At 35.9% G+C, this 1153433-nt stretch overlaps 1 protein-coding gene across 2 annotated transcripts; it reads left to right on the forward strand.

Moving 5' to 3' along the window:
• Positions 1–287523: 287523 nt before the first annotated feature.
• On the forward strand, positions 287524–954186 carry PCDH9 (protocadherin 9; the record flags this gene model as incomplete). 2 transcript variants are annotated; one of them, XM_084201081.1, is made up of 3 exons in its annotated part: positions 287524–290559; positions 721448–721649; positions 953813–954186. In XM_084201081.1, 3 exons carry the CDS (start codon positions 287524–287526, stop codon positions 954184–954186), a joined length of 3612 nt encoding a protein of 1203 aa, XP_084057207.1. The 2 variants fall into 2 exon arrangements, with proteins under 2 accessions (XP_084057207.1, XP_084057208.1); XM_084201082.1 differs by having other exon boundaries at positions 721574–721649.
• Between the last annotated feature and the right edge of the window lie 199247 nt (positions 954187–1153433).

Genomic DNA, 1153433 nt, shown 5'->3' on the forward strand with positions numbered 1-1153433 from the left:
AGCAGCAAGAGCATTTCTACAATAATTTTGCTTTTGTTTTCCATTCATTATTAATATTTCAGTTTTAATCCATATCTATAATTTTAATTTAAACTAGAAGTAAGCTACATAATCAGCAGAACTGGGAACATGTTCAAGGCCAGACTGAATGTACCCATATCTGTACTGCTAAATAAGGAGAGAGCCAGGGAGCAATATCAAAGATTGTACCTCTATATTACTTAATTTGCATAATTTTTAGATCTCTCATCTGTGCACACTCCACCTGGATGTCTCAAGAGGTATCCTTGGGCAGAACTCAAGGTAGTCATTGCTCAGGAACTGCTGTTAAATGGGCCTATGAATATGACTGGATAGGGGTGACTTCCTCTCCAAAACAGCATTCCAGCAACATCCTAAGGGTTTTGCACTCTTTTTCTCTCTCCTGCAACATTCTTGTACAGGCAACAGCTATCCTAAAAGCCACTGAAGAACACCATCCATCATTATTTAAGAAGTTATGACCTATGATTTAAAAAAAAATGATAAAGTCACAGTTACAACTCTTGACCACAGGCTCAGCCTCTAGGTCCAGCAGAGGTCCAGGAATACATGATCAATAGCAAGTGTGTGCAAATTTTGTGAAAACAGATGGGTGTCAATAGTGTAACAGTAAGACAGCTTGCACCCCTAGGCTTTGGGGACAAGGAGGAGTCCCTGAATCACTATTGTTTGGCTTCACAGCACTGTGAAACACTTACATCTGGATTGTGCTTGTAAGCTACCCAGCTGTGGCAGTTAGGTTATTTCTATGGTGTTATTTCTCCGAAGGGTTTGACATACTGTCCCAGTTTTCCTTTGTATCTTCCTTCCACATTGCAACACTGGAGACTCACATTAGTACCTCATATGCAACAGAAGGCAGCAGTAATATAGGATCCAAAACAAAAGACATGTTGAATCTACTTTAAAATAAGGATATATTTCATAATATAAACCTGTACTAACTTTATTGATATGTCTGTCCATACAGTTTGGTTCATACTTTATTGGGGTTACTGTCCATATTTCTCACACAAGGCCATTTACACTGCAAGCCACTTATAGCAGGATAGGCTTTGGATAAGGTATTTGGAGCAAAATCCAACAAACTAAAAAATAAAGCAGACTGAGTTTTCTTCTTCCAGAAACCATCTAGCAGACCCAGTTGCTAGAGCAAGGGCTCACAAACCTCCCTTATGGTAAAAACTAGCCAGTGCATCACCTGGAACTAAGAGAGAATTACTGCACTTGAGAGCAGAGATGCAGTACTCAGCAAAGCACTGTGTAAGTGGGAGTTGCATATACACTGAAATTTTCAAAATTGAATGAACAAAACAGCCATGAATTACTCAAATTTACAACTTTGCATCACTAAGAAAAATATGACAATGAATCCAGCCACAGTTAGTCCTCTTTATTTGTACAGTCTTCTTATAAATCATGACAAGCCCCCTGATGCCTTGGCCATTGAATTTATCATTTAATCTGACCACATTTTATTCTGAGGTACTTATTATTGTGGGTCATATACATGATCATATTTTCCTGGGAAGGGAAAGTATAATTTAGCATATTGGAATACTCAGATTATCATATTAATTAAAACTGGAAGTGCAGAACTGCATCCAGAAGATATTGTTACTTGCAAACTTTTTCTTAGACACGATGATAAACCTGATTGATTACAGTTTATGATAGCAATAATCTCTGCAATACCATTAATTGTCACAGTTAATAAATAATTTGCTGGAGCTTTAACTGCCCTTGGCTTTTCCTCAAGCTGTTCCAAACTGGCCATTAACTGCTGGTAACAATTGATTTCTCAGGGCTCTATTTAAAAGAAATTTTATTTCAATTCAGCACCCACAGAGTCTAATCTTGATCTGTAAACAAAAAACATTCTCTACCTTAGCAACAGACCTCTTGCGTCTCATTCTCTTTGTATATAATTTCAGGGATGTATAGGGTTGTAAGCTTTATGGTTCAGGGATAAAGAAAAAATGAAAGCTCTGCTATTCTTTAATCCAAATTTTCAAGTGGTAGGGAAGCCCAAAAAGGAAGAGAACTCTATTGACATCTGGTGGAAAAAAAAAAAAGACAAATTAAATGCTCCAGCAAGCCAACTTTCAGTTTATTTGTTTGCATATACTGTTTCTTTGTGTTTGGAAACTGTTCCTTCTAATACCCTAATGTAAAGAATGATTTCTGATGGTAACACTGTACAGGAATAATTGCCATTTAAATGTGTGCAAACAGAGTGGACGCTTTCCCTAAGAAAATAGGTTTCTGTAACAGAGTCCAAAACCTACCTCCTTTATGAGAAAAAAAAATAATTCTACAATATGGTGAGTTTAAGAGATATTTCTAACTTGAGAAAAAATAGCGTACTGAAGAATAACTTGCATTTTACAAGACCATTGTTTTGTAGTGCTTTTTGATTTCTTGGTAAGAATTTGCAAACAATAGCTTGTAATAGCTTGTAAAGCTGCTAGCAGAGCAAGGTGGGGAGAAAAATGATGAGCAGGTTAACATTACAAGGAGCAGTGAGGTATTGTCACAATGAACAATGCAGGTCACATCACCATAAGGTCACCAGTAGGGCTTTACTACCCAGCAAGACTGAGCAATCCCAGCTGTGAGGCATATGTTGCTGTGAAAGCAGAGAAGGAAATAGTTGACTTAGAAATTACCTTATTATAAGAGAGGTCCAGGATAAATATAGCAGTTAGGAGCTGTATGATATCCTGCTTATGCTCTTTCTTACATTTTCCTTTTATTCCTCAAATAACCTATTCTTTGTTAAGTCAAACACTTAACATATGTGAATGAGGAAAAAATAAGAGCTGACTATTCACCAGAAAGTATGTTTTCCAGGGTTTATGTATAAGACTTTAGTGTGTAAAAGAAAAATTGAGATTAGCTGGCCCATTTGATTCCAAAAACGGTCTGATTGAAGGGTTATAGGGAATTCCAATCTCTAATGGCCATTCTACTCGAAAGAAGTTACCCTATGTCATTTTTTACTTTGCAGCTTTCTATTAGACCATCTTTCTCTCCAGCATCTTTGTATAAATTTTTACTTCTAATTTTTTGGCTCCCTTAAAGTAGTAAAATGTTGCTTTCCTCCTCCACTGAAACTAAAATGACTACCTTTCCACCCATGCCTTAATTTTTCAAACAAGTACTTAGATGACTGATTCCACAGACCTCTGGCTGTACATGGGCTTCCCTGTGAACAGTAACAAAGCCACCTCACTCATTCTTTACACCTTTCATTGAACCTTAATCTGTGGCCTAAATGAAATGGGACAAAAATTGTGTAGTGAGAGACTCTGACTAAATCTTTAAGCTTTAACCAGATTTATCTCATGATTTGTTGGTCCCTTTCCTCCCAGTGATCTCTTTGTTTGGACCTTCATGCATCAGTCACACATTTTTAAAGTGAGAACTGACTGTTCCATATTTGTTTAGCTGGTGACAGAATGGCCTCCTGAGTCAGGAATGGAGTTTCTTGGTGAACCTGCAGAACAAAATTAAAGGAATAATGAAAAAAATTTTCACTTGTAAGAAGGGGTTCAGACAAGAGAAGCATGGAAAGGAAAACCACCATTCTAAAGTGAAACATATGTAAATGGAACCATGTAATGGAACCATGCAAACATTCTACTGCTAACAAAAAAACAACAAAAACCCAAACAAACAAATGAAAAAAAAGGAAGGCAAATCAGGAAACATTAGGATTCAAGTTTTTCAAGTTCTTCAATAAGCATGATATTATGAAAATAAAATTGACATTAAGTACCTTAGTAACATAGTAACAGAGTAATTTTTTGCTTTGATAGAGTGGATTGCCAAAATTTCATTTAGATTTCTAATTTTCTTATATTGAAAAGAAATCTAATCAAAGAAAAATTTCTACTGTGATATAAGTACTCTGTGGGATGTCTATATTTACAAGTCTTTATGTACATGGACAAAAGATTTAAAATCCAATACTTTCAGAATTAGAATCTGCATTTGTAGATGATTGATATAGACACAGAGGGACTGACTGAACTGACTGACACTACCACCATGAATGGAAGACTTGTCTCAAGGAAAGCACACTGATATTAGCTCTTGTTTATTTGAGCGCCAATTCAAGACTTACACTATTCAGCTAGCTCTGTCAAAGTCTTGTCACTCACTCTTCAGTGCAAAGTACCTCTCCTGTTCTTGTTCTCCCAGCCAATAATCTGGTCTATTTATTTGTTATCTATTGCCTTGACAGCTCCAGCCTCCTCCCTTACAGCTTCTTCACCATCCTTTGTCCATATTTCCCAAAGTACCAAAGTGAAATACATCACTCTTTTCTGGAAAATTAACATTAACTTGGTGTTCTCTAAACTTTTCATCACCATCTTAAACACATTTATGTATAGTTAGATAGATTCTCCTTAATATTACTTCACGTCTGATTTCTAATTATTTTCTTAAATATGCTCTGAATGGTCATCTGTTCTTCACCTTCTGAATGTTTCTGAATCCTTTATTCCTTTCAGACAATTTTATGCTGTTGACTTTTTACTTTAGCATGAAATAATTTTCCACTTCCCATCCACTAAGCAAAGCCTTTCTTCTCTTGCACATCTTTTGCTAAAAATACAGAAAGACAGATCACATCTTCATTTGAAAGATAACAGTCTTCCTTGTCTTCTTTTATCCACAAATGGACATCTTGGGTCAATTTTGGCAAGTGTCTTAGGATCACTTCCAAAGAACATGACAAGCAAATATTCACTTAGGACTTGACAGGTGGAAACAAAAGTACAGTGGAAACAAAAACCTGAGTGCCCTAAAGAGTGCATCAGTAGCTTTAAGCTATAAGCTACAACTATACTGCCATATTGAATTTTTCCAGAACCAATAGCTGACATTAAGTCTGTCAGGCCTGAAATGTCTTTGTATGTTTCTGCTCTTACCACTGAATTCTTTCATCTTCCAAAACAACAAAACAGACCCAAAATAATAAGTAAGGATAATTAAGAATGTCTGTTAAGCATGCCATAACTCCTGGACCATATTCAGAAATTATCTGGGAGAGTGCTAATTGACTCAAGATAAATTATCAAGGCTCACTATAAAATTATAAAATTAAATTAAATAGATACTGAAGTTCCAGAGCATATATACATTGCCTAGAACGGTTTAATTCATTAGTACAAACATAGAAAAAAACATCTCAGCATATGATGTATCCAACACATTCTCTACAGTGGCCAATTTGAAATGTTAAACATGGGGTGAATCTTGAAAATGTTGAAACCTGTTTAATGGTAATGGTTTTATCTTCAAATATGCCTTGGTATCATTTCTACTCTTTTTTTTTTTTTTTTTTTTTAATTTATGCCTGCAATGATCTTTTGCTGGGAGGACACAAATCTCTATTTTAAACTGCACCACGTTATCCAGCTACCTGAGGAAGATGTCTTCTTTTTTGAAAACAAACGATTTAAGCAGAAGGGAAGAGCGGTATTATGAATAAAGCATATGAAGGTGATCTGAACTCTAGCACCCACTTTAAATACTATTATCTTAAATACTATTATATTACACAAAAGACACATTTCTAGTAATACTCAGAGGCTGATAATCTACCAGATTAATGAAGTACACTGTTTTGCTCACATTTTCTCATCAAAAGAATCCTCTGAATTGAAATATGATTTCAGTAACAGAGCTAGTCAGTGATCTTTTGCAGCAGAAATGTATATCCTCAAGGTTAATGCTTTTTGAATGGAAGTGGGAAATTAAGATTTTAACTTCCTACTTTCAGAAAAGATCACACAACTAAACCTTCATAATCCATGTCTCAATCAGCACTCTAGCATCTGGACATCTGCATAAATTTGGAGATTGCTATACATTTTCAGAGTGTGTCTGTCAGGCATGTTTGAGAGTGCCAACTCTAACATCTGCCTCAGGGAACAGAGCCAAACAAGGAATAATTTCTCAGTCTCAACTGGATTTAGGTTTATGTATCACAACACTCCATAAGGCAGAAGGATGCCTTGGCAAGGTTAGGAGCATAATTCTGTGTTTATGTAATTTTACAGTTAAAAAAATAAGTTTCACCAGGGAAAATCAGCAGTAAATGAGGTCTTTCTTTCTTCTAGGTACTATTTGTCATTCTGAATTGGTTTTTATTATGTCAAATCACTGCAAAAATAGCTAGAATCTATCTACCTCATATGATTAGGATTTTTTTTCCCTATTGCATCATTTTTATCACTGATGTGTTGATTATGAGAATAAAGCCTTAAGGTCTGCTTTTCAGTTCAAGTCCTCCCCTATTTTAATTTTTATATTATTTGTGTTTTTCTTCTGTTAGAGACATAGTGTGATTGCCTTGGACTTTTAGTCTGTGATGTGGAAATAGCAGATAAGTAATACTTCAGAACCTATTTTTCAAATCACCAGGAGAAATTTTAATTCATTTGCTGGGGAAGCTATTAACTTTTCATTTCCTGGTGTTATTTCTAGTCAAAAGAATTCCAAGCCTGTTCACTTTCACTCTTTTCTACTTCTAAAAATAATGTTCTTTATCAACATTCTAGGACTCAAGGTTTTCAGGTGCCAGGAGATCAAGCTTCAACTCAAGTGAAAGGCAGCAAGAGCTAGAAGTTAAGCGTCAGGCTTCAAGAAAGCAATCACCAGGTGTCAGACAGAATCAGTCAGCATTCAGTTTGATATAAAGATCTAAAAAGATGGAGTTACTCCTTAAGAAAGGCATCTCCATTTTGGTATATTTTCAAATTTAATTTTCATGGTCAAACTAGGATTGCATTAAGTTTCTGTGTGAGTGTGTTACGTCAGATTGTTTGTTATCCTTAAATGTTTCTGAAGAAAATTAATTTCAAGTGTATTTGACAAAAGGTCAGTAATCTCAGATACACAGAGTTCCTCAAGCTTCATGGTAAAGGGTAACCAAGTAGAAGAGAAAAGCCTGTAAGTGTTCCTATTCTTAAAGAGATGAAATGTGAGTTCAACAGGGCTTTAAGAAAATCACAGAAAATGCTGTATAGAGAGATATCACAAAAGATAAAACAACTAGAAGACTTTTAAAATTACTCTCACATTTAACTAGTTGCCAGAACCGCACTAGTAAATTTATCAGGATCACAACATGAGCTCTAACACTTGTGCCTTGGTGTCTATGATATTTAATTGTTAACATGTTTTATTGCATAGTTTTGACTTCAGACAGTTTGTTAGACTTTTCTTCAGGTATAGTTTCTTGGGTGGTGCAGTCTAGCAACCATTCCAAATGTGTACTGTGGCATCCGAGGGTGGAAGAATTTTGCAAGTGAGTGAAGCTCTGCCAAATAAACCACCCAGGCAGAACTTGAGAAAAATTGCTAGTACTGCTTAACTTTCTTATATATATATATATATATACACAGCCCCATAACTGCAGACTTTCATTTTTTCATTTCTTGACAGACTTTAAGAAGTCAGTATTCAGCTGCTAAGCACTTTGAGAACTTCCAAAACACTTCTTGAGGGCCGAGAGCTTCTTAATTTGTTGCTTTACACTTGTGCTTTCTTTGAAATCCTGTCTGAATTTGAGGGGGTTGACCTTCTTTTGACACTGTTGCCAACCTATTCAAATAGTGGCATATATGGAGAGAATTAGATTAGATTGTTTTCCCCCAGAAGAGCTTCCTCACCAGCAGATTACAGTTCTTCACTATGTGTTCAGTGTCTTCTTAGTCTGCTGCTGAAGTTGTACATAAAAAAAATGCAAGATCCACTGAAGTAGAGAAAAAACATAATTTTGCTTGCAAGGGACTAGGATGTCACCTGAAGACGGGAAGTAAAAAAATTAAATAGCTGTTTCAGAAATTGTCAAACTTTCTGTTAGTGTCTATATATAAAGTAAATATAAGAATAACTATTTAGAACATGCATAACAGTTCAAGACTTTTCTTTTCCCAGCAAGATTTTCTAACCACTCCCTAGTCAGATAAAACAGATATAGCCAGATGGTTAACCTATTCCCATATGGAATGTGATTTTAAATAATTTTATATGAGGAAAAGAAATTAATTTGCCCCTTCTACCAGCTGGGCAGCTCTTTTAACTGTCTCATTCTTACAGAAATGAGAACACTTTCTTCCAGCTTATTTTAATGAAAATAACACTAGAAAAATGTTTGTTTGCAGTCCACTTCTGTCACTATGCTAAGCTAACGGTGAAAAATATTTTTATATCTAACATAGCAATATTTTGGAAGAGAAATGTATTGCTTTGTGTTTTGACGGAACTGAGTTACGAAGTAATCTCTGAACTGCTGAGCTGTAATAAAACTGACACAGTTCTAGGCATGCACAAAAGAATAAGAGTTGAACAATTTCAAAGTAAAGGAACCCTGAGTGTCTATAATATAGGCAGGCAAAGAGTTAGAGGAAAGTTAAATAGTAATCTTTAGAATCACAGTTTTGATACTGAGTTTGTAATTTTCACTCTGTTCTTATTGTAAGTTACAGAATTTGAGAAGTGGGGTTTTGGGGTTTTTTGAAATTAATCTGAAAAATGAGGTTGTATTTCTGGCTGATGCAGCCGAGTGTTGCCATTATGATTGATGAATTTCAAGTCAAAGTCTGTTACATTTTTCCCCCACCCCATTTCAAACAGATATTTAAAGCCACCTGTAGATTTTAAGATTTTGTTGAAAGAGTTGTTAGAGACACCTGTGCCTAATTAATGCTGAATATAGGTCTGAAATAGTGTTCCATTTATTGCATTTGAAATTTACAGAAAATGAACCATTGCATTGCAACCTACTTGGGTGTCAGCTTCAGAAACTCCACCACATAAATCTTTGTGGTGGCAAGATCTACAGTTCCTAACAAGACAGAATTAAAACACTCTGCTGAAGATAATTCTGTTTCTCTGGTGTGAGATATATACAAATATCCTAAAGATATGAGCTTTTTTTCTCATATTACTGGCTTTTCACAGTTTCATACAAGATGTACCAGTGAATCCAGGAATAATGCCTTTGCTAGCATTTTGAGTCTGTATAAAAATAGTCAGGGTACATTAAGAAAATAAGATGTAATTGCATCCTGAATTGAGAAGCAATGGAAAGAATGACAGCATAACTACAGGGTTGAGAGAGAAGGTCTGGAAGATTGGAATGCCATCTGAAAGACACCAAGAAGAGACTTGATGAAAGTCCTATCTTTTGTGTAGTCCTAGCAATTACCACAAAATGCTGAGGTGAGCTGAATGAGAAGGTGCTACGTCATTCAAGGAGAATATAGCATGATTGCTCAGCTATCCCTTACAAGAGGTAGAGGTGAAATGGTGTGTATCAGAAAGTCATAAAGATTGATGGCATCTGCTGCTTCCAAATGTATCTATCTGCATGCAAACCACTTGCAGTGTGAACGGATGGAAAACAAAGTCTGTTTGCCCAGGGAAGGTGCTTTAATAGGCTTTATTTCCATAGCCCATTTACCCAGGTGAGGCAAGAATGTCCCAGAGAAAATCAGCTGGGTTGTGATAAGAATTCAAAGCCACAAAACTAAATAAAAAGAGATTATTAGCTACATTGCAGTAAGCCAACAGTAAAGTCTTAAATGATCAATACTTGACAAAAGGCACGTCAGAAACCTCATGTATAGGTCAGGCACACACAAAGTTTTTCAAGTAAATCGACTGACTTCTGGACAAGGCACAAAAAATGTCACTTTTTATCTCTCAGCTGATATTTTTCTCACAGAATAAAAAAATAAAAAAAAATCACCACCCTCAGAGATTTGATCGAAAAGATAGTCACTCCTGACACAAGTTTAAGGGGAAAAACTGCAATCAAGTGGAAATTTTTGTCACTACCTTAATCTCTGATTTGTAGAAGGTTGTGCTTTGGGATATTTGGTATGTCTGAGAATTGCCACCAAAGAGCCCTTCTGTTCTTTAATCGCTGCACTAAATCTTAACAAACGTGAGCATGAAAACTATTGTGCTGTACTTGTGAGGCATATATCAAAGTTATATTTTTAAAGCTTGGAAAGGCAGTTGAATCATGCATGCTCTTTATGGAGCTCTGATCAGGCTGATAAAGGCAGTTCAGCTTCAATAAATGCTTTTTAAGTGAATGTTTTGGAAAGCGAATAGGAAATTCAAAGCTCAAACTGTTGCCTAACTGCTCCCATAGCACTTTGATCACTTCGCTGCTGACATTTTGTTAAAAATGTCTTGTTTTTATTAAAATGTTGGGATCTGGGGATTTAGAAATTTAAGTGTAGTCAATGAAAAAATAATATACAGTAAAACTGAGTGACATAACTTATTAAGTACTTTGTACACATTTCTTAAAAAAGAAAACTTTTTCCCTGTAGGGTCAAACACAGCTTTGCACTTCTCTGAAAAAAAGTTCATATTGTTAAAGCAAGACGAGTGCAGAAGATAAATCAAACAGCAGTGCTTTGCCTGAGGCAACACCTCCCTCAAGTTATAAGACTTTGCTATGAAAAAATGTAGACATCCAATAATTTAAAAATTAATAACGTATAAAAAACATCATAAAGGGAGAGTGTGAATTCTCTGTGTCATGCTTCTATTAAATATTTATGTCAGATTATTTTCTGTTGAAGGACATCAAGGACAAGCTGTCATAATTACCTTACTTTTCTCATTACAGAGAATACATCTATCTATCTATCTATCTATCTATCTATCTATCTATCTATCTATCATCTATCTACTGCAGTATAAAGTTCCTTCTTTCTCAGGTTTTATAACAATAGGTGATTTTTACAAGATAAATGTCAATGTATGACCATGGATGCAAAGTAGGAATTAAATCTTTATTCCATACCAGATATGTTGAAACTTCAATGTGATCTGAAGTCAAAGGCAGCCAAATGGTATGCCACGATTGATATCACTAAAGCATTTTTCTCAATCTCTTTGGAAGCAAAGCGCAGGACACAGTTTGCTTTCACGTGGAAGGGGTTTCCCATATACCTGGAATCAGCTGCCCCATGAGTGAAAACCTGCCAGGGATGAGCTCCACTATCTGCCACAGACTGATCCAGACTGCATGGAGTGAAGTTCCAAAACACCTTCAATATACTGATGATATAATTGCCTAGGGAAATACAACAGAAGTTTTTGAGAAAGGGAAGAAAATAGCCCAAATTCTTCTGGAAGCTGGTTTCGCAATAAAACAAAGTAAGGTAAAGGAACCTGCATGGGAGATCCAGTTTCGGGGAATAAAATGGCAGGATGGACCATCACGTGCCTATTGAGGTGGTTAACATCCCATTTGGACAGGATCAGCCACACAAAATATGTTCTACTCCGAAGCTGGGGAGCATGTTCTCACATGGAAAATCTGGCAATGAACATCAGAAGAAAACCAGGGTCAACCTTTAGGGTTTTGGAGTCAGGGCAGTCAAAGATCAGAAGCCTGCTATGCTCCAACTAAAAAAAGAGATTTTAGCAGACTATGAGGGGGTTTGATCTGCCTCAGAAGTTGTTGGGAGAGAAACATGTCTCCTCTTGGCACTGTGACTGCCCATATCACACTGAGTGTTCAGAGGAAACATCCCCTCGACATATTACGTGACCAGTGCCACACGGAGTCAGGGGGTAGCACTGATTATACAATGAGTCCAAATGGGAAAATCCAATTTACCAAGAATTCTGGAAGAGATTATGGACCGGCCAAAAGGCTGAGATTTTGGAGCATTGCCAGAGAAAGTGACTCAGATGAGATAAGGATACCAAGATTGGAATACCTCAGCTAGACCTAGACTGGGAGTGAAAGGTTGAGCTATTTATAGCCCAATGGGCCCATGGAAGATCAGGACATCTAGGAAGGGATGCAACATACATGTGGGCTTGTGATTGAGGGACAGAGTCTATCACACAGGTTATCCATCAATGTGGAACTTGTGCTGCCATCAAGCTAGCCACATGAGTGAAATCTCCTTGAAATGGAAAGTGGCTGGGTTTCCTGTGTGGTGATGCTGGGCAAATTGACTACCTTGGACCATGCCATGAATATACCAAGGTGAGAGAGCTGCATACCCACCATGGTAGTGGCAACAACTGGCTGGCTGGAAATTTACCCTGTAAGCTATGCCACTGCTCAAAGCACCATCTTAGGCCTTAAGAGACACATTTTGAGGCAACAGGGTACCCTAAGGAGAATTGAATCTGACAATGGGAGTCATTTTTGAAATTAACTTCTAAACTCTTGGGCAAAGAAATACAACATTGAGTAGATATATTACATTCCTCATCACCCACAAGCCCCTGAAAAGACTGAGAGTAATAGATTGCTGAAGACTATGTAAAGAATGTTAGATAATGGGACATGGAAGCCTTGGGGAGTAAATTTAGCAGAAGCCACTTGGCTGGTGAACCCTAGAGGATCTGCTAACCACCCTCTTCCTGCCCAGACTAAACCCTATACACTGTGAGAGGAGATAAGGTACTACACATGGGGAAGTAGCAGGGGAAGTCTGTGTGGATTTCTTCTCCAACACGAAAAGGAAAACTCATTTGTGGGATTGTCTTCGCCCAAGGACCAGGGTGCACCTTGTGGGTAATGTAGAAGGACAGGGAGACCTGGTGTGTGACTCTAGGTTTAACCTTGGTGGGGGGAAAAATAATCTGCAATGTACATGGCAAGAAGCAAAGTAGCAGAAATTATGTGAACTGAAGAAAAATTAAATTTAGGCCCAAGTCAAGGATCTGGAGGGGTGAAGGAAGCCCATAAAATGAGAAAATAATAACTATTTGTGAAAGGACAGGGGATAGTAGTTAAGGAAAATGTACAAAATCCGTACAAATCTGTATGTTGGATATAGAGATGGTTTAAGGATGTAGTTTCAGTTGTATGTCTTAGTAAGAAGAGATTTCACAAATGGTAAATGAATACAATGGAACAGTTAAAAGATATATAAATTATGTGGCGTTTGAGTATGATGCCAATAACATGGAATAAGGCTTGGAGATTGTACTCTGGAGACAGAGTTTGTTTTCCCACAGCAGACTTCACAGTGCTGTGCTTTGCATTGGTAGCAGGAAAGGTGTTGATAACACACCAGTTTTGGCTCTGGCTGAGCAGCACTGGCACAGCATCAGTGCTGTCTCTCAACATTCACCCCGCATCAGGAGATGGGTGTGGGTGAAATCCTGGGAGGGGACCCACAAGGCTGTCTGACCCAAATTCAGCAAAGGGGTATTGCATACCACATGATGTCAGCTCAGATATAAAGCCAAGGGAAGGAGGAGGAATGGGGTACACTCATTTTTTACAGTGTTTGCCTTCCAAATCAACCACTGTGAGTGATGAAGCCTTGCTTCTTGGGAATGCCTTGCCGAGGGCAAGAAGAGAACAAACTTTTTTTTTCTCTTTGTTTATGAACATACAAATTTTCTCTTTTGTTTTAGTAAACCACCTTACCTCAATCTATGAATTGTTTTCCATCTTACTTTGTCTTCTCAGTCCAGCTGGAAAGGGAAATGGTAGAGTAGCTCAGTGGTTACCTGACATCCAGCCAAGGTCAACCCACCACACCTCTACATTAAAGTTACTCAGAATCTAATATATTTACACGGCATGAAACTTAAATCATAGCAATGGGTTATGGAATCAAAGTGTTTTAGTGCTTAGTGCTTAGGAAGTGTGACTTATTAAAAATATTACTATCCATCAGGCAGTGAAAATTGCTATTTTTTTCTCTTTCAGTGCTATTTGTTAGGATGCTGAAGCACAAGAGAAATCCTACTATAGGAAAGGAGAGCAGATTTTATGATAAGAAAGACCAAAAAAACACAAAAGAATTGACAATTCATAGTGGATTGACATGCAAGATTTTCTTTCCTGGAATGAAATGAAATAGAGGGGAAGATACTGAGACTCTATATATCTCTGCTCATGTAGCTTCATTATCATGCATTCATGAATCTTATTAGAGATGGGAAAGATGTAAGGAGGAGATGTTTATCTTCAAAATTTATCACATTTCCAAGAAGTTTAATGGGAGTAAAATGGATTTTCATTTTGAGACTGTGTGTCTAGAAAGAGATCAGTACTCGCTTAAATAAATAAATAAATAAATACATTAAATATTTGTGACTAAATATATCCTGCCATGTATGTCAGCCTTCTAACACATCTCTGTTTTGCTTTGTGAAATAATTTGTTGTGACTTTTACTTTTAATTGTATATACTTTTAATTGTATTAATCTAATTAAGTTGATTTTTTTTCTTTTCAGTATTAGTGATTATCTTGATTGATGCAATGTTATGAGCTAGCAATTTATTTCTTACATATACCTCATGATTCACTGAAGTACACAAAAAAAATTTAAAAACCCAATGAAATGAAAATGTCCTATTAAGAATAGAAAATTTTGTACCACCAGTGCTTTGAGTTTTCTGCTTTGTTTTCTATATTTCCATGCAAACTTTAGGTTTCTAAGTACAACCCCTACATCCTTTTCACATTGATGAACAACTCTTAATCCTTGTTTTACAGCAACACCCTAGAGAAGCAGAGAAAATTAATGTTTTGTTCATTATGATAAATAGATAATTTTGTTCCTTTGGTTTAGACAATATATTAAGTTTAAATGTCCTATGCAGATGCATACTATTTATTTTCATAGACAAATTTTGAAAAAGATTCTTAGAGGGTAAATTCAGCACTTAAACATTACTTTGCTTCAGCATATCTTCAGTATTCTTCTTCCAGCATAATACCAAGTTTAGCCTAGTAGCCTCCTTCCACAAAAATACTCCCCACACCATTTTGCATACTCTGCCGTGGGTTGCACATCTGCAAACATAACAGCTAATGTTACCAGATAGGTGGTGCTATGATTCTGTGTATCAAAGGGCAGACTTCAGCCGTAAAAACTGACAGTAAGCACCTCTTCACATTTTATTCTGAAAAGCAACTGGCATTTTTTCCCCTCTATGCTCTGAGGGAGCTCACAGAATAATAGGTGAAACGTCAAGAATAATTAAGAAAAATGATGGTGTTATATAGCAGCACAAGAAATTCATCTTTTCTGCTGTGATCTTCCTGCCCACCTTCCCTTCTGCTTTTAAATGTCATCTCTGTTCTCAAATTATTTAGGATAGGCCTTGAGAGAGGATAGAATATTTTTTAGGTAATTTAACATACTCTTTGGGTTGAATTCCTGATGTCTATTTTTCTTCATACCCCTCCAGATAAAAAGGTTTCTTTTCATTCCTTTTCTGTGTTCAAGTGTGATAAAATTAACTGGAGTCATTTATTTATTATTAATAATTAAGTAGGAGTAAGAGCAAGACCCTTTTCTTCCTCATCTCCTGAAAATGGTTTAATATATTTTATTTTACCAACACTCCACTGTCTCTTTGTTCCCAAGTATATACCCTGAAAAAACTCTTTCCTGCACTTTGGAAACAAGGTATCCAGAACACAATCAAGCAATATTATTTTGAAAGACTTCAGAACTCAGACTTGCTTCAGTTTTACACCAGAAATTTGTTGTAATGTATTTGACAATAACTACCACACATATCCTCTTTTCTACTGATATGGAGCAGGATTTCAGTCTTTATTTTGCAGAATTATAAAACAGATTAGATGGTCTTTGTGCATTTTTTAAAAACTATTTTATTCAGTGTAAAACCTTGATCAAAAAAATATTGCCCTTTCACTGTGAAACTTAAGTATTTGGAGAAGAAAATTAAGAGAAAAGATAGCAGGAGAAACTGAACGTGAATATCAAATAATCATAGATATTCTATACATTGGTGGAGATCACAAACACAAGTTATGTAAAACTGAAAATGTAAAATATTTCTTGCTTAATATTATGCAATTGATTACTGGGACTAAAAGCTTTTCTTTTTTTTTACTTTCCCCTAAAGATTTTTTCTCACCTGTTATTCCTGCAGAATCTTTGAACAACTTACTCTTTTTCTGCAGTCTCACCTTTGCTACCTTTCATGGTGCTATCCTATACAGTTTTGTCAGTGCTCTCTCCCAGAGTTTTGGCAATTTTCCTGGATACATGAGCCAAGATTATGCCATTGTGTTGCATTAAAATTAGGCTTTGGATCACAGAAACTTGATGCTCTAGTTTAAAAGGTTCAAAAGCACTTCAGACTATTTTGACAAGAGACTCAATTCTGTTGCCTGCTCATCACTGCTGAACATCACTTGAGATGTCCTGAGGTATCAAATAAGACTTCATGGGACAGGTGTGATGAGAGGCTACAGACACAAACCATCAGTGTGCCCAGGTAGCCAAGAAGGCCAATGGCATTGTCACCTGTATGATAAAGCTAGTGTGGCCAGCAGGAGCAGGGCAGTGATTGTTCCTCTGTTCTGGCACTGTTGAGACCACACCTCGAGTGCTGTTTCCAGCTTTGGGACCCTCACTGCAAGGAAGGCATTGGGGCGCTGGAGTGAGTCCAGAGAAGGGCAACAGGGCTGGTGAAAGTCTGGAGAGTCAGTCCTGTGGTGAGTGGCTGTGGGAGCTGGGGCTCTTTAGCCTGGAGAAAAGGAGTCTGGGAGGAGATCTTATCACTCTCTACATCTGCCAGAAAGGAGGCTGTAGACAGGTTGTGGTTAGACTCTTCTCCTAGGGAACTAGCGACAGGACAAGCAGACATAGCCTAAAGCTGCATCACAGGAAGTTCAGTTTGGACATCAGGAAGAATATTTTTCACAGAAAGGGTTGTCAGATACTGGAATGGACTACACAGGGAGGTGGGGGATACGCCACCCATGGAAGTGGATTAGGACTATGGTTTAGCAGACAAGGTCAGTCAAATGTTGGACTCGATGATCTTGGAGGTATTTTCCAACCTAAATGATTCTATGGTTGTATGAAAATCAGTCAGATAATTTGATATGTGTGTTTTTCTCTACTGAGGCACAACATGGAATCAGTAAAACAGCTTAAGTTTGTGATAAATTTGAATTCACAATTAGATTTTTGCCCATTCCAATGATTAAAAAGATGAGATACTGCATTTTTTAATCTTCAAACCTTGTGAAATTCTGAATTCAACAAATAAAGAAAATATAAATGCAGAAAACCAGATAATTATCCTTCAATTACTGGAAGATTTTATTTTTAGGCAATAAACATGGGTCTTATTTGGATAAGAAAATATGAGAGAAGTTGGAGGTTTACTTCTGTCTTCTGCTTCATTTTGTAGCTGCTGAAACCAGATAGGAGAACAAATTTCCTCTACCAAAAGCTTTGAAGAATCTTCTTATTTATAACATAAACTGAGCAGAAATGTTACATACAGTTTAGTTGGACTAGAGGAAGTAGAATTGCATCTTTTGGATTTATTTCTATTTATACAAAGAAGTAATCATTTTCACAACAGCTGTGTCAGGAAGATCAATCAATGTAATAATATTTTCTGACTATCAACCATAAAATTGTAACAGGACATTGTGTAAATGACCTCTAGTCACATACAGTTCAGCCTTTTTTACTGACTCAGACAACCAAGCTGAGATTTGTCTCACCTAAATTGACTTATCTGAAGTTGGACATTCAGTCTAACACTGATGTGTAAAATGTCTCAGTAGAAAATAGGAAAAAAAAATCCAAAGAATGGAAAGACACTTGCAGTCAGAAAGTAATATCAACATGAAAAGGCAATTCTTTATTTCAGTGAGAGGGAATCTGAATTAGTTATTTAGACTAGCCTCTTGCTTATTTTGATTGACTTAGGTTTTATGAACTTTTTCCCACTTGACTTTCTCTAACACTCGATTCTGAACAGCAGGTTTAACTACTCTATGATCTTAGTATCTCTATTTTATCCATCTCCTTGATTCAAATTTCCCAAATTACATTAACAGCTGGAGAGAGAAACAGAAGCAGAAACAGATCTCATACATTTGATCATGAGTAAAATTGTCCTCAAACATCTGCTTGAGTTATGTTCACACTTTTATGGTCTATAGCCATACTATCAGCCATTTTGTTTTCATTTTTTGATAAATCAGAATAGTGGCAAGTTAGGCTTAAATAATAAGCCAAGCCATCTCTAGTAAAATTACCTAATCTTTCTATTTACCAAGATAATGTACCAAGAGGTAATGTACTCATGATAACACTTGCCCAGATATTAATGTCTTCAGTAAAAATTCAGCCTATGGAGTTTGAAAAGATTGAGTCAAAGACTGCTACATTAATTATATCAAATTTATACCTACAGCTATTCAGAAAAAGGGATAAAAGTGATATCAGAAGTAAAGGGAAAAGCAGCATATATTTCCAATATATAAAAAACAAATTAAATATTTTGGAAAAAAATTATAAACAATGGCAGACAATAGAAGTAATTCCAGGACTATAGCTAGGATAAAGCACATATGTTTAAAAGAATACAAACACCTTTAAAAAATTTAGATCAAGTCTGCACATCTCACAGATTAATTGCCATTGAAAATACTAATGCTGAGTAAACCGATAAATTTTCTAGCCTGTGTTTGATCTATAATTTTCCTAATTGCCTGAAATTCCATTTTTGCTTATGCTTAGAATTGTTCTTGTCTCCTCTTGATGATGCACAGCCCTCAACTATCTCTGGATGGAATTCATAAATTTCCTAAGATCAATGTGGTAGGACTGAAGTTCTGAAATTTATAATGTGACAGTGCCTGACAGTTATCGAGCCACCTATAAAATTCTGTTTCAATTGCTTTGCCTTAAAAACAGAGCAGTGAGAGAAAGGGGATGAGGGGAGGAATTGCTCATATTTTGTATGACAGACTCTTGGTTAAAGAAATCACTTGGGGAATTAGAGTTCAGTATCCTTAGTCTAAAGAATTTCAAACATTTTTTTTCTTTTTTCCTCTTGAGGAGTATGCCCTGATCACCACACAAGTGTAAGGGAAATGAGAGGGAAAAAAGAAAATGGGAATAGCCTTTTCACCTCATGTTGAAGCTTTGTCACTGATTAGTCAAGAAAGCAAGATTCATGAGCCCTGCAAGAGAAAAACCACAACTCTTCACCTTTAGAGCTAAGAATTTCATAGCTAAGGAGAGGCACCAGCAGTGGTTCAGAATTGTTAGTTATTTTTTAGGTGTTCACATCCTTGTCCCTAAGCCCATGGTAGAGAGAACTGTCCTGTTGTACTTGTGCCTATCCATGAAGCCTCTGTCCCTCATTATTACTGGCTCAATGCAGTAGAGTTTCCTGGAAACAGAGAGTGTTGCTGCAAGTTATCCCATGATTGTGCTGGTAACAGATTTACTACTGGTAGTGCAGAGATAACTGAAATTCACTACTCTTCAGACAAAACCAGGATCCCTCATTCAGGAGCCAGAGAGTAACTTGGTGAATCATAAGAGAATTTGTTACCTTTTCACAGATATCATCAATATTTTCCTTTTTTTTTTTAAGAGAAGTAAGCTGAAACAATGGGAATGTAATATTGGCTCCAGCAATGTACATTTAACATCTTACCACCTTTCCACTGCTGTTGTGAACAGATATAGATATTCCACCAAATTATCTAAAAGATTCCAGGTTTACCTCACAAGAAAATTTCTCTCACTCTTATTTATTTACTTATATTTTAATTTATTTATTATAGGGCCTGTATCCTTACCCCACTGATTTGTCATGTTTTTCTTTAGTGTAAAAATTAACATATGATACAGTTAATTACAAAAGTATCATGGGCAGAGTATGTAGCATATAGCAAGTGCAAGGTAGTAAATGCACACTCTCAGACAATTAAAAGTTTAGGGTATGTCTTTGTAAGTGCCAAACAAGACAGAGCCTTTCATCAGATAATGACCCAAAACACATTAACAATACTGCCAGAAGGAAGCAACAGATACTTAAGATGGCAGTCATATTCTTGGACAAATCAGGATTTGGATATTCAATGGGCAAATGTTGAAATACTGACTGGATAGGGTTCTCAGGTTAACACTGAATCAGATTTTCTCTTACCAGTCATCTTGCTCAATGCAAATGAATTTAAAGTGATAGAAAAAATAAAATCTTCTTTGATAACTTCTTTTGCCCACTTTTTTTTAGTGTAAACAATTCTGGAAGAAGAAATTCAGAGGAGAATTCATTAAGTTAAGTGAATAATTCCAAGTACTGCAGGTGTGGGAATTCCCTGATGCTGCAAACCATCATTCAAATTGAGTTTGTTTAACACAGCACATAAAGAATTAGTAATAACAGTGGTTGCATTTATAAAAATAATGTTGATCTTTAAAAGATTTTCTAAAAAACACCAAAAAACCACCCAGATACCCATTTCCTACAATTCATAGTGTATTATATACCTTAGATTTTAAAATATGTGTCTATTTATCTTTTCAGAAGCAGACACTGGTACAATATTTCTTTTCAACCATTGATTTGTGTTAGTCTTGCAGATATACACAATATCATAATGGTAATGTGTCAGTCTAAATCAAAAGAGGGTGTTTTGTGAGATCCTGGGGATCATCCAAACTTCCACAGTTTTTATAAGGAGCAATAGGGAAGAAACACAAATCTTAGAAAAGAAAGAGCAACTGACCAGCACTTATCGGAATCTCCTGGTCTGCAATTATATGAAACTTGTTTATAGGGATATCAAGTGAAAGTCAGAATAATAACATTTGGATTTGGATTTTGAACAAACAAAAATATAGGGATTTAGTTCATCTTATTATAGAGAATGTGGTCAGCTGTTGAGTTTGGATACAGTTTTGAATATCATCTGAAACTCATTTGTGGTGATCTCATGGGGTTCAGCAATGGCTTTGTCCTGATGACAAATGAATGACATCCTGATGTCCTCATGGATGACCACATCTTTGCAGCATGTGGTTCACCACTTTCCCTATAAAAGGATTTTTGCAGGGACTAATTTTGAGAGAATTGAATAATATCCAATTTCTTCAACTCAAGAGTTACTCCTGCCTGCAGTGAATCTCAACAATCCAGTATACAAGTTCCTTGAAGTTAAAATTAAGCATCATCCTTCCTTCCTCTCTGTTTACCTCTCTGCCTTGGGCACAGTCCTGTACCCAAACACAATCCTGCATACTGTCCTGAACAGTTAAATACAAATGCAATGTCTGGAGCTCATCAACGACTTAGGGACTGAACTTCATCTTTGCATTTGTGAAGATGTCTTTGCCTTCGAGAGTGGAATTGTGGAGGATGAAATATTTAGGAAGTCAGAATTTGTGAAATCAGTTAATGCTTAAGAAAAGCCAAAGATACATAATTTATCAAGCAATTCTCAATGTTTACATTTCTAGTTATAAATCAAACTATGCCAGAGAACATAAATTTTGATAAATATAGAAACATGGTTATCTGTACTACTTCCCTGTCACAGTTTTAAACAGGCCAAGAAACAACTGAGGACAATTCAGATGTTAGCACAAGCCATGGACTATTCCCAAAAGTCCATATCTGCTCCCAGATGTGAGGCAGGGTAGGTAAGTAACAGACTTTAGTTGAACAGATAGGAGGAACATAGTGTGCTGGTTTGTCTCAAGTTCAGGTAACAGACTTTATTCTGTTTATTATTTTAATCACAGATAAATACACTAGATCATCATCTAAAAAATTTTTTTCTCCACATATTGCTCTGCTACCAGAATTCTTTGCCACTTTTATAGAAAAAGGATACTTTTATTTTAATCTAATCTACTGAAAAGTTGTTCATAAAGGATGCCTGCTCTTTTCCTAACCTTGTATTTATACTCTCAATTTATTGTTGAATAGATGATCAAAACACAAGAATGTCAATTTGAAGGTAAGCTCAAAATCCTATTTGATTTAATTCTTATTTGAATCTGAAATAAATAGTCTCATTACAGAACAGACATAGTTTGATCTAGAAAATAAGACACCATGTTTCAATATGATCTGACTGGAAGCTGCCTTTGATCACTTAAACACAAAATTACATATGTATAGACAATTTCATTTCCCATGACCCACCAAAACGTAAAGTTACTGCACTAAAATCACTACAAGTTATAACTAACTATTAAAGAAATAATTTCAAAATTTAATTATAATCAAATTTTAAGTTCTATTTCAAAATATTCTGGAGCAATAAATTTTTATTTCCATTGCTAAAAATGGAAATGAAGTGAAAAAAATGGAGTGAAAAAATGGTATCACTGCAAGTAATAAAACATTTCTCTAACAGAAAAATCTGGCAAGATTTCCAATTAGAACTTCTTTATAGTTGTATTAAAAGACAGCTCTAGGGTGCTGATGTTTATTCAATGAGCGTATGTACCACTGTCATGGTTTGACCCGGAAGAGAGTTTTTTTTTTGGAAAGTTATGGTCAAACCAATCAGTGGCCAGATGTGAAATTGGCATTTGGTGTGGCCACTGAGGATTTGGGTACGCCTCCGAGAACACACTCAGTGGGTTAAAAAGCAGAGGATTTAGAGAAGACCTTCCTCTTTGGAGTCCGGCCGGTGAGTTGCTCTGACCTCTCCCCTGCCCAGCGGCGTCTGGGCGGGGGAGGGGAGGCCATGCGGCCTGGGAAGGAAGGCCGGAGCCCCGGCAAGGTGCAGGGGTGGAGGAGTCCTGGGATGGTTTGGGCAGCCCCCCCCGGGAGAGAGAATGACAGAGACTGTGCAGGCTGAATTTGTTATCTTGTGCTGGGAGCACAGCCAGGAGGAGAAAGTGGGGGGGGCGGCAGGTGCCCAGCTGCCAGCAGACCGGGCCGAGCTTTTAACCTTTTTGTGAATTTTTGGAAGCTGTAAAAACACTGATCCTCCCCAGCTGAGGAGTGAGAGGGGAAAGAGGATGGGAAAGAAGAAGAAGTTTGACTAGGTGAAGGAATGCTTGCAGATGAGAGTGCCCTAGGTGGAGGAGATGATTGGAGTGGCTTTGGGCTGGACTTTTCTCTTACACAGCCACCGGCGAAACCAAGTTCTTCTGATAATACAGAGACTGCTCCTTGGGGGAGGCGGTTGGCTAGAAGCCAGGAGTGACAAGGCCGCGAGGAGAAGCGGAGAGAACAGAGACTGAGGGGGAGGGTGTGGTGGAGCCCTCTGCCTCCAGGGAAGGATCTCTGTTCCTGAGAACCCCAGGCCCCAGGGGAAATAATATGGGGGGGACCGGTGTCCCAAATGGTGAGAGGCGGCCACTTCTTGGAACTGGGCAAAGCATTCTTAAAAGGACCTAAGGAGCAATTTGGATCCATGGACAGTGGTGAGAGCGCTGGACATGGAAGGAAGATGGTCACCGCTACAGATTTTCTTCGGGCGGCTGCAGCGTGTGCATTGGAAGCACTGGGGACTTTGCAGTGTTTCCCTGGGGAGGCCCATGGTGTGAGAGGAAGACTCCTCTCTCCTGATGAACTGGGGAGAGTGTGTGTGAAGGAGGGTATTGGATTGAGAATTGATGTGTTAGAGGGGATTTGTTTGTTTGGAGAGGTGGGGGGAGGAGAAGTGTTTTTGAAGATGTTTCCATTGTGGATTGTTGTGTGTAGTTTTTCCCTTTTCCCCTTTTGTGTCTATGTAGATTAATAAAATGTTGTCTTTTTTTCCCTCCATTCCCAAGTTGGAGCCTGTTTTGTTCTGTTCCTGGGTCACATCTCACAGTAACCACTTTGGAAAATCCACCTTTCATGGGGGCGCTGGCACTGTGCCAGGGTCAACCCATGACAACCACAAAAAGTAACTGTGCATGTAACTTCTTGATGAAGATCTTAAGCTGTCCTAAGTGTTTTGTCTCACTTGTTAAAAGGTTAGTTTTAGCCCAACCATTCTATTTGTTTTCACAATTTTGGCTTTATATACATAAATTAGAAGGTGGCCTAAGTACTTCAAGGTCATTTCATATCTGGTAGTACAGTGCTAATAATAATAATTTTCACTTGTAACATCAGAGCTGTAAGTTTATATAAAAGTTTTGATCTGTTGGCAACAAACCATACAAATACTATTGAAGCCCTTTAAGATTTGCTAAATTGTGGTGGGGTTTGTGGTGGTTTTTGGTTTGAGTTGGTTTGGGTTTTTTTTCTGTCCAAGCTTTGAAGAGATCAGATTCAAAAATTTATGTTCTTCATTTGTGTTTGAGTAAACCACTTCTCTTTCTCCCACGCTTAACCCAAAAACTGACTTTATGCTTATTAACAAGCATGCAAATGCTTTTGATTCAAAGTCTTTAAAAGATTTAGTTAAATAGTTGACTTTTGGTCCTGGAAGTCCTTCCAGGAATATTTTCCAGTCGGCCAATACCCTGCTATTCTAAGGATCATCTACTATTTACCCAAAATTAAAATATCTACATGCTCTTTTTTTCAGATAGAAGTCCTTCTTACTGTCAACCACTGAGATGAAAAGTGACCAAAATCTGAAAGTCACATGAATAGTTGAATTTGCATTCAATAAATGAATATTGAGTACATCGTGAGGCACAGCATAAGTTAGTGTAGGAAATTTTAAGTGTAAAAGTTAACATTTTAGGAGTTACAAAAGCCAGTGCATGCGGAACATTAAGAATGGAATAAGTCTAAGAATGTAAGGAGAGCCGTATGTGCAGTGCTTTGAACACATACTAATTAAATTGTATAAAATTTGATAATGAAATACCAATCTTCATAACAATGAAATAAATTATAAGAAAATAAAATATGTCTTCAGGTTAATTTTTTTTCCAGTTAATGACTTAGTATACAGAAATAAGAATAGGTACTCCTTCAATGCTTGCAATAAATCTTCTGTCTAAATATTGACATTTTCATGTGAACTAAGGGTTTGATTCAGTGAGTCCATTACCATGTCAAGACACATCCCATGTGTCTTGGGTTTTCACCTTCCTATGCAGTGTTATACAAATCTCCCACAAGTCCTTTGCGGGTTCTATCAATCAAAAATAAAGACACAGATACACTAGGCTATCCTAAATGGCATTGAATACCTTTTATTAGGATGAATCAAATTAAATATTCAAGGAGTGTAACAGTAACCTTATAAGCCTTGATCACTGCCACATGGAAGCTGTAGTGAAATTGTGTTGCTTGCGATACAGAAATTAGCCCACACCACAGAAATTAATCTCACTGTTAGACATTGACTAGAATTAAATTAAATTCAAAAGGTTTACACTGTATGTACAGAGAAAGGTTATTCCTTCTAGGCATTCTTATTTTCACAGTTAAAGATTTAATGAACTTAAAGATGTTTTCTGCTATGTTGAACAGAAAATAAAGTACTAAGAAATAACAGAAATGTATGGAAGAAATTTTTACAAAGTCACAATCTAAAGAAGTTCAATGATATATTGTGAAAAGCGACACATAAAAATAGAATCTGGAAGACTGGCTATTTCTTTTCAGTGACAACAGAACATGGACATAAAATCCGAATAATTAAAACTGTGAAAATGGACCTTTTTTGATGTGGCTATAAAAAAATATAGGATTTAGTAGCCCTCATAACCCTCATGAAATTTCAGATATTTTCTAGCTCTGGATCTGTAAAAAGTCCAGTACCATATTGAGAATCAAGGGAAAGACCTCAGGGGAGAAAACAGACTCTGGAGAGGCATGAAAAGGTAAATCCAAGGTCAAGAGTCAGTATCAGGAACAGAGAATTTAAATTTGATCAGGAATTAAAAGGAAGAGGTGAAAAAGAACTAGGACCTAGAGTCATTCAAGTGTCTCAAGTGACATTGGGAATGAAGCAGAGGAACAGACACAAATAGCTGTTCTAGCCAACAGCTAGCTAGATCTTAAACACTCTAATGGCTCTTAAATATTCAGTCCAACAGGTATAAACAGTTTAAAACAAATGCAGTTTGTCTAATTAGAGGAAATTGATATGAAAGTTTTGAGAACCAGAATCAGAATCAATTAGGCTGTAAAAGACCTCTGAGATCATTGAATCCAGCCCAGGCCCAACATCACCACATCAACTAGACCATGGCACTGAGTGCCTCACACAGTCTTTCCTTAGACAGTTCCAGGGAAGGTGACTTCACTCCCCTCCCGGGGCACTTCATTTCCATGTCTAATCACCCTTTCTGTGAAAAATTTCTTCCTAATGTCCAACCTAAACCTCCCCTGATGCAGTCTAAGACTATGTCCACTTGTCCTATCATTAGTTGCATGTGAGAAGAGACCAACACCCACCTGGCCACCTCCTTTCAGGCAGTTGTAGAGAGTGATAAGGTCTCCCCTGCACCTCCTTTTCTCCAAAGCTAAATAACCTCAGCTCCCTCAGCCGCTCCTCATAGGAATTGTGCTCCATACCCTTCACCAGCTCTGTTGGCCTTCTCTGGACTCACTGCCAGTGTCCTTCTTGTACTGGGAGGTCCAAAACTGGACACAACACAAGAGGTGTGCCCCCACCACTGACAGGGGCACAGTGATTTCTCTGGTCTTGCTGGCTACGCTATTCCTGATACAGACCAGGATGCCACTGGCCTTCCTGATTACCTGGGCACAGGCTGGTTCATGTTCAACCATTAACCAGCACCCCCAGGTGCTTTTCTGCTGGGCAGCTTTCCAGCAACTCTGCCCCCAGCCTGTAGCACTACATGGGGTTATCCTGGCCAAAGCGCAGAACCTGGCAGATGATCTTGTTGAACCTCATACCATCAGCCCACTGATTGAGCCCACTGATCCCTCTGCAGAGCCTCCCTATCCTCCAGTAGATTGACAGTCCCATGCAACTTGGTGTTTTCTGCGAATTTACTGAGGGTAGTAAATTGATGATCCAGATCATCAATAAAGATAATAAACAGGATTAAATTGGATTGGGTCCAATAATGATCCCCTGACCTCCAAAAAGTATTAATATTTTCTCAGCCACAGATTAGGGCCTTTCTCCACAGCTGGCACATACACTGTATAAAGTAAAATAATTAAAAAAATATTTATTACTGTGGATGTTACTATGTTATCATATGTATTTTATGCAATAGCTGAATCCTAAAGTCGGATAATTTCAAACTGGAAATTCAAGCATGTGCAGGAGGGCAGTAAATAAAGTAGAAGTTAATTTCTCATAATTATAAGTCCTTCACCAACCTGATCTGAAAGACGTATACCAAAAATGGCAACTACGTCAGATGGCAGAGGACAAATTAAGAACAGTAGGACAAAAGGCGCATTGAAATTAAAAGCCATGTAAGAATATACAATCAGGAGCACTGTTGCTAAGAAAACCTAATTTGATGATATAAGAAGAAAGATGAAAATAATTGCTGCAACATTCTGAAGAGGAGTTCCTTACGAAAAAAATATCAAGACTGAACTTTTTCATTAAAATTGTCAAATAACCAACAAGAAAATAACTGAGAAGTGAAATGAAGAAAAAAACCCAGGAGGACAGTATCCCTTCCCAGAAATTTTCCAGACATGTTTAGACTGTGCTTATTCTGGTTTTTGAAGCTATTAGTAGATTTTTTGTTTAACGATTTAGGAATTACCTCATTTGCTTGGGAAAGAAAAGAGGCTTTATTCTTATTATTCATGTTTATACCTTTAGAGAGTACTTCAGCTCTTGAATCCAGATTCAGCTGGTTCCTAAATAATGAGTTTGGGAATCTTGAAGTTGCAAAGGTCAGCTCATTTCCTTGTATGGTATGTATATGCACACACTGAGAGCATTAACTGCTGTGCATTCCATTTCTTCCTCTCTACAAATACCACCCTTTAGATGGTTACCTTATTACTCTGAATTTCATTCTTGGAAGAAGGTTTCTAAGTCTTAGGCAATGCAACCCAATGAATCATAACACTTAAAGGCTTTTACTGAATATGTGCTTTGGAGATAAACTGTTAGCATTTGTGTTTGAGACCTCACGAAAAAATGGATGAAGTCCCCAAAACTAAGAACACAAAACAAAACAAGAAGACAACGTGGCTGTCTTAAAATGGCAAAGAATAAGGAAATTAGTGAGAACAGAAAAGATGTTGACCAGCTGGGTAACAAACAAGAAGAGCTGGAAGCCATGGTATGGCAGCAAAGCTATGATGTAGTTGCCATCACGGAACCTGGCGGGACGACTCACATGGCTGGAGCACTGCACTGGATGGCTACAGGCTCTTCAGGAGAGACAGAAAAAGGAGAAAAGGTGGAGAGGTGGCCCTTTATATTAGGGAGGCTTTTGATGCTGTGGGTATTGAAACTAATGATGAAGTCAAATGCCTATGGGTAAGAATTAGGGGGAAGGCTGCCAAGGGTGACATCCTACTGGGAGTCTGTTATCGTCCACCCAGCCAGGAAGAAGAGGTGGACAACTCATTCTGTAAGCAGCTGGAGAATGTTTCAGGTTCATCAGCCCTTGTTCTTGTAGGTGACTTTAACCTACCAGACATCTGCTTGGAACTTAATACAGCAGAAAAGAGGCAGTCCAGGAAGTTTTTAGAGTGTGTGGAGGACAGCTTTTTGTCACAGCTGGTGAGTGAGCCCACCAGGGGAGGGACTATGTTAGATCTTTTGTTTGCAAATAGAGATGGACTGGTGGGAGATGTGGTACTTGGAGGCTACTTGGGGCAAAATGATCATGGAATTATGGAGTTCTCAATATCTGGTGAAACGAGGAGGAACATCAATAAGACTTTTACATTGGTCTTCCAGAGGGAAGACTGTGGCCTGTTTAGGAGACTTATTGAGAAAATTCCTTGGGAAGCAGCCCTTAAAAACAAAGGAGTCCACGAAAGATGGGCTTGCTTCAAAACAAAGATATTGAGGGCACAGGAACAGACTGTCCCTGTGTGCCAAAAGATGAGTCAATGTCACAAACACCCACCCTGGAGGGGCAATGAGATTTTGAAGTAACTTAGGAATAAAAAGAGGATGTATCATTTTTGGAAGGAGGGTCAGATGTCTCAGGAAGTATTTAAGGAGGTTGCTAGGGCATGTAGGAAAAAATCAGAGAGGCCAAAGCTCGGTTTAAACTTAATTTGGAAGCTTTTGTAAAGGTCATCCTGAAACCACAGTACTGGTTCAGAGAGAGTGTCTCAGAGCATTCCAAATGAATGAACACCTGTGTAATTCTTTAGCTTAAACTTTTATTCCATTGTAATGCTTTAGAGTAGACTAAATCACTGCTGTTGGCTGTTTTAGTCATATAGTCTGTTACTTTACAGGAAGTTAAGATCTGTGTGAGGTGTGTAGATGTAGAAAATAATTTAGGTGTCTATAGCATGAATATCTCATCCTGGGCCATGAGGGCACTAAGAGGCCTGACCAGCTCCCCTGGGCTCTGCCCACCTTGCCAATGGCCTTCTCAATTCCCTGGCATCTGTCAGCCCCTGCCCCAGTAACACCACAGTAGGGGCCAGTCTCAACTCCCCACAACCCTTCCCTGCCCAGCTATGCGTCCCACCAAGTTGATACCACCTCTGGATTTGCTTGTTGACCTTTTCTCAGCCCCTGCCCCAGCCTGATGTCTGGGGCTTGCCAGTGCACCCCAGCTGTCCTGCTCCTGGCTGTTGGGTAGGACTGACCCTGGCAACCAGACCCTGAGGAGTCCCCCAGCTCCCAGGCTCTAGCCCATGCAGCACCCTTTAGTCGGTCCTACAAAAGTGCTGTTATCCTGCTGTGATGTTCTTACTGAGCACAAACTATGGCAAAATAAAGGTTATTGCCTTCCCTGTAAGAATAACCAGAAAAATTAACTTATAGTATTTAATATGATATAATGGCCTCCTCTTCCTTAAATTTAGCGTATATATTTCAGATACTTCTGTTTTTCACTAGTTATTCCATATTTCCTGATGACAATTAGTGTCAAAAAATTTAAAATAGGATAATGAGATACAGTGTATAAAACTGCAAGCAAATAAATAGAAAAAAAAGTACCAGAAAATGTCCTGGAGCTGGCAAAGCAGTCCTTAATGTAATAGTGTCCAGTAAGCTTACACAGAATTTGTTCTTCATCAATGGGATTTCAGAAGAAAGAAAGATCACCCTAAATAATTTGTTTTGGGTTAAATACATAACATACAGAAGATGCTGAAAATTGTTTCAGTTCTCACAATTCCCAGTACTAACTTTGCCCATTGAGATTTAACTATACTTTGGTTCTGATGGAATTGCTCCAACACTGAAACCTAGCAAACCAGTGATTCTGAACTGACTCCTACTCCAATATAGCTATGAAAGAGAGGGAGGTGCCATGAATATTTTCTGCTGGCAGCTTCACTACAGCTAAATTAAGAAGAAGCTTTACCAGCTAGTGAGTTGTTGAGGGGAAGTATGAAAGTATTAGCATCTGCCCATTTTTAAACTTTTCGTTGGAGTTGTCCTTAAAGTGCCTATCTCCTTCTATCAATTGTCTGAGGTGCTTAGTTTAGACTCTAATGCTAATTTCAGATTTGCTGCAACATTAATTAAGACTGATTCACTCAGGCTTTCTAAGCTAATTAGATAAATTATAATTACTCCAAAATATAAAACAGTCTTCTATTTGTGGTACAACTTTTGTTCAAAACCTTTACATTTCCCAACAAATCATTTTAGACTGCTAACTCGAGAATGAAAGGCCAGGCAAACTCCAGCGTAAACGTTATTCTTTTATCTTGCCTGATACATCTTCTTCCTCTCCACATATGCACAGATGCATTTATGAAAAATACATTGCAAACATGAATTATAAACTCCCAGAACATATGGCAGCCCATAAAGAAGAACACCTCCATAAAGGTTTTGCTGAAAATGAAAAGCTTTTATTTTCCACAACAAAACCATGATAGCCAGCAAGCCTACAACTGATACTAGTGGTCCACATCCTCTGCTAAAGGGGTGAGAGCAGTCCTTGTTTGATACAATGCCACATGGGCTACTGTGATGGTTATGAAAGCAAAACAATGTGCACCACATTCCAAAACTTGTCCTGATACAAACTCTCTTAAGGCAGACACCGATCCTTTGGCGTGGAATGGAAACTAAAGCACCACATGGGTTTTTGCTTATTGAGCACCTTTCAGACCTCAACTACTTGGGAAAAGCAGGTACTACCTGAAGTCAATTTAAATTTACAGGGGAGGAAAGTACAAGGAGCTGCCATGAAAGAAATTAATCATGCAGCGCCTGGAAGAATACTAGACACAGTCAAGGCCGTGAATTTTGCCTGTATGTGAGATGGATATATGAAACAACAAGAAGGATGACTATGCATCTAGATATGCATAATTAGCATACACAGGAATTGAGTCTGGAAAAAGGCCTGAGATTTTACCAGCTGAAGTCTTCTTTTAGTGTCTTAATGATATAAATCCATTGATAGACAAAAAACTTCAGGTGCAAGTTAAATATCATGGAGAGGTGAAATGACTCCTATTTTGAACAATTGTCGCATTACTCAAAAAGTAATGACAATCTGTAAAGGTTTTGAGAAATATGGGAAAAAATACTGAAAATGCAAACAATTTAGTAATTTTTTTTTAATATCTACAGTCAAATTCTCTGTAGTTGGGCCTCCAATATTACGTTGTCTCTGTCAAATTGTACACACTGAACTGGGAATCATTCAGAAAATCTGTTGTAGTCTCAAACATTCTTGCACTTGGTAGACGTTTCATGTTGATCTTCTCACTAATTTTTAAAGCTTAAATTATTCCTTAACTCATTCATAGACATCTCTTGTATCTCAGTTGATAAACAATAAACTTTCATTTTGTCCCCATTTTTTAAGTAGATATTCAAGAGTATTAATGTATCTGAGATAATAAGTTTTAGGGAGGTATTTTTTCTTACTCAGTCTTAATAGAATTACAAAATTTACTTCAGGGTTAAATGTTACTAAGACTGTATTTCTTTTTCTGTTGCATGAGCCACCTATTTATGCAAAGAAAAAATTTTGTGCGATATCATGCAGCTCTGAGATCTGCTGTACTATCAATTTCCTAGTCCGATTTTACTAGTTTTGTACATCCTAGTGATATGACATTTTCCTAAGTGTGTTACTACCTTGTATTTATCTAAATTAATTCCTTTACTCTGAGGGAACCTCTTATGACAGGGTATAATCAATCAATCATGCTCTGTTTGTAGTAATTCAGCATGACAAGTCATACTTCCATATTTAAGTGACCAGATTAATTCTGAATGTTTACACATGTGGTATTGCTGCATCTTTGCAGCTCCTTAGTGCCAAGTTTGTCACTGTTATTTTTAGCTCACAGTGACAGTAAAAATCACATTTAGCTTTCTCTATCCAAAGAAGGTGATGGACTCAAGGAATAAAAAAAAAATAATATGTCTGGTACTAAACACAACTTGTCTCTAAATACAGCATTGATGGGAGAAGTATTACCCAGCAAACTGTGAGAAATATCCATCTTGCTTTAGTAATAAGGGGTGTGCCTGCCTTGAAGAGGACAGGGCATTTTCTCTGACTGTGTGTTTCAAGTGAAGAGTGAATCTAAGCTTAGACTCACTAGGATATGTTCTGAGGTAAATCCCATCCTTGAGAAAAAAGCTTTTAAGTGTTGAAAATCATTTGACAACCAAAAACTCAGTGCTTCAAGTGATGAATTAAAACATGAGGAACCAACTTCCAGACACTGATGGAGACAATTAGGTGACAGATAAGTTTTGATGATTGTTTCTTCTGTATTTTTTATATTTTGAAAGCTCATGGCTGTATATTTGGACTAATTATAGGGTCCCTGACAGATATTGTTCCCTAATGTAGCTTAGAAATAATCCTTCCAATTATAATAGGTTATAAGATATTTATACAGCAATCTATTTAGGAGATTGGTACAACAGAACATTTTTACATGCAGGAAAATCCTTTCAAAATCTTTTCTAAGTTCTTGTATCACTAGATATCTTAAACATTAAACATTAAATTTCCTACAATAAAGATTTATCTCTTCAAGGAATTTCTAAATTGCATAATTTTCCTAGTTTTATTGTTGGACTAATACACAGGTGCAACTATTCCATGATCACACTATAAACTATTATCACCATCATACCTCAAAAGAGAATATGTGTTAATGTCATGCTGATAATTATAGACTGAAAATGTAATTTAAAAAGAGGGATTTTCTGACCTTATGAGATTTTATTGTAGAAACTTTACCTAATGCTAGAAAATAGATGACTGAAATCTGGCATACACAATTTTATTCAGAATAAATGGTATCTAACCAAATTATTTGATTACCTGAATGGTAAAAATGTAAATGCACGGATATATGAAACACAGGTCTAAACAGATTTCCCAGGGGCTAAAAAATAGGCTCCTTTAGATGTACAAATTAATAATTTGGAGTCTCTTAAAGAAGTTTTTAGATTTACACAGATAGCTATTCCATCTATATCTTGTGATAAGTGGGTGTGAAATTTCTAATGGAACTAAAGCTTATTACTGATTAACAAAAAGCATCTGTGCTCCTGACATAAATACAGCAATCAAGCACTAAAACAATAACCATGGAGAAATGATTCTGATCTTTCTTAAACCTCTTTAGTGGAGAATAGCAATTTAATAGGATTTGAGAATTACTGCTTGGGAAAATGACAGAGATAAACCAATGATTATTTTTTTCAACATAATTAACTTTGAAGCGAGCTTCTTGGAATTTCTGGGACTCTGCAGGTAACTTTAGCTGGCATCATACCTTCCATCTATAAAACTGAATATAGGGCCTCTACTTTTCTCTTCTACATGCATATGACATTAATTTAAGAATTAGCCAATAAGATTGTTTAAGGCATGCACCCAATAGCTTAGCTTAAATTCAGTAATACTACTATGTATTGGTGAATGTTTGCAAGTTTCACTGAGGCAAATAAAATAAAAGGCGTTATTTTATCTTTAAAAAAGTTGAAGAGCTCTCAATCAACTTTTTTTTTTTCCCCCATCAGATAGTCTTCAGGAACGCTTATAATAAAAACTGTTATAATATGCAGTGGTCACAGTCATCCAGTTATGTTCCTTTGACTATATATCAAGCTTAAACAATATTAATTCAAACTATAAAATAGATGGTTTTTAAGTGCTAGCTTAATTAGCTATTTAAATAAATAAATAAATAAATAACCAAGAGATATCTTGAAGGCTTTACATTAGAATTAATTCCATTTTGAAAGCATTTTTTTTCTTTAAGAGGTCAAGGCTCAAATTATCAAGAGTAAAATATACAAAAAATAAAGATTAGAACTTGTTTATGGTCAAACACTCAATGACATTTTAATCTAATATTTCCTGACTTTATTTTTTTGTTGTTGTTGTTAACATAAGTTATGTATTGTTTTTCTTTTTTTTCAATTTCTTGTTCAAGTGCTTCAGCTCAATAGTATAGTGCTCTGACCTGAAAAGAAACTACCAAGCTGGAAATTTTGAAGTAGTATTTGATCAACCAACTAATCATGAAAAACTTTTAAAAATAATCAGAACTTGTTTTACTGTACTATCACTCTTAAGCTTTACTGGAATATGAGCTCCTTCATGTGCTCTCCTATGTTTTTCTTGCTGGCTTTGATATTTATTGCAGTCTATTCTTAGCATGAATCTTCACTTGGAAGACATTGTTTCAAGTTTTAGGGAGAATACATCATTTTCACTTTCTGGCATTAGGGAACAAAATATTTCATTCTTCCTTCCAGCTGATAGAGACTATTCATTGCCTCTTCTGTACAAGATAAAGCAGTGAGTAAGCAAGTATGGAGGGGAAAGATTGACTGAAATACAGACTGAGGATATATAATCAAAACCAAAGAATGAAATTCCAGTTATCTTTTTTTTATTATTCATATTAAAATATATATATATATATAGCCTCATAGCTCCTTTTCTTAATGTTTTCTCCATGGATTGAAAGAAGTAAATTTTCTTTTTAGTCAAAGCAATTAGAGGCATAACAGAATGCAAAAATGGTATTGGGAAACAGGTGTCTGAACTGAGAATATCTTGGATGTAAAATGGATAATTATAGAGAGCTTTGTATTAAGTTTGAATATAAGTACACAGATTAAAGTGTGTGACGTGTCAGATGCCATGAATTCCCAAGTCCATGGAACTCATCTTGGGTTTCAGTGTTCCTTCTACAACTGACCAAGACTGGTATTAAGGTGTTCCAATAAGGATGTTTTCTTTGCTGAATAACTAAAGAAGGATGAAAGTTTTTTTTTGGATAAACTGTTAGTCTTCTGTGAAGGGATAGTCAATCTTGAGAATGAAATTAACAGTTTACCTTATGTTCTTAAGGTGTTAATTTTACACCACCTACTTTATTTCTCACAGACACATTTCATGCACAAAATTCATCTGCTTTAGTATTCTCAGCCCAAACACAAAAAATTTACTTATCTCAACAAATGTGATTGATGAATGAAAACAAGCTAGAAAGCACATATTTTACTTGCTTGCAAGAACTCTCCCTAAAATGAAGTGCATCATTGAACTAGAAAGAATATAGTTTTTTCTGTGGCCAAAGAGAGAGCCTGTTGTTTGTTCAGACAAAGGACTTCATAAAATTAGGTGTTACAGCACCATCTGGTGACTCCTATTTAATATCTTATGAGTAACTGCAATATCCACTTAGTGGTAGTAATTTTCTTTAATTGGAATAAATAGAATATTTTCTTGGTGGTTTGAAGTAGTAAGTAATAATATTATTATAAACTCAAAATTCTATTCTGATATGGAAACATGCCTATTATTACAAGACCCTATTACTCTTGCACCTACCTTTATACTATGTATTGGCTCTTTGGAGCTCTTTGGAGCAGACACTAACCATTAGTCTATAAAATGGACAGTAAGACCTAAAAAGGAGTTCTAAGGAAAAATAATGTAAAAGGGAGCAGAATTTCTTTTTTAGTGCTACAGATTTTTCAGATTAGTGATACAAATTTTTAAAGACAAATTCAATATGTATCCTTTTAGTAGCTAGAATAAAATGCATCTAAATTAGGATATAAAATCCTTTCTTAAATGTATTTTCAATCTATTTTTAGCAGATAGGTCACTAGTTTTATTAATGAGTAATGAAGACAATGTGAACTAAGTTCAATTGTTCAGCTAGCAACTGTATTTTACCAGATCTAAGGAAAAAATAATTTGGAAGAAACATTTTGGTCAGGCCACATTTTCCCTTTTAAGGAATGCTCCTAGTTTGTCTCCATTTAGAAAAAAATTGAGTCATTATCCAAAAGCAGACATACAAATAAGCAATCACATCTGAAAACATAGTATCTTCAACAAGCAACATTACAGTGAAAGACCTGGTGGTTCTATAAGTTTGCTTTCTTGTAGTTCAATATAGACCAAAAGTTCATGGAATTATCAGTACTTCCTAATTACATTTCTAATGGTAAATTACTCTATGAAAGCTAATATATGTAAGAAGATAACATATTTAAACCTTTTATGTTTTTATCAATCAGAAGTCTGCAATACTTAGGTATTAGTCTCAGCAGTAGAAGAAATCATTTTGGGCAAGTTACTGTAGATTTTGCAGGTGCAGAACAATATTTTCAGGGTGGGAGAAATTGAAGGAGGGCTCCAGGAACATAGACAATGTCTGTCCAATTTAAGTAACTGTGACATTTTGGACCTGAATAGAACTTATTTTAGGGGAATGTCAATTTGTTAAGCCTGATACATTTTGTTGCTGTTAGCAAGGCAGAGAAATTTAGTTTTTCAGGAAATTTATGTACTGCAAGGACTTAAGGACAGTAAAAGGGAGAGGCATAGGCAGTTGGGACTTTGCAGCTTTGAGAAAAGAGAGCTCAAGGGAATTTTATCCATGTGCATAAATTTATGATAAGCAAAAGTAAAGAGGATAGGGACAGAGTCTTCTCAGTGGTACCCAGAGACAGAACAAGAGTCAAGAGACACAAATTGAAATACAAGAAAATTTATTTCATCATAAGAGAAATATTTTTTTTTCTGTGATATGGTCTAACTCTGGAATAAGTCTCCCAGGAAGACTGTGGAGGATATATCCCTGGAGATATTCAATATTCAACCAGGAAAGGCCCTTGCACTGAGAAAAACAGTTTGATTAGGCACTTTCCAGAAGTCCCTGCTAGCTTCATCCAGACTATGATTCTGTCACAATTCATACCATGTGTACAAAAAGAAAGGTTGCAAAGACCCTTGAATTTCATATTACTTTCTGAAACCCCCCAAAAAATCAACATTCCTTAGGATAACTCCAAGTATGTGCTAATGTTTTTCAATGGCTAGCACTTATTTTAACCTTTCTATGTTGTCTCAAATGCCAGGTTTCCCCAAAACAGATTATCTCTTTGATGTTTTAGTCAGTAAGTATTGTTAGGAGACACCTGCTCCAAGAGAGTTTTTCACCCACTTGGGTTCAAAGATGCTTACTTTTTAGTTTTCTTGTTTCTTCTACTTTGAAAAAACTGCAGTTACCTTTTGCATGTTCAATAAAAATAAATTCCTACGCCATCTTTATTTCCAAATTCATACACTCTTCCATACTGCCAATTTCAAATCTTCAGCTGAATACATATCTGGGAGAGACTTTTAAGGCAAATATGCCAGGATAGAAAAATTTCATCCATATGGGATGTTATCAGTTTATGACAACATTTCAAGGTAACCTGTTAGAAAAGGACTAGACAGCAAATAAAGACATCTCCTGTAGTATTATTTTAGTGCTTCTTTATTATGGAAGAGATGTTATTTTGGTAGTGTCAAAAATCTTTTAAACAGGATATTAATATTTCAGTATTTGGTTTGGGGGGGGGATGGGGTGTTTGGGGGGGGGTGTACATATTGTTTGCTTTGGATTTTTTTACTTTTTTTTTTTTTGTTTCTTTTGGTTTGATTTTATCCATATAAGTCATCAAGAGCTCACTAAGTCTGAAAGGAATCTCAGCTGATCAGTCAGTTTTACCTCCTGCTCAGAAAAAGGTCAATGCTGAATTCAGACCAGGTTTTGCAGGGGTCTTCTGCCATCAAGTCTTAAAGACTTCGAAGAACAAAGACTTCACAGCCTCTCTGGGCAACCTGTTTGTATTCCTAATTTTTTATCCTCATAGGATTTTATTTTCTTTATCTCTATTCAGAAGCATGTTTGTCTGAATTTACATATATTTTTCTCTCTTTGGGCTGTTGTGCACCTCAGTAAAGACTCTGGCTTCATCTTCCCAACAACTTTCTTCCAAGTATTGTAGGGCTACTACTAGGTTCCCTCAACTTTCTTGTTTAGGCAGAACAAGTGCGATTCTTTCTGTTGGTCCTCACAGAATATGCATTTTTGGAAATCTGGATATGCTTTAAATCTGTGATTTAAATGCTTTATGCTTTAAATTTCAGTGATCTTCACAGGAAGAAAAAGGAATTGTAATACTAGTATTTGATACTAGTTTTTCTCAGTGTTCCAGTGTAGTGCTAAAGTTTTGAGGGGGAAAGAAACTGTGAGATTTTAATTTTTTTGTAGTAGTAACATCTATTTCATTTTTGTTTATCATCTACTATACCCACTAGTACTTTTTGTTTTCTTCTGAACTTTTTTCAATCTGTCTTGACAGGAGAGGTGTTCCAGCCTTCTGGTCATCTTTATGGCCCTCCTCTGAACACTCCCCCAAAAGTTTATTTCCTTCTGATGGTATTGAATGCAAGAGCAAGGCCTTGTTTGTTGGTCCTTGAAGTGATGCGACACAGCCTGTGTTCACATGACTAAAACTTTGTATTCTCTTCAGAACGAGTGTCTTATCCCTAAAGCCCCCTTAAATATTCCCTCAGCTGTGCTATCTCTCAGATCATGAATAGAAATAGACAGGGGAAATCTGTTTTGCACTAACTGAAGCCGATCTAGGGAGCACACTGAAGGTAGGGGGGAAAAAAAAAGCTATAATTGCAAGTTGCATACTATGGGCTGTGCCTATCCCCTGCTGCATTTTGTCTGTTACTAGAGATATTGCCCTTAGGTTCAATTATGACTTTGGTTTTCACTTTGAGAGTATATAGCAATTTCTCTAGAGTCATATGAAGAAACATTTTCTATTCATGTGTTACAATTCCAACTATCTGAAGTTTACTCCAGTTCCAATTTGTTTTTTTTCCAGCTCACAGTTTACTGACAGAGGGAGGGGGCTACACTGAGATAATAAATTAAAATAATCAATTAAAGGCACACTTTGGTCATAAGTAGATTGAATTAATCTTGAATATCCTTCTTCAGATTTTGAAGTGCCATTTTGTTTTTTTCATTGTATGCTTATCATAAACAGCAATGTGGATTTCAAATAAACTAATTTATATGTCCCTATTTATATACATGAACATTATTGCTTGAAAATTATCACAAGGATATACAACTATTATTTATGTGTGTGTGTTTAATGACCTTTGCAATATGAGTACCAGATAATCAGAAAAATATACCTGATATTCATACATAAGATGTAATTAAGATACAAGTAAGACGCTTAAGCCCAGCTTTTGAGAGGACTATCCACTTCAAAAATAAAATATTAATCACCAGAATGAAATGCCTTGAAGATTAAGAAACAGAAAGGAAGATTAAGAAACAGAAAATATTGATATTGCATGTTACCTCCATTCACATACTTTAAGTGGTGAAATTATTTCCATTTCTAGTGACCATTATTGCCAATGGTCACTAGACTAAGGCTTATACTGATTTAGTTACATTATTTTAATATGAGTAGAATGGGTGTTTTGGGATTCTTCCCCCAGTGTGGGTACTCTTACCTACTTCAGTAGACCACCTGTTCAGAAACCTAGGGTGTTTGCCTTACTAATAGGCCCCAGGCAATAAAAAGCTTTACTATGAAATATAAGCACATTGGGTGGAATCAGTGACAGATTGTTAGTACAGAAATATTTTTGAAATAAAGTAGACTGTCTAAGCATATGTCATATTCAAAATTAGTTCAGATCCAAAAATTATGCCCTTACCTACTTATATGCCTCTTGTTTTGGTTGGTTTTTTTTTTTTTTTTCATTTTTATTGTTAGATTTAATTTCCAGAGTCAGTTTCTGAATTTTCCAAAATATTCAGTCTTTAAAATGAAAGATAAATCATACCTTTCTCAAGCAACCTCAAGATTTAATTCAAGTCCCCTTCAAAACCCATGCATCTCTTTTAAAATTATGAATTACAGATTAAAAGTATTGGTTTATCAACATTGGTACAACACTAACTGCAATATAACCTGCAACATTAGCAAAAATGAGAATGCTCATTCAGGTAGCAGTTTGTGGCAGATTTCAATAGATATGCTTTTGCTCTGAAAAGGTACCTTTTTTTTTTGTTTTACATGTCTTTAAATGTATGTATCTTAAAAACAGAAGTTAATTACATTGATGTCTTACAGTTTAAGGATTTATGTGCTCTATAGCTAAAAGATTTATAAAGTCAATGTGCCTTTCAAAACAGTCCAATCTCTCTCTCTTTTTTTTTCTAGGATACTTAATGAGCCTGGAAAGTCTTACAGTTGATTGAAGTTTGTTTACTCAATAAGTAACAGCTACTACAGTTTAGCTACTGAAAGTGATATAATTAACAGCTTCTGTTAGCTCTGAGGGATTCTAGACATGTGAACATCACAACTGATACTAAATGTGTTGCTGAACCTCTTTTAGAACTGCACCTCAGGTATTGGCTACTGGAAATAACTGTTTCAAATATAAGAGGGGAAAAACAATTTGTTACCTTATTTAGAAAAGACAGAAATGTTAAATACTTCACACATTCTTTCTGCAGAATCTTGGTCAGAGAGAACACAGTTTGTGTAGTATATAAAGGCCTTATATGGAGTTTAAGTTCCCTGAAGCCACCAGTGAAACTCAAAACACCTGATGCCATGAGAGCCCGGAGTTCATACCCAGGTTTAAAAAGTTAAGACAGATTAGTATGAACTGAAATACTTGATTTCTAATAACAATATTATATTCCTTTTTTTAACTGCAATAGATAGGTATCTACACTAAACTAAATGTTATAAATGAAGCTTGTGTCTCAGGCTAGAGGAGAAAAGGCATAAGGTAAATTGCCACCTTGTTACTAGTAATTTACAAGGTTAGAAAGTAGGTGTGGTCATTTGTATAGGTAATATGATTGTCTCAGCTCTTTCCAGTGGAGAAATCTCATTTCCACTATAAATTGTATCCCAGAGATGAATTTTCATGCCAATTATACCAGTAGAGAGAGACATAATTCTCTCCTAAGGTAGGAGAGAGTTGACATCTGACATAGTTGAAATGAAAATTTTTCTGGAGGGAAATATTTTTCCTCCTCAGCAACAAAGTTATTACCATATACATTAGACACCTGGCTAAACTGGCCCCTAACATTTAGGTGGCTAAAATGAAGTGAGATGATGCTCATAACTATTATTATCATGCTGTGTATGTTGCCTACAGGGAAAAAAATCTGATTATTGAATTCTTAATATGGGTTTCTCTATAAGAAATAGATCAAACAGATGCAACAATGAGGAAAAAATAAATGAATGAAGACACACTGTCTGTGTATCTATTTCCTCGGAGTTCCTTCAAGCTGATGTTAAGCATATCAACTAATTTTTATAATAAAATATATTCAGGGCAAGCTGTGGGATAGAAAAAAGAATCTGTAGGACAAAGCCTAATAATACTCTTTTTCCTTTTCTCTCAACATTGCACATAGTACAATTTTTGGTTGCCCATTTCATAATGCAGTAATTGTGATAGTGTGGTTGTTCATACTGAGTAAAATAATACAAAGTAGTGCAGGTGGGTCCCTCTCTTGACCAATTACGTTTTGCCTTTTGCATGAATCTAATATATATCCCCTGTGTCATCAGAGAATCACTCTGAAACCTTATTTCCAGGTGGGTTTTGATATGTGCATTTTTTTTTTGTGATCATTGAGATAGCCTTAGTTCCTTATTAATTAAAACATGGGTTAAAACTACTAGAGAAGTTTCAAGCTTTTCTTGGGGCTTATACTTTTATTCCAAAATCTGCATTACAACTAATAAAAAGTGAAATTAATAGCATTTCCATCCTTTCATTAATTGCTTCAAAAGCTGTACCCTTCATAAATTAGGAACAAAGCTATCTGTGTATTCTTGGAAATGAGCATAAGTACTTGAACTCTGTCATTCCTGTGTCACCCAGGCCAGCATCTTCTCTTGGGGAAAGACCCAATCAGCACAGAAAAGGAAGCTTTCTGTCTGATTCAGGGGCAGATCATTAGAATAACAGATGCAGGCCTCGAGACAAAGGTAGGAACAACATTGTCTGAAGCAGGGAGAGAAAGAGAGACCAGTTCCTTGGTAAGAAAGGTGAAGTAACTGAAAAGAAAGGATTAAAAACAGTGTGACAAATAAATGCAAAGAAAAAGAGAAAAGGGGTAGCAGAAAAAGGTAAGTGGAAAAGGAAGGGACCACACAACAATTCTTAGTAGGGGTTGTTATTAAAAGGCTTAAACAAGAACCTGCGGAAGGAAGGAAGGAAGGAAGGAAGGAAGGAAGGAAGGAAGGAAGGAAGGAAGGAAGGAAGGAAGGAAGGAAGGAAGGAAGGAAGGAAGGAAGGAAGGAAGGAAGGAAGGAAGGAAGGAAGGAAGGAAGGAAGGAAGGAAGGAAGGAAGGAAGGAAGGAAGGAAGGAAGGAAGGAAGGAAGGAAGGAAGGAAGGAAGGAAGGAAGGAAGGAAGGAAGGAAGGAAGGAAAATACATAATTAAGAAGTCATGTTGATGACTGGATGGAAACCTGAGGAATAAGGATAGCAGTGGAAGTCACTAAAAAAAGTAAATTAAGGAAGGTAGGAGAGACAGATGGTTTGAAGAACAAAGCAATAAGTGTTCGAATAAAGAAAACGAAAAAGGAACTTCTAGGGCAGTATTAGAATAAATGGAAACTACTAAAAAATGGTAGTAGTAGTTAAGGCAAGAAACATCAAAGCAAATGTATATAGGGATGGGATGGTAGAGCTCTCCATATTAGAAGGATGCAGATGGAATGAAAATTTAGGTGATAAAACTAGAGTTTTGAGAAACAGGCATATTAGGCATAAGAGTTTAGATAGGTATATCTGAAGAAAATAGGAAAACAGGACCTGTCTTGCTAAAATATGATTCCCTCCAATGTTTGAATAGAATGCAAATTACAGCAAATACCTGTGAAATCTGCAGCTGGTGGCATCCATTGTGAATGTTGGTTTAGAGAGCACATTCTTGGTATTCAATCAGCTCAAGTGGCAGAGTGTGAGACATTTCTGGTTGTGGTACCAAAGTACACAATTTATAGTAATGATTTTAATTAGCCTCTTAATAAAAAGGGTGTTACACATCAAAAATTCATGTTCAGAGATCATGATGGTCAAAAATCGAGTAGATAAATAGCAAATACAAATTAAGAAAATATTAGAAGGTTGTTCATATAAAGCATGATTTTAGGTCCACATCCCAATGTGGAGTTTAATCATACTTCTGGCAGGAATTTTATTCCATTTGCTGTGGAGAGAGAATATGCTTGCATTACTGACAGTGTAATGAAGCGATGAAAGAATCCCTAAACCTTCTACCAAATTATCTGAAGGTATGTTAAGCTCTATAAGCAAAAATTTTTCAAGAGGAGAAAAAAAGTTTCTGAGGTTAAGGTATTTGAATTGTGTGGCAAAGCCTATATAGTTTATATTTTGTTTCAGCTTGCTCTGACTTTAAAGCAAAAGTTATTTTGGAGCTGGATTTTAGTTTTGGGTTTTCTTTTTTTTTTTTTTAATCAGTGTACACTTTGATACCCTAGAGTCTCATTTGCACCAATAGTAAATATTCCCAGTTGCAATTAAAGTCATTGGATCTGTGCTATGAACACAAAATCCTTTAGGAAGCTGATTTCCTTTAAAATCAAGACTTAGATGAATCGAGTTTGACATCAAATATCAGTGCATCTTTTCAGTCTCCATCTAAGTTCCTCAATTAAGACAATCTCTCCCTCACTATGGAGTGTAGGGAGACATATTAATTCTTGAATCATTCGAATTCCAGAGGCATAAGCATTATAGGAAAGCCCATGACAATGATACCTAGATATAAAAAATCTATCTTTGAAAGAAAGTTTAAATATTTTGCTGTAAATACATACTACAACATTTAATACTGAAGAGAAAAAAAATATTGGATTTCTGTCCATTTGAAAACTACAATCCATTCCCTGTATGAAGCGTCTAAGACAAAAATAATTCAACAGAATGACTATAAAGGCTGTATGAGCTTGCTCAAAAAGGATGAAATTATGATTTAGAATGTAGGTTTTCCTTCTGAGGGTTCGGGTTTTCCATCTCAATATTGCTCTTTCATTATGAATTGTTTAGTTAAATTCTTCTAATTCTGCTTTCCCTTTGGAAAGATTTCCAGCAGATGCAGATGAAAAGCACCTTTTTCCCCTATTACTTTTTAACTACAAGAGTTGCTGTCTTGTAATATTCCATATTACAAGAGTTGTACATATTTCTTCCTTACTGCCTAAAATGCCTGTACTCAAGTTGTCCCAACTTCCTCATTTTCTGATTGAAAAAGACTTGAAGTTAATATTGTTATTACCATAAATTTTACAAGTTTTAAGCTTGAGATATTGGCAAAATCTAATCAAACATTGTTAATTTTTTTAAGTCATAGAGATAATCCAGAAAGTGATTACCCTTGCCTTGTCTCTTTTTTTTTTTGTGTATTTCTAGATGGTTTTCCCTTAAAGAGGTAAATTTTGATTTTTTATTTTTTAAGGAAGAAAACTTCAAGTAAATACAGGAAATGTGTAGAAGACTTTTCTGTAAAAAGGGTATCTTCCAAACAACTAGTAGGCATTTTGTTGCTTGAAGAAAGTTGCATTTTTCCTAGGTGTAACCTGCAAGCCGTATTTTAAATAATGACAGCAACAATATCTCTTCATGGGTGTTCAGTAAGGAAAAATATTGCATCAATTATTTTCTCTATTTGGCAAAAGCTTCTCTCTAACACAGATGATAGCACGGTTATATCAACAATAATACAATTAAAGAAAAAAAAATCTGTTGTTTAACTTCATTTTACATTTGATTGTTTTTATGTAAGTTGCATTCCCCTAAGAAAGCAATAAATTTTTTGTGGTAATGTAACAGCTTATGCAAACACAGCACATTACATTCAGATCTATCATACAAACAGCTGTGAATATTTATATTGGTGTTAATTAAGTCTGTGATGGTATTAATTTAGATAAGGAAAGCTGACCAAATCCCAAAGTGCTACAGGATTTTTAACATATGTCTGAAAAAAATAATCAGAGACTTGCAAATGAAAATGTGGTGTAAGATGTCACTCTAAAGATAGCACCTTCATGACATCCAACCACTGAACCTCATTACCAATCACCTGCAATATCATCATGGCTATCAGCTAATACAATATGAAACAAAACCCTCTTGTTCAGAGAGATGAAGATTAACTACTAAGTCAAACTGACACTACAAACAAGGAGATAGCTGGCACAGCCTCACCACCAAGTGCATTAGAGAGGTAAATAACCTCATTATTCAACAGATTAAATCTGATGGAGAGGGCTGTTCAGAGTATAAGTTTCCTCAATTAGAAATTTACAGCTCAAACTTCCAACAGAAAATTGCAATACCAAAAATTTCAGTGGAATTCCCAATAATGAAATTAGACCTATTGTATTATATATCAGATCCAGAAAACTGGGAATGTTTTGGAGATAATCAGTGCAGGTACTTATTCACGCATTTTAAAAAGCCAATACTAGGTCTTCAGAAATATTTAGCTTTTCTATTGCAACTGTGATGTCCAGCTTCCATTCCTGTAAATTTCCCTCATCCTTTCTAAGTGTAGGAATCTTCGAGTGTAAATGAGTTTCTGTGGATTTTACATATATTTTCCCATATTTTGATGCCTGAATGTATGGCATCCTACTGAGCAAGGAAGATCCTATATTCCAGTCAGTGAGTTGTACTGTAGCAAGATTTATGCACTGATTACCTTCATAAAGACCAACGCAGATAAAATGTATTCCTTTCTGGAGAGCGTATAATTCCTGAGTGGTCTGGATGGCATCTTGTTTCAATTAGTTCCGGGGGATTTTTTTTCAAATCCTTGGCACAGATATCCAGCCAGGATACGGAACTTTGGTCTCTCCTTGCAGTTTTGGCTCTGGCTTCAGACGCACTATCTACTCTGCAGTGGCAGAAAGGCAGGAGGTGAGCTCAGACGCTGGACGCTTTCCCACTTTGAGCTCTCTGCTCAATTATTAATCTGCTCTCATGAGAGGCAGGGGGTAGCCCTTTGGCACTGTAAATATGAGCCAGTTCATGCCACTTGGCTTTGAGGTGCTGTTGGTTTTAAGACCCCTTTATTTTTCAGGAGCATTGTAGCTGTCAGCATAGCAACTGGCTTTTCAGGTTATCAGGTTCTGTTTGCATTGACTTTAACATTACCTATTCCACTTTTTCTGTTCATACCAATCTCTGGCAGGGGGCATGGCCTCCTCCTCTCTGAGATTTTTTGGAAATGATGCACTGCGGAAGGAGTAGCGACAGCTGAGTCATGGTGTTTCAACTCTGAAAGGATTTCTGGCTATCTTTTTGCTTTTATTGTAAAAGGAAAAGTTAGACAAAAAACAACTCAGAGAGACTACCCAGATTCCTGTGATTCACAGAATTCGCAGAATCACAGAATGACTAGGTTGGAAGAGACCTTAAAGATCATCATGTCCAACCCATGCCCTAACACCTCAACTAAACCATGGCACTGAGTGACACATCCAGCCTTTTTTTTAAACACATCCAGGGATGGTGACTCCACCACCTCCCCAGGCAGGCCATTCCGCAGCTTTATCACTCTTTCCATGAAAAACTTTTTCCTAATACCCAATATTTATAATATCTTATAATATTTAATATCCTCATATTAATTTAAGTAATTGTAACAGAATACACCAGTTTTCATAATGTATATCTAGAACTAGAGTGTGGGGATAAAAATGACTAAAAAAAAAAGACTAGGGAAAAGATATTAGATCAACTCACTTTTTTATTATGATCAGGCATAAAGTAATAATTTTAAATCAGTAGAGTACAATCAATTTTAGCCTTATAGTATCATAAATATAAGCCTGGAAATTGCTTCTAAATACTAGAAGCGAGTAAACTCTCTTTCAGCCTTTAAGAATCTAAACTCATTGTCCGTGCTTTAATGTATGGGTCCCAATAATAGAGGTGGTACTCCAGAGAAAGAAATTAATTTTTGCAAAGTTTAATAACATATTTTCTTGTGTTCTATATGGTTTTAGGGTTTGAGTTTTTGTTTTTTGTTTTTGTTGTGTGTTGGTGGGGTTTTAGGACCTGAAGGAATGGCATGAAGCTATTTAGGGTAGGTTAAGGAGGTTTAGATTTGATATTAGTGGCTGGGCACTGGAACAGGCTCCCCAGGAAAGAGGTCATGGCACCAAGTCTGGCAGAGTTCAAGAAGGGTTTGGATAATGCTCTCAGGCACAAGGTGGGATTCTTGGGACAGTTCCTTGCAGGGTCAGGAGTTTGACTTTGATAATCCTTGTGGGTTCCTTTTAACTCACAGTGTTCTAGGGTTCTAGGATATGATGATCCTGAACCGGGGTCAGTGCAATCCCAAGCACAAGTACAGGCTGGGAGGAAAATGCACTGAGGGAAACTCTACAGGGCTTGGGGGTGTTGGTTGATGAGAAGCTCAGCATGAGCTGGCAATGTGTACTTACAGACAGAAAGAAAAATGTGTCTTGGGCTGCACCAAGAGCAGTGTGGCCAGGAGGGTGAGGGAGGGCATTCCATTAATCTATTCTTCTCTTGTGAAACTCCATCTGGAATACTGCATCCAGCTCTAGGGCCCCCAATATAAGAAGAACATGGACTTGTTAGAGTGAACCCAGAGGAGGTGATGAAGATGATCAGAGGGCTAGAGCACCTCTCCCATGAAGACAGGCTGAGAGAATTGAAGTTATTCACTCTGCAGAAGACTCCAGTGAGACCGTGCACTGATAGTGCAAGTGAGAATGGCTGCAAGTTGAAGGAGGGTAGGTTTAGATTAGAAATGAGGAAGAAATTCTTTACTTAGAGGGTGGTGAAGCACCGGAACAGGATTCTCAGAGAAACATTGGATGCCCTGTCCCTGGAGGTGTTTAAGTCCAGTTTGGATGGAGCTTAGAGAAACCTGGTCTAGAGGAAGATGTCCCTGCCCGAGGCAGGGGGATTGGAACTAACTTTAAAGTCTCTTCCAATGAAAATCATTCTGTGATTTCATGAATAAGGTTATCTGGTAAATTTTAGCCTTTTCTCTTTTAGCCCGGCATTCTTAACTGATATTCAAAGAAAGTATTTTCAAAATAATTCAATATATATTCAGCTGACTGCAGGTGTTATTTATGTTTGATTAAATGGGAAAAAATCCACTTTTTTTCTCAATCTTTTTATGGTTAAAATTGATGATGAATGTGTGGAGTTGAAAGAGAAACAGATTTAAAAATATATATAAATGTTACCTAAAAGCTTTATTCTCCACAGAATATATGTATGGACCATTATAGTACATAAAATCTAAACCAAAAGGAAAACCCAAATAATTGGACAAATATTAGAATTTTGTATTTAGCAAAGAGCAAGGAAAAGATCCTTGTGTTACTTGCATGACGATGAATTAGGAGTGATTACATGAAAAGTGTGATTTCAGACCAGCATACAAACCCTGCATAGGTAGTTCATACTTTATCACTGACTACATACAGAAAAATTATATTTAAATAAAATTTTCATCCTCCTAGGATAGCAGTTTCCCGGTCAATCTCTGGTTGCCACAGTCCTTTTTTTTCAGAGGAACGAGATTCTGGATTCTAACTTCACTAGAGAAAAGAGGTCAAGAGCCAAGTGGAAGAATAAGCCATACAACCACAATGCTCATCATGTGGAAACCAGGCTTCAGGTAGGAGCTCAGGGAATTGCAAGACACCATTATTTTCTTTTTCTCTTTAGCACAGAAGAAGCCAAACCCTTTGGTGTACCCAGCTATGCCTCATCTTTGGGCAATCTGGGGAAAGAAAGGTCTCACTGTTAGCTGTGTCAGTGAGGCTTTTAGCTTAAATAAAAGCACATTACTTTTAATCATCCCTTTCCATCAGCCTTCTAAGTATTCTGGATGAATCCAGGACTTTTGCAGATAGGATAGGATGGTGAATGTCTGAGACTCCATTGCTAATAGCTCTGACATTATAATTTATCCACTTGGAATAAACTAAATTTGTTTTATAATTAAAATAATTTGTACTATGTCTTTATTGTTCCCCAATATTTTCATCAGCCCTTTACTGTGTATCCATTCAAGATTCAAATAATTACATAGGAAACTAAAGGGGCTATTAAATATTTATAGCACACCTAGACAAATTATTCTGGAGGTCAAAAGAACGCAGCATTTGGCATAATTCTGCAATTGAGATGTGCTACTGAGCACCTAGGAGTGCTTGACTGCTATAACAAATTATACAGCCACTCGTTCTACACACTTTTGGTTGCTATTATCAGTTAAATTCTCAAAGCAATAATGCTAAAACACACACCTGGAAACAGTTAATCGAAAAGTTTTCCTCCACAAAGGAATAGGAAAATACTGTAACTAATTTGTTCAATTAGTGTTTGTTTGTTTCTTGTCAGTAATATTTTTTTTAAATTGAAAATGGACAATGAAAATAGAGATTGCACTCTTTAAAGAGGATTACAAACCCTGGTAGTACATAGAGGCAACACACACTCAATCTTTAAGGTCTCTTACACAAATTTCTGATCTTACTAGATTTTTTCTCTGTGTTCTTTAAGTCAGTAGTACCTACATAAGATCTTTCTCAAGACCACATTTTTTTGTCATTTTGTATTACACAATTACAGTTTTCCTTATTATGATGCATTGATTACTTACAAACATTAACAAAAAATCTTTCAATAATGGCATACATATATATATGTATATGTGTAGTATATTAAGATTTACATAAAGCTGAGATACTCCCATTTTGCACTTAGTTCCTCTCACAGCGATTTCCAGTTAATGGATCATTCCTATCTAGTGTCTGGCTTAAGTGGTCAGGGGTAAGCTTAAGAAACCTGAACTCTCCGGATGAGATTGTTTTCTAATTTAGGCATGCAAATGAGGTACTTGAAGTTAGATAGTGTGAAAAACTACACTATGTATTAAAAAGCCAAACTTTCTGACAGACAGACTTTATACCATAAGGCACAGTTCCTTTTGAGAAAGAATTTTTGTAATGGTTAAAAGCCACAGAAAACTCTCAGTATTACTTTACATATAGAACAGCTGGTACACCCACACACCAAAAAAAAAAAGTATTAAAGGGCTTTGTCAGTTAGAAAATGTAAATACTTCAGTTAAAAAAAGCTCAGCACACTTACTTTTCTTTCTTTTATAAACATTTCAGCTAATTACTTACAGCTTTAAAAGCCTCATTTTATCCCCAAAGCATCCTAGAGTTAGAAGCCTTTATCTAGGTTTAGTAGTTGTGGCAGAATGCCATTTGCATTAAGTGATCAGTAAAAAGATGTCAGCTGCATCTGATGTCATAAAACAAGAAATGTCTAGAAACTGCCGACCTATTTGGGCTTAGTGCAGAATCTCCCATTGAATGAGCAAATAGTTCTATTTGTTTCAAGTAAAAGCATATACTTAATTTGTGTCAAAATGTTCTCCTCAAAAGGTTGCTAACTAATCCACAAAGGAATGACCTGTCAGGACACAGAACTGAGTATATGGGAAAACATAGCAGATTGTGCATGCTGAAACTACTGGCCTGTACTTTGATATGGTTTAGCAGTTATCTAAAATCCCTTTGGATTAGACTCTCAGTGACAAATTTCCAGATAATGGGGTGTCATAACATTCACAAAATTCATAAAGACACACAATTTCTATTAATAAACATAGTTAGGACTGTGCCTTCAAAAATCTCTGTAGTAGGATTCATTTAAAGTTTTTGGAAACAGTGAAGAGATTTCCTCAGTCCATAATGATCTATGCATATAACTAACTAACAAATTAAGAACTTTCTTCACTTTCCAAGTAAAAAGCTTAATTCTGGGCAAAAGAGATCAGATAGGGAAAGGAAGCCTCTGAATAAGCTTCACACTAAGATCTGGACTGGTACGTAAGGCCAAACACCTGAAACTGTAAAAGACTGCTTTTAAACTAATGGAAACACCCAGTTCCTGAATTTCATATTTATTAAATCAGTAAAGGTACCATAGGCATATCAAGTTTGATAATTTGAAGATCCAAACCCCCTATTTTATCATGTTAAAATGGCAGATTCATGATTCCATTCATATGTATTTACATAGCATATATCATTGGCAGATCACATAAAGCAAAACCAATATATTTCCTGAACACTGTACCTAAAAAACTCTCCCTACTCAAAATGCTTCACTATCAATTATTTTCTAGGTGTGACAAAGTCCAGATTTGCTGTTTACTAGCCATGAGTTTTTGAAGAAGTATGGGGATTATTTTCAATAAAAATAGTCAGAACAACATGGACATTCATATTGCAAGGATTCTGTAAAATGAATGAAGTTGACATCAAGCAGGCCTTGGTTAAACAATTTCTGACCATATTAGGAATAGGAGGGATTTAAAGCAAATAAGTGGAATGAAAAGGAAATACGGAATCCAACTGAAATGCTTGTTTTTCAGAACTTTATCAGTTAAAAAATTTATATTTTTAATAAAGCTGCAGCAAATTTAAAATTGAAAAATTTATTATTGGGTTTTTCTAGGGTTCATTATTTATTTTAACTTATAAGATTATCCCCAGTCTTAATGATATAAAATCAGAAGTATATACATTTATTTTCCTCAATCCAGTGAAATAGGAAATATTCCAAGATATAATCAGGAAGAAAACTGTTTATTGATATATTTAAAATATTTAGAAGGTGGAGTCCGGTAGACACTAATGACTTTATAAAGTTTCTATCATTGTTCAAGCATATATACATGAAGTCTGGATTTTGACTGCTCATTTTTTATTTTTTTAGCAGAAAGATAGGGAAGTTATCTAGTATCAGCAAATCTTGCACAACATGATGACCTGTAAATGAACATCAAAATTAATTGCAGATGTTGCTCACAATTTATAAGAATGCTCTCCACACTCTAAAGTTTATGTAAGGTATAGTGGCAATTAAGTCAACTTGCAAGACACAATATCTGAGTCTGATTTCTAGTGAGAGAAGACAATATTGTGGGTAATGCATTGATCTTGGACCCAAGAGATTCCTAGCTTTTTGCAAGCTTTACCACAAATGTCCTGTCTGACCTTGGAAAAGTTTGTCAGGTTCAAATCCAAAAAGAAATATAGTCATTCTGTTGTGGAAATAAAAAAAAAAAAAAAAAAAAAAAAAAAAAAAAAAATTCAAAATATAAATCCTTAGAAACTCTAGTAAGTTAACCATGAAGATTTCCTAAATATCTTAGTTCTGCTTCTGAACACATTCAGAATTTTTTTCCCTATTGCAGGTCTCAGCAGCTTCATTTTATCTTATCTACCTGATCAAGATTCATGAAGTGGATATGGGTTAAGCAGACTGTTCTAAAAATCAGTAGACAGTACAGCATCTAAAATCTTTGGTGGATTCAGCCTTTAATATCTCATTGTTACCCTAGCTCAGCTGCAAAGTAGAATAATGTGTTATATATTTCTGTGTTTGAATATAGATCACATTGTAAGTTTTTCGAGATTGCTCATTATACACATTCAGGTAGGGTTCTACTTCTAACTCAGTTATGCCTCACTTTCTCTTATTGGATTTTTTCTTCTGTATAAACATTTAAATATCAGTTTGGGACAGAAGGCAGATTCAAAGTCTCATTTCTCTAGATTTACACATGGTAAATGTGGATATGCTAACTTATGTGATCTTTCTGGACAAGGTATTGGAGGCAATCTATATTTTAAAAATACTACTAAAGCTTCCATGAGAAAAATAACTCTAAATTTGTATGGCAGTACGGCATAGGCAGTTGAGAATCTGACCATAAATTGAAACAAAACCTTGTTTGCTTTGGTATTTTTGGTCTGGTTTTGCTCTTTTTTGTTTTTATCTATAGAAAAAAAAAGGTACTGATTTTAAAGGCTTAATTAATATCTGTATAGATTGCTAAATGTTTGACTTATGTTGCATCTAACATAATCCAGGGCATTTTTAGAATTTACCTCATAAAATATCCTGTGCACAGAATTTTTTGTCTAATTGATCAAAATTATTTATAAGATTCTCAGAATTCTCAGTAACTCTTTCAAAGGATCAAAATCTGGGCCTAATATCAGCAAATCAAGTATCTACCACATCTGATCAAAAAGGTATGAAAACTGTTGAATTTCCTGAGACATGACTCTCCTCTGAGAAAATTGTTTTAAACAAACAAACAACTAAAATTTTGCAGGCAGAAAGTTGGTGGAGTTTTTCTTTCCATTTGCTGTGTGCATTCCCATTAATGATTAGAATATTAGCTAGCATGAACTAGCTAAATATTCAAATGTGGTGAACATGTTTGGATTATAACATGGACTTTTTAATAAACTTGATATAGTGAAGTTTCCTGTAGTTGCAGTTAATAGGACTTTAAAACAGGTTTCAAGCAAAAGCAGCCATGCTGCAGATCTGTATCATCCTGATCATTGCTTTTGCATTTACATACACAGATTACATTTGCATATCTTGATGACTTATACATTTTAACTAAATTTGATTCCACAGGAGTGTTTATATCAAGGGAACATGAACATTTTAAATTCCAACTTAGCTCTAAATTATTGATTTTAGGAGTACTGTGAAGGTTTTGTGCATTACTCAACTTTATGTAAAACGGCCAACTAATGACAATGTTTAATTCCGAACTCTGTGTTCCATTAGATTTATAGAGCTCTCTCAGTTCTGAGCTAGAAGCACAGATATGGCTTTGTAAAAAATTTATACAACATAACATTTTATCATTTTGTTAATTTCTTCAGGATAATATAGACATGTCTACATGGGCTGCAGTACTTCAAAATCTGAGACTATTTTTGGTTTAGTAATTTTAGACGGCATTATGCTTTCATGAAATATATTTGTAACCTGAAATCCAAAAATGACAGACATGGCCTCATCAGTCAATTTAAACTTAATATCAAAATGGTGTTTCTGAAATTACTTTTCTGAAATATTAAATCACTAAAACGTTAACAGTAACATTCATTCTTCCCTTTGTGATTCCTTTGGACTGCCTAATTTGCAAAGAATCACACAATCTGGACTTGCCTTTGAAAAAGAATGCAAGACCCAGATTGCTGCTTTTTCTAGCAAGGAAGCAGCTACATATTATCCTTCATATGGAAGAATAAATGGTACCATCGAGTTCTCACTGATGTGAACTGAGACTGATTATGCATAGGATATAAAAAGAAGGCTTGATGGGAAATGGAATTTCAGGAAATTACACTATTTCTTCAAGAAAGGGGGGAAACACAGTAAAATCTGTGAGGACTGACATGTACCACAGGGACTGGTACTAACAGGAACATTTCAGGGATCCTAATACTCAGGTATGGAGAGGTTACTGTTCTCAAATAATAGATTTTGCTTACATAGCCTAGCAATATTTTAGGATTCATGCTAACTTAAACAAACATGGAATTTTAACCTAGGAAGTAGTCAGTGAAATCCTACAAATTCTGATATACATGGAACCACGACAAAGAGGTATATATGAATGGAGGACAATAAAAAACATAAGGATTTTAAAAACAAAAAAACACTAGGTGGATTGCAGTTTGGATTGAGGACTATGCTAAAACCAAACCCAAACAACTAAAATGCCTAACTAATAATTAAAGCAGGTTGGACAATGTATTGAAATAACAAAGATTTCAATTTCAAGACAGAAAGAAAGTGAGAAAAATGTTAGAAAACAGCAAAAAAAACCAACCTAACATAGTTTTTGACTAATTTTTTTTTCCTCCACAGTTATGAAATAGAATTCCTCAATGCAGAAGTCACTCTGGAGAGGTATGTTTAGGAATCATACTAATGGGACCTTCCTCCAGTCCCCAACATCCAGGACTGGATTGTAGTATTGATCTCTGTAAGAATGAAAAAAGAAGGAAAGAGAGAGAGAAAGAAAGAGAGAAAGAGAGAAGGAAAGGAGGAAAAGGAAAAGGAAAAGGAAAAGGAAAAGGAAAAGGAAAAGGAAAAGGAAAAGGAAAAGGAAAAGGAAAAGGAAAAGGAAAAGGAAAAGGAAAAGAAGCACACAGATGGGGAAGACTTCAATTTTCTGAAATCCATATGAAAAAAATGCCCCCCTTGGTATCAGGAGGTCTTACACATTTTTGAATACATAGGTTGACAAATTTATGTAAAACATCATTTATGAAGTAACAAAGGTGCTGGTGCTACTTTAGAGTTACTTTAAGTAAGTAGAAGGGAGAAGTACAGGGGCTGGTTGTAAAAAATTAGCTTATACTGAGTAATTATGAGCTGATTCAGTTCACTTTAAATTGCAACACAAACAACAATGAATATATGGCTAAATTCTGGGGTTTTAGAAGAGCAAACTTCAGGAAACTAAGAAATTAGTTATTAGGGTTTACTGAACCGAATAATTCAAGGATTTGAACCTAGTGGCAGCATGGAATTAAGTCAAAGGTGCAAACACTATCTGAAGTTTGTATTGCAAACAAGAGCAAAGAAAAATATCTTAGCAGGAAAGAGGTACAGACTTCTCTGGAGGAAGAAACACCTCACATAGGATATGAAGAGTGAATAAAGAACTTAAAAGGAATAAAAAGAGGTATTGATCAGCAAGGAGAGCTCTGTCTCAGGGGTCAAAAAGGGCAAAAATAAAACAAGAATGGACAAAAGCCTAGTTGAGTTGAAACTTGGAAAGAAAATTAAAACAAGGAGCGAAAGTTCTTCAATCATACAAATAAAAAGGGACAGGAAAAGAGAAAACTAAGCTATACATAATAACATTGATAAAGGAGCTAATATAAATAAGGCGGCAGAATCAAATATTCTAAAACACTGGTAAGACATATGACATAAAACTCTGATCAGTCAGTAAGAATGAAAAAAATATAAATTAGCATATTTAAGTCCAAATCAAAACTTGAAATGCTTATACAAACTTGATGAGGTATTCCATAAGCTTTGAACCAAAAATATGAAACAAATATGTTAATATAACTGAAAAATGAGAGGTGATTTCAGCTTGCAAAAATCTTTTTACTCGTAAAAAGACTTTTAATACCTATAGAGCAGAAAATTAGCAAGTAATTAATGGTAAGAAACAATGAAACTGGTGAAATAATAACGCGTGAATCATAAGAAGTGCGCAGGAAATTACTGGAAAAACACAGTATGATATTAAAATGGAATCTTTCCAGAGTTCAAGATTCTCGTATTCTGGAAAAATTACTGCTTTTAGTCCACAGTTTCCCAATTGGAATATTTTTTTTTAGGTTTATCTTAAGACCTATTGATCTACACTATTTGGTTGTTTTGAAAAAATGTTTACTGTGACAACTATGTTTACAACATTTTATTATTAGTGATTTCATTATAAAGCAACAAAGCCAGTTTTTTCAGCCATGTATTTCCTTTCTATGAAGGAATATTGTACAGAATAAGAAGTACCTCACATAAACCAGGCAGTATGTTTGGTCTTGGATTGTGAGAACTGACCTTACTCTTAGTGGCATTTAAGACAAGTCATAATGCCCTCTGGGATGGGTCATTGGTGTACAGGATGACTCTTCCTGGGATCGAGTTTTGGGTTTCTAGTTAGATGTTGGGAAATATATCTACCTGAGAGAAAGATGTATTTTTATAAATCCTGAAGGGTTAGAAGGGTTAGAATATCATGACTATTTGTAACAACTCCTGCTGAGTTGCTTCTTTCGTCCTTTAGTGGCTCATGGGAGGCATTTGAAAAGTACTTGTGATTTTTTACAGAAGTTTTCAGAGAAGGATTTTTACTTTAAATTGGAGTTCCAGGATGAAAAACTTTAGGAGTTCCACAAGTTCCCTCTGATGAATCATGTTCGAGAACTCCCTGTTAGACGCTTTTATGTAGTCTCTGCTGACTCAGGCTTACTGCAGTAGTTTTTTTTTTCTTTTTGGTTTAATTAGTATTTGGTTGCACTCACCTAACATTGTATAGATTTTCTCTCCAAGGAGCAGAAAGGTGGACTTCTCTTTCTGACTGCAGTATTATTTGCTTGGTTTTTCAAAATATTGTTAAGCAGTCACTGTTAATGTTTGGAGCATTGTCAATGCTCACAGTTTATTCAGTAGGGAATATCCAACCTAATTTTCACTGCTGTTATTTCTTTTTAGTTTCATGGAAAGCTGCTGTAAATATTTTGGATGGATTATGAAGGATATGGAAGGATATGGAAGAAAACACCCATTTAGGACAAATCAACAGGAAGAAAAGATAAAATGACGGAAAAACAGAGCCTGAACTATCACAGGTCAACTTGGAGAGGACTACCAGTTCACAGAGGCCTAAATTCAGCATTTTTTGTCAGTATCTTGCACTGATTGCTAAGGCCATTCTGCTGCAGCTCTCAGCTAGAAGGCTGTGCATCCTACAGAGCTATAAGGAAATAAGCTGGAGTTTATCAACCCAGAAGTATGTACCTACCAAGCAGGACCACCAACCCGAATTAGGTACTACCTCTGCATAGTGCCTTATTTCTTATATGCTATCTACAGCAGCTCATTTCCCTCACCATTCCTCTTCTCCCACAAGTGATAAAGAAATAAATCCTCTCAGAAGATTTTCCTCATTAGAGCAAGAATATAATTTTTCCCAGAAGTGTCTGTATCTGGTAAATCCTAATTGATTGGACAGGCTGTACAGATAATAAGCAGATGAAAAAAATTTACAGAAGCCCTGAATATGTTTTTTATTTTCGTTTCAGAGACTGATTGCCTGAAAATGGAATATCAAAGTGCCAGATGAAAAACCTTTATTTACATAAAAATTCCTTGCAAGGGGATTTTACCATGCCCCACACACAGCTGGGACTGTGCTGTTATCTTGAGCAGCAAATTTAAGAATGATGTCCAGACTCAGCGTATTAGCTGGACAACTGGAAAGATGAGAGCCCATTTTGAGGCTGGGTATCCTTGAATAGATCTTGTTTGAATTTATACTGTGTGCTGGACTGGAAAGAAAGAAGATTGGGTTGGGGGGCTGACATTTTTTAGTGACATTTAAAATACAAAGCTTTGATTCATTTCACAAGAGGCTTGAGCCACACATCAAAGCTATTTATGGAAGTTGAAATGACACTCAGCTCATCTAGTAGTAGAACTAGTGGATGACTGCTTTGACCTATTCTCCAGGTGTGTCCACAGAATAAACAATGATCTAAGATGATTCTTCCATCTGAACAGAAACATAGAATACACTGTTCATTCATCACTGTCTCTAAATGCACACAGAGAAGGCAGACACCTCCTTGCCATACACCTTCTCCTCCTCAGTATTAGCAACTTTGGATAACACAGATAACATTCTCCTCTAACTCACTTTGCAGGCAGCAATCAATTTTAATTTCTTTCTCTTTCTAGACCGATGTGAACCTTCCTAATGTTTTCAGTACATATAAACTAAACCATAAATAAACATGGGTTTTGAAGTTTTAGATGGTCTCATGTATGTCTGTCTACAATATTCTGTCAATGTTGCCCTATACTTTAATCCATGCATCTGTCCATTTCTTTTTTGTCAGAAGTTAATCTCAGTTCTCTAGGAAAATGTCAGACCTGAACACCAGCTCCCTTTGAGAGTAATTCTATTCATTAAGTCTTATAATTTCCTCAGAAGACCATATTTCCAAACTATTTTGAATATATTAAAATAACATTTGAAGCAAACAGCTGTAAATTAATTAATTACAATTTATGTATAATTAATTCTTTATTCATCTACTTATAACAGCATTTTCCTTATGATTTTTTGTATATTTCTTTCTATCTTTAAAATTTTGGGTAAATTATCTATAGTAGGGTTTGTTATACAGAACAAACTACTGCATCTGGACAGTGTGTAGGTTTTCATTTAATTGTATAAATTTCTGTTTATGAAAAATGTAGAGAGAACCATAGACCTAAAACAATTAACCCAGCATCTTTTTCATTGTCCTTAGGAAGGGACAGGGATGCCTGTATTTGGACTGGGGAGAGGGGAAAGTGATGTAAAAATGAAAGATTAATCAATGTCCTAAAATGGCCATTAATACCATCACCATATCAGTTTAAACTGATGGAGTCTTGACATTTCTTCATGAAAACACTCAGTATATTTTAATGAGATGCAGACAGGTAGGTTCCCAGAGAATAAATGCAGCTCAGTGCACTTTAGATTACTTCTTAAACTTGGAAACACAATGGATGGGGAAAATCTTTGTCATCCAGTATGCACCCAGCCTGATCCCAAAAAAGAAAAAAGTTGAAGTCTACTCAGCCTTCTATAAAAGTTAAAATATTGTCTAAGATAATTTAAATAGTCACATAAAAAAAATAATTTTCCATATTCCTTTTTAATCTCTTACATTTGTAAACACTTCCAGAAAAGAGGGACTTAGTTGTAAACTGTTTATAAAACATCCTACATATATCTTCCTCAAACACTAATAAATTACCAGAGAGTTAACCAATGCCATTTTAGCTAACTGTAATTCTTTACTAACTTAATAATAAAATGTTTTAAAGACTTGTTATAATTTTTCAATGAACTCTATTAATAAAGTACTAATAACTTAGCACAGTCAGTAGAAAATAGAAGGCATTATTAACAGAGAAAAAAAGAAATAAGCATCAATTAAATTTCCTCATTATGCTTCAGGCTTTAATTTTCTGATTACAGTATTGATGTAATTTTTTATTTCTAAAGTCAATGTCTAAGGAACAGTTTTCTCTAGAAAAGACTAAGTTTTATGAATCTTGGAGAGCTACTGTGTATTTGGTTTTATTCTCCTAAGGATATATCAATTACTTGAAGAGGTAATTTCTTGCTCTTTCATGTAATTGTTGATAACTCTCATGCTTATACATACACATTTGTATATATATCATAAAAAGCAGGCATGATGTCTACAGAATGTTCACATCACATAACCACATTGATTATGAAATTTTTTACAGTGAGTGACCTTCAATCATTGCTCTAAAAGATCCTAGGCTCAATGTAAAACTCTTGACTTAATTGCATGTTTATGAAGCTAGTTAAATACTTATTAGCAGAACCCGTAATGAGCTACTTTTTTTTTTTTGTTAAAAAACCCTGCCCATTAAGAGGTCTATGGCATTCTAAAGCAGCCCCTGATGGTCAGACACAACTCTAGAATACCTCAGGCAACTATGTCAAGCCTTCAGCAACTGCTCATTGCAAAAGGAATTCAGGTACCTGTGGCTGTAGCTCATTCACCCACACATCAGTGTCTAATACCTTCTGAGGTGTTTGTCCTCATAAATTACATGTGCTTTCCAGTTATGTATCACACTTCTTTTTCCACTGGGATATCTCAGCTACTCTCAAGCATCTGAAATGCTGACAAGCACCTAAATGTATGTGTAACTTGGTTTTATCTTTGTCCTGAATCTCACCCATACTGACTCATTGAGCCATCTACACTACAAAAATTAATATAATGTACTCCTTTAAATTGCAGAGGAAGCCATTTATTTCTGAAGGAAAGAGTTGTGGGCTTCACAGAAGAGAGGAGACTTCTTGGGTATAACAGTTTAAATGAAATATTTTTTCCTCTCTTATATTGACTTCCCTATTGCAGAGGGGACATGTACTTTGTTCTGTTCTTGGACAATTTCATTAGGTAAGAAGTAACCACTGTTTCTACTGTAATTGTGCCAAGAAAAATGTACACACTTTTAATATAAAAAATCTCTTCATTTTCCCATTTAAGACATCAACAGTGTAACAGTGGAAAAAAATTTGTCTTTTGTCTTTCCTTAAATAAATAATAAAAGTAAAACAAGACAGAAAGCATATACTTTGTACTTATTTAGTGTTTGCACTTTTTTAGTGTTTTATGAAAACCAGCCAACAGAGCTGAGCAGAAACATTCAAACACCTCATCTAAATTTTAAAAGTCTTAGGCATAATGAATATAAATTACATTCCTGATATTTTTCAGGTTTCTTCCTTTTTCATCTTAACTTTTCATCAACCAGAAGAGTAAGTGTTTTCCTGATAATTAATCCACGTAACTCCTTGAAATTTCTCTTACTCCTAAGAGGCCAGATCGAGTCTTTTTCTCAGCAGACAGACAACTTTCTGAGCTGTTTACTAAGGGAATGAGAATTTCACTTCCTGCTACACAGAAAGTACAGTTCTGTTAACCTTTCACTCAAATAGCCTGCTATTATCTAAAGTCATCTATCTACAAATGTATCAGGATAGAGCATTTCCTCAGTAATATAGCTCATTGCCACAATCAAGAATAAAACAGGCTTCCTGACAGAGGATATTGAGCATCTTGCCTTCATCAAAATAAAACATTACCAGTGCTTGCCTGTTCCTGACAAAAAAAAAAAAAAAAAAAAAAAAAAAACCAAGAAAAACCCAAAAAAACCCCCAAAACCCACCAAAAACACCAAGAAACTTTCACTTAAAGTATTGCAGGAAAAGTGGTAGCTAATTAGTAAGCTTTCCCCTGAGGCCTTTCTATCATATAATAGTCTCTACACAATTGATGACTTACTAAACAATCCCTGATTTCCTTCACAACAGCAAATTGAATGTCTTTTTTTCTATTTTGTTTTTGGAGTGCTATTCCAGTGTTAGTGATCTACCTCACCTCTAGTCAATGTGATAGAAGTGAATAACCTTTTTTGTCATATAGGTTCTGCTTCTGCTAATCTTACTGTATTTTGGGGGTTTTTATACATTTAGAGATTGAAAGATTGAAAAGTCCTCATCCTTTCCAAAGGAGATGATTACTTATGTTCACCTTCTTGCTAAAGTCGATCTCCAAATTTCATTTTTTTAAATTAACTTTTATATGTTTATAAATACACAATTTTACAAGTATTATTCTCCCACAAAGACAATATATAAGTTCATTTGAGAGTTTTCCTTGTACAGATTTATTTTGGGCTTTCTTCATTGGTTTGAACCAATTAGTTTCAATTTTATGAGACCTTCTTTCTTCACACAACAGAAACACTACCTGCTAATAAGACAATTTAAATGGTCTGACAGAATTTCTTTGTGTAATGTATCTCTGTATTTGGTCATCTTCTGCATAAAGTGGAGTTATGAAGTTATGATAGTCCAATTCTTTTTTTTCAATTGAGGTCTTTAAGCACATATCAGCCAACACCTTCCAACCTGCTGCTTGAGACAGCATCAAAGTGATTTTGTTATCTAAAACCCTGCCATGCACCCTGATAATTGTAGATAAAGTTACAGGCATATATCTCTCAGTGCAAATTACTGCAAACAGGAGGTTGATTGTTCTTTCCATATTGCTGAAACATATAATAAATCCAATTAGTACCTATGATTTTGAAGATTTTGAATGGATGACCAAAAACTCCCAAAATGGAAATTTAGCTACGTGATGTTTAAGTGATAGCAAATAAACAAATGTCATAGGACAGCCACGATAAACTGTATTTTCACTTATATATTCCTATATTCTTAGAAGAAGACACTAAATTATATTTGAGCAGTGCAATGACCAATATGTTGGAAAAAAAGGGATTACATGCTTCACTTGTTTCCAATTATTCTAGTTATCTGGCTATGATGGGGGAAAAAGCAAAACCACAAGATTAATTTTATAGAATAAGTTGTTCCATAGACTACTACTAGTAACTTCCAAAGGCTGCTAGTATCTTTTCCACTGATTCTATGACGAGCTTTTATGAGATAAAGAAAGGCGTAAGAACTGGTTTTGTTCTGCCACTGTAGTTTTTGCATATGTACATAGACCAAATAAACACAGAGAGAAAAAATTCTCTATTGAGCCACCAAGCAACATTTTATTAGCTGCATCTTCAACACAGGAATTCAATTAATCCATGCAAAGATTATTTGCCAGTAACAATCAGAAGATTTCCCTCTCTTCATCATTTTTTTTCCTTTCTCCATTCCTTGATTTTGAATAAAGGAACTGAAGCGTTACGGAATTATTTCTTTCCAATTATTACTTCATTTCTCTGCTGGACTCATCATTCAAGAATCATTCCTAAAAATTAGTTTGTGAACTCAAGTTTTGTTTTATCTGCCAACTGTGTGGAACAACTACTGCTCATAGGTAGGAGAGAGGCCTCAAGCAAACCTGCCATTACTGTCTTGTAGGGTTTTCATATCATACCTACTGGCTTACAGCTGGATTCGCTTGGGTTTGTTACCCTGTTCCTTCTTTTACCGCTTTGCATGTTTTTCAATATACGAATGCCTTTTTAGAGAACATGGAAAAATCCAATGACTGCATCTAATTCAGAATAATACTCACTGTTTTTTTATTTCTTAATTGTAATGCATTTTGCTTGCTTTTCTCTTAGTTTTGTGCTTAAAATTTTATAATCACATTATGCTAGATATCTAGTTTTTAAATCACAACAGCTGGAAGATGGTTCCACCTTTGTGTGTGCTTGAATGGACTGTTAGTCTTCAAAACAAAGAATAATGCAGATGGGTTTGGTGTTTTTTGTTTTCATGATTTTTTTATATCCTGCAAAAAAAATTAATCTAAACATCTGGCTTTTTATTTTTGCATGCTCTGTCTGTCAGGACCAGTTGTGATTCATCATGGAAGAAAGAACAGGACTAAGCAGAACCATGATGTGACTCTGACTAACTTAGCAGTTAAGAAAATATATCAAAATTTAAATATTCAAAATATTGGTAGCTAATTCAATATATTTCCATTCATTCTATTTCCTTAATAAATATAATATGAAAGGGCTTTATTTTTTTCTGACATAGAATATTGCAAAAATTCAGAGATTTGTGATACTTCAGAAACCAAGAGGAAAAACATATTAATCCAATGTGTACTGAACCCTGTTAATCATTACACTTGAAAACAATAAATATTATTGGTTTAAAACTTGGTCAAATCTAGTACTTACTGTATGCTGTCCAGGCAAAACTGTAGAAATTCCTGAATATGAAGCAAGTTTTTATGTCAGGTTTCCTCATTTGGTCCCATAGTAACAGAGGTGAGAAACAATGGACCAAGAACTCCTCTACAAGTAGGTGTGGAAGGTTCCTTCTCTTGATTTAGTCCAAAGGGAGTATATGCCAGTCAATGGTTTCTCCAGATGAAAGCTCTTATGTTTTCACATATTGTAAATAGTTTAATCTACCTGCCACTGCTGATCCAAAGAGAAGAAATACTAATAAATAATATTTGTCATCACTTCTCCTGACTTGAATATATAAATAAAAATTGCATTTTTTTTGTCTTTGTGAGCTTTCTGCTCATCCTGAAGCTTAATTGCCACTAATAATTTCTTTAGCATTTCCAAGTTACTGTTCTCTGCTTACTCAATTTTCACTGTGAGGTCACTGGTATACATTAAACTGTAATTTTCATATGCTCTGTAAAAATTAAGGCTAGAGTAATTTTCATAAGACTCTACAATTAGGAAATTGTAAAGCATTATTAGAAAATGAAAAAAGAAGAAAATCTGTGTGGATTTTTTTACTACCTGAGCTAGTTTTTCTACAAATGTTTCAGTTTTCCTCCATGAAATGACCTCTGCGGATCACAAAAATATAAGGTTTCATATTTCTCTGTTATTTGGCCAAGTATTTTAAAGCAAGCATTCATTGTCAGGATCTTGATTGCATTTGTATTTGCATACATTAGATAAGATCATAGGAGTTTAAAGAGGGTTTTTTTGCTGTTTTTTATTTTAAAACTATATTTTCACAAGTGTTTGGGGTTATATGTTATGTTAAAACTGACTTTAGCTTATCAAGTGTTAAACAATTGGTAATTTTACATTTATTTATAAATAATATACATATATAATATAGGTAGATCACACTTAAAAAGATGGTTTTTTCAGAGTATCAGTTCAAAATACTGTGCATTGTAATGCATACTACACACCTGGAAATCATTAAGGTTTGTATCAAGAACAGAAAACTACTTTTTCTCTGTACAATGTACCCTAACTCATATCAATAAACTTGTGCCCCAAATGCCTTCCCAAAAATGGCAAGGAAATATCCTCTGTAGGGAAAATAACATATAATCATATTTAAACAGTAAGTATACTAAATTAATTTAAAATAGGAATTTTGAAAATGTGCTTAAAATTAGTCTGAAAACTTGGAGTGTTTGGAATATTTAGGAATCTGCAAATATTTTTCTGAGCTCTTATATATGAAAAATATATCGCAACTTCACTGTTTTGTGGTTTTTCCTCTCATCTTTCAGATATTAGACACAAAAGAAATAAGAGAGAGCAGAAAAATATCCAGAACAGCACTGCTAACTAAAACCTGAAACAATTGAAGCTATTTCAACCAAACAATTTTCAATTTTTTTTCATTCAGAAGGATAGATAAATGACCAGGCTGCCACATACAACCTCTTTTGGCTCTAAGTCTTCTGTAACATGTGTTACAGAAATCAAATAAAAGATTCAGTCTCTTCCTTCATGTTTAGTATTCCCATTAAATAAGCAGTTACTGCAATACATACATTTCCTATGGCAAGAAAGCCGATGTAAAGCATTTATATCTTACTTAAGATGCAAATACTTTTGTACCTGTTCCAACACAAGCCAAATGCAAGCAATAAAAATACTTTATTAAATAGGTGAATGGGCAGCAAAGCCACATGAAGATGACAGCTTCTAATTGTCTGCAGAGCATCTGCTAACAAACTGCCAAGGCTCACAAAAAAAAAGCACTTCTAGGATAAAAGCCAGGACAATTGTAAAGGCTAAATTATTAATTAATATCAGGCAGCTATCATAACTTGCTGGTTTCTTGCCAAGATACAGCATGTTGTTGGAGGACTTAACAGAAAGGTTTTTCTGAATGCTGAAAACTATAATAAATCTCAGAAAGTTCTAATTTTATAGAAACCTGATGCAGCCTTTGTTTGTGGCCAGCAGTCAGATTGAAAAAGCCGAGATGCAATTAATTTTCTTACATATTAAGATATTAGATTTAAATTCAGCACAATGAATAATTTCCCAGAAACTGCAAGCAAAAGCTAATGCTTTGGTTGATGAGTTCTACATGCTTTCTTAACATATTTCTCTGAAACCAAAATGTCCTCAAATCATGACTCGGAATTTAAATTTTTGAATTGTACACTGAATTTATCTCTGCATTTATTAACCTACATTCTGGTTAATGGACATCTGGTAAGAAGCCTTTTTTACCTAAAACAGTAGTATGATGTTTAATGCTACATACACTCTGGTTTCAGAGCAATAACTTAATAAGGCATCTCATGATACTTGTGCTTTTTAATGAACTAGACTCCTGGGATGATCACTGATAGTTAATTCCCTACACAATGGAAAAAAGGTCATCTAGGTTCAGGTAAAAAGGATATTTATTAAATCTGCCAGAGGCTAAGAAAAAGAGGGGATATTTCTTGATGATGTCTTCAGATGCACCATGAGTCAAAAATACAGGAGAGTTCATGCACGTGACGAGTTTCATACACCTATCTCAATTATGCCCACATATAAAATTAATAATTATAGGACAAGGATATTTTATTATAAAAGGAAGCAAGGAAAGGAGATAGATAGTGCAAGTCAGACCTGCTTAAGTCATTATTTAAAAATGGGACATTCCAGCCTAATTTCCTCAACTTCCTGAGAGAAGCAATGAATGAAACAGGAGTAGATATAGAATTTAAATTATTTTAGAGAAAATTATATGTTCTACTAATTGTTCTTTAGAACTGATGAAAGAAAACTCTTAGTGTCATATTTTAGACATTCTAAGATAGCACTCAGAATGATTAGCAAGAGAAATAGGTAATATGTTGTTCATTGTCTATATTAGGAGTTGTTTTACTTGGCAATGGGCAATGTTTCTGAGACAACAGAAAAAGTTGTCTCACACAGATATATCACTAGATATTCTTTCCATGTTATATTCCATAGGTTTATTTATTTTCATCTGTTTGGACAAAATAAATGAAAGTCTGAAAAAATTTTTTAGTGTTTAACATGATAAAAGCTAAGATTATATTTTGTGTTTAAACCTTATTAGAACATTGAATACACTCTAGTTAAGTTCCAACTGTTTTAAGTTCATATGAATTCAGTTCATATAAGAAAAAGACTTAAAGGGACCCAGGATTTATAATCTTATTTTCTATTTCTATTTCCCAAAGCACATAAGATCTTAAAATGGAAATCTCTGCTATTATGCACACTTAATTAACTGAAGTTCACAGACAATAACAAAAGTTTGATTGCTGAAAATGTGCAGCTGTATTCTTTTCAAGAGATTACAAGTTTCATTATGAATCAATTAAAATTGGATGAACCTGTGTCAAATCCAATGTGACACTCAGAAATATTTCATATAAAGTTTTCTCTAAACATCTGTAATAGCAGTTTCACCAGAAAATGTAAGTCCAACACCAGTTCTTCAGCAAAATGTTATGGTTTTACTCAGTCTTCCCAATCCAATTTATATGTATTTTGGTGTGTATACATGTCTGTGTTTTCTCTAACTATATATGTGACTGGACTGTGGTTCATATTGTGCTAGTAAGACAACAGATGGATCTTTCACAAAGACAGCAAAGACTTTTTCTTTTCTAATGATTTCAGTTCAGAAGAAAAAAACAAGCCAAACCAAAACAAAAAAAATTGCAACACAAACCACAACACCTAACAGTGATTTTTTTTTCCTACTTATTTCCTGAGGTATTTCAAAGCACTTCAGGAACAGAAGTCTAATGCTGCTGAACCACACTGACCTCTGAAAGGCAGGGAATTGCCTTGAAATACACACTTGTTCAGTGGTTGATTTGGGAAGATAAAATGCTGTCCAGGGCTGTAGGAAATGACCTCTTATATATTTTATAATGTCAAAAGGTCTGAAGTAGATATGTTGGGCCAATGGTGCATCTATTAAAAACAACAGGTAAAAATAACAGGCCAAAGTATTTACCTGTTTCGACTTTTCACATGTGTCTTATAAGAATGTGTTTTAAAAGTTTGCTTGATTAGAGCTTCATAAAAAAAGCAAAGCCTTAGATTATGAGCTAATCTAGTTCCTAGGTCTGTTTGATAAAATGTCTTCCTTGGCTTGACTGAACTTGGCTGTTCAGATGAATTTCCCCTTTTCTAATATTTACTGGTTTTCATTGATTCAAAATAACTTTTCTAAAAATAACTTTCCAATGAGAACTGAAATCTGTTCCAGTAAGAAAAAAATCCTTCTTGAACAGAAACTCTTTGAGACCAAGTGTGAAAACAGAATAAAACTGAGTTTAAGTATAATTGCAGCAAGATGTCCTGCATTTTCACTGAAACAAACTGTTTCACTTTTTTTTAGACATAGTTTGAAAGAGAAGTTTCCTGAACAATAAAGCAAAGAACTTAAGCAAGGATAATAGAATAACATGAAATTTCAGTGCTGAACACTCTTTTTGTTCAAAAATCCCCCTAGAATGTAAGGATTTAATAATTAATTATTTAATGGATTTTTTAAGGGTTAAATAATTAATTTAATAATCCCTTTTTCTTATCTCCTTTCTTAACAGCTGTTCTGTTAGGAGCCTGAATTGCCAACATGATGATTTCTGTCTTTAGCTAGAAGTAAAATTCTGAGGGAGAAAACCAGTTGGCAAAAAGCCTCACTGACTCCAATTGCTATATTTGATTTCAAATTGTAAATCTCACAAATATAAGAAAATATATACTCTCCTTTCACAAAATAAAGGTGATAAAGACTTAGATACTGATGAGGAAAAAATCAAAATTATTAACTTTGGAGTTTAGAAGGCAGAGTTATTCAGGAAAACCTGCCCATGAGAGGAAAAACAGACCAATTGTTACTTTCAAGGTTCACAAGAATTGCACTTGATTTCTAATTGAGCAGTGGGATACTGTTAGTCAGAGAGATGGACTCAGTCTAGCATATCCCTTAACAGATAAAGCAGCAAACAGGCAGTGTTGTGCCATGGCTACTCTCATACATCCGCACCAAAACACGAGGGGTCTAAACACATGGCAAAATATTTTGAGCTGGAAAATGTTATCGAGTATTTACGCTTGACAAGTACTCCTAGATAAGCAGTTTTGTAGTAGGTACTCTCTTCTCATTGCTGGAAATTCAGTTAGCCCTACAACTTATTAAAAAACACTCAAGTTTACATTATGGTAATGCGGAAAGCATTGGACAAAACTGTTTCAAGTAAACTCTTTTCTAGTGAACTTCAGCAGTAACTGAAATACAGCTCTATTAGCAGATGCATCCTGCACACTCAGAAACCATTAAAAAATTAATTTCCTCCATTTCTTTACCCATCCCCAGCTATCCACCACATATACATACCTTGCCTTGCACATCTTTACTGGAAATGAATGTGGTTTGCAATACACTAATAAATTTCAGGATGAAGAGTAAATTCAATTCCAGAGTAAAACCAAAATCAGAAATACAACTCAGCATCGTTCAGTTTCCTTAGAGCCAGCAGACACAGAGTAGACAAATTCTGAAATCAGGGATTATACCAACACTCTAAGCCTCACACAACCAATGAGATATTATAGCACAGCACCCATGTCATTATAGTTATGAGCAAGGAGGGCTTGAAGTTTAAAAAAATAACTTAAATACTCTAAAAATCTGCATCCTTAGAGTATCTTGAAATTCGCTATGCCTCACATGCATGTCAAGTCCTATTTGCTTTCTGTATCTGGGGCAGACACAAGCAAGAGGCAGTAAAGTTATACCAAGAGGTATGTACCTATACATATGGAACTACAGGGGATATATATAAATGTAAAGCTACATATAAAGATTTGTTATGCAAAAAAAATATTATATATAAAGTTATATATGCATATATATAAACTTTGTAAGATTTCATGTGCTCCTTATAAATCTCCCAAGCAAATCATAGTTTGTCAATGTTTAACCTCACTAATACAAAGCACCTAATCTCCATTTCAGCCTCAGTACTAAAAAAGTCAGGAAGGCATTCCTGACTCCTTTGCAGGGAATTGAAGTAGATGCATTTGGTAAACCCAGGTAAGTTTGTCCTGGTTGTCACTGCTGACAACCAAAAAGATGTTTCTGCATCATCGCTGACAAACACGAAGAATGCTAAAAGATAACTATAATTCTGATCCTTGCTGAGGCCTTGGTGGGATGGCTCTGTGAAAATCAGGAGTCATTTGTAGGTGAACTAGATTCTGACTTGTCCAAGGTATCAGTCAGTATGTACTACAGAATATTAATTCTTCATATTAGTTCATATTTTGGAAAGACATTAAGTATTATATCCAGTTCACATACAAAGAGATGAGCTTACCAAGCTTATGTGCCTTTTGGAAACAATGGAAATCCTGTTACAAAGAAAATCTGATTTTAGATTGGAAAAAAACCAAAAACCAATAAATTAATTTCAGAAGCTCTCAAATGGCTTAGATTTCCACTGTGCTAAAACAATACTATGCCATAGTTACACCTTACACTCAATCAAGTGGCATGCCTAAAAATTTATATGTGCAAATACTGCATCCAGTCCACAAGACTGGATTAGTAAACAGCCCACTATAAATAAAAATAAAAAAATTAAGGATTTCTGAAATAATGTTTCAGAGATAATGTTTCAGATATTTAGCACCTGAGACATAGCTAATAAATAACACTGTTAATGTTTGTGTGGAGTAACTATCGACAAACAAACAAGCAAAGACACAGGAGACAAACAGAGAAGGACAGTGTGAGGCATGAAATTAGGAAGAGAAGGAAGAAGAATGTGGGTAGGGAAGGTAAAATAAAAAATCAAAGTGTAAATTACAATTAAAATGGAAAATTAATAAGGGGAAGGAGAAGGAAAAGAGGAAAAGCAAAAAGAACACATAAAAAGACAGGAGTACTGCCAAACAGCAGTATTTCTAAAAACCAATAGGGAAATGAGACATAAGTGTCTAATAAAGATATATTAATAATTTAGCTTGAACTAATTGGAATTTATATTTTTGAAATTCTTTTTATACAAAAGTTATCTAATTATTTTAAGACACTATTCTATGGTCTACAGAGTCATCTAATTGTCAATACAAATACCATAAACTAAAAATTAATAAAGCTGATGGCACCAGAATTTGACTCAAACAAAGATTTTTATGTGAAGAAAACTCTCTCTTCAGCAGTTCCCCAAGACTGAGTATTCATTATTGCCTCTGTTGTGTTTAAACATATTTTTATGCAATATGCAATTCCTAATGTTTTACTTGTGATAAGCAAAGCAAACAAGTGAAACATGATACAGTTCAGAAAGAAAAATGCTTCTTAACAACAAACACTAAACTACAGTTGCAGATAATGAACTTTCCAGTTTGGAGTTTAGTTTTGGTTGGTTGGTTAAGGTTCTTTGTGATTTTTTTTAATTAAAGATTGTTTCTCTAGCATTTTGCTAAAATCACAATAAAAATAAATAGAATTTAAAAGAAAAAAATATGAGTCATTTACAATTTTTTCATTCAGAGTTATTTTTCAATTAGGTTTTATCCCAATTTTATTTGCGTGCATTTACAGGGGCAATGGAATTTTTAGAGGTATCCAAGCAGCTGTCATGGAAGGTTTTAGCATGTAAATACATTGAAAATCAAAGAGATAGATTTCAACTGTAGATTGTATATACTTAACACTACAAAGCTACACTCATATTTTCATAGGAAATACTAGCTCAGAATGTGGGATTCTTACACAACAAATTCTAGTCAATGGAGCCTGTAAAGCTATCACCACCTAAAATTATCACAGTGCAGTTGGCCAAAAACCAGCATTGCTGCCCTTTTGGACATCCTATGTTATAAGAGGCTTCTGCTCAGGGCTGTGGGATGTGGTGCAGTGCCTTTGGGCTACCTGTCTGGTATGGTGGCAGGCCTTCAGGCAGCACAGCAGTACAGCACATCTCCCACAGCATTAGACACCTATGGATTAAGGAGTAGTTACACCATGATGTTTGTTCAGCACCCAACTATATTTAGGTTGCTGCAAGAGGAAATGGCACACCTTCATGTGAATGGAGGCTCACTTCAAATGCTTATTCATAAACATCTCATCCTTAATAAGAGGATCCAAGTCATCTGTGATGTTCTCAGAGAAATGACAGCTTTAGGACACCAGGTCATGGTGGAGTGGCAGCTGGCAGCTCTGAGTAATGCTCAAGGTCATGCAAGGTAGGTACTCTAATGGGTCTAGATATTCAGGAGTGAGGAGCTAAAAGAAGTCTGGTTACCTGCCTTCATCTTCAGATAAACATTGTCTTTGGAGATAGCCATCTGAAAATTTGGACTGAATACAGGTAGTAGCAGATTCAAAAAACAATCAAGCCTGGTACTGCAGTACCTACAGTTTAGAAGTTTAGCCACACAAGTTGAATTTTCATTTAAGTTTCAGGTTCCTTTAAGAAACAGAAGTCAAGAGAGCTTCTGTACCATGCAACCTTAGCCAGTCCTAAAAGTAACTCCAGGTTCCCAAGACATCAGTAATGACCAGTGGCAGAGGCAGAGCCTTGAACATGCCTCCAGCTTATGAAGGCTCAGGAACATTAATATCCAGTCTCTAATGTCTCCCATCTCCTCCTCTTCTTCTTTCTCTCTTTGTGTCTCTGTTTTCTGTCTCCAACCCCAGTATTCTCAAAGTGTTTATCCAGGCTAGCTCTTATGATATCCACAAAATTTACATCTGCGGCTTAAAGGAGTGTGTCAATATATTTATCACTTAACTGTTTTTTTTTTTAACATTGTTAATCTAACACCACTTATAACATGAAGGCTAATATTACTGAAATTTTCTCAAGAAATACAGTCTAACCTAACAAATATGACTCAATAAAAACAACTTTAAAGAAGAAGACAGAGAGCTACATCCCTACATGAAAAAAAAATTCTGATCATTTTCTTGTTAAAAGTACTGAATATCATAGTATAACAAAGGTTTACAGCCAGATTGCCACAGGTATATTTCTGTCAGCTCTTTTATAAATGAAATGTCTCATCAGTCTGCAATTCCATTTCTAATATACAATCCATATTTAGATTTTGAACTTGAAAGAAGGTGCCACATACCTTTAATAATCATGGCATGGTTCTATTAAAAATCCAAACCAGCAATTAAATTACAAATTATACAAAAATATAACTTCAAAGCTGATCTTTTATCATCCCTGTATTTATATGTGTGTCTATAACAGATTTACTAAATCCACAAAACTCACAAGGTAGGGGTAGAGAAAGAAGTTAAAACTGAAATCCTGGACTCTGATCTCAGTAACATATATTTTAGTAATTTTCATATAAATCACTTCTAGTGTCAGTAGCATTGACTGAGATAAATATTTTTTTCAAATATTTATTATGAGTGGTTTTAGAGAGTATTTACTAATAGCTGCCAGACCAATTAAATCAGTCAGTTATCTGTAATATAACTGCTAATAATATGATCTGTATTATTCAAGATTTTTTCTTTTTTTGAACAAGCTTATTTTTATGCATAAATTGACTAGTAACAGAGTTCAGTCTGGAAAAGGATAAAACAAAAATTACAGAAAGCTCTGAACAAATCAATACAATTCCTTAATGTCATGGGCATTTGTTGTAAAAACAGAGACAATATCTTTTTTGTTGCAAGGTATGAAATGCTTATTCCTATAGATCTAGAAGCAAAAGAGATGTATTTAATAGGAAGTAAAAACTGTCAAAATTAAAATAATGTTCATCAAAACAGAAAAGAAACCAACAAATCAATAGATTTACAATTTATATCCATGTGTAATGCTGTTGCTTTGGAAAAAATAAAGCAAATATTGCATTTACACATTCCCCACAGACTCCTTATTAAAGTACAGCAGTACTAAATAAAGTGATGAACAGGTATCCTGAATAAAAAAGTTTTAGGTAACAAACAGACAAGAATTAAGTACTGTCTGAGCTCAAAAGGGTACCCGAGACTTGAGGCCCGCCATCAAATTCCATCGCTTTCTTGGCATTTGTATGAGAGGGTATTCCTTCTGCACATGCCAATCTGTACAAAATGATATCTAGACCAGCTGCCTTCCTCTCCCATTTGCACTTAGACCACTGAGAGCACACCTTGGTTCGCAGAGTTGTAACCCCTCTATTTGAAGCCCGCAAAGTGTGGCATGCCAGAAGATGTGTCTCTGGCCAATTTTGAAAAGCAGGACCAAATGGCAACCCTTTGTCACTGCATTTGACCTTTTTGGTTTTGTGCAGGCATTCATATTTCTGCCCACAGCTTCCATGACTTTGCTTGGAAAACCTGATTTTAGAATCATAGTTGAACTGGAAATGCAGAATTTTGCCCAAGGACCTCAGTAAAAGATTTCTAAAAGTGGCAAAATACATTAAGACTGTGAGTACCTTAAAATCAGGGGAAAAAAAAAAAAAAAAAAAAAAAAGAGGAGTTTGTTAAAACTGTTATATGGTGGGTGGAATTTGGCTGAAGATGAATAGATGGGATTTTCAACACGAGAGGGAACAATGCAATTATATCAGTTCCATTTTGCATGTGGTGGAGCAGGAGTTTCCTACTGAGTGTCACATACCCAATAAACTGCAATATGGTCAGCAATTTGTCATTCTTAATAGCTCAGCAATTTACCAGACCTTGACAGTTTTATTGACCTTATTCTGTGTTTTCCAGCATGAGATCTGAAAACGCATATTCATATTTTCTTATTTTCATTTCTCTCTCATTTTTTCTATATTAATTTAATTTTGAAGAAGATACTAGTACACATTTCTAGAAAGACTGTAAGATATAACAGTACATGGTTAAAAATGTGAGAGGAGAGGAGAGGAGAGGAGAGGAGAGGAGAGGAGAGGAGAGGAGAGGAGAGGAGAGGAGAGGAGAGGAGAGGAGAGGAGAGGAGAGGAGAGGAGAGGAGAGGAGAGGAGAGGAGAGGAGAGGAGAGGAGAGGAGAGGAGAGGAGAGAGGAGAGGAGAGGAGAGGAGAGGAGAGGAGAGGAGAGGAGAGGAGAGGAGAGGAGAGGAGAGGAGAGGAGAGGGAGAGGAGAGGAGAGGAGAGGAGAGGAGAGGAGAGGAGAGGAGAGGAGAGGAGAGGAGAGGAGAGGAGAGGAGAGGAGAGGAGAGGAGAGGAGAGGAGAGGAGAGGAGAGGAGAGGAGAGGAGAGGAGAGGAGAGGAGAGGAGAGGAGAGGAGAGGAGAGGAGAGGAGAGGAGAGGAGAGGAGAGGAGAGGAGAGGAGAGGAGAGGAGAGGAGAGGAGAGGAGAGGAGAGGAGAGGAGAGGAGAGGAGAGGAGAGGAGAGGAGAGGAGAGAAAGCTTAGTATTTGTTCATCCATTCAGACATCCTGTGTCTTTTTCTGAGCTGCTTCTCATCAGGACAGATTATTCTTGATCATGAAAAGCAACCAGTTGTTCTCTAACTCCCGTTTTTTCAGTACTATATTCCTTGGGATTCTTCCAAATACATACATGAAAAGTCTGGTCTTATGACATTCAAGACTGAGATCCTGCTCCCTCGTCTTAGGATTATCAACACAAGCTCATGGTAGCTTCATGCAAGGCTGCTTCCACCCTTCTCATCTCTTGTTAGCAAATATGATGTCCAAAATTACTCCCCCCCCATTAGCTCCTTGACCACCTGTGTCAAGCAATTGTCATAAGTATCCTGTTGGTTTTCCCTCCAGCAGATATCCCTCTCATCTGAAGAAGGTCTCATCTACCTGCTCTTCATTCATTTTTGCTCTTCATTGTCAGATCCTCTGCAGCACGCACCCTCAGTGATGTGTTAGAGTACCCTCTAATCCTCACCAGCTCTCAGCTGGCTCAGCTCTTGTCCCTGGGCAGAGTTCCATGCAGTCCAGGCACTCCCTCACAAACAGCACAATTCCCTACCCTTTGCCTTTAACAATGGGAAGAGGAATTCGGTCTTGTGGTTTAAAATATCACTGAACAACTTGTTCTGCTCATCTATACACAGTTATTGAAGTTCTTATAAGTTCCTACAAAAACATTAAATGTAAATTAAAATCTTCATCCAAATGAGTAGGATATTGCTAGGATATTGCTAGGATATTGCTAGAATTTCATCACTGATTCCATAAAACTGAGTTTTAACATATGTACTTCAAGATACAAACACCCACACAAATTAAAACCTATCTGAGACAATCTGAGAGGCATTGCTTTCTGAAATGTTTAAGATAGAAGATGTTTAGAAAATAGAATTTCAGAATCATAGAATGGTTTTTGTTAGAACAGACCTTTAAAGATCATCTAGTTCCAACCCTCCTGATATGGGCAGGGACATCCTTCAGTAGACCAGGATGCCCAAAGCTCCATCCAACCTGGCCTTGAACACTTCCAAGGATGGGGAATCCAAAACTTCTCTGGGCAACCTGTTCCAATGTTTCACTGACCTCCTCACAAAGATTTTCTTCCTTATACCTAGTTTAAATCTTTCTGTGTAAAACCATCACCTTCATCTGATTACTACAAGTTCTTGCAAAAAGTTTCTCTCTCTCTTTCAAAAAAAGCCAAAAGATTTAATCAATAAAAGGAAGCCAGAGCTACATTAGTTTATCTAGCAGAATCTTAATGAAACCAAAGCTTATCTCAAGAAAGTAAAAGTGGTTGTAATATTGCATGATCTTGAATCCAGACGTGCCACTGCTGCCAGAAAAGCTAAAATCAGTTACACAAATGGGGTGTAGGCTGGCCATGGTCATAAATGACTGCAAGAAGCAGAAGATATGTAAAGGTTGAGACACATTTTCTGAAGTAGACATTCATAGCTTTCATACTAGAAAAAAAATTAGGAAAATAAAAAAGCTAAACATTTAAGGGGATCTTTTGGTGTCAATAACACAGTACTGCAATTGTGTCCACAAGAAAGCTCCATATACCTGAATTCCAACTTTTCTGTTATCTGACTAAGCCAAATATAAAAATAATCTTACTTCCATCCACCTTTCTCTCTCTCTCTCTCCTTCCATAGTATGACACAGTGAAGCTTAAAGATTTGTCTTCTGCATGATGAAGAGAATGATATTATAGAGCCTCCCTATAGACACGTGATCCCATCATCCAGATAATTTACAAAGATACTAAAAAGCAGAGTCAAATATTGACCCTTGGGGACCCCACCTGTGACAGGCTGACAGTTTGGAAAGGAACAATTTACCACCACCCCCTGGGTACAGCCTGTCAGACAATTCCCCACCCACCACACAGACACTCATCTAGACCACAGCACATCCATTCCTCCAGGAAAAGGTGGTGGGAAAACCTATTAAAAGCCTTGAAGAAATCCATGGAGATTTTGTCCACTGCTCACATAACATCAACCAATCAGATTACTTTGTCATAGAAGACAATCTGGTTTGTAAAGCACAATTTTCCCTTGGTGATTCCATGCAGGTTCTAACCAATCCTGTGCTTCATATGCCTTGTGATAGCTCCTAGGAAGTTTTCTACCATAGCCTTCCCAGGGAATGAAGTAAGAGTGATGGGCCTTATAATTTCCTGGATCCATCTTAAAGCCCTTCTTGTAGATGGGGATAACATTAGTCTTCTATTAATTTTCTGAGATTTCTCCATGATTTCTCAAAGATTATGGAGATTAGCATCACAATGATATCCGCCAGCTCTCTTAACACCCTTGGGTGGATACCCTTGGTCAGATATTCTCTGTTTCATCAGAGAAGTTCTGCTTTTGCACTAACACTCCTGTGGAGGTAGCAGAACTAGCTTCAAGAACTTGATTGCTTTGTGTCACAGATCTCAACATAACTTCTACCCAAAAGGTGCTACATGATACCACCATAAATAACTTATATGTTAACTCAACAAAGAAGAGTCTGTGAAGGGTTATAAAGATCTTGTGATTATTATTCCATAGCAGACCATAATTCCCTAGAGCCTTTAGTTTTTCATTTTCTTTTTCTTGTTAGTTTTGGTTTGGGTTTTTTTTGTTTGTTTGTTGTTTTTGTGATGGTTTTTTTTTTTTATAGTGGTTTGGGGGTTTTTTCTCTGCAGGTTTTCGTCACAATATTGAAGAACACAAAAGCTAACAAATTAAAGCCTTATAAACAATGTGAGCAGTGTGACAAATTGGGGTTAATAACTATGTCACCTTGAGAATAGTATTTTGCCTTTCCTAGTATATTTCAATGCCTGTTTTGAATACTATTTCAAAGTAGCTAAATTAGTTCAGCATTCATTTTGAAAGTGGAAATAGAATTCATACACAAAATCTTAAGCACCTGAAGTTAGAGGTCTAAATCTCAGGTAGTCCCCCAAATCCCACATTGCAGTCAATAATCAGAAATGGGCATATGTAGTTTCTGAGCTAACATAAACATAAATGAGCATATATGTTTCCTGTGTCATTCTAAAATTTCTGCCTAAATTGCTGAGATAATCTGATTTTCCAGGGAATATATTTGGCTGTTCAAATATGTTCATCTATTGCCATGCAAAATTTTTTGAGCTTCCAAGGCACTAATGACATTTGGTAAATCAGATGCGCAGGCTATAGGAGAGCTTCACCTTCTTGACCAGCAGCTAGAAGTCAGATATAATAATCAATGGCAGCGAAATAATGCAGAAAATTAAGAAAAGTTTAAGCACTCAGTACAGGGGCAAAATGGCCAGAATGGAAAATCTTCTTACACAAAATCTTATACAAATCACACCTAGGATGCAGAGTAAAGAAAGGTTGGGAGATTTAGTATCGCGGGGATTTTGATAGACAAATAACTATTGAGAAAACACAATTGAATCAGGTGGCAGAAACTGGAAATCTACAAAAATTATCTGCCCAGACAGTCAGAGACCCCATACCAGAACCATCTTAAATTCCTTTACCCATTTTTAGAACAGTATCCTGTCTAGGCAACATTTGTAAATAATAATCAATTTCAGTAACATACATGAATGAAAAACATGCAGACATCACTGGCTAATGGGATTTACTAAAGTAACTGGGAAAACCTAGATTTTTTTCTTGATAAAGAAGCATTTTTATGTGGTTCTTCTTTTTAATTTTTGATGAAGTTGTAGCAGGATTTAGTAATATGCAAAACTTGAAATTTTCACATTACCTTTGCTAGGGCTAAATGTACCAGATCTGTAGAAATGTTGAGTATCATCTTAAGGAAGTGAATTTAATTTTTTTTTGACTATTGCACTTCATATATGAAGCAAATTTACAATATATAATACTTTTCTTGTGTAAAATATTAATTAAACTGAATTTAATATTAATTTTTAAATTTACATCATTGTATTATCTCTTAAATTTCTCAGTAAATTGTTCTATTAAACCAAAATTGCAATGCACTATACAGTTAGACCAATTTTATTCATATTTTGAAAGAGAAAATACAGCTGAGCACTTCCTATGTTCCTTGGATTAAAACCAGCACGGTAATCCCAATCCATATGCAATGGGTTCCTCAATTTACTCTAGATATGCTTTCAGATGTGTCTACATGGAGACATGGGAAAAAATATTCAAACTAGAACTGTGAATTTAAATTGGATTAAACAAGATTAATATCATACAGAAGTAAATGTAATTTATCTAACTTTATGAAGTGGTCTCAGTAATCCACTACAAAGAATATTAAGGAAATTATTTAGGGTAGTTTAACTTATTTATTCTGAAAGTTAATTAGAGCTATTTTTTTCCTGAAAGACCCCAGGTGTGCAAACATTAGAAGTTTAAGAAAACCAATATTTGATACCAAATAGTCTCAGATATCTATGTGGGTGTCTGTAAATTTACAGATCTACATAACTATGTATAGATGGGAAAGATAAATATGAGCATTTGTTTACCCTTATAATTAAATATTAAATACAAGGTGGCAAAATACTTAACTGAATAAATTTTATTTGATTGTATTAAATGCAAATAGTTCTAAGGAACAGGTACACAGTTCAAACAATGACTATTTAGCAATTTCCTCACATGAACATTTATTTGCACTCTTTTTAAAACACTGCAAGAGAATTACAGGACATCCTGCTGAACTGTGTAACATTTCATTTTATTTTGTGTCACTCTCTAGATGTAAAGACACTGCTTCAGGGTGCACTATAACACTGACAACTTCTTGCATAGCAAGTAAGGTTGAATAGTTCAGTAGACAGGAATAGCATTGACTGTTTATATTAGTAAATCAAGAGGAAAGTCTTAAAATTTTATTAAAACAAAATCTCTACATTTCCAGGATATTTTGATTTTTATATTCTTTCCTTCCACTCTAAATATATCAGATGTGGCCAGTTCTGGCCCCAAAATTCAAAAAGGGACAGAAACACTGGAGAGACTTCAGAGAAAGGCCACACAAGAATCATATGACTGTGAAACCTGCCTTATGATGAAAGATGGAGGGAGTTAAGTCTCTACTCCCTGGAAAAGTCTCAAGAGGGCATCTTCACCATATTCCAGTGCTTAGATGGCAGCTACAAAGACAAGGGGCAATGAGTAAAAGTTGCTCCTGATGACTTTTTTTGTTTTGTTTTGTTTTTAGTAGTAAGAAGAATTAATCAGAGGAAGAACCTTCTTGGACACATGGGAGACTGCCTTTCACTGGAGTTTTTCAAGGTGCAAGTGAGTGATGTTTTAGATAATCTCATCAAGGATCTCTTTCACGCTGAAGGTTGAACAAGATGATTTTTTGAGATCCCTTCAAACCTAGGCTGTTCTATGATCCTATAATTCATTGTGATTTCAAAATTATTCTTGTGTTCTACACAGGAGACAAATTTTTCATGACTGACAATATGTGTCTTAAAATGGATGCTACTAGGGCCAGGATTATTCTGAATCTGTTTCTATCCATTTTACGTATTGTTCATCTTTGTTTCCTGTTCCTTAATGAATTTCCAACAAATAGAATAGGAACAATTAGCTTACTTTGACTAGCTAACACTAAATATGTTGAGGGGTTTTGAAACTATATAAGTGAAACTGATGCTATTGCTATCACATATATTTATACTTTTCCTACAGACATGCTAAAAAGAAAATTGCCTTACACCAGTGATGCATGACTTCTGAAAGAAGGACTCAAATCAAAATGAGCATTTTCCTATTTAATTATATTTATATTCCATGTCAAATTTAATAAATTCACTGCATTGTTTTTAAATGATACCACTGGAGTATTTAGAAGCCATTACCATTTTTTATTTCTCTGTAAGCAGAGTTTTAAAGCAAATGTTCCTTGAGGGTTGAAATCTATTTTAATTGCATATAATTAAATATATTGGAATTTTATTTATACTTTAAAGTCTTTACAATGTGTTTGAGATTCAGCTTTTCTCATTTTAAATGGCTTTATCATTCTAGGCCTGCTTTTTTCACTCCAGGATTTATTTTACTACAGATTTTCTAGTTAAGTCTGTTAGATGGAAATTCTAAGCCTCATCTGTTTCACTTAAGAGAAACATTGACCCTGCACTGTTAGCTTAAATTTCTTATGCTGGCTTTAGCAATTAGTCATTAGTAGTACAGAAGGTTTAACACAATTTTAACACAAGACTCATAGCCCAGGTGGGATTTTTCAAATAGTTTTCATAACTCCTAAAAAAGACCCAACAAAACAAACTAAAACCAAACAGCACAAAATCACCAACAACAAAAAAAAAAAGAAAACAAAACCCCTCAATATTGTTGATATTTGTCGGAAAATTACAGATTTTGTCCAGCTTCAGTACATGCATATGTACATTTTTAAATATATATATGGATATATACCACACCGTACATACAGACATGGCAAAAGCACAGTCTGACTCCTATTTCAAGGATGGCCATCAGGAAAGTTGTACTGCTACATTTATATGGAGCAGAAGACATGTAGGAAGATTACAAAGATGCAATAACTCCCAGAATACTGGAGCCAGCTCTGTGGAGATTCAGCCCATGAACAAATCTGATATTATACAGAGTCAAGCAATGGCAGATAAAGAAAATAAACTGAAAATAAAAAAACTAAAAATAAAATAATTTAAAAAGACAAAAAAACATATCATCACAAGCTACAGGATGGCTAAAGATTTTAAAATAAATAGCCCTTCATTCAATTATACAGGCAGATGATTCTAATAGTAATTGTGATGTCTTGACATGTCTTTCCTGACTTCTGAGTGCTCCCTTAGGGAGATGTGACTCTTCCATATTTCCCAGACTTTTATGAATGACTAGGATATTCCAGTGGTTATGTAGAGGACATTGTGAAACTCATTGTTTAATATTGAAAAGTAACTCAAGTAAGTATATATATTGACTGCATTTGACTGAAATCCACAACCTAGACACCTCATTAAAGCACAGACATCAAAGCATTTTGCCTTAGTGCAATGATTGAAGTCTCCTAATGCCAGATCTTGGAAAATCAATGACAATTTTTTATCAGCTGGAGCTACTATCTTGGATGACTATCAAACCAGGACACATCTTCACTGGCTAAGCATAGAAATGGTGGAAGTTAGGCACCTGTGACTACTTGGGAGACAGTCTGTCTAGCCTTTCTCTGAAGACAAGTACCTGATGAAGTACAGCTGGCTTCTTTTCTTTAAAATGCATTGTTGATCATGATAACAAACAGACTTTTGTTATTATAGTGGTTGGAGCACTTTCACAAACTACTCTGGCACTGAACTATATGAGGTGGGGCTGTCAGCCTTTCAGCACTAATCTCACCTCCATGACCCGTAAAATGATGGAGCTGATCCCTCTGGAATACATGTCACAACATACGGAAGGCACAAAAGAGTTTAGAGACAGCTAACATGGTTTCACCAAGCACAAATTGTGCCTGGCTAATCTAATGTCCTTCTGATGTATCAGTGGACAAGGGAAGAGCTATGGATGTCACCTACCCAGACTTCTGCAAAACCTTTGATACAGTCCCCCCACAATATTCTTCCTGCTGCATCAGAGAGACATGGGTTTGACAAATGGACTTTTAAATGGTAATGAACCAGCTGGGTGGCTGACACCAGTGAGTTCTGGACAAGTGTTCAGCATCCAAGTGGAACCCACTAATGAGTGGTGTCCTTCGAGGTCCACACTAGGATAAACATTAGGTTGTATCTTCATCAATGACATGGGCAGTGGCACTGAGAGCACCCACAAGTTTGCAGATAACGCCAAGTTTAGTGATGTAGTTGTTCCACTGGAGGGATGGAATGCCATCCAGAGGATTCTGTGACAGGCTTGAGGAGTGAAACCATATGAACACCATTAAGTCCAAGAAAGGTAAGTGCAAGGCCCAGCATCTGGTTTGGGGAAATCCACAGTATCAATGCTGGCTGGGGGGTGAATTTATTGAAAGCTAAAAAGAATTCTGGAATACTGGGAATACTGGTGAATGAAAAATTACATATAAGCTCGACTTGAAACCCAGAAAGACAATTATATTCTGAGTTGCAAAGATAGAAGCATGGCCAGCAGGTTGAGGGAGGTGATCCTGTCCCTCTACTCCACTCTCTTAAGACCCCATCTGGAGTACTGCATTCAGCTTTGGGGTTCCTGACAAAGGAAAGAGATGGACTTGTTAGAGAAGGTCCAGAAGAGGACCAAAAAAAAAAAAAAAAAGAGGGCTGAATTACCTCTTGTGAAGAAAGGCTGAGACAATTGTGTTTGTTCAGCCTGAAAATGAGAAGGTGCTGGGGACCTTTATATATATACATACCTATATATATATATATCAAGGGGCCCTTTAAACAAGATGGATTCTCATAACCCAATGAAGCAAAATATTCAGCAAAATTTTTACATTCTGTTGAATTTATGCATAGGGCCAAGTTTCTTCCGAGAAACAGTATTTTGTTATACCTTTAGGTAAAATTGGGGGTTTTTTGTAAGTTTTCTAGTTATATTTTTCCTATTAAACTGTCCCTAAGCAAAATTAAAGAAAATCATGAAAGCAAGGTGCTATTTACATATTACTGCTGAATTTAAGAAGGTAACAAGAAAGACACTTAGTACAATAGGAGGAAAAGTTTTCTGTAGTGTGCTCATCAGAGGGGACAATGAAAATACTTTTCACTTCACTTCCCACATCTTCAATTGCAAATCATTGCATCCCCTTTTCTCTTTTTTTTTCTTTTTTCATTTTGAATTAGAGCACATTAAGTTTTGGTTTATCTTTGCTACTTCCTAATTTCTCAGGATTCTAGACTTCTTTTTTAGCTTTCAGTACATAGTGACTTCTTTTTTAGCTTTCAGTGCATAGTGAGAGCCTCCAAGCTGCTAGAACACAGAAGTTGCTTTTCATTATCCTTTTCTTCACTGCACAAGAAAACAACCGTCATGGTAGGGTTTTTTATTTATTCATAATGTTATTTATCTCTGAAACACTCAAACCAGGGCTCAGAAGAGTTAGTTTGAAAATTATATCAAGTTATACCATGCAACAGCATAATGAGTGTGAATGAGAGTCAATGGTAAAGGATAAAAACAGATTGTTGGTTTTCTTGAGGTTCTTTTATGGTTTTTTTGAATTTCAACTCATTCTTTTGAAACAGTGAACAAAAAGGAAACAGTAGACAGCCTTGCTTTTACAGAACTTACAACACAACTAGTTAGAATTTTATACTGACTATAAAAAAGACAATGCAATGTATTGTGTAACTTAGGAACATCCTACATTCAGTTTGAACACAAAATATTCGTACAACATTTATGTTTTGATTACACTCTAAGTGCTGACAAGGTACTGCATTTATGAATAATGCAAAGAAGTGGAAAGAATGGGCTTTTTATATTCCATTCTGAGCCTCTGTTTTTCAGGCAAAATGATTTAACAATGTAAAACACATGTCATTGATGGAATATGATTAGAAATACATTGTATTTTTGACAGCTAACAATTATTCCTGTGTGCAATACTGATGCAGTCATTGCAGCTATAAAAGTTAAGTGTCAGGAATCTGAAAAAAAAAATAAACCATAGTAATTTCAGTAACACCTTGTGCTTCTGGCTCTATCTGAATAATGTTTTGCCATTGAAACAAATAATCAGGGAAATTAACATATAAATATTTGGTATTTCCATTGATCAATTTAGTAAGTATTTAGGAAAAAATGCAATCACACTAGAAATACATTCAGAAGCATGGTGTCCCATACTCAATCAAATCAAATAGAATAAAACAAAGAAACAAACAAAAATTCCCTTAAGACTCCATGAACCCTCATCCTGCCTAGTGAAGCTTTAAGTTTGGAAAATTTGTTGTATTTTTAATTGAAATGCATTGCATGATTAGTTTTGATTTATGAAAAATGTAATGTCTAGGCTCTTTTAATTTCCCTTTGCTGAAAATATCTTTAATCATCTTTTTAATCAATATTGGGAAAAAAGTCAACATTGTCACAGCTACAGGAGGTTTCCACAGAGCCTAGCTCCAGCATGAGAAAAATTCTCCAGATGACAAATATTTAGTGTTGGGCTACACTAAACAATTAGCCCCCTTCAGAGAAAAAATATCTAATATATTAAAGGGTTATTTGTTTCAAGTGACTTAAAGAGTTACTCGAAGTTTTACATCCAAAAATGGCACAATCCTTCTCATTAGGATTTCATTAAAATGTTGATTAATTTATTCTCTTTAACTCTGTGGCATCTTCTGTTGTTGGATGGTCCTCAAGGACTTCTCTTCCTATAATATAATTAGGACAGAAGTCTAATCAGAGCTATATTCCATAATCAGAACACCAAGATGTGAATACTGTCTTCAGAATTGGTTATAGCTTGAAGAACTTCCATCAAAAAAAAACCAAAGAAACAAAACAAACAAAAAAACCCCAACCCCCCAAAACAAAGAAAAACAAACAAAAAAAACCCTATGAAACCATGTGCCTTCCATGGGATGGGAAAATATTGTGCACAAGCTATACTAGCACACAAAGACTTAGACATGTTAGTAAGCAGCTACACACTCACCTGAGCAAAGGAGAAATTTTTTTTAAAATTTAATCAGTCATTAAGAGAATGTTGGGATGAAATTTAATCTGCAATGCAAACGTTTTTGTCTTTAAAGGGACTCTAGACCTCCTTGTTCAGAAATAGGTTTCTTCACTGTAGAAGTCTAAAATTTGTCAGGATTCTGCTGATAACCTCCTAGCATAAAAGATATCCCTTCAAGGATTCTAAAACACAAAAGTCTGTTCATTGCTAGGTTATGAGGAGGCACACTACAGTGAAGTGGTAACATGCTCAAATCAAGCTGCTTCCTATTAGATTTGGACTTGGCACTGCTAGGTTAAGGGTTGGACTGAATGGTCTTAGAGGTCTTATCCCCCAACTCAAATGATTCTATGATTTGTTTCCAGATACTTCCAAAGAGGTGCCTCCTTTGAAACACCCAGCATGAGAAGTTTAACTTCCCTTTCCTACATATTGTTTAAAATAGTTGTTTGGGGAGGCAGACCAAGACATAGAAAAGCAGAGGAGTATATTTTATACCTTTACTACTTTTGCAAAAGCATCCACTTTCATTCTGACTGCCAGTGATACAGAAACCCTTCTTAAAAGAAACCCCAAAACTGAATAGGTTGGAACCAGAAGGGAGGATGGGATTGTCTGAGGTCACTCTGAAGAAAAATGCATTCTCTAAGGATTACATGGAGGATATGTTATTTATCAGTGGTGAATTATAGACAGATCTCTTCTTCATCAATTCATTGAGAGTCACAGACTTTTTTCTTCTCTGTACCCTCTTAAGTCTTTCTTCAAGGGGAACCATCTACCTTAGAAAGAGTTTTAAATAGATTTTGATCTTCCTGATAAAGCGAGCACTTAGATGACTAACCCTATTTTGTACCTTTTATTGACTTTTAGATACATTGTAGTAGTAAAGGATTTAAAAATAAATTTTCAATTATTGTTTGTTTCCTATGTCAAACAGGATATTAGACTTCTTCAGAAAATCTTTGACATTATGCTTCAGGATGGCAAGTAGACACCTAAAAACTGTCTGCTGAGTTTCAATAAAATTTGCTTTCAAGCAAGAAGGCTTCTTCTAATCTTTTTATCTTTATGAGATAAAACCATAAAATCTTCTGCAAGATGAAGGGAAGAAAGGGACAAAGAACCTAATTTTCTTTTACTCAAAAAAGTCAGCTCCCTGACAAAAGAGGAACTTCGATAAATGTTTAGTAAAAGGTAAGGGTTTTTAAAACATGTGGGTTTATCTCATGGGTAATACTCCTTGAGATTATTCAAAATTACTCTGCAACATCCGTTCTTATTTTATTTAGTTTAGTTGAAGTCATATACTAGAGCTGGTTACGGATCTCCAGTCAGGAAGACTTTCTCTGACCTATAATCCTACCAAGCATTCCAGTTTAAAACGTTTGGAAAGCTGTTCTCAAGACTCAGCAAGGCTTAATTTAATATCAGAATTTTCCACTTTTTTTGTTTATCAAATATCCAGCAAGAATTTAATTTCATTTTCATGCAGTTCGTTTTGTATTTATATATTTCACTTAGAATGCACAGTCAGGAGAAAAGAGAGATGTAGTTGAAAAAGTGGGAGGTAAATACATGATTAAAATTTTTTGGTTTTAGAAAAGATGTCAGTCTGCAGTTTGCTTTACAGTCAATGTTAGCATGTACTAGTTAGAGCTCATGAAAACAGGACCTGTATCTCTCACATATATCACACACCAAAAAGTTAAAAACAGGTCATAGTAGAGTGATCCTTCTGGTGTGGAGGACACCTTGTGATGTCTCCAATGGCAGTAGGTGTCTGTACTTCAGCAGCTGAATTGGCCCTATGTATAAGAGTTAATTCTGATTGCAGACAGCTAAAAGTAGAGATGTCTATGCACAGGTGTTTGCATGCAACGTAGAGCTCTAAGTTCCCATTTTGGGGCTTGAAAAGCAACCTCTGATCAATGAACCTTCTGTAATCCTGAAGAGCTATCAAGTTCACTCTAAAAAAACACATTTATATTTAGCAAGATATCTTATTCAGTTATAATTCCTACATTGACAGGATTTCCTGGGTTTTGGCATTTAGCTCCTATGCAGACATCTGTCTTTTAGGCCCCTTCGGTAAGTTATCAAGAATGTGCAACAGCTTACCAGCCAAACAGCGTGATCTACTTTACCTAATTTTAGCCATGAAAAAAACACTTTGCTTGTCTAGGCTGGTAGCCTAGTTCTTTCTGTATTAACAGATATTCCAGTTTTCAAATAATCAATTATACCACTTGTCTTCAAGCAGGAATAATGGCTTCCTGGAATGAATACCTGTTGTTCAGTGCAAAAGAAACACACATAATTAGGTTGAACTAATTAAGCCTAATTAAGTTACACTTCAGGAGATACAGGTGAGATAAGGCCAGTGATGTGTGTTTCTTTCTTTGCTGCTACAGCTTCTTTATCAGTGTACTTTTATGCAACAGATGTGGATTCTATTTATTTTCCTTTAATTATGTGTCGGCTGAAGCTAAAAAAAGTCAGATTCCTTTAATCTTTATTATCAGTGATCAGTTTTTTCTTGTTAGATATTACTATAATCAGCTTTAATTACCATATATTCAGACTTTTAAATGACTAATGGATTACATATGAGCTGTTTCAAACTCTTACTCTACCAAAGAACGGAAACTTTACAGTAAGACTAATTTGGATATGATTTATTAAAATTATGGATATTGATCTAGTACTGATATCCAACTGTGAGGGACAAAGACTCTCTAACAGTTTAAAGTTAGAAAGTGCATGTTTATTGCGATGCTGGGCAGCGTGCAGGATAGGTCCCAAATACACGCCGTGATTTACAGGTGATTACAGAGTCCTTTCATCTCTACAAGTATTGAATACCCAAAATAAAAATGCATATTCATAACTTTGGTACATCCCATTCCCTGCTTCGTATGGTAATTGGCTCAAAAGCTATTAAGCATGTGTAGTTTGTTCCCCGGAATGGGTTGGTGGTCCCTTTATGGGGAGAGGGCCCAAAATGAGGAAGTGAATGAAGTCTTCCTCATTCTGACCTTTCTACCTTTTCAATGCAAATATGACAAATGAACCCTAGGTAGAACTCCCATTCCCTGGCTTCAATTGGTTTCAGAACAGAGGAGGCCTACAATTGTCTTATGTTCCTAAGAGCTATTTATCACTTTCTATATTCTTCATTAGAAAGCCAGCTAACCAAACATTATGTTGACAAGGAATCAATTATTAGTTAACTACCAACTCTTAACTTCATCAAGGCCTACCCATTTATTTTGATTAACTCTAATAAAGCTTATCTCAAACTAAAACTTCAGCTCCTCTAAAATCTCTGAATTCCTTAAAGTTTATGTCTCAGATGGTTAGACAGCATATGTATTTTGGCAACCAGTCCATTCTCTCAAAAATACTACATTTGGAAATAAATGCCTTTGAGGTAGAGACATGATTCTCTTCTTTATATTTGAATTAGTGGATCTAAAGCAGTATTGGAATAACACTATTGCAGAGAATGATGACACATCCCATTCCTGAAAGGTAGTATGACTTCTACAAATAAAATTTAATCCAATAATATATACTTTTATATAGCATTATAAGAAAGCAGGATAAGTACATTAAATTGCTGGGGAAAGAGACAAACAAGAACAAAACCAACACCATTAAATTTTAGCCCCCCCAACTATGCAGCTCCTTCTGCAGTATTTCTTTCTTAGGTTTGATTCTTCCTGAAAGAGTGAATGTAAATTACACCATGTATTCATTTGTATACTCATATAAACTCATGCAGTTCAGCCTAGATTCTCAGCTTAGTAAGGAAGAAGGCAGAGTGGAGGGAAGCTATGGAGGGATTGACAGCTGGCCTGCAAGGAAAGCTGAGTTAATAGAAGAAATAACAACTGATGATTTTCAAGTGTATACATAGCAAGGAAGAGGACAAGGCCGTCAGCTTGGAAACAGATTAGAAAAGATACATGAGAATTTTTGTAAGCTAGACTACATGCCTAAGTAGATGTGCATACATGCCCTTCTGAAACTTCTGTAAAACTTTTGCCAATTATATTGACTGTAATTGCTTTGCACCAATGAATATAATAAGTTATTGTCATGTAGGTAATGACTTAAGAGCACGCTTTGTTAAGAGTATATAAGCTGGAGAACATGCAGAATAAAAACCTTTTTTCTTCTTGGACCCTGATCATGTGCGTATGTCATGTCTGGCGTTAAATTTTTTTTAGTAGAAAACAGGCACTCCAGGAAAGACTCTAGACCAGTGAAAACAGCTGAATTTGTGTCACTCAGGTCATAATCTGCACATGGAATTGTAATAGTGACTTTCTGACCTTCTCTGTAGGAAGTCCATTCTGTGTCAGATCATGAGAGCTGGTAGTAGCTGAGAGTTTCTTGTCTGAGTAGTGATTAAGCTGAATCTTTATCTGCTAAAAGATGAAAAAGGAATTCCATTATGCCACTTGTTTTGAGCTTTTCTGTTATAATGGTAGAACTCTTTCTTCCACATGAAGCTTATATTGAAAATAAAATTTTATAGATAATCTATGATATCTGTTGAATCTACACATGAATTTTTTAAAATTGATGAATTTTCTAAAAACCAAACCAATAGTTACTTTCCAACAAGAAAAAGTCCTTACAAGGGATCATTTATTGTAGAGTAATTACTAGTCCACTTATGATATTCTTGCTTTCACTGTCTAAAGTAAATTAGTCAATTTTTCAATAGCTCACATGACACTAAATTCAGTTCTTGGATGTTTATGAAAGAAATGTAAATAGTAACTACAGCAGGCATACAATAATGAGACTGAAATCATGCCAATTAAATAATATAGAATTAATGACAAAGCAGAGACAAAAGCCGAGCTCAACTTCTGACAGTTTGTGTGCTGGTATTTATGAATGGAGCTAGGCAAAAAAGAATTGTTGTCAGACTTGATCTCAGGTTCTTGCTGCTTGATTTGAGAAGTGCCTATATAATGCAAAGGCTGCATAGTTAAAAATCTTCTGTCATTTGAGAAAGTTGCTACTAGGCCTGATTAAAAGCCCAGTAGTCTCATTCAAGTAACCTTAAGGCAGCAGATACTTAAAGAAAGAAAATACATATGGGTAGAATAAATTCTTCTTGTTGTCCAAAACCTAGTAGACTAGAGAATTCTGAGCCAAAACCTGAATTCAGTTCCAGTTTAAGTCCTTTGTGAACTCCTCCATGGTTTGGAGTTTTGGGTCTCCACAGCATTCTCTGGTGTTCAGTTCCAGTTCTCGGTGGGTGACCTTATCATAGAAGGATATGACAGAACTGTGTTGTAAGGAAAATTATAATTTTTTATCTTTGTCTTAAATATTGTACTTGAGAATTTCATTCCATCTCTTCTTCTTTGGGGAGAAGTAATACATAATTTTATTATCAGCTTCTCAAACATTCCTTCCATTCTAGATGTCCTTTTAAGTGCAGTTAAGCTTCTTAAGACTCTCCCTATACAGAAGTGATCATAGACCTGACCTTCTTCTCACATCCTTTTTCTGGTTTTCTCTTTGAAGTGGGGATGACCAGAACTACACACAACACTTAAGATGTGGAGGTATCATGGATGCTTTGTACCATGATAATGAAGTTCAGAAAAACCAACACCTGTCTGGAAAAGATGTATTTTTACTGGTGAGATGAAAGTTAATGAGTCCCTCATGATGAGGATCAAAGAATAGGTGCATGGAAAAGCAGGCTAATAGAAAATGATCCTATTAACTAAGTAACCTTTCTCCAAACTTTAAAATTTTTTCTTCCATAAGATATATAGGAAGCATGGAGAAAAAAATTTAAGGAAATAAGTAGTTTTCTTTGCTTTTCCGAAATTTCCCCAAGCAATCACAGTTTAAAAATGTAAAGGAAATTGTAGGGGTGTTTTATTTAACTTCAAAATTTTTGTATTTGTATTACAGAGTTTTACCTTCTTTTGTGATTTTAACACTATCAGTCAGGATGGTTCTAACACTTTTTTTTTTAAGTGGCACAATACTTTTAAGAAACTTTGCATTTCATGGCTTTCACAGTTATAGCTTGTGTAGTTTTTTATCTTAACTACATAGGGTAATCCTGGTTCATTACATTTGTCCACATTTTCCAGGAGAACACTTTCTTTGGTCAGTCAGTTATATTATTTGAAGGTATACCAATTAAGCTTTAGGCAAATGAAATAACATTTGAATTAAAAATTATATAAGACCCATTATTACCAAAATTTTCTTTTGAGTAATAAATCAGCAGCACAGGTCACCTCTCTGATGAAATTAATCTGCAAAGCCACCTGTGTCACAGAGCTAATGGTATATTAGTGTGATTCATCATTAGTGATCATCAACAGCTGATGATGTATTACTACGTTGCTCCAAGGATGGCGCTATCCAGAAAGAATGAACTTCTATAATTAAATTATGTCCCCAAAGTCAATTACAAGACCATAGTCTAACCCAGTCAACAGCAGGTAGGAATACAGACATGAAATAAATTTTTCTAAAGCTTTCTGGTGGCAGCTTTGCAACCTTGTTAATCACATCTCATTACCCTTGTGGAAAATTATATTTGCTCAACTTCCTTCTCCAGTAGCATTTGACAACACACTATTAAGACCTCCAACACTTAGAAAGGGGAATATTTTTCATATAATGTAAAAAAAATAAATTAAAATCCTCTTGTCAATAACACTCCTACATATTTCTATGCAGGTGGCAAACTAGGCTTCCATAAGAAATCTTCACAGTATTACGGAAATAAATAGACACCTTTCTGCTTTGCCAATTTTTATTTTTGTCATGGCAATGGACAGCAAAAATTGGAGAGGAGAAAGCTAAGACAGAAAAAGAATATTGGATGAGTAGACCACTTAGACCCACATAATCATTTTACCTTTAAGATTAGCTCACAAACTTCAGTTTCGAATGACAGACCTATGACAACATAAAATTTCATTGTATTCCACTGATGTAGCTTTCAGCCTTTCCACATGTCCAGTCTCTGGATACTTGAGAGAAGAGATCAGCACCTTCCTCTTCATCTCACTTTCTCAGGGAGCTGTAGAGAGTGATGTGGTTGCCCCTCAGCCTCCTTTTCTCCAAACCTGAAAACCCCAGTCTTTAGCCACTCCTCATAGGACATTCCTGCCAGCCCTTTGACCAGGTTTGGTGCCTTCTCACGGACACACTCTTCTTTCACATTCTTCTTAAATTGGGGGGCCCAGAAATGCACACAGCACTCCAAGTGAGGCCACACCATGCTGAATACAGTGGCATAAGCCTGTCTCCTCATTGCCTAGTGATGCTGAGTTTGATATGCCCCAGGATGTGATTTGCTCTCTTAACTGCCAGAGCACATTGCTGGCTCATATTTAACCTGATGTCAACCAGCAACCTCATATCCCTTTCTTGGGATGCTTCCCATCTGCACTTCTCCCTATTCATATTTGTGCCTAGCATTATTCCATCCTAGGTGCAAAATCTAGCATTTTGTCTTCTTAGATTTCATCCTACTAATGACTGCACAGTGTTCCAGTCTATCTCTACCCTTCTACAAGGCCTCCTGTCCATCACAAGCTTCAACAGCACCTCCCAGTTTGGTATCAGCAGCAAATTTGCTAACAGTGCATTCTACCTGCATGCAGATAGTTGATAAATGTATTGAACAGGACTGGCACTAGAACTGAGCCCTGGGAAACAGTGCTGGTCTCCAACTAGATGCAGCCCTATTTGCTATGACTCTGAGCCCTGTCATTCACACAGTTCTTCACCCAACAGACCATGTACGTCTCCATCTCAGAGTAGGACAACTCGTTCAGAAGGTTTCTGTGAGAAACAGTATCAAAAGTTTTATTAGAATCCAGAAACATCACATCCACTACTTTTCTTTCATCCACTAGACTGGTGACCTTTCATACAAGGATATGAAATTAGTTAAATAGGGCATCAGGAGCTGGACTTTGATGGTTCTGGTGGGTTCTTTTCCACAGAGGATGTTCAGGGTATTCTATGACTTTACCTTTGTGAACATGTGTTGAGTGTGCAGGTGGGTTCTTTTTCACAGAAGATGTTTAGGGTATTCCATGACTTTACCTTTGTGAACGTGTGTTGAGTGTGCATGTTGATTGCATTTTTCTTTAAATGCTGTTCAATAGCACTGGAACTATGAGAGTGCTTTGCACCTAATCCCTGATGATTTTTGTAACTTCTGTCCTCCCCTTGATCCCTTTTTTTTTTCTTTCCATTTATTTCACCTGAATTCCCATGGTTCTAATGTCCATGTCACCCTCATTTGCAGAACTCTGAGTCTGACAATATTCTCAAATGAAACATTCTCCCTATAAATTGAGTAGAACAATGACCAGACCATTTTTTTTTTAAAAAAGCAAGTATAATTGACAGTTCCCCCAACTTTTAACAAACTACAACTCAAGGATTTCAGAGCTTCAATTGCCCACATCATTCGCACAATATCTACCTCACTATGTCTAATAGCCTTTAATGAACTCTAGATTTGTGAACATCTAAGCTTTGCTTGAATTCCTTTATTTATTTTTTTTTAATTTTAAGTATTTGAGTCCATTTATAATTTTGTCCTTCACAGCATTTTGTGGTAATAAATCTGACAGTTTAAATACATGTTAGATGAAGAACTATTTATTTTTCTTCATTTTCAGCTTGATGCTGTTTTAACATTCTCTTACCATCACATTGAAACTGGACAATATTGTAATCAGGAAGGGATGAGTCAGAGCAGAAAGGTGACTTGTTCCTTTCCTCTTGATTAACAATTGATTTTGACAAAATAAGACATGGGTTTCCACCTTTACTTCTGGAATTTCTGATATATATATATATATATATATATATATATATACACACACATATATATATATATATATATATATATGTATGTGTATATATATATATATATTCTAATTTATTTGGTTTTTACTAAAGAAATAACTAATAATGCTGTAGCATTACAAAGGGGAAGTGCCTACAAATTTCCAAATTTCACATACCTGTGGGAGTTGATATTTGACAGTACAGAATCTAAATCACTTTCTCAAATGTAGACAGTCTCCACAACTGTGAATTCATTTGACTGAATGTGAATGCTTATATGATAAGTATGTACATTTGAACTTGACATCTTCAGTTCTTTTTATGTTCAATTTAAAGAGAAGGATTTACTTTTAGAGAACAGTTGGTTACACCCTAGATTAGACATCCATATTTCATCAGATGACTCAGATTCTTAAAATGTTAGTTTTCCAAAATTTTAGGGTTGCAGAGAAAGAGCACAAACAAAAGTACTAAACTTTCTTAAAACCAGCCATACTGTACCTGGCAATGAAAGGTATCAGGTAGAAAATCTACACTGATAACACCAATAAATTTTGTGATGGAAAGAGAAAAGCACAGTCAGGATCATATGGACTGACAGTATTTTTCCAAATGCATACACAAAGAATCAAAAAGGTGAGACTGGAGTAAAACACTCCTCAGATTCATGATCTGGTGAGTACCTACCCTATGAAACACCTAATAAACAGGAAGAAGAATGAATGATTAAATAATCCTGTCTTTCAGATGGAAAACCCAACTACCAAAGATATTTTAATTCTTAATGAAGTTGGTTTGACCTAGATGGATCACAGCTGCCGGTACAGACTCAAGTCATAGTGAAATGACATTTTATACAATCTGATAACTCTGAACAAGATATATTCCACTTCCTGGTGATGGAGATCCCTGCCTTTTGCTTTTCTGGTAAAATGAACATGATAATAAGAAGAAAATAAGTGGGAAGCCCATTGGAGACAAAGGAGAGTACAAGTGATTATGGGAAAATAGAAATGAGGGAAAAATTGTGTGAGCACATATACATGATGTACCTGAATGTACTACTAAATTTTTTTACAGGGAAATAGGTAAGTGTGCTCTGATACTTTCAGTGGAAATGTGGAGGAAAAAAGGGTGGACATGCTAGCAAAAGATACATAGGGAATACACATCCTTTGGTCTTCCCAGAGAGTCCTCTCCTAAGATGATTCTGTACCTCTTTTTTTGTGACAAGTGGCCTCCAGATGTCAGAAATTCATTCATTTCCTTCTTCCACAAGAGATCCAATATTTCCAGATTACATCAGACACATAGGAAGACATACAGCCTATTATGGCCCCTGTGGTTAAAAGAGACGCAAGAACCCCTTCCATCCCTCCATCCATCCTGAGCTGTCAGGTGTAAAGCCTTAAATTCTGGCATGGTCTTCAGCTTCCTGCTCAGTATTAATCTTTTCTAAAAATTCTCACAGAAGCATCTATTTTCTCTGTTAAGATAGGAAGAGGTTGCTTCTTCATTGGTCTTTCCAGACTCCTTATGAGGTGTTTGTTCTGCTTTGATCACGAAAACACTTCTGGTGCATTACCTTGGCAGCATAAATCACAGTTTCAATTCAAGGTAAAAGCACCTAATTTTTGCATAGTCTTATTAAAAAAAAGGTCAGGACATGTAATTTATAATGTATGTTTGAATCCAAGTGCTCTTACAATTCTCTGAAACAAAAGTACAGCCTCTACAGTCTTATCCTGTAAGAGACAAAACAAACAAAGTGAAAAGAAGCCTGAAACCTCATTGAGCTGGCCTTCTTTCCTCCAGGCTTTGTAACTCAGTCTTCATAGGAATTTAGAAGGAACAAACCCCCAAAGGAACATAGAAGGCACAAATTCTATGCACTCAGATTTATGTAGCAAGTAATGATTGTTCATCCTTAGAGAGAATAACCCAAGTGATCCATAATTTGAAGTACAGATAAAATTATCAAATGAAATTAGAAAATAAAATTCTTTAAAATATAGCTAGAATAAGTAAACTTAACTGAGCAATATAAACCAAATGATGATTTAAATTTTAACAAAATACATATAAATTAACAGGTTTCAGGAAACTGAAATTGCAGTATCTCATCAACAAAGAGAAGGTATTATGAACCTAATAATTTATCTTTTTATTTTAAGGGCTGACTGTGAGGGTCCAAACAAAAAAAATCGACATTGATATAAATGCTGGGACATTGAAGAAAATTGCATATTTTCTCATTTCTTTGAAATTATCTTCAGTTCTGGAGTGATATTCAGAGGGAAAATTTATTCTGCTGAGTCTTTTCCAATATAAACTCTAGTATCAATGCATAAGAAATATGAAACAGCATTCATTAGCTTTAAAACTGACAAAACTATATTCATTGTCATGTGAGATGAAAAGTGGAAATGTCATGCATCAAAAGATTGATCTTGTGAAAACTTTTTTCATATACAATTTCCATATGTGAAAAAGTGAAGGAACTTCATATACATATTGTCATCCTTTGTTAAGTACAGTTCATTCCTAAAGTGCTCTATATCAGTAAACAAAACAATTGCATCAGTAAGAGAAAAATGTAAATCTGAGCAAAAAATACATGTCCATACTGTAAACTTTGCTTTGATGTTATGAACACTATATGTTGTTCTAGAAAATCAGTTTCATCTTTCTAGCATAGAAAATAACAAAAAATAAAATAACACGTGCCAGGATTCCTAAGAGGACAATACCGACATTAGAAAATCTATGGCAGACAGAGCAACCTAAGGGAACAGAGGACTCTTTCATAACTCTAGATTATTTTATTCCTCTTAAATTAAGAGTATCCAGGTCAACAGACCTAGAAGAGCTGTCTTATTCCATGAGGTCCTGAATAGGCACATTCTAAAACAGAGCACTCAAAATTGGAAATAAAATTCTTTCCAAAACTGGAGAGAACACATGTGGTTAAATCATTGTAGTATCTGTGGCAACTGAGGTTTGGCATCTAAAACACTTCAACCAGCTGACTTTCAGAAATGAAGAGATAACAGTGGAAGAATTGAAAGGAAAGGCTTGCTCTGCTGTTTGAGATTTAAAACAAACAACTTTGTGGGTGTCCAGCAATCCTGCTAGTGCTGTACTGAAAAGCTTCATTGTGGGCACTAATCTTTAGGTTAGAAAGTCTGACTCAGTATTTCTTTTATATGTTTCAGCCTCTGTTGCCTCTGCAACTTCTCCAATGCATAACAGTACTCAAAGAGATATTGGTATTCTTGTCTAAATATTGTGAAACTGAAAACTGTCTTTCTATTGATCCAAAAGGGAAGTTTAATCTCCTTAACTCCCTACCATAAATTTTGCCCATACTTTATTATTACATCAGTAGATCAGTTTCATACTGACAGGGGATGTCTAATATGTAAACTGAAGACATGATACATCAGAAATCTGTGTTTAAATATCACAACATTTCAAGTTAAAGTGCATTCAAATTTATGATATGTTCATTTATACTCTCTGTTGAAAAGACATATGAACTGTGCAATGTCAAGGAAAATGAAGAGTGCCCTATATATTTATGTTCTTTCAGAGCACACAATGAAACACATTTTTTTAGAGAAAAAAATAAAGTCTTCCTCCGTATCAGCACTTACTTTCAATATCCCAAAGTTTAGAAAAGGTTTAACATATTAATATAGAAAATTCTTCTATAAAATACTTTAAAAGCTCAAATCAATATTTTAAATGTTAAACTATCATTAATTACTCAACAAAATGAGTAGAACTGCAAGTTCCATAACAACTTTAACTGTTGTTTAATAGGTGATTTTTGTATTTAAGTAACTGTATGAATATTATAAAAAGTAGAAAAAGAATTGCTAAGAGTGGTTATTCTTATATGAATCACGCAATAGTAAAGATCCGTAAAAAAAGACTGTCCATCAGTATGAAATTATAGACAGGGATTCTAGGTCATCCAGTTTAAATTGTAGAGTAACTACAGAACATTATCATTCATTTTAATCCAACTAGAGTGACATTTGAAGGTAGTTTCAACTTTTGGCTTCGTCTCTCCAAAAAATTATGTGCCTGAACATCATTCAAAAGGTTGCAAATGCGCTTTTAAAATTTGTCTCTAATGCATGTCAAAGTTGCATAGGTCAGACATCCACTAAGTTAAATCTGCCGAGTACATTTGATTGCTAGAGAGCTCTACTAGTCAAGAAATTACACTAGAGTTAAAATCACAGAGTTCTTTAAATGTTAGGCAGTTAACGTTGACATCAACCAGCAAAGCTTTTTCCAGAAAACTGGAAGCCTAAGTAGAACTTCACTGGCAAGAAAACATCAAGACAATGAAAAAAATGAGAAGAGTTGACCTCTTCCTGTTTCTTTTATGAGGAAATAGCTGGCCTAAATTCTTGTTCAGATACAACTCTTGAACTTGATAGGATTTGGTCCCAACACCAAACTTCCACTTTTAAGTAGTTAATATATTGAATTCACAGCATTTTTCCAAACCTTTTGAGAAGACGCTATAATTTAGGTAGTTTGCATGACCTCCTAAATTTAAGCAACAAAATTTCAACCCTTCTTATTTTAGAAACCACCATAGCGTTTCTGGATCTCTTCCAAATCTCCAGGCCAACTAGTCAGTCATCAGTCATCTTCAATACTGTGTCTCATACCTGTCAAAAAGAGATGTACAAAGAAATAAGTAATTAACACAATTATTTCCAAACATTTCTGTGGATAATGAATTACAATATTGATAATCATTAACAAATAATTAATTGCAGCTAATTATCAGAATTTATGTGAATTTATGTTCACTAGGCCTCTGCTTACACTGGCTTTACTGCTGCCTTGACTGGTGTTTGTCAGCTCAAGTGGAAAGCTTCCAAGAAAAAGCTAGATGGTACAAGAAATAGTAGTACCGATTTAGTAGATAATATTTTCTTCTCTGATTCAACACTGAATGAGTGGCTCTGCTTTTAAGGGGCACTCTGCAGTCATAAGGATGATATTTCAGATGAAAAATTAGTTTTAAGAATTTTACTTAACTATTTCTGGCCAAACAAAGTAAAATTGCATATATTTGTCTTTTCCTTCTTGCAAAGTCATCTCTTGCAGAGTTACATTTTATTGTATATTTCCTTATATATCTCATTTCAATAAAGGTGGTGAGGAGGGGGTTTGGAGATTGTTTTTGCTTTTCACTTTATGGCTGAAACTATAGAGAGTACCCACTGGGCAAAGTTTCTTTGTCCCTTGAAAGGGGTTTCATATTCTATATCCTTTTCATTGATTACATTTTTCTAATATAATTTTTACTGCCATATGAGTATTGTAAAACACTGGGAAAATGTTCTTAGGGACACTGCAGTATCCTTTTCATTGCAGGCTTTACAGAACAACCTAGAAGGCCTCATGTCAGAGACAACAGCAGTGCATCTGATCCTATTTCGAAACAGAGCTGGATTGAATAGTAAATGGTTTCTGATGTCCCTTCAAGCCCTACCTTTGTCTTCATCAGAGTTGATTGGAACTCATTAAGTACCTTAGTTAAAGTTGCCTTCATCCATGAAAAGTGTCAATAAAAGTACAAATAAAATAAAATAAAATATCAAAGTGACTGGCCATCAAAGGTTTCAAAGGGTAAAAGCCGCAAATGAAACAAAGTGGAATCGGAGAGGCTTTCAAACAATTCCATACAGGCATGACACTGAGTTGATCTTTGACACAGGAACACTGCTGACTTACAGTACGATATAAACACATTGACCATCTACATAGTCACATTTTCTTTTCTTCCTGAGCAATAATTGCACTTTCTTTCTGCAGTACTCCCTTAACATTTATCAAAACACTAGAGGAAATATGGAACACAATATAAAAGCATCAGTCCTCAGGAATAAGGCTGATGCTGACAACAATACCCACATAAGCTACTTAAAATACAATAGAGTTCGATACTAATATTTCATTTGCAAATAAACAGTCAAATAGGCCTTCAAAATGCGAGCACCCCTCTAAAAATGAATGAAAACATTGTAATATAACATGAATGGTTACATGTGCAAAAAATATTCCCTCTTTCTAATTTAATTTTAAGGTTGATAAATATTTTGCCAAACTAAACAGTACCACTGACTTGATGTCTTATTTTCAATTGGGAAGGTTCATTAATTTGATAGTTTTCCTAAATATATTTTATTACTCTGGTGAAAATGATTTGTCTATTTAAAAAAAAATCTGAACAAGAAAATATCTGGGGCAACATCAAAACTAGACATCAATCAAAATTGTCCTAATAAGTAACATGGCGAGTGGCCAAATTCCCAACCAGTGTGGAAGAGTTAATTTTCATGGAAATGAGCTCAACCAACCTGTGGAGTTATTTGGTGGAGTTTCCCTAATATTTCAACTGGCAGCACAAGGGATTAAAAAAGAACCATGGAGGGGAGAAAAACAGATATGAATGTATGTATCATGTAATATATTGTGTTGAGTTGACCCTGTCTAGATAACAGGTTCCCACCAAAGCTACTCTCCTCAACTGAACAGGAGAGAAAATTATGAATGAAAGCTCGTGGGTTAAGATAAGAGCAGGGAGAATTACTGATAACCATTGCAGGCAAAACAGTCTCGACCTGGGAAAAGTAAGTGAATATATGACCAATCAAATCAGAGTAGAACTGTTGGAAATAAAATATCTTAAAATACCTTTTATACGTAACATAAACAAAAGACTCTATGTTTCAGCTGAACTTGCCTTTACTTTTTTTTGTCTTCAAAGGGATAGTCTTCAGAAATACTTTACATTCAGAATATGAATAGGGAAAATAAACACCTGAATTTTTGAAGAAATTAGTAAGGTAGTGTCACAAACTGACTTTAATAACCCAGAAAAATTAATTGATACAGTTTTATACACCAGAAAGTAATATTGCATATATAGACTAAGTGATACTTTCTAAATTATCCTTTTTTTTTTTTTAAGAGTAGAATATAAAAGACTGCTTATGATTAGAAATGAGAGACAGATGGAGTTAACTGAATGCATTTCCTATCTTAAATTATTCACTGAGATATAGGGATGTCAAGACTTCTAGGGACTGCCAACAAATATGGGTAGGATTAATCTGCCTCGGTTTCTAGTCACCCACTAGGCATGCATGCTTGAACTAATCACTCCAGGCTTTTTCACTGTCTGTGGTATCTACAGAGACCTGTCATCTCCCCTTAGGCATTTAAAAGAGGACAATGAGTCATCCTTAACTTGTTTCAATCTATTGTCTCAAAATCGAGAGGTAGAGACATGTAAGATTTATATACCTCAACCTAGGGCAGAAAAATGATAGAACAAGTTAAGGGGTAAGAAAAAAAATCCTATCTTAATAATAAAGATGGTTGAGATTTGGTGTTTTCTAAAACAGCATACATGGCCCCTGTCAGAGGAAAAAGGCTGGTTCATCATTTCATACCTGGTTACAGTTCTCCTCGAGCTATAATCTGTCAAATGGATTTGCAGACACTGTGACCCAAATAAAATATATCTGAAAATGTCACAATTTTATTTTTTAGGCAGAAATTCAAGTAAAATTGTACTCAATATATTCTTCCCTTTAATTGCTTTAAGCTTTCATTATATGCCAATCCTTCAGGTCTTATTTTGTCCATATCCAGATATTTTCTTTTGAAGTCAAAAATTTGGCAAAGTATGGAGAGCCTGAAGAGATGGAATAAATACTCCCTGATATTTTTAAAAATGAAGATGCCAATGGGATTTGTACTCTCTCACCATTTCAAAGGGACCATCAGTAGGAGATGTAAAAGGCTTGGTTCTCCTAAAACATGAGGCTTTCTCCTGGAAACCAAATGTCCTCTTAGTGAAAAACCCAGGAATGCAATCCTATTCCTATTTTCATGTCACAGTGGCCTTCTCAGAAGTTATATTTGAATAGTTATGTTTCTGATTCAGGCTATTGCAGAGTGAGTTCTAGAATTCCTCTGAATATCTTTACTACTAATGTGACCTTGAAAGAACTGTCATATATATCACTGAATTTTACTTTCCATTTTATCCAAGTTACAATTTTTAATATTCTAGAAACAATAGATGTTTATATTCCAGATAATTGTCTCTTACAACAGTAAGAGATTTACAAGTTTTAATTTTGTACATTTTAAGGAAAAATGGGACCAAAAAAAAAAAAGCTATTCTTTAATTCACTATAGGATTTTCTCCAGAACCTCTGAGTCAAAAGAAAGATATTGAGTCACTTCAGTATCTGCCTCTGGAAAAGAGAAGTTTGTCTTGATAGTTTACATGTACCTGGAATACTGCCTATTTGTCCTTGAGAAATGTTTGACTTCTTTTATTGAGCTTTCAGAAACATTAAATCTTATGGTGCTATAAGCTTTCTATCATTACTTTGACTGTGTAATTTATTCCATCTAATCAGTAAACCACAAATGTTCTTCACTTTTACATCCTTTTTTTGATCAAGCTACAACACCTCAGCATTACTTTAAAAATAAAATAAAAAAAATTCATCTTCATCTCAGCCCTTGTTTCTAAACCCTCCCTCTCAAATGTTCTGCACACTGCTTTCTTTGCCATCTGCTTTGCTTCTTCCCAGTCTGAAAAAAGTTCATCCATATTTTAGCCACTTCTGATGGCTAAAGCTTAATTGTTGACTGCTCTCCAGGTTGCTCACAAACCTTTCTCCTCTATTGTATATTTTTCTGATTATGACAAAATAAATTTCTCTGATCTAGCAGTGGCAATACAAAGGCAGAGATCCCGTAACATTCACAAGAATAGTTGCACAGTGTTTGTTAACTTATGAATAAGTAATATAGCAGAGCTAGCTTAACTTTCACATTAAAAAAAGTGTTGGTTTTTTGATGTTTGGTTTTTTTTTCTACATGGACTACATTGGATTGGCTGATGAAGCAATTTATAACCCAAATCTTATCTGCTTTTTCAGTTAACAAAATTCTAATGGAAGATACTATTTTTTCTGGCTCACTCTGCCTTTGAAATTCATTAACGTCTTTGAAAAGTGAGTTTTCCTGTTTTTCACACAACTATTTTGATCTTGTTCTAGAAAGTAAAGTAAGCAAAGAAAGTACCAAGTCCTTTAAATATGTCCACATATCTCAGATCATTTATTCAATTTACTTGTATCCTATCTCTTTACCAGTCTGGATTCTTGGGCAGCAGGAGGAAAAAAAACTGTTACATTAAAATAATTTAGCTTATTTAAATAACAATATTTATTTAAATAACAATATTTAAATAATGAAATTGAAATCCAGATTTTAAAAGCTCTAAAACATGAAATATAATGCAGCAGGCTGTTGTCATTGGCCAACAAAAATTTGAGGGGTTTCCCCCTAGCCAAAAACTAAGTGGTTACAGGCGATGTTTATTATTTCAGTAATATCCCACTAAATTACTCAGAAAATTGTTGGGTAGTAAATGTATGGCCAGTATGCAAGGCACTGTAATTGCAATCTTAAGCTATTTTGTGAAAAGTAGGTTGGAGATTTACGGAATTCTGTTAGCCATTTCTAATTGTCTTCAAGGTTGTTTTAAAATGTGGAAAATAATTGAAAGAAAGCTATCTAATCAGGTCATCATCCCATTTTTAGTGATGCAATGCAAAAGACACAGTTCAGTAGTTGAGGTCTTAACCCTTTAGAGAAGAATTTTAGAAAATAGTATCAGACATTGTAATTTCATTTAGTTAAGCTCAATTTATTGTTTTCATTTAGACCACTACAAGTAGTATAAGGAAATTCTCTTTTTAAATTATAATGGCACTTATAATTTTCTTTGTGAAAACTGCACCTTGTTGACATGGTATTTAAAAGCCACAAATATTTTTAATACTGCTAATTAAATTATCTGACAATTTGGATTAATGATTATTTATTTGTCATGCATGCTTTGTAGAATGAATTAAATATAATAGCCAGTAACACATCTCCTACTGCTTTATCTACACCGTGGTAATATGCACAGTGGCTCATCTACCTGTATGTCTTCTGCATTATGACATAACAACATGTGGTTAGAACTAATTGAATGTTTAAAACATTTAATTTATACATAGAATAAAATGAGGTATAAGTGCTTTGTCTGCTATTGCCATTCACCTGAAACAACTTTTTTTCTTTGTCATTATTTGTTAGCCTACAATTGTCACAATAGTTCCATTTTTTTGGCATGTTTTCCTTTCCAAAACTGTGTTTGAGTTATGTATAGGCATATTTTCAATAAAATGAAAGGCAGCTCATGAACAATAGCATTGCATAGCAAAACTACATGTTCTGTTGAGTTCACAAGTAATCTCAATTCTGAGCATCTGCCAGGATTAGTCCTCCAAATCACATCATGTTGTCTCTTGTGCACTTACAGTATAATAACTTACCATAAAGTAAAACCTGCAACTCAGAAGCGTAAAAGCCCTTACAGTTTAAACTGGTCCTTGGATAACTCACTTAGATTGTACTGATGTCATTTTCAAGAGTGCCTGATTCGATCCAAAGCTAAAGTTATTTCTCAGACTCTGATTTTCCTGAAACACATAGACAGTAATAGGTAATTATTTTGGGGAAATAAAATTGTTTCCTTAGTGTAAATACATGTACTTCCAGTAAATTATATTCAAGTTTAAATAATATTACTTCACTCTTGAAGGAAGCTGTTCAAGCATTACTTACTCATCTCAAGACAATCACTGGTATTTTAATGTAGGTACTTTTTAAAAGAGTAGAGTAAGACACAGAAAGTAAAGTCACCTCCAGAAAAACCACAAGGCCCTTTCAGCTGGGCAAACACATGGGAGAGGTAAATCTGTGAAAACCTGACTGAAATGAATAGAAAAGACTGAGAATCAAAACATTAGTGAGACTGAGGGCTCGCAGTTCACCAATCACCGTCATTTAAATGTATGCAAGATACAGGTAAAGCACTTGCTGGAGAGTCCATTTGAATAAAGAATTATGCACAAGTCTCATTGAGTCAGAACTAGTGCTTAGTAGATTAAATATGTGTTGGCATAACAAGGCAATTAGAAAGAGAAAAATTGCTACCTGGACTTTAACAAATATAAGAAATTCTACTATAAAGGTATGTAAGTATTAGATGACTGAAGAAAACTGCAAGGTGGTTGAATGGTCCATGGTTGAAGGCTATGGCAAGACAGAAGACTTGGGAGAGAATAACAGAATTGTTTGGATTAGAAGAAGTCTATGAAGATCATCTAGTGCAATCCTCCTGACATGGGCAGGGACATCTTTTACTAGACCAGGTTATTCAAAGCCTCATCCAGCCTGACTTTGAATACTTTCAGAGGTGGAGCACCCACAGCTTCTTAATCTCTCCAACAAAGACTGGCCATTGCTCATCAAGATGATCGCATACATCAAAGTTTAAGAAAGATGGACACAATTCCTTACCTGAGAGCTGATACAGTTTCTTAAGCCCGTGTAAGGAAGGTAACCATTTTTAAATAGGAACCTGCGTGAGGGAAACCAGTCCCTGCAGTCACTAGTGCCAGCTTGTGGCAGACGACACTCTCTTTGTCTGGTGTATCAGGGAAAGAACATTGTTCTCACACCAGGGAATCTGGCAACCTAGCGGTGAAGTCTAGAGCAAAGTGACTGCCTTCTTCACTGAACTTTTAACTCTGAGAGTGAATAAGGGGATGAGGTCCAAGCAAAGCCAGGCACCTGCTGTGGTGGGTCACAATGTCAAAACCAGCCATTCACTAGGTAGAAAGAAGGAAAAAAGAAATTATGACCTGGAAAATACTTTTTGCCTACTGTGTGCCAGATAAATAAATAGTGTCCCAATTTAAGTGCATGATTGGCAGAACAGTGAACCAGTAGAAACTACAGTCATCTCACTTCACAATCTTTCACTCAGACTCATTTCAAAAGGATATTTTCTCCAAATATGAATGGAGTACATTTTCACACTAATTTTCTTTCATCTTCTGTAGCATTTAACACCTGTCCAGGATTTTAAAGCTCACATTATTTATAATTTATTCTGCTAGCAAACAACAGTCAATAAAAGAGATACTTGGATTTTTTGGTAGCTGACTGGCCATTTGAACATTTTTTACAATCAATAAAAGAGGAAATAGAGCTCAGATTCACCAGCAATAACTGTGTTCAACAAATGCCAAAGAAGGAATGAGTTTGCAGAACAAATGAGGAAGGGAAGGAGAAGGGAAAGAGGAAGGGAAAGGGGAAGGGGAACTGCAGTAATTCATATAAACTTTCCTTCCTGTGCATCAAATTCAAACAAAATCAGTGTGTAACTGGTATTACAGAATACTATTTTTTTTCTTTCTGTATTTACTTTCTCCTTATCCAAAGTCAAATAAAACTTTTCAAAATAATAAATAAATTTCAGTTATATTTGCAATAGTGTGCTGACTAGATACTCAACCCAGGGTGGACAGTTTTATTAATCTCAGTAGCAAGGAACAATATCACTGAGCTATTTAAAATTTTAATAAATTTTGCTTAAATTTATATACATTTGATTGATAGAAACTCAAAAAATCATGGCAGGAGTTACTGGTGAAATCTCAAATAGGTTCGATTATCAGAGGTGCTTTTAGCTGCTGTTCTTGCATGCAAGGTAGGAAGATTAATGCAGTGAATATGGGAAATGTTGAAAGCTGTTGATCACAAATTCTGCCCTAAAGTATATATTAGAGGGGTTGACAGAAACCATGTATTTTGCCGAGATTCTGGTAGAATTGTTGCTGTAACTCTCTTGTTCTGATCACAGCTCCTCCCAAAACTTTTTGCACTGATCCATGACGTAATTATAATTAAGAAAGACCTTGGGTCTCAAGATCCAGTGCGTATTTTCCTTCAATTCCAATGGGTCAGTTTGATTATAGAGTTTGGAAACCAAGCTTCAGGTGCAAAAATTTCAACTTGAACTACTTGTGAGCTTTGGAAAGTGAAGCACAAAGACAGCATCACCCTGAACTGTGATCACTCAGAAAATGGGCAGAAAGGGTTAAACCCCTTCATCACTTGCTTACTTAGACTCCCCTTCAGTACCTTCCAAATAATAAAATCAAGGCAGCTTCTCTTCCTTCTCAAGGCAGGAAACTTCTCTTTCCTATTTTTACACAACATATGGAAGGGCACCTATGCCTCAGAGATGCTATCTCAATATGAGTAATGAATGATAAGACAGGCAATGAAACTGGGGCAGCATACTCAAGCATGAAGAAAACTAAACATTATGTGTTATACCTAACATCATGTCCTTCCTCTAACTAAATTACCAGAAAAGATGTTTCAGCATATGTCTCACAGAATAGACACAGAATGACCTAAAAGCCACTGAAATACTGGGGCAAATAACAGTGTATAGAATATTTCCTCCATTAGGATCAGTATTGAAGACTTTTAAGCAACCTCTTTTCAGAAGGCATTACCCTTGTTTTGAATAGATCCAATTGTGTAATAGTTTTTCCCTCTACAGGTGAAATACAGATGCACCAAAAGACTTCAACATAAAAGATCTTTGACATACTAACTTACCTGAAGTGAGGTTTCATTAATATGTGGAAAAAAAAAAAACCAAACTAAAATATATTAAGCTGACTAAAACACACACAAAAGAAACTTAGCTTTTCTATTCAGACTCTATAAAGACAGTTTTTTCTCTACTAAATCTTTTCTCTACTAAATCTCTACTAAATCTACTAGAGAAAGAAAGAGAATTTACAAGAATTCAAATCATACCTTCATATTGATCCTCTGAAGTCAATTCATATGGTTAATTACCCTCTTCTAGTTTTCATTTCTACTAGAAAGGTTACTTCAAATAGGGTTTGGAGTGGTTTTTGACTGAGGCAAGACTTCTGAATTTTGTCCATGGAGTTAAAATTTTATAGAGGATTTAGTTATGTCAAAGGATTTAAGTATTTGCACAGTGCAGAAGGAATACATGCTATTTATCTTTAGTGTCTTTTTATTTGATAATATGTAGAAGAATGTAACTCAATTCATATCCAAACATTGAAAAAATGAGAAAGACAGCAAGATGTGGAAGATATGTGGAAAACAAGTAATTATAATACCAAGGTAAACAGCTAACTCATAATGAGTGAGCTGTGAAAATTAAAATCTTTGAGAAAGACTATTCCAAGGAACCAATCCATGATCCAATTATGATTTTACAATTCCATTTTGGCCCCTTTTAACAGTTTTTTTCTATTGGATATAATGAACTCACAGCTTCACTCCCTCACACACATTTAAAAAAAAAACAAAAACTTGGAATAATTCCCCCACAAAGTCATAAGAACAACATCCTTCCTGTTTCAATGTGAAAACAGTTAATTATGTATTCAGTATTTAAAAACTCTTTTACATTATTTGAATTCCTACAACCATGTAACTTTCAGTTCAAGTAGCTAAAAGACTTATGTAATATTGCATATAGAAGCTTTCTTCAGCTAATTACATTCCTAATATCACTTGGGTAAGGAGCAGAGGAAAGAAAAGAAGGTGAGGAAAAGGAAAGTTTTCCCCACAGTAGACCTGACTTTACTGGGAAAAAGTTTCAAAGCTGTTTTAAAATCTGTATTTACAGAAGTAGGTTTCTCTAGAGTTTCCAAATCTTTATGTTGAAATGGGTTGTTAGGTCGTGCCTGAATATCATTATTCTAGAATAGCATTAGCAAATTCTTTTCCCTGCTATCCCAGACTAAACAACTTTCTTATATCAAAATGATCCTTTTCAATGGAAACTGTGGATAATTTACATACTTTTTTTAGCTGTTAGATCGTATCTTGGTGTAATCAGCCTTGATGTAAATCTAGCCTACCTCTCAAAGGACAGTGTTATACTGAATAAAAAATTGCATAGACTCTGTTTTCCTATACACAGTTTTAAAAATAATAGTAAAGAAAATTATACAGAACTGTGCTGTTCAGGCAGACTTCTAATGAATCCAGGTGATGGATAGGATTTTTTATAAACAAACAGCCACACAGAAGCCGTAAAATGGAAAGGAGGATTCATAGAATAGCATTATGCTAATCCCAAGAAACTAATTCTAGTGATGTACTACAACAGCCGCTGTGTACGTTCCATTCACCCAAAACAAGAAAATATACTGCAGAGACCACTCAAAAGTTTAGTGCTACCTTGCTGTGCTTTACTGCAAATCAATGTAATATGAGTTTCTAGTGCCAATATTAGGATTTTGTGGGTAGTTGTGAAGGTTTGCCAGGGTTGTGGTTTAACCCCAACCAGAAACTCAGGTCCATGCAGCTGCTCACTCATTTCTCTATGGTAGGATGGGGGAGAGAACCAGAAGGATGAAAGTTAGAAAACCTTTGGGTTGAGATAAAGACAGTTTAATTGGGAAAACAAAAGAAGCACATGCAAGCAAAGTAAAACATGGAATTTATTCACCACTTCCCATGGGCAGACAGGTGTTCAGTCATCTCTGGGAAAACAGGGTTCCATCATGTGTAGTAATGATTTCGGAATAAAAAGTGCCATCACTCCCCCTCCTACCTTCCTCTTCCTCCCCCAGCTTTTTATGCTTAACATGACACCATGAATATCCCTTTGGTCAGTTGGGGTCTGTCTGTCTGCGTCTCCTGGCTGTGTCCCCTGTTAGCTTCTTGTGCCCCCCAGTTTACTTTTTGGTTGCATGGAATAAGGAGATGAAAAGGTATTGGCTCTGTGTAAGTACTGCTCAGCAAACCTAAAACATCCCTCTGTTTTCAGCACAAATCCAAAACAGAGCCCCATACCAGGTACTCTGAAGAAAAATAACTCTATCCCAGCCAAAACCAGTTCACCCAGTTTGCAAAAGAGCTGGAAACCAGTTTTTCTTAATTCATAGGGGGTAATATGGCACATTTCTTTCTTCATCTAAAATTTCTAATCCTAGTGGATTTTTTACAGCAGCATAATACAAACCAATCCATGATTGCATTTTCTTTGTGAGCACAATGTCCTTCACTCACCTTTATTTGTTATTCTCAGAATATTACTTTTCTTCTCACTTCCTTTCCATCCACCAGACATTACTGAAAACTTTTGAGCTTTAGGAAATGGCCACATTCTAATTTCAAAACTTATCAAGAAAGGAATAGACACAGCCTTTGTAAAAAGCTTCAGAATACATGTAATTTTTGTAAATCCCATTCTGTATGCAATTTGATTAGAATGCACACACTGGTCGTAAACACATCTATAGTGCTGCAACAGTTATGTGGGTTTTAGTGTTATAGTGTAATAACATATGTTTTTAAATTGGTTAGACATTTTAACTGTCACTCTCTGCTCTTCTCTAACCACACTTGTTGTGGAGATGTGTGATTGACACAACCAGTAGTGACACCTGACAGCAGAGAATGTGGGCCTGGAGGAGTGGGGGAACAAACAACAGCTACTTGTCAAAATTACTTGATCAAAGTAGCCAGAGATTTCAGCGACTTCTGTTAAAAGAAAATAAACAGAAAAGAAAAATATGCACAGACACACAGAGGTCTGCAGTTAGAATTTGCATATGCAAAATGTAACAGAGGAAAAAAATTGTTTTTAATGTCTTGTTTCTCTACAGTCCTATGTGGTAGAAAAAAATCCTTATGAGGTACATATCTATGTAATTTATGCAATTATGAAACTGAACATCTTAATTATTAAGGAGCTCTTGTTCCCCCACATCTGTGAAACATCTGTCTTCTTTTATGTTATCAGTGACTAAGACAAAGAAACCAAGCAAATTCTTCAGATAAAATTATTTGGTCAATATCCTATAAAGCACCATTAAGGTGTTTTGGGTTTTATTAATAGTAATAAAACACTATGTTTGTAAAATGGATTAAAAAAAAAACAAACCATGACATAATTTTTAAGTTTCGTCAACCTGTCAGATTAGAAAGTACAGAAACTATGAGGACTGCTAAATGGATATAATTACAGAAACAAGTAATAAGTATAGTCCAAGGGATTACTCCCCAGCAATGGCCATGAAACAAATAATGCTAATTACATATTCATGGTTTTTAATAATTAAAATGGACTTCTAGCATCAGCTGACCTTGCATGCAATACAGTTCACAGAGATTCTTATTCTCTGTGTTACACTGGTTTTTCTTACATTCAACTGAAAGTCTTCAAGGATGAAGAAAATGCACCCAAAGGTACTACTAGAATTAATTGCAGTATGAATTCAGCTTACAAGTAGTGGCCCTTGATCTGCTTTCATTTTCTATGGAAATGTTTAATAAATTAAATCCTTTATTTAGGTTACTTCAAAAGGTGCATTAGATTGGTTTCTGACCTCTCTTTAATAAGATGAATAAGATTCAGAATCTATAACAAAGATGCTATTTATAGAGGTTATTTGTAAGAGCATGTAGGGACAGGGGAAAATGGGAAACTGAAAGAGGGCAGGTTTAGATTAGAGATTAGGAAGACATTCTTTACTGTGAAGGTGGTGAGACACTGGAGGAGGCTGACCAGAGAAGCTGTGGATGGGCCCCCATCCCTGGAAGTGTTCAAGGCCATGCTGGATGGAGCTTTGAATAACTCTGGTCTAGTGAAAGGTGTGTCTGCCCGTGGCTGAGAAATTGGAACTATATAATCTTTAAGGTCCCTTCAATCCCAAAACTTCTATGATTCAGTGATTCTCAAATCTCTCAGTAAGACACATTTTTCAGTTTCTGAAATACCCTGAAACCTCCCCTATAGAGTGGGAGGGCTTAACTTATGTCTACTATTTTCAGTGCTTGTACATGAAGTGGCAGTCTGCATACTTTTATCTCTCAGATAAACAGGCTCTCTAAAGATCCAGTTCACCTAATCATTTTAAGATTAATGTTTTGCTATAAATGTTTCTAATAGAAATCTGCTTAGATTTATTTGAAGTTAGTAAAATCAGTCTTGAAATGCATATATATTGGTTCAAACAGCATGGATGACCCACAACTTGTTAAAAATTCTGTAGTGGGTTTTCATCCATATAAACAGCAAAACTGTTACTGCTATGACTCTGCAGTCTTAGCAAATTGTAAGTACTTAAAGAGCACAGTTGCCTGTCTCAAACATTTTCAAGGACACAGAATAAACTTCCCTTGCTAGTTCCAGGCCTGGTGGAAGTGAGGATGAAAACCCTACTCCAAAAGTCTCTTTGCATTTAAGTACCTCAACAACACTGAGCTACTCACCGTTATCAAGGTTATTCAGAAACACATAACTTGGGACAAATGTGTTTTTCAGCATGCTTTTGGGTTAGTTTGTGTCTAGATTTCACTTATTTTCCTTTTGGTTTTGTGTTTGGGGGTTTTTTTGTTTGTTTGGGGTTTCTTGTTTGGTTTTGGTTTGGTTTTGATTTTTTACTTTGTTTTTGTTTGTTTCTTTGTTTTCTTCTTTTTTTTTTTTTTTGCACCTTAAAGGATACATCCATCCACTTCCCAAAAGATTTTGAACAGTAACATTTTTTAGAACAGTAATAGCCCAAAACTATTTATGACCTTCCTTTAAACTCATATAGCGCTTACAAGAAAGCAATTACATGTCAAGCAAACTCTATTTCAAATTATACAAAGTATGGATAGTCAAAATGGCTTAATAATTCTAGTTTCTAATTTCTTGTATTAAGCTTAACTGTATTGGCAAAATATTCATATGAAAACACTTATGCTAATGAAAAAATTAGTTCCAAGCCTTTAATTTTTATAGCATAATTGCTAAATGACAAAAAAATGTGGAATTCACATATAAGTCAGTTAAAGCATGAAGGACTCAATGTTCTTAAATTAGAAGATGATAGCAATAATACCTTTCATTTTTATAGCATCTTTCATCTTGGAATATCAAGAGGTGTAATAAATAATACTGATGCCTTCAGAATATTACTGATTTTTTCATGCAGTAAACTTGCAGACAAGAAGCCACTATATTGACAGTAATGGTATCAAAAATCTTGACATGAAGGGAAATCCAATAAATAAATGAGGTTACCCCACTTTTGACAGAGTAGTTCTTACATCATAAGCCCACAGGGATTCTCTAAAGTGTTATTGACGTGACTAGGACCATAGCCACATGTAACACTGAGAACAGACTTTAATTGCAGGTTAAATTCTCAAAACTCATATGCAGAATGATTGTTTTATACACAGGAAAGAAATAAACTACAAATATAAGGCCAGTTAAACATTTGGTCCCAAGAAATTGTTAAATTTAGTTGACTACAAAATACATTTATCATCTATTGCAGATATTTAAATCTGAATAAATTCCATTTAAAAGATGCCATAACTCTACATTTGCATTGGGCTTGCCATGCATTATTCATATTTTTCATCCTTTTCCATTTGCAGTACACTGTTAGCAACTTTCACATATTTACATGCAGCAGAACAATATCAAATTCACTTGCAACTCTTAAATGTCACCAATGATCCCTTTGGAAGGAACAAAAGGGTAATTTGTATAAAGGGTAATATCTCCCTTGATGCTGTTTTATGACATGTCATGACCTAATTGAAAATCATAATTATCTTTATGGAATAATTGTAATCTTTTGATTAATAGGCTTTCATGAGTTGAAACTGGCTGAAGTGTGGACTCACATTTAGATCTCTTTTTCAGAAAAATAAATCACTGATAATGCTACTGAGTCCAAGGGATCAAAATTAGTTTAAATTCAGTATACTAGATATCAGAATAGAAATAATCTTTCTTGAAATTTCTAAACAGTCTTCTTCCACTGTTTTTGAAAAGGGAGAAAAATCTTGCAAGAAAAAAAGCCATCTACTGTCACCTGACTACAGAAACATCTTGAACTTGCAAATTGGAGTACGAATCTTTATCAACAGATGTAAAGAATGGGTTGCATACTGTTTCTTTGATTAGTGAAGCTATACACCAACAGGGCTTCTGGTTTTGTTTTGGCTTGCTTTGTTAATGACCTGTAAAAGGTCATTAATAAAAGCAGTCAGTGTATTCTGTACTTCATCTCTAGGCATGCAACCTCACTAGCTGAAGTGAAGAAAAGGCTAATGATTCTAGAAATCTTGAATTACTGTAATTCCACACTCTTCTCATTCTCCTAGAAATGGGAACCTAATGTAAGCTCTAATGACAAATTCCAGACATAGTAATAAAGGCAGTTTGAGTCCTAGTGGAGATGTTTTGCCTTCAAACAAAAAATTTTAAATCCATTCTGCACAGCTTACCTCCTGGAAATCCCCTTCTGTAATCAGGGAAATATGCAGAGACAGCTGTTAAGGAATGGGGTAGGCATCTATTAATTATAATTTTTTTTGTGGCTGCACTTGGAATTCTTCATGTAAGCTGTGAAATTCCTATATGCACACACCTGTGTTCATAAAATATAAACAGCACACATGAACAGCAATGAACACAGTTTCTTATACTAAGAATAAAGCAATACTTTAAATAAAATACAAATAGTAACATATTGCATCACTTTTTGCCAATTTGTCATTTCAGATTGAAGAAACTGTGTGTAGAATCAAGTCTTTAATATTTTAAAGAATTGTCTTCTTGCAAAAGACACCCTTTTTTGTACTTCTTCTCAACTAGGTGTTAATCTTTTTTCAGCCTTTTTTGGAGTTAATGTCTAAAAGTTCAATGGCACATAAACCTCCTTCCTAACTTGCTACAATTGTGTCTTCTGATCTTAAAAGTAGTGGTTCTTTATCTAGTTAAAACATATGCCAAGGCATTAGTAATATGCAGCTACAACTGACCCAGGCAACTACACAGATGCATACCCACACAAATTTCTCCTCAGAAAAAAAAATCCAAAGTCTCTAGTGGTTTTATTTTAGCATGTGATGCAAGCAAGGGTGACCTCAAATTACTCTTTTGCTTCAGTAGGCTCTATCTTGTTTTCAAGGAAATATCATGCTTTCTTTTCTGCTTCATAGTAAAGTCTAGATATTTTAGGTGATTCAGTTTCCTAACATGCAGGAGTTAGAAGAAAATTTGCATGTTTTGACTTTTGGTATTTAAAATTACGGGATAAATTTTACCAGACTCAAATTAAAGTGAAAAGTCTTTAACATGTTCATTAATATTGCTTTCATTCTGCTTTTATTGGTATCGCCTTTTCTTACTTTTTCTGACTTGAATGAGAGCGCTGAAAAATTGCAAAACACAGAGAAAGAGTGAAAATAGTAAAATATAGACAATTTTCATAAAGTATCTTCCTCATTTTTATGTCTACTTTAGTCTGTTGACATCTATTTCCTAATTAGATGTATAATTCTGAGCACTGAATGCAAGGGACAAATACTCATATTTTAAGGTCCAAATTTCATATTCCTTAATGCAGGCTTAAAACTTGCTTTCATTAACATCCTGCCAATAAGCTTATTCAATGAAATATTTACAGACATCTAGTACAAAGGGGATGCAAGCTCAGCTTAAGCATACTTCCATCTCATATTTAAGCAAGTACATAAAGACAGTTTTCAAGGTATTAAGAAAGCTGTACAAGTCATTGACCTATATAATTCACAGAATGGTACCAGAGCAGACTTCTGTTAGTAGTAGATAGACTTGTTAAACAGTCCATCACATCCTCAGCGAGTGTATCAGTCTCAGTGTACAGTAGGAGTATCTAACAACAACAACCCTGTCATGCTAATTGCTAGACCAAATTTTATGTTAGCTTTATGTGGAGATAAATTATTCAGAGCAAAAAACTTGGATCACCATGAGCTGGCAGTTTAGAGCGCTTTAGGGAACATATTTACTGAAATTAATTTATGCTTTTAGAATATGAATGGTCAATCAGAAAAAATGTGCACAATATAAGCTGTCTTAAAATATTCATTTTTATTTTTGGATAAAGCTTATGCATCAATTTTCATTTTATATTTGTGTGTAAGGAAAGAGTCATGCAGAATCTGCTTGTAATAAAGTCCCTCAAGGAATATAATTTTAAAAGACAATGTTATATTTCATTTAGGCAATTTTCTCCTTATCTTTTTACGCCATGTAGGTAGCTTAACAGTTAGATTGCCATAGGATATTTTTGATATTACTGGGACTCTGATATGTCAATATATAAAATCTAAATAATTAATTGATTCTAGAAAGCAGACACTACTTTCTTCTAGACAAGTTTAAGTACTTGAATGAGAGAATGTAATTATAGATAATACAGACCAAGCAGGCCAACTGCAATAAATTGCAACCCAAACAGTCTCATTTATAGAAAATACTTTCTATTATTTATCTTTTCATTGATAAACTAAGGAAGTTTTTAACCAAAATATTAAAACAGAACTTCATACAGTATGATTTTTATACAAAACTCAGATTTTCTGTAGTTCACTGCATCACTTGGAACAGTTAGCTTTCACATTCTAAGCAAGGTTTAACCACATTGTATACTGCCTCGGAAGGCAGCTCCCACAGTTCACCTCAACCATCAAAATTCAAGCACTCAGTCTGACTTGTAACATCCCCTCCTCAGGACAGCTGATATTTGGAACAAAGAGATAAAGACTTCTGGGAAGTAAGCACAGTGTGATCACTCTGCCATTAAGAACAAAAGATGGACATTGTTAATCTGGATATCATATCTGAGGGCTTCCTGTTGGAAACACTGTAAAAATCTTGCTTATGTTCTCCTTTAGAACATTATCTTCCCATAAATGGATTCTTGATACTGAAGGACATTGCTTTACCTTATATTTCCCTCGCCATAAAGATTTAATTCATCTTTCTGTTGCACATTTTTTGGCTCCAACTTTTGTCTCTGAGAGAGCCTTAGTAAGTGAACTAGTAGAATTTTATATAATTTTACTGTAAGAAATAAATATAACACAGCTTCCTTACAGGACCTAAGGAATGCTCTTTTTCTTTTCCCATCCACTTCTCTCTGATGTATCTGACTAATATTTCAATTGTATACCTTAATTAGCATACCCTTGGTTTCAGCCTGCTTGCCTCTGAAACAACTTTCTAAATGTATATTGTTAGAAACATGAATATAATTTTGAAGAAACAGTTAATGCACAGACATTACCTGCATTAATTATTTTTTTTTAAATTTATAGTTGACATTATTCTGCAACTGCCATCTGATGGCCACAAATGTTGTAAGCAGAATGGGATCCAGAAACACCTTTCCTAATTCTTGGAAATTAAGTACTCAGCAAACAGATAGAGACATAAAACGTGCTACATGCCCAGAGTTGTGCACCTGGTTATGACTAGAATTTCCAAGGATCTCTTCTGCTTATGACTACTTCACACAAAGTAGTTTGCAGTCTATGTCACAACAAGTGCTTGAACCAGTTTTTTGACCAGAACTAACTCATGCTATAAGAGCTAATTATGCTCAGAGAACCAGTCACATAAATTTTTCTTTAAAGTCTCTGGTGGGATAACACCTGGTAATATATAGAGGCAGTAACAGGTATGTAGTTAATTTTTGTGCTCAATTTTGCATAACAGATTAGTGATTAGAGTTTATGCTCAAGGTGGAAAAACCCCTAGGTTTTGTGCCTTCCTAATTCTCTAAATACTTCTCCTGGATTCAAGTCTGTTTTTTTCCTTTCCCAAGAGAAGAATTTAATCACCTGTCTGGGAAAGAAGGAATGTATGTTCTCCACATTTGCTAAATCTGTAGAATCCCACAAATAGATATGAAATCTTTCAGAATCATATGGAAGGCAGAAGAGGGATCAAGACGTAGTCACCATATAACCAAACTTCTAATTTGGGAACAAGAAGGTCATTAAATCTGGCTTTTACTTGTGTCTTTCCCATTTCTTAATACACAAATAAAGTACAAATAGAAAGTCATTCTCTTTGAAGAATGGTCCCATCACCATTTTAAGAGTCTAGAAACTTCTTATCTCTCTTGTCCCATAAATCTTCAATTCTTAGCTGTAGTGTCAAAGCTCTGTCAGGAGAGCTGAGGAGAAATCTCCCTCCATTTCCACTGGTTAAGTCACTCTCCAGGGAAATACAGGTTTGAACTGCCTCAGGCTGAGGAAGCCACAGAAATGAGATCTGTTACATCTTGAATGTGTGCTCTAGGCTATCATATGAAAGGTGGACAAGTTTAACACTTCCAGACATACTTCAAAGGAGACAGAGGAGGAAGAAAACCTAGTTTTCCAAAGAAACACTGTCAGCCTAAAAGGAGAAAATTTCACCCTCTTAATTGCCTCTTAAATAATAAGTGAATTTTGGGCAGTGAAGCAAATGCCTGAGTTCCTTCTGCTGTTTTCTATCAGGTAATTTATGCATTTCCCTGCTTACTGTGTTGGATAATAGAAATAATGTTTCCTAGTGTTGAATTTTTTCCCTAAAATGTACATGGAAGTTTAACAGTTGATGAAAAATTATAAATTTTATTTTGGGAGATATATGGTTGCATACCGATATGGCCTGCTGTCATTTCCCTAGCCTGGTTCTGAGACTAGTTCTAACTTTCATGTAAATTTTTTCATGAGGCTGAAGAATTCATAATGCAGCTCTAGGTCCACACTCAGTAGCCATCCACAGGAACAGCTAACTAGTGCCTCTGTATAGAAATAGTTAATTGGTTGCTATACAAACAGAAATTATATTTAATACAGTATTTACAAAAAATATACAATATGTAGTAGTTAATGGCACTCTCATTGTTTTAAATCAGGTTTCTAGTATTCTATGAAGAACCCTGGGTTGGTGGCAAAATGCTGAATAATGGCTCAGTAGGCTTCAACAAGATTTGGAAACAGAGTAGCAATCTAATTATTTGCTCTGGTGTTTTCATAGAATCATAGAATTAGAGAATGTTAAGGCTTGGAAGGGACTTTAAGGTCTAATCTCAACCCCCCACCGCCATGGGCAGGAGCATCTCCCACTACAGTAGGGTGCTCAATACCCCATCCAACCTGTCCCTGAACACTGGCAGAGTGGGGACATCCACAGCTTCCCCGGGCAGTGTGTTCCAGTGACGCACTACTTTCACATGAAAGAATTCCTTCCTAATATCTAACCTAAATTTACCTCTTTTAGTTTGCATCTATTCCTCCTTTTCCTATCACCACAGTTCCTGTTACAGAATCCCCCTTTGTTGTCTTCCTTTTAGGTCCCCTTCAGATACTGAGGTGCTGATATGAGGTCTGCATGCAACCTTCTCAAGGCTGAATACTCCAGCTTCCTCAGCCTGTCTTCACAGAGGAAGTGATCCGACCCTTTAATGAACTGGTGGCTATCCTCGGAACTTGCTCCAACAGTTACATGTCCTTCTCATGTTGGGAGCACCACAACTGTGTGCAGTATTCCAGGTAGTGTCTCACAAGAGCACAGTAAAGAGGAAGAATCACCTCCTTTCACCTGCTGGCTACTCTCCTTATGATGCAGCCCAGCGTTCAGTTGACTCTGTTCGCTGGGAGCATCCACAGCTGGCTCCTCTTCATGTTTTCAACCATTACCCCAAGGCCTTTTCCACAGGGCTGCTCTCAACCAATTCTCCTCCCAGACTGTAGGGGTGCCTTGGATTGCTGTGATCCAGGTGTAGAACTTTGCACTTAGCTTTGCTGTACTTCAGGATGTTCACATGGGCCCACCTCTCAAGAGTGTCATGGCATCCCTTCCCTCCAGCACGTCTACTGCACACACAGGCTGTTGTCAACAAAATTGCTGAGGGGGCACTCAAACCCACTGTCCATGCCACCAGCAAAGATGTTGAACAGTATCAGCCCGAGTACCAAATTGTTATTTTGAATACCTTGAATTTTTATTTTGACAGAGATATCTCAAGTTTCAATGAAGAAATGCATCGGGTGATTTGTAACATAAAGACAAACTGTTAATCTGTGTAATTTCCATGAATTGCATATTTTTATATTCTATTATAAACACAAATATATTATATATAATTATATAAATAACATCATATATATTATATATATACATTGCAAATATATATTGCATTGTATTATTATATATAAGCATGAGAGTGGGTCTGGGGAAGAAAGAAACACCTCAGTCTAGAGGGTGTGAAATGCCAAAAGATAGGTGTTCTCTTTGTTAGATGCAAATTTCAGAAGAAAAATTAGAACTGCATGATACTAAATATTGTAACACTGCAAACAGTGAAACTCTGATGGTCTCTGGGACATACAGAGGCAATTTGGTATGAGTACTATATTTATTAAAGCACTAAAGTAGTGATGACAATTTGATGCACAAAAATTGTAGTAAACATTTCTGAAAGTCAATATTTGCTCTGAACAGTTTATTGTTGAATTATTAATTATAAAAACCCCAACCAAACAAAAAAAATAAACAAAACAAATAACAACATAAAAAGTTATGTTATGATACCTATTTCACTAAGAAAGTTTCAAATAAACTAAATAAACATTCTTTCTTATAGCAAAACCATGTTTGTTTCACAACCACCAATGCAAACAATTTTTTCTAAGTTTTAAGAAGAAATACATGCATAGCTGAATCTTATGAGTCATGGACTTGAAGCAATAAGGACCTCTTTAAAGCTCTTAAAAAAAAAGTTGAGCTTTTCTAAGTTGTTTAGTGTTGAGAAATTAAGCTTTTTCAGAATTCCATTAAATAGTTCAAGTATCAGCAAATGTGTGAACATGAGCACAATAAGATCAGTCTTCATGAACAGGACAGCAGTGACAGCTGTACTAAAAATATGTATGTCAAATACTCATTTTGCCCTTGAACCTGAACACTTCCTTTATGCAAGAAAAACTTACCTCAAAAAAAACCCAACAACATAGCTAATGGAAAAAAGAAAGGAAACATATATAGCAAAGGAAATATGTACACTGAAATCATGACCTGATTATGAAATTGCCTAGCTCTTGCCAAGCAAGCCAACAATTCCTTTTAAATTTTACACATCCATTTACAATGGCCACAGTTGATTAGAATGTACTAATCACATATATGGACTATGATTATTTCCTTTACATAGGAAATAACCATAATCCATATATGTGATTAGTGTATTTATATTCTAGACAGTAACAGTTTTCACTTAAAGCAAATGTAAAGGTACAAGTGTGATGTCATTAAAGGCAGCCTGGCCAAAATGTAAATGGTACAGCTTTAGTTTGTGTACACCTCCACTCCAGCATGAAATCTTAGAGCGTCATGTGAGACAGCAAACCTTATTTCATTTTGAAATGCTAAGTAAAAAAAATTGTCTCAAGATGATTTTTCAAAATTAAATATAAAACTTTGATAAAAACAATTTCAGAACAACAAGGGTTGGTAATATAACTCTGTCTTAGGTGTTAGAAAAACTATTCTGTAGGTATTATTCTCAGATAATTTCTTTTCACACACCTTTGTTCAAGCTCAGTACTCACCAAATGCTGGCATTAACTGCTTAGGAAACTGAGCACTGGGTAAAGACATTACTCTATTATGAAAATTTAAAAAAATTAAAAAAGAAAACAGAGTACAGAATTCTCCCTCACTTAACATTACTGTTATTACAAGTATGAAGATACAACAGTAAAATAATGAAAAGGCCATGTTTTTTTCAAGTTAGTTGTTTAACATCAAGAAGTGATAGCAGGGGATTGAGTCTTTGTAGACGTGGTCAACCAATAAGGCAGAGGGAACACAAAACTACATGTCTGGCACGGTGATATCCCCTGGTCAGAAACCATCAAACAGTAATAATGGCAATCATGAGAGCAGCAGGAGCCTAAATCACACCCTACCAGAAACATGTAGATAGTGATAACCCCTATGGATTCTTGCACAGATGTTTTTTGGCAAGTCATGAGAGGCGCCTTTCTACAGAGGCCACTAATATCTCCTAATCTTTCACTCAGCTTGAAACACCCAACTGAACAACAAAAATTTGGTAGAGTTACAAGCTCTACCAAAAGTAAGAGTAGACACCCTAAAAAACTGGCAGTACTGTCATCCTCACATATGACCCAAATGTTCACAGGCATTTTTACGCCATGTTTTCCTAACAAAGTAAATATATAGAGATATATATATCCACACTGAAAACCAGAAATTTAACTTCATTTCTTTTGATTCTGCCATTTTTGCTCTATTCTGAACATGCACATGTGGAACAAGTGAAGTAAATTATCCAAAGCAAATAGGGGCTTGCAATTAGAATCAGTTTCTCTTTTTCAATAAGTCTGTTGATTCCAGAAGTATATATTATCTAATACTCCAAATGAGTAATATGAACCAGGCAGGGGTACATCCTGTCTTCAGACAGCTAGACTTTACATGATATCTGTATTTGATGTCTACATCTGAGCTTATTGCCTAGATTTCAATTATTGACAATAATGAGAAAGGTGCAGTTAGAGGCAGTAACACAATTAATTTTAAAATAGGCATATACAATTACTCCTTTGAGCTGACCACTGGAGAATTTTGGTTTTTTTCCCAAATGAAAAACAGACCTTGGTTCATCTGCACTAATGACATGACCTGTATAAAAGGTTTATAAAATAATTTGTGGTAAATCATGCTCTAAATTGGGATTGTTTTATTTTCTCCCATTAGTAAAATAACAAATTGTGCTTCGATTTACAAAGAGACTCTTCTCTTTCTCTTAGCTAGAAGTCTCTCCAAACATACTTTCCACTGCTTCTATTTTTAGTAAAATACTGGTCATTCAAAAGGCAACATGTAATTTTAGACATTAACCCATTGGAGTGAGTCCAAAGGAGGGCCACAAAGACAAACACAGGGATGGAACAGCTCTCCTGTATGGAAAGGCTGAGGTAATTTGGATTGTTCAGCCTGAACAAGAGAAGGCTTCAGGCTGACCTAATTGCAGCCTTCCAGTACTTTAGGGAGCCTACAAGAAAGATGGAGAAGGACCTTTTTATGTGGTCAGGTAGTGACAGGACAAGGGGGCATGGCTCTAGAGTGGACAGGAATAGATTTACATCAGCTATTAGGAAAAAAATATTTTCTGTGAGGGTGGTAAGGCACTGGGACAGATTACCTAGAAAATTGAACGCCCCATCCCTGGAACTGTTCAGGTTTAATGGGGCTCTGAGCAACCTGTTCTAGTGGAAAGCATCCCTACCCCCAGCAAAAGAATTAGAATGATCTGTAAGGCCCCTTCTTACCCATGCCGTTCTATCATTTTATCAATTTTCCCACCTTAATTTGTAAGTGGATATATTACTAGCTTGCGCTTTTCTTTCTTTAGGGAGTTGTTCTGCTCCATTTTTTCATCACTTCCAAACAATCTTTATTTTGTTTCTTCAAGTTAATTCAGAATGAAAGACGAATTTACAGTTCAGTGTTTGTTCATCCAAATGCAGAAATTTAACATAGCCTGCAGTTTGTTAGCTAATCACCTAGATCAGCTGATATTAATTTAGTAAGATTTTCTGAACTTTCATACTACTTTCTAGTTTCTAAACTATCTACTAGTCTTTGCCACAAAAAGCAGCCAATATACAAATTAGTCTGAACCGTATGCTAATCTCTGCTTTAATGGAGACAGAAATACCTTAGGATTTCATTACTATTATCTCTTCAGTTCCCTCCCTGTACAAAATAGCACTGCTACAGGGAAGGTAAAAGATGCTTTCTATCTTCTCTCTACTGTATTTCTTTCAAGAAAAGAGAAAAGACAGATATCTGTCACTAGGCATTATTTGGCTGTTTGAAAATATCAGAGGCTCTTTTCAGCTTGCATTTAGAGGAATCCAAAGTTTTTGGCACTTTAAAAAGTAGAAGTTAGGAATGTGTCAGCATTTCAAGAGTTTTTATTGCAATTTTGTTTCCTGGAAGAAACAAAAAGATTTTAAATACTGCATTGTCCATTGGTAGTCAACACCGTACTAAAAAAAAAAAAAAAATCAAATGTGAGATATGTCTCATCTCTTTTCATACCATTAAGTGTAAATTGTTATCCAAAACACTAATATAATTTATTTGAACTATGATAGCACCCAACATAAGTGATCATGCTATTACAATTAAAACTATACACACAATTAATGTAGTATATTTTAAATGCATCAAAATTTCCCAACTGTTCGAACTTTAACCACAACTAAATAGAAAATTATCAACTAATCAACTGTTTTCCCTGGAATGATGTAGTAATCTGTGCTTTTCCCAGTGGTAGTCTACTCTTTTTGAATTGCATTGAGAAAAGAAATGACCGAAAGTATTGCAAGAGATATGTAAAATTGGCAAAAATATCCATAGAATTTAAAGAACAGGAAATATAAACTGCAAAGTGACACTGATAGAATCCCACCGACCTTTTCAAAGTTGTAGGATACCATCTTCCAAATAGTCATGCTGAATTACAAATTAAACTGCCTATATCATTGTACTATGCTGTGAAGTCACTCTTGAATAATCTGCTATTCTTTACCATGCCAAACACAACATGACATCAATGGCCATCTCTTTCAAAGCAGTTGAAATATTTGCTTGTGATGTGCTCATTTCTGATCACTACAAGAATCATTGTACCATTTCATTTCAAAACTTGTAAGTATTTGAATGATTGTTTTCTTTGAAGTTATTCTTATTTGATACATAAAGACACAAATATATACACCTTGAGTAGTGTGACTTCTGGGGTTAGCAAATTTTTATAAACATAAATGAAACTTCTTCTCAAGTTACTAGGCAACAGCAATACCACATTAATCCTGTTTGTGTGAAATCAGTGCACAACATGAAATGCTTGTTGATAAGTATTTTCCATTCAGTCCTTCCCATTGTAATGAGAGGCTTCCTTGTCCTTAGAAGATAGTTGAAGTTCCTCTGATTGAACTTTGCTTGTTTCAGTATTCAATAACCAGTATTTTACAGCAATGTTTCTGATATGGGCTATAGTCATGGTAACAGCATGCATGCAATTATCACAAGCTATTAATGCAATTGTTTAAAACTGCAAAGGTTTAGTGACTTCCACAACAAGTGTGACTGTTGTGTCAGCGTTACGACCTCACAACCAGACCAGCTGGGAGTTGTGTGGCAAAATGAAATAGAGACAGGAATAACTGAGATAGCAAAAAAGAACTTTAACAAACAGAGCCAAAATAACAGAGGAGAAAAGCCTCATGTGGTGTGGGGTGATGTCAAAAGATGTCGAGGTGAGGCAAATACAATGGTATATAGGGAACAATCTGAGGGCAGGGGACCAATGAACAGGGAGAACCACAAACACAACCATATATATAAAACACTACCAACCAATCATCAATGAGAGCTCAAAGCACAACCTTATTTGTAACAACCTTATCTACATAGCAACTCCCATGGTCCCACTCTTCTTATCCTAATTTATCCCGGTGTTCTCCCTTCTAACATCTGGCTTCCCATGGCCTTAAATTGATGCTGTCTGCATAGGCAGTTGAGGCCAGTCCATTATCCATTCCAACCAGCTCCACTCCCACAAGCAACAACAACAACAACATAAAAATGTCAGTAGAGTTCACAATTATTCTCTCAATGGCTAGCATTGGAATCAAACTTTCATATAAATTGTGGACACCTAGGACACCTGTTCTTCGACAGCAAGGGACTGAATTTTCCATGTTTGTCAAGCAAGAGGGCAAGGTACTGAAAGGTTTGTAGATGAATATTGCATTCATCTAATTTAGAAATCTGAATAAGGGATACTGATTTTCATTCTATAACATTAAATAATCATTTTAACTTCTCAGAAGAGAGGATGTTGCAGGAAATACTTCAGAAACCACATTGCATTAGTGAACTTGATTATTTAAAATTTAGAATGTGTTCTTTTTGTTGCACAATGGGATGAGCATCAATACTTTCATTATTGAGTTTACATCACTTTAAAAATACAGTGGATTAGAGCAAACTTATAGAAAATTAATCAAAACTGCTAAATTCTAAAATATAAAGAAATTCTCTTTAAATAGCAGGACTGATATATAATTACCTGATATAGTATTTGGGGTTTTTTTTCATTAAAGAAAACCATATTTTTTTGTGGCTCATTTAGCAAAACAGCATAAACCCACATATATGTTTCAAGTGCATTAGTTACAGATAATGATTAATTCTATTGGTCTACATTATAAGAGTTTCATAATGGCAACATTAAAAGTAGAAGCTAAATGACACTACATTTCTAGATATTTCAATTATCTGTGTGGCTCATTCTTTGAAAAAAATCTGAACAATGATAGAAGTAATACTTTATGAGGCCCCCTAGATTAAGGCCTTATAATGCATTTTATTATTCCACACAACTGCTCACTAGCAGCTCCACTGTGACTAGGAGCAATAGATAGTTTTGTCTGTAACATTACAAGTAATGCTGCACGTCAGCTATGTTGTAATTCACAGGGGATGAAAAATGTTGACAATATGCCTCTTAAATCACACTTCTTCTGATAGCCTGGGAAAGTAAAATTCTAACTTTTGGAAAAGATCTTTAGGATCATCAAGTCCAACCATCAACCTAGCACTACCACTATGTTTCACCATGAAACCATGTCCTGAAGTGCTATGTCCCCATATTTTTAAACAATTCCAGGGATATTTTTAAACAATTCCACCACTCCCCTGAGCAGTCTGGCCCAATGGTTTTACAATGCTTTCTGCAAAATTCTCCTCATACCTAATCTAAACCTCCCCTGACACAGTTGGGGGCCATTTCCTCTTATCTTGTCACTTGTTACCTGGGAGAAGTGACTGACATCCACCTCACTACAGTCTCCTCCCAGGTAGTTTTGGAAGGTAATGTTTCCCTGAGCCTCCTTTTCTCCAGGCTGAACAACCCCAGCTCCCTCACCTGACTTGTGCTCCAGACCCTTAAGCAGCTATGTTGTCCTTCTCTGGACTCGCTCCAGCCCCTCAATGTCTTTCTTGTAGTCCTGAACACAGGACTTGAGGTGTGGCCTCATCAGTGTCAAGTACAGAGGGAAGATCCCTTCCCTGGTCCTGCTGGTCACATTATTGCTGATCCAGGTCAAGATGCCATTGGCCTTCTTGGCCACCTGGGCACTGCTGGCTTGTGTTCAGTCAGCTATCAATCAACACCTCCAAAACAAAGAAATTCATGAGGAGGTTGGTGTTATTCCTTGTACTGTGATGTACATGATGCTTACAAAATGCATTTCTCATCAATTGTTCTCATCCTTGTATCTGGAATGAACTTATAAATGCAGTTTCTGACATTAAAACATTTATTAAGAAAAACTTTAAAAACAGTATAAATATTTTTAGAAACCCCAAACATTATTCCTAACTGGTGTCCCCAACAATATTCCTGTCACTTATTTTTTTGTGAAATTTGAAAAAGGGATAAGAAAAAAAAAATTTCTTTAGGAAAAGCTCCATTGGAAAAAATAGCGACAGAAATTGATTAGAAAAGGTGTTTTAAAAAAATCTGAAGTTTGGTCTTTGCTCGGTCCTTTAAATGAGTATCAGGTCAAACTGATCTTCTGTGTTGGGTCTGAAATGTGGGCAAGTCCTTTCTTTCTTCTTCTAACACTAAGGTAAGAACATCCAACCAAAGGGGTTTAAGAAGATGCAGAAGTACCTTTACTTCTTTCATTATTTTCTGTAGGCTTTGTCATTCAGTCATTATCACTTACATTTAAATAATCTGCCCTTCACGCTTAAATATTTTTTGTATTTATGTATACTAGGCACGGGTTTAAATTTTTGGTGGCTGCTTCCTCAGATAGAAGATTGCATAGATTATCTGTTCCAGCTTTAGTTTACATCCAAATTAATGTCACATCTGTAACAAAATGGTTTGCTCCCCTGTTGTCAAACACTGTAGGGCCAAGGTTAGCAAATTAGTTAGAATTAGCATATAGACCTTCTGGCAGGAAAAGAAAGCTTTCTACTTGGAGCTGGGCGCTCAGCTGGATCTGTCAACTCTAAGCTGCCACTGGCCTCATTATCTCATTTGTCTTAGTTAGTCTAAATTGGCAGTTATGTCTTCATGGCAAATGTTTGTTTTTACAAATGAGCAATGAAGCAGTAAGTAGAAGACATAAAATGAAGATGAAGAATGAGTCAAAAGCTTATAGATAAGAATTAAGGTCCAGCCTAAGATGGGGACACTGTTGTGGATGTTCAGTACAGACCACCTGATCAGGACGAGGAAGTTGATGAGGCTGCCTAAAGATCTCTGGAAGCAGCCTCATGCTCCCAGGCACTGGCTCTCATGGGGAACTTTACCTTGGTAAATGCTGTAAAGACAAACACAGCCAAGCACACACAGCCCAGGAGGTTTGTCCAGAGCACTGGCCATAACTTTTAACACAGCTGGTGGAGAAGCCAATGAGGAAAGCCATGTGGTGCTAACAAACAAAGACTGACTTGGTCTGGGATATGAAGGCTGGGAGCAGCCTTGTCTGCCAGGACCATGAGATGGTGGAGTTCAGGATCATGGATGGACAAAGTAGGGGAATACATAGCACCACTTCAGGAGAGAAAATTTTGACTTCGTCAAGGACCTATGTGGTGGTATCCCATGAATTAGGGCTCTAGAAGGTAAGCAAGTCCAAGATAGTTGGTTAATATTCAAATATCACTTCCTCCAAGCTCAGTATTAGCGCATTCCCATGAGTAAGAAATAAAAAAAAAAAGGGACAGGAGTCCTGAATGGATGAGCAGGGAAATACTGGCAAAAACATAACAGAAAGAGAAGGTTTATAGAATGTGGAAAAAGGTAATAGACACTTAGGAGAAATACAGGAATGTTAGCAGAGTGTGCAGGGGTGCAACAAGGAAGGCTAAGGTCCACCTGAAATTAACTACAGAAAAGGATGGCAAGGACAACAAGAAGAGTGTCTTCAAGCATGTCAGTAGCAAAAGGAAGACTAGGGAAAATGTGGGCCTGCTACTAAATAAGGTAATGGAGGATACAGAGAAAGAAGAGTTACTGAATGCCTTCCTTGCTTTGGTCTTAACTGCTAAGGCCAGCCCTCAGGAATCTGAAATCCTGGAGTCAAGAGAGAAAGACAGGAGAAAGGAAGCCTTTCCCTTTGTTGAGGAAGATCAGGTTAGAGAATGAATAGGAAAATCTGACACCCACAAATCCAAAGGCCCTGGTGGGATGCACCTACCAGTGCTGAGGGAGCTGGCAGATGTTATTGCTAAGCCAGTCTCCATCATATTTTTGAAAGGTAACAGAGAACAAGTAAAGTGCCACAGGATTGGAGGAAAGCCAATTTCATTCCAGCCATCAAAAAGGGCAAGAAGAAGGATTCAGGAATCTACAGGCCTGTCAGCCTCACCTCCATCCCTGGAAAGGTGATGAAACAGCTCAACCTGCATGTCATCATGCAGGTATGTGCAGTAAAAAAGTGTTATTAGGAGTAGTCAACATGGATTCAATAAAGAAAAGTCATGCATGACCAATCTGATATTCTTCTATGACTGGCTGGGAAGGTGAGAGATGGATATTGTCTACCTGTACTTCAGCAAGGCTTTAGACACTGTCACCCATAATATCCTGATAGCCAAACTCAGGAAGCATGGGTTAGATGAACAGTGAGGTGGATTGAGAACTGGTTGAATGGAAGCATTCAGAGTGGCATGATCAGTGAGAGAGTCTAGTTGGAGACATGTAGAAACAGTAATGCCCAGGGATCAATCTTCTTCAACTTACCAATAACCTGGATCAAGGGACAGGGTATATCCTCAGCATGTTTAGACACGTAGGAGAGTTAGGCAGAGAGAAACTTAATGAAGTACAACAACAGCAAGTGCAAGATCCTCCATCTGAGAAAGAATAACCCTCTGGACCAGTGTAAACTGGGACTACCTTCTGTAAAGCAGTTCTGTGAAGGAAGACCTAGAGATCCTAGCGAACAACAAGCAGTTTGTAAGCCAGCAGTGTTCACTTGTGGCCAAGGAGGCCAACAGAATCCTGGCATGCGTTAGGAAGAGCATTGCCAGCAGGTTGAGGATGTCCTCTACTCATCCCTGGTGACACTGCATCTTTAGTACTGTGTTCAGTTCCATCCCTGGCTGAGGAAAGACAAGAAAATACTGAGGAATGTCCAAGAGAGGACTACAAAGATGACTGGGGGACTGGAACACCTGTCTTGTAAGGAAATGCTGAAACAGCTTGGCATGTTTAGCCTAGAGAAGATATGGTTGAGAGGGGACCTTATCAATGCATACAAATGCCCTAAGGGTGGGTGTGTTAAGAGGATGGGGCCAGACTCTTCTCAATGGTTCTTCCCAGTGCCAAGACAAAAGTCAATGGGTGCAAACTCAGTCACAGAAAATTACCTCTGAATAGGAAGGAAAACACATTCACTGTGAGAGCAACTGGAACAGGCTGCCCAGATGTGTTGGGGAGTTTCCTTCTCTAAAGATATTTCAAAACAACCTGCAGTAGCTATGTTCTCCAAACATCCCTTTCAATCCCAGCCATTCTGGGATTGCAAGGACCCCCAGACAACTCACTGAAAGGAGCTTACAGAGATTCCTGTACTCTGGGAAAGGCACACAAGAGAAATACCAACTACTTACTCTCAAGAGGTCAAAATTACTTTACTGGCAAACTACAGAAAATCAAGGTACTTCAGCAAAAAGTTTAGTACATCATCCAATCAGCATAAAACACTCCTCAAAGCAATAACTTGGCCCTTTTAACTTAGCAAAGATTTAAGCCTGTTTGATGCTGTTACTTTAAACATGTCAGATATTAAGTTACTCAAAATCCAAAAAGAGGGAATTGGAAGAAAGATAGGAAAGATACAGAAAAGCACACATACACCTACCAACTTCTGGGTTCCAGCAGCATTCAGACAGAAATTCCAAGAAGAGGTAGACTCAAGACATATTCTTACCTCATGCTCAGCCTTAAATACCTCTGGGCTTTCCTGGGCCCTCCCCCCAGGAGGGATTTCCAGTCATTCAGCCTCTCCGGAGCAGGGTTAGGCCAAACTGGAGCTCTGCCTCAGGTGCGCCAAGGATTCAGCGACCGGCAGCTCTGCAGGACTGGGAGACAGGGGATGTGGGGTCACTGAACAAGTCCTGACCTGCCCCCTCCTACACACAGAGGCATCCCAGAATGTCTTGAGACATCAATCCTTCCAGACTCTGACAGTGATTATGATTCTGTTACAATTCCCTAAAATTTAATTGAAGAATGCTATAGCTTGTGACTGGCTTTCCTGATTTTCATTCCCAGGCAGTTTTAAAAGCTATCCTTCTATTTTCTGACTCAGTAGATATACTATAAAGTTATGGAAAGAGAGGTTATGAAATTAATGTTAAACAAATTTCTCTTTTCTCTCTTTCAATTTTTTTCCGTTTTTTTTAATAACATCAACATGTCTTGCATTGAAATGTTTTAGAACGCATAACTAGATCATCAAAAAAACATTGCCACAGTCATGATGATGTATGTACACCCCATTTAACAGTGCTGACCAGATTAGGCAGTCAGGAAGGTTATACATCTTATTAAATAACATCACATTGCACTCTGGGCCACAAAATGACAATGACAGAATTTTCCAGTTAATCAGCATAGAAAGGCATTGCACAAAAGAGAGCTATAAAAGTTATATAATATGCTTTTATGCTTAGTGATATCTGGCACTGCAATCTAACTTCCAGTCATGTTCTGAAAATGACATTTCTAAAGCGCATTTTAAGTCCTAAAAAAAAATTTCCTGGCATAAGAACTGTCCTTCCTTCCAAACCCCCACACCCCTTTCCAAATTTTTGCACTCCTCTATTCAGAATAAATGGGTAGTTATATACTTTGAAGGGTTTGGCCCCATAGTTTCTAGAAAACTATGCAAGAACAAGGGAAAATTATTATGCAAAATAGAAGTTATTAACCACATTTTTCTGAAATATATATTTATAATATATAAATATATAATGTTAGGGTATTTTTCCAATGGCACAAAGTTAAGTGTAAAGGAAATAAGTTACTTACCTTTTATAAAATACTTCTATGATTTTATTGTCTTTCACTTAAGAAATGCTCTACTGCCTAGGATCTGAATTGCAGACCTGTGAATCAGGTTTAAGTCTGGTTTTCATCCAGTGACTGTATAATATAAAACAAGAACTGTGCCTGCAGTGCATAGTTACCCTTTTCCAAGCAGACTAGCCTAAGTATGCTGATGAATGAGACCATGGCTTTCATTCCCATCACAGAGCTATGAAATTCATCACTGCATAACTGGGATATCTGTAGGCAGGGAGAATCTTATTCTAGTTAAGCCTTCAGGCCCATTGATAGTATAATTCTTTTGAAACTGAAAAGATGTTTCTGTGAGTGTTTATTACACATTTCTTGCATATTGCATCTACAACTCCCTTTCATGGAAGGCTCAACCCCATTAAGATTTAGTAGGCATGATGTCGGGTCATCTATCCATTTATGTCTTTGTGCTCCTATAATAGTTTGTCTAGTTTATAAATAAAACTGAGGTTTGGGCTAACAGATAGATCCATGACTGTTTGCACAGACATTTTGGACACATGTAGAGGGAGAACAATGAGTGTCCCATCGATTAATTAGTTTGAAGGGAGTAAATATGATCATCTAGAATCCAGAGGAGAGGAAGGAAAAAATTATGGTTTACCTTGTCTAGTTGACCTCTAAAATGTTTTTGAATTCTCTGAAAGCTACTTACAAATGAAATGTCCTAAATAATTTCCTTTATATTTCTTTAATGGAAATAATTCCTTCATGTTATTGAGATGTAATTTATTTCATGGATTCACTCTATTATTTAGAAACTGTAGTTTACTGTATTGCATAGGGCAACTTCCTATAATAGTATGCATACTGTATTACCAGATTATGTAATCCTATATTATGTTTCTTCTAAAATAAAGGAATCATTATTAAGAATTATATGAAATTTAAGACACTTGAACATTTTTGCTGCAGAGAAAAGTTAAACTTGTAAACTTGAACTGGCATTAAGACAGACAATGAATTTTTTATCATTTTTTAAAAGACTATTAGTACATAATAAAAGCTTTTTGAATTTAATTTCTCTAATTTGATATGTGTTTATTTAAAATATATCTGAATAAGTATGGCATTTGAAGAAAAAAGTTTAATTAAAATAAATAGTCTTGACTATGCTATTTTCAAACCCAACAATTTTCAGCAAAACAAACCTTGAGTTGTTTCACAGGGAAAGATATAATCTGATGATTTGTTACAGGAAAAACTGTTAAAAATGAGGCCAAAATAAGTGTTTAACATTAATTAACCTGTTTTATGAACTTATTATTTAATAACATGTTCATTATGATTTGTACTGCCTGACTTCTGATCTCTGACCTAATTTTTTAGAAGCAGCACAGTTCTTTCAGGGTACAGTTTTGTACACATTGTATTACTTATTCAACACACTATGCAGAAATATAGAAGAATGCACCAGGTTAAGGGCCTTTGTAATTAATATTCCCAGTAGAAAACCTGTATTTTTCCAACTCCATCTTCATCGACCTAGAACCTTCTCAACTAGAATCTATTGTTAATTCCAACTTTACAACTTCAGGACATTTGAAAAAAAAAAAAGAAAAAAAAGACTGAAACCATTAGAAAGACAGGAATAGGACACAACATTCAGAGCTACAGTTATGTAAAACAAGCAACTCTATGATCAAGGAGCATCAGTCAAAAAAGAAGGCAACAGTCTCATAAGAGGGGAAAGCTCAAGGAGAAATCAGAATTTGATGAAGTATTTATGGTGCACTGATTTTTTTCAGCAGTATACAAGCCTTACAAATATAAGGAATCACAAAAACATGGAACAAAGTCAGAGGGCTCCTGAAATACAACCAAGTAAGCAGAGAATTAAAGAACTACCAGGAAGATAGATCAATAGTTCAGCAGTGTGTGCTCACAGCCTTGAAGGCCAACTGCACCCTGGGCTGCATCAAAAGAAGCGTGTCTGTCAGGTCAAGGGAGGTGATTCTCATGAGGACAGAGTAGAGGTGATGGTATCAACACAAGAATGATGTGGATCTGTGACAGGGAGTTAAGAGAAGGGCTACAGAGGTGATCAGAGGAATGGAGCAGCTCTCCTACAAAAGGAGGTAGACAGACATGGGGTTGTTCAGCATGGGGAAGAGGTGGTTTATGGTGACATAATTGAAACCTTCCAGAACTTGAAGGGACATACATGAAAGATGGAGAGACATCATTTAAAACCCCATGTAGTGACAGGACAAGAAGAGAAAGCTTTAAACTGAGACTCGGTTTGGACTAGGTATCAGGATAAAGATGGCAAAGCAGTGTAACTTGTGGCCCAAAAAAGTTGTAGTTGCCCCATCCCTGGAAGTGTTCAAGGCCAGGTTAGGGGGGCTCTGAGCTACATCACGTAGTAAATGTCATTCCTGTCAGTGGCAGAGGGTTCACATCTGGGTCAAACAGGGATGAAGCTGGGAAAGGCCTCACCTGCTTGAAGTTGAATCTGGTAAAAGACAAGAGGAGGGCTTTCTAAATGTCTGTTACTAGCAAAAGGAAGACTAGGAAAAATGTGATACCACGATTTTGTGAAGAACCTAGTGATAAAGCATAAAGAAAAACCTGATGTATTTATTATCACTGTACCTCAGTTTTTTCTGGTAATATAAGGGTTCAGGATTGTCAGGTCCATGAGTCCTGTGGGAAAGTCTAAAGGTAAAAAGACCCTCAGGGGAAGAGGTTAGGGAACATTTTAAAACAAAATTAACATGCACAAGTCAATAGGATCTGATGGGTTGCACTCATGAGTGCCGAGGGAGCTGTTTTATGCCATTGCAAGGTCAGCCTTGATTATCTTTAAAAGGGTATGGCAAATGAAAGAGGATCCTAAGGATGGGAGAAACGCAAATGCCACATCTATCTTCAAGAAAGGCAAGAGAGAAGTCTTGCCTAGAGTCTAGAGCACAACAGGCCAGTCAGCCTCACACTGTTCCCTAAGAAGGAGATCGAGAAAACAATCCCAGAAACAGTTTTTAGGCACATGAAAGTTAAGATGATTGGGAGGAGTCAGCATGGATTCACAAAGTCAAAATAAAGGAACCAATCTAATAGATTTCTTGTGATCAGATGAATGGTTTGATCGATATGAAGAAGCACTGGGGCTTATCTCTATTTTATTTGAGCTCTTGACCCTTACTCATAATAACCTAGCAAACAAGCTGGCAAAGGATGGGCTGGATACACAAGGAGTGAGTTGGATTGAAAACTGTCAGAGGTGTTGGGCCCAAAGGGTTGTGAATAAAGGTGTGAAGTCCAGCCTGAACGGACTCACTAGTGGTCTACCCAGGGGTCAATGCTGATATTGATTAAGAACTTCATTAATAATGGGGAAGATGAGACAGAGTTCATCCATGGCAATTTTATAGACAATACAAAACCGGGAGGATTAGCTAGTACACCAGATGGTTTTGCTGTCATTCAGAGGGGCCTGGACAAGGTGGTTGAAAAGAATTTGATGAAGTTCAACAAAGGCAAAAATTCTTTCTCCTCAGGAGGAATAGCTCCATGCACCAGTACATGCTGGGGGGAAAAAAATATTAAAACCTCCTTCTCAGGAAAGGATCTGGATGTCCTGGAGGACGCCAAACTGACCATGAGTGAATAATGTGTCCTTGTAGGAAAGAAAGCTCCCTCTGAGAGCACTGCCAAAAAGAAGTTCTTTGTGATGTGAACATCTATAAAGAAAAATCTGACATTGAAACAGTGTCAGCACTTTATTTCACATAAAGGAAGGAAATAACCATCCAATGACAAATACTTGCAGTCAGTAGCAAATGCCTTAAACTGATATCAGAAAGTTGGAATGACCTATATCCTACTTTCCAATATCTTAAGTTATTATGTCTCCAGGTCTCTTCCCACTCTCAGCTCAGAACCTTATATTCTTGATAGCAATAAAACTTGGAATTTGTACCCCTGGAAAATGTAGGTCTGAATCTTAAAGAAATTTTGTTAATCAGAGCAGAAAACTAGCTGAAACAAAGGGTTTTTTTACAAATTTCAAACCCAGGTTCTGCTAGTTTTATTGTCCTTCCACTATAATTTAGACAATGCCTACAATTTTTAATGCTTTCATGTTTCAGTCTTTTCAGAAAATCTCAGAATTTTGAGAGGTTTTGCTTCTTTAGCAAGCTTTGAAGTATTTATATTCCTATTTTCAATTTTTTTCTCCATTTATGCATTAAGAATGATGTCACTGATCACAGTGATTGAAAACGTAGTTCAAGGACTAATACTATGTTAGGCTTTGCCAATGGTCACTGGTATGTGAGCAGTTAGTGCCTAAAGGCCCCCTAGAGCTGCATAATTATTAAAGTAGTGTGGAAAAGCTGAGTTTGCTGTGGTCACTGTATTCACATCCTCTCTGGTTTTTTTAGTAAAGTTTTGCATTTCCACATGAAAAGATTGTTAAAAATAAAGCAGCATTGTGTGTGACTCATGCTTGAGGACAATAACGTGTTAGATTCAAACTCTAGAAGTCACCTTCTTGTTTTTGATATTTGATATTCCTGTTCTCATTCCAGTTTGTGACAGAGTCTAGAAAGACAGGCTTTAGGTATTAGATCAGCTGGGGTGGGGGAGGGGGTTGGGTTTGGGTTGTTGGGTTTTTTTCTTCATAGTGCTGTGCAGCTCTATTTGTGCTTGAAAGACCCAAAGTCACTCACGTGATTCTATCCCTTTTATTATTCATGTTGTAACCTTACAATGATGCAGGGATTGACTGAACTTCTCTTAGAGAGGACGCATTTGTGCTCCAGTATCAAGCAAATGTAAGTGCTCGTATAGAAGGTGTTATTTATGTTGTCTTCATCTTCTGATGTATTTAATGTCAAGAGGGTACAACACTTCTAGATTATTAAGAGATCTGCAAGTCTTATACAGTGATTTACTTATCATTGCTGCGATGGGACATGAGTCTGAAACTAAAACCACGAGCATGAGAACAAAAGAGCAGAAGATTTAAATTTCCACTTTTTTAGCACCCCTTCTAGTGGGAGCTTCTCCAGTGCCCATTACTTCTTTATGCAAATTCTTAAGCATTGAATTGGGAAATTCTTCAATTCTTTGCTCTTAGCAATGTCTCTTCTTAACTCTCTTACAAGAGACCTAAGGAATACAAGTTTGAATTCTGTCTAAATTACTAGATTTTATTTTTAATCCTATAGATGTTCTCATCGGTGAAAAATTACTTTCCAAATCCTGTCAAGCTCCTGGCCTTGGTGATATAATAATCCTCATTACATAAAGTTCCTTTTTCTATGTAGTCAGATACAGTTCAATTTAAGGAGATGTCACACGATGTACGTGTGCATATATGTATTTGCATATATTATTATTGCTACTATAATTTGGCATTAAGGTTGCAAACAGAATGGAACCTTTGCTTTTACCTTTCTACAAGAGTGAATTTTTGAAGTGCCTTGACAATGGTGTACAAGAAAGATGTAGAGGGACTTTTTATAGGAACTTGTAGTGACAGGACCAAGGGGGATGGCTTTAAACTGAATGTAAGTAGGTTTAGTTTATGTATTTAGGAAGACATTCTTTACTGTGAAGGTGAGATGCTGGAATAGGTGGTCCAGAGAAACTGTGGATGCCCCACCCCTGGAAGGGCTCAAGGCAGGCTGGATGGAGCTCTGGTCTAGTGAAAGTTGTCCCTGTACATAGCAGAGGGAATGGAAACTAGACAACCTTAAAGGTCCCTTCCAACCCAAACCCTTCCATGAGTCTATTTCAAAGAAAAACAACCCTTCCACATTCTTGAAAGAAAGGTTTGCTTTTACACTCTCTGGACATATCTGTACAAAGATCAGCATAATTAAAATGAACTACTCATACAGATTCTGCTCAAGTTGCCCCTGAAAAAAAAAAACCCACATAATCTAGAAGGCTGAAACCTGTTATTCTTGCATCTTTGTAACAAGTTCTTCAGGAAAAATGTTCATTTTGCAATGGTATTTTTTTTCATTTCAACTGTTAATTTTCTACTAGATGGAACTCAATGATCTTTGAGTTCCCTTCCAATCAAACCAATATATGACTACTTTTCTGTTAATTAAAAATAGTGAAAGCCCAAGACTTTTTGTAGTCATACAAACCTTTCTATACTATTCAGTCATTAACATCTCCTAATTTGTCTATACTTAAATAAACAATGGATTAGAGGCTCCTCAATCTTTAAAATGGAGCTAGATTATAAAAAGAAGTTTTATCTCTTCATGAGTTAAATATCTCATAGTGATGTCATGACAAGAAGTACCTCACTTCTCCTCTGAGTCTAGAGAAATTGATGGAAATTAAAACAGAATTAATTACTAATTTTGGTAAGCCATGGAGGAATCATGTATGGAAAAAAAAATTACCTGACTGACCTTCAGTATTGTAAGTTTTTGTATGACAGATAATTTTGTTGATCAGTTATAAAATGTTTTACAAAGCAACTGTCTGTGAAATAGCTTGTCATGACCTACAACTTAAGGTAGCAGTAAGCATTCTTCAGCCTTATATTTATGATTGTACAAGTTTCAAATTGAGTGTTTCCTATGGTTTAAATTAGTTTTGAAACAAAACATAAGAAACAAGAAGTTGTAATATGTGTTAGAGCTTCACTAAAAATGTTTAAAAGTATGCTTTGTAAGAACAAAATTCCTTCAAAAAAGCAATTGAGAAGATATTTCTGATTTCATACTAAATGAACTTTGATGACCACTCTATTCAATATCATCACTGTGAATTTTTACATTAGTAAACTCAAACTTCTGCCACTTTGAAATTTTCCTAGTAGGAAAGGTCAGGTAATCAGAGATGTCTACATGCATCTATCCTTGAATTCCTGAACCACTTCTTATATGAAAAGCCAGGCCTCAATATCTGGTTCGGTGGTGTTGAAGAAGCTTGCATTATCCTTTCTAGTGCTAGGCAACAATTGTCTTCTGTCTACTGACCTCTTTACTGTCACTAAATTGTTTCTGTACTAGTTCTCCCTAAATTGCCTCTTTTTGCTCATAAACCTTCATGACTGCTGAGATCTCTGAATATGTTCTCAGAATACACCATCAAGATGGGGTCAGCCTGCTTCTGCATTGCTAAAAAATAAAATCAATACAGAAGCTTAATCTAACCACAAATTATACTGGTACTCTTTCCCTTTTGAGCTTTGTGTCGGTAGAGAGTTACTTAAGTTCTCCTTTTCCCAATGGATTGGTTGCATAAAGTCTTATAGGTATATAACCTCTCAAAAGCAAATAATCAGCAGTTTTAGGCCAGAATAACCTTCCACAGTCTTCTCTGATGTTGGAAAATAACATCATCTTCTACCAGATTTTAGCTACATAATTGTCATTTTAGATCTATTAAATGTAATAACCTGTAATATGTGCAAAGGGCTTTTTGTCATGACAATAGAATTTTTCATCCATCTGTATTATCCCCACTATATGTCTTTAAGTAAGTGCATTGTGGACAGTTACCCCACAGTCCTGCAGTATCAAGTCTCTAGGTGGGGTGAAATCTGTCTCATTTAGTCCCCCACATTCTGCATACATCTTTTCCTATAGAAAATACTGTATTTCCCATAGAAAGATACTTTTCCAAATCGAGAGATGAAATAAGCAGCTACATCTGAGTACCACAGAGGAAGATACTGTATAATTATATTTAGACATCAAAATTTATACCTCTGGGTGAGTTTTAGTTAATGGATACTAGAAAACTACAGATAAACAAAAATAACTGTCTATTTTCTGGTGAAATGAATTGCTTTCTAAACTGCTTTCACTAGTTATTGCTAGATCATCACTGACTTTAATGATGAGATAATCACATAAATGGATGTAAAATTGTGCGCTGAGACAACTAAATTTAATTAACTGCAATCAACATCTACAATCTACAATTTGGAATCTGAACTAAATAAATATCCAAGTGGAAGGAAACGTTCCTTAAGAATGCAATTCAACCCTTTCAATGTTTAGATGTATGCAGTAAGCTAGCAGCTCAAAAACTTGTCAATAACCCACAGCAAAGTTCAGATTCTACATGGGTATGAAAAGCAAACCAAAGTTTGCTCTTCAGAGCAAAGATTCAAAATTGCCTCCACAGTCACTGCTGAGGATTTTTGTAGATAGTGTTTATAGTGACAAGGAATCAGAAAAAGTGAAAACTGAAGGCTGAAAGTGTTGCTGTATTAGTGCTAAAGAAAAGTAATATAAATCATACTGCAAAACTACCCAAAACTAATGTAATTCACTTAAAATCATCTTTTACTCTGCAAAGTTTGTAACATCCTATTTTGATCACAGTTCTTTACCCTGAATGTTTTATATTTGGAACATCTTACACAGGCCTTGCCCTAATTACCTAAAATAGTTCTCCCATAGTAATATGAGGATTTCAATTTTACACCTACCGGATTAAAAAGCCACAACTGCAGGCTGTCTATGTGTGATTAGTTCCTCCAACTGAATTTTAAATCAGTTTAAAACAGGCTTAGTCAGTTATTTTAACGGGTTGTTTGATTGTTTGTTTAGGATTTTTTTTTTGATTATTGTTTGTTATTCCTCTTAGTATTTCAAATTGAAATTTTTAGTAATTTTATATGTACTGTTCATTTTGGCCTCTTCCAGGATGTAACTGGCATATATATACCAAAATTCAGTCTGGAATTAGAAACTTTTCTTTATTATTTTACATGAGTGTGTTGTAAAATTATTTAAAGCATTATAATTTCCTGTTCTGATCAGAGGAAACTAAGGTACCACTACCTAAAACAGGCATTGCCAATCACTAAACTAATGGCAGATATAGCATGACAACTCTTGTTTTCAGTCCAAAAATAAAACTTTTTAATAAAATGTTATGGGATTGAAATATCTGACCCATCTTTTCTTATAAACACTTTCTTCTTCATTGCCTTCTCTAAATCTCTTCTTTCCAGTTCTGCTATTAAAATTAATTCATCTTGTCAATTCTCTCTCTCTAGACACTCAAAGTGATGTGTCAATTTCCTGCTCACAGCCCTAGCAATGCCTGACACTCCGTCCTGAACCTGATGTTTCAAAAGAAACCTGACTTTGTAAGTGCTGATCTCTACCTCTCAGCCTGGGCTTGTTTTTCTGAAAATGAAAAGAAATAATCACATTTAAGACCTATTCACCCGTCGTCTTTCAACACTCCATTACTACAAGAGGTCCTTCACATCTACAGATGCCTTCCATCTCCACCTATTTAAAACTTCATCTCACACAGATGTAGATGCCTACAGTGTAGCTACTTTCATGCATATACAAACATTGCCTTGTATTTTTCCTCTGTCCAAGATGATCTGGTACCATAACCAACACACAGAGACATGAAAATCAACACAGACACAGGCCCTCTGTGTCACAGAACCTGGCACAATTTGCCCTGAGAACTTGCAGATGACTTATCAGTGGAAATAAATGTTGAGGGCCATTTGGATGAGGCTTTGAACAATCTGGTCTAGTGGGTGGCATCCCCACCCATGACAGAGGGGTTGGAACTAGGTGATCTTTAAGATCTCTTCCAACAAAAACCATTTTAAAATTCTTTGATTATGTGAGCTACAGGGAACCCACGGCCTTCTGCAGCACTTGCTGACAGCCAGGCTTCTGGCCTCCACAGACTCTCCAGAAGCAGTGGCTTCTGTAACTGAAGTGAACTGAACCCAGTTAATCTCCTCTTCCTCACTTCCACTTCTGTAATTGTCTCACAAACCATTTTCAGTGAATATGCAAACTGCTGTGCATACCTTTTCTCTTTTTCCAAGTAGCCCAGCTCCAGATTTTTATGCTCAGCCTCCAAATTAAAATTTCTCTTTTTCTTACAATCTTCACTGAGAATGACTTCTTTTTGTCATTCTTTTAGATGTCATTCAACTTTGCCATTCAATTTAGATGTCATCAATACGTCCACTAAAGAAATATAAAGGTAGGAGTAAAGAAAGATATAGAAACTATGTACATATCCATAGCATACATCATATTTAAGACACATTTACTTTAGAAAAATTCCATGATCCCATACTCTCAATTTTGTCTCTTTTGTCATTACCCTTCAACTTGCATCTGATTATACCAAATCAAGAACATAAAATCATTGAGGATTTTGGAAGTTAAAGTCTTTACCCTTGAAACTGATCAACTATATATGGCACCAAAGTAAGAACAAAACCATGCCCAATTTTAATGGTTCTTTGCATTGTAAAAACTGTGCAAACTCTTGAACCACCAGAACAAGGGTCATGCACCACCTTAAGGATAGACACTCCAGTCATGGTACTAAGAACATCCTCTTTCTACTTGTTCTATTACATGTGCCCATTCATTGCAAGGAATACTCATATTCATGCACAATCCCTTCAGCAGCAGCAACAGCAGCAGTGCAGATGATCACAACAGTGACGCTTTTAATACTAGCTCCTTCTTTGGTATTCAGAATTTTTTGTCTCTTAAGGGTTCTCTTGACAGACACTAAGGAGAGACACTACAGAAACCCTTTTTTTTTTTAAGTTGCTTTTTGAGGCATTTTATTTCGATGTTAATTCATTTAATTTCAACTAAAAATCTTAAAAGCATTGCTTTGTAGAAACCACAATTTTGACCTCCTAAATACTGAAGTACTGCTGTTAGTTTGTTTTGTTGGGATTTTTTTTTTCCATTTAGAATTTCTGTACAGCAGAGACTTATTAATAAGAGGAAAGGGAAATGTACATAAATGTTTCCTTGCTGATTTCTGGACCTGCTGAAGTCAATGGCAAAATCCTAAATGTTACTCATTAAAGTAAGATGAAACCGATAAAATTAAGGTATTACTATATTTTTCTCTGTTTTAAGGAAATGTGTTGTTGTTAGTCATATGGTTTTTTCATGAGAGCCATTTGTAGAAATTTTCTAAAGGGAGCTGCCACAATCTTTCTACCACTCCTGATGCAACAGAGATTTTAATTATTGTCTGTACTCAGCAGTATTTAATTTCACAATTATTTTTAGCTTCACAATTATATTAGCTTTTAATGTGATATTATTTTAAAATGGGTGCTAAGAATATGAAAAATTAGATACATAGTAGAGCTCTTAGCATTAATGTGGTTGCTTACATATAGAAGTTTTTCAGTGTGAGATTTGCTCAAAAAACCTGTCTAGCCTCCATCTGCCACTTCAATGGATTATGAATCTCTCATAGGTGCTCTGCTGTATCTGTCAGCCCCATGGAGTTATCTCATGTGTTTGGCATTCTCTCAGGTGGAACCAAAATGCCTGTGTCTGGACAAGTGAGTCACAAACAGGATTCTGTGCCAGGTAAACTACACTTTTAACTGGAGATCCAAGCTTTCATACAAGAATAGAAACCCCCCAAAAAAACCCAATACCATCTTTGTAGCCCTACTTTGGACACTCTGATTGATTCCTACATTTGCAATCCCGTCAATGGGAGCCTAAACATCCATAGTGGGATTCAGTTGACAAATATGGGTATTGGATGTCGTGCAACACACGCATCTGGTTCAGGTAGAGATCAGAGAGAACATAGAGAAAACCTAGAAAACCTTCAATGATTTGTATCATCATCTGTAATCTAACCAGGATGGTCAGCAGTGCTAAAATGACACTAAATGCCTATAGTAGTCAACCAAAACTTTCAGCTTTCTACCCGTGGGGAGTCACTCAAACAGAGAGTAGAACTGTGTAATAAAGATATCTGACACTGCTTTAGATTAACTGGGCTGTAGCTCCTAGCAACCGACACAGCTAGAGCAGGGCATCTCCTTTCACTTCTTTGCAGATTTGGATCCTCTTAGCTATGAGTCATTTTTTGTGGAACAGAATCCTGCCCCTATACATAAAAACCTCTTTCTAACTGCAAAGAAATCACATAATCCCACCATCACCTTTTTGAAAATCAGCTTGTTCTCTTGAGTACCGGACTTCAAAATAAGTTTACTCTAAGCTGACCTTAGGCTACGTAGGCATCCATCACTTTATTTTTGCTCCCTACTCCATGAGTCAGTATAGATGGATGCCTGATTTAAGAAGACTAAGTCTACACTCATGTAGATATAGTTTTTAAGCATTTGCAATTGATTTTCTACACGCTGAATACAAGACCTTTGCCTTACTCAAGAAAATTATATCATATGTTCCTGGAGATATCTCACCAACTCTGATGAATCACTAAACAGATATGTTGAGTTGAGTTTAACAGCAGGTCTAGAACACCTATTTTTCAGTAATGACTACTAAAACAGGTAAGATGAGTAATGCAAATGTAGATGCTGCAACACAAATATCTTAAGTTATCTTATATGCATTCCACTTTGGATTCCTATTTTTTCCCTTTTGCTCTCCACAGTGAATTATATCACATATTCACTAGCTTCTGACATTGTTCCTGCTAATTTTCTCTCATAAAACCCAAAATTTATTGCTTTTCTTTCAAGTTACTTTTATTAAATTTTTATACTACTTTGCTTCCTAATCACACTCCTAATTTATTTTGTAAATTTTCAAGTTATGCAGTGATATTTTAAAAAGCAATCCCAGAAACTTTCTAATTAAAATATCTTTGCATGGAAGAGTTTAATCTTTTAAAGAGCGGATATTATACTTGCTGCTGTCTCTTTGATCAGTCTTAAAATATGTGATGCTCATTCTGAGTTGATCAGTAATTTTTGTGTCTTGCAAAGAATTCTTTTATTAATTTTAAAAGTTTTGGGATTTGTATTACACCAAACTATTTGTGAGAGGTCTGTAAGCTTGATGGAAATTATTTAACTCATAGAACTTGTATAGACTCGATTGCCTTATCTAACACAGTTTTGAATTTTGGGAAAGAGAAAAGACTATTTTAAACAACTCAGTTCCATGAGGGAACAATTTTTCAGTAGTTAGAGGACAGAAAAGAAGGTAAATGTTGGCTTTGTGGAAAGACTGACTGGCTTCTGTCCCTAAAGACTACATACCTCCTTTATTATGTGGTGACCCTGGTTCTATTGTTCCATCTCCTCAATCTGACAGGGGAGAAAAATATGAAAAAATGCTCCATGGGCTGAGATGAGGACAGGGAGATCATTCAGCATTTATGACCACAAGCAAAAACAGACTCTGCTTGGGGAAATTAATTTGATTAATTACCAATTAAACTAGAGGAGTGTAATGAGAAATAAAAACACATTTTAAAACACTCTAACCCACCCCTTCCTTCTTTGTAATTATCTCTCTACCTTCCCCAGCTACTCTGAGGGACAGGAAACAGGTTTCAGACAGTTCATCACATGTTGTCTCTGCTGCTACCTCCTTTTCAGGGAGGGGACTCCTTATGGTCTCCCCCACCATGGGGTCCTGTTTCCCTTGGGGTACACAGGTCTCTCTAAGATCCTGCTCCAGAGCCGCTGTATGGAGTCACAGCTTTCTTCAGACATCCAGTGGCTCCAGTATGGGGTCTTTAACAAAGGCTGTGGGTGGATCTCTGCTGCCCTGTGGACCTCCGTGGGCTGCGAGGCACAGCTGACTCACCATGCTCTGCACTGCAGGCTGCAGGGGAATCTCTGCCAGGCGCTGGAACACCTCCCACTCCTTCCCTGACCTTGGTGTCTGCAGAGTTGTTCCTCTCACATGTTCTCACTCCCCTCTTGTAGTTGCTGTTTAGTAACACAGTTCGTTTTTCCTCCTGCTCAGCTCTGTTTTCCCAGAGGCACTATCGCAGCCACTGATGGGCTTGGCCTTGGACAGCAGGTCTGTCTTCGAGTCATCTGGCAGGGACTCTATCAGACACAGGGAAAGGCTCTGGCATCACCTCACAGGAGCTACCCCTGCAGCCTGCTACCAAAACCTTGCCACATAAACCCAATATGACTTCATATGCTAGTGACACGCACAGCTGCTCATGTAACCCCTCTGTATGAGCCCCTGTGTAATCTGCTCTCCTCTGAGAGGATGTCAGCCTGTAATCAGTGCCTCTCAAAGCGCTTGCGTTCAGGAAGGTCTGGGGCCAAAGCTACCCCAGAAGAGCACAGTTTGCAAAATCTATAGCTGAAGGCTCTGAAGCTGTTATCACACAACCCTATTTGCCTGCAATTTTGACAAAAGCACTGTTGTTAGGTCTGCCTTGGATCTACATGAATTTACTCAACTTAATAGAGTTCTCATCTAAATTAACAGACATATGTTGGCCTTAGAAGGGATTAAAAATAGCAAGTTTCTGATCCTTTCATACTAGTTATATACTGTGGTCAGTCTCTAGCAGCACTCTGTAACAGAAGCTGTTAAGTTTTTTCCTGGTGCAAAGTTACACATAAGAAATTTTCATTTTTATAAGCAAATTTGTTTTCTTTTTCTTTTCATCCCATGCTTGTTAATGGAAAAGGATAAAAATGGGTCTACTTTTCTTTACAAAATTTTAATGGAATCATAATTGTATTTCCTTTTGTAAGAAAGTGGTAACCAGACAATATGATTTGTACTTCTCCATGCAATTTTCTACTGTTTGGTTTAGATAAATATTAAAATTAGGTTATTTGAAAAGCCTTCACTTACTGATGATATTAGCTACTGCCACTATTACTGCACTTATACTCCATTGACCTTTTAGAATCTCAGCCCTAAAACTCCATTGCTGTGCTCTGATCATATTGCATGTCTGGAGCTCTGGGATGATTTATCAGTTAGAAATTACTTGAAGGGGAAGCCTGATTGTAATATATTTCCCTGATGGATCTTCCATAAAACTTACAACAGGGATCGAACGAGGTCCCAGGAATGTTATTCAACTTAAAGTTTCCATTCTAAGTTTCAAAATCTCTGCAATCTGGCTTCATTTACATCATACAGAAAAAGCAAAGCAATGACCCTAACAAGAATGCAAATTTAATACTTGCCCCTTATACATGTAGCCTTTTCAAAATAATAAAGGAAAACTGCCTCAAACTACAAAAGAACCAAACATAGTATATATGCATTTTGAATGCTCGTGAAAAGAGAAAATAGGAAGGATGCTTCTGTGTGAGTTGTTCTACAGAACTCAGTTACAAGAAACCTGAAAGAATCCTTTATAATCTTAAAAAAAAACTTTAAAAATATTTTAAAAATCTTTAAAAGTTATAACTTTTTGCTATATTCTTCTACTCTTCTGAGATGGTGGTAGAGAAGCAGAATTATCAACAGCACAGTAAAACAGTGTCTGTCTAAAGTTAGTAGAAGGAAGCTGTAGCTCAGAGAAGATTCAACCTGTATCAGCATAGCTAAGTGCAAATTCCATAGAATCATAGACTCTCCTGTTTTGGAAGGGCTCCACGAGGATTATCAAGTCAACTCCTGAACCTCCACAGAACAACTGCAGGAATCACACCATGTGCCTGAGAGAACGTACTTCTTTTTTATCACTTTTAATTTTCTGCAGTAACTGAACATATGCTACTATTTCTGAACAATATATGTGTAACCTCTTTCATGTCTGTATGTATGGCAGGACCTGTGAAACAAATATCCTGTTTCCTTGTAAATTGTTCCACTGTATCCAAAGGGATATATTGGGCCTACACAGAACCTACAGCAACTGATAACAAAATTAGAGTTCAGGAAAATGTGAATTCCCTCAGTGTTCACTAACAGTCAGTCAGGACTCCTAACATGTAGAAGAGTTGTAAGGATCACACTGGAACACAGAAATTATGGCATATTCACCTCACCAGCTTTAGAAGGGAGTTTCTCCTTATGACAATATATCAAAGATATTTGTGATCTGTTTAGAAGGTTCTCCAAACTGGTGAAATTGATGCATGACAGATCTATTAATTAAAATCAAGAAATCAAATACATTTGATTAATTTAAGAAAAGTGTTTGTGCCATGTTCCAAATCTGAGATCTGTCATTGAAATCATTCAACTGCACCAAGGAGATGTTGTCACAAGAGCATGAAGCTGGCCACATACATTCAATAAACAGAAGTATTACTATGTTAATTTTAAACTTCAGCATGTGCAGTTATCAAGCTGTATGTTGCTGTGCATACCTTCAGCTTAGAACAAAAATACAATTTAAATCTCTGACTGCCTTTTATAAAATTTACAATACCCTAGCGACCTTTTTATCCATAGATGGAAAAATAACATACAGCACATTTGTAGTTATCAATAATCCCCCAAAAATGCCACTTTATCAAAAAGAAATTATTTTCTCTTTCTATACATGAAGATGGCAAACACTCTTCAAAAATAATCAAAAGTAGAAGTGTATGAAGTAGGTATACTGTGCATACTCTGTATATTTACTGAAATATGGCATTACTTCATATCAAATTTCACTGAATTGCACCCTACCTGAGGTAGTGTGAAGGGACTTTCCCAGTATAGAGCGTCACTATGAGTAAGGAAAGAGTGGTGAGATTTATTTCAGAGAACAATAAGCAGCTTACTTTGGGTCATAAGTAAGTTGGTGTCCTACTTCCTTTAGAGCAAAACTGGCTCTGTGGTAAAACCAAGGGCCATCTTCTACACTTGGAGCACAACTGGTCAAGTGGAATCACTGTAGAAGTTAGAGTGAAGCCATACTGTTCGCAATTTACTCTCACTTATTCAGTATTTAAAGGGTTGCTCTCTGAAGCACCTGATATATAACTAGAATCAAGCCCTTAATTAACCCTTCTTTATGCATTTAAGATAATAACAATGATTATAGTCTTGTTTCATTGCAATAATTGACAAACATCCCCAAAGAAATGTCATATAATGTATGTTCTCTGAATTAGTGCTCACCTGGTGATTTGAGTACCACTTGCCGTGTCAACAGCACCATTTGTTGCCAACGTGTTGGCTTTTTGTCCTCTCTGAGTTTTGCAAGAACATTCTAATAGTGAGCAATTTTGATGTTGGTAATCTACATAACTGACTGGAATGAAACAAGACAGGAGAAGTGTTAAAGCTGTGAACTTTGAGAGCTCAACATTGATTCTTTAAAACCCAAAAACCAAGTCTGAATTCCCATTTAGATGCTTCGTTGAACACAGAGTTAAACAGGACTCTGAATTAAAATCTACACTGCTTAAGAATCTAATGTTAATTCACCAAAATAAATGGAAAAATTACTATTCCTTTCAAGACTGTTTTTGGACCACATCCAAGAAGCATAATTTTCCCTCTTACAGAGAAGCAGCTCTTCCTGCAGCAGCCAGTTCCTGAGCTCCAGTGAAAGCTCTGAATGAGTAAAATGTTGCCCTGTATATATATATTACTGAGTCATGGTCAATTTGTTGTCTACCAGTATAGCCATGTTCAGATTTTGTATATTTGACCATATTTCAAATTACAATAATATTGTTTGAGGTTTTGGGCAGGCACAGATTTTTCAGAAAATTCTTATCTGAATTAAATATCTGAAAAGTTCTTAATTTTAGGTGGAAATTAATAAATTACAGCAAGAGGCAGATGCCTCCTCTTTCAGGCTGTGAGCAGTTTTAGTGCTACAAAGTTCACGAATTTCATCTATTTGAATGAGCAATGATATCACCAAGGGTGTAACCAGTCTGTCTTGCATCACACATATCTGAGTAGTCAAAACAGGGACATTTGGGCACAGCAGTCTGACCTACTGAAAGTAACGAGGAGGTAGGTGTCTTGCAAGCTAAGGTGAATTCAGAATCTGTCGTGGACAAGGACAGTAAAAGGCAAACCCCAGTGGTTAAAGATCCTGGGGTTTATTTAAGAAGCAAGAAGATAAGAGTTTTACTCCACCCTTGCTGCTTCAGTCCCTCACTTAGTCACTACCCTCCAGCCAGATGTTCAATAGGTCTTTACATGCTTTACCTGCAGGGGCATCCCTACTGGCCCAGGAATGCTGGGGAGAAATTCATGTTGGTCCTTGCCATGCTGCTGCTCTTAGATTTCCATGATCTTCACCCACGTCCAAGATTTTTCCTTCTATCAAGATATTTACCCATTTTGAGGAAATACTTCTTCCTAAATCTCAGTAGTCAGTGTGCAGAGGCACAATACATGACCATCTTCCTGACTTGCAGTTCTGTCTTATGCCACTTGTCAACTGGAGGATTCAGGGCATGCTGCTTTTGCTCACTTCAAGTTTCATCAGTATTTACAGACATATATGCACCCAGCTATCTGCCATGTTAGCATTCACATTTTAAGCTGGTTTTTCACAAGGAATATGACTTTGTAAAAATTACCATGGTTATCACCATTTCAGATCATAATATATTTTAAACAAATGTCAAAGAAATGCCAATATTCACAGATGATTTCTCTAATTCCAGAATTTTTCTTTTTATGAATCTTTTCTCTGTCTTTGCAGTGCTGCCTCTGGCAAAATAGATATGATTTTCTAAAAACTGGATTTCAATATGCAAGTACTTTTTGAGTATTGATATTGTTTGCAATCACTTTTTTGCCTATGCCAGATGAAGTAGCTATATACTTGTAACAAGATAATTTGTCAAAGTGAAAGCCATTAACTGATTTCAGTATTTAATCACCAAATAAAAATGTAGTAAGCAAAGCACAATTATAATTTAAAATGCATAGAAATTAAAAACAAAAATTAAACATAGGTAAGTTACTTAATTTCAAAGAAATGGTTATATCTGGGTCAAGACTGAGGTTATAACTTAGTCTGAAATTCTTAACCTTTTCATAAGAGCCCTTCAGGGTACTATTCTAACAATAATCACGAAGAATTTCCTACACTAAAAGGTATAACCAAGATCATGTGTTCAGATTCAACAGTTATAAAGAAATGATTTGTGATAAAACGAATGTCATCTTAATACCTATATATAAATTTAAGTGCCATCATGACATATTTACTATACAAAATATTGCATAAAAATTGAATTTTACGAGATTCTATGTTACTAGAAATTGTTCCATGGAGCTGTTCCATGTTCTGGACAGAAAGCAATAACACTTTGTCTTTTAAGATGTTTCTAAGTCTTTTATTTCGGCATATTTTAGCACCCCAAATACCGTGGAAGCCAAGACCTCTGAAAGCACAAGGCATGATAGGGCTTATTGGTCTGAGGGTAAAAAAATCCTGCCTGCAGAAAACACTGGTACTCCATGAAAGCAATGCTGAAAACAAGGGCTGGAGAAGGCTGACAGACGGATGGTTAATTTGTCGGATGAGGCTCAGTGCAGGTCAAATAGACTTTTGTGTATTGAGTCATCATAATGGCTCTGAGACAGACAGTCATCTCTCTGGCTGGCTTTTGATGTTTTGGGGACAGCTAATGGAGAATTTGTATTGTTCAGCATAGAACTGGATGTGATTTCTCCATCTCGTGATCGTGTACTGGAAATGACGAGGACAATTTTAGTTGCAAGGTCACTTAAAACATCCAGCCAAACACCAGGAAAGTTCAGGGAAATCACCTTTTTTCTACATTCTATACCTTGAATAACCTGAGAATTCAGTATGCTTGTTTCATTAGTCACAAATATATAGTCAGGTTCATAATTTTATGATCTAAATATTTAGCATTGCCAATGCAGAGCTCTGGTAATTTTCAGATTACCAGATGAAAGCACCTGCTCGATACTAGCAACACCTCTTTACAGAAAACAATGCAAGTTGTGCTGTTGCAGCATTTTTTTGCAACTCAAATTCCACTTTTCAACAGGTAGTTCACCAGACGTAGATTTAAATCGAAATTAATTACCACTGTAAACCAAATTGATTTTGCGCTTTTAAACATGTGGCACAAATATTTCACACTTTCAAATGATGGGCATTTTTTAGTGAACTATTATAATGAATTGTTGATTATTACTACCATAAGACAGATAAAATCAGTTTAGAACTGTTGTTTATCAGTCAGAATTGCTAGTTCTTGTAGCAGTACATTCCTATCATTCTATGACTTATATTAGCTCTTGGATATATATGCTGGTGGCATGAATGTATACAACCCCTCTGGAAACTTTTTTTTTCTTCTCAGAACACTTTATTAACCTACTGAGAAAGCAAATTCTACAGTGAGAGTTGATAATGAGAGAGAAATATTTCAAGACAGATCTTTATGTTGGAGTCTTCATTTACTCAATTACATAAATGCATCATTTATGACTCATTCTTGCTATCAAGAGATACATTTTACATTGCAATTTTCAAGATCTAATTGTTGACAAAATATTTTAAAATCACTTTTATTCTTGTTCCTCCCTCTCTTCAAATTTGGTGGCTTTGGGTTTAAGAATTAGGAGGTGAAAAACACTGGATGACAGAGTCAGCTCTGCCAAATACTTTCAGCTTTCGAGGGCATCTTCACCATTGCAGATTGGAATAGAACTCAGCTCATAAGTACATAAATGAATGCATCAGATCAAAGAAAATAAGACACTTACATCTGAGACAAACCAAATCAATAAAGAGATTTGACCGTGTCACATTTTCATACTAATTTTTCACTGCTTCCTTGTTTCAATATATGTTTGCTGGGGCCCCGTGGGAGGACATTTGTTTTTATGCTTTCTTCCACTTTCATATCAATGGATATTGCATGGAGAACCAAAACACCAGGATAAAAAGCAAAACAACCCATAAAGAAAGGCTTTCTTAGCTTTATTTCAGTGCAATAACATACAGATTATAAAGAACAGTAGCAGCATAAACCATTAAGAGGGCTATCTTGAAAGCAGTGGTCAAAAAGCAGAATCACAAATTAATATTACATAAAAAACTATGGCAAATTTAGAATTGTATTTTGGTGGAAGAAAAATTTAAAATTGAGAGAAAGAAAGAAAGAAAAATATTTCAAAGCTGCATGCAGCAAAGTGATAATCAGTGATTATTCATGTTTAAATTAAGGACATAATTTAAATGCTCAGTTAGATCTGATCTTAAAAGCCTAGATTCTTCTAAGTTTGAGTTTTTAAATGACACAAATTGTTTTACATGGGAATTCTAAGAAAGGAACTGTATCTAAAGAATGGATCAGTTCATGATTAAATAAGTTTTAACCTCTAAAAGTGAACTAAAATAGTAAATCACAGATTATTCACTTTCCACATAAAATTATTTCCACATTAGACCTTCATACAATACATGACGTGAACTCACAATACCACAGTTTTTATGGTGGTTGCCAAACCCAGAGTTCTAAAAGGACCAAATCAGAAAAAAATCTGTATGAAAGAAACAAATTGGTTGGCAAAAAGCTCTTTAAAATCAATAAATCATCAGGCTAGACAATAATCCATTTTGCCTTTGACTACTAATATTTTTTCATTATTTTTCTCTAAATTTCTTTTTAATTGTTCAGTGGACAATAAATATGAACAATTGCAACCTGCAGATTGCTTCCCATAGCTACTTAAAATTTTCTGTATATGTCTAGTCATCACCATCACATGCTATTTTTTCTACTTTTGCTATATCTGACTACAAAAAGAGCAGTAGAGAATAGCAAACAGCAAATAACAAATACATATGTCCATGTGTGAATGTCTTTCTTCTCATATGAGCAGGTATCTACAGAAAAAAATTGTATTCCCCAAGCATCCCTACAAGAAAAATTTGTTTCCATAAATATTTCATGTGTGCAAAAAAAAAAAAAAAAGGCAGGTTAGCAGGTTGGAAACCGTTAAGTCAGTTAAGTAAACACCCATCTGGATTTAGACATATATTTGTAAACATTATATTAATGCATTTCTCCATATTTCTTTACATACAGAGCTTTCCCTTTATGCATTCTAAAATGCACACAAAAGAAAAATGTAGGAACCAGGGAGATTTTAAGCCAATTTTATATTTTTTATTTGCCTTATTCTATATATGGAATAGAGTTAATAAGGGAGTCTCAATTGTTTTTGTTTTCATTCATTAACATTGTTTTTAAAACCTGTAGCAAGTACATCATATCTCTCTGTGAATATTATTATTACATTCTCTGATTGTTATCTTATGCGATATGGAAAGTAATCAACTATCCAATTTTTGTTGAAAATTGTAAAAAGACTGTCATATAAGATATAAGAAAGCAATTTCCTGAATTCATTGACCTTTCCATTGATATCATAACACAGCATAATCACTAGGCATTTAAATTAGCAATGTAACTCAGCGTAGACGGATAACTGTGAAATCTCAAGGGCTTGTTGCCTGAACAAGACCACAGCACTGTAGCTAAAAGGGTAAATGTGCTTCGTGTTTAGGGATGACCTTTAAGTCCCACAGCTGCCTATCATACGTCTTGTTAATCTGCCCTGTTGTTGGGTTCATCTGCTTATTTTATCCTTCTCTTTTTGTAGAAGTTTAGTTTTCAGTCAGGTCTGACACTTCTGCCACAGGTGCAGCACAGGTCTCTATGCTTTATTTTGCCTTAATCTAGTCTCACAGACATCTGCCTGAGGAAAATATTTGAACACTAAAAAACAGATTTACTCTTAAAATATTTATCTTTTAAATGAAAAAATAAATAAACAAGGGGAGTTTCGTATTGCTTTTCCTCTGACACATATATTTGGTTATAGTTTCATTAAAATAATCTGGCTAAAATCAATCATGATTTTAGCTTCCTTAAGATTAAGTGTCCAGCCTAACTTTTTATACTCTGTATAGTCATCAGAGAGGAACTGGGTCTCATAACTTTTTTTGGATATTCTAGTACTTAATCAAAGATGAGGCAAAAGAATTTCTGCATAAAGATCTGTCTCCATTTCTGTACTGAGGATAAAAAGCAGCAGCCTCTCTCACTCTGACAGCAGGAAGAAGAACTCAAAGACAAGCAGGGAGAAGAATTCCAGGACAAACTTTTAGAAGAAGTCACTGTTGAGATAAGAATTCAAGGTCTATGAAATTTTGTTTATTCACAATGCCTCCTCTGTGTGCAATTATAGCCTTTCTGGGACATGAAAGTGTAGATGCAAGATTTCCTTTGTTGGAACTCACAAAATTAGAAGTTTTCAGTTTGTGAGCCTTTGAAATTATATATACATGTGTACAGAGACTGGACCCACCTAAGTAGGATCACAGTTCAGCATAAGTTGTGTGCCATTAACACAGGGTAGATTATTTAATGAAAAACAAAATAAAAACAAAACAAAACAGCTGACTTCCTTAACCAGTACTTTAGTCTATGAAGTCAAATCCCATAACCATTGGCTGGAAAAACTCTGGAAGAAATCTAAGTAGTGTTGCTGGATGAAGGCCTGGAAAATTTGATTCAGTGTCTGACAGTGGTGTTTGAAATGGGTTTGGAATTACTTGCCTTAGAGGCCAAGTGCCATACCACTGGAAACCCTTGACACTGACAAGAAAGATGTTAAGGACTGATTTCAAAAAGCAGTTGAACACACGTTCTTATCCTGTAAGTCATCTCTTCTGGACATTCACAGCTATATTTTTTCTCCAGTTGAATTTGTACCACTATTCCATTATACCACAGAGTGAATTCTGGTAATCTAATTCAAACCTATTCACTCAGTATTACCTACTGGTTAGCTGAAGAGCCCAACAAATTTGTGCTGTAATTAAGTAACATCCCTAATGAGCTGACGATACGTGATACTTGGTAGCCTGAACAGCAGTACCAGAATATTCCTCTTTGTAGAGAAACACAAGTTAATTGATAAAATTCAAGTTAGTTTTTTCTTTTAACTGGGGAAAGGACTACAGTTTACTGTACACAAATCACTCTGTTCTTTTAATCTACTTTTTTTTTCCTCTCTGACATATAAACTTTTCTAAAATAAGCAGTAATTTTCAGGGTTTATAACATTCATTATCCCCACTGCTTATCTTGTGTAGCAGGCTTGTGCTTTTTAAAAGGACATTTTTCTTCTTGTATTGCTGTTTACTTCTTACACAGTACTTTTACAGAGAAAATGTCACATTGTAAAGTGTCCAGGTAACCTCCATGCCATGTTTTTTTTAACCATAACTTTATTTTACAAAAAGGCTTTTTAACAGCAAACCCAGATCAAAGCACTGCAGAGTTTGGAGACAAAACAAAAGTTTCATTTTTGTGGAAAGTAAAGAAAAATCAATGATCTTTCAAATAAATCAAGATTAAATCAAATCAAGCCAGTTTAACAGAGGATTTTAAAGCCAAACAGTAACTTGGCTTACCTGATACCCAGCCAAAGGTACGACAGATCACATGAATATAAAGCCAGTAGTAAATGCTTGTATCCTCTCCAATCTCATGTTATAAACAAATAAAAAGATGTTGAGCTAGCTCCTGACACTGTTATTGGTAAGTATTTGTTCCACAGGAAGTCTTTCAGTAGGGCAGAACTAAAATTACATGGTATTTTATATAAGATGGTGGAAATTGACTTTTATCATCAATCAGCTATATCATTTCAAGTAACTGTGAAGTACTGAAAGTCAATAAACATATTGGAGATATCAATTAATTATTAGAATGTCTAAATTGAAATTCAGTAAGCTGTTTCAAAATATGCAGCCCTTAATTACTTCCTTTTGCACAGAACACATGCTAGATAGATTTTTAGAATAGTATGTCTCATTAAGTACTCTATTTATTTATCAGTCCTAGTGGGGTGAAAGGTTTATAGCACATAGTCAGCAGTAGAAGGAAAAATATTTGACTTGAACTTATACATTTGTTCTTATACTGTAAGTGATTTTGGCATTTATAAACTGGTTTTTGCTCTGGGCTCTCTAAATCTCAGCTAAAATGCCAAGCTAGTCATCAGCCATCCATTTCCCTTTCACCCAAGTGCTCTGCACAGTGTAGAACCTGACACGTTAGAAATTGTGCTGATATTCTGCATACATGCACAGTCTCAGTTTATTGTTTCAGTTGCCAGTAAAGCCTGGCTAGTTTTGCATAAAATAGCACATCTGACTTATCAGTTCAGTCATAAAATATAAAGTGATAATCATAGATGAAAAATGAAGTTTCTTTCTAAGCAACCTCCAACATTATTAGCAGGTAGCTAGCTCATAGCAACAAAATATAAAGATCCAACTTTTTGATAGAAGTTCATAGTTTATGATCCATCTTGTAGTAGTCTAATATTTTAAATAATTATGTTCAGGGTTTACCTCAGAAGAGGGAAGAGATAAGGCCAGATTTCACTACTAAATATTAGTCGAATGTACCCAGTGAATTCACCAGACTTCCTAAAAACTGTCAAACAGTGAAAAATATCTGAATGTCTTTAGTTACACAAAAATGTAGCACCCAATGTGGGATACATCTCATTTAGCTTTATTAACATTAAACTGAGGCATCGAACTTTGAGCTAGATAGACATCTGCTGTATGCTCGGTATCTTCCTGTAGCAAGGAAGAAAGAGCTATTAGATACCTGACTTTAGCATATCAGACTGTGGTAAGAAGAGTCCCACCCCTCAATGTGCAATGTTAAAAGGATAAATATTTTTATCTGCTACTGATATTAATATATTTTGGAAGCATTTACATCTATCTCACTGAAAGGTAACACCTCCAGTCACATCTCAAAGTTTTGCTTTAGAGTCTTCTCTGTGTTTTATGGGTCTAGAAAACATGCAAGTTTTGTGACATGGGACCTTTTCATATTTCCCAGCTGGATGCTGATTTCTATAAACAAATTCTAAAGAACATTTTCAATGAATTTATTTTCATTCATCTGTATGGTTGCTCCTTTTCAGTAATTTCATATTGCTAGTGTCTTAACAAAATGAGAACAGAGACATTTTGATTGAGTGTCAGGCAGGATGGGTCTTTCATATTTTTGCAGTTTAATATTTTGAATTCTCCCAAATCCCTGTATGTTCTTATTGACTCTTTCACTGCCTTTACGATTATTTACTATGTGAGTAGTGGTAACTTCAGGAGGACAAAAATCCTAAACTTCTTGCAGAAAATACAGAGTATTTGTCCCAAAACTTTTACTCTCTGGTGTTTTTTTCAGTTCAATTTTCCAGTGCAGATCATCTTCACAACAGCTGCACTAATAGTCAATACTCCGTGCCAGGCCCTATTTTCTGATCCATAGAACACATTAAATCACTTTTACTTGCTACTTTGCCAATTAGCTTTTTCCACTGGATGAGTTTTCTTCATCAATTAAAATTATTGGTGATCATCTAAAGTAATTTCCCTAGTTCATTGCCACTATTTCTGTGCCACTATTAAAGTTAGTACATTATGCCTTTACCAGCTGCCTTTTACCTGTCTACTGATCTAAACAGACTGATGCTGATATTTAAATTACAGTGATGGATCTCAGATGTGCTCAGTAAGAAATTGGGATCCACTCAGAATTTACCTTTTTTGTTTCCTTTATTTAGATACACAGAATCATAGAATGGGCTGGGTTGGGACCTCAAAGATCATCTACTTCCAAACCTCCTGCCAGGGATAGGGACACCTTTCACTAAATCAGGTTTCTCAGAGCCCCAGCCAACCTGCTTTTGAACTCTTACAGGAATGTAAATGGAGTTTCACCCACAACTTCTCCAGGCAACCTGTTCCTTTATCTCACCAGCCCCACAGCACAGACTTTCTTCCTATCTAATCTAAAGTTACTCTCTTCCAGTTTGAAGCCATTCCCCCTCTGTGTCCTATGACTACATACGCATGTATAAAGTCCTTCTTGAGCTCTTTTGTAGGTCCCTTTTATGTACTGAAAGGCCACAATAAGGTTTCCCTGGAGTCTACTTGTCTCCAGGCTAAACAACCCCAACTCTCTCAATACATCTCCATAGGAAAGCTGGTCCAGCCCTCTGATCATCTTCATGGCCTTCCTCTGGATTCCTTTTATCAAGTCCAAAATAGTCCCTACTATTTTGGGGGTCCCAGAGCTGTATACCTGAGCTGAGACTCAAGTGGGGTCTCATGAGAGCAGAGGGGCAGTATCATCTATCTCAATGTGCTGATCATACTGCTTTTCATGCTGCACAGGGTATGGGGGGCTTTCTGGGCTGCAAGAACACATTTCTGGGTCATGTCAAGTTTTTCATCTTAAGTAACTAAAAAACATAAGGCATAAAAAGCTGTGTGTCTAATGAGTAGCGAAATACATTCAAACATTGAATTATGTCTTTCCTTTCTATTTATATTGAATGAGATCTGAAATTCAGAGCAGTCAACCTGGTAATAAAATGGTAATAAAACATAAAAATGGATTTGTCAGACCCCTCTCACATCAACTTCCACAGCTCCGCAAAGGATACATTTTTATTAATCTCAGACAGGGATCTAAAATTTAAAATTCCTTCAGGAGCTTAGGGACTTAAGTGATGATTTTAGACATGAGCAAATGATCATTGTTCCTCTTATGGTTCAGGATATACTCTTATACCATATTTTTATGCCATAGTTTTTGACATATCCACATGCCATATTCTTAGTGTTAATTTAGTAAAGTGGTTTGTGACTTCATATTCATTTTATGCTCAATTATTAGCTTATAGAATCATAGAATGCTTTTGGTTGGAAGTAAACATTAAATGTCATCTAGTCCAACCTCCCCTGCAATACTCAGGGACAGCTTCAACTAGATCAAGTTTTTCAAAACTCTGCCCAACCTGACCTTGTGTGTTTCCAATGTTTAGTCTTTAATATCTTACATCCTATTTCTCCCTGCAATTCCCCCATCCTGAGGTTGAGTGCTATGTAAACAATGTGAAGGAAAGGAATAAGTTGTCTGTTATTGGTCAGCTCAATTTTTCAGCACATAAATAGGATTCATCTTCTCCAGGATGACAAAAATTAGCTCAAGATTTTCAATAATTGCAAAGAGGAAATTAAAATAAGAGCTGAAACATTTTCACACCATGACAAACTTTATTGCATATATTTGAGATAGTCTAAGAATACTTAGGTTTATTAGGTTGTCATATCATGTTACACATTCCCAAAATGTAAGCATCAGCAGCTGCCTGTTTCATTTCCCTGTAAAAATTCTGTATTTGACTAGTTCATGATGTAGACCATTCAGTCTTCATATATTTTTAAAATGGAAGCTGGTTTAGAGATCACATATTAGAATAAAAGTGAAGCTATTCTGGGAATGGAGAGTCTGGTCCGAATCACAGATCAATTTAAAAACTACATATACTTTGATGACTCCCAATCTAAGGCAAATTTTGACTATTCTTAGCACTTTGCATCCATCTGTCCTAGAGAGTTTAAAAAGCATAAATATGAGAAACACTTTTGACAAGAAAGAAATCAAGGCACCAAAAAAAGGAAACAAGCAATACTAATTAATGGGATAAATCCAGATGTTCAAGTTCCATCCTAGAAAAGAAACCTTATATGTGTTAAAAAAAAATAAAATTATTCATGCAATGACTCTTAGCAGTGAATAAAAATAAGCAGATATGCTGAACAATTTTAATGCCTGTTTTACAATGAAATTAATCATGTCCTAATCTCCATTGACTGTATCAACCAGATTTTATTGACTATGAAGAAAGACCTGCATAAAAAGCTCGGATAGACACATCTAAACTCTATACTTAGTGACACTAATCCCACCTAAACACTTTGAAATTGTTGTGCAAGACATTAAGCAATTTTGATTTTCATTCCTTTTTTCTAAAAAAAAAAAAAAATAATTAAAGTAATTGTAAAACTTCTCTTGTTTTCTTGAAAACTTTATATCTTTGTATCTTCTAGGGTTTTTTTGCTGTATTTCTGTTTGAAGGTGATGGGTGGGGGAGGTTTGGGTTTTTTTCATTTTTACCAGGAAATTAATAACCTAAGAAAACCTAGACAGAGAAAAAAAGGATAGCATAGCAAGGCAATTTTTGATCTTTCAGTAGTGAGTTGACATATTTTTCACTTAAACCACTTATAAAATTATCTTCCCAGATAGCTATAACAAAATAATTTTACAATTACTGCTGCTTGCTCCTCTTTCTATGTGCTTCATTCCTTTTATATATTTCCATATATGCAAATATCAGCCTATAATTTCTCTCTGCACCATGAAACTAATATCCTGTGATGGAATGCTAATTTGATTGAACTCACTTTGAAGCGGATGTTGAGCTGTCATTTCAACCAAAGTTTCAATAAATCTTGTCTAAATACTGTGTAGTTTCTTAAAGAATAGTCTTTGCAAGATCAGAAACCTCTTCTTTAATACATTTTGATAGGTTTAGACATCATGAGAGAACTCTTTGTTGCAAACTCTTATTCAAATGTAAGTTGTCGTGCTTTAGTTCAGTGTTTCCAAGGTTATGAGAGTTATAAAGAGTCAATATCCATCTGGTACTGAGGTTGATGACTAAATAAAAAGCTTATATTTCAGAATTCATTATTGTACAAATTATTTGCAACTAGGCCTCTACAAAACACTAATTAACAAAACACAACAAGCAAACAAATTCCTACAAATTGGACTCCCATTATATGTGCTGACAGATGCATTACTTCTATACTGAAATTCCCATCTCTAACAGTTAGACCCAAAAACTCCCTAGGAAGATTTTGCATCATGCTGCTCCATAATGGTCAAGATCCCCTGTCCTGGTAGAGTTTTCTAGGACCAGTTGTCTGGCTTTATCATTAAAGTATATCTGACTGACAGCACCATCTATTCATGAGTCTTGGAAAGGTCAACAAGATGCATTTTGAACACATATTTGCAACTGAACTTCTGCTTGAAAGGTGAATTAAAATAATGGAACTGTAAATAAGGGGATGCAACAGAATAGAAATGAGAAAAAAACTCTGAAAGACTATTGACAAGGTTCTTTAGTAGGACAGGAAAATTACTTGTATATAAGGCAATTATTAAAAAAATTAATTTCTAATTTTTTCTGACTAAATCAAGCCTCTGAAACATGATGTTTATCTTTCCAACTTTTCTGGCATAGCAACCATGAAATGTGTCTCCTGTATGACTCCTATCATTAGAAAATTTTTGATGCTCAGTGTTTTTGCCTAAAATAGAAAAAATTGTAAGTATAAGAGACTGTTTCTTTCCTAAACAATAAGAAAAACATTTTCAAAATACACAGACTTCATAACTGAAAGACTGCCATGCTGAAGTGGAAAGTTTCCACACTAAAGAACAATAATTTGCACAGCAATCAAAGAAGAGGATGATCTGAAATACTGGTAGATTGCAGATATATCCAGGATAAAGAGCAATTTTTGATTCTCTAGCAACCGGATGAGCAGAAAATAAAATTAATAAATTTGTGGGGTTGTTTGTGCCTGTGACCAAAGAAACACTGTAGTGAGGAGTTAGAAGTAGACTCCCAAGAAAGATGGAGTAAATAGGAGAAAATGAGCATTAGAAATGTGCATTAGCATCACTATCCCATATAAGCTACTGTTTTCTAGGCTCCAAAATGCAGTAATGCAAAAAGGCAACTTTTAGACTCACTGGCACAGAATCCTGAGTGTCAAGGCAAGGTGAAGAGGACTTCTGATACCTCCTATGAAAACAGAATAGCAAGCTGTTCATCCTCAGGTCATCTGCTATATGAATCAGCCCTGACAGGACTTAAATCTGTGATCAAAGGGGGTGTGTGAACCAAAGTTATTAGCTGAACCAAGTACAAGCAAATCTAAATATATCCCCCAGGAGTTTACTGAAAAAAAAAATACAGAATATAAACTAATAGTTTCTAGCTCTAAACATTCCAAAACCCCATGAATTCTTTTTTACATGTCTAAAAGATTTATCATGTGAACGTTAGAATGTTGATACCTTGACTGGTCGTTTTCATTGATTATTATTTGATTTTCACTGATTATTATTGGTTGAAAAACAAATGAATACTTGAGTTCTAGAAATAATACGTTATGCTATGCTGTGTTACATTTACTATATTTGTTTTATTGTATTATTTGACACAATTATGTCTTTGGATGTGAGGATCTTTTATATTATCTGCACTAACATATACAAAAGATTTTGCTTGCCTGTGGCAAACTAGTCTTGAAATACCAAATATTTCTATTATTTCAATGCTTCAACCACCAAAGCCTAACAAAGCTACATTTAATTTTTTTTCTATATTCTTCTTAAATGTCTGCAATTAAATTCAAGTCTACTCAAGTTAAACATGATTCAGGGGAGCACAGATTTAGATGACTTTAATGGAAACTGGATTTCATATACTGATATACTTCTCATTAGCACACTAAATATTGACACTACCACTGACATAAAGAGCTAAACTTTTCTAGAATACAGCTGACTGCAGATCAGAAGTTTTCAGCTGTTTCTAAACTGCAGTTAATATACGCGCTGCATCCTATGGACCCAGTGCCTTCACTTTTCATATAATTACTCTTTTGTCAGCTCTGTCCTTCTTTCCAATAATTCCAGCTCATTCTAATTGGAGCTTCCACGAAAATGAAAACCACAAGCTGCTCCCTTCCGCCCGCTCCCTCTGGTGTGACGCACAAAAGGCAGAGATAAGAACAATATAGGGCAAACAGCTGCGAGATAAGAAAATAAAATAGCAACAGCATCAGTATTAATAATAAAAATCTACAACACTAGGGTGATTTCCATGCAAAGATGCTCACTGACCAACCTGGTACCATGCTGCACTCAAGATAATGACAAAATGGAAGCAGGCCCTTTTTTGGGCCACCTTTCTCTTCCTGACCATAATCCACGCCCCCTCCTCCTCAGAAGTGAGAATCCCTTATTCCACCCCATGGCAGTTAAGAATAGCAATCTTTAAATGGCCACAGCAGGCTCTGCCCCCTCATTGCTGCTGTGAAAAAATGAACTCTGTCCTGCTGAGAACCAGGACACACCCTCACAGTTAAAAACTGCTTGTTGATGTTCAGAGGAAGCCACCTGTGCTTCATTTTGTGGTACAATATAAAAATGGTAGATCAGCTAGGAAGTAGAATTTGGAAAATGTGTGCTTTTGTAGGGAAACAAAGTTGCAGCACATACACGTGTGGTTCATTTACCAAAGGGTTTCTGAGTAACCTTGCGAATGACAATGCAGTCCACTGAAAAATTATAGCAGCTCTCCATCTGTTTAATTTAGGATATGATAAATTGCTTGCTGTTTGGATTTCTCTGCAACTAGAAGAGATGAGGTTCAAAATCAAGCTGGATATCTGTCTGCTCTTTCAGTAATTTCACAGTAGGGTTATCAGAGACTATTCTGTCTAGACTAATTGAAGGAAAGTTCATTGCTGTTGGAAATAGGTATCTGTGAAGTAATGTTTCATTTCAACCAGGAAGACAAATTGCTGTGTGTCTTACACTGGAAATAGTTACAGTAACCCCTCTAGAGAAAGGAGGTAATATATGGGAATAATCAGTTAATTGTGATATGTGATATGTTATCCCTGTGAAGCTTTATCTAACAGGAACTACATGAAGGGTATTTGAGAACTGTGATGTCATTCCTCACCAGCTGCAGGAGTACGTAGCAAAATAAAGTCATAGCTCACTGAAAACAAACATTTTTAGTCTTGGGAATGGCAAAGAGTTCTACAGATTATTGCTTTTTCATAACATTATATCAATATGGAAAAATCATTCTTATATTTTTTGAAAGCCTAGAACATACAGTCTACTCATATCTTTAATCAGTTAGCATCAATTAGGGTACCAACAATCTGAAAGCATGATACCTTTGAAGAAAGTATATGGAAGAGAAGTATCGATTCACCGCCTACTGCAATAAGGGTAGATTGAATATCCTAGGCTATTTCTAAACCAGAATTATATGAGGCTTTTTACACTTAGAAGTAAAACAATTTTGAAGGATTTGAAGAAATCTCTTTCCACCTTTATTAAAACCTTTGCTAGGAAGTGTCAATGCCAATTTTCATACAATGATTGGACTTTAACACATCAACAACCAGCAGATTGAATAACCTTTATAATCGCCATCTAAAATGGATTTTATGTTAGGTATCTCTTAATTGCAAGCAGATAGCTTCCAATGCTTTCACTCTCCATAGTTAGATGAGAGTTTATGGGCATCAAGCTGGAAGAATGGGTGATTTTTTTTACATTATTTTCAGATTTATCTCAACATGTCTGAAATGTTAGCCAAACTAATAGGAAGGCATTTTCACAGGAATGTATCTTGCCTTGAAATGACTGGTTCCAAGCCCTAAACAAATATACAAAGTACAAAGTAATACTGTTCTATTATTTGTCTCTATTCTTCATATTTCTGTGATCTTTGTATAAAGGAGAACAAGATAGCTTAACTCTAGCTGTCTGATCCTTGATCCTGATTGCAACAGAGTCCAAGACCTGAAGAAAGATTTTTCTACCAGAGCTAACAATTATGACATACAGAAAGTGCAATATTTCAGGAAAATTCTAATCTGCTCAATTAGGGCAGGTCATAAGCTATTGCTACAGCTGCTGGAAGGACCAGTAACACAAAAGATGTTTCACAGTCTCAAAATCAGACGGCTTCATTGCTTAAACTTGGCCAAGAAATAACAAAAGCTTACTGCCAAATACAGCAGCAATCATAGGTGCACATCTGGGTCGTACAAATCTCAATTAGACTTGTGTAAATTAAAAATAACTTGATCAAGATCATTATATTTAGAGCAATTTTAAAAAAATGTAAAGTTAGAATTAGGCCAATCACCTAAAACATATTAATATATATTTAGAAGGAGTGTATCTTGCATAGTTTTTTTTTCTACTCCTCTTGACTACTTTCCTAAATCCCAAATATATTTTTGTGTAATTTTTTATTAAATTCTAAGTCATGTTATAGTATAGATTAATTTTTTTTTTTTCAAGCTCTGCAATTCTAAACCAGCTGGGAGACAACATATGCTTGCTTGCTCCTTTGAAACAGATTTTAGTATTTCATGGCTCAGAATTATATAAATATTAATTTCAACCTATATGAGACATGCTAGATGTCAGATCTTTACCTTTACAAATGCACAAGCTAACAATAAACAAATTACTTCATTTCACCTGAAAATGTGTTTATATTGCACTTATCCTTTAACCCCCCACTTGAATAATACTCTTTCAGTTCAAAAAACTGCTCTAAATGAGTAACAAGTGCTGGCAAGTTTGCACCACTCCCCAGCTCGATATAGTCAATATAGTCATAGCAGCTTCTAAAACCTGGGAGAAATGATGCAGTGGCCCATATTTCAAATTATCTTTGCTCTTTGGTAAAGAGTTATTTTTTATAATTGCAGCAAGATTGACTAGGCTCTCTGGTAACTGAAGATCCCTACTAAAAACTCTGCGTATCTTCAGAGAATGCATCAACCATCCTTGTTATCCACAAATATTTTTGTGTCCTTTGAAGTGATTAGTCTTTCAACATGTGCACACAGACCATATTCCAATGCAAAAACTTTTATTTCTTATCTTTCACTTCTTAACCTTAACTTAACTTTCTAAATCAGTTAAACAATCAATTAGTTTATTATTGAAGTGGAACTACAGTTACAGTTGCAGTACAGTTAACTCTGAATTGTAGTAAGATACCTTACAAAGTCTGTGTCTCATCCCTCAGGATGGGGATTAAAAAGGCAGGGATTCTTTTTGTGCCTAACACTTCATAAATGATTCTGGCCATTGTTTAGTATTTCAGATATAGAGAAAGAGTTTTTAAAGCATACTGTTTTCTTTTAAAAGCATACAGTTAGTACCCAGTTCTAGGAAGACAAATTCTGTTTTTCTAATATGAATTAAAGAGCAGCCATGTGGCTTCCATTCAGGCTTCACCAATTGATTTTTATCTTTTCTGAGGTTAAATTGCTTGCTATAATTAATGCTGCCCCCAGGTAGTTGTAACTTTTACAAATAATATTCAGCATGTGATAATAGGTCTCACTGGCCATGACAGCAGCATGGGATCACATTAATATAGAATAAACGGTCTTGAAAAAAATTCAGTATTAAATTTATCTTTTCAGCTCTTTTCTCTTACAAATAACCCTGCAGTAGAAATAGGAGAAAAGAAAAACCCTATCAAATCCAGACAAAGTTTGTCATCTCCTAAATGTCTTGATGTGCCAAAGTGCTATTCATGCATATTCTTATCTTTATTTGAATGGATCAGGTTTCATCTTTCAAATGCTGCAAATCCATAATAAGGTTTTTGAATGCAGTATTCAAAGTGCTTCCTGGAGTACACCATATTAAAATGTCTACCCATACAACCAAAACACTTCTTCCACTCTCTTCTTGGTTTCAATGGTATGCATTTCACTACTCTTTACAATCCATCTCATCTCATCTCATCTCATCTCATCTCATCTCATCTCATCTCATCTCATCATCTCCTCTTATCTCAGGGACAACAATATAAGATTAATAATATTAACTTTTAATTTGCTTTTTTTACTTTATCTGAAAACACAAAGCTGGGGTAAAGAATCTTGTTGTAATCCCAGTTACGATGTAAATTGAAGACCTAGTGGATGTATAGACAGAGTTCTTGAGTAGCTGTAGAGGTTTTCCCAGGCCAAAAAAAAGTACATACCAGAATTTCTAACATCTGTCAAGTACACAGATGATGTCTATGATTCACTATTACAAACTGTCATTCAAAGCATACTCAAATTTTACTCCAGAGACAGCTAGCTCTCTCAGAACACAGAAAGCCCAGGAGTAAGAGTGCATTAGTGTGATTTGTACAGTCAATGGACCAATGCCCTGCAGAAAAACTAGGGAAGAAATTGACCATATGAGCAGGCAAATTTTTTAATACTTTGTCATCGTGCCATATCCGCTAACTGGAATTTAGGACAATGTTTGCGATACCAATATATGCAAAGTCAGTTACCAAATTACAATGAGAAACCTGATGGGTCTCAAGAAGTTTCAGGTACTTTGGCTAATTGATGAGAAAATTTGTAACTCTTCTGAAGGCTGAATGGCTGCACAATCATCTCTCCCAGGAACGGAAAAATTCCCATGTCTCCTCAAAGTGCAAGATGCAGGTAGCATCTTTGTTTTCTCTCACAGAAATATAGAGAACTCTGAATATTTTTCTAGATATAAGTGTGAATATACCATAGAATCCATAAATATTTCTACTGCAGGAGCGTGAAAGAGAAAATCCATAATACTTGAAAAATTCAGATACAAGTCTATGACAAAACCACCTACACAGCATAAACTACAGACCAAGTTAAGATCTCATATCTCATTTCCAGCCCTCAACACATCTACATAACCTCATTTCCCACATTATAGTTTTATCTCCATTACGTTCTCAAGGGTGTTGAAAGAACAACATCTTAATCTAACCTAGTACTCCTAAATCACTTATTTAAAAATTAACAGCAGCCCTGCTTATTAAATAGTTATGTTCTACTGCGTAAATAGGATTTTGCAGTGTTGATAGTCATTGTACACCCACAAAAAGTAAGCTATTTAACCATAGCAGCCATGTAGGCATCATTTCAGTAATGACTCATACTACTGCTCTGGTGTTCTGACCTCACTGTGCCTCCCTAGATCAAGTTTGGCATTATGACGCTGATATCTTAAGCACTAACAGCCCTCTTGAGACCAATTGAGGTAGCTTGAGATGATCTCAGAATATTAAACATCCACGTTTTGAATAGCTTCTGATTCATGAGGAGGATACTTCCAACAGTCAAGCACTCTTCTCCAAAGGGAGCTCTGAGTCTCAGAGGTGGTTAACAAGTGAAAAAGGAGCATAGAATCCGGAAAGCTTGAGACTGCTTTGTATGACACTTGGCCCAGTTAATGCTAGTGAATATGTTATGGGTCAATAGAGCAATCACTCACAAATTCACAATGATCTGATTTTGTATTCTTCCCATTAGGATAGGATTGCTTTCTTAGCTTATTCTTACAAAAGAAAAAGGGAAAAAAAAGAAAAAGAAAAAGAAAAGGTGCCATTCAGGGGACACTTAGTAGTTTATTCATTGTATTGGTAGAGACAGAAAATATCAGTTTTTCAACCTTTCTTTTACACAGTGTGAATCCTTAACCAAAATGAAAGCTGAAGTATACTTGCCCATGTGCTAATAATGAAGACATTACAATTAAAATACAGAAGTAAAAGCTGGATAAAACCAAGAAATCTGGCTGTGGTTTAGACCAATAAAAAGCTACAAAGTAAAGAGGAGAAGATTGAAAATATTTTCCATCAGAACCAGATATTCAATGTTATGCTAAATCATAGAAAAATTCTTCAGTACTCTGCTGTAGAATATTCTTAGCTCATGGTCTTTAAACACGTCAGAAGGTTATTACAACCCCTTTCCCATGTTAGTTCTCTAAAACTTAAAATTATCTTATCAGAGTAATAAACTAAAGCTCAGTTTTAGTGCTCCTATGGGAATGAATGCCTGAAAGGATTATTATGGGTTTTGAAGGCAATGACCTCTTGGCCATCCATTTGAATCTAATTTGGCTAAGTAATAGCAATAAACTGTTACAATCCAATGACTATTTAATGGAATAAATAAAATTACATGTGTATTATTATTTTTGATTAATAGTTTGAATCTGATTCTCCTTAATTCTTGAAGAAATTTATATTTCCATATTGCCATTTATATGCAAATACAGTTTAAAGATAGGTCTATTACTTTCTAGATCAGGCTGTTTTAGAAGAAATTAAGGCAAAGAGAGTGTGATACACCAAAGGGAGATATGTATCTTATTTTCTTTATACACCTGTGTTTTATGAACAAGTTCTGAGTGCTCTACAACTGAGTAGTAAAGGTGTAATAATGGCCTCTTGCTTCTCCTCAAATTCTATGAGATAGCTAATAGATGTGTTATAGGAAAAAGCCTTGTGACAGACCAAGAGCAAAAAAGAAAAAGACAACTCCTTATTCTCTTTTCACACCTCTTCATCCAGCTGCAAATAACCTTCTATTAAACCATTGGATATGCTTAGTATACATAAGCCATAAATAATTGAGGGGCCAGTCTTGAAGAGGCTGTCTTTTGAGGATCAAATATTCCAGGTATTGTAGAACTGTCCTTTCTAAACTGTATGGTTGCAGAGATGAGAGTAACTAGACAAGCAGTTAATAAGTTAATTTATGGCTTTGATTGGGATGGTTAACAGGCATCCTCAAAGCATCACAGTAGTTATTGACCTGACTCTTCTCAGTATGAAATTTCAATACCACTGATTGAGGCAATGAATAAAATCACCCGTCTATAAGGTTTAAAACTGTACTTCTGGAACCTGGCTGGTGCTCAAAAAATGTCTGTGCAACAAAACAAAGCCAGTAAATGTGGTTCTCAGAAATCTGAGTAGATCAATGATTTTGAGATGCTTCAAATTAGCTGAATCCCAATATCACTACCTTGCCCCTTTTAGTAGTTTTTTCAAATAAACAAGAGTTTATTTAAAATAAACAAGGATTTTCTCATACTGGTCACAGTGCTGCTGTACTCAGCTTTATTAATTCCCATGTTTCAATTATAACACACAAAGCATGTTCATAATCAAGCAGCAATTTCATCTCAGCTACTGTTATTGTGTTCAGTTTGATCCTGCGCAGAAATATATGTTAGACTAAGACGCTTTTCACTCGGAATCGTTATGTTTATGTAGAGACGCTATTTTCCATACAATAACAGTTGCTCGTTTTGGAGATCAGAAATTAAATATAAGTGTGTTTTACTACCTGGGAAATAATCTACTACAGAAAAAGTTCTTGTAAAATGAAAATGCTTATCTTGAGAAAAAAAAGGTAACTATAGGAGAACAACTAAAAAAAAGTATTTTTAATTTAATACTGATATTGTCTGGTATGATATAATATTTCCATATACTAATATATTCTATTTTCTTCAAATGAGAGAAATATTAGCTATGCATTTGATACGACAAACTGGGAATTCAGTCTGGCTATTTCCTTTGAGGTAATACCATTAAATACTTCCACTGAAGATCTTTTCTGGAAAGAATTTCCAGCTGAGAGGTTTTGGAAGAGATTTTTTTATTTTTCTTAATCAAATATAAAATCCGTCTATATTGAAAGCAAATTGAAAGTTTTGAAATTTTATGTATAAAGCAGAAGGTTATTTTCTGTCATTTGACATTTATAGATAGTTCCTGCAACTAGACTAATCATGCCATGGCATTTAAAAATTACACAACCTGAATTCTTCCCTTTCACTTTCCAGTGATTTTTCTCTTTCTTATACAACCAAGGAAAAAAGAAAAAGAAATTTCAAAAAACCCTTGAAGCCCAGCAGAGCTTTAGTATCTTTCCCTTAAAAATGTCAAAGAATTATTTCTCTTTTTTTTTTATTTTACAGACAGGAATGAAAACCAAGTTGACAGATATTGCCACTATAACATGTCTTCTACAGTCATCTCAAGTGAATGCTTGATCATTCACACTCTTATAGTTCCAACATAGCTCAGCATATGGTAGGATATTGTGACAAACTTGCATGACTCATAAATCAGGGATCTGATATGTAAAATAGGAATCAAAGATCACAATTGCTCTTCAAGAAGCACAGGGGATATGGTAAGGGTTTTTTTCGTTTCATTTTCCTAGACAATTTGTTTCCAACAAAGTTATTCACAAACTGCCATTTAGTTTATCGTTGCACCCTGTGTTATAACAAAAACTCTGACAAGTCGCAGTGTTCTTTTTGCTCAGGCAGAAGAAGACACTTTATCACTCATAGCCTGCATGCAGCTATCTTCTTACTTCAATACAGCTGTTTAAACACTGACATAAAATGATTTTGCTAAGCTTTCTTAAATGTCCTGGGTCTCCTGGTTTCATAGGGAGAAATTATTTAGAGTAATGAGCTTTGTAACTCAAGACTGAATCCTAAATATCTATAAAGATAAACTCTTTAAACTTCATAGTTACATTTATTTAGCCTTGAAAATGCTGAATTTTTGTTTACAAAGCACTAGAAGCTAAGTTTCTCAGCAGACTGCTTCACTTAGTATATGAGCTTTGGCTGTTGGTACCCAATATGTGTCTCAGCAGAAAGAAAAATATGGTCCATCTATGCTGGACCAGTTATGATATCTCACAACAAGCTTTTAAGGTATAAAATGTTAACTAGTAACTAACAACATTATAATTTTAAAAGTATTTTCTTTTACAAAACTCGTATTTCAAAAATACTGAATGCTGTACCACCATTATTAAGGATCTGACTGATATTTTGTCGTCAGAAAGGACAATAAAAGTGTTCCACTTCCAGGTGGGCAGGTTTTGGACTGCTTAGGAGACTGGTTGAGAGAGTCGTTTGGGAGGCAATGCTGAAGAGCCAAGTAGCCCAGGAAGGTTGGACATTCCTCAAGAAGGAAATATTAAAGGGGCAGGAGTAGGCCATCACCTTGTGCCAAAAGATGAGCCAGTGGAGAAGACCAACCTGGCTGGAACTCAGGGGAAAAAAGGAACATTTATAACCTTTGGAAGAAGAGTCAGGCAGCTCAGGGTGATTACAAGCATATTATGAGGTTATGCAGGGAGAAAATTGAAAGGGCCAAAGCTCAAATAAGAATTAATCTGGCAACTTCTATAAAAGACTATAAAAAATTTCTACAAATAGATTAGTAGCAAAAGGAGGGCAAAGCAGAACCTTCATCCTTTATTGGGAGTGTGGGATAAGACAGTGATAAGGGATGAGGAAACTGCTTTCTTTGACTCAGTCTTTAATAGTACCACCAGCTGTTCTCCAGCTACCCCAGTTCCTGAGTAGGAAAACAGGAACACGAGGACAATGAAGCTCCCATAATCAAAGGGGAAATGATCAACGACCTGATGATGATTTTGTATAATATCTTGACTTTCTCCTAATAAATGAATTCTACCTTTTCAGGCAATAAGATATATAAAGGTGATCTGAAAAACACCCTGAAAAATACGCAACAATTTACCTGAAAGTTAAAACAAAGACTACAAATGAGTATTTTAAATGGAACCTGACTGTATTTTGGTCTGCCTGTGACCAAAAATTTCTGAAAGAAAAACAAGCGCTGTATAAAGAGTTGTCTAGGTGTTTCAGAAAGGTTAGGTTGTCATGCTTTTTAAAAATAGTTAAATATTGTTCCAGAAATTGGATCTAGAAGTACAGAATCTGTCTGATCTGTACATTTAGGGTAGAAATCTGTACATCTGTAGGGGAAGATATTTGCCAACACAATTAGAAATTCAGGAATGAATCACAGAAAGGGTCAGTAAGTAGCTCAGTCAATTTGAGCTACCAATTTCCCCCTAGAATTAAAGATTTTCATACCTAACACTAAGAATAGATTTATCTTCTTTATATGAACCCAATAGAATGTAGTTGTTTAAATAATCCATGGCATTTGGACAGCCATCATGAAACATAAGCTTTTTACCATGCATGTATGAATAAGGCAGTACAGTCAAAGCAGAAATTCAGGTGAATTTTAAAAAATTCCCAGGCAACTAACCTGCCAGCAGAAAAGTTGCAAAGATATACATTTACTAGAATACAACAAACACATATCAGTTTTTTGTTGATCAGAACAGTTCTAAATGGCTAAAGTTCATTTTTGAACAATTGTGTAATGCTATAAAATAGTATAAACAAATATAACTTGAATTTTTTTTTTAATTCCTGTACATTTTTAGTTAGAATTTGTATATCATCTTTATTGGGCAAATTTGCATTGTAGCACTCTGGGATTATCCTTTCTTCCCTGTTAAGGCAGGCATGCTGACAATATTTTCTTACATCTTAATTTCTTCCCAGGTATATATAATAAATAAAAAAAGCCTAATTTTTTTCCTTTTTTTTTTTTAGATTAAGTCCAGAAGCTATGGTTCTCTCCAAGACTGGCTGGAGTCCCTGGCCACATTCCTTTACTGACACTTTTCAGAACAAAATATCATCTGGGCAAAAATTATCTGAATCTATGCAATAAGATAAATCTGCTGCATTTCACAGTAATATACAACAAGAGCTGTACATCAGACAGCAGCCAGAGGAAACGGCACTTTCCAAGAAGCCATACAGTGTGCACAAACATGAGCTCTAATTTTATATGGTCATATGACAGAATTGGGATAGTAAATTAAATTACCTGGCATCAGCCAACTCTCAAACACTGTTTCCTACTGCAGTTAAATGAAAAAGTAAATTTCTAGGTATTTTCTCTCTTTCTTTATTTCTATCTATAAGCATAAGTCCTTAGCTTTCTTTGTCATTTCTCCATGATTTTGCACTTTTCTTATAGTTCAACATTAATAAACTACACCAAGCTATTATACATTTCCTCTTCAATCTCTAATATCAAGATTAAAACAAAATGTCCTCTTTAAACTCTCTTTTAGAGTATGGAGAGCTTTTCCAGGATTTTCCTCTGTACTATCTGCATATTCAGTAGTATTTTTTTTCGTTTTTGTTGAAGCCAAATGAGTGACCAGGTAAAACCTAATCATTAGTGGTACAGTCCTTGTAGAAATGAAAAAAAGAGACAATTTTCCCATATACTGGCACAAATATTTATGCAAACATATAATTAGGTTTGTGGACAAAATAATCTGGTTAAGACCCAAATAATTATCCTGTCTTATTTTTGTTACTTATGGATCTCTTTAACAGTACTAATTTCATTATTTCATGTACCACAGTGCCTTTTGTATCACTCAAATTAGTACAGTTCCTGTACAGCTTTTATCCACTGTCTCATTGCTATAATAATTTAGGAATAGGTCTTCTAAAAAATTATAGTTTATTCTCTTTGTAAATAAGGCACATTCTGTTTTGATACTTGCAATCTCTCATGGTCATAATAATTTCTTGGGGGTTTTTTCCAAAATGTGATGAGTTGGCTTTGTCCTCTGCTGTGCATAGTTCTGAATGGACTCCAGTTTTTAATTTCCCATATCTTTCTATTTTAATATCATTCTTCATAGTACATTCTCCAGCTGTTTGAAAATCCTATCCATTTTCCATCATATTCAGTTTTTTTCAGGTCATTTCCTTTGCTTAGCAAATTCTGCTTATTTTGTTATCTCAAATTTGTTTTCAGTTAGGTTCTTTTAATGTTTGTTTGTCCTATTTTTAAATTTTCCTTCTATTTCTATTTTATAATAGGGGATTCCAATTACTCCCCCAAATTGCAAGAAGAGATCTCATTCATAGATGCATTACAAATTTCTCTCTGCTTTTCTTTTAATAAACTCTATTAAAAGCACCTTTCCATCTATTTTACATGAAGCTAAGTACCTCTTATATCTTTAATAGTTATAGAGCTAGCCTCCTCTGCTTGAATTAACTGAGCAGTATTAAAATCAGGTAATGCTTCAGAAATAGCTGCTTTAGAAATATGACTACTTCTAAATGTCTTCTTTTCTGCAGCCACCCATTTATTACACATTTCAAGTGAACTTTAAATCTTCCACATTTCCGAATACTTTTGAGTCTAGTGAAATTTTTCAAGACTCCAGTCTTCTTTTCCAGTTCTCATTTCATCTTTTGATGCTGTGAATTGCTCTATAATCAATGAAGAAAAAGTGTCTAAGAATAGTAGGGTACTTTGAGACTCACCAGATTTCAAACTGATCAGCATTGTGAAGGATGGGCCATTGCATTTTATAGCGTTCATTTGACAATTAATTCAAGATTAGATGCATTTTTAATAAGAGTGGAAAGGAGGAGCTTGGGAAATAGCATCCTGACAGCCCCACCTCTGAGGCTGGGAACAGAACCTCCTGGAGTCTCTGCTAGGGCACAAGGTTGTGATTCGAGACAATCAGCATGCCTCTACCAAGGACAAGCCCTGCCTGACCAACCCAGTGGCCTTTAATGATGGAGTGCCCACATGACTGAACAAGGCTTTGGAGAGACCTATGCAGGCTTTCAGTGATTAAAGGGGGCTTATAAGGAAGATGGGGACAAACTTTTTTGCGTGTCCTGTTACACTAGAATAAGGGGTAATGGTTTTAAACTAAAAGAGGGCAGTTTTAGACTAGATGTAAGGAAGACATTTTTTTTACAATGACAGTTGTAAACACCAGAAGAGATTATCCATAGACCTTAGAGTTGTCCCATTCCTGGAAACATTTAAAGTCAGTTTGGACAGGGTTTTTAAAAAAATAGTCTAGTTGACTATGTCCATGTTTATTGCAGGAACCTTGTAAAGGCTCCTTCCAGCCCAGCTAGTATAAGACTAAATATTCTTCCATGGCATCCTAGTTTAGGCATGTGGTTAAACAACTACCTCACCAAGATTTTAGGTAATTGGCCCCATGGAGGTAATCCAGCTTATGTAACATAAAGTTCTTTGTTGAGTCAAAGAAGGAACTCCTTTGAAGATAAGCAGACAGCCATACAGTCCATCCAGATAAGGTGGCTGCCTTTTTTATTTAATATATGTGCTGATTTTGGCTGGGGAAGAGTAGTTAATTTTCTTCAGAGTATTTGTTATAGGGTTGTGTTTTGGATTTGTGCTGAAAACTGCTGATAGTGGACATTTTTGTTATTGCTGAGCAAGGTTTACACAGAGCCAAGGCCTTTTCTTCTCCTTGTACCACCCCACCAGGAAAGAGGCTGGAGGTACACATGAAGTGTGGAGAAGACATAAACCTCAACTGGCCAAAGGGTTATTCCAGACAGATATTCCAGATATGGCATCATACTCAGCAGATAAAATGGGGAAAGAAGAAGAAAGAGAAGAATGCTCAGAGCCCTGCTTTCCTGGAGATGGCTGAACTCCTGCCTGGCCGTGGGGAAGAGTGAATTAATTTCTTGCTTTGCTTTGCTTGAGCACACGGCTTGTATTTTATCTATTAAGCTGTCTTTAGCTGAACCCAAAATTTTTTTCACTTTCAGTCTTCTGATCCTTTCCCCAGTCCTGCTAGTAAGTGAGTGTGTGGGGTTGAGATGCCAACTGAGGTTAAACCATTACAATGTATAAGAAATCTTCAAATGATATTTTTTCAAAAAGAAACTCAGTTAATTAAATCAACTATCTAGCTATTTTTACTACAGGAAAATTACCAGAAAATTCCACCACAAGCTTCTTAGAACTCAGTCCGTAGAATCCTCTTCAATACAAGAGTGGAGAAAAGCACATTTTGCCTAATATTCTACTACATTATGCATTCACTCATAGAGGTTCTTGTGAGAAGACTTAGAAATTTCCATAAAGCCAAAACTGTGCAACCACAATTGCAGTTTTGTTCTACCTTCTAGTTAACATCAGGCCACAGTTAATTCCAGTGTGTATACACCACAGGACCAACCAGAGGAGAGAGCCTGATTAACAGTACATATGGCAGAGTCCTGATTATTCAGAACTCATAGTTCCAAATTTTCCTCCAGAACACCCTTTTCTTTTTAAAGAGCCTTCTAACTGTAGTTTGATATTAAATTGAACAATTAGAGAAAAATTGCCCATCTCAGAAAAAAACCCCACATCTCAAACGTGTTGGCAAACAAAATTTAAGTAGATAAGACATTTTTAGAATAATGAAAACTAGGTACTTGAGTAGATGTCCAATGAATGAAAGAACTCATTGTTTTAAGAAGTTCCCCAAGGCAGCTGAACTATGCTTCTCCCCATATTTTAAGTGGCATGTAGGGACACCAGATTCTATGTCTACCACCATTTGTAGGTAAACAGTCAATTTAAATTTCTTTTCTTGATTTCACAAATTTCCTACAACAATCTGTTCAATGCAGTTTAGGATAAAGTATTTTTAAAATATTTTTTGCATAAGATCCCTTTTTTATCATAAATTAGCTTTAGTGTTCTTGTGTTCTGAGATAGCAACCTTTTTTTTTTTTTAATCTTACTTTAAATTATGATTTTTCCATGATTCTCATCATGCTTATCATGCTTCAGCACATGGAATGCACATTGTACTCTCCAGTCTTCACTAATATGACATATTTTACAAGTCACAGCATGGCTTTGCTGAAGACTTATTTGCTGCTACTCGTCTGCACACTGTATACAGGTCTATAGCACTAAAATTAACATATGTAATATGAAAACCTCTGAAGGTTTTCATGACATGATCATACAGTCTGTCACTCAAGTATTGATATGAGTGAAATCAATAAAAAAGTTAATAAAAGGTAAAAGGCAATAAAAATCCCCATTTTCTGCCAAGAAACCAATCAAACAGCCAACCAACTTAAACATTCTCTTAACTTTGGAAGACTTGTAAGGAAGCATCAAATGATTCAGGAGCTAACATTACTGTCTTTCTCACTTTTATTCAGTAGTGTGACATCTGCTGAATTTGACTATCTGCAAGTCATAATAATTTTTACCACTTTTGCATAATGTTTTTGGAACAATATGAAGCATCATTAGTGTATTTCTGTTCCAAATGTTATTGTCTCATGTTGCTTTATTACCATAATAAACTTGTGAATCATAGTAACTAACACAGTAGGTTTCCCGTAGTGAATTCATTTTCATATCCTCTTTTGTTATCATAAATGTGATCCAGAAAATTGTAAAGTCAGCAGTTCTATGCAGCTTATTAATAAAGCGCATTACAGGGATGCATTAAAGCCTCAACAGCTGTATTATAATGAAACACTCAACTTATAATTACAATTATGCTAACACTTAATAATAATTGGGCCTCTGCGTCTGTAGCCCATTTGCTCAATAGGAGATTGGGTCTTGTCAGAAGTAGCCATTCCCTCAGCAGGTGACCTGGTTGCAAATATAACAGAGTTTAAACAGAGCATGAAGTTAGTAATGGCATAAAAAGGGCAGATCTGCAGGTGGGGTTACCATCTGTGAGGAGGAAAACGTGAAATAATGAGATATATGGGCTTCTCTCTTTGTGGAGATCAGCTATCCAAGGGTGAAAAGAGGAGAAACAAAGATAATGGATGAGAAAGAAAACGAAGTAGACAGGTAAAGAAATTATCTGACCTACCATACACAGCTTTTTACCATTAAAAATACATAGGATTACAATGTCAAAACAACTAGTTACATGTGTCCCAGTAACACTACTATATATCTTCCAAAACAGAAAATTATTTTGAGAGTACTAGGAATTTATTTTTGAAGCCAAACTTTCTCTTCAAGGACAACAGCAGGGATCTTGGAGATAGGCAGACAATTGCCCATTATAGCTTCTTGGTCTCCAACAAAAGAAAAGTATTGATACAACCCGCAAAGCTATCCTTACAGTCTAGAGATGGAGCTGAGCAGTCTGGAAACTCTTCCAGTTGGTAGCAGATTCTTTACAAGAAAACAGCACTTCTCCATGAAAAGGAGTACTTTGCATCCAGGAATTTAAAGGAGCAGACACAACCCAAGTTTATACATATTGTCTTTACCATCCCTACCAAATTACAGACACAGAGGTGATGCATCATGAGATGAAATTGCCCTTCCTATTGCTGCACAAACCCTTATCTAGATCAAGGCTGCATCTGCTTTTGGGTTCAGGATGGGAAGATAAAGAAGATTCCTCCTTCTAGGAGGACTGCCTTTACATGGAATTATCCTTGCCCAGCACTGCAGATAGGCTTACTGCATTCATATTGTGTAGAAATACCTACATTGTGAACTCTTTCAGACAAAGTGTAGAAACAGTGACTACACATGGCTTCCTGTACTTTATTCTAAAATGACTCTGACCTGTTCAAGGAAGGTCTTTCATATCTTGTGGAAGAGCAACTAGTTACTGGAGCCTTATCAACTCCTGGTCTATTATTAGTTGGACAAAAATGTCCCCTCCATAGTCTCCCTCCAAGATATAATGTAGTCAGCTGGATTTATCCCTTCTCAGCATGGGTACATGGCATAGGAAGAGGAGCCTACCTCAAGAAGAATGTATCCTTTGCAGAATCTTCTATTGCAGTTATTGGCAGGAGGGAGAGGGAAAAATTCAACTCAGCCTGAAATACTGGTGAATCTCTGATTAGCAAAAGGAGAAGCTGACATCTTGCTTTAACAACAACAACAAAAAAAACCCAAAAAAAAACCAAACAAACAAACAAAAAACAACCAACCAAACAAAACCACAAAAAAAACCCCACCAAAAAACCAGTAACAATTAAAAAGGTGTTTTCTGCTCCTTCCTTCCAATTTTTCTTGGGAAATCTAGGAGGATAAAACTGTGGCTTAGAAAAGATCTAAAAGATCATGAGAAACTAATGTGGGAGGTCAGGAGATTTGAAGTATTTAATCTGAAATATATAGAAGCTGCTCACTGAAACAGCATTAATTGTATAACTAGAGGTCAGGGTTGTGTTCTGGAGATGCAGAAATAAAGCTAGTCATCTGCTTATATATCTGCCTTCAGTTAGAATGAATGGTTTTTTTATCCCTCTTCTTGGGAATGTTTATACAACTTGCTCAAACCAATGCTCACCTGCCTAGGAGTAGATGAACTTAATCTCCCTCCATGCAAATTGTTGAAAGATCATATAAGGGTTAAACTCTAGTGTTGAGCTTGCATTCCAACACTCTAGGAGAGGAAAAATGCATTAAAAAGTGACCCTTGGATACTGAAAGGACAGAAATGGGACCAAACAAATCCAGCACTGATTATATCAATATTTCAAAGAGTTTCTGAATTAAATAATCTGAATATTCTATTGCAAGTCTATGTTGGCATAAAAGGAGTGATGTAAAACTGCAAGAATATCAGTTTCTAATGAATATTCAGAGCTGGAGGGATCTGGGCTCTTTATTTAGTGAAGCAACTTAGGCACCTTTAAAAGATAAATCTATACTCCTACAAGATGTTCCCACCTAGAACTAGAGTTGTGAAGACACAGTTGGTGATCCTTTAGAATTACTCTTAAATGCTGTTCAATTAAACCCACAGTATGCCTTTCTTAGGATATATGAATATCATGATCCAAAAAAGAATGCTGGTGAAATGTTTCTTTGATGGAAATTTTGAATCCATCAAAAATCGCTGTCAAGTATTTTAATTTTTGTAAGGGGTGGATGTAGCATAAGTGTCACACGCCCATGTTTCTTTTAATAGAAAATATTTTTATGTGACAATCAGTGTAATGTTAAAGAGTAAAGTAAATCAGCATACTTTAGACAGAATGAGTGTTCATTGTGCTTTAGTTTGCTCATAGGAAAATAACCTACCTTGGGAAAAAACCTTTCTTAACAGTTCTTTGGAAAGAGGTGCCAGGACTCACTTAACAAAAGGAAACAAAAGAGTAAATTATCAACCATGGAAAGTGAATGCGGTTTGTTCATAAAGGAAAGTTCTCAAAGTAAAGTCCCTTTATGAAGATTAATATAGTTGTATTTTTTATTTCTTATTTTATTTCTTCATTTTATTACCCTAAATTTCTTCATTTTATTACCTCTGATTCTTATACCATCAGAGACATTTGTATTAAAAATTCAATAGTAGTCTAATTTTAGGTATTCTTTTGCCCTAAAAAAACCTTGTGTTTGCAAAGACAGGTTTGTCTTTGTCCTGTGTGAAGCTTGTCATATATTAATCAATCTTTTGGGTTGGAAAAGACCTCTAAGATCATCCAGTCCAATTGTAAACCTAACTATGTGAAGTCCACAACTAAACCATGTTCCTAAGTGCCATATCTAAATATCTTTTAAATCACTTCTCTGGGGAGTCTCTTCCAGTGTTTGGAAACCCTCTTACTGAAAAATGTTTCATAGTATTTTATTTCAAACCTTCCCTGCTTACAGGCATTTCCTCTCATCCTGCCACTTACTACCTGGCAGAAGAGGCCAATTCCCCCCTGGCTGCAACCTCCTTTCAGGTAGTCATGGAGAGTGATGAAGTCATTCCTGAGCCTCCTTTTCTCCAGGCTAAACAACCCCAGATCCGTCACAGCTTCTCAGAGGGCTTGAGGTGGTCAAAACCACACAAAGTACTGGAGGTGGCAATGCAAGAATGCACAGTAGGGAAGAACAATTGCCTTCTTTGACCAGCCAACTATACTGTCCTTAAGGTCCCCCAGGGACACAGCTGGGCTCTTTTTCCTGCTCAGACAGGTGCTGACACATATTCAACTTCCCAACAACCCAATCTGCCCAGGTGTCTTTCTGAAAGGCTGTTCTCCAGCCTCTTGTCTCCCAATTTGTACACAGAACCAGAATTACCCCACCCCAGGCAGTGAACATGGCACTCGCTTATGTTGAATTTCATGCATTTGTTGATTGCCCAGATCTCTTGTCTGTCCAGGCCTCCCTGTAAGACTTCTCCACCCTCAAACTCCTCCTAGTTTGCTATCACCAGCAAACTTACTCAATATACATATGATTCTTTCACCAGGTCATTTATGAAAAAATTGAAGAGCACTGGCCCTAAAATTGGGTCCTGGGGGACCCCACTGGTGATGGGTTGCCAGCCCCACATAGCCCCATTTACCAGAAGGCTTTGAGCCAAACACATCAGTCAAATGTCTGCCCAATATGTGATGGACTTGCCTCACTGGATGCTGGGCATTTTCTCCAGAAGGGCACTGTGAGAGACAATATATGTGAAAGATTGATGCACATAACATTGAAACATATTATTGGCATGTATGCTCTAAATTTTCTTCAGCTTGAGTATTTTCAATAATGAATTCGTGAATTATGGGAATAGATTTAGGTAAGATTACATTAAATGGTACTTGCCTGTCATACAAATGTCTTCCATTGAACATAATAACTTATCTTCAGGTTTGAATCATTAGGCCTGGGCCTGATTTACCAAAGCTGGAAGTGAATTGTGTGCTTCTGATATTCATGTATTGGGGAAACCTACTTACAGATTTGTACAACGCTATATGAATTGATTTATGGATTTATTAATATTATAATATTAGAATACTTCATTGAGTTGTTAGATTAAGATTGGTTTGCTTTATATAAAACATTTCATTGAAATATGCCAGTGTTTGGTTTTGATTGTTCACTCAGTAGATTTAGCATTCAAGAAAACATTTTCTTATTAGCTAGACTGCTTCACTTAGGGTGTTGTAATTCCTTAGCAGAACTCTCAGCATTACTACCTCATTGTTCGTACATTATTATTGATTATACAATTTAGGGTCAGTATAAGGCCCTTATGTTTTAAATCTTAAACATTCATTGCCAAGCATATCACTGTTATGATTCACATTTCTGTAATATGGTCAACTGTTCCCTATTACCTGAGTCCATCAAAACTCAATATCTTTTATCCAGAATTAGTAATGGGGTCTTCTGCCATTGCTTGAGGAAATGAAAAAAATTTAGACCCAGAGAGAGATTGTAGAATATCTGTAATGATATTCTTAAAAGCTTCCTTTGATCATCACTTCATGGTAGTTAAATAATATTGCAAAAAATTAACTAATACAAGTAAAAGAGTTCATGTGTTCCACCATGCAGCTTTAGTAAGGACAATTAAAATAGGTTCTAGGGAAAGTATATGAAAAATTCTACTGAATTTCAGGTTAAACCAACTTGTTACTCTAATTTTTTAAAATTATATGTCATCAGTATTCTTGTATTGTGTAGAAATTTGTCCCAGAGTCATCCAAGCATTGTCTGCTTAACTTTTGGAATAATATATTACTCAGTACTCAAAACCACATGAATATGTAAGCATTTAAAAAATAGTATTTTAGATCTATGTCACAAAGTCATTTATAAAAATGTGTCCTTGTCCTGAATTTTTCCCCTTTTTTTAGTAATACATTCTTGAAAAATATCACTGTTCTTCTGATGTGAGTAGAGACACCACACTATTTTCCTCCTAGCAACTGTTGAAGGGATAGATCTCATTTGTTTCTTCTTTTCACAGCTTGGAATTAAAGTTGACTAATCAATAAAAGCTAAGTTAGAAATTAATGTATATATTTAAAATAAAATAGCATATTACAGCTACATTGCTTCAATATGTACTACACTAGCAGATAGTTTAGTTTCTTGAATTATACAGAAAGTGCCACCATATAAAAGAAAGGAATTGGAAAAAACTGTGAAGCAGAATGTAAAGAAATATAATTTCCTTCCATACATCTTATAAATGCAAAGATGTGACTTGGAAATAAATTCTGGTCACAAGGAGACAGCTAATGATCTCAGATGAAAGATGGACTATAAGTAATCAACTTTCTTTATAAAATAGATTCTAGTCAGCAATATTTGATTACAGTTTGGAGGAATTACAGGGTTTATGAATTACCTTTAATTCATATAACATTTCAGTAATAAAATCTTTCCAACAGGAATTTCTATTGTAAGTTTAGTGAATTTAAATTGAAGCTTCTTTTACAATATGAAAATCACATTTTTACACTATATTTTATCACTGTAATGATTCCTAGCTTTCTCATAATTTTTGAATAGTAAAATACATTATTTTAAGATTATTAGTAGCAATAATATATCAGTATATCAGAATTGTTAATGAAAGCATATATATTATATAAGCTTCACTTTCATGAATTCTTGATTAAAATACTGTCTTACACAGAGAAGATGGCTCCTTAAAAGAACTATGCTTTGATTGGTTAAGAGCTTTTGAAAACATATTTTTAACCTTATATAAATTGTACCATATTCAAAAGACTTCAACTAAATACATCTAACCATGCCACATTCCAATGACATCACATACACATTTTGCAAAATATTCTCTACATTATAAGTTAAAGTACAATAAACATATTAACAATATCCCAGAACCTATATAAAAAAAGTTGTGATTTTATAATTATAGGGGTGATCTCTATTCAAGATTTTCTGCACAGTGGGTAAAAATAGAAACACCAAAATTTGATAGTTCTTTTGATCACTTAACAAAAAATATGCTGATTTTTCAAGCATCACAGGTTTCGCTTAAAATTCAGTGGAAGCATAGGTAAACTTCTAATAGCATTACATGATATGAATATATTACAATTATTATATTAACAGCCTCTCAAGGTTCAACGTTGAGGTTTTCCACTTCAGTGAGTGTATGAAACCTAATAAAATATGCACACCTAACTATGTAAGTCCTAAAGGGTAATTTCACGCTACTACAATACAGTTACTTAATCTCTTACCTTTTTTTGTGTTTTGCAAATTTTTGGGAAAGAACTTCAGAAATCTGTCTTTTAGGTAGATTTAGTGTTGTAAAAAATGAACAGGTTAATAGCAATTCTGTCTGTGATATGCTTTTTAAAGTTGCTTGTTTGGCTCCCAGTAAGCTGTTCTCACAACCTCTAAATTTTAGTATTTATATTAAAATTGAAACCAGCAGAAACTAAATGCGCATAAATTGTTATTTATCGCAGTTTCATATTCATTCTTCAATCTAATCAATGAGTACTAAAACTGGAAGTGGCAAAGCAAGTTTGCACTTCTTTCTCCTTCAAAAACACAAACAGTAAATCATAACCACACATAATTTCTGCAGTTATATATTGTAAAGGTTATGTTTATACTATGAGCTGTGAATTAGATTAATGAGTTTTCTCAGCACCATAAACCTCCTCCACCAAAACAGGAACTAAATTGCAATAAATCACTGTTTATGCTCACATATTTATGGGACAGCAAAGATTTAAAGCTCTTCTACTTGGAAAACTGCCCCCAACATGAGAAGAAAAAAATTACAGCTTCTGTATTGTAATGTGGATGAACAGGGGCAAAAGCATGAACATTGTTTTCACTTCACTATAATAATGTCAGTAATTTATTAAAAGCAAGTGCTAGAGCAAAGCTTTTTTTCCAATGCTTCAGCCAAAGTGGCACCACACCATGCATATACATTTTTAAATAACAACATATGTTTTCTCCTTTTGTGGCACTGAATATCACAACTATTAAATTACACATATTTTGCATTATTCTTGAAATGAATATTTTTTTGTAAAAAACAATATTAGAGATGGAATGATACAAGAAAACTCTATTCTTTATATACTGCATGGATTAAAAATTCCTTCCATGAACTTGAACAGCATTATTTACTGTACACTTATACATTGTTGGTTTCAGATTACTGTGGTTGTGATTTCTAAATGTATTCCTCATAGGAAAGTACTGTATTTTCTGCATTTTTTTCATCAGTCTTTCATTCTACATTTTATCCCATCAACAACCCATTACATTTTCTATTATCCACACAAGAGAACAAACTTATTAAAACCTCTTTAATTTTTAAGAAGGTTTTCTTCTTCTTGATTTCTTTTAAACTACCTGGTCTTAAAAAAAAAAAGAAAAAAAGAAAAGTCATTTGTTTTCAAGGAAATATTATGCAAGTATACCTACTTTCCAATGTCTAGTGCAATATTTTCTGTTTATGGACAAACCCTAAAATTATAACAGGAATGTTTTGTAGAGCTACTACTTTGTTTTCTTCCAATACCTTCAAAAAGGGGATCAGTGTTCTCTCCCCTTCCCAGGCATAAATGTCTTTGTAAGCAACTTAAGTCATCCCTTCAACATATTGCAGACAATTCGTCAAAACAACAAAGAAGAGGGACATTCTTATCACTCCATCACTCCATGCATTGTTAAACTGTGGAACTGATTTTTATAGAATGTAGCAGATGGCAAAATCTTATATGAACTACAAAAGTCATAAGATAAGTTCAAAAAAGAAAAACAGGCATGAATTGCAAGATTTGTTAAAGGAAGTGATATTTTTCGCTTCCTACACCACAGCTTTGTGTTCCAACACTCTTTCTTAGAGCATCTATTATATGCTATCAAGAAAGTATTAAGTTGCATGGTGCTTAACTTACTTCTTATGGCTCTTAATCACTGAATGAGTCTTATTTTACGTTCTTATGCAATGCAGTGTCTTCTTCACTCATCTTCAGGAACCTATCTGCTGTCATCTCATCTGAGAAATGGTAAAATGGTGGCAGTTACTGAGTCTTTTATATAAGTGGAAAAGTGAATGCAAGATCTTTCCCAGAAATAAAATTACTAATTTTAAATTTAAGTGATTTGTTAATAAAAAAGTAATGTCTTGAAGGAAAGAGTGATTAGTTTTGAATTTATATGCAGAGGGGTAGCACACAAAGGCAGGTGACACTGTAAAGGTGGATTTCATTTTCAAAACTTTGGGCACCACTGTCTGCATAAAAACATATTATTTCAGGTTTATAGTTTCTTAGAAACCAGATATGACTTTTAACTAAAAATCTCCCAAACCATTAGAATATACATTTTGTAAGAGAAAAGTAAATCTATTGCCTAATGCAGTACACTTGTATTGCTCTTCTTTCTCCTTTGAACCTCCTCAGCAATTTTATGCATCATACTTTAGTTATTTCAGAATATTGAAAAATGATACTTATGGCCAATGAAGAAAAACCTTCTAATAAAGAGTCAATCTGATTTCTGCTGATTGTATATGTCAGGATGCTATGTTCTTCAATTGCTCATTCCTTTTCACTGATTGTAAAAGGAATAAAGCACACTCACTTTGTCAGATATAGTTCTCCTCACTGTGGCAGTCTGCATGTAGCCCCCCTGAGGAACAGTAAGTCTTTAATACAGAATGAATTTTTTTTGTTGGTTTTTTTTTTTTTTTTTTAACATGGGGAGAGTTGGAATTAATGGCATCTACTCTAGAAACAGAATACTATGCTATGTAGTCTCAGTCAGTGTGAAATTAGGAAAAAAAAAATTAAGCAAAAAAGAAAAATCTCCAGTTAAATCATCAATCCCAAATGTTCTTCCTCAGATTACTACCTCAGAGTAGTGTCTAGTAAAGATAAGTTCATGGATTCAGAAATGTCAGATATAAGATTCCAAAGAATTTTATTCCTCAGCTATACTAGAGTAAGTCACTTAATTGCAATATTCAGCTACTGCATTCATTGCCCTTATTTGAGGAAAAAAAGGTTAATGTTTGAACTCTGTACATCTGAAGAAGCAGCAGGAACAGCAGAATGCCAGAATTTTCTGTTCAATAATTAATGGATCTGTTGATCTGATACAACAGGATCATTCTAAAGGATTGACACTTTTTATCAGTTTTTAAATCAATATTTTCCTTGGAGGCCATACAACAATAGAATAAACTGAGTTAGAAGGGATCCACAGGGATCTTCGAGTCCAGCTCCTGGCCCTGCACTGAACAACCCTAAAAATCACACCATGTTCCTGAAACCATTGTCCAAACACTTCTTGAACTTGGTTTGGTCGGGCTGCCCCAGCTCAGAGCAGAGCAGGACAATGCCCTCCCTTGCCTGGCTGGTGATGCTGTGCCTGACACACCCCAGGACAGGGCTGGCCCTCCTGGCTGCCAGGGCACTGCTGGCTCCTGTTCAGCTTGTCATGAACTGTCATGTTAAGAAGCCATATACACATCTTGCAGTGAGGGACAAGTTCATGGATCCTTGTTTGTAATGGGTAGACAGCCCTTCCCTTCTTCAGCAGAGACAGTCCTTACATGTTAAATCTGCATGACACCGACAACATGCTGCCACAGTTGTCATGATTTCTACGCTACAGTTAGCGTTCCCATGCAGTGAAAAATGAACATGCTTCAAAGTCACTTTTTATCAACATAAATGACAAATTCTGGAAACATCTAGCTCCTTATGCCTTAATTAAGGTACTTAGTCATCTGGGTAAGCAATTACTAATCTCTGCAGTTTTTCTCTAAAAGAGTTAACTGCCCAGAATCTCTGAGGTTTTTAGCATATAAAGGCTTGCAAGTGTAGCCATCATATTAGAAGAAAAATTTTGGGAATATTTATAGACTGATCAAATTGCCAAGACGTGCTGTGTTTGCCCTTGAAGTGAGCAATTGGGTATTGTATTTTTTGTCCACAGAAGAAGCTTTGAGTAGCCTAGGTTTTCCAATTTTTTTTAAGTTCTTAAGTAGATTGCAGAGAACTGCTGACCTGATTCCCAATAGTTTGTTTAAATAAAAATCTTAAATCCAGTGTCACTCTATACTGGCTGGTTTTGTGGAAGAGTTTTGCTCTTTCTCCGAGTAAAATACTGATATCATTTTTATTATAAAGCATAAGAAAAAAACCAGTTTCTTCTGTGATACAGAAAACCAATAAAAATGTACTAAAGATAGTAAAGAAAAAATACAAAAGTTCAGATTATTGTCTAAAATTCCACTAAGTTTTAGAACATCTCTTGATGCATTGCTTTACTTTGTTTGCTGTTAGGTATGTTTAGCAAATTTATGTTAGACTTGCTCCACCATAAGAAATCCTCATTTCACACAGTGAAAATCACATACAGAAGCATTAAAATAAGAGTCATTTAAGTTCCATACTAACAGTAGTAATATTTTTAGAGACAGACATATAGATTTGTGTAGCTGATAAAACTTGTGTTGTTACATCATGAGATGATTACACTATTTTTCCTTATTTTTCTACCCTTTAAAAAGCATTATGCTCAGAAAATATTCTTCATCCATTTCTCATGAAGAAATAAGGAATTTTACAGTTTTACAAAGAGAAAACTTTCTTCTATAATGATTTTTTTATTTTGTAAATATATCCCAATAGCTTTCTGGAGAATGTGGTTGTTTCTTAGATAATGGAAAAAACCCATACAATTCAAATTGTATGTCAGGTGGTCTCACCAGACAACTCAGGTATTACACTATAACCTAGATGTTAAGTGACATATTTTATTATGATTTATGGGCAATCACTTGTGACTTGCTGTATCTGAATTGTAATGTGGTAAGGTACTCATGGGCAAATAGGAGTCAGAGGATATGCACATATATTAAACAGAAATTTCCATCTAAGTAGTAGTGATCATTCTCCAGCTATCCTTTATTAGGCAGAAAAAGATAAGAAAACCATGTACTCTTCAGAGAAGTGACATTCATTATGAAATTATTGATTTGTGATATTTTACTAGATGTATACAAAGAAAGGTTCCTTTTCAATCTATTTTTTCCCAATTGTGCTCATAATTATTTACTATGTGGTTAATTAGTACTGTTAAGTCATGCATTATCTTGAACTTAATTATAATACATGTTTCTGAAATAAGTAAAAAAGTAAATAAACAGATAAGAATGTGGAACAATTAGAAAAAGAGTCTGCCAAAACCAGGTTCAATTCATACGTTGGTGGTTTTAATTATATGAAGTGTCCTTAGAAGAATGTTGCATTTATACCACAACCCTCTTTGTGAATGCTAGAAGAGGAAAATAGTTTACAAAGTACATTACATAAAAAGGTGATCATGACTGTCACAGTGTTGCAGTCATATTTGGCCAAGTGAGGAATTTTGTGACATTGTTACTAACAGTGGCTTTACAGTGCAATCTACTCCTTTACTTTTTCATTTTATTCTAGTAAAACTTTTGGAAACAGCAACATTTAGGGCCTATGTAAAATGTCCTATGAGATGTTATTTCAGCTGGTAATTTTGCTGTCATACCAGATATAATCAACAGATGATCACTATTTAGCAATTTGGAATTACCTGAGTCATCTAACTACTTGACAGAAAGATTTTTGACATGACTTCTGGAAGCTAAAGGATTCTTTCTCTCTCTCAAAATTTCTTTCCACAACTAAGGCTTTCTACCTAAGTCTTTCTGAATTGCCTGTTTTCCCTTAGGTCACTCTTTCCAGGAGTTATTTCAAGGTTATTGTGTTATTTTATTTATCTTACATTTTTTTCTGAACAAGGAATGGTCAGACTGTAACAAGCATGATTAATTTACTGCAATGATTAACTTCCTATAGCCTTCTTAACTTATAATAACTATCTGGAAGATTAGACTTCTCATCTAGGCTACTTTAGGTCTCTCAGAAAGCAAAGGTAAATAAATATATAAAGAGACTTATCTCCTCTTAAAGTGGGTGACTAAGCTGGATAAAAGATCACCTACATGGGCTATCTTCCCCCCATTAACAAGCTGCAGCGGGTCTTGCTCTGGATCTCTTCATGCTTGGATAGAGATACCGCTTTAATTTCCTTCAGGAAGTAACACGCTACTTGTTTTCTGTCGTGCAGACAGGATTGGATTTTTTTAAATGTGACTCTGTTCAGTGCAGCAAACCCACTCAGTAACACAGGTATAATCCACACTTCCCAACCTGACAGCTGACAAATTCTGGAAGCTCAATTCTTGTTAACCAGTAACCTTTCTGTTTCCCTGGAAGATGCAGTGACAGCAAAATGAGGATTATAAGATTCTTCACATTATTTAGCACAGATTTTGTTCTCCCACAGAGACCACAAATGCCATGAATAATACAGATGCTAGATTTGGCATTTCAAGTATTTTGCCCCTGGTTTTTGTTAGCTGTGGGACTCACGTTATTTTACATAAGTAGCTGAGATGACACAGTAATAGACAAAGAGTATGAAAGAATTAATCATACTACCCCTCCAGACTTAAATTACAAATGGCACTAAAGAGACAGAAAATACCTATGTGAAAGGAGAATCTTAATTGTGACCTAGTTGGTTTTATTAGAGTTAATTAGGTCAGTGGCGCTGGCCTAATTTTTTAATTAATAAATTGGTTCCAAAGGAATAAGTGAAAATATTGCCAGACTTTAATAATCCAGGGAGGGTAATTACATTGCAGAGATTACAAAAACAGTTTCTAACAACTCATTTTTCATTTGAATAACTTGACTCTTACATAACAGTTTTAAACTGTGCTGTACTGTAGCTACAGTGTAGGTGGTACTTCTTAAAAGGTTTAGATAAATATAAACTAGAAAGTATGCAATTTTTTTCTCTCCCAGATTCTCTAGTTGCATTATTTGTGAAAAATTCATAACCATTTTTTCCCCTTTACCTCCAAATAGATACATGGGAAAAAATGTATCTCCATATAGAAATACAGGTATTTCCTATGTATCTCCAAATAGAAATACAGGTAATTTTAGCAACGTGAAGACATTAAAATTGTGGGTAGATTTCCCAGAAGTTTTTTCTAATAATGTCTTACATTTAGTACAGTTATTCTTTATACTCAAATTCTGTGCTATAATTTAATTATATATTTTTTTTCCTTTTTTATTCCCTTAGAGAAGATAAAGAATTCCTAATCATTAGAGGAAACTTTAATTGGTTTTTGAATATTATAAATAAATCAAGTTTCTTCCCTGACAAAAACCCTGAAAAAAAAATAAACCTGATGAACTGTTTTATATTCCCAAAGGAATTCTAAACTCATTTAGGTTAAGCTACCACTAAGGTCAAACACTTTTTTTTTTTAATACGCCACACTGTTTGAAAATTAGATGTAAAGAAACTTAAGGAAAGAGCATTTAATAACATGGATGAGACGGGTCATATTATACCATATTATCAGATTAAATTATTTTGAGGAAATTTTGAAAAATGAGAGTAGTTGAATAATAAGACATCACCTTTTATTAGCAACAGATCTGAAACCAATTTGTACCTGGCTTCACCTGAGTCATCACTGTTCAGTGTTGTAAGCTCCATTGCAAGGTCTACCACAGCATGGAAAAGATGACAGTTTATTATGTGGTCTTCCTTCACAGAAGAAACTATATAACTATGATTCTACATTGCCTTATACAGGCTCATAATCTGGGAACACCAAATCCATAGGCTTTTGAGCTGGATCTCTCAAATCCCACCACACAGAACTTCAAATTCAAGAATTTTATAAAGTACAAAATCTACTACTTAGAGGTATGAACTTAATGTTTTCTGGTTTTGAATGTAAATATAGATTACATTGAATTCAACGCTACTTAGAAATATATAATTTCTGTATCTCCTAGATTTGCCTTGAACCCTACTTCTGGAGAGATATCTTCAGAAAACTACAAGACATTTTGTCTGTGGTATTTTTTCAAGACACAGTCTGGAAACCAGGAGTTCTAAACCTACAGATAAATTAACTTATAATCTTTTTTGGTACACTCAGTCTGCTAACAACTGACATATGTAGTAAGTTAGGTATTTGTTTAAATAATTCTTGTTAACAGTAATGAACCAAGAATTCTAAGTATATCATGGAGTATGATACACTGCACAAAGCACTGGGTTTTGAGTCAGGAAAGAAAAGCTATATCACAGGCTGGCTGCTATCACACAGAATTTTAAGGTCACTTCATTAGTCTGTTTCTTTGTCTTCTTGTTTATAAACTGGAACTTGCCTATATAAAGGAGACTCATATTAACATATGAATTTACTACATTATTTCTAAACTGACCATGATTATAATTTTCAGCCACTTGCATTATTGCAAGTATAAGTTCCTGCACATAGGTTCTCCAAGTATAAAAATTTAGCTATGAATATATGATTAGAAAAAGACAATAAAAACAGGTGAACCAAATTAGGTTTAATTTTTTTTTTTACTTTATATAAACATGAGCTGATAATATAGGTTTAACAATATTGATGCTGATCTAAGATTTTTTGGTATATTAATAATTTTAATTCTTCACCAATATTTCCTGAATTAGGGAAATATTTGTATATTAATTTGGGACCCTGGTGAAGAACCAACAATAATTTCCAGCATCAGGGCATGCTCTAGTCTGTGCCCATAAATGCGTTTTCAGTTCTTCAGATTATCCCCCTTACAATCAAAAATGTCATGATATATGCTCTTTTATTTGTAGACAACAAAGTTCCTAGTTTCTTCCCACAAGGCGTATCAGCTCACACTACATGAAAACTCAGGAACTGTTTTTGCAATAATCTCGATAAACAATAACTTCTGCATATCTGCCTGCATATACTGAACTAATCTGACTACAAATTTGACTATTAGAAAAACAACTGAATATAATTATGATATGCTAAAGTGCTGTCATAGAGAGTGCTAACAAGAGAAGAAAGACAGAGTTATTATGAGGCTATAAAGTGCAATTTTGATAGGGAAAAGTATCACAAATTAGCCATTCTTCCCAATCACAAATCAAACCTCCAGACACCTGCAGCAGATGATCCAATAAGAAGGCCAGTAAATTGCAGTACATGTTGAGAAAGGGACATACAGAGCAAAAAATCAGTAATCCTGTTTCTAGATAATTATGGGGTTAATTGGTATGGGAAAAGTTTAGACATTATGAGTAAAATATAAACAGCATTCATAGATGTTAAATGTTGGGGTTTTTTTCTTCTTCCTTTCTTTTATATTCCTTGAAACTTTGGTGAACCAGTAGCTATTATTTTTCTTTTGCAGGGTGGACTTTTTGCCAGTCACAATCAACCACTAACATCAATGTGAAGGAGTTCACAGATGTCAAAATCTGTTATGCCAGTAGTTTTAGTGTGATTAGGAAATATCACCTCAGTACAGAGATCCAGCCTGCCACTTCTGGAATGGTATAGTGCTATCTTGACAGGAATTAAGTGGAAAAAACCCCTTCTTAAAGGAGAAGGCACTTTAAAGGAGCTCTACAGTTGTACCTGTAGGAGAACTGAAATGTGCTAATGGTAATTTCCTTTCTAGCACCACCTCAAATAGTACACTTGTCCCCGCCGTGCTGAACGGCAAATGCCAAAATGCCGCTTTTCAGTCCCTGACAAAAAGCTCTGCCTTGAGCCAGTTTGCTGAACAATGGACCTAGGAGATCAGCAGCAATAAGAAGCTTAAAAACAACAGTGAGGAACTGAGTTTCTTATTGTGCTGTTCTTTGACTCTTTTCATGTCTCTTTGACAGGATGCACGTATTTTAAAAATACACAGATAATTTCAAAGTCATGCAAAAACTCTAACTGACTTCAGTACCAAAGAAGTCCCTTTCACCAGTAAGAACATGAGCTTCCTGATACACAGAACAATGGTATTGTCCTCTAACAAAAAATTTTATTGTCATCATCGAGAAGACAATTTAAAACACACACAAGCACACACAAGAGTTCTAATTGCCATATTTGTTAACAAATAATGAAAAAGAAATCTTAAATACACAGAATCAATCAAATAAATAAAACTCCATAAACAATAACAATAAAACCCAAACCAAAAAACACTACTGTTTTTTAAAGTGAAACTCCCTGTCTTTATGTTACACTTTACTTTACTTTACTCTGGCATTCTTTTTGTACTTTGTAGAGTAAAAATTATGAAGGATTACCTTATTCGTGGAACAATGCATACCACAAATGAAACATCAAAAGAATAGCCCTCTGTAGCAGATCACATTGTAATGCTTGCAAATACATTGCTACAGTCTAGGATTTTTGTACCTATATCTTCATTTTACAGCCAAGGTTGATAATGACTGTGCATATAATATATTTTATTTGGATTTGTAGCAAGCCTTTGATCAAGTTTTACATGACAGGCCTCAGCTTAAAACTTACAAGCTTCAGAGATCCAGATTAAGACACAGAAAAATAAAAAAAGCTAGCTATAAAATAGACTAGTGAGTGTGTGGTGGGTAAAAAAAGAAAACAAAATTTACAGTGGTTTAATGTAGGTCAGTGTTCACTTCTTAAAGTGTTAACCTTTGCAGAATGTGTGAGGTAAGCAGCAACACCTAACTAGCTGCGTGTAAATGTAAGGGTGGCACAGAATGAACAGAGAGGTGGATGGCAGCACCTCCCCTGGGGTGGAGGGTGTGAGGGGCACTGGGGCACATCCTCTGCAGGAAGCACGGACACCTGTTCTCAGGGATGATGTGAGTGGCACAGGCCCACTGCCACACACAGAGGTGACAGTAAATACATTGGCAGCCCCAGTTTCTGACTGAACACCATGCTACCTCTATGAAAAGCTATTATCCCTGTATGTGTTTAAAATACTTGCTTTCCTGCTCACGTTCTCATGAGCTGCATTACTCACAAGGCTGCTAGCCGTGTCCCGTATGCTCTGCTGTGGGGTAAGGAGGCAGAGAAGTATACATTACATCACTGAATTCTCACTGCAAGAATATCCTTCAGTGAGCTGGATAAAATATTTTTTTTATGGCACAGGAAAAAAATTATGTCAAAGTCTACAACCCTTTAATGGTGTTTATAATTGTTCCATAGAAATAAAAAGGTTCTGAGTTTCTCACTTTTGTGCAGTTTCAATGTAATTATTAACTTGATAAATCCAAATGTAGAAATGTAAATAAAAGCAGACTGATTTTAAAGAGGTTTCAAATTCATTGATTTCTTTTGTGGGTACCCCATTCTTAGGAAAAAAAATAAAATTCTAGTCTAATATTTATGTGCTTAAGTGCTAATCAAAGAGCAGCTTTAGATTAAAATTTTTTTTTGCATCTCATATGTGCACTGTATACTGAATGTTCATAATTTTCTTTTGTCCTACAACACTCCTGAAAACTTTCTTTCCAATAGCAGGACTTGCCTCTATTACTTCCCTGAAATTAACTGTTACAAATAGAACAGAGCAGAATATAACAGAATCGGCTGGAAAAGACTTTTAAGATCATTGAGTTTAACCATAAACCAAACACTGTGAAGTCCACCACTAAACTATGTCCTCAAACACCACATCTGCACATGTTTTAAATACCTTCAGGGATGATGATTCAACCATTTACCCAGGCAGCCCATTCCACCGCTTGACAACCCTTTCAGTGAAGCATTTTTTTCTAATACCCAATCTAAACCTTTCATGGTGCAAGTGAAGACCATTACCTCTTCTGTTGCTCGCTACATGTGAGAACAAACCAGCCCCCACCTCTTTACAACCTCCTTTCACATAGTGTTAGGGACCATCAAGGTCTCCCCTGAGCTTCTTCCATGCTAAACAACCCCAGCTTCCTCAGCTGCTCTTCATAAACTCCAATGTCCTTCCCCAGGCATGATCCAGGACCTCAATGACTTTCTGTAGTGAGGGGCTCAGAACAGAAGACAGGATTCAAAGTGCAACCTCACCAGTGCCAAATACAGCGGGACAATCCCTGCCCTGCTCCTGCTGGCCACACCATTGCTGAGGCAGGCCAGGATGTCACTGGCCTTCTTGGCCACCTGTGCACAGAATGGATCATGTTCAGCCAGCTGCTAACCAGGAGCCCCGTGTCTTTTTGCACTAGGCAGATTTCCAGCCACTGTGCCCCAAGCCTGTAGTGCTGCACGGTGTTGTCATGACCAAGGACCTCATACCCCTGGGATGGGTGCATCAGTCCATCCTGTCCACATCCCTCTACAGAGCTTTTGCACCCATCCAGTCCCACAGACTTGTGCATGCACCAGGTCTCTGAACATTCTTTCCTGGATTATGGGACTTCATTCTGCTCCCCATCTCTACTTTCTAGCTCAGGGGGCTATCCAGAGAAAATCTGATTTTACTAGTGAAGACTGAAGCAAAGTAGTCATTAAGTACTTCAGCCTTTTCCTTATCCTTTGACACAATGTTTCACCATGAACCCAACAAAATATGGAGATTTCCCTTAGCTCTCCTTTTGCTACTAATATACATATACATATATATAAGATATCTTACAGCAGTAGCAAGGTTAGGTTCTATAGAATATTCCTTCTACCTCTATTACCTGGTTGTGTGGTCTATAACAGAATTCCACCATGATATTTTTTCTTGTTGGCCTTTTCCCTGATTCTCACCCATACACATTTAATGCTATTGTCCCCCTTCGAGACAGGTTTACCCTATCTGTTACCAGCAGGCCAAGTTTCCTCTAAACTGTCTCATAATCAGAGAAACAGGGGCTGCAGAAAGTGGACCCTGGCTCACCATGGTCTTCCCCAGAGGCTGTAGGGGGATCTCTTCTCCAACACCTGGAGCACCTCCCTCACCTTCTCTCATGCCTGTAGATTACTCATCTCAGTTTTCTCCTCGTTCCCCTTTATGCTCTGCCCTTTCTAAAACATGTTTTTCCTAGGGTACCACCACCACCTTGGCTGTGGGGCTCAGCTGTGCCTTGCAGTGGGTCATTTTGGGAGCTAGCTGGAACCACCTGTGCTCCTCACAGGGCCCTCCCAGCAGCCCCTGAAAACCAGCACCTGGAGACCTTCACCTGATGCTCATTTATTACTAGTGCAGAATACATAGCTATATTGGTGATGATGAGAGGGACAGGGAGACTGAGTGGTGGTCAGAACCTGAATTTATTGTGGACTTATATGCCATTCTAGGAAGGCTAGTAGTAAAAAATTACTACAATGATTGGTTTAATCATCACATACATAAACTTACACATTTTGCAGCATCTCTTGCTTGCAGAAGTTGATTCAATCTTCCTGCCAGTCAGTCTTCATTCAATCTTCAGCCAGACTTGATTCAATCCTCAAAACTCTATTTGTTCTTGCCAAGGCATTCTAATTATCAGATTTCTTATTCTAATCAGGTTCCAAGTACATCATAAGCATTGTAATCCAACATAATTGTGAAGCTTAATGTTGATTGCATGCACGTACTCTTTGTACAATACATGTATGTAAAGCAAATATGAACTTCGTCCATGAGATATGTTGAAGGGCTTTGAATGTGTAAAATTCTCAGATACTTCATGGACCAGAAAAAGAGGTAGAAAAAAGAGTAAATGCTACCCTTCTCTCCTGAATTTTTCTTGTCAAAATGCATTCAGCTCCTCATCCTGAACACCATAAATAGTTCTCCTTATCAACAGATGCTTATGATTTTGATTATTCATTAAAATAGGAATATTTAAACATTTTAATTTTTAATCCTACCTATTCTGCATGTTTATTCAAATTGTGATTGTTTCCATCCAAATAGCATCATGTCATAGTGACGTTCATTCACCAACTAAAATTTCCTCTGTATACAATGAAAAATTCTATATTCATTGCTTTTCATTCTATCAGTTTCAATACTGCTAGTTTTAAGTCCTTGCCTGTGAAAACTGATCATACTTGACAATTTAGTGTACTTTTTCTTTTTTTTTTTTCTTGTATATGTTCTTTTCAATTCATTAGCAGCCAAAACTGCACTGTTCCCCTACATTTCTCAAATGCCTCTGGGTAAATCCCTCTCTGCCTTACAATACTAGCTCTTTAGGCAAGGGATATATTACATTTCTCAGACAGAATATCTGCAATTCTACTGAGGTTAATTACTTTATATATGTTTTCTTAGATATTACTTTATAGTATATTCATTTGGATTTCTTTTAATCATGGAGCAGATGTTTTCACCTAGAATTTCCACATGATCAATGTCCTCAATGCTCTTAAAACTAAAGGAACAGAAATAGACAGAATATGAAAATTAGCTCACTTAGACCCAGAGCCTGTGCTTATGATATTGCACACGAACCTGAGGCATTTTTATCATTCATTACATGGCTGATGTTGCCCAGTCTGCTTTAAAAAAAAAAAAAAAAAAAAACTAACCAAAAAAACTCTGCAGAATGCTTAATAGCACAGGCCACAGGATACTGTTCTATTTGTACACATACGATAATTGTGTTCTATTTGTACACATACAATAATTGGAGATAGAAATCTTTCAAAAGAAAAACTCTGTGAGAACATTGTAGAGATATTTGATTAAACCTCTCCTACTCAGTAGGATAAACTGTAATTTTTTTATCAAACCCAGCAGAAATTATTAAACTTGTTAGGGAAGAAAAATAATTGCAGTCACTGGCCACCTGAGCTTTTTGGACAGAAGATCCCCCTGTTAAAATTGCAGGAGTCAGAAAGAACTGAGAAGGATTAAAAACCAAAAAAAGAGACGAAAATGGAGGTAGGAGAAGGAAATAAGCAATTTGACCATCAGACTAAATGTAATTCTGAGGAAGGACTGCAAAGATTTTGGGACATAATGAGTGAAGAAAGCAGGTTTCAGTAAGATAGGAAATTTTCTCTTGTAATTTCATTCATATGCTATTCATCAAGTCCATATTTTGCATGTGTTTTTGAAAATGTAGACATCATCTAAAGAAAACATTGCATCCTCTCAACATGTTCTCCTTCTAACTATACTAGCCTACAACATCTCAAAGCTTTCAATGTCTCATGCAAAAAGGGATAATATTAGAATTAAAAAAATCAAAGTTCTTGGTGATACATTTTGGTTACTTTTAATCCTGCAAAACAATCACATGACAAAACTGTCTTGCAGACTTCATTTGGATTTTCATTGGATCCCTTCCACATATTTACAAATATTAATTCAAAGAGACTAGCAAGTTAAGTTTAACATTTATTCAGGGACAGCAAAAAAAGAGGGCTCAAATATAGACACATATGAACAGCAAAATGCTTTTAAATCCCAATCTGTAGAAAGTGAGGGACAACGAAATCTTCAAATCAGACCACAAGAAATTTTCATAAATTTGTCCATGAATCTAAGCCTCTGAACAATGTTGCTCCATCTTGCTGTCAATCTTGAAACCAATCAGGGACTTCCTGAGTGATGGAAAGCTCTGCATCATCTCCTCTGAATCAGTAGGAAAAATATTTCTTTCCCTAACCTTAAGGAGCAGTAATACATCTGTTTCCTGCCTTTCTGAGATATCTACTGTTTAGAAGAACTGCATTCTTACCTCAGGAGCTGCCACTTGGTCTCTTTTTCTGGCCTCTCTCACCCTGTCCCTAGCTGCAGGTGCCTCACGCTGGTGGGCAGCTGCCTAAGCAGGCAGAAAACACCAGATTCTCCAAACATTTCCATGTGATCCAGAGTGCAGGAATGTTACTTTCTGTGAGCTTACCTCATGCTTTTGGAAGAAACAGTACATGAACAAATCAGATATGCCCAGTTACAACCACATAATTACATATTTTAATGGATACATTTCTAGAAATAATGCATGAAATTGAAGATTTGTGAAAAGCATCAAAGAAACAGTTCTGTCCATTTACTTCAGGAGACGTGGTTAGGCCACTGTGATCAAAGTATTTTGTGCTGACAAACCAGAGTTCATTAGCAGTACATTACACTGAGTCTTCCTTTTTTTATACTTTCCCAATTTCCCTTTACAGAAATTATAGAATTCTGAGGGTAATGATGGATATAGCACAGCACAATCGTTATTCACTGAAGTCTGTTTCAGCAAAGAGGCTCCTACATGCAAACCCACAGAGTCATGGATGATGGGAAAAAATATAGAGGAAAAGCTATTTTGTTTTTCATATTCAGCCTAATTACTGGTATATAATGAGGTGGCAGACTCACTGAGTACTAAGTGTACCTGCAGAGAACAGAGTTCATTTTCAAAATTTGTCTCAGTTTAGTGAAATTTATGAAGCTGAGAACAAGATAACAGAAGTAATAGCTTTGAGAAGAGAAGCACAAGTTGGAATTCTTTTCCTTTAAAAGATAATTACGGTAACAAATATTTGAAAAATAAAATATCCCAGACTTAATATTTTTTAAGTACATATTTGATAAGTATTAAAAACTCCCAAACAAACAAACAATCAAACAAACCAAAATAAAACAACAAAAGACTTAATTCTGGTTACATGCTTCCCTTATGAATTTGTTACTTGCAGGTTACAGAATACTTGAATTCCCACCAATCATAGAAAAAGCCTTGCTATGGGCAAAAAGAATGCACTGTATATGCAAAGCTGAGAATAGATTCTCAGTCTCTTCAAACGAACAGTGTAATCAAATAACTGTTAATCCAGTTGCATTGATTCTCACATCTGATTCTAGGTCACATCAGATGCAGGTAGAATGATGTCTACACCAGCTCTGCAGAATCTACCCCTCCTTTGCTATGCTCAGCCTTCTACTGCTCCTCTGCGTCCTGCTGTCAATGCCTTCAGTTCTTGGGGGTTTTAGGTATTAAATCATCAGTATGCCCGTGATGAAGGATGTATGGTGCTAGGTATTAGTGGTTTCTTCCTCCTCACTCTAGGATTCACCCAGGTTCATTTTTTATACATGTATTGTCACATTCCACATCTTCCTTCTACCTGCAAGTGTACCATGCATCTGAATTTGCTGTATATGCTGTGATTTATATGTAATGGATACTTACTCTTTTTTGTCACCCCTATAACTGTTTCTTTTTTCCCTCCCACCTCCCAAGGCTGTGTTCCATTGAGGACCAGTAGCTGAATGCTGGTGAGTGGCTTAAGGATGCTGGGGTCTGCTGTCTCTTGGTGCCTGCATTTTCCAGACCCCTGTTATCACCTTGTGTCTCCATTTGCACTCCTCTTCTAGGTCTGCACCCTCTCACAGGCAATAGCAATAATGCTCTGACTAGGTTACAATGCTACACATTTCTGATATAGGAATTTCTGATCCAATTTCACATTGAGCAAAAATGTACTTTCTCACAGAAATAGTACAGTACTTTGTCTGGAAGAGAAATATGGAACTGTTTGGACAATGATTAAATGATATATTGACACTTCCAATTTCAACATTTTCTTTCCTCTAGTTGACTCTGCTAGCCCAATATTTTTAAACAGGAATTTTTTACCTGTTAATAGAGAACTAAAAGAACTTTTGCCAATAATATCCCATAGATTTTCAAATAAATCTTCCAAAACTGACTGCTAGATTCTATTTCCTGATATTAATATTTTTGTTATTTGATTTAGTTCCTCAAAAGTGTAAATATCCTATGATAAATGGATTTACTGAAAGTTTCTAAGATCTATTGCCATTGTTATGAGTCCTTTTGCTTAGTTACATTTTGTGCAACATTTATTGTCCATGTTTAAATAGGTGTGAATTTTAAAATGCAAATTTTATTTATAAAACCTCAAAATCAACAGTTGAACAGCAAATATTACACGTTTTATTCAATAATTTTGTTTTTATGATCTTTATGCTAATGTCCTTCTATTGAACATGAATACTCCTCAAGACACAAAAGTAATTTAGTCTAACTATGATGATGCCAACTGAATTAATTAAAGTGGTCACACTCCCTACTGTGGCTAGACAATGATTTTGAGCACCAGAGTGGTACTGTAGATTGATACTTGTTGTGTAAACTGAAGTTAATTTTAAAAGTTTCAAGATAAAATAATCCTTCATATATTCTATATCACCTATAATATTATTTCAACAGCTCTACACTATGCTTTAAAAAATGGATGCACTTTCAGTGATTTTTTTTTTATCACTTTGCCATGGTGATAAAGAAAATCTTCAAGATTACAATCCTTGGTTCAGAATATTAGAGAGACACTGAAATAAGAAAGTCAATGCTTATTAGGCAAAGAACTGACAGAAAAGAGAGGAAAATCAAGAAAATAAAGATAAGGGAAACAACAGGAGGTTGCTTGTTGAGCCTAGTGACCTTATTTGCTGCTCTTATTATGCTAAAATTGTGCCAATCACAGAAAAACAGAGGAAAAGAAAGTCCTTTAAAATTCAATTTTTCAGCACAGTGGTTGGATATTATTTGATTTTGTTTCCTGCATCTATTCTCAACATTTTACTTTTTTCCCTCAGGGTAATACTTTAAAATGCAACTTGTTGTAAACTAAAATGGAAAAACCTCACCTGATTATACATGGGTAAGTTATTGTTGCTGACATGTATGCAAGCTGCTAACTAGTGCTGTGTGCCCTTCATTCAGCTTGCATTATTTCCTTGACAAGCAGCACCAAAATTACTGGGCAAGAGTGAAATACAGCCTTGAACTTGTCTCAGAGCTTATTAAATATTTAATAAGTAATAAGAATCCATCAAAGGATGGACTTTCCCTTACCTGTGACAGCTGGAGGCAAGAATTGTTTTACAGCTTGGCCTGAAAAGTGATTCTCTATGAAAATGACATGAGCATAAGAGGCAGGAAAGAGGAAAAAACACTGTTGTTAGCATTTAAACACAGAGTAGTCTGTGAATAGCTGACTTATTTGCTTTTATTATTATGGGGCCTCAGGAACTAGGAACTGTGACTGCAGACACAGTTTTGTGTATTTATCTATGTGTATGAGTTGTACAGTATGAGTTGAGTAACATGGAAGGCATTAATCCAGTTTCAGCTGAAATTTCACCTTTTCTGCTCCTGCTATCAACTACTTAGCTACCATAATAGCTGAAGTGTTTTAGTGCTGTTACTTTGAATGCAATTAAGAAGCAAAATGTAGTTCATTGCTACATTTGATGAAACACGCACACCTACATTCAGCAGTGCATGTAACAATCCTTTTCCTGAATAAGAAATGTCTTCCTTATATCTCTTTTGAATCTGCCTTCTATTAGTTTAAAAATGCTATCCCATGTGCTATTGCAGCAGGCCTCATTAAGAAGTCCATTCCCAAAGAAGCCTGTATTTTAAATACGCTGAACTTGCTGCATTGGTGAATATGCTGAACTTGATTTCTTTCCCATGATTTTCTCTATTGTATAAATCTAGATTATCAATTCTGAGAGCTACTTATCACTTTCATAGCATTGAAAATTGTTCCTTTAAATATTTTTGGTTGGATGGGGTAAAAATTAGAAGAAATGAGAGTTCCTAATAAATGACCAACTTCAAAGTGGCCTGAAGTAGAGAAATAAGAGGCTGAAAACTCTCTGTGCTGAAAAATCCATGAAAATGAAGATACCCAGGTGAATTAGTGCTTCAGCCCAGTGCAGGACAAAAGGAAGAAATCTTATCATCACCGTCCCCATTGCATTTGTTGCCTTTTTTTCCTTTTTCTCGTTAAATTAGATAAGGGCTTCTTTCATAAGCAAGAAATTTTAGAACTCTGGCATTCTCCATACCATTAAGCACATGGGAGACAGGGTTTCAAACTGTGAAATAAAAACAGTGTAACAAAATTTTTGATGAAAGAAAACATTTATCTGTGAAAAGTTCTAAGAATTGATCAAGTACTAGAAAAGGGTCTAAGAGATTCTTGAATTAAAATTAGCCCTTATAAAACACTTAGAAATTATTCAAGTGGAATTATATTATAATCAACAATTCAATGTATAGAAAGTATAGAAATACTTTGACTGAAAATACAAGACAAAGCACTCAGTATCAACTGAATGCAGAGTTCAGAGCTCAGGAATATCAATACCAGGTATATCAATTTTATCCAAATGCATACAGGCTAAGAAAATTTGCATTAAAAAAAAAGTTAAAAAATTGAAACAGTCAATTGGATCTGTTTGCAGGCAGCTACAGTGAGCCCTAGGAAGATAAAAGAATAATTGCAGCACCCCTAGTACAGATGAATGTTTTGTCAAAGCAGTGGAAAATTGAATAAAAGTGAACTATCACACTAAAGCAACTGTAACATTTCCTTATTTAAAATGAAACAAAGGTGCACGACTATTTTTATAGCTGAAGTAAAATTAGCAATAAAATACAAATAATGAAAAGTAAAATGTAAAAATTCCAAACTTCCAATGGTGTGCTTATTAACACTAAATTTATATATGAAGAAGATAAAAAATAGGAAAGCTTTTATAAGCTCAGGAAAAAAAAAAGGATGTTGTTGGGCTAAAAATGCATCTAGCCAGATAAAAATAATTACTGATTTTCATATCTGGGACTGTAAATCTTGTGTTTTAAATACATATATTCCAGAATCATACTCCTTGCTAAAGGGACATTGGGTCCAAAGAAGTATTTGAGTTATAAAGGCAATCCTAATGATCTGTTTCATGAGGCTGGTGGAGACAGAGACTGAGAAAACATAAATATCAGAGTACACATTTGATCACCTAAATCTCTCCAGCTGCTAGGCACCCCACCTCAGGATTAAAATAGGAATTCCATACTGCTTCTCAAATCCAGAACTGAGGATAGACCTCTGTCCAGAACTAATCAGAATCAAGAAGACAAAAATGCAGAAACAAATAATTTCCACTGATATGAGTAATCAGCTAAGAAGTTTACTCTTTCTGCCTGCTAACTTTTGTTAACTTTCTTAATTAGCAGATAAAAGAGGTTCTGGTATTTTAAGCTAACTAGAGGAATTTTTATTTTTCTAAAATGTATTAGAGAGAGACCAAAAAATCATTAACTGGAAGAAATGGGGAGGTATCAGTAACATCCAACAAGGGATAGATAGAGTGGCCCTTTTTTGCCATCACAGAAAAAAAAAGCTCAGTCTTCCCCTTTGCCTTGGGGAAGGACTGAGAACAGACTGCCAGTTATGCATGCCTGCAAATCTTGATTAAGAGCCCCCAGAGTTCAGAAAATATCAATCATTTACCTATGGCTCCCACTGGACTGCAATGCACCCCAAGTATTTCACAACATGTGATATTCACTGGGATAGCTACACACACAACAATGTACATGAGCACTACATTGTAGTTTGAGTGTCTAGTATGTGTATAACGTTTAGTTACTTTACAGATAACTTTCCAGTGAAATAAGGAATGCTTCCTGTCTTTGGCAGAGGTTTCAAGAAGTCTCTGTGGTATTTATAATGAAGGCAGAGAGATCCAATGATCTGATGAACTTTTGCACCTTTCAAGTTGAAAAAGTGAATTTAGATGTCTCCAAGGGTAAAAAGGCTTGAACAGCTCCAAGTATTGATGATTAGAGTGCATACCCGGAATAAGCTCATCTTGTCTTACATGACCTAGATTGTTCTCAGACAGACATTGCCCATAATTGATATCTGTGTGATTGATAACTAGCTTAGCAAGGTCCTAAGAGACACAAGGAAATAAGGAATTCCTCAACAATATTTAGACTTTTATCTTAACAAGTTTAGCTGTCAATCTTAATTATGAAAAAAAATTATTGTGCTCCGTCATGGATTGTGCCTCATACTGGTTTTCCTTCTGCTTAAAGAAAATATTCTGTACAACTGTTAGTGCTGTGTAAAAAAGTATTGAACATTTTCTGCGAAGGGTCTTAATTATTTATTTCTTAGCAAAGCAGTGAATTTAGTTTGGTGTCTGTTGTTTACCTACCCAGCAGTGAAGAGTAAGAAAAACAAGAACTAGTAATGAGTGCAAGATATTTAAGAATGTCTCAGTGGGGTAAAAAAATGTTCTCTCAGCCATTCTATCTCAAAGCCAAAACTCACTCATCAAGCATGAATTATATCTAAGCCAGGGACACTGAGACCCAGATCATTGCTAAAATCCAGACACAAGGCATCTACTGATTTTAATAAGAGTTACATACTTGAGTGTTTCTTGGGATTTGGGTTGTTGAATGTACCCATAATTACATAAAAAATCATGCTGACACATAGATATTTCACATACAAAGCTTGTATCCTATACATTGATTCTAGCCTCAAAATTAATTTTATGCCCTTGAAATTGAAATTTATCATTTATCTTTACACCAGTTTCTACTGGAGAAACCAAGATGTGAGACAGATTGCAACAGAACTATCCATTGCAGTCTTCATTCCATCATGGGACAATTACAAAGAGGTAGTCATCTGCAAAAAAAGAAGAGAATCTCACTGCAAAAAAGAGGAGACCATGATAAAGTTGAATAGGCATTTTTTTAATTGGTTGCATCTTCGTGGTTCTCCCCTCATGAAAGTGTCAGGCAACTGACAACATAAAGCTATATCAACACATTTTCATCAGTATGATTTAAGGGGAGAAAAAAATTGATTTTAAGCTCCTATTCCCTACACCAAATGTAGTAAAAATGTGTTTGAATAGATATTACATTTCAAACAAAACATGAATTTGATTGCATAAAAAAATATTCCAGTAAACTGAACATTTTACTTATGTATTTCTGCGAATATAAATGTAAGCAGTAAGAAAGGCAGCACTATCCTCTTTGGTGCTATTTTTACCTCCCAAAACAGCATCTTTCTATGCCAAGAATGAAGATGTTGCTTGTTTGTTGTTCTCTCCTTGTTTTAACTATGTACCAAGGACAATCTTTGTTAGAGAAGCAGGTGTGGTGTAAAGCATAACTGGTGAATTCAGGAGGAAGGATTCATTGTGTACTTTCAATAAAAGGAACTTTCTTATTCAGTCTTTCAGGACCCGATCCAAGTCTCATTGAAGTCAGCTTGATTCTCTGCTCTGATTATTCAATACAGAATCATCAGAGACAAAGTAAACAAGACTTGTCCTAATAAGTTCCATAGGAGCTACAATCCTGACTGAGGAAATCAATATGACTTCCGTATCTGGTTGTGCATCACAGTACCCATTGTGCAATGAGTACTTTTACCCTCTGGATTTAGACATTGAGAGCACTTACTTCATCTAGTCATCAGTGCACCAGTTCTCAAACTCCCTGTGTTCTGAGAAATCCCAAATACAGCTGAACTCCACAGCCTGCAGTCTTCTAGAATCTTCTGTATCCACTAGAATCTTTGAGTTTCTATCAGAGTTTCGTGTCTCACAGAAAATGCAGAACTTCAGCTGAGTCAGAAACGTAAGCTGCAGGTAGGGACCAGTATTTAATTCCATGTGTCCCACTGTGCCATTTATGCTGTGCTTGGCAACATAGCATAAACCAGTAAGTAAATGTGGTGAGCTGACCCTGTCCAGCAACCAAGCCCCCACTCTGTCATTCATTCAACTTCCCCGGCTGTGATGGGGAGACAGTCAGTAAGCCATAAATGAGAAAAACTCATGGGTGCAGAAAAATGGCCATTTCATAAGGAAAAGGGGAGAAGAGGAAAAGGGAAGGGAAGGGAAGGGAAGGGAAGGGAAGGGAAGGGAAGGGAAGGGAAGGGAAGGGAAGGGAAGGGAAGGGAAGGGAAGGGAAGGGAAGGGAAGGGAAGGGAAGGGAAGGGAAGGGAAGGGAAGGGAAGGGAAGGGAAGGGAAGGGAAGGGAAGGGAAGGGAAGGGAAGGGAAGGGAAGGGAAGGGAAGGGAAGGGAAGGGAAGGGAAGGGAAGGGAAGGGAAGGGAAGGGAAGGGAAGGGAAGGGAAGGGAAGGGAAGGGAAGGGAAGGGAAGGGAAGGGAAGGGAAGGGAAGGGAAGGGAAGGGAAGGGAAGGGAAGGGAAGGGAAATTTTAGGCACTACTGCTACCTGCAAAAGTTTTATATCTGTTTGTCTAAGAATATCATCATGGATGATGTGTGTTGATATTCAGATTGCACATCTTCTTTTGTGGAACGAAATTTTGGTTTTAATAGAAGAAATAAGGATATGTGCCTATAAACTAAAAATATGTGCCAACTGAATGAGAATGGCTGTTCATATTTTTTTCTCTCCCTTTGAGCATATGTGAATGATCCAGCGGCAGTCTAACTCTTAATTCTTGTATAGGTAATTACCTCCTAAATAAGTTAATCAGCTTTCTTACCTTCTAAAAGCATGCATGAGTAAAAGGCAATTTTTGACACTAACACCTTGACATGAGGAATAATGTAAAGTGACTGATGGAACAACATAAATAGCAATAAGCCACTAAGAAGATTCCCTCTCGAGTTCTTGCAAATGTGATTTTAGATCAACTGCAATTTCATTTCTTCAGCTACACTTTTTTTTGGCAGTACAAAAACTTCTGAAGTACAATTTCTACATCTTTGACAGCTAGTGATGCTATATGCTGTCTTTTGCTGCTAATTATCCAGCATAATTTTCCTGGAATTTTTGTTACTACTTAAAACTTCTTATCGAATTAGCATTTCCAGCTACATTTCTGTTATTCTTGGGTGTTGCACAGCAGTAAAATAAAAACATTCACAACATTTACCTACAGTAAACTTTACAGGTGATTATCTGAATGTCCATGGTTTTATCACAAAAGAGCTGATTGCTGCTGTGCTTTACCTTGACTGTGTGTGCACTTGACTCTGAGGGCCACCACCAAGTTGCAGCTGGCACAGCTGGCAGCAGCACACCTGCTAAGCAGAGCAAGCTAATGAGGATATTTCACACCAGCACACTTTTCTTTATGGTGGAAAATATAGTTCTTCCACAGAGGAAAAGTCCTTGTCCCTGTCTGCAAAGTCCAAACTCTGCATGGGCCTGCCACAAGCCAGCTCACTGCTTGCCCTGAAATGACAGCTGCAGTTAGCAAACAGCATTACATATTGGAACTCTGAATTAGTTAATTAATTAATTTATATTTTCCTTCCAAATACTCTTTTTCAAACTCTTAGATGTTTTTAATAGAATTCTAAAATACAGGCAAAGAAACCAAAGCTAAAACTGTCTCTCTTGCTATTGTGCCTTCATATGTACAAAATATTATGAATATTCTCCTTAGGTAGCAAGTATACATCTGGTTACCATAAATTATGAACACAGTTAGTCAATATTTGCTCACCTGCAAGCAATGAAAGGTAGAATGGTTAAAAATTAGATGTCTCCAGCAGCCTTTCCATGTCAGTTGTTGATCAGCTCTCAAGAGCCACACACTGGCAAAGTCATACCATATAAAGTGTAATATTGGAGAAAGTGTGTTCTTTTAAAGACTCTGTATATTGTGTATAGATATATTTTACAAGCAAACACTTTATTAAATATGTATTGAATAAAATGTGTACAGATTTTTCATTTTCTACCAAACAACTACTTGTTAATATTTTAGTCTCTTAAGAAAATTTACTATGGATCTCTAAGAATTTGGTTAACAAGTGCTTGGAGTGTGACTGTATGATAAAAAAAAAAAGAAAACTTTTCCAATTTTTTTTTCACATTAGGACACCTAGGTATTAGCTGTTTGCATAGGTGTTGTGTATGTACCTTATTGTATATAATGATTTTTTAGCATTAGTCCTGCATTTAGACTCTTATTAACTAACAAACACTGTGCATATTAAACAGAGAATTAACTAGCAGAACAACTCATAATGTTTATAGAAAATAAGACAACTTTACTACTTATGTATTATGAATTGTTACTCTAGTAAATGAGGAAATATAATGATTGCATAAATAAGACTACCCAACATTTCCTTTTACATGATTCACCCTAATTAAATAGGCTTTCAGTGTTAATTGCCTAATATTTCACTTTCAGATTGATTAGGACACTGTTTTCTTGAATTTTCTGGAATTTTGCCCATGTCAGCTTCAGTTCTTTGTCTTTCTTTAATACTTTTTCAGCATAAGAAAGCTCTGAAGCCATCTTACTGACAGAAGTCAAAGGTTCATAACATTTGGACTGCTTTTTTCCCCCCCAGACACTCTGTAAAGAGCAGGGGAAAAGTTACAGATTTTGAAGATTCTTATTAACATAAACCAGCTGGCCATTATTGGGTTTAGAATGTCAGTCTCTAAGGTGATATTCTGAAATAACTTTGATACCATTCAACTTCTTAAATTGTTTAAAATGTGTGTAAGTGCTATAAAGTTGGTGATTAGCTATTCAATTAGTTAGATATTTATTTGAAAGTAATACTTTTCATATTTCTTTGAAGTCTAACTGAACTTATTTGGAATTTATATTTTATATATATATATATATATATATATATATACACACACACACATATATATATATATTTTAATTTTTTTTAAGGCTTTTACCCCACAAAATAGTTTTAGTTTTGGCATTAAAGATGATGCTTGAAATTGGATAGTTTGTAAATAACTACTCCAACCTTCTTTAGAAAAAAAGAAAAAAAATATCTCATGTATCTTGGAGTTTGTGGAGCTCTATGTTGCCTCAGACATTCTCCCTAACATTTAAAAATAACTAATAGCTTGGTATAACATTTCAAGATATTTGTAGTGTCTTTTGTACTTGTTGGAGAAAATATTGTTCTTGTATCTTTAGTGTTCATAAAGGTGTTTTCAGTCACTGTGAAAATATCATTGTGGTTGGAATGTAGTTGTTACTACACTTGTACTTAATAAATTTTAAGACCTTGGATGCAGATTTCTGAAGCTACTATGTTGATCAGTTATTTTAATTACTTCATCATTTCAGTTGAACTACCTGAGTAGCCAGTCAGAAAAATAAAATTTAAGTTATGTTTCAAAGTTTTTACACATTTTTAATATATAGCACAGATCTGTCATTTTCTGCCAAAGCTCTGTGCCAGCAGATCAAGCTTATTCATTTATTGAAACAGCATCAATAGGCTGCCTTAAGTGAGGGCTTGGGAGAAGCCCTCTGAACCAATGCCTCCTTGCACAAACACAGAGGAAGTCAATAATTTTTTAATTCCTCAGTTCTTCATTCTCCTCTTTCTCATTTTCTTGATTACATCTGAGACTCAGGTGCATAGAGGGCACAAAGTAGCTTTGATCAGGCCCAGCCTGAAAGTTTGGGAATAAAACTGTAGGGCTTCCGCTGTATGAGAATTCCATCAGCATAATATAGTGAAAAACAAAGCAGAGAAAAATTCTCATAAAACAGTGATTCCTATATCAACAGAAAAATTAAATTACAAATGGAAACCTGCCAGTATTTTGAGAAAACCCAAAGACTTCCACTAAAGTTAAGCATTTGCAGAAATGTGTTCCAAACTAGTAATGAGCTGCGATTCTGAAATCTTTAGTAACATTAAGTTTTATTTGTAATTCAAGTTTTCTCACCTCCCCGTAAGACAGTCTAAAAGGTTTGTTCGTACCTGAAAAGAGAACTTTTAAAAGGTGTCCATGCTACAGTTAATTGAAGCTAAAAATAAATATCTTTTGTTTCTTTTGTAAACATGGGTTGTTCTTGCTCTGCTCTTTTGAAAAAAAATAATATTGAAAATTAAAATAAGTAATTAACTGTGTCTTCTCCCTTATCCCATTATAGAAAAGCGCTTTTTTTTCCCAAAAAAAACCCAGAACATAAGCTGCTTAAACAAAACAGAGCATAACTAGACAATTTGGGGTTGTAGGGTGCACACAATCGCAGCTGGAGCTAGTCCTGCTTATATTCATTCTATAAATGCAAGCTAAGAAAACAAAAGATTTTCAAGTCCTCCACCAAGGGCTGCAAGGTAATAATAATAAAGCCACAGGTCAGGTGCTCCAAGATACTGCTTTATAGTACCTGATACAAAAATGTACATGAACACAGAAGCTCGGTGCTTTGAAAACCAAGGTCAGCACAAGGTATGCAGCTTTCAACAGCAGATTCAGAGAGGCTGAGTTGCAAAATAGTGATTGTCAGAGGGAGAAAATGAAAATCCAAACCTCATTTTGCTTCATCTTACTGCATTCAGAAGGTGCACATGAAGTGTCTGGGCCCTTTCAGCTTTAACCATCCCTCAGGCTCCTTCCACCCACCCGTGGCCTCTGCAGTGACAAGACTGCTGCTCTGCTTACTCTGCTGATAGCAGCAAACATTCCCCTGGCTATGGAAGTGCCTGTTAGCAAATGGCGTTAAGGAAAAATCTGGGAGGTACAGAAATCAATAGCAGAGCTTTCCATCGACTATAATGAAGCTGAATTTCATGTTTCAAACCAGAGTTCTTACACTTCAGCTTGCTGCAGTTCTTTTCATCAGCATTCAGGAGCTGAAAAGATTTATCCAATGACACATTTAATTTTTAACTTACTTATGATGGAAAATGCTTTAATAACAAGCCCATGTTAAAAATTTTTGCCCATGGCAAAAATTAAAAAAAAATTGGGAAACTTATTTATGAAATTAAATCTCTGTGCCTACTATTTGTAGACTATAATACTGGAAAAACAGCTAGAACTTTTCTAAATGTTTTAATACATGTTTAATAAATTTCAAATCAGAATGAGGACATGAAGCTACAAATATTCTCTTGTTCTTTCATGCTGTGAGCATCTGGAAGGGACATAAAAGAAACGGATGAAATTGCAACCACCACTGAAATAGATCTCTTCCCTTTATTTGGTGCCCTGAAGTGATTAATGCTCAGCATCCCACACTACTCCATTCTTTAGAATAAAAGTCACAAATTCTCACATTTATTGTTTAATTGATGGTGGAGTAAATAAAAAAGTATTCTGTTTATTTAAATGCATTTTAACTAATTAAACTAATCTCTTTCAAGAAGAAACAGTAGACTAGTACTGGAAAACTAATATTTAGGACTGTTTAGAAACTGATTTCCTTCCTTCCTTCCTTCCTTCCTTCCTTCCTTCCTTCCTTCCTTCCTTCCTTCCTTCCTTCCTTCCTTCCTTCCTTCCTTCCTTCCTTCCTTCCTTCCTTCCTTCCTTCCTTCCTTCCTTCCTTCCTTCCTTCCTTCCTTCCTTCCTTCCTTCCTTCCTTCCTTCCTTCCTTCCTTCCTTCCTTCCTTCCTTCCTTCCTTCCTTCCTTCCTTCCTTCCTTCCTTCCTTCCTTCCTTCCTTCCTTCCTTCCTTCCTTCCTTCCTTCCTTCCTTCCTTCCTTCCTTCCTTCCTTCCTTCCTTCCTTCCTTCCTTCCTTCCTTCCTTCCTTCCTTCCTCCCTTCCTCCCTTCCTCCCTTCCTCCCTTCCTCCCTTCCTCCCTTCCTCCCTTCCTCCCTTCCTCCCTTCCTCCCTTCCTCCCTTCCTCCCTTCCTCCCTTCCTCCCTTCCTCCCTTCCTCCCTTCCTCCCTTCCTCCCTTCCTCCCTTCCTCCCTTCCTCCCTTCCTCCCTTCCTCCCTTCCTCCCTTCCTCCCTTCCTCCCTTCCTCCCGTATTCTAATATTTCACTGGAGATAAAGGAAGTAAATCTGAACTGAAATACAAATGTTTGAAATGAACAGTCAAAACACTCCAGACCATAAAAAATAGTCTTTCAAGTACTTTGATTTTTTTAAATGTTGTTTTTTCTTGCATTTATCAATGCACATACCAGCACATTTACTTTTAAGTAAATTTATAATAACATACTATCTACTCTTAAGTCACTGCTTTTACTGTTTTATCATCAGTGGTTAGGCACTATGAAATATTTTTTATTCATAATGCATTTAAACTTAAGTCCCTTCAGTTGTGAAATATTTAGGCCAGATTTATTTGAAAAAAATTTAAACAGGATATTGCAAGAAGCTAGTCTTCATTCTGGGCCTGACCCAAGACTAGGATATTTCCAGCAACTCAGTGGAGGGTGCCATCACACAATGGGATATCTTCTCAACTGGTTCTGTTAGATCAAACTCAAATACTTGGTTTGACTTGGCTACTCCAGACTCTCTCTGTAGCCAACAGAAAAAAATCCCCCAAAAACCTTTAACTGTGATTCATGAGAGCCCACATGATGTGATTTGAAAGGTGATGTGATTTCTGCCTAAGGACTCAAACTCTCAGTTTCTTTGCTTATAGTCCACTGATATTTTAGACGCAGATGTGCCGACATTAAAGATGAACTCTCCTGGCTCAGAGGAATCATAGCTTCAATACACCTTCCTCTATTCCAGATATCAAAACGATCAATGTTGTACCAAAGCCATAGGCCTTCATTACCTCATTAGAAAGGGCAATGACCTTCACACTCATGACCCCTGTGTGAAGTGGTGAAGCAGTGGAGCATAGCAGGAAATACCTTGCCTTGAATATCGTGAAGCTCTGAAAACAGACAGATTTCAATTTTCTAAAGTTTCAAGGTGAAGATAAACTCCCAGATTTTTAGAGCACTGGCTGCAGACGCATCATGCACTAAAGTACACAGCTGTACAAATGCTGCATAAAGTATGTCTTTTCTACACTGCTCCCCTCTACTTCAAGGTAGACCAGGTTAGAAAAGCCTGGCTCTTATTTCTCCATGGAATGAATACAAATCCTCAAAAAAGGACATCCTCATTTGTGAACAGCTTGCCTCATGTTTGAGGTAATTTCTAGCTCAGTACTAGGAAGTCAGTGAAGGGTAGATAAGAATTATTTCTTCTTTTTTTTTTTTTTTTTTGTGGGGGGGGATATCACCCATAATACTTAGACCTGATTGAAAATAAAACTAACTTCAATGTTCAAATAACAAACTAGAAAATTTAGGGTGATAGTAAAGCGTCAAATAGTTACACACATTACCAGTCCAAAGCTGCAAAGATCTTAAGCACATCTTCTAATCTAGCCAAGTATTTTATTTTAGCTTTCCACATTTATAGTAACAGGCACCTTTCACTCAAAGCCTAAGTAATCTTAGACCTTAATAGCTTTTCACTGGAACATGAATCATACTTTCCTTTACTCATCCCCAGTAATGGAAATGCGAATTTGAATTATTGGAATAAGAAAATTATAGGTAATTTATGTTTGTTGTAGTCTTGTTTCGATGATTTTGAAAGAAGATGGCCATAATTTGTAACCCTGGTAACAGGGACTGCACAGCCATTTGTTAAATCTGACCCAACAAACGGCTTGTTCCTCTGGATTTTAGTTGGAGGGAAGGAAAAAAAAAGAAAAAAGAAAAATAAGAAAATGAGATTAACGCATCATTTGGGAATCTCCTTCTTGTTGTTATTGTTAATTATTCAAGTAGCATTAGAAAATTAAATAGTACAAAAGGATTTCAATAATAACCCCTTCTACTGGAGCTATATTTAATTATCTCAAAGGAAAAAAATTCCTTTAAATAATGTTACTGGATAATAACACCAAAAATTACCATCCATTGAAGAACACACTTGATTTCATCACATGCCTAATCAACGCCTATTCAGATTGTTACCTAACAGTTGGTTAAACATTTACTTACAATTGCAGCAAACACAGACCTTACAGTGAGAGTAACTGCATAAGACCTGAAAAAATCCTACAAATTCCCAATTCTTTGTGAAAGATGTGGATCATGACTCTCCTCCCTCTGTAGTAAACAGAAATCGAAGTTCTTTAAAGCTTGCAAGAGGTGCCTTGTAGCTTTCTAGCATCTTGTCCTCAATTAGCATCAGTTTACAGCTGAAACATTGGTCTGTTAATTTAAATTGATTTGATGTGATGGAGCAGACTGTGTTCTAAATGCTTTTTCCTAAATCACACTCAATTAAATAAAAAGCTTGTGATGTGTTGATGGGATATCAGTGCCCACAAGCTGTAGGGTTTGGCTGTATTATATAAATGTTTCTTTTTTAAAACAGTCAATCTCTGTACTTCTCTGTGATATATCATTTGAAATCCACTGTTGAAAACATACTTATCGCCCTGAAACAGTCCCACTCTAATGACCACATTCCATTAACAACCTTTTTTCCCAAGCATGTTCTCTCCGTGAATCTAGCGTACCTTTTACCCATTACATGCCTTCAGACATCCAATTCCACAGCCATTTTGCACTAAGTAGTGAATTTCACCCTCTTACTCCATTTACCAGGTGTTTCTTCAGCTCCTAAATAAAATATTCAATTAGCTAAGCAACCGTCACACCACTGAATTTTGCTAGTCAGAAGAAAATTAATGCACCTGTGCACAACTTTTTTGGTTGGTTTGTTTGTTTGTTTTGTCATGCAAATATAAAACCCAAAAGCCCTCTTCTGATACACAGACATGTTGAGATTTCACTTGACCTCTGACAGGTCTGGACTGAATCTGGATCCCATACATTTCTACATCTAACACTAGCTAATGGCTGATCATAAATTCCAGGCAACTTTCTTGGATAAACTTTTTTAGTGCACAATCAAGACAGATCCTATTTATGTAATGGAAGACCATATGGTGCTTCTGATAACACTGTAAAACCTGTGCATGAACCTCCTTGAGACACAGCTGGCAAGAAAAATTTGACTTGGAAATATTTGAAAAAATTTTCTGCACTGCAGTCGGATTCCTCATGGCAACATTCAGGCACGATGCACAGGGAAAGGAAGAACCACTGACTCAGCTGTGCAATTCCTCAAATATGCATATACACTTTCGTATTTCAGTATTAAAGCACAAATGTACCTAAAATTCAATGTCCCAGAGAGCATATACCATTACTGTTCCTTTCACAAGAGAGTGAACTCAGGATTTAGGCTGTGTCTTTGAGACCCACGACCCTCTGGCCTGGCTGAGCTGCGCATCCGGCTACTGAAGGAGAAACTTCCCAGTTTGCGCCAAAAGCTTTCCCCTTTTAAAACAGTCTGTGACTCTTTCAACCTCCTGCACTTATGCTGCAAATTTCCAAGCTCTGACATGAACATGGACCCTTTCTGCTTCTGGGCAGAGTTGTTCAAAGTCAATGGCCCTGCTGCTAGCAAGCACATTGATCCACTGGTGTAGAGCCATTAAGTGTTGATGGCCCTTGATTGCTCTGTCAAAGCTTCCCAGCTACAGTCTTTCCTCTACGTGCCAACTTCCTGCTTTAAAATGAATGCTTTAAGCTGCACTTAATAGCTGCACTGAATGCTTTAAGCTGCACTTACCTTCAAAATGAAGTGTAAAACACAACAGCCTATTCACAAAACAGAAATGGGAATTATACATTGACAACGATATAACCCCAAAACATCACTACTTTTGTTATGAGTTAAAAGAAGGGCAATTACTCTTTTCCAGCAATTAAGACTCAAAAATCTAATGAAGGAAATGAAAAAAGCAGAATTTGAAAGAATACCACAAGTGTAAGTATGGAACAGAGAAGTCATCTCTGGGAAAATGCATGGGTAATAATTCTCTGACTTCATAGAAAAAAGGCCAAACTCTTACTAGGGCAGACCAAAATGATGAGCTATATGAATCTCAAGTGTTGTCAATCATGTGTCTGAACTATCCTAAAGAGTCGAGTTTTATATGAGACTTTTCAATGAGCTCAGTTTGACTCACTCTTTGGCACAGTGCGTGCTATTACTGATGATTTGCACACTAAATCGATGAAAATTCCCATAATAAATTATTGACTTATTTAATCCCATTTCACCCAGCCAGGCATATAATTAATCACAGTTTTGCAAAACCATGAACCTGTTAAAATCCAAATATGTATGTAATCAACAGTGCTTCTCAGATTAGCTTTAATCTGTTGACTAATAACATGAAGATTGATATTCACACTCAAACAGCCCCTCTATCCATTGAAAGCATAGATGTATATTGAAACAGCAAATGGATTTCATATTTTATCCACTAAATAGATGCCAGATGCTCAGCTGTTGTCACCTGGTAGAGGTCTATTGAAGGAAATGTCAATTTATAGCAGCTGGTCTATGTGACTACATGTCTAGGTGAAAGTGAATGTCTATGATTTGTATACAGAGTTCTTTGTTCCACTTACTTGATTCTTCTTTAATGATAGCAAAACAGAGTTAACTGCATATGTTGTTTTAGTTTAGAAGCAAAATGTACAGCCTAATGTTGCCTTTATATTTGTTAAAAGAGTTGCATTTCCAAACAATACCCAGAAACGGCAGTTACATCCCCAGGAGAAGGAAGAGCAGTTTTCAAGTGAGTTAAAAAGGCAAGTGAAAAGAAGTTAAAAAAAAAGAAAGAAAAAAAAAAGGTTCCAGAGAACAGAGAAGAGCCCAGGAAACTCTAGAGGAAAGAAAACTTGAGAGCAGAAAATTCGATGCAAAAAGAATTTCAGTAATGAGCAAATGCAGTTACAACGAGCTGCAATCTCAGGTGTTTCCATGTAAGGGTTTTTTTTTCTGTGTTTCCAAAAATAACATAAATATATACAATAGATCAGTCTAACCCAGTCTGAGTTACATATGAGTTTTGGTAGACAGCTATGCAGTTGTTTTCAAGCTGCTTTTATGTCTTATTTTGATATGCAAATAATGGAGGCTCAAATGTTAAATCACCTAACAAACAACAAGACAATCTTATTTTATTCTATTTTCTAAATATTTTTATATTCTGGTTTTGCTTTTCTAAAGGCAAAAAAAATCTCTTCCATTCAGATTGGAAACAGGACTCCAAACTAGGCTATATAATCTAATGGGTGAGTTCTGAGATGAAACCAAGTATTGAAACACTTAAAAAAATTATACAGTGTTTTTAAAAACAGCAAGTTTTTCACAAAGGTATAATTATAAATAGGAAATTATTGTACAGCCTAGTGACCTAAACGTTGTTGATTTCACTGAGACCCATCCTTGCTCAGATTCTGTGCTGGGTCCCCAGAAGAATTTTTCTTCTCCTTGTTTTTAAGATAGTATTTACATATACATACAGAGATTTATGATAATGCATTTGCAAGTGCTGCAGCCAGCCAGAAAAAGTGAAGAAAATATAACTACTACTTACTTATATAAAGAAATGCTTATAGGCAGAGAATGCCTGTGCCAGAGTGTGAGAAACTATCCCTGAAATAGGAATTGAGTGCACAGTGAGAAAGCTTTCACAGCGTAGTATCAGCTGAAGTTGGGCTGCTGGGACAAACTCATCTAAAATATTCTCAATATCACCCTCAATGAATGGTTCTACCAAGAGAAGTTTCCAAGAACCAGTGGCACAGTCACAGGCCAACATGCTTGTTGCTTGTGATTACATACACATTTCTCATGTATGTGTATATGTGTGCATATATACATATATATATGTGTGTGTGTGTGTGTATTTGTAGGTATGAAAAATATGTATGTGTGTGTATATATATGTGTGTGTGTATACATATTCATATTCAGACACATATTCTCCTGTGACTCTATATACTTAACAAAGGATATTCCACAACTGTGTATGCCAACAAATCATGTTCACACATCTGTTTTATTTTGTTCTTTCTTTTTTAAATGGGCACTGGACAACACATTCTGCCCAAAAGCATTTCTATTTTAGTAACTAGGCAACAGAGGTAGACCAGTGATCAATTATGTCACATTTTGCTGGTAATCACTGCCTATGACATCAAGGTTTCCTTCTTATCTCTCAGTAGTGCACATACCACAGCTTGCTAATAACTGGCAAATAGTAAGGGCTTTGCTTTATAAATAAGTGCATAACAGCAGAGTCTCAAATAAAGTCAGAGGCAGCATTACATTGGAAATAATTAGCCATGGCACAACAATACTTGCATAAACAAATCAAAACAAGCAAGGTCCAGCCACCTCTGACAAGGATCCTAGGACATAATTGAAAGCACTTAGCAAAGCAGCTGTTTGGAGAGAAAAGGAAGACTAATATTTTATTCAGTTAAAATTAGTAGATGCACTTCAGGGGGCAGAAAGCAGTTACTTGGCCTGGAATTTGTCTCAGCCACACCCTGGTTACGTGACTGTCATGGTATAGATCTCTGTGGCAGAGATCTATACCATGAACAGAAAACTTACAATTCACAGAGCTGCACTGGGATTATGGTATCTGCTTGCAATTTTTGTGGGTACTTTATAGACTATTCCAATACTGAAACTGCAAAGCAACTTGAAGGTCTGTGCATTAAAATTTCATGAAAGTGGATCAAAAAGATTATTTTAAAAGTTCTTCTGGGAAATGTTTATTTGTACGTTCAACACTGCAATATAAATTACTGTAAGTGAGTTAAAGATTCTAAACAAAGAGAATACCAAATACCCCAAAATAATTCATTTTCCTATGTCATCCTGTTCAAGAGGCCCAACTCCCTTTATTTTTTTAAGTGCTTTGGACAACTAGTGAACTATTGTATAACACAGGCCCACTTTTCTGTTGAAAATAATCACTGACTTCAATGGAGCTTGCCAAATTTATATCAGCAGTGTCCAGAGTAGAAACTGGACCTCAGATATTATAAGTTTGTTGGAATTTTTTGTAAAACCAGTATTTTTCTGCAATTGTAATTCTGAAGAACTGTAGACTTCCCCACGAAGGAACTAAAAAGGTAAAATCTGCTGCTGGAGCACAACTCTGACAAGTACATACAGGGTTTTTTTTTCTGTTACTGAGATATTGTGTCTACCATACTTTGGACAACATAATGTAGTCCATTGTGCCTGTAGCTTTGCTCAGCTTGTGGTTTATAATGTTCTCTGTGGTAGTCATTACACAGCCTGCAGCCACTAACAGTTGCTGAACATGCTTTTGAAGCTCAGTATAGAAGCCTGGCTTGCTCTCTGACAGACATTGAAAATGTTGTCTGTGGAGTCAGCTCATTTATTTAGAAGACGTAGATGTACCTAGAGTGCTACATACGTAGGTTTTCTTGAGTTTTTCTTAGAAACAGCCTATCTATTTCAGACTAAACTATAAGCACTTAGCTGGAGGGACAGTGTGGATCAAGCTTAGGGAATGAGATGTTGGCAGAAGAGAGGCAGAGAAACTTTTTTTACAGGGAGTTTTATAAAGTTTAACTGGGGGAAAGTATCTAACCCAACATCATAAAATATTGAAATGAGAGCATGCAATTAGGAAAATAATTCTATGAGATGTAATTAGATCTGTTTGATGTGAAAACTGGATGAGTAATCATTTCCTGTATGCAAATACTTAGTGCACATGTGTTTCAAATATAAGGTCTAAGGAGCGCATACATTGTGTGCAATATATATTAATGACACAAATCGTCTAAATGCATGTCCAGATATTACTGGGGGAGTAAACAATTCTATGAAAGGGAGATGTCATTTTTTACAGCATTTTAGTTAGGGAGTGCAAATGTGGTATAATGACTGAGGAGCTGCTATTCACGAGAGTGTTTTTTAAATGTACTGCGCTAGAATGCTTTTACTTTTTACTGCTTCATTGGACCGAGGTAAAAAATTATATGCACCTTTAAGGGATAGTATGATTTGTAACTGAGTGTATAAACTTTAGGAAATCAGAAACAAAATAAAACAATTATCTATTTCATAGAATCATAGAATAATGGAGTGGTTTGGGTTGGAAGGGACCTTAGATAATCTAGGTCTGACTCCCTGCCATGGGTAGTAACACTTTTTACTAGACTGGATTACCCAGAGCCCCATCCAACCTGGCTCTGAATACTTCCAGTGGTGGGGCATCCACAGCTTCTCTGGGCAACCTGTTCCAGTGCTTTGCAACTCCTGAGTAAAGAATTTCTTCCTAGTATCTAATCTAAGCCTATTCTCTTTCAGTCTGAAGCCAATGACCCTTGTCTTGTCACTACACACCCCTGTAAAAACTCTCTTCATCTTTCCCATGGGCTCCTTTCAGGAATGCCACATTTCAGTCACCCTGAAGCCTTCTCTTCTCCCGTCTGAAAAATCCCAATTCTCTTATATTAGGGGTACTCCGTCCCAGCAAATAATTTTATCCCTCTTAATCATCACCTCTAAACAACTAATTTTTGTAAGAGCAGTTAGGTCTGCACAGCAATATTTTTTGGTCATTAGATCAACATCAATGATGTGTGCTTTGTTCCAAAATTAAACTCTTTGCTGTGGGAATACCTGCTAATCCCTGACAAAGTTTCTTTTTCCTGGAGTATAGTTTATGTTTTTATTCAAGGCATAGTGGCTTTTGCCACTATTAATGCTTACTTCAAGACATGTATGATAATATGTGTTTCATAAATGTATATATATTTGAAGAGGTATATCATTAAAAAAGGATCACCAATCGCTTCTCCAGACGCAGAAAACAAGACAATGGTATTTAATTTTTCAATTTGTTATTGTGTCTCTTTCTTAAACTTTTCAGAAAACTTAACATATATTTATTGATAGAATCCAGGCTTTTAAGTTAGAAACAGCAACATATATTCTGAAGAATCCACATTTTTATGGACTACTCTATATGCATCCTCTTGATTCAACCGCATGGGATTAAGTTCTCAGACATACATTCTATTTGTACAGAAACATTTGTAAGTATATTGAAAAGGAGTTTCTGTATCTCTAAAAGCAAATAAATGAGAAAATAAATGACCTACAAGCGCCAGCCACTGAGTTGGTAATCAAATCTTGAAAGTCTTGAAAGAGAATTATGGGACTGCATATTAAATACTTGACATTATTTTCTTTTCTCCCAGAGAGAATATGACTTTCCTGTGCAAAACATTCAGATTGTAGTTTGTGTCCTGTGCTCTCAGCCCTTTAAATTGTTTAAGACTTTAAAATTTAATCAAGGGATTTCTTAATGGAGGCGAATGAAGAGTAACATCACAAATACATTTGACAAAAGGGTAACAAATTTCTACTTAATTATTTACAATGGCCTTATACTGCTACTTAGAGACACAAAGTAGTCAGGCTCCTGAGCAGTCTGGAAGGACAAGGGCATCAATTCGTCCTCACATCATGCAAACAGTTTTCAAGATTTCATCTTGTTGATCTTGATGAAATTACAAGTCTAGGATCTGATGCAGCATGCCAGTAATTTATGATCACAGGTCACTCCAAGCTGAATGCTTTCAGGGCACATCAAGACTACTTGTCATTTGCATGCAACTCATTTTGTCACCTAAGAGATTTTTTTACATCAGGCCACTGGGCAGGCATTTGCAGTTCTGGAAGGCCTGAATTTAAAAAAAATGACCTCTTTTCATCCATCACAACATTAAAACAAACATCAATGCAAAATGTAATATTAAAGCAATTAACCTATTATCTTCAGGTCAGGTATTTGTTATTTTGCCATTTACAAAATGACAAACTCTCCCACTTGGCTGCTGATGTTTGGACTGGGCCAGCTGTCTGTTCTTTCTAAATGCTCTTTCAGCTGATTACATGACTATGAAGTACCCTTCTTCCCACCACTTGGGATTACTCCTATTTAACTCTATAACTGAGCAATTTTCCCTATATTGCCTATTCAAGGAAAAGCAAAAGGCAGATTCTGTAGCTGTTATGTAATATTTTTCTCACCTTTCAACATTTTGGACAGGTTTCTTTATTTTTTTATTTTTTTCCAGAGAAATCTTTCTCACTTCTAATGTAATAGGTGGGAAAAAAAAGTAAGTAAGTTATTTGATGTTATTTCTAATGCTATGCCACTCACAGGAACCACAGGGCTCCTATAAGAATAGTAATGATTTAGAAAAGCAAGGTAGCATTTCTCAAGGCATTTCAAAATTAAGGTCTACATGGTAGAAGTATACCAAGCTTCATATAGACTCACTGGAGGAACTTTAAATATTTGAATCATTCTGACTATGGGGGATGGGAGCTGGGTAGTGAGGGGCTGCAACAGGACTATAATTTATTAGCACTAACTTAAGCGTCTTCACTCTATGTCTGTCCTAGTCATCCAAGATTTCTTTGCAAACAGCTCTAAGAGGAAACTAATCTCACCCAATGACACCTAAGATTAATCAGAAAAATAAAAGCTTCCTTAGGGTTCTGATTTCTGTCTAATAACAATGGGGAGAGCTGATAATTCATTCAGCTTTAGACACACAACCGATGGTTCTCTGAAATTCCACAGAATGAATCCTGCATCGGGCATATTTTTACTCTAGGTGCAGACTGCCAACTGGGTTAGGCCTGCACTGGGGCATAGCTAGTGCCCAGCTTCCGTGAATCACAAGGCACTCCAGCTGATTACCATGCTGCACAAGTCTTGCTTCAAATCTAGAGCAATGGGAATGTTTACTTGATCACATAAAAGCCTTCTAACACAATTTTAAAAAGTATTATGCCTGTACTGCCTTTAAAGTAGGCAAAGCAGTTTAAGCCAGACCCAGTCCAAAGGAGTTAACTTGGAACTGTCCCTATTGATGATACCCACAACAGGGTAACTATACATGAGACTAGCCCAGTAAGATTTCCATCTTAGCAGTAAATCTAAAAATCAAACCTGTGGCTGCTTGGGCCAGCATGGACAGACTCCTAGACTGCCTGGGAGATCGGTGAGAGGTCTTCAAACCTGGTGATTAAAAATGAGGGACGGGCACGGATTGGTGACTGAAAAATGAAGAAGATATATTAATATGAAAATAACAAACTGGACGAAGGCGAACACAGCACAAAGAGGTGCACCAAAAGGGCCAAGGGCCAGGGTGAACACAGCTTATGTAAGACAGGATAGAGGGGGAGTTCAAGGGTGAGGGTCCAACAGGAAAGAAGGATTAGGAATACGTAGAATTTTGCAGCACTTTCAAACCAATAATCTTACAGAGAACAGAGCACTTTCTGGAGGTGATGAATATACAAGCACAGGGGATGCTGGGAGTGAACCAGTTCTCTTCACCACAACTGAAGTGGGTTTTCCCATACCCTTATGTTTCAGTTTTGACAACTTTATTTCACCCCAACACAAACCTCAGTGCTTAAAAAGAAAATTGACTTCGATCTTTGTTGTGATTTCATTAGGCATATTTAAGTCTGATCTCATGGTGACAGACTTTGAAACAGAATAGACCAACCAATCCCACACATGAATACATGCTTAGGAACAAACTAAGTACAGTTTATACATATATATATATATGGTCATGTTTGCTTGGAGTTTTTTTTGCATTTGGATCTAAGGCATAGCTTGGACTTTAAAAGAAGTGACATGGATGTATCATTTCCTTCTTTGCTGGCATACCATGTTGTACTTCGGACAGCCTTATCCTGTGGCCTCATGCTTTGCCTGTTTTACCTCATCAGCTTTCATGTTTCAGATGCTATAATTGGACAAATATCTCTCCACCTTTGTTATTCCACGTATTAAGACAAACAGCTCAACCAAACTCCCTGTCATGTCATCCTGTCATCAATTCACACACAACAGAGGGGAAAAAGACACCTCTTCTTCTCTACTGCTACCAAAACTGTCATTCAGAATTATAAACCAGGTCATATAATTTCCTCTAAAACATTTTCCACAACATTAATGGGAGATGAAGGTGCAAAAAGCATCCAAGCGTATATTGTCACCTATAGGAGAAATCTGAATTAGTCTTTCAAAAGTGTAAGGTTTTTTCCTTGTTCATATCTTTACTGAAAGACCAAGGAATCTTGGATAAAGAAGTCAGTTCTAACCTCCAGCAAATGCAAATAGATATTGCAAGAAAAATAAAACATTTTCTCTGTGTTCTGTTTTTCTATAATATATGCCTATCAAGGTTTGAGCAACAGTACCAATTAAACAAAACATAAAATCTTGACATTTAGTGTTGAAACAGATAATAAGGGAACACAAGTGAAACCTTTCAGGGGAATAAGGAAACCGAAGGTGAGTCATAGCACCTGGAAAGATCCGTTGATTCTGTATGAGACGTAAAGGACAAATGGCATGCAGACTGTGAAAACATAAATTTATAACAGATACAGATACTTGGGTGCTGCAGGGCCACACATCTGTTTTATATACTGCTGAATAATTTAGTAATGAATTTTAAAATTAGAATAAGTTGCAAAGGACCATTAATATTGCATGGAGCATTGTTGAATTACATGGTATCAAAATTACATCTATTGTAGAGTGTTTCTTCCAGTAATATATATAAACATATATATATGTTTATATATAGTTAATGCTTTTCTTAATTGTATGTTAGTGATATTTTGGAGACTGAAATCAACAGATGTTATATGGTATATAGCTCTTCCAGATGGCAAACACTCCTGCTTTAATAGCCTAAATCAGCCCTTTTTTATCATCAATACCTAAACCATCACTACAAAACAGTTTGGTTTTTTTTTCTTGCAACTATTACATTGCAAAGAAACGTAGTAAATTTTTCAGTGGGCCTTCAGAAGCATGATGAACACTGAAGATTAAATTGTTTAAATTTCTACTTGATTATGGTACACATTGGATTTTCTCTGAAGTTCTCCAGGAAAAGCTTTGAAAAGTGTGAAAACTATTGCTGTTGAAGAGAAATGTTTCTGTACCTGACCAAGTGTCAACATCTTTACCTTTTAAAATGCCATGCTTCTATGTTCTCATGAGACAAAACCACAAGGTTTTCTGAAACAGTGAGTGGAAAATAAAACTTCCTCTTTATTGTTAAAATGTAGAAGAATGTTTTACACAGTAAATTTTTTTCTAATAATGCAATATACAGTATTACTCTATAAGGATGACATTGGTCAGTCATTCTTGCTACGACTTCTATTGAATAAAAAATATTTTCTCACATTCTTTCAGTGAATGCTGTATTCATAATAGAACATACGTACTGAAAAGTGTTTCAAGATGCTGACAGACTCTTAAATCAGCATTTTAAAAGTAATAAAAGTTTTTTTTTATCTGACCCCTTTGATTCAGAAAGGCACAACAGCACTGTTGCAAACAGCTACCACTGTTTCCTTTCTGAAGCCTAATTACAGAGGTTTAAGTATCTGCATTCCCAAATCAAACCTATATTCATTTTTCCTGCAATATTACTGTTAGTCTCAGCACAGCTGTGAAATATAACAACTCAGCCTGTTGCAAAAATGAAGCAAAGGGCTTTATTTATTTACTTTAGAGTTTAAAACAAGGGCAAAAATTATATTCAAGAAAAGAGTTTCTTGGTTGGTGTTAAGTTACCTTCTATATTTAGTCACCTGGTGACTCCTTTAACCACTTCTTGCTTCCCTAAGGATCACTGAATCAAGTTGACTTTGCAGGCTTCCAGATAGGTACTTAGAATGGATACACACTGTTTTTTTCCTCTCACTCCTGCCTCGAAACACAAGGTCACATCTCCACTCTCTGTCCCTTGATGGGCACTCTCCAGCTGAAATCTGTTATGTAGCCATCTGTTTATTAAGTATCAACATTCTGCAAAATGCATCTGTAAAAGAATCTAATTTTTTTAGAAATAACAACTGGCACTTTAGAAAAACAATTTCCATTTTCTGCACACCAGACTCGACAGTGAATTCCCTTCACCTTCTGCCTATTTTGACCTTACTTACTGCGCAAGCATAGATATTTTCCTTTGCACCTTCTCCAGTGAATAGTGAATGTTCTTCTGTTTCACGTATTTTGTCTGTGCTTCAAAGTCCTTGATGATACAATTATTGCGGTAATGTGCCCAAGACTTTCTAAGATGTTTTCTTTCTCATGTCTGTGACTGAATGCATACTGAGTATAAATCATTAAATAATCACAATGCGTTAGGTCCAAATTTTGAAAACTGAAATGTCATCTTTAACATATTGAAAAGGTTTTTCACTGATGTAAGAGGGACAAAAGGAAAAAGTTAAACAACTTTTATTTCTTTGTGATACTAAATTTTCTGAGATTTAATTATTAAAATTATAGAAGCTCTCTAGTCCATTTGTTACTACTCTGATATTTATATGTGTGTGCATAAATTCATTCATGCAGAGAGAACTGGTGATTACAGGCGACAAACACGAGACTATGAGTTCAGTGTTCAAATTCCTGGGCAAGTTCCTTCAGGAGTTACTACCTGGCATTCTGGAGGTCTGAGTATGTTGGTTCACTGGTGCTTCTCCACGGACATCATTGTATGCAAGGAGATGGGCACTGTGCATTTGGCTTTGGCAAAAGTTGGAAGAAAGAAGATCATCTTTTAGAAGGAGGGACAGGGGGAATATAAGCCTCAGGCATGATTCTGACACAGACAAAGAGTTTTAGCAGTAACTTACTGTAGCAGGACAGGTGTTATCAAGGTTCCTGGAGTGTCCTGCTCCTCCAAGCCTGGAGCCTGCTAATAATAACAATGCTGACAGAAAAAGGCAAGGATGGGTCTTTGTGTGATCCCCAGCAACCAAGTTTATAGAGAGACAGGAACTGTAAATGAAGCCAAAATGGGTTCAGGGGTGAAGACAAGAGTGATCTGAGAGCACAGGGATTTTGTATGGGGTAACAGGGGAGGAGCCCAAGGGCAGGGTACAATGGATACAGGAGAAAATGGTGCAGAAGTGGGACTAGTGGTAGGGCTAGCCAACAGAGCAACAGAGGTGGAGGAAAGCACCAAAATGGGCCCAGTGGAAGCATGGGGACAAGAGAACATTCCAGGGGCTAACCACATATGGGAGATAGGGGCTGAACTAGGGTAATGAAACCAACGGGCCAATAGAATATCATTACCTTACATTAATCTATGTGTGTTTGCAATGACCTGTGGGGGAGGTATCTTTCTCACCCTAATTGTGGGGTTGTTATTACACTTAAAGCCAGCCCGCCATGGCTGGGGGATTGAAACACTAATTGTGGGCTACCGAAGCTCCATAGTTTACAAGGCTAGTTATAAAAAACAGGTGAAGAAGAGTAAAGTATTATCAGATACCCTTTGCTATCTATTATATATTGCGTATTTTTATTTTTTAACTCATCATTAAGAATCACTGCAGCCTATTCCAACCTGAAAATCTCAAATCTTAAGCCAGTGGGAGAGGAAGTAACTTGAAAATGTACTATTAACATTATAACTAGGCATCTGGTTGATAGAGAGAAAAGGCATCTATTGTAACACTGGTGTTTAAGATCAGCAATATTGTTAATTCCAGGTCAGGACCAAAAGAATAGCTGACCATGGAAGAGTTAAATGCACAATGTGCTACAGTGAATACACTGTGAGCCATATTTATAGCGAATACAGCAAACTAATTACCATGGCATGTAAATTACTGACAATCGTGTGTTTTTCTTAAGTGTGTCAGAGTGCAGGTAAATTATCTGAATAGGCTGTTGAGCTATTCTGAGTCATTCTAGTTAAGCCTAGCTGGTGGAGAGAAAAGGTGGATGCTGCAGTTATTAACAAAATCCAATCTTAAGTCCCTTCTTATTCAGGATGATTGTAGCTAATCCACAATTCAGTGTCATAATGCCTTTGAATACTTTCTACAGTGCAACATGATGTATTCATATAAACATATAAAAGTATGTATCATATAGATTATACAATAATTATTATTTTGCATTAAAACACCACAATCTTGAGACAAAGGATTAAAAAGCCAACATTTTGGCAACCTATACCACTTTTCATTGATTCTAAATTGCAAGTATTAGAAACAAAATATGATTTCCACTTAGATTATTCACATAGTCAAGATGGTGGTGGTCTCTGTAGTATAGAAAAAAACTGAAATAACATATATGAAAGAAACAGGGGGAAGTAAAAAAAAATTAAAAATCAGCTTGCACAGATAGTTTTTATATGCAAGAAATACAGTAAAGCTTTATTGAATACTACATAGATTGGCCTTTTTTGACTCTTTAATATTAAGTTCTATATGGAAAAAGCATCAGTAATGTGTGTAGTGTCATTTATTTAGGTCAGTTCCATAGCCTTCAATACATTTCAAAGCTGTATTTGCTGCTTCTAGATTTGAATTAGTCTCTCAATCTTCCTGCAACAGAAAACTACCAGCTGTGACCATCAGTAATTCCTCTTTTTTTTTTTGTCATAACAAAACATGTAGTGCCATATCCAGAGATAAATTAGTCTGGTGGGTTCAGAAAGGGGAGTCAGCAAAATTAAAGAAAGAATGAATTACTTAAGAGCAGAACAACAAGGCTGAGAAAAGACTCATGCTGAGAGTGCTGTGGCATGCATAGATGTACAATATAATGAGAATAACAAAAATAATTGCTGTATTTCCAGCCAAAGAGATTCCAAAATGTATGTTCTCAAAATATAAATGAAAATGGGACCCTAAAATTTCCAATCTTTTTTTTTTTATTTTCTGGTAAGTTTAAGTATCTGTTATTATTAAAATTATCTCATATTCTAACATTCTTTTTGTTCCATTAAGTGCAATAGATATGTGTTTCAAATCCTTACAAGAAGGAAAACCCACTTATAAAAAATAAATGTACTATATTTAAGAAAAACCATTTTTATGCGTCTCTCTTTGTCATCACCTCAAATTCGATGCAACTTGAGAGATGATGTCTGTATAGACAGAAATTACAAAAAATTATTTCCATGATATAAAGATTTATAATGTCTTATAGTAACTGGGAATCTACTGTATTTTTGAACAGAAGGATCCCTGTTGACATTGAAGAAAACATAAATATCTACAATTTTATAGACTGAAAGGTGATCTATCAATGCCATTTGGAGTGTGAAAAAAAGAAGAAAACCTCATGAGTACTTAAGAAAATGAAAAAGTATTAAAACATAAACTAGAAAATTAATGAAAGGACTACTAAATCTGTATTACTCTGGGACGAGTATGGTGCCTCAATAAAAAAAAAAATCTAATTTTGTTCAGTTGTTGGCAAGCAGTACCTGTACCGACTAGCAATGCTCAGCTACAACAGAGACACCATCACATGTGCCACTGTGTCGATATTTAAGGAGCAAAATGCATAGCCTCCAACATATCTTAGAAAAATTGGATGGTTTGTGTTGGAAGGGACCCTAAGGATCAGCTCCCTGCCATGGAAGGAGACTAACCTTCCTCTAGACCCAGGTTTCCCAGAGCCCCATTCAACCTAGATTTGAACACCTCCAAGGATAGGACATCCACAACTTCTCTGGGCAACCTGTTCCAATGTCTCACTACCCTCACAGTAAAGAATTTCTTCCTTATGACTAAACTAGGTCTACTCTTTTTCAGTTTAAAGCCATTTGTCCAGTGAGGAGACATGTCCCTCTAACAAGAGTGGAGCAGAGGACAAGAATCACGTCCCTTGACCTGCTAGTCATGCTGCTTTGATGCATTTTCTACTCAACTTTGTGCTTGGGATTGCCTCTACTCAGGTTAGTGACTTTATACTTGGTCTTGTTTAACTTCATGAAGTTTGCATAGTCCAAGGTTGTCCAGGTCCCTGTGGACGTGATCCCTTCCTTCCAGGTAAATGCTCTGCACCGTTCAGTGTTATCATCAAACTTGCTGAGGATGCACTCAGTCCCACTGTCCCTGCCACTGACCCCTGAGGAACCCATTTGTCCCTGGACTCCACTTGGATTCATATCTGCTGATTGCTACTCCACAATTTCCTAAAATTCCACAGACTGCCTCGGTCCTCAGTTCTACCCATCTTAAAAATGAGGAAGAGAAAACAAACCCAAAATTACACATGACTAAAGATTTAGTTTAAAACTGAGAGAGAAGCACAGTGTTCATTGGTCAGTAACTGAGAGATGCTAAGAGAAAGACATGCTTTCAGAAACACACCTGTGCAACTCAGCTCATCAGTGGGATAAATCTAGTAAATCTAGGCTGGTTTAATCCAGCAGCAAAAGGTAATTTTATTTATAAGACATATCTGTCTTGGATACCACACTGGAAACTGAAGTCAACATCACTTTCTTTCTATTCATGTGTCACCTGACTTGGGAGGACTGGGCACACTGAATAATATTTATCCCAGATGGTTTTAGGTACACTGAACCAAGTACTGTTCCTGTCAGCTCTTCACACAGTCAGTGGAGACCTGAATGACCTATAGCAGTGCCAATCACAATTTAGCCACTTAAGGTAAATATCCAAATTTAAGTGAAATTAATGCAGGCCTGATTAACTGCATAAAAATGGTCTCTTAAGGCCAAACTTGAGGCATAAAAGTGTAGGAGGAAAGCTATTTACTCCCACAGGTAAATTTTTGTCCAAGACATTCAGATGTGTTACAAACCATAAGTGTGATTAATTTGGAGCTGACCCAGGTGAGAAAAGTTGTGGCACCTAAGCCAAAAGCTGAAAAATTACTGTGTTAATATGTGAGTTAAGGCTAGATTCTCATAGCACTTTGTCATATGTTATGTAATTGAAACCCCAGAATTGCTCATCTGACTTCAGTAAACACAGTCCCCAAAGTACTTGGCTTTCTAGATTTTCAGCTCAAATGTTGGCAATGTTTAGTTAGTCACAAGAGGTTTTTTCCCCTAATATACAATATATGGCAATACCAAAATGGCGATAAACACAGACCTTGCTTGGCTAGTACTTTTGCCCTCCATTCCCAAATAATCTGTCCAGCAGTCTGTCTCTAAAGCTTTATGATTTTTCTGAAATAGATGGTATTATGGAGCTGTGGTAGTCATTCCATGGCTAAGGTTGTAATACCTTCCATTATAAACTCAATTAGGCCCTTACATCTAATTTTAACTTCAGACTGTTCTAGTAGAAATTTCTCTTGTGTGGTATGCTAAAAGAAGATGACTTCTTTTTTTTTCCCCTGAAAGTTTGAGGGTAATTGGACAAGTCATTTGTGAAAATGCTGGAAAATCAGCAGTAATTTGCATTTTACATTATCCTAATGTATTTCAGAACAGCATATCCCCAAAACAGCATGTTGTAGAAAAAGCAAATGTGGTTTATTCTTCTGTCTTCACTGAGGACTGAGGAGTTTATGATTTTTACAGGACTAGACAGATTTACCAATGCTAGAGAGGAATCAAAGCCTAAAAGGTTCTCAGAAGTTGGGCTGCTGTGAGAGCTTTTTGTTTACCAGGTACTCAGCAAAAGCAGGCTGTCTCTGCATCTACCTGCTGGTAGATGAGTTTGAGATGGAATGGGGAATAAACAGAGATATAAGATTAAGTTTTCCCTTACTAAAAAAAAAAAAAAATAAAAGAAGCTAAATCCCTTAAAATTCATTGACACAAATTTTCGGATATGTCTCTCTATTACTTTAGAAAAAAGATTTCATTGGAACATTCTGCAAGAAATAAGAAAATTGAAAGTCAGGAAAGTGTAGCATTGTAAAATAAAATTAATAAAATATAAAAATCGGAAAATCTAGCATTCCTATGCAATGTATCAACACCTCCATTATCCCTTTTTTTTTTATTCTTGGTTAGGAAGCTTTCAGGTGTAGCTGAAATGCCATGTATTGACCTTGAATTTTAGGTCATGATCATCTAGTAAGAGATAAACCACCATACTGTATTACTACAAAAAGATAATATTAAAATATAGGTACCATAAAGTACTGGAAAAAATACAACAAGTTTAAGCAAAAAGAAATTAAAACTTTATACTATTCTATTCTTCTTTCCCTAGTTTATGAAATATTCTCTCTAAAGTTCTTAGAACTTACATATATATACATACTTATATAAAAATTACATTATTATCACAGGTAATTGATATAATTTCTGATACAAATCTTGCCCTTTAATTTTTCACATTTTACTTAAAGGAGGCTGAGAAACAGAGCAAGTGCCATATTTATGAGCCTGTAAACTGGGAAACAAAATATAGCCATTAGAAGTTGAAGACTAAAATTTACCTCCAGCTTGCCTTCAAATAAAAGATTATAGTATTATACACACAATTCTTCACATTAATATTTTATATACCTTACTGAAGGTTTTAGTGTATTGTATTTCATACAATTTTCAGTTATATTAGAATATATAGTTATATAGAACATATAATTATGTCTCAGAGTAGAGGTTGACTATTAAGCCAGGTATGGAAGGAAAATTATTTCCCCTAATTTTAGCCACCTAAAATTTAGTCACCATTTCCAAAGTAGTAGTCCCACACTCTAATTATCCCATGAAAACAGAGAACACCTCCAGAAAGTGGTTTATCCCCTTTGAAGATGCCAAAACAAACTTCAGTTTCCTCAAAATAGGGATTCTCTGTTTCAGGTGTTGTAGGACATGAGACATGAAAATTGGGCTGGCAAGCACAACTAAGGAGACCCCTTTGGAGCTGTTGCTGAAAGCATACCACAGGGCATACCAAAATACTTAAAATGTCACTAGACTTAATGCTTTGGGAATTGAATTCCACACAGCTGTCATGTTTAAACCAAATGCATAATTTCTTAGAGATTTAAATTAGGTAAGAGTATTGCCCCCCACACTCAGAGGCAGACACTAAAACACACACAGTCTAACGGGTGGGTTTGTTATTTGTGTGACTTTTTTTTTAAATTCTGCTACCTGGAAAACAGTGGTATAGGTCTGACCATCTATGTTGCAGAAGACTTATACTCTCACAGACATTAAAAAAAGCTATAATGAGTGACTTTTTTTGCCAAGGACAGCAAGCATAGAGAATTCTGTATGTCTTTAACTTGAAAAATAATTGCTGTTTACTAAAATATTTAACCATGTTCAAAAACCACAACTTTAAGTCTCACAATATTTAAAAGTATGCTTAAACTTGGCAATTTAGAGGCTTTTTTCTGAATGAGAGCTTAAAAGTTGAAGGTTTGACATAAGAGGGAGAAAACAAGATAGCTCAAATAAATTGAAGATAAGAAAGCTAAAAATATTTCCTTCTTTATAGAGTATTACATTTTCTTGGAAATACATAATGATCTAACTGCAGTGATGCTTCTCTTACAATGAAAATTTATTCTCAAATGATTTAGCAATTTCAGTGCATGATGAATAAATTATATATGAGGATTAAGTAAGAAAGCATTAGAGTGTCAATTGCTTTCTTTTAGAAGAATTTATCCCAAAGTTGTATTCTAACCCAAACTGGTATATTTTATGTATCATAGAGAAGGAGCTCTTAAATGAATTTAGGTTACTATTTTTCTTGTTAGGATACAAATCTTGAGGTCTAGAGATGCTCCTAGATTGCAGATTTTTGTTAAGTTAGAAGTGCTTTGGGTAAATTTTGCCAACCTACTCTTCCTCTTCATGTGAAAATGATGTCATAACAACATTTGAACACAGTTATAGCTGTCTACACTTACTAGACTACTGGAGGAATCAATATTAACCAGCTGATTTAGTCTACAAGTTTATGGTAGCATAAAAGAACTTTGTGCAGAGATTTGAAGTCCTATTTAAAATTATTTTTCTAATTCAATAAATTCTCTGACTCTTGTAGCTTAGCCATTTTAACACTAAGGTAGTGATATTCCTTGTTAAACAGCTGTCAATCATACTTTCAGTTAAGGGCTTGCCCTACATACAAGTGTGAAAAACACTTTTAAAAAAGTTTCTATGTTCTTTAACAGTTACCTAAATCAATATGACATACATTACTCATATTTCTTCAAACAATTACTGCATTATTACTGTCTCCTATCAAAGGACTAGCAAAAAGAATCCTTCTCAAATCAATTTAGAATGACAGATTCACTTAATAACTGAGATGTGTAGTACACAGATTTTACTTTTTAAGCTTACAGAGAAAAATAGCCCTACTGTTCTTTTAAAATCCCCCTCCACAAAAACATTCAAATAGCACTGAATGTTAAAAATAGGAGCTGTGATTCTTTAAAACAGTGTATATTTGATAGACATTAAAAACATTATTAAATCCTTCACTTTATGCTGTTTGGCATGAGAAGTTTAATAAGTTCCATTTCAGTTTAATGGGGTATTTGTGTCTGTACATTATTTGAAACTGAAGAAATCCAGAGTGAGCAACTCTTCATTCAGAGAGCTAATAAGCCACTAAGACATAAGCTCTGCCTCAAATGAGCTACTGCTTTTCACTTTTCTTACACATTTGGGAGGCATTAAGTAATTTTTCCTGTGAAGGAAACTTCTTTCCCTATCCAAAGGTAGTACATTCCTCGTACACTGTCTAAATAACAAGACAAAGACAAATATTAACTGAGGAACTTGTGTATTAGAAATGCTAGCTGTAGGTTATATAAGAGTAAAAGGCCATGGTGAAGATTTTGTCTCAGATATCCTATGACTGCAGGAATCTTGGACAAAGATAGAGATTCTGCTTTCTTTCTGAAGTATGGTTGAGAGTTTTGAGTTTTGATCTTTTACCATAAATCCTCAGTTTGCCGCAGTATGGTAGAAAGTGTTATGTGGTCTGTGACATACAAGGTCGTATAAAATAGATGTTCTGTAGACCCTGTACAGGACACTTACTTACAGTTCATAGGATTTGAACTAGATTATTTCCAGGCCTTTACCATCCTATGACCCTACTCTTTGACCTCCAGAGGACAGCAGGTTAGACAGGTTACACATTTCATCTCTAACACCCAGAAAATACCTTTGTCCAAGTTTTCAGTCCTATCACTGCAACTGCACCATGCTTCTGAAGAAAACTCTAAATTCAAAGGTTTAAAGCTTTGATGAAATGCTTGATCTAGAGCTGAATCTGAGGAAAGAATCTGACAGTGATACTGAGCAATGTGAAATTCTGCGTCTGAAGAAGGATGAGAAGGTAGCTGGAGATCAGTGCTGATTAAAAAACATTTCTACGATTAGACAAAGAACAGCGGTGCTCTACATTTCATTGCTGAAGTCTGAACATGCTCTTGGTTAAATAAAAAATAACATTCTCATTTATTTCACTGATTGTCGGACTAAGCTTCTGACAGGAAGCTTGTCATACTCTTTAAATAGAGGGCAAACCTTCACAGCAGCACACACTTCCACTTACAGTTTTCAGAATACATAATATCTTACAGAAATTACAAATGAAAGTTGCTTCTAGTTTGCCTTCTCTGGATACAGCTGAGTCTCATAAATTTTAATTGAGCCATATAGAGCAGAGTGGGTGAAAAGGAAGTGCAATGGGAAGAAAACAAAGGTGACCTGATACATGATACCTTTCTGTCAAAGCACTTCTCATAAAATACTGACTGGTACCTTAAGGAAATGAGTATGAATTATAGTCATGGGGAGCAGAGGGAAAGAAAGAAGTTCAACTTGCCTTTCTTTCTCTAAAGGTTATTTCTAATTCTTCATTTAATCTCCTTAATGAGATGCCTGTTGTTGCCCCAGACATACTTACCTATTTCAACAGGTGACAGATTGAACTGCAAACTTCAACTATTAGAAGGGAATAGCTAGTTAAAGGCTTTTTATAAGAATCATAAAGAAAAATATTATACAAGTGTTCGGAAATTTTAAAATGGTCACAAGTGAATGACCCACTCCTGAATTTTAAATGTTAATTTAATACAGCTGATCTTCAAAATAAAATAGCATATGCTCCAGCATAAAGCACTACATGGATATTAAATATATGAGGATGTTAAGAAATCAGCTTATTTACAGTTTATGGGCCGTGTTTCATATTCAGTGTCAGGTTACAAGCATCACTTTGAACCTGGGCCTTACATGTCTTCTTCTGACTTTCAGCTCAGCGCTGAGCTAAATCCCACAGATGGTGTTATGAGAAATTCTTGCTTTTATCACAGAGCAGACAACAAGAGTCATTAAAATTTGATGACTTTAATGGGATAATGTTCAACAAAGAGATACATGAAATCCAGAATAATTTTCTTTCAAGTTTCTGTGTGAAAAATAGCATTAGTTGGTAACTGATTACCTTGAAAAGGCTTCAGTTACAGAAAAAGCTGGCTGACAATTATAACAGAAAGGTTTGCACAAACTCTCCAGAATAGGTGCATCTGTAAAAAACTTCATAGTTATGAGAGAGGACCTAATGAAGAGCACAGAAGAGCACATCTACTTACCTTCATCCACAGTAGTATGAAAAATCCAGTGATACAAGGGCATGCACCCATCCTGAATGTGAGAATCTCTCCTGGATGATTCAATTCACATATAGCAGAATGGCTACATCCAAAATACATAGAAATTGGTGATGGATGACTCACTACTGAGACGCATACAGGCAAGGTGTAAAGACAGCTGTTGGTTTGGTTCCTTTTTATATTTCTTTCCCCAAAGTCAGTAACGTGAGGGCTCTTCTGCAGCTCATGAAAGTGATCTTCTGGCAGCATGAAAGCGAGGCCATGTATTGCATGCCCGGAGGTGTAGAGTTGAGGCATGTATGGGTTGGGATAATATTGAAGGGAGGAAACAAACCTGCTTCGCTCTTGTCTACCACAGCATTAAAAAAAAGAAAAGTTCTGTATATCTTTGCAGGTTAACGTCTTGAAACATTGGGAGCTTTAGCATGAATTACCATTCATGAAATCTGCAGTGGCAGAGAACCTCAGGGTTCCAACCTCACCAGGAGAGCTTGGAATTGAAACTGATTAACAGCAGAGATGCACTCACAGTGGGCAGAGAGGAAACATTCAAGCTAAGAGAAATTTAGGAGCATGTATTCCCATGTGTATCTGGGGAAAATGTACTTGGAATAGGTAATAGCTTATTATCCTTTCAATGTGCATCCATTTCATCTTGGTTCAGTTTTACTTAAATACTAAGTGATTTCTTCTCCATGATAACATGAGGCAAAGTTTAATCCTTTCAGAGAAGGTATCAAAGTTTAGAAGGGAATAGGAATGCAAGAAAATAGTGATTATTATCACTTACGATGTTTTATACCAATGTAAGAGAGCTTTCTGGATTTGTTTATTAACCTTCTAATGTTTCATGATGTTGTAATTATATTTTTTCTCCTTGCCTTGCCAATGTATATTCAAACTTTCTTTTCATCCATTCTTTAAGAATTTACATAGAAAATTAAAAAAAAAAAAAAGCTGACATCACTGTTCTTTCAATGCTTATCGCTAAAATTAAATAATTGTAGTTGGCACTACATGATCAGATCAAAACAGGAGTGATTTGGGGACTGTAGAAGAACAAATGATTAACAGTGAACAATTTAATAACAATTAGCCTCTTTACCATGTATCAAATGCTCGCGAGTAGCTTAATACTTTCTCAGCTATTTTCATTCCCTGTGACTATTCACCACATATTTCCTCTCAATTACATGGATTTTAAGTGCTTCTTTTGAACTGTTTATTCAAAAGCAGTAATATTCTTTTTATAAAATTTTAATTCAATGAATTGATAAATGTAAATGAAGTCATGTATCTGGTTCAAATACCTTAGATTAAAAATTCATAATTTACTCTCTCATATATTTGCTGTCTGAGCAGTAAACAGACTTTTAGTAGAAAGTTTTCACTAGAAGGTCTGCAAGTATTGTAAGTACAACTAGAAGATATTTAATAGCTATATTCTGTTTGGTAGGGTAGTCATCTAGAATCAACAAAAACTTTTAACCTAATTCTGCCCATACATCAAAAAAAACCCTCCTTCATAACAATATTAAAAGAAACAGGTCTGATAATAATTTCTTGAGCCAGTTTCCTCTGGAAAGTTTTTAATGTGTTTTCTCTAATGCACTCAGATACATGCTGAGCAACCTTACTTGTAAAAAGCTATCTCTAGCAGCATAGAGGTCAGCCTCACCCCTTGGCCAGGAGTCCATACAACAGTAGTTTAAGAGGTGTAATGTGGCCTGTATTTTTACTAACAAATATGACAGGCCTTTGGCAGAGCTCTCCTAAGCTCTTCCTCCTCTCATTTCAAAGTGCTTTACTGCATTTTTGCATCTTCTTTCTCCAAAAGCTAGTTTCAGCAGGAATGATCAAAACAGCCATTAAAGCCCTTCCTTACAATATTTTATGATCCTGATGAGGATCTCCATAGAAGACTATTGAGATGTTACAGTATTTACCAGAATCTACCACTTTTCAATCCTATGATTGCATCATGCTGAACCCATTGATCACTCATTTGTCTTGCACATGGATTCATTCAAGCATAAACAAGGTTGAATTTATCCAGCTGCTACAACTGTGCTTGGCCATAAAGGCAAAACGGCTCATGCGTAGCCCTCCTTTTTTGTTAACACTGATGCCTTAGGCATAATTTTTCTTTAACAGCACCTGTAAAGAGGACTCAAAATTTATTTTCCTCAAATTCCAAATTCAGTGACAGATTCACTGTAAATCTAAGTATGAATATGTGTAACTGATGGACACAAGGTTAGTAAAGGCTGAGGCTTTCATTGGAAGCCATTGTATGGACAGAAGGCAGCTGCTGCTGCCATGTGATGGGCTGACAAGGGCTCTAACTGTTGCTCAGTTTCCTTTTTGTAGCTCTACTCACAACTTTGAAGTGCTGAGAGTTGGTTCTCCTTTCCTTTCATGCCTTTTATTTTATCCTTATCACTTCAATATCTTCTCTTGAGAGACTTGCAGGCAGGTTATCACTGCAATCACTGGAATAGAATTCTTCACATCTTTTCCTTTTCCTTTTTTTTAATCATACCTGTACTCTCCAAATTTAGAAATGCCTGGTTTTAGACTAGCAGAAATGGTGGTGATAATTATGGTTAGCCCAGAGTCCAGATCCCCAGACAAGTTTATAGGGATGGGAAATATCCAAGGTCAAATCCAAGGGAAATTATCAGCAAGCCCAGGGGAGGATCAGGTCCACATACAACAAGAAGTGTCAGACAAAGCCCAGGAATTTCTGTGCAGGTCTACAGTGATGAGGCAGGTCTGAGGTCAAGCCAGAAAGTCAAGCCTGCAAAACCCTGTATTTATCCTAGTTTCACTAAAGCTTTTGCTTAATGAGCTTTACTCAAATTGTAATCACCAGCATCTATAATAATCAAGTGGGCAATCCAAACATTTTGACCTGGTAGAAAACATCTTTTCTTTCTTATCATAAATCTAGACATACCCTGTGATGGCTACAATGAGAAAGAAAAGCATGAACTTTCTCAAAACCACTGATTTTTTTCATAACATATTCTTATTCACAAGGCAAACACTGCATGTCTGTTTCCCTGCTAGCAGCATGGTATTGCATTTGTTTTGGATTTGTGTTTTGTTTGATTCAAAGCCATATTCTGCAGCCTTTTCCCTTAGTATCTTCAGTATTATCCTGCTGAATACCTATTCTAAAGCAAGGTCTCCCCTTCTGCTGTCTCTGTAGCGATATTTGCTTTTCATGCTGTCCCTGAAGTCATTCCCTTCTGCAGTTACTGTATTTTATAAACAACAGATGCTCCTTGCCCCTTGTCCATCTTAAATGATAGCTGTCAAGACGTGACATCAGAATAGGCCACCTTGGCAGCAAACAAACATAAAATACCCCATTCCAAAGTCTGGGCTGTAGGTGCTTTTCAGTGCTAACTGCTCTGCCTGGAGATGTGAACATAATTCCAATTCTTCTGCCTTTTCTCTGGGTTCAGAAAAACAACCTTCCCAGAACATTTAAAATTCTGGCAAAGGAATCCATTTAATAAATTATGCTCCAATTAAATGCAATCATTCGTGTTGCCAGTGGGTAAGATTCATACCCATACCAATGCAAAAGAACAGTAGAAGGCAAAATCTACCCTTTTAGTTTTGAGCTAATTTTCCTTCTTTCATTCATCCTAGAATTGTTTTGACTGTGAATTGAAAAAAAGAAAAAAAATCCTCCAGCATGATAATAGCTATTTTTCATCCTTTACCAGAGAAATTCAAGAGAATTTACATGGTAATTACAGGTCAAGCTTTAAAAAGGCGTGTGAAGATAAATCAAATTCTCTTACACCTACTCTCACTGACTTGTCCTTAAGTTCTGTTGGATAGAAACCAGTTCTGTTTTAATTATTAATTTTTCCAAGCTTTTTTTTTATGCTTCCTTTTCTCAGTGGAAATTTTAAAATGTAACTGTATTTTTTTTTCTTTTAGAACCTATGTTCCAGTACATAGTTTACAGACACTTGCAAATTCATGAGAGCTAGCTAAGGGAAGAAAGCTGGGTTGTCAGAGTTTAATTCTGGACATTGCATTTTTATTTTGAAAGGGTTCTAGGGGCTGAAAATCATCAAAAATTACTGTCACTTAAATCCTTCACTTGAATCTATTGCATCTGAATCACAAATTAGTTCAGAGTCCTATGGCCTGTGTTAAGTTTGTTAAGATGACTAAGAGGTATGAACCTCTGAAATTTCTTATATGTGATATGTTAGAAAGTTATGCCAGTTTAAGCCTTGTACCAAAAAAAAAAAAAAAAAAAAAGAGCATAATTTGTAAAGATACATAATTGTGAATTTCCTTTAAAGCAGGCAGGAGAAAGCTGATTTGCATGAGTTTGCACACCAGGGACCCTGAGGACAATACATTCAGGATCCAAACTTACTACAATTTAGATGTTCTTGCCTCCTGACATAATAAGTGCACCAATTTACAGTTTCTTTGGACATTAGCAGAATGAAAGCAAGTAAAAAGTATTCCAAGTGAGTTTAATGGAAAGGGCTCTAATTTACAGGACATTATGAATAATTTTTGTACTTCCCCCATACAAATTAATAATATGAAATGTCTATTAATTCACCTATTTCATCCCCTACAGTACAATAAATCTACTCTTCCCTTATGTGAGCCTACCTTAAATGAGAAACTAATGAGAAACTGTCCTAGAGAGCACCTGATTGGCCAATGATTTGAGAAAAATTTCTGACCACACACATAGGAGGGGAAATCTATAACAGATAAATTAGACATACAAGGCAAAAGAAATTCGACTTCCTCTTTAAGAACTAAAATATACATGGCTATAAACTCCTTCTAATACATCTATTTTTGCTATACCATTCATAATGAAGATTGCACAAAAAATTCAACCATTTCCATCCATTTCTAACTTTCTTTCTTACCTGGAGTCAACAGTGATTTCATTTACAGAATATTACAAAGATCTTTCTGCTTTTACAATATTTTAGAACATGCTATCATATAAAGTAAGAAATATTCACTATGATCAACTCTCCTCTGAAATGTGAATGCCTGGAAGAGACAGAACTTTACTAGCTACTCCAGCATTGCTGAATGAGGTTCTAACACCAACTCAGTGTTTTTCTGCTTGTATATCCAATATTCATACCAGTACTTTCAGTTCACATGTTTTAATGGGCATTTACTTATAGCTGATGAATACTCTGGTCATTGAATTTAAATTTCCCCAGTCACATATTCCTGGAATATTATTTCTTACATTCCAGTTTATTCAGTCTGTGACCACACATTTGGGCATACTAAAACACAAGTTTCTTTGCTTGTTTCAAGTTTAGATGCATGCGTATAACTTCCTAGCAACATATTATTCTTTGCATTATTTAATGTTTTCCAGTCTTCATCAGTCATGTTTTAATCCATATTGCAATAGTAATGTGAAATAGATGGGTACAAAAATCTAAGCCCAGGGAGGCCAGTTTTTTACATGTGTAGATAGAGACAGAAGAAGAGAATGGTTTTAAACTAAGAGAGGAGAGATTTAGATTAGATGTTAGGAAGAAATTCTGTACTCAAGAAGGAATGTGGTATTGGAGCACGTTGCCCAGAGAAGTTGTAGATACATCATCCCTGGAAGTGTTCAAGGTGAGGTTGGATGCGCTCAGAGCGACCTGGTCTGGTGGAAGGAGTTCCAGCCATGTCAGAGGGATTAGAAATAAATTATCTTTAAGATCTTTTGCAACCCAAACCATTCTTTGATTCTATGACTCATGTCTACACATTAGGTGGCCGGGGGTAGATCTCCATTCTCTGAGGCAAGTTTAATGCCAAGACTGCTTAAATCTAGCCCCCTGTACAGCACATTGACTATATTCACCGTCTGTCATGCTCCTCTGACCCCAAGGCATCAGCATCTTTACTATTTGGAGAAAAAACTCAGGTCATGTACCTGAAGAAATATGAGAACAGTTTTGAACACTTGTTTGAGAAGGGCAATGGCTTAGCAAATAGCCATAGCCAATTTGATAGTCTCCTCTGTCTTTCCAAACATACTACTAATTATTGAGCATTGAACTACTAATTATTGAGCATTGAACATTGAGCACTGTAAAAATAAGAAAGCAAAATCTACGTTAGTTATGGCACATCACCTATGAAAAATGCTTCTATTTGCTGTGTAAGTAGTCTCACATCTTCTTTGCAAAGAACATCTATGAAAATTATCATTATTTTAATTTTTAATTGCAGCACACAGCAGCTGTATCACAGAATGCTTCAGATTGGAAGGCACCACAATGGATCATCTGGTCCAACCTCCCTGCTCAAGCAGGCTCATCCTAGAGCACATTGCACAGAACTGTGCCCACATGGTTCTTGAACATCTCCAGTGAGGGAGACTCCATCGCTTCTCTGAACAACCTGTTCCAGTGCATGGTCACCCACACAGTGAAATAAATTCTTCTTTGCATTCATATGCAACTTCCTGTGCAGCAGTTTCTGCCCATTTCCTCTTGTCCTATTGCTTGGCAACACTGGGCAGAGCCAGACTCCATCCTCTGGACACCCTCCCTTCAGATACTGATAGACATTGATGAGGTCCTCTCTCAGTCATCTCTTCTTGAGGCTGAACAGGCCCAGCTCCCTCATCCTTTCTTCATAAGAGGCATGCTCCTAATCTCCAATCCTCTTTGTTACCTTAAATTAATATGTTATTTCTAATTCCAGTCTACAGCTCCTGCTGATTAGCAAGAAGATTTAAAAAACAGTGACAATGTCTTTCAATGCTAAAAATTTACTGGAAGCTTTTCAAACTGTCAGGTTTTTTGCAGCAAATGAAGTGTACTGCTTAGAGAAAAGTAAATGAAGCTGAACATATACTTGATATTGATTCAGTCTACACAACAGATGGCAACATGGATGCAAATAAAGTGCTTGTCCTTTTATTACTATTAGTTAATATTTACATCACTGGAATGCCCAGAGGCCTCAGTCAGGAGCAGAGATCCATTATGCTAGACACTACACAAATACACACCGGAACATTTTGTTCCAGTATCATCTTTCTCCTGCTGCACACTAAACTCATTGATGACTCATTTGTATTGCCCAGAGAGCAATTCAAGCATACAGTGGGTTGATTTCCTCCAGCTGCTCAGGAAGGAAGGAAGGAAGGAAGGAAGGAAGGAAGGAAGGAAGGAAGGAAGGAAGGAAGGAAGGAAGGAAGGAAGGAAGGAAATCTTCATAAATGCAGAATTTAATTTTGAAGGTTTTGTTTTTTGTTCCTTATAATAGGGATGTTTGGGAATGCCCCTTCTTGTTCTGTTTCTCATGGAAACTTCTTAGTTTCCATGTTTCCTTAGTTTCTATACCATCCAGAAGCTGTTTTTGTAATCCTGTCTCCTCCCCTTTGATGCATTCTCCTTCCTTATTCTCCACTGCTTCTATTGCATAGGCTTCTACCAGCACATCACCCTGGTCCTCCAATCCTGGAAAAACACTAGAAGCAATATATGAGTTAAAAGTTTATGATATTCACTGGCCAACACATACATCTCTAAGTATTAACTAAACTAATTCATGCAATTTTCAAATTCAAAATGTTCCACTGTTTTCATTGTGTGAAATGTTCACTGTTTCAGAGTGTGATGTACTTCCGTGATGATAGTTCATATGTTGCAGCATTGTATATGATCAGTTCTACAACACAGGTGATTATTATATTTAGTCAGTTCTCTACAGAAAAGCCCCATTGGCAACAGTTTTTTGTCTGAGGACAGTTTCTACCAGGTAACAGGTGTGAGGCCTCCCCCTACCCCATCAATCCTTGCTCACAGCAGGTGCATAGCTCTGTCTCTCACAATTAAGTCCTAGTGGAGTTTGAAACTAGAATTCAATCAACTGCTTTCTGATCCTGTGGATGGGTCTCAGCTACATTGGCATACAAGTTTTCTCTCTCCTCTTTTCCTGCTTTCTCACCTTTTAGAAATAAAAATTGAAAGACTTTTTTTAGAAGTCTACTAAGAGCTTTGATGTTTAGAATTGACACAAATGCCCACTACTTATCTCCCTTCAGATACAGTAGAAATTCAACTATCTAAAAAGAAGAATACTTTGTCGGATTCTAAAATTAAAGAACTAGAAAAATCAGGCTTTTGCATGGAAATTTTGTTGCAGAATAAACTACAAATCGTTATAGTAGTATTAGCTGCACAAAAAAACCTTAAATGTGAAAGAAATTATTAGATTGCAAAATAAAAGCATTCTAAAAATTCAATTAGTATTAAAGAAATAATATCAATATTATAATTTCTTATAAGAAAATTATGCAAATACAAATGCAGAAATAAAAGAAGCCTTAAGAGAAGTATTGCTTAGATTTATATTAAGGATGTCTACTTCTCAAAGAAATCAACTGTTCCTGATGACATTTAAAGGAAGAAAATCCATTATATTTGCAGTCAATCATCACTAGGGTTCGGAGTTAATATCATATGTTACCTTTTATACCTCTTCAGAAAAGTCACAGACGATGATTTGGGCATACAGTTTCCCATAGCATTCATCTGATGAAATGTTAATTAGTTTTATTGTTGGTAGTATTTTTCTTTAGTAACTCTTGGGGTTAAAAGAAATATATCTGTACAGATTGCTGACTGGTACAGCTTAGTCTAAACTTACATTCACTAAAACCATTGAATAAGTATATTCACACTCAGATATTTGGAAGCTGTCTGGTAACAGTCATTATTGATTACTGAGGTAATCCTTTGACTCATATTTTTGTAGAGAAGAAAAAACCCCTCCATATTAGTAATACCAAAACCAAGGGTAATTGATAATGTACAATCTTCATGCAGGTGCTCCTATAAAAGACTGGTAATACTGTCCTAAATATTACTGTGGTGCACTATTACAGGAAACAAGAAGCACTGGAACATTCCCACAGAGAAAAAAAGGATATGCTGCTCCACACAAATTCTTCCCTTCTACTAATGTTACCTTTTGTCAGGGGTTGTTGCTTCTAAAATACTTCTTGTAGGGTTATTTAGCAAGGTGTATTTCCTGTAAATCAAATAGAAATGTTAGGTCAAGCTCTATCTGGAAAACTAGGGGAAATTATCTTTACTGACTAGGTCTGATAAGCAATAAACATTGGTTTTTTGGTAGTAATTCCCACTCTAGAAAGAACAGGAAATACTGAACATAAAAACTGACCTGGAAGTTAAAATAATGAGAGGGAAAGATTGATCCATAATAGCAAATAATAGACCAATGTTTTTTGTTAGCATTTCCACCTCAGGATGTTTTGACAACAGATATTCTCTCATTATCATGAAAAGCTTTTCCTATTCAGCCATTATTCATCACCCATCCTTCCTTGTGTCTCCTGTAGCTTATTGGACAGTATTGATAGCCTGCATTTTTCACAAGATGACCTCTTGTTCTTCCAGAGGATGAAGCAAAATTATGCTTCTTATTTGCCAAGGTTCCCTATATAGAGTTTTCTGTCTTCAAATGAAGCATTCCCAACTTTTCTGAACATGTCTTATAGTACTGTCATCTCATTCAGTCTAAAGACATTATTATAACATCAAGTGGGAGACCATAAACAGATGCACATGAGCCATACATGCTCCTAAGGAATGAGATTAAAATGTGATATTCCTTCTGGAATAAAATCTTGGATCAAATCCCATCAAGTAGCTCTAGTGGTATTTAGTTACATGACCAGATTTTACTGTCCAGCTCTTTAGTTTATCTTCAAATCTGATGCAAACAAATCTGGAATTTATCTCCAAGCCTGGACTTTTGTAATACAATGGGGATGTGGTGGCCAAAAGGCCTCAGAACATGTGCTGTGAACTGCACATATTCTCTAAAAGTCCCTAAAGCATTGGTAGCATTGGTAGCACAATGAGTATCAGAGTGATTGCAACTCTCCAGCCAGGAGCCTATTGTCTATTTCAGAGCAGGCAGCTGAACCCAGTTCAGCTGGCTTTTTTGGCAGTGGCACATGTCACAAGTTTTTGCTTCCTGCCTCATGCCAACTATGGTAATGCCATAACCCCTCCCTGACAGCCGTGGTGACCTTGCTTTACAAGCAATCCAATTTCACAAGGTAAAACCCAGGAATGGCAGGACCATTGTGTAAGGTCACACATTCACGTTCTAGCAGTAAATTATAGGCTTCATATGCCAGTAAAGCTGGAAATAATGAATGCCTCTGACAGAAGCTCTCAATATTAAAGAAGTAATTTTTAATGTTTCTTAAAAGCAAGGTAAGTATGGATTGAGAAAGTTACATGAGCTTATTCTTGTGATGCAGGTAGTAGCAGCCTCTGCAGAAAGGAGGTCAGACTCTGTTCTTGTTTATGTCAAGGACTCAAAGCAGTATTCCTGGTTCACACTGGGGACAAGGAAGGAAGAATTTCACCTTTAAAAACTCATATTAAAGACAGGACAAAGAGCTTCTTTTCAAAGATGCTTGGTTTCAATTTGTGTGTAGTGGTCTTGATCGTTATCACTGTTCTGTTTTTATATTGACACAATTCATCTGGGTACTGATGAGTCACTTCTAATTTAGTCTAATATGTTTGAAAAGAAAAGGGTTCAAACTGTACAAAAAATCAAACATAAGGCAGACTTTTGTTGCTAATGTGGGTTAGAGGAATTTTCTTAGCTATTTTGGCATTCATTTTGCAAAAAAAAACCCCAAAGTTTTAATGTCTTGCTTCTGACAGGCTAGGGATTGTTTTCTGTTATATTACTTTATGAGCCACATCATTGATATGTGTCAAATTTATCAAATAATGCTTATTAATAAAGTTTAAATTGAGTTTTTGACTAATTCATCTGAAAAATCCTTAGCACCCACGCATGATATAACCTTTTTGTAAATGTGAGTCATTTACTTAAACTAAGGAAATGTTTATGGCAGTGTAAAACATTAATTAGTTATCAATCTAAGAAAGTACCAGGAACTAATGTTCAAATTCCTTGTATTTTAAAAGATGTCAAAGAGATTAAGTCAAACAATTAACCTTCATATGACAAAAAATGTCATTGAGGAGAACACATCCTTAGTGTATCTTTTAAAAACAAAGAACATGCAAAAGCAAGCAAAACTCTAGTCAGCAAAAAGAGACAGTTATTTCTGTACAGAGATATATTTTACATTGGTTGTTATTTGGGGTGCTTCTACCCTTCAGACTGTGCTTCTAGCCTTGATTCTATGCTTCTCATTGCTTGGGCAGCATGTGCTAGTGCCACAGCAAATCCATTCCTTAGAATAGAGTCTGAAATACAAGTTTTAAATCATGGTCAGAGTGGTCATGGTAATAGTTTACTAACCCATATTAAAATCTAAAATGCAGTGACTCTGTAGTACCTTCCTTTTAGGGACTGGCTTGTCCTTGGTTAAATAATGCCCTTGTAAAATTGCAAGGCAAAAATAAACTGTTTTCCTCTTAACTAAACACAGATAACCCTGTGATGTGAAATTACTGAAAAGATGTGATTTGGGGAAATTATAGTTCCTTGCTTACTATGTACTGTGCATGCCCTACAGCCATCCCTAACCAGTAGCTCCCAATTTCATTTAAATTGTAATGATTTCCTTTAAGGACAATTACGTTGCCTAAGAGCAATGCATACATAATAATGCTGCTTTGGCATGGTTCAGTATAGAACGGGAGTAATAACTGTTTATTAATATGATAATTAACTGTTAATGCTTAGCAACATAATTATATCTGTTAAATAACTTACATTTTTAAGCCAAATTCTAACAGAAGGAATTCTATTAAAAATAATAAAAGCTATGAATATTATAGTAAAGGGCACAGTTCCAGTTAAAATGCTGGATTTCCACTTCACTTGCATGAAACAGATTTTGGATTTCTGCATATTGTGAACAAAAGAAGTTGTAAGGGTTTCATTGTTCTAATAGAAGATGACTTAATGTCAGAATTTTGGCCTTATTTCAGACAATGCATAAATGAACAACGATCATAAAATTTAAAGAACTAAATAATGCTATGTGTGCTCTTTAGGGCTATTAGAAAGAGTTGAGAAAGGGAACGACTTTTAGCAAGAGTTACAGAAGCTTCACTAACAGTGACCTTAGAAAATTGTCATATTATTTGTCCTTTGTTTGGTATAGTAACAGGAACTACATTGATATTGAACAAACACATTGACAAATACAGCCCTGGTTTGGAGCAATAAGATTTCTGTGCCAGACCTCAAAAAGGTGGACTAACTGGTGGTAGTCTGAAAGAGAAAAATCAAGGATGATCCAATACCTAAATAGTGTATCCTATATCAAAAAATGGTTTTTTTTCTCTTTTTTAGCCTAAAGAAGAGAAAGTTGAGAAGGAACAAGACAGTCTCCAAATCAGAAGTTAAGTAAAATTGAAGAAGAACTGAATTGAGTAAAGTCAGTGAACTGAAAACAGAGAATAGTCTTTAACTGAAGAAAGAAATGTTGAAGTGAAGCTTTAGAATGTATTTCTAATGATATACATAGCAAACCCATCAACAGGCAATTTCAACTATTCAAAATTAATTTTGGACTATCTTAAGTACTATCACTGTACTTAAGATATCTGTGGCATTTAATTATTTTTTCCCTTGTTCACTGGATCTGCAGCCTGTGCAAAAAGGTCACAGTTTCACAGTTTAAGCTCTGGGGCTGCTAACTTTTATTGCGTTCTTTTCATATCTTGACCAAAAAACGACTAAAAACATTGTAATTGCAATTTCCATTATTGCTCTTTTATAGACTTAAAAAAAAAAATCTAAAGAAAAAACTCATCTCAGGATATCTAGAATCACAGATAAGAATTAATCTAAGTATCCTGAAGACAATGCCCTATTAGAGGATTCTGTGCTTTAGGCAAACCTTATATTTGTTTAAGATGCAAGTGGAAATTTTACACCTTATATATTTCATACAGCATCTTCTTTTGTCCCATAGTTCTGAAGACTGTTATATCTTACATGTTTTATCTAACACTAACCCTTAGTCCAGATTTTTTAAAATTATAATAAACAGTTCTTTGAAATTCTATCAGTTCTTCACTTCTGGTATTTCCTACCCCTAACCCTTTCTTCTGCTTGTCACTATTAAGTCAAATAAGATCATAATGTAGAATAATTTTACATGATCCTTCTGATCTCCTTTCTTTCATAGCTCTGAAACTGGTTTTATAACCTATTTCCTATCACATTCATTATCACAATCTATAATTCCATTCTTCAGGATAAAGAATACAACTTGATTATGTATTCCTAATAAGTTCTTCCTTATGTGGCATTCCAACATTGAAAGTTTTAATTATCAACTAGCATTTGAATTTGATTTTGTTCCAAAGTTAAGACCAAGTGGCATTTGCAGAATACAATGTCATACCAGCCAATGTCACCTGGCTGGCAGATAGACACTTATTGACTCTTTTTCCTTAGGAATTCATTGACATGATAAGGTCAACATACAAGGGGCATGTTGAAGAACATTAGGGGTGATAGGTAACACCCCTATTTGATTCAAAAGACCCTGAAGTGATCCAGAAGTTTTGTATTAATTCACTGGACATTAGATGGGATTTTAGAATATAGATATTATTAATGACAAAAATTAAAATATATCTTAATAATGGTCATTTGAATGGCAAAGATAATGGTAGGACAACTGACTGACACAAAGTGTACTCTCAGATGTCGTACTACCCTTATTCAAGAAAATTTCATTTGTAAGAATTGAAGGAAGCAAAAAAGGAACACTGAAATTTGTGACCTTTCATTACAACTAGAATAAATCAACTCTAAAATAAAAGGGCATAACACTAGCACTCTGCATTCTCCACACTGAGGAACCTCATTTATCTCTTAGAAGAGAAATGGATTCTTGGCAAACTGAGCTGGCTGACAGTGTTCTGACTTGTTTGAGGCAGCTATTTTAGGATGATTCATTAAGATCTATTAACACAAAATTTAAGATCCCTGACTTTTCACTTTTTATTCCAGAATTGGAAATTCTGCTGCAGTGATGTCAATTAAACCCTGTATTATTATCAAGCTGATAAAGTAAAAAAATACTTTTATTTTCCTTTAACTCAATTATGGATGGTGCAGCAGACTATACTGAGTCCTAGAACTGTTCTGTAATCAGAATTAGTAGATTGAAGAGTTACTAGACACACACACACACACATACACACACACACACATATATATATATATATACAGATACATGGAGTAATTCTGGTTGACATGAATCCCAGTATAATTTGAGTGTTTTTCCCCTTCAGGAAATTTGTGCTTGTACCTCTTGAGGTGTCAGTGCTGCAAAGATGGAAAGAAGGTGACACAGTTGTTTAGAGGAATGTAAAGGTCCTGTGCAATGCTGGTTAGTATCTTATACAACATCTATGACCAGCAAGGTCCTGGTCAATGGCAAGTTGAACATGAGTCAGCAGTGCCCTGGATCCAGGAGGGCCAGCCCTGTCCTGGGGGGCATTGGGCACAGCATCACCAGTGGGCAAGGGAGGGGATTGTCCTGCTCTGCTCTGCATTGGGGCAGCCTCACCTCCAGTGCTGGGGGCAGTTTTGGGTGCAGGTGTAGGAGGAGCAGCTGAGGTCACTTGGTCTGTTCAGCCTGGAGGAGAGGAGACTGAGGGGAGACCCCATTGCAGTTACAACTTTGTCATGAGAGGAAGAGGAGAGGCAGATGCTGATTTCTTTATGGTGATCAGAGACAGGACCATATTGAATGGCCTGAAGCTCTGTCAGAGGAGTTTTAGGTTGGATATCAGGAAGGATCCTTTACCCAGAGGGTGGTTGGGCATTGGAAGAGGTTTCCCAGGAAAGCGATCACAGCACCAAGCCTGACAGATTTCAAGATGTTTGGACAGTGCTCTCAGGCACATGATGTCATTCTTTGGTTGTCTTGTGCAGGGCTAAAAGGTGGACCCAATGACACCTGAAGATCACTGAGGAATGGATCCCTTCCAATTCAGAATATTCTGTGATTCTGTGAACATGATGACCTGACCCTACTGACCTCACTTCATGCCAGATGCAGACAGCTTTAACTGAGTGGCTCACAGATCCCGACTCAAGCACCTTTTCAGACTCTTTTGAAATGACTAAATACAGCCTGAGAAAGATGACCTACAAAACTATTTTGCAATCATAAAGGAGCTGCATAAAGTTAGTCAATAAGTAACACTCCACTCATCTTCTATATGCAGAAGTCACTTCTCAGAGAGAAGAAGCCTATTTCAATCTAGAATCACAGTTTAGGTCCATTCCTGACAGTTTGGAGGCTTAGCTGAGCAGGCTTGTATTTGTTAAAGAGTAGATGTCAGTAATGGTCTCTGACTAGATACCCTACCTTAGTAGCTACGGGCACTTGCCCAATAAGGGATCTGTGCTGGGTTTGAAAATCACCTGGAAGAAATTCATAGACATTTTAGTCTGTTTGAGTGCAGTTTTGCTTTCATGTGTAGCTGTTTGAGTATATGAAAAGGAATGCAAGACTTGTGGCAAGTGAGAACAGGAGAGAAAGATCACTTGACATTCAGGTTCTGAGTGTCCTCTGCTTGTGTGTGGAGGAAATCAGGTTCTGGTCCTCACCAGCTTGCTTCTGATTTTCTAATCACCACGCAGTGTGAAATGCATAAACAACCAAGGCATAAGGATTTGAAAGCTGATCTATTTTTATCAGAGACCATTCACCCATCTCATAGTCCAGCTTTCTAAATTGCCTCCATTTGGTTCCAGGAATCCCACATCTTTTTGTTCTTTGGTTAGGGTGAAATGGAAGGAAACATCCACAAAAAGGCAAACTGCTGGGGCTCTTCCCTCACCAGAAAACTGGAGCAGGAGAAAGACACAGGTATAAATACTTAGCAGGGAAAAAGACTGACAATAAGTTTCCCATTTCCTACCTAAACTGCAGACTGTCTGAGCTGGAAGCTGCTTGGCTGAGTGGAGAGGAAAGGGACACCTTCCCGCTGGCCCTGCATTCCAGGGGAAGTGCCCACAGCTGCTGCTCTCCAGAGAAGGTCCAAGCTCTGTGTGCACTTCAGGAATGCTGTGAGCCTGGCTTTGAGGCCAGGCTTGTATGAGGTGCCTGTGTCACCAGCCCAAGTCACGGTGTAGCAGCGGTGAGTGCTGCTCACCTCACTCCCTAGGGCCACTTCTCCTGTGCATGTGTGCCCACCTATGAAATTCTTCAACTCAAATTTAAGGCAAATTTAAACTACAGTAAACAAGTGATGAACCATGTGCTATAAAAATTACTCTCCTATCCTTCAGTTTCATTCTTCCTGGTGGCCTAATGTTCTTTCAAAGACAAGAAAATATTTGATTGCATTTTCCACTGGTTGCTGGTCATATAATTTTTTGTAACTTATCTGTAAGGCTCCAGTGGAGTGACATAAATAACAGAGAGGGATTAAAATAAAACTCACTCAGTGGTTTTTATAATCCTCTCCACATTGTTCCGTATTGTGGAAAATCTTTTCTTGTCTCTTGGCATCTTTTTTTCCTAAAAATTAGTAAAGTGGAGAAACGTTGGGCTCTCATATGTCACCCTGTTTTACAGACTCTCAATCACTTTCATTTAGTGAGTGACACTGGACCTCACAAGTGACCCTAGACCACATTCTCTCTTAATGTCACATTATTGTTATTTACTGTATCACTAGAGCCTAGATGCAGCAATTTGTAGACTATGAAAAGAAACATTGCTTTGCACTCCTCAAAACAAAATAATATCCTCTTCATAAATTAATACTCAAGCACAAAAAAATATATACAAGTCCCACTGTAAAAAGAATAAAGTCACTACTTTATTATTTATTTTTCTCATAATGCTCTTCTGTCTTGACAGAGTTTTCTTAGCACATATATAAATACAGGCATGATTAAAATTGTTGATGACTTAGAAATAGAAATAAAGACATTGTGAGGGAGAAGCCTATAAGCTGACTTGAAGAGGCTGAGCAATTGGTTGTGGGAACAGTATATAAAAGTAAAAGGAAAGATATCTGGAAATAGAAGGTAAAATTACTTAAAGGATCACATAGCAATATTCTTGCAAGAGATAAAAAAGGAAAATATTTTATTCCTAAGTATATTTATATATGAACTTCAAATAAAAAACAAAAAACAATACCATGCCAATGTTCTCATTCATTTCAAGCTGATGAAGGATTTTAGAACAATAAAAGCAACACATTCCTCAAATTTAAGAAGAAGAAATAGAACAACTCGTACAGAATAAGAAGATGCCTATAGCACTGAAAAAGGAAAAAGCTTTCATAGAGAAAACATTTCCAGTCTCCAAGATGTAAAAAATGCAAAAATTATTTTATAATAGAAGTATTTATGATTATGTGTGTCTATATTCAAAATCCTGAGATATTAACAAAATAATCTCAGCATCTTATTATTAATTTTCTACCATTACTGTAAAATAGTTTTCGAGCTCTTTTCTAAAAAAAATAAATAATAGCTGGTGGTGTGTGCAATAATTGTCGTTACATGGCTGAAGTTGACTTTATTATCAATCAGTGTCACATTTGAGCCATAAATATTTGTCCAATGTCACAACAACAATTAGCATTATGTAACACTAAAAAGTTGAGGGCCACTGAACAGTTTTGAGATTTCATAGCACAGCTTTTTGTCCCCTTAGAGCTGTTTGAATCTATTTTCTCTTTGTGAGCCATTCATGAATAACAGAGGAATAAGTTTGATATCTGCACTTGAATTCATCCCACTCACCAGTTTTGCTTTAAAATCAGTGGAGAAAACCAGAAACTCTTGAACCATTGTTCAACTCATTTTAAAGTGAGTATCTAAAATAGGTCAGAAGTATTGTACCTTGAAAGGTCTTATTTCTCTCTTGATTAGAAAAGGAGCCTAAAAAGGATAAAACACATATAGAGGTCTCCATGGTAGATTTCTAACATTAAATGAGGTTAATTCTATTAATATAATTGAAATCTTTACTTTTCTGTATAAAATCCTGGTTACATGTGTCCAGAAGTACAGGTAATGCATCAGTGCTCACTCTGCTTGTTTCATCAAATCTCCCAACATTCTGCCAGAGCAGCACAAAACTTTCAAATATATGAATTATCTTCAACATTTTGTATCTCAGTCAAAACACTATTGTCTTCAAAGTAATATTTCCTGAAGATAATTAATTATTCACATCCTCAGACAATGTTATGATAAGAAAGAACAATTTATGTCACATAACTTCAGACATCTAAAAGTTACAGACATAAGACTGAGCCAGTCACTCTAAGTTCCCTTGATAGTAACTAGAAAGAAATTGGCACCTCCAAAGAGCGATCCATCTGACCTATCCTAGATACCAATCTCAGGATGAGAAGAATCATTCCCTTGAGGTATCCATTTCTCTTCATTGATTGTAAAGAAAGACTAGGGAAGGTTAGAGAAATTTATTTTTTTCTTTTAAAAATGCCCAAACTAGGGCAGATAAATCTTACACTAGGAAGAAAAGAGTAAGGCTACGTCATACAGAAGGCCTCTAAGAATACATGAGCCAAGGGGCCAAATTAAGCTGTGTTGAAAATAGAGCAACAGCACAGAATTTGGTGGATTTTTTAACATGTACTAGGCTCACTATATATTCAGTATAATTGGCCACTCAAGAAAACTCAGGAAAACTGTAAACAAAAAGGACTTTCTGATCGAATACAGAAATTAAGTATCAGTTCCAAGGCAGCCACATATTTCATACTTAATGTTAAGAATATTTATAGGAGTTCAGACTTGGAAAAAACTTGACAGGGTAAGTTCACGCACACTTTTAGAGCAACAAATTAACCCTCTTGATATTGGTGTCATACCTACAGAAAAGATTAAGGTCAACACTCTCCTTCTATGAAGGAGGCTGTCAAGAGAGTCCCAGGCTTAAAGCCAAATGCAGAACTTGACCTACAGTGAGTGTATGCTTGAAAGCTTGTCAAGGCTGGGTGGACAGAAATGGTAGGTTTGGAAGAAACTGACTGGAATATAAGGGGAATAACACTTTCTTGCCTGATTAATTTACAAGAACCATCCTGTATCATTGAAATAAATACTTAAAACATGTAATTCAAAAATTGTTCTAAAACAAGGAAATTTCTTGTAATGTAGGGAAATTTATTTTGTTCCATCCAGAATTTCCATAGTTCTAACTTACTAAATTTGGCATGAAGTGGTTGGGTTATTTTGGCAATACTAGCTTAAAGTATAAATATCACACCTTCATAAAAAGTGCAATGAAATAAAAGCATTCTTAAACTTTTTTTTTTTACCATAATAGCAAAAATAAACTTTTCATATAGTGATATTTAAATCTATTATAAAGAATAATGTACAGAGGGGAAAAGAAAGAAGATTCTTCACATTCTTCAGATGAAAATGGCATAAGGTCAGGTTGGACAGGGCTCTGATTAACCTGATCTATTTGAAGATGTCCAGGCTCATTGCAGGGGGGCTGGACTAAATGGCCTTTAAAGGATCCTTCCAGCCCAAGCTGTTCTGTGATTCTATGAAAGTTAATATTTTCATGTGCATGATTTCCTGTAGAGCAAACATATCAAATAGCTGTACTGAAGTCAGTAGCAGCATTGCAAAAATTGTTTAATGTCAGTCTTTCAAATGGTCGTGGGTGTACTGAGATTCTGTTTTTTACACCGGTTATTGCACTACGGGTATTCTCATCCCTCACTCATTCTGGTCAAGACACCAACTTATTTGTACAATACAAATAACGTATCCAGTGTTTTACTGAAAAGAGACAGGATTTGCTGCAGTCAGGTGTGGGGCACAGGCAGGAAAGAAGGGACACGGGCATTAGTGAGCACTAGGGAGAGCGTTAGGGTATAGCCAAAGACAGATGTTTGATGTGCAAGTCATATCAGTCAAAGTACAAGAGTAGTATCATGAATACTTTGACATGTCTAAAACTTCAATGTAATTTCATTTTAAAATGACATTTGATTAAATTTAGAACAATTATATAAATGCAGTATCAACAACCTACAATGTAAAAAAAAAAGTTTTTTTTGATTTTACAAACATGTTTCTCTGAAGGAAATGTAATACTCTTAAGAATTTATCAGAAGCATCATAGAATCATCTTTTTAAAAACTGTTTTAGAGATAAAAAACATCTACAAAATTCCCCCTCCCAGAAAAGAAATCTAGGCATTTTTTTCAGCTCTGGTGAGCCCAGATATGCCCACAAAAGGTTACCCATAATATATGGTCTGCTGCACTGACAAAGGATAGAAGGAAAAGATGTATCAAGACCTTGAACACAAAGACTAAAGGAAATACAACTTTATACCATGCTTCTGTGTTTGGGAGCACCCCAGAGACACAGGAACTACATACAATATGAAAAAGATGATGCAAGACTCTATTTTGTTCCTCTTGAGTTTATCAAAAGTTATATCAATGTTAACTAAATGAGACGAGGAGCAAAATTTTCCATAGTGATAATCTTATTTCATAATGGTTCTTTTTTAAGTGTCCACAGGGGACACAAGGAGGAGAACACAAGGTCAGATAAGCCACCATGCAAATACATTACAGTCATTTTAATGGTGCAGTAAAGAAGACAGTTATGATCCAAAAGGTAAGAACTGAGAACAGAATTCCCCCAGTCCAGACTGGCTCAGGAGGTGATCAGGGCAAGATGGGGAAGCATAAAGGGAAAGAAGGTTAAAGGGCATGTTTGGAAAACATATCAACAGTAGATAACTTAGAATTTGACTTTCATCATAGAGCAGATAGAGGCAAGTCCCATCAGGGATATTTACCTAAAACCTGCATGTGCATAAAAAACATGCTTTTTTTTCTAATACGAGACTTAATAAAATATTTCAGCAACCACACAGTTCCATTTCACAGATAATCGTGGGTTTTGTAGGCATTTATTTTACTTTTTACCTATATATTGTATTCAACAGAATGGTCCATGGTCTTTCATAGTGGATAAGCACACAAAGGTCACAGATTATGGCTCCACACCTGGTTGAACTGTTCAGCAGAAATGCAGTTGGACTATGGGAACCAATTCTGTTAAGTGCAGCAGGTGCTTTCCAAAGCTGGGAACTAACTACTTATTTCTAACTGAAACTAACTACTTACAGTTTCTTTAATTACATCCTTCCTGTACACCACTGTATCCAATAGGCCTCACAAACAACTTCCTATAATGTAGAAGACTTAATGATAAAATGAAGTCAATGTTCTGGATTAATGCCTTCCAAAGCCACAGGCTGTTAAGTAGGTGACCAGAACAATTTTCAGACATGTTTGCTAATCATCAAAAGGTCCTTAGTACCTAAGAAATGACCTTGAGCATGGTTTATTAATGCTTATCATTAACTTCGTGCTACTGCATTCAGTTTTTGGACAGAAAGTTGCTGCCAATCAGCCTTAAAATAAGCTCAAAAATCTTCCTAGTTGAATTAATATCAGTTAAACGGCTTATGATATTTGATGGTAGGTTTTGACTGTGAAATTAGAAAAACATTGGATGATGATATACTAGTGAGCATAAGACACAATTATAATGACAGCATTTGTTACCATAAATGTTAGGGTATGCTATCAAACACGAAAATTCAGGGCAAGAGCTTAAGAAGGAAAGATTTAAAACATATCCTTTTCTTAAGTAATGCACTTTCATAAATGTAACACATGTTTCTTATGATCACTGAGGATCACATAGAGGAAGCTATACACTAAAGGAATTTGAATACGTAAGGGCTCATGGCTAAAGTCTTGCTGACACTGGACAAAATCTGAACATGAGGACCGGGTGGAAAAAGAATGAGGAGAATAGTATTGCATATGAAGGTTAGAGCAGAAAATTGGGGGCAATTAGTCTGGAACACTGCAGAGAGGCCATTGTTCCTGGCTAGGACATTTGCTGAGACTGCAAATCACATATTTATTTATTTCTGCTGAACTAGCCTTCTATGTAATAAAGTGCTGCAAGGGCACAGACCAAGAACAGTAACATAATTCATTTGAAATTAAGTCACAGCAACCAGCTTATAGATAAATGGATAGAGAGCTACATATTTTTCTGACATAAATTGGGTGTAACGTCATTGCAGTCAATGAAATTGTATCATTTTACATCAGGAGAGAATTTGTTCTACAACATAAGCAATAGCTTTGGCAGTTATATCCCATTTTCAGTAACACCAAAGCTACAGAAAAATCCCATTTGCAGCTTCTTGTTGATCCATTTAGTTGTTCTGTCTAATGGCTAGACAGGTCCTCCAAGAATTAAAAAATAAATCCATTTCCCTGTTGGTGATATCTGAAGATAAAGGTATGGAATTAAATTCTGACACTTTTTACACCTAAAAGTTTCACTGAGCTCAACACCCCCATTTTATGATGTACAAATTTGGTACATTGTTCCCTATAGTTCTTTGTCATTTAAATTTCTGAATATTTGAGTAGCAGTAAGTAGAGTATCAGCATAAATGTAGATTCCATAACACCTTCAGTTTTGATGTTTCCTTTAAATATATCTCAATAACTAAAGGAATCAGCTGGGACAATTTGTCCAGATTGAACATTTAAACATTTTTTTTCTTTAATGAAATTCCCATTTTTAATTTTTTTTAAGGCATTCAGAAATTCTTTTAAAACTTACAGCAGTAATAATTCTTTATTTCAAAAATTCCAGAATTTCAAAAATTAGTCTAAATACTTGGCTCTGCAGAGGCATTGCAATCCTTTCTTGCTCATATTTTGCTAGATATTTGTTTCATTCTTGTTATCATTTGTTGTTGTTGCTCGTCCTGGTATTTCTCAAGTGAAGAAAGAAACTAAACTTCTTTGAGAAGACAGATGAATCTAAGAAGCCTTAGATAAGCCTTACTTTTATTCTGGAATATTTCCATATTTTTAATTTATGTTTCTGGCATCTCATGGAATTCAATAGGAAAACAGAAATGCCTTTTAGTGAAAGCGAAAGCTCTGTTCCAGAAGGTATTATTCATTTCCTAAATATTGCTGCATATTTTTTCATGATCTTTGAACGAGCTACCTGGACTTCTAAGAGCCTCTTCTTTATATTTCTTCTTTAGTCTGCTTAAATACAGACAAAGCAGAGAAAAAAATAAAATGTTCTTTTTAGTGCTACTTGGATCGCAAAGAGCTATTTACAGTTGTGACAAGCACCTTTTCATCTTTTTAGAAAAAAAGGTTTGTCCATACCCTGATAGGTAACATTAACAGGACAACAGCTTACACTGGAGGTTTGTGGAATCTGGAAACTTTAAGAAAAAATGCAGCCTGCAGTGCTGAGGATTCACAACAAATTTAGACTCTATGCTAGAGATCTGCTCTAAACATATTTTGGAGTGAGAAGTGCTGTAACTGTGTGTTATTGTCATATTGGGATACATCTGCAAAAGGGCTTGCAAACCAAGCACCGACACTGTGGCTTTACTGTGTTACTCAGAAACCTTTTGCTGGACTGCCACCTACATCTGTCTATAGGCCACCTTTATTCCCTGTCCAGCAATCTCCATAATAGAAGTTCCCATCCTACTGTACTGCTTTGTGCTGATGCCCTGGTAAGGCTGTTAAATGTCTGGTCTCATCGGGGACTTCCAGTGTGGCCAACTCTCCTGTGTGTTTGAACAGTATCACACAAAACACTTTTATCCAGTATCTTAGTAGTCTCCTAGGACAGAGACTCTGAGAACTGAATCCTCACCTCTAACCTTGGCATCCTTTGAGATGAATACTCTATTACTGTATTAAGAGTGGCTGGGACTTTTCTGTAGACTTTCTTATTGTTCAGTTTTTATTTGTCAGGTTTTGCGTAGCAGTGTGTAAAAGTGGTGTCTCAGGCTCTCACATAAAAGAATTCTTGTGTCAGAGAAATAAGTATGTCTTATTGAGTAAGGGTTTAATACCTTTCTCTACCTTCAGTATTTTCAAAGAACTTTACTACTTCAAGTGACTCTCTGACTGGCTTGCAAGTTTCTGGGACACCTCCCTTTACCAATGCATTGAAAAAAGGAGAAAATACAGTTTTTCTGCAGAACTCTCAGAAATTAGGTATTGCAGTACATCAGTTCTTCTCTGGATCCTTACCAATCTCCCCAATGACCTGAAAAAGAACAAAATTGTGCTGCATTTATATCCAGCACAGCATCTGAATTTTAACAAATTAATTATGTAATCATAGTTAGGCACATAGAGATGCAGATTCAAGGTATCCATTTCTGATGGCCTCACATCCACATGGAGAGGCAGGTGAAATGTCATAGCTCTGCAGAATATGCTTCCTCTTTATCAGTGACCAATGCACAGTATTGCATTATTGTAGTATTAGAATAAATTCACCCTCTTGGAATGTGACAAAACCAGTGGAGTTTCACCAGATATGTACAGGATTTGGTAGCAACAACTTTTATCTGCATTTCATTCATATCAAAGGATTCAATCTCCTTTATAAGCAGAGGGATTAGTTCAGATACCAATGAAATGCAATCACCACAGGTGACATGCAGCAAATTTTCTCTTCTGTTTTTTTCTTTGAATTTTAAATTTACATAACTGTTCGGCGCTGGCAGTGGAAAAGAATCTCAGAGATGAGATAAATTGTCTGCACTGATTTTTTTTTAATTTCCTGAACACAGCAGAACGTGTTGTGAAGTTTCAGGGTCAACTACAGTCACAGTTGTAGAAAAGAGGAAGGCTAAATTAGGCCCCTAACACATAAACAAAGGTTTGAGAAAAGTTACTTACTAACCCACTGATCACTAGCCATCTCAGCTAGGTTGAGAGCTGCTTGATGAGCCACTTACTGGGGTAGGGATGGGTGACTGCTACAAGCAGAGGAATCTTTGAGAGAAGAAAAGTTGTTCACACAATGAAAGGGCTTAAGATGTCAATAAAGCTCGTGTTTATGGCAGTGGCATTAAGCAGTTAGCAGTGATTCGCAGGTTTATAAGCAAAAGCCATTTAGTTTGCTAATTACAATAACAGCTGCAAAACTGAAGAATTCCACTACAGTTTGTGAGGCACAAAGTGTGAAGAAAAAACAATAGAACATTTAAAATCTGACCATTAAGGGTTTTCTACTAAAATAGCACCTGAGTCCATCAGAGTAGGAAGAACTTTATAAGTGTTCTCAGAACTTTAAAAGTGTTTTCAGTCTTTCCTGCTCAGTCTCTGTCTTGCATTATAGTTTCCCATGCTGCTAGTCCTTCAGTTGATTGCTTTAGCACAGTGGATGGGTGTTTGGTGTGTGAGAGGCCTTGACTGGATATTGTCCAGGGAAAGTTTGATTCCATGAAATAGCAAGTCCTTTCACAGGAAGACCAGTGCACAATCCACAGATGTCTCAAATAATTCACCTGAGCTGTGGGTTCCAAACCCCTCTTTTCTGCACGTGACACAACTATGAGAAAGTGGGCTGTGACCTGTGTGACATTTCCAGGTGGTCCATATCCAGACCTGTTTTGTTCTACACTTCTAAATTTTCATTCTGTTTTCTGAAATTCACTGTTACTCTTCCATTTCCTCTACAGATGTGAAACTGCTTTCAATCTGAACTTATTATACATAGTACAGACAAGATAGACAGATGACTCAGTGGAAAATATACATCTGGTCACACCCCTGCAAATACACCAGGGATGATCTGCACACAATTTATGATTAACAGGATTTTGAAAAATTACCCATATCTTATGACAGCAAGAGGGTAAGATTCCTTTCTGAATTAAATATAACAGGGTCATTACTCTGGTTTTTGAGGCACATCCAGATAGAAATATCTACAAAAGTTACCCTCTGTGTAAGGAAGCAACAGCAAAATACACAGTGAAGGAACTTGAAGACACTTTGACATAAAGCTGATCTGAGCTGATATCATGGGATTAAAAGTTGTATTAAAAAGAAGGGAAATGAAAGCCATGGGATGGTATCCATCAAGTAGTGTAGCAAAGTATATAAACCACCCTTTGATAGCTATCAAGCATTGGATGTTACTGAACAGCACTGGCAGTAAATGCAGTAAAATCCTGTAGTGGTCATCTACCATCGTGTGTTGGGCAGCCTCATGCTAAGTGGTACTGTGCATGCTGGGCTGTGCTTAGGAGAATGCAGTCACCCCTCTGGAGCCACCTAATTTCCTTTATGAAAAAGATTTCCACATCAGTCAAAGTGGGTAGGAAATGCCACTCTATTCAGTGTCCTTTTCTGTCCTCTGTCCATCTCATTTTTGCCCATTTGCCAGCATATTTACATGAATAAAATCTACTTTAAATATGCAATGGTTAGAGGAGATGTACTGGAGAACTTGCCACTAAATAATTCCATTTAGCTAATTAAGTTAGACTGGTAATAAAGCTAATGATAGAAAGAACAGTTTTGGCAACAAGAATCAAGTTCTGTGAAGAAGAATGTGACTGCTGCTTGGATTCTGTTCACCTTTAAAACTGCCATTTTGATGTTCATAAAGTAAGCATGGCTTTGTGGAAAAAGAGTGCTTTCAGAGATGCATGGTCAGTAATGACTACAGAATCGGCATAAAACAGGCTGTTTAAGATTCTGTGTGTGTGTCATGAGAAACTTCATTCTCCAGAGAGCTCAGAAGCTCACAGCCAGCATCCTCTGGAAATGTGTCACCTTCGGTCGCTATTGATCAGTAGCTACCTACTGTTGTGCTGGAGATTCAGCTTACCAGCAACAAAGTGCTGCAAGCACCAAGGGTGCTGCACAACAGTGCACAGAGCTTTTTGATGAACAAAGTAAAGAAAGAGATATCTTTGAATAAGGTCAGAAATTACTCAGTGATAACATGTTTTCATGTTATCTGTGAAAGCATCACCACAGCTCAGTTGACAGAGGTGAGAGACTACTCCAAAACACTGAGAAACAATCACACAGGCTATCTTGTTTTTTAGTGCTGAAAAACTCTCTTGGCTTTTTGTCTTCATTTTTATCCAACTGAATTTGCACTGCTTCACTTCAGTTTTACGTAACAACACCATGTGAAACGTGATTTATTTTTAATGTATCACAAAAATAGTTCCTAAAGATGGTTCTTCTAAACTACAAAAGCCCTAAAAGTTTATAATAATTTCAATTAAAAAATAAAAAATTGCCTGAGATAAATACACATGCAAAAAAGAAGTAAAGTTATGATGAATGGGATGCACACAAATTACCAAAGTGACACAGGCACAGAAGTTCACTTTACAGTCCAGTCAACCTGTGGACTTTCTGCCTAACTTCCTTCCTGGAAACCCATGGGCCACTGGGATTTTGCATTATGTTCCCCCTTGAAATCAAGGTCCAAAACTTTGGTACAATAAACTTTTATTTTTTGTCACACTCATTGGAGGGAAAAACCTGTGCTGATTGCACCTACCTATTCTCTGCAGCCCCTGAAATCATGGCACAGGTCTGTTCAGTCCCCCGGCAGGCAGTACAAAAGTCCTTCTGGGCTTATTGTGCTCAAGTGGAAGAAATGCTTCATGCTTTGTGTAATCATCTGACTTGTTTCCTTAAAAAAATCCTTTACAACTACACATCTCCACCCAAACAGTGGCAAAGAGGGAGACGTGGAAGAGAAGAAAAAATGAAGTCAAGAGAGAAGACAGCTTGACTAGACAAACATAATAAGAAGACGCATAGATATTTTGTCTCAAGCCATTTGTGGACATTTCAGAAGGATGCATCACCAGGGAACTGGGTCTTTTTGGTCTCTCTTTCTGCAGTTATTTCCCATGTGGTTTCCTCCAACATTTACAAAAAAAAATCCACATTCAATTTAGAATAATGGCACAGTCATTATCTAACTGGTTATACTTAACTTTGGCAGGGGCAAAGTTACTGAAAGGCAGAAACTTTTTCCCATATCAGCCTCATTTTTGTGATTGACAACTGACTGACTGACTCCCTTTTGGTTTTATGAGAGTATTTGCCCTTTTATTCACATTTCCAACTTTCCAAAGGCAGTTAGGAATGGTGGGATAAAATTTACATCAATATCAGGCTATTAGTATGCAATTAGTTATGTTGTTTGTGCCAGAGAACAGGCAACTATGGGAAAACAGGGGATGGGGGCTAAAGAAAGTCTAAGGACCAGCCTTAAACATATGATGCATATTTACTATAATGGAGGAAAGAAACAACAAGTTATTTACAAAACCTGGAGAGATCTCCAGCCTGTTATTTATTACAGGAGGCAATGTTCAGCAGGCTTAATAAATAGATGTGCCCTTCAGACTGCTCTCAGTTTGTCCTATCATGTCTTTTTCCATCTTCTGCCTTATAACATTTTCTATGCCTTGTAAACTGATAGGAATTCATTCCTCAATGGCCATACACAGAGGTTAATAAGCTCCCAGCAGCAGCTGACTTGGCACTAGAGGAGAAATACTCTACACTACATCCAGTTCAGAAATGTTACCTTCATATCTCCTTTCCTGTTTTGGGAAACTGTAAGTCTTCTTCCACTTCAGTTCTTCTGGATATAGACTGTCAGTGTGCTAAGTCTTTCCTCTTGTCCTGTGTCTGAGAGGTTCATTGTGAAAATTGCAAATTGGTGCGACGCTGAGTCAGCCAGAGACGCGAGGTAGGTGTGCCAACATTGTTCCCTGAGTCAAACCACAAAACAGGGCTTTTAGTGTTAAAAATGTAATTCATCAGGTCACAGGGCAGGACTAGGTAAGCATTACAATAGAGAAAAGGAAAATTTCGGGGGAACACAGCACTTGAGAACAAGTCTCTCCCCTATCCACTATACCTGTCCTTCCTTCTGACCTTGTTCTCCATCCTGCAGTTTTCACAGTGGATTGCAGCAGACTGCCTCTGACTGTCTCTGAAAGTTTCCTTTCTGTCACCTCTGCGTCTCTGCTCTCTGCTTTCTCGCCGATTTGCACGCCAGCTGCAGGCTCCCTGCCTGCTCCACCCTGCACTTGCCAAAGGTTGTCCAGCAAAGCCTCTAGACTCACTCTGAGATAGCACCATCTCTGTCTCCCTTCAGAGGGTGCAAAATCCAGGACAAAACAAAGCAGCAGCTTTTGACCTTGCTGTCCAGCACAGCCTTTTAGAAAAACACACTGCTCATGGAAACTGTGAACAAACAAGTAACTCAGGCTGTTTAACATGTCACTGTGACACGGTGGTGAGCAGCAGGAAAGGCTAAAAGAATTTAAGGGATTATTGGGGGACAAGAAACTAATCCTGTGTGTATTTCTCTCACATTTCTTACATTGTAAAATGTCATTCACTTGTGCAGCCATGAAGCAGAGGACTTGCTTGTTTAAGAAGAACAGATCAGTAAGGTACTGAGGATTTCTATTCCTCAGAAGGATTCCTTCTAAGGTGATAAAAGATCATAGTTATCTATACTGGCACAAACAGCAAGGTGTCTCTGCCTTGTAATATTAGAGCCGAAATATGACACTTTCTGTGCTTTAAATTCAATTTTTTTTTTATCCTTGGAAGACATGTACAAATTCCACTATAAAATAAATGGAGTTTTGCACCAAATGTTGAGAATGTTAGAGGTTAAAAATATTCTTTACCTCCTGCCTCATCTATGCCCTGCCATCTCTATATATTTTCATACATATGCAAGTTTATGCTATAAAATGTTCATAGCAAGAGTTTGCTATAAAAAATGCTATGCATTATACCTGATAAAATGCTAAAATAAAATGGAATTTAAAAAAGTTGTGAAATATACCTTGGATGCCGTGTGATGCTGAACTAGGAAATGTACCTCACAGGAAACTACGAAACCTGTAACCTAAAGCATGGCACCAATCAATCCATAAGAAAAACTAATATGCATGATGCCGGGGTTTTGTGTACTCAGTGAGCACATTGACATAATAAGGCTTTTTATTATTTGAATGTGCTGTACCAGAAGGGAAAGTATAAAAAGTACACTGTCACCAATTTGGAATGAGGTCTGTAGCAGTCTGCTGCAAAGGAACCAACCATATATGGGGGAAAAGGAGATGTCTAAATAGGCAAACCTTTCTAGAAAAAAAGAAATGAAAACAAAACACCTGGAAGAATGCAGACAATTGATAGAGATTTTTTTTCCTACAGTTTTTTTCAACTATAATCCTTAAAAGATTTTGAGAGAGTAATTAATGTAAAAGTTGAAAAGTCCGTAGTTTACATATTTGTATTTTCCTGTTCCTTGCAATTAAATTCAATAATATGAGCAATGTTGATGGATTTTTTCCCCTTTTCCATTCTTCCAGTTCTTCAGTTTCTTAAAATTCTGAAGTCATGAAAGCACTAAAAGAAATATTAAACCCTGAAATTTTTCTAGTCAGCCCTCTTCCAACACTCATTTTTTAAAGTTAAATATTTCTTCTTTCACCATTCTGAAGCTTTCATAGGCTGAAGTCACAAATATAAAAATAAACCCTAACAGAACTATCACTCCGTGCACTGAACCAAATGGCACAAATAAGGCAGGAGTAGAAAGGACAAGTAAGAAAAATCCAAAAAAGAAACCTAAACAAAACCCATCTATTTCCAAATTATTAACTTTTAAAAACACATGTATACATGCATTTTTTGCTTGTGTCTTTTCTTCTAGTTTGATTTTTTTCAGTGCTAAAAAAAATGCATTCACCATTTATTTATGTTTTTGGCTTTGCGCAAATGTTTCTCTACTTTTCAATAAATTCTACTCACAACACGTAAATATCTGTGACAAAGACCATCCCCCTGGAGTGTTACAGGATGCATTGCTAAGCAACATTTTTTTTAGTTTGCTTTGGTTTTGTCCTTTTGTTCTCTCTTGGAGTTCTTTTAGTCACTTGCTGTCTTACTGTGCGAATGCAGAGGGAAGTTCAACAAGGGCCCCTCTCTGCAAATAATATGCTATGTAAAGAATTCAGATTTCAGAGAGCCTATACAGAAGATCAGGACATTTCTTAACTGACTTTGAATCTGATGTTCAGAAATGGAGTCCCACTGGTATATGGGAATATAAACCTGGGGTATTTCCACTTTAGATATCCATTATTACCTGACTGGATGGGTCTGCTGAAGCTTCAACTTCAGAGCAGAAAATTAACTTTTCCACTTTTTTCCCCTTCTTCTTCACTTTGTGTTTTAATTTGTAAAAAAAATCTGAATAGATATACTAGATGGGAATCACAGAGCACCCCAGCAAGGTTCTTAACTAGGAGATAACAGTGAGGGCTTGAAGACATGCTAGAGTCTGCAGCTGTCTTTGACCTACTGTTGAGACAGGCTCAGCTTGTCTGAGCCTCACATAACTAAAAATATGCAGAAAAAATCAAAAAAGATAGCTCCTTGTATTGATGGAAATCAAACATAAGCCTGAAAGTCTAAACATGAATCTCCACACTTAAAATGTTTTTTTAATTATTAATGGACATATATGGTATAAAATTGGCAATATGAAGAGCAGGAATGCAACCACTCTCACGTTTATAGATAGATCTGTTGTTGTGCAAAGTCCTCCCAACAGAGCAAACTTTGCCAAAAGCTAAAAACACAATATCAAACTTGGGCCTTTTCCTTAGAGAAAAAAAAAAAATAAAGCTTGGATTGTTTTGTTTTTTTTTAACAGGTAAAAAAGCTGTTCTAAAGTTGTCAGTTGAGAATACGAAGCTTTTCATGCCCTCAAACCATAAGGTGTCTTCCCGCCTCCCTCTTATTGAGGCCTGCATTTCTGTAAATGCTGGTGTTAGGGGTGCATGGCAGTGGTTTCAAATGGGTTTGCAGCTGACCAGCTGCAGTCAGAAATGGTAAGTTTCCAGACGTTTATGACAAAATTAATCTCTACAGACAAGGAAATCTTATATTGGTATGAGGCTGGCAGCTCCAAGGCAGCCTTGACATAAATTTTCAGCAAACATATTCCTGCCACTGCAAGCTGTGCTATCCTATCAATTCAGTGTGATTATCTAGTCCAATACTGGGAATCCACATTTAATAGATGGTTCCAGCAGCAATCCTCTGACACCTTCAGCTAAAGCTTGTTCTCACTATCTTCTTTACCCTCATCTATATTGCTGTCTATAAGAGAGCTTCCCAGTTCCATGAATTGGTGTGTAAGGGCAGGTATTTGCTTCATAAACTCCTGCTATTTCCCAGCTGCTTGCCAGTGCAGTGGAGGATTTTCAATACAGCATGTAATTAACTATTACTGAAAAGGTAAAAACTAAGTGTAGCAGGTAAAAATGTGATTTGTCAGGGCTGTTCCTTCCTACAGATTTTTAAATAGCACCATGTCTCTCCCAAAAATGAACTCATGAATGACTATAGTATTTTTACCAGTGAACTGTACTTGTGGAAGTGGAAATTCCTGTCTTCCCTCCATAAAAATAAACACTCTGTGAACAGGAACAACACCTCAACGCTTCATATAATAGGGCAGTAGTGCAGATCATTACAGGACACTTAGCTTGCTGATAGTTCATGGACATCCCTACCCACTTTATCAAAAATATTCATTTGTAATGAGCTAACAAAACTAATTTTGTGCAAAAGTTGCATTTTGGAAAGTAGCAACAGCAAGAAGTTTCACACTTGGAGCAATTCTATTTGTGTGATCTATTCCACTGAGCACAGAATCCATTTTTTCAAGCACTGAAGCTATTTGGTGGGGACAACTTGAGACAATCTGGCAGTGCCTTTAACACTGAGCTGTATCATCCCCCCAGGGCAGTAGAGGTCAAGGCATTAGGCCACTGACAACTTGACAACTATGCAACTTCACTGTGATACTATCAAATAACAGCATGTATAAAATGTAAATATTCCCATCAACCCAGCAATTAAAAGTATTGTTGTATTCCCACTAATCAAAAGACCTAGTAAAATTTTAACAAACTTACACAGATGCTGCTTTCTTTCTCCTTTGGTTTCCTAACTTATCACCTTTACCTTGGTATTACCTTTGTTTCTTGCTTCAATTTTGGCCTTTGTGACTATACCTCTTTCTTGTCAGAACACCCCCATCTTTTGATACCTGGTACTTCTAAAATGTGTATCATTTCTACAGCTAAATTGCATAAAAATTCCTTTGATACCAAAAAAAAAAAGAAAAAAAGTAGTTTCTACTGCAAGAGATCACATTTTCCCATTTGGAGCTCCTATGGACTGCTTCCATTTCCCCAGCTATCTCCAGATAGGAAGCCCAGCTGTTTGCTTTTTTCACTTCTTTCATTAGAGTTCACACTTTACCTCCAGATACCCTGCTAGAGCAACTGTCTTCCTACACCAAAGCCCTCTGGAGATGTATAAACATTAGTGAGCATGTTAGAAGCACTAATGTGCAGAAACTTACCCTCTGCTGCATATGTGGCCTCTCGAGCTCTGTGCAGGAGTGTTCTGCTGTCTGAAAATTTTTAAAAAGAGTGGATGAAATAAGAGTTCTGTGCAACTGCAGCAGCACATTTTTTTCCTCCTTCTAAATGCATTTGCCAAGCAAACACCCAATCCACTGGAGTTGTGGCTGATGAGGCGTCTATCCTGCAAGGCTGTGGTCTCTATCTCCTCAAGAAGAATATGGTGTGCACTTCCTCCATCCCCTCTACCTTCATCTGCCATCAGCTCTGTGGTCTCTTTCTTACCTGAGAAAGCAAGGTCTTTTTATTATATGAATAGGTTGAAACAGTATTTTTAATTATTTTACCAGTACTACTGTTACTTGATCACAATGAAATTATGGTCCTATTTTCCTTTTCAGAAAACTTTATGAGAGAGTCACTAGAATAGGAAAAGCATCATCTGACAGGCATCTTCTTTCCTTTAGATTTATTCCTGCAAATGTTTGGGACTTTTCATATTCAGAGAATAATGCACTGGGTGCAGTAGCATTTTTCATTAACTTGTTCACCATTCTAATCCTAACAGGACTCCCATAATATGCACCCAAATGAATATAAGCTTATTGTTGGATGTAAGTGATGTCAACCTTCAAAATGGAATGGTTACTCCAAAAAAAACCATTATAAGAGGAAAAGTGCTTTTTTTGCCAGTATTGTCCTATCAAGGATTTTATCGAAGTGATTAACTTGACAACTTTAAGAAAACTGTGTTGTGATTAATTAATGTATTGTGTTTTGCTTGATTTTATTTCATACCACAATTTTTAATTAACAGTATAGCTTCATTAAGCAATTATATGATTTTAAATGCATCTCATTTGTAAAACAGATTTTGTGTTACATCTTAATGCACCTCTTGCATTCAAATTCTATACAAATTGCACTCTTGCCTGACCCATGGCTGAAATTAGACGCACTCTTAGATATTTAAATTCTTGCAATATAATAAGAAACTCTGACAAACAGAAGTGGGATAGATCCTTCTTTGGAGAAGCAGGGATAGCAGAGAGCTGAAGAATGTGAAAATGTTTAGGGTCTAGACAGAAAAACCCCGACAAGTTCAGTTAAGACAAACAATAACAATTTTCCAAGGACTTTCTTATTTATATAGAGGTATTTTATCTGGTTGGTTAATCTTGGTTTGTGGCTTGCTTGCTTTTAATTAAAAAGGTATGATAAATATTTTAACCTATAAAATGGCAGAACTGAATTATTAAAAAAAGTGAGAGAGACCTGTATAACTCATCACCTTTCAGTGAAATGTATTTTTGTTAATTGTTGCCTCTCACTGCATCTAAGGTGTGAGATGGAAATCTAGTAATGTCAAGTTGTGAATATAAGATGACATTTACAATGTTCCTCTCTTTTACATCCTCTCACAGATATTGTTTCCTACCATAGGGTCCAAACAATTATTTGAAGAATTAAGAATTATTATTTTCTGGGTCTAGGTAGGTCTTAGAAATACTTTCTATAAATTTCTTAGTGCAATTTGAATTACTTTATAAGAAGCACAAATAACTAAAGGTGACTGGTAAAAACTACATAATATATGGTTTATTTCCTTTTTTTCTGTTATGGTAACTTGACATAATATTTTGTCACCCTAACAGAACCAAAAACCAGGTTTCACACTAAGAACGGATGCTAGCCCAATTTCTTTAAACGCCTGTGATTAAACGAACGACCTTAACGCACCAAGTATTCTGTTGCGGCAGTTTTCTAGGATGCCTGGAGTCCCAAAAGCAGGACGCGTTCAGCAACACTTTAAAAAGTAAATAAAACAGAAGATCACCATGGCAACTGTCCGGCCGCGCTCTGCCTCTCTCGGCCGCTCCGAGCCCCGCCGGGGGGAGGCCGGGCTGCGGCGGCCCTGCAGTACCCGCCGGCGGCCTCTAGATGCCGCTGTTTACTGCGGTTCGGCGCCGCGGTCCCCGGCGCGGGGCAGGCGCGGCCGGAGCCCAGAGCCGCGCTCCACCTCGGCACCGCGGGGTCCGCAGCTGCAGGGAAAACAAACACAGCTTCTGTATTTATCTGTAAAAATAACGACCCCCCCACCGCCCCGAAAAAAATAAAAAAACAACCTTGTACTTTCTTTTTCCAATAGGATTGCTCTCTGAAATACAATCAAAATAGTTTTCATTGCATCCTAAGTCATAAAATGTTCCACGGGAACGCCTTGCTAATTACAGAAACTCCTTCTTACATACAACATACTTAATTATTCTGGATGTCTTTGTTTAAAAATGACACTGTATAAATATTAATCCTTTTTTCCTCAACTATTCTTTGTTCCTTGATCAACATTCATTGTAGCGCAGTAAATTTGAGATCATTAGATCAGTTACTGCTATTTAGATGTAAATGTCTTCAAGGAAGATTAATTACTCTCTAACTTGGATTTTTAATTTTTTTTTAAAACAGGATAATGAAGACATTCTCTGACACTTTTATGATAATTAAAAAAAAAAAAAAAATTCATAAATCAACATAACCCCACAAACAACAACAAAAAAAAAAAAAAAAAAAAAAAACCAAAAAAAACCCAAACAGAAACTCCCCTTGAGCCTCCATATAACATAGTTCACAGCAGATAAAATTTTGGAAAGTGTATGGGCAATTTTTATGGCATTTAAACTAGTAAATGAGGTTAGGTGAAGCTCCAGGAAGCCATTTAGTAGTTGAAATGTTCATGTTCAAGTTGCATATCCCTCATAGGAGCACCTTGGTTCCCTCTAGAACACGGGAAGAGTGTAAAATTACAGAGTGCTATCTTTCAGAAGTGAAAGAGAGATCGATCACTCTTTCCTTTATACCAGTCAGAGAAGTAGAAACTCTGACTAGCAAGGTGATCTATCCACAAGCACATAGAGAGCATGTACTCACACATGTAACTTCTCAGTTTGGACCTCCTGGCAGATTCTCTCAAAGAACAAGAGAGCGCTGTTTAGGCAACTGAAAGCAACTGTTATCAACTGCTATTAGGAATGCTTTTGAATTACCTGCTATAGGACCTCTTGGAAGTGGAAAACGAGCCACCAAGAGCACTTGTGTCACAGGGTAGAAATTCACTATAGTTCTCTGAGGAAGCAGGAGAGCTGGGAAGCTTTTTTATCCTTTATCCTGCGTGACTCAAGCATGCACCACCCTTTTGTGCACCCCCTGAAACTCATTGACTGCTTGGGGAGGGTCAGGCTTACTGACACTATGAAGGATTTTCTTGGATGACAGTTGCATGCAAGGGATGTACACAGCTCATGGAATAAAGAGTGCAAGGCAGGACTCACACTTCTAATCTTGTCCACTATGCCTGGGAATCAGCACACACACACACACACACACAGACATATACAACCTGCCAAGACACAGCTAAGAAGTTCTTCCAGAAGTTAGGAGTTGTGATTTTGAATCTATAAAGGCAAAAACCAAGTAAGTGCGTTCTAGGCTAGAGGAATACTAAAACCATTTAAACATAAATTACATGGTTGTGCTTAAAAATAGAGCAAAACAAAATGTGCTATGCTTTACACAAAGCTTGATTCTGTAACCATGCACTGTTTTATCCACTGAGAAAAGGAACAGGATCATATTTGTAGATCCTTAAATGACTTGAGATATGCATTGCTTAGATAGGGCAAGAATAAGAGATTTTTGAACAGCCACAAAATCACAAATGTAGCTTCTCAGAGCTGTTTAAATTGAAGCAAACTGTGGACAAACTTCCTTCAGTTAGAGCATTCAAGGTAAGACTTTTAGGATTGCATTGTGAGGTAGGTACTGTCCATAACTTACTTGAGGCAACTAAGATATTTTTAGACCTGTTTTTGTGACTTTGGCATTTTTTAACCTTATAGCTTCTTAGCTGTTCTCCAATATTATGCACAATCTACTACACATCAGAACAAGTAGTATCAGTGTTAATAAGAACAGAATTTGTGACTGCACACTTTAAATTGGAGCTCCCTTAGGGTAAGTGGGAGCACTGATATAATAATTTATAATGCTAACTGAAAGAATGCAATTAAAGAAAGATTTATAAAAATGAGCCTCCTGTCTGTATTTAGTGGGGACGAGCTGTATTTTTGATATTACCTCCTCTTAATACTATTAAAACATGCAGGTCCTAATCCGAAACTAAATTAGTTTCTTATGCATTAGAGGCCATGTTCAGGCACAGCATGATTCTGCTTCATGACCAATTTTTTCGTTTCCACTTTTGGGAAAACTGAAACATACAAACTTCTGCAAGAGAACCAGTTATGTTCAGTGTTTAAAGGCTGATTCAAAGCTTATATTAACTAAAAAATAAAAAAAAAATGAGACAGAAAGATTACCTGTTAGCCATAGATGTGTCACTGCCAAAGAATCCAAGCTTTGGCAAAAGCCTTTACCTTACAGAATTTTACATTAAAAGTTTCAAAGCAACAGATGGGTCTGGCTGAGGAATGCCTGCATTGTTGCTCCATTGAGAAAGTGTAGGGCACTGAGTTACCACAGACCAAAAGAATACTTTTGTCAATGGAATGGAGATTTTCACTCACGTTCACAGACTTACATCCAAGATCAAATACTTAATGAGGATAAAACCTGAAAGCTCACAATTCTGCTGGTTGTCTTGTAGTAGGGTATGTGTCTGTACAGAGAAAGATTCTTGCTATACCATCCTTACAATGTGTGCATCTTTTGGGCTAGCAGACAATCTCTTTGTTCACTTAAATTTAATCATGTTAATAAGAATCTCATAGTTTTTCTATTTGCATTTTTTTTATTATTTCTGTCAGTAATGAAAAGCATATTATTGTGCTGAATACAGATGGCTGTCTCACTGTGTATCCTGAAGTGCTCTGGCACTCATGTTGTTAGAACAAGTACTAAAATTTCAGTAAGACTCCCTACATTTCTCAGTCAAGATTCAGCTGAACGGGAATGCAAACCAAGCAGCAGCTGAAGCACATCTTGAAATGACTAGTGCTCAGTGTATCAAGTTTACTGAATTGCACAGGGGTTTTGTGGAATTGACAGCACTGAAGTAGTGGGGGAGAAAAAGGCTTTATAGTTATTACTCCTCACTGGTATGGTAATAGCATATGGGAGGTGGATCTGGTTTTACAATGACTAACATAATTAGTTATGCCTTAAAGTAAAAGACCTCACAATTACAGCAATGAGATAAATGTATCATTTTTGTATTACACCTTCATATGTTTTTCTTCTGGCATCAGGTGCATTTTACTTGAGTTTCCAGTCCAAGAAAATCTCTAGGTTTCTTTTTCTATTGCCCAGATTTACTGTCTTCAGTGACAAATAGTTATATAGATATATTCTATAGAGAAGAAGAATGTCTAAAGAGGGCTGTGAATAAACTCGACTCACTGTTTTTCAAAATATTCTATCTTGGAAACAAGTATCCTCTCCTCATAACAGACCTGATGTTTGCAAGCACAGATATACATGAATCAGACAGAAGGCCTTCAGTCTATCTAAGCTTTAAAAAGATAAAGGGGAAAGACGGAGATATGAAAGGGAATCTAAGAACTGATCCCTGTAAATCCATCTGAAAATAACAACTTTCTGGCCTATGTCAAAACAAACTTTGTCAGGGAAAAAACTGTGGCACTTCCAAGCTATTCCTAATATTGCATTTTTCAGATTATAAAGTATCTTCCCTTGGAGGGGGCATTTTCCTTGCTCACACAACCTGAGTCTGCCCAAGTCCATTGCAGGAAAAAGGGTGATGGGTGCTTTGTTAGGCTTTGCTGTAGATCACTGAGGCATCCTCCTGCCTCTGCTAGGACTAAAAGCAATCTAATCTACCTGTCTAGACAAGGCTTTGCACTGGTCTGATCCCTTCCTTTGGTGCTGCTTGTGACATCCAGAAATTTGACAAGGAAAGCAATTATTGATCAGTCTGAAGTGTGTTTTGCAGTGATAATTGTCTAAGCATGACTGAGTGATGCCCCTGTAGATAGGTGCTTACTTATTTCCTGATGCATGTCGTCCTCAGAGCGACAGAAACACTGATAAGAGAGAGGACAAAATGACTAACTTTGATGGAGTTTGTGTTGAAACATCTGCTGCTTGTCAACATGGGAGGCAGAAGCAGTGATTTATTAGTAATAAAGAAGAAAAACCCATGAAACTCCAATTTATTCTTCCTCTAAACTATTTTCTAAGAATGCCCAGTTAGTTTCCATAAAGGGAAAATACTGCCCCATTACCTGTATATTTTTACTTTGCTTACATTATTGCATGATAACACGTTCTTTACTTTAAGACTTTGAGTGACTTCTGCCCATTAAGAAACCTGGACAATAAAGTCGCTAAATGGAACAGTGAAAATCTATGGAGAAGTCATATTGTGGTCATTTAGATTTTTTTCTCTTGCCTAGAACCTAATATTTTTTAGGATTTTGAACAGAATGCAAATGACAGCAAAGATATTTGGTGACATTTCCTATTCTGTGAATACATACCAAACACAGACCTGTAATTTTCCCCCATTGTTTTTGTGAGAGTAATTTTGTTTGGATTAATCTTTTCTTTCAGGCTCAGCTCTGCATGAGCACTGTGCAGAATTCTGGCTTCCATATAAAGAGGAGCTCAGAGAGGAACTGGCCTCCAGAAAGCCAGAATTACATCAAAGTACTTCCCCAGAACACAGTGGCATGTACAGACTTGGGGTATACTGCTGCCCATAGGAGGAGGGCACACACCTTGTCTTTTATAGATTTTTAGTCCAGAATAACAAAAGGTCTTTGAAAATTACAGCCATGCCAGTGGGGCACAGAAGAGGGATGCAGTCCAGGAATCTGTGCTCTTCCCTTCAGTGCATATAGATGGGTATCATCTACTCAATGAAAGGTTGTGGCTCTTGCAATATTGCTACCACCAGGACACTAAACATACAATTCCCAAAAGATAAAACCTCAAAAACCATAAATGCATTGGTTAACAAGGATGTTAAGAAAAGCAAAAGTGTTAGAAATAAGAAGAAGCGATCATGACAGCATGATGGTTTTAAACAGAAATTAGTAATCTGTCTGCCTACCTTCATATTTTAAAGAATAAAGCTATGTCTACGTCAAAAAGTATATTTCTTTCCCCAGAGGACACAGAGTTTAATCAAGCTTGACTACTTTAGTAACCTTTTGTAAATGGTGAGGCATGACTGACAGAAGAGTAGGACTCAAAAAAGAAGATATTTAGGTTGAAATCCAGGTGTAAAGATGTCAATCTTGCTAATGCAAGTTAGTGTGAGTATATATTGATTTAAACTGAGCATTTTCTATATTCTGTGCAAGCAAGGAGCAGGTCATAAGTTGAAAGCAGAAAAATAAAGTAAATGCCTGTTTTGGTAAACCATGACAATGTCTGAAGGAGGTCTCTGTCCATGGTTTGGGTCTCATTCTGATCCTGCCAACATTGTATCTGCACAACTCCGTCTATTAAAGCTACATTAGTGTTCTGATGGAAATGAAAATGCTTCAGTAAAACCTTCTTCAGACATTTTTTTGTCTAAAAGCCTTTAGATTTCATTTCTTTTCCCTTCTACTCTTTTTAAACAATAAAGCCTCAATAAGACATCAGGTTCTTTGCAGGTTCTGGAATATTTTTTGCCTTACACAAAAGCACATTGGTTGGAATCTGCTTCTGCATTCTGATTCATCAGGCACTTCTGTCATAAAAAATGACATGAGTGTAGCACAGATTTAAGCTTTTTTTTTTCTTTTTGTGCCATATGAAATTACATCTAAGTGGTCCAGTTATTGCATTTTAAACAGCATTTATTACTCTCCTTTAGTAATATCCAAATGGATTCTTAGTATTATAGTAAATAAACACTAAGCCTTGTGAGGGAGGAAAAAGCCCCACATACTTTCAAGCAAACAATTCAAGCCTGCATATTAATCTGTACCTTTAAATAAACAGCAATAATTAAGGGGAGTTGGGCACCTTGTTGTATTGCACAGTGACAGGGATTAAACACTGGCACTGCAAAATGCCAGCTTTCAGCTTGTGCACTTCTGGACCCTTCAGAGCCATGAACTGACATTTGCAATCTTTGTCAGTCAAAAAAAAAAATGGCAAATTCACTTAAATTTAGTTCTGCCATTCAAATGGAATGAAGGTCATCACCTGCCCCTTTTGTGATTTGATTATCCAGGGACTGAGTTTATTTTCCTGAAGAAAGACACATTAAAAGGTCCCAATTCTGCAACTCTTGCCCCATCTCAGCAGCTCAATTGGCTTAAATTATTAATCATTAACTGACTTAGCTACTCCTGTTTATTTAAGAGCACTATATTGTCCTGAGCTGCTCACTTAAGTGTTTTTCTTTTCCTAGAGCTCTCACAACCATTCTGAAAAACAATTAAATACACTTTGAAATTGCAAAATATAGTATATTAAATAAATAGAATTTATAATTCAATTACCTGGCTTATTGAAATGCTGTAGTTACATATGGTTTACATTACCCAAAACACTTTTATTGACTTCATTCATGTAAATAAAGGCTTCAGGTCCAATCCTTCTACCCAAGAAGACTAGGTCACTCTGAAGCAAGCTCCTGAATTACAAAGCAATAGGTGTACAAAGCCTGGACCAAAGCATCGTGCTTGCAAGGAGAGACATGCTTGTAAGGATATGAAGAAAACATGGGCTCCACAATCCTCTCCATATGCTGCTTCTGACTCTGTGGTACTCCTCTCTCATCTTTACAGAAGTCCTGAACTTTTGGGGATTAGGAGTGCAGCAGATTATAGGCATCACTTTTTGGCCCAGTGCTTCTTGTAAGAAGTTACTATGGGACTGAACTCGGCAGAAGCTGAAATCAAGGATACAGCAATGCCAGTGCAGTTAGAGCAGAGGAATGTCTGCCCAGTGGAGGTGGACTCCTTCATGGATTAAAAACTATCTGTAACAGGGAGAGTCTTCACTTCTTTACCTGCCACACTGAACTCCGAATCTCTTCTCCTTCCAGGGACAGCCACATCAGAAACACCCTGAGAGCCCTCAGCAGAACTGGCAATACAGCCCTGAATACTTCCGATTGCAGATGGGACCAAGGTGGCTTTCATGAAGACTTCAGGACAACATACAGAAACAAGACCTCTGGGGATAATATTAAGGACTGCTCAATAGTTAGCAGATAACCTGCTATCTGAACACACAAGCAGATTTTTATAATACATTTTTTCCCTACGCTGCACTGAGGGGGACATCCTAAAGATGCACCATAGGTCAGGTTCCAGTGCTGCAGTGCTCTGCCATGAAATAAGGAAGCTCATTCATTAGCATATGAATCAGCTCTCCACAGAAAGTGGTAGAACTGCAGGAGAGGAAAAGCCATTTTGCTTTAATAATAACAGCCTGTAAGAGGCAATCCCAGGTACAAAATGATCAAGTGACCAGAGCCAGTTCAGTGAAGAATGATAACATTTTATGCTCAACACTTCAAGATTAAAGTCTTTAGTTAGCTAAGCATAATGTGAATCAGTTTCATGTATAATGCATTGTGTGAGCCTGTAGCCACTGTGATACAATGTAAGCAATTCCATTTAGTGCAATTTGACTATAGCTAGTACAGAATAATTGGAGTCAGTTTCTAGCATGCTTGAATTTGAGTCAAATATGATATGGAAAAGAATTTGATACATAATAATATGGAGGCGAAGATAACAAGCAATGATGTGGATGAATAGTTAGTAAGTTATAATACAGAAGTCATTTTAATAAGGTGTGATGTGATTACGAATCCAGTGTTCTTATACATAGACAAAAGGCTAATCCATAATGGCAAAGAAAGGCAACTATTAAGAAACAGTACAAATAATGGCACCACAGCTGCATTTGAGGGGAATGTGACATCGAATACTGCAGTTTTCTCAAATATAAGAGCTAAGGAATAAACATCTACCAGAGGGTAAACAAGAGGCTACTCAAGTGAACACAGGACACTGCTCAGAGCAGTTCCTCACATTGCAGGGGTGGCATTAATGCTGCACTGGGTGATTCCAACTCCTGCTCAGGAATTCAGCCCCTTCCGTTCTTTTTCTACCATTATTAGATGCAGTTGTGACAGTTCTAACCCCTTGGGTAGTCTGGGCCTCAATTTTACAATCTGGTGTGCAAATACAACAGTTTAAAGATGTGCCTTTTCCATGAGGTTAATAATGTATGATTAGTTAAAGTACTACAGCATTTTAAACCCAGCACATAAACATTAACATGACAGATCTACACGTAAACATTGTTGGCTTTCTAAAATTACTTCTGAAAACAGAAAAAATGTGTTATTATTGTGACTTGTGATTGCATTGGGTTTAAGTCCAACAGACACTAGTTCACTAAAATTTTTTTTCCTCTTCCTAACTTTTCACAAGTCTAACCCTGTGTACATGAGAAGAGCTCATTTATGAGCATGTGCTAATTGGTTCTGACTACAAGTTTAAGTCATCCCTGAGCAAACAGAAAACTATTCAGCTTAGCAATAAAGTTAAATAATTATTACCAGGCTATGTGATGTGACTACAATGTGACATTGAAATGACTATGGTGTGATTAGAATAAGAATGTTATATGCCTGTGATGTTACTAGAATGAGGCTATAAAACGTCTGTGATGCCATACTGCTGTGATATGACTAGTGTCAGGAAAAATGTGTGTATTATTAATGCATACATAAACATGCCGTATTTCAGAAGCAGACTGCATTACACAGAGTGCTAGCAGTTCTAATTATCTCCTTTATTAATGGCTGTTCTGCTTTGTATTTTAAAAGACAAAAGAACTGCATACTTAATTCATTCACAGAATTCTTTTTCTAAGTGGTTTGGCAGTAAGGTTGCTCCTTCATGTCACTTGCTTGACTTTCAATGCTGGGGCTCCAGCCATCCTTCTTGTATTACATAATGAACATTTTTCTTAAACTATTATTAGATCCAGTTCCGTTTTCTAACGTTACTTGATGTCATCAAAACCGGGATCAATTTTTTTTCTGTGTGTAACTGCAACAAGAGTATTTTGGACACAACTACAAAGCACAGCAAAACTGAGAGTGTTTAATCTTTACGCATCATGGGATTACAGGATGTGCAATGCTCACATACAGGGTCTGCATCCATATGACTTGCAAGGATATGTACATTTATCAGTATGTAGCACACAATTCCAAACCATGCAAATTACTGACCTCTGAGTGGTACAAGCAGCTCCCACCATTTGTTAATAGTGCATCCTATGTGCAGACTCATATGGGAGCCTAAGAGCCTGCATCTGAAAATGTAAAATCTTCAAGGTAAAACTCCGATCTTTAGCTAACCAATGCTATCCACCGAAAATGTGCAAATGAGATAGTACCACATACAGAAAAAGTCAAATGCTGATGTTATCTTTGTTTTTTTCCTATGCATATATATTTGGAAGGCTTAACCAGAAGCAGCAGCCTGTGCGGCCACGTACCTGGGCATACTAAATTGGATAGGTTCTAGCATACAGCTTGTAAGTTCAAGCTGAGAAAAGCTAGCAATAAAAGCACAGTCAAATAAAGGTTCATTCATGCTTCAGAAAACGTTGGAAAAGGCACTACATATAATGCACTATAGATAATGCACTATAATCATCTTCTTGTCACACTTTTGAGGTCACTCATATCATAATACATTGGCATTTTATTACAGTGTCTTCCAGGCATGTGATGCTTCTTTGTGGCTAGCTGGATAATTTACCTGTGTCATTTATGGGGAAGGCGAAACGATCACTTTTATTATTTATCAAACCACAGAGAGGAGGAATCTTTTCCAGTTCAATGTTTAAGCAGACAAAACCCAAACCAGCAGAGTAGCTCTCTCCTTCCCTTGGCGAGTGTCTCGGCTGACCCTTCGGGAAAGGGAAGGAGAAAGGTGTGCAGGCGTAAATGGGAGCCGAGACAGGGCTGGAGTCAGAGCAGCCTGAATTATAGATGAAAGGGCATGTATTAAATATAAGGCCGAACCGGGCGAAGGCGGGCCGGGGCAGGCGATTGCCTCCGAACCTGCGCGGCGCCGGGCTGCGGCCCCGCGGCCACCGCTGCGCTCCGCGCCGGGCCCGGGCTCGCACCGCGGGCGGTCGCGCTGCCCCGCGCAAGCGACACCGAGCACGCACTGAGGCATCCCCCGCCCCCCCAAAACCTCAAAGCGCACCACCAACCCAGACGCACACCGAGCCCTTATCCCAAATCGCCCCTCAGCCGCGCGCAAACCCGACGCTGCTTTCCGCCCCCTCCGCGCCCCGCGGGGCGCTGCGCCCCCGACCGCGGAGCGCTCGCCCGCCCTCCGCCCGCGTGTGTCCGCCGCACTCCCGCCGCGGAACGCCCCGCTCCCGCCGCGTCCCCGCGTCCCCTCGGCCCCGCCGGTCCCCTCCGCGCGGCGCGCAGCCCCCTCCCGCCCGGCCGGGCCGGGGAGCGACGTGCCCGGCGGCCAATGCCGCGGCCGCGCTCCGCCATCCGCCGCCCCCGCCGGCGCGGACCAATGCGGTGCGGCGGGAGGGGCGGCCTCACGCCGCTCCCACCCTCCCTCTGGGCTTATTGAGAGTTATATCAAGAATTTCAGTTCAGAGAGAGAGAGGGAGAAGGAGAGAGCGTATGTGAGGGAGAGAGGCTGGGAGGGAGGGAGGGAGGGAAGGAAGGAGAGAGGGAGGGAGGAGGGAAAGCGCCGCCGCTTCCTCCCGTCACTAAAGCAATAACCTATTAGGATTTCTTTTTTTGATTTTTTTTTAATTTTTTTTTTTTTTTTTGGGCAACTGTCACCCCAGAGCTAAAGAGGGAGAAGCACCGCCAGACCAACTCTTACCATTTCCAGTCAGAAGTTGCAGACTTCATGTAGCTGCCTCTGCTCTGCCGAGAGAGGGACGGGAATGGTGTGCAGTGCAGAGTGGAAAATACCCCCGCTCTAAGAAGTGCACCGGATTTTTCTCTTGCTGTTTGTTTGGGTTGTTGCGTGCACGTTAGGCACCCAAAGGATCGCCGCTTCACAGGAATGAAACGTGGAGAGGATGACTAACGACGGAACTGTAAATTTGTTCCCTGGAGTTGCTAATTTGCCACCCCGAAGCAACACATATCTCGAGGAGGAAGCGTTTGGCTGCTGCTGATTTCTCCAAAACTGGTGGTTTACCAGATGCATTGTGCTGTATCTGCTGGAACAGATCATTGCTTAGCTGCAGCAGATCGTCAAAGGTAGACAACTAACGTAAGTGCAAAGTTACCCTTAAGCTGGGATGCATTTCCTTTAAAGAAAAAAAAAAAAAAAAAGCCAACACACAGTATATTTATCTAGGGAAAGAATCAGTGTTCGGGATTCTGTTGGTGTTGGTGGGAAAGGCTCACCTACTCGCTGTCTCTGCATCCCTACCTGCATTACTCTGCTGGAAGTAATCACAGGCATCAGTTACCGTGCAGCTTAATGCAGATAAGATTAGTGCTCAGGGCTGCCTAGTTCCGTCAAACTGTAGGTGCTGGCAGCCTTGCACCCCGATAATGCGCGGTTAGCAGTGCATGCAAACAGAAGTCTGTCAGTCGCTTTTCTTTTTTTTTTTTTTTTCCTTCTACCTGCATTATTAGTCTGCAGTATTTATATGTGGCAGCTGCTAATATCATCCTGAAGGGAGACCAGTGTCAATGGGGAAAGGCTGCACCTTTTTTCCTCTTCATGTCATCATAAAATGTATATTCCCCCCATCTGTAAACATGCTTCCTGCTTCTAAGTTACATTTGGAATTTCCAGCCTCCTGATTTAGACTGTGTTTAAAAAAAAAATAAAGTTTTAGTTTATTAAACAGAAGGAGAAGTGTCCAACATCTGGAGAAGAAACATTGAGCTGAGAGTGTAAGAAACTGTAAGTCCTGTTATTGTCTCATCAGTTAACAGGGATGTGAAGTAGCCAGTGACGACTGCTGCAGCAGCAGCATGTCCGGGTGGTTATTTCCCAGTACGATAGCTATAGAGGGGCATGCAAGGCACAGTGAGCAGAGAAAAACCTGGTTAGCAAGAGCTAAAAAATACATATGGAAGCAAACAGCAAATTACGTTTGGCAGCTGGCATAGCAGTTAGAATCTAGAAGTAGTCCGGGAAGGTTTTTTACTTGTACCAAATGACTGGGTGGAGGAGGGTAGAGGGGGAATGCACTTTAGGGATTACACGGTGTACCAAGAAATTATCCAGAAAGTACGTAGTCAAAACAGTACCCTTAATCCTGCAAGTAGTTATTTTCATTCGTGCTCTGAGCAAATGCAGCCGATGGGATATTGGTGCATTTGTCCGGAGGGCTTGCTTGTAAAAGGGAGCAGTAGGAAAATGTACTGCTGGAAGCATGCATTGCAAAAACAAGTAGTAGTTGGAGATTGTGGATTTTTCATGCCTAAAAAAACAATAATGCTGTTCTGTGTGGTTGTGTTGACAGTGATGTCTCCAAATAAGAAATGAGATGTAATGCATCCTGCAGTCCATGCATGCCTCCTCTTGCAAATCGCGCATCATTCCTCTCTGGAAACCTTTAAGTCCTAAAATCCGTGGAAAGAGAATAAAAACATTATCATGGACCTGAGGGATTTTTACCTGTTGGCCGCTTTGATTGCCTGTTTAAGGCTGGATTCTGCTATAGCTCAAGAACTTATTTACACTATTAGAGAGGAGCTGCCTGAAAACGTGCCCATAGGGAACATACCAAAGGACCTGAACATTTCTCATATCAATGCTGCCACAGGGACCAGTGCCAGCCTTGTCTACAGACTGGTGTCTAAAGCAGGGGATGCACCTCTGGTCAAAGTGTCCAGTAACACGGGGGAAATCTTCACAACATCTAACAGAATAGACAGAGAAAAACTATGTGCTGGAGCTTCCTATGCAGAAGAAAACGAGTGTTTCTTTGAACTAGAAGTGGTGATTCTCCCCAATGACTTTTTTAGGCTAATCAAAATAAAAATCATTGTAAAGGATACTAATGACAATGCGCCTATGTTTCCATCCCCTGTCATCAATATCTCCATCCCAGAAAACACTCTGATCAACAGTCGCTTTCCAATCCCATCAGCAACAGATCCTGACACAGGTTTCAATGGTGTGCAGCACTATGAGTTGTTAAATGGGCAGAGTGTCTTTGGACTGGATATTGTAGAAACTCCAGAAGGGGAGAAATGGCCTCAGCTGATTGTGCAGCAGAACTTGGACAGAGAGCAAAAGGACACCTACGTGATGAAAATCAAAGTGGAGGATGGAGGTACCCCCCAGAAATCCAGCACAGCTATCCTGCAAGTCACAGTAAGTGATGTCAATGATAACAGGCCAGTCTTTAAAGAGAGTCAAGTAGAGGTCCATATACCAGAGAATGCCCCTGTGGGCACCTCTGTAATTCAGCTTCATGCTACAGATGCTGATATAGGAAGCAATGCAGAGATCAGATATATTTTTGGTGCCCAAGTCGCCCCTGCAACCAAAAGATTTTTTGCTTTAAACAACACCACAGGGCTGATTACAGTTCAGAGGTCCTTAGATCGAGAAGAGACTGCTATTCACAAAGTGACAGTGCTGGCTAGTGATGGTAGCTCTACACCAGCCCGGGCAACTGTCACCATCAATGTCACTGATGTAAATGATAACCCTCCTAACATAGACCTCAGGTACATAATAAGTCCCATCAATGGCACAGTGTACTTATCTGAGAAAGATCCCATCAATACAAAGATTGCCCTAATTACGGTTTCAGATAAGGACACTGATGTGAATGGCAAAGTGATCTGTTTCATTGAGAGAGAGGTCCCCTTCCACTTGAAAGCAGTTTACGACAACCAGTATTTGTTAGAGACCTCTTCCTTGTTGGACTATGAGGGCACCAAAGAATTCAGCTTTAAAATTGTGGCTTCCGATTCTGGCAAGCCCAGTTTGAACCAGACTGCCCTGGTAAGAGTTAAGCTGGAGGATGAAAATGACAACCCTCCGATTTTCAGCCAGCCTGTAATTGAGCTGTCAGTTTCTGAAAACAACCGGCGTGGTCTATACTTAACAACTATTAGTGCCACAGATGAAGACAGTGGGAAAAATGCAGACATTGTTTATCAGCTTGGTCCTAATGCCTCCTTTTTCGATCTGGATCGAAAGACAGGAGTTTTGACAGCCTCCAGAGTTTTTGACAGAGAAGAGCAGGAACGTTTCATTTTCACTGTTACAGCCCGAGATAACGGCACCCCTCCTTTGCAGAGTCAAGCAGCTGTAATTGTTACTGTGTTGGACGAAAATGATAACAGTCCCAAATTTACTCATAATCACTTCCAGTTTTTCGTATCAGAGAACTTACCAAAGTATAGCACGGTGGGGGTGATCACAGTGACTGATGCAGATGCTGGGGAAAATAAAGCAGTGACCCTTTCCATCCTGAATGACAATGAAAACTTTGTGCTGGATCCGTACTCTGGAGTTATAAAGTCCAACGTTTCTTTTGATCGAGAACAGCAGAGCTCTTACACCTTTGATGTTAAGGCAGTGGATGGTGGGCAACCTCCTCGCTCTTCTACAGCAAAAGTGACAATAAACGTGATGGATGTTAACGATAACAGTCCTGTTGTCATCTACCCACCTTCTAATACTTCTTTTAAGCTAGTGCCACTCTCAGCAATTCCAGGATCGGTGGTAGCCGAAGTCTTTGCTGTGGATATAGACACTGGCATGAACGCTGAGCTGAAGTACACGATTGTAAGCGGCAATAACAAGGGTTTGTTTCGGATTGATCCAGTGACAGGTAATATCACTCTGGAAGAAAAACCAACTCCTAATGATGTGGGCCTGCATCGCTTAGTTGTCAACATAAGTGATTTGGGTTATCCCAAATCCCTGCACACTCTTGTGCTTGTATTTTTATATGTAAATGATACTGCTGGAAATGCCTCTTATATTTATGACTTGATACGCAGGACTATGGAAACACCTTTGGATCGGAACATAGGGGACAGTAGCCAGCCCTACCAAAATGAGGACTATCTCACAATCATGATCGCTATTGTGGCGGGTGCCATGGTTGTCATAGTGGTGATATTTGTCACGGTTCTTGTTCGCTGTCGACATGCATCCAGATTCAAAGCTGCCCAGAGGAGCAAACAAGGTGCTGAGTGGATGTCTCCCAATCAGGAAAACAAGCAAAACAAGAAAAAGAAAAGGAAGAAAAGGAAATCTCCAAAGAGCTCTCTTTTGAACTTTGTGACCATTGAGGAGTCCAAACCTGATGATGCAGTTCATGAACCTATCAACGGGACAATAAGCCTTCCAGCAGAGCTGGAGGAGCAAAGTATAGGAAGATTTGATTGGGGCACAGCACCACCATCAACCTTTAAGCCTAACAGTCCTGATCTTGCCAAGCATTACAAATCTGCCTCTCCACAGTCTGCTTTTCATCTCAAACCTGACACTCCAGTTTCAGTGAAAAAGCACCATGTGATTCAGGAACTCCCGTTGGACAACACCTTTGTTGGTGGTTGTGACACCCTTTCCAAACGCTCTTCCACTAGTTCAGATCACTTCAGTGCCTCAGAGTGCAGTTCCCAAGGAGGCTTCAAGACAAAGGGCCCCTTACACACCAGACAGGTAAACGAGCACTTTTACTGGTCTATAAGTACTGCATACAAGTGCCCGATCAACCAGTATTAAAAGTGCCACTGTGTTGTGGGTTTTTTATTTTTAATTTGTTTCATGCTAATTTAGTTTAGTTAACATTATGGGGGGAACAAAAAAAACCTAAACCAAACACCAAAAACAAGAACAAACAAACAAAAACCTTGACCTCTTTATCATTTACCTGGGGCTTCATCATGTGTTTGCAATATGCCTCTGATACTTTGGGTTTTGAAGAATTTTGATGAGAATTTTGATTGTTAGAGGCCTATGCATGTGCACATGCATGTGCATAAGCAAAAGTGAAAAAAAAGACTTTTTTTTTTCTCCCCAGTATTTAACTGTCCAATTGTAAAACTTATTGAAGAACTGTTTCCGTATGTGCTAAATTTCAGTCAGAAATTTGACTGTTTCAAGGTTGAAGGGATATGTACATTGTTTCAAATTTCAAAGTGAGTTGGCTTGAATTTCTCTTGCTGTCGGAGCTTATTTGGAACCTTGCTAAGTTACTGCTACTAAAAGGGTTAATTTTTTTTCCCTAACAAAGACAGCCAAATTTCCAAGCTACTTCCTCAGTGAAGCACGTGGTTTATTGGTAGGATATAACTAAGCCATACGTAAGTCTTCCTCTTGTTTGAGTTCAACATGATTTTGCTGTAATAGATGAAAGTTGGTATCGCATAGACAGTTTGCTGCATATTTAAAAAAAAATTGCCAAAGCATATTTTTGAAAGGAATGCGTTCTCTAAATACATCTGAATTATGCAGGAAAAAGAAAAAAAGTCAGCGCATTGTAAATATTTTCTCATCTTAGTAATGCATAAGTGATCTGACATATCTCATTTTAAACTGCGGAGCACGCCATATGAAGAGGGATTAGGAAGCTGAGAGACTCATATTTCAACCAAATCCAGCATTAGGTTTTTTGGGTTTTTTTTGTTTTTTTTTTTTATTCTTAGGTCTAATAACTCCTCGCTAATAAAGATTTAAACGCGGTGCTGTCTTTATTTATTTTACGGCCGCTCGTCTTGCGGGCGCCGCGGGAGCGCGCGCGCGCGCGGCCCGTAGGTGGCGCCAAGGCACCGCGCGGCGCGCGCTGGCCCCGCGCCAGCCCTGCGGAGGCTGCGGGGGCCGGGCGCGCGGGCAGGGCGCGCGGGGGGCGGGCGCGCGTTCCCGCGGCCCGGACGGGGGCGCGCCCGGGCCCGCCGGCCCCTCCGTGCTCCGCCGGCGCGGGGGCTCGGTCGGTGATGGGGTCCGTGCGCCTCGCAGGGCCCCCCGGTGATGGCGGTTTGTCTGGATTTGTCAGGGATGCGGGTCCCAGGGAGCCGGGCGCGGCGCACATGTAGGCTCGTCCTTGCGAAACGATTTTGACGGTGGCCGAGTTTAGGGCAAAGTCGTCCTGTTGTTGTTGCGTTAGCCTCAGCTGAGATGAGTGTGCCCTTCCCAGGAGTGTGTCTTGACTTTGCGTGTCTGTGAGGTGTCACGCTGACAAGGTGCTAAGAATAAAACGAGCACTTCGGAGGCAGTTCTGCTAAAGTAACTGCTCTGAAACAACTCCTTTATGAGACACCAAAACCACCACAGAAGAATCTCACAAACCCCTAATCTCTCTAAGGGACTTTAAAGAAGGGTCTACTCCCTAAGCCATCTCACGGCACTGTACACACATTGTCAGCATAAGATAAAAAAAACTATTAAAAACCCCCCAAAAATTATAGAAGAGCTCTGCAAAGTCCGTGCTTGTCTGAAGTTTTCTCCTCGGTTTTAGTTGCAAAATGTTATCCCTCCCAACCACACATTCCTTTTCTGTTCTGAGATTATTTTAATTTAGGTATAAATTAGTTTTCCAAACTCTGTGAGAAAACTCAGACTTTACTCCCCACAGTATCTAGAGGCAGTTGGGACACCGAGAATTTTTTACCTGACAGAATGTGTAAGCTCTGCATGGAGAAATTGAACATGAGGGGAATAAAACTCCCACACCCATACAAAAGCAACTGGCAGTATTTCCAGAGTTACCTGTGTTCATTACATTAAATACTCTGGTCTCCATTTAATAATATCTGTAATTATAACTATATATGGACCTGATTCAAATTTCACTGAGGTCTTAGTGTGTCCTTTTTGAAGTCAGTAGATACTCATGATTGGGATTGCTTCCTGAAAAATCTGTATTATTATACTTAAATGAAAATACAACTCTTTCTTAGGTAGACAGTTACTGAATCTGAGTTTGTATATTTTTATTCTGTGGGGAATGATATAGTGTCTTTTTGGATTTTTTTTCTCCCAGTGAAGAGTGTTTCAAGATGTCATCTTTTTTGGCTTCCTTGTCAATTTTGGCTGGAGTAGTGTAACCATCAATGGTAGTAATCATCAACCATCTTCCTATTCTTTGGTCTGTAATTCCTATAAGTACAATGCATCTTAGCTAATATTCATTTGCACAGGAGTGAAATACACCATCATAGGTCTTTTTAAAACATTTGTGATAGAGTATGGCCTTTGAGTAAAGTATTCAGATTTAAAGATCTTACTGAACAGTAGTGTGTGCTAATGCCACAGCATCTGAAAACATTTTTTACAAATTCCTTTAGGAAGAGATACTTATGTATGTCTGTGCCATTATACTCTTTTCTGCAGGTTTAACAAAACTAGTTTCTCTGCATCTAATTTTGAGTTAGATTACTTATGTATATTCAGTAACTTTGTGGGTTTTGTAAAAAACATGGGAATTGTTGTGGATGATGTTAAGGTAGAGAAAGATGAAATACAGGATAAATATATGTCTAAGAAATACTAGCATCCTCCACCTTTACTTACAATTTCTTTTAGTACAAGGTAAACACACACACAGTGTGTCTTGCAGATACATTAATAATTAGCAAAGAGCTGAGACCTAAGTCAGCACTTGGACTTCATTCAAGCAAAATCCTGATGCTTTTGATGGGCATGTGGCCCTAGAAATCTGTTAGAACTGGGTCTTAAATCAAAAAGCATTTAGAATTTAAAATATATCATTCAATAAAAAAATTCTTAAGTTTTTGCGGGGTTTTGTGGGGTTTTGGGGTTCTTTTTTTTTGGTGGGCAATTTCTGTGCAATTATCAATAAATTTGGTGGAAATTCTGTGGTTAAGTTTTCACATGTGACTTTGAATTGTACAGACTGATGTTTCATAAATACCCAGTATGAAAACCAAAGCCTTCTTCAAGTGCCTATCTTGCAGTAAACCTGGTGGATGCTCTGAAAAGAGCATTTTTGAATACTTGAACTTGGGATTGTTCTAAATGCTAATTCACATAATTAGGAGTATGGAAAGGATGTTGCACACCACCAGCTTATATAGCTAAGCTTCCAAAATCAGTGTTATGACTCATAAAGAATACTGAAATCTATGCAGGCTTCTCAATCAGTGTTCTTTTCAGTATTTGATTGAACTTTAAAATGCGCTTCAAATTAGTAAGTCATTACACCAAACAGCTACATAGAAATACAGCAGAAGACGACATGTTGTATTCTTCTATGTGAAAGACCTCTTTTGAAAAGCAAATAAACAGACAAAAACTCATACTCAATGTCATTAGATTAACAATAGATTAAATAATAAAAGAAATTAAGGCAAATTTTCTGTGGTTATCTCAATTTTAAATTATAACAACTTCATTTAATCAGATTTAAAGCACAGCAGTGACAAATAACGCAGGTTTGAAAATATGTATCAGTATAGGTTATGGGCAAAGCCTTCAGTCTTCATTCCTAATCAAAATGCATTTAGGCGTGTGCTTAATTTTCATTTAACATGGTAAAACTGAAGCAGACCCTTAAGTCCAAGTGACTTGAGATGTTGTCTTCAAGAAAAAGTCATAAGCACACTATAAGCACTTTTCTGAATCAAAGTGATAGTTTAGAAATTTTGGAAATGTGCACAATTCCAGAAGATTCAGGAAAGTTGGATGTATGTTAACACTGTCCTTGTATTTCTGTGCTCTAGTGGCAGAAATTAAGGATTTGGGGCTCGAATGACACATTAGCTACATTCCATACTAAAGTATATTTTTAATCTTATACTCAATAACATAAGCTCTGTAGAGATTGCTTTATTCCTTTTTTAGCCATTGGACTTCTTGCCTGATCAAGGAACAAGTAGCCAGGCTCCTGCTGATCAATGCACATCGCTTAAGCTTTATGTGGCAAATCTAATTGATGTTATCTTACTCTGGAGTGTTTAAATTTGTAAGTTTGGAGTTTATGTAAGAGAAAAGAAAAGCTGAGAACATTAATGACTCTTAATTTGATATGCTGAGAGTGGCAATTTCAAGGTGCATAAGTTGATGGAAATCTGCATTGGAACAGCAGTGCAGAGCTTACGTCACCTGCAAATATTAAAATTCTGTAACCATAGCATTCCACAATTCTGCGTGCAGTATTATTTTTAGTGGCCCTGTTTCATCACTTAGTATAAATAAAAACCACATACATTCTTTTGTATGCTTAGTTTGGTTTATGTGTTAGTATGGATATTAGTCTTGGGTGAGGACTAGTCATCTGGAAAAGTGTCTGCATGTAAAATTCAATTGTTTTCTAGTTCTGTATATTTGTATATCTATACTAAAATATTAGAAATGGTGATAATGTACAGTGTATTTTTTCTATTGTTGTATAACTGAAAAATAGGTTAACAGATTTCACTGAACTGTCTAAAGAAATTCATCTTTGAGCTGAGACCAAGCATAGAAAATTTCAGCTGAAAAGAAGAATTTTTCAGAAAGTTATGAGCATGTAAAAAGTGGGAGCTATAATGGATATCTGAACGTAACCCTAAGCTATAATACCATTTTCAATAGTGATGGTAGACGTGCTCAACTAGAGTAGGGAACATTTTGTGTATACAGATCAGACAGTAAAAGCTTAGTAATCTTCATTTCTCTTTAAATGTTTCCTGTGCATGAGATTTTTATCAGAATCACTGGAGTCTCATCTGTCCCGAATATCCAAAGCCAAAGTTTCACATATGCTAAGAAATTTGTGCCACACACGTGAGTGAGAACCGGATCTTGAGAGTTTTATGCAATTGCAAATTTGTGATAATGTTCTTTTGTATATAGGAGCAAGGGAGTATCTTTTTAGTTTCCATTTCAGATTTTCAGTTCCAAAGAATCTTTTCTTCTAGCACAGCAAAACCATATCAGCCACACTTTATTGACAGCAATTTTATTGTAGCTAGAGGCTTACAGTAAGCTGTTTATTGCTGTTCCCTAACGCAGTTGACAGCAATTGGGGAATTAATTTTCTTGCCCCTGATGTGCTTTCTTGGGTATAAACAACAGATGTTAAAGATATGAAAACTGTGACCCATTTACATTCAGCAACTCTTTACGGGAACAGTCTACCTGTCTGAAGTGCAGGTTTCAAGTCCTGAGTAATTTTGCTCCATCAATTCTAGGATTCTTACTTTATATAAATACTGTCCAAGGGCCAGATACATAATGCCTATGGATAGTTCCTCATCTAGGCAATTTCTGTTCAAGAATAGCTGGATTCAGGTTTCATTTAGTTCAGGAGATGCTGTATCTTCTTACTCTACCATTTAATTGCCTTGAACATATAGGATTTAACTGACAAAATGGATATAAAGTGTTCTGAAAGACCTAACAGGAATTAAAGGTGCTACCTGATATTCTGGTGTCACTTCTTTCACAGAACATCATGGTGGTCTGTAAAGTCTATACTCAGAAGTTTCCTCAGTTGCTATCCAAGTATGGACGTATTGCATACATTCTGTAATGTCCATGTCTTTGCTGAAGAAAAAGAGCGTACATAGAATCATGTATTATTTTTTCCTTCTTTTATTTCTTTGGCTTTCCAGCCCTTGGCACAATGTATGTAAAAATTATTTATCCCTGTACACTGATGTGGGCACTTAATCAGTTCATTTCTGGTTTACATGAGATAAAATTCCTTTGAGGGGAAAGCTTTACCAGACTGTACATAAGAGATGAATGGATGCTATCATATTTTACTGAAGTGTGGGGAGAAAAGAACATCTTTTGTTCATTTCTATCTTTTAGAAAGACATTTGCTACATAAGGGGCTTTAGCATCTTACCTAACTGAGATTTTAAGTGCTAGTCTAGACACAAAATGCTTGTTAACTGTTCCCTTACAATTAAAACACCATACAAAAAAACCTCCTCCTTAAGGAATTGCAATGGAATTATTTTGCAAAATTTTTTGCAAGATTATTTGCAATAATTGAAATAATTTGAAAATTATTTGCAATCATTTTCTTGCGATGAAATATTTTCTAGTGAGCTATAAACTCTCTCTCGAAGCAGAAATAGCTATTTCTGGCAGAAGACACCTTAAACTGATATTGCTACTTTCTCACTGGTTGTGAAATTATGAAAATTTGAAAAAAAAAAGTAAATTGATTTGAACAGCAATATTGTTGTAGCCATACAAACCCATGTATATATTATTCGTAGGACCACTGGGTATCAGGAAAACATAAAGGCCACTACAATTTTGGTACAAAATTCTTGTTATTCTTTCTAAAAGTATCTGCACATTGAAATCTTGAAATGATTTGGCCTTCATTCCAAATTTAATTTTTGGGTTTTGCATATGCTATGAATTATATGTGATAATACAGAGAAAGGTTGTTAAAAATTAGATTTGTGATCATAGTGAGGTGTTTAAATTGTACCAGTTGTACCAATCTCAAATTTACCCATTTTTTGCTTCTTTTTTCGGTTGCAACAAGTGAAGTGGAGGGTGGCAAGGGGGGAAATTTGTTTTAAAGTCTTGACATTGGTTGTCCTGCATCTTCTGTTGCACAGAGAGAAAATCTTGTAATTCTTCTTTTGTCAGGAGTTTTTAGTGTGTAGAATGTGTAGTTTCCTATGAGCTGATGTTGTAGTTTTGCCATTTCTTTTGTAAAATATCACTCTGAACTTTTTGCGCACAAATATTATTACTTGAAAGTTGGTTCAAAAAATGCATGCTTCCTGTTACAAGAGGACTATAAAGAGCCTTTTTCTAGAGTAACAGTTCATCATTTGAAGCTGAATCCAAGCTGGGATAAATCTGCTGGTTTATTCCATCTGGAGCTCTTTCTAATGTTAACTTCTTTAAAAAAACCAATAGGATGATATTGAGATAATATTTCCAAAATCTAAAAATTATGTAATATTAATCAGAAGTGAAGTGAAGTAAAAAGCATTTTATTTTGAGCTGAATCTGATAAAATGGGAAAGATCAGCAGGATTTTTCTTTTTTCCTTTGCTTCCCGCCCCAGGTTTGCAGAAAGGCGGTTTTAAAATAAGCACCTCTTCCCAGTCCAGAAAATGGAATCGGATATTCTCACTGGCTGATAGCTGAAAGAGAATCACTACTGATATTGATTTATAAAATACTTTGTAGCCTGAAACTGATATTAGTTCATTTGCCCTCATTCCTTCCACTGAAATTGCCAGATGCTTCATTTGTAGTTCTGAAGGATGTTCTTATCACGTCCTAGGCTTTCATGTGTTACTAGTAAGAAAAATCTCCTGTTGGTTTTCTTTATCATTAAAAAGTGTTAAATATCTGCCTGTACAATATTTTTCATCAAATGAAATAATTTACCCTATGCCTTGTAAGGTCATAGAGCCTTTAAAGCACTGAAAAAGTGAAGAGGAAGACCATGCTTCAATTATGAATGGTATTTTGCTATTCTTCCTGCCCCTTGCTGATTGGTGGCCAGAAGTAGTATCTCTTAAATGGCTAAGCCTGCTAGATAAAAATATCTGTCTCCTTCATAACACATAAAGTTATGGAAACAGTTGTCTTTCTGATGTAAAGGTTCTGTAGGATGCAAATGTTTCTACGTATGACCTGTGTAGCTGCTCTGCTGAACTTCATGGTGAAATGCTTTGACCGCTGAGGTCTATCTTGTCTTACAAAAAATTTTTTGGAAGAAAGTTTTCACAAAAGCTTGATTCTACAGGAAAGGATGCAGGAGCTTCAGAGAAAGGTGAAGACTAATGAATTTTAAGATTGCCCCTCCTTCCTGTGTTGACAGGCTGCACAGCCTGAAAGGGAATTATATTTAACTCCTGTTTTTAGTGGCTTTCCATTCAGTGATCTAGGTTTTAAGAATATTGTTGTTATTCCAGTCCCTCTTCTTAGAGCATGTGATGAATATATCACAATTGCTTCAGGTGCCCAGCTTCTGATGGTGGATCTAACCTTATTTCTGGAAGTGATGTTCACAGAAAGTACAATTGGTACAGTTTTCACCAGTACATGTAGCTGGTAGTGACTCAGCACACAGTGCATTTTGCTTCTGTTGAGACTATGGTGGGATTCATCTTGTTTGACTTCTAATTCTGTAACAAATCTAGTCTGCTTCAGTGGGTTTTTACCCCACCCTGAAGAAAATATGATGCTTTAGGCTGAGTGACAAAGCTGAGCAACACAGCTTGGTGAGTTGCATCCCAAGTCCAGTGAAGAGTATAATTTGGTGTGACCCATATTTTTCACTTTCCTTTTCTCACCAAGGTCAAGAGAAGGGTTTTAAGGTTATGTATTTCTTTAAGTAAAGGTATTATTTGAATAGTGCATGTGGGCACAAAAATGTATGTGCACAGTTGCCCTTGACAAGTCATTTTTAGATTACAACTCAAATTCAAAGGTTTCCAAATTAGCAGAAAGAGTTTTACTGACTTTTGATTAAATCCTTATCTGGCCATCATCTATCTATTTTAGTAAGACAGTGCAATGAAACATCAGTTATTTTGTTTTGGTGCTGATCTGAGTATTTCTGGCTTTCCTCGGCACTGCACATTCCTTGGTACCTTATTCTGTGAACTTTAGTACAGGCTATTCACATTACAGTGTAAAAATGTTTCTTTTACCTCTCTGGTAAAAGGTATGTGTCTATAGCAGTAGGAATTTTCAGTCAGTTGTCAGATTGTCTCACTTTCACCATTGCAAAAATGCAGGCCAAAATGTCAGTGACATGCTAGGTTACCACTAAGAGAATTTGAAATTGCCTTCAGTTTGTGACAACAGTACTCTGAAACATGGATGTTGTTGAAGTCTGCGGCATCCAGAGCAGCAGGAGGTAGGCTGTGTACCACTTGCAAAGCCTGTATTTTTAACCACTGCCTGATAAATAAGAGACAAACAAAACCAGCAAAACCCCCATCCAAACAAAACCAAGCAACCAACCAAACAATATCCCTCCCCCCCAAATTAAATCTGCATTTGCTGAGGACGGTAAACGTTTCCTGTTGAAATTTAATCTCTCTACTGTACAGGAGATGGACTTGGCTATTTGAGATTTCATCAGTTTCATTGCAGAAAGCTGTTACATCTGTCAAACATTTCAGTTTGAATTGAACGCCTGATTTTTTGCCTTTGTATGCTACAAGAGCACCAGCTTGTCAATCAACAGAAGTACAAAATTAGACAAGATAGGTGATCTGCTGCTGTGACTGGCATTTTATTTTTATCTTACAACATCTTTTTTTCTTTCCTAAACTTAAAAATGGCAGTATTTTTCTATAGTGGGGTAAGAGATGAGAAAGATGGATATAATGAAGGGAGGTCACTCCAATCCTGTTAGTCTTGGCTTCTAATGCCCATTCTATTGAGAGCACTGGTACAGTCTAGGTGGACAATGGAGCTGTAGGTGACTATCTGTATGAGTTTTATGAATGTCCATCCTGTCTGAATGAGATGAAAATATGAATAAGACTTAAATACATTTGGTTTTGTTATTCTTCGTTCTTGCTGTGGTTTTAATGCGTTGCAACAAACCTCATGCAGCCCAAAGTGTTTAACCAGTAGGGCAGGACCACTTCTGGGTGAGCTGTGTAGGCTTTCAAGCTGCCTCTGGGCAAAGCAGGCTTCAGAACCTTCAGCAAATAATTTGAATCTTGTAAAATTCTTGGGGTTTTGATCTGCTTCCCTGAGTACAAATAAGAACTTTTGTTTCTTAATGTGATTTTCCAAATTCTGGACTAAGAAATGGACAAAAGCATAGGTGCCTTTTGAGAGGTCTGAGAAACTGATGCACTTCTGTGGTTTTGTGATGTGTCTATTGATAGCATCCCCACTGAACATCCCTGGATTTCAGTATCACTCAGTTTTGCTGAATCTAGGCTTTGGCCCTCTTCTGTGCTTTAGCAGCTGATTAAGAAATATTCTAATCCGTCACAGAGTACCAAGAAACTAATGGCTTGTAAAGTATTTTAGTCTTCAAGCTTCCACTATAAATGATATGAAAAATTGTATCATTTGGCGAGGCTTAAATACATCTCTTTCTTTTATGAGATACTGTCTCTGTCCTTTCATGTTTCTCTTTTTATTCTCTTCTTTTATTCTCTGAGAATGCTTTTTTTTGTAAAACATATTTATGCACATATTAGAAATCTGAGTTTCCCCCTCAAATACATAGTATCACAGTGCAGAAGTGGCACATTTTATGCACAATCTGTTCTAGTACACCCAACTCATGACCACACATTGCTTGTGTCCACACAAAGACTTTTAATGAACCATGGTATTTAAGATTGAAGGTTTAGAAACATTTAGAAGCATATCTGGATAGCACCATAATATGGCAAGCCATTCTATATGTGTTGTAGTTAAAAAAAGAAGAAATAATTATTTCATATGTGTTTTCATTTGCTCATTTTTTTTCTTTTCTTTTTATAAGACCATTCATACTTTTATATATGGCATAATGCATTCACAATTTGTAATAGGCGTGCTGTCTCACAGACTTATGATAGAAAATTGATTCTGAAAGAAAACAAGAACAAAAAAATGTTAATCATAAAGCAGAAGATCCGAGATTGCAACTCAGTAACTGGATAGTACTTCTTGAGTTCAGCAGTTTGAAAGGGAAATTGGGAGGAGAGATGAAAACATTCATATATCTTTACATTTCAAAATGGTTTAAAGATGACTGAACTTGTAGGAAAACTTATTCTTTAGTAAGAAAGCTGGCAGTGCTGCTGTGATATACAGATTGTCAGTGATTCTTGAGTCTACTTCTTCAAAGCAGTGTGCTGAACACTTTTCTGCAGAGCAGTTCCATTCAGTGTCTGATAAGCTTTATAGATGGTGCAGATCACCTCCAGACAAAGTACTTCTCGTTGTCTGCTATGATATTTATGTGTCAAAAGTATGTCAAAGAAGTAATTCCCAATTTTAGAACTTTCATTCTTTGGATCAGTGGTGACCACATTAAAAAACGCTCTGCATTCACTATCTCACACTTTGTATTATTTAACATTTTCATGTCCTAGTGCTAAATAGCAGCCTTAGTTTTATTCAGTATTGTGGAAATTCATTTCAGTAAGCCTCTAGCTACTGAAAAGTGTTATATCTTACATCCTGCTGTCCTCAGTAAAGATAGTTGGGGGTCAGGATAGCCTTCTGCACTGTGTGCTCCTGCTTGCTACTGTTCATGACATTTGGCATCTGATAGGAATGCTGTGATAGCACCTTCAATTAAAAGCCATAGGCAACAAACATAACAAAGAGAATCCTTAAGACTGCTTAACATTATGCCATTGCTTTGACTTGAATAAAGCCAGCATGAGAATAAATTGCCTGTGTTAGCTTAATTGTGATCTTCACCTAAGCACTACCCATGAGACCTTAGACCCAGCAGAAAACGCTTGTGGGAGTATCAGGGGCTTTTTCTGAGATTGCTTAAATTTATCATATTTCTTTTAGAAAGCACTGACACAATTTTATTCCAGCTTTAAAGCCTTAAGCTTTTGCTGCCTGTTTTGGGTTTTCATTACTTTTGCGTCTATACAGTTAAACAGATAATGAAAAACAAGAAAAGCCTGCATATCTCTGCATGTAACACTGCTCTGCAACTATATAGCACCTCGTTAGTTTTTTCAGTATCAGAGATAAGTTAGCATTCTGTCATGAAATCTGAACTGCCACCACATCTCACTGAAGCTTATAAGCCATGCCGTAGTAACTTTCAAAAAGTGCATTAACTCTTGCAACAGAAGACTCAGTCTTGTAAACACAAAGAAATCATATGGCTCTATCTATCTTTGAAGCCAATTTGTTTGACATTTTCTTCTGTAAATTTTGCTGCTTCAAGAAATCTTTTGAAATAGAAAGGGAGAAATTTCAGTTTTGTCTCTTTTCGCACAATGCAATTGACTGAGGTAGACCTAACCTAATTTACATTTGGACTGTGCTGTACACTCATTACTTTTTTGAACGTGATGTGCCTTTTCTCATTTTTTTTGAGATTCTATCTTCACTGAGGAAAAAATGTTTTATATCAAGATTGCTGTTGTGAGGTATCTGCCTAAATGTAAAATCCTTGTTGAGACAAGAAGGAGGTATTTTGTACCTTACTGTAGCTGGTCAAGGTCAGCCTGGTACAATTCACTCGGGGTTGATCTCTACTGGCCGTGTACAAATGAATCTACAATACCTTATCATTAGCAGGATTTTCTACTGCCTTACCTACTTCAGTGTGAAATCATGCTCCACTGTCTTGCAGTGAGGTGCCTTCAAGGATATGATTTACATCTGTACTTACTCTAGGTCCTTTAACACTTCTCAGCTGATGCCAAGTGAGTCTGTCCTACTGTCTGGAAAAACCATACAATTTGGTCCTGTGGTTGAATTAAAGTCCTTGGGCTTTTACATATAATACTGATGATATTAGCAGAGGTAGCCCTAAGTGTTCCTGCCAGGTTTGCATCACCATCTGGTGTAATTCCAATGCATTTTCATACATCTTCAATGTCAGTGCTACTGTTCTGCAAACTGTGCTGGATTGCCAATGATTGCAGCTGCATACAATGGCTATAACTCAGTCACCCCCTAAGGCGGAGTAATATGAATCACCAAAATCAAACATTAATTCAGCACAGACCATTACTTTGTGATGGTAATGGTACAGATGTGCCTGTATTCTATTTTTACTAAAGTAAAACACAGTATTTTATAGGAAGTGTGAGCAGAATAAAGCATGCCATCCATGGTCTACTCCATGTTGGCAATAAATGTTCCTAGTAGACTAGGAACAAATATCACTTCCTTTGCAAGTGAGGTAAGCAGTCCTGGTCATAAGTTGCCTTCTTTGAGTTTTTTTTGTTCTGTAGCTTGAGCCTGACTGCTCCTAAGAATGCTCTTCTCAGTGTATGTCTTCCACCTTTTGAAAGTTTCTCCTGAAACTGTCCATAGGTTTGGGGTTTATATTTCTTAAACTGTTCCTTTGTGTTGTCTCATCTCTTTTCTTTTTTTTTTTTTTTTGAGCTGATCTCAATGACTTTTTTTGATATTTTCTACTTCTGAACTTTCTCTGTAATTTCCTTGCCTCATATGCAGGTGTTCCTGTACAGGTGTTCCACCTATCCTCTCACTTTCAATATACTTTTATTAGCAGTATTTTCCCCCACCAACCTACCTACAAGACCACATATTTGATACAGTCAGTAGTTACTCAGTGTGAGACATTTTCCATTCACATATGATACCTGCTGGCTGCTGCTTCCAATTATGCCTTATGCTGGAAAACTGAGCTGTTGAAGTATTGGAGTGAATGTTATAATCAAACTAGTTAAGAAGTAGCAGTGTGTCTCATAAAGGGTTCTGGACAATGTCTGATTTCTGCCATAAGCAAAATACTGACAAGTCCTGCTTTGTTTTGCTACTTTTTCAGGTGGCAGAGAGCTAGACATACATTCATTATATTGTAAAATCATAACCTTCGAGATCTTGCTGAATCTGCCCTACAGCTATTTATCACATGATTGCAGGGAATGAAAATAACATTCTTCCTTCTACTAGGAATATGTTGCTAACCTTGGGGCAAGATAGTGCATAATTTTATGTGTGCCTAGTCTTGCTGTTATATATAGACTGTTTTGAGATGAATCAGTGTTATCATTTCCCAGAATTTAGCACTAGTGCTTTAGCAGAGCCAAGGAGATTTCATATACTTAGGCTCTTGGCTACAATAGTGACCAGGGATCTCAAGTCTGAGTCACATTTATATTTATGCCATTTTATAGTCATGGACAAAGGCCAAAAAAATGCTAATATCATTTGCTCCCAAGTTTTTTTTTTGGTTTTTTTTGGGGGGTTAGGGCTGCATGTAACTCTACTAACTCTAAGTAAAAGCTGTCTGAACCCAATTCTTATTTCATATTCATTAATTTTGTACTTGTGAAATCACAACTGTTTCCCTGATGGTTTTGCTTGTAATCAAGAGTTGAATCTGTCTCCTCATGTTTGTGTGATAATCCCTTTCTTCCTCCCACAAACAGGCTGAGGGAGATGCAAAGATCTCTAACACTTTTTTCTGTCCTGTGGCACCCATCCTTCTCTTGCAGCTTCTTAAATAATAGCTGGGTTCAAACAAGAAGCAGTAATTCACTTTAAATAGTAAGAATTATGGAAGTTGAAGCTCAATTCCTTCTCACAACTACCAGTTTAACCTCTGAGCTGCCAAGCTGCTGCTTTTATAAGCATAGCTGTACTATAGCTGTGTAACAAATACTCAGTTGGACTTCTTGAGTTACTCTGTTTGCAGGGTGATATGCCAGGAGCAGTTTTAAGCACATTGGAATAATCTTTGATACTACATAGACACTCTCTGTCATGGCCCACTTTTGAGCTCCTTATGCATATAGACACCATTTTTTAGTTTTGTCTAAAGATAAACATTTCTGGAAAAAAATTTCCAAGCTATGTAAACTGAGTTTCAGGTTTTAGTGTCTGTGATACTTTAACATCTTTAGAATAGCAGGACAGCATGAAATTAGCAGAAAAAGGCTGAGGCATATTCAGCTGAAAACAGTTGAATATGCAAATCAGACTACATCCACTGTTTTAAGAAAATAAATAGGTCTGAGTGTTGTTTTGATAGTCTGTGCCCTTAACAGGAACTTGTACAGTTATAAAATGTATTTTCTATTTTCTAATCATGGGGGACAAAATAATCACATTTCTAGTCCATGGGTCTGTGATAATTTTAAGTAGTTTAACACAATGGTAAAATGCCTTGTGCTTAATCCAAACCCACTGGAGCTTCAGATTATGCTGTTCCAACTTGCTGTGTGATTTTTCTTCAGGGGATTCCTAATTGATTAAAGCATGATAAAAATTGACATCAGGAAGGGTGAAGTTTGTTTTTATTCTCTTCTGTATTGAGTTAGCTGTCCTAAAATTCAGGTATAAAAGCAGCAGTCCACTTTTTCAGACTCAGCCAAGGCAAACATAATGATTTTAAATTCTGCAGAACATACTTGGGCAAAGTGCCCATTTATTTTATTGAGAATTTTGCCTGATTAAGAACTGTTTCCCCCTTATCTCTGAGTTTCTTGGACAAACTGTGTTGACTCTGATCCAGTAATGTAGAGCAAGCTTCTTAATCTGGCACGTTAAATAAAAGCTCAGCTGGGAGAGGAATGCAGTATTTTGTCTTTGCATTTCAATTGACTTGAAACTTCTTTTAAGCTCAGGCTGTGAGAATCATCTTCAAGCAATATAACATCATACACAAACTCAGGTGATAGATGCTTGGAATCAATACAAGTGTATGATGGGGCACATCTTTCCTGTTTAGAAAAACAAAAAAAAATAAGTGCAGCATTCAGACTTCCTTATTCAGTTCTGTCAAGAAATACTGTTTTGACTTCAGCACTCCTGCTGTTTGGAGTTGTGGACCTTTCTTTTTACACAGACAGGGTATTATCCTAATCTGCATGCTGGGAAAAAGTCCAGTTGAGAGTAGCTGAAATTCTAAAAGAAGTTTCACTTTTGACCACATCCCAGTTTTGATTTAAGCTTGCTAATGTAGGAAGGCTTGCTACTTCTAGAGTCGTGGAGAGGGTCTTGAACCTTTTTCTCAAAACTTTTTTCCTCCTATTTTGATTTCTTTTCTCTGAGAAAACTGCTCATATTTCTGCCAGTGTAATATTGAAGAGAGTTGCACTTTTTATTTCTCAAACAAATTATTATTTTTTTCCACTTGTACTGCGACTTCAAGCTCTGCCAAAATTCTGAATAAAAATCCCCAATTGTTCTGTAATTTTTTAAGCAATTGCCATTGAATACACACACTGTGGTTTAAAATGCTGTAAAAACATCAAACTTCAGCAAGAAAAATCTAGCACAAATCATCAATAAGTAACTGATGCAAGTACTAACAAACAAATTTTTCATTTTAAAACATATGAATTATGAAACATAAATATATTGTCAGTAAACCCATGAGTGATCTTTTTATCACATGTTGAATGAGGGGAAGCTCCCTGTTCACTGAATGCTTGTAAGCTAATTTATCTCACAGGAGTACCAATAATACTCAGTTTAATATACAGAAGTACTTGCTAAGAAGCTTACCAAAACAATATGGTGGGTTTAGACTAAAATCATACCAGAAGGTCCATCCTTCAGTTCTCTGAATCATAAGAAGAAACAGATTGTTTCAAACGGAAGATGAGAAATAACGTAATCTAACCAATCTGCACTTTGGCAGAGTCAGGATAGGATGGCTGAGGTTTTTCTGCTTATTCTGAGCTAATGTATTTATTTGACATAATACTGAAGAACTGACCATTTTAATTAAGAATATGTTTTCCCAAAAGCAGAACTCTTGGTAGGTTCAGACGGGTCTTTATGGGCGGGTAGTTGCATAATGCTCCTCAGGGTCAACCAGCAGGGTGAACCAGTGGATGGCATCAGCCCACACTTGGGAACTGCAATATTTAAGGCACCACTGGAAAAAAAGTAGGTACTTGCTTCCTTCACAGTTTTTATTGCTTCCCCTAAAACCTTCTGTCCGTGATTCTTCTTGAACTTTCAAGTCCATGAAGTTTTCTCTTCTGGGGCTTGGGAACTGTCACTTTTAGAAATCTATTGATTAAAGTTTTGCACCCCCCTGCTTTTTTTTGCTGATGTTACAAGCTTGGCTCTTCTGCTTCTTTAGGGCACTTTGGCTTTTCTTCCTACTTTCTTCCTACCTAACAAATGTAGCAAAAGTATTCTTATTCTTCTCTTTTACCCTGACTGCAGGCCTACTTTTTTTTTCACCTTTGCGTTATTTCCCAGGAGAATGAGCAAATACTCCCGTGGAGTAACCATTATCTGTTGGGAAGTGAATCATACATCTGTTGCATGTTACTGGCTCGTGCTGTTTTATCAATAGTATTAAATATGTAGATTTAATTAGCATATTTGGGGTTGGAATTTTAAAATAGAAAAATTTTCTGTTCCCTAAACCAATGCATATAATTCTGTATCAATGACAGCTCTTTCGAACAGAACAGGCAAAAATACTTACATGAGATATATTGTTGCATAGCTCCTGAAAAAAAAAATAGTTATTTATAGTGGTACTACAGTGATATATATAGAGAAGTGTTACATAGAAGTATATATATATATAGTTGTTTATATAATTTTAAGTGGCTTAAAATACAAAAATATCAATAATATACTTTCAGTAAAGGGTAAACTGAGGAATAAAATCTTATAGGTGACACTTATTTTTGAAGCAACATGGATTAAAAACTATGTATATCCTATGCAGAGGTGCTTATATAGAAGAATAAAATTGAATTAGATATAAAGTGTTGATGTCTTCATGAAGGAAAACATAGCAGTTTTAGAAAGCTGGATGCCAGTACCACATCAGCAGCTATTTGCATAGTACTGTCAGGGACAACTGTTCTGTAGACAATCCAGTGAATCAGAGCTGTTTGATTAATCAAATCAAGTCTCTGTTGTAGCACTGCAGAGAGGTTATGTCTGCTGGCAATCTGATTTGAAATCAAATGCTTATGGATTAATGAACACAAATCAATTGCTTCTAAGCCCCTTTTCAAGCAAAATCTTAGGTCTTTAGAAATGTAGCTAAGTAGGGAATGATTAGCCTGGTCTGACAGCACAAGTGACAATTTATCCCCTCAAAATACACTCTTTACAATTAAAGAAAATCCAAGCAATTAAAAGGAGCCAAAACAAAGCAAAGAACAAAATTTGCAAGTCATGTTTGCTATTTTATTAACATATGGTAATGTAAGCAATCTGTAATCATAGTTACATTGCTTTCTAATTGAACAATAAACTTAACAGAACTATTTTATATCAGCTGAGGATCTGTCCCACAATCTGTGTTTTAAAAAGCAGTCCAGGCCTCATCTCCAGATGACTCTTGCACTTTAATGTATTGGAAAAAAAAAAAAAAGAAAGAGTATTCTTTCTTTCTTAGCAGTAGTTGTTCATTAAATTATCTTAAAAAAAATGTGAACAATGTGCATATTATAAAAGGAAGTGTGTAATCCATTTGAGCAGAAAAAAAAGTTCTTCTGCTTTTATAGGAATTGACTCAGAAATAATTCATGTACAATTTTGCATTCCCTTGGTCTCTCTCTTCTCCAAGAGGGCTCTGCTTTGGTTAGATACTAAATTAGTTATATCTAAATGCCACCTTTGTTTCTGCCCCCACTGAGCTTAACAGTTAATTTTCCTAGCTAGAATAAAGAAATCCTTGCTTTCATATTTTATCCCATCCCCATGGTGCAGTAGACCAATGAGAAGCATCTAGTTCTTACCGAGTTAAGCAAATAGAAGCACTTTTCTGAAGAAAATTGGCTGGCTTTCACACACCACAGAAAAAATCATCAATTAAAAATGGAAACAGCTGGAAATTAACATCTTCCTCTTGTTGAAGGTGAATATTAAACTGCTTCTGATTGTACTTTCCCTTTCTTTGTTTAAAGATGATCATTATTATTTTACAATCACGCTTTCACTTCTAAGGTAATAGTGATAGCCTTACCTGCTTGGGTTTGTTTTTTGAAAAAACTTGACTACGTGTAACATTTTATTTAAAACTAGCTGTACTGACTTTTTGCACAGCATAACTGAATCCTAAGTTCATTGAGGATAAAATTTTTATCTGAACAGTTTAGGGTTAGCAAAAGATTTGCATCAAAATCTCTGGGAATTTTGCATTTTATATGAAGTGCTTTTGAAAAGCCTACGCTTTTGCCTCATGTTGAACTCATAAAGATGACAGAATTCTAAGGATGTTGTCTGCTATTTCACTTGAAACGTGATTTAATCTGGAGGTTAGAATATTTTACATGGAAATATTATTGATGACAGTCATTAATCTGAAAAAAAAACCTCAACACCAAAAAAATACCCAGCAAGGCATCAGCCACTCTCTTAAAACTTAAAGAGGTAGATGCTGTTTTGTGCAAGGAGAAACTCCATGAACTAGCTTCTTTGATGAGGTTTCATACTGTGTCACCATCTTAAATTCATGATTCTTTTAGTGTGTGTGAGTGAATAATATCTTTTAGCTGTGTAGCTTAGTGCTAATTATTTAATTTAATTTTGTTCAATTAGTTCTCTTAATTTAGGTTGATTGGCTGGTGTAGATTTTCTAGTTATTTTGGTTGCATTAGTTCAGTTTAGTTGGGCCTAAATAATTCAAACAAGGAGAATATGAAGCCAGTCATCATGTTGTCTTGTGACTGTGCATGTGCATGTATAGATATGAGAACAGATATATACATGTGCTTGTATGTACAGGATTACATGTACCTATTGAAATACTGAGGATTCTGCTTCAGAGAGAAGACATGATGGTGGCCAAAGATACATTATTCATGTTGTCTAATGAACATGCACTGGTATGTATTTTATAGCTAAGGAGTCATCAGAAGGAAATTCAAACTGGTTTTCAACAGTTTTTATGAAGACAAACATCATTTCTGTTGTGAATAATCCAAAAGTACTTCACGCTGTCCAGTTGAGAAGTTAACCAAGTCCTCATGCAATAATGGACAATCTCTGTTTATGAAAACAGCTGAAGGTCTGATTTTATGGCATTTAAAGATTTATTTTACAGAATAGAAACAGAAGCCAGTGTTACAATGAACCATCTGAAAATCCAGTGCAATTGCAGTCCAAATGAATGTGAAGCTTCTCCCACAGAGACCTATGGCATATATCCATCAAAGGTGAATATATTCTGTAGGAATGCCTTTAAACAAAAGCATTATAGAAGGCAGACAAGATGAACAGTTTGTAACTCCCAGGTTCCTCCTTAGCATGCAGTTCCCTGGCTGAATCCCTATTGCTTACAGTCTAAATGAGAGTAAAAACACATAGGGATGTCACTAAGGCATCAGCAATATGGCTGGAGAGAGTTTCTAACTGGAAGAGATCATGAGGCACCTCCAAACAGAAACAGATATTTCTGATTCCATTTGTGTTGGATGCATTCTACTGTTTCTGGATGTGAAAGTCCTCAGCACTGCAACTATGTGAACCTTTGGTCCTGTGGGATCTGGGCAGGTATTTGCAAGATTTCAGTCAGGGAAACACCATGCTGATACTGAGAGTGAGCTGCCAAGTGCAATTTCCATGAATAGGAGTGTAGAACTGTTGCACTGTGCTAGAAGATATAATCATTGCCATCAGTTTGGCTTGTACCACTGGCTGTGGCATGGCTGGGTTCTGCCTGTGCTGTGAGAAGGCCTGTCCTGAGCATCTCTGTAGGCAAAGCCTGTGTGTCAGTGTCCTTTGGGCTCGTGTAGGCAGCAGTGCAGACTGGTGTGATGGGTTTTGCAGTCCGTGGTATCTGCTTCTACTAGTATGACCTTTGAAGAGAGTTAGAATTAGACACCTAAACCTTCTTTTTCACTTAATTCACTTATCACTCTGTCAGATATTGAATGTGTATCATTGCTCAGCATGCATTAAGATTTCTTTAACTAAATTTGTTGAGACTTCTAAGTGTTTTACCATAAGAGTAACCTGCTGTTTTCAACACTGTTGCAAGGAGACAAAGCTAGTATCACTTGTAGGTGACTTCTGATGGTATTACAAGTGTTGAAATTCAACAGAAAAGTCTCAACTATTTTTAAAACTAGCTGTGCAAAATTATTTTACTTTTTCTTTCAGTGTGTTGTTTGGGTTAGGCTTCAATAGTCTTTTCAAGCTTAAATGTGATCCCTTCTGCAAAAAACCTCCCACACCTTATGCTGTGTGTAGATCAAAACAAACAAAACTGGCTCAGTGGTCTGGAGGCAGGATACACGGTACCCATGGGTGAGTAAGAGTGATTTATGCAACAGTATGCTGAGATACATAAGTGATGTGTGGCAAGCATGTAGATCATGTAATCACAGTCGTGGTTACTGTTACTGTAGAAAGGATAAGATCTTGCTGAATTTCTGAAGGATGAGATAGTAGTGGCAGTGCAATGCTTCCAAAAGACAAGTTGGATCTGAGAAAAAAATGCTACAATAATAAATATCTCAGTTATCTAAGAGCTTTATTTTAAATTTCCCCATATTTTGTGGTTGATTGTAAAGCTTTGGCTGTTTGTTTTTGTTTTGTTTTTATTTATTTGCTTATTTATTTCCTCTTTCAGAATTAAAATATCTAAATATTTAGTCATATTTTTTTCTTAATTAAAGATTGTGGTTGTATATGTCACTAAAGACCTTAGTGCAACTAATGAGCAAACAAGCTTTTGTTTAAAGGCTTCACTAGATAATCAATCACAAATCCTGACTGGGAGCTTGTAGCTGTTACTTTTTCATGTCAGTAGAATTAAACCAAGGTTTACAGCTTTAAATTAATCAAGCTGATGAAAGGCTGGGGGTTTTTAATTTTCTTGTTTTCCTAAAAAGTAGATAAATTTGACTTCTGTCTATATGGGAAAAATATGATAGGGATATACATGATCAGAGATAGAAATTGTGCAGCTGTGTGGCTATGAGAGCGAGAGAAGATCCAGACTGATGGATTACTTTGCAGTGTAAAAATGTTGAATTAAAAGGAAAAACACTGGTGTTTACAGAGAATGCTGTATTTAACAAGAGCAGCCGTGGAAAGGAATGCTCCCAGTAATCTCTCTTTAACTGTCTCAAGTGGAAGAAAGCCAAGTTGTTCAGTTGCACAATGGGTTGCAATCATGTGGGAGAGTTCCCGGTTGGGAGTTGAAAACTGAAAACCTGACATGCATAAGTGAATGAAGCTACCCTAGGTGATGTGTTGATTTAAGATTTTTTCTCCCTCCTTAAAAATACAGCCTTTGTCTGGGTGCTGAAGAGGCGACATTGCGAGACACAGAATTAGTTTAAAATTGACATTTTGGAAATCGGTGATAATTTGTCCTGACGTTGTGGCCACTGGTTGTGTTTGTGACAAGCAGGCTTGATCCAAGGGGGCACCGTGAGAGCCAAATTTAATAGACGACCATTGTAATTTTCTGCCTTGCAGACAGCAGGGACTTTCTAATGTTCCTTCACCACAACAATCAGGGATTACTAAATAACAAGTCCGCAGGATTGGGGGAGGATTGAAAGGATTAATGGAGTATGACAAAATTGCACCTGAGGGGGAAAATCTGTAGCAGTTTTTGTATCCTGATGTGGTACATCAGGCAAATTGGCAATTGCTACTGATCTTTACACATGCATGTCTTCAAATAAAGTGGGTGAAAGTCAAGCAGATGCAACTATGAGGCTAAGGCTGTCATAAACTTTCATGTCATCAACTGCATAAATCACTTAATACTGTCGTTTTAAGTATTTTGATGATCAACTATATTAAGCACCAGTGGATTGTAGGCACTGTACTAAATCATTTTTTTACTCCACTATAACCTCTTATCCTGCTAAACTAAATCCTAAAAAAGATTAAAAATGTAGGGTTAGTCCAACCCTTCTCTTCAAAGATAATTAAGGAATACAGTTTCTGTTTAGGAATACTGTTTTCAGCTTTAGAACTTAAAAAAAAAAACCAACCAAAAAACAACCAAACATATAAAAATTGTTTTGCAGTCTGCATTCATGAGCTGATCTGATATTAACTAACTCCCACTATCCCTCTGATAAATACTATTTCAAAACAACAATAGCAATCCTAGCCCTGAGTTCTTATGGGATATTATTGTTTTTTAGCAAAATGTTTAGCACTGTGAAACACAAGCAGTTTGAAACATAGCAGTGTGTTAACAGATACTTGATTTCCTTTCACACTGGTTTAAACCAAAAATCCCACCACTGGCAGCAGTGGATTTTACATGAAATAGAAACAAGGAGAAGCAAGAAGAGAATTATTCATCTTTGTTTTTAAAAATCTGTTTTATTTGAAAAGGAAATTAATATACAATAAGCATTTTTTATTACTTCTCTAAGAAAAATATAAACTTGGGAGCATTTTTTTAGTTTCATGGAAATTTTAGCTTGATGTTGTGTTCATAGTAGCTGACTTAACCTTTAAATCAAGGTACTTTTCTTTTCCTCCCTGTTTGGTATAAACAGTCATTAGGGAAAATAGCACTGGTGCAAACAGTTAAACTTTATGTAGGTCTACACAAGAAAGAGTAAATTAAAGCAGAGAAATCACATACACACAGTTGCAATCTGAGGTCATCTCTCACTGATTGTGAATTGTTTAAGGAAATGTTTCTTCAGCAGCATTGACTGAAGGTCATGTTGTTATTTAGACTTTTGACTAGTGGAACAGCAAACGATTCATTAATTCCATTAGCCATCCTTTCTGCACACTGGGAAAAGCTAATGTAATTGTCAACTATTCCTACTGTATACTTAAGCTGTCAAGGATCCTGGAAGGCTTCAGTTACTCTCTTTGAAGATATCAAAGGAAGGGGTGGGCTATTTTATGTATTTAAAACAGAAATAGAGAAAAAATATGCCACATAATGTAAGCTAAAAGATTTCTTTTTAACCTAAAGTGACACTTAAATACAGTAATGCTGGGCAAGTTTCTGACTGGTAAAGCTTCTGGTTTTTGGAGTGGTTTTGTTTTTGGGGTTTTTGTTTTGGTTTGGTTTTTTACTTGTTATTTTAAGAAAAAGTCTTAAAGTACAGGCTGTCAGCACGCCATTAAACCTGTCTTGTCTCCAGAAGCCGTGCCAGGGATGTCCTGTTTCCATTCCCTTCAGGTTCCCGAGGCAGTTCAGTCTCACCCATGTGCTGTTGTGTGTGGTGGACAGGCGAGTGTAGCCTGGCTGAAGTCAGTGGGCTTGATGTGCTCTTCTTGCATGGATATTAGGCAAAATTGTGCTCCATATTTTTTATAGCTTGTCACCATGAAGTTTCTGGTGGCTTAGTGGACAGCAAAAGTGAAAAACATCGCGTGGATCTGCAAAATTATTGGTATTTCTTCCTGCTGTTAATGAGGATGACAGTTGAAAGCCTAGTCTAGTACATTTAGCAGGAAAAAGCAAAGAGGGGTTCTAGGGTGAGCAGTCCAAAGGGGTTTGCATCTGAACTGCAATGTCTGCCCTCCGAGTGATCACTGCTATAGGTAGTGTTTTGCAGACAGAGAGTACTTTTTTTCTCCATAGAAGAGACAGCTATACAGTAAAGCTCTTTGGTGCAAGATACTTAGTTTTAACTTTGGTTAAAAGAGAAAGTAGGTAAGCAAATCCATGCAGGGTGGATTTTTGCAAATCCATGTGGGATGGGTTTTTGTCCACCCTGAAAAGGAAAAACGTGCTCTCTTCTGCAAATCTTAATGTCCCAGACATCCTTGGTGATGGTTAAAAATCCACCATTGGTCATTACACATTTCAGCATATTCCTTTTATTCGGCAATAATGAATGCAAAGCTGTCTTGTCCTTTGCAAATACTTAGAGCTGTTCAGATAACACATTGCAGAGTGGTTGGACACAAATCACATAACCCTACTGTGCTCTGTTTGAAAGGAAAGTGCAACTTTTATTCATTATTGGCTAACTAATTTTCTGGTAGGCTTTTCACACAGTTTTGAGTGACAGTCCCACACCCCCACTACATAATTTCTTTAATTGAAGTGCTGAAAACTTGGCTTTCTCTTTAAAGATTTAATTTCACATCCTGATTGTAAAATAATTAGTAGTTTACTGCTTACTTTTCTGTCCTCAAAAAGGAAACACGTTTTGCATACTTCTCCAGACATAACATTGTCACTGTGTGGTGATTTTTCTCTAAAACATGAAAAACTGTAGAAAAGGAGATCCATCTGTTGGGAAAGTTTTGCTCTGTGTGTGATATAATGTAATGAGTAATCATAAATGTAAAACAGTTGATGTGACGATTTCCTATATAATGATTATGCAGTAGTTAGTAGCCACAGTATACTATATTACTCCTGTTATGTATTTTGGAGGTGGGCGCTATGGATTCATAATACGGTTTAACTTGTATAAGTAGTATCAGTCCATCTGAGGGAAATTCTTTCCCCAGGTTGAGAGTTACAAATTTACAGTGTTGATTTTTTGAACCTTATGAGCCACTACAGAGTGGAAAATATTTAAGGATAGCAGTGTATGTGCTTCTGTGTGTTACTGAGTGTTAAAATAAGCAATCAGTTGATTGTTAAATAAACTAATATATATATATATACAACGCATTATATTTATGCAAAGAATAGTTGCAAAAATCAGGTGAAATGTTTCACTTTTATTGTAGTAATAGGCACCATTGCTATGTATTTATCTATGCATAGTTTAGGAGCGAAGAAGATGCTGTCAATGATTCTGTAATATTTTCTTCATTGTAGTGGCTATGGAGTTGAATAAGAATTCACTGATATGTATAGTAATGAATCTTTAAAACTATAATTTCTAATCAGTATTGGACAGTGCAAATGAACAGGTGTTCTTTAAAAATGGACTTTTGTACACTTTGAGTAAAGAATTACCTAAAAAAGTATAAAGTAGTTGTACATTCAAAATGTATTAAATTCCATTTTTCCTTTGCTATATTTTGTAAAATGTTTTCATTGTAAACAGTATGCCTCTCACACATGTCAAATCAAAGCTCTTTATTTTAGAAATATATACCTAATGTAATTGGAAGCTTATTGCACTCTCATGCAATGTATATATTGTGACTTCAAAAAGTCTGTACTGAACTTTGCTCAAACTACTAGTATGTGGATTTCTTTAAATTTATTTTTAATTAATGATATGAAGGATAAGATCCTTTCTAAATGTACTTTAAAATTCACAATAAAGTTTCAGAAGTTCTTTTGTACAATGTTGAGGCTTTGTGTTGAATTTTCTTGTTCAAGTCCTTTTAAACAGGTATCTTGGCTAAGTTCTACATTCATCGAATATGTGTAAATCTGTGTTTAACATCATCACGATTTAAATCAGGTGTGCCCTGTCACAAAGTACTGTAATTCCATTTACTTCAGAGTAAATTAGGCTATTCCACTGAGCACAGTGCAGTGCTCAGCACTTCTGTAATTTTTGCTGGAGATTCAATGTGGGTTCAGTGATGTATTGGACTTCAAGGGCGAGATAAAATATATCTCAATTTGTATATCAGCCCAATCCAGGACAGTACAGAATATATTGGATGAAGTAGTGGGGAAAACATAGAGGAAAACATGTGTTTTCTAGAATATCCAAACATCTGTTTTATAGCTCCCAATGGAAACAAAAGGAAGTATGGCAATGCTGGAGAAGGATGCAGTGGTCTTTTGTTTTTATTGTTATTATTGGATGATTTGGTAGTAATTAAGGTAAAAATATTGGAGGCATCAATGGGGAATTTGCCTGAGTAAAGAGGTAATTGAGCCCTATGAAGCTTGAAATAACAATTATTTTTTTGTGTCTGACCTTCTTCATCTGTAAAAAACAGTGACAATTTTTTTGCTTAGATATAGAAGTTCCTATTTACCTATGTTTAGCAATTACTAAACCTAAACATAGGTTTCTATTTACCTATGTTTAGCAATGACTAAAAAGGTTAAGCAAGAGGATGGTATAATTTTTCTTTTGAGGACAGAACAGTCTTATTCCCCATGAAATGGACTACTGTTTAGCTGTTTACTTAATCAAAAGAGGATTTGGCTTCTAATTTTATAGACAAAGTCTTAAAAAACATTAACATCATGACTGTAAAAATTACTAGTGGCACAGTTTTAGGTCATTTTTTTACATGTTTGACAACTCCACATGGCATACCTGTATTATCACGAGATAGTAATCTTTCAAGGTGCTTTCACTGGCACTGCATATCTGCATATCTGAAGACATATATAGCTTGATAGTTTCCATTCAGAAGTCCCAATATAGCTCCTTAACAATGGTTAGCTAGAGTTTTGCACATTAAAAATGTAATTCTGATGACAAGTAAATCTGATTTGAGAATGAGCTAGAAATGTCTTTCAAAATCCCCTATTTAACTTGTCTGTTTAAATAGGTAAAACTTCTAGAAATTATTTCCCACTGCAAAGCTTCAACTAAGGTCCAAGGCAAAATTAGACCTAATTATCTTAATGGCAGATAATACTCAGCTGAATACTTTACTTAAAAAATGTGTTAACTTTAATGGTGCTATTCATACAAAAAATCAGATCTTTCTTTCTCAGTTACTTCTTCTTTAAAGACTGAAGAACAGTTTCGAATTGTCTTCAAAAAGAACCTGAAATTCAGGCTCTAAAGAGAGCCCTCAGATCTCTGCAGAGAGATAGTTTCACCATACTCAACTATTTTTTAACAGTCTGTAATAACATTTATCTCATTAAAGATCTGCTGTGGGGCTAACTCAGCACTCAATTAGGGTGAAGCTGATACTCCAAATGAGAACCATTTTCACTTTTAATTCTTGAAATGGGAACGGATGTTCAAGCATTTGCGTCTGAGGAAACACTGATGACCAAAAGGAGGTAGGATCCTGCACTTTTCTTGCAAATATAGCCAGAGACCAGAAATAGCACACCAACATTACCCACAACAGAATAAACAAAGCACTCACTGTCATCAGGACTGCAAGTCGGCACACTGCCTGTTGACAGGTTTGATGATAGTCATCACCTGCTTGGCTTGCTGTACTTGGGACCCATAATTGTCTCTTGATGGACGGCTTTGTGTCTTTCCGCTAAGGTTCACGTCGTCACCCTTTCCATTATGAATCTTTTTATTGCAGTTCTACTGCCAAAGTTAAGTTATTAGACTAATCTGCAACGTGACTGGAGAACCCTGGCCCGTATTAGCTGACAGATAAATCTGAGAGGAGCCTGGTAGTCTCAGTATTGTACAGTGCACTTTTAAGTGCTCCTTGGTGTGCCAGGAGCACTTAAAAGTGCACTGTACAATGCTGGATGGATGCATTCCCCTTGTACAGAATCTGACTTTTCCTGAGGTTGAGGGTCCTGTGCTCATTTATAAATAATTTGATCTCTGTGACAGAAAAATGATCCCTAGTGTCCATAAGCAGAAGTCCCATTCCTAAGTTTCATTTAATAAAGCCTTTTAATACGGCAATAACTTGGTAAACTGGTGGTAAAAGCAAAGAGGTGGTACTGGGATTTTTTTAAGAGCTATGCATAAGACTGAGGAGTGCCAGTTTCTAGGCCATTTAGTCATACTGAATATGATACATCAACATGCCTTTTTTTAGCTTAGTAAGAGCCAAAATAAACTAAAATCTCATAATTGATAGCCATCATCAAAGGAAAAGAAGAAAAACAGTTTATTATGGACTTAGGGGGACAATTTAATTAGTTTTCAAATATAGATAAACTGAGAAACAATACCCCACAGAAAGAGCTCTAAATGAAATCTTGTTTTGATCTTATGAATGTTACATTTTTTAAGTTTTTGCAGGTTTTTGTATATCAAGTGATGCCATCAATCCATGAAGTTAGATATTAAAAGGCATTTAACAGTCTGACTCAGTCAGTTATTTCTATATGCATGAATTAATTTCAAGTTTATTTTCTTAATAGAAGAAATTATTTTGCTGATGAAGTCTCAGGAAGTGCTCTAGCATCTTTGCAGCTTTCTTGAAGACAGAAAATTTCCCAACAGCCAGCATTTAAACATCTAATAAGAACCTTCTTCAAAAGAAAAGGAGTAAAATGATTTTGCCTTTGAAAAAGGCTTCCCTTATATTTTTGATGGGGAGCAGATTTGCTGTAGGAACTTGTTCAATTTCATTTTTGCATATTCACTCCCCATTTAATACAAAATGTTTTCTTGTTTGCAACATGAAGCAGGATCCTGTCACTGCACTGCAAAGGGAAAACACATAGTGGGCTTGGCATTCCCTGACAATATGCTTTCATTAAAACTTTAAAATGTAAATGTATGAAGAAATGCATGTCATATCCCATCACACAGCTTCACAGCTATTGCATTCATTGCCACTACGCTGTGGCAGAGTTGCTCTTCTTTTTTTAGCTTGTTTGCCTTGTAAATGTAACTATATACAGCAAGTTATATTCGGGAGTGAAATTTTTGCGAACCTCAGCTAATCAATAGGAGCCTTAGCTCCAGCTCCATTAGACCATTAGCAGTTTAAATTAGTAACCAGTGGTTATCAGATCTTTAACCTTGCAATTTTTCTCCCCTGCCAGGTTCTTTCTCAAACTTCTTTGCAACACTATTTTCAGGTCGCTACTCAATGTCTTATCAAAAGGAGTGGGTGGATTAGAATTCAGATAGATGGGAAATGTTAAACGGAAATTGCTCGAGTATTGCTTTGACTATGGCCAGAAAGATGGTAATTAAAAGCAGTGGAGAACATAATCCTTCTCTGAATCCAAATGGCTATGACAGTTCCTACAGCTGGGAGGTACGGGGCATGCTTTAGCCAGCTACAAAGCTATTTAGATGGATCAGAAAATAGAGTGTAGAAAGATTATACCAGTGAATCTAATTCCAGAAGTGTCACATCATCCATCCATTTGCCTTTAGTTTTTTATTTTAATGCTAAATACTTGAAACATAATCTATCATTTGGAACATACGTTAATTGCAAAATAATGTAAGAGCTCGTTTTGCTGTCAGAAATATTACTTTTTTAGTCTGACAGTACACAGCAATATGCCTGACAATAGCATTATGGGTGGTTTGGAAAATATTTTCCTTCTCCAGCTTCTTCAAACTGGCCTTTCCAAAGGCTTACTCAGAGATCACAGAAACAAACCTCATTTCATGCCAGAAGACCATACATTCCTTGGTTAGAGGGGGTAACCACAGGGCCTGCTTGCAGAACCAAGGCAAATTTTCCTTTGCAGACAGCAATGTTGCTGCTCTGCTACGTGGGAGAGAGAGGTGGAAGGAGCTGCAGTTGTGTGTGCTTCAATGACAGAGCTTTGAGACATCATTTTACTACCGGTGCATTTGGTACTTTTCTCCAGGTGTACTTTTAAGTCAATTATTTCTGCCATTGATGTGCTTCTTTTTATAGAAATCTCTGGCAGGACACTCATGTCTCTGTGGTGACATACCTGCATACCACAGGGGTACAGTAATAAAGCCTCAACAGTGTTAAGTCTCTGTGTTTCTTTGTGTTTTTATGCTTCATTTTTAAAGGTATTTTGACATGGCTTGTTTTTGGGTTTTAGTTATGGGTTTGTTTGGGGCTTTTTTTTTTTCTTCTCTTATGCTGGCCTAGTCTCTCCAGACTTGCAAAGTTATTAATTTTTTTTTCTTTTCTAATTGATATTCTTTCTTAGATAATTTATTTTGCTGATGTTGTTCTTTATCAAGATGACAGAGTATTACCTTGTTTGAGGCAAATGTTGACATCACTTAGAGTTATACCTTTAGAAATGGAAGCGGTATACTACTGTCCGGATCCAAATGCTTTTATAGGTACCACTGTAAACATCTCTGCTATAGACCATGACAAGAAACTAGGTAGTCTGTCTCTGTAAGTGTGACAAGAATGTCAAGCTACAGTGGAAATAAATGGGAAATCAACGTTATTTAAAGGAAAAACTAATCCACTGTCATATCCAAAAATAGCTGGTTGCCAAAAGCAAATATTTCACTTAAGTAAAGGCTTTGAGCCATCTTTAAACATAACTATTCCAAGAATTTTGAGGGGAAAAAAAAAGATAAAGATCTATAATTATCAATACAGATATGAGCTTCACTAAGAAAAATAATTTCAGAAACTCTTTTAAGCATTTTCTCTAAAGAGTTAGCGACACAAAAAATGCTGTGTAAGAGAAATTCCAGAAAAATTAATGCTGTCCTTTAGTATTGTCAGTTACCTGCAATTATCTTGGATTAAATTCATTTGACTGAATGATCTAATCATCTAGACACCCGTTATAGTTAGTGGAGAGAAACAAACAATTTGGGATCGTTGATTGATCTTATTTCATCCTGAATAAGTGGCCAAAATCAGTCCTATGAATGTAATCCTAAATGTTAGATGCTCATGAGTAAACATGAACCCTGTAGAGATTTAAAGCTAGATGATGTCTGTTTCTTCAGACATCATATTTCTTTGAGTGTTCTGTCTAAGTATTTCAAGCCCCGATATTTCTCTGACAAGGCTGTGAGTTCAATATGTAGAATAAAAGTCATTACTTGCAGTGCTCTTCATTTAGAAATGTGCAAGGAATAGAATTAAATGGACTGGAATGTTTTCAGTGATAGCAGGCTGAAGCCTGGATTGTCATTGTCATTGTAGTACCTTAACAAAAAGCATAATTGATGATCCTAGCATTTTAGATATTCTTTAACAGTAATGTAAAGTAATGTATGTGCTTTTATACCATTTGACTACTTAATGACAACTGATTTATATGTTGGTCTCCTTTGAAGCAGATGAAGAAGTTAGAACATTTCTAAGAGCAAGAGCTCTATTTTGACCTATTTTTTAGTTTTAAATAAAAGAGCATTAAAATTGAATTTCACGCTGGAAAGTGGCTCTTTTACCGTTGCTGCATGCAAACATTGTCTTACAGCCACCTGTGTCTGTCTCATGTCTAACTTACTCTAAAAATTGGTGTTTTTCTAATGGCTAGCCCAGAAAACTCAAACCTGAATGACAGGCGTGAATTCTTCCTTTCTTATGCATCATCACCAATTAGACATGAGTCAGACTAAATTGCTCAATCAGGTTTATGTGTTTTTCTCATTCTCTGAGGGATTTGCACTTCTCTAATGGTTTCATCACAGATTTAATTTGTTTACTTTTTCTGGATGGGAGGGGGTTTATTATCAAACTCTAGATCTTGTGACAGGGATGGAAGAAGCTTTATTGAAATACTTTTTAAAATTTCCTTCCAAACTGCACCTTACTGGAAAATTACTCCAAGGGGTATGGATTTTTATCTGTGAACCTCAGTGGCAGCACCATCCTGTCCAAGCTCCATCTCCATAACATCTTATGGCACTTAACACCATAGGTCTAGCTGAGTGTCAAGGATGCTGGGGACTGGGATACCCCGGTTGTTCTGATGCTCTCAGTTTTATATGTTTGAATTCACTGCTTCCATTCATGTTGTCTCCAGGGTAAAGAAGATTTTAGCTTTCAATGACAGCAACAATGACCATAACAATTAAAAAAAAAAAAGGGAAAAACAAGTATAAATTCTAAAAGAAAGATCAACAAGCCCATGTAATTTCAAAGGTCTATAGATTTTCAGTAAATACCCTAGATAATATTTATTTCACAGCAGGATATGATCAACAGTCTGGAATTTATAGAAGACTCTGAGCTCTCAATCCATTCTATTTTTTTCCAGCTGTTCTGCCTTTAGGAGCAGTGGAGCAGTCTGGAAAAGACTGCAGCAGATGAATCCAGAGACTCCTTTAGAAACAGAAATGAGCAAAATATGTCAGCATTTCTCTACTGACAATTTGCAATAGGTGATCTTTCTCAAAAGTCTGTTGCGCAGTACTAAAAAGACATACAAAAGCTTAGTGTGCCCATGGGGCTTGAGAGCCAGATAATTTCTCTCAGTGAGTTCACATCCATAAGTTAAGGACTATATTCTGGATGGTAGCTTTGTTGGTATAATAAAGTCTCATAAAAGAGAAATATATAAAACTAGATCCATTACCATGGAAATAGTGAAAGGTCATTTCCATGGAAACCACGGGAAGCACTCATGCTATGATTTTGAGGAAGCATCTCTTTGAAGATGTGATGCATTTATACAGTGAGCCTTGTTTTAAATTAAATTAAATCTATGTATGTAAAGTGATAGACATTTTGAAAATTCTAACTTGGTACAGCCATTTGCTGGAAAAGGAGTGAATATCAGATCCAGATGTGTTCCTCATTTTGGCTATGGGGAGGCTGTTTGGTATCTTTTTTGTGCCTGGTGCTGTAAATAGCCGAGATTTCTTACTGAGAACAGTAATCTTTTAGGATTCAGGACTATCATTTCTCTTTTCTATGGTTTCCCTTCCTAAGCCAGAAGCCAGAACTTCAGCCTCAGGAGAATGCTTTCTAGCAGATATGCATATATTTGTAATTTGAGAGCCTATTCAGGCATGATAGAGAAAATTTCAAGGACCTACCTTTATGACGAAATTCTCTAAAATCAGTACAAAGAGTGGGGCTCTGTAGAAATGTCTGTGAAATCCTGTGCAAGCTTATGCATCCTAATTTTTGTTCCTTAGCATCCATCACCAAAATTGTTTCTGATTTTTTTCTTTAGGCAGTCCCATATGTAGTTCTTTTCAGAGACTTTTTAATAACTTTTCATAAGAACTACATAGACAATTAGCCTATAAATGTTACAAAAAATCTTACCTGAACAAATAATTCTCCAGTATTTTTTCACAGAGAGAGAATGTATTGTTTCTATAATGCAAGAATGGAAAGGTAAATGGATAAAAGAACACTAAGGTATTTAAAGGTTCTTTTCATGACACTGGACCACACACACCCCCTACTATCTTTGTGTATTTCCAAGCAAGTATTAAGTTGACTTGCAAAAATCTATGAAAGCCTCCTAAACTAGCTTTAAAAAGTAGATCAACTTCAGGATCCTTGTGCACTGGAGGGCAAGAATCCCTACTTAAAATAATTTACATAAAATCATAATGAATGTTGGAGCCAGACTACTTTATTTTTCTCTTATCTCATTAGAACCATTGAAGCAAAAGTCAGGGCATCTACTTTTACATACCTGGTTTAGATGTGAAACAGCAGTAAGCTTTCAGACATCCAACTCCCCAGGGCTGCCTATGAATTCAATGGGCAGAGTTAGTGATATCTAAGGTTAGGCAGACTCTGCACTGCAGGTCTTGCCCTCAGAAGTATTTAGGAGTCTATGCCCCATTAAGTCATTGGAATGCAGTCACTTAAATGTCTTTCCCAGCCTGACTATGCAAGTACTTGATTACAGAGGAAGCCCAGTGCTGCAGCCACCTGAATCACCCTTTATTTTAGGAACAGCGGTAGCTGTAAGGCTGTGGTTGCACTTTTCTAGATAAGGCTCTGGGTACTGTCCATACCTTCTTTTCTGTCAGGATTTCAAAATGCTAACCAAACATTAAAACTTTTACCTTTCTATGTTTGGGTGAGTTAAGGATCAGAATGTGTTAAAACCAGCATTTCTAAGTTTCCACTAATTCAAAGGATTATCAGTAGTCACTTTGAATAAGCTTGGGCCTGGCTTCAATCTCAGAGTCTGGGAGTCTAGGACAAGGAGTTCTTGCTAAAAATAGTATCTGCTTGCATCTGCATTAACTGAAAATCAATTCAAGTTGTTTATCAGAAGTTTTTTTTTCAAGTGGGAAGGAAGAAGTGATATACTGATGTGATGCATGGGTCATTCTGCATAAGGTTTTCCTAATTTGACATCCTGACTTTCAGGGTGCAGGTAAACTGAAAGAGATAAATTAAAACATTGTGAGTGTTCTGCATTATTTGTCATTTCAAGGGGACAGCCTTGGTTGGAGTCATCATACACTTTATCACGAAGTCTAGTACATCCATGCACTTCAGACTTTGAAACTGGAGATTTTTTTAATTGTCAAATACTCTAAATGCATAGAACATTTAAGGTGGCTTTTTTCCATCATTGTATGCACATGTGTAATTCTTTCCGCCTGGAAAAGCAAATACTTGAACTCCTTCAATATTTAATTTATTTTAATTTAGTTCAGTGATGCTCTCTATGATAGCTCATTGTTTTGGCCAGTCCCAAACAATGGGATAGATGAAGAAGTGCAGATGCTTATGTTACTCCTGGCTGAATAATGTTGCTAAACATTTGAATGTTGGTTTGTTGTTGGTTTTTTTTTTCCTTCTTCCTTACTTTTAAATTTCTGAACAAAGATACAGATCTCGATAGCAGAAGATTATTTTGATGTGGGACCACCATGATGGGTCTGCTGAGTGACATCTATATTAGGATCTTGCAGAAAGTACTACTTATATCCCATCTTTATTCATATGTCTTAGTTTCATATATGATACAGAAGTCTGTTTTCATTTTGGCAGTTAATTCAGGTGTCAGTACTGTCCTATGGCATTTATCAGAAAGTGCTGTGTTAACAGATTTTCAGAAAATCAAACCAAAATATTTAAAAATTAATGCAACAGCAAATAAAAATCAGTCCAACTTCTGTATCTGCTATCTCTTAAGTTTTGCTTCTCCAGTCTTCCCCACTGGGAAGTTATGTTCGAAGTTATAGTTTTTTTTGGCAGGAAAATTCTGAACTACACTCAACAGAAAGTACATCCATACTTTTATATTTATTTATTTAATCATCTGCAGTTGCCAAGAAACCATAATCATCTAGCAAGTTCTTGTTACATTTGGCCAGATCCAGAGAAAAGTCTGGGAAATACTCAGAGAAGTTTCAATGGCTTTGGAAGAAACTAATTTCATTTGTATACAGCTAGAAATACCAGAGAGCTGATTCATGTCATGAACATGAATCAATCCTATGGCAAATACTGCAGTTGAAGAATTCCATTGCAGAGGTGGTGAAAATGAAAAAAAAGCCTTGAAGTCAATTGGGGTGGAGGAAAGAGGGAGACACACAATGAGCATTTGTGTATGGTTTTCTTTGTACCTTTCATAAATAGCTTTTAAATATGTAGATGACTTCCTTATTTTGTCCAAATTATTTTTATTTCTAAATCAAAATTTGGCTACTTTTAACCTTCCTGCTCCCTCCATCTCTTTTTTTTTTCCCAGTGAGGTTTTTAGAAGGCTATGTTTAGTACACTGAGCCAGCAGTGGTCAGTTGTCCCAAGCAACCCCTGACTTCTACCTTTGTAAAAGGTAGTACTTTAAACAGCACTCTTCCATAACTTGCAGACATTAAAATAAGGAATGAAGCGGAACCAGACTCATTTGGCCTGACCTTATGGGCCCGATTCAGATCCATTTGCAGATACTCTCAGTGACACTGATACCCTCATACACTTTTCACTTTCAGTATTTGGAGGTATTAAATCTACTCCTTTGTTTATTAATTTTTAAAGGATACCATTAATAAATGCATTAAAATGGGTCTGCATTTCTGAATGAATCATTTTCATCAAAGGCAGTAGGTTATCATTACAACTGATAGTGTTTAATTGACATTTTTAAGATTAAAAGAAAAAAATAGTTTTGAATTATTAAAATGGGTCAAATGATAATTTGATGGTTTGAGCTCAAGAACAAGAATCATAGCAGTATTTCTTTTTATATTTTCTGCTCTTGATTATTTCAAAGTGGGAAATTGGAAAATATAAGTTTGATTTCTTTAGAGGATATTTATCTGCTAAAAAGGGCAAGCAAAAGGTTATCCTGAGATGACATTTTTGAGTATTATATGAAAAGAGGGATGATAAGGGTTGTAGAAAGAGATGCAAGGAGTGAAGAAGCTTTATTTTAAAAAAAAGTCAGCAAAAGTGAAATTTTCCATAATTTCAGATTTTCAGGAGAATATATGCTAAAATGTCAAAAGGAAAAATATTCATTTTAATTATTATTTGTCAGTAGAAGAGACACTCATTATTTTTATTATCTGATTTAGTGTTTTGATTACAGGCAATGTTTATATCAACAATAACTTCAAAAGTGTACTGTCACAGCCAGATCCCATGTGCCTTGCTCTCTGCATTTGCAGAACATTTTACAGCACTGACGCCAATTCTACAGACAGTGCCTTTTAGCAAATTAAAGAAAGTTGTATATGTGTTTCAAGATCAAATCCCCAGTTGAGAAGTAACTCAGGAAACCAGAGACAGAATTTTGAGCATCTTAGATGGTAAACAAAACTGTCGGAAGATGCAGCCAGTAGAGATTTTCAAACAAAAAGCAGTCCTCAGTCTGTATTGTATCATACGAATGTCAAGAGTCCTATAACTCAGTTGGAGATTGGAGAAGATTGTCCTTGAAACACAAAAGTTTCTATAAATTTTTGGAGTGGAAGCCAAAATTAAAATCAAAATGGAAAAACTGACAGTCATGCCAACAGAAACAAAATCTAGTCTCCCTCTAATATAATGTGTCAATTTTTTAATGGTAATAATACATATACATGGGGTACATCTCTCTGTTAACAACTGGGGTAATTGAAATGCTATTCACAAAAAGGCAAAAAATCTCAACCAATTCCCTCCAAATCAAAATGTGGCACTGGTGTCCTTAGGGGTGTGCTGGGTACAGGAGAAGGGCAGAAGCAGGAGCAATCAACAGAAAAGAGGCATCCGTTCATCCTGAGCTTGTGAAGAGCCCATGGCAGTGACACAGCTCCAGCTGCCTCATAAGTGCTGGGTAGAGGCTCAGGTCAAGAAGAGGGGATCAAGAACTTGTTTCTCATCACCTCCCATATCCTCCAAAGGCTCAGGGAGGGATTAAAGCCAAGGTGATTTCTTATTAGTTACTGACACTGGACAAAACAACATTTATCTTCACCTGACCTCCTGTACTGCCCAAAGGCCTGACTCAAGCATAAACATGTATAGAAGGTAAAAAATCTACCAGCAGTTCAGATTTGCCCTTTAGTGGACAATTAGAGCAGTACAGTTCTTCCTTGTTTGTGATATTAACCACACTGCCAGTGCTAAAGGAAATGATACTGAGTATAAGTTGATAATATAATCAATAATAATGCAAGATTTAAGGGCTCACTTCTTCCATCAGTGAAAAATATGCTGAGTTAATAAACTGTGCTAGGATAAATTTTGCCTTTTTTGTCCTTTCACATTCATACAATGCTCAATGAGTTGTTACAGGATTTTGAGGATAAAATCCTGCTAAGGATTCTTTAAGGTCTTTTATGAGTCACTAGCCTTGTTGTGCATGAACTACATAGCAAAGGATTACTATATTTTATGTTTTGTATCGTTTAATTCTTCCTTTAATATTTAATAAATAGAATATAAACCACTAAGAAGTTTGTTTTGTGGGGTATTCCCTAATCTTAGTATTTTCATTTATTTTCACTTAGTGGATTTTTTGGGCTTTTGTTTTAAGTCTTTTTATTCTTTATATTCTAGTAAGAAACCATTTATTTGCAAAGTTTTACAGTTATGGCATAACTGACAAAGTGACTAAACACATAGGAAATTAGTAATCCCTATTTTACTTTTTTATTATATGCCCTTATGTATAATAATCTTCTATAGAACATGCTTTTAAAATCTTTGTGTGGGTGTGTGAATGCATATAATTTAAGTGAGATAATGTGTTTGGTATTCCATACATTTTATCTGTTCAGGTAAGTAATTTGCCTACCTTTTTTCAGGAAAGTGTTGCTTAGTTTTGTTTGATCTGCTCCTATAAAATTCTAGCTCATCTCAATGATTTTGCAGTTTTTGTTGCGTAGGCATTACCTCCATCTTCTAAATACTGAAGACTTTAAACCCCTTTTTTGTTGTTTTTATTTTCAAGACAAGGCAACAGCTATCACATTCCCATTGATAATAATAGAGATTTTGTGTATAACTGCGGTGGGAGCTGGCATAGTGGTGTAACACATCTATCTAGATCATCCAAATGGCATTCAGATTCCTCCCAGAGTGTGCTGGATCCATGTCCAATCCCAATTACACAATGCAATCCAATAGTTATTACTATCTGTACTGGAATCACCAACTTTTTCTAGTGTTGCGCTGATAAGCATACAAAGAGCTAAAATATCTTTGTAAATAAGCATTAGTATTACTGTGTTGTGGATATTTTACATCCTTCTTGATATTTGTTTTTATTTCCATCACCCCAGGTTGCACACTAGATATTTTAGAGTTAAGATTGCTGGTAATGTGATCAGAAGAAGTTACTGTGAAAAGTCTGTAAATTCATGTAACTCTTAATGACTTTGCTGTCAGTGCCAGTAGAAAGTCAAAGATGGCTTTTCTAATTGCCAGCTCTGTGAATACAGTATCTGAAAATCCATGTTTCTGACTTTTACATTTATCTTACCAATAAAAATTCTGCAGTTCAGATTTAGATGAATCATTTTGCTGATGGTGCATAAGATAAAACAGAAATTCAACTGACTTTTAACTGAGAACTGATTCTGTAAAGGTAAAAACTTGGTATTTATTGTTAAAGGAGACTTACCTGACTCTTAGAATAGCTGGGCAGATAAGTCCTTATGAGGGGGAAGGACAAGAATTGGTCCAGCAATGACTTTGCTGAGTTTATTTTTAAATATATGTAAAATACCTGACCTTAAGCCTGCTGAAAAGAAGATCTGCTCTAATTTCAGCAGGCTTTGAATGTTGGGCTGATTAAAGATTACAAAGCACTTACTTCTCAGTTCCTTGTAAGTACATTTATGAGAGTTTCTAAGGTTCTGCATGTACAATATGTACCATTATAATACCCTGCTGAGACAAGACAGTTTGAATCTGTCCTCCATCATACTTATTCTGACTCTGCAGATGTGAGGTCTAGTTACAAGACCTGGTCTTGCCTTTTTCAACTTTAGAAACATATTCATTGTATTTTCAACTTCATATATTTCAATGACAGTGTTCTGTGAGAAAATACATTTTGAAATCTAAATTGTCTAACAAATGCACAAGTTCTTTTTGTGCCCTTTACTGGAGATCTGTGAATTGAGTGTATAAGGAAGGTATGAAAGGCAAAAAGTCCTTATAAATAAACCTTTATGCTTCAAAAATAGTTTGATGGATTCAAACACCTCTTTGAAACAAAGCTCAAATATACATTTGATACAATGATTTTTAATGACGGAGTCCATGGGTGTCTTGAGACATCCCATTTCCCGTTTCTGGGCTGTTTATACCAACTGGTACTGTGTAAGTCAAATCCATCAGAGGACACCTTTCTGCAAATTTCTATGCTCTGCTGTTGCAGAGCTCCCTAAGGGCTCTGGAGACACAGGAGGAAAGATGTTTATTACGAGCTTCATTTATTGAAGAAAACAGCTCTCACATTTAGGGGGAGGATCACAGACACACGGTGAAACTCGGAGAAATCCCTCAGCTCTAGATTTTAAATCTCCCAAGCTTGCTTGCTCTTTTATTTCTCTGTCATTGTGCACAGAACAGCATGACCACTGTTTGCCTCCCGAGCCACAGCTGCTGGCAGGGGATAAGTGAGAGGCCCAGTGCAGCAGAGGGGAGGGGAGGATGTTTACACTGACCCAGCCTGCCTGAGGTTTATGCAGGAGGAACTGCTATTAGGGAGGTACAAAATTGTTAAAAGGGTGAATTTCTTGTCTGATAGGGAACTTTCTTAACCTCTGTCTCTGTATCTCTGCCTTGCAGAGTAAGAGATTTTCCAACTCTCTCTAGCTCCACAGGATTTTCTCTAGCTGAAGCTGAGCTGATCAGCTGCCTGGCCCTGGGGAATCTGGTGAAGTGTTAAAACAGGCCAGGTCTGTGTCCCAGTGGGCAGCTGGGGAAATCTCTGCTCAGCATAGGCAGTGGGGGCTCCTTGCTTCTTGGTTGCAATCATACTCTACTGCAGCAGCGTCACCTTAAAGGTGTTTCTCTATTAGTATTCAAGCTGTTCTGAAAATGCCAAAAAAAAGTAGTTCTTCTGTAGCTTCACTTCCTTCATGACTGATGGCTGATATAGATTTTGCAGCAATTGTCAGCATGCAGGCTTTGGACTATGTGCTTCAGTTTCTTGGGAGAAGCACACCTTTGAATGGACATCCCAGGAGGCTGGGTGGCACACACTGTGTCAGTCTTCAGAAAGGTATAATTCACCTTTACTTAGTCACTCAGCAACTTCAGTGGGCTCTTATCATCCCTCCCGGACACACAGCAGCAAAAATACACAGCAATCACTTTACTCCCCAGCTATACCCTGATTACTTGCCCTGGGTGTGCAAGGAAGAGGGAAAACCCTGCCTGCAATCTCAGGGATGCTTCAGCTGCCTTTTGTTTGTTTGGATTACCAAACACTATGAGTAGAATAGATCAGTACTTTTCCCTCTCATATGCTAATTTATGTAAGTATGTGAAGTTCTACTCGGAGGTGGAGATCAGCTCATAGACAAGAACCCTGTTCAGGGTGGAGATCATTTCAACTGAGCCTTGTTTTCTGCAACTGAAATATTACACGAGTCCTGTATGTAGTTGTAAAGAAACAGAGGGTAGGGTGTCACAAGTCATTTGGCGTTTTTAACAGCACCAGATGACCTACAATTCCTTATTTTGCTCCCCCAACTATGCATTCTAATGCTGTGGCAGACTAATATTTCTTGCAGGATCAGATTATTTGAATTTGATATATTTGATCAGAGAGGGAACTGGTTCAATGTAGCACATGCATGTCATAGAATGCCTCCCAGGGAATGTTAATTGCTCTCATGTAAAAAAGTTTAAAGGTTGGGTTCTTTTTTAAAAAGCTGCCTATTATCTAGAGCAACTGTGTTATCTGGAAATGTTTTCCTTTACAGCATGCAAGATGTTTAAAACTATGCTACTAAAACCAATGTTTTTATAAACAAGCACAACCTTCTCTTCAAATCAAATCACTTTTTTGTCTCTGTATTTTTTTTTTTTGAGCATATTTGTCTCTAATACCTGACTGTGTGTTTTATTTACCTATGGTTTTTCTCTGCCAATCTAATCTGTCTAACCTATTTTAGGCTTTTACAGCAGGCTTATCACGTCAGTATCTAGGCATTAAATGCTTCGATGCATTTCTGAAGGCTTTCCTTTTACTTAAATGCCTTTGAACACACTTAGAAAGTGTTATTAATTGGAATCAGCAGCCCAGTACAAACTTCAGGTACTAATTAGGTATTGCCCTTCCATAAATTCTTTGTAACTTTCCTACAAACACAACATTTTAGCTAACTCAATAATTTGGAGATGGAGAAAACCATTGTATGTGTTTTTGTCAATCTTTGCTGCATACATATTAGATATTACATGGTTAGATTGTGCTTATTTGTAGGACGTAACCATAAATCTTAATAAATAAAGTTGTTTTGGCAATTATGGTCATTAGATTCAGAGGGAATTTAATGAAGACAGTGAACTTCAAAAGCAGTCATCCAATGACAGTTTAATTCTAACATTTTGTTTTCTTTCATGTTTGGTATTGTTTAAAGGGTTTTATTTGTTTGTTGCTTTTTATCTGTATTACTTCATAGCAATAACTTGCCTAGAGTATTTTAAACAACATTTCCTTCTTCAAAACAGTGTGACTGTACTTACACAAGTCTTGTAATTTTCAATCGGAAAACTCAATAATAGGATGGCAAATAAAATGCCCAACCTTTTATGTGAGTATAACAAATTGTTTAATGCATCTAGTATTATATCAGCAATTCTAGCACAAAGCCCAGTGAGCACGAATTTAAATATCTCAAAGAATCTGGGTGTCTATTGAAAGCTGGGAACCCTGGGAACCCTGGAGACGCATCCTGCCTCCAGAGGTTCGGTGTCTGGGTTGGTGCTAACTATCTACCAGATGTAATCACACTTTGCTGGCTTTTTTATACAATAAGGAATGGATAGTGTTTTCTCCTGGTAGTGGTTCAGATACAAAAAAAAGTCGTACATGAGGAACTTAAGTTACATACATAAATTCTTTCTTTGGCCTTTTTTTTTTTTTTTTTAATGTGATTGAAGTATTTGCAAGACACTTTAAGAGACCCTTTGCAATTAAGAAAATAAATGGATCTAATGCTGTAAACTCAGTGAGGAAAAATACAATAGGTGCTAAATGTGAGCTGGTTTAAGTCTGATTCCCCACTAATGGGTTTGAAGAATAATTCCTCTGTCTTTTGTGCTGTAAATTTTGAACTGCATTTTTTAACTTTGAAATTGTTATGATGAGAATGCAAATTGGTTGTTAGATAGAATAAATGTGTGGCTATCTATGAGATGAGGCTAAGCGAGATTTGTTTAAGTCAAACAATAATCTTTCATTTATACCACATTAATATTTACACCAGAATTCTATTTCTGCATTGAACAATTCTTTTTTAGTATGAGTGGTCAATATTGTTTCCTCCAAATAATTTTGTGAAAACACGAGCCTCCGTGCTACATTTGGAAAACACTCCATTTCTTATGATCCATTTTTATGACCTTTTCTTTCAAATAGGCTCTATACTTCATGTACCTCATAAAGTCAGACAAATGCAAGTATATCCTGTGATTAAAATTTGCAGTTAGTATAGTTTAGCCTCTTGACACAAGCTTAAAATGAACAAGTTTTTCAAATTATTTTACTTTCCATTACTTAAGGGCCTGAAAAGAGACGTGCATACACACGAATCAACATTACAGGAAGGGATATCCCCAGTGTTTAAACTGAAGCAAAATCATTCTTCCTAACCATAGCACTTAACGGTCTTGAAAATTGTAGGATATTATTCCCACTATGTTTACTGCAAAGAAATCAAGGAAGGAGCTTTCAAGACATTTAAACCTTGCTTAGATTTTGGCTAGAAATGCAGCCCCAGCATTGGTCAGGAATGGACCTGCAGTGCTTACAGAGGCCATATCAAATGACATCAGTTGTAAAACCACATGTAAAATTGCATCTATATAATACCTGAAATTAATTTATGAATCTCAAAGGAAAGTAGCAGTGCACTTGATTAACACAACTCCAGAGCAACGTGCCAGTTCCAAAGATGACTGAAAGGTTTATCTCAGCAGGCTGATTTCTGTACCTGGAAATAAAAGTATCATAGGCTGCTAGCACAGTGATTTATGAAATATAATGGGAATAGAATCTCAGATCTCAGAAATCTCCACATAACCTCTGCACGTCTACAGCTATCCCTGAAGTCATGATGCTGAATCCTAAAGAGCTGGGAAAGAAAGCAAGCTTTTGTCAGAAGTAGAGCCTTTGCTATTCTTCAGGAAGGAAGCTTTTGTTCAGCTTAGTGTGGTGAGTTACAGCTCAGCAGAACTTTTTGTACTTTGTTTTTGGCTGACATTGGACTGCAGCTGTGATACAGATACCTTTTCAATGGATCTTTGAGGAACAAAATGAAAGGTTGAGACAGGGCAAATATTTTTATGAGGTCCTTGGGGAAGTTGGATCCCTGGAGAAAAGGAGTGATGATCAAAAATTCGCATAGTAATCTGACATTCACTGTTCGCCTGAAACCTGCCCTTTAAACTAAAGGACACGCAGGGCACAGTTCGTACATGCAGCGTCGCCACCACGGCATCTCTCTTCTTTCCTCATTACTTCCAGGAGAGCATCCCATGTACACAGCAATCTGTAGATCCCTAGAGAGTCAGATTGCTGTGGAATAGTCACCCTTCTCTTAAATCATATTGGAATGAGTTCTTCTGCCAGTAGACCACCAACTCTGCACTGTCGTTCATACACAGAGCCTTATATGAAGGAGTGATCTGAAGTCGGAGCTGGGTGTGTACCAGCCACAGTACAACACCCTCTGCGTGCTTCCAGCCATGTCATTTGCCCCTGGAGCATCTGTTATTTCTTCTGATGCCCCTAATTTATGCTAATGCCCAAAGGTGAGCTATTTGTGTCAATGTGTACACTTAATGTATTTTTTTATCTATACGTACATTTCTGATAAAATTAAACTTTGTAGCTACACTGTAAGAACAAATGGAAATTAGCTATGTGAAAAGAAAATACTGAAGAAACTGTCATCTTAAAAACACCTGACACATTTTCAGAAGAATACAGTTGTATGTATATTTTAAACATGTGAAAACTCTTTACTGAAAAGTGGTGTTGGCTGATGACAGGAATGCAATTCAGTTTGGGACTAATGAGTTCTCTAGGGGTGAAAATTATCTATGTAATTGGCGAGAAAGTTTTCTTTTTTAAAACTGATTGCTTTATTTATTCAGCTTAGTAGAGCAAGTCTTTATTGTCTGAATTGCATGTAAGTTGTTTGCTCTGCCCTTTTTTATTCCACACAGATTTATCTTGCATTTGTTTGAGTTTTTTTGCACCAGAAAATACTTTTTCTAAAGGAAACAAAAAAAAAAAAGAGAAGAGTAATTAATGCTTTATCATAGTTGAACAGTTCTTGAGTTGAACTGGTAGTTCAGATTGAAAAAAATAAGCCTTTCTTCATTTAGGAAAACCATTTCAATTTTTAAAATGTATACAGTAAAAAATAGTTTTACAGCTCAATCCAAATCCATCTAAGCTTTGCAGGGTTGCTTTCCTTCAAGGGTGGATGAAATTCTGTATATTTAATGGCAAATAAGTTAAAATATATGTGTTAAATGCCTCATGCTTTGTCCAGAGCATGTGAATGGCACCAGTCTTTTCTCCTGATCGTTTCAGGGATGCCTCAGTGAGAAGGACGGCAGGTCTGAGCATCCCATCAAAAACACGAGTTGTGAGCCTCTCCATTCTGACTGCTTTGCTCCTGGGCATCACTGTCCTTGCAAACAGATGTTTGGAACTTTTGAGATGAACATGACTGAAAATTATCCCTTCTCTTCTCCGTGTAATAAATACCAAAGATTCGGATAACAGGATGTTTTCTCTCTCTGTAGTCATTGCAGACCACTGGTGTAATAAGGTTCTTGATTACTTCAGAAAAAGGGAACTTTCCTCCTCTTTGGTTTAGGAGGTTTTTTCCCCTTCTTTCTTTATAAGTAGTTTAGAATACAATTTTTGGGATTTGATGACAGGAAAAACATATTAGCTTTTCAAGAGATTCTCACTAGAACTCTACAAATTTCTGATATCAATCAGTTTTAAAAGTTCCAGCCAGTTTTCTGGGGTTTTTGTACAACTTATAGAATAAAACAGCTCATAGCATCATTCCTACTGCCATGCCTGCATCCAGCCCACCATGCACATAATCATTAGCATGAAGAATTTAGTGGCCTGAGCTCTTGGATGAAAAGCAGTAGCTGTTCAACTCCTGCTGTCTCTCTCAGACATTCTCCAGATAAAGTAGTACCTCCTAGTTGGCATCATCCTGAAAATGTATCTTGGATGGATTTTTATTTTCAAAGTGATAGTTTCCTGTACAGTCTGCTCTATGCTGGATCCAGTTCAGTATGGAGGAAGGTAATTTATCATTCTTCAGACTGATTTCATAAGATGACATAGGTTGGCTCCAGTGAATTCAAAAATGCTGCAATATGACCTGCCAATGCTGCAGTGTCTGCCAATACTAGCACCTGGAAGTGATGTCCTTGCAGTGATCTCATGCCTAGTAAATCAGGGTTTCTAGAACTCTCCAAAGGACACTCATCTTCCAGTCTTCTCCCCAGAAGCCTAACCCTCCAAAGTCAGCACAGAAACGATAGCTGTGTTTCCAAAGCAGTGACCCAGTGGTGACGTGGCATTGCAGCTCAATGGATGAGAACAGTTGCAACTGTTCTGGATTGTCACTGTAAGGTACCCCCTTCCTGAAGGGGAAGGATTGCCTTTTAAAATGATCAGGTTCTCTCTCTCAGGTCCCTATGCAGAAAGGAGGGAGCATGATTGCAACAAAGATGACCTTTTAAAATCTGACAAGGGAAGAGAATACAGGCTGTTCTGTGACTAACGGTGGCTATGAAAGATCTAAAGATCCTTCTCCGCAGATTTTTCCTTCTAACAACAGGAATTAGAAATGGTTGCTCCCACTGCTTTTCCTTATACGGCAGCAAAACCATCACGTGTTTTGCTTCCCAACAATTTTGGCATGTATCAAATGTGAAGCTGGCTCAGAAACAGTTTGTAAAAGAGAGAAAAGTAAGACTTAGCTCCAGTAAGTGCCTGAACACTCTTTTTTGTTCACTTGGCATGAGGATGATGGTATTTCAACTTGACATTGACATGAACATTTCAATGGCTGGACAGTAAGCTCTCTGATAAAGCCATTGTCTGACTAGGAAACAGGGCTCTTGTACAGGGCAGCTTCTTTATAGCAACTATAGTAAAAATTAACCTTTCAAAAGTTAAGTTTCTGTTTGAGGGCCCAGAACAGGGATTAATTTCCCAGCAACAATCTAAGCTCTTGTCTTTTCAAAAGAAAATAAAATACAGACAGGATTTTATGAGCAGTATTTAGATGCATGAGAAAATATGTCTTTTAATTTTCCTATTTAGGGTCTGCTTCCAGATACAAACACAAATGATGAGTTTTTTATGTGGAAACAAACTTTGCCTAAACTTTGCCTAAAATTCAAAGCAAAATAAAGAAATAACTGGCACAAAAAATAATGGTATTTAGAAAATGACAAGCTGAGATTTTTAGGAATAGATTTTGACAAGAACTGGCTGCCTCATTATGCTTAGTATTTTTGGCATGCTGTTTGAATATAGTACTCCTTCTGAGTACACTGCACAAAAACATAGCTTTGATATGCCATAGGATGCCTATTCCATAGCTCTCTGTATATTACTTAGTTTAGCATTAGCTGCCATTGTGTGTTTCAAAATGTACACGCAACTCTTTTCATCTGTCTCCCCTTCTTCCTGTTCTTTGTTTCCTTTCCTTCAGTTATATCAGATTTTATATCAGATTTCTGAATCTGTTTTACTATACTAGAGCAGCGCCAAAAAGTGATATCATCTGGAAGTTAAGCAGAGACATTATGTATGTATTGAAATGATTCCTAAATCATATATTCCATATAATTTATGGGGGGGAATAAAATTTCTGTCATGGCTTGTAACTAATGTGCAAAAGGCTTGCTTTGTCAGACAGTAAGTGATATGCACAGTGAGAGCCCATCATATTTAGGTTAGCAGTTTGCAGTCCTTTCAGTTGTTTTGGGGTGGTTTTTTTTTGTTTTTTCCATTTGAATATTTATTATCAGTTTGCTGTACATTCATCCAGCTATTTAGTTTTCAGTAATCTTATCTCTGAATTTATGATCTTAAACCATTTATTAATTTGAAGATGAATCTTCTTTTAAAAAGAATTTTTTCTCCTGATTAACATCAAGAAAACCCAATTCTTCACAGCTTTAGGTGAATGGAAATTCTTTTGGTTTGCGTGTGATGGCAAACTAGGATTTCTGCCAGGTCCCTTGATCGTATTAGAGAAATTCCAGACAGCTAGAATGCAGTAGTGGCTTAATGCATGTTTAGTACTGCAAGTCTCCTATTGATGGTGCATTAATAGCTGTCATCAGAACTATCACATAAAAATGTAGGTGTCAGCAGTGCTATGCCTAATGGCAGTCTCCTTGTGAACAGGTTACAGAGAGAGGTGAAAAAGGATAGATTATGGGTTTAGACCCTTGTCCCTTATTTAGAGGGAAAGAGGGGTGAAACTGTCACTTTAAATAATAGTTTTCTACTTCAGGAGATGGTTTGTTGGTTATTCTCTCTTCTTGTAATGCCAAAGTTGATTTTTGTGTACTGGAGACAATAAATGTAATGCAGGAGCCTGATACATATTCATAATTTTGCTCTAAGGCTAAAGTGCTTTCCTTGTAAATTCATCTAGCTACAGATATTGCGAGCACCAAAAGCAATTACTTCACCCCATCAGATTGCTATAAAAGAGAATACCATTAAAATCCTTGTTCTGTATTTATTGTTCTAACAGTGAACAAGAAGAACATTCTGCTGAGACACCAATGCAAGAACCAAAATTAGCATGCTTTTATGCAATTATATTTGACAAACCTGGACACTTTTTTTTTTTTAATGTGTAATGTAGTAAATTTATGTACCTATCAGAAACAATTCATAAAGCTCTCCAGTGCTAAACTGTAGTAAAGTGGGAAGGCTAGGCAAATTTAGAAAAAGAACAGCATGCTTTCCATATTCAAAGAAAGACATGGAAATAAGAAAAGAATGCTAATTTCAAGTTGTTGTTTCTATTCCCTGTTTTTTTCACTGTATAACACCTAGAAATAATTCATTGGTTGGATTCTGCAGAGAGTTCAAAAAGATGTGTCCTGCCTCAAATGCTTATATATAAAATAGAATTCAAATCTGTATAAAACAAAAGGGATGGTGGAAAGTAGGAAAGAAAAAGAAAAAGAAAAAATAAAACCCTAAAGAAACCCAAAAGTTGTTTTATGGTAGAGGACACTTATAAGTGAAAATTGGAGAATAAAAATTAGAAAAAAAGAAAACATAATGGATTAGCTTTCTAAGAGGGTAAGTAGGAGACATTTCACCAACTTCATATGGATGGAGACATTTGTTTGAAAGTGAACAGCATACAGAAGCTGGGCTCACAGTATTATCAGAGACAGAGATAAAACTCTCAATATGAAAGAAAAATGATGGAATGGTGGAAGGTCAGTAGTGGATTTTCTTGAACATTTAAAAAAATTATGGCAAAGTAAATAATACAGAGGAGAAAATCTTTAAAAGGAGCATAAGACAGGGAATGTGATGAAAACATCAGACCAAATCAATTATCCTTTGCATAAGTAGAACTACATTTGTAGGACTGCTGAGTGTCCCAGTGACAGTTGTTGAGACAAAAGGTCAGCTGTGAATATGTGGGATGGGGAGAGCTATGTGATGATTTTTTCATTGTACTTTGGGAAATGCAATAGATAGATGGTGGCGTGGAGCTGTTCCAATTCATAGAGCTCCCACACTAATTATACCACAGTGATCATTGATTCATTTTACAGCCAATGGATAGAGGCACCTCCAAAGCACCATCTATCCTAAATCACAAAAGTAAAGTTAACAAGATAAATCTTTTTTTTTTTTTTCAAGGATTCTTGGCCTTTTTGTGATTCCAGGTAGTTTAGGGACTACCCCAACCAATAAGATAAACACCTTGTCATAACATTATACAGTCCTTGGATGGTGAATACCAGTAGTTGGATAGTGAATGTAGATTTTACTGCAGCTCTGCCAAAAGGCTCCATACTATGTTAAAATCTTCTTGTGCAGGTACTGCCAAATAAAGCCCTTTATACATTCATGTCTCTTTCTGTTCATGCATCATGCATCTCACTTGGAGACATCTGAAGCAGGAGCCTTGTGAACCAGAAGCTTTATGAGGTGAACCACAAAGAGCTTTTGAAATGTTTTTAAGTGGACTGAATTGTGTCCCAAGATGTTCACAGACCTTGTTTCTTCTCCATTTAATGGTATAAATTTCAGGAACTGTTTTTCTGTTTGTTAATGCAGGTAATGTGAACTGCTGCTAAACAAATTGCATTAAATACATTTGTATATCATATCCGATGAAAAATCCAATTAAAATTACTTATTTGCCATGAAAAAAAATGATCATGAGAAAGAAAATTATTTTTAAATGAATGTTTTTTATGAGTGTTGCCAGTTTAGAACTGGTGTATACAGATTTATTATCTAAAGTTGTCTTTTTCTAAAAACAAACTGCTCTAAGCAGTCTGAGAGTGTCTCTGAATAAGTACTTGCAGCTGAAGAAGAGTTTAATACACATGGAAAGAATGCATTTCTAAGTATCTCCAAGGACAAATCTCTATTTTTACACAGATTTTCACATTTTACTTTTTCCTGCCTCAAGTAAAAAAGATTTGCTCAGGCAAATTAGAATTTTCATATTTAATTGTTTTGCTGTTTTTAAAATTAACCTCAGGACATGGTAATTTCCTATGCAGCATTGGACGTAGGTGTTCGCTTATTGCTTTGCGAGAAAGAGACTGTGTCTCGTGGCTCTGTCTCTCAAGGAAGGACTCTCCAGAGGCTGAGACACTACATGGTGGTGAGGAGCAGATATGTGGTCTGGGGAGGCATCAGAAATGTGGTTGGAAGATGTTGTTGCCCTTATCACTGCATGAAAGTTTGAATTTATTTAACATTGCTGTCTTCAGTGAATTAGGACGTTATTGCCCTTTCTTCTGAGCTGGAAAACCTGCTGGATTAAGTGACTTGGCAGAGGTGACCTAAGAATTGTGTACAAATAGTAGAAAACAAACAAATGCGTCCTTAAGCCTATTTAGTTTCTTACCAAGAAGCTCATTAAACACCCACCCTCCCCATCTCCCCCTCTCCACTTTATTGGTGTTCATGAGGGCAGGTGTCTCAGTAGTGTGCATGGAGAAAAGCTTTGAACTCTGCTGAAGTTGTGGTTATATGTCACATAATCCCCAGAATGCAGAAGCAAAGATATAATCTTACAAGACTGGGTAATTTTGGAGGACAGCTGCTACTTGGTGTTATATCTATGAAAAAGAAAGGCAAGCCTAACTACCAAAGAAAAGGACAAACATGAAGTACAGGGCCACCACACTGGAAACCCTTGCAGTCAGTCCAGCAGGAAGTGGACATCGTCATCTTTTTGTCATGGTTCTTTTTGATATTGAAATTTCTCAGCTGTTTTGTATGTCGGTTTTAAAAAGAATACTTCAAATTCTGGTTTGGTTTCTCTGTTCCTATCAAAGCTTCCTGCCCAACACATTCCCATTTCAGCATTCTCTCTGCCTACACACCCATTACAAGGTCTCCTTCAGTGGTAGGATGCATTGCCAATGATCTGTTCCCTCATCTGTCTGTCTACGCAAGGGCTTTTGTTGCTGAAAACGCTTTTTGTTTTTTTAAGCAAATTCTTGTCCTGTCAGCAGGGTCTGCCTGTGTCAAGGTGGGACTAAGAAGTAGATTTAATTCTGGATGTCCATATGCAGTAGAAGATAATCTGAAGCTTGGCTGCTGTTCTTTAGCAGTGCTGGACATTCTTTAGTATTCCAGATATATTATGGACATTAACCTCTGTTGCTTTAGTTACATCTGTACTAATGAAAATTCCGGTAAAATTTCACAGCAAAAACTATCACTACCAAATTTAAGATAGGGGAGCTTTCAGTTCAGTTTAGTGTTGCTAATAAATTCAATAATACAAGAAATTAAAAGAAAATAGGTCTTCTCTGTGAAGAGGCTGTAGTGCAACCAGGATAGTTACAATGAGCTACTGCAGCCATTGTCAAAAGCTGTTTAAAACAAGATTAGATAATTTCATTGTTGTACCATTTTCAGTTGGCAAGTTGTAACTTTGTTTTATGAGTGCTATTTAATATACAAATTTCACTGGAACTTGAAGGAGACAGTAATAGTTGTGCTGATTTAAGATTAGAAGTATTTGGATAAACATGGATGCTAGTTGAACTAGATCTGAATTGTCATCTGAGATTACATAATCTGATTTATCATTTCACTGAGGAATTACAGATAACAGTTTACAATATATTTTCATGTGTGGTCTTGTCATTGTTTCCTTTAGTAAATAATCCTCCTCTGTAAAGCAGAAAAGAAAAATTTTATTTTTTCCTAAGGACATATAAGGTTTATAGAAAATAGTTGTTTTCTGTGTAGAAGAACTGCTATTATTTACTCATTCACTTTGATCAGGGACGGACAGTTATGATCTTCATGTACTTATTTATATTTAATGCATTTTTTTTCTCCTTCATGTTCTGGAGTTGGTAGAGTAATTGCATTTGTGAAAACTTACAGTTAATTTAATATCCATTTGCCAAAGTTAATAAAAGCACTCAAAAAAAAATTTCTTCTTTGTCAACCTATTCTAATGAAGATGGTGACTAGACAGGTCATGTCTCAGCTTCCAGAATCAGAGGGAGACATGAAAGGATTCTGGTAGGAAAGTATAATTACTGTCTAAGTGTTTTTGCAGAAGTGTTTTTGCTTAAGTATTTTCACATAGATTTCCCAACCAACTCTTCAAAACTTTACTATTAAAATTTAATGGCTTGTTTAACAAAAATTTTCTGTTTCAGCAGTCATGAGCCAGGTAGCTATTTTCTCTGCTCAAAGTGGCAGTCTGCTTGACACAGGAGATCCTTTTTTCTCAGTGCAGGATCACAGAGAGCACCGCAGACAAACGAAGGCACAGTCACTCTCCATCCCCCTGCTAGGCGTTGTGGTGCAAAGGCAAGGTTGCGCCTTATTTTCCTCCCTCACTCAAGCCTGTAGCCTTTTTGTCAAGGGCGCTGAAGTACATCCAAATTTATTTTCTGATGCAGACTCCTGCTGACTGAAATCTAGGTCGAAACCTTGTGACCTTCCTTCACGTGCGTTCTCTCTGCTCCTCAGCAGCAGTGCTGCTCGGTGCCGTGCTGCGAGGCGCAGTGTTGGCTGCTGAGAGGCACATGGCGCTGGGCGGGCTGGGCTCTGCCTGGAACTGCTGTTAGAAACCTTTCTTACACAAGAGCTCCAGAGTCAATGCACTGCCTATTTAAAAATAACATATTACTACAGGAATCCTGAGTTATTTCAGTAGGGATCCAGCAGTGTCTCCTAGGAGAGGGAAAGAGCTTCCTGAGATCACAGCAGAGGTCCTGCTCCTGGCAGTGGACAGCAGTAAATGTCCAGGGAATGGGGTGAAGGCAGGGGCATCACAGAGGTGACCTTCCAGGGATGGGGGTAATTTATTTCTTGCTGCTCCATTCACAGCAGTAAGTTAGCAGCTAGTACAGGTAGGAATCAGATCTTCTTCATTTGGTAGCAGGGGCAGAGGGAGTTAACGCAAAGTAATGGGAAGTAGAACATGAATCAAGCAGGAGAAATATAGCTTGAGTATCAGAGAAACTACTTAGCAATAAGCTGTATTACAGAGTCAGGCAGATTCCCAAGGAGAGATGACGGATTTGTACTGCTTGTGGCATTTAAAAGTGAGCTGCGCACAGCACATTAAATACGTTAAAAGGGATCTCGCTGTCTCTAGCAGAATGGCAGATTAGATTAATATCTCTAGTTACAAATGTGTTGCTGTCCATACAAAGATTTAAATAATTTCCAGTATAGCTCAAATAAACACAACAAAACTAAATCCCTTTTCTTTAAAATTGTAAGAAAAAAGTTTCAACTTGTTTTTCTTGTTTGTCTTGAAGAAATTACCTTCCTTCTGTGAGCCACAGTTGAATATTTTAACTTTTTATACTTGTTCAGTGTTATAAAGTTCATTTAAGAATCTGTATTTAATTAGATGTTGAAATGTGTACTTTTCATAAATATATATGTATATGCATTTTTAGAGAATTAGGTGACTGGAAACATGTTGCATCATTTAATTTAACAAAACTAAATTACTATGTGCTTATTCTAGGCAATACCTAGTGTTCAATTTAAGCAAGAATTTCATAACCTGGGCTTTCATTTTACAACTTGAATAGATCTACCTTGTGTCTTTTAATGAATACTTTGTCCAGAATATCATACATGCTCTACTGAATTAAATTCTCCATAGTCTGGAGCATTTACTTTCAAAAATATTTAATATGCAGCTGCCTGCTAACATACATTTCAAATCTCCTTGTGAAGCTATGAAGTAGAAATAAGGCACTTATTTAAAAACTTCACGACATCATACAATTTTGCCACTTAAGACCGTTTAAAGCTTCAGGCAACTTAGGTAACTTAATTTTTATATGATGGAAGAAATAGATTTAGGTATTCAGAAGAAGATGAAGTCAGAGAGTGATGTGCCAGGTGTTTCAGCTGTAGAAAAGCTTAAACCATGGAAGGAGCAATGTAGCAGCAAAGCAGACCTGCTGAATAATTCATCATTGTCTTACACACTTCTGCTGCTGTACCATTATTTAGGAAAGAATATTATATTGTTATTGATTACAGCTGTTGCTGACACGTTTCATTTGCTGGGAGATGTGTGTGCATGCTTTGTATTTCCGACACTTTCACCATCACCAGAGGAACTTATGTATGAGCTTGATTAAAATTTAAGAGGTTGGATGTTATACACACATGTACACACATACTCAGCATTTATCCCTAACGCTTGTGGTTTGGGCAGGGTGAGCTTGCTTCATGTGTCAGTGGAGCAGCCTTCCCACAGACAGAGTTTTTGAAGTGATGAGAAACATTTCTTACAGGAGCACAAGTAACTTTGCCTTTACCAAAATACCACTGGGAAATCGACTCCTTCGTTACACCAACCCACTGCCCCACGCAGCCACGGGAGCGTGTCCCGAAGGACCTTGAAGCATCCTCTGCCATGAGAGGAGGCTGTGCTGTGCTGTGATCGTGGACAGACCCATTTACACGAGCCAAACCCCAAGGGTGCCTTTTCCTTAGGCTGCTGCAGTTGCTGGTACAAATGAACTTTTGCCTGAAGTTGGCTAAAGGCCAGAGGAACTTGATGGCTGTTGCAGTTGGCAGTACATCTGAACAAGGAAATGGAATCCTGTTCCTCACATACTTGAAAACAAATACACTTGTGTATATATTTAGGCATATCTGTAAGATTGAGAGAGGTAAGAGAGAATTGAATATCAATATGAACTATAGATTGAAATGTATATGTATACAGATATATGCCATTATTGGTGCTTTCTGGTTTACACTGGAGCATTGTGAGATATTTTAAGACTTCTGATGATTTTTAGACTTCTGAAACAGTGAAGGATATTTTCCTCTGTTAAGGAGAGGGAACGTCAAGAAATAAACAGAATTTTTTTTCTGATTTATTTGATTGATTGGTTAAGGAATACGTGGTATGGATGAAAAAGATATTGTGATTAAATCTATGTTGTCTTGAAAGAGCATTGAGAAGATTCCAAGTGGTTGTGGTGAGCTTTGTCTTAAATGTTGAGCTTGTAGGGGATTTTGTGACAAATTCTGAACAGCACAGAAGGCTGACAGAAAATAAACTGCTTGTGTCCTGGAGAAAATGCTTTCCTTACCTCTCCTTGCATGTCCAAATCCATTAAAAAAAAATAAAAAAAGGACTATAAACAAAATTCAAGGAACCCTGAACGCTTTAGTAAAAGAATAATCAGATTTCCTTCCCTTGATTGAAAATCTACTTGGTGGAAATAAAATTCACTTTATACCAGACTTAATCCTTGCTAAGATACTGATCTGTTGAAGTCAATGGCTGCTCTCCCAGTGATTTCAGAGTAAGGACTCACTCCTAATGGCCAGTTTTCTCAGGTGGCAAAGAGTGATTAGATTCATAAATGTCTGCTTCTGCTCAGATTTTGGAAGAGCCAGTTCACACTTAGCAGGTCCAGAAGCATAGCAGATTACATGATCCGCCAATATATCAGTCATATATACAAAGCCTGTCCCTGTTGGAGGTACACAAGCTGATTTGGCAAAGCTTGAATATCTTTAACTCTCTAAATACTAGATGAGGATTGCTTGATAGAATATTCCATAATATGACTAGAAAGTGTTACTTGCAGGTTTGTTCTTGTTCTCTCTCTTTCTTTCTTTCTGTCTTGGCCTAGAAGAGATTTTTTTTTTTTTTAATTTTACTCCTTACAACTTATAAGACAAGACTGATTTTAAATCAATTTCTTGTCACCTTGTCACCTTTGCAGGGACTCTGTATGGATATTGGATCAATATCTGAATAGAAATTTGTGAATATATCTTTAAAAATCATTCTTCAAAATGTTTGGCCTTTACTATGGTAAAAAATGGGTGACTGCTGCAGATTTAAAAATAGGTTCTTAAAGGCTTTGATGCTTTTGCATCAAAGACATCTCTTACTTCTACTATTTAGCTATTGTGATTTACCTAATGGAAATCCATACATAGATTTAGTCATTGTTTTGATTCTTGGCAGCTAGTAAAATGAAAAGCAATAAATCTCTGAAACTTATCAAGAATGTTAAAAGCTACAGCTTATCATTATTTATTGTCTAGAGATTTTGGTATATCTGATTAGTTTTCAAGATAAGTGCCAAGGAAAAAAAAATAATGCAATGTATCTTTTACAGAATGCTCAGCAAAACTCACAATAATATGGTAGTGATTAGTGCAGAGCAATGCTTGCAGCAGTCATATAGTGCCAGTGATTATACTTCAGATCCACTATAAAAGCAAGCTGTTCCTGATGTGCTCCTCAAAAGTAGGACAAAATGTTCTCCATTAGTCTGCTGCCACTTAACATCTTTCTCTACGTCATGTCTTGATTTTTCTCTCATGCCATCTGCAGAAAAAACATGTCTCTCAACCTTCTAGATCCTGAGATAGCAATATTCAGAGTAAGAGGAATTAGGCTTTGTGAGAAGTGAATCTTGTCATGGTGGTTTTGCAGAGGCTTTTAAAAATATACAGACAAAGAACAAAGCTGACAGGTTTTTTTGATTTTTATCTTCGGTAAAAGTAATTCTATCATTGTTCACATATAAAATCATATATAAAATTCACATTTAAAATTTAAATGTAAATCATATTCTGTGATTTGAATCTATTTTTTTGCTGCCAAAATATATGAACATTTACACCTTTATTCTCAACCTTAGTCATTAAGATTCAGAGCAATGTGAGAGCAGAATGCATTATGGGCCAGCTGAATGTACCTTTTCTTTCCCTAGAAATGAAAATATTTCATAAATATTTATACAAAAATATGTAGTCATTGCCAAACATGCTCTGTGTGTGTATATACACACCTTGTATTACATGAAGAGGGCTCCCACTACATAGAGAGCGTTGTGGGCTGTTGTGACAATCTGCTTGTGTCCCCTTGCCAGTGTGTCCCCTGAAGCAGAATGCTGATGATATGAGCCTGGGTCCAGGTGTCCTACTGGACTGACACTGTGGTGCTGAGCATTCCACCATCCCTGGCTGGCTCCTGGTGCTGCTTGGCACATTTTCAGCTGCTTTTATAAGAGGTGCAGAAAGAGCAGGAGTGTGTTTCTTCAGTGGGGCAGCACTGGGACCTCTCAGGACTGGTTGGTGATGAATGTGGAGTGGGAAAAGTGCAGAAAAAAAAGATGAAGTAATACACCTAAATTCACAGAGCTTTTCAGATAGAGGAGCACTTGTGACCTAGTGACACAGTGAATGGTGGCTTTTTTTGTACATACATTGCTTCCTGACATGATAATGCTGTCTGTGCCCTAAAAACTAATGCCAAGGAGCTCGTGGAATTATTCCATCTATGAGAAACATGGCTGGTTTGGAAAAAAAATTAGAGGCTTTAGTGGGGCTCAAAACTGTGCTCTGCAATACAGTGACAAACTTGAGGCTTCTCAGTAAATTGTGTCGTGATTGTAAGGAAGCACCTATGGACAAAGAGGCACGGGAAGCTAGGAAATAGAATGTCTTTGCCCTCTGTTGATAGGGGGCAAAAAATACTGGGGGATACAACTAAGGATCTCATGACAGGCTGAGACATCATATGATGTGAAGTTTTGATGAAGCCAGTGAAAACTGGTGGAGCTGTGCATTGAAGGCATGTCTCGCTCACCAGTGTCCATGTGTCATGTGGCAGATCTCTGAGACTTTTAACATTAGAGTGCTCTCCTCCTTTGGTTCTTTTTCTCTGTTTCAAACATGCTCCCTTTCTCTCTCCCATATGGCTTCAGTTTTGATTTTCTTTCTACAATGAACTTCTTCTTTTGCTTAACAGTGAATATTTGATTAACAGCTGCTCAAATTTTCTGCAACTTCCACTCCAGGAGTGGAGTTTTTGATGTTGGCTTTGGTTTTGTTTAGTTGTTTTGTTTTGGTTTTGGTGGGTTTTTTTGTTGTTGTTGTTTTGGTTTGGTTTGATTTGGTTTGGTTTCTTGGTTTGGTTTGGTTTGTTTTTGTATGTTTGTTTTGTTTTGTTTTGGTTGGTTGGTTGTTTTATTTCTTTTTGTTGCTGTTGCATCTTTCACACTGGCTTTTTAATCTGGGAGTTTTTATCACTGCTGCTTTTTGCAGCTCTCACTGGCATCACCATTTTCATTTGTCCTATTCCATTTCATTTTCCATGCTGTATTTCATTCAGTAGAGAGAAGGGAGATTGGCAGGTATTTTGTGCCAAAAATTGAAGGGTTGGAAACAAGGGGTTTTACAGAAGCGGATAGAATTATTTATTGTGGGGGGAAAAAAATCTCAGTGATCTTTTAAAATTAATTGAAATACCTTCAGTACTGGAAACACAAATATCACAGTGTTGTGGAAGAGCTTAGCCTAAAGCAGACTGATGCCAATAGAGGGATCACAAGTGACTTATAGTCAATTGGCATTAAAGCTGATTGAAATCTGTGACACTTCTGTGAAAAAGATGCCCCTCTCTCTGGGATTAACTAGCCTTAGTTTATATTTACAGTGTGAATACAGCTGCTGTTGCCATAGGATATGATTGCCTTTCATATTCTGCGATGTACTGTGTCGTGTACTGTACTATATTATGTAGCATGGTTTTAAAGATTTTTCTGTTTTCCATTTTCCAGTTAAGAACTGAGGCATGCACTGCTGCTATGGCTTGCTCAGGGTAAGATGTGGATGTCTGTTTCAGAGAAAAGACTTGAATTTCAAGCTTGTGAGTCAGTGCCTTAGCACTCCAAACAGTTGCTACTCTCTGACACCTGTCTAGTAATCAAAGACCAAAAAAGTGAAGGGTAAAATGTCTCTGGTATACCAAACTTTATGCTGAATAAGAAACAGAGGGAAAGAATTAACCTAAAAAACCCATCCTCTAAAATGTTCTTATACTATTGAAACTGGGCCACTTGGGCACCCAGGGATTCAAGATTCATGGATTTAGGACAGCAAACATGAAGGTGCTTGGTTGTATATCCCCGTAGCTGAACAACCCACCGGGGATACAGGAGTCTTAGAGATCTGCTCGTTTCACTGTTCATGCATTTTATATTAGAAAGTTGTCAGGTAAAGAAAAAGAAAGGAAGAATAATGGAAATTAAATCACCACCTCCTCCCCCTGAAATAGGCTTAAGTTACGTTTTAGGCATAAATACAAAGTTTATTCTGTGTTATTTCCATGGAAAGTAGATATCTAAAACTGTTTGAATGAGATATTGAAGGCATGCTCAGAAAAAATGCCTAGAACATGGTGTGCTATGAACCCATGAAATAGATAAACTTAATCAATTTCTGCATTTTTAATTCTTTATGCAAATATTTTCTTTTGTATTTGTTTTAAAGAATACTATTTGTTCTTGCTGAGCATAAAAAAGGTACAGTTATATAAACTAGATGATAACTGTTGGCAGTTTACCATGGGCCCCTGAACATGATGAATAATGGGTGCAAAGAGAAAATATGGTCAGCAATAATATTGTCTCTTTCATTAACATCACATCAATACAAGAACACTTCGGCCTTTGTCTTCATGGACACGATTCCCACAGAACTGTAGAGTTATAGAAAAGGAATGTTAAAGCTTTGAATTCCACTGTCTTATGATAAAATATTTCTAGAATAAAACTGAATTGGTTGAAAGCCTCTTCCCTTTCTTTCCTCTGTCTTCTATATCCATGTATACCTCTAAGGGTTTTTTTTCTATTTTATTGTGGTTACTCCTTTAACAATTTTCAGCAAATATTCCTTTGCCAGTATTCTTGACAAGTTTTATTGCTACACTTCAACATCCTCCTCCACTTAGGGGTAGAATAATGTCAGTCATCCTGCTTCAAAAAATAAATACGGAAAATGTAATTTTTTTTCTTATTTTTCCTTTGGCAACATGTTTTTTTCTGTTTTCAGTGTGGAAAAATGCTTTTTTTTTTGAGGATGGCCCTTTTTTGGAAGATTTTATAAAAAATACAGCATCATGGATTTTAAGACTTGGAAAAGGAACAGCATCGTCTTGATGGGCGCAATGAAGTTTTAAACAGTGACTTGAGTATATGTGCCACATTTATATGACTCTGTAATTTTAAAGGGTTCAAAATTTTTCTTAATATCTGTTTCAAGAGTAGTAAATAGGATCATCAAATCATAGAATCGCTTATGTTGGAAAAGACATTAAAGACTAGCGAGTCCAACCATTAACCTAACACCCCCAAATCCACCACTAAACCACATTCTTAACCACCACATCCATATGTCTTTCAAATACCTCCAGGCTTGATGATTCCACCATTTCTCTGGGCAGCCTGTTCCAATGCTTGACAACCCTTACAGTGAAGAAATGTTTCCTAATACCAAATCTAAACCTCCAGTGGACCACCTTGAGGCTGTTTCCTCTTGTCCTATCACTTATCTATTGTTGTCTGTGAGAAGAGACCAACACTCACCTCACTCCTTTAAAGTAGTTGTAGAGAGCCACAAAATAAAACTAAATCAATGAGCAAAACTCTATAATCTAGCTCAGAGAACAAGCAGTACGCCACAGTTCACATTCATGCCGTCTAGATGGTCCTAAAGGCAAGATGACCAGTGTCCTACAGTTTGAGGACTGTCTCCATTCCTGGATAACCTCTGAACTACACCACAGGATTTTCCATGAGAGCAGTCATTGCCTTAAAACTGTCAAGAACTGTGCCTCTAAACATGCTGACTGCGCCCTACTCCTGTTTAGTTTATGAAGCTGGATGAACCTTTGATTTTTATAGTTCAGTGACACTGTAAGAAGGAACACAGAATGCTGAGAAATGAGCTACATATATTATTACAGTTTTCTGCCCCCTACACTGAACCTCAGCAGTATCCTACTTCCACAGCAGTTCATATTTGGGGATTATAAACCCAGAGAATGATAGACACCAGGAATTATAAATTCCAGGAGATGATGAAGCCCTGGGATTAAGCATGGATTTCCAGAACTCAAAGTTTGTAATTGCAAACTCAACTGGGGACAAAGCCCAAAAGGGACACTTGATTAACAGGGCAAAACAAACATGGCTGATTCTAGGATCATGGCTGATTCTAGGATATCACGTTTTTGAAAAGTCTTTATGAAAATAAATGGTCATATCTGAAGAATTAAGGCTAATATTCTTAGTATGCACTGCCTGATAATTCTGTATGTATTGAGAAGTCCAATTACAAGAGTCATTATTAAAAAAAAGAGCTTTTTTCCTTGAGCCACATATGTGCATGCAACGTTTTTGCATGATTTTTAGTTTGCTTTAACCTGGCAGAAGACTTCAATGAGTGAAAAACAGTGAAGAGAAATTAGATACCTATCTATTGTCTGTATTGTTTTGTTTTGTTTTGTTTTGTTTTGTTTTGGAAGGGGGAAATATTCAATTTAAGACATTGAGATGCTTTCTCTAATTTAACGGTATTCTTTTATGGAGTGCTATTTCTTTTCAGAGGTATTCCAATTTTCTTAGTTTTCTGATCTTATGTTATAAAAAACACCAACCATATATCTTGCTTAATATCCCTATGTACTATGGGTGGTCATAAAATATTAATATCTAGTAAAATCCTTATTAAAATTGGAGGGATTCTTTTTTGTGCATAAGTGCACATGCATGTTGATAAAGAAACACACTATGTGTCTTCCTACTTCCTTCCCTCCTTCCTGCCTTTCTTCCTTTGTTCCTTTACACATAACTGCTTGTGGATTACTATTGTCTTCTACCATCCAGGAGGGATATCAATCATTTTGAGGCTGAAGTTATTTTCAGGAAAATGCTCAGGTCTTTTCATATTGAAAAATGATTGATTTAATCAGAGATATGAAAGCTTCTTTTACTTGTCCATGGAGTGTAAGAATTTGACTGCCCTTATGTTGTCACTGCAAAATAGAAGCAGAAATGCATATGCTTCTGCCAAAGACATTCCTTCAGTTTAGCTTTCTTTTTGCTGAAGCAGCTTGAATGGCACTGCATAGGTTCAGATACTGAGGATACACAACTGTGAGAAGCTTACTGTTAATTTTATCATCTCAGAGGGAACCTGGCCTGAAATAGGTTATTCCAATTTGGTGCTGTTGCAGAGAATTCATCTGGGGCTGGCCTCAGTGTCTGCTTGGAGCACTCAGACGTCATCCTTGAAGCTAGCTAAGGGACTCTACTGTCATCCCAAAGGAAGCAAGGTGGATTTGTTCCATTAGTGTATTTGTGCTCACTTTTATTCTGAATGTGATAGAGTCAAATGAGGCAAGCTCAGGAGCTTTACAAGCTCTGTGACATGGTGTGGCTCTTAAGTTTAACTAAAATCATATTTACATAAGCATGCTTGGTTTGATCCAGCAAATATTGTACATTCACATTCTGAGAGAGTCTGACTGCTTCTGGAGAGGTGACATGATACTCTGGCTGTAATGTAAATTACCTAACTCAATCCCAATATGTAGTTCCTAGAATTACCTCATTATTGATACACACACACCTCTTGCTTCTTTTCTGACCAAACTCTTCCTGAAGTGAGGTACTTTTCCAAACTAACATAAAGTTCCTCAGAGAAATAGTTATAGAACCTTCCAAATGAAGTCAAAACAGGAGCCTGTGCAACTAAGTAGTGTTTTCTCCCTCCCCACAATTGGAAATCATTGCCTTCTTTGCTCTGTCCATGTGGTGTTTCTGGACTAGAAACTCCTAAGGTGAAAAAGAAAGACATTTTTGTTGTTGCAGCTGTTGTATTAAAAAAAAAATACAAAAACAACAACAACAAAAAAAAAGCACTGCACCCCTGCAGCCCACCATACCCTGCTCCCTGCACTATGATTCCAGATTTGAGCAGACTGGCATAATGCTAGCTTGAAATCTTCCTAATCATTTAATTTGAGGGACATCAAATGGGTTAATAAAAGTTTTGTCCTTATTACGTGGAAACCAGTTCACAGGCAGTGACTGCTGTGTGAACAGGAACAGGTTTATTCATGCAGTCAGATACAAATCTTAAAGTGCTGCTTTTTTTTTTTTTTAATTAAAAAAAGAAAAAGTTTACCTCTATAATAAAAACAAAATTGAATTAATCCTCCCGGTTCTTTTCTGAGACAGCAGTGGTGATAAGTCATAACTGCTACTGAACATCTGTCTAAAAGCCAATGACTGTCAGTGCTTTAGTATCTCAGTCATCGCAGTATTTCTGGGTTCATAAAGAAGCAAAGGCTACATGCTGCTCTCCTTGAGTCAATGGGAACTTTGCATTGATTTTGAAGGAAGAAAGATGAAGACCCAAGTGCGAGATCTTGGATTTTACATTCTGGTTATCAATGATAAATATTGACTTCTTTCATGGCAAGTACTAAAGATTATTTTCTCCCTTTTGCTAGTGACAAAAATCAAAGCTGAGAGGTTAAATGCCTTGTGTTCAGCCACAGGTAAAGAACATGGAAGAACTAAGAGGCTCAGAGAGATCTTGACAATCAGCTCTGAACTGAATCTTGCAGAGATTTGGCAGTTACAGGAGGCAGCAGATGAGACAGGAGGCATATACAGACTGGAGGGCCAGGGAAATGCAGAGAGATGCTTAGGGCATTAAGTTAAGCATGGGCTAAAAAAAAACCTAAGAAAAATTTCCAGGCATAGATACACAGTATATGGTGCTCCTAATGGAGGCATGGGAGAGTCACTTTGAAGTCAGGACTTTAGGGGTGTGGGACCCCGGCTGGGGATCCTGATCTTCGTGCCTACTGCCTGATGAGGTTTGAAAGGTCTCACACTGCTTCACTGGCACTGTGGGAAGTAAAATTGCAATGTGCAGATACAGAAGTGCCAAGTCTGGTATACTTTATTTGGAGAGGCTGAGATTGATTTAGCGTGGTTTTTCTAGATTACAAAGTAAGAGAAGGAGCTGAATGTGCAGGCTAGAAGCCCTTTTAACCTTAGAACATGAAACCTTCTGCACTGATCAGCTTTTCCAAAAGGCCTTTCAATGGGAAAAAAAATTCTTTAGTATTAAATGATTTAACTGGCATGATGCACGGCACAAGGAATAGGATTTTGTTAGCTTTTTGCTGAGAACAGTTTTGTCTGGAGTTTCTGCAGAGGGGAAAAGAGAAAGAAAATAACAGCTATAGGGGGTGCATGTTGCACAAGCTGGATTGCTATATTATGTTTCAGTTTTCTCATTTTCTTTCATAAGAATTCTAATTTGCAGTAAAAATTATCTATCGCATTAAAATAGGTGGTAAGGATTATTACTAAGGAAAGAACATAGAGTATTTTCCAGGTATTCCCTATTATGTGTGTAGTAGCTTCCCTGTTACCTAGGAGAGGAAGCATGTCTGTTAGGTATAGAAATTAGAAGGAGATGGGAAATGCCTATAATTGGTCCCTAACTGTCTGTGGAAAGACATGTTGCAAACAAGAAAAATATTCTTGTTAGGTAATGGTTTTGCATCCTAATTAATAGAGAAAAGGAAAAAAAAACCCAAAGAAATTGCAATTATTTTGAAAAAAAGTTGGAATGTATAGTCATCAGCCATAAAAAGTGTAATATGCCTTTCATTTATATATGTATCCATGCATAACTACTTATAAATTCTCAGTATCACTGACTATTACTGGGCTGCTGAGGACTTATGTTAAATAGATAGACTTGCATTTAAATGCTGATCTCAACTTTCCACAAGGGACCAGTAAAAAGTCTTTCAGCAGAAAAGGCTGGGATCAGCAAAACATGAAATCATTATAGCTGCAGACTTTCTAGACCTGCTTTGTATTAAGCTTTTGAAAGGGACATTTGTTTAAGGATAAGATAGCTTTATCTTGCCTTGAACGTTTAATCTTATTCTATGGCAGAACCCCTGTATTCTCACAGCAGGGGCAGGGAGCAAGGACTGGGGCACAGACCTGCCCACCCCCTCCAAAGTGACTCATGAGAAGTCCTGATGCAATCTGACTCTTAAAGGATGTCTACATTAAGCAACCTGGAAGTCTTTGCCTTGATTCCATCATTCTTTACATCATCATTCATCAGAACATACCTGTGAAGATTGACCTGGGTGAGTGCCCTAGGGGGATATACAAACTTTTTCCTCCTTCACTTCCCTTACTACAAGCAAAGTTAAGGTCACAACTCCACTGCCATGGAGTATAATTTTTTCACCCTGTCAGGTTCCTGTTGAATTCTGACATATATTTGGTCATACAGTGATTTTGCCATTTCCCCTTGGAAGCAGAGAGAAGGGCTAGAAGGGAATTACCTGCATTTTATATTAAGGTATTCATGTTTTTGTAGATTTTACTTTTTTTTCCCATAATCTGGGGTTTCACTGTTATATTACAAAGGAACATAGAAGGATCCCATACCAGTGTAATCCTGTGGAAATGTGAATGAAAAATTGTAGATTATCTGACCTTTACCTGCAAATTCATTTATCCTTCAACTGCACTCAAGTCATTAGGATTATTTCAAACCTGGGTAATCCCTATAGTCTGCAACCTGTAGAAGACAGGAACAATGCTACGAAAGATGGTTGGTAAGGTGATTTGCATTTGGATTTGCAGAAGTAAAAACATTCAGAAGAGCTGTAGTACGATAGTAAATATTGTTTAGAAAAACCTTTTTTTTAACCCAGCATATATTTTTTGAGTTAAAAAAATGCTTTGTCCTGGCTTCTTGCTGCACCAGCTTTTTCTTGCTTTCACCTGATAGAAGATAACTCCTCATTCTTTTCATACTTCATGATTCTTGAAGAGGTAGCACCTCCCAAGGCACTTCTTTTATACATCTATTCTTCATCTTTTCATGCTCCTTTTTGCCTTAGGTATTAACTTGTTTTAAATGGGGATTTTTTCAAGGCAACTTACCAAATTCACCCTTTCACTACTTTAAAAACTATGTAAAAACCATAGTAATCACCATGAATTCATAAGCAAGCTGATTCTTGGTCTATTCTTCTGAAATATGAGTGAATGGATGTCTTCTGAAGTAAGAACTATGAATAACGACAACAGATACGCTGAAAGGATGCTATAAAAAGTGGTTGCATGTGTGTGGTAAGCACAGACCTCAGAGAAAGGATCAGTTATCTTATAACAGCCACACACAAGGCCTATGATTTTTCCATATACTAAACAAAACTAAGAATTCAACATGTTGAGAGGATCAGAGCTGAACTTAAGTGCAGTTGTCTTTTTAATAGCTGCATGCACTAAAAATAGCAACATGGAAGTTGATTGTTTAAGCTCCTCAGAGATGCATGACATGTATCTGAGCCTATAATTTGGCATCTGGGATATAGAAACTGTTGTCACCCGAAGATTTGCTTATAATCCAATGATAGATGGCATAAGAAGTGTCTGTTCCTAGGAATGAAGGGTGGTCAAGGAAACAAGCTTTGAAATCCTTATTCTGTTCCCTTTTTTACACTAACTATGATTCTACTGAAGTATTCATATACCTGATGGATGGCAAACAGGAACATTGTGACAGAAAGTGCTCTGCTTGGTAATCCAAGTGCTTAGAGGTAGATCACATCTCCTGAACTGCTGAATTTTAGCTCTGTGTAGGTGGAGTGTAGCCAAACAATGTCCGCATAGTTTGTGCACTAGTGTATAATTAGCCGAGCACTTAAGCTTTCCTTTTTGTTTTTGATCTTTTACATGTGATAGCTAATGTTCTGTACATAAAAATGAGACAAAGTGCTCTCTCCAATTCTTTCAGAATATTTCCATTTATAGAGATGTCAGAGAGCTTTGTTTTGTTATAATTCTAGGGAACATGAATGTCTGAGCTTTGAACTGATTAACATCTTGTGCATGCAAATCTAACACAAAAGAATCTATTTACAGCTTGACTTCACAGCAGATTGCTACCATATTAGCAAACACCTTTAAGTTGTTTGAAAAAGTGATGATTTGTTATTTCCTTTAGGCTGTGCATCTCTCACTTATATATGGCTGCTTTTTTCTCTCTTTTAATGATATCCCCATCATCAGCACCACCACCAAAAAATACTGAAAAAAGCAAACCCAGACCTTTAATAATAGCTCCCTAGGTTGATGGATAATATTCACTAAATAATTTAATGTGTGGCATGGAAACTTCCTCTTTCAGTCTAACTGTGGTTATCTTCAAGGTTTTACAGATGGCTTCAAGACAACCCATAGAATCTTAATGCAAATTAGAACTTCAGTGTGACTGTGACTGAGTATGAAGAAAGTGTGCAACTAAATGCATCAGAATAAATTAGTAAAGACATCTGTTTTAAATGGTTTAAAAAACAAATTTCTGTTTAGCTGTCTCTGCTACACACATATATTATCAATTTAATATTGAATCAATTCAATTTCTGCTGTAGAGGTAAAAACTGATGCACATTTATTAGCTACAAACACCAATAAAAGGAAAGCTGAATGATCATTCAGACTATTTTACAATCTCATCCCTAGGAGTGGTTATTTTGGGTCAAGGATATTGTGAAGGAGAGGGCAAGTAAGGACAAACAAGAAAGCTTGCTCATTTGCTCCTCTGTTGTGCCTGTTCTAAATTTGGCTGTTTTCAGGGAATTCAATCCTAGCATGTTTAAAAGCAGCGCTGAATGAGTAAAAGCTTGTCTGGAAAAAGGGGCCCCAGTTCTTAGTTGATGTGAATTATCATGGGTGCACTTATATCAATTAAGCTACGGGTTGCTATATACAATATTCTAGAAAGCACACACATATTCATATTCAATCTATGTATATCTTTATTGTAAGATATTAATGAAGAGGAAGGCAGAATCAGATAAATGTTTACATTTTTAATGGGCATAGAGAGTTAACCTACTCAAAGGTAATACAAATAATTTTTTTTAGTTAAATGTAGACTAAGAAATGTGAAAATAAAGACTGGTAAACATTAAATAATAAAGTTGTAACAGTAGAAATTTCACAGTAGAATGCTTACACTAAAGAAAGATTAATTTTAGGAATCCACTCATAATTTTTAGGAGCCTTCATCTTGGAGATGCATTCTGTTGCATTAGATATTCTCCAATTACTGTTAAGACCCCAACTGAGTACTGTATCAGGTTCTGGGCTCACCAGTACAAGAGAGGTATAGACATAGAGTCCAGTGAAGGGTCACTAAGATGCTTTCAGGATTTGATCATCTCTCCAGTGATGCAAAGGCAGAGAAATCTGGAACTATTCAGGAAAAAAAAGAAAAGAAGGCTCATGGGGACCATACCAATGTGTATGAATGCCTAAAGGGATTGAGCAAAGAAGAGCAATACACTCTTTCTAGTGGTGCCCAATGACAAAGCAAGAGGTAAGGACACAAACTGAAACATGGGAGGTTCCTCCTGAATATGGGGAAATATTTTTTTTTTCACTGTGAGGGTGACCAAGCACAGGGACAGGTTGTCCAGGGAGATTGGAAGTCTCCATCCTTGCAGATATTCAAAATCCATCAGCATTTTGTCCAAAGTAACCATCTCTGTGTGTCCCTGCTTAAGCATGGGGGGTTGGTTTAAATGGACTCTCCAAGTCTCTTCCATCCTCAACAATTCTGTGGTTCTGAGGCTGCTAACTAGTGAATTTTTGAAAGTTTGAAGCTTGTTTATTGGGCTGGGCTTTTGCAACAGGGAAATGAGGACTATTTTAGGCATCCATTTTATTTTATCTATTAGAAGACTAAAAACTCAATGAAAATAAATTACTGTCTTATGCTAATGTGAGAATTAGTCTTATACTTTATGTGTAGTGGAACTTACATTTGTGCAAATAGAGTGTAAAGAATGTAGCTGAGCTAACTAACATGCTAATTCCTCTTAATGGCAGCAGAAACAAAACTGATGAAAATGAGACTTCACTGAATGAAAAACATTCCAAGACTGGAGGGGAGCCAGGGTTTCTAAGAAGGATGTGAAGTAACCAAACCTAAAATTGAAGCTGGTGCTTGGATGTGAACCTTACCATTCCTCTTTCATAACTGGTCTATTTTCAGTAGATTACAATATTGAGACCACTCTATGCTAATCAGAAGGTATAAAAATATTGCACGTACACACACACACTCACACGCTACTGTTACCCATGATGTACCTTAAAGTACAACAAAGCATGAAGAGTAGGATGGAAAGAGCAATCAGAGGGAGAAAAGCTTCTGTGAGAGGCTGACATCACAGCTTTTTCAGGTAGCTCTTGAACAGACTGAATATGGAAGGGAAGAGCAGGTGTTCATCTGAAATAAGGTCACCAACGAATAGAATACCAGACACAGTTTGCTAAAATTGGGTCTGACTCATTTTGGAACAGTATGAAACATTTTTTTCTAAAGAGGACCTGTTCTCAAAAGGATTTTTTTTTTTTCTCCAAAGAGCTGGTTGGTCAGTCTGCTTTTAGAACATCATATGAAGGGCCGAGTTGTTGAGAAGTGCTGTTACTAAGCCTTTCAAGCTTTCATTGTAGAACCTTTGCTGTTCTTGTCTTCATGAGAGTAGTGAAGGTTTGCTAGTACGGTAAAATGATGCTCAAGTATTTTGTCTTTTCAGTTATCTTATATTCTTTTCTGCCACTCTTCAATCTATTGTATGCCTACAGAGCATAATAAATGTATCAAAATATAGTACTGTCAAAATATAATGGAACTGTGATTAGTACAATAAATGCTGAAAGCACTGAAACCCAGTAAATAATACCAAATCTTCAAGAAAAATCCAAATTAAGATTTCCTAGTTGTTTACAATGTAACCCTGAGTTTATTGTCATACACAAGCACAATGCTAAACAATTTTTAACAAGAACAGTCCTTAGTGATCAGAGATATAACAAAGAAGGATATATTAGGCAGCCTTATAAAACGTAATTTCTTCTCTGTTCCTGTCTGAAAAATATGGCTATTAATCAGTCAGACATTGTGTGTTACCTTAACATCGAATTAAGTCAATCAACAGAGAAAAGACAGTAGAGTATCAGAGATAAAAGAGTTTGGACACCTTGTGAGGCAGAGAAAAAGTATTAGGAGGGTTTGGGGGTTCCAACTAAACAAACAGTTTCCTTTGTGGTCCTCCTTCTGAATTCTGATCACTCATGTCTGCTGATGTCCTTTGCCAGCCTCTCATTCTTAATGTTTGCTCTCAATAACATCCCTCAAGATGCTTATTTTATTGAAGCCTGGTTAAGCTCAAACAGCTGTTTCTCATGTTGACCTGCCTTTTTTTTTTTTTTTTAATAAGTTCTTGAACTCCCAGTTTTAATTTTTGAGATTTCTCTGTCATGAGAACTAATGTTTGTTAGCAGAGCAAAATCTAATGGAGCATTACAAAACAAGGGAAACCACCTTATGCTCCTGTTTGATTTGGAAATATTAGAAGATGTGTCAAACAGCTCTTTAAAAATCTTAAAGATATGACTGTTATCACCTTTATTGACATTACTCCTAGGTATTCATATTTTATTACTGATTTCAAAATGGAAAAAGATCTCCTTCCAGGATCAGAACTGGAACATTTAAGATTAAGAAAACCCATGCCTCTGCATTATTCTGGAAATCCTAATTAAAATAAAATTTTTTTAAAAAACAAATTACGAACTTTTCTAGTATCTTGTAATGATTTTCATTGAGACCATTTTTACATTTCAATTTTACATTGACTTACATTTCACCCTCAATTTTGATGGCTTTTAAAGCACATAAATTAGCTGCTAATACAGTCATGCTATATCTAGTAATATTCCTAGTTCTGTGGCTGCATGTTCAGTTACTGATAAATCATAGAGGGGATCATCCCAAGTATGATGTCTTTTGCGTCTGATGAGAAAATGCAGCTGCATGGTTCACACTCAGATAAGGTTAATATATCTATACTGTGCTGGGGAATTTTCTTGCTGGCATGTTGAAGAAATCTGTTGAGTTTATGTTAAAGTCATTCATAAAGTTGATGATGAGATTACTGATGATGCCTATTTTCAGGATTAATTTGTCCTACAAAATACTAGAGATTGTTCTTATTAAGGATGACAGTATATTTCCAGCTATTTAAATATCTAACATGTTCTGTTTAAATTAAAATTCTTAACCTATTACTACCTGAACTGATAATTAGTAAAATTCTTTATGGATTCCATTATCTATGTGAACCAATAAGTAGCAAACCAACAATTCATTGCTTTTCTTTCAAAATACAAATATGGGAAAAATGGGATGATATAAAATTTGACTATTTGATTTTGCCTTTAAGAAGATTTACTCAGGAGATGAACCAGGATTTGTCAAAAATCTTTTGTCTCTTAAGGAATTCACTTCGAGCCTAAAAATATATTAATTTGAACCAAGGGTAAAATCCTAGCACATTGCAACAAATTATAAGGCTTCTTTGGCTTCAGACGTTATCACTAAAGAAAAAAATCCTGAGAAACATGAATATAAATGTTCCTAATTCGTTTACATTGTGATGACAACTTAGTCTGAAATAATCTTGGTGTTCATATTATTTTCTTCACATACATATTTTGTACTTTGCCAATTCCATTAAGTGTCCTTGTTTTTAGGAGTGGATCTTGATGGTTTGCGATGTTTTCTGAAAAATCTCAAAGTGTTTTATTACCAACATGCTCTATAATTTTAAGCATGATTTAGCATTTTCAATTCTTCTCTTTATCTTTGCCTCTGTATTTCAGTTGGTCATGTCCTCAGCCTCCCTTCTCTGACAAGTCTATGGACTTTGGTTTCTATCTGGAGATATGATTTGTTTAGTTAGTAAAAGCACTCAGCTGTATGCCAGAAGCTGTGGTTATTATCTAGAACTAAATGTTGAAAAGGCAGTGCTTGTTTTTTCAGTACTTATTTTGGTTCTCTTTGAAGGCACTGGGCCAAAGTCACGAACAATATGAAAAGCCGTAATTCTATTGATGTTGGTATATTCAATCCTCTAACTCTGAGGTTAGATTGGCCCATTGCCTATGCATTTAATCTTTCAGAGGATCTCATACCAGAGCAATGGACACAAAATGCATTTGCCTGTCAGTCTTTTTCAATTGCCCTCGACAGTCGGTATGGTATATCCTCTATAGCTGTAATTATAGTTCTCAAGGGATAGGCAAGACACAGAGCTTTCATTTCAGACAATGCTTGTTGCCTCAGGAGGGAACAATAAACATGCAGATATTCTTACACAGCAACTGGCACTCACAATAGCTGTTCCTAGATGTATAGGATCATAATGCAGACGAGTTGTATGGTTTGTTGTGCATTTTTTTTATATGGTTGCCAGCAGTCTCAAACTGCAAATGAGTCCAAAGAATTAATTTATAAACTTCATCTTTGCTAGTATCAATATCCCAATGAAATGCTAAAGAGAGTTGCATAATAAGTTTACAATTATGCATAGACTGCACAATTAATTTCAAAGTTGCTCTTATCTGCCTGGTAGATAAACACTTTTAGATGGGTAGGTGTAAACTGAAGGTGAGAGATGAAGTCTGCTGAGGTTTCCCTTCTCCTGCATCAGAACTTGACCGCACATTGAGAAAAGTATAGGCATCAAAATGGTCCTCTGATGTTGTCCTACATTCTCCTTGAGGATCGGCCAACTTTGCCCACAATTGACCAGGAGCAAGTGCTGGAACATCTTAGCACAAAGGATCGTGGGCTCTGCTCTCATCAAATACAGCTGAGTGCAGAAACAAAAGACTGCAGTTAAAGGATTCACCGTGCTATGGGAGGCTGGCTTGCAGGAAAGGTGGCTCTGCATGCTCGGTCTTGAGTGCCAGTCCATCCACTCACTGGCTACTGCAGATAAGACTTGGGTAGCAGAATGAGCTGCCCTCTCCCTCCCCCTCTGCATGAGACAGTCTGACCTGGCTACAGGAATCAGAGATGGAAATAGAAATGGTCTGTCATTCCTTGTCATAAACAACGGCTGTTCGGAAGAAATTGAAAAAGGTTCTAAAGTGGAGGCAAAAGTGCATTCCTATTATAAATGTCATTTATTTAAATACCAGGATCACTGAAAGGGTATTTTATTCATTTTCTTGCTTTTGAAAAATTGAAGGAATATGTCAGGGAGTTTCACCTCAATGATCACAGTACAGAAAGCAAGGAAACAAGAGGTCAACTGGCAGTTGTCGGTTTTCCCATTACATTATACATCTGAAAATTAGGCTCTCAGTGATTTACCGTTTGTGCTGTTTAATACTTTCATCCAGTTTTTAAAATGCACTTTAAAAAATAGTATTGAAACTCACAAGTACTTAATTCTGCCAGAATGTAAGTAAATGAGCATAATTAATAATTGAATTGGTTTGCCTCCTTGTTCTGAAGGTACTTTGAATACTGTTACTAAGCAATTTTTTGGGGGCTTTGTAATGGTTATCAGTACAATAGATTATTTATCCAGCACCTTTAGTTTAAGAGTTTTTCTTTCAATAAAGGTAAGAAACTGAGGAGCTGATTATTTTTGTTGTCTTAACTGGAGATTACCAAATGGATGATTCTTTTCGAGTTGAGTCTGAATAGGTTTGGACACATTTCATAGGAGTCAGTACCTCTTCCATTCACAGAATTCCTACAGAAATGGTGATCCTAGTAACTCCAACACCTTAAATATGCTTGAATGACTTTGTTTTCAGATGTTGCTCTGATCAGCCAAGCTTCTGGGTGACTAGAGAGAAGGAAGACTGATAGGTCTCTTGCATCTTTTCTTTAAAGCCATACATCTTCATCTTCATGTGACTTTATGTGTATATCTTTGTGTTCAGGGCAGAAATAGTTTTAGGATGAATGAAAACTGACAAAGAAAAGAGGGATTGTCTGGACACCCCATACAGTCTACATTTATAAAAATGATGCTGAAAATGAGGGCAGATGTGAAAAAAAGTTAAGGTATTTTTAGGGACATATATTTGCTCCACTCACTCATCCTGTAGATAACCATGAATGAAAAGGTAGAGGATTCTGTTCTGAATATTCAGTATCACAATTTTTCCACTGTAAACTTTCATGTGTGAGTAGTCCACTTTTCTTCCACTCAGGCAAGAGAGGAAAGGGAAGGAAATAAGTCAGAGGTTTGCTGTGAAAAAATACTGTTGCATTAAACATCCTTTGAAAGATGAGCTTTGCAACGGGAGATGTGCATCACAGCTGAAAGACAAGGGAGATCAAATTAGGGGCTACAAAAAGAAGCACAGATACCTTTAATCAAAATTAATTTGCCTTGTCTAAACTCAGAAGCTAAAAGTAACCCAATCCTGCTTATCAGAAACTTAGTGGATTTCAGGTGAATTATCCTAAAATTGTGACATATTTTTAACCACATAGAGCAGGTTTTTAATTAATAAAAGAATTACAGCTTTTCTTCTCAAGATCTCATCTGCACATCAGGGTGAGTCACAGGAGAATACATGTGCTGTGGATTATTACACTAGGATTATTACACTAGAAACTAGGATTAGTACACTAATTGTTTATGAGTTGGTCAGAGTAATCAGAAGAACATCTTATGTTCTTTAAATGAAGAAAACTGTCAATTAGTTTTTTTAAATTATTTATGAGTCAAATAATAAATAATGAAATAATTGAATAAATTTTGTGTTCCTCCCAATTTTACCACTAGCCAGCGATCAGATAATTGCCTCTTATCAAAAAAAGAAGTGGAGTGATTTTTAGGATTTACACTCTTTTATGGGACTTAACCTAGCTATGATTGATAGTGTGCCTGCAAAGTTTGGGAGCCTTATTGTTCATACAGAGTTTGAAGTTTCTCAGAATTACTTTGCAAAATACTTATGAACTTCTATGGGACTAAAATACATAGAACTTGAACTAAATGCATCCTTTATTTTTGAATACCAATTAAAAAAAACTGGTAAAAAAAATGGACAAAAAATAATTTAAATTCAACAGAATTTGAAAATGTTGGTAAATTCAGTTTTGACTATGAATGTATGCAATGTTTTAATTAATTTTGAAGATTAAATTAATATTTGAAATAATGTTGTGAACACACAATTTAAATAACACCAGAACTCAGAGTAGTTGGCTAGTCCTTTGGCTTCAGAGCAAAGTTTGGATTTGTTGCATTCATTTTCAGCTCTCCTTCATGGATTACTGAATGTTTCTATGCTGTAAAGCTGTCTTTTCCCCCATCTCTCCAAAATGTGCTCTTGGGCCAGTTCCAGGGAGCATGCATAACTAACTTCCATCACTTCAGTACAAATAAAATAAACTGCTGGAGTCTTTCTTCCCCCAAGTCAACAGCTGTGCAACTGCATGCCTCCTCCTTTTATTCATCTGATTGTACATATTGCTTTACCCAGAAAAACCTGCTTTATATGCTTATCTTTTCAATATATTTTTGCTTTGTCTTCCTGAGTCTTAAACCATAAATATTTTTCTTCCTCAGAAACCATCTTCCAGAGAGACCTAGAATTAAACCTTTTTAAGGGCTGAACCTTTCAAAATGACCCATTGCAGACAGACTCAGCGACTTTAATTTGCTTTTACCTTCCCTCAGCAAAACAGAGATCACAATTCAGTAATCTGCTGGAAAGAATAACAAATAGTGACAACATCAAGCACTCTGGACTTCTCAGAGAGCATTCAGAGTATAAAAATAACCAAGTTCGTATTTGTTTATTTTGCCTTTTGGTTTTAGAACAGTTTTAGTCCACCTGTGCGATATTTTCAAATTCTCTCCTGCAACTAGGGATCTACATGTATATTTTATTTACAAGCCACACGGCCTTCTTCCTCAAAATGCTCATGCATTCTTCTAAGCTCCAAAAAGCACAGAAGAGGCTACAAAATATCTGATAAATCCTGATAGCAAATATGAAATGTGCAGCTTCCCTTGGACTGACTATTCCTTTCCTTTACTGGGGATGGAGGAAAAAAAGAGGAGGGCATAATTGCAGTTCTTTACACAGTCATTTTATTCTCAGTTCTGCTCCAGCAAAGGTGGGACTAAGGACAATTTATCCTGTTGCTAAACAGGAAGATTTACTTAGTTCAATCAGTCTCGTATACAAAATTCAAGTTCCCCTTTGATGATATTGTTTATTCTCATTGTATGAGTCGTTTTTACATTTAAGTGACTTCAGAATTGAGCCTGCAATGAGGTCAGTGTGAGTGAGGACACTATTTTGGAGGCCCACAATATGCTTATTTTAAATGGAAGAAAATTCTAGAAGAAACCCTTACCTTCTTACTGCAAGTGGAACTGAAGCTGAGAGGGAGCAGTAATTCTGCCTCTGCCACTGCCGAATGGGAGCCGGGGGCATGGGGTGCAACACTAGAGGAAAGCAAAATTTGAAATCTGTTTAAACAGCAGAGACTATGAAAGCCAGCTTGCATAACAGGGTAGAACTGTACAGACATTTCAAGGTGTGCAGCCCTCTAGTGTTTTAAGATCAAATACTGTGAACAGTGGGATCAAACAGCTTTTCTTCAGCTAAGGGAGCTTTCTGCCGTGCCAAACAACTTTTGCATTTTCATTCCCAGCTGAAGTGTAGCAATGAAGAAACCTGATTCAAGTAAATTACTCACGCATCAGCTGCTTTCCTGTATTTCACTTATATGGAACAAGTTACAAGTTCCAGCAGCTTTTATAATCAATGCAGCAGCTCACCGAAGAAGACATACTCTGCACAGACAGATTTTGTAATTTATTCTGTAAGTTCTATACTGGCCACGTATGGTATATCACATAGGATCCCTTTATATTATGGTGCTTTGCAATAATTCTGAATTTCACTGAATTTCATTGATATAAATAGAATCATATTTTTTTACTTTCAAAAAGTGAATTTGACCCATTGATCTAATTTCGTTCGTTCTATTTACCAGTCACTTAATGTACCAACTTTCTGAGTAAAATGCTTCCATAGAGGTGCCTACTCACCTGTTCTGGAAACTTAACCATTCCTCCCATCAAAACAACCCCAAAACCAAGCCCCAAATTGGCAGGAGCACATCGCACACAGACCCTGGCCCTGCTGGCCAATATGTGTCTGCTGACAGCCTTTCATGCCCCTATTTTTGTGTCTTACACCATGGCTGTGGCAGTGTGCTGGTTTTGGCTGGGGAAGAGTATTTTGTTTTCTTCAGCGTAGCTGGTAAGGAACTGTGTTTCACATTTGTCTGAAAACAACGTTGAAAATATGGAGATGTTTTAGCTATTGTTGAGTAGCTCTTATGCAGAGCCAAGGCCTTTTCTGCCTCTCACTCCACCTCACCAGTGAGGAAGCTGGGAGTGCACAAGTTGGGAGGGTAGACAACTGGGACAGCTGACCCCAACAGATGAAAGGAACACTGTGTACCACATGGCATCCTGCTCAGCACATAGAGCTGGGGGAAGGATAGGGAAGGAGGGGATGTTCAGAGTGATGGCCTTTGTCTTCCTAAGTCACCATTCCATATGATGGAGCTCTGCTGTCTCTGCCTGCCCATGGGAAGTAGTAAACAAATTTATTGTTTTGCTTTGGTTTTGCTTTACCTATTAAGCTGTCTTTATCAAGCCATGTGTTTCCTCACTTTTACCCTTAACGATGCTCTCCCCATCCCACTGAGAGGGTGTGACCCAGCAGCTGTGTGGGCTGAGCTTCCTGACGGGATTAAAGCACAACAGATGGGTGTCCCATGGCTATACCTGGTGGGGGCAGTGAGAAGGATGGGAGCCCTTGGTCAAGCAGGGGCCCCAGCCCAGGGCTGTGACCTTGTACAGCCATGAGCCCTGGCTGAACAGTTACCTCACCCACAGCAGGTCTGTGGGATAAAGTCTTGCCCTGGGGACTAGGACACTGCCACAGAGACTTGCTAGGATGTGCACCCTCACACTACTCCCAGGTGAGTGATTTTCTCTCTACTGGATGTCCTTCAGTGATCCTATGGTCCTTTGGGTGGAGCAACCCAGTCTGCTGGTTCCCCTGGGGCTCCATGTCGGTCTGTGAGTGTGTGCTTTGGGTCTTTGTCCTTGTCCACATAGCAACAATATACCCAGTAGGGAACTCATAGCCTGTTAAACACTATGGGACGCATCGTGGTCACCCACGGTGTGTGTCAGTTGTGGCCACTGGTTTTGGCTTTCATCAAAGTTTGTCTGATTCTGTTAACTGAGTGAAGCTGTTCTCGCATACCTCTTGTGACACCCGTGCGATTCAGCACTTTAGCAACACAAGAAACACAAGGTGAAAACAGTAACAGTTAAGGAGACTGCCATGGCACATTTTCTTTATTGCCTTAGAGTGGGAAGGACATGTTTCCAGGGCAGAGCCTGTTGCCCTGAATACAGTAGTTACACCATTGTATACAGTTATGGTTTTATGTGCTTTAAAAAATCCTAAAATGAAAAACAAACAAAAACAAACCAACCAAAAAAAAAAAAAAAAAAAAAACTACCAAGCAACAAAAAGATGCTTCTAGGTAGCAAAGTAAAGAAATATGATTTAATGCAAGTTTACAAGTAATGAAAAATAAATAGGATTACCTAAATACATACTCAAAGATAATAGTTTCCTGTGTTAACAATTTTTCTTTTGAAGCTTTGCTTTGTAGAAAAATTTTGAGTGCCTAATTTTGAAGGGATTTTTTTTTCAACTTAAAGTAGCAAAGTGGTACATCCACAGCCAGTGTGTTAGTCTCATATGCCCCAGTAACAGGATATTTAAGAAGGTATATATAAAAAAGGGTTTATAAGCCAATACATTAAGACTGATTTGTTTTCAAGATCTATTTATAAATGTGGTTGAAAATCATTTTATGTATTATATTACTCTGAGTGAAAAAGAGCTGCTGAAGATGCCAGGAAGAGCAAAATAAGTCAGCTTCAATTTTTCCCCAAGCTGAGCAAGGAAATCAGAACCTTCTCAAGCTCCTGAGTAAATCTCTGTGTGTTAACTTTGTGAGGGGGGGTGTTTTATCTGTGATGTTGGTAGCCTAATGGTAAACATCATAAAAGCTATATGAAAAAAATAAAAATAAAATTGTTCGCAGAGCATATGCAGTCACCCAGAGCAACAGAGGGGATTGTTCTAGGACAAGTGACAAAGTTTCTCCTGGTATATACTGATTTGTCACTTCCCCTGGGAAATAAATACGTCAATGTATTTGTTGCCTTATGTGTAATAACATACCCTTCCAGCCAAAGAAACAAATAAGTGCTTCTCTCCTCCTTCCCTCTCCACATAATAAGAAAAACTGAAGTCATACTTTTTGTCTCCGAGCAATCCCTCAAATAAGAAGCAGTGTCCTGTAATTTGATTCAGTTAAGCACTGGCCTCCATTCCATTATTCAGGAATGTCAAGTCTAAGCTTATAGGAGTAGAATTGTGAGCGAGAGCGTTTTTAGTGGGCACGGTTTGTCTTGATTTCACATGCAAAGGGAGAAGAAACGAGGCACAGTGAATCTGGAGTCAGTGTACAGCCCATGGGTGTGGACCTCTCGAGGTGAGCAGGGTCTGTACAGCACGCTGCAGTCACAAACTAGCAGAGGGTGCATTCAATGACTTCCCACTGCAGAGAGTATTTCTTAAACATCCAGCAAATCTGCAAATTCAGCTTTATATTCCAACATGATCCTCTGTGGTGGAGACTACAGAATAGATGGACTCACTTGCCCTCTGCTTGCTCCAGGCCATCTATCTCTTGCACTTTAGTATTCCAGGAGTGGAAGAACTTAAGCAAAGATGGTTTGTGACTTTCTCGGTACTGCAACATTGAGTTACCATCTGTTTTACTCCTGTTAAAGAATGCACATTAGTGCTACCCCAATGAATATAGCTAACTGTGAGTTCAGGCTGGTTCTTCAGGTGTACTTTATAGGAAGAGCCCAGCTGTGCTGGAGTATGGTATATTGTTTTCATATTGCTCTGTGTTTAAGGAAACCTTTGGTGGAACTCGGTGCATGTGGGTTGAGCAAAACACAGAGTTTTTTTATTTTAATTTTGGGGGGATTTTGCAGTCATTGGCAGTGTTTAAAAGAAAGGTATGTATTAAAAATTGATCTCAAAAGTTGTATTCTCTAGAAAATGTTTGTTCTGAAGGATCAAGCTGGGTTTCAAAAGCTTTTTTATTTTACAAGACAATACTGCATTGATCAGCAAAGTGTAACTAGCAGCCATTTTCTTGAATGCTTAGTTTAAAAAATAAACTGTAAGAGGAGAGAACTGTTCTGTTTAATGCCAATCATTAATCCCTATGTTTTCTTTTACTGTTGTTTTTTGAGGGTTGATTTTTGTTTTGTTGTTTGCTTTGGTTTCGTGATTTAGTTCCTTTCCTTTTTAGAAATTTAGTTCTGTTATTTTCTGAAAGTAAAGATAAGGAAAAATAATTGTAGAGTATCTGTTATATTCAAGAGATAAATTTTTCCTTTCCAGTTATTACTTGTTACTTGACAGTGTCTTAGTTCACAGTGTCGCATTTTGAAAGCTCTGCAGTCATTTTAGACCTTTGAAATCTCTTCATGAATACTTAATTCTGCATTTGTAGGAGAAGAGTCTGTGCTGGAGAGATCTGTAGTATCGTTCAATCTGTGGCCTCTAGCTCTCAATGCAGATTGTGCAAGGCAGCAGAATAAATTAGTATTACTTTGAAACAACATTTGTCCACTGGAATGTCACCCCTTCAGATCCTTGCGCAGAGCATACAGAATAGCACCAGATGCAGACAGTGATGTGTGTTCCACTGTGGTTCTCCCAATTATTGTCATGAAGATCTCTTGCCTGCATTGATGTTTTGTGAGAAAACAGAGACCAGCGGTGGTTCCAAAATGTATGTGTGTGATGAATGTCATTTATTTTCATTTCTTTGTTCCTCTGTGAAGGAAGTGACTGGGTAAAAGTGAGGTAGATTTATTTGCTTGTGTAGGGAAGATACCAGAGCAGGGGATAGAGAACACATGGTAGCTAAGCCTGAAGAGAGAAGAGACTGACATACTGAAAAGTGCAGGGAGCAGATGTGATGCAGAAATACAAACTTCTGAGACATGCAGAGGGTGCTGCGCAGAGTGTGCTGAAACCCAGATCGAGTCATTTGGTCTGAAACCAAGCCTAGAGAGAAGGAATTGCTGTCAAATATATGACTTGGGGTACAGCAAATGGGGCATTCTTTGCAATTGTGTTTTCTTTCTGTTTTACCAAACTTGTTCTGAGATTTCTCTGTTAAAAGTATTTACTTTAGCGTTAGTTCAAATACAGATTTGATTTAATGAAGAATTCACAGAATCACTGGGTTGGAAGAGACCTTAAAGATCATTGACTCCAACCCATGGCCTAGCACCTCAACTAAACCACTGAGTGCCACATCCAGTCTTTTCTTAAACACATCCAGGGATGGTGACTCCACCACCTCCCTGGGCAGATCATTCAGAAACTTTATCACTCTTTCTGTGATAAACTTTTTCCTAATATCCAACCAATATTTCCCTTGATGCAGCTTGAGACCGTGTTCTCTGGTTCTGTCATTTGCTGCCTGCTGAAAGAGACCAACCCCCACCTGACCACAGCCCCCTTTCAGGGAGTTGTAGAGAGTGATAAGGTCACCTCTGAGTCTCCTTTTCTCCAGGCTAAACACCCCCAGCTCCCTCAGTCGTTCCTCACAGGGTTTGTGTTCCAAGAACCTGTTGAAGAGTTTTGGGTACTCTTTATCCTAAAAGGAAGTACCATTTCAGTATAATGTAGTGCTTCAAAGGTCTGCATGCCTTTGGCTCTTGTCACAACAGATTGAATTTTTCAGAAGAGAAATGCTTTTTTGCTTTTTTTTTTTTTTTAAGCAACCTGCATTAATTACTTGCTCTGAAAATGAATTCTATAATCATTTTGCTATTCAGATCAGGCAAATGCAAATCAAGAATGGCATAGCATCTACCCTAGATTTTTCCCCTTTTCTTTCCTTCCCTTTTTGTTTTTAATTGTTTAGACTTTTTTTCCAAAAAGGAAAAAAAAATCCAACTCCAGTATGAAACTACAAACAACAAAAAACCCCTAAGTCACGTAGCATGCAAGGTGCTGCTCTTTATGCATGTTAGGCTCAGTGTCTTGAAGACCATAATATGCTTCTGGAAAATGGGAAAATAAGCAGTAAGGAAAAAAAGGATGGTTTGGGGTTTTTTTTTCCTGCTTTTTAATAACTTCCAACAGAATTAACTTCTTTGAGCTACTCATGTATGGCCTCCTTAATGTACTGAATGCCATGCTGTTCAGACAAACCAGAACCCATAATAAAAACAATTCAATTAGACAAGACATTTAACCACTTTACCCTTAAGTGTAAATTGATACATGAACTGAACTCAGTGGAATTTCCCCACTGAGCTCAGTTATGCTGGAATAGATAAAATGTCACTGGTTTGTGTACATCTTCTTAAAAGTGGGGGGTTTGGCACATGCCATAGCAATTCTGGCAAACATTCCCTCTCACCCTCTTTCTTGCTTTTGAATTTCCTGAGGGTCCTAATTAATACAGTTAGGAAGAAAAGCAGTCACAGTCTGTTGGCACCCCAATGGACTTTCATCAGAAAGGAGGCCAGCTTCTTGCCTCTTTTTGATCTTCAGTTTATTGGCCAGAATATCTGATTTGGATCTGAAACCTTTGGTTTTTTTCAAGATTTCTGTAGTTATAAATTCCTTGCCAAACCAATTTTTTTATATTTCATACTGAGTTAGTGTCTCTACAGTTATGTCCCCTTTTTTGGACAAAAGTTAGGGGCTTTTGTGCTTACAAACACTCTCTTGGGCCACAGCCAAACATATGCCTTCTTAGCTTCAGAACACCTGGGACACACAAAAACTGGTATATTTACACAAGATATGGGCTATACATACCTATGAAATAGAAGTATTCAGAGCTTGAGTATAACATTGGAGTTGGCTCTATAAGAATGGCTTATTTTAAAAACTCAGTTAAAAAAAAAAACCAAAAAAAAAAAAAAACTAGTTCTTACTTTGTTATTTGTTTGCATAGATTTAAAAGCTTTTTAGAGGAGGTAATCTTGACTAATCTCATTTTACAGATTGGAAGAGAAGGATGTAGCTCTCCTAGCTTCACTGAACAAACCAATACTAAAGTTACAATTAGAAATTCAGGCCTCCAGGCTTCCTGTCAGGGCCATCTATGTTAGGTCCCATTTACAGGCAATAATATAAAATAAAAGTTGTCTCAATGAAAATTGCCTATTCTGGATAGACCATTATTATTGTTGTGTATTTACAGAGGCTCGTGTCCTTTGACATTTATGAACAGGCATCACAGTTCTTAATAGGTACATAATGTAACACTAGCAACACCAAATGCAAAGTGGCTAGAAATTAATGGGGTTTATGGTAAAGACACTTGCATAGCAGACTTTGGTTCTTGTTCTTGCTTCTTTACCATGGAAAAAGCTGAGAGAGCTAGGCCTGTTCAGTCTTGAAAAGAGACAACTGAGACAGGCCCTTTTCAGTGTCCATCAGTATCTGAATGGAGGGTGTCAAGAGGATGGAGCCAGGCTCTTCTTGGTACCAACCAACAGGACAAGGGGCAAAGGGGAGAAACTGATGCAAAGGAAAAAACACCTGAATATGAGGAAGAACTTCTTCACTGTGTGTGTGACCATGCACTGGAACAGATTGTCCAGAGAGGTTTGGGAGTCTCTGTTGCTGGAGAATTCAAGAACAGTCTGGACACAATCCTGTGCCATGTGCTCCAGGATGACCCTGCTTGAGCAGGGAGGTTGGACCAGATGACTCCCAGTGGTCCTTTCCCTTCTGTAATACTGTGACAAAGGGGAAAAAATCCCAGCATGGAAGAAGGTGGAGGACTGGTGGTAATTGATAAAGACTCCTTACCAAAAATTGAGGAGTATGTGACAACATCTGGGAGCATGAGAAGTCCAAAGCTTAAGTGGTCACAGGGAGAGAGGAAGTTTATTTACACTGCAGTATTATTTGAGTAAAAGAGAGAGGAGGCCTGAATGCAGCAGTGCTGTGGACAGCAGATCAAATGAAACTGAGAAACAAAAAGCTAAATGGCTAAATAGAACAACTAATATTTTCCTAGTAAGGCTGTTTGACATTCCTGAATAATTTTAACGTGAGCCAGAGTATATCCCATGGTCAAGGTTTTCCATGTAAATTGTCATTAAATCAATGACAAATCTACATTCAGTTACAGTATTTTTTTTTCTGTGCAGAGCTAGAAGAGCACACCGCAGAGCATTCCCACTCCAAAGTCAGGTGGTGAGGCAGTTGCTGCTAGAAATTGGGACAGGAAAGAGAATTTTAATACTGTAGTTAGTCTGAATGTGGATTGAACAAGTCAAATTTAAGAGTACAGGGTGTAACACAGCATGCAGGCAATTGCTGGCAGCCCCTTGGGCTGCGTCTCTCCACAGAAAGATCAAGCACTCGGCAGTGGAAGGGAAAGATGATGTACTAAAAGGGAGGCTTAAAAGTGTATCAGTATAGGTTCTGTTTAACCTCCAGGACCTTTATGAAGACAAGAAGCCGAGAAAGTAAGTAGTCAACAAAGAGAATGGATAAGGAAGGATAACTGAGACAAAAGTGGGTAAAGGAGAAAATGACAAGGACATGAGTGAGGATGAGGTGGAGGGAGGATGGCACAAGGGAGAGAAGGAACCAAATTGTGCTTTGGGAGAAGTGTGGGCGAAGTTTCCTTTTAGAATTTTTCATTATGCATTACCAAAAGTTCACAATAACATTGTTTTAATATGCACTACTATTTCTCATAGTACATACTAAGAGGTTCATATTTGAACATCTGGGCTTGAGCGTGCCCTGCAGCAGTGTCATGGGTAGGGGGTGAAGGGGGGCACCCCCAACATCTCACCTCTTCCTGGAGCGGGATGATCTGCCTGGGCTGCAGGCACAGCAAGGAAGAGACAGCCGTGGGCGAGGCAGGGCTGGGAACCACCCAGGTTCTGAGGCTCAGGCTGGGTTCTGTGCTGGGGTGACTGGAGTGATTCAGGGCTCTCATGGCAGGTGGGTACCAGGGACTTTTCAGAGGTACCACTCAGAAGTGGAAAGGTAGAAGAAGAAATGGCTCCTAGGAGAGTGGTTCAGAGAGGCCATTCATACCCCTACCCTGTCCTTTCTCCCAGCTCAGGACCTGTCACATACTGAATCATCTTCATTATTTTTCTGCTTTCCACTGGATGGACTTTTTTCTTAATTCTTTTTGAGACAAGGCAAGAACATAGACTATTTAAGGTCGCTGTATTTAAAGGCTTTATTTTCATGATTGTTCTGTCTTTTTATACTCCGAATTCTTCAGGCCTTAATAACGTTGCTGGGCTTTTTGACTACTGTTGTACATGGAACAAACGGTTTTATTGAACTGTCCAAAATACTTTCTACATCTTTCTCTCTGAATAGGTGCACTTCATTTAGAACCCATTTGTACACAGGGGGAAATTCACATTTTTTTTATCCAGTGTATATTGCCACTTGACTACAGTGAATTTTATCTCTTGAGTTTCTTAAATTCATAACTTTATTCAGCTTTTCTGAAGTTCTCCCTGGTCTTCTCTAATCTTGGGTAACCTACGTCACTTTGAATGTGAGGTTTAAAGGTTCCATTAATACTCTAAATGGTTTTTAATTTTTTGTTTTGTTTTGGGATTGGCAAGGCAGTATCAGAGGTACATTGAGAATACCTTTGTTCAGCAGAGCTGCAGTAATTGCTTCTGTCTCTTGTAGTTTGAAGAAAGTGAAATAAAGTGAAAATACCCATTCATAACTAGAAAATGTAAAGTCAAGTAGGCACAAAGTTTTTAATATTTAATTTTCCACATTATAAAGCAGACTCTTCTTCTCCGCCTTCCCATAAATGCAGAAATGGATAGGATTAATTAAACATTAAGCCATTATTCTTCCAAAAAGAAAAGTCCTTGCTGGCCATGCTTGATATAATATATTCCCAAGGTGATCTTTCTCTCATTAGAAGTTTTTCCATCATTGGTTTAAAAATATTAATAATAAAAGAATAAATATTTTGTTATTATATTTCTTAATTTTTTACTGGGGAAAGGGATACTATTTTGTAAATCTTCCATAATTAAATAATTGACTGGAGGACTTATTCCATAATGGAAATGTTGTGTGACATTCCGTGCAGGCAGTGATTTAGAAATCGGACAGAGTCTGCAGGAAGAAAAAGATTTGTAGGTCCTTAGGCTCTAAGGAAGAAGCATATTTACTTTCTAGACTGTTTGCCTTCTAGAAAAGGAGAAAGAGCAGGGAACGAAACCAACAGAATAGGGCCACTAGCATTTTTAGCTAATGATATGCAGTGTCAAGAAGGTGCTATTTGTATCTGTGAGATATTGCTGTGGGCTGACAGAATAAGAAAACAAGAAACATATGAAGTAAACTGAAGGAAGCAAAAAGATTCCATCCAGCAACAAAATAAACTAGAACATTTTTAATTTTTTTTTTTGTAAAAGCCATACTTGCTTAAATTGCTTAAGGATTGCACTTTGTAGTCTTGAGCATATGAACATAACTATTACATTGGTGGTATCCTGTCTTCCTTAGTTTATCTTTATTCCTAGCTTTGTTACTTTGCAGAATGTGCTAAGTGGCTAGTTCTGGTCTGTGTTTTAACCATGATAGTACTGAACTGAAATGATAGCTACTGACTTATTTATGATAGCTACTGACATATTTAAGCAAAATAATGTGAAAAAGTAGTTTGTCTTTATAAACCTACAGAATTAGGTGGTAGGTGGGGTGAGGAGGTAAGAGAAGACTACAGATCTGTGCAATACATTTCCTGATGCCATATTGGTAAATAATGGATTATTGGGAAACTCTCCAGATGTAGGGAGGTAAGAATTTTAAGAAACAGTCTGAGCATTTACCTACTCCCTTTATTGCTCCATGGAAGCCTAGATGAATTCTGCTGATACTTTAACTCAGACTTTATCTACTCCCTTTTGAGCAGTAACTCTGCAATTTGTAGCGCTGCATTTTAATCTCCCACTGGTGTATTTACTATCTTAGATCATATGTTAACAGCAGATTAAGTCCCAGAGGAGAAAGGGCAAACCAATCATTACTCAGATGTATAAAGCCTTCTCCCAGGCAACATACAGCAGCGTCTGTCTAAAACGAAACCAAAAGAAAAGTGGCCAAAGCTACAAACTTGGTGTGTGCAAATGTCAGTAGGAGAGGAAGTGAAAATGAGACAGTGGCCCCATCACTGCTTTGACTACAGGAATTCAATCTAAGGTAGAGGCTTTCTAGCTCCCAACTGCCATAACTTTGATTAACCTTGCAGTGTTTCAGCACAGGGTCATGCTATCCTGTTGACACTTTTCCTTTGAGATGTCAGTCACATTTCAATAACTTTCCAGTGTGGGGCTTGTAAGTCCTGTCTCTTCATTGACTTAGAATGAGGCAGGTTGCTTATGAATACAGCTTGAAGTGTCAGTCAGATATTCTTGCATTGTGTTATCTTTGATTGACTTGTCTGGCATGGTGAAAAATTCATGGTATCTAACTGCCCCTGTTTTGACAGTCAGGGATGTCCCCTTTTTTTTTTTTTCTTTTTTTTTTTTTCCATTTTTTAATTCCCAAAATTCTCTCACCTTTCTCAGAAAATGAGATTTGGAGTTTGCTTTTTCTTTACACTATTACAAGCACAGGACATCCTGTAGATATAGTACAGATGTACTACCTCCTGCAGATGTAGTCTCTTAACATTACTGCCTGGAGTTTAGGTTCTCAGAGCATGAAAAGCATAAGCACCATTAATGAAAGATAATATGTTAATGATAGCAGGGAAGGGACCATTTTAGGAAGGGGCATAAAGGAAATTCTGATTGGTTTAGCTTTTAGTTTGTCTGGCATTTGTAATTCCTAAGGGTTAGGCCTGAAGTCATTTAAAAAGGGCCTGCAAGAAGAAAGGAAACGCAATTCTGGTTTTTAATGTTTATTATTACCAACACAGACTGTATCTGGCTTTGTGGAAGTAGAAAGCTATGTCCCAGGACAGTGATTATTCCAAGGCAGTGTTATTCAATAAACTGATTTATAACATATGATTCCAGTTATAATCCAAGAGTTTCTCCATTTATTTTCAACAAAATAAATATTTCCCTGCTGTAGCCACTTGAGGTTTATAATCTTGTTTTCAGGAGTGCCCAGGCTCACATAAACAGACTTACTCCCCTTCCAGTGCTAACAAAAAATGCAGGGCCAGTGGTGAGAGAGGGGAAAATTCTTTTATATAAAATAGTTCATATCGGTTTCATAGTGTTTCATAAATCTGGTTCCTAGGCAGTGGAGGAAAATGAATAAGAAACATTTTTTCAAGCTGCTACTATAGCTGTTTTTGCTTGGCTGAAGGAAAGAAGTATATAAAAACAGCTAGTGCTGGAAACTGGATGTAAAACAATAGCAAACAAAAAACTCTTTAACAAGCATAATCTGTTTTCAGTGAAAGGCAAAGACATAATTAAATTCACAACAGTGCTTATTTTTCTAATGTAAGTTGTGGAGGAGGCAGTCACGCTGAGATGTGGAGAAGGAGGCAGTGGCTGTATCCGGAGCATTGCCTTGCCAAACTCTTGAATGCGTGTCCGAGGCTGAACCTTGGCTAGATCTGGAGCCATCCATGTAGTGTACAGGGAGAGCTCTGTGTCTGGGGTGGAACCCATAATTTATTGCCACGAGGAGACAGCTATTTAGGCAAGATAATAGAAGGGATGAGGCAGAGTCATGGATCATCATGTATGGCTTCAATAGCACAAATTAAAAATACCCTATGATTGCTCATAGCCTGGTGCTGTGGCACTTTTCTTGGCAATAGGAGTTGGAATACTCTTGAAAAACAATTTAACTGTATTTTTTGTGTTATACCAGTCCTTGAACTACTGGGTAATTGGGACTAATTGTTCTTTCTGCAGCCAGGTTTTATTTTTTAAGAGGTACTTGTATAGACCTCTGTCTTCTACTAGTGCTTGAGAGTTTCTGTAAGAACATGCCCTCAGAAAAAGGAGAGGATCATCTAGTCTATTGAGAAGATCATCTAGTCTATTGATCCTCGTGGGACTAAATCTGCTCTCAAGCTCTGTTGAAACAGAGACCTGTCCCCATATCTTCAAAAGTGGGAACTTGAGTGTGTGAAAATCTTCAGTGTATGAAGTGTGGTGGGTCGATCTTGGCCAGATGCCCACCCAGCAGCTCTTTCACTCCTCTTCTTTTGCGGGGCAGACACAAAATTAGACTAAAAATTTCATGGGTTAAGGTAGAGACAAGGTGATCAGTTACCAGTTATCACTGCAAAAACAGGCTTGACTGGGAAAAAAATATGATCTCTTAATTTATATGAATAAATTATTTATGTTATTTATTTATATTAGCATAGAGTTGGATGTTGAAAAATGAAGAAAAATTAAACAATCTTATTGCCCTCACCAATTTCCTCTTCACCAAGAGATGGAGGAGGATGGGGAATGGGGGCACAGGTCAGTGCATAACAGCTCTTTTCTGCTGCTCCTTCCTCTTCAGATTTTCCCCTGCCGCAGTGTGGGGACATCCATGGGCTAAAGTCCTCCAGAATAAACTTCCTCTGTCATGAGGGTCCTCCACAAGCTGCTGCAGGGATGTCTATGATTCAGCACTTGGAGCTCATTCTCCTCACCTTAGTGTCTGCAGGGGAGTTACTCACTTTTTTTCTTTCCCCCCATTCATTTTTTACCGCCTGCACCCTCTCTGAAACCTGTTTCCCCTGAGATGCCCCTCCTTGGCTGGGGGACTCAGCCATGCCCTGCAGTGGATTGAGTAGAGCCCTCTGCCTGTACTGCCCCTCACAGACACTGCCCTGCAGCCCTGGAGGATCAAAGCCTTGCCACATGCACCTAGGACACCAAGATGTGGCCCCTGAGAATGGTAGATGGTGTGTGAACCAGCCCAGGGTGGGGAGCTGGAACAGAGACAGAGAGAAAATTTATTTCCATTTCCTTTCTCTAAGTTTGTGAATCTTAATATTTGCAGAAGCTTTGAGAACTTTGGCAAAACCAGTGGGTTTGAATTTGTCCAAAACTTAGTGCTTTGATAGGAAGTTCCACCTTCTAATACACATTGCAAGCAGATGTTGTATTTTATTATGTCTTAATGGTACCAAGAGATTAACCACGCCAGAAAAGGAGAACTGAGCTATGAAAATGTTAGATATGTGTGGATGTTAGGTCATCACATAGCTTGGAATCACAACTTTTTTTTTTAAAAAAAAGCAGATAACATGCATTCACAAATATCCAGATACCCCTGCTATTAAGTATTTTTTATGACGATTTAATTTCCATGAGCAGTTACATGTGTTTCTTAATACACTGATACCTCCTCAGAAACTTTGCAAAATAACATTACTGTCTTTTCCTTGCAAGGAATTTCTTAGGGGTTTTATTTGTTTATTTTTATATGACACATTGCATCAGTGCAAAGAATGTCTACGTATGTGTGCATGTGTTTTTTACGTGTGCAGTATAATATGTGCAATATAAGGAAAGAATTCTTTCAGCAGCAGCACTATGGCCACTGCAGTGCTAAGAAGCTCAAGAAGTGTTCTTCTTAAAAGACACTGAACTTCCATGTGCTGTGAACTTAATTATTCATTCACCTGTCTTGAAATGTAGTAGAAAAATAAGAAAAAACATATTTCCAAGGGAAAATGGGACAGCCATGAGGAAAAAGAAAGTTGACATGACTGGAGGTATCGTGCTGTGGGCCTATGTCTAACTGCTGAGATCTGTGTATTGTCACAACAAATGGCTGTGGAAAGTCTTTTTAGGTATCTTTCTGAAAGTGTTCAGGAGCAATATTCTAAAGTCGCAGTCTAATTTGTGCTTTAATATCTATTGCCTATTGAAATTTATCTCCTGACCTGGGTGCCTGTATTTTTATACAGTTGCTGAAGAGATTTAAGGTACATAAGCAGGTAGGATCACTCTGGAGTCCTGTGAAGGTATATAACTTCATTGCTAAGAAAGGTTTCTTGTGGAAGCAAATTATCCTACTTTAAAAAGTTGCATTTGCCAGATAGTCATGATGTAGGTGTAAATAAGTTAAGTTAGGCTGGAGTGGAGAGGATCACATTTAGCTAGCATGGTCAAATATGTAGTGAATACTAAGTAGACAAAAACCGAATGGAGGGACTAGATTTTTATAATAACCTCTGAGTGTGAACATAAATTTGCATTTTCACTTATTAGTCAGAGTTTTTTACCTAACTCTTCAGAATTGTGCAATTTCACTGAGAGGTTTAGCTTTTTTCAGGATGAATAAAGATGCTAGAAAGCATCTGTGTCTGTACCCAGTACTTTTTTTCTCTTTACAGCTCTCTGTGTACTGCTGGTGTTTAACCCCTTCTTGTTGGGGAGATCATTGCAGACCTGGTATAGTTAGTCTGTCCTTCCAGGTATTTTGTCAGCACAGCTCTACTGAGGCTTGCAGGGTACTGCTGTAGCTACAGGACTGCACAAGCCATGGCAATGTGGTATGCATTTCTGGGATAATAACAACAAATTTATCCTAATCACTTTGGAAATGAGTTAATAAAATTATTGTTTAGTTTTTTAAACTTTTGGTGTACTGAATCTATCTGATTACATATGAGTGTTCTTTGACCAGTGGCTATCATCTGAGGTGATGAGTCTGGATCATTAGCCTGCTTTTGCAAACACTTCTCATTGCTTCTCTCTTTTGAATGATAGAGTAGTGAAATGTTAGTATTAGGTTAAGCTTATATTTGTTTTTATCCCACTTTACTTCACTGTCATATAGCTTATGCACGAATATATCCCTGTATGAGTGGAAAACACAATTTTCATTTCCATCAAGAAAGATGAGTTCAGCCCAGTTCAGAATCTGCATCCTAGCCTGTTAGATGAAGCAGCATCAACTGCTTCAACTTTGTGTGTGAAGCCAGATTTGTTAGACGCGATCCAAAAGTGCTTACTATGGAAACTGATCTAGCAAGCCTTTTTCATGGATTTGGATGGACTAGAGGAGGTACTCAGTCCTGAGAAGGCAAGGAAATTGATTTTGTGCCTGCCTCAGGTGTGTGACTGAGTTAGGAAGCTTCATGGTCACTGCACAACCTCCAAGCTTTATCAGCAGACTTTGCCAGTACTCTTAGGTGGTGTTAATTGAAATGTAGTTGGACACGATCTGTTGATGCAGCTCAGCTGTGTTATGTCTAAGGTCATTTAAGAGTGTGATTAAGCCAACTTAGATAAGCAAAAAATACTAATTTTAAATAGAAAAAATGGGGTTATTTTTAGGTTAGGTGTCAAGGAAACTTTTTGAATGGCAAAGTTGATTAAGCAGAGCTGTTTTGTGATACTGCTGTCACTGCAGATCTGGAGGACATGAACTTGTAAACATACTAATTATTTTCTTATGGGTAGAGGTGACTTAGAGTAGGAAGACTGAAAGGCCCACAAAAGACTTTGCCTGCCCTAAGCCATTTAGCAGAAGTTACATTGTAAACCTGTGTTGTGACCCACCCCTAAAGAAGAGGGTAACCCAAGTTGTTCTTGATAGATCCCTTTGGGGTGGGGTAGAATGAAACAACACTGAGTGATTGGTGCTCATAAATATATGTATCTAGGGTTTATTTTAGGACAATTTGGTTGTGATGGTTTTGGTTATTTTTACCTCTAGTAACATAGCAATGTAAAGGCATGAAAGTAACACTTAAGAGAATGTATAAAGAAAAGAAAGAAAGGAAGAAAGGATAAGATTAGATGTCACCACATGTGGATCTCATGGCTAGACTTGATTGTTGCAAGTTTGATGTCTTGTGATCAAAGTGGTGGTTGCAGACTGGATTCATCAGGTGTGGGGTGTGGGAAGAAAATCCCCAAAACACAAAGTCCATTGGATTTATATTATGCATAGTCCAGGGGAAAATGCCCCAGAACCTCCCCTTGGGCTGTGAGTACTACACTGGGTGATGAAATACTGGGTCATGGGACATTTCAGGAGTTTTTGGCACTAAAATGTTGCAGCTGCAATGTTAAGTCAGCAGAGTTGGGTCAGTTATGGCCCATCTTGGCTGGTCAGCAGGGCTGGACAAATGTGACTGTACAGCTACTTCCCTGAAGGGGCGTTATCACAGCTGAGTCACTTGAGTTAAGGACAAAGAAACAGTACTTTGCCTCGCAGGATTTGCCTCTGTCCTTTTCTAGTTCAACACCAGCTGTGGCCTGAGGTGCCCTCAGCACCTGGGAGGCTACTTTGCACATCAGCAGCTTGTCCCTGACTGAGCCATTGACATTCCCGTCTCTCCCACTTGTGGATATATTCTTCTCCCAAGCCTTTTTAACTTCTCCTTAGACCTGGGATAATTGGACAATTGCACCACCTTTTAATTTATCTCTAAATTCCTATCGCAGTCTGAATTCCAGTTAGCAGGCTATTTTTGGGGAGGGGTGGGCTTTCATGGTTGCAGGTGAGCAGCTGCATCTTTTCAGTTTGCGGCTATTTTAACAATGTTTAAGCCATTAACCATTTCAGTTTCTCACTGTCTGTTGTGGAAGAGGGAACCTCACTGTGAATTCACTAACCCTGCCCTTCGTTTGTGTGGAGTATTGTCCACAGCTTTTGTTTACAATTGTCCAGATTTTTTTTTTTCCTAATCTGTGTGATAGTGCATGCATTTCCATCCCATGTATATATCCTTTGTTCTGGCTGGTATTTGTTATTTAGATGTTTTCCATCAAATTCTAAGCTAGTATGGTTTTGCTAAAATTGTTGTTGCTGGAGAAAAAACTACAAGAACAAGATATGTATTTTGTTTGAGTTCCTTCATTTAATCTTGAGGGGAATAAAATTATTTGCCTTTGATGTTTAAAAATGTTCAGTATTTTAAGCAGCAGCTATCATTCCTGCCTCTGTATGCTTATGTGCCTCTGGAGAGAAACTGTGAAGTCCCAGGGATGATTCTAACTGCAGATTCAGTGCCATAATCACTCCTGGTTTGATTCTCACCATGCATTCACCCTGGGGCAAATACAGTTTGAGTTTCAATAATATTTGGGTTTTATTAATTTTGCTTGATTGTATATTTTCACTTTCATTTCATTCAGGCTTTCTTTTCCTACAGAAAAGTTGTATTGAAAGTAGAAGATAAATTAAAAGAATCACTGACACTCTAGGAGACACACAGCTCAATAACTCATTAAGGTTTAGAGATGCTTATTACATATATTCTCAATTTTCATTCACAACATGCAACATGCCAATTCCATCTCTCTTTTGACTGTGCATGGTCGGTAAAATGAATTAGATTTTTTCCTTGCACAGGATGTATTGTCTATTGAGATCCATGAAAACAAACACAATAAAAATTCCAATGAAATGTTATTGCATAGAATAAGTGGTTGCTTTAAAAGTCTGACTATTTCAACTGCATTAATTGTACAAGGTACAGAATGTAATATTTTTTGAGGAAAAAAATAGGAACTTGTTTGAATTATTCATGTTTTAAAAATGGCCTTTATGCCAGTTATTTTCATAACTCATTTTTACTGCAAGTTTAGCACATACCAAAGCTCCCACTGAACTGAGAAATTAGGATACTTACTATTTTACCTATTTTCGTGCTTTCTTTTAAAGATAGAGCTGCCTTACTGTTAATATGCTGCACATTGTAGTGAATATGATACTTTTCTTCAGTTCATCAGTCTGTAAGATTTTATCCTTCTTACCACTAACAGGATAGTCTTCTAATTAAAAGAGTTTTAATTATCCTTTTTCTCCAGTGTGGGGAAAACCTAGGAGCCTACATAAATGGTACAGTCATAATACACCATGAGGAAACTAGTAACAAAATGAACAGTATTAAGCCCAAGATACTTTTTCTGGTTTTGGTCTGCAGAGGGGGAGGGTCAGAAACTCTAAACTGTCTCGTTATCTTGTCTTTGTTCTGCCTTTTTGGACCACATGGAAATAATTTGATAAAGGCTGTTAGGTATCTTGGGTGGAAAGAGGGAGTAAGAACTGAGGGACAGGATTTTTCTCTTTGTGGACTCAGGCTGCCTGATGCATGCAGATTAGCCTGATCTTGGTCCATGCTTCTCACAGTCTGAATCCCACACTTATATTTATTTAGCAGTTAGAATCCTACTACCTTCCTTGGAAGAACGACTTCAGATCCATATTTATTCATTATTTTAAGAATCTCATTTATGTGATCAAAAACAGTACTTTGTGTGCTGCTTGATACTCCTATATTACAGCGGCAATGTTTTTGTCCCAGAATACAGACAAATTAACAATTTCTTTATATATGCCAGGTTATATTGCTCTTTCCTGACCAAATAAACTGATGTAAATATGTTGCTTGTACTACACTTGAATGCTGACTTTCGAAAATTGTGGTGACATCCAGAAAATTACTCATTAGGAAGAGGTATTTAGAATAAATGAGCTGTAGATTGAAGAAGCAAATGTGCTATAAATCTCATATTTAAATGTGCTTGATTTAATTTACAGTTCTGATTCTGGTCCATCTTCATCTGAATATTGCTTTCTCCTTCAGGATTTGGAACAAAATATAGAGCAGCCTAATAGGATATTGTGAATATGCGGTTACCTTTGACAGGCTTTTGGGCTTTAAAGGAGAGTAAGAAAAGATGTTTGCCCTAATAAAGGGATTTTTTGAAACAGAGGAAAAACACTAATTTCTAATGAAAAACAGCGAAACATAAAAAATAATATGCCATATGGCAATTATGCCAAAAGATAGAATTTATTACCAAATTAAACTGTTGGCTTGTGCATTTCACAGTTTCTTCCATTCCCAACCAGTGTGTTTTTAGAGGCTTTCTGTAGGGTTAGTTGCCCACACTTCTGCAAAAACAACAGTTTGTCGTTATTGCAGGAGGTGTTAGGAAATCAAATCCAACTGGAGCACCGAATGAAATTACAGACTTGTTTTGTCCCAGCTGCGTGACACATGCCAAGAGCTGGTTTTTCAGTGCAGACATTTAAAGAAATGAATACAGAATTCCATTTGTTCTTCTACTGAATGAATTATCCTTATTGTGTTTTTCATACTTCCACATGCTATTTAGTATTTCAGCAAAGTCCTGTTTTCCCTTCACCTCAGTGAAAATTGCTTTAGGTGTCCTCTTTAAGTGATCTTAAAATGAAAAACAATAACAACCTATATAAAAATTGAGTTTAATAACTAAATAATGTTTATCAGACAGATTAAACTGTCTTTTTAACTGGTTTATCAGTGATAGCTTATAATGGCTTATAAAAACTTCGTATGCGATTTATCATTGTTGATGTTTTATCAAGTGATATATTTTCTAAAAAAAATAATAATGTGGAATTTTAGAATGATTCAGAAATTATGGTGTTACAGAAAATTCTTGTGAAATTCTTTCTTATGTACTCTCATCTCAAAGAGCCTGCTAATGAATACTCACATCCCAACATGGTTTTGAAATTTTTAAAAATGTGTTTAATATCTGTACGTCTCTGCCATAAATTTCCTTTATTATGTATAGTTTTAATTAGGTCAAATTATGGAAAGTATTTCCCTTCTTCTTCCTTCTCCTACCTACTGCAGCTGTTCATCTATGAAAGTGGATATTTGCATTATCACCTAAGATGGGTGCTCTCAAATGGTGAGGCTGCAGTTAGCATGCATTTTTAGATAGCATGCATGTAGCTTGCATACAAATTGCAACATGACGTGTTTGGGGGATTTTTTTGTGTAGGCACCTGCTGAATGAACTTTCTCAGTGTGTTCAGCAGTGCTTACTGCATTCAAATTGTGTTGCCATAAAGAGGGTGAGAGGATGAATTTGAAGACGTGAGATCCCCTCACTTCCACTTAGGCATGCAGTGTGACTCTCACAACTAAGTTGGCCGAGATCCTTGAGACGTGAAAGGGAATTCTTCAACAAGAACAATGGTGTTTTTATTTGGCAGTAGGAAAAGATGTGTGAGGGAACACAATTACGCTCCATACGCTTGTGCTGAATGGCTTGATTCAGCTATGTTGCCTCACTGATATTTCACTCCTGTTCCTGTGATTGGCATGGGGAGGAATGCAGGAGAATGAGTCCATAGACGCTCTCTTCACAAGGACAACTTTCTTATCTACAACCTGTCAAATTCGCTAAAAGCTAACGTCAGTGAATTAAACCCTTTCTGAGTGTGCTTGTGCAATTTGTTCATCAGTTCGGTTCTGTGAGCAGGACACATCCTTGAGTGTCTTCTGTCTCCCAGGCCTCTCCTAATTTGCCGTCTTTGGCATTTAATGTCAAGGAAATAGTATAATGCGAATTTGTGAAAAATATTTTCAGCAAGTTCATGCTGATACGGAATTTCCCTGAGAGGCAACATTAATAATGGGTTGGCACAACACATTTGCTGGAGTGGGTTTGATGCCTTGATTGAGTTTCCGTGGTGCGTTTGTTGTTGCTTTGGGGAACGTGTGGATATTGGGTTCAACAGACCATAGAATTTTGAATTAACCTCTCTTTTTCTCTTCATGAATATAATGGCTTCACAATCTGTTCTTGCTTTGGCCTTTTATTTAAGGGAAGAAGTGAAGGTTTGATTTAAAACAAAGAACTCTGCTATTTTTGAGAGCATTGTAAGGAAAAATAAATATGCATAAGGAAACATTGATTTCTAAGAATCTTAGACTACTTTCCCCAAAGAGTTTCCTGCACCGATTCTCCATAAAATATTCATTTTAGCCCTAGAGTAGAAAAGATGAAAACCATTAGCACTAAGTTTAGAATATGGCAGCTCCAGTTTTACCCTTTGTTTAGGAGAAGCTTATGATGATTTTCAAGAGTTCTGGTAAATGCTGGCAGATATCTCATTTTAGGTAATTTCTCTTTTTCTGATAGTTGTAATTGAATAATGTAGTTTTATACGATGAAGACTAAAAAATAGTAATTTTTTTTTTGTGTTTTTGATTCTCTGTTGCAGAGTTCAGAGTATCTTCTGCTCGCCTTTTCAGTCAAGGAATTTGTTCTGAGGGTCTCAAAACACCAGAGTAGCAGTCTGATCCTTTCATTATTTCCAAAGCTTAAGAAGTTCCTTTAGTGTGTGAGTGTGTTTGACAGAACTACACACTTGGATGGGAGAGAGCAAAGCTGCTAATAGAAGATAATAGTGAGAGGCTGTATCTATACTGCAGGGTGGAAAATGTGCTCAAGTTAACTCAAGGGAAAGTTGGTATAATACCTACTAATGTGGTGATCTGTAAACTGAGACACAGGGCAAGTATGAAATGGGTATTGTTTAATTATGGCGTAATTGCTGAAGTACATAACCTTAGCATGTTATTTTTCCTCCTCAAATTGATATATTACAAAGAAAGTAAAGATTAAATTTATTCTTCAATATTTCACTGTGCTTAATCCCTTTTTGCTTATCATGGCACACTTTCTAGTTTCTTTGAATTAATATCTGCCTTTAGCTGATCTAAAGTGTTTAGATATAAAATTTGAATTCAAAATTTTAAAAAAGCCCTGTGTTATCTTTGGTTTTTTTTAAAGAAAAGTTGGTATGAATAGTGTTCCAAGTTTATTAGCTTAACTCTATTTTAATAACAACCCATTGGCATATTCCTGAATGTTCCTTCTACCTAAGTGCTGGGCATGATTACAAAGCTCTTTGGTGCTTTAGTGATTTGTTTCCAGAAATCCTTGTTGAAATTTGTGTGGGTTTTAGAAAGTGAGTTAAATTGGGGAAAATTAAATTAACCTTTGGGACAGCCTGTCTCTATTCCAGACTGGCAGTAAATGATTTGGGTGAAATTTATTTGCTCTAGGAATTAGCTGAAATGATGGTGACCAGAGTTTTAACTGTTCAGAAAACTGCGTTGTAAGACTTACAGCATGGTTATTTTTTTTTTCTCTTTTCCACTGACAGGTCCAAAAGTGGCACCTTCCGTCCCTTGTTTATAAAACACTACTGCAAGCATGAAATGGTTTTGCATTGGTTATTGTATACACCAGGATTTTCCCCCAAATTTTCTTGTTGTCACTATTTTAGCTCCATTTGTCGTAACATCCAGTAAAGCAAGAAACAGATCAATTGGTCTTTGCAGCAAGACAAGCTTAAAGCACCATAAACACAGGGTGAAACTGGAGGAATAGGGGGTACTGTTTTATTATGAAATGGCTTAATATTCCTACTCTTTTTGGTCTTGCCTTTGCACCTACCAGCTCCACTGGCAAGAGACTGAATTGATCTTGTGTGGACCTAATTTACTGAGTGATCAGCGCCTGTTGCTCTAAGCAGGGCACAGAGAAGTGAGAATCCCAAGAATCCTTTAAAAAGCTGAGAAACTTGGTTTTTTTAAATACTATCTGTTCCACTATTTTTACCTGTAATGGTGACAAAGGAAAATTTGTCCAAAGTTGTCATGATGTTGCCAAGCCCACACAAAAAATGGTGCATTTTTGCGTGCAAATAGAAGGCACCTAAGTTGTGACCATATGGAGCAAAAGTAATTATGGAGGATGAAAGACAAATCAAGACAATTAACATGCTTGGATTTTGTCAAAGAGACAATCTATGGCTCAGAATACTGCAGTTCAGTTTTCATGGTGAGGGTTTTTGGGAAGGCATCAGAGTAGGGATTTGAAAGATTTATTCATTTCTTGCAGTGACAAATGCAATGAAAATGTGTTCAGAGGCTTGCTTTATAGTCAATTGCTTCTTCTAACCCATCCATTTATCAGGTATTTGGCTGGGAGGAACTCAGTATAACATTGTATTGATGTAGATCAGAGCAGAACAAAATATGTTGAATTTCATAGGCTTGGCTATACAGCAGAGCTGAATATCAGTGTATCTTAAATATCAGGTATTTTCTTTGATAGGATTTGCTACCTGTTGAGTATGATCTTTATGTCACAGTCTTAGAGCATGGTAATTTATAATCATAAATATAAGGAAATTGTAGATATACAGAAATAAGGGAAAGAGATTGCTCCGAATTTTCTTGTGTGATTTTTGTCAAGGACACAATAAGAGCTATTCACTGTTTTGTGGCCGAATATTAAAAATTGAGTGGTTTAGAGCATATCTTCACATTTTCTCTGATCTAGACAGTAAAAGACCAGTTCATCTGCACAGGATAATACAGCTATACAGTCACATTATTTCTTCAGTTGTTTTATTCTGTGAAATAAAAGCTTTCCATGGAGGTTTCAACTCTTAGAGTCATTAAGAAAATGCTCTTAACAAAAAACCCAGTGAAAGTGTTTGCAACTGGCCACACAGAATTAATTTGCAGCGTGCAGCCCTTATGGTTAATATTGCAGCATGCAGCCCTTATGGTTTATATTTGGTTTATATGGCAACTCTGAGAATTAGGGATGCCATTCAATCCTCTACTACTGCAGGTTCTTCAATCCTGAGTGAAAGACATCCTTAATATGGCACGAAATTTTCTTTTACCTGGCTTCAAAACAAAGCATTTTGCCCCATTCAGGAAATGCCCCGGCAGTTTTCCATCCCTGATGGCACATTGCTTCCTCATTATGGCTCAGCATATCTGATAGGAAGGTGGGGACACTGAGAAATCTGAAATCCAATGCATGTTCTTACCTATGTTGCAAGTCTCAATGTCACATTCATCAGATTTATAGTTATATATTTTTCTGAATATCTAATTTTGGAATAATGAATAGTTAAGCCATGTTTTAGATGTGGCTATGCTATCATACAATATCTCTTTCCTTAGAATGATTTTTCTTTAATGGAATATTTGCATGGTACTCCCCTCTGAAGGTTTCAAATATGTAAAATAAGAAGATAGGCTTGAAAAAAGTCAATTTCTGTCCTATAATTTTCTTTCTTATCAGGGAGGACATTGTAATAAAAATTATGGAGTATATCAACAAAATACTGTTGCATTTTACTTTTATATATTCTTGTGAAATGGTTGAAATAGTTGGAAAATAGATATTATGCACTTAAAAATTAAAAATTTTTTGGCAACCTGTAATAAAAAATACCAAATTCGATTGGAAAAGTAAAAAAGAACATAAATTTTGTTGTTTGCAGTTAGTGTTCTGAAATGGTGTGCTATACCACACATTTATATGCCTGCACAAACATGTATCATTACTTATGCAGATATTGTAATTCTGGACTAATGATGAGAATGTGAAGCCAGAAAGGGTCGGTTGCACACACACAAAAGGTTATTTTGTAGTTGACCTCATTGACATAACTGTTGACCTAGAGTTGCCAGCAAAGCTATGGCATGTTTTGTGATTGACTCGCCTAAGAATAGCAGCAACTTGTCCAAGAGTTGTGTTTTTGTTTTCTTTTTGTACGTCAGAGAAAGCAGCCTTAATTAAGATTTGTGTGATGACTGTAGCTGAATTTTTCTTCATTTAGTCAAAGCCTTTAAATTTCTTAATAGTGCTGTTTATAGTATGCTAATTTGAGTTAATTGTACTGCGCTGGATGAGATACTGATTTAGAAATGCTTGTAATAGTCCAATTTTGAGAGGAAAGAGACCCTTTCTTGTTTTAATCTTGTAGGCAAGTATTGTCTGCTCTGACCTGCAATTCATGTAATAAATCATTTTTAACATTGGCCCAGGTGTCCTTTTGAGTTTAAGTATATTTTCTATACATGTTGTCTCCTATAATTTTTCCTATGTATGGCTCATTATCAGATCATTCTGTATGCAAGTATTTTTATAACATTAGTTTTTGAAGAAGTTACTACTTTCATAGCAGAATTTCATATACTAATTTTTTGACTTTTGTGTTCAAACTGTATGCATGAGCTTTAAGATACCATATTTAAATCAGTCTTGCAATTTTTCAGTGAAATTTGAATCTCTCTGAAGGGATTTATTGTCCAGTCTGAAAACAAATGATCTCATCAAGTAATGGTTGAGAAAGTAGCAAAGAATACTAGAGTTCTGTAATTTCAGATATAGTTAACTACCTCTGGTGTTACAGAGGTGAGAGCTTGACTCTGCAGAAATTATTTACACTAGTTCTTAAAAGTACAGCTAGTATTTCTGGTAGACTGGGTGAAAAAGAATACAGCAGATTCTTTTTTAAAGTTCTTTTCTGTTTGAACTGAAAAAAAAAAAAGGGGGAAAATAATATGGTTGATGATTCAGTCCCTTCCAAAGCAGGATTAGGATACCTAAGTTGTTCCTGATAGATCTTTTTTTCTTAGAGACACCCAACTGTGGGAATTCCAAGGCTTTTTTAATAATCTGTTTGTGTTGCAGTAATCTTTCTATCTGTTAGAAATCTTTTTAGCATCTTGGCACAACTGAATTTTGCTAGTTCTTTATCACAGGTAAGACATTTGTCTTTAGATCTTTATACATTAAAAGATTGCTATCATCTTTATCTTCAGCCTCCTCTTCCTAAAGCTTTAACAATCATGTGTTACTAAATCTCAAATCTTTCCTTCTTGGTGAGACTCATGATGATTTTCCTTTCGACTTTTTCCTATTCATTTCTATCTCTTTGAGCTGTCCCAAACAGGATAGAAATAATTCATCTCAAGCGTTCCCAAAAACTGGAGCAAAGAAGATTTATCTTTTGTATTGTGCTGGTACTTTTCAGTTTTACATAGCCAAGGTGTGTTTTTTGCAACAGAACTACACTTTTGATTTATTTCCAGATTAAATTGAGATTGGATCTCTAGATCTTTCTCTGAGAAACCTCTGCCTACACAGTTGTGATATCTAGATTTGCTCAAGCCGTTCAGAAATTTGCATTCTGGCTGACCTTTCAACTTACTGGCAGGTCCAGTACTTATGTGTAGTCTTTAAGTGCAATAAGCACTCTATTCACAACTTTTATGTTAACACTTCAAACAAACCTGTTAGAGGGGGAAAAAAATGTAGAAGGTAACTTTAAGCAGCAGCATAATCATGATTACACTTTGTGTACAGTTGCCTAATCAGTTTTTAACCCACACAATATTAGTAGCACTTAGACAAATTTTCCATTTTTTTATATGCAGGAGGATTTTCTATGAGGCAAAGGGTACAACATAAATGGCCTTGCTCACGACTCACCTCTCTGCAAGGTTTGTTGCTATTTTGTGGAGACATTGAATTCTGACTAGATTTGTTCTTAAATGATTGACTAATTCTTAAGTACTTGATTTTTGACCATTCTTATGGCCTTTTCATATTGAGAGCTAATTAAAAATCATGTGGTTTTTTGTTCCAGAGCTTTTTGAGGACTTAGTAGGTGACAGAAAAAATTATTTGGAAGTTTCCACTTTTTTGAAAGAGGAATATTATATTTTCACTTTTTTGGTTTTATTGATACCTCATGTGTGCTTCCCAGATTGCTTTCCTGATGGTAACATGGTTCTGAGATGGCTTTACCAATTCTCTAAGTACCCTAGGAGGAAGTTCATTGGCCACATCTGCTCTGAAAACTAATTTACTTAAGTACTTGATAACCTTTTCTGTCTGGATTTTTTAATTGAAATAATTCTTTTGGTTTTTGTATTAATTATGCTAGTCACCTTCTCATTGTTGACCTTTCTAATTAAAACTAATGCAAAGGCATTAAATGCTTTGGCCTTCACATCTGTTAGTAACTTTTTTTCCTCTGTTGGATGGCAGAACAACACTTTTCTTTGTCCTCCTCTTAGTCCCTTTGAATACATTCAGTTTGATTAGTGCAGGGTGCAGATATTTTAATTATGTTTTGTCCTCCCAGTAGGCCAGTTTAAATTTCCACAGAAGGGAATTTTTTTTTTTAATTGACCTTCCTGTATTCATGTTCATGCCAAAAGTTGAATTACTGGTATTCCTCAAAATTCTTATACCACTAAATACACATTATTTAAATTGAAGAAAAAAAAAAGAAAGAGAAAAAAGCATTCAAGCCTAAACCAGAGAAAGTCAAACTGAAGAGACTTGACAGTTTTGTTTGCGGAGTGACACATTCAGCCCCTCATTATTCACACACAATGGAAGTGAACACTTCAGCAATTGGAAATCATTTTGGCATCATCAGTCAGTCAGAGGATTTGATGGTGTGGATGTTTCTGATTTTCTAGTCTACTAAAAGGGGGGCTTTTATATTCTGGAATAGCTTTATTGCATTTAGAAATTTTCAGTCTTGCCTGTTCTACTGTGAGACATGAAAGCATCATGAAGCATGATATTAACATGGATATGTTAAAATTAATCTAACAAGAAGAACATTAATATCACAACCTAAGCCCTTTCAGGATTAAGTTGGACTTATTCTCTTTGACTTGCTAAATCCCATAACTTTTTTTTCTTTAATATAATCCCTTTAGGTCTACTCCTGGTGCAATTTTAAAAAATAAATGCTTAGCAGATATTCTCCCTGGGACAGGACACATGGGAATGGCTGAAGCTGGTTTAAAGCACTTAAGAGAGCAGTCAGATAGGGAATTTTCACTGAGTCTTTAAAGTTTTCTCATGCATCTGAAGCCGAATGAGGTTTTACCAATTCATGCGCAATTTGCAGGCTACCTATGAGCCGGAGATTGGGAATGTTGACAACCAAGAGAATATAGTTCTGGATATGCTTCTGTCTTCAGGTGGGACAAGAGTGTTGAATGTGATGGTAAATACTACCTACTACTGCTCATGTTTACTATTAGTCACAGGGAGGAGAAGCTATCTGGCTGCAGGAGACTGAGCTTTACAGTGCTGAAAATGTATTAATCCTGCATTAAGGAACTTAAAGGAAGACTACAGAGCTGGAGGAAAGATTTGGCTTTGCTGTGTGTGTATAGCAAGGAAACAAAGTGAAAGAATATAGTTAAGTTGAATCTTTCAATTTACAGGATGAATCTATTAATGCTTTAGTTGGATATATAAGTAAAAAAACATAGAGCCTCAGATACTCTTGTAAAATACTCATCTATATGTTTTGTAACCAGACAACTTAGAAGAAAAATTTACTTGTTGTAATACAGATTGTCAGTGATGTTAGTGTACCGTAAGCACTGTCAGATGTTTTGCAAAACCTGTGATAACTAAGCATTATGGCAAAGACATCTGAATTATTTGTGAGATTTCAGTAGATTAAAATGTAGATACAGTATTTTCTGAAGAATAGAAAATGTAAGATTTTAGGGCGACTGTAAATGTAGTCCAAGACATGAAAAATACCTTCAAGTTAGCCATATCTAAATAGCATAAGGTTATTGCCAGCAGACAGAGCTTTTTTATTTGCTTTTTAAATTTTGTTGTTTGAATCCCATGAACTGCTCTCTCTTGCTTGGTTGGGTATGTCAGGTGGTAACTTGCTGTAGGCAGCACAGCAAATGAAACCAATGAAATGTTGTTATAGCCTTGGGAGCCTAAAATCCATGCTATTTGTTAGCATCATCAGACAGGTAATTCTGAGTGTAGATAATAGCAACTTATCACAGCCCCACATAACACAAGGATGAAATCAGTCTCCCCAAGCTAAACCTGAAAGAGCTGACAACATATGCTAGAGTATGTAAGCTGTAACTTTCATCATTCTATTAATTAAATACTGTTTTGACTAGCATACAATTTCAGACAAACAAAGCAAAAAAACCCAAAACGAACAAACAAAAAAAGACAAACCAAAAAAACCCCACTCAAGCAACTAATAACTATTTAATGACTTCGTATTTCAGAAAGCATACTGAATTAAGCCTTCCATTGGTGCCATATTTACAAAATTGTTTTAAAGTCTTCCAAGCAATATATATTTTTCCACTAAATCTTAGAAGTGAGTGGAGGCAAGAGTCCTATCAGCCTTGTGATAACTGAAAATAACCCACCTGAATAAGATCACAGATTTCATTGTTTATTTGCAGCAGTGTAGAAGGAGAAGACTTTCTGCATGTCCTCCATTCTTCTTAAACCTTGCATGTGTCTTTATTAGGCTGTGTGTCATTACTGATGAAACTGTTGCATTTATCTGATGATTAAATTGCAGGTTTGTGCAAATAGGTATAATTTAGCTAATGCTGAAACCTGGTGCAGAGAGCATGCTTTGGAGTCAGCCTAGTTCTCGCAGTAGAACTTGAGCAAAAATTACTTGGCAGTCAAAATAAAGCTGAAGATTTAAAGGGATAAGTATCCAGTATGTGCCACAGTACATGTGTAAACATTGTTTTCTGACTCAAACACATTAATTTCAACAACCAATTATCCTCCATAATAAAATTACATTTTCCTATTTTTCTACCTATTTATCAACCTTAAGCTCTAGATATTAATATTGATAACAATTTTGTATGCACAAATGCATCAAGTAACCTTTGACTTTGAATTTTTCAGTTTTAAAGGGGAAATTGTTGGAGATAAGACTAAAAAAACCTCCCATTTTGTTTTGTGCAGTAATTTGTTCTTGATAACGCAATATTGAGGACAATTGTTACAGCCAGATTTTTACAAAGAAAATGAAATAAACCCAACCAGTTCTTTGGTTCTTTTTGGTCATGTTTAGAAAAAGGCAGCTTAGCGGTTTACCTTGAGTCTGGAAATTAGGAGGAGCCCGTCTAGGCCACAGTATTGGGGCCAAAACGTTTGCTCGGAGTATTTGAGAAGGGCTGAAATTATAGTCCTTCTTCACCTATGCTCACAGGGTGTTCATCTAACATCCATTCCCACAGCAGCTAGTTTCCAATAGATTTTTTTTTTTAATGTAATAGATTATTTTCTTTGCTTTTAGAGTCTTTTGCATTTATTTTGTTTCATTTGATATTGTAACTTTCCTAAATAATTCTCAGAAAGAAATAAAATAAACCAAACTGAATGAACAATTGCTATAACAGCAGCTATTGAACATGCTATGTCTGGAATTGTCAGTGCATAAATCATCATCTTAAGAAGATTTTCTTGTCATGAGCTAGAATTCAGTGAAGTAGACCTTAGCCCTTTGAAGTGTTAAGATCTGCTGATTACATTAAAAATCCTTCCTCTTATAGATTTTATTTTTCTTGGAGAAAATAGTGATAAAAATGGGTCCTAGAATAAATTTATTTTGTAAGTTTTTCTCTATACTGCATAAAAGCATCCATTTTTTTAACTGTTAAAAAGTTGATGGCCTTATTAATTTTACTGAAAGAGAGCACTCTTCTGTAAAGTTGTGGTTAAGTCTCTGGCATAGCTGTATTTTTAGAGTGGTAAAAAGACAGCTAGATGAATCCTAAATGAGAGAACATTTCTTTGTTTGTGTGTTGATACAGAGGACCCATTAAATCTTATATTGGGCTTCCAGGCACTGCAGAAGGACAGACATTTCAGAGATCTCCAACCTCTTAGGAACTTTGGAGGTTAATGAGCCATCCCATAGTTATTATTTTGTGTTTTATCAGGAGATTGCTCTGGGCTTTTATTTGATTTTCAGATTGTAATCTCCTGTGTGTGAGTTCTGGACAACATCAACTTTAGAAATGCTGTATTTTCCAGTACTGATGGGCTATACCATAATCTTTTAATGCTCTTTGAGACTTTTATGATTCTCCAAGTATCCTAACATCATTAAACATTTCAGACAAGAATCAGCAGGGCTTTGTGGAGTTCTTCAGAGACCCAAGAACACTTAGGCCAGGGTAAATTCTTCCGCACTAGGATTTGCCAGGTATACTAGGACCTCCAAATATTCTACTTTCTAGGACAAATAGTGTTTCACAGGATAAATAATGTTTCACTTTCTTCAGAGCCTCCAGGCTAACTTAGGTCCCATGCTTGTCTCAGAAGTGTCCTGTTCGAGGTGTTCTGATGACAGGATGAAGGGCACCCAGTTAGTATGGAAGTATATTTATATGTAAATACCTCCACTTCCTTCCCCTTATCTTTGGCAGCCTGGAGAGGCCAGTGGGGGAGCACTGCCTCAAAACTAGAGAAGCAAATGAAAAACAAGAAGAAAGGGAAGAAAAGGGCTCAAAAAACTGTATTATGATATTGCTGGAGGATCAGAACTTAATAATTTTTATGTCAGTTGGGATCATTCATTGTAGCTACTCTTGTGTTTTTTTTCTCCTAGACAAAGTTGTTAAAAAAACCCACCAAAACCAAGATGCTTCTTTTTCTACCAAATCTTCTAAGGCCATCATGATATTGTGCTAGCTTAAGCTTCCATTGTTCTAACTAAAACTTCCATTAAGGAAGTATAAAAGAAGATATTTAAATACCTGGCAAATGTGAAACCGCCTCCTCTAAAGCAACCTAAGAGCACCACCACAGTCATTGGTGTTATACCTCTAATGTAGTTTGTTCTATCCAGAATTTTCATGTAGACCTGTAAAGCGTAGCAGTAACATCGCCATTAGAAATTATGATTTATCTTGTGCGTGCCTTGTGTTTGAAGCAGCAGGTCTGTGTCTGGGGAATCCCGTTCTTTACACATAACACTTAGGAGTCAGTAGCAAATTTTCCAGCTCCTTCTTTGAGTTTTTTTATCAGAAACTCAGGGTCAATTCTCTTCAGGTAGAAGCATCCTTTTGGAGAATTACAAACAAAACTCAAAACTATTCCTCTTCACATATTCTCTCTCACGCTCTGCAGATGTCTGTCCGTTATTTAGAGGCTTGTAATCAAGATTCTCATCTTAGTATTTGTGATTACTTCAAAAAACCCAGAAAAACAAAACAACCATGCTTTTTCTGAAAATAGATCTATTGAAGTAAAATGTATACTGGAGCTCATTATCTTTGGAACCTAAGTAAGAAGTTGAAGAATGAGAGTCAGTTGAGTGAACGTTTCTCTTGTGTGGGGGAGAGGATTAAGGGAGCAAGGACCTAAAAAGACATTTGTTTTATTGCAATCAGGCCTTCTTGTGCTGACATGCAGTGTTTTTCCACTCCAGTTGACATGGTTAGGCATCCTCTGACAGCCTCGGGGATGTAAATCAGAGACTGAGACTTTTAGACTTTTTGTTCTCTGGAGACATGTACCTAATATTTTAATGATTATTTATCTTTCCCAACTGTACATTTGCTTAGATGCATGAGTGTTTAAATACATGTAAATATATATCCCCACTCAAATCTTCAGAAGGCAAAAAACTTCAGTATGTATGTCTTGTTATCATTTTGCTATACATCTTCCAGAGGTGTACTAGGAACAGCCTGCTGTACAGCTGTTCTCCTCCAGCTGAACAGGTTCATAGGGAATGAAGAGCTTAGAGCAATTTGTAGGCAATGAAGCAAAAAGAAAAATCCACAAAGAGGCAGCTGATGTTAGCAGCTTTTAAAGAGAATAAAAGGAAAAGGGAAGAATAGGGAGACAAATGTAGAACAGAGGGAGAGAACACGGTTTTGGATGAAATCTGAATTACTGTTTTTCAAAACCAAGGAGAAGCTATGGTGCTTACTTTTATAAGCCGCGCTTTATCCTTTCATGCTTTTTGCTGCCTCCTGAACAATATCTGTGCTTACCATATGCAGACACTAAGCCAGTGCTTTACCTTCGTTGCACAAATGGCTGGGAGCTCAAGGCTGGCAGCCAAAATTTTGTGTTAGAGCTTTGTCACTGACACACACCTAGAACTCAGTCAGGAAGGTGTTTAGGGCATGTTAAATTTTAAGCACATGTTTAAATCCCACTACTTGCCATAACACCATTCTGGAATGAAACCTGCATATTAAACTCTGCAAACTAATCTTGTAGTGCTTGTTCCCTTATTTTTATGCCAGGAATAATAATGCTTAATTCCTATGTGTGTTTAGTAGCTTAATTCAGGGTGTTTATACACCACTCTAACATGAAAGAATTGTGGTTCATTACTGTATTTCATTAGCATTCATAGGAATTGTTGTGTATGTAGTTCAAAGAGATATACATCTAAATTTTCTTGGCATTGCGCAATTGAACATTTTAAAGGAAAGACTGTCTGTATTAATTCTCATTAAATCAATATCAGAGTCAAGTTCATCTTATTGCAGAAATCACATGAAGTGTACTTTCAAGTGGTCCTTTAGTGACTTTTTATTTATTTATTTACTCTTATACAAAGTGAGTGTGAGACATTCACACTCAAAACTATAAAGCAATATACAGTTTATTTCCAGCAGGACCTTTGAACTAAGGAAAGCAGTGAAGTAAAAAAAAAAACTATGAACACAGTATAAGAGCAGCTGTGAGAGTACTAGACATTTATATTTAGACATTTTCATACATAGGCATTATTTAGAAAGAAAATAAATACTTCATGGTATACAGACAATCAAATCCATAAAGAAAAAAATGTATAAGAATAAATAAACCCACTTTAAAATATTATGTTTGCTGTATTTTTTAAAACATATTAGTGATTTTAAATTCCCCATAAGAGTACATCTGATATTCCTGAGATATGTAAGTGATGGGATGCAGTGTCATGGCTCAGAGGGACCCATTATTATATTTCATTGGTTCATTTATTGCCTGAGGGTGAGAACAGGCAATAGAACAACTTGTCAAACTTACTTTTAACCTTTGGTCTTAGAAGAAGCTAAATTAAAGGTTTAAGTGTATTTTAAGTTATCATCCTTAGACTTGGCTCTCTCCTTCTCTGTTTGCAACCGGCAAACATGAATGTTATCCAGTTTTCAGTGTCAGCCTCTTATATTGTGTTCCACATAGACCTGTTGTTTTCACCACAGGTCCCTTCATGCTTTTTCCTCTACTTTGTGTGACAAGCTATAGGCTGTGTCAGTTAACTTCAGTGATTCCTGCTTAGAGGAAAAAAATGTGAAAATAAAAAAAAGAAATATTTCACTTTTGAGTGACATGAAAAAAGGACCAAACTGGCATATTTTTTTGAAATGTACACAGGTCACAGATCAGACAAAGGATGGTGGCACACATGCTTAGAAAGAGGAATAGACCGTTTTGAAATACTGGAGGAGGAAATGGCAGAATATGCTTTTATTGCAGAAATATTATGGGTGTATGTCAGTAATTGCAATGCTGCTGAAGCTTGTTCCTTACTGAGCTGCAGACATAAACTGTTTGTGTAGGTCAGACAGAGGGCAAACCAGGGCAAATCACACCTCTGATCCAGAGAAGACATATGGCTGAGGGCCAGGAGATCAGGGAAATTAATTTTACTATAAATTTGGAAGGAAACCCTAGCTCTGTATTTACTCCCACTTTCCTGCCTGCATTCCCTGCCCTCAAAGTCTTCAATCATCAAGTAATGTAAAAAGTTATGATGGATGCTGATAGACTAGGGACCATGGTGATGATAGCCTTTCTTTCTTCCCAGAGAAATTTGTGTTTTGCAGTAAGGATGTTAGCGTCTCTTAGAAATAAAGAAAAAAAATAATGATGTAGAATAAAGTAATGTGGAAAGCACTTTTTCTTAGCAGCTTTAAGATTTAAGGAAGCAGCTCCAAAAAATCCATTGTTGCAAGCCAAGGAGACCTCTGCTCTATTGGGTAAAAATATATGCATAAGATCCTCTTATGACTTTGTTTTTAGAAACCACTGAAGGTGCTCATAACACTAAACCTGTGATAATACTACTGCTAACTGCTTAAGTCCATATTCTCGAGTTCAGATCAATTATTTTATTTTCCTTGTCTGACAGTTGTTTTGGGGTGGTGAAGGATGGAAAGTGCTGAACTCTCTCCTCACAGACACTGATGTCATTAAGTGTCCTAGCCTTTGCTCCCTTCACATAATTCTGCCTATCGAAAGATCTGAACAGAGCCAGCTCAGCAACTAAGACAATTATTTTGAGAGAAGTTTTATGTTATAGCTCTTTATTTCACTACTGAGGGGTTTTTTGTGTTTAGTGACTCCGTCTTGGGAATCCACCTCATTTCTTGGCTGCAATGACCTTTGTGTTTATAATGTTTCATCAGTTTCCAAGCAGTCAGTTGGAGGTGAATGCTGTAGTATTAATATATTTATCATCCATTCATGTGATGGGAACATAATTTCCTTAACCTTCTGGTCCCTTCCCTTTTTAAGCCTGTCTGTAATGCATGTTACTGAAATCTAGAAAAGTATTAGGTTAGTTGCTTTTCAAACAGATAAGAGGTTTTATGATTTTAGGCTTCTGTTTTAAATGTATCAGTTTGCACTTTTTATTCTTCTACATAATTTTTCCTGTGCTAGAAATTTGAACACGTATCTCTTGGTTGTATCACTGTGTCAGTGTTTCATCCTTCTTGCTAAAATGATGATACAGTGTTCTCTAGTTCTTAAATGCTTTTGAACCATAAATCTGAGTGTACTTTGTAAAGGAATTCAGTAGTTAGCTACAGGTTACATGTTGGGAAAGTGAGGTACAGGAATTGCCTTGAATTAAACTGAGAAAGCTACGATAGAACTGGACAGTGAGGCCACATTCCTGACCCTCTTCTGCTTCCAAAAGAGTGAGGTTATCATACTCCCATGCAGACAAAGAAACAATTCTTAAATGTGCGAGGAACCTTTCAATCTTATTCCTTTACCTTTGCTTTTTGGAGTTTTTTCCCCCTCACTTAGATGCAGTGTCCTTGCTTATTTCCGAGGAAATTAACTGTGAATAAAAAAGGGAAAAAAAACATAGACTTCTTCAATATTATCACACTCCATTTCAATTAAATTAATTTAAATTAAAGCTTCATGTTCAAAATATGTCTACTTGAGAATAGCCAGGTGTAACTCTATTTTTGTTTTGGGTCTGGCTCTTTGCTACTTTAACAAGGAATACAGAGCCTTTGCTGTGGAGGGCTGTCTGACAATGTTCCCTTGTTTATTGTCTAGACAGCATTTTATAGCACAAAAAAGAAAAAAAATATTGATATCAGCTGCAAAAACTTACACACCTCCTTTTGTTGTGACAGTTCTTCTGAAACATTACTTTAAATACCTAATCTTAAAAAAAAAAAAATAGCAATTCTTTAAAAAAAAAAAAGCCAGTCAGGTTACTTGTGACATTTAAATGGATTAGTGCCATATTTTCTGTGTGATGTTTTCTGATAGTCAAAGTTTAACAAGAAAATACATACCAAAACATAGTCCCTGCTTGCAACTGAATCAGTTTTTTGGTAATTTACTGAAACTATATTTAGTTCACTGAAAGCTTATTTGCATGGTCATGTTCAGGAGAATTAATCTGTAAAAATTAATCTGAAGTGGATTATTTAAACCTTATTAAGTCCTTTTATATATGTTCATTTAAAATAAAAAATGCCTTGATTTGGTTTAACTTAACTTGCTTCCAAATGAGTTACCGCTCCCAGGGATTTAATATAGTTTAAATAATCAACTTTAACAACTAAATACAGAATGACTTTGCTGCATGCTTTGGTGTATGCAATGTGTCTGGGAGAAATTTGTCTGTCTGATCCTTTCTCAGATGTCGGCATAGGTATACACAATAACTGAAGAGGTAGTCTGAAGTCTTGCAAAAGGTATTAAATTTCTTTGAATTTGGAAGTGATCTTTTAGGAGAGGGCAGGATACAGACACATAAACTCTTTAGCAGGTAGGAATTTAGGATTCCAGGGATGTAATATCTTGGTACCTGCTTCCATTAACTGTGGGAGAATTCTAGTCTTTAAGGCTAACTTTTGCTGATGCGCCCGTGACCCTGTCCCGTGGGAAGGAATACATTGGATAGGATCATTCTCTGTGTGCAGTAGGAGGTTGGAACTTGTCTGGTAATTATAATTATTTGTCATTTATTTAGAACATGATAGTTTACTTATTTTGATATTTCTATTTGGATATATTTTGGTAATGATCCTGAATGATCAATAAAGTATTCATGAGGTTCTTTGGCTGTGTGTTTTTTTTAAAGGATGGCATTTCTTTCAAAAAATTAGAGTATCACCACATAGGTTTGTGAGTGACAGATGACTTTAAGCAGATATAGGACTAGATAGATTCCTAAAGGAAAATAAGTCCCATTTCTGCCATAGCTGTGCTGTACTTGAATGAACATGGAATCTTGGAGGAAGATAGAGGCATGGTTGAAATGAAGAGATCTCTCCCATGAGTGAGCTTCTCAGTATTTAAAAATGAAGTCTCCTATGGGCAGGAGAGACTTGCATTGCAAATGATGACAGTCATTAGAGTATTCAAAATAACTTCCTCCTGTCCCAGTTTTTCTCTGCCAGTTTTCCACAATGTTGCATGATTCCAGTACTTCCCCTTCAGTTATAGAGGCTTGCATTTTTCACATTGCACTTAAGAACCATCATTATTTGAGGATAAAGTATTTTGAGTGGTAGATGATATCCCCTTATTTAAAGCAATGCAATGAATGATGCTTGTCTATGATCTTACATTGATAAATTTACCAGTACATCAAGGATGTTAACAGAAGTACTCCAGAGTAAAAATACTGTAAGGGCTGGGGAGGGGGAAACTCCTGAAAGTTCAGAGAAAGACTTATGGTTCTGTGTATACTGTAAATACACAATAATTCCAGATTTAGGTGATTTTATTTTCAAAACATTGGAAACATTACTGTCTTCTTGATTGATTTTTACATGGCGCAATTTAAAAACGGAGTTTGTTTCTCTCTGCTTGCTTAGTAGAAAACATCAGTGAAGGGAAAACTATTGCTATAACAAAAAGCATCACAGAAATGTTCATTTCAACAATACTAACTTTATACACTGATCGTGCTATTGGGTTTTGAAAGAAGAGAAAGGAAAAAGAATCTGTGAAATAGTAATAAAAGGAAAGCAACAGAATAGTTTTGAGAACTGAGAGCTACCTGGTAATATCCTTCACATTTCACCTTTATTTCGAAAGCAGCACAGAACCATAATGAAATCTATTACTGGTGCACAAATGTACTTTGCACATACAGATCAACTCTGGAGTAACTGAAAAAAATTATAATGGGGAAAACTAGAATTAAACTGTGCAAGCAAGAACTGCAAACACACATTTGATACTTGCAGAAAAGAATCCTCTCTGCTGAGGGACTCTGGAAGGATAAACCAGCAAAATCTGCCTGGCAGTACCTTCTCCCTGACTCCCCAGTTCAAGTCCCCATCCTATGCTCTGTCTCCCTTCTGTGAGCTGTTGCTGCTTGCCAGGTCTACAGATAACAAACCATACTAAAAAGTAACAAGTACTTTTATTTTGACTGAGCCAGCTAAACATGCTGTGGGGTCAGATGAACTCCAGTACCTGCAGGTCAGGAGGAGTGTGAACTGAGCCTAGAGTGAAAGAAGAAAGGGAAAAGGGCAGATTAAAGTGCTTTTGTATACACTTCAACATTCAATCCAAAAATGTTCAACAAATTCAAAAACATTTGTTGTCTGTATAGGTACATATTTGTACCATTCTTACACGCAGTACATCTGAAGTGACGTATCTGTTTGCTTCCCATTCATAACTTTGGAGGTGAAAATGCTTCTTTCCTTGTTTTTTTTTAATGGGGTTTTGTGTTTTTTATTTTTTAGTTCAGCACCTACAGTAAGTATTTCTTGGGTAAATATCTTCTGAAACCTCTGAATTATTAAAGCACAAATTAGATGATTTAAGAGCAGAACATTGTTTATAGAAGTGCACTTGTCATTGCTGGAGAGGGAAAAGAAATAATCCTACTATGTCAGTAGTCTCTTGGGAAGACCTTACCTTCCTTATATCATCCATGTTTCTTGTAGCTCAGAACACTTGTTAAGCTGAAAGGGGGGAAGAGAAGTGCATGACATTTATATTTGTTGTAACATAAACCCTTTCTTATCTCTCCCCTCAGTCCCTCTCCTCTGCCTCCCTTCTGTCTCCATTTACAACTTCACTATCCCTCCTGCCTACTGGGACCATAACCTTACTGTAATCTTTCTTCTTTTTTGCTGCCCTCTGCATATCTAAGGAAATCTTTTCCTTTTTTTCCCCCCCTTCAATAGACTCAACTTCCTCTCCCCCCAAAGAAACCCACATTGCTTTCATTTCTTTTAATGTGTTTGCTTCCTGTTCTTTTTTTTTTTTTTTTTGACTAAATTTTCTCCTATCTAATCTCTGCCTCACAATTCCCAAATCTGCCAGCTCATGAGTCCGAAATCGCTGGTGACACTGCCAATTATATCTGCTAGTTCTTGTCATTGGTTTGTGGAGCTGAACACCTTTTCTTTTCTTTTCCCTGAAAGAAAATCTGAGAGAGATCTAACTATGCCAGAATGCACTGTTCTTTCAATCTGGACTGGCTTTCAGTAAACCTGGAAAGCAACTCTATACCATCATCAACTTCTCAATAGTTTAGCAGTCATTTTACTCACACTTGTTAACATATTTCATGGTTTTCATCTTAATTAGACATTTGGTGGTACAGGTTTCCGTTTTTCAAATTTCTGAATGAGTCTAAGGAATTTTGCCAGGATTATTTTTTTAAGCATTTCTATCTTGGAAGAGCAGTCCAACTTGCATTTTATCCTATTTAGATTTACAGAGTAAACATCCCTGTGCTGAAATCCCATGAGTAGCTGGTCTGGACTGGTGCTCTGCAAAGGTGCTGAGTACAGAGGCAGCAGTAAGTTTAGGTGCAAGTAATTGTGACCAGAGCTAGTTTCATTCAAAATACATTCAGAATATAAAGTGGTGTATCTTTCTTTTGGAGCATTTGCCCAGGAAGTGACAAACTTGGGAAGATCTGAATGATGCAAAGTTCCTTTATAGGTTTCACCCTGAATCCCTCAGATTCACCCATGCTTCCCTCAGAAGAATCAAAACAACAATATTTTCATATTTTGCAGAATGTTTTGAGGTCATCTCTTAAAAAGAAATGTTTCAAAAAGTTGTTCAGCTTTTAAAAGAAGAGTCCAAATTTTGCATTAATATTTCTGTGTTAATAGTTTTGAGGTTCAAATTAATGCTGTTATAAATGGCAGCACTTAGACATGGTTTCTATGTTCCTAACCGTGCAGTCACCAAGCAAATGTGGAAGTTAGATATCTTATAGCAATTCTATGTGGGAGAACAACTAAAAGTATGAAGTTAATGCAGCAAAATTAAGGACCATTAAGCCCCTATATGGAAACTTATTGAAAAGTGGATTGCTTAAGGAAGGATTTAACTGCAAAAAATATAAAGGCATTTTCATTCAAAATGAGAGCATCTACATATAGCTTAATGTGTTTTAATTTCTTTCCATTAACTTATACTTTTAGTTGATTCTTTTTAGCCATCCCAAATGCAGGCAGTCCCAAGTGATACTATGTTTCTTAAAAGTATATATTTGGAAGTTTTCTCTTTAAAATTTTATATCCTTCTATCGCATTCCATGCAGGTAATCCAAGAAAAATTCTTGTTTAAAAAATGAACAAAAAAATGAATAGTAATATGCATTCTGTTGTCAGCTGATTACGGTGGCAGACATGGCCATGAAAATGAGAAAGTTAACCATTTTAAAAAATATATATTAAATTGAAAGAAAATTCATATTTTACAAGTAGACATTAAAGGCTTGAGGGGAATTTAAAAGTTCATGAATGATGGACACAGTGGAAAATCATGGAGAACAGAAAATAAAGACCAAGATAATAGTACAAGACGTTTCGTACCTGGCCACTGAAACTGAATGTTCAAACCTGACAATTTATGGTTGAAGTGAAAAATACAGATGTTTGTGTGTTTGGCACAGTTGATTGTAAAGAAATGCATGAAACTATGTGCTATGCCGAAGTGGGGATTTATCCTGTTACTTCATGCTTGTTCCCAAAACAGTCTTTCTCTTCTTTATTTCTCTGTCATCTTTCCATGCTTTAACATCTTTCCATGCTTTGCTGACTTTTTAGGGATTCAGCTTGGCTGCTTGGTTGTCTTTTTATTGTCCCTTAACCAGAATCATCATCTCTATGTAAAGAAATACATACAGCTGCCAGATGAACTGTCCACATTATAATCAATAGAAGTTTCTAATCAATCATGACTATTGGAACTCTGCAGCCTTTTCACTGTTGCTGAGGTTGCATCATGAACATGAACATTGCTACATCAGTCCACTGGAATCAACACTCATTTTTGTGTTATGCTGTGTCGTGCACTTAAGTAAAAGTACAAACAGCCATAATGAAGACAGAATTCAGTAAGAAACAGAGATATCAACATCTCACATAGAAAGCAGAGCATTTTCTAGTTCTAAGAGTTGCTACTTTTGGGAAGGACAAAAGATCTGCTGGGTATTGCTGGTGTGAGGTTTTAAAGGACCTTGCTAATGTCGCTTTATTGTATTAGAGTGATATTGACTTTTTTTGTTTTTATTAATGACCTATACAATTAATAAGATTAAAGAATTCCAATCTGTTGTTTTTACTAGAGAGATTTCTTATCATGTGGTAATGATACAGTTGATGCTAAGTAGATGTGTTATATAGTCTGTTGTTCTTTGTTTGATTTTTTTTAAAATATTTAATTAAATAGTAACAGTAGACAATGGGGAGTAACAGTTGAAAGCATTCAGCATTTTAGTTTGGAGATGCATTAGATCTTCAGTGCAAATCTTTACAGAGGTGTCCTGTTACAAGGGCAGAAGCACAGCAGTCTTCATAGAAAGATGCCAAAAGACTGCATTTGCTTTATCATGAATTACAGTGGACTGCCAGTCCTGGGGCTAGTGCTTTTTCTTGTTTACCCATGCATTTTGTTGTTCAAGTGTGTGGAGTTGCATTCTCCATTTAGAGAAATCAATGCTTTCATCCACCCTCCCTTTTTTTTTCCTCTGCCAACTATTTTTCTTGTCAGTTTGCTTTGCCCATTGCTGGGTGAGCAGCTTATGAGAAATAAACCACTGAGGCACATCAAACCTTATAAGAAGGCCAGGGCAGTAATTCAGTGGCTGAGTCTTTCCAATATATTCTCTTTCAAGTGGCTTGTTTAAAAACAAACAACAGAAACAAAACCTCACAGTGTCTCTTGTTGGTATTTAACAAAACTATAGAAAGACCTTTTCCCTTAATAATGCCAGTGACATACATTTTGTTTATCTTTCTAATTATTTATTTATAGTTGACATGAAAATGCTTCCCACTAGACATCACTAACTGCACAAAACCAGTTGTTCATTGCTTTTGTGAGACTTCTGTTATTATAGCATGATTAAAATAGTATATTAATTATGCATCCTGCTATAAAACTGAATACAGGAGAGGAAATAAATATGTATTAATAATACATTAGTTATTAATCTGTGTACTTGTCATTTCAATGAGATGTAAACTACTGCATCTTCAGTTCATGAAGACCACCACTTACCTGTTTTATAAGTCCACTTACATCTCAATACCATGGAAGGATAAGTTTTTGTTAAAAGTTACTGTGTGTTACAAATGAGTAGTCCCAAGACAAAACTGTTATATTAAAAAGCTACAAATTTTACCTGACTGTAAGATAAAATGGTAACATAATAAAGCAGATTTACCACTAGACTGGGCCATGTACAGTAAAATTTTAATCATTAAAAGTGGTGGACAGCTTTCTGAAGCAACAAGATTCATTCTGATTTTTTTTTTTTCTGAAATTCCTTGTACAGCTAGGAAGGGAACTTTTATACTAAAGCAAAGCCAGCAAGCCAGCTACAGTTTATAGACTTGAAAAGTGTGGCAGACATGCATTTAAAAAACAGCAGGCCTTTTAGAGTATATAATTTAATTGGATTGCCTTAACAGATTATTGTAAGGTGCGCAGATATGTCAGATGTGAAGATGTTACACCTACTAGGTAGTATCCAAGGGGTACCTAAATCTTTGCACATCAAACTGTCTTTTAGTTAAAGGACAGAATCAGTAGATCAGGAAGTAGAACAGGAGCCTATTAGCTGCAGCAAACTAAATAAAACCGTTTGCTTTTTTTTGGCTCAAGATAGAATAAAAATTAGATTATTTAATGTAAGAGCTGCTTGGCAAGATTTGCACTAGGAAATTAAATGTGCCTGGGATTACTGATGCCAAGGAAGCTAACTGTCATGGAGTGACCCATGTCTATATTATTAAAATTTGCTAGTTTACAAAGAAGGTGAGTGCAGAAAAAATACCTCTAGAGAATACTTCTAACTCCTAAAGTTTGTTTAAAATATAGTTTGTGATAGGTCTAGTCCTAGTTTTCCAGGAATAAAACCAATCCATGGAGTATTTGCAAAAGTTAACAGGGGATTGACTTTCAGTCTTTTGGTACATTTTGGTTCATTTGCTAGCAGTGGTTAATTTCTTGGCAGTGGTAGTGTTGTTGAGTGAATGACCAGTAGATGAAGTTGTCCAGATATATTTTTGTGGAAGATTTTAGTTTCATCATTAAATGGCATGTATATGATTTCTGTATTACTCAGAATTTTTAGATTTAGAATGGAATTATGCATATGAAGGGGAAACTACACTGCTGCTGAGGTTAAGTTAAAAACACACATAAAATCCTTAAACTGACAGCAATGTTATGGTTGTATTTTCAAATTGTCTTAATCTTGAACAAGAATAAACTTTCATCATGGGTGTCCATTCTTAAAAGATGTTTGATTATCTTGATTTAAAAGTTGTGTCAGCCAAAACAGGCTAAAATAATTACTGTTAATATTAGTGATAGCAATGCAACCACAGTAACAGTATAATGAATAATATGTTGCTCTCTCTAGGGATTTGCACCAAGAGATCTAGAAGTACATGAATAAGAATATTAATATTATTTTATGCACTGTAAAAGTCAAAGTCAAATGGAGTGTCATGACCAGAATCATCTTTTAGGTCACAGGCAGCATCAGGATTATAATGCAGACCTTTTGAATCCCACAGTATAACTCTGTTCAATGTAACAGCGCCTACACTTTTGCACATAGGTTAAAATTTTTCCCACATAAATTCTGAAGAAGGTTCTGAATCATGCATCATGGACAAGTCATCTTCAAGAGTCGTGATTTAGAACAATATGGGAATGTTTACTGAACTAAAGTGGCTTTCCTTTTCCTGTCTCTCCTCTCTTGTATTTAAATATCTTCTAAACTTTCTCTGGGAGAAGACAGAAAAGATCACCCATTCAAGAAAGCTGTCTGCCAAAAAGCAGATTCACCTATCTATAAAGACTTCCTGATAAATTTTTTATATAGTTCCAAGCTTCCAGTGGTGGAAAATAGCAGCCTCTTTTATGCAATCTTTTCAGTGCATCATTATCCTTACTCTTGGCAAGATGCTTTTTTCCTTAGTGTCTAACCTGCATTTCCTTTTTTCTGAGTCCATAGTGTCCTCTCCACTTTCCTTTTTACAACAACTGTTGATATATTGAAAAATTCTTCATGATGTTATGTGTGGAAAATCTTGAGAATGGAGTATACCAAGGAGTGAATCTATTTGTTCTTTCATTGTTATTATAGGCAAACTTTCCCATCACTTTCATGAGAACACTCAGGAAATATTTTACTATTTTCCCTTGAAAATGTGCATATCTTCCTTTCTAAAACCATTCTGTTCCTGACAGTGTGAACCCCCGCCTAGTAAGAGAGATGAAAACACATTAATATTGGTGAATACTAGCTTATAAACAAAAAAAAAACCAAGCTGAAAAAAAGAACTCCAATTGATATTGTAATCACTCAGCTATTGTACTGTTGAATTTCCTTAATTTTAAAGCAATGTTGCACAATTACATATTCACTGTTTTTTTGTTGTGTTGTTTTTTTTTGTTTTGTTTTTTTTTTTTTTGTTTTGTTTTGTTTTGGTTTGGGTTTTTTTTGTGTAAAATCCCTGGAGAGATTTATGTGAGAAGAAATGACATGGTCTTGCTGGCTCCTGAATACTTTGGCTATTTTAAGGAACTTTGGTAGAAGGAGTTGTTTTGCATTACCTGTTTGGATTTTTTTCCTCTTCTTTATCATCTTTCTTTTTTTGTAAGAAGCATGTCCTGCTGTTCACTAAACTAATATAGCAACAGTGCATTCATTCAGTTGCTTTGGAGGAATGCTTTGGCGGTTCTGTATTCTCCTAAATACATGCAAATTCTTCAGTGTAAAGCACTAGGCCTTCTTAAAATCTGCATATACACTAATGGTGGTGTAGCCAATAGAGCACAAAATAGCAATGTCAGAAGGGTTATCCCTTTGTTTCCACACTGATACATAGATCCTTTCTATGTTTAAACTAACCTTTTGCTTTTTTGCTTACTTTGGTAACGTTTTTTCTTGTAATTAAACCTCTCCCTTTTTTTTTTTTTTTTCTATAAGGTTTTGGTTATGCTGCTGTCATACATCAGGGTTGGTGAACCATGGAGAAAAAAACCCCTGACACTCCTAGTGGGTTTCTTGGCTGGGGAGAGGAAGTTGGAGTCATTTCCCAGGGTAGAAACACACTTTATAGCAGTCCTTTAGTTACAGGCACAGGGAAAATTCCTTAAATCACTATATGTACAGGCATTTTAAGGTATGGGGAGATGAGCAGTGGAAAACCATGTGTCTCAGTTGTACATGGAACCTGTCTCTAATTCTAAATAAAAAAAGTGTTTCAGTTCTATCTCAAGACAACGCAGCTTCGATAAATTCTTTCAAAATTCTCTTTTGGGAAGTTCTGTGGCATCTCTCATTTGCTCAGATGACAGCTGAAAGGAAGTCTGCAAAGTGATCTGCAGGGTCTGGAAAGACTAAGTAAAAATTCTTTGTGAAGCTAGAGAAAGGTTAATGGGGGTTTGACAGGCGTCCTACCATATGCATTGGTCTGAATTGTCTGATACTTTTGTGCAATATAGAGCAGCAACATAATCTTCAAGAGTTAAATGTTGGGTGGTAGACATATGTGGAATAAGAACTTCAAGAATATAGTTTCATGAAGATTTGGAATGGTTCTTGCCTTCCTTTTCTATTGTTGCAGCCAAGAAAGCCTTAGCTTCCTTTATATATAACATCAAGATTTTAAGCAGCTGATAAAGTATAGATATTTTTGGCTGAGCATCTTCATTACATGTACACATACACACACATAGGTGCAGACACACATGCACATACCTGCTTTGTCTGACAAGCAAACACAGAAGAGATGTCCAGTAATGAATTTATAAAAATGCTATATGAGTGAAGGATTTCTTGGGATTTCTTCAGACTAATGCTTTTAACAACATGCCAAGGCATTGTACCTCAGCCCTGGATTCAAATGGAGTCTGTAGTGAAAAGGAAAGGGGTAAAAAAAAAATGACAATATAATGCTGAAGTGAAGTCAGGCAGTTATTGAGTGGCACTAGCAACTGAGAAATGAAACAACAGTAAAACTCCTCTTTGATTTTCTGTTCTTGCTCACTGCCTTTTGTGTTTTGATGGAACCCCTTTTATGAGTGAGACAGACTCTGATAAAGGAAGTGGTGATACATGAAGTAGCGCTATGACAATGCATAAAGTGGTCATTGTCCTCACTTACCCTCGCTGCACTTTCACACCATTAACAGTGTAACTAATAAGACTTACACTTAGGATCTCACCTTTGTGCCTCCTGTGGTAATGCCATAATTGAAAAGTGGCAGCCTCTGCTAAAGCACTGCAAAATATATCAGGTTGTTCTCGTCACTCTAAACAGACACATCTTATTATTTCCTATGGGAGGAACGTTAAGTGACTTGTTTCAACACAAACAAGACCTTGGACTGGGAACTCATATGCTTTTCCATACTCAGCTTATTTGAAATATCGTTATAACATTAACAAACATGGAAAATAACTGCATATATGGCGCTGAGGTAAATTACCAGACTGTGTTAACTAATTTTAGAATTCTTGACTTAAGCACCTATCTGTACAAAAGTTGTAATTATCATCCTGCTAATGCTGAGATTTCTTTTCTGGTTTCTTCTCTTCATTCCCTTTGGCTTTTTTTTTTTTCCCCTCAAAGTACTTTTATCCCCCTATCCAGGACGTGCTCTGAAGTATTTTTCTTTCAACAAGACTGTCATTTTGTAGCAGATGCCAGTTCCAGTCGGTAGGACTGTAAACAGAAAGTACCCAGGATACCTGATTCATCCTCCACAGAGACCACACATAGTACCTAGGAAATGTCTGCACTTCCAAGGAGTGGATGCTGTCCCCAGCTCAGGTTTCAGTACAAAGTGCAAGAACAGGTGTCAGGAGAATTCATTTTGGCTTGAACTTTGTGAACAAACTAAGGTACTAAGGAATGCAGTCTCCATTGACGTTGCTGCTTGCGTTCTTGCTATTTAAAGAACAGAGGCACAAGTTTCAGTGCACAAAGTGGGATCATTTCCCCCAATACCTGATTTAATAGTAGCGATTTCTACTTACACAGTCTCTTTCTATTGAGAAGCTCACACTCTGCAAACATGAATTAATTAAGCTTTATACTCCCTCTGTGCTGCATAGGTAGACTCAGGAATGGAGTGGTTTAACATTATACTAGTGTGCCAGTTGGGAAATACCAGAAATCTAGTTTTCTTACTTTGCACATGCCCTGGGGCAGATTCAATGCATGCCTTAAATGCAAGGACTGAAAAAGACCATAAAGCATGTGATTGATAATACCTCTAGGCTTACAGTTTGAGATACAGACTCCTGCTTGGGAGAGCTGGAGTGCATATGGCAGTGAAGCAAAAGGCTGATTCCATGTGAAAACCGGTATGGCAGAGCCTGCTAAGGTGCAAAACTTTTCCAGTGGGACTTGAAGAGACTGTTCCAGTGACCTGTATAGTTTTGAGTTGTTGTCTTCTTTCAAGTCAAACCAAATAAATTGAAGCTACATCTTCCTTATAATGATGGTGGTGGCTGTGTGCAGGTACGGATTTGCTGGTTGGGCTGAAGGGGTGAGAGCACTTCCATTTGGCATCACTTGCTATGGCATGTACTCCTGAGCTGCCTAACAGCCATAAATACTCTGGCCAGCAAGACTGGTTCTTTGTATAATCCCTGGTATTGGAAACAGAAAAGTCAGCTGATCTTATTAATCAGGTGTCTCCTGGTTTTGTTACTATTAAAAGTTGTCTAATAAAGTTTTCTTTTTTTTTTGTTTGAAGCCTTATTTTTTAATGTGCAGTAAGGCTTGATTTTGTTTTCCAGAGTAGCACCTTTGCACTGTATAAATCATTACCTCAGTGCCAGAACGCTCTTCCTAGGAAAGTGACAAGAGAGTAAATGGACACTTAAAATGCAGAAACTTCTTCATTTTAGAGCAATGTCTAGAATAAAATAAAGCCCTCACTGTTAAATCGTAGGGCTGGACCAATGCACATTGGGACTGCATATTGGAAATGTTGCTTTTCTTTTAAATGGCTGGATACCTGCTATAGCATCCATGGTGCTTGTAACTTCTCTAAACCTACATAATTTATTCCAGTGAAAAAAAGGAATGAAATACTCTTGCAGTATTCCAGGCTGCTTACTAATCCCCATGGTTAGGCTGTGGTGATGCTGCCACCCAAGGAGATAAAAGCCCCTCAGGTCACCCTAGGTTACCTGGGGAAACATGAGGTGTTATCTCCTTCTTTTTGGGCTTAGTCGATAACCCTGCACAAATGCCTTTCCTCTAGAGTATAAGGGGGCAATTTAGGGTCTTTTATATTTTTTAAATTTGTTTAATAAAAACTAGATAGAATAAAGTTGTTCTATGTTGTTAGCCATTGAAAGTAATCTGGATTTTTTTCTGGTATTAGGACAGATCCACAACTAGCATTTCAGAGCTGGAAGCCACTGATTTCTCAGCCATAAAAATACCTTACCTTACAGTCCCACTACTCAGTACAGGTCAGATTTTGTTGTCTAAATTCTGTTTGCATTTCAGGGTCAAGCTAGAACTTCATGGCGGACTTATGGAGGGAAAAAAATTGAGGCATTCTACCATCAGAGACAGATTGTCCATCCAACATTGCAATAAAAGTGATTGGACTTGCCAAGTTTTTTTTATAAGAGTTCTGCCACTGGCATGTGCTGCCTTGTCCTTAAATGGAAACCACTGGCCAAATCAGGGGATGTCAGGTTATAATATGTAACTATAACTTTTGCCATAGAGTGAAGTAGAACTCAAGGGAAGTAGAACTCAAAAGAGAAAGAACTACCTTTGAAGTTCTCTATCTGTACATGTAACCACTGATGAACTCCTTAAACAGTACAATAGGAACCTTTCCAGAACCTTTTGAAAACTCTAGTTGGGTTTTTGCTAAAACTGTTTCTTCGCATTTCCAAATCTTCTTGAGCGTAGGTGCTGGTGTGTGCCCAAAGAAGGGCAGCAGAGCTGGTGAGAGGATTAGAGCACAAGTCTTATGAGGAGCGGCTGCTGGAAGCTGGGGTTGTTTAGTTTGGAAAAAAGGAGACTTAGGGAGGACCCTATTACTCTCTGCAACTACCTGAAAGGGGGTTGTAGCCATGTAGGTGTCAGCCTCCTGTCTCAATTAATAAGTGATAGGCGAGAGTACATGGTCTCAGGTTGCACCGTGAGAGTTTTAGCTTAGCGATTAGGAAAAATTTCTTCCCTGAAGTGGTGGTCAGGCATTGAAACAAGCTGCTGAGGCAAGCAGAGGAAACATCATCCCTGAAAGTGTTAAAAACATGGGCATGGGTGCTTGGGGTTAGGTTTAGTGGTGAACATGGCAGGGCTAGGTTAATAGTTTGACTCTAGGGTCTTGGAAGTCTTTTCTGACTTTGAGAATTGTTTTTTAGTTAGTGCAACTTCACTGACATAGATTGCTGGTAGCTGAAATATGGAAGAGGAATGTCATTGATTTTCTCAGGTTGCTTTTGAGTTAAAGTCACTACAGCCTGGACATCTCTGCTCAGTTTAGTTTCCTGTTTTGGTAGGTGTTAGTAGTTAGGAGGGGAAACTTCACGTGTCAGAAAGAAAAATTAGTATTGTAACTGTGTCATGCTGAGATGGATTGAAGCAGTACAAAATGAAAGGGAGAAATCAGAAAATGAGGTTACGATGTCAAATTCCCCGACTGATTTTGAATTAGAAGCAGAAATATGCTTTCCTCCCTAATTATGATTCCATTTTACCATCCAAGTCCCCATCCCAGAGAAAACCACATTAATTCTCTTGAAATATGGAAAACTCAAAATCTATTTTGGTATTGTAAGAGGAAATAAAAAGGGCTGAAAGATTAATTATAGAATACCAATGTATACATGAAATCCGGACTTGAACCTGAGGGCAGTCCTTTCAAGGAGTTGAATGACATCTGTGTGTAATTTAATAAATGACTGTTGTAACACAAGTGGAGAAGCTCTCAAACACATTGTTTTTGTGTTGATTGCTCAGTTCAATTACTGTAAACAAATAATGTAGTGTGATAATAGTCACTGAAATAAATCTAGCCTAGAAGGGTTGGAAAAAGGTTGGAAATATCAAAGCTGTATTTATTCATAATTCAATGATTTGTTGCTAGATTCACCTTAAAATAAAAGGTCATGTTTTATGAGTATATCTCTAGCAAGGTTACCAATTTGAAATGCTTAATGACAACTTTTAGCCAACTGTTGAAATAGATTCTTTTTTTCCCTAGCATAAATATTTAAAAGTTACTGTAAACATAAAAATACTTAGCAACAGGTAGAGGCTAAATACATGATTTGGTAGACTTTTATTTCTACTTAAACCATTCCTATCTGAATGGGGTTTAGAATAACCTTATCTAGTGGAAGGTTCCCTGCCCATGACAGTGAGACTGGAACCAGAGGGTCCCTTCCAGCCCAAACCCTTTTATGATTCCTATAAAGAACTGGATTTACATAGAAAAGATAGATGAACTGAAGTGAGTTTTAAATAACCAAGTGGTATCTTAGATAATAAGCCAAGTTTTTTGTGGAAAGTCCAATTTTAGGATATAACGCAGTGCTCCAAAATAATTTTTCTTATTCCACTTTTTCCAAATACTACAACTGGCTTCTTCTATTAAAACAATTTTGCCTGCTCACTAGAGCTTCACCTTCTCTGAATTTTCATGCCCTTTCACCTCCTAAACTTCTTGTGTAATTTAGTTACTTTATATCTCCAGCTTTTTCAGCAGCAGCCTTTCTTCCTTCCCACGAGCTAGCCCTACCCAGAGCAATGCCTTAAGGCTGAGAGGACAGGATGCAGCTGCCTCTAAAAGCCTGTCAATGATGCTTCTTTTTAAGTCACTAAGAACTGCTAGCACAGCTGCACAGTGATGTGGATTTACACTTTATATTTTTTTCTCCCTATATGAGGAATTACTCAAAAGAATAATGAGTTGGCTACTGATGCATGAAGGCAAATGAAGACACTGCCTTATGCTTAATGCCATCCTAAGGACAGCCCTGCATTTTAGAACCAGTTTTTCTGGGGAGATACTACCTTGGTCAGATGCTGTGGTTATTCTTTACAGGGAATTTGAGGAGATTCTTGTCTTCAGATGTGACAGAGTAGGAACAAATTGGAGTTAGCATTAAATCTACAGCTAGTGTCTTACATCCTTTGAGCACATAGTTTTAGTCTTGACAGCTAACGCAGTACCAGCAGACTGCAGCAAAGCAGTTAATTTTGGGCTGTAATTTATGAATTTTGTAATTTATGAATTATTTTAATATGACTGGAGATTTTTTTTGTTTTTATACAGTGCAGTATCTGGTGGCCTAAGCAATCGGTGCGCCCCCACTTTTCCTGCATTCCTCTTTTCTCTGCGGGCTCCATTAGTTACTAGTTTTATCCAGTCTGAGAAAAGCAAAAGGCAAGGGAGCAAGCCTGGCAAGGCTATAAGCTGAGGTTTCTTTGTCTTTTTGTTTCCCTTTTTCTGTTTATTTAAGTTGTAGCCGTCATCCACACAGCAGCTGTGCCTGGTTGGAGGAGGGCAGTGAGAGCAGAGAAAATCCAAACAGTAACACAGTAAAAGTGGATGCTTCTGGGTGTTTGTTGCTGTGGTTAAAATTGACAAATTCAAAACACATCTTAACATTGCAAATGAAGACAAACCATTGTGGCCTTTCTGAGATTTCCAGCTAGGCTGGTTACAAAAGAATCAAACATTTGTTTTCTTGAGGAGATTCTGTCCAAATGACTGTCAGAAACTGTGGATGTGTGGTTTGGTAGAGGCTGACCAGATGATTCAGATGCTCTCTAACACCAGATATATGGGAAGAAGCTTGGGTTGCCCCAGCTCACATTCCTTCAAAACAGAAGTTCTCATCTGAAACTCAGAAATACTGAGTTCTCATCTTGAAAAAGAAAAATCATGTGCATGTAAAGGAGGTTTGCAAGGAGTTGAATGCAAACAATACTATAGCAACATTATTGCTATATGAATCTCTTTGGATTTTAATACATTTCACAGAATTGCAGAATAAGGTTGGAAGGGACCATAATGTGTCATCTGCTTCAGTCTCCCTGCTCAAGCAGGGTCTTCCTAGACCATTTTTTATTTTTCCATTTGCATCATGTTAAATTTTTTGTGATGTGTGTTCTTGCGCAGGTTGTGGCAGATAAAGTTGTGACCTTTAAATAGGATAACAATTTCATTAAATTAATCAATTTCATTCAATCTCCAATTGCAGAGATCAAAACCTTTGTCTTGTAAATGGGCTGGAGAAAACACTTTCAGAATGATTAAAAGTTCTTTGAAAATGCAATTCTAACATTTAAAAACAAATTAACTGCCAGTTACCTGATTACATGTGTTAAAATGTGAGTATAACGTGTGAAACCAGCAGCTTCATACGGTGTTCATAAAAGGGAGACATCAAATAAACTTAAAACTAAGAAATGGTAAGAGAGTGCTTGTAAAATTAACTTAAGGTTGTACTGTAGGTGATTAGAATTAATTTTATAATTTTTTAAAATATGTGTTATGACTATAATTTAATGAAAACACTTGCTTTTGTGCCTTTAAAAAATTTAGATTAATTACTAAAAAAATGTGAAATGTCAGCTACTTCAACGTGATACAATACCTTTCAAATACCTGGCAGAATCTCATGGTAGATACCAATACATTACTTTTCCAGCAATGGAAAATGATTTCTGCATTTCCAAATGTCTTCATAGTTGATTCATGTCATACACAAGTGAAATTTGGAATATTCTTGTGAGCTTTTGCAAACTGAGTTCCTTAGGCTTTGGTGCCTTTCAGCCAAAGCTTAAATACCCCACAAATGCATTGAGCATTTTAGGCTATAAGTCTTTAATCACTTAAATTATAGATTATGTGGGTATTTTCAGCACTGGAAACTCTTGGTATATACCAGTATGTCAGAGTTCTCATGTGCCAAAATAACTGCTGCTAAAAACTCCAATGCTACTGCATCAGAATATGCATACGTGAAGCTTCTAGTTTGCTAAAAGCCCTGCCTTTTGCATATTCAAAGAAAATGTTCTTCCTTCTGGGACCCTTACCTGACAGTTTTCTTGGGATAAAGAGAACCTCTCACCTGGGCAGAGAGACTATCACTTAAAAATCACACCCAGGACACAGTATACGTGTTGTATGGAGTAATAGCAAGGACAGATATTTCCTGTTCCTGAGTTTTGCTTAAGAATTAAAGAAACTGTATGGCTACTGCTCCTTTTGGAGCATTTGACTGAAGAATGGGAGACAGTGTGCTGGAAGGCTCTACAGCCTGAGGTTAGTTAGGTGAGGCACTATCCAAGGGGTGGGATACGCATCCACTCATCTTCTTCTTCCATTGATTACTTTCTGCAACTCTGTTCAGCTGCTGGCTTTTACAAGGCTATTCTCTGGCACGTCAAAGTGTGAGAAGAACCTGACAACCTAACAAGATCTACACAGTCCTGCAACTGGGTTCCAGATAGATGTGTCACCACTGAGTATTTTATCCTGAGATAATTAGCACTGTGATTAGAAGAGAGCCTGCAGACCATGACGTGCAGCAGTGAAGTTAGACCAGTACCAGGGAAAGTATGTCTGAAGCCTCCTCTGAAAAAGGCAGCTTTTGCTGGCATGTGATAAAATAAGTAGTGTCCCTTTTCATGGAACAGCGTTGCATGTCATCCTGCAATGTTATATCAGATAGGGAAACTGCTGAGAAAGCATTCAATGAGATTTATTGGGGCAGTTACCTTATATGACTATCCAGGTATAAGGAAATGGTTAAACCTTTCAAGTTTGATTCCCAGAAGAAGAAAGCTCTAGGAAAAAGGCTTAAGTTTCATCTATAACAATATTAATTTTGGATTGATTTTTTTTTTTTTTAATAAATTAGGTGCTCAATACGGTGGAAGTTTTTCTGCTTTCAAGGAGTTGGCGTGTACTTTTGTTTGGAAGAGATTAGAAATGTGATTTCACAGAGGAAACATAATCTCATTTTAAATGTTTACAGAATGCTAATTTTATGCTTCTACATTGGCAGAAAAACAGAATAGCATTAATTAGTTTGACTTTTTTCCTAAAAGAAACATGTTCTCTCCCTTTGGCTAGAACTACATTAATAAAAAAACCATTCAGGCCCATTCTTTGGCTCACAGATAATGCAATACAATTTGCATCCCTATGGCTAAATTTCCCCCCGTTCTTTAACTGTCCTCCAAAAGAGGATTGCCTGCTTTTGTACCACAAAGTGGAAATTTTGACTGGGACCACCTATTTCACATGCAAGACATAAGCACTTCTTGAGAAATGCTATTTGGAACAACTAAACAAGGGAATATTGATAATTGTGTGCCATTGCTTGACCCATGTGTTTTATATTCTAACTATAGAGACAGCCTATGGCAGATATCATATGACCACCACAAGGGTTAATACTAAAGGAATAGCAAAGTACTTGTTCTGTACACAGAACTTAATTCACTGGTTGTTTACATAAATGTTAGACAGAATTATACCATAGTTTTAACTAAAAGGACTCTCCGAGCATTGAGAGGTTATGCAGAAGACTGTGAAATGCCTTTTCCTGCAAGTCTGAGTTAGACATACAAAATCCTGCATCACATTAGGGTGATGAACCAGCTGTTGTCCTGACTCTCTACTAGCAGTTGCTTTCTATAATGTCACAATGTTAGGGTGCTTCTTTTCTGGTAGTTATGGCATTTGTGGAAAAAAATGGCAAATGTCTCTTGTGCTAACTAAAGTTTCTGGGTTTGGGGTTTTTTTGTGCTCCATGGGATGGAATTCTAAAATGGAATTCCAAGTGATTTTTTTTTTTTTTTTTTTTAATCTCAAAAATTCCATTACAAGAGATTCCTTCAGGTATTTTGGTACTGAGACTTTCTCTATGTCTAGAAACTGATCTATAGCTGTGAATGTGGATTAAATTTTAAATAGCAAAAAAGTTCAGAAATATATGTATGCATTTTTCTTTGATGATTTAAGGATGCCCAAAGGAATATTTCCTATTCATATAAAATACTTAAGAAGATAAAATAGTTGACAGATTCTTTACAAGAAAAAGACACATAGACATTTGTGTTCATAGGTATTCAATACAACTGTTTCTGACTCATACACTGAAATCTCTTAATGCTAATATCTTAGATCTTCTTTCCTTCCACACACTTCAGGACTTCATATAGGATTGCCTCAGGATACACAGTCCTAGGAATTAACAGTGTTGTTCCCCCCTGCAAAATTATCAGTATTTTGGGTTATAACTTAGATGAAGTAAGTTACACTTGTTGGTTCACCATCATGATTTGTGTTCTCCTGTTTTACAGAAAGATTGCTTGAAATTCAGTGGCAGATTCAATGAAAAAAAATGGGTCCTTGGGATCCTGAGCCCCAAAATCTTACTCCAACTCAGCATTAAAAATGAACTTTTATTTTTGTGTTAGTTAAGTATCTGGGACATTCTATTGTAGTTTTTCTTTTGAGTATAAAAAGTTAGAAGTTTCTTATGGTGATTAGTGTTTATAATGTAAAATTACTAAGCTATTTGAAGTTATAAGCATACTTCAAATAAAGCTTGTTTTATCTGTGTGAAGGAGAGTAATTCCTTCTCTCTAGACTTCCTAGAATACAAACATTATTACTGCAGTTTAGTGTTGTGTGTGGATTGTGACTGCTAGTTCCCTCTGCTTTTTTCTTTTTTTTTTTTTTTTTTTTTTTTTTTTGTTCCTTGGTATGTTTATTTATAGGGGAGTTATGAGATGGTGATTGAAGTTGGAAAAGACTGTTCCCTTGGGCTTGAAAAGTGACTGACCCCAATCAGCAGGGCTTGTTGTGAGTGCTGCTGGAATCTCTTCATCAGAGAGTGGCAAGTAGTTTCCTGTCAAGTTTAGTTAGGATTGGGGGTTTTCTCTCGTTTTTGTTTTTTTTTTTTTTTATTTCCAGCGTAGACAATCTCTTTTTTTGTACAGTGCGCTGTCTTAAATATACAAAGAAGAAACCCTGTGTTTGAAATAGAGAGACTATTACAGTCTGGTCACCTTTATCTTCTACCTCTGGAGTTTTAAACACCTTGATTCTGTCTTTGTTCAGTATGTTGGACAGGAGATACGTGGAGCTACGCAGGTAGAGAGTACAGGTGTGTGATTATGCTGTGATTGGATGAACAAATGAAGACTATACCTTTGAAGAAGGACATTTTCATCATTCTCCAGTGAATGAACTGAAGGGAAACAAAAATACCTGTCCTTCAGTTTTCCACACTGGGCAACTAATAGATGTGAGGTTGGGTTGTGGTATGCTCTTTATTTGTTGAATAAATTTATAAGGAAAAATAGCTCATTTGAGGGGACTGGATCCATGTTTGAAAAGGCATCATTGCCCCTTTCTGAGTGACTTCTGATTTCCTTTCAACGTTGCATCTTTTAAGAAATCCATTTTTCTTTTCAATATTTTTCTCAGTATGATGGTCTGGCATTGACCCTTTACATTTGGCAGATCCAGGTAAGAAGATACAGTTCTCAAATAACCATTTTTTCTGGATGTTTCTGGCTATTGTTCCTCTTATTGTTGCAGTAGTGAGCAAGTCTCATTCCTGTCATTTTCCCCCTCTAACTTCTGCTTTAGGAGGAGAAAAAAAGAATAGAGAAAAGGAAATCACTAAAGGGAGAGTGATATTTTTCACACTTACTTTTGATGGTCGGAGAATTTATTGAAGTGCAGTTCTTGACAGGATGGTTTCAACTGCAATTCAAGCCTGGCCTCAGATCTGAGTCAAAGCCAGGATCTGACTACGACAGAGGGGGTTTGCCTAAAACCTTCTCACAGTTCCAACTACATCAGCTACGATCACAGCTTCCTGTTTTTGTAGATTGTTGTCAGACTTGGTTATTAGACTAAAGTGCTCCAAGACAAATGGGGGTCTGCCATTGAAGTGCCAAGTGTTGTTAATTATTAATAAAATATTTCATTAAATACCACTATGCTCGTAGTGATCAGCTGCAAATTCAAGGGGCAAACTTTGAGATGGCTGGTATGTAAGTAAAGGATTTGTAGCTTTTTTTTCAGGATTTTGGCCCATTGTCACAAGGAATAGCTCCCCTTTGTGAAAAAGCTAAAATGCTCAAGTATGTCTGAGGATGCTTTTTGTTTCCTGTGCATCTCAAAGCAACTGCCTTCCTCTCCCTTTGTTTGCCACCTTTTGACATGCTTAAAGCGAGGAATGATTGAATATCTGATTAACTCCACCTAAGAAGCATTTTTGCCCAGTTTTCTGACGAGATGCTGAACCAGTCCAAATCCTTTGAGTCTTATGTAGGAGGTAATCCCACGATCCAATGTCAGAATAATCCCCCCAAGACAGCTTAAATATTTGTAGTTCTTTCTTAAATCAAGAAATCCCTTGGGGTTTATACCAATCCCAATTTAAAAAATGACTTGACCTGAAAACCCTGGAGGAATGTTTGAATGAGGTCTTGCCTCTGGCTTCCTGGCCAACTTATTCTAATAAGACGTGAATAAGATATACAAGGTCCTAATTTATAATGTGATATGAAAATTATACATTCAGTGAAAGGCTGGGGGGAAAAGTAAGGGATGGTAATGGTGATAGAGACAGCATTTATTGTGATTACTAGAAGGGGGCCTTAGTGGGCTGGGATTATTGTACTTTAAGTGAAATTGATTTTGTTCATGATTTGATTTTAATCTAGTTTAGATGAATCAAATTCTACAAGGAGCAGATATTTAATTTAGTACATTAGGATGAAAAGGACATCAGTTCAGAGAAGTTTAATGCATATGATGTGATAAAAGCAGTATCTGATTATGAGGGATTTTTTAAAGTAATTCCTTGTTATTTCATTACTTCTTAGACCTTTTTTTTTCCTCTACACATAATATTTTTATTAAAACCAGCCAAGATTCTAGTCTCCTTAATGATATTAAGGCTGATTACGGCCTAAGGAAAAACAATAATAATGCTAAAAATTGGAATAGGACAAAGAGGAAGACAGAATTCCAGACTTACCATATAGACTTTTGCTAGAGAGCTACTATTGGAATAAATAGATCCTCACTCTGCTCCAGGACGCTTGCAACAGGTGAGCTCCTTTGCAGAACAAGCCCTGCCTGTCTTGTTACAGACTGCAGTTGTAAACAGAGAGTCTGTAGAAACCAATCTCCTACAATTTCCCAGTCTACTGTTTCCTAATCTAGGGGAGCTGGAATGCTTTGGAATTTGGAAGAAGTTGGTTGCAGTTGAAGAGAGGTCTCCGACACTTGAGCAGTCAGGACTGGATGGACCTTTATTCTTCAGTTAACACCAGAGCTGGCAAAGCCATTCATACTGAGAGTGCAGGGTTCAGCCAGTATATCAGTACACATAGATTTCTTCTTCTCATCCAATAATTTATGTGAAAATATTCCCATTTCACTCTCTGTTCCCTGACATCCAATTATTAGGGGCCTCTTGTTTGAAGAAGGAAATACTGTTGATTCACTGGCTTCCTTGCACATTTTTAGCACTGTTTTTTGGGTTGTTATAGGTAAATCACAATAGTAGTGGGGTTTTTTTCCCTCTATACATAATATTTTTATTAAAAACTGAGGAATGTTTTCTGTTTGGTTGTTTAATGAACAAACCTTTTATATGCTTAAGGAAAAGATTTGCTGTGATGAAAAGGACTTTCTACTACCATCTACATTCACAAAGATTGGCATAGGTCGCAGTGATCTGCATGGGAAAATAATAAAAAGGAATAATGAAAGAGAATTCTTACATCACAGATGCAGGGCAGGAGTTGGCAGGAAAGCATTTTAATACATCAGTCTGGGAATGCTTGATTATATGTCACCTTGCTGTGCTTGCTTGTGTTAAAACAAATTATGAGTGTTCTTGCCCTCTTTGTATAAAATATAATTAAGATTTTTCATCTGCTGAAATGCTTTTCAGCAAAAGGAAGAAAAAAAGGAGGAGGGAGAAGAGGAAAACAAAAAGGCAACTCCGTGGGCCTGACAGGCTGTGTCCAGAGGATGGGACCTTGAATTTCAATGCTTAAATCTAATCATGTGTCTCAGGCAAAACTACATCCCCCTTCAACTCCCCCTTCCATGTAACAAGTTGTTCCAATTTAAAACCAATTTAGCTAAACTGGGACACTGGTGGATAATTGTCAGATGCCTCCTATTTGGAGGCAGAATTCACTCTAGAGAAATCTCCAGAGATGGGTTTACACTGACGTAAATGAAATTAAGATTTTAAAAGAGTGCACACTATCTGTAGAGAATGCACTGGATTTCCCCCTTATTTTACTGTTTTAAAGCTAGTACCTATCACCTGTGTTCCCAGTCCAAAAACTGGGGTCATGGTGGTTCCATATCCGAGGCTGAGAGCCAGCAAAGGAGCCATTTGAGTGGCACATTGAGAATGTGGTCTGTCATGACAGAGATGCTATTTACCTTTCTGATTTGAAGTGTTGGCTCATTTTTAGAGTATCCAGTAAATAACTCCCAGATGAATCAGCAAAAGTAGATGTTTTATGTGTTAGTATGTTTTACAGACGGTGTGACAACAAATAGATATATTGTTTCTTTCTGTGTTTAACTACTTACCTGTTGTAGGCTGCAACTTCAATTCTACCTTGCTGTTTTAAAATACAATGATTATTTTCTGCCACTAACTAATTGGCACTGGCATATAAAACTATTATTTTGGATCACATGAAGGTCACTTGAGGTTTGAGTGAAGCTGTGTTTGACATAGCAAGGGATAGAGCACTGAATTTGATCCATGTTTTATCAATAATCTCGGATTTCTTCCACCTGCAACAACTATAGTTTCACTGTCTCTCTTGCTTTTTCCTTGAAATGCTGGCAGTAATGAGAATTTTTGTTGTCATTGCTGACTATAAGTCCTGTACTGAGATTGCATCAGCTCATTTAGCAAGAGCTTTTCAGAGAGCTACTGGCAGAATTGCTTTCCTTATTTTGGTCCTTCCATTTTGCGGATTTAACCCAAAAACCAGTCTTCAGTAAAAGAGGTTCTACTCTTATATCTATTTAAAAAATTACCAGAACATGTTATGCCAGGGAATCCAATTTTCTTTATATGCAAGTACTTTTAAATTTTCTGAAGGCTTTAAAACATTTTGTTTCACTCAGCAAAGTTAAAATCATGTCTTGATCAGGGTAGAAGGGAGCAATTTAAAGATGCAAATCTGGACATTGCATTGGTGGGATAAACTAATATGATTAAAAGCTTTTATATATTCGTATTTTTATAGTATTGTGTTTCCTTGCTCTTACTAGGCTTTAAACTGCCTGAAACTGTGAAAGCCAATATTCAGTGTCACAGATGTGTGCAGGAGAATGCAAGCGGGTTGACATGTACTTGTCAGTGTCAGCTGAGAAAAGAGATGGCATGGATTGTTCAGTGGAACAATGAAGGAGGTGGTGTCTCTGGGACAATAGCATTAGCTGGCAGAGCAGATGGACTGCTAGCTTGGGAGGTCTAACTAATCCTCTGTCAGAACAAAGAACAAGAGTTTATGCTTTACTTGGCTAAAATCCATGAAAGTAAAACAGAAATTGGGATGTATCAGAAATCTTTAGTTAGGGCTACCAAGTTCAATAATTTTGCCTGTAAAGGCTGTTTGAAATGTTCCAGTATGAGTGAATGTATCAGCGCACAGATTCAATACTGTTATGCAAATATAGAAATTTTCAACATGTGAATAAACTCTCCTAGGTATAGTGAAAATAAATTTCTAAAATACAGAGCCTTTGCTAGGAGAATGTCTTCAGTTCTTTATAACTTTGCCAAAACTAGCTTATCTGATATTTTCCCTTGCCAAGATTTGCCTAGCCTCAAATTTTTTAAAATGACTAGAGATAAACTATATTATTAAATAAAATTTTAAAAACTCTTGTATCTGTTTACTGCACCGAATTTAGCCCCTCTGTGCTTTGAAAAAAAAAATTGGAATTGGTAAGAATGCATTTTTTTCTCTTTCTTTGGGAAAACCTCACATATTTAGTCCCCTCATTCACATTTAAAAATACCTCAGTTTGCCCTGGCTCAGTAGCAACATTTGCATTTGGCAGCTGAAGTCTGTGATTTGTGCCTGAATTGAGATCTCTTTATCTCTCAGAAATCACTGGTGTGACCTGACTGCACATGAACCATCCCTAAATAGAAATATCCATGGATATGAGGGTGAGCAGTTCTTCCCGTACAGTACTTGTGAGGGCTCTTGGTCTACAGAGGGAGACTCTCTTCTGTGTTTTCAGTAGCTATTGGAATAGTAGCTGTCCAGTTGATGTCCAAAAAGAACTGAGAATTGCAGTCTGGCTTTGTTGCAGTGAGGTGAGAAGTAAGTGTGGAGTAGAAAATAGGGAATTTGTGTGGAAGAGATACCTTGGTCAGCAGGAGGAAAAGAGCAGGAGCCACCTGAGGGTCAGCAGGGCTCATGGACTGCCCCAGATGCAGCTGCAGCTAGGCAGGAATGCTAAAAGAGGAGGTAAAAGAAAAGGTAGCAAATTATTTTGGCATGTTAAACAGGGCTTAAGAATCTGGAGGAGCAGTAGCAGAGACTGGATAGGAATGGTCACTGAGGAATATGTTAATGAGAAACTCAGCACTGGACAGTAACTATGAACTAGAAATTTTGAGTGAGAAAATATTCATGAGGGCTAATTGGAATGGTGGGAGCTTCCTTTTGTAGGATTGCTCGGATACTGAAAGTGAGAAAGTCAGGTCAGCTGCCTCTGCCAGATATGCTGTCATCCTCTTCATTGCCTGGAAAGGGAATTAAGGAAAGAGTACCTTTTTATGCCTGAAGTCATCCTGGAGTGAAAGTCCTTATTTCAGCAAAGACTTGTGTTTCCCATTGTGTTTCTCACTCCCTGTGTGACAGCCTGTAATGCAGCAATTCTGATGTGCAGAACGCCTTTGCACTTGCCCCAGCAGCTGAGGCCAAGGGGTATCTGTTCTGACCCTATGGGAGGCTGTGAAGTGCCAACTGCTGGGAGAAGTGACACCATGAAGCTCTGAAATTTATTTTGCACCTCTCTTTCAGTTTCAACAGATGCATATCAGCCCTCTTTTGTGAAACATGCCCGGCAATGCTACCACATACTGCACAGTGATGATGTGTGGAGAAATCTGTTAATATTTAGAAAGAGCTAAGAAGCTGTAGTGGGAAAATCAGGAGACCCTGAGGAAGTTAATACCTCTGTATCAAGAACAGCATGCTGGAAAGGGTGTATGGTATATTCACTGAATAATGAGGATAAAGTAAGCACAGACAAGCTGCTGTTTAACAAGCAGTGTGTGATCTGTGCACTCACTGAGAAGAAATTGCAGATGTCATTTGCAATGTTTATGTACAGAGAGGAAAAAACAAAACAGAACATTTGTTATTCTGACATTCCCTAATTTCTGGTTACCTGATTTTGTGGGGTTAACTGCTGTAAAATTTCAGCAGTGAAGCTTTCACTTAAGTTTAGGCTATGCCTGCTACTCATCTTCCTTACTCCAGAGGGCTTTCTTAAAAAAAAAAAACACTCAAAAAAATCCAACCAAAAAAAAAAACCTGCCTACCCACCACAAGAAATCCATGCTTGCTGGGAAGGAGTTAAATAACAGGCTCTTTTTCTGTCTACTTTGCTAATCTGGACACTGTGTTAGATTTACAATTGCCTATGAGGTTATCTACCCTGTTAAAGCTCAGAAGAATTTTCAGCGACGCTCATTTGTAGTTATACCTGCTGGGGAAAGAAAGAGCTTGTGCAATTACAACTTCTCTTATAGCCATAGCTTATCTGAGTCTGCCTCCGAGTCAGGAAGCCTTTTCTGGCTTGAGCAGTGCAGTGAAGAATGACTCCGCTGCCAACAGAATGGAAACTCAAAACGAGATTGAGTTTAAATCCACAGCTGGGACTTGAGCACTTGGCACCAGGGATCAGAAGGTCATTGCAGTAAGACAGGGAATGTGCATGCATAGTGTGTAAGAAACACTTCAGCTTGCCAGTCCTCACTGCAGCTTTTCACTCTGTGGTTTATGTGTGCTGTACCATAGATACCCATTTTTTTTTCAGCCTTCAAGAAAGCCCTAAATCTATATGATTTTCTTCTTCTTTTTTTTTTTTTTTTTTCATTTTTATGGTCAGACAGAAATATTTATTTCTTAGAGTTGTCACTTCCAACACAGTGGAAAATGGATTTTCATATACTTTTTGACTATCAAAAGATACAAAATGTCCTATGAAATATGATTTTATTGTTCAAGATGACAAAACTCACATAACTAAAGGCAACTTTTTTTAAACATTGTTTTAGATTCGTGTATCTCTTTTAACGCCTTGTGGGTCACAGATTGCATGACCACTGCATTTAGTAATATTAAATTCAGGGAAAAAATACAGATTGTTCAGAAAGGTGAGGCTATATTAGTAGACAGTTACAGTCTTACAGATTTTCTTTTCACTGTTTATTTCAGGTTAGATGTAGTGCCTTGCATTATTCTTGATAAATGACCAGAAGAGAAATTGGCTCTTTTTAAAGAGCCAGTATGACCTCTGAAACTGGAGGTGCATATTAATCTTACAGCCAATAATCCTGCCTGAAAAATACATAAAATGCATTTTAATAGAATGAGAAGTAATAATTTCTTGCAGTGAAGGAAAGGTGAAAGACTTCACTTAGACAGAAATCAGAAACTAGTCTTTGCTTCAAGGACTTAGGGTAAAATGTGATAGTATACAGGGAAACGGGCATGGGAGCATATTTGGGAATCTGAAAATTAAGTTGGCAGGAATAGAATTGTTTGGTAAGAATGTACTAATAAGAAAAAACATTCAGTTGACATTTATGATCTCTTTGTGACTTCTGTAATTGCTAATGCGCAGATCTCCCAGCCCCTGAGCATGTTTTGTCTGTCGTCTGATAGGTATGACAAACTTGTCAGAGATTAGATGTACGTTCTTTCTGCAGTATATAAACTATACTTTTAGACATCTGAATCCTCGCAAGAGAGAGCTGATGAACCCCCTAAGCTTTGAAAAACAGAGCTTGCGTGGGATAATTGAAATGCCAGACATAAAGCCATATTAAACTGAGCTTCATCAGTTAAGCCTCTCACAGAGCCGCATGTGCTGTGTAAAAACCAGCAAAGCAACCAACTGGTATTCTAACTTTCAGATGGCAAGATTGATTTCTTTTTTTATGGAAAATGGGGAATAACTAGGATCTAAAAATGCAAATAATGCACACCAAGGATAGACTAAATGTGTGAAGGAAACCGTAAGAGCTCCAAAAGGTAGAACTGAAAGTTCTATCATTAGATTTAAATAGACTGTAACACTGGAGGCTATTAAAAGAAAAATGAATCTAGATTTGGGAGTCTTATCATTTGAGAAAACATTCAGTTTTCTCAAATGATAAGATGGATGGGAAAAAACCCAACCCTTTTGCAATTCACTGAATCAAAAATGGAAAAAAAGAAAAAGAGTTTAAAGAGCGCTGGCACATATTGTTCTGAATTTAAATGGGCTCCCTGCAGTTGCTCAGTGAAGCTGGCATTCTTGACAGGCCAGCAAGTTCAGTTTAGTGATCAGCTACTTTGGGTTTTTAGGATCTGTGGCTCTGATAGGAATTGGGATGCTTCAGGCAGTCCCCACTACAGAATGAGAGGCGAGTACAGGGAGAATTGGGTCTCTCAGCACTTCCAGTCTCCAGGCTCTTTGACAGAGCATCCCTGGCATGACTAACTGCCCTTATGGGAGTTCTTAAAACACTCTTTTGGAATCATCGGCAGTTCATCTATGCAGCAAACATAAACCCAAATATTTGTTGGGGTCAATGAATACACAGTCAGAGGAACTCCTCAGGGAATATGAATAGAACTTGCAGTAATGAGGAAAATGTCACTTTTCAGTGACTTTCCTGTCATTTTTTTTACTGTTTTGTAGTGGTATCTTCTTTGCTTCACAAAGCTTCACACCTATTCCAAAGCTATTCAAACTTTCATTTATACTGAAATGATTTTGAATGCCAAATCCAACATTTATTCAGTAAAATAAACTTTTCTGTCTGTGATATGTTGTGGCATCTTCATATTTATTTAAATCCTTTCTCTCTCTCTCTCTCTCTCTCACATCTTTTTTTTTTTTTTCTTGGCAGGACAGTTTTTTCTGCCTGCAACTTTCCAAAGTGGTGATTAAAGACTCCCAGCTTAGTTACTGATTTACTGCGGTTAAGTGATACTTCCTTTTCTCTCCAGTTAAATTATTTGTCCATTTCTTCTCACATGATGTGATTGTATCTGTTTAGCAGTTTACTACCCAGCTTCCATTTCGATCTCTGTTGCACCATTTGCTGACAAGTAGGAATCCTGTAAAATAAATAACTTAGTTCAACCTTCACTTTACACGATGTTCTTACAAAACAGGCTTTGTTATTTTGAGGCTTGTTCTGCCAAATGACTAACACAGCATCTTCATAAGTATCAAGGTTAGAAATACTGACCTATGTTTATTGGCACTAATTTATCTTGGCAAGATGAAGATAAGGCTCTTAAAATATGATAGGACAATAACCATTAAGCTCCCATCTCTTAACCTTTGACCCTGGTTTCCACCTTTATGTATTAACCACAGTGCTTTCTTTCATTCTGATTTGTTTTTATTATACTCTCCCATCAGGCTTGCAATAATGCTACTTTCTGTGGCTTCTATGTGCAAAACACACACTCTTACAATAATCCACATTTTGTTTATTCCATTTCAGGGGCAAGGGGGTTTTAAGAGAAGTACCATGAAGCATTCTCTTCATGCTTTCTCTAGCAACAGGTTACAAATTATCTTAGACTGCTATTGTAGGCAGAAGTGTACTATAATGACAAAAGAGTATTGATGGATGAAGGAATCCATTAACTGTTCGTGTCTGTCATCTTTCTCATCTGTGGTGCACAAGTTTCAGTTTATATTCTGCCAAACAAACCACTGATCACAGATGCTAAAAAACAGTTATAGGAAGCTTCACTCATACAGAATACCTTTGTCTGCTGAAACTATTTTGGAATTATGCTGCTGACATTTCAGCTATTGAAAGTAGCTTTTCTTTGCTCTAATTAGACAGCTGAGACTGTCAGCTTTTTCTGTGGATTGAAATTTTTATGAGATTTATAGTGGCCTCTTCTTCAAGAGGTATTAGCTGTGAAAGGACACATCTGAGCAGGAAAACTTGCCACTATGCAAACTGTTCAGATTGTGTTTGAGAGTGTGAGAGCTGTTAAAGACACACTGGCACAGGACAGGTCATTTCACAGCATCTTTTTCAAAAATTAATTGTATGTATCCTGGGCTTGTCCTGTGAGTACAGCAGTCAGGGGCTGTCTTTGGTGGCTCTGTAGAAATTTTTGTGGCCATTGGCAGGTCATGCTTCAGAGACCATATTTGGTCATTGACTGGAATAGACTTCTTTTTAGTGCTTTTCTCAGGTTTGTGGGAAAAGGCTCTTCCCGGCCCCTCCTTTGTTGGAGCAGTGCGTTTGTACATCACTCAGCAGGATTTGCTAGCTCTCAGACCCTGAGTATCGGGACTGTATGAAGGAAGGAAAATGTTGCATTGCTGGATTTCCCTTAAATATCCTGTCTTCTATTTGCTTCACTTTGAGTTCAGAGTTTACAGCTCTTGAGAGAACAAAACTTGGAGAAGATTTCAATAAAAGTAGACAGAAGGGTGGTGTACTAGCAGTTGTCATTTTGTTGGTGAGGAAACAAATGTAGATGTGATGTATATGAAAATCAGAGTTTAGGGTATATGGTATTGTGAGACCTACCACAAAAGATCATCTCTGCTTGCCAGTGACACTGGATTTTTAAGATCAGATTATTTGATATTTGAAACAAGACAGCCTGCCAAAGTCATCGCTTTAGTATCTTCCAGTAGATGCACTCCTTGTTCAACTCAATAAAATACCCATTCTCAGCTTTCATTAAGCATGAGCCAAATGTCACCACCTCCTAAAAGTGCGCTGCAAGATTCCAATATGTAGCTGCCTTCTGCTTATACTCCAGTAAGCTTGTGAAAAGTTCACTTTAAACCAGATTTTCTTCCTGTTCCTTGCTTCCTTACCCTCCTTTCTTTTGCTCATAAGGGTTTAATTTTCACTAGCTTGCCAAAAGCATAATTATGCTTGCTGCATAGAAATACCCAGTGGAGATCAGAAGAGAAAACAGAGAAAGTAATTTTTAGAATTCTAAATAAAAAATCAAATGTAAACTGAAAGTGCCAATAGTATTGGAAGTGTGTGGGCTAGATCACTAATTTCCACTAAGGCAGGCTTCATTCAAGGGGAAAATATGGTTAAATTAGACACACTTAGGTAATGAATTCTTGCATATCCCTAATGAGCACTTCAGATTACCGGCTATTAGAATTCTAGTATACCCAACCTAAATTTGGATGGGATGCTACCTACGCAACTCTCAGGAAAAAGAATTATGTTCACTTTTTAGTGTACGGGCAGTTCATTTGACTGCATAATGTTGTGTGTCATAAATGCTGTCAGCTTAAATAGGATTTAACTATCTGCATACACAGAAAATACAGTCTGGATTACGTGGAGAGTCTTTGTTCTTTATGTTAATTTGTGATTCACTGAATTCCTGTGAGGCAACTTTAGCAGATTGAAATTGCAGCAGCCCGAGTGACTCTCAGCAAGCTCTGCTTGCTGATCTGTGCTTGGAAAAGAAAAGAATAAATCTGCACTTAGTGCATACTAATTTTAAAGTTTTCAGGACATTCATTTATCACTTTCTGTAACCTTTGATGGAAAATATGGACTGTGGGTTGGACAATGCAACAACAGATTCACAACTGAGATTACATCGAGTTATATTTTGACATAGGCTGTGTTTCTCTTAACATGACTTAAAAAAAAAAAAACCTTCAGGTCTCCAAGGTGAAATTCATATGGTCTGATCAGAAATCCCTTGGAGTCAAAGAAAAAAAAAAAACAAAAAACTCCTCTTAATGGACTTTATATTAGTCTGAAAACCATCTCCTTCAAAGTTCTTCTAAGCACTGCAACTGCTTATTTTTGTAGGTTGTATTTTCTCTAATTCTCCTCCTAAGGGTGTCTAGAACTGATCTCTTTTTCTCTATTTTGCCCTAATGCCTTTCTCCTTCTGGGCTTTTATTCTGGATCTCACTGTTAACTTCTGTACACTTCTACAGAGTTAAATCCCTATCTTTCGTCTTCAATCAAATAACTCGTCAAAACTCATCCCTTTTATGGAGCCTTTAGGGAGAGCCTATTGACTTCAAGAAATCTGTAAAACAAAGAATATGCTAGCCAAATGCATAATATAGTTAATTACCTTCACTGGAAATCTGTGGTTTCCCAGCACACTCAGGAATATTCTGATTTCCCATGTGGTTTTTCCTTATGCCACTTTTTTTTTTTGCATTCTCCACTATTTTTTTTGTTCATTGGCATTAAAGAGCTTCTGCATTTAGTTTATTATCACTAACATTTTTTACATTTTTACAGAAGGTTTCTCACCTTATTTCCCTATAATGTGTGATTCACACATGAGGTTAATATATCTCTGAGTATAGAAACTCATTAGATCTTAAAAATACTCTGCTGCGAATGTAGCACCATACTTTGCTTTTATCAGGTAGTGATGTTTTAAAAACACATATACCAATTTATTTGAATGTCTGGCCAAAGTCAGAATGCTAATATTGCAAATAGGAATCAATTGTCCGGTAATATTTTCTGATTTTTGAACATTTGTTTTGTGTTACTTTGTGAAAGTATAATGGATCTCTCCCAGTACTTGCTATGGATGACAGGTGGGTAGGAATTCATTTTGAATCTCTCTGCAAATAAAATATACTAATAAACTAGCTGAAAGTAAAATATACTTCTGTATGCTTTCTGTATGCATTAAAACTTATGTCAGCCTTTCCCTTCTCTGTCAGGTCATGAGTGACATTTGAACAACAATTTTTGTTCACATGTGGCATATCTAGACTGTCTCTGGATTTCTCTTTACAAAAAAAAAAAAGAAAAACCTCTTCCCCACCCCCTCCTCAAGCCCACAAACAAGAACAATTCCATGATGGTGCCCTCTCTGTCACCACTAGAGAGATATGTGCTAGTCATTCTTTTGTTATATAGAATTGATACTGTATCTTATTTGCTGGAATTTTGCGTAGATATAAAGGTTATTTTGTTATAAACAAAGACTACCAGCATCTTTTTAATGGTGGTTTGTTTCAAATATCATTTGTCTATTATCACCAGGATAATATCATAAAAGAAGGTAATTCAGTTTTTGACAAATGCACTTAGATACTAGATCTTGGTTCATGCATCTGTACTATCACAAGAAGAAAAACTTTATGAATTTGCATTAAGATTCTTTTGTGCATATAATGCTAATTTTTTTTTTTCCCCTACTCGTACTTTGCAACCAAGGTTAAAAGTAATCGATACAGAAAAGAAATTAGATCTAGAAATATTTGAAATTACAGGCTCAGATTTTCCTTAGCTGAGTTAAGAGCTCAGAGTTAAAACAAAGGGGTTATTATGGATCTGCTTACTAATAACTATGATTATCCCAAATGAAAAGAGTAATTGTTATACATAAATTGCAAATGGGTCCTCACAAAACAGAATGTTTTCTCAGGGCCCATGGGCAATGCAAATATAGCAGGGCAGTTGTTCTAATAAGGCTTACTGAACATCTATTCCAGCAACTTTATTTTTTTGTCAAATATGTGAAACCAAACACTTATCTATGACAAAAATATAATGATAAGAAAAAGTAGGGCTGCTTGGCATAAGATAATATTACATGCAAGATACTTGAAAGATGTTCTCTTCAAGATCAGAAAATTGTTGGTTATCATTGGGTACGTTTCAACGGGAGGTCTTTTTTTTAATTTTTGTCTTGAGAGATGTTTCTCTTTACAGTTGACATCTAACTTTCACATCAAACCTTCACATGTACAAGATCAAAAGTTTTGAAAAACTTTAAATTTCTCAGTCAGCATTTCTTTTATGAGCTCAGTCATAATGTTGCTTTACATAGCATGGTATGTCTTTTTCGCCTGTTTCCTTTTAGTTATTTTTCATAACCATGGAAGAATTAGTGGTGTTACTACCTTAGAAATGAAGCAGCATCAGAAAATGGGGTAAATGAATGATCTGAATTAAAAAGCCTGGATTTAAATGTGCAGCTTTTATTGATCAAAAAGAAATAGAATGATTGGGATTGTCATACTCTGCTGCTTTTCAGTTCTCAGACTCCTTTTTTTTTTTTAGATAACAGAAATTTTTCATGCATAAACCTGCATTTTGGATAATCTATGCAAAATCAAACCTAGAGGCAGGAAGATAATCAGCAGGCGTGCTTTGGGGAGGCAAAGGAATTGGGCTGTAAGGGATCAGTGGGAAACATTCTAAGGAAAGGGGAATCATGTTCAGTTTTTGTGCAATTGCACAAAGCTGCTTCACAGAACTCCTTGTTTAATTTTGTTTTACTTTTTTATAGATAAATACAGCATCAGAAAAGGGAAAATCATTCAAATCTTAAAATTATATTTATGAGCATTATATCTCTTCTGTAATTGAAGGTCAGATATTTTATTGCTTTGGTACAGTATGATTCCATCAGGTTTGTGGCTGTATCAACAACAGTGGGTTTGCAGGGATTTATGAGAACTAAAACTGGTTTTCAAACTGAATTCCCTAATTTTATTTTCACTTTTTCTTAAGCTGTTCAGAAACTGTTTTAAGTACAATTGCATATTTCTTCTCCTGACATTTGTCTGACCTTAAATAGTTAAAGCTGACACCTAAGTAGGCCTTTTTTAGTGCACAAGTCTTTGTGATATTCATTTAGGTGTTGTCTGTTTCCATTTTACTAACTTGTTGTGTAGTTCATCTAACTTCTCCAAGTTGAGCTGAAAGACTTGTATTTGGAGCTGTAGCTATCAGTGGAAGTAAATGAGTTGCCTCTAGTTACAACACAGCTTTTTTTTGTCCCTTAAGCAGCAATAGTCAGGAAGCCTGGAACAGGATGAAAAAAAATCAAAATAATTGGATGTAAGAAATCTGAAGGTACAGAAGAGATGTCTTTTTTTTTTTTTTTTTAACTGGTAACTGTAGAATTTGAATAATTTAACCTTTAAAATGTTGTTTATTCTGTTGTGATCAAGAGGAAAAAATGTCACTCCTTTCTTTTGCTGATGCCATTTACAGGGTATGATTAGAGATGCAAGGTGTAGGTGCTTGTGTACAAGGAGCCTTCATCTCGGTGAGGAGCTTTACTCTGGGAAACAAATCAACAAGAACACTTAAAAAAAAAAGAAAAAATCACACTTGGATTTACTTAGCATTACTCTGGACATTTAGAAGCTGAAGAGTTTTACTTGGAAATCTAGATATGATAAATCTGCCATAATGTATAGGAAGAGCTTTTTTGGTTTATTGCCCAAATCTTGACAATTTTCCTGCCTTTTTAAATAGTTATTTGTGGTCACCTCATCTCTTGTACTCTGGAATTGGTTGCTGCCTGTGTGCTGTTTGGGACAGTGGCTTCCTATGAGCTGGGCTGGCAGCTGGAGCTGTCCCCTCTGGGGGCACAGGGTGCCCAGCCAGGAGCTGAGCAGCTGGAAGGTGGCAGGAGCAGCCTGAGCACTGGGCATCAGGCCCTCCCTGGAGGATGGAGGAGACCAGGCTGGGCATCAGCCCTAGCCCTGGACTAGTGTAAGGAGAGCTGGGCACAGGCAGGGCTGTTGATGCAAATGGTGGTTCTGAGTAGGTGGCATCTCCTTTTCACACCATGCAGCGTTTCCCTTGTGCTCCCTTTCCAGAGTGCACAGTGGCACACACCAGTGAAGTTGCAGTTGTGTGTGACTAAATCAAGAGACATTGGGATGATCAGTTCCAGCTGCCATGAAATGATCTGGTACCTTTTTGCCACCTCCAGAAGTTGGAAAATTGTTGTTTTCTTGCTTTTCCTTGAGGAGATGCAGTTCAGGCTGTCATTGTTACACTGTGTATTAGTAGTGCCATGTGCTGCCTGGTACTAGTCTTTGTGGAGCCTTATTCATAGTGTCATGCCCATATGTGATTTGTCAGCACTGCTTCGCCACTTGTGGGAAGATGGTGGTGTGCTGTCATTAATATCCCTATTCTGGGAAAGCCAACAGAAAGTGTTTGTGGAAAAGTGCGAATAAATCCAGGAACAGATCCCTTACTCGGAACTTTGTAGCAGAACTTTTTGTGCTTTGAAATGTGACCGAAACACTCAAAAAACCCAAAAAACAAAAAAACTCTAAAGCTTCACAGCGTGTTACCTTTGTGCCTTCCAGAAAAAAATGCTGTGTTTTCTGGAACATATTGTTTTGGCCGGTCTAGAATACATGTTCTGTTCTCTGTGGCACCACTGCAGATAGTCCACTGGAAATATTTTGTTTTCCATGTGAATCATGGCCTGTAGCACGCCTTAGGGCACGGCACTTGTGGGGCTCAAGTGATAGCTGAGTTACTGTATATGCACCGTATAGTTGCTTAAACTTTCTTCAACATAAAACACCACATTTACACATTAGACAAGCATAAAGTGGTCCATGCGGAGCTACTTTCACTTGAGGCAAAGTGTCCTTGTAGAGTTTTGAAGTGTGAAGTGAATTTTATCATTTTAAATTGTACAAATAAGCAGAAAGGAAAGTTAATTTGTATTCTTTTTCCTGTTTCAGGGCAATCAAGCGGAATTTTTTTTTTTTTTTTTTGAAGGGTAGGAGGGCTAAGACAAATTACACTTTTGTAAGGATGTAAGCCAGGTTCCAAAGGAATATAAAATACAATAAAGAATGCAGGGGGTGAGCCTCTCAGATGAATTGAGATGTATGATGAGTACATTTATTTTGTGCTTTATTATGTGCGACATTTTGTTGCACACAATGTAGATGGGTGGAAAGGAAATAATTGTGTTGGGTTCATGGTCTATAAGAAAAAGTGTTATGCATTTCTTTTTTTTGGGGAAATGCCAGATATTAGATATATCGGTTGTGTATTTGAATATATTTCAAGATCAATCTTACAGGTTGTATTGCATCTTACTTGAAACACTGTCATATCCAGAGGGATAGTGCAGTGTGAAATTTTTCACTTTACCATAGAGGTTTTGGGGCACGTGCGCTGTTCCCATGAGTTTTAAAAACTTTTTTCCATCTTATGATGTAGTTATTTTAATTTAAAATTTGGGGGGCTTTTTTCATCCCTGAGGAGGTTTCCAAAAAATGTTCACCAAAACATAGTAAACAATTTGAATTATTTGGATTTGATGATTCAGTTGGAAGTATTCCCAGCATGCAGTGGCAGATCTGAGAAGACTGATTCATGAACAGCAGCAGTAATTCAGAGACCAAAATATAGTCCTTTGAGTTTTTAAGGCACTATGACTTGCAGAGAATTAAAACTAAAGTCTCTCCATGGAAGGTATTGCAATAACATCTGAGAATGAAGCCACCACCTCCCAGTCACCATACTACAATAGTAAACTGCGAGTAAAATGCCTGCTGGAGAAACTGAGGAGTACTTATTTTTTGCAGTGACTATGAAAGCTTTGGCAATTGCCTTTTCAAACCTAGAATGTCTGGGTTTCATAGAGAGCTTGGGATTGCCTAGCGAGGGGTGGTCTCTACAGCTGCCTGAACCTGAATAGACAAGCCAATCTAAAAATCAGCCTCTCTAGCATGAAGTTCACTGTGTGTTAAGCCCCCATTTTAATTTACAGTCCATAATATAGTTTCTGTGGCAGTGATTCATAAATCTCCATTTCACCCGTACAACTGCTGCATTGTAATGGCCCTTTCCATCTCCACGGCGCCTGCCTTTCAGGACACACAGCATTCAGCAGTAGGAATGTCACCTGATGCCAGTTCTCGCAGATGCCTAGCGTTATTGAAAATGCATTGGTACCTCACATTGCCATGCAGGGCCGTGGTCATTAAAATTTTATCATGTAAACCCTGCTGTCTTCACCAAAGAGGAATTGAGAGCCATAGCAGAGGACGATCATGCATTTTATCAGAATCTTCTGAAAGGGAAAAAACCAGCAGGCTCAGAGCAGAAAGAAACCAAGATTGTATTCACTTTAATTTAAATATAATATAATAAAATGTCAAAACCCATGAAATTGACATTTATCTACTGTAGTTCATTTTAAGTTTTTCCCCAGAGTGGCTCAGTGTCCCATGGTTGCACAACAGTTCAGACCAGTTGCACATGATGTGATTTTCATATGTTCTTCCTGCAGGGCAGATATTCATCAAAGCATGCAACAGACAGCTAAAGCAAGAGGCAGCAAGCTATAGATTATCACATTGATATTTTAGGGGTCAGACTGCCAGATTAGTAGGTTTTGAGGCTGGGCCATTTGTGCTTTCTAGCACCAATGCAAATAGGAACTGGCAGGCATATAACTAAGCAGAGAATTCTTCAGGTAAGACAATGAAGCAGTTTCCACTAAAAAAAAAAATTAAAAAAAAAAGAAAAAAGTGCCATTTATTGGCCAAAATCTTTTAATTTGTTGTCAGCAAAACCTCACAAGAAATCAGGTTCTCCTTGTTGTTGTTTTATTTTTCTTTTTCTTGTGCTTGTGTGGTTTCCTTTTCAACTAGAAATAAAAGGAAATTAGAGAAAGACGATTATAGAATTAATTATTTTTTAAAAATATATAGGAAATATTTATAAAATGCCTATTCTAGGTTAACTAGGAAATATATGAAAAAGGTGAATTTGAGGTGCTGTCTGAAGTGATAACTCCCTTTATTTTTTCCAACTGTCTTAAGCTAGCTGGTATGCAGAAATTGCTCTTCACTCCTACTGAAGACAGAGTCTTTCTGAGCTTCTCTGCACCTTTTGTATTAGGATCTAGTTCCCCCAGAAGAAATACTAAGAATATACCAATTTGAATTCACAGCCTGTCGCAAACTAGATTCACTAGTTTGCCCCTAAAGAGAGGTAAGATCTATAACCAAAAGTTTCTAGCCCATGTAATTGTTCCTTAAATGAATAAGGATAAAGACAAAACCAGATCTCCTGCAGGTAAAAAAGTACTTCTGTTCTCATGTTTCATGCATAATGTGAACTATTTTAGTGGTAGGTGGACTTCAATGAGTAATGAATTCAGGAAAGGCAAACCCAATTTTCCTAGAAGACTGGTATCTAGCTGTTCTTGATTTAAAAGTAAAAAAGGGAACTTTTTTCCTGTAAAGCATTAGTACTAGTGCCAAACACTTCAAAGATACTTAAAAGAAACAGGTGTTTCCATTACTTAATGAAATAAAGGAGCAAAAAAAGAAAAAGTAATGCTCATTCCTAGTAGGTATTGTATCTCCTCGCCAGCAGTGGGTATTGTATGAATGTTACTTCTGGATTTTTTTTTTGTTTGTTTTTTTAAGGAATCATCGGCTTTAGATCAGGTGGCCAACTTGCAACTTCTTACCCTTGTAAGTGTACATATTATCACCATGATTTCATTTCACTTAGGAGCTAAAAATGTTTATTTCAGCGGTTGGCTTATCTTCTTGCTCTTTCATAAATGAGGGCACTTCTGCTTATCTCTGTGTCAGGCTAGCTTTGATTACCTAGAGTATTGGCTTGCCCCAAGATTTTTAGTAACTGAAGCAACAATTTACTTCAGGGAAGGTCTAGTTCAACAATGACAAAATGTAGTGAAATGACACACAAGCACAGATATGTTGATGTTAAAAAAAAAAAATTAACTGTCCTCTATGAACAAGTTTTTATTCTGAGCTACAAGGGTTTATTTTTTTCCTATTTTTTTAATAAGTGTGTTTCTACATGTGCCAGAAACACTGACACTTTTACAATTCTCTTGAAACTCTAAGGAGAGGATATGAACGGTAAAAAAGAACTGTGATGCAGCCATTTCTGAAAGGAGGAACTGATTTTTCCAGTGTGAAAATCTCTACAGCTTCATCTTTGTCCACCCTTGTCTTCTACAGACCCTCTCAGAAAGGAGGATGGCTGGTTGGAGAAACCTTGCAGTAATTGCTGTGCTTCTTTAAGAGCCTGCTTTTAGCATTGTTTCAGACCACTGATCATGTTCCTATGCATTCAAGTGCATTAGAAATAAATAAACAAGGGATTTTGCATGAGAGATTTCTGTTTACTTTTTGTTTTTTTGCTGTACTTTATGATGCAGCTTTTTATATGGATAGTAATCATCTCAGTGAGTATTATCAGTTACTTAGTGAAAAATAACAGATTGCTCTTACCTACTAAAAATATCCTCTAATCTTTCTGAATATGAAGAAACTGCAAGAACTTCTACTGAATGCCTACTTTCTATAAAAATCAGCTAGATGATTATATTTTAGAGTATTATTAGTATTTGTGGACAGGGTTGCAGTCAAGTGTTTTAAATCTAAAATTTGAAAATATTTTGGAATTGTCAAAGTTGCTCTCCAAACAATTAGAATATGATTTTTCTTGCTTGTGCTTGTAGGAATGTTTGATATACTTGTAGCTGAAGTCTGCTTCCTTGCAAAAAAGAAAAAAAAAAGAAGCCCTATTTTTGAATGCATATAACCTTTTGAAACTTGTAACTTGATGAAATCTGTTTGGACTTGTTTTCATGGATCTAGCAAAAGAGAACTTTTTGATCTCAGCTCTCTTTCTTTGCTTAATACCAAGTTGTAGGTCAAAGCCTTCATGAAGCTCTTCAGAGAAAGAACCAGAAGAATTCCCTTTATGAGTAATAGCTAAATGAATTAGTTTTAAATTGTGTCCTTTTAGAAAACAAGAAAATAACAATTGCACTGAAATATTGAAATTAAGTCAATCCAACACATAGATATAAAAAGCCAGTATGATTCAGATGAAAGGCATAATTTTGAGTCCATGTTGTACAAGTTGCACTGAAGTGTAAGCAAATGAGAACACAGCTCCCCCTATGTTCAAGAAAATTTGGCAGCTTTCACTGAGGACATTTCTACCAGCTGTAATCTTTATATTATTATTTCTTGAATTCCTTCAGCTGTGGGAGATATGATGAATAAGAGCAGTCTCATAATGTATATTGATCACCCAAGTATTAATCTGCTCAAGCAACATTTACCACTCACTTAGCACTTTTCTTTTCTTTAAATATGAAAGCACTTTTAAAAGGTTGATTTAGTCAGTATTTTTCCATTTTATTTATGGAGAAAACAAACCAGGGCACAACTAAGTGACTCTCCCCAGTCATGACCTCAGAAGGGTGAGTGAAGTGGCTTGAATCCTCATGTTCCTTGGGCTGAAAGGGGAGACAAAGTTGGCCAATTTCTTCAACTGTGGCTGTGCCTGCTATTTCTGTAAAAGCAGCTTTTGTGTAAATGCTTCTTTCTATATTTATTCTCTAAAAATAACAGCTTCTTCCATGTTTGTTCTCAGTTTTTTCACCTCTACCCATCTTCATGCCTTTTCGAGGCTTGAAAAACACATGCACACAGATATCCATGTAGATTTTGAGGGCTCAGTACAAGGTTCTCTTGTTCCTCCTCTTGATCATGGTGTACTGTCAATCTTAGGAAAAAGTGTTTGTAGGGAAGTCTAGTTCAGCACTTCAGCTTTAACAGATGTAGTACTTCATTTTTATCTCTTTCTGACAGTACTCCAGCAGGAGTTTTCCAGGGGTCTGGGACAATGTTTTGTGCAAGATAAGATAATACAGTGCACACATGCTGATTCCTAAAAGTGTGCTCTCTAGCATACCACGTTGATAGCACAGCAAGTAAACAACAATAACTACCTCTCTGGCACACACATCCGCAGCTATCGCCGAGGGACACTGCCATCCAAAACCTTTTCTTCCGTGCAGTGCTGCACAGCTGGGCATGGGCGCTGTGATTTATGGTCCACTGACTGCAGCTTCAGCTAGCCTTCTCTGAAGCAGATTTTGCTTTTAAAACGGCCAGTCTCTGCTTTATTCTTCGTTTGAAAAAAAGAAATCTACTGAGTTTTCCACTAGATTTGTAAAGTTCCAAAACCTTTTGTTTCAGTGACAAATACTTCATCCATAGAAACCTTTTACATGTCAGGATGGAACCATCCCCAGGCTGATGTAAAGGCAGAAGACAGAAATGGGCCACTCCAGGCTTCCTCTAAATAGTTTGGATGAGAACAATGAGCTAACAGTTCCACGCAGGTTTCAGAGGCAGCTGAATTTGCTGGATTGCTGAGTCACTGAAAAGCTGTAGCATGAATGAAACAATAATTTCTTTCAACTAGAAACCTATAGAGGCAGGAATATACTTCAGCTATCGTGGAGGTAATGTGGAAGTTGGGCTCCATTTTGGCGATGTATTCCTCTGCTGCAGTAGGGCAAGCAGTGGACAATGGAACTGTGCATCTGCTTAGAGACACCAAACTTTTCCTTTCCTTTTTCTTTCTTCCTGTCAGTATTTCCTAACTGTCTCCTGTAAATTCATTTTACTGTTGGCTGACTGTCACTGGTCACCATAGCAACAACCTCTGGTAGCAGCAGGTCTGGGTTGCCCGATGTGAGCATCTTCACATTTGAGCCTTGCCAAGGCTAGTTTTTAATCCAGGGTTATATATTGGCTCAACACAGTAAGATTGTTTTCTCCCACTTTAGCTGTCTGCCTTACTCTTCCTGAGTTGGTTCCTTCTCTTTCCTAATTTATCTTTTGGGCAATCTGGTGTTAATTTTCATTCTTTAATCTTTTTTGTTATTTTGGAGGACTGGTCAGCTTAAGTATCTTTTAACAAAATAACATACAACACAATTGCATTAAAGAACCTCTTTCTAAACTATAATTCATAATTAAAAAGAGGGATTTGAGATAATCTTGTTCTCAGGACTAATATTTATGGTGTATCAGAAAAAAAATTACTTGCAAGATCTTTAGATGCTTTGCATGGGATAACAATGGTGAGTTTTTTCTAGGGTAACATGAAGAGAAATATGTTTAATGGTAGTGTGTTTGGAGACAAGCAGCTAGTATGGAATAGGTGTGAAGGACGCAGCACTTAATGGCAACATAACAGTCTTTGAAAATTTTTTAAACCCCTATACTGTTACCATAAAACAGCATCTAATAGCAGTTGAAACCTTGCTGTAAAGCAACTGTAGCAAAGTGTTTAAGAGTACTTGGTTGGGAAATGAGAGCTGAAAGAGAAAACTGCAGTGCAGTGATTGGTTTGATTTGCTGAATAAATTGCTATGTTCAGATTCAATTTGTATCAATAAGGAAAGCACTGTACACCTGCAGAGCCTGTCACACTTGGTATCCAAAATCCTGACACAGCTAGTCTTAAACAATCTTTTTACTGTTGTCAATAATGAAAGCCAAAAAATCCCTCAAAGCACCCCTCCAAAAACACCCGGCCTCTAAACTCGGAGTATTTGCATTTTTATTTCATATATGTGAAAAAAGTGAGCAATGCTTCTTTGGGGTATTTCCTTAAGGAAACATAATACTTTTAATAAATATATGGAATATTGCACTATTCTCAATGGATTATTTTAAAAGTAGCCAAGGGGTACTGTTCATTCAGTAGAAGGGTTTCTCTTTATTAAACCTGACTTAAAGCTAGAAGCGTAATACGCTGTCTCCTTAATACAGTGGAAATTGCACTTGGATAATTTGCAACTATGATATAAAATGAGCAAATGCGGAGTCTTTTACATTTGCACCCCATCCACTGATGTTTATCCTTGTCTGCAATCCCTGTAGCATTCAGAATGGAAAACAGCTGGCTTCTAGGGAGTGCTTTTCATGTGCTTTTGGGTTTTACTTCGTTTTGTTTCTTGTTTTGGGGAGCGGGGGGGATCCAAAACTCTTTGGATTTGCTTTGCAATGACCAAATCATTTAAAATCTGAACTCTATGTACTTCATGGGTACTTTGGGGTTTTTTTTTGTTGTTCTTTTTTGGGTTTTATTTGTTTGATGGTTTTGGTGGTGGTGGTGGTGGGGTTTTTTTGGGGTTTTTTTTTTTTTTTTTTTTGAGTTAGGACAATCCCTGCAATTTTTTTTTTCATTTCAAACTATTGTGATGGATTTTTGCAGGAGAAACAGAACTGAACAATTATAAATTATTGATATAGAATATTGTTTCTGAAGAAAAGGGAAGGATTAATATTTAAGAGAAGGTATAATGGCTCCGAGGTGTAGAAGCTGTTTTAGACCCCACCTAGTAGATTTGAAGGAAATTTCTCATGTATTTATAAAGTGGCAGACTTGACTGAGAAGCCTAGTTCAATATTTTCTCTGAGGGAATTCCACTGGTTTCCAGGAGAATACAAAGAGTGTAAATTAATAATTTGTTTGAGGGAGTAAGTGGGGAGATTTGATGCTGAGTACCTTTTGTCCTGACTCTTCGAGCTGCTATGTTCATACATGATTTTAGTCAGAATCCTGCAGAGTCTTTCTGATGGTAAGCATGCATCTTTTTGCACAGCCCAGCACTAAGTACAGACTTAGAAATATTGCTTCTTAATTACAATTCTTGTTTGTGACCTTGGGGTCAAACTACTTTTTGAAAAAAATGCCTACATGTCAAATTTTAAAGTGTGTTTTGGACTTGCAACTCAAAAGACTTACAGTCAGTTCTATGAACTCTTTTTCATTTTTCCTTAATATTAGTTTAACACACTAATGTTTAATCAAAGTGTTTGATATTTAAATGTTAAACATAGATATTTTCCTCTGGACACCTAAACCAATATTAAAACAGAGTAAACATGAGCAACTTATTTAATTATTGTTAATGGTCTAGGCAAATTTCAAGACTGAAAAATCAGCGGTTACTACACATTTAACAGAAATGTGGTTCTATTTATTTTTTGTATTTTTACCATAGGAATTTGAAATGTTCTGAGCTGCTGTAGCCTTCTTCAATAGATAATTTCTTTACACTGGAGGGATGTTTGTTGTCGGGATGAACACTGTGCTGACTTTTTGATGACTCACTCAAAGAAGGTCTCCTTCCTAGTATAGACAGGAGTTAAAAGTCAGTGGTCAGAAGCATATGTTCAGTTTGGAATACATATCACCAAGCATTCTGGGATAAATTTTTCAAGACATGCATTCTTGCCCTATATCTAATGTGAGACCTTCACATTATAAGTTAGTCCTCAAAATAATCCATAATATTGCAGAAAATTATTCTTAAAAATTTGTACTTTTATGCAAAAAAAAAAAATACACACATGTATATATATACATATATTAAAGTCCATATATAATGATATGGATTTACTGGATCTTTTTCATTTTGGGGGGAAAAATACCCCAAAGAAACAAAAAAGCAAATAAAAAAATAATAAGAAAAGAAATCTCAGTGCAAAAAAAAAGAAAAAGAAAAAGCAGGCCTACTGTTCAGTGGTGGATCAAATGCAGAAGACAGTTAAAAAAAAAAAAAAGTGGTAGTTAGGGGAAGACCTTGAGAGTGGAACTGACTGGTTTGTTTAACAGGGTTAAATTAATTTATTTTTTTATTTGACCTTGATCGCTAAGTTTGCTCACAGACCTAGTTAAATTGATGTCTAGGTTGGCTCACCATACTTCCTTAGGGCAGCAATGAAGGAGCCATTAAATACTTTTTCATGTAGTCACTGCTGGAAACAGTAGAAAACGTGCTACAAAGTGTTTGGCTGCATGGCAGAACTTGTACCTACCCACCTGAAGAAATAAAACCTATTTCTAAAATATAAATTCAAAGGCCAGTGGATTTATTGTCTGCAGCTGTGAAGGTGAGTGGCTAAAAGCACAAGCAGTAATCGTGGCCTTTCAGCTGTGAAGATGCCAAAAAAATCCACCAAGAATATATAAAAAATACCAAAAAAAATTCAACAAGATTTTGCTGTGTTCTAGGGTTGAGTTTTTATTGCAGTTGGTGTTTTATTTCTGACCATGAAAGCTGAATTTTGTGTCCCGTGTTTAGACAGTCAGGTGTTCTGACATTTACTGTAAGTAAGTATGAATATGTGAAGGAAATTTTCTGATTCCTTTGTTTCTCCTAACAGAAACAGCAAGTACGTTGTCCACCAATGGCACGATGTTCAAGAAAAAATATGCACAATGGCATTAATTGTTGCAGTGTATGAAAAAGTGGGTGGACTGTTGTATTTGTGCCGTGCTTCAAAGGCATGATTTTTTCTTATGTAATATTTAATGCATCATTTGTTATAAATTCCATGCATATTCATTCAGCCCTTGCCATACACAGAGAGGTTTGCCTGATCAATTTCTGCTACATTATAGAAATATTTGAAGCACTTTAGCCGAAAGGGATTTGGTCTTGTGGTGCCTGTGTGTGCTGCCAGATTTTGTCATTTTATGTTCTTGTTAGATGAACTGTTTCCTGTTTTCCTCTACTTTTAGGGAGCTTTCCTACTTTCATTTATGTTGTTAATGAAAGTAAGGAATCTCTTCCTACACATCTTTGTTGACTCTCAGGCTTTTGAATGGAGGAAGTGAGTCCTGACTTTTGATTTCTTTTTGGTTTTAGAACAAACAGGTAAGAAGCATTGAGCTGCTGAAGAAAAGAGATCAGACTTAGATGATGGTGCAAATCATGATTCAGAAGAGGTTTTAAAAGCAATGCCAATAAATATGATCACAAGCCATACCTACTCAGCTATTTCTCTATCTGTTGGCACAGCTCTGTATGTGTCTGCTACCCAGAGCCATTAAGCAATTTGTTTGCAATGAAGATGGTTAAGCCAAATGCCTGAAACAAAATTACTATGCTAGTCATGCCAATATTCCTTGGTGTACAGAGACAGAAAGCTTCCTGAGGCTCTGGCTTGTTGATAGGTATGTAAAGACCTACAAGTCAAGAAGAAATTGAGAGGATGTTCAAGGATCTTCCTGTTTTTCTGGATTGCGAGGAAAAAGGATAAATACTGAATAACAGCTAAACAAGTCTAGCAGTGGGAGACGAGAGGCTTTTTCAGCCATGTGACAAACATTTGCTTCATTCATGCATCATAAATCTGCGGCTTGTTGTCGGTTTTTCCTTAGTCTTCCGGTACAGAGCCCTCGAGCGTACACACACTACTTGTTCTTGGAAATATATTGAAATAATAACTGTGATTCAGTTTGAGGTAAATAGAAAAGGGAGGATCTTCTAATTTGGAGTGGCTAGATAAGTACTGTTCATGAGTTTACATTTATTTGCTCTTTTCAAAGATATTCTTCCCCCTCAAGGTCCTACCCTTTGTGTGCTGCTTTTCATTTAAAACCAGATAAAGCCAACTACATTGCAGGGAGTTTATGAAGAGCAGCTTTTGAGGCCGGATTTGCTCCTTTCTTTAACACAAAGTAACACCAAAAAATGGCAACACTTGCATTGCCAGACTGTAAAGGGTTAAAAAAAAAGCAAGCGGGTCATTTATTAAGAGAGATGCCTCTTGTAGAGTCTGGGACTTGTGCTGGAAGGAGTTTACCTTAGATTATCCCTTAAAATGACATTTCAACACATCTGACAGGTGAGTTTGTGAGCTTTCTAAGATGGATGGCTGACACCTGTGACAGGGGTGCTGTTTACTCCCTCTATTGCGTTTATGGGGCAAAGTTTTGATAGTGGGGTTGGCTACAGGGGTGGCTTCAGTGAAAAGCTTCCAGAAAATTTCCCTGTGTCCACTGGAGCCATAGCCAGCCAGCTCCAGGATGGACTCACTGCTGATTAAAGGCCAAACATATTAGTGATGGTGGTAACCCCTCTGTGATAACGTATTTAAGAAGGGTAGAAAGTTGCTGTGTTGCAGTATATGGTGCAGACCCTGTTGAGGCAGCAGTGCCCTGCAGCCCATGGAGAGCCCTGTGCCAGAGCAGGTGAGCCCTTTGCAGACCATGGTGGAACCCTACGCCCAAGGAAGCTGTCACCCTGTGCTGGAGCAGGCTCTTGGCTCCTGTGGACCCATGGAGAGACAGGAGCCCATGCTGGAGCAGGTTTGCTGGCAGGACTTGTGACCTGTCCCATAGGGGTCCCATGCTGGCAGCCTGTTCTGAAGGACTTCAGCCTCTGGAAATGATCCGTGCTGGAGCAGGTGCTGAAGAGCTGCATCCTGTGGGAGTTGCTCCCACAGGAGAATTTCATGGAGGACTGTCTCTTCTGGGAGGGATACCGTGCTGGAGCAGGGGAAGAGTGTGAGGTGCTCTGCCCCTGAAGGAGAAGCGCTGACCTCAGCCCCCATTCCTTGTCCTCTGCGCTGCAGAGGGGAGGACATAGAGATCAGGGTTTAAAGTTAGGTCCAGAAAGGAGGGAGGTGTGGAAGGAAGACGTCACTAAGATTTGGCTTTACTACTCATTATCCAGCTCTCATTTGACTGGTAACAAATTTGGTTCATTTCCTCAACTCTAGTCTATCCTCCCTGTGACAGTACTTGCTGAGTGATCCTCTTGCTGTCCCTATCTTGACCCATGAGCCTTTCATTACATTTTCTCTCACCTGTCCAGATGAAGAGGGGAGTGATAGAGCAGCTTCTGTGGACACCTGGTGTCAAGACAGTGTCAACCCACCACATGCTCACATTTTTTTTGATTTGGAAGTGCTTAGCTTTCCTCTAAATTCTGCCTACCTAGACCAATAGCAGTACTACTGTGCAAAACTCCAGTTGAAGCTTTTTTGTCACAGACGTTTTGTGTTGTCATTTGGTAATTCTCATTGACTTTCCAAAGAACTCATTTGTAATACAGAGTCATTTTAGGTACAATTACAATTATTTGATTGGTTATTATTTTTTTTCAATCAGATCACATCTTGCATGTCACGTGAAATTGAAAAGGTTTCATAAACACCTGTTCCAAATTGTGGCTTTATGAGTGAAATTTAGAATGAAAATATTTTTAACCATGACTTTTTTTTTTCTTTTTTTGTGGCTTTTTTTTTTTTCCTTTTTTTGTGTTTCTTCTTTTTTTATCTCTTCTTTTTTTTTTTTTTTTTTAATGGGATAGGATTCTTTGTTAAAATCCTTCTCAATTACCATTAAATAAGTAGGATTTAAATATAAATTGGAAATAGGGATTCATTTCTTTTTTATGAATATTAGGGAATCTCAGATGATGACAACCAGATTTCTTTTCTGTTACATTACTTTTTAGGTTTTTCTTTTATTTAATTCCATATCTTTAATTCCCAGACAGCATTTTTTGTGATGATAAGTGATGAAGACAGTGCGTCCCACTAGTGGCCATTACCTGCAGCTGGTGCCCTGCTCAAATTCTAATCCGTTACTAGCAAGTGGTGGCTTGTGTTCATTTATGTAAAATTGCCATTGTATCTCCAACTTTGTATTCTAGTAAGATGTGCTTCTTTGGAGAATGTTTAGAAAAAGATTCACAAAAACTTGTGTTTTAAAAATAAAGGGAGAAGTTTTTATCTTTTTTTTAAAGCAATTCTTTTCAGAGTGAAAGGAAACCACACACACATCAAGAAAGCAGAGTATGATAGACATTAAGAAAAACATGGACTATTTTTCTATTTTATTCTAACAGATAGGTTGAAAATGTCATATAAAAGCTATGTTGTTCTTTTCATATTACCTAGAAAATCTCAGCAATGCCTAGACAGCAGGAAGAAAATATTCATGGATTGTTACATTATAGTCACAGTTCCTCTCATTTCCCAAAATGCACAGCTACTGTGTCATTTTAAGATTTAGAAGTCACTGCATTTATGTTTTAATGATCAATGGCAGCTCTTGATCTGAGTCATTAATGAGATTTTGACTGCATCTTCATTCAAAACTTGTGCATTCTGCAATGGAGAAAGTATGCTTGGAAAATGAGATTTCTGTCATGGTAATAATAAGTTCTACATGCTCAAGCTGAGAGGATTCAGTCTCATGAATCCTTTTCTCTACCCTGTGGAAGGTTACACAGTTCAAAGTTTCTGTTGAATGGGGAGGGCAGAGGGAGAGCTCTTGCTACAATTTCCAACGGAGCCCTTTGTTCTACAGGCACATAGGAAATGGCCCCTACTTGAAGGGCCCATTCTTCTTCTTCTATGTTGAGAGTAAATTAGTAGGAAAAGTCTCCTCAAAGTGAAACGTGATTTTGCACCCCGATTATTTATTAAAATGCTTTTACTTTCTTTGAGGGCAGCAGAGCACCTTGAGAATGACAGATTGAGTGCATGTGGTGTCACTTGGGGGATGTTTAATATATTGCCGTAGATATTTAGGTACAGTTAAGCTACTTTTAAAATTAGCAAATAATGGCCTTCCCAAACAATGCCTGAATTGTAATCCTATTCCTTAAAATCGCTCCTTATAATTGTTTTTATATTATAATTTTTTAAGTTTGTGAGTATCAGTGGGTATTTTTATCAGTAATAACTTGCTTACAGGTTAGAGGAGAGAAGTATAAATATTTTTCATGCAAAAGAGTGAAATTCTTAACAGGGTTTGCCTTTTTGCATGCTGCTTTCTCTGATGTATGCATTTCATTAGTCTTTTTTTTCTTTCACTCAGAGACTTTTTCTGTCTACTTCATATTCTTGTGAAGTTCTTCTGGTTAATTTCTCTTTGGCAATAGGCTAAATTTAAATTCTCAATGCAACCACAAGACAGAATTTTCCAAATTACAAGTTGGTGAATATATATAAAAAACTGAGTGAACAATGATTGTTTTATTGTAAAAGTGTTTCAATATTGTATTTAGACCTGGTGGAAAAGGAGCTGTTATAGGTGTCTGATTCCTTTATAAAGCCACATGTTTTTCAGGGGATCACTAGATATAGTATAAATAGGCCAACAGCTGTTGCAAAGCCAAAATACTGCCCATTAGGACATGTGAGAAGTAGCTTGGAACAGCTATAGATTATTTTCAGAATGTTGGGACCAGCCTGGCACTTCAAATGCCTCACTTGAATGAAAACTAAATCTGTAAATTGCCAAGACAGTAGAAGACATTGGTAGAGAAGTAGCACACAGAAAAATAACAAATCAACTAAGCGCTAATTTTCTTTTGGACAACATACATCTGCTACTGATTTCTGTTAAAGCCAAGAGTCACAATCCTAACCACTGTTTTAGAAAAGATTGTTAAAAATGTACAAAGTTATGAATAAAAGTTGTCCTGTAGGCTATTCATTATTTGGAGCTAACTGTATGGAAATTTGGTTGGCGTGAACAATTTAGTAGGAGATACTACTTCTAATTTGGCCATAGTAATTAAGGAGAATGTGAGATAAGGTTGACAAGATCGATAACATCTTTTTATTTTCTCTGTCAAAAATTGTCCACTATTGATTAAAATTATTTCTCAGCCCCATTTGTCCTATACAAATCTTCAATTTGGCCAAATACCAGCTCTCAGGTCTTCAGCCATCATCTCATTTACGGCAGAGAGATTATCCTTTTGCTTTGGACTTACTATGTGGCAATTGCAGCCTGTGTTAGCACTTGGGAATTGCAGAACTTAATAACTAATCAGAATTATATAATTTTACGCAAATAGTTACAATTCCAACAGATTAATTCACTTGGAATACCTATGACTACATGATTCTGAGTCCCAGTTCTTTTAGAGCTTGAGTTGAGGATAGAATAGCTATACCCCAAATATACCTTCCCTCCAAATGCTGAAAAAAATCAGACTGTAACACATTTAGGATTCTCTATTCCTTCATCCCATGTCAGAACTTTGCAGAATGACAATAATTTAGGAGTGAAAGATCCTTTAAGATCATTGAGTACAACCATTAACCCAGCACTGCCAAATCCATCACTAAGCCATGTCTGTAAGGGCTACAACTGCATGTCTTAAATATCTCCAGGAATGGTGACTCAACAACTTCCCTGGGCATCCCATTTAAATGCTTGGCAACCTTTTCTCTGAGATATTTTCCTGGTATCCTATCTAACCCTCCCCAGCACAATTTGAGGCCATTTCCTCTTATCCTATTGCTTTTTACCTGGGAGAAGAGAATAGCCCCTACTCTGCTACAGCATATTCTCAGGTACTTGTAGAGAATAGAAGTTCACCCCTGAACCTCCTTTTTAACAGTCTAAACAACCTTGGTACTCTCAAGTGCTCCTTGTAAGACCTGGGCGTCAGACTCTTCACCAGATTCATTGCCCTTCTCTGGACAGCCTCCAGCATCTCAATGTCCTTGTCGTGAGGGGCCCAAAACTGAACACAAGATTTGAGGTGTGGCCTCACCAGTGCCAAATACTGGAGGACAATCACTGCCCTGGTCCTGCTGGTCACACTATTGCTGATACAGGCCAGGGTGCCACTGGCCCTCTTGGCCACCTGGGCACAGGCTGGCTCATGTTCAGCCAGCTGTCAACCAGCACCCCAGGTCCTTTTCTGTTGGCCAGCTTTCCAGCCATCCATCCCCAAAACAATAGGGCTGAATGAGATTATTGTGAGCCAAGTGCAGAACCCATCACTTTGCCATATTTAACCTCATGCAATTTAACCTAAGCCCATGGATCCAAACTTTCTAGATCGCTCTGCTGAACTTCCTACTCTCCAACAGGAAACACTCCCACCTAACTTGGTATCGTCTGCAAACTTACTAAAAATGTGACAATAGTGTCCACTTTCATCTATCTCTGGATAAATAATTGTCAGCTTTGTACTTTGAGATCTTTTGGAAGAAATGAATGAGCTGGAAAAAAAATGTTCTTATGTCTGAACACTGACAGTTTGGGAGATTAGAAGGGAAATGAAGAAGAATAGTTCAAGAGAGAACTCTAGTTACCATGAACTGAAAATCCACTGCATTTCATGAACTAAGGAAAAGAGCTATCCCGCAGTGGTTTACAAAAGTCTTATTGGCTCAGAGATTGCTTTGCATTTTCATAATTCCTTTTACTAGCAAATTTAATCTCAGGGAAAACAAAAACCCAAGATATTGTACATAGTAATTGTGTGCTATGCCCCCTGCATAGCACAGGATGACCACTCTGTAATGCCCCTTATAATATTAGAACTTCCCCTTATAAACCTAAAACTTCCAAAACTGACCTTCCTGGATAAATGTAAAAGGATTTAGAACTTTAAATTTAAAATTATTAAAAAAAAAATAGAAAGGTATACGTGCATAAACTACTGGCTAAGAACAAAATTCAACAACTTTGGGCCTTATCCTACAAACACCTCACTTAAGTAATTGCTTACTTATATTTAAGTAGTGAATATCATGGGATTAATTATAGGGATGAAGGTTGAACATCTGGACCCTTGTTCTCTTTGGAATCCTGAATAGAGGCTGATTTTGATACATGAGTGGTTTTGTGGAAGCCATTACAAATCTGATATTACCTATATTTTAATACTGGAAAATTTTAATGTGGACAAAGGGAATAGTAACAGCTTCTGTTCTATGCAGTAATACCCAGAGGTAAATTTATGCTAGGACAATAGAAGCAGAGAATCTGTTATTATCTTTGCTAATGCTGGGACCCTGTGGTTTATTTTAGGATTTCTTTTTTAAAGGCATAGGTGCATAAACCATGTCATATTCTTATGTAAAGCGCAAGTCACATTTATAACTATAGTGAGGTATTAGTTATGTTTAGACTTAATATTAAGTATGTTAAGCTTTTCTGATTGCTTAACTATTTTCATGGGAATGTGGCTTACATTCTCATGAAAACTACAGAATAAAAAAAGCTGTACTTTGCCGTTGGTGGCTTTCAACCACACCATTTCTGATTGAAATGTCTGAGAAAAAAAAGAAGCTTTTCAGCCTTAGGGAAACCAATTCAAAACCAGTAAGCATAGCTCAATCTCTGCACTGAACAGAAAAAAAAATCACTTTTGAATTGAGGATAAAGTGTCGTGTATGCCAAATCCCAAATAAGGTGTAGAGAAAGCTACATGCAAGCCTGAGCTCTGCATAGAACTGAATATGATTTTCTTTGTTAAATAGATAAAATTGTAATAGATTGGAGAGCATAGAACTCAGTAGGCCTTTATTTTAAGAAGGTCTCTTAGCTTCACCTTTACTCCTGAAACCTAACTTGTAATTGGGTAAAGTGAAATTCTGGGTTTAGAATGTTCACTTTTTAGAAGTACTGAATCGATCTTATAACATTCTGCACATTAATTTTTTTGTCTTTTAAAATAGGCCCAAATTCTCTTTTCTGTTTTTAAAAGACATTTACCATAATGGAAGCAGATGGAATTGTTCTCACTGGTACTTCTTCCAAAGCTCATTATCAAGTATACAGTGGCAGAAAACAAAACCAAGTGCCCTACAGTGACACAAAACAAAACCAAGTGCCCCTTTAACTAAAATGCTGAAATCTATCACATCCATATTTCATTCCATGACCATTTCTGTCTAATCTAATTTACGTAAATTTTCAAGATAAAATTGTTTTAATGGTAAAAGAAGTCTATTTGTCTACATCAGACACAATTCATAACAAAAGAACACAGACCTAATATGAGATATAGGGGGGAAAAGGTACAATATGTTGTTTAACAAACCAGGAAGATAGCATGCGTTGTGTAACATGAATGAGGTAATATGGGAAACCTAGTTTTGCATAACCATAATAAGACATTTGATCTTTTGTTTTAATAGATGGGCGACATTTATTTTTTGTTACTAAGAAGGGGAAAGCATATTTGTTAGAAGAGTTTTCAGTAAATGTATCAGTTGTTCATATGAAAATGTTTCTTGACTTCAGGGCATGCTTTTTAACTGGTGACAATATTTAGAACAGAAGACTTCAAAAGGAAGACTGGCAGACTTGAAAAGGGAGCATAAACATCTAGGTGAAAACTTTTTGTAACTTTTTGTTGCAAAATAATGATCATTTAGGTAAATCTGCTCTCCCTGATCAGGTGGTCTCTTATTTCTTTTCACAATATAAATTTTCAAGAAGGAAGATAAATTAAAACTAGGTGAGTTTTGGTAAAATAAAATTGTCAAAATATGGCTGAAAACACAGTATTTGCGCATCATTTGGGTATTTTTTTAATTTAGGTAGTACTTAAAAAATACAGCACACTATTTTGTTAGTAGGTGCCTTTCAAATTAAAGTATTTTCTTGTTTCATGGTGAAGGCATTGTAATCAATGAGAATTCAGTATTAAAAATTTAAAAGGTGAAGAACAATAAACATACTAATTATTCGGAGTTAGTGTTTGTAAATATTCAAAGACTGGGAAAAAACTCTTATATTCCTGTAGAATAGAAAGTATTCATGCTTTTTAATATCCCACATAATATAGGATCCATTTCTTCTAGGCTTTTAGAATTAGGTTCCTTACTGTTCCTAGCCAGCAACTCCTCTTTTGCTACTGAATGTTGTACTGCAATAGCATATTTATGCCTGAGTGTCCTCAGTACATGTCCTGTGGATTGAACTCAGCCTAAAACCAGTCTTGCAAACTAACTGTAAACCCTCAGGCATATCTAAACCATATGGTGAGTGCAATGTGGATGTTCCAAAGGCAACACAAATATGTAATCTGCATGGTGTTTTGTAGCATGTGTGTGATATACCAGCTCAATTTGTGAGAGGTAGAACATCACCTATTTTTTGCTACCTTAATACTTTAATCCTAAAATAGAAAAAAGAGAAAATAATTGTAGGACTATGTTTTGTTAGTGAGGCATGCATATGAAAGTTCAGGAAAATAGTCAGTGCCAAAGCAATGTACTAATACATACAGTGCCAATTCAGCCCAGTTTGGAAGGGACCTTCAAAGGTCTAGCTTTTTGTGGGAGGGAAAACTTTGATGAGATTATCTGGCAACCTGTCACATTGAATCTTGGAAACCTTCTGTGATGGAAGGTGTTGGGGAAGAGAAGGAGACAAAACATACCACATGTTTCTGTGTGGTAGCTAGTCGCATCTTAGCTCAGTTGGGGCTGCCTTTCTTCTTTCAGTTGTTATCCCTTGGTATCAGTTGTTATCCCTTGGTATCTTCACTGTCTCCCTGAGGTGTCCACTTTGTAAGCACTGTCAGAATTCAACTTCTCTTCAAGGCACATACAGCCCCCCACTGGCACCATGAGCACAGCTGCTCTCTGTGCCCCCGCCCCCAATATCTTCACTTACAATGTAGTTACCCCCAAAACATCACAGAATTTTAGCAGGTATTTTGCTGGATACATAGGTAGGTACTTAAAGATTTTCTTCCTGCCTCCATCCCCTCCAGGTCTGAAAATGTAATGAAATTTATAACAGAGGGAAGAATACCTGTTTGAGAATGCTGTTGAAAATTTGCCATCCTCCTTCTACCAAGTATCTCTCACAGTCTGTTTTTGATTCTGTTTTCACTTAACAGATCTGATCTGAGAAGTTCTTTTATGCTTTTGCCTGTCATTGTTTACCTGCACTGAAAGCCTTCATATAGAAAAATCTAGGTAAAGAAAAAGCTAATGAATTAGAAAAGAAATAGTATAAGAACAAAAACGGGAACAAGAATATTTTATCTCTCTGAGCAGCCAGGCAGGCAGAAAGGAGAAAAATGTGGTAAGTAAGCTGTGGAGAATAGGAAGTTTAAAAACTAAAGTGCCTCTATTTTAGAGACATTGCATATGTTTTCCAGCTGCAAGATGTGAAGCAAGATGTCAATAGCATGGCTGGAGGTTAAGACAGGACTGGAAGACAATTGGGGCACACAGAATCAATTGTATAGCTGTCACAGCAAAAATGTATTTGGTTCTGCATCTAGAAGTTTCACAGTTGCTCCAAACACATGCACAGCTCCAAACACATACACAATGCTATATAGCTTAGAACAATGGTTATACTAATTGACAATGGATGACAAATCCAGTTGGCTAACTGGAATGGAGTGGAATACAATAGAGCATAAGACAATTGTTCTGCAAAAGGGAAGCCCAAAGTCCTAATACTAAGATTTTTAGGAGATACTAAGATACTGGGGTAGTACTGGGATAATAGTAATTAGATCAGAATAGTTATTCATTATTACACAGCCTCTCTCCAAGACTGCCCAGATGTCTCAAGAGAAAATGCCAACATACGAAGCAAAGAAAAGAACAAAATAATCAAACAGACAGAGATGGGAAAATCCACTTAGAGGGAATTTTTCTCCTAATTCTTTTTTAAATTATTGTGTTTTAAGTTGTGAAATATGGCACATAATCTCTCTTTCAAAACCTTTTAACAGTTAGTTAGCATAAAATTCCCAAGAATATCAAGAGTTGTAAGTGCCAAGTCCTTCTTTGAGTCTTGGTAAGGTCTTGACATCAGTGACATCCTGTGGCATTGAATTCCATAATCTAATTATGTGCTGCATTAAAAAGTATGTTCTTTTATCAGATTTGGAGCTGCTGCTTTTCACTTTCACTTAGTGTCCTTTTGTTCTTGAATTATGAAATGCAGGACTACAGAAGCTCCTGATCTATTTTCTCTTTGCCACTTACCATTTTTATACTTTCGTCATGTCCCTCCTTATTCATCTTTTTTTAATTTTTTTAAGGTTAACAATTCCAGCTTTTTCAGCCTTTTCATATGAAGCCTTGTCTATATGCCTAATTATCACAATCACTCTTTTCTGAATACCCTCTAATTCACTAATATATTTTTTGTGATGGGATGACCAGTACTTCACACTATTTCAGAGAAGAGAAAATTATTGGTTCATATAATGACATATTTTCTTTCTTTCTTATTCTTCACCTCACTTCTTATGCATCTGAAAATTTTATGTGCTTTTTTTGACTGCAGCTGCTCATCAAGCAGGGCTCTTCATTGAGCTGTCTGCAGTGAGACCCAGGTGTTTTTCCTAAGATAGTGCTAGTAATTGAGATCTCTGATAAAACAAATTCTCTGTTACAGGCTTAGGTTTCTTTGCTTTTATGGTTTTGGGTTTTTTGGTGGTTTTGTTTGTTTGTTTGGTGGTTTGTTATTTTGTTTTGGTGGGGTTTTTTTTGTTTGGTTTTCAATAGGCCTTATTCTGCATTTAAATAAATAATTGTCACATCTTTTAAGATTGCCACCCATCTCCCTGAGTCAATTTTCTCTCAGGTTTCTGTTTTATTTAGACTTGGTTACCATGATTTGCTTGTTATTTGTAAATTTTGCCAAATTGCTGTTCACTTTTTTTTAACATTACTTAATGCATTTTGAACACTTGATCCTTGTATCATGCCTTGAAATACCCTTCTGTTGAGGTTTTGCTATAGTGAAAATTGAAAGTATGCTTTTTTTTTTTTTTAATCTTTGAGAAAATTTTTGCTTCATTTTGCATCCTATCCCAAAATTACTTAGTCTCTGAGATGGAGACTGAATCTCTTGAGAGGAACATTGTTCTCACCACATTTATTCAATTACACTAATAAGGTTAAGGGCCAAGTTGCCTTCACAATTAAAGCTAAATATTTGAGAGACAACTATCCTGTTTGCAACCACAAATATGGAAATTAAGACAGAGAATGGAAAAGTAATTAATTCATCATGTTGGGCAGACATGTTCAAAATCCAGATGGGAGCAAGCTTTTAACACAACAGTTCTTAGAATTGTCTTGGTGATAATCCTAAAAAGCAGGAATTTAATCAGTCCAAATAGGCAAGAGTATATGAGTCTACTTTTTACACCTCAGACTTTGTGTAAAAATAAGGAAAACCCAAACCAGTGGTATGGCCTAGACAGCTGTTAATTTTCAAGACTTTCTTTCACAATATGATATGAACCAAGATAGTTTAAGATTTCAAATATATAAAGTTCTTGTTGGAAAGGGGAAGGGCAAACTTATTTTGAGGCTTTATACGTCCTGACCTCCCCTAGGCCTGCTTATTTCCTGGTATCTCTCTCTCTTTCTCTCAAGTGTTCTCCATCCTCTCCCTGAGAGAGTCTATGTGTGCTTCACCAACCCTGACTGCCTACAGTATGCAACAGACCTCACCACCTTTCTTCACCAAGAAGATTGCTTGCACAGAGAGCGCTCCTCAGACTGCTTGGGACACCTTGCACAGATGCATGCCACTGCCTTGAACTCAGAATGGACACTAAAAGAGATCCTGAACACATTGGCGGGAAATGTGATCACACACCTGCAACTCAGACCCTACCTGTTTGGTAAAGGAACTACAAGGAAAGCTAGAACTTCTTGTGATATTCCCATAGTTTTATCTGACATAAATCTTGTACTTTCCATACTGTAGTTCACCCAACCCTGATCCAAGCTATTTTGGGTTGACACCAGTTAACAGGGTGACAACAGGTATCAAGTATTTAATTTGTGAACAAGCCTATGAAAATCTAGTAACTCCTCAATAACTAGTGCTGGTGCCTGATAAGCTGAGAGGACAGAACATAAAATATAATCTATGGCTATCTATGGACCAATTATACATACATATCTATATATATATACACACATATATATCTCTGTGTATAAGAGTATTTATACTACATATATTCTTTTTCCTTTACCAAGCTACTTTGATATAGTAAAATATAGGATGCAGAATTATAAGGGAGTAGCAGTTAAACTTGCCACTGTGACCTTTTTGTTAATTCATAGCAACAAAAAAAATTACCAGTAAAATATAGCACGATAGAAAATTTAGAGTTTCTCATTTGAAGGAAGAATAGGAAGAAAACAGTGCTCTCACTAAATTTTGGAATGCTCTAAAATACCACAGGGCTTGTGCAGCATAAGAAAGTGACAGAGAGATAGACCATAAACTATACAGTCACACCTATTAGTGAACATAATGTTATATTAATGGAATTTTTGCATCAAATATAAGAACAGAAACTATACTGTGTGTCATTTAGTTAATTTAGAGGAAAAAAGTTATACCAAAAATATGAGCTCACTGCAACCATTCAAAGCTGAATGCTTTTCACAATAGATTTGCAAAATTAGCAGCCACCTAATAAAAATTTACCTCAGTTTTTACAGTTTGCCCACCAAACCTAAGAAAATAGCATTAAATTATTTGTGGCAGAGTTTTGTGGAAAAAATGCATATGGAAAACAGTGGCAATACGGTGCCTGGTGCTGGCTTCATACTGAAAATATCTGTGCTTTGCAATTGCTGTGGAGTAATATATCTTGAAATGTGTGTACATTCAAGTAGTATTAAGAGATAAATATATGCCTTTTCAATGGTGCTTTTTCATTTGGGACAATGTCACAGAATACTTTTCAGCACCTCTAGGAAGCTGTTACTCACTAAGCAAAGCCTGTATCCCACTATTTTTTGTGTAAACCCGTAATGATAAAATATATCAATAAAAAAGTATTTAAATGCTGTCTGAAATAAACCTGTATCACTATAACATTTCAGGGAAGAATCTGTACTTCTTTCTTTTCATGATTTTTTTTTTCTTTTTTCTCTAGAACCCATATAAGAATTGATTTGAATATATTTAGATTTTCTCTTTTTTTAGACAGGCTTCTTGTTTCTCTACTTTCCTTAAAAGACTGTGCATCTTCCTATGTTCCTCAATGTAGCAGGATATCAGAACCCATAAGAGACACTGCATTTTTCAAGTAGAATGTTTTAATACTTTCCATCCTTCCATGCTGTTAGTCCCAAGTAATGATTTCTTTCTGGGGAGTGGTATCAATAGTTATTACTCTAATGTACAAGATAGTAAGTGAAATATCACAGTGGGAATAAACTGTTAAGGATGATATTGGCTAAAATACTTGTTTATTTGAAAGGTCCAGTTTCATCCTGAAATCTGTGACAAGAAAAACATCAAGTTTGAATTACAGGAGTTTATGTAACAATTGGGAGCAGGATTGGGTGGTGTTTTTGGTAGCTCTGCATTTCAATTTCATATAAACCAAAATGTAATTATGTGGTTTTTTTCCTTTAGGCTAAGTAAACTAATAGAATTATGAGGCACAAAAGGTAACCTTTCTGAATTTAGGGCAATTTTTTCCTTTTTTTTTTTTACCTAAAGTTTACAGCCATAGAAGTATATATGTAAGATACTCAGCTGTCCTATACTTGATCAAGAATTTGATTAAAGGACAATTTTGTGCTGTCCTTACTGGGGATTTTCCACATATACAAAATCACAGAGACGTAAATATATGCAATTTTTTTATTTAGATCTTACAATATCACTTAAAGTTGAAAATCATAATAGTAAAAACCAACAGGAATTCTGTTTTTATTGAAGTGGAGCTCAGATTTCATCCAAATATGGCAAAAATACAGTAGTGCTTTTTATGAACACTCTCAAATCACTTGCTATTTTGCTTTTTTGTTTTGTTTCAGTTTTGGTTATTTTGTTTTGTTTTCTTTATGAAGGCACTCTATTTTTCAAAGACATTGACTTTTTCCTGACACTTTTAATTATACTTTCCTATGTAAGACAAACCATGATCCTTAAACCATCCAGTCAAACCTCTCAGAGCAGAATTATATATGGTTCCCAGAAGAAAACAGATGAAAACACTAAAGCTAGATGGAGAGATACATTAATTATTACATTAACTTCAAATATTTTTTCCATACCAATGTGACTTTGAGAAATGGAGAATCTATCAAATCAAGTATTTGACAGGTAACATACAAAGTATTGTGTCATTTATCTGTTAGACAAGAAAATGCTGTTCTAACTGAATCTTAATAAAAGAAACTTCTGTCTTCATACTCAGAAAGATTTCACAAAATACTTGGATCTTGCCTATGCTCAAGATATCCACATCATTTCCTTCCATATTAAGTATTCTTTTAAGTATATTAGTGTATCATTAACAACCTGTAAACATCAGCAGGTATGTGAATACTGTCCATTCATAGAACTTGACTGCTGACTTTTGAAAACGTGACTCTCAGAGTGACTCCTTTGAATTTTCCCAACTGGCATGGAACCCAAGGCTGAATCAGTGGATATATTTAATCTTTTCCTTCCTACCAAAATTAAATACAGTATTGCAAACTTTTGTGTTGTATTCTCAAGCTCTTATTGACCATTTATTGTAAAACCATATCCTAAAAGAGCATAAATAAAATTCAAAATGTTCTCTAGCCTGAAGATTTCCATGTCGCATTTATCTCCGTTGTTCTGTAAAAGCCCAATTCTACTGAATAAATAATATTTTTATTTTAAAGGCAAGTCTTTAGTAGGCAACTTAATAGAAGTTAACTACCTTGTCATTTAAAAGAAATGGTAGCTGTGATAGCTTTACTCATTGACTTGCTTTCAGTTGTTCATCTGTTTTTTGTTAAATTTCAGATTTTATTGATTTTGAACAGTGAAATCAGATTGGCCTTTAACTTTTAGGTTCCAATTCATATTCCATTAAACAGCTATAACATAGTTCTGTTCATGCAATAGTAAGTTAGAGATGCAGGAGGCAAGGGGAGAAGAAAATCCCCAAAGAAAAAAGCATGAAAGTTTATACTGTTGTTTTCTTTAAGATTAAAAAAAATATATCAGTTCAATCAGTTAAAAAACTATGTGTATTTTCAAGGTACTGATTTTTTTTTTTCCTAGGCTAGTTTTAGGGAAGCAATTAAGGATTTTAAATACAGACAGAAGTGTTGATCATAGTTACATCATAGCTTGCTGTTACACAATACACTTTTTCTCACCATAAGACCAAAAAAACCCCAAACCACCACCCCCACCCCCCAAAAGACATAGTGCTTATTTTTAAAAAGAGACAACTGGTAAAGAAACTTGTTAATCCTCTGCCTAACTGTAAAAGAATTTTAATGTAGCAGTAGCTAGATTGCATGCAAACATCTCTGAACTGCCTGGTAAATTTTAGCCCAATGTTTGAAGCTTTTTTCATAACATTTACTGAGAAATATGAGATTTAAAGTAGTGTATGTTATATAAGTTCTTCTCACCTCCCAGGATTTGGTAGATCCAAGTAAGTAGGCCTATCATGAATGTCAGTCAGTATGCCTTCATGCAGATTCAGTTTGAAATACTTCTTGTACTGAAAACCTACTTGGACATGTCACGTGTCATTCCATGCCCTGTGCTTCTCCTTAGATGATCAGTTTCTAGAAATTGCTGTGGGGGAAGCAGATCTGATTGGGATGGACAAACAATGCTGTACTGAGTAAAACTAGTTCCACTTATTTTAATTGAACTTTAGATATATATGAGTTAATAGTATTTGTTATATATATAGGGTTTTTTAATTTTAGTGAACCACATATAGAAATGCTTGACTTCTTTCAAAGTAATTCTTTGAATGCCTGTGTCAGCTAAAGATTTTCTTGTACACTCAAAATACATTTGTGATCTTTATATTATGTTGTTTGTGAGATTATCAACATGTATCCTGCTAATGGAACTCCAAGATGAAATTTAATCTTATATTTAAGACTGTATCATAGTCTTTTCCCTACTCTTGGTACATAACTCACTTCTTTTTTCATGCTATGGGCAGTTTGTATTCAACTATACATTGTTTTCATCTTGCCTCTCTAAGTTTTATCCAAATTGCATGCATTCATTTTGTAACTGAGACAAAAAATTTCCTTATTTTTCTGTCTCTCATCACCTTATCTCCTTCACCATTCTTTAAATAAATAATTTCATAGTTGATTCATATTTTGCTTAACCCTTTTATTATGGCTTGATTGAAGGGGAGGCTTTCAGAAGCTAAGTTTGGATTGCAGCTCTCATTATGTTGAATTAGGATGCATAATTTATGGCCATATATTAGTTGTGATGTATGGAAACAAATAGTTTAACATTGTTCTGATACAAAAAGAATTGTATCAAAATACAAAAAAAAAAAGTGATTTCTTAGATGACTGAATTTGCATGAGAGCAGTGATAAACTAAGCAAAATCAACAATATGCCAGGAAATCCTTCAGATATTTACAGTATAAGCTTTTCTGTGTCCCAGAAGATCAAAAGAAAAGCATGTGGGTGGTGCACTTACCTACTTCTCATCTTGAGGCTTACCAAAGTGGTTGTCAGAGGAAGATCTGTATTGAGCCAATCAGGCATCCAGTATTAAGCAAAATGCATGATCTTTGTCCCCTTGGTAACAGTTGTGTTTAGCAGAACGCAAAATGTGTTGCTCTAAATCATTGCTCTAATTGGCACCTTTGTTGACAGTCTCAAAAGAAAGGTCAAGATGTGGTTAGGCGTGGGACTGATGTACTGTCTTACTCACAGCTGCAGCCTCCTTGGCTGAAAGCAGCAATTTATTGAGCAGGCATTTGCTTTTTAAATCCAATGGATATTTTAGCAAATTCTATGAGTAGATACTATTTGCATTTAATCTTTAATTTTTTTCTTTCATGCTTTGCTACAGATAGTGTGATTACTGCATTAAATCTAGGTGAGAAAAAAGGAAAGTGTGACACCAAGCTAGTGCAAAAATACCTGTAACCCAGTCACTTAATAAATTTGCTTACTGTTGACAGGAACTGCTTTATGCAGTGGAATATTAACACCACCTAGGCCAAGCTACTTTAGGTGTTTGAAAAAAGTACATATTAGAACACCTGAGTTTAAAAATGTCTATTCCATATATAGTCATATTCTATGAGATGTAGGCACTCAAAGAGGGTGATTCAGAGCCCTAAATTAGTTGACTAAAGTTAGACAGTGTGAATACCTCCTACAGTAACAATATGTTGTAGAGGGACAGAAAGCAGGCAAGTGAAGACAGAAAGGGAGGAATGGAGTGATAAGGACAATAAATGAAGTAAGTCTGTAGTGAACGCTAGAAACTATTAGAATTCATTAGGAGTTTTTTGCCAAAAGGAATATCAGTTTTCTTTAGAGCACAAGTTCCAAACCAAGAAGCATCTTCACAGGTAACTGTAACAATAGTGTAGGTATGACACACTTTCAGCTATGACTACCTGTACATCCATTTGTTGTATCTGCATTGCAATTGTTTCTGCAGTTCCCACTAAACACTACAGGATTAAACTACAGATACAAATAATTCCTTTTTCAAAGAGCTGACAAGAAAAATAGGATTCATAGGTGAAGAATAAGAAGGGAAAGGGGAGAAGAAAGAATGAAATTACCTGCTCAAAGTCATGAAGGATAATAATTCTTTCTTACGATAGCATGGACTACAATCTATAATCCCTTACAATTTCCATGTGTGAAAGGATTTATAAAATACAACTTTTAAGAATTACTTTGTTTTTTTAAAACTTTGCCTTTATTAAAACAGAAGGTATTTATACTCATGAGTAATGGTACCACAGTAAACAGTCTCATTTACATTTATAAGGGTTGGGTAGAGTTCTTGAAAGCACAGTCCTTTTACAGTATTTATGGGTTTTATTGTGTTTTATTGTATTCCCTATTTTATTAAAATAATTCATTTAGGCTGTAGCTACCTTTTTCAAGAGAAATCAAGAATCCTGCATTCATCTCTCTGTAAATTTATTAGCTCATTACTCACTGTACAAGTGGATGACAAATCTCAATTTTTCATCCTCAAAAACAGAGGTTACTAAAGAACAACATCCTGCAGTGTCCTACACTTAGTTTTTGTTTTTGGTTTGTTTTTTTTTTAATTGGTTTTTAACATCTACTTAGAAGACTTTTTGGCAGTTAATGGGATTGCTGGAAAACTTTCTTGTCATGCATGGACATTTATATGCATACACATACTAATGCTTTGCACCTATCCTTTTACCTATCTACTTATCCATCCATTACCTTGTTTTGTGTAGGATAAAAACATTTGACATATATTTGACCTGTTAAGATCTAGGTACCTCTGAAAAATTTTCCATTAGAAACTGTCATTATTGGGCATGTTAAAGTAAGTGCACAATAAAAAAAATAAGTATCATTGTTTGAGAAGAAACGGGAAGCAAATTCTTCTGTTGAAATCAGTAAAGCTGTTATTTCCCTAGCTGTTCTCTTTGATGGACTTGCAGTTTGCTGACTCATTGTAAACTGACTCTGTTGATACAGTTTTGAAAGTTCATATGCTTAGATTTGGCAAAGCTAATACATGAGTCACCAGCTGTAGATTCAGGGTTTCCAGTTGTAGTAACTAACAGTACAGATGGTCTGATATCAATCTATTTCTAGTGGCTCTTTTTACAAAAGTACACTATATTGGTCTAGAGCAATATTTCTTGATCGTATGTGGATTTCCTAAATTGTATGGTATTTTAGATTTGGTGTTAGATTTGACCGGGGCCATCTGTTGAAACGTTATATATATATTACTGTATATATTATATTGTGGATGCAATCTAGCATCCAATGCCAGTTCTTGTAAGTCTGTTTGGTCTTACTGTATAGAAGGCTTCAGCTGTATCCCTGTTTATTAGCATAGAAATGCTAATTTCAGCTTTCATTCTTTTATTTGCTAACATTCAAGAGAAGCATTTAGGCATGTTGCCTTCTGCCTGAAAATACTGAAATTAATTTATATGGCCATTTATCCTATTCAACAAGAACATGTCAGTTTTTGATTAGCTGCAGAAAATCTCAGTCTGTAATCGATTCCTAATGGCTATAGTTTTCTTTAGATAGGCTCATAAATTTCGTCTCTTAATAAAGAGAAAGTGAACTGTTGCAGTGTCACGTATTTAGCTACGTGAACTTTATAACTACTAATTATTGAAATATTTACAGCTCTAGAAAAAACCCTAAATGTTAAATAATTAGAAAAAAAAAATAAAATTTGCTTCTTTTTGTACCTATCACTTCATAGTTCTTCCCTTGTCTAACTTTCCATATTTCTTGGGTCATTTCAATAGATTGTTCAGATATATTGGATTAAGAATGTATCCTTGGGTAACAACTACTGCAATCAGACATGATTTTATTTGTTCTTCAGTAAAGAGACAAGCACTTTCATTCTACCAGTATCAAATTTCTCTTTACTGTGGAGCAAGAGCCAGACACTGGACATATCTGTAGCATGGGATATATCAACCCTGCAAATATCACGGAGCACATTCCCAACATGATGCAAGTTTTGTATTTTGGCAACAGAAAGAAGTTTCCTATACTCCTCTTGTTGATGTCCTGATAAACCTAGATGGTAAACAGGACACATGGACCAGGCAGCACATGGAGTCATGTTCTAAGAGCATAAAGTTAGATTCAGCTGGAACATTCTGAGCTACTTATGCTGTTCTTGATTTTCTGCTCTCTCACAACATCCGCACAAAACATATTCATTTTGCTTGCTTATGTACACATTTTTGCTTAAAAGTGTTAACATTTTTTGTATGTCTGAATTACAAAGCAGTATACACCTCAAAAATGGCTAAAGCAATAGGCTTCATTTAGTAGCTGAAGCTGTGTCAAATCTCTCTTTAAATCTGAATCTCCCTTCCTACTACCAAAGGTGATCTGAAAATAAAGAAAAAAAACACTTACAAAACAAAAGTGGTTGTTGTATTATAATGAAAGAAAAAAAAAAGTTGTTTGCCTGTTACCAGAATAATTAAAAGCTGATTGTGGTTTAACCCCAGCCAGCAGCTCAGCCCCACACAGTCATTTGATCGCTCCCCCACAGTGGGATGGGGGAAGTGAATCAGAAGGGTTAAAGTGAGAGAACTCATAGATTGGGAAAATGAAGTTTCACTTAAGAATTTACAAAAAACCATTAACAAAATGAAACATTTTAAAACATATTTTTAAAAAATAAACATTTGCAAAATTTAAAAAAACAAACAAAACAAAACAAAAACAAAACAAAAGAAGGAATTAATTTACCGTGTCCTGTGTGTGGGCAGGTGTTTGGCCATCTCCAGGCAAGCAGGGCTCCATCGTGTGTCACATGGGACTTGGAAAAGCAAATGCCATCACTCTGAATGTCCCCCTTTCCTTCTTCTACCCCCAGCTTTATGAGCTGAGCATGACATCATGTTGTGTGAAAGATCCCTTCTGTCACTTTGGGGTCAGCTGTCCCAGCTGTGTCAACTCCCAACTTTCTCTGTACCTCCAGCCTCACTGGTGGGGTGGCACGAGAAGCAGAGGTCTTGAGGCTGTGCAAGCACTGCTTAGGAATATGTAAGAACTGTGTGTGTTATCAACACTGTTTTGGTCAGAAATCCAGAACCAGCACCATACAGTTTACTGTGAAGACAAATAACTCTATCCCAGCCAAAACATTTACAAAATAAAATTCAGGATATTAATTATCTCGTTTATTTCTTGATCCCAATGTATCCTTCATATAAATACATAGCATAATATTTCCAAAGCTAGTTTCTGGTCTTGGATCCAGTGATGGAGAGATCTCAGGAGAGATCACTGTCTTAAGTTATGATCGTCATGGAATGAAAGGAAAACCATTTTTGTTTCATACTATTTCCTTCACATTTTGAATTTTAAAATTAAATTTCCCTATAAATATGTAGTTTCTGTTATAAACTGTGACTGCTTGTCTGAGGCCATAATATATTTTCTTGGGTCACTTAAAGAAAGATAGGATTAGATATAGCATAGCTTAGCTTTGGATTTTAGTAATTTTTTTACTGGTACTAAGTTCATCTCACTGCTCGTGTTTTCATGCAACCATATGTTTATGTGAAGTCACGTTTCACTTTTTGATGAATAAAGTCCTTCAAATTTCCTCTCACATCAGTTGTAGGACTCATAAGTGAGGTGCAAGTGTCATGTAGTTAGACCAAGAATATCATATATTTAGAACTTATCAGCATAATTATGTGTTTTGTTTCATTATTCAGAACTTATCAGCCCAATTGTGTGTTTTGTCATTACTTTCTTTTATAGTGTTTACTTGCTGAGAATTTTCTTCCTGGCTTTCTGGAAGAATGCCAGACTCCAAGGAAGTTTCTCTTCCTCTTCCTTTTCACCTTCTTATTCAAATGCTCTTGTTTATTCAGCAAGAGGATGCCAGCTGCATGAATTCAAACAGCAGAGAGTGCAGGAGAAGACAATTTTAGCACAACTCACTGCTTTCTGTAGTTTTGCACGTTGCCTATTGGAACCTGTTGTTCATGTGCTGGCTAACATTGGCACACGTGGCAGTGTGAGATGGACAGCTATTGAGCACCAACATTTGAGCGTTCTGGAAATAAGCATGCCATGCATTTTTCCTTTGTTTGACAATGTGAGGAAGGGCAGTTTTCTGGCCGCTTTAACAGCCATTTGCAATCACTTCCTTTAGTGTCTGTGCAAATACATAGTGCAGCTCAACTATGCCGTGAAAGCCTTTCAGTGTTAGTGTTGAGCTGTCCTGCCTTATGTAAGCCAAATGTTTTTGAAATGGAGCCACTTGCTGAAATCTTGTCTCTGGAGAGATGTGCCAGGACAGGGCCATATTGGTTTTGACTTAGGAACTTGTAACCATTTTTCCCAGCCAGATTAAATATTACTAATGACAGCAGTTCTACAGGGAAACACAAGAGAACATTCTGTAGATAACTGTACAGGGGGGAGAGAATATATCTTCTCCATGCCTGTTGTTTTCAAAGTCTAGTCTTAGAAAAGTAAAGGACAGGAGAAAAATAAATTATTAATACTGCTCATGAAATTTTAAACGTACAAACACATCTTGAAATATAGTAGCAGGAGGGTGATAAACCCACACCCTTTAGACTTTTTTCCAGTAGTGGACATGTTTGTGCAACAGCACTCAAGCACAGCTTCTTACGGCCGGTGCTTTTACCGTTTTGTGAGTTCGCTGCCCTTGTTTTGTTAGCCTCAGCAGTTTGAAAGTGTTGGCTCACCCGCAGTGCTTGCAAATACATCACTGTCCATGCTGCCTGTGCTTTTTGTATTTACTGGTGTCTTATGCTTCAGGGTTTCCGATGCCCTTGAGAAGCTGTGATCATTTTTTACATCTGAAAGAGTGCCAATTCATTTATTAAGACTGAGTCTGCGAGGCCCCGGATAAATTTATTCTATCTAACATTTAATAAAACATTAAATTAAAAATGTGTCTTCTGCAGTGACATACTCAGCATTATCCTTCCAAGGTTTATATTTGAACGCTGCAGGGCCCCACCTCTCCAGAAGGTAACGTGCTATCAATCTAGCTCTGAGGTGACAAGGCCACTGATGTTTTTCTGTGGTGGTTATTTAATAATTAATTTTTCATTGCTAGTCTGTTCAATAAATGGATTGCAACATTTAAGACCGGTTTAATAGGTTTACAGGTCCCTTATAAATTCCAACAATGATAATAGTTAATAGGAAAATAATGAATTTGAGCTCAAAGATCTCAAGATCAATCAAGCAAATTAAATCTGGCCTAGGCTGTGGCTGCTGAATTGGTTTTCTTGTTTGTTTGTATGTTTGATTGTGGATTTTTTTTTCTATAAAATATAACCTGTGTGGATTACTCTATCTGATGATTTGTTGAATTTCTTAGTGTTTCTCTTGTCATATTAATTTAAATCTTTAATCTGAGGATGTGGAATGCATATGAAGTGGCACATTAAATCAATATTATGTTGCAAATGTTGTCTCCAAAGAGGGTGCCGTTGTGTAGGGGAATGCAATAACAGGAATAATAAAAAGAAAGTGTATCTTGATCTTTCCACATATGTTAGAGCAATGCTGATTATCAATTAAAAAAAATAATAAAACAACACATACCTCTGCTTGTAAAAGCAAAACTTTTCATTGGGCTTTATCACATATCCAAAATACAAAGCAAAAAAAAGTTCAGATAGGGAAGCCTTGCCAGCTACTATGAGGATTTGAGAGCATTAGCCCTACAAAGAAAGAGTGTATTGCTTAGCAGGGGTTTGCTTGGCATTTAAAATAGATGGTTCTTGGTCTCATTAGAGTTCATGGTATTCAGAGGTAACCTCATTAAGAAAGTTAATAAAAGAGAAAGGTACATTTGTTTATCTTCTTGCATTATGCCTCACCCAGAGTCTGATTTTTCACTTTTCTTCAAACTTTTCTGTATAATCACTTGAACTGGGGTGATTCTGTCATTTCACAGCCATTTCCACCTCTCTTTATTATTGCGTACACTGGAAAGAGATTCAAAGCACTTTTATTCATTCCTGGCTCTGAAATTGTCTTACTGAACATCCATTCACTTCATTACCTGTTTTGTACATTTGTAAAATACAAACCAAGTTGATGACCTCAGTAAAAAGAATGAATTAAAAATGCTGGATAAGAAAATAGTATGTGAGTTTCACAACAGCAAGAAATGAGGGCATTCATTTTTCTAGAGCTTTGGGATCTGACTTAAGATCTTTTCTTTCCAGTTCTTTTTTAAAGGAATTATGGTTAGACAGGACATTATAAAAAAAAATTTGATAAAATCTTGGAAACAAGTGGAGGTGGAGGGAAAACTCTGCAAACAACCATGTCTCTTGTAATCTAGGTTCTAGAGAATACAACTTCGGGTAAGACTACAAATCTACACCAACCTCAGGCAACCAATACTGCATGTAACACATCAAGATTTTTCCTTAACCTTCCTCATTTTTGACATAAACCAAGACTAACACCTCTCAAGCTTGCAGACAGTGGTGGAGCAAGTAAACATTGCCTGGACAGTAGTTAGCTATGGATGCTGCTCCAGTTTTTCTCAGAACAACTTCTGGAGGGAGCACAGGCTGTATACCCATATGAAGCTGGAGAAAAGAAGAGAAGGGCTTGGGAAAATCAACTGTTGACTGTTGCAGGTAGAAGGAAAATGAACCTGCAATATTATGTTGTACTACTAAACTCTAGAGAGAGGGTGGGAGGATATTGTAGCAAAATACAAGAGAAAAACTTGATAATGAGGGTATCACAAGACGATAAAAAGAGGAGAAAAAGCTGGTAAACCTCTGTTGCTACAAGAATTAATTATTTAGCCTTGATTAGCGAGGACTACATGTGCTTAGAATAGGTACTACCCTTCATTAATTGGTAATAGCCTGTTTCCAGTCTGGGCAGTACCTGATTAATAATTACTATGGATGTTGGTGTCTATCCCGGCAAAAGTAGTTATTTCTCTACAGTAAGCTGATCAGGTGCTGCAGGCTGGATTTGCCATGCTGGAACCCATCAGTACCACCTGCTTTTATTGCAATATTTTCAAATTTGGGTTCACAATAATAGAATCATGCAGTAGATTGGGTTGGAAGGAACCTTTAAGGGTCATCCAGTCTAACACCCTGCAACGAGCAGGGACATCTTCAACTAGAACAGGTTGCTTTGCTCAGAGTCCTGTCCACACTGACCTTGAATGTTTCCGGGGATGAGACATCTGTCACCTCTCTGGACAATCTGTGACCACATTTGATAGGAACAATTGGTGACCCCAATTCTGCACACCATTTCAGTGGCTGGCAGGGACCCTTTTTCCCAGTAGTGAACAGACATCACTGAAAAGCAGTGGGCACTGACAGTGCATGCAAATGGCATTTAACTGCATAGCAGCTCACCAGCAGGGTGTAGTTTGTGTTAGCTCTTATTTTGGGGCAAGGAGATGCAGAAAGCTGTTACTGCTTCCTGCCAGCTATAGGTCCATAAGTAGTTTCTGCAGTGAATTCATGATTCACAGCAGGTGATGGACAGTGATAGTTTACTAGTGAAGTTTGTAGTGACTTCAGATAAAAAGCCTGGGGCTGAGGAGGGAGAAGATAGGAAATGTAGTAGGAAAACAGGATTATTGTAAATTGAAGAGAGAATCAGGTAGCAATTTTTTTTTTTTCTGCTAAGACAGAAGATGTAAGAAACAGGTTTTTGAAGTAGGAGAGAAGAAAGGAGATAGGAAGAGGGTTTACAGAATGGAAATTTTAGATCGAAATGTTAAGTGGCTCACCCCTTCCTTTTCCTCATGCACTCTTTTCTAGTCTAACAAATGTCTTGATATTGCTGTGGCTGAAATCCACTTAATATTTGGTCTCTGAGAACCCAGGCAATTTCACTGAAGTCATTCCTGAAACATAGTGGGAGATTCAAACTTAGCTCATACAGGCCAGTGACAGATCAGTCACTAAATCACAAGAAATGCTATTTTCTAAAGGGTGGGAGGAGCATTGGTGGGTGGCTTGACTGAAGAAAAGTATTAAGAATAGATATGATAATGAGATTTGTCCTTGATGTACAATAAGTGCACAGAAAGAATAGCAACAGCAAACCTATCAAGTTGGAAATATATAAGGGGAAATCAGAAAATTTAGCAACTATTTTTCCTCAGAGAAAGAGTAGGAAAATTTATTAAAAGTACCTTACTGATGGCTCTATACAGGCAAGTGGGAGAGTATAGTAATTTGTTTAGTATTTATTTTATGAGGTTAGCAATTGCACTGCAAATACTGCAGTGATGCAGAATGATAATGTGCAAATGTTTGCATGAATTAGTGGCCCTTTAAAATGTATCCTGATACTACAGAAGCCAGGCAGGCATTTATTACACTAGTCCTTCTTACTGAGGAGAATTTAACTTGCTGTGTAAAATATCCTTTTGTAGCCTAAAATAAATTTTGAAGAGGCAATGACTAGAAATACAAGAAATTGTATTTCCTTACCTGTAAGAAGTACAATGAAATTATTCTTAAGAAATTATCAAGATGAAAGTATTATTTAAATTGTACACTCAGTTCATTCCTATTCTCTAGGTATGTAACTCATATATAAAATCAACATTATCTCAATTACAATGTCTTCACCTTTAACTTTTCTTCTCTGAGAGCTAGTTATTTCTATGAATTTGGGAATGAAAAATCCTGTTCCTCACGCTCTGCCCAACTGTTCTTTGGTTTGGACACAGTGCAAAGATCTGAGCAGGAAACCTTTGCTGCTGTGCTCTGAGAATCTTTCTTTATCCTATCCAGAGTACGTTTTGTATTTTCTGTGGTGCTTTCAGCCTGATATAATTGTCACCTTCTAGAAACTGGTGTTACTATTTGTTCATTTAGGATATGGAATCTTATGTCACCCCTTAAATACCTCCTATGGTTGAACATGCTATTTAAAAGCCTGGACTTGTTAATAAAGTATGGCATGTGAGGTGTCAGTTCATTCTATTTTAGGTTTATGAAAAATACCATTCCAGTTCTACAGTATTGTGACATTTTAAAAATGTTGACTTAAAGACAATCACTACAAATTTCTGCAGAAAATGCTTTGAAGACATTTGCTTTTACAAAAATATTAGGTCTGTAGGCAGACAAAATGACTCTTTCAACTCCATCTAAATTATTTCTTTTGTTCTAGTGCTACTTTCAGAGGACTCTGGAAGTATTTAAATGACCACATAATCAATTTGATGTATGTGTCTCACTTTAAATTTGGGATCAACACAACTTTTTTTTTTTAATGCATTTTCAAATAAAATGCAGTTATTAGATTTTTGCTTACTGGCTGAATTTCTTAATTTTCAGGCTATGCCATGGAGGATCAGAGTGGTTGTCCCTCAGGATCCATTTTTAACAGTAGACAGCATCAGAGGGAAATTCAGTGAACAATGAAAAGCTCCAAAATGGAAACACTGCAGCGTTTCAACTGAACCTGTTTTTATCCCATATTTCTAGTAGCTAAGTTATCCACAGGAAAGCTTATTTTATGAAAAAGGAAAAAAGAAAAAAAAAAAAAAATATGCACACGCAGTCCAGTGTAGCAGTCAATGGTCTTGTTATTCGTATAAATACCTAAAGCTCCTTAGACTCTGGCTGGGCTCTTAGCTTTAGTGACATCTTGAGGGAATATGATAAAACATCCTTCCCAACACCAACTTTCTCCTTTCCTGGGAATAAACTACTTGTTATTATGAGAAGGCAGTCATTGTGGTCCTCTGGCTCTGATAGACCTGATCAAATAACTTCCTATCAGAGCGGCCAGCTTCCTATTCCCTGGGACAGAAAAAATGTGTCTCTCCCTCTCCATTCTGTTAATAGTGTTTAGATTCTAATAGATTGGTCCTGAGGAATTGAATTTATACCTGCTGAAAGCACCAGCTCAGGCTTGATTCAATCAGCCATATAGATCATTTATGGACCATGGGCAGCCTCAGGGCAATGCGTCTTCAAAAATAAGTAACAAAGTATGATCTGAACTCTGTATAAATCCACATCAGACTTATAACAGGTGGGTTGAAGTAAAAGTAATTTAGAAAAAAGATTAGTGTTCCTTTCAGGAATATGCAGATTAATGAAGTAATTAGGACAGAGGGCCAGATCCTCAGGGCGTTGTAAATCATCATCACTTAGCTGAAGTTACTGAAGCTATGCTGATTTATAACACCTACAGAATTGATCCAGTAGCAAATCCTTAGTGATGATGTTGGTGTTTTCTCCTGGTAATAGAGCTGCAGGCATCCGGGATGACAGTTTGTTTGAGGGGCAAGTTCAGAATATAGATGAAAGACAACATGCATATTTAGAGCATGTGGGGAACTTAAGACTGCAGAAGACCTTCTGGAGTTTCTGTGTTCAGTTCTTTTTTACTGTTGCAAGCAATGACATCTTATCATGCCATTCAGATTTTTTCTTAGAAACAAAAAGTGGTTGGTTGAGGCAGGATGGTATTTTAAGCACACACGGCATTACTCTGAAAAACAGATTGGATAGAGCTTTTACCACATGCTGCCCTCTGGTTTCTTTTATGATCATTATTTCATCTTTCATTTGAAAAAGGGAGGAAATTATCCATAAAAAAGTGGTGATAGGGGATGTGCTGTGTGTGTTTGTGGGATCTATATGTTTCTAGAACCCTGAGGAACATGGTAGAAAGGCACAGTGAGTTGACTTGGTGCTCTCTAGAGCAGGATGAAGCTTCACTTAACTTCCCACCTGAGGTATTTGTTCATCTGGGAGCAGTCAGCACACCCCAGTTCTCTGTGCTGTATCTACTGAGCGAGGAGTTTGGTCTGCCTAATCTTTAGTGCTGGCAGCAATATGCAAAGCCAGAAGGACAACAGCTTGGCTTACAAGTAGCATGATGAGTCTGCAAAGACCAGATAGATTGAAAGACTGTCTATTGACTTGTAAATTCAGGAAATTTGATAGTGAATCCTGTGGCGTACTGAAAATGCAAAAGTGTTCTGTACTCTTTATGAATGCAATTTACAGAGTAGGATTATACTTTGGATGAAAATCAGCTTTTTATGCAGAAGTTCTGAATAAACTCTGGAAATTTTTGATTAGTAATGAAGTGTAACCTCAGCTCCACAAACATTTGAAATTGTGCGTCGTTGTTTTTAGCTGGAGATTTTTGTTTGCTTCACATACCAGAGGAGTTTATATGTGACAATGTGGTGTGCAGGGGGGAAGATGTGAGAGAAGGAGAGAGTGGAGGGCTTTTTTTGATCTTCAAAAATGCTGTTCCTGATTACTGATAGGGAAGATAGCATGGATAATCATTTGGTGTTCATTCCCTAAACTCAATTCTTTTTTATTTGAATTTATCCCAATTTCCATATCTCCAGAGAAGAATGAAAATGAACATTTTTCTGAGAATTGTGTTATGATATTTCTAGGTGTACTTTTTTCTGACTGGTTTTGAGAGTCTCTGATGTTTTTTAGATTCAGTTAAGGTACCATCAAATCTTTGCAAGGCAATGTATACAGAAATTGAATGTCATGAAACACTAATAAAAGTTAGTGTTGTCTTTCCAAGACTGCATGTTCCTATTTTCCTTATCAAATACAGCATATTTTGAATAAGAGCTGCTTTATTTATTCAACTAAATTGTTTTGGAAGAATAAGAATAAGAAAATATTTCCATGAGTGTTTTGCTGGAAAACTATTATTTGCTCCTCCTAAGAAAACATTGGCTCTCCTGTAGTGGTGTAGTTACATTTCAAATCTGGAGCTAAATCATATTGACATTAAAGAGAGCCTGCCTACGGGGAACAGGTTAAAATATCTTCATATTTAACTGGTGAGTTTTGGAGTTTTGGCTTCAGGGGTTTTTTTGGTTGGTTTTTTTCTGGTTTTGTTTTAGAGGAGAAAGGTATTTTTCGTGTTGTTGTTTTTTTCTTTATTTGTTTTTAGAAACAGGTCAAAGAATTCAGGTCATCAAGAAGGTCATAGTAATATCTGGTAAATCTAAGGTTTTAGACAGGACACTGTCGCTTGCAGGAATAACATAAATTCAGATGATATTTTAAGTATCAGTAGTAGTGCATGTGTTTGCTGGCTTAGTATTCTTGAGGAAACTCCACAAGACGAGACAAACTCAGCCAAGTCTGCAGGAAAGTGGCAGAGTGAAGGAGCTTCAGAGGAATATGGGCTAATTTTGTATAGTGCTACTTCCATTTTCATATGCATTCATCACTATTAAAAATTACTTGGGGGATGAATTGCATAGTTTCTTAAGGAGCTCACACATATGTAAATACAATTTGGATAATGAAATTCTAATTTTAGAAACTGTTTGCTAGCTATAGTATTTAATGGGAAATAGTACATGTTAAATCAGCAGCAACACCAACACCCAACAGTTATTTTAGTATATTGCCCAATGAAGGGCGTTTTTTAGACATACTACGCAATAAAAGTTATTAATTGAGCCAAACTTACTACACTAAGAAAAATGAGATTAAATTGGTAAGCTTGACTTTTTCAAAGACATGTGCATATTCTCACTATTATAGACTATTAGAAACTCCCTTTTGATAGTGGTTGTACCTTTGTGAATCTGTCCTGGTCTGCTGCATGACATACAAACTGACCTTGATTCCCCTGTACTCATCAGTGGGAGTCTGTCTTTGGATGTGCTTCTGTCTGTGCTTGATGCTGTGCAAGACAAGAGCTGAAATGAATCCACTGTACTTCAGCTGTGGTTCAGAAGTTTTGATGCTGCAGATACCAACAATTCTTTTTGAACAGCACAATTCAATGTATGTATGGAAAATCTAAGATGCTCTGTCCACTTGCTTTGTGGGTATCTTGATTAAAAAAAAAAAAAAGAAAAAGATAGAATTAAAAAGGAGATAGAATTAGCCAGTACAGAACTGGTATACATGGCGTTAAGGATATTGGAGAAAAAGAGTTTAACAAATCAAAACCTCAAAAATAATTAAATTAGGGTAACCAAAAAACAAAACCAGAGCAAAAGAAGATGAAATTCATTGACTCCACAACTTAAAAGAATGTGCTCTTGTAGATATTTTAATTTAATACCATGTTTAGTAAGAGATTTAGAGCAAGTTATTTGATGGAGTCACTATAGTAAATTGAGATGTTAAAAAGATGAAGGAAAATAAAAAGCTGGAAGAGTCTTTACACAGACTAGATTTTCATTAAGTCCTTACAGTATTTCTGTTTTATTCTTTGTTTCAATTTAGGATAACGTGTTTCTTTTAAAAGATAGCAATTGAGAAGTTGGGGAAAAGGCTAGTATTTTGCATTGATCTGGCCTCTGCATTTTTTCTCAGGTGTATATCTGCAAAGAGAGCATTTACCCCTCTTCTGGGAGCAGCTTGACATTGGATAGGAGGAGAGAGGGAAGAGGAAATTTACAGAGACTTGAAATTTGCTGGGCAGAGCAGGGAACGGAGGTGCAGCCAATTTTAGGAAGGATGGAGGAAAAGTTTGCTCTTTTTTTTTCCTGTTCTTTTTCTTCTCAAAGGGACAGTCCTTTCTATGATGTTGTTTGTAATAGTCAAGCTATTGTAGCTAGCTGATCTGAGAGAAAGCATGAGGAAGAGACCTAGCAGGCCAGAGAGAGATTTGTCCGTAGTCTTTTCTTATTTTCTCATTTCTGGAACATTCAGGTTTTTTCCATGTTAAGTATCTGATTTTTCAAATTAATCTCAAAGTAATATTTTTAATTGCCTTTAAAGAGTACCTGAAAGAAAGAGAATAGGCTGCTTTTCTTCCAAACTGTTGCTGAATCAAGTCTTGTCATAGTCATAAAATAAATAAAATAGAAGACGTTATTAGAAATGTTATGAAAAATTTTCCAGATGGCAAAGCCTTAGGAACTTTTAGCCTGATTACAAGCAGTATGAATAACTGACTGTGATGGTTACCAAGACAGCAGCCACCATGTTTGCTGACCTTTCCTTATCATCAGGTGGGTTTGTTGTAGATGTTAATGGAGAGCACAGACTTTTTGCCAAGGCCAGTGTTTTGGGGCATTTCAGGTTTCCCACAGGGAACTGACTACTGAAGGAATTTTTCTTCTTTGATAAATGGATTTTTGCCTGGAACTTTGGGATGAGTGTCAGGATATTATCTTGGCATCTATCCTTAAAATCCAAATTCTGTGTTAGCCAGTTTGGTCCTATGTACAGTGAATGAGTTAATCAGGAGCAACCAGGCATGTCTGACAAGCACAACAACAAGCATGATAACTTGGAAGGCATTTTCAGCATGTGGCATTTCGATATTTTGACAGTGTACATGCAACACTTTTGAAGTATCTTACATAATACACTGTGGAAATAGTGAGGAACTCACTTGGTGAGGAAATATCCAGGATAATGGCACATACATGTGAGTGACTGGGTCCAAAAAGGCCTCTGACAAAACATCACAGTACATGGGTGGATGAGTATTCTAATAGGACTGTAGATGTGGATATCTCTCTTTCCATAAGTGCTGGATTTAGGGAAATTTTCTCAGAGTTATTCTCTCACTGGACCTGACCTTTTAAAGTCTGAAACATACGTAAAATTCCAAATTCTTATACCTCCCTGTGCGGCACCTCCACTAACTTTATAAGGGCAGGCATCTCTGACAGGTATTTGAAGTAATTAGGCTATTTACCTTAGCTATACACATGACATCTAAACCATTAAATTAAGAATGGATTTTATGTAATTTCTTAGAAATGTAATTAAATCTTCATTTAGATATAGACTAGCAATTAATATGAATGAAAATGCAGGATGATTTTATAAGATCTGCAGCTAGACAATTCAATGAGTTGGCAAGGGGATGATAATATCTTGTCCAGCTTTTTTGTGTAGCATATTAGAATGAGTTTGTGGCTCAAAGCCTTTTCCAGCCATCTACAAACAGCAGTTTTCATTCACTATGATTAGGACTGAGTTTGATATGAGGTCAGCAGCTGATTCACTAAGTATCTTGACCTCCTTTCAGTGTCTTCTTGCTACACTAAATTCTGTTCCTTTTATCTTTTGTCCCACCAGCTGAGTCCTGTGTGTAGAGGCTTTTCCACTACTTTGTGGTTTTGTTGAGTCAACTATACTCCCTTTTATATGTATGTATGTGTGTATATCTATAAATACATATTTCTGTTTATAAACATCAGCTCTTTTTGGCATAATGCTTTTTACATTAACTGACATTTTGTCTCCAGAAGGTGAAGATAATTCATCCCATGGAAGAGCTGAGCTCAGGTCACACAGGTGTGTGTACACATCTGTGTTAAATTGCTTGATACTTAGAAGGGATCCAGAGCCTTCCTTTTCTGCAAGTTCCATGTAGCCTCAAGACTGTAATTGAATCGTGACAAACTTGAAATTCATGTTTTACAGAGAATTTGTCAAACTGACTTTCTATTTGAATTCCAAATTGGATCGGTCATACTGAACATTTTTTTTCTGCAATTTGTATTTAAAAATATTTTGAAAGATGGGAATGAAATTTATAAAAGGTTGACAGCAACAGGGAAATCTGTCATGACATTATTTTATCATACTTTACTAGTCAGCCTACATTTAATTCTTTTTTTTGTCTGTATGTCATAACATTTTTTACCATATGAATATGCATTACACTTATTCTTCCAGTTTATTTTATTATAGCTTGTGATGTTCAAAGGAAAATTTTATTTTATTTACTATTAATCAAAGTTTTGATTGTATACGCATTTTTTGGTATGTAAAATCAGTCTTACTGAAGTCATTAGCTCCACTTTTTTTGAGGGTAATTGTTTTTCTTTTTTATTATATATATATCTATTATTGTATTAATGAATATAATTTAGATTATTAAACCTGATAATTCTTTGAGTGAGTTCACAGCAAGGACACTTTGGGCTGAATGAAAAGTTATAAAACTTTAGTCAATAAACCAATTAATGTGTTAACAGTGTACACTATTAGGCAGTGGTGCAATGCTGATCATACAACAGTCTTTAATCTTGAAGAGGAATAAGATATACCTCTCCTTTTTTTACTGGTGCTTTTAAAAAAAATGATGTGAGGGTAGTGGAAAGTAAGAGCAAGTTTCTTCAAATTATTCTTTCAAATAAATCACTTTTGAATAGGTCCTAGCTTTAAAAAAAAACAACAACAAAGATAAACAATGAAAATAGTGTAATTTAAGAGATTGCTTCAGCTTCTTAAAACGCAATTTGTTTAGGAAATTAAATGCCTATTATAATATTCTGAGTGCTATCAATGGAATTAAGTGAGGTTTTTATTTTCAGGAAATGATAAATTGTGTAGCAGATTATGCCACACCCTGCAGTTTGTCTCCCCCCTTGTTTTAAGATTAAGAGCCTGAAGTATCATTAACAATCAAGGCAGGCTTTCCTACAGGAACAGAATCATTACAAATAAGTAGCTTAGCACTCTGTGCACGTTAATGCACAGAACAAATCCTAGCACTGATTTGCGAGCTCTAAAACCCATTAGAACACAGGCCCCAAAAGGGGCAAATCACTGAAACGTACTAATTATCGGTCAGGCTCTTCAGAAAGACTTTGGGTCAATGCCACACATTTGTAACATTTTCAGCAAGTTTAGACTGAGTTTTCTGTTTGGTTCCTTCAAAGAAACTTGTAGGTAGAGAATTTGTTTCATGCATGTGTATAGTTTGATGTTAAAAGAAAATCTGTATTTAGTGAGTTCCAGAGTATTACTGGGATAGGAAGGGCTATCACACTGTGCCATTTCTGAAACCTAAATTTAGCCTGTGCTTGGTTCTTGAACCTGGCCCAGGTTGTATCACCATTGTCACTTGCCTGTCTGTTGCTGGGGAGCCGAAAAGCAGTCAGCATAAAATAATAAATGAGTAAATGTTTATGCCGATGTCATGCCTGGTGCACTGCAGACTGTCTGGGGCGGGGAACTTCTCTGTGAAAAATGGACAGCCCGTGAATTTATGGCTCTGTCAGGTCATTCTCATGTCTAAGGGAATGGGTATAGTGGTTATCGACCAGCAGAGAATTTATATCTGGGATTGACTATCGTTTTTCAGTATACAATGGATTGGTTCTCACACGTCTCATAAATAATGTTCAGCTTTTCATTCAAACTGATGAGTATACCAAAAAGTTGTATTTTCTGCTTTCTTTCTGCTTGGTGTTCAAACAGTGTTGACATCTTGCCACTTTCTTCTGCTGCTTTTATATCTATGAGGCCTGAGAGAGAAAAGAAGATAAACAGCTATAGAAGTGCCTACTTGCTTATTTTTTTTAAGCAGTCAGAAACCATTTGTTAAAGGATGTGTACTGACACTGTCTCTCATCCTGGCTGAGTCAGTGGTGATGGGAATGGTTCTCTACACTTTGGCATCTCAGGTTGAAAATGTTCCAGGAAGGTGGTAGAAACTAAAGCTTACACGAAGTAAATGGGATGTTCATTGGCTTCAGTGAAACTTAATGTATTTTTACAGTACAGGAGAGGCTGGCAGGGGTTTTAAAGCATATATTCCTTTAAATAAGCTATTCATTCACGTAGGAGCTGACAAAAGCAACCATTTACAGTCAGGTAAGTTTATTCCAGCTAACTAGAATAAATCCATCATTTACCCATTTGGTGAGAGGACCACGGTCCTACACCACACTTTCTTTCACCTGTTTTTGTGGGAGCAGGGGAGTTTGAGTATTTGAGCAGGGAATTGAGTAATTCAAATAATCATAAAAATTCATTGTAGGCTTTTCCAGCCTACATTTATTCTTCATTTGCGAGCAGGCTGCGCACAGAAATTGGTGGAAAACACCGACCACAGAACTTGTGGCTTTCTAAGTTTCACAGGGAAATCAGATGTCAGTATCAGGGATATGGAGCCTGTTCTGGGGTGACTATCCTTCTATCCTCTTCAGAGCCAAGGCTTTTGGGGGGGCTGTTTGGCTGATTGGTTGGGTTTTTGGGGGTGTTCTGTTTCTTTTGGCTTTTCCTTCAGCTTCATTCTCCCTCAGAACAAAGATGTACCCATTCTTGAAATGCAAACTACACCCTGTTTTGTTCCTTTCGGGAAGAAAATTCCTTTCTACTGATTTCTAATGCTTTACTCGTGCCATCCTACATTGGAAGTACTGCATGGGTTTATGTTACAATGCATTCCTTTTCGTAATAAGAGCAAGTTTGATTGAGAAAGGCCTGAAGTGGATAAACAAATAGATTTTTTTTCTTAATATTTATTTTAGTTTATTCTAGTATTCTTCAGCTGTGTTTTCACTGTTCTATATTAATTTGATTTTTTTTCCCCTGTGTCTTTGTGAATGCAGATTGTGGTTGCACTTCTAGTAGATCACCAATCAACACTAAAATATTTTGCCTGGATTTTGAACTCTTAATATCAGGGTTAAAGGATATTTGGATTAGGTTTGGTTTGAATTATTTCTTCCTCCTGTTTGAGGGAAATACAATTAAGGCTGAAACAAGATCTTTTTTTGCTTAATAAAGAGAGAACAGTGTATCCAATATGTGTATCTTTATTCTCAAAGTCTCAGAAGTGAATTCATTAGAAGGGAAGCTAAAGCAGTGATTTGGTGATAAAGCAGCGTGCTTCCACATGGAAGATTTAAGTTCAAATTTACAGCTTCATGCTTTGGAGTAGCTACTAATAGGAACATATATAGGGGGATAGAATATAAGAAAATAAAGATAGTGTAGAAAGTAATCTTAGCCCTCAGGAGTTGCAGCTGGGCCAATTATCAAAGATTAGGGACAGGCCTGACTTTAACAGGCCACAGCTGAGAAAAAGAGTGCTATAAAAGAGTGGGGTGGCTGGTTGAGAAGGGAACTGGAGTTAGTTGGCTACTCTGTGAAGAAGAGTCACTGCTCTGAGGAGCTGCCCATGAGAAACACCAAGAAGGTATGAAACTTTTGCAATAAGGAGACCACAGCGTGGAACCCCTGCAATAAAATGGCAGCAAAGATATACCAAAATTTCTTAACAATTTTCCCCTTGTCATACACTGAATTGCAGTAATTGAAAAAGGGTGCACAGTCAAAGAATGAAGTTCAGGAGTTCCTGCACTGAACACCTCCTATCCCATGGCAAGGAGCCATAGTAATTGAAACACTGAAGAAGGGCAGGGTGAAACTATTTCTAAATGCAGGTCCGTTGTTAGCTGTGTGAGATATTTTTATGGTTGGATTTGGGGGTTGTTTTTTTATTGTATTTTCACTTGAAAAGAGAATTTAACTGTAGCTGAGCAGCAATACTTCACCAGGCTTTGCTTGCTATAGCCTGCTAGGCATAGTTCCCCTGGGAACAGCAAACTCCCCTCAGATGCTTCTGAACAGCCAAGGTTTGTTTTCCTTGACCTATGGATTTCATCCCAATCTACAGGGATCCTGGAGCGCAACTGATACTCTCTCCCTTGATCCATCTGAAAGCGTTCTGTGTTGCTATATAGCTGGTGGGCTTAGACTATGTATACACATTAAAGGCTCAAATAGAAATCACTGACCTTGTTTGCTTATTCTAGCATGGTCTTTTTTATCCATTATGAAACTGAGATCAAATGCACAGTGGTGCTGAAAGCAAAAGGCCTGTCATGGACAACCAAGGGAATGTGTGTCCAGTGATGAGGATCAGTGAAGGAGCTGCATCTGACTAATGTGATGCAGAGTTAAATATGTCTCAAGCTCCCATAAATGTGAGTGACAAAGAAGCCTTGCCATTCTTTCTGAGCTTCATCCTTTATGAATTGGTATACTTTGCACAGCATAGTATTTCCTTTCTGTATTCCCCATGCCAATGTAGGTTTCCTATCTAATCCCTTGGATTCTATCCGAGTGTCTAAAATGCATCCCATAAGCTCAGTGAGAGCTTACATCCAGTATTTTGAATGAGCAAGTAGGATTTCTTGAATAGTACTTCATTTTTAAGAGTTCCCATGCATGGTACTGTGGTCAAAATTGTGTTGATAGCCTGTAAATTTCCCAAGAGAAGAGAGATTATATGTTCATGATTTACACAGAGAAATTATTCTTCTTTCTGCTGATATTTGCTTGTGGGTTGGGCTTTTGTTTTTTGCTTCCAAAAAAATAAAAAAGGGTGTATATTTAGAGATGGCTGTAAGTATGTATACTTTTTAATGTATAATAGATATGATGCTGTGCTACTCAAAAATTATATGCTGTGGTAAAGCACTGAACTGAGATCTGGTGCTCAGTCTCTTAACTTCTTTAAAGATTTTGAATAACCCTTGGTAGCTCACTTATCTCTGTAATTAATTTCACATCTGTGAAATAAAAGTGATTCTTACTTTTCCTCTTCCTTATATATATCACTGTTAAATAGATGAGAGAAAGATTCTTTAAAAAGAATATTTCTATTAAACAAATTGAGCTTGCTGTATCTTATCTGGGTTTTCAGTTAATCCTCTAATTTACTCAAATGAGATTATTAAAAGTAACAAAGTCCTTTTCCACTGTTCTAAAACAGTAAGGAGAAATAGTCTTTTTTACTATAATGAAAGTAGGAATCATTATAACTTTTTTTTAAACAGAGAGCTTTATTCTTGCATAAGTATGAGGACAAATCCTTTTTCCCCCCTTTTCCAAAGTTATATTCACTTTTCCATTTGTGTTCCGTTGATCAATTTGGGGTTTACACATAAAAACATAATGAGATTAATGTGTGTTTGCATTATATAGAGCAACATATACATTTTTAATATCTTGCCTTCAAATTATAGCTTAGACTATTTTTATAGCTCTTCTTACTATGAAACTCCTGCCATTTCATCCAGTGAGTGATTCAGTCTCTAAAGTCTGGCAAAGCCAGTAAACATCTAGCAGCACAGGGAACAACAATGCTGTACCTTTCAGAACAGCAGTATTGCCTTTAAATCACTACTCTGCCTTTATAGGGCTTGGTATAGATTAGTGCATTGTATTCAGTGTTGGTGCATATAGTTACTAGAATGAGTATTCAAGCAGCTTAGAAATGAGTAAGAGAAAATCAAAGTTCTACCATGTTGTACCAAAACCCAGTTTCTAAATAATCAAATATTGAGGTGAGATTTGGGAACAGCTAATGATTTCTGAGATGAAGGTTCTGCCCTAGCTGTGTTAAGTGGATATTTTCAGGGTTTGACAGCAACTAAAAAGATGTTTTTAAAGCTGTAGTTTTATACCAGGACACTTACTTTTTACCATAAAATTGTATCTTCTTTACCTAGTAAATTACAAAAACCACTTCAGTTTCCAGTGTAGCTGCAAATATAACATTTATTTTCAACATATATTTTCCTTTGCTTCTGGATGTGAACCGAAGTTGTTTCAGTGACTTTAACTGATGGAAATACCATGAAGTAGGATTTGGATTATTATATAAATTCTTGATATTATTCTGAGAGCCTAATAAAAATACCAGAGCTAAACTTCCTAAGATATTTCTTCCTATTTGAAAATATCATATGTCTATGCTTAAATTTCTAAGTTTTGGAGCATGAAAAATTGGGGCTTGATTATCTTATGATAAGCACCTATTGTGTATGCTCAGTGCTCAGTGTTCTTAATGCAGTAATGGTTATTAATGCTGCTATCATTCTAAAATAAACAGAATAGAATGGTTCTGTTAGAAGGGACCCACAAGGGCCATCTAATCCAGCTGCCTGTTGGATTTATTTTTCTGATATAAGTTTGGCTGAACTTTAGTACTTAATTTAAGAGAACTTAAATACTTAAAATAGGTAAAATCATTCTCTAAGAGGTAAATAATCATAAAATGATAGCAGTAATGTATCCAGAGATAGAATTTGCAAGAGATGAATTTCATACTAACTCAAAATTCAGGCAATTAGGCCTTACCTACTGGCAAGGCCAAATTGCAGAATCATTTTTTAGCTAATTGGAAAAGAACAAATCCAACAGCAAACTCTTTACCTTGCTTGAATCGCATAGTTGCTCAGCTAAAGGCACTGAAATATTTTTTGGTACATGCTGATATAAAGATTTCCTAAAATCAGACCAGATTTTGAAAGCAGAAGTTAGATTTGTTATTTTGAAATTTTGGGGAGTTTTGGTTGCATAACAGCTTATAAAAATTCCTAGTGTTTGTTGTAGAAGATCAATCCTTGGCTTACATTAGAGAAACTATTTTGATTTTCATGCGAGTCATAACCTTCCAAATCATTGTGCCATAAAAAGCAACTTTACTCTTTTCTCTCCTCTCCCACTTTTCCCCCTAAAATGCTGTTATTTTTATCTTTGTTACCACGCACATGTTGAGAGTTTATTCTTCCACTTACAGGAATTTCTGTGATTCTGAGTGCCACTGGAAGACAGTAAGCTTAGGTTGAATGTTAGGGAGAAATTATTTTCTGTGGGGGTGGTGAAGAGTTGGAGCAGGTTGCCCAGAGAAGCTGTGGATGACCCATCCCTGAAAGTGTTTGAGGCCAGGCTGGCGTGGTCTAGTGGGAGGTGTCCCTGCCCACGGCTGTGGGGTTGGAAATATATAATCTTTAAGGTCCTTTCTAACCCAAACCATTCTGTGATTCTCCAGTAGAAAACCAGCAACCTTAATTTAAACGACCAGTGGAGGTGTTTTGGAAGGTTTTCTTCTTAAATTGGTAAAGGAACACTCAGACAATCATTTCTGCTAGCATTTCTTAATCTTAAGTCATTGTGAAAGTGAATGTTAAGTGAAATATTAGGTGAAATCTTAAGCCATTGAAGCTGTTAAGAAAGTGGCTGTGACTATTCCTATGCAATGCAAAAAATTAAAAGCATCATCATGTGACATTTTTAAGGTTTGGTGCTATTTATAAAAATTAATTATTTTGTGGGTTTTTTTCTAACTTTTTAATCTAAGGTTATGCTGGTAGGTGATTTTAGGTTCTGAGATTCTGCTTCAGTGCTATACACATTTTTATGTAAAAGAAGAATCACTAAAATTTAGAATTTTGAAAAACTATATTTCATGTCATATTTGAATCACTTTTCATAAAATACAAATTGTTTTTTTATTTTTCTTCTGGAACAAGTCAAAAAAGAAAAGCTGGCTTTGAAATCAGATAAGTCCTGGTGTGATTTTTCTTTTCATGGTGAGTAAAAATAGAAGGAGTATCTTAGTAAGTTTGTTTGTTTGTTTTCTTCAGGAAAACATTTTGGAACACAGAATAGGAGATGCAGGGAGATGCTTAGAAAACAAATATCACTGTAAGTCAACAGCTTTTCAGCAGACTATTTTCTTGCAGAGCCTTTTAAGGCCATACATTGAGACAGTGTGGCTAGGCAGTGTCTCACCTGACTAGTGTCTTTCTGGAGTAAATAATCTGAGCCTTTTTTCTTAGTGATGCTTATGGAATGCTTTCTTGTGCAGGTAGAGAAATAGCATATCTTTGTTGCTCTGAGAGAAGCTGGAGGCAATTGTGTTGCATCAGATTTTGGAAAGACAATTGTATATAAGTCTTATATTACCTGCATGCCAAGTCAGAGATCTTTTGACTTTCAATTCCTCTTCCTTATAATAACTCCTGCGGATTTGATTACTGAGTCTTTTATCTTTGGCAACTTTTGAAGTAGCATAATATTGTGTTAAAAACAAGTGGAAAATTTTGAGATGTGCCTCCAAGGGCTGGTCTGGCAAGTATGTAAGTCAGTATCTCTATTCAGTACAGAAAGCTGGGGATGGAATTGTGGGCATGGAGGAGAGGTCTTTTGGCGCATACTGAGAACCTACACATGCATATAGAAGTTCTAATTTCTGGTCCCTAGTCAAGATGAGAAATACAATTGCTTTATAATTGTATTTTGCACCTTTTTTGGTGTTGTTTTGGTCAGTTTTGAGAATTAATTACACAAATATTTCACTGAAATTATTTTTTCAGCATCAGTGATCTCCCACACATGGAAAAGCTTAAAATGGCTATTACACTGTTTTGATGGACAGGAACATGATAGGAGAACTTGGATTAGCTTGGAATTTCCAATTAAATAGTATGACAGTTAGCTTTTAAGGCCAATGACAATAACCCAATGGTGTATTAACAGGAATGACTTCAAAGAATATGTGACATCTCATTTCCAATAATTTCTTCGATGTCCAAGAATATAATCTTCCCTATGTTTGCATATGTTGAGTATAATTGAATCCCTAGATAGTTTGTCATTATTAATTCTTGTGGAAATTATCGGAACTGCTCTTACTCTTCAAGTTTGCCATAAGTCCTTATTCAGTTTTACAGTGCTGTGATTTCATCACTGGTATGTTTTTGTTTATCAATACTTTATCCTTGTTCATTGCTTACTCTATACATGATGAATTTCAGAAAGATTTTCAAAAGTGAAAACTTAACATTGTTCTTTGGAGGGTTAATTCCTTCTGTCCCTGTGTCCTCTCTGCCACATAGTCTGAGATTTATTTTTGAAATACAGCACTTGAAAGTGTTGCTGTGAGGCTTATACCACGCTGCCTGTTCCTCCTCTCTCCGTGGGAAGTCCTAGTTAGGCCTCAGGCTTGTCTCACATATGCACCAAATTGTCATTCAGAACAAGAACACAATGATCTACTATTGCTCAGTATTCACTTACATTTGGGCATCCTTCAGTTGGAAAAGGCTTTAATTCCTACTAAAGGGGTAGGCATTTTTCATAGCATCATAGAAATTAGGATTCCTAAAAGCCAATTGGATTGCATGGCATCAGCCTCAGCTATAACAAGGATTTTCTAGACTGATTTGAAAAAGTGAAATCTCAAATCAAGCACCTTTTGCCCTTCTTCTCATTAGGCTGTGGTGGAGGGGCAGTTGTGTGTGAAATTTGTTTTCCTTTAACTTCTTTTTTTTTTAATTTCCTTGATTTTTGTATTTAGCCTTCAAAAAGCTTTTATTATGTGTCTTAACTGTTTTTAAGTTTTAAGCTTTTAAGGGTTTTAGGCCTTCATCTTAAAGGTTGATATTGCAAAGGAAGATGTTAATAAGAACTGAGAACATTATTAGTATTGAAATGCTTAGAACAGGGATGAGGTATAATTTTCTTGTTTTCATGGGAATTTACAGTTGTTATTATTACTAATTAAATTAGTCTACATGTGTATTTTAATGCATAAAATGTTTTATTTAAAAAAACATGCTTTCACAGTATATGAAGCAGTATGCAAAACTATCAGCTATTAGTCAATAATTTAAAGTTCTCATGTATTCAGAATTTTTTAGGGCTGACAAAATGAGATAATTTATGAGGCAATTTGCAGTATGACATAAATATATAGCATTCATCAGATAAAAATGGTTGCTGAGGAATTATACCATATTTAGTAGCATTAACTTTTTCTGCCCTTTACCTAATGGCGTAAAAATGCTTCTGGAATGAAAATAGTTCTTTTCTTGAAATACATCCTCCATTAATATTGCTTGTAATTTCTGTTATGTATCACCAATTATATCTTGGCACTTTGCCTATCATGATGGTTATGTTGTTTGAGTTGCAAAACCATTTAATCTAGAAGACCTGGTGGACTGGAACAGTGCATTACATTTACAGCAGAGAGAGAGAGAGAATTTAGGAAGAAATGCAATTTTCCAGAAACTCTTGCTAATGGAGATTGGATGCCTACCAGAAATGATGCTAAGGAGATCTGAGGTATGAGAGCAACAGAGAGAGAGAGACCTTCTGCTCTGTTGCCATTCAAGCTGTAACCTGCAATGACAGTTGTCAACATTGCCCTTTCTGATTTCTCCCAGTTGTATTCCATTTATTATAAGCACATCAAAGAGATGCCTGCTGGGGAATCCGGAGGAGAGTCACTGCAGGAGGCTGGCTAACAGATTTAGTCAAAAGTATTCTTGCCCCCTGCTATGAGCCATAATTTAATGAGCACTTCACAACAACAATATCAAAACAGGTATGCCCCTTGCTTTCAGTGGAGGGGAGAGGTGAGAAGAGCGGGCTTCCAAAATGCATCACATGCATCTTTTTTGGTGCTGGAATCCAGGCCCCTGTCATTTTGTCTTGTTACAGTGAGCAGAGCATAGAATTAAGTTAAAGGCTTGACCTGTTATACAAGATCCATGATGTTTGAAGGCAGACAAACCCTGCAAGGCTTTCTTACTGGCTCCCCAAATATTTTTTTGTTTTTAAATCTTTGAAAATGAGATAAGAAGGCCTGTATCTAACCAGGGGATAGATGGTCTTTTTTTGTTTATTTGGGTTCTTTTGGGGGTTTTTTTGTTTTTTTTTTTTTTTTTTTAATTTTAAAGGGAAGATAGATATTACTAAAGCAATAGACAAAGGGCAATATATAAATTTCAAACTGCATAAGGTAAAAAAATAGTGGAATAAACCAATACAAAGCCTGTAAAGCTTTGGAAATGTTTAAATAAAGATAACAATTCTACATAAAAGGTACCCGAGCGGCTTTCTCTTGTTGGTTTGGAGAAGGGATAATTGTACCCTCTACTGGTTCAATCTCTTGCAGCTCCAGTTTGCTAGACTGGAAAACATAGCAAAGAATTACAAACCATTCATTAGAATGAAGCAGTTTCTTGTGGGAAAGCAGCTGATCAGGTCTGTGGTACATGTTTGTAGGAGCAACAAAGAGGACTCTTCTGAAAACTAGATTGTAGCCTCAGTTGAAGCAATGGGCTTCACAATGCAGTAATTTTTCAAATATCATGCAATGGTTGCTCAGAGATACGTCATCCAAACTCAGGTAAAACAACTACATGACTGCAAAAAGAGCTGCACAAAATGTGCACATGCACAGGAGAATCATCCACTGAAGTACCAAGAAAATAGCATTACCTTGTGAAGGGTTATGTAGTTTTGTTATATTTTGAAAATCCAGTTAACTGTCTAAAATAGACACATGTTAATCTCTAACACAAATTTCACAGGCTCAGAGTTATTTACCTTCTGAGCCACAGAAGGTGGCTTGTGTTAATGTCCTATAGGCTTCTAGATCAGTTTGCAAATGACCAGTTTTTTAGGTTATTCACTAGAGTTTACAAAATGTGTTGTTCTATGCTCCTAATTTAATTTCATTTTCAAAGATAAACTGTAGGAGGCCATCACCAGTACACTAATCTGGGGCAAGCTGTTACTAATATCAAATCAGAATTCATTAAAACATGATGGTGGAGATATCAATCCTTTATTAAAGTCAGGTTATGCTAGTGCATTTCTGTCAATGCAGAAGGTGAATAGTTCACACAGGATTTCTAGTGCAGTTGCTCATAATTAGCCTACAGGATGTTGAATGTCAGTTTGTTACATATTTATGCCCCAGGGGTCTGAATATTTAGTTTAACATATCATATAATGGACCTTCCCGTTATATCCTACCTTGTTTCCAGTTTTTCCTTTTCTTTCAGTGGATAAGGGAATCTTTTTTTGCTTATCCTTTTTTATGCAAACCAGCATTATTGAAATGAAATTGATCAGTCTCATTTTCTCAGTTTTTCTGGGTCCTACTATGACTTTTAAGCTTTGGAGAAAACAGACAGCTGTTTTTGTAGCTTGTAGGAGTGTGGATATCACTGAAGTCTAGATAACATTAATGTGACTGGGAGTTAATTTGCTTGTCTACGTGCTCTGCATTGTGGGGTGCATCTTTAGGTAAAACAGTTGTGCTGGAAAAGCAGTCTGCCTTCAGAGCTGGGGAGTATGAATAAAAGGAGATAAGAGGATTCACAGCCAGAATAATTTCTAACTGATGCTGTTAAACCTTGATTTAAGATATTTCTGCACAGCTTGGCCCATGCTCACAAAATGAAACTGGTGGACTGTGCTGAGATCATAGGCAGTGATTAAACATTTATAGTTAAGTAGTATACTATGGTATTGCTGCTGCCCAGAGGCAAAGCATTGTAATGCAGATTCAGTATTACTGCTGCAGGAACTCTAAAACAAAAGGGGACTTTGAGTCTTCTTTGGTACTTGCTCCTGGCTGTTCTCAAAACTACATGTATTCCTTTCTTCTTTATTTTAGTAGGGGGTCAGGGGGAAAAGTACATGAAGGCTGCTAATAATACTTCAAACACACACTTTCCAACCTTTGTCTGTCCTTTGGGTCTGTCCTTTGCTTCAAGTTTACTCCTATGTATATTAGGTTACTCTGCTTTTGTAAACTGGTTTATGCAGTTAAATTCTGCCACCCTAATGAAAGCTTGAAACCCTATATAGCTGTGTCGGTGTTGATGGCCCAGTGGCAAGACAGGTAGGTTAACTAGAATGTGTGCTATTAGAGGGCCACAAGTTGTTGTAGTCTTTGGAATTTTAAAAACATTCCTGTCATATCCTGTGATCACTTTAGGTGTGTATATGACAATCATGTTTAGAATGGGTGTGTGTGTCTTGTTTATTTTTAAGAGATTGTAAGAAATGATTTCTTGACTGCTAGCAGCAGCTGGTATTATTCAAGAGTCCCGTGTTGTGCTTTGTTTGTGTTTATTTGCATACCAGAGACTACTGTTTGCATAATAAGACCACTTCTAGTTTAAGTCCCTGTATGGCTGATTGCACACACATCTCACCATGGTACTTTTATTGTGCTATCCTGACATCCAGCTCAGCTTTCTCTCTCACAAAGTGTTGACTTGGTAATGTTCATTGTTTCTGAAAAAAAAAAAAAAAGTAGGGTCATGGCCAAATGGTTCTAATGCTAATTGTCATAATTGTTATGCTTTGAATTTCCTGATGCTGACAGGCTGGTGAAAGAAAAAGTGAGAAATGGGACTGAAGGACATAGATCATCACATCTTCATGACACACATGGAACAGTTATGATAAGCAAGTGCCAGTTTACTGCAATAAATAGCATTGAGAAAAGAAAAATGGTTGTCTGCTTAAGTGTCTTAGAGGAGTAAATTCTAAGATGAGCTACCATGGGACATACAGGAAATACTTAAACCATTTTAGTCTTCACTTACTGCTACAACATTGGAATTACCTTTTAAAATCACTTGGTAAGCATGTATACCATGTGCTTAGAGAGAACTTTTATGATGAAATTACATAACCTGTGATATGATTAGCTAGTGCCATACTTCAGTATAACAATGTGATTTAAGAAGAAATATCTGCTGGTGAGGCATCTACAGGTAAATGTGCATTGGTAAGTTCTTAATTCACATGTAGCTGAATATAAGCATGTCTGAAAGCTGAGCATGACCTTTTCTCTGAAAAGGATTGGAGATTTTGAGTGGTTTCTTAGAGAAAGCATGGTCCTATTGGTACTTGTAAGAGATAAATGGCACCACCTCATAACAGAAGTGCAGCTGCTTTCTGAACTGGTATTTGTATTTTTATGAAATTTAGCAACCTTAAGAGGGGCAACTGTGTTTCACAACATGTGACTCCTGTCAGCACTTGAAAAAGGGAAGAACAGCGCAGTTATTGGCCAGTAAAATACAATTAAAGGCAGCATCTTGTTTTAATGCCGAGTTTTGAAAACAGGGTTGACCTTTAAAAGTTGTATTGTCTTTTTGCTAGCTTATGACAGAATCTGTTCAAGCCTGATTTGTCACAGCCCGGCATCATCAGTTGAGGAGATTTGTGAAACTTCTTGCTGTTGCTTATCTTGTTCTTTTTTTATCTCGTTCATTTCTTTCTGCTTTTGTGTTTATCCTATCATTCAACATAAAGATAACTTAAGCTTCACCCACTGTGAGGAAAAGGGAAGAAGTGCAAACTCACATCTACATGAACATCAGCATGTCAGAAAAACAGGCATTTGTATGGGAGGAGGATTAGTGAGTCCTTTCTATGGCCTGCAGAAAAGGAAAAGGAGAAATGGAGCAACCACAATAGATAGAAAAAGAAATTGAAGCCTTTTTGGATAATGCCCTTACAAAGTGTGGGTGTGACATAAGGGCTTGGGCAGGGGATTGGGAATAAGGTCTGTGAGAGACATAGGAGTTTCTTCAGCTGATTTATCTTTGACCTTAGGGAACTTTTTTGGTGACTTGCTTTGCTTGTCTATATCCTAATATAGGTGTTTGGTGGGGTTTTTTTTGTTTTGAGTGAAGGTAGAGGGAATTGGTTGTTCAAAAAATGCTTGAAATTCTTGGATGGAGATAAGTGACTCTTACTGCAGGTGGTTGGCATCATTTTTATACTTGCATTCTGCTGAGAAACAGTGAAGGAAAGGTAAAACGTAATGTCTTTCACACCTTTTGCTGTCTTGCAAAGTGTGTAATTGTTTACTGTGGTGTAATGTAAGTGTAAAAATGCTACTGAACTAGAAGAAAATATCATTTTTATGCTTATTTTTCCAGGTATGGATGGATTGCTACACAGTGATAAAGACTGTAGCAAGTGAGTCTTTCCTGGTAGATACATGGTACCCATACTGGACATAGTATGTTACTATGCTCACAAATTCCCTTGAGAAACCCTCTTTTTCCTTGAAGACATTTCTCATGGGAAAGCAATCACAAATAACCTTCCTCTGTCTGTACAGTCTACCTCAGTGATGGCTTGAGACTTCATTTTGGAAGTGGACTGGGGGAATATGGCATAATTGCTGAGATAATCCTGCTTGGGCTAGCATCAGTCATTCTACTGATTTATTGCCTCTTCTTGGGTGTGTGCCATACTTTGTGGCAATAAAAGTTAGATAGGCTGTGCTGTCTTTTGTTGAGCAGTAAACCTGAGCTTTCTACTGCTTTCAGAACTCAATACTTTCAACTTTTCAACTTTCAACTTTTTTTTCTATGTGACATGCCTCTGAAAATGTGGCCTGACAGAAGAAGCAGTGCCTTCCTGCATTCCCTTCACTGAACACCACCTTGTATAATGATGTAAGAGTTAACTATTTGTGGTCTCTTATCAGCTGGGATCATTAAGTCAAGTTGGACTTCAGTGAAGCGGCTGGAAACAGGTCTGGAGAAGTGGAATGCCATAGATTTAGCAGAGGCTAGAAAAGGAAATAGTTTTCATTCATTAGTCCCACTTTATTTTTCTTTTTTTTTTCTTTTTTTCTTTTTTTTTCTGCAAGAAGGTTTGTTTGGTTGGGTTTCTTTGTTTTGTAGTGGTTTGGTTGGTTGATTGCTTGATTGGGGGCTTTGTTTTTGTTGGTTTTGCTTTGGCTTGGGTTTTTTTCCCTGATTATAACATATTGTCTATATGTAGTGATCTTTTTTTTTCTACAAACGGTGAATGATTTGCTTCAGATAAGTGGGAAATTGCTTATGTAGTGACATGTTAAACTCTTTGCTAAGTGTCATTAGCATCTGTATTTTAAAAAAAGACTAACTCCCATAAAGTTCCTTCAGGATAAGATCTTGTTAAAGACAAAATGTGTCTCAGCCTAAAATCATAGCCCACTCTTTAGATAATGCCAATTTCAAAACCTTACCCAAGTGTATTTCAACCCAATAACCAATATATAGAGCAGATGCCTTTTCTGTAATAGATCATAGGTTTATTGACAAATAGGAGATCTTGTTGGGAGAAAGGCAGGTGATGGGCTCTGTTGTTCAAAGCCATTTGTTCACTGCCATTTACATGTCTCTTCTCTGTAAAGGACCATTTGAAGTTAGTCCACTTGCTAATTCATTCACCCCTTTCCTTAGAAGCAGCTTTGAGAATGGCAATGATTCGTGTGTGAATAATATTTTGGTCCTGTCTGGGTCTCAAACATGATAGGATCCCAGCCCTGGAGGTCAGATTTCTTTGGCCGATAGTGAACTCTGGTTGACTGCTTTCTGCTGTGATTCTGTGAACCATATCAGTATTGATCAGAATAGAACTGCTTTCATGTCTCTGATATCTGACTGTGCTGAAGAATAACTCTTGTTTTAGTCAAATTGTGCTTGGGTAGTTTGCTGAATTTTTTTTCTTCCTTTCTTTTTTAAAATCTCGGTTTGCATGATATTTGGCTATATAGCATGTTACTTGCATAAATGGGCAGGCTTAGTTTTATTAAGCTCTCTGAAGCAGCATAACAAGACTTTCTCATTTTCCTCAAGAGTCATTATACTGGACTTGGCTAAGATTGAGTTTTATTTTCTCCCCTCTTACTGCTGAGAAGCAGAGTGATAGAGTTTGGCTAGGTACCTGGTGTACAGCCAGGGTCACCCCACCATAGTCATCCCACCACAGTCATCAGTGCCCAGTTATGCATATTTTGTAAACATGGTCTTGAAAATTGTGTTTAAAAAAAAGGGTTGTAAGTGCAGGCAAGTTTTTTACAAAAACTACAAAGATACATATAGAGAATAGCCTGTTGTGAATTTTGGCATGGAGAGAAAAAAAAAAAACAAACAGTTGTTACAAAATGCAATGCTTAAAGGGGTGCAATGCTATATTTAAGGAGATGTTTCATGGATCCCCTCACTCTCTAAAACAGTAGTAAACTCCAGAGAAAGTTGGAGTCAGATTTTGAGCTGATCAGTGAAGCTTTCTGCCTTTGTATGAGAAGTATGTGACTCCATATTTTCAGTTACCTGTGGCCCAGTATTACTTCCTGGGTTGGAACAGTACAGCGTTTTAGTGGCATACAGTGAGATGGCAACTTTAAATAGGGCTGTGAGGGTTGATTAGGAAACTGTGCTTCTGAGGAAATTGAAAATTTGGATAGTGAGAAGTCCTCAGATGGGAGATGGTTGTCAGTACCTACAGGGATGTTTTAGAAATCACCTGTGCCATGTTTGATAATCTCTGCAAGCTCTCTGGCTGGGAAGATCAGACCTTAAAAAAGAGAATGACTTACAATAGGAGGCAGATGAGAGAGGGAAAACCTATTGTAGCTGTTCAGATGAAGCTTAGTGGCTAATTTACTTTATTTCTTCAACAGCTGTAAAGGAACTGTTTGAGTATCTGCTAGAACAATTAAGATCCATGTGTGCACACATTCAATTTGTATTCTTATGTTGTATGTTTAACTGTGTTCAACTGATACATGAGTGAATTCTCCTCCTTTGTTTTGAATTTCTTTTTAAGAAAGTCTGAGAGATATGACCAAGATGAGTTTTACTTGTTTATTAGGGAAAAAAAATAAATAAAAGATATCTATTTAAAACAAGCAGTGTGTCTGTATAAAAGGATAGCCAACTTAAAAGAGGAAAGGATGTCAGTTATTCGAAGGTGAGATAATCTGTAATAGATACTGAAATTACTATTGAAATAGTAAAGCTAAACCAAACAATGTCCTCACTCAAGCAGCAGCAATCTCTAAACAAATGGTGAATTTCTCTTGCTTCCATATTGAAATAACTACTTATTTTCTAAACAGTGTGCTGCAACTCATGGGTAATCACAGCATCCTTTTTGCTGTAGAGCAGAATTCTGTTTTTTAAAGCCCTAAGTAAAGCAAATAGCAACAATAGACAACAGCAAAACAGGCAAGAATAGTAATTTTTTCCGAGAATGACTTAACTTTATATTGATAAAAAAATTCACTTTCATATAATACCAATGCTGAAAGGTTTTGAGGGGTTTTTTTTGCTAATAGGTAGAAGAGGATTATAAATGAAAGTATTGCAGGCAATTATTAACACCTCCATAACAAAGTATGCATTACTATTAGTATAACTTTATTGTAGATACTGGATTTAAAAAAAAAAAATCTTCCTTGGCTTTGTAGATGTGTAATGGTCTGTGCATGCTGCTAGCAGAGAATCCTATCCTTAGGCATGCAGTTCATTTATAAGAAAGTAAAAGAGTCATGTGTTGATGTGACATGAGTAGGTATTTTTTTATTTATGGGGTTCTCTAATGAGACATAGAAAATGCCACTGTTTTATTCTTTCTTTCTTTAAAAGTGATTGGAAGGACATCTTGACTCATGTGACTGTTCATTTATTTTGTTTTCTTCTAAGTGTGGTGAGCTAGGAGACACATACTGCGTATCATGCTGTGTTTTCTGTTGTCATTTTGAGATGATCTCCAGACAGTAAGGTCAGACAAAAAGTGTATGCCAAATGGGCCAGACAGTGGGAAGACGGTCAGATGAATTAAAAACAGAATAAGTAGATAAATATTCCAGACCTGTAAAGTGGTGGGCTTTAATCTCTCAAACTTCTTTATTGCTTTTCTTATCCTCACATACTGAGTTCCTTTTGAACAGGCAGGTATACTGCACAGTATAAGAACTTTTCATTAAGATGTCAGTTAAGATTTATTCCTAAATCTTAAAAACATCAGAGTATTTATAATTTTATCATCTTAGGCATTCAAGATGATTTTCCATCAGATTTTGTCTCCAAAATATATCCACAGTGGCTTTTTTTATGTAATGTCCATCACAAATATTTTTTAATTTTAGAAAAAAATTATTTCGCTTGTACTTTACATCTCTTGAGGAAAAAGTTCTGCTCAAACTGTTCTTAATTAGCCAATCCGAAAAATATCACTTTTTAAGTGGGGAACGGGTGTTACCATCTAAACTTTTCAACTGCCTCATACTAGGAAAAATATGTTGCACATAAAGAAACAAGCAAAAACAAAAATGTATTTTCCTCTGTCTTAGCATATCTAGGAGGCATATATAGCAAACAGCATTTAGATTAAACTTAAATTTGAAATGCAGCCACCCACCTACCAAAGCAGCACCAACTATTACTGAATTTGCAAAAGTGCAACATCCACTATCTGTCATGCAAGCCTCCCATAAGTGCCACCTTCTGCAGATGTGAAAGAGTTTTACTGCACAAAGACCATCCCTGGTCATTCTCTCATGCCATTGATCTGTCGTAGAACATGTTGACAGAATTTCTGCCCAAGGAGTTAAATCAGGCACCTGAATTCTGAAAGTGTACAGGGTTCAGCAGCCCATCAGGGAAAATTGCCTAATTATGATATTTTCACATGGTCTGCATAAATCAACCATCTTCAGCAGTGCAACTTATATTCTACACTAGCTAAGGGTTAAAAATGTCTAGACAAGAAGAAGGTTATCCTAGAATACTTTTTGCAGGCACTCTCCTGTCTGATTCTCGATCTGCTCCCTCGGTTTCAGTGACCCTTTTTTGCTGTGATTATTTTTAATAGGTAGATAATCTCAAGTGCTGGTTAGAAAGAAATCTGTTTATTTTAAAGAGGAATAGTTCATCAGCTGTAAAGTTTTGAATAGTTCAAGCACCTGTTTTTATTGGGGTTTTTTGTTTGGTTGCTTTGTTTTGTTTTCATTGTGCTGTTGTTGCTGTTTTTTATTTAAATATACCTGACCTTATTTCTCAGAGGATAAATTAAATTCTCTGCTATGGAAGCACAGAAAGAAAACATATATGTTGTTTACAACCCCTACAAGCGTTGTTCATGTATCTTGGCAAAGAGAAACTTTCTTTAAAGAGCAGGATAATGTACCTAGTCAATTTCTTACTAAATTCTGGTTTGACATGTTTATTCTCGCTTCTAATGAGAGTTATATTTTACATAAAGTAAAACGGATTTATATTATGGGTTAAACGAAGAGACACCTATCTGAAATTTCAAATTCTAAGATATGATGAATGTCAAGAAGAATGTGTCTCTTTTATGCTGGAAGTGCTACAAAAGACAGTAAGAACTCATTTTGAAACTGGAGCACCAAAGTATCTTTAAAGTTCATTTTTTTTTGATTTGACAAAAGTAGGAGACTGCTTTGCTTGCAAGTTCATGTCACCTTGTTTTCTTACAGAGTGGAAAGTGAAGTGGTTAAACATCAGTAGTTGCCACTGTTTAATGTTTTTTTATGAACAATGAGAACTACAGCGCCGAACAGTGGAACAAAACTTTCTCTCCTGCCTTGAATGTAGAACTCTAAGATCCTGTGCTATAAATCTTAGACCAACATCATTCAAACATACTGTAATTAACTGACTGATATTGTTATTGGATAATGAGTTTAACATGAGATTTATGAAAGCACAGGAGTATGAAAAATGTCCTAAATTGTTCAGTTTCCTTAGGTGAAAGGAAGGATACAGGCTCTCACCTCTCCACAAAATAATCTAACCGGTGTTTATTTTAGGATTAAACTGATACAATACTTCATTGTATCAATTCATTGCTTTGTCATAAGGTAGTCATTCTTAAAGGTAATAGAGGTAGTATTCTGAATTTTTAAAAAATTTCTTCCAATTTTTGAAGAGAGATGTTCCACTGGGAAATTGAATGTGAAGAAAATGGATGTATATCTTTGGAATCCACCACTTCCTACAAAGTCCACCCATTGTGCTATTTCACAGTTGTGTAAGCACAAGTGCCTAACGTGTGGTTTGGGGGCTTCCTGGAGTGTACTGGAAATTATTTTCTCTCCAATCATGCTAGTCTCAGTTTGTCCTGTGGTGTTTCAGGAAGTCTTTGAAGAAGAAAGAGAAAGTAGAAGAGCAAAACTTTATTAGAGACAGAACATAGAGAAGCCACAAGAAACAGAACAGAGAGACCCTATTATGAATGTCTTAACCATCATATTCTCTCTCTTTTACAGCTTTTCTGTAATTCTGTAAGCAGCTCTCAATGTGTAAAAACCTGGGAATGTGCATTCATTCCCTTGTTCATATTCATAATGTGACACAGATGCAGTATCTAAAAAGTCATGAAGGCTTGAATAGTTTTCTGTTGTTGGTAGAAACTCCAGTGAGGTAGGAAATAGGAGTTAGGATTGTTGCTATCTAAATGCCATAAATGCACTACTATGATGAGGTCCTTACACTTTCAATGTATATTTGAATTTCTTCTTGACAATTTTATCTCTTCTTTAAGCACAATAACTTTTAAAACTTTTTTCACTTTGTTGCTTGTTTAATTAACTACTTAATGTACATTTTGAAACACAGCTTCAAAGCTAGGAATGTTTTAGTTGTCTGTGGAAGTCAGAAGCTGAGGAAGTACTGAATATTAAACAGCAAATGTATTGTGGTTCTGACATGTGAAAGCTAGAAATCTTACTTTAGTCTTCCTTAGGAAAGTTTAGTAATGTGCAATTAGAATGTTAGCAGTCTACTGTATTTTGGTTTCCAAAATGTATCTTGCACTTCCAAGGTTTCTTTTAAAGTGATGTTTGATATTTCATTTACTGTGATTTAAAATCAAACAAGCCAAAATTAAAACAAATAAAAGGAACCCTGCCCCTCAAAATTATAATAAAAACAAACAGAACAACAAGAACAACAACAAAACTACCAAAATAAACAAAACAAAAACCAAAAATCACCCACCCAACCAACAAAAAATCTCCAACCCTCTCAGCTTTCTTCCTCATCTGGAGTTCTGTTCCTGATGTAACTATCCAGTGACAGTAAGAGGCTATAGTGAATATTCTTGTAAATGATTACACACAAGAAGGACTGGTATGAAAACTTGACAAAAAAAGGAGCCTAAGTGGGTAAAAATCCATGAATTCTGTGAAAGAAAAGTGAGGAAAGTTTTTATATTGTGGTGTTATCTCATCTGTTAGTCTCTATTCTTAGGGCAGGATGTCAGAACAATTCATTTCTAGAAATTTATGGTTAGTAGATTGAGAGGCTTCAGTATAAAGGAAGATTCTTTTTGGAACAGCTACACTTAAACCATAGTGTTGTAATCAAATTCAAATAGATGGGAGTTGTAGAAAATATCTCTTGACCATTTTTTCAGATAATGGAATAGGGTTATTCTCTATAAAAAAAAAAAAAACTAAAAATCAGGATTTTTAACCTGCTCCTTAGAAAAACTTGTATGCTTTGTTTCAGAAGCTGCAAATAATCACCTCAGTTCCTTGCACATCAAAAAGTTAAAATATGTGACTGAGTTGTTGCTGTCTTAGCTCCAACTGCTTTTGGAGATGAACTGTATGTACTTATGAATCTTTATCTAAAGTATCTTTTTCCCTCTTTAGCTGTTAGATGCTTTCTGAGCAGCTTTTTTTAAATGTGCTTTTTTTTCAGTCTGAAAGATTCATTTGGTTAACTACTAAGGTCTTTCAGACTAATATTTATTGCAGTAAATTCTATGAAAATAATCATTTTCTTTCTGGAAGGGAGAACACTATCTTCTGTATAATCTCTGTAAGTTATTTACAGAGAATAAACTGTTATACATTAGAAATTCATGACTCCAAGAGTTTTCCACTTTTTTTTTTCTGCTGAAGATAATTAGAATTCATGTAACCAGACCTACTGTGAAAACAGTCTAAGGTCTGAGTAACACAAATCTGTTTTTACAGTAGCAACAATATTATTACACATATAAAAACTGAGGTCTTCATTTTAGTATTAAAAAGCAGAAAATAACCACCGGGTATTAATGTTCCCAAAGGGCTGTCAGTGTTTTCTCATAAAGCAAATGACTGTGTCTATAAACCCATACATTCCCTTTGCACATTAAGCAGTGGATGGGAATTGTTAGAACGAAAGGATTTACTGCTCACATAGTAAACACAGGTAAAGATTTGATAAGACAATGTTTCCTAAATGCAGTAACTTTCCTAGCCCCTCTGCATGGTTTTCTGAAAGACTATGCATAATAGCTGTAGACATTGCTCCTGACAGCAATGTCCTTCATATTAGAGCATTGTCAAAACACGTGTGTATATATATATATATATATGAGGACAAAAACCAGCTGAAATACATCACTTGCTGAACATGTTGCTGGATATGCTCAATCTGGCTCTGCAACTGCATAGCAAAGCTTAAGGCACTCACAGAACAGATGTAGTGACTCTGGGCAGTAAATCTATACTCGTAGAATTATTATTTTTAATAATTGTTAGTGAGGCTTGAAATATGTTCATATTTTGGGTAAGAAGGAGAAATTAGTTGTCTTAATCACGTGAATTCACATTCAACTTTTGTGTTTTGACCAACATTGTTGCTTTGTACATGCTAAAGGATGGTGGAAGGTATTAAAAAACATTGAGAGAAGAGAAATTGGCTTTTCTTGCATTCATTTTCTTATGTGATTTCATAACTTGTCATTGTAGTCATTGAATCACATATTTACTGCTTGAGGAGTTGCATACATTATCATGCTGATTAGATGACAAAGAGACACGATTGCGTTTGAGTAGCTGTCATATACCATCCAGGTGTTTACTCTTCCTTACTCAAGTGAGGATGAGGCTCTATTTGTTGTCCATAATGGGAGGGATATGTTTTAGATCTCTCATTGAATCACTTCTGAATGTCTCATCTCACTCACTGGGAATCTGTTTTGTGTATACATTCATTGTCTTCATCTCACAAAAGTTGACGTTGTCACTTGAGTGTCCTGTCTTTTAACTTCTGCTTCAGGAAAAACATCCTAATATTTTTATAGTCAGGTTTAATAACCAGCAGAGAGATAAAATTCTAAGACTAACCCATCTTGACAGAAACTTTTGAACATTTGTTAGACATATCTGGATTTGGAGGCTAGCTCTCTTCTTTCTAAGAGTGTTATAATAAATGACAATATATAGAGATGGAATGGAATTTAGCATTGTATGCTTTTTGCACTGCCTCCAATTTAAAAAATATGCAATTTGGAAATACTTTATTTTGCACCTGAGAAGGCCTAAGAAATGTAGGTACTTGTCTCAAGACTATAGATGCACCTGTGTGATCATTAAGTTTTTGGATTTTTAAATGCCCAAAAAGATTTTCCAATCTGTGCTTTAATCTTTTTGTGATTTGATTTATGGTCTGTGGTATCAATAACAACTCAGGGTTGCTCTGAAGCGCAGTTAAGGGACAGACTTTCTGAGGGAGGCACAGAAATAATAGATTACTCATTACTGTACAAGATCTGTGTGCCCTACTTAGCATGTAAAGAAACAACTTGTGTTTACCCTTGGATCTGATTGAGTTCTGTGAATCTAGTTGGGAACTCTAACAGCAAAAATAGACATTCTGCCTTAGGTGATGCTGTTCCTATCTCTCCAGTGCAGATCCTTCTCTGTTGCAGACCCTGATTCCCATTTCCCTTTCCACCTCCATCATGTCCAGGAAAAATACTTGAACCACCTGGTGCAGTGTATCTGCAGGAATCAATTTTCATTTTCCACTGGCATGTGAGCATCCACTTGCAAGGTGAGTCAGTGGAAGCTGGCTGCTCCTCTGTTGGAAGCAGTGCATAAATTGTGGAGCGTTACTGATGCGTTGTGGAGTGTGGGGAGGGAGCTCCTGCCTCGTTTGCCACTGCTGCTACTGTAGAGAGCACAAAGTCACATCAGAGTGCAAATGAGGGATTTGTATCACCAGCTTCCCTGTGAAGTGCATTGTGCTTTACTCTCTCTGTGAGAATGGTGAGTGTGGTACAGCCACCTGTCAGCAGCCTGCTCCTCCACGCAAGAGTAGCTGATGGAGTCAGTGTTCATCTGTGAAAACATCTGGGTAATTAAGCTGGAAGCTGAAGAATATGAGAGTTCAGAAGACAGCAGAAAGTTTCAAATATATCTTTAGATAGAGATTTGATTAACACGTGCTCTTCCCACACTTGGCTGCATAACTCAATAGACATTGATCAATTGACAGGTGCATATGCCAATAGCATTAAGGACTGTTATACTGAAGCTAGGATAGAAAGGAAAAAGGTGATCTCTTTAAAAAAAATTTTCTTTTAAATGCACATCACTCACACCTTCTGTTCAAATGGGAATTATGCAGCTTTCTACTTTCTATTTTCTTTTGCAGTGGTTTTTTTTTAGAGTATGATTGGTACAAAATAAGGATTTAGCTGAAATAATCTTATTTCTTCCTTTCTTCCTACAAATAAAAGTGTTTTCAAATTAAAAATGTATTCTAATTGCAATAATAAGTTGTAGGTGGTACATATGCTCATTATATCAGTATTAGATGAAGTATTGGTATGGTAGGCATAGGATGAGAATATCAATGTGTGTGATCTGTAATTGCAAGATGTTATTTTTTGCAGAGTGTAATTTTCTATATAATATCTACAGATGTTTTAAAAACAAACATAATTCTCAGAACACATGCTTTTCTGAGGATTAAAAGTGCATACAGCTGCTTGGTCTTGGTTTTTTGTTGATTGTTGGTTTTTTTGGGTTTTTTTCCTTTAAAATCCTGTTTTCATTTTAAGAGATTGTGAATGTCTTACATTTAGGATTAAATTAGGCTTGGCATTAATTGAGAGTTGTTTTCCTGTTAAAAAACCCACACATTTTTTTTTTTTTAAATCATGAATTCTGACTTTCTCTAATAATGTGTTGGATTCAGCTGGGAAACTAGTGAATGTGCACAGATGTGAGATAAGTTTTGTTCTACTCTGAAGTTTTGTTGAGAACTTTCAATAGGAGACTATTTAGGATAAAGGCTACATGATTATTCATTTATTCCTTTTTTTCTATTATATTGCAATGATACTATTCATGTCACAATTCAGTTTCTACTATTTACATTTTAACCTGTGAATATAGTCAATTTTGCTGCTGGAGAAAGAACTGCATAGTGTTCCAGTAACTCATCTGCTAACGTAGTCGGCCGGCTTTGATGAATGGACTCAGTCTAAAGGACTCTCTACTATGATGTGTGATACCTTGAACAAATAGAAATCTGTTTTTCATCAACACATTGGGAGGAATCATTTTTATTGTTACATATGAATGATTTGTTCTGATTGTTATGTTTCCTCTGTCATACTGAGCTGCTCATTTACAGTGTGCAAGGAGAACTTACTGGATAAAAACTGTTGTTCACCTAAATAATGATATCTCAAAATATTTAAAGCAGATTGAGCCCCCGTGACTGTGATGTTTTGGTTATTTTTTAAATAGAAGTAACAGTTCTGGTTTTACTAGCATGCTAGGCATGTTGAAAATGTGAGAATAGTGGCCCGTCTTTTAACAGAAAGTTTTAAATTTGGATTAAAACTTAGATATTTTGACATGCACAACAGGCAAAAAATCCAGTTGTTTCTAGCTTAAATATCTGATCATAATCCGGAAATGTTTATTAATTTGCTACACTGAGGATCTTTTATATATATGTGTGTATATATGTATAAATATTCAGCCTGACCTAGGAAGCAAATTTGCAATGTAAAAATATTTGTCTGTATTTGTTTTCTCAGTGGAAGAAAAGCTTAATATATGCACACAGTATTTTTTGGCAATTAATTTCCTATTCTTTCTATGCTATTTTCCTATACTTTCTTCTTGATTCAGCAGACTTTTTAATTGGTATACTCTGATTTTACTGCTTCTTCTTGGGTTAATTTTTAAAGCCTCTATACTCAGATTTCAAAAATATCTAGAGAGCCCTTAACCTGACAAGAGATTTCTTGCAGTCTAGCAGCTATTGCAACTTACAGTTAATGAGCACCAGCTTTCAGATACTCAGTGAGGGGGTAAAAAACCCTTCTGATTCAGGGTAAAGAAAAGATTAAATGGACATAATATATGCTCACTTCAATTCTTTGCTGTACATAACAGCATCAGCCAGTTGAAGGACATTTCCCAACTATAGAGTATGTTTCTGGTACAACATGACTTTATTTAGAATTGATTCAATAGCATATAGTCACCTACTGGGAAAAGATTATGTTTTTTTTATTTGTATTATTTTCTTACCCTTTAAAGGCAGGGGCTGTGTCTTTATGATTTTGCAACTGTGTGATGGTGCTAAGACACCTGTTATGACAAAAAAAGAGTAAAACCATTACTAGGAGTATACCATGTCTTGCCAAAACATTCATTTTTCAGTAGATTTAATAGATTTCTTGACTGAAATCTTGGGAGATTCTAGGTCTATAAAATTACTGATGGGGCCTAGTTGTGTTACTAATGTAACCTGAGTCTCTTAAACAGGCTGTGAGGCAAAAAAAAAAAAAATACAACAAAAAGATGCTTATAAGAAAGTAAAATTACTATGTCTTCTCTGAAAAAAGGTATTTTTTTAAAAAATATATTGCAAAAGTGCAATATATTCACAAAGAACTGAAACATATTCAATATAAAGAGAAGATAAGGTGGTAATAGTTGGTGATTCAGTCTTCTCCACATTGTGACAGTTCACAATAGCCCTTCCAAAATAAAACTATAAGGATTTACTGGAATTTAAGATTTTTAAATAATTTGCTACTAAAGATTTTATAAAATCTAGACTATTATGAGCCACATTCAAATTGCTTACTACATACATCTAAATTTTATATTTGTGGAATATTCATGCAGGGACAGTAATGGATAATAATTTCAGCAGCTTTCTCTGTTGAGCTGAATATCTTCTAGGGGAAATAATACCTGAGTATCATACCTACCACTTTCAGTGTATTGTTTTACCCCATAATCCTGTTAGAAAGTAAAGTAAAAAGGTTTAAAAGATGCCTGTACACCATGGTGGCTTTGTGCATTTTTTAGAAACACTTCTGTAGAACTCTCTTTTTATCTGTATTGAATTCTGTTGTATTTTTCCACTGGAGTATTGTTTGCCAGTTGGTTGCTACCACAGATTTGATAGAACTATCAATCAAAATTATTGTAAAAGGGAAAATGAAAAGCAGACAAAACAACACAGTGGGACTGGCTGTGAACAAAACTTATGGCCTTTTTTGTACTGTGGAAAGGACACTCATCAGAATGCCCTCATTTGTTTGGATGCAATTGAGCTTCAAAAGGGCAAGACAGATGTGCTGTTTTCAGGAATCTTAATTTATTTTGTGACACAGTTCATAAACCTGCAGCTAAATGTGAGAACAGAACACATTTTGGGGCCGGCTCAATGTATCTTTACCTTCTCCGGAAACAAAAATATTTCATAATTTTTTCATACTGTTAACCTTCCATACCTGAGTTGCACTATGGCAGAGTGAAGAGCCTTCCCATAGAGATGTGCCAGGATTGCTGTCTGCTTGGCTGACATAGCTCAGCACTTCAAAAACCTGGACAGATGGGTGCCATCTCATGAGAGACAGCATTCTGCTAGGCTTCAGAGAAGCTAAGAGTTGAAGGTGGGGCTTTATATCCAGCTGACATATCAGTTTTGCTGCTAGCTTATGTTATAGAAAATGAGGAGATGATGACCAAATTTAAAAAAAAAAAACAAAACTAGAGAATATAGCTACATTCATCAAATGTAAGTATTCCTGTTGTGTTTTGAATGTTAAATCTTTAAATTGACAGTCTTTAAAGAGAGGACAAGGCTTTAAATAGACTTTTACTTTCGTTGTCCTACTCCTTGTCTTTGGTCCTGTATGTTCCACATATAAATGTCAAAAACCACTACAGAAAGAACTTCCTGAGTCTTCTGAATGAGAGAGAATCTCTTCCATTTTTGTGGTTTTCTTACTATTCCTATAAAAAGTACAATGTACTTTCCTGGTTTTGTGTTCTTTATTGAAACATAAGGTGTGCTTCCTACACTTAGTGTATTCTTTCTGTACTACTCACCAGCACAGCTAGTTCTATTTTTGAAGCATTTGTATAGGAACAAATCAGCTGCATACAAATGGCTCAGCACTGATGTGCTTTCTGTTTGCAAACAGCATAAGGCAGCCGAATTTCTACGAGAGATCAAAGAGTTGGGTTACATGAGTAAAGGTGTGCATTGGAGACAGAACAGCTGCTCCAGAGTCTTTTGAACTTTCCCTTACCACTTCCCCATTCCCAAGCATGGTGTGATGGCAGCAGTTTTTCACAGCTGTTAGAGACTGCATTCTCTCCCAGACTTTTAGCAGATCTTTAGTGCAAGACTTTGGGTATGTGTTTGTGCTGTGTAACTGCAATTGAGTGTGGTTAAGGCTTATGCAGGCTGAAGTACCTTGTGTTGAGGACTGAGTTTGGCACTTATGAAGAAACTGAAACTGAGTAGTGTGACTGTACATGGGAAGGGCTCACTATCCATTTGCTTAGCTAAAAAGCAATCACTTCTTCTATTCATTTCCTGGTGTAATAGTTCTCAGGCATCCAACAGAAGTGATATTAGAAAATGCCACTTTGTATTTTAAGAACTATTCCATTTTCTTGCCGTATTTGCAATATGAAAAAAAAAAAAAAGGTGAGAAGGTGAGGCTGTTTGGTCTTTCCTGAGCAGCTTGCACCCCCAGCACAGTCTACAGTCCCTATGCTGATGTGGGCCTGTGCACACAGCTGATTGTGACTGGAAATGAAGATGACTCTTTGTCTCTTCTGTCATGTTGAATTCTAGGACTGGCATTTAAGAAACCTTTTTGAATGAGTAGCTTCAAATTGATCCAGTTTGTTGAAAAGCTTGAGGCCCACTGAATTGAAAAATAGCATTTGGATTGGGAAAAAATGATATATTTCAAGTCACTGTGCAAGCTTTGTGAGACTGAATTTTGCATTGCAGCAGTCATTTAGAGTGTTACTGCTTGTTTCAGCATTCTTTTAATTCAGTGACTTTTATCCCACTAAACTTAGAACAGAAAATTATTTCTGTATATATGTGTGTATATGCATGTCTCTGTGTGTGTGCCTATATGTTTTAGTAACTGCTATGTATAAGAAATAATTATTTGAAATACCTCCTAATGTTTGAAAGGGTTTAGGAGATAGTCAGCTGTATTTTTCTGAGCATGCTGCAGATGTGAATACCATGTGTTATGTATGGCTTTATACAGATCTATAGGACTTGCAAGATACAGTTAAAATATATGGCTATTAACCTAAAGGCTGAACTATAAGATTTGTAAATAATAAATTATTATGGATGAAATGTATTAATAGATTAATATTTTATCAGTTATTAATAAATACATGAATTGTCAATTTTTTTGTGAATACACAATATGATAATTTCTAAGCTTTGTTACTTTTCCCTTTTAAGAGGTCCTATGAGTAGAAGTTTTTCTTCTAATCTAATCATAACATCATGAATCATCAATAAACCTTCTGTTTGCAGCAAAACTTCAAGCTGTGAACTTCAACATTAAATATTGAAGTTTTTTAGTAAGATTGCAGTATTCTTTTATGCTGTGTTTTAAAAATGATCTGGGCATTATGAGGACAGTTAAGGCTTACTGATTATTTAAAGTCTTGCTGTTGATTTATAGTGTATAACTTCATGCATTTCCCATTTCACTTCAACATGTTGGTTTTGTTTAGAGGCTCTGGCAAATTCCATTCTTCAGAAGTCACAACACTGATCACATCCATACATTTATTGGCCACCTTCACTGGCTGTATGTCCTCCATTCTCAGAAAAGGCTGCCTGCCTGGAAAGCTGTCTCCAGCCATACTGACAGCTTGAACAATGTTGAGGGATTGTAGGAAGTTCTCACAGTCCAAACAGTGGACAGTTTATAGGCTGGTGAACAATTTGACCATGCTGATACATGTGCTGGAGGTTAAGGCTCTGACCTGCTGCTCTTCAGATTACTAGGACAAACGTAGCCACTGGGACCAAGATTAGCAATTTAATTAGAACACCGAGTAAAATTCGTATCCTATGTCATTTGTTGAACAGGATCTATGTCATTATACATGTATTATATCACAATTGAAAGAAAGGGAAAGTCAAGGAGTATTTATGTGAACAATATAATTAGTATGCTAGGTTTTAGGGTGTCACATCGTAATCTTCAGGTTTCATAATTTGCATGTGTTTCCTGTTTCATCACAGTAACACCTTCCAAAGTGAAATGCTCTCGTGTAAAATAGCAACAATTTGGCATGTATTACACCTTGGCACAATTAAAAAAAAAAACAAACAAAAACAGACAAGAACCCCCCTAATCTTCTAGAAAGTTTGTCCTTGGGGAACACATGGAGTACAGGTAGCTGGGGGTGCAGCTGCAGTGCAGCTCTGGGCAGGAGCCCAAGGCAAGGGGCTGTGAATTGCCCATCTTTTCATGTTCTGCATAAAAAGGGCACGGGGGCACATGTGGCACAGCCAGGTGACTGGACACTCGGTGACACAACAGGAGCCAGGGACTAGGTAGGAAATGCAAGAGTTTCACCCACTTGGACTGTGATAAAAACCCAGGGGCTCCTTTGTCCAGAGTCCCTCCTGGAGACACTGGTAGCTAGGGCTGTTCCTGTGTTACTCCACCATGAAAATAAGGCATTGTGAAAGGAGACATCTGAGACTCTGCCATATAATAATTGGGAATAATATTGGGGATAAATTTCCCGTGTAAAGTTTTAAAGCAGTTCCTCACTATTAAAAATTAGGATGAAAAAAGGACAAGGATCACCTAACCTAAATGTGCATAATTGGTACAGTGGGTTTATTCTGCCTGATACTGGTAAGAGCTGGAAACAAGAGCCAGGTTTAAATAAAAAAATAAATTTTCCCGAAATTTTCTCAGCATCTTTTCATTTCCAGAATGGATGTTAATTCTGTTTTCCTAGGTGTGCCAGTAAGGTTTATAAGCTACAAACTGGTGTCCTCTATTATGTAGAGAACAGGTATTAGCCATTCAGACTTCCTGCTGCTAATAGATGGTAAAGATTTTGTCGGTCCTGAGACACTGCAGTGACACTTGTTTGGGAGTGATGCTTGTATGGAAGGGAGATACACAGCAGGACCATGGGGGAGAAAAGGGAGTAGTTACATCAAAGTGGTAGTTTACCATGGCTGCAGAGGATGTATTCTTACAAGGACTGTAACTGGAGTAGCTTACACTTTTGCATTTATAGATGTAATATGCCTGAGAAGACCATCAAGGCAGTGACTTGCAATCTTGTGCTTAGTTTATGGGAAAACTCAGAACTGACATTTTGGTGGCTATACGTAAATAGAATAATTTGTGCCTAAGAAAAAGTGTCAAACTTAAAATTTGATATTTTTCTTTTCAAAATGAAAGAAGCCTTTGGCATAAAATTTATTCAAGGTCACATTTCACCTATAACCTGGTTTATTTTTTTTCCTTTCAAACCTGTGTCTAGTTACAGTTTAATATTTGCAGTCTCTAGATTGTCAACATCATTGTATAATAACCAACTTATTATAGAAAGCAGCAAATGCCATGCTGCCAATCACTTGTCCATCACACTAACAGGTGCACTGCCATTGTCAGTGTCAGGCTGAATACTGGGGATCAGTTAGACAGGTGAAGTAATTTACTCATCTTGTAGTGGCAGAAGGGGACACCTTATCAAGGAAAAAAGAGAAATGTCTTCCCTTGGTGCATTTGGTATGTGGCTATGTAACTTGGATTTATAGTCTCTCTGTAGGAACTGATGTGCAGACTAAATTTCACTCTAAAGTGGGGGAGGAACTTCTTTTAGGTATTACGCAAGAGTATGTATTTTTCTTTTTTCCTTTCTCTTCACCTTATCTACTCACCCTTTCCCCCCAACACCCCCATCCTCAACCTTTCAGTATTTTCAACTGAAGAGACTGCTAGATTCAAAATGCTTAAAAGATCTGTCAGTCTATTGGAGTAAAAGAAAAAAAAAATTTAAAAATTCAAAAGTGATAAACTTCATTGAGAATGAGAAAATGTATGCCTTAATTTTTTTTCCACAGTCATTTTTTTAAAACAGTGGTTAGAAGAGAGGGGTCCGGAGCATGGTTTACTATTTCATTCAAAGAATAAATGTAGAAGTTATTACAGCAGGTACCAATGCCAATCCTCACATGTCCTGATCTCTAGCTATGACAGCTTCTGGTTAGTGCCCAGAAAGTTTCTGGAAGTGTCAGAGAGAAAAGTTGCTTTATTCACCTGTCTTTCTCTGTTACTATTAGTGTGATGGACAAATTCTCAGGTATCACCTGTGATCACAATAGAGCTTTAAGTAGGAGAGCTAAGTTGGGTGGTTTTGTTGTAGCTTCTGACTAAAGCCATCTGTGGTCAGGTACAACCAGGGATTGCCTGAGAGATATTAGAGAGATCTATGAGTCTTCAAAGTCAAAATGGTAGAGGCAACCTCAGACCAAACAGTGGGAAGGAAGAATTCATGGTAATGGCTTGGAAACCTCACTTTTATAGCATCACAGAGAGCTGTTGGTAGGTGAAATACACTGGAAGTTTATTCAAGTTTATTTATAGAAGCATTTCTTTGAATATATATACCCTAGGAAATACATCTACACTAGGAAATCTGGGGATTAAACAAATTTTAGGTTGCTAAAGCATCAATTTTCTTTAGGATACTGCTAATAATAGCCTTGACCTCTGGGTTGACAGGGGGTTTGTGGTGCATTGACTGTCTTGTTTATCAAATGGCTTCCATAATCTCCAATTCCATCATCTAAATATATAGTTCAGCAATTCTTGTAAAGAGCTGAGCTTTTCCTTCTTCTCTTCTCTACCAAAATGTAATGGGAAATGCTAAGGGGTCCTTGGGCACAGTATCACATTATACCTAATCTTATGTAATTGCAGACTGCTGCCAACAAGGCTCCAAGGATGGCCTTGCACTTACTGTTGCTTATCTTGTATCCCTTAAGAGGAAAAGAAAAAATGTTATTTTCCACTAATCAGTAAGAACCAACTATCTCCTAGCTGCAGGAGTGCTGGGCAATGAAGAGGACTAGGATTAGCTTTTCAGTGGCAGGCAGCAGTTAGGTGGAGGGTGAAAACCTGAACCACTGCAGTCCTTCCCTGTCCAGATTTGACCCAACCTCGTGGATTGGCACCTGAAACATTGCCTCTGTTTACTTTGCTGTTATTCCCTGCACATCAATACGAGCCCATTGCTATCATGCATTAACTTCTGGGATTCTTTTTGATGGTGCTGTTATCTCTGCTTAACCAGTACTGTGTTTACTGGTATTATCCCACCTGAACATTCTGTTTACCAAAACAGTATTCAACCCTAAAGCCGGTGATTGAAAAAGAGATTTTTTTTCTTTCTTCTTTCTGATGTCATTTATGAAGTTCAGAGCCATTGAAAAGTTTTAAGGCTCTGATCCAGAGTATTTTCTTTTAGGTTACTATTATGAAATTCAATTTGCTAAACAAGAAAAGCAGAAGAGTATTTTGAATACATGGAAAAATAAAACAAAAGCAAACAATGCTGAAAACAGCATTGTTGCTGAAAATAGCTCTTTATACTGGACCCCAGAATTACATTCTGTTTTGTTTTAAATCTATTTTGTTGTAAATTGACATTCTTGCACTGTATTAGAAAAGTGGGCTCAGACAATCAAGATTGGGTCCTGGAAATGAGCCTGAGGCTTAAGCTACACAAAGCCCCAGGCTGGATGTGCACATCACCTGCTTTTATTTTGGCACATCAGCTAATACAAGACCTTCATATTCCAGGCTTTCCCTGTTTCTGACCCCTTTCTTCTGAGAGAAATGTGGATGCACACCCTGACTGCATCCTAATCTATTTGATAATTTGGTAAGTCAGGCCCCTAAGGAATGGCTAAATTCATGAAGACATGCAATTTCCATCACCATTGGAACTGTGGTTTCTGTATCAAGAAAACTAGAGGCCAGGTGATCCCCAAGCCCCGGGTATTTTGCATGACAGGGCTGCCAATATGGAATTGAAGTTCAGTAGGACAAAAGGCTCAGGAACAGAAGAAACTTGGTTTTGGTAAAATGTCATTTTGGCAAAATAGATGCTTTGTCAAATGCTACTCCCACTTTCCTTTTGGAAAGTATTTATTGTCAGTGAACTGAACCACTAAAAACACTCTGCAAGGGTATAACTCAGGAAATATATTTATTTCTGTTTATTCTTAATAAAATGTTCAACAATAAAATGACTGTAAATATTAAAATAAGATTAGAAACCTCCACAGTGTCTGAGACTGAATATTTAGATTTTGGGTCCCCTCTATGTTATTTTTCTCTCTCAGCTGAATGGAGATTGGAAAAATCAGTTCAGTTATTGTTTCAGTTTTTTTAACTTTCTTTTCATTTTCAGGGATACTTTTTAAGGTAAATTATACTATTCGCTGACAATAAGCATGCTAGTGTTCTTTGCTGCTTGCACTTCTCTCTATAAATGAAAACTGTCTCTAAAGCAGGGAGTCCAGTTCTTTGCGTGACAGCTAAATTCCTTTTTTCTCTCTTAATCTTACAGTTCTGTTTCTCAAAAACCCACACCAGGCCTCCTCTCTTTCAATGCCTTTTGAATATTTCTTCTATTTCTGCTATGTAGTACAATCTAAAAAGAACATAGTCTTTCACTGGTTCTGATATTACGCTTTCCCACCCGGTGATACAATTTTGTCTGAACTAGAACCAATGCTTTCAGATCTGGTGTGTAAAGCTAAGTGTCTGCACCCACAGTGAATTGAATAAAAATTGCAGTTAAATATACCACACATGGATTCAGGAGCTGAGCCGTTAAGTGTCAGGTCTGGAAATGTTGCTCTTTGTGTTCTGTAGCAATGAGGGGAAGAAGGAAAGGATAAAAACCAAGGAAAAATAGTGAAGACTTTTATTTTTCACTTCTTTTTTTTTTTTTTTTAAATCACAATAAAGTTATGATGTTGTCTTCAAAGTGTGTATATGAAAGCACCTTTGTAGGAAGACTGAATTCTTTAACTACATGGTGCTTCTTCAGAAGCAAAGCTGCCCTGTAAAATGCTAGGAAGTTCTTCATCACTAGATTGCTTTAATGTGTTCATAAAAGCTGTAATAATGATTTCATTTTTTGAACTCTGTACACACTGAAAAATTTAGGTAGTGCTTACTGCAGTTCACAGAAGCTGTATACACTGTGACATGTTCGGAGACTGTGCTGTGTGCATTTTTTGTTTTATTTGTTCAATAGAACAGTGAATATATGGATCAGATTTTATAAGGTTTCTGGTTTAAAGAGTGAATACCTTTTTCTGTCAGAAAATTTATATTCATAAATCTCATTGTCATGAGATTGGGAAAATAAAACATAGGGTATCTTCATCTCCTGATGAAGATATGCAGACCTCTTAAAAACTTAATCTGTTGCCTGGAGTACAGAAAGCAGAAATCTTACTTATATAGGGGAGATTGTTACAAAATTGAAACCCCTAAGGCCAGCTCCAGAGATGGTCCTTGTCCTCAGCTCATGTAGGTGAGGTTCGTCTTTCAACATTTTTTTCAACAATTTACCATTTATACATTATCACATGAAGGCAAAGGTTATTTCTAAATAATGAGGTACCATACTGTCAACTGCTTGTAGATTTATTTTTTTTATAAATAAAACATAGCTCACATCTCTGTTGTTAGAGTATATTTTAAAAGAGATGTCTCATTTGCAGCTTTTTTGGGGAATACCTGTATTGCTGCCAGCTTACTTCTCCCACTGGGAGACACTGCAGAGCAGGGATTACCTCAAATAGGTTTTAGCAGATTAAACGAGCAACCAAAAAAAGAACTTGTCTTTATTTTTCCTTCATCTCTTTACAAATAGCACAATGGCCAGAAGGGGATGAATTACATCAACCATAACTGTTCTGTATCTCAGGAGGTTTTTATTACATCAACTTTAATAACATATGAGTAAGGTATCATCTCAAAACTACCAAAGGTAATAGCAAGTACATATGTGATACCATGCTTGTAGGAGCATGTATCTTTGCTATGTTGTTGCACTGTTGCTACAATGTAAATTTAGTTTTCTGTTCTCAGTCAATGTTCGTTTTGTTTTGCGTCTGCTTTTAGGGACTGAAAGGCATTTACATTTTAAAGCACTGGCTATTGACACAAACCACAAATTTGCTAAACAACAATTTTGGCTTGATTTTCCACTGAATTAAAGATCTTTTTCTTATCTCATTGTGAAAATAAAAAGAGTAAACCTTATTTCTGCACACATGAGCTGTGTTTCTCTACATGAGGCTGCAATTCTTGCTCTTTGGTCTCTGAGGGCTGTTGAAGTAAATTGATAGTTTTGGGTTTAAGCTGATCTTTGAGTTTCAAGACAGAGAAAATGTTGTGCGTAGACACTCGGAGCTTACTCTTTGTGTGGTGTAGAGAAATGCAAGCCGTGTAGTGTCTCACGGTGTGCAGCCACAGGTTACTGCTGAGCTGCTCTCCATAAATGCTGCTCTGTGTGAATAAAGCAGAAGAATCAGAGCATCTTTGGAATTCCACTCGGACAGTAAAAGTAAAATTCTATCTGAAAGGTAGGGCGCATTCAAAAGATTTTTTTCTTGTTAAATTGTTGCCTCATGCCCTATCTGTATGTAACTGCAGGCATTTTTCCACATTATAATATAACCTTTACTGTTGTAGCTGATTCCCTCTTAGAGCCAGTAATCAGTTACACGTTTGTCTCCAACCAAAATCTCTTCTTCAGTACCTCTAGCTATTAAAGGTGAAGTAATGCTGCTTGCTTCCTTGATAGATGATTACATATTAATTATACAATACAAATTCACTCCACTGAAGACATTTTACAGAACTGCTTGCTTTTTCTCTCTAAATTGATCACGAGTGGGTAAATCCTTTGTTTCTCCCACAAGCTTTATAAACAAATTGTTCAAAAATAATTCTTAAGCCTTCAAAAAACAATTTTATGTCATTGGACTTTCAAAATTCTTCCTGTTGCTAAATAAGTTAAATGTTTAAAATGTTTAGAGTGGATGCTTAAGGTCTAGGTATACATTCTTATAATATATTTGCAAAGGAAAGGCAATGACTTAATGCTTTCCAAGTCTGAATTACTGTAATGGGTGCAAGTAATATCCATTCCGATCAGCCTTTGTATTTGTCAGTCTACATATTTTACATCATCTTTCTTTATGTTGTTCCTGGTGATTTTTTATACTGTAAAAAAAAGGGAAAAGGAAAACCAGTCAATTTCCCCCAAAATTTGGCCTAAGTTTCTGCAAAGTTTTTTTATAAAACGCTTCTTCATATTAACTCAAAGGAAATTACTTTGCACAGTAATATAGTTTATTTTTGACTAATGATATTGGGATTAATTCTCATATACAGAAAGCATGATACTCTAAATCATGGAATTCTTGAAAAGTGGTTGCAGTCAAAAAGGTCATTTTGTGAAAGTGGGAGTGTGGAGTTCCCTATTTCTTCTTTCTCAATGATTTCTGTATTAAATGTGTTTAGTTTGCAAGTCTAAAAATCATTTTTCTAACTGCCAGCTGTTCAAACTGCACTTGAGATCTTAAATCTTTTTCTCATATCTTACCTACAGAATAGAGTTTAGGTTTTGAAACTTAGATGTCAGTCCTTTTTTGTGATGGATGAACCCAAAAAGGACCCATCTCCTTCCAAGTGGCAGCTGGAGTGACATTACAACTCCGTTGCAACTATTATGAAAACACTCATCACTAGATGAGGAGACAGATGTAACTCTGTAAACAGAAACTGTTCTGTGGTCTGGAAATATGTAATTTTTACATTTTACATTATGTCTGTACGCACCAGAGCAAGCTAGAACAAATGCAGGTGTAATTATTGTCTGGAAGCTGTGTTATTCAAAGCCACGAAGGCTGTTTTTCATAGTCTAATGTGTATCACTTTAAAACTGATTTGCTTTTCTCTATAGCTAGTAATAAAAACATTTTACCTTCCTGAGTAGTTGCCTTATAAGACAGTGAGACTATAAATTTAAGAGATGTCAAATGGCACTTGCTTGTCTGGCAACCATTTCTTTAAAATATTATTATATGCACTCAGGTATCTTCTATCACTTTTCTTTTCCATTCCTTAATAGTTTTCCCAAAAAACAGAAATCATGAACATCTTGATCGCTTTCACCTGTCTTCTCAAGAGAAACCAAAGCCTCCAGGTCTGAGTGTGATCAGAATTAAGGAACTGTGTAATCTCAATCAGCTGGTACAAAGTCCATTATGTGTGTAGGCTCTCTTACCCTCTATCACCTGTCTTTTTAATATAGTACAACCTGGTCGATATATGATTAAGTAAAACACGAATATTTAAACCAGAAGTTTCAGTCCACACTTTTAGTAAATGTTTTGCTTGGCAGAAGCTTCATTACACAATAAATGAGTCTTTTGGAAAGAGCCAACTGCTTCATATAAAACAAGCTCCTGTTCCTTTATTGCTTTAGGGGAAGAACAATGAAAATTCACTGTTACTGGCCACATCAACCTGAATGAAAGCCAAAAAGGAAAATTGAAAATGATTGTCAAGTTCATCATATCTAATACAATAGAGGCAAATTAGAGTTATCTGCAGCAGCAGAAGTAGCAGCAGATTGCATTATAAATCATCATATCATTGACAGTCAATTACATTCAAAACTTTTCAAGCATGAGGCAGCGGCAGTGTTTATCTGCTAACAAACTTATTCAAGCCAGAAAACACAGTGTGGGTTCATGAGGAGAATTTCTTGGGGGTCTGAAGGGTTTGCATTTTAAGGCGAGAATTTTATCAAAAAATATATTCCATAAAAGGTTAGAAAGCGTGAAGCCTGGTTTGTTGCAAAATTCATCTTTAAACGTAATCTGCCTTTCTTCTTCCACTGCAGCAAATGCACATTTGATTGTTGACTGGGAGAGCCCTCCAGTAATGTCAACTTCTCTCCAGTCTTCTCTGCTTCATTACCACTTTTGCTCTCACAATATTTCTAGCTCCCTTCTGAGTTCCCAGCATTTTCCCCCTTTCCTTGCTCTTTTGTTTGTTTGCTTGCTTTTAATTTGAAGTGCATTTTTAGTTTGTCTTCAGGAGCGAAGAGCTTTCTGTAAATTATTCAAAGTAAGTAACCTTGCATGTTAGGAAATCAGTCCCTCACCTAATAGATATTTAATTAAATATATTAAATAAGTCCTAATCAAATAGATTATATAAAAATTGATATAAATGGAGAGAAGAGTCTAGACAAAATTCTACTAGTCAGTTTATTTTATGAACTCTCAGAATTGGACTGAGCCTTCAGAATTAAATGCAATTTTTTCTCTACTGAAAGTTACAATGAGTGTACTTTCTGGCTGCTCCCATGGGCACCAGGGAAAGCACAGAGCAGGAGCAAAAACTCCTGGTCCTAAGACGAGGGTTTGTGATTTTGCTGTGGTGCAGAGGAGGGGGAGGGCGCTCCCTATGATGATCCATCTACTTTTTTGATACACATAGAAAGCCCTGAAGCCGTAACAGAGTGTAATGCAGGGTTAGTATTGATCTTATATCCACATGCCTGTATCGAAGAGGAGAGATCGTTGGGTTTTAGGGAGAGGTCTTAAATTTATTTTTTTGTAATCGAAACTGGGTCATCTCCAGAGATTCTCTAGCACCAGGTCTCTTCAAAATTTCAGAACGACTTGAGAAAACTATTGCAATATGGCAATTAGTTGCTCTAATATTAAGTTTGGTATAAAGTCAAGGTTGAGAACTGTGCTGCTGTTTTGATGAATGAAAAAAATATTTTTGTAAGAAACAAGGGATCTGAGGCCTAAGGTCTTCCTCCTGCAAGTGGTCTTGTTTGTGCTCTGACTCTGCCTCCATCCTGTTCCAAGTCAGTTGACTCCAGATGTACTGCATAGAGATGTGCTTGTGATTCATTCTAAGTTTCAGTCCTTAACCACCAAGCAATTTTTGCCCCCCAAACCTCTGTTTATCTGATATAAGAGGAACATGAGGGTGAAGAGCATAGCTTGTTACATATCTGCTGAATTTTGCCACGCCTGGGAACTGATCTTGAGTACCTCTAAAATTAAGTAGCCAGTTGGAGTGCTAAACTTAGCACTTCTTGGATAATTAAAAGGAAAATAGAGGTAATCACAGAAAGTGGTTTAGATATTAGGTGAGATAATCATGACAAGAATCTAGAACAAAAACTGAGTTAATGCAGATACCGTAGTTATCTGCCTGCAGATAGGCAGCAAAACCTATTAAGTCGTAGATCAGAATGAACATGAACAAAATTGTTGCACTGACATAATTTTAAAGCACTGTTAAATTAGCTGAACTGGTAGAAGAGAAAGACTTTTGCATAATGGTGAGGTCAATCGTGTGTGTATATCTGGAAACAATTAAAAAGTCTCTTAGCTAATGTTTGTTTCAGGGAAGTAAGAAATAAAAATGTGGATACTTTGTGTGGAATTCAGACACACTGGTTATGCTGCTTTTCTTGAACTGTGCAGTTGAACCTATCCTCTGTCTACCCCATGGGTCATAACCTGTGATGTGAGGGAATCACTGGGGCATTAGCTATCTTTTTAAGGGATCTGAATCTCTTCCACTCTTTACATGATTGCTACTCTGAAATTTCAGCTACTAAACAGAGGACAATAATGTATTTATTCATTGCAGTTGTTTGCTTTTGTCTAGATGGTTCAATGAGTCTGGGCCAAAACCTGTTTCTGTGGTTAGCCAAAGTTTAGCATATTTTCAAAGACTTTCAGTTTTACTAAAGTCTTCATACAAATCTGGCTGTAAATCATATCTTTATTTATCCATCTCCTTTGCCTCTTTTAGCTTTTTATGAAACACTCTTGCATCCACTATTGAGTTAATGAATACTAAATTTAGTATGTAAGTAGTTTTGTAGAGGATTATGTTGCATATCCGTACCATATTAAGAAACTGGTGTTTGGTTGGCTTATAAAGCTTCTTGACAGCTGGGGCATGACAAAGAAAGCTTTTCTGTATACTTGTTCTGAATTTTTTTGGGCATGGATTATCAAGAAGCCATAAATAAGCCTTATTGACCCAGGTTATTATTTTACGTTTGCTTTCACACATTTCACATACTGAGTTCTGTTGTGTGTTTTTTTCAAAGGAATAGGTCTGGGTTAGTAACTCTCTGGGTGATGTTCTGAGAACAAGTTAAGCCAGAAGGACTTGATTTTTTGCAAACATATATATTGTTAGCCATCATGAATAAAATACTAGCTTTTAAATTAGGGTTTTGATTGCTTGAAATTGAAAGTTACTACAATTGTGCTATCATACATACAGAAGCAAACTTGTAATAGGAACATTAGTAAAGATTAGGAATAGGAATTTTGAATAGGAATTTGGTCTCAATATCATAAAAAACTGTTCCAGTCACAAGTTTGTGGGTGGGTTTTTTTCCTCTTTTTTAATACATTGTTCTGCTTAAGTCATCTTTTGGAGCACTTTTCCAGTGATTTTCTTTTTAGCTGTGCTCATAGAAAATAAATAAATCATTTTTCACTGGTACTATGTGATCCTGCTGGTATTGATTGAAATTAGTACAACCTATCTGGCTTTAAGCAGCATATGATCCTTTATTTTAGGTCCTGGAACTGCTCTTGGAACCCAAATTTTCTGCTCACTAGCTTTATTTGGTAGTGTTTGATGTTATTAGCAGACATGAATAGGGTTTTTACAAAGCAGTTCTGACATATTGTTAAGTAGGCTTTAAATCGTAGGAATTAATTTCATATTTTGTTCTTGCTCTCTTATTGAAGTGTATGCATTGCCCATTAATATTTGGGATTATGTTCAAATCTTGAACATATCAAACCCTCAAAACCATACACTTTCTTGTTAATGCAATAACAGCATCATCATAAGGCTTTGTATTATAAGTGACTTTACTACAGTTGCAGGCCCTTGAGGTCCATCTTTATTAAATGCAACATGACCCAGTTCCTGTACTTTCAAGGAAAAGTTTAAAAAAGCTCTTCTGTTTCATAAAGTGATGGCATCTTTTTGCATCCATTTTGGATTTCTTGGTGGGTTGGGGTCATGCTGGTGTAGGGACAACTTTCTGTTTTATTTTTGACTCCTTGCAAGTGGGAAATATCTTATCTGTAAAAGCTACAGAAATGCATGTGTTCTCAGAATTCTGTTCTGTATAGATGACATGCATAATTAATTTAAAACTTTTGGGATTTGGACCTTCTATTATTTTATAGGAAGGAAAATGATGGATTGTCAAATCATGCTACATGTTTTAATTTTTGATAGAAGGTGCAAATGTGTTTATACAAGGTTGCTCAACTCCTGTAAGAAAGGTTATTAATGTGAGAAATTATTTGCTGAGGTAAACCAGCTGTCTTAGACAGCAAAATTCATCACTCCAGTCTTGTTTAGTCATGTATAAAATACACTGTAAACATTAAAAATTCAAGGGAATTAATGCTTATCCAAAATATTTTCGGGCCATCCTAGCAGGAATGCTGGGGATCGATGATACATGGTTTTGATGGTGTCAACACAAACAGTTTCTTTGACATGATCTAAGGTTTAGGTTGCCATATGTGAGGTACAGTTTGTTGACATGTGATTAAATGTGCTGTGACCCCACAGAATGTGTTTACCCTCCTCCTGTTTGCAGGGCAGTAAGACCAAGCATGCAGGTAGCTGTGAAGTAGCTAATGATGTAAGTGAAAGTCCAACTTATCAGACAAATTATATGCTGCCTAATAATGCAAGATTTCTATTGTACTTGGGCCTTCTTATTGTTTCTTTAAAATAAGTTTGATTTTCATGCTGTCGTTACATTTTAGAATATTTCATAGTCTAGCTTCCAAGTCAATCTTCTGAAGTCCCATTGCATTAGTATTCATCTTGTTCTGTATATCTATTTAGAGTCTTAAGGAAAGCAATTGATTATTTCCTATTTGTTAGCAAGTATTAAAAAGTGTGCTTCCCAGTACTCCTGAATTCAAATTGCAAGTCAAGATCCTTCAAAATGGTGAACCTAAAACAAGCAAACCAACAAAACCCCAGTAAAAAAAAAACAAAATACCCTGAAGAACTATATACATAAATAGCCATAAGAATAAAGACAATAACCTGGAAATAAAGATAACATAGAGTAAAATGGAACCCCTATGTTAATTAGAAATTGATAAGTAAGAAATCATTAAAGGTTAAGTCAATCTTGTATGCCTGTAAAAATTAGAAAAGACTACCTTTCCATTATATAATCATAGAATCATTAACTTTTAAGAGGTTGAAAGGAACATTAAAGATCATCTAGTCCCAGTCTGCCCTGCTATGGGCAGGGACACCTCCCACTACACCAGGTTGCTCAAGGCCTTGAATATAAAAAAAGGAGAAAATAAAGGATAGTGTAGAGAAAGCTGAAGAACTCAGTGCAAAGTTCAGTGCAGTCTTCATGCTCCATCATACAGAATTATTTGACAATACCCAATGGAAGTATTTTAATGAGTACTTAGAGTACACGAGAAACATGGAGACATAGGGCTTAGAGCAGGTGCATGCTGAAGTATGGCTGCCTAAAAGAAAGACCTTAAAAAAATGAATGAATAAAATTAAGAATTAACAACTGAGAGCTTTCTCTGAATCTTTTACATTTTGAGAACTCATGAAGTAGTGATCTAGGATGATTTCTGGGCCTCAAAATAAGAAAAACAGACTCATGTTGTCATATCCGCTCTGAGCTGGACCCTTGGAAATAGTCTAGAACAAGCATTTAATACCTACAAGAAGTGAATTTGCCTCTCGAGTACTTTTGACAGGGTAGCAGATCCAGAGAGATCTGTAAATGTAATACACCTTAGGTTTAGTACACTCTTTCATCTTGTCCCACATGACATTCCTGTAGGCAGACTTGGGCTCTGTTTCTTTGTTATCCTGTGATGCATGAGAAGCGAGGAGTTGCTGTTAGTGTTCCCTCAGATTATGAAAACTTGTCAACAGTGTTGCATTTGTCAGTCCTGGGCAGAGTATTGCTTTCTGTGAGTATTAGAAAGTGTGTTTCCAATAATGATGTTGATGATAGGCTAATGTACCCTTGTAAAAGCTGCAGATAAAATCAAAGTTTTAACAATGTGTAAAGGGCTTGTTGGGGACTGGCAATATAAATTTTGGAAGACATCTTCAAAGTGGCAAGCTGATATTTGTTCAAGATTTGTGGGAACTGTTACACTCAGAAAGGAGAACTTAAATGCCTCAAGGTGAAAATACCTGGCTAATCAGGTTATATTCAGTCAGAAATGAAACATGAGTTAACAATGTGATCCTGTAGAACATATGAACAGTTTTACTGTGTGCAAGATTTGAAAAACAATTATTCAGGTCAGTGCTTCTGAGGCCACATCTAGTATGTTGAGTAGTTTTGGTCATCATGTTTTAGAGTTGAGGAGGCTACAGAAAGTCCAAAAGAAGAGTAAAAATGATGAGAAATTTTTAAGACCTGTACAATATATTGATAGAATTTGTTTATTTAATTTACAAAAAGGAAGACTCAGAAAATATATTGTCTCTATTATGCACAAATTTTTTTGCAAGCAGGGTGATGATACTGCTTTTCTTGCCCACTTAGTGAAAGAGAAGAATAAATGGGGTTAATCTACAAATTAAGCTTAGGGTAAAAAACATAAAAGCTTATCAGGCAGTAAATCTCCGCAATAAACTACCTGCATGTATTTTGTTTTCTGGACTTTTCTTCAAATTTGCCAAATGTCTGACAAATGAGTCAAGTGTAATTGCTTTCCTTTATTTTCTGTAGCAGAAGTAGATGTTCTGCAAGATCTCATTTCCCATTCATTAATATGAATCCATAATATTTATGTTTATTGTACCAGGTTTATTTAGCATTTTGTGCCTTGGTTCCTTATGCTTCAAATACAACAATACACTCTTTTCTGTAGTTGTGGTGAGAGTCTACGTACATGAAATATTTAGATTTCTTGGGTGCTCTGACAATGGAAGCCATATAGGTTTACACTGTGGAGTGACAGACAGCTACTCTATGCAAAGCCATTGTGAAAATGACATTTCTTTGTCTTGAATTCTTGTTTTCTATTTCTGGGAGATCGGAAGATACGGTGTCTTCACAGAGTTGTAAAGGAAGTATCTAACCTCAGTTGTGCCTCTTGGGACCCGTTGGACAATTTTTGGAGAAGTGTTATTTGCATATCTCAAATCAACTCTTTGGCAAGTGTGGGAAAAGTTCCTAGCTGCCAGTTTTGACAGCCACAGTTCTGGCAGCTGCTAGTCTTGAAGGGGAAGGAGACAAAAAAAAAAGTAATGGCATTGGTATTTTTGTAGAGCTTGGGTGACATTTAATATTACCTGCTGAAAATAATAAAAATAAAAAGGCACAAATGTGAAGGAGAGAAAAGGGTTCCAACTCAAGGAGCAGATAATAGTAATTTAGTATTTTAAAGCTACTCAATCACTATTTCATCTCTGAACAGTTCCACTTGCAGCTTGTTAAACTGAAAGTAGGAATAAGAAATTATAGGCTGAAGGAATGGGGTTAAAAATAAATTCTCAAGTGGGCTGGCAAACTGCAACTTCTTGGGGAAAGGTGGTTTAGCAAATGTCAGTTTTCTGTTGTTATTTTCACAAAAAAAGGTCTGATACTGCTAAGTATTTCTCAAAAGGTAGGTTACTTCAATATAGAGGTAAAGATATATAATAGTGATTGTATAGAATAAATAGGTTTTTTAGGTGTTTGAAGGATTTAGAGGGAAAACTTTATGAAGGGAAGAGATGCTGTTTCATGCATTTTATTTTCACTTGCAATATTTTGATTGTGCTTCTACAAAATGAAACAGATTATTTTTTTCAATGAAGAGTGAGGGGATTTTAGGGAGACATCTTGATGTGGCTTGGCAGTGGTTGCTGGCTATTTTAGTAGGATTTGTATTTTCATTCACTAGGAGACTATAGTCTTCTGAATGCAAAGCTGATGTTACAAGAAATTTTACTTGATTAGGAAGCACGTAATTTGACCTGAAGGTCACATTACATTTTCTCTTGTGTTGAAGTAGTACGGATAGTATTAATCTGTGTTTGTCTTTTGTTTTCTGCTATATGTTATCAAGATGCATTGCTGTTACAATAGCAAATAGCCTGTCAACACATTTACTGGACCGTAACCCTCCTGGGATAATCACTGAATTTTCATCAAGACTGCAATGATTAGTGTTCTGATTATGATAATCAAATAACTAATTAGCTATCATGATTCAGAAAAGACATAAAACTTAAAATGTTTTCAGAATATGTAAAGGTACAAATTTTAAGGTACTTCCACTTGGTTTTGGTTTTTTTTGTTTGTTTTTGTTTCCAGAAAGCTTAGGACATATAGGATGAAATGGAAGTTGCCAGTTTTTACTGAAAAGGAGGTAAATGGTTTCTTACTCTGTCCTGTATTTCTGTTCCTCCCCCATAATTTTGGGCATAGCTAATTTTAAAAAAATACTGTGAAATTGCTACTGGACTGTATAAGAATAGGCAATACATTTTTCTGTGGTTTGTATGTTTCTTTTCCCTTTTCTTTATATTTTGTGCCCTATTTTTTTAAATTTTCAGAAGCGTTAAAGTCTGGCTGAATGTCAGTGTATACAGGCAGAGATAGGTCTCATCTTCACAGATTGCCTCACAGTGGTGTTGTATTGTGGCTCTGAGATGGTGTTCTTCTCACCTTTATGTCTATTTTCTCTTTTTGTACTTGAACATGATGAAAACTTGCAGTAGTGTTTCATTCAGATTTCCTGCCTTCAAAAGTGAGTGTCTGACTGGAATTGATGGGCTTTGATGGTTTGTTTGTTTGTGTTTGTTTCTTTTTATTTATCTGTTTAATGATATGTCAGAGAAAGATGGCAATGCTGGGATTTGTTAAAGGATTCATTACAGGCAATTCCAGTTCCTTGTCCTTTTCCAGAACTACTGTTGGATCCAGATACATGCAAGTGCATTGTTTTCCACGCTGTCCTTCATCTGTGCTCATTTTAAATGTCACAGAGAGAGGTGGTGACATTATGCTAATTTGCAATGGATTCTAGTGTTACATTGCCCCATTTCTTTGACCTCAGCAAAGAGCACTTGCTGAGAAGAACAGAGGATGATTACCTCCCCTCTGAGCATGAACTAGCTGCTATGGCTACATGACCTTGGATTTAAAGAATAAACTCTAAAAATTGCTGTGCAGAGGTTGTACAGGTTTTGTGCCTAAAACAAAGAAAGGATTTCAAAGAGAATTTTTTTCTCCTCTGTGGCTGAGTTTATAGATTCTTCCCCATACAATATATCTCTTATTCAGAAATTCCCCTCTCCAAGCTTGTGAGATCAGTTTTCAGTAAATGCGAAAAGAACTGTGGCTCACATATATTTAGGATGTGCTCTTTAAGAGATATGAAGCTTTTATAGGAGAATTAGATGAAAGACAAAGTATTGGAGTTTATTATGAGTTCATGGCAGGAATTAGACTGTACCTGTATCAAGATAAGGATCTTGCCTGAAAGATTGGTGTGGTTTGATCCTCCTGCAACCTAAATGCAGGATTTATTGAGCTCCCAACTACAAAAAGACTCTCAAAGCAGCCCCTGAAACTACATCAATTCTGAACTGCTAGAATATAAAAAAATGGTGACAGGATCAAAGCCATAGTCCAGCCATTACTGCTCTTTTTAAAAGAGAACTGAACAGGGTCATGTGAGAGGACCCTATGAATGGTGGAATTGAAGGAAGATTTCAGTCTCCCTTTGAAAATATACTGGCATTAATATGATTTTGAAGAGCATGAATAAGAAGCTCTATAGTCAAAGGACTGCTGCAGGAGCAGGTTTTTGGCCTTTTTTTAGTCAGTTACAATTATACTGGAGCTCCAAATAAGGGGTGAGTAAAGCCTGAGGACATAATTCTGAATTCATTCCTCTCCCAAAACTCCCCCTCATGCTCCATGGGAGGATAAGGGGGAGTTTTGTGTTATGCAACACTGTATCAGTTCTTGATTCTGGTTCACAGTGAAAGATAAATCTGTTGTGCAACTTATTTCTTCTGAATCAAGCAAAGCAAAACAAAAGAGAAAAAAAAATCCAGTAAACAGTTTGGAATTCCTTTTGGGAAAGATAAACTTTTCTCCAGATGTGTTCTGGTACTTTGATTTTGAAAGATTAGGTAGCTCACACTTGGTGGATGTCAAAGGCTATTGATTTCTACGTATGGAATAACTAATATTTTCATATAATACTTTTGATTTTGAATCTTGAAACTAAGTATTTTTTTCTCTTGATGATCAGCAGGTTGTTAATGGTAGTGAAGTGAAATCTCTAAGACTATCAATGATTTGATGAATTTGATTTTTTCCATCAGCAAAACAGAAAAAGTAAAATTGTGCTCTGAACAAATACAGAGTGAATGTCAATTTAGGTTACTGTTGCATTTTTCCCTCCATTTTATAGATGGATTTTATTTGTTCTTGAAGGAATAGACCTTGGTTTTGGTACGCCTTTCAACTTTATAGATTTCAAGATTTCATAGTGGGCTAGATTTTTGTGGATTTAAAATGAAGGAAAGAACGCTAATCTTAGTAAGAAAAGCCCTCAAGCTTTTCAGTCACACTGAATGTCTTCCTGTCTTCGTATTTATTATCTTTTCACCGCTTAAAGCTTGCAATTGTTTATGGTGCCAAGTTGGCAGGAAAAAAAGCTTTAGATGGTATAGAAAGATGATTGTAATTTTCATTATATTCTTATCTTACATAGTGAAGGTTTGGGAATCAACTTACTCCCAAATGTCACCTGCATTCTGGTCACATTCACTGTCCTAAGGTCCAAATGATGTATGCTCTATGTCTGAAATGAACACTTGTGTGGGTGTGCACGTGTATTTGTGCAGATAATGAACTGGGGTTTCTTTTGTGTGTGTCCTCAGAGTATCCCTAATTATGAGACCTAATATATTATTAAAATCTACAAAAATAAATCATATTTCTGTTAGCTTTCTTTTCCCATGAATTTCTAAACATATGCAATGAAAAAATTGAACTCTTTTTTTACGTGTCCAATCACATCTGTTACAACTGCGGAAATGCATCTGCATGTGGATTGTGTGGGGTGCCTAAAAAGATATTACAGTTTTATTTAGCAAGAGGTAAATTTGAACTCTGAGCAAAAATACAGCTAGTTTCCATATTTAGATAGGCAATCACTTATTTTAATCAGATCTCAGTATTACAGTGTCATACTTCACCTGTTTCAGAAATAAATTTCTGTGAGAATAGTCTGCACAGCACACTGGGATATTTTAGCACTGTAATAAGGTTGTATTTCATATTAAATATCTAAAAGGAATTAATTCTGTGGTGTAAGTCTAAGTTTATAAAATTGTACGATACAAATAGTATGTTCACTACACAAAACACTTCAGTTCTTTAATAGAGTTAATCTATTTAGCAGAAAATGGAATTAAATCCTTTAGTTATCAATGAATATATCTGATGTGTTCTTCCTAACGCATTATTTGGACAAAATGGCATTTGTATTCATCTGGTTGTAAAGTTACAAATGCCTACATTTCTTGCATTAATTTATTTTAAGCATAATATCAAGGAAATCAGAGTGGTCTGTAATGCAGATCTGTAGAGCTGTTATCCTATTGCCATTTGAAACCGTTGATTGCATTTTCCTTCCATGAAATAAATTTTTAGCAAGGAAATAAATACAGGTGAGTATATAGCAAGGCAGATCCCATTACTGTTCAAAGTATATTTTGATGAGAATTTTTTTAAATGCATACCCATGGCAACTTGGACAGAACAAGGATATAAAACTCAAATACAATGGTTATGAACCATTGAAACCTGAGAAACAGGCAGAGAGTACCTGAAAAATGTGATCCATACCAAAATGTTTCTGCATTCCTTCTGCTTTGTGAATAGTGACTTAAGAGTCTAGTTTGAATATTTTATGATGGAAAAATGGACAGTAGTGGAATGTGAATAATCTCTGCAGTTGGGCTTTGAAATACAAGATTGACTATCCCAAATGTGAGGTTTTGCTTACTGTTCTCCAATTGCTTCTTTTTTTCTTTATTTTTTTTTTCCCTTGGCACACTTAATGCTTTGTTGGATTTTGGCTCAACTAGTCTGGCTTGCGTATTGCAGATCATTTACTAGGAACCTGCTGGGTTACTTACAAAAAGTTCTTCAGTTCTTAAATAAATCACTAACAATTCCATTATAATTGTACATTTAGTGTATTATTTGCGAGCCCTTATTTTGAATGGGTAACTGAATAGCGATTTATTTTATGTTTCTGCAGTGTGTTGGCTGTTACATGTGCAGCAAATACACTGTTGAACTTCAGTTCTAATTTAAGTATTGTCAAGGAATACTAGTTTATTTTTTCTGTTTCGAAATTCACTTTTAAACAAGGTATTTTAAATTAGATCTACTTTAAATTAATTTTCCCTGATATTTTTAGGTGTGTTTAATTACGAACATATGCCATGGAGCCAGTGTTCGAAATGTACTCTAATTGAAATAAAACATGCAGCAGAAAAAAAATGTGTTCATTATTTGGTATCTTTATGTCTCAATTTAGTTTTAGTGTCACAGTTTCAGAATTAAAGGAAAAGTTATTCTTAACATGACATATATCCCTGATTCGATCCTTATCCACTGCTAGTAGTTGCTTTTCATGTTGAACACTATCCCTCTTCACAGAGACCTGGAAGCCCTTGTCAGTGGAGGCTGGGGCCAAGAAAGCATTCAGTACCTCAGCCTTGCTTGTGCCTGCTGTCACCAAGATACCTGCACTATTCAGTAACAGTACAGCATTTTCGGTGTTCACTCTTTCACCACCCGCACCACGACAGAAGTTCTTGTTGTTCTCGTGTCCGTTTCAAGTGTCAGTTTTAGTTGGGTTTTTGCTCTCCTAACACCAGTCCTCTGCACCCTAGAAGTGCTTCCAAATTGCTCCTTTTGTGACTTGTTCTGCTTTCACCTCTTGTAAAATGCCTTTTTCTACATTGGAACAATACAACATTGTACAACTATAAAACTGTGTACAGCCACATATAATTGTGTGGCCAGGAGAGCGAGGGATGTGATTCTGCCCCTCTGCTGGGGTCCCCAGAACAGGAAGGATATGAACCCCCTGGAATGAGTCCAGAGGAGGGGCCACCAAGAAGATTAGAAGGATGGAGCAGCTCTCCTTTGAGGAAAGACTGAGAGAGATGGGGTTGCTCAGCCTGGAGAAGAGGAAGCTTTAAGGTATTCTAATTGCAGCCTTCCAGTACCTGAAAGGAGACTACAACAAAGATAGGGAGGGACTTTTTACAAGAGTGTTTAGTGACAGGACAAGAAGAAATTTTAAACTGAAAAACGACAGGTTTAGATTATGTATTATGAAGAAATTCCTTGCTGTGAGGGTAGTGAAGCATTGGAACTGGTTGCCCCAAGAAACTGGGGATGCCCCATCCCTGGAGATTTTTGAAGCCACTTTTGAAGGAGGTCTTAAGGAGCAATTTGGTCCAGTGGAAGGTGTCCCTGCCCACAGCAGGGGTTTTAGAACTACACGAGCTTTAAGGTCCCTTCCAACTCAAGCCACTCTATGATGCTGTGATATTTAACACTACTAATATATGACATAAAAATAAGTTACAGCTTTGTAAATATTCTGCTTATTGGTGTGTTATTATCCTGTGATCTTTGCAACGATACAAGTAAGTGCATATTTACTTGTATTTATTTATCTGCTGTTGTGGTCCAACAGTCTTTCATGGTACACTTTGTATAACTAAGTGCCTATTCAGATTGGTTGGGATATGTTTCAGTAGTATTTAACTTGTACCAAACTTGACTGAGTGTGCATCAGGTACAGTGGATAAGAATCAACATCCTTTTCCTGATATACACATTTTTTGAGAACATTGCCAGAATTATTATTGGCACAAGCTGTTGAATAAGCAAAATGGAAATCACAGTTTTCCATCTTAAGGTTTCAACACCATCAAAATATAAGTCAGGTAAGTTCTTTGCAGGAATAAAATGGCTAGTGATGCTAGTAATATCTTTTTCAGGTGTAAAGCTATATAAATATATATGTATGGGATGTGTGTAGGTGCGCTTTTATCTAAGCATAAGCAAATTGTTGTTTGATTACCTTCCTCCTCCCACAGACCCTTCTATTTTGATCTCCATTTAGTTTTGAAGAAATTTCCTGCTTTGTCTTCTAAGGAACTTGGAGTATAGTCCTTACCTATTCCTTCCAATCCATGTTCTTTATACTCTTTCTTCACTAAAGGATGTGAAAAAATGTATTTCCTGCAGGGCTTTTAAATTTAGAGCATGGGGTTCTTAATGAGGGAGTAGAAATTGAAGCAAATAAATAAGTAAAACATGGTTTAGTGAGGAATAACTGGTGTAGCTGAGAGAGTGCTAGCTCAGTGCTGATGTCTGTTGGTATTTTAATGCATCCTGCAGCATAAATATAAGACTCCTGCCTCCTTAATTATAGAAAACACATTTTATAATGGTTCTATTGATCTTTCGTGAACAATGTTGATCTTGTAGGAAGGGTAGATGGTGCAGCTAAATAACAATGTACACTGCTATTGCTTTCCAGCAGGGTACAGGCATTGAGTGCTTCTTAAACAAAAACATTCAATTATTTGTGTAATTTATGTAGCATATATTTTCAATATTCTAAAAAGCAAGTGAATATCGTTCTCAATTTCATGACTGGGATTGTTATCAGCTTCTGTCATTCATAGGAAATTACATCCTAAAATCTCAATAGATAGTGTGTAGCTGCTGTAAAAGCTGGTGAGATGAGGTAATGCTATGTAGGCAGCACAGATTGTCCCTGATTGAATACAGATTGAATATAGCGTTTGGAAGAACTTTTTCCAATCACTGAAAATAGTCATTATGTAATTAAAATGAAAGAAATGCCTTCCTGGATTGAGTGAATTTTTTATAAGGGAACTAATTAGTGATCTTAAAATAACAATGATATTTCAAGCTGGATAAACCTTGCAGAAAAGTGGTAGCAGGGATCATAAAGTACAATGAAGTTCAAGCTATCCTACCTTTTTTTCAGTCCCTTATCAACACCTTTTTTGCCCACAAGTGCTGAGTTCTGGTACTGAGAAGGAAATCTCTGACCTTGTCTAGAGAAGTTGTTTTCTGTGTTAGGCTATATTTAATAACTGATTAGATACCATAGCTAATCCTGAGATACAAAATATAGAACTATGTAATTTTTTTCCTGGTCTTGAAGTGGTCTTTTAAGCTAGTCTTTTCTTCTTTAAGTAGAGTTTGGAAACACAAGATGGCTGCATAAACTAAAATATCCCATTCCAGGAGATGGACAAAATCCTTCTGATATTACTCACAAGGGATAGTTTTGCATAATTCAGTGCAATTGGAGATAGAATTTGATAATAAAAATAAAGGTCAGAAGCACAGGAGGAAAAAATGTCTTTCTTTTACAAACAAAAAGCATAACTACACTGTGTGCCAAATATCATGCGTCATTGAATGGGAGAATAAATTGTGTGGGATCTGACAAGTTCCAAGTACTATCTAATGGCATTTTAAAATCTCATGTTTTATTGTGACTTTTCACAAATACTGTTTGTTAGAATTTAGCAGATCCTTCAAAGAAATTGCATGCTCTTCAGGAAAATGAGCAGCTATAGGAGGCAAGAGAGCTTACTCAAACAACTGAGACCTCTGAATTTGTTCTGTCTTTCTCATGAGGTAGAAAACCAGCAGTATTTCAAAAGAAAACATTTAGAATTTTGCAATACTGCTGCAAAATTACACTATTTGCAGTCAAGAAAGTAGAATGTAGGGGTCCTAGTCAGTGATCTTTGATGCAAAGAAATACCAGACTGAAGTTGGTAAATAATTTTTTAGTATATTTGTCATTATGGAATTTTATTACCTTATGTGTCCATCATTAAATATTTCCTATCATAAGAAAAAATGATGAAAATCCATAAAGACTTATTTAATAAGTAGATGGGCTGGGTTTTGAGATACCATTTTGGAAGAAGTTTGAAATGAGTCTGGCAAGGACTCATTCAATCATTCTGAATGACCAAGGATTTTTATGGTGTCCTTTCTTTCTGTCTCCAGTCTTCTTGTTGCACTTGTTACCTGAGAAGAAGAAATGTTTATAAAATGTGGGGAGGATGTGAGTCCTGACTCTGTTCTCTGTAATGCAGTGACACACTTCTGTTGATGTATGCTGAGATCTGCTCTGTCAATAGTTTGGACCACTCTAAGGTTAAAACTGCAGCTCCCATCTTGGTATCTTGGTCTTGTGCCCTGCTTGTGGCCTCATTGTGTCAGTCCATGACCCAAATGCATATTATCTCTTTTTATTATTCATATTTTTGGGATTTAAGACTGCTGTCATCTGAACAGGGGTCAGTAACTGATGTAAATAGGTCATGATATATTGATAGTTTTTGGATGGGGAACAAAGCCTTGTCTTTCCATGAATATAGAAACAGGAAGGAGAAGAATTTGTGAGATACTTGCACTTAAATATTCACTTATTCTCTTGGGCAGTCACGTTTTGCGTTAAGAACCGTAACACATAGCCGTGTATATGGTAAGCAACAGTAATTTAATTGAACTCTTTGAAAGGCACACAATTTCCTAGAAAGCTGTCAGTGAAGACTTCATGTATAGTCAGTGTAGAATAATGCAGGACTAAGCAGAGCTCTAACAGAGATCCATAGTTTCTATGAGCCATTCAGCTTCCCCATGTAAAATTATCGGACTTTCAGACTTACAGATATTTTCAGTGATTTCCGTGACTTGCTCTGTCTGGAGCACTTGATGTTATTTTTTTCTGCAGTGAATCTCGTTATGGATAATCACCTTGAGCTGTGACTAGCTGACTAGTTTCTCGCAATCATTTGGCAGTCAAATTCAGTGCAAATCAGCCTAGCAAAGTTGACAGTATTCTTCTCACAACTGTGCCTGAAATCCCTATGTGATAATTTCTCATTTGTGAAAGACTGGAAAAAGACATTATGAGGTATGTTTCTAGGGAGTCTTCATGTTTGTGTCACTGACTTTCTCCTTGATCACTTCACGAGTTCTTTTTTATGTTGCTGTATCCTCATTAATTTTGTTGCCATTTTCGGCCTGTTTTTCAATCCCTTTTTTTGTGTGTTATTTTCCTCTGCTTTCTATAGGTTATTAATTTATTAATATTAGTTATATAAAATTAGACAAGGAGAAAAAGCTTTAACATTATTGCCATGAAGTAAAATGGTCCTGAAAAGATGCTGCAGAAATATTGCTTTTCAGTCAAGCAGTTCAAAGAATTTCTTAAACTTGGAAAGTCTTATTAGATTCTGGTGTTGGAAATTTCTTCTAGAGTCTTCGTAGTGCTTTTCAATTTTATTAAGTTTTTGGGTTTTGTTTTTCTGTTTAGCTCAGTAATCTGATTTTCAGAGCGCTATGACAAAAAAACACTGAGCATGTCCAGGTCAGATCCACATTACATTATGATCACTGCATCGCAAGCACACTGAAACCAGTGTAAATGTCATTGGCAGGATAGGATAGTCTTCATTTACACAAGAATTTTAAATATTTAAAGTATGCCATTTATTGACAAGTGCTACATAGGTCTTTCCTAAGACCTTCCAACATTAGCAGACTTGCCAATAGTATCCAACTTGGTCATCTCATCAAATACTGGGATTGCCTTTCTTTGACATTGACATCCCATTTGATTAAAGACTTATCCTTGAATTCTAGGTGCTTCCCAACTCTAGCCAGAAATTGCTTACTTAACACAAGATGGGAGTGCATCAACTTAGCTTTTTTTCTTATAAGAGGAACTACTTATTAAATGGGTTTCTTAATATAAAAAGTTGAAAAATACATTCTTAATTATTATTTCCTCAGATTTAAAATTGGTGTATTAAACCTCTTAATTTTATACTTAGCATGGCAAACATCAGTTTCAAACACCATTGTCCAATTGTAAATAGAATGTGTTTTGGCAGATGTGGGATTTCAGAAGATACCTAGATACAGATGAATTTAACTTTTTTTTTTTTTTTAACTTGCTTTGATTTAATTGAGTAGTTCATCCTTAGTTATCATTTGACATTTTCAGTGTTTTATGCTCAGAGGCAGGTCTTACCTCAAAAGATGTTCTGTCTTCCTTGGTCCACAAAACTTATTCAAGCACAAAAGATTGGAAACATGCAGATGTAAAATTCTAGCACAAACACGACAATCACATTATATTTTCTGACTTTCCTGGACTGACTTCATCTCTTAGAGTTGATTTAGCCATAGAAGTCCAAAAATAGTTTGGATCTGAGATTCTTTAGGAATGCTTAACTGTGCACTGTAAGACTAATCAGATCTTCCTGGTTATCTTGGCAATGACAGTAAAGGAAAGGGATGAAAATATACATTTCTTTAGGCTGATATGAGTTAAGAAGCCCCTAGACTGGAGGTTAATTTGAGAAGCAGGCTTGCCTGTTATTACTGCAGTAATAGGAGTATGAGTGGCACAAAGTAGGGACAGACTAGTCCCTTTTCTTTTTCTCCCCATATTGGAAGAAGAAGAAAAACCTGCCCCAACACCCCTAGCAATATACCAGGTTGATTTTACCTTGTAGTCCAGCAATATGATTGCAGCATATGTATACACCTTACTGATCAAGTAGATGCCAATTTAGCTATGGCAATGTTAAGTGTGGGCTGAAATATTCTCATGCCTCATCCTTTGTGAAATTTGGCACACCAGTCTGACAGCTATCCTTAGCTAGTTCCACTACCATCACTGCCCAAAGTAATATTTGGGGTCTGACTACAGAAGCACCACAGCATAGGCAGAACAGTGGGAATATAAATTGTAAATATGGATAAAGTATAGAGTTCTCTTTCAGTGCTGGGTTTGGTTCATTTGGTTCTTCCCTCTCCACATTTCTCCCGTTGGAGGGGGGGTTGTTACTTTTTTCCTGCCCTCCAGAGCAAACAAAGCAGGAAGGATGTAGTTGAATGTGTTGGCTCATCCAGTCATGTTTAAAAGAATATTATCTGAATTTCTCTGTATTCCTATATTCCTTCTGACCCCTTTTGTGTGTCTGAAGGTGCATTTGTCTAAGACAGAAAAGGAGAAACTTAAGAAGTTAAAGTAAAATATCAGTCACTGATAAGAAGCTAAAAAAATTTCTTATTGTGTGTTTTCTGTTTTATTAGTGTGACTGTGTTTAATGCTCAGTGGTTTGCAATTTCAAAAGTTTAAATCTCTGTTTCTGTGTACTCCGAAACCTAACGTGTATTCTATGAAATATAGCTTATGAAGCACCCATGCACTCACTTTTCCTGAACAGTTTGTGAAAATTTCTCTGTCCTTCAGAAGTTAGTTTTACCTTGCATTTCTTTACCTTTGTATAGCAAGACATTAGTGCAGTTCTTTTATCCCCTTCTTTTATTGCATCAATAAATGTTCTTCTTGGCAAACCCTGTTTGGCAACAGTTTTTACTGCATGCTCAAATAAAAACCAGTATGGAACAGCATACAAACACAATGTAATATCTTGAAGTGTGAATTAGTAACCTTCAAACTGGGTTTGCTGCCTTGCCACTCATGGAAATATACTCAGAGATCCTATTTTAATAGATGGCAAAGTTTGCCTCTCTTACATACTTGTTTGTACAGTGAATAAAGGATAAAAATTATTTCTAAGGGGATCTGTCCTACCTTTAGTGAAATGTAAGTTTTGTATTAAGGAGCAGTAAAAATTTGTATTTCCTTTCTCATTTTCCTTCCAGCTCAAAGTTATAAATGTCTTCTATTTAATGTACTTTTTGATCTTTTCTTGAGAAATAAAACTGTTACAGGATATTTGCCGTTTTCTGGTGTGGCATCTAGGCAATAATAATTGCAGATTAAACATTTAACTTTTTTTTAATACTGAGTTTTTAATTTCTTTGCTGTTGAGTATGTATCATTAAACACCATGCCTTCAAATAAAGTGTGAACAGTTATTACTGTTTTTTTCTTTTAAAATAATTACTTCCATGAGGGTGTTTATTTTTCAATTGTAAAAAAAAACCATTGAATTGATCTTCTATTTTGAAAAGAAACCCAAAACTTAAAAACCCACGAATTTTGTAATAAAACTTTGTTATTTATCTCAAGCAGATAAACATTGATGACCATTATTGATTCTCACTAGTCTGAATTAAGAATTCCTTTCGAATTCCATCTCCTTGAATTGCTGTTCGGAAACATGACTTAGCGATTTTTTTTCTGGAAAAAGAAATCACCCTAGGAGTACTGACAGTGAAGTAAATGACTGTGTCTAAATGGATATATGTGGAATACTTCCAGCTTGGGGTGAACGTTTTGCCATATCTCATTTCTCTCAAAGGATGGGACCTCGGTAGCTGTACATGTGGCTTTCCATGAGACCAGCACAAATTTTACTCACTGTCAACACAGAAAATGAATCTTTCTGTGAGCAAGGATTTCTTCTGTGGTTGAAGGGGGCTAAATAATGCCTAATGATTAAGAGAAATAGGAGACACAATTCAGAGGAACTGAAACCAGCATAAACAGAGACAGAGCTCTACATAAGGTTAAGCACCTAGATGAATGTTTGTTATGAAGGGCCATAATTGAGCCAGTCAGACAAAGTGTGGAGTTCATAAAATTAAAATCCAAAATCAAAAAGGTTCAGATTCTGAGAGCTCCAGAAGTTCTTTAATTTTTTTTTAATGTCGGGAGGTCTGCTCTTTATCTAAGAATGCATTTTTAATTAGAGGTCACATCACTGTAGTAAGTGGGTGAATCACAAGTATTCAAAAATAGAAATCCTTGCAGATTTATGCAAAAATGTTTATTTTCAGAAAGCTTAATTGCATGTGGAAGCAGATGGAAAATTAATGGAGTTCACTTTATGTCTGGGAGCAACTGGAATTTGAGTGCAGAGTAGAAATGCCTGGAAAACAGAGGAAAAAAATTCAATTTCACTCACATTTACTCACAGCCTTCAAGTGGGACTACTTTTTTTTTCTTTTCTTTAATGGCTGTTCTTAAAGCTTCCACTTCTTCCCTTGTTTTGTTCACAGAGGACGTAATATATTTATTCCTCTCCATTTCTCTTCCCACCCCCCCCCCCAATAGTTGCATTTTTTGGGGTTTAACTTCTGTTCTCTGGCATATGATGCAACAATATCTGTATTTTCAGACATTTTAAATATGTTGTTGTAGTGCTTGTTCCTTAGCTGCTGCCTTGTTCTGATGAATTTAGGAGAGCCCCAGAAATATGATGAGTAAATTATTTACTTCTTGCTATCATAGTGATTTTTTTCCCACTAAGTGGGTGAATGAGTGGGTGAAAATCTAACAACTTCACTAGTTAACAAAATAGTTTAGTTAACTAAAATAATTTAATTAATCTCAGTACCCATTTCTTTCAATTATTCAATTAGTATACATAAGAATGGTCCTAATATACTCTGTTCAAGAGTTCCTAGCCTATTATGTCACAGATTAGGACAAACATATTGTGTATATATCACATGATTTTGTTTGTGTGAGGATTTCTTTTTCTCTGCTTTCTGCTCCTGAAATCTGTGCTCTAAGTTACTGCTGGCTCAAGAACTGTAGCTTATCTTTGTATTCTGTAGGTCTTGATGGACTTCCATTTTGCAGTTACACATGGAAAAAGACTGGGTTTTTTTCTTTTTTTCTGTGCTTTTGGATATTTTCTATGCATGTAAAACCTTATTTTGCATTTCACTCATTTTAGCTGACAGCTGAAGTAAAGTAGCTGTTGTTTCTATGCTATTTCTGTAGATCTGAATTGTTAATTTTCATCTGGGAGGTAAAATGCATGCACTTAATTTGTTTTCTGATGTTCTTTTATGAAGTAACAACTGAGCATAACTGAGTAACAATCATAAGGTTTTTGACAAAGCTTTAAAAATTATGTCATTTGGTAACTATTTTGAAATAGAAGATTAAATAAAGAATGATTTTAAAGCTGTCCATTTTAGGTAAGCATTTTGAATTCAAAGTGTGAAAAACAGCATTGGGTAAAATACTCAGTTTTTCCCAAATGCTGTAATATTAATTAAAATGCCAGTGGTAGTCAGATTAGGCAGTGTTTCAATGCAAGTATCTGTTCCTGTCACTGTGTTTAATGCATCAGCTGAAGCAGTTTTACCAAGTCATTCAGTGTGCACTGTATGAGTGTCTCTGATAAGACTTCTTCCTTGTAGGGATGAAATCCAAAAATCAATGTCAGATGGAAATCAAAATTCTCAAAGTTTGAAGGATTGATGGAAAGAGATTTTAATGAATGTCAATTTCAATTTTTACCTTCATAAATTTTTCAGAAAGGGCAAGCATGAAATTCCTGGTTGTAGATGTCTGGAGTCATGTTTGAAATTAAGGAACTTAGAAAAAAGTTAGAATTAAAATCAAGAGTATAATTGTGATTGAAATGAAGAAATAATTTTTTCCATGTTTTACCTGGAAATGTGACTCAGATTTTGAGGAAATTAAATATATGCCTGTACCTTTGTCAAACTTGTTGATAATCCCATTCCAATTACTTCTCAGTAATACCATAAAATTTAGTTGATTCCACTCAAGTAGCTATTTCTTTTTTAAAATAAATAAAAAATCCCATCTCTCAGAAACAGGCTTCCTAGGGATACCACCAAGTAGAAGACTCAAGCAAGAGAAATGAGGAAACGTAGCCTACTTTTTCTTTTTAATTAAAGCATGACATCATAAAAAATATTTTGCGAACTGAGGTTAATTTTGTTGATGGTCAATTACAATCATAGAGTCAATACACCAGCTTAATTTGTAGTACTTCTGCATGCATGTCTTTTAATATAAACCCCATTTTTTAATAGTTCTGTACTGATTTTTTTTTTCCTGTTTTACCTAGCCGAATTTCCCTTTGCTAAAAATTGTGTGCTTGTGCCATACATTTTATATTGCCACTTAGGGAGCTGATTTAAAACTGTGATGGGCAAATTATTCAAGTGAAAACAAATGTAGTTGCTCTTTCTTCAAGTACCAGGATCAAATTAAAATTGAGTAATAAAAACAAAAAGAGAAAAATAAATTGGAAGCCTATTCATTGTAACAGCTGGGCTCCATAGCCACTAATTCTAAACTTGAGGTTTGCATCTTTCAAATATTTACTCTGAAATAAAAATACAATTAAGAACAAAATGGGGGGAAACAGCTGAAAGCATTTCTGCAATTTCTGCAAAACTTCTTTGGAGCAGGTTATATAGTCTGTTGAAGTAGGATTGTGGTCCTTTTGATACTTGGGATTATTTTTTTTTCAATAAATATTGCATTGAAAACACATAGCCTTATGATATTCTTAAGAAATCTGTGATAAAGATGTCCTTTCCTTACATGAATTTGGGCAACAGCATGCCTGTGCTTTGTGAAGAACAAAGACTTTGTAGGTGGTCAGACTTTGAAAGAACTCTGCATGCCACAGGCATAGTTTTTCCCAGGTGTGATTTGAGAGAAGAATCATTTTGTACTCAGCTGCATGAAGCTAAAACTGGCAATGGAGACTCTTCATCCATGGAAGTTTTCCAAACTTGACTGGACAAGACAAGGCCCTAAGCAAGCCCGTCTTGCTCTCAAGTTAGCTTCTGCTTTAAGCGGTTAGACTGGACGATTACCCCAGTTCCCTTCCAACGTAAATTATTTTACAGTCATAAAACGCACTGCATTTTAAAATTTGGCATAATGGCTGGGCTCAGAGTGCATCTTCCTGATGGGATAGCATCCTTCCCATCCTTCCCACAATAATGGCTATAGTTTAATATTGTGCTTTTGCTCTGACAGCTCAGATGTCTAAAAGCTATTGAAATTTATATGGCAGCTCCCCATGGGCATCCCAGAACCTTTTGCTCTATAGTCACCTAATCAGAGATTTACTTTTTTATTCCCTTCTTCATTTTTATCTTCTTTGGGAAAAAAAAATGCTCCTGAAGTCCAAATGTCATTTTGATTGAAGCTTAGCTTCAGCTAATCACATGTGCTTGCAGTGCTCAGTGTATGCCTAGCAAGCCTTGCTCTGGAACTTGAAAGAAGCAAAACAACCAAAGCCCACAAGAAATTGTATGCTCTTGGTCGTTACTTATTAGAAATAAAAATTTTGGGGAAATAAATTCTTTTAGAGAAAGGTTTTCCAAACTTGTTATCACAAATACAGTGCCAGTTCCAGGTGTATTAGCTTCTATTTCTACAACAATAAGAAGAAATGAGTCTGTCTCACTTTTACTTTTTATGCCTTGTTTTTCTGTCAGAGTTGCGAGTTGTTAGTAGAGGAGCTAGCTGGGAGAGACAAAATATATGCAGAGAAAGGGCTTTATGAAACACTCCTTACTGAATACTGACAGAGCCCGACCCTCCACTTTCTACTGTCCATATGCCACCATCTTTCCTCAGCCATAAAAAGAGTCTTTGCCCGTCCCCTAAATGAGGAACCAAACGTGACAGCTCAGCTGATGGTGTTGACATTGGCAGCAGGCTTGATGGACAGAACCAAACCTTGCCGTGGACTCTCTCCTGCTAATTAGCTGTTCGAAGGAACTCTCTGTGCCACAGGCACAGTCTTAATGGAAAAGGACATCTTTGCTGTTCACCCTGACAGCTGTGATGCAGCTGTTCACACTGTGAATTGAGCACAGAGGGGGAGGGTGGGAGGTGGAGAAGGAGGAGGAGGATTTAGAACAAGTGGCAACTCAGGTGTCTTGCAGGGCGTCCAGAGCTATAATAAACAACTGGAGTGGAGATGAGAGAAGATGGGAATAGAAATTTATAAAATGGGAACATAGTTTAAGCATGAAACAAGAGGAAGAGTGAGAGGAAGGGAACAGGACTGGCCCGTGAGGCAGCTGGAGCTGTACATTCTTGAGATTAGTGCAGGCTGAGGGGTTTAAGATACAAACCATCTTGATTTTCTATAGCTTGTGTTCATGACCAGGGATATTAATGGGGGATGTGCTCCAGAAAGCCCCACAAGTGCAAGTGTGGGGAGCAGCATGGGCCTGAATAACTTATTGATGTGCCATAGATCTGTTGCCTTTGGAGGGAGGGAAGTGAAGCCTCTTTCCTGGCTGAAGAAAGGAACTGAGGAAAAAGTACTTGCTGTTTGTTCTGAATGATTATAAGTGGGGAATGAGAGAGTTGGAAAAATACTCCTGCTGTTTTTCAGTGCACATACCCTTGCTGAGGCAGGAACCCTTATGTGCTGAAATATACAGTTATTTGAGATTGGAACATGTCCTCTCTTGGCACTGAGGAGGACACGTCTGACTTGGTTAAATGTTAACTACGCACTACAGATGATAAAGGTGTGGTGTTGAGGACGTAGAAGATTCAGGTGAAATAGTGACATTTTCACTGGTGTACATTTGCTAGTTCCTATTAACTTTTACTTCCAGTTGTTTGGTTTTAAATTAACAGAGTGAGAGAAGTTGCTATTTTGGATTTTTTGTAATGGAAAACTATCAGTTCTAAACTTACCAAGCATTTTATAATTAAGTTTTAGAGGGGCAATAGACTGAAAAATTATTTCCAAGTTAAAGTAGGTTTGAAATTTTTTAAAATGTTGATGTCATTTAAGAGGTAAAAAACCAGTTCAGAACTAATAAGTGAAATAAGGATAACAGCAACATTCCCCTCCCCAGAACTCAGTCTAAACACTTTAGTTAATGCTGAGCAATTAACAAAAAAAGGTAATTACAATATTAATTGATTTTCCTCTATGTTTTATAGAGGCAGATATATTACAAGCAAATTATTTGTCTTAATCTATCTGTCCTATGTTAAGGGAAGGAGTGATAGATTGCTTTGAAAACTTCCTTGTAGAAAGCTTCTGGTATAATTTTAGAACTGAGTGAGTTAGTTTGTGATAGCATTGAGATTTGGAATGTCCCTGCAAATTGATTCTTTTAAAGTTTTTTTGTTTTTATTGCTGATTACTTATGGGTTTTATTACATACAACTTCTCTTTTCTCCACTGACATGCAGACAAAGTAGCTAACAGTATGCTGCAGTTGGTAGCCAAAAATGTCCCAAAGCAGATGTTTCTATTGTCATAGCAAAGAAACCCCACATATGCTTATACACATCACCAGTGTTTTCTTTTTTTTTTTAAAGTATTTGGTACCAGGCTCTTGTTACCTCTTGTCTTGCATTGAAGAAACAATAAATAATATAAAAAGAAAAAAAAATCAAAAAACCCACGCTCAAAAATAACAAAGATGATTTTCATAATTTATACATATATAAAAAAAATCCAAAACACTTAGAAACTATGAACTTATACACTGGAGACTTTATCAATCAATCCCTGCTCTTCTTTATTTTGGACTGTTCCTGTAATTTTTATTTGAGTGTGCATAATGTATCCTGTACTATATTTACAGAGGCTTGCAATGCCTTATGGTGACATTCTGTTTATTATCACTCTTGACTTGTCAGGTAATCAAAATTATTTTACTGAAAACTTTAGATCTTCTTCATAAATATTTGATGTTCTTACACAACTTGAGGTCTTAGATTTTATACAAGTCTCATGACAAATACAAAATCAATTTTTTTGAAAGTGATTTTGCTCAGTTAAAAAAAAGAAAAAAGTGAGTGTTTACAGGCTTTGTCCACAATTTCTTTTCTTTTTGTTATGTTTTTTAAATTTTGAAGAATTCAACAAGCCATTTATATTTCTCTTTATATTTCTCCTAGCAATACTTTTTAAAATTGTATACTATTAGTGATTTTTAAATGCTTAGTTTTTGACATCTGTTCTATGTAACTGGTTACTCAGCTTAATAGTTTTTATACTAAGTCATATATCAATTTCGTTTCATAACTGCTTTAAGTGTTTGTTGCACAACTTGAGATTTAGGAACTGCTTCTATGTATTTTTCAGCTTTAGTAGTAAGAAAGCTCTAAAGATTTGCATGCACTTTTATTCCTGTGTTCTTAATTGTGTAAGTTTGTCATTGCACATAAAATTGGTAGTTTCATAGAAGGGATTTTTTGTAAATTTATATTACTAGTCTAGTTCACTAAAAGTGGACTAATTTTATATCTATTTTTGCAATGTCTTTTCAGCAGGAAAATGGTAAATTCTCTATAAACATGTATTTTCAGTGCCTGATATAAGGCAATTTTGTGTGGCTTATTCACGAATGGCTGCAGCTGAACCTTTGCATGGTATGCTATATTAATGACATAAAATCTGACTTCTTTTTGTTAATGACTAATTCAGGAGATAATGATATATTTCACTTTTATTCACATTATACAGAACCCTGGACAATATTTGTAGACCCTTAAGAGAGATTATATCTTCATGTTTCATGTGAACTTCCAATGTTTTTGATAATTAACAAACCTGGGAATTTTAATTTAATTAAGACCCCTTTCATGCTTGTCTTAAGGCTTAGGCAGAATTGTGCCCAGAAGATGGATACAACCTTACAGTCATTAAGAGATGATTTAGAAAGACTTTTAAGAGTTAACATGTTTAATAATCCTGCTGCAGGAGATTATGAACTCAGTAACAAAAAGCAGAGAGGGGTTGGGAATTTTGGCTAATTTTAAACTTTTTTATACTGTATAAAATGACAAATCAGCGAGGTGAAAGGAAAATGACGGTTTCTCTCATTCTGTTTTCATCATCAATATCTGTTATTTCTTTACTGCATTGTGACTGAAGGACAGCAGAACACTCCTCTAGACACTGGGTATTAGATATACTTATGAAGAACAAATATGAGTAAGGCATTTGTTTTTTTTAATTTAGCATTTTCATGGTAGTGAGTTTTGTTTTAATCTAGGAACTTTTTATTAGAGATATTATGATAATCCACAAGTCACTGATACCTTCAGCAGTCATAATCTTTCAGATTTCTTCTCTCTGAAATTAAAATGAGTCCCTGAGTGCTGCAGATACAATCTGTTTGATGGCATGTTTATGTGTTTATGAGTTTCTATGAGATGAACAGGAAAGAGAGTTGTACAGAGAAGCACAGCTTTTCACCTAGTACGTCAGATACAGTCAGTATCCATAACAGAATCATGCGTATATTCAGTTTCATATATACATTTATATCAGGGGAGCAGTTAACAGGTGCATTAAATTGTGGGCTTTTTTTCCTAAATAACATTGCAAGTATTAGTAAGTCACAGAGGAATCTTTTTGTGTCTTTTTTGCAGGAAGAGAATTTTCATGTTTAGTTTCTCCTCATTTATTTTTCCGGGTCTTCCTTGCACTCTTCCTTGCTCTCAGTTTCTCTTTCACATCTTCTGCCCTATTCCTGTCACACTCACCCTGTGCAATACTGCACTCTCCCGTGCCTGCTCATTGCCTCTTGCATTTTCTCAGGTGTGGTCTGTCTCTTTTATGTGCTCTCTTGTGTGTGCTATCACTCTGTGTCATTACTTATCCTTGCACACTCACTTTCTTGCTCTTGCTCCCTTGCTTTCCCTTGTTTTCCCTTGTTTTACATGATTTCTCTAACACTCCCTCCCTTTCTCATTTATGCTCTTGAATTCTCATTCTCTTTCTTTCTCCTGTGCACTGTGTGTCTCTGTCTCTTCTATTCTCTCACGACTCTCAAACTTATTGTATCTTATTTTTGTTTTAGGGAAAACATGAGGTTTTCATTAGCCAGTAAGTGGTCAGGTATTAGTGACAATTATGGTCTGTTTTTTAAAAGTTATTAGAAATGCCTCTGCCCAAATTAAGATACAAGTCCCTGACAGTGACAGAAGATAGGTTGATCACCAGGCACAATGCTGCTTTATGAGCATTCTTAATTGAATTCACAGGTGAGATTTTTTTCCTTTGAGATGTTCCCTCCCTCTTCCTTCCACCCCCTCCCTCCCTTCAGTCAAGTCGTTGCTTGGAGGCAAAGAGAGTAAGGGGAGAAGGGAAAGAAGCTCATTTAGCAGCCACGGTAGACATAAGCATCATAGTACCAATCAATCAACACACATGCTCTCCCACTGAGACTCCCCTGTGACCTTGAGGAGTGTGACAAATGATTTAGAGGACAGAACAGACAGAAGGTTTGTGATAAACCAAAAAATTGTGCTCTTCTGGGTGATGAAGAAAAATAAAAATGAAGAGTGAGGGTAGATACATATTTGGTTTGAACAGGAGTCGATAAATTCTGTAACTATCTTTCACTGTACTGGCAGTGGTTAGAGGAGTTTACTGTCACAGTAATCAAGACTTCTTCAATAAACCTCACTGCAGTGTTTACAGTACTTCTTTTTTGTGCAGTACTCCACTGCTTTATGGCTCTGAGCTCTCAGCTGTGCCTGGAGGTAGTAGCAGTTATTGATAACTAATTCCAGGGGCGACATATCTTCTCAAATTCATGTTGAGGGAAAATAATCAGCAGAGTGAATCACTTAACCTGGACAGACTTCACTCACTCTGAAATCTGCAGCACATTAACTCCATCATGAGAAGATTATTATTAATCATAAATTTTTGATGCAACAATAAGTGCAGCAACTTACAGTCTGGTTGTAGATAAAATTTCAGCAGATTTTTAAAAACTAATTTTGCATATGTTGTTTTTTTAATAGAGAAGTTGAAATAAGCAATCTTTTTTGTATTTATTATGTATCTATGAATCTAGTGCAGTAAGGAGAAGGGTGCATTTTCTTGCACACACCAATATATGTCTAGCCTTAGCAGAAAACATTGTTTGGAGAAAGATCTTTTGCCACAGCATTAATTCTTAGTGTCTCCTTCAGAATGCAGATTTGTATTTTCTTTACTGATTCCTCCCAATCCATCTTTCTTTAGTTCCTTTGACCCTTATCAACATGACTCTCTGCATTTGCTCAGTGTTAAGCACCTAGTAATTGTGATTGCTATTATGTATTTCAGCCAGACAAACCACTGATACTCTTGGTACTATACTTAGATTCCTCTACTTTCCAGCTCTACTTTTTTTCTGTAAAAAATACCCAAAACAAACAACTAGTCATCTTTCCAGTGAAATATAGGCTGTCGAATACACATCAGAGGTTAGTGATGCTTGTTGTCCATAACTGCCATTGCATTCAAATGCATATAGTCTATAAACCTGATTTTCTAATCTCATTGCTGGAGTTTATAAAGCTATTTCCCTTCATATTCCTTTCTTTGTTCTGTGTGGAAGAGATCTATTACAAACAAATTTGAGGACTACATTTTTTCTAATGACAGACTGCACTTTGCAATGCAGGAAAAGATATTTTTGGTTCATTAGACTCAGTAGTAGCAGTGCTAGTAAACCAAAGTCTAAATGAAAGGAAGTGGCATGTGTTTGGGGAAGCAGGCAGTTAAGTGTCATCATCCTTCTAATGATGTTGAAGCTGGTCAGATTGACTGGTAAAATGCCCAGCTCTCCCTTGTAGAATCTATAACCTGGTGCATCTCTGATGTTCTAGTGTATCAGAATTGTGAGTTAAAATAAAGCATTACCTTTTGAAGACTGGACATAATTTACAGAAATATAGTCCACTTTAAAAATGAGTACATGACAAGCCCTGTAAGGTCCTAGAAAATGAGAAGAGGAAGTAGTCTGTTGCTGTTTCAAAAGACTTGCGTTAAGTATACCAGAAAGGTAATTCACTACCAGAAGGCAGCAAATATGTATTAAGAAATTAATCAGAAAATTTATTGTTCCTGGGGATTTTAATGAGATTAGTAACACATTCCTGTAGAACAATTAAAATTTTTAGCGCCTTGCTGAAGGTAATCCTGTTTTGAAAGTGTTAAGTAACCAGATTTAGCTGAACTTTTCATTCAGGTATGGCCAAATTAATACTGTGCAACTTTGCAGCCTGTTTATCCCCTCATTTGCCCTAATGAGGGCATTCAGAATGAGTCTGACAATGGTAAATGACAGAAGAGTGGGATTATAGGTTGGTGTGAGGGAAAATATATAAAAAGAATAGTTCATGTCTTAAGCCATTAAGACTGAATTGCATTTCTAGGTGCTATGCTCTATTAATATGAGTAACTATGCTCAAATGTAGAATACAAAACTGTAACTTTCTATCCAGTATCCAGTAGATGTTTCATATGCAAGATAAGATATTTTGCCTGACACTACCAGAAAGCCAATAAATGGTTTTCAAGAACTTCAGCTTCTCCAAGGAAGAATTATGGAGATTTTTTGTTTGTTTGGTTTTGTTTTTTTTTAAACATTGGATTGCTGATTATCATGTTGACATGTTGTCCATTTGGAATTAATTTATTTTAGTTGGATCAAGTCTGTATCTACCAAAAATAACTACTTTTGGTTAATCTTAAAATAAACCAAAAGCAGCAAACCGACAAAAAACTTTTGAAAGTATCTTCAAGGACAGGGAAGCATGAGCATCTGGGTATTTGTATTACTTTTGGGAACACAAGACGTGTAGCTTTGTGTCTCAAAGAGATAAGGAAAATAGAACAGAAACTTGAACCCAGGTCATTAAAGCCCTAAGATAACACTTTAATCACTGTACCTATCCATCCTTTGGAAGAAGATTATTAATGCAACTATTTTCATCTTCTGCTTTTAAAAGTCTCTTTTCTTCTAAAGTAGCAAAACACCTCAGTGAAGAGTTATGCTGCTCCTGCCTGGATTTAATACAAATCGAACAGTAGGTTGTGTTATCAGTGCCAAAAGCTTTCAGGCTGAATCCAGTTTTGGTTTATCCAGAAAAAGAAAGATTAGCACATTTGATAATAGAATACATATCCCTGTATAAGTGTTCTCTTTATATGGTGGAAGTATGGATACTTTTGGTTCATTCAGTTTATTGCTAGAGGTATGAAATACTAGAGACCAAATATTGACACACCAATATAGTCAGTTTAATGATAACACATGGTTTTGTAAGGTGAATGCAAGGTGAATTTGGCTATAAAACTAACAGTAACTCTGGGAAGTGTTAAGTATGCTTTTGATGTAAAAATAAGCACAGTTTTATTGCGGGGAGGAATAAAATAAAAGTTTTGAAAGGAGAGCACAGTAAAACTAGAGCTTAACAGTTTGCATAGATAAACTTTGCTTCAACAAGATTTAGTTAATTAGAACATTAGGAAACATTGTGATGTAATGTTTGGGAGAATGTGTTATTTCAGGTGTAGTCTAATGTGTGCCAGTTATGCTTGTCCATAGATTGATAACTGCGGAGAACTTGCCCTATATAGCAAACATAAACCCAAAGCAAACAAAAAACATCCTTGTTTTGTCAAATCAGAAATCTAATCTTGTGTTTTTATTTTTTTTTTTCCCCGTGGAGAGTTCCAGGGGCAATGAATCCTGGTTTATTCTTTATAACCTTTAAATGATTATGAAGCTAGAATCACCATGGCTTGATAAGGGTAATTGGGTAAATAAGGAGAATTGAGGAAGAAGAAGCCAATATATTACCTATTCAATGATGACATTGATTTTAAAGAGCATTTCTTAAAATAGGTACTTCAAATAGAAGTTATGTGACCATAGCTGGGTTTAAGGGAAGGGTGTACCAGAGTCATTGCCAGTAAATTCAAATTTAAGTTATTGGTAATCCTTTTAATAACAAATATTAAACCATTACTTTTTAAACAAAACAAAAAAGAAGAAACCCATAAAGGTTTGTGATCTGTATGTCTCTGACTTTAGCCTTTAAGGAATAAAAGAAAAAGAAAGCCTCTCATACTGTAATGAAATGAATTTTATTTTGCAGACACTGGGCCCATGCCATTTCATTTCATTACCAGGATACGCTGAGCGGGCTGGAATCAGCAAGAACTACAGGCAATGCAAGCTGATGATAAGCATTTCATCATGGCCCTAAACATATTAAATTTTTAGCAATAAATTTTATCAACACCATCTTCATGGCAGGATAACATTTCCTCCCCTTCTTTCTTTACCCCACTCTCCCCTCGCCCCACTGGCTTTTTCTCTGCAAACGCAGCTTGTACTTGGCTGTTCTGAAAACAAATTTTTAAGAAATCAATAGCTAAAAAACCATTTACAATTTAGCTAGTCCAGTAATTATCCTTCAGGCTACTGCCTCTACTTACTGAAAATGGGAAAATAAAGTTACAGTGTGAGCAAGAGTAACAATAGATGAACCTCATTAGGTTTTGTGACAGTCCTTAGATTTTCTCCTAAAACTAAAATATGTCCCAAGGGATAATATATTCAGTTGAAGACCTCATTCCCAGATATTTTGTCTTTATAGAATACTGATAAAGAAAAAGGAGGTATAATTCTAAAAGAAAAGGTGGTAGATTGTATATGTCTAATAATGTAGTCAATAAAATGTCACCAATTTCCAATGTCTGCAATGGTGAAGTGGCCAAAACCCAGAAGTCCCTGAGTATCAGGACCAGGAGAAAACTTAATCTACTGAACTACCCAGTTGGTATCCCAGTAATCAGGGACAAACAAAAGGGGAACATAGAACTGTGAAACAGAGGGAGTGGGTTATGATTTTGGTTTAGTCTAGAAAGGCCTGTTCTTTCTGAGCACTTCTCTGGGTAACTGTGTAGTATCTTTAATGATAGATGCATATTTAAGGACACTCAAAGCATAACATACCTGAGGCTGGTTAGGGGCTAACTACTCGCAAAAGAAACTCTAGAGGGTTGCTGAGGGTAATCTTAAGTCTATTAATAATGAATTCTGTTCTTACATAGGACTATAATATAGCTCATCACTGAAAATGTGGTTTTAAGCAAATACATTCTTTAAGTTTTGCCTGATATTTAATACTTACTGAGTGGTCTCCTGGGGAAGAAGACCGCACTTACAGATATGTTGACTGGTAAAGCCAGCACATCTAATATCAGGATATAAGTCAGGAAAACCTAAAAACTCAACTGCTCGTTCACTAACCTGTAAAGTTTGTTTTGAAGTTTGTAGTGCAAGAATCTAGGGGAAAGAAACAGTGATGTTACTTACACAAGCAATCACTGGTCTTATAGACATGCATGGAGTAAGTAGGGAGAATACTTCAAGATCCTAAAGAACTTTTTAAACAACTATGTACAGTTTTTCCTTATATCTTTCTCATGCTTTATGCAGAAATCTATCCTGCTCCTCTATCTCATATTTCTGGTTCCTAGTCTTACTGTTAAAAAGAAAATGTGTTTGCATGTGAGGGAGTAAGGGCTGGTAGCAGTAGAAATGGGAAAATTATAAGGCACCCACGATCTTGTTTAAAAAAACACCCTGGGGTTTGAGAAAAACTAATTGTTACATTAGGCTTGGAAACACGGGTAGGATGGGCTTTATCTGATAGGTACCTGTCCCCTTTTAATGTAATTTTTGCTTGCACTCAAAAGGAAAAAAGAAAAGGAAAAGTTAAAGGAAAAACTACTGGAAAAAAAATTCTCTGTGAATTCTAACATAGAATATTAACATTTTTATGCATAAAAATTATTATTATTAATTTTTCTCTAGTTTTTTAATATAGCATTGTATTTTACTAGATTGCATCTGTACAGCTCATCCTGCACGTATTTCAAAGCCTGATGTAGGTGACATTTCTGCAGGCTGCTTTGGAAAGTCTTTGGGAAATAGCAGCTGCCATTGCAATTCTTGGAAGTGGGTAAATTATTCTTGAAAGAAAGTAGGGAGCCTAGGTATCTTCTGATATGGTTTTCATCACTGCGGTGTCTGAGCACTTCATACAAGTAAAGATAACAATAAAGGTTTTTCTCCTTCTTCCTTTCCTGCTGGGAAAAATACAGCAATGGCTCTATGGGACATCTGGTACAACATATAATAAACGATTAGAGAAGTGTCTGTGCCCTGAGTTTATCAGACACTGGCTTGGTCCCCATGTGGCTGCATCACATTTGTCTCTATGCAGAATGTTTAGCACATAAAAGGATACTGTAAATAGGGAAGGAATCATCTGTAATCTGTGTTGTGTCCATGGCACGTTCAACAGGAAGTATTGAGCTTAAACTGCAGCACTGAAAACAGATTAGAAGTTTTTCCTGTGGTGGATGCAAAGAACTGCCATCTGAAAATAGATTACCTGGAGAGACAAAAACTTGTCATCACTGGAGGTTTATTAAGGGCAGAGTCAGTAAATATCAGTTAATGAAACTATTGGCAGAGTTTTTGTCATCTCCTACAGGAAGAATCAAGGGGATGACATTCTACAATTCATTTTAACCTTTTATTTTAGATCTCAAAGGAAACACAGACAGTGCTTCTTTCTTTAGAATGCACCTAGAAATTCAGTGTGTGACTACTTCTACCAGTGGCAATCTCACAGACTTCTAACTCTCTACCAACTGCATTTTTTTTTTCCTTCCTGCTGGCCTTCCTTCCTTACAATCCACAAATTCAAGAGCAATAACAATCCGGGTGCATAGAAATTATATCCTCCAGTGTCCTAGCTCACTAACACTTTTAAGCTTCGTGGCCAAACCATGTCAAAGGAAGAGGCAACAAAATTGAAGACTAGCTCTTCCATTAAAATATTTTGGATTTTCCTTTCACCTATGGCATATTAATAAATATTAGAGCTGTGTCTTTTTTCTACTCCTCCAAGGATCAACAAAGAAAAGCTCCTTCCAGTAGAACCAAATGCAAGAAAACTTTGTCAAACAGTAGGTGGAAGTTTCAGTCAAATAGAAGGTGATTAAATTAAGAGTGGAAAGGTGAAGATGAAAAATTCTGTTACCATATAGAAGAATTAATTAGTTAATTTGTTTTAGAGCCCCATATGTCCTTTGATTCTACTGAAATTCTTTTCAATTAAGATATGGATGAAGACTCATGTGCTCACCAACTTGTATTGAACACTTGACATATATAAAGCTACTCCTAGAAATGTAAAATGCAATTAAACAACAATTTAAAAGTATTTTTTTTATTTTAATCCATATTTATAGATTTTAATTATACAGTTCTTAGGAACTGAAAGCAATTATTTGGTTCAAGAATATTTAAGAAAATAATCTACACAAGAAAATCGTTTCACATGCTAAGTCACAGAATCCTTAAATTTTCCTTATGCTAACATCATCTTCATTAATTATTCAACCTCTTCCTAAACCCTCCTGTTCTCATTGCTTTCTTTTTGTTTTCTTAATATACAGGCCAGGCATTCATTTCTCCTTTCTGTTATTTCTGTAATTTTCACAAGGGCGAATTAAATCTGCTGCATGACAGCATTATGTGACAGTTCAGTAGTTCCACAATTCCTACAAATATTCTAAGTCTATTGCTGTCATAAGTGATGCTTCTCTGTGTGACTTTCAGAGAGCAAAAGCTTTTTATAGGCAGCTGTGCTAGTTGTCCCATTCTCAGTTCTTCAAGCGAACATAGCAGCAGAATTCTGTTCTGGTGTGACAAAACTCCCTGAGAAATCATCTCATCCCATCATGGATTGTCCACCTCCTGATGCTGTGCAATACAAAGTAGCTTTGCAATTTCCACATGCTTCTGCTGTGCCTTTAGTCTCAGAACTTGTTTGTTTTTATTTGTACTGAATGGTCTTCAAACCAAGGCATCTAAATATATTGACAATGGCATATAACCTCCTGATTGTATTATGTTCCCTTCTGTTTTATTACCAGCATATTTTGTCCTGTATTACTGATGTTGCCATTTTAATAAGTATGCATTTTAAATAAAAAACTAGAATTAGATTTTTTTAAGACAATTTCAGTTGCCCCTATTTGCATTGCTTTGTAGCAGTGCAATTTCCCATATGCCATTTTAAAATATTTAAAGCTACCTGGCAAATATAATTGCTCATTTGTCCTTATGCTCATTGTTAGTCTCACCAGTGTCATTTGAGCAGTTATAAGAGGGTAATACTTCGTGAAACAGTTCAGCACTAGACAAATGAACCTATTTTACCACTCTCCAAATGCTGTTCCTGTTCACTTCCTATCAAAGCACTGTTAGTGGTGTAAAAGAAATATGAAATTATAGGGAAAAGTACAATGATGGTGGCAAACCAAATCATAATCTTGCAGGCTGTCATCAATACATAATTTTTCTGAAAATTTGGAAAATATTGGCCTCTCTCTCTGCAAAACTCATTTCTAGATTAAAAGAACTGCTTTTGCTTACCAAATCCTAAAACAGTTGTCAGTCATCATTAATTTATTTATAATTGTGTTCCCCTTCTTCACCCACTTCCCTTCAATATTCCCCTACTAAGTAAAAAAACTAAACCGGTGGGGATGAAAATTATGGTGCATGGCTGCAAGCCTCTTGCCAGTATGACTAAGAGGTATTTTTCAGTTATTTTCCATCTACTTTTATGGACCCAAGTTCTGGAATTTCTAATAGAGCACTGCAGAATAGTTACAGTGTTTTTGGATATTGAGAAATGCTGTAGAAACAAGACAAGCCTTTCTCTTAGATGTGAAACAGAACTTTAAGTGTGGTTATCATTCGTCTGTTGTACAGCAGTGACAGAAATCAGTTATCTATTCTTATCCTTTCTGAATAATCACTTTTTTAGAAAATGCACTGATAATAAAAATATGTAAATGCAAGAATATTAGTTATATGATAATACAAATAAAAGAGTCTTGACATTACCTGCTGCAATCTCCTGAATTTTTCATCATCTCTACTGATGCAATCTCAATGCTACTGAGAAAAGGCAGATAGTGATTTGCAGCTACTGTGTTCCTAATGTCTACAACTTTTCTTATTTGCCATGAGATTAATGTTTTACCTGTCATCAAGTCCTAAACTTCAGGCACCTTTTATAGGGCAATTATTTCCAGTCTACATGGGGCTGTTTCTTAGAACTTTGCATTTCTCTTTATCTAGTCTCATAAGTTTTTTGTTGGTCCAGTCCTCAATTTTATCCAGTTTCTTCTGGATTGAATCTCTTCCGCTTGTGAGGTCAAGCACTTACCCAATATTGCTTCTGTTTTCATATTTGCTGAGTCTTTATTGTCATCCAGTGTGTAAATTCGGTAACTAAACAATTTGGAACCACAAATGAACCGCTGGGACAATCTGCTTGTTACCAGCTCTTAGTCAGGTGCCCAGCTCTGGTTTCATGTCAATACAACCAGCCTTCTCCCTATCTGGCAATCCCTTTTTTCTAGCCCTTCTATCCTCACCTTCCATATGAAGAAAGTGTTTGATTTAATATCTGCAGTCTTGCTAAAGCCAGGATAGGTTTCATCCCCTGTCTGTTGCAGCCAGGTTCCCTCCACTGTCTTTTGCAGCCAGACATTTCATCAGAGGTGTCAGGTTGGTCCTGTCAGCTGGTCCAGCATGACACAGCATTGGTAAATCCATATTGTATATTCCTGATAACTTCTTTATTGCGCTCTCTATCATGTTGCAGATTCCTGATCTGAGGGCCCTAGCATTATTCTCTGTGTCTCTTTTTCCTGCTTTTTTAAGAATCAATGTAATGATGGCATTTTTACATCCATCAGGGATCTCATCCATGCAAATTTTAGTGAACTAAAGTCACACCACCTAGTCTTACAGCCCTCTCAGAAGAGCCCTGTCAAGTAGTATGGATTTGGATACATTTAACTTGTGAATACTGTCCATAAGCTTTTGTAAATTTTTCTTTTGGTGTGAATACTAAATAATTTGTCTGTTAATTCTGTTGGATATTCTCCTTTGTTTTAATTTTATAGAACTGGTTTTTGTTTTTTTGTTTTGTTTCTTTTTTTTTTTCTTTATATTGAGATAAATTTATCCTAGCAATTAATTTTCACATTATTAGTGTTTCCTTCAATGACACTGTAGTGGATGTTCTGGATTCAAGCAACTGGATCTACAACACAAATTTGCATGTACAGATAATATAATTTATGTGATTTCCTTGTGTGTGGGTTCTCTTCTCTTGCTCTACTTTTCTTTTGTGTTTCTTCCCTGCTCCCCACCATGGTTGTTGTCTGTTGTCACCCTGCATACAGCATTAAAATTTCAGTCTAGGCTCAGACCACAAGATTCTGCATAACCTGAACACTGTGGATAGATCAAATGGCCTGGAATATTAATTCATTGTTCTCATATATATTTCCTGAAAACTCACTATTTATACTCTCTATTTTATTTCCTTATTATTTTAAGAGTCAGTCAAATCACAGTCAGAGTTGGTTAGTTTGAAGTAGTCTGAAGTGTACTGTTCCCCAACTCTGTTACAATTAATAATTTGTTAGGACAAATATGCTACAAAATATATCTTTTGCCTCACATATATGCAAAGATATGTAAATTTTAAGATATGTCTCTGATTTTAACATTTCTTAGAAAAATCTGATTAAAGACATTTTCACATCTGAACTTTGAACTCTTTCAATGATGTTGCCCAAACACAGTTGATATTTTCGATGTGGTGCCTCTTTTCTATGGCTTTGCAAAGCTCAATGAGGAATTTTGTAAACTCAAAGCCACTTTTCCTGCCTTTCATATTTCTGTTGAAATACGGACATCTGCACTTGCAGTTCAAAAGGGAAAAAAAAATACCACCAGGACTTGTACCATCTTATCTGTTGTAGATGTTTGCTTCTCTTTAACTGACAAGATAGACAGACTTCAGGGCTTCTCCAGTTGCAAATGGCCCACAGTATAGATATGGCCAGATAAATGTCACCCTTAGAAATTTAATTAAATGGTCACAGACAATAAAATCTTCTTAAATTCCTTTTGTCAGTTTTTATAGTTCAATAATCCAGTGTGCACAGATCAAACTCAAGGCGCTGATTTTGGAGTAGATGTCACTCACTCTGGGTAAGTGTTCTAACTGTTAGCAAAATATAATTGGTTGATTTGCAAGGTAAGGCAGTATGATTAAACTTGCCTGGCATGGGCACAATAAGAAACAGGATGTCTGAAAAGACAGAACATAGCTTGAAGAGAAAAAACCTGAAAAAATAGTTTAATTATACTGGGATAGGAAGGAAATTGTTATACTGGGATCATGGGAAAGGTTAAAACAAAACTAGTAAAAGAAATGTGGTGCATAACACTATAAGTAAAGAACATGTTGAAAATCTCACCATTTCATCCTTTCTTGACCACCACTCCTACCCCCTATCTCCTTTATAGGAACCCTTGACAGTCATGGAAAACCTTTCCTTCTGGCCAACACCTGGATATTTTCAGTGTATTTCAGCTTTGCTGGCACCTTTCCTAAATGTGAAAACAGTAGCATTTTTATAACAAGACAAAAATAACAGAGGAAAAAATGTCCTATTCACCCATTTCTCTGTGTGAAGGCTTCACATTTGCGGTTTTAATGCAATTAATCAAAGACCAAATGCATTTGTATTCTCTGAACAGTTCAGGAGTACTTCATATTTTCTCAGTGTAGCAGTGTGAAATGGTGCAGGATGCCAATGGTAAGAGTTCTGGGAAAGATATCATTCATGCTAGGACAATTCTTATGGGTTTTGTTTTAGATGATGGATTGCACATTCTCAGTCATTTGCAAGCTAAAGGCTTTACATGTGCCGTCTACATTATCAAATTTCTCACTCAGTTTGAAAGCCACAGCATTTTAATTGAAAGGAATGCTAACCCCTCCAGCCCTATCAATGTGTCAGGGTTGTTAGACTCTGAGAAGTAACCTTCCCATTTCAGAAAAATGGACAAATTCCATACAAATGTGTTTGCCTCAGCAACCAATGGGGCTGAAAGGTGAGTTGGCACGTATTCAAGTGCAAAATATCAAACAGTGAACTCTATGCTACAAGAAACTCTTTTAAAATTCATTGACTTGGAAGAGATTGAATATCTGAGGGCTTAGCAACGTCTATCAATGGTGTTAGTCTCCCTAGAACTGCCACAGAAAAGACTTTCTCCTTTGAGGCTAGCTTCAGTGTACAACAGGGATTACTAGATCTGTTTCAGTAAGAGAAGGGATCAGAGCACGGGAATTGGACATTTGTACAGCAGAAGCTCTCAGATCAGATTGGTGCAGCTCATCAAATGGTGGCATTTAGGTTAGCTCAGATCTCACACAGTAAAACAAAGTTGAGTAAGTAGTGAATTCTTTAGTGCCTTGCCATTGTGAAATGTCTTAAGATAAGCAATATGTTGCGTTTTAAAACAAAATAGGTACTCTATTTATATACTGCCTTTATCAGTGATTGAAAATGTTGCCTTTTCCAGTGGGAAGTTCCTTATAGAAGAGTAACATAGTTCACACAATGCTTAGGCATAACTGCTGACGTACGGATTTTGTAGGTAATGAATTTAACTTCACAGGCTGCTGCTGATGTTCTGGCTACCCTCTTCTAATCCCTGTTCTGAGGACCTAAATTTGATAAGTTATTTGCACAAATGCTTTTGGAAAAGTCAAATGTTTATTTTAGTTGAGAGGGAAGATCTGCACAGATTTCTGAAATGTGAAAGCATTCTTTAAATTATTTATTTTCCAAATACTTTTATTATTGAGTAAAGATTAACATTTATAGGGTATATTCAAAGTTTTTAATTATGGCATTTATGAAAATATCATTTAAATAATTGTATGAATACGATAAGGCTGACACGAATTAGGGAGAATGGCTAACAATGAGATTGAAATATATCTGGAAAAGAATTAGATTTTTGATCTTCCCCTGAATAATCTCTAGTACTGTATAATATAAATTTTAATTAAAGAAAAAAAAATAAAAGAAAGGTCTAAGAAGTTTTGACTGCTGTTTTCAGGTACAATCTGAAATTTTATAAGATTTATAGAAACTTATTCACTTGGAAAGTTCAGTTCTGAGATTGCTTGGTTGCAAATTGATCTTTTTTGGAAAGAAAGACTACATTATGTCTCCAAGTCCAGACACTTATTTGAAGAAGTGGTTACTTTATACTATTCAGTAAATATTCAAAGCAAACAGTTTAAATCTGCACAGTTCCAGTTAAGTACATTTTCTAGGTTTACGCTTCCAATAATTGTCAAGGGTGGACCACTGATATTAAAAATCATTATCTTTTACTCCTGAAGGCTCTTTGCTATGTTTTTGGGGTTTTTTTTCTTTTTGTGTTTTTAATCTGTATTAGTACTAATTAAATTAAATTTATTTCCTCACAGAGACATATTTGCAGTGTACTTTTTGTAATTTCTTTCCTATTAATGTGGAATTAGAGGCCATCTGGTAGATCCAAAGAGAGAGAGCAGTTGTAGTTTACTGTGTGCACTTTGTTTTGGCTTTCTTTCCTTCTTTAAATCCAGTATAGGTACCTTTTATAGGCTCTCTTGGGGTAGATGGCTGATGTACCTTTTCTTTAATGGCTCCCAAGGGAACAGTGAAGTGACAGATACTTTGGCAGACACTTCTGACCAAATAATCTGGTTCTGTGACTATTTAGTCTTTTAAAGAACTTGTTTCCCTAAGTTTTAAAAAGTCAAGATCCTTAAGTGTGGCCCTTGTGGAATGATAGCCTAGCTTCCAACACCATAAATCATCAGGTCATTTTTCCAGATAGTGAAAAGGTATTGGTGTTAGCTGACTGTATAATAAAGCTAGTTCTAATGGGAATTCATGTTCATCTCATGCTTTTCCAGTTCAGGAGAAGAATATGGAATGAGATACAGCTCCTGTCATATAAAATTCTAGCTTTCTCTTTGATCTATCAGCACCAGTTTTGACCACACTACTGCCAAAAAGGCAAGTCGTGCTCTTTTCCCTGCCTCCAGCTGTCTGTTCTTGCCACCTCTCTTGTGTCAGCGCTAGTGATTGTTCTGTTCTTCTGGGAAAAATAATAATTTGGGGAGGCAGGTCTAGGTTTTAGTCAGTTCAAGGAACTGACATAACTGGTGAGCTACGTGATTTAAGTACTGACATAGGATGTGCCCAGCAAAAGAGAAGAAAGTGAGGTCTGCAAAGTGTGAGATTGTGTAAATGTTGATGCAAGTTTACAGAAATAAAAAATTACTGTGAAAAGGTTTGATTGGGATCTGGAAACATTTACTAAACTCTGGAGTTTAGCAAATGGCAGCTGCTTAATTCTGTTGGTATAGGCCCTTTTATCCTGCTCTGTTATTTGCATTTTCAGATTTTTTGATATCTCAAGATTTCTATCAGAGTTAGATAGCCAGGTTTGGGTTTTTTTAATATGTATATGTTTGTGTGCTGATGCAATTCTTGATTCATTTGTATGTGGGACTTTGCAAAGAAAAACTAAGGCTTCACTTTAGCTTTCAGTGTGCTGAAGCTAATTTTTTTTTTTTTTCTGGTGAAGCCAACAGTAGGAAGAATGCAAATACTTTCTACTACTTTTGATGCCTTAGGGTGGTACAGTTTGTTTTCAGAGAAGCCTGGTTGTCATGGGAGACACAGTGGGAAGTGTAGTGTTTTCAGCTAAAGACATTCTGTAGCATCTTCTGTTGAACTCTGTAACAGTGAGAATATCACTCTATGGACAGAATACTAAATAAATATGTAGCTGCTGTTTGTATCAAACTTATGGGTGGGTTTGTTTTGTTTTGTTTTGTTTTTTTTGGTGGCTTTTGGTTTGGTTTTGGGTGGTTTTGCGGGTTTTTTTGGTTTGGTTTGGTTTTTGTTTTTTTTTTTTTTTTTTTTGTTGGGGTTTTTTGGTTTTTTTTTTGTTGTTTTGTTTTTTTTTTCTGTTATTGGATACTTAAAGAGTAATAATACTGAAGAGTCAAAAATATGTGTGGTTTGAGTCATTAGGTACTAGTCTTTATTAAAGAGAGAATTAGAAAACAACAAAAACATTCTCTAAAGCCTTACAGTTGCCTCTATAGGACAGTTCAGCCTTAGCTAATTTCTTTTTACTCATGTGATCACTTTTATCTGTTGTTTAAAGCATTACCCTGCATAAATATGAAATAATGAGAACAGTAGTGGATTTCTAAATAGCTGTCAGGCTGATTTTCAAATCATCAGAAGCTGGGAGAAAGCTTGAGGGATGCTTGCTTATCTCCTGCTTTTTCTGGAACCAGCATGAATTGTTTGTTGTAAGTACTGGTTTGGAGTCTGTTTTCTGAAATAAAGGGCTGCCTATTCTTTTTTATATTTTTTCTCTCTAGAAGAATGACCAGTCCTGTATAGAGTATGCACACAGAAAATTACACAATGTTGCAGTGCTGGCTTGAAAATCACACTAGAAAATTCTGGAAGTGAGAGGGTTTTCCTCTTTAGTACCCCATCTTCACAGAGAAATTTAAAGTCTTGGGCAATTAAATGTTGAACTTTAGTTAAAATTTTCAAGTAGTTTGTTTTCAGTATTGAGGTTTTCCTCCAATCCTCATAGGCTGGGAATTCAGTCTTTTCCTCCTGCTTATCCAGATACAAATAAATAAGTAAAATGTACATAAAAGAGAGGGAACATAGGATAAACTGCTGTGATGACCCATTCAAATAAAAGCTGTGTAGAGAAAAAAAAAAGATTTCTGTTATACTAGGTGATTAGAATTTTTTTGGCAAGTAAAAACAATTAGTTGATGGATCCATATAACAAATTGAAGAACTTTGTGGAATACTCCTGCAGTAAATGCTTATTAGTAAAACATACCAGGCAAAATTTCTGCCATAAAAAAGTTAATTTAAACACTTTCCTTCCCTGTATTTAAGTTCTTACAATGGTTTTCACAGTTTCTTTTATGCTTCATAAAATTATTTTCTTTTGGCACTAAACTGCTCATTTGTACTTTAATCTGAAGGCTTTTAAAATTGTTTTATTTTCCTAAATTCAGGATTTAAAATATTCTGTGCAATTAAATATTGGAATTGCGTCATAGAACTAACTGCTGTCTACTTTTGCAAAATTGGACAGAAGTAATTATCATAATAAAATGGATTCTAAAATCATTGATAAGATGTCTTCTTAGGATAGTATTGAATTTTATGAAAATATTAAAAAGCTGTATTTGAGTTAAAAACTTCAAATATGTTATTATGCTATCAGCTGGTTATGAGAGGATTCTGCATAATTATATATATCTATATATATCTGTATCTGTGTATACATATATATAATTGGGGAATATTAGATTAACAGGACACAGAATGTCAATGCAATATAGAACTTGCAAAACTGTTGGTTTATTATGGACTAATCAAGTGAATTATTTTTGTCAATAGCTGGGAAGTAATGTAGAGGTTCATCTTGGCTACTTAAACTGAACTGTAGGAAGATACTGAACTGTATCTTCCTGGTCAGTCCTGGTTGTATGAGTGCTCTAGGCACAGCTAGGGAAAGGAGGATTTATACATTGTTTCTCTGTATTTTCATGTCAGTTATCATAGAAATGAATGATGTAATTGATTGCTAATCTTCACATCCTAAGGAATCCTCAGATGGTGGGGATCTTGAAAGACTTTCCTCTTCTATTAAGCAGTATCTCACAACAGGAGAAATGACTTCATGATGACTCCTTAATTAAAGAATAAAAATTGTTGCTTTTTTTAACATAATAATGCTAATTGTTAAACATCATCCTCCTCAAATGTAAAAGTGTTAAGTGAAATCAAAACAGGAGAAGCAGCTGTTAAATTTTGACTCAGACCTAGAAAAGGAACAGGTGATTGACCCAACCATGTAATGGTAAGTTCTTGTTACTTGAGGTTCAAAGGGCAGATTCTGTTTAGGCTGACTTAGGCATCTTTTCCATTCTCTTGGTTTCCCAAGCAGGGTAAAATTTAAAAGTCAGAAGAGGTGGATTTTGTTCCTCAAGATTATGATTTCAGTAAAATGATTGTGAGGGTATGGATAGGTGGAAACATCATAGAAGATATTTAATTCAATCACATAACATAACACTCCTTCAGAAAAAATTGTGAGTATACCTATGAAAGTAAATTTCCATGAATAGCCATAGTTATGATTGGGTATGCTTTCACAGAAAATCTCAGAAACCACAAAAACAACTACCTATAATTGTCCTTAAAAAAAAAAAACAACCAAAAAGCAGAAATAATATCAAATTAGCAGAAACTAATATCAAATCCACATTTCCATTGTATCTTTGCTTGCAGTAAAAAAAATTTAAAAATTTGGACTGAAATATTTCATGAAAGATATTGACTGTAGACATAGAAACTTTTGAAGAACACTGAGTTAAAATACTTCCATTAATGAGTTAAAATACTGCTTTGAAAAGAAAAGAAAAAAGAGATTAGAGAAAAATCTGTTTTCTATCTCTGTATAATTTAACCTGACAAAACTGAATTTTCTCTAGACTCCCATGTATCTTATCATAGTGATAAGGATACCTGTTGGCATTCTGAATGCCTTATTAAGCAAATCGTTCCATACAAAATTGAAAGAATCAAATCAGCCAACCATCTGACAATATGGAAAATATCTTTGAACAATGATGATAAGATCCTTGCTGAACTTTTTGACAGCAAAATGATAGATGCCTACACTGGCTACATCTATAGCAAAAGTACTGGCGTCAATATAATACCTAGATCATATATAATGCTGAGTTACAGACTTTGTTTTTACCTTTGCCAGTTTTGTAGCATTTGGCTGTGGGGAATTAGGTACTCCTAAATTATGGTAGGAATTCAGCAAAAATGCATTAATTTAATTTTGGGCTTAGGTTTGGTAGTGTGTCATTTTTGTTGATGGGGTTTTTTTTTGTCGTTGTTGTTCTGTTTGTTCGTTGGCTTGTTTTTTGTTTTTTGCTCTTTTTTTTGGCCAACGTTTGAGAATTTTTTTAATTGCTCCAGGAAGGTGTCAAGTTCAGGACACCATCCAAATTCTGGTGGGCTTCAGAGACTCTGGCTCAGACCTAAGATGTCTGCTCTACATATCTGTTAATGTACTCTGTTTTCTTTCCAACAGTCCCTGTTGAAATACTTTTGAAGTGAGGGTTTGTGCCATTCAAAGAGTTCATCCACTGCACTGCTAGACATCTTTTAAAGATGAAATTCATTTGATGCTGTGCTACCTACAACCCTAACCCAGCCAGTAGTAAATACAGACTATTGAACATATGCTTTCCTGGCTAGCAGTCAGACTTCTTTAGCAGAGATTCTTTTATGCAAACCCTCCCTTTTGAGCTAATGGAATAGTGACAACGTGTTTCCTGAAGAAAACCTGTGTATGATAAAGTTGCTTAGACATGCATAATCTTTTTTTCAAGAAGATGTCAAGGATTTGTATTGATGCTTGATGGTATGTTATTAACATGGTTACAAAAATAAACTAAAGGCAGTAGAGCAGAGCTGTTTATACCATTTGTGGTAATATTACCATTACTAATTACATTATATTGTAAAACTCACTGATATAAATCAACTGCTGGCAATGAAAGGATTAGTGTGGGATGGTATAACAAGCCAAGATTTTAGACCTTTGAGTTCCGTTTGGCATTATCTTGTTGAAAAATGTTTTTCTTCTTCTTGTTTAATGTGAGTGAAACATTTTTGCTATGCAAATTGCTGTAATGACAGCATTATTTTATTGACTTCTGTTTTCAGTTTAGGTCTGGCTTTTGTAGAATCAGAAAAATTTTAAAGAGCTTGAAGATTATATGTTTGGGTTTTTTTTAATGGTAAGTCATGTTTATGAAGAAGCACAAAAGGGAAGGGGTTATTTATTTTTTTCTTGATATGGAGGTAATGGATGACAGATAAGACAGCTTAGGCTGTGAATGAGCCTTCAACTCACTAGTCCAGCAAATCTGTTAATTGCATTATTATGTATGTAATGGGTTAAACCTCAGCACAACCCCTTCCTCTCTCTCCAGTACTAACATCAATGTAAGAACTATAGAATAATATCTGTGTCATTCAGATAGAAGAGAAAATTAAGATTAGTCTTTATAGAAACAAGGTATATGAAGAAATGAATAGGAATGTCTGTAACAATGTAGGTTCTTTATTTAAATCTTGACAAACTTTATTTTTGCAGTTTGTGAGAGGGAAAGCTACTAACAATGAGCTCAGTCAGTGGTATCCTTGGCATTGTAATCAAGGTAGCTTCTGGAGTTTCAAGCATTGCTTTGTTTCTTTGATATCCTGGTGGTCTTCATTAGGACTACTTTATCACTATTCTTTAGAGTGAGAAAAATAAACTGATCATGTTAATCTCCTTCTGGTTTCCTTCTTTCAGTTGTCAGAAGTTTATACTTCTTTTGAATGGCAGCAGTAATTACCTCTATTCCTCTTCCTCAGTGAGAGGGCTGCTGCTCCATTCTTTATAGAAGAGAATTGATGTGTTGCCTGTGTAAATCTTCACCAGACAGTCTCAATGCATGTGTTTATTCCCAGCATGGATTTGAACTTATAGACTTCATAGGATTGGAGTCAAAGCATTAAATTGCAGAAAAAAAATGAGTATATTGAAATATAGTGCCAATTTCAAAGTTGAATCACATCCACTTTTGGGATTTCAGTAAAATGCAGCTTTTCTCTACTATGACACTTTCCACCACACTAGAGTCTTCTGATATGTAAAGGGTTTTCCTTTGCATCATAATACACTGCCTCTGAGAGAAAATTAGGAAGGAGCATTTCTGCTTTTCAAGAAAGATGCTATTCTTTTTTCTTTTTTTTTTTTTTTTGGTTTGTTGGTTGGTTAGTCTGTTGGTGGGTTTTCCTGGTTTTGTTTTTAGTGTACTGTCACATAGCATTTAGAAATCTCTGGAGAGTACAAAAAGTCTACTCCTTTTTTTCCTTTTTTAATTTTTTTTTTCCCATCACATATGGTTTGCTAACTTAATGCTGCAGCTCCTGAACCAATCTTTCCCCTGAATGTTGCTGGGGGAGTGTTCATATAACTGACCTTACTGCACTTTCACCTGAAGAAAGTTTCTCTGCCATGAGAGGTGATACATAGGCCCTTATCATCCACTTTTTCCAAAACATATCCACAGAACAGGTGCAGTGCAATGAACAGCAGTGCAAAGAGACAATCATTGTTGGTCAGGTTGTGGTTTGGATCTTAGATCTCTTTGCCCTTAGAGTTACCAGTATGTAGTTTACTGGTGTTTCTTCATTGATAAATCACCTCTATGTTGAGTAAACTTAAACCACCAATTTGTTTCATGTAGAGGTAATTCACATAAGCCTAAATAGTGGTCATCTGTTTCTCAAGAACCACACATCAGTCTTTGTCTTACTTACCCTATCTTTCCTTTGCCCTTGAGATGAGGGTGGAAGACTTCACAGATGATAATTTAGGCAACACCGGAGAAGCAAACAACCACAATAATTTGATATTTGTGGGATGATAATATAATCTTTTATGTCTGAAACCAGTTATAAACTCTCATCATTAACAGTCAGGCCAGATCCACTTCAGCCATAAAGACTTGCCCTGTACTAGAAATACCAAGAGGTATTTAGTTATTAATTGGATTATGTTGTCCTTATGCATGGATTGCATCTAGATGCCTGCTCAAAATAAAAGAAGGCTTCTGCAGAAATTATATATTCAGTACCTTACACGTGATAAAGTTTTACATCTGTCAAGTGGTCTCACATCAGGAGATCAGCATTAATTAGACATTACATAGACAATAAGTAGAAGAAAGCAATGAATTGACTGTAAAATATGAAAGGTGAACTTGATCTTATGTTTGCACTGTCTTTGCAATGTTAATTCCTCTTTACATCTCATTTTAACCATTTCTAGTCAAGTATCAGAGACTTAATTTTAAAAAGGAACCTTGGCAAAAGGCTGTGAGGCAATTGAAATGAAGAGATGTAATTCTTATTAGCAAAACCTTTGGTAGTGTAAAGTATTGCAAATACAGAAATGTGTGGGAGAATGCACATGCTTTGGGAATCAAAACTAAATTATGAAACCTCTTTTTGCTTTTTTCTAATGAGGTAGAATTTCTCTATCACCTACAAAACATTTGTGTTGCTAGATTTTCTGTTCTCTCTATCCATTGCTAACATCAGTATAGGTAGTTTCTAGATTGGGTTTAAAAGAAAAAAAACGGAAAAAGCAGTGAAAAATGTACTTCCATTCTTTATCTGATAAAATGTTCATTTGTCTTTCTAAAAACATACTTAATTGCTCACACAGAAAAATAATTGCACATCTTGTGAACCTTTTAGTTCTAACACTGGCATATTCTTACTCTAATTATTCTTCATTCTTTAAAAAAAAAAGCAATTCACCTTTTAAGGTTTTACTTCATCATTTAGGAAGTGACTGCTCCTGTGTAGGTCTTTTTTTTTTGCTTCATTTTTGAAAATATGCAAATTTTCTTATCTTTGTAAATTATATAGTTGCTGCTTTTTCTTTCTGTTTTTTTCCTTTTCCATTATGAGCAGCCATAACCATTAGGTGTAATTCATTTAATATTTTTCTGTGTGCTTTGAAGTACTGTAAATTACAGCGTTTAAACATAAAGATGAGCTGTAGGCAAAAGAGCACCAAAGTAAATTTAAACCTGAAAGAAGAGAACCCAATGATTTGATCTGGTGCTGCTGCTGGTGATATAATCTGGTGGTGCGTCTTCAACAAAGTGTTTACTATGAAAGTACTTTATGTGTGTATTAATAAAAGTTCAAATCACTTTATCATCCTTAGAAAAGTTTTCCTTCTTTCTGTCATCTGCTGGATCTTTTATTTCTTTAATGTAATTAAAAGATCAGAAGTTCATTATGGTTAAATTTCTCATAAATGAAGGCAATGCTACAGAATCTTCATAGATATTACAGCATCCTCACAGGAAGATTTAATCCTATGTAAGAATCCATACAGAATTGTATCATTCCTAGACTGTATGCTGGTGCAGTAGAGTGACTCTCAGGCTCCCTAAATGAACAATTAAACACCATGCTGTCTTGACAGTTTTCCCATTTATATACACATTACTGTGCCATTGAAAAGAAAAAAAAAAAAAAAACAAAACAGCAAAGGAGATTATCCTTGCTAAGACCAATTAATGATTAGCCATAAATAAGTGTCATAATTTTTCTTAGGACAAGGTTAGTACCACCTCATTTGGCAGATTACAGCGTACCTTATTTTTATTTTCATGCAGGAGTCTCCTATTCTATTGCAATGGGAGAAAACAGAGGAATGGACTATCTATGCTACTGTATCAAAGCCAAAATAACAGTAAATTCCTTCTAATAATTTCCTCTGATTTTTTTGTTACATTTTTTTGCAAAATGAATTCTGCAAAATGAAGTGGTTTATTGAGGCATACCAGTAAAGATTTAATTTTATTCCTCTTAGACATATCAGATATATGTTGCTGGATGTGTGAACCTCAATGGGAGAAACAGGCATTGAACCATAGTCTCTAAACTCCTGTTTTGCTGGGGGTGAGACACAAGACTGTTTAGAGTCCCTTATGTTTTTTTCTATTAGTTTCAGTGAGGTTTGTCTGATTATAAAGTTTGTGTATGTGCATTTACGTTGTGTAATTCTGACAGCTTGACTTCCAAAGGCAACTGTGTAATTTAGACAGCTTAACTTCCTAAGGCAGTGTCACAACATCTGTCAGAACTGTTGAAAGAGGCCAAAATTAAATATTAGGTGTCCAGGTAATCAAGGTTCTTCAGAATCAAGGTTTTACTTGTGAAATTGAGCTAATTTTTGAGGATAACAAAGTGCAGCAAGCTTTCTTCCTGAGGCAAGGTTATGATTTCTAGTGTCTGTATGTTTTAATATACGATCCTTGTGGAAAAGGAGAGGAAAAAGCCTAAGAAGTTTGATTAATGGAAGTAGCTTAGAAAGAGCTAAGTATGAGGACTGATCTCAGAGCTCTTAGGCTGGAAAAAACGTCCCATTAATTTTAGTGGGAGTTTTGACTGCACAAGGACTTTCAAGATCAAGTGCTTTCTTGTTCATTAAAGGATAGACGGTAATTAGAAATAAAGCGCAGAAAAGATTTTATATAGTACTGCTTTTGTCAGCTGAAAAAATCCATATTATTGTAGGAGTTTTAGGCTAATCTTCTCTCTCCCTTTCTTGCATAAAATGATGACACAGTAGGTTGTTTTCATTACTCTTAGAGGTCTCTGCTTCTATCTGTTCGTTTTATTGGGAAAAAGCAATTGGCAAGTTTTTTTGTGCTATTTTCTTGCTGTTGGATTGCAATCTCATCTTTGATGCTGACTTTGTCATTTCCCTCTTCCATCCAAACTGTTTAGCTCAAGGTATTCCCATAACATTTTTGTTAGTAAATGTGGGATGATAAATGAAATAAAAAGCAAGTGTGCATTTTGGTTGAAAGATTTTGCTGATGTCAGCTCATGAAATAGAGAAACAGTTAGAAAGAAAAGGATAAAACTGTACTAAGTTTTACAGAAACAAATCTTGCATGTTTTATAATACCTTAAATTATGTTGACTTTTGAACAGCTTTTAGTGATGCCTTAGGTTTTATCTTTTATATTTTTCAGATTCAGTACTTTAGTGTGTAGTTTTGAGCTAATATTAGGGGATGGTAAGCTCTCTTCACAGAGTAGGTAGACAAAACAATTCCTTTCCTAGCTTGGGACCAAGGACAACCAATCCGAATCTCAGGCTCAAGAGCATAAACAATGTGGACTGAAGAGAGGAAAACAAGAAGGATGGGACTTCATAAACTAAAGCTATAACTGGACAATTAACTCCAATAAGTGAATGGACCAGAATTTATAATAGAGACCTTGTGACCAATCATCCATTTTGCGACCATTTTGGGTTCATCTTGGGTGTAGCCCTGGCTGGACTCTTGTACAGCCCAAGGTGTATCCATTGAGGCCTTTTAATAAATACCTACTTTATTCTTTAACTCCATCTAGCCTCTGTTCTAGGTCAGCTTTCGCAAGGCATCATCAGGGAAGCCATGTTTTCTTAAGACTTTGTGAACCCAATCCTATATTTTAAATGTATGTCAGTCATGAACCATTGCAGGAATCATGAATTTAGATCATCAGCTGATGGGAGTACTTTCTACACTGACCTCAGGGACAAGGGACTCATCTCCTGTTAGCACTTCATTCTTCGTAATACTTAAAAATAAGATTTATTCAACTCTTTTTTTATAACTAGTTTTTTTCCTCTCCTCTATATCAAAACCTTTTTTTGTTCAGCCTCAAGCTGTCACTTATTTGTTTGAAGAATGTGGTCCAAGTTTAATTGTGATTGGAATTGCCACTGGAAGACTGAGAGCAGTGGATTGCCTTCCATACAGAGATTGCTTTCTGTACAGCTTTCTATGAGGTGTTGGTGCACACAGGGAAGTTGTAAAATGGATGGGGATGTTATGAATCTGTTGCTTCTCTGATTCTCTTTTCTGTCCCTGCCATATGTAATGATCTTAACCATTCCCAAAAGCATGGGAAAGTGAGAGAGACATATTTCACTTCTGATGTAGCTGCAGCCTACTTTTTTGTAGAAAAAAGGCATTGTATTTTATGATCCCATGAATTTGTCTTTTCAGACTGCAAATTGTTATGTGAATGAGATTTTATTCCTGCTCATTTCTGTTTTATTTTGATGGTCTCCCTAAGCTTTCAGCTAGCTAAGGGGGGTAGGAGAAACATTCATTATTTGTGATAGAAATTTGCCTTGTAATTCCTTTCCAATTATTTTCAGGAAACTACTTATTATTTCTGCAAAGGTGACATTTCTGTAAAGGTGACTTTCTAACAAGTAGGGAGGTATTAGGCAATATGGAGTATGCTTCCAAAAACTTTATCACTTTATCAAAGTGGATCAAACTGGTCAATATGCATTCCAAGAGAGAGCTTGGTCCACAGGGACCCCTTCTTTGCCTTTTAACCAGTTTAATTCCATTGCCTTTGAGTGAATTGCTCTTCATTTGTACTCATGTAAATGAGGAAAGCAATCATATGTAAAACATCACAGAAGGTACAGGCAGATTTTAGAATGAGGTGTTCCCAGTGGCTTTACCTTATTGTTAAACTCTCCCTATTAAGTTCCATAGATTACATGAGTGCCTTTTCATGCAGAGTGTAAGACTGAGAAACATTTCTGCTTGTGTAAGACCAAATAACATTTCTGGTTGTGTAAGGCATTTTTATTTTGAGGCTTGTGGGTGGGGTTGTTTTGTGGGGGTCTTTTTGTTGTTTTTTTTTTCCCAGTTAAAGTTTTAAATGACAAAAAGGGACTTCCTGAATTTAGTTGGAAATGTGACTTCAGATATGAGAGGAGAATACTTTTGGTAGATAAAATCCTTAAGATGACTTTCTGCTTTCAAGGGGAGTTCTTGAAAAAGCTTTCAGAACTGTGATACAATTCTCCAAGAACACAGAACTTTTGTGAGCTATCCAAAGTATACCTGTTGGGAGTACTTTGGAAGAGACATGTGTTTTCCATTGCAAGTAAAAGTACTATTTGATGTAAAGTGTTCTGAGGATTTTGCTCACTATAGAGTGGTAAAGGAGTGGATAAACCATTCTGCACAGAATACTAATGTTCTTTCTGAATATGGGGCACAGAGTGCTTGTTTGCAATTTGGGCATATTACTCTACAGAGAAAGGATTTGAAATTGTCCAACTTTCCAAAAACATTACTCTTAATGTAATGTTCTCTCTCTGGGAAGCTTTCTTTTCTGAAATAAAATAGAACAGTGCAAAGGCCTGGTGCTGTGTTACTTGCTCACTTTCTGACTGTCCTTCCAAATGGATGTGTTGTTTTGGCTTAGATAGTTCAGAACTATTGTGGTAGTTTTCTGTTTTTGAGTTAAATAAGAACACCAGTTCCTCTCAGAATAGGCAGATGTGAAGGTTCTGCAAACTTAGTAACCTACTGAACTTTCCCTCCACTTCTCTCTTACAGTCATATACACACAGTCTTTATGACTCTAGTCCTTGGAGACGTGGTATTTTGGGCTGTGTGAGTATTATACTCAGGAGGGAACCTGAAGTAGTACATAGTGCTATTTATATTCAGCAGTTAGTAACAGAGCATGAACATCCATTAATGCTCCCACATTAAACACAGCTTTAACTGCAGTTTCAAAGATCTGCTGGTTTTGCTTTTTTGAGTCTCAAGGCCGATTAATAATATCTTAATAAAAAGCTTAATAGTGCATTAAACTAAAAAAGGAAAAAAGTTTCTTATTATGAGACATCTTGGCAATTCACTAAAAAGAACAATAAAAACTCGTCTGAAAATCTGTTGCCTGACTACAGCAAAATGTCCAACAATCAGCTTTCAGAGGCCACACTGATGTTTGATGTAGCTTTTGAAGTGTTATCACCCATATGTTTGGTAACACACTAGGATGTGAAGTTTGTGAACCCTCGTAAAAAAATTATTTATCTGTCTTCCTTAGAAATTTACCCACATTTTGCTTTCTACAGTACCAATATTGGGCCGTTTGGGGAGGTGGGTGATCTGAAGATCTGTAGTAAGAATGACACATCTTTTTTATTTAAATATTATTGCTTTTTAGGCACTGAATTTTGGAGATATGCCGAAGTACTTGTGGGAGATTTGGGTACCTGACAAACCATGGGTGGTAAGATATAAGATCCACTGCAATAAATAAAATAAGCATTTAATTTTAAGATAGGTGTTTTTGGGCCCTGCTGCCACTAAATTAAATGGACTGAACTCCTGCAGGGCTCATAAGAAGTGCAGTACTACAAATGTATTCAAGTGTGTTTCCATTTTTTTCAATACCCTCACACTGGTGTTAAGCTGAAGTAATGCCTGTAGTGAACTAAAACTGTATGGTAGCATCTGACAGGGGGAAGAGAGAATTTTTCAGCTGAAGTTTATAATAAGGCAATCTCTCTTATCTTTACTGAGACAAGTGAGTGGTTAGTTACTGCCTCTCAGAGCAATCAATGTCTCACAGCTGGACCTACTGAACAGCACCCTTCTCCAGGCCTCCTCTTGAAAGTCTTGTTTAACACTTCCTTCTGGAGTCCAACACAGTAAGCCAGGGAAAGTAATAATCTCCTTTTGAGCACCATGTGGATTTCTCTGAAAATGAGTCTGGCAGATGCTGTCTGTCGTCCACTATCAGAGTCAGAAAGCAGAGAAGAACCAGAGTTCAATGCTTTGATTTCTAAAGTCCTCCATTAAGAAACAGCCATAGTCTGTTCAGATATGTACTTTTTTTTTTTTCTTCCCCCAGAAATACAGTCTGTCTGTCAGTTTCCATACTGGATTTTTGTGTGAAGTAAAGGAATGTTGAATCTGTTCACTATATGCAATTTTTAGGAGAGTCTCTTCAAAAATAATATCAGAAAACTCTATGTAGAAGCTCAGAATTTTCTAGTGTTTTAAAGGTTGAAAGCAATAAATGCAATTTAAATTTAGTTGCATCCTATTATATATTTAATTACATTTGTCCAAGTATTTAAATTATAAATTTATATTACTATTTTTTTCCTTTGGAATATAGGCCTTGTTCCCCAAAACTGCACACTTTTTGTCACTTCCTTTAAGTTACATCAGAAGAAAATTTCCTGCAAACTGGAGTTTCCTGTATCAGACTATAAATTTAAAATTACATTTTCTAACTACCTACTGGGTATTTGAATGTTTAGCCTTAATAGTAGGATACATTAGCTTCAGTGTAGGCATGCCAGAGATAAGGGGATTGTTTTAATATTTTTAGTATAAAATATTCTGAATAAACTTTGTTGAATCTCTATTAGTATAGTATAAAATTGATCTAGATTAAAACCTCCTAGATATCGATCTGTCTCCTTTCTAATTATAGAAAATGCCATGATTATAAATTAATTGATTACTGCAAGAATTTTGAAGGAAACTTTCAGTAATAAAAAGGCATTAGACACAGTTGAAGTCAAGTAATTTAAAGTGAACACAGTAATAAATGGGATTCACAGTTGAGCTAAATGGTCATTGTAGGTCCTTTCCAATTGAAATATTTTATTCCATTCTATTTAGTGCCCAACACTAGAAATCTATGTGACTCTTGCTATTTATGAATTCTTTTTACCACCATAAATTATGATTGGACCTCACTGAGGTGGACTCAGGCAATAGAACATCATGTTAGACTAAACTTGCACATATGTCTTTAGCTCAGCTTTGGTATATCTCCTTTTGTATTGGTCCCAAATGCAATGTTTTAGCAGAAGCTGTCGAGTCTAATATTTTATTTCATTGTATATTAATTTTAAAATAAAGAGTTGTCCTATACTGATTTATTTATATCTAAGGGCAATATATGTGTAATCCTTCATGATCAAGTCAGTTTTTGAGGGAAAGTTTATTATTCTATACATCACGTTGTAAAAGGTGGTATCTTAAGAGTTGCAGATGTTAGGGCAATGTATTTCAGGTAGGTAGATGTTAATTACCAGAAAGCAAGTACTAAAGCAACTAAACAGGAATGAAGTTCTAAGCTTTCAAGCTAATTTCTGGAACATTTTATGTAACTCTCAGCCTTTCCCTAGGAATTATCTTTGTCAGGCAATTTTTTTTCCAGGTAGGTTCAAAACTTCAAGACATTTAAAAATGAAAGTGTGAAATATTTATTTCCCATTCTTGTTCTAGGTTTTCAAAACTGGAGAAAGTTATTCTCTTTACTAGCTGATATTGAACATGGAAGACCTTGGATTTTTTTTTTTTTTTTTGATAGCTGACAGCAATAGCCTGTCTAATCAGTTTAATTAAGGCTTCTTCTCTGTGCCTTTGAATGTTAGGCTTTGAAAAAAATCCTCCAAGCTGTTTCTTATGTAAAGTACTTTAGGTGTGCTTGTATATTTTTATCATTTTAATATTGATGTTCACAGTCTGAGAAGTATCTAAGTAATGTTGATGATCTCCAGAGTGAATGAGGACTGCACATTTTGCAATGCATTATTGAGTATGAATAAGGCTGTCTTGTACTCTTGCTTTTTTCTAAAACAGCTGAATTACCTATGAGTACTTTGCACATCTAAATAGCAGCCTCTTTCAAAAGGATTCTTGGCAAAGCAAACATCCATTAACATTGTATCTAATAGAATTAAAAAAAGAGCCTTAAAACAAGTTTCAGACCTAATGGATTTTCTATTTCTTGAAGTTCAATTTCAGTCATTTCAGCCTTTAATATTTGTGGTAGATGGTCCTAAATACTAGATGTTGAAGTTTTTAGGTAAGTGTCTCATGTAGGTGATATGCAGCAGTGCAGACAGCACAATTTTGTGGGGGAACTGGGCTGGGATGGATGCAGGAAAGGAAACACAGCACTCGGTGATGAATAATCTAAAATTTATTTAAATAATCTAATATATTAAGGATGTGGGAGGGATGAGAACACGTGGATAGCACTTTGTCTTTTAATCAGCCTATTCTACAGCAGGCACACATTCCCACACACACGCACACCCACGCCCACACACATACACATGCCAGTTCAAGCTGCATTTCCTTCAGCCCAATTCAAACCAGCATGCAGGCTACAGGACACACAGTCCAACTGCACACCCTGCCTGGGCCATAGCTGTCCACTGGATTCTTGTGTGTGTGCTTCAGGCTCAGTCTTTTGTTGGATGCTGGATGCCCACGGATGTATTCATTCATGAGGAACCATTGTCTAAACTCTCTGTGGGTTTATAAATCACTGTTGGTGTAAGCCCCAACCAACCAGGCCAGTGAGCCTGTGGCCTCATTGTCATGTGGCTTCAGGCCAACATCCTTGATATCATCCATATGTAAGGCCAGCTAGCAGTTGTCATGGAGGTCATTATCATCGTGTTCTCCCAGCCCAAATCTCTTACAAAGTGTGAAGTCAGCAACAATTATGTAAGAATTCAGCTAGTGCTGCTTTGTCTTGTGTCTCACACCAGGTCAATTTTGCTATTTGCAGATGGGCAGTTGTAGTGGTGGTTCCATTTATCTAAGCTGTGCTTTTGGGCGGATTCTTATCTTGTTTCGTTAGATCAAAACAATCCCTTCTAGGAATATAATGGCACTTTGGCACTGACAGCATTAACATCTGTTCCTTGGGCGTGGAAATGCTACTTCCCACAGCAACACATTAATACACAAATCTGAGAGTGGGCTTGTATAGGAGGGAGAACAAAAAAAATCAGAAGCAGAAGGAAGGAAGGTTTGTGGAGGATATATTATAAGCAGGAATCTTGTGACTGAGCTTGACCTAAATTAACAGGATCTTTCTTTGAGAGAGGAAAGAGATGCAGGCTCTAGGAAATGGGCTAAGGTTAAAGGAGAGAATCCCAGACCATTAAAATATCTCACTTGTGTGCCACATAAATTACTTGATTTCCAAACAGCAGATTGTAGAGGAATACTTTTTTCTCCTGTAAAAATTAGGAAAAAAAAAAAAACCACAAAAACCCACCACTTTCTCTCTGCTGTTCAAGCTAGATGACAACTATTTGAGTCAGGATTCTGAGAAATTGAATGTTCCGTACATTTTAAATTTTGGAGTCTGTGTATACAGATATGGTTATTAATCTTGTCAGAAGTTTTCACAGATTTTATTTTGTTCTGATCATACCTCTCTTTATGCCTATTAACTGGTAAAGGAAGTACCTTAAATTGGATATAATTCAGGAATGTTGGACAAGCAGCAATCTTTTTTTGTAATTAGATTTTATTATGTCTTTGTTTTCAAAGTAAGCTTCTTTGCTCTTTAGAACTGTCATTAAAATTGCTTGGGAAACAGTGCTTTCAAAGGAATCTAAATAGATGCTGGTCAATGAGGCACTGCTCTTCTGTCTCAAACATGGAGTGAAACTGAATTTATCAGGTTTATATAAAAACCAGGTTTATATAAAAATAAATATCAACATATATATCTTGACTTCACTTCTTTCCCTAATTGGTAACATGCAATGTACAATTCTCATTTTTGATTCACCCCTTTGGTGTCTGCATCTCCCCTTAGGGAAACAAGCTGTTTTCCTCTCCTGCTGTAATTGAAATCAAACTTGTTGCAGTCTGTAATTGATAGTGAATCTAACAATCTAATGCTTTATATGAGACAGATGCACAGCAGAAGCACATGAAGCAGCATATGGAAAAGTAAGTGCCCTGCTGGGGTGAAGATAGATCCATTCTTGTTTTGTTAAACAATATTCCAATACATTGATTAACTAGTTCACATGCATTTTAGTAAGTTAAGAGACACATGTAGAATATTTGGAGTATATGTGCTGTATTAATAGAAACAGACTACATCTTTCAGTCCTCATGAAGAACCGTACTTCCAGACTCTCATACACTTGCTTTGACTGATCGTTTCTCTTGAGATGTTAAAGAAAAATGTTCTAGTTTCTGTCTCACTGTTGTTATGACAGGTCTAATGGCTCATAAGGGAATGCAAATCTAGATGTTCTCTCTCACTCTTGTTTTGGCATCTAGTGCAAATCATAATCTTATATGAGGAAAGCATCTTTTTGTCTCTGGGTGAAGACATTTGCTAAGAACCTGCCATTGGAAGCAGGATGCTGCTGTCTATCAGCAATCTGTAACATTCCTGTTTTTCTTTCTCTCTTTAGTCATATAATGCTTCCATTCTTAGTGAATAAAATAATAAGATATTTGTAAGTATTATCCTATATCACCTTTCTCTCTCTCTCTCTTGTATATAAGGGAAAAGAGAGCCAGTCATGAATGCTATATTAAGTAAAAACTTAATATTTTAAAATATGTGGGGTTTCCTTTGGTTTTTTTCTTTTCCCATTCTGTTGGAGATCTACTCTAGTTTCTACACTTGGGAGAGTTATATATTTTTAATAGCATTATTCTATGTAGCTTCTCTTCGTGACACAACATACTATAATTAAACATAGAACTAAAAAGAAGTTGTAGGTAAATAACTGTGTTTGCTGATGGATTTCTTGAGATATTTTGAGGCATATTTTCTCAGAAGAAATAATGTAATAGTCACCTTTGTCGATTTCCTCATATCTGGTTTTGAAAGGAGCCTCACATATTCCTTCCAGTGCTACTGATAACAAGCAGTTATCAGCACATCTGAGTCAAGCAGACTAAAGCTTTGAGCTATTGCATCCATAACTAAGATAGAATACCTAGCTTAAGTAAAAAATCACACTTATTCCGTGATGCTTCTGACCCTAAAGATGTTGTCCTGTGTAAAGTTCAGCAGGATTTCTCCTGAGGTAGCAAAATTTCTTTAGGTATATCTAAATAAATATTAGCTTTCTGGTGAACACTTATAAAGAAATTTGGAGGAAAGGTAGTCATTCTGTAACTCCTCAGATAATACCTGGTTTCTCAGGGATCTGAGAGAAAATAGAGGAGAAATTAACTTCTTTACTCTGTTCTCAATCACAGTAGAGATTATTCTCATTAAATATTTATCCATCATGGAGGAGGAAGAGAGTTGAGTAATCAAACAGTTGGTGTTAATTTAAATGTCAAACCACAATTAGAAAAAACATTCTTGCAATCAAATTTTATTGTGTTTTCCCAATCTATGCTCTGAAAATATCCTTCACTCAAGGATTTCCACTCTGAGGGAAGAGAGTCCAGTATGGATTTGACTCAAATTTCCTGAATTTTTCCCCTTTTTGAAAATTCCATAAAATTTCTGTGACTCAGTATTTCCTTCACAAGGTTAACTTGAGGCTGTTAGTTATTTCCTGCAAAGAGATTTCCCTCCATCTTGATCAGTTGCTATCCTGAACAGATTCTATATTTTCCATTGCTGCACTGGAGGTACCTGTTGACAATTTATCCAGCTTGTCAAGCTTTCTCTGAATAGGATCACAGACTTCCAGCATGCAGAGCATTTTCCACCAGCTTGGTGTCATCTGCAAACTTGCAGAGGATGCCCTCTGCCTTATCATCCAGTTTATTAATGAAAGCATCAGCTGCAAAGACATCATTAGCCCCATTAAACATCCCTATAAACAAGATGCTATTGGAACCCTTTGAACCTGGCAGTCCAAGGAATTTTTCCAGGCACCTGGTAGTCCACCGACTCAAAACATACTTTCAGCAGTTTATTAGTGTGGATCAAAGAAAATATTTTAAAAAAACATAACTAGGATCAAGGAGACCCTTTTTCATCAAGGCAATGACCTCATCACAGAAGACAGTCAAGCAGGACAAGCATGATTTGCCTTTGATAAATGCATGCAGAATCTCCTCCTACTCTGTGTGTCTGGGTGTATTTTCCAGGAGGGGATTTTTTTTTGGAGTAGTGAGCCTAGGCTGACTGACCTGCTGTTTCTCCAATAATGGTCCTCCTGTTTTTTCAGAAGTAGGCAAATATTCCTGTCATCAGAAACCTGCTGTAATGACCCAGACATTTTTAAGACCATAAACTGTGGCTGATGTCCCATACACTTAATTGGTTTGTACCCCAGTCTTCTACTGGGAATAATTCGTGAGTCTCCCAGACCCAAGCATAGGCTCAGAGAAGCTGGGAGGTTTGACACAGTCATTGCCCCTAGAAACTGAAGAAAGAAGGCATCTATTACCTCAGTTTTTCCATGTTCTTTGCCACATGTGGGACCAGCTTGAGCAATGGTCCCACATTTCCCTTTGTCCTCCTTGCACTGATAACATAACTTTCTTTTTATGTGTCGTAGTCCTCAGTAGTATGACCTTTGAGGTAGTGTTGTCTTTTGTAATTCAACTGAGCACAGTCAGGATTTCCCCGTTATCCACACTGACCTTATGCTGTGCCTGTCAGACTTCCTGAGCCTCACACTGGACTTTTCCTGTGCTTTGAAGAAATTGTCATTGATGATCAGTCATCTCTCCTGAGCATCTTTACCCTCTGGGGCAGTCCCATTAGACCCCACCAAGTAGATCCCTAACAAGTTTAAATATACTTTTCTAAAGTCTAGGTCTGTAATTATTTTAAATTGGTAATAGTGTGTGTTCTGATCAGTTTATCAGCCACCAGTACACTCCTTTTAAATAAACCTAATTCTTGATGGTGGCCAGAAGTCTCTTCAAATTTTAGTGCTCCACTATTTTCCCCTTTCAGAAGAGGCTGGGAATTTTTTGTCTCCTCTGAGAACCACCCTTGTGATTGTGAGGTTTCTCCAAGTTTTATTAAGAAGGTTTAATTTCCTTTTCTTGATCAATCAGTCTTCAGCAGACACTCATCACTGCACCCAGCCTGATCTTGATCCATCAGCTCCGCCTGTTAATCAAGTGCTCCAGCTCAAATCTCCGTGAATTCAATCTGTCCATGTCCATAGATTGCAACCTCTCCTCCCCACTTGTCCTGTGGAGCCTGTATGGACTCCCTGTGGTTGTTTCCAACTCCACGTGTGTTTGTGCTGTGCTGTGTTAACAGACCATGATCCCTGTGTGTTATGCTTGTGTGTGACATGATTTCACTTTCTCCTGTCCTTCCTCTAAGCATCACTTGCTCACCATCTCTAGATATTTGAAATGCTTTCCATTAGATTGGCAAACTTCTCTTCAAGCCTCTTTTAGAGGCAGAGTCTTGGCCCACTTTATTAATACATTATGACATAGAAATATTTGACATATATATTTAACGTATGCATACATACAGAATATCTATGCACATATTTAGTGTCTATCCATTCTTAAACACTGTATGAAAGTTCATGAGGAGAACAGATACTTCGTATATATTGTTCTGCATTTGTGCACAGCAGGAGAAAGAAGAGAATGTAAGAAACTTCCTAAAGTACTGAATAATTATCTTTTTGATTTGGTATATTGTCTTCAGCTTTTTATCTCTTACATGACTTACTGGCAGTATTATCTTTCAATCTGATTTTTCAAATGGTACAATGTGTTTTTGGTTTTTTGAACACCATTGAAATGAGAGACAGAAAACAGTCATACTTATGCCTGGCCAATTTGATGGTGATGATTTATTCTTCTTTGTAAAGAAAGTGCTGAAATGTTTTGGAAAGGCTGGTCCTGTATAGGGATTCAAAACACAGCAGTTAAACAGATTCAATGTTCGTATTCTTTTCTTCTAGAACTATAATTATGTATTAAAAAAAAAAATATCATCAGCATGTAGTATTCTAAACACATTTGACATGTAATACTAAATTCTGCCATTAAAAAAGACATTTTTGCATACTCCCACAGATCTATTTTCTTTAAAAGCTTTTTTTCTTGGTGGGAAAAAAAAAAGATAATTTTTATGTATTTGAATATTTTAAAGAAGATATATATATTATTTATTATTATTAAGATGTCTGTCTTTTCTGGTAAGTGGGGTGCAACAGAGGTTATCTAAGTGGGTATTTTTGATAGTATATTGGTATGAGAAGTCTCTTGGACATTCGTGGGTTTATACCATTCTTTATACTATTTTGTTTTCTTAAACCAATAATTATCATTGTAGGTGGGAGAGATGAGGAAATATTCATGAGAACACTTCTTCACAAGTTTTCTTCACCTGTCCCATGCCTAATAAAATGAAATTACTTTCCATACTGAAGGAAATTTTTTCAGTTGCATTTTTCCTTGGAGGAGGAGAGAATTAAAAAGAACATTATGTTCCAGAACTCAAAGATTTTATGACCTAGTGTTAAATGCAAAGGTGAAGAAGGATAAAAATAGACTGCAAATTTGATTCACGGTAATAACAATTTTAATCTTTTAGTGGGGGGGGAGGGAGGAACATTTCCTTTGATTGAAGATTATGTGCCAGAATTTTTTTTTCTGCTGACGTTCACCTGAGATGTTGTTTCTTAAATTCTTCTAAATATTGACTGTATTAAAAGCCATGCAACCTGCTTTATAGCATATCAAATGTTAGCACACCCTGTGATTAGGCAATGGATTGAAGCATTACTACTTCCCTGCCTGAAACTGGAGTTTAAATACCTACATTGTGGACACAACTTTGAGTGTCTGAGCCTAGAGTTGCAACACAGCCTCCAAGTGCATAGTGGTTTTGTTTTGTTTGGGATTTTTTAATGCTTTTTGTTTTGGCTTGTTGGTTCAATTTTTTGTTTGGGTTCTTTTTGGTGTCGTTTGGGTGTTTAGTTGCTGTTGATTTTTTTTCCAAATCATATCCAAGAATTTGTTAAAGAAGCTTGGGAAAAATCTGCTCACAGAGGCTGAAGTGGTGTATGTATGCCTATTGTTTTTGTCCATCATTTTGTTCCATGTGACATCAGATTTTGACCTGCAAAAAACAGCCCACACGGTTGTCACTGAGGCCAGAATTCCGTATGTTTTAAAATGCAGAAATTGAATAGGACATGAAATGTCAGTATAGACCAGCAGGAGTGTTTTGTGAGGATAAACAGAGGTGATACAGAAAATGTAATTCAGCACCATCTTGGTCAATGATTGAAGTAGCACAGATAAGGATAACTTTATCCTGATTAAAGTCAGCAGACATTTGCCATTGACCTTCATAATGCTTCTGTGTTTTACCCACTCTATGTGACTAAACTGGAATTTGGCCAACTAGGTGCCAGTAATTCTTCTCATCAATAGAAATTTAGTCCATTCTGAGTAAAACCTTTGTTACTCTTCCTGTCAGCAGGGTGAGATACATTGACATTACTTAAGACCTTTAAAAAGTTTTCCTCATTTGTGATTATTCACCTGATTTGAGAAGAGAGGGATAAAACATTTGTAGTGACTTTAGTAGCCTCTGAGGACAGAAAATATGAAAAAGAAAGAAGTTTCTATTTTTTTTTTCATGCAATATGTATCAGATTAATTGTTTCTGGTTTAGGATTAATGAGGTTTCATGGATGGGGATAAAGTAGATAAGCAGTCACTGATCTTTGTAGGAAAGAAATGGAAAGTATTTTATTCTGAAATGTTTCAACATTGCTGAGTCTTTGAAATCAATTTTCTGGGTTTAATACAGTGCTGTTTTGAGCTGTCATATTTCTAATATATTGCAGCACTGTAAACCCTCACATCCTGGACCTTCCTTTAGAGGATTGGGTATATGTGCCCGAGTACGTGAATGTAGCAATCAGGAAATAGCACAAAGTGAAATGGCTGTTACTGCATGTTTTTCAGCTTTGCAATGTATTGCAGATCACAGGGATTTATTACAAAAGAGGGTTGTTGATTTTGGTTTTTTATTGTTTTTGTTTCTTTTGCTTTGTTTTCTACTTAGATGATCTTCGCTGTGCTTTATTTTTCACTATACCCTTCCATTGTCAAAAACAATGTATCCACTAATAACTACCCATCCCTCACTAAATAATTCCTTAACATGTAGTAAAAGAAATGATTACATTTTTTTCATACTTTCTCTGTTTCTCCTCTTCCCAAAACCCAACCTGACCTCTACCAACTTCTGTTAGGTTCAGAATCAGAGGCTTTAGAAAAATAAAAGCTGCCAAGTGTATTGGCTAGCAATTAATTTGTACACTTTTCAATTTATAGAACCGTCCCTCAGCCTCAGTTTTTAATTTGGTGCTTTAGATGAAATCCTATTTGGGGAAATCAATGAGAAGTTAACCAAAGCCCAGGCAGCTGCAGTGGTTAGAAGTCGACAGCTTTGATTGCATGCCAAACTGACATCTAGGTCTAGTTTTTCTGTTTTACTTATTCCTCATTCTCCAACCTTTTGCCATATCACATAGCACTATCCTATCAAGCTTTGATACTGGTAGGGGAGAATTTGTGTGCTGAACAGAGCATTGCTTGTTACCTTATACTGCAATTCTACAGTGACAGAAATATCAAACGAAAGAAAATATACAGCAGAAATAGATTTTGAACAAAATTTCTGACAATGTTCCAGCTGCTATGCCTGTTGCTCTGATGCCCTTCACTGCTGATGATTTAAACCAGGCTATTGATTAAATCATAGCATTGGTTGAAGGTAAAAGGCCAAAGAAGAATTTATGCAACACAAAAGGATACATACAGAAATATATTATTCATACTCACTGCATACAAAATTAGTGTGGGTCAGTTAACGTTTTCCACAAAATTTCTTTACCCTATTTGTGTTTTGACATATTTAAAATGTTCTTGATGAACTAATATGGCAATTAAACAGAATGATAGCAATGAAATCAGGACAGATAAAATAACATCATATGAATTTCCTTCCCCCATCTTAGTAATGGATTTAAACACATAAATACACATTTAAATGTATATATAGAATCTATGCTAACACATAAAACACAAAAACTGCTGAGGAACACATTGAGTGCAGTTAGCTTGGGGTGAAGCTGCAGTGGGAGCTGCAGACTGAGATCTGGGTGGGAGCCCAAGGCAAGAGGTCTTGAATTGCCCACCCTTTGCACAAGGAAGGGCACAGGGACATGGAGAGACAGCCAGGTGACCAGACACTCAGTGACACAGCAGGAACCAAAGACTACAGACTTTGTCCAGCTTGATCAGTGAGGGGATAAAAGCCCAGCGATTCCTTTGTTCAGGGCCACTCCTGGGAGGCACCAGCTCAGGCTGTTTCTGTGTTACTCCACCATGAATAAATGGCTTTATGGAACGAGACATCTGAAACTCTGCCATGGGAAAGCTGGGACCAAACTTGTCAGGAAACCTGGTCTGGCTGTGTGAGTAGGGTGTGTGGGGAGTTAAAAGAGAGACCTATTGAGTCACTGTATCTGGAAAGGGGCTTTGGTCCCAGCAGGGTCAGTCCGGAGTTGGTGGGCATGTGACTGATGCAGTGCCTCCTGAATAGTCAAACTGGGATGTTTCCTTAAAACTAAATACAGTACTTAGCTATAATGTAATTTACATATAGCCACATGCGTGAAGTATTATAATGTATATTATTGAGCAATAGGTAGTATGCAGAGGGCAGTTAGCAAAGAAAGTGTAGTGTCTCAAGAAGTCAACAGACTTGATAAAATAACTAATATTTGCTGTGAGTCCTGTAGTGCCCATAGCCATTTTACCATGTAAATCCAGCCTCCAGATGCCCATGGCACTGAAAACCAGGCCCTGTAAGGGGTGTATAACAGGACAGATTTTAATAGTATTACAGTGACAGAAAACCAAGACTAGAGGGAAAAAAAAATAAAGACCATGATGCAGAGAGCAGGTGAGAGTGATGCGTGCCAGCTTAGTTCCTTCTCTACTTGGTGAGGTCACTCATTGCAGCCATGGGTTAGGAAGTGGGAAAAGCAACCAGCTTTTGATAATGCTCTTCCATTGTGGGTACAGCTACCATTGAAAGCTCTTTTGGGGAACCTCTTATGCCATGCTTTTATTTTATTCCAGTTGGCTGAATCTGTCCTGCTGAAAGTAGGTCTGAAGGAAGAGTAGGTGTTTGATCTTACTCTGAATAAAGTCAATACAAAATTGGTTCTGACTTCAGTGGCACAAGTAATGTCCATAGAGATAAACCATTTAAGCCCTCCCAGCATATTTAGAATATTTCCAATGTAAAATGGGAACTCAGAAACTGAGAGCTTACAGTTTTGAACCTAAACTTACTTTTTTGCTGGGCACTGGTTAGGCAAAGGAAGATTGCTTAGACATGCTATTATTCACTGTAAAGATGGAGTTTAATAAAAAGTCTGGAGGAGTAAATTAGATCATCTTTCTGTGTCTCTTACTGTACTTTAAATACTACCTCAATATTAATTCCAGAACATAAGGCCTGAGAACGATTTTCAAATAGTGGCCTATAAACTGCTAGTGACCTACTGTTTCAAAAATTATGCCAAGGCTAACTAAGGAAAGCCCAAGAGGCTAAGTTAATTAGATTAATATTAAAATTATTCATCGTTGTCTGTGATTACATCTGGCCATGTCTTTTCCATATTGTTGCTAAAGAAGTTAACAACTGAAATCAAGTACAGTATCAGCAAGAAGTGTTTCTTTGAGTTTTAGAGGGTTTTTTTATTTGGGTTTTTTTTTCCCTCATTAACATAACAAATCTCAAATTAAGATGGGATTTCTCATAGGATTTCTTTCCTCAATTTCCTTTGGGTTGTCTTTTTTAGCTAGCTGGGGTAATTTCTTTGTTTAAATCATCCTGTTAACTTCCAATTTTTACTTTTTGATGGCAGTAGAACTAATGTAAGCAGAAAACTATTTATTTATCAAAATAATAAGTATTTTGAATGAGAATTTGTCTTTTGTCTAAGGTTAGAAGTACACCTAAAGATAGAAACTGTGGGAGAGCAAATTCCCAGACATAGACTGATGTTTAAATAGGTTATCATCTAAGTTGCAGATATCAACTCAAGTGCAAGACCCCCAAATTAGTTTATAGTTTCAATGTGGCAGAGTCTGTAAGTTCATAAGCTTTTCCAGTTAAAGTTGATATTTCTAATAATCTGTCAATGTGGGTGCACAGGGCCACCAACCGAATTGGCTGAACTGGACATTCTGTTGTCAAACCTGTGATATTCAAATGTGTTTAGACACAAAGGGCTCATCCCTGTGAATGATCTCCATGAGAAGATACATCATCCAGTGGGTGGATTTTAGGAATGTGTATCACGTGTTGACAGTGCTGAGCACAGCGTGAAGCACCAGCCAACGCCTTTTGTTGCTTGGAGGTGGACAGATGAAGAGGCAACCTGCAGTAGAGGGCTCTGACACAGCTTTTGCAGCACTCTGTTGGGACAGCAGGGGCTTGTCCAGGGAGGAGTATGATCATTGTGTTCATCCTTTTACTTTGTATGTGAAGAATTCATGTTTTGAGCATACTGTCTTTATTCAGTGAAATTGTACTGGAAAATATTCTGACGTTACAGAGACTTAGTGGATTTCCTTGAAGGTAGTGTAGTTTCTATATGGCAGGGAACACAAGAGTTGGGATGTAGGAAAAGAGAGAGAGTTCAAATGTAAGGAATTGTGACTCAATGGAATATCTTAAGTCAATCTGGTGCTCAGTGTGTGTGAACTTTTTTTTTTTCTGATTTCAGTTCCAATATTGTTTGTGCAAAGATGATAAAGCAAAAGCAGTTTTGAAACATGGGTATAGAATACAGGGCAAAAATTTGAGCACATATTTTAAAAAAGAAAAGGAAAAGATAAGCAAAATATTTGTTTTTCTCAGATATTAAAGGAGAAATTAGGTTTTAAGTGGTATTTTCACAGAGATGTTTAGGTCTAGATTGATAATATGATCAAGTCTAGGAGAAGAAGATAAATCTACTGGGTGTGTCCCATTGACCAGCCATAGTTCTTTTCCTTCATGCCAAGGGTTCCATTCTGGCTGTCCCACCATGCAGTTGCAAATTCCCTTCTATGAAGGTCAATGTATTGCAGAATTTAGCTGTTCAACTTCTTCATAAAGTCTGTGTTGAGAATGGGTACATAAACACCCAATATCCTTTATGGGTCTTTACAATGATCTAAACCATATTTAGAAACAAAATTCTCATTTGTCAGATTGCAGATTTCTTTGTAATGCCACTTAAATATGTGGAAACATGGAAACATAGGAAGCTTTTGAAGAAAACAAATCAAAAATATAAGAAACATATATTTTTTTGTTTATTATTATTGAAGTGTGTGAGATCTCTGCAGTGAACATACTCCACTCCAAACATATAGTTCTTATGTAATAAGTGATTTTGAAATAAATTTGACAAGATAAAAAATAATAATTATAAAGATTTTTTTATAGTTCTGTTGTAGTGACTGTTGCATTGAGACCAAGAATTGATTGAAAATTACAAAATATATGATCCTGCCTCAAATTTTTATGCTACAACTGCAACATTCAGAAATTCTGAAATCACTAATTGCAGATTATATGCAACTTCCATGGGGTCAATGGCAATTTTTCACATCTTGATTGATGAGACTTAGAGTGCACAGCTGTAATTCTGCAAGTATTTTTTAATTCATGATATTTCACTATTCATTCCCTTGGAACCAGGTCCTTACTTATTCTACCTATAGAGGTTATGGTGCATAATCCACAAAGGTCCTGTTGTCTTTGCTTCTGTGAGGAAAATATAAATTAGTTTATTGTGAAATAAAGCTCAGCAACCCACATGACATGAATTCTGCATAGCAAACATTAGTGATGTTAGGCTAACAAATGCTGGCAAAATATGCTGGAAGATGGACTGCTGGCTAGGCTCTCTGAAACAAGATACTGGGCCCCAGAATGCTAGCATGAAATCCGTGGAAGCTTTGTCATGATTTAGTGAAATGTCAAATTATGCCTGAAGAAAGATGGACAGATGTAACTCATAAGCACAGTAGGAACAGATGAATTGCAAGGTCAAATCTCATTCTGGAGTAGAGCACTAAGATTGATTTTTATTTCATTTTTAACTCCACCAGAAGATTAAAAAATAATGAAATTAGGTTTTCAAGCCTATGCATGAGTGTCCGTAGAGAGAAAATGTTTTCTCAGAAGTCTCTTTTTTTTTTCTCACAATTTCCAAATATAGTTTTTTGGTGGGTTTTTTTTTTTTTTTGGTGTGTGTGTGTGTCTATATGAATGAAGACAACTTAGGAGAGCAGAAATTTTGGGTGAAAATCTGTAATTTTGAACAAAGAGAATGAATGACCAATTTTCATGCAAGCTTTCATGTTCAAGATTTAAACTTATACATCAGTTGTACAGAATGAACTTACAACAGATTTCTATCAACCTGCCCTCTCTTGAAGAACAAAATCTGTAAAAAATTATATGAGCTACATAGGTGGTATCAGAGAAAAAAAATCACATTATATTTAACCCTTCAACGTAGGGGTAAGTAATGAATTAAGTACTCAGCATCAGACACTTCTGGAAGCTTAGATTAAAGGAGCTGATCTCCATTTAGGTCCCACAAAAAGTAGTACTCTTACTGTCCTTTTGTTTGTTTTTGGCCACCCCTGCCACATCAAATGAATGAATTCAGGGGCTCAATTATTCCTTCATCCTCAGATTCCATTCCAGGTGTGCTGAATCTGTTTGATTCATTTGTTTGGGCCTTGGCATATGGATAAAAAGACTAAGGTTCAAGGACAGCTTTTCAATTTACTTGATCTCTCCTTTGATCTTGGACCAAAAGCAATTAAAGGAGTTCCTTTGAAATTGGAGGATGTCTGAGCATGGAAGAAGATTGCTTGTGGTTTCATGTGTCCTACTCTTCAGTGGGGCTAATTTGTCACCCACTGCATTTTGGAAACGAAGATGGACTTCCTCTTTACTGCCTTTGTCTACCTTTTAACCCCAGCTGGCAACTAAGCCCCACCCAGCTGCTTCCTTGTGGTGGGATAGGGAAGGGAATCAGAAGAATAAAAGTGAGAAATCTCATGGGTTGAGATAAAGACAGTTTAATAGATAAAGCAAAAGCTGCACATGCAAGCAAAGCAATATAAGGGATTCATTCACCACTTCCTGTGGTGAAAGGGCAAAGAGGTGTTCAGCCATCTGTGTGGATGGAAAGTGAGGTTCTATCATGTGTGCTGGTCATTTGTGAAGACAGTTCTCCTATAGACCCATTGAATCCATATCTCTTCAATTTAGAGAGAAAGATGTTGTGGGAACCCCTGTCGGAGGCCTCCTGCAAGTCCAGAGAGATGACATCCATAGCTTTTCCCTTGTAATGTAGTCACTCATCACAGGAGGCCACTAGGCATTTTGTTTGTGAGGCAGGACTGGTCCTTGGGGAAGCCACGCTGCCTCTCCTGAATCACCTTCCTGTTCTCCAAGTGCCTTAGCAGAACATATAGGAGGATCTGTTCCATGACCTTCACAGGCACAAAGGTCAGGCTGACAGGTTGGTTTTTCTCAGGGTTCTCCTTTTCTAACCTTTGTAAACGTGGGTGTTTTCCCTTTTTCCAGATACTTGGGACTTAGTCTGATTGCCATGACATTTCTAATATGGAGGGTGGCTTGGCAACTGCATCTGTAAATTCCCTTAGGAGTCTGGGATGCATCTCATCACATCCCATAGACTTTTGTCTGTTCTGGTTCTTCAGGAGGCTGATCTTCTCTTACAGGGTCTTTGCTTTTCCCAGTCCCAATCCCGCTTTCCATTCACTTGAGCTGGGGAGAAGAGAGGTGGCCAGGATGGCGGGAAGCGAGTTTACCAGAAAGACTGAGGCAAAATGGTTGTGAAGTAGCTCAGCCTTCTCCTTGTCCACAGTTTCTAATATACCAGTTGTGTTCATTGGTGGCATAAATGCTTCCTTTGACCTTCTTTTTCTGGCTGACATATCTGTAGAAGTGCTTGTTATTTTTTGCATCTCTAGCAAAGTTCAGCTCCAGTTTTGGTTTCCATTCCCATCCCTACACAACTGGGAAACACCCATATAATTTTCCTGTGGTACCTGTCCCTGCTTCCACTGCCTCAGGAAGTGTCTGTGTCACAGAAAGGCACAGACATTTTGTTGAATTTGTTGTGTGTCGCTTTGTACTTTCACACTGGTAAATGTCATCATGTGTATTCTTTTTTGTTGTTTAGCTAAATGTAGCTTATATTCACATGTCTGTAAGAAAAATTCATGTCTTGCACCATGTCTAAATATTTCTTCTGACTGTGAATTTTTGAGGAATGTTTGGACTAAGTTTCAAAGAAGCAGCTATACTTTTGAAACTGTTGTCATGCTGTCACTTTTTACATGATAGAACAAACTTTCTGAAGTTACCTCTGTAGAGTCTTTATATATCCTGGCTTTTCTGACTGTTAATCAAGATCCCATTAACAAGAGTTCTTCTGATCACTCTTGCTACATTTGGCAAAAATTAGGGGATACCTCCTAAAGAATATAAGATCTAAGAAGCTGTAAATGTCCTCAAAGATTGAAACAATTTCAATTACCCTTCCCACTGGTCCAGATTTAAGTGTAGTTTAATCCTTGTAGCCACCTCCACTTAACAAGTGAGTCACACATTTTCTATCACGTGAAAGCTGTGAATATTCTGAAGTGTAGCCTGAGATTGAAGCCAACATAGAAATCTCGTATAGATGGACAACAATATGTCTATTTTTTTTCTTCTAATTAGTGCCCAACATTTTTGCATAATTTCAGGGGAAAGAAGGAGTCTTGTTTAGTAAGAATAAATTATTTGGTTTGGTAGTGTTTCAGTTTATAAGTATTTTTTTTTAATATACTGACCATGACTGTAATGTTATTTGAAAGACTATGTGCCATGGTCAGTTGTCCAGCTCTGACACTGCATGGTTCATGTCAGTAACAGTTAACACTCGCAGTAACATCATCTGACACAGCCTTTTGTGTCAGATTTCCTTGAAGAGATATTGTTGGAACTGTCTAGGATAGACTCAACAGTTAATATAGTAAGGTGAATTATCAGGGATCTACCATCGGAGGCTACTTTTAGTTAGCAAAATGTTTATTTCATGATACAGAAAAGCATTTTTATGTGACCTGATAAATGGTTATAAGCTCATCAATATATCTCTATTGGACTGCAGTTCAGTATTAATAAATAATTGCAAAATTAAGCATAGGTCAAGCATTTGACAATTTTGCATTTGTCAAGAGGTTGTTTGTTTGTTTGTTTGTTTGTAATATCTTGTTATCTCAGGTAGGAATGTAGTACTCAGCCAAGGTATATTTATTTTCATTTTCAAGTTCAGCCTTCCAAAGATACGTCTTGACAATACAGAGAAAGTAATTTTGGAAAACCTAGAAGTGGGATGACTCCCATGCATTAGTGTGTTCAGCACCTTATAAGAAAACCTTGCACAGGCATACTAATTACCAAGCAGATCATGTAAATATATTGGTCTGGTTGTCTCACTAGAGCTGCAAACTGTAGCTCCCTCTCTAAGCAGTTATGTTGGCAGATGGCATGCTGGTCCTTTTCCAGTAGACTTTGCCAGCTCACAGGGCTACCACCCACTCCCTTCCTCTTTCCCCAACCTTGCACCTCCTGTATCTTTTTAATACCCTTGCATCTCCTCAGAGCTCTTGGAAGGTGCTGTATTTAGAGAAAGGACAGTTTCATGTTCCAGGAGATTTTAAAACATGCCAACTAAGGCTTAGCTGGCATGCTAAACTTTGCAAGAGCATCTGTCTATAAAATATTCTGACTCTACTTCTTACTGATCTCTGTTGGAGGCTTTGAGGGAAAGCTTGCAGTTCTTGTTCTACAAACTGAAAAAAAGAGAAAAGTCCTTTAAAAAAAAAAATCTGTAAAATAGCTGAAACTTAATAGAAAATATATTTTGCTGGTACTAAAAAGACAGCTTCGAGGCTACTAATCTGTCTTCTCTTTCCTGCTTACCATGATTTATTCTAAGAACTTGTGCCTGCAATGGAAAATTTGAAATAGACTTTTTTATTCAGAATGGAGGCTCTGGAAATAAAGACTGTTTAATATGTGAAGTTAGAGAAACACTTTTAGTGTCCAAAAGTGAATTAAATCTGAAAGTTAAGGTAATGAACAGGATAAAAAAAAAAAAACAAACCCAAATCCACAACAAAGTTCAGCTTTGTGAGAGATTTTCTTATTAATTAGTACTCATATTACATTATAGGAAAATCTATAATACTAAGCATGATCAGATTCCCCAAAGAAAATGGTTGGCTATACCTCAAAGGCTATACAAATTACAATGAAAGCATGGGCAAATAATGGGTATCAGGAAATTTTGTTAATTTAAAGCCATAAAATAAATGTATATGGACTTTTTATTTTTAAACATATTTAACAGCTATTAAAAAACCCTTGTGGTATTTCTATCAAATGAAATGACATGGTTTTTATTAGGCAGAAAGTAGGATTTGTGCTTTTACATTTTAACTTATGGTGCACCTAAACTTCATCTACTATTTGCACGAAAAATCTCTCATTACATGAAGGTAATTAGGTATCTGTCATTGCCAGATGCTGTTCCTTTTTTAAAGATGGTGACATTTCAGCACTGAATTATGACTGGATTTGAATAAGGATTTACAACCGACCTTCTCTACACTACTTTCTTATCATAAAGCACACTGTACCTAGGTAATTGCAGTTTTCTTCATGCCATTTTCAAGGAGTGCTGTTTGGGGTGGAGAACAGGACTCAGAATTTTGAGGAAAGCTCGTACTTTAAAGCTGGTGCAAATTAAGGCTGCAGTTATGACTGAAAGTTGGCAGAGAGAGACTACAAAGTACTTTGCTGCAGCAGGTCTATCCCTGCACGACTGGATTCATTATCAGCCAGCAAGCAAAAAAAAGAAAAAAAAATTAAAAAATAAACCCAAGAAAATAAAAAATGTAAAGATCACTACTATGATGAATTCCTGTATTCAAATGCAGCTTTCCTGGCCAGTGAGGTTTTTCATAGGGGAAAGGTTCTGACTTACTCTTTTGCACTTCAGTGAAAACCGGGATCTTGTATGGTTGTTGTATTTCTTGTGCCTATGGAAGCTGAGATCAAAGAAATATTGTTCATCACCTCTATGCTCCATTTAAAAAGTTGATGAGCTGTAAGATATCTTTTTTTGCTTTGGTTGATCTCCACAGCAGTGGAGGGTATTTGCTCCATGTGGCATAACAATTCCTATAAGCAATGCTTTAAATTCCAGAGCCAGTCTTTCTTTGAAACAAGATATCCAAAAACATAGAGATTTTTTTTTTTTTTCTGTAGTTACAGGAGGTATTTTGTTTTCTTTTGTTTTACCACAGGTAGCTGAATAAAGTTACAGACAGAAGACTGCTGAGTCAGTATTACGTCTGGTGACTTAGTGTTTCCATTTCCATATACTGAATCCAAAAGACAGTTGCTTGGTTCTGCTTATGTCAAATTATTATGATGTGTCTCAGTCACTTTCTGACAATTTCATAAAATTGTTAGCAATGTGGAGGGTTGATAGAGTAATATTTTCAAGAATAATTAGTGACTTTGATTTTTTTACTTGTTGATTTTTTTTGCTTTTAAGCCTGTTTCTTTTTTTGAGTGAATGTGGTATAGAACTGTATTTTCACAAGCATGTAGACACCAAAGGTAATACTTCAAGGTAAAAGTCCTATAAACTATAACCAGTTACCCACACATTGCTCCTTCTGATCTTGTGGTCACTGCTAGATCTTTGGGGTTTCTAACCACTTTGTAATTGTAGCTGCCTTCTTGAAAAGCTTTATCTTGTCGGGGAATCATAGTATCATTTAGTTTGGAACAGACCTTTAAGATCATCAGGTCCATCAGGTCTAGTGGTGAATTTGCAGTGCTTTTAACCCAGCACTGCAAGTTCACCACCAAACCATGTCCCTGAGTGCCACATCTACTTGTCTTTTAAATGTCTGCAGGGATGGTGATTTAATCAGTTGTCTGGGTAGACTGTTCTAATATTAGACAACCTTTTTGGTGAAAGAAATGTTTCTTACTATCAAATCTAAATCTTGTCCTCTCACTCACTACCTGGGAGGAAAAACCAACACATCCCACACTGAAACCTCCTTTCAGGTAGTTATAGTGTAGATAAGAACTCCCCTGAGTGATGCAGGTGAAATTCAGGTCTTCATCCTGACTCCAAATTTTATCTTTTTTAGGCTAGGTGTAGAATTTGGGAGAGATTTTGCATATCACTGCAGTTCTAACAGAGTTGTGGTACTCTAGTAATAGATTTTCACGTATTGCTGAAAATAAAGGTAATGCATGGATTTGGCTTTAACTTTCTCTCTAACAACTGGAGAAAAGTATAGTGAGTGCAATAATACACTCTTACAAGACACAGTTTCATCAGATCCATCAGAGGATGTTAAGTAAGTTTATTGTTTGACATATCTTTATTAAAATGCAAATTCTGGCATTTTCCCAAGCTGGCAAATCCTTTCCACTCAACAGCGTGAAGCAATAAAACCCACACAACTGTATTCTGAGAGAAAGTAATATTGCTAGGGCAATTTACTAAAAATAGTAAAAACATTCAAACCTGGGTAAATAAAAATCATCAGAAATTTTTAAAAAGAAAGAAACAGAATCAGTGTTGTCATTCACCTCCCTTTCTTACTTATTAACCAGTACGTTCTCAGGACCTTTACTGTTCAGTACTCACCTTCATGTTTGGCAGTCATACATCACAACGAAATGACTCAAATAATATCCTGAGTGTTTTCAACTACAGCTTACCAGTATAAACATTCTACGTCACCTGTATTTGATATGATTTACATAAATTGAAAGAAATTGCACAGTTACATTGTGAACTAAATGGAGACAAAAGAGGAATCATTTAGTAAAAAGTAACAGGGTTTGGCTAATGTGGGCACTGAGGTATTCAGCATCCTGTATGTAAGCATGTAAACAGCAATGTATTGAATTACATTCCCTTTGATAAGTTACTAACTCTGTTAGCAAAACCTCTTTTTTTTTTTTGTTGTTGCTGTTGTTGTTGTTGTTGAATCCAATTGATTGAATTGGCTTAATAGCATCTAACAAGTTTAATATTAAAAAAAAAATCAAAGTGTGAAAAGTTATACAAGTTAGATTATATCTAGTAAGTCTAGAAGAAATTAGATTGTATTTAGCATAACTAGAGAGAGAGGACTAGTTACTGGTCAGAAGGTCCCTATTTTATAAAGCAATGAAACTATCAAGAGGGAAGTACTTAATGCTTCTTAAGCTGTCCAAGGGTACAGGAAAAAGTCATGTGGGTGCAAGTCATGCAGGTGGAGAGGAAATTAGCCCTCAATTCTGGGGTTATATGCTATGATAAGTTATAAAGTAGAGCTAATTAATTGTAGGTAACACTAGACTAAACTGGCTGGTATGCACTCCTGCAAATTATACAGAGAAGTCAAAATATTAGCATAATGCTAGCATCAACAAAAGCTAATAAAATATTAATGAAAGAAGGGAAACATTAGAGATCTTTTCTTGGATACGTTTATTACAGGGAATACTGGATTGTTAAAAAAAAAAATCAAAACAGATTATAGAGATGACCTGGCTTTGTTTCTGATTTATTTTTGAACCAGACCATTGAGGAATTTACGGCTGCTAACATGGGAACTATTGGACTCTTAGCAAACTGTTCTGAAAATAGAGAGTGAACGGAAGGACTACTTTCTCTTGTTAAGTCCAAAAGGATGAAATGAGTAGTCTTGGCTGCATCTGCCTTGGCAAAGAGCCAAACAGGATTCAGAAAGTGTTTGGATGACACGTTGTAGAAAAGAAGTAATGTTTTAGCTACACATGTAATATGCAAGGAGGATTACCCTGTATCTCCTGTGACTGCTTTTATATTTTCAGAGTCAGAGAACATAGACAGAGAAAGAGCTTGATTTAATGATTTAGAACTTTATTTTAGCCATGATGAATGGAACTTTGACTTTAGTGGGAGGGCTAAACTTTCAGAAGAAAAAGCTTAAAATTGGGGTAAAATAAATCACTGCAATTTTAATAATTTGAAACTGTCAGGTGAAAAAAACTCCTGCAAGTTTCACCTAATAAAGAAGAATACCCTAATCATATGCCCACAGAATCCAAAATATTTAACAAACATTTAAAGCTTAAGTTATTATATTCTTTTAAATTGGGTTTATGGAGACTATATTTCATGCTCATTCCCACCTTCATGAAAACGTAACATGTGCCTTGGGATAAAGACGCTGTTAAAATCTTAAAAAAAATTTAACAATTCACCATTAAGGTGGTTTGATAAAACTGTCTGGTGTAAAATGTAAGGTTTAAGTAATCATCACGTGATAGGTCTGCAAAATGAGTCAGGTCTACAAAGATTTTTTTGTTTGAAAGAAATCAGCTATTACCTAAAGAATGGGTGTAAAAACCAAAGGAAAACAAAATCGACGCATTTAATCTTTAATTGGCATTACTGATGTCAGATCCTAAGAAATTTTCAAGTATTCAAAGTAGAAAAAAAACCTCTCAAACTGTAATTTCAAGTCAATTCATCCCTTCTTATTTTTATCGAGACTCCATGCTCTCCATGCTTCTCATTCCAACCTGAACATTTGTAAAATGCATGCATCTTTTGAAAGCTGAAAGAACAACAGAATTAACCAAGAATGATATGCCCTCATTTCCATTCATAGTCCATCAAAAATATTTCTGTAAAGATTGATTTAGCTTAGAGAGTGCTCTAAAAAGTGACAATTGATAATGACCACATGCTTGAACTTCTGAAGTTTGGAAATTATGCATATATATATATATATATATGGATATGTATGCCCAAATGAAATGCTTTTTTTAAAATATTCCACTTTTGGAGACATGATACGTTTGGTTAATCTCTTATAATGTTAACAATCTTTTATAGGTTTAAAAATGTTGCAAAATAATTGTCTTTATATTTATTATTTTATGGCATGAACAAAAAGAATTTAAGTTTTGAGTGTTGTAGGTCTTTTTAAAGTCCATGTTGTGTATTTCATCCCTTACTCATTTCCAGTTTTTTCTTTGCCACCACCTTAGAGTTCAGCAAACGTAAAGATCTTGTTTCTTAATACTAAAATTTTAGAGACATAAAAAATATAAGATGTGTATTCCTGAAGAACTTTGTCTTTTTCCTAGAATGTGGTTCTTAGTTAACTTGGACACAAGTACTTATCGTGTTTCTTTTTAAGAACCATATATAGGAATTTTATTTTTTGTAGCCCTGTTTTTCAATTATACAGTACAGAATAAAAGTAAGAAAGTAAGTAGGAGATTCCACAATCAGTTTTTATCTTCATTCACATTTGCAAATCAGTCTTTTTTTCTTCTTGCTCCTCTGCAGTCGCACAAGTAGCTCCTTTCTGGCTCCTTTTTTTCCTTATGATTTTTATTTCTTAGTTACATTTTATTATATTTTAATTTATTATTATTTTTAAATCCCATCTCCTTTTCTTTCTTGTTTGTTCATGGCAGATATTGGTACTTCTGTCATCAATGTATCTTCCACAAGAACAGAAAAAGCTTTAGCGTTTTCCATTCAGCTTACTGCTTTGCATTTGTAAGGTTATTTGCAGGTATTTTTTATGCCTCCTTTTCTATAACTCATCAGAAAGTTTGTGGCTTGTTATCATAGAGTATATATTAGTTTGAAGACACTCAAACAAGTCGGTAGGAAGTATGGAACAGGAAGGCGATGAGCATTATTATGAAGGTTAATCAAGAATAAAGCCTTAAAAAGAAACTCTCTCCTAATCACTATTTTTGCAGATGATAAAAAGAAAGCCAAAGAGATGAAATTGACAAATGTAGCATATAATGGTCCTTCTTGGAGCAGTACTACAGGGGCCTCATTAGCAAACGTTTTAGTACAATCATTTTTACCCCTGTGGCTGTCACTTCAGACTACTCAGAAAAGGTGGCTGTAGGAGCTAATCACAGTGATGCCTTTCTCAATTGTATTTTCCTTGTAAAAATGAGGCACAGGAGAGTTAGCAAGTTCTAATTGAAATCAGAATTATCATTGCCATGGATGGCATGCTGTGTCTGTAGGGTATGTTTGTGCCAGTGGAAAATTACCTTTTCCCCCTGGTAAGTTTGGAAGCTTTAGACTTAAAGTTGTGCTGAAGTCAGTATTAACATACATTTTTTTTCTGCTATTTTCAATACCATTTCCATCTGACTGAGCAGAAGTACAGTTGTTAATTCATGTTTAATATTACTAACTGTGGTTGATAAGGGGAGGGACAGACTTCAAGAAGATGTGCCGTTTACTTTGCAGTTTAAAGTTTAAATGGGCTCTGTCTTGCAAGTTATTAATTTTCCTTCAATATTCCTCTATTTATCTTTCAAAAATAATTATAAGTACCATTTTTCTGTGTGGAGTTTAATTGCCACCTTGAGAAACACTACAAGACCTCCAAGGCTAAAAAAAATTGTTTGAGACCAAAGTAAAGTTTTACAGTGGCATTTTAAATTGGGGGAAAATCTCAATTTTATTCAGTTTAAGAGAAGTATCCTCTTGTATTGATCCCTCATATAGATACCAGAAAATAGACAAATGAAGCTAGAAATGAGATTCCTGAATTTTCAGTCCTTCCACCACTGAGCTTTTGCAATGGTGGAGTAATAATAACTTGCTGTAGTAAGTATTAAAAATATTTTTCCTCTTTTCCTCTTGGAAAGCAAGAATGCATTAAAAAGCAAAACAGGGAAAGAAAAATATTACTTAGAAAGTTTTGAGCTCCATTAGGGATGTCTTTTAGTTTCTGTTCATGTTCTGTTTTCTTTTAAGGCAAAAATTAGTTTCTGTTCATGTCCTAGAGCTTTCTAGATTTGAAAGACTTTACAGTTTTAAAGAATTTACACATTCCTAAAATGAAGGTAAAAGGAAGAATCCCCTCTTAGTCTATGAGTAATTGGTGAAACCTTATTAAATGTTAAGGTGTTCCTCCCTGAAAGAGCATGGTACCACAGTGAAGTAGATATGAATCTCTGTGAAAATATAGGTGCATTGAACAGACTTTGGATTAGTTGAGAAAATGGAGACCAGACCTCAGACCTTGTCTTTTCACACAACATTTGAGTGTGCGTTAATCCACTTTTACCTGTCTTCTAGTGTCTTAAAACGAGATTTAAAAGTTAAAAATCTTTTGCAACATGTTATTATATCTTGAATGAATTATTGAATTGTTGATTATTGCCATCATTAAACATCTGAAATTGAGGAGAAGCCACAAAGTTGCTCCTAAGATTTAGAAGCCTGAAAACCTTTCAGTAAGTTAAGGAACTGGGATTTTCTAAAATAAATGAAAAGAACCCACTACAGCACAGCAGTAATATGACCGTGTTACCAAGAAAAGGCACACTTAAAAAATGAGAAAACCATAAGGACAGAAATTCTGTCAGTATGCCACCAGGAAAATGGATATTCTCTGCATTTGATTCTTGATAAAGGTGATTATTGAAGGGAAAGGGCGAAGCTGTTCCTTGCTGAGTTAATTGTAGGCCTTTAGACATCACCTATAATATGGCTGCTTTATCCATAATCTCCCCATCTTTGGTCAAGGAAACAAAATAGTGTTATGGAATAAAAATTGGGATAGCAAAGAAGGGGTTTTGAGTTCTTCCAGTTATAGAGAATGCTATTGAGGCAGCAATAAGCAAGGAGTCTGAAAACAGGTAGCTATAATGGAAACTATTTTTCAGCTTTAACTGAAGCAGATGCTATCACATATGTTTTGTGATACTGACTTCTGAGGAGGTGAGCATAAGAAGTGATTAACCCAAGAGGTTATATTGGCTGAGGTGAAATTAAGGTCAACAGAAGTACAATAAATCCTCATGCTTCTTGAATGTCTAAGTCCAAGTGCAGATATTCTGAAGGGTTTTATTTGTGACCAGGAGAATTCTTTTTTTTTTTTTTTTTTTTTGGTGGGGAAGCAGTATTGTGGAAATAATTCCCTAAAGTTTTAGAGATACAGGGGAGCTGAGAGAAGTAATTCTAAAGCTGAAGTCTCTAGGGATAAACAGTTTCCATAATAACTTTTGTAACTGAGTCATAAATGTTTGTCTTCAAAGGGAATACTTCTATAACTATTAAAAACTTTGATGTTTTTAATAATTTTAAGCAAGATTTAAGTCAGAGATAGGAAAAAAAAAAACAAGCAAGAGATAAATTAGTACTTCAGAGTTAGAAAGGAGAGTGAAAGTATTCTTGATCTCTTTTCACACCAGTATGAGAAAAATATCAGAAAATGATCCAAAAGAGGTAGGAAGGAGCTGGAGTGAAGAAATCAACACAGAAGACTGTTAAAACTGTTTTACTTTTATTGATATTATGGGTGATAATGTTGGTGCTGAACTGACTTTCTAGTCTGTTGCCTGTGTCTGAAAAACTAAATAACCTTCAGACTAATTTGATCCATTTATCTGACTAATCAATTGTCTGGTTCCCTCAGTCAGTGAAAAGAAAGTAGCTTTTGTATTTTCTTTTTTCTTTTTTTAATCCTCTATTCTTTGTCCTCTCATACTCTCTTATTCTATAAAGATGGACACGGTGAGAGAGGTTGTCATGGTTTGACCCGGAAGAGAGTTTTTTTTTTGGAAAGTTATGGTCAAACCAATCAGTGGCCAGATGTGAAACTGGCATTTGGTGTGGCCACTGAGGATTTGGGTACGCCTCCGAGAACACACTCAGTGGGTTAAAAAGCAGAGGATTTAGAGAAGACCTTCCTCTTTGGAGTCCGGCCGGTGAGTTGCTCTGACCTCTCCCCTGCCCAGCTGCGTCTGGGCGGGGGAGGGGAGGCCATGCGGCCTGGGAAGGAAGGCCGGAGCCCCGGCAAGGTGCAGGGGTGGAGGAGTCCTGGGATGGTTTGGGCAGCCCCCCCTGGGAGAGAGAATGACAGAGACTGTGCAGGCTAGAAATTTGTTATCTGGTGCCGGGAGCACAGCCAGGAGGAGAAAGTGGGGGGGGGCAAGGTGCCCAGCCGTCAGCAGACCAGGCCGAGCTTGTAACCTTCTTGAACCTTTGGAAGCTTTAAAAACACTGATCCTCCCCAGCTGAGGAGTGAGAGGAGAAAGAGGATGGGAAAGAAGAAGAAGTTTGACTAGGTGAAGAAATGCTTGTAGATGAGAGTGCCCTAGGTGGAGGAGATGAGTGGAGTGGCTTTGGCTGGACTTTTCTCTTACACAGCCACGGGCGAAACCAAGTTCTTCTGATAATACAGAGACTGCTCCTTGGGGGAGGCGTTGGCTAGAAGCCAGGAGTGACAAGGCCGCGAGGAGAAGCGGAGAGAACAGAGACTGAGGGGGAGGGTGTGGTGGAGCCCTCTGCCTCCAGCGAAGGATCTCTGTTCCTGAGAGCCCCAGGCCCCAGGGGAAATAATATGGGGGGGACAGGTGTCCCAAATGGTGAGAGGCGGCCACTTCTTGGAACTAGGCAAAGCATTCTTAAAAGGACCTAAGGAGCAGTTTGGATCCATGGACAGTGGTGAGAGCGCTGGACATGGAAGGAAGATGGTCACCGCTACAGATTTTCTTCGGGCGGCTGCAGCGTGTGACGTGGAAGCACTGGGGACTTTGCAGTGTTTTCCTGGGGAGGCCCATGGTGTGAGAGGAAGACTCCTCTCTCCTGATGAACTGGGGAGAGTGTGTGTGAAGGAGGGTATTGGAATTGAGAATTGATGTGTTAGAGGGGATTTGTTTGTTGGAGAGGTGGGGGGAGGAGAAGTGTTTTTGAAGATGTTCTATTGTGGATTGTTGTGTGTAGTTTTTTTCCTTTTCCCTTTTGTGTCTATGTAGATTAATAAAATGTTGTTTTTTTTTTCTTTTCCCCTCCATTCCCAAGTTGGAGCCTGTTTTGTTCTGTTCCTGGGTCACATCTCACGGTAACCATTTTAGGAATCCACCTTTCATGGGGGCGCTGGCACTGTGCCAGGGTCAACCCATGACAGAGGTATTTGAAGCAGTTCTGGTACAGATAATAAATTACCTTTTCCACTGCCTCCTTCCCCCAAATCCTCATGTCCATGAGCTATCCTGAAAGCATGAACAATTAAGAAGGTAAGTACTAAAGTACTAGTAAGAATTTATTAGAAAATATTTTACAGGAAGAAGCTACACCATTTACAGATGTAAATTTTCAAAACGAAAATATTTTTCTCTTGAATTATCTCTTATTTTTGTATTAAATTGTTCTTTACACAGTAGCAGAAAATGCTGAAACCTCTCTACTACTATACTTCTGTATTGACTTTTTAAAAAGAAAATCTAATATTGTAGTAGAAGGTTTTATTAATATCTAGTGGCATCATGTCAAAGATGTGGGGCACAAATATCATAGCATTGCATTGAAAGAGCCACAGATTCTTGCCACATTCTTGTTCCCAAGTTACATTCACTGTCTCTTTGTGTGCTTGGTTTTTGCATGCTTAAGCACTTTTGTAAGTAGGACAGAACTCAATGTAGCCTAACATACATGATTTTAGTGGGTTTTTTTCTCCCTCTCATAGTAGTTTCTAGTTGGAAGAATGTTCACTGAACAGTTGGGAATATTCTTTGTCCAGAAGAGTAGATATTTCCTTCCTTTCTCTCTTTTTTTTTTTTTTGTGGTTTTGTTTTTGTTTTGCTTTGTATTTTTTGTGGGGCTTTTTGTTTGTTGGCTTTGGGATTTTTGTTTTGTTTTTTTTAAGGCAAATAATGTTGAGAAATTACGTTGGTATCTTACACCCATGAATATCAGGAATGGTTCTTTAATTTATAGCAATTTTCAAATTTCTTTCAGAGACTAAGTAGGTTTCAAGAGACATTCCCCAAGCGTTGGATAAACAAACATCTATTATAAACTATAGTGTGTAGTGTGTATTGTTAATGATGTTCTCAGAAGGCTGTCTTAAAAAAGAAAATAGGGAAAAAAAAGAAAATTCTTAATTGTCAGTATCACATTCAAAGTGAAGGAAGGGAGGGCAGCAAAGGCCAAAGAGCCAGACTCCACTCTACAACTCTGAGTTCTGTTAATGCAGATGTTGTAATTAATCTTTTGAGTCAATTACGCTTCTGGTGGCTTATGGGGAGAGCACAGTCATTAATATTTCCAATAAACCTGATTGTAGTCAGATGAAATTTCAAACAGATTTCAAGCAGGAAAAGAAATTAGGTCAAGAGAAATAGCCACTACAAATTAATGACCCCACTGATAGATAACTTCATCTTAGCATCACTTCTTCCATAAACTGATCTGATGATGAAGAATTAAATCAGTCTCTACTTCACTGAAGAAGCAGAAAGTACAGCAATTATATCTACTTTTTTCCTTTCTTTCTTTTTATATACTGAAAAGTGTACTGTTGGAGCAAGTGGAATGAAAACTTTTTAAATCTCTAAATATGGGGAGTTTAGTGTGGTTTCTTTGTTCTTCTTCTATGCTTTTCTATGTGTTGAGGCATTTCTTCTGTAAAGAATTCATTGCAGGTCTGTCTCATAGATGTATATGATATCTGAGATATCCAGAAAGAGGAGAGTGCCAGGGCTGAGACGAGCTCTTGGTCTTCTATGAAAAACCATCAATGTATGTACAGAAAAAGAGATAATAATTTAAGGTGCGTGTGGGTTTGTGTGTGTGCACATACAGTGACTTCAAGATGCCACTGTGATGGGATCTTCATAAACTGAGAAGTCATCTCAGGCCCAGATAAATAAATGAATCCTAATGCCCCTTATATCTGAAATATATACAGATGTGCACTCACAGGTAGTACACACATATAGACAAGGACAGGAGGCAGTATTGTTTTACTTGTTTTTACTGTTTTTATTATTTTAGTATTACCTTTTTCATGTCTTTCCAAGGCAATGAGTTTAGTATCACTTTGTATAGAAAGCAGAAGGAAAACACTACAAACCCATGAAACATTCTAAAGGCTACACTGCCCTGTAAGAAGTTAGGTGGAAAAACTGTATGTGTTTCATGTTGCTTCTTGCTTTGGTGTGATGAATCTTTGAATATCTAAAATATTTCGTTTCAGTCTCATGGAAATTTGTAATGTAAACATAATATTGCAACTGAATATAGGTGGCATATATACTATTTACTCTATATACTAAATATATAAACTGGAAAGGACAGTGTGGTTGGAGTATAATGGGAGAAGACTATAAAACCAGCCAGCTTCAAGCTTCAAAATTGTTCTTGACCGTATTGACTAAATTCGTTAACAGCACGCATTGCTAGTAGTTAGCACTTAATCACTATCAATCATCCCTGACAAGCTTATTTTAAATTAGTTACAAGTGTGCAATGCCACTGAAGTGATACCATTTCAGTTCATACTGATAGCTATAATCCATCAGTCTGGGGAACAATTTGAGAGGGAAAGCCATAACAGAGTCTATCACCTTCTTTCCTCCTCATCCCTGTCTGTAAAACACCGTCGGTGTTCTGTGTTCCTCTGCCTCTTCCCAAAAAGAAAATTGGGTGATTTCAGCTTCTTTTGGCATTTATTTTTGGGATGAGGGCTTCTTCTGGTTTTGCAAATTCTGCAAGATTATTCTGGTTCCATCAGACACCCTGCCTGCCTTCTCTGCAGGATTATTTTGGTTTTGCCAGACATCATTCTTGCCTACTCTACATCCTTAGTTCTTATCTTGCAGAGTTTAATACTTGTGCATTTTTAATGCACCCTCTTTGTGCCACTGCATCACAACTCCATCTGCGTCTTTGCCAATTAAGGCTATTATTTATACATTAAAACTGAGCTGCACTGCAAGATGTTATTAATGCTTTTACAATGTGAAAGTACGCTTCTGTACTGTACCTGGTTATGCTATTTTACTGTGCTTATGTCTGTTACAAGAAAGTAAATTCTAATTTTCTTCCTTAATAGGCATTTAATTACTGCATGCAACAGGCATCATTTTTGGCCACAGTAAAACCAAATCATTTGGAAGCAAGGACATTTTAACATAGCTTGGAACTTGGTCCCATACATGCATCAAAAAAAGGTTAAATCTCTAGTCAAGTTCTGGTTAGATTCAATTTGTGTTTAAAAGGAATGTCCTTTAATAAGGTACTTGAGTCTCAATAGAACCTAAGTGGTGTGTTTAGCAGACACAAATGGAACTGCTTCTGCAGAAGAAAACTCAGATATATGTTCTGAAAAGTTAGGCAAGTATGAACTTTATTCACCGCTTTGAAACATGAAGTCTAGATGCAATCACTGAGTTTAAAACAGCTCAAAATCATGTGAGTGGTTGATCACAGTCATAGGAATCCTGACAATCAAAAAGCTGTTCTGAATATGTCTGTGAAAACTGTGTTGACACATTTTTTCTCTATTTTTTCTTAATATCTATTCATCTAAATGATTAAATTATAATTTTCCACAGGTAATTTGAAAAATTGAAAAAGTGATTTGGAAAGGTCTTGTTGTTGGACGAAAGAAGGAAAATATTGCTAAACATAAGCACCTCGTGGTACTGAACATACTGAATCTCCTGTAGCATTTTTGAAAACTTTCCAAAACTTGGTGAAGAAGTTAGCTTTGTGTGCTTAGGAGACAACTTCAAATCACTGAAGGCAGCTAAGCAGCAGATCACTTTTGGCTGTTTCTGTGTTTGGCTATATTGGCATGTTGTATCTTTCTATTTTTTACAATTTAGCACTGAGCACTGTAAGGCCCCAAAAAACTCACTCAATGAGGCTTTTAAAAGGGCTTCTTGTTGTTGCTGTACTCTGAATTAGAGGCATGGGAGAAATACTAACAAGATGTCAGAACAACAAAATAAGACTTTTTAACTTTAGAAAATCGGTGAACTTTGGCAAGAGCTTTAGTGCAACATTAAATCAACAGAGAGAACTTCCAAAGCATTCACCTAGACCATTCAACTTCACAGACTCTAAACCCATTTGATTTTATGTTCCTCAAAAATTCCAGGAAGAAGGAATTAGAAAAAGGAAAAAGAGAAAGAGAGAAAGACAGAAAAGATATAGAAAAGGATACATACAGCTACCAACTCCTAGGTTTCAGTAGTGCTCAGAAATTCTAAGAGGAGATATGGTCAAGACACGTTTGCCACATGTTTGGCCTTAAATACTCCTTGGCCTTCCTGGGTCCTTCCTCTAGCTGGGACTTCTGGTCATTTGGCAACTCTGGGGCTTAAATGGGGCTCCAGGGCCAGGGTGTGAACCATTGCCTTGGCTGTGCCCGTGATGGGCGTGCCTGATGGGGCTGGGATACAGAATATAAGGGGTGGGGTGTGCAGGACATGGCATTACCTCAACAGAGTAAGGCCTGACCTGCCTCTTTCCCCATACACATGCACCCCAAAATGTCTTGAGACATGGAACTTTCCAGTCTCTCGTAACCACCCTATGGTTCAAGACACTGACTGGGACCACAGTAATGGTACCTTTATCTTGTGGCAGTCCAGGATCCTAGCCTCATAGACTGAGGTGAAAGGAAAGAAGAGTCTCCAAAATTGCAGGTAAGGTGTAATGCAGACTGGGATCTGGAAGGAGGGCTCATGAAGCAGTCTTTCACAAAGCAGATTGGTTGGGGATTTCATGTCTCCTGTTTGTCACAAAGACATGCAGACTTCTTTGCACATTTCCCTTCTTCTTCCCTCCTTTATATCTTTCCTCTTGCTTTTTATTTCTTCGACTATGGACGATATGTAGACTGTTATCTTTTTACTTTTTATGTTAGGATAGTGTGGATAACTTGCAAGGTCTCTCACGGGAACAGGAACAGGTCAAAGTTAGCAGCTAACAGTCTGGTTAGTCCTGAGCTTCCTGGCTCAGGATGGAAAATTAAATTGTTGGTTTCAAACTATACAAACTGAAATTTGGAAATCAGCTGCAAATCATCTTAGAAAATAGAAATATTTCATAAAAGCACTTGAAGTTTCTCTGCACATTTTCTGTCTCAAGTGGAGTCTGGTCTCTTCTTCACATATGAGAAATGCTTGAATTGCCAGCCACCTCCTGATTTGTTATACTCTGCTACTCATTGTAAGAATATCCCTATGAAATTATTAGTTAAGCACAGCCCCATCCAAGGTACTCACATTCTTTGATATCGTTTTTTACACCCAACTAAATGACAAAAACCCTTGGAGAATTTTCTTATGGTTCTTTTTACTATTTCAGGCTACAAATAGTTGTAAATCTATGAACCTCATTTTGCAGATATATAAAAAGAAAACTTTGAATCATAATTAAATTCATTGTTGCACTGGTGTGGAGAGTATTGGAGTATTTTGAACAGTGTGTCAGCCAGGGTTTGGAATCGTATGTATTTTTTTCATAATAATCCCAAGGCCAATTGGGAAGGAAAGGGATACTGCTCTCCATCATTATGCCAAGCTGCATGGTAAACATAAACTTTCTTGACCATCATTCAAACTGCATAAGACTTAAGGTCTAATAGCTAAGTAAACTCAAAATTATTTATAATTATTATTCTCACAGCTCATTTATACCATAGGGAAATAGAAATATCCTTGTATAATAGAGAACTGTCTCATTTTGGAGAACTGGTTTCATTTAAGTAGAGATCAAATATTTTATCAGCTTCAGTGAAACCAAGAATTCATGAAATACTATCAGCCCTGTGTTGTAAGTGAAATTTAACAGAACAAGAAATTCTTGCTGTCACCAGATGCTCTGTCCTTTCCTTAGACCAGCACACTGGGATCATACGTGCTTTGGGCAGATCTCCATGCATTGCAATGTATAAAGTGAAAAATTGAAAGATACAAAAAGCAATATTAACAAAATAAGACACATTTAACCTGGTGAGTTTTTTATAGGTTAAGTGATATAAATGTTTAGAAAAGGTGCATTATTTTTCTGCAGAAGAAAATTCAGTTTTGGAGAGAAGAAAGTAAATTATTTTTGCTGTATCAGGAGTCTACCCAAAAAAACATATTTTGTCTTGCAATCTGAAAACTGCTTTCATGAGTAAAAGGCACAGATGAGGTGAGACCAATGGTATTTAGAATATTGGTGGTAGGAGATATTTTACTAGTTTCAAGAATGTGTATGATTATTAGTGGTAGGTGTGACTTTTTGTTGCAGGGGTTTTGTTTTGTTTTTTTTTTTTTTTTTAGAAATCTAGGGTTTTGTCAGGTACAAAGGACAAATGAAATCACTGGAAGATCTTTCCAGTTCAGATTTAAGAGCTCACACTTGAAGAACCACTCATTGTACTCCCTGTTCTAAGAAAACAAGTTGATACCTGCTTTGAAATGCATTTATGGTTAATCTTTGTCTCAAGGCCAGTGTAGCACTGCCAATGCTGAGCGTTCTTTGGCTAAAACACTGAGCACACACCACAGCCATTCCTGCTGTGCTGAAGACCAGCTGGGAAAAAGATATGTACTCTGAAGTTAAAATAGTCAGAACAGGTCCCCTACTTGATAACAGCTGAGTGCTGTAGTCAAATACAGCTATTGCAGCAGGATTCTATTGATTTATACTGGATAAAACTGGTGCTTTTATCAAACAGTTTTGTGGTTACTCAGCAGTCTGCATCAAGCCATAGGCAAAGATTTTCAGGAAGTTCCTGGCATCCAGAGAGACAGAGAAAAACTGGTTATTATACCAGGCAAATCGCTCAAATATCTTAGCAGCACGCCTGCCTCAGTCAGATGGAAAGCACATTCACATTATGTGGATTATACTGCAAGCTAGCACAGCAGAAAGATTAGGCCTCCCAATTTTCCAGGTAGTGTTTAAAATCTTTTCCCTAGCTAAAGGATATAGCTGACAGTTCACACTCCAAAGTCAAGTTAATCTGTAACATTATCCGCCCATTTTGCGCTGAGCAGTCCCCAAAGCAGTTTGTAATATGCATATGAACTGAACCATTGTTGTGATCAAATTTTAAATACCCTTGTGAAATGGGAAAGAAGGAAAGATAAAATAAAACCCTGCTGCTCTGGTACTGAAGATTGACAGCAAAAGGAAAAGTATTGCTTCATTGAGTGCATGGCTTTGGCTACAATGGCTGCATTAAGTTGCTGGTGGGACTTCCAGTCCCTCCTCTAATGCATGGCTAATAGCTCAGCTCTGTAGAGTCAGGAGATGTAGCTTTCCTATTTCAGAATATTATGAAGTTGCAGTGGTGTGAAATTAGAGTGATAGTTATCGTAAATTTGTTTCGGAGAAGGATACTTGGTTAATGCAGCTCATGAATGCTTTTCCATGTGGTAGGTGTTTCACAGAAGCTCACCACTGCATCAGCAACAGTGCAAAGTGATAGCAATATATATTACATTTTCTGAATTTGGTGGTTTTTAAAATGATTTCTTGTGCTGGAGATCATACATCTGTTTGAAGGCAAGAGGCGAAACTGAGCACAAAGAAACAATTGCCATTATGGCAGAAGGTAGAAAACAACACATTGTTCAGTCTTCTGCTGGCATGTTGCCCTCTTCTAGAGTGGCTGACACCATAATTAATTATACCCATTTGCTTCATAGTAGTGAAATTCACTCCTGACTTTACTGTGGACTCAGAATTGATCCCATATGTAAAACTATATAATTCACTTAAATAACCTCGACACCATCAGTATGTCATGAGATTAGTAAAAGCTTCTATACTTGACAACTCTTTTGTCAAATTTGAGAGCTCTCTGTTGGTATAGTTTCAACTACAGCATGAATAAATAAATTTTAAAAAGGGTGCAATTTATTTTATTGCTGGTTATATTCTTTCCTTGTGTTTTTAGCTTTTTGCTCTTTCTTATAATTGCCTGTATTATGGCTTATTCTCACAAAAAGAGAGACAAAAATAATTCTTATCTCTTTACCTTACCCGGGTTTGGCAAAACACAGGTATTTAATCCAGGTCTCCTCGCAGAGCAAGTCTAAAATATATTATCCCCACCCACACCCACCCCATTCAAAAATGGTATTTATAGTATTACTTTGTTATCTCTGTTATTTGACACACTGTGTTTTAGGAGATGTTTAAACAATCCTGTAATTCAAACAATGGGAACTGAAATCTTGTATGACACCTTTAGAACCAGGGAGCTTATTCAGTAGTGAGAAGATTTTATAGCAGTATGTTTCTCCCAAGGCTGCATTGGAAGTACAAAGACATCAGCTTTTCAACCTCCAAATACCTCGGTAATCATTACATTAACAATTAAAAAAAGCTCATAATTGTGGGCAAAATGAATTAAGCAATGATGAAACTTCCACCTACTATTACACAGTCTTAGGCTTGGTAGTCTAAAATGTAGTCAGCAAAAATGCTCAGTATCAGCTTGCTTTTAACTGATAAATTAGAATGATGTATGATGTAACTAATATTAATTGTGTTGATTCCTAACCAAATCCAACACAGTTTATAGAGATAAAATTCTAGACTGAGTTCTCATGATGCTTAGAAATAGGTGTGAAAAAAATAGTGTTACCTAGTTGGGCAAAATTAGTAATGAAACCATTAGACTAGTAATACTGTGATATAAGTCTTAATTGATTTACTTACTTCAGTGTGAAAGACTTTTGTAGTGCTAATTTTAATGTATTTTATCTTGAAAATACATACAATCTTGAATGAAATGTGATTATAAATTCTGACATAAATATTGTTTGTTTAGCAATTGGTCACAAAGAGTAATCCATTAATATTCAATGAAGTGTTAATATATGCAGAGCCTACAGAATTTGTAAACGTCTTTTTGACTTTAGATGGAAATTTGTTGCAGTGTAAATCTGTGTATAATTGTATTAATCAGTCCCAAAGTGTATTTGAGGTTTAGACTTATATTGTTCTTTTATGTTCGGCCTACAGTGGTGCAATATGAAATTATTATCATGACAGAGAATGGATTTTCTAACTTCCTACTCCACAAATATAGTTAGAAGTAACTGGATTATATTGTGAAGCCTTTGTTTTCTTTTTTATTACATGAGTTACAAATTCAGAAGGATTTTTTCTATGTAATTTCTGTTAGAAACTTGAGAAAAGAGAAAGACATAATGAAGTTATTTTTGAGAAGGACATTTTCAGAGAAGCATTTGCCCCTAATTTTTGGCGATCCTTATTAGACTGTGAATATAAAACCTATTTATTTTGTTTTAAAATAAAAGAATAATTGGTTTTTTGCATCTATACAGCTGAAAATGGATAGAGTTGCATGTTGGCAGCTGGGAACAACTGCTTATAGTAGACTTAAATTAGTACACTTTGAAACTGGAAGTAGGCAAGTGAATCCCCGAGCTTTTTGATAATATGGATTACTTGACTTTTCATAGGTAGTTGGGTGGGAAATACTCAAGGTAAGGTAACATGAGTCAAACATTAAGCTCAAAAGAGACTCTCTCTCAAGCTTCTATTGACCTGTAATATATGATTCTAAAATATACAGAAGTAATGTTGAGCATGCTGCTTATCAAAGGTGCCTAGAATTTTGCCATTGCAGATGCTGACCTTCTTTCAGACCTTGTCATAGAATCACAGAATCCTTTAGGCTGGAAAAACCCTATAAGATCATTGAGTCTAAACACATCCCCAGCACTGCCATTAAACCCTGTCCCGAGTGCCACAGCTACTTGTCTTTTAAATGCCTTCAGGGTAGATGACTCAACCGGTTCCCAGGACAGCCTGTTCCAGTGCATGACAGCTCTTTCCATGACAATTTTTTCCTAATATTTAATCTAAACTTCCCCTGGCACAACTTGAGTCCATTTCCTCTTGTCCTTTATTGTTTCTAGATTGTCAGGAGAAAATCGAAAATTAAGAGAGAGCAAAAGGTACATACACTGCAGAAATGCCCATATTACCAAAAACAATTTGGGAGATCAGCAAGTAAGGGACACCTGCAGCTCTCAGCAGTTCTTCCTGGAAGATTACTACCTGCTGAGAAGAAGAAAAGCTTGTATCACTGTAGGAGGACATCACAGAAGTAGGTCAAATGCCCACAGGTGACTGACCAATATGGATATGCTAATACATGGATTTTGCTCATACATTTTCTTTCTGTTGGTGAGGGGTTTGTTTTTCTCCTTTTTTTTTCTTTTTTTTTTTTTAAGAAGTGTCTTAGTAGCGGGACTCTTGCAACTTGCCACCCATCTGTCATTTAGCAGAAGTCTTTTGATAGCAGACTACTTCCAGTATGTTGATCCCTGCTTGTTATTCAATTCAACTACTCAATTACCTGACCTTTAGTGGTAAAACTGCATACAATATTTTCACATGAAAGGATAACCTAAAGAAGTTTTCTTTGAAAATGGTATTTCATGATAGAGCAGTTATCTGGATTGCCAAATTTGACAAACTAGGATTGTGGGTTTTGAAGCTGTAAGGAAATGGTAGTTTATTTTCCTTTTGTAAAGGTAATTTAATTCATTGTACTGTTACAAAATATAGATCTTAATAGCTTGTATGCATTTCAGCATTCCAGTTATGATTAATTTAGAGAAAACCGATCAAAAAAATGTAGGAATTTTTCAAAAAAGGAACAATGGAAGCAGTCATGAGGACTCAGGTGTTTAAGAGTTATGAACTTCTGGTTTCATGTGGAAAAACTGTAAAATAATTTCAGCACAAATACAAATTCAGAGCCAAAGTATGCAGATTACATTAAGCTTTCACTGTTATCTGGCTTCAAGCTTTTTGATTCTGTGTTCAAAGTGGCAGAAACATGGTTCTGAGCCATTATTTAGAGCACTCTAAAGTTTTTTAGTTTTTTGCATCTAAAATCTCATGTTGGTTTAACACATAAGAAAACTTTGATCCTGCCTGATCGCATCTCCGTATCAGATGCCTAGGGGATCTTTTGTACAGATATAGCACCCAATTCTCCTTCTCTATCAGTAAAATGAGATTCTGTTTAACATCACTTAGTCTATGCCCATGCATTTTGGTAGACTATTTGCCCCACAGGATTTATCAGAGGAGCTTCAGCTTTGCATTTCCTATATCACTCATGTTAGAGAATACTCTTTTTGTCCAATTTGAATTGGATTTGACCAGCAGAAGACAGACTGTTTTTTTAGCTGACCTTTCAAATCTGTTCTGATATGTCCAGTTGAAAAAAAGACAGCTCTCACAACAATACTCCTTAATTCAAACCTGTCCCATTGTATATAACTCCTCCTACACCTCTGAAAACAAACTAATCAAAAAGAAAAACGGTAAAATGAGAGGAACTCTGTGAAAGGGCACTCCAGAGGTTGTATCTTTTTAACACTCTGTCATCTACATCCTGTGAAGATCTTCTCCGAACTCTTACAGTGCCACTTGCTTACCTGTAACAATTGCGTGACATTTTCAAACAAGTCTATAAACTTGTCGTGTTTCCCTTTTCACATCCAAAGAGTGTGGCCAGATGAACAGTAGGTCTCCCCAGTTTATTTTTCAAGTGGGAGACAGGTTTGACTTGGCAAAGCTGCCAACAGCTAAAGCAGGCTGAGGGCACAGCTTAACTGGCTGTCACTAATTGAAGGGAGAAGACTAATGGCCACATGTAAAATTTCCACAGTAATGAGAGCACTGCACTGACACTGCTGTGCTGCTCTGTGAGAGACTTAAATGTTTTACAGGGATGGCAAGGCAGTACCATTCCCAACCCCCTCCACCCACACAGCCTAAATGTCATGATGTAGTGAACGAGCTGACTTGGCTGAAGAATTTCAGGCTGCTTCTTTTTCAATTCAAAAATGGAAAGAAAATTGGGCCTAGCGGAAAAGCCCCAGCCAGCTGTGACTCAATGCCAGGACCACCACTTAACCAACATCTAATGACAACACAAAAAATATCTCCATGCAGACAACAGCAATTGCAGAGTCCTGGTAATACCACATTAGCAAGATTGCTTATATGACTTTTTTAGACATGCTACTTTCATGACAGAGACATGACTTCACCAATAAATAACTAAACCACCAAATTTAATGTGAGGAAGAAGAGGAGGAAGAACCTACTCCAATGATTTCAATGCAGAAGGGGGAAGACTGGATGGCATCTGCTGTCTCCCATCAGAAAAATGAACAGGTTTCATTCAGGAAGCTGAAACAAATCACTGCAATGTAACAAGGGAGAGAGCAGAATTATCTTTTTAGACTTACTAAAGGTGGTGTTAAATAGCTCCAGTCTGCATTCAGATTTAGTGTAAAATATTTTTTTCTCAGTTATACAGTATATTCTGTCTTAGAAATTCATTTTGTCAACATGAACGTGTTTACTGTTGCTTTCAAACTCTCTAACTAACTGGCTTGGCAGCCAGGCAGCTCAGCTATGGAGAAATGTGGCTCAGCAGCTGCATCCCCCTGCCTGCTTCATAGAAGGAAAGGAGGAGAAATAATCTGAAACTTAATAGCTGCTCAGGGCAGTCTCACTGATCATTGTCCACCCTTACACATGTCCTACTCTAAGTAGAGTAATGAAGATGCTAATAAGGTATGAATGGTATATTATGATGCCTGAGTTAGAAAAAGAAGAGGAAGGTGTGGTATTCCAGGTAATTTGGACAGGTTTATACATTTAGATAACTGTCAGGAAGATATTCAGCTAATTCAGAAAATTTACCTTTGTAATTTGTTCTCATTGTGTTTCCTCAGACCTGAAGACATTCAGCTTTTAACAACCAAAACACTACAATTAGAAAGCCCTTGCCTAGATTTTTACATATAAATGTTTCTGTAGCATTCATTTGGCCATCCCTTGTTATTGAACTCATCAAGTGCTTCTTCCAGACCACAAACAAGTCATAGGTGACAGAAATACTTCTTAATTAATATCTTAACATCAGAGGAAGTAAAAACGGTGTTTATGCGCCAAAGAATCATCAATGGTCATATAGTTTGTGGAAGAATATAGCTTTCAGATCACACAAGAATACTTGCTTGGTATTGCCTCTTCCATTTGGTCTTATTGCAAAACTTGAAACTGTCTCATGTTTTAGGATTAAGGCAAGCATTTGAGCATGATTTAAATGCTATTCTAAAGGAATACATTTTTCTTTCTACTTCTCCAACTTAAGAGCCATTAACATATACATTTTCTCACAGCAGTATTGAGATGTTACCCCTGCATCAGTATTTCTCTTTTTCTGACATTGGTCCCATAAGTCTGTAGAAAAATTCTTAGCTTCACTCGCAGATCAGAGGTATGTGCCCTATATTTGTATATTTATTTATTTTAATAAGAATTATGGACTAACAAATTCTACTTCCTCGGAAAGAAAATTTAAACCCAAAAATCTTTAAAGTAACTCCCTTTTTGTCACCAAGAGATAAATTAAGCCTGGATTTTTATACTATATGTATTTATTAATAATTCTCTAGTAAAATTGCCTGATTAACAACTTTATCAATGCAATACAATTTAATATTATTGGAGATATTGCTCCTGTCTCTTGAGCTTAGAAGTAAGCTGCTTCTGGGGTAGCTTTGGACATCGTACAAGAACTGGTGTTTATATGCATGCAGCGTGTAAAGATTGCAGACATTTGTTTGACAGTTATTTGCTGTAACACTTGAAAAAAGTGGTAGGATGCTACTGATAAAAAATTTTGCATGAGGGATAGTTACTGAATTCATATAGGATGAGGTATTCACAGAATTATGGTTAAATGACAGATAGAATGAGTTGAAGAGGTGGGATACCCCTAGCTATTCTTTACTGTAAATCTCAACCTTAATCCACAAAGATTGTTGGAGCCTCTGAAGGGGCTGGCTGATAGTGGTGACTGTTATCCTAAAAAACAGATGGCAAAGTGAGTGACACCTATAAATGTGCAGGCTGTGTTACTTCACTGACAAGATGCTAAGCCCTTCTGGCACTAAAGTAAAAAGACAGGTGTTTTTGACACAAAAAAAGGAGTATTGAAACTATGCCTCCAGCCATGTGGAGAGTTGAAGCCAATTTTTCAAGTAAAAGTAACTAAAAATCTAAATTGGGGTATACATGTGAAAGCACGACAGCTTCAGACCTTCCCCATCAATAAGTTTTTGACGAGTTCTAGTGCTGTCTTGTGCCTGTAGAATTAGCTGATCGTCTTTCAAATTAAACTTTAATTTTCAAGGCTTGAATAGATGGTAGCTTTGCTCTAGAAATCTTGTTCAGCTCATTTCCAAACGAATGAAATGGCAAGCAGTATTTTTGGACTTACCTTTAAGTTTGGTGATAAAATTCTTCAATTGCCTTTTGTTCTGCCTTAAATATAGTATGAAGTTAATCAAGTATTCATATATGACATATTATAATTGTAATTAACAATGTCAGGTTTAGAGATTCATGTGGCCAACAGGAAAGCCACAATGATGTAAAAAACAATATAATGAGAATACTTACTTTAAAATCCATTATCACTTCAACAGATCACTTTGTTTGAAAAGGTATTGAAGTTAATAGCATTTAATCTACTTTCTTGAATGTAGTGGTATTGATTTTCATAACCAATGAAAATAAAGTTTCAATAATCAAACACTACCAGATGGTAAATCTCCAGTACAATTTTTTCTCAGAAAAATTAACCTTCTATCCTTTTTTCTGATTCCCAATTTAAGACACTCATTTGTGTTTATGGATGAAAGGGACCTGTTTAGTAATAAAACTGCATCAGGTATTCACCAAAATAAAATGCAATCGATCCCACTTGGAAAAAAAAAAAGAGAAAAAAAATGCTTAAAAATACAGTGAAATATGCTTTCTGTTTTTTCCTATCACCTCCATGAGTAAAAAACTTTCTTTTAATTTGTGTGACTTTTATGTATTGAGTAGTCTGCTTCTGGTTTTCAACAAGTACAATGTGCATTACAGTATACTAAAAGAATTAGTGCCAGATTATTTTGTCCTGTTCCCCTCTTTTCCTTCATTTAGCCAGAATAGTCATCTTCTTGGCAAATAGTCTTCTTACACATTTAGACTTGTTTCAGCTGGCTGGTTTGTTATCAGAATCCTGGTGAAAACCATGTGTTACACTATGTGTAACTGATTGCAGCCCACTTTAGCAATGCATGCTGGGGAAATTGAACAAAATTGTGATTGGAGTGTATAGCTATTTCAGTGACAGGTGCAGAACAACACATGCAGTGCCCATTAAAATAAATCATAAGGCCGCTTTATTTTATTGTTATGTTCTCATCCATTGTCAATGATAGGAAAGTGACATTTAAAAAAAAAATTGGCTCCTAAAGAAGCCAGCACAGAGAAAGCATGGCTCTTGTGTCTTCTGTTGGGATAGTCACATAGAAGGGGAGATATCCTTTCAACTCTTTTTTCTTTCTTCATTTTCCATTTGAACAATGCTGGATAACATTCTTGAGTGTAGGTACTGGAGACAGAAACTTCTCTCATCTCAGTCTGTGTTTGTACTGTTAGGCTGCCTCATTTGCTTTATTTTTGTGACTAAGAATGCTGAATCCCTGATTTTACAAGACATTTCTCTAGGAAGATTAGAGAATATTTATAGTCTATCCTGGTGATCAGGGCTTCAGTACAGACTGGGAGGACCAGATTTTCTGGTTCTAGGATAGCTATCATAGTAACGTAATTACTGTGCAAAAGCCAGCCACCATAACCACCTATTTTTCTGATAGCCATGTTTAAAAAAAAATAATAATTTATTCTAGAGATAACTGTAATTTACTGAATTTCACTTACTGACATTCAAGTGAATGCTTATTCAATAAGCAGGTTTATTTTCACAGTCAGAAGTTTAGATATGATGAAACTTGCATGGTTTTACTGAAATTGTTAATACCAATAACTCCTGGGTTTTTTTCCTATTTTTCTTTTCTGTTTATGCACTTCTGTTATGCACAAGACTGTTTCCATTTTGTTTAGACATAATTTACTACTGAAGCACTTCTCAGAATAGTTCTTTTAGTTTGGACTTGCCTATTTGTTCCTTCATAAACTGCATAATATGTTGATATGTTTGATAGATGACTCTTCTTCTAATCCTCCGTTTATTTATGTTTTAATAGTTTACCAGTTAATAAGTGTCAGAAATATAGTATTGCTCATGAAAAAGTAATTTCCATTCTATGTCTTATAATCTTTTGCTAACAACAGCATGGAACAAGGGACTTGTTTCTCAGACATCATGCCTTTAGCACTGTGGTGTGCATATGGATGTCTTTTGGATAAATGTCAAATTTGAAGTATTCTGTGATGCTAGTTCTTTTTCAATAGTTGCAGACTTTCATCCATATCATTCATGGTATTTCATGACTATCTAGAGGGAAATTCAGCGTTGGAAGATGTGAGTTTTTAATTAAACCTGAAAGAGCACTGGACTGCTTCTCCATCTGTCTTCTGTGTTTCCACCCAGTTTTGTTTTCTAGACACAGCTTTCAGTGACTGTACTTGTCCCCTGTACATCCAGACTTCTGGTGACATAAAGTCCTTCACTGTGTGAAAAGTCATATTGTCTATAGGACTTAGTTCTAAGACTTCAACCTAGTGTGTTAACTTTAAAGTATAAAATTCTCTCTGACCTGTTTCCTTGGTGAAACCCTTTTTTTCACCAGGGCAGTGATCTCATATCACAGAATGTGAAGCTGGAGAACTGAGTATCAAATACAGTCATTTAAAGCCTCCTCTCTAGTCAGGGTAGTGATACAAGTGGATCTGAGGATAAATTCTGAAAGGTTAGGTAGTGTTTTGCATCTGGAAATGTGTGAGTTTTTTCCAAAGGCTAGCAGCTAAGGACATTTCTGTAGCTAGCACTAGGTTACTTAAGATGTAACATCTAAAATTATAGTAAATAAAAACTGTGTTTGAGTTGAATTCCATTTCACTGACTTCTGTCATTCCAAATTCTGAAGACTTTGAACCACCCTTTGTAATGTTTCTGTAAGAAGCAGAAATATTACATTAAGGGTGTGAATTCAATATAAATTATTATTATTATTTAAAAAATAATTCTCATCTACTTGGAATTAGGTAGTCTATAGAGTAATTGATTGTCTTGTCAGACAATCTAAGTTTGGGGATGTCAGACTTAGGCAAAATTTAATTACTCAAAATGAAGCTTGCAAAGGTCACAAAGTCTAATAGATAGTATTTTTCACATGGGGAAATATTTAATGAGATTATAAGGAATTCCCAATGATTTATATCTTGATTTTCTTTTTTATTTGTGTGATGGCATATTACGCTCCACTGTCTATCACTATTCCTTACCAAGCGCATCATCACCTTGTGATTTGCTTTTAAATGTAGAGATAGATACTGATGAAATATAACGTAGCCTCCTAGATTGCTGATATTTCCATTGACAGTCTTCCATCCCAGTATTTGCTGATCTCTGTGGTGTATAATTTTAGATCTGATCCTCCATGTAGATAAAATATATTCTCTTGAAATGCTGTATCTTGAATCTCTTGGTGATAAGATTTAATCTACAATTTGTACTCTTTAATGAAGTCATGCATTTCTTTAAAAGTATTTATTAATTTCATATTCTTTACAGAATATTACTTATTTACACGTTTATGCTGAAATCAACCTCACAAAAAAAATACTCTAATTGCATTTCATTAGATTACTCTGTAGAATAGTATTAAGCTATTACGTATATTGACTAAAATGTTAACTTCAATTTGTTTAAACAATGGATGACACCTGTGGGTCAATATTACCTCTCAAGGAATGTGGATCCTGCTGTGTGCACAGACATTATGTAGGTTTCATCAAGTTCAGTATTTCACCAAATAGAATTGCTAACATATCAATGATATAATTTCATGTGTTATTCTTGTTTATAAAGGCAGGAGAGGCCATGTGATAGTCTAACATGGAATTCTCCATTACAAAGGCTGGAGAGTTTCCTTTTATTGATTACCCCCTTAATGTGAATCTCTCTTTAGAAGAAAATATTTTTACTTTAAAAAGAATCAATTAAAGCAAATCACTCAGAACATTTAAAATTTTATTTTAATAATTAAATGTACTGTTTAAATAATGTTAATGGCTTTTATTTTAATATGTTGAATTTTGTAATCCTTTAATCTTAGTGTACTTGTGTCTGCCAGACTAAAGCATCTCCTATCAGAAAATTCATAATACAATCAAAGATTATTGTTCGGGGGTTTTGAGATTTTCAGAGCTACAGTTCTTGAACCTTGAAGCTGTCTTCTATTATTCTTTTAACTACCTCCCTCTAATAATTTTCTTCAACAATCATCATGTTCTAGTATTGGTCAACACTACATGTAATAAAAAAACCTAATGCATTGTTAAAGTTCAATAGGGAAATCTGCAATAACTGTGTGAGTATTTTGACTATAACCTAAATGTTGTTGTTTGCTGTCTGTCATGGTTTAACCCCCGCCAGCCACTCAGCCCCATGCAGACACTTGCTCATCCCTGCCTGGTAGGTTGGAAGAGTGAAAATGTGAAAACTTGTGGGTCAAAATAAAGTCTCATAGGTAAAACCAAGGCCACTTGTTCATGCACAGCCAAACAAAGAATTAACTCTCTAGCCTGCCTTACATTTGCAACACCATTTCTTCATAGCCCTGTATTTACTACTGAGGAGAAAGTGAATTCTACCCCAGCCAAAACCAACACAGTCTTGTATTTGGAGCTCGTGTTCAGCTGATTTTCTGTAACAGTCTTCTAATCCTCCTGGATGTTACTATTTCTCCAGCTGTATAAACATGCTCTGCAAGGGTTTCTGTTAGTTCATTAAGCACCATCACTCCCATCCCACATTTATTTGTCTTGGGGTTTTTTGGTTTGTTTTTTTTTTTTTTTTTCACATCTGGTCATGTTAAAATTCATAGTTTGATTGATCCCAGATTCCAAAATGATTCAGAATTCCTTCTAATCAGTCACTTTGTTTGTTTATTCACTTTCCACTAATCCTTATTTAATCTGTGAACTTCATCCCTTCTTTCTTTTTTTCCCTGTTCATAAAAATCTGAAATCACAGTGTCAGGATTTGTGACCTGATGAATACCAGCAGAATGAAATTCACTTGATAACAAATCTGTGTTTACATTTACATTTTAACAATTCCTAATTAGCTATTTTTATTTAGTTATTTAATGTCAATAACTACTATTTATTTATTTATTTATTTATTTATTTATTTATTTATTTATTGTTTTATGTAAAGAAATCTTGTCAAAAATAATAACATTAGTTTGCTAGAATTTTTTTTCCATGAATCTATGTTATATTATTTTCTTCTTACTCATGTCTGACTTATTTTTCTGTATCTAAATTCTTACAGATGAAATTCCTACAGTATTACTTTGCTTACAATTAGGATGAAGTTGGTTTCTACAGCTTTCTATATCTTCTCCAAAAGATGGGCTTTTCTTCTCTGTCTCTCCTATTTTATTTGTTTTATGTTTATTTTGCTATACTAGTTCACACCATGGTTCTTTTGAATTTAATGTCTGCTTCAAAATGCTGTTTTCTCTTCAATTCCAAGCTACATTTTAAAATGAGCACTGATGCATTTCCTGGTCATTTTTGTATGTTTTGGGATCTAGCAAAACACCTACTTTGGGATTTAGCAAAATGCTTACACAGTTATCCCCAACTCAGTTTTTTCCTTATCTGAATCTGATCCAGTGGAAGGTATCTACTGTCTGTACAGTGCCACATTTGCATGTCTATGTGCTCTGCTCGTTGCTGAACTAAGTGTTTAGCACGGAAGACAAACTAGAGTTTGGGACAATAAACATTTCTTATTCATAGTACTGAAAGATCAGAGATCTTCCCAAGAGCATATTATGAATAAAATATTCAGCACAAAGCTCTGCATAAAATTACAGCGCAGCCTCCAGTGCAGTAGGCCAGTCTGTTCCTGATTCATCAATACACAGCTGTCCCAAACTCAGTTTATATGAGAATATTGAGCAGCACCTATTTCCTCCCTGAATGACCCAAAATATATCACATTAAAGATGGAGAAAATGTTGGTGGCCTTAGTATGAATAAGGCTCTGTAATGATCGCAGCTATTCATGACCTCTTTTATAATTGCGTTATTTCCAAAACAGCTTAAAAAATTGGCATCATTACAGTAAATTGGCATAGTATTCCATGAGGTGGTGAAGGCTTTAACCTACTCAGTCAAGTATGATAATTCAGTTAACTTTTTTAGGCATAAAATCTGTGAGTTTGTAATAACTGTGCTCAAAAGTATAATACCATTGAGCATGTAGGAAGATATTTTCCTCCACTGATATCTGCAGGATTTTGTGTCTTTTTTTTGTTTTATTTGGGTTTTTTGTTTGGTTTTTGGTTTGGTTTTTTGTTTTTGGTTTGTTTGTTTGTTGGTGGTTGTTGTCTTTTTTTTTAACTGCAGCTCAGTAACTGAGCACAAAAAGTTGCTCCATTTGTTCTGCTTTTGGCTGGTGAAAAATGTTATGTCATGCTTTTGGCTGGTTTCAGGGAGTATTATAACAGGTATAACAGTTAAGTTACATTTGTAAGATTGTGTGTATTCTTAAGGGATAGAAAACAGTTATCATAGCTAATCTGGTAAGTGTTCCCTTCAGTAAACCATTTCCCACACACGAAGGACAAAATTTAAGTTCTGAACTAATAAGCCCTTAAGAGATAAAGTCCCTACTAATTATAATTTCCAGTGCTGATTTTTTTATTCCTTTGTAGTCTCAGTAACCATTTTAACACCTTGTCAGGCATTCAGGAACTTCCATCTGTGCAGCCTAGTGCATTTGTGAAATAAACCCATCTGTACAGCTGATTAAAAGTTGGATGTAGGCCATGTTTTGTCTTTATCCTGAAGGAAACAGTATTGCTGCAGCAGTTGTTGATGTAGGGTCTGAATACCAGAGTGGAATGCACAAGGCTAATGGAGCAAAATAGCTTTTAGTGTTTTCATTTGTGTTTAATAATTGTTTAAAATAAAATCAGAACAAATTAAGTGTGACAAGCAAGACCAATTAGAAAGGCTGCAGAGTTCAAATCTGCAGTTAGATGCAGGAAGGAACTCTAGAATTACTGTCATTTCAAGTATGTGTTCACATAAGGTGAATCCAAGCAAATAGCAACTTGATGTTCTCTTCTTACTCCTCTACAAACACACAAATTTATTCTGAGAGTGCATGTATGTGTTTTTCATTGCTATGGTACTCAGTTTTCAGCTTCATGTTGTTAGAAAGGTAGAGGAACAGATGCAGAGTTCCTTACCTACAAACTAGGTCAGTGGGATAACTACATCTGACTACTTGATTTGCATCCATATTTTGTAGTCAGAGACCGACACCGCTAAAAGTTTTATGGACACAAAACTGTACCTTCAAAGGGCTTTAAGGAACATCTCTTCTTTAGAAAAACAAAAAGAAACAACAAAAACCCACCCGGCCTAGTAGGTTGCTTAAAATTTCACATGAGAAGACATGAACAGGGAGTGAATTATCCTCTCACAAATCTCATGGGTGTATGGTAAAGAAGAATTTCAGAGAGAGAATGAGAATCTTTCTCTTGTGGATTTTTTAGTATCCTCAGGACAATTGTCATTACACATCCTCCTCTAGCACAGAAATGCACATCTACTTTTTGCTATCATGAGAGATATAGCAGAATTCCTTCCACACTAAGATGTTATATAAATAAAATAATGAAATAGGCTCTGATATATGGATCTGTGAGCTGATATTAATGCAAGCAAATAAATCCGATGGCACAGCACCACAAAAATGTACTAGGTCACATTTTACTGGTGCAATGCCAAGCACCTATTTCCCCAGCACTGCATAAATGTGTCTAGGCTGCAGATTATTCCAAGGGTATGTAAGACAATGCTTTCTCAAGGATGTATGTTGTGTTCATTGCTGTTGCTCGGGCATGATCTTCAATGATTTCTAAGTTACAGGAGGTATAATATAGCCATAAAATAGGATACACCACTGCATGTTCAATGTCTCCTGCGAGAACCTCTAATCCTGTCACACCAGTAAAGAATGTCATGTCGTATCGTATATGAAAACGCATGTAAACTTCATTAGCTATGAGTTAGGTCTGTTGCCCTTTGTTCTGACATAAGTGTAGGACTCCAGTCTAGATATCTGCAAGGACTTCCAAAGTCTGCAAAGTGAGACACTTTTTTCTGAAGTTACACACATGCAACTTAAAATGGAACATTAACCTTAGGTTCTTTAGGTAAGAAATTTGGAGGATTTTAGCTAGCTAAAGATGCCAACAATACTGCATCAAATGCTAAGACTCATAAGCTAGATCTACACACTGTTTTATACTGCTAAAAAGAAAAAAAAAATTAAAAGAAAGGAGGAGTAGGGTTTCTTTTGCTTTTCTCAAGGTATTTACAGTAATTAACAGAGAAACAGGACCTTAATTATAATGTAGATCCAGCTGGTAATTATATTTGGTAGCACTATCATATAGTCAAAAACAAAACCAAACCAAAACAAACAAACAAACAAAACCAAAACAAAACCCAACCAAATAAAAAAGAAAAACCTCAGATCCCAGAGTTATACTAGAAAAGAAGAAAAATCCAGATGTTCCAATGAAAGAATAATATATATGTGGGTTTTATTCAAACAACTAAAACTGATCTCCTTAGGTCTTTGCTAAGATGTTTCTTATTAGGTGGAGAGAGGTGGGTTTTTTGTTGTTGTTATTGAAGTTGAAAAGTGAAAACATGTTTAATCTTGGGATGGGAAATGACAACTATAATTATACACTGCAGAATTGCTGCCCACTGAGTACTGTTTTGTTGAATACGGTTCTCTTTCGATGATAATAACAATACGTCATTTGGTGAATTGTGAATTCCCTCAAGGAATTTATGATACAACCCAGGAGCTGAATAAATCCCACATGCTGGTGTCTGACTAGAGAAATGCAGCTGCTTCTTATATAGGACAAGTGTCACTAAAATATTTTTAAAATACTGTGTTTGAAATTTCAGTTTCAGATTATCCAGTTAAATTGGCTTGAATGCACTTTTTTTCCCCCCACCCAAGTCACAGTTTAGCAATGTGCAGGTGAAAAGATGATAGACATGGTTTTCCTCTCCTTTTCCAAACACATTTTTTGGTCTACATAATGCTGAGCCATCGGCTTTGGGTGTATCCTCTTTCTATTCTCACAGGTGCAAAGGGCAATTCATCAGGTATAATCTAATAATTACCATTATTTGAGGAGATTTTCCTTAAAGTCAAGGTACATGTCTGATGACTCAAATTCTGGTTTCTTTAATAGGCTAACAGCAGAAAGCTTTCTCATTCCGTGTGGATTGAATGACTAAAGGTGCTCCAGGGAAGCACTGTGCTGAAGACAACAGAAAGAATTAATTTAAGCAATGTCATATGTAAATCCCTGTTGCCTTTTCACACCAGAATGTTAATTCTAGGGATATGAACCCACTGGAGTTTGTGTCAGTCTCAGACAGGATAATGTAGAGGCATAGCACAACTGAGGGAATAACTTTTACATTTGAATAATGCTGACTTCAATATGATAGTGACAAATTCACCAGTGGTTTACACTGGTGTAACATAGGATGTCATTTGGGTTATAAATTGAATAATAAAGAGAAGAACTTATCTCATTATTTTTGCATGAAACATAAACAAGGCATTTTTATAGACAGTCTTATTTATGCAGTGTAGTATCAAATCAAGCTGAATGTGGTAAAAGGTTTTTGGCGTTGTGTTTGAAATCAACAAATTTAAGCAACTAAAGCTTAACATTTATGTTTGCCTCCCCTGATATATTTCCTGACCAGACATCTTTTTCAGCCAAACTGTTTGAGCAGCTGATCCAAACTCATTAATGTAACAGTATTTCAGCAAAAGTCATGCTGATAGCTATTGGTTCATTAGTGCTGAATCCAGAAGGCATATAGAAATAGTTAGAAACAACTGACAATCTTGGCTTTGAATGCATAGCACTTATAAATATTTTAATTTTTTTTTTGAGATTTTGCCTGTATTTTGAGTGATCGAGATTATATGGTATTTTATAAGATTGCTATGAGATTTACTTTATTATTGTATGTTTATTTCTCACACCAAGTTGCAAATTAGTTGACACCAACAATGTGTTTATTGTGATCTTACAAAGTCGTGGTGTTGCACTAAACTTATCACACAATTTCATTGACTAAAACTGGCATCTGTAGTTATGACAATTAATTTATCACTCCATGGTCTAGTTTAAGTTAGGTGAAGTGAGAGGCTTTTTTTGGAACTAGAAAAAAATCTTAAACAATAAAAGTTGTAAAGTGTACCAGCCCAAATAGCAAAGTGGAGACATGGTCAAACACCAAAAGATTCATTAGAGAACTAGGGGAACCAACCATCTGCCCATCTGTAGGATATGATGTTGGAATATTATTGGTCTGGACAGTTTCTTCTTTCCCTGATTTGTCTACCTCATAGATTCATATTACTTTATGGAGTTTAAAATAAAGATTAGGGAGGATCCTGAACTGTAGCAGCAACAGAGGGTAAAACAGACAAGAACCAAGGAACATTTATGCACTGTCTCAAACAGACAGCAATGGGTGAAATTCCCAATGACACCTATTATCTGAGGTAACTGTATCAGGCTTGTAGGGTAGTTCTTAGCCATCAAAAAATTCATCAATGAATTTTAAATGAATAACTACATGTTGGATATGCAGGTAGAGCCCAACAGCAGGAGCTGGACAGCTTGGCAAAGACTGCAAATGAGAAGTGAACATGAATGGCTTGAGACCTTATGAAAAAAAGGAATGCATTGGAAAAAGAGCCATGGGCTATACCATACACATTCAGAGAAGCACCTTGCAACATGTTTAAAACCCTCTGGAGTAGACATCTCAAAAACCTTCTTCAAAATCTTCAAGATTGGACTTCAATCAGTGATTAATCACACTGATAACTTTCTGGATTTTTGGGGTCATATAACTCGTTTCTCATCAAAATTACATCCCAGTAACTTCAATCCCATGTGTACTCCATGGTGTTTTAAAACAGTAAAAGAATTCAACCTTCTCATCAGTTTATATTAATCTCAAAAAATAAAGATGGTGAGTTAGTGCTGAAATATGTTGTTTTGCAAGCAAATAAAATTAGCAATTGAAAAGAATTATCAAAGGGGAAAAAACATATGGAGCTTTTAGAAAATACAGAATTTCTTTCTTCTGCAGGTGTCTTCCAACCCCTAAAGGGGGATTAAAGCAGAGACTCTGACCACCTTTTGTGTTGCATTAGTAAACTTTCCCACTGTGCTTTTCAAGTTGTTTAATGGACACACAATTTGTCAGATGGATGCCAAAGTTTCCATTACTTTTGTATTATGGTATTAAACTGTTTCAGTATCAAATGGTTTAATTGAAATTAGTGCTTGGAGCAATTCTGAGAAGCAGTTCTTCTTTGAAGCAGTTTGCCCAGTTTTTAGATTCTCTTTCTTTTTTTTTTTTAATTTATTGTTGTGTTCTCAGGGTATATTTCTCTGGAAAGACATGGTATGACTGCAGAAACTATATGTTAAAATAACACCTCATTTAAACTAATCTCAGAGGGCAAGACTGTATTTGAACTACTAATGTACAGAGTAGCTATATGTAGTTTACAGGTCAAAGTATAATGGTGTGAGCATTTTTTGATTGGTACAAATACTAACCACAATTGTCCACTTGGCTCCAGAATCCCATGCACTTGGGGAAAAAATAATAATGTGTTTTTTAACGATGCCAAAGTACTTCAGGATATTGCTTCCCCAAATATTAATTCTTCTGTGCAAGTTCCATTTTCCTCTTAGTGCTGCCCCCAATTAAAGCTTTAAGCACTTAACCTGTGGTTGTGAAAAAAGCAGTTTATGATGGGTGTAATCTTATTCCCAGAGGTCTAATTATCTCAGTTGGTTCCCAATTAATCCATGAAGTTGTTAGGTCTTCCTTTTAATTAGATCTGTTCTTCTTGAAGAACAGTTTTATTTTTCATATTTCAGTTTATTAGTTCCTTCACTGGAACCCTGCAGGGTGGGAAATCTTCTTTGATATGTTCTTATTTGTTTGATTGCTGGTTGATGCTTAATGAAGATGATGATCTTTACCCTCAGCTTGCATTAAAGTTCAGTTTGGAGATTGGAATACAAGTCCTTTAAGCGTGAAAATTAAATGTAAATATGTACCAAGTGGGAGAGTGAAGACTTTCTTTGTTCTAAAGACATTATTTTTTAAAATATTTTTTTCATGTCAAGACATAATTATCTTTGGTTCAATCTCACAAAATTGAAATTGAGGTAGTCCTAAGAACATTCTGAAATAGAATTTTAATGAGTTTGTAGTGGTTTTTTGTTTTATTTGTTTCATTTATTTCATTAATGGGTATATTTAATAAGATGCATATATGAGGAAGTCAGACATAAAGTCTTATTTTCCTTCTCACTTTCACCTGTGAAAAAATCTTCTCATATAACAGGAATTTACAGGTAGGAATAGAAGCTGCATTAAGTAGTCACAAAACCCACCCAGTAAATGGAATATTATCTGAAGACTTTTGGGAATTTCACCTACCCCTCCACTCCTTGTCAGCTCTGCATGATAGAAACCTGTATTGCTTTATCTGATAGTGTCCTTCCCTCTGTTGTGTCTCAGTGATATTCCTTTGCCATATTCCATCAAAAAATCAGTTTACTCTCTAGAATGGTGATTCACTTCTAGGAAAAATGTGATCATATGTGCTCTTCCTAACTGTGGAATTTAACCAATCAATGAAATTCTATTCAAAAGGTGTTCTACAGCTTCAATGACCAAAATACTTTCTTCCTGTGATATGCAATTCTGTTTTAAAATCTGCATCCTTTAGCTGCTTATTTCTGCAGTAATTTTGCAGGTAGTGAAATGAATGTCAGTTCAGAATTCACCATACCCTTTAAGGATTACTCAGTAATCAGTTAGACTTCTTTATGCATATATAGTAAAGTTCATGGAAGAAAGCAGTATTCATTAAGACAGGAATAAAAGTAATAACCACTCATCTCCACAAACATGCTTTTTTAATGAAATTACACAGGCTACATAAATGAGAATGGATAATAATTGTAGGGAGATGAGGCTGTGATATATTTTCTGCAGTAATTGGTGGTGTAGTGGTGTAGTGTAGTGGTGATGTAGTCATAATTCTGTGGTTCTAGGAGGAAAAAAATATAAAAATACTGGGTTAGGACATGCCTGGCTGCTAAGACCCCTATTTCTTCTATAAATAATTAAGAACTATTAAGATAATTTATAATTCCCTTAAATTTCATTGCATCCATTTCAACCTCAAACTTTGCAGAGGTGCTTTGTCAGACATTGTTCATAAAGAGAAGGTGGTGGTGTTTAGGATACTAAAGAGAACAGCAAGGAAGGGTCAAGAAATATACATTTTCTTCTTCCTAACCTCTGGATATTGGTTAAAAAGTGGAAGTCTGAAGGATTGTTTCAGCTCTTCAACTTTTGTGTAGGGCTGTGACCAAGGTTTTTCAATCCTAAACCATTTAGATCTTTTGCTGTAGAGCAGCATGGGCAGGAAAATACTGGAATTTGCAGTCTAAGAACATACCTCTTAAGTAAAAAAAAACCAAAAAACTGATGTTTTTCTTCTTTCTCTTGCAAGTGTGATAAGCAAATGAGACACTTGTGACTTGTCTTCCACCTCCACCTTAGAGTGAAATAACTGATGCTGAGGTCTTGACATTTAAATGTTATGAATTTTTAGAGTTTTTCTGGGTCTGGCTCTTGTCTGGTCCTGTGCTGAATGCCCTGGAATGCAGGAGCTCCCTTTACCATTCACCTGAAGCAATTCCTGTGAAGCAGTTTTTGCAGTTTCAAGCCTCTGCACATTGTAAACTCAGTCTCAGTCAGTGAACACCAGCTGTATCTTCATTTCTAAAACTCACTCCTGATTCAAACAAAAATGTTCATGGAGGTGAAGCCCTAGATACATGCAGGTTTTAACTGTTCTGAAAATAATGTAGATTTCTGACAATCAAAAACCATTTAGTGTGCCTGAACTATTGATACACATTGTTAATTTTATCAGAAGCTGCATGTTACCTGATTTTCCTGCTAACATGTATTTAGTTGCAAACTCTGCAACTAAAGTAACTTTTTAGTTTCTAAGGGAAATATTTAATATACACAATAACAAACAAACAAACAAAATGTTTAGGGCCACACGGAACTGTGTCAGGAAACTGAATGTGGTCGTAACTAGCTTTTAGGAATTCAAATGAGATATAACATGTCATTGCTGTGAATTTGTACCTAAATATATAAGTTGAAATGGTATGAAATGCCCAATGGTTTTTGTGGTTGAACTTCACATATTCTGGTAGCTGTTCATTCAGCCATATTAGATATCCTAACATCAGGTGTTTTAATTATAGCTAATGTATGCAACATAGGTGTATGAATATTTGTCTAACAAAATGTAACATAAGGAACATAAAAGGAGAGGAAAACTGGTGTTTTAATGGAAATAACTGGTACTGGACCTTGTTCATACCTAATCCACAGTGTTTACACATTACAGCAGGACCTTCCATCCTTTTCATCTATCCTAATCCTACACTTTCACCTTCCTGTCATGATCTCAGGTTTAGCAGAGTAGCAGAGATGCAAAACTGTTTTTAGCTAATACCATCGATGCACAAAGCAGTTTGGCACAGGGGATGAAATAGAACCAGCTGCTACACTTTCTGTCTGCATTAGAAATAATATCTTTACTGATACCCATGCAACTGCAAGTCTTGGAGAAAGAATAGAATTTAGTTTGAAAAAGCATTGTAGTTTTCTGAGACAAATCGTTGGCTTCTCATCCATACAGACAATGATGTCAAATTTGCCAGTAGCTGGTATGACTCTGCCCTTCAGTTATCAGTGCTCCCTTAAGTAAGTGAAAAGAAAAATCAAGTCCAGCCCCAAAGCAGTGATCCATGCCAGTTAAGTGCACTTCAGGGACAGTGCGATAAAGCTGAGGTTTTGGATGTTGGCAGGTAGATTGAAAGGAAATGAAGAAAATATGAATTTTGTGTAACTAAAAGAACTTATACAAATATTTTAAAATCCCCAGATATTTTAAAAATATTGTTTTGTGGTGTATATTATTTCTATTAAGTATGTGAAATTTTTAAGTTGATTTTTATTAAAAAGGGGTTCTTAATTATGAAGTCTAACCTCTGAAATTGCTCAGACAGACCTTTGTTCATTATGCAGTAATTAGAAAGGCACCATTAGCATCTATGCTGTGAACTTTTCAGTGTAGTTCGAGACACATAGTAGTATAGCCAATTAAAAACATTTAAGTGGGTAAAAAAACTATTAAAGCTAATTCATTAGACCTGCATATTTTGGGGTCAGTGGTACAGAACATGCACATCAAAGCAGAAAAATCTTGAGTTGCTAATATGCCCCAAAGCACTGAAGTGAGCAGCATTGCAGATTGTGAATTTGAGAGGTAGGGCAGCCTTAGGGTACTGATTACATTGATGAGGGTATGGTAATGACTTAAGCAGCTGTCAGGAGTTAGAGAGACCAAAATCCACAAGGATGTGTGGCTAAGTAACAGATGCCTTTAAAACTCTTTGGTTTGTTACTGTTCAGTAACTTAGAGGAAAACTTTTATGAGGTGACCTCCACAGTATTTTGTACTTAGATTAGGGTTTTTTTCCAATTTTCAAAAGACTGGTTTCTTACAGCAGTGAATGAGCTCAGAGAGATCTGATTTTAAGAGCTACCAAAACCTATGCCAGGTCAGAGATCAGAAAGGAGGTAAGAAGGTGATTTTGAGGAATGTCAAATAATAAATTATTAAGTCAATAGAGGGTCTTTACGATGCCTAATATAAATTCATCTGAGAGGCGACCCCAGTCGTCCTTGAAGGTTTTTTAAGGCCAATGTTGCACTGGACATATGCGGCTAGTTGGTCTAACGTCCAGTGGTATTGCAAATATTCCTGACAACTTGACCAAAACCTACAGGCTGAGAACCAAGAATAGAAATAGGTGTGTCAACAACTTGAAGTTGCTAGTCACTAAAATCATAATTCACTTTCAGAGAAATTAATTTTCACTTACAAAAGTTCCCCATCTAAAAGTTTGGTGCTAGATCAAAACTATTGAACCAGGGCTTTCTATGGTCAGTGGAGAAAAATAAAAATCTCAAGGGAGTGAATCATGCTGCCCAGAGGTCTATTTTCTGATATTTGAATTATTTGTTGGAGGACCTTTCTCTATTGTCTATAAAGATGGATGGCATGAGCAATTTAAAATTGATATCTAGCAAGTAAAAGGTTAAAATAACAAACTGCAAAAGATGGGTTAAATAATAATGTACCTGTGAAAAATTGCCCAGTTGGTACAGCGGGATAACTATCTGCCCATATCCTATCCATTTTTCTGTATTCCTAAACTCCAGTACTTGCAGACCACTTATTAAGTGCATAGAGTCAATGGTCTTTTTTTCCCCATGCTGCAGTTCCCACAAATGTTCCACCAATAAAATGGAATTGTGCTACTTGGATGGTATTGTCAGTAGCAGGGCACAAAGTGGTATCGGCCTCAGGAGAGGTGTGGGCAATCACTGACACCTGACCTCAGTTAAGCTTATATAAAGTGCTGAAAGGCCTCATACTGATTATAACAATTCTTCAGGGATCGCCATCCTTCCCTCCTGCAGCTCATGTACAGCTCTTTTAATGAGCTGCTCGGTGATCTTGTCCACAGCGAGGCTGGAAGTGAAGACAGTTGAGAACCAATCAGGGATGTGATTAATCACTGTTAACACAAGAGCAGGGCACTGCTGACTGTTGGTATGCACTGTTTGATTTGAATGCATTTATCTGGGGAGGTGGGAGTCTCTCTTTATTCCGGCAGAAGCAACCCCGCTGCTTCCAACAGCTGCTGAAATCAGGCATGTTTCATTGCTATTAATTCAATGCAAGAAATCATTATCATTGTGCTGAGGTGCTGGACACCTGTTATTCTTGTCTGAATTCTAAAGTCAAATTAATAAGATTCATGTGCTCTCAGTCAATAAAGTTTTACTACGTAAATGGTTTTGTCCTGGTCAGAGTTCAATGCCTTCATTTTACTTTGGAAAATGATGCAGGAGGTATTCAAACTAGCAAGACTGAAGAGTAAATTAAAAAGTGCGTAGTTCTTCTTTATAACAGATGTGAATAGCTCTCTATGATGATACTCAGTGTGATAAAAACCAAGGATCTGAGAATCATTCTTGCATCTCAAAATTACAATGCTTTTTCCCTACTGTTTTTGGCAGAACATTATTAAGATTTTCCTTTGCTTGCTTTGGCTCCCCATTGAAGATGATGGATGGTTACTTCCTTTTGCTGTCAGCTAGCCAGTGAATAGCCAAGTGAAAGGAGAGGAATAAAGGACCAAACCCCTTTCCATTTCACAAAGTCTTAGAATTTTGACTGGGAAGGCAAGCATTAAATCTATTCCAAATCTATTTACTGTAGGTTGCCATCCATCACCCTGGTATATGAGTGCCTTCTAAATGAAATAAATGGCGGTAGAGAGGGTGTAGCTGAACAATAGCACTGCTCTTGTTCTAGATAATTAATAACCCCCTCAGGCTCACAAAAGGTTTTTATTTTTGGTGGAATGATTTGCTTTCCCCTCATACAAATTACTAAAATACAAATTTTCAGTATTAAGTAGGTTTGTATAGTGAAACGCTTTCTTATAGAATTGCTCTGCAGAATTTTCTTAGAATCCGTGGAATCTCATAACAGAAAAATCCTCAAGAGTTATAATTGCTAAATTCTTCCCAGAACTTTCTCCATAGCCAACTAGTTTCCAGTCAGTATTTTGGTTTCATACTTACCATTATAATCTGAATGTACCTATCACAGGGAAAAAATTGCAATGATGTTAGGTGTTAGGGGTTTAAATTTATTCTTGTTTTATTTCATTGTAGAGGTTTTAAAATAATTTGTGCAAAGAATACTTAAGACCAAAAGAGATATTTCTCGAATTGGTAAAACTTTTTATCTCTATTTTGACATGATTTTGTGTTGTTTGGAAGGTTACACCTTGTTTCCTAAATAATTAGAAGTTGTAAGGTGGTATCTATTATTATTAATAATAATAATAATTATTAATAATTATTATTTTTTATAAATATACTTTATTGTTGTTGCTGTTGTTCTTCTATTACTTCTTGTGGGTGTTGTTTTCCTTAAAATAGATGCTGTTAATTTAAGTTATTTTATAGGCGGTATACTCTTTACACTGTAGGATATTGGTGAAATGAGTGTTCTGCTCACATTTTCAGGGGAAATTATCAGGCAACATGAAACAAACAGTTCTGTCTTCTGGTTTTGATAGTTTGTAAGACTGGGAATATTTGGTTATGCAGAAATTTATGGTTTTTATTTATTATTTCAGTTCATGAATTGCTATTAAACTTTGTGAGGTATTAGTGATCTGATCAATACAGAGTCCATACAATTTTGCCTGTTTCAGGTGGATGGTGTCTGTTTGACTAGCTATCTGAAGGCTGATTAAAAGGAAACTTTTTTATTTTTTTCCCCCTTCTTTCTTAAAGAGTGGCAGGAAGTGAACTGCGCAGAAAATTAATATATTGAAAATGTTCTAGAAATTTAAATAGTTTTACACATTCTTTGAAGAGAAACCCAAGAATTCCAGCTATCCTGAAAACACTTAATAGGAAAGTGATTATAAGCACTTAGCAACATGTCTCTGATGTTTTATGTGTATATGTGATCTGCCTCCAATATTTACTTGCCAACAACACTTGCTCATTGCTAGCATTTCTCACATATCTCATGCCAATTTTTTGCTGTTTGTATAGCCATTTCAGGTGTTTTGTGTGCTGTTCTGGTAGTTTAAAAGCAGTAAATAATATGCAATGTTAATTAAGTACTTAGTAACCATAATAGAATACCTGCTTGCACTTTGATTGACAGTTCATTATATGAAATAAAGTCTCAATCAATAAGTTCCCAGCCATTTGTCTGGCACAAGACAGACTATTAAGATTCCAATATTTCTTAGAATACAGCCAGATGGAGATTGGTAAGTACCTTTTAGACAAAAATGTGACATATAATGGAATATTGGCCTGTTGGCATGAAAACTAGAGTATGCTCCATTTATGCACTGTGTAAATAAACTGATTCAGAAAATGGAGATTATAAATATTGTTTATTTCTGGATTACTTGTGTTACCTGCAGCATCAATGGACCATTGAAAGGGTTTTTCATATTAAAAGGGCAAATAATCACTGTCACACCAACCTATTTTCTTAAAGCCTCTGTTGTAATGTGCATATTGTAGCTGTGCTTAGAAGAGGCGCCTAATTCAGATGGCGCAGTCAAAATCAAATGTCCAGGATACATTTTCATGATTAGAAAGTTAGATTTCCTTTGTGAAAGTAAGCTTGCTCTACTTTCTAATTCTGTCAGTGTGTGATCAAGTTCACGATGCTGTGAATCTCCCTGATTCTGATTTTCCTTTAAGATTCTGCTGACTTGATCTTAGTCAAGCCACATTACAGAATAGTAACTGGATCTTTGACAACTGATGAGCTTTGGCTGAAGTATGGTTTTAGTCTTCATGAAAGATTAGAGTATAATATTTAACATATGGTAAAAATTAAAGTCCCAAATTTGAGTCTACTTTTCAATTCATTCAACTATGCCACCTTCTGAAAATATGGGGTTTTGTGGCCTTATTGTCAAAATCATCCTCAAATAAGAGCTATTCATCATATTTTAAACTTGGTGGTTTATGTAATCATCTAAATCTGAATTTTAGAGAATACTGAAAATGTTTGTTGCATGGTCTGGAAAATTTTGTCCCATTTTTAAATTTCATTTGACATAATACCAGTGCTAATAGAAAAAGTTGTTTCTACTTGACTTTATATATTCTGAGAAAATATTTTAAATGGGTATTAGAGAAGGATTGAGTTGTTTTTGTGGTTTTTTTCCTTTGTTTGTTAGCCAGGGAGCCTTTTGGAAACAGTATCCTGAGTTGTGCAAGTGTTCCTAACATTTTTTTGGGGGGAGTGGGGGATGAGGAGGGGCAGTTTTTCCTGATAAATTGTAATAGCTGAAATTACTTGCATGCTTGCAGGCAGCCCAACAATTTATAATTTTCTGTTACAGGCTCTCAAAGTTACAGTGTATGTTAAAGAACTGAAATTTGGGATATTATTAAAACATTCCTTCAGCAACTATTACTCTATTTAGTTTATGATTCTACAAATATTATCTCTTGACATCTCAAAGTTTGTCAATAACTCTTTGCATGCTGGGATGTGCAACATGCTTAAGAACTGCAACTATTTAATGATGCTTCATTAATTTCAGTGGAATGCTGGGAGGCATATTTTCCAAGTGACATACTTATATCACTGTTCTGGGAATACATCATGTTTTGCAACAATTACAACTTCCACAGGGCAATAAATCAGTTAACTATATTCCTCTAGGCTCAGAAAATTAGCTGAATTGCTGTTTCAGAAACAACTTTTCCCAAGCTCATTTAAAAGGAGGAGGTTTAGGAAGGCCAAGTGAGGTGCACTTTAGAAGGGCATCGTGGGGACCGGGAGCAGGATTCTTTCTGTCACAGTATGCAGCTAGAAATAATGACAAAAATGTGCTGTAAATGACCTATTGCTATGGAGCAAACTGAAACAAGGAAATAAAATAGGTACTTATGTTCTCTGCATTTTAATCAAGATGATGGCTCCACAGTTTTCTTCTAGCTGTGGAGGTAGGCAAGAAAAAAAGAATAGAACAAAATCCTGTGGTAAAAAATTGGTTTAACTCCTCATGTCTTTCCATTGTAAGTTTGGATCCATGTGAAGGTTCTGATGTCTGTGAAATACTGTTATGTTCTGAAAACAAAAATAACAAATTATTGAGTACCAAGGAGTATCAAGAATTTTTCTTTGATTATTAGAACAAGCACACATGTATATTTATAATGCATATACATATTTGTGAAATACAATTCTCTAGGGGTTTTTACTGTTTTTTCCCAAACTTCAATATCACTCTGCCTACTGTAAAATAGCAGGGCAGAATTGCCAGGTAGTCGAAAAACAAACCCAAAAAACCAAAAGATCCAAACCTAAACACTCTACCAAAAAATAACCCCCTTAATAGGAAGCATTCTACCCTTATAGCTACCATTTTTATTATGAGATATGCTACAGTGTATTGCAATATTCTGTGGTTTTGAATTGTTGGGCTTTTATTGTGGGATGTGTGAGTGCATAAATATACACACCCATCTATATATGTATATCTATAGATGTGAATAGGCATACACACATATATATAGCTGTCTGTATATAGCTTGCTCAAGATCATTAAGGCTGACGTCTTCAGAAAGTTGTACTTTAAACACACTTGTTCACCCACACATCAACACAGAAAATTTCTCACTTTTTATAGTCATAGGGAGACTTGTAATTCAGTATCTCATAGGCAAGAGTTCTTCACATGATGTGGAGAAAATGTGTTTGGATCCTGCTTCACCTTTTATTTCTATACAGGCAAAGAGCTTTGAAACTAAAAAACTTTTATAGCTGTAAAAATATGTAGTCTGCTATAATTAAAATACAAGAAAATACTGGAGCATAAAGAATGAGAAATCATATAAATGAAGTGCATATTTCCAGTCCAGTGGGCTGACTGGAGATTGGGAAATGTATCTGCAAAAATATTGACAATTTGATACAATTCCGGAGACTGGGTAAATTGCAAAGATTTCTTCTAAAATAAGACACAGAAACAAATTTGTAATAAACATCGATGTCAACATTCCGTTGCTATGTTGGGCTGAGAGAAACTGTGAACATGACAGACTTTCCAATGTAACTCTGCTTCTAAGTTTTCCCTATACATATGTGTATTTACATCTACAGCAAGAACTGCATTTTATCTGTATTTAGCTAATTTAACTCTTGGGGAGGACTGATTAATTTATTTAAATGAGCCATTTTCATATGTGAAGCCGCACCTCCCAGACCTGATAACTAATCCCTAGAATTACTCATCCCTTTACTGGTGTGTCAGAGCCACAGTCAAAGGGATGACTCCTGTTGACATCCTCAACTGAACTTGTAATTCACTCCCTCAGTAGTGGGTGGGATAAGACCGACATAATCTTGCAAAATACTTGTTTGTGCTTGATTCCCTGTTACCACAGCACCACAGTCTGCTAGATATAATTAGGAAAGTAGACCTGCAGTGTGTGCTCAGTCTCATGCATAGAGCACATACAAACTGCAATGACACCTTTGATTGAAAAGTAACAAGCGCGTCTCCCCCAGACGGCGCCTGTGCTGTACATGTGAACATGTATACACTAACAATGTGCCATAAATCATCAGAGATTTTGATTTATTTTTTCTATTAATTCTGCCCTTTCTTAATGTGAAATTGAATCATAGTCTTATGCTAGCCTATCTAGAAAATATGATTTAGATAAAATACGTGTATATAAAGATATGTATGCAGACACAGACACACATACACACATATATATATGTGTGCCAGGGTTCTCTATCAGTTAATTTTGAGAAACACAAAGTATTTTCTTCTTTGGGAAAGAAAAAGCCTGTATTGGAGCCTCTTACTGATAGTTGCACTTCAGAAAGTAAGTGTTGCTGCTACACCATACTTTACGTGATCAAGATCTGAGCCCTTGTGAGCTGTCCTTTATGTCAATCTGCAATAATAACCCGGACTGTGGTACACATAGAAGTGCATTTTCTTTTTCTAATCTAACCTTTGAGGGAAATGCTGGCCATTGTAGGTTTTCTGTACAAAGATTGGGTTGACAGAAGATACATTTGATTTCTGTTACTAGATAATTGAAAGGATGAGGCTCAATTCGTGACAATCCAGAGCAGGAAGATGTGGACCAGTTGAAAAGAGTTCACTACAGGTGAGCTATGAGAATGATCAGTTGTCTAAAGAAAATAAAATCCATGAGGAAAGTTGTAAAGAACAGTGGTTGTTCAAACTAGACAATACCAAACTTGTGTGGGCATAACAAATAAAGACTAAAATCAGCAAGGGAGATTTAGGTTAGGCACTAGGAAATATCTTGCAACACTAAGGATGCCTAAGGACTGGGTTAGAGGTTTGAGGAAGGTTTTGAAAACTTCACTGATAAGACTTTTTGCAATTAGACTGATATCAGCCAGGATAGAAACAAGTGTAGGTATTTCTGTGAGGGAAAAAGGGATAGAAAATATGATCTATTGATCTTTGTAATAACCTTTTTATCCATGATTATACCTTCTGCATCTCCACAGGATTGCTTTCAGTTCTCTGAATTAACAAAAATAGATAGGGAGTTCTTTGTTAGAGAAAAGTTGGCTTTGGTATTAAAAAAAAAAAATCTTGTGAAAATTACTACTCTTAAGAATTGTTTTGGGTAAATGTGCAAATTATTGTTTTCTGTTGTAAGCAAATTTAATTTTTTTTAAAAATCCCAACAAGCATGTACTAGTATTGTGCCTTCTGATATCTTTTAAATGCTGGGGTTTTTTTTAGGGGTAGGACAGACGTATTTAGATCTGGTTTCATGTATTTATCTTTTTTTCTCCTGAGCCCATGATAGTTATTTATACATGAAGATAAATATTTGGGCTTATGAAATGAGCAGCTATAAAAACAATTTGATCATGAAATTGAAATTTTATCTGAACCTTGAAAAATAAAACATGAAAATAATGTTGTTTAGCAGCAGACTTCTCATGAAATTCCTCGTGGACAGAGCTGACTTAATAGTGTGGACAGTTCAGTTGGACTTGAATTTTATGGTACATCTAAGTTGAGAAACATGAACTAGCAGCAGGATGGTTGCTATTATCTTGTCCATCCTTAAAATGATTCCCAGGCAAAATACTGCGTGAAGAAATATGGTTCATATATATTCAGCCTTCAGCTGAATCAGAAAGAATGAGTTTAAATAGGGAGGCAAGGAGGGCATTTTTTATACCTGGCTTGGATATTAGGAGGTTAAAGGGCTGAAAATGGAAGTAAAGACTGTAAATATTGGTTTGGCAATGGATTGACAGTTGTATGCAGGTTACAAATTTTGGAACTTATAACTTACTGATTTTTTAATGGGATTTTATGTAATGCAGACATCCTTTTACTGATGTTTGCATTTTTCCCAGTCAAATAATATTTTACATTAATATGGCATGTCTGTTTTGATTTGGTTTTAAGGGCGTTATTCTAGGGTTTTAAATCAAGCACTGAAATTGCTGCTGTGCTGTATGTAAGTTTGTAAGTGATTAGTAAATAATATAAATGCCTATTTTGTTTACTTGGTTGATAGAGGTATAAAGCTCTACAGTTGCAGATACAGGAAAAAACCTCAAGCAATCCAAATGTAGCATGTACTTTTGTTTTTGTGGTTTTTTTGTTTTTTTTTTTTTTTAGAGAGGTAGATTATATCTGAACAGCAAGAAAATAGATGAAGGAGGTTTGACATGGAGGGACAACTGTCTCAGGTGGGTGGGTGATCACAGAGAAAAAACCTTACAAAATATGAGTATGTAATGAGAATGTGTTAAAGGATGGAGCTGCACCACAGTTGCTGGAATGATGATAGAGTATCAGAAAATATAATTTTGACCAACTCACTCAGTTTTTATTTGTTGACTGGTTTAAGTATTTATGTTTTAACTTAATAATTTCTTCCTTACATATAATTAAGTAAAATTTCTCTAATGCTTTTACAGTGTAAAAATTTTAACCTCCAAATTTAATATCTTTGCAGTTTATGTAACTTAGACTGTATTCTTCCTTTTTCAGAAAAGATTGGCCTATTAATAGTGTCCTTTTCAACATATGGGATTATATTCTCTCAGTACTTAAACAGGACATGGTTCTTTTTTTATCCTGAATCACACTTGTACTCGTAAACTGATGATGCAGAGTTATCAGCGTTAATTTTGTTACAGAAATCTTGCCAGATCTTTCTCATTGCTTAATGATTATCTGTGCTGTAGCTTGTATTCTATCAGTTTCCCAGAATTCACTGTTCTTTTAACCTTATTGAGTGATTTATTTTTGCACTCAGAAGGCTCTAAATATTCATTTTTTTATATCACAGAATTGGATTTTTACATGCATCTGTTTTTGCAATTCTTAAAGGAAAAGAAATTTGTGCAGCAACTTTCAGATTGTTTGTGGTCTTTTTGCAGAAATCTTCACACCCTTTCTGATTCTAACATTGGGAGGCTGGAAAATGCCTCTAAACAACTTGCAATTAATGATTTTTAAATTTCCTTTAAACAAAAAACTGAAATTAAGTATTTTTAAAACATAGATACAAGTAAAAATAAATTTTTGTTTTCTCTTGAACTCAGGGTATCTTTTAAACATTAAAAAATAATAGCTCCTCAAAAAACATTCATCCTATTTTTGAAACATCCCCACCTTGACAGTATTGACAGTTAAAGGCCTGTGGCTATCTGCTAAAGGTTTATATAAAATTTGTACACATGCTTATGGAAACTATCATACAGCTTACACAAGAAAATGCTGATAAATTAATATTGAGCTTCTTAAGTCATATATAGTAATGTCTGTCCAATACATGATGGATAAAAATTAATTCATTCATTAGTTGTAGATGGAGAAATAGAAGAGATTAGAGATGATTCTTCCTTTCTCTTTTTGTTTGGTTGGTTGGTTGGTTGTTTTTTTTCCTTTTCTTCTTTGAAATGGGATCAAAAACTTCTCTGCAGATGACCAGGAACTAAGGGAGAGGAATACTTAAAATATTTGAGATAACAGGAGAAAAGTATCTTATGTTTCATTATTTTTTAACAAAAAGTCGGTAAGCCCAAATAAGATTTCAGTATTGGAAAAATATGAGTATTTGGCAATAAAGCATTAATAGTTTTGGTGGGAAAATAAAATCCATAAAAGAAGCCTGAAATTGTAAGGGAAGATACACTAATGCTGATTCAATTTTTCAGATACAAACTTCTTCCTTTTTTCATTAAATGGGGGATGCTGCCCCTAACAGAAGTCCTAAGACATCATGAACATCCTCATTCTATTACAGATATTTGGTGGAGTTTAACTTCAGTTATGAATAGCAAAAATCTCTTAAATGAGAGTGCCTTGCAAAGGTTTAGGGAATCAAAACAAAAGTCGTGCTTTTAATACAGTATTGCTTTGACAAGTGCACCAACACAAGGTTAGCAGGAGCTTTACTGCACTGCAGTGTTCACCTTTCTACTGACTAATCTTTATGCAAGGTTAGAAACTCTGTGGTTTCTCATATGTGTGAGACTCCAAAGTGTAAATAGTGTGGATTTTTTTGGAGATGAGTTAGACAGTCTTGACCTTAGCAAAAAATACGGGACACACAAAGGTGTGACTTTTGCAATTTTTACAGATAATGTCTTTGTGAATAAAATCCCTGTGATCTCTGTGGAAATTCTCTACTTTCTTCTTGACGATGAGAAATAATCGTGCTCTGTCAAAATACCTGAACATATTATTCACAGTGGAGATAGGACATTAATTCATGATTACAGGAATCAACAGTTACAATAAATGCATCATTAGTATTTGTCACTTGTAAATATTAAAAAATCCTCCAAAACACTTAATTCCAAATCATCTGAAGTGAAATGAAAAGCCAGGGGTGTTTTAGTGAGGTTCTCTTGCCCTCCTACTTCTCCACATTATAAATTGGAACCCCGTCTGTTACATTAAACAGTTCAGTATCTGCTGCAACCTGCTAGAAAATGGGTTGTATTTTTTTTCTTTTCCTCAGAAGCTAAAGATATTTACTAAACCATTTTTGTATTTTACTGCAATCAAAGATTGTAGGTGTAATTTCTTCTCTGCATCAAAAATACTTGGGATTTTTTCCTCACACTCCTGCTGGATGCAAACTATCAGGATTATAAGAGTATACCAAAGAACACAGACAAATACAAAATAAAAAGAAAAAATATTCATACATGTGAACATCAAAATTTTTGGTGATTTGGGCTGCAAAAAATTCTTGAAATAAAATCAGCTTTTACTGTTTTAAGAATCCAGTGCACCTAAACAATTATAGCATCTTAGTCCTTTCAGTGCCTGAGAGTTGCAAATTATAATTTTGGTGATGCAAGTGAGGAATTGATTCATATTAATCAACAAAGTATTTTCATTAAGGGTGCTCTGTGGTAGGGATTATGTATTTCTGTATAAAACACAAGCAGGTGGCTTAACTTTTACACAGAAGCCATTTGCCATTTACTTTTGCTGTCAGCATTTCTTTTATTTTACAACTTTAGGAACATTCCAGATAAATGCTCATGGAACCATGGGGAAACATAGTTACAGAGATGTTTTATCACTCAAAATTTTGGGTGTTAATCTCCTAACTTTTTTTTAAGGGAACCCATACACTTTGTTCCTCTCAGCCTCCAACTGTCAGAGCAACTATGAGGTTTGAGGCTTTTCCATACTAAGGCATGCCTGAAAGCAGCTTGAGTGTTTGCTGTAGAACCTGGAAAAAACAAAAAAAAAATTAGTCCTAGAAATGCAGGGAGGTTGGTATGAATCTGTCTGCTATTGACAGATCAGGCTTAGGTGGCTGACTTTTAAAAGGGATTTGTTCTTCTCATCTCATCACACCTATATCTATTTTTCAGGTTATTTTCCTGGTAGATTACATTTCTGAGATTACCTGTTGTTTCAAAAACATGGAAAAAAAAATCTCTACACCATATTTCATCTACTTTATGGTTGTTTTTTACTATCTTGTAATTCAGAGAACTTTCATCTTTACTTCTATTTAATTTTATTTTTTTGGTCTGGTTGCTTCCTTGATTTGTCTGGGTATTTAGCTGAATATTATCTGGTGGTGTTGGCTCCTTTGTGGAATTGAAAAAGCTCAAAATCATGTTTTGAAATTTTACTTATGCAAAGCAATTGTAGAAATACAGATAAACACAAATAAATATCCCAAGCCTGGGGAATTCTAGAAAGTTTTCATCTTTTGTATTTGATATAAGTGAATTGTGCAAGCCTCTTGTATTCAATTAAATTGATAGTTTTAAACATGGTGATTTCCTTTGCTGAACTAGTAAGCTTCCTCATCCTGTAAGGATCCAATATATATGGAAAACAGAAATATATAATTTTAAAAGCGGACAGAAAACACATCATTGAGGGCATATAAAAAGATAGAAATTAACTTACTCCAGGGACAAGTGAAAAACAACTACGTCTTAGTTTCTAGATATTGGAGAAGGCTTTTCACAACAATATTAGGAGACTTCACTACCTTGGACTAAAAATATTTTAAAAGATAGTAGGTGGTTTGACATAGAGTAACAAACAGACAGTTTGGTTTAAAAAAAACAACACTAAATAATTATTTAATTTTCCTCAAAGAGAAGTTTAGAAGAATATTTTCTTCTATTGTGTTTTCCCCTTTGCATCTTTGGCATAATGGCATTTAAAGCCTCATTATGTTTTTAAAGTGAAAAATGTTGTCTTAAGATGTATGAGCATGACAGAACAACTCTGTATGATTTTCCTTTGAAGTTCTGAAAAAAATTATTTTCACCACATCGTGTGACAATTTCTTAATAAGAAAATGTTGATGGAGTGGAAGCTCAATGATTTTCTGCGTAAGTGGCAAGGGTTTCCTTTGTGTTAAAAAGATTCTGAAAGTACACTGTAATGTTTATATTGATCTAGACACTATCTATAGCTGTCTTTATTACATTTTCTTATTTTGACATAATTTATTCATGACTAAATTACTCTGTGGAGTTTCAGGAAGATGAAAAAGAGGTTTTCTCGTTATTGTAAATCCCCTACAAAAGCTGACCCAAAAACATATTTTAATTCTTAAAAGCTTTACTACTGTAAGAAGCAACTGAGAGAGGTAAAAAAAGCAATTATGACAAATATAGTTTGCAAAAGACCTGCCTTAGCATAATACACAGTGTTTACTTAGGAACACATTATCAAATTGCATGTTGTTTAAATGAAATCTTATCACCACTAAATTATTTATACTTTAGTTTGAAAAGTAAATAAATGTTAAGTGACTCATACTTTTTTCTTTCTTCTGAAAAGACAAATAACTCTAGCTATCAAATGCTGTGTATCATTTATGAACTCGATTTCTGTCTGATTTTTTTTAAATTAGGTTGCCTAAATATATTTTATACACAACGCAGAGACTCATGAAGGATCAGTTTATCATTGTTACACTGGAAAAATGCAGTTTTAAATTAAAAAAAAAAAGTAATTTGGCCATTTGGGACAAAGCTCTTCTCATTCATCTTTGTGATAGCTCTCTTGCAGACAATGTAAAGCTGTAGGTCCTGGAGATGTCATGACTCATGACAGGCAGACGTTGATAGTCACACTTGACACTATGTTTGGCTATTAATGAACAAATATCAAACTTGCTCTTCTGCCAAACCACCCACCAGTCCTGTGTGTTAAGGTGTTCTGTTGGAACAGCCTGTCTGTGAGGTTCTGGCCCTTGGCAGGTCCTGTGTGTTTGATCTCCATCAGACTCTTTGCTCTGCCGCGTCAGGCACGCCTGGGGCTGAAGGGGTCTCAGGAGCAGGTCTGCTCACACACATTGCTTCAGTGCTCTTGACTTCACAGGAGCTATGATGATGCTTGCTGCCTTATTTAAGTGCTGTCTTACCTCAGAGGATAATCTGATTTTACAGTGATTTACATTGTCTGTTCGGGAGAGGAAATGATTACTCAAGGTACAACATCACAGAGGATCGAGTGTTACCTTTTGAGAAGGCTACATGGATAAGATAGATGCTTCTGATACAAATTGTAGAATTTACTGTGTAATCAAATGTCTTTCTGGTGTACATGCTTTCTAATTGGGGGTCTTCAAGAGTTGCTCTTTTACAAACAACTTTTTTCACAGTTATGCATAATAAAAATCTGCAACAAAGAGCAAAAAAACTCACAGTGCAGTATCTTTTCTAAAAGGTATACTTTTCCCTCCTTACTCGATTTGTATTAATTAAAACCAATTCCTGGGTTGCCAAAAATACAAGGTGAAAATTTCTTTAGGGTAATTTGCACTATAGCTTAACACCCTGGTGTTTTGTTGATAATTTTCACATTTGCACTGCAATTCCTCTTTGCTTTGGTGGACTGTGAAATTTTTCTTCCTTCTATGAAATGGGGTAATATACAATAGTCTGTTAAATGGTAGACTTTTTTCCCAAGTTTAAAATTTTAAATTCAGTGTTTTTGCTCTTTACATTTAAAACAATCTTATTTATACTCTGCCACAAAAGAAAGGAATGGATTTCACCATTCTACCACTTATGGCACTCTGATCTAGCTGTAGTGCATTCCCTCTGGTGGTAACATGATTAAGTAATGAAGAAGTCTAACCAGCTGTCTCAAAATGTACTCATTAACCAGAAGATCCCTTCTAAAGGTCCAAAACAAACAAAAAACCAGAAGCCAAATAAGGTAAACTGCAAAGCTCCTTGTCTTGGAGTTTGTACCACTGCCTGCAGCGTAACAATTTTTCAAAAAGGTTAGTGTTTAAAATTCTAGTAAACCTTCCAAGCTTGGTGTTGGTACTTTGTGGTTTTTTGCTTTGGAGGGCTGTGGAATGAGTTTTGTAAGGTGGTTTAAATCAAACCTTTTAAAGACAGAAAGGACATTGTAGAAGGAAAACAAAGACAACAAAAGCAAGGAAAAAGAAACCTAACCAGTCCCTATACATTACAAAGTTGATCTTGCATTAGTTACCCTCTGGCAAAGAGGAGATACTATTTTGCTAGAGGTTTGCTTCTGATTAGCCTGGGTAGGAACTATCTCACCCAACTCAGTTGTCTAAGAGTTGTCAAGTTATAGACTGGACATTGAGCTCCTCCTGTAGTCAGTGGAAAGACACTGACACCAAGTAATTAATACATTTCAAAAAGAGATACCTGAGAGCCGTGGGAATTGTCTGGAAGAAGCCTTTGGACTGGATAAAAGGGGAGCCTATATGAGTATTATACATAGATGACTAATTTTAGATGGGGTAGGCTGAAGTGCTTTGTTGGCAATTAGTCTTAATACATCCCTTGCTGCATATACAATTTTTCATGCTTAAGGTATTTAGCAAGTGCTCTGTACTAGAAGTCAGCATCATTTCCCAATTCAGTTGCAGGAGTAATTCACAAAAATATTTAAGAATACCTAGGGGAGGGGCCATGCAGTATTTTTATTTCTGCCCTAAAGTATCTGCAGGACATTCAACACCTTAGGTCATGTTCAGCAATTTCAAGGGAAATTTTGTTTTCTCCTCTTTTCCTTATCAGTATGTTTGGTGTGTTCTTTTTTAGGTTTTCTTGGGTTTTTAGGTTTTTGGGGGGTTTTTTGTTGTTGTTGTTTGTTTTATATGTACGTAGTGTTCTTAGAAATGCTATTTTTAGATTGAGAAAATCTTTTTTGTGATTGATTTGGTCACAAAAGTGCTCAGATCTTTCCAATCAGTTTTCCATTTTGTGAAGTATAAATAACGCCTTCAAGAGTTTTTGACACACAGAACTTTGAATGCTTGCACGATTAAAAATATTTACCACTGTAGAAAATATTCATAATTTTTGCTAAGGAAAACTTGAAAAAAAACCCTCCAGTTTGAAGGTGTAGTAAACTTTAGAACCCAAACTCCATAGGTGATATAGTGTTACATACTGTTTGTTAATTCAGAGCAATATGAGGTTGAGTTGCATTTTGTTTGTAGTATTGAGTGTTGCACTTGGTGGAAAGGAACAGCTTTTGGATGCACAGGTCTTTTCTTGATCCTATTATGTACAATACCAGTGCAGCTATTTGTGAAAACAATTGACTCAAAGTACAATATTTAAACCTTCTGGAGTTAATTTTGTTTTCAATGAACTATACTCATACAGCTTTAGGTGTGTCTTAATGTCAAATGTAAACAAATTTTACAGAATAGATTTTGTCGGCATATTTAGAACTTAGAACACAATGAAGGGCATTGCCAAGGGGCTGAGTCATGCCTTCTTTTAGAAGATTAGCTATAGTGTCATACAAGTGATACACCTACATTTAACTCCGGTGCTGTGGTGGGATTGCCTTCTCCCCCAGCCACTCAGTCACTATTCCTTCTGTGGGAGAGGGTGAGAAAATCATGAGAATGCTGGTAGGCTGAAATAAAGACAGGGTTACCATTGTGGGGAATATTAATTTTCTTGCACATAAAGTATATTCAGGTAGTAACGAACAAAACCAAGCATTAAACCTACACTTTTTTCCTCTTTACCCTATGCCCAACTTCACTCTTGGGTCCTGTACCTTCCTTACCATCAGCCCACAAGCAGCACAGGAGAATGGGGAATTGGGGGTTGTGGTCAGTCCCTAATGGCTCCTCTCTGCCACTCCTTCCTCTTCACAGTTCTCCTTTCTTACAGCAAGGGTCCTTCTTATGGGCTGCAGCTCCTTCAGGATAAACCTCCAGCTTTTTATGGCATTTCTGCTGGCTGAAGGGGAATGTCTACTCTAGTGCCTGGACCATCTCCCCCCACTTCCTTCTTTTCTCACCTTGATATTCATGCAATTTTCAAACTTTTTCCTCCTCTCACTACTCTGCTGTCCAGTATTTTGCTCTTTCATGAACATGCCTCCCCCAGGCACAGCTCAGTTGTGTCCTGTGGTGGTTCCATTTAGAGGCAGGTGGAACTGGATTTGTCTGAAATTAGATAGCTCCCTGCTACCAAAACCTTGCTGTTTAAACCCAGCTGTCCATAGGAAAAAAATAATGCCATGCACAACTAGCCTAGGTATTGAGAAAGTTCTGACTGAATATTTCCATGAAATCTCCTTGGAGAGATTGGACTCTTCCTAGCATGAAAAAGACTTGAAGATGAGGTTGAAACAAAGACGGTGTGTTTCCCAGAGCATTTGAAGCATGAATAGAGAATTCAGTCCTGTTGAATTCTCAGGCTAGCAAATTACTGGTTAATCAAAGATGTAAATTTAGGAGGGAGAGATGGCAGGTTTTGCAATCATAAGAGGGGCTTTTTTTCTGGTTTAGATAGTTATCTCTGTGTATGCAAAGAACGAAAGTCTCTGATCCCTGTAAGTAATTTTTCAGTCCATTGCTGGAAAAAATGTTGAAGTAATTGCAGTTTCAGCAATAGTCTATGAGTATTTGTAATTGCAATTTCTGTGACAACTACATAGAGCCATATATTAACCAATATGTAGAACAATACCCATATTTGCCTGATCATATTTTTAAGAAATTTTAGAGAGCTGCTTTCTCTTTAAAGTCTCTGTAAAGTCTCTGCCACATGGAATATACCCATCCCTGCCCAACCCCTCCCCCACATCCCCCTCAAACAAGCACTTAAAAAAAACCCAGTAGTACTATGAAAATATAAAAAAATATATACAATTTATCATGCTTAAGGTATTTATCAAGTACTCTGTACTAGAAGTCAGCATAATTTCCCAATTCAGTTACAGGAGTAATTCACAAAAACATTTAAGAATATTTTTGTTTAAGGATAATGGCATAACTTCCATTCATTATCCTGATTGGGCTTTGACAATTGTAGTCCTCTTAGCTATTATCTTTTACAGAAAGAAATTTTCAAATTGAACATTTCATAATGTTGTGTTACTTGATAGCATTGTACTATTTTTCCTTTTTTTTCTACTTCACAGAAAAGTGTAAGAGATCCTTTATAAAAAGGATTGTTTATGAATCTCATCGTGAAAGAAGAAGCCAATATCTGTTATTTGTTCCAAAGAAAAAAGTAAATACCTGTCCTTGGCCTTGACTGTGCCTCTGAAAGGAAAGTTATCCTCATCATGTATATTTAAAGCGAGTGACTTGTACACAGTTGACATTTAAAATGGTTTGTCTTGAAAACACTCACCTTTTCCAAACTGACTTGGTTAAGATTATAATGAAAGTAATAACATGATTAGACCTGGTATTAACTCAACAGTGATATTATCTTAGGGATGCTTTAATTGTCGATGGTATAGGAAACCTTTTCAAATCTTAAAATATCTCCACGTTGCAAGACTCTGTAATATAAGGCACTTACCAAACATAGTCCTTGTAAAGTATAAATTGCATTTGAATGCAGACTGTTCTCAAAGTTTTGTGGGCTGCTTTTTTTAATTCATCCTTTGTGCAAGTTATTTCAGAGGGACAACCAGATGAATTGAAAAAACAATAGAGTGAGACATGGAAAACAATCAAGGTATTTTCCCTTTCCTAGCTAACCTTTCTAAAATCATGCTTGATCTTCAGAAACAAAATGAAAAGTGTTCTCTTCTATTAATACTGAGAAAATATTTCCCTTGATGTACAAGAAGCAACAATAGATTTTAAATAACATTGTGCATAGAAGAATTCTCTGTGGGAAACTTTCATTTCTTCTTGAAAGTAGCTAGTATATTATCTCCTGAATAAGTGTTATGGCTAAATAAGTAATCCATACACATGCACAGTGTTTTAGGAAGGTGAGAGTTAGTCCACTTGCAAAACAGACAGAGGACACTCGGGGCCCAAATTCATGTCGCTTAATACGAGGCACTTAACCGAGACAGGTGAAACACAAGTGCAGATGTGCTAGTGGAGTCTAAGAGAAATCTGAATTGACTTACTGAGATCCCTACTTGTCATTGCTGACTCTTCAGGAACACTGGGAATTTTTAAAGGCTCCGCTTAGATGCTTTTTATTTCAGTGGCTTTTGCCAACAGTGACAGGAATAGGAGGAACAATGATTTTTCTTTCCCCCTAATCATGTGAAATTGTCAACCTAAAACCAAAGCTAACAATAACTGTGTTTGAGTTATCTCAAGGAAGCAAGCCTGAGAGCTGTGTCTCTAAAACCACTTTAGTGAAAGGTTAATGCTCGTTAGTGTGGAGTCAACAGCACTCTGATAAACCTCATAGTTTAAACTAAATGACAGAAAAAGAGCTAGTGGTACACAAGTGAGCTTTACAACAAAATGTGATGCATTACATTTATAAAAATAAAAGCAACAGGCTTTAGAAAACTGGATAATGCTTGCATTTGATATATTACAAGGAGAGTTTAGCTGCATTTCTTCTTACAGTCTCATATGTAGCATTTCTATCACTAAAATGATAGAATAAGCGAGATATCATTGGTTAAGATCAATATAGGACCTGGGTGGATGAAGATCAGAAAATGCATACGTTTGCTCACAGCAGCCTGGCAAAGGGTGGTGGGTTTGGAGAAGGGAAAGCAGAGACAGCCTGTGGTACACTCTCCTTTCTGTAGGAATGCATGACTGGCTTGGCAAGTGTAGGTTATTTGGCAGATCACTGCTCCAGCAGTGATTTAAAGAAAGAGAGGACCTAACCTCAGGAAGAATGAAGCAAATGTTTTCTACATGAAAAAAAGGTATTATTTTAAACTACGGATGAGCAGATGCCTACCTTTTTCTAATCCGCATGCCAGCCTTTTCCAGGCAGTTATTGGGATCTGAACCCCAGATCAAAACCATCTTTTAGATTGAGGCAAGCCAGCATTAATCTAGCTAATCAGCATGATGATAATATTTTCTTTAGTACTTCGCTAACAGTCTAAAAGCACAGTAATTGCTTTTGGAGGATAAACATGGACTAGGGAATGAAAATAAGTAAGACTCTGAGAAATAAGATCAGAACAGTCTGAAGTTAAAATTAGTTCTGGATTTCCACTTAGTACAGCTCAAGCTTCATTCCTCCTTTAATATTTCAGAACTATACATGTTTAACTTCCAATTCATGAGTAAGAGTGTTTTTTATCATGGCTACTTTTCTGTAGCCCATTAAGGAAATTCTAATTAAAAAAAATAAAAAAAAAAAAGTTGTTTCATGAGCTGAAAAGGCATCATGAAAAGTGGGTGCTAAGAAACAGATATAAAGATATAACAAAACTGTTGCTTTGGTACTTTGGATCAAATCTCACACATATCTAGCTCTTCATGAGCAGAAGTTAAGTACCTATTCCCACTCCTGAAATAATCAATAATAACAAATATTGCAGTCAACTTTCTGTAATAACTTTAGGCATTTCAGACTAGGAGGATACATAAGAGAACTCTAAGGATTTTTAAATACATCGAAAGTAAAATAGAAAAATTGATTATGGTTTTCATTATTTTGGTGTCCTGGTTACCGTAACTGCGGACAGTAGAAGGCACTTGTATGCTTCATCAGAACAGTACATTTACTTGAAATAAAAATTTTGAATATGACAGTATTATATTTGGATTAATACTTGAGGTCTGTGGATAACTTTTCTCTAAAAAATTCCAAAAATTTTAGATTTTTCCATGGAATCCTATTTAGCTTTTAGGGAACCCCCACAAACTATTATTGCATTTTTATGGTTCAGCTCATTTGGTTTCTTTCACCAGGAGTGCTGTGTCCAGGACTACAAATTCTTACTTTAGGTATTTATTCTCACACTTTTTACTCCTTATTTGAATGAATTTTTTAGAACTGAAAGCATGTGAAGACCTGCTTTCTCTACAAGAGGTAGCAGCATGCCAAATATTGTCTGACTTCACTATTTTAATGTATGATAACCCAAAGTGGTACACAACAGAACTCTCATTCAAAACTTAGTGTGATATTTAATTATTTTTTCTCCCATAAGACGTGTGTAGAGCAGTGTAAGAGTTAAGGACAGAGGAGGCCTGGTGGGACACTTTGAGGAGTGAGAAGCATTAAAATGTCAGTGTATGACAAGTATTTTGGTGCTGCATTCCTTCAAAGATGAGGATTAGCTGTGCTTTCAATTGGTTTTCATTTCCTTGTTGTTGTAGTGGAACTGTAATTGGTTTCTGTGGGCCGAGTACTTTATCCTCTCTTTTGCAGCAACGCTGCCTTGCTCATGTAAAGGTGATGTACCTATTAATATAAAAGGAAATGTAAACACACTCCAAAAGCCTTTTTAATAAGTACTTCAATAACAAAAGCCAAATGCTGTATCTCATTCATTGTTTCTCTGTATATATTTATATATTTTATAAATACATCAAAAGTATTTCTTTGTATGCCTCTGTGTATCTCACAGTAACAGCAATTGGCAACCAGCCATCGTTTTTGTGCAGTAACACTGTCCATAAAATTAAGTGTTTCTGGATGGTGTAAGTCACTACTCCTGTGATTAAAATAAGTTAATTTTAATTGGATCAACTCAAATCACTGACTCACTGTAGCACTTAGTAAATTTGGAAATACATTTAAAAAAATCCAAAAAATTAGTGTGACGTTCTAGCCTCTGGAAATGAAATCCAGAACACATTTCCCTCTGATGTCAAGACATTCCATATTCATGGGTACACAAGAGTGTATATACATGCATGTGCACGTTCATATTTTTAGATGTTTATATTCATAGCTTTATATATTAATTGATTTTTAATTTAGTCAGTGAAAAAAAGTAGAGAGTACATAATCATTTGTAGAATGTTCAAACCCCAAAATGGTATGCTTTTCTTCAAAACAAAACTTATTTAGTTGACTGGTTAATTTAAGCACTCTAAAAATGCCCCTATTTAACCATTTTTTTTTTAAACCAAAAAACCACAAAAACACAAAATAAAACCCCAAAACCCACCAAAAACCCCCAAAACCAACCACAACAAACCCCAAAAAAACAACAAACCAAACAAAAAAAAAAAAAATCTCAAAAACCGAAACAAACAAAACACCAAAACAACCCTGCTAAAATTTGATGTGTGTTTAATACAGGATAATGTATGGTAAATCAGAGTAATCAGACATTTGCAAAATCTAAGTGTATCACTTATACCCTCTCCTTCTGAGACTTATTGTGTGTGTTCAGATGCTTTGTTAAAAGCAGTTAATTTCCTACCCTAATCTTGCAAGATTGTTCTAGAAACAAATTAATGTCAGTGATTCATTTCTTGGTGTTATTTTCCTTCAGTACTATTTACCTGTCACTTCTACTTACTACATCAAGTTGCATTTCCATAACAATTTCTCAACTCCTTTTGCTTTAGTGGTTTTAAATTCTACGTAGACTTTATGCACCTCTCCCACTGGCATGTCTGTTCCTGTTCTCTGTAGTTCCTTTCAACAAAAGGAAGATGATGCCACTGATCTCCAGTTCCAGTAAGCTAGAATAGAAAATAGAACATTTCCTTTGTATTCTGTGGTGCTTTTGTTACTGGAGTCTAAGCTTGCTTTGGAAAACACATAATCAATTTGCCTCTGTTGCAAAGTATTTTTCAACATCAGAACTAATAACACATTGAGCTTTCACTAAATGTTAATGTTTAGAATTATTTTTCTCCAGATGTATTTATCAAATGGAACATGTTGTGATCCATAGGTTTAACTTTCCTTATAATAATTTCCTTTTCTGTTACAATAAAATAATCTGTGATTTTTGTTATCTATATACAAGGATAGTGCAAAATCTTAATCCCTAGTCTGCTCCAAATAGGATATATTAAGCTATTTCTACACTGAATTTCCTTTTATTGGACTATACCATTATTGTTGACTCAAATGACCAAAATATATTTATCTTCCAAATATAGCTGTTTTCATGTGTTTCCTCATAGGACCTTTCCCTGTCCCACCTTCTGGTTTCTTCTCACATCCTAAGAGGTATTAATAAGGGCCACCTGCCACTGTGACTCATTTAAAATGTCTCTGCACAGTCTAAGACAAGAGATAATAAATATGTCCAGGCCATGGGGGACCAGAAGAGAGCCACAGACAGTATTGGTCAGCATAATGGGCAGTGGTCTCAGCAGGAAGGCAACCTCACCTTATGCTCCATTATTCCTCTGTGTAAAGGCTCAGCAAATGTCACAATCCCATAGGCAGTTTGTGGCAGGTACCACATGCTGCTCTAAGTCTGCACATAACCGCTGCAGAGTTAGTTTTAAACCAATAATGTTTGATACTCATCCCAAACATTTCCAAACAGGTTTTTCCCACCAAAAAAAAAAAGCAACAATTCTTTAAAAAAAAATTTAGACTTTTTTTATTCTTGGAGGATCATGAATATGCTTCTCTTTCCTGTAATTTTGAATTAATAATTAATTCAGTCATACTTCTAGCTCTAAGAAACCCTAGCTGAAGTTACTTAAACGACTGTTCCTTCTGTATTTTATGCACTTTTTTGTGGAAAGGTGTATTTTACAATTTCCTTAGTAACATTTTCTCATTGCTGATAGGATGTTACCCTTTAAATATACAAATCTTATTTGTTTTAATCCAGCATGCAGTTAAAGACCATACACCAGCAGTGGGTATAGCTCTGTCAAACCTTTTTGTACAGAAGGGCATGGCAAAGACAGTTGTCTTTGCACAGGCACAACACATGTCTGAAAGAGTAATTTCATACATGGCAAAGAATGTGTTCTCGTCATGTTGGCTCAGGTCTTCTTTCTTTTTGTTTTTTTTTTAAGTTGCAAAAAGATCAGACATTCTTTAGAGAGTCAAGGTAATGCATTGTATCTAATTTTGTTATATTCCCAAAAATAATAATGAAAACCCCATAACTATTGTTTAACAATAATGAATAAAAAAACCTCAAAACCCCAGCTTCTAACCAAAAACCCACAATAATTGGAAAACACTACTGAGAAGACAGAATACTGCTGTGCAAGAGGAAAAGTTTTTCTTTGAACAAAATACACTAAATAATATGCAATGTTTTCTTAAGTATTAGATCTTATTTTTTAGCAGATTTGCTAGGAGCCTTCTACTTTTTGTAACGTATTTCTTCTAAAGTATTTAAAACATTTATACTGAAAATTTTCTTTCTCAATTCTTCTGGCTGTAGAAACAAACTTGAAGAATAAAAATCTGAAATAGAGCAATGAGGCATCTTCAACCTGAATTTACAGAATGTAGACCACAGAGCAAAGTCACTGCCATTGAAAGGAATAGTTCTTAAGTTCAAAACATTTTCTACTTCTCCATATCAACCTCCAAAGAGCAAGGATTCAAAAACTAGCATCAGATTCATCTCAGTTGCACTGTGGAATGACATGAACCATCATCATTTTTTGCTGCAATTTTTGTGAACATTACACTCCTGTAAAAATTCTGCCAACTTTGCTTAGATTAAACACTGACTTGGCAATAGCTGCAAATTAAATAGTGTGCTATGGCAGAGGGAGTGACGACTTGTCTGGAAGGGCAAAAGATATATCCTAGTAAGCCTGCTCATGTAGTAGATAAAACTCTCTTTCTCCCCAATTTGAGTGCTAGGAATGTTATTAGTCTTAGAAACATTATCTGTCCTTTGTAAAGTCTGTCTGACTGTAAAGCAGATGCTGGTTTTATTCTGCTTTTCTCAAGCAATCATTTTCTACTTTCTCTTCTTCTTTAGGATGTCACTCATCATTTGGAAATGATCAGAAGCATTTCTTGCTGCCAACCCAACCCAGCAGAACAGTTTTAGAACTTTTCTGTGTGTCTCTGGAGAGCTAGGAGATAATTTGGGTTTTTCAAGTGTATTGATGCAAGGACTGAGTGCAGGTGTTCATTCATTTGGCCCATTTCCTTTCATACTGATATCTGAAAAGATGTTTGCCCTTTGGGAAAATGTCTTTGTCAGCTGGCCATACAAGACATTTCAGGTTAAATGTTATTTTACACCCTAGGTGTCTTTGTTCCCAGCCTGTGGTAAGAAGGACATGTTATCAGGAAGGCATTTTATGGTATTTTCGTACTTCATTAAATATGCTTGAGGAAGATACTGTTTGTTTGCAGCTTCAGCTTGTCAGAGAAGTCCAGTGTAAATGACATGTTGGAAGGGTCTCAAGTAGCAGTAAAAGGTGGACAGAAAAGATCCCAAAGCTATTTTATTAGCAAAATCAAATGCTTGTGACTGAGATGTGGTTAAAGAGCAATTGTGTCATTTGCAACCAGAACTTCTTAGAACGTTTTTGTCACCAATCCATGGCTTTAGAGTAAGTCTTCTGTTTCTGAAATGGTATATAAGCTGTCAAATGCTATAATCAACCAGCTCATCTAGGCTGATGGAAAAATTAAAAAGCCCTGGGGATTTTCTTATGGCTAAAATATTCTGTCTCACTTTTGATCACATCCCAGAATGTACTGTGACCTCTTAACTTGCGACAAGACTGCTTCTACTTTGTCATTTTGTGGAATTATAATTGACTTTTCAACCCAACCACCATAAATTTAGTTGAGGGGCAAGTTTCAGCCTACAAGCTTAGTTTCACTGGAGCATATGGAGTCCTGCATGGTCTCACTAGGGTAGGCAGATGCCAGAGTTTTAGCTGTAAGGCAGAGTTTTCTGTATTTGGGAGATTGCATCCTTCCCACTTGAATGTGATGCCCAGAAAATAATTCTAGAATTAGTTTGCTATCCTGAGGGTATTTGAAATTTTAGCACACATTTTTTCATACCATTCTTCTGTGTGCATGTATGGTCTTCAATAAATACAGGTGTACCTAGCTACATATAGAATACCTATAAATGTACCTAGCTAGATATAGAAATTGCCACATGGGAAGCACTGTTTACTATTTCTTTCTTGTCTTCTCATTACTGATAGATGTAACTTTAAAGTATCCTGTTCATAAAAATGATCAAATAAAGTCAAAACCACTTTAAATATTTGTCCATTAAAAGGAATACTTACCCTGTATTTACTTTCTATGAACATTAATCGCTTTGATTTCCTGTACTTACGCTGACTTGCTTGCTATGCCAAACAAACACCTCTCAAAAAAGACAAGGCGAGCACAGTTTGAAAAGGGCAAGGCACACAGGCTGGGCAAAGATGGTGTCAAAATACTAAATGCCTGCTCTTGTGACACATCCGGTGTGATGAGGCTACATTTACTTTTGGGCTTAACATTAGCGTGATCCTCAGGGATGTCTCTGACTTGTCCTGGTTGGGTATTTGTACTTGGGTGAAGAATAATTCCTCCCCACAGATGAGTTCAGAGAGTAACTGAGACAACTGCTTATAGGTAGCAACTTTGTTCCTCTGCCAGCTCTTGATGGTTACTCATCCCCGTGTAATTGTTCCTAGTGTTTCATGAAGAGCCTGTTAATCCCTATAGGTTGTGTAAAGTGATTCCCTGTGGATGATCTAATTGAAGCAATTAAGGTGGGTTTATTATCACTGTTTAGTAACTGGACCCATATTCTCCTGTTGTACTCTGAGACGGAAACAAATGCTGTCCAGGAAGAGTGATGGGTATTTCTTCTTTACACGTGTGCAGAGAATTAAGTGGTATGAAAGCTAAGCTGATAATCAGGTGGGTGAGTCAGGGGTTAATTTGCAATTAGAAAGTTTTCCAATTTATTAGCTGGCTCTCTTTAATTTCTTTTGAAGGTCGGTTTTTGCCTTGATTTTCTTGTTATTTTATGTGTTAAAAACAATGGTTCTGATAAAAGGTTTTCCTGAAACCCAGAACAGAGCACAGGGAGCACCTAAGGGAGCACATTAGCATGTAAAAGTGAGAGATTCATCTCCAAGGTGACTAATTTAATGAAGTCCTGTAGGTTCAGCAAAAGTCAGTGATATGGGGGCCCGTGCTGGTTACTGTGGCACTGCCCATGGCCTGCTGCCTTGGAGGCACTGCTTGCATAAAGCTCTGGACATCTTGGTGCCACTTGCTCCTTTAAACTCTGTCATTACTGTTTTGTGATGTTAACTACCAGCAGTATTTGAGTGGATTTCTAAGGTCTGCTTTTTATCCAGTAAAAATATATCTTTGATAGTGCACAATTCTTGTGTTGCTATTTTGTCTTTCCTTTTTTTTTTTTTTTGAGGTGAACTCTGAGCTACAATATGCAAATGCAGGTAGCAGACCCTTTCCTGCTGGTTTCTTGAAGCTTACTGGCCTTTAGCTAACATAACTTTAGCAGATAATATTATTTCTCAGATTGCCACACCTTTCAAACTACACTGTCTCTCCAGAAAATTTACAAATGAGAGATTAGTAATATGTCAGTAAGAGTCAGTAGGAACAGGAGTTTCCCTTTCTACTACTTTTGTCAAAATCATCAGCTTAGACTGTCACACAAAACTTTTGGGAGGATTATGTCTAATACCTGCACAACATTCTCAAATGTAGTCTTGAGCCTAATATATCCAGAATGTTTTAGGTCTTAAAACTATTATGAAGGCCTTGTAATTTTTGATAGGCTCCAATGCACTTCTGACACACTTTTTAATCTCAAAATGCTACTGAAAACAATCTCATTATAAGTTGTTCAACTAACTGCAGAGTCACTTGTCTTCTGAGTAACCAAAAACTACTATTCAAAGCATGACCCCAAAATAAGACACATCTGTATTCAGGGTCATGTTTTCCAGGGTCCTTATTTCTTCAGAGATTGTTTTCATTTGAAAAACTACAAAAAAAAAAAAATTAAAAAAAATAACCAAAAAAGCCCCAAAACCCCTTAAAACAAAACACAAAAAAAAAGAAAAATTTGAATTGACTTAGCCTTGTACGGTATTGGATAGGACTTTTTTTTTCTTTTTCTTCAGCTTAATGGAAAGAATTTGTCAACATCCTTATCTGCAGTTATGTAAATGTAAATCATGAATAGCTGGGCTACTGTTAGGGACCTTATTCTCTATTAACTGCCTGAAGTCCAGGGACAGAACTTGGCCTCTAAATGGATTTTTTTGCATTCTCAAAGACCATCAAACTACAGGGGAAATTGCTGAAATCTGAAACAATTAAAATGGACACAGCTATTTTAGTCAATTCTCTAGATTTATCTGGAAAAAAACCAAGATACTGAATCAGGATTGTCAAAAAGATGTGTAATTTTGTCTTTTAAGCTGTTAGAATACACACAGTTGGGTTCTTTTCTTAAACCTCTGCCTGAGCCCCCCTCAGACTTTCAGCTAGGGACAAAAAATAAAAAAAATTAAAAATACTGCAAACAACTCCTGCTCCTCTTGCTCTCTGAAACTGTAGGTGTGAAAGGAGGGGAACAGCAAAATATCTGTAGCTGTACTATTTTTGAAACTGTGTGACCTTGAAAAGCAGCCTGCCTGTATCTCCCAAAAGACTTGTGTGCACACCAGAGGGGGTGTTGGTGCTGGATATCAGGCTTCATCTACCAGCAGTTTTCACTTCCCTCACTCTTCATGGTGGCAGCAAACCAGAGCTGGTTTTCTTTTCTCTTTCTGACAGATTTGCCTCTGCCCCTATTGCAGGTTGAGCAGAATGTTTGTCGTACTTAGGGCAGTCAAAACTAAATTTCATCTGATATACTGAGAATTGTTGAGGTTGCTCTGGTTAGATGCCAGTGTTCAGCCAGGGTGCTGCTGGTCAATGTTAAGTCATGGGAGTAGTTGGGAGACCTCTCGTGTTTTGCATCTATGGCGTAAGCTGCTTTCAGGCAGTATGCAAAAGAGCTCAAAAAGTTCAGGAAAGATCAGCCCCTCAGATAAGAGTTTTTCAGTGGTATTGAGAAGGAGATTTGTACCTTAATTAAGAGGTTTTTAAATTCTAAAGGGACTTTGACTGCTCTTGAAGTGCCTAGCTTCTTACAAGCCAACCATCCAGACAGGAGAGATATGCACTATGCTGGGATGCAAGTCCTGTGCAGCAAAGTGGTTTCCACGTTCTTTATAGACTTTTTTTGTTCATGAATTTTCATTAAAATGGTTTTCATTTTCCTTCTTAAAAAACAAACTGGAAATACTTTGTTTTCCCCTCATAATTCAGTTTAGGCTTCTTATAAAAGCAAAAATCTTGTTCATACTGATGACTTTGGCCTTATTTTCTGCATATCATCATATGAAAACAGGATCAGCACCACTTGTCTCTGTGCATTCATTTGAAGTACTCAATAAAACTTGCATGTTCTGCAAGTGGCAAGTTTTAGAATGCATTTTTAAGTGCTGTGTAACATTATATGATAGAGATACTGCCTTCTAAAAATTCTGAATGTCCATTGCAAAACTTTGCTTCTTAGGAAAAAACCCTTAGTTCTTCATGAAAATACCCCCAACATTACTTCCCTTTTGACCAGTAAAAAAAAAGCTTAGACTGTCAAATCTGCTGTTACTTAAAATAACTAAAACAGTGTGTTCTGTTAAATCTTATGAATAGTATAAAAACTATTCTGTATGTGTTATTTTTATGGTTAAAGCAATGATGAACATATGTAATGGTGTTGTAATGGAGGAACTTTGTTTTTTCAGGAACCTATAGTTTTGAAATCTTAATCTAATATAGTCAAATCAGTTGTTTTACTGCACTGAATCTGGGTTGTCCTAGACAAACAGTGCTTATCCAGGGTTCAGACTGAAGTCAGTTTTCAATTTGGTTTTCCCTGTCATATTGAATGACTCCGTACAGCTTCTGTGTGATGTTAATAGCTTTCGTGTGCTGGGCAGCCATTTCAGGAATAGATTCTTTCCTCTCTTGAAAGGCAGAATTTCTGAACCAAAGGCAAAAAAAAGGAAAAAAAAAAAAAAAAAGAAAACAAAACAGTTTAGAATGGGAAGGTATAATATGGTAAAAGAAGCGGAGTAAGAAATTGGTTTGAAAACCTTCTTTGAACAAAGGATTCAGACAAAGCAGAGAATTGGTGTGAAATTTTGATTGCAAATTTTAAGTTTTATGCCTCCTGTGTATAAATAAACTTTTCAAAAATTGTGACTCTGTCAAAAATTTGCAGACAGCCTGTTACCCTTACACTGCTTCTTTATTACTTTCTTTTTAAGTTTCCTTACCTGAGTTTGGACATTCACATGTGAGCCAAACAACCCAATCCATGTGAAGAACTAGGTGCCTACCAACCACAATTTATCTCATTTTGAGGTCACTCAGGCAGATCACAGAAGTCATTCTCCTGATATAACATTAAGAGAAGACAAACTGGCTAGTTTGCACTGAAATGCAACTTCTAGACATTTAAAAAGTCTATGAGATAATTTTTTTTTTTAATTGAGAATGTAGGTACTTATGAAGTATGCATGAAATTTGTATTTCAAGAATTTAGTAACTACTGAGTGGTCTTTATTGGCCTTTGTGGGTCACATGGAATATCCTGAATTTTGAGGGTATTTTAAAGTACCAAAATTATGTACAGCTGAAAAACAAAACAAAACTAAACTAAACTAAACCCAAAATCACTGGAAAGCATGTTGTTTAATTGAATATATTGTAGAAGTTAAATTTAGAAGTCCTCAGTCCCACATACCTCGTCCACAATTCTCAAGGCTGCTGTTGCCATTCTAGGCCAATAATTCTCTACATCATCATGATGGTAAAGGCAGAAATATCTGATTCCATGTAGAATAATTGCTCACTACTATCTATGCAAAAATATGATTCTCTCAGACAAAGACACACAAAAGTAACACAGGTTAGCCATAGCCACCTGTCCAATTACGGGAGTTGTTGTCACAGCTCAAGCAAGTAAAACGGAGCTTCAGGTCCAGGAAAACTCAGAAAAAGCACACTTGACAAGCCTCAGTTGAGAGGCATTGCAGACTTAGTGCAAAGCTTACACCTGTTTATCACTGACAATACAGCATTACCAGGCTACACCATTAGAGTCTCTAAAAGGGAGTGATTAAATAAAATCATGGTATATGAGTAAAAATAATGACTAATATGCGTTTGACTGTGAAAGAAGAGTGACTAATCCTGTTCATTTTTTTTTTGTTTTACACAAATATCTGCTTACTGCATTCCGCCACTTGCACATAGTGAATTTTTGTTTTTATGTTTCATATTTTTATATGATTTTTTACATAACTATTCACAACAACCATCATAGGTTACCTGTAATAAAGTTTCCTAAATAAAGTTTCCTAAGCTTTTGGTATTACAAAGCCACAACTACGGTGCAATTTTTTTATTAAGGAAAATGGAATTGCTTATTTTAGTCTATTAAATAAGATCTCACTCTTGAAATTTGAGAGGCTGCCTGTACATGAAAATTGTCTTTTTAAGAACTTTACCACTAATGTTTCTATTTTGTTATTATTTCCTTTTTTAAAATTCACAGTGATCGCACTGGATGTTATTCTTTCCTCATACAATTTTGATAATAGTATTGATTTCAGTGGAATTATTCTTCATTTGCCCAGTGTGAAAAGAGAATCAGATTAATTCACCAAAATTATTTTCTTGCCATATTACAGGAACTTATTACTTTTCCCTGTCAGACATAATCATGATAATTTTAGTAGGGAATAGGTTAAAATAATCTTCATCCAGTTGGGCAAATTGAGTAAGCCTGCTGCTGTGTTATATAGCCCGTCTGTTCTGCCAACTTATTTTTGATGAGCTTCTTGGAAATAGCTGCTTTTATGCCAGTGACTTAGGGTAGGTTTGTGTGTAATTATGCTCTTAGTAACATTGCAAGTATAAAGAAAGAAGGGGAAAAAAAAAGACATAGGTCTTTTATGGGACCTCTTGTAGGCTTCTGTCTCATTATGTTAACAATCTGCCTAGAGAATGGTGTCAGATTTAGAGAGCAGACGAGATTGATTTACTTTTCAGGCCCTTCTACCCAGCCTAATTATTGCGTTACAAATGGCGATTCTTTCACCCCTCTGAAGGAGCACTTTGATTAGTGTCTGCAATGCAGGTGCCAGGGCTTAATACGGTAAGTGCATGTCAACTAGTTTCTTTCATCACATAGTCAAACTGTATAAAAAAAGCCATTGCACAGTAGGAGCTGAAGCGTGGCTTTACCAGAGCTTATATGAGCTTAAAATTTATAGGGTTAGAACAGCGATGAAATTTGCCTTCTTGTTTTGTTTAATTTTTCTGTTGTTATTCTCATAAACAGGGGAAAAAAGGGTAGATGTGAAATAGAAACAAAATTAGTGTGAATAGGTAGCTTGCCATTGTAGAATTTTATTTAAAATTCAGATCAGATTTCTCCCTTCTCCCTGCCCCCAAGACAAGATTGAATGGTTCTTCTCACAAATTAAGTTATAGTTTCAACATTAGAGTCTCTCTTCACTGCTCATGTACTTGATGATTTGACTTATTGAAAGGGTTTTATTATAAAGCTGATGCTCTTTTTCATTGCTTAAAGATTAATTTATAAATAGTATACTTTTTGTCAGTTGAGAATGATTACATAAATAGAGCCTTGGATCAGTAAACGGGAACACAGGATAATTAGCTCTAATTCCTTAAAAAAATTAGTAATCTTCATTCATGCTGAATTCGACAGGATTCACTTCAGACACACTAGACTTCTCATTGACTTCTTATTGCAAGTTTCTCCTTTATTTTGTGTGTTCTCTCACGTGCTAGAAAAACTGTTGAATCTCTTTTTTTTCCACTTTACACACACCAGAGCAGAAAAATATTGAAGATAGCCAGTGTGACATCCTTTTGTTAATAATTTTGCATAGCACTATATGTACTGTAGATAGTACTATAAAAAAAAAGGTGTGGGGGGGGTGCAATGGGGAAATTGTAGGAATGCTGCTATTCTGAGAGGCACATGAAGGCGAGGCCCTTGAGATCACTGAAGGGAGTGTGATGTTTCTCAAACACCTGTGTGTTTGAGTTCCTGGCTCAGAGAACACCTGCTTCTTACTCAGCTACCTCATTTCCCTTGGATCCTTATTATGAACTCTGTCAATCCTCATCCCACGTTTAACCAGCATTGCATGTTAATAGGTGTCATTTACACCTCAAATGACTTTTCCGTGTTCAATTTGATACACGTTCCTTTCGAATTAAGTCTGAATATATTCTGAATTATGCAAAAATTGGTGGGTCTTCTTCTTAGCTATTTGGTGTGCTATTATTTAGTGGTATTCAATGTAATTATCAGGAAACTGTATCAGTAATCATTGTAATATTTATTACTTATACAGTAAATATATCCCATGTCTGTTAATAATGTCTGTTAATAATTTCTGGTTTATCTTAGATTCTTTGAGTTTTAAAAATTTTACTTTTTAATTATGGATCATCACATGGAGTGTAGCTGTCAAAAATAGTATTTGTATCATGTTAAAAAAAAATCTTGCAATTTTAATAAAATAAATTAAAATACAGAGACAAATATCATGTCCAAGAGGGCTAAGATCTCACAAAACATACCTGTACATTGTTGGCAGTCAAGGAAGTTATTTTAATATACCCAGGTCAAAATTTTGCCTAACTAAACTAAAACAATGTGATTATGCCTTCACAGCTGAGTTCATTGTAGCCACCTGTTTTAAACACAGAAGTCTTAACATACATGTGTAGACTTCTTGAGAACAGAAATTAGTGATGAGTAGGAATATGAGAACTTAGAAAGGAGAGTAGACATTCAATAGAAGAATGTTCACATTTTAAAGTTAAGCTACCCTGGTCAAGTATTATTTGACTACAGTAATATTTATTCCAAAGTTTTTACTCAACTTTTATATGAAATCTATTGAAAATGCATACAATATTTTCTCCAGTGTCTAGATCTTATCAAATTGCATTTTAAAATTTTTTAGAGACTGATCATGGTCCAGAGGCTAAGTCAACACTCGGATTTTGTAAAAGTATTGTCCTTTCCACAGCAAATTTCCTTTGGAGAACCACTAGCTTTGGATTTTTCAAAAAATTAGACATTGAATAGTGCCTGTTTTGAAGATTTCTTGTCAAATCCTGCAAGGCATGTGTAGGGTACTTTGCAGATTTTTGGTTTTCTTTTTAAGCTATCTTATGTTATATTCCAGAACTTTTCAAACCTTCCCAATTTTTTTATCCTGCATAGAAGTTCTGGAATGCAACATAGTATTATAAAATATCTCCTCTAAGTTGCATACCTCTCATAAAGATATGAGGAAGAAATTCTTTACTGTGAGGGTGGTGGGGTACTGGAACAGGTTGCCAGAGAAGCTGTGGATGCTGAAAATGTTCAAGACCAGGCTGGATGGAGCTCTGAAGCAACCTGGTTTAGTGGAAAGTGTCCCTGCCTATGGCAGAAAGGTTGGAACCAGAGGAACTTTAGGGTCTCTTTTGACCCAGCCCATTCTATAATTCTATGTATTCAAAACTTCTATAAGCATGAAGGAATTAAATATTATGTGAACATATTAGAAGCTGTTAATGTACTTTGGTAAGGTGGAATCTTAAGGAGATTACTGTGGTCTGAACACCAAATAGTTAAAGGGCTATTTAAATGCTAATGCTATGCAAAGACAACATTTTTCATCCAGTTAAAAAAAAACAAAAAACAAAAACAACCAACCAAGCTACAAGCAAGAAAAGAAGCATGTACAGTAATATAATTTAGGTACTACAGAATAAATTCAGGAAAGACAGGAATAAATCACTACTATGATTACTATTGGACATTAACTCTCCTATATTTTCTAGTAAAATAGTTTCTATAAATTCATCCTTTTTGTACATTTTTCTGTACTGACTCACTAAGTCACATGCAGTGTGTGATATAATTTTAGCTTTTGGGGATGGTGCTTATGCTGTTTGAAGAATGTGTATCATATACTTGAGTGTAATTTAAAAAACAATCATAAAGGGGCAGTGCCACTCTGACATATGCATCTTGCAGCAGAATGAGTTTGAAATTTGGTTTCATAAGCTTTTAATGAAGTAGTAGACAGGAATTTTAATAGACCACACTTTCTCACATATACTGAAAAAACCTTACAGTAAATGGGAATAGAATTTGACTGCATATTTTCAGCATTGTAGCTAACTAAATAAGAAAATCCAGCTTAATCTCCAGACTTGGGAATTTTAATTCAAACCTTTGATTCAGATTAGGCAATTACTTATTCTTTGCACTTATCTGCTCAAACTAAAGTATGAGGAGTTTCAAAGCTGCAGCAACACTTCATCATGCTTGCAACGCTAATTACAACATAGCCTTTTTCAATTGCATGAGAACACAAAGATCATCTGTGTCATCATTCCTGCTTGATGCATAATTATGACCCAGTGCTTTAATTTGAGTTGTCCAAAGGAAGGTTGAATTAACTTCCTCGCCAGTAAATATAACAGCTGGGATTCTGTTAGTTCCCTGCAGAGATCTCCAGGCAGTATTTATCAGAAATTTCAAGTGCAAAATAAACTGTTGTGCTATAGCAGTCAGTCTTCACAGCACTATGTGTACAGCTGTAGTAAGTGGCAATATACAGTTAAACAGTGTGAATTTGATCTTGTTACACCTTTCCTATCAATACCACTCGCACATTTCACGTTCTGATGCACATTTACTTCCTAAATACAATTTTTATGGGAATGTGTAGCGCATCCTTAAGTAGAAACCAACTATGTTTGGGGTTTTTTGAACACAAAACTTCTTTCCCAAAAGAAGTTAGTGCTGATAACAGAAGCATTGACGCTTACGTTTATAGCATCGGTGCTTATTGCTCTCTCTCTGTCTGTGTTATGTATTTCTGATTTGAGTTTTTAACCCCTTAAAAATAACCTTAGTCCAAAATTGCTGATGTGCTTTTATGTTTATAGCTTAAGGACATCTTGAAGGTTAGCTGGGGAGCCTTGCGCTGGCTTTCCGAGGTTAGGAGGCTCCCTACAATACTCTTCGAAGCGATGGCAACAAATGCCACATCACTATTAATGCCAGCAGCGCGGGTCCTGCTGGAGCGGGGCAGCTGCAGGAGGCAGCGAGGAGCCGCGCTCCGTGCGCCCGCTCCCGCCGGAGCCGCTGCTGGCAGCGCCCGCTCCGCTGTGTCCACAGCTCCATCTGCAGCCCGTGGGCAGCCGGGAGCCGCGCTGCCAGCGCAACGCGGCTGTCCGGGAAAATTAGATTGGAAAGGCAACACCTTAAAACACCTTTTCGCGGTTGAAATTTTGGCGCTGTCAGGTTTTATATGATTTCTGAGAGTATAGCCGTAGGCTCTGTCAACGGGAACTCACTGGGAAAGAAGCAGGGAGGGAGCAAAAGGAGAAACGAGGCGTCAGTGCTGCTGAGGGCCTGCAAGCAGGCATAGCAAACTCTCCAGTCAGCTCTTTAAATATGTACACAGCAAATTAACCTGGATGTATGTTATTAATTTTTTTTCTCCCTATTTCTTTTTGCAAATATGCTTTTATTTGCAAAGGCCAGTTTTATGCTTTTGGTACCGTGTCCCTTGTGTGATGTGACTGTGAGAATAGTGTAACTCATTCTGCCAGCAGTGAGATTTCAGTGGTGTAGTGGGTATGCCCAGCAGTGGAGAAGTCTGAAGGGTTTCCTTCAGAGTGTGGGGCAAAAATTAGCATTTATACCCAGGGTCTGGAGTCTGGAAACACTAGAGGGCTGTAGAAGTCTTTTCTAGTCACCTACAGGTGACAGGGGTTTTTGGTATCAGTTGGTTTGGTTGTTGTGATTTTTTTCCTGGGGAGTGGAAGTGGTACTGCTAATGGAGGTACTTGGCCAGGGCAGACAGTATGAATGAACATGCTAAGCTGCTTTCAAAACCAGCATTGGTTTTAAATGTCTTTCAATTATAAGAATGAAAGGAGTTAATCTATAAGTGATTATCTTTATATGTCCTGACTTTATTAATGTAGGAATTGTCATCAGTTTGTAGAATCATTCAGCATAACATTTGTCTCTTCCTCACTTTATTTCATACTTTACTTAATAGCAAGTGAATGTGGATTTGTGTTTTGGTTTTTTAATTTGTTTGTTTGTTTATTGGGGTGTTTTGTTTTTGTGGGGCAGAAATGGATTATTAGGCTCACTTTCATGCATGGAGCTATTCCTAATTCTTCCGTCTCTCTATGTAAGGTGTTAAAAGGCTGTATGTTGTCTTTAGAACACCTTCAGATATCTTTTTTGACCTATTGGTGCTCTTGACAAATTAAAATGCCATTCACAATGGACAGGAACATTAGTCAGTAGGCAGCAGTCATTCCCTGGCCACAGAACACAGTACACAGAAAGCCTTTTCTTCCCCTTTTCAGTCCTCATGACAGCAATTGCTTCTACATGTCTGTATAGATGGGTGGGACTTTGGTGTGTTTTAAAGATTAACAAATTTAGATCACTTCAGATAGGTGTGGAAGTGAATTCTACAGTGAAAGAGCTCTCATATACCTTGTCATTATTTCCCTATCTTTCACTCAAAGGTGCTTCAGTGGTGTCTGTAATCTTAACTCATGGGGAGTGACTCAGTCTCTCAAAAAAGCAAGCTTCAAGTCATTTTGGGCTTTATAGGTCAAAAACAGCACTTCAAACTCCACTTGAAAAACAACAGGCAGCCAGAGCAGATTTGGAGAGCAGATGTCAAATGCTCATAAAGGGATACAAAGCATATCAAGCAGAATAGCACCTTCCTATAACAGAATGTTTCCGGGTTGATTTAGTGTGAGACCCAATATAGGGTTTACATCAGCAGCCAGATAGCTACTTGCTAAAGATATGTTTGCAAATGCTTAATTATGATATCATATTATAACACAGAAATATAATTATCCATTAAGAGTTTAACCTCTTAATTTCCTGTGTTACAAGGTCATGTAAGAGTGCACTCGGAAGGGAGTAACACTGCTCAGTATATTCAGTTTCACCTAAAAAGAAGTCACCTCTATTCAGAACTCCCCTCACTTGGCTTTGTTATTGTCATTGTCTCTTTGAGAAAGCATTGAGAATTGTATTATACAGCCTTGGAGATCCCAAATAAGATGTAAGAAATTCAGAAGAAGAAGAAATTGCTCCTACATATTCTTCTGATCTGAAAGTCTTTCACAAGTCCTTGTGTAGTTGTAAGTTTTGTATAAGTAGAACTATTTTTTCTGGAAGTAATTCCCCTTGGTTTCAAAGATAGAGAATTTAAAGATAACTATTCATTTTTAAAAATTATATTTTAAGATCTCTTAATAACATGCTATATGAACAATACTAATTAGTATATTCAGATTCTGATCTTAGATCAACCCTTCCTTTTAAATGCAAATATTTCCCCCCCTTTTTATCACTTTATTGTTGCCATAGATTTAATTTAATCTATCTGCTTTATTTTTGAAAACTGCAACTGGTTGTTTGCTCTGCTCAGGTGGCTCAGGATGTACAAACCATGGCCAGTTTTCCGAGCACCTGGCTGGCATGAGACCTCAGTATGCTTTAATGCTTTATAAACTCAATCAGTCCATGCCTGTATAATTTGTGAGGCCATTTTACATCATGAAGAAACTCAGATGTCTCTCAAGTAGAGAGTGGCAGCTCTCACCAATGTGTATTGACACGATGTGACATTTTAACATAGGTGGTAAAGAATGCAGCATCCAGTCTGCTTCATCTCTGGCATGATTTCTATGGTCACCTTGTTAATAATGGTTTTTTGTTTGTTGTATGGGGGAGAGGTTGTTTGTTTGGTTTTGTTGTTGTTGTTGTTGTTTTGGTTTTCTGTTGCAGATTCTAATTATGTGAATTTTGTTTCAAGCTAGCATAGAACAGCCAAGCTTTTGCTACTGTTTTCAAATGTCAAAATACACAGTGCTAGTAGGGTTTGTTATCAACAACTGCTGCCAGGTGTTCATTACAAGAGAGGAAAACAATAGGTACTCAATCTGGGTAAAGGAGGAAAAGAAATCGTACAAAGTTGGAAACAAATCAAAGTTAGCTCTATCCCAGCAATTCTTTGTATTTTCTTTCTGTTAAGAAAAGGCTGTCGAAGTGAACAGGCAAAGTGCGATGGTCTTTTACTAAACTGTCCAGAGAAGGACAATTTAAAAATGTATAGCAGATCCCTGCTATCACTACAGCTAAATGGAAATTTTGGGACAGTGTAGTTCAGGTTTGCAAACTATTGCATATTCTATTTTGATTTAATGGTGCATACAGTACCTGGAATGTTTATAGGGAGTTTGGAAATCCACTAAGCTGATTAGGGAGCATCAGGTCTTATTTAACTATATTTTTGCTTGGCATCAAGCAGGGCTTAATATCATTCTGGATGATCTTGTTGAGCTCTTTGTAACATTACTGCATTACTGATGTAATAACTTACTGGAGATAAAAAGTAATGTGATATCAGTTATTTAATTTCTTTTATTGATTTTTTCTGACCTTGTAGCACTTTCCCCAGCATCAAGTGTGAATAGCATGACCAAACGGCTTCATATTTGAATATAAAAATAAAGTAAAAAGTAAACTTTCCAACTTGAGGAAAATTAACCTAGAGAGTATTTGTGCTATATGAAGGAAATTGGTTCTTGAATCTTTGCTATTTTGCATGTTGAAGAATTAAATCATAATGCTTATTGTATCAGTAATGGTTCAGTTTTCTGGTGCCACATAATTTGGTATGTGGTTGGTAACAAGGACATAATCAGCTAATGCTGATCAAACTTGGTAAATTGGTGTGAATTCCACTGTGAGTGCTGTAAAATCCTGGGAAGTTGGACTGTATTTACAAATAGAAAACTACTGCTTCAGGAAAGCAGTCACTTTGTGAAAGTGAAAAAATTTTTCAGAGAGTAATACTGGATAAACAATGGAATGTGAGCTCACAAAAATGAAAGGTTTTTAAAGATGTGACTATGCAAATATTGGGTAAGACTTAGCAGATTATATTGTCCCAGCTCTTGGCATTAGTATGACTATTTCATGAATATTGTGTCCTATTCTGGTGCCATCGGTTAAGAAAACAAAACAGAAAATGTCAAAGGAGCACAAAGAAATGATTGAAAGGACTGAAACACGTGCTTTGCAATGAAAAGCTGAGCTTAGTCTAAAGAAAGAAAAGAAAAATAGACCTAGATATTTGATTAGAAGCTATAAATACCTATACCGAGAACAAGAATTTTTTAATGCTGGTCTATTAAGTCTGTAGGCAGGAAAATGTTGACGTGTAATGGCTAAAAGCAGAATATAGACCAAATTAAACTAAAAATAAGGTGGATATTTTAACTAATCCTGGAAACTATTTTCTGATGCAATTGATAGATTTTATGTCACTGGAAATAAAAATATGACCTTTATTCATTTTCTTCCTTTAAAGATATAGTCTATGTCAAGCAAAAATATTGAATTTGAAGCAGAAATAATTGAAGTGTAGTATCTATAATATACAGGAAGTCAAATAACCACAATATTTCCTGTCTTTAGAAGTGCATTAACCTAAAATAAAAACCAGCACGCTTTCCATTTCTTTCCATTTCTTTTCATTTCCTTTCTATATCCTAGCCGTTTAACTACATGCCAATTTGTTGTCTACTCATGAAAATACTGTGTGTGTAGAGAGCTTCCACTTATGTCAATAAGATTAGGGGATCTTAAGGTCATACCCTTCATATAAAATATAATTTATTTGGATATTGGCTACCTTCCAGCTGATACCATAACAAATTCTACTGACCTGAAAGCATACCAATTTTTTTTCTTATTTCCAGTCAAGAATGTATAGCATTGCAGAGGTGACCAAGTGTATTATGGGAGAAGTTTATCTTTCCATAGAGGATTTAATACTACCCTTCCCCAGAGGCAAAATGCCAGATTGATTTGATGGACCAGTTTACCATAGCAAATTGCATATTCTAGAAGCACTTTTGACCAAGAGTTAGTGTCTGTAGTGTACCATCTGTTAAAAGTCTGATATCTCTAAATTTAGATGATCGGTGCAGTCAATTTGGATAGTAAATTATTCATTTAAACACTGTAGTGGACACTTCAACACATGAAAGCCTGCTTCTTCTTCTTCTGAAATTTTAGTTAAGTAGGATAGAAAACTGGTGGATAAAAGCAAATTTATTTTTCAATACTTGGAACTGATGCAATTACCTCCATCCACAGAAAACCATGTATCAGTAGAATTGCACTTATAATGCAAATACACTAATTTGACACTCAGCACCATAAGTTATGAGGAATGAACTCAGGCCCTGCAAACCTTTACATTACTTTGGGTAGACAGTTTGTAGGACATAACACCACCCCATCTATGTCTTTAAATTGCTCTATCCTGAAATTGGGAGAAAGCAACACATAATGTGAAACGGCAGTTTTTAAAATTTTGCATTCCTATTGCCTCTTTGTCCTTGTATTCAGTGGGGTGTTGTGTAACTCCTTTGAGAACAATGGCTAGTGACAAGCCTGACTTGCTGGTTAAGCCCTGCTAGTTGACAGCATGTCTGGGCTGGACTGGTGCTAGGCCAGTAGTTTGTGGTCACTACAGGACACGGAAGAACACAAGCACACACCGCTGTTCTTAAGGTGAAGAGAAAAAGGGAAGTTTATTTTCTGATTTGTACATTTATAGTTTTCCAAAAGTGACAGCAGATTGGAGGGTGACAGTGCCACCTCTCCAATGACACTGGACAAACCAGTCCATCAAATTTCTCCTCCTCCATAAAACAATGCAAAACAATGTGCTATTTACAGAAAGTGTGTGAGAAAGTTCGCTACAATAATGTCAACATCAGAAAGCTTAGAAAATCTTAAAAAAATCAGGCGACAGTTTGTGACTGCCCAGTGGGCCAAAAAAATAAAAAATTCTAAGTGTCTAATAGGCTTGCTATCATAACTGGAGTTTTCTTGATTGTAGGATTTAAAGACAGCCCACACCTAAAAGCCTAACCCCAGATTTAAATGACAGCTGCAGACTGAGCTAACAAGTTAGTAGCGATAGGAAAAAGGGTACAGGGTTTAAACTGAAAGAGAGTAGGCTTAGTTTAGATATTAAAAGGAAATTCTTTACTGAGAGGGTGCTGAGGCACAGGAGCAGGTTGCCCAGAAAAGTTGTAGATGCCCCATCCCTGGAGTATTACCAGCCAGGGTTTATATGCAAATCACAAACAGGACAGGATTGCTGTGGAACGTGCCTTGAGCAGTTTTATTTTTCAGCATCAGTCCCATTACATGGTTATGACAATGGGAAGATGCCATCAGCTCACATCCCAGGCAGCAGACCAAGAACTTAATGTTGCAACTTGATTTATAAGTTTTTTGACCAATCACACCAAGCAGAAGCATATTGACAGTAGTTCTATAAAATCACTATAAGCACACGTACCTTTGGTTAAAACAATGCTTGCTTATTTCAAATGCAATACCTGCTTGTAAGCCTTAAAACACAATGCACAGAGCTCCATTATTAAGCTTCAAACTTCCTAATTTCTTGCTAGATAAACTTTTCTACAGCTTAGGGAGTTATTCTAGACAAGCATTAATACACAGACCATTGTTCTATTTGTCCTTGGTTTTCTCCTTTTTAAATAATTTTTCTGCTGACCTATCTCATGGCTACTGCTTAGCTCTAATCACAGTTCTGCTGTCTCTGAGGCCTGCCTTTTGCAGCTTTCCCAAAACCATCTTATTTTGTGGATTCCCACAATGGAGTTCTGATCAACCTGGTCTAGTGGAAAAAGATGTCCCTGCCCATGGCTGGGGGACCAGAACAAAGTGATCTGTAAGCTTCCTCCTGACACACAGAGCACTCCAATTCTCACAGGTCCCATGGGTCTGACTGGTAACTATTTTTTCTATCAGCTGGTTTTTAAGTCACCTAAGCACCAACAGAGAACATCAGAAGCAGAGGGTGGATTTTTGGTTTCTTTTCAGCTTCTTCTTTGACAGCCTGTGAGACAAGATGGACTGTACCCTCTCATGTTCTGTCCTTCTGTCTCAGCATTTCAGGTTTTGCCTTTTTCAGCTCTCTGAAACAGGCTTTGCTGGCACTGTGGACCTGTACATGCTGCCTATCAGCAGCTTCAAAGCCTTTGTGAGCCTCATATCTAAGTAATGATGGCATTGCTAAGTAACTTTGAAAGGTAGAAGTGAAACACATGTAGTACATTAGGAAATATCAGCGCTGTTTCAGATATAATTCATGCTGGAGAATTAAGGAGGTAGCTCAGAGCTGACACATTTTCAGGACCAGCCACAGGAGCTGGTGGATGGTCTGTTACTCAGGCGTATGAAGGCAGGATAGGCAGTACTTCCAGTTAGTGTAATGGATAGTAGCTGTGTGATGGATAGTAGTATTATCACATAATATATAGGATTCACATGCTTGATTCCTTGTTCAACAGTCTTGCATAATAATTTGTTAATTTCTTAAGCTTTGTTGTTAATGACCATGTTATGTTATGGCCTGTATGGTAGGATGATACAAGAATGGTAGGGTGTGCTGCCACTGGTCCCTCTTTATTTCTGGGGATGGATGTTTCTGGGAGAATTTTCAAATCAGCATTGATAGTCTTAAACTAAAAATGTAGCTCTACTGAGAGTTTTTGTTTGAAGTGATGTCAGCACACTGAAATATCTCTTTCTGATTTGGATATGTGTGTCTCTGAGAGCACAGATTTTACATAGGTGTTAAATAAAAATTTAAAGATAATGTACATAAAACTCAATCATAAAAGAAGAATTCTATAATGTTTAATTATGTGTGCTTTTCTGTTTTCTTTCCTTTGAGATTAATGATGAAAAATATTTGTCCAGTAAGAACTCTCCTTATTTAGAATATAAGTTAAAATAACTGTAATGTGTGGCTTGTTGGGGGGAGGAAAATTATTGGCATTTTTAAAAATGTAACTACAGACTGCATGTACATAATTACGAAACACTAATTACTTAAAGGTCACAGAAAGAGTTTTCAGGTTTTTTTTTAATATCCCACGGTTTCCTTTTTTATAAAGCATAGTAATTAAATTCCCTATCAACCATTTTCATGTGGTGTCATTTTACTGCATTATTCTAAATAGAAATATGATGAATTTATGCTGGTATAGGACTGCTTATTCTGCTATTCGCTATTTTTACTGATTGACACATGTCTGGAAGACACCTTAAGAAACAATATAATTAGTCTATTTGCATTGCCTGGAATTAGGTGACCTTTGGTTTTGACAGTAATTAGACTATCCCTGCTGTACGCTGTTACTTGCTGTTAGTCACTAACCAGGCAGAAAAGGAGTCCAAGCAGCTCATTTAGTGAGCTACAAAAGCTTTTCAAATGTCATTAAAATGAACAGGAAATTATAATTAATAGCACGGTCTCATTTTATGGATGTGTCCCACAGATAAAACATGGCTAGAGCAGTTATTTATTTAGCTGAAAACCCCCTTAAAATAGAGGAGTTTCTCAAGTGCTACAGCACCTGAAAGAATGTGTGTGTTCTGAGTGTTTTCTTCTCAGGATGTATGTATGTATGTAGGTATACTTCATAACTGGCTCTCCAAGAGTACTGAAAAATGCAAATAGCTGTATATTTTATTTCTATACTCTAAAACCATATCTCTTGTACCCATTTCTTATCTAATACTTCATTATAATTTTTTGTTTGTTCATAAAAGATATGAAAAGGCAATGTGGTAAATTTTTGTGTAATATTTTTACACTATTCAAAGCGACTAGAAAAATCTCTAAAATCTGAATCCCCAGGTACTTGCATGCTTGATCATACATGGATGATATCCTCCTGAATGAATCCAGCCCTGCAATAAGATAAACCTAGGTTGCCATTACAACAAATTGAAGGTTCATGCTTTCCTTTCTAGCAGCTAATTGAGGGACCCAAGTTGGATTAAATAGACTCCTAGATTAGGTCTCGCTTTTGTGCTTCAAGTTACATGGTAGAATGATTCAAAATTGTAAGGTACCTGTAGTAAATGGCTCACCAGAACTGAATTTTACACAAAATATCAGGACTGTGTTGAAGATTTACTAGTAAGTAATGACTGCTTATAACCCAGTTAAGGTAATACCCCAGTTAAAATAACTGATGTATGCATTTTTGTGATCAGCTTGTAGCACTTTAGCTCTAGAAGGCAAATGAGGCATATTCATAGGACAGTATTAAAAACCAGAAATGACCACCACATTCAACTAACTTCTGTGATATGCTCTTATTTTGTTGATCACAGTGGCTGTGGGTTAAAAACCCTTTCCATTTATAAATGCTGAATGTGGGACTGAAAGGGTTGAAAATAGAAGACTGGCCAGGAGAAAGGGTTGTTTTTAGAATTGTTTTTTGCTCAATACGACCTTGCATCTGGGGGATGCTAAGAATATTCAGTCCCATTGTTTTCTGTCTTCCTTGGGAAGTGGCGTTTCTGTAGAAGAGAACAGAATGCTGTGAGGACCTAAAAAGCATTCTTCACAGGCCTAGCCCTGTGATGTAAAGGCAGGAGGGAGATAAGAAGCTTGGAGATTGTAAAACACAGCCTGATGAAGAATTGTGCCTTCTCCAGAATTTTTGGTATGTGAGCCAGGAATGGTGGAGCACTTTTTGCCCCTGCTAAAATGGAATAAACTTCAGCTGTTGATTGTGGCCATCTTGGCATTACCTGCATATATTTGGTTCACAAGCAAAGAGGTGTGTTTCTTTCAAAAGATTGTTGGAACTTTGGGGGTGGGGGGGGTGTTTAAAAACATCAATCCTTACTATTTTTGTGAGATTAGTATAAATATGTATTATCTATTTTAATATAAAATCAGAAGAGTTGTTCTCTTAGCTGAGTGCATTGTATGTATGGTATAGCTCTGCATGCACTTTTATGTCTCTGGTTTCATAAATAAGCATCAGATGTAAGGAATTTAATTTAAATTCAAATTAATGTTAACATAATGTAGAATTAAATGCATTTGAATTAAGTGACTTTTAATCTAAAGCAGCAGATATGCTTTTCACTGCTGACACCACTGCTTCAAGTCCTCAGCCAGCAAGTGGTTTGGAAAGGTCAGCAAGTTGAATTTTCTTCTTAGGAAAAAGATTTATTCTACCTTATTTAAAACCTCCCAGTCCCACATCTTGGAACACTCATCTTTCTGTGGCCAAAGGAAATAAATTAGATTTACTGTTCTATAATCTACAGATGCCTGTTTCTCTCTGTAACTATCTGTATCTCTGAATAAAAAGTTAAGGGGAAGTTATCCAGGCTGTCTAATTTCAACCTAAACATCTGATTTTAAATTTCAAGACTGAAATACATTGATCATGCCATGCTCTAAACTTTGACAGCTGTGTCTGAGTATCATCAAAGAGCTCAGCTGAAAGAAAAGCTAACTTCAGCTCCTCACATTGCAGCTCTGTGTCGTCAAACCCCCCACCAAATTCACTGAAAGAAGGCCAGACATCCATGTTACCATCCATGCCATGCCACCCTATCTTTCAGTTGTTTGGGGCTTTTTTTTCTATCTTTTAATCAAGAAGCCACTTTATTAGAGGTACATGTACAGGTGTTCCTCACTCACTTGCTGAAAGGGTTAAAACTTTACAGTGTCACAGCTAGGACTTCTGAAAACTCAGAGGACCTGAATCAGTTTTGACAGTAACAGCAAACAGGTGGTCGCAAAAATGCATAAACTAATTTAGAACATTCAGGACTTGCTATTAAAAACAGAAGATTGACAGCTTGCAAACTTTTTCTCCTCAGGATTGAAAAATAAAAATAATTTTCTTGACATTCTACAGTCTTTTGAAACAGTGGTTCAGTGAGATGTCAAAGTTATAAATGGAGCATTCAATATTAAATGGTTATTTTCACTTTTTTTTTTTTAATCTGTATTAGTAAATTTGATCTTTTAAAAATACCAATCACAGGAAAATCCAGTTATCTCTAAAATTACATCGTGTGGATGCATGCCAAGAGCACTGTTGGCAGAGAGCTAGACTTTAATAGATTCAACTGTCTGAAAAATCAGACACCTTATAATTGTCTGATGAAGCAGAAAGATATAGGCACGTCGATAGCCTGCTTACCCTGACCCATTTTAGATATATTTGTATCTAAATGCAGTCACATCATAAACTTCTTCTTTTTTCATTAATTTTTGACAATTTATATGAGTTACATTGAACAAGGTTTGCACAATGAGCTAAGATTGCATCCTTAATTTTATTAACTATTGTTTGCTGAGTTTCACATTGTTTGACTGCCAGTAGTGAAATATATGAAATTTTGCCCCTCATTTAAGGAATAAGAATGGAAAGCAGACCCTCTACAATGTGACTCATCCCTGAGACAGTGATACTTACTTATAGTTGTTGATAAATTGCTCAAAAAATGAATCGATCTCTATACTGAGACAAGAAATCTGAAATTCTTAAACAATTCTTAAGTGAGGATTGCTTTGAATGATCCCTGACCAGACTTGAGCAAACAGCCACTATTTGGCTGAAAGAAAAGGAAAGCAAAGAAAACATAGATGTTATATTTTTTTATGTCCTTATATAAACCTGATAATACCTCTTAAGGCTGCTTTAGGAATTTTCCCATGCAGCCACATCGTTTTACTTCATAAATTGCCAAACATATTGATGATAATGTTTCATTTTGATAGTGAGAAATTATATAATGCAGAAGTGAGGGGCTGGGAGTAAAGCTTTAGAGTAACTGATTGAGTGCCATGTCATGTTAATTTCCTTTGTGAACAGATTTTTGTGTTTTGTCCTTTCAAGTTTACTGAATCCCTTATTTTTTGAACTGCTGGGTGAAGGTAAATGATGTTGAATAACCTAATTTAAAACAACATTATTATAAGACAATTCAACTGAAAATATATTTCTAGCTGAGGGTTAAAATAATTCAAGCTGTTAGTCTTTTCTATGTATTTTATTTTGGTAGCATTCTATGGATATGTGGAAATATGAAAAGAAACACACACACACAAACACTCCTTTTTACAGAATCCCAATCTCATTATCCCCAATGCGACATAAATATAGATATTTATGAATATTTTGTATAATATAAAATCTTAGTGCAGATTTCTGCAGTGGGGTCTATCCATGTTTAAAAAGACGTGTATATGCAATGACTGTGCAGACACAGATATAATGGCCATGGAACTATGAAGTATTTTGTCAAGTATATTTTAGGCCAGATTATTATCAGAAGTGGAAAATGAAAGCTTTGTAGATGTAATTAGAATTTTTTTTAAAAAAGTAAATTAAAGCATATACTGCAATAATTTGTAATGATTTCATGTTTGGTTAAGAAGGCTTTGAAGGAACTTTTGGGGGTTTTTTGGTGTTGGGAAAGTGTATTATCTACAAACAACCTCCCTCAACTCTGGCTGATGTTGAAGTTACAGCTACATTAATGTCATCTCTGTTAAACCTGTTAAGGTAACAGGTGCACACTAGGGGTTGGTTGTGCATGGAAAGTGTTCTCATTTCTTGTGCACAGCATTTATGATTTATTCAAGTTTAAAATTGCTTGGAATCAGCCCCATGGAAATGAAATTCAATATTTTCAAATTCATAAAGGGGAAAAGATTATTGTCTTTTCATCACTTCCAGTTGAGACAATTTATTTTCCTAAACAACATCTTAAAATGTAATTTCTTTATAAAGAAGCTGAAAATGTCTCAAATTATAGCCCACAAAAGATTCTGAATGTTGAACCTACAAGAAAACTACACAAAATACTGTCCACCTTTTCCATTTCCTTTTAACATAGAATTGTTACAGGAGAAACAGTAATGGGATATGCTTGTATATAGAAGCTTTAAATGTACAACAAAGATGGCTGCAGAAAATGTTTGCAAATTTAGGAATTTTTTTCATTCATAAGGAGTGGGGAATTTTTTCTCACCAAAAATTATGACGAAAGTGACAAAGTTGGTTTTGCTGTAGTAATTTTAAAATGACAGTAAATTTCTTGCAATAGCTTTTTAAAATTTAGTTTCTAAAGTCACTTGATTGAGTGGGAAGTGTAAAGGAAAGGCTATCTATTATGTCATGAATTTTCTAGTTTTCTACAAACACCCACAGATGCATTTTGAAACTATCTTTAGCTCAGAAGTCTGTGAAATTAGAAATTTAGGAAAAAACTAAAGACACTGACCCTTAGCTACAAAGTTATCTAAATGCTTTATTAAATTCCATATAGCTCTAGAACTACTGAGAAGGGCATTAAGCCTATAGTTTGGCTAGGGATTATATTTTAAAATTGTTTACTAGCATTATCTCAAAGCTGTTACAACTACCTCACCCCCTGCAAAACAAAACAAGAAGTCAGTATCAAACATTTTGTTATCCTCAGATTTTAGTTTCTATATTTCTTATAATAATAAGGGTGGAATTTGAACAACTAAAACATGGATGCATACAAGGTATCCATTCTATTTTATACATAAATATTGTAATTGAAGTAATCCATATTAATTTAGAGAATTTATAGCAAATCTCAAGCTGTTCATTACTCTTTTAACCTGCAATAATTTTAAATACTAAAAGGAAAAGGGTCTAGAGTATTTCATCTGCAACCATTTTCCCTTCTGTATTTCTCATTCTACCAAGTAAGAAACAGAATAATCAGAAGTTCTTTGAAAGTTATTAAAACAAAGTGTCATTGACAGCCTAAGATGTTAAAATAGAAAGTTGTCACTGACATTTTACCTATGCAAAAAGAGATTTCTAATCTCAAGATGTGGAGATAAAACTGACAGATAAATGGTAAATAGAAGTACAGTATAAAGGTGTCACTTCTCTTTTGCATCTCCAGCTGCTTTCCTTCTCAGCCTTATTCAAATTTATTGCTGATTCTTTTCAAGGCTATAAAATCCGGGAGTGTAACACAACCTCACATAATGCTTCTCTCAACTTTTATAGTAGAGGTATGATTTACTATTGCAGTAAAACTCTGCTATCGAGTATTTTCTAACTGATTCTATCTCTTCTGTTGATGAATAAAATGTAAAATGAGATTCCCATATGAATATGTAATTGAGGACAAAGTTACTTATTGCAAACTACTTTGGGAAGCAAAATAGATTTAGATGTGTTAGTTTAACACTGACACAAAAGTGTCTCATGATGTGTAATTCTCATCTTTGATATCCAGGAGCTTCAGAATTTAAGCATACTGTTAAAGAAAAAAAAATCCAACAAATAAACAAAAAAACAGAAGGCTTTGGCTCTGTGAGTGCAGGGGCATACAATATTTTCTATGCTTGATTTCTGTATCAAACAATTGTATACTTACTTCTCTTTTCATAGTAGAGTTCAAATCTAATCCAAAAGCAATATTGTCCAAGCTGTTTCTATATATTCCAGTTATGTTTCACTTTTTTAAATCAAAAGTTACATTCCTAAATGATAGAAATCAGAATTCTTTTCAAAGAAAAAGACATAAACCATTCTATTCATACAAAAATTTTCATGCACCAACAAAGAAAGTAGGTTTTACACCTGCTCACTTTCCCCTTTATTCATTACCCGTTACTTTTGCAATACTTTTCTCAGCAATGTTGCATGATGATACAAATAGAAGGATAAAATGAAGAAAGGAAGAAAAAAGGAAAAAAAAAAAAAAGATCAGTGTGGTATATTTCCTGCAGATGTGAGTGCTTTGAATGCCACATTTTAGAAGCTTTGGCATCCATTAAACATGCTACCCCCTGTGGCTTAAAAGCAGGTTTGGTTGGTACTAAATTCAGTGAGTTTTTTGCACAGGTCTGTATGGTGGAGTTGCAATTTAGCGTAAAAGAACAGCTTGTAGTCTGAAATGTGTGGCATGCAGAAACTGTGAGATGCACAGTGTGGACATAGAGAAGGGAGTATGTTCTGACTCCCGTGTGCAAGGATTTCTGCATGGAACTAACCTAGGCATGAATGAAGATGGTACGCACCCCGCTGAGCCGCCTTTTGTGCTTTTATTGCAGTGCTCGTACCAGACTTACACACTGTTTCTCTGCTGGTTTCTCTTCTCAGAAGAACAGTGGGAGCTGCACTTACTATTTGCTACCAATTCTTTTTCCTGTTTGCTGCCCTGTCAGATTTACTTGAAAGAATTTTTGGAGCAGTGGAAAAAATGTTACAAGAAGGCTGCCATTTATAAGAAGCCTTTTTATTAGGGTTTTTGAAGGCTCTTTTTTTTAATGAATGATCTCAAGCTTTTGAAATGTCTTTTCCTTCTGAATTGGAGCTAAATCTGAAAATTCATATGAAGGGATTTAAAAAAAATAATTTTAGTTTAATCACTTTTATTTAAATTCTATTTTGTAGTGTAATACACAGAATAATATAAATAGAAAATGAACAGGATGACAGTTCATGTCTGCCTGTGACAGCATGGTTTGGGATTTGCTAACCTAGTAGATCTCTTTCAATTCCGTGAATAGTAATTTCAGAAGAAAGGATTAAAGACAGTCATCATCATCAGCTTTTTGCTTCTTTGAAACAAAATTTCAGCAAAATTACAACACTCTGTGAGCTGTTTTACTGTTCCAGTAGAAAATATGTTTAATATACATTTTTAAAAATTACTTGTAGAAGTAGACTGCCATTTTGTAACAAAGGTGTATGCAGAACAGCACTTTGAGTTTCTGCCAGCTTTTTTCTTCAGCGTGGATTGCTAAAAGGTGAAATTGTGCTGGTCTTGAATTGCTCTTATAAATCAGTAATCCAATAACAATCTTCTACCTTCATTTTTCTTCCCCTCCCTATGGGGTTTTAATTTAGAGTGAATGAATGAACCACCTAATTTTTTAGTGTGCTGAATCATTTGCAGACAGGAAAGGCAGTGATGCCTTGTGAAGGCTGACCTAGAACAGAGGCTAGATGGAGTTAAAGAATAAAGTAGGTATTTATTAAAAGGCCTCAATGGATACACCTTGGGCTGTACAAGAACCCAGGGCTACACCCAAGATGAACCCAAAATGGTTGCAAAACAGACGTTTGGCCATGAGGTCCCTCACTTTTGTAAGTTATGGTCCATTAGCATATTGGAGTTAATTGTCCAGTTATAGCTTTAGTTTATGAAGTCCCATCCTTCTTGTTTTCCTCTCTTCAGTCCACGTTGTTTATGCTCTTGGGCCTGAGATTTGGATTGGTTGCCCTTGGTCCAAAGCTAGAAAAGGAATTGTTTTGTCTACCTACTCTGTGAAGAGAGCTTACCATCCCCTAATATGAGCTCAAAACTACACACTAGAGCAGTACAAAATCTGAAAAATATAAAAGCTTAAACCTGAGGCGTCAGCAGGGTGCAGACCAGAGGACTGTGACCTTACTACCTTGTAACCCTGTGGAAGCCAGCAGAGGATTTGAATTAAGAAACAGAATAGCAAACAGGAATGCCATACTGAAGCATTCTACTCAGAATTTTCCTAGCTTTCTACTCAGACTTTTCCCAGCTAAGCATTGCTTACCAAAAGACAAGAGGCGTATATAAGTACTTTATAACTATCTCAGGAACATTGTAATAGCAAGCTTTGAGAAAGGAGATTTTAATTACAACTATTTGAGAAACTAGAACCTGTGGCAAAGAAAGGGTAAGAGGCTGATCTGAAATCAGAAAGCAGAGCAGGGTATTAAATTCATGATTCACAATTTTTAGTCCCTACAGTAAATGCCTTAACACCGGAGGTGTGTATAAATCACTTATCTCACTTAATCAATTGTCCTCCATTGCAGAGGAGTTTGGATTAGTAGCATCTGTTTTTCTCATTTTCTGTCTGCCTTTGGCAAAAAGCTTAGTCTTCTGAGAACCAAAGTGCTAACTAAAGTCTTTGGGCTTAATTTAAGAGCTTGTGGTTGAAGCTTAATGGTTTATGATATATGGGAGGTCAGAGCAGATGATCTAATAGACCCCTCTCACCTTAAACCATATGAAACTACCTAGACTTCTGAAATATGATAAAGCTAGAGCCAGTGTCACAGATCACAGTGATAAATGCTGAACAAAACCTTCTGCTTGGCTGCAGCCTGAGAACAGGACTATGAACATCCCACTGCCATGAAGAGATTCAGCCTGCCCCTGTATGGCAGAGAAGAGCAGCAGTGAAGGAATCTGAAATGACTTCAACCCATTTTAGAGCTGGCATGTTTTGTGAAAAAAGAGATTTTTTTGGCAAGTAAGCTCATACTTAAAGGAAGTACGTTAAATGCTTAGTATTTCACGAATGGGGTTCACCTAAATGAAAAGCTCACAGTTTCTTATAAAAGGAACAAAAACTGTTAGGTACAGAGGACAGTCATTCTTTTTCTGAGTCTTTTGGCTTGGTTCAGCTAACAGATTCTCTTGAAAAAAATCAGTGAGTCTGAAGTAAGGGACTGAGTTCATTATGACCACTGAGCTGGGAAATTTCTGAAAAACACAATATATGTGCATTTCTAGAAGGGTCTAAACCCATTTCAGTATTATCCTGCATCCTGTATGTACCAGTGAAAAATGCTGCTTGAGAAAAGGGTTTCATGTTCTTCATTATAGGTGTGTTTCAGTCACAGCAGGCTGGCAGTTCAGGCTCCACTGAAAAGCTACTGCAGAATAGAAGCTAATTAGAAAATGCATGAGAGGTGGAATAGTTTTTGTGTGGAAATAGACCTGCTTTTTGTATACATATTTCAGACAGGGACAAGCTGCCATTCTCAGATGTGTACAGGCAAAATAAAGATAAGTGACAGCCATATCTCCTGAAATATGTGCAGAGGCAACAGCACTGCATTTCATTCCAGCTGTTGTCATCCTTTCCCCCTGCCCTCTCCTTCACTGAGCAGCATGACTGCTCTTGCTATTGCTTGGAAGATTTACTCAGCAAGTAGGTCTTGTGATGTAGGACACTGCACTGCTGGCTCTGCTGCCCTTGTGCAGTGAGAAGGGCCTAATACCTTATAAAGATCGAAAGGCAGGGATTTAGGGAAGGGGAGTTTTGTGCATAAGATTTGTTTGGGTTTTTTTTCTCTTTTAAACTCAGATTCTTAAGTATTGTCATTACAACATGGAAATGAGTGCAGCAGGACCACATTTTATAAAGTGTGAGGAAGAGATGTTGCTGTAATCAAGGTGTAAGATAAGAAGATGGATAGAGATTTCAGTTTTGTAGACATAGGTGAGAGATGGCTTTCTTAATCTGTCAGACAGAAAGAGTCCATACAATTTAGACAAAACCTGGATGTAAACACCTAGAGAAAGGAACCTAGAAGCATTAATTAAAACAGCATTGTTTTATTATCACAAACAAAAAATAAGAAAGCAATCAAAAAACTGCAAAAGCACATTAATTTCCCAATAGGTCACTTCCTAGATACAAGCCCAAATTCTAAATCCACAGAATTCCTCAGATGGAAACTATAAGATTCTAAAGAACCACATAATAAAAAAAATAATGTCATGCTAGCCAAAATAAAGTTGTTTAAGGCAAAAAAATCCAATACACACTTACATTAACAGAGACAAGTACATATCTAGTGTAAATATCAGGTAAATACTACAGGTAGCTACCTAAACAGGGTGTCCAAAGAGAAGCAGCAAATCTGGGAAAGGGTCTGAGGGAGCTGGGGTTGTTTAGCCTGGAGAAAAGAAGGCTCAGGGGAGACCTTATTATTCTATGACTATCAGAAAGGAGGTTTTAGTGAGGTGGGAGCCAATCTTTTTCCCAAGTAAGAAGTGACAGGAAAGGATAAAATGGCTTCAAGTGGCACCAGAGGACCTTTAGATCAGCTATTATGAAAAAAGCCTTTACTGGAAGGTTTGGAATGGGCTGCTGTGAAGGCATAGAGGATGTTTAAAAGACGTACAGTTGTGGCATCTGGGGATATGGTTTAGTGGTGGACTTGGCAGTGTTGGGTTTATGTTTGGACTCAATGTTGAAGATGTTTTCCAGACTAAATCACTCAATGATTTTATGGTTTTGTCTTTCAGGTGATGTCTTAAGTTTTAGCTTTCATATTTTCCAGTTTCTGTACTGTATTGTATGTAACTCTGAACTTCATATAAAATGTTAGCAAGTTCTCTTCACAGTTCAGTCAGACAAAACAACCCTTTTCCAGTGAGAACCAAGGACACCCTTGCAGCTTCAGGCCCAAAAAGTGTAAACAACATCGAATTGAGGAGAGCAATCTGGGAGGCTGGGACTTCATAGCCTGAAGTTGTAATTAGACAATTAACCCCAATACGTAAATGGACCAAAACATATAAACATGTGAAAACGTGTGATCCATTGTTCATCTTGGGTGTAGCCTTGGCCAGGCTCTTGTACTGCCCAAGGCAAATCCTTTGAAAGCCTCTTAATAAATATCTACTTTAATAAATACCTACTTGATTCTTTTTAAACTGTCTAGCCTCTTTTCTAAGTAGCCTCCCAAGGCATCACAGGAACACAAAACTTACTCTGAACACCCATATTGACTGAGAGACTGCAAATCTCTTAGTCTCACAGAGAAACTAAAAATATAAAAGCAGCTTCATGGAATAAATTCACAACTGGCAAAACTGGGATTTTGATGGGATTTCAACAACATATGGTTGGCTGAAAAAAATTTCTAGCAGAATCACAGAATATTCTGAATTGGAAGGGACCCACAAGGATCATTGACTCAAACTCAAGTTAATGGGCCATAAAAGTTTGAACTTACAAACTTGATGTTATTTGCAGTGTGTTCTGACCATCGGAACAAATTCTGCAGTATGTTGCTCTTCATCTTCCTCATGATTTGCGCATAACCTGATCTTTAGAACATCATTGTTCAGCTTTCTTCTTTCCAGTTTTTGTGTAGATGAGGACCTGTGTTGTTTGTGATTTCATGGTGATTTTGCAGGTCAGTTGAAATTTGAATTTTTGGTTGTATTAGAAATGGATAATTGTAACAGTAACATGAAATTGGACTGGATGGTAAAAAACATCTCTCCAAGTAAACATATGGGTGTGTTACAAATATTCTATTAAAGGAATGACATTACAATGAAAGGTAGAGGGCCTGGTAGTGTTTGGATTTGGGATTTTTGTTTGTTTATTTTTGTTTGTTGTTCTTTTTATGTTTTTTTCCTTCCTATTAAATTAATCACAATTCCTATTTGTCATTATCCAAAACAGGAAGAAAAAAATCTACATAAAATTGCACATGAAAATTGAAGGGGACTAAACCACATTTTTACCTATACATTAAAGTAAATGTTGACTTCTGTTATTAAGTAAGTGCACCAGAGTGCAGATAGGGAAAGATTGTGCCTATATATAGAGAGCTCTTATCCAGCTAAAGAAAATGAACAGCATTGAAGGACACATTAAATCATCTTTTTCTTTTTAGCTTTACTAAATATAAATAAAAAGATTTAAAGATTTTAATTTAAAAGCATCAAGCTAACTAAGGTAACTGCAACCCTCCCTAATCAAACACCATCAATATGATAAGTCATTCTTGCAGAGGTTACACTGCCTGGCACGCTGCCTCTTAGTTCCTGGAAGAGTGATTTCCTTGTCAGCTTTTCTGGTGATGAGAAGGGGTGGTTTTTGTTGGTTTTTTTTTTTCCACTCTTTGCATTTAGCAGGTGTCAGGATACAAAAATCACTTCTCAGCTGTGCATTGGGGATTCACTTTTTATGCCAGTATTACACCACTTAAGAGTGTCCTTACTGAAGAGATTTTGGGCTGTGTGTGACTTTTGTATCCAATCCCATCTTATATTTAAAAGAATTAAACCTCAGTGAGGTATTCTCTAAGTTGTGATAGAAATGTCAGAATTTTCCTGAAGAATTTTCTGATTTTACATTAACTTACAGCCCTTTGCCATTTTCTGCCAAGACAGCACATTATGTTTTTTTCTTATGATTGCTTGCTGCAAGCAAAGGGTTAAATCAATATGAAGATAGTAATTTCAAGCTATAAAAGTAGTATCTGAATCATGGAGTTTAGATTCTTTATGCACTGAAATGAGTATCTTGTGTAAGCAGGGCTATATGGCAACCACACGTTATTTTGTGTAAATGTGCTTAGATTGTCAACCACAGGTCTTAAGTGCAACTTGATATTAGGCCTTAGCTGAAATAACATGCACTGGTAAGCTGAGCATTTTGAGGTGATGATGGGCTTGGGCACACAAACTTTAACCTTCCCTCAGAGGAACACAATGAAAAACTTCATTGAATTTCTTTCAATGTGGTGTGAGTGGTTAATAACAACCTTGTGTTGATAATAAAAGGCAACCCAATTTTTATATAGACTGTGTATTTTTTTTCAGTGCTTCCTATATTATTAATCAAGAGGTGGAGATGGACTCTGACAGGGGACAGATGAAGTCATTCGGAGTTATCCTGTTTCCTCCTTGCTGGGATGAGATAGGGGGTAGCAGAGAACAATTGCTCAGCCTCCATGAAGGTCCTCTTGCACATGGATTGACTTAATTGACTTTCCTGCTTAATACTCCAGACGATGTAATGAGCTGATAGAACAGGTGGCATCGCTTAACAGATGGATACTGCATGCTATCTGTCTTTAAAGAACTGAAGTGATGATTTTGATTTGCTTATCTAGGATCTTGCTGTAACTGGGTTTTGAATGAGGTCTTCCTAATAATGAGTCATTTCACAGCTGAGTGCCTTTATTCTTCTGTTAGTAAGAGTCACACTAGCCCTCTTTAGGCACATGTATATCTATTATTGCTAGCAAGTGTCCTTTCTTTCTTCCACCTCAATAGTTAAGGTCTTTCTTTCTAGCTGCTATTTGTTTCAGCACAGTACACATCAGAATAAAACAGCCCCAGTTTACTTTGTGTATATGAGAAGACAAATTGGAGAGTAGGAGCTCTCTCTGTGCTTAGGTGAATTTTGACCTTAGATGCAAGCAACATATTCTCAATGCTGAATGTTGGCAATTCAATGCAAATTGGCATCTTCACTTCCCCAGTCTAAAGAGGGCATGGAATAGCACATAGGCCACATAATTCTGCTGTCTGCTGTGATATTACAAGTTTGTGAAAGGTGGGTATGTGGTTACAGGTTATCATAAAAGTTAATTTACTTTACTGGTGGGTAAAAATGTTGTGAACTAATTTCACCAGTTCATTTCAGACCTTTTCATTTAAACTGACAGAAGCAAATTATGGTGCTATAGCTCATTCATCCATGATTTCACGCTCCTGCACCCTAGGAAACAAGAGGCAAACCTCAAAGGATTTCTCCGTGGTAAAACACTTTTAATTAGTAAATAATTCTGAAGCTGTGCATTCAAAGCAAATCCTCACTAAGCAAGCCATATTGTCACTTCCAATGACAGCACTTCAAGATTTTTCAATGACTGTGTGCATTGGTTCACTTTTCACAGCAGCTTTTTCTCCAAAGAGAAATAGTCAGAGAGAGAAAGAGAGTCAGTCCTGAACACTGTTGTTGTTTCTTGCCAGTTAGACTAGCATACAAATTGAGCCAAGTTTGCCTTTGTGGAAGTATTTCAGTCTGCAATCCATGAGACATAAATAGAAACTAAACAGTGAGTGCTGAAAAATATGAGGAAATGTCAAACAAATATGCATTTATTTTAATGGATGTATGGTCAAAAATACTGTTTTCTGGTGGTGGCTTTAACAGACAGACTGAAAAACAGAAATGTGACTGCCTTTGTAATGTCATTTTGCTTTAATTCGTAACAAATAGAAACAATAAGAATTCCTAGGCTAGGATCAAGAGAATATAAATAAAACAAACAGGAAATAAACCTTAACCATAGATCCAAAAAAATTTAAAATAAACTTGGTAAAGATGAATGAAAAAAAGTTGTATAGAAAGCCTGGAGTTTGTTTTCTGTTTCTTTGATGTGCTTCCCCCCAAGCAGGACTGTCTCAGCAAAGCGTCCTCTCTCCCGATCTGTTTGCAAGTTGCCATGGTACATCCACTAAGAACAAATTATATTTAATAATTATTTTGAAGTTTCAGAATCTAGCACCCAGAAGCTGTTATTAATGATGCTTACTGGAAACTCAGTTCAGCCCCCCTTTAGTGTAGGAATTGCAATACAGTATTTAATTACCTAATCACATATCAATCATTATATCCATAGAATCTTGATCCTATTCCGTGCACAAAATCTTCAGTCCAAGTTAATGAGCTAACCTCAATATTTGCCTTCCTCCTTATTCACATCTGTTGATGTTATTTGGTGCAGTGTTCATATCCTGTTTTGAAGAAAGAGCTATCAGTTTTCTCACAGAATTTGCTGTGACATTTATCACTACTCTTTCTGAATGCTTTGCAAATATTAACATACTGTTGTTGCACTCCAGTGAAGAAGCATAAGGATGTTAGTACTCTTTGTGGCTTTGAAGTGGCACATCAGCGACTGTTGTATGCATGATCTCAAATCTCAGACCCTAAATTAACCATTCAGGAAATGCAGAGCAGAAACTAAAGGAGAAATTACCTGGCTTCAATAACATTCTGTCTTACTTAGAGGAGGTCATGCAGACATTGGTTTTAGTCAGTGTAAAGTAAGTGGCTTTGACAGAAAGGAATTCATCCCATCTTAAGGATGATGTGTTTAACATGGCATCCTAGGCATATGCCCATTTCTCTTCACTGGCTTTAAAAATAATTTATTTTTTTCACCCTAATTTTTCATTTGCAGAAAATGCAACAACTTCCTTAGTACCACATACATTCTGTATAGTGAAAGTAGGGATAAAATCTTATAGAGTGGGATTCATCATCTGGCTTTTCCAGGAATATTATTTAATCCTTTAACCGATACCTTTTAATACCTAGATTTGGAACAAATGATCCATTCCTGATCACTACAATACTATTTACTACGGAAGTTTCCTTATTCCCAGGAGAGTTCTGTCCTATTGCCATTGAGTCAGGGTATATTTTCTTAGACATTCTCTTTGTGGATTTCTCCTTGTCTTTTCCATCCATTTCCTAGTCCAAACTGCTCAGGCCAGCTAGAGGCTTTTCTTCCAATTCTTTGTAACGTTTGCTTCCTTTCACCACCTTCCTCTTTCCCCACTGGTAAGTAAGAATCAATATCTATCCTTACTTTGTCCTTGGCTTGTCATACCCACTTGGTCTTACTCACTATCTTTGTGTGGCTTTTCATGTCATTCTTTTTTTCCTGACTACAAGTTTCTAACTACTTCCCTGACTTCAGTCCTCCTCTTTCTATCCAGTTTCAGTCCACTCTCTGTTATGCTCTTTTTAAAGACTCAGCCTCATTTCCACTGCCTTGGTCAGTGCACATGCCTTCCTTTTCAATGATCTTGCTCATGTCCCCTTGGGGACCTTAATTTACCTCTTACATCTGGCTCCAAAATAGAAGAGAAAGTGTTACTGTAGAATAAATTACTGTATTCTTGAACAATACAATGCATGAAAGATAATATTCAGGCTTGCTTTCCTGGATTTTAGTCGCCAAAAGAGAAATCAGTAAATAAATGATAAGTTAAAAAAACCCAAACAAACCAAACAAAACCAAACGAAGAAACTGAAGCACCACATTTAAAGACATTATGAAATCTGGTTGAAAACATATCTGCATTGCTAACTCATCTCCCCCAAATCACTTGTTCAGCAATTGATAGGAATGAAGCTGTTCTATAGTGTTTACTTTCTTCAGACTCTCATAGTCTAAACTACTGCAGAGCAAAATTAACCTCCTTCTTGTCAGTCTCCTGCTGCTCAGAGAGTTTTGAATAGCAGCAGGAAAATATGAAGAAAGGCTCTTGTCAGTTTTAACTCTGCTGTAGCCTGTCAAATCTTTGGGTTACAGCAGTGGCACTCCAGCTGTCTGTCTGCTGATTTAGAAAGCAAGCACCACATTGCCTTCATTCAGTTTACAGTTTTGAGACCATTTTTTCAGAATTTTTTAAAGACCTTAGATTCTGCAGAAGCTGATAAGAGCTTGGAAAGAGTGAATGTATTCACTTATAACTCAGAGCAAATTTCCAGGTTGACATTAATTTAGTTTCCCCATGAAAGTGAACTGGAATTTAAGTACTGCATTGCATTTTGATATCCTGATATTTCTTTATGATGAATATCTCACAGGGTGTAATGAAATTAACCCAAGTACTAGAAACATCACAAGAAAGGGATCCTGCTGAGTGTTCAACTGAATGAACAGATAGGCAAATGGGCCCTTTTAACATTTGAGTGAGTCTCAGAAGAATTATGAAGGCAAGTACTGGCATGTAAGAATCTAAAGCCTCAGCCACATTACAAATATCTTTCTTCAATGATTTTTAAAAGATTTAACAAATATTTTTCTTCAATGATTTTTAAAATATTTAATTTTTCTGCCTATACACAGTTATAGTTTTAGTTATTGACATCACTTGGGGGATTGTATAACAATGATGCTTCATGTGAATATCAGATATATCCTCATCTTGAAATATGTAGTTTCTTGTTGCTTCAAAACAAAATGGCAAATGAAGGGAGATCTTTACCCTGTCAGGCTTCACTAATGTATTGCAGCTCCTGTAGTGTTCTCCTTCAGAGTCAGAATGCAGTGCTGACTGTAGGCAATATTCGGAAATACCAGCTAGTTCCCTAACCCCCACATCTAGCCCTTACTGTAAAGCATTTTAGAAATAAGCTGCTGTGTTGGAATTGCTTTGTCCATGTCCTTTAAAGACAACAATTGTGAAAAAATCAAGCTGCCCTCTCTCTCCTTGGCCTGGAAAGACCTGGGTATTCTCACTGTCTCTGCAGCCAACCACTGGAATTTGAAGAATTACTTCAAAGTTTGATTGTTGGTATCCCAAACCCTGTTATGCTCTGGACAATGCTTAGGGAATTAGTTTCAGACCAATATTTAGGGTCTAAAGGAACATGTCTGTTTAATCTGGCAAAAGCCATCTCAGCAGTATTATTAAGGCACTGAGGGAATTTTCAAATGCTGCTGTCTTTGTTCTTCTTCCTCCTGGCATATATCCTGAATTGCTCCTAGATCAGAGAGATGTGAAAGTCCCTTATGATTAAGGGTCTCTTTGTGAGAGTGTGTGAGTGGCCCTCTGCCAGACCACTGCTTTTCATTTCTCTAAAACCTTCACCTGCAGATGACAGACAGTAGAGTGAATGAGTGATATCTGTTAGAAAGAAAGTGAAAGAGAGAAAACTGTCATTGGGGTGTTGGCAGATTCACAAATATGTGACTATTCTTCTGTGCTTTTCACAAGACCAGATAGTGGCCATTGAACTGGGTATTGCTTTGCAAAACTGTGGCCATTTAGGCATAGGAAGAGAGAGAAACTTTTAGGCATCTCATGTCATCTGCCTTAGTTAGAAGCTGTCCTTGCTATTTTGCTCTGCTGATGCCTAAGCTGCTGCAACTTGCTGATTTCAAGTGTTGGTAAACAATCTGAGAAGAGATGATGCTTTTGATTTAAGCAAATAGGGAATGATTAAAGCTTTTGATATCCTACTGCATCTGTACTCAACCAGGTCTGAAAGAAATTGAAGTGACGCTGCTGGATCCATGCAGTTGATGCGGGCTTCTGTATGCTGTGGGGCTCTAAGTTAATTAATGCATCTTGTACTTGGTGGGATTTACTCAACTGGAAAAAAAAAAAGACAAAAAAAAAAAAGACAAAACCAAAAGAAAAAAAAAACAAAAAAAACCAAAACCCCAACCAACAAGGTTTTAGAATAACGCTTAGATACCCTTATTTTAATGTAACATGTTAGTCTGGTTCAAAGTCATTATTGCCTGCTTTGTCCTAGAAAGAGCAAAGCCTGGAAAATGGCAGAGTAATTATCTCTTCACCAAAGTGTGCCTAAAAGATAGGAAACCTATTTCTGGAATTTACAGGGAAATTGTTACTTTGCAGAGGGATTAGGATTTTGCAAAATACTTATTAGAAATGTCTAGGTTTCAGCTCAACTCCGTTTTTGACAGTCTCTTAAAAATGTTATTTGTAGCAGATTTTCAAAGTTTTCTGTGAAATAAAGCTTCCAAACCTCTTGCACTACCTATTATCCATGTTGGTGTGGGTTTTCTTCCTTAAATGGGTGGTGCTTGCCGGTTTATAAGTGAGATTCTTTCCTGATTTCCAATAATAAGGGCCAGAACCTTATTATCATTATGTTTTCTATTTCTAATCTAGATGTCTTAGGGAGTTTGGTTGAAGTCCTTATGCAGAACTGTTATATAGGTTATACAAACTATGTATTTCATATAGAAGGGTGCCAAAACCATTAAAATTAGGTGCAAACGTGATTCAGGAAAGAATATTGATAAAAAAATCATGCCCCACCAACCTTGAAGATGTTATGCAAACATATATACCTAAAAAAAATTTCTTGAGGGCAATTCTGAAAGGAGTTGAGTGTCGTAGTATTGTATACAAACTGGGGAGGGGTATTTCCCCTTAAAAAGAGATGCAAGCATGAAATTTTCATGTAGATTATATTCTTGCACTTGCCTCTGATACCACTGTAATTTTACAGATATATGTGAGAGTAGCTATAGTCTGCATCAACACATGTAATTTATAAGTGCACCCAGTACTATGCTGTGTAAGCACTTTTAGGTTCAGGACTCTCTTAATCATGGAGGATAGACTTATTAGATAAAGGAAAAAAACCCTATATTTTTAGCAAATAAAAGCAGATCTGCTCATTTCTCCAAAACAGGGCAAAAATGCTGAGAATCTAAGTGTCCCAATTGCGATTCCAGAAACTTCTCATGGTATTTCTTATTTATTTTATGCAACAAAATGCATGTGAAAATTTTGAATCCCCAGTCTAATTAATTCTGCTCACTAATATTCTGACTGGCAAGTTTTCTCTAGGCTGAGCTTTTGTGGTTCTGCTGTTCATATTTCTTAATTATTTTGCTAAAAAAATTCTCACTATGCTCATTTGCCTCATTTAATTTCACTCAGTTATGACTGGATCCCAAGCAAAGGTCTTTAAAGAAGGATTTTCCACTATTTTTTTCTTCTTTTAGCCTCTGGAGTTTTCATTGGTTTTGCCAATATGTGTGCTTTTTTGGCACCTGCTTTTGCTGCCTAGACTGTGTTAGTTCTTCCCTCAGAATCAATCGTGAGCAGCTTGCAACCAGATGCCTGATTAAAAAGTTAGCAGACCTTGAGTGCAATTACTTCAGCTCTATGGCATTCACGCATTAAACCCAGTGTTAATTGTTTCCCATTTTTGTAACGATCCTTATAATAGGATAAACCAGAAGAGATCATTTCTTGAAGTTAAAACAGCAGAAAATAAAGACATTTACTCTGATTAATCATCTCAATATGAAATTAAAAACAATCACAAGTAAATATAGAGGGTCTTTGTACCCTCTATACCAGTGAAAGATACCAGCAAAATTTGTTTTTGATACAGTTTGAAGTATTTATTCTGGAGCCTGGCAGAATGCACATATGTGTTGTATTTAAGTTTAGACAGAGAGCAGGATTGAGTAAAGCAGTTTTTGAGTTGCTGCTTTGAAGGAATGTCGCACCATTATTTATACAAGCACTCTTTGGATATCTCCATAGATAAATGTCCATATCAGATAGTGTGTAGATGTACTCATACTTTCCCAGAAATGAATAGTTCTGTGGTTTCACTGGAATTATTCTTGTATGTTATCATGTCACTCTAGTTAATGATCTTTGTATATTTAAAAAAAATAATTAATTAAAAATATCTTTATAGTAGCAATAGAGGAAAACCAAGTGAGCAAGCTGAGTAGATGCTCACAGACTAATGACATCATCTAAGATTAAAACAACTCCTGTAATGATACCAAAACTTACATTTATGTATTTTCATAACCATTTGTTTGTGCAGAATATCGTAGTGTCATAGAACTGTAGAATGGTTTGTGATGGAAGGGACCTTAGAGATCAACTGGTTTCAATCCCCCCTGCTAGGGCAGGGACATCTTTCTCCTAGACAAGGCTGTTCAAAGCGCCATCCAACATGTCCTTGAACAATTCCAGGGATGGGTCATCCACAACTTCTCTGGGTAACCTGTTGCAGTGCTTTATCACCCTCACAGTAAAGAATCCCTTCCTTGCATCTAATCTAAGATTTTCAGTTTAAAGCCATTCCCCCTTGTCCTATCGCTATGTACCCTTATAAAAGTCCATCTCCAGCTCTCTTGTACGTTCAATTTTGGTATTGGAAGGTGATATAAGGTCACCCTGAAGCCTTCTCTTCTCCAGGCTGAACAGCCCAACTTTCTCATCCTGCCTTCACAGGAGACATGTTCCAACCCTTTGATCATCTCTGTGGTTCTCTTCTGGACTCACTTCACAGATCTGTGGAGCGTCCACATTGCTGATAAAGATGTTAAACAACACCAGCCCCAAAAGGGACTCGAGGAATGCCGATTGTCACTGGTCTCCACTTGGAGATCAAGCTGCCAACTGAAGTTCTTTGAGTGCAACCAAATTCCTTATCCACCGTTGTCCATCTGTCAAATCTATGCCTGTCCAGTTGAGAGACCAGGATGTTATGCAGGATAGGGTCAAATGCTTTGTAAAAGTCCAGGTGCTTTTCCCTTAGCCACAAACACTGTAATCACAGTGTAGAAAGCCAACAAGTTTTGCAGGCACGATTTGCCCTTAGTGAAGTTGTGTTGTCTGTGACAAATTGCCTCCTTCTTTTCCATGTGCCTTAGTATAATTTCCAGTAAGATCTGCTCCATGATCTTGCCAGGCAACGAGTTGAGACTGACCTGCTTGTAGTTCAGGTCTTCATTATTTCCCTCTTTTAAAAGTTGAACTTATGTTTCTCCTTTTCCAGCTAGTTGGAACAAACTTCACTAGATTCCCATGACTTCAGATGGATAGTGGCTCAGCCACTTCCCTTGCCAGTTGTCTCAGGAGCCACAGATATATCTCATCATGTTCCAAGTATTTGAGTACCTTCAGATTCTTTAGATGGTCTTGAATTTGATAATTTCCTCCTGCAGGCAGCTTTTCATTCTCAGTCCCTCCCTTTGTCTTCTGTGACTTGAGTGCTGTGGCTAGGGCACTTGCTGGAGAAGACCAAGACAAAATGTTATGTGCCTCAGCCTTCTCCATATCCCAGGTAACCAAGTCTCCCATTTTCTTCTGCAGAGGCCTCAGATTTCAATCCTCTTTCTTTTACCTCTGCTATACATAAAGTTTTTCTTGTCGCATGTGAACCCTGGGCAAATATAATTCTGTCACATATATCCTGTTTTTGCCATCACTTGATAAGGGTCTTCCTATATTTATTTTCTTAAAGATGCCCCTGTTGTTTGCAGGTAGTTGACTATTGGATTTTACAAGGAAATTTTGGTGGGGGGGGGAGGGGTGTGAGGGTAATGGGGAAGAATAAATATAATTCTTATTTCTTACTGGTTTAAAAATCAGAGCACGACCATGAATATCCTAAAGTAAAATTCATTCTTAGAGAACTGCAATTAAGAGATTAAAGAAAATAACAATACATTATGAACACAGCAAAAGAGGAAAAGGCTGATCTGCTGCTTTTTCTTTTCTTCTCTTCTTTTTCTTTTTTTTTTTTTAAGAAGGAATGTACATCCCCAGAAACAACTAGAAAGCATTATAATTTAGATCCATCAAGCAGGACACAATGCTAACCACAGTAATCATGTGGAGCTGTTACTGCTACCTATGTTATTTCCCCATGGCTCTCTTGTTGTCTTTACTTCATCCAGTCTTCAATCAGATTGTAAATTTTGTAAGGGAAGAGCTTTTTTCCTGTGTTATTCAAGTATTTCCTCTTACAGTGCTACTCTTCTGTTCTCTCTTCCATCCTTCCCTTTCCCAGTGTTAAGCCTTTTATAATCAAGTGAACTGAAATGATAAGCATATTTCTTCTACTTCAAATTATAAAATAATAAAGTATTTATTCTCCGGATAGCATTTGACATCTGAGCATCTTAAATTCATTTGCAAATATCATGTTAATTTTAAAAAACATCATGCATAGTTGAAATAAAAAGGGCAATGATCTTTCCCACTTACCAATAGCCACAAATGTTAGGTGTTTCACATCACTTGCAGCTGACAGCAGCTGGCCACCATCAGGAAGCTTTCACTACCTGGAAGATAGACCCCAGGTACCTTATTCTGAGTTTAATTGGAAACTTTCTATTGATTATAGTGACTTACGTTTTCTTATGTATCAAATGTGCCACGGAATCTGTCGTCTAACTCATGTACTTTAAGCACATGATCACCCTCCATGCCCTGGTTGAGAATGACTACTTATATTCCCTCACATGTTTCCTTCTCTGTCATTTTCAGTTTAGCTTAGAAACTCAATATCATGAATTCTTTAAGATGCCACTTGTCTGACCTGGCCCCTGATTCTAATTGTTAAGATTCAGGCTAGCATTCCAGATGGTCCCCTCTACCAGGGCTGCACAAACTGGACCTGGTTGGTGTTTTGCCATTTCTAAGGAAAGGGCCAGCTGTTACTCATTTTGCTTGTAACTGAATATCATTCGAGATTATACTAGTGGGCAAAGTCCTAAAGGGTATTTGGCATTACTGCTCTGGTGAATTTCTGTAGCCAGAGTTATTGAGTAAGCAGTTTCATCTATGCCTGATTGTCATCTTACAGAAAAAAAGGACTAAAGGGGAAAAAAAAAAAAACAACCTCAAACCCTACCCAAGAAATTAGAACACATCTGTCTTTCTTTTTCTTCCATCTGTCAACCCAGGGCATGTACCATATCATTTTTTTTTCCTAGTGTGGGAAACATTTGGCTTCTTCATTATGAAGTTATCCATGTACAGCTTGATTTTGGATTATTTTTTATACTTTTACTTTTCTTCTTAGGACTGCTCCTTAAAACACATAATTCCAGAGGGCTTCTAATTTCAATTCTAGAGATTTAAACTATGCACTGTTCTAAGAAATGATGGTAAATAACCTTGTCTCTACAGAGCAAAGCTCATACCCTCTAGTCTTTTTCAAAGTGCACAGAAGGCATTCCTCTAATATATACATATTTTAGCTTTTGTTCGCATATGATGTAGAATGAATTATTTTATAATTTTGATTGTATTCATTTGAATAAAACTAGTTACAACTAATATTACCTAAAACCATTCCCATGGAAGAGGGGAATTTTGTGATAAGCACTTATCCAAATGTAGTCGTACCTACATTTTTTTCCCCAATTCCAGGAACTCTTTCAGAGAAATGATACCAAAAAGACTGATTTAAGTCCCCTAGCTGCCCTTTTCCTCCAGTACATGATTTCAGCTGTTGTGGCTCTACCTGGGCACAGTGCTTGTGGTGTTTCAAGGACCAAAGTGACTACGTCAGTGCCAAGTGGGACTTGGCTGTCCTATATCCTGCATATATGGGAGGTTTGGTCTGACCAAAAGTGATGGATGCTTGACACCTTAGCAGTTTGGCTGGTCTGTCTTTGCATAATGGAGCCATTAACAGAGTAATTACCTGTCAATGAAATCAGCATTCCTTATTGCAGTGCACGGCCTCCATTACCTTCTGAGGAAGAACTGCAGGGTTTGGGCTTTAATGAAGCATGCCTGTCATTCCATACTGAAATGTCGATCTTGCTTTGACTGCCACATCATTTTTTACTGCTTTTTTTTTGGACATTGTGTAATTCAGAAGTTAAGGGCAGGCTTCATATATAGTTCATTAATTACACATAAGAATTTGATCTCCATTTAGAAACTAGAGAGATAAGCTATTAAAGGAATATATATTTAATTAATTCTAGGAAGTTCAGGCACAGGAACTTGCACCCACAGACAAAACACTGACACACAAAACACTTAATGTCAAACAAAGTGATTATTTATTGTACTTAAAGCTTATTTAAGAAGCCATAATCAGATTTAATTTTTTTATATTGAAGGAATACTTATTAGCACACATTAGAACAGAAAATCCAACACCACAGGGCAAAAAAGTAGAATATGTATAATAAGTGTCTCTAGTAAAAAAGATAATATTTGTGAGTAATGTAATTTAGATTTAAAATTGGTAAAGTCAGAAACAATTCTAACAATAACAGTTAGAGGACAGGAAAAACATGGAATTTTCTTAAATTTACTGCTAGCAGAAATGCTTATAAAACAATCCTAATACCATTGAGATCAGTGGAAAACTTTCCAGTGACTATGCTAGCTTCTAAGTTAGGCCCAAGTTTATTCTTTCTACTAAGGAAATTCAAAATTGTGTGAAGAAGCATTAAAGTCTCATTTTCAGAGAATTTTCTAAAGCTTATTTTGCCTGCTCTTTTCACTGCTTTTTAAAATACTACTAGCAACTGTAATGTAATGACATCTTCTTTCTCTGGCCACCCTCCCTAAAGAAAATAAACACCTTTCCACTTTCACATTTTTTGAAGAAATAGGTGTGGTTGTCTGCCATTTTTGACTGGTTATCATCCTACTTGCAGTTCCTGTGGAAATATCTCAGACTTCCATATCTGTGATCTGTCAACAACAGAGATCAAACCAGGGAGTTTGGATGCATTCTTTACATGCCTTGTCAACCTGTGAAGACTGAGATAAGGTGGCTTCCACAGGCATTGAGCTCTGTGATTTATTCTACAGTTTGATAACACCTTAAATCTCAAAGTGCCACCATGCATTTTCACCCATCTGTCATAAAAAGGATCATATCAGAAATGATCCTGAGCTACTATATGTGAGAAATCAATATTAAAACAAGCCATTTCAATTTGGCCATATATAGAAGTAATTTATTTAATAATTGTTCTAATGCTAATTTCTTATTCAGAAGTGTGTCCTGTCTGTTCAGTAGATAACTACTAATGTAGAACTTATCATGACATAACAGCAATATTTTTCCACAATTAGTTTAGGTTTGGAAACAAGCTATACAGATTTTTTTTTTTTTTTTTTATTCTCTGGAAAATGGAGACATATAGGTCATGTACATATACCTTTGCAATTTTTTTGTGAAGCGTGGTTTCCTTCCTTTCTGGCACTGTGATTCTCATGTTTTTATTTAAATTAGTATTGTTGCACAAAATAAAAGGAGACGGAAGTTTTGTGCTTGTCAGTCTGCCTAATGAAAAGCTAGAGTTTACAAAACAGGTACAAATTACCCTTGAAATGTTAGTAAATGTTGGGCTCAAAAGCCAGCAGTCCTTAGCTATTTGTATTAATTAGCATGGTCTTGTGTACTAGGTAGAAAGTGCACAAATAAATCCATCAGTTTTGAACACTGGGATCAAAGGTAATGGCATCCCACAAATTCTGTGAAATGAGACACTTGCTAGCATGCACATTAGAAAAATATATTCACCAATCACAAAACTGTTTTATTTCAAAGTAGGTTTCCAGCTTCCTGCTTTCTCCAGTTTTGTAGACAGAAAATGAAGAAGTCACAGGCCAAGGTTGTATAAAGTTCTGTAGTTTTCTGAATGTGACTTAGTGACTATCTTTACAACAGAAGCTGAGTAAAAGTAGGTGACTATCAGTTGATATAACTTCAGAGACTTCTGCAAAGTTATTCTTTTAAGCAGCTGAAAGAAGTTCAGCAGTGTGATTTTATTTTACTAACATTTATCTCAAGCAGCACAAAGTAGGTTATACAATATCAGAAAATAATGTGGACTATCAAACATTTTCTGCTTGTTCTAAGGGGAACATGGCATTGGCAGCATTACCTGAAACTATCCAAATGATAGTCAGAGTTCTTGTTTTCCCTATAACTTTTAATGCGTCAAGAGCATGCCATATGTAATTTGTGGAAAAAACTGAAAATTGGATGGAGTCTAATAATAATCATAATTCTTGTCAGGTCTCATTTGACTTCTGCTTGAGGCCAGCAGAAAATACATCCTAACTGTTTTTTCTCACAGTAAGATACCATTGAGAGTATCTGCTGTTTTGATAGTAAAGTAATACCACTGTCACATAACTGATTTCCATGCAAGAAGTCATTTTTTTCTTGTTTCATTTTTCATCCTGTTTGCTAATGAGGTTTTAGCTCTCTTTCTAGCTAAGCTGCTGCTTCTATTTTTTAAATAAAAACCTCTGTGTGGAAGCACCTTCATAAACTTATTCTTGATTTTGTGTTTTATTTGGGATTATAATTTCATGTAGCAGAGACTTGCCCCAACAGTTAACAAGGCACAGAAATGAAGAACTCCTTATCAAAGTAACACACAAAACCCCAGAAAACCTTCAGCCACCGAAAATACTATCATGCTCTGTGGATTTATTTTTTCAAGCTTTGACATAATAAGATAGTTCAAGGCAGATATACATGTGTGTTATATGTACTGGAAGAGAAGTTTGCAGTCATTATTTATAATATGCATTGTTCCCTGGAGAACCCTCAGTGAAAAGCTGGGGATTTCTTTTTTATTTTAATTTTCTGTATGTTTGCATATGCAAAATGAGAACTCCAAAGCTTTGGGAGTTTAAATTAAGAAAACAAACAAATAAACATACAAACCAAAACAAAAAGCAAAAACAAAGGGAAAAACCAAAAGCAAAACCAAAAACAAAACCAAAAACACAAAAACACGAAAACAAAAACGAAAAACCAACCTAACAATAAAACCTAAAATAGGTTCAGAAAACTGTTGTTAGGAAAGTGGTTCTCAAGGACATCCTGTCCCAAGTAAGAAAACATATGTTTTTATGGTGGAAATGCATTACTGTCTAGTTCTTTTTCTATTAGAGATGCAGATATGTTAACAGAGGTGTTTTAATTAGCTTATAGTGTGTGGAATCAATTGAGATAATAATATTAGTTTCAAAATTAAAATATTCTAGGAATTACATCTCTCCCAGGATGCACTAGCTTAACCATATTATCCTTGACAATCATGTCCACTCTCAGTTTTTCCAATGTGGATCCATTTATCTAATGTGACAGCTCTAGCACTCCTTGTGTTAATAGATGTACAGCTGCTTTCTAGAATCATAGCATGCAAACATTCCTGTCCTCAAAGAGCAGTGCTGCTGCTGTTTCTGCTTTCTGTGCTTGTAGGAGAGGACATGACTGCTGACTCAGAATTAATTGTAACCCAGTGAGTTGACAGTGACAGATACCCATACATGCCACTACTAGTTCGGGAAGCAATGTTCTAATTTACTATTCTAGAACAACACCCCTAAATTGAGAGCCTCCTTCCTTTACCTCCTCCTGTCCCCATACTAATACAAAATATCCTTAGAGTCTATAAGAATTCTGCTTTTTCTGCATTTTTTTAAATCCTTGTTTTATTGAGGATCCATATAATCTTAATTGAATTTCCTCAAACTCACATAAATAAAAGCAAAGATTTCCATCATGATGTCACTATGAACACCGGTTAGTTTCGAGTGTGATCATTTACAGGCCTTCAGATTTTCTTTCCCCCACCCCACCTTCCCACTTCCCTCCCACCCCCCATTTTTTTCAGTTTAGGACAGTCACTACCTTTAAAGCCCTTTGGTACAAACTTCCTAGTGGACACTAGTCATTTTTTGTTAAATCTGAGGATTTTGAAGTATGTTTTTCTTCCTCTTACATGCATTATTAAAATGAAAGCATTCAAATCACAGATTAATTCTAATATAGAGCAAGGGCTGCCTCACCCCAGACAAAAGATTGCTACCTTCACACAAGATCCATGGCCTGCTTGATTTCCAAGGTTATATGTGATACTAAAGAATGCTAATGGAACAGAATACTGAAGGGGTTTTTATCACACCTGTCTTTTTGCTGAAGATCACTGTAAAGTTTCCTGCTTCCTGGCACTGCAGAACTCTGCATATCTCCTGTAGTTACTGACAGCAATGGAACGTTAAACACACAGTACTTCTGTAGCACAGTAATTTTAGGCTTCAACAGTAAGGTGCAGTGTCAGTCATGATTGTTGACATCCTACTACATATATCAGTTTACTCGATATAATTAATAAGGCTTAGTTGATGGAACACCTCTGTAACTCATTAAATACTATGAATATAATTTATGTTAACATTACGCATGTAAATGCAAATATAGTAGTTAATTTTCTTTTATATTAAAATAATAGGGTTACTTTTATAAGCAGCCTCCAGATAATGTACAGTCCTGAGACAGGAAATATTCTCAATTGTTCCTTCTAACATTTAAAAATGTGATTTATAGGTTAAAGTAGGTCCCTGAAGCTCTATTATCTCATTCACATTATGGTAGCTGGATGAGTTTTACAGAATGTAAATCAGGGTAAATATATTATTATAATTTAACTTGTTAAATCTCAGCAACAGCTGTTTCTACATTTAGTACTTCATATACATTATTGATCAACACATGCTTTTACTAATGTAAAACTTCTCAGAGTGCAGAGAAGTTACTGTGGTCATTGTAATTGGTACAGTGCTTCTGAAATGCTTCTTCAATTAAGTGAACTTGTAATGTGCATTATCTGTCATGCTAGGAGTACTTCATCACCAAAATAAAATTAAATAAATAAATTGAAGAACCTTGAAGTCTTCAAATTACTAAAGATCACGTAAAATACAATTCTATTACAATTAAATTGTTTATATATGTCAGTCTAGTATCTTTTTGTCAGTGAGATCTATTACTTCAGGGTCTTTAATCTTAAATACTTTTCTGAAACATAGATAAAATTTTAAATTTAAATATTGAATATCTAAAATCAGGTGGCTATGTAGTTGTGAACATAGTGCAAGATCTAGATAGTTTAATTTGGGGCATTTAAATTTGAAATCTCTGAACTTCATGTCTCTCTAATGTCAAGGGTTATAACAACAGAGTTGTCAAAGGAATTAATCTGTGTTACATCTTCTAATACATGCCCTAAGTTTACCTTGTCATCTATAGTCAATGATTGAGTACAGTTATTCCAAAAAGGCATGGTACTGTTATTTTGCAATTATATATCTTTTAGGATAGCATGAGTGTTCATCAGAGCTGCCTTTCCTCCTCCATTGATTTTTAATTTTTAATAGGTATATAAAAATATGTTTCATTTTTAATGAATCCTTTCTCAGGATTTTTTCCCACAGAGTTTCTGGTAAAAATATGTAATAAATATGTCAAGCTAACATGGTTTACTATCGTCTAGCCATTTGGGTGAATAACATTTCTGAAAAATGAGCTTAGTTTTCTACTGGCAACACACATCGCTGTTTTCTTTTATGCTGCATTGTACAGAAGTTTCCATCTTTTCTCTCCATCTTCCTTTCCTGTATGTATCTGAGATATTAATTTTCATAATCGTAGGCTTGGAACTGATTTTCTGTGTCTCAGACAATTAATTCAGGAGGATGGCAGCTAATATTCAAAATGTTCAAAAGTTTTTAGTGTTTTACCAGACTCCAAAGTTGAACAAGGTGATGCTCTGATTTAGACTACATTAAATTTAGCACTTAGCTTTCCTATTATGTCAAATTTACCTTGAAGTCAAGGTGATTTTAGGTAAATAGCAATGCTTATTAAGAAAGGCTTAGAATGCTTATTATCTGCCTTTTAGGTGAATATTAGGAAAGCAAAACTTATAGCATATGATAGTGCTGTGTCTAGTGTCTTTATGGTTTGTCAGTCTTTTGAATGTCCAATTAAAAACCAAATCACACCAAAAAAAAAAGAAAAAAACCCAACCCCTCAAAAAACCTAACAAAACAGTGGAAGATTTATGAAATACAGACTATAGTTTCATGAAATAAAATGAAGGAACATCACCACATAAATACAGGAAGAATGTGATACTGCCTTAAATGTTAATGGAAACCACAAGATTTGACTGCAGATTTTTCTTCATTCACTGTCTCTGAAAAACTGACACAACTCTCCAGCCAGACAGGCTCTTTGTTTTCCATGTTTAAATGTGCTTGGGACCATCATGCTGTCAATTCCTACCTAGTCATGCATCAGACTGTAATTAATAATGTTTTTCACCTTTATGAAAAGGCCAGTTCTGTGAAGCTTTAGTAGCAAGACAGATATAATAGGTAATTATATTTATGTTTCCTTTTAATACATTGCAGTGTAATTTGCAGATTTCTATGAAATTTTAGTACTGAGAAATTGTGCAGAAGAAATCAAATTATTGTCTGGTATAGCAACAATTTACATTCTGAAATCAATACCAACATTGTTACCTTAAGGGGGAAAAGAAGTATATAGTGAGGGACTCCAGCTATTTATATGGATAGCATGGTATGAAGAAGTAGCATGAAGAGGCTGTATCAATTGCTTTTTCTTTTTTTTTCATTCTTAGTTTAACTTGAAAGATTGGCCAAAACCCTATCTATCTCCATTATCTTGGTTCTGTGGCTAAGATATCAAGATGAGCATGGAGAATGGATTATCCCCTGCAAGCAGGATCCTTGAATAAGGACTGCCATGGGGACTGCATGAGGAAGTTTAATTTAGAAGCAGCCAAGAAAAAATAACTCTATTTCTCTTAGCAAATTGCAGGGATCTACTGCACAATTTGTACATAACACAGACTTGAGCCAAGTTTATCAGGGAAAAGTAAGAGTGGCTTTTACTAAGCAAGTAGATTGATTTTTTCTCAGATTTACATTTTTTTACAAAGTTCAGTGAAACATAAAAGAAGAAGGTGTGTATCAGTGAGTTGAGTTATACAAAGCCCTGTTTGAGGTGTTTTGTGAGATACACTACAACAGTCCTTGATTGATCTTTCCAAACTGGAAGAGAATGTGGATCGTATATTTTAGGGGCCTTTCACTAAGTCAGTCAGAACTGCAAAATATAACAAATCATTGTTTATTTATAAAATAAAGTGATACAGCAACCATATGTTAATTCAAAGACCTTGCCAGTTCTTTTTGTGGAGCAAATACAAACATAGATATGTTTTGTTGAAACTGTTACTAATCTGTTTTTGTGACTTGGACTTCATTTGCAGGCTTGATCTCATTTAAAAAAAAAAAAAAAAAATCAGTGTTGTAGTACATGAAATAGGAATCTTTGTTTTGATCCTGGAAGGAACAAGCTTTATGAAACAGACATCTTCCACAAAGATGTTTGGAATTAAGCATAGATTTTTCTCATCTCTTTACAACATCTTAAACTTGTGCACAAACAGTATCATCTCCATAATCATCATTTAATCGTTTAATCATCCCATGGGCTTTTAAGAGTATTTGTCTACTGTTTACACTTGATTTTATTTTAATATGCTTCTCCTCTGACTTTTTATTCATGAGTGAAGTTTCAGTAAATTGTCAGGTACAGATTCTTCTGTTTATTTTCCATAATAAAGGTAAATTGTTTGTTCAAGTTTCACTTTTAAGCCTTCATATCAACAATCTTTCCATAAGGAAATTATTCCCAGAATGTTTTCTTTGAAGTTGTTTATCCTTCATAATATTTCTTTGTCATCTTAACACAAAGTATTCCATAGTAGTTCAGAAAATAAAGGGAAATAGTTTTTGTTGATGCAAAACCACCATATCTGAAATAAAATATTTCAATTAAAAAAAAAGTCACGCTTGAATATATATTCTGATATGCAGACCTACGTCCCATTCCGTAAAGTTTAATTTGACTTGCTGTGAACTGGATGTTTTAGTGGCTTCTTCTTGTTTGGAAAATCAAGGAGAGAAATCATGGCTTTTTAATTCACAACTGTATTGAGTGAAGAAGTTTAAAGTACCTAATTTGTAAATTCAAAATGCAACTCGGCTGGTTAAAATTCAGCAGGTTCTATTTCCAGCTACCCAGCGTAGAAATGTTTTTCTAATTACAGCTTGGTTTATAACAATGGATAGGATCTGTAGCCAAATTTTTCCCTGTGAGACATTCAGCAATGGAACAATAGTATAATTATTTCTGGGATCCCTGATTAGCAAAAACAATACAAGAGTTGTACAAAGCTTGAAAGTTTGGTTCTTGGAGTAAAAAAGAAGCTAAATCTCCCCTTAATACTGATTTCTGTAACTTGCTGTATGATTCAAGTACATAATTGGAAATAAAATGCATTTTAGAAGCTAGTGAACAATGGAAAGAATGGAACAATTTTGAAATCTAGTGCTTACACTTCCTACATTAAAGTTCTGTTTCCACACAGCTCATAACTCACCTGCCACAGGACATTTCAAACACTTGATATCACATGGCATGATTTTTCCTGTACTTCAGGCTTTTAGCACTCAGGTCAACAAAATACCTTACATTATTTGCAGCCCACTTTCTACCCGTGTATGAGTGTGTCTGGGAAAACAGGGCAGCAGCGAAAAAGCTTAGTCTAGTAAGTAATGCCTTAAGCCCACTAGTATTGGAGTATCTTTTCTAGAAATCCGTGCTGAGGTACAATTTCTTCCCATTCTTTCGGTTATGTAAGGACTTCAATATTGTAAATATAATGCTCTATGCAAATTTTCCAAAGCCATAGATTTGTATGGGATGAAATTAGTAATTGTAGTATTGGAATACCTTTTATACTGCTAAGATTGTCGAAAATAAAGTACTTCAGTACAAAATTATGTTTCCAGCTCTGGGAAAAAACAAAATTGCATCAAATAATTCCATATTGTCTTTTATTTTCAGTTAGAGTTGATAGAATCACAGAATCACAGAATGGCTGAGGTTGGATAGTGTCTCTGGAGGGTGTCTATCAACCCCCTGATCAAGCAGGGATAATAACAGCTGCTTGTCCAGAGCTGTGTCCAGATGGCTTTTGAATATCCCCAAGGAGGGAGGCTACACAGTGTATCTACACCACTTGTGACAGTCCTCAGTCACCATCCCAGTAAAAAAACCAGAACCTCCAGTGTTTCAGTTTGTGCCCATGATTACCTGCTCTGTCATTGGGCACCATTGAATTCTTCATGTTGAGAAGGAATGAGAAAAATAGAAAGGGAGAGTACGTGGAAAGAAAAATGACAAGCTGCAACACAAATATATTTGTGTTTTCAGTACCTCCAAATAAAGTATATTAACAAAGAAAAATGCATTAAGCTATGTCAAACACAGGTTCTACTTTTTTGTACTTGATCAGTAAGACTAGAATGTCCCCATCCTCTGCCATCCATTCCTCCTCTCTACACCAGAGTTTGTGTTGCTATTTTTATTGGCATTTTCAAGTACCACAGCTATTACATATATTCCTTAATTTCACAAATTGCAGTTGTTAGAACATACTAGGTGCCTATTTGACTTTGTTGTAGCAGGAAAAAAGGAGCCAGACCAGTTTCATGTGTCCTTGATTTGATATAATTTGGTTGTTACTATGTTAAAAAAGTGTTGGCTGGCAGACCACCTAGTCTAAAAACAGGAAAAAAAAGTGTTGCTACTGCGCTTGAACTGTCCTATTTTCAGCACAGGAGTTTGCTATCTATTATCACCATCTGAGATGGTGTTTCTCTAGTGGGTATAAAGTCATGCTTCACCTAGTTGAGCTTCATGGAATCTGCTGCAATAGGTGATTAAAGGAGAATGATTCCTGATTGTTTTCCTGAATTTTAAACTCAGCCCAGGTTCAAAAACCCCACTGAGTGTAATTGTTCTGAATTATATATTGAACTTGCTTTGACACAGGTAAAATTATATTGCTTTGACTGGATTCACCTTTCAATTTTGTGTTTCACATAACAATGAGGTGATATTTCCTGATTAAAGATAAAGACTGATTTTTTTTCAGGACCTGAAGAAGACCCCTATTCCTCCCCGCCAAATGCTTGTTCATGATTGAATATGTCGCAGATTTTAGATTTGAATTTTGGCCAAATGTTGGGACCTGAACCATAACCTTACCTCGTGTTTATATAATCCCACATACATTGTAGTGTAATTAAAATTGTAATTACTTGTTATCATTAGTCCCAGTGTTGTAACAACTATAAACCTCATTACTCAAAACAACTTGAATCTGTCTTTAGGTAAAAAGAATTCAAACTCGGATTCTGTTGCATGAGTGAGTTGATAAACACGAGCATAGTCTAAGCATATTGTATTTTCTTCTAAAAGAAGAATCCCTTTCTCCACTGTTGTGGTGACAAGAAATTCAGGGAACAATCAGTGAGGGGCTCAGTGCTGGATCTGGACCATGCATCACATCCTGTGATGCGTCCTGCCCATTCCAGTGGAGAGTCTGTGTACCTTGCCCAAGCCATCTGTGCATGGTGTGTTGGTGTGGATTCACTGCAAACTCCAGGCTGCACCAGCCAGGAGTCGGAGCCAAGTCTGGGTGGGGTTATCTGGCAGGCAGTGGGGCAATGCTGATATCTGGGGAGGACCCATGAGTGTGGCCTGCCTTGGGACAAGGTGTGAGTGCTGCATGTGGGCAGTGAGCCCGTGGTGAGACCAGCTGCTGAGCTGGGGACCTGTGGGCTCAGTAAGGGGCACTGGGATATGGGCAAGGGGTCTGGGCAGGCAGAGGGTCTGTGATGGTGCTAGGCGCTTGTGAACCTGGAGAGTGAGGGGTGTGTGCTGCACTTGTGACTTTCTGCCTCTTGCAGCCCAAGAGGAGGAGGGGATGTGTCCCTGTGTGACTGTGCCTGTCCTGAACGTAGGGGCTGCTGGGGCCAGAGCCTTATCTGAGGCTGTGTAGCCACAGCTGTGGCCAAATCAGTGTCCATGTGTGTGTCTGCATTACACACTCAGTCTCAGTACTGCAGCAGCTTTCCTAGCCTAGAGATCCCAGGCTGGGCTCCAACAGCCAGGCAGGAGGGTTCTGGACCAGGCAGTGGTGGTGGTGGCCACATATCACATTACTTGACACTTTTAAGCTCTCAGTATATTGAGGAAAGTCTTTCTTTTCAATGACTGATATGGCCAAGCTTAAACATTTGCTTTGAGTCTTTTTGCAGAGGGCTTGTTCCCCTCATTGTTTCGATACCGCAATTTAATCTAAAGTTTCTTTATGGACTGCATGATGTCCATCCATCATCCCTGGAACTGGGTCACTGTTTACATGACCCTTAGATTTTTATAACCCTTTGTAATGATTTGTGGATTCCATAGTGTGTGGCTCCTATGGGTGAGAATGGAAACTTCAGAGAAAATTTATTAGAGAAGCCAGCTCTTGACAACAGCTCATGACTGTTGAGTCATGGGGTGCAGAAAGGCCCCTCCCCATCCTTTCTAAACTTCTCAGAGAGGAATTTAGCTGTTGCTGGATCCAGTCTTAAGCCCAGATTTGTCCCACAGGATTAATGATGGCAAATCAGATACATTTATATAAAGATGAATTAATTTATTATTTAGATGACAAATGATTAGACAAAAGATCTTAATCAGATTTATTTACTACAGAATGTAAAAGCTAAAACTACTAGCAGTGTATAGTATAGGTATAGTGCACTCCATGAAAGCCATTACATAAAGCTAGCAAAAAGGAAACCATTATTAAGTAAAGCTTGATATAACTCACCACACCAAACCTCATGGGTAGATCTCTTTCACTCAGCCTCAAGGAGTATCCTTGAAGGGGTTTCCCCACTTCAAGGGAGAAAACTTCATAGACTCCAAGAAGGAATACGTGAGAGGAGCCCAACTGTGTGAAAGTGGACTGGATTTCTCCAGTGTATAGTGATTGACTGCCAGTCATATGTCTCCCGGTCTCCTTAGCAGCTTATCTGTCAAATCTTTGCCTCACTATCAGGATCTTCATTTGGAGTTGGTGAGACAGACTGCTTTTAGCATAATTCAATGCCAAACGCAGCACATGACAGCACCTCTCAGCCCACCGCTGATAGCCTGCAAAATAGGCCATTATTTGAGTTGACCACATTCCAAAGCAGATCACCCTGCTACAGTGGCTCAGAAAGGCAAGACAATATACTTTTCTCTCATCATTTAAAATATGGATTTCAAAACTAATAGCAAAGAAGTGGCCAGTATAAATGTTAGGGTTGGGTCATTTTACTGGCTAACTGATCCCTGTCACTGTCAGTATAGAGTGAGAGCAGATTTTGGCTAGTTTGAGGAATTTTTGTTACCCAAGATCAGTACTTTTGCTATATAACTCATGAAATAGGACAGTTTTTTATTATGTATTTTTCTGTTTATTTAGGTAGTTAATTAGTTATGGAAGTTTTATTATTTTGAAGATCCTAAAATTTAATTTGTCATCTCCTCCCCTAGTTTAAGGCATAATTTTCTCAGTCATTCATGTCTTCTTATAGTGTCTTTTAGGTTTAAAACAAATGAAAGCAATCTCCTTTCCTCAGATCATAGTGTTGCCTGGGGAGGAGGTCGGGGCAGGGCGATGCACCCCCACAGTTTGCCACTTGCTGGCTTAGATAGTGACATAAATTCTTTGTTTGGAAAAACAGATCTCCAATTTTATCTTTCTGAAAGTAGCTTCAGAAAGAGAAGATTTTAAGTTATTCAGTTAGCTACATTATTGTGCTCATATTGAAGGGGAAGAATGGGATAGCAATTAAAAATTGTTCAGGGTGGTAGTTTACAAAAAAGTTGTAAGAAAAACTGACAAAGTGTGAGCCGAAGTTTTTCTTAGTGACATATATAGAGTTAGGTTCTCTGTTGATGTAATGAATACATCCAATGACTCAGAGGATCTATTTGGTTTTCTACAGCTGGATTCTAATCCTAAAGCTAGAAAAGGAACTTAAAAGCAAAATACTAATTATAAAATCACAGCCAAGAGCAAATAGTATAACATTTATTTCGATACTGAATAACACAGTAATCTAAAGTTGACTTAATCAACTATATCCACCCCAGGGAGATGAATAAAAAGAAACCTGTTAGATTTTATTGATCATCATATAAAATGATAGCAATTACCATTAACAAATAGTCTTTAATAAGCAAACAGACAGTTAGTACTATTAACTTGGGGTTTTTCTCATAAAGAAAAATGAAAAAAGGAGGGGGAAAAAAGGGAAAGGTGGGGCCTGATGCTGTTTCAGGATGGACACAGGACACCTGATGCTAACTACTTTAAAAAGTGTCAACTAGGGGAAGATGCCTTTTGTAGTATTTTCCAAATGTTTCCTTCTCTTCTGGCTCTGTAGAAATCTTGAATCATTAGCTTAGATATATCCCGTAAATTTCAGATAACTAATATTGATAAGAAATAACCATTACATGAAACAGTTACTATGTTTAAGAAAAACTGTGTGAATCTCTACTTTATCCTAAATTAATCTAGCAAACCAGACCACTGAAGCTGCTGAAATTTTTTGGGTGGGAAGATGTGCTTAACTTAATTTAATCACTCTCTTGAGGTACTCTTAAACTAGTTGCTTCTGATCCTTCAAAGATGCAGTATTTTGATCCACGAAGACCTGTAATATTCCTTTCATGAATCCAACAGTCATGTTTGCTAAACAATTTGCAGCAGTGTTATCAGCTCTGATGCTCTTGGGGAATCACTGTATCATTCTGTGGCCACAATTCAAAAGTCAGATTATTTCTCCAGATGAGAGAGGTTCAAAATCAATAACAGTTAACTAATCCAAGTGTACGCTGAAGGTTTTGGTTTTTTTTTCCTTTTGAAATGGCTATAGGTTTATTTTTTTAAGAAGTTCAGTAAAATGTGTAATTCTGCCTCTCAGTCCTTGTGGTTTTTTTTGTACAAACTCTGTGCTGTTTTATTTTTATTTCTCTTACCAAATTGATAATTGTTTATTCTATCATTGTATTTTGGGATTCTTTGCTGAACACTGTGAATTCACACATATATTATCAATCCTAATTATCCATTTTAGGTACATGACTGCTATCAGTTAAATATAGACAGCTATTTATCCATGCTACTATTCCTGAAAGATGACAACCATTTTTATGGGTTTGTTTAGCTTGGTGGATATCTTTTTTTTTCCAGTTTGAACAATGATGATGCAGTTTTTAACCTCAGAAATATATACTTATTAAATTTTTGGATGTCATTTGCTTTTCATAACAGTTTCTAATGGTTTTTGCTTCTCAAAGAGAGGTTTTTTAATAGATAATGTTTTAAAAATTATGAGAAATATACCTAATTTTCCACTGATCAATTTCTTAGAAGAAGTTTACTTCATGGATGAGCACATAGAGACCTTTGAAATTTGGCTCTCCCATCTGCCAATTTCCCATTTCCCAAAAAGCAAGCCAGAAAAAGAGAAAAGAAAAAAAAAAAAAAAGACAAACCAAACCACAAACAAACAGCAAGGAAACATGATAATAGCAATTGCTTCATAAGCATTGCCAGGGATCTATTTGTATGTCAAAAGTTAAAAAAAAAAAAAAAAAAGTCAAGAGAACTGAAAAGAAGAGCACTAATCAGTGTGTCCTGTGCTCTTCTTTGTAGTCCCAGCGCCGTGTTACATTTCACCTCCCCGATGGCTCCCAGGAAAGCTGCAGTGACAGTGGTCTGGGAGACCACGAGCCAGTGGGTGGTGGAACCCTGATCTCACACCCTCTCCCTCTGGTTCAGCCGCAGGACGAATTCTACGACCAGGCTTCACCGGACAAGAGGACTGAAGCTGATGGCAATTCGGACCCCAACTCGGGTGAGTCACCACCACAGCTCTGCTTCTCTGAGTTGCTTTGCTAACTTGGTACTTTCATCCCTTTGAGCTTTGCAGGGGTAGAGGTGTTTTTAAGCACATGCATGAATATCTGTTCATATTAGCTCATAAGTATTGTTTGGAAATAATGTCATTTGCCAGAAGTGCCTCATGTTGTAATTTGACTGTGGAAAGTATATCCAGTAGAATAAATGGCTTTGTACCAATTGCACAGTAAGTAATAACAGCAGGGGAGAAGGGTATCCTACAAGGTAGAAAGTTTTTCCTGATGTTTGCAGTGCTGTAGCTATCTAGCTTTAGACTTTGTTTGAGGAAAGCCATTCTAAATACCAATTTAAGTTCAAGGACATGGAGGTTAGACTGCCTTTTAGACTAACAAAGAAATCAGTAAATCAGTGAAGCACTGAAAAATTGAAAGAACCCAAATTTCTTAACAGCCTTACAATTCCCGCTTCTAACATTAAGAATCACAGGATTTCTTTGTTAACTTGGAATGGCATGATGTATTGGAACTGAAAACAGATACAGGTTTTCATACAAATATTAAGGATGAACTATTTGATTTGGGAACTTCTGCCTTTCTCTTCTGTCCTCCTCTATACATTTACATTTTTGCTGTGTTTTTGTGAGAGCAATAAAAACTGAAGCAAGATCTTAACCAATAGGATGACCAGTATTTTGACATTGCAATGTGAAATGTGGAGACTTAGACATTCTGAAAACAGGGAGGGGGAAGTAGCACTGCTCTTAAGTTTCTTGGGTTTTGTCTAGAATGTGAGACAAAGGTTAAAAATCTGTGCTCTTGGAAGGTAATTGAACCTGAGTCCTCTTGCATCCCAGGAGTATAGAAATAAGAAATAGTTTCTCTCTTTGGCATTTCTCCCTTTTGTATAGATGATTAAGTTGTCACTGGGCCTGTACAAACCAGGAGAGAAGGTGGCCTTGGGATCTGATGAACAATATTAAGGTCCATCTCCTCATTTGGGCAGAGCTGGATCTGAATGATGACATTTACGTCATGGCAGATGGCAACATGAACTGTGGAATACTGACTGTGGAAATGTTTTTCTCATATGTATATAGGAAGACCAAGAGGTTGTGTTGGATGAAACTCTACAAAGAAACCATATGAAATGTTTTACTGAGAGTTGCATTCTGGTTTCTTTTCCTCTATTTTCCTTTTACTTTTTTGGGGTTTTTTCTCCTCCTCCCCTGGATATGACACCTGCATTTTCCTCTCTTTACCAAAACAGAAATGTTTTTGGAACTATGATGTTAAACCCTTAATCTGTACAAATACAAAGAATGATAAAAGAATAGCAACTATGAATGGATTGACTCTGGAGCAAGAATGTATGTCTGCTTAAGCAAGCAAGGAGCTTAAGTGGAATTATCCAGTTAATGCTCTGACCACGTATGAGACTTGTGAAAGATTTAACAACATCAGAGAGGAGTTTTTAAGGCAGCATTGCATGTTGGCACTGTCGCATTGGCTTCACAGACTCTGAATTGTACATCCCTTCAAAAGGCAGCATAGAAGTCCTCCAGGAGAGTTAGGAAAAAATGGCTTAGTAAACTTCATAGCAAGTTATTAAAAGTGCAGTTTTGGAAATTTTGTGTTAAACACATTGTGCAAATACAGTATATTAATCATGATCATCTATTCATGCCTAATATAGACACTAATAGAAGATTAGTCAGAATGAGTAAGTGTTCTTAAAAGCTATATGAAAAGTTTTAATATGCTTGTGGTTACACCTAATTTAGCCATAGGGATGCTAAATTTGTGTCAAATTTATGAAAATCTAGCCATCAAGCTATACTAACAATTAGTGAAGTATTGAAGTGTAGTTTTTTTGGTTTTTACCAGATATTGAAACAGTATACTCTGTATCTCATCAAATATCACAAACTAATAAAGTAATTGTATGGTCAGTACTGTGACAGAAATTTTCCTAGAAAAATCTAGGCCAGGATGGAAGTCATGTTTTTCATTAGATGGCTTTAACTTCTATATTGTATTCAGTATCAAGCTATTACCTAAGCACTGTATTAAAAGTTATTTTGCTACTGTAGGCACAAGTTTTAATGGGATGTGAAATAAGGTTTAAAGCAGTTTATGGTTACCGAAGATCCTGCAGCAATTTTCAGAAGAGAAAAATGTTGTCTGGTATTGGCCAGAGTTACTTTGCGGGTATTTACATGTGTTCATGGTTAAAATATGTAGTATCATTTGAACATTGTATTCCTTGACATTCCTAAGCTGAATTTCTAGTTCTATTGCAGTGAAAGGTTCCCTAGTTGTATTTAACTGTAGAGGTAGTTTTGTTTCAGTGGCTGTTTAAGGGATTGCTGGTTATGAAAATACTTGGGACATGCTAAGGTGAAAGATACAACTATAAAGTAAGGAATATAGCCTAGTAGACAGTTGTAGTATTATCATGTACATGTGCTGCTAGCAGTTTTGGATGATAAATGTTGCATAACAATATTTCTATTCTAAATGCTTCAACCGAAGTGAAAGAACAGTGATTTTGGGAATGTTTGAAAATGACCTCTACATCAAAAATACAGATTTGTTTGACTGTATTTTTATGAAAGTTCATTCTAAGTAAAACTTTGCTTCAGGTCTTGAGAATGTGATGTTAATCTTGGTAGCAAAGTCCTTGCCTCACGCTGAGAGCAATTTTGATTAATGACTTTAATGCTCAGTGAATTGTGTGGGTTATTACTGTACACTGCAAAGTTACGTGAATAAAAATACAGCCATTGTTTCTCAAAATAATGTTGCTATTTTAATTATATTTGAAGAGTGACCAAAGCTCAGGTCTTCAAAACCTGAAATAGGGGGGAGGGCGGGAAATGTGGTCAAAGTCTTGCTAACTTTTTACACAAATGTATGAGAAACCTTACTGCCATGTTTACTTGCAGTCATTAGCTTCTACAGAGACACAAGAACTACAATTACATGATTTAATGAAATAAACACACACAGTGAGAGTACATTCATCTAGCTAATCTGAAAACAGAAATCTCTCACACTGGGTGAAACTGAAATGAAGAGAGAAGCCAAATATTAGCATTGTCAGCCACACACTGTCACTGTAGCTATAAGAGAAAGGCAACAAGATAGAAATATGAAGTCTTTCATAATGAGATGTAAACCCAAATTTGGTTTGCATCACTGAAACCTGTCTTCTTTATTTAGGTCTTTTATTTTGAGGGTTGTATTCATTTTGCTAAGATATTTCCCTATTGTAAATTGATCAGTATTATTGATGGTCAGAGGAGTTTGATGTTAACCTGTCAATTGCAAATCCTTATAGTTCATCTTTGTCTCATTAGCAGCTTGATATACCTAATTCCTATAAAAAGGAATATATTCCAAAGATCTATCCTCTGATACAAGTTCTTACCTTTTAGCATATCAGATAAGAATTTAGGAAACATTCCAGCTTCTTTAGGATGTAAAAAATAAAAAGGCCAATGTAAAATTTAATTTACTTAAACTACTTTAAAACATCTTTCATTATCAAAATTCCTGCTTTCTAATGGCTTGAAATGTGTATATCAGGATGTGTACTTTTAAGACAAATATCTTTATCATCAGTTGCATTAAAACTGTACAGCTGTGTGATGTATTTTAATGTGAATTATTTTTTCAGGTACTGCTAAAAAAAACCCCAGTGCTTTATTTCTCCAGCAGTTGGATGCAGACTGTAACTTTTCATTACTTTAAGCATAATTTTCATCAGCACAAAGAAACAATCCACCTTATTAGTGAAGATTTCTTCTTTCCCTGTGGCTTAGTAAAGGTTGTCAGGGACTTGAATTTGGACTGGAATTGTTAACGTATCTAAGAGTTGTATGCAGCAGAGCTGTGCAATAGAACTGTATGAAGTAAAAATGTGCCTCCTAGTGTAAGGAAGGGGAAAAATGCATTTTCATGAAAATGCTTGATAAATCACATTTTGATAGCTGCAAGCTGTGGATGTGATTCATTTTTCTTCAAAGAGATAAAGAGGAATAGCATATATTTAGTGGAGTGTTAGAACTGCTCTAGGGAGAAAGCCTACTGCATACTGTGGATGAATCTGTGCAATAATTCCAACGGTTTAAAACCAGACAGAAATATAATATTTATGTGTTCTGATACGAAGCTAAGTAAATGTTTGCCTAATTTCTACACCTCATTAATAAGTAGTATCAATATATATCAACAAAGTAATAGCTTCATAAAAACATGGAGCTGTAGCAAAAAATTGTAACACACCCACCAGTTTCAAGATCATGTTTTTATTTAGCAAAATTAAATTCTATTATGTCCTATGTTACTTCCAAAGCAATTCCATATTCTTAGAAGTAATGTTATTATGCTGTCTTTCAGTAATAATATTTGTGGATAGCTCTTTTTATTTCCAGTGCAATAAAAATTGTGTGGTTAAATTTGGCTGATAAATACCTGAGTTCACACTTTTTAATAAACCTATTACTATGGCAGTTTAGTCAAGTAATGTCAGGGGTGTTAAATGGTACTCTAATTTCAGTAATAAGTAGGAATATCTCTGCGGCAGTGGCTTAATTATGATTAAAGTTCAGAGTAATGGCAAGACTGCCTTGTATTACACTTGGTCAGATGATAGTGTCCCATGTGGAGAAGCTAAGCCTCTCTTGCAAAGAGCTTTGGTTTTACAGTGTCACTATCATTACACCCAGTGGGTGATGATGGTTTAACCTTGAGGGCATACCCTTTGATTAATCCTGTCTTTCATTTTGCTGCCTCCAAAGTTTCTTCCTTGGCAATACTGGCGTGGTCCGTAGCTAAACAGCCTAAGGTGTAGAAAGAAATGCTACTGTATTAATGCCTAGATCTAGATAATTTGCTGTCCATAGTTATTCTTGTGTTTTCATAATATGAGACTATGAGAACTAAAATAGGAACATTTGCCTTTGAGTCATATCCTCCATTTCATTAAACACGAGTTCATACCTCACACAGAATCTAACACTGTCACATTTAGCTACAGGCAAGCAGGAGTAAGAAAAACTAGAGTCAGGTTGGTGAATTAGCCTACAGAAAAGCTATAAAATAGTCTGAAGTCTGAATTCAATCTTAGCCCGTGCACTTATGACTTTAAAAAGATAAATAAAATCTGAGAGGCATAAGAAGATTGCCATCTCTTTATATCTCTTTGATGCCTCATTGCAGTGAGGATTTAAAAATTGTCTTGGTTCAGAAAAGCCACTGTGCTACATCTGTTCCTATTCTACTCTCTTTTCCTCCACACACCAAAGCTAATTGGAGTGTAAATCAGGAGGCCATAACCATTGAACGAGCTGTAGGAGGGGAACTTGTCTCATTGCTTCTCCAAGAGGAACAGGTAACTTTCCAAAACTTCCTAGCTGCTGCTGCCTGAGCAGAGCACTTGCGGGTCCTCAGCAGTGAGATGAAAAGGCCACATGGGGCAGGGGGACCATTATAAAGGTTAGAGGATTAAAGGAAGGGGAAGCTTGCACATGAGATGAAAGCTGGTGCCTTTGGCTGCCATCACTGATGATACCAAGGACAGTTTAAAACCTCAGATGCTTTTGCCAGGTTAAAACAAGGGACTTAAGGATTAAGAGTAATTTTTCTTCTGTAAGTATTTTCTGCTCATAAGTTTTTTCTTCATATCACAGCAAGACCAGATCTACTGCAGACATTCACAGACTTTTTTAAGTTTCAAAGTGATACCATTATTCAGTCAAACCTCTACTATAGCACAATGCTTAGTGTTTCACACAACTTTCCATAAACCAAACGGAAGTTTTAAAATATTCCAGTGATAAAATAGTCCAGTGATTTATTTCCACTGGTGTTTGATTACATGTTTTTTATGGATTTACGTGGCAAGGTTGTGGATAGGGGGGCTGCAGAGGGTGCCTCTTTGAAAAGACACCAGAGGCTGCCCCCCATGTTTGACAGAGCCAGTTCTCAGCGACTCTAAAACAGATTCATTGCTGCCCAAAGCTGCCCAGCATCTGGGGGGAAGGACTAAGAAAGATGTGAGAGAAACAAACCTGCAGACACTAAGGTCCATGATGAGGGAGGTAGAGAGCATGCTTCAGACACCCCTCTCAGCTGGTGGGGAAGGAGGTGCCCCAGCAGCCCGTGCAGGACCCCACCCTGGAACAGGAACCCTCCCCAAAGGAAGCTGTGCTCCATAAAGGGCTCATGCAGGAGCAGGAGCTGCGGCCCCTGGGGAGCCCCACATGCTATGGAAGGGACCCATGTGTCGCTGGGAAAGGACCCTGTGTTGGCCAGAGTAAGAGCATGATGAGGAAGGAGCAGCAGATACAGTTTTACTTGCTGCTGCGACTCCTTTTCATATCCCTTAACACCACTCAGTAGCAGGAGCAAGGTGGGGAGGAGTCTGAAGAGGAGGGTAAGAAAAAATTAATTTGAGCCTGGGAAGAAGGAAGGGTTGGGTAGTGGGAAATGTGTTTTTAGTTTTGTTTTTCTTGTTTCTCACCATCCTACTCCGGCTTTTATGGATGATAAATTAAATTTATCTTCCCCAGGCTGAGTCAGTTCTGCCCGTGATGGTAACTAGTGAGTGTTCTCCCTGTCCTTATCTCAACCCATGAGCTTTTTCATCTCATTTTCTTCCCGTCTTGCTGAGAAGGGGCAGTGATAGAGCAGCTTGGTGAGCACCTGGCAGCAGCCAAGGTTAACCCACCAGAATATTAAAGCTGGTGTTGTAGTCTCAGTCTGAAAGCATTTATTTTCAGTTTCTACCTCATCTGTGTGACTCTACCACCCTTTGTCAATGTGAAGTCTGACTTCCAGAAGTGCAAGTATATTTTGAGGCCCAAGGGACTTTGACTTGTACTGTATCCTGCACAATACAGATCAGAAATCCTAGCCAATAGCCTAAAAAAACCATGAGTCTTCTGCTGGTATCTACAGCATATGTTACAGAAGGATTTCTTGAATTAATGATCTTCAGTGACAGAGGAAATAGTACTACATTTCTTACTGGCTTCAACTGAATCAGGCTTTTATTTGATAAAAGAGTTTTTTGGTGGCCATAGCTCAGAGGGAGTGCTCAAGTCTTCTTGAATCTCTATTGCACAGGTTAATTAGTAGTAGTATTTTGAATGTTGCAACATTTTGTTCTTAAGCACTTTTTTCCTCTCTGTATTCCTCTCTTTTTTCCTCTGGTCTGATGTATGTCCAGTAAAATATATATATATATATATATATATATTCAGAATAAGAAAAATAAATATAAGTCTTCTAAATTGCAGAGTTTTAAAATCAGCTTTTCTCTTTATCAGTCATTGTTTTGATCTGAGTGGGGTGTTTTTCTGCCTCACAAACATGATGCTTAACAATACTTTTTAGCAATAGAACGGCAACAGATTTTTCCACTTTGTAAAGATTTTCCATGGGAAATTAAAGTCAAAAGCACAACTGAACACATATATCTTTAATCATCATGAAATAGATTTGAAAGATATTTTTTTAGCATTCTAGGTGTTCTGTCGCCTAACTGTGTTTGACACAATTCACCTTTTAAAAGTGTGATAGTGTGATTATGGCAGAAATATTTATTTTATATTTTCGAGGTTGCTCTTTCTGAAATTCAGTGGAAGTTATTGTTGTGACAACTGTGACTCCTTGTTACTTTGAAATTACAACTAATTCCCCAATGTTACATATTCTTTTACTAATGGAGTCTTAGTAGTGCAACTCCTATTCCCAATGACAAGCTGACAAAAAGAAAAATTATATTTCTGAGAATAAAGTGTTGAATTTAGCATGGCATTGTTAATTTCAGCCTTTAAATGGTTACAAATTTCGACTAGAATTAGAATCATTGATGGCTGCAATGAGAGGAATAACTTAATGTAGGAAGAATAACCTCATTGCACCCACACAGACTTGGGCCTGACAACTAGAAAACAGCTTTGCAGTGAGAGAATTGGGAGTCCTGGTGGATAGCAAATTAGCCATGAGCCAGAAAGACACCCTTGAAGAAAAGAAATAAGTCTCCTGAACTGCAATAGAAAAGGTTCTGCCAGCAAGCTGATTGGAAAGGTCCTTTCTCTCTACTCAGCACTGGTGAGACACAATGGAAGTGCCAAGTCCAGTGCTGGTTTTTCCAGTATGGGAGGGAAATGGAAATATGGACTGAGTCCAGAAAAGGGCCACAAAGATTAATAAAGTATTAGAGCATCTGTCACATGGGGAGGTGCTGAGAGAACTGTGACTGTTCATTCTGGAGAGGGGAAAGGCTAAGGAAGGATCTAATTAATGTGTGCAAATACCTGATGAGGTGCAGGAAGGAGAGTAGAGAGAGAGCCAGACTTTTCTCAGTAGTGTACCAAATCAAAGAAGGGATACTGGGCACAAACTGAAACACAGAGAAATAAAGAAAACAAAATCCACCACATTTTCTTGCTACTGGAACAATAGAACTCTGCACCAAGTTTCCCAGAGAGATTCTGGAATCTTCATGGATATTTTGGAAATCAAATAGGACATTTTTCCAACTGAGTCATGGTAACTCCCTGAGTTGGGCAGGAAGGTGTGACTAAACCCTCTCCAGACTTCCCTTCTAAGTTAACCATTCTGTGATTCTGAAATCCTATAAATTAATTAAATTTGTCTTGCATAGACTGTGCAATACAGGTGTGAAGAAAAAAAGGAAAGAAAAATCTGTATTCTCTAAGGTAAATCAAGTATCAACTTGTAAATTTATGGTAAGATATCTGGTGTAGTACTATACACAGTACAGAAATCAACACAAATAGGTACTATCCAGGTTACTAATTTCTTCTCTGGTTTAGCTCTTGATGTAAAATCTGAAATGGGTCAAGTAAATCTTGTAAAGTAATGTTTTTATCCCACCATAGGCTTATGAATGAAGGCTGTAGAAAGTAATCAAGTAATACCCCTGTTAGTTCCAAAAATTAATGATGAACTCAGCTTCATATTAAATGCTCTGAATTTGGATGCTTAGATGCAGAAATCTAAATCTTAATCCTAAATGTCTAAGCTCCCTTTTTAATTTACTGAGCACAGAAACTTTGATTTAAATTAGGAACTTATACCAAGTTTGTTAAATTTCACTCTAGAGTCCATTCACCATATTTCTGTTGAGTGTAATAGGAGCTCAAACACAAAATTCACAAAAAGACATTTTGGATTAAATTTAGCTCTGCAATTTATATGCATAGAACTCAAAAATTTGTTATACATCGGCATTTGGTTGAATACCTACCTCTTTTAATTGCACTCCCTTCTTTCCTGTTAATTGAACTCCCTTCTCTCCTGTTTGACATCCATGTCTGAACAGCTTGGGGACCCCAGGATATTTATTACCTGGCATTGCTGATGGTCAGACAGTAGAAGTGAGGTTTAGGTTGAGATTCATTCAAAAAAGGTATGACTGCAGGTGCAATGTGTGTAACCTCCTGATGTGTCTGTGACTCATTCAGATGTGACTTGGAGATAGATGTGAATCAGTCTGAGATCCAGGTGTAGTCAGTGGAGACCTTAATTATCATAATTGAGACTAGAGACCCAGACAGTTGTGTTTGATGAATGTGTAGTAGATGCATCTAATGTGAGAGGCTTAGTTTTTCAAACTATATTGATTGGATTGACATTGTGTGTAGAGGAAGCTCAGACACCTAAATTTAGCTGATTCCCACAAATCCAACCTTTTGTGTGAGATGAATCTCAGCTGTTCTTGTTGCTAAGGGAATACTCATATGTTTTGGGAGACTTATCAGTTTTTCTTATCTATCTGCACATAACATTTTTCAAAGGAGAAGGGCATTGTTAATTTGTATGCCTCATTTTTACAGTACTAATTAAATAAAAATTCCAATTCCATACCTTGCTTTTCTTCTCTTCTTTTTTTTTTTTTTGTTTTTTTTGTATAACTGAAATAAAAACATCTTACATTTTAAAAGCACAATTCTAAGGAAGGATTTCTTAAAGTAAATAACTTCTGTTCTCTAATCAGTTTTCCTTCCTCCACAAAATCACCAAATATTGACAGGGAAGTACTATAAGTCTCATGCCATTTTGAAAATTAGCATGTCTTGGAGTGCAAACAATGCATTTTGACTGTCTCTTTAAAAATATCCATATGGTACTTTCATGGAATCCAGGAGTTCCTTCCTTAAAGCAAATATCTTAGTAAGCTTCACTTTCTGGGAAGGAAATCTAATCTTTTGGAAGAATAAGTGTGCTATCTTAAGAAATAACCTCATGCAAAAGTGTCTTCAGGTTTGACCTAGACCTGTCCAGAAACTAGGTGTTCATTTTATTATGCTTATCTTATGGATTTATCTTTTAAATTTTTTCCGATTTTATGTTTGGTTTTTTTTTTCCTAAGGAGAAATCCATGCATAAGAAGGGAGGTTCTCTGAATAAAATTTGAAAATTATATTATGTAGATAATGAATATTCTGTTTTCTTCCAAATATTTGCCTTTGCAAGGAATATTTTATGGTTTTGTGTATAGACTTGCTCTGTTTGTCTTCAGCAGGAGGAGAAGGGGGACGAAAGATGAATTAAGTAGATGAGAAAAAAACCAAGGAATTATATTTGCAGTCTAAAACCTATGAAAGTAAACCTTCTAGAAAGAGGAATCAGACTTGAATAATTTCTTAGTGTAATGCTTTATCCCCTTTCATACTAATCCAGGTAAATACATGTTAAGATAAGTAGGGAGAAGGGGAATAAGAGTAGAATATTTACCTTTTTTCACTGTGCATTGCATGTTAAATGTCTTAATTCTGTGGTTGCAAGGTAAAGGCCTGTCTGCTACAGAGAATCCATCTAGACATAGTAGCAACTAAACTTAGGACATATTTACCTGTGGCAAGGAAAGGAAAATATATCAAAAACCTTTTCCAAAACATTTAAAAACTGTGGAGTTTGTTCCCATCTTGAAACAAAAATTAGATAAAGACATAAATAGCTCTTTAACTGTTCAGGACAGTTTGAAAATTTTGCAGCTTTGGCAAAAAGAAAAAGCTTTTCAATGTAAATTCTATGGTACATCAGCACAAAACCCACCCCCAAAAAACAAACAAGCAAAAACCACAAACAAAACAAATTAACAAACAAAATCAACCAAAAAAAAACCACAAACAAATTATTTAGTAATATCTGAACACCTTTGTGAGAAAGTGGAAAACATTTTCTTGTTTATACTTATATATATATATATATATTATTCCTTTATCTGTGTTTGTGGCTCCACAGTGAAGAATTAAGCACAGTAGGAACATGTCTGGATGTGAAGATCCAGAGCTGGTGCTGAGAACACCGAGTTTACTGTGTATACCTCTGTGGCAATTGCTCTGGACTTGTGTGGTCCATAGGCTGAATGCCCATTCGTTACTGAATTTGTTTCATTCCATTCCAAAGGAATCCCATCCTTGTCCTCCAAAAGGTCATCACAAGTGTGTCAAGTGGAGGTGATTAGGAGATTCATGTCAGAAGTACATTCCTGCAGGTTAATGTTATCTTACTATTTAGTAAGAGATATTTCTATCTACATGAAACAGCTCTTCTATTATTTTAAACAAATCTGCATTATTGAACATCTAAGTAATTTATGCTCAAATATTCCCAGCATATATATGGTGATTTTTAAGTTCTTCACTCTGAAAACCACACAAGAATGTCATTTTCAATACAAAACTTGAAATGAAATTCTATGTGTCTAGAATTTAGGGGAAGGATTCTTTTTGCTCACTTGGTGATATGCTCCACTACTCTTTTAGATTAGATATGTGTTGTCTTCAAGATCTAAAGAAAGTGTTTATTGAGAAAGATTGAATAACTTAATTCTTTTACTTTATCTGTACTGTACTGAACTGTTCTATTCCATATCTGCATTTGTTAAATAGTGTCATGGAGATAACTATTGAAGACATATCAAGCAAAAACATCAGTTATAAATGATTCATTCATCTAAAATAACTGGGAAAAAGAAAAAACCTTCTCAACTTTATAATAATTGCATATTTTATAATCCAACAGCCAAATGGTGTGATGTTTATCACTTTACATATCCTTCATTTTTTTCTTATGTAAAATATATATATGACTGACAAGAGAGTGCGATGGAGTAATTGACCAGTTTTCATGTTTAACTTTTCCTGAATATTAAAAAATATTTTTTTGTTAAAGAGCAGTAGTCAATTACTGAATTTAAGGGAAAGCAATTTATTAGTAAAGGCACGTTAAATCATTGCTATTTAAAATGCACTTAAAATATACAAGAACATATTTCAATATTTCCAAAGACTTACACTGTAACACAGCAAAGGCATTCAAAATTGATTTCATTTTCAGTAGAAAAGCCAACACAATTTGAGTGTTTTGGGGTTTTCTTCTTTTTACAAATGTATTAGTTTTGCAAAAATTTAACAAAAGAGGCTGGTTTTAATTGGTGGTGTTATTCCAAGGCCCTTGAAACCCTGGCGCTTACAGTTGCTAGGAGTGTGAATGTGATCTGGCAAGCACAGCATAGTCATTAACTAATGGATTGTAGGTACACTCTTTCAATAAAAATGTGTAGGTGGTTAGTAATACTGTAGTGTTACGAGCAATTTTAAAGTCATTTGTAGGTTAGTTTGTGAAATTAAAAGTGTAATCAAAAATTTCCCTGCACTGCTGCCTTTTTCAGCTGATTTAAGTGCAGATTCTTTGGATCATTCAGAAGAGAAACTAAGTGACTCAAAAATAATCATCCACACCCCAATGGATTAGTTGTTTGAATTATAGTTTCACAGTTCATATATTTCTTTTCATGAGAAATGAAAGGAATTGTATAAGATGGTTGCATTGTGCCATTACTCCAGGTCTTAATATTTATTTATTAATTTTTCATTTTACACATACTTGTCCTTCATTATTACTTCATTATAAATGGAAACCATATATTTCCAGATGTAAATAGGCACTTAGTAATATGAATCCCTCTTGCATGAGCAGCCACACTGTTTGGAGACATATTAATTATACATTTTGCAGAATACTGAGAATATCTAACATATGTTATAGATGAATATAGGTCACTGTGACAGCTGTAATAGATAAATATATGCATAACTATGCATACAGACATACATAGATATAACACTTTCCACTAGGGTACAGAGATATTCAGACAATCTAGATGTTAATGATACTGACCTTTGTCTACCTAACTTCCCTTCAGCATTTAAAGAGACAGCATGACTGATTTTAAACATAAACATCATTAAAAATAAGCTGATGCATCAGTGGTTATGTTCTGTTAATACCCTCTGCAGTCTTACCAGACTCTCAGGGCCACATTCTCAAGAAATTCTAGCTAAGCTCACATGTTCTATTTCTGCATATCTGGACTGCTGTGTTAGGCATAGGATGACTGCCCAGTTCATCTTTGAGAAACCTAACTAAAATAGTCTCTTTAAGGACATGAAGATGGGGAAGCGTCTACAGGGAAATTCCTCATATGAGAAGTGGCTGAGGTCACTTGGTCTGTTCAGCCTGGAGAAGAGGAGACTGAGGGGAGACCTCTCTGCACTTACAACTTCATGAGCAGAAGCAGAGGGGCAGGTACCAATCTTGTCACTCTTTTGACCAGTAACGGGACCCAAACAAATGGCATAAAGCTGGAACAGAGACCTCAGGGAAGTGGTCACAGCACCAAGCCTGTCTGCGTTCAAAAATCATTTGGACAATGCTCTCAGGGACATGGTGTGACTCTTGGAGTTGTCACGTGCAGGGACAGGAGGTTGACTTGAATGGTCCTTGTGGGTACCCTCCAACTCAGAATATTCTATTATATGGTTCTATGATTCTATGATTTTTTAACCCCAATTAAACACTATTCACGTTTCAATCCCTAGCCTATGAATTATGCCTTCCAATAAAACAAAGTACTTTGCTGTCAAAAAAAAAAAAAAAAAAAAAGAAAAAAAAAAAGAAAAATGTTGCTTTACATGCTTTATTCTCTTTTGGGCTAAAGGGTGATTCACAAGAACTTGCATGAATAATTTTTTTTAAATCCTCATAAGAGCACAATAAAATTTAAAGAACCACTTAAGAATGAGCAATTTAATGCTTTGGAAGACATTTTAGTACAAAAAAGACTTATGGTCCACAGTCTTTCATTTTTGGAGGAGCATTTTCCGTGACATTTTGTGTGTATTTCTCCCTTACTAGCTTGTTTGACAAAAAAGGATATTCTACTACTCTGTCTAATCTAGTTCTAGTTTTAGTATGTATTTATTTGTTTATTTATTAACTTTGAAAGGATAAATCCTGGTAGCACTATATGTTGATGACTCTCCATATGCCATGTCCTTTGTTTAGAATTCCATATGTTTAGGTTGGTGACAAGATAAAATGCCTTTCTCAGTGGGTCACATCCACACGTGACAGCTGATATTGCCTACTCTGTTCCACAAGTATTGGGAGAGAAAAGGAGAGAAATTAGACGAGTGTTATTGGGGCAGCAGAGAAAGGAATGGCTTGGAAGGTGTCAGGTAAACTGCCAGCTGGATAGATTATGCACGACAGCATGGGCATTGTGAATGAAAAAGTTGAGTTCTGTGCAACTGACATTGTCATAGGTAATGCTTCCATGTACGTTGAAACATTTTAGAACAGCTCTGTGCTGCTCAAAAGTTAGAAAGCTCTTTTATTTATGGCTCAAAAATGTCCATGAGTCATTCTGTCAACTGAACAAACTTGAACGAAAGAATGCCTGTCCTCAGAAGCCTGTGAAGTTCCAGAGCAATCTGGAAAACAACCCAAATTGAGAAAGAGAGTGCTTAACTGGGGGAAAAGATGGGTGCCATATTGCTTAATTCAGCCTCCTTCCTTTTCGGTCTTGTCAAATGTTTGCCTATTACAAGATGACAGCCTACTCAGTGTTGTATTCTGCCACAAGTTATATGGCATCTCACAAATCTGGCAGTACACTGACAGCAGTCTTCTACTTTTTTATCTGGTTGCCCATTAAAATCTGTGTAATTAGGCTGAGGCTTTGAAATTGGAGTAGCATGTCTGGACTAGCCAATGATGGTAAACTGTTGTGGTGCCAGTTGAGAGCACTTAATACTGACCTCTGAAAAGTATTGAGGAAGTATTTGAATATTGCTACATTTCTGCTAGCAACAGGGATTTGCTGTTTTTTATTTTCTTTTTTACATCATATGCAGTATTACTTCCTCAAATGTGTAGAAGTCCTATACATTCTGTTCAGTGCATGTGAAATCAAAACATGTGATATGCAAATGACTCTCCTTAACACATGATGCATAGAATATAGTGTATTTAGTCTAAAAAAAGATGACAAAATGCTTTGTTGTGGGTTTTTTTTCAAGTAAATTTGGCAAATCTTGCACCTTAGCCTGATTAAAAAATTAGATAATTTCACAGAATCACAAAATCAATCCGGTTGGAAAAGGCAGTTGAGATTATCGAGTCCAACCTATGACTGAGCAACACCTCATCAACTAAACCATGGCACTGAGTGCCATCTCCAGTTTCTCCTTAAATACCTCCAGGGATGGTGACTCCACCACCTCCCTATATAGACCATTCTGCTGCCCAATCACTCTTTCTGTCAGTGACTCTTTTCTTCCTAATTTCCAGCCTAAACCCTGCCTGGTGCAGCTCAAAATAGTGCTGTGTAGTTCTGTCACTGGTTGCCTGGAAGAGGAGATTGACTCCCATCTGGCTACAGCTTCCAGTTGCAGAGAGTAGTAATGTCCTTCCTGTGCCTCTTCTCCAGGTGAAACAGCCCCAGATCCCTCAGCCACTCCTCACAGGACTTATTTTCTAGGCCTTTTACCAATAACAATTTATTTAATTTAATTTAATTTAATTTAATTTAATTTAATTTAATTTTTAAAATTTTTTTACTTGATGAAAAAATTCAAATCTATTTTTCACTGGAACACAAAAGTGACTTTAAACAGGTATAGTGCCTACCTCAATAGCACTAGTTTTGTTTTGATGGAGTGTATCCAACAGCTTTATCATTTGAATTAGCCTGACACAGTCAAAAAGGGTCAGTCAGTGTAGCCAAGTGTATGTCTCTGGATGATACTTCAGCAATGTCTTAGTTCAAAATAAAAATGAAATGTCCAGCTATTTTTACAGTTAAAAAAAAATATAAAACAACAACAACAAAAAACTAAAAAACTTCAGCAAACGAAGATATAGCGACCCCCTCAATAAATAATTGGAAATAAACTTCTTTCTGTAGTTGAGAATCAGCTTTGCTGATAATCTGCCTTGTGAAAGGTTTGTCAAACTGGGACATTCATCTGTGCATCAAAATGCCAAACTGTGAGCAATTTGAAAATAGCACTTTCTACTGTAACAGTTGTACCCCATAACAGATACTGAATAATTTTAAAGGAGAAAAAAAGCAATGATTTTCATTGTTAGAGGTTTTTTTGTTTGTCTGTTTGTTTGTTTATCCAAGGTTTTTTTTAGGCAAGACATTTGACAAAAGTTGTCCTAAATTATCATTGTAAGCACCTTTGATGATCAGAAAAAAGCCCAAAAAACAACGACAATAATTAGCGCAGAGGTCTGAACTTCTAGCCTTTGTGTACAGACATGCAGATTTTCCTCCTTAGCCAGCAAAAGTGGGTTTAGGAAGCACCAGAATGATCACCAATTATGAAGCCCATGGTTATTTCTCGATCTGTTTTACAAAATAGGTTCTTTGATAAACTGTACTAATCCAGTAATTTATATTCAGCCATTCAAAGTGTAATACAGAACAAGTATCTTATCTCTTGACGTCTCTTGTTTGCTCAATCTTTTCGTGTGACTCTTACTTGATGCCCTTTCAACTTTTCCCAAGTAGCACTTAATTTGTAAGGCTAAAGAAGACTCACCAGTTTTATCTTCATTAGCATGTTATGTGGTAAACAAATTTGGCATGCAATAATTTCTCTGCATGAAGATTAATTCAATCATTAAACTAACATTTGCTGCTCTACAAATACCCACTTCGACCTATTGAATTTATTATTTAATATCTGTGGGCACTGATTAGCGGTTTTGCTCATTATCACTCTGAACTCGCTAAATAAATCATGGCCTTAAATTGTTTGTGTGATTGTTCCATGAACTTGTTTTAACCTTTCTGGCTCAAGTGTTTCAACTTGATTTAAAAAAGATAAATATTTCATTTTTCACATTTAATCTTGACAATTGGAACAATATATGAAAAATTATTTTCAACTATACAGAAAGAGTCTCTGTCCCATTACATGGGCTGGCTCTATGCAGCGAAACAAGAGCGCACTTTTATTTTGCTTAATTCTCATACTTTTCAACCTTCTTCACCTATCATCCTTTTTATTCTTCATTTTTTATACATATTGGATGTGGGTTTCCAGGATTGTATTGGTAAGAACTGGGTGCAGGTGCCCTAGGACTGGCGGTGGGGGCTGCAGGGTGACCTCTGTGAGGAGCAGCTGTGGCTGCCCCATGCTGGGCACAGCTGGTTCCATCTCTCTCCAGACCACCCACCTCAGGGCACAGCTGAGCCCTGCCACCAAGGAGGTGGCATCTTGCAGAAAATATGCTTAAGGATAAAAAACACCACCTGCAGTAAAAAGCACTGTCTGGCAGTAAGAAGTGAGGGAAAATAGGAGAAACATTGCTGCAAACTCCCAGGTCAGGGAAATGATCCAGAAGTCAGAACACAGACTGCTCTGCATCTCTGAAGAAGGGCTCACCAGAGCAAGTATATTCACAAGTCAAGAATGAAAGTGAAGTTGAGCCTCAAAAAGGGGGGAGTGAGTATGAGGTGTTGCTTTTGTTTTATTTTTCTTTGCTTCTCACCACCCAGCTCTATTTTAATTGACAACAAATTTTATTTTCTCAAAGTATCACCTGTTTTGCCCATGGTGGTAATTGTTAATCACTCTTCTCACCTCAGTCTCAACCCAAAAGTGTTTTTATCTTACTTTCTCTCCTGTCCTGCTGAGGAAAAGCAGTAAGAGAGGGCATGGTTGGGCTTTTACTATCCAGGAAAGGCCAACACATCACAAGTGGTAGTTTCAACCAGTTGCCTAGGAAAGCTGCCTCAGACTTTAGAGAAAAATATTATTCAATAGACTCTCATCTTTACCAGTGAAGACCACAGTTAAAACATTATGGCCAGGTTTTAATCAATCCTATACTTTTTTACTTTCTAGATTTCCAGTGTCTCAGCTTCTGTTTTATATTTCTGAATCTTCTCTAGTTTTATCTTGTCTAGTGTATTTAGGCCATGCTTACCTAGAAGAGAAAATTTTCAGATACTAACTCTGTGACATTAACATACACTTACATGTGAGGAATTTTGGCAGAAGGTGTCATAACTCTTCTTGATAATACCTAATGAAATTTCGAGAAACTAATGATGTTTTGAATATATATATATTTGCATTTCAGAGGATTCTGTCATGTCACTGAGGCAACTTTCATAAGTATAAGATTTCAGAGCAGGACTTATTCTCAAAGAGGTACTGTTCTCCCCCTGTTTTGTTCAAGCCTTTGCTTCTGAACAAAATCTTCCTGTGCGGAACAGCAAGCTTTCTCCTAAAATAGCTGTACTGTTCTGTGTTTCCTTGCCCAGGTAAGCAAGCTTCCTTAGTGGCAAGAGAATATTATTGTAGTCATAAAGCCAAAGAAAATAAGCTGTGTCTCATCTATATTATGGTCAGCAGGGAGAGGTAGCAGCAAGAAACTAGAAACTATTGTACATAGATTGTTTTCCTCTTTTCTTCCATGAAAGAGCTGTAGACAGTCTAAGTCAGTTTGCTATTTCAGCTCCTTACAGGGGTTGCAAACATACCATTCAAATAAAACACTTCCATAATATAAGGTTTTGTTTTCCCTATAAATAAAAGGGAGCCTTAAAAGAAAAACCGCAAAATTTGCCAATCCACTTTGTGCAACAGAAGCTCTTACAGGTGCCAAATGGCCTGTGCTCTGCTATCACTCACCTCATTTACACTGCTTCCCAGAGTTTTTGAAGACTGCTTTACACAGTGGTATAGCATAATAAGAATGCTTTGAAATATTAATATTAATTCCTTAAATCATATTTTCCCTTTAGTTCTTATAAAACAGCAACTATAAATAAAATCCTTCATTATTGTCATAAACCAGTATTAAGAAGCCAAATGCTATCTGAAGCAGCACCCCCTTTTGAATTGAATCTAGCTTTGTCTTAGACACAGTACTGTAAGAATTTCATTTCCTTGCTTTATCATAACAAAAAATGTTGGATTTCCATACTTACAGATTTTTTTTTTTTGGAAGTGGAGCAGGAGACATTGTAGGTCCTTTGTATTATGCTCTGTGTCCCTCCATTCCTTCTCAGCTATAATACATTGCCATTCTGAGTGGCTTATGCAGAAACTATGAAAATGAATTCTGAGTATTAAATAATGGATAACTAAACCTGAAAAATGCATTTTAGAAAACTCAGGGGTTAGTCTTTCAATTTGCACTACACAAATCTTTTTTTTAACCCAAAAATACCATTATCATTTATTTTCAGGTGAGTGTATTTTTATTGCATGCCAGTATCTGGAAAAGCATTCAGATCTCTATTTTTTTTTCCTAAAATTACTGCTCTGACATACAACTGTGAACAGCTTAAAAGGAAAACCTGTAAACAGCTGTCACAGAATACACTGATGTTTCACAAGGCTTTGCTTGCAATCTTTTTTTCAAAGTACTGTAAGAGTCTCTGCTTATGTTTCCATTATAGAAAGCCTCATTCTCTGCTAAATAGTGTGTGGATCTTTTGTCCCTGATGCTTTATTATTTCATCCTTTGGATCTATTTTTCCACTTGGCTGAGTAGTCAACTATTTAACATGAGTTCAGATAACCTTTGAAAAAGGCTTTTCTTGATGTTTGGTATGCAAGACCTGTTCTCCAAGTGCAAGCAACAACACTCTTGAGGCTTTTTGATTTGCTTTATTTTGGTTTCCTTGAATTATTTTTCACCTTTATTCCTAATCTGGCTACAAGGAATAATTAGGAGTGTAAACCCACAATTGCTTACATCACTTCTACCTGCCTGTGCAATGGGAAATCCAGACATAGAATACAGCGATTAAAAAAAACCTAGAAGTGAGCAAGATGTAAATGGAAAAAATTGGTCAGCATGTCAGGTTATGTGTTGTCAAAAGAGAGAGCCTTGACTGATTATAGTACATCCCATGGGCCGGTGTCTCAATGGCCATGCAGAGTCCCTTGGGTGTGAGTCACACATTGATCAGGAGTGTCCTTTAAGCATTCATGTAGATAATACTGAGCTCCAGTTGTGGTCATTACTATCACAGTGTAGCTAGACTGGACAATGCTTGCTGTTTCTTTAAAAAAATCTTCAGAGGTGGATTTCCAAATGTCCAGTTACAAAAAGATTCTGCTCAGTTTTTTTAGCTTTATAGATAAATTATGAATTCCAAAGATAGCTCCCTTCCCATAAAATGAACCTTTTCTCGTTTTTAAATAATTGCTCATGATATAATGATGTAACTGAATGCAATATAACAGCTGCTATAAATGCAGACGAAATTCTAATTATCTAGTACCATCAGGGTTTGGAAAATGTGTTGCCTGGTTATCAAGGCAATTCTTATTTTGCAGGGAATCTTTCTGAAGTGTAGGAGAGTTCTGCCATGGCATGCTAACTTCTGATAGAAGATTGATTCCAGCTTTCGATTTTCATTGTATTCCTGAAATAGGTTGAATTCTAAACCATAGAGCAAAAATGATATCTGGCTCCCAGAAAACAGTTAAAATGGGATTATAGTTTATCTAGACTTGACGCATGACCATAAACAGATAATTCCCCAATTAGAATTGTGCATTGTGCTGTGCTTTACATGAGGTTCAACATTCATTTCAGACAAAACATCATTAAATAAATCAGAATTTATGAGTCACTGATTTGCAAATCGTGATTCTCACAACTAAGTTTTTTAAACCATTCAGTTTATTGCTTCACCTGTTTGAAATTTAGCTCCAAATGAATTACACTGTATTTTTACTTAGTTTAGGCAAGCAAAGCTTTTTCATCTGCTACTCCTTTACAGAATTTTCCAAGATACCATGTTGTCTTTATTGAGAACAAACACATGCTAACCACTGAAGACAGATGATAGCATCAGTTGAATTGTGGTGCAAGAAAGGAAAAGTGCTTCTTTAACCGCTGAAAACTGTTATATAAAAATATTGCTCATGACACTAAGAAATAGCATGCTTGCCTTTGTGGTGAGTGCTGATGATCAAAACAAGAGTCCTGAAGACAAAAAAGTTACTGTATCTGTGGCTACACATTTTTTGACGTTTCTGTATTCGTAATATTTTGAGAAAAATACCATATGTTTTATTTGGTTCTGATTTAATTTTTTCCTCCTTCCCCCCCTATCCCAACCTTGTGTGCGTACATATGTATGCATTCCTGAGGTTCTTTCCTTTGAGTGTAAAATAAAATAAAAAGTAATAACACTGAAAAGCCGATGGGCAAAAATTGATTCATAAATGAGAAGGTGGCATTCATCTTGGAGCTCTTATTGGAAACCTAAATCTCAGTAAATTTGTAGCCTAAGGATACAATGGGCTTAAAGGATTTCTGTCTCTGAAGAAAAATTAGAACGCCTTTGAGGTAAGGTAAATGGAAAAGGTTGTTTGGGCAAACGTGGAGTTCTACCACTATTAAATGTTAAGCACCATCAGGGGGTATCTCAGTCATTAACAAGAGTGGCATGTGGAAGATTGTTTCAAGCAGGACAGGAGTTATGGATGGCTGTGTGGAGGTGGCACAATGCCACAGGGAAATTATATCAAGCAAAAAGAAGACTTTTTAAAATATGTTGTAGGAAAAATCCTACTGAAATAGCATCCTTTCTTTACATACTTTAATTTTTTTTGCCCCAAATAACCCTGAGTTGTCTTTTAAATGAAGCAAATCTGGGACACTAACTTGGAAGTCCAGTGTAAAACCAGTCCCTCCTAATTTTTGGCATATTTTGTCTTTACTTGCAGTGTAAACACAAGTACCAACTTAATCAGAACACAAGCATGCTCACTTCAAATCCAAGCAGTTAGCAGTCTTGACTGACTTGGAAGTGTTTTATGGACCTTGTGTGTTAGTTTTGTATATAATTAAAAGGGCTCTCAGGGCTTCTGTAGGCAGCCAGCAAGTTAAGCTATCTGGTGTGAGAATAATGTGTTGCTATCTAGGGAAGGAAAGATTTAGAAGCCAAGCTAGGATCCCTGTTTTAAGCCAAGAGAGTTTGAAAAGTGAGCAGACATGAAGTGTTATATCTCTAGGCAGTAGTTACCAGATTTCTTATTACGCTAGCACATCCTCCTGGCTGCTCTGCAAAATAGCCCTGAGATTAGAAACTCTGCAGGAAGCTATCTGTGTTCTCACTGTTGGAAATATGTTGTTAGGAAGACAGCAGCTACATGGAAAATGGGTATTAAGATATTCTTCAGCATCAAGAATATTTTGCTTTCCCAGTTTGCCTTAAGGTATTGCTTAGAGAGAATAGCAGGTAGTGTGGTCTATGCTGTAATCCTATTTGAAAGTAAATAGTGAGATATAGCATAAGTTCACCTTCTAATGTATACTGCACAATAAATTGTACTGTGGAACAATGAATTGTACTGTGGGACAAGAAATTGTACTGTGGAAGGACCCTTTTACTATTTTACTTGTAGAGTGATCTTTAGTTTAATACAGAAATACATTTCCATATCTTCACCATTTCCTATATTAGGTTATCATGTGGTACCCTTGCAGCTTCTTACATCGGGTTTATGTGGTGAAGTTTGCTAGTGGGGGGATGGGTTTGCAAGGATGGGTTCCGTGAGAAGGTTCCAGAGGCTGCCCCCATGTCAGACAAAGCCAGTTTCACCTGGCTCCAGGAGAAATCTGCCACTGGCTAAATCTGAGCCAGTCAGGGACATTGGGAGCACCTCTATGAAAAGATTGAAGAAAGGGTACAAAATGATGTGCAGCAGCACCCGGCGAGAGAAGTGATAATATGTGAGAGAACCCCAGATCATCAGTGAAAGAGGAGGGAGAGGAGGGACCTCAGGCACAAGAGCACAGATTCCCCTTCAGCCTGCAGAGGTCCATGGTGGAGCAGGTATCCACACTGCAGTTCAGCCTGTGCCAGAGCAAGTGAAAGCACTGTAGGAAGCTGCATCCTGTACAAAGCCCTTGCTGGAGTAAGTTCCAGGCAGGACCTGGGATCCTGTGGGGGACCGACCCTTTAGTTAATTCCTGAAGGATTGCACTCCATGGTAAGGACTCCTGATGGAGCATATTTTGAAGAACTGAACCTGAGGGAAGGATCCATGCTAGAGAAGTTCATGAAGGACTGTATCTCATGGGAGGGATCCCACACTGGAACAAGAGGAGAGTGTAAGGAGTTGTTCTCCTGAGTAGGAAGGAGCGGCAGAGACAATGTGTGATGAACTGACTGCAGCCCCCATTCCCTATCCCCCTGCACTACTGGAGGGGAGGTGGTAGAGAAAATAGGGAGTAAAGCTGAGCCTGAGAAGTAGAGAGGGGATGAGGGAAGTTGGTTTTAGATTTGTTCTTACTTGTAATTACCCTACTATGTTTAAATGGCAGTAAATTAAATTAATTTCTATAAGTTGAGTCTGCTTTTGTGATGGCAATTGGTAAGTAATCTTCCTGTCCTTATCTTGACCCATGAGCTTTCCATTGTACATTTTTTTGTCTGTTCTGTTGAGAAGGGGGAGTGATAGAGTGGCTTGGTGGGCACCTGGCGACCAGCCAAGGTCAACTCACCACATTACTAAAATCAAAGGTTGATTATTTATAGGAGAGTTGACAGCATGGTGACCTTTTAGTTTCCTTTGAGCTGCCACTAACAGTGGTGCAGCCCACAGATTACAAGGTTTTATTTATCCTGCTGTTTCTGTACACCAGGATTTTATTTGTTTTTTGTTTGACTTTGGGTTTTTTTGAATATTCAACATCATTACTTTGGACCCTATAAAAAATGTAGTTTTGGTCCCCATTATAGTGTTCTGGGGTATGTTTGATCCATTTAAAATGATCCATGGGGTGGAAGATTTCATCAGTCCACCTAACTTTTGTCTCCCCTTCTCCATCATTTTTTATCTAAAGCAGGATAGAAAGTTCTTCCAATCTGTTTTTTTGTCTTTGGTCCATTTGTGCAAATGAGAGTTGCTTTAGATCAGATTATTGACACAGTTTTAGGTACAGTTTTTGAGATTACCATTTGCCTTGTTAAGGCTTTCATAGGTGTGTATATATATACCAAGTACTGTACCTCATTATTTTTTTCTCGAATGGTAACACCACTGACAAAAAAGAGAGATATTAATAGAAACAATGTGATATTAATAGAAGCAAGTGTAATAGAAACAACATGCCAGCTGAAGTATGAACTATCGTAAAGCATTGATGTAGTAATTTCAGGTCTATCAGACACTAATGTCAACAGGGAAAACATCAGGCCTGATGGAGGCTATGGGTAAAGGAGGTAAAGTGCTGGACTGTGACCCAGATTATCACAAATTGTCTGTTTTTGCAGATGAGGTGCAACTACACATATCTGATACCTTCTCTGCTTGAATAAACACGTTATTATTGATAGTTGTTATTGAGAGGTTTAGTTCATGCAATTTTGTTTGCCAACTAATGCTGTAGAAATGAATGTAAATTCATGTTGAGAAATGTGAATAATTCAATTTTTTAAAAATTTTTTAATTCATTTCTACTTCATCTAACATTTTTCAGAAGAAATTCAGCTTCAAGGAATTACCACATTTTCAGAAACTGATAACAGAAATATATGTAATCATTTATATAGAAAACTAATGTGGTACTTTACTGGATTTGATAAGCTCTTTTTAGTGACAAAGTCGCTCTACAATTCTTAACCATCTTGTTCAGGGTATTTAATGTCTTTAAAAATTAAAACTCATTATACCTATTTCATATTTAATACAAGCCTAAGAGTTCAGGGAATAAAACGCTGTGAAAGAAAATGATCACTTTCAGACTAAGATGTTACTCCACTAATCTTGCAGAATAAGATTCAGGTGATGTGAACTTTTATATAGTTTTCAGTGAAACATAACACTTGGCAAGAGGAATTAAAGATAAAGAAATGCATGTAAAGCCCTGAAGTGTTGGGTTTATTCCTTAACTAGAAGTTTTAGGCTACAGATTTAATGCATAGCTTCTGAAAATGTTAAATATCATACATATTAAGGCTACTTAATTCAGATTTAGCAGTAGGAGTTTTGGAGGCCTGCCATGTACAAAGTAAAGTGAGAGAGGTAAGCACTCCCCTGATGTTAAGAGGAGCCATCACTCAAAATCATTTCTGCCTAGTTTAAAACCACAGATCTGCATGCTGAAATCCTATGGAAGATTTGCACTTCAGTCAGAAGTTTACATTAAACCCATTATAAATTGTCCCAATTGCAGTATTTATGTATCACAACAAGAGATTTTTCCCTTGTCTTTTCAGAGTTTGAATTAAAAGGCCTACTAAAACCAATTGAAGCTATTGCCTATTATGGGATTTTGTTAAACTGTGATGTTTCAATGTAAAGAATAGCAGCATCAAATCATTTTTCTTAGTAATGACACAATATCTGTTACTTCTGAGCAAGTGTGATATTGATTGACAAGGAATAGCTGTAGAGAAAACTTTAAATTACAGTATTTATTATGAATGTGACTCGTAATTAATTATTTAAAGGATACATTTTGTCCTCATTTACAGTATTGAAGTTCTCTGGAGTTGGACATGCTCATTAACAGCAAAATGAAACTCTCAATTTAAAAGTTTCATGATTTATGTTTTGAATAAAGATATTATTCTTATAAATAGAAATTAAAGCATAGAGCATCTGTACTGAAATCAGTGCATCTTTTTGAACAGGTACACTGAGATCCCTTTTAGTTACTTGGTTTATGAAGAAAGAAAGAGAATTTAGGCTCCTATATTTGATGTGAGAGTACATGACTGTGCTATTTACAGTCCAGTTTTTTCCAGGTTTTGATGAAGACACCCATTAGTGTGCTCCCCAGCTTCGTTACTCTCTCTTGTGTATCATAATTTCCTTTATGTGCCTAGCCATTAATTAACATAACTGATACCCTGCTGAAGATTTAAGAGACAGGTGAGGCATGTACCTGATTCCAGGAAGCTGAAAGTTTAGAAAATTAGTTTCTGCACTCTTTATAGTGTTCTAACTACAAAAGAACATTATTCAAGAAGTCATTATACCAAGGAAAAGAGTAGTCTAGATCAGGAGTTAGAAATGGTCAGAACAAAGATTCAGTGTGTCAGTAAACTTAATTGTTCATTTGTGATTCAAATTACATTTTCTCATTGAGGCTGCAATTCACAATTAAAAATCCAGTTCTAATATTTGATGTAAATAACTTCTGTGGACCTGAATTTGTAGCTGAGGCATTAATAATCCTGGAGAAAGAAAAGAAGAGATGCTTGGTTTTACATAATAACCCATTAAATGAGGCATCACCCAAGAGTGTAGGAGATTGCACACAAGATTGCTTTGAGGAAGGAACACAAAATTCATTGCAGATGAATAGCAAAAGATTCCCTTGAATATGTGAAATGCTGGTGTCTTGTCCTACCACAGAAAACTGCATGTGCTTTCTGACCCCTGGACACATTATAGCCATGATGATATAATGTATAAAGAAAAACTATAGTAAAGAAGGACCACCCTGTCCTATTCCTGCTTCTGGGGTATTTTCCTGGGTTACCATTTCTCACTATGTGTGGAAATCTGGAAAGCAGAGTAGACAGGACGAACAATGAAAGGAACTGGCCATGTATAGTAGAGAACAAATGCTTTCAAGGTAATAAATGGGGACAACCAGTGCAATCTTCCCTGAGTACAGAAAAGATGCAGCAATTGTGGAAAAAAAAGGTCTTTATAGTGCACTTTCATGGAACATAGATGGGACAGCCCACTGACAGCAGTCCCATAGTTTAATGACAGATGTGTGGTAAAGCCTAGCTATTAGTCTTGTCTAAAAAACAACCTGTGGGCAGATTTTGTGCACTGGAGAGAGTCATAAAGGATTTCGAGTATGCAGACTGAAGAGGAATGATTTTGAATCAAGAATAAGAGCCAAGAACACAATAGGCAGAAAATTGCAAGGCACTCTTCAGCTTTCAAGATATGGTCATGTAGCTCTTGGAGGCATCCAAGTGGTTATGAGGCATAGCAGGCATGAGTGGACCAGAATTAGTGTCCTACGTTTATAGCACCCAGGTACTGCCTGGGGAATGGCTGTCCCTGCTAGCCTTCTATCTGCAGGGAGGCAGTGATTTTCTAGGTAGCCACACTTTAAATAATTTGGTAAACAGAAGTGAAGCATTTTTTTGGCTTTTTCAACTATATCAGTTGTAAACACACCAGACTCCTCTGTGGGCTTCAGTACAGTGAAGAGAAGCAGTGAGGATGAAAGAAACAGTGGATGTTCACTATTCCCTTTGTAAATATCTCTTTTAGGATAAAAGTAAGCTTTGCAGTGTAGAACCTGCCAGGAAGGTCAGAAATAGAACTCAAAATCATCCAACACCCTGCTTTGCTATTTACAGTCAGGGAGAGAAGAGGGTTTAATCATGAAACTGCAGTCTAATTAAGGAATTATAAAAAAATTGCATGTAGAAATTCTTAATGTTTTCATTGTTCCTCTTGATTTTGCATAATTTCCCTTGGGAAAGGTCAGAATTATTATGCCATCTCATTATAGTTGTGTAGTTTTGTTTCTTTTTGGGTTGTTTTTTTATTTCATTTTTGGGGGAGTTTGTTTGGGAATTTTGGTTTTTTGTTTGGTTGGTTGGTTTTTGTTCAGTATGGTGTGTTTGGTTGGTTTTTTTGTTCACCTTCTCTGGTTTAGATTCATGCTCGCTTTTCCTGTTTCACTTAAATTTAATCCCTAAAGCTTGTTAATTTAATATGCAATCGTATAATCTTTTGATTATTGACTGTGAATCAGATACCTTAGTGGGAATCAGCAAAGTTTGCTGAACTTCATAAATCCGAGTTTATAAAGAGGCAAAACTTTTGCTCCGTAAACATTTTTATTTTTTTCAAACCAGTAAGTCATCCACTACTATACAACTCAAGCGGAACACCCAATCTTAGTAAAATATGAAAGCAATCTCCAGTTGCTAGAACAGGTTGCTTCTATTTCGGTTGCTATGGAGCTCTACAAGCAATCAAAGTGCAGACATGAGCTATGACACGCTGCACCTGATGTGTTGCATTGATAGGTGCTGGGGGACCCCAGCCAGTGCCACATCTGTGCACTAATGTCACATTCCCACACAGCCAAACCCTAACCTTCAGGCAAGAATTAAAGTTAACCTTAAAAATGTAGTTGCATTGAATTTTCATACTACGGGCAATATACTTTTATGCTTGTAAAGTAAATTTAAAAGGAGTTCAGTAAAACCAATCCCAGCAGTGCTTGTAGTGTTTTCACTTTAATGAGACTTAGTTGCAGAAGATCAAATACTGCAGAAGAACAAATGATGCAAACATACGTAATAATCCACTTTTATGGTGTTCTTATGATTAGATGCAAATTCACCAAGTTATTTCTGTACTTCAGCATGTCTTTATGTAACAGCAGGTTTCCACTGCAGTTTTGTCTTTTTCTCAGAAAATTAATTTTTTTTTGCACTTTTTTGGTATTTAGCTAGCTATATATTTTCCTATTTTCTTTTTCTTTTGATGAATCTGTTATATTTTATAATTTCCTTTGGCTTTTTGCTTAGACATTTAAGTAAAAATATTGTTAGCAGGTTTTTCTCTAATCATACAGATAATGCATACAATACAGATGGCATTTATTTGTTTTTTATAGATATGTTATTGAAATTAAACATAGACATGGTTAAAGAGGAAATGCAATATGAACAGAGGCAGAATATGCATAATTTGAAATACAAAAATTAGCTTTTAAAGAGTGAGTTCATAATGTGTCATGATGTCTAAATAACTAAATAATTTACTTATTCCTCAACATGTACACTATTATACACTAAACCATATTTCAATTTTGGCATCTTATAAGTTTAATAAAAATGAAATCTTCACCATATGTTATTTATAATACACATGTAATTCATTTTATCAACTAGTGGGTCATTGGAAAATGCTCTGACCCATAATTTTACAATGGCAATTGTTCAGTAAATAAGATCTTTCTCAATTATTTTTGGTTGGGCTTTAGAAAAAATAACCAAAGCTATTTAAGATGGGGGGAAAAAGAACCTAAAGAAAGAAAAATAATTAAGAAGCAAAAGGAGATATTTTGTAATTATAAAATGTCTCTCCCTGAACCTTTTCCTTGTAAAGTATAGCTATTTTTAGTTTCATTTTATATTGCAACTTTTTCTGACAATCTTTCTTCATTTGCCTTGCATTTTTTATTTCAGTAGTTCCTTTTCACCAAGTATTTAATGCCACTCAGGATAGTAAAATTGAAAAGGAGTTAGGCTGTGGCAAAATAATTGATGTCCCTTTAGGTTTGCCCCATGAGAATGCTCACATAATGACCCAAATCCCCTTGATTTAGGTCTTACAGTTTAACCTGTCAATATGTAATTATGGTTACAAAACAAAACAGATTATTTCACAGTTTTAGTGTGGTTTCAACCATGGAGTGGAAATAGCCAAGGCTGGTAAAAGGGATTGTCCCATTAATAGTTTTTTATATAATGACCTAAGGGGACTGGGACTATACTGGTGTGTATCAGTTCAACTATCTGAAAAAAGAATCCTTTTCTGCTCCCCTAGTTAATCTAAAGTGACTGGAACTTTGATTACCACTAATAATTTAAAAAAAAGCAATGGCACATTTTTTGGATACTTATTGTTTATTGTTCTTTATCAATTGCTGGAAATATCTTCTCAGGAAGACTGGGTAAATAACTCTAGAGATAATATTTTTTGTCACACCAATGCATTTTCTGTTAAGGATTGAAATTGATTTTTTAAAACAGTTTTATGATGGCTTAACATTAGTATGGATTAGTAGTGCAATTTCCTTCTAAAAAGAAAAGGGGATCAGTTGAGGTAACACCTCTTCTATTAATATATTTTTAGCAACTCAGCAAACATTGTGGAAAATGCTCATGCTTTCTCAGTACCTGTTTCTCTGCAGCTGTTCTTCTTCACCTCCAGTTTGGCAAGTGGAGCTCTTTAATCCCACCAAAGAGGGATTGCTGAAATGTGTTCCTAAAATAGTGAAGATATTAAGACCTTCTGTTTACTGTACTTTGGGTGAGCCTGTGGCCCTCCTATTAAATCAGTCTACTGTAAGAAAGGAGAACCACAACAGTGAAAGGCAATTAGACATGCACTTTTTCCTAAAAAATGTGGATGGAGTTGCATGGTGGCTCAATGTGACTGCATCCCCTCCTCCAGTCTGCCAACTAAACCACAGCTTTAAATCCTGAGGAATCCACGAGCTTCTGATAGGAGGAAAATTTCTGCTATTATCCATTAACTTGAATACCAATGACAAGCGTCAGTCATGTGCTTGAGAAATCAAGAATGTAAGTCATTAAAATTAAAATTTTGTCATTGCCATTGCTGAGACTGACTCATGAGAAGTTGTCTTCAGGCATCTTGACAAGCAACAGCTTCAGCTCACAAATGGCTGCTTAGCAGAAAAAGCTCAAGGAGCATCTGTCAGAGCAGGAAGACTGTAAGGGGGGTTGTGTCAGGCATATCCAACCCTATTGTGACCAGTTTTCATTAAAACCAAGCAGACCATCCTCTTCTAGATCCACAAATTCATATTGGTAATTGCTCAAGTGTTTCTGGTTTTCATTTCCACATTCTGTTTTACCTGAAAGTTTTGTGGTTTTTACATATCCTGCAAAGTTCTGTGATACTCAAATTGATAAAGGATACTGCTACAACTTATATTAAACAGGAATAATGTATAATCAACTAAAGCATTCATTAAATAACAGAGATGGCAAGCATCTCCACTACTTTTTAATGGAACAAATGGTCATGAAGGCCAAAAAAATTATATGGTGAATACTGGCTACTAAATAAATGCATCTATTTTTGAGCTAGATTGGTTTTATGTAAGTAAAAACATTAGAATCAGGACCAAAGGTTCTTTTAGTGGCTTTCTACTAATTAAGAGAATTATGCAAGTAATTCAGTTTAACCAGATATTGCTGTATTCTTTGCTTGAATGGAAAAGCTTTCTATTTATCGATATTCTGTAGCACTTACTTTTTAAAAATCTCATACTATGTTTAAACTGTTCCATTTTTCCCCGAGCATTCAACTCAATAGTTTTCATTTATACAAGCATAATTATATGTGCACTGAAGCCAGAATAATTTCAAGAGTCAAGGAAACAGGAAGGAAAATATCCTTTTTCAAATACAAGTCTCATAATATGTTGGTAAATGTGATTTTTTAAAGCAAACGCTTAAGTTTAAATAGACAAAGTATAGCAAACACTGCATTGTGTTTTGTTGCCTTGGTAATAGGTTTATTCTTGCAGCATATCAAAACATGTAGTTTGGTAACTTGGAAGCTGTGAAGCTTCCTAGGAAGTGCATAACAGTAAATCTCCAGATATAAATTATAAATTCACTTTAATAAAATCTGCTCTACCTCTTTCTCAAATTCTTGAAAAGTATTGCATTTCTGTTTACCTCTTGTACCTTTTATCTAAGTTTGCTACCTCCACTTTATTGTGTTTTAGAAAGAGATGACATATACTAATATTTTTCTTTCTTTTATTAGGAAGAAAAAGCTATGTTAGGGGTATTTGGAGAGAAACAGACATTTGGAATTAAGGTTTATTCCCTCAACTGTCATCAGCATTATTGTTTTGTTGTTTTTATGGTCTTTAAGCAAACTGTGTCTGGAAAATTATTTCCATGACTTCAATGGTAATATTAATAAATGTTGTAATCAGATATTACATTGAATAGAGCCATATTTCATGGAAATTAATATTATTTTTGGAAGGAGTGCGAAGAAAATTTTCAGAATCTGTGGAAAATATGTTGCCTAAACAGGGTTCTCGTCTGCAATTTTCAATCTTTTCCAAGAGGGAATAAGTTTTGCTATTCAAATAACCATTTGATCACAATGTAGATATTTACTCTAAAAGTTATAGGACCTTTTAATGAAATAAACTCCAAAGAAATTCATGTTTCAATGGAATTCTAGATGTAAATATGTTTTTAGGAAGTACATTTGAAAGCTAATGTTATATTTCATTAGATTAGGTTTGTTTTAAATTCTTAATTTTTGACAAGAAAGGCTATCAGACTTCTCTTATATGACCACTGCTCTATAAACCATTTACTGCTTGTGCTTCCATCCTCTGAGTGCTTGTCTTTTCAGGACTTTAATATTGGCTTACTCCATCACCATCACCCCTTCAAAAAATGAACCCTTTCTGGAGTTTGTATCATACTTTGTGTTTTCATGGCATTCTTCCTGCTGTCTTCTCTCTAAATTACAGCTCAAATCCATTTTGATTAAGTCACTAGATTGTAACTGTTCTATCCTTCTCAGACTACTTGAATAGTAATTTAGATCTTTGTGCTTCTGAGGTGTGGCAAAAAATGCAAAAGATATACGCATAATGGGTAAAATAAATCCTCATGACCTCTGATTCGATCCCATCTTTTACTTTCTCTGCAGTTCCTGTCCTGGGGCACTAAATGCCTATTTTGCTTAAGGAATCTAGTAAGGTGCACTGCAGTTAATTAATTTGGGAACAATTACTCACAGGAACTTAAAAGGGACGATTACTACTCCTGTCCTCTTGCTGGGGGGCACACAAAGGGACTGTGAGTGACAGGATGCTTAGTGGTGGTGAGAGGTTTCAGCCTGCGCTCAGGAGTGGTCCTGCTCAAAACAGAGGCAGAACAGGCACAGAGATACAGCTACTAAGGAAATGTTCCTCTGAGTGTTTGTATACTGGAAATGTCTTGTGAGAGCTGCTTTGGTGAAGAGGATTTTTCTAGTAATACAAAAAATATTACAAAATCAAGAATAATTCCAAGTGCTTTGGTTGACATTGATATTTGGGGTTTCTGCAATTAAACCCTATTAATATTTGGGGTTTCTGCAATTAAACCCTATTGATATTTGGGGTTTTTACAATTAAATAAGCTGAACAGCTTATGTAGCTGTTCTGTTTATCAGGAATTATCTTTTCTGTAAAATATCTAGATGTTTAAAGCAGCCATTTTTGATGCCTCTCAGAGTATTAAAATCTAGATAGTCAGTTTCAACAAAATAAAAATTTATTTTGCTTTCAACTTTATAATTTACATGGGAGCTTTTCCATTAGATACCAAGAGGTCCTTTTCTACCACCTTCAAGTGTTTTCTGTAGCATTGTCTTATTGACAGATTTCTCTGTAATCCCTAACACAAAATTAAAATCGACCTGTAAACTGAAACAAGTGTTAAGTGCTCAATTCACCCCTTACTAACCACATTTTTTTTCTCCCTATCCTTTATTAGAATACAAATATTCCTTCCTAAATAAACTTCAGGGAAATTCTAAAATTCTTTGATGCTCGACTGCAAAGATGGGTTATTTTGTAACTGGGTGTCTCCATAGGTAACCCCTACACTAATATTGAACTCTGCAGTAGAGTGGGAGAGACCTGTTGATTTGCAGCACTGCAATAAGCTTCTGCTTCTATAGTAGCTGCAATACATAACATTCATAAATTGCAACAGTATCTTCTCTGCTGCTAGACCATAACTTCTGTTAAGTACAGCCTGAATTCGTTGGGAAATCTTCTCCCCGTATGAATACTGCAGCCCATGATCAAAGTGCCATGCAATTTTCTCTAGGAACTTTTCTTATTTCTCTCATTTGACAAGCAGCTTAAAACTGATCCTTCCCTTCCCTTCCCTTCCCTTCCCTTCCCTTCCCTTCCCTTCCCTTCCCTTCCCTTCCCTTCCCTTCCCTTCCCTTCCCTTCCCTTCCCTTCCCTTCCCTTCCCTTCCCTTCCCTTCCCTTCCCTTCCCTTCCCTTCCCTTCCCTTCCCTTCCCTTCCCTTCCCTTCCCTTCCCTTCCCTTCCCTTCCCTTCCCTTCCCTTCCCTTCCCTTCCCTTCCCTTCCCTTCCCTTCCCTTCCTTTCCCACCTTAGTCAAAACAATTATTTCAGAGCTAGGTGCATCTTTCCAGTGCCACACTCACTGCTTATACCTCTGATGGCCCTGTTTAAGTTCTAGATCCTTTCTGCTCCCTAATTAACCTCTCTAAATCTATATTGATACTCTTTAAAAACAAAAGGAAGAATGAGAAATGGTGCAAAGAATTACAAAAAGGGTAATTCAATACTGGGCACTGTTGTGCAAGCACTTAACAGTGAGACAAACCTAGGGTGCAGAGAGGCCCACAAGCATAAATTTGCTTTGCAAAAATTACTCTCTCAAGAGTAATCAGTGTGGGATCCAAGCTTCAGGAATTGAAAGGTGTTTGAGCAATTCAGTCATGACTACCATTCCACATGGAGATGCTGATCTAGCACAGAGACTAGACACATAAGTACAGATTATTTTCAATAATTTTATTTCTCTGAGAAATTTGATGTAATAGGAGAATATTTTGGCTAACAGTACAAGATGCAATCCTTTAATTTTTCTTTCAGTCTATATAAAAGCAAAAAACAAATAAAAAACTTCTTGCTTGCCACATTTTTTAATCAGATTAGAAGTGTGATTTTAAAGCTCTAATAAATATTTGTGAAATTGAGTAAAAATTTTAATTTTAGATACTTATTTAAATTTATTTTTCATAACTCCTGGAAAAGAAAAGGATTGTCTTTTATCACATACCACATATTTTATGGTGAGTGGATAACATTTTCTATTTTTTATATAGAAAATTATATAAAATGATGGTCATTTACATTATAGTGACTATTAGTTTTTAGGTCAATGGTTGGTTCAAACCATGGTGAAATTTCTGACAGATGCAAGGCAGAATACCATTGGAGAACAGTTTGGTTTGGTTTTTATTTCCCTTTTTCCCTTGATCAGATAATTAACTTAGGAAATATTAGCACATGCAACCAGAGAATAAAAGCTTGAGTAAAACCAGACTTTTTATATAATCCCTGAGATTTTCATTATGCAATAATATATCTATTGACTTTCATGCCTTAAAATGATAGAGCAAATTATGAGAAAATGACTGTTTAATGAAATCCAGATGGAAACTCTCTGTCTCATTGGAATTGTCTCCCATTCCCTCTGCTATTTTACCAATTCTAGCAATTTCAATTTACAAAAGATGTTGAGAATACTATGGGGAGTTTAACTCAGTAAACCACCTAAAATGACCTAATTTTTTTTCCAGAGGAAAGGATCCTTCAATATTTTATGTTTTGTCTTCAGAAAAAAAAGTTGAGCCTTTAAATTTCACATAAAGTGTTTTTAAAAGTTAGCTACTGATTCCAAATACTCATTTTCCTAGTATAAAATCCTAACAGATTTTTATGTTTTGGTGTGGTTTTTATTTCCTCTCAGCATCTGGTTTTCTGATACAGATAGATGTGTAATGATATGCTGAACAGAGCAAGAGCTTTCACTGAGTTGCCTGTAATTTGTATCCATTTATCCCTCAGCCTCAAGATTTGGATTAAGAACTTTTCCTTGGAAAAGCAATCCTTTGTTTCCTTTTCCCCGCTCTGCTCAGCACTGCTCAGTGCCCTTTTAAATAAAATAAATAAATTATGCTGGCAATCAGAAAATACCTCTTTTAAATATCCACCAGGATTTTGATATTAGTGATGTTATTGATAGTTAGGGGATAGTAGTTCCTGCCTAATAATTAAACTGCATGCCATGGTGAAAATAGTTACAAGGATTAGTTGTCACATCAGCTTTGAGACAGGAAAAGTGTACAAAAATGAAACCTCAGGTGCCGGCTGTCTTACCACTAGAGATAAGTAAGGATTTAAAGAGAAACTGGTCATATTTATTGCTAGTTGCAAGTACTTTTGCATTCTTAAATACAGGAATACCTCACATTTTGAAGTATTTAGGTTTTTTTGGGGTGGTTTTTTTTTTTTTTTTTATGGTGTCAGAATTAAGGCTGTATTTTAGTGAAGGATGAAAGCAAATGTTGAGCAGTTGGTGAAATTTTTGAGCAGTTTGGTGAAGCCTTTTTTGCTTTTTCTTCTAAGGAATTATGCTTTATGTTCCTGAGTCTGGTTGCAGTGGATTGAACAATTAATGAAAGGAAATTTCACCCTCTGTTAGCATTATTTTTTTCTCTATTTCAAAAATCCGTTAATATCCCAGATCCTTAATTCTGTCTTCCTTCTAGTACAACATGGAAAAAACAGTGGAGAAATTAAAACATTAAGAAAATAAAAAGCCTTAGGAAGTTTTGCTAAATCATGATTCACCTCTTCTTGTCATCAGTCCCTAATTTTCTTTTTTGGTAAAGCGTTCCTGTCAAGTGAGTACCGATTATATTCCTTCTACCATATGAAAAATTGTGCTCCTTAGGAAAACCTTTCTAGAATGCCTGGAACAAAGTATCACATGGTTTTGGAATGTACCTCATTGCAAGGCTTATAGCCTTCAAGGAGTAAGAGGATGTGACAAACAGTGGTAATGATGTGGGCCCATTTGTTGTGAAAGCCAACAAAAACTAATGAAGGAAGCAGTTTATCAAGCTTATGCAGAGAACAATGGCAGCTCAAGAGGGCAATGGCTTATTAGGACCTCTGTTTCTCTGCTTTTGGTTCAACTGGTTTGAAAGAAATTTTTCAGATATGTCCGTGTGGTGGCTGAGAGTGACAGAATATTGTACTGTATTCTGAACAATTGCATAATTCTGCATGACTGTAGACAGCTTCACTTTCTACAATGACCATTTAAATGATGTATTAGCTTAGTTAGCTTAAACAAAGCAGTGCAAAGCCAATTATTTACCCTATTGATAGATCCATTGCAGGAGTGTATTGGCTATTTTTTCTGAATCTCTTAGATCTATTAGAATTGCCCTTTTTGTGAACTGCTATGGGAGCAACTTCTTTGTCTTGTAGGCTCCCTGCTTTTTTCTTTAAGCAAATTGAACTATTTTGTGTTCTAATTTAATCCCATTTGATGGTGTATTGTACTGAATAAATGTATGCAGGACTTTCCAGGTGTTTAAGAATTAAACACTTCATGCATACTTAAACATAGATAGACAAACATAAAACATTATTCGGATCTTAGCAGAAATTTACATTTACTTCAGGAGAATCTAGATTTCCATTACCACAGGGGTGCTGAGAATGTGCAGCACTATAAGGCTATCAAATATCTGTTTCCCTAGTACTTTTTATTTCCAATACTCATATCTTTATGTTGCCTTTATATTAACTACTTGGAAATAATTTTAGCAGTAATATTTAAGAGCTTTAATGTATTTAAATAGTTCACTAATTCTGCCTGCCTAGTTAGAGAAAAAAAATCTTGACTAATCTATTTATATATTTGATTAAAAAACTTGTATTAAGCTGAACAAAATACCCCAAAGAGGTATTTATTTATCGTAATTATTTGTCATAAAATATGTGGGTGCATAAGGGTGCAATGTTTCACAAAACATTGTTTGGGGGTGTGGAGTTTTGTTTTGTTTGAGGTTTTTTCCCCCCAGTTTTGGTGATGAAATGTTTTTACAAAGTAAATTCTCTCCTGACCTGCAGGCAAAATTAGAATGTTTTAATAACATAAATTAGCAGTAAAATAGCTGTTCTCATACAGTTTTGATTCATGTTTGAGCTGAACAAAATTACAAAAAGTAATTATTAAAAAAAAATAAAGAGAATAAAACCACCAGATTTTTAAAATTAGTTTCATTAGGGTTTCTTGCTTATTCAACAAAAATTTCATTGCGAAGACCCTTGTGACTGAAACAGCATTAGACATTTAAGGGTAGCAGTCTTTCCCACTTTGCTCCTTGCAAAGATTGTTATGATGGCACGATACAATGTGTGGTTTGTTTATTGGAGTTAATGCTCTGGGAATGTGGCCTTAAACTGATGGGCCAGAGTAATTTTTTGGATGACTATATGTTCATCCAGCATTTGAATGTAGCAGCACTTTTGTTGCAGGAATGATTTCACTATAGTGGATGTTTTCTTCATCCACGTAAAAAACCACATTGTCTATTTATTTCAGTCTAAGGCACTCAAGGGGTTAACTAAGCCTAGTTTCTATGGTGAGAAAAATAATTGGTATCGATTAGCAGTTGGTGCAACATTGCTGGAAGGGCTATTAAAGCCCTCAAGTACAGTACAAAATGATACTGAAAGCATCATGTACTCCCTAGACTGTCCTACACTAGCCATTCCTGTGTTTCAGATGTCCTCCTGACTTTGCTTATGATTCTCAGGAGCTTTGTTATACTCAGTGATTTCAAATTCTAAAGAACATTTAATTAGTTAAATGGGGGCTAGGGTGAAGGGGAATTACCCAGATGTAAAGGTGGCTGTCTTTCTCTTCAAACAAAACTTGAGAGGTATTTCATTAAGAAAGAAATCATTAAAAAATTGGATCTCATAGCTATATCTTTTATGCAACTTCACTGTATGCAATAACAAAGTGACAGCAAGGGACTGGAAAGTGCATGTTTCTTTCGCTTGCAGCTATATTCTCTGTCCATGTATCCTCACAGAGAGCCAAGAATACACTGGACTTTGCATAAATGGCATTGCAGATGATCTATCCATATTTGTCACTTATATTTAAGACTGTTGCTCATCAAGGAATTATTTTAAAATTAAGCTAAATATAGCATAACTCAAGGAAAACTTGTGTTAAAATTCAAACAGAAGTTGCATATAATGAGCTTAAATCTCTTTTCACTTCGATGGATGCTAATCCATTATTTCTGTATATCAAACTGAAAATGCTCATCATGACATTTTCTGAGTCTTTCAACAACAACAAAAAAGTTGTTCAGTTAAAATGTTAAGTGCATTTAAGTGCTTTAGGGCATTATTTAGACACGAGGTAGTGTCTAAATAGTGTATTTCCACTGTCTTTTCCCTGGTCTGACTCAAGAGACCCTTCTGGGCTGCCAGGTGGTTGTGACAGGTCAAGAATCAATGAAGGAAGAAACTGGGAGTAGTCTGAGGGTGAATTGCATGGTCCATGCAAAGGTCCCAGAGGAAGATTCCAGTCCCCGTGGCTTCTACACCTGCATTACCTTTGTTTAGAATATTTGCAATTGCTCAAAAATAAACTGCATTTTCATCAAAAGGTTTGGTGATTTGAATTGATTTTGATTTTAATTCAAGCTCTCTGGTAGAAATATATTTAATTCTCTAGCAATACTATTTGTTCCAACCTCAATAAATTTTTTCCAGGACTTAACAGAAGTAACTACTAAAATGGACTTTTTTAGCGGAAGCTGAGCAACCAAAGAGTGTCTGTGAAAAAACTCCACATTTTTCTTCTATTTCTCTTTAACTTTAGTGTATTGTCACCCAGTCTGCATTGAGTGGTTTGGATTAGAAAAATGTGGTCCAACACATCATTTTTCACAAGTAGATAAAAAATCTAACAATAGAATGTATACCTATACTCTTTATGTTTGTATATGTACATTGTTGCCCTTAGTAAAAATAGTGAATTTTTCTTATTAGGATGAACCTGTGTATCTTTTATTTATTAGTAGTGCTAATATAAAAACTCTTAAATATTAATTTTGTTTGAAGGAAATAAAGGAGCTTTATAATAACAGTATCTTTGCTTAACCTAAATGAACTGTCATTCAGATTAAAACTTGTATTATTTAGGAGATGCAGGATAGCACACTAACTTCTCTAGACAAAGGAATGTTACCTCATAACATAGCACCGCACAGAATTACTAAGTAATTTAATTCCTTCTTGCAAGATATCTTGGGAATCACTTGACTGTGTATTTTAACACACTTCCAGATGTCCAAGATTCACCTGCCCCAAAATTTTAATGAGATAAATTTTGAAAAAGTCAATTCAATCCTCAATGAAAAGCTCTATCATCTTGAATTAACTTCTTCCAAGTTAGCCTTCCATAAATGAGAGGAAATGAAACATCAGCTGTCCATCGTGAAACTGACAGCACAGAAATACAAGTGTATTGGTGGCTTTGGGGGGTCTACACTTGAGATTTAAGTGACTGTATAAAAGTAATAGTGATTTGCAAGAGCTTATTTCAAAACTGTGCTGTTTCTGATTCAATCGGTGAAGCAATGCTTATTCTCTTTTTGAAGCCATTACCACTGCCTGTTTAATGTTTCTTTTTGCAAACATACTTTTTTTTGCAGTGGTGAGACACTGCAATATTTTCATTATCACAATGGTGTTGTCCATATTGTCCTTCAGTTTTAGGATACAATATGACAAAACATATGCTAAGATTGCTGGGTGGTCACAGCCCATTGGGACTAATTTTTGAGTAATCTGGGTTTTGAGCTAGGTGAGGAAAGGGAATAATAAGCAGCTGATCCTGTGCAGGGGAATAGTGTTTTTATTATGCAGTCTCCTCCTTTGAGAACAGACTTGGTTGTAAAACTCCCCCCAGAGAAGGTATTGGGACATTCACTCACAGGCCTGAGGGTTCTCATCCCTTTTGATGGGGCATAACTGGCTTTATGTGAGAGGCTCACCTGAGAGGCAGCTGTCACATTTTAGAAGGTGTCATAAACCACCAAAGACCTCTGAAGAGCCTCAAAATGTTTTATCAGACACTGTAAAAACTCTGGGGATGTGTCTGGGAATTCCCACCTGAATCTCAGTGTGCATTAACCCAGTGAACTTGGTGTTTCATGGGCTTCCCCCACCTGTGACAGATCAGATTGCAACTATCACTTCAACAGATGGATAGCAAAATTGCAATAACCAACTCATCACTAAATTCAGAGGTGGTGGTGTTTTTCCTCTCCATTATTTACTTTATACTTTCTTATTCTTCTTCTTTCTATACTTATTTATACTTTCCTTGTCTTTCTTTTTCTTCTATTATTACATAAGTGATATTTTTACTCTTTTTTATTTCTACAGAAATTAGATACGTCTTTTCCATTGAAAAAAAATTGTTCTAGAATAAGCCCTACATATATACAAATATTTATGAACACAAATTATCCAGGTTAATTTCACTCTAATCTCCCCAAGGAATCTAGTAACAAGAATCTGAGTTATCCTCTCCTTCAGGGACAGGTCATAACATACTGGTTTACTACTATTTTCTCAGTCCCCTCTCTTCAACTCTACCTAATATTCATTTATTGCAACTTACTTTTCCAGATATTCCCAGAGTTCCCTCTATTTTAAAATACAACCCAAATATTATACTTTGCAGATGATCTAAACTTACATTCAGTGATGAAATAAATTGCTGAAGAATGTTGAAAGAACTTAGAAGTAACTTGAAAAAGAGAGTTCTGCACTTCACATTGTATGGTGACAAATCTCACTGAGTACTGAGGTAAAGAACTTCAAAAACATCTGCTAAACATAGACACAGGTAATGATAAACTAATCAAATGCTTTTGTGGATGACTGTCATCCAGCTTTACCTAAGAACAGACGAGCTGTCAAATCAAGGTAGTCATTGTTAGTATTCAGTCAAGAAAGACTCAAGAAAATAGTTCATTTGAATCTCTTTCAGATAAATAATATCTTTTCTGCAAATTATTTGATCTGAATAACACATAAATAGAAATACATCAATCCTGGATTCACCTCTTTCACTGCCATGCAAATTTTCCTGTAAAATTTCTTAAGAAAACTGCAGTCTCCCTTCCCAATATTCAGCAATTTACACAGAAACCCTTACTGTTACTGTTGGTGAAAGGAGAATATGCCACATTAATATATTTATGAAACTTCTTGTGTGCTTTTTCCTTGGTGAATGGTGATTTTCAGGTCTGTAGTTCTAGTAGTCTGTTTGAAGTAATGTGAAGAACAGTAGCTTTCCTTGAACTACAGTAGGGAATTTAACAGTCTACAAATATATGCAAATAAATATCCCTGTTCTGGGCAAGATTACAGGCTGTTATACTGCCTGAACTTACCTGATATCAAGGGCACACATAGTATCTTTGCATAAGGATGTAAGGCACTGTTGTGTCAGTGTGTTTGTCCTGCAGGGATGTCTTTGTTTAAATGTGAGAGTGTCAGGTGTGCAATGCAAAAGTATGGGGGAAACACTAAAGCCAAGCTACAGCACCTTGCAGATTTGCATTCAGTAGAGGAGCTTATTACATTTTCCTTTGGAGCTTTTATTTACATTTTTTTTTTCTTTTAAAGAGAAATGGACAAATTAAAAATAGTAAAAAACCCATATTGAAATGGAATCCAAATGAATTGTATTTATTACAGCTGGCCAGATAATTTTGCAAGACAATAAAATCAGGAGCCTTGTCTTACTTCATGGCCACCCAGCACCTGATTTTACTAGAACCATAATGCTACAATACTTAAAATATTAAACCAATGCAAAAAAAAGTCATTACAAATAGTTTTATCTTCTAGTCTGTAAGTTTGTGTTGGAAGAGAGATAATTATGCCTGTTGAAACTCTACTTTTGCCCAGGAGTAAGTTGGATTTCTATCTGTTCCTTAGCTTGGCTGCCCAAATGACTGTCTACAACTTTAATGGTAATATTCTTTATACACATGAAATCTCTCTATGGTGAATTCTTTTTTTCCTTTGTAACTTATGACTTCTGAAAGATGTGAAATGATTTAATCAAATAGATAGAAGGAAAGATAGGGGAAAAATCTGATAAGCATGAAATCCAATGTAAGATGTAATTTTCCACCAATTTAGTATCTACCTTCAAAAGTTATAGTTGGGTAGAGGTTGGGGTTGAAAATAATTAGTTTTTGTTTTCTGTTGTTTGCAGGGTGAATTGGGACACAGTCTGAACAAATGATGTTTCTTGTAAAACTGTATTAAAGCAATATCTAGAAGAAAATTGTGGAAAAGCAAAACATTTTGCTATTGGTACCAAGGTCTCAGGAATTTGCAGTTGAAAATATTAATGATTTTTGCATTAGCCTTAACTCCAGGAGATTAAGTCCTTCATCATTCATCTCAGTCTTGACTGAGAAATGAAATGGCAATCTGTGACTTCTTAAATAATACATTAATATGATTTTAAAGCTTTCTTTTGAGAGAAACTTTTATTTCAGTTTTGTTATTTTTCTCCCTAAGATATGCAAGCCAGTTGTTAATCATTATAGGACATTTCTGAAAAAATGTGTAAGTCAATATCAGTTGTCTTTATTTTTCCTTTTAATGGAGAAACTGGTCTTGTGTAGTCTTTGGCTAATGTCACAGCAAACAGAGTGAAATAAATAAGAACAAGTGGTATCACCAGGACAGAGAAGAGGAAATTTATATCCTTTGAGTTATGCAAGCAATGGAATAATTTATTTTTTTCAAAGAAAAGCATATTCCTCTCTGTTAATTTTCATAATTTCAGAAGCATATACAGAACCCTTTTCATCCTTGTCCTTGTTCTTCTATCTGAAAAGCAGTTTTCATTTTAAAGAGAAGAGTCTTAAATTAAAGACAGCCTCAAAATATTGTTGATCTGCCTCCTGCTGCTGACCGAGAAAGGTAGATGTGAGGCACCACATGTGGTAGAGAAAATTCTGCATTATGGCTGGATTGGAGGAGCAGCAGTGACAGGGACAGCATCAGGACACAGAGTATTACTGTTGCTATTTTATTGCTTTGTGTTTGTCTCTTGATGTTTGTCTAGTGCTGAAAGAAGATAGGGACAATTGAAGTGACGTGACCTATCACCTCATATGTGCTGTGACAGTTCTCTCTGTGTGCTATGGACCCAATCGCTCCCTGGGTAGTAGAACATAATTTCAATTGATTTTGCTGGGAGTTGAACTGAGGCAAGTAAGGGCAAAATTTTGTCTTTTGGCAGCCTTGGTTCTGTGCTTGAACATTGCAAAGGCAAATAAGAGTCGGTGTGATTCCATCCCTTCTGAGTAAACTACTGTTTGAAAAAGATTAAAAAACCAGAAACTTGCTGGAATGTCATTATCAGTTTGAAGCCCCAGCTTGTGTCACTGTAAAAAGAAGGGGAACATAAGCCAAGTTTTTGAAAATGTCAAGAATTATCTCTGCTTTGTCAGATTTGAGAGTGGCATCATGGGGCTTAATTAGACATCGTGTAATAGAAAATGCAGGGGTGTTAGTCAGTAGTGAGTGTCTTTCACAGAGATATAAACATTCATGCTGCTACATTATTCGACATCTTTCCAGTGAGCTTGTGAATGACCTAAAATATAAAGAAAGATTATTCTGCTATGAAATGTCAGGCTCATGCTCAGGTGTAATTTCTTCCCTATTTGTTTCAAATAGGTCTCTCCAAATATACTTAAAAATCAGCTGCAATGATAATGATTTTAAAATATTAAACCAGTGATTCTATAACTATTTTTTTTGGTTTCAGCAAACTTAAAAATACATTATAATTGCAATAATTTTTTTTCCTTTGTGAGGCTTTAAATTTGTAGGCAGTTGAAAGTATTGCATTTACAGAATTCAGCTGTGCTTTCCTAAAAGTGTATGTGCATGAACTTCAAAAAAAGTCCTGATACAATTAAATACAAAAGTTTTTCAGTCCCTTGAGTTTTGGGCATATTTTTGAAGAAACTTAGTCTAGAGAAATGTCATCTCTGAAAATTATAGGAAATACTAAATTTTAGAAAGTCATTAAGTCCAAGATAAGCACTGGTACCAGTTTTTTATGCATAATTTCTGATTTTCTTTTTCCTCAGCCAAATTATTAGTGCTTTAGATCACACCAGATGACTTAAATTTAAATAATTCCAAAGGAAACATGCATACCTAAGCATATTGTATTATTTGGCTGTAAATAGAGTATAATAAGAGATGTTTGCAAAATGCCACCTATGATTCATGGTTATAATACACTTTCCTTCCTGTGATGCTTGAATGGATACTAAACTGTGATAGAATGGACAGATTATAATAAGCTGCATAATGAGTGAGCTGTTAATATTTTTGCAATTATCATAGAAATAATAATTTAAAAAATAAGAGGTGGGATTGTATTGATGTAAAAATGTCACGTGAAAGAAGCCTTTCATAGTACTTGAAAATCTCTATCCCCTTCACTTGCACTGCTTTACAGAATGGTTCCTTATTAGTTGCTATTTCCTTTTCAGAAATTTCAAGTACTCTTTTTTCAGTTTATGAGATTTTTTTTTTCTTAGTTATGCTGTTCAAATCTGATATCACACTTTTTTGTTTTCCAGGTTGGTGTAATAAAAATATCATGTATCCTCACTGATATCAAGGGACTGGAACAGTCTTAATAGGGTATAGATGTCAGACAAAAGGGTGGGTGCCTTGAGCCCTTTTATGTTTGATCAGTCTGGCAACTTCCCAGGAAAGCTGAAACCCTTGTGCCTGATCAGTCTGTCAGTGTCCCATATTGGGGACTCCACTGGACAGTCTGCTGGATCAGAGGGTTCTTTAGGGACATGCACCAAGAGCATATCAGAATCGAATCCATTATTACAGGTTAGAAAGAGGGACCCCTGTCCTGGATCTCCTCATTTTTGTCAACCATGTTATCCACTGTTGGACAACAGTGTCCTTGAAGTGCTAACTAATCAGTTTAGGGAGCAACACACTTTTATTAACAAACATACTGATAACAGAAAATTGTGACAGATTAAGGCTCTAAGATTGCTGGTGGTAGTAACTGACTGCAAAAAACTAATTTGGAGCAAAGAGAGACAAGCTCAAATCACCAGGAAAAACTAGCTTAGAATAATAATTTAGTGCATGTAAAGTTCTTACCAATAGGTGTTTCCATGGCGTAGAAGTTTTAGCCCATTGACTGATCCCAGAAGCTATGATGGTGTCTTCATGAACTTCTCCCAATCTCTAACTCACTTTTATACTATTTCTTTACATTTAGGTAGAATTTGAGTGATTCTTGTTGTATGTGCTTTTGTCACTGTTTGATGTAAAATTCTCTTGTTTTGCCCTTCAAGATTTAGACAATAAAATCTGGAGCACTTGCTCAGTGAGGAGTGGTCATACCTTGGCGTGGGTAACTTCGGGATGGAAGTGTGTGTTAATATTACAATGAGATTCTAATGTACCAAGTTTGTCCAAGAGGAGCAATTTCACCACAGTCACCAGTTCAACAGGGAGCCATCTTCTCCTCTCACCCTCGGTTAAGAGCTGCCAAGTGATTTATCCACTGCATGGTGCTCTCAACTTCCCACCCATGCGAGGATTACTACAGATCCCGGCTGGAGAATCTTCACTCCACTCCTCCCTCCCTGTCATCCCTCTAGCATGCTTTAAGATGCAGGCTATGTTGTTTGGGGAACTACCATTGAACAGATTCCGTGCATGCCACCTGCATTCCATCTAGGAATTAGCAACTGCGTTTCACCCTATTTCTTTTTGTACTGGTATAACTTCTGTTAGAATGGGACTACAGCTTAAGAGTTTTCTCAATCTTGTTGCTAGTTGTCTTCCTACAGTAGTGTTCTTAAGATTGATTAGAGAATGAGTAAATCTTTTCCCCTGGGCCTGTGTATTTGTGTACTCCATCACTTCCCTTGATGTACGGATATATAAATGGTAGAAATATAGAAATTTATAATGATGGACACCATTTCAACTCTATAGAGAAATGCATGACAGTGTCTGTTATGCCATCTACTTCTGGGTTAGTAAACACAAAATTAATACTTCTGAGAATCTGGAAAACTGCAGTTTAAACCAGGTTTTATTATCTTAGACCTATCCAACAGAGAATGCGGTCATGCATTAATTATGGAAATATTTTTACTAATGTAACATCCTGTCATATTTTCCCATCAAAAGAGCAAGAACTGTAGCTGAATCAATTCAAAGTAGTTTAACATTAATTTCATTTGGTTTTATTCCCTGTTTTGAAATTACAGAGATATACTTTAGCCTAGTTAGAGTTTTGCTATGAGAAAAATGGAAAAACCACCGTCACTACAACATGCACAAGTTTTCCTTTTGCTGGCTCATTAGAGGGAATATCTGTTAAGTAATTCTGTCTCTAATTGTTTACACCTTTTGCACATCTGGTGCATGTGGAGAAATTCCTAGCTCTTATCTTAGAGATAAATTATGATTTTAAAAATAAAAAATGTCATCTTAGTGTTTTATTTTACTAGGGTTGTAAAAAACAAGAGCAAAACAAAACCAATTTAAAAAACACACACAAAATAAAAGAAACACAAAACAAATAAAATAAAACTAAACCAAAACAAAAAACAAACAAACAAAACCAAACAAAAAAACCCAAAAGAAAACCACCCACCAAACAAACCAGAGCATCTTTAACAATGAACTTCGTAACAACTGCCTTTTTTCAGTAATTTTCCAAATAATGTTCTACATTGTAACCTGTCACATTAAATTATATCCATCATGTAGCACTATAGAACATGACTTGACATAAAGGGATGTGTAGACAAGTGTTGTATATGAAAAGAGAGAAAGAGTTTTATAAATGTGGAGGATTTATTTGTGTGTTTGTATATCCTTACTTATTTCATCATTAACATGCAGAAGCCACATTTTGCTCACTTTAAGTGTTTGAATTAAACCCCCTGTATCAAAAACATTTTGAGTGCCGAAGAAAGCTGTGTCCTTGGCTTACCCTGCCACCCTAAAACACATTGCCGTGTCTGTTATGTAACATCAGTCATCCAAAGATTTGCCTGTTAACATTTGAGTGATATAGTAATATAAAGGTATTTTTATTCTGGAGGAAAAAAAAGGGACTCTTTCCCCCATTTATATCATCTAGGCTTCTTGTGTGCGTGTGTGCACTTAAAAACTGGGTGGTTTTTCAACCACAAACAAAGCTTGTGAGTCTTAGAACTACTTTTATTTGCAGTCTCCATTATTTGTTATAATGCTATATTATTTGTAATAGTAGATTAGCAGAATAATTTGTGTCCAAAGGATTCAAAACTCTGAAAGTCAGCCAGCCTCATTGCTTCAAAACAGTGTTAAATTCAGCGTTAGAACTGGTAATATGACCTTGTACTTTTCTTTCATGTGTAAGCATTGTATTACCATAGTTGGCAACTGTAATGCAGATCACGTAACAATATCCAAACTTTTCACTTTATAATTTGTCCTTTCTCTTTTTTCTAACATAGGAGCTTTATTTTTGTTTTGTGCAACATCAGCAAAATGGTAGGCTTAAGCAAATAATGTATTAATCACAGGGATAATAAAATTATAAAGAAAATTGCACATGAATGTTATGTATTGTGTTGTCAAAAAGTGAGATTTTGGTTTATGTGCAATGACTAGAAAAGGCCATTTTTGTGTAAATGTCAATTTTGGATCAAATCAATACTGATTCTGGTTTTGTTCCTAGGATTCTATTGTTTAGGATCTCTTGAGAACTGTTTCCAGCCATTGGTAAGGCTGAAGTAAAGTGCCCCAGAAAGCCAGCCAAAGGCTTTTATTTTAGCAGTGCAGGACATGGAGTCCCTGCTTTACTTAAAATGCAGCTTACATGGCCAGATAGCTTCAGCATCTACTTTAGTATTTATTCCTACTAATCCGTAGGAAACATTGTTTGTCTTTTCATCTGTGTTTTCTGCGTTACGGAACTATGGATTGGAAGAGTTCTCAGGAGGTTGTGTAGTTCAGCCTCTCCATTGAAGCCAAGGAGCAGGACTCTTGAATAGTGACCATCTTAGGTTACCCGTGGTTTCCATAACTGACTCTTGAAAATCTCCAAAGATGGAGATTTTGCAGCTTCTCTGTGTGATCTGATTCACACAGAGCTTTTCCTAATGCTGAGTAGAGGTCAAAGTCACAGCTTGCAGCTGTGTTTTACAGTTTGTTTTACAGTTTGTCTTTGCCAAGAGTTTCACAGTTGTGGTTAGTCATGTCCAAGTAGTTTTAGACTTATTCTCCTCTTAACCTGCTTTTCAACAGTGAAAAAGCCAGTGCTCTCGATTTGCTCCATCAGGCAGGTACCTCACTATCTTGTCTTCCACTGAACACTTCACAGTTTCCCAGCATCTCCCTTAACTGAGACACAAAACTGAACACATATTCCAAGTGCAGCCTTACTGGGTTTGAGTTGAAAACAATAATTTACCTCTACCAGCTGACCACAGCTTTTCTGATGCAGTCCTGTGTGGGATTTGTTTGCCACAGTTTGATCCTACTTGACCTGCCCTTCACTGTATCAGCCAAATCATTTTTGGGCTAGCTGGTACTGAGCCAGCTGCTTCCCCATTTGTATCGGCACGTGGGTTTCTTCTGTCCCACGTACATAGTTCCTCACTTTGCTGAACTTCATGAAATTTCTGTTAACCAAATCCTCAGCCTGGCAGTCAGTCACATCAGCAAGCTCTTTTAATATCCTCTGAATCCCATCCAGCCTCATGTATTAAGTCTATATTTGTGAGCTCTAGGATACATATAAAAAACCTGAGGACAAATGTAAACACAAAGTAAGGGTTTCAGAGTGGGAGTAATGCCTCTGCTTTTCTCATCAATAGGCAATATATTTTTACTTGCCTTGGCCTCACAGATTCCTCCTGTGAGCTACCATCTCAAATTTTATGCTTTGATCCTCATCTGGTATTCATGAATAAAACAGGTCCAGGCAATACTAGTTTCATATATGAACCACTAGAAAAGTTTCTTTCTTCATGGGTAATGCAAAACCCAAAACTGACTGAAGCATATATGTATGATGGTTGGTGTGTATTTATTTTTAAAATTTTCTTTATGTTTCTTTTTACTTTCCACAAATGCTATAGACTTTCCCTGTTGAAAAACTAAAGAGAAAAATTTTTCATTAAATAGTTTTGACTAGCCAAAAATTCCAAAGGGTAGAAACAACAGACACAGACAGTCTGGAAATGCTATCAGATTTATTAATTTTTAAGCATAGTATGAGAATTGAATCAGGAAAAATGCTGCTGCTTCAGAAAAAGAAAATAACTATACATACTTTTCTATGAATAGAGGAAAGATTGCTGAAATCCTTTCTGATTTATATTTGTGGTTTATGTGGCAATGGCAGTCATTATCAAATTCTAAAATAGACTGTATTTTCTTAGTATAACAGGAAGAGTCAAAATATTATAAATAACTAGTAAAAAATATATTAAAGAATCCTTAAAAAATGCTAAATTGTGTTCTTATACTCACTTGCTATTGATGCCAGGTATGACACAGTATCCCTGAAAAATACACATATGAGCCTTATAATTAGCAATATAGTAAATTGAGTTTATTCATTATTAAATAAACAAATCTGTATTTTTGATGAGTCACAGATTATGCAGTTATGTAGATACATTTTCTCCCAAGGAACCAATTCCTTGTTTGTTTATTATCACTCTATCTCTATTTCATTTAATATGAAATATTTCCTATCTGTAACAGTAAGTCCATCCTTTTGTGAGACCTTTTTGTTATTTTTGTTGTTCCTTTATTAATCTCAAATAACATCAAATAAAATCATGTGGAAAAAAAGAATGACAGGACTAAGCTGTCTTTTCTTCTCAATGAAACCAGATTTTTACTTATGTTGCACTATTTTTATTCTTTTAGAAATTTGGCTTGGTAAAGTTCTGTTAGCAAGACAGATACAAAATTTTAATGCCAGGTCTGATTAGAATTATTGTGACTTAATGAATTGTCATATAATATTTTGAAAAATTCTGATAGACATATTATGTACAATTTTCACTTACTGCCTGATAACCGTAATGATTTAGAGGAATGTGTCAATGTTTCTACAATTTGATGTACAATCGATTTTCCCATTCCCTCATTCTGTTCCCTTAGGAAAAGCATTATGCAAAATGAGAAAAAAGAAAGGAGAAAAGTTTTGGGATTTTTTTTCCACTCAAAATTCGGTCATATGAATTGTTTATAGCACTTCATAAATAAAAAGTCCTTGACATGTGAAATTGACTCTTTCTATGGCTTATACTCAGGCATGCATATTCAAGGTAAACCGCCAATATGGTACACTGGGAATCGAGTGTTGAATAAATAACTAAATGCACCTCCCAACAACTACACACTTTTCTCCTATTTGTGTACTGCCTAAAATAGAGACCATTTCCAGTATCATCCTGTTATGGCATTTTCCTTGGACTTTGCATTTTTGCTAATGAGAATTTTTATGGCCATTTCTGATTTGTTCTCAATCTAAATGTTTTTCTCTTTGTCATATGGTGAAAAAACTAAGAAAGTAACCATTATTGTTTTGAGAAAAACAGAGCATTTACATGTATTTGAAAAACATTCATTACCTATCAAATACTTTGACAATATGGGGTTATAAGTGAGGGAATGTTCTGATAACTAAAAATAGTCCATTATCAATAAATTGCGTTCACTTTTAAATGTTGCTAATGTCCTTATAACACAGCAATTGCTATTTCTCATATGGGTTGTTAAAAGAAGTAATTATACATAGTAAAGTGAAATATTGTCACAGTTCAAACATTCAATAAAACATGACACAAAGAAAAACTTTTTTTTTTTCTTTTGGGGAGACTGCAGCAATGAGAATGAGTTAAGGTTTTGCATTTGGTCTTTTCACCTTTATTTTAAATATCCTTATTAATTGTGTGAAAATACAGAAAGTGATGAGGTGGGTATATTTCCAGATGACTTATTTAACTTCAATTAGATATTAATTCAGGATCAGAGAAATTGGTGGGAGGGTATTAGGTAACCAAGATAGCTGAAACAAATAGTAAATGAAGCACAATAAACTAAAATTGTAGGGCAAAATAGATTAGAATTGAATTCAATAATATAATTTCTGTTCTTTTAAGTAATATATATCAACCTAAAAAATCCACAACTGTATTTGTGTAATTTCTAGTAGTACAGAACTTAAGGAGCATGTCAGCTTAACATATCAATATATTAGAACATATCAATATATTAGAACAAAAAGGCAAGTTTTAATATGCATAGGAAAAGTGATAAAAATAATAGAAAAGATATCATAATGCTTTAAACACCTCTTCTTGAATGCTATACAATACTGTCTGTCCTGTATCCTAAAGGATATTACATTAAAAAAAAACTATGTGTAATGCAATAATTAAATTTGTAAAAAAGTTGTGTTGAAAGAAACAAAAACTGTTGCAAAAGAAAAGAGGAATGAGGAACATTTTAATTGTAGTTTTTTCTGATTTATGTTATATATAATTTATTTTCACATAGAAAACTCTACATGAATCTGAACAAAAGGAAACAAGGAGAGTAAATTGAATTTTAATGCTATGGAATTCAGAAACACTTTTAAGTTTACAATTGTTTTATTTATGTACATGTTAATGTTTTATGCAGCTCATAAAAGCAGGACATGATTTAGGTCAAATATTAAGGAGGTTTTTAAAAAAGGAATAGTGATGACAAAACATTTAATTTCTCTTAATAAAATTAAAAGCCATATTTTTAAAATGAGAATTTCAATCTAAAGGTTAAAGTATGCTCTCTTTTAGATTGAATAACCCTAGCTCTGCCTGTTGTAGGTTTCTTATATCGTCCTCTGTCAGAGACAGGATATTGAACTAAATAACTCTTGGGCACATTCCAAAGTATCAGTCCTCTCTTTTGCTCAGTGCACCATGTGTTTATAGTAAAGCTCTATTAATACCACACTAAATGCAGGTTCCCTGTAGTGATGCATAGTCCTTATTTCCAAAATTGAGAAGGGAAAAAGAGCTGGGAATGAAGCCAAGGACATTACTGATGAAGGGAAATAGGTGATAGAAGAAATTATGTAGATGGTAGATATATACAATTTATCAGTATAAGCCCACGAAGAACAGTATGGGAGGTTCAATTTTGATTTGCCCTAATCTGGTCTCCAGTTTAAATACTTCATAACAAAAGTACCACTCTCTGAGTTTTGAGTCATATTTGTTTCCTTTATGTGGAAAAGAGAAGGTACTATGTTCAAGACTCAGATTCTGAAAACTTTAGGAAAACTACTTCCTGGCCCAAAATTCATTTAGGTGTACATGTTACAAGTATTTTCCATTGAATGAAAAGTAGCTTGTTTAAGCTCTTCTTATTCTAAGTAGTTTTGCCAAAGTCAGTCCCCAAAGTCGCACTGTTCAGTGGGTAGAATTTTTCATCTTTAAATTGTTCTTCTGTCTGATACATCGGATAGACTTATGTGCATTTCACACATTTTCAGAACATACTGTATTGGCAGCTTTATAGTTCAAACTGTTAAAGACCTTTGTTTTTTCAGGGTCTGGCACAAACTCAGAGTCTCAAATACATTCATGCACATTTCTAATCAACTACTCTAATTACATTGCTAATGGCTGCCATTGAATTCGGTGTCCTCTGAATTTTAATTTTCATACTTATTCTGCTGTAAGCTTTCTGGTCACTATCAAGGTAAACAATTAGGAGATTATCTGCCTGTTACCCAGCCATCAGCATGTGCTGAAGAGACACTGTCCTCACAACAAGAGAATAGCTTCATCCTTCATGCACAGTTAAGAACTTGCAGCTGACTTGACTGCATTTGAGGCTCAGTGGATAAAGAGTCCATTAAATCATTAAATTTCTTTCTGGGTCTAAGGTTTTTTTTAATAATATGATTACAAGGACCAGTGGCCAAGAATATCTGTCCTATTGTGGCTATCCCAATACTGAAACAAATCTCTGTTAGAAGTTTCTGGATAGAGTCTTCCAATTTCATAGTAGGCCTAAGACCAAGATATGCATTTCATCTTTTTTTTTTTTTCTAGGACCTTTTGTTGTTTTAAACCATCTCCAAATATTTAATTGTAAAGAAATTTTTCATTTCATAGGCAAAATATTTGGGTTCTCCAAAGTGCTAAGACAAGCATCTTTGATAGCAAATTGCTAGGCCTGAAACTAACAAAAATGTTACTGAATGTAACATATATAATTTGTTCCGTTATACATGCATTACACAGCATTATAATTCACATTATACAACATTATAATTTGTTTCATTAAAAAAAAAATGTTACCTGAGCTTACTACCAGCATCTTCTCCCTGTTCTTCATGTCCCTTAACTTCATCCTTCAGAAAATTCTGTATGTAACCTGTAGATTAGCATGGATTCCTATTTTCCTTAAGGATTCCAAACTCCATATTATGCACCAGACTACCTAGTAGTTTACCAGCATATCTGGCTAATTTGTACACCAAATGTGCTGCAAATTATTCTAATGCAAATTCTGTGAATATCATGAGGTGTGATTTAATCTTTAGCTGTCTTCATTTTATGCTGGGCCACAATGACCTTAGTTTTCTTCTCTAGGATTTGATGTGTCATAAAAGCACTCAATTCACAGGAAACTTGATGTCATGGCTTTATTAGTTTTTACCTTGTGAAAGTTGATGTTTTCTGGTGCATTGAGAAAGGGAACCTCCCCCCTTCGTTCATGTTTTTGTGAAGTTCTGATTATTTTTTCAAGACTTTTATGGACGGGGTAATTTTATTTTCATTATGGTATGGAAGACAGAGGATCTGAGAAGAAGATGAAAGAATTTCTACTGTTCTCCTATCACAAGCCTTTTTCTCCCTCAGTTCTTTCATTCTTACAGATGCGCTTTTTAATTATTATTTGTTTGATTAACTACCCTTCTAATTGAAACAGGAGGGAAAAAACACATTGCACTGAGATTCTGTCATCCATGTGATTTAAATGACTACTAGGCAAAGTTTAGGAAATAGAAGTCTTTTTGTTTTTAAAGGGAAGAAAAGATAGGCCTTTAATGTGAAATACAAAGATTTAATAAAACAAATGCAAAAAAAAAAAAGTTTTCTATTTGGAAAGTACTTAAAGGGTCTTAGTTAGATCTCCATTATGGAAAAAAATTGGGAAAGTAGAGATTAAAAAAAAAAGGTGCTTTAAATTAATTTTTGACATATTCAGTACTTCCATGTTTAAATGAATAATTTCTGTAAAAAAACAGTGAGCAAAACATGAAAACTTGAAATACACTGACATGGCCAGTACAATACATGGTAGCTCTTGAGAACTATGATTTCTGACTTTGAGAGAATTTCACCAATGCAAATAATGTAATAGGCAGCACTGAAATACTATCACTAAATTTTGAGCTCACACATCTCACCAGTTCCAGGAGAACCTCTAATGCTGACTTTGGTAAACAAAGTCATTACATTATTCATACCCCTGTAGAACCCCCTCTGGTTTTGCCCAGAATCTTATTGATGAAACTGTGGAAGCTACCTGCTAAGAGAAAGTTATAGACCTGAGCCTTTAACTTAATAAATGGTGCACAATATTCTAGGTTGCCAGACATCTATAACCAAAGATTCATTAAGTCAAGCTAATTAAATAAAAACAGTAAGCCAAATAATAAAGATGAGAGTCATGACCTGTAACAACCTCAAGTCCTTTCTGTGACACAGAATTAATCTTTAATCATGCCTAATGGCTGCCTGCATATTTAATGCCTGCTACTGTTACTATCCTGCCCAAAGGGAATCTTCAGTTTCTTTCCTTCTTTCCTTAATTCCTTTGGGAATATGTGTTAATTACTCTTATATAGAAACAATAGTGCAGTTTTTCTGAGCCTATCCTTTTTTCTCTCTTTTTTTTTTCATCATAACTCTCAGAAGTGTAAGTGCACATAAACTTTTAGTTGTGTCCTCAGTGGGATCACATTTTGGAATAACCTCAAAAGTTCCAACAGCATAAGTTGCATTAAATTTGGGAGAATGAAAGTGACAGTTTGATACATGTTTCAGGTCAAATTGAATTTCTTGCTGAAATGTCTAAGTTGGCAAAACTGGCACAGCATATCAAATGTGCTTTGATACTCTAACAGATGTTTTTTAATAATCTTAGGGGAAATTAAGAATTTTGTCGCCAATCTTGTTTTCTCCTGCTCTGAGCAGGAGGAGTTTAACCATCAGTTTTTACATTCATTTTTACATTTCTTCAGTTCTTTGATTCTGCTTAGTTCTAGAAGGGAGAAAGGCATCTCTTAGAGTTGTAGATTTCTGTAAGGGAGAATATGCCCTGTCAGGTTTTCATAGGCTTTCACACTGTCAGTGAAATTTCTATTCTAAGCTCACAGAACACTTCTCCTCTTCACTACTGCAGAGAAAGATATGTATCATGAACATAGTTTAACTAGACTTCTGCCTTTCCAGGGTAACACACATTTAAAGAAACTGTGATATAGTTGTCCTTTATTGCAATCAGTGCCACCTTTTGAAAGGCTGCTATTTTCAAGAAAGAAAAGTGCTAGGGAGTTAGCAAAAGAGGTTAATTTTTTTTTTTTTTTTTTTTTTTTTTTTTTTTTTTTTTTTTTTTTTTTTTTTTTTTTTTTTTTTTTTTTTTTTTGGTAAGACAAACCTTTTTTGGAGAATGAACTTCTATTCTACTTCCAGGTACCAGAGAAAGAATCCCAAACAAACGAAACTTTTGAATGACCATTTCCAAGCACCTGTGGCCATTAATCTTCTACTATATCCTTCTGCTTATGTGATTTGCCATTCAGATATTTAGATATTTATCTTCAGCTCAGTCTCTACAGAGGCCTTTGTCTATCTGTCTGAAATCAGCTAAGCATACTTTTTATGTGTGGTGATGCTTTTTTCTTCTAAGTCTGACAGCAAGAAGGCACTTCAACAATAAATAAATTCCATTATCATCTAATTCTGAAAATCATTGAAGTATGTACTTAGTGTTCCGTGTCTTGTGGACTTCACATATCAGATATCCAGCCAATGCAAATTAGCATAATTTCACTCACAACTCGAGTCACTTTGATTTACACCAGCTTTAGAATTGACTTAGCCTCAGTATCGAGAGCTGCAGGTGGTTCCTGAAGAGACTTAAATTTATTACTTATAAAGCATAAGAGTTCAGTACTCTTTGATCAAGTTCTTTTAGACACTGCATGTGTGAATAGCTAAAGTTTATAACAAATTTACTTATTTGAAGACAATTGATGTTACACGGGAATTCTGATTTAGCGAGTAATACAAAATTTGCTGAAAACACAACATGAATGTAATTTATGCTTAGCAAAATATAGCAATTGCAATATATAATTCAATCATAATGCCAATGTGGTTGCCATTATCAGTGTCCATAATACGCTCAGTGAAGTGAGGTTTATATCTTGCGTAAACTCGTTTTTCATTTTTTCCTCCATTTTCAAGTTTTCATTTATCTTCAGATATAGGAAGGTGGATTCAACTTGCACCAGTTGAATCTTTGAATTCAGCAGCTTCCTAGTTTTTATATTTAGGTAATTTCCCAAGTCATTGTATTAATGGTCATAGGTTATTTAAATCCAGAAAGAAAAGTCTATTTTCTTACTTTTAAAGGACAGAAACATGAGGCTATGTCTCAACCCATTACAGAAAGACTGCAAAAGCACAACACCAGCAAAGAATTAAACACAAATATGCATGGTGAAGCTGAAGCAGATTAAAAGATCTGAACATCATTTTGTATACAAAAATAAAAAATATGCTCAAAGCATCCCCTTTCATTGTTTTAGAATACTCACTGCTTTATCTGAGTAACTTTTAGTGCCCCATTTTTTCAGGCAGTGGGCATAAATTGCCAGTTGTATGAGCAAGCACCTGATATGTATGACAAAAGTAAAACCATCCCAGGGATCCAGCAGAAATCCAGGGACAGCACTGTTACTTTGGGTGAATATATAAATATTTTCTTACCTCTGGGCTGAAAGATATTCTTACAAAAGACAAGAATATTTAAGTAGTAATGGTGACTTATGGTGTCAACACATATGGGATGTGGTGCAAGTCCTTAACATGATCCTGTCATCCAGAAACTGCTCACCCACACAGGGGGAAAAGTAAAGTCCATGGTTGAATTAGTCTAAATTCAGGTTCAAGCCACTTGATGCTGTTTTTCAGGTGGGAAGTCTGATGCTTATTGCTATCTGACGTCTCACTCTTGACGTCCAAGTGCTCACAAATAGTGACCAAGTCACACACTCAGTATTTGTGTAGATAAGAACTGACCTTGTTTCTGCTTTTTCTTGCTATTAACTGAGGCGTGCCTGACTGGCTGAGCTTTTATCATTTCAACCAGTGCCAACTCTGTAAAGTTTAAAATATTTTATCTGCTCATAGAACTGGGAGCAATTATTTGTGTAATTTCCCAGATACTTGTTGAGATACCAAATAGCTCCCTGGACATAGGGCAGTTAGAGCTCTGCATGGGGACCATCAGGGCAGCATCTGGCAGCATTCATCCTATTGCCCCAGCCAGGGGCAGGGCAGCCAGGGAGCACATCCATAGGGATGGGAACAGGCTGAGGCCAGGCTGTGGGCACACAGACTCAGCAGTGCCTGTGATGGGGCAGGGCAGGATGGCAGGGAGACAAGGCCAGCCCTGCTTTGGAGTTGATGGAGCAGGGTCTGATGGCCACAGGGGACTGACATGGGGTCCTGGGCAGAGTACAGGGAGGTCCTTGGGGGCCTGGGCACAATGAATCCTGTGAATACCCTCAGGGCCCTCACAATCCTTTTTTCTAAGCCACTGGTTTCCTAGGCGCCTAATTTTAAAGTAAAATGTTAATTTTTAATTCCCAGATATATTAGCTTTTACTTGCTCTATTAAAATACAACTTGTTCAATGCAGCCTTTGATATCAATGATCCACATAATTCTGAAAAAGTATTGTGTCCTTAGTATTTATTACTCCATTAATCTTTGTATCATCCGTAAACCTCACTATTAAAAAAAAGCTACTTACTCAGTAAAATACTGGTAAAATGTACAGAAATTGTGTTGGATTTACAAACCTTCTCAACAGGACCACAATAGGTGCTGAGTTAGTAGGCTTGTACTGGCAGATAGAGAAGTACAGAGAGATGAGAAAACCTTTCTCCTTTCTTTAATGTTTCCAGTAAAATATTGTGCTGTGTTCATAGGGAGTGGAGTAGTTTGGCCACAGATTCCTCTGTCAGCTTTTGAAGTATTTAAGGACATGGGACCCATTGTCTTAAATGGAGACTGAAAGGAAGGTGCTCAGTACATGTAGTGTTGGGTGGTGTCAATGCATGTCTGTGTTTTGAGACAGTGCAGTACTCAAAAACAATGAGCTTGTGGGAGTGGTAAAGAGATGATGATAATGGTGATGATGATGATGATGATGATGAAACAGTGTCAAGGACCTTGCTCTACAAACTTACAGTTCTGGATGACTCTGCTTGCAAAGTCAAATTGTGACATGTTTGAATCATTCTCTATAATGATATAGGAAAATTTATATTTTAAATCATTAGCTAGAAAATGTTATTATATTCTGTTATTTTGTGAACTCCTCTGTCCCATGCCTAGCCCCCGCTCACTGCAAGTCGCTCTTGTTTCCAGCACTTTGCAAAACCTATAGGGGTTTTGAAGGATGATAGGATTTCCTTTTTTTTCCAGATTTTTTTAAGCTATTAAAGCTTCTTTAAACTACTGGCCTTATTTGATAAGAAGTCCTGCTGTCACATGTTTTTGGCTTTTCTAAATCAAATAGAACACACAGAGATGAGCTGTACTGGGGGACTGAAAGAACAAAGTTAGTCTTGTGAACTGAAATGTCTGCTATGAAAATATGAGCATCTTCAAGACACAATAAAGTGCTAGCAGTAGTGGAGGATTAAAATGGACGTGAATTTATATAACTGTTTGCCTCTGTCTTTTTCTATTCTGTTTCTTTGAAGGAATGTAAGCACATAAAAGTGGGCTAAATTAATGCAAACCATACAGAGTAGAATATCTGCATTTCTACTCACGTGTCATTGGGATGGAAAGCTTTATTTAAGTACACCTTTGTCTCTTACCTAGACAAGTAGGATAAGTCTAATGAGTGTGAGCAGACATTGTTTGTATCTGTATAAACCGTATCAGTGCCTTTTGTCAGGCAGAAAAATTGTGATAAAAAGGAAAGAAGATTAGCCTTTGACAGTGACAATTCTCTATAAAAGACTTAATAGTCATTGATGGTGTTTAATGTGTAACATACTGGATAACATTTACCTTTGTGATGAAACTTCATAAGGAAACAAAAGCATTGGCTTAGCGGGTTTTAGCTGTAGTTGGACATTATGTGCTACAGAAATCCCAGTAGAGCCCACTGTTTGAAGAGTTCATTGTTATTCAGTTTGTTAACATGACAATGATCAAAGATATGCAGGCTAAACCACTCATTTATTCTAATTAAAATAACTGTTTCAATCTGTTATAGGTTTTCTCCTTATAGTGTGTATATCTAGCAAAAGAGTAATTGGTAACCTTAAAGTGTTACAGCAAATGGCATACTGCATTCAGTCTCCAGGGGCACTGTGATTCAATACAGAAGGACCAGCATTTTAAGAGCAGTCCAGTTTTTACTTCTCACTTGTAATAAATGTGGTGGCCATTTGCTGAAGAATGGGCTTCTGACGGCCATCTGGGTGGCTTCATACTTTATTTTGTATTACAGTTGAAGATATGACAATAAAAAAAGGGACTGGGGCATCTCTCTAATGAGGTAAGACTGAGACAGCTGGGAACCTTTAGGCTGGACAAGAGTTAGATGCATTGATGATGATCTCATCAATACATACAACTATTTTAAAGGGATGGGGCTAGACTCTTCTCAATTCTTCCCAGCAACAGGACAATGAGCACAAACTTAAACACAGGAAGCTCCATTCAAATATAGGGAAAAATTAATCCGAGCATGACAGAGCACTGGAACAGCCTGCCCTGTGACATTGTGGAGTCTCCTTCTCTGGAGATATTCACAACCCTCTTGGACCCAATCCTCTGCAACTTGATGTAGGTTAGCCTGCTTTAGCAGGGAGATTGGACTAGTTATCCAATCCAACTAGGATCCCCAGATGCCCTTTCTAAGCCCAGACATTCTGAGATTCTCTGATTCCGCATATTGATTCTTGGTACATTTTATTTGCTGTGTGTCAGGTCCTGCAAATTAGTTGTATTTAATTTATATTAACTGAACTTTTGGAATTGCAAAATAATTGTCTTCCTTACAGTGAGAGAGGTGCTGGCACTGAACTAACTATCTTGCTCAGCAGTTTGAACATCATCAAAATATTCAACCAATTGCTTCAAAATAAAGAACTGATGAATGTGCATATTCTTTTCTATTTTATATCATCTCTTACACTACTCGCATCGCAGAACCAACCTCAGAAACTGTAATTAGATTTGAGAATGATAAGTGATAGAGTCTGTCTTCTTTAAGAACCTAAATTAAGTTCCATGATTAAAGTTTTGCACTGGTAAATGTTCTGCTCTTAAATCTTTTTTTGGGGAGGCCTACTGTTTTATTCTTCTGTATCCAGTTATTGCATGGCGAAATGGACAAGGTATGGTGGTGATCCTTTCGCTGGAAAGTAGGAACTGAAACTACCACCACCATTGGGAAAGTTTTCTACTACACAGCTTTCACTACACAGGAACCAGACCAAGATTCTTCAGAGAGAATATGTGGTTCTTTCCAGCTTGGAGTGGAAGCAGCAATAGTATGGTGCTCATGATCAGACAACAGTGCTGGTTCACACCTGAGCCAGCATCTTGCCTAGGTGGGTGCATGCATTACCTGGGAAGTGCAGATGGGCATCAGGCTCAGCTGGGAATTCATACTTTTAGCTGCCAATGCATGAAGCAAAGCAGGAATACTCATGTACCTGGGCTGTGGACTCAGCTGGGAAGCAGCAATTACATGCTGAGGAAGCTACAAGCGTATTTCTGAGTGCTGCTGCCTGTAACCTGGGAAGCTGAGTCAATATCAAGACATTACATCTATAGTCTGGAATTAAAATGTTCAGTTGGTGTATTAAGGTTCAGACTTGACACAAATATTAAGCCATGGCCTATTTCCTATCCTTGGCTGCATCTGGGAACCAGACATGAATTATAGTCATAACTGCAGTAACTGTTGGGATGCCTGTCTAAAATAAAAGTGTCACAGAGACTGAATGGGAAGTATGAATTGCTTTATTGATCTTTGTTAATGCACTTCTTTTTTTTTTTTTCTTTTTTTAAACAAAAAAGTTGATAATTCTTTTTCCTTTCATCAGGAAGAAAATGATGGTTGATATGTTACTCTTCTGCTGAGATTATGTGTCTTTCCTCAAAATAAATTGTCTAAATACCTGTCTAATGTCTCATACTAAATATAAACTACATTTACACATCTATAAAAGCAAGCTCAAAGCAGCTGGTTCCTGTATTTGTAGTAATGAGTTTTGTAGGGGGGAAAAAAGTGTGTCTAACAATCTTAGTATAAATTTCCCTTTATTTCTGAACTCTCAATCATTTTTCATTTATCCCTTCCCTGCTCTCTCAAACCCCATATGGTTTTCTAATCACCTTAAGTGAATACTTCCTTTTCTTAAAAGCAAAGTATAAATAATAATTTTATTACATATGTGAAGTGCCACTGAAAACTAATTATATAGAACTCAGATTTACTTCAATGGCAGAGATAAGCTGATTTCCTTATTTTAGCCAATATTATGAAACAAGAAAGATTTTCTTTGTGACAGACACTCTTGTTCCTCAAACATTATTTCTCTGTACATATTCCTGCATAGAACATAACTGCAAAATAGAATTTATATTCAATTTCCTCCTGCAGTGGCTTACCTCTCTCTTGCAGTTTTGTCACAACAGGTGGTGGAAAAAAAACCCAACCAAATAAACATTCAAAGACAAGAAAATACTGAAGACCTTAAAATAAGCCAGAATAAAAATATAGCAATGCTATTTATTTTTACAGTGTACTGTGATATAAATAAACAGTAACCAATATAGTAATAACTAATATATTAATATGTAATATTAATAAACAGTAAACAATATAGGAATAATATATTAAGTAAGGACAGGAACATTTTAAAAGCGCTGCTTCTTTCTCTGAGAAGCAAATCAGTCTTATTTTTCCCTGACTTTTTAATTTTTTCCATTCTTGTCAACTTCCTTTGCCATACAAACTTTCCATCCCATCAGTTAGGCCAGCAGATGAATCAGCTGTGGATTGAGATAAACATTAAGTGAGTTTTTAAAATCTAGCAGTGAGCAGGAGCTCACTGGTTGGCCATTGAGAGAGTATGAGATAGAAATAGAAAAGCAATCTCTTAAAATGATGAGAGAGAAGGTGTTTATAAGTCATGAAATGATAATTGGGAGATGCCTATGGTTTTACAGCTCCTGATGGCAGTTGGGAACATATTATGCCAGAGCACCTAAGAACTGTCCAGCCTGAGGTCTTGCTTTAGCAGTTTCTCTACATTATTTTGCATTATTACTCCTAAGATGAAATATTAGCCACGCAGGTGTCAGAGAGAAAGGAGTAACATAGTCACAGAAAATTATCGGCTGTGTTTTCCTTATATCACTGACTTGCCACTACTCAATCCTCACCCTGTCTCCCTTAAGCATGTGAAGATCTTTGGGTCATATTTTTATGCTCTAGCTTATTAGAGTGTGGGCCAATGCAAATAAATTCTCAAAGGGTACAGTGTTCATATTCTGTACATTTCATTCTGGACTGGTTTTATCTTCACATCTTAGATTAAATGCCTGTAATTGGTTACAGTGCATTGGGAATACGTCTGTGATAATAAGAGAAGTGGCCCTGTAGAAGCAGATGCATAGAATGAAACAGGTGGTGTTGAGGACTCAGTGTCCTCAATGAGCATGTTTTAGGGTGTGTATTTGTGCTCTTGAGAGTAGCTCTGGTTTGATCATGTGGACTGAGTACCCATTACTGGTGTCTTAATTTAATCCAAGAAAAACTCAGTGTGCTCTAGTAATTCTCTGTGCTGTGAGCCAAAGAGCAGAAAATGGGAAATAAAAAAATTCCCGTCAAAAATGTACTGCATATCACAAGTAAAATGCTAGTGCAGATGTTCCTTACTTAAAATACCTAATTAAGACTACATGAATAAATACTTAATAGTTAAATCTTGACTAATATTGAAAAACTACTTAATAAATAGATCTCTTAAGACCAGTAATGAGACTGCTTCACAGTGAAGTGCTTCACAGTATGAGTAAGAACATTAAAATCTATCTTAAAGTAGCAAATTTTAAACAGTGTTCAGGATCCATAATTGATGGACTCTGTTGCAGACCAGATTTAAGATATGAGCTTTTTTCATATTAAGAAAAGAAAAATTTAGGCTGTTTCAATGTGTGCTTTATGGCTTATATTCATAGATTCATACTGCTTGTCTGGACTGCAATTGTTTACTTACCTATGGTTAATGAAAACTTTAGAAAGAAGCAGGCATCCCAACGTTAAACATTCATGGAAAAGGCTGAATAATGACAGCCGTTAACATAGTGGTGATTAAAGAGCACTTTGAAGGTATGTTCTCCAAAGCAGAATGTTTAGGACATTTAAGCTTAAAGGAAATGGCCAGTGGCAAATAAAAGATTTGTCTTGTAACAGTATTTTCAAGGCACTAGTCAATGCCAAGCAAGGTTGACAAGAATAATAATATATAATTCCTTTTTAAAAAGTAACCCCAAAACTCAAGTGTTTAATTATTGATCCAAGTAATATTTTCCTTTCTAACTCATCCAGGGGCTAAGAGCCATTAGTTAAAGCATCTGACAGAAACTCTTCCTAAAGGATTAATGAAATGAACTCTTCAGCAGTTTGTGAAAAAGGAATTTTACACTAGTAGATTAAAGAAAACAGACATGTAAAGCATACTGAGTCACTTAGAAAGAATAATAATTACACTAAGGTTTCTTCCATTCCTCCTTTCCCTGTACACTGCTTTGGAGTGATAAGTGGTACATCAGTCTAATCCAAACAGTAATTAATGTTGCATGTGAAAACAAAATAATTTTCAGGCCAAATTTGCTACCTTTATTCATACTTTGTTACTTCACCGCCCAACATATCTGTGTATTTTATATATACGTATATATACGTATATTGTGTAAAAACTAACTAATTAATATTGTTTAATAAGATACTGTTCACTAAAAGGAAAAATATCATAATTATGGACCTGTTTGGTATTGTCTCTCTCTTCCTCTGACTGTTAAGGTGTTCATGAATTATTTGTACAGAAATATTTCACAGTGTGCGTGTGGCATGTGTAAGGTATTAAAGTTCTGTTACCACTATTTCTGTTAGAAACCTTTTTCCCCATTCTGTATAGTCAGCATACAACTTAAAAAAAATTAGATAACCTAAATTATTTTTTAAAATCTATTCTTGTGGCCATCTGTATTTCTTGAAGCCTAACACCTTTAAAAATCGAGTCCAGAGAGACTTTGCCAAGCCATTACTGGAAGAGAAAGGACTTAAACACAGATCCTAGCTTTATGCCCCAGCCTTTAGATCATTTCTTTACCCTTCCAGTCTTTCTGTGGTCACAATTCTTATAAATGTCAGTGGGAGCAAAATTACGAGTGTTAGAGTTACGAGCCAAGAGTGAGGAAAAGCTGACTTAGATAAATTTTATTTTGCACTCTTGCAAGCCAATTTTCAATAATCCACTTTATGGCCCTCTACACCCTGTTGAATTGTGGGATAAAAAAGTGCAACTGACATAATTCAGCACATTGCATCTAAAGGTAGACTCTCATTTGGAAAGAGGTGAAGTAGAAAGTCAAAATTAAATTGGTTTGGTTTATTTCAAGCCTCAGGAGCTCTAATGGCATATGCCATTTCACCTAAACAGGTATTTTTAGTGTTTCATATAGAATCAAAAAGCGTGCATTGGAGTTCCTATCTATTGTAGAATTAAATCGACATTTTCACTTGGGTATACTCCAGGAGTGAAATTATGGCCCCATTCAATCTGATAGAACTTTTTGCAATTGACTTCAAGAGGGACTAGGACTTCACCCCAGGAGTGTACTTTCAGGCTAGCTAACATCTTTTTTTAATGTACCCCCTACACAGCCTATTAAATATTCTTGTCATTACAGAATACAGAAGAGCCCATTTTCCAATTTGTCTCGCTCTGACGAGCACTGTTTCATAGAGCTCCTCTCAACCCCTGTTGTTTCCTACTTACTAGTTAGAGCATGAAAAAGCCAGTGGGTCAGAGGTTGCTTTCTCAGTCATCACGTATACCTTCTAGCAGCTAACGGAGCATGAAGGCTTCCTAACGGGCAACCTGAATTTAGTTGCAGGCTTTCGACATACCTGGTCCATCTTTTATTTGAAGGTTTTTATTATAGGCATGGTTTAGTAAAAAAACCCCGTGATTTGAAACATCTGGCCTGTGGAAGTCATAGGGAGAGAAGGCACCGTGAGAAAGGACAGGAAAACAAGGTTCTGAGGATCGCTTATGCAACCACAACAGAAAGAAAAAATATCCTGTGTTTTAATTACTATATTTTTGTCACTCCTTACAAAAAAGCCAGTTTAAATTTGTAGTGCATTTCAACAACCCTGAAAAGAGATTACCTTCATACACGCATAGAAGCACCCTAGAGTCGGTGCTGCGACAGTGCTCTGGCTGCTGCTGTTCCACAACACTGCCTACAGCTAACTGGAGGACAGAACTGAAAGAAAAACATATAAAACCGGTTATTTTCACCCGACAAAGTTTATTAAGGGATACAGGAGGGCTGGACTTCATCACAATTAAACTTGAAATGATAAAATATGACAGTTGAAAAAACACTGAAGCTGACAGAAAGTTTTTTGTGTGAGGGATCTAATCTTCCAAGAGCTCAAAGAGATTTACTTTGGATTTAATGGGAAAACTTAGGAGTCTACGCTGATGTAGTTAATTTAGTGAACATTTATCTTCTACCTAGATATTTATATTAAAGAAATGTTTTTGTTTCTTTGTGTAAATAAAATCAAAATCTTTATGATAAATTATGGGGTGCCCAAAGTCTGAATTAACTATCTGTTTACTTAATTGTAACCAAGAAAATATATAATCCTCTGTTCGTGTAATATTCTTATCATACAAAATACATCAAGAACCATATAAATTTAAAAGACCCCAAAAACTAACAGATGCAGTCCCATGAAGAGACAATTATTTGCTTGATTTTCATGCAGACATTCAGATATAGAATCCCATGTGATCAAATGCCAGGAATTAGATTAAGTTCTATAGGTCACATTAAACATATACTTCTGCACAAAATCACTCTCAATTTTCTCTGATATAACTATGTGCAGGCCTGCACTCTATTTTACTCCTTGTGCAGATAAAAAGCTCTGCTTAGCACTTATCTTCAAAGCATTTTACAAACAAAGCATTTTCCTAACTGTGTTAAAGTAGGCAATCATTTTTTTTGAGCCTGCAGTGATTCTTGCCTAATTTGGGAAGGCTTAGGGACGTTTTTGTGTATAATAGAGATGGCTAATATAAAGCATTAGTATGGGCCTGATCCAACAAGAGCATAAAAAAAACCTCTATGCCCTGCATATCTAATGCACTCAACAGTTTTTTAGCTGACTTACTCAACATACTGTATTGTTGCTATGGTAACTCTACACTGTCTCACACATGGCCTATATATATTTATGTATAAAGACCACTATATCCTTACATCATAGGATTTCACAGTTTATCTTTTGGGATGCTCTACTTCACTGATTGAAAGCTTTTTAATGTATATGTACAGTATTCATGAAGAAAATAAAAGCCTTTGCTTTCCTTCATTTGTATTCAAGAAACATCAGAAACCTCAAATGCTATTGCCAATTCACTGTGTGAGTGCCCATATAAATATATATTGTAAAAATATATTTATTTTTAAACACTTAACCAAATTAAAAAAAAAAAAAAGATTGTAGAAGAAAAATGTTTAGGTGCCTCTTTTACATCCAGGTTGAAAGACTAGTTCATTCAGTAAAATATCCTGTTAAGAATATGTTATCTCATTCTTGTTCACTTTTGGTCCCCAAAAAGAGTTACCAGAAAAGTGGGCTACTGTACTGGGTGTGTGATTTGGTGTGTTTGTTTGTTTGTGACTTTTTAAAATCTATTTTATTTCTAGACTCCTACCTAGTAGACTTGTTACACTTAATTTTATAACACAAATAAGCCATGTTTATGTTTTGCCTCTAAAAAGCAAAATTAGAAGAAAAGCTTTTAGGATATCTGGAAACAAAATCCTTGTAAGGTTCAGTCTAGGACCTTTTCAAGAACATCATTTTAGCAACTTCAATCCCTTTTGTTTACATTACTTATCACATTTTGGATAAATGCAGAGGGTGAGATAAATTAAAGATAACATCACAGTGATTCTCTATCCAAAGGGCAGCAGTTGGATACTTGAACTGAAATACTTTATTGGCAGTGATAACAGGTCAGGCTTTGGCCGTATTGGTCTGTTTAGTGTCTATGTAGTTAATTAACTGTTTTTATCATAATTTAAAAGACACAAGACTAATTCAGTTGCTGTTGTTGAAGTGAAAAAAAAACTGGGTGTGTTGAGTATATGGATGGGTGATTATCTCACAGTGCTGAAAACCAGATAGGACCAGACAGGCACAGGACAATATTTGTAAGCAATGCAAAGCTATTCTTTTGCACTAAGAGCTAAAGCAGGGATTTGCCTCTCCAGTAGGCTGTCATCCATCACCTTTTTTAGAGATTCTTTTTGTATGTATCCACATTTTCAAGATTTAATGTGAGTCTACAGAATTGGGTAGGAAACAGAATATAATTAGACTGTTCTTTGGATATGCAAATTGTAGTCATAGATTTGAAAGGACTCTGAATAATTTCCAACTTGCACTTACCTTTCAGTGCTACAGAAACATATTTGCAATCAGAGCTTAGGCGGGTCTTAATTGCATGACCTTCTATAGTAGTTATCATTGGTTTAAATAAAATAAAATTGTTTTCAGTACAATTTACAGAGATAGTGTTATGCATTCCTTGGTTTACCACTACATTTACTGTGAACATTCCAGTATGGCTAACTGTCTGGTAGAAATATCAGTTAATGGGATAAAAACAGTGAAGGAATCAGTTTAAAAATCAGCAGTCTCACAGGGATTTGGATATCATCCCACTTAAAACCATCTTCAGTGTATATTCTTGGGAAATTTCTACTGGTGGCTAAAATTCAGCCAATCAATTTCTCATTCTGAAAGCTTTCTCATACACCTTAAGTGCTCAAAAGGGAAGGGCAAGTATTTTCTATCCATCCCTATTTCTTTTCAAAGCTAGATTACCTCTGTTGTCCCTTAAAAACCTCTGCAATCATTACAATGAAGAAATGGCAAGTAATGAGGCATGTGAGCCATGAAGAGTAGGATACTCAGCCTTTCCAGGGAGAAGTTTAATTCCCAGTTTGAGAAATTAGAATATGCTTGGAGGCCTAGAAATATTTTTAGTAGATTGTAGAACAGTAACTGCAAAAGAATAATTGAATATTCTTGTAAAGATTGTAGCCACTTTCTGCTTAGTCAAAATAATTCATCTACATTTTTTCCTGTATTTCATTGACATCTGTGTCTGTAATATGAACATTCAAATAATGAAAAGGAAACAAGGTGACTAGATTTTGGGTGGTGCCAAATGAGGTGTTTTTTCCCATCTTTATTATGGAAAAAGAGTTGTCACTCATTTTTGTCTTGTTTTTCCGGGGTAAAAATGACTGTACTATCAAAACTATAGAGATTTAAAGATGAAAAGATAAGAATCATTATTATTTAAAAAGTAAATTTTTGTAGTATCTTTGTTGCAAATTGAAATATATCATTGTTTTAAAGATAGGGGGATAGCTTCATACATATGGCATTCAAAATATGCTTATAATTTTTATTCTTTTAATGATGTTGCTGGACAATTTTTAGCACTGCACATAGCACTGGACATAGACTGCACATAGCACATTACATAACTTGTGTAGGTTAAACATAACCAATTCAAACATTATGATTATGGTATTCAAGTCTGCAGCCAAAAATCTAGCTGTTTCTCCTTTTGAAACTGGGATTCAAGGTAGAAATAATTTAAAAAATATTTGGTTTTCCATATCCAGGTGTATATGAACATGTTAAGGAGGAGTGACCAATGTTTGTTGTAACATTGGAAGTAGTTTCAATTATACAAATATGTTGTATATGTTGTATATGTCCACCCCAAATATCATGCCTTACTCTATACGTCACGAAAACATCTTTTAGGATCTGAGTGTTCGCATTTACTTGTCATAAACTTCCTGACATTTACTCCCCTGAGATTAAGTCTCATCAGTCCCATGCTAAGGTTAAATGCCTTTATGCTTCTGAGTGACTGTGCTAGCACCTCTGGCCATGTATGTTATAGGGTGAAGGGAGGGCTTTATGTCCCCAGCTTCATTTTATAGTGAGCATCCGCTATTTCTGACCATTGTTTCCTATAACACAGCTGTGCCAAAGTCTGAAAGCACCTCCGAAATACTTCGGAGTTGCTGCACAGCCTGGGCTCTTCTGTGCTTGGCTGTGGTTGTCCTTGGTCAGCACAACTACAGAAACATACTAACATGCTCAGGATTTTAAGGAACTTGGGCTAAGGGCATTTCTGAACGCACCCTTGAGCATTTGTGATGTACATAGTGAGGAAATCTAGCCCTAGAAGTTGGCATGTATGCTCATCAGACGATTTGCAGGCACCATATGTCTTAGTTCCCCCTCCACAATGCTGTATAACAAAGAAAGGGAAGGTAATCAATACTTAGAATTGCAACAAAAATCACAGATGGGTCCTTCGTACTACTTTCACCTAAAATTGTGGGTAAAACACTTTCTGACTTATTTGCTTTGTCTAAAAAGTGGTTTGGTTCAGGCTGAGCATCTGAAGTAGACAAGGACAACACTGAGAGGAAGCAAAAGTGATAACCAAGGACATTCTGTCTATTATTATATTATACTGAACTGTCAGGAAAAATTAAATCAAAAGGTTGTCTGATCTCAGAGGAGAATCGCACAGAACTTCAGCTAACATATAGGCTATTATGCCTTATTTTTTTTACTTTAATCAAGTCTTTTTTTTTCTGTGCTCTCAATTTTCACTGTTATTCAGGACTGACAAATGGGCAAACATGACAGATACAATTTGAAACATTGAAAGGCAGGCTAAAATCTTTTCAGAATGCTTTTAGTTTTTAGGCATCATATTTTGTTCAACAAGGGCAAATACAAGGTACAGCATGTGAGTCAGGGCAATCCAAAGCACAGATACAGGCTGGGCAGAGAAGGGATTGAGAGCGCTCCTGAGAAGAAAGACTTGGGGATGTTTGAGGATGAAAAGGTTGACACCATCTGTTAGCTTGCAGCTCAGAAAGCCAACCATATTAAATCAAAAGAACTGTAGCTAGCATGTTGAGGGAAGTGATTCTGCCCCTCTAATCCACTCTTGTGAAGCCCACCAAAACTGCTGCATCCAGTTCTGGGGCCCCCAGCATAAAAAAGGCTTTGATTTCTTGGAGTGAGTCCAAAGGGTGGCCAAAAAGGTGATCAGAGGGCTAAAACACTTTTCCTGTGAGGACAGGCTGAGAGAGCTGGGGTAGTTTAGCCTGGAGAATAGAGCACTCCGGGAAGACCTTATTGCAGTCTTCTAGTACCTGAGAGGGGCCTATAAGAAAGCTGGAGAGGGACTCTTGACTAGGGCATATGGTGATAGGACAAGGGGCAACATCTCTTAACTGAAAAAAGATTAAACTTAGATCAGCTATAAGAAAGAAATTCTTTACTGTGAAGTTGGTGAGACATTGGAACAGGTTGTGCAGCAAAGTTGTGGATTCTCCATTCCTGGAAGTGTTTATGACTGGGTTGGATGGGACATTGAGCAGCCTGGTCTAGTGAAGGGTGTCCTTACCCATGGCAGGACTGGAACTAGGTGATCTTCAAAGTCCCCTCTAACCCAAACAATTCCATGGTTCTGTGATGATTCTGTGCTATAACAACTAAACTATTGTCACAGTACAACTGTTAGTTGAGGGCATGTTCCAGTACAAAACGCTAGTGTGAGTTTTAAATGCTGCATTAATCCAGTAAAAAAAGAGAAAATGTATCTTGGTTAGTGCTAGGCATTCAAAGAGTCTTTCAATAAAATATACCTAACTGACATAACTAAGTGCTATCAATCATTGCTGTAGAACTTCAGAAAGTAAAAATTTAATAAAAAGTAAATACTAGAGAGTGATATACAGTGAAGATTTTTTGGGTTGAGTAGTGTCAGCAAAGGTGCCCTCTTCAAAGTCAGGAAATTTTGAATGGCTGTTTCAGGATGGAGGAGATAACATTCAAAATGCACATTGGCTGCTTTCTGACTTTCATGTGACCCTTCTGTGTCTTAAATAACATTGCTATATCTTCCAAGTGGTACCAGCCTCATTCTGTATTCTCAGTTATGTTGCAGTATTATTTTGTACTTTGCTGATGTCCGATTGCAAACCAGCATTGCTAATCGGCTTACTTGAGCTTCCATATATAACTTTTAAAGAGCTTATGAAAGTAACCCATTGAGATTAAGAAGGCATCAGGCCTGTTGTTTTCAGGTGCCTGACAGGGACATGGAAATGAACACACCTTCTCATACAGTGCAGCAAAAGTAGAGCAGCTTTCTATCAGTAATTCTGATTTATCTTTAGTGTGTCAGATTCAGCACTTTATCATCAAACTCACTGTCTTATCACTGCATAGCGTTGTAACAGGAATAACACAAAAACTGAGTTACAAGAGGTTCAGAGGTTTATTATTTGGTTCAATATGTAGCAGTATGTTTTCCCTTGTAGTGATTTAAGGTTGCCCTTTATGCAGTTTAAAAAAGACTTTTGGTCTAATAATAAGTATTTAGGAAACAAATGTGACATTAAAAAGATTATCAGTATTTCCTTTAGAAACACAGTGAAGAAATACTGAAGGTGAGTGAGGAGAAAACAAAAACCTTTTCCGAATATCAGTTTCCAAAATGATTATATAAATGGTGCAAATGAAACAGTGATTATATTTCAAATATTTCAGTAAACATGTTTGATACTTTTTGCCCCGTATAAACTCTTTTGGCTTACAGTGCAAGAAAACTACATTGAGATGATACCATTTTACTACATAAAATATGCAACATTCTTTTTTGGGGTTATTTTTGGGAAAAGACTGAAAAAAATTATAAATTTAACAAAAAGGTAATGTAAAAAAATTATACTTAAAGGACACTTGGTACAGTTTAGAACACATACACTTTTCTGAAAACAGACAAATTTCTTAGTGTCTTTATCTGATTCCAAATTATGCATTTTATTTGCACATGGGGTAGTATTTAAGAAGCTAGTATATTTACTGCATTCATTTTATTTTCTTTGGTGGCAACATATTTTCTTAGAAAAATGATTTATATGTGCAAATATAAAAATAAGTTTAGTACTTAATACAACATGCTGGGCTTTGATTGTGTAAATATGTGTAATTGTCTGGATGTCTGTCTATAATATAATTAAGAAGAAATACTCAATCTCAAAAGTTTTAAATTGAAGTATTTGGGCTTAAAGAAGGGCTGTTTTGTACAGCATTAAAATTTTTCAGCACAATTTAGAAATATAATCAATCCCCCCCTACACATGCCCAGTTGTTTGGTGACGCTAATATATTGCCACCTTGACTTCCTGTATTGTTTCTGTGTTTCTGGCTTGTATACGTGTAGTCAGGCTAAGTGGAGTGCCAGCCATGTTAGCATAAAGCTCAGAAAAAACTCAGTTACCTTTTTCTTTTGAGTGTCCTTCCTCTGTCTAACCAAATAACACCAGAGTAAAGAATAGTTTTTCCTCCTACCCATGAGGCATATGACTGCATCAGGGTAGGTTACTCCTGTCTTTCCTGTCGTCTCAAGTCTGAGGTGCAGACAGTGACATTCAGATGTTCTGAAATGATGCCAGAAATTTTGGTTTGAAAGGCCAAATGAACTGAATTTGAGCAATGCTGAGAAAGTAGTTATTTAAAAAAGGTAAGAGGAAGGAGTAATCTCCTTTCTAGCACACACATATGTGGTACAATGTCCACTGAATGTGTCTGCCTGTCTATTCACCTTGTAGTACTGACTGGTGCAAATTTTCCAAGTTTAACATCTTTGCTGCAATACCTGTAATGGTACCTGCATCATCCTTTATGTGTCAACATGAGACGTGTGCCAACAAGCGACATGTGTCTTTTGCTGTGTTAAAAGAAAAGGAAATTGGTTTTGCTTTATGTAAGGAAGTAATTTATATTAACAAAGTTAAACTTTCTGAAGAGAACTTAAGGAAACATAGATAGCACGACTGAAGTTTTAATTTCTGTGTATCTCCAGCTCATCCATGCATGCTGATTAAGCCTAAGGAGACAATAAAACATGGCTGCATGAAAGTAATGTTTGATGTCTGATTGTTTCTAAGATATCATGAAAGGAAGATTATTTTTTCTCTGTGGATTTTTTTGTTGTTATGTAAATAATTGCCTTCCTCCTTATCTGATCAAATCCAATTACCTCAGATCTCCCAATGCCCAAGAGCTTTTTGCTCTTTGTTTTTAATATTTCTCTGTATTAAAACATTTTAACTCTTCAGCAAATATCTCCTGTCTTCTCTACATTTAACAAATCTTTAAGTTCTGCTGCTGAATTGAAATCTTTAATACAAACCGTTTGAGTCTAAATGTGCTTTATTTCTGGTAGCTAAAGAAACTGTAGGTAAGAGATTTTAGTTCCTCTTTTTCTCTCTCTTAGTATTTTCCCCTAATATAACTAGGCTTGTAGCCCCCACTGAGAAGTCTTACCAATAAAGACAAGCACAGACATCCAAGTTTAATTTCCAAGAGTCACTGCAAATTTTTTAATGTTGTATTTTTAAAGAGCAAACTGAAAAGCTTTTTGATTTTGAACATTTTTTTCTCTTTTTCCCCCGTACTAAAAACTCATCAGCTGATCAGCTGCATCCTGCTGATGGTGTCTTGAACTGTGGGCAAGACCCCAAAAAAACCTGTAGCTACATGAGATGAAGATAACTGCTATGGGAGCATCTAGGAAATAAGCTCTCACATTAAACAGTTTAGGCTTGGCACATTCTGTAACTATTTAGGCTGAAATTTTCCATTCTGGCTACTTGTGTCAGAACCATGACTTGAAAAAAGTCCGCCAAAATGGTTCAGCTGTTTGCAGCAGCTAGGCTGCAGGAAAATGTGTTGCATTACAAAGCTAAATTGTAAGTGACCTTGAAACTTGGCAGAGGAATGGCATTTGTGTCATGAATGTTTCTTTTGCTATCCTGTGACAATCCAAGCAAATTTAGCCAAGTTGAAAAAGCACATATGTTCAGTAGATACTTACCAGAAGTTCACTACTGTTACCTCTAAAAAAAGTCACTGAGCATGTTTTCATCTCTTACAATTCCTACTGCTGTCCAGATGATGAGATGCTCTGCTTAAATACATCAAAAAATGCTTCATTCAGGTCAGAGCTGCAAGGGTGAAACTAATCACACCTGCTGTGATCTGCTTTGAGCAAGCTAGGAACTCAAAAGGGAGCAAGGGAATTTATCTTTCACTTGCTTTGTCCCTGACCCACTCTCTTTTCTCCTCTCCCTCCACAATGTGTCTGAGAAAGCCAGCAAGCTCAGGTACATGGTATTTAAGCAGCCAGAGTGGCGCATTTGTTATAGGAGTTTGGGGAAGGTTTCCCTGGATATGGAGCAATCGAGAGATAAGCTGGGGAGAGGGAGCAAGTGAACTGAATTAAATTGAATGAGGAATTATGGGACTCAGAAGTACACAGTTGCAGAGTAGGTGGAAAGAAAGGAGGATATAAAAAAAAGAGAAGGTTACTTTAAATAATGTGTAATAATGATATCTGACATAAGCTGCAGACCCCCATGACATTTTTCCTCCAGAAACTGGTTGCTTTTGGTGCAATGTTTCCTCTAAATCACTCCTGCTGTTGCTGTAAAGTTAAACTATATAGCTAGAATTTTCCATTTTCCTTAAGCAGGGTATTGGTTTCTTTGAAGAAATGGTGCATTTCAATCCCTTTCAATCTGTCAGTATCTGAGGAGTTATTAACTTAGTTTACTTTTTCTCTGCCTTTCGAAATCTGACATGGATTTGTCCCACATCTCCCAGAGGCTTCCGTGTGCAATTAGCCATTGGATTCACTGAGTAATTACTTCATTTTTCATGTAAAATGCACTTGATTTATTGTGTACTTGGGAGTGGAAGGCAGAGACAGGTCAGCAACAGTTAGAGGAGATTAGCAGTGAGATTGTCTACTCCTGTGCTAGCAGTCAGTCCCTGGGGAAGCTGGCTGTGCGGAAGCAGTGCCACTCAAGCCTTGGCAGTGGTGCACCATTTGACTTTGCCACTCCTTGGTGGAATTAATATGAGTGACTGCCAGGCAGTTTTTAATCCCTACCTAGCTACAGACCCCAGCAGATTGTGGAAATGGTGGAGGTGTTTAAAGAATGTGCTTGTACAAAAAAGCAGCTGCCTTTTTCTCAATGGGAGATGTGATCTGTCTTAGAAGCTATCTGCCAGGCAGAGTAATTTCAGTGTACTAGCGGAAAAATGTAGACTGCCTTATTTTTCAGACAGGTGTTATTTGTACTCACTGGTCTGGGTTAATGGCTTTTTAAATAGTGGTTTCAAAATAGTTATGCTGGAAAAATTATATGGAATAATGTGACTTTTCTTTTTTCCATGAAAAACAAAAAGCATGGAGGGGGTTCTTTAATAAAAAACATGAGTTGCTGAAGATATAGATAGATATAGACAGAGATATAGATAGAGATAGAGATATAGATGATATAGATATAGATGGTAGATTCTGATAAATAATATCATGAAAATAACTACATAAAGAACACTCAAAAAAATCAGTTGTTATGGAACTCACCATATTTACTGCATTTTTGTATCAAATATATCAGTGTTGGTAATGATTATTCCTATTTTTTTGTCATTAGTTGTTTTATTTTTAAATCTTTCAAAGAAGAAGAGAATTATAAGGAAAATTGAATGACACTTTTGAAGGTGAAGTTATTTAAACACAGGCACAATTTACCCACAAAAAATAGCAACCACTCCTTGGGAAATGTTATTGGAATTAATTTTATTTAAAGACAGTGAGGAATTTTATGCACAGGAATATGAAAAAAAGTGATTGGTGAATCTCTTCTGCTTTTGTGCAGGAGATCAAATAAGTGACTAATATAGCACTGTTAAGCCTTAAAATTATTGTGTTAGATGATGCTTCTTTGCTAAGCTTGTGCTGTCAAGTCTGTTTCTCAGTATTCCTTTTATGGGAAACTAGTCAGAAATATTAGGTTATGGTGGTAGATACTTACGAGCTTTTCAAAGATAATGAAGATAGTTTGTTTTTTTTTTTTTTTGTCCTACTTTGGAACACTCAATTTTTTTTACTTTTCTTCTACCAACTTAATAATTCTAATCAATGTCACAAAATGAAAAGGTCATTGCACAAAGAAGGCTTTTTGCAATCACATGATATTCATGATACACAAAAAGTTTGGTGTGTACATATAAACTCAGTATTCCAAAAAAGCGCCATTGAAGCATTAAGAAATGAGAAATATATATGTACTGATTATAAAAATGCAGTAAGATGACATGATTTTAAAACAGGGAACAGTTCAACGCTGTGTATTCCAGTCTTTAACTAGTTTATACTCCAATAAGGAAGGTCAACTTCCTGTCCTAGGGACCATCCCTACCTCCTCTCCTTGAGGAGCAACCAGTGATTACAGCATTGGTATAAGAGGATGACCAACTAAATCTCTCACCAACAGCTACTTACAGTACTTCGGGAGTGGTTATAAATTGTACAGGATGCATGGAATTACACAGCAGAACTTCAAGTAATCACATATTTTCTGCAGATTAGCCAGTTCTGTGAAGGAGTTTTGTCAGGAAGGCTTTATTGAGAATTGGTGGGTGTCTGTGCTGGCATGTAGACATGAAGCAGTCCTGTCTTGGACTGAGTAACTTCAGTGCATATCTACAGTCAAATGAGTGTAACTGGAATTTTCACTGCATAATTTTTTTCTTGGTTTTGGTGGTTTTCTCTAGTAATATTTACAGTATTTTTTCATTTAAGGATTTTTAATAGCTGTTTGGGTTTATATTTTTTTTCCCAACAAATGACAAAGTTAAAGCTCCTTTTTTTCTTCTTCTTCCCTTTATTCTAACTCCAAACTTTAAAAAGAAAAGGAAAAAATTAGACCCCTAAAACCAGATTCCATAAATTCCTGTGACATAAAACATGAAATTTATAAGATTGCTAAGTACTGTCAGTGAAAGTCTATGAGTACAATTTCTGGTATGCTGATGGGGTTTGACTGTCTGATTTATGTGCAGCAAATCCAGACAAGTGATTAAAGTGCAAATGTACCCTTTTCTTCTAATCTTAAAACTTTTCAAATTTTCCTGCAGTAGAACAGAAAGACAAAAACTTAATTCCTGTGGTAGTAGTGAAAAAACAGCAAAAAGTTTTAAAACTCCAAATTGTGAATCATGGGTAGGACAATTTGCAGGACTGTAGTCGTTGTAAGATTTGAAGAAAGTCCATCAGGGAAAACAAAAGTCCCTTAAAATAGTTTTCAAAGTCAGCACTGTTCAATATTTGTGACTATGTGGTATCAAAGTTACCAGTACCATGACTTTCCCATCTGATTATAGCAGGCATAATCCATGGTGTCATCCAAGCAATGCAATTCCCTTTTGAAAATACCACTTTTTCCTTATACTTTTGCTTTCATTTGTGAAATGTAAGGTATTGCTTGACTGATATGGAGACAAGAGAGAAAGGAATAAAAATCTAAAAATTCAAATAATAGTTAATATTGTTGGCTGGCCTAATCTTTTTGTCAGCTTTAAACCAGCTTTTCTGGAGGTACTCTCTCTTCACATCTATTCTTAACCTTAGCCAGGATGACTTAAAATTGATGCCAATTTTTTGGCTGATATTCTGATTTTGCCCAGTTTGATCTGATACAGAAATAATTTAAATGCCTACATTCTCTGTTTTATATAAAAAGACTGAATAGCATGCTAACAGTTGATATTAAATACTAATAGTAGATGTGTATATTAGAAAGAGTACTGGCTATTTCTAACTAATAAACAGGTTTTGTATTAGGCCAGTTTTAGACTATATGTTTCTAAGGTTCCCTATTCAGTAATTGGTAAGATAAACTTAGCTTTAGCTACTCAGTCTTTTCATGTAACATTTTTCAGAAATAAGAAGTAAATCAACAGAACCCCATGTAAAAAAAAAAAATCTCTTATTTATAAGGGAATTTAGAAACAAAGAAAAACAAAATCCAAACACACACCCTCCCCCCATTTCTTTAGAGGTTAGTTGTCTTCCACGTTTACCATGTCCTCAGTTATGTTGTTTGTTTTTATTTCTGCTTTACTTCATTGGAGATCAGTACATTTTTGGGGGGAAAGTGAGATGCAGAGTGTATCTGTTTCCTCTCCTATGTGATCTTTGGCCAGCTTTCTGATGGATAACTGTTTTTCCAGTAGTGGTGCACATTGGAGAGGCACCAGAGGACACCCAATTATATTGATTGTAAGGGTGTAGTCATGTCAGAGGCCTGATCTCAATCACACTCTATTCCTTCATGATAAAATGGCTATATTATTGCTACAGTACCTGAAAATGGAGTAGCCAGCCAAATATCTTCTAATCCACCTTTTTCCATGATCAACACAATGCCTGCTGCAGGATAACTGATCAGATGAAGCTTTTCCCTTTCCTTTGTATTTTCTCAGATTGCTTTCTCTGTAGCTGATGTTTGTTTCAATTATTTTTATGCTCGAAATTTGTGTTTCCACTTTTCTCAAGCTACTTGCAATTATCTTGAAAGGACACTATGACCTTTCTTTTAAACAAAATTTCAGGGGTTAAACTTTCTACAAGGAAGACAGAGCAAGATGCATTCAGTGTCTTAGGAGCTTTAAATTTATTTTTTTCATTTTTCAGGACAGGTTCCTAAGCATTAGAGTCTAACGATTTGAGACGATTTCAGATTTTATTCAGTACATCTTGCTGCAGACATGTTGCACAATGTGGGAAGTTATTCAAATACTTATAGGACCCAAGAGTGAAAATATTGTTATTGCCTGATGATTAGAGCATCTACCCAGGAGATAAACATGCAACTTTCTGTTTCTGTTTCCATTAATTTTTAATTGTTTATATGGAGTAAATTGACAGCACCTCCCAGAAATGTTTCTAGCATATCCTTTTGAAAAGAACAAGCAAAGAGTCACATCTGTTCAGGCAAACAAGAAGCTAAACCTGGGTTCTGTATGGTCTTTCAAGAATGAGCAGTTGGTAACCCTTTTTCTCCTTTTGTCAATTTTGAAAATGACTTAATTTAATCTGTTTTTCTTAAAGGTTTCCCATAAAAACACTTAATTTAACATGTTTTTAAGATTTTATATCAAAGAATATTAACTGTATTGCATCTGTAAATAACACAGGCATACATTGACATACATTGCCTGATTTAGTTTTGTTTCTTTTCTTTTTTTGTTTTCTACATATTCTGAATTTTATAATCCTGTGTAAAATATCAGCGTATCGACAATTACTAGTATAACAACGGTTTCAAGGTAAGAAATTTGCCAGCTATTTTAAGGGTTGATTACTCCTTTTCAGCATCTATTTAGAAGATTAATTTGTGTAATACTTTTTTGTATAGATCACTTTTGATTTACTAAATATAGCTTTTTGTACTTTTTCTCTAACTGATGTCAAATTGATTAGACATTAATGCCCTAGTATGTCACTAGACTGTTTTCATCTGAGAAACAGAGGTAAGAGAGTCTCTGAGAGCCCTGAGAGATTTCTGGATGAAATGAGTTAACATCTGAAAGCACTGTTAAACTGTTCCTACTTTCTATCCACTCTGCTCAATCATAAGAACTATTAACCTTTGATTAGCCTTTATGTTAACTATATGTTTTCAAATTCCTCATAAGCTCCCATGAGAATAGAAGGCTAAATTTCAGCCAATGTTCTCAAAGTATTTAATTGTCATGCAAAAAATTTAATTTTCAACAATCAGACCATAAACATTAGAAAAAAAACTAAGTTCATGGGCCATAAACATTCAGGAGAGCTGTGTGTAAAAATGTAACTAATTAAGCCTGTGGATATTAAGTGCATTCATTAAAATATGATTCAGCATTAGCTGAATGGTCTTACTTTACAAAGGAAAGTAAATGTAGGCTTTGAGCAAGCTTCTCAGCAATGTAGGCAAATTGAACTTTGCCTCCTCTGAGTAAAGTGACATATAATTTATTTGGTCTTTACTGCAAGTGACATTGCAATTACATTTTGAAGGTGATGTTCTAGTCTGTCAGGATAAAGTGTACTTCAACCAATGCATTTAACCAGTAATTTACATTCCTACATAAATTCCTCATTTAGTATTTTATTACCAAGTCCTTCCTTCTTTATGCTTACCACTTACTTCATCCTTCCTTTTTTTGATAAGTTGCTCCTCATTTTAATCTAGGGCTATTCTGATATACTTTGAAAGGCTTTGCTTATTTTATTCGCCTCTCCTTTCTCTTTTTTTTTTCCTTGTTGACTTGTCTCTCTAGCTATTCCATAAAAATTCCTAATATTATGCCTTATGCTTCATCTCCTCAAATTAATCTGTTCTGACATGTTTTTCTAATCTCTTCTTAGCTCACTTGTTTGCTCAGTCTTTTTTTGCCCTTTTCTTTAGCAGTGTCCCTGGTTTGTTTTTTGTTTTTTTTTTTTTTATCCTTGTGTGTCTCATCTGTGACTTCTCTGGAGACTTGTAGCTGATCTGCCCTTCAGAGCTGACCATTTGTAGACAGAGATGATGAATGGGACAGAGGGCTGGCAAGGAAGTGCCAATTAGAGAAGCACAGCACTTGCTGTTCTTGTGGAAACTACAGTGGGACGACAAGGTAGTTAGAGTAGTGAGTGAATAAATGTCTTGAGCTTTCAATTGTGGCATATAAGAGAAGTAGACTGCATATCTGAAAACTCACTGTAATGCTGGGACCAATCTTGCAAATGGTATATTCTTGACATGCATGAATAACCAATCACCCAGAGTAAATAAACACCAACAAGTAATGAAAATCAAAATACAAACTATAATCTGTGTGTGAGAAAAGGACATACTTGGTTCTGAAGGAAATTAATAACCTTGTACAACATTGTTGCTTATTAAAGTCTGAATCTCTATCACAGACAATTCTCTCTTTTCATTTTCCATTCCTTTTCATTTATTTGAATATAAAACAGTGATTTCTCTAACACAATGCTGATAAAATAATGTGAGCATAAGGTTTTTAAAAACAAGAACTTACTTTTGTCTGTCTCCCTATTTATGACCCATATTTCTTTTTTATATAACCAAATAGTGATGGATAAATAAATTGCTTTCATTATCTTTTGACAGAAAAACCTAAACTACCAGTAGTAAACATTTCATGTGGTGAGCTATATGAAAATACCTTCAGGAAAATTTGTGGTGGTCTTTCCAGCACGTGGTGTTTTCCAAGAAAACACTCAAAGCCTATGTAATACTGAGAGGTTTTTTTCCTCCTTGTTTATCATTTATGTACTGAAATCAGACATGTGCAGAAAACTGTACATTAAACTAGAATGTGCAGGAACTAGATGTGCATACAAAATCAAGGTATCAAGATACCAAAGAGAGCCTCCTGTCTTTTGTGATGATTACAGGCAAGTCTTATCCCATCTTCTTTATTTTTTTTCTTCAATTATATATAGATATGGATATATACAAAAGTAGGTGAGTTTGGTAGAGAAACTCTTAAGGTGCTATATCTTAGGTCTAGAAGAACTGGGACTATTTTTCCACAACTCTATGCCTAACTGATAACTCCTGACAGGAAATTGAATGCAGTCATAAAGTTGGTGTACCCCGAGAATGCTGACAGGATGAACACAGACCTAGTTTTACAGCTCAGAGGTACATTACCCAGTTTGGGTGAGCAACATATGTCCTAGTATAAATTGAGTATCTCGGGATTTTAGTATGTTTCTAGCCATGATGGACATTCTAGTGGAGTTATTTAGCTTGCAACACCTACCACACCCAGATTGTGACTAATTTTACTGAGATTTCATCTCTTTATCTTGATTTTAATAATAGCAGTTTTAAATAAAATACATGTATGTTATAAAAATATGTATGTTTAAAAAAAATAATTGTAAATAAATTTTAGATGATTATATGGAAATGATCATCTGGTCATAAATTATTTTTTCCAGATAGGAAAAATCCAAGACTTTTGAAGGTTTCTGTATTTTCTATATAATGATAGCACATTGTAAATACAAAGTAGGTTAAATCAGTTCATGTATTTTCCACCATCCCAGAAGTGCTTCCTCTTATCTATTTCACAAAGCTCAAGAGTGTATTTTCAGATAACAGCTGAACTCCATAATTGATATCATATTTCATCTAACCACCATCACCTGGTTGACCTGTGATAGCTGTATTGTATCACAGTTGTAGTACATTGTAATTTTCACAGGAGTTTTTTTGTTGGTCTTTTTCGTTTGTTTGTTTTGTTTTGTTTTGCTTTGTTTTGGTTTTTTTTATTGAATAGAAAGCCTTTTATTGGAAGCCTCTTTAGATATACTACTTTAAACCCCTCTTTTATCTATCATCAAAATAACCAATATGACTGTGGTAATTTTTAAAACGAATTTGCCAAACCCTATTACATTCCTAATCCTATTTACTCTGATTCATTGTATCTTAATTACTCTCGGTAAGTTTAGAACCTTAGGAGATATAAATCTGAAAAATTATCTTGTGTTTTTCATCTTTACCCAAAACAAGTGACAGGTGAAAAACCCAATTTGATGGTATGTATGTTTCATTCCTTCATTCATACATGAATAATAAACTGCGAGAGGAAAAAGGAAGCAAATTCACACAAGAAGGAAATTACCCATCAAATTAATGTGTTCTGAAAGTTTTCTTAGGTAGTAGCTTTTGCATGTCTGATCTCTTTGACAGTCTCTGAGGTGTCTTTGAATTCCTGTTTCATTCCTACTTTTTAGGTTGGAAATAAGGAAAGAGGAAGGGGAAAAAGAGGTTAGCTAGAAAATTAGAAGAGAAATGTGTAAGAAATTGATTACTGTTAGTTCTGCCATCTATCCAAAAGTGGTGGTGTTCTTCTCCTGACACACCTTTGGTTAGACTATTCTAAATACTACCTTGACACTTATGATATGTAACTACTGTTGCACACACATGCTTGTACATATGTGCACATAATACATAACCTAATCAATATGGTTCACTGTATCAGGGCTACACTTAGAAAGTGAACTGATAGAGGGAGAGGTGCAGAGTTCCAGAAACTGCATAGAGACAAACAAGGTGATATTTCCTGAGCTGCATCAAAGCCCTTCCATGACTCTCCTTCACGTTGCTCACTATCATATTTGCCTTGTCAGTCGTTAAAAACTGAGCTCACTATGAAAATGGTGTGTCAGATGTCATGAGCCTCACAGATCTAATACTTCTGTACCAGTTCCAAAATGGGATTGTATAGTTTCTAGAAATGACAGGAAACTTCTGTTTGTAGCCTGGTGCAGAAGCAGCAAACCTCATCATGGTCCATTTACTTTCCAATTGTTCAGGAAAATAAAAGCTGAAAAATGTGAAGAAAATGCTAAAGAAGCAATTTTTCATTCTGCTAATAATGTTCTACAACACACAAAGCCAAATACTGCATTTTATCTCTGTGAGTGTAACTCAAATTTAGACTTGTAAAGGGTGTGAGTGAGAAAGATTTAAACATAGGTCTTGGTTTAATTTAGAACTGATTGCTCATTAATCTTTGGAATAGTTATCCAAACTGTCTTCCAACTGCAGGGGAGGCAATTGGCTGCTATCATCAAACCCTGCTGTGCAGTATTCAGTTCTTCTCTGGCACAATATTTAGCCTTTTGTTCAATGTTTACATACAAAAAATTATGGAGAAAATATTGCTTAATGAGCTAGTATAGTTTGATCAAAGGAGTTAGGCATTCAGTGTCTGCAAGTCAGTAGCCTGTGTGAACCCACTTGAGTTGTTAGACGTAAAGCATAATTATTTCACACTTTTGATTTGGTGAGGCAGAAACCTCTGACGCCATGGAAACTGAAGGACTGCTTGAGCTGCTAATTCAGAACCATGAATAAGATGTGCAAAGTCTAGATTTAATTGTGAATTATTACTTTTTCCCTCTCAGAACCACACATTTGATTTTTCTCTTCAGTGGGATAAAAGAGCAACTCTTTGTACCTATGGGCTGAAAGATTCTGTGGGATGGTTAGGTCTTTTTTAGCTTTTTGCTCTTCCTGATGAGGAGCTCTGATGTCTCCTTACCACTAAGCAGGCAATGAAGTGGCAAGAGTGATTTCCAATCAGGACCCATATTGTATGTTTTCTTGAGCAGGAGTGAACCTTTCCTTTCCTTTTAGTTCATTTAAAAAGACAGGCTATTTGATGACCCGTATAATTCTTTCTGTGTTGACTGGGCTTCTTCTTTAGTTTGATTGACAAAAACTGAATCTTTTTGAATGTCACAAAGTGCTAAATGATGTAATGTTGATCATATTAGAAATGAGGCCGTGAACTGTCCATCTGAGAGCAGACTTGTTAATTGAGCAGTTCCACTGGTGACCTTTCTCAAGGTCTTATTTTAGAATAAAATTATAATGGAAGAGCCCAAGTTCATCAGCCTTTACTTTCTGACTTAGTGGACAAATGAAATACAGCAGAAAAATGATAGCATATTGTGTTGAATAAAAACTATTTTTTGATTGTATCTGCAGTTGAAAGAACAGCTCTGCATATGTGCAAAAATATCAATATAAAACTGTTAGTGAGCTATCAATATGGATGGTATTTATTTCTGAGAAATATATGCATTTACATGTTAGTATTATGATTAGAAAACAACATAGTAGAAAAACCTAAATAAGGAAAACATATTAATTTCAGGACTGCTGGCCTCCAAGTAATGTCAAGGAGCCCAAGGACAAGGACTTTTCATGTTATGTAGTTTTTTATATCCCTGTTCTGGCAGCAAAGGACAAATTGAGTAATAGGAAACTCATGCCAGTCAAAAACATTTTATTTAGTGTAATCCCTTGTCAGGCTAATGTAGAAGCATATATCTTATTTTAATGGGACTGCCACTGATCTGTCAAATAAAAAAGAGTATGTTGTGTAGCTTAAACATGTTAGTATTCCTGTCTTAAAAAGACACCCAAATGCAAACCATTGCTTCTGTCTAAAGTGATCTCACCAAAATATCTGACAGTGACCAGAAATTAAAACAAGTGGTCTGCCATGCAATAAAGTCAGAATTAAAGCATCTTATCTGTTGTGAGTTCTATTATTTCAGAAAAAAAACATTAAAGGAAGGGCTATTCTATAAGGATATAACACAGAATAATCATAACATTTTCTTTCAATACATATATGGAATTTTAATTATTATTACATTATCATAGATCTGTGAATTCTGTAAAGAGATATTATATTGCATTAGCTGTCTATCTATCCTATTTGCAATATAAGACATAGTGTTTTGAGAAATAAATAACACATTTGGGTTTCACTGGTGAAATATTTAATCAATTCTTTTTTGCCAATTCTGAAAATTCAAAATTTTCCTTTTGAAAATAGTCAAAGGTCATTCTCTGTTCTTTGGTGGTAAAGAGTGATAGTAAAATTGTGTGTCTGCATGAAGCATACATTCTGCACCATTATCATGCAAATATTTTTATATAAATGTGTATATTTATATTCATAGTATATAGAATAATATGTACTATACAGTGTAGTATGTACTATATAGCGTGTATACTATTGTATGTATAGTATCATATGGGATGAAAGACATCTGTTTTCCATGGAAAAGTTGACATTTCTGTAATGTGTATTTTAGTGATAGCCAAGAGCTTCTGTGAAAACTCATTTCCATCATAACTGGAATATTCTATAGGAAATACATAACATGTTTAATCTGGTGAAGGGGTTTCGTGTTGCAGTTTCTTCCCTCAGATTGATGACTCTGAGGGTCGGTGTTGAGTTTAGGAGTGAGAGAAAAGTCTGGCCTCCTAGGCCTGTTTGTTCAGACCCAGTGGCTCAAAAACTGCTGTTGAGCACTTTATAAATGGGAGAAATACACAAGCTCTTATCTCATCTGTCACTCTAAAGAGTGTCCTATTATTTTCAAACCTTTTATGCTCCTACCATGTTTACCTTCTTATAGTTTAATTCTAATAATCTGAGTAGCAAACCCCAGTTCAGCACTGAAAATACTGAGATATTTGTGTTTTGTTCTAAAACTTGCCATCAGATTCTTTTCTCTTCCGCTCTCTACCATTCCCAAAACATTACTATTTTATAGTTTTATCCACGGCTGTCAGAGTAAATGCATGAAGCCATGTTTATGGCTGTTATAAAACATTTGAAAATATGCTAAGCCTTCATTTTAAAGTACTGTAATTCTAACACCCCAGAGTTGTAATGAGATTAGTAGGATAGCCTTTAGAGTTCCCATATTTGAGTGCATCTCCTGTACTGTGAACACTGGGAAATGGCACCCAGTGGATTATTTCAGGCTGCAGGTGAGTCCTCATGATCTGTAATAAATATGAGAATCCTTGTACAAAGACTCATTTAAAATTAAACATGATTTTTTTAAATTATTTTTCATGGTTTCAGATGTTCCTAAATTAGTAGCATGGAGTTATTTTCGTTCTTCCTTTTTTCGGGGGTTTTGTTTTATTGGTTTTTTTGGGGTTTTTTGTTTGCTTTTGGTTTTTGTTGCTGTTATTTTGTTGGGTTTTTTTTGTCTTTAATCTCTTTACTGGCCAGCTATAAAAAGGGGCTTCCCAGACAGGACAAAAAGAAAGGATATCTGTCGGAAATCTTTTTGAAGATGAAATTAGAGCAATTAACATGGAAAAGGTGATGGGTTAAAGGCTTTAATGTGGTGATTTAAGGGTATAAAGCCTCCTTATGCTTAGGGAGAGACAAAGTAATTACTTTGTAACTATTAAATAGTAATGCATGTTTTTTAAAAAATTTTAAAGGGTTTTTGCTTATCAGAAGTGATTTTTTTGAGTCCTATACTTTCTACTATCTCATGTCCCAAGTACCCGATCTGTAAAGTTATTCTCATGAATCTTTCTCACTGTCAAACACCACAACTTGACAAAATCATTTCATACTTCAATTTATAATCAGAGCTTCAACTCATTGCTTGGCTTCTGACTGCATCTTCATGTGACTGACTGAGCCAGTGATCCCTGCTCTTCTTATGTGTTGCTGCTTAGATGGAATATTTCATTGTTAATCCCACTTGATAGGATAACTCTCAGTGTTAACAAAGATGGTGTTGAATGGAGATCAGTGTCAAGCATCATTTCAGAGTAATGATTACAGGGAAGGCAGCTCTACTACTCTCCTCTGTGGGTAGCAGTTCTCTACAGCACTCTATATTTCACAATTTCTACAAACAAAAATTATATAATACATGGAAGTGATTTTAATCTAAACTAAAAATTTATTTCTAACTTGGATTAATACTCAAATATTGGTGAATAGGAATAAGTGAAAATGTAGATCACAATAAAGATATTCTTTAGGTATCACAAAAGACCTGGCACAGCATTAATGCTATCATGTTCTCTTAATAGAAGGGTTAAGACAAGGAACATTTCATAAAACATGAAATCAACAATAGTAATGTAGACTAATCTCAATTTGAACGTAGAATAATCTAAAGTAGAATTGGCAAATGAAATATGGCCTCTGGTATGAACTAAATAGCACAGACACTGTTTCTGTTTTCCCATTAATATCTTAAGCAATATAATTTGGAACAGCAGCTGAATTTACCACTTTGGGAATTATCAATAGTTTTAATCATAGCAGATAAATAAGTCCCTCAGCTTTGCCTCAGGGTCCATTATTTTTCTAAGCAGTACAAAGCTGCTGATGTAAATGCTTCTGTCTCAGGTCTTCCAACTTAATTGTAACCACTACATGCCATATGTATTCTACTGTCTCCAGCTAGGTGTTATTAATACAGAAGCTCTGCATTTATTATCCAATGAATTGCACTTCTTCGGGGAAATATAAATTAAATTGAATTATTATATACTTCCTTAGGTTAGTAATAAATGAGAAAGAGAAATGTAATCTTTCTTTGATACACTAATTCCTTGTAAAACAGGGGGATTCAAATCACATTAGGATGACATATAAAGAATCCTTATAATATTAAAAATATATTTTCTTAACCTTAGCAAGGATTGGTTAATTTCTTTTAAAACCATCCTATTTTGCCATATATTAAATTCATCTTAGCAACAATAGCCTCATCAAATAGAGCGATAAAAAAATATAATTTATATAATCCACTCAATTTGTCGGATTAACCAAGAAACCCTAAAAAAAAAAAAAAAAAAAACCAAAAAATAAAACACCACCACAACAAAACAAAACCCCTGCCACCCAAGCAGCAAATTAGCAGCAACCCAAAACAACCAAATAAAAAACCTAAATTCCCACAACCAACCAACCAACCAACCAACCAACCAACCAACCAAATTCACTAACAAGCAGTGCCCAACCCCCCCAAAAAGGAGCATAAAGTGTCTGTGTCTTTAAGCACATTATTCTGGGTTTGCATTTGTGCTGTTGTATTAACACACAAAATATTTTCACAACAGAACAATTTTCTTGTGATGTTAGATGTCTGTCTTGTCAGTATTGGAAAAAGATGGACTGTATCTTTGCCTGGAACTTGCAAACTTGCATTCTAAAGTCTCTACTTCCTTTTAAGGACTCAAATGTACATTTTTTTTATTTTTTTTTTTAACATGAAGTGCTGAAATATTCATTGCCAGCATGCCTTATGAGCCAATCAATTTGCACAGAACTTTGGAATACTTGCCTAGAGTAGGAATTTGCCGTATGCTGTGAATTCTGAAGAGTATGTATTTATACTAATCCAAAGCATGACTCTTCCACAATTCATAGGATTATGATGTGTAGAAGCAATCATTCAGCTATAGGGCTGGCTAGAAGATCAGTAAACTTGTAGTGTGTGTGTTTATGAAGTGCTTATGAAGGCCTTTCCTCTAAAACCTTTACTCAAAATGAATGGAATTTGCTGCAAATATGTAGTGGTATATGTGCCCTGCAGTAATGGAAACATTTCAGTCAGTATATATATATATATATATATATGTGTGTGTGTGTGTGTGTGTGTGTGTGTGTATCTCTATATATAAATGTGCATGGGTGTGTATATATGTAATGTATTGTTTGTATATATTTCACATTCATTGGATGTACATATGCTTACAATCTCAAATGCTTTTGTGTGATAGCTAAATAGATAGCTAAACAGCCAGCTTGATTAAAAATTATTCTTCTTGTGGGTTAACCCTGATAGCCATGAATGGGAACCTCATGAGGCTCAGAAAGGCCAAGTGCATGGTCCTGTGGCTGATACAGGGCAACCTCCAGTATGAACAGAGACTGTGGGATGAAGGGATTGAGAACAGTCCTGATATGAACAACTTGGAGGTGCTGATGTATGAAAAGTTAGATATGAGCTGGGAATATGCAGTTTTGGCCCAGAAATCAAACAGATCCCAGACTGAAGAGGAAAAACCAAAAATGACTCAAGCAAGTGGTGAAATAAACCTATTTCAAATATTGCATTTTAACATTTACTTTGATAGCTCAAGATGAACAATGTTTTATGAAGTGGGGACAGACCCCCAAGGACTGTTGAGTAGGGAAGATGAATTCTTAATAAATAGTAGTTTCCTACCAGAATTTTTTTTTTCTTATGTTTTCCACCACTTACTAAGTGATAGAATGCCAAAAGTCAAACAATTTTTATACTCAGTCATATGGTCTGCTCATATCTGAACTGTTCACTTTGCAGTGTAGTATCTCAAACTCTTTTATAAAGTTAATAGCAATATCTGCCTGAGGCAACAGGCTCAGAAGCCTTCTACATAGACTTTAGAAGAGGGATTACCACCAGAGAGCATTTCAGCAGTTCAAATTGCAGATTTCACATATGTTGGCAGCAAGGCCCTGCTGAGTGTTCCAAACATAGGAACAAGGTGCTCTGGAGCTGACATCACCAGGTTAGGGTGAGGTCTGCTTAACTCAGGTTTGCTACATAGTTTTCCGGTCTTTTCAGGAGATTTTGTCCCTTCTTGCCTGTGAACCACTCCTGCAGTTTTTCTCTCTTTACATTTTGAGCTAATGATATTGCTCAAAGATAATAATTCAATTTGTGTTAACACAGAAAAAACCCTTGTTCAATATAGCATCCACAAGTTGGTATTTCTCATTGCAGTCAAGCCCTGTGTCCTTCCTTCATAGAGGGTGGTACATAATTCAGCCAACGTGATCCCAGTTCACAGCCATGTTATTTCAGAAGTCTACTTTGGTCAGAATGGATCTGTTCTTGCATTTTTGCCCTCTCTGCAGTGTCTATTTTTAAAGATGCTTCTCAGCCAGCAGTGTAGATGCATCCAAAGCATTTCTATCCTTCTGTAAGAGCAAAACTGAACAAATGATCATGATACATCCCATACTAACATAGAAACTTTTCTAATTTGAGTAAAAATCAAACCCAGGTTTTGTTTACAAGTTAGTGCAGATGCAATTGACTAAGATAGATGTTGTTGTCTTCTTAAAGTTTTCATATTTGTGCACTATTCTTTTACTTCTACAGATAGAAACTGTGCTTGGGTTTTTTCCTTCCCATAGGTCTTTGTGCCTTAGATATCTCTTAGCTTTTGGTTCTGGTTTTGTTTTGGCTTTTTAGTTTGGTTTGGAGTTACTTTGGTTTTTTGTTTGTTTGTTTTGTAGGCTTATTATTTGTTAGTTTTGTTTCCTAGTTTGTTTTTTAACTGGGAGATAATTATTTTGTTAATGAGGGAGTGGATTAGATGCTTGCAAAAAACTTAATGGGATTTTGAATGCTGTTGTCATGTCAGGCTGTGTGAGTGCAAAAAGTACAGAAACACAGTGGGGCATCAGATCCAGAATGTGAAGTATAAAAAATATGGGTTTTATTAGCAGAGATTGAATGCCATACTCATATGTTAATTTTTTTCTTTCATATATTAGTCTTGACAGACAGAAAAATGGACTCATATTTTGCTAGTGGTTTGTTGGTTTTTTCAAACTACAGAAATATCTAAATTGTAAAGTAATGCATTGAAACTTGCTGATGGAATAAAAACTATATCATTCCATTAAGAGAGGGCTCTTGGTTTGGTTAAGGATATGCAGCAACAAAAGCCAATTAGGCAATTAAAACCTGTTATGTAGTGAATACAGGCAGTAGAGAAAGTATGCTGTACCACCAGCTTCTTCAAATTAAATCTACAATTTATTAAGTCCATAGAAGATTATATACTTTTATTTCATTATGGAGCTTTGAGATAATTTTTTTCTTTGAATTTTGTGGTAGGGGTGATAAAAATCCTACCTTCCACAATTTCAAGGACAAAGCAAAGCATAGCCTTTTCATTTTCAGGATCTTTTTAAGCTAAAGAGGGTCACATCATTTGTATGCTGACATCCTTCTTATTGTTTTCATTAAAGAAAGAAGAGTGAGAGTCTGAGAAATGTTGAGCTGTGCCTGATAAGAAATTTTTAAAAGATGACCCCAACCTGTGCAGGATGATTTATGAAATCATGGTTTTCATTATTAGAGTTAGTGCTGACTATGTTGTTTTTGATTGATATGCCTGGAGCTTATAGGGTTCATTTTTTTCTCTTAAGCAAAGAGCAAGGGCATTGAAATTTTACTGGAGAACAAAGTTATGTAAAAGACATCCAGGTACCAAAACAGGTATCACTGAAGATAAAAGGGCAACAGAAAAAAATTATTCATGCTTTTAAAGTTGCTATGTAACATATATAAAGCTTAAGATTTTAACAAAACTTTAGGGACAACAATATTGAAGAAAAGAGAAGAATTTCTTTATATACACTGTCACTGATGTAAGATATTACAGATAATTTGATTCCCATCTTCATATCTGTTGTTAAAATTAAAAAGATAATTAAAATCCCCCTTAAAATTCCCTCCCCCCCAAAATATATCCCAAATGCAAAAGCTGCAAGAAAGTATCATATTTATATCTACTACATTGGCATATGTGTGTTGCCTAAATTTACAACACAGTGCACATCTCTTCTATTGAGGTTACAAAAAGATATGACTGCTTTTGAAAACACTTAAGATGTCTAAATGAGCTGACAGCAAAATATAAGCTACATTAAGATGTAGTTTATATTTCATGAATAGTTCACCCATCCTGTTGTCAATGTCCAGGTAAATGGTAGTGTAATTTTTTTCTCATTATTGAAAGTCTAAATTGTCATAATAATATTTCTCTTTCAAAAACAAAGTAAAACAAAAAAATGTCCTGAAATTTTGTCTTGTGCCAAATTCAAAACAGAGAGGGAGAAGGTTACTTTGTCAGGAGAAACTGGGAAAAAATTATTAATGCATTTTTACGAAATGAAATTTTTGACTGAGAGTGAAGTATATTTGTGGAAAACAAGGTAAGAACATGTTCTACAGTAATATTTTCTTTAGTTGTTATTGTAATCTTGTTTGCTGAAGGTTCTTGTACAAGTCATGGAAGAACATAACACTCTAAGAGAAGAATGATATTGGAACTCACTGGTCAAGGTCCAAAATCACAGAATCGTAGGGTCATAGAATGGTTGGGTTAGAAGGGACCTTAAAGATCACCTAGCTCCTACCTCCCTGCCCTAGGCATGGGCACCTCTCACTTCAACCCACATATTTTGCTGTCTTGTGATACTTACTTTCACAAGTAAGGATATGTTATGGCACCTGTTGCTAAACATAATAAAGGTAAAGGATTTTACATTGAAGTTTCCATTCCCATCTATCTGCCATAAAAAAATCCATTTACTGCAGAAGCCACTGGAAATTACCAGAAAGCACAGTGGAAGCTAGATGTAGAATGAAAATACTACTACCACAGCCAGAACATGTTATCATGAAGCAGTTTACCTGCATTTTCTGTGAGCTAAGAACAAGCAGCTGGTTACAGATAGGTTGACTCGCCCATGCTTGTAAAACCTCATTTGCTTGATCTTACAGCTGAGCCTTAAGGAAACCTTATTGCACCAGTAAGAGTTAAAGTACATATGACCAACTAAAAATAAAAGAAGGAGATGAGGGAGATGTGGAGAGCTGAAGAATAGAAAAGAGGTTCTTTTGGTGAGAGTTTACTTACACAATTTACTGCATATGTATGATTATCATGTACATACCAGCTTTTAGACAACAAAGCATTAATAATTCTGTTATAATGTGTTTGTGTAATATTAGCTTCATGGTGTAAGTCAAAATCTGAGCTACTGAATTAGGGGAAAACACTTTAGACATTGGTTGCACTCTGCACTGCACACATAGTTGTAGTATTGCAAGTAGTCACCTGCATCATTAGTAAAGTTCAATACAAATACAAGAATCCTGGTGTAATTTTAGTATACGCAAACTTTTATACTTTTGAGAGATTTATATTTTGTCAAATTGGCATGAGCAAATTGCTGCTCCAAAATGTCACTGATAGTAATTAGAGTATTGCAGAAATTGCTTTGTACAACTGTGTCTTTTTAGCATGGAATCTAAATAGTGCCCATAATTGCTGTGCTAAGTGTAGTACTAAGCAGTCATTATGCAGAGGTGTGTAAGTGAGGAATTGGTGAGCTTCAAGAAGCTGAAGATATGTTCTTGACACTTCAATTAAACATCAGGATTTTTTTTAGATCGTTAAAATACTGAAATGCACCATTCTTTTAATGCCTATTTGGGTTTTATTGGTTCATTTCTTAAAAATAAAGATGTATTTTTTGTTCAATTCTGTTTGCATGCATGAATTTTCTTTTGACAGACAAAGTACACAATTCAATCAGGCTTTGTAGTTTTTTCAGTGTGACTTTTATTGAAGCAAGCTATACTGAACTGTGTTCAATATTTGGTAGTACAAATTTCAACTTTATTTTAACCTGCAGTCTTGTAAATGAGTAAGAGTTTTGGGGACCATAAAAGGTAGCTTGATTCATATTTAGCTTTTAATACAAAACTGTGTCTGGTCTGGAAGATCACAGAATCAGACAATGTTGTCTGGAGATCATCTAGTTCAATTTCCCTCCAGGTTACACAGAATTGTGTCCAGGCTGGTTTTGAATATCTGGAATATGTGGAAAGGGGTTCCATAGCCTGTATCAGAAGCTTTTCCTTGTAATTGGGTGGAATATGCCTTGATAAAGTTCGTGCTTGTTGCCCCTTTTCTTGTCACTGGGCACCACTGGCCTTGCGATACTCCTTTTAAAGTCATTGAGTAAGCAATTTTACTAGTGTTTAAACAAAATATCTCAAACCACATTCCTTCTAACACATTTATGATCTAGTAGCAGTTTGTATGATTTAGACAGAATTTAGACAGAGCCACATGTAAGATATCTTATTTCTGCCACAGAACAATCTGTTTGGGCAGAAGATGTTTTATTAGTGGGGTTTAGCAAATCTGGATGGTTCATTAATTCCCATCTATTGCTTTTTTGCAAGAAGCTGACTCTTGCTTGTGTTCTCATTAGGCATGTTCATTCCACTACATTTCAAGAAAGAGAAAGCCTTTTGCTTCCCACTCAAATCACGTCTGGACAGTCCTGGTAGAAAAATGTGAATTTAGAAATATGTCAGGTACTTTTTTTTTTTTCAAGTACTCTTTTGAATTCATACATTATTTATTTCAATGCTAAAAGAATTGTAAAAAAAATAACATAACACAAGCAGTTCCTTATTCAGATAGTCAGTATGACTTTGAACTAAGGACAAGGATTCTGGACTAATACAAGGCATCTGTGAATTCTCATGAAACTCTCATCTGTTAGATGAGTTCATACCATTTAATAAAAACTCTGCTTAATACTCTTAGTCCTTTAAAAAAAACCAAAACAAAACATAAAACTTTCAATAGCTAAACTGATTTCAGTTGTGTTCTTTTTCTTAAGATAAAACAGTGACATTTTTGTACAAACAAAAGAGATTCCACTTCTTTGCCATTAGCTTTCTATTTGATAATTCAGAAAATTGCATTACATATCAGGCTCTGTGTTTCATACACCCTGGGATTGATTGATCTATATTAAGCTAGATTTCCTAAATACAGATGTCAGTCATGAAAGAAGACATACTCAACCCTGTTTCTATGAAATAAAAGGAATTGTGCACCATAACTCTTCACATCTGCTAGATAAGTACTTAAAACCCCTCTGTACTCTGATATTCCACATTGACTGTAAAGGAGACTACTTTACAATCAGGCTACTTCACACTTGCATGTGTAATTTTTAAGAGTTCTAAAGTTAAGTGAGATGAGTCTCTCTTTTAGTTGTAAATTATCACTTTAAGCTAATAACAGTTTTGTAACACATCTGAGAAAGCAGAGAATCCATATGTTCATGAATTTCATATTCAATTTACAGATTTGCAAAATAGCAGAAACATGTAATAATTTTCCCTTATAGAAGAAGTATTTCTTAATTTATTCTAAGCATGAATTGTACCAAGTGATAAAATGCAACCATTCTATTGATAAAAACCTCAAAGTTAAATGATCTCCTCATTTTTCCCCATTTTTTGTAAAGGACATTTCAAAACCTTCAAAATTTCATTTAGGTTTGTTGTAGATAAGATAAAGATATGCTTATTATGTAAAACATTGATAATTTTCTATGATAGTTAGGTGCCACCTTTCTTCACTCCTGTGTTTGAACACAGCATCATTTCTGGGGCTCCTAAAGGGCTGAAAAGAGAAGATGATTCCATTACTTGAAAAAAAGCGTGTCCTTTCAAAATTATTATTTATGAAATTCAGAAACCCTGGATCATTTAATCTTTTGTGAAATCCTTTTGTAACATTTTTCCCCCTCTTCCAGCATGGTAAAGTACAATCCTGTGCTAAATCTTTCTGAATCAACTGGAGGCAAATTATAAGTAGTGGCATGATAAACAAGCAATATTTTTTTCCAAATACCTATCTTTAGATATTTTAGCCTTAGATCCAGAATGAGAGCATTAATTTTTTTTGGCACGTGAAGTGGACATATGATTCCTAGGTGTTACTGCTTTAATTATTTCACATTGGAGATGAAAACTCTGTTGGGATTTCAGGTACACGTACAGTTTAAGAGAGTGCGCTAATGATTTAGGGACAAAGCCTAAGCCATTACTCAGGGACAATACATGATGCCAAGGGATAAATAATTCAATCACATTACAGGTACTTGTGTCCTCTTCAAATAGTTTTCCTTTCTTTTAAGTAGGAATTTTGATCCTTAAGGAGCAACAAGCAATTTCTTTGTTCCTGTTATGCATATAAATTAACTGGGGAGTGGGGGTGGGGGGGAAGGAGGGGGGAAGTATCTCTAATGACAGATAAGTTTAAGTATTGCATTCTCTGCATTGACAGCATTGACTAAAATTTCTTTCCCAGAATTCATTCCTGGAATATTATAGCTTTTGTATGTACTTCTAGTAAACATAATTAAACAATAATTAAATATTTCTAGCTGTGCTGTTCATCAAAAAGAAGCAGAGATAAAACATGTTTTCTGCAATTAGTAATTTGAGTTGATCCTTTTATAATTTGGTTCTGACACCTGCTTAGACAGAAACCAAATTTAATCTAGAAGTAATTTTCCTGCACAGTATTTTGTACTGGGAGAAAAAGCATGAGGCCAAAACTGTCTTTCATGCAGACAAGCCTCAGGAGAGACGTACATCATAGGAAGAAGATAAGCATGGGTGTCATAGATTTAAACAAAAATGCCTCTCTGAAATGTTAAAATCTTAGAAAAGCAGAAGTTGTGTTCACAATGAGGGTCAAAGACAAAGCAAAACATTAATTTAAAAGGAGTTGGAAAGTTCTATAAAGATGGGAATGAAATTTAGAAGAAAAATCTTGCTGACTATGCTGTCTCATTGGGTTGAACTTCTATGTGCAAATTAAATGCCATGTAATCATACTGAGTCCATCATTAACAAATAAAATGAAATGCCATTATAAAGGAAAAGTTGACCCAAAGACTCCTAGGCTAGGTTTCAGTGCTTAGTCTTCTTGACCTAACAGGAGAAATAAAAAACTCATACTTTATTCCTTAAATACATCTCTCATGGCCAAAATTGTAAGTTCTAAAACAAAGGTTAGAATTTGTGCTTGAATAAATGATATTTACTGGTGTGTGCTTGACTTTTTTTTGTTTTTATTTAACTGAAAGCTGGAGTCTTACTCCAGAGCTAATGGGGCCAGGAATTACTAACAGCACCAACTGTTCATTATAGGCAGTGCTTCTCATTCCAATACCAGCCTTATCTTTGAATACGTGTCCTGTATTTTGCTTATTTTGCTTTTTTTCCCAAAATAATGTTTCCACTTTTACTGTCTTCATAATGGAAATTATTTTATACTTCACCTCAACCTTTACACATCATCTGTATTAAAGTAAGGAGGAACCCTGCAAAATATGTCCAGAAGTGTCTTTATTACAAAGTCATCTTACACAGAGAGAAAGAAACACTGCACTAATGAATTTTAAAAGGAAAAATCCTTCTACACACAGAGTTGTGTATCTGAAATGGTTGTAATTTTTAGAAAAATATATGACTATGTAAGCATATTTATTTGCTTTTAGTGTCACATATATATTTTTTAAAGTTTTTGATTCTATAAAGCTTGTCTTTGCTTACTATTAATTTGAATAATTGGTGGTAGTAGCTAAAGAAGGGAAAATATTAAATATTGTCATATATTTCTCAGTGCTATTTGACAGCAGTCACGGAAGAACAGCCATGAGCTAAATGTTTTCCCAAATCTTCTGCCTCCCCTTTGCTCTGTTGCCTGGGTAGCATGAGTCTGTGTGGAACTTAGAGCTTACAAAGTCTCTTGATGGCTTTGCCTGTGTTGGTTCCTGCAGTATCTGCCTCATTCTTTTCTTTGTGAATATATATGGCTTTGGGAAATTCCTGAAATGTAATGTATATCTGAGTAGAATTTATTGATATGGCATTTAAAATGACCAAATGCATGCTATATTCCCAGTGCTAGAGCAAGAACAGTGAGAATAAAACAAGAAAATTCTAAATAAAAGGTTATTTTTTTTTCCAATTGAGCTCTGTAAAGGAACCAATTTTCAAGTCTGTGGGCAATTTTCAATTAATTTGTCTGTCCAAAAAAAAAAAGAATTTCCCTTGTGAGGAAGAATCCTTTGCTTCTACGTTCTGGATCAGTGAATTTTATCACTTTTGGTATTCAGAGGAAATCCTGTCTAGGGGGGACTATAGTATTTTGTCTTTATTTGCTGAGACACTTTTGGTTTCAGAGTGGGTAAACCCTCAAGTGAATCTGTAAATTGGAAGCTAAGTCTCGAGGTGTTACATCCATTTAAAGATTTTACTGGGCTTTTGTCATTACTGTAATTGCTTACCTTAATTTCAAAGGCTTCTACCTGCAGAAATGCTCACCAATGTAAAAAAGTTCAGCTGGTTTAAACTTAGGCTCTTCCACCACTTATCTGAACAGCTACATGTTGAAGAGTTCAGTCTGGATGTCCAGTGTGCTAAAATTAATCCAGGTTAGGAAGTAGCTTACCTCATCATAATATTTAAAACCATGCTGCAAAGCAGGGAAAATAATATCTGGGTACAGAAATTCCAGATAAATGATTTCTTCACTGTCCAGCCCTGATAAATAGACGTCTTGAATTTTTAAAACTAAAAAAAATTATTCTGTGACTTAAGTACTTTTTGCCTTGAGGAATTTTAGTCAGTTTGAACCTGAAATGCAGTCCAAGGATGAATATTTAATTTCACTTTCCTTATAAGTGAAGTCAAATCACTTCTACAAGTCTGTGTATGACAGTTTCAAATTTCATCTCAGGCAGGCAACCATCAGAGAATAATATTACAGCAGAACAAAAAGTTGGTGTCTCAGTAATGATATTTTAATATTACAGAGCAGTAGTAAAGAGATCTGCATTCCCTTGTGAATCCTTCTGTTGACTTAGTAATCAATATCATCATAACAAGCAGCATATGTAAAATCATACCAAGACCCAGTGCCTGAGGATAATGGAGAAATGTGTTCTTCACATTTTCCTGGGTTTGCAGTTTATGACTTGTTCACTATAAATGATTCAGAGCAGTACTACTTCCACCTGCAAGCCAGATACTAGCACTGAGCACTCATGATACACTCTTGGGACTTTCACATTTGTGGATTACCCACATTTATCTCAGTGCCAAGGAGGTTTTCTATGGGGTATCTCCTTGTCTCTTCTAGGACTAGGGTCAGACCAGAACATGAACATAGTTGATGCACTTCTGCAATTAGCACAGTGGAAGCTATTAGGCAAGCAAGTGTTGTCACTTCCACCTTCTTAGGCAGAACCTTTGCTAAGCGTGTCTGCATCCATGACTGAGAAGAAAGGTTGGTGCAAAGAAAAAGGACCTTTCAGTCTGGTCAAAAAAAAAAAGAAAAAAAAAAGAAATTGCAATAAATTACATGGAGTTGAAACAGCAAGAGTATAATCAGAGGATCATAGGATCATGGACTGGTTTGGTTTGGAAGGGACTTTAACTACCAACTAGTACAACCCCCTGCAATGACAGATGAGCCCAAGGACATCTTCATCATGATCAGGTTGCAAAAAGCCCCTTCAACCTGCCCTTGAATGTTTCCAGGATGGTGCATCTACCACCATTCTGGGATTCTGGGTAGCCTGTGCCAGTGATTCACCACCCTCACTGTAAAAAATTTCTTCCTTACTTCCAATCTGAATCTATCTTCTTCTAGTTTTAACACATCGTCCCTTGTCCAAATGTAAATCACCACAAAAAGTCTGTCCCCATCTCTCTTTCGCATGAACTCCTTTCTAATACTGAATGACTGCAATGAGGTCTCCGCAGAGCTTTCTTTTCCCCAGGCTGAACTACCCCAGCTCTCTCAGCCTGACTTCATAGGAGAGGTACTCCAGCACTCTGATCGCCTTCATGGCCCTCATCTGGACTTGATCCAACAAGCACACGTCTTTCTTGTGCTGAGGACCCCTGAGCTGGATGCAGTACTCCAGGCGAAGTCTCACCAGAGCAGAGCAGAGCAGAGCAGAGCAGAGCAGAGCAGAGCAGAGCAGAGGGGCAGGATCCCCTCCCTTGCCCTGCTGGCCACCCTGCTTTGGATGCAGCCCAGGATACAGAATGTTTTCTTGGCTGTAAATTAACATTGCTGGGTCATGTCCTGCTTTTCATCCATCAGCACCCCCAAGTCTTCCTTTGCAGAGCTGCTCTCACACCATTCAATGCTGAGCTGGCATTTTTGCTTGGATTTGCCCCTACCAAAGTATCACACCTTGCACTTGGCCTCGCTGAACCTCATGAAGTTCCCATGGGCCTGCTTCTGAAGCTTGTCCAAGTCCTCCTGGATGAAATCCTATCCCTCGGGCATGTCAACTGCACCACACAGCTTGGTGTCATTCTGCAAACTTGCTGAGGGTGCAATCAATCCTGCTGTCTATGACATTGATAAAGACATTAAACTCTACTTGTGCCAGTACAGACCCCTGAGGGACACCACAAGTCACAGTAATTTTAACACTGTGCTTGGTTTTGCAATGTTTCATTGTGATATAATAGAAATAAGAGACATAACTGAGTCCTGATGGTGCAATAGCACGGCATAAATCTGACTCTGACAAGTAGTTATGGTAAAATAATTATATAGTCTTTTAGTTATTCAGCTGCAATGTTGCAGTGTGCTTTGAAGAGTCACAAAAGTGCATAAATAATTATTATTTGTGTCTAATAAAATAACAATGAGCTGTGAGTTGTTTAAAATAGTATTTCTGTCTAAAACAATGAAAACTAAACAAATTATGTTTTTAAAATTGACTTTAAAATGCACCTTTGAATAGTTTCATATTTTCACTTCCTGCCTGCTTAGCTTCATTTGGTTTCATAAATGGTATCTTGCCTGTATACAGTTGTTTGCATCTGTGTGGGGGAGGGGGGGTTGGGTGGAGTAAGCTTGTGTGCAATATTGATATTTTTCAAGGGATGGTTTGCTCACTTTTCTAATAAGATGAATGGAGGGAAGTAAAATGTGCTGGTTTTTTTCAACTGGTTCTATTAGATTGATTCCTGTAGCTTACTGAGATCAGTGGATATCCTTTTATATTTCAGAAATAAATATTAAGTGCTTTGCTGGATATGGTCCTAATCACTTAGCAGAGTCTCAGTAGACATAAAAACAGAACATTGAAATCAGCATTGGGTACCAGTGAGCAAAACCAACAAAATCCCAAGCCTCCCTCCCTCATCCTCTAACAATTTTTGGTTTTAATATAAATCTGCAAAGTAATCATTTTGGGAAGATTTCTAATGCATGGAGCAAAAGAATGTTTGCTGCTCATCCACTGATTAGGCGGTTTCCTAATTAAAGTATCAAATGTAGATGACTGTCAATATAATAGATCTTGTGTGCTTCATTCTAAGGGAAGATGTGTGTAACCCAAAAGGGAAATGGAGCAGAAATTAAATGCTAGTGTTAATTTTGATACATTTTAACAAATTTAAATTAGGAGATGGCAGTCTTCAGTCTATAACAATCTTTTTAGATTTCAAAAGAAGTTTTAACATAGCATTAGTTTAAACTCAAGCATAAAGGTGAATACATAAGTAAATCTAGAGAAGATTTAAAATATTATCATTGATGTGATTTATAATTCTTTTTCTTTTTATGTTTCTTACTAATCCCTATGGTCAATTTTGTACTTCAAAAAGTCAATTTCCCCCATAATAAATTTACTGAGATCATGCTCTGTCTTACCTCTTCAAAGGGTAAGTGCCTAAATAAAAAAATATTGGTTTTGCCAAAAGGATGAAGGAAGACAGAGGTTTCTTGATGTGGTAATAATTAATCAATCACCAAAGCGTAAATATTATTTGCACTGAATTGAATGTATTACAATATTGGTATTATACCCTCGAAACACATATCTTAAAGACCTTGATAAAATATAAGTTCAGAATTACTTAATAAAGAAGACAATTATTTAGACCTTTGATCTTCAGTATGTTTCTACACATGTTTTTCTACTAATATGTAATCAAGAACTTCAAACAATATTTCTTACCTTCAGAAACCTTTTTGCTCTCTGGAAATTTATATTGATATTGTTATTTACTGGGACTGTGCTGTTGTGCCTGGAAATTCATAATCAAGTCTCCTTTGCCTGCAGGTGAAAAAGCATATGCTATTAGGCCTTTTTGATTTCTAGCTTTTGTTTTATTATATCACTTTATTTCTTTTTTTTTTTTTCTAGTCAGATATCTGTTACTTTTCCACACAGCATGTAAATGTTTTCAACAGCATGGAAATTTGTTGCCATTTCCTCCTTATAAGTTTTTGGATTGCTGGGAAATGGTTGTTTGAGCTTCTGCCATGAAGTACTTGGGAATTAAATCCAGGTTGTTTGTCAGATAAAAAATCTAACATTTCAGAGGCCATGAATTTATAGGTCACAGATTAAGTACTATATGTGATTTTTTTAATTTAATGTTTGTTTTCTTAAGAGGAGGCTTGATAGGATGCTGTTGTGCCCCACTAATATAATACATTTATATTGGCTTAGGTATTGAAATTTCTGAGCATTTTTCAAAACCAAATTGATAGTTCAAATATCATCCAGGTATTGATCGTTAACTCATCCCTTAAAACTAATAATGTAATTCTTAATGATTTCATTTGAAGAATACTGACTACAATTCTTTGTTCGATTCATACTTTTGCACAAAAAAGGACAGACCAGTATGAAACAGGCAAATATTTAAAATAAATTAAAAAATAAAAAAAAAAGAAAAAAAAAGAAAGCGGAAAGAATAATCTTTTGTAATCAGAGTATTGTCAGAGAACACAATTTTATTCCGAACTATTCTCTTTAGTGCAATTTTATTTTCTAACCCAGTAAACAGGATAGCTACATATTAAATGTTTGCATTATGTCAACATGTTAATAGGTATCTATCTCAGCTGTAACTGTTTTGTTCTTCTACCAAATCCCTGTGTACATCCACAATTACCTTGAATATTTTCCCTATTCTAGAAGGTACTGCTATCTAGTAAGATTTTGGAAAAAAGACTTTGATCTAAAAGCAAGGTTACTCTGTGTTCCTCATAGAGCAGAAGTCTATAGCATATGACTGTCTTTATTCAGGATATGTTTTTAAACATGCTAAATTACATTTTTATTTTTCTCCAAGCAAACAATGTGCATTTCCTCATTAAATCTAGAAGCAAGAAAAATTAGAACCACATTATGCTAGTGTTCTTAACTTTTCATAAAAATTGTTGAAAACAAATAATTATATAAAAGCTTAGGTAATGATTTTGGAGAGAGAATCTTCTGAAGAAGATTCTCTGCCCTTGCTTTGTATTAATTAAATAATTTTAGCTATAGTGTGACATCAGTAACAATATAGAACACAAGCAAAATAAATATTCATTAGATTTACATTTTTCATATGAATGTCACTTATTTCTCATCAGAATGAGAAAGCTCTATATCTGCCTTGCAAAGCTGTAGATTATGACTCTAAAACATCTATAAACAAACTCAACAACTTCAAACCCAGTTTTGGTTTAATTAAAGGCAGTTCAAAGTAACTGATCTGGTGCTGTAGTTGCCTTGTGATTTTGCATTTCTCTAAGTGCCCAGACTTACTAAGACCCCCAAAACAAGCATTGCTATGTCTGTAGTAAGTGAGTTTTGCTTTATGGCTGGTCAGTTATATTAGGAACAGAAAGGGAAACGAAAATCTGTTGGGCACCATGGGAGGTGGACAGCTCGTTTCCATAATCTCTTGACCTCCCAGTCTGATCTTGTGTTTTCAGCCTCTTCAGAGCAATTTATGTTTTTTCAAGGCATTTGCATAGCTGCTCTCCTGCAGAGCCACTATCCCTGGTTTCTGATCTGGATGTGTTCTGCTAGTTTGAGCACTAAACATTTTAAAATGTCTGAATTCTGACAAGCAACTGGTGACACTATCATAGAAAGTATGTTTTTAAAGCTATTAAGTACTTACTGTGTATATATTCTATATTTCACTTATCATTTGACAGCAGAGTAATTGCAAAATGAACACTTAGATTGGATTGAGGACACCATCAGCTGCAACAGCTGTGGGTGTGAAGAAAGGCTTGGCTGTACATGCTTTGCACTATGTCAAAGTAAATAAATAAATAAAGTTTGCCATGCTGACAGAATGCACAAGGTACCATTTGTAGTTTCTTGATAAATCTTCATGCCTGAACTTTTACAACACTTTCTATATGAGAGGTTAATTTCCAAATCTTGGGTGAGTGAAATTGCCTTTTGGAGTGTGAGTTAGAATATGTGCAATTCATTTGCAATGGAGTAGGCTGGAAAATATTTGTATCCCTACATTGCTTAATTCAGTTTCTAAGGTTGGTATTGGTTAGATAATTTACTTAAGCACAAGGCTCAATATTTTGCTGGATCAGCAGCACACATATTTATCAGTTATATTTTATTATATTATATAATAGGATTTTACAAATATTTACCAATAATATTTGCTCAATTTAATAGCTGCTCTGGATCCATGCTCATTATATAGCCAGTTTCATTTTCAGAAAGCTTGGTCAGGAAATGTTGTTGGGACTGTGCCAAAAAAAGAGATTTGTGAACAATCCTTTGAGTTTCCTAGAAAAGAAGACTCAAAAGTCTCTATGAACAGTCAGTCCCAGGTTTGTTTTCAGATTTGATATTAGGTTTTGCACCAAATATTTTTAAAGTGAAGTATATTGAAATCATTATAGCCAAAACATAGGTTTATAGTTTAAGTATTTCTTATCTTAATTTCAATTCTCTTGTTTTGCCAGCTTAAGAGTCAAACATAAACTCAAGAACTATTGTTTCTTTTAATTTTGAGGTCTGACTAATTAAGCTCCTTCTAATAACATGGGCTATTTGCCTCATTAATGCAATTTCATTGTTAGTCTCTGTTATTATATTCAGTACTAGGCTGTTTTTCAGCAACAATTGCTATGCAGTCATACTAATTTGTACGGTTTCACTGCCCTAATATTCCACTGAGATACTACTTTAATTAAAACATGACCTTATTATTCATAACTAAATGTGAAGCATAACCTTTTATCCTCAAGGAGTGTCATCAAAGGTTGCATCTTAGTTCTGAATCAGATCAATGGCTGTCATGCAGGATGAAGCTCTTATCGTCTGTGAATGGCACCCGATGGTAATTTATAACAGTACCTGCCAACTCATCGATCTTTAGAGGCACACTGCAGTCATTCTCAACCTGCTTTAGATGCTTTCATTTAGCACTGCCTAGCCATCACTCCCCAATGATAGTCAGGAGGCAATTCATAAAATCAGAGTGAATTACTGTGTTTATATGTGTCTTAGCATGAAAGGCAGCAAGCAATTCTCTGAAGGCTGAAATAAGTTTGTATATGCTGTACCATCAATTTATTTTGTTATTGTACCTGGAGGGGAGAGGCTTTTGTTTTAAAAGGTGAGCAGTTCTGCTTCAGAGTTCAGGGACTGTGAAGCAAAGCTGAATAGTTGTATCTACCTTGGAGAAAGAGTGAACAGAACACCCTGAAATAGAAATAGGTAGCCTCAGGTCAGCATAAAAATTAATTACCATGACGATTGAATATACTGTAAGAAAAGTAGCTACCAAAATAACCAAAGGCAGTGGATGCTGGACTATATGGATGTTAAGTAAGCAATTTTTTCTGGAATAAAGATACTTTTGCAAGAGTTAAAGGCTCTTGATTGGAGCCCCCTACACTGTCCATAAAGGATATTGGTATCTGCATCACTGTTCACAGTCCTCTCCACAGCCAGTTCTGTCTTTCGTGCTAAGACACATATAAGACAAAGCATCCTTATGCAAAGTGTCTTTATATCCTGACCTGCATTCAGTTCTTCAGTGTCCTATTCTGCACTTAACCTTGGCATTTAATAGACACTATTGGGGTGGAAGGGATAAAGGTGATAAAAGAGGAAGGGCTACACAGGAAAATGCAGAAGCCACTGTAACAGGGCTACTGGATTTAGATAACCATTATGATTTTGTCCTTATTGAGTTGGATACCCTTAGAGGAAATTATTCTGGTGTTCTTTTCTGTCACAACCAAGCTAAAACCAAAAACTATCTTTCTTAAGCTAACACTGTTTTAAAAAAGGTCATTTAATGAAATAATTTTGTTTGCTTGTTTTGCTCATTATTTAGTACCAATTGATTACTCTCATAACATTTAATAGGAGTCGGTCTAATAAAAAGGTCAACTGACAATTACTGTTACTCTCTGGTACTGTTTAACTCAGATGGCAGAACACATGCAGCTATGGAGCCAAGAATTTCAGTAACCTTTTGCAGCTCTGAAGGTATTCTAATATTTTTTTCCATTACTTACAATTTCTGTGAGGACTCCCTAGAATAAGACTGTATTTTGCTGTAGCATAATGAAATAATAATGTGGAAATTTTGGATCTATAAATAAAGGTAAAGAAGCTTTAATATTAAAAAAATCTTAGTATAATTAGAAGGCTCAGCAAATTGCATGCTATAGAATACCTAAGGTGTCTTTAAATTGACTGAAACTTCAAAAAGAAAGACACACACATACACACACACGCACAAAGAGAAACTAATTAGAAATATTTTTTATTGCAAATTTTTTTTTTCCTAAAAAACCCATTAATTTTGCAGTCAGGATTTAGAAAACACAATGAAAGAAACATTTCATTATAAATAAATAAAATAGTAATAAATAGTCTCCTCTCAGAAAAAGGAAAGCAATCCAGTTCAAACCAGTAAATTCCATCATATGCATTGTCCTATGCAAGAAACTATTTTCAAAATCTTTCAGAGTATATTTTTCCCTTCTGCATCTATTTTTTTCCAAGTTCAATCATTGCCATTTAATTTCTTACATAGCCTCCTACTGTTACAAAGCATACAATTGTATTAGTATAGGATCACTCCCTAAGGAAAAAAAAAGTCAAATGGAAACAAAACCAAAGCCCTACATAGATAAGCATTGATAAAAAAGATAAATTATGGTTCTAGTATTTTCATTTGACAGCTTAGTGATGCTTTGTTGAATTCCTTTTACAAAACAGTAAATTCTCCTCTGAGAATGATCTGTGGATTAGTATTACCCACCACAACACTAACCTTTTGTCCTTGCCTTTCCTTAGTTTAATTTTAATCTCCAAAACATAGCTCACCTGGAATGTTTCACATTCTTGTTATTGAATCTGTTTCACACTAGTCTCCTGGTTAAGAAGGAAAGCATTTTTTTATCCTTCAAGGCAGAAGGTTTTCTAAATCTTAACAGTATGTCATTTTGACAATGTACTTCAGCCCAGAAAAGAAAAATAGTAATGAAGCATGTTCATGTCCTAAAAACTGATTTTCAAACTTCTGTGCCAAGTTTCATTGATTTTTTTTAATGAAATGTGAAATTTACCTAATTTTTAAATTAAATATATATATATATTTCTTTACTTGGTGGCCTTTAATGTCTGAGCTTTAATTTTGAAGGTGAAGATACCATTTTCCAACATTAACCTTGGGTTCTGTACTTAACTTGCATCCTTGAGAGTGCTGCAGTAAAATAGACAAGTTGTTTAATAAATATCTGCTAAAGTAAGCTCAGTTTCCAGTCCATCAGGATTTACAGATGCTGTTCAGCAGAGGTGCTACCAAGCCAGTCTGTCTGTACCAGCACAGGGCATTCTGCCACTGCACATGCACATCTGTGACTTCACAGTTTTTCAGTTCCCAGCCACTCATAGGATGAATGGCCATACCCATTCTTCCAGCCTGTAGAATTCCTTCTGAAAGATAGCCATGCTCTCCAACATATTGATTACTCCCCCCAGTTTGGTGGCATCCAGAAATTTGCTGAGAATACATACCATACTTGTTTGGACTTAGTCTTGTTTACCTTTTACAGATATAATTAAGTCATAGACTTATCGAATGGGTTGGGTGGGAGGGGACCTTAAAGATCATTTAGTTTCAATCTTGCCTGCTATGGGTGTGGTCACATTCCACTAGATCAGGTTGCTCAAAGCCCCATCCAGCATGGCTTTGAACACTTCCAGGGATGGGGCAGCCACAACTTCTCTGGGCAGCCTGTTCCAGTGCCTCATCACTCTTAACAGTGAAGAATTTTTCCTAATATCTCATCTAAACCTGCCTCCTTTTGGTTCCAATCCATTCCCCCTTGTCCCATTACAACACACTCTTGTCAAATGTCCCTCTCCTGCTTTTTTTGTAGGTCCCCTTTAGGTGCTAAAAGGCTACTGTAAGCTCAAAAAAGCAGCATCTAACGTGGGGTATGTTGTGTTTTAGAATTCCTTGATTGTTTTAGATAACTGCAATAAGCATAGAACATTTAGGAAGAAACATTAATTTTATTACATTTTTTTCTTCAATAATTTTTAGAAATTGTAAGGGCCATGAGATTTTCAACCATGTGTTTCAACTTGAAATCTCACGTTATAATGCAATTTATCCATTTCTGCAGCAGAAATCAGCCATTCTTTTCCTAGACTAAGTTGTTGGTCTATTAAAAACACTTGCTAGTGTCTTGTCTAAGCTTTTTGCTGATTTGTTTGAACATCAATTTGTTCATGTTGTTCATGTTGTTCATTTGCTGATTTGTTTAGAACACCAATCTATGAACATGCAAAATATTTTTTTTCTGAGTTACCAGAGAACTCAGGTGCAGTAATACCCTGGTTCGATAGAAAGTGACTTCATTACTTTTTTTCTCACTAGATCCTGCCTAAATCCAGTATATCAGTGATTTTAACATTTTGCTCATGCAAATCTTCCCATCAGGTCTCAGTAATACTAGCTAGGTCATAAATGAGCAATTCCAATTCCAATTTATCTTTTTTTTATTATCCAGTTTTCTACCATTCGTATACCGGCAACTAGAGTGTGTCTGTTCAAGCTTCTTGGCGCCTTAATTAATTTTATTCTTGACATCTTGATTTTTCATTTGTTCAGAGTGTTCATTTGTTTCTCCTTAACCCCCTTCTTGGTAGGTGCTCATTTATGTACTTTAACTGGCTGAGTCAGCTGATTCCCCACAAGTTCAGATAGATAAATAACACGTGTACTAAAACGGACCATCATCAATAAATTCTTGCACAGTGGCTAGAGAGCTATAAGTAATCCTGTACTTATGTTGTGATTAATATTTATTTAGTAATATAAGTCAGGCATCTGGTCTAAGCTGCTCCATAGACTTTCTCTATAGTCCATCGAGAAAGGTATCTCCATTCTCTAAATTTAAAAGCAGTCTTGAAATGAGTAATCATCTGCACTTTCTCTGCTGACGGAAGAAACAGCCTAGATAAAGTTTTCCCAAATGGAATACCATCTCTCATGTTCAGGGATAAAACTCATTTAATGATTAGCTGAGTCATCTGGAAATGGTTATTTCTTTTCATTCACTACACATTCCAGCACATTGCTGCCATTCCTAATTGAAGATAATTGAATTTTACCCAATGGGAAAAAAAAAATCATCCTACTAGCTGTCTGTTGATGCAAAATACTCTTTCTATCCTCAGTAATGAGACCTTGAAAAATATTTCTTTTCTCTTTTTCCCACTCACTGAGTTCTTTATGTTTGTGAGCAGCCATGGTAAACCTGCTTGACCTGCCAAAAAACTGTTTTCAACTACTTTCTCTTCTTTTCAATGAAATAGGAATAATTTCCTTTAAAAGGACCTTTTCCACATGTGGAATTTTACTTGGACCTCTAAGCATGTGTCTGTCTTGGCATGTTCATTCTCAGCTCTATCCTAAAATCTAGAATAATTCCAGATCTCCTAACCTGTAGGGATTAGTTGTCACTCCCTCCCTCTGGTTTCCACTCTCTGTTCAGTATCAAGCAAGCATATTTCTTAAATCAGTTTATCAAATTCTCCTCTTATTAGAAGATAGTTACTCTACCTAATCTCTGCAAATCACCTCTTTTTTTTTTTTTTCTTTTTTTTTTTTTTTTTTTTTTTTTTTTTTTTTTTTTTTTTTTTTGCAACATAGCCCCTATTTGTGCAAAGAAAGGTCCTTATGACTTCAGAAATGTACTAAAATGAGAAGAGACCAAAGTCTCTTCTAGAGCATACCCTCCAGGGTTATTCTGATTTTACATTTAAATCACAAATTCTTTTTTTTTCTTTAATGCTTTGTAACATTTATTTTAGGATGTAGAAGACAGAGAAGACAGGGAGAGGGGGGCATGTACTGTGATTAAATTAAAGCTTATCATTTGATAATTACGAGTGGTTACTAGAGTTGAGTTCATAGTCAGGAAACATATCTGGGACTCCATTTCTGTGCCTGGACTGGCTGACTTCATTGCATCTATGTTAGAAATCTGGGGAGAAATTTGGTCAGTTTTTAAATGCCCTAGAACAAGACATTTAAAATAGATTCTCTTGCTCTGTACCAGTTCTTAATCAGCTGACAGCATACTGAGAAGAAACTGCATTGAGTCAGCAGCCACTTCAGGCCTTTGTAACACTTTTGTTTCAATTAAACAGCTGGAATCTCTTGGAATACAGAATTTTTGAAAGAGCAAAACTTAATAAACTGGTTTGCAAACACTGAAATCTAATCTTTATGTCCCTTCAATGCCTCAGTTTCTCCACTCATAAACCAAGAGTAATTGTCTCTCCATTTAAAACTTACTGAATTATGTGGATAAAAGAATGCCATAGGACAACCAAGTATTATTAACATTACTATTATTGTTACATTTATAGACTATAATGTGCTTAGTGACTCATGATAAAAAAGCAATTGCTTTACATATGGTGCTGTGACTGAAAGTACAATATGGTATTAAAGGCAAATGTACAATTATAGATTGCCAGCACACCTGGGGGAGAAAAAAAGGAAAAATAGGATTACTCACCAGACCCTAGAAAAATCCTTTCTTTGTGGACAATATATGACTCAAAGTCTTCTTTTCTCCTGATAGCTCAATGCTAAGTCTTGTCTCCAGGGGAAATCAAGATCTGCATTTAAAGAAAGATATTAATAACTAGAGCTAGGTTTTATTTTCCAAGGATGGTAAGTGTCATAAGGTACTTAGTATAAGAGAGAATGTGAAATGAATAGTGAATGATATTAAAAATATTCTGAAGAGTTCATCTTTTGTCATTTGTCACATCTTATAGAAAAAATTATAGGTTATATTGTAGGGAGTCTAATAAATCCATTACTCAGGAGTTATTGGTGGGGTTCTGTTAACGCAGTTCAAATTTAAATTTAGTAGGAGTTCCCAAACACTAAGAGGCAGTATATGTTCATTAAGACCTATCATAATGAAAAGAGATAAGACTTACATAAGAGAGAAACAGATGAAAAGACCCCCTTAAAAATAGCAAACAAATGAAAAAAACAACCAACCAACCAACCAACAACAACAAAAACCCACCAAAAAAACAAACCACAAGAACTAAATAAAATAGACATACAGCAAAACAACTTTATTGGTGGAAGCAAGCAGCTGTGCAATTTTGTTTTGGAATAAATTTTTAATATGAAATGAGAGTAACAATGTTCTGAAGATTATGTAAAATCTGGGTTAAGGAGACTTTTAGGTGTTATGCAAACAAAAATTAGGCTCCAAAACTTTTAGTGTGAGACACAAGAAAGAATGATGCAGGGCTATAGGATTCTGAGCAGTATCAGATGCCTGAATAACTTGATTGGTGGGAAATCCTCCAGAACTATGACATCTTTATGGATGTTTATAGGATGTACTAATTTTTAATGGGATGCCCTGGGAGCATTACAAACTGCCCACTGTAGCAGATCACATTTGAGACCACTTCAGGAACCAGAAGGGCCATGGGATCTGATCAGATGTATCTAAGGGTCACAAGGGAAGTGGCAGATGAAGTGGCCAAGCCACTATCCATCATATTATGAAGTTGTGGCAATTTGGTGAAGTTCTTATTGACTGGAAAAGGGGAAACAAAACTCCCATTTTTAAAAAGGGGAAAAAAAAACCCCAACCCTGAAGACCCAGGAAACTACAAGCTGATCAGTCTCATCTTAGTGCTCAGCAAGATCATGGAGTAGATCTTCCTAGAAGCTATGCTAAGGTAGCAGAAAACAAGGAGATGGTAGGTGACAACCAACATGGCTTCACTAAGCTCAAGTCAAGCCTGACAAACCTGGTGACCTTCTATGAGGAATTTAGAACCATGGTGGGTAAGGGAAGAGCAAATGCCATCTCGCTATCTTTGCTATATGCAAAGCATTTGACACGTGACATCCTCGCCTCTGAAGTGGAAAGACATGGTTTTGACAGATTAATCACTCAGTAGATAAGAATTTGGCTGGGTGATTGCTCTCAAAGAGCTGCAGTCAACAGCTCAGTGTCCAAATGGATACCAGAGACAAATGTCATTCCTTAGAGGTTGATATTGGAACCAGCACTGTTTAACATTTTCATTGGGGATGTGGACAGTAGGATGAAGTACATCTTTGGCAGTTTTGACAGTGACACCAAGAAATGTGGTGCTGTTGAAATGCTGGAGGGAAGGGATGTCATCCAAAGGGACCCTGACAGGCTTAAGGGGTGAGCATGTTCAAACCTCATAAAGGTCAACAAGGCAAGTGCAGAGGGCACATTCTGCAGGTGGAGAATGGATCGAGAGCAGCCCTGCAGAGAAAGACCTGGGGGTGTTGTCACACAATGTGCACAATATGACCTGGCAAGGTGCACTTGCAGCTCAGGAAGCTGATCTGGGCTGCAGCAAAAGAGCATTACCTGCAGGTCAAGGGAAGTGATTCTCCTTGCCTCTGCTCTTTTGAGACTCTGCCTGGAGTACTGTAGCTCTGGAGGCCCCAGTACAAGAAGGACATGGAGCAGGTCCAGAGGAGGCCATGAAGATGATCAGAGAGCTGGAGCAGCTCTCCTATGAGGACAGGCTGAAGAGCTGGAGTTGTTCAGTCTGGACAAGAGAAGGCTTTGAGGAGACCTTTCAGTACCTAAAAAAGGGAGCCAACGAGGGGGCTGGAGAAAGAAGTTTTGCAAGGGCATGTAGTGATAGCTCAAGGGAGAATGGCTTTGAACTAAAAGAGGGTAGATTTAGATTTGGTGTTGTGAGGAAATGACGAAGCTGGTAAGGCACTGGAACAGGTTACCCAGAGAAGCTGTGTGTGATAGCTGGAAGTGGTCAAGACCACTTTGGATGGAAGGTGACCCCACCCAAGGCACAGGGGAATTGAAACTTTATGAATTTTAAGGTTCACTCCAAATCAAGCCATTCTATGATTCTGTTAAATACCAGTTTCTGTCTTTATATCTAATCTCTTTATCTAATGGTGCAGAACATTGTGCTGTGATTGGGCCTTGTCACAAGTTAACAAAGCAAAGAACCAAAGTCCCCTTTGCTTTTCACTAAATCTTGTGTAATACTTCATTGTTGACAGTTCTGAAATTCTGCCTTTTTATGTTCTGGATCTCTAAGTTGTTGTTTTTTATTTAACAATAGTTTGAAATCATCATTTTTAAAGGTGGCCATGAAAGATGTAATTTCTACTTTCAGACTGCATAACTCTCCTCTGTTCCAGCAAAAAGTACTCTTAGGCATCTAATTCTCAAGAAGACACAGTCAGCATATTTCCTCCTAATTTTGCTTACAAATAGTATTTCCATCTGTGTGGACTGGGAAACTGAGAACTGGGAATGATCCAAAATCAAATTGTTTATATTCTGTCAACTTACAGTGTCTTTTGATTTTTCATTGTTTAAACTATATAAATCTTTTCAAAGCTTGCTGTTTAAGATTGATTTCTCAAGACAGTGTCCAGCAGTGCAATTATACTGAGATGATTATGCTTCATGCTGTTTTTAATCTCTTTTAGGAAATTAAAAAAAAAAAGAAAAAAAAGAAGTAGCTGACTCAGCTGCTCACTAAATTTTCCTGTCTCTAGCTGAGCTGGCTTGGAAGTCAGCAAGGGTCCTTTTTAATGGTCCAAGATGCCCTCCTGATGTTTTCACCATCCCACTGTGGTTGTTGTGTAGCAGGTGAAGGACTAAGGAGTTGATGATCTTTGCCTGTGAGTTTCCTCTTCCAGCTACACAGGTAGATAGAGAAACAGGTGGCTCCCTACCTTTCCAGTACAACTTCTCCTTGTTTCTGCTGTGGAACTTGGCTAAGAGGAATAAAATGATGAAAAGCTTACTGTATTTGAGCTTCAAATCCCATGAGCAGTACCTGAAAAAAAAAAAAAAATAAAGCAGGGAATTGTATCATTATCTAAGGAATACCTATGGCAATTCTTTTTTAATCAGAGTAACAAAATTTCTCAGGATCTTGCTTAATTGGTGGGTTGTTTTTTTTTTTTCATAGAAGTTGAAATGGAGACATATATAAACTAAGGCAGATACTAATAGAATTTAGTAGATAAATCTGGTTTCAGCTGAGTTTGCCTTATCTACTGTTCCATATTAACTGCAGCCATGATGAGTTCCTGAGCTTGCATAAGATGTCATGTCAGTAATGCAGAAACAGGCCTTGTCTTTGGCCTGCCCTTGTTCTGACAGACTTGGCTCTGCTGGAAGGTAACTGGCTTTGGTTTTATTAGTTCTCTCTTATTTTACCACTACTAAAATTGCAAAAAAATAATGAATTGGAGAATAAAATAATTTTAGTGGTTAAAATAGTAGCTGGAAGTGGATTAATACGTATTCATTCACACATGAGTGGGAAGAACTGTTTAATGTATTTGAAACTTTTATGTTTTTTAAGTTATGACCCTTCTCTTCTCTAATGAATCTGTAAATAAAGAGTGCCATGCCCCAGCAACCTCTGATGTGTAGGATTCATTAATAAAATGACATTAGTAAAAAGATTTTTGTCATATTTTCACTTTATATTGTTGCACTCTCAATAGCTGTTTCTGCAGCACTTCCATTGTCAGACAACATAATGTGCTTTCGTCAAAGCACAATGTTTCTTTGTGCTGAAAACAGGTATATTGCTGTCCTCATTAAGCTAAATTAGGTTGTCAACAACGATTATATATCTAATTATTTAGTTTGCTAGCTTTTTCTAAGGAGACATAGTGAATGCAAATTATATATAAATCTGGGTGAAGTGCTTCTTTCCAGGTTTTCAGTGTTTGAAGTATACTGATGTATGTCCAGGTGAAGACAGTATTTTCTTTCTTGGCTTTTCTTTCTTAGCTTTATTGCTCTCACTGTTACAGAAAAGGCTTGAGGTCAGACCTTTTGTTTGCATAAATCAACAGAACTCAGCTTGCTCTAAGGCTCTAGCCTAAATTCATTGGTCATTTTTTCAATAAATACTACTGGTTGAGATATGTTTCTAAAACAATTTAAAGAATACTTGGATATTTTCCCAAAAGAATGAAAGTAACCTAACTTTTTACATTGAAAGATCAAACATTTCTCTTTCTTCTTTCTTTTTTCTTTTTTTTTTTCTTTTTTTTTGTTCTTTAACTATTATTTAACTAGAAATGCTCAACAACCAGTGATAACAGTACAAAGTTAAGGAGGAGTTTGAAGGAAAGGGACAAAAAATATTTAAAATAGGAAGAAAATTATAAGTATAGCAAAATAAAGTGGAATACAAATACTGAATAGCTTGAAAACAAATAGGAAATAGAGATGTACCATTCCTGTAATGATAACATACACTGGGGCAAGAGTTCATGTGCTGAGATCTGGCCCCAGTGTGGTCTGCTGTCAAGGCTGATGTTTTTGTTTTCTACTATAAAACTGGGACAGTAAGAATTGATTTTTCAAGAAAGAAAATGGGGGTTTTTGTTGGAAAACTCAAATTCAGCAAAAAGTTCAGAAACATGTCAGTTCCAGTGAAGATTGTCCCAAGAAATATTTCCCACATCCATCGATCTTTTTCAGAAAAGACAGAGGAAAACACCTACTCTGCAATATTTGGTGACTGGTATTCACTGGCATGTACAGCTCATGCCCCTGCTTTCCCTCATTAGTGTAAAGAACTAGAACACAGTCCTCTTGAGGGGTGCATGGCTCCAGTCCCTGCCAGCCTCTTCTCTCCCATTGTTTCTCATTCCAGAATGGATGTAGATCTCTCCCTACTCATGTGGAACTTTTTTTCCTCAATTGTAGAATAAGAAACTTCGTCAAAAGTTAAAAAATAAATATTGATGGGAAAATAATTTCCTAGGCAGCACTATTTGTGGTCAAGTGTGGTTTACTGCCATGGTGTGTCCCTATCACAGCTCAGAGCTTGCTCCCAGGAAGTGACTGATTAGCCACAGATTCTTTAGAGAAGAAGATTAGACTTTTGTATACAATAGGAAAAATATTTATTTCTCTCTGTTATTGCTTTCTGCAATTTTGTGATGTTCCGCTAAATGCAAATTGCTCCTCATTACATTATTTTGGTGGCTTGTTTTCAAATGTTCATCCACATGTTTATTTATAAAGAGATTGCTATATATGATAGCAATTACAGTGCCAGTAAGAATGATAATTCAGCAAAGTAAAGCAAATAATCGTTGAAGAGACATGTAGGAAAGTCTTTATTATTTTAAAATTATAGCTAAATAATACCAGAAAAGTGTACTCACACTACAGTGAAAAAAATACTCACTTTAGATACTCTGCTAACGATGAAGTCTTTAAAACATTAGTAATTACATGCTCACAATGAGCAAATTTTATGGTTGGAGGAAAGAAGTACTAAATACCTATTATTACAGCAATGCATGTTATTAATGAACATAATAAAATATGGGAATTAATACAGAAAGCAAACTAGTGTATGAGAGAACTCAGTGCTAATAGTCTTTTGGAGGAGGAGGTGGATGCCCCGTTGCTTGAGTTATTTAAAAAGGGAGAAAATGCAGCATTTTAAAGAAATAGACTGTACTTCAGAGTTTTGTGCCAGACCAGATGCTACACTGTACTTGCAAAATCTGACAGAAGTGGATACTGAATTTAGCAGATGAAGATGACAGCATGAGTCAGCTGCTGAGTGCCTAGTATCACATAGGTAAGCTGATCTTTTGAGACTATCATGAATGAGTCCCAAAGGAACTGCCATCCAGAAGACCTTTCCTATTTCATTTAATCAGTGCTAATGAAGAGACAGTGAAGAAAGACAAGCTTTCCCAGTGACTGTACCCATTTCTATTCTGAAATGCCCTTAAGGTGATTCTTTTAGTTCAATGACTGTACAGAGAAGGCAGATGAAATTAAATGCATTTCTTTAAAATTATCTAAGTGCTTTATGTATCTAGTGTAATGTGGAGCTTGGAAATTACTTGAGGTCCTTACGAACCTTGGTTGCTTGACAAAGGGAGAAAGGGACAGTACCTGTGGAGGCAGATGTACTATCTTCCTGTTGCTATGTGGAAACAACATAAGAAAGAAAATACTCCATCAGGTTGTGTGGGTTTACAACACACATTTTCTCTCCTTTCATTTGATATTATATTTCCTATTATTTCCTAGGTAAAACTAGTATAGAATATTAATTTTTCACAGGTTCTCAGGGAGTATAATGAATAGTATTCGATGGGGCTGGCATACTCAAATATATGCTTACTTTGTAATATAGTCAATTTGTATTAAATTACTAGTTTTCAAAACAATTTTGTTTCAGCTTGAACTGACATTTTCAGAGTCAAGGCAATTTAAATTTAGCAACTTGACTGCACTTCTTAATTCAAGTGCACGATTGAAAAGATTGAAAAAGCTGTTACAATAGCTTAACTCTAGCTCAACAATTTGAGAGCCAAGAGTAATGGAGAGTAGAAATCATTCTTTTCTCAACACAAGCTGCTAAAATAATCTGAGGATTAAATCTAGTATTTTGGAAGTACATGAAAAAAATTAGAACTGATACTTTTGCTGCCCATCTAATTCTTCAGTGAGACAATTGGGCTTCCAGGTTCTTACAGGAAAATATAAATAAACTCTTCCTCCACAGGAAAACTTGGGTAGTTGTTTTTTGTTTGGTGGTTTAATTTCTTTTCTGGGGGGAAAGCGTTGGGTGTTTTTAGTTCAGTTCTTTAGGAGAATAAATGAAAAGCAGAATTAAAAATCCCAAATATTTTTCTTACCACCATATTTTCTGGACTGTCCTGATTACATTCAGATGGAATTTTTGTGAATAAATTTGAGAACAGGTATATTTGAAACTGTTGTGATATATATATGGTTTTGAATTAATACTAAAATCAGGAAATCAGGGAAAGTCTATCAGATTCCATTTTACAGGTTGTACTTCTTGATACTATTTCTTATCTGATAGGCAGTGTTCTCAGTCACAGAATCACAGAATCATTAAGACTGGAAAAGACCTGCGAGGTCACCAAGTCCAACCTTTGACCAATTACCACCTTGCCAGCTAGACCAATGCACTCAGTGCCACATCCAGTCGTTACTTGAACACCTCCAGGGACAGTGACTCTGCCACCTTTCTGGACAATCCAGTCCAATGCTTAACAACCCTTTCAGTGAAGAAATTCTTCCTGATGTGCAACGTGAACCTTCCATGGCATGCCTAGAGGCTATGTCCTCTTGTCCTGTTGCTGTTTTCCTGGTTAGAAAATGCAGAACCCCCACCTGCTACAATCTCCTTTCAGGTAATTGTAGACAGCTATAAGGTCTTCCCTGAGGCTCCTTTTCTCCAGGCTAAACAACACTGTCTGCCTCATCCACTTCTCACAGAACTTATTCTCCAGACCCTTCACCAGCTTTGTTGCCCTTCTGTGGATGTGCTCCAGCACCTCAATATTTTGTGGACATAGTACTAAAAGTGCAACCCCACCAGTGCTGAGTACAGAAGGATAATCACTTCCCTGGTCTGTGATACACAGGGACTATCTTGTCTTTAACAGATTTCACACCTGCTGAATATTGATAAAATAAACTGGGACACAAGAGAATGAACATAATTTGAAGTTGCAGATTCTTCTTACAGAATGTCATTTCCCATGGAGCCATGGACTGCTCAAGGGCAGACTATAGCTTTAAGATTGATGCCAGTCCATTCTCTACACTTTCAATTCTTGTAAAGCTTACAGATATTAATGTTTTTATTATTTTTAATTTTTATTTATTATATTAAAAGTTAAACTGTTGTTTTTTCAAAGTTTCTGCTTGATGATTTTAAAATTTCATTTCAACCCAAATAAAGGTGAGATTTACTGATAAATGAGATGTGAGTGAATTCATTGTGAATTATTCATTGATATACATAAAGTAAGACGTCCTTACTAGTTTTCAGGATTTTGGCTCTTGCATCAAGATCAAAGCAAACATAATTGAAATTATGCTAACAATGCTATAAAATATAGAAAACTGAGAGATGGAGAGCCTAGTCTCTTTAGGTTGTAGCAGAACAAATTTTGAAAAATAAGTACTTTCATAGCTACCTAAAAATCAAATAGAGGAATCTCTGTGGAATATTTTGACAGACTGTTTATCAGAAATTCACTACGTCTGGGAGAAATTCAGGAAGTCTGTTTACATTCCTGTTAACTTTAATACAGTAAATATTTGCAATATATAAACATCAGTGTGGTGACAAAAGCTCTGCAGTTTAATAGTGGCTCAATTCCTTTTACTCTGCAGTTATGTATTTTTGACACAGAATTAATTTGGAGTTATTCTCTTCTGAAATACCTTTTGTGGACTTCTAGCATTCTGCTTTGGAATCCAGAAGTATTAATGAATTTACTTGTGAAATCTCCGTGAGACATTGTTAGTGATTTTGCAGCAGGTATCACCCAAGCTAACAAAATATTTGAGTACATATTTTTTGTAATGTAAATTATAAGAAAGCCTATGAAATCTACCCAAGGAAACATGGAAACTTACTGGAAACATAGACCCATGTGTCTATTCCCTCTCTGAAGAGAAATATATCTTTTAGGCTGTTTCAACATTGAGACACAATGCAACATTTAATGCCATTTTGTGGGTTAGGCTACATGCTTCAGTCAAGTCCTGAGTTTATTTCTAGGAGGAATCCTGAGCTGTTTGCTCCTATTTTTTGATAAGTAGACCTGTGTCTCTAGGTTAGAAGAGTGATCTTCTCCTTCATGTTCCTATAGAGGGAGGATTGGGAAATCAAGTGTTTACCAGTGTTGAGGAACATGTCATCTAGAGTGTAATATCTATGTATGCTTCTTCACTTCTGTGATTAATTTTTTTTTTTGTTCTTCATAGAATGTAAGCCAATAAACATATTGTCAAACTTGCTCTATACAGAAAAAGGCTGAAGTGTTTCATGGTATCTTTCACTTTGATGTTGTCACTAATTTAAGGTTAAATGCATTTTTGTGCCATTTCAAGAAAGAAATCTCTCTACAAATCTATCAGAAGACAGAAATTCCTGTGGGAAAAAAGTTAGGGTTGGAGTAAAATTAATGAGTCAGAGGCTGTGGTCTTTCAAGTCTCTGGACACTATATAATTCTTGAGATGCACATCAGAGAACAGAATTTCACCCTCAGCCAAAATCTGAATAAATACAGAGGATGTGAGAGTGTTCAGTTACTTTCTTCTCCAATTATGGCTGGGTTCATTGAAATCAAAACCAGGCAGAACAAAAAATCTATTTCTATGTATTTAGGGGTTATGTAATGACTTCTCGCTTTAAAAAAAAACAGACAAAAAACCAAAAAGCAAAACAACAATAACCCTCCACATTTGGATTCAGGTTTGACCTATAACAGTGGTTTAAGTAAACACCAAATATGTTGCTGGATCTTAGAACTTATGTCTTTTTAAACAAAAAAAATTCTGTGTCATTCTTCTGTGATTTACTTCTACTGTAATATAGGAATAGATAATGCTTATTTTCTATTCAAAATATTCAGAAATCCTATTTGGTTTATACAGCAAAACAAACAAACAAACAAACAAACAAAAAAAGCAGGAAAATCTTCCAAACAAAAAACATCTTCCAGTTAGAAATTCATTCATTCACTAAAAACTGTTACTTTAAAAATATTTACAGTACATCCTTCCCTAAATATCTTTCCTTGTGATTCAGTTCTGTATCTTCTGTTGTCTGTGGCTTAGCTATTTCTTGGTTCTAACAAGGTGGTATGAGCACATTTTTTTGTCTTTTGTTTTACTCCTTTGCAGCTCTAACAGGAACCCTAGCATACTGCTAGTGTAAATTGATGCCTGGCTTTACCCATCTGATTTAAGGCAGCTACCTGAAGCACTGAAGTTAATTTTGGTGCTCTTAAAAGCTCTAAAATAAGAGTCACAATTACTGGGTTTTTCTCTGTGAGGAAACAGGCATTTCCAAAGGATGACTCATTCATCTGTGAGTCTGTCTTTTTCACAGAGGTCTATATGAACCTACTGCGTTCTTGGTAATTACCTGAAGTTAAGCTGACTAAACTGAGCCCTCATCAGTATGCAAAGTGACCATGGATGGGCAGATTTTGAGATTTAGTTTGAAAAGGGAAATAGCAATGTGAGTTCCTCTGCAGTGCCTGGCCAGCGTGCAGCAATCCCGAGGCCATGGCTGCGCATGGGGCCGTGCCTACGCATGGCTGAGCACTGAATGCTTGCTCACTCGCTGCTTGGCACCGCTGCTCAGACTGCCAGGAAGTGTCACAGCTCTCCTGGATGCTCTGGATTGAAGGACAGGCTGAGCTAAAAGGAAGCTAACTAAGACAACTCCGTTTTAAGATGAGAGAAAAAGGAAGCATTAAGGAATTGACTTCGGTCCAATGAATAGTGGAGTATTGCTAAGCCAATTAAAAGGCCAACTTCTGCACCAGAATTGTTTAATTTGGATGTGTGCATTCAATTAGTTTGCTGCTACTGTGTTTTGTAAAGTGCCTAAAATATCTTGTGAGAGGGGATGGGTGAAGAAGGAATTTGGGAAGACATGATCAGACAGTTTTTTGAGAAACAGGACTGAGATTTTTAGGGGAAGGAAGGGAAGGGAAGGGAAGGGAAGGGAAGGGAAGGGAAGGGAAGGGAAGGGAAGGGAAGGGAAGGGAAGGGAAGGGAAGGGAAGGGAAGGGAAGGGAAGGGAAGGGAAGGGAAGGGAAGGGAAGGGAAGGGAAGGGAAGGGAAGGGAAGGGAAGGGAAGGGAAGGGAAGGGAAGGGAAGGGAAGGGAAGGGAAGGGAAGGGAAGGGAAGGGAAGGGAAGGGAAGGGAAGGGAAGGGAAAAAATTAGTCTGTCTTTAGTCATCATGACACTTCTAGGAGGGAGTTCTTTGGACTGACTTGATCTTTAGATCTTTAGAGTTCTTGTCTGTCTTTTAAGGAAAAATGTTGAATTTTTTTTTTTAATGTTCAAAAAGGAAGCATTCAGCTCAGTTATTAACAAAATTCTGGTTTTAGTTAATACCCTCAACGTCTGAAAGACAATAATTAAAATATCATGCTTTATTTCTAATTCTGAATTTAAAATTTGTATCTCTTAATTTTACCATTGTTAATACACATATATACATGTGCATTACAGCATGACATTGAAACATGGAAGGATGCTTTTGGAAATATTAGTAGCTTAAGGCTTGGTCCATAAAGGCAGAATGGTTCACTCAAAGAATTCTTATTCCCCTAAAATGTAAATATTCTTTGGATGTTTGATGCATCACCTATGCACCAGAAAGAAGAAGATTTTAAATAATGTGATTTAGAAGAACTTAAATTTGTAAAGGCTTTTATTTATTTAGTAGTTTATTTCCACTTGGCGTTTTCTACTGAGTAGCTCAAGTGGATGGATTTACTTGGGGAAAGAGGAGAAAGGAACAAAAAACTCAGACTCTTACTCAGATTGGGGTTGTAATGAACACTGAGAAGAGTGTCATGCCCTACCTTTGCAAGAGTATTCTCTTTCTTGTTGGATTCATCAGTGAACATGTTCTGGAAATTGGGATTCAAGGTCAACCTCTTCCCACAAAATAGAGAATAACACATTTCTGTACTGTTTCTGTAATATTCCACTGATTAAAAAAATATTAACATATGAGAAACTTTTGCCTAGATGTTTTTAGTGTTTGGTGAAACTTTAATATATGTTTTCTAAACGACTGCATCAAGTACAGGGCTATAGGTATATTCTTATTAAAGACTTTCTCAAAGTCTTCTTTCTCTGCTGTGCTTGTATGATCAATTGAAATAGTTTTTGAATTAAAAAAAAAAGAGTCATGATCTTATTTCATAAATTGAAAATACTGAAGATCCACAATGATGGGATACATAGTTTACAATAATTTACTCTTTTTCTCCTGAAAATGCATAGATAGAAATAGTTAGAAATGCAGAAGAACTGGAAAGATGACAAAACATAAAAACATTATTCCAGTCCCAGCTCCTGGGACTGGATTTCTGAAGTCAATTATTTTTGTATAGAGCACATAAACACTCCTGGAGGCTGTGACAAAAATGTTAAACATTCTGAACACACCAGCAAAGTCTGTCAAGCCATTTATCCTGCTTGTCATGACAGCCATTTGAAACCAAAATTTCATCTTCCCCTGCTGGACCATGACTACCTTCTTCTCTCCCTTTTGGGCCTTTCATCATTCCTTCAGGCCTAGTCACCCAGCAATGTCATTTATAGCAGGCCTCAGCCCTGGTTTATAATGTCTTTCCCCTGCAATCCACAAGTAAAGTAGTAACATTCTTTGTGGAAATGGCTTTATCTGTTGTTTGTGCTGAATGTGGTAGATACTTCTAAATCTGATGAAAGAGAAGCTGAGCAAAAGGCCACAAATACCATATGGCATCTGATATGCTTTCACATTTTTTCTGTGGTGGTGAATTAATGTGGTGCAATGGCCCAGCCTCTGAATACCTTGTGGGACCCCACTTGGCAACGCCAGGAATATATTTGTAATTGAATGTTCTGATTGGTTTGGCATCAGCAGCAGCACTGGGGCACCCTACACTGTTCCTGTTCTGTTGCTGGCATTCCAGGATGGGCTTTGAGCACAGGCTTTCATGATTTCAAAGTGTAAGGGAGGGCTGAATCAATGGGAGATACTCCCTGCCCTCCTGTTTCTGCAGCAGTTTGGGCAGCTACAGTGTCCAAAAGAGGGGTGTTGATGTAAGGTGTGTGCTTTCAGGATTGGACAAACAAAGGTTTTGTCCTGTCTTCAGCACCAAAGTAAGGAGTTTAGCACTTTTTCCTTGAGATATATTTTGGATATAGGTTTTTTTATTTTATGGCTGATAGAATTATTCTCAGCTGAAGATCTACATTATATATTTAGCTTGTCCCACTGCATGCCATCATAATAAATATTCACCTAAGCATCATACCTCACACCATGGCTCATGGAAAAATATGGACCCTGGCATTAATTGTTCACTATTAAATGATTTTTAGTAATAATTACACTAACTGTGAGTGTAATTGAGTGAAAGTGACAGCTGTACCTGTCTAGCTACTGTATAATTTTGGGTTGAATTTGATCACTAAAGCAGATCCTAATGCAAGAACAATGCATTTAGAGGTTGCTCCCACATGCCTTGAGGGCTACCACTCAAGCAAACAGAATATTGAGGTTTGTAACACTAGCAATAGAACAAGTTTTAAATGGGATGGAAATGATGGCGTGAGAACAGGGAGCTTCCAGGAGGGCTATGTTTTTGTTGGACCGCAGACAGAAAAATAGGGTTGCAGCAGGAGGGGATGCTGGCTTTCCTTTCTAAGCTGGCAATACTTCAGTTAACAAATTTACTCTGAGAATTTCTCATTCTGACCTCAGCTTAACTATCAGCACTGACCTTGTCTTTTTTCTGAGCTTGTTTTCCTAACTCTACCCAACATCATCTCTTCCAATCACTACTTCAGAATGGTAATCTGTATTGGAAAACTGTAGATTAATCTTCTGAGATAGAATCACTTCAGGTAGGTAAAGCCTTACAGGTGTTCCTACCAGTTAGAAATAAAATTCTTTATAACTGGGTCTTATAATTAATTCTTATTACCATGTAGCAATTCACCTTTCCCTGTCTCTTTCTCCATATTATGTTCAGTTCCTTTATATAGGCTCATAGATAACATAGATTTTATTGCTCATTATTATATCTAGCTCTTGGCTTTTGATTTGGGGATTTTTTTTGTTTGCTTGATATTTTTTCTCTTTTTGGTGGGGAGCTTTTTAATATATGGATCTTCTATATAAATATTTAAAAAATGAACTTTGAAACTGTTGTATGAGGCCAGCAGTATGTAGTTCACCAAGTCTCAACAAATACAGAATTTAAGGACAGTAAAGAAAGTCAGCACAAAACAATAAAATAGTTTGGATTGAAAAACTCTAAAAAATATCTAATTTGTTGGCAAGATTATTTTTCAGACTGACTTTTTTGAAAGCAGTAGCATACATATTATTGTAGTGAGACTTTCAGGAAAATTTAAAATCAAATTCAGAATGCAGTTACATTACATGTTGGAAAAAATATGACATCAGAAGATGTGCATTTCTACCTTCTTTGTTCCTTTTCTATATCTTTTGTGGGTTTTTGCAAAGTTTTGATATCTGAAGATATCACTGTTTGACACTCAGTGTGTGTACTGAGTTTAAACTGAAATGCAACAGGAAGATATTTACTAGTTTCTTCAATAATAAACATCAGAATATCTGAAAGAGTTTTATGCTAGATAGCATTATGATGAAAAATAGAGAGCAAGATTTTCCAAAGAAACTGCTAGATAGTGAAACAGTAAATTAATTTCAATTGTTTAGACACCCATCTGTGCATGTATGCACTAATTCTATTAATGTGAATGATAGCCTTTTTTATAGTTTCACTGAGCTTACTCCTGACTTTTACACTGAGAAAAGCAGCGGCCAGAACTACAGTAATGTCTGAACAAAGATACTGTAAATGTTTCTTGAGTTCTTTTGTAAATACAGAGCATTTGATCATGCCAAAGTTTATCACTATGAACACCTATGGAAGTCTCACCAAAAAGTAATGTATTTTGTCTTCAAATCACACAGAGTACCATTAATTGTTTTATTTGCCTTTTCATCCATTCCTCTCTGCTCTTATGTACTTGCTGACAGCTGTACTTAGTGGCATGACTCACAACCTTCCCTGGAGCAGAGCTCTTTGAGCATGTGCATTATTGTGTTGCTCAGCTGGATGGAATCTATTGCCCTAGGTTAGCCCATCATGTGGGCAGCCACTTAAAGGAGACTGATTCACTTTTACACAGAATGTGTAGCAAACCCCTAAATTTGCACTGGCACTGGCAGCATTGTTTGTACAACTCAGAGAAAATTCTGCAGCTAAAGAAGGTGTAAAGATCAGGATGCTCTCCTGCCTATGTTTACTAATTATTAACTACAGGGATTGAAAAAAAAATTTGGTTTCATATCCTGTTACTGTATTAGTCTAAATAAAATGTTGGGGTTTTGACAGTAGATGTTACAAGTTAATTTAGTGAAATACAGACTGTTCAGACATTGTTGGAAGTTTGGACATTTGTTTTGGCAATTATTATCCTGGACTGAGTACTACTTACATAAGAGAGTATATTCTGGGTGAATTCTTCACAAGCTGATCTAAGAAACGCAGTCCTAGTGCAAATAAACCGTGTCACTGTTAGAAGGAGGACACATTATCTGTTCATATGCTGCACTAATGGAGTTGTGCTTCTGGCAAGTCACAGTTTACTCAGTGAAAATGGTCTTCAATTAATATTCCAGAGTGGAGAGAAGTTTTGCCATATTTTTATACTGATGCACTTTTATTTTGTTCATCTGGCTTTTCAATTCAATCAAGATAATAGTTACTCATTTGTCTAATTCCTCCTCTTCACCATGAGAGTGACCAAACTGCTGAAATCAAGAATGTTTTCTATTGCAATTTATAAACAAAGAAATAGGAGTCTATTTAAAATTAATAGCTCTATCTAAAATGAATAATCCTATTTTTATGCTTACATAATTTTTTTTCAGAGACAGTAAAACAGGCTAACAAGCAATGATTCTCTCTTTCTGTGATATTAAAGCTTAATTGTCTTGTTGCTTCTTAGTAATGCCTTGAATAACATTTTGAACAAGCCATGATTAAATCTGTTTCCGCTTCTGTGTGGTAATCTACAGGAAGAGTTAGTAAAGTTTAAAGAACAAGTTAAAAGCTGATTACTTGTCTCTAATATCAGTTTTTTGTAAAGTCTTACTGAAATATTAGGGACATGTCAGAGATGATGTATTCATTCTGTAGTGTCTGTTCATTGCCAGAATTGGGAAAAAAATATTAACCTTCATGTCAGTACTTTTTAAAAGATAATCTTAATTTGAGAATGGTGGATATACTGTAATTTCTGTGTCTTCCTCTGTGTCATAAAGAAACACAATGCAATAGTCCTTAAGAAGCCAAACATCACAAACCAGTTGGAAATTCATTAGAAAATGTATACTTTAATAATTTTACTAAATGAAGACAAAATAGAAAAGATCCAAGAAGTTTCTGTGGAGTACTCTATTGACTTCCATCATAATGGTATTTAATAATGGATAAATGCCATAAAAGTGTATTTTCATCTTTCTGTGACTCTGGCAGATGATCACAAATTAATTTATGCCATAAGCATGCAGGCTTCTGAACCCTTCACTGAATTTCACCAAGGGCAAATAAATGCTATAAAAGTATTTTTATGCTTCTTTGGCTGTGCAACTAAAAAGAACCCTTTCACAATATTAGCCAATGCAAATCAAAATTGTCAATATTCTGTAAGTAGAATAAAAAGATATTATTGGTCTCTGTGCTTGCGTGAATCCATGCGTGAGTCACTGTTGCAAAGGCTTTTGATTTTCTTACTCAAGCTTGTGTTTCTTTCAGTAAATCAATGACCTCATATATGCAATAATCAGAAATTTCTAAATGATCACTTTCTTTTCGTATGCATGGCTATTCACTTTGGGTTTATAGCTTTTTTATCAACAGAAGAATGAAGTTTGTGAATGCTTTATTTTCCTTAACAGTCAATGCTTCCTCTTGATCCTGCTCAAGCAAAACATCCATTCTCAGTAAGATAAGGGCTACAGAGCCCACGGCCCTTGCTAACATGTTTTGGTTATTTTTTTCCAGTGAATAGGACTGGTTGCATAATATAAAGCCTCTGAATTATGACTAAGAAATCTTGAATTCTCTTCATAAATCTGCCACTGACTGTTAAAGGACTTAGAACAATTCATTTGATTTCTGTTCCCATCTGTCTTTGTATTCTTTCTCTGTTTTGTGTATGAAGGTGATTTTAGCCAATTGCTTGTCTCCTCACAAGTCTGCAAAAAATTTTTAGGAATGTGATATCGGTTAAGAATTTTTGATGATACTGTCATACAAAGAAAATGAAAAACCAAATCTACAGCAGGCTTCATAAATTACCAGCATTTATTTTGTGTGTGTGTGTATGAAATAAATTAGATTTGCAGTCCACTTGGAGAAATCTTCATGAAAACAAGAGACTTTTGCTTGTGAGCTCTTTGTCTTTAATTTCCACTCAATCTTTTTTTTTCTTTTTTTTTTTCTTATTTGTTTATTTGTTTTTCTGCTTAAGAAATACAGGGGTTATATCCACTCATTTCCACCTGCAGTTACACAAAGATTGAAGAAAAGTTGTTTAATTCTGCACTTAACTATCCTTCCAGCAGCACATATCCTTTAAGTCCTGTGTTTACTGACAGCACAGCAAGCAAATGCTGTGAAGGTTAAGCGCAGTAGTTAAACAAAAAGTAATCCTCCTACACGTTCTTCCAAGGGCATTGCCAGCAGATTATTAGGACAGGAGGATGGGAGTCTGACATTAAGTGTTCTCTGATTCAGTCAAACTGAAAGATACACAAAAAAATATTTTTTCCTCGCCTCTCTAGTATGGCCATAGTTTTTATTGGAATTTTGCATATGGTAATTATTTGCCTCTAACAAACAATTCTCAAGGTTTTTTTTCTCTATGAAAACTAACTATTGATTGAATTCTGTCTTAAGGCATACTTCATTTACTTCTGATGTTAATCAGAGGGGAAAAATATAATTCTTTTATATAAATTCATGGTCATGAAAGACAGATCATAGGATTAATTAGCCAGATGACCCATGCAGCTTTCATCCACCAAGTTCTTTAGCAGAATAAGACACTCTTCCATAGTAATATCATGGTGTGAATGTTCAGTTACAGAATCTCTGAATGTAATGCAATAGGAGACAGTATATTTTGAGGAAAATTAAAAACTTGTGTTTGTAGTTTGGCCCTAACTGGTTAAATATGCAGGTCGAAATTGCTTTTGTAAAAAATAAGGACTCTATGCAAAAGACAAGAAGATTTATTAAGAAAGAAATGTATGTTTTTTATCCATTTTGTTACTAGCATTTGTGGTGAATATTTACAGCAAGATACCTCCTGCCTTGAGGACACTTTTAAAGCGCCCACGTTAAAATGACTTATTAGCATACTTAGTCCTTATTAGTATACTTCTGCTAAGGATTGCCCTGCAAAACAATAGGACCTTCAGCTAAAGTTATTCGTAATAACCAACAATCAGAGACAAAATGCTTTGTCTGTTTCTAGGAAATTAGTAAACAGGCTGTTGTTAACCAAGGAAGAGGAAATTATTTCAGCAACTCAGGGAAATTGTACCACCGTCACTGAATCCCAAAGAAATGAATCCAGATGCATTAGTAAAATTATGCAATTTTAAGTCAGCTGTAGCAACATATTAAAATGCATCAACAGAGAGGAAGGTAAAAGGGCATTGAATACCTTTACAGTTATTTTATTTCTAAATATGATTTTTTGTATGATTATTTACAAAGGCTTCCATTGATGCCTTTTGAATCTCTTTTTCTAGCACTAATTGCTTGATCTTTAATTACCACCCAAATCAGTCCAGTGCTTACATATGAAATTTAAGTTAAATCAACACTTTTAGAAAAGCATAACATTCAAATATTTGCCTTTATTTTATAATTACATTAAACTACTATTTTTCAAAGAAAAGGGTCTTGGTATTAAGGCTGTGATAAATCTCTGTGTAAGTGGTAATTCAGATACAGTGTAGTGGTAATAAAGCATATTAACATTCACAGCTATTAGAATGAATTTACTATAAATATCTCTAATATTCCTGAGTCTTAGGTGTAGAAGTCCACCTTTCTTTAAGCAAAACCTATTCAAGTGAACTGTAAGACAGCAGGATATAGAAAATAAAATCATCATCATATATTAAAAAAAAAAATATTATCTTGCCCTTGATTCAAGCAACTACAAGAGTGTTATTCAATAAACCTTTTCTCACTGGCAGTTCTATTATATTTAACAGGGTTTTCATCTAGGTGACACCTTTTTCTGTAATACTATTTTGTATCATCACCATATCATCTCATGCAAGAGTGGGTAATGGAAATTAATATTGTAGTGATACCAGTGACACTAATTGGACTAGCTTACTTTACTGTTATTGAGGAAAGAGGATTGTCTAAAATGTGTTTAGAAGGCTTGCAGGAGAAACAAATACAATGCATCATGAATGCATTTGTCTAAGTTACTAATAATTTCCTTTCTGGCTTTGCAGAATGTTATTAAAATACCTTAGTATATGGTGCATAAAATTGCATTTTTTATAGAATTGATGAGAAATGAGAAAAACAAAATATTAATAAGAAAGGCAAAAAGTGGGGGCATAGGAAAATGAGTGTGTGATCACCACATGAGGAAATATCAGCTTGAGTGACATACATTTAAAAGTAGCTTTCCTCATTGTAATTGCTGTCTTGAAAATGCTGTCAATTTACAGAAGATTTACCAGTTATATTTGTCTTTTCCATTTATCATAGTCAAGAATAAAATAATCTTTCCTGGATACAGCTTGAGGTATGACCTAATAAGATACTAGATAGACCATTTTATTTGCTACTGATTTTATTGTCAGCTAAATCATGGCTGCAGACAATTCAGCTGAATTATAGTTTGTGCAAAATAAACATGTCTTCAGCCACTGATACCTATATGGTCATTTAAGTGGATTTCTGGGACTTGAAATGGTACTTAAGATGATATATTTCTTTTAAATATATATGTACCTATAGTATATTCAAATTTAGCCTCAAACTACTAAAAGGATCTTTTATTTGTTCATAGCCTTTTCAGAAAAAAAAAAGCTATTAAGTATTTGCTACAAAACATGTATTGGGAATATGTGTATATGTAATGGCATATAATATTATTTTTTCATAAGGTGTGAGTGAAGTAGCTCCAGGCTTTTTTTACCCAGAGGTTTTTTACTCAAAGTAAAGTAGCTCTTTTATTCTTCACTGAGATTCTAGCAATATTAATGGGGAGTGAGACATCCCCCACCTTCCAACCTCCAGATCTTCCAAATTTGTGTTGGGATTTTTATTTTGGTGCCTTTCAGGAAATAATGTCTATTTCCAAGTTACACTTTTTTCTTTTTTTTTAAAATTTCTGGGTCCCCTGATTTTGTTTTGTTTTAATGACTTTGTGATTCTTCCAGCCTTTACCTCTTGTAACTGAGCTTTGGGAAAGATAGTATTTTATTTTGTTCTGGGTTTATGCTTGAACTAAAGAGGATGAGAGATTGTTCATCTATCCACTCCATTGCACAGCCTCTAGGAAACTTGCATAAAAGTAAAGTTACTGGAACTTGGAGTAAATAAAAAATCAGAAAACCAGATTAACCGCCTGTGACTGCTAAGCCTTAGGGAACCAGGTCACAAAGAGGCAGAGCCATTATAATTGAAGTAATTGTGTTACATACTATAAACATAGATCAATGGGCTTCTAAAAATGGTTGTCCTCTGTGCTGCAACTGTGAGGAGGTTAGATGTAGAGTTTCTTTTTGACATGACCACATAAATATATATATACAGCATGATTGGAGTTGATCAAATTGAGCACAAAATACGATTTTTGGTTCATTGTTCATGCATTTTGAAGTTTTTATGTGTGAAGGAGGAGCTGCCACTTTCTAAATGTTAAGCATTCAAGCAACGGCTAAGTGAACTGGTACTCTAGCATTTTGGGAAGCAGTAGCTGGAAACATCTGCTCTGTTTCTCTTGGAATGAGAATGTCACAAGCCAGTTTTGCACTGCCAGTGCTGAGACTGTCACACTGTATAGAGCTAAAAGACCATGTCGTGGCAGGAAGGATGATAGACACAAAAAACATCACATGTGCATTCTCTTTTGAACTTACTGATTTCCTGTCAATGAACTAACACCTCATGGATTTGGAACTGCTTTTAAAATGAGTTTGCATGCTTATCAGAGTTGACAAAATGACAGGGGAAAGAAAAATAATTCCCTGCTGTTTCCTTGATTTGCTTTTCTATCCCTTGCATTAAGATTTCATAGGTTTAACTTGTAAATAGGGCTTTCTTTGAGATTTCAAACAAATCAACAGACACTGAAAGAATGAAAATTATTGCTTTTGGTAAAATATTTTATTTCTTTTAATGAAATAATTAACTACTACTTTACTTTTGGTACAGTTGGCTTTAACATTATTTATGCTTAATTATTCTGCAGAAAATATACTCTTAACCTCCTAATCTATCAAGCATTTTGAATTGGATGATTGGCTATTACTTGCTGCAAATCTGCTTGAGGGTTACATGAATATTGAAAGCTCTTCATATCACTGTGCTCAGCATCTGGGGTGGGCAGACTCACTTCTAGTTATTCCTCAAATCATTTCCCTACTGAACAATTTTATATGTGTGTATATATATATATTTATAAAATTTGGTATAACTATTTCTGAGCTTAATCACTTGATATAGAAACCTTATAGATGCTCCAGAGAAAGTCTCAGAATAAACACATTTAAGAATAGCATTACATTATGTGTATTTGCAGAGTGAGTTTTTTTCTTTTCAGAAGGGAATGATTAGGTGGGAAAATAGGACATTTTGAAGTCTGCTTAAAGTACTGACCCTAAGAATGACCTTCTATGGATTGTAAAGCTTTACTTTTCTGTGGGTATTGTTACCCCGCAAAGTGAAAGGTGAATGCACTGTATCATTTTCTTTTTGCAACATTTAGGCAAGTAGTGGATCAGGCTCTTCTTACTACATAAAAAAAAAAAAGTCTTCTCCACTCCCAAAATTATTGTTGAGTAAAAGTCATATAATCTGTTTTGGACAGCTGTCTCAAAATCAAAGAATTGTCCTCTGGAAATACCCCTCTGGATGTAGACTGAGGCTGAGGCAGTAGTTTATAGTAGATACACAGCCTTTAGGTTGATAAAGCGAAGGGAGATGAATCTCACTCTTGGTTTTCTTACACAAAAAGTCACAAAGTCACAGCAACTGTGATTTGAACAAAAAAATAAGCCAAAACCAAACCTGACTCTTCCTCATGATATGCTGATAATTCAAAAGCATCAAATTTGACTATCTCAGGTGATGAGTGGTAAATCAAGCTGAAGTTATTCAGTTACACCTTGAATTTTCCCTTCTCATTCCTTCACTTTGCTTCCCTCCTCTCTTGGAACAAATGTTGCTGTGCTTCGCACTCCTGCTTGATAATTTCCCTAGCAAAAAAAAAAAAAAAAAAAAAAAATCCCACACAAAACCAACAAAACAAAAATCATTGGTTAGAAGCTGCCTCTGCAGTGAACTCAGCTGTGTCCACCTATCAGACTTGCCTATCAGACAAGGTGCCTTATCAGGTGCGGGTCCATTTCTGACTTTCAATGGGCTTCAAGTGTGAAACATACCAAAATACACAGTTTAAGTCAGGCAGCTCTGGAGTTGCCTCTGGGTCTGTACAACAGCAGAATCTGTGACAGCTGTACGTTTTCTTGGCAAAACTTATCAGTACCTGGACATTAATCACACGTCTTTGCTCTTCCTAATCCGATTTCCTGCACCCTTCTATGCACAATTTGTTTGGTCTGTCTTTGCCTAAATTTCCCACCTTTTGAAATGCTTCACTAGAAAAACAGATATTGCCAGGCTTAAAGTATTTAAAAGTCTAAAGCCATCTGGGTCTGCGATGACAGAAATCAGCTGTTTATTAGCTGAACATCTGATTTTAAAAAAGCATTTTTGTTTTACTCAGGTGTCTTAGTTGCATGAAAGGAAACTCCTTGTGTGACCTCAGGTACTTTCTCTAGTGACCTAACTAAAAACCACTGACATGAAGGCTGGAGTTTTGCAGAAGCAGTTAAAAATACAACATTTTCATTGATTCAGTAGTTTTCCAATAATAAAAACGTCATTAATTGAATTTTTTTGAGGATTGAAGGGCAAGTCTTAACAAACTGCTTTGCAATTTATGCTCCCGTTTCACTACAGCTATGTCCTTGTTGATATTTGTGAGCTTTTTGTTTCAGGAAAGACTCAAGTGATAAATCAAGAGCAAGTAAGTTTGCACTGTACCTGTCTGCTGGGCATAGGAATATTTGTTCTTACAAGCTTATATTTGGAACATAAAGAGTCAGCATTCTGGTCTAAAAAAGAGAAGTTATATGCAGAAGTGAAATATAATTTTATATATATATATATATATATATATATATATATATACACATTATGTTCACTATATTACAAAGAGCAAAGGAGTCAAAATCATAGCATTCCAGAGAAGCAGTTCTTGAAAGAAAAGGAAAGAAAGAGAGAGAGAGAAGGAAAGGAATAGGAAATAAGGTGTACTTGGGTGTACTTGGCTAGTATTTTTTTCATAGCAGTTCCTACAGTGCTGTGGTTTAAATTCATACCCAAAACAATCCTCAAATAATGCTTGATAAGACACTTAAGTGCTAGCAACAAGGCCTTCTCTGATTCTCACTGTGACACACAATTTTGTGACCTACAACTTGTTGTGCAATGGGTTTGGAGCTGACACAATCCTGCAGACATCCTGAACCAACCAGAGATACTCCATACCATATAATGTCATGATTAGCAATAAAAGCTAAAAGAGGTGTTAAGAACATTAGGTGGGTTTGGTTTTTTTTTTTTTTTTTGAGAACTTACTGCGACATGGTGAATGGTTCTCTTTGCACCACTTCTTTTGTTCTGTTTTCATCTCTCTTCTTCACTTTCCTTCAGGTTTTTGAGGTGCTTTTTCTTTTGCTTGTTTGTGTTTTTTTTTCCTTTTTTTTCCTCTTTTTTTTTTAATTTTTAATGTAGACAACCATCACGCTTTTATTCTTCCTTTCCTCTTTTTTCTTTCCACTGACTGAGCATCTCTGTGGTGCTTAGTTGCCCATTAGGATTTACCAAAAACAGAAGGCAGTGGTAAAGGTAAGAAAAAAATATCATACTGATTTCTGATGGTCTTTATGGTAGGGTATATGGATTTTTCATTTGTAGCATATTAATTAAAATGTGAATGAGAAAAATTTAAAGGGCAGTGAATTACACTGGTTGTTAGCAGATACTCAAGATTACAATTTCAGGGAAGAAAAGTCCTAGCATAGCTTTGTACTCAGAGTTATACAGACCTATATGAATCTTAAAACTGTAGCTGTTCCATTGTGTAAAGGATTAAATTATGAAACTCCTTTTACAAGCCTTACTATTTTGTGGTTCTTTTGAATACTTAATAGCACCACAAAGCAGTTACTTTTGAAATTACTGAGCTCCATGGCTATCCATATAGTTGTTAGGAAAGCAGATCATATTCCTATTCAAGGCCTAGTGTTCCTTTTTATGTGTAAACTAAACTCAGGAGGTTTCACAGAGAGGAACAGATGCTCATGCAGCTTATCCCTAATATACAAACACACATTTCTTTCTGAACTGCATTAAAGAGATTGTCTTCACGGTTTAATTTTCTCATATTAGGCTCTTGTCCTCTGACAGGAAGCTGGATGGATGACAGAAGCTGAAAATAGTCCTCTATGGTAGACTAAACAACAAGTGTCACCTTCAGTGGCCGCCTGCAAGACAAGACTTTCAAGTATTTTTCTATAAGCACTGTTACCTTAGACTGCATACTTCCAGATGATATCTGTTGGCTTATTTGCAAAGGATAACTACTTTAAAACAAAATCACACAGAGACTAATGCCTTGCTGACCCCACAAAAAGCTCTTGCTTTGTCTCTGTCTGCTACTTCCTCAAATAACTACCTTATTTTTCATAACCCTATTTCCAGACATTGATTTCCCTTTGGCTACCATACTCCACTGATTCTTTAAGTCATGATCAAGTCTCTTTAAGTGACTTCTTTGAAGTGCCCTTATCTGAATTAGATATGAATTTGTCAGCATTGCTGAGAGCCAGCATATTTAATACATATTTTTCTTTTTACTTTTTATTTATTTTTCTTTTTATTTAAGATTTTTAAACTGTCTGCCCAACTCCTTCTCTGTAACCCAGGGGCAGACCTGACTAGGATTTCATCTTGCACTTTTGCTTCTGCCAGATGTAGTAAACAGTGAAAACCTTCTCTGTCTTTAGAAGCAAGAGAATACTTAACCAGAAATAGTTTTACAGGAAATTAAACCTTACTGGCTGGAAAAAGCCACTGGAGATTCTCTGATCCTCTGTTGCATTTTAAATGTCTTGATATCTATGTGGAGACCCCACAACTGTTCTGGATAATATCTTCCAGTGTTTTCCCATTATCATCGTAAAAAAAACCCAAAACCCCTCCATGTCCATTGGAGGATTGCCCATTCTCCAATTTGTGTCCATGGACTGCAGACCAGTCACCATGTAACTCCAAGACTGACTCCATCTTCTCTGTGCCCTCCCACAAGGTATCTGAGGTCTTCTCTAAGCCTTCATCTCTTAAGCTTGGAAAGACCTCACAGCATCTCACAGCCTGTCCTTGTATCCTGTCCTTCCATTCCCCTCATCTCACCAGCTTGAGAATCTTTGCTGGGTCCACTCAGTGTACCAGTATCATTTGTGTGCTGGGGAGCCCAAAACTGGACACAGCACTTGAGATGTAGTCTCACAACCACAGAGAAAGATTGCTTTCCTAGACTTGGGGAGTACACTTCTGCTAATGCATCTAGGTTGTCAGTTTTTGTCTGTGCTTCAAGGGTGCACATGATTCATGTCCAGTTTTTTCCTCAGAACGTTCAGACATTTTTCTGTCAAGCTGCCTTCTCTCCATCCAGGACCCAGCCTATAGCATTGCATGGAATTATTTGCTCCCAGATGCAGGATTTTACACGTTGCTGAACTTTGTGATGTTGCTGTCAGCCTGTTCCTCACACCTGTCCAGGTTCCTCCAAATAACAGTCCTGCCCTGAAGCATATCATCTGTTCCTCCTAATTTTGCATCATCTGCAAATATGTTCAAAGTGTCCTCTCTCTCATCCTCCAAGTTTTTAAGAGTCATTGAACAATATTTTCCCCAGTAGTATTAAAAGTTGGTTTTTTTTGACTGCCAATCACTGCTCTTTAAGACCAACAAAAGTCCAGCCTATTTTTCTCCCACTTAATTGTGCACTTATCCAGTTCACAGCTCATGAATTTGACTGTAAGAGTACAGTGTGAGACTGCCAGAGATGCTTGCTAAAGTCAAAGTATGTCACATGCACCATTCTCCTTCCATGCATGCAGCCAGTTCTCCCATTGCAGAAGACAGATTGGTCAGGCACCACCTGCCCCTAAAGGGGCAAGTGGTACATCTGAGGCTGCTCTCTTGAAGGCTAAATTGTGAGAAGGAATGTTCTGCAAAAAGAGCACAGAGGTGAAAGAAGCCTTTGGTCCCCGACATTTCTGTGTGAGTAAAGAAGGATCACTTGTCAAATCTCAGTCCATGATACTTATGAGACAGGTCATGGTAGAGTTTTATATTAATTAAAGTCTTCTGTCACCACTCACAGATTTTTGGTAGTGATTAACCAACCCAATGAAAGATTAGGGCTCCTACTTTAAACCACACGATGCTGTTTCCCTCTCTCCCATTTCTAGTTACTCATCTTGTGAGACTCACCTAGTTTTGCCCTGTTACTTAGATTACCTCTTTAGTTGCTGAAAAGAAGTGGGCTTTTCTAGGATATGAGTCAACTAATTTATTACTAACAGCTACCTGGTAATAAATGAGGATCATATTCTAAAAATAATAGCTCTTCTTACTGTGTAAAAATACTCTGTCTTAGTTGTAGATTTAGTCAGATAAATCTCACATGGAAACATTTCTTTCAAATTTCCCCAGGATATTTCTACTACAATTCAATTATTATTAAGTGGATAGGAGGAAAGTATAAATCTGGATTTACCTCACATCTAAAATAGTCCTATTTAAAGGTCCTCAAAGATTTTTGCATAGTTTATGGTGCATTATATCTCACACTAATAAATATATGATTGAGTTTCCTTCTGGTGCTATTAGTTGCATTCTATTTGAAATGTCTGAACAATCTGTTTCCTATTGCTGCTGCTAGAATGAGTTGTTTAAGCATTTTGGAAACATGACAGTTTTTTAAGGGATTCAATCTTGCCTGAGTCAAAAATAATGGAGTTTTGCTATTGCCTTCAATACATGCAGGATCAGGTCTTCAGTCTTTTCATTCTAATGTGCTTCTAATTATGTTACACTTTTGTCCTTCTTCTGTGCTTTTCCTTGCAAGATTAAACTTAATTTGTTAATTACCCAGCATTTGCAAATTACGAGGCAAATCTGGAACTCATTTCCTTTGCTGCTCACTCTCTGTCCTCCCTCTTAAACAAATGGAGTGATAAGCATATGACTACTTTCTGCTAAGCTTTATGTCCTTTTATTAAAATCTAGTACACAGTGGTCCCCCCTTACAGTCTTACCAGTTTACCCTATACAATCTACTTTACTTCTGGTTTGTCCTGATTCAAAAAGAACACTTAGGGTTTCGACTATCTGCAGTTGTGTTAGGAATAATAATGAATTTAATGAGACTGCTCATGATGAAAGTTTGTCTGTAATTACTATTTGGTAGTCAGGGCTGATTTCAGAATAATTTATTACAAGGATAAAGGCATTTATGAAATTTTGTAAATACTGGAATAGCTGTTTACCTAATTGAAAAATGGCACATCCAAAAGAAGTAAGTTTTGAATAGTGAAAGTGATTTAAATGTAGAATCCCATCCTTTACATGTGTTTCCTGAAACACTGCTGAACACCATGCTTCTGCTGGGGTAATCACTTATGCCAGTCTGAGATAAGATACCAAGAGTATCTTCTGAAAGATTATTCAAGGATTTATATTGAAAGAGCCAACCAAACAAACTTTTTGTAAGAAATCAAAATATCCTTAAAGGTTTTCTCCACTTCAGCTCTATTCATAGAGCTCTTGATACCATCAAGGAGCATGTCAATTGTAACACAGATATCTGTCCAACAGGAAGTGTACTGAGATCATTGGCTCAATTTTCATAATCAATTGAATAGCCATCAGTCAGAAATTATGTTTGGTTTGGACATTTTAATGAACTGAATCACATACAAACTAATGATCTGTCAGAAGTTAAAAAGTCATAGTCTCCTTTAGTACTAGTCTTTATACCCTTTAGTACTCCAAAGTGTTCTATCTCATTTTTCTTCTGTTTTTTTCTCTCTTTTTTTTTCATAGTATTTCTTTTTAACTGTTTTACAAGCCTTGTCCTAAAACCTTATTTTTCAGAAGATTTTTTTTTTCCAAGTTTTTATTTTATCAGGCACATTTAGATCCTTACATTTGACTGTATCTCTTGGGCATTGAACTAAAAACACTAATAGTAAATAACAACTTCACCTCCAGGAAAAATTAGACCTGCAAAAGGAAGGTATCCATGCTTGGTTCCCCATACTCATCAGAATGGTTCTTTAACTGTTATAGCTTCTTGATGCACCACCCTGGAGGTTCAGGTCTCATATGACATTTGGAAGATCTCCAGGTTTGGAGTCTTGTCTCTTTTAGCAGGAGTTTCCTAATGCTCCAAGAATCCTTATTGCAAGTGCAGAGCTGAAGAGCATTTAAGCTCAGGATTTAGGGCTTCTTCGTCCAAGAACAGAGAGCAGTGACAATCTGGCAGCCCTGCAGCAACAAGTCTGGGATTCAAGGAATCTGGCTGCAGAGCCTTCCACGTGCCAGCATCTGCCTGCAGCTCTGCAGCTCAAACCTCTGCCCACCACCTGGTATCTCCTGGCTGCAGAGCATGTTCATAGTGTGTATTCACTGAGCATTTATGCTCCATGAACTAGAATAATGTTTAGTAGTATTTTTAGGAAGCTGACTTCTGACTGTGTTATGGCATGCTCCATAATTTATTGCACAGATTTTAGTAGCCTTGAGCTTTTTTTTAATATCAAACATGAAAAATTACAGATTTGCAATCTTTTGATGTCTTCCTTCTGTCCTTCCATGACAACACTTACAATCGTTATTAGAAGGAAATGTTGCATTATCATTCCCTTTTGTAATTTCCTGTCATTGACAACGTCTTAGTGCAAGGGCCCTAGTTTTAAAGATGGATGTCTGATTTTGGCCATGTACAGCTATAGCTGTCCATGTAATAAAAATACTTTCAATCAAGTGTGTGTACACAAGGGCCTATAGGGTGAAAATTCAAATTTGAGCCAAAGCTGCAAATTAGTCATCCTAGAGACTCATCAAAAAATGCATTTTTCCCTCCATTCAGCCTTATTTCATTAATTTCTCACTTGCAAAATAAACCCTGTGTCATTTATGAGCTCTTGGTTATTCCCCCCCCACCTTCTTTCACTTCAAAGTCCATCTAGAGCTTCTAGGAGTATTTACTGTAAATACGCCACCATCCTTTCAATTAAGCTGTTATGTGGTAAATGTAAGCGTGTATACTAATTTTCATCTGTCTTTTTTCAACTTGCATTAATATTCTAAACATTCATCAACCAATTATAAAGATGCATCAACCAACTCTTGGGTTTGCCACTAAAAAAAGGATTAAGTATTCATTTGTCATCATGCACTGACTACTGCTATACCAGGGGAACCAGATGGAATAAAACATGTCATACTGAATTTTCCCAAGGACTTTTTCTTTAAAGAAACAACTGGGAAACCAGTAAGGAAATAATAGTAATAATAATAGAAATGTTTACAACATGGATTGGAAAATGCATTTGTCCTTGCTGCTGGAATTACCTATGCTCACATTTAAACCTACTGCTTTTGAAGGTGTATGATCTTTTCTGACATGAAATTTCTGAGACCTGCAGCAGTTTAGTTGCTCCCATTAGCACATGGAACAATGACTAAAAGTGTCAGTGTTATACAGTAAGTTCATCTTAATTGTGTTTTTTTCATCATATTTCATTCCTTTTTTAAAAATCCTCTAATTCACAACATCCTTACCAGAACACAAATAAACCTAAAGACCAACCAACCAAAGAAAAGAAACCTTACCAAAAAACCAAAACCATCACCCCAAAACATCTCCAAGAGCGCCAGCTATTAGAAGAGATCATGGAAATTTTTTTTCTTCTGGAAGCCTTTTGTAGTTAAAACTATCTTCTTTTTATGACTCTGAGCTACAGTATGCAAAATTCAGTCCTACTAAGATATAATTAGAAGTGTAGGATAATTCTAATGCTGTTTTACAACTGATGAAATCTGCTTCAGCTGTGTGTACCACCTGAGTACCATGGAAACCATTCTGGCCAACAGAGTAATTCTGATCAAAATGAATTATTATTAATCTTACCAGTCAAGGGTGGATGGAGCTTATGCTAAATTTTCTGGTACAGCTGAAAGGTTCAATAAGGGTAAATATTAATTCCTAGACTGTTAGAGAGCAAGAGTGTAGTTATGAGATAACTACAACCCACTGCCCAAAATTCAGGTACTAGCAGATTGTAATATGAGCATCCAGGAGCTGGACATAAATAAAGGTAATTTTCTGGAGGGTAAGGAGCTACAAGAAAAACTGACATGAGAAAATTAACTGTCTATTTCAAGGATAGTCAAATGATGGTTTCAAACCTAATGGTGGAAGGAATAAGTAGTAGTAATGTTGTACACAGGTTAGTGTTTAGACAGGTAAATAGTTATTCTTGCCAAAATATTCTCAAGTTAGAAAAAATACTTCTGTTTTTCATACAGAGACAATACCCATGGTTAGTAATAAACATTGAAATCTACATATTTTAAAGAGATTAGAGAGGATGTGATAGAATCTGAGTTCAATTTTCTGCTATTTGAACAAACAGCATTTGTTTTTAATAGCAAGATTGTGAAAGCAAGAGAGGTCACCATTCTCCAAGACTTCCCTGTCTTTTGAAACATGTACGAATTGCTGAGCATTTGGTGTTTCTGGACTTGAGAAATTTTCCATGTCACAAATTTATGTTTATAGCAGACAACATTCACATAGAATGGAGTGTTATGGTTTTGAAGGGGCCAATAAAGGTCACCTAGTCCAACCCACTGCAATGAGCTGGGAGATTTTTAGCTAGACCTTAAACTTGAATGTTTCCAGAGATGGAACATCCACCACCTCCATGGGCAACCTGTGTTAGTGTTTCAACACCGTCATTGTAAAAAAAACTTTCTTATATCTAATAAAGGTTGACTAATGCCATGAAAAACATGATACTTGTGCATCAAAACTGTAGAATTGCAATTTTCTTGTGGTTCATATTTAAAAAGACTAGAAAGTTAGGTTTTAAAAGCAGAAAATGTCACATACTTAGAGTGAGGAAAGAATGAATGAGGGATCTACACTGAAAATAACTATTATCGCAATAATTTTGTTCGGCTTTAGGTAGAATAAAAATGTATTGTTACTTTTTAATCAGTAGATGTGTTATTTTACTTGTTTCCCATTTAGTAGAAGAACAAAAATTGTACAGTTCCTAGTGAACTCACTAACAATTAAATACATAGGCAATTAGCAATTATTTCTCTCAGTCAAACTGTTCTCCCAGGCTATTTCTGTATGTAGTGGGTTCAGGTACCTTCAGACAGTGATTTAACTCCATCTTAAAATGGTGTTATTAGCCTAAATTTCAAAGTGGCCTTTTATTTCTTTTAACTATAAAGGCTGCATGGACTGTATGTTCAATCTGATTTTTGAAGACTAACCTAGGTTAGAATCTTGCACTTGAGGATCTTCTCAAATGACTGAGTGATTTGGTAGTTAACCACTTGTTGTCTTTGTCCCAGTTACTGCCCTGCTGACTTTAAAAAAAAACCCAGTCCACACTGGTATAAGTTTTCTCTGTAGAACAGATTGCAAGATTAATAACAGGCTGGGGTAGAAAGCTATTGGGAATGACAGGGAATGGATCATTTTTAGTATAGTAACATACTAAGGCAGTGGTGACAGAAGGGCTGGTTTTAGGTTTGCTTTCTAGTTTTATTTTGTGTGTGTGTGACTGGATTAATACTGACTGTCTAAACTTAGTTATTTTCCTAGATTTTGTATAAATAAAAAATGAAGGAAACATTCTGCCTACTCTAGTGATTTGGAACTGGCATGTTGGAAGCCAAAAACATGGAAGGACTCTGTACCTCATCATTGTACTTTATAATATCAGACTTTCAGTTTCCCAATGGGAAATAAAACAGGACTTCTTTCTTACTGTCTTCACCCTTGGTGGCCAATTAAAAGCTTTTTTGGTTCCAGCTGAAGACTTGGCAGGTCTACTGTTTTGGCCACAATGTGATGAGGAGTATAATGAAAGTTAAAGTTAAATTACAGTTCAACACCTGTGGCTGGCTTGGCTCTGTATTCACATTTGACACCAAGCCAAGGCAAAGCCAGAGTGAGAATCTTCTAATGTTGTTTCTTGGCAGTAAAAGTCACCTTAAATATCAGTTAATACATTTATCTTTTCTCATTTATATAGCTAGCTCCAGTGCTTTGACTTCCATCTTGCTCAAAGGGACAAACTAGGACCTTGGCATGATTCCATTACTGCAGGTTTGGCTGAAGGAGTTATTCAAATATAAGATAAATTTTGTTTCTGAATGGAAAAGATGAAGCACAGCAGTTATTGAACTTTATCATGAAGCACATTGTTGTTTTCTCAAAATCTGATTTGAACTTCTGTTTGAATGGGTATTTTGGTTTTATCCCTACCAAAATAACTGTGCCCCATAGAACCACTTGCTCACTTTTCCCCCAGTGGGTGGAGGGGAGATTTGGAAGAGTTAAAGTAAAAAAAATTGTGAGTCGAGATGAAGACTTTTTAAAAAGTAAAACAAAAGCTACGTGCACAAGCAAAGCAAAACAAGTAATTAATTCACCACTTCCCATGGGCAGACTGGTGTTCAGCCCTCTCCAGGAAAGCAGGGCTCCATCATCCACAATGGTTTTTTGGAAGGAGGGAGGACATCAATGCCCCTGTTCCCTTCTTCCTTCCCCAGGGGTATATGCTGAGCATAATGCCATATAATCTAGAATGTCCCTTTGGTCAGCTGGGCCCAGCTGTCCTGGCCCTTACTCCTCCCAACTCCTGGTGCACCCCTGCCCTCCTCACTGATGGAGTGAAAAGGCCTTGCCTCGGTGTGAGCACTGCTCATTGGTAACACACTCCTTGAGTTATCAACCCTGTTTTCAGCACAAAACATAGCCCCATAACATCTACTGTGAAGAAAATTAACTCTGTTCAAGCCAAACCCACCACAATGGGAACTGATTTTTCTATTCTGTAAAGCCTTCTGAGATTTTTTTTTACATTTTGTGGTCTGCATTTAATAAAACTAAGACTTCTGAAAATCTTTAAGAGAATAGAAAGACCTGTTTACCACATATCAGCCATTTTTCTGAAGACTACTTTCCGAGAATGAGTAATAAACTGTTTTTCAAAATTGACATGAATGTGGCAAAGCAGGCACTTGGAACTGGCTCTTTGGAGTAAGTAAAACAAATCCATTTATTGACTCTTTTGGGCTGTTTCTCTCAGTCTCATTGTGGTTGTCCCTCTTTGAACTTTATATTAAATAGGCACTTGAACAGGATCTTTGTTCTTTATCAGGAGTAAGTACTCTAAATTCTCCTATTTATGTAAATCACTATGTCAAAATATGGAGTAGGGACACAGAGCAAAAAAAGGAATGGTCTTTATCTTACAGGCAGCATCCATGTATGAACTACCTGTCTAGACTCTGATTTCAGGCTACAGAAGAGAAAGAAAGTTCTAGGCATAATTCATCTTATCCTAAAGCAGATATCTAATAGATCAAATAAATTCCATATTAACAGCACCTATTTCTCTCCATTGATTCTGAAGAAAACTAAACTGATTAGTTTGTTGCCGACATTGTGGCTTTGCGTCAAGTAGATAAGATAAATTGTACTCATGTTGTCTCTATAGTCTAATGTTTCGTCTATTTGTCTGAAAACAGATGAGAAGACTCAGCCCCCTTAGAAATATGGTAGTGGGACCACAAAATGTTGATGGTTCTTCACAGAGAGTTTAGATTAATTATGGAAAAGGAATGGGGTAAGCAAGTGTACTGTACTTGAGCAAGATGTGGTAGTTAAGGCAGGTGTTCAAAGAACATGTTTAGGAAAAGAGAGTATTTTACTTTTTTATCAGAGAAATACATGTAGTTCTTGAAATTGTTTCTAAATCTAAAACTGTGCCATATAATTACTTACTATCTTAACTATTACTCCGAGTTTCTTAATGCATTTGTGCGTATACAAGCTGTATTAAAGGCAGTGACATTTTTGTTCATTCTATACTTCTAATGCTTTCAACTTTAGTGATGATTACATTACAGAAGTTGTATGTGAACATTGACAGATTCACACTCTATTGTTCTTTGGCTATATCAATATAAACCTCTGGTATTAGTGAAGTACGTGCATATAAGTATTTATTCATGGATATATACAACGACAAAATACATAGGTAATTCTTATGTATTCTTATGTATGCATACATATATGTTTTCATAGCTGTTATCTGTTCTTAGAAGTAAACTTATACTATTAACCAAGAAAAAGGTTCTTATATCACAGTAGAAAGATCAGCTCAAATGTTTGTTTTGCATGATTAGATAATTTTAGTCTCCATCTTAACTCTTTTCTAACTGCATCTCAGTAAATATATATTGGGAAAATTGCCTTTTTTTTTTCTGTTTGATTTCTTGGCATTGTTGGTTTTGGTTATTTGTTGGATGGTTTGGTAGGGGATTCTGTACTGGTTTATTTGATCCATTGATTTCCAGGTTACTGTTAAAAAATATTATGTAGTGTCTGTTGCATTTCCTACTTCAAGGCATTTTTCTTAGAAAAATAAATGTTAAGCCAAAAAATTAACAAACCCAATCTTAACTGGAAGAAACAAGAGCACTCTAAACTTAGATAAATAGAAAATCTGAGACACTATAATGTAAGTCATTCCATAAATATGTGTTGAGGTATATTTCTGCTTTCATTCATATGCAAATATTAAGTATTTGAAAGAGAGAGATTCATAGGTGGTTTATTATCTATAAAGATTTATCTGTCCTTTTATGGCTACAGTCCAGAGGGTGGAATGCTACAGAGAAGACCTGTTAGCAGAACTGACTAAAAAAAAGAAATAAATTTAGAGCTGAAACTTTAGATAATGGGTCACTGCCACAGTTTTCAAGACTGTAGTTCAATCTTCAACACTGTACTGCTATTACAGCTTCTGATAAAGAAATACTGCTGTGAAATTTTGCCTCTAGAAAAACGAAGTGCAATTCTTGCTGTTCAGAAGCTGAGAGCTGAGACCAGATTGTGCTTTAGAAAATCATAGCTGTCATTTTTTCTACTCTTGTTCCTAAAGGAAAGTAAACTATGTCAGTTGCGAATATCTGACTCATTGCCTCTTTCTGCAGTATCTCATCCGTGCTAGCCATTCCAGGGTGACAGCTGAGTAAAAGCCCTGACTGTACCTCCATCTACATGTTCCTACCTCTCTCTTTTTTTGAGAAAAAGTTGCAGCCCACAGAGATACCTGTTATAAATGCCTTTGGGTTATTTTTATCCCTTTGTGACCTGCATTTTAATACAGATAATAGCAGATAGTAGACAAGTCTGAAGATTCAAAAGGGCTTCAGATGATAACATTAATACAGTCACAGGTAAAGGGGTACCTGTGCTGAGCTTATGTTTAGTTAAATAAATGTTTTGTACACACTAAATGCAATAAGTATTCTACAGATAATTTTTATGCGGACACATGCCATCCCCTGTGAAATTTGTGTTGACTCAGGAATGCACCTTATGAAGCATCAGGAACTTGTGGATTGCTTAATCAATATTAGTACTGCCTAGTCAAAACAAAACAAAGTTATAAGCCTATCTGAGTTCAAGAAGAGTTTGGAGAATGCTCTCAGACACATTCTGTGACTCTTGGGTCACTGGTCCTGCGCAAAGCCAGGATTTGGACTTGATGATCCTGATGGGTCCCTTCCAGCTCAGCATATTCTCTCATTCTGTGATACTATGCTAACTATTAGTTAAATTGCAGTGCTGATAACACCTATATACAGTTTCGTTAAAATGTTGTTAATACTCAGTAACATAACACTTAGCACAGATGCATACAAAGTTTCTCACATCCATCTGCTTTTGCTGATCTCATGGTGACCCTCCCAGTGCTCTGCTGGATCCCAAGGTAAATGAACCATTTGCATCACAGAACGACATAATGCATCCTGCTGATCTAGTTACAAGAACTCCCTTTTTGGCAATTTCCCCTTAACTTTCTTAAAGCATAGAGATGTGTTTCTGCGTGAGAACATTTAGTTTCTTCTTTTCAGAAATGTTTCATTTTAACTTTATGTTAATTCAACTTGGAATATTTTTCTTATCCAAATTACTAAAAGGCAGCTATAAAGCCCTGTTTCTACCCTTTGTTAGTGATTGCATCAGCTCCAACACATTCTTTAATTTTGCTACCGTGCTAGTATGGTGGTCAATTATCAGAGAGCAACTAGCTGGAAATACAGGGAAAAGACTGAGGAAATTATCAGCTCTGTATGCTGCACTCATACATATCAACAGAGGTATTCCAGGAACACAAATTATTGTGGCTGCACTGTGAAGAGAGCTGCTAAGGCTGCCTGCCCTTTGTTTGACTGTTGTATGAAACATAATAATCTATCATATGAGGTGCATATGGCCAATAGAAATCCTCTTTGTGATCTCACGTAACAAAATATAAGCCTGTATACTTAGGAAGCTGCCTAAAACAGTGAGACTTCATGTCACTGGCCTGCCTCTTGCCTTAATGATTTCATTTAAACTAATACATATGAAAGGTGCTTGACATTGTATGATCTGAGCACTTGTGAAAAAGGAAGAAGCTAATCTCATGAAAGTTCTTAATAAGTCTTAAAGTATTATCAATGTTTTAAGACATTATTCACTTTTGTATGGTATTAGGGAGAGGGGAGTTGGCTGATGTGATAGGAAACCAATTAATATGATACAGAAGCAAGTTTATGATAAGGCCTTTGTTCAGAATATTGCTTTGGTAAAACCTCCCACACAGTCATTCAATAGATTCTTCACTGCAATTGTGACAGGCTTTTTTAATGTCCACCCTAGAAGAACATAGGGATGGGATTTGTTTGTTGCTATTTGTACAGCTTGGAGCGTTATCAGCAATGAAGTAGCAACTTGGAAATCACCAGATTACCTCTTTTTTTGAAAGACATCTCTATTACCAGCCCACAATTCAAACTCATGAGTGACTGACACTTTTTAATTTCATCTGAGTATTCAGCTCAAGTGTTATCCCTTCCATTTGAAATATTACAGTTATCATCCCACTAAAATGCAGATATTTTATGATTTAACCAGGAGTGAAAGAGCTTTTCTTATGTACCTCAGGATAATCTTGAGTTTGAGAAATGTGGAACTCAAGTTTAAATAATGTGCATATTTATAGGCACTGAGTGTGCTTCAGTAAGCACATGAACACATATTTTAAATACAACTCTTAAAAAATTTTATGTATTCTACAAGTTCTTATATGCATGTCCAGAACTCTAGCTGTTCCATAAATAAGAAAAAATTATTGAATATGTTTCATTTTTGTTGATGCTGTTGTCCCATGAAGTAGGGACAGTTTCAATGATTGCTAAGTGCATCGTTACTGTTCCTACCAGAATTTAACAGTGGTGAGATTTAAATGATTACACTGTTAGATTTCCCTTTATTTTTTAGTCTCTTTCACGGGCTGTTGCTTAACATTTTATTACATGTAATGGTTAATTTCCCCTTACTATAGATATTGTTTTACTTGTAATTGTTAGGTCATAATGGAGTCCTGCATCTTTAAACCATGCAATAAATCTTATGTTGAAGCAATGCTGAAACTATTTTGACAGAGATTTGTAATTTTGGATTGTGATTTGCCTGGGATCTCCAGAAATTAGCTGTGCTGTGTCACTGTAAAACTATAATATGTCAGAAACGACATATTTCCATTTCTGATTATTTTTTTCCATTAAGGCAAGTCTGGTAATGGCTTCAATAAAAAAGTGGGTTTTTAAAAAGAGATAGTTAAAGACGAAGCAAGCAGCGTAGAACAGGTGAATAAGGAAGCTTAATTCTTTCTATCTCATAAACGGATGGGCAAGACATTAAAAAGAAATGAACAGTGAAAAGTCTAAAGCTAATGAAAGAAAGTTAAAATTGCCCTTTCCATACACAAAGTGCATTTTCTTTAATTTCTTTCTGATCATAAGTTTGGCACCCTGTGCTGGAAAAGAGTAAGGCCAGCAGATGTTGTCTTCTAAGGCATGCTCAAATATGCTCTCAGCTTGAATTCAGGAGACACAGCTGACTTCATTTTAAAACTGGGGTAAGAAGATTAATGCAAAATTTAAGATCTGGGTGACAGCAGTTAAAGAAAACTAATCATATTTTTAGTTAACTGTTTTTTGATTTTTTTTTTTCCAAAAGGAAGTAGTTAAACACTCATTTGCTTTTTCAAAGCAGAGAATTAAACCCTTCACCAATGTGCTTCTTTTTCTACTTCTCTCCCAATAAATGAGATGAATTTGCCCTTTCTAAAATAGATATTGAACTCAGTAGCTTTGAGATTAAAGCATTGCTATGTGTATTTTAATTCTATTTTCATTACCTTACCTTAAATATTCACTTTTAAATTATTCTTTCGCATTTTATTTAATCATTTTCAGTAAACTATGTTCTATTCTAAACATTACCTAGCCTGTAATTGTTTCAGGCACAAATAATAAAAGCTAATTTGTTGACATTGACTGAAACACCAAAAAATACAGCTGATACTTAATGGATTTCTCTATCCCTTCCTTAAGAGGCAGTTTCTAGTTTAATTCCTTCTCTGGCAAAGGGTGTTTCATTGAAGCATAAATTCAGGATCTAAAGGTTATGAATATAGCTCTTTGCTATCCTATTTATTCATCTAGGGTCATGAAAGTTCAGCCTGAGATACCAATCCCTTTCTAAGACAAAAATAGAGTAAACAAAATGATTTATTTTCTCTATGTAAATAGCAAACACATTAGGGTAAGGTTATTCACGACTTTTAAAATTTTGATAGATGCTATGAGCAGAGCTTCTCAAATAATCAAAATACCTAACTGTAGTCATAATAAAGCTGCAGAATATGAAAAGCTTATTTAAATGAAATTCTTCCTTGGATCTTCCAAAAAGCTGTACCTTCTTGAGGATATTGCTGTTTATATTCTTTAAAAAAAAAGTTTCTTTGATAAATGCTTACATTATTTAGCTCACAAGATGCTTAGTACTATTATCCAACAATATAATTGCTAATTCTTATTGCTAAAAAGATATTTCACCCTGGATTGTCTCAAAGACATTTACCCATTTCAGTTATTGTGTTTCATAGTACTCTAAATTTCTAAGCATGAAGTGGATTGGGAAAAAAACCAAGTACTATCTGGGACTGATGAAATTGTAAGAGAAATCTGTAAGAGAAAATAGTAATGTCTGTGTGACTTTAAATCCATTCAATCACTGACACTATAATTATCACTTTGATTTTTGTGATTCCTATGAAACATGTAAATTTTATATTACATTTAAAAATTGCTACTTCTAACTGTGGTTAATGCTCTTCTGTCACGTCTTCATGCAAAAGGTGGCAGTCAAGAACATTCTGGATATAAATGAGGAATTTGGTGTTTTTAAGGGAACAAGCTTGAAGGGTCATCATTCTTAAAATGAAGACCAAGAGCAGGAACGCTAAACTCAGCCATGGAGTGGGGAGGTTTCACACAATTCTTGATCCCATGTTGCTGCTGCCAGCAGAACCCAGGATAGAGTTTTGAGGGGTGAACCCAAAGAATGCAAAGAGAAATAGAAACACTTAAAGGAATATATATACACTCAGAGAAAACACTAAGTACTTTAAATTTGGTGCCCGCATCTAAGAGAGGTGTGAAAGCTCCTGGCGTAGTCAGTGACTGCTCTATCACAGTGAGTATCTAAGGCTTGGTTTAGCTGCTCACACAGATGTGCATGATACCATGTATCATAAAAATCTGCTAAGGTCAAGCAAGACAGATAGCTCTGCCAGCTTTGATGGTAACTTTGATGAATTCCACTAAAATAAAAAGTTTAAAAATCACACTTTAGTTTATTCATCGCTTAATACTCTCTTGCTTAGCAGTAATCAATTTCCACACTGACATAAAGCCCTTGGCTTTTACTCCCTAATTTATTCTCTTAGGAGCCACATAAGTGCCCTGCAAAGCTAAAAGTTCATTTCATCTTTCTTTAATTGCACATTAATTTCATGTAACTTTTACAAGAACATCATTGAAAAGCAAGATAATTTGACCTATTCTTTTATAATTGAAGAACTACAAAAGCAGGAGAAAAAAAAGAGTTACTGAAATTCTCCTTATATTAATGAATTAGGCTTTTAATTGATTATACATTTAACTTTCTGTTTAAAACTATGATAATTATAGGTTAGCTTTTCAATTTAGTTGGTAATCTAATAATAAGTTAATTCTTATTTAATAAATGTATTAATTAAAATAAATATGCTTTATCTTTATTTCTGTCTGACAGCTATCAACCTAAGTTGAAAACTTATGCAGTGCAATATCAGAGAACACTCATAATTATTTCATTCCATGTATAGTTTAGAGCCATCAGAAAGAAAGGCTAGCAGGCATAATTGCTAAGAGTAAAATATTAAAATGCAGTTCTTTCAGTAATTTATTAATCTGTAAAAATTTAACCTGAAAACTTATTTTTTACTTGTTACAGTTTTTCTGTGTCTCCAGAGTTTTTCTTTGCCTCCTCACCTCCTAGCACCTCACAAAAATGATAACCTTAGTTTAAATTCAGCTGCTTTTAAAATGTGAAAGGAGATGGAAAGTTTGTAAAATAAAGCCTTAATACCCCTGCTTAAAATCATAGCTGAACTCATTTTGGGAGGAAGTATCCAATAAAATCTTCTGCTTAAAATTAATTTACCTGTTAGTAATTTTTTGATGTTGTGTATGTGCACTAGACCTGGCTGGGATAGAGTTCCTTTTCTTTGTAGGAGCTCCTATGATGCTCTGTTAAAGATTTCTGACCAAAACAGTAATAAGACACAAATAATATATGTTTTGCTAAGTACTGCTTTCAAAGGCATCTCTGCTTTTCACTCTGCTTCCTTTTCCCCACCTCCCCCTAGTTAATAGATTGGTTACTGCTCAATAGGTTGTAAGTTGAAAAATCTGTGCAGATCACCTGAACTAACCAAAGAGATTCTCCATACCATGTAACATCATGCTCAGCAATAAAAAGGGACAGATGAAGTTTTAGGAGGTTAGTCATATTTTTCCTCAGGCCTGGCCGAACATTTATCTACCCTTTGAACATGATGAGTGAGTGCTGTTGTGCAATTTTTGTTTTCTTTTCTTTTGTCTTCTCTCTTCTTCTGCTTATTAAATAATTCCTTCTATATTCCTCTTTTGCTTAATAATTTATTTATTTTTAAAATTCTTGATATAAAGGAGCTTATTTTTCTTTTATTGTTTTCCCTTCCTCTTCTTCTATCCCAGGGAAGGCTGGGTGGGGGAAGTGAGTGAACAGATGTGTGGTGCTTAGCTGCCCACCAGGGTTAACCCACAATAGTAGGACAACTTTTATTTCTTCCTTTCCCAAGAAAAAATAGCTCATGGCTATATGTTCACATCTGCTTGGATCACCATGATTAAAAGCAGGGAAGAAATGCAGTATGTATTAATTCCGTTATAATTTTTTCAGTAAACATGAAAAAACATCTGTCCAACTCACCTTGAGATCAGTTTTCTAAAGGAGATTTGAGACACTTCCTTGATTAACTTAAGGGAAACAGATTATGGACTATACAGCATTGTGCAGATTTGTTCTAATCATGACAACCACCTCTGAAGCCAAACATGTGAGATGTGTGTGAGGGAAAAATCGTGCTTAGTGATGGACTTCTAAGTAGAATCAAGAGGAATAGCAACTATGAAAGACATGATGTAGGTTTCTTTACCAAACTTGCAAACAAGATCACACATCTAGCCAAGATTCAAAGTCTTGACAGTCCCAAGACTCCATATGATTCTGTCTTGTTCTTGGTTATTGGCTGCTCCTATATCTAATTCATAATTCCTCTTCTTCTAAGCCTCTTTATGCTTTTTTCCTACCCAAACTGTTTATTTCCAGTTGCAACAGTGCCCTACTAATTTCCCATCACTGCAACAAAATAATTGTGGCAATTAATTAAACCATCTTTTTGAGATTTGAACCTTATATATGTTTAACCACAACATGCTATTTGAACTATTAAGTCCATATGAAAGCTGAAGGAGTACAGATGCTCTTGTCTGGTGTCCTTGTGTGCTGTAATCTCTTTGATGTGTATTTGTCCAAGTTGCTGAGAACTGTGAACAACATTTTCCATGCTGCTTTTTCCCAGTGTTAGACAGAGCACATGATGGAGTAAGTATCAGACAACACAGCACAGGTAAGAGATGACAGAAGCCATTTTGAGCCTGTTATATTGAAGGAAAAAGAACATGCTTCCGAATATTAAATGTATGCAATAGTGTTTTTTCTTTTGGAAGATGTATGTGAAAGAACAAAACAGAAAAAACAACCAACTAACCAAAACAAAGCAACAAATAAATGAAAAAACCCAACAAACCAACCAACCAACCAAAAAGGCAAAACAAACCCCCCAAAACACCTACATTCTAAATTAATCCCTAACTAGAATCACCAATCCTAGTTCGTTTTGTCAGCACACAGTCATATATGGTAAGCCCCCATCATGGAGTGGAAGCAAGGACACTTATTAACATTACTTTTTTCAGCATTTTTAATTTCACAGAATTATTCATTTTAAGTCACAAATTTACCATATCCAGGATACATTATTTATTTCCAGCATCTAGGTCCCATACACTTTTGTTTACATTAATTTGTACTAAATTTCTAAAATATATTTCGGAAAAGAGATGGCAACAAATGTTTTCTTTGACACCAAGTTAATTTTTTGCACCTATAAAAATTATCTGGACCATATAAAGACACAAATGTGGTTTGACCACACACATGGCCACCTCCCCCACCCCAGTGGAATGGGAAGGAGAATCAAAGTAAAACTTTTATGTTGAGATAAGAACAGTTTAATAATTTAAAATAAAGTAAAACACAGTAATAATGTTAAATAATAATAATGATTAAGAACTGGCGAACAGTGAAATTGCTCACCACCTGATGAACGATGCCGAAGCTGCCCATTCCAAACCCAGACTGGTTGTCATTCTGGTCAATTCCCCCCAGTTCACAGAGTGGACATGATATTCTGTGGTGTGGAGTATCCCTTTGGTCAGTTCAGGTCACCTGTCCCAGCTGTGCTTTCTCACAGTTTCTTTTACATTCATCCTCACTGACAGAGCATGAGACAAGAAAACAGTCCTTGACTTAGTGTAAACACCCCTCAGCAAAAACCAAAACATCTGTGTATTATCAACACCATTCTTTTCCCAAATCCAAAACACAGCACTGTAACAACCACTGAGAAGAAATTAAATGTCCCTTAACTGCAACCAGGACGCAAATATTGAAACCTGATTCAAGATTAAAGAGTATGGTACTTGTTTGCAAGTGTACACAAAGAGTGAAACAAATCAAATTTTCTTTCAGTTAACAGTATGTAGGGTAACAACTACTTAAGCATAAGTTTTGAGGACAATTATTTTCCTACGTGATCATACAGGTTGTTCTACATGACCTTATTGCTGAGAAGTGATCATAATGTATTATTTCAAAGGATAAAAAATTAGTTCTTGCTGTATTCTGTTAGTGCATCATGAGAGAAGTGGTGAAGAAAATATTGCTTTGAAGGCAGTGTAATCCCATGTGTTTAGTAGAAAGAAAAAAAACCTCATCTATCATCTTTATGAAAAGGCCCCAAATATGGCCTCTGATGATCCTAGCCGGCCCAATGGCATTGTGCTGTTAGTTATTAGCTGCCTGTACCAGACTTTCCAGGCTCTGGAGTCTGTAAATAAGCTTTGCTCTCTTATGAGCACAGCACAGTTACAGTCCAGGCAGTTGTGTTACCTTTGTGGTTGTGTGATAATGGCTTGGCACGTGGACGCTTTCATTTGATCCCTATTCCATGTCATTTCTTACCACTATAGCCAAGAATGTGCATTTGAAATTACAGTTTCTGCAAAAGAATCCACAACACTTAAATGTCAGTTAGATCTGTTTAATAGCTCATTCAACACAAAACATTTCATTGTTATTAAGAGCATAAATTCATAGCATTGCACAATCTGGTTTTTGTTTATTTAATCCTATCATTTTAATCTGCACACTCATGGGACACGATGTTCATTAAATTTAATGAATACTGATCTTGTTAGTGTCAAAGGAATTTTGTGATTGTCTTTTTTAAAATAAGAAATTCATATAAGTTTATCAGGACTTCAGTGGATTCAGATTTCCCTTTTGTTTCATTTAAATAATTGTTGCTGAAGTAATGGCTCATCTATAAATTTTTATCCACAAATAAGGAAAATTGTTTCCTTCTTAATGGTTTTTCTTAAACAGTTTATACTTCTATAGTCATTCTTTGCTACTTCTCAGAAGCATTAAAAAAAGAAAAAAAAGAACTTCTTCCCAAGATAGGAACTTCATAAGAAGTAGACATGCTCTGAAAAGTTACTTTAAAACAATGAAATTTGTGGTTATCATCCAGCTGGTGTTGAAAAATAGTTCAATTCTGGGGCATAACAAGCTGGTGTAAAATTGGACTGTCAGTAATATTTCAATGAGATGTACAAATATAAGTTAAGTCTTGAGATGTTAAAAGCATAAGCAGCTGGACATGGAAATTAATGGTATCTCTCCTATCTCTGGTATTTTTTTTTAGACCTGCTTTACAAACAAATTAGGAAACCTGGGGGCAAGTGAGCTGTATCTATGATATTATCTGTGTGATAATAATACTAAAAACCATCAGACTGGGCAGTTTGTCAGCCCCTTGAAGAACCACGTCACATCATTGCAAGCAATGATTTATCTAGCCTTTGCAATAGCATCTACAGTAATAGTGCCTTGACCAAATGCCCTTAAGGAGCTTATTTCTGCAACAAATTGATCTTTACGTTAATACCCTTTTCTTATTTACTTCCACCACTTCTCTGTTCTTTGCTTTTGGCTAATGCCCCATCCTTATAATTTTCTAGACTAAATAAATCCCTTCTTTCTTTTATATAGTATTACCTCATAGGTACTTGAAGAGACTGATCACATCCCTAGTGTTTTCTGTTTGGTAGATGGCACTAGATCATTTAGTGTTTCTCCATATGGTTTATTTTCTGGTTTTTGTGTTTAATTTTGTTATTGATCCTTATAGTCCTGTAGTTTGTTCTGTCCAATTTATTATCTGTGAGAAATAGCATTGCAGACACTGGGCAACAGGCTCACAGTGAAGACATGCAGCTTCCCTGCCCAAAGTGGAGCAGTAAAAGTGCTTCTGTAAATGCTGAATGTGGTTACTGTCCTGGGGATGCTGGTACCATAAGAGATGGCTCCTTGAGGTATGCCACACAGCATGGCCCTCATTGGTGGGAGAGGCACAAAACCAACTAGAGCTTGAGGCTCCATTTTGACTTGGACAATTATTTTGTGATCTTTGCCATGGTCTGCACTGAGACATGAAATGAAAGCTGTCCCATAGAAGGTGTAGACGTGTTGAGGAACAGCAAGGGAAAGGTCTAGTTGGGTTGTTCATTCTACAAAATGCCAGACAGTTTTTGTTTGCAGATTCAGATTATTATCAGACACTTACACTCTGTAAGATTTAATCTTTTTAGTTCTGTTCTGATACTCTTTCATTACAGCTAACTATGCATCCAACTTTATACATACACTTATGGTTAAGTCAGGATAATAATTTCTATCTGGGCTGCTTCTGAGGGTATAAATTTATGTTTTATCATATTTTTGCATTCCTTTAGTGATGAGGCTTTCACTGCTCCTAAAAGTGAATGAGCCAGGAGAAACCAGGGCTGATTATACTTCATACCCCTCTCATCTGTTAGTTTTATAGGTACCTTAAGAGTAAGTTTGCACCTTTTCTCTGTGTGCATGTATGTGCTTATAGACATACTCATGAATCATTCCAATGTAGACAGTGTTGGAATTACTTCAAGTTGCCTTGGAAATCTCAGCTGCAGACCAATATAGTAGACTTTGTTTGTTTGTTTGTTTGTTTGTTTGCTTTTAAATTTTATTTGTTTTTCCAAGTGTGTGCAGCTGAGGTGTGGACTATAGTGATGTTGAGTACAGGCATGAATATTTACATCCAGACAGAAAACGTCCAGAATTTCAAAGAGATGGAGGTCTTTCATGATAGCATTACAAATAGAGCAGGTAGCAGAAATCTTGTTTCAGCTGCCACACCTTGTAGTGCTGCTTTCACCTTGGATTCATTTCTAGCAGTTGGCTGCACCTGCACTCACCTCAAGGCGCTGATCCCATGCCAAGCAGTGCAGAATGGCTCATGTGCAGGACATCACTCATGGCTACCAGACCAGACTTACCATGCTACATAGCACAGAGTTCTGGCTCTCTGTAATGCCCATGTCACCCTAAGGCAAAGGAATAATTTTTTGTGTGCTTTCTCAGGTTGGGATATTGGAAATACAGCGTACTACAGTCCTCAGCATGAAAATTTTAAAGCATGAAAGGGAGCGTGAGGTTGGCCTCTCCTTAAGAGGGTCCTGAGGGAAGGCAGGAGTATTTGCAGGCAGACTACCTGTGGAAAGTGTGTTAGAGGACTGTGCAGGGCAAAGAAAACAAATCTGATATAGTCATGTATTTAGAAATGATCCCTGGACAAAGCTCTGCTCAGAAACATACACAGGTTTTCTTTTGGAAACAGTGGGTTTAGAGAGATTTGTGTGACAATAAAAATTAGGGAAGGAGGATATGAGGAGTAAACTCGGCAACAAAGCTATTTAGCTTACATAAAGATGTTTGTTGAGTATGGTTTAAGGCATTATTCTTCACTCCTTATCTCATAAAATTGTATTCCATAGTTTTCTCATTTGTAGATTGGTTGCAAAGCATAGTTTCACAAGTATCAAATTGTTTTACCATGCAGATAAGGCAACAATGTATTTTTGTCCTGGCTATCTCTGAGTAGTGATATTTAATGATCTGACAGCCTTGTTCAAATGAAGAATCCATTACTTTAACAGCAGATACAGAATTCCAGAGAAAAATAATATTTTAAACAAAAAGTGATCTATGTGTGGGTGTGCCTCACTCAGCATTTATTACTCTTTATGGCAACTCAAACAATTTAAGAGATACTTCTTCCAACTCCAGCGTGTCAGCCTGGTTCTTTTGAAGAATGTGCATTCTCTACAGAAAAAGCAGCCATTAATCCCACCATAATTCTTGCATTTTTATGTATTGTGCATACAACTCCTGCGCACATTTAAAATAAGTTTGTGAGGCTGGTATTAGGAAGAATTGGGTTGATAATTTCATCATTGTCCCTTGCAAATCTTTAGCTACTTACTTTTGTATGCTTGATCTTGAATCATTAATTTTCTTTCTACTTGTGATGTAATTTAATACAGCAGAACTTTATTGGGACAGTTTAAATGTTATAATGATATGAATATATGATGTATATATATATAAACTAATTTGTTTTTATTGCTTGCCGAAAGGAATTTACGCTGAGATTTTGGGGTTCTTGTTGAGATTGAGTGTGGGGAAAGATACCTTAAACATGTGTTTTCTATTTCATTATAAGAATCATACCAAGGGCAAAGTGAGTCTTCTGTAAGAATATTTCTGACTGTGTATTTGCACACTTCACACTCATCTCTTCTGCCCAGTGTCTAAAGAAATTCTGTGTAACCAAAGTTGTCAGATAAAAAAGATGAGAATAAAAAAGGTAAAAGATGGCAAAAGTCATTCCTATGGGAACCAGTTTTCCAAGCTCTATGGATTCTTCTAGTTCATCAGATATACCTGAGGTAAAGGGCAATGTCCTGCATCAGTTTGTCTGTCCAGTATCACTCCAGGTCAGAAGAAAACTTCCTAGTCTGAAGCAGAATGAAAACTGGATGTAGACTTGGGAGAATGTAGAGATATATATTTCTCAACAGTGAAATGTGCACTCACTGATATCAGTTGAAGGCTTTCTTAGAAAAGAAAGAAAGAATATGACCTGTGATTTACTCAAAAAATATTGAAATTGACTAATAGAATCATTCCAGTTGGAAAATATGGAGTCCAATGTTAGACCAAACATCACCATGCCAATTAGTCCGTAGCACTAAGTACCACATCCTGGGGTTTCTTGAATACCTCCATGGATGGTGATTCCACCACTTCCCTGCACAGCCCATTCCAATGCCTAACCATCCTCTCAATGAATAAATTCTTCCTAATGTCCAACTTGAACCTCCTCTGGTAAGCTTAAGACTATATCCTCTTGTCCTAACTTTGGTTGCCTGGGAGAAGAGACCAACCTCCACCTGGCTACACCCTCCTTTCAGGGAGCTGTGGAGAGCAATGAGGTCTCCCCTGAGTCTCCTCCTTTCCAGGCTCAACAGACCCAGCTCCCTCAGCTGCTCCTCATAGGAATCACTCTCTAAACCCTTTTCTAGACAAGCTCCAGCACCTCAAGGTCTTTTTTGAGTTGAGAAGCCCAGAACTGCACACATTACAAGACTCAGGGCATGACCAGTGCTGAGTGCAGAGGAACAATCACTTCCCTGGTCCACATTATTTTTTACACAGGTCAAGATTTCTTTGGTGTTCTTAGCCACCTGGTCACACTGCTGGCTCATAACCAGCCAGCTCCATCTAATATGGTATCTATTTTTTTAAATATTTAAATATTTATAATGAATTTGATTATTCATGAAAAATTACTGAAAACTTAGAAAACGTAATAGTTCTATCAGACTACAGGAAAGTATCAGAAATGTTGGAAAGTATTATTAATTTTCACATAGCACAGTCAAAATATTCTATCCAAAGAGAAAAAAAAACCTGGATTTTATTTTTCTTTTTCTACACACTTCTTTTCCATTAATTTTCTTCTCACTGAGAGCCATCTTTTCTTCTTCCTCGGAGAAACTTCTTGGTCTTTCTTCCTGCTGGCTACAGAAGTCAAAAGTAATGACCACTTTAAAGTTTTATATTTTGGTTTCAAGCTCAACAGATCCAATAAATTAATGAGTACTATGGATCTCCTCTCTTTGACTTACTGCTTAGGGCCATCTTCAGACAAAAAAAAAAGGTTTTGCTTCCTAACTGGAAAGATTCTTTTAAAACCAAAAAGAATAGAAAGATGATAAGCAATTCTGAACCTTTCAAGTAAATGACAAAACTTTTCAATTGACATCAGCAAAGGCCAGGTTCACCCTCCATTCTTTGTGAGGTTTGAACAAAGCATGAAGATAACAAGCTACAGGAAACAGGCCTGGACTGTCTTCTTGCTTCTATTTGTTGCCCATACGTTCCCATGTCCCACTTGGGAAATTTCAACTATAACTGCTACGCTTTCTTATCCATAAGATATCTGTAGCGATAATACTGATTCAGCAGTGCTTTGACACTTATGAATGTCTCTCTCCCACTGACTTAGAATTTTTATAGGTTCTTCACTGTGACTTGGAATTTGAGCAGATGTGCAGAAAGAAAAATACGTCATTGCTACATTCTGAGGGATTTTTCACATCACTTTATTCTAAACTGTTTAACTAGGTGGCTTTTTATTTTTCTTAAAAAATAAAAAGAAGAAAAAAGAGACTATGAAGTGTAAGCATAGAAAATCTGTCGTACCTGTACTGATATATCTGATATATCTATTTGTTCAGCCTGTAAAACTGGAATCTTAGATAGATAGATAGATAGATAGATAGATAGATATAGATATATATGTATATTTCCTTTCAAGGTAATTGTAGAGGTTCTAGACCCAAGACATAAGATAAATAAAACACGGTGAAAGTCATCTTTGGTCTAAGTATGCCATGAACTCTGGAGAGTTACATCTGTCCTTATCAGAAGGTTTAAACAAAAGGAAATTATAATTAAAGAACTGTATGTAAATATACATAGGACTTTAGTCACAAACAGTAAGTCAAGGTTACCTTCTCCAGTCAACCTTTTACATATCAGGAGACTTACTTACAAAAGTGAGTTTCGCCTTTCAGTTCACTAAAGCCAGCCCAAAATTATCCATTTCCACTGTTCATTCCTTCTCCTAACCTCCTTTACAATCAACTCTTCTTAGTGAAAAAAAGGAATTTTTTAAAAGGTTTCAAACATTTACAAGAAAAAGAGAGATGCACTACATTTGGATATATAGAATCATGTCTAGTTTTGCATGTTTCTGAGAAGTGCATCATTGAAACTGAAGTGGGACTCAATGATGCCTGGAAAAAGCCAATAGATTTGTTATAGCAAGGTTATAAAAATAGAATGGGAAATCTATTTGTCTATAACATATTCAATAAAGCTGTAAAATTAAAAGTATATTTTGAAGTGCTATAGACTGAAATGCCAAAACAGCATGTCGATTTTTAAGTACGTTCAGTAGAGTGTTAAGTTTATTAACATGTTTGCAGAGGTTTTCCATCATCAATGTAGCATATTCACTAATCTCTTCTCACCTATTTCAGATGTATATTATTTGTATGTCTACAATAGCCTATCACTATTTTAATCTGTCTGAATACATAGCACTGAATGCCCAAATCTTCCATTAGACATACCTGAGCAGCTCCCTTAAGCTGATAAGAATGAAGTGTGAAGTGTTTGAGGGCTGGTCAAGCCTAAAGGCTCTTCCTTGAAATTGTTTTATTCTTATAGAAAATTAAGATTAAAATTGTTGAACTCAATGAGACTTCTGTAGCATATAAAACGATCATGTGATGCTAGACTTGACAAGTCTTTTTATTTCATCAGAATCCCTATAGTCAGCATTTGGTTGTGTTCATGAGGGTTAAACAGAATTTTAAGTAGTTTGTTTTCATCCCTCATACTGCAAGTGTTAACCAGCTGTAAGTTTAAAAAAAATGGCTTTTATAGTGGGAGTTAGTGGCTTCTTCCAGAAATAAAAGGATAAACATGAAAATCTAATTCCATGTGTTCTGAAATATATGTCTTTCTGCTTGTAGTGACTATTGCAGAAGAGGAGTTACTGTATGTTTTTTATTTGATATCGAATCACTGTGATTGGGAGAAAGGATGGAATACATCTATTTTTACTCTTGTTTTCCACTGAAGTACTTCAGTTGTCCTTCACTTACACCCCCTCATCACACCCACAACACGCATTCATTATATCATGCTTTATTGTTTAGTCATTCATTTAACAAAGGTTTTAAGTCAAGAAGTTTAATTTACCAGTTGTGTAGGATTCTCTTCCTCCACCTTTCTTCTTTAAAGTAGGATTTGATATTTCTTGTGCAGTGATGTGAAGGTAAAAACTGAAGTGTTGTTTTATGTATTTCCTTAGGCTCTCCTTTTACATGAAGATTTATTTTTTTTTTAAATACTTAGAAAAATAATAATTTTAAATGCTCTATGGTAGAATAGCGTTACCTCTTTTCCTGTGGAAGCAAGCCAAATTGTTGCACATAAGAATTAATTTCAGTTTCATTGGTCAAGAAGTCCATCTTGACCAATACAGTACATCTTGACCAGTACATCTAAAGGACTGTAATTAGATTAATATGGAATAAAAAATGTGAACTATGTAACAAATAAAAGGATAATAAATCTAAACGTAATCTTAAAAATCAAAATCTTGCATATGTATATGCTCTGTACTTCTTGAGGGATTTTCATTGTGAGTTTTTTGTTTACTTAGGTTGCAGAGAAAAGAAATAATGTGTAAATATATGGGAATAATGATAAAACATTCTGGTCTTGAAAGTTTCAAGCAAATGTAAAAAGAGCAAGTTTATTAGAAAAGTGGATAGAAGAAAAACTGTTTAAAATTTCCTACAGCATTTCGCAAACTTTGCTCTGGTGCTCTTGCTTTCAATTTATCATCTAAACATATATTTTTTTTTCTCATATCCAGCTATTGAAAGAAAAAGATCACAGTAGTTCACTTAGCAGGTTTGTAAGGGTGTTTTTTCTTTCCGCAGGCTATCAACACCCCACTGTATTGTTCAGCATTTCAAACATAAATTTTGCTTCCTCTGCTGTTCTGTTACATTTCTCACACGTTCTCACTGATTTGCTCTTTCAAGCTCTCAGTTCTCAAGAATTCTCAAGCATCTTGCCCAGAAATATGGGGCTGCACCAGACCTTTTCCACTGCTTAGGATGAGTAACTGAAGACCTCCTAATTTATTTGTCTAAAACTAAGTAGTGATCAGGGTTCTGTTGTACGAAATGTTGCATGTTTCTGTTTTTTGCTTTTTCTTTTAATACTACTGAGTTGTGCAGTGAATGTAGCAAGTCATAAACAGAGTAGAACATTTTTACTATTGCTTGTGAACAAGTGTATCCTCTATCATATATTAACACAGGAATAAATAAATTATTTACACAAAAAAGTCCTGCAGTGTGGTTCATACATGTGTCATCTGGGACTGTGTCCCTGTGGAGCAGGCTGGATCTGTCCACTCCACAGTGTTGACCTGTGGCTTTCCTTAGAGCCCCACCTGGTACTCCTGTAGAAAGCATTAGTAACAGCTCAGGATGTTTTGAACTGATCTGAAGGTGTTGCAAACCATCAAAGAGGGTTTTTGCAGCATGAAACAAAGAATGCATGTTGAATTTCAGGTTGGGCATACCTGGTCCTCAAGAATGCTAGTGCTGTTTAGGATACCAGTGTAAGCCTGCTGGAAAAGTGCCGATAAGGGAACAGCACAGGGCACCACTGTGGTGACATTCATGTTAATTTTAACAGGGGACCTTGACATGAACAGCCCCGTGTGCTTCCAAATTCATAGCTCTTTCTTAGTGAGTTCCTTGCCCTGCAACCCCCAAACACACACTTGAGTTTTTTTAACCAATACTATTTTTCTCAGTCACTCACAGACCTGTGCTGAGATTGAGTCCTGCTGAGAGCTGGTTAGAATGCTGCAGACACTTCTGCAGTTGAGATGGCTAGTGTTCCAGTTTGCTCCCTAATCTCATTTATTTAACAGCACAGATATATTGTGGTTTTATTTCTTCTTATCTGTGTATTCTTATAGCAATGCTGAGCAGTTGCATCACTATTTTTATGGCTTATCCAGTCTTTGGCATTTAACTGACTTTTTTCCTACATTCTGTATGAAGATATATCTATAAATACACACACACGTGAATCCAGATAAAATTGTTTTCATATTTTCAAATATCCTTCAGGAAATAAAATTAGCCTTATTCTCAGGATTTAGAACTATACCAGCATTTCTTTGCACTAGTTACTTGTTTTTTTCCCTTTCCCATAAAATTTCCCCCATCAGCTCCAGAAACTTTTGAAGTACTTGCTTAACCCTGGAATATTTGTTTGGACTGCTTCCTGACTTAAGTCATCAGGTTTTATAAACCATAAAGCAGAGACTTTATAAACCACAGAGCTAACTACAGTACTGGGTTTATCTTGGCGAAAAGAGCCTTAATGCTCTAACAATTTTTCCTTTATAAGCAATGTCCCTATTGCACTGTGGATGCCAAAAGCATCACATGCTTCTTTTTCTTAATCTCTTTAGTAGCCCCTAAATTTTAGTTGTGATTTATAGCCTCTCAGTAACTAGTTTCTAGCTTCATACTCAGCAGTATCACGGTCCTCAAGTTGCTGACCTGCTCAGCAAGCTGTTTGGGTGAAAATTGTGGCACCTGGCTGGTTTCCAAGCATGCCTGGACCTCCATTATTCTGGAATTCCTGTGCTCAGTTATTTCAAACCAAAGCAACTTTTCAAGAAAATTTAAATAATAACTGCAAAGAAAAAGAAAAAAAAAATGAGCTAACTTAAGAAAATTTAAAAAAAACAACCTAGTGAATGGTTAAATATATTGACCAGTGTTTGGTGTACTGATAATCAAAGCATCCTTGGTATCCTTGTCTCATCAAAGTCAAAGCTGACTTGAAGAAAAACACATGAATAATCTGTTTTTGGAAAAGCCAACTTTGCCATTCGTGATTTTGACCTTTCTATTTTTAGGATTAATGTAACTTAGAAATAAAATAGTGATTTTCAAATAGTACCTTATAACTCCATTGCAGGGAAAACAAACACTAAGGAAAAATGCTGCATTCTCATTACTGCTTTTTGATATACTTCACCTGATCAGGGCCTAAAGTTGAAATTTAAAACTGATTGCCTAGATGCGCTGAGTTTAGTCTCCTCAAAATAGATGGTATGTCTAAAAATGCTTGTTATTTACTGAATATCTAGTTTATTGCTTCATTGACAACTCTACCCAGCTGCCTCTAGGAAAACCCTTTACTCAGGAGTTTTCTATTTCTCTGAAATGATCATGAAGGACCCTAACTTGTCCCCAGTTAGACACCTCTGTAGCATAGATAGGTGAAGTTCTTTGACAGAAATCCTACCCCTTCAGTTTTCTAGAGCCTTAAGTCTATCATTGAAAAATGGTGTTCCATCTGTGAAAAAACACTGGTATGGATTTAGCATTCAAATGGCATTAAAAATGTCAGCATAGTAACTGAAAGTGCCAAAAATAATACACAGTAATAACTTTATTTTAAAGATTTATGCAAGTAGTTTACTTAGTTAATGGCAACCAAGCTGTGATTAATATTTACTGGCAGCAGTTGCAGCAAGCTCAATGAAACTGCTTTTTCTACTACCAAATCCAGAAAACTTAGTGGCTTCTTACGAGGACACATTAGATAGTTTTTTGTTTGTGAGTCTTTACCTCCCAGACTCCACAGTAGCAGGCATTGCCTGCCTCTTGTGCCCATTACTCTTTACTGCAACACCATCTTTCCCATAGGTGAACAAACAGAACCAGTAAGAGGAAAGCACAGCTTCTGGTTTGTTCTTGCCCATCTCTCCCTCTTTTTGTGCTTTGTTTTTTGGGGGTGTTGTCTGTATTTGGTTTTCTTGTTGGTTTTATTTTTTTCCATAACCATGCCCTTTAAATCAAGTAATTTCTCTCCATTACGCAAAGGACAAGTAACTACATTAAAAGACTGTTCATGCCAAACCAGTGCATAATTTAGGGTTTTTTATGAACTTGACCACAGGAATCAGCAGTCACTGGAGATTATAGGGTTTTTTAACATCAAAAGCATGAACTCAAGAATTGCATGAATGACCCTTTTGTATGATACAGCTGTTTGAAGGTTTTCTTGTGGGTCATTGTTTATTTTTCACCGGGAGTAAGGAAACATTGCTTAACATTTCTTACTGTCCTGAAAAATATTATTTGCAAATGTTAGCGCATAAACTGCAATATATGGTCAGGAGGTTCAGATAACTAAAATTCTGCTCTGACAGCCAATAAATGCAAATATTGTAAGCTTCTGTTTTATATCTAAATATCAGCATGAATCTTGTTAGAGATTCAACCCAAACTGCTTTCCTGAAATTAGTCAAGCTAAATCTTTCATGCAAAAATAAGCTATGACTGTAGGGAGTTTGCTTTATTACTTTGGAAGGAGGCACAATGAAAATAGATATTTTTTTCTGTGAAATTGGTAAGTTATAATGAAATGGTTAAGGCTGTGAGGTGTGGCAAATACTGAACTACATTTTTCGGAGCTTGGTATCGCATGTGGGGCAGCATCAGACTTTTGCCATTAGATGAATGCTGCTCGAGGGCACGGCAGTGGAATTGGCTTCCACTGCTTACACAGTTACATAATGCACTTGGAATGGAAACAGGGTGCTTCTCCATTAGAGAATCCAGAAAGCTGTGTCCCTTACTGAACCCACTGTTTAATATGCAGGAGAGAGCATTGAGAGGGGGAAGGCAGGGAGAGAGCGAGCTGTAACATAGGGCTCTTACACAGCTTCGTAGCAGCTTGGGCGTTTGTTATTTCATTGGGTTTTGTTAGTTAGTTTGGTTTTTTTTCTCTTCCTATCTGTGCCTGAGCATACTAATTGCTTCTTTTGCTCTTCCTTGTTTGTTCTTTTAGTTCTTCAAATGCTGTACTGTGCATAATGCCTTACACTGAGGGGGAAAGTGTAAAGGTCAGCTGGTAGTATGGCATCTCTTTAGCGAGAAGGTTTTACTCTCTAGTATTCTTTACACACAGTCTTTTCACTTATAGCAGTGCTTTGTATTTAATTTTTTTACTTGAATGGATGGTCTGTATCCGAGGGACATTGTTTCTTTTTGGTGCTCTGTTAGGCAGTCTTTTTTTCTTTCTTCACTGTGTTTGTGTAGGTCATGTGAATTATGGCCAGAAGCTTTCCTTGGAAACCTCGGCTTGAATTTATTTGAATGAGGGGCCCAGGTACTGTTCTGTAAGAATGCCTTTATGAAAGGCCCATTGTTGAAATTTTGGAACAGGGAAGAATTTATTAGTGCAGCCCTGAAAGTGACTGCAAAAATGATAGTATGACACTATGTACTTGCGTTTCCTTTACTCTTTCTCAAATGGGCTCTGTTGCCAGCCAGGAAAAAAAGAAATTTTCCAAATGCCAGGTCAATAAAATCAGCCTAGAATCAGACAGCCCAGCTAATATGTGTTTTCTGGTGATACATACTTTGTTAAGTATTAATTTTTGTAAATTAAAATCTTGTTGCTGTCTGAATTTGAAACTGAATCAAGCTCATTTGCTTGTATGTGAACAGTAAGAGTGGTAAATTCACTTTTCCACAGTGAAAGATGAGTGTGAGAAATAATCATTAATAGGATCCAAGTTTATCTTTGTCATTGGGCTGACCTTTAATCCACTTAGAGTTGATGTTCCTGGTGTGCCTTGTAAAAGAATTTTAATTCACAAGACAGACATAAAACCTGATAGCTGTTGGGTATTGAAGAAGATCAAGCATTTGCACTTATTATTTTGATCTATTAGCTGTCAATGATATACAAGTGTCTTGAATAGATATAGGTACATTTTATAATAGTAGTTAAAAAGAATGCTTGTAAATGTTCTGCCTATAAATCACTTGGTGTGGTACAGCTGTATCAAGGCAGTCTGATCTGGATGATATAAAATCATGAGTGTTTTGAAAGTGAATGCAAACTTTAGAAAGCCGATTTGTACTTAGTTTCTTACAATTTATTTTGTTGATATGATATTATTATTTCCAAGTTTCAGATATAAGTTGTAATATCATAGTGTATTTTGTAAGATTAAATAAAAACATGACATTGATTTAAAGTTCTAGGAATGAAGAACTTTAGTGTAGGTGAATTTAGCATATTACATTTTTTTTGCAGTGTGTTAGGAATAATAGGAACTCTATAACAACATGAATAGTGACATCTGTGCACTATTCATTAAGAGTATTTAATAAATCAAAAATTCAGGTCAAACAGCAGAATTGCAAGTAATTATAACTTTCAAATACTAAAATTAGTGAAAAGAATAATAATGGTTAAAGCAAATTGCAGTGGCACATACAGGTTCTCAATACAAAGTACAACAGAATAATCTGCCTTTGTAAAGACTCAAAAGATTGGATTTTTTTTTAACCTCAAAGGAAAGTTTTGGCATACCTAATATGTAGTAGCTGAACTGCTGAGTAACTATTATAACTCTATTTGCCCTGAATTTTTAGTTCACAGTTTTGATCCTGAGACCAAAATGTTGATCTAATGATTCTTCTCACGTGATGCAGTTTTCACATATGCAGTAAAAAAGAGTGCAATTAATTTATTGCGTCTCTCACTGAACAGATACTGACTGACTATTAGAAAGTCTCACAGACAGCATCCTTTAGATGGTTTCTAGTTTTACAGCATGTTAATTACTTATTTTTATTATCAACTATCCATTACCTTTTTTCTACTCTGCCTGCAACATTTGGATTTGGAATATGACTTGTTTTTGCAGTAGCTGGCCTATGTAACAAAATACTATGAACAGGTGGGTAGTCATAAATATTTATGCTTTCCTTTATGCAGAAATACTTGTGTGTTAAAATTATGTAAGGGTTATTTACTGATTTTATATCAGAATATTAATAATTAAATGATTCGTGAAACATATGCATATTTCTTAACACTGTAGTTTTATACCAATATATATCCCTCTGTAGAACTATATGGCATCAATTAGTAATATGTAAATTACTGTAATTTTACTACAAAAGAAATAAATATGTCAACTCTGGACTGCATAATATTACTGTATCCACTTACCTTTCACCACAGATTTCATACACAGAGCTATATTACATGTAACAAGCTTTATTTTTACTGGGTATTTTATTTTCTTAGCATAGATCTAATAACAGTTTTGATTGTGCTATACGTATATATATATATATACATATGTATAATCAGTGGAATCTTAGACACACATATGTATAAATTGGCAAAACATTCCTTGTGTATATATAAAGATATAGGTATGGATATGGAGATACATTCACATATACACCTACACACACATGTGCATAAAGCAATGCATATATTCAGTAGCTCTAAGAATAATCCTCATATCATCCCAGAAGCAGGTTTTTTTCATTCTGAAAAGCCTTTTTTTTTAAAATGCCACTATGACAATGGCAAATGAGAAGGATCTATTAAACAAGCAACGGAATGAGAATTGGGACAGAGGGAGATGAAAAGGATTGCCAGTTATAGCAGAAGATGTCTTTGGCAATTGGGAAACTGGACTTAGATCTTTATAGTTGAATAAAAAGTTTAACTCCACAATTTTGGTATTTATTTCCTTCATATATATAAAAAAATCACCAAAATTAATTCAGTTCAATTTATTGCAAATGGGAAATAAATAGATGGGGTTTTCAATTAATTGAGTTAGAATAAATCTTGAGATGGGAGCATTTTTTTTCTGGAAGCTCATTCATTTACTCTTCACCAAGAAAAAAAATAAAATCTTCCACCAACCAAACACCAGTTTTCAGCCAAAAATACCCTGTATTCAAATTTGTAAATATCCCTTGTTCAGGAATGGGAAACATGTCAATCAGTAACAGAGACCAGCCCTGATGTGCAGTACCATGGATGGCCCATGGATGCGTCAGGAGATGATTGGCTTTTAAGCAGAGACAGAAACCCAAGGCAATGACCTTATATGCTACAGGAAAGTGATGATTTGTCTAAATCAGACCTTTATTTAGCTAGCTGTTGACAGCTGGCATTGGCTGCAGTGAGATGGACTGACTGGATCATCCAGAAGCTCTGCCTGAGGTTACAGGGGAACATGGATAAGCGCTGTGTTCCTGAGGAATGCATTCAAAGCAAGATTTGGAACAAAAAATAATTGAAGTGTTGTGAGAGGGAATATACATGGCATCCAAACCAAAAAGAATCTCGCAATTGTTTCTGATCTAGCTTGTTTTTTTTCCTAATTTTCTACTGAAACTTCTTTTTAATATCAGTGAAAGGATCAAGGTCTCATCTGGTGCCAAATGCTTTTAAGTCCTCCTAGAAATATCTGTGTCTAGGCAGAAAAGTCTTTCATATAATTCGAGACTGATATAACAATGATCTTTACATTCCCCTAGCCTTTAGTAGTTTGGATTCCATGCTGCTTTTTGACAGGTATCTTCTCTTCAGTGCTATAGTTTTAGTATGTCTTTTGTGATATAGTTCTATTATCATTTTTCCAACTTATTTCAGCTCATCTGTTTTTATAATCTTTCAAGCCCTGTTTGAGGTCCAAATTTATTTTGGAAATATGACAACACTTTATTTTGATATTTCTTCTTCAAGACTGATTTGGTTTTAGTATTCAATTTTTTGTAAAACCATATTGATTTGGGTGGGGGTTGTTCGTTGTTTGTTGGGGTTTTTTTCCAAATAATACAATATAACACGCTTGAAAGTAAATAGTATTAACACAATATAACATGTTTCATGATAGTTTGCAAAAGGGTTATTTAAAGCTTATTTACAAACAGTTCATTGTGTCAATAGCATGTACTCAATATATCAACAGAATTATGAGTTTTATCTATGCAATAGATGCACAAATGTTCTATTATTTTGTCGCCATATGTATCCTCTAAACTGAATTGGTATTTTCTAGTGTATAGTCTCATTGGTGCAAGAATTTATAATTTTTTGTTAGTGTTAGTTAAGCATTTTAATTTTTTAATCAATATTATTATGTATTAAGGAATTCTTACTACTTTTTCTCAGACACAACATCAAGATATGAAAGAACTTGATCAGTTAGCATGCAAGATCAGGAGAGTAGAAAAAGACTGTTCAGACATATAGATTTAATTATTTAAATACTTAAATAATAAATATGTATGGCTGTTTAATAATAAATAATTCTAAAATATTCAATAAGCAATATATTACTGTAATTTTTTCATTCTAGATAATTTCTTAGTCTTCATCACCACAATATATAATCACCTGATTTATCTCTGATTTATTTCCCACATATGATTTCACCAGGGTAAAGCAAATTAATCTTGGTTATTTAATGTCATTTTGCAATCTTAATTCCTTTCTATTGAACCTGTATTATATATATAAGGACAGTGAATTACTGTGTTTCTGGGCTATTGTTTTGCCTGCTTCTTTACTATCTTCTTAGAGAAAAGGTAGAATTGTGTAATATTTCAAATCTAAAAAAAAAGTTTTATTTTTATTAGTAATGTTTTGTACCTAGTCTGTTTGAATCTACTGATAAAATATTCCATTTTTTTGTCATTCCTATTTCTGTTTGTCCATGTATCACATTGGCATTATCTTTAGGGCATCTGTAAGCGACTATTTTATATGAATTCTTCATATTTTTATTTTAGTAGAATCTCTGTCCAAGTGACTACCACAGGCTATCCTTACAGAATTTTTTTTAGCACTCATACATAATCCTGGACAGTGAGCTCCTGGCAAAAACCAGAAACCACATGAACCTAATGGAATCAGAGACAGCAAAGCATACTTTTGCACTTGTGTGTTGTCACATGCACTACCAGTGTTCATTGCTTTCCTGGAAGCCCCAAGTCAAAGTAACTCAATATGCTAAGTAAAAGAACAAAAGAGAGCTGGTTGAATATAAATATGGCTTGTATCTAGAAAGCCTAAGAGGCTCACTTGTTCCTAGCTAATATAATAAATATGTTTTCTGAATGTCCAGGCTAGCTGTGTGCTTCCCAAACTATTATGCACATACCCGGGGACTGGAAGCAAGAGTATTTGTATGCATGCTGCTGTCTTGTTGGCAAGGCTGGACTCCTAAAATGTGTTCCTACCCAGCACATGATGAATTATTCTGCAGGCTAATTCTGTTGTTTATAGGTTGCTGTAGGCCACACATGAGCATGGTCATTCAAATACAGAACACTTATAAATTCTGGCTTTAAAGAATACATATAAACTTTTTGCCATGCAACACTAGCTTGAATCACCCAACCTGAATAATAATGTCCGTGCCAGGTGTTGTGGAAAGCAGTGGAATGTTATTGTATCTGACTGTTCTTGTGGCCACTGATGTTCTTGAAGTATTGTTCCCATAACGAAAGAAATTATGGTAATTTTTGGATCTAGGAAAATTCTTAAAATAAAACATAATTGTAGCTTAAAGAAAGCATGCGTGGTGAAAATTGTGGTCTCTTGTTGTGGAAGATGACAAAGTTTTGAAGTGCTCATATCTTCATAATTTAATGAAATTGAATCTTCAAAATTCTTGAAGATTTTCGTTTGTAATTTTAATTTTAAATGCTATAAATATATGTTCTTCAGTTCTTATTGAGTGCTTTGTTTAGCCCACAGTGTTTACTTATGTGTAATAATGTCGTGGCAAGAATGAAAATCCTGGAAAATCCTTGATTAAAATAAGATGAAGATCATGGCTATTAAGCAGGGTTTTACTTAAAGTAGGAGTCCCTTTGCATGTGACCGTGATGCTTCTAAGAGCAGTGAGATGCCGGGGTGTCTTGTGCCTGGGCAGGAGTGGGTGCTGTGAATTTAAAAAGGAATTGCTGCATGGAAGCCCAACACTTCAAGAAAAAATTTGAAGCATGTTTGTCAAAGCCTCTATTAATAGGCTTGGATTTAGGCTTGGTCTGTAAATGAATTGTGAACTAAATTTTATTCTAATGTGGGTAAAATGTTTTGGTTTTTTTGGTTTTTTTTTGTCTGATGTGTAGTCAGCTGTAATTTCAAATCCAACTTTAATAAACCTTTTCAGCCCATTATTTCTAGCCACCTTTTGAATGTTACACATTTTCTACAGAATAAGGAACACTTACACAGCAAGAATAGAGAAGGAAGCAAATAAACAGGCCATCCAGAAAGTACCTATGCTGCTGTCCCAGCAGGATCTCAATAATGGTATTTGAATGCAGTGATTGAAGTAGCGAGATCTCCTAGCAATGAACTCATATGCACTTAGTGATTCACTTTTAAAAATCCATTTGTAATAAATTATTTCATGACATTCCTTCAATTATTTATGATACCAAATGGTCATTCAACATTCTGACTCATGGCTTGATCCACTTACATAAACAGCTATTCACTGCATGACTTTCAAGGGTGCTAGGCATTTTTACTTTACTCAAGCCTGGTTTAAAATGTCATTCAAACTGCAAAGAGAGGCCAAAATTGATTAGCTGTTCTAAAATCTAAGCCATAACTTGCAACTGTGGCATTGAAAGCCTTGCCTATATCATATATCTATATATATCCCTATCGTAGATCTGTATGTATCTAAGAGTATACTGTCTTCAGAATAAGCCTGTTTTAAATAAGTACATAAATATTTTAATACACTTCTGAGGGTTTTTTGTTTGTTTTCTAATTTTCATTAAACATAGATACTTGATTTAAATTCTGTACCATGACTTCAAATATAAAACAATGCATTAATGACAAACTCTGTACTGCTAGTCTAACTAGTGGGGCTGCATCTAAGATATTTTTCTCCTCTTGGGAATTAAGCTATGGAGAGCTACCAGGACAATCTTCTGCAGGGTAATAAACCCTCCAGTAAGTTGTAGTCTTTTTGGAGGAAATTGTGCATTCAGAATGGAAATGAACCTGCTTGCAAAACTCAAATGCATATTGGGAAAGGCAGCTTTGAGATGAAGAAATCCTATTTTTCTGTTATGTAGAAAGCTAGCTGGTATCATTAGAGTCTTCAAATATGACATTGACAATTGAGATGAGCATCTGGTAGCATTTGATAATGATCTACCACTGGAAATAAGGTAATAAATTTCCGTGTAATGGTTCACTGCCAACAGTGCTCATTTATGAGTGAAACAAGATGACCATTTATTTTCCCAGTAGGGCAATGTTGCAGATTTGTGTTCTGTTCCTTTTGGTGAAGATCTGAAAGGGCTATTAAAGATATATTATTGCAAACTAAGTGCATTGCTTTCAAATGCTCTGTGTGACAATTCCTTGTTGTAATTATATTTTAATGCCAAACACTTTGCAGATATATTCATGCAGGAATATATCTGAATGTGCAGAATCCATCTCTTTCCTCCTTACTACAAATACACACTTTCTGCAATCAGAGTAAAAGCATAAATTTTCTGTTGTAGGCTGGAGGAAATTTGTAAATTTTGCTATTTTAACAATGCAAAAAATCAGCTTAAAGCCGATTCATATGCACTTAAAACAGCCTTTGTTTCTGTCACCTCTGAAATAGAAAATGCTCTAGGGCCTGTATTCACAACCAAGCTTATCCAAGGGAATTTTTCACACTTGCTGAAGTATGCACATTTAGGACGTATTCTTAATTATGAATCCAATGTTGGATTTTTGTTTTGCTTTCATCAGCTATGGTGTGTTTTTGGGTGTAGCAGAAATTCTGCGCTGTTTGGGGAAATATCTAATGTCAGTGTGGGTTGAGATCCTGAGCCCTTAGACTTCTCATGTAACTGCTGGAAAGTACAGGCACACTTCTACCCTGCAGGAGTAGCTGGGTTAGCACTCAGATTCCTTGTGTTGTCATAAGATTATGACAGCTTTGTTAAAAGCTTTCTCCTCTTGTCTCATTGCTAGTGTGTCGAGAGGAGAAGCTAGGTAACTCCAGTTCTCTGTAAAAACATCTGTGCTGAAGTGCCAGCCAGGACTGAGACTGTGTGTCAAAAAAGACTAGCAAGTAGCACCCGTTTGTCAGTGTGGTAGCCTGGATTTGATGATTTGGAAGATCACTTCTGCTGTGCTTTTCTTGTTAAGATGCTGAGCAGACGTCTGGGGACGTTTTATGCTCACTGAGAGTGTAACGTACTTTGCTGAACAAAGTTACAGCGTATGCCTCTCCTGCTTTTTCAGTTAAAAAGATCTTTTTCTTTTTTTAAGCCTTTGTACCTGGGGAGGGTGAAGGGTGAAGGACAGTAAGCTTGTTCATGATAAATGAGTTGCTGCAGCAAAAGGCATTGTGTTGCTTACCATGTGTACTTGTCGTTAAGGAGAAATACAGTTGTAACAGCATTTCAGTTTCTGCATTACATGCATTTAAGTGCCTGTCCACTAAGGATGCCTGCTTCCACTGATTCAAGTAGGAAAGTTGGCACATTATTCCCCAGGGCACTAAACTCTCTATTGGCTTCCATTAAATGCTGCCAGACAGGCAGAACAATATTTGAAACAAGACTGTTTGAACTGAAATGTAATTGGACTCATTTAAAGTCTTATTACAATGAAATCTGACTTCCTCCTTGTAATTTGACTTGTAGAAACCTCTCAAAAAACATTACCTTTTGCCACAGGCTGTAAATTTAAATTCTGCACTAGGTAAGCATAATGAGAAAAGAAAGTTCTGACATGGCTGGAGATCATATCAGGTCTGGCTTGATTAATTATTTCCACATGATCAATCAGCACCTTATTTAGATAACTGGAGGCACTCACTAGTTAATTTGTGAGAGTCGAACAATGGGGGCAAGCATTTATATGGTCAGTCAATACTCCAATTAGTGTTAGAAAGTCAAATAAAGGCTTGAAAATAGCTAGTAGAAGAAAAGGAACTGAAATAACATAGCAGCTTCTCTGGTTTTAGATAGACTTTTTCTGATTATACTGCAGTGACTCCACTCACCCTCTCCAAAAGTATTTGCCTAATCTTTCTAATCATCTGCTTCATTAAATATAAATATATATATTTATATGTAAAAGTTTCTGTACGCTTTTAAAGCTAGCTAAAATAAATGCCAACAAGCGTATTCATAAAACATCCCTAAAATTTGCACCTCTATATCTACTCATTCCTCTTCTACCTTAACAGGACTTACTCTTACCTGCAAAACAGACACTGCATCTGGGGAGTAAAAGACTGAAAAATGTTACTAGGCAGAATTCATAGAAAGGATCAATTACCACTCCATGTACTGCCTGCTGCAGGGATTATTTTGCCTGAAATATGTGGTGGCCAAACCTGAACGCTGACTCATGCATTCATAATGAAATCTCTGGCCACAATGTCATGGGATAACCTGGCAGAGGTTTATGACAAACCTTCTCCAAAATTACATTGCTGTTGTTCCCCATAGCATCTAAGCACCGGCAAATGCCTATATATGAGAAAAAGAGAAATCATAATTTTAGATAAAATTATAATTCTCCACCTTCTGCTTGCAGAAGGAAAGAAGCCAAATTCACAATCTGACATTCCAGTTTAACCATTTTTATCAACATAAGACTTATTTCAACAAAATCTTCTGTGTGGAAAAAAAAAGAAGTTTAGAAAATTAACAACATTTTTAAAAGAAAAATTTTTAAATTTTAGCCTATTTAAACATGCATAGTATCAGTTAACCAGCTCATTATGTCATAAAAGCATCTATGAAGTAATTTAATTATGTTTTTTGTTTTATATTAAGGAAGAAAGTTTGGAAGGAGAATTTTGGCTTTGTGTCTGATGAAAAAAAACCACAGTCTTTCTGCACACACCTTTATTTGGTGAAAATATCATTACTTTTCTCAGATTTTTTTTAAAGTTATGTCACTGACATATTCTATTACTTTTATATTTGATATGTCTTTTTATCCTTAAAATCATCATTTCTCCATACCTTCAAGCAGAGGTTAACTTAGATGCGAAGCCATCACAAAAATCACTCATTTGTCTATTTTGGCTCACCAGCACAGTTTCAATTGTTAGGTTCTGGAGAAATGTAAGTACAAGGATCATTTGGGGGAAAAAAATTATTGTGTTATCTCAAAAGTCCCCAGTTATTCAACTCAAAGAGAATCTGAGGTACCCTATTGTTAGACTACTGACTTGATTTCCACAACAATGACTTTTGCTATTTTGTGTTCCTGATATCGCCAGCCCTTCAGGGAGAAAAATTATTGACCTTGAGGCATGCAAGTAAACATATAAACAAAAAATATTTGCATACTTCTGTACTGTGAAAAATAAATTGGTTTATTGCTTGCTTGGTACTGCTGCCCAATAGAAGTTCTCTCAGTTTCTTGGATGATTTTTGAATCAGTTTCTAAATAAAATCTTCAGCAACCTGCATGCAGGTGATCTAAGATGCAATCTAGTTTACAAATCCTTAGTCTTGTATGACCTTATCGGGCATCAGTTAAGTGGGTGAAAGGTTGGAATTATTTTGATATTTTTAACATAGGTGTATTTATTCTAAATTATAAGCACAAAAAATGTGGCCCTTATAGAATGAAATAATTACTCTGCTCACTTAGGTTAAACCAAATCAAAGTGGTTTATGAATCTTTGAATTCTGTGTATTTAATAGGCCAGTTGGATAAACTGCATGTTTGGTGTCAATACCAGCAATACAACATGATACTGTACATGTCCAAAGTGTGAGTGTACCCCCAACATCTCTAAGTGCCCTCCAACAACGCCAGGAGGCTTGAGCTGCACACACACAGCTATGTGCTTACATGCACATGCAGACTCGTGTCTCCTGGGGTCACAGGTGTGCTGGCTTTGTGTGTGACCTGTGCCTGTGCTTCTCCCCACAACCCGCGGCGGGTGCGGAAGGTCTGCTGGGCTCACACAGTGGTCCAAGGTGAGGTCCCCAGCATGTGGCCACCTTGTCATGCCATGCTTCAGCTGGAGTGCAGCTGCCTGTGCTGTCCAATGAGGCAGAGACCCCATTGGACCCAGAAGGAGGTCAGGACAGCGGTGAGATGACTGGAGGCAGTGTCACACTGGGGTTGGACTGCTGTTCTGTTACTTCTCTCCCACATCACAAAGTGTTGCGCCTCTTTATTCTTGCAGTCAAAATTATTTGTTTCTCATAAGTCCCTTGCAATTATCTGATTATTGCTTAATCTAAGTGATGACAATTTCATGCAAGGCTTGTTGTTGATAATTTCCTCTTTAGGGGTCTCTGGTTTGGGGCAACACTGTCTCAGAATAGTATATTCTGTTTACACACTGTTAAAACTCACTCTCCTATCCATTGCTATAATCTGTTGTCAGCCTGAGCATGTTAAGAAGAGGAATCTTTGCAGGTTCCTCTATGGCAAATCATCTAACAAGGTTTAAGGATAAGAGCTTCCAAAGAAAGTAAAAGAATCTTAGGGAAGGGAATGTGTTAATAGCTGGATTTGATCTTGCACCCTAATACTGTCTATCTTTTGTCTATTAGCACGTCTATACCTTGAGAAAGAAGCATATGAGAGAGAATTTAGTTAAGCTTCCTCTGGCAAAGTAAACATTTTTTTACAAGATAAAAAATAGTTAAAGGGGTATAGCAAAATAAGAAAAGGTGGCTGTGTCTTTTACTGTGTGTCATCTGTATCCTGTCCAGCCTGATTCTTTTCCAGCAGCTCCTGCAGAAACCATAGAAGTGGTAATGTACGCCCTTTACACATGGCTGTATGCCAAGCCATAGGATTTTGTTATAATTCTCCTTTCCTACACCTCTTACCATATTGAATTTGTCCTTGGAATGGACGACATCATTAGGAGTGAAGACTTAATTATAACCACTTAGAGACAATTTAAGAACTGTTGTTTAATTTACTGCAATTTTAAAGTGGAAGCTAGATGGTAGTTTGGAACTTTAGCAGTTTTAAAACACTGACACATAAGACACTTAGTCAAAGGTTTGCGTAGCACAAATTCATTCTCAAGGAGAAGTGAAAGCAGTAAGGGCTCTCAGGCTAATTTTTTTTAAAGCACCAGTGTATGTATATACCGAGGAGTAATCTGTCCAGATCTTTTCAATTTAGTGGACTTTTATAGTTGCTTTAACAAGTCATTCTTACTGGGGTTAATCTTGCCGAGCTTTAGACATTTACAGGACACACATCTGCCTTGGAAATGGTTATTTTTAAGAAAAATATGTCCATTTTAGGGTATCACTCATTTGTCTATTTTGACTCACTTCTTTATGTAGAAATGAGTCTTATGCTAGATAAACTTGTTTTTCATTCATTACAAAAGGTGCCTAGGGTGATTACTTCATATGTGGATATTTAGTCTAGTTATAAAGTATTCCATTTAGGTTGCCTTTTAAGTATTTGTTTCTATTCAAAATGCATGTGGATGAGGTTTTTGATGGATTTGTTTTTTATATCTGACAGTATCTAATTTAATCTTATTACTTTATTGTCTGTTATTCTGGGCTCTCTTTTCTAGTCCCTATACATTCCCTATACATGAATTTGAAAATACATATCATCTGTCATATTCCTGAAAACATGGAAAACTCATGATAACTCTGTTAGCCTATGACAACTTTATATCCAGATTGAAGAGAAATAAATTAGTGTGGTTATTTTTCAACATTGTTGTTGTTGTTTTTCTCTTTATTAAGAGATCCTGCTGGGCAGTGAGATACCACCAGGGATTTTGATTACTTGTTCAGTAACTCATATATATTTCAAGTTCTGCATTTCCCTTTAAATACAAAAGGTAGGGTGGTATAACACAATGTACTTGTTCCTTAAAACAGAGTAAAATTTCCAGGCTGCAGTTGGGTGAGGATGAGTTTGTCCGTTTGAAATTACTGAATAATCCTTAGCAGTTTTAGGAACATTGTCCCTATAAAGGGTTGATTTCCAATTCTAAAATATTCAACACAGTGTAAGAAAATAAAATAAAATAAAATCCCTGTGGATTAGAAATGAAGAGTTGAATTTTAACTGACACACACAATGTGTCTTACCTTCTGCAGGTAAGATTTGGCTGATAAATGCGCTTCAATTTTTTGTCATATTCCACGAAAATTTCTCATTAAGTCATTTCTTCCTACAAAGGAAAGAAAATGCATTTCTATTTAGAAGAAATACATTTTTTAACAGCTGACCTTGCATTAAATTATTGGTTTCTGTAAGTGAAGGTTCCTGATGGTTTGGCACTGGTAGTTTGCTTCTAGTTTCCTCTAGTAGCAGACTAGCACAGAAATGGCTTCTCCAGCCTTCCTGAAAGCTTCTAGATGGGCATGCCAGATAGGAAAGTATGTAAAATCAGATCCTGAGGCCCATGAAGGAAACATTATAATGCAGATTACAGAATTTTTCCAGTTGGTTTATTTGTTTCAGTATGTTTGTTTTTTTTTTTTATAACAGGACACTGCACTATCTTTGGGTTACAAGGCTATATTCAGCTGGCAAATGAATAAGGTGGGGGAATATGGACCTCTTTTCATGCTTTACCTCAGATTAAAAGACAAAAAAAATATGTTTCATGGCTTACATTGCATTTTAGCTTCTCTATAATTTTCTGCAATTGGCATACTGAGATCCTGAACACTACCTGCTGGAATTGTAGAAAGTCTGACATCAGAATTTCACAGGAAATAGAGTTCTCTAGTAGGAACATGTGCTACCTCTGCAGCTGGGGAGATGGGTGTGAATGGGGAGCAAAATGTTGTATTCTTCTTCAGTTAAGTTGCTGCCCCTGCCCTGCTCAGCATTATGGTGACATATAATAATGTTTAAATCAAGTTGCTGGCTACTTTAAAAAAAGGTATTTTAAGTTTTTGGTGATCTACTTGATATTTAGCTGGTGAGAGCGCTCAGAGAACCTTTGCAAATGTTCCTTAATGACACCTAGAAGAAAGTAATAACTATACATAATATTGTTGTGAAAACTAAAATAGTCCTCAACCATTCTAATTTCTCCCTTTTACTTGAAAATCATTTTTCAACAACAATATTAACTATCAAAAAATGTTTTATTTTAAAGGATAAAGAAAGAAAATTAGCATTTCCCTTACCAGCGAATGCATTTTTTTCTCTTGTGTATAAATGCATAAAGCTCTCATAATCCTCAATGCTCTCAATTATTTTTAGCTTTGACTTAATATTAACTGGTGAATATTATCAGTTTCAAAGTATTTCACTACGTCTTTTCATTCTGAATTCCAGTTCATAGCTTTTTATGCATATAATTGAAATTAATTTTAATCTCTGCCTTAGCAGAAGCCCATATTTTATGGACTTCTACAATATGCCCAGTCTGTTTGCACAAGAAAAATAATTTTTCATTTGATGTAGAAATGGACAAAGGAAAGATGACAAGTTTTAAAGAAGTTCAAAAATATGGACTTTTAGGATAAAATAATGAATTATTAAAACTATTTCTTAGCAAGATTTCTGAAGCATGCAAACACATAACCCTGTGTTAACTACATGACATTCCTCAGATAGTTAGCTAATTTTCTTTTTTCCCCCCAAAATTTCTATTTCTGGAGAATCTAAAAAATTTTGAAAATATATTATTTTGCTCCCCTGCCCCAAAAAGAAAGAATTCAAATTTTATTCTTCAAAATAAGACTTAGAATCAGTTAATTGGAAATGATTGTGCCTTTCCAATTATTTTTCGTTTTTCTTCTGCTTTACCCTGGGGTGTTTTTAGATAAAAGTTATTTTTATGAGCAAATTAGTTGTCATGGCTTCTTTGTTGCCAGGTAATCTTTTATTGATGCTGGAAACCTAAGCACGTAGATGATCAAATTTCTCTAATTTAGAAGCTGTATCATAAACAGTTTTAGTACATGCTAAAATACTTGGAAGTAGTACTTTGTTGCTGACAAGCTCTTTTTGTCATCTATAAAGAACTTAAAAATTACAACTGAACATACAGCCTCTCTTTACAAGACTAACTTTTCATACCTAGAAAAATTGCGAACTTTTTTATAGTGTAAGTTACAAAGGAAACTGGGACCCCACTTCAATATCCCTGTGTACTCACATCTGACAAAGTGAAATTTCTTTTCACTTAAACTAATTTGGTAGATAAGAATAGAATGTTTGCTATTTTCACTACATAACCCTAAAGAGGACATGACAGCTTACGTGTGGTCATGATTGCTGTACTGTATTAAGAGCTGTAGAAGCAAATTTTAATTTCTTTTCCCATTTGTGTATAGTCACAGTGGTATCTCCTAAAGGTAACAACACTAAGAGTTGCAGAAAATGGTATCTTGGATCACTGCATGAAGTATGTTTATGGATTTTCAAATACTCCCTATTTTTGACAAGGGATTATTTTTTTCACACCTAAGCTGTCAGGAGATGAGCACATGAGAGTCCAGCTACAAGTGATGTCACACCACTCCAGCAGTTCACATGATACATGGTTTGTCTGCATTCACACCAGTAAGATTGCTTTACTAAGCCAGTGGTATAAGATTATCTCTGCATATTTGGCAGTGATTATGCATAGATTGGAGAAACTCTTTTACTCTGAAGATAGTCAAGCACAGGAATAGTGTCTCTGGAGGTCTCTGAAGTCTCCATCCCTAGAGGTTCTCCTGGCTGGGAAAAACCTCTGAGCAATCTTTGCTAATCTTAAGGGTGATGCTACTTTGAGCCCACAGGGGACCAGAAATCTCCTGAGATTCTCTCCCAATTTAGACTCTTTGCCTTCTCCATTCTTTTGGGCAGCAGCTGTGGTGTGCCCAGGACCTGTTTCCTACCACGGCATAAACATCCAGAGTAGTTCTGGTTACTACAGGCAAAACTAATTTTATGTGTTAATATTAAAGTGTCTGATCAAAAGGGGATATTTGCCAGTGCAAGCATGTTGTCAACTGGGGGAACATCCAGGAGTTACTCTTTAGCTCTGGAAGTCATTGTGTTCATCCTCATGACCTCATTTCACTGCTTTCCAGCTAGCAGCTGCAGATTTGAGGGGGAAGCCTCAGGTAACATAATCACTTTGATTGAACACGTGCTGTCCCATTTATTTTCTGGAAGTTAAAAGAGGTCAAAACAGAATTTCTCCATGTCGTATAACACAGTTACAAGAGCACAACTTGGCCAAGGACTTGCTTCTACTCTTTATTTTTCAAACAGAAAGAAAAATTTCTTGCAAAATTTTTTCTTTTTTTTTTTAATTTTTTTAAATACATGAAACATTTATTTTTCATGGAAAGTAATTAAATATTTATCTGAAAGCAAATTTAGATTGTTTTGGAGGTTTTTTTTTGGGAATGAGAGGAATGGGATTTTCCATATTTGTACCTATTTGTCTAAATAATGGGAGAAATTATTATTTTTTTATCCTGAAGATAAGGGCAAAAGAAGGCAATTTTCAAAAAATACATATTCTGCTTATAATTCCATTCCTCGAGTAATCGAGTTACCTTTCTTCTTTTTTAGTTTTGTGACCTTATTATTTATATAGGGCCTTGTGACGGTATTTTACAATGTTGAGTGTGTTACTTTTATTAGATTTGTGTTCCTGATTTTTTATCAACTTGGATGTTTCCTTATAAATAAAAAAGTGTTTCACAGTTGGTTGAAACCTTAGCAAGGCTTTGTATTTGGTGCACAAATCATCTCATAAATAGAAGTCTATGGGGTTTTCTTTTTTAATAATTTGATAAAATTTGTACTTAGTATATTTCACTTTGGACATGTCTGACAAGCCTACAGACTAGCCTGAAAACACAGAGATGTTAGTATGTTTGGTACTATTGCTGTCAATGTGTCACTTTATACCTTAAAGTGGTTGCCTCTGAAACCAGAGGCAATAACTAGTGGTTGTTGTTCCTAAAAAGAGCTTAGGATATCTTGAATTCAAGAATTGTTGATTTAAAGGCATATTTCTAAATTAAAGTTGATTATTTAAATTATATAATAAATTTAAAAATTTGTTAATATACTATCTAAAATATGCTATTTTTTCCTACTATGTAATTTAACAAACCTTGAAAGGTCTATTTTTTGCCTTTTGCATTAGAGGCTTCAAGTATCTTTTCCTGATTGAATTCTCTAAAGAGCTACTGCTCCATAGGAAATGAAAACTGCTCGATGCTTCTGTCTTTTATATTAAGGCTTTTTACTGTCATTCATAACTTGACTATCAATAGCAAATCTCTAGTGACAACATAGGATATATTTATCCTGAATAAAACAGCTCCAAGGAATGTTTCCATCCATTGGAACCAAATTGTCTACGTTGTTAAATTGTTAGATTTGTCCCTCGTGTGGTTTTGGCCCAGACCAAATATAACTCTTCCAAGCAGCTCCTGGGCACAGTCCAGCAGCCAGAACAGACCAGAGACCATCCCCAGTAGGCAAATTCAGATATGCCTCATCCTGACCTGATTGCTTTGGAGAGCAAAAGAGTTAATAGCAGCAGCACAAGCTTTACATGCTGCTGATTTCAATGCCAAAAAACAGTCCCAGGACATGTAAGTTATAGCTTTGGAGGCCTGTTCTCCTCTCTTTCCTGTATCAAAAATGTCCCAGGGATGACATTTTATTCCTCTATATTTGGTTGTAATATGCTTTGCTTATTCTTTTGGAAATCTTTTTGCTACCATTTTGCTCACCACTGTATATTCCTTCTTGAGCTTTGTGGAGCATTTTGTTCTAGAGATATTACTACCAAGGTGTTTCACATGAAAAGTATTTGAGGCAGTGATCACTATGTAGATTTAAATCCTTAATGGAGTGTTGGAAACCAGCACAAGTGAAGCTTTGATGCTGTATATGATGGTTGTAGAATCATGTGGTAAATCATGGCAATAAAGCATAATACCCAGCCTGGGTTTATGTTTTAATATCACACTATAAAGTGGGTAAATGCCAGGGAACCTAGTTCATTTTTAATGTGCAAGTTATTTTTTCCTTTGCTGACTTATTTATTTGAATGTATTTAGATTAATTGCAGCAGGGCATGGATACTTGAGTTGCAGCAAAGTTATTATGTGAAGGAAAGACAGAGGTTGCACAGATCTTAGAGCTGGGTGTAATTATATTGCTTCTTGGTGCCAGAAATAAGAGAGAAAAGAAGCACAGTTTACTTGCATCTGAGCTCTATGAGCTACCAGATGTTATTTGAATCAGAAACAAGTTATTGTTTTACTAGAGTATCTGAAAAACCTTTATAAAATATTATTATGTTGTGAAAGTGTTGAATTAAAACAATTGCAATATTTCATGTTTAAATCCATTTTCATTTAAACACATAGTTCTGCACTCTACTTTCTCCTTCAGGCTTTCCAGCAAAGGGATTTCCATAATCATTCCCATAAAGAGGAGTTAAAAATGTAGCCCAGAAACACATTTTGAATGAGTATTTCTATTCCTGTGTAATTCAGCTTTCTTGGGAAGTATATTTTTAATATCTGACCACTTTTGCTTATACAGAGAGAAAGAATGTAATATCATTTACAGTTTTGTTCCCAGGAAGGTCCATTTTCAGTCTCCCTCCAGCAGCAATTACTTATAGAACTATTAATATTGCTTTGAAACAACTTCTGAAGCGCTTGCAAGTGTCTGGAGAAAGAGGGAGTTTCATGCAATTTAATTTTCCTGAAAACTGTAAGATTCTTTTGCTACCAATTACTGTATTTTTTTGCTATCAGTTTGCAGTAAATTAGTCGTATGTGAAACTTGAGGAATGCAATATTAGATTAATGCAGACTATTTTCCAGATTTTTTTCCCCCTAGGTTTTGACAGAAATAGCCAGTTTGTTAGAAAGACTTATTAATAGGTCCCTAATAATCTCCTAATTTCATGCATTGGCCTTATGAGAATCCTCAGAACAGTTTTCATACGCTGGTTTTTAAATCTCGTTCTGAAATGTGATTTATTTAGGATTTTCTGTGTCATCTCATGTTATGTCATTTTCAGTACCAAGTGACCCCTACTTCTCAGACCTCTGAAGGATCTACTATTTTTTCCCCAAATGATTAGTTCTGTTAGCTGCTGTTTAAGTATGTATGGTCCATGATAAATATTTGCATATTGATTACACTGTACTTGTTGACATTCATAAAACAGTAACTTAAAAGTGAACATGTTCACATGCATTTCCACATTTAGCCTAAAGCCCTTCAGAAGCCTTGCTGTGGTTACTGTTTATTTAAGATATTTTCAGCCTCAAGTACATTCTGAGATGGTTTTATTTTTCTTTTCTTTCCATATGATATGCATGCTGTTGTCTTTTGGGGTTTTTTTTGGTTGTTTTTTTTTTTTAGCTGAATAACATTTAAATACATACTAGGCAGTGAAGATACATGTGCTTATGTGTGACATTTTAAAGAACTACTTCCATGAACATTCAAAAGACATAATTGGAAATAGAAATGCTCAGAGGTGGTATTAAAATGAGCATTCATCCACACATGATTTCTGTCCAAAAATAATGTCTAATCTAAGACCAGATAAAACAACTGGTTGTGATGAATGAGGACACGGCGGAGGAAGGATCAGCATGCCAAAGCAAACAACAGATGATGGATGCTACCTTCTATGCCTAGGACTTCACTGAGAGTGCTCATTTGTGGCAAAGTAAAACAAAATATGAAAATATCCCCAGAATAGCCAGCAGGACTGAATGATTTAGAAAGAAGTTGAGAGAAAAATTCAGTGAAGAATTGAAAATATGTGCTACTAAATCCAGAGCTGTACTCTTGCTGATCTTATATAACATTGTGTTACAATTATCTATTGTTGTAGGTAGTTGTACATTGTATGAGCTTGCCAGCAATATGTTGCAGATAGGTTTTTGGTTTGTTTACATCTTTTTTCTTTGCCAAGTTCTGCAGAAGGTTCTGATGAGCTTCCTACAGGTTTTAATAATACTTTCTAGAGTACTGAATTTTAAGTTCTTGTGAATAAGCAAGTTTGAGAAGTAATTTTACAAATATGCAAGATATTAAGCAGTGGAAATCAGTGCATCCATATTTTGTAAAAAAATATCTGCTGGACTCAAAGGTATGCATCATTTCTAGCTAAATGTTGATATGTAGTAAATGCTTTGTGCATCTTATTTCATTTTCCAGCAGGGAAAATGAAAGGTCCTTTGCATGATTTTTGAATTTTGTTTTAAGCATCAGGCATAAGAAGTGAAATTCCAATGCTAGAGCAAATTAACTACTGGGGAACAGCTTCTTCATTAGGTCACATATTTTTAGTGTTCTATGTAAAATGCTATTCATTGCCAGAGGAGATTTTGTGACGAGAATTGGGAAAAAGAGCAAAAGGGTGAAAATAATTAGGAGATGCAGATTAGAAAGCAGTACAGTTGGGAATATATGTGATGATGAATGCATTATGGTATTTTAGGTGGATTAATGTCAGTGCTAACTTTGGAATGCAGTGAAATGAGCGAAAAGTTTGGTACCTCCCTAGGAATATTTAGAAGTAGTGATAGACAAAATGTTTCGGTTTTTTCTCTCTGTTACTCCTGCTGGATATTAGTAATTTAAAATGGGTTCCTTCTCCATTCCATGGTTCAGTTTTTCTCTAACCTTCTCAGTTTGGATATCAACTTAATTTACTTTTGTGCTTGAGTGCATGGGTATCAGCAGGCATGATAACACCCTACTTTCTACTAGAAACCTTGGCACATAGTATATTTTGGTCTTTTACTGACCAGAATTTTCCAACCATATGTTGCAAAGAGAGATTACCTTGTTTGATATCTAAGAACTTGTTATTTAAACAGCTTAGTAGGCTGAAAGCTGGCAATTAACTGAATTCAATACTAAACTTATTCAGACTACTTTAATCTATGGGATGCTCTTGGACATGGTTTTTTTTTTTGCATGCAGGAAGAATTTCAAAAGGCCTGAAAAACTTGCTTTTCATCATGAAAATTTTGTTTCCTATGAAAGACAACAAATGGATATAATGGATGTTGATGGTTCTTTCACTGTGAGGAAAAGATTATGTGGATAGTAGTAAACCACAACTGAGGTAATTGTAAATGTTGACAATAAATTGCAGTAGTTCCAAATGATGCCTTTGAGCAAACTGGAAATATCACAACACTTTCTTTAAATTTTGTTGTTCATCTCGCATATTTCTTAATAAGGGGTTTTCTATGTTTGAGGTTGGGAATATCTATTTTTCATTAAATACTCCAGACGAATATTTCTGGTTTAGCTGATTTTCTTACCCTGTTTCTGCTTTAACAAAATTCTTCTGTTAAAAAAGGAAAATGTCTAATCTGAAGCCCTTGCTCATAATTCATCCACAGAATCCTAGCAAATGAATGTGAACCAGATGATCTAGTTCAGTTTTCTTCCCTAATTCAGTAAAGTTCTATTTGTGATTTTCACTTTATTTCAAGTTTAACTTGATTTTCAGATAAGGCCTGAGGTGGCAAAATATTTAGCTATACGATTAAGACTTTGAGTGACATAGCAAGGGAAAGGAAAAAAAAGAAAAAAGAAAGGAGTTCTGAACCAATCAATTTTGAAGGACACCATAAGTCTTTTAGAGATCCTAATGAAAAACTGTACAGAGCAAATTAATTCCAAAACACATATATAGGAGGTAAGTTTTGAAATAGAAATTCTTGCAAGACAGTACTGGGAAAGTACATTCTCATTTAATCAGGGAATGAGGTGCTGAAGAACTAATATTTTTAGAGAAGGAAAATTAAGTTTGTGGTTAGCCTATTTCCAGGAAAGCTTCTTAGTGGATTAGAGGTTGTCTACAGATAGAATTGTCTATATAATTAGGCTTAGATTTATCCTATTACTTGATACCTTGTCAGGTGCCTCACTGGAAGTTTATTAACTGCTAGCACGCTGTTTTTAAGGGAAGAAAATATCTCCAGGGAGTGATTCAGGTGTGAGGTATGTTATCACCACACTTGCTCTTGCATGTGTCTCTTGACTGAAGTGTTGTTGTTGTGAGTACAATCACCAGGTTCTGGATGGGAGAATGATATAAATTTCTTCAGTAACAATATCTGTGATTGCAAGTAAATTAGATTTCAAAGCTATTTTGATATTTAAAAGCATTTCTGGACAGCACAGTGTTTTCTGGGATGTTTTAATCTGCCTTCCAACAAAAGTGTGCTCCCCTTATTGAGCCCTAGTTCTAATTTAGCTGCCTGTCTTTGAAAATCATTTTGAAAAAGAAGGTAACAGTTGCTCTGCTGTGATTATCCACTCCCTGGTGTGCTTGTTACACACATAAGGGTAGGTGAGATGAATCCCATTGGTACCTAAAATTCTGAATTACTGTATTCTGCAGTTAGTCAGACCCTCTCATATAAATCTGCACAGAGCAGCATGTGACCAGAAAGGTCAAGTCTGTCAGTTTAATGCTGTATAGAATATTCTCTGAAAACATTAATTTTCTGCATTTGTTTTTAGTTTTGATTTGGGATTGTAAATATGTTTTCTGACACTCAGCCTAATATTCTTGCTAATATTTCAAAAGTAGTTTCTAGAAACTATGCACATAATTTATCTTCTGAATTTTTCAGTTCACTCAGCAAAGCCATTCCTTTGTAAAATCTAACTTTTAACTAAGGTTTTTTTTTAATTTACTTTTTTTTACTTTTACCATTACAATTAATTCCTCCTGTTCTTTTCATGTTTTTATGAAGGATTTTCATTGTCTTTGCTTTTGGTTTCTAGTATTTGCATTTGTATACAGTCTTACTGATTTAATTTAATTTAGTTCAGTCTTTGTAGTTTACCTGGGATTATATTAGTGTATATTCATTTTCCTTCTTCACATAGATTCCCAGTGCCATATTGGGCAAATAATTTTTGTTTTGACAGTTCATTCCTTTTTGCTTGCCAGAGGACAAATCCATTAGCTTTCTGAAGATATCATGCAAAACTCCATTATGACAAAAATGCTAATCATGATTGGCCAGTCATGTCTTGCTAAAGCTTCATTCCTAACTTTGCTGTTCTGAAAGCCACTGGACATTCTTCTCACAATCTTCAGACCCTTGTCATGAAGACAAGGTCTTCCATGAAGACATGGAAACATTTTTGGTTGTGAAATGGGAAGCTGCAAAACTTCACTGTGTTTTTTCAAGGATGTAGACAATAGATTCGCCAGGTTTGTTCTTTCCTGAGAGTCTTTAGGAAACCACAGTGCAGGCAAGGTCTTCAACATGACTACAGAAGTGGAAGAACAATTTTATTTCTGCCTGGACTAACTGATGAATCAAATCACATGGACTCAGGAAATAGAAAACTCTTACTTAAGAACCTTGCACACAAAAATAGGGGAAGCCTCCTCCTAACCATAACTATTTCAGAAATATGGTTAAGGCAAAATTTGCACACCCAAGTATGCAATAAATTCTGCCTAAGTAGCTGCTGTTTTCTTTCTATTCTGCTTTTTAAGTGTTAATATTCCAATACCATTTCAATGCTACACTCTCATTTCTAGAATTCTCTCAATTTAACCACTTGAAGGTACATGGCAAAGGTTCTCTTACACAGAAGAATCTTTATTCAATATAGAGTTTTAATTACATGATCACATGTGTTTAAGTTTCATTGACAGAGGTCAATGGCTCCTAAAGCTCATGCTTGAAGATGTGCTGAAGTGCTTCTCTAAACTGAGATAATTTTAACACATGCTGAAGTGCTTTCCTGACTCTGGGACCAAATTACATCCAAGGCTAAACTTGAATATCTCTAGTGAGATATATACAAATTTTAATTTTATTTCAATCTTTATATTTTCTTTGTTTTTTTCTCTGATGTTTATCATTTGATACTTTGATATTATTTATGCTCTTTTGAAATGAAGACTGTATGAGTTTTCATTTTTTTTTATTAATCACACTTTGCTGAAATTATGTATCTCAGCATGTTATCTCACTCTGAATTCTCATAACTCTGTCATGTAGGGCTGTCTTTCACTTCTATTTCACACAGTGTAAGCAAGACCTGCTAATGGCAACCATTCTGGAGCTTCATACCTTATTACATAAAAATTAATCAGATAACTCATATCTACAATGGTATCTACATCCCTTAAAGTGTGTGGCTGTAGAAATAGGCTGGGAGAGGAATGGAGATGGTGAAAAAGTTGAAACTTGTGATGGATGATTTCAAGAGAAGGAAAGCCAGAAAGAAGGTTTAAGGTTTAAAATTTACAATAATACAATATCTTTTATTCTGAAGGAAACATGAACTAAATTCACTTGTATCTAGGGGAATACTACTTGAACACAGGCACAGCTAAGACTAACAGTAGAGTCTAAGCATTTTTGAATGCCATATGCTTTGCACACACTAAAAATAACCCATCACATTGCCTCCTTCTGTCCAAATGATTAACTCTGCTTCCACCAATCCAAGCCATTCACAAAACAGGGACTCTGTTAACAGTATATTTTTAAAAACCTGGTTGCCAGCCAGTATTTATAAGTTTTTGCCAGAAATTATTTGTATAAGGACTGCACTGTTGGAAAGAAAAACTTTTGGGGTTTTGTTTATTTTTGTGCTGTAAGGGAAGCTGCTCTTCTGTTTAGAAATCACCTTTGAAAATTCAAAGCTTAGTACTTCACATGAGACTTTTCACTCATATTCAGTGCCTCTGGCTTACAAGCAAGTGTCATATGGTTGCAATTAAAACGATGTCACAAAAACTTCATTGTAAGTAGGGTAACATATGCTCTTAAGGGGTTTGTTTCAATTTCCAGTGCTTTGAGTCTTGCTGGGGTTGGGAGTCACATCTTTCACAGCTAGTCAGCCTTCCTGCCTTAGATATGTCAGCTGATGGAGTGCCAGTTAAAACATCTTCCGGAAATGTTGACAAGTATCTGAAGGGAGAAAGCCAACTTCTCCAAAATAAACAGAGTTGACTGAAGAATAGGAGTGGCAAGTTTTGCTCCAGAGGTGGTACATCTATCAGTCAAACGGACTATGTGTGGCATTTGAGAAATATTTCTTGAGGGATGGAGAAGGGGTTTCAGTATTTCTACCTTCTGCTGTGGGAACAGCCACAGACTTGTCAAATGTGAGCCAGAAATAGGGAAAAGAAGTAATTAAAAAGCCCCAACCAAACTGCACTAAGAGCACAGAAATGTGAGAAATATAAAATGTTTGACATTCATTCTTATCATAGAAGGCTAAAGCTGCATGAAGTTGGTCCTGTTGCAAGAATGATCTAAATTAGTGAGACAAACTCATCTTGCATGCCTGCACTCTTAAAATGCATAGCTGTAAAATTTGTTGGATGTGTTTACAAAGAAATGACTTGCAGAGCTAATTTCTCAATATGAATTTCTTAGAACAGGGGCAGGCATTTGACTCAAATTCTCAATTCTTGTTGGCACACACACAATCAAATTTTCCTAGATTTCAGCATAATCTTTACATCTACTCTGCAAAGAGAGCAGGGAAATCAATCTGCAAATTGCACATTCGAACGCTATAACAACATTTGGTCTTCCTTCATGCTTTTTTTTTTTCCTGATAGAGATTTCCCCCCCACACACTTTCATTTTAATCCTTTATTTGGAAATTGCATTTCCCTTCCCATACGGCTCATGTCTCAGTGTACACTAGTAATTCAGCTCTGGCTGTCAAAAAAATTAGCAGTTTAATGTGCTGGGCAGAAAGTAGCCATTCTTAATTATTTTCCCATATAGGCCAAATATATTCTTTCAGTTATGAACACTGGGGAAAAAAATCCTTCTTCAAACAAGATTCTATTTCAGTCTGTTGTATGACTGAACTCATCATTACTTCCATAAAATCCTTAAACATATTCCCTTTGCCATCTGTGTTAAACTTCTTACAAGGAGGGAGTTGCTAAACTTCCCGTTGATGTTCATATAAGCTAATATTTTATCTTTTCTGGAAAATCTTTATTTGGTTTCATGGCCATTTACTAAAGCAGATTTATGCCAATAGTATCTCCACTATTACTATTGCTACTAATATTAATCTTTTAAAATAAAAATCAAAGTCTTTCACAATTCATAAAATGGAAAGAAAATTTTTCTGACACTAACAATCTCTCTCACCAGTAAATTTTTCTTTTGTACAAGGGCAATTCTGTATAGAATAGCAGAGTTTAGCAATGTATCTGCTTTACTGTATATCTTAAAGGTGACAGTATTGAAATATTGAAGGTGTCAACTGTGCAAGCAGTACCAAGGGAATTTAAAAATTCTGGGTAATGTACCAGTTTGGTTTTTTTTCCTGACTCCAGCTGGCACTTTTACAAATTTATTTTGTTCTTTTAATTGCTGTCATCTAAGTTGTTTGCACTCTGCCTAAACCGTATTAATTCTTTATTTTTAGGATATTTTCACAATATCATATCTTGCTATAGTTACACTAATTTAATTTTACAAAGGAAGCAAACAAACAAAAAAAACTCCTCAAAACAGAAAAGCAAAATACCCCAGACTGCATCCAAAAATCACCTCCTCACCCCTGTTGAGGTTAGTAGAGAAACATATATCTGAGAAAGATTTAGAATGGGGAAGTTCAAAACCTGACCGTATAGATATGATTTTAGAAACAGCATTTATATTCATTAACAAAAGCACTTTTTCCTCAATGGGGTGATTTTTAACAGGCTAAGAGCAGAGTAATTTTGAGCCATCCAAGAGAAGTGTCAACATTTGGCTTGTGATGGCCTTAGTCAGAAGAGGGGGCCCTCCTCACACTTTGTTCTGTGACTTGGTGTGCTTTGTGAGGGTTTGACCACATCAGACATTTAGGTCGGGAGGGGAGATTGGGACTCGCTGTGTGTAATGTACGAAATTATGGGACAAGGACCAGATCTGATTTAGGACATGACATTAAATCTATGATAATCTGCTTCCTTTCACAACAAAATCTAGCACTGAATTGCTACATTTGTATTACATAAAATGACATGAGCAAAAAAAAAAAAGTATGAATATAACCTGTTAAAAGTATACTTTGTGTGCACAATTAAGACTTGCAGAATGATGTGTATTCCACTTGTGTTCACCTCAAAATAATTTGGGTTTTTTTAAAGTCTTCTTGGGATGTTTTTGGAGTTTTTGGAGTTTCCTGACAGTAGTACCAATGGTTGCAGCTGAGAGCGGTCTGTATTTCTAAACTATGTGTTATACTGACTGTACTATGAAATATGGCAAAGACAAAACCAAAAAAGGCATTTTATATTGAATAAATAGAATTTTATTTTTTCTCTTGATAAGGTGTTCTGATCAATCATGTCAGACTGAATAGCTGCTCAGACGTAGCATTCAATTTTTAATGCTACTACACGCGACCATCAGCTTAGAAGTGGCCTACAATTCCTGCTGTCAGTGTTATTCTTTTTTCTTTTCCCCTGTGTGAATGAAGAAAAAACATTACAGTGACTATTTAGTGGTACATCTGCATTAGTATTTTGGTTTGTATCCATTGTTCTGCCCTAAAAAAATCTGGTTTTCTCTTTCCTCTGTTGTTTTGCTCTGCAGAGCAGTTTTGGTATACTGATTCAGTTTTAAGGTAGACTTCTTTCAGAGAAAGCTGAATTCTGGCAGGCACACATCAAATGCTTTCTTGCCTTCTTTGGCATCTGAACCAAACACTGGCTTCAAGTAGGTACATGCATGGTAGGGATCTTAGTCCACGGAGCCAGATAAGATAAAATTCAAAGCAAAAGTCCTCCCCCCCAGCAGAGGGAAAGGTGGAGAGAGACTAGGTTTTTAAATAAAATTATTTAGCAAACCACCCCAAAATTCTTGCTATTATGCCCAGAACATATTATGCCGACAGGATGCTGAAAGCTAAGGGACATACTCCATCCATTATGACAAAATAAGCAAAGCTATGAAAGGATGGAAAGTTACATTTTATGCCAGTGAAAATTCAGCACAAAAGGCATACAGATTAGACAAGATTTACAAATTTCTTAAAGAAGTATAAATTTTCTGGGGAGGTAACAGAACTATATTTATCCATTGTGAGAGGGTGGTGAGCCACTGGAACAGGTTGCCCAGAGAAGATGTATATGTCCCATTCCTGAAAGTGTTCAAGGCAAGGCTGGGTAGAGCTCTGAGCAACCTTGCTTAGTGAAAGGTGTCCCTGTATGTGGCAAGTGAGTTGGAACTAGAGCATCTTTAAGCTCCATTCCAACCTAAACCATTCTATGATTCTATGAATTCCAATGCTTTGAATCCTGTTTAAGCACTGAGGCACATTTAGTAACACAGCTACAAAGTGTTTATAGGTACTATTTTCAAGCTCTAGGTGAATATCTTCTCAGATCTGGAATTGTGAAGTGGTATTCTTAATACCTGAAATGGAAAAGTGTGTGTGTGTTCTGTTATGGAAAAGTCATCTGCATAATTCTCATTCATCTCTTCAATTCAAACCATTGTATTCTGTACAGCAAATTTCAATTTATATAGAAGAATGACTAGTTTGAATTATACACGTTTTCTGTTAAAATGCAGTACTTGAAACAGATGGAGGAATCTAGGAGTGAATTGATGAGATTACACACAGCTCTTCACATCAGTTGGGAAACTCTGTGGGTGCAGGTAGTATGTGCTTAATACATTCTGATGGTGCTTTTGTGTAGATTGAGAGTTGTATTGATTCAGTAGAAACACACAGTGGGGGTATGTTTTTATGTAGATTATCTCATTGGTTAGCTGGTATAGGAATAGAGAATATCTTAACTTTAAGAATATCTTAAACAGAGTGGTACCTCATTTGAATTAATTACCTTCATTCAGCTTGTTCTCAAAGACTTTCTCTAATCACAGATTGTATCAAAGAGTTGGCTTACCTTTTGTATCTCTTATAAGTAAAGATTTCTTCAGCTTCAAAAAAAAGAAAACTTCGATAGAGCTGGGATAATTGTTTGATGTGCTGGATCAAGCTGCCTGAGAATACAAATAAAACATATATGTTTGCATGATAATGACTAGAGAGGATGATATCAGATTCTAAAATTCATATTTATCACTATTACCTTGGATTTTTCCTATGTGATGTCAAGTACTGTTCAAGTACATGACTTTAAGCTGTTTTCAGTGTATTTTCAAATCACCTAGGGTTGCTAGTCTGAAATATGCATTTTAAATTTTTGAAAGATTGGGTTTGTCCTCATTCCTTTGTGTTAGACTTGTGAGCTGTCTGTGGAAACTGCTGCTTTAAAAATAGTGTCAGACGCATGTCAAGTACAATGACAATGCACATTTTGCAATGAGCATTTGCTCAACACAGAGAGATCTGTGAGATCTACTCTATGGCAGTCATGAAGGTGATAACCCCTTACAAACAGCACATCTTGAGATTAATAAACAGTACCTTGGCTTTCATCTGGAGTGTGAGTTTCATTTTGCATAGAGTGACCTTGGTGGAAGCACTGAAACAGAGATGTGTGTTTGTGTGCACGTGCGCAGGTGTGTGTGACTGAATTTATGACTCGCTGTTAATACCAGCTACAAGGAAATAACATCCCTCACTATTTCCTGCTTTCTTACTTTATCATTATTAGTTCACAGCTTTATTTATCCAGGAGATATACAAAAGAACATCTTTACCTCTGTTGTTATCAGTGTTGTTTCCTTTAAGATAATAAAAGAAAACATCTCTGAAATATGCCCTCATACATTTTTGTTCGAGGGCCAAATTCAATAGATGCTGATGTCAGATGAAAGATTGATATTGAATTAATTGAGTGTCTAGCCTTTATTAACCTTTATACAACGTGAGATAAATAGTCACTGCAGGTAACCTATTGCAATAGACAGCTGGCAAAAGGTGGTGTGCTTGTATCTTCTCCTGACTGTAAATGTCGGATTCTGAGTTTATATCCTTCCACGCTGGGTCTTCTGGCTGCTTCCTTTTGAATGTAATTCATCTTCATCAGTTCTCTACTGAAGGAACAGAACCTACTCATCAGTTTTATAGCCAGCAACACTTTTCATTGCTGTTCAAGCAAAAAGCTTCTAATGGCAGAGCTATTTTATTTTTTAAGGAAACATTGCATGTTTACACTATTAGACATTATAACTTTGCTATATGAGTGGAAAAATTTTACTTGTCATGTTTTTTTTTATTTTGATTTATTTTACTAGTGACTTTTAAAATGTCCTGAAGAAGGACAGGGGTGGTATCCATTCCATTCCAGTGGTTTTTAGCTGCTCTTCTTTTCGGTTCTCCAGAACTGGTAGACCTACAGGGAGCAACATTAAGGAAATGCTGTTCACAGCAACGTATTTTCTTCTACTTTTGATTTTCAGTTTTATTTTTCTGAGGTAATAAACATCATTGGAATGCCTATGAAAAAGCTTTTTACTAAGAGCCAGAGGTGGGGGACCTTTAGAATTTGCAACCAGAGGTTATAAAAGCAATATTTTGAAGAGTCAAAATTGATGCTGGTTTAGATCACGTGCTGAAGTCACACACACACACACCCCTCCACACACACACCAGACACAATACTAATAGTAAAAACATTTTCAATGAAAAAATGAGCAAAAGAAGCATAATGAGATGAATAGATATAATAGATATTTTCAGACGCAGGGCCTGATCATTTCTCAGTGAAGTTTTTCTTCAAATAGTTTGTATCCAGTGAGTGCCTTCTGACTCATAACATACCTAAGAGAATTGAAGTATTCTACATGGTAAGTTTAATAAAATAGCTGAGTAGCATACTTTAGAACCTAGTCACATAATAAAGTCACATAGCTCTGCATTTTGAGACCATCTGTATTGTGAATGTAGCAACAAGCCATTCACATCACTTGCCATACAATAATAGTCAGGGAGCTATTTTAGGAGCAATGGTCCTTACATTGCAGACATCCAGCAAGACACTACAAAATACAATTTATTTACTTCAGTGCTTCACGAAGATTAACTTTATCCTTGGGAGGCTAATAACCCAAGGCTCCCTTAATAGTCCATGGAAAGAAATAAGCTCTCTCAGTTGATTCTGGGCAGACCCCTAACTTGAAGGATGCAGACCATTTGGAAAGAGTACAAAAGAAATCAAGAAGAGATTTCAAAACAGTGATCTGCTTGTAAAGATTGTGGAAATTTGACTTGTCATGAAGAGGGGGGATGACAGAAGGATATTATCATTTTAAAATACGTACCAGTCTGCTGCAAAGTCTGTTGTCCATATAGACAGTGAATAAGATAAGAGGATAATATAGTAAGGAAGATTTATATTAAACAGTAGAAAAATCTTCCAGCAGTATAGACATGGAAGCTTATGGTTTTAAAACTACCTCAAGAATAGTTCTATTTTATGGAACGGGTTAAAGGGGTTTCTGTCTTTAAATGAACTTTAACTTTTGCAACCATTAACCTTGTTTAGTGTGCTAGAATATCCTCTGAAAAGTTATCAGATGCTGTGTTCCTTCCAATAAGAGATAATCAGCCCATGGATTCCATAATTGATTCCCTGCCAACGAGCAGCACTTCATACATCATTCACTTGACACTATATTGTGTTCTTACAACACACGTGCGTATTAAGGCATTTGATGTTATTACCTTCAGTACTGTCTTAGCTCTACTGAGAGATTTGATTCTCCAATGATCCTATTTTTCCTATGATAATTCAGTTTACTAATAAAGTGTTCTGAACTGTGGGACAAGATTTATATCAAGTTTTCATTCTAGTACTTAAAGCTTTTTCAATCATCTCTTCATTCTCTGCCCCAACTGAACAAGTAGACTTCACTGATATCTTTTCAATGCAACAAATTTTGTCATTGATATACATACATAATAGAGGAAATATTGGGCTTATTTGTCTTTTCATTTTTACAAATGAAGTAGAAAATAATTATCACCAACGAAGTTTACTTATTACAAGTAAACTTGTAATTCAGTACTATTTGTCTTTGTGGGTTTGGTCCTACAGGATATGTTAGTATGTGCACTTTAGATGAAAACAGCAATAAATTTGACAAAAGGCGAGAGACTAAAGTTTCAAATGGGCTTCCTTCATATTTTAAATTTATATTAACTGCAACATCTTCTTTAATCAGTAATTTGCTGAAATGAAATTCTTTTAGTATTGTCCTCAATTTGAAATTCTCAAGAAGTTTTAAGGATTGAGATCTTACGTTGTCTTTTCCTAATGTTTCAATTGAATCTATAACTTTTGTGAGCACTCTAATTACTATTCATAAGATTAAAGTTTTGGGTTACCTAAAGTTTTAATGGTGACAACGCCAAGTGTGTTGCTGGTTAACACTTTTTCAGTGGGTACAAACTCAATTAATTTCTGTCCAATACCACCTTTTGTCCTTTTCTTATAAAATTTATTAAACTCTCCGGGCATTTCATCTAAGTATTTTACCAAAGTTTATCTGGTTAGAAAAAAGAAATCAAAGCATTATAAACATTGCCAAGTGAGTTTAACTAGAGAAGTATTAAATACAGAAATATTTAAATGGTCACATGCTTGTGGATCTGACCCTAAAATCACACAGTCAATTAAAAAAAAATATTAAAAGCACACAAATGTGATTGAGGCCTATAGACCACATTAACACCTCCAATAACTACAATAACTTCCTACAATAGTAGTTCAAGATCATCCTAATCTTAATTTTACTTCATTTTACTTTAAATCGTGCTTGGCAAAAGTATATAGAAGTTTTAAGCAGCATGATATTCTACTTTTCTTCATTTTATTTATTCTCTTTCTGTAAATTAAGTAGAGCAGTTAATCTTTTTTTCCTCTCCCCCTCTTCCCCAGTAGTACAATAAGTGCAATTTAAAGAGCCTGCACATCCCCCAGGTGAACTCAGATGTTATTTTGCTGTTGGAAACACACAGCATTTATACATTGCATAACAGCTAAATCAAATTATTAAAAAAAAAAGGATAAATATGTGGCAAAGCTATTTGCTAGAAAATCTGGTATATTTTCTCGATAGCAGTCGGGAGGCCAGCAAATAAGAATAGCAAATTATTTTCATGTAAATATGATGAAGTTATGTGACCTCTAGTAGCAAAGAGATCAAAAAGTCAGCGGCAGAATGGGCAAGAGAATATAAAATATCATGACACTGTGTAAAGGAAGTGCAAGCCATCTTCACTGTCATTTTCCTCAGCTTTTCTCTTTGCTAAGAAAGGCTGGATGACCTGAATTCAGGCTACAGACTGTAAATCAGCAAAATGTTGAAGAGATGTCTATTTTTAAAAATCTTTTGTCTGATGAAAATTTTCCTGCACAAATTATTTCTGGGTATTTTCTATATGAGGAGACCAGTGCCAGTTCTTTAGGCTTACATGTTCATGCCATTGGAAACATTTTTATTTTATAAGTCCAGAATTATGGAAATATGTGCAAACATAATTTTTTTATTAGAAAAGTAAATAAATGCCTATTACTTATGATCCAGGGAAGAAACTTGGAAATAAAATGTTGTTTAAAGACCTGCAGAAAAGGAGAAGGCACATCCAAGCAATCAAATGTAATCTTTATTTTTCTGTAAACTGCCTTGAATTTTGATCCTTGACTCGGAATTTTAAGTGCTTGAGATTGGCAGTGCTTCATGTGCGTAGTCTTCTTGGGAGATATTTTCTTTCAGCTAGTAGATGAACCATGAAATTGCTGAAATCAAATGGAGTCTCAGGATTGCACAGAGAGAACAGGCAGTTTTTCTTTGTTTACAGCAGTGGATAAAACAATGTGCCTGATGAGCTAAGCCAAGGAGAAGCATTTCTGCAGAGATACATTGTGAGTTTTTTCTCTTGGATTGAATCAGTGAACCAAATTCTCTGCTGCTATAAATTGTTGCAGATTACAGTTTTGTTAAAGGATTGCTGCTGTCCATTCTGTGTATCTTCTATTTTCATTCCTGTGCCTACTGTTACAGCCAGGGTTCTTGCAGAATCTTGTTTACCACTTATGTATCTGATTCCCTTGACAAAGTCAATTTTGCCCCACTAAGGACTTCAGAATTAGCAGTGGACTTCACAATGCATATAGCAAAGGAAAAAAATTTATCTTGTGTGCATTTCTCTAAAGGGAGTAATTGAAGGAGCAGGAGGGTAGTGGTTTGAATTGGTTTGGTATAGAAGGAAGTATCTGATAGAAAAACTAACTCTTTGTAACTGTCAGAAAGATATGGACAATCTTTCTTAAGAATGAACTGATGTTGAACTGTGACTTTAGTGGAATAATTGCATCTTGTAAATTATTACTTTCTTAATCCCCATAAACAATAATAATCAACTGTAGGTGTTCTAATGCTAATGATAATTGTATAAAAAGAGTACTGAAATTGCAATTATTAGAACCTTTTCTTTCTTAAGGTGCTTTATCTGTTGCGGTAATTCCATTTAATTAAATTTTCACAGGTTAGAAGGTATTTTTTTAAGCAACTTTGTTAAATGACTCTGGCACTTTGAGCAGTAAGAACTACCAAGGTCATCCTTTTTCTTTTTGCTCTTCATATCCAGCAGGATGAGTTTCTTAAAGCCTCTAACCATTTAAAGGAGAGGTAATAGGCAATGTACTTAGGACACATGATAAGGGGATTTTTCTTGGGGAGAATTTGTAGAAGCAAACTGTTGCACTTCGTTTGCCTTTTTTCTTTTTTACAGATCAACTTACTAGAATTCACATGAAAATCAGACAATGTTTTGATGGGTGTAAGGAGATGTCCTCTGAACAAAAGCAAAATGGGTCTGTTAGATCTGGGATCCATATACTGCAGATTTAGATGACCCAAAAGGAAGCAGTCTCACAAACTAAAGTGCATTAACTTACACATTCATTAAGATGATAAATAATTATCAAGGACTTGCATGTATGCCATTTTTTTTTTTTTACACATAGATTAATTTTTTTTTTTAACCTAGTGAAAGTACTTGCTCTTTAATTTCATTTGCAAGTCTTTTCAGAGATGGCTTCTAACTGCAAGTGCTACAGTATAATGTTAGGTGTCCATACAAAACGAATGTAATATGGTGAAGAAAAGAACATGTAGTTTTTTTGCAGCTGGCTTTCCTTTAAAGGTAAGAAACCAAACAAACAGGTGTTTGACAGGTGCTCAGAGATTTGGAACATTCAAAGTGGTTCAGGCAGAACAGAATTTGTGGACCAAGCACAGGTGAGATGCAGCACAGTAAATGCAGTCCAATGTTACACTTGCAGAGTTTATTGCATGCGTCTCATCATGTCAAATTTAGTTATAGTACCTCCTTATTTGACTTGCTACTTGATATTCTGTTTCCTGCAGATCATCCTTCCTTGTCATATTTAAGGCTGTCAATATGAACTATCCCACTGCCACGGTGTTGGGCTTGAAACAAGGATGAGGAGAGGGTAACACAGAGTAGGACTTCAGCATAATTTTTCATGTATGGTGCTCCTCAGTATCACATCCTATAAAGCCTCTAACATAAGACTACAGTTGTGGTGGCATAAAATGTTTGTGGATCCTAACTTAATTTTCCTCATTCATATGCTTTTGTTTTAAGACAAGAAGGAGAAAAAATGGTAAATATTAAAAGTCAATCAAGTTTTATACTCAATCCAAATTATGCCTCAGAAACATCTAAAAACAAGTATTTGGAAGCATAAATGGGACCTTTTTTGGGCAAAAAAAAATCCAAACCAAATAATTTCTAGCCAAGGATAAAGTATTTTAATTCAGAAATATGGGTTTGTATAACCAAAAATCTTCAATGCAGATTCTTTGTGCACCTTTCTGTGGCTTGACCTTCCTGGATATTCATCTACAGTAACCTTTTAGAAATGGCAGACATTTACATCATGAAAAGTTCTATTTTCCACTGGAAAAAGTCCCACATTTTTATGGGAAATTTTCAATTAAGTCTACCAAATCTGCTACGAAATTTATGCTTTGTTTCTGCTAGCTTAGGAAATTGGTTTCTCACTTCTGTTTCTGTTGGACCTATAGAGAGGCCTGTCACAGATACAGAGGCAGGTGGGGTGTGCATGCCATAGGAACAGGTCACATCACTGGATTTGAGAAGTTCTGATAGCTTCTATTTCATACTGAGCTGAAAGTAAATTTTAAAAATACTGTGTAAAGGGATTATCTGTGTTGGTCTCTGTAGTCCCATGAAAAGTACCAGTGTCTTCTTAAATAAAAGCTTTCCTTCTTCTTCTTCTTCTCCTTCTTTTGCTGTTTGTTGGGAAAAAAAACCCAAATGAACAAATGAACAAAGTAGAAGGTCATCATACAAATAATAACAAATTACATTCCTGAGACAGGCAAAAATAGGGAAATTGTTAAGCACCATCAAAGCCTAACCTAAAACAAATATTTTGGTTCACATTTAAATGTGATAGTCAGATGCACTGCTGGGTTCTAATAAGTAGATTTTCTATTGAGCCAGTTGTTTCTCTTCACAATATCCAGCCACCTAGTGACTGCTTTGTGCCAGGTGGCATTTCTCCAAATATGTGATATTTCCATGTCTCTGTTCACAGCTTTCTGGAGACAGACAGATAAAAATACACCAGAATATCATTCTACCTGTGGATGAATGAAAATGCATATGACACTGCAACTAATTTAATAGCAGACTAAAAAGGCAGTCAAAACAGAGGTTTATTAATGAGTTTAGGGTAAATAAAAATGTTATTAGAAAGCTAGAGAAAAGCTAAGAGAACATGCTAAATGTATTTGAAAAATGAAAACATGCCCACCAGAAGGATGGATTTATACCAAATATAAATTACTGTATTGTAGAAGCTTAAAATAATCATAGTTATCCCCTGATAATCAGTGTTTATAGCTGCTTATGACGAAATTTAAATAGCTATTGCATAAGTCAGGTGCTTGGAGTAAAAAAAGAAACTAGATGACTGTCAGATTGACAGAGCTCTCTGGCTTATTTGGAATCACAGAACCCAGAAGTTTGCTGTAGTGTACATTTAGTCCCTACCAGTTTGGTGCTTCAAAGGTAGGTCTCCCCCACAGAACTGCAAAGAAATCAAGGTTTCCATTTCCTTCTCTGTGCTGAAGACTCCCATTCAGGAACTTGATGTAGGGCATATCTGGCCAGTGTGAAACTTCATCAAAGGCACTTTGTTCTCAGAAAGAAAGAGTCTTAGAAGAAGAAAAAAGCTTGGAGGTGGTCTCCTTACCAACTGGGAAGGAATATTTTCACTCCTTTCTTTTTGTGGGTCTAAAATAGAAACCACATGTTGGTGATATGAAAACGTTTCTGGAAGGGAAGATGAAAGATATTAACTGCTTTGCGGACAAGATATCCCAGAAGAGTATATGAAACAAAGGATTTATAAAAAATTGGGGTTTTTTTCGTGAGTTTGGCCAAGAATAAAAGAGTGAGAAAAATGACTAACAATAAAAGTGATTTTTATTGCAAAAAGTTTTGCATCTGAGTAAATTTTTTAACACTTTATATTTTTTCTTTCCAAACTGTGAAATCTATATCTTCTCACAGATGATTTTAAAGCAGCAAAAGAACAAAACAAGAGAACAAAAGAGCAATGCATTGTTTATATAACCTGTAGTTGATATCTTGGACTTTTACATATATTGTAAGAATAGGACTAGACTGTAGCAGAGCATTATTTCGTTCATGACACAGAAATGTATTCATTAAGAACATTTTACTCTTGATCCTTACAATTTAGACTCCCTTTCCACTGTCTATGGAGGAAAAATGAAATTAGCTATTGTAAGCATTTCCCAATGACTAAAATATGGTTATCTGATAGTTTTTAGAAAAGTTCATGGGATTGTCAAACCCTGCTGTTTAAAAGCTGTAGAAGTTTGAACAATAGTGGATTTTGAAAAATATGTTTTCCTTTTTATTTCTCTGTCTCCAAGGTTTTTTAGCAGTATTGATCTTCAAGTCAATGCATCATTATGTTGCTCTGTGAAGCCACTCATATCCTATTGCTATGTAAGTGCAGCCACTGGGGGAAAAAAAAAAGAAAATGTATTTTAAAGGAAATAATACTTGGATTACAAGCAAAACCAAAAAAAGGAAAAGCAACAAAAGGAATTTCACTTGAATCTGCAATCAATAATATTTGACCTTATCTGGTACTTAATTGGTTGGTTCTTCAAGTGTTTAGAATGGTGGATTACTTACCCTGGTTAGTGGAGCTGTTTTACAGCAGCTATGTACCTTTGTATTGATCAGGGCTGTGTGTTTGGTCATGATTACACCATAATGGATCGTTCAATGGAAAGAATTTACTTGAGTGCTTTTAGCTCTTAATAAGTCACCACATGTTCACAGAACGGTGTGATTGTTCTGTTCTGTTCCAGAACTGAGAGGTGCTGAAGCAATAATATTAGGAGACAATTTATAAAGCAGTGTTACCAAACTGGAAAGGCAAAAGGTGAAGTAGAAAGCATTTGTGAGCTGTGAAGAGTTGTCAATACTTTTGACTAGTTTTACTTTTAAATTTAAATTTATTCAGTTATTGCTACATGGAAGTATTCTATATGTAGAAAAACACACTTATCCATACACGTGCCTACACAAGGTTGGATGTGTCTGGAAGGTAGAACTATGATAAAGCAATTGTACAAACACATCCTTGTGCTCTAGGTGGTCTTCAGTAAAGAAGGACTTGGTTTTCCTTTCTTATTCTAATTCTTATACTAGTTTTGATTTTATTCTTGTTAAAATTTAATGTCAGTTAAATGTGGATGATGGCCAGCTACTGAGAGAAGACCCTCATCACTGAAAATACTTTATCCAAAAGGACAAAGAAATTTATTACCTGTAGTTCTGTTCATTTTCTTTACTGCACTAAATTTAAGCGTATGTCTTCCATTTCTATGAAATGCAATAATTTGAATTAAAATCTCTTTAGACTTCTTTTAGGTCAGAGTTACATTCAGGCATGGGTTTTTAATTATTGTCATTAACAGGAATTCCTCTACTTCCTAAACCTCCAGTTTCATGAAGATTTCAGTAACGTGACAACCAAGCATAGAAATCCTAAAAAGAACTAATTATCTAAATTGTGTGTCCCTGTGTAATTATGCAAGTCATTCAGCAAAACATTTCTGTTATCATTAAACAGCCAGTTGGCTCCTGTATGTTGATATGCAACCACAATAACTTCAGTTAGTGTTGCAGTGCATAAAATAAACACAGAACTGTTGACATGACATATTTAGGACAAAAGAAGCATACATACAGTAGTTAGGAAAAAAAACCCAAAAACCAGCATGCTGAATGTTTTTGGTTTGGAGACACTGTACAATTTGTTCATATAAATCCTTTGCAGAGTTTCTTTTTCAGTTATGAATTCAGAGCATACCCTACAGCATTTTCTCATGCAGCAGCAACTAATTGAGGGAATTCTCTCTATTATTTATGGACTTTACATTAGCTTAAAATTCCTCATATTTCAAAAACAGTTTCTTTAGGATGGAGGAGAATAACCTTGATCTAGATTCTCTAGTTAGATTCCATTAAATTCATGTAACCTTATTGCTTTTCAGCCTATGTTCCCACATTGGTTTTATCTGAAGAAAATGTTCCTGAGCTGAAAGAGCATGATGCATCTTTTAATAGAATTATTTTTCACTGAAAACATGTCAGGACAGCAATTGCAGCAAAGAATTTCTATAATGCAGTACAGAATGCAAAGCATCTGAGACAAGGACAGAGAAAGCTTTAAAAATAGCTGGTTATTCAAGACTGTTTTGTAGATTGTAGATTCAGACCCTAATCAGTGTTCACAGTCTGATTGAGTAGCCTTATCTGGAAATCTTCTGTTGTCTTAAGTAAAAAAACGAATATTTACAACAAAATCTGGTTATATGTGTTTGTGCATGTAAAAGAAGTAAATAAGACATTTATATGTGGATTTTTCTCCCATCAGTAAGGCAGTGTGTTTAAGACTGAAATCTGTGTATTTGATCAGTAAAACACCTTTTCTTTCTTAATGTAAATAATAAGAATAGCTTTTTTTTTTTTTCTCTCCTACAAATGTGATTTTCTTTACCAGACATACATTTTTCGTTTTTAGAACATTTTTCATCTGAGTGACCTTTCAAAAAATCATCTGAACACAGACAAGTGTAATGAATCTTCTTCTGTTTTCTCTTTTCAATTCCACTAGGTATTTGTGACAGGGTAGTTCATTATGGCTTTTCCTTCTGGAAGTTGCCTCAAACTTTTTTTGAATGAAAGGCATTTCCCCCCCCTTTTAAAAAGAAGATAAAAATAAAATCAAGTGTTTCTGAAGAAGTCTTGACAGAACAGTGAAATGCAAGCAGTGATTCCAAGGACTTGGTAAAATGTGACACAGACCAGGATATTTTTTGTGGCAGTGACAATTAATGTAGGAAATATATTTACATGGGTATTGAAAAGCAGCCTGGAATCTCTGGAGGGAAAAAAAAAAGCCAAACACAGTAGTTCTTCCCCTTGCTCCAAGTTTATATTTATAAACTGAATATGTTTTTTGGTTTACTCATAAACATAACTCCAGACAACCAAAATTGCATTTCTATTTTTATTAACAGAAAATCACACAAGCTACAAAAGTCCTTTATGTACTTTTATTGGATTTGCTACAGAGTCTGCCTATACCATAGATACACCTGGCACTGTGTCAAGGCAATGAGGCCAGCTGGGTACCCTGCACCCCTGTGCAATCTCAGGAGCAGCATGGCTGGATGCTGGGAGCATCCCCTGCCCCGTGGTCTCCTCCCCACACTGTGACTGGGAGAGGCTGTTCCAGGAGAAAACCATTCTAGGCTCTATCTTTCTTGGTGTTTTTTTCATTTAATGGCGGTGAGACACTGAAGTAATTGAGAGGTTACCCTTAGTGGTTTAGCCTTCTAGCTTCTTTGGCTGGTTTACCTAAAAGAGAAGTGGAAAAAAAAATCCCAACTCTAAAATAATCACTGTTAGAAACATGTATATGTCTTGGCATGCAATTACACCTCTTTCCAATTCCACCCATTTCTCTCATATAAAAAAATGTCATCAAGTGATTCATAAAGGCTAATTAATTGAAGTTTCTCCATAGCAAAGTGAATATGTCAGTCATGTAGAAAGCAAGCTACTGCTAGAAACTATTCCTCCACTAATCAACATTGTAAATAAAACAACAAAAAAGTAAAGCTATACTTTTTTTATAAGTAGAATAAAAATTCAAAGGTGAATTTTTAGCAGAATATAGCAGAAGAAATTATATTGGAAAAATTCAGCAGGAAAATATCTGAAAACCAGAATATATCTCAGTGATTAGTTTTAAAATTTGATCTGAAATATCCTCACAAGCAAACATATAATTTTCTATGTTTATTACTAGAGTTTGCAGTCAAAAATATCATGGCATTAAGCAGAAAAAATGATGATAAAAGATGTTAATTGGCAATTAAAAACATGGATTCTGATATTGTTTACTCCACTAAAGTTGAAACAATGTTAGTTCTCACCAATTTAATTTCAGTATCAGTTTTTGACTGGGAATAGGCTGTAACTCAGATAAGAATCTCAGAATTTCTAAATCAGTATTTCATGAAAGCTTCAAAAGGGACAAGCAAAGAAGGGGGCCAGATGCAGCTTTCTTCAAATAGCAGAGAGTAGGGAAAGTGCCATTCTCATTCTTTGTTCATTATTTAACTCTTATGATTTCTTCCTTGATTCTTAAAAAGATCTGTATAACCAGTTACTTTGAAAAATACAAGAATTTCAAAGCTTTTGATTATAGATTGCCACAAGTGTAGCCTTCCTTTTGTCTATTTAAATACCTAAATTGACCTTAGAGAATCTAGAGAAGCACCTCACAGATCTTTTTGATTAGCATTCATAGTGTTTGAAAGAGTTGATTTTTTCTCTTCTTTGAACACCACAAGCTCATCTGGATAAAAGAGGAGCTCTGTAAATTTAGGGACAGTGGAAATTCTCCAAGGAAATCCTGCGGTTCAATGAAAAATTTCATCCATACAAGAGCTGTATAAACCTGACCCTCATGACTGCAGTACCAGTAATTCAAATAAAATCATATATAAAGCGGCATTGGGTCACAGCACAAGATACAGTGGTTATTGCTGTGCAGTGATGGATGGGTATATAATAATGTCAAAAACTGATACTGATTCATGAAGGGTCTTCTACTTTCAAAATAAGCAACCTTCACCTTGCCTTTAAAATCTTGCTGGGGGAGGGAAACGTTTCCCTTTCTTGGCCTAGATAGATATTTCACAAGCTTATTCCCTGATACTTTTCATATTCACCAACTATTTGTGCTAGCTGCTTGCATGATTTACAGCAGAAGAGATTCACTCTACATGAGAAATCATTGTCTGGAATAAATAGTACAGAGATGGTATGCACAGCATAGGAGACAACCCGAGGTGAATGGCAGCCAAGAGGGTGTGATGGGAGTTAAGTTATGTATGTTTTACTTATAACATTTTTACACCCCTTTGTGATGTATAGGCAGCATGATGCACACTGTGAATCTTAAACATTTCTATTTCTATTTCAGGTTTGAGGAGGGAGAAATACTGTGCTCTGTATTAATTGGATAACTTTGGCTCAAGCTTTTAAGTGTGACAAATGGAGATGTGCCAAACTGCCTGAAAGTAATTCTGGTTGTCAGTGAACCACAGTGGCTGCCAGTTTGCAGACAATTTCTAGTCTTCTTGAGTCTGTCACATCTCTTTCACACTACCTATTTACCATCTGAATAGAAAGCCAGCACTGTGAGACATAAATAAATGTATTTGTCTTTAATATGACAGTGTTTCTTTGAGGGACTTGTGCTACACTGAGCTACACATCATGAACCAGCCTGAACTTCTGCAATGACACAAATTGCAGACAGGTCTCCTGAAGCAAGCAACAATTAAAGTGCTGTGGGAAGCCAAAGAACGTAACTAATAATGAGGTGACTTTGTGGTTACCATGTAATTTTGTTATGTTGGAACGATGTTTGTGTTAGGTTAGCTCATTCTCCCCAGGACACCTGAAAGGATATTTGTGATAGAACAAACAATCTACCCCTGCGGATGTGACAGCAGAAGGCTTTGTTGCTTTATGAGTCTGATCCAAAGATGCCTTCTGTTCCTTAGTTTACAGGAAATCCAGGGTAAACCTTTTATTTACAGATAGGGAACACTTGCCAGAACAGAATAAAAAAGCAGCTGATTAATCAGCATGCAGCCTTCATCTTGTAGGGCCTAGCTGCCTGGACCTTTTTAACATTTGGAACATTAGCCTTGGTGAGAGAAATGTTGTGTGGAAGTGCCTTTGATAGCTCTGTGTTTTAGTCTATCATGTTTTGCAAAGGGGATGGCTCAGGGTTTGAAAAAGTCTGCATGTTAGAGCAGAGGATGTTCATGGCTGGGGAAGAAAAATTACCTCGTACTAGTTCTGTACTGCTGCCCTTTGAAGCAAACTGAGAGGAAAGCTTGCTCTGCAACTCCAGTTGATAAAATCTGTTTTCTGGAACATTACCAAGTCTAAACATATATCATCTATGAGAAATAAGGCAGACGAAGGATTGTATTCCTAAATAGGTTTGGAATACCCAGGCAACTGCTAAGAAAACAAAAATAAGGAACAGCATCCTGCTAGTTCGACCCTTAAATTATGCAGCTGTTCATTACCAGAATTATATATCTCATGCTGCCCTTTGGAAGGAAGGCATGGTGCACAGAGCTGGAACAATTACTGAATTATAGTACAATAAGAAAGGCCTCCTAAAGTGTCACATGCATGTAGAGGAAGATAAGAAAGGCCAGCTTAAGTTCTTGGCATTTTAAAGAAGGCAATCAAGAAACCCTTTGAATTCTTTGGTGTTCTTTTGCTGCAGTTCATCTACATTTTTATGCAAGTCTGACAAAGCATCCCATTCATGTGTCAGCACTCTGGTCTGTGGATGCATTAGTGTTTATTACGGGCTGAATTTGCAGATGCTACCATTTGAACACAGTAAGGGAGCCAGTTGTGTGGCCTTAATATTTATATAATTAATAATGATTTCATGCTTCCCTCCCCAGTGCTTCTGAAATAAAAACGGCTACATTAGCATGGTCAAGCATAACAGGGCTCAGTACAATCCTGTAAGCCTAAATTGTTTTGTCATAACAGGCTTTGAATTTTACTCTGAAATAAAATGTGTTGTGTTAATCAGCTTACTGTTAATGAATTATTTGGGTGACATATTTGGCACATTTTTGCACATTTAGCTATGAGATAATTTTTTTTATGTTGATCACACATAAAATATATACTCTGAAGAGTGGCCTACAATGTCTTAAATCTTTTATATTTTAAAATAAAAATGTACATTTTTCATCTCCCTAAAGTTTATATGCGATTATGGTCTGGAAATTAGCCTAAATTAACTTCTTTTTCCTTTTTTCTTTTCTCTTTTTTTTTTTTTCCCTAATTCCTGCATTTATATTTCCAGATAGTGTTTCTCTTCATGCATTTGGATTGTACATAAAGTACTATAATCACACACAGACTTTCAATGAAGCAAAAGTTATACAATTTTTCTTGTTGATATATTACTAATACAGAAATAAAGACTGTTGATAAAAAAAAAAAATTACAACCTTCTAGTATATTTAATGCAAAAGTTTTTTGTGTGACTACATGTTAAATGTTTCCACATATTGACAAAGGTAAAATCATAAGGAAAATTAATTTAATAATACATCAGGCTCTCTATTCTATTTCTTTTATTGGGAGAAGATGATTTTGGTTATTCCTACATGTTAAAATTAAAAAAAAAAAAGTTGGCAGACTGGGAGAGCATTTAAAGATGATGTATGAGGTTTTTGTTCATTTGTTTGTTTTTGGTTATTTTTATTTTATTGATTTATCCAGAGTTTTAAAGGTGATTGATTCAGTAAATTATCTGTCAATCAGGATCAAATTCTAAGCAAATATCCTATAAAAACTAACAGAGGACAGTAAAAATTTTAGAGTCCGTCCTTCTGTTTTGTAAATATTATAAAACTTTAGAAAAAGCAAAAGCAAAGCTTTTGATTACAAAGATGGAAAAAGGAATGACTTGCCTCTTAGACGATCCAGCTAACAGAGTTTATATGTCTGGGGCTTTGGACTGATGAGTGAATACAGAGAGAGCTCTGATAGGCTTACTGTGTGGCTATGCCTAAGAAACAGGATCCCTGTTATCAGAGCTGAAAGACATTTTTATTGCTTTTGTCTCAGATGCTCTTTAACTGTGTTCACAGAATAGCTTTACCAGAACTTGCAAGGATTGTGTGTGAGGGTTCTTGTGTCTTTTGTCTTCTATTCCATTTACTTTGCTCTGCTGTAAGCTAGTCACTAAAAGCTTGTATCACTCCTAATTTCAATAATATCTCTACTGTGTAGATGAGGCAAAAGGCACTCCTCCCCTTGCTCCTTTCTTAGTGACCCAAGAATAGGATGCTTGAGAAGGAAAATCAACAGTCATCAATGTTTTTTGCTGTCTCCTTGCACAAATACTTCAAGTAGTAAAGTACTTACAGTACAAGGGAAGTTGTAACTGTCTTATGTAGTAACAGTGCAGAAGTCTTTCAGAGACAAAAACTTTTAAGTCTTCAAGACGTGTTTGTCTTTTACACTTAAGCTTCCAAAACTTAAGCAGACCTTAATCAGAAGGAATATGCCATGTGAAGCATAAAACCATATGGAAATCCATCACTGAGAAAACTCCTTTTTTCCCCAAACCAGTCAGTGGTAGAGAAGGATCTGAAGGGAGATTGTGTGTGGGGTTCTGGTCTCAGGTCCACATGCTTACAGTGCAAATTACCATGTGGGCACCACTGTGCCTGCATAGCTCCTTTTCCTGTGGGTGTTGGGTTGGGAGGGGACAGACATCATATTTATTTATTTGCTCATATTCCTTGCTTGTGGTTCATATATGAGGTCAGAAGGGGAACTTCAGGACAAGAAAGTGGGGTTTACAATTTTTCTGTGCAATAGAGAGTTTCCAAGAGGAAATACAATATGAAAACTAATGGGATAATAGAGTAGAACAGAGGATCCTTAGCCCCATGTAAAGATACAAATAGCCTAGGCATTATTTTAGGACTAGAAATTATATGTTAATAGGAACTTGACAATTATATTTGAATTATTTTTACCATTGCAAATGAAAGCCATTACTAGGACATTCTCTTAGATTTCTCACTGAAGATTAAACTATGAAAGCTTGCCATTTCACTGTTTTAGGAATATGTTTCCTCTCATGGAAGTTTTGTTTTTGAATAGGAGAATTGCCAAACTGAAGTAAAGTGATACCTTTCAATTGATAATGTTACTAGATTTGAAGATTAGAAGCTCTGTGTTTGAAATTTAAGGATGTGGTTTGAATAATATGGTTTGTTTTATTTAGAGTTGCAATTTATTATAACAAGTAAAACACTCTACAAATCCTTTGAGAGAAAGAAAATTTTCCAATTAAAATACAATAGGGGCAGTACGGCATAATTTTTTCTTTCTTGTCCTGACATTAGTCTGGTTAGCAATAATGTCTGTTGCAAATTTATATTTACAAGTAAACAGACCTTATTTCAGTGTTTTTTACATGGCTGATATTGAATAGTATTGGCTTATTTTTATGTCTGTCTTACAGGGACAGATTCTGGGGGTGACACCCTCTGACTTTAGTGCTGCTGTAACAGCTGATACAGCTGGGGATTAGGTTTATGATATCCGTGAGCAGTTCTGCCTTGAGAGAAAATAAAAAGAGAAAAGCGTTTACATTTGTTTTGTGATTCTTTGTTCCTATGGAAATTGAAGACACCTTTTTTTTTTCTACGAGGTGAATTTCAACTTTTCATATCTCTTGAGAATGAATTTCAGGCATCAGGGAGAACAAAAGAGAGCATTTCTAAGTAGGAAGAGTGCTTTCAGCCCAGATACAAAAAACATGACACCCCCCCACTGGTCTGGCTTGCTAGAGGGGTTACTAGTCTGTCATCTCTAGCACAGTTATCTCAGTACTTCTTTTGAGTGATATAAGAAGACTCAAATTTGGGCCTGTGAGCTGCAGATAGCTTTTCCTGAGATCAAACAGAGAAAAGAATGTCTATTTTGGCTTTAAACATTGGATTGCAAATATAGGGCTGTTGTTCTTATTATTGACAAGTACTTCTTTGTATCTCTTTCTCTGCACTCTCCAAATTCCATCAACAGCCATTAGCTCCAAACAACGTAACAGGGGGTATTTTTTCTCTTTTTTTTTTTTATAAGTAGCACCTTTCAATGCTTGCCTTCTCTTTATGTCTTCTGCTATTGCTGTTAAAATATTCATATCCTTGATTTTAAATAAATAAGGCCTCTACGTTTCTGTAAATCAATGTGATTAAAAAAAAAACCTTTCTCCCAGGGAATTCTGGGTGAATGCCAATTTCTCCTTACAATGAAAAGACATTTTTCTGCTGGAGATTTGTAAGCTCTGGCTGAAATATAAGGATGATTCTGACTGCAACCTTAGGGTAAAATCAGAGTAATTTAGCTGAAGCCAACTGGTATTGGTGTAAACAAGATTAAAATCATCCTTTGCATACATGAGGCACACATGTATCTTAGCATAAGTCCAGTTGTTACTCTAGAAATGTGTTGAAATGAATGCATCAGTAAATATTTCAATACTGGAAAGCATTTCCCTGGTACCCATCTTAAAAAAGGGCACAGACATTTTAAAAGGATGCATCATGTATCAGTGGGCAATAGATAAAAAGGATTATTTTCTTGAAGCAGCAATTGCTTAACTAAGTTATGAGACAAATGGAACAGCTTGTGACAAAAGAAAAACACATATCCTGCCTGAATTCTCTTATTCAGGAGGGAGGGATGCCACCTCTTTCGAACACCTCCCTCAGTGTTATGATTAACAGGACATTTTACAGGAATCCCATCTTACAATGGTGCATCGCTTCAGGGAGGTATCAAATGGGTCTCTCTGCAAACAATTTAGTTTGCAAGTTTTACTTTTTGTTCTTCTTGACTTCCTCATTTAACAGTCCAGAAGAGGCTGAGTACTTGTAGGGCATCCATTGCCATGGTATTAGAGAGCTATGTAATCCACAACCTGCTGTGTTACCCTGTAAGGTATGGAAATTCTATTATCTTCATTTTATAGATGAGCATAAAGACACAGAGGAACCAAATGACACTGCTAAGGTCACACACATTGTCTTTGATTTAGGAGATATCTTGAAAGATCTGTCTTCTGTTGCTTCAACTGTAGAAGCTGAGGATGTCATGTATCCCCCTGAACTCTACACTTTGGGTAATTTAGTAGTCAGCAGGGAGAAGTAGACCCTTTCAAGGCACAATTCATCTCATCATAAAGTAAAACCTAGAGGAGTTCTGATGAATCATGTTGTGAAAGAGCCTGTTTAAAGAATTTAGTTGATTAGCTGAAAGGTGTTCTTCAATTAGAAATGCCAGTATTTCATCAGATTATTCCTTCTTCTAGTACCTTCCTTCACTAGATAAGATTTTTCAGAAGCATTCATACTGAAAAATCTCACCTTCTTGCTAAAAATTCTTATCCTTAATGCTGCAAATTCTCTTTGTAAGGAGTTATAAATCCTTTTATCTATCTTGTATTAGAAACAGTACATTGTGACTACAGTTTCTTAATACTTTATTGCTGCACAAGCTTCTATTGTATATCAGCTACCTTGACTGTAGTCAGAAATTAAGCAATTAAATACAAGATTATAAACTTCCAATAATTTGCAAAAAAAAATCTGCTGGTTTTATTGTGGGATTTTTGCTAATATAAGAATCTAAATGTTGGGGTGGAGTCCAGTAGTGTCTGATGATAGACACAGTGTGGTCAGATTTATTCTCATGACAACACTTTCTCTGAATTTACAAAGTCATTTGATGTCTCTCTTTGTTTATCAATGGTTTTCACCTTTTTGTCTGTCTGGGTTTATTCTTCTAAATGAGAAAAGCTAAAATCTCCTCTTAAAAAAAAAAAAAGCTAAAATCTTCTCTAACAATAAACAATTCTGCCTTTTCTTTCTTTCTTTAATTCTTCTGATAACTTGGTTTTCACTGAAAGTACTTTCCAGTTTTATGTCAGAAACACATTGCATCAGCCCTTTCCCTATAAGTCTATATTAAGGTCATTACTGAAAATATTATTCAGGGTTAGTTCTGATATTGAACTCTGTGGGACCTCTCTCCAGCTCTCTCTCTTTCCTCTTTGAATCAACCATTAGCCTATAGGTTCCATTAGCCTATATTCTTGCTAAACTAAAATAATTTATTATATGGAACTTCATCACATGCTCTGCTGAAGTCCAGAGAGATGATATTGACTCAATTTCCTTCTATTCTAAAAATGAAGTAATTTACCATGATAATCTCACATTATCTATGATTCTTAAAATATTTGTGACAGACTTCCCCATTTATCAGTTGTCATGGTGTTATACTTTCCCTTTTAGTTCTGTTCTATTCCTTCAGATCAATTCTTATGGATTTCTGGCAATTTGTGCCTGCTTTTCTCCCCTCCAAGTTTCAGTACACATTTATGACATCCCAGTCAAGTAGCACTCATTCTGTACATCATTTATTTATAAAATGGGTTGGTGTTGACCGTGGATTTTCCCTCTGATTTATTTTGCCCATTTGTCTGTAGTAAATGCCTCCCCAGTAAACAGTAGGTGCCAGACAAAAGTACACAAAGCATGGACAAGGAGCCTTAGGTGATATGCAACAGAATTAGCATGAGTTTTAACAACTGCTTCTAGTTGGTGCTGTGCCTGCTGCAGCCAATGCTGAAGGGGGCATTTGTGCAAACAAGTCTTGCAGTTTACTTGAGTAGCCTTATCAACAAGGAGATGTTACTAACTCCATCTTTCAGCTGTAAAATTGCAGGACTCTGAAGGTTTCCTAAGATGAAAACTAAGTAAAGAGACGCAGAGAATATGTTCTCAATGCATAACTTTTAGAACAAAGAATGCTTTTAATGCTACTGCCTTTTAGGGAAGGGAAGTGCAAGACAGCACTGGACAATTTACCAAGAGGTTTATGTCATTCCCGTGCTCTTTGACAACACGGGTATAGAAACTGACAGAGCATAAAGTTCCTTTGAAAGTCAGACTACTGAGAAGTTGCAAAGTGATTACCTGAGACTGTGAAATAGATTAATTAACAAAGAAAAAAATGCAGTGCTTAATAAAAAGTTCCATATTCAAGGTGTCTGCCAGGTGTGTTTTGCTTTCAGTGCTATTTTTCTCCCCACAGCAGGGAACAAAATTTTCCATTATAATCAGGAATACTCCTAGCACTTAATGCCTGAACGGGGGACCAAAGAAAAATTACAATGTAATCAATCTTTTCAAACTTTTGTGAAGGGTTTCTCCTCTCACCTTGCACATAAAAATGCTATTAGCATTAGTGGAAGTTTCAGTTGTTCCTTTTTAAGTTTTGTTGTCCTGGCCTACTGTCTTACAGCTATAGATTTGGCCCCTTAATACTTCAAAAATCCATACTGCTAGGTGAGTGATATCTGAAATACTCTGAAAGAGAAATTCAGAAACGAAATTCCATTCTATTTTTTGTGTCATAATGCAGGAAAAAAAAAAAAAGACAAGAAAATTTGATCTAGCAAAAATGCCCTGAAATGCCTCATCATGTGCTTTGAGAATGATCTGAAATCCTTGGTAGAATAGGGGCTGTGTCCAGATGGAATCCACTCACAAGTGACAGAGCTCAAAGGTATTAATTTTGCAAGTAAAAAAGTCAGGTTTTTATACAGCAATTAGTTTTTAGGAAATAATTAACTGTGTAAGGAAATATTTCCTACTCTGTGTACCCACATTAAAAGATCAAAGTGATGAATTGTTATGGCAAAGCCAAGGGTAAGACATAGCTCCAGATTCAAATGCTAAATCTAGCTATCTACAACGAAGCTGTGTACATAATAGGTGCTATAACTTCTTGTTTTTAAGGGAGATTTAGTCAAAGCAGTTTAATTGCAAGAGCTGTTCAGATTAATTTCTGTACATTAGGTACGGTGATTTACTATATTTTATTGACTAGACTAACTGACAAGATTGACAGGATATTTGTTAGTCAAAAGGAGGAATTAGAAAATACATGTATCTGTGGTTCCCATGTAGGTATACACATTGCAAACATCTAAAATTCCATTTCCGTCTTATCCTTTCTTTCTCTGTAGTGCTACATCACCTTGATCCTTTAAGCTGCAAATATGCCAGAAATTTTCTCATAATTGGTTCAGATCACATGACCATCAAGGTTGGAAGAAGCACTCAAGATATCTAGTCCAGCCATCAAACTGGCACTACCACCATAGTTCCCCCTAAACCATATCCCCAAATGTCCCATCCAGATGCTTCTTGAACACCTCCAGATGACTGTCTCTAGAGCTGAACCCCAGGCTGGAATGAATCCTACCTTACTTCTGTCTTTAATAACCTTAAGTTTTATGCCTTAATAAATAAAAAAAAAGATTCCCCATCACTAATTTTAAGTGAAATCTGTTAACTAAATTCAGTGATATAAATTTATAGGAGAAGTATTTGTCATCCAGGCAACTGAGAAGATGGTGAGAGGAATATTTTTTTGGAGAAAAATACAGGAATACAGATGAGAAGTGAGTTGAAAACATGTCAAAAGAGACAGTAAACACAACTATATAGGGACAGCTTAGAAAAGGTAGAGTTCTATGCTGGAGAACTTGTAAAGGAAGAATTGATGTAGTATGTAGGGAAGCTAAATGCTAAAGAAATGGCTTGCAGATCACAAGGTCTGTTTCCTTTAGTGCATGCCTTCCCAAATCAGGCTTACCTGTAAAATTCATTTTGTTTTCTGTAGTGATAAAAGACCAAGTTTTATACCCAATGAAGACAGTAGCAAAACTCCAACCTGTTTCAAATGGGAGGAGGTATGTGACCAATGAATGTGTGGGAAAACAGCTGCCCACTTCTGCTGTCCCACCAAACAAATTGGCCTGAAATACGTCTTTTTGTCTATCAGTAAAGTATTCTGGTATCTCAGGTCTTCATGATTTTAAGCATTTGGCATTGTTTTTAAATAACTTGCTGGCTCTGAAGTTGCCCTTAAATAACTCACTTGATACAAGGGCAATAATCATCTTAAAATTAACTGTTATTTCCCTCCCTACAACTACAGTTTTATAAGCGTTTCTCTTCTAAAGCTAAATTGTTGGCACAAAGCCATGCTTTATTTGCAGGTGTTTACAGGGAAAGGCAGGGTGTCCTAACCAAGTGTCCGTGATCCTTTTCAGCGTTCTTGGTCTGAAATCAGCCATTGAACCCAAGCACAGGACAAAGTCATTAACAGAACAATAATTCTTAGGTGTTTTGACAAGACATTCTATGAACAGTAATTAACATCTGCACTGCCATTCTGTCAGGGAGGTGAATGGAAATGCTAAGTGAGCTAAATCTAGTGACTGCTTTTTCTATTTTGGTAAATCACCTTTTTTGTTTGTTTATTTTTTATAATACAAGAAGAAAAATATATTATTTCATTCAGGTTGCTCACCTGCTTCATATGTTTTTATTTCTACTAGTTCAGTAAACACGTAAGTGTTCACACTGCCCATTATTTTCAGTATCTTGAAACTGATAAGCCTATATCATACATCATTAAATTTGAGTCCAAGACTGTATCATGCATGCATTTTTTTATTATTTTTTTCTTAATTTATTGTTACCCTGTGGAAAATAAAACCAGTTTACCTTTACATCTAAAACTGGAACCAAGAAAATAGATGCAGTGGATTGCCAAGTATACACAAATCTCATGGTATAGAAATGGTGAGATTCTTACATGACTGGACAAGAAATATCTGTTTCTAGCCATATTTTATAACAACAAAATGAATTCCATGGCGGTAAGCAAGCCTTCCATTTTGTCTTTGGGTTTTATAAAAACCCAGTGGTTTGAGGAAATCAAACCAAATGTTTTTCTTGGCATGCTCCTTCTCAAAATTTGCTTTACATATGAACCCATGATTTTTTTTTACTACTTGAGAAACCAGACCGTGTCAGACATAAAGGAGAATGTAAAGAGCTTGTAGCTTGTTGTGTGTGTAAATGTTCATGGTCTGTGATCATTGTAACAATTTTTCTTCAAGCATCTTGCTAAATCCATTTTAACATATTTAAAAATAAAAACTAAATTATAATCTGCTCATGCTTGAAAAATGTCCAGGCATCTGGAGATGGCATCCAGGCTATTTCTTTAAATGAGTTAGTTTAGACCTACTCTATGCGCATTTTGTGCACTAATTTCAGGCAATCCTTTTACGTTGTACTTAGATTTGAATGCAACTTAAAGTGGCCTACTTTAGAGCTATTCTTGTATGAATAAATAAAATATAATAATAAAAAAAAAAGAGGTGTTACATGTTTGGACGGGTTCATTTGCTGAGATATTTCATTAAATAGGAAGAAGACAAAGTAAGGTTATCAAAAAATAAAGTTTCCTCCATTAAATGTGGATTCATTACTCATGTGAAATATTATTTCACTCCTTCTTCAGAATCACAAAGATAATTTTTTCTGCAGTCTTCCAAGTGAGATTTGGAAACCTGGAACTATACCTCTTTCTAAACATCCAACTGGAATTGTGTGACTAACCAAAAGTATTTGGTGCATACAGGTGTTGCTTCCATATAAATTTTCAGTACATTGAATGTAGTGACTAAATGCAGCACAGGTTAATTTTCAAGCATGGTTTAATAAAATGCAAGGAACATTTGTTTAATGGGAGTTTTACTGTAAACTATATAAGCTCATTAAGAGACATGGATATCTCTTCTGAAAAATTATGTAAATGAACATAGTTTTTAAAGAAAAAGAAGGAATTGTAGCATACATGTAGCTCAGGCATAATGAAAGAAAGCACTTTCTAGTATTCTCTGTGTAATATGCCTGCAGTTCTGACAACTCAACTGGCACTGAGCTGAATTTTACAAAATTATCTAAATGACATGCTGTTATACAAACTGAATTAGGAAATGGTTCTTTTGTCTCTGGATTAGTTTAATGACATCTCTGACATCTGTGTCCTGTGATATTTATCAAGGATATATTTTTGTGTAGAATAAAAGACAAAATCAACAATATAATCAAGCTTACTATTTAAGCTAGATTTATTAGTATTTAAGCATTTTTCCTGTCACACTTTTCAATTATTCAGAGTCAAGAAGCTTAAGTTAGGAGAACAGGTACCCAGATTTAGGTCCGAATTCCACTAAGAGAAATGTACTTCAGAAGTAGTTTCAAATCAGTTAAACTAATTATGTACATAATAACATGTATTCATAAGGCATCTGCCACAAATTTGCAACAAATTCGGTTTAAGCTAAATCTGATTTTGGTCTGATTTGTACTGAAGGAAAACAGAAAAACACACTAGTGGCAAGAAGCTTACTTTAGAAATAGAGATTCATTAAAAGATGTATTTCACCCTAAATTGAATGTTTGTTGAGATAGTTGTAATTAACCTAATTACAGAATGAATTTATACTTTTATGCAAAAATAGTCTTAATTATATTTCCTAATTAACAGTGACTTTTAAACACCATAGCATAAATGTTCATTTTCATATTGTCCTAAGATGCGCTGATTTCTTGAGCATAACAGTTATAGCTTTTTTATATTGTCTGGGTTTTTCCCCCTTTAATTCTTTGGAGGTAATCACTTTTTCCCTTCCCTTCCCTTCCCTTCCCTTTCCTTCCCTTCCCTCAAATTAATGTTTAAATGAAAATGTTTATTTTGACACTTTCTGCTTTACAGAGGTCAATCTAATTCTAGGAGTATAATACTTAGGAAATAAGTCCCAGTTTTATACACAGATTCCTTATTTATCAATAGACAGAAATACATATAAAAGTTTACATAAAAAATATATAGATATGCAAATTTAAAAATCATATTTATAATTTAACAGCACAGTTCATCATATATATATATGTAAATGATGATGATTATGAATTTTGCCTTTATTCAGTTATTTCTTGATAAAGTCAGTATGCTTTTTTCGATATAACCCAAGTTACCATGCCTGCACTACAGGGAGCCAGGATATGTATTTATCACAAGTCAGAAGATCAAGATTTTGCTGTAAGTTAGGAAATGATCAGGAAAATAAATTATTTTAGACTTTTTTAACAATCATAAAAAATTAAATTAAATTCAACCTTAATGGTTTTGTTTTTTCCTGCTGTAAATGAGTTAATGGTCAGGCATCTAAAAACAGCATGAAAATTTTACAACACTTTGCAGAGTAGAAATTAATATTGCTCAGGTCAGTTTCAAGCATTCTGCCAGTTCTTCTCATTTCCACTACCTTTTTCCACATTGAATCCTACCTTTTCTCAAAGAGAATTTGTAGAAATTACTAACCAAAATTTGATTTTATGTTAAACAGTTGACTGAATCTTCCAAATAGAAACTTTTTTTATACTGACAGCAGGTTCATGTTTGGGGCATATTAATAGATCAGAAAATGTGACCACTTCAAAAGTGATGCTGTCTCAGCACATTGCCTGTAAATCAATTCAACAAAATATTTTGATCAAGTACCATAAATATTTAGGTGTGTGAGAAAAAAGATAGTAAATTATTGTGACCATGAATATTTTATTATCACCATCCATCATTACCTTTTGGGAACAAAGACTTTTTTTAAGCAGCAAAATGAAGGGCTACATAATGAAAAAGATTAATGCTGAAAATAATATTATTCCAAATATTTGAACACTGGTCTCATTAAGTGATGCAATCAAATTTAAAAGGTTCATTTGAATCCTCTGAGGAGTTCTTATGCATTAGATTGTCCTGCTAAAATTAAATGTATGGCAGGAAAAAATTGCCAATTTCGAGGAAATAAAATTAGGTGAGATAGCATTCTTCAGAGGAGTAGCTGGAGTGGACAAAAAGATGGATGAGTTCCATGCCGTACTGAAGATGGTTGCAAATTTATAAAGATATGCTGTCTGCTCTTTGTGTGCCATAAAGTCTGTCTAAATAACAATATCCTCTCAGGGAGAGAATCTGCTGTTCTGGCTGCCCATGTATTGTTGAATTTGGACTATCTCCATTTGCAAATGTTGACTTTTCATCTGTGCCCAAAGAATGAAATCTGTATGAGAGATGTGTAAAGCTTTTAATCTTTATTTATTTGTTAACAAACGGGGGGTTTTTTTGCCAAATACTGTTTGCATTTCTTTTCTCCTGCTCTTCCTGCAAGGTGACTGTCTGCATCCACAATGTGACACTTCAGCTAAGAATACAAATTGCAGTCATTTGTGTGTCTTTGTTTGTTTGTTTATTCACTTGTTTGTTTGTTTTTAATGACAGAATGTATTAAGTCAGAATAAAAATCTCAGTTATTATTTTGTATCTTCTGTATTTCTAAAGGGTATGCTAGAATTGGCTTCATTTGTCAGTGAAAGCTTATAGAAAATGCAGCTTTATGTTAATGGTTGCTGATATATAGATTTTTAAGACCAAAAAGAACCACTAGATTATCCAGTGAACCTACTTTTAATTTCTTTTTTTAACTATAAATTGTAAAGTTTCACTCAGTTAATTTAAAAAATAAAAATAAGTAGTGGCATAAAGATCCGAACATAGGCAATATGCAATCCATGATAAGTAATGGAGCTGGATTTGTATGACCAGCAAAGAATCATTCAGGTTTGAGCAGCTTGGTTGTAGCTCAGCACCATTCCAGACCACGGTGCTTTGTGACACCTCCTGTGGCATCTTCCCACATCCTTGTGGCAAGGAACGTGCCCTTGTGATTTCAGATTGTTGCAACTTGCCTGCAGAATCACAGGCTTCATGCTGGTTCATATGTCTGTTTGTTCTGAAAGGCTAGGCAGCACGATATAAACTTGGCCCCTCATATCTCACAAGCTTAGCAGACACAGGAATTGTATGTCTACTTCCTGACCATGCACACATGGAAATGCAGAGAGATTTATAGAAGTGTATGTCAATGCAGAAAAAGTAGTTGGAAATAGGAACAGAAAGATGGGTCAGGTAAAAATAGCATCCTTACAGTAGAGCCATTACTGATGGAGGTGTACCTTGTAAGTCATAATGGTATTGAATTTCTAGCAAATATACCAGAAAAAAACAGAAAATATAACAAAGTAAGAAACATTCCCTTTCATTATAGCTTTTAAAGTAGAGGAGGAGTAGGGGAAAGGAATTTGAGATAAGAAATTCAGAATACTTTCTTAACTTCTTTGTTCACTTTCTTAGTTCTGAAAAGATATGAAGAAACTTCAGTCATCACACAACTGGATAGAAACCAAATTTCAAGTACTTGAATATTGTTGCCTTCAAAATTTAGCTGCCCACAGAATCAAAGTCATGCAGAGTTTTAGTACAGAGTCATGTACATGATATAGAACCCATCTGGATCACTTAAATACTTCACAGAAAAGTGTAAAAATCTTACGGTGCAAGGTTTTCCTGCCTTTCCAGAAAATGCTTTAGTTCCTGCTTTTCTACATCCTGGACAGTCCCTCCCCCACACCCTTACCTTCCCTGCTTCCTGCCCCTCCCCTCACTGTGCTAATTAGAGGATTCTGACAGTTTATCTCTGCAAAGTAAGGCAGATATAAGCTAACCTTACAGTGTCATTTATTTGAGCCTTGATGAAAAAGAAGTTTTGGCCAAGACAGGGAACAGAGAGTAGCAGGGGTTTCATGATCTGTACTTTAGTACAGAGGATGGAACACCAGGAAATCAAGAGAGAAGCAGCAGGGTAAAAGGTGGTAGTGAGAAGTCTACCAAACTGGGAGCAGCAATAGGAGGAATCCAGGGACCTTTGAACAAGGTAATTTGAGGATGGAATGTGAATTGACTGTGCCAGGTAGAATGACCATGGACACTAAAAATATATTTTTTCAATAGACACTGAATGTTTATTTAAATTAATAAAACCAAGGAAGCATTCTTGACACAGCATGTGTGTGGTTTTGTAGTCTTGGATTGTGTTTTTTTAGCAGACTAGAAATAAAGAACAGTCCTCCCCACTTATTTGCTTGACACTTAAGAGCAAGGTAAAAGGCAAAAGAATCTTCATAATTATAAACATTTTTACAGTTTTTATATTTAATATATGACTAGTTGTAAACCTCTATGAAATGGAGTCATGTCATTTCAGTTCCATGAATGTTCCATATGTGGGGAAGGCTGTAAAATCATGAGGTCTCAGAGAAGGTAATTTAGTAAAGTAGCCCATGAAAGCTCAAAAAAACCCAAAAAGCCCTTTCTGTATTTGGGGATAAATAGAGATGAAAACGTTGCTGTTATTTTCTTTTTAATTTTAAGATGCAATATGAAAAGTTAAATAAATATGATTGTCTGAAACACAACGGTGACCGTGTTCAAATCCACTGTACTTAATGTTAGCACCCTCAGGCAAAGAGTACCTATTCATGTTGCTTGAGACCAAAAAGTCTCACTGAGTAGAAATTATCTTGTGCCCTCAACTGTTTCAGAAATGAAGAATGAATTTTCTGGCTTTAAGTAAGAGAGTTTTAAAGAAGCAGGTTGAAAAGCAGCTGGTCATCCCACCAGAAGCTAGTAGCTAATTGCAGCAGTAAGTTAATCAATGAAATAGCTGTTTAGCTTCTGGGTATAATAAAAAGAGATAAAAGACCACACAGAAATTCCAGCATGAGGGTATGACCAGCTCTCAAGTGGCATACATTGTTTTCCTTCTTACACCTGTCTGCTTTTGAGTAGGCAAGTCATGCATCTGCTTGACAGCTATTAACAGAATAAAATAACAACAAAAAGCATTTTTGGGTAAGATCTGATATAAATATTTACAAAGACAATTTAAGGGAGTGTTTGTTATGCACTTTTGTGTTTGCTTTCAAAACATTTAACTCCAGAGACAGATGGCTTGTACAGTTTTATCAGCACTTGTGTCATTATATATTCAAGCAGCCAAGACTGATAACCAGCCGCACGGATTATGGATTGTTCAGAGAACAAATACTTTGGAAAAAAATCCCCCATATATCAATAAAGTACTTCAGCATGGAAAAGCTTGATACAGAAATTGCAGTGACATTTTTGCAAAGAGAAAGGAAACAAATTAATACACTTATAAAATTAAAGCAGCAGGAACAGGTTTTTAAGTGGTGTCATTGTATGTGGTAATGAAACAACTTTAGGAAATTGGGTGAAAACTATTGTTAAGCTGTGGCGGAGGAGAACGATAATTACCATTAAGGCAACATTATGGCTTTCTCAATACATAGCAGCCAACTCTTCAGTCACTCTATCCCCAGAAGATCTCTCTCTTATCATATTGCTCATGATCATTACACTTTATGCTGCTAAATAGCAACCTGAAAAATAAAGAGTCTTAGAAAAGCACAAATTTTGTGTTTGAGAACACAAGAAAACAAAACAGAAACTCAAAAAACCTAATTGTGAAATCAGTCATCTTTTTTTTTTTTTGTAGGTGAGTTCCTTTCATTTTTCCTTTTCATCTTTTTCTTGTATCTTACAGTAGAAAATTTGTAGAATCCCCTAAATCATGATTATCACCATTATTAGCAACAATATTTACCGAACAATTATGGTTCATCTAAGGGCCTTAACTGGAGATAGCTATGGCGGGCCCCACACACGTTATGAATGAAGTTTTTCCTCAATAAGTAAGCATGACCATTCCCTTTAGTAGCTCAAGAGTAAAATATATTGTTCTAACAATCTGCACTTATTTTAAAAAAATCACTATGTGGATTTTTTTTTTCTTGTGACGGCTCAGACCAAAAGTGATTAAAACTATAATTCTTAGTTATATATTAGATGAAGCCTTGCAAAGCGTTTTGTAGACTTAAACCTCCCAATATTTTAGTAAGGCAAGTAAATATTCCCTGCATTTTACAGATTGGAAAGCATGAGACAGAGGCCTGTAAAACATGTGTACACATTTGAGTAAGAGTCTGAACCTCTTCACCTCTTCTCAATTCTGGACATTCTTATATACAGGCATACGTAGAGGTGTGTGTAACAAACCTCAAAGCTGTTTGAACAGTTATACAGCTAAAAGAAGAGTTTTTCAGGTGTTGCCTGAGATTCCCAGTCCTCTCCTCAAAGGAGAGTGTCTCACTCTGTCTACAGCTGTCACTTGGTGTTACCAACATCCACATCAAAATTGTAATTGGCTGCTATAAGGACTGCATGGTCTTGCCTTTGATTGACATCTCTGCATAGAGAAGGTTGACCGGGGGAAGCCTCACACACAACAAGTAATTTTCCAGGTCTAAGTTGGACAGTGGCATTTTGTTAAACTGAAAAACATCCAAGGAACAATTCTTGCACAGGCAATCATCTCAGCATTGTTACCCCATTCCTGTCTGCTGCTCACAGTAGTAGCAGATATGTGAATGTTCCAGAAAGTCTATCAGCTTAGAGATGGCTAAAGCAAAGGATGCTTAAAATTCATTCTGAGTAGAACAGCATTAACTGCCTAGCACTGTTACTAAAGAAAGCAAAACACGAGGTAAATTCTTCCAAAGAGTTTGTCATGTAGCTTATAGGGCCACATTTATTTTTTATTTATTTATATTTATTCTTAAGTAAAACCAGCTTATTGGTCATTTAATTTTTAAATGGAAATGATAGTCTTATCTCTTGAAATTTATTTAACTAAATAGAAAAAGTAATGTATTCCCTTCATAACTGTCGTACTGAAGGCTCTCCTGTTATTCTTTTATTCCACTGCAGATTGGAAGCACAGAGTGCATGAACTGTCCTTCTTGAAAAGTGTCATTCTGTGGCAAAATGTTTTCTTTCTATTATGAAAGTTTTAATGTCTGCAAAACTTTTTTTTTCTGTTCAGTAAAATAGTAATTTACTGGGAGAGTAGGCAGGTTGAAAATAGTTCTGCCACTTCTCCCTTTTTTTTTCTCTGAAATGGGAAAAAAACTAATTAAAACTGAACTTTAGTTGACAGCCAAAAAAAAAAAAATTAAAATTCAGCTTTTAACCTGTGGACTAATTTTTGGAAAAGTGAACAGTGTACTGTGAGTCCTTTCTTATAATTGTTTCGGTTTGTGTTTATTTCTCTCTAAGTACCTGCCTCACTTTGGTTGGAACTTCATAATACAGGATTACAAGAGTTTTATAGAAAAAAAAAAACCTCTCTTTTAGGTCTCATTTTAGAATTGTGGTTCATGGCTGTCATTGAAATCTCTGCTTAGATCCTACTTTATAGGGTTTTTTTGGTTTTTTCCTAATGATTTTAGTTTAAATATTTCACCTTGTATTGATCTAAATGGAAGGGAGCATTGATTCTATACATTTTCCATGTTCTAGTTTTCAGCAATAGGACACTTTCTTATGTGAGGAATTCAGTAGCAACTTTTATTATATTTTATTATAGCTTATTATATTCTGTCACATCAACCATATATTCGCTAGGTATTCAAAAAGAGTTGTTGCTCAGAGATAAGAAGATTAGCTAATTATTAGTATAACATGTGGAAATATGCCTAATGTTTTTTTTATATCTGTGCTTAAAAGCAGTCGGAAATGAATAGGAGTTTCCATAAAATTAATTGAGTTAATTTCAGTGTTCAAAAAAAGATGTTAGTGAGGGTAATTTATTGTATATGCATGGAGTACAAGAGAACAAAATATTCTTTGGCATTTTAACAGAGAAATCTTTGTTAGACTGTCTTCACTTATCATTTTGAGTCTCAATTAGATTATTATTAAGATGCACCTTTTTTTTCTCATACACCACTGACATTTTTCTTCTGATTAGTAACTTTGCTATTCATGCCTACTTGCTAATGTTCTTTTTCAAAAATCACTCTATAATTTCCTTCCTGTCACTGGGCTGGTTAATCAAGGAAATATGTCTCCTTAACTCTTCAGATGTTTTCACTACTAGCCTGTTGATTTACTCTGAAGTCAAGAAAAGACATCTCAAAATTCTTGCTCAAAATTACTACACAGCAATGACTCCTGGCAAATATCCTAGATACTGAGAAATATCTAACAAAAATACACAAAGTGATTTCTCTGCCTTTTTCCTGGCTTGCCCTTCCTCTTACAACCAGCCTGAGCAGATGAGCAAATTGAGTAATTTAAAAATGCAGTAAGACTGAGAGGAATTTAATGTTGCTGAAGGCATGGGTGACCTGTCTGCTTGATTGCAAGAGGCCTGCAGCTGGCCCGCTGTGTCCTTAATAGTGTGTGAAAAGTTATGTAGATATTTCATATGCATAGTACTTCAGCAATCTTCATTTCTGTCTCCTGTGGTCTTATATTTCTAGCTTACAAAGAATTATGAGAACAGTTCTTTTTAAAGTGCCAGATTTACATAAGACTTTTTTTCCCCTTGGCTTTTATGGTTGTGTCCGTGTAGCATCTGAGATGTGTTTAATGGTCAGAAGAGTTATGGATTTTATTCTCTTACCTGATGCAATACTTTGAACTGCTTCCTGGTTTCATATTAAATCAAGCAAATGTAACTTGTGTCTTACTTGTAGAGACTATACATTGGAGTGTGCATCCACTGGGTAGATACCTAGAACTGTGCATCAAGCTGTGTTTGTAAAACAGTAGATATTGCAATAGCCCTGTGTAATGCGCATTCCTTTGGGCAATCCTGTTTTTGGATAGTACAGATTTTTCTCAGTTTGCAGTTGGCTGTTAATCCACCGAAGTTCTTAAGCAGTAAATTGACTTGAAAGCAGAACAGAGTACATCCAAATAATTGGCCCTTAAAAGCAGTAATTCTCACTCAGAATGTGCAGGTTTACTTCCTCGGACATTTTCACTTACCTAGCTCTATTTTCTTGATATGACTTAGAAAAAAGGACTTAAAAGGATTAGTAGTAGGATCTGAGACCAATAGGATAGGGATAATTGAACTGTTTCTCCACTTCTGGAAACACGGCAGGTAGCTTTTATAGTGAGTATATGCCTTACAAAGCAAATATTCTCTAACAGAAGGAAAATGCATGTAGAATTTACCAGTACAATATTTGGTTGCAGGATCATTGTTAATTTTCTCCTGAGGTTTATGTATATGTTTAATGACAAATATCATAATCTAATAATATGTCTTTTTTCCCCCCCTTTCTCCCCCTTTTTTCTTTGTCTGTTTTTCTTCTACAGATGGGCCTCTTGGTCCACGAGGATTAGCTGAAGCTACAGAGATGTGTACTCAAGAATGCCTGGTTTTGGGTCACTCAGACAACTGTTGGATGCCTCCTAGCTTGGGCCCATACCAACAGCCAAAGTCTCCTCTCTCCACCTTTGCACCTCAGAAGGAATGGGTTAAGAAGGACAAGCTAGTTAATGGACACACATTGACCAGGACCTGGAAAGAAGATAGCAACAGAAATCAGTTCAGCGATCGAAAGCAGTATGGTTCCAGTGAGGGCCATTTTAACACTGGCAACCACATGACTGATATTCCTCTGGCCAACTTGAAGTCTTATAAACAGGCCCCGGCATCTGTGGAGAGTCCAAAGGAACACCAGCTATAAGAAATGGTTACTTTGGACCAATGACTTTAGCTTACTTAGACTTGCTAATACTATGTGTGTGTCAGAGCTTTATGTACTGGGTAGACCTCTAGAACTATGCTTCACCTAGCAGAGATATGCATATCTTTATGTTAGCACCGTGGAAGGTATGGTGTCCTGCAACATGAAAGAGTGTTTCTACTAGTTGTGTGGTTTTGTTAAATAGACATTATTAAAGTCTGCAGAGATCTCTCCAGTTTGAAACTATCATTTTATTTCTTTGTTTTTTGACCCTGGACTGCTGCTATGAACAACAGAAGATGCATTTGGAGAGTGAGAGAGTGCAAAAGCTCAGTGGATTGCAAAGATTGAAAAGCATATCCAGTTAGAAAATTGTGCTTTTGTTGTCATTGATCTATGCTGGGACCGTTATACTTGAGATCATATTGCAAACAATTGAAGCTGTAAACATTAAACCTATTGTGCTATTAACAATGTTAGTGGACACTTGTAAGTCAATCAGCATTCAAATACTTGTAAATAGCAACAATTATTACTTACAATTTTTGTGTACTTATAATGTTCACTTGAAAGGATACTGTAGCATATTTCTGTGTTTCACAGTTGCTTTTTAATTTCTTTCATTTGTTTTCTTGTTGTTTTGCTTTTTTTTCAGTGATGGTGTTTCTGTGTTAGTAGTCTGTCTGACACACAATGTTCCAAGAAACTCAAGCCACTTGTATTAAAAGTGAAAAAAGTGATGAGGTAGGAAGAAAGATTGCTTGTAGAAAAGGAAAAAAACCCTTTTTTCTATGTAGTAACAAATGATGCCAGCATTCAGTTAGAATTCCTTTTTTTCTATTTTTTATTTAATTTAATATTAAGAAATGAAAGGACTTGCGTAAGGGCTTAAAAACTTACCAATTTTTTGTTTAATTTCCATTATGTTTCATAAAACAGGGAAATTGCAAAACAGAAGAATATTTAAATGTGTGGTGGTGGGCGAGGGAGAAGGCTATTTGTTTGGGATCCTTGATCAAATTAGTTGTAGTCTGTTATTTAATGAGTGGTAGCTGATGCTGATCCCAGCTGAAATACGTGGAGGAAATTCTGCAGGAGCAAAATACAATAATAATGTTTTTCCAGTTGGGCAGGTGTGTGTCTATACCTAAGACAGTTCGTATTGCTGAAACAGCAGCATTTGTGTTGATCTTCATCTGCGTTAACGTTGTAGTAACACGAGTGTTTTTAGACCATAGCCACAGAATATTTAATGTGTTGTGCCTTCATGATGTAACAGAGCATTCTCCTGGTAGGCTAGTTGGGGGAATTAAAGGATTAAATCTCTAGTTATTGCTGTTTAACTGTTTGTTATCATAGTTGGTCAATGCCTGGCAGGTACCAGTATCATGTCACCTCAGTCAAATCAGCAGAGTGACTCCTAATGTTAGTAAGATCTAAATTGCACGCAAAGCAAATCCAAATCCAAACATTTTTAGATGGTTTTTGTTAAGGCATGAAAGATGATTTACACAAATAAATAGCATGCAAAAAAAAAAAAAAGTCCTTACAGAAAAAAGCAAGTTACTTATGCCACAGTGAAAGATCAGTCTTAAAGTAACAAATTAGCTAATCTGAAGGCGATTTTATTTTTACCAAAAAAACAGAACCTTTTTGTTTCTTTCTTTATTCTTTTGTATATAGCAGTTCTTTTTTTTTTTTTTTCCTCCACAGTACAAAAGGCTTAAAAATGGGTTAGGGGTGCATTGCTTATTGCAGTACTTATGTCAGTTTGTGAGGGGTGTTTGATGACTTTGACAGAATAAATATCTAACCAGTTATCCTTGTTACTGCTTTGCCAGTTCAACATTATTTAGTTATTCAGCTTTTGCAATAAATGTTCTGAATTTCTGATTGTGTTGTGTTAGTTCTTGGGCAGATTCCTGAGGGACTTTATTCCTGTTAATTTCTCTTTCCTTCTGTTATTGTTGGTTGGTTTGTTTCTTTGCTTCATTCTGAATTTCCAGTTATTTTTCGAAGCATACCATGGTCCATTAAGTTCATATCTATATATGTAAGACTGGGGTATACAGCAAATGATAAATCCTGAGGGCTATATTCTGGCATTCCTATGTAAGTAGGAACTTACTCAAAATTAGTTATTCGACTTCGGTAAAGTTTTATTTACTCAGTACAAGGATGACAGAATCTAGCCCACATTTGGTAGGCCTATATAGGCATATGGAATAAGCATCCTAGCATGAATCTCTGTAAAAGTACAGGGGTAGCACATAGGAAATGCAGCACTTGCCACACTTTGGTCTTTTTTTGAGAATAGGATTAAGTCATATCAAAATACAGTAAATTCTTTCCTACAAGGAAAATTTGAGTTGTTGCATAATAATTTTTGTTGCAGCACAGGTAAAAAACAGAAACAAAAAAAAATGCTGAACAACCTTGAAAAATATGTATCAATAAGAGTACCTATTTTTGAACATGCTGAGTTTTAAAGCAGAGATGCACTGAGTTCTATATTAAAACCAGAAATATAACAATTATTTGAAAACATATATAGCACCAACCAGTTTAAATTAAAAATGCCTTTTTAAACAGAATATATTTTAAAATATTTCAATCATGGACAGAAAATAAAAGATGTGACTGTTGCTACAAAAAGAGAACTATAGTCTGTTCCAACCTTCAACACTTTGTCCTATTTATCAACCTGTGCAAGAGGAGCTAAAACAAATTTGGTTTCACTTGCTAGCAGGTCAAAATTTTCTTATCTAATTTTCTCAAATTCTGTGTAATTTTTAAATCTTAAGACCTTACCTTGCTTTGAAATAGTTAATAAATGAAAAAGACAGGAGAAAAAGAAAGCTGAGAAAGAAAGAAAAAGAGAGCAAGAGAGACAGAGTCAGAGACAGAGGAAGGAAGGAAGGAAGGAAGGAAGGAAGGAAGGAAGGAAGGAAGGAAGGAAGGAAGGAAGGAAGGAAGGAAGGAAGGAAGGAAGGAAGGAAGGAAGGAAGGAAGGAAGGAAGGAAGGAAGGAAGGAAGGAAGGAAGGAAGGAAGGAAGGAAGGAAGGAAGGAAGGAAGGAAGGAAGGAAGGAAGGAAGGAAGGAAGGAAGGAAGGAAGGAAGGAAGGAAGGAAGGAAGGAAGGAAGGAAGGAAGGAAGGAAGGAAGGAAGGAAGGAAGGAAGGAAGGAAGGAAGGAAGGAAGGAAGGAAGGAAGGAAGGAAGGAAGGAAGGAAGGAAGGAAGGAAGGAAGGAAGGAAGGAAGGAAGGAAGGAAGGAAGGAAGGAAGGAAGGAAGGAAGGAAGGAAGGAAGGAAGGAAGGAAGGAAGGAAGGAAGGAAGGAAGGAAGGAAGGAAGGAAGGAAGGAAGGAAGGAAGGAAGGAAGGAAGGAAGGAAGGAAGGAAGGAAGGAAGGAAGGAAGGAAGGAAGGAAGGAAATATCTGCAGCACTGAGAACTGCATCTTAATTCCATTTAAGCTAAATTAATGTTTCCCAGCTGTTTCCACAGAATTTGAATTTGGCCCTAACCAGGTATTTAGAAAGTGCCCATTCATTCACAACCATTTGGTTGGCTCAATCAGTAGTACTACTGCTATAGTCTAAAACACAGGAAAAAAAAAAGGAGGGAAAAAAAAACCAGGAAAAACCCTTCAGGAGTTCTGTGATATCTCAGATAAGGAGCTTTAAAAAGGTTTAAAATCCCACTGTACTCAATGAGATGACAGCTGAGTATTGGTGACTATTCAATTTTATAATCTTTGAGGCTAAATATTACTTAAAATTATTCATAACCTGTCATGTTACAGATACCTCTCTGATGTCAGTATTGGCTTTTTGCTTTCCTTCAGACTGAGTGTCCTTTATTTATTTATTTCATAATGCACACACTTAAAAGACTGCTAAAAAATGTTTGCCAAATATTTTTTTTCATAGTCCTCTGTTTTTGCTGTCAATGACCAAATCCCTTAGTCCAAATAGAAAATTGAAAGTATGCATAGACATAGTTACTTAGTCCTACTTATTCCTATGATGTGCCAACTCTTAATAAAAACAGACCAGTCAGAACCACCTAAAAAAAAGAAAAAAACAAAACCAGAAAATTTAGACTTGAACTGTGGAACATTTTCTAGCTGTTTAAATAGTGATGTAGTAGAACAGATTGCCTAGAGATGGGTTTGGTACTTGGTACTTTGAAGAATAGAAAGGAAAAATAGCTAACAACAATACCTGTTTTTGTTTTTTTGTCAGAGGGAGCAGATGGATTAAATGCCTTCTTGAGGTTCTTTACAAATGATGTGACTTGGAGAAAAAGTATGATGGTGGAATTACTGAGCCCCACAGCATGATGAGGTCATTTGAAAGAAAAATTTTGTACTGTGTTTTCTTAGAGAAATAGGTTAAGAAATTGCCTACTCAATGCCCCTTGTTGGAGTTCACTTGGAACTCTGTGGAGCACTGCGTGAAGACTGACAACGAAATAAATGGAGTAGAATTAGGAGTATGCAGTATACATAAATTTTAACAAATAGATATAAAGAAAATGATAATCACATTCCTTGCTTAATGTGGTTATTACCACATAATTATTATTAAGTTATTATTAAGATTCAAGATCAGAAGGAATCTTAAGGACTTTAGTGCATTAACATAATGGAGAAACTTAGGAAACTTTGGAAACATAAATGGCATAAATGCAGGAAATTTATATCTGGGTTAAAGAGCAGGAGTGATAAAGACTAATGTAGCTGACATGAGAAAACAATGAAATGGGGAAAAGAAGATTGCAATATTGAACAGAAGTTGAATCTTGGGATGCTTTAAGCAAAGGGAGGCATTAGTTGCTTTAATGAAAGAGAAGACAGAGTGAAAAGGTCTAGCAGCCTTAGGCAGTACCTCAAAGTATGTTACAGAAGTATGCTACTGGCACAGCAGTGGAGTCAGATCCGATTCGGACAGAAGGACAAGTTTTGATTTCCTGTGACCACAAAATATTTACCTGATTCAGATTATAAAACTTTTTATGGGATGTATCCTTGCCATAAGAATGAACAAATAAGCAGTGAGAGTTCTCTAGAGGACATGACCTCACATGAGCCTGCTCAGACTGTAAAAGCAACTCAGTACTCACAGCTCCATTTTTCCCATTTAATACATTTCTTTTGTGGAACTGTGTTCCAAAGTCTGCTTGTAATAATTTCTGCTGTGATGAAGAACTTCAAAAAGGGGAGCAGCTCTAGAGCACAGAAAGGCATTTTAATATACAGAGAACATGATACAACACAACCCAGAAGTGTGAATCAGCTCAGTATATCACGGATACTTGAGCTGTAACTCAATTAACATTAGTTTTATTAACTTGCACTGCTCACCCCCTTAGTGGACACATCCATCAAATATAATTACCCCCTAATCTAAAACCACCTCTGACTTTTCCTCTTGTTCCAAAGAGAGACTCTCATTGGTAAGCAAGTAGATGCTTACTTGGAAAAATTTTAAGATACCCTTTTTTCACACGTTATTTGAGTTTCAGTTTAAATTCTCTGAAATATAATACTTTATTTAACACAGCTGCTGATGCTATAAATGCTTTATATATATATATATTTATATAAAAATGATGAGTTTGAGAGTTCATGGACTCTCACCAGATGAGTTGAAAGTAAGATCATAACAGAGAGGGCCGGGTTCTGATCCTTCAGGCTTTATTGAACATCTTACAAACAAAAATATCAGGGCCCATGCAATCATTAGTAACATAAATGGAAAGTCCTTCAGTGTAGAGTGGTCAATAGAGCAGTATGGAATGCTTTAGAAGAGGTAAATGTGTCATTTCCAGCTTTTTAAAGCACAATCTAGTTTACTTATAAACTGAAATAAATGCCAATAAATGAAGAATTACAAGTTTGGGTGGGGGATGGTTTTGGCTTTTTTGTTGTTGCTGTTTTGCTTTGTTTTGGTTTGGTTTTTTACATTGATGCAGACACATCACTTTGCTGGACAGTAATAGAACTTTTGTGCTGACATGTACCCTCATCCTGCCAAATAATCTGCAGTTCTTTTGAGACATTGAATGCACTTAATTTCTTTAGAGCACAGCAGTAAGCCTCCTCTTGTAGAAATAGTTCAGAATTTCACAGAACTGGGTCTGCAGTGAGAAGAATATCACAGACATGCACATCATATGCTATGTTTTGAAGCAAGAATGTTTTCTCTAACTGCAGCATTTCATGGTTCTTATTAAAAGTCTAAGTTTATACTGCTACCTAACTGTACAATAGCAAAAATGAGGATGTTTTTAGCTATCAGAAAAGATCTGAAATTCTCACTGTATATTATGAAAAGAAAGAACTTAAAGAAAGTAATGTCCCTCATTTACAAAAATAAGTTGTTGTTCTTTCTTTTTCTTTTCTTTTTTTTTTTTTCCACAGCCATTCTTAAGTCCACCTGTTGTGCCTAGGTATTGCAACACATTCTAATATTGCATGGCATGTAAATAGATACCTTAATTACTCATAATGATATGATTATATACACATATATATATATATATATATTATATATATATACATAAATATTATCAGTCACATAATTACTCAGTATTATTTAATGGAATTTTGGGACTATGGATTTTGTTGTTTGATGTACTTTAAACTGTATGAAGCAGCATATTATAAAGACTATCTTCACCAATGCTTTTGATTATTTATTCATTAAATAAAGTGCTTTCTTTTGCTTGTTATAATCCTGTTTGTACAACCATGTGATAATGTTAAAATGGGTAAGTACTGTACGGGAATTATAACTGTTTCTTTTCTTGTCTAAATATATACCTATAACAATATTTATTAGTGAACTGAGTTTTAAGAATGTGTCTTTTTATGTGTTTACTATCTCTTTACACGTAATCCAAATTTAAAGGGAACCTGAGATAAAATTTCTTTATACAACTGAGAATGCCCCAATAGCTTTGAAATTATTTTTTGCCCTTATCCACAAGTGGTATTAGGATGGGATCTGTACTTTAAATCAGACATAAAATTAATTAATAGTACAGTAGTTAAGTTTTGTTGAGTGTAGCAATCAGAAGTAAACATATATTCATAATTTCTCAGGTAAAGACATAATAAGTCTTGGATCAGATAGGGAGAAAGTCTATACTCTAAGGATAATGTTTATAACAGCTGATTTAACAGAAGATTGGTCAGAAATCTGGTACACTCTTCAGCTTTTTTTTTTTCATGCTTCATAGTCAGCTTTCACCTTGGTATAGTAGAAACGATTAACAAAACTAGGAACTGGGAACCCAACCCTTCCCTTCCCTTCCCTTCCCTTCCCGCAACCTTCCCTTCCCTTCCCGCAACCTTCCCGCAACCTTCCCGCAACCTTCCCGCAACCTTCCCGCAACCTTCCCGCAACCTTCCCTTCCCGCAACCTTCCCTTCCCTTCCCTTCCCGCAACCTTCCCTTCCCTTCCCGCAACCTTCCCTTCCCGCAACCTTCCCTTCCCTTCCCGCAACCTTCCCTTCCTGCAACCTTCCCTTCCCGCAACCTTCCCTTCCCATAACCTTCCCGCAACCTTCCCTCTCTTTTTCTGTTCCTTCACAGGAAGGGAATTGGAAGTGGGATCTGTGGATGGTTCTGCAGCTATGTACACATTTTTGGCATCTTGTCATATGGGCGCTAATAGACACAAAGGCTGTTGATCTCATTGCTCTCACAGTGGAGAGCAGAAGAGAGAGTGTAGCAGAAGGACAGGAAAGAAATGGGATAGGAGAAGACTGTATGCATTAGGGAAGCAATAAATTGTTGCAACAATGAAGAGAGTAATTTTGAGCCTTCATATCTCTCTAGCACCATAAAAAAATGACCCTCCTGTGTAAATAGGTTTGTGTACACACAGCATTTAATACCATTGTCTTGTGGAAAAGGGGTATCCAGAACTGTGGCAAAGCTCTACCTTTTTTTTTTTTTTTAGAAATTGCTCTTTTGCTTGCTATATGAATACAGAGACCACAAGCAATGCCATGGAGTTTAAGTAACTGAGCACTGAGTTTGACTATTAAATTTACTAAATTCTCAATATCAAAGGCTTGTAAAATCTTTATCTACACGTAATTTGTAAATAATCTTTAGGCCTAAATGATCCAGAAATTATGTGTTACCAACGAGCAAAGAAAAGGAAAAAAGACAGTACACAAAGACTTGCATAACTCATAAACAATACAGACTCTCCTAGCCCTCACAAAAGGGCACAGATGGTAAAGATACAGGTGTAATGCCGTAAAGCAATTGGTGAATTTCTTTTCATGTGCAACATGTAGAAAGGTAGACCTTTCTGTAGAAAGGTCTGGGTTATTACTATGTCTGAGGTTCAAATTAATTGAATATGAGGATAAAGAAATCCAGTCACATAAAATCAAAGTCCAATATCACATTAATAGAATTATCTTTTTGTCTATTGCAAGTCACTATTTCATTACTATGTAAAAAGCACTGCATGTTTCTTAGTACTGTGTAAGGAAATTTTTAAAGAGAATTTTCTTTTAATTTATATATTACTTTGTGTTTTTTAATTCAAGTGTAGAGTGTGTTTTCTTTTGGGAAGAGAAAGACTGAATTCTGGTTACAGTGTTCACACTTTTAATTTGGGGGGTTTTGATTTTTTTTCTTCAGGAGTATTATTTACCATAGGGAATGACATAGTCCTTTTACTGCATGATCTTGTACTCTTAGGACACTTAAGCTATCTTCAATAGGAAGTTCTTCTACATTATTGATAAAGATCATGCATAATTCCTGCCTACCATGTGGTGTTCAGACCCCCAAAGGGAAAAAAAAAATTAAAAGGAGGTAGTCACTTAAAGACATTTGTTTTATTCACTACAAAGAAACCCAAAACCAACCAACCAAACAAACAAAAAATGAAAAAACACCTGTACTGTGTTATGAAAGAAAAATTTATGAGAGTCTATTCATTCAGCCGGAACTACCTACTTGCGGAGTCAACAGCACACGGCTTGCTTCCTTCTTTAGGAACAACACTGAATGAAACTGTAAACTGTTGTGCCTCATGGTGAGTCTAAACCTCATTCTTAAAACCATTTGAAAAATGGCTGTGGAGCCTCTAGGTGTATGGTTTTGAGGGAAATGAAATATTGGGTAGGTCTCTGGCTCCTTAGATTTAGGTGCATAGTTGAACAACCCATTAAAATAACCTCAAATTCCCTAGCAGGTAAACAGACCTCCAGAAGGAATCCTTTTATTCCCAAGTTTAGCCACATTAGATCTCTGCTTTATGGAGACTCGTAGTGCAGAACCTGCTCCAAACTTTGCAGCTGACAGCTGCAAATCTCTGGATGCTCTACCATGTCAAATTACACATCACTAATATTGAAAACCTGAAAACCTATAAGCAGGACAACAGTGAAAAAGAGAGATTGAAGCTCATCTGATTCAAGCACCCTATGGTTCAAAAAGAAAGCAAACAAATGTTGTGGAAGAATGATTGTAAGATGCATGTAAGATTTTTAGATTTTTATTTTCTTTATGAAATATGTAGCTGCAGGGAAGTATATTGCTAATATTGCATTTTCTTTGGATGCCCTACTGTGTTTGGTTCAATTACCATGCTAAAGGCTAAACTCAATAATTTTACAGGCAATAATTCTACACAAATATGCATTCAATCAATATATGGTTATTGTATGAAAAGTAGTAAGAAATTGAGTTTTTCTGCACTTCTAGAATATCAAATGCATAATTACTATTTATAATAAGCTTGCAGTCACAGACTCTGTAATTCCTTAGTCCTGAACAATTGCATAATTACTAATTCAACTACATTAGCATTGGGAGTAGACATGGATGATTTCAAAAGGGATACTACTGATTTAATGAGGTCTCTGTACATTTCCAAAATTATACAAATTCTGTTTAACAGCCAGCCACTGAAGCTTTTGGGTATTTGAACCAATAAGTCAACCAACTGCCAACCAAAAGAATCATTAGAAATGAAAGCCAACAGAAATGAGAATAAAATTGCATTTTTCACAATGTGAAGCTACCAAAACTTTATTTCCCGACTAGTTTCCAACAGTCTGTCTAGCTTTACTGGAGAGTAGCTGCTGCTGAATCTACCGAATACCTAAAGCTGCCATTTGTGACAGTGTTTTTTGTATTTTGAATGTTTGTGGCATTGTGATTATGCTAGGATAAATATGGCAATTGACCATGGACACAGAAGGGCTATTCTGAATTCATTGCCCTTCTCTTGCATTCACCACCTCCTTTTTTCTGTGTGTGATAGACAGCAAATTATCAGATCCTGAGGTCATGGAGCTGGTATTTTGCCAAAAGTAAATAGTTGTCAGGTCTGTCTAGAAAGGAATTTGTAAAATTTTGTAATACTTGCATTTTTTTCTTGAAGGTATCTTTATTCTACAAAGGTCCCTGCATTAAAAGCTGCCTTTGATTTCAGTGGGAGACAGATTAGCTCAAGCAGTAGTTTTCATGTCAGCGGTCATTACAGCAAATAAGGATGAAAGGATATGTCAGTCAGAGACACTACAAAATCCTTAAACTCGTAGGCCCCCGAGTAATCCCACTGTGAAACCGACAATTACTATACATAGAGGAGGAAAGGGGAAGAAAGATTTTAATGTAAAAAGATTTAGACTGCCTAAGTTACAGCATGGTAGTTACAGATCTGTCACACAGTACCCAACTGTACATCAGCACTTCCTCTTCCCATGGTGGGCATCCATCAGTTTTAATGGGGTTTTTTAGTGCTTATAGTGTACATGTGAACATCTGCACATGTTCATAAATTTCTCACACATCTCCATCCAACAACCTGCTCTTGAGATTAGGTAGATATTGGCTTCATCAATATGTTCACTGGATAAAATAAATTAAATTCTGATCCTCAAAACAGGACACCTGAGCCTGAACTACAGGTGAATGGGGTCATCTTTATCTCTTCCTAAGAAGTGGAGAATGGCGAGAGCTAAATCACCACACTTCCCTTCCAGCCAACAGACCTTCTAAAGATCAGGCTGCGTGCCATGAGCTGAGTGTCCTCAGATTGCTATGCCCTAGCTAGAACAAGCAGAGGTAATATGGGAGGCAAGAACTACCTACAACTTTGTTTAGCATTCCAAAGAGGAGGTTTGCTGTATTAATCTCCAAATGGTAAGACAACAACAGGATATTTTGCTACATGAACTCCTACTGCAGAGGGCTGAGTGCAGCTGACACTGTCAGATTGGGGAGCACCTCTCCTGACCTCCCAGCCCATCCTCAAACATCAACACAACCTCTCAGCACCTTCACAGCTACTTCTGGGGAAAACTGACCCCCTACAGACATTCACAGAGAGCTCTATAATGAAAAAGGATGAGAACATCAGAGTACAGACCAATGTGGTTCCTCCACGCCAGAGCATTCTGTTTCACGAAGTAAGCATGCCATGCCACTAAAGAATGAAAAAATAAAAATTAGTGAAAGGTTTATCTCTGGTTCACCTGATATACTTTCTCAGATAGGAAATATATTTCTTTACGAGCTTTAATTTCTGCTTCCTGAATTCTGTGTGAAATAAGAACATTTTCCTTCTTATACAATCTGCCCTCATTTTCCCACTTTTATTCCAGTAGTATGTCAGCCTTCTGGCTCCAAGGAACAGATGTCAATGTTCCTGTGTAGTCTTTCCCTGTCCTACCTATCTTTGGTCTACTGCAAAATCTCCCAGGATGCCCAGGGTAAGTGACACATTTTAGAAAATCATAAGTCTTTTAATCCTACAGGACCTCTTTTTCTTCAGATTCAGACCTCTGAATCTTTTTAACTTTAAGGGAAAGACCACTTCTTTTTCCTTGTTTAGATCCTCACATAAATCAGATTGTCCATTAATTCAGTTTTGCACAGCAAAGTATGTCCCAAAGATGATGTTGACCTGCTTCAGCATTTGCTGTGAATTACCTTTGTGGACAGTACCCCCACATTTTGAGGGAAAATTCTACTTTACAAGGGTGTTAAAAGATGTACACTTGTAGGTAATTACGTACAGCAGCTACTTTCACAAAATGTGAGGGTTTTAGAAAGGAGACAGAAAATGGATAGGATAGGATAGGATAGGATAGGATAGGATAGGATAGGATAGGATAGGATAGGATAGGATAGGATGGGATAGGACGGGATAGGATAGGCTTGACTGTCTGTAAAGAAAGGAAGAAAAAGGAATGGGAAAATAAAGATATAATACTAGATGTTTGTGCTTCCTGAAGCCAAGATCATGATGGATAGTCTCTCTATGATGTTTGAGAGTATGATGCAACAGTTGGAGAATTGTTCTGGATCATGGAATTTTTAATGCAAAAAGGTGAGGAAGAGTAGGGAAGGAATGTGCAGTCCAGGCTTTAGGCTGCCAGACCCATGTGCAGGTGGCTTGCAGTGTGTATGCTGTAAGTGAAGCTTTTCCCCAGACTTCCACTGGAGTTTGAGGAGGCCTGGGAGTCTTAAATACAACAATTCTCCAACACATAAGCAATCAAGCAGGATGAAAGACAAACTGATACACTTAAATAATCACTTTTTCAAACTCTGAGAATTGTAACTGCCTCTCCACCCTTGTCCAGAAGCAGCAACTCCTCATTTCCCCATTCAAACTTTGCCTGTTTGGCTGTAGATTCTCACACAAATTCCTGTCTAACTGATCATATGAGCATCATGTTGCTAGACTGAATCCTGAATTTTCATTAAAGCCTGTCATCTGTATGCAGTCTTCCTCTAATCTGGTCCTCTTTTCTATCAGTCAGCTCCACTTCCCCCAAGCCTATAGTCTTTGTTAAGGTTGTTAAAGCATCACTGTGATTCAGATGCCAAGACAGGCATGCATGGTAGTAGACTGAGAACAGAACGTGGGTGTCTCTCAAAGTTTATTTTGGACAGTCTTAACTGGTACCCACAGTCCTGGCAAAACCGAAGTAATGAATATGAAAGCCAATGAAAGCATTTTATCAACAAATCTAGAAGCAGTATGGTATTTGTAATATATGTGAGAGGACTGTATTACAGATGTTGTTGTTTTCTAAATCTCAGTGTGTAGCTGCAGATGCCTTCTGACTACAGACATTTATCTTTGGGCATGTGTGAATGGGAATGTGGGGAAGAAGCAGTTATTACAATTCTGATAAGTACTAAGACTTTTATAACACTTTTAGTCAGATGAGCTGTGCCTATTGTGACAGCCATTTTGAAAGAAAAATAAGATAAAGTTGTTTTTGTTTGGTATTTTTCTATTCATAAGGCTAATAATTTCCCTATATATTTGGCAGTCTCTGATAATTTTTTTCATAATGATCAATTCCAAGTCATAAAATAAAAATAAGTCATTAAACCAGCAATTAAATAAATAACATATAGGGAAAATAATATATATTCATTCCTGTACTGAATAATTTCAGTTGAATATTTTTAAATGGCCATTTTTTAAAAATTTGTTTGTTATATTGAAGAGTTTTGTTCTCAATTCAGAATTCAATTGAGGGTGTGCATAAACATATAATTTAGTTCCATGAATTCAGAGGTATTGAAAGCCTGATCTGAAATCTATTGAAGATAATTAAGCCTTTTCTATCTTCACTTAGAAATTAAAACAATTTTGTAAACTAAGTAATTAGTTAGAGTATTTAAAAACAAAATTTGAAACTAGTGTTATTAATTAAAGTGAGGCTTTGAAATCAGTTCAAAATATTTAACTCCAACTGCAATTAATGCAGAAACTTAAAACAGAGTTTCTCATCAACTCAAGTGTGAGATAATGCTTATGAGCTGGTTTTCATAATAGAATCCTTTCTCTGTCATTTACCAATTATTTTTACTATATTGTCCTTCAGAAATGAAGAAAATATCTCTCATGGTATTTTCTTCAAACATTGTAACAAGTAGAAAAGAAAAAAATGAATCAAACAAAAAGAAACAAACAACAGAAGGAAGAAAAAGCACCCAACCATGGGGTCATCCCAATATATTACTGGGATGTGTTTTTCTAACTCGTCCATGAGTAGTCCTGTGGGTTGCTGTAGTCCTAAGGGTTGCTGTTGATATTTAATTATTTTTATTCTTTTGTTTGCTATGGATGCTATACTTTGCTCAGGTGCACAGGACTGGGGACATCAGAAGTGCCTCTGAGTTGTCAAGATCAGATTTGCGTTCTGCTGCCATAGGGGAATCAGATCCAGCAATATTAGCATCCCTCGCCTGCACTCCGTAGGAAAACCGAGTTGGAAGGGGCACTCTTTGCTGGCTCAAAAACAGGCTGGCTTAGGGACAGACCAGAGTGTGGCGGTGAATGGTCCTGCACTCATTTGGTGCCTGGTCACCAGTGGTGTTCCCCAGGGCTCAGTGCTAGAATCAGTCCTATTTGTTGTCTCTACAGATGATCTGGGTGACGAGGGGATCAAAGACACCTCAGTAAGTTTGCAGGCAACGTTAATTTGTGTGTGACTGTCAATCTGCTGGAAGGTAGGAAGGCTCTGCAGGGAAATCTGGAAAGGCTGAATCAAGGAGCTGAGACCAAGAACATGAAGTTCAACAAGATTAGATACTGGGTCCTACACTTCGGACACAACAACCCCATGCAGCACGACAGGCTGGGGCAGAATGGCTGGAAAGCTGCCCAGCAGAAAAGGACCTCAGGGTGCTGAACATGAGCCATCAGTGTGCTCAGGTGACCAAGAAGTCCAATGGTATCGTGGCCTATATCAGAAATAGTGTGGCCAAAAGGACCAGAGTAGCAATTATCTACATACATGGGCCCCTGGTGAGCCTATACCTTGAATGCTGCATCCAGTTTTGTGCCCCTTAATTCAGGAAGGATGCTGAGGTGCTGGGGTGTATCTAGAGCAGGGCAAAGGAGATGGTGAAGGGTCTGGAGCACAAGTCCTGTGAGGTGTGGCTGAAGGAACTGGGCTTGTTTAGTGGGGAGAAAAGGAGGTCTTCAAGGAAGACCTTATTGCTCTCTGCAAGTTCCTGAAAGGTTGTAGGCAGGTGGGGGTCAGTCTCTTCTGCCAGGCAACAGGACCAGAGGACATATCCTCAAGGTATGCCAGGGAAGGTATAGGTTAAACATCAGGAGGAATTTCTTCACAGAGAGGGTGATTAAACATCAAAATAGGCTGCCCAGGGAGGTGGTGGAGTCACCATCCCTGGAGGTATTTAAGGGAAGACTTAGTTAACATGATGTTCAGTCAAAAGCTGGACTCAATGATTTTAGGTCTTTTCCAGACTAATTGATTCTGTGATCCTGTAAACACCAAACACAAAGACCAGCAGAGACAAAAATGACCTTTCAACTGGAGACTTCTGTCCTGGGACACAGATTAGCAAGACCATGCAAGCTTCTGCTAGTATTTTTAGATTCAACTGACTCCCTTCAACCTAGACTGTGATGTAATTGGTCCTACCTGCTTGAACAATTTTTATCACTTGGAGTTGTATTTTTGTGTCCTTGAAGTGTTTCATTCGTCTGTCCTGGTTAGATGTTATTTCTTTGAAGTCCAGCGCACACCAGCTGCTGCAGGATGCCAGTGTCTTCTGTCCTAGATGTGTGATCAGCCTAGTGCAGCCTTTTTATAATGATCATGGCTACAGTCCCTGGAACATAACCGTGCTCTGAAACTTTTTTATTGAAAATTTTATCCTGCCATCTGATGCACAATATGGTCCACAGATGGTGCAGATGACATTTGTCTAGGAGTCATGTATGTCGTAACTAGCCCATGTCTTCAAACCATACAGCAAATTGGATAACAGAGCTGCCTTATAGACTTTTAATGTGACCTACCAATTAATGTTGAGATGCTGTTTGACCTCAGATTAGCCTGCATCCACAGCCTCATGATGCAGCACAAAAAGTGGTATTCTTTCTTGAAATTTTTAGAACAAAAACAGAATTGTAGAAGAATAAGGGGGAGGACATATTACTGTTTTCTTCTAAAGGTTTTTTTTTTTTTTACATCTGGTTTCCATTGTTCTAAACTGGAAGCATTCCAATTGCTGACATCACATGTCTCTTAAGAGTCAATACTTTGCAGTTTATAGTTCACTTGTGTTTCTTACTTATTGCTATAAATGGCTAAGTGCCTCATGGAAGGGCCAGACTTCGATCACAGCAGGCTGCAGGGAGTTAAATGTCTTATGAATCTGAGTGTACAGATAAATAGGTGGTCTGATGCTCACAGGACATCTGCTGATATATAACAAATACTATATGTGACTAAGGTTATAGAGTTTGTCTCTCATGTTCCTATTGTTCAGGACAACTGAAAATAAAAAGGGAAATTTTAAACCAAACCAAAATAAAAAAAAGCCCACACATCTGCTAACTGATCAGATTTTTGCTCTTTTCTTTGTCTATGGAGAAAACTTAGAATGTAAGGGGAAATTTCATCTCAACAGCAGATTTTCTTTTTTGTTCCTCAGAATCACAGAATGGGTTAAATTACCCCACTGAGAGAATTATTCCTTTTTTTTAACATTAAAAAAAAAAACGTAAAAGAGAGTTCAAATTCTGTTGTACTAATGCATTACTGCTATAGAGGGTACATTTTCCCTCCAGATCTACTGTAAATTATACAGTACTAGGCTTTTAACTTTCTCATATGGAAAATTTCTTCTGAGTAGCTGTGTTGTGTTCTTCTGGACTATATATACCTCCTTCATGTTTGTTTTTTTTTTCTCTGTTTATAATCTATTTCTGGATAATCAGAGCCGATTGCTGTTTTAAGTGATGACACGATTAAATCACATGCTTCTTGCATCATACATTTCCTTTTGCAATATTTTCTATTTTAATATTCTTTAAAAAAAAAAAATTCTAAATTACAAAGTGAACATATGTTTCCAGTAAGCTTCCCAGGTGTTTAGCCTCAGTGACTACAGTTAATTTGAACCCAGAAACATAGATGAATAATTCAACTTAAATTATTCCTTTTGATGTGTTTTGCCTATAAAACACCTTATCTTTTATTCAATGGATTTCCTCCTCATTTGTCTGCATTTATTACCTTGCAGTGAAGCTCTTGTTTTTTGTTTTCTTCTCAGAGAATGTAAGTGCATATTTCAATGTATTTTATTAAACTGACTTAACGAATATATGGGGTCAATAAGTTTCTAATGTTTTTCATTGTTTGTTAGTTACTTTGAAAGGTAATATGTTGCTTCCAGTTCTTTCCTTGGACGTGACTGTGGAACAGTCTTAACAGTCTGTATGTACCTCTCAGATGTTGACATCAGGTTGTTTACTGTCTTGTCCACACTGGGAAATAATGCTAGTGCTAGTAATGCCCAGTGTAAGCCTATTTCCAGTCTAACAATGGATCTTTTTTCCCTCACCTTTGAGGTTTTATCTCCTAAAGAACACATTATCCACATCATTCCTCATCGCAATCATGTGTCCTTAAAGGCTACATACAAAGTTCACAGTATGGTGCCTTGAAACCCCAGAGGAAATATAAGTACTGGTCAGGAGGGGGGAGCTTGGATAGAAACATTTTAGACACTTTCTATTCTTTGGAAAACTTACAATGAGTTTTCAGAAAAAAAAAAAGAAGAAACAAGATACTTCCTAAAATGTAAGTTAAATCATTAACTGTGCAGAAACCACATCAGGCTCTTTCTCCTTCTGCAGTTGCACAAACAACATTAAAAACTACCCTCTGAATTCTTCTCTCTGTTTAGTATTGCTGTTATACAGTGGTGAGTTTCTTATAAGTAACGAATTAAAGTGTTTGTAAGCAACATTTCCCTTTCCCTTTCTTTCTTATACATTCTCCAAGGACCAAAATCAGCAGTGAGTGAAAGGACTTCCATATACAAATATTTCAAATTAATTAAAACTCTTTCTCTAAGTATGCAACAAGTCTGTTTTTCTCCCTAGTGATTTATTAATTTTAAATATCTCTGTATATAGTTTTTTGCTTCTAATTTTAAAATACCCTCAGAGGCCATGCCAGAAATTTGCAGCACAAATAGGATGTGTTAGAGAGGAACTGTACTGTTAACTGAAAAAGATCACAGGTCATCTACATACATTTAACAAATAAATTTCAGATGCTCTGTATGTGTCAAGGAAAAGCCAGAGCTTAATCACTTAATGGCATGTCTATGTAGACATAAGCAAAGGTCTAGCTGATCCTGCTTTAGGGTATTCTGACTGGCTGACTCTTTCAGCCAAAATTCTTTAAATGCTATTTTCTAAGCTTTCCTTTCAGAGCAAGGATTAAGTTCTAAAGCTAAAATACAGCATAGCTGTTCAAAAGTCACAGTCACTGTAGTACTAACTCAGCTACGTCACAAATTACTGTAGATTTGTTTCTATGGAACTTATTAGTATTACATTAAACAATATAGATGGATTATATCTATTTTTCAAATAATACAGCTTCAGATCTTAAGTTCAATGGTTTATTTTTTGCTCCAGAAACCAAGAAAAATTGCACCTTTGGAAAATGAAACTCTTGTTACGTAAGACAGGGAGATACTGCAACCTAATCATTCACAGATTTGCATCCATTTCTCTAAGCCATCTTGCTAAATCCCATATGACAAACCTACAGAACAAAAGATAGCACATCTGGAACTAAAATAGTGATGGTTGACTATGGATGACTTCATGTATCAGCCAGTTTTACATTAAGCTAAGAGAGGGTCCTTGCTTCAGAGAGGGGAGGAGCACCATCAATTTAAATAAGCTGAAATTATGTTTATTTATAATTGAATATCAAGTATATTTTATATAATTGAATATTAAGTATATTTTCTAGGTCTCAACAGACTTTCTAAGTGTATTAGAGATGGACTTTTTTTCCCAATCATATTTTTGAAATCAAGATTTTCAGAGAAGGCTGATACTGTATACATTTAAACAACCTTCAAGGCTTAGGCAATTCAAATGAGGAAAAATTAAAAATGTCTCATTGAGCCACTTTGCCAATTCTTTCATTGCAAGAAGAGGATAAAAATCCTGACTCATTTGAGTTTCATTTTTAAGGCAGTTTTCAAAAGGATGATGATCGTTTACTGCCATTGCAAAATATTTCTAGAGGTTTGGTGATTTGATTTGTCTTACTGGTAAGACTGCTGCATTTTTATATTTATCGGCGATTTGGGTTATCTTATTATATTGGGGATGGTGATGGTGGTGTTTTATTTTTTTTCCCCCACTGTTTGCAGATTCAGTATCTGAAAGGTTTCTGTAGGGCTTTGCAGAAATGGGGCACGGTCAGGGTAGGCTTTTCCATCTGGTTGGGTTTTGGTTTATTAGGGTGTTTTGTTTGTTTTCTATAAATAATGGATACATTTTTTGACTCTTTCATCCTTGAAAAGACTTCTTCTCTGATTTTAATCTGAAGAGAAGTAGATTCACATGAATCTACTTTTGGAGAGAAGTAGATTCACAGGAACAAAAATTATATAAATAAAAAATTAAATGCCAGTTTTGTTTTGGTATGATGTCAGTCCATTATTTTTTATTATTTTTTGAGAGAAAGATCCCAGAAAGTTGCATTACTAGTAGAAATAAGAGGGACAGTTTTATTAGGGTAACTCTTATTTGCACTGACTGACAAAAAATGCTTAATCTCTGTAGATTTTTATGTAAAAAGTTTGCAGTTTAGGAAATGCTGCTGCTGAAATTAACTGTACCCAGATCCAAGAATGGCATGAAAATTTTATTTTCTGTTGGTTGTGTTACAGCGGTCAGAAAAATGTTGATACCCTTAGCTCTAATGACTGTTACAACAGTGGTCAGAAAAACGTTGATGCCCTTACCTCTAATGACTGTTACAACAAGAATTTAAGAGGTTTTGTTTAGCCAGTTCTGACAGCTGATACATCCCTGAAAATATCCCCTTAAATCAGTCCAGAAAACCCAGTCACCCCTGAATAATAAAGGTGCATGATGAAGGGTTCTCTTTCACTAGTGAGTTTAATCCTTTGTTCTGTCTTTTCATCAGGAATAGAGTTAAAACTAAAGCATGTGTTCAGTCTTACATTGTTGAAAGACATGGAGCCCCAGAAGAGTGCCTGGTTTAACAATTCGGATGGTTTTCTCTCTTTTCTGCTCATCTTGTGTACACACACAAACCAACGTGAGACATCCAAGCATGAAATGATCTACAGCTCTGAGCTGTAACATTTAATTCACTGGCTTGGGTGGGAGTGAGACCTTGCTTCCAGATGAACAAACAGTGTGTTCATTTTGCATTCTGTGGTATGTCATAAAATGTTGCAACACTCCTAGAAGCCAAGATCTGAGCTGCACAATTTGTTGTTCACATGCAGTATAAAGGTACGAGGTTTGATTCTTTTGTGAGTGGATTAGAGCAGGGATTAATGCTTGATCAATTCCAACATATACTCCCTATTTTCAGTACAGAAAAAGCCCAAAATAAAACACCAGGGGAAAAAAAACCTAGGAATGCTAATTTCTGTTCTATTCTGTTAAGAACTGTACAAATGCTGAGGCTTCAGAAGGGTGAGCAGACTACTCCAATCCTCTGTGCCATCTTCAGTCACAACTCCTATCCAAAAATTACCCTTTTGGGAAAGGAAAACAAAATAGAGCTATTCAATAGTAAAGTCAAGGGGGTCAGATATTTAGGGAGGCCTCTCAGGCCTCAGTCAGGTCAAGTCCCTGTTTGTCTGCTGTGACCCTCTTCTACAGAGGGCACTGTGAGAGCAGAAGAGAGAAGTGGGAGCTGCAATGGAAAGACATTTTTGTCTCCTTCACAGGGGTATTAATCTAGCTCCACATTTTTGTTTCATGTTGCAGAGAAAGAAGCATTCTCATACTGATGAGTGACGCAGAACTGCATGTTCACATTTTTTTATGGTATCTATATCTGTTTAAGACTACCCATTAGCATGTCTTGTCATTGAATCTTCTTCAGTATCTCTAATTTATCCTTAAAATATGATATGACTCAGTTGCCTTAGGTTTGGGAATATATTTTTCCCAGTGAGATAGGGTGGCTTAAAAAGCATTGTTGGTAAACCCTGCTTGTGACCTAAACTGACACTCACAGCAGGAAATATTTGGGATAGAATAACTGTCTCAGTAGGACACATGGTCTGGGGCACAAACAGCAGTGCTGAATCACACTGAAGTAACTTAACAAAACTGCAGGGACAAGCAGGAAATCAGAACATTTTTTTCCCCCTTCTGAGATTCATTGCAAAAATTCTGTAACTGAAACTTATGACCTAGCAGGGTAGAACAGGGAGTTTACAACAGCTCTTTTTCAAACAGGAAGTACTTTAATTTCATAAGTGGCAGCACTATGGTTTTCATTGTTGAGGATGAAAGCAGTGTCAGCATTTCTACATTGCAGTAACCCTGACCGTAACTTTGTTAGGGAAAGAAGCTGTAAGACTGCTTGCAATGGCAATCATGCAGAGAGACTCTGCAGGAAAACTTCTGGACTTACTCCAGTCATTACACATTTGGAAAGAGCTTCACACAAAGGTATTTTGTGCATGAATAGTCCAGAGGAATAGGTTTCTGGACCAACTGGTGTGTGGCTAATTTTAAAAAGTCAGTTTACCATAACAATTATTTTATGGGCTGTAGAGCAGATCTCATTAAAGTAGGAAGAGAATAATAAATTAAAGGAGAACCAAACATTAATACGTCTAATGCTGCCTCTACTTAATAGGAACAGTACAAATGGTAATGAGAACACTGTTCATCTTTGTGGGGGATGGTGGTAAATATGGTAAAAATAGACAAGTGTTATATTCTCAAGCACAATTTTCTAATGTCATTTCTTCTGTCCTTTTTTAAGCATACTACTATGCAGCTTTTTTGCACTCAGACAGCCTTGCATTACTATTCTGACTACTTTTAATTTTCTAATCATATTACTTTCTCCTTTTTAAAAGAAACTTTGTGCAAGTTAGATACAGTTTTGCCTCTGCTGGAGTTTGGAACATTTCATTCTTATATTATCCTTTTTCTCATCTAGCTTGTATTGTTTTTTTTTTTTGTCCTTTAAGTCTCAAGACACCTGGTCTTATCTACTTTTGTATAAACATACACGTGCTTGTGTGTTGGTACAGTCCCACACTGCTTAAGCCAATTGGATGAAAAAGCAATAAACCCCAAAAATTACGTATAGGAGTTTTTTTCTGTGAACCTGAATACACACTTCTGTCCAGTGAGGCTCATAAAGTGGAACCAGTGTCAATACATACTGTAATAATAGGTAAAAATTTAGGGTTCACTCTAAAACAATGTAAATTGCTGTATGGAAGACTGAAGATCATGTGTATCTGTTTCCATGTAGCAAATAACTGAATAATTAGGCATTATTTTTACATCCTTGTTTCCCTATTAAATGTATTTCTATAGATTTTTCTATATTCACAATGTTGATTATTTAAAATATTAAAAATTTACCTGCTTTGCCCTTTGTTTTTATTTGCTAAATCAATTCAATTCATTCACTTTTACTTTTAAAAAATGGCAATTTTTTATATTATTGTATATAAAACCCATGGTTTTATATCCATGGTGCTTTATTATTCCACTTTTTTTCTTCCAACTTCCACAGCAAGTATCAAAGAATGACAATAGTAGTCAGCAGGAGTTTTCCCATTGACTTCAATGGAATCATATTTAGATCTGAGCTGAGTATGTTTGAAAATCTCAATGACTATTGAGCAATTCTGAGAAACACCACGGGCCTGCCTAAAATTCAACATTTGCTATCCAAAATGGAGAAAAATTTCCTGGACCCTTTTTTAGTAATGGTAATAAGAGCTATTTCTTTCATACTGCTTTTATCGGTCAGTCTTGAATCTCACTGCGAAGGAGATTCCCAGGTGGGAAGTATGGACAGAGAGACGGAGGTACAGTGAGGGGACTGTCTTGTTCCCCTCAGCATTTGTGCAGGCATTCAGTGCTGATTGAAGGTCTGAGGGGATTTAGGAGAGTTGCACTTAAACAAAATCAAAATTCACTGTTTGGGGAAACAATCACATGAATCATGAAACATACATAAGACATGGAAATGATGCCATGGATTTGTGAAAGTGAAGTGGATTCTGCAATCATAATAGAGCCACTTCTAGGGCCATGCCTTGGAGCTCAGGCTCAGTAGCAAAGGCTCCTCCTTCTGCACTGGCTGCTGCAGGACCTCACAGCAGTGACTGAGGTGAACACTTCTGACTTTTCACAGACTGGTGATAAAAACAACAAAAGTCCATAACAAGTCTTAAAATTTGTGTAGTTTTCACTTGGGTTCATACGTGTCTCATGCACTCTGGGTTTGCTCATGCTTAAGTAGAAAAGTTCAAAAGTAAAAAATACACTGCTCAAGTTCAAATGAAACAGCATCATAGTTTTCATAGTTAGGATGAGAGCAGTGCCAGATTACTACTTTGCACTGACTCTGAATGCATGAAATAAAGACTGGAGCTGAGTTCCAAGCAGCCACTTTTAGATTTCTGTTTATCTGTGGTCTGCAGACTTAGTGTTGAAGCTTTCATTATTTGCCAGTGTAATCCAGAAAGAAATTCATCTTGGGGCTTAATTCAATTGCCTAATCATAGACCCTGAGCACTAATTTGAGACCTCTAGAGATAATCAATAGGGTTTCATAGATTTGCATATATAAGACAAGACTTACAGGAATCTCACTTCAGCCTGAAATATCAGACGGAGTCAGCCAAAGTATTCTTACAACTCAAGTGGCAGTGGATAGAAATACATGGGTAGCTGAACTGAACAGATTATTGGCTATAATATGAGCTTATAATTTTAATATATAGACATATAAATACCATCATTAAAGTTTCTTAATTAAAAATGCAATTTTATCTTCCATGGTGGATGCTTTGTATGAGTTTGCAGAAACTGGATTGACAGACAAGCTTGAGATGTGTTCCATGGTTATTTTTTAACTTTAAGGAAGAGAATTAAGGATGAATCCACACTTCTAATCTAACCAGTTCACCTGAAAATAATGCAGGTGAAAAAACCCTTGAAATGAGAAGAATGCTTTGATGTAGAATTATTTTAATCCCTTTTTATTTCTATACCATAGATACTGAAGTCTGAGTAAACAGCTTCGATCCTAATTTATTTTTTGAGGCAGAGGAATAGACACTTTACCAGAGTCAGTAAAACTGTCTTTTAGACATCTGTATTAAGATTAGATGAGTCTTGCTTTATAGCTGTTTCTCTTCACTGAGTAAGCTGACAACTTTCTTTTTCTAACTTTCATGAGAAAAAGCAGGTCTCAGACAATGCTGTCATTTGGTATCCTTCATCCAGTAGAGCTGCTATTTGTACAGTCCTGTAGAAATTCTCTCTGTTTTATCAATTTCTTATGTAGGAAAGAATCACTGAAGAACTTGACACTGTAAGTTTAAATTGGCGTGAGCATCCCTGAGCATTTCAGACACATATCTTTATCCTCTTAGATGGGGCTGTATCAATAAGCAAGTATGTTAGAACCTGAATGAGTGTCAGTTGAATGAACATCAAACTGAGCAAAGTATAAATAATAACAATAAAAAAAAGAGGATGTTTATTTTGGCTTCTAGCAAAGAAAAGCTGCTGACTGGTGAAGTCAGCTTTAGGAAAAGTGGTGTCTACTTCATATACTCGCAATTTTTCTCTATTATTACCTTTGACTATTGTAAAAAAAAAAGCATTGTAATTGCTTAATAAAAAGAGATGCAACATTTTTCTCCAACAAAACATGTATTTGGCATTGTTCAGAAAAGCAGAGACCAGGGAAAGTTGTATTTGTATCTTCATTGGGGCATCTGGACACTATGGTGATAAAATATTAAGCCTGTTTAGCTTGGTCGGGAGAAATGTAAATCAGTGCTTTAGTGTCAGCTCATAGGGATCAAAAAGGAGAGGACTGGATGCTGTTCCCAATGGCTTCACTGGTAAAGGATGTTATATGCAGAGAGTAGTTTGATTAAGAAAAGCAGGCTCTTCAGAATTTGGCTCTTAGATCCATGATCCTTAAACATGTACTCTGATACTGACCTAACATTTAAATACTCTCATAGCCTAAAAAAGAAATAAAGTATTAAAAGAAATATAACTATCATGGGATTTTGTTTGTTTGGGGTTTTTCCTTTGCTTGTTTGATAGGATTTTGTTCTGCTTTGCTCTGGTTTTTTTTCTTTTTTTTTTCTTTTGTTTTGGCTGTTTTTTGTTGGCTTTCAAAAATATTTTGGTTTTTGTTTATTTGCTTGCTTTACTAGAGAACTGATGGTCAAAAGAAGAAACTTCAAAGAAGAAAATGTTGCATGGTCTAAAACCTAAATGAAAAGACTACAATTTTTGATGATGGAGAAAAAAATCAATAGCAAAGTACTAGTTGTCTTCACATGGGCAAGACGTCTGGAAAAAAAAATAATTTGAACTGAAGTTAAAAAAATCACATGTATAGTTCAAAAATCTGTAAGTGGAAAAAAAAGGAAATAAAAAAAAAATCAGCGTCAACTGTCTTTGTTCTTCCAATCACATTTTACAAAATAGTCATTTAGTGACATTATTTAATTAGTTTTCAGATGTACCTCTCATGTTCTGCTGGAGGAATAATTTATTGGGTTATAAAAGAAAAATACGAGCTTAGTTACACAGATAAAGTCAGAATATTAAATTTCCTAATAGAATTATATACTCATACATAGACATAGCCAATATTATTGTCATGCTGGATGCACAAAGTATAATTGTCATTTCAAAAATGACACACTTTTTCCCTTCAACCTTAAGAAAATCTAGTCTGAATAAATGTTAACACATGTTCAATGTCAAAAAATGTCCAAATACAATCATATGTTATTTCTTATAATGAAAAGAAAATCTTATAATCCATATGGTAAAGGATGAACTGATAACAGATCTCACTGTGGCATGCCTCTTGAGGATTCATTTATTTCAACTGCAAGAAGGGAGTGAAGCGAATTTCCTTCCTCTATGGTGATTGTGTTTGCTGACCTCTGCTAGGGCCAGAAGTACTGCTGTGAGATGCTGTCACTTCCTTCTCAGTTGTAACTTGGCACTCAGACTATTGTCCCTTCAGCAGGGATCCCTTGATTCGGTGCAAGTTCAGAAGGCATCGCCTGTGCCTGGCATATTTATAAACTAACATATGTGATCCCGAATCTTCACTGTCCAAGGCAATAGAATGAAAAATAACAGACCTTTTACATTACTACATATATGCTTTTTTTCTGTCAATAGACGACTATTTAAAGTTTATTGCTTGATTCATTTTTATCCCCTTTTTCAAAATCTTGTTCAAGCTCGATTTAAATACTGCATTTAAATACTGCAATGTGTGGAATGAAGAAAGAATTTTTGCTACTCCTAAACACTGAATATGCAATAAAATTGACAATTCCTTTAGAAAAGTGATGTTTTGATGCATTGCAGTTTGCCTAGCTTACCTTCAAGAAGCATTTTGCTTTTGTTGCAAGATAAAATAATGGTAAGGATCCAAGTATAATTCTGCTGTTGACTAAGTTCCTTGAAATGTGTCTGCATGTTTTTAATAGATAACTGTTTTAGGTAGTGATTATCAAGATAAAAAGTGTACTTGTTTCTTGTCACTGATCTTTTTTTTTTTCCTTTAGTGCTTACTTGAAAGCACAATTCAAAATAAGAATTGAGGCGGTTACACTGTGAAATGTTTGCAAAACTTTGCAAGAATTTAAAGCGTTCTCAGTGTTATGAATACTTCTCAGTAAAAGTATTATTTAAATTATTCTCAACTAAATAGATTCCTATGCAAAGAAATAAAATTATGCTTCATATGGGTATTTTATAGGCCTCAGCAAGGTGAAGTCTTTAGAGCAGATGACATATCCATATTGAGCTTATCAGAAAAAAAAAGATAGGCATGATGAACATAGGAAAACACAAGGGAAGGAAAGACTTTATTTGAATGACCCAGACTCAAAGTTATTCATTTGATATTCTAGGATTCTAGAACAGTCTTAAACGGAATTTAAGATTTTTTTTTTTTTTGCCACTACAGAAACATTAAAATGTTTCATTAGCTAAGTCTGGAGAATTCCCAGAGAGAATATTGACAGTCAAGAGCCTTTTTATGTGGAACTGAAAAGGGATTTTACACTTCACGAAGTTACCATTGCTTTCTCAGGGTCCAGTTATGATATTAGATTTTGATCAGAGGAGTTTACACTTCAAGAGGACAAATTGCTGCATGAGAGAAAAAAATAAAAGACAAACCAAAACAAAGCAACCTCAGACATTATATGTTATCATAGTTTAAATTCACAGTAAAGAAACATGATGCTGACTTTATATCCAAAAAAAATTTCAGTGATTTGTTGGACTCATATAACTGACTTAATTGAAGCCTCATCTAATTTCAGATTAATGCATAAACAAACTTCCCCTCATTCATGAAGACAATCCTTGGGTTAGTAGCCACACCTAGCAGTCAGCACGATGATTTAATAGTCAGCTGGATCACTTTATTGGTTTATAGTTGACTCTCGGCTATTATTTAACTGACAGTGCTCAAGACACTTGTGAATTTTCATGTCTAACTTGAACACAGGGGGCTACATCAAAACCACTCTCATGCTTATTTCTGGAGTGCTCCTATTTTAGTAATTAATACATTCACATTCGTACGTATAGAGCATATTTTATTATATGTGCATACATATGCATATGCATATACATATATATACACATATTTAATTCACAAATTCATTTCAGTATTCATATATTCCTCACAGTACATGTAAGACAATCTAAAAAAAAACCATAAATGGTGCAGCAAAACCCCAGCTATATTTTGTGAAGACAAATATGGCATGGCAAATCAGCCTAAAAAATAGATTTGATACTACTACATGAGATGCTTGAAGTGCTGCATTCAAATTATATTTCCTTTCTCAATCTTGTTTGAATTTACAATAACTTTCTTGGAATAAATCTGCTGTCTACTGTGATTCTAGATGCTTAAAATAATGCAAATCAAAACAAAATTTGACTGTTAAAATATTTATGATTTTTTTTCATTTGCCACATTTATTTTAGTTTAGTTGAGTTCTATCTTTGCAGTTTGCTAAGACACCAAATACATAAGACAGAATAAAGTAGAGTTTGCACTTTTACTTGTGTATCGCACTTCATAATCAAATTTTTAAATACCAACAAATTAGACAGTTAAAGTGAAATTCTGAGGTAACGCATACTATGAGTACAGTACTCACAATTGTCTTTCAGTTTCTTTTTGTTGCACCTCACTATATGTTTGCACCAAGAAATTAAAATATAGATCTTACTATTCCCATTGTCTATTATAATATGAAATATCTTCTCCTAAATTATAAATAGGATAGACATTAATTTAATTAGCAATCACTGTTTTCATGACATGGATGTCGGTAAACTGTAAAATTGCAGGATTTTAACTTCCATAGTATTTTTCTTTTTTTCTGTCAGAAATTTCAAGAAGTTGCATTTGCTTGATAGAAGTATGTTCATGATGAAAGTATGAAGGTAAGGAAAAATATAACACTGTACTTTTCTCTTATTAGCACTTTTCTGTTCAGAAGCTTTCTAATGAGTCCAGAAAAAAAAAGTTACTAAATATGTATGAGTCTATATGCTTTCAAGTTTACAGAAAATCTTATTTCCTGAAATATTACACTAACCAGTCAAGTAACTATCTACCCATTTTCACTTTTGCTTTGTAAAAGAAAGTCCTATTAAAAGCGTATACTGTACTTTAAATGGTAGAATTGTTTTCCCCACAAAATTGCTGTTTCTAAATCCAAATTGCCAAAGACTTCTCTATGAGCCTCTTCCAGCTGTCTGACTTTTTTTTTTCTTGTTTTTGTTTCTCCTTTATAAATAGGAAAGGATGTGGAGAAAATGCATTCCTATTCAAATGAATCTGCTTCTACATAATAAAACAAATGCTGCAATGTGATCCCTTTCAGGCAAAGAGCTCAGGAAAGCAACTGCAAGCTTTTTCTTACTACACTGCTATGCTTTATTGCTGAAGTAAAACACTTCAGGGAGGTATTAAATATGCATGCTATTCTTTTTTTCTAATTTTAGTGTGAGAATTACCTTCAGAACTGTGTTTATACAGTATGCAGAATATAGCAGATCTGTGGCAGAGTTTAGAAACCCATGAGGAGGTATCAAAGTTTATGCATCTTACTTCAAATTAAATCTCTGCATCAGCAGGGTATTTTCATCTTATCTTTAATAGAGGCAAGGAGATGGGTTGAAAAATATTTTAGGTGCCTTGTCCTTCATTGTCATTTTTTATCCTTTCCTCTCTAAAACTAAAGAGATCCATTAAAAACTTTTCACGATAAGCTCTAAAACGTTATTTGCTATCATTTGTTTTTACAGTTCTGTGAGATATTTTTCTTTTTCTAGGAATTTTGAGTTGGAATAATTTTAAGTATAAGCATCAACTGAAAATACTATGTCTTAGAAAACCACAGTTTTGAATATTTAAGCTTTCATTTTGGAACTAAAATCTTCAGTCTGAAGTCAATTTGTATTTCTCTAGGACTTGGTGTTTTGTAAGGTTAATTTACAACAGTCGTCCAAATTAATTTTCTAATTATATATTGACTACTTTTTATTTTAATTTGGAAGATAAAAGTGATATAATCTTAAAAAAAATCTGAAAATGAGAGAGTTACCTAATTCAGTAAGTATATAAGCACCTGCTTCAAACTGATTACTTAATTTGAGTACCATCAAAGTCAGTGGGGGTTAAGGACCTCCTTAAAGTTAAATGTGTATTAATATGCCTGGGCATAATGTCTACAACTCCATATTTGGAGGGATGGAACATTCATTTGCTAATTTGGTGGCATGGCAGGACTGTTGTGAAATGGGAGTCAGTAAAATCAATGCAACACAGCTCCATGACTTGCTAAAAATGTTTAATTAGGTTGTAGGATACTAATGATTGAGCTTTTGTTTCTAGTCAGACAACTTTGAGAAAATAAATATTTCACTACTCAGTTGAGTGCTCTGAATTGTTAGTCATTTTTGTGATAATGCAAGAAATACTTCCACTAATCACCAAGTGAAACTGAATGTCTCATTTGGGCTGAAGGTTCTGCTTACATCTCTGTACATAAAAGCTAAGTGATAAAATACCTAATGGTCATCTCCCTTGAAGGCCTGATCTAAATTCAATTAAAATAATTAGAAAACTTTCCACTGACTTCAATTACCGTAGAAGCCTTCTTTTCCAGCTTTTACTCACACAATGTTCCCAGGGGCTCAGTATGAGTTTATATGGCCAAAACCTACATAAAAAGGGAGTGACTTGGGCAGCAGACTTATTAGAGTAATTGAATGCATTTTCTAATTTTTCCATTGCAATAGTCTTTCAGAAGGTGAGATTGTGCATAGTTTTTTTTTATCCAAACAGAAAGCAAATACATTTTAAAAAATAATTCTCTTCCATTATGTCTCATCATAATGTTGTGTACAAACACAGGAAGTGGGAATATGTGAGATACACTAAATGTGAAACAGCATAATCAAACATGGAAGTACCACATGACTGCACTAGCAAGAGAAATGTAGGCTATTTTTTAGTATTTATTACCAGAAAAGCAAGATTTATATTCAAATACTTGTTAGGTAGAAGAGGAAATGTTTGTAAAATCTTGGATGAATGCTCTAATTATTTTTTAAACGGTTACTGTGATGGAACATTAATTTTGGTTCAATTAATTTTGTCTTTTGTTTCTGCTCTTTCTGCTTGTTTCGCGCTTCAGGTGTGTTCCACAAAGTATATCTTCATTTGAACACTAGAACTGGTTGAAAAACAGCAATTGTTTCAATTAAAAATGTCACAAATGTTTCACAAACATGAACAACTTTGCTGAATGTTTGAAAACACTTCTGTCTATAGAAATAGCAGTAAAATATTCTGGTCTTATAACCAGTAATTGGAAGAGTGGAACTCTGATAATTTTCAACTGAGAGTGGTCTACAAATCTTCCCTTTTCCATGTGATTGAATTCAATGTGATGGCCTAGGGCTGCATTAAGTCAAGGCTCTTACTGTAAGGACTATTCAGTTGTACACACAGAAATAATCTGTGGTCACAGCCAAAATGAAAATAAAATCCTGACAATAAACAAGATAAAATACACTAATTGTCATTGGTTTGCATTACTGATTAGCAGGCTTAAACAAAGAAAAAGGTCATAAAAAGTGGATTTTATTCTCCACACCTTTGAAAAATATATAAGCAAACAAAGCAGAGTCATCAGCATAGTTCATTTAGTACCAATTACATATCCATTATAGAAAAGACGTTTACTATGCTAAAATGAATAATGATTTGGTTTTATGAGATTAAATTCATTGGAAGACTGGTCACAGGTGTGTCCCTGCATCACAACACTTTTAAAAAGAAAAAAAGTCTCTCTATACTATTTATTTAAATATGCTTGTAATTTGTAAGTGATAGGTCTATAAAATATAGTTTGTACACTAAAATGCATACATATTACAGATGTAGATTAGGTACATCTATGTAAGGTGTATATGTTTAGATGGTTGTGTGTATTTACATACATTACATGTGTTTGTGGGATCCAAATGGTAAAAACAGTTACTAAGCTTCTATATTTAGCCTGATATTAGAAAAAGAAAAAAGTATTGATTCGCAAACAGGATTCTTTGTGTGTAGGTATGAAAAAGAGATGTAAAAAAATCCCTGATTTCAGCACTTCTCAAATATGTCTATTATCAAGGCACAGAAAACCAGACAGTAGTAGCTATACATAAGCTTCACATCTACTCTGGAAGAATTTGTTTATACCTATAAATATTTTCACTTAGGAATTAAACAAATTTTAACTATTTTTTTTTGTTTTCTGAATTGATTAGAATTTCTCAAGTTGTGAGGTGTCCTCTTATGGAATTAAAAGCCGGGAAGTAGCTTCCCACCTACTCATATCTTTTGAAAATATGCAGTGGTGACAAAAGAGAGCTATCCAATTAGGTCCATTTCATAAACTGATGAGGCTGAGACACATCTTCAAAATCATTCTATAGCAATACTCAATAATTTCTAGTGTTTTTCTCTTTTGTTCTTTTTTTGATTTCTGTGTGATGTATGGCTTAGATCTTTTTGAAACTACTTGAAGTTTATCTATAAAATACTCCCTCAAATTCTGTAGGTTGCAGGCTTTAGAAGACATCAAGTCTGATTTATCTGCTTCTATTCATGAGTCGCTGTTTTTAAGTGTAAGATGGATTCTTCTCATTTTGTAGGCAAATGTAAACTTTTTTCAGTAGCTATAGAAAACTTCTCAATATGTCATCTTGACTGATGTCTCATTGTGAAGTCTTTGTTCATTGATTCAGAACCTATCTCAGAAATCGACTTTAAATATATAGTGATAAGATTCAAGTCTGCATTCATATTTGGCTACTTCTTAACCAGGAGTACACTGACTTGAAAAGGAAGTAGCCAGGGAATTCAGCTGATTTGATTTAAGATAAGCAGAGATTAAAAGAATGTGAGCATTTACAGATTTGTGAAGAGAGAGCAGAAAAGCTGCATGATAATCCCCTGGCTATCACTCAAAGAGGAACATACCAGAGAGAAACATAAAGGATCACAGGAAAATTGTACAAGTAGGAGGAAAAAAATATGATAAAATTATAACTCAAAGTTGATATGAAAATCAGAAATTTCTGAGTCTTCAATCTCATGTATTAGACCGTAATTGAATTGGGAAAATGCTATATTAGTGGGATTACATAAGTCAAATAGGAAAAAGCATAAATACATGGGACAACTCTGTGCAGATGTGAAAGGCACCAAAAAAAAGAGTATTTAAAACCAAAGCCCTCATAATCTCTTAAATTCATGACACAGATACTAGATATGGAGGCAGAATGAAGCCAAACCCAAGTATATGTTAAGGCTGAATCAAGTAAGAAATATGGAGTGTTTAAATTGTCTTGCAATTACAAAGAAGAGGACAAGATTTTTGATGTCATGGAGTTCAATCTGGAAAAATATCCCATAATTAGAATTCAGTCACAATTTGGTGTCACACAGCATTTGAGTTTACCTACATTCTTGGACTGCTTTACCCTGACATTCATTACTTACTCTTCTTCTTAGCCAGGATGTTCACTGGCCAATGACAGTTTAATTTGTCAAGCCTGCTTACAAGTGCCTGTTTTGGGGGAAAAGGTACTTCTCTTCACATTGGGACTCAACTATAATTCAGATGCATGATCCAAGACCACCAAGAAACCCCAAAACCTACATGTATTTGACCCTGTCAAATTTGTGTAAACATGTTTCATTTTATAGGAGTGATGTAGCTTAAGAATGAAGTAGGAATTTGTAAGTTTGTTTTTTTGACCCTGTCAATAGATAGAATGACTTTGAACTTTCATCTCCTGGAACACTTCAGTGACGAGCAGTCTGAGGGGTATCCTCAGTAGATCTTCTATTTTTTGAAGACAGGTCACTGGCCTGTTGTGGATGGGCTTGTAATGGAGTTAGGAGGAATGCAAGCTGACCTTATCCAACAGTTAGGGCTCACACAGAGGGATGGAACTATTTGTAGAGAGATTACAATAAAAAATTGGTGGGTTCAGGTGCTATTTTCAGCTTCTGTTTTAATCCATTTGGGGGTTTGGGGTTTTTTCTATTAGAAAGAAAAATCCCTTTTGATTAAGTCTTATCCTCTGAAGGTGATGAGAAAAACTGATTCAGGCAGGTGAACAGGATGTTTATGCCTATCATTTCTTATCAGTTCTTATTCAGAAATTAGAATATAATTTTCACTACTTCTGTAGGGAATTTAATTACTCCTATTCTTTCAGGTATCTAAATTTTTGCTACAAGAGTGCACCTAAATTAGAAGGACCTGCAGTAGTATTTCATTAACTGAAGGAACTGAGGTAAATACACATGCACACATATTAATTTAATAAATTTTTAATCATTGCCTGAGCTGAAAATGCATTAATACATGACACATACATTGACATGTATCAAAACTTGATAATCACAAAATCAGACACATTTCATATCACATTTAATTTGGTCATATTCAATCAGAAAGAAAATAAATTTGTCTCTATGAAACAGGGAAGATGATTTCTTTTGTCTGTTCTTAAATTACCTCACAAATGAATTGAGTAAAAACTGCAGGACAACAAGTGTAGTAGAGAAAGATTATGAAAATATACAATAAAAGCCTCTTAGTTGTCTTCCATCTTTTTACTGAGCTTATACAAAGGCCTGTTGTTTGAAAATAAATTATTCATTCCTGAAATCAGAGAAAATAAAGGTTTTATCCTATTTTACATCCTTTTCTTAATTCTGTTAATCTCTTTGTAATCTCATTCTGGTCCTTTTTAACCAGTAAAGATTATGGTAACATTCTGGTTTAGGTATGATATTGGTTGATTGTCTTCAATAGGTAAGGAAGAAAACCAGTACACAGTACATGTTTAAAGGGAATACAAAAGCTATCACACTATGTAAACTATACACTATGTAGAATAGTGTACCACACGATGTATCTACACACCATGTAAAATAGCCATATATATACACAGAAGTGTTTAGGTTTTGGGAATAGGACCAGTCATTTTTCTTATGGCTGAGAAATTAGCAAAATCCTTTGGTCTATTTAAAAACTGGTTTAGTCAAAGTATTCATTCATATTGTTTAGCATCTAGCCTATTTTATATCTTCTCATGAAGCTCAGGGGCTGCAAGCCTGGAACCTATTGGAGCACTTGGTAATGTGTTGAGTTCCAACACTTTCCTACCATGGCTCTTACTCCTCAAGTCTTTTGTATGCACATGATATGCACAGGAAAATCTTCTTGGATGTTCTGCATCTTTTTATAGCAATATTGACAGCTTCCTTTTCAGTACTACATTACTTCCTTTTTTTCAGGAACTTTGGAGAAGTTCAAGCTAAACAAATAAATAAAACCCTGATATGATTCTGCCAATCTAACTGTGTGAGAAAAGTTTCTCTGTTGCTTACTGCTTATGATATGACAATTCCTTCAGCCTTGCTAAATAGTGGTTTAGCAAGGTTGCAGTGCATGGGTTGCTGCTAATTCTGCAAGCCTTAGTTTTGCCTAATATCAGGAGTGACCTATCTCATAAGTTCATCTGCTCATTGCAATCTGTGGCTTTTTTAACTTTCTGTAATTTTTTTTTTTTTCTGGCAAGGTTTTCATAGTGGGTGGATGGGATACAAGGGTGGTTTCTGGGGAGAAGACACCAGAAGCTACTCCGGTGTTCCAGAGACAGATCCAGCTGGTTTCAAGATGGACCTGCTACTGGCCAAATCTGATGTTACAGAACCTCTGCCATAACATATTTTAGAAATGGTGAAAAGCACTGTGTACCAGCAGATGGGAGAGGGGAGTGAGAATATGTGAGAACAAGATCACTGAAGACAGAGGGCGAGGAAGTGCACCAGGTGCTGGAGCAGAGATCTCCTTGTCATTATCTCAGCAATTTTTTAGCTCATTTTGTCTTTGTCCTGTTGATGGAGTAGGAGTGATAGAGCTGCTTGTTGGGCACCTGGCAGCCAGCCAAGGTCAACCCATCACACTTTTCTCATAAAGAACCAGTTGGGAAAAAGTCAGTAACTACTTGTCTAGCGTCAAACTCATCCCCCAAGAGCGTATCTTGGTCAGACACATATATTATACTTAAAACAAAGCAAAGTCTTACTTCATAGAACCCAATCCCAAACTAGCTTTACCTTTAGAAAATGTATAAGGTATAGAAATTTAATCTTAGCTGCGTATAAATATATAAATGGCTTTGTTGTTTTTGTGTGTGTACACATTTCCAGTTCTTTATTGGTGTTCTCTGTGCCAACAGGAGCAGAAGATGAAGCCCATAGTCAAAGACTTAGAGAAGCATAGATAAGTATACAGAAGGACAGGAATTAAAAGCAAAGATGAAAATTTCTGGTGCGTTTTTTCTACTTGGTGAAACTTGGTTGCAACAGTAACTGTTTCAAACATTTCGGGGCCCTGGGAAGTAGGTTTCAAGTGATAATTCTGAAACATGAACTGCCAGAAACCACTCTGACCAGAAGAATCTTCTCTTGAAGAAAGAATTATTTTGTCAATTTAAGTGTTGTCACAGCATAAAAAAAAGTATCAAATGCAGCACTAATCACAAATACTCCAAATAGACATTATTAAGGTGGCATAAATGTCACATTAATATGTCTTTCTGTTTATTCTTTGCCCTTTAAGGTATTTAGTAGCCCTAACTCTGTAGTTCATAGAGCATCACTCCTCTGAATTACAGAGTATTTTGTCTTGAATTCTTCTTCATATATCTGTCATATTTGAAAAAGTATTGCAAGCTTCTCATCAGGATAAATTATTTATAAATATACCTAATATTTAGAAAAACAGATGTGAGATTCTTGAGGTGAGAATCACATGAAATAAATGGAACTGTAGTATTCTTGGTGAATATTGATAGATGACTTATGAAATGAAAAGCTGATCAATACTTTTGAAAAGGATTGTTTAATTTCATCTTCCTATATCTATGTTTATACCCTATTATTCTATCATGCAGCACCTGGTTGCTACTGCTATTTCATTAAAGGTTGTGTAAAATCTGGAAGGTCATGTCAGTGACAGAGTTTTGTCTGCCCCCATGCTGCTGATTATTTTTTAGGTTCCGTTTAATTCTCTCTTGTTTTCAAGAAAGTCATGTGTGCCTACAAATGATGTGTAATGTTTGTTATTTCTGGATGAATGCACTTAATTATCTCTAAAAATCATTTAATCAACAGATGTCTCCTCCTCCTTCCTTTGTACTAATCATTCTCTATATTTGTGAAACTTTTTTTTCTCTCTCCTGAGTCCTTGTGTTCCCTTTTTTCTTAGCTCTAAAGGATTTATCCTTCAGGGCAAAGCTCTTTCTCAAAACCAAAAATTGTGTAGCTGCTTAAAGCACACCATAAAAGCTTTGCAAACATTCCCTGGTGTACATTTGAATACATCCACAAGATCTGTCCAGACAGCTTAAAAGAAAAAAATTGGCAAAAAAAAAGAGAATCACATCATTTTAGCAATTGCTACGGTGTGTTGTAACAACTATTGCTTCAAAGTACTCTAAGGTACTAGTAGCACTACACTATGTGCAAGAAATTAAAATCTTTCAGGGTCCACAAATCAGGAAGTGTACAGAGAAATTACTCTCAAAAGGTTAATACCACACTTGATAGGGGGCTATGTTTCCTCACAAATCTTAATGACAATGAGTAAAATATTTAGAATCATCCTTCAAATTGGAAATATAAATAAAAAGCATTACCTTTGCAAAATTACTGTTAATATTTGTTTTTTTGAAGCATAGCTTTTCAAGTGCTGATACTGCAATATTTAATCTATTGCTATTATAGTACCTGTGAAAATAATATAAGTAACAATGATGAAGATGGGTGTATATTATTTGTGTAGTATGAAAAAAAAACTAAGAAAATTTTTCTTTTGTGCTTCAAAAGAGGATAAGCCTTTAACATGACCACTTAGGTCATAAGAAACTCCAGAAAACAGTTACCTAACATTGCTTAAAAGGATGCAATTCTCCAGTTTGAAAGAATTATTTTCATGCTCTTGGCCAAATATAAAGCTGAAATGAGGATCAATCTGAAAGACAAAACAATGACACAGTTTTCAAAACTACATTTTTTTAAGAGTCTGTTAATTCACAGAAATGCCCTATAGGCTTGTTGACATAAAATTCAGTCTCTTAAGGAAATACCAATTTTAGGTTACAAAAATGCAATTTTTTGACACAACATCCCAACAAGTCTATTTCAGCCCCGTGAACAATAGGATTGCTCCACCTTTTTTCTTTTTTTTAAACTCTAGTGGGTCATTTATCCATTTCTGTAAATCCATCTAACAACCTTATGCACTCCTATCAATGAGAACTTCAGACAACTTATCTTAATATGTGTAGGCTTTTTTTGTCCTAGACCCTTCATTCTAGTATATATTATGGAAGAGAATACTTTTCCATAGCTATTTATATTATTATTAGTGCTACTTATAACTATATTATTATTGCCTGTGTGCCTAAAAATATTTTCTGCAACTCAAAACTTTACATAGCATGTATTGAGACAATTGCCAATTCTCTACAGAGCTGACAGTGTAAATAGAGGATAGATGTAGGTAATGTTTGTTAAAAGGTACTTCATAGGATAAAAAAAATACAAATATTTTTACACCATTATAAATTGTTCTGTGGAGTTTGTCTCCCATCATAGTCAATATAGAGAAATAGGTACTCTAATATTGCCTACCTGACTTATAGGTCTCAACCAAATAAGACATAATGCAGCATTTACATGGTTATTTTCCTTCATTAAGTACAAGAGGATGGCAGATATACCAGCTTTCACAGAGACTTCTACAATGTACACACGGTAAGTTACATGAAATAAATCCAAACCATGAAAGAATTAAGCTGTTCTTAAGCATATTATGGATGTTTCTACACAAAAAATCTTTTGAGAAAAAGGTAAAAATAACATCATTTACCATTGCATGGCTTAAATACTTTCATATTTTATATAATGTTGCCAGTTAAAAATGCCTGTATCATAATCTGTATAGCAAATTCAGACCTGGACTACACTTTATAATTTTGCTAGTATGGGCATTTTGGAGCGAAATGTCTGAGAAATTAAAACCAGATATCTTGTTGGTTAAACTAATATTACAAAGGGAAATTTTCCATATTTGTTAATGTAAAAAATTCCTTTTTGACATACCATTCTGTACACATGGGTTCTGCTTATATATCTGTGGTGTTATTATGGTGACAGCCTGTGGAATACTTAAGCCTTTTGGGGAAACTTGCCAAAATCATAAAGGAAATATAATTTGTATGGGCCCCAAGTTCCCCAAACACAATCCTCTTTAGAGTCAGTTTGAAAGATAGTCTAGAGATAGTCAACCTTAAATATAAATGTTACACCTTAAGGAATAAAGTCTACTATCAAAGAATAGATGCAATATGTTCATAATGTATAATGTATTGCAACGCCTGTCTGACATGGTGATCTTTAGGACAATAAAATCCCCAAGATTTCAATTATTAATTCTTTATCTGGTAAAAAAAAATACTATAGGAGGCAGAGTTTAAATTAGTCTGTAGTAATAGAAATATTGTACATTTACCTATTGAGACATTGGACATGATTATCCAAGTGTTTTACAGTTTTTTTTTTAATGGATCCTAGGGAGCTACCACACCTAGAAAACTCTAATTATTAAAAATTCCAAGTTTTGAAAAGAACAGCTATCGTTAGGTACTAAGAACTGGAAGCTTTAAGGTTGTTCCTGTCCTCACTCACCAGATTTTCACCAGCTAAATTTTCTGTGTACAGTAATCTCATCTCTCCTTTTGCACAGTCAACAGAGAAATAATAGAATTTTTACAAAATGTAGAACATCAACTAAAGAAGAAATGTAGGATCAATAGAGAGGAGAAAACTATCTTCTTATAGTTAGTGTCCTAACTAAGTAGTACTTTTTATAGTGATCTTAACAGTTTCTCACAACGTAAGAAAGGTTTGGGGCCTTTCTCGACAGCTTTACATTGAAGCTGATTGCAGATCTTGTTCCTCAGGTATTTGTACTGAATGTAAGTTCTCAAGCATTCTTGAGAAAACATTTCTCTGTCTCTGCTGTCGAGGTTGAAACACTGGCAAAAAGAAATTGGGGAGAAAAATGAGTAAAGAAAGTATAATTTACTGATGAAAGCATGGTTACATAAGGAAGAGGACCCTTCCATCTGACTGTATTAATTATTGACTAATTTACATTTACAAACTGATTCCATAGGATTTAATAAAATTACAGCAGTGACCTAATTATAGGTCTAAGAGGGCAACATTCATACTATATATGTTATAGGGTGCTTAATTCAATGTGCACACACACAAAGATGGATGCACATAAAAGTACCAAGGTTTGCCTGTTAAAAATTCCCCTCAAGTTCAGTGAAATACATTTAATGTCTTTGCCTGTGAATTATAACTTTTTATGAAACGTAAGTAATCTCTGAACAGATGTTTTTGCCTTCCTTTTCTAAGCCTCTGACACTTTGACCCTCCTAGCACTGTGGTCTGTTCACATTTTTGAGGACAGTAATTGTGAAAATGTCTTTTTTATGTTCGTTTGCATTCACTTTGGACGTATTTCACAAAGGTAAAAACTATTACACTTGTTGAAAATTGATGGCGAATTGAGCCCAACTGGCAAGTGAATATACCACAGAGTGCAAGACAATTGACTTGAACAGCAAATGCTCGTCCAGGTCTCATAGAATGCATAACAAAGTATATTTTTTTTTCTGTTTTGCTGTCTTCCCTAGTTATGCATGTAAAGAGGAATGGAAGAAACAATTTTATGCTGGGTTTTCTCTGTATTCTTAAAGCAAGAAAAAAAAAATAAATATAATCTCCTGTGTCATTCATATGAGATATCAGTGAAAGTGATGCAGGTCTAATTCTGATTCAAATTATATACTGCCTTGAAAATTTTTGGTCCCCATCCTGAATCTTTTGTATTCATTTTTGGAACTGAGAGCATCATCCTCAGTTGTGCAATAGAAACAATTTGTTCCAGGGTCCTTAGCCAGTAATGTTCCAGAAACAAGACGAACCACAAAGCAATTCTCCCAATACATTTATCAGAACAATGTGATACAAGCCCAAGTGCAATGGTAGGAACAAAGCACTGATGATATTTCTAAAGCACGACTTAATTAAGTTGTTGTTCATGCAGTAAACACAGCATCAGATTCCCAGGCCTGCCCTACTGTGTTGAGGGATTTAAGAGTTACATAGCAGACATTGGAAACAAGGACATGCTTCAGGCATAACGAAGAAATCTTGGGGGGGAAAAATTCCATGCAAACGAGGAAACAAAGAGAACCCATGACAGATAATTTAGTACAAGATATTGGATCAAAAGTAGCTTTTTATTTCTTTTCATGCAAATGAAATTTCTAAGGAAAATTACTGAAATAAAAATGAGAGGAATGAATATTCTATACCAAGAGAAAGACACAAACAATAATAAAAAAATAATAATGTGAATAAAAGTTAACTAGGTTACAAGAAGCCTTAATTTACACTAAAATAAAATAAAATAAACCTTTCAGTGACAACTGGTATTACTCAGGGACTGATCCATATTGGAATATTTAATATTTTCACCAATTACATAGAGGGATTGAGTGTACCCTTAGCAAATTTGAAGATGATACCCAGCTGAGTGGTCCTGTTGACACACCTGAAGGACAGGATGCCATCCAGAGGGACCTGGACAAGCTTGAGAAGTGGGTGCACGGGGAGGGATCTCATGCAGTTTAATAGGACCAAGCACAAGGTGCTGCATCTGGGTCCAGGCAAACCCTGGTTCCAACTCAGGCTGGGGATGTACAGATGGAGAGCAGCCCTGCTGAGAAGGACTTGGGGGTGCTGCTGGATGAGAGGCTGGACATGACCCAGCCATGGGCACTCACAGCCCAGAGAGCCAAATGTGTCCTGGGCTGCAACAAAAGCAGTGTGGGCAGCAGGGCCAGGGAGGGGATTCTGCTCTGCTCTGGGGACGCCTCACCTGCAGTGCAGCATCCAGTTCTGGGTCCCAGCACAAAAAGGGATCCTAAATCTACCAGTCTTTGTAATATCTCTACGATTTCTGCAATATTAAATAATAATGAATAGTATTTCTAACAGCAATATGTTTAATTACCACATTGTTTTATGTGAAAATTAGTGGCTACTTCCAATAATATTTTACACACTTGCCAGTGTTACAATTTCTATGACTAATGTAATCTCTCAACGTTGAATTCTTAAATCAGGGATTTATGAGGAACTGCAGTGGCTTTTTATCTGATATCTGATCTAGTAACTCCAGCTAAAAGGGCAGTGCTGCCCTTACACTTCTTTATAGCTCCTATCTTCTGTAGGAAGTCTGGAACTACTTCATAGAGAACTCTGCAGGATGATTTCAGTTTTTCCTTTGAGGAATTTCAAAGATTATTTTCCTTCCAATAGGAAATTTCGATATTTTTGTTACCCTTTCACCAGGGGAGCACTGCACCACACAACAGGGGACACTGTAATATGCTTATATATAAGATAATGTATTGCTTTTATTGAGGTTAATCCTTTGGTGGTTTTAGTGGGTTTGGAACTAATTTTTATTATTATTTTTAATCTTATTTTTAATTTTTATTTTATTATTTAAAATAATATTTTTAGCACTAAAAATATTAGACAGAAGATCTCATTCATGTTGTTTTTTCCCAGTGCTTCCAAACAAATCTTCAAGGCCTGCATTGGTCTGAAGTAAACCTAATAGCACCTTTTAGATACAGAATGCAGAAATTTCATTTTTCAAATTTCATTTGTGCCAAATTTTTATTCAATAATTACCTTTTCTACACATATTTAGAACTAGAAGATAGATAACTATCTTTTCTTATCACTACTTTTCTCCAAATATTTAGAACTAGAAGATAGGTAAATTAATACTTGACTAGGGAAATTCACAAGATCATGCTTTCATGCACTGTGCATCAAATTGAACTTACTTTCTTTAGCAAGCTTTTGAAACAAATAATTGATTAAATCACTCTCCATTTCTTGTGCATTTACAAATGAAATTGTATCCTGGTTAATAACATATTTCCATTTCTAATGAAAGACAGCAATGTTTGTACTGACTAGATAGTTCTCAGGTTGCTTAGAAGTGTTCTCTGCTTAGTTTTGGCTCAACTAGCTTTATTTTGTAAGAATTCCCTAGTGGAAAGGGAATCCCTGGCTCCCATCCTAGCAGTATAGGTGTGGGTTATCAGACAGGCTAGAAGAAGTTGAGTAAAACCTGTCTGACACGAAGGAAAGATAGTGTCTGAGCCTTATGGCAAGGAACAGGTGCCAAAGAGAGCAAGGCTAGATTGTGTCCAGCTCAGAATTTTAGAAGGGACATTCTGCCTTGTGAGATAAGAAGGATGGGAAGAGAGAAGTGGCTGAAAGGGTAATGGGATGAAATCAGGCTGGAAAAAGGACAGAAGCAATATACAAGGGGATACCCTTTCTATAAGCGGATAAAGAGGTCAATCAAGGGATGAAATAGGATCCCAGGTTTATTGGTCCCATAAATTTTCTTATAACAGGCAATATTAACTCATAGGATTATAAACCTCATACAAAAAGACAGGGTTTTTTAAAGGATAAGGATTCATTTTTTGATAACTGCATAGAATGATGAAGCAGAATACTGAAGTAGTCTGTGATGGATTGGTTCTTGTACAGCTTCAGTAACAGTGACATGAAACTTGATCAAGTCAGACTTGGAAATAGGTGCATATAACTAATATGTAAAGCACACTGAAAATTTCTCAACTTCCAGGAGGATGGGAATACCCAAACAGCTCCAAACTAAGCAGTCTTAGGACACGTACAGCATCTGCTAACCAACTTTTTGAAAAATGTAGACATAAAATGGACCTGAAAGGAGTTGAAACAGAAGCTGACACTCGCACATGCTTGATAAAAGCTCACTTTAGAGTCAAATGTTTACATTTACAGAGAACTTAATACCTTTAAATTTTGATACATTTGGTTCAATGCATCTTTAAAATATTTTATACAGGATGCTACAAGCATCATCAGATGAAATTGACAGAACAACCACATAGATGACAGCAATTACTGGATTTAGATTTCTCAGGATAATAGCAGTAATGAGAGTAAGTTATTGCTTACTGTATGGGGTAACTCTAGGGGTAGGTACAAAGGGAAAACAGGTGGGATGGAAAAAGTCTTTCTCAACTTCATGATTTCAAAGCTCGTTTCCAGATTCTTGCTATATTCTGTGATTCAAACTACAACCTTAGAACCAATCTTTCAATAATAGACTTATCCTACTGCCAAGCAGAAGAAAGGTACTGTGGTGTGTCTTTGCCTAGCTTAAATACAAGATTATAGAATAAATCACAATGCAAATCTTAGAAATAAAAGATATTATACAGTATCTGGCTGGAATTGAGTTAATTTCCTTCATCATAGCCTGTATGGTACTGTGGTTTGGATTTATGACTACAATAGTGTTGATAACACACCAATATTTTTGCTGCTGCTGAACAACACTTGCACAGCATCAAGGGGCTTTTTGGGGTTTTTTTCCCACTCTGCCCCAGAAGTGAGAAGGCTGCTAGCCAGGTATAGTGAATAAATTATCTCTTTGCTTTCATACTCAACTTTTTCTTCACCTATTGATCAGTCTCAGTCCATGAGACTTCTTCCCTTCCAATTTTTCCCATCCTGCAGGAGAGGAGGGTGAGCAAGCAGCTGTGTGGGTGCCTAACTGCTGACAGAAATCAACTTATCACAAATGTAGATATAAAAGAGAAGACAATAAAAGATTATGTATTTATTCAATGTGAGGCTTCTTTACTTCTGTGATTGTTTTCATAATCATGTGCTTGTTGACTGCTAGTACTGCAGTCATGCTAGATTTCAGTATATTTTTAAAGTGAGAACCTGTCTTTAGTTCAAACTGAGTTAGGTATTGACTGAACCAGGAGAAGAAAGCAATGTAAAACTAACAAGGGAGAGAATGGATAGCTGAGATGTTCAGTACAAGGTAGAATGGATAGCTGAAAAATATGTTCTGTACAAGGTAGCAAAAAAGCAGAAATATTTTATATCATAAACTCTTCTACAACAAACAAGGTAGAATATCCCTGTTGTCAATAATCATAAGGGAGAGGCAAGTAAGAGATGTTACCTGAACAAAAACTGCTGAAAACCTGAGAGAAAAATTTAACACCAATTTTCTCCTACCACATTTTAAAATAGATGTTTTAGGCAGAGTTTTATGCTGAATGAAGGAATGAAGAGCTCATAACTGCAAATTCCCTAGTGCATTTTGAGATGTTCTTTAGGCATAGTGGTTTGTGCCAGTCACATGTTATGCCCAGTAAGTCAAGTTGCAGACTAGCACTTTGTCACTGTTTTACCATGATCAGTCACAAATTACTTCTTACTCATTTTTCATCCTTTTCCCCCTAAGATATACTAATATTTGGAGTTGTCTTAAAGTAGCATTAACCATAAAATTAATTATAAACCCAACTGTGAAAAAATGAAACTGCAATTTGTGCACAGTACAGAGCCAGGATGACAGTGTTGTGTAGATAGTTGTGCATGTATTTAGAATTTACAGCTCCATCTGCTTAGATTAATTTTTCGATGCTAAATGACTAACAAGTTTTCACAGGAAAACTTACTTACTTACTCTTTTTTCGATCTTTGCACATAAAATTTCAATCACAGATATTCTTCTATAAAATTCCTTCCAGTAAATTTACGAGTATATATATATATATATATATATATATATATATGAAATGTAGTTGGATTACCTTCACTCTACACAATCTCTCTTTGTAACAAAAAGACATGGAAGGCACCCACAGATTTTTAGCTATCTATTGTAATCTCTGTAGACTTTTTTTCCATTATCTGGAGAAGAACATCTTTGGTGCAATGGAAAACTGCTAGCCCTGCAGCTGGAGCACAGCAGTTTTCAGGATCCCTAGCATTTTCCTTAAATCATTTGTTTTATTTTATGTTTTTAATCCTGTGACCTAAAAATTGCAATGCACTAAACAACTCCATATTCTTTCATTGTTATTGAAGAATTAAGACTAAATAATTGATTTTTATTCTAGAACTACATTATTACTGAAAAATAGTATGGATGATGTATTTTAGATAAGAACTAGCAAAACAATACTAAAATATTCTTTACACAGCCAATCTTTTGGGAATTTTATGTCACCTAAAGTACATGGAGGCCATTCTTCACAATCTGTTTCCTGAATTCTTTTTCAGTACCTCAGTGCTTGTTTCAGAGTGTTATGGAATTGTTCATTCTACAGTTTTAAATAGCTCATCTATTTTCCAGATACCATTTGAAATAGAGCCCCTGTAGTCCTGGAAAGCCAGAAGAAAATGTTTTGAACTAACATGTCGACTCTCAGAGAGTTCTGACAGCAGCATGCAAAATAACATAGTGACAAAGTCTTTCCCTTTCACCTGTTTCTTCTTGAGGGGATCAGCAAGAACTCATTAACAGAGCTTCCCACACCATTTTTTAAGTGTTGCTCCAACAGGATTTAATAGGACTTTCATCAAAAAAGAAGAGAGAAAGATGCTTAAAAGATGAATAGAATAAGCTCTCACTTTTTTCAATATAGCTGTACTCTATTTCAAGGTTTATGTGACATATTGAAGTAAAAACTGTATGTGCTTTAATAATAAGAGTATATCCCTGTGGTGTATCCCTGTACAGTTTACTTATGGGATGGAAATACTTCACTACAATCTGTGTCGCTAGTAAACACTTATTTAAAAGCTGTGGGAATTTTAAGCAAATTTAAAGCACACAACCAAGCTGAAGTCCATGTCAAAATAGGGCTCAATAAGCTGAATTTAGGACTCAGCTTCTGTTAAAAAGACAGTATGTGCTCAAGGCCAGAATGAGGATAGAATTTAGATGTTTTGAAAATTGTTGTCACAACATCATAACTACAGGGCCTAGAAACTTAAAAAGAATTACTCTTGTCCAGAGGGTAATAACACATTGGATCAAAATGTTATTATTATGGATAATGGCAGCCTGATTTTTATCTTTGAAGAAACAGAAATTTAAGAAACACTCCAGTCATATTTGGACCTAATCCCAAATCCTAAACTGTTTTAGGTTTCTGGTACTGTTCTTGAAATTCATCCCTTTTAGCAGAAAGCTGTTAGATTCATCTGTGGATTAGATCTTTTATATCTGATTTACAGATTGCTTTTTAAATTAACTTCCCTCAAAAAAACCACTTTAAAAAGATAATCATCTCAATTTAAAGAAGGTCCTGTTCTTGTTCTTAAAATAGTTACAACAACTCAAATACAACAAAATTTATCTGCTATACTCAGATATGACTAGCTCTGAACAAAATACCTGAAATATATATTAAAGACCTTTATGTGTTATTAGCAGTGTAAACAGAGATAATGTAATTTTTCTGTTTATTTATGTCTGGTTACCAGAGTGCATTTCTTAAGAGGTTCCTTAGCAGACAGCAGTGATTTCTCATTCTAACATTGATCTATTAAATAAAAAGACATTCAGAATAAAATATTTTCAATTACTGAGACGGAGACTTCAAGAAGCCATTCAAAATTCTTTGCAAGTACACCCTCTAATGGGAACTTTCCATTCTTCAATAAGATTTGTAACTGCATTCTCCAAGACAAACTTCTGAAAACTGGACAGTAGACAAACACAAGTTATAGGGTTCAAATAAAGACTAACTGCATGGAATCTCATGCCATGTGGAAGGTGAGACTAGATATTTTAGTGATCCTTTCTGGTTTGATAGTCCATGAATAGATTAATTTTTCAGGTTTTAATTTTAATCCTCATTACAAGCCTATAATCTAGAAAAGCACTGGAAAATAATTGGTAGCAGAAAATAAAAAAAAAGCCAAACTTTAAAACATTTTTTTTTTGCTTGGTAGTTAAGAATATTCTCATGTTTCTAGATAAATGATCTTAGAATTGTATATATTTTAAGGAAAATTCTTTAATTCCCTTTATTTTTTTCATTTATGAAAGCATTTTGCATTCCTTTTCAAAATTAGGTTGGCAGTATTTGCAAGTGCATTAGGGTCTAAGCTCTTTAATGATGCTGGAATGTGCTGTGTGATCTCTGAAAGAGAACAATTAACAATAGATTACAATTAATATTAGGTAACAATTAGGCTGTGTCCTTTGACAAATTCAGGCAAATAATCTGGTATTCAACTTGCTTAATAATAGCAGATAGTTGTACAATTAGGATTGTGGTTACTCAGATCCCATAATTTGGCTAGCAAATATCAGTAACATGGGAGTTAAAGACAGGAGCTGGAAAGTTCAAGTGTGTTTGTTATAAGCTTCTATGATCCTGATGCAGTTGGTGGGCATTTCAGGTTTGCAGTATATTGCAAGCTTTGTTATTTGCACTTTCTTTTGCCCAAGTTGCCAGCCATATGGAAGAGCAGAGCAATCTGCCTGTGCCAATGCCGTATGTAGGCTTTGCTATATACCTACTTAAATGTAATGACTGCTGATTTCCTTTATGAGAGTCTCTGAATTCTTATAATACATGTAGGATAGCGTACCAATTCTGGACTTTTTTAAAGCCCTGGGCCAAAACTACAGACCATCCTGAATAGATTGTTGGCTCAATACCATGCCAAAACTGTACTTAGACTCCTGGTGTTGCACAAATAAGGTTGCAATAAGCTAAATTTTCCTGCTCTAAGACAAGCAGAAAGTCATTCTCAACTATAACTATTCTCTTTTAACATATTCAGCAAAAATGATAGGCCATCTATTCAATGACTACAGAAATATAAAATCTGAATGCTATCAGGATTACATTTCCCCTACCCTCCCTCTGCACCTTCCTCCCACTTTTTTTTCTTTTTCTTTATGTATGAAGAAGTTGCACATCAAGGAGAATTTTCACATCTCTCTGAAACTTGTGTTATCCCATTAAACAAAAAAACAGGTATAAGGGGAAAAACTGGAGCAGTCTTAATGGAAGAAATAGCTGTTTGAGTCCAAGTAGGAAAAAACTTCAAATTACTGGTTGATATAGTGAGACAATAATCCTGTTTATAAACATATTTTTCTACAATTTAGACAGCTGACACTGTTTAAATGTATCTGAGCTTCTTAATAAAATACATACATCACAGTACAAGTCGCTGGACTTCTAAGAGTGAGATACAGACCTACTTCTTTGCTTTCTTTCTCTTAGGAAACTAGTTTATTGCAGTCTGGATGTAAATATGGTATATTTTAAAGATTTTTCTTATTGCAATTTGCCATTGATAAAATGAAGATGTGACAGCTGACAGAGGAATGCTGTAGATGGCTGCAAAGCCAGTGTTTACTTCTCTGTGGCAAAAATAAAAACATAATTTGCCACTTTAATATTTGGAGTTGTCTTAAAGTAGTTCAATTATCCAAGTTGTGTATTAAATCATATAGTCAGTGATGCCATCTGTCTTATCATTCTAAATCTTTTATGACTTGCAATGTAAAAATAGCTTACTAGAGAAATATTTCAAAAAATTAATGTATTTTTTTTAAAGAGCTAAATATTTGTTGTTATGTCTTTGGCTGTCTGCAATTAAAAAATTCTGATCTTGTACTCCTTCCAAGGAACTAAAAATCCATTTCTGAATAATGTTTAATTTGTGTCCTGCTACACTCATACAAGTACACAGCAAGGGCACAAGGCACTAGGTTGCAGAGGTTCAGTTTCAAAGACACAGTGTAGGTTTCAAGTCATGTTTAAAGTGTTGATCACTGCAGATATTTTGCCTTCTAATCTATTGTCATCAAGCTAGATTTTTCATTCTATCCTCAGAATTTCCAATCATACTGGTGAAAGAGATGGGTTCAAGGGAACAAAATCATAATTCATAGCCCTTTAGCTTTTCTTGAGGCAATGGTGCTGTGGAGAATGCCTCAGTCACTACCTTTTGTCAGTGATTGTTGCTGAACTGCCTGGCATGGAAGGATACCTGTAAGACAGAAGCCTGCAGTTCTTCTGCCTAACTATAATTCTTAGTGAAGATTTCTAAATTAGGGGCCACACCTGCTCATTTCAGACAGCCTATGAATTCCCAAATGGAAAGGACATTCCAATATGGAGATTGAACTATTAAATTTATTAAATCAAATAAAAATAAAAAAGTAGGTAGCATTAGGGACATAGATAAGTTATGGCAGGAAACTTGGTGTTACTGGGGGATTTTATGCATAACAGAAGTGCATAAGCACCAGAACATGTTTTATGTTATGTAGCTTCATTTCTGGTTACAGAGCACCAATTTCTTTGTCCAAGAAAAATTAAAAATCTTTGCTATTCGATATCACTTAGATCACTTGATCTCTGCAAACTCATTATAAAACTACTGCCCACATCTATAATTTTAAGAAAGTCTTGGTGGAAGTTCAAGCCCTGATAATCCACTGTACTCAGCCAATGTTTGCTGAATTGCTGAGCGCAGTTTTGCTTCTGTCAACAGGCGCTCCCAGAAAGCTCTGATCAGAGGCCATCAGCTACATGAGACCATTTTCAAGGGGAAGTATGATTGCAACAAGGTTTGGCTCCCATAAAAAATACCACTATGTTGGACTGCATTAACATAACATTATTGGAAACCTTTTACAAAAAAGGAAAATTGCGCAAAATACTTCTTTACCGCACCCCACAAGTCTTAGGAGATAAACATGACTCTTCCAACAGTCACATCTTCCACAAAAATTAAATATCATAGAATATCCTGAGTTGGAAGGGACCCAAAAGGATCATCTAGTCAAACTCCTGACCTTGTAAAGCACCATGTCCAAGAGTCACACCATGTGCCTGAGAGCGTTGTCCAAACACTTTTTGAACTTTGTCAGGTTTAACACTTTCTACTCCCCTTTTCCCTGGGGAGCCCAACCAGTGCCCAGCCTCCATTTGGATGAAGAATATTTTCCTACTATCCAGCCTCAGCCTCCCCCAATACAGCATCATGCTGTTCCCTTGAGTACTATCGCTGGTCATCAGAGAGAAGCGACCAGTGCCTGCCACAAATTTAAATCAGAAATTGTTTTCATGCAATGCAATAAAGTTAGACAAGTTCTTTGTCATGATTTACTATCTCTGGAAACATGCAAGTGTTTAAACCTTTCTCTTTCTGCAGTCATTTACTGGGAAATTTATTAATATTTGAGTGTGTTAGGCAGTAAGCATTTTACTGCGTGCTCTGTAGTAATTGTCTCTCATTGCCTCCAATCACAAATATGACACATTAAAAATATAATTAAATATCAACTCATTAGATTGTCTGAGTTGTCTTTTCCCCCATTTTAGGTTGGTGTTGCAGCCACTGAATTCTAAAACCAAAGTGGGAATCAGTCCGTAATCCCACCTGCAATGGAATGTGTGTCTAGGTCTGTCTAGCCTTGTAGTCATGTTAAGGACATCTAAGCTACATCAAGGAAGGTTAGATTGCCATCCACTGGTGTCCAGGCTTTCAGATAGGTAGGTATATTGAAAAGATGTAAGCAGCTGACTAAGATATTCTGGATTTCAGTTTACTGGTTTAAAATATGATTGTAGCTCTGTACCAGCTTTATTGAAAAATTAGAAACTTTCTCTCAGTGGCCTGGATCAACTTTTTGCAAAATTAGGTGCACTAGATTTCACTCTCATTATTTTTATAATGTTGCATTCTGTTTGGAATCAAAATCTAAAAGTGGTCAGAGTATTTTTTCTGCAAAATGACCATGAACTGACCCTTAATAACAGTTTTTAATGTGCTAACCTTATTCACAATCATCAGTAAATAACAAAATGGTACAAAAAGCAATTAACATAAATTAAAACATAAATTTTAAACAGCAAGCTCTTAAAAAAAATTTAATCAGACACCTACTGACTCAAGATCTAATACCGTTGACACTGAGGACAGGTCATATATTATTTTAGTTTCTTCTAACTAGCTTGCTAGTTTCTTGTTCTTATAGTAGCATATATCACTGCAGTATCTCAGTGTCACTGAAGAAATAGTAACTGCTCTAACAACTGGCCAGTCATGTAAGTTTTTTTTCTCTCTCTGCTTAAGGCAATTAAAATATATTCCTCTTTTTTATGGTTTTAACGCTGTCTCATCTTTCCTTTTCTTATCTTCTGTTTTAGTACCTCTTCTATTCTTGAGTGCCATTTCCAGTGATATTTGGAGAATTTTATATATTTATTGAAAGGGTGTTCAATTCAGGTTTATTTTAGTCTGGTCAGACTAAATTTTGATGCTGTACCACAAATTTCTTTAATATCCCCACAACAACTCCTACAGATAACAATTATAAATGCAAGTCATCTTTATGAGGACAGACATACTCCATGAGATATGTCAAGCTTTAGAGACAAACAGAGATTAATTTTGAAGATGGTTAATATGAGAATGACTGTTTCAGGTGTCATCACATTAAGCAATGTTCTGGGAGAAGATGGTAGTGTTTTTGTTTTTTTTTTTTAATGAATAAGGAGATGCCAACATTCTGAAATAATTTTTCTTTTGCTGTTATGGTGCTGCTAACACAATCCAGATATTAACAAGATTCCAAGGAAATGTCAAAATGTGATGATCTATCACTATGAAGATGGGATAGAATGATATCTTTTATTGTCCACTACTGAAAAGAATTTTTAATTCTCAGTGAAGACTCATCTGTCAGTCTTGTCTGCAAGAAAATTAAGAAAACAGGTAGTTCACTTCAAATCCACAACTTTAAAGATATTCTATTTCAAAATTAGACAGGATGCTACTGGTGGAAAATACCATCAGAGACACACACGAAAGGAGCTGCGAAACAAAAGAGAAAGATAGAAATAAAGAAAGCTTTCAGGTTAGTTTCAGGATAATAAAACAAATAGGCTTCTCAATCACAACAAATACATTTTTTGTATGTACTAATTAAGACCACTGACACCTTGAAGTATCTTGTTTATGTACTTTGCACTATCCACAGAACAATTTAAATTCTCACAGCTGTTGTCAAAAGTCATTCTTAGTCCATTGCTTTAATTAATCTATGCTCATTATCAGGATGGCAGTCTTGCTATGAACATAAAGTCAAAGGAGAAGGTGTATCATTAGTAGAATTTTTCAAGCAATTTGCAGGATACTGAGACATTAAATATTTTCTACCCTTAGTGGAGTTCTTTGATATGCAACAATAACAAAGACATCTCTAAATACAATCTTCAAATAAGTACTTGAAGGTTTGTAAATCTGGTGGATAACAGAAAATGCCATTCACGCTGACTAACTGCTTTCTTATTTCTTAATAAATTAAGGGGTGTTGCATAGAACATATGGCTTTATGACAATCTAAATATTCATCCAAGATTGCGAAAAAATACCACCTGTTAGGAAGGAAATATGTTTTACAGTGACTTATTAAGAAAAGGAAAAATGGGGAGTGGATTCTGCTGTGGAAAAATGCACAACTGACTTGACATTTCCCTTTCTTTCCCTGTTCCTCTTTTTATAGATATTGTATAGCTTGCATAGATAATATGAAAACATATGCTGTAATTATTTTTTTTAGGCTGAAAATATGTTCCTAACTGGTATTCTAATTAAAAGTTAAATGCATAACTTAAAATTACATTAGATTTGAATTAAAAGTAAAAGGTAAGATATAAGGGAAAATTGCTGCAGGAATATTTGATAATCATAAACATGTATTATGACTCCAGTAAATTAATTCTAGACATTGTACTTGATAAACAAACACATGTACATCCAAATCTGTAAACCTGGGCTATTCCTGCACATGTCCTGCTTCTTCTCAGAAGTAATGACTACAATAAACAAATAATTCTGAAAAATAGACTCAATAATATATAAATTACCTGCCAGTTAAGAAAGCACAATCGAAGACAAAAGGAGGGCACAAGAACTGAAAAACTCCATGACAAAATGTAGCACATACGTTTTTGCCTTTTATCTTTTTTTTAATATTTTTTTATTATTAAAGGGGCAAGCAAGCAGCTCAGTCATTTCCTGTCAACAGAAAAATGAATATAAGCTTTAATCAAAAATATACATGTATGTACAGTATGTACATATATATGTACAGTATATATGTATGTACGTATACAGTATGTACCTGCCACTCTTACATCTACAGTATTTCAAATTCTTACTCTCTGTGATGACATGATGAGAGTTTAAAATGATGATTATAATCCAGTCTGTTTAAGGTCTCAAATGGCAGAAGAGTTTAATGTTTCTATATTACATACTTTTTTTTGGGGGGGTTGGAGTAAGTGATATGTTAAATGTCTTGGTGTTTTTAATTTGCCTTGTGATCTGCAAGGACAGGTACTGAAATTTCAACAAAATCAGCCAAGAATAACTTTCAAGAGGTACTGACAATTTATGTTACTGAGTAATACACTGAAAACAAAGTTAATTGGATACATAACAATGCATCAATATTTTTAAGAATGAGAAGTACTGATATTTGTCAATTTTTCCTTTACTAATAATAGCTATATTAGGCCTCATAGTGAAATATGTATAAAACTTCAGCATACTGAGAGGCCAAAGAAATACCAATTTCAAATAATGCTGCTGAAAAGATGTCATCTTAATAAAATGATGTACACATACTTAGTAAAACAAAAGAAACAAACATATATTATTGAGTTATGTTAGGGTTTACCTAAAAGACAAATTTTTTAAAATAACATCGTATCTCTCATCATTACATTCTGGTGATGGACACGTCAAGTTCTACATCCACTATGAAGTTATTGGAGTGACCAAATTTAAAATTGCTATCCAAAATTTAGAGTCTCCAGCACTGATCATGTTTTCAAAGCAACTTTGCTTAATAGCAGATAGCCTAAAGAGTAATGCATAATTCAAATTCTCCTGCTGACTTGGTCAGTGCTCACATCTTGGATTTAATGTTTGTTGTAGCGAAGGACATAAATATTGGTGCATCCTGATAAATATAATTTGGCCATTAGTAGTAGAAGGCTGTAGACCTTGCACTGACCTGACTCTGCAGGGTCTCAACATTTGTCTGGGCTTGTCCTGTCAACTGGTTTGAACTCAGTACAGCAGTGGGCTTCAGAGAGCAATTAATCTCAGCCGTAAGCTGACATTTACATTTGACCAGCCAAATCTTTGTTGCTTTAATTATATTATTACAGATTTCCCCCACGTACTGTAGATGTGTCCCACTGCTCCCTTTCTGATTTGGCAGCTTGCCTGTGCCAATTGTCCTTGTGGCAGTGTAACATAGATGATGTTGGGAGACAGAGACCATATAAATCCTTCCTTGGCATTCCCTGATGAAAATACAGAGAGAAACTGCAGGCAGAATGAACTTATTCTGAATTCAATTTGCCTTAAAAGACAATGTATTTATGCATAAAGCCAGGTCTTCTTAGCTTTTGGGCTCCTAGGTTTTGCCAGTTCAGGTAAATGTGGATAAGATCAGAAGAAACAGGACAGTTGCCTGAGCATAGAGCTTTCATATATAGTTAAAATCACCTTTGAGATTTTCTGCATTTTTGCTATTTAACATGCACATTTCCACACACTTCTGTGCTCTACAATGTTTGTGCTCTGAAGACAATGAAATAATAATTGGTAATATTTCATGTCTGCAATTTAATTACCTATAAAGGGAGGAAAAATATATAGAAAAGGAAGAAAATTAACAATAACTCAAAAAAGGCATAAAATATAATAAGCAATATAAGGTGAATACAAATTTCACGAACATATATTTATAAAATTACAAAGCAATTTTGCATGAACAGCAATGGTTTTGGATAGACCACTAATAGTACTGCATATGCAGGTACCTGTTATGCTTGTTAATGTTGCTTATTTTATAAGGTATAATCCTGAGCTGGCTAAAAAAGCAAAGGACCAGACATTAATAGAAAAGTCAGTTATTTACATGTATCTTATTATAAAAGAAAAAAAAAAAAGAACTTAACTTAAAAAAATTCGGAAATAGACCTACATTATAAACCCATTAAACATTTACAAAGGCATAGTTTTAGTGAATAAGAAGATTCTCCAGACATATAAATCTATAGGTCATGTCCCATTTGTAACAGGTTTGCTGAAGTCAATGGAATAATATTTTTCACTGAGTTAAAATGCCTTTTTGAAATATTTTTGTTGTCTGTTATAATATTAGTTTGTTGTCTCAATTTTTATCACTTTTTTTTTACTTGTTTGTAGTTATGTAGAGTGACATTGTATGCAATCTGAATTTGGTTGAATTATTTGCCATACAATGCCTTCCAACAAAAGCTATGCAATGAATTTTGGCTACGATATTCCCATTAAAGTCAATGGGTAACAAACTACTAAAATACTTGCTTGCCGCTTTTAAAATTTATGAACAAGAAACAGAATTAAAAAGCTCAGTGGCTACAGAAAGTGTCTTTGTTTTTAAATTTGTTCAGTGTTCAGTTGCTCAGCTTGCTGAGCTGCAACGTGTGTGCTTCACTGGACACTTAAGTTTTCAATCTGCACAGCTGGTTATTTGAAAAAGCATCATCCACCAATTCATGAGTTCTAAGATTATGTGGAACAGGCCTGAAAGCGCACTGTTGTTTTCAAATTAGAAAGGAAAATACCAAGAAAGAGAATGATACATCATTAAAAAATACTTTAAAAAAAAAAGAGAAAATAACAAAATGGAAATAAAAGAAAAAGATCTTTTTGTGTTCTGGTCTTAATTTTTAATCTTCAGTCAGAAAAAAATCTGAGGCTAGCATTCAGCACCCAATATATCTTTGTTTATCTAACTGGAATCCAAAGAATGAGAAATGTAAAATATTGAAAAATGAAAAAAAATAAATCCCAAGTATACAATCTTTCTCCTTTTTTTGTTGTTTGTTGTTTTCTTTTTTTTTCCTGAAGCATATAATCACTAAACAAGACAGCGCATTTTTACTAATCATGATCTGAAGTCATTGCTTGGTAAAGAAAGTACTCAGCAAAAGATGTTCTCCACTTTATGAGTATATAAGACCTGAAGACTTAAGAATGCAAAGCCTGGAATCATTACCAGAGTAAAGTTAGAAGCATTAGGCTACAAAACACTCATATATTTTTAAATATGCCAGCTGTGGCATCAGAGTATTTCTTAATTCTCCTTTTCACTGAAATAAAAAATTTATTTGTTAATCATTAAATGGAACAATAAATCTAAGGGGAAAAAAAAAGAATTATAGTCAAACATTTGTGAATACAGGCAGCTTTGAGAAGATAAATACCTTGCTTTTTTGGAGTAATCTCTATGACTCCTTCAGGGGTCTTGCTTGTGTATAGCACATGCTTAGGGTCTTAATTTTGGTGTAGAGTATTAAAAGATATTTGGGGGCTGGATATGTAAGGAAGGACTGTGAAGAGATGGAAGAGAGAAGGCAGGTGTGTGGTAATTTTCAGCATGAAAAAAAAGATACTGGAGTGAGTCTCAGACAGTATAATTTCTTTAATTTGAGACATTACCATATACAAGCTCTCTTCATGATCTACATTCATGTCATGGGTTGTAGTAAATAAATTTTTGGCCACCTGTCTGTTTTGGCACCCATAAGAAATGACAACACTTCTGTTCATGGTGTAAAAGAAGAATCATGCCAGCTGAGGTGCAGTTTTTCTCCATCATCACTGGGCTAAACACCAAGTATATTGTTGCTTTATTGACATCATACTTTTTCTGCTAGTTTGCATTTTTATTTAGGTAATATTGTCAATACATTAGTGATGGCTTACTTAACAAAATCACTCCTAAGAGAATAATCCTCTGGGTGCACCTATGCTCCAGTAGAATAGTCAGCCAAAGTGGGTCAGTTATCAAGATGTTTTTTTCTCATTGTCTTTGAAACCCTTATGAACATAGAAGCTGTTCCAAATACCTAGGACCTGTGTTATTAGATAGGATCTCACTACATCTATATCACCATCACAATTTAACCCCAGCCAGCAGCCAAGCCCCACACAGATGCTAACTTACTCCCCCAACCAATAGGATCAGGGAGAGAATCAGAAGGGCAAAAGATAGAAAATTTGTGTGTTGAAAGGCAATTGAATAGGTGGAGCAGAAATCACACACAAGCAAATCAAAACAAGGAATTTATTCAATGCTTTCTATAGACAGGCAGGTGTTCAACCATCTCCAAGAGAGCAGGGCCCCATCACCAGTAATGATGACTTGGGAAGACAAATGACATAATCCCAAATGTCTTGCTGTTGCTTCTTCTCCCCTGACACTTTACAGCTGAGCATGAGGTCACATAGTGTGGAATATCCCTTTGGTCAGTTGGAGTTAGCTGTCCTGGTGATGTCTCCTCCCAACTTTCCATGCAGCCTCAGACTCCTCACCAATTGTGGGAATATTAAAAGCAGAAAATGTCTTGGTTCTGTATAAACACTGCTCAGCCATAACAAAAACATCTCTGTGTTATCAACCCCGTATTCAGCACAAATCCAAAACTCAACCCCGTATCAGTCACCGTGAAGAAAATTAAGTCTACTTCAACCAAAGCAAACACAATCATACACAAACTCCCTTACAGAATGCCTGTAGTTCTTATAGGTGCTGTAGTGCATCAAAATGGACAGAAATTGTACAGGCAATGATGAGAAAGTCAAAAGAGGTTTTCAATAGCACATATTTCCAGTACTAAATCTCTCTCTCGCACTCTGTTTTTCCCCTGGGTCTTCATGCTTGCAAGCAGCTCCAAGTAAAAGGCATGTACCACATGGCAACAAGAACTCTTGTAGCAGAGTGAATACCTAATAATTGTCATTGCCTTGCCATTTGCTGCTTGTACCAACGGTACCAATCTCTGTGCAAAATTCTATGAATACAAATATATTGCTGTTGTTTTGCTAGTTCAGAAGAAACTGAGAGTACTGAGAAAGTGAGAGTACTCCACCTTTTCTGTTGTCTGTGTAGAACCTGAAGTGGTCCAGGGGATGCTGTGCAGTGTACCTGCTGCAGAGCACATGATGAAAGAGTCTGTTTCTGTATTTCAAACATCTCCCATAGACAATAAAAGAGCCTCATCCGTATCTATGGGATAATGTGCATAAACTCAATAGGCAGCACTTAGTAAAAATACGTCCTTGGAAATATATAATGCAATATCCTAAAGTAATTTCATAAATGTGAGTCACCTAATACAATTATAATATTATAACAAGCCATTTCAGAGGCAAAAAAAAATCTTCATGCATGATTAAATGACAAACTTTGTCTGAGCATACTGAGGATTTTTAAAATTGCAGCAGTCCTTTTATTTCAACTTCTTCTTCAGATATAAGATGAGCTTTATATAGATTTATCTTCACTTTTTAATTTTCTAGATAGTGTTAACATTCTAAAGCAAGAGATGAAACAGAACTGAAACCACTAATGCATAGAAGACTTTCCTTCTTCAAAGACAAAGAACAATATACTTTTTAGTGATGTAGCTTTCACCAACATAATACCTCATTATTCATGACATTTTGTCCATTATAGCATGAGATTCCTCAAAAGATAGAAGTAATCATCCAGCAGAAAAGTCTAGCTAATTATCCATTGTCTGAGAAATCGAGCTGGTGTAATGGATGAAGCATCAGTTGCAGCAATTGCTGGTGTCTACTGACAGAAGAAATACATCTCTGAAATTACTGTGACAGAAATCTCAGAAATCTGAGACTTCCTTAAGTGTTCTCTCCAGACAGATAGAAAAGCTTGTTTACAGCCGAAAATTATGTATATACACACATATAATGTTGGAACGTTGGGGGACACAAGACAGATGCTGGACTTTGGTCCTGGTTAACATAAGAGATTTGATAACAGGATGTCTTGGCAAAAACAAATGGAACTTTGAAAATTAAACCTAGATAGCAAGAAGATTTAATTAGACAGGTTTACCAGAAAAGGAAAATCCTGTTAAACTCTGCAAGCAAGAGATGTTGTTATACACATAAGTTTGTGTATGTGCTTTTAACCTAATCATTGTAGTACACATTACTAGTCTCCCTGAGCTAGTATATAAGCATTTGTGTCCCACAATAAAATCGGATTCTGGTCACCGAGTCAGTCTCCCTGTCTTTCTCCATCACCGACAATAGAAGACAAATGAAATGCCTTAAAAAATAATTATGGAGTGTTATATAAACATTACTTTTGTGCAATATACAAGGTGTTGGCTCATTTCTTATTGTTTTATAGAGCAATTAGTGATTCTGTAAGACCTGAGGAGGTACAAATATAAGGAACTTATTGAGAGTAGGAATACATGTTATAAAATTTCACTTAAGTCAATTCTTTAAAACATATACTATTAAAAATGTGTTTTATTTGATTACTTTTTTCGAAATGCACAAAATAATTTCATTATATTAGAGTTAGAAAAAAGCATAGCATAAGTGCTTTAACATCTAAACATGACTTCTCAGTACGTTTTTCCATCCTAGGCAGCTAAAACTTTATCAATTAAACTTAAAAAGTAGCTAGTAGGGAAATTTAGACACTTTGGATGCCAGAAGGAGCAGATTTGGCAATTGTACTGGGTACTTCTAGGACAGCTGGAAAGAAAACAAGAGAGGCTAGCAAAATAGACTAGGAAGTGAAGGAAAAGATGATAATGTACACAGAAGTTAAAAATGGACAATGAAAATACCATCTTAAGATAGGGAAAAAAGTACCAGAGCCAGGGCATTCATGTGAAAAGATAGAAGATAAGATTAGACATTTTTAAAAAACTGATTTAGATTAAATTTGAGAAGTAAGACCCGAGGAGAAAGGGAGATGTCCTACATTAAATGCTAATAGATTCTACTTTCTAAGAAAGTTGGGCCTTAGTTCTGCCTTCAGATAAATTACAGTGAGAAGTGTATATAATGCAAAAGCAGGATTTGGCCCTTTTCCTTTGCCATTTTAAGGTGATTGAAAATAAAGAGAGGTCAGAATAAAGGATGGCTGGACCAGAGGATCATTGAGGTCCTTTCCAATCTGGTATTCTATGATTCTGTGATGAGATAGCTGGAGGATTATAGGCAAAGTCTCTTCTCTCTGTAGTCTGTTCCTACTCTAATTCATTCTGAGCTGTGCTTCATTTGCTGTATCTGGAAAGGTTACAAACTGGCATTCTCAGAGGAGCTGTAAAGTAAAATGAGTCCTTAGGTACTGAGTAAAGATAGAAATAGCTGTAGTTTTCTGATGGAATGGTGACAAGGAATATTTGAAGTGAATCTTTTTTCTATGTGTTCCTGTCTCGTAATGTATTGCATTAGAGGTCAAAACTAGCTATCAATTTTTGTCAGAATCCTATTTAAAACTTTTGCACCACTGGCTTATCTGTTTGCAGGTACTATCACCTACACAGGAGGGAAAAAAAAAAGGAAAAGCAAACAGACCTCCCCCCCTGTGCCAACCCTTCAAATCACCTACAAAATAGAAGATCATTTGACATTTGAAAATCAGCGTTCAAAGCATTTGATCTTCTGTGGGTTTAGAACTCTGCTCAGTTCACAAGTTGGAGAACAACCTTAGGAGAAATTGCCTCCTCTGGTCTGCTCTAAGAGATGTATTCTGCGCACTGAGTGGCAGCATGAGGATTCAGCATGATGGAAAACAAGTATCAGTGTCTAGAAAAATAAAAATAAGTATTTGTAGCTAATCTAAAAGCAAAACATTTTACCATGTGATTTCTTAGATCATTCTGAAGGCAGTATTTTTTGGGAAAAGCATCTAAATCTTATGTAATCACCTCATACTCTAATTCTCTTATGGCAGAAAGATTTACAAGAACTATTGGGAGTATCATTGTGCTCTTACAATTTAGGAAAAATGAAACACATGAAGAAATGAATTGACATTTTCAGGAAATAAGGTAGCTTATGCATAGGAATATTGAAATGATAATACAACGGGTACACTGTACAGTGAACCTCTAAGGAGAGGAAAGAGAAAGATAAATAAAAACTTGTATGAAGATACAAGGATGACAAGTTAGGTTAATAAGATTATGCTTCTGGACTATATGATATCAGCTTGTTTAAACAACCCTGGTATTAATTGGGAATACTTTGTCCCTTGTAGAATGGACGCAAAGTTGAAAGATTTTGGATTAAGTAAATTATTACATTCCTAAATTCTGCATCAACAGTCCTACAGGGGATAGTTTTTGCCCCATCTAGATTGAATTTTAAGTAATGAATAGAGCAACAGTGATAATTATTGAAAAAATAGAAGACAATAAAGTCAGACATCCACAGTCCATTGCCATATTTTGCTACATTTTTAGAAAAGTGTTATTGTATACAGAAACAGAATGTACACCAAAAAAAAATTGTAAAAATGGACAAAGAAGGCAACAGTAATGAATAGTGTAAATAGTAGATTTGGAAAATGTAAGTTCTATGACCAAAGACAGAGTAAATTGTAATAGGAGTTACTTGCTAATATTTTGAAACAAATAAACTATAGTTTTGATACTTAAAATCTAGCAATAATCCATTTATTTCAAAGGGTTGTGACATATATACAATTCTAAAATACATTTGATGTACATGACTTCTTAAAACATGAAGACAATGTCATCCCTAGTTACTGTATTCCATCTACCATGTACAAAAGTACAAGGAGGCAAAAATGGATATGAATGGAAGTGATGCCAGACCACTGTTACCTACAAAAATAAATTCACCTGTTGTGTTCCTCATACAAGTCCATAGTAGTATACACATCCCCCACTTGTAATAAAAATGTCATGGTCCATGCACCTCATCTGATATTGTTAGCTGACACATAGTATTGTAAAAAAAAAAAAAAAAAAAAAGATCTTACTCTGAAGCTTCAGTATTGTTTTATGATTTTGTTAAAAGTAGTCAGCTAAAAGTAGTCAGAAACTTTGGAATATTTCCTGAGTCATGTTAACTGGTTGCAAGTTTTCTGAAACTTAAGGCTATGATACAGAAAAGTGTCATGAATTTCATGATTGAGAAACCAGTTCAAGTGAGTAAAGAAGATTGGCAACTAGATTCAAACAAAATAGCAAAATAGGGTTGTAATTTTTTTATTCATGCTCATACAGGGACATTTTTTCTCTGGATCATCTGCAGAATTTTTGGAGAATTTATACCACTATTTTTTTTTCCCTCTCTCACTGGTTTATCAGTCTTAGTATTAGAGAATCTGAATATTGACGTTTGCCAAGAGTATTTTGATGTTCATTTCAACAAGAAAATAAGTTGATTTAACACTTTATTTAACTTCGTGTCTTTTTCAGTTAAAAAAATTTCAGAACAGTAATATATAAAAAATGTAATGCCTTCTCAAAGTTCAACCATGATGGTCCTCTATAACAATAATAATAATACCAATAATATTAATAACACCAGCAACCACAACCCTGATTATAACAAGACCAACAACAGCAACAGTGACAATAGCAACAGACACCTGAGACACTTTTACTGAAGACTATGCTGTTCTAGACAGACTACTGGAAAGCACCTAGATTTAGGTACAGTCTCATATCCCAAGGGAGATTTCTAAACAAAGGCATGTAAGACAATACTCCAAAGAGCCTGGACCTTCAAGGGAGTGAAAACCTAGTTTCCTTGCAAATTCTGGTACCTTTGGTCTGTTCTTACTCTGGTGAACACAAATTATTCAGGCCAAGAAGAAATGTCAAAACTAGACTGAGTCAATTCAGTCTCTAATTGATTGGAAATGTGTTTTTGCTGAAAATACCTTTTAAATTTATGAAAAGAATTTTTAAAATAACATATATTCCCTGTTATTGCTAAGTAAAAGGTTAGAAAAAGGGTTGACCATTCATATTTTTGCTATTGGTGTCTTGTCCTATGAGGAACATTTGAAGGCTGACATTTGCTTGATGAAAAATTTGCTGCCACATCAAAGAAAAAGACAGCTGATCCCATGTACCAGTTATCAAATGGTTTATAGGTTACCTTTTACTATAAGACAATACAGAAATATATGTTGATGATGCCACCTGACATGACCTGCTTCAAGGGATTGTTTTCAAGTCCTTTCTTTCTTAGTTCTACTAACCAGAAAAAGGTAGGAAATACAATCAGGTAGGAGAAGACGCTTTTCCAACTAACACAAGTATTACACCTACATTTCTCATTCTTGTAACTTCAAGGAATGTTACTGTCTCTTGTCTTATACCGCTAAATATTTACAATTTATTAAATCATGTAAAACTTTAAGCTTTATTTAATGCATTTTATTAACATATGTTAATAAAAAATATATGACATTCAATCATTTTATCATTATGAAACGTATTTATTTTCCCTGGATAACTGTGAAATTTAAAAAACCTTTAAATGACAGAAATCAATCTGATGATTCACAAGGTATTTTTTTTCTAGATCCAATAAAATGTGAGACAAAAGCATTTCTAAATAATTTCTTTTCATATACTGTGGCAATTAACATTTTAGATACCAATGAAAAAAAAAGCTTATAACTGTGTTAACCATAATGAAATTATCTGTTGTTATTATTCATTAATGTTCTAACCATTTTCCCGTAAGAAATATTAAGCAATCTAAAAACTAGCATATGTTTGTGCAAATTATATTCTCCCTTAAGATTTTGTAAGAAGCTCATCATAATAAGCAATTATACGGTACTTCTTTAGCTTAAACTTTTAGATTAATCACAGAAAGGTTTTGTGCATAACCCTCTTGCCAAGAACATGCTTTAATGTGACAGGTTTATCCTCAATTAGGTTTTGTTAAAGAGCCTTCTTTGTGCTATTTTTCATGTTTTGGTTTAGTACAAAGACAGCACATTCTCTTTACATACACATTACTATTAAAAGGTGTTCTGTTCAGCGTACTGCTTTTAGTGAATAATTAATTTGATAAAATTGGGGTTCTTTTACTGATTGGCTTCTTTTGCAAGCATAGCTTAGCTTCTGATGATCAAGATGACAAGGTAACATTATCATGCAAAATCTGTAACTAAAAGGTAAACCCTCTGCTGCACTTTGAAGAAAAGTGTCTTTTGTAGTTTCATCTTATTGTTTGTCGATGATAATTAACCCTAGTTAATATATTTTCTCACAAATAATTTGTGTGTTTGAATGGTTCCATGCCTTTAGGGTGAGAGAGAAAAAATGTCTAACTACAAATTCCAGTCTTCTGTACTTTTATTTGACATTATCAAAAGTACCACAGAGGCAAAATGTCATGTTATGTCATAATATAAAATGACAAGCTCTGTACAAATACATGAAGAGCAAATCTTTTATCTGGTATTAGTGAAATAAGTGGCAAAGATATAAATGTCTTCATTTACAAAGGATATAGATACTGTAAGTAAAGACAAGTGAAATCTTTTAAAGGAAGAATTTAAATGACTGTATGTGCATAAAATAATACGGGACAATAAGAATGAGAATGCTCTTAGCAGTAAAATAGAATAGGGCACCATTCAAGCCATTGCTTTTCTCTTTGATAATTTTATGTTCCTTTATATTGACTGAGCATTCCCACTTGACTAGGTACCACAAAGCTCAGGGGATTTCTGGCATGCCTGGCCAGCAGAGGAGAGCATTCCAGTGGCAGGCCGTTCTTTACCAAATAGCAGATCGCATGGTGTTGTGAGAATGCATTTACCACTGCATGCTGGCCACTGGTGAATTCTCAGGATAACACTGATATTTGTGAAATAGCTTTTACAGCTGTCTTCTGAAGACAGATTTGTATTTGATGCAATGTGGAGAATGAAATGAAGCATTATTGTGCAGAAAGCAGTGGGATATGACCTGTAGTCTCACAGAGGTTGGAGTAAGAATTGAAAGGATTGCAGTAACATAATAATCACTCAGGAATTAAGATACTCCCTAGGACAAGACAGTACCAGAACTGAGATAAAGGTGAGTATACAAAGAAAGCATACCCTCTTCGAACACAGATTTATCTGAACTTTGTATGAACTATGAACTAAATAAAACAAAGAAATAAGTACTGTAAGGTATTATGCTGTAGCATATTTTAAAATAGATTATATTTTGATGGTCAATGGTGTTGCAGTCAGCTGGCAGTCAGTCACTAGTGGTATCCCCAAGGGATCAGTGCTAGGGCCAGTCCTGTTTAATATCTTCTTTGATGGTCTGGATGAGAGGATTGAATCCATCATCAGTAAATTTGCAGATGATACCAAACTGGGCGCATGTCAATCTGCTGGAGGGTAGGAGGGCTTTGCAGAGGGACCTGAACAGGCTGGATAGATGGGCAGGGTCCAATAAGATGAAGTTTAGCAAGTCCAAGTGCCGAGTCCTGCACTTTGGCTGCAACAACCCCTGCAGTACTACAGGCTGGGGACAGTGGGGCTGGACAGTGCCCAGGTAGAAAGGCACCTGGGGTTTGACAGCCAACTGAACACGAGCCAGCAGTGTGTCCTGGTGGCCAAAAAGGCCAGTGGCACCCTGGCCTGGATCAGGAATAGCCAGCAGGAGCAGGGAGGTCATTCTGCCCCTGTACTCAGCACTGGTGAGGTCACACCCTGAGTGCTGTGTCCAGCTCTGGCCCCTCAGTTTGGGAAGGACGCTGAGATGCTCGAGCACATCCAGAGGAGGCAACGAGGCTGGTGAGGGGCTTGGAACACAAACTCTGTGAGGAACGACTGAGGGAGCTGGGGGTGTCTAGCCTGGAGAAAAGGAGACTCGGGGGTGACCTTATCACGCTCTACAACTCCCTGAAAGGTGGCTGTGGTCAGGTGGGGGTTGGTCTCTTTCAGCAGGCAGCAAATGACAGAACCAGAGGATGCATCTTAAGCTGTGCTAGGTGAAGTTTAGGTTAGACATCAGAAAAAAAATTCTTCTCTGAAAGAGGGATTGGGCACTGGAATGGTCTGCCCAGGGAGGTGGTAGCCATTATCCCTGGATGTGCTTAGAAAAAGACTGGATGTGGCACTCAGTGCCGTGGTTTACTTGATGAAGAGGTGTTAAGTTAGGTCATAGGTTGGACTTGATGATCTCAAAGGTCTTTTCCAACCTGGTTCATTCTGTGATTCTGTAATTTTGAAACTGTTAAAATAAGATGATGTTCTTGATAATAAAAGCAATTAGTAGAGTATTTGTTGCTTCAGCATCTCTCAGATGTCTAAAATTTACCTCATTGCTTTAGCTGCACAAATAAACAATGCAGAGATATAATTTCTGTCAGAGCAGAAGTTACCTCAGCTTTCTCAGGTATTTACATTAAGGTACAATGATAAATTGTTTATGGATGCTTCTTTTTATCCCCCTACTGATTATGAAGAGAACTCAGGCCAAATGATTCATCCTCTAAGACACTTCTCTGACGACAGCATAAATCACCCTCATGAGTTCTTCTTTTCTTCTGTCCACTACAGCAAGGAAGTTAGAAAATTCTCAACTGTCACTGAGTTTCAACTCTATTAGATAGAGTGATTATCTTTTACTTTTCTGTGTATTTTTCTTTCTGTTCACAGAATAAAAGCCACAGAACTACTCCTTCTCTTCCAAGAAGGCATCTAACTTGGTTTCTAGTGCTGGGTGCTGGGGATTTAAACCAATGTTTTACTTAAAAAATTTAGTCAGAAACTGGTAAAGCAGAAATAAATCCATAAAATTAACTTTAGTCTCAGTTTTGTCTCTGGTCAAGTTAATTTTTGTCATAGTATGGAGCTAGGTTTTGGATCTGGGATTAAAACAGGATTGAAAAATCCAGCTATGTTTGAGGTATTGCTAAACAGTGCTTATTCAGAATCAAGGTCTTTTCTATCTCAAACTTCCCCACCAGTAACTAGGCAAGGGTGGAAAACAGATTGTGGGGAGACACAATTGGGGCAGCTCACCCCAGGTGGCATCCAATGCCATTCATGGTTGTGGCCAGCAACAAAACCTGGGGAAAGGAATAGGAAGGGAGGGCATTCATATTTATGACATTTGTCTTACCAAGTCACCACTGTGTGTGATGAATCCCTGCTTTCCTGGAGATGGCTGAACATCTGCCTGCCCATGGGAAGTGATGACTGAAACGCTTATATTCCTTTACTTGCACAGATGGTTTTGCTTCATTTATTAAACCATTTTTATCTTGACACATGAGTGTTTTTTGCTTTTGCGCTTCTAATTCTTTTTGCCATACCAATGCAAAGAATTGGGTGTGAGGCTGCGTGGGGCTTGGCTGCCTACCAGGGTTAAGCCACAACCACTCCTAAATTCTTATGCATGACCTGTTTTTTAAAGATTTGTGTCAGAGATTTTTTTAAAGTCTGGCTTACCTATTTAAAACGTGTTTGCACTTACAAGCCTATTATTATCATTGCATACACCACAGGGATAAAGTGGCTTAAGAATTTAATTAAAATATTTTTCCCTTTTTACAGAATTAGTATGCCAGTAAAAGGTGTCTTTGTAAGAAAAATAAATAAGTGAACTGAATTTGATATAACGCCATCTTTACCTTGCATCCCTCTTCAGAAAACTACATATTCCTCACAGGAATTTATTCCACTCCTTTAGGTGTGCACAGAAGCACACATGCGTGCACACACACACACAAACAAATGCCAGCACTACAAAATTTAGTTTTCAATCAAGATGGAAGCCTTATTGGAACAGCTGAACTAGTTGCTTACCAAAGAAATTTTGCACAGATAGTTTCAGATGGGTGCTGAAGCATTATTTCCATTAACAACATAGGGCAGCCACTGAAGAAAAAACTGTGCTGGTATGTCACTTGAAATTCTGTACAAATGAATGATCATTGGGATCAGATATGTCCAAAGGTGAACTTGAGTTCTACAACAGAATTCTAAGACTTTGACAAAGCTTGATCAATCTCATGAAAAACAGTCCATCTGTTTTAACAATTAACTTCAATTAACTTCACTGTAGCTGCTGGCTTAGTGTTTTTACTTCGTGTTTTTCACTACTGCATGAATATTTGATTGGGGATGTTTTGTTTGGGTTTTGTTTTGTTTGTTTGTTTGTTTTTATTTTGGCTATTTTGGGGGGGGGGGTTACTTTTACCGGTTTTTAGGTTTTTGGGGTTTTTTTTTGTTGGTTTGGGTTGGTTTGTTTTTGTTTGGTTTTTGTTGGTTTGGTTTCACTTGGTTTGATTTGTTTGTTTGTTTTCACAGTGTCAAGTATTCAGCACATTAACTAATAAGATAACTATATGAATTACATGAGCTTCCTCTATAAAGATATTTTGGCAAATGTGCTTTGTGTTGTGGGTCAGAAGGACAGAGTGAATAAGAGTTCAAGTATTTTATTTGCTTAATTCAGATTTTACACCAAAAGACAGCGGAAAACTTGGAGGACCAATTCCATATATTGAGGACTTCTCCACCTATTCATGATATCAAAAGTAATCCACAGATAGAATGAAGTGCCTACCAGTCCATTTAAAGTTATAAAAGCATAGAAAATTAAGGAACAATATTTTTTTTTAGAAGTCTATTCCTGGTCTGAGCAGAAACTCAAAATCTCTATGAAAACTCTTTGATAATATTAATTTTGTAGATTGAAGCCAAGTTTCCAGCTTTTAATTTTGTTAAAAATTCAACAGTAGTTCAAGAAAATTTGCCATATTAAATTCTAGTTTTCTGATGGTCTTTTTGTGTGTGTGTGTGCTTTGAAGACCTAAACTATAGCATAAGAGAGTTAGGATGAAGTTTTCTCAGCAGGGTCTGCTGATACACTCCCATTTCTCACCTGTGGATGCCCAGTATATGTGATAACCACTCCTTTTCTAGTGATACATTCTATGTCCCTCATATCTGTTTACCAGACCTCCTAAGAGCACAGGAGCAGGCAATTCCCAAATATTGGAAGCCAAGCAGGTGTGCAGAAGGCCAGTTTGGCTGAACAGGAACCTTCTCTTGGAAATAAGGCAAAAAAGAATAGTGCATGTCCAGTGGAAGCAAGGATCATGTCAGATGGAAAGAATCCAGAGGTGCTGCTTGCCACTGTAGGGGATGGTCCTGTGCAGGGTCAGGGGCTGACAATCCTTGTGGCTCCCTTTCAGCTCAGAATACTCTGCATATTCTGTGATTCTGTGAAGTTTGTGGTAAATATCAGGAAGAAATTTTTTACTGTGAGTGTGGTGAGGCACTGGAACAGAGAAGATGCGGATGCCCCATCCCTGAAAGTGTTCAAGGCCAGGTTGGATGGGATATTGAGTGATCTGGTTTAGTGGAAGGTGTCCCTGCCCATGTCAGGGGGATTAGAACTAGATATTCTTGATGGTCCCTTCCAAGCCAAAACATTCTATGACTATATGATTCTAACAGAGGCAAAGATTACTTGAAAACTGAGCCTTGATAGGAAAAGAAGGAATTGAAAAGGAGAATAATTTCAATTGCCGTGGTTGGCTAAGGTGGAAACGTTTACTGTTACATATTTTTGTTGAAAAATAAAGCACCAGCGTTGAGATTATTTGGGAACCCAGAACCCGCACTTCATTTACCATATACTGCCATCAAGACATTGGAAAGATGGGGTACAAATTACCCGGAATCTTCATTACATGCTCTGTTTCTTGTTTGTATCATCAGCCATTTAGCCATTGAGGTTCTTTTCTTAGTGTCTTTTTTCTTTCCCTACTCAATGATATTTACTTGCAAAATGACATTTACTTATAAAGTGACAGTCTTTTTCACCCTCAAGTGACATTTCTATGGCACACTGTGCAAATGTTTGGCAAAGATTTGCTGGATCGATTAGAAGAAACAAAGGGAAAACACACAACAGATGTTGATTTTCTTGTAGCTGTGACTATTGTTTTGAAAGACTGACACAGAATTTTCAGGGTTTTCTGTCTTCTTAGCAGCAATGCAAAAAAAATTGCCCAACTGCAGCACACACATACTTTCACCTTCATCAAACTGACTCTGAAGACTCCTAATAAGGGAGGCTGTGTGTCATCTTTCACAAGATAAAATGTTCTGAAAACAGCAAAACCATAACAGGACAGTCGTGCATCAATCATGTACTTAGATGAACTAGCTTGCATTGACCTTAGAAAATACTTTTCTCTAGCATCAGAGAAGCAAAGAGCCATTTTCCCCAGAATTTCCTTTATTTAGCTAGTGCATTCATTTTTATGAGAAATTAGATTTTCAGTACAATCCTGAGTCCGGTGAATATTTTTATTTTAAAGTATCACTTTGGTAATGAAAATTTCCTGAATAAGCAGATACGAGAACTAAGAAATGTGTTGATATGGTGATACATCACACAACGTTCAAGAACTCTTTGCTGTGTTTTTTTAGATTTGTGCATTTTCCTATGCATTGCAGAAACATGAATTTATCAGGTCTTGGCAAAACCTCAGTCATTAAAGACCCATTCTTTTGGCTGAACATGTAGTTCACTGAATTTGGCATCACTAGCTCATAATCTTTAAGCTCAGTTTTAAAGAAAACAGTCAAAATATATCAACTTTCCATGTTGATTTAGAAATTTTTAATAAAACTAAAAATCCATGGCAATAAAGGCTGTCTGGATGTTTATGGCAGAATCAACACATAAGGTTACATTTAATAGTCTAACCATACTCATCTAAAATAATTTTTTATGACTGACAGTGTCTGGGACATCTGTATAGGATTTGAAATACATGGCACAGATCATTGTGGAATGCACAAAGCCTTCTAGAGCAGCAGCTGGATGCCAAAGGGAATACTCTGCAGGATCTCAAATGACTCTAAACTCTTCAAGTCTAAGCTGCTCAATTTTCTTCTTGCTTAGAAATTTTTTGTTTCATTTAGTTTGTTTTGGTTTTTGCTTTTTTTTTTTTGTGAAAGAAAAATTCACTTCCTACTGTTCTGCTTCAGTTCAAATATGGCATCAGTTTTCACAATTGCCTTGAGACAGGTTTTTTTTTTTCAGTTCTCCCAGTTTCTTCTTTTAATGAAGAGTTTCTAATCTGGTACTTCTATGTATTGAAAAATCACTACTTAGATAAAAAACTGCTCCTCAGAAAAGGTAAGACAGATGTTAAAGAGAATGGGTAGACTTAAATTAGTCAAGTCCCAGGCTCACCCCACCTCATGACATTCACTTATTGCCTTAATTTCAGAGGTTAACTGATCTGCAGTTTTGAGTCTAGCTCTAATTTAGTTTTGGACTCTCCAGTGTCCTGTGTGACATAGAAGTCAGTGTAGCACAAGGTAGTCATCAGACTAAAGATATCCAGCGAAAAAATATCCAAAGAGTAAAAATTACTGTCTAAGATCTGCCTTGTCTCTGAAAGGAAGTTGTTCTTCACTTATACTAAAAGGATCCTTCAGTAAGAGCAATTCCTAGTTCAGTGTTTACATAAATGAATAAATCTAGCTTCTGCTATGCTTCCCAGAGCACTGCTTTCATGTGCCCTAAAATAGAGATTACAAAAAAAAAGCAAGCTGGTGTATGTTACTTGTTTCCCTTTCCTAATTGTAGTCAGGTATGGCCCTTCTGTCAGACCTAATGACACTTTAATTGGAGAAAATACATCCTCTCTGACACGAGGCCAACAAGAGCTGACTTTTGCAGTGTGGCTATCTACAAGCAGATGGAATCTGAAGTAAGGCTTAAATGAGGGGCTGAGAAATGAGAATGGGCATATTAACTTATTTAGACACTGTAATTTCTGCAATCATTTCCAGGTATTTTAGTGAGCTCATCAGTATCATGGAAACTTGGTCTGAGCTGGGTTTCACACAGATTTGCCTCATTCATGAACTAGTCTTGATTAAAAGGCATTTCAGATACTGAATCATAGTATAAAATAACTTTTAATTCTGTCATTACAATTAGGTCTTTATAAAATATATGCCTCCTTATGTAACTTTATGTAATATATGCAATATAGTAAATTTTTAGTAGTCAGATTCTCAATCTATTTTATAGTTAATTTTCCAGAATTTCCTAATTCTGGTTATGAATATTGCATTTTTCATTTTTCTTCACATGCTGGGATGAATGGATATCACTAAGTGTGGTCTTTTCTTCTCCTAACCTCAGGAAGGCTCTGAAAGTGTCACTTTTAATGACGGAAAAGTAAATAAAAGTATGAAATTACAGCTAAGAACAATGCTCTGAATTACCATCATCCTGTGAGTATGATTGCATCTGGATTAGCTTTTATGTTGGGTATGAATTCATACAATATAAACAAATGTGAAAAAACAATTTACATTATGAAGATGTCAGATTTTGAAATTAAGCACGGTAAGGTGGACAATGCTGAATAGATTTTTTGAGAATTGCTGCCCACACACTAACACATATATCCATTCTTATCAGCACTAACACCAATCCACATTCCTATAAAAAAATTACAGTCTATATAATTTTTACCTTACGGACCATGTAGAAATGTATTTTTAAAGTATTTTTATAGTATATGAATACACAAACTTCCCATACTCATCTTAAATAAACACATGAACATTTTTAGTGTGTTAAGGTCACAGGTAAACTATATTTCTTAGATAGATTTCCTCTGAGGATCTCTGTGCATTATTATGACATTATTTTATTTAATTAGGTTTATTTTAAAGAAATATTCTGTGTTTCCTCTTTACCTTCATTGTAGTCCCTCAATGTGTTGCATACATTTGAATAAATAGTAATAATCTCTGTTTTATCTTTCAGAAAACTAGTTTAAAATTAAATTGCATTACATTTTAAACCTACTTATAGGGATAAAATTATTTAATATTAAAGATTATATTCAATATTATAGGGGGTAGATACAGTTATTGATGAAATATGGAAATGATACATAATAAAAGTTCATAAACCAGGACAACAAATGATGTCATACAGAAAATAAAATAAGAAAAATGCCCAGAAATGGAAACTCTCACTTTTCCAGTCCTTAGTGTGCTTATCATCATAAAACAAAAATAGTGAACAGAGGCTTCAATTACTTGGATAATTAGGTTCCTTGGGTTGGTGCAGAAAAATAGACCATTTATTAAAGGACATCACAATAAGAATCACAAAGAGTAATGAACATCCTCTGGGAAAAAAAAAATATATCCCTGAGTAATTAACAATGAAAAATTTCCTGGGGGGAGATGAAGAAAAATAATGAAAATAATAAAAATGTTTTTCAGTTAAAAAAAAAAAATGTAGCCTAATCAAGGTGCAAAGAAGAAATTCCTGTTTAAAACAGGAAAAGGAGTGCTGGTTAATCTTGTATTGGCTGGGCAGATGGTAAGGGTGTATGTAAGAGCTGCTAATGCAGCGAACTTTATTTCATTCTAAATTCTGTACCAAGGTCTGACATGATGAGAAGCTTATGCAGATTTAGTAACCTTATATGGTGGCACATTTGGTCACATCAGCTTTCAGATATACATATTATAGAAGTCTAAAGCTGCAATTAATCAGTTCAGTTGTGCTGTGAGAATTCCATTCCATTCCATTTCTTCTTTTTTTTTTTTATAATCTGTTTCATCTCAATTCTCTGAGCACTGTTTAGGGCTGTGATCAGTGAATTTTAAAGTATTAGCATTAGCTGCAGTCTGTTAACAGGTGTTTATTTAGTTATGCCTGGGAGTGAAATGTTTCTCCTGAGACTACAGTCTGAAGGAACTCATTTGCTAGATAATTTTCTACAAGGGTGTATATTTTATTTTATTTTATTCTTATTTTATTAATCTAATAGAAACTTGGTCTAGGTTCTAATGGCCTTAAGTACCATTCTGGCAAAGGCAGAAACTGGGATAACAATGCTACACAGAAAAGATATTGACAGCCATAGGCAATCATTGTCAAAACATTTCTGATCTGTACTCCAAGTCATGTGATTAAATGCTGGCCTTTTTTGTAAGACAGAGATTGATTTAGCAGTCAAAATGTGTACACCACACTTTAATTTCTTGGTTTTTGTTTTGTTGGTTTTTTTTTTCCCTTGGTTTAATTTCAAGATAGCTCTTTGTTTCTGTGAACATATATGGGATGGTCTTGCTTGTTTTTTTTTTTTAATCCTTTCAAACTGGCACTTGAGAACCCCTCAGACACTCATATAATTCTTGGGGACACAGGGTGAATTCACAATAAACAAATGTCTTGAAAGAAGACGAAAGAAGGGAGAAAGAAATAAAAGTCCTCAACTCAAGAAAAAATCATTGCACGTGCTAACCAATGGAAAGCAACACCAAAGTAGCTTTTCTGAATAACAAATTGCCACTCAAATTTTCTTGAAATTCCCTTTGAAGACTTTTTTTCCCACTTATCATTGTATATTTTTGTATTTATTTCAGCTTTGTTCTTTGTCCCAACGCTCTACAGCTAAAAAAATGCACCGGGCTCTGGAAGTATTTGGAAACACATTTGGAACAAAGAATTGACACAAGTATCGCAAAAGTTAAACATAACTTGGAAGGTCTTTTTGTAAAATCTGGACACTACCACTTCTTATCTTGGCAGGATTTTTGAAAGGAACAGACTCTGAGTTCTGTTCTTCTGGCTCCCTATTCTGCACGCATGATAATATCATTTCAGGATGAGATTTTTAAATTCCAAGTTAACTACATTTTCTAGCACATGCCTCTGTATAATCATTATAAACTTTGTGCTCCAGAAACAAAGTTTCTGAAGCAGGAGTTATAATGTGCTTAAGTTTGTGCTTGCTAGGACTTAGATGAATTTGTAACACTAGAAGAGCATTTTAATTCTAATAATAGATGATTTACAGAACCTGAAATCTTATTTCTAAGCCTAAATTCAGGATGCATGTATAAATATTTCCTACCCAGGTTTCACAGGCACGTGGTATGTCAAAACCTTTCCTGAGGGCTGAAATTTGAGCCACTGTGCAATCTTACTGCATACTTCAATGTTACTGAGATCTCTTCACTTAAAGATTATTGACTTAAAAGAAGATTATTCTATAACTACATTTGTCTTAATTTTTTGTCTCTTTTATCCACTTCTTTTCCAATGTGTAACAAAGACAACAGGTGATGATGAAGGCTAACCTAACTGCAATACTAGTTCTATCCTGCAGTGCTGACTTCATTCAGAATGGCCTGAAATGATGGGAATTTTCTCTGTTTAATGTAGTGACTTTGATTTAGATAATACATCAATAGAAACTAGTTTGATTCAGATGCAACAAAACTTTAGCATAATTTCTTTTTATCATATATCATGTGAGCTGTGGCTATCATATATATTGTACTTTGACTATAGTGTTATCTTTTTTCTCACATGCATGCAGACAAATCATACTGCTTATACCAATATAATCTCTTTTCTTCCTAATCTTTTTCTAATGTTTGGTATTTGTATTAGTGCTGAGTAGGACAGAAAAAAATGTAAAATGTAGCTTGAGATCCCAAAGGAATTGCAAGTTGGTGGAAAAGCAGCTATTCAGGCGCCAGTTAAATGCTTTGTTATCTAAAACCTCAACATCAAACTGGAAATTAGGTATGAGCCTATGACAAACCTAAATCATTCTGGATCAGCATCTGAGGACCAGACCTATAACACTGGAAATGGCATTAGACAGGTATTACTGGATCACTGCCAGTGTGAAAGAAACAGCTTTATGTGTCCTATGCAGTATCTCTGTATTGAGGTACTAAATTATGAAGAGGATCTATAACAGTTAGCCCTGATTAGAAATGGTGTTACCCAGACCATGTTAAGAGTCAGTGAGGAATGATTTAACCGATCTAGTTCCATTTTAAGGATGAACCTCTAGTAAGTGTAGGAAATTTAAGACTCCCAAAACAAGGTTCCTTTAGAATAGAGTGGCTTGATAAAAAACACCACTGCCCAGACACTACAGTGATAGAGTAGCAAAAAGATTTTATTTATCAAGAATATGAAAAAAACAACAAACCAGACATCCAGCAGGCTTTATACTATCCACATATATCCAGAAAAAAGCTGGAGTGAACCACTGTTCACCTCACCTCCACCAAAAGCAATCGTGGTTTTGATCTTACACAGGCAAGTTGCACTCTAGTTTCAGATTCCCTCAACTCAGCACCTGTGGGTTGAAGGGACACTCAACACCTCTTAAAGGGATTAACTGACCAAGGAACACCCAGTAAGCTCACCAGTCAGGGTTTAGGAGGAGCTGTGAAAGGCCACCCTCACACAGAGGATGATGAAAAGCCACTGTATTTTATCGTGACAGTCTCAAGCAGATACAGAACACACCACAGCACCAAGTGAACTAATATGGGTCCACACTAGCTGCACCTATCACATATTACAAATACACAAAGCTTATTTTTGATTGCCTTATTTCTACCTATTTTTAGGTCAAGGCCTTCTTTCTTCTTGATTTTCCTGTCTTCAGTCTACTACTTATGAGGCAAGACCAATTTAATTTGTCCAGTCAGGGGTCTTGTCATGCCTGCCTCAGTATTGATCCTTATTTCTCCTGTCATGGTTTTGGCATTTGTCACTCCACCTGCTTTTTCTCCCTAATTTTTTTTTTTTTGTGATATTTGAATGCACGTGCTTTGGTCTGTGTCACCAGCTAAACTGAATACAAATCACACCAAATTTTTTTCCAGGGATATCTATTTTTTTTTTTAGAGCTTTCTTTGACCTTTTTTCAAAAATGGAAACTGCACAAAGGCAAACCAGAAGCCACAGTGGGTACCAGTCTATCTCCCATAGCGGAAAACAGGGAGAATGCAATTGTAGGGGTTGTATGAGAGTGTCTATGTGACATTCAGACATCCTTTCTAAGAACCAAGCAGTTGGATTTCTGGGCAGGAGTGTGACTCAGGAAAAAGCTTTCTGTTCTGAAGCAGTCAGTAAGACTGAAAGGAGGTAAAATACTGAAATAAATGGTATATATATGTATATATACATGTATATAAAATTCAACAATTTCCAAACAGATAGGGAGACTGCGTCAGATTCACAAATGCAGGCATCTACAATAGAAGGACCCTTAAAAATATATATATATAAGTTTCTAATATAGTCAGTCAATACAGTTAACAAAGCTTAAAAAAGCAGTATCATCTGAATGCAGACACCAGAGGTGCCATTCAGTGGCTTTAAATTGTCTACCATTATTTCAGAAGTCCTAGGTTATTTTTGTGTGTCTTTAGTTGCTGTTTCAGAAGGGCAGAGCTCCCTTGCACAGCCTGTGTCAAATATCATAGCCCGATATGGCTCTTTGTGTACCCTAACATGTCTCAAAAGCTACTCAGTGACCATTTTCAGGCATCTGAATAAATTTATATATAAAATGTGCATATATATTCCCTATAGTTTAAATATATTTAAATTTACATTTTGTAATTTTAATTTTAAAAGCACAAGACAGGATAACGTGCAACTGTCAGTGTTCAAGAAAAATTGGTTCAAAGATTCACTGTTCTGACCCAGGTTATGGTTAGCTAAGACAAGCTAAATTCAGAATGTGCTTGTTGTCTAAACTGCTTAGTTGAGTACATAGAATTTAAAAAAAAAAATCCAACAAACTGAAGCACTTGATAAAGCACAATGGCCAATAGTCAACATGATTGCATACACACCTAGCACACACCCAAGCATTTTGCCTTTTGAAGGACAAACTGGACCTTGCAAAAGAACAAAATGTTTTCAAGCATGTTGCCTCCCATCTAAAACTGAGAATCTGTGTATCCCTGGAACAGGTGTGGCCCTATTCACACCAAAATGACCTTATACTTAAAAACTGAAAAAGACTGGTCAGAATAATAGATTCTTTGGAAGAAAAAAAAAATTTGAAGTTTGTTTTGTGTTGGTTTAGATTTGGTTTATTTTTTTAAACGTCTATGAGAATGTGAGACCAGTGGTTGCCACTGTTGAGAAAAGAGGGCACTATTTTAAAACTCACATTTTTAATACAACATTTTTCATTAAATGCATTAGAAATTATAAATTAAACCAAGTTTTTTAAACTCAAAAAGCATTTTAGGTATTCATAGTCAACTCTAGGCTGTTTCTGCAAAGGCAGATAATAATCTATTAATGAATGATCAAGTTCCTAGCCCTGGAAAGCATTGCTGACATGTATCTTTCTAATTTAATCCTTCAATTTGAATAGTATTTTAGAGGTAGCTAAGGGTTAAAGTTAGATGATGAGTAATAAACTATGTATATTATGAGATTCTGTGCATTCTTTTGTTTTTGGTTTTATGTCTCCTTTGGCACAGTTCAAATCTGACTATAGGGTTTTACAAGATTTCTCTTTTTTCCCCTCTTCCCCTTCCTTTTTTCTTTCTTCTTTTCTTAAACGTCCCACATTTCTAAATAATGTAAGTATCCTGGCATGTACCATCTTTGACAAGTCAGAACGATTATTTCTAGAGTACTGTCAGGTTAGATAAGCTTTCCATCTTGTGTTAAATCCTGTGCTGGAGTGCTTAATTCTAACACAACCTTCCACAGTCTGACAGCATGACATTAGGAATCTACTGATACATGGAGGAAGCACATCTGGAAATTGAATGATTCATTGAACTTTTGGGACATGTCTTTCTCTATAAGTTTCAAAATTTATTAGCATAATTCATGTTAAATAATGTAAAGTTCCATAGCATGAAGAATTTTTCAGGTACATGATGGATATTGATATAGATAGATATATATGTCTACATGTATGTGTGTGTATCCATATATATATTTATGTGTGTAAGCAGAGACATAGCAAGAGGCAAGTATTAAAGAGATTCATATGCTTATATTAAAATTATTTTTTCAAATAGGTTCAAAAAAGGACATTACCATAAAGGTTTATCTGTTTGGTTTTTTCGTATTATTATTATTATTATTATTATTATTATTATTACTATTATTACTACTACTATTATTACTATTATTACTATTATTATTACAATTATTACAATTATTACCATTTCCTTCGTGGCTTTCTGTTTCTGTTGATACTGGAGATTTATTATACATATATATTTACTGTTTTTTAGTATGTTTGTCAGCTGTTGAAGGCCAGCTATATTGTAGTATAGGTATGGAAATACATATGGCATGTCCCTGTACATAGAAAGAAAATTTGACCACGAACTTATGGAAATTCTTGGCAAAAGTAGCAATTCAATTAACTCCACAGCTATGAATAACTGAAAAGAGGTGACTGTGTCACAATACTTTTTAAAATGCTTTGCACCATTATACAACCTAATTAATAAATGATTTCTCAAGAAAAAAAGTGAAAGATTTGAACCAAGAGGAGAAAAATTACTGAGATTTTCAGAACTGGTTTAAAGCAAATGAATCAACATGACCAGGTTTTTAAGCCTTAGAAGACTGGCAGATTACAATCCCATAATGTCATGGGAATAATATGACATAATAACATGAGAAAGCATGAGGAAAATATTTCTAAAATTCAGTAGCAAGAAATAAATCTAGATAAATTTAGAATTTAGAATAGAACTGAAACACAGTTGCTTAATAATTATGGGTTTTAGTCATTATCAGATGTGCAGGATTCTCTCTCACTTGAAATCTTTATCCCAAAAAGACAGTTTTTCACTGAAAATCCTGTTTCATTGCAAAACTGTGAACTTGACAGAGGAACTTTCAGGTGAAATTCCAATGTGCTTGGTTGTAGAAGAAATCAGAATAGATTAAGACAATTATTCCTTCTGGTTCTTGGGTTGTTGTTTTTTTAATATTCTACTTTGCTGATGCCTCACCATGAAATCTTTGGCATGTCAATGCCAGAGGTGTGAATCAGGTGAAAACTTAGGAGAAAAGAAAATGAAGATAAAAAAAGAACAGGAAATTGTCTTTGTTTTGTGCTTGATGGAAGATTTCCATGAAACAAGACAATGAACTAAAATGGATTTGGAAAAAAAAAAATTCAATTGATTTCACCTATCTATCTTGCCAACAAATAGATTAGGATGGTTTTTGTTGCTTGGTGCGAAGATGAATGTATACAATAACCTTGAAGGAATAATTTTTTACAGTCCTGCCTCAGCTACTGTAATCCTTTTAGCCTTGTACAATTTAAAAATTAACCCTCCTGTTCATCTTTCATACCCACCCATCTATTGTTCATGCCTCAGCCTTTATAAATTTCTAATTCCTTGATGGACAGTGAGAGATAGCCTAGCAAATTTCTAGTTGTATGCAATGGAGAATTCTGTAGGTCTCTAAATTGTAACTTTAATCAGTTCCTCTCTCAGACAAATGGTTCAATTAATATGATTATATATAGGTATAGCTGCCCTGTCTATGAATACAGGACAGCATTTCTCACACTGAATGAGACTGAAATTCCAAGAGGCATGCTATGTCTCAAAGAAAAGTTAATTTCTTGCAATTAAGAACTGCTTTAGGAATGTTGCTGGTAAAATCCAAGCCTAAATCTAATAGTTATTTGGCAATTACATTTCTGCTGGTGAACATCCAAATGTTAGAGCAAATAATGACACATGCATCTAAAATATTTTAAATATTTTCTCCTATGTCACCCAATTTGTCCTGATCTTTTAATTTTTTAGCCCACTATATGCTATGTTATCATATTTTACATGCAATTAACCTTCGACTCAACTGAAGGATAAAACTTGTAATTTCAAAAAAGTCCATACATTTTCTTTTTCCCTTGTCATAGAATATTAATTGTTGCTATTTAAAGAAATTTGAAAGAAATTCAGCATGGATGATACTGCAAATTGCAGCATTTATAACATGGATATTGTCTTAGCAGTAAGATAGATATTTTTCATTAAAATTACAATCTATTATTTATACTACTAATAAATAGGTCTAATGAGTGTATCATACCATAAATATTGCTGACTTTATTTAATAAAGGGTATGAGGATTCTGAAAATTCTGTTTTGAAGTATCTAACTTTACTCTGAAGCAGAAAACAAAATCTCTAGTTTAGGTTCCTAAATACTAGGGCAGAATATCAGGACAGAGAGGTATCTCAAAATGGAATGTAGAAACCAACATTCAGGAGAGCAAATATAGAGGCAGAGCTGTATCTCTTCCTAAGGTGTTGCCAACAGGACTGCCACTTGGAACAGACAGTCTGGAAGTGTTCTGGTGAAAGGAGGCCAAAAGGCAATTCTTCTCCAAAAGGAAATGTAATCTGTATTAAATTCTGCTCACCAGGAACATATCCTAAGTTTTGATGATAACGAACACTGATATCATCTTCATTTTGTCCAGTGTTAATGCGTAATTGGTAGGTTCTGAATGATACCAGGATTTGAGCTGTCCAGGCTCATAAATATGAGATGTATACAGAGGTGCAGCTTAAATAGTGAGGTAAGCATCAGAAATAAAAGTCCTAATATAGGTTAAATGACACTGAGTTGAAAGGAGAGATCCTCAGGAACCAACGCATTTAGCCTGTGATGTCTGCTGAATTCCATCTCCAAGGACTGTGGTTGCTTGTTGCCTCTAATAAAAATTATGTTTTCACCTTTTATGGGTATCAGTCACTTTATGAATTGGAAATTAATTTTGAAGAACACAAGCTATTGCTCCTCAATATAAATAATATAAATAATAAAGAGTAACAGTATATTTTTAAAGTACTGCATATATTAGAAACTAATTGCATGCAGGATATCACTAACCACAGTTAATTGCCATTGAAGAATGTAGATTGCAATTTTGCTGTTTGATTAATGAAAGTTTAAACCCCTTGAATTCTCTTTGTTCTTTGTAACCATGATTTGGTATTTATAATATTTTAAGATAGGCTTTTTTTCATGGTGTTTAAATACTTAAGGGGAAAACCCTTTAGACCTCAATATTGTAATTTGCAGACTGTAGTTTTTAATGAGAGTTTTTCAGTTGACTCTTTAGGCATTGCTTGTTCATTATCTCATCTGTGACCTTCAAACATTCTGGAAGGAGATATTGAGAAAATACCGTTTCTACTTTTAGCATGTTTGTTTTACATACATCGAGGTCTCTAAATGATGATAGGGAAGGCAGGAAAGAAATGCCATCAGTAGAGTATTTCTCTTACTGTGTCATCCCACTGACCCCCTCTTCTGCCACCTTCCTGTGTGCTGCTCTCTGCAATAGCTGTTTCTAAAGGACCAGATGTCTAATTTCTCTGTGTCTCGTACCTTGCATCTGGATATGATACAAGGATCTTGTCAGAGAAAGAGATTAGAAAGGATGGACAATGTAAAACTATGGGCAAAAATGGCCTTTCAGTAGTGATTGCCTCACAGAGCTGGATTTTACTAGACATTGATAAGGCTGGGCTGCAGGACGTTCTTCAGGTTATTTGAGTGCATGGTCACCAATGGCGAGGGCATTAGCTGTGAACCCTAGCTACCTTAAGCAAATACTAAAAAGAGAACTAGAAAATATGTGACTAGAATGATTGTGGATATCTTCCCATAAAAGAGAGCCAGATGAAAAACTTATAAGGCAAACAAATGCTAATCCTTAATGAGGAAACTGAAGATGGGAAAAAGAAGAAAAAATATTCTAGAAATAGAATGATGTTCCCTCCTTTCTTTTTATCTAGCAAAGGCACAAGCATGATTGCACATACATTTGTACCATCTCAGTATAGCAGATACTCTTTATCTTTGACCTTGGAGAGATAAGATGCCTATTTAGGACACCTTTGGTAAATTAATTTCCATCAAAGGCATAAGGTTTACTGTCTATGCTAAAAGAAATCATTGAAGACATTATGACATTTAGACAGCAAGATCTATGTTCCTCCATGTCCACATTAGCCCAGAGTCAGCTGTCTTACCCATGAGAATATAAAATCCCTTCTTCAGAAAGATATCCATGCAGGCAACAAAGATCAGCAGATACCCAACTGTCCTTATCTTTGTAATTAAACTAAAATTAAAGTGGTTACATATATTCAAAGGGAGAAATACAAACATTTCTAGGGGAGAAATACAAATATTTTGATAACAGATTAATTTACCCGGACAAGTAAAAAGATAAAATTTATGCCTTGAAAATATACTTTTGAAAATAGGTATGCATGTATTGCCTCCAATATTACAAATATCATTAACCAAAAATGAAGGTATGAGTTGCTGCTTCCTAAAATTCTTATGCATAATTTAACCTCAGATATAGAGGGAATAAGAATAATTCAATTCCGGATTTTTGAAAGGTAAAAGGTACAAGGACTGGTGGCACTAACACTTCTAGATCTAAGTGTTTTGTTCTGAGGCACACAGCTCAGAAAAACAAAGGCCTCCTCTTTCCTTCAGTAATGAAGGAAAAATCTATTGAACTTATTAGCACCTTTAATTATTTATGGCATTTGGGATGAGTCAGAAAGCTATCCATTTTGTTATTTAATAACTTAAATGATTAAAGTTTCATTGTATCATTGATCAGCCAGAGGCAGTTGTGCTGAAAGCTTGATCTATTCTGTTAGATAGTAGGCAGCTCCTGCAAGATGTTTGAGAAATATCTTTATCTTTCACATTTGAAAAGCTGCCATCTGGAGCTGTATCCCCACATTTTGCTGAGCAGCACTCTCTTGGCTAGGAAGCAAAGTCATATGTTCTTTTCGGGATAGCTTATTTATGGACTTTTGAGCTTCCCGTCACCAAGTAATTTTCAGTGCAAGTCAATCTTCCAAAAATGGGGATTTGCAGGGGCAAATCTCCACAGAGATTGGACGGCTTTTCATATCGAATGGTCTGAGTATATCACCTCTGCCTAGCCAGTTAATCCACCATCTTTTCTTTTTCAGAGTTTTTGGTCGGTATTTCATATGAACTGATAAGAAAAATAAACTGGATGAAACTGGAGCCATAGCCTTTTGCGTAAACTGGTGCAACAGAGTTGTGATTTGAGATAGGCTGGTCACGCAGTGCAAGCAGTCACTGCTTTCTAGTTGTCCATGCATGTGACATTGCTGAAATACCCGCTTTTAGAAAATATTTTGATCCAAGTAAAACACCTTTTTTCAGGCCAGTGGATAAAGTAGTATACAAATAACAACTCTTCAGCTTGGCAGCTCTAATTAGAATTCTAAGATAATACACTAAAATATTTTTAATGTCAGTTAGTTTTGGGAGTTTATGGGGGTTTGTGTTTTTTCCCTTATTTTCCTTGAATCACGACATACTCCTTTTTGTGATGTGTCATTAAGTTGGGAAATAAACAAATCACTGCTGCAGTCCTGGCATTAATAAAATCCTATACATGTGACAATATGGGGTAGTAGATATTTTGGAAGCGAAAAGGAATGTTTACTGTGTCTGCGCCAGAAAAAGATGTTTAGCCTACAGCTATTTCATGGCAGTATTAGTGTCCAAGATCTGAAAGCAATGGAATAGATTTAGCCTGCTTGTAGACTTTTGTTGTTATTTTTGCATGGAAAATATCAGCAGACAGAAAGTCTGAAAAGTCCTTTTATTCAAACAGTCATTGCATTTCAGGAATAACAAGAAGCATAATTGTTTACTCTGTATAGCTTCAGATAAACCCCTGTAAACCTGCTTTCCTCCACTACTCCTCCTTCCTTTTGCTTTTCTTTTCTCTAAGTAACACTGAATTCAGTGAAGCATAAGCTCAACTGATATCTATCTCAATTGATTAACTGTCTAAAAGATTTGATTTTCAGAATAGATGCCCAAGAGAGATCCAATTCATTAGTGGTTGTCCACATGTGATTAGAAACTGTGGGAGGTCTAACCCCCTCTTTTAATTGATCCAATTTCATATTCCTCATGGTCATTAAGTGTGTTAATGGTAACTTAGCACCTGCATTAAGAAACCAACTTAACAGCATCCTACAAATGACTTTAAGTCAGCAGGTGCCAAATTTACAGGGGAAAAATGACATGATTTCTGCTCTAATGTTACTGCAGGAGGGATATGAAGTAATAAAATGTTGCAATTGTTTAATCCATCATGATCAAGCAGCCATCATTTGATGATAACATGATTGTTATATAATAACTATCCTTTGTTACTTGATTGCCCCTTCTTCACTCAAGGGTATCATTCCTTTTTTTATGTTAATAACTACATTCATGTATGCTACTCTGTAAGGAAGTAAGACTTTCCACTTTCTTTACTATAATGATATCATAAGATTGAAGAAGCTGTTTTAGCTGCAGGTTATGCCAGAAAAACCCACAGGTTCTTTATTATTATGCTGTGTTTACACAGGCATTTTACTTGAGAAATCTATTTGTAAATCATATGAAAAAGGAAGCTCTCATTTTAATAGCATGCTACTTTTAAGGTTATTTTCATTCCAGCAGGATTGGCAGTACTTTAAATAAATGTTGACAGAGAATTTAAGACAGATTTTGGGAGTGGTTATAGCAAATGTTCTACTGCTACATTAGTTTTTAATGAACGATCTAAGAGTCAAATGTTTCATTTAAATATATTGTATCTTAGTTTCTTGTATTGTATTGTATCTTTATTTTTTGTATCTTAGTTTCTTCCTCAAAATACATCTGCAAGATGACTGCATAGATAAACACCACAAATGCAATTTCTTGGAATTGTACCTCTTCACATGCCCAAATTTGCCCCATTCTGAGCAGCCATATGCCTAAACCCTGCTTGTTTCCAGAAAATATCTGGAGAAATGTCTGTGCTCCCTGGAGTGTTCAGTCTGTGAAGCATTCTGACAATGGCATATTTAGCATGCACCTACTGGATTAGGTTGTCATACAAAATGGAGCCACTCTAGGCTTTGTTACTGCACAACAGTGTCATTGGCAATAATTTCCCAAAATGTCTGGGAAATCAAAGAGCATTCTGAGAATGAAAGAGAATCAGGTCTGTTTTAAGCTGTGACAGTGGGTAAAGTGTACAAAGACAGAAGGAAATACCAGAACTGTTCCTTGCAATTGGTGAGCAATTAAGGAAAAATCAAGTAGAAAAATATGGAAGACATGTCATGGGGGAATGAGATTGAGGTGGTAAAGAATGTTACATTAAGAATGTAAGGGGAAGAAAGGAGTAGAGAATGTGAGATGCAAAAAGTAGGGTTTAGGGTGTTGGCTGGCAGGATAACAGATAAATGTCATCCTTTCAGAAAATGAACGCAGTTTCTAATATTTCTACTGTTACAGAAAACCAACCTTATTGGCTTCTGGGCCAACACAAAATATATAAATACACTAAGTATAAACTCTAGGCCAGATGTTTTTTTCAGAAAAGAAAAGATTGTGCTGTGAGTTACAGGAAGACCCAGCAACCTGTGGCAGCAGCCAGGTGACTGGATACTCAGAAGCGCAGCTGGACCTGAGGGTCCTAGACTTTTGCACGCTTGGAAAGGGAGAATATAAAATCCTTGGATTTCCTTAATTTAGGGTCCCTTTCCAGAGGCACCTGGCTCTGGCTATTATTTTGTTGTTTAGTTCTTGCACCAGGAATAAAATATTTTAAATATCGAGATGCCTGAGACTGAGTTTGGGAAACTTAGGGTAGAGATGGTATGGACTGTGGGAATGGGGTGTGTGGGGAGTTAAAAGGAGCACCTGTTGTTTCACTGGAGAGATGCCCTGTGAAGGGCTGCAGTTCCACTCAAGTTGTGTGGTTGTGGCTGCCAGCACGGCTCCTGGGTGGTCAAATGGGAAAACTTCCTTAACAAGGGGAACTATGTTTAGATGAAGACAAGCATATCTGAGAAAATAATTGGGATGCCAATTGCTATCAATTTCTAGTTCTTAGATGAATATGGAACTGTCCTGACAAAGGGCACATATTTGCTTCTTTCCTAGAAAGGAAAAAGCATTTGGCTTGGTTATGAAGGCCTGTTGCTTCCTGCTACCCTGCAGGAATGGTGGGAAGGAGGTTTGGTTCTACAGTCCTATAGCTGGACTCTGTGCTTACCTGAGAAAAGACAGCTGAGACGTGGTATTAACTGGCACTACTTGAGAGAGACCAAGGTTGTCCCCTTCAGAGAGGAAAAATGAGTTATTGGGTGTTGAGCCAGTAGCTCTGTGTTCTTTTACTTTAGAATAACATGCTCCGGGGATTCATCCTTTGCTTATTAATTCCTCAGGACTCAGACTCTTTAGGCGAATTGTTTTGTCAGACCTCATTTGGTGATTGGTTTAAAAAAGAATAATTAGTTAAATGTGAGCTTCATATAAATATTTACATATATGTTTAAACACATATTCTTATACAGTGATATCAGATTTGTTTAATAAGTTCAGCTGAACTAACAGATTGTCATTTCTGGCATAATGGTGTGTAATCAGCAAGTTTCTCTGTTAAAGCTCAGAGCACAAGTTTAATATGCAAAGAAAATGTAGAATTCTTCATGCTTGTATTTTGCTTTTTGGAACTGACAATATGAGTATAGCTGGTTCAGGAAGATGTAAAATGTGATTCTGTTAATATTACCTTACATATTAAGTTTATATAATCCTTATGTTTCCATCTGTGTCACATTTTGATACAGAACAAAAATGTTGCCAGACGTTTTACAATTATGTAGTTAAATGGAAAAGTGTTGGAACCATCTGTAAAATCCCACCACAAAGAAAATCTAAATGTTTAGTATTTTTATTCTTTTTGACATAAGTCCAAGAAATTGCAAGGAGGGATCTAAAGAAGAATACATGCAGCAATAAGAGGAAAGAATGAAATCACAAGTTTTTGTAACAGTAATTCACCCAGAATGCAGGCATTTGGCCTCAGTCTAGTAGAGACAGGAAAGGGTATAGACTTAAAAGTTTTATATGTACATATGCAGGTATATGTCTAAAAGTTTTCATATGACTCAAAGAGCATGGCTAAGCAGAATTCTCAATTTTTTTTTTCAAATTCCTGACCTCCTTTTCCTGTTTTTTTTTCTGATCTTCTAAGTAGAAATTAACAGAAGCCAAAGTAAGTAAAGTAAAAAAGGTGAGTAAGTAAAAATAATGATTATCCTGCTCTAGCCTTTAGGAAAACTTAAATCTGTTGAAACTTTTCATTAGTATTTCCCTGCTTGTCTCTTTATTTCTTGATGAATTTCCCACAGGGGAAAAGATTCTTATTAACTGGCTAATGAATACCTGGGTCATAAATATAAATTATGAAGATTCTGTAGACAACTTTTGGGTACAATGTGAATAATTTAATTCTTCATTAACTCCTTAGAGTGAATATTCTATTATCCTGCCAAGTTTTGATTTTATAGTACATTTAATTTAATCCTTATCCTTCTAATATAGTATCAAAACAAACAGCAACAGTTGCATAAATCAAAACACGTGTTGATAGTTTTCACAGAATTCCAGCCAAATTCTTAGTTTGCATAAACTGATTTTCATCTAACAAAGTCAGCGGTGAAATATCTTTTTACAGCAATTGAGGGCTTGGCTCCTTATAACACAGAAAATGTATTTCCTTTGGGACCCTACCTGATACTGCATTTGTAAATTGCTACAAGCCTGGTGCATCAATTGCCTGATGTGAGCAATTCAGACCAATATTTTTTTTTTTATTTCAGGGCAAAATGGGAAATGTAGTTTACAGTGAGAGAGCTTAGAAAAGCACGACTATAATTAGAATTATACAATGGATGAAAAATTGGGACTGTATAGTAGCTTCAGCTGATGTAGAAAAACACATTGTGCTGATTTTTTCTCCCTTCAAAAAGTGTTGCTTTATTCTAATCAGTGGAAAATCCATGAAAACTGATTGATGAAGATAGCTCTCTCACTTGTTAATGTACTTTATATATATATACAATAAATTTTCATAGGTTACCATTTGCATATCTATGTGCTGGATATTTTATTAGAATATCTATGATAATGAGAAGTGGAGAAAGCAACAAGCTGTCTTTATCTGGTCACAGGATTTGAATACACTGAACTGCTTCAGGAAAAAGAAGAGTACTCTGATGCTTTGGACAGAGCAGTGAGGGAAGTACAGAATATGCATATGTGCATTTGTCAGTACATATGGAGACACCAGAATTCAGGTGGTTTAATTTTCTACTGTATCCTACTTCTATAATTTGGCAAAACATTTGTACCCAACAGAGCAGCTTGCTTGCCTGTCTTCTAGGCTCAGAGAGAATTTTGAAATTTGGTGTACTCCAGGCTCTCAGAAGAACTCAGTCTGCCTACCAGGAAGACTGAGTGCTTCACAACATGCAGCAGTACCTTCCCTTTTGAAGTGTTCCAAAAAGAGTTGCTTGCTTTTTATGTTCTTACTGATTTGAGCCCTCACAGCAATTCCCTGAGCAACTACATTTTTTCTATTCCACATAAAAATAATTTGTCTTTCTACAGCTTAATTTGTGCCTTTGAAGTCATTAAGAGGCAGAATCAGGTCTTCTGCACATGCTTCAGGAATGAGACATTTGCAGAGCATATTCTTCTCTTTGGAGAAAGTGAGTACTCTTAGTAACTAAATATAAATGCATCATGCATTGTTATTACCAGGTATAAACATGCTTTCATGATGGGAATAATTTGGGTGATTACATGATGTTGGGACATTGTGTTTTTTAAGTTACAGTTGTGATTATTTGTCTTCATTATGAACATTATAATCAAATTTTGTATCTACTGGTACATATCTGCTATACATGCAATTCTTTTCTTAATTGGCAAAACAGTTAAAATTTAAATAGTTTTCTAACACAGCACTCCTTTTTCCCTAGGTTCAAGTGTTATGTGTTTCCTTTTTATAGTTCATTTTTCATTCCTTTTGTCTCTAAACCGATTGGAAAGAAACATGCTTGAATTGCTTGAATTAACTTGCTTGGCTTAAAAGTTCATACTTCGGCAGTGTTTGTATCAATGATCAAAGATTTAGAAATTCCTTACATTCTAACAAGAGCAGGTCTATTATGAGTAAATATTTAAGTTGGGTGGAACCTCAGTAGAATTCTGGGCCAGCCTATCAATTTCAGATACTGGGCAGATTAAGTTCCTCAAGATTTTAGGCAGCCAGGTCCTGAAACTCCCATCCAGTCTCTCTGGGCAAACTACGCCATTGTTTCACTGCTTTCATTTTGAAAAATTTTCCTTCCAGCAAATCTGATCCTTACACGGTTTAGTTTGTGCCCATTGCACTTCACATTGTGCTTGTATCAAATAATGGTGCAGGTATTCTTGGAACTGCTTTTCTTTAAGGAACTTCACAATTTGTCTTTTAGTACTGTCAAGCAAATTATTGAATTAGCAGACCTGAAAGATAACACCATTTTCTTGATCAGGGCACAATGTGATGTATGTTGGTTTTGCCAAAAACAAAGCTAGAATCTGCTAATAAATGCAAATGCACAAAGAGATCTCAGTCTGCCTTTATATGGTGGTTCATAATAGCTGCATTTAGTTATTATATTGCCTTTCTCATGCCCCCCATCATTTTTCACACAAATTCCCGACACCTTTTTCTTAAAACTTTCCTTTTTTTTTTTTTTTTTAGCTAATTTGTAAAGGGTTTTACATTCTTATTTTATGTAGTTCTCGTTGTCCTGCTTCCCTACCTGTTAGGAAATCAATGCATTATGTACAGGAAACTCCTTTCTTCAAATTTTTCATTTACAGTGGAAGAGACAGATGACAAACAAACAGACACTACAAAAAAAGTCAGTGCCCTGAATGTTAAAATGAAATCTTAGTTTTCAGTCCTTCTAGACTTACTATGCCAAGAGCTGAGATTTCACTAAGGTTCTTGTTACACCAGGCAATCTGTTCTTCTGCAGAACTAGTTGTGCAATGTCATTTGATTGTATTTTGTCCAGTAGTGTTCTACTTACTTGAGAGTTTGGGGGATTTTTTTCTCTTTTTTTGTTTTTTTTTTCCACAATGCATTTCCACCTTTTCTGTCTTCTTATAAAAGTACTTACAATTTAATGGGTCTTCTAATTGAAGTGAAAGGTGCTTGTGTGCACTTAAAAACAGCTTTCAGTGAATTTATCATGTACCAGTAATAGAAGAGCTGTCTTTCTGTTATTAGCACTGCAGAATAAACCTGTGGTTAATACCTTATTTACACAAACTGAAGACGTTGAGCGACCTTGAAGCTGCATTGTGTTCAGTGACCTTTTTATAACCCTAATTACCAGGGAATACAGAGCTTTAAAGAAAGACTAACATTTCACTTTAACATCCACGATAATCTATTATAAAGCCAGCTAAGTCAGCCCCCAAATACAGAGAAATGTTATTACATGCTCAGCTAGCTGTCAAGGGGCCATGAGTCAGTGGCTTACAGTTATCAAAAGCAGCAAGGTTGTTCAGAATTTCATCCAACAAAGCCAGCCAGCTTATGAAGGGATTAAGCACTCTTTGATTAGAACAAATGGAACACATCCTGCCCTTTTAATTAGCATTCCCTTTCACTTGGTTTAGCCTGGTAATTTGACACTCTTACTAGCCAATGCAAGAAAAGACTCAGTTGTGGCCTACCCATGAGTATCATAGCAGCAGTATATTAGTGTGCACTAGCTAAATTGTGAGCAATCTTGGAGATCATGCTCAATGTTCTATGAAAATCCCAAAGGCATAATGTCAACAGACAGAGTGTAATAATATTTAATGCAATGTGTGACAGCAGACTCCATGAGCCTTTAGGCACAATATATTGCCCTAAGGCCACAGTCTTTCTACCTTCTATCCTAGACAACCAGAAAGATTTTATGTCAGCTTTATTGATATTTTAGAGATTCATATTTTAATTTCTCTCTTGAATCAGTCACAGTAACCTGTGTTTGTAGTGGTGAAGAAATTAGTGAAAAATATGTTGAAAATAATGAAGTGTTCATATGAAGACCAGCTTGGTGTGGAAACACTCACCCTTGCCATGTTGAAAAGAAAGAAAACAGTTGTTTCATTGGAACACAAATACTGGCACCTTGATTTTGTACTGCCTTTCCTCACCTTTTCCCTGTTTTCCACTCCCTGATTTGGTGTCTCAGGGTGGATTGGTAGTCGATAAAGATTGAAGAAATTGCAGGTGAGAAACCTGCTCTCCAGACTTCAGTTGTGCCAAACTCCACATGATACACAGAATAATCTCTGGATCAAATGATCATCAGTGTTTTTCAAGCTGCCTATTTTCTCAGATACCTTTCATTGGCATGCATTTGAAATAAACCCACTGTATGTTGTCCCTCTTTGTCTCAAATCAGCTGCTTGAATGTTTACTTGAGAATGTCCTCCTGCTCACCTATATCCTGCCATTCCCTCCTTTCTTCTGCTGATCCTTCTGCATGATACTAAGTGCAAAATATCCAGGTTTCTTTAGCAAAAGCAGTGGTGACAGTCAGCTCATGTTTCAAGAGCAGGTGAGCAGGTGCTCATCTCCTACTCTCCACCTGCCAGCCATCACCCCTTCTCAGATCTGCCCTGTGATCTGCTTGTGTTATCACTCCCTAACACAGCTCAGCCAGAAGTATCTGTGTTAGAAAAGTTCTGACTTTTAAAGGGTTTGAGTTAACCAACATGATATTCAATTAATGGCTTGAGAAGTACGCATAATCTATTTCCATTAAATATTCAAATTTGACTTTTATCTTGTATTTGTCATTCCTAAAAGTACAAAAGCAGCATGGTATTTGATTTATATGGTCTTCTGCTAGACTCCAAAAAAACTAATTTAAAAATTTTTTTTTTTAAGGTCCCTTCCAACTCAAGCCATTCTGTGATTTTATGATCGACTGGAGTTAGATTTCATGTATTGTCTCCCAAAGCTATCATTGTCTCCCACCACACCTTTATTGTCCTGCAGTAGAGCATCAAAGCAGACAGTATAGCCCATATTTTTGTAGATATTTAGACTTTCATTTTCAGTTCACACCAAGACTTTGGACTCACTAGAAATGCATGAGGGAACTTAGTTATCACTCCTCTCAAATTCTGTAAGTGGGCACTATTTTCTTAAGGCAGAAGAGCAGGATATTTGGTGTCTCTGCAGTATTAGATTTAGGAAAGTCTGCTGGGAATTACATAGAGTAGCCTGGGTGTTGTTCATTGGTCTTTTTCTTCAAGTGCTTCACCCTTTATTGGGTTATTTCCCTGCCTACAGGCAGGAAGCAGTATAAATTATTGTAAAAATCCCAGCAGCTGAAACTGCACTCTTATAACAGCTCTTACCCCTTTCTAAAGTATTTTTGTGTGACCCCTGACAGAAACATTCAAAGGATATGCTTTAAGTTCACTTTTCAAACCTCAACAATATTCTAAATCCTTTTACAAGGCAAAGTGTGCATGCTTAAAAAGTCTATGTTCTAAGAGACAATTCCAGCCCATTTTCAAGGATAGTATTTAAAAAAAAAAATGAACAACATTCAATATGGAAACTCTTTCTGAAGATGAAAAAAAAGAGTAAAATTATTTGCCCTTGAGAATGAATAATCTACAGAGAACACATCAGTGTAGGGTTAATTTTTTTTTTTTTTTGTAATTTGAAAAGAATTTCTGTTTTAATGAAAGAAAAAAATTATTTCAGATTGCCTGTCAAAGCAAGATCCTTTATAATGATGTATGAAATGCCACCACAATGATTTTTCTCCTTGATGTAAATTTTTAAAAGATGATGGGCATGTTTTGGTTTGGGCATAATAATTCAAGTCGTGCGCATCATTGTAGTTTTTTAACGTGTTTCTTGTTTTTCAGTTTTACATTAGGTTTTTTTAATGTATCCTGGGATGTAAAAATCATTTGAAAATGACAAACCGCCTTTTCACAGTTTCACATTTCAAAAAGAAATGTTCTTGAAGGACAAAACAATGAAATTAAGCGAAATAATTTCATTTTTCTCTTCTTTTTATAGAGGCTTTTTAAAATTGTAATGTTCTATGAAATAATACTTTCTAGATTGTATTTCTCTAATAGATGAACAGCATAGTATTAAAGTAATTGAATAGAAGCTGTAAGGTAGTAATTTAGTTTCAAGAATATTAGTATAGAAACAACTTAGGTAAGTTGCAGGATGAAATATAAAAATAATAATAGATGACATCATAGGGAAAGTGGAAAAGGGCCAAACAAATGTATTCAAGAATTTATCCAGAATGTGAGAAGAGGTGAAAAAAAAAAAAAAAGGATATAATTGTGGCTTATGCATTTCCTTAGATAAGTTCTTTCATATGTCAGGATTGAACACAGAGAAATACTGTGAAAAAAACACTGTTTCATTTCTCTTTTATGTGTGTCACAAACACCTACTAAAGAACTAATTACACAAAAACAAGGAAGGGTACACTTGTCATTTGCTAATATGACTAAAAAACCACTTTGATTTCACCTGTAAATATACACACATCAGACTGAAAAAAAATTATGAAGTAACATCTAGCAAACAAATTACCTGGGGACAATTCAATTGCTAGGATATTTTGTTCGTGTCCCACACCCCTTGATATTTGTATAAATACAAAGACAGTGCATATGCACACTCACACACATTTGTGTGTGTTTACAATGAACCCCATACATAAATATACTAGAGTGAAATATATAAGGAGACTCTCCACTAAAGGTGGAAATATTTGTGTATCTTACCAGGCATCTAGTTGTGGCCAGCTGTTCCCAACTTCTTGTTCATTTGCCTCATAGATGCAAACAATGAAATTCCATGATAAACTAATACAACTTATATTAACAATTCATAACTGAACTTCAAAAATATCCATTTTTAATCTGTGTCATTTAGTCTTCCAGATGCTTTTTGAAGGGGAAATTTTGAAGAATTTTTTTTTCCAGAATATATTTGGAAATTTGAAGTCTGGTGGTTGTTTTTAGATGTGAACCTGTATGTTTCCAGTTTTAAAGGAGGTCAGACTGTGTTTTCAATTAAGTTTAGTGGAGATAAACTTCAGCTGTAAGGTAAACAAATGGGCAGAAAGACTCTGGAGCATGCATATGATGGAAATGGAGGGATGTAAAAGGGCTGTCATTAATGTCTAATGACTCCTAAATAAAAGAGAAATGAAAGAAGCCAGTTAAAGATTAAACAATATATCTCTACTTAAGCTTAAATGGGAAACACAAATATTTGTTATTGCAATTTATATCTTATGATTACAGATTTGATGTGTTTGTGTATTGATGTACTAACTTATTATACACTGCATGTATAACAAATAATGCTAATTTAATTATGCCTGATCAAATTTATAGGGGAGGGAGGAACTAAAATTGCTTTCCTAGGAATGTTTTAAAAGGTTTGCAGAATAAAAGGAAACTTTGAAGTTAGACAGAATAGAGGAGGCTCTCATATCAGAAGTTGTTTAAGGCAGTTTATCAAAAAAGATGAATCGTTCTACTTGTTTTTGAAGATACTGATATTGGTAAAGGATATTAATAAGAAATTAATGCTTAAAAGGAATTAATCATTACAAAATCATTCTGAAATAACTTTAATAATAATACTATGACAATGAGAATGTTTAAGGGCTTGGTAAAATGTTGAGTGTTTCAGCTATGGTTAACTTTGTATGAATATTTAAAGATGCGTAGATACATTTGGATTGCATTGCAAAATTACTTTTGTTATCCAGTCATCAAATATTTTCTTCTTGAAAATATAGACACAATTCTTCCTTTATTTTTTGGTTTTTATATATTATTAACTTGCCAGTATTCTGTAGGTGATGAGTTACCATATCTATCAAATTTTAAATTTTAATCAGGAAAGTTCATGTGGCACAGTATGCCAACAGATTAAAAAAAAAAAAAGAAAAAAGAAAAAAAAGCTCAGAAAAAGCCACAATTTTTAAGAATCTAGAAAATGCCATCTGAGCATAACAGCAGATACATGTTCACCATAAACTTTAGAGATCTAATTTTTGCAAACTTTAGGTGCTTCAAATAAAAAGGAGAATTAATTCTACTTTAGTTAACTTTAATTCAAATTAAATCACAGAATGATTATACTATTCTTCCTCTTACTAATTTTTAGTGATAAATTGTGTAGAAAGAGATGTAAGTAAAATAGACTGGTGTATTCCTAAATTTGTCAAATAAGCATACTTTGCAATCAAACTTCCTGGAAGCTCTTTTTTGAAATCTCAAATATATATTGATGTATTTGAAACTATTTAACTTAAGTAAAATACTACTTCTAGCTCTAAATTTGGCAGGAATCATGGCTTCACAGATGCTCCTTAAGGAAATATTTTGTGGTACTGGAAATCTGATATCAAAAAGAGAGACCTACAAAGCTCACGAGACAGCTGGTGTTCTCTCTAATCATTTGATGTTCTGTCCATAGGAATTCACAGGTCACGTCCATGGTTTCTGAGCTGTGCCACAGCATTGCTCAGGATACTGCCCGTACTGGCAGCCTTTGGGTGCCACCATTAGCATCTGTTTAGGGAGTAACGTTGATAAAACTATAGATGTGTGTAGTGCAGAGGAGGCTCGTGTGTTGGAAAACTCCTTCCACTGAGGAATGGAAGAAAGAAAAGAGAAAGAAGTTGGGAAGCATTTTTGAGTTCCCTAACATGCAATTGTTTTCCTGAGACAGACTTCTATTGTGAAAGCAGCTGCAATACTGTATTGATAATTGCAAGTCACAGAGCATATAGGAATAGTGCATGCAACAATACAATATAGAAAACAAGATAAAGTTACAGCTCTTAAGTTTCTTTTTACAAAAATTAGTTACTCAGCAGAATCAGTTCTCTGCTAACTGACTAGTGAAAGCAAAACATACCCTACTCATGTGCTGACATATATCTTTCTGCAAAATATTGAACACTAGATTTAAAAAAGGCCAGAGGCAAATTTGGTGGTTTATGGCTTTGGAGGGATGAGGTCTATGTCTATCCTAGAAAATTAAGAACACAATTTGTTGGTCCTGAGGACAAAGAACATGGAAATTATTTAATCCATACAGCTATAATCTCTGCCTCTGATAAATAGATTTGTTCTGTTGAAAGAGATAGGAGCAATCATTTTAGCGACAGTGTATTCTTGTGCTCAGTCTTAGGAATACCTGAGGTCTTAACAGGAAAGTGCTGCCTGACCTGGACCAAATCTATGCTAACTGCTGAATAGTTTGGCCTTGTGCCCTAGCCAGCTCAGCATTATATGTATGGAGCTGACTGATTTCTAGTCCTTACACACTAACACTGTCCAGTGAAAGAAACGGGAAGAACTTCTATGAATCCACCACCTTGAAATCCCTCATCCCAACATTTATCATTCTCTTAGCTATTAAAAAGAAAATCTACCAATCAAACATTCCCTCCAGTCAAAAAAAAAAAAAAAAAACCTACAAAAAAACCTCCAAAAAAACAACTACTTGGCCAATGATTATTTTCCCAAGTAGACATGTCTCTGTCATGATCAGAGAACCAGCATGACTTATTTTCAGTTTATATTCAATAAAATATTATGCTTCTAAAATGTTTATACCATAATGCTAACATTTAAGTTTTTGCTTTCTCTCTTACAAAAGGCTTAGTTGATCTTTTGTGACACTGGAAAAAGACCAATTGTAACTGTCAATGTTTCAAGGTATGTTTTGGTTTCATGGGTTTTTTACTGAAGTTCTATGAAAATTCTAATATTAGGCAAGTGTTATATTGATCTGCTGGTAGATTGAACACTGGATGAAGTCCAAATTGGTTCTCTTACTTTTTCCAGGACAGCAGTGTTGGGCAGATGTGAAGCAGGATCATTTGCTGTCAGTGAAAATGTACTTTATCAGATCATAGATAATTACTGCTACCTAAAATAGCTCTCATATTTTTAAGACCCATTTCACTCTTCACTTGTCAGAAGTCTGATTAATAAACACAGGCACTCCTTTATTCCTGGCAGTTTTACAGCTTAGTGTCAAATGCATGTCTCATTTAGTTTTAGTTGTTTAGCTTCATATGCCTAATTAAACTACTGTAATGGAAACACAAAAAATTTGGAAAGAGTTGCCCCCAAAGTCTTCTGAAATCTGCAGCTGTTTCAATATTTCATTATTTCTGTAATATTTCTAAGATATTTAAATAATTAAGAAAGAAATTGCTATTTTAAAGCAGTAAAAAAGAGTTGGTGAAACATTTCTTTGTATGTGATTGCATATTCCAAATTTGTCATATGCCTCTAAGATAATTCTTTTATAAGTTTAAGGATCTTGGGAAGTGTAATTATATAATGGTACTGACCATTACATTTTTAATCTTACTTTTTGTTTGTCAGAAGAAATTGTTGTCAGAAGAAATTCCTTTAAAATGCATTGGGTCTAAGCTTCACACTGTGCTAGAGAACTTCACAAGTAACCTGTGTACTAAAAAATTATTAAAACCCTGTGCTGGATATAGACAACATAAATATTGATTTTAGGAAAACAAAGAGAGAGGCTTTCTTTTCAGGATATATTGGCTTCTTTGTGGCACTGATATTCACTGTACCATTGATATTCATTGTGCCATTTGGGGAATTTCTTTAGAAATACCTGGACTGGTAAAGGAAGTACTCCAAAGAACAGAAGTAAAACTGTACTGTGCCACATGTAAAATCATATTAACAGATACGTGGATTTAGGGACTCTTTCATATGCATGAGTCGTGGGTTTTATTTTCGGAGTTAAGATATGGGCAAGCAATCTCAAAGAAGGAAGCACCTAGCTCCTTGAAATTTTTTCTTTCCTTATTTACCTCCTATTAGGAAAACCTTCCTCATATGCCAGACCTTCATTTACATATCATTAAACTTTTTTTTTCCAAGAAGATGTCTTTTGGTAAGACTTAATTTTTAACTGAAGAGATCAATTTGGAATGAATACCACACTGGTGTACTGTCTGTAAGTGTTGTCAAAGATAGCATAGATTGGGCTGCACTTGACAGGGCCTGAGGGCAGTCACAAGTTTCACTGCCTCTGCTCAGCCCTTCTGTAGCGCTTCCCACCCTGGTGTAGTACTCCAGGGCACATATAGTATTCCCATGACAGCTGCTCTGGGACAATTTTATAGAATTTTTGAAGTTTTGTGTATGGATGTGTCATGCCATGAATGTGTCATACAATGGCTGTGCATCCAATAAAAAAAATGCAGTTTGTTTACAGATTCAGAGAATGAAAATCCCATCCACTCAAACTAAACTTAGGATGACAACCTCTGTTTCTGGGCTCCATCAAAGGCATATTGCCTTTCCCCACCAATTTATAAAAGCCTTCATACTTTTTTAGAGTAACTGGGAACCTAAAGTTTAGATAGATTGGATCCATGGTAAAGCTGCGCAACAGTTTAATAGTAAAAAGATGAAAACACTTAATAGTGTAGGATGGCATGACAGGAGAAAAAGTCCAGTTGGCACAAGATATGATATATCAGATAGTATAAATTCCTGTGTTCAGATATCTGAAATTCAGAAGTGAATGTCTGTCGCTTACCTCATGCCCTTGTGCCAGCTGCCCATAGCATTTCCTTTGTATATCTTCTGTGCACCCCCAAAAGTTTTGAGAAAATCAAATATTTATACCGAATCAGATCATATATACTTAAAATCATGGAAAATTGTCTAAATCTATATGAACCAGAGGATGATTTTAGTTATGACAGATGCAGTGTGCAGTATTGATGCTCCAGTTAAGCTTCAAATCCATTCAGAAAATAAAAGCTCTTTCTCAGCTATTTGTTAACGAGAGATAGTTAATTGAGGATTGCTGGAACTCTTGTTACATGACTTTTAAAAACTGTCACATCTCAAAAGGCTTTTTTAATACTAGAAAATAGATTAGAACTGGCCCTAAAGTTTACAGGAAACAATACACTGAATGTGCAGAACCAGTTGACTATGCACATGATATTTTTGCTGCTGGGAAAAAAACCTAAAAACCGGAACACTAAACCTAAACAAATACTTCAGATAATCCTGAATAAATAAGTGGTTTGAAATACGCAAAAAACCTATGGTTCTTTATTTTTTGTATATAAATAGTCCATTGATGAATCTACTCTCTGGAATTTCTGTTTAAATATTTTATTCTGAGCAAGTATTAATGAATATGCCTAGACAATGAAGTGTGAACTCATAAATGTGAGCAGTTGTACTTAAAGTCATTTCTTATTCTCCTAAGCCATGTTCATGCTTTGAGCACAGTTAGATTATGTTACTATTCATAATATAATACTCAATATCACTTACTTCACTACTCTTCCTACCCTCAGAATTACTTGCTCCAAAGATCAAACAGCAAATTCTAATGACATAATTAACAACAAACGTGGATGTTCAGGTATTCAGGCTCAAGCAGTATATCAAATAGGAAAGTAAATTTTTGGAGTCAGCAGGACCAATATCTGAGCATTGTTTTCTTTTAATTGGAACTATGAGAATTTCAGTCAAAGAACTCCAAAGGACACAGTGTACCATAGTTCAAAAAAAAAATGGATCAGATCCAAAAGTCCTACACAATATTAGTTTTAACTGCATAATCTAGTACCAGCTTTAATCCTGCTGAAAATTCTGAGGCATAGATCATGAAGTATTGCTGTATGCACCCTTTCTGATGATGTTGCACTACTCTGTGTGTCTGGAGAGTACTGGGCTGCATCTCCACAGCATCGAGAATTTCCATAATCATGTTTTTAAACATTCTTTTGCTCCCACAACATTTTACAGGGAAAAATCTTAATTATCTTAGATGCCCTCCAATATTTGTCTCCACCAAAGCATCCCAAAAAGCATTGTTCTTCCTCTTAGGTAATTTACTATAATATTTAAATAGTCCACATGCACACATTGACCTGTGAGCTGTCTGTGCTGCCATTATAGTCTGCTGGGATATCCAAGATATTCACAAAAAAGTGACAGAGGGGATATAAAGCAGACCTATGTCACCCTGAGTGGCAGATGATGTATTTAGAAAATGGCATGAGATGAACACATTTAAGCAAATTGTTTGAGTGTCAGTCAGTGTATTGACCATAAATTTTATCACTTTACTTAAATGTAGGTACCTTCTGCAAATTTGCCTGCCCTAGAATATGCAAGCCATCTTGCTGGTATGGTGGTTAGACCACAATGCTTTCAGAAGGTCTTTACAGAAACTGTAGGACAGACAAAAAACACCCAACACCAAAGGTGGTACTAATATTGTGTGTGTAGGCAGTTGAACTAAATCCTGCATATCGTGGGTGAATCTGAATTCTGCCTCCATGCACAATGATGGGGTATATAGGGCAGGCTAGAAGGAGAATGACTCAAGTGAATACTGCATTGATGAGTTTTTTTGCTAATATATATGTAATTATGTACTGTGAGCCTTATGCATCAAGAATAAACTGTGCTTCATGTTTAGCAATATAAGGCAAAAAAGCACAGAAAAATTAAATAATTCTTATCAACAGACATATTTGAAAGTCTACAAAATAGCACAATTTAAACAATTCCTTTTTTTGTTTGTTTTTTTGCATAACACTTAACAATAGCAAACAATTTTTTCACTTGATTTACTATGCAATAAGATGGTAAAACCCCCAAGACTTTTCTGAAATGATACCACTAACAGGGATACCAGGTGTGGTTTACAAGACCGTAAATCTCCCATCTGCTACATATACAAGTGTCTCTGCCTTCACATTTCTGCTAAAGATGATCCCAAACTCACCTCTTAGAACACTAAAATGATGGCTTGGGTACACTGGAAGAGGAAAAAAAAATGTTCTTTACAGAGAATGTTGTTGAAACTTAATGACTTGAATTTTTTTGCCTTCAGGGGGTCACTGCTGATCAGGGAGCATGTGAAAGAAAGGTATAAAATTCTAGTTTTTTACTTATATTAACCAATATTGAAATGCTGCCACTTACAACTCATCTGTGATTAACTCTGTAACAACTTTGCAATAAAATTAAATAAGCAATTAAAATAAAATAAAATTATTTTAAAATAATTTTTATGTACAGCTGGAACACTAGAATCATTCAAGTAAGCTGAAATTAAATTTAGTCACCTAAAAGCAACATTCAGGAGAGTGTGTCCTAGTCCTATCACTTAATCCAATGTTTCTTGCCACGTCTATTTTTACCTGTGTTGTTCTTATTGATTTCAGTTGTGCTTTTACTTGATTCTAAAAATTTTACACACTTCAATTTTCTCATGTATGTGGAACAATGATCTTGTATCTATAACTTGAACATCCCGACCATTTTCTGGTTTTATCTATTTTCTTCTTGAAAGTGTATCTTGAGATTTATTGTCATCTCATCAGATTTGAAAATAATCTAGATTGAAACTGGAAGTTATGACACAATAATGTGATAATGAAAAAAAATTATAAATCAGAATTTTCATTTCTATTCTGGCTATCTTGTTGGAATTCTTACCATCATTTCTCCCTACCAAATCATATATTCCTATTTGGAAATGCTCATAATCCATGTTTATCAAGCTAATTTTTTCTTATAGCTGCTGCCTTCAAGTTTACTAACAGTAGAATAGTATCTTAATCCCTTGGTTAGAAATTATAGTGAAATAGTTTTGACATGCAAATGTATTTTTAATTATAAAAAAAAATATTATAAAAATTTTAGCTTCAAAAAAAAAGGATCATATTTTTAAGGTATTGTACTTAAATAATTCATCAAAAATAAAATGGATGTGATGAGTGACATAAAAAAAACCATGACAGTTCATTAGTCTTGATGGTATATTACACAATGAAAGAATGACAAGATATTCAATAATTCTGAAAGAAAAGATAATTTTAAACATAAGATCTATGTTTTGAAGCAGGTGTATTTAGACAGACTTGAGCAGCAAAAGGAAGCATAGCTTAGCTTGTTGCTTTATATATATATATGTATGTACATGTGTGTGTGTATCTGACATTTCTAAATTAACATCTTTGACGCTGTTTGAAAGTGGTACACTACAGAAGTATGCAGAGGTAGGTTTTAATTCAGTTGACTGTTCAGAGCATTGAGTGAAGCTCAAAGTTAAGAGCAAATGGAAGTCAGAGAAAACTCTGCTTCAGAGGAGAACCTTTCAGCACATTTTTCCTATGTTTTCTAGAAAATATTGTGGCCTGCAAAACATAGTTTGCACTGAATATTTTCACTGTTTAAGCTTGCACTAAATAATTTTTGAGGAATGTGGATTTATTTTGCGTCTCAAATTTCTGACACTGGCATGTAGCTCAGAGAGCTGGCATATTCTCTCTAGCATCTGACTTACCTCCCAGTCCCAGCCCAGTATTTAAGTTAGATATCTTAGTTTGAAGGATGATTCTTGTAGCATTCCCCCCCACTTCCACAGATATTTTTTCTTTTCCTCAAGCAGAAGCAACCAACTTTCTTCAAAATTTGTACAGGGTCCAAATGCGTTCTGGTTTAGTTTGCTTTGGCTTGTTCTCCTAGATGCCTATTCAGCTAAAGGGAATTTGTGCTTCTGCCCACAAGCTGTTGCTTTTTCCTATGTTAATCTTGTCATTTTGCCTGTAGAACATTATCCCATAACTTGGTGTATAAAGTCTCAGTAACCATTAAAGGCAACTGTTCCACAGTAATCAAACTTGAGAATTTAATTGGTTTTTGATAGCTTAAAACCTGAGGAATCTCATTAGTTGAAGACCAATTACTACAAGACACTCCCACAAGGTCCAGTTTGCTTATAAAAAAAAACCATGCATGTGAAAACATCACACGTAATTTTAGCATAAACTGAAATACAGATACCCATGAGAAATAAAGTTATAATTTAAAGACAGCAAAATAGATTGATTTTTGTCATCACAGCTATTTATATAGACGAATCTGAAATCCTTGAACAGAAATCAGATGGAAAGAAACTTTGGTCTGTCTCCTTAGAATATTGGAACAAATAACAGTAAACAGACATAGTAAAATGACAAACAGTTCAGAAGATGATACTGTAAGTTTCAGAGTTCTTCTGCTTTTCAGAGATTTTTCACAAATTCTTTAGTTTTGAACCCTTGTAAGTTTCTTGTGTATCTCCTAAATAGTTTACTATGATACAGAAATTTTGAAGCTGTCCTTTTTTATATCATCCATCAATGGGACTACCTGTTGGAAAGTGAAGTTAATATATCCTTAGGAGTATTGAGTATCCACAGAAGCATATAATGACTAGAATTATTAGGATGTCCTTTAGTATGCTGGAAAATTAGTGAGATGATTTCACAGTCCTCTCTTTTAAGTAATTAGGTCCTCTAAACTTTCTACAGAAGCATATACAGAGCTTCATAAGAGTGATGTTTTAATTTAATTTCAGTGGATAATTCTATTCCCATTTATAAATAGTAAATAAAACTGGCTGTGATTGTAATTGAAAAATAGGTGCTTCAATATCTACAATTTCAACACATCGATGGTGCTCTACAAAAATAACAATTTAGTTTTGAACTCCTGTTTAACACAGGACATTGTGACAGGATTTGTCAAATAGTGTATAACTTTTCCTTTGTTGTTAAAAAAAATATCATGTTTTGCTTTCAATCTCAGAGTAGCAATCTTATATCTGAGTTCAGGGACTGCATTTTCAAACCATCATATTTTAGTGTGAACTAAATATGTGTGAACTGACAAGCTGATATATTAAAAATATGAAAAAGTCTATCAACACAAAGTGAATCCAAAGGACCTTTAGAAGTAACCTTAAACTGAGTAACTGATTGCAAGCTTATGATATTGGAACTGCTCACACCTGTCTCCTACAAGATGTCTGTAGATTTCACATATATTTCATAACAGCCTAAGTAATGCAGGCTAACCCAATTTTTGCCGTATTACACTTGTCAAGGAACCCAGATGATTTGTGCAATCATATGGATTTATGATCCAAGAAAAGTAGGAATTCCATGAGGGGATCATAATAGAGAGAAACACTGAAAGAAATACCAGTTCCACACAGAAAGTAAGAATCAGTTCGTGATAAGTACTTTCAGTTCAGATATGTTCATACTTTCAGAACCATTTCTTTTATAGTGAGTGTCTTATTAAACTTCCTAAAATAGTTATAAAATAGATGTTGTTTTCCCATTAAACAAAAAGATCAACCTAATGGGAGAATAGAACTCATTTTTACTCCTGGGATTTTACTTACTTGAGGAGATTGTTGCAGTTTGCTTCAGTTCACCATCCAGTGCAAATTCACTGGCTAAGCACTAGATCAAAGAACTACAGTTCTGTTCAAAGTGCTATAAGCTACAATCTGATTTCCAGGGGCATGAAAGAAAATGGAAGAGAAAAGTAAAGAAGTAAAAGATGGACAGATTGCTTAAGGTTATAGTATAGTGGCAAAGCCCACTGATATACAGAAAAAAGCAAAACAACAAAGCCACACTATAACTTTCTGGTAGTATTTTTATTTTTCCCTTAGAATCCTCCTGCTTTAGCCATAACAGCAACTTGGAGTCTAACCATATTTGCTCTGGATGCTAACATGGAATCTCCTAGAGAAACTATTACATCCACTATCACTTGCTGGGGTGTTGGGGGTGTAACATTCTCTAAATCCTGGCATACAATTAAAAAATGTGCAGTTTAAAAGAAATAAAGCACATGGGAATAAACTATGTACTGAGACAAAAGAAGAAAAGTATTTCCTAGCTTGCAGGTATATTGAAACTTAATAATTACAAGTAAAATAAAAAATTAGGAACTACAAGTAATGTAGGAACTACAAGTAAAACTGATGCATAATTGATTTGGGTCCCATCGGGAGACATTCACCTCAGAATTCATACTTGAATAGATTTAATTCTTGCTTCAAAATTATGTCAGTGCTGTTTATACTACTAAATTTGAGAAAGAAAAAGATGAAAAAAAGAAAAAGAAAGAGAAAAAATTAAGAAAAGAAAAGAAAAGAAAAGAAAAGAAAAGAAAAGAAAAGAAAAGAAAAGAAAAGAAAAGAAAAGAAAAGAAAAGAAAAGAAAAGAAAAGAAAAGAAAAGAAAAGAAAAGAAAAGAAAAGAAAAGAAAAGAAAAGAAAAGAAAAGAAAAAGCTGAATTTCTGTGTAGAGTTTTAGACTCAGTTGAGAAGAGAAAACAAACTAGTTCCTTTGCTGAGAAGATTCAGTATCTAGATTAATTTAGATAGATTTCTTTGGGTTTTTACTTTTGCTTTTTTTCCTATACAGAGACATAGATTGCAGTTTATTTTGCTGCAAGTCCAAAAATCTTCAAACTGCAAACTGGAAAAACATGAAGTTGTGTAAAAACTGAAATTCATGAAGCTTGTTTATTGACACTTCTCTACTTGCAACACATTTCTGAGATGCCAGCATTATTTTCTGTTCATTGTGATGTGTGTTTCAAATTATGGCTATGTTTCAGGATGAACAACAGCACTATAATCCTGTTTTAGGCAGTTCATCACAGTTATTTCCATTTACTTAAATTATGTAAAAACAAGTGTGGTGTACAAAGACTACAGAAGACTTCCTGCCATTCGCCATAAAAAGTGGAAGAAGCTCCAACCCTTTAAGAATGATATTTGTCAATACTACTAAATAAAAGACTATCAAAGAATGGTGTCTCAGTAAAAATAGCATCCCCAGTGTCATCTCTCTTTACAGCTGTGTCATTCTAGGAAAATAATAAGACCGAATGAAACCAATAAAAACTAACCCCAGACAATCAAAAACATTCAGGGAAGACATCAATGAGTTTACTAAGTGTAGTTGGCAATGTTTTGTCAGCAGGGAACTTCAGGTATGGCTTCTGTGAAGAGAGGCTGGGACTGCCCAGCATGCTGTAGAACATGGCTAAGCCCATAAGCCAAGGTCGTGGCTTCTCAGTGATAACATATTCAAGAAAATCAGGAGTGAAAAGTGAGGAACAGTCCTGCAGGCAGCAAGGTTGCACAAGAAGGTGATGGGGGAGAGAGGGAGGGAATAGCTGCTCCAGACAGCAAGGCAGTGATTCCCCTGCAGCCCATGAAGAACCCATGGAAGCAGATCCCACTGTAGCCCGTGGATGACCCCACACTGCAGCAGATGAACAGGCCCTGAAAAAAGCTGTAGCCTATAGCATAGACCTATGCTACAGGAGCAGAGCAGAAGGGGTAAGGGCCAGAAAAGCAGACAGAACCTGTTACCCACAGCCCCCCACTCCCCGTCCCTTCTGTGCCACTCAGGAGGGGGAGGTAGAGGATTCAATAACAAAGGAGTGAATCTGAACCTGGGGAAGAATGTGTGTGTGGGAGAAGGTGATTTATATTTCTTTTGGTTTTGTTTCACCATTCTACTCTGTTTCAAATTAATAATAAATGACATTAATATTCCTTGAGTTGAGTTCTGTTAGAGCAACTGGCAAGTCATGGCCCTTTCTTTATCTCAACCCATCAGTTTTTTCAGCTTGTTTTCTCCCCTTGTAATGCTGTGGAGCAGAGAAGAAGAGAGCAGCTGAGTAAGGGTCAGGCAGGTGGCCAAGATCACTTCACCATGATGATGAAACAGGGTCTCTAATCAGTTGTGAGAATTTGCACACTGCCCTTCTCTTGTTTAAAAGTAATGCTATACACAAACATAGAAGTTATAAGAAAAAAGCGTCAATCATTTTCTCAAGGTCTGAAGAGAAAATTCTTTCAGTGCAACGTCAGACCCAAACCGATGAATAAAAAAAATATTTTTAGGAAACTCCAGTTGTACTCTGTTAAGGCACAAGCATCTACCTTTGTAGATTCAGGAAATGTTATGGTCATTTATCTTAACCTCTTCTGTAACATGGACAATAGTATTTTATTCAGCGACTTCTGCAATTAATCATTAGCAAAGAAATCCTGTCTTTACTTTTTCTGATTTAGATCTACTACTGACTATTGTGTTTACAAGCTAGCTTTTATTTTAACTAAAAATAAATATAAGCTGGTGAGATTTGAAAATTTTTGAAATTGCTCCTTTAAACCTCTTGTGTCACTGTGTCTTTTATTATTCTTTGGTGATTAGTTCCTTGATGTCGTGGAGGTAGCTGCCTCTATGCGGCTTGCAACCCTGCTCTTTCTTGTAGTCTCTTGTTAATGTGGCAAGCAAAAAAATAGCAATTTTGTTACCTCATTCCCACCAATCCAGATATTGGTGCGTGATTTGACCTACCATTAAAAATGTCAGCCTGTAAAAATGCAAGCACTTTTTACATTACTGTGGAACTTGAAATACCAGAGTCACATTTAGCTGCTCTAACTCATTATTTTAAAAGAGTATATTGTGCAGTACAGTGAGGTAAGAGATGGTAACATTTTCTAATAGATCAAATATATATCATAAATCTGTAAAGGCTAAGGAGTTCAGACACACTGCTTTTGACAGAAGATCTGCCAAAGTTACTGAATACAAATAATTTCTGATACTATTAAAATAAGCTGTCCCCAACTGCAGTCTCTATAAGTCTTCATTTAACAAAAACAATACCTCAGCATACTATTTTAGAATTTCCAATCCCAGCATAGAGTGTATTTCTTGTTTGTGTTAAGAACTTCTAGTGCATAGATCAGAGGAATAAAAGAATAAAAGAATAAGCAAATTAAAACACAGCTATCATTGTAGTAGAATTTGAGCAGCCCTGAAAAATATCCTGTGCACATGCATACACCCACAGAGAAGGCTGTGGGTGGTAAATTCATTGACAAGCAGTTAAAAATAAAAGGCAAAGCCCACTTGGTTAATTGCTCATGTTGCTTGCTTTCACAGTTGTCATTTTCTCAAATCAAAATGAAGTACTCTTTTCCAACATAGACTTTTAAGACAACAGAAATGTTGTTTACAAACCAAGTAAACCATTTCCTGAAATTTTACAATTAGTATATCTTTAACTTTCACAAGTAACATATGAAAGAACCAGAACAACAGTAACAGCAATCATCAGTTTTAAAATTTCAGGTGGCTGCATAAATATAAACTAAGTGGTTTGTTATCAGTGTCTCAGTACAATGACACCTACACCAAAATCAGGTAAGTTAAAGTTGTTATGTGATACAGTAGGATCAAAACCCTAAATTTTTTCACTGCTTTCCAGTGAGGATTATGCAGATATTTAACTCAGCTGATTAGAGCACTGTGCTAATAGTCTCAGGGTTGTGGGTTTGATCCCTGTAAGAGCCATTCATTTAAGAGCTGGACATGGTGACCCACATGGGTCCCTTCCAACTCAGAATATTCTGCTATTCCTTGTGTAGCCAAGAGTAACTTCACACATTCTATGATGAGAGCAGATGTAATTCTTATAAGGCCCAACTGGTGAGTGGACCAAAACTATTCCTTCAACCAACGCTGTTTTCTCAATTGATGGATGTGACTGGTGAGTAAGAGCAGCCCTCTCTTGGGATGCTGCTGGTGAATGATATACACCAAGTACATCATTTCTCCACTGACTATAATTGAACCTTTGAATGACACAGTCAGATTTCTTCATCTGCATTGTTGATTTCAACAGCTGGATAAGATGAATCCCCATGCCATACTGATCTACAAATTCTTGGAAGGCATTAATAACAATTTAGCTGCACAGAAGATGTAGAAAACATCTTGAGGATGTGATTCTAATTAACAGATTTTGTTCTACATAGTTGAGAATTGATTGGAAATATGGATGTGGAGCCTACCTAGAAAAACTAAGTACTAAATGCCTACATTTATAATCTTCAAAATTGGGTAGTGGAAATACAGTAGAACCAAAGCAGGAATGAAAACTTCCAGAGAAATAGGAATTTGCATGAAAAGATTTGCCATGTGAGACTTGGGAAGGAAAATATGAATTGTTATGAGTGATAAACCTGGCTAAACTGCATGTTTTCATGATAAACCTGGCTAAACTGCATGATCTTGAGCAAAAGAGGAAAGCATTCAGAAAATGGAAACTCTTTATCTGAAGAGCAGACAAATATGTGTTAGAAGTGACTACATATACTTGATGGAATACCTTATCTTTCGGGGTTCCTTCTAAACTAATGATTTATGAAGTACAGTGACCTTTTGCAAAGTGTCAGCTTATATTTATATGAATACCATAGGTAGCTTAAATGATTTTTTGTTCCGCAATTCCTTTTGTCATCCAGGCTGTTCTTTCAACTTACCCTCTCACCTCCAGGCATGTTGAGATACAGTTTAATAAATCAAAAATATCCTGAGGACCAAACTGAAACTGGTTTCCATTAGTTGGGTTATTTTTGTTTCAGCTTCCTCTCAGTTTTTTACTGATTTACTGCAATATAATAAACTTGAAAAAATAGAAGTTAAAATCAGTTGGTAGAAACAGACATTGAAAATTCTTACTGTGAACTGATTATGAACATCCTCCCCCCCCCAACCACACCCCCAAAACACTTATTTTTAATTATACATTTAAATATTAGGATATATATTCCTAATATTAGATTTATATTCCACCTGGTAGTTGATTCAGCATATTCCACCATAGTTTCTGGCTTCTAATTAGCTGTATGGCTTTTTTTCTATGTAGATAAGATAGAGAATAAGAAATCAGCAGTGGCTGTAGCCCCCAGTCTTCAGACAATAATTTTCTTTCCATTTATTTCCTCCTTCTTTTTATTGAATTTTATGATAGAAGTGTCCAGCTACATAAATGTGCAAGACCTGGTGGCAGACAAATAATGACACCAGCACCTGTTCAGAGCTGCAGCTTATAAGAAACTCAAAACCAGCTGCAACAATAAGCAGCAGCCAAAGTCTGGAGTGTCACTGAGCACACAGAAGGGAGGACAGTTGGGTTAGTGAGGTAAACAAACACGTTCATAGGCCTACAAACAATTCAGAACTGCTAGGACTATATAATAATGAATTTTAAACATTTATTTTCAGGCATATATTACCTACTTGACAAAGTGCTTAGATTGATAAAATAGATTTTTTTTTTTTTTTTTTTTAAGACTCTTGTCCAAAAGATCCCAATGATCTCTTTTTTTAAAATGACCCTTCTCATGTTCTCACATTTTTCAACTGTTTCTTGTTGAAGGAAAAGAAAAATATTTTTGTCTGTTTCCCCTGAATCTATTATGTTACAAGAAAAGTAACACACTATATTATTATGTAGTGTGTAACAGTAACACACGAATTATTTCTTCATTAACAGAATAATATAGAATATATTTGATGAAATATAATTCTGGACCAGAAATACCAGTCAGAAATCTGATGGTTTCAAAACCAAGGATATCTCTCTTTTCAATAATGACAAAAATTAGCATTACTTCTGTACTCTACTTGACTCAAATGGATCTGGAATGGTGAAAGCACAGCTGAGACAGTGCAAGGGGTTGAACTCAATTATGTGGACAGGAAGTTCGTGTGGTTGTTTCAACACAGTAACTTCTGATAATGTTGAATACTGATGCTAGAATTCTATGCATTTCATTTTCTGACAGAAATATTGGATTGGTGTGTTTCTGTTTGTATGGGAGGATTTGTTTGTTTGTTTTAGTTTGGCTTTTGTTGTTTTTAAAGTTTCTAGGAAGATGAAACTGTAGCTGTCTAATCAGCACTACTTTCTGGTGACATTTTGATGTTAATTTCCAAGCCTTGATTTTATACTTTTCCTTTAGAGGCCCTTTGAAACTTTTATTGAATACATACACTCCTATTTGAGTTCCAGAAGTGTTTTCAATCATTCTGAGTACTTCATATATATCTGTCAACTCATGAGCTCATGATTGCAAAGTATCTTTGGCTACACACGTTGAAATCAGTAATAGAACTTTCTTGAAATGATTACTCATACCAAAAAAAAAAAAAAAGACAAAAACAAAAATGAAAAACCAAAAATGTACCTATCCACAGAATCAGTCAATTTCTTTTCCCCTTGTATTTCTTCTCTGCCTTTACAATTGTTTGGCCTCTGGTCCTAGTGTAGTTTCACTGCCTACACATTTGATAGCTATAAAATATTTAATGCCAGAGAAGAAAAGGGAAAAAAACCCAACAAACACTTTCTGTCCCAATTTATGTTCTAGTACTGTCACTAAATCTTACAAAAGAAGCATCTTACAATCTGTAGAGGAAAAACATCTAAGTTAACCTTTAAATACTTTAAATAGTTGCTGCCTTCTGTTTCAGTGAAACATACTGAAGGAAACTTCCTTACAAACTGTTCTTGAAAGTTGCACAGGGTAATGTGTCCCTTAACAAGCCAAAATAAACATGTACAATAACTGAAAACACTCTATTCTTGAAAATATTATCAAATCCTATGCACAGATGGATTGAGAGTTTAATTACAACAACCTTTGAATGGCATAGACATCACTGTTCTCTCAGAGCTGGATAAACAGCAACAAAACTATCCATCAGTATCTAGTTTGACAAATATATATCAGTTATGATTGCAACAAGATGCTATTTCATTTATGTCACCCAAACATCCAAAAAAAATTTCAATATCTTTACTATAGGAAGGATGTCTATTTTGGATATACAGTGGTGTATTTCTAGTACAGCAACAATAATTATCAAATTGCAAAGGCCTAATTAATGTTTGAGTCTATTTAAAATGATGTTCTGAGTACTTGCTTTTTGGTGCATATGTGGAAACACACATACCACTGAATTCTCCTTAGAGCATCCCCATTGCTGAGATGCTTCTACTCAAGTGAAGAGCTTTTCTGAAATAGCATTCCAGTAATAATCTACGGTCATGTATATAGAATTGCAGCACACTGACATGAATTTTTCTAATATAGATCTAAATATGTTGTAAAGACTGGAATGAATCTTTCTATGGTGATTATGAATACAAGTGAAAAAATACTCCCTTTTTTTTGGTGTTTTCTTTACCAAATAAAAAAATCTCTCTATTTTGCGCTAAAACGTGAAATTTGAAAACTAAACCAAAAGCAAAATAAGCTAATTACATATTATAAAATGAGAAATATATTTTCAAAACCATAGGTAGTGAATAATAACCTGTGCCAGCATCCCAGTGCCACAGCGGAACAAAAAAATAACTGTTGCGAAGAAAAGCACTCGATAAAGTAAATATCATTCTACTGAGCTTATGGGATAGTAATGTATAATGTCACAGCATGTGTTATTTTAATTATCCTCAGAATAATATACAACACATATCATCTTGTGCATAACAGTACATATTTGTAGGTTCTGCTTATGTATACTTGGCCCTTACTTTATTCCAAGAGTCAGTGGGGATTTGTACTTCCTTTCAGCTTCTAAAGTACAGAGTATCTTTCAGTAATTAGGAAATGTTTAAATGGGTGAATGCAGACAGGCTGAATTTATTCCACTAGTGCTTAGAAGTGGCTATTTATTCCACTAGTGGCTTAGAAGTGAGCCAGCTGTGGTGGGGAAGGCAGTTACTTTTTTGTTGCACTGTACAGGAGCTAGTATATCCTTCCATACAGTATAACTCTGGATCAGAAATGTTTATGTGCCATCAATACTTTAATTTGTTCACAGAGCCATTTAGAATCAGGATGAAATATTTGGTTTCTGAGGGAAATAGGAGGACAGTTGTGTTTTCATCACGTTGGTAAAAATTCAAAATACATTGGTTGATTTATGCTGTTCATGATAACATAAACTAAGCAGAAGGAAGACAAAGTTCCCACCCTAGTTTCTACTTTAACACTTGGACAATTCCCTAATCTAGAAAGCACACTGAAATTGCAGACACAAAAGTGTGTCTGATTTGGTTGCTGAACAGAAGGGGGGCTGATTTAGTGTTTCATATTCAGCATGTAAGCTTGAAAAAGGACCATTCTACATTTATCAGACATTTTATTTCTAAATGCACATATTTTCTAAGGTTCACAGTTTTAAGATTTTGGTATTTTAATTTTCCTATCCCATTTTAAAAGATCATTGTGGAAGGACTTGACTTAATTATTATGTCTCCCCTGTGTTTTATGGATAAGACTTATATAGCCAGGTGCTTCTTGTAACCACTTTTAATCATTCATTTCTAAAAAGGCAATTATAAATTCCCTATCCATGGTAAACATTTAACCTCTCATGTCAGCAGGGCCTATCTTGTTGTTCTAAAGAGAGTTTAGCTGTGAAGTGAAGATGGATTGAATTAAGTGTTTCAGCTCCCTGGAAATTATATGAGCATCCTACCAACATCACTCTAATCAGAAAACTATTTCCACTCTTCTGCCTTAAATAGTATCAGTCCAGGATGTGTATAGGGAGGGGAAGAATTGCTTTTAAAAATTTCACTATCAACTGTCCCTCAAATGGTACAAAGTGACATTGCTGTTGAATAGAAGGTGCTGACTGTTATCTGTGGTTAATAGCATCTTTTGCTAGCCCCCATTCAGCTGCCAGTTAGCACAAAGCCACGTCTGCACGACTTTTAAAGGGTCTGCATTAATACACCCAGACAATCAATGGTTTCTGCCCCTTCCACAAGGACATTGGTTTGTTACCACTGCTAGATGCTGTCAACAGAAAACGACACAGGAGTCACAAAAGGTAAAATGGTGTCAATTTAATCAGAGAATAGACAAAAGGCAAACAATGCTGTCCTGGAAAGGGGTATAGCAAGGAGACTCAGAGGTTGGCGTAAGCCACACTTGGCAGGTCCCAGTGAAACCAGATTGAAATTCAATGATACAAAATCCAGCAATGTGACACACAGGATGAGAGCTGTTGTTTCCATTCAATTAAAATCAGTGACTGCTGCTGGCATAAAATAAATTTGATAAAATACCAAGAGAATCTGTATTGTAGGTCAAACTATTTTCCTTCTAAACTGAAAGAAAATAACAGTGGGAAATGAGTTAGTGCAATTGTTGTCTAAATTACACAAAATAATAATAAAAAAGTCATCCTGCAATTTCCTGCTCACTGTAAAGTTAAAAAAAGCCTCTACTGATTGAGCTGATTCCACTATAAAACCAAGCAATTTAAAGTGTTTACGTATTCATGAAAATAGGTTGCAAGAATTTGAAGATTTTTCTTTTGAAATTCACACTGTGTTTTGCACATAATTTCTCAAAAAACTGCTTGTTTTCATGGATGTATAGCAAAATAACATGATCTTCCTTCTTATTTGTGAAAAAGTTGGTTTTAAAAACAGTCCAGTTATGCATTTCTTTAATGTGTGTATATCCTATACTGACAGGATACTGAAGGGACTGCATTTTAACTCAAAGTCTGCAGCTTCCTCTTTCATCTCTGAGTTGAGTCTTGTAAGGAAAGCTTGATGCTCAGCCAGGGAGGGATCCAAACGGTGTCTGATCTGATCTGCCTTGGTTAGGAGAACAAATCTCACACTAGAAGAATGAATCTCACATGTCCTGGAGCCTAGATGCAGGTTTGCAAACATTTAGGCTCAGGTTCTCTTTGTCTAATGTTGCGCACAAAGCAAGTGTTTTTTCTAGCTGATGTGAATCCAGAGAGTTATTCAGTGTTCTGAAGTTCTGAATCAATTAGAGATACCTTATGTCTTTCTCCTCTGCATTCACAAGAAATATAAAGGTTGATTTTCCAATATTATTCGGTCCCTTGCGTATGTACATGAAAACAATCGTATGATGAGTGATAAGGATAATTGTTAGTGTTCAGAAATCTCCCGAGATTCTTTTGTCTTCTGTGTAAATTATTAAGATGGGAAGAGATTGGAAAGAAAAAAAATCTTCATGTTTTTTGAAAATATGCACTTAAGAATGCAAGATGCTCAAGATGATATAACTGCTATGGTCAGGTGAACCAGCTGTTTATCAATTATTGGTTTATCAATTATTGGTAAAATATGAATGCTTACATTAATGAGCTTTTTGACTAAGTAATCCATTTAACTTTCTTGTTGTCTTTTGCTGATTATTTTCTGTAGTATAAAGAAAGACTTCTGACTGTGTGAAAAGACTTTTACGAATAAATGTATATAATTTCTTGACCTCCATAATAAGTCTGGAACTTATTTGTGTATTCTGAAGAACTTTCTGGTCATCTGCCTGTCATTTCTGCCTGTAAACTACTTCAGAGTAAATGAAAGTAACTGTAATCAAAATGACTTTGTAAGATGTAAAGTGACGAGGGCAGGTGCCAGCCTGGTAACAGCTCTTCAGTCGTATGGCGTTCTGCTGTGGGAAACAGCTGGACTGTGATTTATGAATGAGGATTCGTTAAAAAAACATCAGTATTATCCTGCATGGACAATTACTCTGGTGGGAAGCCACCTAAACTCAAATCCAATGTAAGGCAGACTGCTGGCCTTCTGAAATAGTGTGGTCAGCTTCCTTGACGAGGGAGCAACTTGTGTTATAAACAGTCACAAGCAAGTAGACAGTGGAATGAGTTGAAGATGCAGCTGCCTAAACCTGATGTGCTGTTCAGAGCAAGTCACTTACCCTTGGCTTTATCCATCCTAACACAAGATACCTGAAAGAGAAGCTTTTACCATAAACTGAGTTTGTCTCCAATAAAACAGATGGAAAGAAGCATGCACATTCCATAGAATTTTGGATGGGATCACTTGTGCCTTGGAAGTGCATCTTTTTCTCTATTGACAACCATTTTGTTCTTCAGTCCTTATTTTAAGGAGCTTCAATGTTAGACAACATGAAATGAACATCTAATTTAATGATGGTCATTTCTGAGCAGCAACAAGTTCTATACAAAAGTTGGGCTTCAAAAAGCTACTTCAATGAGTGTTAACAATGTAGCATGTCAGATAACATCTTTGGAAATTATCAAGCCATTGTGATGAAAAAACTATTAAAAGTAAAAAAAAAAACAAAAAATTGAAGAAAGCTTTTCTATCTTCCAGTGTGCAATCACTGGATCTCATGTATGACAGAAAATTTGTATTTAGATTTTATCTATTTGAAGCAATATCTTTTCAATAGAGTCTGAATTGAATTGATACTTTAGGTGGATCTGAACTGGTTTTGTACTACAAGTAACAATCATGAGAAGTTTGTAAATGTATAGACCTTTCTATTGATAGCTCTGTCAGCAGATTAATGTTATTGAGCATAAAATTTTTAAAAGCCACAGTATTTTTAAAAAATACATTTAAATTATAGTTACACACATGGCAGAAGACATCAACTTCCCCAAAAAAATGCAAATGAAAAAACAACAAAACCAACCAAACAAAAAAAACCCCACTAAAGCTGTAGCACTTGTTTAGCCCTAGTTTTTTGTTGGAACTGCTTGTGTGTTCAACATGGCTCTGCATGTGTGTGTGTATGTGTGTGTGTAAATGTATTCCAAACGTAGCAGTTATGTGTAACCTTCTTGTTTTGTCATGAGCCTGGATTCAAGACTCTTTCCAGACAGTCAGCATCTTTTTTACTCTTGAGGTAGAAGTTTAAGATAGGTCAAGTCAAGTACCTCCTGAAGATTCCTATTTAATTCTTAAGGGAGTCTAGATGATTACTTTATAAGGGGATCTGCACAGCAGAACTCTAAAGTTCATATGATCAATCCCACCCTATGAATATGTTTGAGGAGAGATATTATGCTTGGTTTTGATACAAATGGCAGCAAAATGTTGCATATGGAGCTCCAATAGACAGTCAAAGGAATACAGTAATTTTTGTCTAGACTTCCTTATACCATATTAATCTTTTATTTACATATGCTGAAATGCAAAGGATGAGTTTTCATTTGTTGCATTTTGAAAGTAGAACACTGAGTACCTTAATTAATATATTTTGGACATTAAACATCTAAAGAGAAAGAAGTCTGAATTTGTTTCTGATCCAAACTTTTCCTAGAATTTTTGTGGACCTTTAGATTTTTGACCAGAGAAGTGTATTAAGACATCAGAAAAACCAAAGATATTTCAAAAGTAGTGACACAATAAATTGCATATTTTCCTGTTTATAGATGAAAAGCTGCCTATTATTGATGTAGTAAATGGTTTTCAGTTTGAATGGATTTATTTCTCAGCTTCACTGACACCTCAGAGAAAAAGAGAATAACATGCAAAAAACAAGAAATAAAGCATCAATCTTTAAAATGCAAAGGGACTGGGACAGCTTAGCCACTTATTGCAAACCACTTTTCCATGGCTGTGCAAGATATAAGATTGAGTCTCTACAGAACTCAATTAAATAAATACAGTTCAGGGCATTTTTCTGATAGTTGTATAGCTCAGATGCACAGCACCAGTATCCCAACTTATGCCCAGGACTGGTTTATAGCTATTTTGTAATTAAGTATTAAACGTCATAAATTATATTCTTCTATAACTTAATTTGGTGAAAAACATCATTTAACTAGATTCAGTTGGGAATGACTCAATTTGATCACAGGGGTTGTTAAAATAGCACACAACTGCAACTGAGTATTCAGACTGGATAAAACCCTAAGTAATCTGATATTATGGCTGACTGTTTTCAGTCAGGGACTTCCTGAAGTCCTTTCTGCCTGAACTATCAAAGAATGCTATTCAATTCTCACCACAGCAATACTTTATTATCCTCCCCGTTCCAAGAATTGTCTAGAATTTCTATAGTTCAAAAATACATTTCTGCTTATCGGAGCACTGTGTCATGAGATACATATTCTCTATTCCTCTTCTACAATGTAAACTGTGCCATACAACATTATAGACAGAATCATCACTGAAATCTATAAATCTAAAGATCTACACATTGCTACATTTTCTACATGGCAAACAGTCAGGTATTTTCCTTCTCAGGAAACCATCCTGTATTCTATTCTTGCATTTACTTTTCCACACCCTTATGAACCTTGGTACAATAGTTGCTTCAGGGAAATTCAGAGTTTGAGAATGCTATAGCAAAAGGGGAGGAGAATTACACAAAGGTCTGTAAATTAAGAGTTGTTGCACTTTATGAATGCACCTTAAAATCTCTGCAACAGTGAAAATGTAACAATTGAAGGAAATAAAATAGGGTGAAGTTGAGGTCTCTGTGAGGAATCTTCATCAGTACATGGGAGAAATAGGTCCTGAAACATGCACATATGGGGGATAATATTATTATTTTCAAGAGGCAACAAGAATTGGAAAACCTGAGCACCTGTAAGAGAATACGAAATAATCTCTGTGCCTGAAGAGGAGCTGAGCTGAGCCCTGAGAGACAGATGGAAAAGAGCTACTTACAAAACATCATCATATGTTGACTTTAAAGTCTTTATTCCATTGCTTTTCCGGTATTGAAATTCTATTTGGTTCAGAATATGATGTGCAAAAAGAGGGAAAGGAGTGTGAAACCAGTGGAAATATGGTCAAAGCAAAAGAAACAATTCTGGTGCAGCCTCACCTCAATGGCTGTGTGCAGCTCTGGGTACCACAACAAAAGTTAGATATAAAGCTGTTAGAAAGTGTCCAAAGGAGAGCCATGAAGATGGTAAATGGCCTAGAGGGCAAGCTGTGCAAGAAGTGGCTGAGGTCACTCGATTTCCTTAGCCTGGAGAAGAGGAGCCTGAGGTGGGGGCTGATGGTTGTCCACAGCTTCCTGACGAGGGGAAGTGAAAGGGCAGGCACTGATCTGGTGGCCAGTGACAGGACCCGAGGGAATGACCTGAAGCTGTGTCAGGGGAGGTTCAGGTTGGATATCAGGAAAAGGTTCTTCGCCCAGAGGGTGGTTTGGGGCTGGAACAAACTCCCCACAGAAGTGGTCACAGCACCAGCCCGGCAGAGCTCAGGAAGCATTTGGACAATGCTCTTGGACACATGGTGTGATTTCTGGGATGTCCTGTGCAGGGCCAGGAGTTGGACTAGATGATCCTAATGAGTGCCTTCCTACTCAGGATATTCTACAAAATACAATTTAATAGTACGTACAGAGAGAGATCTTTGAACTTCCTCAGACTTCCTCTGTCTTTCATACTATTAAACTGTGGGTTCATACAATACCCTCTTGTCCCTGCCATGTACCTTTCCTTGGTTTCCTATGCCTTTGGTGTAGGAGTTGGGATTCAGATTATTTTATTGGTCATATCCTGAACTTTGTCCTGGAAGATAACCCAACACCTGCTGAAAGAATTATGTACTAGTTACTAGAGATGGAAAAATTATTTTCCAAAAATAACTACATCCTTAAGCTCTCTTATTCCTTTCATTTTTATTTATAATGTACTAAATGATGTGAACACCTTTCTGCAGGGTAGAAATTTTAATTCTTGATAAATCCAGTACTGGATAGATGCACAAATAGTATAGACTCTTTAAAAAATGTTTAAAATAATTTTATAACCCGTAGGTTTAATAAGTCTTAGCTCTAAGTGGTTTTGTGTATAAGTTTTCTGTATATTGAATAAAACACTGAACAAACTCTGAAAGATCTTTCTCATTTCTTACTATCATGCATGCATGGACAAAATCAGTCAAGCAGGAAAATAAAGAGATAATGAGAAACTAAGAATCTGTTTGCATTCCCAAGGGGCTCTTTTTGTTCAGATGTTTCCACTGTAACTTTAGTAGTCAAAAGGAGGATTTCACTTAAAGTCCTGGATGAAAGATTATTGATCCAGAAGAAAGGAAAAATAAGAAAGAAACAAAATTACCTTCTTACCCAAAGGTTCAAAAAGTTTAAAACTAGATAGTTTTTTCCTCAAACTCTCCATCTAAACCAAACCAAACCATACTAAACCAAATAAAACTCTAAAGAAAACACACAAGAAACAGTAATAGTAATGTAAATCAAACTGTAAAGAAAACACACAAGAAACAGTAATAATAATTAGAAAACAAAACAAAACAAAAAAAAAAACCAAAAAAACCAAAAACCCCATTAAAATGCATATGCAAGAAGAAGTTGTTGTGCATAAGATAGATCAGGTTTTTGTTTTGTTTTTTTTTTTTAAGACATGGATAAACTGACAGATACTTGCAAATTTCCATGTTCACAGTTAAAACAAGAGCTTGCTTTTCTGAAGGAGTAAAGAGGTTGGAGACTTTTCAGGATTGTGGAGTAACATTTATATTTAAGAACTTAAAAAAATTTTTAAACCATCTAAAGGAGGTGAGGATTAACTGCATTTTTTAGGTTATTTATGTACACTTACGTTTATAAACAATCACTTCAACAGCTAATCAAAAGTGTCAAGGCTTAGCATCTGAACTTGAATGAATTCAGTTACATGCCTGAAATAGATGTCTAAATACCTTTTGTATTTAATCCAGAATGTTTCAGTTGTTGTGATGTTTCTACATGCTGAGGTAAAAGCTTCTCTTTAATATCCTGCTTTTATAGAAACCATTTGTTTATCACTTGATGTAATAGCAATACACGTCATTAAAGACTATGCTGAAGCTTACTGACAATTTCTGAAAAAGAGTAAAGAAATGAGAATAACTTTTATCTGTTCGTTCTGATCTAATGCCAGTAATGTGGAGGTGGGCAAATCAAATTTTTATTTTAGAACATAATTTTAAGATAAGAACACCTAAGATGGCATTAAACTCCTTCAGTTAGATAAGAGATGCACTAAATATTGTAATATCTTCATAGCACAGAGGAACAAGCTATTATTCTTCCACAGGCTACTCTTTCCCTGTTATTTGACCCAAATCACGCCCTTATCTGGCTTTTAAAACTGAACTTCTTAGTTTTCAAAGGCCTTTCTTTTCATCCTTTTTTCTTTTTCCTTTTTCCTTTTTAATGAATAAAGTGGTGGCTGACATATACTATTGGATACAGCGGTACAGGAGCTATTTACAGCATGTATTTGTCACAGAGTTTTGCTAATTGAAATGTAACGTGCAGATTATGCACATCAAAAACACCTTTCCAGTGACTAAATTAATCCATGTTATTCAGAGTACAAGCATGATACTAGTGGTTCCTTTAAGAAGTCTGGCTTTCTATATCAGTTAAACATCAAACATCCCTACTTTGACACAAAATATTTTCATAATAAACAAAGTACTTCACTTAGATTTTACGTCTTCTGCCTGTTATGAAAACTTGTGTAAAACCTTTGGTGACGCCTCGTGGAAAACTTTGAAAGTTCCTTGTTTTTCCAAGTAGTTCTGCAAATATTATCAAGTATTTGCTTTCCTTTCTCATTTTAAGATGTGCTAAGACAAAAGGTGATGTATTTCTGTGATGAGTGTTTCTCATCACAGGTAATAACTAAGGTAAGGTAATGACTCATTATTTGTGCATTATATATATTCTGAGTCCCAATATACACTATTATTTAATTCCTTTTATTATTTCAGGTGAGGAAGAGGGCATTAATGGCAGCATTTTCCATTTTGTTCATTGTAGTTGAGAATGTCTTAGTCAGTCCTAAAATAATGTATCAAACCAGGAGCACCCCTAGAGGAACAAAATGATTTTTTCTTTTTCTTCTCTCCCCTGAACCCCCACCTTGTCCCTCCCCAGGTTATGAAATAAAATAATTTTATCACTCTACTGTAAAGGTAGCCCAGTAACACAATCTCTATATGTGTGGGCTAAACATCAGATATGGCACAATTCCAGGTTATGCTTGAGCCTTTTACTCTTTAGTGTGCACTGTTTTCATATTTTTCAGTTAATTATATTTTCCTTAGATGACAGCTGACTGGTGAAAAGAAAGGGTGAAGGCTTGTGGGAGTAGGAGTGGGCTGTTTAAACGTGATTGAAAGGAACTTAACTCTGCATAAAATTTTGTGTCTATGTTGAGTCAATTTACCACCCAGGTATTTTTTGCATGTAACTGAAAAAGAGAGACTGGAGGGTGCGAGGAAGACTATAACATTTCAAATTGTAAAGATATCAATTAAGAAAGAATGTAAAATAAAAGGTTTTTTTTTTTTTTTTAAGCTGAAGAGAAGGTGAATGTTCCAGGGAATCAAAATTCTAAATGTTGTCTATTTCTTTATCTCTAAGCATCCATTACTGGATATTCTCAGTGAAACATGGGTGGCACTGCAGTTTACAGACATTGTATGTGTGTTCTTTATTTTCTTAAGTGGTTTGTTCAGAAATGAGAATAGTGGGTTCCATGAAAGATCTTATGTCAAACTTTGATATAATAACATAAGGTTTTCTAAATGTAAATCAATGAATGCACTGTATTTTGTTTTCTTCTACCCCTTCCCTGAGCCCATTCCTGATCAATGAAACAAAGGAAGGAAAGAGAGCAGGAAGACATTGACAATTGCTTCACAACAAAGGAGTTTTACACCTAAAGAACAAATGCACTTGTTACATCTGTAGTACATGATATACTCTCTAAAATTATACTGTTTAAAACCAGGATTTGCTGTTTGAGATTTTAAGTACAGATAGAATTTTCTGAGAATTTATACGTTTGTTTCTTAGTGTATGAGTTAAAGTGCTAATTTCAAACTTTAGCACTTTATTATCAGAATTTGTCACAAATCTTTTAAATAATAAAGTACTTCTTCAGACCTGCAACTTAGCAAAATCTCATTAAATGTTCTTACACAGGCATTACCTATAATCTGAATGTTCATTATTAGGATTAGTTTTTTTTCCTTTTCTAGTATTATATATAAATGAAAATTTAGTTTCAGTAACTTGAAAAACTGACTACTTTTTTCCTCAAAATATCTCCTAATTTAACAGTTGGAAACAATACCAGTACTACTTTTGAGGAGATATGTAGGCCACATTTTATTTGCTTTAAAATTCTTTCTGTTCATGCTCTTTCCTTCTTTCAGATACATTCCCCAGTTCTACTTTTTTTATAAAAGGAAAGATAAGTCTAGTTGGTACATCTTCTTTTCTGTACTTAAAGAAGGAAAGCAAGTGTTGTATACTCCACAATTTTATTTTAATTCCCACAGATGCTCATTAGCCCAGACCTGGAAGGCTAGAACATTTATCCTGTTGATTTCAAAGGTTACAGAGTTTCAAGTTCTTTCTGTTCTTGCGCAAATCAATGAAAATGAGAACGCTCTACTCCAGTCAGTAGTTGAAAGATAGCTGATTAGGTTTTACAGAGCAACAAAATTAGCAGTGCCAGTCTGTGAGCTCAATTCAAGTTTCCTTTGACAAAAAGCATCAAGGCCAGCTGAGTAGAATAGAAGCGATAAGAATATAGTTATCATTCATATTGTCCAATTGTTATTCTTGCCTGTTATCTGCCACAGATTGCCAGTAGCAGGAATGACAAAAAAAGAGTGAAGGCGCAGTAAAAGTAAAACCCTTTAATATTTTGGTAGAAAAGTTCACCTGACTAATTGGTTTCTTAATTCAGGTTTTTCTATGCATTGTGATGAAAGACACAAGTTTTATGAGTTTTCAGAATAGAAAAAGCTAGGTCTTTTATCTGGAGAAATCAGTGGCCATATTCTTTTGCTTAGAATCATGCATTTCTTCAATTTGACAGTAATTCTGATTAGGTTTCCCCCCTTTAGCTCTGTGTTTGGAGCTACAGTAGAGTAACTTGCCAGAATCAATAAGGATACCTGAAGTCATTCCCATTTTTCACCACATGTATACTCTTTAAGACTTTGACATACTGAAAATTTAGTAAATTTGAATAAAAACTACTTGGAGGTCTTGCAGGATGAAATTTTCATTGTCATTCATTTTTAACATGTTCTTTCAACACTGTTATCATCCATGATGTTGATGATGCTACTCATTTTCAAGTCAAAAGTATTAATTAAAGTTATATTACACTTAGTGAAAAGGCTTAGTATCGTAACACGTAATTTCATTAATAATCTCTTAATTATATCCCAAACAGACTCTGATGAATTAATTTCTTTTCTTATCATTTATCTACAAATTAATCTTACAATTGAAATTAGTACATTTATTCCTAAAAAGATTTCGATGAAACATTCCAGTAAGTTAAAAAATTATGAGTTGTGCGTTTCTTTTTGTAATTTGACAAATTGAAAGTATAATTAATTGATGATCTTACATGGTTTTTATCATAGCTTTGGTGTAGTTTTCTACTAAGAAACTGGTTTAGATCAGGTTTAGAGTTACTTTGCATTAGGCTGGAAATCATGTACATTGTCTCTATTTCAGGCGATGCAGCTAATATTGATGGCTATATTGAGTAAGGAGCTTTCCTGGGTAAAAGGGTTGGTTGAATTAAAGACAAAGGAATCTGCTTCAGCAATGAGAAAGCTGGTTAAAATACTGACATCTGAGTGACACTTAATTGACACTATCAAGTGTAGTTTTCATCAATGAACTGGGGAAAATCATGGTCTCTCTAAATTATAAATATGCATAGCACATGCCCACATAACGTGTTCATGAATATCTTTTCATTTCTAGCCTTGTGCCCCTATAAAATAAGGAAAAAGACCCAAACAAACTATAGAACAGGAAAAGGAGCTGTAAATAATGCAGAGAATTTTGAAAATCCAAAATTTATAAACCAAGCCAGTATGCTTGTGCATGCTTAGGAATGTTTTCAAGCAAGACTCATCTTTAGCACTATCTTAACATATTTAGGTTCCAAATGAGTGAGAACGCAGCGATGCAAACTTATGTTCATTGTCGGTTTTGCCTTCCTCCTCCTTCTGCTGTTTGTCCATTGTGTATACAAACACAGGAAAGCTTTGAGCTTAGAAAATAAGTTTTTTGAAGTCCAGCAGAAACAGTACCATCCAAATCAGTTATGAGATTTTGTCTTGCTGTATTTATTAAGTTTTCTCTTAAAAGGTTCTGCATGCTCAGCAACAGCCAGCTCTTCACTTCCATAAAACAACATCTAAGCTCCATAAAGGATCCATTATCTGCAGAATCCTAAAGACAGTCCTTACACAGAAGCAGCACATCGAGGAATCGCTTTCATCAGGCACCATCTGATAAGAACATCACAGAAGCATCATCTGTTCCTCTGGTGGGGGTGGTTAGTATCTTTAGCCTAGTCATGTAGAACTGTGATAATTGAGGTGTCTCAGCTTGGTCACAGTTGGTGTCATTCTTATGCAGTTTGTTAGCCAGTGGGACTAATACAGCTGTGATGCAGTAAAAGTCAAATTGTACCAGAATACACGGAAGTATCTGTCAGGAAAAGGTTTTGGTGCTTTGCTCATCTAGACATTTCTACTTGCTTGCTAATAACTGTTGCTAGAGATTTTTTTCACCTTTTTTCTAACCTTTCTCTGTATTTGCTTGTTAAGATGTATTTTTTTTTTTTTACCAAGATCTGTTTCTTGAAGTAAAAGGTTTTCATGGAAAATGTGAGTTATGATAAAACTTTCAAAGCTTTAGAGTAAAATTAATAATTATAAAAGGCCACTACAAAGAATAGACCACAGGCTTAGTGGTTCAGTTAATTATCTCAGGAGTGAGCAAAATTTTAATGTCTACACTAAGTTATTTAAAGAATGAAGTTTGGCTCTGCCTAAAGTCAAGTAAGTACTCTCATGCCTCAGTGTCTTTGCAGGAATTATTTGCTTAGTGATAAATTTATGTTTTTTTCCTGGTGGAAAATGAAAATAAATTTCAACATTTGGACATTTTATATGTGAAATTAAATTCTTGTTTACCTGATGGTGTTTATATTTCTGATGAAATTTACTTATTTGCTTCCCACAACCCCAGCTTACAGAGATCGCCTGCATTCTGATGGCTCAAATACTTAGTTGTTTATTTTTACCTCAAAATAAATCAAAGAGTGTTGTTTTAAGTCTAGTGCAGATCACAGCTTTTTCTGATGCAAATTTTCCCAAATACTCCTTTTCTATGAATCCAGATAAAAAGTGATATTCACAACATTATCCTTGCACAATTGAAAAAGAGAAGTACAAGAATACCTGACATAAGCAGATGAAATATTAGATTCTGTTGAAACATATCTAAGGCATAACTCCTACCATTCAGCTGACAACTGTGCTTCATCTTCCTGTTCCCCAAATAAAGGAAAATTGTACAAATGGGATGAGCAGCAGGCAAAGAGGTTTTGTTTCCTTAAAAAACAAATTAACCTTTCGAATGACCGAAAGTATCCCCAACAGTCACTAGCTGCTACTCCACAGGACTCCCATGGTTTCTGTATCTGCCACCTCCTTATACTGTGCATATCCCAGAGGAACTCAAATAACTCTTGAAGCTTCTGTTTAGGCAACTGGCTCAGGTTCTGTGTGCATCTTTTTTTTGACCAAGCTTACCATACAAATATAAGCCTGAAACAGAATTCTTTTGTACCACAGGCAGTTAGATCGCATGAATTTTTTCAGGTTTCCCTAATCAGTGCAATTTCATTCTGTAAATGTTACTATGATGTAAATTTATTGTAAGCAGATTATGTCTATTATATATTTTGATTATTTAACATTTTTTTAAAATGAACATCAATAATACTGCTGGCAATTATGCATTCTAAGCATAATGACATATGCTTCAAAACTACCTTTGATATGTACATGTAGGCATAGAAAGTTGACAATTTAAAACAAAAATCATTAGTTAGTATTTGAAAGTTATGTAAACTGCCATGATATCATATTTAAGTAACAGTAGCAATTTTCATGGCGTCTGAGCACTCAGGAAGGCTTCCAAACCACAAATGATTTCCCAATGCCAAAAAGAAAGTGCAATTTATAGTTGCTGGAAAGTAAAGCATCTGCTGTGTTCTATATTCATTTTCTATATTATTTTTTGCTGTTAATTCTGTCTTTACATCAGATGCAAAATTAGGGGCTTTCAGACATTGTTATTACTAAGCTTTGAGGCGAAATATCTCAATTTAAAAAACTATACTTGTATTTTTGGGTTTTTTTTTTTGCTTTGCCTTTTGCTTTACAAAGAGGGTTGCACAGAATTTCTTTTGAAACTGTCTAATAAGTCTCAGAATATGAGTTTCCTGTGTTGCCTGGGAAACAGCTTTAGGTAAAGCAAAAAACCCCACATTTAGTTTGGTATAAAAATGTTGACTTAGAGAACTATACTTTTATAAGTTTAGAGTTTTAAGTATGTTGGCACCTATTATGCTTGTGCAACTGATAAGATTCCTACAAACCTGGTCATCTTTATATGATGAAGCTTTCTGGTGGGGCCTTTGCCAGAAAAGCATTAAATAACATTATGGACTCACTGGACAGTTGCCATGGAATTTTCCACCAGGCAGTTTGTGAACTGATTATGGATCCTTCATAAGCTACAGAGAAGTTCAAAGGGATCATTAATTACACTAAAATCAGGATGAAAATTGCAAGTATCTGCTTTAAAAAAAAAGCAACAAGGTCAAATGATTCACAGACTTATCAGCTAACCCAGCTCCAGACTGGGCACTGTGAAACTCACAGGGGCCATAAGAATTTCTTTGGAACCCATCTCAGGCGTTTCTCTCAGGACACACTTTACTTGCCTGATTGTTAGCATCTCATGTCTTTTAAAATGCTTTAAAACATACCTTCTCTAAGGTACCCCCTGAACACTTCTCATCCTTTTTAGACTTCCTTAGTACCCTCAGCCATATTAAATAGCATCAGAGAAAGAGATTTAGGTAACTGAATAGATCTCAAAGTATTAAAAGGACTTTGAAGCTATTTGGCTTCATCTCAGAGATATGCTAATTTCACTTGCAGGCATGTGGAAGTCATTTTAGGTCACTCATGAACTTCACTTCACCTGTAGCTGCATCAGAGTCACAGCAAGATCGTCGAGTTCCAAGTCCCCTATCATGGGCAGGGATACCTTCCACTAACCAGACTAGGTTGCTCAGAGTTGCTCCAATCTGACCTTCTGTATTTCCAGGGATGACACATCCACAATTTCTCCAGGCAACCTGTTCCAATGTCTCCCTTCTTTTCAACAGCTTGTGTGGATTTCTTGGATATCACAATGGCCTTGAGCCTTCAGTCTCTCAAAGGAAAGATTTTCATGTCTGATTTGAGTAGGGAAATATGGGTGGCGAAATTTGGCCAATTCCACTTACCCAGAGGCAACATGTGCATGGGTATCATTTCAGATGTATCATAGTCCTCACTCTTCCCTGATGGGTGCATTATGATGTGAGAATGTCTGAAAGCATTTTTGAATGGAATTGTGTGGATAGAGGAAAGGTTGTCTGGACTCAGATTCATCTCCATGCTGGGCTCGTGGGGCTGAATGCTTTCTAAAGTGAATCTGGTTCATGACCACCTTGCTTGGAGCATATGTCGAGGGAATCTGAAACTTTTTACATATGCATGTATGTATCTGTACTCCCTTCATTTTTATAAAGAGAAGAGTTGTGATTATGGTGGAAGTTATGCAAAAAAAAAAATAGAAAAAAAAGTGTGAAATAAAGGGAGACCTTCATTAGTTGTAGAGAATGAGTCCATAAAAGCCCTTTAAGCAAGTCCATTTGCAATTCTGTTGACACCCTTGAAACATTTGGGATGACGTCTATAATTCCTATATGAAAAGTTATTAGTTTTAGTGATTTTTTTTAATGTGTGCATCACATAAAATGATTTCTCTCACCTACTTCAGGATGAGTTCACCATATCTTAAAGTAAAAAATTCTTTTCAAGAAAATCTCAAAATACTATAAAAGTATTTAAATGTAGTGCTTACTGTTCAAAAACTTACCTGTGACAAAATATAGGATTTTTTTCATTTTTTTTAAATATATGTTCACTCATTAGTTTTATTGTGCTAATTTTTGCTGTCTTTGCAATGGCATCTTTGTGGGACTATGTATAGTGTCTGTTGATGTGTGAGGGAGGATGTAGAGCAAAGAAATACAAAAACTCTCGAAACAGTTTACTATTGCAAGAAGTAGCAAAAAATCACATTTTCTGATGACCAAACTGGCTGCTGGCTAACATCTTTCTACTCACCAGGCTTGCATAAATCTTTTTAAATGCTCTCACTTATGATTTATTGTGTTCTGGCTACTCAGTATATTAAAATCATATATAGTAAAGTCCAAAACTAGTTGTCTTACATGATATTAATTATGCCCATTAAATTTTTAATGGGAGAGTCAACCCTGATTAAGTACTTTCTGCACTCTTAGCTATAATGTATCTAATATAAAGTTGATTTTAAGTATTATTATATGTACACAATTATGGGCTGGAGTTTCCAACTCCTTTAAAATTTTGTTAATTTCTTTTGGTTAGTAAATTAGTATCATGCTCTTTATGGTGAATGGGAAAGATATGCAGAAATTCAGTAAACTCACTTTTATTGTAGTTGCCAAAATGTTGCCTTGATATACCCATGCTGTTATAGAATATTCATCACATAGCTTTGTGAAGAAGCAAGTCACAAATAAGTTTTTTCAGGGTGAGAGAAAAACTTTCTATTTCACTAGCAAGAAGACACTGAATCTTTCACCAATGTTTTAGTGCACCAACTAATGTATGAACAGTAACAATATTGCCAGAGCAGGAAACCAGGAATAATCTTTGGTTATACAGAAGTTGTATTGCAATGCAAGTGCAAAGCCCAAAATGTAGTGCTCTGGATAAAGTAGTAACAGACAGACAATTTTCCATAGGAAGTTGCAGTCTAGAGGGTCCCATACCCCTCTTTTAGGCAAAAACAGACCAACAGTACTTATTTTGCCATACAGACCAAATTATATTATATGCTTATTAATATATATGTCTAAGGATTTAGACACGAAAATAAAACAGAAAACATAATAAAAACTATTGTTATGATTATCCAGGGCTTTCCTTCTAAATTAAAGCATATTTTTATGGGTTTTTTGAGATCTGATTCACATTTGGAGATATCTACAAATATGTCTTAATAGACTAAATAAGGCAATTTCATATGTACATGTTTGTTGCCTAAAATTAGGTGAGATCAATTGAAAACAACAAGTAAAACTAGAGGTATGAATAATCAACTGTAGACACTGCATCTGTACAACAAGAATGAACCTAGTATCTATCTGCATGGGTTATGAGAACTGTCCTTTGCCTTGGTTTGCAGTAATTTGGTTTTCCTTTTGCTTACATTAAGTAAGTTTGACAGAATGTTTCTGTCTTCGTAAAGCATATTGCGTATGACAGTTCTCTATAAAAGGTTGTTATAACAGTGATAAAGCTATATTTTCAACTACTACTAATATTTACCAAGGGGAGAAATAATTCCCTTTTCCTTAGACTGTCCAAATGATATGTTTGAGAGTATGGGTAAATATAAGGGTTTACAAATGAATAAATCAGGTATTTTTAATTTTACCGAGAATTAGTCAAAGACATTAATACATTCATTTTCACTGTCTAGTCCTAGTGTTCAAGTAGGCTCAGCAATCTTAGGAAATTAATCAGTTTATCTTTATCTTTAGCACAGCACTAGACTTTCAGAAAGAACTATTGTCCTTGGGTGTCCCTCCAGTCTTGGGCGTGCGTAGCTGTGAATGCAGATGAACAGGCTGAGTGTGCACAAGGACACAAAGACTGGTTACAAAGAGCGACGTGTAAAGAAATTGGTGTCAGAAACATGACAGTCCTTGAGGACTGTGGAGAGACCACAGCAAGAATAGCATTGTACTTAACATTATTTGTTTCCTGTGCCTTGAACAGAATAATTTTGCTGCTGATCGGTCCAGTGAGAGAGACAAAATGATTCTCTCAAGTCCTTTCACTTGTACTGAAAGATTTAGCCACTTGGTAGACACTTTTTCCTTTTGAAATTACAGCCCATTGGTAATACACTACAGTAATAATTATATTTTAAATAAAGTTAAAATTAATAAGCTGCATGTTTTCACAGCAGAACACTTTAAACTTTTGCTATTCATCTTTTGTCTTCTTTTCAGCTATCTAGACTCTTTTAACTATGATTTGGAAGTAGTCTATGATATAGTCCCATTATTTTGGCCTGATAATCTAATCAAAAGTTCAGGTTTCAGTGCTTTGTTTCCAGTAGGAGAAGAAATTGATTATTTTGAATCGCCAGTTTCTGATGCAATTATTGTTGTTTTTATTCATGACTCCAGGATGGTCCAAAAAACAAGGCACATCACTTCTGTTTCCTGTACCTTTTCTACTAATAAGCATATAGTTCTACAAAAACCTTCCCCCTGCCCTGAATTCTACTTCTACTACCTGGCTTCTGCAGTTATCCATTATTATTTCTTTACTGAAACCTTAACTCATGAACCTACAAGTAAACTTGGAAATTCTCACCGTTCCCATTCCATTTAAATCCTATGCTTGAGCATATTTCATGTGCTATTCTTGAGAATGGATTTTTGCCTAATAAGGATACTTGAGTTTCAGAAAACACTATTTTTTCTGGAGTATTTAATGAAGAACAATGATTATGACCACTAGTTTCAATGGTATTTTATTTATCACAAAGAAAGCTTTCTTTGCATTTACATGGCTGAGTTACCAGCTACAGCTGGGTTTACTAGTATGTAACTGGGACAAGTAATCAGGGAGGCTGCATTAGGCAGGCTCAAATCATTAGCTCAACCATTATCAAAGTTCTGTGAAGAAATGGCCTATTTCACTTAGCAGTTTAACATTAAATAGCTTGGCACTGTTCCTAGTAGAGTGCCTTTCAGGTACTGTTAGTGGTACAAAAGTGCAGATGGGGTTACTCACTATAAGGTGTAAACAGAAGGCCCAAATTTCATTATGCAGTCTGGAAAAATTGTCTGGTTTTGTTTTATTAGAACTCAAAGCTGTCAGTCTGTAGTTATTATAAATGGCTTATTTAGGACTAGAAGTGGCAGCTGGCATTTGTAAGATATAGTGCTGTTCCTCTTTTTCTTCATTGGTGCAGCCATGGAATGTGATGCCTCCCCTCTTCCTATCAACCTTTGGCCTTTTCCAACCCACATGCAGATGAATGTGATAAAAATACCTCACAGGATCTGTATTTACACTTGTGCTGAGATGTAGGAAGCTGAGTAAAGTGGGACAGTCCAGTGGATATGTCTGAAATGCCTTCTGAACTGAATCTACACTCAAATTTAGTCCTTGTAGGACTGAGAGCCAATCCAGTATTTTATATGCATTATCCTCTTTATTATAGTCCCTGTTACAGTTCTGTCTGCACTGTGAACACTGAGATTAGCTAATCAGCAACCACATCTTTTGATGGGTCTGGAGTGACCAATCTCTGGTGTGACCAAATTGACTAGCTAGCTGTCTGTGAGATCATCCGTGTAAGATTTAATTATCATGTCTCTGCAAATGAGACAGCATTTTAGTCAGGATCAGACTGGGATATCAATGTAAAATTGTAAACACTTCCTGCTCAGCTACAAATGCACTTTAAAGGCAATGGGGATATCAATTTCTGGTTTGGACCTTTTCTTAAGTTCATAATTTCTTTTGGCAGTGCTGATGTAACTAGTGATTCATTTCTCCCTAGTCTACCTGCATGACATATGGTTTCATTACTTCCCACCCTTTTCTTTGTACTTGGTGGCATCAATCACCTTGTATTTAATTGAAAAGTCATTGTGGCATATCTTGTGAAGGAGTTGGTGGAAGTTTATAATAGGTAAGAAAACTTCTGTAATGAGAAATTAGACACCTTGCTCATATTTAGACATTTCAGACAGCTAGTGCTGAGTTCAGCTGATCAAAATAGGCATCTATTGCCATTCAAGATGTTATTAGTGCCGTTCTTCTTTTCCTTAGACAAAGAAAACAGACTTTCAGATGGTGATATTTAGTGTCTATCAGCTCTATGAGGATGTCTCAGACTTCTTTGGGAACCGTCAATGTATAGAGAAATAAATAGGATTCCTTAATTTAGTTAATGTTGCTCAGTATAATTTCCAACCATCGCTTAGTTTAGCTTATTTTGTTTTGGTTGTGAATGAATGATTGCCCCAAGACTTTTTTTCATCATTATTATTGCTTGTTTGTGGATACTGTCATTGATGATTGCATATTTTTTTAAGTTAAATAAGCAGCAGGAATATTTTTTTAAAAATGCTTAAATAAGCTGACACTTGTGAAAATATGGAAATGTACCAATGTCTTAATTAATGGATAACTAGATAAATATATTAAATATATTTCCAACAAATTGCTTTAGCTTCTAAATCAACTTTAAAGGAACTTATGCTGACTTCAAAGTTTTCTCATAAAAAGGATCATCAAGTGAAGGAACATCAAGGTATACATGAACTAGATGTTTGTAGCTAACACAAACTTATCACCTACCAATAGGCTAAATTCTGAACTTTAATACTAAATTAACTTCCCTTCTTTGTACATGCAAATACAGAGAGAGGTGACTTTTCTACCATGTCAGATGAAGGGGAAAAAAATCAAAAAAAGTTAGAGGCACAAAGCTATCATTTTTTCCTGGGTTAGTTGTATTCCCTAGTGATTCTACTGAGTGATGGAGGTTTCATGTAAAGATCAATGACACTGAAAACTGGTTTATAACTCAGGATGACAGCTAGTATAGTCTCAGAATTGCTTTGCTGTAATCCACCCTGTCTTTCTTGGTTAGCAAACATTATCCCAATTACAGTTGTGCCAAATATAGGCAAAACAGATGCTTCTTACAAGCTACAAATAATTTCTAACTGCAAATTTATAAATATAAAGATGTTGATTGCCAATTCAAAATGCATTACATCAGTGTTAAGAAGTGAGAAGAGAAAAATATTGTTATACTATGATGTGTCCTCATCAAAGCCTAAATCTTTATTGATGTTTCTGGGGAAATGGGATTGCAGTGACAGGGATGGGTAAAGATTAAACTAAAAGGTGGAGAAAATCCTGACAGAATCCATTCAAACAGAATTTCAGTTCCAGTTCTTTTTGGTAGAGGAAGGTACGTTAAATGGAACAGTTACAGTAGATGTAGAGTTAGAAATAAATGAATGCCCCCTGAATAGAATATACCTGTAATTTCCACATAACTTAATCATAAACAACTTGACAAAACAGTCAAGTTGGATATGTGGAGAAGAAAAAAAGTAAACCCCATTTTTGCTCTTATGAACGCTGTCCTTTGGGTAGTAGCTGCAGTCCATTAATATCTATACTTTCAGAGAGTTTCACTTTCCTGTGAAAGAGTAAGAGCAGTCACACCAGGTCTCCAGATCAGTAACATTGTACTAAATGTATTTAACAGTGGGTGCTTAGGAAGCAGGATATGGAAATCTGTAGAAGTTCTTGGAATTGTTTATTTTTCCATGTGATATCAGTGTGGCCACAAAAAGGTCTAGATATAGGTTGTGCAAGATTCCTATTTGGAATAAAAAAAAGTATGTTTCCCTGCTAGTTGGAATAATAAGAGAAAGACTATAAAGCTATAAAGGTTTAAAGAGAAAAAGAGGGGAATGCTGATAAGTCAAAATTATTATAGATACTGACAATCAAGTTTTCATTTCTGTGGGAACTGACTATGAATATGTTTCTTTGGTCTTCTGAACTGAATATGTTTCTTTGGTCTTCGAGCCTATCTGACAGGTAAAGAAAACTGGTATTTTTAATTCAAAAGCTTTATTAATTAAACAGACAGCATAGCATTTTTTTAACTTTTCATCAACACAGTTTCCCCAGAAGCATGTATGAACTCACTTTCAAGCTTGGAATGGGATACCTGAGTTTGAATTTTTTCATGTTAGGAAGGATTTTGAGACTGTACCTCTGAATTTCGGAAGGAGTACAAATACTGTATTTAATAAGGATAATTGTATCCTTCTTTTTTTCTCAATCATCACTTCTACATTTGTCAATGAAAGTAGCAATGTTTGCTAAATATTGTGCTGACCTGATTTTTTGTCTGTATTTGAACTGTACTAAAGAGTATTTCCAATTCCAGCTGAGTCCTTGAGGAAAGCGAGACTCCACAGATTACTGAGGGGACTAAGTATCAAACAAGTACACAGTACTCAGCCAAAATGGCAACAGTCCTGCCTTTTCATGGCAGCAGCATGCCACAAAACTTGAGCAATCTCCTGGGGCAATCTTACATGTTAGCAGTCTCTTCTCAGAAATGTTTTGAGGATTATGAACTTGAATTTTGGTACTTAAATCACTTCTGAGTGCCACATTTTGTGCCCAGGAGCCTCAGATCTGCAAAACAAAACTTAGGTTAGAATTTTTCTCTGCTTTCATGGTTCTTAACTTCAAGTTTATCTCTTAAAAATTTTAGCTTCAAGTACTTTGGAAGCACAGAATATTCAGACACTACTGGGTAATTATTCTTTATATATATATATATATTTATTTATTTATTTATTTATTTATTTATATGAAGATCACTTTGGTTTTTTATTTTCTTCCAATTGTATTCCTGCATAAATTATTTAGACAAAGGATAATTTCAAGAGGACAGTCACTGAAGGGGTAATTAATACAAATAATGAAGCCAATTTCTTCTAAGTTTTACATATGATGGGAATACCATTTTATCCTTTATAATGATATGGAAGACTGGCAACAGTAAGAGCCTGAAACTCCTTTAAGAGTCAATGATGACTTACAGGCAGGACAAATCACACTCAGTTCAAGAAATGGCATAAGACTCTGACCAAGACAAAAAACCTGGGTGGTTTTTTTTCCTATTTATAAAGATTTTTTAAAGACTGAATAAATTTTTGAAGAATTGTCTTTTTAAGGAAAAGAAATTTAATCTCTTATTTTCTGGTAGACTTTAAAGGTTTCTTTTTGTCCAAAATTATATTGGTTTTATGAGAGATAGCTATTTCACTAAATAATCTCAGCACCTGAGAAAAGCTAAGAGTATAAGTGCAGCATAAATAAAATAATTATAATTTTTTGGAGACAGGAGTATTAATTTCCACTACAGAAGAAGATTTTGGTTGCCCATTCAAAGAAGAGCAAACTTCCACGGAAGTTTTACAGAATTCTGGCATTTACATGGAATTAGTGCAGTCAGCCTAGCAATTGTGGCACAATGGCCTTGTCCTTTTAGTCTTGTAAAACAGATATTGAAAAAAATTTAAAGAAGGAATTAACCAAAAGTGTAATATGCCATTCAAGCTACCATGTGCTTGAAGTTTGAATATGGTGTGCATATCTAGTGACCCCATGTCTTTCTATTCCTCTCTCTAACTATATGACTATAAGTAGATATAGACCTTAAATGTACCTAGAATATTACATAACAGAGTATATGCGAAATATGTAATAGAACTGCAGAAGAGAGAGCTGAGGAAAGGACTGAAGCAGTTTCTGTACAAAGAAACATGAGATCCTATGGACTTCTAAGATTGTAAAAGATTTTGCTGGGCTAAAGGTGAAAGAAAGAAGGGAAAATATAGTATGATATAATGCCTAACCTAGAGAAAGTAGAAAAGGAATGAAAATCTACAGCTTAAGATTTGGATGACATTGAATCAGAACAAGGAGCAAGTATTTTTAACTAAATTATAGAAGCAGTTGTCACACAAAGCATATTAAAGTGGAAAACACATGGCTAAAACATGTTTTAATGTGCAAAACAAAAAATGCATTCAGAAAAAAATTATAAAGTCATAGAAAAGGCAACTAAAGATGATGTCTGAATGTGATCTAAACCTTAAAACTAAATGAAAAGGCAGTAAATTGTACTGACAAAATATTATTTACTTGGCCTGCTGTTTTAAATATCTATCTAGTGTACACCATGAATTTACATGGAGGGTTGATATAATTAGGTTTATATTACTTTTTATTTTAAAAAAAGTAGTTTTCCAGCTATAATTTTATTTTTCTCAATGCCTATTCACACCTTGTCCATCATTATTGCACCAATATTTCTTTTCTTTTGATTTTTTCCCCCCAGTGGTTATTTTAGGCATGACCAGGTGTGCATTGGGAATGTTGTTAGCCAGTCTCCTGGCTAAACACTTTGAGTGACCATAAAAGTAGTTCTGCTGAAACTGAATTTTAAAAATTTAAATTCTGTTTAAATTAAAATGAAGGACTGTTTTGTTTAAATAAAATGACACTGATTAGTTAGAACTGTTTCCAAGTTTTTTTTTCAGTACTGATTTCAATATAGTGTCCATGTAAAAAGAATAATTTCTCTCAGATGGTGAAAGCTAACTTTCTGATCTTTTCCTCTGCTTGAGCAAGTGATAATGGGGAAAGTATCTTAGTTTTTGTATTGTCTCATCTTACATTATTTATATATTGCCTAGCATAAGAAATTCCGTGACTCAGATGGGAATTCTGGGTTTTATTGTAGAACACAAGCAACTACAACATTTAGAAGTGAAAGTGTTAAAAAATTGCTTTTACTGTTTTTTGCCTCAAAAAATTAGTAAGAGATCTTGGTTCTGATATTGCAAACTCCATCCATTTATTGTGATTTAACACAAAATACTTCAGCCCTCATGATCTACAGAAATGCTGTAATGTGAAAAAGATGATACCAAAAGTTACATTATGCTCAGAAAATGTATTCATCCACTTTAGTGGGTTTTTTTTTTCCAAAGAAATGTGGTTTCAGCTCAATGACCTGCTGATATTAATGAGGATTTCAAAATTCTGGAGTGATGAGATCTGCTAAAAGAGCTTGTGAATAACTATTCTCACATCATCAATGAACATTCTCCAACACATGGTAGTGATCTACTTGAAACTCCCTTCTGGGAATTCTGCCTTTCAGAGTGCAGAGAGATGGCACATTTAATTCTTACATAACAAAGTCACAGAGTTCTAGTAATTGAAGCTCTGAAAACATTTCCATTCCAAAAATTTCTCTTCTCTTTTCAGGACTGTACAGGTAAGTTAAAAACAAACAAACAAAAACAAGCAAATGATGATTTTGGCAGCATGCAATGTTTTGAATAGATCCTAGCAGTTGCTGAGGGGTAAAATGGAACAAAGATGGTTATTCTATATAACAACCCTGTGCTGCTTTTGTGAAAATAATTTCCTCCTTTCCCTTGGGCCAGTTCAGGTCAGCTGTCCTGGCTGTGCTCCCTCACAGCTTCTTGTCCCCCTGCTCACTGGCAGAGCATGGGGAACTGAAAAGCCCATGACTTGGGGTAAGCGCTACTAAGCAGCAACCAAAGGATCAGTGTGTTACCAATGTTATTCTCCTACTACCTAATGAGGAAAAATGAGCTCCATCCCAGCTGAAACCAAGACATTATTCACCCTTTATTCCATACCATAGAACACCATGTTCAGAATAAAAATTGGGGGCACTTGGCTGGGAAGGGTTGATAGCTGCTTGAGGACAGGCTGAACATTGGGTAGTAGCTGGTGAGGAATTTTACTGCGCAACACTTCTTTCTCTTGGGCTTTATTCCTCTTTCTCTCTCCTTTTCAATGCAACTATTAATATTATTAGTATTTATTATTGCCATTCTTTTATTTTGTTTTAGTTATTAAACTGTTCTTATCTCAATGCATGAGGTTTATTTTTTATTTCCAATTCTCCTCATCACTGGGGGCAAGAGGTTGATGGTGGCTTTGAGGGGGTTGATGTTGAGCTGCATGGTTCTTAGTTGCCACCATGTGGACTCCTTTTGGTTGTCCTGGATATTACATTCAGACCTCCAACTCATAGGACATTTCCTGATAAGTGGAGCTTGGTGGATACGTTTGTAAGGAGAACAAAAAAGCCCACACCAAGTAAGGATGGTTCAAAAACCTGTGACCTTGGTGGCCTAACTAATCTTTTCTATCAACAATCTGAAATTAGAATATCTTTCCTCACTACAGTAGAAGGTCAATTATGTGAATCTGTTATTGATATAGATGCTTGAAGTAAAACCAGAAAGAACAAGAAAACACACATTCTCCAGCAGTAAAATGTTCTGTCATTTCTTTAAGGTTAGACTACACAATTTTTTTGAAATACCACTTAAGGAAAACATTTTGTCAGAGACAAAAGCTATAAGAGTCTTTTTATATTGTTAACCTTCCATCTACCAAAAAAGATCCTGCCTCACAGAGCAAGGTATTATTCTTATCAAGTAATACCTATTTGGACAATGTGAGCTATCTTCTGCTATTTATTTATACTATTCAATAAACCTGATTATACAGACTTAAACCATTATTTACTGTTGTCTTTTGGATTACTTTCCCTCACAACACAAAAGATTAAACCTAATCATTCCAGCTGGATACACTTTTTAGCTTTATCAAGGACAAACTCACAAAACCATTCTACCTGTTATTTCTATGATTTATGAAAAAGCCCCTAAAATAAAAAAAGAAAAACACTTAAAAAGTTTAATTGGAGTTTATCACAATAAAGTACTTAGATAAGGTTTTTTCGTTTGGTTGGGTTTTTTTGGGTTTTTTTTTTTGTTTGTTTGTTTGTTTGGTCTGGTTTTTTTGGGTTTTTTGGTAAGGAAACCCTTTTTCACATGCTATGTTGAGAGAATAGATAGAATAGATAACTATTTTTCTCTACTCTAGAGTGTATTGGAAGCATTATACAAGAGTTTGGGGTCTGGATTTTTTGGGGTTTTTTAATCAGTACAGTAAGAAAAATTCCTTGCTTGTTTTCCAGATACATTAGTATAATAAATATATAAAAATAGTATAGCTTCCAAAATATAAATGGATTTTTCAAAGTTGCTTTGAAAGATGTATCATTATGTTAAAAATTGTGAAAGTAACTTAAACTTATAAATAGATGTCTAATAAGAATTTAGATCAACATTTTATTTTCATGTCTTCAATGAACAATGTTACTGTACATGCTAGTTTGTTTTTTTTTCATGGAATCTTCCTTTCTATCCTTTGCCTCTTTTATTTTTTCAGAGAGTTTCTATTTGGAAGCCCATTTTAAAATTTATTTTTGGTGACCAGTTTAAACACAATTTAAAGACAATAAAAACTCTGTTTCAATTTTCTATTCTTTCCTGGGATCAGCAAGAAATTTTTGGTTGATGGAATGGGTTTTGGAAAGTTAGAATGACAAGTCTTTTTTTCCCAGACTTTTCTGTAACTGAACCTTTCAAAAACTGTTCATGGACATTTCAGTGAAATGTTTTTTTCTGCACAAAGACTTTAACACACTTTCTGTCTTTAGTCCAATCTTTTAAAGATTCCATGTCTTATCACTTATTGCTCAACATAACAAGAGTAGATTTATATTTTCTATTTTGTGATCTTATTGGTTATTTTTTTAACATTTGTAATGGTGGGAGGTTTGTAGGAGTGAGTTTCCTGTGGAAAATAGTGCAAATCTTGTCATAGTTCATGCTCAGCACCACAACCCTGGATGTCCTACAGAACTGGGTCCTGGAGGCTAGCCAAGAAATCATTCCACTTACATTCTATTCAGTAATAAAAAAAGTTAAGATCTGCTGGAATTTAGGATCTGGATTTATAAATCTGGAGTTATACAGAGATTAGCACTTTAAATGTTTCTAAATAAAACAGACAAACCTTTTAATGTACCAGTTTTAACAGCTTCTGTCATACAGGATGAAAGGTACTGTTCATAACAACAGGAAATTTTGTTTTATTAGGAAAACAGTCATACTTTTCCCTTTAAAACCCCAAACACACTTAGAGGCTCTTAAGATTAAAAGGGAGGCACAATAATTCCCTAATACCATACTGAATTCTTTTCACTTGGGTGGCTGAATAGCTCAGAATAGCAGTTACCTTGAAAATAAATGACTGTGCTGAAAGGAGAATTAATTAATTCAGATAAAGTAAATAAACTCTGTGAACTGACTAATGTAGCAGAAATTACTGGATGCTGATACTGCTGTTTTAATTATTAAGTCCACATTAATTAATTTCAGAACTACCTTTTTTGAAATCCACAGCTTGACCAACATTTAGAGAACAGAACATGCCAAAAGCCAAATTCTGCTTAGTAACACATTTACAAAGGCTGGAGCCAAGTCTTCACACAACTAAAGGTGATGAACTTTAAAAGAAAGTGACAGTTTCAATAAACAGCACAGGATCCAAATAATTGTGCAGTACTTCCTTGACCACAAACTGAGACACAAAATTTGATTGTGTCAACCTATTTCTTTCACAGAAGGAGCTGGACTTCTTGTTAATTGCCAATATGGTTCTGAATATAAAGGGAACTTAATGTCTCTTTGAGAATTGCAGTAAAATCGGTGATCATGGCTACCCATGCAGAGCTCCTAGACACAGCGAGATTCAGTCATGACCCACTGTGACACTACAGCTTCACTGAGCTTAAGAATGTGTGAATGGTTGAGAATGAGTTACATTACATTTAGTAGTTAGTGCTGATGATTCTTGTACCTATGGACATAAATAGTATAAAACTTATTTATACTCTACTTTTTCTCTTACACCTCTCATGTGAAGGACTCTTTCAGATAGTGCCATCACTGAAGTACCTATTTCTGCTGAGGAATGTTCAGCAGAGATTTTACTATCTGTGCTTTGTTCTAAGACAAAAAGTAAGGCAATAACGTATTTAAGACTGTCTTTTGTAGTGATTACTTCCATAAACTGCTAAAAATTACAGCCAGTAAATTTATATCTGCAGCATCACACAACAGTAACATCAATACGGTAACTAAAAGATATATTTCCAGAAGAATTTTGTTCTCTAATTCCTCATCATTTTGTTTGCTTCTTAAAATGAAAACACCTGCAGTAATGATTTCTCCTGACAAGCTGAAAGGCACTGAACAGAGAACAAGTTTAATAAAATGCCTTAATTACAATCTTGAGTATAACTTCACCTTGTATCAATACCTCTTATGAACATCTTAATCACTTGCTTTTTCTTGTTTTCACTTGAAGCAAATTTAAATATTTTGGAGAACTCTACACACAACTTCAAGGATAAGGCATGAATGTCTTTGAGAAAACCACAGACAAAACAGCTGTAGGAAAAGCTCTTATGAACACTTCATGTCATGTACTTGAATTAAAAGCATTTAAGGACAAAAAAACTTCTACAAAAAACTTTTAAATGCAAGTTTTTCTGCATTAAAGTTGCTTTACCAGGATATTCCATCTGAGACTGTCTGCTAGCAAAAAATTCATGCAGATCAAATCCCTGCTTAATTTAAAAAAAAAAAGGAGTTTTTAATTTTAAATACCTTTTAAAAAGCTTAAAACTCTTAAAAAAAATTTACTCTTGAGATAGAAGACTGCTTACCAGTTATCATCATAGGCAAACTAGACTTGGCTTGAGGAAAAAAAAATAATCTATTGCCTGTTAAAAAAGTGTATGATTATGAGAAATAGTAAAAAAAACCCAATCACCTCCCAGACTCCAAAACATTTTCTGCCACCTCCTACTGTTTTTCCCCACCTCAACTTCATTAATTTATTCCCAAATTCTCAACTTCTCCCTCTCAAGCTGTGCAGGGCAGATTGTAGTAACTCATAACAATTTCTCTCTGATGCGCTCTTCTCCTCTTTTTCCCCAGGGGCCTTTCCCAAGGCTTCGGTGTGGATATCTGCTTCACCACAGTCTCTTGCCAGGCTCCAGGGGAATGGTTGGCATTGGAAGGCACCTTAAAGATCATCAAATCCCAATACCCCTACTGTGGACATCTTTCACTGGTTCAGGTTGCTGAAAACCCCTCCATCCCAGTTTTGAAGACTTCCAGGAATTAGGCTTCCTCAGCTTCTTTAGGCAGCCTGTTCCAGTGCCTCACTCCCTTCCTGACATTCTCATTGATCCAATTCTCAAATTGCTCAAGATCCCACTGGTTCACATCCCTTCTTTCAAACACATGAGCCGAACCACCCACATTTTGTCACCCCAAACATGCTGCAGGTGAATTCAATCCCACTGTCTATGTAATTAATAAAAATATTCAGCATTAACAGTCCCAGTACAGACCTCTGAGGGTTTGTACCCACTTCTTTCTGATTTTGTTTTCACATATGACCACAGCTCTTTGGATGTGCCCATTCAACCAATTCCTTATTCATCAATTGCCTTGTCTTTCAAACCCACATTTCTCCAGTATAGTCACAAGGATGCAGTATGGGGACTTTACAAATGCTTTACAGAAGTCCAGGTAGTTGATATAAATTGATTGCCCCTTGTCCACCAATAGAGTCACTCCACTGTAAGATTAGTCATGCACAATTTGCTCTTTGTGAAGCCAAATTGGCTGTTTCTTGTCAGCTCTCTGGCATCCATATTACTTGACATATTTTCCAGCAGAATATCTGTTCCTTCTTCATGTACACCTGACTGCTTCTCTTTTCTTTTTTTTTTTTTTTTTACTTTCCCATGATTTTGTGCAGTGCATTCCACCTTTTCCCAGCATCCCAGCCACATAAGCTGTTGGGCTCAGCCATGTCCTGCAATGGGACAGTTGGAGCAGGCTAGAACCATTAATTAAACTTTAAACATATCTTGTACTGAAAATGTAAAGATCTATCATATATTTCTCTGATTTTCCTGACTTCTTTTTTTTCTTTCTTTTTTTTTTTTTTAATGTAAGGAGCAGAAGGTGTGAGGTTTTTTCCTTCCTTCCATGCATACATCTATGGTTTTGCTGTCTTCCAGGAAACATTGCTAGAAGAGTTTACTCCAGTATGTTTTGTAGTCATAGAAATCTTTCAAATTATAACATATTAAAATTAGAGGATTTAGATTTAAAACACACTGTCTCTTTTGAACATGATTAAATTCTAGTTGTGCAAATAATTTATTTTGAGAAGTTTTTGGCTATAGAGCAAAAAAGAAGTTTTTGGCTATAGAGCAAAAAATAACCTTCCTTTTAATTCTTTTAATTGAAAGAAAAGCAGGAGAATTCAGTTTCTGTAATAAATTTTTAAAAAAAGAAAAAATTATAAAAATAAATTTTTAAATGTTCATTTTGATAGTTTTATCATATTTTTGCAAAATAAACAAAAAGCAAATTATATTTTTTGCTGGTGAATTTTTTTTTTGTAGATTTAAAAGAAATCAGATTTGTATCACTTTATACCAAGATCTTTTCTATTTTTCTAAGACTAGCTTTGAAGTTTAGCAATTGTGATTTTAATAAATGTGCCCCATATAAAAAGCTTGGAGGCATACAAATCCAGAAGAAATTTGAACCTGATCCTAATACATGTTTTCTGAAATTCACAGATACCATTTCGACACAGCTACCATCTACAACTCCAGGAGTGCAGCAAGTGCTCTGACTTGCAGAGCTCTAGCTTAGTAAAAGGTGACATGGCAGTTTATTTCCTGCTTGATTTTCTTCTGCCTACCCTTTAGTACCAGTCCAATGTAAATGAGATAATTTTAATTTTTAAAATCTTTCACCCTTCCTATAGGTTTTAATCTATATTTAGCTATATGCAAAAATAGTTTGTTCTTCTAAGGACTGGATCATAGCAACTTGCAGTTTCCGAGATGGAAATTCAGAACAGCTGAGTTTCTGCTGTTTGCTTCCTGGTACAAGAAAAGGCATTTGTAGATCAAGCAAGCAGCAGATGGAGAACAATTGGAGTATATAATTATTCGGCCTGGACTCCTTTTAAATGGGAAGTCTGAACTCTGTCTATTTGGCTGGGAAGACAGAGGAATAGAGTAGCAAATGGCAGATAAACCTTCCAAAGATCCTTTAAAACAAATCTAGGCAAATATGTGAAATAACTTCATCAGTTAACCGGGTCTCTTTTTCTGTGAACTCCAAAATCTGGCAAGTCATTGTCGGTTTGCTTTTGAAGGTTGAGATTAATACACAGCCTACCCAAACACTTCTGTATGAATAAACTACATTGATTTCAGTATGTTACCTGAGGACTCCATCTGGTGACTCTCCTTTACTTTGCCAGATTTTGAAAAGCTGCAGCTTTACTGTGATCTAATGCCAAAATATAAAATCTACTGTAGGAAAGTATTAACACGTTGTGATTCTTGCTCTGTGGAAGTGAATAATTGAATTCTGTGACTTTTTGAAAATGCCCTCATAGGAGCATTACATTTTGGAAGCTGACAGCTAACAATAAAACTACGTGCCAAAATCAGTGTCTAGAGAGCCATGATTATTTTCATTAATTATTCAAGATTAAATGGACATATGAAGGAAAATACAGAGTGAATCAAAACAGAAGGGATAAAGTATTATGAGAAAAGGAAGGCAATCAGAATAATCCAAATACCAGCAAAATCTGAAATTAGACACAAATAGAGGACAGTAAAATATTTCAGAAGAAAAATGGGAAGAACTGTATGCTTTTAAGATATATAAATTACCTTCTGAAACTACATAGTCAAATCAAAAATTACTCATATATTTTCCATACAATAGTTTTCATAGCAAAGAAAGACTAAGATGGAGAAAAACAGAGGAAACCTTTGTTTATATTAACAAAAATGAAGCTTAGAATTACAACTACATGTACTAAAACTTATTTTGGTTTAGAAAATCCATGCTGTAAACCATAATTAATTTAATGACAGGAGAAATTTTAAAGATGACAGATGTTTTTACTGTGTTAAATTATAGGAAAAGATCAGACTAAAGAAAGAAAAACTACTAATAAGAAAAATAGTTAAGCAGGAATAAAACCATAGTAGAAATGTTCCCTGTTTCCTCCTATTTCTTGGATTTCGTCTTCCACCTTATTTGAAGTTACAAAAATTCAAATAATTTCTATGGAACTGTGGAAAATCAAAGGCCTTGGATCCACACGTAACATGATGAAGACTTCATCACACATTTTCTTTACATATTCAAGTATTTAAGCCCTTTTTTTTGTTTGTTTTGTGACTTTGGAAATGCTCTAAGTGGAAAATGAGATATTTGTGAATATGTATGAGGCTCCCTTACCCAAACTCATTTCAGCTAATTCAGAAAAGCAGATGGTTTCTTCACCTGTGCATCACAAGCAGTCTGACTGTGTGCTTATTCTTTGCACTGACAATGAGACTTCCACGGTACTCTTGTGGCCTCATTTCTACATCCAAGTCAGGCCAGACAGTGCTGAGGCACTCAGCTGCTCCAAACTAAGATGTGACACTTTAGGGTACAGATGTGCAGCTGTGTGCCTGAGCGCTTTTGAAGTCAAGCAGTGAAGTTCCTATGGAATTTAGGCAACGCACCTGATGGTTAACAGAGGTTTTTCGGTGTTATTTAGGGACTGGCATGACTTCTATTTCTCACCTCACATCTCATTCAACTAAGTCTAGTTTCAGGCAGTACAGAATGACTTAGCAAAATTAGATAACATTCTCATAAGTTATGAATCAAATACCTAAAAGTTGCATTTATTTATTTGAATAGCAACTATTTTAACAATATTATTAGGATCTTGACCTTTGTGAACATCACCATTTTTACAGATAAAAAACAGCCACCATCTTTAAAAAATCTTTCCTGAAAATTGAACCTTTTTTTCTGGAGTTAGTGGTTCAGATAAACAAAGAGATTGGCTACAATTATAAATAATTGCTCTTTTGCACACTTTTGAACTTTACTGTATTTCATACATTTTCTTTTACACAATGAAATGCAATGCTTCAACACAAAGATTAAAAAAGAGTACATGCAGAAATAGCAAATCTATACCTCATTGAAAAGAAGCAAAATTATGATTTGATTATTTTATTTGTTGATTCTTTAAAGAGGAATGGGTACAGTTTTGCTTCAGCCAAGCTGATGTGGGTGCATATGCACACACCATTGCACAAAGGCTGTTTTGTTGGCACAAACACAAGTGCACATACAGACATGGATAGAAGGAAGTACTGAACAAAAATAACAGATGCTAATGCTTTGTCCTTTCAAGTCAAAATGCTGACATTTTTTCAAGTAGCCTTAACAAAGTGCTTACATCTGGTATATATTTAATAGCCTTTACTACAATCAGTATGACTAGAATTTGTATCCCATGTGCATTAAGCATAATTACCGATGTGTAAGATTTGCTCTACCAGAATTAAAATTCTTTTAATTGGATTTTATATATTAAATACACTGTGGAGTAGCTAGAATGTATAGAGTGAAACCACATAATTTTTAGAATACTTAGCAGACAAAGTGAGAGATGCTCATAAACAAAACTTCATCTCAAACAGTTGCTCATCAGCACTTTACAACCGAATTTTCTCCTGATTATTGCATGTATCTGACTTAAAATACAATAAATAAAAAACTCTTATATTTTTAAACCTGAATTTTTCATAATCTACCTAAGTGCAATATCTAATATGGTAATCCAATGGCATGAGTATGAGGACACAATCCTTTTATTCTGCCACAAAGAGTACACTTTCTTAGTTTCCACTACTACAATTTCATGGCTATTTTAGCACATAAAAATGACTGCATTGTGCCCAACATTGTCCTAACAACTGTTGTCCTGTTTTCATTATTTGTTTTTGTGGTGATTTTTTTTGCGGGGGGGGAGGATTTTTATGTATGTTTTAAATTCAGGAAAGTACAATACTCAATTGAAAAAAAAAACCCACAAGAAATTAAGGTTATCTTACATTTCATGCTACTAAGGCAAGAGATTAAATTAGCTCAAAAGTAGTGGAAGATACAGGATTTAGAGCAGGTTATATATATAAAGAATATACAGTGATTAATGATTCCTGAATCTGTCTGATGATTTTTTAGTCAAACTTTCCCGTGAAAAATTGACTGTATAAAAGAAACAGTAGCCAGAGTGAGGTGGCTGCACTAAGCAGGTGACATGTAGTTAAAAGCATTGGGGCACACCTATATACACACCTGGTGGCTACGCCTCTCACTGATACAATCACAATATAATGTTAGTGTGAAGTAACTCATTTGGGATAATTGTTTGGAGAGGAAAAGTAAGTGTACCTAAGAGACTGATAACTTACTCTCCAGATGGGTAAGCTCATGGATCTCCATCCTGTGCTGTGGACATGGAAGGGAAGAGTTGAGTACTGATCTGTACCATAGCAAATTTGTGTTTGTTCTGTGTTTAATACAGTGATAGCGCAGTCATTCCATACTACAATTACATTAACATCCTGAAATTTGGAAAGGAAGCAGATTAGAATGAAAAAGAAAACAGAGAAGAAACACTGCAATAATTATTCTTGCTGCTGTTTTAGCTAGAGGAAGTAACGTCTTTATGTCTTTTCTCTGTGGAAGTTAAAACTAGCAAAAGACAAGCAGAATCAGATGACCTGCCACACAAATTAAAGAGGAACACAGATTTCTGTGCCAGTCACTGAACTGTCCTTTTTATTCATACATAATTTTGCAACACACATTTTTCTCTTGCAAGACGCTATAAATACTCAAATATTCTAAAATCCTCAGGACAAGGAGAAAGTTTTTCGCTTGAAGATATCTGTAGATAATTTTACAGATGTACTAGCTATGAAAACAAACAAAGAAACAAAGGATCACTATTCCTCTGGATCATCTTGTTTTATGATAGAACAATCCAGACACGCACTTTCATGCAGCACAATCCATATATAGGCTTGCTTTGATTCTTTTTTCTGCTTGTATTTTTTGCCTACTGATAGGCTTGCTTTATTTATCATGTTAATTTTTTTTTCTTTTGCTGTTCTGCTTTCTCTTGTGAGATCTGCTTCAGTAACCTGAAGATGCCATGCTGAAGTTTCAGTATGAATAGCATAGATATTGGAATAGGGAATATGTACAAATTTTACAAAGCTCAGGAAAGCATGCAAATTTCTTGAAGGACAGCAAGAGAATTCAAAATAATCTTGACAAATAAGCACGTTTGAAATAATAGAATGCAATTCAATAGAGACAACTACAAGATACTCATGCAGAAATAATAAATTGCACACATACAAATTAAGGAACAACTGTTCAGGTAAAAGTTCTGCAGGTCTCCAAGTAAGGGGATGTCAAGGTCAACATGAGCCAACAAAAAGAATCCCAATCATCATGAGTCAGCAACATCAGAAAGTGGACATTGTGACAAAGCATTTATTGTGGCATACAGGAGGCATACAGATATCGTTTTAGCCAATTCAGCATTCATGAATACACTTGAATACTCTGAGAAATATTTTTTCACTATTAATGAACCATTAATGAATGCTTTTTAATGAGCACATACCAATTGATGAGAGAGCCAACTGAACAAAAATACTGATTGAAGGTCTTGATTTTATAACCTTCAAGGAAAGATAGAATGAGGAGGAGATTTAGGAAAAATGCCTTAATAGATTTCAAGAAAATAAAATACTATTCAAAGAAAGGGTTTATATACTCTCTGCATCAGAAAAGAAGCAATGGGCTTAACTTGCAAAAAAAAAAAAGACTCATTGTCTTGTATAAAACATATTAGAAAACACTTTTGAAAGGAAAAGGTAGTGAAGAACTCAAAAGTTTACCAAAGAAACCTGTCAACCTTCTGTCACTGAAAGTACTTTAAAGCAGATTAAAGAAATGTCTGTCAAGAATGGATTAGTTTTCCAAACTCTTTTTTATACTTAACATAGTATGAAGGTTCTGCACTGACTTTAAAGGAAAAACATTTTATTCATTCTGTTCTCTACATGTTTTCCTCTTTCCAGGCTTTGGTATTTCTGAAATGCTTCTTAGTTTTTATGAAGATCTGGAAATAATTAAGGAAAACACTGAGAACACATAACTCTGCTTATATTCTTGTTCTCCCCATGTTGTATGTTATATTTTTATTTCCCTTATTTTGTTTTTTTTCTCTTTTCCAGCACACTGTCAGGTTTCCTACATAGGTGAAATCATACTGTGTATTTATAACCGCTGTCATGTCAGTGTTAATTCTGAAGTTGTTCAAATACTAAATCTCTATGAACTTTCCTTACTTCTCACCTCAGTATCCTGTTATTTTCACCCTTCCCTGTGTTTCTCTGTAGGGCTCATAAAAGACAAATGCTGTCTATCATGTAGCTCAAAACTTATCATGGATAACCTATAATTAATTATACACTCACATTCTTCATATTGCTACCTTTTATATGAACCCCTTTTGTTGTAATCACTCTGCATACTGAGATTTGTATGAACTGACACATACAATTAATTTTTATTGTGAATTTATGAAGTGCTGGAGAAAATTTATGTTTATTGGAATTGTGTAGAACTGGCAAAAAAAACAGGAATACAAAAACCCCATGCAAATGGTCATCAGCTGTGTTACAAAAAAGACTTGTAAATGAACTTTTAAACTCTTATTCTCTTTCTTGTTTTTGTGGGTTTTAGGATTTTTTCTAAGAAAACTGAAATTGACCAATTTGCCTTTTTCCCCAAAATAAATATAAAGAACAGTCTTGTAAATGAAGGTTTGTAACAGTCAGTAAAAGAAAAATTTCTGCATTTGAACATGGGCTATAAATGCATGTTAAAATATACTCTCCATTCAATGTCTTACTTACATGTTGAACTTAATGCTAAAGGTGGATTTGTAAATCAACAGAAGGAGAAAGGAAAACACCTGTGATTTGTTGATCATCTGTGCATTCTGTAAAACACATTGGTCTGTTGATATGTCTGGGGAAGACTGAAGGTGTGAAGTCTAGATATACAATCTGCATATTTAGTTACCAGCTGACATATTAATTTCTATAATTTAAGTAGGCTGCTGGGTAATATTTTTGGTATTAGTTTTAATGGCTTGCCATTGAGAAACATGTGCTGAAAAAATAGACATGCATCTGTAATAAAACATAAAACATTTGTATTAATATTTGTGCTCTTTTGAAATTTCTAAAATTTTATAAATTGTACTCTTAAAGGACAATATTACAGTAGACTGTTAGCAGCATATCTGCAGGGAAGTATATGTGTTCATGCATGTGTGTAGTCATCTCAATGGAAGTGAAGCAAAAATAATCAGGTAAACAGGTTATGGTTCATTAATAATTGTCAAGTAAAGTAGAAAAAATAAAAAAGGAAAAAAATTAGAAGCCAGACACTTCCACAAATGAATTCATCCTGGTCTCTAAAATGAAGCAGCTCACTAAATCACAGAGTGGCTGAGGTTTGAAGAATTATCTGGAGGTAGCCCTTTGCTCAAACATAGAGATAGCTGCCCAGGACCATGTTCAGGCAACATCTTAAAATCTCTGGGGACAGTGACTCACGGCCTCTCTAGGTAACTTGTACCAGTGCTTGGTCACTTTTCTTCATGAAAAACATTTCCTTCTGTTCAGCATGAACAGAATGTTTTGCTTTGTGATCAATGCCTCATGTCCTGTCGTTTCAAGAGATACCTCTTTCAAGAGTCTGCCTTCTTTACAGATTTGCTTCAGATATTCCTATACATGGATGAGATCTGTCCTGAACCTTGTCCAGTCTAAACAGCCCCAGTTTTCTCAGCCTTTTCTCCTATGGGAGAAGCTCCAGGTCCTTCATCACCTATTCTTGTTCTTTACAAGTAGAAATAGAAATGAAAGCCTAGCAGTTTTGCAGCCCAGAACTGAACCCAGTACTCCAGTGGCAACCTTAGCATTGCTGAGAAGGGAAGGATCTCCTTTCATCTGCTCTCAAGAGTCCTCCTTATGCAGCCCAGAATACTGGTGGGTTTCTTTGCCATAAGGGCACAGAGCTGGCACAGGTCCAACCTGCTCTCTGTTGTTTGCTCCCTCCAAGTCCATTTTGCAAATCTGCTCCCAGCATGTGCCGGTGCATTGAATTATTACTTCCCAGGTGCAGGAATTTGCACTTTCTTTGCTGAACTGCCATTAGATTCTTTTCTGAACTGACCTGTGTCACTGAGCAGTCCCCTTGCAGGCTGCAGGGGGTCAGTGCCTCTGTCACTGGAGAAGTCATTGCAGGATGAAGGGCAAGAACATTCAAGGGTACTCAGACATTTCCAAAGGATACTGCTCAGAGCTCTCTGGAAATATGTGGGACTGCCTCATCCTAAAATGCCTGGGGGAGGACCCAAAGATGGGAGAATGGGTGGGTCTATCTGGATGAGGAAGCAGCCTGGAAAGAGAAAAAGAAAATCATGGGTCATAGGAAAATTCAGTTTTTGAGAGCATGCTGGGTTCCTAGTGAAACCTCCTGCTCAAAGAACATCAGATATGGTTCAGGTCTCTTTAAAGCCTTCTCTGGAGAAGCCCCAGGGATCTAGACAACATTGTCTCTCTGGGCACTTTTCTCCTCTCTGGACTGCCCCCATAGGGAAAAATGTTGCCCTTTCTCTCCAGTGTAAACTTGTCTTGTTTTAGATGAGACCCACTGCTTCTCATCCGACTGTCATGCACTGCTGTGGAGAACCTGGCTCCATCTTCTCAACATGCAAATTGTAGGCCTGCTGCAAAGATCTGCTCTGGGCCCTCACCCGGGCATCTTTCCCCTGAAAAGCCAAATCCATTCTATTCGGATCCATTGCATGCCTGCACCATATGAAGGACGTGGTCCTTTGCTGCCTGCCTTGCCCCAGGGCCCCCTGCTCACAGCTGCTTTGGTACATCTGACTCTGAGGATGAAGGAGCTGACCTGTTTCTGGATCAGACCCAACAGGGACAGCTCTTTCCAGACTCGGTCACAAGGGGTGCTGAGCAACTGTCCGTATCTCGGGAAGACTTTGGTTTGTAGGAACAAGCCAAAGAGAACCGTGCCTTGTCTCTCCTTGTTGTTCAGTTTATCATGTGCCACACACTCCTGGCACCCACAGCCGCTGGGACAGTCCCTGTGTGGCACCCAAAGCTACTCACAGCCAGGCAGACAGGAGAGAAGGATTGGAAGAGGCTGCCTTCGCTCAGTACCTGGACCTGCTTTTCTCCACCAAGCCAAAGTTTGCGGATCAAGACCACTACCCTGCTGGAGCCTTCACACCCTGCATGTCTGCCCACAGAAATCCTGGACAAAATGTTAAGGGGACAGAGCCTGCAGCTGCTGAAAAGTAATAAAACTGAGAGTGTCTTACTCTGACATGAAAGAGCTCCCAGGAGCCACCTATCACTGTCTGTCCAGCCAGGAAGACAAGTGTCCCAAAGGGAGAAAGCCTGTCTCACAAGATATTTGGTATCTTCTTCTGGTCTTGCAGATATGTTTTAACCTCAGGTGTGTCAGATCCTGTGATGAGAAACTTTCCCTGTGCACAAGAACCTGGCAAGAGGCAGCCAGCAATGCAGGCAAAAGAGCCCTGGTGATGTCCTCAGTGCCAGCAGAATGCCATCCCTCGTCTCCTCTGAGGGCTGGCAAGGGAGTGGGATATACCCCTGGCCTCCAGAGGAAAAGTCCTAGAGATGGCAGCGATAGAGGCTGGAAGAGGCATCTGGATGTCACTATGTTCAAGGAGAATCACCTAGAGCCCACTGCCCAGAATGGCATGTGCACAGCTGAGCCCTGAGTATAAAACCAACAACAAGGAAAAAATAATGAAATTAATTTTATACTGTTTCAGCTTTAAAAATTAAAGTTTACAATGGTAAAGTATTTTCAATGTTCTTATTGAAGTCCAAAGCCTTACCAATCAGATGGTGAAGTTTTCTGGATGCTGAGAGAACAATCCTCATTAAAATTTAGAGTGATCTTGTTTTGGTGGAATTAGGGTTAGAGTCCCCTCGCAGGTTTCTTCAATAAAAGTTTTTTGTCAACTTGTGTATGTGTGTAGGCTGAGAAAGCAGATGTGATCATCCCAACTGAAGGTCAGATCATTTTTTTGAACCTGAAAATATACTGACAAAATACTGAGGTTTTGTTTCCTTTTAGAAAGAAAAAGGAAATGTGGACATTTTTACTTCCTTCAGTTGTGAATGTAATGTTCTTGTCCATATTGTCTCATAGATTAAGCTATTTTTTCTTGGTTTTTTTTTGTTTTGGTTTGGTTTTTTGGTTTGGTTTGCTTTTTTGTTTGCTAGTTTGTTCATTTTTTTGGTTTGGTTTGGGGTTTTTTTTTGTTTTTTTTTTTTTTTTTTGTCTCGTGGTTGGTTTTGGTTTAGTTGGTTTGGTTTTGTTTTTTGGTGGTTTTGGTTTTTGAGGGTTTTTTTTTTTTGCTTAAGTGGAGCATTGAAAAGGCAAGTTTAAATGTAGAAGAAAAGGTCATTAGACATCATTTTAGGCACGGAGCTTTAAAACTCAGCTGTCATTTAAATTTATAACCTTTTTCCTCTGATTCTGAATTCTTCCCAGCTAAAATTATATATCTGTGAATCTTCATAGATGTTTTCTCATCTGCTGCTCAGCATGCTTATAGCAGCTTACCGCCAGTTCATTAGGGCCATCTTCCATTTTCTCCTAGCCAGTAGGCATGCTTGAAGCTTGTTTGAAATGCTTTCCCATCTCTCTTTCCCTTTGTAAGACAAAACTAGTTGGACAAGGACTTTTTCGTTCTGCTGGTACTACCTGCTGTTATTTCACAGATGACTAGCTATAACACACATAATATGATGAAGACTTCATCACACATTTTCTTTACATATTCAAGTATTTAAGCCCCTTTTATGTCATGTTGGAAGGGCTCTAAGTGGAAAATAGGATATTTGTGAATATGTATGAGGCTCCCCTACCCAAACTCATTTCGGCTAATTCAGAAAAGCAGATGGTTTCTTCACCTGTGCATCACAAGCAGTCTGACTGCGTGCTTATTCTTTGTACTGACAATGAGACTTCCACGGTACTCTCATGGCCTCAATTCTACATCCAAGTCAGGCCAGACAGTGCTGAGGCACTCAGCTGCTCCAAACTAAGATGTGACACTTTAGGGTACAGATGTGCAGCTGTGTGCCTGAGCGCTTTTGAAGTCAAGCAGTGAAGTTCCAATGGAATTTAGGCAATGTACCTGATGGTTAACAGGGTTTTTTTGATGTCATTTTGGGACTGGCATGACTGATATTTCTCACCTCACATCTCATTCAACTAAGTCCACTTTTGGGCTTTTTTGGGTCTATCCTAGATTATAAAGTCCATGTTAGGAATCCTAAAAAGAATGGTTTTTAAACAGTGATGAAGAAACTATTTGAAAGTGTTACATGACTGCCTTACCAGTATTAGTAATGACCATACTGTGTGGTCATCCAGGCTCTTGTGGATCATATTGTTAGCAATCTCTTTCTTCACAGGTATTGTAAATTCAGTCAAGCATCAGTCATCCTATTAGTAACTTCATACTAGATGTAGCATAAAACCAGCCTTTGAGTATAATCCCCAGCCTGAAGCCCAGGCATCACAAAGGTGGCTGTACTGAAACTGATTCCTCTGGCACCCAAGGCATGCTTTAAGTATTTATCCTGATTAACTTGGCTGTTAATTCTTTACTGCTTTATGACCATGATTTTTATTCTCTTGTAAATTTTAATTTTGAGAAAAAAGCCCCACCCCAATAATTTAAATAAAAAGTGGATATGACATTTCAGCAGTGTAAATTAATGAGCAAAGTATGTTAAAAGTTTTCAAGAAGATCATGTTCAAAGTCTCATTGCAAAGTGCTAAACTTATTCCAATTCTATTTGTGTGAGTAATGGGAGTAAGGATATTGTGCTCAGGTCCTAATTAATTTGCCCATAAACTTTTATAAATCAATCAAAACTCTGAAGAGATCAATGATACTGTAACCAAAAAGTTGTTCTGAAGCTAATAACTATTTAAATTCCTGTGTAAAACAACTACAATTTCTTTTCTCATACTTTTTACAGTGTTTTTCCACTCAGTCATGCCAATGTACACAGATATCTATGTGTAAGATAACATATTCTACCTTTGTTAAAATAAATAAAAATTATTAGTTCATCTGAAATCTATCAGGTTCATTAACATAAGCTGACATTATGCCAGCAAAATATATGGGATTGTGCATTCATTTTGTAACTACAGCTATACATTTGTAAATATTTGAATTATTTACTATGACTACAAAAGTAGTATTAGAATCCATGCAGGCACCACTTTTATCATAAAGTCTTTTCATAATGGGGGTGGACTGGACTTAAATTCATACAATTTTTTTTAGTGGAAGACAGAGAGAATTTTATTTTGATGCACATTTTTGGAATACCAATTTTAGATATTGCAGATCAAAGAGCTGTCCCAATTTCTCAGACTATTCATATGTTTCTTTCAGCATTGGCAATGGTCAGGCTTAAGAAGCTTGTGACTTTCTGCACACTGGTAGATGCTGTTAGTAAATAAATAAATATAGAACAGGGGTTTTTTTGTTGTTGCTGTTTTTTTCCCATATTCTTTGTATTTCTTAATTGACAATTTGATTGAGTTTGTGCACTACAGTTTTAGTCTTCCTGAACCATCACCTCCCGCAGGTTAAATCCATTTAGCAGAAATCCACCGAGAATACAAAAGGTACATCTTTGCTGGGGTCCTTGTAGAGAGGAAAAAACACAAAGCTGTAAGTATTTCTTTCTTGTATCTGTGATCCAGATGACTCTGGAAAGAGAAGTTTGAGCACTTGCTGAATTAAGAACTGCCACACCTGCACTCCTCATGGAAGAAATGAATCTTCTATGAGTCATACGAAACTAAAACCCTGCTTGAGCAGTGCTGGTCACTGAAATTCTCTAATCGAAGTTATGGAATCACAGAATCATTGAAGCTGTAAATGACCTTTAAGACCATCAAGTCCAAAAGCCAACCTAGCACTGCCACCACGGTCAACATTAAATGTTAAAAGCGAAGTACATCCAGGATGGAGATAAAATCTGTGACCAATTTTTCATAGAATGAAAATAAAATAATACAATTAAAAATATATTAGGAGATAAATTTTTAAAAATCAATAAAAAAGAGGATCTGATCTGTCTTTTCATTAATTTAAATATCATGGCACATCAAAAGTGTGCAGAAATCTGAGCATATCAGCACAGACCATTTGTGTCAACAAATCTATCTGGTTCATGCTATCTGAAAAACATTTTGCATCAATCCATTTAGTTTTGAAAGATCTATTAAATAGAAATCAATTAACAGTCAGTAGAAAAATTACTCGAAATTCTTGCTCTTCTAAATGTCTCCATCCATTGATGTCTAGTTAGGCTTTGCATTTTAGCATAAACATAGCTGCACAGATACATCTGCACAGACAGACTGATGATTAGGTCACACATTGGAGATAAAGGCACAGTTTTCTTCAGAGAATCAGCCTGAATTTTACACAAACTCATATAAAACTACACTATTTGCAATGAAGCTGCTGGGGTTGTCTTCCTCCATACCCTTACATTTGAGAATCTCGTGGGCATACATATCATTACACATGATCAAGATAATAATAGTTAGCTCATGATAATAATGAAATAGTATGTTTATACCCTCTGGTAAATATTGAGCTCAGTCTACTTTATATATTAGCTACAGCCCAATATACCTTTATTAATTGGCATAACAAGGGAGATACACAAGCATTTAAATTGTGAATTATGATAAAATTTGAAATTTAAGCTCTTTCATATTTTACAAACATTTTAAGCATGCTCACATGCCATTCATCACAAATACTTCCCTATCTAGGTGTCAACATTTTGGAGATTTTTAGGATTTCAGCTTGTGGTTTTTGTACTTGTAGTGTGTCATTTAGACAACTAAACGTCAGCTAAATTCTTGTTGTTGCAGTCTTCTGGAAAAGAAAAAAAGATTGTTATTTTTAGATGTTGCAAGTTAGAGAGAGACTAGTTTTAGTGAGCATAAACCACAAACATATGTCAGCTGTTACTCTGTGAACAATACCTTGCTCTTCAAACTAATTATTAAATGAACATTTTAAAGTGAGATCATCTCCACCATTATGACTAAAGTAAGAGAGCATTTTTATTCTTTTTGTGCTGCTTTTCTGACCTGTCTTTTGTCAGCTTTACAAGGAACTGATGAGATGTCTGTCTTTGTCAAAGCAGAAATAAGATGGTTCTTGACATTGGGGTTTTCTCATTGATTAAATTGTCATGGTGTATTCACAGCCTAAATGCTGCCTTGTGGTCACTGTCCTTTTCTTGTTTGGAAAATGACCTTTGTGAATAATTGCATGCCCCAGATGTGTCAAAATGAGGAGGATGCAGCAATCCAAAGTGGAAACACCTTAGAAAGTATTTGTCCACTGATTATCTTGCAAACTGGTGGGAGGAGGAAAAATTAACCAGAAACTGGTTTTTGCCAGTTTATCATTGAAAGGTAATTAAGAGGTCCATTCAAGAAGTTTTATTTGTACTTTATATTTTGCTTTAGAATATTTTAATTATTGACTTGCATTGCTTGTGAGGATAAGTCTAAGTACTTCTTTGAGACACGGGCCCAGTCACTGAAACCATAAATGTGTTTTAAACTACCTCTATGCCTCTATTTGTGAGGCTATCAAAGACTTATAAGAAATTTATAATATTAGGACTACTGTATTTTATGCCAATATGGAAACATCCCTAAGAGTCATTATTATGAGTGGGAATTTCTGGAGGGCAGTGTATTCTGGCTGTACTCCAACATCCTTCAATTTATCCTATGTCCTGTAGGACTTTAATGAAGTGACAGTGAAATGCTATAAAATTTCTTCCTTTACATTGCTGAATTATACACACAGAATTGAGAAAAACTTTGCAACAAGCAATTCTTTCTGAAAATCATTTACCTAATGCAATTAAAGACTTTCCCTGTGACTTTGTTGACTTAGCAGAAACTTCACAAAAGCAAAGCAGATGGGTAGGTTGGAAGGCTTTCCTGAGTGTTTGTTTTTCTGCCTGCTCTCACACTGGTCCAGTGACTGAGACGTGGTTTCCCTGGCTCCCTGAAATCCCACCTGTCTGGGTGTGGGCTGCCCAAGTGCCTGGGAGCTCTGGCTAACTTATAGTAGAACTGGTATATACAGGAATGCCACAACTCCATGGATGACCTAGGCTGCACAGTTCCCTGGGCAGGCTATATCTTGGCTGACTGTATTTTTCAGGATCTCTGCCCAGAAAACAGGCATGGTCCCAGTTCCCCAGGCTAGCTGGGCAGATCTAGATTGCTGGCCTACAAATGACAGAAAACGTGGATTCTGACTTCTCTGAAGCAAGTTTTTCTCAAAATATTTTTTTTGTTAAAAAATCCACTTTTTGGGTTCTTCATTCTGATAAAAACCAAAAATGTGTCAAATTTTAAAATTTTTACAGGGTGAAAACTCAGTTTTCAGAATCAAATTACATACAAAAAGAATAAAGGAATTTATTATAATCATCAAAAGATAGAATCAAACAAGTAATCAAATCAGGTGAAAATCAACAGCATTTTTATTTAGGAAAGAAAATCACAACTACTCCTATAAATGTGGAGGGAATTTCAGTTGTTAACTAGCTGTAACTGCAGAGTCACATGGTAAGACAGAAGATGACATATTCATTCCTCTCAATCATGCCAGAACAATTGCTTTTATGCAGCAGTGAAGCAGAAAAATATCTAAGAACAATTTCTTCAAATGCATACAGTGCCTCTGCTTCTACATACCACAGATGCACATACAGATGCTACTGTTACAAGAATCAAACACTAGTAAAGTAATTTTTCTATCTGTTCATATATCCAAGGCAGGATCAATGTTTACTTCTGAGAGGACAATATAGCTCACAGAACATCTTAAGAAATTGCCTCATTCAGAATACAAGGCAAAAAACAACGCTCTGTTTTATTTTGGAGTGTCATCTGCTTGGAAGAGACACAGCAAAACTAAAAGTCTGCAAAACATTTTCCTGAATACTAATATTTGTATAACTTAATAGAAAGAAAGGAACATTCCATTAAGCAACTGATTGAAAAAAGATATTAAAGAATGTTTTTATTTTGCTGATCTGACTGCTGTCTATACTTGCAAATAAAAGTGCTTCCCATAAGTAAAAGTTTTGGGGTTAAAACACCAAAACAATTAAAAGTTGAGATATCACCTCATTGGTTTTTTTAGTTCATGGTCCGCTGAGTAAGGAAGTCTATTCTGTCAATCCAGCAGAAGGGATAAGGCCATACACACACTATCATGTCAGGTTTTACTAAGATTCCAGTTTTTCTGTTTAGTCTTTGGGGCATATAGAAGAATTTGTGAGGTTTTCATCTGTGTGAAAGGGAAGACTTACCCTGATGACAAAAGTTTAATGCACTCTATTGAAGAGGACCTCTCAGGCCACTTTACCTGCAGAGCATTCTCTGATCTATGCCTGGCTCCCAGAGATGACAACACCTTGTACATTGGTCCCAGGCTTGACTTGTTGCTGCTAAATTTGCCCTTATGACCCTAAAAATGACTTTGTGGGGGAATAAGGGGAAAGAGGATACGGGGGAGGAGGGACTGGGATTCAGAACTCCCTGTTCTAAGGCTGCCATCAGCCTAAGGCCTCACCTTGCTGAGAAGACAGCAGTCATGACCTTGGTCACTCCAAGAAAAGAATATCACAGAAGCTCTGTATTTCTGGCAGGATCTGACATGGAATTCATATCATCATAAGTCCAGGCTACCAGAATTAATAATTCCACAGTGCCTTCACAAAATTAGCCTAAGCAACATTATAACTAATCAGAGATGCACCTAAGGAATAGAACGTATAAAGAGTAGACATTCACACGTATACTTGGATCTGATTGTTATTCAGCAGGAAGTTTTTAAGGGCCTAAATTCCCTTTCCTTAAGCAGGATATGCCTAGATCAGATTCAGTTATCTGTTCACTCAAATTAACTGGCAGGACTCAGATACAAATAATCTAGAAGAAAACTGTTAAGTCTTGTCAGGAAAAAAAACCCCAAATATTCAAATGATGAGGGAAAAGGATGAATTTTTGCACAGCAAAAAATGGTGGGGGAGTAATTGGTGTGGGAGGGAAGGGGGAGGAGGGGGAAAGCACAGATTATTTGAAAACAATAACCAACTAATTTAGATATTGTGAAGAAAAAATAGACTTATTTTTTCTTAGTGTTTAGAGGGGGGTTTAAAGGTTATACATAAAGGTCAAATTATCTCTAACCAAAGAGATTATCTGCAGTAAATATGGTATTTATCCAGCTTTTGGGAGCAGATTGCCTAGATTCTTAAAGCACAATTAAATGGAATGGAACTTTGACAAACAGAGAAAATATCCCTGAATGTTATTTTCTAGAAGCTATATGGAATACAGATGTAACACATGCTGGTCTTGTTTTCATTTGAACATTAAAATACTGAAGTCATCTAACATTTTCTTTGTAGCAAGTGATGTTGCATAACTCAAATTTTACTCTATCTCTGCACTTTTAATGTTCCTACTCACAAGAAATGGAAAATTATTGAATGCTGTAGTCCAACCCTCAGAAAATTGAACGGAACTTTCATAAAAGTTATTTATTTGTAGAAGTCATTTATGGGAGTCTTAAAAGGCTGAAAGCTTTTCTTGCTGACTATGTACATATTCTGCATATAGATTATTTACATGTGAAATATAGGCTCAAATACATTTCATTGTATTCTTTCAGAAAAATGTGTATTGGAGTTCTGTGAGTGAGGAAGACTTAAAAAATATTTGTGTTCTCATTTGAACTGCTGCAATTTGGCTGCTATTTTAGCAGAAATGCTTCAAAAATTATAAAGAAGTAATTAATTTCTTCCTCTTCCAGTGCATTTTAATACAGTCTAAAGGTTCTAATTCATGTTCCTCCCTACCAGTATTTCACTAAATATCACTAAATGTAAATACTGCATTAGGAATAATGTGCTTTAAGTACATCTCCAAGCACAGAGGAGCTAAACTGTTTGGGTGATATCCAGGTACAGCACTCTAAAGATTCATTAGGTTGTTGAGGTTGAGAATAATACTTCTTGTTTTCAAAGCAGACTGCTTCTTAGTCTTCCATTAGTATCCCTACTGATATCTATTTTATCATGGCATCATTCATTAAATGCCGCTGGTTCTGTCCATCACTTCTTGCATCCTTGAATCCTTTAATCGATGCAAGGAGACATGTTCTTTATTAGTTATCTTTATGGGAATAAGCTCTGGTTCTAGAATATTTCAGATCAGTGTTTCTTCTTTGATTGTTTTTTGTATCATATTGAACCAATCTTATTATTATTTTGCATCATATTGAACCAATTATAATCTAATCTGTATCACAACTAAAAGAAATATTGAATATAATATTTTGCTTAAGAAAAAATAAGTTTTGCTTTTCAGAAGTGTATAAATCAGCTCGGGGTAGGAAAATCATACATCATGGTTGATTCCTAGAGTCATATTGAACTGATTGCAATATCTCTTATCATACTAACATAAGAAAGAAAGCAACAAAATGGAAAGTTGGTTTTCTAATGGAGAAAGGAGTTAGAAGGAGTACATAGATGAAAAACTGTTCTTTATTCTGAGGGTCAGATTTTAATTCCAAACACTTTTATTGGTATACATAAAAACAAATAAATGAAGCTAAGAAAACTCAACATGAAACAACAACAATACTAGCAAATATAAAAACAGTGAAATCCAAAACCATAAAGACTCAGTTTAATGCTTTTATTGTTAATGTGATTGAATAATTTTTTAAGTTGCATTTAACTTCTGGGCTGCAGGTTCCCCACTTCTATCTACTGTCAAATGAATAAATAGATTTCTTAATAAGGAAGTTACTTCTGATATGTGGGTCATCTGCTTTTTGGTGGCTGTTGTTCATGAAGGGGGTCTAACCTAGAGTCCTGTGATTTTTTTTCTTTTCCTACAGAGGACGCTGGTCCTTTTGAGCAATGAAAAATCTTCCAAATTACCCTCATAATGCAAAAACTTTGAGAGTTAGAGGGATTGCAATTTGATAGTACAGTAAACTTTAGATAACAAGCTTAGTCAGAACAAATGGCATAAATCCCTTATTTTAATTACCTTTGAGTTTTTTTGCTCATGGGTCTATGCCATTTGACTATTCTCACTACAAATTTGTGACATGTCTTCCCTGCTTCTATTACCATGCTGATAGTTATCTTTGCTGAAAGTCATGTAGTGCAGTATCTGTGAATAAGAAACTAGCTGATAATATAGTAACCAACGAAAAGGAAGAGTTCTTTCACTACACAGGAAAAGCAGAAGCATTTAGGATTTAGATACAGTCTGCATCCAAATTTTACTACTTCAAGGGACTCAATAAAGTGCTTAACTGCTGTACAACATAATTTTTACATATCTATTAAAAGTTTCTCAGTCATGTATTTTTAATAAAACACATTAAGAAACTCAGAAAAATATTAGAAAACATATGGGTAAAGACATCAACTGTTCACAAATGAGCAGAATGAATGCTTTCTACAAATAAGAAAAAAATAGTACTATCTGAGATACAAAATAGGAATGCCAAGCTATATGAGGAGTTTCAAAGAGAGAGAGGAAATCTGTGGTAGCTTAACAGTGAGCCTTATGGCTTCTAACAGAGTCAGTTAAAACAAAAAAGACAAACATTATTTTATCACTACCAGGCATTGGCACAAAAGGCAAATTCAGCTAATTTAAGCTTCTGTTGGATATTAAAGAATGCACATTATGTCTGTAAGTATATATAATGTCCTAGAGACCAGATCTTCAGAACAATTTACTGCAACTTGTAAAACAAAAACAAATGGCATATCTCCTGCAAAATGCAGTGCAGGATGATATTTATTGATCCCTAATTTGCTTTAATTGCCATAATTACTTCAGGGTTGTATCACCTTATTTCATATTTGAAGCATGTGCCATAGCCTCACTCCTGTTTTTGCAAAGGTCCCTTTAATCTGCTGTGTCCATAGAAATGGAACCATAGGGAAGTAATTACGGTTTTTGTTTTTGTTTTTTTTTTTTTTCCAGAAGGAGAAACATAAAGAGACATAAGAGAGCAGATTGAATTTGTCTTCTCCTTACCCCAGGAATCCTACTGAAACGGGCAATTTTGACTCACAGTTGAAACATAGTCTGGAGACACAATACCTGATTGTTAAAGAAGAGCAACTGTTCTTAAGCTTCTTCTGTTTCACATCATTTATCATTTGCTTAATTCATCACATTTTTCACAGATTCTGAATTAAAAAATATTGCATAAATGCAGATTGACATTCAGGATATCTACTGTAACATAGCAAAATATCCATAAAAATGTAAATAGCTCTTTTCTCTCTGTTGTGACGTGCATCCAAATAATGTAATTAATGCTGTCATAAAATGATTAATAGAATTACTGTGATTAGAAGTTAATTCATAAGAATAGATCTATTAATCTTTGATTTTAAATCATCAATAATTAGATTAAACAATAAAAGAAGAATTCTGAAGCATAAAATTGAAATACACCAGCAAAACTTATTTTTTTTCCCTACAGTACCTTTTACATTAATTTTAAAATCAAAATCTTTCTTTTATTGCACAATTTGTTAAAACTATATCTCTGTATTTTGAAAGAAAAGACAAAATTCATGAATATTGATGGTAATTTAATATTATCAAATGTTGTTCAATTCTTCTCTGTCTTTCTGTTTTCTCTATTTTTCTGAGGATATCTGAGAATTTGGAAGGTGTCATTTGGAAACTTTGGATACTGCAATTCAACAATGCACCGGAGCATAATCTCAGAAAAGTAAAAAAAGCTGTATATACAAAAGTGCATGTTTTTTAATATTACTTGAGCTTTGCAATTTATATCCTTGCAGGTTAATTCTTTCAAGATACATGAAATAAATATTTCTTGATTATGTCAATTTGGACTAATATTACAAGCATTTTGAAATACTTTGAGAGCCTGTGGGTACCCAAAACTAAAGCAGAACCTCCAGATAACTGATGAAGCATCAAAATACTGAAAATGCTGTACTCTAACCTTGTGGTAATAGTGGATGGAAAGGTCACTGATCTGAAGATAAAATAGATTAAAATTATTAGAAGTTTCCTTTATGATGCTGAAAAGCTTGATTACTGTGATTGTGAGACACAACTCAGACCAGAAGCAATGTAATGAAGATTAATAAAAGTGGTAGGCCTAAGTCCTGCTTTTTGAAGTTTTGAAGAAATGCATTTTAAATCTTCTGTTTCCTTACTCAAGATCTCAGGATGTAATATAAAAATAGTCTATTATGAAATGATTGGTTTATATTTTTATATTTTTACACTTATAGATATTTTTTAAAACTCACAGGTATGAGAAAGAAAATGAAGCAAAGCTGTCCTCTTAAAAAATTTTTGTTTCTTGGATGATTTTTACTAACAGAGTTCTGAAGTAAAGTTGTCGCTGCTTTGTGCAGTGACTGGAGCTCTTTTCTGTTACCTCTGGTTTAGAGTAGATGTTCAAGTATATGTTTTCCTTGAATCATGCAAGGAAGAGTGTTAAAGGAAGCTTGGGCATAGTGAATAACCTATGCACATAAAGCCAAAAGCCTCTGATGATTCTTGTTTCTACAAGGACTGGATATGTTCTGGTAATTTGATTGGAGGATTTGTTGTCAGTGGGAATGTTTATAGTCGCCTCCACATAAGTTTAAAATGTTTGCTCTTGTTAGTACATAGGAGGAGCTTGCTTAAAATGTCCAGGTTTTGGCAGGCTGGCAGGAAAAAAAAAACAACTTTATACTGTGGTGTCTTTAAAATAACTTGAGGGCAAGACAGAAACTATTCCAAGTCACATTGATAGAAACTCAGGAGAATGAATTAGGGCAATTTTTACTCTCCTTTATACCAACATAAATCTGGAGTGACTCCACTGAAATAGATAGTTAGTCCCAACATAATCAAATATAATTTCTTCCTTTTATTATTTCAATTAGAAAATAAGTAATAATGACTGCTGTAATTATAATTTTGTGGCCTAATGAATTTGCTCAGAGCTTCCCTTTAGAGAAGAATTTATTGATAATGTGAATTTAGCTATTATAATAGATTATCTTCACTTTTAAACGTCTTTCTGTCATCTGGCCACTTTTTATTCAACCCTACAGCTAATTCTTTTGTCATCTCAAGCAGGGTTTCATTGTTATAGGGAAGCACTGAGGAACCAGCTGACATATCCCTTTTCCCAGACTGGGCTACAAGACAGTCTCTGCAAAGAAGGCTGTCTCTGCATATGACTTTAGGGTATGAGCCAGCCCCATGCTGCTGTGTTGTTTAGGTTATACAATGTTCACCATCCAGTTTTCACAACACGTAAGAGACATGACACCTGCCCCAAGCAGTTTGCAATTTAAAATTAGATATGCTACAGTGAGTAACAAGTAATGATTTTTTGTGGTTTTGTTGTGGTATGAAAACTGGTGGGCTTGTTAAAAAAAAAAATTTAAAAAAAGTAAAATAGGAGCTATTTCAATAAGTTTACGTGAATTTTCAGTTTCCAGATCAATTGTAGTTGTAGGTATTGTATTAGCTAGTAAAAAGGTTTCCAACTGCTAATATAATTTCCCTAAACTAGAGATTGCAAATTCAAAATAAAGAGCACAAGAGGATGCTAGAACAAGACACCACTGAGATGTACAATTTATCAGAACCATTTTATTATTCTAATTACTGCAGATGAAATGGTATAGCTTTAACTGTCATAGCTGCATAACATTAGGATCATGGCTAATTTAGGAAATACCGTTTCCTGCAATAAAGGAGATGCAATTAAATCTGAGGTCAGTTGGATTTTTTATTTTTATACTCCATAAAGAACTACTATGTAGCACATTCCAAACTTTTTGCAATTAGATGTTAAATGGTTTGCTGGAGACATAATATTAGAGGGAGATGGACAAAAGATCTATACTTTTAGTGCATCCTTTGACATTGAAACTGGCACATATACCAGTAGTAAATTTTACTGGTCTGGTATTTGTACAATACTTTGTCAATGCATTGCAGTGGTGTGTTTGTGCACCAAGAAATGAGTTGTTCATCAGTTAGAGATAAGAAAAAACAAACAAAAAAAGATAAATACAATAGCTCTGTGACTCACATGGTACATTAGTCTTGACTCCTATGTCAACTTTTGCATATTAGAAGTCAATTCAGTTCATATGCTAACAAACTGTAGACGTGTGAAAGAACTGAGGATCAGTACAGCACAAGGATAAGCTGCCAGTGTGCTTTGTCCTGCAGTTCAATTCTCCACCTATGATATCTATTGCCAAGACTCTTTGCTATGGAAGGTTACCTCTGTCCTGATGCCAAACTGCAAATGTCCAGTTGAACTCTGTTCCAAGGCTATTTTGGAAGAGTAGAAAGCAGTAGAATATTCTGCTAACATAGGACTAGCCCTGTTTACTTAGTTTATCAAAAGTGCGTTTCTGGTATAACTAAATTGAAAGTATGTGATTTTATAATCCCATTTTGATTTTTTTATTAATTCAATTATTGAATTTTCAGGAAGTCTTCTTTTCCCATAAAGCTTACAGTCTGGAAGGTAGTAAAAGGAATTTTATAACATTCAAAGTAAGATTTTTCATTTTAGAAGAAATGGATATCATTATGAAAAGGCAGTAGCCATCATCTCTTTGGGTAATGGGAATACTGTAGGGATTCATGGACCAATGGAGCCAGTGGATAAAGTAGATGTTGTTGAAAACTGAAAAGGAAGCATAAGGAGACATATTTAGATCTTCTCAGGAAACTCTAGGTTTTCTATTTTTCTGATTCACACATGCAGATCTCTCTACTTCCTTGCCCCTGCTTCTCCAATTAGAGACTTCATGTGTAACTTGGAGATAAGTCTAATTGAAACTCCCAAAAACTTCATCTTCTGAAATCTCTGTGATCTTCATTCCTTAGGTAGTACATAAACAGCTTAACCAGTATCTCTTCAGCTCTACAGCTACTTATTTATTTATTACTCTTTCATTTCTGTTGTGCTGCTTTTGTAAGATCTTATTTTAAACTACTGTCTAAATAGAACAAACAATTATGCAAATGAAAAATTAGATCTTTCACCACTTCAGAGAACTGCTACACATTCAATTGCTACAAGAAACCACAAAGAATCAGTTAATTCCAGAATAATTCAACATCTGTTAGCAAATTTAAAGAAGATACTGAATTTATTGTAGATCTGTAAATACTCAGCAACTTGGCAGGTGGTATTTTTATGGAGCAGAGAACAAAACAGAAAAAAAAATAGATGAACCAAATTTTCTGGGTAAGGGACATTGCTGCAGAATATATATAGAAAATATTATAACTTTTTAGTCTCAACAACACTTCGTTGTTGCTGTTCATATGTTTTTTAAGATTTTATTGCAACTTTGGAGCTCATTCCATTTGGCGTTACATATGGAATTGTCTGTGCTAAATTTGCTTTTTCAGTGATTCAGGTATCACATTTCTCATATACTGCAGAAAACATCAGGCAGTTTATTTCCATGGGATATTATAAAGAGTGTTACTGGCGCAGCAGACCCTGAGGAAAGAGCAGGAGATCTTGTGGAAGGCTGCTGATCCCTACAAAGTTCAGTTTATGTTGCAAAGAATGACACATGAAACCTCTGCTCTGAAGTGTCTCCGAGCTGGCACATTTGTCAGATGACAGGCAGATGCATATTGTGTACAAATAGCTGAGAGGCATAACTGCAAGGCAGGATCACTTGGGATTGCAGATGGTAATTCCTGAAACAGGTTATTTGTGAGGATGTAATTTTATCATTACAATTCCCAGTTTGCTTTCATCTTAGGGATGTAAAAGTTGAAACAATTAGTCTTTGAAGCCTGAAATCAAAATTCAAAATGTTCAAATATTAATAATCATATAAATATATATTTGTAACAGCTGATCCTGGGAGATCTTGAGAATGTGAACACTTTCATAGAAACACATTGAGGCTAAATTGGTTTTCCCAGTAGGAGGATATGGCTAGTGACCATGGGCAGATGCTTTCCATTCCTGCTAACACAAATGATTTACTCATGTTGCACACAGGTATGTGAATGACTGCCTCCAGATTGCAGAGAGGGGGCAGAGCTTCGTGCCATGTGGGCATGGCAAAGTTGCTATTCTAGACTATTATGCAGAAAAGAAATGAGGCTGCAGATACTGCTACTCAGGATAGTTGCTGGCAGCACACAGCCCTTTAAAAATCTCAAGAGGATTAACTGAAGCATCATTGGGGAACTAGAAGGATCAGCAAGATGAAAAAAATTGTCAACTTTAATTTATGAAGTGCTGAGTATTTTTGTTCCACTTTCCCTCCTACTCTTGGTGTTATCAACAGAAAAGTCATTTGCAGACAAATCTTTGTGTTAATCTCATTGGATTAAACCAAAGATGAATTCTGAGAAAGAAAAGTCTTTAAAATGAAAAACAATTAACAAAAGAAAAAAAAAAAAGAAACGAGAAATTTAGGTCAAGGTCAAGGTAAGTTATTCTATGTTGACAATGGTCACGATTCATATATATCTCAAATATATGGTCAGGAACACAAGCATTGATATAATTATATATAACTATTCAAAAGGTGATTTTAGATTTTTTTTTTATTAGACAGCCAGATAAACAAATATTAGCCATCTTTTCGCTATGCCCTTGTTAGAAGACAAGGGTAATTAAATTATATGCAGTAAGGAAACTTACAAGATCAGACTGTTTAACTATTGGTTCTGTTCATTCTCATTCCATTTTCTCATTATGCACATGGAACTGTTTTCCATGGCACTGTTTTCCATGGCACTCTGCAGTTGGCAAACAAATTCTGAACACAGGTACAGTAATTTCAATGCAAAACAGAAATTGCCAACTAATATTCCCTTTATTTCTTTCAAAGTGTTTTGTCTTTATGAGAAAATAAATAAAACAAAAGTCTGCTGTGGAATACTTTGCTTGGGAAAGATCTCTGCTTAGACCTAAAGCATGACAGAATAAGATATTTTCTAGCTTATTTACAAAAATTCATTGTCAAAAAGAAGGGTTAGAGTGTATATATGGAAGTTGCCTTTAGAATAAGTCTCTGATCATAAAAATAGATCATAAAAACTGTATCTATTGACTGAAGATTATTTATTTCTGTAAAAAACTAAATTCAGTTGAAGATCACCTGAATTTTGAAAATATTATCATATTATATTTTTTCTACATATTTTCCCCAATATTTCCTGCTTCAAAAGGTGGCAATCATTTTTTTATCCTGGCTAAGAATAATTTCCTTAAACTCTTGAAACTTGCTTTAGTATTTAAGCCATGTATTTTATAGGATGACAGAAAAAACATTGCAGAATGATTTTTAGCTCCTTGCAGTGCATGACATGCATAAGTATTTAAAGAGCAAATTACCTGCCCCTTACAAAAAACTTAAAGCATTGTTGAAAATAACTTTCTATAAATTCTACTATTATGTATAATCCTAAGACTGGTAAAAACTCTCAGATAATATATTGGAGGCTATAGTTCGATAAAAAGAGATAGAATTTGTCTCTTATCATACTTTTAGCTGAATACTGAATTAGGATAAAACCACAAATAACCCCTGGCAATACAGAGTGCCACTGCAGATTCCTGTTTTATTACAAAGATGTGGTTTATGTTTTGCATAATAACTTGAGGCCTTTTTTTCATCTGGAAATCAGAAACTGAGTATGTCAGTATAACAGGAGCCCATATGCAGTGTCAAGCTTTCTGGGATGGACCTTTTGTTTCTCTCAGAATAATTTTTGTCCTGTGGCCCTGAATGTAAATAATAATAAAAAAAAAACAAACAAAAAAACCCAAAACAAACAAAACCCAAACTAAAACAAAACAAACCCCACACATATCTCTGATCTTGTGTATTTACTGACAATTTTGTAGAGCTTTTTCTCCTCAGACTTAGCAGACTGGGACATTTTGACATGATCCTGAGCAAGAAGAAAACATCAGCTGGGTCTTAGGAAACCATCAGTTGCCAGTATGAGGCATTGCTCAAAGTGTCCTATTCTCCTCCTTTCCTCAGCTAAATGCATCTCATAGCCTTCATTTCTTTGACTATAAGTGAGAGGGAAGGACTCCGTCAAGTTAGGGGAGGAGGGAATGATGGTCCTGTGGCTGTGTAGGGATTGAAGAGGGGAATTGCTGCTATTCTGGATCTTTTTCTTATGGCTCCACTCTCTACAAGCACTTTGCTAGATCTTTTGCACTGACAAGGCCAAGGCAAACTTCCAGTTTCAGGTGAGAGTAATATTACATTTTCACATGGCAAAATTATGAAATGTATGTAATCTTCCTAGGTGAGTCAGGGCTGAGCTATTTAACACTGAAGACATTCCTTTCTTCTGCATCATTTATTATTGCTGGGCTTGTGAGTTTAGAAAATTATGCACTTCGAGCCCCATAAACCACTGCATTGACTGAATATGGATCCCACATGCCTATTTCCAGCAGGTAAGAAAGAGGTGTATAGACACTATAGCTTCAAAAGAAGTTTCTCAGTGTGTGCATGGAATACTTCTGAGACCATGAATATGAAACCTTGCTGTTTCAAGGCAACACAAGCACAGGCAACGGGTTAAAGACTACAAAATAGGATAATGTAACATAAATTTGTATTATGTTCTCCCCCTAAACAAGTACATCCTTTCAACCCCCAATTTTCATTATGTAATTTTGTCTTCATTATGATGCTACATGATCCAGACTCTTCTGCAAGAATACTTGCTATCTTCTTTGACATTTTTGCATACCATCACTTTCTTGAACTAGAACCCAAATCTTGTTATATTTTTACACATTACAACCCCCCACATGGATATCTTCCGTTTCCAACATTCCTTCATCTTGTTCCCTTATTTGAAAGAGCAGATCCCAATATTGCCTGTTGTGATCAGCGTAGCAGAGGAGATGCGGGAACTACCCCATGGAGCAGCAGCACAGAACAATTTCTCATCAGCCCAAAGTGGTGCCTACAAAAATGGTAAAGGCTTTTATTCAAGAGGAGTAGAAGTGAAGTCCATCCAAAAGCCCTTCTACCCTTTCCCCTCCTCACCTCCACTTAATGTATGGAAAAGCAAGATTGGGAAAGCTTCTAATTTGTATTTTTGAAGTTTTTACTTATTTTCATTAAGGTCCTTAGCACTTCAAAAGAGTGTTCATATGGGAAGTTCATATGCACAGTATGGGAACTAGAAGAATTTGTAAGGCTCCACTGCATTAATCTAGCTGGAAATTACTGAAAGTAAATAAATAAACATACTCCACATCCGTGGCTTTCCAAATCATGCTGTACACCTGCAAGTTGCACAGATGATCTCTCTTCATACTCTGGAGGTCATATTTAATACAATATACTTTGCGTAGATTGGATTGTATGTCAACACACTACACTACTCCAGTCAAACAGGATTTGAAAATAGAGCAGGTGACTGTAATTTGGTCAGAATACCTGCTGTTGAGGGAGTCAACAGCTCATCCCAATTTAGTGTCATCAGCAAACTTACTTTGTTCTCACCTCAAGTTCTGCATCCAAGTGTTTAATAAAGATGCTGAATTTATGAGGTGGTGGTAACCCAAATTCTTGTAAGTAGATCCCTTGGGGTGGATTAGAGTGAAACAGTGAATGATCTGTGTTTGTAGGTATTTAGGTATATATATATATATATATATATATGGTTTATTTTTGAACAATATGGCTGCAAATAGGGGTGTAGCCATTTAGCCGTTTTCACTGCTGTTATCCACAATAATACAGATATACAAAGGTGTGCAGACATTTTAGTTGCTATTATGTCTAGTAATATGAAAATATGAATGCATAAAATATAACTTTAGAAAATGTATAAGGGAAAGGAAGAAGGAAAGGATAAGAAGGCCTCATTACACGACTTGGTTGTTGCAATTTGGATGTCTGTCACTCTTGCAGAAGTGGTGGTTGCAGACTGAGTCTGACTGAGTGAGTCTTTGACACCTTCTAAGATGTTACAGCTGCCTCTTATATAAACACAGTTCAGTCCGATATGGCCCATCATGGCCCAGCCACCAAGGTGGCTTCAGGCTTTGTGTGAATGTCCTGGTATTTCCCACCACACCCACAAATAGAAATTATCACAGCTGAATTCATTTGAAAAAGGACAAAGAGACAGTACCTGCCTTGAAGGATTTGCCTCTATCTTGTTCGACACCCATCTGTAGCCTCTGATTGTTTGAGCCATTAACATTCTGGTCATTCTTGCAGCATCACTTGTGGATGCCTCAGACCTGGGATGGTTGAACAGTAGGATCCCCTTTATCTTATCTCAAGTTCCTCTCACAGTCCAAATTCAAGTTGGTGGGCCTACTTGAGAGGAGAGGGCTTAGGTGGTTGCACATGGACGATATTTCTTTGCAGTTTGCTACAGTGGACAAAATCCAATGATTTTAGCAATGTTTAAACCATTAACTATTTCAGTCTCAAGCAGAAGAGAATCAGGCCTAGAGGTGGAGCCCTGAGGAACCCCACTACTGACAGGTCACCAGTCTGATGTTACTGGATGTTTAAAACTTTTTATATAACTTTAGTCAGGAGTTTAGTTCGTCTTTACCCATAGGGGGAGAAATTGAAGTTTCTTTTCAAAGAACTGTTTTACCTCCCGAGGCCTGATGAGCTTAGCATCTCAGCTAGGTGTAGGACAGAAGACAAAAGATAAGGACCATTAATGAACATCAACTACAAACAACACCCCTGGCATGGTCAGAGCCTCTTGTTCTGGGAAGAGATAGTGAAGAGAACAGAAGAATGAGAACCTAATTAACATCAAAGGCAAAGGGATTGATAATGAATAGGAAACCAAATACTAAGAACTCTGTGAGTTAGAACCAATAAACATTGAATGAATTAATTTTTCTGGGTTTTGACTGTATAAATATGTGAAAATGTAGCAAAGGCCATGTGTGATTAAATGATATTTCTCTGGATAATCTGGGCAATGTGAAATGATTTCTGTTGCACATCCTGGCTAGAGCAACATCCTATAATGTCTTAAATCTCTAACACTAAAAAATGTTGGAGAGTTTTTGCTTTTCCTGCAGTTTCAGTGACAGTGGCACCTTCTTCAGTATAAGTTGTGCCCAACCTGCTAGCCAGTTGCTCACCCATCGCATGACATGGTTATTAGCTGCGTGCTGGACATTTGGTCTAGAAGGATACTGTGAGAGATAGTATCATAAGCTTTGCTGAAGTCCTAAAAGGAATAAATATGTCCCAAAGGGCAGTCACCTTGAAATAGCAATTTCAACTTGGAAACATTTTGATTCATTGGTGTATTTATATCCTGTGCAAACTACTCTTTGTTATTTGAAAATATATTTTTGTTCTTTATAACTCGTCTAAGCATGAAAATTTCGCTGTGGCACAGAATACCAACAGCATGAAATGTTTAAGCAAATGTTAACAACCTATTTCTGAAAAAAAAAGGTGCTCCTTCATGCATATAGTATACATGACAGGTTTCAGAATGAGGGAAGGAAGGCAACGCAAATGTAGTTCCCATTTTCATCATCAAAACAGGAGAATTTTGAAAAATACAATCTAATCCATCTATTTAGCTTACTTTTCTAAGTATAGACATTTACAGCTCTATGTCAGGAAGAGAAGTTTCCATTCAGGTATCAATTTTCCTTAATTTCTGCTTTTTTCAGATTTAAGATGATAGTGGATAATAAGAAAGAATAAAGAGGTTGTGGCTGTCAATTTTTTTTTTTTGTTTTTTCTCATTTGCTTTTATTTCCATGTTGTTATCCAGAATACAGGTAACTGAACACTTCAACTTAATTTTCACGGTCTAATGTTTTAAATGGTCAATAATGGCCAAAAAATTCAAAATCCATACTCTGCGTTGTATCCTACTAAGCATTCATCACCTTAGCAATGGGATAGTCATCTTTGGAGACTATAAATTGAGGGAACAGATGCAGTAAATTAACCAGAACTTCCTTGAGACTGAAGATTCTCTTCTAGCCCTCTGGATATGCTCTGCAAGAAGAGGAAGAAAAGAAGCTCGGGAATGAAAGAGGCCATTCACTACATGCAGTTTATAACCTTTTGCTTAAAGGTAATTTTTTCCCGCACCAGAAAGTTAGGTAATACAATGACTGTTACAAAATTTGTTCTTAGAGAGATCTAGAAAAATACAAACCTGAACAGTGTAGAACTGTACAATGAATTTATAGTAAACATAATTAAGCATAAAATCAGTTAATGTCTGAATAAACGCAATATATTGGGGAAAATATCCAAAATTTTTCTACAGGGAAATCATGCTTTACAATGGTTTTGGAATTCTTTGAGACAGTCACAGAGGTAAGATGATCTAGGTTGATATCATTCAGAGATTAAACATAATTCCTTCCCAAAAGTCCTTGAAGAGGCTAAGCAACATCTTAGATCTTAAGGACAGATGGGCTCTTGAATGGAAAAAGGAAAAGCAAAGGACGATGGAAAGAGAAAAGAAAGTGACAGGGAGGAAAAGGAAGGCAAAGGAAGAGGAAAAAAGCAAAGGCAGGCCAAGAAATAATTATTTATTTTTATCTCAGAATCTGACACTGTTAGAGTGCTTCAAGAATCTGTGTTAGATGCAATGCTCCTGTATGTATCACTGCAGTAAAGAGAGGAGTTAATGGCGTAAAACTGGACAAGGCTGAGTGACAAAGCCATGGAATTCCTGTAGTTAAATGCAAAATCATGATTATAGGAAAAATCTTCATTTCAGATGTAATGATCTTGGATTCTGAATGACTATAAGTATGACTGGCACTATTTTAGATAATCCATGAAAATAGCTTAACTGAAATGAGTAGAAATCTGGGGAAAAAAAACCCAAAAACAATACAAAACCAAACAAGAAAAAAAGGACAGCCCCAATTCCTGTCCTTCAAAGAACAAGAACACAAAGAGAAACCACTAAGCCTTGTCCCTCTTTGGCTTTCATGTTGAATATTGTGTGCAGTTGTGGTCAATATCTTGAAGAGGCTGAAGTAAAACAGGAAAAAAATTATAGAAGACAGCAAAGATGGCAAATGGTCTTGAACCTCTTCCATACTAAAAATGACTAAGTAAACAAACTTAAAATCAACCAAAAAAGGGTATTTTTTAACATATGCTTAAACTGCATGGTTCTTTGTTGCAGAATATTGAGTGTGCAGAAAGTTTACGGTAACTTAAGAAAGAAACCAGGCATATTAGTGAAAAAAAATCCAAAGAAAACTTATCTGGTTCATGAGGTTGCTGATCTGGAAATCACTGTAGTCTGAGGAAGAGCTGTCCTTCACATTTTAAAATGGAATTTGTGAGCTATCTTTAGAGACAGGTATGAATAACATGGATCTTCAGCCTCCTCTACTTTGTCTGTTCTCAAATGATCATTAAAAAAAATGTATGGTAGAATTTAATCAATGTTATTATTATTTTTGTTGTCATATTTCTAACTTTTTTTTCTCTTCCTCTACCCTGCAGTCTCTCCTGGAAAACTTTTGGTTTACTTGCTTTTAAAACAAAGTGGTTAAGTTTAGGCTGAAATCTCAAAAAATAGTTGCAATGAGAATGTTAAAATCAGGGAACACTGAGATGTCAGAATTTTAATATTAAGAAGTAGGTAAAAAAATATAGAACTAGGAATTCAGTATTGTTAAGATACCTACTTAAGAATTGCAGTAAAATTTTATATTGAAAAAAATTTAATTGTTTGAAGGCTATACTTAATTATGAGAATCCAGATGGTATTGTTGAGGTGTTGTTTTTACCCATCACAAACTGTCCAACGAATGACTTAGTTTCACATGGAACACAATAAACTATGCTATCATCAAATCAGTTCTTATTAGCTGAATCAAAATAAGCAGCACTTGTTAACTACTATGTCCAGGGGGAACATGAATAAATGAATACCTGAAGTTTCTGAAAATAGTATCACTGCACAAATTGAATGAACCAAAAGAGTCCTGCACTTCAAAATTGAACTGTAACAAAAAAAATGAATAAAAAGACATCACCCCATAGTGTAGTTAATGGGAATATTAAGAAAAAGTAATTAATAATAGACATTTCTTAAGGGAGTGTTTATTGGCAGAGGAAAATATTCAATATCTTCTGCTCTTTAAGGAAAAAATTGTCATTTATCTATCTTTTTTTTTGTTTTCTTTTTAATCCCATATATATAGTAGTTAGACAAATGATACAGATTCTTTTAAATAATATATGAAGATGCCATGAGGCTATTAAAATAGTAACTCACCTGCTATGTAATTTTGTTTTCCCTTTCCTACAGAGCCTTTTTTTAAATTGATTACATATGGTAATGACAATTACGTTGTGCAATTGGTGGTCATTCTTATCTTTAATATCTCCGAAATACTTACATATGTGTATATTTGTATATACTTCTGCTGAATCATGGCAGGTCCATTACTGTATGTATTTAAAAGATATTAAATTTTCCTAGTTTATTGATTTCAAGCAAAGTATAAAAGGAGCAAACTAAACCCCAGTGAAGTTGATTGTATTTTTTGAAATTACTTCAATGAAGTTTTGATCAGTTTTTCACATTAGGGATCTAGAGTAGGTTTTAGGTGACTATCTTTAGACAATCGCCCTGAAAAATGCCCATATTATTCATTTATTTTTTTCAGACTATGAATATATAAAAGATAAATTCTTTATGTAGAATACAAAAAGTTCTTGTGGAAATATCCATTCCACTATATAAAAAAAAAAATACCAAATAGCTTGAAAAAAATAGTGTTGTCCTTGTAGTATCAGAAACACTGTAGCTCAGAGCTGGGAAACAAAATGAATGATTGAGGTTTATGAAAATCAGCTACATCTGTTTAAAGGCTATCTCAGAAAAGATTGCAGCATATATGCTTCCAAAAAGAAAATATTTGATAACAAAGGGTCTGACCCCTGACAACAGTGCAAAATTCAGTGTTGAGAGGCTGAAAAAGCTATAAATACCTTTGAGGTATATTTGCACAATGCTGGAATGCTTCATTCAAAGGAAGTAGGAGAACAGTCGGTTTTACTACTTTCTTAAGGTTAATCAGATTTGTTTTTCTCCATATATTTAGTTCTAAATTTCAGGATAAAACATCTAGGTTGTGTGTCTGAAGACAGGTTTTTACAATGTCTTGTCTGTTGACCCTCTTTCTACATGTGTCTATCATAATTGCTCATATTACACTCCCAGAGTCACTTTGCATATAAAACACAGCTCTCCCTGTTACTTCAGTAATTTCAACTTACTAAGAAACTCTTATATTTGAAAATAGTCTAGAAATTGTTAAAGTATTGATGAACCTATTTTTTTCTCCTTGAAAGCTTTTTAAGATTATCCTAATTCAGGCACTATTTTTTTGTGTCTTTACAAATATATGTTCTTGGAGGAGTTGGTAATGTAATCTCTCATTAACAGTACAAAATAAATTACAAAATATGAAACATAATTTATCATCTCAAATAAAAAGTGTAAAAACTGTTCCTCTAAGTGGATAAAATCAGAGTATGTGTTTATTATTGCCCAAGACTCTGTTGTCTTCTGGCTGACATATGGATACCTTCCAGTTCTCTTAATTTTCAATGCTGGTGGGACATAGTCACTGAAGGTGACATGTGGCATGTGTCACAATTATACCTTTGAGATCCAACAGATGTTCCAGTAACTGTCTTTCATATCTTTTAAGTTTTGTCCTTAATTCTTCAGTTTAATTTTGTAAAAGACTTATAAATATACTTAGGCATCTAATGCCCACAGTTTTCACAGAAACTGGGTGCCTAAATGCCCTCAGAAATTTGGCCTCATTCAGCAGACTAGATGTACACAGATTTAACCTGAATTTCAGCAAGCAATTTCACTACCTTCAAGGTTAATAAAAAAAGTAAAAATGATGCTTCACTTCAAAAGTGTTATTAATTTATCTACACAGTACTGAGCACATAGTCAGAAGTAGCAAAATGCCACAATTTGACTCAGACTTTTAGATTTCCATAAAATCAACAATGAATAGGAAGGAAGTGCTTTAACAGACCAAGCATTACTCTAGCGTCCAGACTGGACCACCTCCAAATTCTGCTATTCTCTGTTCTCTCCATAGATGTCTACGAACATTCACAGGATCACTGAGGAATCCATTCTCTCCCCTAAAAAAGTAATTTTTTTTTTTTTCCACTGAAGAATTTTATTAATTAATACCTGTTATCCTGGTATAAAGAGTTATTACTAAAAATTGCCTTTCAATTTCTTTTTTTTTGCTTTAGTATTTTTGCAACTAAACTAAAAACTGTGAAATTTTTAGGATAATGATAGACTGTAACAGCAAGAAAGAGTAATCTGTGAATAGGAAGCTCAGCTTGTTAATCAGCAAGTGCTGTATAACCACATATTTTAAGAAAAATATAATGTAAAAAGATGGGCACAGCAGCTGAACAGTGAGCACTACTGAGGCTCAATGTTAAGAGCAAAGAATGGCATATGTGACACCGGAGAATTTTGGGACCTAGAGGCAAGGTCAAATTGTCTATAATGTCTCTAACCATAAGAAGTTCTCAGCTTGCAGCCTCTGAGCAGTGAAATCTTCTGTGTCATATTTCTTACCAGCTCACATATTTCCTGCTTTGACTGTAAGATAACCTCTGGTTATTGCGGGATGTTGGTTTGAGATGAGCACTGTCAACAATATGCACTGTCTGTAAGCATCTGTGCCATTTGCCTCAATTCACTATAAATTGTTCTCTTCAGGCTCTTAATTCAAACTCTGCTTTTGATTCTCTCATATAATATGCAGACTCTTTTATTGGGGAAAAAAAAGGGTATTGAGCTTAGCAAAGCAGAACATATCTAATCAAGTACCAGTTTTATAGGTATAAAAGGAAGTGGCTTTCCTTGTATCATGCATTATTTGAAATTCTTCTGGGTTATAGCGGTTGTTACATTTCCTATTACTTTTTTGACTGTTGGTGTATTTTAAATATAATGATTAGTTTAAAAGGACATAATGCAAACAAAAAAACCCCAAACCACAGAAAACTAGAAACCTTTGTGCAAGTGAAATGTGTGAATATTCTTCAAAACCTGAGAAATTGACCAGAGAGGTCAACTACTTGTAACAGGACTTGGCCCTGTCCCTTCTTGGACTAATATTTCATTTCCAGTTCTTTCTATTTAGTGAGTGTTTAATTTTTTTTTTTTCACATAAATAGATGATAAATTTTTTTGTGGTTTAACACTTGTAGGCAGCCCAGCCCTGCACAGCTTCACACTTATTCCCCCACAAGTGGGATGGGGAAGAGAATGGGGAGTGTAAAAGTGAGAAAACCTGTGGGTTGAGATAAAAACAATTTAATAGGTAAATCAAAAATTGTGCATGCAAGTAAATTTAAAATAAAATTTAAAAATTAATTTATTCACTCCTTCCCACCAGCAGGCAGATGCTTAGCAATTTCAAAGAAAACAGGGGTCCATCATGTGTGGTAGTTACTTGGTAAATATCTTAACCCTACTTGTCACCTCCTTCTCCTTCTTTCCCTGAGCTTTGATTGTTCATGATGCTGTGTGGCAAGGACAGAGCTTTTGGTTGGATGGGGCAGCTGTGCTGGTTCTTCTGCATGCTCTTCTGCAGCCCCAGACTCCTTGCTTATGGGATGGAGTGAGAAAAACAAAAAACCTCCTTGACACTGTGTAAGCATTGTTCAGCAACAGCTAAAACAACGGTGTGCTAACTGTTTTGGTTGCAGATCAAAAACCTAACACCGTATGAGCTGCTATGCAAAAACACTCCAGCCAAAACCAGTACAATCTACACTCCTCAGTCCATACAATATTTATGATGTCCAATTATCTCATTAGATATTTCTTTACTTCCCTGCGTCTTTTAATACATACACTGACATAATTTGCTTAGGCTACGAGCCGTTCTTGTGAAGTGTCTATAAAATATTCACTGAGATCCTTTAGTCCATTATTTTAGTTCTATTCAATATGGTAGTCACTCAGGGTGGGAAACACAGGGTGCTGCACAGAGCCAGCACCAGGGCCAGCTCAGGATGTGTCAGTGCTGCACTTGCACGTTTCTTGTGAGGCTCATCCTCCCCTAGACCGTGTGTTTCCTGTTACAGTGCTTCCTAGAACATGCAACTCAAATAATGGGTTACAAGAGTTCAAAGGCACATCCATTGCACATCTAATTATTTTTGTATTCCTTCTTAAGAACCACACTTCTGCTGCTGTTCTATAAGGAAATTGAAATGAAATTTTTTTAGGATAAAACAAAAGCTTGAAATTCCTTTATATATATATATAGAAACTCTCCAGTTTCAAATGGACAAATTTTCAGTCAGGGGACTGGAAAAAGCCCTGATACTAAGGTAAATAAACACATCAAATAAATTAAATTAACTCTATTTGTCAGTATCAGCAGAGAATTTTCCCCTCAAAATGAGTCCAGTGACAAAACTCAGATAAAAATACTTTATTTAAAAATGAGAACAGAGATTTTAATAGATGCACTCTAATTCAGTCCAAAAAAAATAGAATAATCTCAACTACCCAATAAAACACCACCAAAAACTATAAAGAAGAGCTGAAAGCTTCCTTTTATATGTTAAAATTCATGATGTTTTCCCTCTGTAGAGGGGAAACAGACAGAGGTCTTTTATTGTATTTATTGTCCCAAAATAAAGCTTTTTAAACAAAAAAAGACTACAGTAAACTTTTAATTCAGTGCTCCTCCCAGGGCACTCATGAAGAGTTAGAACCCCTGAGTCTAAAGGATCTTCTTAGCAATGAGTCAGAAATAGTGGGAACACACCATGTTAAATTACCTTGAGCATTATTAGCTTTATTGGCATGGCAGGATGAGTAATTGCTGATTGAATTTGACTTTATAGGCATCCAAGTCCTTGGATGTACCTAGGACTTGGGTATAGAGGCTGACAGATGGTCATGAATGATTCTTCCTAATTAGGGAGAACTGAAGGAGTCTATATGCAGAATTCATGCCTGGATAGTTGTCCATGGGACATATGGCAGAATGCTAATGAATGTGTACTTTACACTTGCACCTACATCCAACAGAGAACAAGTATTGATAAGCAGTGTAACACCCATCAGTGCAAAAAGGATCATGTGAATGAAGATTACATTTTTAAGATTTCCAAAGCAGGTTTGTGTGTTTTGATCCCCTGGTGTGCAACAAGGCTATCTGTTCTATTGTACATCTTGGTAGCTACAATAAATATTGCTCTTGCTACACAGAACAATACCTTTCTCTGAAGCTGTTACCATAAAAAAAGATAAAATCTTAAGTGAGGTGAATAAATTTGACATATTTATGTAAACTTTTATCAATTTTAGGCAAAACCATAAATTTTTCACTCCACATGAGGACATAAGGTTACTATAAATCCATTGTTTGTCCTCTTTGTCCAAGATAGCTGAAAGAATTTAAAATACACTCACTCAGACACAACCAGAAAACCTACTCAGCAAAATACCTTCTGAGAATACCCTATCTGGAAAGTACATGATCTATTATATAGCTTGTAGTCTGGGGTGCAGAAAAGAACTCCTATGACTTCCCAACCTTTGCCTTCACTGTTTGAAAGAATTACTGCAGAAGGAAAGAATATATTTTGAATATGTCTAAAATAAAGTATGAGGAATAAGTGAGGTCACACTTGGGAAAGTTATCTCTATGTTAGTGTTTCTTTTCTTGTCAAAACACTCAAGAAAAACTCACAACATTTTCTTCCATTGTACTAACATTCTCCTCATATGCTCATCATATTGATAGTGTAAGATTGCCAAGTTATATCTTTGCAAATATTACTTAAAGGAATAATTGCTGTCTACTTTGTAGCCTTGTAATGTAACTGAGTTCTGCACTTTACAAGTTATTCCTTTAAGAACTTCTGCCTGCTTACTTTAATACTTTAAAATTATTTTTCATTTTGATAGTAACAAGCCCTTACAGCAAATTAGAGAATCGTGATTATACATTTATAACAGAAAATAACCCTGATAATACACCAATGTGAATACAAATAATTTAAAACTTAATATTTTTTTAAAGTGTATATTGAATGTCATTGAATGTTTAAATGTTTACTGAATTATTAAGTTAGCAACTTAGTATGGAGGTTCTGACTTTTACGAAAATAAAATGGTGCAGAAAAGTATTTATTTGAGAGGGAAACCAACAGCTTATAAAGGAAAGAATCTGAGTAAATTAAACAGAGGCAGAGATATTGGAAAAAATTTCATTAGAAAACATTAGAAAACATTAAATAGAAATACCTATTAAAATAAAAGAGCATAATCCAAAATATTCTGTTCAGAAATACAAGTTGAAAGCATATTTAGCTTTTAAAACACTTGTAGGGACAATCCACTGAAAGCAAATTTCATTCCTCTCTGATATCAAAGTACAATAAGCAAAAGAGGTAATAAAAGCAGAACATGAAATATAAATGGCCATAAATACAGTAATATTTTTTCATAAGATGCTAAGGCTTTTGCATATGAAGAAATCTGTTTTAAATTAGAAAAAATAAGTTTCTTTGTCAGTCTTTTGAACATTATTTGGGAAGGGAATATCCCTATTAATTTATTGGGGTTTGGATTCAAGGTGTCTTGTTTGCACAGGGAATTTCACAGTAAAAGACTAAATTTAAATGCATATTTCTATGTTTGTTCTGAATAAATGAATTTAAAATAATGTGCTACCAAAAAACCACCCGCAAACCCATTCAAAAATACAAGTATTTTCATTGTTAATGTATACTTGGAATCACAAGAAAACCTAAAACTAGGGCTCTCTGGGTAATGGATTACAGGCTATTTTTATCCCATGCTTTCTTATCACATAAACTCAAAATTTTCTATGTTACCTCTTATGTTGAAGTAATTATTTACAGAAGTATTACTTATGCTGAAACTCTTTCTAGTTGGATTTGAACAGTTTCTAGTTGCCTTATAATATCCATATATTAAAGAATGAACATTATATTTAAATGCCAAGCTGCTCTCCCTGTGAGCTGCTACTATGGAATTTATAATACTGCTGTAGACTCAACTGGGGGATAGAGCTAGAAAACTAATATTGTCACTAGGATTTCTGGACACACTATATAAAATATTAATGAGTAAAACTGCATCTTTGGAGATCACTAGTATGGCTTAGGTATGTAAAGGAGGAAACTATTCTCTGCTGAATAACAGTGTATAATTTAGCCATAAGTTCTAGGGTCTTGTTGCCATTCTGAAGACACAAATTATCCACAAATTAGACTTAAGCTGAATGAACATTTAACATTCCTTTAACAAATTTGTATTCACTTGACATGAAGCAACCAAAGCATATTGGTTATTCTGTTCACAAAGATTTAAAATAAATTTGTTTACCATCTCATAATAAGTCTGCAGAATGATATTGAGTTCATATGTATAAATATCTACAGAAATCTTCAGTTGCAGTTCAACACGCATATAAGCTTTCTTCTGTATTTCAGGACTATATTTTGTATCAGTAGTGTAACTTACAGAAGTTAGCTTCAGTAATTGCACAATTTTTTTTTTCTCTTCTATTCTAGCACATGTGCATGTTCTCTCTCTTGAAAATGAAGAAAAGTCAAATAGAAGTGATGCAATTATTCAGTTCAGGGTAGGCTTTGGCTGTGTCCTTATTAAATACTTTGGTAAAATTTCATTTCCATGCTTTGTAAAAGTAAGGAAAACAAATTTACTCTTAAGAATGCCAAACAGGAGGATATAACATCTTTATAAAATTGTCTCTATTTGAAATCTATGAGATGGCAGGGTCTTGAATACCTTCTATTCTCCTGATCTCCCATGCTGTATTCTCTCCAAGCAGTAAGAAAAGAGAAAGTACTCAAATACACAACATAAAAAAAATTAGTATCATTCAGCCTGAAAAGCAAACAGCTGGAAATTGATGAGAGAATCTATAAAATCATAAATCACATGCAATAAATGAATGGGGAAAGTTTTTTCATTATTTCTTCCAATGATAAGCTGTTAGCATGCTAGTTACTAGCACTGACAACAGACTAGAGTTCAACATAATATTTTCCTCCTCCCCAGTCCTGGGTTCTGTGTGAATCTATTTTTAGCATTTTCCTATGAGTCTGCTTCATTTTTGTCAGGTCTCAGCTAAAATTTGAATATTGCATGACAGCTTCCCCACAGAAATGGAAAGAGAAAGTTAGAAGGGAGAAGATGTTTTCTTTTCATTACAATTAAGTTTTAGATGGATTTCTTATTCTTACAGACTATACCTGTGGAGGTATTCAGCTTTTCTTCCACAATGACAATTCATTTATGGAAAATAAAGCAAGAACACATCTAGTAGGCAAAGTGTTGCTGAGGTATGGTAGGCCAGATCAATATAATGGAACAAATAACTACTTAATCCTTGTAATCCACACAAGAATACAATGATTTTTCTCTCTCATCTGTAACTTTCTGGAAAGAAAATGGTCACAAAATTACTTAACAAACCTTATTTATTACATGTCATAATTATGCACCATGGCAATTGATGTGAGTTTTGCCAGTGACTTCAATTGTTACTTGAAAAATAAATTTTCTTCTCTAGCTGTTAAATTCTTCAAAAAAGGCAATTTTTTTCTCATGTATATTGTTTTCCACCATTCCTCCATCCTCCACAATCCCCTCAAAATATTCAAAGATATGCATTCATACTTATTAATAATACTGTAACTTAGTAACGGTTAAACACTACTGAACCAAGAACAGTGTTCAATTTCTACTAGAAGTCTCTTGGATCATGAATACTAGTAGAAAGATGAGGATGGGTAAAAAAATACTAAAATAATTTGTTCTTATCAGGATTAAAAATACTTCCCTGCAGTATTCTCTGCCTCCAAAGTAGCAAATCTGTTGGCCCTTCACAAATCCTTCCTGTCATCCTGCAACCACAACTTTGGTGAACATAAAATGTGGTGAACGCCATGGTTATGAAAATGCTGTTTGCTGAGTTGATAGCTGTACAATATTAAAAAAAAAAAAAAAAGAAAAAAAAAAAAGAATTTGTATATCCACCAGCAAATCTGGCCCAGTGGTTTTATGTTCATTGATCTGTTCCTGTGATACAAACCTCTGTTTTTATTATTAGGGGATGCATACTTTTTTATTATTAGAGGATTGCTCAATGCTGCATCACAGACAGCAGTGGGTGATGGGGGATTGGGCTGCTTTTGCCTGTCATGATATTCTGCCCCTCCTTATGCTCATGCTTCCTGGACACTATGGTGCTACTAACACACAAGAGAGGCACCAGCTCACTGACTGAAGCACAGGGTTAAGCCGAGCAGCAATTTTAAGAAGCCTCAGGGAAGTATGATATTAAATATCAAACCAATATTTGCAGTCAGGCTTTAGCATGGCAGAAGAAGAAGTTTGCTGAACAGGAAACAAAAAAAAAAATGAATGGAAATAGAATTACTAGATGATGTCAGTAAATGTGAAATTTAGATGATCTCTTGTTGTTTCTGTGCTCTGCAAAATAAATCACAGCAGATCACAGAATATTCTGGGTTGGAAGAGACCCACAAGGATCAATGAGACCAACTCTTAAGTGAATGGCCCATAGAAGGATCAAGGCCACAACCTTGATGCTATTAACACCATGCTCTAACAAAGTGAGCTAATCTCAGGGTCAATAAATGATCATAAGAAGAGGTATTTTTTTTCTTTAAACCCTCAGATGAAGGTTAAAAAATGAATACAATGAAAAGCTTTTCTCCGCTGTGATAAAATCAATCAGTTTTGTCATTTACTTTAACTGAGAAAAATTGCAACCCAGTAGATTGTGTGGTGTTCAGCCTACGAACACTACTGCTATATGAGCTCAACAAATGTACTTTATTAAAAATTTTGGCAAGTTGCTTAATGTAATTTCATTATTTTCTTATATTTTATTAATTCAACATCATTGTAGAAGCATTTAATATGTGATTTTTAGAAGCAAAGAAATTATTTTCTGTATCTCAGTTAGATATATTTTAAAAATTAATTTAATTTTTCCAAATGATGCTGGTATATGCACAGTACTACATATCTTTATTATTATGCTCCTGAGTATAGATCAAAAGGCAACATGTAAGATTAAGATCACTGTAGAGTGCAGTTTGCCTAATTGATTGCTGCAAGATTCATTGCATCAGGCATACAAATAGAAAAGAAAGCATTCAATTTAGTTGCCCCTGTCTCTAAACATGCAATTCTGAAGCTTTAATTTTAAAAAGTATTCAAATCTCTGCTTAAATCTTATCAAATTCCAGTTAAGTTGATTAAGCAGATGTCTAAATGTTTTGGTGAATAGGATACTGGTCAGTTGAAGTCTATATTAGCAGTAGAAAAAATTCCAGATACTTAATAACTGGTTGTTTTCTGGATACATACAGCAGCTTTACAATTCTTTTGTGTAAATTTTCATTTGTAATCCTACTTCCACAAGCCTACGAAAGAACAGGTGAATGCTAACTAGCATGTGCTGTGGTGGTGTAAAAAGCATAACGAAGAAGGCTTAGTTATTGTCTTTATGGTAATAATCAATTCTTGACTGCAGAAAGAATGAGATGCCGCAATAGTTTCCTTGCAAAGGGAAAGGATATCTCTCTACCTATATGCTTAAAGTTGGAATGTCTGTTTGTCCCATTAAGGGAAAATAGAGTCATTTAAGTTTACATGGGAATACTTTATGCAACAGCTCAGTAAATGATGACTGTAACTAGTAAATCTCTAGCAAGAAAGACTAATGCTGCAGAGAAATAGTTTTCTTTACCATTAAGGTTTTTTTTTTTTTCAATTCACAAAACTGAAGAGGATATTGTTTTCTTGGTAAATATTTAAGATAACTATTACATGGTAAAAGTTTCACATTCTTGTTTCCTGTTCAAAAGTGTTCCTAAGTGCAGTCACAGGTAAGTGGAATCCTGTAATTTCAAATGTCACTGGAGAGTGTAAAGCATTATCCTGTAAAGGGATAGCTTGCAAAATGGATTCTTATCTCCTTTTTCAGTCTGCATATTCTAGCTGAATTTGACTATTTATCAGGCAGAAGATATAACACTGCATATTAATGTAAACAATTTTTGGAATTCCACTCCTTTACATACAAACCACATAACATAAGCTCCAAATATTGTTGTACTGTTTGAAGATTTAAAGATGATAGATGCTTGCACTGACAGAAAGATTTAATAATTGCTAGCTGTCAAACCTTAAAAGCTATGGAGTGATACATTATTGTTGCTTACTTCTATGATTTCCCTTTTTAATGAAAAAGATACAGATTATATTTAGTGTAAAGGAAATTTCCCAAGGCAATGGAACCCAATTTCCAGGGCTTGCATACAAAAGGACAACATTTAGTCATCACATGAAGACAAGCCTCACTTGTGAGCCTTGTATTAAAGTGAAAGGGAAAGGTCTGATTCCTGATTATAAATAACTAAAGGGATACATTTCTATATATTTATAGGAATATAGAAGTTTTGTCTTGTCACATTTAAATATTCACACATTTATGAAGACACAACCCTCCCCGTTCACTACCCACCATGTTCTGATGAGTTTAAATCTTATCTATTAATTTCTAATCTGTCTTCCAAGAGGAAGAAAAATATTGGAAACAGAGTCCACTTTTATGACACTTACTCTTCCAACTGGGCTTGAACTTTATTAATCTGTTTCTCCTTTCTTTTTCAACTGATATTTTATTTTGGTCTATGTGAATTCTTCGTCTTGCTGACCACTTACACATCCATTTCATTACAGTCCTCTCATGACTTAATAGTTCCAAATCCTTGGGGTCAAGGTTTATGTTACTTTTCTCATCCAGAATCCTGTCCCTAAATTTCAGAAGGAAAGCAGTAAATAAAAGTAGAGAAAATAGGAAGTCAATTTGCTCTACGTGAATAGCAATGAAAAGGTGAAGTTTCTTTCCTAAAATGTTCCAGACCTTGTGAGATTGTTAAGGAAACAAGAATAGACATATTGATGCACTGGTAATTGCATCAATTAAAACTGTTTAGCACATTAAAATCAAGAATTAAAAAATCAGGTTTATCTTCATGAAAATATATCTGAAATAAACACATCTTAACTAAAAGTGGAATCTAGAGTAAGAATATTTACTCCATTCTCAGAAAATACTGAAAATAAATTATTTGCCATTACAGAATCACCCTGTTCCTCTAGTCCAGCTCCAATCAGGACTATTGAGTCAGCCTAGTAGGACGCTCACTCTATCTGGTGGATGTGTCCTTGTCCTCACTGGCATTCCAGTTTCTGCATATAGCAGTTTCTCCTCATCTCAGATTTTTATACTATCTGACAAGCATGTTCAGCTGAGAAGGTAGGTATTGTTTAATTACTTATTGTTTTCTGAATACTAAGTTTCAACCTTGAAGACCTTACTTAGCATGCAGCAGTGAATCTATCTCCTTGGTCATTCACCAATTACTAAAGGATTTTCTAACGTGTTCTATATTTCTGCCCCAAAGAAATTATATTAGTGTGAGTTTGGAAACAATTGTACAACAAAGTTCATTTATAGCTCTGGTTTCCATCCAGGAAGATGTGGTGAAGGTCTCACTTGCATGAGCAGTCTGTTTGGATAGGTTTCATGCTGTGATGCCATACCACTCATGAGTCACTTTCCTCATACTTCCAATTATTCATTCACCTTCAGAATACTTTATTTTCATGCTTCCCTAGAAACAAGTAGGAGGCCTTGGAATGCAAAGGGATGAGCATACATACGCTTTTCCTGTAACTTGACTTCAGTTAGGGGGCCAACCAATAATAGCTTCCGGAAATATATTGTCTTTTCCTTCCTACTAAGTTGCATTCTGAATTCCAGCACTGAAGTCAAGCATTTATCAGACTATGTGCAGGATTTATTCAGTTATTTTTTGTGAAAACCATAGAAGGAAAGAAAGGAAGGGAATTTTTGAAGCTCTGAGCTTGTGTGGATGGGATTCCTAGGTACCATATGCAGACTTTCCAAAAAACCAAAAGGAAATTCCTCAAAGGAGTGAGAGACTATGCATAATATTGTACACAGAAAAATATCCTTATATTTGTGAGAAAGGATGCTTTCTGCTACTAGTTTAATACCTTATCTTCATTTCCATTAAAAAACCAATTTACTCAAAGGAATAAAGAAGAAGACCTTAAAAAATTATCAAACTTTTATAGTCAATGCATGTACATCAATTTCTTAATTTTAACTATATCAAGAAACAATGAATGAAAAACTTTCAATGGTATCTTGGTTAAATAGGTGAATTTGGGTCAAGTAGCATGATTTAAATAAGTGGATTTATGTTATCCAAGAGGAGATTGCTTCTTACAAGGTTTAAACTAGTAAATGTTCAAACAGAAATCCATTAAATGCATCATAACCTATTGCTACTTCAGAAATAATGCTTCGAGCCTTGTTACTCATCCTGGTTTCACCTGGGATAGAGTTAATTTCTTCTCAGGAGCTGGTGCAGTGCTGTGTTTTGGATTCAGAATGTTAATAATATTAATATTGACCTGGTTTTAGTTAAGTCATATTCATTCTAAGTCAAGGGCTTTTTTTTTTTCTGTGTTCATGCTCTGCCAGTGATAAGGTACACCTAAGAAAAACAGGAGAGAGCATTGCTGGGATGGGCGACCTGAATTGGCAAAAAGGATATTCTACACCATAGTATGTTATGCCCAGTATATGGACTGGGAGAGTTCATATACTGGGCATGACATAGGCCGGCCAATCCAGGTTTAGGAATGTGCTCTGGAATTAGTCAGCAGGTCAATTAATCTCTTGGTTTTTTGTTAGGTTTTTTTTCCTATTCCTTTTTATTGTCATTATTATTATTGTTATTATTGTCCTTGTTATTATTTACTATTATAGCATATTAGTTTGTTATCCATTATTAAACTTCTTTTATCTCAACCTACAAGTTTTATTTTTGATTCCCCCCTGCCATTCCACTGTGGGAAGAGGTTGGAGAGGGGGTGTTGATTGAGTGTCTGTGCGGTGTTTATTACCAGCGGGGCTTAAACCCTGACATTACTGAAGAGTCAAAAGCCTTTCAAATAGACCATATAGCTGCAGCTCCAGATTTGGTGTCAAAATTATCTCAAACTAGATATAAAACAAACCTTTTTGACTATGAGGGTAGTGAAACACTGGAACAGCTTTCTGTTCCAGAGAGGTGGTAGATGTCCCATCCCTGAAAACATTTCAAAGACATGGACAGGACTCTAAGCAACTTGATCTATTTGAAGATGTCCATGCTTATTGCAGGGTCTATGGATTAGATGGCCTTTATAGATCCCTTCCAATCTAGATCATTCTATGATTCTATGATTCTGTGGTTATATACTCTTTGTGAACTTTGATTATTTTACTTTATTCAGTATTTCTTTACCCCTAGCCCCATAAATTACCTTCTTTTTTCCTCAGAAATAAATCTTGAGCAAAGAAATACTAACAAGATGGTCAGTCTACCTACTTAGGAGAACAGAGTTCTGTATTCCCTTCTACTTTCCTGTTTGCAAACATATGTTACAGTAAATAAAGTTCTCTACTCACTGGACACATTCTACTGGTGAGTCTCTTATTCTACTACTTTGTTCTGCAAGCTTCTTTCATTGTGATATCACTTGTCACTGCAATGAATAAAATAATGTACAAATTATTTCCCCTGGGGACTGATGACTAAACCATTTGGTTTGATTGGTTAATCCTTGGAGCAGTGCATACCTGTGGTGGGTTATGCTGTGTAAAGCGATGGGGTCTGTGTCGATCAGTAGACTGTCAAGATGCGGGGAAGCAGAATGAGATCTAAATATCAGAGGTTAAAAAGAACTAGGAGATTTTCAAAAGGATGAAGAAAAGACTTCATATTGTCCATTTAAAGGTAAACCATTGAAAGCTTTTAAAGTAGAACAATTAGGAAATGTTAAAACTCTGAAAGTATCTAGACCCGTGGAAGCTTCAGGAATCAGTAAAAAACCAGCATTGTTACAAGATCATGTTCATCAAACAGATTCCTGTAAGTCAGAGCTCATTACCTGAAGTTGTGGCATCATAAGAAAATGGATGTAATTGGTAAATTCATATGATGATGTTTAAAGCTACATGGTCAGGTCAGCTTGTCTGGGGTTTTTAGGGGGTTTTTTGGTTTTTTTTTTTTTGGTTTTGGGTGGGTTTTTTGTTTGTTTGTTTTTATTATTGTTGTTTTGGGTTTGGGTTTTTTTCTCTTTTTTTTGCTTTGTTTTGATTTCTGTTATTAGACAAATGATCTCTGCACTACGTTCCTTGTCTGTTGTAAAGTTACAAATAGCTGTATTTACAACAACTGGTCAGAGAGACACTTGAGTAATGAATGATAAGATAGCCTTACTAATGAGCTCAGAAAACAGCTATTTCAAGTGCTAGGGAATTAATTAACAAAGGCCTGTTATGTCCTTGTTTCTGGAACACTTGTTTTAGAGTAGTGAATCATGAGAAAAAGTCACCACACTCATTGAACAATATTTTTTTCTGAACATTCTCTCTTACAAATAAAAGTATTTCCAGGTCTATACCAATTAAAATATCTGGAGGTGTAGCTGGGGATGCAGTTATCTCTCCGCAGCACAATGAAATAAAAGTTAAACAATAAGCAATAGGTGCTACCATACACCTCTCAGCAGAGATCTGGATAAAAGAACAAAGAAATGATTACAAGGAGTGTCACTGCCATTGCTCAAGCTGTATTGCACTGAATAATACACAGTGAAAAGAAAAAGAAATTATTCCCCTCTGTGATCCCATAGTCAGCAGATATTTTGTTGATGTAGTACTAGTCAGACAAAAAAGGTGTTTGATCTTACATGAGCACACGCCCAAAGGCCTTTACTCTGTCACAGTCATTAATGCCAATGACATTTTCACTGATCTGCTAGAATTCTTTAACTCTTTCTAGACAACATTTTGTGACATACCCGTCCTTCCAATTAAATCTGATGATCACTTGGTTGAGTGAATATTCTCAAGAGCAAAGAGAAAAAGTGTTCTCCATTGTCTTTTAAATTACAGATCATGATGATGGCCACATGACACTTAATTAGCAAAATACTGAGTGGAATGCATTTTGTAATTTAGCTTCCAAATGACCTTTATATTAGAGAAGTCAGTGATGTGTAGGCTAGTATGGCACTAAATGTATCAGAAGATCTAGAAAGAGACAAAATATTGCATTCTATACTGGTAAAGATGTAGAAAACTAGTTACATGACAGTATAGTTTTGCACTTTTACCTTTTCTGAATGTTTTAGAAACAAGCATCTTCATTTGGCAGTCAGAGATTTTTTTTTCTTTGCATGTGTACAAAGCAAGAAAGAAATTCTATATAATTTCTAAATTCACTAAAAAAACTGAGGGAGAGATGTTTGCCTATCTCTATTAAACAATCTCTGGGGCTTTCAGGAAGAAAAGCTCAGGTGTACTCTATCTCCTTGTGGGTTTATGTGTAAATCTTTCTGTAGTGTAAACAGACTGGGCATAGGATGACTTATTTTGACCACTATCCCCAGCAATGCCCTGTGCTGTGCAGACAAAGCCTTTGAAAGGTTCAGTGTCAGTTATTAAGGAGACAGATGGGATTTACAGCCAGCCTGCACTCCAGATAACCTCACAACAGTGGTGCTGAGAGTCATGAAGTTACTGGACTTGCATAGTTTTACAGCCATGGAAGTGAATTTACAGGTGTCATCTGGCACCATTCTGAGCCAAACCATACAGAAATTTTAGCCACTTTTCTTCCCAAGGCCAGGTACAGCATCCTGATAGCTCTGGAGATGGCTGTTCTCCATCTTGCAGGTTTCATATCAGAATGTATACTGGAATGGAAATGTGCAAAGAAACCACTTTCTTCCACAACTACATAGCAAAAAGGGGATTAGACATACCTAAGTTTTTATAGGTTTTCTGTTTCTATTACCGGTATGTAGAGACAGATACTACAGGGGGAATAAAGGTCCTCTCTATCCAATTGACATTTTCACAGCTGTGGATGACCTTTCTGTTCTTCAGTTAGTATTTTCAGATCACCCTGCCCCACATTGTCTTGTCAAAGTCAGAACCAAAACAGGAGAAACAAGAGCCCCAAAGCCAGATTATAAGTCTAGGCAGAACATGTCTGTTTTATTGAAGGTAAGTGCTGTAAGCTATCTCCCATCCTCATGTCCACCAAGTTCAATAGGATGAGAGCCAGACAGCAGACACTAATGAGTGGCAGGCCTTCACACAGAATATAATGAAGTGTATAAAAAAAGTAAGGAAAACACAGAAGTTTTAGATATGAAAACAAAGAATTTTTTTCCAAATGTTAGTGTACAGAGTACTGACTTTCCATATTATGTTGCGTGCTCAGGAGACAACAAACATCATGGCTCAGGGAAGCATCACCTTCTAGTCAGTCATTCACGGGTGCCCCACATAAGTATTTTCTTCTCTAGTATGTTCTCCTTTCTTCATGAAACTTCTGCTCAAGTCTGAGAGTCTACGGCACTATGCGGTAGAAGGTGATGTTCAGCAGAACATACATTTTTGCCTCAATTTCACTTTTTCCTGTTTATGACCATGGCATACAGCTATCATAATTGCTTCAGGAATTATGGGGCTAGCTGGTCCCCTGCTATGTGGCATTCACATCCTCTGAAAAAATTCCTTCACGAGGATTTTTCTCCTGGGAAGCTGAAAAGCCTCAGAGAAAAAGAAAACAATTCTTATCTCATTTGCTTCGCCTGTGTTTTGCTCATGTAGAATGTGTTTGGAGACTGTTTTCCCAAAGGTGATTGCCTGATTGGATTCTGGTGTGAGTTGTTTTGACTCGTTGGCCAATTAGGGCCAAGCTGTGCTGAGACTCTGGAAAGAGTCACAAGTTTTCATTATTATCTTTTAGCATTCAATAAGTATCTTTTCTGTATTCTTTAGTATAGTATAATATATCATTCTTTAATATAATATAGTATAATAAAGTAATTAATTAGCCTTCTGAGAACAAGGAATCAGATGCATCATTCCTGCCTTCGTCAGGGCTTCCCTGAAAATACAACACTGCTATGCTTAGGCATTTGACACAACAGGATGTGGGGGCACAACTTTCACCCTAACTTCACCTCCAGGCTGCACTATGATCTTAGAAATGCTCATCAGGCCTTGGCCTTGACAAACATCACCCAGGCTAAGCTCCTCTTGCACTTTTCGGAAACACTGCCTGTTCTTCGGAACTTATACTGTAAAATGGGCTCCTTTTTTTTTAACATACAAATGTGGAACATTATTTTTCTTACCTGAATAACAATCCAAGTGGAACAAAATTATTGTTATTGAAATTTTAAGGAAAGTTATTGATCCAAATTGCATCCAGGATGGAAAATTATTATGCCTTGAACCAACTCCTTTGTGACCTTATAAACTTATAATGACACTCTTTGAGGTCTCCCAGACTGCAGCAGGCTGTAACCAGAAAAGTCCCTCCTCCTGGGGTACCTCTCAGAGCCAGTGACATCTCAAGTTTGCTATACTTGTAGACCATCACCAAAAGCCAGCCATGGAACCTGGCCCATTTCCACTCCTTGAGTGTCAATCCTTCACCCATTGCGAAGTGGCAAAGCAAATTTTTCAAGGTATATATACACCTTGGATCTTTAGATCACTGTGTGTGCATGTGAATATGCTATTTGAAATGTATTATGAATGTTGCTGTCTTAAGTTCAAATTATTTTAAAATCCTTTTAAAATTCTTTGAACCTTTAAATTATTTTTAAAACCTTTGGCCTAAACCCCTGGTCAAGTACAGGGCTACATTTGGAGAGGGGTCCACTATGAACCTTGTGAATCAACAGAAGAGTCTGCCTTACTCCTTTTTATGCTTGCCCTTTCCCATTGCTCCCCTTTTCCATCCCTAGCCTCCATGTAGATAATTTTGCATTGATTTTAATCTGAATTTTCTCTATGTGCTGCAACAATTTAGTAAGTAGTAGAGTGAACAATAGTAGTAGACTTGCCAATAATTTTTTTCCACTTTCACTTCTGTATTAAACCTGCTTTTGCTGGTACTTTTGTTGATGATCCTTTGAGTGACCTGAAAGACCCATTTCTGACAAAGGATCACAGACAGCAGGCAATCTGAAAAAAAAATAAATAGAAAATCCAATCTCATCACATGTCAATGACAAGAAAGAAGAAAAAAGGGAGTTGGTTGTCTCAGTTATATTGAAATTAGGCTATCAGTTCTGGTGGTGGGAGGTCTACCCAAGCCTTCTCTGTTTAAGTGTCTGTCAAGCATAGTATGAAACACATATATGCACAAATATATTAACCTGCTGGAGCTTCTGAATGTCTTCTCAGCATGATGTGCAAATGCTGCTATGCTCTGTTAATCTAAATCTGTGTAAAGTATAAGAAAAGTAATGTTCCATATACTGCAGTAATAGACATATGATGTGAGTCTTGCATTCAACCCATTCTATGAAATACTTAACTATTATCTTGGGTATTTTCAAAGTCATAGGAAAGATGATGAAGAATAAAAGGGATCTGCAGGGGTTTTGTAAGTGTTCTTAATTTGGAAATGGAAAAGTGCAGTCTGACAGCTATCTTTTGCAATATTATCATAAGAGGGTTCTAGATTATTTAAGTTAGTTAGCAAATTTTTCTATGGTTTGAGTCTTTTTTACTTAATCAGTATGCAGAAGTAACATAGCACACTGGTATGTCTACCCCAGGAGTGACTTCTAGATGCCATTGCATTATAAATCACTGAAAAAGCACTAAATTCATAATGACTCTTACATTAAACTCACTGAATAGATTATAGTACATTTAATGGCCCATGCCCATCCTTTTCATTTTTTCAGTGACATTTATAGTTGGAGAGTTGTTATTTCCACAGTTTTCTTTATCTATAAGTGGATTGTATTGCTTCTCACCTTGTTGTAAGTTCATGGTTTTGAGTAGCAGCTTTTTGTAAGTTTTCTTTGTAAAGGATAAAAGCTCACCCTCCCCATCATTCCTTCTCCTTTGAGTTCTCTGAAAAAAAAAAAAAAGCTTTCAAACCTTCTCCTTTCCCTCTAAACATAACGATAACAAAGAACAAAATGAAAATACAGCAACTCCCTTCCCCCAATATTAGTTTTCCTTTCCTTTGGTAAACCCTGGTGGTTTGAACTACCATTAAAAGAAACTTGGTTTTTTTTTTCTACTTTAAGCCTTCCCTATTAAGTGAGAGTTCTGCAGATCACAGAGCTACAAGTCAGTTGCAGAATATATGTTGTGGTAAGTAGAATTAACCTCTTGACCTTCAATTCTCCTCTCCTGTGATGCACACAGATATTTCTCTAACCATGAAGATGTTTTTACAGACAAACAAAGGATGGCTTTTTGCCACTATTTCTCACTGAAAGTTGAGCTAGTAGTCCATGGAATTCAAGTTTTTGGGCTATTTCAGCTGTATTTAGTGAAATTAAAATTGCAAATTTCTACTAAATATCTATCTTTTCAATGGCAAAAATGCATCCATACTTATGTGTACACACCATTTTGACTTGGAAAATAAGATGGCAAATTAATATTAAAAACCAGAGTTGTTGTACTTTTATTAGTTCTTATAAAGGTGTATTTGCAAGCGTTTACATGCATTTCTTAATGTTTTGCTTTTTAAAAAAAAAAATACACACATGATTTTGCAGAAAATAGTTGAAAATGAAGCTCTGGCTGTCAAAAATAAAAAACTACAATCTGTTTTTAAATAACAGTAACAGAGAAGAAATTATTGGAATTGTTCTGTTAGGGATGGTTCTGCAAAATCTGAAATTCAGCTGAATGCAGTAAAGCTTTGAACCTGATATAATTAAGCCAAAATATTTCAGAACAAAAACCTGCTATCTTTCCTCGGAATGTAAATGACAATATATTGAATAACAGATGCAAATAAAAGCTATTTTGTTATTGATAGCATTAGGACCAAGAATGAGCACCTTACACTGTGAATGATGACCTATGTCTCTTTGTCACAAATGTTTCAGATTGATTATGCAGCAAAGACAACAGTGGATCAAATTTTGTGTGTGATTAAAATTTTGTTTCTCTGCTGAGTGAGAAAAAAAGCAGTAAAATTTGAATAATAGT

This window comes from Fringilla coelebs (genome assembly GCF_963513975.1).
Source record: "Fringilla coelebs genome assembly, chromosome: 2".
NCBI classification, from domain to species: Eukaryota; Metazoa; Chordata; class Aves; order Passeriformes; family Fringillidae; genus Fringilla; species Fringilla coelebs.